At 43.7% G+C, this 1,153,433-nt stretch overlaps 1 protein-coding gene across 1 annotated transcript; it reads right to left on the bottom strand.

Moving 5' to 3' along the window:
* Nucleotides 1–275,075: 275,075 nt before the first annotated feature.
* LOC144791747 (phospholipid scramblase 2-like) lies at nt 275,076–839,399 on the bottom strand. Its single transcript, XM_078666513.1, has 7 exons — nt 839,373–839,399; nt 813,276–813,418; nt 794,071–794,101; nt 654,896–655,071; nt 510,705–510,869; nt 477,457–477,597; nt 275,076–275,497 (listed from the first exon to the last, which is right to left on the bottom strand). The coding sequence occupies exons 1-7, from the start codon at nt 839,395–839,397 to the stop codon at nt 275,438–275,440; spliced, it is 741 nt and encodes a 246-aa protein (XP_078522639.1). The 5' UTR covers nt 839,398–839,399; the 3' UTR covers nt 275,076–275,437.
* Between the last annotated feature and the right edge of the window lie 314,034 nt (nt 839,400–1,153,433).

Genomic DNA, 1,153,433 nt, shown 5'->3' with positions numbered 1-1,153,433 from the left:
CAGCGGCATCTTCCTGAAGTCCTCCATTGAATTCAACAGCGGTTTTTCGATGCCACTTCACACCTATGCACCCAGCTTCCCTGGTGTAGGTATCCTGGTTCCTAGGGTATCCACGGTTGGGGTGGCTCTCCAACCTCTTGTCTTCCACAGGGTTTCTTCAGGGTCCTCTGGGAAGGGTACTTCTTCTTTAAAATTGCAATTGCGACTTACACATTGCCATGAAGTGAGCACGCAGTCGTGTTCCCACTCTGCACATGGCCTCCGTGGTGTTCCTGGTTACTTACCTCGGATGGATCCTCGGGTACCCAGCACTTCTACATCTTCTTTGTATAGTCTTGACTTGAGTCGTGGTTTGTGTCCCACTATTTTAGTATAATCAATCAATCAGCGTACTTGTAAAGCGCGCTACTTACTCGTTAGGGTCCCAAGTCGCTGAGGGGAGGGGTGGGGGGATGCTGCTACTGCTCGAAGAGCCAGGTCTTAAGGAGCCTTCTGAAGGCGAGACGGTCTTGGGTCTGCCGTATGTGGGTAGGGAGGGGAGCGTGTTCCGGGACTTGGCGGGGAGGTAGGAGAAGGATCTGCCGCTCGAGGTCCTTCGTTGAATGCGGGGGACAGCTGCGAGGGCGAGGCTGGCGGAGCGGAGCTGGGGGGTTGAGGTGTGGAAGCTGAGTCTGATGTTCAGGTAGGCTGGTCTGGCGTTGTGGAGTGCTTTGTGTGCGTGGGTGAGGAGCTTGAAGGTGAACCTCTTGTCGACGGGAAACCAGTGTAGGTCTCCCAGGTGGGGGGTGATGTGGCTGTGGCGGGGGACGTTGAGGATCAGTCGGGCGGAGGCATTTTGGATGCGTTGTAGTCGTCGTAGGTGTTTGGCTGGGATTCCTGCGTAGAGTGCGTTGCCGTAGTCCAGTCTGCTGCTGACGAGGGCCTGTGTCACCGTTCTTCTTGTTTCGGCGGGGATCCACTTGTAGATCCTGCGGAGCATGCGGAGGGTGTTGTAGCAGGAGGAGGAGACGGCGTTGACCTGCTTGGACATGGAGAGGGAGGAGTCGAGGATGAATCCTAGATTGCGAGCATGGTCGGTGGGTGTTGGTGCTGTTCCCAGTGCGGTCGGCCACCAGGAGTTGTCCCAGGCTGAGGGGGTGGGTCCGAGGATGAGGACCTCCGTCTTGTCCGAGTTCAGTTTCAGACGGCTGCTCCTCATCCAGTCGGCGACGGCCTTCATTCCCTCTTGGAGGTTGGTTTTGGTGGTACGTGGGTCCTTGGTGAGGGATAGGATGAGCTGGGTGTCGTCGGCGTAGGAGATGATGTTGAGGTCATGATGGCGGGCCACTTGTGCGAGGGGGGCCATGTAGACGTTGAACAGCGTAGGGCTGAGGGATGAGCCCTGGGGGACGCCACAGATGATGTCGGTGGCTTCGGATTGGAAGGGTGGGAGGCGGACGCTCTGGGTTCTACCAGAGAGGAAGGACGTGGTCCAGTCAAGAGCCTTCTCTTGGATTCTGGCATCTAGGAGGTGTGTCTTTAGAGTGCGGTGGCAGACTGTGTCAAAGGCAGCTGACAGGTCCAGGAGGGCTGATGTTTCACCATTGTCTAGTTGGCGCCTGATGTCGTCTGTGGCGGCAATGAGGGCTATCTCGGTGCTGTAGTTTCGTCTGAATTCGGACTGGGACGGGTCCAAGATGTTGTTGTCTTCCAGGTGGCAGGCCAGTTGCATATTGACAATTTTCTCGATGACCTTTGACGGGAACGGGAGCAGGGAGATGTGCCGGAAGTTCTTGAGGTCCTTGGGGTCCGCTTTGGATTTTTTGAGGAGGGAGTTGATTTCGGCGTGCTTCCAGCTTTCTGGGAATGTCGCTGTTTCGAAGGAGATGTTGATAACCTTGCGTAGCTGGGGTACGATGGCAGCGTCTGCTTTGTTAAATACGCTGTGTGGGCATGGGTCAGACGGAGATCCTGAGTGGATGGAGTTCATGACCTTGAGTGTCTCGTTGTTGTTGGCGTTGGACCGGGAGATGAGGTGGTTGTCGCTGGTGGTGTTCGCTGGGGGGGTGGAGTCTGGCATAGTCGGGGTGGTCGTGGTGTTGAAGCTGTCATGGATGTCAGCCATCTTGCGGTGGAAGATGGCTAGTGAGTCGCACAGTTCTTGTGAGGGCGGGATGTTGTTGGCATTAGCACTGGGGTTGGAGAGTTCCTTTACGATGCTGAAGAGCTCTTTGCTGTTGTGTGCATGGTTATCCAAGCGGTCTTTGAAGGAGGATCTTTTGGCTAATCTGATGAGGTGGTGGTGTCTGTGGCTGTGGGTGGCATCCTTGTGGGCTGCGTCGTTGTCCGGTGTGGATGGAGCCATGTCTTCTTCAGTTTCCGGCATGCGTGCTTGGAGGCCTGGAGCTCATTGGTGAACCAGGTGGCTCTCTTGGTGGCGTGGCTGTTGGAGGCTTTCTTGAGCGAGCAAGGGTGTTGGCGCAGTCGTTGATCCACTGTCTGAGGTTGTGGGCTGCGGCGTCTGGGTTGGTGGGGTCGGTGGGTGGGTTCTTGGCGAGGGAGGTAATCAGCTGGTCTTCGGTGACTTTGCTCCAGCAGCGGTGAGGCAGCTGTTGGGTGTGGTGGTGCGTGGTTGGTTTCTTGAAGGTGAAATTGGATGCAGCGGCGGTCGGTCCAGTGGAGTTCGGTGGTGCGGTCGAAGGCGACGTGGGAGCCTGTGGAGAAGATGGGGTCAAGCGTGTGGCCGGCGGCATGGGTGGGTGCGGTGACGAGTTGTCTGAGGCCGAGGTTGGCGAGGTTGTCGATCAGGGTGGCGGAGTTGGCATCGTTGTTGTTCTCGAGGTGGAAGTTCAGGTCCCCGAGGAGGATGTAGTCCGTGGAAGCGAGTGCGTGGGTGCTGGCGAGGTTGGCAAGGGAGTCACTGAACTGAGCCCGGGGTCTGGGGGGTCTGTAGATGAGTGTTCATCTGAGGGTGGTGTTGGGGTAGGTGTGGATCCGGAAGTGCAGGTGTTCGGCAGTGTTGAGGTTGTCGTCAGCGTGGGTGGCGACCTTGAGGGTGGACTTGTTGACGATGGCTATTCCTCCTCCGATTCCGTTGGCGTGGTCCCTGCGGTTGATCTTGTAGCCGTCCGGGATGGCTATGGCGATGTCGGGCGCCGAGGAGTCGTTCTACCAGGTCTCGGTCAGGAGAGCCACGTCTGGGGTGGAGGTATCGAGCAGATCACAGAGCTCGACGGCGTGTTTGTGTGCGGAGCGGGTACTGAGGAGTATGCAGCGGAGGTGGTTGGGTCCAGTCTTTGGAGGTTTGGTGGTTCTGTCGCGAGTGAAGCTGCAGGTGTGGCAGGAGAAGCAGGTGCGGTTTCGGCCAGGGTTGAGTGCGCGGAGGGTGCTGGCGTTAAATACTGGATTCTGGTGTTGTGGCGTTCGCGGGGTCCAGGGGTTCTGGCGCTGGACGCAGTCCAGGTGCGGACGGGCACGGATGGGCTTGCCTCAGGCGAGCCCGTTGCGCGCGTCCACTGTGCTGCCGCTTCTTGGCCTGTATATAAGGTGGCTTGGGAGGGAGGAGCACCTGGGAGGCAGGAGCGGGGAGGCCAATGGGTGTGCAGGGGGGCGGGGCCGCAGGCCAATGGGTGTGTAGGAGGGTCAGGCCGCAGGGAAGCAGCGGCGGGAAGGGCTGGAGCTGGAGCGGTGGGGGGGGCAGGGGGAACTGGTGCACGGGCAGGGGGAAGGCTAGAAAAACAACCTGAGGAACATGGAGGCAGCAAGGGATATCAGGTGACGAGCAGGGTCAAAGGCCGCTCATATATGGTTTGGTCTCTCCCTGGCGTCCAATGTTTATTTGTGCTACTACTTGTTTCTAATGAAAAGTATTGTTTGCATTGTGTACATCTCTGCCTGGGAAATATCTGTATGTATTAGTAAATGTCTTATAATAAATACATATGTTTATAAATACAATGTGTGGTTCTTTTCCACTTAATCTATACCAATAAGATTATGCTCTGGTAAAACAAGCTGCTTCCCAATCCTTCAGGACTATGCCTGAAGGCTGCTCTCCACAGCTACAACTTAGAGAGCTTTCTAAGGTTGTCTAAAACCACTAAAATCACCCTTAGGGTTGTCTTGATTGGTGCAGGGTGTCCACCTACATAGGTGTACACCATACACCAAGCCAACTTCTCACAATGGTGGCAGCGGTGGGATTCAAGCCTGCATTGTTTTACCAGATAATCATAGTGTAGATTAATTGAAAACCCATCACTAATATTACGCATATATGATACAGCTTAGAATAAGTAGGTTCTTCTGAACTTAGGGTTGGGTAGTTACGGGTCAAGCACAACCCTTTCTCCAACCTCAGATAGGTTAGTTTCCACTAGGTTAGGTAGGGGCAACACCTCGCTACACCTAGAACCATGTCTTTATTTGGAGATACCAGTGTACTCCAGTCAGCTAAGTACAATGTTTTAAAGTTCCAGGAACTAAGGACCCTGTGTAGTCTTAGAAAGATAAAGACAGGTGACAACCCCACCATCAAGCTGTTCTTAGAGCTGCTATATAAGGATGATGGTCATCCTGTAGAAGCAAGAGATCAGGAAAATGTGGGTGCAGATATTCTTAAAGAGGGATAATCAGTGACTCCCCCTGATGATCTCAATTCTGAGTATGGGCCAGAGGACTCAAGTGATTCTAACTTGCCAAGCTCTGACCCCTCAGGGAATAGTGGAGATGGTACTGAGGACATAACCTTTGTTCCCCCTGGGAGGGTCTAGAGTAGACCAATCTGGTCTAGATCCTCCTCTAGAGAATCCAGAGTTTCAGGACATTCCATAGGGACCTCCATTTCTAGTAAGAGGGAAAACTATTTAGACAGGGAATGCCATATGGTTGAACTTTAGAAAGCAAGGTTTAGGCTCAGGAGAGATCAGTTGGCCCTTAACGAATTGTCTCTGGAAGTACAGAAGGATAGAAAGAAACTGGGACTAGAGTTCCATGGTGGCAGCAACAGTGTCCCTAGAATTAGAGAAACCTCTTTTGACAATAGGAACCTGAGCAGGATAGCCCCTCCCTCCTTACCAGGAGGGATATGATATTCATAAATGGATCACTGCTTTGGAGAGGGCCTGTAAAGTTCAGAGGGTCCCCCAAGAGCACTGAGTCGCTATCCTGTGGTTCTCCTTTGCTAACAAAGGTAAAGATAAGCTCCTCGCTATTAGGGAAGAGGATGCTAATAATTACTCAGTACTGAACAGTGCTCTCATAGATGGGTTTGGCTTAACCACTGAGAAATATAGGATTGAGTTTAGAGACATTCAGAAAGCACACACACAGGACTGGGTCGATTTTGTAGACAGTTCTATTAAGGCTTCGGAAGGCTGGCCTCATGGAAGCAAGGTACAGGACTATGAAGGAATTTACAGTTGGATTATGAGAGAGCCCATCCTTAATAAGTGTCAGAACCAACTTTTGCATCAGTAACTGGTGGACTCTGATCTAACCTATCCCCAAGAATTGTGAAAGAAGGCAGACAAATGGGTCTGCATCAGGGTTAAGCAGAAAAACCATGGTAATGGATGTGTCCAGAAGAAGGAAGATTCTTCTAGATCTCAGCATAAGTGGGGGGACAGGTCTAAAGACAAACAACAAGTTTTCACAAGGGCCCGAATAACCTGCATCTGGAGGTGAGTCCCAAAATTCCAAAAAAGGCAAAAAGAAACCTTGTGCTAGTTATGTAAGGTAAAGACCCATTGGACAAGGGTTGCTGATTGTCCAAAGGCCAAGGAAACTCCTACTACCACTGGCCTTAAGGCACCTGCTCCCCTCTAGTACAAGTACTAGTGGTAGTACAGCAACCAAGGGATTAGTGGGGTTAACCTTGGGTTCTGAGATCGGTTCTGACTTAGTCAGAACTCCAGCTCAGGCTGCTCTAGTCCGTGATGGTGGCATAGACCTTGCCACCTTACTGGTAAGAAGTACAGACAACAGCCTTTGATAAATGGAAAAGAAGCAATGGCTTACAGGGACACAGGGGACAGTGTCACTATGGTGACCAAGAAACGTGTGTCTCCTGATCAGATAATACTTGGACAAATGTACCAAGACACCAACCCTAGCAATGTCAGGACTGACCATTCCTTGGCAGGTGTAAACCTCAACTGGGTAACGGTAACTGGACCTAAAAAGGTAGAGGTATCTCCAGATCTACCTGTGAATTGTCTTTTGGGCAATGATCTAGAAACTTTAGTCTAGGCTAATATAAAGTTCAGGACTCATGCAAAGATGATGGGCATCTCTGCCAGTGTGTTTACTGTCACTAGGGCTCAGGCCAAACAGCTCGGCACTGACAAGGCCCTGAATCCTGAAAAATGGACCAGGTGCCTCCCAAGAGAAGGAGCAGGAAGTCTTTATCCGCCTCACAAACTCCCAGTGAAGATCAGCCTCATGAGTGAGATAATCTCAGCCCCTGTGAAAGTACTGTCCCAGAGGAACTTGGGCCTGACCAGGCAGAGTTCTAGGGGACAGGGGGCCCTTCCAGGGCAGACTTGAGTTTGGAAGAACAGACCTGCCCCTCTCTTGGACCCCTCAGACACCAATCTGCTGCTGAGGAAGCAGGGAATCAGTGGGTCCAATAGGATCTATAGGGAAGATGGGCTTCTGTACTCTGAAGGCAGAGACCCCAAGCCTGGTGCCACCAGGAGGTTGGTAATACCCCAGAAATTCGAAGGCTTCCTCCTTTCAATGGCATGGTATATTCCTCTTGCCGGACACTCAGAGCAAAGCAAGACTTGGGACAGGCTTGTCCCTCACTTTCACTGGCCCCATATGTCTGAAGACACCAAGGAGTTTTGTTGCTCCTGTGCCACTTTCCAAGCCAGTGGTAAGTCAGGTGGCACCAAAAAGGCCCCCTTAATTCCACTTCCAGTGGTGGGGTCCCCTTTGAAAGAATAGGGATTGACATTGTTGTTCCATTGAACCCTTCAACTGCATCTGGGCACAGTTACATCCTAGTGGTTGTAGACCATGCCACTAGGTACCCAGAGGCTATTGCCCTTAGAACCGCTGCAACACTTGTAGTAGTCAGGGTCTTCCTAGGAATGTTTTTTGGGTGGGCTTCCCTAAGGAGGTCTTGACAGACAGAGGTACAAACTCCATGTCTGGTCACTGCCATGTTGAAAGAGTGTGGAGTAAACCTACCATTCACAGTGAAATGGGCTTGTTGATAGGTTCAACAAGACCATAAAGGGTATGATCATGGGACTCCCAGAAAAGCTTCAGCGAAAATGGGATGTTTTACAACCCAGCCTTCATGGGCTTGCTCGCAATTCATTAGACTTAAGAGAATTGTATCAGATCCTAATAATTTGCCCACCGCTATCAACAATCAAATGAAGAAATACCGAGCACGAGGGTACCCACAGGACATTCTTGATGAATCAATAAAGAGAGTTAATCAAATGTCAAGAGAAACACTACTTAAACCCAAAACATCAAGTACAGAAAAGAAAACAGTGTGTGTACTCAAGTTCTCAACAGCGGCACAACAAATTAAGAAAAAAATCAATCAGTATTGGTCATTGATCACAACAGAGCTGGATCTACAAGGTCTTTACAGTGATCATATAACTTTTGCATTTCAGAGATCAAAAAATCTCAAAGAGATTCTGAACCGCAAGAAAACTACCAATAAAACACATAAAGGCATGTCCAGATGCGAAAATTGCATTCATTGCAACAATGTAATTACAGGTGATACGTTTTTGAATTCAATGAAAGGAAACAAAATTTTGCTTCGCCATTCAAACACATGCAACACGAAAAATGGAATCTACGCAATAAAATGCCCTTGCGGAAAGATTTATGTAGGACAAACTGAGAGGAAGATCTAGGTCAGAATGACCGAACATAAAAGTAACATTAGGTTAAAAAATATGAAATCCACCTTTGCCACCCATTGGATGGAAGCCAATCAACAAATTTCACAAATAAAATTCACAATACTGGAAGCAGTGCCGCAACGCTGCGACATGGATCCCCACAAATCTCGTTTAATGGCTGACTTTTACTGGATAAAAAAACAGAACTCTCTTCATCCAAACGGGATGAATGATAGGGTAGAATATATATGTTTCCTTTAATTGTGTTTCCTACTTAACATTGGACATTACATTGCTGTATCCTTGATCATGATAATTGTATTAATTGACAACTTGTACATTGTTCTCAGCCAATGTTGACACACTGTACATTCTTCTTTAGTTTATTTGTTTACATTTTTTAATTTTTACCTTCCACACTATTCTTATACTTTATATGTTTGCTTTCACATAAGCATCTCGGCGAGTCTCTTTTTCGAATCCGCCACCTCACAATATTGGACCTCAGTCTGTCTTCTTTCTTTATCCGGCAGCTTCCACGTTACCCGCGTTTTGGGAGCGCTTTAAACATTTTCCATTGGTTGTCCCTACACACGCGACCTGGTACTGAAGCTAATACACTCAGATCACATGATCACGCAAGCGCCCTGAGTCCACGGGACCTAGTCACATGACGTTCTTTTGAAGTTAAAACAATGCCCATTGGGCATTCGAATTTCAAACTCATTCTCCCAAACGAATACGGAAGTAGTTACCAATCACAGATTGCGACTCTCTCTTCGAACATTTCAATCGTAAGTAACACTTCTCCGAGATCTGGAGAAGGTTACATCCTTGTTTATTATTAGCCTTCACGTTTTTTTCCTCTTCTTACCCTTTATTTCCATGCACGGTTCTTGGTATTGTTTACTGGTGGCCTAAACGCCTTGAATCGCACACTCCATAGTACATGCAGCAAGAGAGAATTTCCCTTGACACTCACTTTACACACTCCTGTTCAGCAATGATAATAGTGTTATTGCACTTTAAGGCTGCTCACCAAACCATTACTCCTCGAGAATTTAAAGTTATAATGTTATGTTGTTTATATGTGAGAATCTATATAGAAGTGACTGATCTGGTCCCCTGTGTTTTTCCTTTATAGACTCCTGAGGAAGGGTCGTTTCAATGACCCGAAATGCATTGGGTGTTAAAATGAATGTATAACAACGATGTTGTATGGATAGAATAACGGATTGAAGTCTAATCATTATAAAATAAAAGAATTATTGATGAAATGTCAATTGACAATTTGAGTTAAGTTTTTCAAGTACTCTAAGAAAGTGAAGAAACAATTTAGTTTCATTGGAACTTGTGCGCAAGACTTTTAGTGATTAGGAGTCTCCTAACACATACAACTTTTGGAACATAATATAGAGTAGCACACGAGTAAAATAGTAAAACTATGTTTCAATTTTATCAGTCCTCAATCAGTACAGACACATGTTCTCCCTGACACCCAGTCAGACTACCTGGTGTACCAATGAAGTGGACAAAGGTCCTGCCTATAAAGAGTATAATCTACAGACAGCCTGACCATGTCAGGGATTGCATCAGGACAGAGGTCCAAAAGATGCTGGAATTGGGAGCCATTGAGCCTTCAGATAGCCCCTGGGCTACTCCAGTAGTCATTGTGCCAAAACCTCACACCGAGGGTTGAAAAATAGAGATGAGGTTTTGTGTAGACTACATAGGCCTCAATACAGTCACTAGGACTGATGCCTATCCCATTCCAAGGGTAGATGAACTTATAGATACTTTGGCCGCAGCCAAGTTTCTGAGTACATTTGACCTGGCTGCTGGCTACTGGCAAATCTGACTAGCTGAGGATGCCAAGCCAAAAATTGCATTCTTAACCCCTAGTGGGCATTATCAATTTATTGTAATGGCTTTGGTCGGAAGAATGCACCTGCCACATTTCAGAGGTTGGAGAAAAAACTTCTCACAGGCCTGGAAAGGTATAGTGCAGCATATCTAGAAGATATACCTGTCTTTAGCCCCACCTGTGAGGATCACCTGGTCCACCTCTGAATGTTCAGGAGGCTCTGCAAAAGGCAGGCCTCACTATCAAGGCCACCAAGTGCCAGATGGGGCCGAGTAAGGTTGTGTACTTGGGCCACCTGGTAGGTGGAGGCCAGGTTCAACCATTGGAGAGCAAAATCCAGACCATCATGACTGAGTTGCTCCCACTACCCAGACTCAGGTCAGAGCTTTCTTGGGCCTGACTGGGTACTACAGAAGATTTCTCAAGAGATATGAGTCCATAGTGACTCTCCTGAATGATCTGTTATCTAAGAAGATGCCCAAGAAATGTCAGTGTACAGTAAGCTGCCAAAAGGCATTTGAAGACCTGAAGCAGGTCATGTGCACTGCTCGCATCCTGCAAGTCCTGACGACTCTAAAACTTTTATTGTACAGAAAGATGCATCTGAGATAGGGGTAGTGGTTGTGTTATCACAACTAAATAGAGAGAGCCAGGATCAATCAGTAGCTTTTATCAGCAGAAGGTTGACCACCAGGGAGAAACATTGGTCAGCCATTGAGAGGGAAACCTTTGCTGTGGTCTGGGCCTTGAAGAAGCTGAGGGCATACCTGTTTGGCACTCACTTAATTGTTCAGACAGACCACAAGACCCTCTTATGGCTTAAACAGATGAAGGGTGAAACCCCCAAACTTTTGAGGTGGTCCATTTCCCTACAGGGGATGGACTATACAGTGAAAAATAGACCTGGTAGTACGATTTCGGTGTCCCCCTTTCTGCACCTGAAATTGAAAGGTAGCACCCATGTCTCATGTGCAAATCTCTCCCCTAACGCTTCAGATCTATCTGCCTAAAAGTGTTTCAAACAGCTCATGAAGTAAAATGTTTGTATTGGCAAGGAGATAAAGCCACGGATTTTCCAATCCGCTGATGACCTCTCTGCCACAGTTAATGGTCATTTCTCTAGATGTTTTATGTGAAACATTGTGTATGTCCTGATGGTGAACCTCTGGTGTAAATCGTTTTTCACTTTTGAAAGGCTATCTGTCCCCTAGGATGGAATAGGGAATACTCTGTAACATATTATGAGTATATCTTCCCATTGGGACAAGATCGACAAATGGAGTTTAGAATGCCTTAACTCAGAATGTAAAAATGCATCTTTTAGTAAAGATGATATTTCTGTTCTGTGTTTGAAAATACCACTTTTAGAAAGGAGGTATTCTCTTGCTTAGCCATCCTGTGTGCCTCTGCTGGGTTGTGGATTGACTGTTTGGCTTTGGAGTGACAGGGGCTGTGAATTGGGCATTCTCTTGAGACAACCACTGGGGGGTTTAGGTGTGTCCTGCCTGTCCTGGATGAGTCAGAGCTCGGCTGAATGGACCTGGCTGCATTAAGAGTAGTGGGATTAGATTTCCTTGCAACTGAATGGGCCTGGTCTGCCTTGGACAATGCAGTTTCCACCTCCTGCCAGGATTCCAGGCCAAAAAGAACAGAACTGGTTTGGGTTGGGCACAGACACTCTCTGCCCCAAAATAACAAAGAGAAACTGAATATAAATATAGGGCCCAGATCCCAGAACTTTAGAACTCACTGGAATCAAGGCACCTGCCAAGAAGAAGAGCTGGAACAACTGCCAGGAGGTGTACTGCCCCCTTTGCTATGTTGTTGCTTTGTTAGATTGGCCTGCAGTTGCTGCTTCTGCCTTGGGCACTGAAAGGACTAGACTGAACTTTCTTCACTTGTTGCTGAGTATGGCCGATGGCTTTAAATAGGGCTTGCCTCCTATCCATGAAGTCTCAGAGACAGCAAAGACTTCAATTACCTCTGGGAACCACCTCTGAAACCGTGGGTTTCACTTGCCACAAAGGGGGAAAGCAGTTGACACTGTCGCTGACTCTGTCAGCAGTTCCGTGTCCTGAAGGCACTACAGAGGGCTCTGTCACACCTTGTACCGCAACCCTGGTCTCACTGACGACCGCTGCCTCCACCGAGCTGTTGTTTCCACAGTGACCTGTGGGCACCGCACTCCACACTGCCTTGCTTCACTCTGCCGCCCTGGTCTCACCAACAACTTTGCTGCACGCTCACCTCAACACCGTGACTGCCCCATGGTTTGGGGCACTGCTTGTAAGTCACACGATGCATCGCCCCATCCCAAACTACTGTTTGGGCTGACTGATGCCAGCTCCCAACAATCAGCACTGTCGCTTGCACCGTGATCTGTCAGCACCGCCAAAAGCACTGCCTCACTCTCCACCACAGCCCTGGTCTCACCAATGCCACTGGACAACCGTCACCAAGCCGCTGCCTGCACCACCACTTTACTGCACTGCACGCCTCACCAATACGCTGCAAATCAGAACCTAGATGGCTGCCACAACCGGCCCACACCAACGCATTCGGCTGGAATCAAAGGTACTGTTTACGCGTCTGCTGACACTAAGGTCAGTATGCATCGACGCAGTTTGCCAGAATTCTTGGAGTCTGTTGTTTTCAGCACTGCTGTAGCACCTGATGGAGCTACTGACTTCAAGGAACTGCATTTTAAGGTTAATTTTGCAAATTGCATATTTTTAATTATTGTATGTAGGGATTTTATCGTTTTGCTCTTGTTTTGAACAGATAAAATATTGGATATTTTCGTAAACTAGTGTGGTGTCCTTTTGTAGGGTATTCACTGTATTACTGTTAGTTATGTGCAAATGCTTTATTCACTGCCTCTGAGATACGCCTGACTGCTTGTGCCAAGCTACCAAGGGGGTGAGCAGGGGTTATTTCAGTAGTGTATCCCCCTTATCCTGACTAGGAAGAAGGGTCCTTCCTTGGACAAAGATGCAAACCATTGCGAACTAGAGACCCTCATTTCTAACAGTGGTATAGTCTATGTAGTAATTAGCATGGGGTCTTGAGATATATGAGAAGATTACTAAACTCAATAGGAAATCTCTTTTAAGCACAAAGCACCTTCTTTTATGTCATATCTACAGCTTATCTCAGAGTAGAGGCATGTGTATGTGTACTAAATGGTGAGCTTATGACTTGGCGAAGGGCTTTTACATGCCAAGTCAAGCAGGCAGTGACAGTGTACAGACAAACTATGTAGTGGTAGGCCTGACATATTTAAATTACTATTTGTCTGGATGAATGACTAGCTTGTGGCAGTAATTGCCTACATACCTGAGTGAGTGTAGGGGTCCACTACTAGCAGTGCCATCAGATGTTTAAGTAAGTGTGCCGAAACATAACTGTCTGTTTTAGTAAGTCTGTGGCTCTGTAAATGTGTATGTAAGTGGCTGAATGAATCCTTCAGTGCCTGTGTTGGGGAAAAGTGGGGTATATGAGTGTGTCTGAAACTGCCTTTGATACTCCAGCATACATAAAAAGTTTCTGAGTATGTGAGTGCAAGTAAAAAAGATTGGGTCCTGCAGGCCTACCAACATGAACTCTGGGGAGTCCAGTGTGGTATAGCTTAATATCTCTTTGATTTGATCCCGGATTCCCGACCAAAAGGGCCAAATTGGCGGGCAGTCTCATCATATATGGCGGAAGTCGCCCAAAGGGCCTCAACCCCTCCAGCAAAGGTCTGAGGTGTTAGGGAATATTTTTTTCAGTTTCTTGGGATACAGATACCATTCATATATTTTTTTTTTTTTTTTGCAGAGTTTTATATAGCGCGAACTAGACCCGAACTGAATCAGGTATCAGAGCGCTTTACATAGCACCAGTTACGTTACATGAGGACACGCATTCATTTTAGGCACGGGGAGATTACGTGAATCACGGGAGGTTTTTGGCGTCGTTACCGAGAGTCGAACCGAGATCCCCAGGTCCGAGGTCGAGCGCCCTAGCCGTTAAGCCAACTCCTCTCCCTTATCTTGTAGTGGGCTTCACGTTGACTGAGGGAGTGACAGTGGCATTTTATATCCCTCCAGCGGGCTTTCCACTGAGTGTCTATGATATCTTGGCCTAGTGTGCATTCCTAAAATTCCAGATATAGTGGGCATCTAGATGGTAGTGTGTGCAGTAATAGGGAGTATAAGAAGGAGATAGCCCCTCTCACTGAACTGACCTCCTTTACGTAGCAATCTAAGGCCACGCGTTCTCTAGTCACCCCTTCTCTCAACTCAGGTTGTAGGACCCAGTGACATAATTGACGATAACGAAAGTGTTCTGTGTTAAGTAGGTTGAAGTCCCTTTGGCAGTGTGCGAATGTGAAAATGTCCCAGTTGTGAAATATGTCAGACATGGTAAGCAACCACCTTCCAGCCACGTGTGTAAAGGTCCTGGCTGTAGTGCTGGTGGGAAAGCAGGATTGTAGTGAATGGGAGTGAATGGCGAGGGGAACGTGGTCCATCCTGTCTGCTTCAATATGTCATCCCATACTTTAAGCGTCATCTTAGTGGGCGTACTAATGTATGCATTCGCCGATCGGTCCGCCTTTGTTTTCCATAGTAATTCCGATATTACTTATTTATTTATTTATAACACTTTTAGAGTGCGAACGAAGGCCCGTGGGCATCTCGGCGCTAAGTATCTGCTGTATTCACCCATGATAGGAGGAGGGATCATTGATTAAAAAGCCAGGTTTTAAGGAGCTTTCGAAAGGACCAGAGAGATGGACTATTTTTAATGGCTGGTGGCAAAGTGTTCCAGAGCTTAGGTGCTGACACGAGGAATCTTCTATCACCCCAAGAGACTAGTTTGGTGCGAGGTACCACCAACTCGTTCAGATTGGAGGATCGCAAGGACCGGATGGGACGGTAGGGAGTGAGTTGTTGCATGAGAAAGGCTGGTCCCTGGTTATGCAAAGCCTTATAGACAATGCAAAGAGTTTTGAATTTTATTCTATTCCTGATGGAAAGCCAGTGGAGTTCTCTGATAGTTCCCGATACTGATTGAAACTTGGGGACATTACCCAGAAGTCTGGCAGCGGCGTTTTGGATGACTTGCATTTTGTTGAGAACTCTTTCTTGTGTGTTCAGGAAAAGAGCATTGCAATAATCCAAGGTGGACAGAACCAGGGACGTGATCAAGGTTTTGCCTGCTGAAGCCGGAAGAAAAGGGAGAATCTTCTTTATAAGTCGTAACTTATAGAATGCCGAGGAGGTGATCTGGTTAGCATGAGGGAGGAAAGTGAGACGGTCATCAAACATGACTCCCAGGTTCCTCACCTTGCAAACAGGTGTAGGGGGAGGACCCATTGACAGTGGCCACCAGCGGGAAGACCATTCCAGGATTAAATTTCCGAAGATAACCACCTCGGACTTATCCGAGTTCAATTTCAGGCAATTGGAAGCCATCTAATTCCCTATTGCTTGCATGCCCTGATTGAAATCTTCAGCAAATGTTTGGCCGTCATTTTTGATGGCTAAGATCAGCTGGGTGTCATCAGCGTAGGATGTGAGGCTCATCCCATGAGTTCGAATGATGTTGGCAAGGTCCGACACATATATGTTGAAAAGTGTCGGACTCAGGGATGAGCCTTGTGGCACTCCACATGGCAGTGATAGGTGGAGGACTGAAAAGGTCCTATGGTAACCACCTGGGTTCTTTCTGCCAAAAAGGAGGCCAAGAGAGTCTTAGCCCTATGCTGAACACCCATGCCCTCGACACGGTCGATCAAGATGGTGTGATCGACCGTGTCGAAGGCTGCTGACAGGTCCAGCAGTATCAGGACTGCTGTTCCCCCGGCATCCCGAATAGCTCTTATATCCTCCGTTGCCTTGATCAGGGCCGTCTCTGTCCCATGATGTTGGCGGAAGCCAAACTGGGACTCATCCAATAGATGGTGTGCTTCTATGAAGGTTGAAAGTTGGAGATTCAAGGCCTTTTCGACGATCTTAGCCAAAACTGGGAGGCTGGCAATGGGTTGGTAGCTCTTGAGTTCATCTCTGTCGAGGTTTGGTTTTTTCAGCAAGGGTTTTAGTAGGGTTTTTTTCAGGTCTAATGGGTAAATGCCTGTTTTGATCAGGATGTTACAGATGGTAGTGATGGCTGGGAGAACTACTACAGTGACTGGGGATAACACTTTAAAAGGGCAGGGATCAAGGGAGGAGCCTGTTTTTATAGAAGCCATGATATCCCTAATCTGAGCAGTAGAGATCTCCGTAAACTGAGAAAGCGAGGGGCTGGTCCTGGGGATACATACCGGCTCAGGGGAGGAATTTTCTACACCCTTAGCGAAGGCTGCATAAATATCGTTGACTTTATTATAAAAGAAATTTGCCAACGCATCACAAAGTGATTGAGAGGGGGAAGGTTGTAAACTGGGCAAGCAACCTGCTAACTGTTTGGTGATCTCAAACAAGGCCTTGTTGGAATTTTTAGAAGTTTCTATTCTCTCACAAAAGAACTTCTTCTTGGCCTCCAAAATCATTAGTTTGTATTTGGTCACCGTTTCTTTGTATTTGGTTTTGGCCTCTTCGGAATAGTGTCTGCGCCAGTACCTTTCATTCCTCCGACACAACTGTTTTTGTGTCCTTAAAGTCTCGGAGTACCAGGGGGCTGATGGGGATGATCTATTACGAGAACACTGTTTTGCCTGGACCAAAGTAGAAGTCGCAGAGGCCACCCATTCATTAAATTGAGTGATGGCAATGTTAGGGTCCTGTGAAAGGAGTGGGTTGGACGCGATCAGGAGAGATTCTAAACTGTTGCTATCGATGTCATTCCAGGCCAAAAACGTCTGGCGATGGTTGGCACTCGCCATAATTGCTCCAGTGTCATAGGTAGACAGTGAAGCCGTTATAACATAATGGTCTGACCAAAGAGGGGGGAAATGTCGGTGAGTTGTAGGTCATTCAAGTTGGTAAAGATACCATCAAGGATATGGCCTCCTTCATGGGTTTGGGCTTTTACCAACTGGGAAAGGCCAAAAGTTGTCAAATATGTCAGGAGGGCGACTGTATCATTATCTTCTACTTTATCAAAATGAAAGTTAAAGTCGCCTAAGATGGTAAAAGAACCATCGAGGGCAGACACTTCCAAGATACGACTGATGTCGGAGATGAATCCCGACCTTTGGCCTGGTGGACGATAAAGGAGAATGCCTTTAAAATTCACCGAAGGTGTCAAATTAATGGAAAATTGAAGGGCCTCACAAGAGAGGAGCGGTACAACGTTGGTTCTGACCGCGTATGAGTCTCGGGCAATTATTGCTATCCCACCCCCTTTCTTGCGTTGTCTGTCCAATCTATAGATTGAGAACCCCTGAGGGACAGCGATTACTATATCCGGGTCAGAGGCATTATCCATCCAGGTCTCAGTTAAGAACAGTAGGTCTAGCTTTTTGTCCTCCATAGGTTCGGCTATTTCCTGACGGTGCTTGCCGAGAGATCGAACATTAATGAGGGCCATTGAATAGGAACTCAGAGTTTTGTTGGGTTTGCGTCGAGGGGGTTCCTGATGGTTTGATATGGGTGCGGAGCAGTTCAGACAGCAGTGGGAAACCTTTCCCACAAGATTATTAGGATCAAATATGGTACAAGAGTAGTCTTGAGGGGGCCGCCAGTCCCGAAGCAGGTTGGATGTGTAAATCCCTCTTGGGGGTAGGGGATAAAAGCCAGGGGGGGTGGCCCTGGGCCCGGTCCAGGCGCGGACGGGCGCAGACGGGCTTGCCTTTGGCGCGCCTTCGGCGCGCCGCAGGCGCGCCCGCTGCGCGGACGGGTAGGTCGGTGGTTTAAATACATCTTGAGGTGTGGGAGGAGGGTGGGAGGGGCTGAGATATGCAGCGCGAGCCTTCCCCGGCCCAAGATGGCGGCTCGAGTTGCTAGGGGAAGTGACCAGCGCCTAGCAACAGCGGCGCTGTGTCATACAGCGAAAAGGACCCTGGCGAAGTAAATCTCGCTTCAGGTGGGGGCTCCTGATAAAAACTGCCAATTAAAATATTTACAGCTTCTAAAAAGTAGTTATTCGTAGTCAATAACAAGTTACTGGTAAATGCAGCGTTTTCTATAATCAGCGCGCAAGAGAGCGCAGAGTACCCCCGGCTTCCGCCTCAAGGGTGAAATAAAGCAAATCTCTTGAATGCGAGTGGGGAGGCCCTTAAGTATCCTGGGAGGGCGGGAGGGGCTGAGATTTGCAGCGCGAGCCTTCCCCGGCCCAAGATGGCGGCTCGAGTTGCTAGGGGAAGTGACCAGCGCCTAGCAACAGCGGCGCTGTGTCATACAGCGAAAAGGACCCTGGCGAAGTAAATCTCGCTTCAGGTGGGGGCTCCTGATAAAAACTGCCAATTAAAATATTTACAGCTTCTAAAAAGTAGTTATTCGTAGTCAATAACAAGTTACTGGTAAATGCAGCGTTTTCTATAATCAGCACGCAAGAGAGCGCAGAATACCCCCGGCTTCCGCCTCAAGGGTGAAATAAAGCAAATCTCTTGAATGCGAGTGGGGAGGCCCTTAAGTATCCTGGGAGGGCGGGAGGGGCTGAGATGTGCAGCGCGAGCCTTCCCCGGCCCAAGATGGCGGCTCGAGTTGCTAGGGGAAGTGACCAGCGCCTAGCAACAGCGGCGCTGTGTCATACAGCGAAAAGGACCCTGGCGAAGTAAATCTCGCTTCAGGTGGGGGCTCCTGATAAAAACTGCCAATTAAAATATTTACAGCTTCTAAAAAGTAGTTATTCGTAGTCAATAACAAGTTACTGGTAAATGCAGCGTTTTCTATAATCAGCGCGCAAGAGAGCGCAGAGTACCCCCGGCTTCCGCCTCAAGGGTGAAATAAAGCAAATCCTCTACCAGCAATCGCTCGGTACATATGTAGCCAGTATTTATCTGACTCATGTTGGGATATTCCACCAGGACCCGAAGATGGGCTGCTTTGTAATAGGGGTTCAGGTCAGGCATCACCAAGCTTCCCTCATCTGTAGGCTTTCTAAGAAGGCTAAATGGCAGCCTTGGTCTCTTATTCTGCCATATGAATCTCCTTAAGAGTGTGTAAACCTTGCGTAAGAAGTCTCTTTCGAGTTCATTGGGCAAACTCTGAAACAGATGAAAAAAATGTTGGTAGGACTACCATCTTGATGCCATGCATTCTGCCTAACCAGGAAAGGTAGAGATGTGCCTACCTCCTCAGGACAACTCGTAGCTGGCGTAAGAGTGGTGGGTAGTTAACTGCAAATAACCCTGAAATAATTGGGGTAAATTTTATTCCCAGATATGTTAAATCTTTCTTGGCCCAAGTAAAGAGGGTTGAAGCCACTAGTTCTCTCATCTCTGCCCCCGGTAGTGTTAGGTTAAGGAGAAAGGATTTATGAAGGTTAGTGCGGAATCCCGCTACCACCTCGAAGCTTCCTAGTTTGTCTCAGAATGTTGTTATGGATTTTTGTGGGTCCGATATTGTTAATAAGATATCATCAGCGAACAGTGAGATTTTATGTTTGTTGGCGCAGAATTGGATTCCCATAAGTCCTTTTTTTTCTCTGAGTCATGCAGCTAACGGTTCAATGCTAACCGGAAAAAGCAGTGGGGATAAGGGGCAGCCCTTCCTCGTTCCCTGTTCCAGAAGGAATGGGTCAGAGGCCACTCCGTTAACTAATACTCTCATGCTTGGGGGGGTCGCAAAATTAGCCTTGATCAAAATAATAAATGTCTCACAGAAGCCAAACCTTTGATGGGTCTGAAAAAAAGCTCTAGTTAACTCGGTCAAACGCCTTCTCGGCGTATAAGCTGAGAAGACCTGCGGGAATCTGTTGCTTGTTAGTTTTTTCTATTAGGTGTATCACTCTGCGCACATTGTCATGGGTCTGTCATCCTTTAACAAATCCAGATTGATCCAGGTGTATCAGCCATGGCATTAGATTTTCAAGGTAGGTGGCGAAAACGTTTGAGTACAGTTTAGCATCTAGATTAAGAAGCGCTAAGGGACGGTATGAACCTCTATGCCATGGGTCTTCTCCGGCTTGTTAATCACAGTAAAAAGAGCTTCACTCATAGTGTATGTTGTTTGTTTAGTAGTTGCTATGTGATTAAAAATGGCGGTCAGGAGGGGAATTTGTTCTCTACTGAAAATTTTGTAGAATTGCATTGTCAGGCCACCAGGACCTGGAGGTTTGTGTAGTTTTAGACTCCTTATCGCGCTCTGTACTTCTTCCTCTGTGATAGATTCCCCTAGTTGTTCGTTCTGGTTTGGTGCGACCTGTGGGAGTTCCACAGTATCCAGATATTCTGTTTGTGCCTGAGAATTGAGTTGGTCAGCTGTGTACAGTGTACTGTAAATGTCCCTGAAAACTCTTTCTTTTCCAAAATCATCATGTGTCTGTGAGCCTGATGGTTCCTGAATGTCTCTGATCTAATCCTTTTCCTTCTTAATCCGTATTTGGTGTACCAGATGTGCTCCTACTTCCTTGCCCTGTGCATATGCGGTCTGCTTTAGTCTAAGCAGTGTTAATTTTTCCCTGTTAGAGTAGATTGCTGGAGTTTTCCCTTCAGGGCTGTGACCTTTCTTTGGGTTGTGAAAGTAGGGTTAGACATGTGCGTTTGTTCTAATGTTTTAAATTTCCCCCCCAAGGTTAATCTTTCTGTTGTTCTTTCTTTGTTAAGAGCCACCACTAGTGTTATACATTTGCCCCAAATTAAATCCTTGAATGCATCCCAATTGTTAATTGGAGACATGTCTTGGGGGTCATTTAGCTGAAAGTATGCCTAATTGAAGTGCATAGGGCATCATAGAGCATTTTATCTTGTGTTATCACATTGGGGAAAAACCAACGTTTAAATTTCTGTTTAGGGCTTGCCCCTCCTGAGTGACCACCACTGGAGCATGGCCGTAGATAATATTAGGGAGTATGATGGCATCCCAAACTAATTCATTAAGGGTTTGGCTCATGAAGATGTAGGCAAGTCTCAAGTAGGTGTGATGGATGTGGGAGAAGAATATATAATCTTCACCTTCTGGTTGTGCTTCCCTCCAGCTGTCTCTGAGACCTAAATTGTGTATAGCTTGCTTCAAGTTCTTTGGGAAGCTACCTTTGTGGGCTCTATGTGGGTGAGTGCTGTCATTCCCAGAATGCCATGTCAGATTGAAGTCTCCCATTATCATTATGTCGTCCTCTGCAAAGTCCCCATAGGGGTCAATGCATTGTGGATGAAGGTTGCCTGGTTTGTATTTGGGACATATAGGGCCATAAATGTGCTTAGTCGTCTCAATATGCAGCCCTTAACCAGTACCACTCTCCCCTCATTTTCACTTTTATAGTCTTTCGCCTGGAATTTGAGGGACGAATGGAAGAGGAGGGTGACTTCATTGTGTATGGTAGTGGTGGATGATTAAAAAATTAGGGGATATACGTTGTGCTTTATTCTGTGGTCTTCTGATCTTTTAAGGTGGGTCTCCTGGAGCGCCACTGCATCATAATGTCAGTCAGTGAGGTATTTCCATATACTTTGATGGTTCAAGGGGGCCTTCATCCCTCTAACATTCCATGTCAATGTGGTGATCACCACCTTGGTTGAGTGTACTGTGTTGCTATGACTTGCTCTCCCTCCCTTACCTGCGAGTCCCTCTCTGCCACCCCACCTACAGGCCATTTCTCACTTCTGCCCCCTCCCGATGTTTCAACTGGGCATAGCTAGTGTGTACAGCCCCATTTTGCACCATCGGCGTTGCTCCCACCTCCCTGGACCCCGTACATGAAATAAAAAGGGAAGAAAGAGAAAAAAAGAAAACATAGGAAAATTTGAAAAGATAGACTGCTGTCAGTCTTCAACAACGATAATGTTGGGACAACATGTCCCTAGTTCAGGTCACCAATGAGGTGTCCATCCATTGTTTGAGGAGAGTTGGACCATGGTCTGCCGCCGAGGTCCTTTTAGTGCAGTTACATCAAAAGACAAGTTCTGCTTGTTAGTTTGAATCTTGTGGACTCTTTCAAGTTACACATTCCCCTTTGTCCACCCCAATCCATCAGCTGTACATGCTGATAGAGTTCTCCGACTGGGAATGAAGAGTGGTATCATACTTTTCGATATTTAGGAACATTGTAGATTGACGTTATTTAATTGTAGTGTGTTGAGTGAATTTGGGGTAGGTTCTGTGTGCCCCGTTTGGGGTCGGGTCTCTCAGGCTAACTCAGGGGTGCCTTGTTTCTTCTGGGCTTTGGGAAGTTGGTGAGTTTGCCATCAGCTCTCTTTCCCCGCTTTTTGCGAGGAACTGTTCGGTTGCCCTTTACTATTCACCTCTGAAGCAGTTTCCGATGTCAGGAGTCCCAGGACTTTGAAGCCCTCTTTGACTTCAGTTATGTGGTGTGCCTTGTTACAGTATTCAAAACCTAGACCAAAAGGGTAGGTCCAGCGGTATCTGATGTTGTCCCGCCTGAGTTTTTCTGTGACTGGTCTGAGTTGTTGGTGACGAGCCAGATTTGCTGGTGCTACATCTTGGTACAACTGACAGGTATGCCCGTGGAACTTTACTCCCTCTAGGTTCCTAGACCGCCTGTAGTACGGCATCTTTGGTCTTGAATGAGTGTAGCTTTGCCAATATATCCAGTGGTCTACGAATATCTCCTTGATTGGGCCTCCCCACTCTATGGACTCTGTCTATTTTTATTTTTGTTGTTGCTGTCCCTAGTACTTTAGTGAACAAACCTGTAACAAAGGCCTCAATGTCCAGTCCCTCCGCTCTTTCTTCAAGCTTGCGAATCCATGTGTTTTCCCGTCTTGAACTGTTTTTCAGGTCCTCGTGTTTCAACAGTACAGCTTGCAGTTGAGTTTGGAGATCCCATGTAGTTGATGCCAGTTGCTCCGTCTTTTGTTCCAGGTTTGCAGTTGTAGTCCCTATATCCAGTACCCTGGCCCCCACCGAGTCGACATCCTGTTGCAGGTTAGTGAGCCTACCACTGAGGTCAGCCTTGAGGGAGTCCATAGATTGCACTATGTCTGTCTTGAGCTCCTCCTGTAGTTCATGTTTGAATTCCCTCAGTGAGGCAAAGAGGTATTCCTTAGATAGAGCTGTGTTGTGTTCCCCTGTTGTCGGCACCTGTGAGTCTTTGGTAGCTGTAGGGGTGAAGTGGAGTCTAGCCGGTGGCAGTGGCTGACTCTATCCGCTGACGCTTGTGTACACAGCATGCACTGTGAGCGCTGAATCACTAGCGTTATTTTAAACTTAGCGACTACTGCTAATTTTATTTGATCAGTGTATTGTTGTGTTAATTTTGTAACTGCGCCTTACCTGTTGGCTGACATCACTTGTTTGGGTACTTTTGACTGTCTACCCCCGCCCCGGTCCGCCGCGCCCATCTTGGGCGTTTGTTGCGGAGGGTGAAGGAGGAGCCCAACACTTCCGGGCTCAGGGCTGCAACATCCGCGCTCTAGTCGCGCTGTACTCTAATTTTATAAATACCCTGCCTGAGTGCACTCGCGCTGTGGAGAGGAGTCTAGCCGGTGGCAGTGGCTGACTCTATCCGCTGACGCTTGTGTACACAGCATGCACTGTGAGCGCTGAATCACTAGCGTTATTTTAAACTTAGCGACTACTGCTAATTTTATTTGATCAGTGTATTGTTGTGTTAATTTTGTAACTGCGCCTTACCTGTTGGCTGACATCACTTGTTTGGGTACTTTTGACTGTCTACTCCCGCCCCGGTCCGCCGCGCCCATCTTGGGCGTTTGTTGCGGAGGGTGGAGGAGGAGCCCAACACTTCCGGGCTCAGGGCTGCAACATCCGCTCTCTAGTCGCGCTGTACTCTAATTTTATAAATACCCTGCCTGAGTGCACTCGCGCTGTGGAGAGGAGTCTAGCCGGTGGCAGTGGCTGACTCTATCCGCTGACGCTTGTGTACACAGCATGCACTGTGAGCGCTGAATCACTAGCGTTATTTTAAACTTAGCGACTACTGCTAATTTTATTTGATCAGTGTATTGTTGTGTTAATTTTGTAACTGCGCCTTACCTGTTGGCTGACATCACTTGTTTGGGTACTTTTGACTGTCTACTCCCGCCCCGGTCCGCCGCGCCCATCTTGGGCGTTTGTTGCGGAGGGTGGAGGAGGACCCCAACACTTCCGGGCTCAGGGCTGCAACATCCGCGCTCTAGTCGCGCTGTACTCTAATTTTATAAATACCCTGCCTGAGTGCACTCGCGCTGTGGAGAGGAGTCTAGCCGGTGGCAGTGGCTGACTCTATCCGCTGACGCTTGTGTACACAGCATGCACTGTGAGCGCTGAATCACTAGCGTTATTTTAAACTTAGCGACTACTGCTAATTTTATTTGATCAGTGTATTGTTGTGTTAATTTTGTAACTGCGCCTTACCTGTTGGCTGACATCACTTGTTTGGGTACTTTTGACTGTCTACTCCCGCCCCGGTCCGCCGCGCCCATCTTGGGCGTTTGTTGCGGAGGGTGGAGGAGGAGCCCAACACTTCCGGGCTCAGGGCTGCAACATCCGCGCTCTAGTCGCTCCTACCCCGCCCATAAATGTGCGGAGGACCGCGACCGCGCAGCGGACGCGTGCAGCGGGCGCGCCGGAAGCGCGCCGAAGTCGAGCCAAAGTCCAGCCCGTCTGCGGCCGTCCGCGACAGGACGGGGCGCGGGGCCAAGGACTTTGGGCCCATGTCTCCCTCCATGTTACGCTATGATAGAGAGGAGCTGCTCGCTCTTTGTCCCGAGGTCTCCCTAAACTGCAAACACTCCATGGAGGCACCACTATTACATGCCTGTCCTCTGTGCTCATTTAAGCCCCTTAATCCATCTATGATGGCTCCCGCAAATAGGCAGACTAAGGCAGGACTGATTAACTGCCGCTCTCTCGGTAAACACAGTATTCAAATCTACCACCTACTTGAGGACGAGGAGTTGGATATTATGTTTTTTACCGAGACGTGGTTGGGAGAATTCTCTGATCCTGACATCATAGAGGCCATGCCCCCCGGCTACTCCCTTGCTAGATTGGATAGGAAGGATGGCAGGGGAGGGGGTATTGCTATTGCTACTAGAACTCCTATGCAATGCACCCTACTGCCCTTGAATATTGATCACTGTGAAGCCGGTGTCTTCACTATAAGCATGGGACCGCAAACCTCCCTCTCAGGCATTCTTGTGTACAGACCACCTGGCAGGATGTACGATTTTATTGCTAGCCTGTTGGAGGTCGCCGCTCACCATGCAATTAGGAAAAAGAGTTTTCTTGTGCTTGGCGATATGAATGCTCACTTCGATGACCCCTTGGACAGGGAAGCGAGCGACATCAGGTCCGAACTCCACTCCCTACAGCTTGACCTCATAAATCAGGAGCCCACTCACAGACTTGGGCACCTCCTAGATCCCATCTTTGGAAACCACTTCAGAGTACAATCCTCTATCCCGATTCCGGTCCCCTGGTCCGATCATTCCGTCATTCCATTTTTCATTCAGACATCTGAGGATGACTCTAAAAAAGACTCTGAGCAGCGGTACCAGCGGCGGAAATGGAAATCTTTTTCTCAGGCTACCTTCAATGAACTTCTCACAATAGGAGGTCCGATAGGAGGCACGGACTGTGAAACTGCGTACAGTCACCTACAGACTCGCATTTTAGGAGCCCTTGATAAAACCGCTCCCATTCGTAATGGGAGAAACTCCAAAAACACGAGGAAAACCACTTTGTGGTATACTCCTGAACTTCAAACATCTAAATCTGCCTGTAAAAAGCTGGAACGTGAATGGCGTGTTAACTTTTGCCCAGTGATTAAAGCACAATATAAAAAAATGCAAAGGGATTATTATAAAGAAGTTCGCATCTCCAAAGCCGCCCACTATAAAAATCGGATTAATGAGGCAGAGAACTCTTCTAAGGAGCTTTTTAAAATCTTTAAAGAGATCTCTGTACTCTCAAATGATAATAGGTCCTCCAACGATTCAGTGGAAACCTGCAATAGTATCGCGAAGTATTTTTCTGGGAAAATCTCGGACATCTATGCCAACTTCTCTGGAAACCTGACCACAAGCCATGATCTCAGGGAAGACAGTGAGGCCAGTTCCACGGAGTCATGTTTACATAGCTTCCTGGTTCCTTCATCTGATATATTAGTAAACGTATGCAAAAGTGTCAAATCTGGCTCCCCTCGAGATCCGGCCCCTCCGAAAGTACTGACTGCTAGTTTAGAAGTACTGGAGCCCTATTTTAGACACATTATCCAGCTATCGTTTTCTTCGGCCTCTCTTCCGGGAGACTGGAAGAAAGCAATAGTGCTGCCAATAAAAAAGAAACCCAATGTAAGCCAGGACATACTGGAGAACCTACGTCCTATCTCCCTCCTACCATACCTTGCGAAAGTGACCGAAAAACTAGCCAACACACAGCTCATGGATCACTTAGAATCTAATAAAGCATTGCACAGCTCCCAATCTGGCTTCCGGAAGAATTATTCGACCGAGACGGCCCTCCTGAGAGCGACCGAAACTCTGCGGATTGGAGCTGATGAAGGTCACACAATGGCTCTTATTATGCTGGACCTCAGCGCTGCGTTCGACACTGTGGCTCATTCCATCTTGCTACAGTGTCTGAGCAGTGCTGGGGTCACCAAGGCGGCACTGGGTTGGCTTAAGGCGTTCCTCTCTGACCGCAGTTTTCAGGTTCAGAGAGGCATGTTTCTTTCAGACAGCGTAGCCTTAGAACAGGGGGTGCCTCAGGGCTCCGCCCTGAGCCCCACCCTGTTCAACCTTTATATGGCTCCGTTGGCAGACGTGGTCCAATCATACGGCATAAAATTAGTATCTTATGCCGATGATACTCAACTGCTCATCTCCCTATCACAGACACCCACTTTAGCAGCTGCCAACTTTAAAACCTGCATGCAGGAGCTTGCAGGCTGGATGAACCAACACTGCCTGAAGCTCAATGGCTCAAAGACCGAGGTTCTAGTGATAGGGGGAAATGATGCCAGTTGGACTCAGGAATGGTGGCCTCCTTGCCTTGGCCCTACACCTATCCCTGGCAAGGAGGCTAAAAACCTGGGGGTCTGGGTGGATCCCAAACTCTCTTTTGAGAGTCACGTTAACAAAGTAGTAGGGAAATGCTTTGGGGTAATGAAGACCTTAAACCGTACGTTGGACCTTCTGCCTCTGGAGGGCAGACGCACCATGACCCAAGCATTAGTCACCTCCCGCATAGACTATGCTAACGTATTGCTACTAGGGACAACTGGAAAGAACATAAGACGGCTCCAGGTGCTACAAAACACGGCAGCACGGCTAGTTCTCAGACTCCCCAAAAGAACGGCATCTAAACCCACTCTGGCTGCCCTTCATTGGCTTCCTATAAAAAAAAGGATCCTATTTAAAGCACTCTTAATCTGCTATAGGATAACCGCTCTGAAAGCCCCTGAATATCTGAAGGACCTAGCCATCCCTTACCAGCCCAACAGAGCACTTCGCTCGATGGGCATGGGTCTTCTTAAAGTACCTCGCATAAAGAAGGCCAGAATGGGTGGCCGCTCCTTCCGAGTGTTAGCAGCCAACCAATGGAACACTCTTCCTGCCGAAATTAGGCTAGCCAAGACTGAAACTAGTTTTAGGAAGCTTTTAAAAACACATCTGTTCACCCTTTAGGCCTGTCAATGCCCCTTCTGCTACTCTCTCCACAGCGCGGGGATACGCCGGGATGGCGTCACCAAGCGCTTTACAAGCCCCTTTATTATTATTATTAAGTAGGAGGAAACTCTATTATTTTGCTGTTTTCTGGTGGCATAGATGAGCTCTATGTGACTACTGGTCTCTCTGGTGTCCAGAGTCTCCCCGAATTTAGTGGGGTAGGTGTCAGGTTACTTACATTTCTGCCGGAAGATGATACAAATGATGAAGAATCTCCAATTTCACCTCGACATTAAATGCACCAAACTGGGTGCAAATAATAACCTGGGGAAGAAGGGAAGAGAACAAGGGAAAACTCCCATATGTTCCTTGTGGAGCCTCAAATCTGAGGTGAGTTCACTGTAAAATATAATAGGAAAATTTGCTAAGTATATACTAGTGTAGACCTTACGAATATATCTGTTCTCTAGTATATATATATATATATATATTACCTACTGGCGGTCGCCAGTAGGTATATATAGTTAGGATTTTTTCCCTATGGGATTTTTGAAAATTCTATGTCTAATAACTTTGGCGTTTGTGGACGGAATTGGCTGAAATTTTCTGGAAAATGGAACATTTTGTTTCTGAGCAGCTCCTGGAAATTTGGGGAGATTTTGTCAAGGGGGGGCCGAGAAAAAAGGGGGGTCCCAAAACGTGTTTTCCCCATGCAATTTTCCTTAGGGCGGTTGGCCTCACTTTTAGCCCGAACGGCTGAATGGATTTGCATGAAACTTGGCAAAATTGTAGGGACTGGTAGCCCGATGTGCCTTTTGTAGGTCTCAATATATGTGCTCCAGTGGATTTTGAGAAATTAACGTTTAAAAAAAGATATATATCTGTAAGCGCGCTCCAGGCAGCGCTCCGGTCCGCGGACCTTAAGCGTACCGGAACTTCGCGTAGCGAAGCTGATTGGCTCTCCGGTGTCTGTCAACATTCTAAACAGTCCGGAGCGGCCGCCATCTTGTCTCTCGGTAGGATTGAGAGACAAGAGGAGGCCAAAACAAAGGGGGAAATAACCATAAGGGGGCATAGTAGATCCTCCCTGACCCCCTAGGTTTAATGTGGAGGCTTTAAAAGGGCCCCGCGGGGCAAAAAAAAATAAAATTGTTTTTTGTTTTTTTGCGTGGGTAGCGCCCGGTCCGCGAACCGGGAAGCGTTCTAGGCAGCGTACTAAAATGAAAAATGAATGATAGACTTTTCAAATGCTGTATGTTAATTGATTGTTGGTTTTGTTGATTATTTTTTATTTTCTTTATTTTTTAAGCATTTTTTTTTATTGTGATTGTGTTTCATAATTTATTAAACTTTCTAACATTTCATTGTCAGAAATTTCATAATTATCATTGAATATACATTGTAGTCTCTGAGGGTGTAAAATGTCCTCATTTTCAAGGAGGTTATCTACTGCTTGTACACATTGCAGTAGTTCTTTGTCTAAAGTTTCATCGAAAAATTCAATATCATTTTCATCAATGATTTCTTGGCTGCTCTCTTGCAGGACAATTTGAAATTCAACTTTCTGTTCGCCTTCCATTTTGCCTGAAATTTAGATTTAAAAAGTATATATTAGTAGAGATAGGGCACTGTTGGGATTAATTTTAGATAGGCAGTTTTTATCAGTGAATTTATCTTTGGGCAGTGTATAGTATCAGAGTGGAAGTAGGAATATAAAAAAGTGTATGTGATTTAACGTAAGTAAATTCATAATTATACAAGAGAAGCCTAACTCCATCCATAACTATAACAGAGAAGTCTATCTAAATCTATAACTACTACAGAGGGATAGTATATAACTATCAGAAATTTTTTACCATATTAACTTATAGTGCACAATATACTTCAGTTTTAAAAATAAAAACTTACCTTTAGAAAGAAGTTGAAGGAATTAGTGAAAATCCTATTGAAATGTACACCAAGAAGTAGTAGCCAAATGGCTGTGTTTTCTTCTCTTCCTTTATATATATTCAGGTATATAACCAATGAAATGTCAGGTAAAAAAAGTAGAAAATGAAAGTAACATATTAATTGGTTGTCAATTCCAACACTTCAGATGTGTTTTGTGAAGTAATTTACCTCACGGTATTTAGAGAGGTCTACAGGCTAAATGGCTAAATGGAATTCCAATCAAATTTGTGAAAATGGTAGGGATTGGTATGTAGTATGAGCTAATCGATATTTGGTGAAATTGTCTCCAGTGGCTTTTCTGTGAACTACTTTCCCACCTTTTTTGATGGTGCGCTTCCCAGGGAGCGACCCGGTACGCGAACCGTTGAGCGCCCCGGTTCGCGAACCTTAAGCGTTACGGGAGTCCACCATTTTGTGTTTCGGTCGAATTAAGATACAAAATGGAGGGCAAATAATGTTCAGAATGGGTAGAAGGGGGCACGGTAGACTTATCTTGACCCCCTAGGTTTTGTGAGGGTGGCTGAGGAGGCTTATATGTGCGAAAAAAAACCCATTTTTTTTTTAAATTTCGCGAGGTTAGCTCCCGGTTCGCGTACCGGGTAGCGTCCCAGCGAGCGTACTTTGTTGAAAATTAGTGAAAAAAGTTAGAGGAAAAATAACAATTGTGAGTGATCAGATGTAGGGTAGCTCTGAGAAGAGCTTTTGGGTTTATGGTACATTTAGGTACTTATAAGTAGGTACCAATGCACATTCATAAATTCAGAGTGAAAATTCTGTTGCCCTCATCTGAGAAGTGAACTCCATCTCCTCTGTAGATATCTTGCATGTAGTAACGCAAGTTATTGTTGTACAGGGAGCCCATTCCATGGTCTCTCATGTAAGCTGAAACAGATTTGTTTACATGCTTCCTCGACTTCTCAATTTGTGGACAAAATTGGTTTGACCACCTCCATTTCTGTCTTTGGCATATATTTGAATATACCAAGGCAGTCTGAGGAAAAAGTGCCATTAATTGCTCAAAGGTGTCCTTTAAAAGCATTTCCAGACCTACACCAGTCAAAGTGCCCAAGTCATTACCTCCACAGTGCACAATTAACAGGTCAGGTTTGGGCAAATGCATAAAGGTTTTCACCAATGGTATCAATTGGTGACATTTTAATCCTCTGTGGCCAAACCACTTAATTTCCACATCTTGTAAATTGAGGTTAGGTAAATTCCTGTTTTCAGCGTACCTTTGAGCCCAGTGAATATAACTATGTCCAACAATCCAGACAGAAAACATGGTGAGAGAAGGTTCTCCTGCAGTCAGATGAAGTGTGGCAATGAAATGGCAGTTGAAAAAATGAGAGTTTAAAATGAAAAAAAACTGTGGAGTTTCTGTGTTCATGAAGCAGTAACAGTGATTGGTGGATTTTGATTGCTGAAAACAGAAAGTTAGGGTGCACGGATGAGTTATTTGAAAGATGTATTTTGAATGGTCAATAAAAAATCATTAAATGAAAGAATGCACTGGATATGCAGGTGCACTGAGAGTTCAGAGTTCAATTGCAACATTGTTGTGTGAACTTGCAAACACCAGAAGTCTTCCAAGAGGTGGTTGCCATGCAGAAAAGGCAGAAAGGGCAGAGGGGGGAAGGGTTTTCATTTGAAAAAAAGTGAGGGAAGAGTTTTGATTGGGTGACATGAGAAATATGTGTGAAGAATTACAGCATTTCTGTGCTTTTGATAGCTGCAGACTCTGGAGTGCATACCTTTTGCTCTGCTGAAGACAAATTGGTGTGTTTCTGAGACTGTTTTCAAACTCAAAGTATTTGCTAAGGTGAGAAAATATTTCTTTAATTTAGATAGAGAATAGTGTGCTTTAAGGAGAAAATTATGAATTATGTGGCGCAAATTGCTTGTAAATATGCTCCCACCTGTGCATGGAAAATTTAGATTTTGAATGTTTGTGTTACATAGCCATGTTAAAAGTGATACAAACATGCTGCAAATGCAATTAAAAAACGCTTTTAATGTTTCTTAAGGACATTTTAAGTAATTTTCCCATGTGCAGTGTTTTGAAATTATGATTTGAAAATCGTTTTTGGGGAAAAGGAATTGTTTTTAAATTTATGACTAGGACATAATGGTGTATGCTTCTTTATAAGGCAATTGACTGTCCCTGATGTTATTTTTCCCATTTTAATGTAAGACCTTTCTCTGTGGCGCAAATTGCTTGTAAATATGCTCCCACCTGTGCATGGCAAATTTAGATTTTAAATGTTTGTGTTACATAGCCATGTTAAAAGTGACCCAACCATGCTGGAAAGGCAATAAAAAAACACTTTCATGTGTCTTAAGGACATTTTAAGTAATTTCCCTGTGGGCAGTGTTTTCAAATTATGAATTGAAAATCGTTTTTGAGGTAAAGGAATGTTGTTAAAATTTATGTGCGCCATATGCCCCCAAATTTCTTTTTCAGGGGTGCAGCAGGGTGTTATTGAGACACCCCTGCACCTTTGGAAAAATTCCTAATTTGCGATGAGCTAATTGCTAATCGCAAATTGCACCTTCTTTCATATGGGCATCCTGGCGCATGGAAATGAATGGGTAATTTGCAATTAGCAATTTGCTCATCGCAAATTTGGAATGGTAAAGAATCGCTATTTATTCCTTAAAATTTGCTATTTTGGAAATGCAAAATAGTTATATGATACATATGGCGGTTGATGTCTAACAAGATAAGAAGCTTAGGGATACATTTATGATGACTGGCGCAATGAAGTGGACATCACTTACTTCATTGGTAGAGCTTTACATGTATTATGTCCTCTGTATTCTTCATCAAGCGTAACTTTAATCTGCAATCCTGAGTAGGCCTCACCTTAAACAAACCTCTGGATAGGCCACATCTTATCGTCATCCTGAATTAATCATTTAAAATGCTAGGGACAGATTTATGATAGGTGTATGCCTCTTTTGCGCCACTTACAAAACACTGTCCATGGGGAAATGACTTAAAATGTCCTTAAGACACATGAATGTGTTTTTTTAAAGCGTTTGCAATTTTTTTGGGTCACTTTTAACATGGCTATGTGACTCAAACAGTCAAAATCTAAATTCACCATGCACAGGTGGGAGCATATTTACAAGGAATGTGCTCCATGGGGAAAGGTCTTATAATGTAATATGGGAAAAATGACATCAGACATGCCTTATAGAGAAGCATACACCATTATGTCCTTGTCATAAATTTGCAAACCATTACTTTTCCCCAAAAACGATTTTCAAATCATAATTTGAAAACACTGCACATGTGGAAATGACTTAAAATGTTCTTAATTCAAAATTTGCTATTCCTTATTTTGCGATTGCACTGAAGGATTTGCAAATTTTGCGATTCCTTAAATGCAATGTATCAAACAAAAAATATGTAAAAAATGACATTAAGGATTTGGAAACTACCACCAACTTCTAGTTTGTGGTAATTTGCGAATTCTTTTCAAAAAGCATTTTTTTCCAAAAAACAAAAGGTGCCATATGACGCCAATACATGTCCTTAGGGCATGTATGTGTGCCATATGCCCCCAATTTTCTTTTTCAGGGGTGCAGCAGGGTGTTCTTGAGATACCCCTGCACCCTTGAAAAAAATCCTATTTTGTGATGAGGTAATTGCTAATCGCAAATTGCAACCTTCATTCCTATGAGCCTCCTAGCCCATGGAAATGAATGGGTAATTTGCAATTAGCAATTTGCTCATTGCAAATTAGGAATGGTAAAGAATTGCTATTTATTCCTTAAAATTCGCTATTTAGGAAATGCAAAATAGTTTGATGGTACATATGGTGGTTCATCTGTAACAAGATAAGAGGCTTAGGGATACATTTATGATGACTGGCGAAATAAAGTGCAAATCACTTACTTCATTGGTAGGCCTTTACATGTATTATCTCCTCTGTATTCTTCATCAAGCGTAACTTTAATCTGCAATCCTGAGTAGGCCTCACCTTAAACAAACCTTTGGGTAGGCCACACCTTATCGTCATCCTGGATTAATAATTTAAAATGCTAGGGACAGATTTATGATAGGTGTATGCCTCTTTTGCGCCACTGTGCGTCACTTTTATGATGCAGCGGCGGTGCAAAAGATTTGCTATGAGGCGACAAAATTACAAATTGATGCATTTAGGCAGATATGTCATGGTGTAAAAAAAACGTACCACATGAAACCAATGCAGCAGTGATGCAAAAGATGCACCATGTTGCAAGACAGGCCTCACTTGGGGCCATATGTATCAAGCTAATTAGCATTCGCAAAGATCAAAATTCTGCGAATTTCGGCCTTTGCGAATGTTAATTAGACAAATGGTATGTATCAAACAAGTTTGATGCAAAATAAGGAGTAGCAAAATTTGCTATTCCTTATTTTGCGATTGCACTGAAGGATTTGCAAATTTTGCGATTACTTAAATGCAATGTATCAAACAAAAAATATGTAAAAAATGACATTAAGGATTTGGAAACTATTGTGGTAAATTGGTGGTAATTTGTGAATTCTTTTCAAAAAGCTTTTTTTCAAAAAAACAAAAGGTCCCATATGACGCCAACACATGCCCTTAGGGCATGTATGTGTGCCATATGCCCCCAAATTTCTTTTTCAGGGGTGCAGCAGGGTGTTCTTGAGACGCCCCTGCACCCTTGGAAAAATTCCTAATTTGTGATGAGCAAATTGCTAATCGCAAATTAAACCTTCATTCCTATGAGGCTCCTAGCCCATGGAAATGAATGGGTAACTTGCAATTAGCAATTTGCTCATTGCAAATTAGGAATGGTAAAGAATTGCTATTTATTCCTTAAAATTCGCTATTTAGGAAATGCAAAATAGTTTAATGGTACATATGGCGGTTCATCTGTAACAAGATAAGAAGCTTAGGGATAGATTTATGATGACTGGTGCATCACCAGGGATGTGTCAGTCATCCTGCGCCGCTGTTCCGCCACCCATGGTGTGCTGCATTTACAATGCGGGGCATCATGGGGCAAAAATGGCACAGATGCGTGATGTATCTGTGCTGTAAAGGTAGTGATTGCTGGAGTTGTATCGCAAGTGCGATGCAGCTCAAGCAAGGCTCAGGGGTGCCCCATCTCCACAATGTTGCGTCAAGACCTATGCCTGCTTAAAGCAGGCGCAGGGTTTTGACGCAGCTTTCTCCTATCTGATTGTAAATACGGCACACCATGGGTGGCAGAGCAGCGGTGCACGTTAACTGGTGCATGCCTGGGGATGTGCCATTTAACATAAATCTGCCCCTTTACATTTAAGTATGTGCAGGACACACAGAGTCGGTGAGGCTTATCCAAGGTTAAGAAGAGATGAGTCCTGTTCACTGAAAAATTAGACATAGTCTTCACCTGATCAGCATTGCTGGACATGGCTAAATAATAGCTGCAAAATATTACTCTTGTTAAACAATTTTACTATTATAATCTCTGAGATTTGTCTCTTACTCTGCAACATCTCATTGTTGTTATCTTTCTTTAAAGATAAAGACAACATCAACATGAGCGACAATCTGCAATCAGTTGATTTTGACCTCATCATTGAACTTGTAATTGAAACATCAGTGGATGTTGATCCATTGGATGATTTAAATCCTGAGGATGAAGAAGAGCGTGATGAGGATGCAGATTTGTCCGAATTATATGACATAGGGTGGGAAGCTGACCTGCTTGAGCCTATGGAAATATAAACATTTATTTTTAAAATGTATAATTAATAAAAAGTAAAAATGTAAACCGTTTAGTTTAAAAATAAAGACACCTTTCTGCTATTTCTGTATTGTAAATTTGCCAAGGACTAAAAAATCTTCTATTTAAAATGTCAAGTAGTGTGTTAAGTTTTTGATCACTGTTATTGATTTACTGTTTGGTAATAATGGTTAATACCATTTTTTATTATATTTTACCACAGATTCAACTGCAGATCATTTCAAGATTTCACCATGCCAACAATAGAAAGACAGAGAAAGGCTGCAAAACGTCAAAGACAGCAGGTGAAACAAAATAAGCAGCAGTCCTCTAACAAAAAGATTTGTCAAGTCACGAAGAAAGCACCGGGTAAGAGCACAAAATATTTCATAAGAAATATGTGTAGTAAAAAAAATATTACTACAGAAAATGTTTCAGTCCATAAAAAGAGAAGCAAATCAAATGGAAAGGAAAGGCCAATCAAAAATGTTACTGCTAGAGCAAGAGATAACTCTGTGCATGATAGTAGAAGGAAACAACAGTTTAGGGACATTCGTAAACGAATGTTCTGCAACAGGATAATTGGCAATTTGTTAAAAAATATTAAGAAAGGTCAACAGAAACTGGTTTTTTATAAGAGAAAAAAAAAGTTGAGAAAGTTATTGATCAGGCATTTGAAATTAAACGTAAGTTATTTATTTTGATAATCAATAGAATTAGGAAGCTAAACAAGGCAATTTATGATTTCAAAAGAAATAGTAGATGGAAGAGAATAGTTAATCGTAGTAATTTTTGTGAAGTTTTTTCTGGAGAATGGATGCATAGTTCAAGCTGTGAGGCATTTTTTAATGAGGAGAGTTATTTCCAGGATAATGATTTGGTGCAAGCAGTTGACACCAGTGGTCGTGCTTATGAAGTGAAAGATGGTTGTCCAGTTGAAAAAGAAAAACTTGTGACAACAGAGACAGAAGAGGTGTTAGGTAATGAGGTTTTAGGAAGACGTGCTAAGGGTCCTGTGTACACCTGGAAGTGTAGTAGTATTTGTAGTGTGCGACAGGATTCCATCAATTTGCTTTGTGATTTTGTACGGTCATTTAATAAGAAAAGTTTGAAGCAGAAAATAAGGTTGTTGCAAGAATTAGATCCTTGCAGAGTGAGAGAAGTGACAGGTTTGCATGGTCATTCACTGGCTTGTCTTTCCAGGAGAGTATGCCAGAGTGTTTTTCATCATTTCAGGATGCTAGCAGTGCATCATAATAAAGTGAGGAAATTAGTTAGAATGTTGTATTATGCTAAGAGTCCAGCAATTATGCTTAAACAATTATGCGCTGCTCTTTTGCATGGTTCTGAAATAGATGTGAAGAACATATGTGAAGAAATTGAGTTTTGTTACTTTGGAAGTAAAGAGGAGAATGTTGAAATTGACCCAGAAGAAGAGGGTAATGTGGAAGATAGTGTACAGGTTTCCAGTACAGATAATTTCCAGAGGGAAATTGCGACGTTTCAGGTGAAATCAAGTGAGAGGCCTAATTTCACTTGTGTGTGTTGTCGACGCACTTATTATAAGAATCAGACTAAGTTAGTGGATTTATATGCAAAAAGTGAAAGGGAAAATAATAGTGAATGGAAGGATTTTGCAACATACTTGATGGTAGAAAATTGTTTTGATTTGGGATTCGATCAACGTGTGTGTACTTATTGTTGTTGCAAATTAAATCAAAACCAGATGCCTGCTAGAGCAGTTCATAATAATCTGGAATTGGTTGAGATTCCTTCTGAATTGAAGGATTTAAATACTTATGAATCTATTTTGATTCAAAGTATCCATCCCTTTCAGGCTATTGTAAGAATGGAGCCAAAGACAGGGAAATTGCCTCCATCAGATTTACAGAGAGGATTAAAGGGAAGAGTTGTTTATTTGCCTCTAGATTTGAAGAAAAACATTAACACAATTGGAGTAGAAAAAGTGGAAGAGGAACCTCTGGTTATCTTAGTTAATGGGGTTCCGACAAAGAATAAGAAAATATGGCAAGATTTAGTAGATGTTAGGAAAGTTAAAAAGGCAACATTGTATTTGAAAAAAAATAATAAATACTATAAGAATGTATATGTTGCAGAAGAGGAAGTAAGTGAGGAAGAGGATAGCGATTTGTGTGCTGGTCAAATTGAGAAAGTAGAACCCTCTACTAGTGAAGAAATATATGAACATTATAGTGTTCATCCTTTGCATTCCAAGGAAGTCATGGGGAATGCTATTGAGTTGTTTCAAATGAAACAAGCCAAAGGGAGTCCCATTAGTGTTTGGGAGGAAAGTTTGGAAGCTCGGTGTTGCCCACAGCTTTTTCCAACAGGTCAGGGAGGAAGATATGATGAGCGACCTCATCAAATTCCTGCTTCTGAATACCGGACTTTGCGATTGTATGCAGGAGATGCTAGGTTTCGACAATGCATTCCTTATTTGTTTCATCTCCTGTTTGAAAGCGATCTGTCTGGACTGTCATATGCAGTGAACCACATCTTGAAAAGTGGTATACACATGCAAAACATCTCGGCAAGTGACTTTATGGATAAAGTCAATGTCCAAGACAGTATTTTGGATTCTCACCTGATTAATCTCATGGCGTGTCAGCGTGGTACTAATGAGTACTGGTACCGTCGTCATGGTGATTTAAAATGTATGCTGAGGAACTTAGGTACTCCCACATGGTTCCTCACTCTGAGCTGTGCCGAGTATGGCTGGGAAGACTTACTTGAATTTCTACGAGAGGCAAATGCTAACGTAGATAACATCGAATTCAAGACACCCGGAGAACTGTGCTCTTTGGATCCAGTCAATGTATGTAGGTACTTCAATCATAGATTTGAAGCTATGATGTCTTTCATCATGAATAAGAAGAATCCACCTCTTGGAGAGGTGTTGGATTTCTTCTGGAGAAAGGAGTACCAAGCAAGAGGTGCTCCTCATATACATATGTTGCTGTGGATCAAGGATGCACCTAAATTTGGAACGGATCCAGAAGACTCAGTGATGAGTTTCATCCAACAGTATTCTACGTGTGCTGTTCCAAACGCAAAGGAGAAGAAAAGCCTAAGAGAAAAAGTTCTGCGTTTCCAAAGCCATCGATGTGGAAAGTACTGCCGTCGTAAATTCCGAAACAAGGACAAGTTCTACACCAAATGTCGTTTCGGCTTTCCACGACCGGTGATTTCTAAAGGAAGAGTAAACAGTTTGATGTCTTCGCTGCGACATAATGTCATGAAGAAATCACCTAAAAACACATACAATTTGAAGAGGAACGAAGAGTCCAAGTACATCAACGACTACAACCCGGTGATTTTGTCCATGTGGAATGCTAACATGGATATACAGTTTGTGGCTGATAACTGTATGGATGTGGCTCGGTATGTGACGTCTTACATCACCAAAAAAGAGAAGACAGAATTGAAGGATATGTGGGAGGACATTTCCCATGAAAAGAGCCTCAGCAAGAAGTTGTACAGTTTCAGTCTGAAGATGTTGTCGCATCGAGAAATTGGAGCTTACGAATGCTCTGACCGGTTGTCTTCAGCAAGTCTCTATGCCAAGTCCAGGAGTATCGTTTGGGCGAGTCTTGGTCTTGCTGCAACGCGTAATCGAGTTCTGAAACCTGTGCGGTAAATTGAGTATTTCGCGGAAAAGGAGCCAAACAGTACCGACATTTTGAAGACCAACATGTTGGATACATATTATCCAAATAGAAGCAGTCACCTCGACAATGTTTGTCTGTATGAGGTTCTTCAAAATTACATATTCAAGAGGAACATCAAAGAAGATACTGAGAAAGGAGTGTATGCTGTAATAGGAAGTGAGGGATGTCTGGTCAAGCAAAGAAAATGCCACTTGGTAAACCATCGAAAATTGAGTGGCGAATCTCCTGAAAAAAAGGAGTTTTTCTATTTAGCACTTTTGCAACTTTTCAAGCCTTGGCGTGCAGAAGAGGAACTGCTTGGAGATTTCCTCTGTTACGAAGACTCTTTCAATGCCGCCAAGGAGACCATAGAATGTCCTGCTTTTCCCAAATATGTAGAAATGTTGAATGCGGAAATTGAGCAGGAAGCAACGATTGCAGCCGAGATTGCCAGAGACAGTTCTCAGGACAGTCAGAGTTCTGCTTCATTGAGTCAGGATCCACTAGGAGGACCTGTTATCGAAAATGAAGCTGCCACTGCCATGAATGAAGTGGAAAGAGCCATGGCACATGCTCAGGAGGATGCGGTTAACTTAGAAGAGTTGGAAAGACAACTCAACGTTGAGCAGAGGAAAATATATGACGAAGTTACCATGCAAATTGATCATGGATTAAGTCATGACAAGAAAGAGTGCTCATGTACGTCGTTGAAGCCTGTCCGACTGTATGTGAGTGGAGAAGCGGGAACTGGAAAAAGTTTCCTCATTAAAGCAATTTCATGCTATTTGCAGGAAAGGACAGAGTCATCGCTGTCTTGTGTTGTCACCGCTCCAACTGGACTGGCAGCACATAACATTAAAGGGATTACTTTACATCGTTTACTGATGCTGCCAGTGGAGCATGACAACAAATTACAATATCACAAGCTATCTGGAGATGCTTGTTTTGAAGTTTCAAGAATCTTGAGGAAAATGAAACTTCTTATCATTGACGAAGTAAGCATGGTTTCCAATGTCATGCTTGCCTTTGTGCATTTGAGAATGCAAGAAGTTCTCAAAACAGAGTATGATGTGTTATTTGGTGGCAAACACATCATTGTTTTCGGAGATCTTCTGCAGCTGACACCAGTGAAAGGGCAACCTGTGTTCAAAATGCTCACGCATGAAGATACCAGGAAGTGCCTAGGCAGCATTGGCAACGTCAATATATGGTTAAACTTCAATTATGCTGAACTGCATGAAAATATGCGTCAGGCGAAGGATGAAGTTTACAAGACTATTCTACAAGATGTTAGAATTGGAAAAGTGACCGAGCATGGGAAAGAAGCTTTACATGCACGATTACTATCAAATTTATATCCAGAACAAGATGTTGTGCCTGAGAATATTTTTCAGAAAATTACTGATAAGAAATCTGGAATATGTTTGATGCCAACTCTTGCAGAATGTGCCAAATTCAACAACAAAATGTTGCATTTAGAAAAGCAAGAGATTGTGAAACTGGAAGCTATTGACAGAGTAGAGCATATGGGATCAACAATTATTTTGTCTGAGAATCTGAAAACAAAATTGGATTCATTAGAGAAGAGTATATCTAAAACTGCAGGTTTTGAAAAGACTCTGAATGTGTGCTTGAACAGCCGTATAATTTTAAGAAGGAATTTACATGTTGAAAGAGGTCTGGTAAATGGATCAATGGGTAATGTTGTTGATTTTGTAAAATACAGAAATAGAGATGGAATTGAATTTTTAAAAATTAAATTTGATGGCATTGAGGAAGTACAGCTAATTGGTCGTTGCTCTGCTAGATTTTTGCTTGTAAAAGACTTATATGTTCGCCGTAAGCAGTTTCCTGTTTGCTTGGCATATGCGGTGACAATCCATAAATCGCAAGGTTTAAGTGTAGACTGTGCATTGGTGAATATTGGCAGTTCTGTGTTCAAGGAGTGTATGGCATATGTGGCATTGTCACGAGTTAGAACTTTATCGGGATTGTACTTGATTGAGTGTGATGTCACAAACATTTGTGCGGATCTAGATTGTGTTAAGGAATACAATAGGTTAAGAAGAGAGTATGCGCCACATTTGCCTCAGTATCCTTTGTTTGAGAAACGTGTGGTAGGCCGGAAACGAAGAAATGTGACCAATACTGGGGAGGTTGTAGCAAAAAGACGAAAAGTCGATGAACCTAAAATTACAAGCAGAAACAAAAAGGATTCTGTTGAAGATGTTGTTGGTTTTCAATTTGAAAACAGTTCTGGTGTCAACTGCTATGCTAATGTAGTGGTTAATGTTTTGTTTTCTCTAGAAAATGTAAAAGAAGAGATTGTGGTCAATTCTGATCAAAGATTTTGCAGTTTGTTAAATTCTGTGTTAGAGAAATGTAGCACTGATAGAAGAAACATAGAAAGTGTGTCTGAAATTCGAAATCTGTTAGACAGATGTTCAGGCCAAACACAATTCTCTCAAAATATTCAGCAAGATTGTCAGGAGTTTTTAATGTATATGCTTGATGTATTGCATGCTGAAGGTGTAGATGTAGATCAGCTGTTTGGGCTTTCTTATCAATGGCAGCATGACTGCGAGAACTGTATGGTATCAAGTACTACTAGTGTAGACTCAGAAAGATTTATATATTTAACTTTGCCAGACAGTAAATCAGTCTCCTTTAATAAGCTAGTAAAAGCAGCTGATCACAACATGGAGTGTAGCCAATGTAAATCTGAAATGATGTCCACATTATTTATACGAACATATGGCCAGTATGTCATTTTAATGTTCCAACGATGTAGGCCTGATGGAACAAAATTGACAACTTTAATTAAAAATTTTGTAGCTACGCAGTTGTCAATATCAGGAAGGACTTTTGTAACTGCAGCAATTATATATCATGACGGCCCTTCAATAACATCAGGACATTACACAGCTTATTTAAAGTCTAGAAATGGCTGGTCATTCTGCAACGATTCTGTTTTAATTTAAAAAAAAAAATTGCCGTATGACCTTAAAAACTCTTACCTGGTGTTTTTAAAACCAAAATTTTAGGGAAATAATCTTGGGATGTGCTCTGTGGAATTTCAAGAAGTTCTAATGGCTCCTACACAATTTGGCCTTGAGGATAAGTGTAGTTCAGAGACATATCTTCTAACCATAAGACTGGACGTCATGGAGAAATAAGTGCACTTTGAATGAGTTCAGAAAAACGATTTCTTTTTATAAGCTAATTGAAGCAGCCAATCAAAACATAGAGTAGAGGGAATGTAAGTCTGCAACGCTGTCTACTGTTTTACATTGCTTTGTGATTGGAAGTGATGTAGAGAATTAAATAATTGTAGTAGTCATAGAGTTAGTGTAAGTCTGCTTCATAGTAAGCAGTATCAGTGTCATAGGAAATGTAGAACATGACTGAGCAAGAAGGGGAAGATATTACTATTCCAGGATTGTGAAAATGATCTTCAACATTTTAATTCTGAAAGTTGCGGAAATGCCAAATGACGGGATTGGCTTACAAGAAATCCAAGAGTTATAAATGGGTCTGACAAGATTTGGCCTTGTGGAAACTTGTGGTAGAGAGCAAGAAGTCATTTATTGCATGTAACATGTTTTTAAAAACGATGGAGATTTTCTTTCAGAAAGTGGCGGGCTGAAAGTAATAACAGCACAAAAGAGTGTAAGCTGTTCATAGGACATCCTTTGACGTCATGGAAAGTAAGTTAACTTTAAGGAGTTCTGAATTCTGATTTCTTATGTTGTATGGGTTTTTTAAACACAATCATTTTGATTGTGTTTTTTTTTCCCCGCTGTTATATGATGAATACCTTCAAGTCACTGTTTTTAGTGAATTTTGATACATTCTGAGAACAGCAAAAATAAACCATTTAACATGTATAATTAATTCTGTACTGTTTGCATTTATGATGTATATGTAGAACTGTGTAGGAGGCATGGAGAAGGTGAGGCTTCTGTAAGTGTCAAAGTTGTTGCATGCAGTGCTGCACTTCTGCGTATTCTTTCATATGCTAGACTACATCTGCACAATGAGATACCTAAGCAAAGGAAACACAAGTGATGTGATTGTGAAATGAGCAAAATAAATTGCACGTATTTCAATTACATCACCTGTGTTTCCTATCATTACGAATCACATTGTGCAGATCAAGTTTAGGTCTGTCCAGGGAAACATAGGAGGTTTGGACTTTGTTCAAGAGTGCAGTGGACATGACTCACTTCATTGGTAGACCTTCACATGTATTATGTCCTCTATTCTCTTCAACAACTCGAAATTTCATCTGCAACCCTGAGTAGGCCTCACCTCAAACAAACCTCTGGATAGGACACATCTTATTGGCATCCTGAAGCAATTATTTAAAATTTTAGTGTCTTGCGACACTTTTCTGAGACAACAGCAATGCAAAAGATGCACCATGTTTTAAGATAGGCCTCACTTCATCTGCATCAAGATACTGTTAGTTTAAAATGTATATCTTTAGGACTGTGTAGGGGGCCTGGAGAAGCAGAAGCTTCTGTAAGTGTCAAAGTTGTTGAAAAACTGTTTGTCCTTCAATCTTTTCCCTTGTCTTTTGTAATTTTTAAATACATGTTTTAATATTTTTGAAATGTTTGTTCTCTCTTTCACAGATTGAAAGTATAAAAACAAAAAGTGAGTAATTTAACGACAATTATAAGGTAAATGCTTTGTACTCTTTTCGTTACATTTCTATCACATTCACCTACTATTAGTTCCACTGCTTCATTTCTTTAACCCTCAGTTTCCTGCCTTTGCTACTTCCCTCATTCCTTTCTCTATTACCTACTTACTCAACTCCTTCCACTCTTTTTCTCAGTCCCTCTCTTCTCATAGTTCCTCACTCTTGTTCACTCACTCCGTCTCTATTACTCTTAGTGTCTTTGACTGATCACTCTATCACTACTTGTTCATAATGCTTTCTCTGTGTAGTTGAAGCACACTAAGGGGCATATTATGAACACAGCCAATAAAATTATTGCTCTTTTTATTGGCAGAAAACTGGTGCAAAAGTGGTTTTAGCGGCAGTTTTCTGCCGCAAAAGCAGCTTTAGCGACACATTTCTGCCAATAAAAGCTGCAAAACTTTTATTGCCTATGTTGATGATATGGCTCTATGTTACTTACATTTCTTTGCTGTTTCAATTAATCTTTTTCTGTTATTTTTTGTTTTCTGTTTTCTATTTTTTCTCTCTGTTATTCCTCATGTTTTAATCTTATTTTGAACATTCACTCACATTCTCCAAGAAACTCTTCTTTGTTAATGTTATACTCTCTTCACTTCGTTATCTATTTTGTTTTTCACAATTATACCCTCTTCCGTCTTTTCTTCGGTAAATAGATCTATTAAACAGTATCTCTTCTTTACTCCCTATAGCTGTCTTTCTTTTAACATCACTCTCTGTGTACTTTCCTTATACTTACTCTTTTTTTTTTTTTTTTTGGTTAGCTCCCGGTCCGCGTACCGGGAAGCTAACCCGGGAGCGAACCAAAAGAAATAGAGCTTGCCAGAGTGCTAAACATTCTAGCAATTTTTTTTGAAAGGGAAGGTAGTTCTGAAAAGAACTTTTTTTTAAATATTTTTGTTGTTTTATATATATATTTTTTTTTTGGAACATTTTTTGTTTTTTTTGTATTTTTTGAACGATTTTATATTTTTTTTGGTTTTTTGGGGGGGGGAAACAACAAAAAACAGGCGTTGAAAAGGGCTCAACAGGAGCAAAAAAAAAATTACTGGGGGCGGTTAGGGCAATCATGGTGTTCATACACCAGGTTGAGTGCATTGATGCTCATGTTGCCACACGCTAACAACGCACGACAGTGCATACAAGAGTGTATCATGTGGCCAAAATGTTCTTGTATATTTGGCACAGTTTCCCGTGCCTCTTCTGGTGTTAATGAAATTGGTATTCTTGGTCTGGCCACAGGAGTTGATCTTGGATTGTCCTGCATATCCCTTATTTCCGCCCGGCTGTAATTTAGTGGATGCTTCCTTGTCTTGTGCCTGTGCATTGTGTGATTTCCATAACTATATTTCTTGTCCGTCCCTCTTGATAATTGTTCTTTGCATATGAGGCAGGTGACATACCTCGCATTGACTTTTTTTTGGCCACGAGGGATCGAATAAAACTGCCAGATGAAACTGGCTTTCTTTCTGGAAACCCGGGGCACCTCTTCTAAGAACTGTGGTTCTTCTCCCTCCTCATCCATTTCTTCATCTTCCTCCTCAGTGTTGGTAATGACCTGGGGAGGTGGTCCTCTCTTCCCATGAGGAGGTGGAGGTGGTGGTGGGGGTGCACCAGCTGAAGCTACCAATGAAGCCATTTCTCATATAGTAGTAAAGGTCTTCCTCTCACAATGATGAAAGTCAGAGTGAGGAAAGAAGGAGGGGTTTTCATCATTTGGGAAAAACAATACTTCTCAACCAATGAAAAGTGTTATTTTTAGGTCACCTGACCTAGCCTTACATGATTATGAAACCAAAAGTGAAATGAACCAATGAAAAGTGTTATTAACAAGTCACATGACCTGTTATGCTTACGTTACGCTCTCCGGTCCGCGCCCCGGATAGCTTCCGGGTCGCTGCGCTTCGCGCCTCGGTCCGCGCCCCGGGGCACTTCCGGGTGCGCTAACGCGGTACGTCACAAGACGCATTACGCGGCAACGCGATACGTCGCGCTTTCGCGCCGCGCCGCGGATCGCTTTCGGGGAGCTGCGTTTCGCGCCTCGGTCCGCGCCCCGGGGCACTTCCGGGTGCGCTAACGCAGTACGTCATAAGACGCATTACGCGGCAACGCGATACCGTCACTATGTTGATTTCTTACCGGTTCGCGGACCGGGTCGCGGCATCAATTTGAGCTAACGGAAAGCTTCCCGGTTCGCGGACCGGGAGCGAAACAAAAAAAATATTTAAAAAAAATGATTAATAAACATATAAAATATATTTTTGGATTTAAAGAAGAATACATTTTACAGCTATAGATATTAGCTTTTAAAAAACCAATGAAATTCACTGAAAAAACCATAGGTTATAGACCATATATAGTTAGGAATTAGCATTTACAAAACCTTGAAAATTCACTGAAAAAACCATAGGTTATACACCATATATAGTTAGGAATTAGCATTTAAAAAACCCTATTTTACTCACACAAAACCAATGAAATTCCATATATAGTTAGTTGCACTAACTATATATCGCGCACCCGCAATCCACTGCTGATCATGTCACATATTACATCATTCATGACATGGTCAGTGACATAATAGGAGATAGATATCTTGCATGTTGTAATGTTGCAGTGTTTTTTTTTTATTATTAACCCACTGGGCATTTGAAGAATGTATTCATGATTTTGGGTCAGTTCAGTATATTTTAATTAGTAAAAGATCCTGAGAAAAGTTACAAAAAGTCAAGAATAAACTATTAAGCTTAATTCATAAATACAAAAAAAGGAATTAAACCATTAAAAAAATCGTGACAGAATAAAGAAAACATTAGAAGGTGCCCAAAGTCATTCAATAAAGCAAACAATTTTTACAGCAATAAAGGCATCTTTTTAGTAAAAACACAGGTATTCAAAATGTCAATTAAACAATACATAAAAGGTGCTCACACAGTTACATAAAAGAATAACTAGGTACATAGTTTTTAGTGTAAACAGAAAAACAATGACAGAGGAAAGAAAATTAAAACGAAAACAAGTCAGACAGATCACAAGAACAAAACTTGCAATAAATGCTTCCTTTTCACTTTTGTGCCAAGTACAAGCGTCAACAGCGTTTCGACCTTTTCAATTTGTAAGGTCATCATCAGGACAAACAACATAATTTTTGAGCAACCGATTGACGTACTTTGTGATATTTGAATTAGTACATATTCAGATGTAATCATAACAAGGGAACCTTATGTTTATTTTGATGAAGTCAGACTCCAGCCATATCTATTAAGGAGCACCCGTATAAATCAGAGTGCCCTTGTAGGGCCTGGTAAAACCTTGAAAACCGTCCCACTCTAAATTCAAATTGTAAGGAGCACGACTCTGCCCGATCAATCAGGCATGCATGCTCATCACTCCCTGATCACTCCCTGTTAATGTAAACTGTGGCTTGAAGCCTCTCCTCTTATTTTCATTGGTTCCTTTTTGTGCCTTTTGCAAAAGTGTGCTTCAGTTTGGTCAGCATGTCTAATTACTCCCACCTTTTATTAGTTTTGATCATCCCTGTGGGCTGCCCCTGCTACATGTGGTTTTCTGTGTTCTTTAATTAATGTGTTGTTGTGTTCAATCCTTTTTAGGTCGAGCCTAAACAGCGCTTGCGCTGTAGGCAATCTGTTGTATTACTCTGTGGAGTGATGGAGTATTGGCTCAGGCACAAGCAGGGGGGTGCACATGCGTGCATGCCTTTATCTTGTTTCCTTCTGCATTCTATTTAATTTGAACTCTCTGTTGCTGTAGTTTTCCTGAATAGACACACAAGGGCAGAAGTGCACTGTATACACTCACCCTTGTCCTATGTATTTCACAGTGCTAGTTCTGAGAAGATTGTTCTTTAAAGCATCATGTTTCATGCATAACATCGAAGTTATCATTCTGTATTAAAAATGCGCTACATCAGTTTGAGTGTTTTAATACAAGTGTTTTTCAAAGGCTGGTGGAATGTTGGGGTTTCATGCAGTGCTTCGTAGATTCACGGTGCAATTATGTTTTTTGTTTGGTGCTGAGAGTCCAGGGAAAGAGCAAATAGTACAAACCAGACTAAGTGTGGGAAGGGCTGTGCCTGGAGCAACATTGGCAAGCCAGAGTAGCAGCTGCTGTCCTTTAACATCCTAATTAAAGTCTGTGCAGGCAGGTCTGTTGGTCTCATAACCCGCGCCAGCTTGGCCGAGTATTCCACAGTTCACCTTCAGATGCCCGGGTGCACTTCCTCTGGCGGCCCTGTGACTTGAACTGTTGAGGTTTTGGGCTGTGTACAGACGCATTGGGGATGCAAAGTGCAGAACAGAACTCTATGTTGGGCACCAGAAAAGGGAGAGTTGTAGGGCACTGACTTTGTTGCCTGTGGGACAAACTCGGAGGCGGCTTGCCACAGGTATATTGCCAAAGACACACAATTTATGGATAGAATGCAGAACAAATCAAAACATTCTCCCCCGTTCAAGAGATCTGGGTTATATCCGTCATTCATTTGCTCACCATGCCAACCCAGTTTAGACCTGGCCATATGCAAATCAGTCTTGACCCTGTGTTTCATGGGAACAGTCCAGCCGAACTACCAAGGGTATAATGCCAGCGCACATCATCCTCAGAGGCACCCAGAGGCCGAGATCCCCGAAGACCCTCATCAAGCAGTCTGTGGGCCGATCATGTGCGCATGGAGGGTTCCACAAACCCTTTCAGAGATAGACAGATAGGGATAAGGGGCTGATTATCAAACTAGCTGCAGAGTCGGTAGCTGCTGTCACACGGAACAAATAATTAGAACACTGTGGTGGAGGTGGGGGGAATGGTAAGTCGATAGGACAGGGCGAGAAATTCGAGATCAGACTAGAGAGCGGATGTGGGGTGGGAATGTGAGGGGGGTTGGGGGCTGGCCTGTGGGTGTGGGAGAAAGAGCTTTAAGCATCATAAGAGTTAACATTTAAACTCTCACAAACCGTGTGTCAAGTACCACTCACCTCAGTTACCATGGACTTCCTCGGGAGCAGACGACTTTTTCCCAAATCCCAAACTCCACCAAAAGCTAATCTTTTACTTTCACTTCCAGCTAGGAGGGGGAAAGGGGAATGGGACAAAGAGAGACTCCGCTGCGATGCCACTTCTTCTGGGAACTTCTAGCTATTCTTCTCAGACCCTGAACCTCGGCAGTGTTCAGCCACTCTCTTATTTGAAAATACATGTAGCTGTACAATGATGCTGTCAATATGATTTATGCTGACTCTCTCTTTTCTTTATTCCAGGCGGCAGTTGAAGCATAGGATGGTAAGTATATTATATATATATTGCCACATACGTATTGGTAATGCCTGTAAAGGATAGATTCTGCCACTTCTTTTCTGACTGTCTTTTTAATCTGAATGCCGTCTATTGATTTTCATTCTACATATGCGCTGATGGAATAAGCTGATATCCATGTAATTTTTAAATGTCTTTTTTCAAAAGAAAAACAGTCCAAACAAATTACGCACTGCAAAGAATGGCAAAACTCAATTCAACTCAACACTCTCATGTTAGAATCACAGGACTGAATGAGCAAGGAAAAAGAAATGAACTTGCGCTGTTAATCAACATATAGCTGCTCAGAATTACAAACTCAAAAAGATTTAAGGAGCTGCTGGCAAGTCAGTTTCTAAATAAAGAGACTGCTTGAATGCACAAATTACATCACAAAAACAAATGCTATGGCAAGCCTAGTTCAAATATAACTGCAGACTTACTCTCAGAGAGGGAATTCTCTACCCTCTACTCATGGTACTTTGCCTCCAAGGAAAAAACAATTACATTCTCCTCTCCAGGAAACTTCTGTGGCATCAGAAAGGCAGAGCTCGCAAGCCAGACCTATGTTAATATCTTCAATGATGTGTTGTACCATATATGTAATGAGAAGAGACTGTTGGATAATGTGATGCATGTTACACTGGACTGTTCGCGACTTATTGAAATTCTATTCAAAGTGCCGGGAGGGGGCATGGGTTGGAGGTGGGGGTATTATTTGAGTTGGGTTGAGTGCTACAATAGTAAAAACGGCTTGTGTAGACACTATTTGATGGACCAATTTTTGCTGGAAGAATGCACCACCTGTTGGAGTGTCCTGTGATTAGAACTGCTTGCAAGCTGAAAAATAAAGATATTTAAAAAAAAGCAAGGCAACACTTAATAACCACAGAAGTCAGGATGAGATTCGGTGACGGCCAGTTTCCTGACTGACTAAATATCAAGCAGTGAACAAAAATACGCTCCGTTCAGCAAGGAATTTCAGTTGAAGTGCGCCGCACCACAAGTGCGAGCGCGCGAAGAATCGGACCTTCAAAATTTGCCAAGAAACACTTGAACGCCTGCCTCCTACTAGTGAACCCTCTTATCACCCACCATTTTGTCGGGACACCAAACTTGTCAAATAAGCACTTAAAAGATGGATCGGCGTAGTCGATTCCAAGGGTAACTATGTACCCTCTTGCGCCTGATTCGAAGCTGAGGACAAGTAAGGTTTCTCCTCTGTCCAGCCTTGACATCGTGTGGCTAGCCTGATGTCTTTTGGTGGAGCACAAGGTCTAGAATGGGGAGCCGGTTAAGGCTCTGAGGCATGCACAGCCCAGTGGGTGCTTGAACCCACATCATTGTAATCCCCTTAATGTAGTGCCCTTCACAGAAGCAGAAGGTGGAATGGCGCGGAAAGAGGGAGCGAATGTCACGGTTTGTCCACGGCTGATTGCTGTTTACAGTTCTATTCCCTAGGAGAAATTAATTCTCTGCCCACAATGATGAGGGCAGGTTACCAAAGAACCACATTCTTTGCTTGGGCAGCTATAGCATTATGCCTTCAGACTTGTTTAATGTGCACAGATTAGATTATGGGAGGCAGTGTAAGGTGCAGTCTTAATGCATGCAGAGCAATGGAATGTCCCCTCACGCTCTTCAGGTCTCTCTCAGACAGTGCTTAATATGTAAAACAATAAGTCCCGGGGCCTAAAGTCCCACAGCCGGCACTATGAATGTTCGGTGCGCTAAATACCAAGGCAGCGTAGTCTTGATTCCACCTCATGCCTCTTTTATTCACTAACCAACATCCCCTGCCTCATCATTTCGCTCTTGCTGGTTCTTTCTCATCTCAGCGCTCCAGCATTGTCACTTTGTTTTGTCTTTCACTTCCTCTTCCACTCCGCATTTAGTGTTTTTCTCTCTCTCTTCCTCTAGGTGAAAGTTTAATGAGGAAAACATGTGCTGGTAGCCCCCACTGGCAACCACCAGCTCAAATTAAGCACTGCTCTCAGGGGCAGTGATGCTGGAATACATTTTAGAATGAGGGTTCTGGACAATAACATTACTTGACAAAAGATACAGGGGATACGTCTGTATTTGAAAACACAAGAAATGCTGCCAGAAGAAAAGCATGTGAAGGCCCCTTTATTACTCATTCTCCATCTAACCTCCTTCAAGATTCATGGTGGTGCTGCAGCTACTCCTGCATCCCGAATTCCAAGGCCATGTCTCAGGGTTGTAGCTACCATTAGTGGAGCAGGCTCACCTGCACCGGGCCATGTGTGTGTAGCTCCCTTGCACATCAATTATTTCTGTCTTTCAATAGCTACATGAGAAACAGGGCCCATTTTTAGGTTGAGCCTACTAGACTTGTGCTTACCATGTTGGCTTTGAGACATATTATGGGCTTCCCAACAACATACAGGGGCTTGGAGCCCACCCATTGCTTAACATTGATTGTCTTTCCTTTGACTCTCATATGCTTGCTTCTAATTGAAAGGTTTGCTGCCTATCTTGTGTCGGTCCCACCCCTGGAGCATTGCCAATTTACTTCCTTCCTCTGGTCCCTTTTAGGCACCTACTTTTTAGGTCGAGCCTGGGCAGGGCATGCCCTGCTCTGCAAGGCATGCTGTATTAGGGACGTAGGGACTTGAAACTCCTCCCACTCTCCGCCCATATTTTTCTTTGGCATGTGTCATTGTCCACAGTAAACTGTTGTTGTTCATTGGTCAATAGGCTTAGAATCCCTCCTAACTACTGCCTTGTCTCATTTTGTAACCTCCCATGGCAACACCCTCTGTTATGTGTGTTGTTACTTGGTAGGCTTTAATAACAGCCCCTGAGCACTATATACTCAAATAGCCTGCTGTTGCAGGCAGGACATGCTCTCTCCTAATGCATTTTAAAGAAATGTATAGCACGTGCGCCGAACGCATTTGCAAAGCAATAAGTCTTGCATTTGCGAGAGTTTAAGCTATTAGCATTGTAAATTGCAATAACTTTTATTTATCTGTTTTAAAAACAACACATCAATTAAAGGCATTGTCGTTTTCCAATGCCAATAGCACAAACTCTCGTAAATGCGAGACCCATTGCATTGCAAATGCTTGTTTCTTTTGGTGATGGCTTGTTAAAGGAAAACACACAAGATGATGGACGGAATGTTGCACAATGGCAAAACCTTCACCCCCAGTCACAGACCTGGGTTTAATCCATCGTTATTTTGCTCACCAAGCCACCCCAGTTCAGACATGGCCATATGCAAATCAGTCATGGACCTGTGCCTCATGGGAACAGTCCAGTCCGAAATGCCAAGCCATGTCTTCACTGGACCGGAATCAAGCATCCTAGGACTGGTTTCTGGCTATTAGAGAGCACGGAACCCTCGTCTGGGCATGCCCTTCCCACATAGGGTGAACAGCAAAACACACAAGATGATGGACGAATGTTGCACAATGGCAAAACATTCACCCCCAGTCACAGATCTGGGTTTAATCCATCGTTATTTTGCTCACCAACCCACCCCAGTTCAGACATGGCCATATGCAAATCAGTCTTGGCCCTGTGCCTCATGGGAACAGTCCAGACCGAACTGCCAAGCCATGTCTTCACTGGATTGGAATCAAGCATCCTAGGACCAGTTTCTGGCTATCAGCCATCTTTAGCCAGGATAGCTTGACTCCAGTGGCGTAGTGAGCACGGGACCCACGTCTGGGCATACCCTTCCCACATAGGGTGAACAGAAAAACACACAAGATGATGGACGGAATGTTGCACAATGGCAAACATTCAACCCCAGTCACCGATCTGGGTTTAATCCATCGGTATTTTGCTCACCAAGTCACCCCAGTTCAGACATGGCCCTATGCAAATCAGTCTTGGCCCTGTGTCTCATGGGAACAGTCCAGCCCGAACTGCCAATGCTCAGACGTGCGCTCCATGTCACTGGATTCAAGCTATCCATGCTGATGAGGGCTGAAAGCCCGAAACTGGTCCTTGGATGCTTGTTTCCAGTCCAGGGAGGACCTGGCTTGGCAGTTCGGGCTGGATTGTTCCCATTGGGCACAGGGTCAAGACTGATTTGCATGTGGCTGGGTTCAAACTGGAATGGCATGGTGAGCAAAAAAAAATGATGGATTTAGGCCCAAATCTCTGTACTGGGGTGAATGTATGACATTGTTCTACATTCTGTCCATCAACTGTTGTTTTTGCATTGTCACCGCGAGTGGGACGGGTATGCTCAGACGTGAGTCCCGGGCTTTCCATGGGACTGGAATCAAGCTATCCAGGCTGATGAGGGCTGACAGCCCGAAACCGGTCCTTGGATGCTTGTTTCCAGTCCAAGGAGGACCTGGCTTGGCAGTTCGGGCTGGACTGTTCCCATGGGGGACGGGGTCAAGACTGATTTGCATATGGCTGTGTTCAAACTGGAATGGCATGGTGAGCAAAAAAACAATGGATTTAGGCCCAGATCTCTGTACTGGGGTGAATGTATGACATTGTTCTGCATTCTGTCCATCCACGGTTGTTTTGGCCTGTTAAAGGATGCATCACTTTCCTTTCAGAAACTCAGCACCCCTGCCCTCTCCTCCAGCAAGTTACAGGTATACTCAATACCCGTTGTTTGGAGGGTTAGGGTGCGGCTACAGGGTGACCTTTCCCAAGGGAACCTTATGTGTTTCATTTTTTCAGAAGCAACAATTTGGAAATATGCTCACAATTAGTCCCTTTTTTTACTACAATACACCTTGCCAATTAGGAGCGCTATAAATTATTTTTGTACTCTGAGGCTCTTTTAAGCAGCACTGCTTTCTGCACTAATAGCGTGCACAAATATGATTGCTTTTTGCACTGCTTTGTGAACTAAAGCGAACACAGTTTTGAAGTTTTTGGCACTGCTTTCTGCACTAACAGCATGCACAATCACAGAGGCATTGATTTTCACTCCCCAAAGACACATTTACATTTTCGAGCAGGGATCGTTATCGTGACCTCATCCCAGCCCACCTCAAAAGTTAAATTTCTTTTTGGGATGGCTTCACTGCCTATCCAAGATAGCTACACTTTGCGGCACCCTAGCCCAACTCACATGTTAAATATATATTTTTGGAGCACTTCAGTGTCCATTCATGTCAAAACACCAGAGGTGAGCCCACACCGCCCACCTCACTAGGTAAATTTATTTTTGGGAGCACTTCAGTGTCCATCTAGGATACCTACACAGCACAGGTCCACATTCATCATTTTCAGACTTTAGATTTTAACACTTTAACTTTAGAGCATGGAATGTTAGGAGTTTTTCAGGGTCCATGCTTGGTACAAAAAACACTTTACTGTGTTGCTAGAAATATTTCATGAAAACATTCCAAGAAGTGGTAAAGGGTTAAAGGACAGCTGCAAGGTGACCTCTTTTCAGCCCATCTAACATATTTAAAACCTTAATAAGCTGCAATCTGCAAAGCTGTTCACACTTCTATCCCTGGCCCTCTCCCCCAGCAAGTTACAAACATACACAATACACGTTGTTACAGGGTGATAGCAAAGGTGCAAGGTGACCTTTCCCAAGCCCAGTTTATGTGTTTTACTTAAAAGTCAGAGGGGTATATTCACAAGAACGTGTGCTAAATATCACCAAAAAATGCTATCGCACCTTTACCCATTGCAGCCCATAGCGGGAAAATAACCCTGTGTTAACGTGGAATTCACAACACTGTGGTACCATGCGATAGTCCGCCGAAACCACGGCCAATGTCTGCGATACCACCACCTCAACCGAGATAAAAACACAAACCTCAACGCAAAAAAAATGCAATGGGCCAAAGCGCGATGAGGAAATCAGCAATAAGCAGCGCCAGGCCTGCAATACACACATTTTTTAAAGAGACAAGGAAACCCAAAGGTAATACACTAGGGACCGTGGGCGCTTAATTGTTACTAAAGACAGGGGTCCCTAGAACATGGAAGTTGAACGCTTGAATCAACATACGCTAAATAGTCAGTATGTTCTTTGTCCAGCCGGACAGAGTTTTATTTTGACAGGTATAAATAGTAACACAAAATTGAAAGGTAATGTCAAGGGGGCTCAGCCTGTGAACCAAACAAAACCAGACAAAACAGCAATTTTTAGGCAAAAGCGAGCAAAGTGGTCTGTTTCCTAGTGTTCAGTAGACAGACTTAATTCAATCAAGGTGCCATTGTGCAATACATTCTGGGTATTTAAGAGACATGTGGTACATAGGTGTTGACGTTTCGATACCAAGACTTAGATGTGTGGCATCATCTTTAGGACAGTAATATAAAGCATGCCTGTCTTGAATTCATACAGTTGCCTTTCATAACATACATAACAATTAACATGAAAATGTAAACAGAAAGAATTTTCAGTGGAGAAAAATGGGAAAAAGAAAGAAAAAATGTTTTTAAGACAATTTGCTAGGCATGGACCAATCTGGTCAAAATTTTGTGACTTGGCAATGGCATTAGTAAGTGCAAGGTCAGACGTTTGGTTCAGTTACAAAACAAGAGGCACTAAAGTGTGACTTATAACGATAGAGTAACGCTAATCACTAGTAACTCCTCAATTTTAAGTATACAGGTAGCGTAGTGAGACGATTGAATTAACGTGCCTAATAGTGCGTGAAAGGTAAGTGAAGTGACAGCGTCATAGCAAATGGAAGAATCCGCATGCTTGATTGGCTAGTCGGGCGGATGGGACATGGTGGGGCCGGCGCGGTGCGTATAAACAATTTTTGAAGCGCCACACAGTGAAGTCGGAATAAAGAACGAAGAGCAAATATAAATTAGTGATGTACGGCGCATTCGATTGGATATTAAAAACAGGACTTGAGCAGTGGTCTGGAGTTAACTGCATGCGGAAGAATTGCGCTCGATTTGGTGCGGTGTGGATGTAAAATTGGTGATGTACGGCGCAGTGAGATCGGGATAGAGACTGAGAGGGTAGGGGATAAATAACCAACAACAAAGTGATGTACGGTGCAGTGAAGAAAGCGAAGAAGGCAGGGAATTACCATTGGTTTAAGCAATTGGTGCCAAATTGTAGGATGAGTACGGATCTGGCGAATTCACTCAAGGGGGGCGTGGCAAGGACCTGAAAGAATTTTAACAGTTAAGGAACTGGGCCGTGGGGGGAACCTAAGTGGTGGCTTAGGTACGCAAGGATTTATGCTTACCCAGAAATAACGTGTATGCTAGTTTCACCCAATTGGAGGGAATGCCGTAGAGAAGATATTCGGCAAGTTCTGAAAAAATAAAAGGAACAAAACTAAGTGTCCTGTGCGCCAAAGGCGGGGGTCTGATGCGAGAGGATAGTATTGACGTACTGAGTTAATACAAGAGCTGTTCGCCGGTCGGCGTGGTTCTGCAGGGATCGCTGGAGGGGCGGTGTGATTGGGAGGCTGTAAGGAGGAGTCTAGTTGGTCACATGGGAGGTCTGCTGGTGGTGGAAATAGAAGACGTGCTGTGAAGTTGAAGGGGGCGGCCATCTTAGAAGGGAGCGCGCTAGTGTGGTATATAGATTACCATACGGTGAAAGTTATACAGAGCACGAGTAAAGAAAGTGGGATAACAAGGCAACAGTTTGCGCTTTAGAGGCATTTAGTAGTAACCCTGTTGCTAACAAACCGAATACTACAAAGCTTACGGATTGCATGATAGTAGAAATAGACGACGTGCAGTGCATTCAGGGTAGTGGCGGCCATCTTGGGAGGGAGAGTGTGATTGAGACTGTCGTGACGGCTATATAGGGAGGGAAGTGAAACATGTAGGATTACAGAGGCATACAATAGTGACTCCTAGGTGTTAGGCGTGGGAAAGAGATAACACCTGATGGTTTACCACATGGATAAAACAGAAATTAAGTGGCACACATCTCAGGGAGGACTTTCCTATATACAGATAAAAAAGGAAGGAAAACATTTGGTTAAAATTGCAGCAGTAAGTGGTTATGTCACAGTCTGGTCTGCTCAGAAATGACTTATTAGAGGAGTGAAGTCCAATCTTCAAGGCGATTGAGTCCATTGCGGATACTGTTAGTGCGCAGTATCCAGTTCAGTTCCTCCTTATCCAGTAATTAAGACATGTCTGCTCCTCTCAGTGGTGGTTTGATGGAAGTAATAATGGTCCATATGAAATCCTTTTCATTGTGTCCCATGGGCTGGAAGTGCTCGACTAAGCTCGCATTCGGGGTACTGCATCGAATCCTGCTATGATGATGGCCAATACGTATCTTAATTTTTTGAGTTGTTTGCCCCACATAGATCTTCATACAGGAACAAAAGATGGCATACACGACATTTGACGAATTACAGTTAGTGAAGTATCTTCTCTCATACTTAAGTGTCTCATACATCAATGTTTTTCCTTCAATTGTGGATTCAAAAGCTACACATTCGCCACATTTCACGTGGCCTGTAAGGGTGGGTAGGCCCCATGCATCATTCATCGTAACTCTGGGTGCAGGTTGCGGAAGTGCTGCCCTTACAAGGTGATCTTTAATGTTTTTTGCTCTTTTAAAAGCAAACATAGGGAGTTCTATATCTAGTGCACCGGCATTGAGCACTGGCCAATGTTTAAGTTGCAAAACACACATGGCAGGTGGGAAAAATCACTATAAAAGTAGGAAAAACACACAAACACAAACTGACCAACACCAAAGCACCATGGAGGCAGCCGGAGTAGGCGCAGAGGACGAGTGCAACCCCACAAGCACCCCGGACGACCAGCCTGGGACCTCGGGGACAGGGAAGGGCAAGGACAAGAAGAAGAGGAAGACAAAGTTCAGTCCGCAGGAAAACAGGATCCTGATCATGGAGGTGATGGAACACCATCAACAACTGTTCGTCACCTCCAACGTGTCATTGGGCACCAACAAAGGGATATGACGGGACATCGTTGACAAGGTGAATGCCGTCGGTGAGCACAAGAGGTCAATGGACGCGGCCAAGAGGCGATAGATTGACATCAAGCGGAAGACCAAGGAGAAACACGCAGCCAACCAGAAGTCAGCAATGCAGACTGGAGGTGGGGGACCAGCCCCACAGCTGGAGCTGGATGACATGGAAGGAGCTGGTGTCAACAGCCATCAGTGTGGAGACTCTGGCCAGAGTCAGGGGAACAGACACTGCTCGACAGGACACAACCCAACCGCAACAGGGTGAGTGACCGCCAGGTACTTAGGGGACGGGTGGAGAGGCCCACAATGGAACACATGCACAATCAAGCAGAGGACAGTGCACACCCACAATGACTTCTGGGACATGGCCCTGATCTACACACTGTCACAATGTACATTGCCATGCTGTCTGTATGTCACAATGTTCCATGCCGCCACATACATGTGGACACATTGTAATACACCATCTCCCCTTTATATTGCAGGGGTACCGTTAACACCCCCTGCACAGCAGTCCCAGTCACTCTTCTCTGATGATGAGGAGGACAACCCCAGCATCGACACGCACGCCCTCCAAAACATCATGGTCATGATTCGCGACTCACCCCAAGGATGAGGGCAGCCTGGCTGCATCAAGGAGACCCCACCCACTACCCAAACCACCCATCATGAGACACCCACAGCCACTGCAGTCCAAGACCCACAGGAGCAAACCATGGCCTTCCAAAGCCGTGCGCTGGAGGGCCAGAGAGAGGGGGCTGAGCAGGTGCGGGTTGGGTTTGGCCTCATGGCTACCAAACTGGACAAAATCCATGGGTGCCTAGGTCCCATGAGGGACCAGCTCCAGACCCTAGCAGACACATACGGCCCGCTCCATGGTCTCCAACGAGCCCTGACTGAGATCGCTGGAGTCATGACGCAGAGAGAATAACATCTGTCCGCTCAGACTTGCTCCAGCGATTCCAGCCTTGAGCTGGCACACATGCGGAGGCTCATGGAGGACATGGTGCAGATGGAGGCAGAAAGGATGGCAGCCACCACTGCAAATCAGAGAGATGTAGCTGGGATCTACCATGCCCTGTAGATCCTCATCATGGCATTGCTGCCACAAGGCGTGGCGCTGATGAATGCTACTGCCCCAATGCAGTCCACATCTCTGCCCCCAGGTGTCAGTGCCTCACAGTGCAGCAGCCGTATCCACTCCGGCACCTGATATGTCACTCCCACACAGTGCGGTCGACAATCCTCCTCCGACCCCTGATGTGTCAGTGGCACACAGTGCCGCAGCCGGTAATGCAACACCCACAGGTGGGGCAGAGCACACATCCAAGGACAAGGACATGGCTGGGATTGTTGTTAGAAGGAGGCACTAACATTCATTTCCACCACCTGGCCTGTTTCTGATTGGTGCCGCACATGGCCCCATGACCTTCCTGGCCCCCGAAACACTCCGCTGCATTTATCTTAGACCACGACATGGACTGCCATATCCCGTTCGATGACCAATGACACAGCAACCAGACTGGGGACTGTACCCTTCCTCTTCTGTAGTGCTTGTCATTCTCGGACGGACTCTAGCTGGCCCTCCAGGGGCCCATATTGTGTAGTGTGCTTGGCATGACCCTGTACCTCTCCAGCTGCAAAACTCCACTAGATGTGCAATAAACATCCAGTAACACACTGCTGTGTCATGTCTTTCATCATCCATGTATGTATGTGTGGATGAATGTAGGGACAGTGATTCCCCTCACGTCAATGATGCCCATCTAGTGGGATGCCAGTCACAGTGTGCTACATTGCCTATTTTGAACCGTGTGCCGTGGACACTGCAACAGGGACACACGCATTAGTCACTTCCTGGTCCGGATATGGCCTGAACCATGCCCAGAGCCCCCAAGTCATAGTTGCAAGCCCTGCACTGGCACGGCGTATGCCAGGCCAAACCACTCCGCTTCTGCTCCAAGGGGGGCCCACATAGGTACATGTCGCAGGCATTCACGCTGGTGTTGTGCAGGGCACTGGTCTAGTTGTCAGCATGTCATGGCCACTCCCTGAGGGCAGGTTTGCACACACACCACACCCATCGGGCACAGGCATCACAGGCCATGTGACCACGCAAATATAAGGGGCCGACGACGTCACATTCCCCTCTGCCAGTAGTGACTGTATGACAGACGTTCCACGGTGCTCCATCATAAAGGGCCCATGAGATGTTGCACACAGGATTAGTGGCACCTAAGGCCTTGCGAATGTCACGGGCCTGCCACCACGTGGACTGACTTGGGTTGCACAGGGTTAGTGGCACCCGAGGCGTTGCAGATGTCACAGGCCTGCCACCATGTGGCGCTGACTTGGGTTGCACAGTGTTAGTGGCTCCTGACTAGCTGAGTGGGTGTGCAGCCTGTGATGAGGACCTGTGCACTGATGTGGTCTCCGCCATTGATGACTCAGGACTCAGCATCATATGTGGGACCTGCTGGTCCGTGGGGTGGGCCTGCATGATGTGGACTATGCCTTGGTGGCGGGACCTGGAGCTTGCATGGGCACGTGGTGTGCCTCCTGGTGGACACACCGGTGGAAGCAGGTGAGCAGTGGAGCCTGTGTGCGCAGCGGGGGGCGGTGTCTCTCTCTTGCTCCCTTCCTTTGCTTCCCTCTCTCTCATTCTCTCTCCCTTACCTCTCTCTTTCTCCCTTTCTTTCCTTCCCTCTCTCTCACTCTCTCTCCCTTACCTCTCTCTCTCTCTCTCTTCCTTTCCTTCCCATCCCTCTTTCTCACTCTCTCTCCCTTACCTCCCTCCCTCTCTCTCTCTCTTCCTTCCTTTCCTTTCCTTTCCTTCCCTCTCTTTCTCTCTCTGGCTCACTTTCCTTCTCTGTTTCTCTGTGTCTCGCTACGTTGATGTGCGCAGGGCACACGTCCTCATTTTGTGCCTTGTGTTACAGGGTGTGACTTCGAGGTTGTCCCTGATGGACCCAACAGGAGTGTTACGCATTGTTGTTTTGTGTTGTGTCTCAATAAAGTTTTTGGTTGTTACTTCAGTGCTGTGTGACTGTTTCTCATTCTTCTGGCCACACATGTGTGCATTAATTTTGGCAATGTGCGTCATCATGCACTTTTTGTGGCTCTTGTGTGGTGCATGGTATGTGTATGTCCAGAGGGGGAGTCCGGGGGGGGGTCTGGGGTGGTGGCGGGGGATGTTGTGGACCTCATGGGTATCGGTGCTGCATGGTCGTTGTCTCCATGGCATCTGTGGGTCTTCAGGTGTGACTCTTGGCTGGGCCCCCTTTCATGCTGTGGGTGGTCGTCCTGCTTAGCACCAGCAAGAAGCAGGTGTTAATTTCCTGCTGCTACCATGGCTTATCGCCTGTTTTTGGTTCGCATCGCAGATCTGGCATTTCGCTGTGAAAGTGGTGTTGTGGTTTTTTCGTGTGTTTTCGCACGGGAACGTCTAATCTGCATCTCATCAGGGTTAGTTGGTGGTGTCCACCATGGAGGTAAATTTTGGGGCAGTTATCGCGCGAATACTGGTGATGTCCGTGGTCTACACCAGCTTGTGAATTGGGTGTTAAATCTATCTTAACTTTTAGTGCAGTAAGGTGGGAATAAATCAGAGTTACGTCCTAGAGAATATCCCCCAAATGTTCAAAATAATCCCTAAATCCCCCTGTAATTAAAAAAAAAACATGGGATCTTAAGAGCACTCCTGGTTTTATTTGAACTCCAAGGTTATTTTAATTATAATAAGCAGCACTTCTTTCTGCATTAACAGCGCGCATATTTGTGAGTGGTTTTCTATTTAATGTTAATAACGGAGGGATTGCTTCCTGTCCCGGGCACCACTCTTACATTTTGAACTGAGAATGTTTTATTCATAGTGACCTCTCCACAGCCCACCTCACATGTTTTTATTTATTTCTGGGAGCCCTTCTGTATCCTTACGAGGTAGCTACAGAACTCGAACCGCTATTGTGCACTTTCAAACTTTACAATTTAATACTTTGCAGTTTGGAATGCGGAAAATCGTTTTTTTTTTACTGTCATACTTAGGAATTGAACAGCATTTTACAGTATGGATGTAATCATTTCTCAAAATAATACCCACAGTTACTGTTAATTCAACTGCAGATTACTAATCTGCAGGGTGACCTCTCTACAAATCATATAACATATTTAAGGCCTGGAATTCCAAAAATCCTATTGCACTGCAAGTTTCCTTCACTCACTTTCTCCTACAAATCGTTAAAGGCGCAAGTCACAAGCGTCCTTAGTAATGCAGGCATGCAGGTCAAGGTGACCTCTCCTCAGTCCATCTAACCTTTCAAATCACCTGCTATGCAGCAGTCTGCAAAGGAGTACAAGCTTCATCCACCAGCTACTTATAGGCATAAACAATAACAAACATTTTGCGTTGGTTTCTATAAAGCTTTTCTTTCGTCTGTCTTTTATTTTTCTGTTTAAGTATGCCTCTCTGCGCACTGTGTTTTTCCTTTATTTGCAAATATAAAAAGTCCCAACCATTTCCTCACAGTTGTTCAAAAATGTTCTTGTCAAACCAAACTTCTTTAATTGCTAATGGTCCACAGAGGGTTGATTGTCTTTATTTTTTATTTCATTCTCCCTCGTTGTCCTCTGTCACCCCATCCCCTGCTCTTACTTGCACACACTGGCAAACAAACTCAGGGACTGCATCGGGTGGCAAAAGCTCTAGCTACGTCACTGTTTCAGTTAAGCATTATATGGCAGCCAGCCCCTTAGGAATGTTAAACACAGTTTACTACGAAGTGTTCACACTTCTTTATAGGTTTTGGAGGGGGCGACTGTTTGGGGACAGACCTACTTTGACAAGTCTATGCTTATTTGTTTGTGTTTATTTCTAAAAAATATAATTGTCTTAACAATTTTAAAAACAATGTGTAGATTGAAAAGTGTTTTTTTATAAATGTTATCTTTTAAAAAAAATGTTGTAGGCCTTATAATTTGCGGGATATATTCTGTGTTTTTTTCGACAGTACTTTTTGAGAAACACAACCAGGCGATATAGATTTTAAATTTAACTTGCTCTGTGCGTCGGATGGCCAGGAGCCGTCCGACATCACGGCGGGTGTGTGCGTCAGACGGCTCCCGGCCATCCTAGCACCCACCCATGGGGGGAAGCACTGCCGCTCACCCCGTGGGCTGTCCATCTATGGGCCCCAACAGGGATTGCAGCGGAAGCCCTTCCCCTGTCCCGACCCCCGCCACGTCATTAGATGCATTTGCTTCCAGCGCGTTAGAGGGAGAAGATAAGATTCTCCCGGTTTTAAACAAAGAGGCATCGGAAGAAAGGAAGGGGTTTTCCTTTCTTCTGAGGTCTCCTTGGAGAATTCCTGCTGCACGATTGCACATGGGGTGCGATCGTGCAGGAGGACTGCCCACTATACACCAGGGATTTTTTTATAAAGTCAGTTTCATGTTTGGGGTAAGTGGTCCCTTGGGCAAGGGGCTCCTCCCTTTGATCAGCTAATATCTGGTAATTTCTTCCCCCTTGGAGGGCAGGTTGGCCCATTATTTTGAATCTTGTGTGCCCCACTAGGCCAACATGTTTGCGGGGAGCGCCCCCTTAAGCAAGGGTCGCTCCCCTTTGGGGAGCAATTATGTTGGTCTTTTCTGCCCCCCTGTGGGGCAGACTGGCTGAATATTTTGAATTTTGTGTACCCCACTAGGCCACCGGGGCGCTCTTTTTTTCATGTTGGGGAGCAGTCACTTGAGCACGGTTTGCACCCCTTTATAGGGGTGATTATTTTGGCTATTTCTGCACCCTTTGGAGGCAGATTGGCCATATGTTTTAGGCCCATCTGTCCCCATGGGGGCAGAAGCCACTAGACAACAGGGATTTTTAAAGGTTATTTTTGGGGAGCAGCCCCATGGCAAGGGTTTCTTCCCTTTATGGGGTGATTATTTTGGCAATTACTGCCTCTTGGGGGCACACCAGCCTTATGTCTTTTGAGGGGCATCTACCCCCAAGTGGGAAGAAGCCATTATGCACAAGGGATTTTTTTAATGCTGTTGCCGAGCAACCACTTGGGCAAGGGTTGCACCCCTTTATTCGGTGATTATTGTGGCCATTTCTGCCCCTTTTAAAGGCAGATCGGCCATATATTTTTAGGTCTATCTGTCCCCAAGGGAGGCAGAAGCCACTAAACACCAGGGTTTTTTTTTAAATGATGCTGTTAGGTAGTAGCCCGTTGGGCAAGGGTCTCCCCTTTTACAGAGGTGAATATTTTGGCTGTTTCTGCCCTCCCTTGGGGGCAGCTCAACCTTTCATGTTTTGGCCCATCTGCCCCCAAGGGGAAGAGAAGCCACTAGACAACAGGGATTTAGTCAAAATATATTTCTGTGATTGGAGAGGGGCCCCTTGGGCAAGTGTTGCTCATCTATTTGTGGTTGATTATTTTGGCTGTTTCTTCCCTCCTTGGGGGCAGATTAGCCTTAGGTTTTTAGGCCCACCAGCCTCCCAGCGTGGCTGGGGGATTGTGTGGGGACTGGTGCATTATTTGCATATGTGATTGTAATGTTTTATTTCTCCTTTTTATTCTAGAGCAAAGCTTTTGATTCTTGTTTGCTGTTTTGGAAGTGGTTGATCTGCAGTTTGCGTAGTTTCATGAATCTGGGAAGAAAAATATTTTTGTTGTGATTACTCCAAATGAGTATTGTTGTTATGTAAAAATGCATTTTTTGTAAGTGGTGTCATAATAGCAGCATATTTAGTTTATGTTTTGAGAGTGAAATTCTTTTGGGATTTGTGCACAATGTGCATTTTGTTGTCTTATGCATAATTTTCTTTTCTTTTTCAGTTTTAGGGGATATTGTTGGTCCTTGCTGTGTCTGTGCAGAGTAGGTGATGGTGAGTCTAGCTGTTTCTAGCCAGTGAGTCGTATTGTTTTGGAGTAGATAGGTTTTTGTGATATAGCCACATTTTGCTTATTACTTATTTTGCAAATCCAGAAGTTACGCATAGAGGATGGCGGGGGTCATAACATGGCTGCATCTTTCAGTGTTGTCCTGCATTGAGAGACTAGACTTTAACTATATTGGTCCCCACCTCCCACAGCTGAGCATAAAAGTATTCAAAGAGCCAAGACCTAATTCATAAGGGTATGACCTCGATAACATTAACCATATCATACCTAGCTCTTAAAAACAAAATGTTATAATAACAAAGGATAGCACAGCATAAAATGATTTTTGACACAGTACTTTTCCCATTATCAAACCCTTGTGAGGTATCAGGAGATGTGTTCATAAGACTTGATATGACATTAGGCTGTCAGATAGATAAAATATGTTTAGATTCATTAATCTCTCTGGAGATTGGGAGAAAAGTACCAACTCTTATTGTAGTATGTGGAATGTAATGATTTCCTGAGTTATGTGAACCTCTGTTGTCCAGTTGGTCAAGTTGTAAGTGGAGAAAATGGAGACTGAGTCAATACACAATTGCCTAGATTGTACTTGGCAGGCAGGGAATCATTCAGAAAATAGTTAGATATTGTTTAAGTGGGGCCATTGGTTATCATTATTGAGTCCCTATAATTATTGACTGTATAGTCTATATATCTGCTGCTGTTCACGCTGCAATAGAAAGTTCTTAATGTCTTTCTGGGTAGTAGATATAACTGGTTTATCCGGCACAATCTGAAATTGTATGATTTTGTTTCAAGAAATGGGATGTCAGTTTTGTCAGTGTTTTTTTGCACCTGACATTGCTCTTGTGCTCAATTATGCTAATTTTGACCTTCCTAGTGGTCATTCCCATGAAAAAAGATTTCATGGGCATGTGATCATGTATATTAGAAATTCTGAATTACATATTGCGTGTTCAAAATTCAAGGATATTACAATCCCATGTCAATAGATTTGGTAGTTCTACTGAGGTGGCAGACACTGCATGAGCCACATGCAAAATGGCCTATCAGTGGGGGCATCTCCCACAAGTAGATTCCAGTGAAGTGTTTGTAATCTGATGGTCTTGTAAGTACCTAAACATTCCTAATTTTGTCACTTTTTTAGGAAAAAAAACCGTTCTGGTAGATAATTCATTTCAGTTTAACATTTGCCAATTTTTGTTTATGATTTTTTTGATGTGTTGGATGCTGTACAAAATATTGTGACGCACATGCGTTTCTCTTCTTTCGGTCTTGTGTTGGTGCCCAAAAGTGCATTGTGATTATTATTTCTCCCTCCTTTGAGGACTTGTCTTACCACCCTGTTGAGGTAATCACAGTTCCTAAGAAAGGCACTTACATTTTCCACCTCTGAATCGAAGTTATGTATTGATGAGCAGTTTCTGTGGGGATGAAGAAATTGCCCACAAGGGAGGTTCTGTCTTAGTGTCTTAATGTGAAAGCTTTTGGAGGATAACAGGTTATTTTTGTCCATAGGTTTACAGCACACACTGGTTGTGGGTTGTCTTTTTTTTACATTGATGTTAAGATTCAGGAAAAATAAAACACTATTGAACATGGATGGTATAAACCTCAGAAAAGCGTTCCTCGAGTTTACCCATTCTACGAAAATGGCAGCTGATTTTACATCTGCTTTCAAGATTAATAGTACATCATCAATATATATGCATGAAAGTCTGAACCTGCCTCTGTAGGGGTTATATACCAAGTAGAAGAAGCCCTTTTCGAACTGATACTCATTCAGGCAGTTCAGAAGTAAAACATGGATGCATGATCAAATGGAAGCACATCAATATTTTAAACTACACCTAAAATCAAAAGGTGCAAAGCCTAACGTCAATGCAAGTATATTTTTTGAAACAACTTATTGTTCTCCACTACTCTATAAGGAGTATTGACTATCAGTACAACCAAGTTAAAGGTCTAGTAAATAAAAACAAATACGTAACACAATGAAAAAGTATGAGATTCCGCCCTCGTTTTTTACAACTCTTGGGTACTACTATCGACCTCAAATATACTGTAACACTAAAAATTTGCTGTAAATACAGAAAAACGAGCATCAGACATTTACCGTATGGTAAACAGTTTTAGTAAACTTCAGAAAAAAGTGTCACTATTTTCATGTAGGTGTTGAGGTGTGTGCTTAAAATGGCTTAGAACTCATTGAACGCTCACAAAAATGTTTAGGTGCATTTACAAAAAAATCACCATTGCATAACAGGGAGAGAGATATGGCGCTGCTGCTCTTGTCCTAAACACTGGCTCACAAACATGCTGGTTACCGCCATACATACACCTTTAAATCATACTGCATATATGGGTGCATGGTGTCTATCATAGGTTTTGTTATAGTGGAAAGGTACCCTTCCATAACAAAATTGCATTCCAAGACAAACTTTAAAACGTTTTTCACATTGTATGTGTGCTGTACAGAGCAGAATTCATGTTTAACTGTTATAAAGAAATTAAAACATTCCTCCTTGTCAGCAACTGCCTCAAAGAGGTGGTATGTATTTGTGCAAAATTGTTTGTATCATATTTAGTAGGCAGGGCTTTGTGTCAAGTATCATGGGTGGTAGCATTGGAATACTACCCATGGGATGACCCCCTTAATGCAAAGTCTCACAACGCAATGCAAAGTCCTATTTGTGAGATTTTAAAGTCCAATTTCCAGTTCAAAAACAATGTTGTGCTGTAAAGTAACACTTTGCCTGGGTGTGCGCCACTTTTTGTGGCTTTGCACCCTTTGCAAAGTGTTGATAAATCTTCCTCGCTGTTTCTAGTTCCTTACAATCAGTTCTAGAACTTCCTCCAAAACCCCGAGATTGGTTGGTGTATCCACTTAGCATATTTTTAGACAAAATTAGCTTGAAGACGAGGTAAAGAGTTTTAGGAACTTCATATTGAAATGTGAACTGTAACAACACTCCCAAAAGAGACCCAGATAATCTTTCTACAAAGAAAGAAGCCTCTGGGCCACAGCAACCCTAAAAGGAATGGGATTCGTACAGAAGATAGACTTTCTTTTAGAATAAACTGTATTTCTTTCCTACTATCCACATTACTGTACATTAAATAGAAAGAGTGAAGAAAGGAAATTAAACTTACTGTAAGGTTTTCTTGTCCGATCTGATGACTGAAGTACACCTGGAGGTTTCACGTTGTTAGTACCAGAGCAGTGGTAGAAAACATAATTCTTTACTGCATCCGGTTTGGTCACATTCCACCGTGCTTCACTGCCTCCTACGTAGTGAACCTAAGTTTAGAACATAATTGTATTTTTAAATTAAATACCATGAAATAAACAATTCAGCTAAGCAAGTATTCTCTCATTTACACTTTTCATAGAGGACCTAGGGGCAAGGCCGGCAATAACTAAAAAAACATATTTAGTGAAAAAGAAAATATATATTTCCAAATGGAGGAGTGTCCTTTGCTTTAGGGGGCAGATGTATCAAGATACGTATTTGCGAGTCTCAAATAGCGATTTTTTGAGAATCGCTATTTGAGAATCGCAAATGGTATGTATAAAAAAAAAATCTATTTTTTTTTGCGATTTCTTGATATTCCTTAATTGTGAATTCGCAAGTTGCGAATTTGCAATTAAGAAATACTTTCCCATTCATTTCTATGGGTCAGGAGGCCCATAGGAAGGAATGGGAAGTTATTCTCAATTTGCGATTCGCAATTTGGTAATCGCAAATTGAGAATAATTTCAAGGGTGCAGGGGTGTCCAAAGGACACCCTGCTGCACCCCTGAAATTTACATGTGTGTGGATATGGCGCACATACATGCCCATGCCATGTGGCGCACATGTGTATGTGCGCCATATGGCACCTTTACAAATGCCAAAAAGTGCATTCGTAAAAGAAATCGCAAATTACCAAGTTGGTGGTAATTTGCGATTTCTTAATTGGAATTCACACAACTTGGCTGCTTTATACATAGCATTTAAGGAACCGCAATATGCGATTCCTTGAATGCTGACTCAAAATTAAGGAATCGCAAATTTTGCGATTCCTTAATTTTGCGATGCGATTTCCTTGATATATCGCATTTTCAGTTTTTTTTCTCGCAAACGCTGCTTTTTTGCGAATCGCAGCGTTTGCGAGAAAAAAACCAGTTAATACATCTGCCCCTTGGTCATTGAATTATGTTCACGTAATGAGATCATTCTTCAGCAGCAGAATTATACGAGGTCGAGATTTTGATGCAATTTATTATTTATGCCATACCGTACTTTATTGTTATTGCAGGCAGGATAGGTGGGTTCAAGGGGAATGTGTTGCAGTATCAGTGGCTAGTCATTTAAGTGATGCTTGACTCACTAAGAAATCTTGAGAGAAGATACCACTTACACATGATGGACAATTTTTCACAATGATAGCATTGAGGGAGGAAATTTGAAGCAGAATATCGATGACCATTTCGGGATCGTCCTCACTTGACACTGTTTAAGATTAAAAAATGAGTTGAAGAACAACGATGGGTGGTATTCCATATCAACATTTTATCATTTATTGGTATAGGTAAAAATTCAGCAAACAGTATATGTTTTTATATGGCGATCTAAGCCATTATGGGCACACAGCAGAGAACAACTGAGCAGAAAATAGATTCCAAGAATATGTTCCATTTGATGTTGCAGTAATTTCATTTACGATGAAAATACGTTTAGAAGTTTGTAAATGAGGTGTTGCGATGCAAATTGATTAATACATAGCTTAAGATGTTTACATAATAAATTATTCAGGTCAGCACAGGAAAACAAGCCAAAGTAGTATTAATACTAGTTAACAACTCTAGTTGATTTGCAAAAATTGTATTCCTGAACAATATAATGTAAAAGAAATGAAGCTCTGTTACTGTTAAATGTCAACAGAAAAGATACCTTTCTAAGCAATGATTGAAGCCTAATATGTGTGTTAAAGATATTTTATTTGCTCGAAAAAGTGACAATTTGTCACGTATTGATTTGTTTTAATGGACACCTAGTTTAATGTGCTATTTTATTGTGAAATTTTATGATCAAACCTTTTGACTGAGAGCAACAAAAAAGAAAGGTGTTTATCTTTGGACATCATTGTGATAATCTTGGTTCAACGTAATTGTCAAAAATAAACACTGAGACGAATGACCATCAAAGACAGACCATGATCAAAAAGATATAATTACTGCTTGCTATGCATCTCAATGACATTAAACACAACATAGCGAAGCTCAGTTTACAAATTCTGGTTTGCGTCAATACTCCTACAATTACATGAACATGTAAAGGTCGCACAGTTGGTCCCATTCACATAGGCTAATGCACGAGCATGCTGTGCTATTGCCAAACCTGTAAACAGGAATCCGCAGGCAAAATATGAAGACATGTGAAACTTCTACATGGTGACTAGTATGTAGAACATCCTCAGACCTTTGTGATTTGTAATATCTATGTATATTACTATATAACCATATAACCAGAGTGTATTTGTATATGTGACAAGATGGCCAACTCCGTTACAGCCTTCTTGATGGTAGGTGTATGTATTGTCCATTTTCTACGTCACTGATAATTCACTTTCAAAATTCTGCTGGTAACAGAACTAACCCACCTGCGAACAAGGCGTGGAAGATGCCAAAATGCTTTGGTTTAATTTCGGCAGTGAAGAAAAAAATTCAACTTCAACTGAAATGAATTGGCTTTGAACTCTGTAATGGCTGGATGGGAGTGTGTCTGTCCCTGTGTTCTTTCTTGTGTCGGAGGTGATCTGGTGTGTGTATATATATATATATATGTGTGTGTGTGTGTGCGCACGTGTGTGTGTTTGTGTGTGTGTGTATAGTTTGAATTAGGTACATTTGTGGATTGGGAGCCAGTGCATTTTTCTGAAGTGCTGGGTGATGTGGGTGTAACGAGGAAGGGTGAATATAAGTCTTGCTGTGGCATTTTGAATGGTCTAGAGCTGGGACAGTATCTTCTTAGTGATCGCTGTATAGAGTGTGTTGCAATAATCGAGTCTGTTAGTGATCAAGGCCTGTGTAAATGTTTTTCTGGTGTTCTCAGGAATCCATTTGAAGGTCTTTGGTAGCATTTAACCGGTTCCATGCTGATGACGGAACCGCTCCGTCATCCGCCGCGGTGGCGCTGTGCTGATGACGGAGCGGTTCCGTCATGGCCCGCCCGACGCGCCTGCGCGGCGCATTCTATTGAGCGGGCGGGGCCATGAAGGAACCGCTCCGTCATGAGCACAGCTCAACCGCGGCTGGTGACGGAGTGGTTCCGTCACCAGCATGCGGCCCCGTTAGCGCTGCGGCGGAATAGCCGCCGCAGCGATATGGTTAAGGATGTGGAAGCAGTTGGCAGGCACTGCGTTTACTTTGGCCGTCATGTTGAGTTTTTTGTCCAGGATGAGTCCAAGGGATTTTGCGTGGTGGAGGGGGTGGGTGAAGGTTCAAGGTTAGTTGGTCAACAGGTGGAGTTTATTTTTTCAAAAGTCAGTATTTCAGGTTTTCGGTGTTTAGTTTGAGGCACTTGTTTTTAATCCATGGGGTTACTACTTCATGAATATGGCATAATTGTTTTTTTGTAGTAGCGATCTTGTCTAACAGGGAGAGTATCAGTTGGGTATCGTATGCATCTGAGAGTATGTTAGCAGACCTCACTATCCACTCCCTAGTTCTTAACACCCATCAACCTCACCTTGGCACAAACTAACTAGGAAATGCCCCGTTATCCATTCCTTTCATTCAACTATCGTGCCTAAGCAACCAGCTCTTCATCACACTGCCAGACCTCACCAACCATCATTTAGGCATCCTCTTCCACCAACAAAACCTTGTTGCCTCCAATCAAACTATAGCACCCAACCTGACTTCGCCATCCACCAGCCAAACGTTTATGCCATCAGCCAGTCCTTGTACCACAACAGCCAGAGGTCACACTCCAAATCCCAGAACTTCTTTTCCACATCCAGGCCTCAGAACACAACAGACAGGCATCCTGATGTTGGAAGCCATAGGCTATATTATCACCCACCTGCATAAGCTTGTGATCTTCCTTCCGGACTGTAGGAGAGTAGGATCTGCTTCTTATGGTTACCCCCACTTTTTTCTGATATCTCAATTTTTTTATGATATCATCTATACTGTTTTTCGACTTTAGTCTGGCTGGGGCCCTGCTATCCAAGACCCCAGCCTAGCTGCTTCCTCTCTAAATTGATTCCTAGTACTTTGGTGTAGGAAGGTGGATACCTGACTATGGTTACCCCAGATTTTTTGCGTAGTGTTTAGCTGGTTTTCGACTTAGTTGGCCTGGGATCCTGCTAATCAGGGTCCCAGGCTATTTGCTCTCTCTTAAAATGGACTCCATGTACCCTAGGTACATCACCAATTTGGTACTGGACACCTTGTCAGCCCCTGTACCATGCACTATAGGTGCTCAGGGCATAGGTGCATCCAAGGCCTACCAGGGGCTGCAGCATATCTTTTGCCACCCCTGGTTGGTACTTAAATCGACACAACTGGCTGATCACTCAGCTGGGGCAAGGTGGTGTAATCACCCTTTGCTTAGATATAGTATACCTATATCTAAACCTATATCTGGACACATATATACCTATAAGTCACTCCTATGGCAGGCCTTAACAATCCTGGAGGCAGAGTGCTTGGTTTTATGTGAGATGGTGCTCTAGCATGAGCTGAGCCTGTCTGCAGAGGTCGGGACCATTTCCGTGCAGCTGTTCCAGTGATACTGCCATACCATATACTCTTAAGTGCATTATAATCCTCGCGGTTAATGTTAACTTTGGTTTGGCTTTATCAAAAAATGTTGTGTTTGGTGTCATACACTTTGGAATACTATCCCCTCACCAGTTCTGGCGACGGGGGTAGCATTCCACCCTTCTAGATGGAGAAGACATGTTACTTTACTGAAAACGCGGTTAATCCTAACCAGAGCCCCAGCATCACAAAATGGATGCTGCTGCCACAGACACATGTCTGACCACCTGCTGCTGACCGAAACTTGGCAGAGGACGCCTGGACAAAGGGTTTCCTGTCACAGGGAGGAGTCAAACCACCCCAGACAGGAGATAGTGGATTGTAGCAGGGAGGGTTGAAAGAAACTAGACACTGCCTGGGGCGCACAAGGTGTCCCCAAGCAAATGCCAGCCAAACCGGCTCTGGGGCACTCCAGCCCCAGTCTTGGCGCGAAGGTGGACAAAGGGAAAGGGGTGTAACCACCCCCTTCCTGGGTCCCACCCATAGTAGGGACCTAGCAGGTAATCCAGCCCCTTGATTTGGAATAAAGGTAGGAGCTGGGCTGATGCACATCAGATTACCCTGACTGAAACTTATGAAACAAAACTCTGGATCCTTCGACATCCTACTCGATGTAGAAGACTGAAGAATCTCCCTTGTGGTCAAGGAGTGACCACCCTGTGCAAACAGGCACCATTCAGCACCTCGACGTTTGCTTTGTTGCAGTTCCCGCCAGAACTCGAGCAACAGAGATCAACAAGACCCAGCGTGCCTGCCTTCTAACAGCCCGATCCACAGTCCCTGCAAAGCTGAGACCCGTGGAGGCGACCTGAAGCGTGGGAGCGGCCATCTTGGAAGAACTATGAAACGCTGACCGTGCAGCTCCCGAGGCTCCCTCGAAGCTGTGCAATAAAATTTGAGAAGCTCCAGCCCCGAGCAGCTTTTGCACTGAAGCTCAGCCCTCCACACTCCTCGAGTGCTGCGTGGGGCCCTTTTGCATTTTCCTGCTTGACGCGTTGGTCCAGTTGCTTGCCCGTTGGCTAGTGGCCCCAGTACCGATGAACCTTTAAATTTGCTCTGCTAGTCTGGTTGCTCCAAATTGGCACTCGCTCCCCTGAAAAGGAGCACCCGCTCAGACCTTGCTGGTCCGAGTAAGAAGCAATCTTTGAATCCTGCGCGGGTTGCTTTTGCCAAGGTTTGTTGACTCCGATCTTGAAGCCGACACCGCCGACTGCGAGAACCTTTGAGGGACAGCTCGTGATTCAGTCCAGGACATCCTCGGTGCCCCAGAGTCCACATGGCAGTGGAGACAAGCTTCACAACAAGCACCTGATTGCGCCCGACATCGCCTGGTTCCTTCCTGGTTCCTTCCTGGTCACTGGCTAGTGACCCAGACTCTGTCCCCTCTGCTTTCAGGTACTCTACATCTTCGATCCACCCTTGGATCACACCGGACACTTCTCTTCTGGACGCCTGAAGCATCTTCATCTCCAGGCACCATAGATCTTCGTGACGAAACCCGACACATCTTCGCACCTGTGCACCCGCTTCCTGTGGGTGAGGTAACTCTTGAACGCCGGTGGTCCTGTAGTGGTTTACACCTCTAGTGTCTAAGTCTAAAGTTTTGTCCCTCTAGTCCAGTCGGAAAACTCTTAAAACTGTAACTCAATAACTTTTACGCACCATTGACTTTGTATTGGTGCATGCGTGTGCTTTCTGCACTGCACCCGAATCCCGCGGGCTACTCCCGTCCTAACTGCTGTTAGTCCAGTGTAGTCCCAGCGATTCCCAAGGCCCTGGGCCTTACCACTGATCGATTAGTGATTGTTATACCACTTTTTTGATATATGGTTTGAGTGCCCACCGGCCCTATCCATAATTGTGCAACTTTCATATGTTATATTGTGCTTTTGTTTAAACGCTTGTGCTTCATTGCTCATAAACAGTAGTGGGGATTATTCTGAGAATAAATACATATATTTTTATAATATATAACTTGTGTGGTGTCCTTTAATTTGATATTACAGGATTGCATATGGTAAAACAGCTGGCTTCACATGTCCTCGAGTTAAGCCTTTAGGCTGCTTAGTCCATGCTACCTCTAGGATAGCTTGTCTTTAAGGTTGACTTACAACCACCACTATAAGGGATTGTTTGGACTGATACAGGGTGCCCACAGAACTGTGGACATCATATACCAGGCCAACTTCTCACATTGGTGAGCAGCGGTACGGATTTGAGCTTGCTGTTGTTTTACCTTTGCAATCTTTTATCAAATTGAAAGATCACATTAAGTACCATAGGTACATATAAACAAAGATTAGCATATTTAAGTTCTACTGAACTTAGTAGTTGTAGGTAAAAGGGCTTAGCACACCCTGACTACAACTCACTAGCAAGGTACAGTAGGAAAACACTTAGTGTAGGTAAGTGCATCACTTACACCTCACTAGAGTCATGTCTAGCACAGGTGAAGCTCTAAGCTCTCTACCTGTGGTGGTTGACCCTCCACAGGCAACCTCAGACTATGACAAATTCAGCCATAGAGACTTGAGTGCCTTGTGCACTGCAAGGAGGCTGAAAAAGGGTCACAACCCTACCATTCCTATCATGATATCCATCCTGGAAAAGGATGATCTTGAGAAAGGCAGAATAGTCCCCTCAGGGTCAGGAGAAGGAGTGAACCCCCAGAGACTGAGAACACCTCCCCAGAAGTAGAAAATGAGGAGGCAGACCCTGACTCAGAAGGTGAAGAGTCAGATCAGGATCAGAGGGGAAACCAGGTACCAGTGGTAAGGCTTAGCCAAGCCAACTTGGTCCTACATGGCAATGGAGAAGGGAACCACTTCTCCAGACCCAATAGCAGGATTCTCCCAGGCAATAGGAAAGAGAGAACCCCTTCCAGGGATTCTCACATTTCTAGTGCCTCAAGAGAATCTCAGAGGGGAATGACTTCCCCCCTGAGGAAAGAGCATAAGGCCAGGATGAGAGCTGTTAGACTCCAAATAGAGAGGGAGGAAGTAGCCCTGGTCCAAGCTAAACTTGCTTTTGCAAGAGAACAGAAATTGTGTGGGGAGACTCCCACTGGTGGCAGCATTATCCCTAAGGATAAAGACAGGTCCTATGACCATAGAAACCTGAGTAAGATTGTGCAGATGTGGGGATGATATCCACAAATGGATAACTGCTCTGGAGAGGGCCTGCATGGTACAGCAGGTCCCCCAAGATCAGTGGGCAGCAATCTTGTGGCTCTCCTTTTCTGAGAAAGGGAGAGATAAGCTCCACACTGTTAGAGCTGAGGATTCTAAACATTACACTGTCCTGAAGAGTGCTCTTATTGATGGGTTTGGCTTAACCATTGAACAATACCGGTTGTTTTTCAGAGACACCCAAAAAGCTCAGACTCAGGACTGGACTGATTTTGTAGATTGTGCTACTAAGGCTCTGGAGCGTTGGCTACATGGCAGCAAAGTACATGACTATACAGGATTGTATAATTTGATTACGAGGGAGCAGATCCTAAGTAATTGTCAGAACCAGCTTTTACACCAGCACCTGGTGGACTCAGATCTTGCCTCTCCACAAGAATTGGGTAAGACGGCAGACAAATGGGTCAGAACCAGGATTAGGCCTAAGAATCAGGGTAATGACCAAAAGAAGGATACTTCCAAGGCTCAAGAGAAGGGTGGGGATAAATCTAAAGAAAAATCTCCCACAGGGCCCCAAAACTCCAAGGATGGGGGTGGGTCCCAAAACACTTCCTATGACCCAAAGAAACCTTATTGCCATGCTTGTAAAAAGCCTGGCCACTGAAAAACAGACATCTGTTGTCCAAAGAATAGTAATAAAGAAAATATACCTCCAAGTAGAGCTCCAACACCTCCTGTTACTGTTAGCAGTAATCCCCCAGGTGGTGGGAGCACCCCCAAGAATTTGGGTGGCTTTACTTTTGGAACCCAGGTGGACTCTGGCCTAACCAGGTCCCCTAATACCAATACTCTTGTCTGTGAGAATGGCATGGGGTTTGCCAACTTCACTGATTGCCCAAACACTTTGAGCAAGTACAGGCAAGAGCCACTCATCAATGGTCAAAAGGTTGTGGCCTACAGAGACACAGGGGCTAGTATCACCATGGTGACTGAGAATCTAGTCCCCTCAAGGCAACTTTTACCTGGTGCCACATATCAGGTGACTAATATTGATGGAGTGCAGAGAAACCATCCCATGGCAGTGGTAAATCTCAGCTGGGGGTGTCACTGGCCCAAAGAGAGTGGCAGTGTCATCAAACGTGCCAGTAGATTGTCTACTTGGGAATGATTTAGCAATCTCAGCCTGGGCTGAGGTGGGACAAGAAACCCATTCTAAAATGGTAAATCTCCAGGAAAGGTTAGTGGGGCTGTGATGGCCACAGCCCTAATCCAAGATGTCCTTCCTGAAAAGGTTGGTAGGGCTGTGCAAGCCCCATCTTCAGCAGAATCCCTTCCTGAAAAAGTTAGCAAAGCTGTTATGGTAACAGCCTAGACCCAAACTGAGTCCCTTCCTGAAAAGGTTGGTGGGGCTGTGATGGCCACAGCCCAAACTCAAACTGATTCATGTGTTGTGAAGCCTGAAACTATGGATCACTCCACACAAACAGAGAGCATTGAGGAGGAAGAGAAATCTCCCTCCCACCAGACATTAGGAAAGGATCAGCCTCCTCAGGGAACTGATCTTACCCCTTGTGAAGAAACTGCCCCAGAGGTAGTCAGGCCTAGCCTGGCAGAGCCCCTGATGTCAGTGGACCCTTCCAAGGTGGGACCCAGTCTGGAGCAGGTAACCTGCCCCTCTCTACCCTGCCTCAGTCAGCCCAGGGCTGCAGAGGTCAAGGAGGTCAGTGAGCCCCAAAGGGCCCCCTGTCAAATAAAACACCCCCATCAACAGATTAGGGGCACCAAAGCTAGCAGCCCTAGCAAGGTGAAAAAGTTAAAAACTCCTGAGGGATACCCCTTACCACTAGTTAGGGACCTCCCCTAGATGGAAACTGTTGGGCACAGCCAAACCTGGGACCTAAGGGCCCCAAACCTGACCTGTCCCTCCAGTAAGCCAACAGAAGGGACCCAGCCTCCAGCTGTAGGCAGCCAGAGGTTGACCCTGAGAGCACAGTGCAACTCGGTCAAGGAAAGAAAGGCACACATGGTGGAAGATGATTGGAGGAAGCTGAGCCCTACATTAGTGGAGCCTCACCTCAGTACTCCATCTCAACACCAGCCTTTTACTTTGCCAAAACACACCACAGGTAGCAATTCCCCATGGTGGAGACCCTCTGATACCCATAAGGTGAGGGATTACTTGGTGGATCATGACACAGGGGGTAACCATGCCAGTGCAGGTTCCTCCTTATATGGCCAATCAGGTAATATAGGCTTACCTGGCCAAGGATAGCCTTATCTCCATTCGTTTGGGGGGGGTTATGTAGGAAGGTGGATGAGGCTGATGAGAGGTGTTACCTCGAAACCGGGCCGGTCCTCGGATGCTTGATTCTGTTCTGGGAAGGACATGGCTTTTGTAGTTCGGACTGGACTGTTCCCATGGGGCACAGGGTCAGCGCTGATTTGCATATCGCCATTGTCTAACCCAGGGTGGTGTGGAGTGGAAAAACGATGGATTTGGGCCCAGATCTTTGGACTGGGGTGAATGTGTGACATTGATCCACATTCTGTCCATCACTGTTGTGTTTGCAATTACCGCTCTAAGTGTACTGGGGATGCTCAGACGTGAGTCCCAGGCACTCCACACCACTGGAGTCAAGCTAGCCGGGCTAATGAGAGGTGTTACCTCGAAACCGGGCCGGTCCTCGGATGCTTGATTCCGTTCTGGGAAGGACATGGCTTTTGTAGTTCGGACTGGACTGTTCCCATGGGGCACAGGGTCAGCGCTGATTTGCTTATCGCCATTGTCTAACCCAGGGTGGTGTGGAGTGGAAAAACGATGGATTTGGGCCCAGATCTTTGGACTGGGGTGAATGTGTGACATTGATCCACATTCTGTCCATCACTGTTGTGTTTGCAATTACCGCTCTAAGTGTACTGGGGATGCTCAGACGTGAGTCCCAGGCACTCCACACCACTGGAGTCAAGCTAGCCGGGCTGATGAGAGGTGTTACCTCGAAACCGGGCCGATCCTCGGATGCTTGATTCCGTTCTGGGAAGGACATGGCTTTTGTAGTTCGGACTGGACTGTTCCCATGGGGCACAGGGTCAGCGCTGATTTGCATATCGCCATTGTCTAACCCAGGGTGGTGTGGAGTGGAAAAACGATGGATTTGGGCCCAGATCTTTGGACTGGGGTGAATGTGTGACATTGATCCACATTCTGTCTATCACTGTTGTGTTTGCTATTACCGCTCTAAGTGTACTGGGGATGCTCAGACGTGAGTCCCAGGCACTCCACACCACTGGAGTCAAGCTAGCCGGGCTGATGAGAGGTGTTACCTCGAAACCGGGCCGGTCCTCGGATGCTTGATTCCGTTCTGGGAAGGACATGGCTTTTGTAGTTCGGACTGGACTGTTCCCATGGGGCACAGGGTCAGCGCTGATTTGCATATCGCCATTGTCTAACCCAGGGTGGTGTGGAGTGGAAAAACGATGGATTTGGGCCCAGATCTTTGGACTGGGGTGAATGTGTGACATTGATCCACATTCTGTCCATCACTGTTGTGTTTGCAATTACCGCTCTAAGTGTACTGGGGATGCTCAGACGTGAGTCCCAGGCACTCCACACCACTGGAGTCAAGCTAGCCGGGCTGATGAGAGGTGTTACCTTGAAACCGGGCCGGTCCTCGGATGCTTGATTCCGTTCTGGGAAGGACATGGCTTTTGTAGTTCGGACTGGACTGTTCCCATGGGGCACAGGGTCAGCGCTGATTTGCATATCGCCATTGTCTAACCCAGGGTGGTGTGGAGTGGAAAAACGATGGATTTGGGCCCAGATCTTTGGACTGGGGTGAATGTGTGACATTGATCCACATTCTGTCCATCACTGTTGTGTTTGCAATTACCGCTCTAAGTGTACTGGGGATTCTCAGACGTGAGTCCCAGGCACTCCACACCACTGGAGTCAAGCTAGCCGGGCTGATGAGAGGTGTTACCTCGAAACCGGGCCGGTCCTCGGATGCTTGATTCCGTTCTGGGAAGGACATGGCTTTTGTAGTTCGGACTGGACTGTTCCCATGGGGCACAGGGTCAGCGCTGATTTGCATATCGCCATTGTCTAACCCAGGGTGGTGTGGAGTGGAAAAACGATGGATTTGGGCCCAGATATTTGGACTGGGGTGAATGTGTGACATTGATCCACATTCTGTCCATCACTGTTGTGTTTGCTATTACCGCTCTAAGTGTACTGGGGATGCTCAGACGTGAGTCCCAGGCACTCCACACCACTGGAGTCAAGCTAGCCGGGCTGATGAGAGGTGTTACCTCGAAACCGGGCCGGTCCTCGGATGCTTGATTCCGTTCTGGGAAGGACATGGCTTTTGTAGTTCGGACTGGACTGTTCCCATGGGGCACAGGGTCAGCGCTGATTTGCATATCGCCATTGTCTAACCCAGGGTGGTGTGGAGTGGAAAAACGATGGATTTGGGCCCAGATCTTTGGACTGGGGTGAATGTGTGACATTGATCCACATTCTGTCCATCACTGTTGTGTTTGCAATTACCGCTCTAAGTGTACTGGGGATGCTCAGACGTGAGTCCCAGGCACTCCACACCACTGGAGTCAAGCTAGCCGGGCTGATGAGAGGTGTTACCTCGAAACCGGGCCGGTCCTCGGATGCTTGATTCCGTTCTGGGAAGGACATGGCTTTTGTAGTTCGGACTGGACTGTTCCCATGGGGCACAGGGTCAGCGCTGATTTGCATATCGCCATTGTCTAACCCAGGGTGGTGTGGAGTGGAAAAACGATGGATTTGGGCCCAGATCTTTGGACTGGGGTGAATGTGTGACATTGATCCACATTCTGTCCATCACTGCTGTGTTTGCAATTACCGCTCTAAGTGTACTGGGGATTCTCAGACGTGAGTCCCAGGCACTCCACACCACTGGAGTCAAGCTAGCCGGGCTGATGAGAGGTGTTACCTCGAAACCAGGCCGGTCCTCGGATGCTTGATTCCGTTCTGGGAAGGACATGGCTTTTGTAGTTCGGACTGGACTGTTCCCATGGGGCACAGGGTCAGCGCTGATTTGCATATCGCCATTGTCTAACCCAGGGTGTTGTGGAGTGGAAAAACGATGGATTTGGGCCCAGATCTTTGGACTGGGGTGAATGTGTGACATTGATCCAAATTCTGTCCATCACTGTTGTGTTTGCAATTACCACTCTAAGTGTATTGGGGATGCTCAGACGTGAGTCCCAGGCACTCCACACCACTGGAGTCAAGCTAGCCGGGCTGATGAGAGGTGTTACCTCGAAACCGGGCCGGTCCTCGGATGCTTGATTCCGTTCTGGGAAGGACATGGCTTTTGTAGTTCGGACTGGACTGTTCCCATGGGGCACAGGGTCAGCGCTGATTTGCATATCGCCATTGTCTAACCCAGGGTGGTGTGGAGTGGAAAAACGATGGATTTGGGCCCAGATCTTTGGACTGGGGTGAATGTGTGACATTGATCCACATTCTGTCCATCACTGTTGTGTTTGCAATTACCGCTCTAAGTGTACTGGGGATGCTCAGACGTGAGTCCCAGGCACTCCACACCACTGGAGTCAAGCTAGCCGGGCTGATGAGAGGTGTTACCTCGAAACCGGGCCGGTCCTCGGATGCTTGATTCCGTTCTGGGAAGGACATGGCTTTTGTAGTTCGGACTGGACTGTTCCCATGGGGCACAAGGTCAGCGCTGATTTGCATATCGCCATTGTCTAACCCAGGGGGGTGTGGAGTGGAAAAACGATGGATTTGGGCCCAGATCTTGGACAGGGGTGAATGTGTGACATTGATCCACATTCTGTCCATCACTGTTGTGTTTGCAATTACCGCTCTAAGTGTACTGGGGATGCTTAGACATGAGTCCCAGGCACTCCACACCACTGGAGTCAAGCTAGCCGGGCTGATGAGAGGTGTTACCTCGAAACCGGGCCGGTCCTCGGATGCTTGATTCCGTTCTGGGAAGGACATGGCTTTTGTAGTTCGGACTGGACTGTTCCCATGGGGCACAGGGTCAGCGCTGATTTGCATATCGCCATTGTCTAACCCAGGGTGGTGTGGAGTGGAAAAACGATGGATTTGGGCCCAGATCTTTGGACTGGGGTGAATGTGTGACATTGATCCACATTCTGTCCATCACTGTTGTGTTTGCAATTACCGCTCTAAGTGTACTGGGGATGCTCAGACGTGAGTCCCAGGCACTCCACACCACTGGAGTCAAGCTAGCCGGGCTGATGAGAGGTGTTACCTCGAAACCGGGCCGGTCCTCGGATGCTTGATTCCGTTCTGGGAAGGACATGGCTTTTGTAGTTCGGACTGGACTGTTCCCATGGGGCACAGGGTCAGCGCTGATTTGCATATCGCCATTGTCTAACCCAGGGTGGTGTGGAGTGGAAAAACGATGGATTTGGGCCCAGTTCTTTGGACTGGGGTGAATGTGTGACATTGATCCACATTCTGTCCATCACTGTTGTGTTTGCAATTACCACTATAACTAGTGGGCAGCATATGCCAGGCCAACTTCTCACACAGACCTCAGCAGATATCAGCCAGACCTGAGCTTCCAGTAGCCAGACAGCATCTTTCACGTACCAGACCTTGCCTCCTACCAGCCACAACTTTTTCCCATCCCTATAACACTCCTGCAAGACTTCACCAAACAGACCTCAGCGCTTTCTGGCAGAACATCAGAATTTACTTGCTAAACTTCAGTTTCAACCAGCTTCACCTTGCGACCCACCAGCTGGACAGACTACATAGTCCTGCAGTCAGATTTCACAGTCCATCTGTCAGACCTCACACTCCAAAAGTCAGACTCATTTTAAAAGTAAAAACTCATGATCTACCATCTGACCATTACTGCAACTGGGTCAGACCTCCACACCCAGCAGTCAGGCATTACAACATGTCACAAGACTGTATTACATGGCAACAAGACCTTATATCAAACCAGCCTGACCTCACAGCAAACTACCTTTGTCTTGAGGCAATATAACCTGGCCTCCGCACCAAACATGCTCATCACAAAAACACCCAATCAGGATCTTGGCATTTAAAAACACATTTTAAAGCCCATGAGCCAGCCGTACCTGAAGACCCACAACCTAGACCTCTTGGACCACCAACTACATCTTGAAATTAACCAGTTGGACCGTGCAAATCTTCCAATAGACTCAATCATTACCTGTCGCACCCCTGTGCCTGCCAATTGGCCCACTGTTTTTATCAGCTGGTTAATAGCTGCCACCAAATGGACCTCCTGATCCATACCTTAATGTCAGGTCCCAAAAGCCAAGTTTCAAGGCCTCATAGACTGACCTCAGTACAAAACAGTCTGAACTCAGAAAGATCTGGATCTCGGGACCTACCAGCTGGGTATCGATACCTAGCAGTCACTAGGTAGGGCCCACTACTAAGATCCCAGCAGCAAGATCTCAGGACTTACTGCCTAGAACTCAGGACTAACCAGCCGGACCTCAAACATTCACTGCCTCCGCAGCCTGACCTCCGCTCCCACCAAATAGTCCTTATTATTGATTAACCTAATGTTAGGATCCACCAGTCAGATCCCAGGACCCACAAGCATAAACTTTTGACTCGCAAGTCACATATAAGGCCTGAATATCCAGGACTCAGGACCGACAAGTTGAGTCAAATGACCCACCAACTGGATCTCATATCTCACAAAATAGACATCATGGCAGACAAGATGAACACCAATTGAGCATCAGAAGCCTGCCACTGGCTTTCAGTGCAAACCTCAGCTCCCACAGCTGGACCTCATATCCCTCCATTGATCCGGATGCCGGGAGCTTTGCAGAACCACATCAGGGAGACAACTGCCAGACTATATTACTGGTCATGAGGAAACAGAGGTAGCAACCCTAGTGCTACTGTTGTAGAATTATGTCAAGTCAAGTCAAATCACGTAGTACTTGTAAAGTGTGGCTTATCACCAGTGAGGATATCCAGGTGCTTGCTGTGGGTCTTATTCAAGAGCCAGGTCTTGAGCTCCTTCCTGAAGTGGGTCAGTGAAGGTGTGGAACAGAGGTGGAGTGGGAGGGCATTCCAGGCTTTAGATATGAGATAGGAGAAGGAGAGTACTGTGGGACGGCAGCACCATACACGAGGGACCTATGTGAGGGCAAGGTGTGAGAAGCCAAGGTTCCAGGGGGTCAGTGGAAGTACAGGTGATGGTTCATGTAGGTGGGTCCTTGGTAATGGAGGGCCTTGTAGGTGTAAGTCAGGAGCTAGAAATTGCATCTATTCTCAACTGGTAGCCAGTGGAGGTCTTTCATGTGCTGGGTGATGTGGGTTCTCTTGGGCAGGTTGAGAATCAGCCTGGTGGCTGATTTCTGGATCATTTGGAGTCTGTGCATGAGTTCAGTGGTGGTGCCTGCATAGAGTGTGTTGCCTTAGTCCAGTAACCTGGTGATAAGGGCCTGGTTCCCTGTCTTCCTGGTGCTAATGGGAAGCCACATAAAAATGGTTTAGACATTGTGGAGCACATGGAAGCAGGCTGAAGGGACGGCAGTGATCTAATATTTCATGAAGAGTTTGCTTTCAAGGATGATGCTGAGGTTGCAAACATGATCTTTCAGTGTTGGGGTGGGTCCGGGTTCTGACAGCCACCAGAAGTCGTTCCAGAGGGCTGTGTGTTTACTGAAGATCAGAACTTCAGTTTTGTCCAGGTTGAGCTTCAGTAAATTGTCCTTCATCCTTGCTGTGAAGTTCTTGTTACAGTCTGTGCCATTCTTCATACAGTTGAGGAAGTTAGTCTTCATCAAAGTAGGGTCGGCTGAGAGCAAAAGGATGATCTGAGTATCGTTGGTGTAGGAGATGATGTCGATGTTGTGTGATCTAACAATATCTGTGAGTGGGACATGTGGACATTGAAGAGAGCTAGCCTGAAGGATGAGCCTTGGGGGATGCTGAAAATGGTGTGCTTGGCTCGCGTTGTTAAGGGAGGGAAGCGGATTCTCTGGATGCATCCAGTTAGAAAGGATGCCAACAATCTGAGCGCATTGTCTGTGATATTAATCTAGTTTAGGTTGTCGATGAATGTGTGGTGGAAAAAGGTGTTGAAGGCAGTGGAGAAGTCGAGAAGGATTAGGGTGGCTGATTCTTTCTGACTAGGAGGGTGTGGCTGTCAACAGTTGCAGCAATCAGGGCTGTCTCAGTGCTGTAGTCGGCTCTGAAACCTGATTGGAAAGGGTCCAGTAGGTTGTTTATCCCAGGTGTTCAGTGATTTGGGGGCTGAAGGCCTTCTCCAGGACTTTGGCAGGGAACAGGAGCAGTGAGATGGGATGGTAGTTCTGGAGTTCGCTGGGGTCTACCAAGGGTTTCTTGAGGAGGGGTCTGACCTCCATGCATTTCCCAGCATCAGGAAATGTGGTGGTGATTATTGAGGTGTTGAGAATGGTGGTGAGTTGGGGCTGACCTTGTCTCTTCCACGGTTTAAAAATCAGTGGGGGCAGGTGTTGATGGGTGCTCCAGAGTGCGTGGAGTTCATAAGAGTGGTTGTGTTCGATGTGCTGAGCTGTTCCCATGTGGTGAGTAGGTTGTGTTCAATGGGAAGCTGAGGAGGTTGGTGGGTTGGGTATCAAAGATTTTGTAGATGGTTGCTATCTTGCTGTGGAAATGGTCAGCGAGGGCAGAGCAGAGTTCCTGTAGGCGCGCATGTCGTTTTCAGTGGCTTAAGTGCAGGTGAACTCTCAAACAATGTTGAAGATTTCCTTGGCTTGATGGGTGCTGGTTTTAATCCGGGTGGTCAGGACCTCCTTTTTTGGGGCTTTACTCTGGCGGTGGTAAGCATTGGGGGCTGATTTGAAATTGGATTGGTTGGTGTGGTTTCTGCTGGTGCATAATCTTCTTTCTAGTTGTTTGCACCTGCATTTTGATGTGATCAGTTCCAGTGTGTTTATTTTGGCTAGTTTGGAGGGTCTGTGCATTTTGGCTGGTTGGTTTGAGTGACTTTGTTGCAGCACTGGTGATACAATTGTTGAAGTTCTGTAGTGCTTAATCCAGGTTGGTGGTGTCTTTGTGCTGTGAGGTAATTAGACCATCGGTCCATTGTTGCTGAGTGACCTTGGACTAGCTGCTGAAGGGAGTGCTGTGACAATTGAAGCTAGTGTGGTCAGGTCCTATGAAGTGGCCCGACCAGGTGATTTCCGAGGTGTGGCTGTATGATGCGACTCTGTTGCTGGACGTGAAGATGGGTAATAGTGTATTTCCTGCTTTGTGCGTGGGGTTAGAAATGAGCTATTTGAGACCTATGTTGTCCAGTCTTTCCTGGCGGTTGGTGGCGTTTGTGTTAGTGGGGTCATTCAGGTGGAAATTGATGTCTCCAGGAAGATGCAGTGTTCAGATTTGAGGGCGAGCGGGATGATGAATTCCGTAATGGCATTGCTGAACCAGTTCAAGGACTTGGCTGTCTGTACGCAAGGGTGCCTCTGATTGGTGGGGTTGTCTTTAGTGCAGAGCAGGAAGTTCAAGTGTTCCATGATAGGCGTAGTTTAGTTGTCGGGCATGGAACAGAGGAATGATTCCCTGTGTAAAATTGTGATGCTGCCTCAGTGTCTGTCAGTGCAGTCACAGTGTTTCATCTTGTAATTTATGGTTTGTGCCATGGTGATGTCCTGGGACAATGCAGGGGTGAGCAAGGTGTCTGTGATGAATGTCATGTCGGGGTCAGTTTTGGAGATGGTGTCCCAAACTTCGGTGGCATGTTTGCACTGCAGAGCCATCTGGTTATGATGGTTCTGGGGGTCTCAGACTTTGGGGCTGACGTGACATTGGTTGCTGCAGTGGTGGTTGGTGCTGATGTGAATCGGCAGCAGATGCAGTTCAAGGGTCCTGCCATGGAGTGAGGTGATGTAAGGCAGCAGTTGCTGAGCGCCCAGGGCACAAAGGTCAGTGGCAGAATACCTGTGGTAGTGCGAAGGGCCGGGGTTCCTGGTTCTGGGAGTTGTCTATGCACAGACAGGTGCAGACGGGCTTGCCTTTGGTGCACCTTCAGCGCACCAGCAGCATGGCCAAGCAGTGGCCTGCACAAGTAGTCCTGGGAGGTGGGATGAGATGGCTGGTTGGCGGGAGGGCAATGAGAAGGAAAGCAGAAGGACTGGTTAAAACAGTGGGAAATGGCACAATTGCCAAAGTGAAATTCAAAAAATGCAACAGGCCAAAAGTAAAAAAATAAATAAATACCAAGTACAGCAAATTCCAAGTACATCAACAATTACAATTATTAGCTGGTCAGTGCAGCAGATGCACTCAAACAATCTGGGCAAGAAGACCAGGGATTGGTCAACTGACCTCCGGTACAGGTTGGAACTGGTTGCTTCGGGGTGTGAGTCATCAGTCCCATGGAGGTAGACCATGGCAGAGGAGGGAGCGCCGCAAGGCAATGTGTGAAGTACTACTCCTTGTATGCTCCTGTGTATGGTGTTAATACTCCATTACTGTCTACCTGTTAGTCGTCCTCCTGGTCTTAGTCACCCTAGTCTTGATTATGCTCTTAGTTCTGGTCCAGGTCATTCTCCTTGTCCTCCTAAACCTCCTCCTGGCGATCTTCATCCTGGTTTTCCTCCTTCTAAACGTCCGAGTTCTCCTTTAGATCCTGGTCCTGTACTTTATGGCCTGCCTCCTCCTAGTGCTGAGGATTCTCTTCCCTTGGTCCCTTTGGTCCTCTTCCCTTGCCGGTCACAGGCTCTGAGGCATGTCACTGGATGTTAGTCCTGTCTTTAGGCTATCTGTTGTCTGGACGTCCTTTCCATAGCCTGTCACTGAGGAGTGAGGGCTGTCCATAGTCTGTCAGTTGTTAGGGCTGTTCATATTTTGTCTCTCAGGTGTCTCTCAGGTGTGAGGCCTGTCTCTTGTCTACACCAGAGTAAGAAGGCCATTCACATTGGTGTGAGGCTTGACTATGAACTGCTATTGTCAGGTGATGCCTCTCTAGAGACTTTTGCTTGGGTTTGAGAGCAGTCACCTGGATGTGGGATCTAGCCCTCGTTAGTCCCTTGGTAGGCTGAGAGTGTCTTTACTAGCAGATCAATTGGGTGCAGTAGGTTTTGCTGGTCAATGAGTGAGATGTCCAACTATTTATGCTCTTGATCCTAGAGAGTGACTGGGTGGTGAAACAGGGTCAAGCATGTCCATAGGGTTTCACTGGGAGATGGGTATTGAGAGGGGGTCAATAACTCTGCCTATTGCCACTGCTTTAAATGGGAGTGCAGGCCAACGCTTGACTATAAAGAAAATCTCTTTTGATCTGTTTCCTGCCTTTCCCATGGGGAACAGCGTTTACAACGCAACTTTTACAACGCAGTACCTTTACCACGCAACTTTTATAACGCAAGTCGTTACAACGACTTGCGCTGGGGGGCGCTCTAGGATAGGGAATAGTTAATTTACTATCCAAAACCTTCCCTACTATCCACGGGGACTGGAGTTGGAATAGTAAATTAAACTATTCACTGTCCAGCAACCCCCAACGCAAGTCGTTGTAACGACTTGCGTTGTGAAAGTTGCATAGTAAAGGCATGCATTGTAAAAGCATGCGTGGTAATGACATACATCCCTTTCCCATGCACTCCTCTAAGTAAGCTTGCTTAGCTTTAGTTACAGCCATGTAAAATATCTTTTGTGCAAGTTTGAAAGTCTCGTCATCAGCTTATTTATAATCCTTCCTCCATTTACATTCTAGTGCTGTATAGCATTTTTCTCTATTTTAACAGTGGCCAAGAACCATGGACTGGAAGGCTTACTTCTGTGCTCTCTGTTCCGTAGAACCGGGGCCAGATCTTCTGCAGAGTGTCTGATCCAATTATCATATTTCGTGAGATCCTCATTCAGTATACTAACACAATATTCATAGAACTGTCTAAGGGAGGGAACTAGGGGCTACTGTGTCTTCAGGGTGAGTTGGCCTCCAACCTTACTATATACACACTGTAGAAGCTACCCTGAAGTAATGGTCACTTATGTAATGGAACCATATCCCTACAAGCACTATATATATGAAGTGCTAGGCATCTAAAAAATGTTAAGGACTGTTCTCCCACACCACCAGGTGTCATGCTTCATCATAGGCAGTCCTTGCTCTCTAACAACCCAGTTTGATAGAGAGCGGGCCTACACCCGAAGACTGGGAGGCACTACTAATAATTTAATTGGCGGCCTGTGTGTTAAAAACAAATGTATTACCCCAAATCGCATTTAATCATAGGGTATTTTTTGGTGTTAAAAGCTTAAGTATGGGGATTGGGGAACTATTACCCCATCACCAGTAATGTCGTCAACATGTTTCTGCCATTGGCTCTCATGAGTCTGCGTCATTCTTCAAGACGAGAATCGGCACCTATCTTGTCAAATTGGTCTCAGATATTGCCACTATGTTAGAGCGACCTATGTCAACCTCTAACCTAATGCTGGTGTTCTCAGATACCTTAATGTAGGGTCATTTATGCCCCATGGGAGGGGGCTTCAGGGACCCCTGTGGTCACACTTGCCTCAAGGTGCGTCCCTCACCGTAACCTATGAACTTACACTCCTTTCCTCGACTACCGATGATGAAGCATGACACCTGGTGGTGTGTGACGACAGTTCTTAACATTTTCTGAGATGCCTATCACTATATCTATATAGTGCTTGTAGGGATACCGTTACATAATGTAAGTGACCATTACTTCAGGGCAGCTTCTACAGTGTATATATATCCTCATTCAGCAGGTCTGATAAATCTGAGATGTATTGCTTTAGGACATTTGAGAATTCTGGCGGGTCTATTTTATAGTAAGACTTCCCATTACGTGTCAGAACACTTAGGGAAGGATCCTGTTTTACCGCCTGTTACCAAGAACATCTGATTAAATGGTGATTCAACTAAGGCAGTGGTTGTGGATCCTCCAGCTCTACTATTACATTGGAACAATGTCGGTCCAGTGTATGCCCTCTTTAATGTGCCGGTTTCTTCACGTACAGACTTAAATTAGGCAGATTAATTATTTCTTTGAAAACCAAGGCTTCCAAATCATCTGTTTTGTCTAGATGTCTAAATCTCCTAAATTCATGAAATGTGCCTATCTTAGAGCTATATGTGTGGTAGATTTATCAATTGATTTCAGAAAAAAAACAGCTGGACCTAGGGGCCTCTAGGTTAGAACCCCGGCTACTGAGTGTTGGTTTCATAAGGAAATACAAAAGCCCATGTATAGGAAAGTAGAATCTGCTTCTTATGGTTGCCCTCACGTTTTGCTTCATGCTACACTGTTTTTGACTAGTCTGACTGGGATCCTGCTAATCAGGATCCCAGTCTATCTGCTTTCTCCCTAAAACGTTATGCCGTGTACTTAGGTACACTCCAGATTGGATACTGGGATACCATTGTCAGTCCCAAGAATATGTTACCCATGTACCCAGTGCATAGGTACCCCATGGGCTGAAGCATGTATTATGCCACCCATGAGAGGCCATGCTTAATGGTACTGCAGGCCTGCCATTGCAGCCTGTGTAAGATGGTGCATGCATAGGTTTCTTATATCTAAGGGTCACTGCACTTAAAACCTTTAAGTCACCGCCTTTGCAGACCTTAACATCTCCCTTTCAGTCTGAAGCATGGTCTGTGCCTGTCCACCATACAGGTTCCGTAAAGGACTTGTGGATCATCAAGGACAACCTAAGACATCTCCCTTGGAGTAAAGGAGTCACTCTCCTGCCGTCGCAGGCACTGTAACGCAACTGACTGTTCTGCTGATCCTGAGCTCCTGCGGAATCCGAAGGCTCCAGCAACACAGGAGGTGGGTTCCATGTCCCTCGAGGTTCGATCTGCCCTCTCACCAAGTTTGTGGTCAGAATTTCTTGTGGGGGTTACAATACCCATACCCCTGGCACAGTTTCCACCAAAGACTTTGGTCTCCTCGCACTGAGTGCTCCGTGGGCTGTTGCTTTGTAATTCTGCTCTAGGATCCCCTAGCGACTCCTGTGCCTCCGGCCTATGGGTCCTCTTGAGGGTCAACACTGATTTTCTTGGTGTCTCCTGGTTGCTCCAGGCTTGCCCTGACTCCCCTGTGTTTGGTGAGTCTCTTGGACCTTGCTGGTCTTAACCGTAACTTTACTTGACCTTCTTCGTGGGTTGCCGCTGCCAAGGCTTGTTGGTGCTCCAGCCAGACACCGACCCTTCAGCACTCGACATCCTTTGTGGGACAGCTCATATCCGGCTGCTGGTCATCCTCAACGTCTCCTCGTCTAGGTAGCTGCAGAGTAAAGAACCTCCTCTACGCACCTGAAGCACCAACATCAGTGGGCATTTATCTACTGAGCCCCTGGTCACTCCTGAGTGACCCAGCCTCTGTCCACCTTTGGACTCCAACTGACACTTTTCTTCTTCCCGACAGTGGCTCTTCCTTGAAGTCCTCCATTGAGATTGATGGCAGTTTCCAACACCAATTGAGCTCCATGCACAGACTTCCCTGGGATAGGTAATTCTGGTACTACGGTATCCCCGGGTGGGGTGGCTCTTCAACCTCCTATGATCCAAAGGGCCAGCAGCACAGGAGGTGAGTTCCACGTCCCTTGAGGTCTGAGATGCCCTTTCACCAAGTTTGAGGTCAGAATACCCGTACCCCTCGGCACTGCGTACTTTTGCAAGTGCATATGCTTGTTGGTTTTCCCAAAACAAGTGCACTGGGTTTTGAGTAGCGCCAACCTCTGGCACAGTTTCCACCAAAGATCTTCAGTCTCCTCGCAGTTAGTGTTTTGTAATTCTGCTAGAGGTCCCCTTGAGACCCATGTGCCTCCGGCCTGTGGGTCCTCTTGAGGTTCAGCACTGCTTTTCTTGGGCTCTCCTGGTTGCTCAAGGCTTGCCCTGACTCCCCTGTGTTTTGTGAGTCTCCTGGGCCTTGCTGGTCGAAACCGTTACTTTACTTGACCATCTTCGTGGGTTGCCGCTGCCAAGGCTTGTTGGTGCTCCAGCTAGACACCAACCACTCATCACTCCACATCCTTTGTGGGACCACTTGTATCCGGCTCCTGGCCATTCTCGACGTCTCCAGGTCCTGGTGCTACACAGTCAAGAAACTCTTCTTTGCACCTGAAGCACCCAACATCGGTGGGCATTCGTCTACCAAGCCCCTGGTCGCTCCTGAGTGACCCAGACTGCCCTGCCTTCAGGTACTCTTCATCAAGAATCCACCTTTAGATTCCAACTGACACTTTTCTTCTTCCCAGCAGTGGCTCTTCCTGAAGTCCTCGATTGAGATCGACTGCAGTTTCCGACACCACTTCAGTCCTATGCACCCGGCTTCCCTGGGATAGGTATCTCTGGTACTACGGTAGCAATGGGAGGGGTGGCTCTTCAACTTCCTATGCTCCAAAGGGCTTTGTTGTAATTCACTGAGAAGGGTCCTTTGACTTTAAAACTGCAACCGGGTCGCATGTTGCATGCTCGCGATCATTTTTCCTGTTCGCGACCGCTTACTATATGTTCGCATCCGTTTTTGAGTGCTCGCGTGGGAAATATCGCGTGAACTTACCAACGTGGTCGCAATGGGCGCGGCCATCTTGTTTTTCATTCATTGCTATGGTTCTGGGCCTGCTTTTTTTTCCTCCTTTAATCTTTGTAATCCTTTATTTGTTTGAACTTTTTTAAAAATCTTTTTTACTCATTATCTATTTCTTGTACATCTATATTTTGTATTTTGTTCTACTTTTGGTTACTTTAAAACTACTTTTTTTTAACTCTCTTTTCTTTTCTTTACCTTTTCCCTATTCTTCCCTATTTTATTTTCCTTTCACTGTCCAGGACCATGGCAAAGGGAGCCGGAAAAAACCTTAAGGGGAAGGGTCCCGCACACCGTGGCTGGCTCCCTTGCGGGCGCTTAAGGGGGGAGCCTGTAAGTCCCAGGGATATCTTCAGCGTGGTGGAGGTGGCCGCACTGGTTTTCTCCGTACAGCGCCACCTCCCCAAGATTGTCGCGGCAGGCCCGGTACCGGGTATGGGCTGCGGGAACGTCGCCAGCTATGGAGGAATGTGTGCCGGGCCGTGTATCGGGAGTCTGGGGTCCGGCGCACCTACAACCAGGTGATGCACCGGTGGTCCGACATCCTGGACCGGGAACACGACCTGCTCGACCTGCTTGGCGTCGAGATCTCTGGGCTTGGTGAGTACTAGTAGCTATTTAATCACTACTTTGTTGTCTTCTGCTATGTGTTATGATATTGCAAATATATTTTTTTCCGAAGAGCAAGAATGCTGCTGATTACATTGCAGGTAGATTATGTTTCAAAAGCTTCTGTGATTTCAGGTGCTCGCCTGCTCACTGGCGGTGTTATTATGCTTATTGCTTTCAATTTTGCGCTCATTTGGTCTGAGTGATTATGTATGAGTGTACTATACAGAACTGCGTAATGCTAGACACTAGAGACTCAAGTCCAGTCCTTCCTTTGTACTCCTGCCACTAAGAAGAGATCATGGTGGTGGATTGATAGTTTGAGTATATTATGACTGGTTATTTAGTAGGAAACTTTTTAGTAGTCTGCAATCATGACGGACTGTGTCTGTCACTTCGCGTGCTGCGGAGTGCTGCCTGCCAGTCCTAGTAGAACCTTTTTGTAGTTGGTTTAGTGAGTTACATAACTTTCCAAGTAGACGGTCCGCGAATCCAGCAATACTAATATCCTAGTAGACCACATCAGATAGGTCAATAAATTTAGTGCAATTGTTGTCTATTTCCCAGAAATAATTTGTTATTGTTGTTTTGAAATGTTTGATTTGGTTGACAACAATCATCCATGTTTGTGTCTTTCTTTCATGTACATCAGCGCCCCCCAGGGGCAAGAGGACAGAGGAGGAGGTAGCCGCGCCTGTGGAGCAGGAAGGCCAGGATAGGTCCGCCGAGGGCTCCTCTGCTGGCCCCAGTAAGTTTTCCTGTAAATATTAATAATAATACTTCCCTATCTTTTACAGTACCTATTTAATGCAAACATTCCTCATAATTCTATTTTTTCATAAATCGTCTTTGATCTTCTTGTAGACTGTTTCTAAATTCTTATTTTGCCTCTACTATGACTCTCTGTGCTACTACAAGATTATTATTAGTCTGTCTGTGTAGCTAGCTAAGCTTGCACAGTTGGCAAAAGGTGTTAAACAAAACTCCTATTCAGCAATAGCTCTAGGCACTGAGTGCAGTCCTCTGGGTTATCCATAATGTCTATTGAAGTCTTCTAAATGTTTATGCTTTGACAATTCCCAACAATAAAATGCCAATGGCCACCAAGAATAAGATACTAGTTTACTTTTTGATTAGATAGGAGGACATACTACTACTGTTGCAGGGACTATTATGCACATACAGAACTATGGACAAGAAATAGGGCATTAGTGTTGATAATAGGCGCAGTTATACTTTCCACATACATCAGTCATAACAGAACAGTTGAACCCCCAATCTCATTACTGACTAGCTAGTGTGTCAGAGTCATTCTTTAGCTCCCGAATGCAGCGATGATCCCCAATGATTATACAACCCAGAACATAAGAATACGGAGTCAGAGTCCGGACTTCTCAGAGCCACAGACTCATGCTTGCAAATTGCAAACCCTTTCTCTCACTCAGGGGCATTCTGGCTCCCTACACGAGAGGGGTCTTTTTTCACAATATAGAACAAAGTTATGATGACGAGAGTAACAAATGATATCTTTAATTTATAAAAAGGATTGATGTAAGGTAACTTGGGCTATATTAAAGATATAAGGACTGCTTAGGATCAGGGAGCTAGATTTCCTTAAACAAATATTATGACATTAAGAAGTTTCAGGGGGGCGTTTCCTCCCTTGTGGAAAGATCTATAATACCCATATTCAGTGATATGGTATTATCTTTGGATCCCCCCCTCTGATCATCACATATATAACAAAGAGTGGATGAAGACTGGGGACTGAGACAGACGAATTGCGTTATACATGCGCTTAGAGTCACCGCACCCTGGTGAGTATGCTTCACTAATAGAACTAAAGGACTATAGGGTTGATTCAATTAAGTGGGGGCTACTGATAGAGCTCCACCGTATATATGTGCTCTCTCCTCTCTACAGATTAAAAAATACTTTTACCATCACTGATTGTAAAGACGTTGGTTTCCTTCCTTATCAGCTGTACCACATGGGAGGACAGAGAACCCCCAAGTAATCGGTAGGTTATAGTAGGGGTTAGGGGTATATAAGATACCCAGAAATCAGACATGAAGGAGGCATTAAATTAATTTAACAGAAGTGGTTTTGTTATTGTTTCTCTCTATAGTACCTACTTCAATTTATTTATTTTTTATTTTATAAAACTTATCATGCGCACAGCTACCCACAATGGGTTTCCCGGCGCTAGGGACAGACTAGAGAAGAGCTAGCAGAGGGAAATTGCAATTAGAGGAACCTCCGACATTACTGCTGAAAAAGCCAGGTTTTAAGACCCTTACGAAAACGGAGAAGATTACATTCCGTCTTCAGGGTCACGGGTAGGGCATTCCACATCTTAGGCCCCAAATGGGAGAAAGAACGACCTCCCATTTTAGCCAGCCTAAATCTGGGAACGGCGAAATCTCCGTTTCCAGAAGATCGTAATTTTCGGCTGGGCTTATAAGCCTGAACTAAGCCCTGTAGATATTTGGGAGCTAAGCCTTGTTTAATTTTAAATAGGTGCCACAGGGCTTTAAATTTAATTCGGCTAGGGACTTTAAGCCAATGAAGGTCGTGAAGTGCTGGTAAAGCGGAAGCTCTCCTCGGAACATTTCGGAGAAGCCGGGCAGCCGCGTTCTGAACAACTTGGAGATTTTGAGTTGTTTTCTGGTCGGCTCCAAGATAGAATACGTTACCGTAGTCCAGGCGTGAGATCACAAGTGCCTGGACCACGGTTCTCTGTGTCGAAGAAGGTAACATCCACAAAATCTTCTGAAGCCATTTCAAGATGACAAAACACATTGAGGCCACCTTCACGGCCTGCTGTCTCATAGTAAGATTCTCATCAATGAGAAACCCGAGGTTGCGTACCACGGCCACGGGCAGAGGGATGGAGCCCATGTCACTAGGCCAATGATGGGGGCCCATAGGTCCTTGCCCCTGCCCAATATCACCACCTCGGTCTTGTCACCCTTAAGCTTCAAAACATTTCTCTTCATCCATTCAGAGACTCGAGTCAGACCCACTTTCAGTGCTGAAATGTCATTGCCCTCCTTGTTGGAAAGAGAGAAAATAATTTGGGTATCGTCGGTGTAGGAATATAAAATGAGACCAGTTTCTTCAATGATGGTTGCTAAAGGTCTGACGTAGATATTGAATAATAGGGGACTGAGTATTGACCCCTGAGGAACTCCATACGCCGATGAACACATTTTAGAGGAGGCAGAGACAGAAAAGACCTGGAAAGTGCGGCCACTTAGGAAGGAGGCTAGCCAGGCAAGAGCAGAACCCTCCACTCCCAGGGACCGTAGAGTTTCAATGAGGATGGAATGCGACACAGTTTCAAACGCCGCACTCAGATCAAGTAAAATGAGGGCAGATGTGTCACCATGGTCGACACTGTGTCGCAAACTCTCAGTAACACCCAGTAGTGTGGTTTCGGTAGAATGATGTGTTCTGAAACCTGACTGGTATGGATGTAAAAATCCCGAGCTCTCCACCAAATGGGTTAGTTGTGTGTTAATATGCCTCTCCAGGATCTTAGAAAGAATAGGAAGCAATGAGATGGGCCTGAAATTTGAAAAATTGGCTACATCCGCTCCAGCTTTCTTCAACAAAGGTACAATCATGGCGTGCTTCCATTCCTGTGGAACATTGGATTTCAGTAGCGACAGGTTAAGAAGTTGTATTACCATGCGGCATCGGCTGAGGTCCAACTGTTTTAGGAGTTTGGCCGGTAACGGGTCGCGTGGAGAGCCAGACTTAATGCTATTAAGGCAAGAAGAGAAGGAGTTGTCATCAAAAAACAGCCAGTCAGTAAGTTTGGTCGAGGCAGAATCACAGGAGTCAATACAGATCCAGGTGACAACGTATCATCAGAATCAAGACAGTTAAGTGATTTGTAAATGCGTTCTACTTTCTCTATAAAAAATTCTGCAATAGAATTGCACTGAGCCTTGTCTAGAATGGGAGGGGCAGGTGCCTGGTCCGCACCCGTTAGCTTTTGCACTACCGAAAAAAGGGTGCGGGGGCAATTCTGGGCAGTCGTGACAGTATTAACAATGTGTGCAGCTCTGGACAATTTACAGTGATGATGGTAGTTTTTGAGAACTTCCTTATAGGCCACTTTAAGGGAAGGGGAGTAGAAACGTCTCCTTTCCTTTCAAGAAGCGCTTAAAGCCTTAAGAAGCCCCGCTTAATTTTAATATTTCTCCGGTGGAGGATAGACCACCTTGTAGTGATCGGTAGGTCCTAAAAAGGGTTGGGGGATCTATGTAATGTATCTCCCCCACAGATCACAAGAGGACAAAAAATAAAAAATAAATTTAAAATATAACGGGACCATTGTCCTTCTACCCACAGTGTAAGCACTAAGAAGAGATTGGAGCCCTAAGGAGCCCCGCTAAAACATTGAAATTGTGGAAATATCTACTGAAATACCCCCGAAATACCGTGAGGTGGGTAGAATCAATTTCCTTCCCGGCTTGGCCGGGAGAGACAATGATAAATAGGACATGTTTTGTGTGAAAGGAGGTGCACGTATGGAGAGGTATGTGTATATGTATGGGATGGATGAATGGTATTTGAGGACCCCTTGGACAATTATGTTGTACAATAAAAAATTGTTAAGACGATGTGACCAGTGATCTTTATACTAGGTCCAAATGCCATCATGCTTTAGAGAATTTGGTTCCTAAAGGTAAGGGGTGTTACGAAATCCTGTTTAAGCCAATCTGTACAGGAATTAGAAGGGATAAATACTACTCTCCTTCCTATGACTTTAGGTGATAGAGGCAAGAACATTACGATTGGGACTTTAGGTTATACAATTCTTCATTGGTATGATATGCTTAAGTAAATAATAACACACTGCTTATATGTTTTTTGATTAGGATTCACTGGTGTTTTTAATTGAAAGAGAACAGTCTATAAACTTTGTCCTGAAGAAGGGGGCTTACAATAATATAAGGACCATCGAAACACGTCGATGCATTATATGGTGTTACATCCAAGGATCTGATTGGGTGGTGAATAGATGAAATGTTTTATGGACCCCCATGAGATATTACGACAATTAATTCTATGTGGAGTAACGAATTTACGATGTTTTTATGATTACACATTATTGTTTGTTGTTTTCTCATTTTTATTCCTCTGAATTATCAGTATATTGGTGTTTTTTTTATATACATTTTTTTTTATTATTGTTTATGTATTATATGAATTTGTTCACAAAAGTATTTTTAACCATTGTATAAATTCTATATATTGTATTAAAAATGTGTGTACTTTTGAATATCAGCCCTTTTTCTGAGCATTGTTATACATAATTAATTGACTGTTGGGGCCCTGGTTGATTTCTCTCTTTCTTGTGATCAGTGATACTATAGCTGTCGTGGATAAATGAGGTTGAGTGAATTAATATGGATGGTTAAAATCAAGTAAAATCACTGATTCAAGTGCAGTGAAATTAATTTCCCAGAAAAAAAGGAGGCAAGATGGCGTCGGTGTGAGAGGTCGCTGCAGTGCTTGCTCAAGGGCCCGGGATGTCTCCGGCAATATTGTCGAACTACACCTCATCGTTCAAGCATGTCGGCAAACGTTGATTCCAGCGTTGATTCCAGCGAATAATACGGGTTCCTACAGACGGCTATAGACTACTCCCCAAAGCCTGGATAGCCTGGACAGCCTGCACATCGGCATGACAAACTGGCTCGGATGATCTAGGGGTCTCACAACCACCGCAAACTACCATTGTTGGGGTAGAGGGATCACAAAAGGACCGTAAAAGATTGCGGCGCAGCATCGGGGGATACAGCTGATGTCGGATTCCCGGTAGCAGACTTCGAGAAAAAGCTTTCTCCACAGACACGGACATGGAGATTCACGCTTCTGTCGAGTAATTGTAAGGGAGTGAGGGAATGAGGGAGGAAACCTGAACTGTGTATTACCTCTACTTCCCGGCCGAAATTCGGACTTTGTATGTTGGATTTCCAGGTGTCACAGTCATTGCGGTCATTGCGGTTGTGGCGGAGTTTCAAGGGTACAGTCTACATGGTCTACATGGTCAGCATTCGAAAGCTCCTAGCCTCACTACACTACGCTAGTCTACAACCGTGAGTAACCTGTGTACCCTGGGCTCTAAGGCCTTAATACTCTAAAGCTCTATTCAATAATGACTGTGCTCCATCTCATTCCATTGACTATAATGCAGCACGAGTCTTCCTAGACGTGCTAAACACAAGAGCGCTGACAGAAGAGGGGAAGAGTTTGTTTGTCTGCCGTTGGTCTGCTCGTGCCTCAACAGTGCGCCCCCAGTCAAGTTATCGGTAAGGGGGTAGGTAAAGGCAGGCGGTAAAATAACAAGCGGTGTAAAAAGATACAAAGACACAAAAAACACCAAAGACACCCAAGACTACCCACCTGCTTCTTCATCGGCGTCTGCATCTGCGCTAACTCGCTCGCTCCACTCTCCGTCCCAGTCTCCATCTCGCCATCTGCGAACTCTGTGGACGTGCTTAAGAAGGTAACAGAGCACGCGTCGTCAAGGGAACGGCGCTGACGGCACAGACGGCTTAGACGGCTCTGACGGCTTAGACGCGACGGAGCCAACTTAGGTTACAGAAACCAAAGAACTAGATTAAAAAAAACGCTTAAAATGCTTAAAAAACGGAACGCCTTCCACAGCGAGAGTCAAAGTAACCTGAAATACTAAATACTACAATACAATACTTAATACTGTATCAAAATCATTAAAATCATTAAAATTGTTAAAAAATCTGAGGTAATAAAACCAAAGCAATACAAGACAAAAAAAAAGGGCAATAAAAAGGCAATAAAAGCATATATGGGCTATCTGGCAGCAATTCACAGAGTCTATCTAGACTGCCTAGATACACACTTGAGAAAAAAAAGCGCCAAGACTTCTGGGAAAAAAGCAGGCACTGGGGCCTCGGGGTCACTCAGAGTTGCCAGAGGAGTCGGAGGAGCTGGAGCCGGAGCTGGAACCAGAGATATCGCTGCCAGTGCAGTACCGGTAGCAATAGCCACAGTGATCAAAATCAGAATAGAGACCTTGACCTCACAAAAAACATCAATCGTAGCTACTTTACCCTGTTCTCCACTTCGTTCTCCTTCTATATGGGTATTAATTACAGCTAAAGCAAACGCAAAGCTAAAGGCCACAAGGTTCAAACGATACAACCTAAGCAACCCCTACCATCAAAACAAATCCGACCTTCAAAACTATTATTACTTCCAGAGATACCAGGGATAGCAGTCTCTGTATTGACATCAAATATGGCTGGAAATAAACCAAAGACAGGATCCGCAAGTCGCTGTGGTCCAATAGGTGCTGGAAATGGTGCAGTTGCAGTTGGGGGCCCCGATGGGCCAGGTGAACTGAATAATGTCACAGACAAAGATACTCTAGTTGCATCGGACTCTCCAGGATTGCAATACATAGCGCACTAAGCCCAAACCCAAACTCAGGCCCAGATAAAGATTGATTCAAAGGCCCAGGCTCATGGAGATCAAGAAAAACAAGAAAGCCAAGAGAGGACAGAGAGCTCAGATGGCAGAGGAAATATCAAAGAGACCCACAATTTTCAAGGACCTCAGAAAACAAAAGAAACACAAAGACGACCCGAAACTAGGGGTTACAAGGCAACGGAAAGCAACGATGAAAATAATGAAGGCAACATAAGAGCTAATAAACCAGATGGGAGAGATAGAGCCACTGAGAATGAACAGAAACTCCACAAGGGAATCGAAAAATTGAAAAGAAAAACAAAGGAAAAAGAGAAAACGAAAGAGGCGGAAAAGGAACCGTTAAGCAGTGAGAATCTTGATCTCCTGGGAAAAAAAAGCCAAAAGACTACAAACAATTAAGAACCTAAAAGCTGCAGCCAAAACTACCGGTCACTCGATAGATTCCCAACCAAGGATCTCAAACATATTTAGGCCAGCAATCAAAGATAGACCACAGATTTGTTCTACCAACGATATAGTATCAACCGCAATGGATCAGCAAGGCGTGCAAAATGACGCCACCGCCGCTTCAGCTCAAGAAGCACCCCAAGCAGTGTATCTAGAGCGGGCCGATACGAGGGAAGAAAGCAGATCGGGCCCCAACATGGACTCAGTCTTGAATATAAGCCCAGCGATGGAAGGGCGGGCTCCAGCAGAAATCTCAGATGGATCTGAGCCAGAGACCTATGAGACTGGAGTATCAATTTCCAGCGAATCCAGCAAAGAGAGTGATCCGAGCGAGGATCTCAGACTGGAGGAACATCTCACGAAGGTAACCTCTTTGACAGATATTGGAATTAAAAATGCCCTCATACACGACAGCACACCAATAAAAAAACTGGGAAAAAAAAGAAACAGACATAAGAGGCACTCAAAAATAATCCACGATGAAACTACAGATCCTGGGAGCAACCCAGAACATATCGCAGGGAGAACTAAACTGCCACGCAAAAGCCCCCACCGAAAAGCAAATTTGGAATCTGAAAGAAATAAGAATACTTTTGATATCCCGGATGAAGACGAGAAGATGAAGCATAGAGAGCCCTCATTAAGTGAAGTTCTCAATTCAATAAAAACTTTCCATCAAGATGCTAAAAAAGATAGCCAAAGGAATCATGTCGCTATCCAAAAACTGGAAGTTGCTATCAATAAAGTGGGCAGTACATGTTTGGAGATCTCCAACAGAATGTGTTCTGTAGAAGCCCGGGCTGAAAACTTGGAATCAGATGTCGGTAAGCTACAAATACAGGCAAAGGAGCATGAAGGAATAATTAAGGATTTAATGACAAAGGTTGAAGACCAAGAGAATCGAGCAAGAAGAAATAATCTTCGATTTCTTGGGATCCCCGAGGGCTCAGAAGGAAGCGACCCAAGAGGCTTCATGTCCAACCTTCTAAAATTATCCTTCCCGGAACTCAACTCCTGGGAAATGGACAGAGAAGTCTGCCGAGCACACCGTTTCCCTCTGTCATTACCCAAACGTTCAGATAAATCACCGCAATATCCTAGAGCATTTTTAGTCAATTTTGGAAACTTTCTAGTTCGTGATACTATATATGACCTGGCTAGACCCACGGCTAAAAGAGAATACAAGGGTTTCAAGTTTTTTGCAAGACCGGATTTCGCGCATGCAACGGTAGAACGACGATGGCGATTGCGACAACTTTTCGCCCCCTTTGAAAAGCTGGGAGCGACGGTCTTTCTGCAAAATCCGGCACGTCTAAAAGTAATCTACAAAGGCTCAATGAGGAGCTTCATAAGTGAAATCCAGGCGGAGGCCTACCTTAAGGAGGTTGCAGAGAGAGCGAAACAAAGTAATGGCAAATAAATGGAAGAGGAAAACTAATATTGACTGGATATGATACGATTATTTGGTAATACCTGCAAACTTCCTAACATAATGATATGAACACTATATTGATCGAATATGAGTTGAATATTTGGCAATGAATATTATAGTATAAACAAAATGATAGTGCTGACAAATTATTACTATCTGTTATATGGTTGACAAATCTCTAGGATGAAAAAATATCAGGCCAGGGGCAAGCTTAGGCGTACGGTCCACACAGCCATCAACAACTGGGTGAGTCAAAACCTAGGTTGCCTCAAAGGGTGGTAGGAGGGGGGGTAAGGGGGTGGGGTAGAGAGGGGGGGAGGGGGGAGAAAGGTGAGAAATATGGTGATTGCCGTTGCAGATGCGGTTTTAGGAATATAAATTGGGATATTAATAAGAAGGTTGCTAAGGTCTTGTTTGTTCTCTTTTTCTTTAGCAGATTTGGTTCAAAATATATTTACACCATAATATGGCGAGGATAAAACTGTGCTCCTGGAATGTGGCAGGGCTCAATGATAGGAGAAAAAGGGATCAAATGTGGGGGCTAATAAGGATAAATGCATTCGATATAATATGTCTCCAGGAGACCCACATCCCATGGGCAGAACGGGAAGTACTGAAGGTCCCGGGGTTTAATCTACTGGTATGTACTAGTCAAACAACAAGGACAAGGGGGGTCGCCATATTAGCGAGATCTTTTTTGGGGGAGGCTACGCGTAAACTGGCTGATCCTCTAGGCAGGTGGGTGATCGCGGAGCTCAAGAGCGGAATCACAATATGCTCCATCTACGCTCCTAATCAAGATGATCACTCAATCTTTAATGATCTGGAGATAGAACTTGCATCCTGGCCTCAGGTACTGATTTTTTGTGGGGACTTTAATATTTCTCTGCCCAGAGCTTGTGCAGTACAGAAACAGGTGCGTTTTAAATATGTTGGTCGCAAGCCTAAAGTATATAGTGCTGTCTCCCAATTAAAAGAAAGTTTAGGTCTGGTTGATCTATGGGACTTAAAGCAGGGTCAAGACCCAGGGTATACATATTTTTCGTACCCACATAATAAATATGTTCGCATCGACTATATTTTGATGTCAAGTAATCGGGTTAGTCTGGCACAAATCAGTAAATTACCAAAAATTATTTCGGACCATAATCCCTTATCGCTTACTCTTTACATAAATAACATGCCCAGACCCCGCTCAAGTTGGTCCTTTGACAAAAAATTGCTTGTAAATAATGAATATGTAGAATATATGAAAAATTGGGCGCAGGGGTTTATCGATTACAATCGCTACAGCACATCTAGAAATATGGTCTGGGACGGCTTTAAGGCCGCAATTCGTGGGGAGACAATCAGCTATGTGGCCAGACAGAGGAAAGAGGAGGCAAGGCTTAATGAATTACAGCTACAAAAACTAGTTGAACTAGAAGAGAGACACACCAGGCTAATTGCACAAGAAAGGGTTGGCGGCTCGGTTTTAAGAGATATGGCGATACTAAAAGCGGAGATAAATCGTAAACTTACCCAAAGGACGGCTGAGCTACACCAGTCCCACCGAAATAAGATCTATGAAATGGGAGATAGGGTGGGTAAGCAGTTGGCACTTCGAACTCGCCAAAGTCAATCTCTTAACTCAATTACGTGTATCGAGTCAGAAGGCCAAGAATATACAACACCTGAAACTATTCTAGAAGTTTTTCAAAATTATTATGGGAAATTGTATAAGAATGAGGACTCTGTGAATCCCAACGTAATTAAAGAAACATTATCCAAATGGGCAATCGAGCTCGATGACGGATCAGGAATGGATAATGTTACTAGGCTGGATCTAGAAAGAGACATAACTCAAATAGAAGTGGAAATTGCTCTTGCAGAGCTAGCTTTGGGAAAAGCTGCAGGGCCCGATAAAATACCACTTGAGTTTTATAAAATTTTGGGCAATATCGTATCGCCTCTACTTCTTGATTTATTTATTGGGATTCAAGTTAGTGGCATTCCTCCTAGGTCTTGGCTGGAAACCAATATTGTAATTTTCCCAAAGAAATATAAGCCCCCCAAGCTGCCCTCCTCGTATCGACCTATCTCCCTTATAAATTCAGACTCGAAACTTTATTCCAAGATCTTGGCTAATCGGCTCAGGGGGATCGTCGAACATCTGGTCTCCCCGTGGCAACATGGCTTCATTCCGGGCAAGGGTACTACGGATCATACCCGACGCGCTATCGCACTGTTTGATGCCGCAAATGCTATGGGGGGGCCAGATGTCGATGGTCCTCCTGGATGCCGAGAAGGCCTTCGACAGGGTTTCATGGGCATTCTTGTGGGCAATACTAGAACAAATTAACGTTGGACCGTGTTTTATGAAATCTATCAAGGCAATGTATTTCTCACCGAAGGCTAGGGTATTGGTAATGGGCCAGGAATCTGGGTTCTTTAACATACTTCGGGGGACTAGGCAGGGATGCCCATGCTCTCCGATCCTTTTTGCCCTTTATATAAATCCTCTCATTTTAAAATTGCTAAAGGCTGAGGCAATTAGACCAGTTACATTGGGCCCCTTCCATACAAAAATATTAGCATATGCCGATGATGTGGCTGTAATAACATCACATCCCACTGAGGCTATAACAGAAATAGAACAGTTTACTCAAGCCTTCGGGCAGCTATCGGGATACTCCCTAAATAGGGCTAAATTGATGGTCATCTGTACCAATAATGTCTACTTTATTGATCCTAGAAGGGTAGAATCCGCTGTATATCTGGGAGTTCGAATATCTGCCAAAATAGACGAGATTGTTAAAATTAATTATGAGCCGTTGCTTCAAAAAGTAAAGAAAGATCTTAAAAAGATTGACGGATTACATCTCTCAATCATCGGAAGAGGCAACTTCCTCAAAATGAATATTCTACCCCGGGTCCTATACCTGTCCAGTGCGATTCCTCTACTAGTGGATGATAAAATCTTAAAGAGCTTAGAATCCCATATGAGTAAATTTGTGTGGGGATACGGGAAGATAAGGAGATCTAGCCGGAAGCTCTCTCTACCCATTACCAGAGGCGGACTGGCAATTCCTGATTTGGGATTTTACTTATGGGCTGCTCTTCTCCAACAGATGGCGTCACTATTTCATGTTAAACCGCTGGAAAACGAGGTAGGGGCTAATTACATACCTTCAATATTTGAGTTGTCCATTGGAGGCAGGGCTAATGGTTTGTTATTAAAGCAGGTCGAACCTTCATACTTTAAGAAAGTAAAGTTTAAGGTTATAACAAGTGCCTGGGTAATGTGGAGGAAAATTACGAGGTATATGAAAATTCCTAAATACAATAGATATACTTCCCTATGGTATTCGTCAATATTGCCACCACATATATATGACGTTATTTCTAGATGCTGGGAAACATTAGGAGTATTAACAATAGGAAATTTTTTACTTCCCAACTATGGCCATAGATTCCAACAACTTCAATCCAAATTTGCCATCCCAAATAAATCTAAAAATTGCTGATATCTCTCTGGATAATATCCCTTTAATTGATTGTACGCTAGACCCACAACTAGGATTGGTACTATTTACGACATTTTAATTGAAAACCAGCAAGATGATTTAGAACCTACTGAAGTGGGTTGGTCGAGGAAATTAAATAACCCTAATGTGGATATTGACATGTCTTTGATCCTATCGATACAGCTGTTTATGTCTTCTAATTTGAAAGCTCAACTCTAAAAAACTATCTATGATTTATATTTTACTCCTGCCAAACTTTACTCTTGGGGGAAAAGGTCTACTTCAGAGTGTCCAAGGTGTGGTAAAATTACGGCAAATTTATTACATATGCTCTATGAATGTGACAAACTACTAGTACTGAGAACAATGATTGCTGTGTTCTGGCAGAAAGTGTTCGGGCATCCAGTAGCCGAATCTCCCACCCTTTATATTCTCGGTTACGATAACACTCTGAGTCATACCAAAGTGGAAGAAATATCTCTCTTCCTGGGCACAGCAGTGTTTAGAATAATATTAACAGCCCGTTGGAAGGATGCCGATCCCCCTAATTTTCAGATTTGGCTCTCCCGGCTGTTAGGTATGTACAACCAAGAGAAGGCGATTTTTGCCTGTAAAGGAACAAAGTCAAGAGCACGTGGTATTGAGATCTGGAAACCAATTGATAATTGGAAAAATGACATTAGAGATTGTGTATAAATGAGTGCAATCAGGTTTTTTTTTGTTTTTGTTTTTTTTGTTTTTGCACCTGTCGATTTTCCTTATTCTGCCATGTCCTCAGCATTCCTGCTTTATTTAAGCTAATTTATCTGCTTATTTTGACTGTTTGTTATATTTACTGAATTCTTTTTTGTCATTGTTTTATCTTTGTCTGTATCTGCAATTGTGAATTACCAAATAAAAAATATTTTTAAAAAAGGAAATTAATTTCCCAGTAGAAACTTGCTTTTTGTTTACCTGTGGTACCCCTTCTCTTGGATGTGGGGTTGCTCCCATTCTCTCGATTTAGACCACCACGAATAAGATACTAGTTTACTTTTTGATTGGATAGGAGGACATACTACTACTGTTGCAGGGACTATTCTGCACATACAGAACTATGGACAAGAAATAGGGCATTGGTGTTGATAATAGGCGCAGTTAGACTTTCCACATACCTCAGTCATAACAGAACAGTTGAACCCCCAATTTCCTTACTGACTAGCTAGTGTGTCAGAGTCATTCTTTAGCTCCCGAATGTAGCGATGATCCCCAATGATTATACAACCCAGAACATAAGACTACGGAGTCAGAGTCCTGACCTCTCAGAGTCACAGACTCATGCTTGCAAATTGAAAACCCTTTTGCTCACTCACTCATGACCAAAAACCACATAGTCTATGTAAGTTTTAAAGCTTTATTAAAAGTAAAATACCTAGCTCTGTGTGTACTCTGTATATTACATTTAAAGTGTGCATTATATAATAACATTTAAATCAACTTCATGTAAGATAAACAGGGAACGACTGTAAACTGAAAAGTGGCTGATTTCCCATATTAATTTTGGGAGAGCCCTCACCTGGTTGGAACTTAAAGTCTTGGTGGTGAAGATGACGACTCTGACTAACATTTATGATCTTGCTCTTGTTCGTAGAAGGGAAGCTTCTGTCTGTTATGAGAAAAATGGTGCGTGTTAAAAAAAAAACATTCATCAGTTGTGCCAAAAAGTGTAGCATCACATGTTATGGCTAAGCATAAATAAAAAACACCCTTCCCTGAAGAAAGGGAATTTTTTTAGTTTAGACAAGAGAGTCACAAATATTAAATGTGTTTATGTAGTACTAGTAACATATTTTTTCATTCCTAGACATAATAGGGAGTGGTGTATATGGCATCACCAGTGCCGCGGCCAGCGCGGAGGTGGTCACTCCGGGGGCGGATGCGGTGCCACAGCCAGCAGAAACTGCTGTGGGGGATGCCACGGTAGTGGCGGGCAGTGGTAAGCTATTATATTCCTTGCTTATTGAGATTGCAGAATGTAAGTACACTTTACTGTTAAGAAGACTTACAAATCTATAACTAAGTTTTTGTCAACCAGGTAGAAGACAGTCACCCTTGACTTTGCATTAGCAATAGCATAAGCGGCGGGAGTTGACGAGTAACCAATGGCCTCCTCTATATTTGACTTCAACTCATCTGTGAAAGTTTTATCGAGAAGCCAAGTCAGATCAGAGATGGACTTGATGGATGGGATGAACGAAAAGGGAAAGAAGGGTGTAAGGAAGGACGAGCGAGTTAAAATGAATGACTAGCAGAGAATGATACGTGTTTTTGAATGCTGCCCGAGGTGGCTGGGAATCTGATGCATGGCCGGTTGAAGGCTGAAGCAAGGATAAGTGAAAGGAGAAAGAAAAGAGCACTACCTGGGTGGGTGAAACAGAAACTGTATGTGTGCGCAATATATCCTTTGGTTCAAATCCAAATGCAAGTAAAGCATGGATGTATGGCTGGCGGTTTACAAAATAAAAAGGTTGTTTTTTGGTGAGAAAAAGTAAGGTTTGTCCAGTTGAGACATTAAGAAGAATGATTGACATTTACTTTGAATGGATGGATGTCTGGATGGTACCTTCCTCATAGATAGCATAGGTTTTTGTATTTCTATCTAGTACCCTAATTTGATATTCCCAATTTATGCCCTTGCATGGCTATAATAAATAATATCCTTATAAAGGCATAAGAATCATATCCATATTTAGTTGTAGCCCATGCAGTCCAAATCAAGCAAGACTACTTCCCCAGACTCCTAGAGAGTAAGACTCGTTCTTTAAACAAAGCAAACCTCCAGCAACCTGGGAAATCCCCATGCTTCTGTTTTGATTTGTCCTTGAACTCCTGCGAGCACTGAAAAGAACGGCCAGTTCTTAGTGACATCTGTATTGACCTCTTATGTCCAACCTTAGGTCAAACCCGGCACCTTTCAGGTATAAATATACCAACGTTGCCTTAAGCAAACACACGGTGGTTTGGAGCAGAGCGGCTATCTACATGCCCGAGAGCCCAGCTGATGCGAGAGCCCACGGACGATGCCCCTCCCTTTTGACGCACTGAGAAAGACGCTGTCTTTTTCTCCAGCCGAGAAAATCGAGCTCCGGTGTTTCCAGCCGCCCTTGCGGGTTGCAGGGATATCGAGTCCTGAGAAAGAGATACCAGACCTCCTGCTTTCTATTACCCAGGTACGGAGCTGACTAAACCCTTAAAGAGAACTCTTGATTCAGATTCCTTGGCAAAAACCAACTTAACTTAAACTGCTACTTACTTACTCCTTCCCACGTATTAGGCTTAGGTCAGGTATACCGGGGTAGACATATTTAGAAGCACCAGTTGAGTACGTTAGTCAATGTTTTTATGTATGTATATATTTTATCTATTTTAAAGTATCATAGGGCTAAGAAACCATATCAATGCTTTTATAGTATTATTTCATAATACTACTTTTACTGTACGAACTTTACTTTATGATAAATATTGCAATCGTGTCAATTCATTTCTCTTGCATGAGAAAGAAGACTGCTCAATAAATAACACCTTTTATTGAAAACGCCCGTCTCTCTATTCTCTGCACTCTGGTGAAAATAAGTATGCACAATTGACTGAGTGAAATAGCTGTCTATTGTTTTCACATGACTCTAGAGATACACTCTTATACTGAGGGAGCAAAGTTGTCATGTTTTATGGTTGTCAGAAGCTAATCCCTTCTTGTCTATCCAGGGAAGTTAAACTCCTTCTTGTTTATTCGAGAAAGTTTCTAGTGACCTCTGAGCTAGCTGGCAAAACTAATTAAGTCTAATATAGTCAGTAGAGACCTAGTCGACCTCAGTCCTACGTCTACGCTGCTGTTTATATTATTCCAATGCGCAGAGCCTATTGGGAATATAGGAACTACACTACATGGCGCCCAACGTTTGGTAAGGTGATAAATCGAAGGCAAGACATTAGAGTAACCCAGTCGTGCTTTTTCACACAGACCCTTTTCCCGTAAAAACCCCAAAAGACGTCTAGAGTGGGTAAAAGTTTAAAATCCGACGGAAATTAGTAGGAAGAGATTCCTATGTATAGTTTTTGGTTTAGGAAACGTTGAAGGATACAGTGTTCCAAAATATTGTGCACCTAATCTTTGTTTCCTTGAAACTTGCTCTGCAACAAAAAACTTTCTGTCAGTAAAATGCCGGAAGGTGACGAAGAAAGAGATGCTACAGCGTCTCAACTGTTGTTAGATGACACAACTATCCAACAGAATGACCCGAATGCAATCATCATTCCGGCAAATAAAAAGAAGAACTATAACTATTAAACTTATAGAAAATGGACTATCATCACGAGGTGGTACAGTCATATTCGTGGTAGAGGCCCATGAATATCTGCAGACAGAGGTATTCTATTCATGTATACACTTTCCAGAAGCAAACACTGTAACAAAAGAATTCCACTATTACAAAATTGAGGACCTCTGGATGAATACACTCCTTTCGAGGATGTTGAAATCCTACTAACCCGCTGTGGTTTAAAGGCGCCCTAAAACATAAAAATCACATCACTAGGCTCGGTCCACTAGGTAGACCAGGAGCAACGTGGCCGGTTCTAGCCAGCTACACACCACTAAGCATGAGCGCAAAATCCGCTCCGGTCGCGGATTTTGCGGATTTTCGGTGAATCCGCGATCCGCGAACTCTCGCGGATTTACCGAAAATCCGCAATCCGCGATCGGAGCGGATTTTGCGGTCAAAAGTTCAAGCCTAATGCATTTACGATGGCGCCGGCAAGCTGCCAGCGCCATCCTGCAATAGTTACTTAATTAGCTTCAACAGGAAGCTCTAATAGATAAGATACAGCAGGGGCTCGAGCGCCTGCTTTATTTTAACAGTTGGAGCTTCCTGTTGAAGCTAATTAAGTAACTATTGCAGCATGGCGCTGGCAGCTTGCCGGCGCCATCGTAAATTATTTCAACGGTGGTGTCTTTACTCTTCTTGAATAAATATGAAGGGCAGGGTTCATTCGGGCACGACGGTCCTGGCACAAAAAAATAAACCTCAACAGGAAACACTTGCAGATATCAATAAAGCATGTGCCCTAGTTGAAGCTTAAATTCAGTGACTCATTCATCAGCCCAAAAATTCATCTGCTGCTCTGATCGGTCTCTGCCCTTTTATACACACAAGAGGCATGCTCGCATGGACGCCCCGTCCGTTTGGCCCCGCCCACACACTCGAGGTGTGCACCGTCTTCCCGCCATTTACCCACTATGATGGACATTTCACTCAAGGGACCCCTGCGCACTTCGGCGCGATTGCATAGTAACACACACTTGGTCGCTGGAACTAGTTGAAGCGCAAATGCAGTGACTCATTCATCAGCCCAAAAAAAATCGTGAGCGTTGGGAGGCTGGGCAGATGTGCCTTCTTCCCAAATATACCATCGATAATCCGCTGTGATGCTGCTCTGATCGGTCTCTGACCTTTTAGACACACAAGAGGCATGTGCGCTCGCGTGGAAGCCCTGTCCGTTTGGCCCCGCCCACACACTCGATGAAGCCCCGCCCCCAAATCCGCAAATCCGCTAAATCCGCGGATTTTGCGGATCCACGATCCGTGGATCCGCTTAATCCGCGAATCGTGGATCCGCAAAATCCGCCCATGCTTACACACCACATCCCGACATTGAAGAAACGTCAAGTGAAGAACTGTTAGTTAAACTAAAAGAATTAAAAAAGGCATATAGACAATTAGTTCAATTGGCTATGGACGATATAACATATCTGCAGAAATTGAAAGAAACAGATATAGCAGAACAACCATTTGAACTTGCCAGAATCATAGAAAAATCCTATGAAGAACTAGGTAGAGATAATTTGGGTGGGAAACCATTAAAACCCCAACTAACTGAAAATCCTAAAAAAACGTTTATTAAAAATAATCTAAATACTCCAAAAAAAAATTGGGATATAAATAAACAATCCACTCCCAAAGAAAAAAGATTCCAGTCCAGAGGAAGGTCTCCTCAACGGATAGAAAGATCTCCGGACCAAGGAAACAAGTCTCCCCAGGGAGCCCTCTGAGAAAAGATACAACCTTAGAGATAGGGATAAATTAAGAAAACCTGATAGATATCAAGATATTGATACACGTCCCTCTCGATCTTTTCAGACTTCCTCACAGAAATAGGAAAGAAGAGGACGGTCAGAACACAAGGAAGAGCACGTCAAGTCCAAAGACAAAGAACCTGCTCATCAAAGTAAAAAATTACAATTTCCAAGAAAGAAGGTAGCCAGTATTAAAATAATTAAACATGCCGAGGATACTGAGGACACAACTGAAAAACGGAGAGTGGGCCCAGACAATGCTGGACAGCGCAGCAGAAGTGACAATAGCTCGCAAGATCCTGAGGAATCTTCTGGAGACAGTGGACACGAATGAATACATTCAGGTGGAAACTGCAGATACCAGAGTTAGCAAACCTCATAAAATATACGAAATAACACTGCGTATAGAGGGGGACAAGACCAGGAAAGTAAGGGGTCTCTTTTGGGATAACCTTTCGAAGGGCTATGACATTCTTTTAGCTGAAAAAGAATAGCCACCTGAGTTTGTCAGGGAATGCCCTCATGGCGAAGAAATGATTATGCCTGCCTTCTCAAATCCTATTCCAATTCATAAAAAATATACACTTGCAAGAAAATGGGCTGTGGCCCAAGCTCCTGCATTATAAAAAAATCATGTAGGATGGGATGAGGATTTTCCTCCTCACAAAATCCAGTTAAAATGTCAACCCACTGCACCAAGGCAGTACCCGGTTAAACAAGAAGCTAAAAAACAAGTCAGGGAGATCTTAGATCAACTTGAATATCAGGGGGTGATTGAAACATGCACCTCACAAATGAACAATCCTTTGTTTCCTGTCTCCAAGCCAGACGATTCATATCGTCTAGTTTTGGACTACAGACACTTAAACTCCTGTTGCAAAACATTTGCAGTACAAAACTCACACAGTGCAGCATTAATGAATAACATCATGCGCAAACAATACAAAACGACATTAGACATCTCTAATAGATTCTTTTGTCAAAACATTGCACCTGAAAGCATGTATTTGACCGCTTTCTCAATTATGGGGTCGCAAAAACACTTCTGTCGACTCCCACAGGGATTCAAGAATAGCCCAGCATTATTCTCAGCAAGAGTAACAGAGTTACTACAAATATATGATGATGAAGCATTATCCTATGTCGATGACATCTATCTAACAAATGATGACCTGGATACTCACTTGAAAAGAGTGAACACCATAATACTTGGGTTTGCAGCTGAGGGTTACAAATTCAACTTTAAAAAGTCACGAATTGCCCATCTAACTGTCCTGTTTTTAGGATATGAATTATCATGTGAAGGCAAAAGCCTTGCAGACAACTTCTTGGAGAAGTGTTCTGTACTCCAAGCACCTAGAACGCTGAAGAACTTACAATCAATACTAGGTTTCCTGAATTTCGGAAGAACATACATTCTAAATTATGAAGAGAGGGTTAAACCGCTCTATGAATTAATAAAACCTGATTTCAAACCAATAAATTGGACTCAGAAACATACAGAAATTTGAAAATCATTGCAAACAGACATGTTAGTAAAACAAAATTACAAACTCGCGAAAACCTACGCAACCTTGTAATCCGAGTCATCCCAGGAAGATGCGGATTCACGTACCTGACCTCTAATGAGGGAGAAACGGTACCAATAGCTTACAAATCTCACTTGTACACACAAGCTGAAATGAAATTCAGTTCTACTGAAAAAATTCTAATAGCGGTTCAAACTGCTGTAGCAAAAGAAAGAGCCCAAGCCCAAGGCAGAAGGATAACTGTTTTAACAGCAGAATCATCCCTTGAGGCATTAACAAGTCCACGCAATTTGACTGCTGTGGCATTAGATCCAAAATGGATAGAATGGGAAAATTCTCTTGCTGCAGAAGACATGAAATACTATTTTGACCCGAAAATGAAAAAACTAGAAAATCTAGAATATGAAGAAGAATATCCTCTGCCAATCGAAATTCTGCCTCTCGAACAATACACATGTGTAATCTACATGGACAGATTTGCACAACACTACGATGTAGAGAAAAAATCCTACAACGCAGCGTGCGCGATTGTTAAAGGTCGCTGGCGCTTTGGTAAATTCAGACTATTAATTACCAAAACTGAATCACTCAGAAACTGTTCAACTCAGCGAACTGAAATAAGATCTTTAAAGATGGCGCCTGAAAATGCCGATTGCGAATTCCCCACACTAATAGTGTGCGATTCGCATTACTGCATCAAGTCTTACAATAATAACTTGCAGAACTGGGTTCAGAACGATTACAAAGATGACACAGGTGCCACAATAAAGCATAAAAAGCTTTGGGAACAGGTAGTTCTTTTGCAGAAAGAACTACAAAAGAATCACGAGATACATACACTGAGTCATCAACGTGATGGCGTTCACGTTGCAGGGAATTAATTGGCTCTCAGAGCCACAGCGGAATCAGCTCAACCGGCTTCCGTAGCCACAAAAAAGCGTTCAGAAAAATACATAGACGGGGAAACCATGCTGGCGGTAAAAGCGTCTTTGAAAGATGACTATGCAGCATTACCTGTGAACTATCCACTCAATAATACATACATAATTGATGCAAACTCTGTTCCTTTTGCTCAAATCCCTGGAGTGGGGGACAGAGTAATTCCAAACACGAACCGGAGGGCTTACTTGATTCAAGAAGCACACATTGGAATGGGTCTGAGGCACCAAGAGATCTTGAAATCTCTAATAGAATTGCAATCACAATACTGGTGGCCGGGGATGAGCGTGCAAATTTATAACTTTGCAATGGATTGTCAAGACTGCAATAGAGATCCCAGTTGTGAACCGGACCAGACACCAGCTCAGACACCTCTATTAGAAAGCATTAGGCTATCTACACGCAGATGACCACACGGAAAAATGCGATCCCATAAATGTTAAGATGAGATTCATTTGGATGTGGCCCCAGCGCTCGGCTGATGCCAGAACTGTTATAAAAGATTTGCGAGTCTTTATCGGCACATACGCAATTGGCATGCTACACTCTGACCAGGGTCCTGCGTTTAGCTCTCGAGCTTACAAGGAGGCCATGGCCAGCTTGGGCCTTGCATTGCGCGATTGGAATGGACTCTAGTCCATTCCATCCTGAGGGAAATGCGGTAGTGGAGAGAAAAAACCGTGACATAAAGCAATCTATAACAGCGAGGGTATTAGGTTCGGGTGATAGGTGGGTCAAACATCTAATAAATGTCCAACGTAGTCTTAATAATCTGCCAAGACATTCTCTGGGTGGAATCACTCCGTATGAACTTTTGTTTGGTACTAGAATGTTAAACGAAGACCTCGATCGTCAGACTTCAGTGGTGAAACAAAAAACCTTTGATATCAAAGATCGTTAGGCCGTTTTACAGGACTTAAATGAAACAAGAAGAAGTCTAAGTAACACAAAGCTAAAGCCAACGACCACTGAAGAAAAACCACCTGTCCCAGCAAGCCCTGTCTGGATTCCAAAGATTGTGGATCTGGTCAGAGAACAGATCGCGGTGAAGAAGGAATTTGGGCCTTCTTACAGAAAAACAGTACCTGTCTTAGCAATCAGCGGAACAAGATCAGTATTACTACCACCCCTTGCTGGTAAAAAGGAGAACAGAGTTGTATCAATCGACCTGGTAAAACCACAATCATGTGGCCAATATTAAGTAGTAGGCCCAGTGGACTCCCAAGAAGTAGCAGAAGACCAAACCTTGCTACAATCCAAGAGGTTCAAACTGAGAGACTAATCAAATTTGATAAACCTGCAGTGAATAAAAAAGGACTATGCAACAAAGCCATGGAACTTGTGCCTCTTGAAACCCAAATTGCAACAGTTTGTCAAGAAACACCTGTCTACAACAATGTAGCCTCAGACTATGCTAACGAAACAAAGAAAAATGCAAAGACTAATGAGAATCCGGAAGCAATTTCAACAATTGACAGAACTGCATCTGGCTACTTCATCAATTTTGATGACTTTTCTGATGATCCAAGCGAGCATGAAGAAACGCCAGCAACAAAAACCTTCAAAGACAAAGTAACTGAACTTTTCCATCAACTAAAAGAAATGTATCTGATTTCACCATGGATTGAATTTTGGATTGTGTTAGGGTTACTTTATCTCCTGCTTCGGCTCATCATGGTTCTATGTTTTGGAAAATTCATTGATGGAAAATATAGTACAATGGACACAGCAAGTCAGAACATCAACTTGGTCCTAAAGCCTCACACATCCTCTCACATCAAGAAAAGAGAACTGTCACCAGTGAACATCACAGCAAATCCAATACCCGGTGGGGTAGCATGGGACAAAACGGATGATGAAATCTATGGCCCGATTGAGCTTTTGAAATATCCACATCAATTTAAGGTTTCCTTAAGTGACTTTGTGACACCAAGTACTTTCTCTGATGATTGGGACTTTGAAAATATTAATAATATGATGTCAGATTTAGTAATGTCAGCAAAATTTACAGAACATGATTATTTACAGGGTTCATCGAACTATGAAGAAATGTACTGTTTTAACAACTATGGTCATCACTATTTGCATAAATCTGCTCAACGTAGAAATGTTTTAAATTATAATCAATGGGAACATTGTCCAACACCGCCAAAAGGCAGCTCGAAAACATTTTATGAGAAATTCACATACTTCTCAGGGTTTAACAACAGTGATCCAGAAACGTTTTATTTTAGAATGTTAAATAAGACAGGAATGAAAACAATGTTGACAAATACTAAATTGATTTATTCAGAAAATGTTTATGATAAAATGTCTACATTTGGTTTTGAATTTTGGAAAAACAACATTGAAACAAAAACCATCTGGGGTTCAAAAGACTGGCAGGTACAAGGTCTAAAAGCATTATTTAGAGCCTGCATGATCCCAGAACAGATAATATTTCTGAATGACACCATTCAACAGACAACCTGTCTTGGTTTAGCAAAGATAAAAGACTTAAACAACCCGTCTATTCCAAAGCCCATACCTGATAGTAATAGCACTACAGATGTGGAGATAGACGTATCCCATATTTTACACCAAAACAGAACAAATCCTGATTGGAAAAAATGGTTGATCTGGCCCACAGACACAAATAACTGTCAAGATAGATTCCTGAACACAACACAGGGATTTAAACAGACCAGGCCAGACCCAAGATATTCCCAGAGACAACATCCAGGGATAGTTACAACATACAGTGTAGGGAAACTATGCTTCGAATGGCTACAGAAATCCACACTGGCTGAAATTAAGCAACACTTGACTTTACTTAAAGACGGTGCTGACTTGTGTGATTTCATACTGGGGCCACGCAAACAGCGTCAAAATCATTTCATATACGCCGGTATATACGCTGCTTACAACGAAGCTTGGAAAGTAACGCAAATTGAAACAGCAGAAAAAATACGAGAAATTGATCGTATAAATTTGGAAAAATCACTTTCTGCAGTGGACAATGGGTTAACGACTCTGTCCTCCAGAATTTATTCACTGGACAGCATTGTATCATCTGCTATTGATATAATAGAGCAGGACTTACTAATGTTACAACATGGTCAGCCCAAATTACGTTCCATTGTACAGCTAGGCTGGACGTTGCAAAACCTGCGTTCAGGCTACGTGCCATGGCGTGTAATCAACACAACATCAATATTTTCTCTCTTTAACCTTACTGATAAACAAATTAGTTTGGCACAAAAAGGAGCAGACTATACGATTCTGAGCATTGAAAAACTTGAGAGATTACCATTGACAATGTCAGAGAGACCTGTCATTGAATGGATAATACATGGAACGATTACAATCCCAATAACTACTTTCCAGTTTAAGTATTGCTAAAAATATATACCAGCAGGCCTGTATGAAAGGTTGGGTAACGGATACATCAAGTCAACATGGAATTTACCTTATACACACAAATGTTATAGTGAAGGGAAGAAAGAGGTATTCCTTAGTGGTAACAATTGTAAAAAACCACTAAGCGGTACAATTCTGTGTCAAGCTATTAACTTGCATGGAGCCTGCAAAGGGTCATCAAACAACCTTTCATGTCACCTGCACGGCACTCCTGCAACACAGATAGAGCCGTTTTTCAGACAGCTTTCCAACGGCAGTTATGTTCTAATAAGTGACCACAGCTGTTGTGGCATGGTGCCAGGAAAAGCCTATCTCGTGAGCGTTAGTTCCATGGTCACTTGCTGTATGCAAGTATTGTATCCAAACAGCAATCCAGACATGGAGGCGGCAATATGGCCTTCTTTGAATATCTCTTCTATTTCGAATTGATACTTTAAGCAGAATAAAGTCCATTCTTTTACAGACAACTGTGCCTTTAACCTCGTCCAAAGAGACGTATGATCTGCAAGGTGCAAGGACAGCAGCAGAGATACATTCCCTATTATCAACAAATTGCCCCGTACATTTTGTAGAAATGTTAGGTCAAATCTTAAACATGTCTGCTACCAGTGGCATCGCACATGTATTTAAGACAATTTTTTCGGGACTGTTAGCACCCTTTGAAACAGTTCTGGCCATTTTCCCGAATTTTGTCCATTCCTTTTTCGGCGCCCTGCCTCTTCTTTTGGGACTCGTAGCAGGAATTTTATTTTTGATCCTTCTGCTCCGATATGGCAAGCCAAGCCACAGACAGAACTCCAGCTACAATGGAAGAAACGATCCTAGCAATACGCTACCGAGACCGCATCACTAAAGTGCTCGGATTGGCCGGGCTAAGAGATCTAATTGCAACCTGGTTTCTTTCATTCAGACCAATCTGGCAAGTTTGCCTCTTACCTGTGCTTCGATGTCTGCTATGCGGAGAAGAATGCGTGTTAGTCATCTGTCTTACACTACCATCAGCAGTACCAATGGATATCGATACTTTGCTAGGTCCGGTAACGACTCATGCAACGTGTTGTCCCCAGCGGCTACCTATTCTGATGACGGCATTCGTTGAGACTTTACCATTGCGATTAGGTGGCGGTGAAGTATGAGAGGAAAGCAGCACCAAACAGGTACAACCTTCTGTGAGCATTGCTGATCCAGACATCGATGATAGCAATGACTCTCACATTTGCACAATTTCAGCATTTTCGAACTTGGTCGAACTTTCACCTGATGTTGGCGACCAATTTTTCGCAAGCCTGTCTGATATGATGTTCTCCCCTGAACAAAAAGAATAACTTTTAAAAAAACAACGAGCACACAGGGTTCCCTGAACTCTAAATTCGGCCTTCAGCTTTTTGATAAAAGAAAGTACTGAAAACAATTGGAACTATTTTTTCCCTGAAAGCGAAATAATTTATTCCACTTCCAAAATATTTACTTTTTTTTGGCACATGGTACTCTGCTTAAAGTAGAACTATTCTTAGAGAACAGAGCTTCTATTTTTTAGAGATACTAGAGACAATATTTTACCTCAGCCTCTAGCACATGTACAGTAATGTATAAATATGTGATGAAATGGTCTCGACCTTCTTTTCTGTATTCAGAGCCATTTCATGTGTAATTTTCGCAATTAATTCAGCCGATATTTATATATGCATTATCTGAATGATACAACTGCTTGAAAGACGTACAGTATAATACTCATTTTCGTGTATACACCATACACCATTTCAAATGCAATTTATGTATTTTGGGGTGGGTTGGAAAACACATGCATCGTTATATGTTTACTATTGCTTAGTATTTAGTAATGATTGACATAATACGTGAAGTGGGTGTTGTGAATCTATCTAGGACCCTAATTAGATATCCCCAATTCATGCCCTTATGCAGTTATAACAAAACATACCCTTATAAAGGCATAAGAATCATGTCCATATTCAGGCATAGCCCATGCAGTCCAAATACGGCAAGGCTACTCCCATAGACTCCTAGAAAGCACAACGTCTTCATTAAACAAACCAAGCCTCCAGCAGCCCGGGAATTCCCCCTGCTTTTGTTTTGATTTGCACAAGAACTCCTGGAGTCCAGAAAGAACTGTTAGTTCTTGGTGACGTCTTATGTCCAACCTTATGTCAAACACGGCACCTTTCAGGTATTAATATACCAACGTTGCCTTAAGCAAACACACGGTGGTTTGGAGCAGAGCGGCTATCTACTTGCCCGACGCCCAGCTGATGCTAGAGCCGAAGGAAGCAGGCCCTCTCTTGACGCACTGAGAGAGACGCTGTCTTTACTCTTGCTGAGAAATCCAGCTCCGGTGTTTCCAGTCACCCTTGCGGGTTGCTGGGAGATCGAGTCCTGAGAGAGAGATACAAGACCTCCCACATTCTAGAACAAAGGTACGGAGCTGACTAAACCCTTAAGAGATTTCTTGATTCAGATTCTTGGCAAAACCCAACCTAACTTAAACTGCAACTTACTTACTCCTTCCCACGTATTAGGCTTAGGTCAGGTACACCGGGGTAGGCGTATATTAGAAGCACCCGTTGAGTACGTTAGTCAATGTTTTTATGTATGTATATATTTTATCCATTTTAAAGTATCGTATGGCTAAGAAACCATATCAATGCTTTTACAGTATTATTTCATAATACTACTTTTACTGTACGCACTTTACTTCATGATAAGTATTGCAATTGTGGCAATTAATTTCTCTTGCATGAGAAAGTAGACTGCTCAATAAATAACAACTTTTATTGAAAACGCCCGTCTCTAGGAAGTGCTGGGCGGGGCTACGAGGAACATGGCGGCCGCTAGCTGAGCGGCCGTAGTCACCTTCCTCCATCAATGGAGCAACTAATTCGCCCTGCATAAGATGAGTAATTTTGACCCATGTGTTATATACGTTATATACGTGTGAAAAGATAAGCAATTAGTGAGCCTGTCCGCATTGGGCTTTATCGCTTTATCGCACTGGGCTTTACCGTGGCTGCTGAGTATGTCCCCGAATGTTTGCTTCTGCCAGTCGAGTGAGACCGGCAAGGTCGTGGCTGTGAACCGGCACTGCAGGGAGAGCGGCTGTAATTCACCTGGGAGCTGTGACGATGTTTCCGGGATCCGACGTTGGATGTGGGAGGAGGCAGCCAGATTGAGTAGGAGGCGAGACTCTGCATTGCTGGCGTTCCGGGTCGGCGGCGGCGGTGCAGGCAGAAGTGTATGCGGAACGGAGGCTGTGAGGAGATTCGATCAGAGAACCGCAAGTAGCTGTGTGTGCAATGCTCTGAAAGACGTGGTGACGGAGGCAGTGGGAGAGGGGGTGAGAAAAGACAGCGAGGGCGATATTTGGGCCAGCAAACACCAAATAACAAATCAAGAAATAACTCACCATCTATACAGCATTGTTATCAACACGAGTGTTTCGACAAGGTGCATGGATGTAGAGGGAGGTTGTGACAAGGACAAGGGCAAAAGAGCCAAAGAGAGCTTAGGGAGGGCCAGTAGCACTGAGGAAAATCATTCTCCGGAGAGAAAGAACAGATATGCACTAAGAGCTAGGACAGTGTTTAACGCATCTAGAGGAAACTCTGGTTATACACCTCGCATCTCACCCCCTATTTTGGCAGTGAAAGAGCGGGCAAGAAAGGTGAAAACTAAACTAAACACCTCTGAACAATATTTAAGCCCCAAAACTATCAAAAGCAGGGGGAAAAAGAAAGGGGGCCAAGGGGCAGAGGTAAATATAAAAGTTACCCCCTCACTCAAATCCTACTACAAAGTAATGTCCAACACCACTACCACAACCACAACTTCTACCTCTAGTACCCAGTCCGTGCAGAACAGTAAGGGTACGCACCCCGCTCAGCTATCTAAGTCCATCCCGGCTATCCCGGAGGTAAATTCAGAGATTAATACTGCTCCAGAAGAGGTAATAGTACATGCCGATATTGGCCTGAGTAATCGATATTCGGCTTTAGAGGGGGAAAGTCAAAAGGACACACAAACATCGGCTGGAAGCGCAGATATGTTGAACACTGCGCAAGATGTATCAAAAGGTCAGCTCGACCCCACTGATAGTTCAGGTATGGGTGTTACACTTCTTGTAAATAAACCAGATGCAAGTGCAGGTTCGCTGGCAGATATTCTATTGGCCATGAAGGAAGAAATCACAAGCAGGTTTAAAGTCTCTGAAACTAATCAAGCTGAGATGGCAAATAGATTTAATGTCTCGGAGGCCAACCAAGCAGCAATAAAGGCTTCATGTGAGGAGTTGACAAAGAGGGTGGATGAAGTCACTCTTAGGACAGAAGTAATGGAGCTGGAACTTCCTAAGATAAAGGAGTCAGTGAGATCTACTGAGGCAGAGGTTACAAAGCTTTACGCACAGAATAAAGAACTAAAGGAAGATATTGAACGTTTGGAAAATTATTCACGTCGGAATAATTTGAGAATTCTTAATGTGCCAGAATCTATGGAGGGGGCAGATATCAAGGGTTTTGTTATCGCGCTGCTGAGGGGGACAGTGTTGAAGGATATGGCAGAGGTGGACTTGTTGCGGGATATACAGAGAGTTCACCGAGACCCCTACAAGAGAAATCCTACAAAGCAGAAACCCAGAAAAATCTTGGTTAACTTTTTGACATACTCTATAAAAGAACAGATTCTCTCCAATGCATTGAAGGTAGGTCCCATCCACTTCAATAGCTCTAACCCCTTTACATTTTATATAAGATCTGATATTTCACATATCACTGCTGCAAGGCAGTGGGAGTTGGGGAAAAGACTAGAGGTGTTAAACAGTTTAGGAGCCAAGGCACAGTTGAAGTTTCCGGCACAGTTGAGAGTTATGTGGAATAACCATATGCACCTGATTAAGTCTGGGGAAGAAGCGGATGCCCTCATAGCTAAGATTAGAGAACAAAAATAGGGGTAGGGAGCGATAAAGATTTAGACAGATTAATTGGGTCTTTTACTAAAATAATGTGTAATAGGTAGGGATTTTTTTTTTATAAACAATAATTGTGATCTTATAGTTGCTTCATGGAGGGGGAAGATGGCTAAATAGGCTTTCGCCTATTAGCAGGGAGGGTTCCTCATGGGCAGAGAGGGCAGAGAGGTCACGGGGTTAGGGGAGGGGGGGGTTGGTAGGGAGGGTGCACGTGGTGGGGGAGCAGTGGGAAAAAATGGAAAAAAAAATCAACCTCATCTAAACCTTTTAAGTAATGTGTTAAGTCTAGCCTCAAAAAAAGGGTCGACACTCATGGGTAGAAAAAGAGGAGGATGGCTACTGTGACCTCAAGGAGTAGTGGGGCAATTTTCATCTCGTGGAACGTTAATGGCTTAAGATGCCCTCGGAGGCAGAGGCTTATATTCAAGCATTTAGAATTGTCAACTGCACAAATATGCTTGTTACAGGAGACACACTTGAGCCATGAAGAGAGCATAGCAACTTTCTCAAAAATCACTTGGGTTAAGAGCTTTGGTGCATCAACACAAACAGCCCAAAATAGAGGGGTAGCCATACTAATCAAAAAAGGGACACCCTGCAATATTAAAAAAGTACAGTCAGATTGTTCCGGTAGATGGTTGATCGCTACTTTAGCATTTGAAAATCGCGATATGGTCTGTGCCTCTTTCTACGGCCCGAACTCAGACGACCCCGACTATATCTATAAATTGCAATCAAGATTGATGTTGGAGCCACCACCATATGTGATAGGGGGGGATTTTAATGTTTTGATTGACCCTCTTAAAGATAGATCTAATGTAAGTCATTATAAAGGTGCAGTGAAGGTACGTAGGGCGTTAGTTAACATGATCCACGATATGGATCTAGTAGATCTATGGAGGGAAATAAAAGGAAATGAGAAGGGCTTTACTTTTTTTAGCAAAAAGTATCGTCATTCCTCCAGGATTGATTATATCTTCCTTGATAGAGGCTCATTAGCTAGCATAGAAGAGATTTTAGTCCTCCCGGGTCATCTATCCGATCATGCACCTTTACGTATTGTGTATCAGTTCAGGGAAACTCTGCGACGGGCATTAAGGTGGACCCTTAATAGGACCAAGCTGCAGGACCCTGATGTGATTACCGCTGTACAGGCCTCAACCTCTGAGTTTTTTGTGTTGAACTCCGACTCAACAACCCCAGATGTTGTCTGGGACGCCTATAAAGCCTGGCTCAGAGGGAAACTCCATGGAGTCATCTGTTATAAGAACAAGATCGAAGCCAGGGTATTAAAGGGTATCGAAGAGAGGATAGGTGGCCTGGAGAGAGACAGGGATGGGGCTAGTAATGGGGATCAGGAACAACTTACTCAAATCTTGGGAAAGTTAGAAGAGGCAAGATCAGAATATAGAGGGAAACTAGAAGCTAAATGTAGAGCACAGTGGGAAATTGGTAAGATGCAGAATTATGAGTATGGAGAGAGGGCCGGTGCTTTATTAGCATGGAAAGCTAGAGCCGATCGGGCCAGGAATGACATAAAAGAACTTAAAATAAACGCCGGCGGGGAAATCTCAAATAAGATAGATGACATACAGACATGTCTTCTCTCCATGTTCTCAGATCTGTATAGGGAAGATCTGACTCCCCGATCAGGTGTGATTCAGTCATTTATCAGAAACAAACAACTTCCAGTCCTCACAGAAGAAGGTAAAAACAACTTAGATGCTCCCTTTACATCAGATGAGATCATGGCTCAGATAAATAAATCTAAGAATAAAAAGGCTGCAGGATCAGACGCGCTCCCGAGTGAAATATATAAACATCTTAAAGAGGAGCTCGTCAAACCCTTGGAAAACACCTTTAACTCAATTTATGGTCTGGATGGAAAGGTCCCTAATACTTGGAAAGAAGCAATAATAGTTCTGATATTGAAACCGGGTAAGGACCCAAAAAAGGCAGACTCTTACCGCCCAATCTCCCTGCTGAATGCTGATTATAAGATCTTTATGGGCATATTAGCAGGGAGATTGGCCAAACTGATACCTGGGTTAATACATCCAGATCAGAAAGGGTTTGTCGCAGGTAGACATATACAGGAACAAACACAGCTTCTTATAGGCAACATTGATTTGGCTATCAAGAAGACAGAACCCTTGGCCGTTATCGCAGTAGATGCGGCCAAGGCGTTCGATAGGGTCTGCTGGGCATACCTATGGGAGGTCCTGAGGGCTATGGGTTTTGGTCCTATTTTTATTCAGACCCTGCAGAATTGTTATCAGGGTGCTTCTGCCCGAATACTCTTGAACGGGTTCCTCACCGCGAGTTTTAAAATTCAGAGAGGAACGAGGCAAGGGTGTCCGATTTCACCCCTTTTGTTTAATTTATATATGGAGCCGTTGGCACAGACGATTAGATTGGATGAGTCAATCTATCCATTCAGATCAGAACATTATTGCTCAAAAATAGCTCTGTACGCTGACGATCTGGTTCTGTATACAAGCGACCCGGATACAGCTATTATAAGGGTGGAAGAGCGTATGCGCGAGTTTGGAGCAATTTCTGGGTTTCTTGTAAATAGAACCAAGACGGAGGTGATGTGTTGGAACTTGGAGTGGACAGGGACAGAAAGTGAAGAGATGAGATACTTGGGGATTTATGTAGTGAAGGAAATTGAAAAGATCCCTGAGTTAAATTTAAAAAGGGTGGTAAAGGAAATTGACAGCTTATTCAGCAGATGGAAAAATCTACCTCTGACTATATATGGAAAAACCAACTTAGTAAAGATGGTCATCCTTCCTAAACTGTCATACCTCTTTTCTTCAATTCCTTTGACATTTTCAAGTAAAAGCCTGAGTAAAGTACAGAGTAAGATCAACAGTTTCATTTGGGGCAATAAAGGGGTTCGACTAGCGTGGAAAAAACTTAGACGTAGATTAAAAAAAGGAGGGCTGGCGCTTCCAGACGTAAGACTATATGCAGATGCGTTCCAGTTTAAAAGCATACGAATGCTGTTAGTTAAGCCAGGGGAATCAGCTTGGGGGAGGCTATTAGGTGAAATGGTGCGGGTAGAAGGGGGAGGTAACGGAGAAGCATTTCTGTACAAATTTGGATCCCCTAGGTTCTTCAAGAGGGTACGTCTGAAGGTTCTAAGGACAGCTTTGGAGACTTGGTGTAGGCTCAGGCATGGATGGGGCATTGGATACTATTCTGATTATGCCCCTATATGGGACGGCCCAGGGACCCCGGGCTGCTTGCAGGACGGCTTGGCACTGCCGATAAAGAGGGCCAGTGTCAAAATCTGGTCTGAGTTGTTGGACAGTGGGGGGATACTCCCCTGGGATTATCTGAGAGCTAAGATTGGCACCGGGCTCTCAAGATTTAAATACATACAGTTAACATCATGGTATGAGGCGGAAAAGCGGGAGATAAGCGGAAACTGGGAGATTGAAGACTTGTTGCAAGAGACAAGCCCACTGAATAAGGAAATATCTATTTGGTATAACAGCCTGCTAGATGCCGAAGACCATAAGACCCCCGCTTCTGTAGCAGTGTGGACAGGATCCCCACTTGGACCATCAGCAGACCTTTTGTATGAACCCTCACTGAAGACCCTGTACAGATCAGTTAAACCTGCCTGCCTAAAGAAAAATCACTTTTTTGTTATTAATAGACTCTATTACACCCCGGCAAAAATTGCAAAGTTTGCTCCTTCTCCCGTTCCTAAATGCCCTAGATGCGCAGAACCCTTAGCAAATGACTTACATATTTTCTATGAGTGCCCTGCACTCACAAGATACTGGGCTGAGGTAGGGGACAACTTACTGGGCATATTTAATACCAACATTGAGATCAATATACAACTGGTATTTTTTGGAGACGATGGTCAACTCAGCCAGAACCTTTCGCAGAAAGACAGGGGCCTATTACTGAATTTGATACTGCTGGCAAGAAGGGAAGTGTGTAAGAGGTGGAAGGATGCCCTACCCCCGCAAAGGGAGGAATGGCTCAAAGCTGCATTTGCTATGGCGCGACTAGAGTACGATGGAGCGGAAGATAAAATCTTGAATATCTGGCACCCCTTGGTGAGCTGGGGCAAGGACTTAAGATTATTGTAACATCATTGGTCTTATGATTACACCAGGGTCCCATACAAAACAATGGGACTGGTCGGATGACCCAAGCGAGTGCGGTAAGCCGTAGGGGCGACCAGTAACGAAGGCGGCTTCATAAGACCCGCAGAGGCTTGTCAGGTGAGATGAGGACCAAAAAAAAAAAAAAAAAAAAAAGAAAACGCCCGTCTCTCTATTTCTCTGCACTCTGGTGAAACAAAGTATGACTGAGTGAAATAGTTGTCTATTGTTTTCACACGACTCTAGAGATATACTCTTTATTCTGAGGGAGCAAAGTTGTCATGTTTATGCGGTTGTCAGAAGCTAATCCCTTCTTGTCTAAATCAGGAGAGTTAACTCTTTTCTGTACATTCAAGAAAGTTTCTAGTGACCTCTGAGCTAGCTGGCAAAACTAATTAAGTCTAATATAGTCAGCAGAGACCTAGATGACCTCAGTCCTACGTCTACACTGCTGTTTATATTATTCCAATGCGCAGAGCCTATTGGGAATATAGGAACTACACTACACCATCCTTGCTTCATCCGTCAAACGGCCATGCATCACATTCCCAGCCACCTCGGGCAGCATTGAAAAACACGTACCATTCTTTGCCAGTCATCATTACTTTTAACTCGCTCGTACTTCCACACTTACTTACACCCTTCTCTCCCTTTTCGTTCATCCCATCCATTAAGTTCATCTCTGATCTGACTTGGATTCTCGAAAAAACTTTCACAGCTGAGTTGAAGTCAATTTAGAGGAGGCTACTACCTGGTTAATAAAAACTTAGTTCTAAATTTGTATGTCTTCTTTCTTAACAGTATAGTATACTTGTACTGTACAACATATACACCCGTGCAGAGAGCACACTCTGCAGTCTGCTATCTCAATAAGTAAGGAATATAGTTGTGACAGTTTCTTGTTGGGAATTGTCAAAGCATAAACATTTAGAAGACTTCAAAATACATTATGGACAACCCAGAGGACTGCACTCAGTGCATAGAGCTATTGAATAGAATGGGAGTTTCGTTTAACACCTTTTGCCAACTGTGCAAGCTTAGTTAGCTGCACAGACAGACTAATAATAATAATCTAGTAGTACCACAGGGAGTCATAGTAGAGGCAGGATAAGAATTTAGAAACAGTCTACAAGAAGATCAAAGACGATGTAGGAAAAATCGAATGAGGAATGTTAGTAAAAAATGGGTACTCTAAAAGGTAGGGAAGTATAATTATAAATATTAACATGAAAACTTACTGGGGCCAGCAGAGGAGCCCTCGCCGGACCGATCCTGGCCTTCCTGGTCCTCGTCCGCCGGCGCCGCTACCTCCTCTTCCTCTGTCTTCTTGCCCCTGGGGGGAGCTGATGTACAACATGAAAGAAAGACCCAAACATGGATGATTGTTGTCAACCAAATCAAACATTTCAAAAGAACAATAACAAATTATTTCGGGGAAATAGCAAATAGACAACAATTGCACTACATTTATTGACCTATCTGGTGTGGTCTACTAGGATATTAGTATTGCTGGATTCAAGGACCGTCGAATTGGAAAGTTATGTAACTCACTAAACCAACTACAAAAAGGTTCGACTAGGACTGGCAGGCAGCACTCCGCAGCACGCAAAGTGACAGACAAAGTCCATCGTGATTGTAGACCAGTGAGAACACTAAAAAGTAAGTTTCCTACTACATAACCAGTCATTAAAATACTCAAACTATCAATCCACCACCACTCTAATTAGTGGCAGGTGTACAAAGGAAGGACTGGACTTGAGTCTCTAGGGGCAGATTTACAAGTCCCTTGTGGTTCTTTTGCTCCGTCCTTGCGTGACTTTTGTGACGCAGTGGCAGCGCAAAAGAGGCGCCATGGTGCGGGGTATATTAACAACGTGACGCATCTGGGAGATGCATCACGTTGTAAAGCCCTGCACCATCAGGGGGCGTTCCGGCGCAAGGGAGGGCGTTCCTTGGTAGGAATGCATCCTAAAATTGGCTGAGTGAAATCTACAAGATTTCACTCAGTCACTTTTAGGCCAATGCTGCGTCACTCTAAACCCTGCGGCTGCTTGAAGCAGACGTACGGCTTGACGCAGCATTGGGGAGATAGGGCACCCAAGAGCATTGCTGGAGCTGCGTTGTGGTTGCGACGCAACTCCAGCAATGCGCTGACTTTAGGGCACAGATGCGTGACGCTTCTGTGTCGTTTTTGCTCCATGGTGCGCCGCGGTTGGTGGAGGCGTGGCGCACAATTACTGGCCCATCCCTGCTAATTTGCAGGGATGCGCCAGTATTTGTAAATCTGCCCCTTGGTGTCTAGCATTACGCAGTTCTGTAAAGTACACTCATATATAATTACTCAGGCCAATGAAATTAACACAAAAAATCGAAAACAAATAAGCATAGTAGCACAGCCACTGAGCAGGAGAGCAGTGCACCTGAAATGCAATCACAGAACATTTTGAAACATAATTTACCTACAATGTAATCAGCAGCATTATTGCTCTTCGGAAACAAAAACAAATTTGCAATATGATAACACATAGAGCAGGAGAAAACAGAGTAGTGATTAAATAGCTACTACTACTCACCAAGCCCGGGGATCTCGATGCCTAGCAGGTCGAGCAAGTCGAGCAGGTCGCGTTCACGGTCCAGGAGGTCGGACCACCGGTGCGTGGCCTGGTTGTAGGTGCGCCGGACCCGAGAGTGTTTGTACATGGCCCGGCACACCTTCTCCCACAGCTTCCGACGCTCCCGGAGCCCGTACCCGTCAGCGATCCTGCCGCCTGCCGCAATGGTCTTGGGGCGGTGGCGCTGGACATAAAAAATCAGTGCGGCCACCTCCTCCGCGCTAAAGATCTCCCGGACTGTGACGTTCTCCCCCGCAATCGCACGCATGGGAGCCGGGAACGGGGTGTGGGACCCTTCCCCTTCTCCTTCCCGGCTCCCTGTGCCATGGTCCTGTACAGCAGAAAGAAAAAAAAAGGAAATAGGGAAAAAGTAAAGTAATTTTTTTTTTTAAATAGCTTTAAAAGTAACGAAAAGTTGAAAAAAACACAAAATATAGATCTAGAAAAAAGAGGGATAGATAGAGTAGAAAAGATAAAAAAAGTCCAAAGAAACAACGGATTGCACAGATGAAAGGAGGATTAGAAAGCATGCACAGAACCATAGCAATGAATGAAAAACAAGTTGGCCGCGCCCATTGAGGACCGCGTGGGTAAGTTCGCGCGATTTTTCCCGCGCGAGTACGCAAAAACACGCGCAAACTTGTAATAGCGCGCCGCACACAACGCGACATTGCCAATAGCACCCGGAAACGGAAATACGCAACGCACAAGATGGCCGCGCCCATGTATGACCGCATGGGCAACTTCGGGGTCGGTGCGCTGCAAGCGGTCCGCGAATAAGCAAAAAAACGCGAGAACACGCAAAAAAGTGAATTCCGCAAATTCGCACAAATTCACGGATTGCAAGTTTGTTTTTGCGCGAATTCGCGCACCGCGAATCTCGCGAAATGGCAGAAAAATGACTTTTGGAAAACTGAAAGCACTTAGCAGGTGCAAAAGTTCAAGCTAATTTGTAACCATTCCCTGTAGTGCTTCCTGAGGGGCCCCTCCAAAGTTCAGTTGCCTACTTGCAACTATTCTCTGACCCTCAAAGCAGGGTCAGAGAATAGTTACAAGTATGGCACAATGCTCCTGTAAAAAAAATTAAACTGCAACAGGAAGGACTTACAGCTAAGGAAGCAGGTGCCGGACTTGAAGCTCAAATTCAGTGACACATTAAGCAGCCCCAAATTAATTAATCTCAGTTGAGGCTGGGAAGGTGTGCTCTCCCCACCATAATCTACAGTGCTGAACAAGAGGGTGGCAGGGGTGAACCAGAGGGTGTCAGTGGTGAACCAGAGGGTGGCACTGGTGAACCAGAGCGTGCTGTGATGAACCAGAGGGTGGCAGTGATGAACCAGAGGGGGACAGTGATGATCCAGAGGATGGCAGTGGCAAACCAGAGGGTGGCAGTGATGTACAATAGGGTGGCAGTCATGATCCTGAGGGTGGCAGTGGCGAACCAGAGGGTGGCAGTAATGAACCAGAGGGTGGCAGTGATGAACCAGAGGGTGGCAGTGGTGAACAAGAGGGTGGTAGTGGTGAACCAGAGGGTTACAATGGTGAACCTGAGGGTGCTGTGATGAACCAGAGGGTGTCAGTGGTGAGTACTGAACCTGAGGGTGGCAGGGGTGAACCAGAGGGTGTCAGTGGTGAACCAGAGGGTGCTGTGATGAACCAGAGGTTGGCAGTGATGAACCAGAGGGTGGCAGTGGTGAACCAGAGGGTGGCAGTGATGAACCAGAGGGTGGCACTGGTGAACCAGAGGGTGCTGTGATGAACCAGAGGGTGGCAGTGATGAACCAGAGGTGGACAGTGATGATCCAGAGGGTGGCAGTGGCAAACCAGAGGGTGGCAGTGATGAACCAGAGTGTGGCAGTCATGATCCTGAGGGTGGCAGTGGCGAACCAGAGGGTGGCAATAATGAACCAGAGGGTGGCAGTGATGATCCTGAGGGTGGCAGTGGCAAACCAGAGGGTAGCAGTAATGAACCAGAGGGTGGCAGTGATGAACCAGAGGGTGGCACTGGTGAACCAGAGGGTGCTGTGATGAACCAGAGGGTGGCAGTGATGAACCAGAGGGCGGCAGTGGTGAACCAGAGAGTGGCAGTGGTGAACCAGAGGGTGACAGGGGTGAACCAAAGGGTGGCAGTAATGAACCAGAGGGTGGCAGTGATGAACCAGAGGGTGGCAGTGATGAACCAGAGGGTGGCAGTAGTGAACAAGAGGGTGGTAGTGGTGAACCAGAGGGTGACAGTGGTGAACCAGAGGGTGCTGTGATGAACCAGAGGGTGGCAGTGGTGAGTGCTGAACCTGAGGGTGGCAGGGGTGAACCAGAGGGTGTCAGTGTTGAACCAGAGGGTGCTGTGATGAACCAGAGGGTAGCAGTGATGAACCAGAGGGTGGCAGTGGTGAACCAGAGGGTGGCAGTGATGAACCAGAGGGTGGCACTGGTGAACCAGAGGGTGCTGTGATGAACCAGAGGGTGGCAGTGAAGAACCAGAGGGGGACAGTGATGATTCAGACGGTGGCAGTGGCAAACCAGAGGGTGGCAGTGATGAACCAGAGGGTGGCCGTCATGATCCTGAGGGTGGCAGTGGCGAACCAGATGGTGGCAGTAATGAACCAGAGGGTGGCAGTGATGATCCTGAGGGTGGCAGGTGCGAACCAGAGGGTGGCAGTAATGAACCAGAGGGTGGCAGTGATGAACCAGAGGGTGGCACTGGTGAACCAGAGGGTGCTGTGATGAACCAGAGGGTGGCAGTGATGAACCAGAGGGTGGCAGTGGTGAACCAGAGAGTGGCAGTGGTGAACCAGAGGGTGGCAGTGGTGAACCAGAGGGTGGCAAGGGTGAACCAGAGGGTGACAGTGGTGAACCAGAGGGTGACAGTGCTGAACCAGAGGGTGATAGTGCTAAACCAGTGGGTGACAGTGCTGAACCAGAGGGTGGCAGGGGTGAACCAGAGGGTGGCAGTGGTGAACCAGAGGTATGGCAGTGGTGAACCAGAGAGTGGCAGTGGTGAACCAGAGGGTGACAGTGCTGAACCGGAGGGTGGCAGTGGTGAGCCAGAGGGTGCTGTGCCCATAAACGACCGCATGGGTAACTTCGCCGTGCACGCGGCTCGCGAACACTCAAAAAGGCTCGCTAACACGCAAAAAGCCCCGCAAACACGCAAAAAAACAAAAATTTCCAATTTCGCACAAATTCGCGAATTATGCGGATCACGAATTCGCTTTCGCACGATTTCGCGGACCGCGATTTCGCAGATTTCGCCCATACTTAAAAAAGTTCCTTCTCCTTTCCTTGGCACTGAAGCAACCACTGCAGGCCAACCCAGCAAACATCACACTGGTGGAGGGGCCTTAAAACTCCTGCAGCTTCCTTGGTTCTTCTCCTTGGCAAAAGGTTTCTTGTTCCAAAAGTGATCTAATTTCTTGGGATCAGGGTCCCAATATTTAAACCCCAAAATCCTTTGTTCTCCGAAGGCAGAGAGGCCTCTGCCTAGTCCAAACCAGTTCCTGAGAACTTTGTTTACATGACTCTCTTCTTCCTTTCTCTGTGCAGGGCAGAGACATCAGATGCCCTACAGGAGGTGGAGCCAGCACAGGGGAGGGAATATACAGCTCTGGAGCAATTTGTTGTCAAGATTCCTTCTTTCCGTTCACAGTGCAGGGCAGAGACATCAGACAAGCCACAGGAGGTGGAGCCAGCATTGTAGACGGAAGGCCCAGCCCTATTCAGGTCCCAGGTGCAACTCCTCACTCCCATGTAGATGCAGATCTCTCTATTCACCACCTGGCTGCCCCAGCCTGTCTCCTGTAATCCCCCAGCCCTGTCACTCACAACCCAGACAAGGAATCCACAACCAGAAGAGGCAGGCCTGGACAGTTAGGCAAGAAAATATCTACTTTCTAAAAGTGGTATTTTCAAACACAGAATATTAAAACCAACTTTACTAAAATATGTGTTTTATTATTCTGAGTTCAGGCATTTTAAATGTGAATTTCTACCATGTTCCCTGAGTCAGTTAGGAGTATAAGAATGTAATAATCTAACTGCCCATTCCAGCCTATGGAGAACAGGTAGCCTTCAATAGTGAAAAATGAAAATGGCTGTAATTTACTATTAGGACATAAGCAATCGCAATGGAGCGCACACCACTAGCCCCTCCTCCGGATCGCCCCTCGGGAATCTGGTACATGGAGTTCTTTAGTGGTTCACCCATGTGGGTGCAAGTAGGTACTTGTAAAACTGATGATCTCTAGACCCGATACATGTCCCGGGTTTTTGGATATCGCCCGAGACATGGCTCGGGTTTCGGGATAACTTCCCTCATCAGTAGAGAAAATAGTTAGGGGTGGAAGAGAAGGCCGCAAAAACAACCGTCAATGGCCTCGATGCCCGAACCGGCACGCAGGTGCGTCGTCCAGGAGCCCGTCGGCTCAAAGCTCAAGGGAGCCAATTTGTATAAGCAATCGCAATGGAGCGCACACCACTAGCCCCTCCTCCGGATCGCCCCTTGGTAATCTGATTAATGGAGTTCATGAGTGGTTCACCCATGTGGGTGCAAGTAGGTACTTGTAAAACTGATGATCTCTAGACCCGATACATGTCCCGGGTTTTTGGATATCGCCCGAGACATGGCTCGGGTTTCGGGATAACTTCCCTCATCTGTAGAGAAAATAGTTAGGGGTGGAAGAGAAGGCCGCCAAACAACCGTCAATGGCCTCGATGCCCGAACCGGCACGCAGGTGCGTCGTCCAGGAGCCCGTCGGCCCAAAGCTCAAGGGAGCCAATTTGTATAAGCAATCGCAATGGAGCGCACACCACTAGCCCCTCCTCCGGATCGCCCCTCGGGAATCTGGAACATGGAGTTCTTGAGTGGTTCACCCATGTGGGTGCAAGTACGTACTTGTAAAACTGATGATCTCTAGACCCGATACATGTCCCGGGTTTTTGGATATCGCCCGAGACATGGCTCGGGTTTCGGGATAACTTCCCTCATCAGTAGAGAAAATAGTTAGGGGTGGAAGAGAAGGCCGCCAAACAACCGTCAATGGACTCGATGCCCGAACCGACACGCAGGTGGGTCGTCCAGGAGCCCGTCGGCTCAAAGCTCAAGGGAGCCAATTTGTATAAGCAATCGCAATGGAGCGCACACCACTAGCTCCTCCTCCGGATCGCCCCTCGGGAATCTGGTACATGGAGTTCTTGAGTGGTTCACCCATGTGGGTGCAAGTAGGTACTTGTAAAACTGATGATCTCTAGACCCGATACATGTCCCGGGTTTTTGGATATCGCCCGAGACATGGCTCGGGTTTCGGGATAACTTCCCTCATCAGTAGAGAAAATAGTTAGGGGTGGAAGAGAAGGCCGCCAAACAACCGTCAATGGCCTCGATGCCCGAACCGGCACGCAGGTGCGTCGTCCAGGAGCCCGTCGGCTCAAAGCTCAAGGGAGCCAATTTGTATAAGCAATCGCAATGGAGCGCACACCACTAGCCCCTCCTCCGGATCGCCCCTCGGGAATCTGGTACATGGAGTTCTTGAGTGGTTCACCCATGTGGGTGCAAGTAGGTACTTGTAAAACTGATGATCTCTAGACCCGATACATGTCCCGGGTTTTTGGATATCGCCCGAGACATGGCTCGGGTTACGGGATAATTTCCTTCATCAGTAGAGAAAATAGTTAGGGGTGGAAGAGAAGGCCGCCAAACAACCGTCAATGGCCTCGATGCCCGAACCGGCACGCAGGTGCGTCGTCCAGGAGCCCGTCGGCTCAAAGCTCAAGAGAGCCAATTTGTATAAGCAATCGCAATGGAGCGCACACCACTAGCCCCTCCTCCGGATCGCCCCTCGGGAATCTGGTACATGGAGTTCTTGAGTGGTTCACCCATGTGGGTGCAAGTAGGTATTTGTAAAACTGATGATCTCTAGACCCGATACTTGTCCCGGGTTTTTGGATATCGCCCGAGACATGGCTCGGGTTTCGGGATAACTTCCCTCATCAGTAGAGAAAATAGTTAGGGGTGGAAGAGAAGGCCGCCAAACAACCGTCAATGGCCTCGATGCCCGAACCGGCACGCAGGTGCGTCGTCCAGGAGCCCGTCGGCTCAAAGCTCAAGGGAGCCAATTTGTATAAGCAATCGCAATGGAGCGCACACCACTAGCCCCTCCTCCGGATCGCCCCTCGGGAATCTGGTACATGGAGTTCTTGAGTGGTTCACCCATGTGGGTGCAAGTAGGTACTTGTAAAACTGATGATCTCGAGACCCGATACATGTCCCGGGTTTTTGGATATCGCCCGAGACATGGCTCGGGTTTCGGGATAACTTCCCTCATCAGTAGAGAAAATAGTTAGGGGTGGAAGAGAAGGCCGCCAAACAACCGTCAATGGCCTCAATGCCCGAACCGGCACGCAGGTGCGTCATCCAGGAGCCCGTCGCTCAAAGCTCAAGGGAGCCAATTTGTATTAGCAATCGCAACCTCGAAACACGTGTCCAGGGATGGCCAACACGACAGTGATTTTTGCTCAAGACTCTGGCAGAGGCGCACCCGCTGATGCTTACTTCATGGACCACAATGCTTTGGGTCAACACGCTGGTAGGACAAGCAGTGTGCGACCAATTAGACTTTCTTTTATATTCAAGCTCCCTTGAGCTGGTGGGGCTGACGAGCCCGGGTTACGCACCTGCTTGCCACGAGCGGTACCGGACCTGAGAATATTTTTTGGCAGCCTACGCAGAACCCCTACATATATGCCTATTCCCTGCTGACGAGAGGTAACAACCTCGAAACACGTGTCCAGGAATGGCCAACACGACAGTGATTTTTGCTCAAGACTCTGGCAGAGGCGCACCCGCTGATGCTTACTTCATGGACCACAATGCTTTGGGGCAACACGCTGGTAGGACAAGCAGTGTGCGACCAATTAGACTTTCTTTTATATTCAAGCTCCCTTGAGCTGGTGGGGCTGACGAGCCCGGGTTACGCACCTGCGTGCCACGAGCGGTACCGGACCTGAGAATATTTTTTGGCAGCCTACGCAGCACCCCTACATATATGCCTATTCCCTGCTGACGAGAGGTAACAACCTCGAAACACGTGTCCAGGGATGGCCAACACGACAGTGATTTTTGCTCAAGACTCTGGCATAGGCGCATCCGCTGATGCTTACTTCATGGACCACAATGCTTTGGGGCAACACGCTGGTAGGACAAGCAGTGTGCGACCAATTGGACTTTCTTTTATATTCAAGCTCCCTTGAGCTGGTGGGGCTGACGAGCCCAGGTTACGCACATGCGTGCCACGAGCGGTACCGGACCTGAGAATATTTTTTGGCAGCCTACGCAGCACCCCTAGGTATATGCCTATTCCCTGCTGACGAGAGGTAACAACCTCGAAACACGTGTCCAGGGATGGCCAACACGACAGTGATTTTTGCTCAAGACTCTGGCAGAGGCGCACCCGCTGATGCTTACTTCATGGACCACAATGCTTTGGGGCAACACGCTGGTAGGACAAGCAGTGTGCGACCAATTGAACTTTCTTTTATATTCAAGCTACCTTGAGCTGGTGGGGCTGACAAGCCCGGGTTACGCACCTGCGTGCCACGAGCGGTACCGGACCTGAGAATATTTTTTGCCAGCATACGCAGCACCCCTACATATATGCCTATTCCCTGCTGACGAGAGGTAACAACCTCGAAACACGTGTCCAGGGATGGCCAACACGACAGTGATTTTTGCTCAAGACTCTGGCAGAGGCGCACCCGCTGATGCTTACTTCATGGACCACAATGCTTTGGGGCAACACGCTGGTAGGACAAGCAGTGTGCGACCAATTGGACTTTCTTTTATATTCAAGCACCATTGAGCTGGTGGGGCTGACGAGCCCGGGTTACGCACCTGCGTGCCACGAGCGGCACGGACCTGAGAATATTTTTTGGCAGCCTACGCAGCACCCCTACATATATGCCTATTCCCTGCTGACGAGAGGTAACAACCTCGAAACACGTGTCCAGGGATGGCCCACACAACAGTGATTTTTGCTCAAGACTCTGGCAGAGGCGCACCCGCTGATGCTTACTTCATGGACCACAATGCCTTGGGGCAACACGCTGGTAGGACAAGCATTGTGCGACCAATTGGACTTTCTTTTATATTCAAGCTCCCTTGAGCTGGTGGGGCTGACGAGCCCGGGTTACGCACCTGCGTGCCACGAGCGGTACCGGACCTGAGAATATTTTTTGCCAGCCTACGCAGCACCCCTACATATATGCCTATTCCCTGCTGACGAGAGGTAACAACCTCGAAACACGTGTCCAGGGATGGCCAACACGACAGTGATTTTTGCTCAAGACTCTGGCAGAGGCGCACCCGCTGATGCTTACTTCATGGACCACAATGCTTTTGGGCAACACGCTGGTAGGACAAGCAGTGTGCGACCAATTGGACTTTCTTTTATATTCAAGCTCCCTTGAGCTGGTGGGGCTGACGAGCCCGGGTTACGCACCTGCGTGCCACGAGCGGTACCGGACCTGAGAATATTTTTTGACAGCCTACGCAGCACCCCTACATGTATGCCTATTCCCTGCTGACGAGAGGTAACAACCTCGAAACACGTGTCCAGGGATGGCCAACACGACAGTGATTTTTGCTCAAGACTCTGGCAGAGGCGCACCCGCTGATGCTTACTTCATGGACCACAATGCCTTGGGGCAACACGCTGGTAGGACAAGCACTGTGCGACCAATTGGACTTTCTTTTATATTCAAGCTCCCTTGAGCTGGTGGGGCTGACAAGCCGGGTTACGCACCTGCGTGCCACGAGCGGTACCGGACCTGAGAATATTTTTTGGCAGCCTACGCAGCACCCCTACATATATGCCTATTCCCTGCTGACGAGAGGTAACAACCTCGAAACACGTGTCCAGGGATGGCCAACACGACAGTGATTTTTGCTCAAGACTCTGGCAGAGGCGCACCCGCTGATGCTTACTTCATGGACCACACTGCTTTGGGGCAACACGCTGGTAGGACAAGCAGTGTGCGACCAATTGGACTTTCTTTTATATTCAAGATCCCTTGAGCTGGTGGGGCTGACGAGCCCAGGTTACGCACCTGCGTGCCACGAGCGGTACCGGACCTGAGAATATTTTTTGGCAGCCTACGCAGCACCCCTACATATATGCCTATTCCCTGTTGACGAGAGGTAACAACCTCGAAACACGTGTCCAGGGATGGCCAACACGACAGTGATTTTTGCTCAAGACTCTGGCAGAGGCGCACCCGCTGATGCTTACTTCATGGACCACAATGCCTTGGGGCAACACGCTGGTAGGACAAGCAGTGTGCGACCAATTGGACTTTCTTTTATATTCAAGCTCCCTTGAGCTGGTGGGGCTGACGAGCCCGGGTTACGCCCCTGCGTGCCACGAGCGGTACCGGACCTGAGAATATTTTTTGGCAGCCTACGCAGCACCCCTACATATATGCCTATTCCCTGCTGACGAGAGGTAACAACCTCGAAACACGTGTCCAGGGATGGCCAACACGACAGTGATTTTTGCTCAAGACTCTGGCAGAGGCGCACCCGCTGATGCTTACTTCATGGACCACAATGCTTTGGGGCAACACGCTGGTAGGACAAGCAGTGTGCGACCAATTGGACTTTCTTTTATATTCAAGCTCCCTTGAGCTGGTGGGGCTGACGAGCCCGGGTTGAGCACCTGCGTGCCACGAGCGGTACCGGACCTGAGAATATTTTTTGGCAGCCTACGCAGCACCCCTACATATATGCCTATTCCCTGCTGACGAGAGGTAACAACCTCGAAACACGTGTCCAGGGATGGCCAACACGACAGTGATTTTTGCTCAAGACTCTGGCAGAGGCGCACCCGCAGATGCTTACTTCATGGACCACAATGCTTTGGGGCAACACACTGGTAGGACAAGCAGTGTGTGACCAATTGGACTTTCTTTTACTATTAGGACATGCTACACACATCAGAGCATGTCCTACCTTCTACTTACAATGCACCCTGCCCTTGGGCCTACCATAGGGGTGTCTTATATGAAGTAAAGGGAAATTTTAGGGACTGGCAAGTGGGTGCACTTGGCCAAGTCGACATGGCAGTGCTAGACTGCACACAGGTCTTGCAATGGCAGGCCTGAGACACACTTTACAAGCTGCTTCTGTGGGTGGCACAACCAGTGCTACAAGCCCACCAGCAGCATTTGATTTACAAGCCCAGGACACAGATGGTGCACTGTACTAGGGGCTGACAGATAAATCAAATAACCCAATCATGGAATATTCACTTAATACATCAATTTAATATAGGGAGCACTTGCACTGTGGCACTGAAATGCAGTGGCACAGTGCCCAAAGCATAAAACCAGCGAAAACATATCAAAAAGAGGAGGCAATCCATCAAAATGGAAGAGAGACTCAAGCCAATGGTGCCAGGTCCAACATGTGTCCCCTCCAGCTGAAATGTGGAGAGATCTACCCTTCCCCTTGGTAGTTTTCTTCACTAACTCAGAAAAATCTGGACAGACCATCAGCGTTGGCGTTTTCTGTACCAGGGTAGTGTTCCACCGTAAAGTCTATACCCTGTAGGGAAATGGACCACTTCAACAACTTTGGGTTCTCACCCCTTATCTGCATCAGCCATCTGAGGGGCCTGTGGTTGGTCTGAAGCCCGAAGTGAGTCCCAAACAAGTATGTTCTCAACTTTTTCAGTGCCCAGACCAGAGCAAATGCCTTACGCTCAATTGCACTCCACCTCTGTTCCCATGGAGGTAACCTCCTACTGATGAAGGCTACAGGTTGGTCTAGGCCCTTCATTAATCTGTGATAGAACAGCCCCCACACCATGCTGTGAAGTGTCTATTTGTACAAATAATTATTTTGAGAAGTTGGGCGCCTGAAGCACAGGTGCTGTTCACATGGCAGTCTTCAGGGCATCAAAAGCCATCTGACAGGTGTCAGTCCAGCTCACTTTCTTGGGCAGCTTCCTGGAAGTCAGAGCTCAGTCAAGGGTGCAACAATGTTGTGAGTGCTGTTTTGCCCAGTGCCATCAACACTTCCAAGATGTGCTGCAGATGTTCTTCCCATCTGGCGCTGAACACTGCAATGTTATCTAGATAGGCAGCACTGAAATCCTCCAGTCCAGCCAACACCTGGTTGACCAACTTTTGAAAGGTGTCATGGGCATTCTTCATCCCAAAGGGTATAACCTGGAATTGGTAGTGCCCATCTGGTGTGGAGAATGCCGACCTCTCTTTAGACCCATCAGTCAAGGTGATCTGCCAGTACCCAGACGTCAAATCAAACGTGCTGAGGTACCGTGCAGCCCCTAACTGATCAATGAGCTCATCAGCTCTGGGGATGGGGTGTGTGTCAGTCCTGGTGACTGAATTGAGCCCACTGTAGTCCACAAAGAACCAGAGTTCAGATATGGCACCCGGCGAGGCAGCCTTTGGGACCAAGACCACTGGGCTGGCCCAAGGACTGTTTGAGGACTCAATGACCCCTAAAGCAAACATCTTGGAGATTTTCTCCTTAATGCAAGCCCTAGACTTGTCAGTCACTCTGTAAGCCTTGCGCTTCACAGGAGGACTGTCTCCAGTGTCCACATCATGGACGCACCACTCTGTGACACCAGGAACCAAGGAAAATAGATCAGAGAATTGCCCCAAAAGCTGGCAACAATATTGCTGCTGATCAGGGATCAGTGTGGCAGAGAGGCTGACACCATCCACTGACCCATCTTGCTCTGTTGCAGACAGGAGGTCAGGAAGAGGCTCGGTCTCCTCCTCCATTCCATCATCTGTCGCTAGGAGCATGCCCACTTTGGACCTTTCTAAGTGGGGCTTTAGGCGGTTAACAAGCAGGACCCGCAAGGGGTTCCTGGGAGACTGCAAGTTCACTAGATAAATGACATCACTCTTGTGCTCCACCACCTCATATGGACCTCATATGGACCGGTCCTCCTGTCCTGGACCGCACAAGGCTCCACATGGGCCATGACCCAAACTTTCTGTCCAGGCTGAAGCTCAATCAGAGTGGCATTCTGATCATACCACCACCTCATTTCCTCCAGGCTGGCTTCCAGATTTGCCTGAGCGAGATCTCTGAATCGCCGAGTCTGGTTCCTGAAGGCCAGCATGTAACTATATACATCTTGGGGAGGTTTCCTGTGAGATTGCGCCCAGCCTTCCTTGATCAGACTCAAAGGTCCTCTTACTGGGTGACCATACAAAAGTTCAAAGGGGCTGAACCCTAGTGACTTCTGTGGCACCTCACGGTAAGCAAACAGAAGGCATGGCAAGAGGACGTCCCACTTATGTATCATTCGTTCCTCAAGACCCATGATCATGCCTTTAAGGGTCCGGTTGAATCTTTCAACCAGCCCATTACCTTGTGGGTGGTAAGGAGTGGTGAACTTGTAGGTAACACCACACTCCTTCCACAGAGACTTCATATAATTAGAAATGAAGTTGGTACCTCTGTCAGACACCACCTCTTTGGGGAACCCTACACGGGAGAAGATCCCCATCACTGCACGTACCACCACGGGGGCCATCACTGTCCTGAGCAGAATGGCTTCCGGGTACTGGGTAGCATGGTCCACCAAGACCAGGATAAACCTGTTGCCCATGGCTGTCTTGGGGTCCAGTGGCCCCATAATGTAAATGCCCACCCATTTAAAGGGGGTACCGACTACAGGGAAAGGTTAGAGAGGGGTCTTGTGCCTTCCTCCACTTTTCCCACTTGCCTGGCAAGTTTGACAGGCCCTACAATGAGTATCTGAACTTTTCCACATCTGGGGCCAATAAAAGTGGGAGACAATCCTTTCAAAGGTCTTGTTCTGCCCCAGATGACCAGCTAAAGGAACATCATGAGCCAAACCCAGTAGGAAGGCTCTGAAGCACTGGGGTAAAAGCAGCACATGGGCTGACCCAGGCTCAGCAACCTTAGGCTCGCTATACAGGAGACCGTTCTCCCAGTAGATCTAATGTGATCCAGACTGATCACCTGCTGCCTGGTTTGTGGCTTGTTGCCTCAAACCACCAAGAGAAGGGCACTTCTGCTGTTCTTCACAAAATTGCTCCCTGGAGGGACCCCCTTCTTGCTGCCAATGGGTCAGGTCAGGTACGCTCTCCAGTTCAGAAACTTGCTCCGCTGTAGGTTCCAGGGCATCCTCCTCAGGGTCTGCCTCCTCCTGGACCATGGGAACAATGGGGGCTGGTTTGCCATGTCCCCTACCTCTTCCCTTTAAGGCAGGTCCCTGGGCCATACTTTCAGGCTCCAGGGTCTCTTGAACACCTGTAGCTGCCAGAGACCGAGTGGTCACACACACCCACTCAGACAGACCCAACATCTCTAAATGCGCCTTCTCCTCCACCTTGCCTAACAGACATTCAACAGGCTTGGCTGGCCTCACAGCTACTTGAAGAGTACCAGATACCTCCCCCTACTCAAAGGGAACTTGAGCCAATTTGCAATGGCTCTCTATGTTGTCAGCAGCAACAACTGGGAAGAATGCATTGGGGACTACCTGCTCTTCATACACCAAGTGACACTTCACAGCTGTCACACTGGCTCCGGTGTCTCTCAGAGCCTCCACTCAATGGCCATTGATGGCACCCACTGCCTGTATTTCTTAGTGTTATCAGGCAGCTGAGCTCTAGGGACCTTCTCAAAGTCTCCTAATGAGACAAGGGTCATTTCTGCGGGACCCCACCCACCTTGGGCACCCATCTCCTCCCCACCCAAAGCTTCACTGGCTATCTGATGGGGTGGTGCATGGGATGGCACATACTGACCATTTTGGGGACACTGGGGATCATACCAATGGTTTTCCACCTGCTTACACTGAAAGCCGGTACCAGGCCCCCTATGAACAGGTTTACTTGTCGGGGATCCTGACTTCTTCTCCGGGGGAGGCTGGGAACATTTACCTTGGTTCACTTGGGAATTACTTTGGGGCCCTTTCTGGAACGCCCTCTGTTTACCCTTGTCCCCCCACTCTTCTGCTGGGGATCCTGCCCACCTTTGGCAGAGTCTCCCACAGGACCCTTGTGGACCCTGGTACTGACCCAGAGGTCCGCCTCTTCAGCAAGCTTTCTAAGGTTAGTCAACTTGCTATCAATAAGGTGCTGGCGTAGCTCTGTGAAACAATTAGCAGACAAGTGCTCCCTAGCAATCAAATCATAGAGCGCTTGCAAATTATCCACATTGCAACCCCTAACCCAACCATCCATAGCTCTGCAAAAGAGACACATTCTACCCAAGTGGTTCCCTCTAACTTCTCACAATTCATGAACCTATGTTTTTAGAGTTCTGGAGTTTAACCCATACCTTGTCATCAGTGCTTCTTTCATGTGGGCATAAGACATCATATGATCACTGGGCAAGTCTAACAAAGTATCCCTACCTTCAGTTAAAAATCGGCCCCACAACCCCGCTCCCCAATCCTTCTCAGGGACCCGGTGGGCCAACATTGCTATCTCATAGGCTGCAAACCACTGCCCAATATCTTCACTTTTGTGGAAATCTTTGATGACATCCTTGGGAATATGTACCCTGCCTTCTGAAGGCACAGATGGTGCGCTGCCACCCGAGGGATTTATTCCTAAGCCCTTGGCCTTGATTTCTAACTCCCTCAACATTGTCTCATATACCATTCTCATTATCTCTCTTTCCAAAGACAACCTAGTATTCTCTGTTTCCCTCTGACTCTCCATCTTAAGCTTAGCCAACTCCATATTCAGTGCCCTATTTCTCTCCCTGTCTTCCAACTCTCTGGTGGACAGGCCTTTGGAAGAGATACTGCTGCCAGGTGGAGAGAGTCCCCCTCCCCTAGCTGAAAACACTGGCCTCTCAATGGGCCCATCTGCATCCACAACTGGCTCCACCACAAAATATGGGGCATTTCTTGCTTCTACCCAGGCCCTCAGCGCCTTTTGGTAGTCATCCTTTTTAGAAATGCCTGGTGCAGCAACTTTCAATTTCCTACACAGATGTTTGAGCTGTTTCACAGTGTAGGTATCCAACCTCTCATCCTCAAATACAAGATCCATAGATGCAACAGATGCTGGTTTACTGATGGTAGTAAGAACAATCCAAGGAAAAAAGATTCTAAAAAAAAGTATGTGGTCGCTTTTGGTCTGCACTCACTAGTAGTGTACGCCAATCACTGTATATGAAACACAAATGCAAAGTCAAATCCTCATCGTTGACCACCAATGTTAGATCTGGGGGTCTCTAGTTGGCAATGGTATTCACCCTTGTCCAAATAGGGACCCTTACTTCTAAGTCAGGATAAGGGGATTACACTCCTTACTAACCCCTGCTCACCCCCTTGGTAGCTTGGCACGAGCAGGCAGGCTTATCTCAGAGTCAGTGTGTTAAGCCTTTGTGATTATACACAGTAATACAGTGAAAACACTACAGATGGACACAACACAGGCTTTATAAAAATAAGTATTTTTTATATAGACTTAACACAAGACCACAAGTGACAAAAGTCCACAATGCTACACTTAAGAATGTTTAAAGATGATACAGTGTTGCTTAGTTCAAGTTGATGGTCAATGCGACAAAGTTTTCAACAAAGTACCTGGATGTGTAACACAAAGTAAACAAAAGGCTCACAAAAGGGGAGATGCGTTGGTTCCGTGATCCGGGGGAGATGACGCATCATGCCTCTCTGCGTGCGCAGAGTAGAGGATGCGTCTTAATCCTTACCGGTGGGGAGGTGATGCGTAGGGCCCATTGCGGTGCGCAAGATGGCGCCTTGATGCGATGCGATGATGGGGTTTGATTTCTTGACGTCCCTTGCTGACCGGCCATCAACTGCGGGAGTTTCCTGCTGGAGGACATTGGAGGCTGCATCTGCAACTCGCAGGTCCCGCAGCGCGGCTATAACAGAGGGAGCCGCTGCTGTTAAAGGGGCTGCTGTTTTCCGACCGGCAGGGCTGCGAGCACTAGGCAGGGACTCCGTGGACCAGGAGTCCCTGCGCGCCCTATTACCACCAGCTGGGCTGCTCTCCCTGCCGGCCACGCCCACCCGCCCACGGAGATAAAGGGGGTTTAATCTACTACCTAGTGGGTTTGAATTCTTGACGTCCCTTGCTGACCGGCCATCAACTGCGGGAGTTTCCTGCTGGAGGACATTGGAGGCTGCATCTGCAACTCGTGGGTCCCGCAGCGCGGCTATAACAGAGGGAGCCGCTGCTGTTAAAGGGGCTGCTGTTTTCCGACCGGCAGGGCTGCAAGCACTAGGCAGGGACTCCGTGGACCAGGAGTCCCTGCGCTCCCTATTACCACCAGCTGGGCTGCTCTCCCTGCCGGCCACGCCCACCCGCCCACGGAGATAAAGGGGGTTTAATCTACTACCTGGTGGGTTTGAATTCTTGACATCCCTTGCTGACCGGCCATCAACTGCGGGAGTTTCCTGCTGGAGGACATTGGAGGCTGCATCTGCAACTCGCGGGTCCCGCAGCGCGGCTATAACAGAGGGAGCCGCTGCTGTTAAAGGGGCTGCTGTTTTCCGACCGGCAGGGCTGCGAGCACTAGGCAGGGACTCCGTGGACCAGGAGTCCCTGCGCGCCCTATTACCACCAGCTGGGCTGCTCTCCCTGCCGGCCAAACCCACCCGCCAATCACGCCCCTTGTTATATTAGTGTGTTGTGTACCCGCTGCGCGGGAGCACCCCGGGAGAAGCCCGGGACAAGGGCGGGACCGTCTGTGGCCGTCATAAGCCGGAGTAGGCCGGGCTGGGCATACCCCCTTGCTTCTGTTGTAGGGGTACTGGTTTTGTCTCTATTCTAGCCCCTGTTACCCACCGGGGTACTATATACTTGCCATGCCCTCACCAGCCCTGGATAAATCCACTGTGAAGCCAGGGGGGGGAAGAATAGAACCCTGGATAATTATTTTTCACGCCCCTTGGAGGATGGGGATGGGGATATGGATTCCTCCCTGGCAGAACGCAGGGCCGAGCGCCGCCGCTCCATCAAATTACTGAAACACAGACCCCTGGTAGATACCCCTATCCCCCCAGAGGGTGCCTCTTCTACAAACCACAGTGAGGAGCCATTATCACAGGAAGGTGTCCCCCTTCTGCTAAGGGATTGTATCATCAGCCCCTGTCAATCTGCCGTACAGGCCCCTAAGGTTACCCTTTCCACCAGCCACAGTTGTACGGCTGTTGACCTCACATCCCAACCTACCCAACCTACCCAAACCCCGAAAAATAGGAAAGCTAACCCGAAATTAGTTACTGTGGTAGAGTTGCACGGCCCACCGCCCAAGAAGCGCAGAAGGAAAACGAGGGGAGGACAAGGTAAACCCAAACTCTCCCATTCCGATTTCGGAAAACCCTCTAAGCCTGCCCTAGCTCCCGATAAGTGTATTAATATAATGGATCGTGCCACTACCCCTGCAAATAATCCTCCCAATACTCTGTCTCCGGCTGCCTCTCTGGGGAACTTCGAATTCCTACTTAGATCTCTGCTCTTGCCCATCAGCGAGAGCATTAAGAAAGTGGAGATCAGACTCACTATTCTCGAGACAACACTAAGTAGCTTGAAATCACAGATTAACACTCCTGGTAGACCCTCTGAGACCAAGCCCCCTCCTATCACATCCCATATCCCACAACCCCTTTTAGCTATTCCGGGACCTTCTATGGCGACTTCTGCCACCCCTTCTTTACAACCACTTATGGCTATACCAATTCACTCTCATAATAGCAAAACTAACATTCCTCCCTCACAATCCCCAGGTACAATTCCCTAATGATAAACCCTAGTGGGGCTAAAAGTGGTGACTGTATTCCACCCTTATTACCAGAGAAACCCGCCCCCAGATCCCGGAGACCGGACCTTCCTCCCGAGGCTAACGACTTTATGGTGGTTATGGCTGGGGTTCCCCCCCTTGAGATGGGGGAAGGTGAGAATTTCCATTCACTTAAAAACCAAGTTATCAAATGGTTGAATTGGAATAGACCACTCCCAGCATATTTCAATAATGAAATCGTGATGGTGAGAAGGGTACCCTGGCTGGGCAAGACTAGGAAGACAATTACAGAGGATTGTATTATGGTGAGCTTTAGAGACCCAAGGATTGTTCATTACATCTGTGCCGGGTCAAATAGATCACATGAATCTACCATCCGGACCCTGCCAGTATCATTCTTTTTCCCGCCCATACACATGCACGGTCATCAAGCCCAGAGTAACTGGACAAGGGTTGATCGGGGGGGCCGATTTTGTGGTTATCCAGCACGACCTGTTTTTCAACCCCCATTGACACCCTTTCACGATTATAATCGTTTTAGTTGCCTGAGTGAACTCAATGGCGTTGATTGACTGCCCACAGCCTTAGACCCTATTGCTTCTCCCTCAGGCAAAGGGCCTACGGTAACACCTGGCAGTATTCCTATTCCTACTCTAGACACTGTAATGTCCCTGACTGCCCCGGTGCCTCCTGTGGCTTTTCCAGTCCCATTGGCCCCTTTACCCCCTAATAACTCCCCTATTACCACAGTTCCGGGACCCATTCAATGCCCCTCTTGCTCCCCAGGTTTTAGGTTTGCTAGTTGGAATATTGCAGGGTGGAGTAGGCAATCGGCATCCCTAGGGTGGAGTGAGATTCTCACCGACTATGAAATCATATGCCTGCAAGAGACCTGGGCAACTTTCGATATTAAATATGATGGGTTTGTGTCTTATAATAACCCAGCAGTAAGGGCAGGTATGGGTAGGGCTAAAGGCGGGTTAGTGATCTTAACTTCAGTTAAACTCCCAGTATGTTTGATCTCTTACCACCCTGTGGGACACCACTCCCAAATCCTAATATTAGAACACGTAAAGGGACATGTTACAGTGGTGATTAACCACTATAATAACTTGTTTGATGCCTCAGATACGTCAGTGGTAGAGGAGTTGGGTCTTGCTTTGAGGAACTTACGAAATGATATCAATAAACCATCAGATATCATATGGGGTGGGGATTTTAACCTCCGTACTTGTCCCTATTCTTTCACTAGAATCTGTGGATATGATGGGGACAACGGGGAAAACAGGGCACATTTTGTTCATTCACCTTATGGCGACTCCCTTAATTCTCTGGTGTTAAGCATGGACCTTATGATCCACCCCCCGGCAGTGGATGCTGATGGCAAACCCGCTCCAACTTTTATAGGACCCAATACGGTATCTGTAATTGATCATCTATTGGTTTCTACGCATCCTATTTTTCACTGTACGGTTCCCATTGTCACTGATCTTGGAGGTAGCGATCACCGTGCCATCACCACGTTTATTTCTGCATGGGGGTCCCCAGTTAATAATAATGATTATTTGGTAATAGAAGATGTTACCCCCTGTAGACAAAATGGTATCCGCATAAAGTGGAGCCTGGATAACTCCGAAAAGCTTCAAGCCATTATTTTAAAAGAGGGGTTTGCCGAAATCTACAGCTGTTTAGACCTAGAGGCCCTCCAGGGGAGCATTATAACTAATTTTGTGGCACTAGGTATTGCTATAAAAAGGTGTCTCACCATTACTAGAGCCCGAATTAAGAATCAAAATGTGGGCTGGTTTGATAGCTTGTGTACCAAATCCCTGCGGGAACTAAAGCAGGCTCTAACTAAACTCCCGAGAGACAGGGAGGCTATTAAACTTCTCAGGCTTACCTATAAAAATAACCTTGTACGCAGGAAGCAGGAGCTCAGGGAACTGGCTTGGGACGCTCTGAACCAAGCATCGGTGCTACGGGACAGTAGGCTTTTTTGGTCCACGGTCAACAGCCCCTTCCTGTCCAACGAACAGTTTCCAATATTGTCAGCGCAGGTCAGTGAAGCTAATTGGGTTTCCCATTTCTCTGGAATTTTTAATCCATCTAGGGGAGATCCTGTCGGTCCTCCTACTCCGACGTTTGAAACAAGGCTACCTTTGGATATTACCTTATCAGAGGTGGTCACTGCCTTAAGCCAAAGCAAAGGGGGAAAGGCACCGGGACGACCTGTATAAATCCAATCCTACTCTCTGGAGTCCACTCCTGACACAGGTGTTTAATGCATCAGTCTTGGAGAATACCCACCGACCTGGAGTGAATCTATTATTATACCCATCTACAAGAAGGGAGATAGAGGTGAGGCTAAGAACTATCGCCCTATCTCCCTTCTTGATTCCTCCCTGAAGATCATGAGTAGGGTTCTCCTGATGAGGTTAGAGGAATGGGTAGAGGATAAAAATATACTGGCAGAATCCCAATATGATTTTCGCAAAGGATTAGGAACAACCGAGCAGTGCATCAACCTTGATCTCCTTATTGGGAAATACACAAGAGCGAAGAAGGGTTCCCTATTTCTGTGCTTTGCCTACCTTTCGAGCGCCTTTGACCTTGTGGACCATGACCTCCTATGGTCCACACTACTGGGTATGGGCGCCCCACCAGCAATCATTCACTTTTTGGCACGACTTTATAACAAGTTATCGGCCCAGATACGCTTTGGCCGGTCAGGCGAATGTACTGAGAAAATAAAGGTTAAGTCAGGCATAAGGCAGGGCTACGTACTGGCCCCCCTGCTATTTTCTCTTTTTATTAACTCTATCGAATCGGAACTAAAGTTAGTTCAGGCTGACTCCCCACAGGTTGGTGGCTACCCCGTACCAGTTCTGCTTTATGCCGATGATACGGTGCTGCTCTCGCGCACCCCTAACGGGCTCCAGAAACTTATGACCACTTTTTATAATTTTATCAATACAAGGAAACTGAAAATCAATAACACCAAGACTTTTATCATGGTTTGTGGTAAACGGATAAAACCTGTTACACCGTTCCATTTTAATAATCACAATATTGAGGTTGTGGACAGATTCTGCTACCTTGGAGTTACTTTTAATGATAAAGGGACTTGGTCGCAGGAGATTTTAAATGTCAATGGTAGAATGACTAAAAGCTCTTCTGGAATTTTTCGTTTTGCGGCAAAGCTAGGGAGTCGCCGCATACCAGATATGGTAGATATCTACAGGCATAGGTGTGCATCTATCGCACTGTACGGTTCTGGTATCTGGGGCCACTGCCAGCATAGGGGACTGCAAACTACTGAGAATGGGTTCCTTAGAAGACTTCTTTGTTTACCTCCCTCGGCACCCACTATACTGTGCCATAGTGAGGTTTGCCTGACCTATTTGACAGATCTGACGGGATTAAGACCGCTCATGGTATGGAGGTCGATATGGGCAAAAGACGAGACTACCTTTACCAGGCGGATTATTACTGATTGTTTGAAGCTGGACAAAGCCCCCAAGATCCCCTGGCTGAGTTATGTCTCTTCCTCTTATGGCGCTGTGTTTAACTTCGACATCGTCAAGGACCCTTACTGTGCCGTTTCTTTATCGAAAAAGGACCTCAAAGATGCTTTTATCCAAACTAAGTCTGATTTGCGCAGGGCGAAATGTATTACTATGTCTACCTATGTATTTTATAATATTACTAAGTTGGAAGTAAAGGGCATGCCTATGTATTTAAAATTCATAACCAAGCAATCCCACCAGTTTGTTCTGACACGATTTAGACTTGGTATTGTACATAACCTAGTTGCCTTTCCAGAGATGAAATTCCATAGTCATTCTCCCTGTCCTTGTGATGGTCAGTCTAGACAAAGTACTTTACATTTTATGCTTATTTGCCCACTCTATATGCATCTTCGCCGTTTCTACCTCAGACCTGTGTTTTTAAAATATTCAGTGTATACTACTGCCCAAGCCATGAATTTGTTATTTGCACTTGACTCTGCAGATATTTGTTTTTTTACTGCTACCTTTTTACTTAAAGCCATTCTGCATAAGAACAGTCTGGTGTTTTAATACCTTGAAATACTTTATTGGGGAGTTATTGTTCCCCATTGTAATGTTTGTATTGTGTTTTTTACTGTACGCTTTTATGATTGTTTTTAATAATCGAATAAAGCATTGGAACTGAACTGAACTGAACTGAGTCAGTGTGTTAAGCCTTTGTGATTATACACAGTAATACAGTGAAAACACTACAGATGGACACAACACAGGCTTTATAAAAATAAGTATTTTTTATATAGACTTAACACAAGACCACAAGTGACAAAAGTCCACAATGCTACACTTAAGAATGTTTAAAGATGATACAGTGTTGCTTAGTTCAAGTTGATGGTCAAAGCGACAAAGTTTTCAACAAAGTACCTGGATGTGTAACACAAAGTAAACAAAAGGCTCACAAAAGGGGAGATGCGTTGGTTCCGTGATCCGGGGGAGATGACGCATCATGCCTCTCTGCGTGCGCAGAGTAGAGGATGCGTCTTAATCCTTACCGGTGGGGAGGTGATGCGTAGGGCCCATTGCGGTGCGCAAGATGGCGCCTTGATGCGATGCGATGATCCAATTAGGATGCGGGAAGATGGTGCCCTTGATGCGGCGATGCGTAGATGCCCTGGCAGCCTTGCGACGACTCTGTACTTTGGAGCCTCGACAGGCCCTGCGACACACTTCTCTGGTGATGCGATGGCAACTCTCTCAATGGCGTCACGCTTCTCTGGTGATGCGACAGCAGGCAGCTTCAATGAACACAGGCTTCCAGGGAGATGCGGCAAAGAATGCTTCTCCGGCGATGCAATGATTTCAGCTGCGGCGGCGACACCTTTCCTCTCGATGCATCGCGCTTCCAGCTCCCAGTGACACGCAAATGTCTGAAGTTGAGAATTCCCAGCAAGGAAATTCATAGTGGAGCTGGAGATTAAGTCTTTTGTCCCTGAGACTTCAGCAGGAGGCAATCACAGTTCAAGCCCTTGGAGAATATTCTGTATATGATGAAAGTCCTTAAAAAGTTCCTTCTCCTTTCCTTGGCAATGAAGCAACCACTGCAGACCAACCCAGCAAACAACACACTGGCAGAGGGGCAGTAAATCTCCTGCAGCTTCCTTGGTTCTTCTCCTTGGCAAAAGGTTTCTTGTTCCAGAAGTGATCTCATTTCTTGGGAACAGAGTCCCTATATTTATACCCCAAAATCCTTTGTTCTGTGAAAGCAGAGAGGCCTCTACCTAGTCCAAACCAGTTCATGCGCACTTTGTTTACATGACTCTCTTCTTCCGTTCACTGTGCAAGACAGAGACATCAGAGACACAGGGGGTGAAGCCAGCACAGGGGATGGATGATTCAGCTCTGGAGCACTTTGTGGACAAGATTCCTTCTCTCCTTTCACAGTACAGGGCAGAGACATCAGACACGCCACAGGAGATGGAGCCAGCATTGTAGAGGGAAGGCCCAGCCCTATTCAGGTCCCAGGTGCAACTCCGTCCTCCCATCTAGATGCAGATCTCTCTATTCACCACCGGGCTGCCCCAGCCTGTCTCCTGAAATCCCCCAGCCCTGTCACTCACAGACCTAGACAAGGAATCCACAACCTAGCAGAGGCAGGCCTGGACAGTTAGGCAACAAAATACCTACTTTCTAAAAGTGGTATTTTCAAACACAGAATATTAAAACCAACTTTACTAAAAGATGTATTTTATTATTCTGAGTTTAGGCATATTAAATTCAAATTTCTACCACTTTCCCCTTCAGTCAGTTAGGAGTATAACAATGTAATAAGGGAGGGAGGACGGTGGCAGTGTCTCCCCGACCCGCTGACGCTAAGTGCTGTAAACTGTTGAATGTAGTATTTAAATTTTATTGACAGCAACGATTGGCAGATATTTTAAACTGCGCCGTATTTTAAATCTCACTCACTGAATTTGCTTATTTGCACCACAGATCAGGGGCTTATGTGCATTGTAAAATAACTCACTGTTGTGAAGCCTGGGCTCGATCACTCGTCCTGCCCGCCCCGGTCCGACTTGGCAACCAGTGCCGTTGAGCGGAGGGCGGGTCAGGCAGAGCCAGGTGATTTCCGCCCACACCGAGCGGTCAGCGCTCCAGCTGCTGCACGCTGAGGGGTATTTAGGCAGCGAGGAGCAGGCGGCGAACTGCGGTAGGGAGGACGGTGGCAGTGTCTCCCCGACCCGCTGACGCTAAGTGCTGTAAACTGTTGAATGTAGCATTTAAATTTTATTGACAGCAACGATTGGCAGATATTTTAAACTGCGCCGTATTTTAAATCTCACTCACTGAATTTGCTTATTTGCACCACAGATCAGGGGCTTATGTGCATTGTAAAATAACTCACTGTTGTGAAGCCTGGGCTCAATCACTCGTCCTGCCCGCCCTGGTCCGACTTGGCAACCAGTGCCGTTGAGCGGAGGGCGGGTCAGGCAGAGCCAGGTGATTTCCCCCCACACAGAGCGGTCAGCGCTCCAGCTGCTGCACGCTGAGGGGTATTTAGCCCCCTCGTCACAGAAAGCGCGCAGCGGTCGCGCGCAGCGAAGCGCCTGAGACGCGCCAGAGAGAAGCCCGTCTGCGCCCGTCCGCGACCAGACGGGACCAGGGGCCATGGCAGGAACCTCTCTTGCAGATAAAAAACCTAGTTTGATCTACTCTGCACAGGCTTTAAAAATTTTACGCTATAATCCACTTACAATATGTAAGAAAATACATCACTGCTCTCCAGAGGGGCCGTTTTCGTGTAGGCTATGTCAGATTCAATTCCAAATAGATAGTAATGCCTCCCCCCAACAATGTCTAAATAATACACCTACTGTATTAGCCCAGGGTGGAAATAACCTACTATGCAATATAAGATCTTTAGCAAAGCATCACACTGAGGTCTGGGACCTCATTTCCACACATAAGGCTGACCTGTGTTTCCTTACGGAGACATGGCTCAAACCTCATTCCACTCCAGCCATTACCCTTGGTATACCGGAGGGTTATAAGATCATCAGAATGGACAGACCCAATAAACCCGGTGGGGGAATAGCAATCGTTTATAAAGATAACGTCTCGGTTCTTGACCAATGGTGTAATCCGGCCTTTGAAATGATGGTCTTTAAGATTGGCTTGTCAGCCAAACATAGTAGAAAAGGAGCTCTGGTTTATCGCCCCCCAGGCCCCATAAAAGGTACATATAAAGAGTTAGTGGAAGCATTAGCTTTGCATGTGCATCCAGATAATGATTTCCCACTGGTTGGTGATTTTAACATCCACAGTGAGAATGAAAATAATAGTGAGGCACAATCCTTCCTGACTGATTTATCCTTAATAGGACTAAAACAGCGTAATGGTGGACCGACACATCTGGCAGGTCACACTTTAGACTTGATCCTCTCCAATTTTGCTGGTATTGAATGCTATGCACCTAAACAATATCATTGGACAGACCATTTTGTGCTTGAGTTCTCAATGCCGGAGACGGGTGTAGGTCCCAATCCCCCTGTACAAATTCCACTCAAACGAAGGCAATGGCATAAAATAACCAATGAAAACTTTGAAAAAGCTTACGTTTCTCCTCTCTTTCTGGCCACTGATGATATTAATATTGCACTTTTAAAGTTGGATTCAGCCACCAACACCGTGGTGCAACAGATTGCCCCGCTAAAAACATTTAAAAAGAGTTTTGCTAGAAAACAGGAGGTCTGGTTCTCGGAAGAACTGCGAAGCCTTAAGCGCAGGGCCAGAAAGACTAAAAAGATATGGAGAAAGTCACACTTGGAGGAAGACAAAATTAATCACGGAAGGTTATAAACATCTATCACAAAGCTATTCGATCTGCGCGTAAGGACTATGTCACTTCACAGCTAGAGGCCGCAGGCAACGACTCGAAAGTACTTTTCCAGATTGTGAACACCTTTTTAAAACCGAGTGCATGTGAAAGTGCAGATATGGCATCACAACACCTTTGTGACAGCATTTCGAATTTTTTCACTGAAAAAATTGACGCCATCTACGAAAAGATAGAGGCACTTATCCCTACCACGACTAGCCAGGATGATCTAACTTTGGTTCAAACTGTGTCCACCAATTCCTACACCTTTGAAAATTTCCCTGAGATATCTCTGTCAGAGGTTCAGAAGCTGCTCACTGACATCAAAAGTGGGAGCCCGGCTGATTTACTTCCAGCCAGGTTAATGGGACCTTTAGGGAGAACACTTGGTCCCGACATTCAGAGACTGGTGAATCTCTCACTAACAACTGGAAGTGTCCCGCAGGAATGGAAAAAGGCCTTAGTTAGACCGATTAGGAAGAACACCTCTTCCCCTTGGACCAACATGTCAAACCTTAGGCCGATCTCCCTGCTACCATTTTTGGGGAAAATCATCGAGAAGCACACTAACAAACATCTATCCAACTACCTTGAAGAATCGGGTAGCCTTGATCCCTCACAGTCAGGTTTTAGGCAAAAATATAGCACTGAAACGGCCCTGCTGTCGATAACGGATGATCTACGTATGAACCAGGACGGTGGTTACTCCGTTGTCCTGGTGCTACTGGATTTATCGGCAGCGTTCGATACCATTTCACATAACATCTTAATCGAACGACTGACTGTGAGTGGCATCGGCGGCAAGGCACTGGACTGGATTAAAAGCTTTCTCTCAGACGGCACCCAATGTGTCACCATGGGTGAGTTTAGGTCGGAAGAGGTTGAGATCACCAAGGGGGTTCCACAGGGATCCTGTTTGAGCCCGACCCTGTTCAATACCTATGTAGCCCCCTTCGCTGACATAGCCAGAGCTTTTGGTTTATGTCCAGTGTCCTATGCTGACGATACGCAGCTGCTTTTTCCCTTTAAACAACTAACACCGGAGATTATACAATCTTTCTCCGAGGGGATGAAGGCAGTAGCTTGGTGGATGTCTTCCAACTTTCTTCAATGTAATGTTGGTAAGACAGAGGTGATGCTTTTCGGTGAAGCCAGGGTCCAGTGGTCCCCTGACTGGTGGCCACTGGACTTAGGCCCAGTTCCTGAACCCAAGTCAATAATCAAGAACCTGGGAGTGCGATTGGAACCGGAGTTGACTATGAAACAACATGGCAACAGCATTGTGGGATCTTGTTTCCACATGATAGGTCTCCTTCGTAGGATATTCCCTTACCTCCCTGACTCCTACAGAAGAACTTTGGTTCAGGTTCTAGTAATCAGCCGTCTTGATTATTGCAATGGTCTCCTGGCAGGTGCAAATGAAGAGGTACTAGATCGTTTGCAAGTAGTGCAGAATACAGCAGCCAGGCTGGTTCTAAATGCCCCCCCTAGAACTCCATCCAAACCTTTGTTCAATAAACTTCACTGGCTGTCCATACGCCAACGAGTAAAATTTAAGACCTGTTGTATTATACACAAAGGTCTACACGATCTGGGACCGGAATATCTGGCAAGAAAATTTGTACCATATGTTCCCACTCGCACCCTTAGGTCAAGCGAACAGTTGTTACTGAGTGTTCCCAAGATTAGCAGAACCAGCATGGGTGGTAAGGCCCTGTCTGTGGTAGGCCCTAATCTGTGGAATTCGCTCCCACTCCTACTGAGACAATGCCCCAACCATCTCCTTTTTAGGAAACAATTGAAAACGTTCTTGTTTAGTCAATTCTAGATAAGCGATTCTATATTCTGGAATTAGTTTAGGTGTTTTTGCGAGTGTTATAATTTCAATGCTACTATCATCAGCCCCTCATGCCGGTTGTCTCAAGCGCGGAGATACTCCTTCGGGAGTCTATTCCTAGCGCTATATAAACCTGCAAATAAACCTGCAAATAATCTAACTTCCCATTCTTGCCTATGGAGAACAGGTAGCCTTCAATAGTGAAAAACGAAAATGGCTGTAATTCACTATTAGGACATGCTACACATATCAGAGTATGACGACACTCAGACGATGAGGGTACTATTGGTTTTGCTTTTTGGCATTTTGGTGACTTTTTGTTTTTTGGTCTTACAGCCCTGATGATATCCGGTATGGGACAAAACGTGTTGGCTGTAGTCGATGAACTGTGTATAAAGCCAAGTAACCTCTTTTCGTGAAGATCTTGTGAAATATTTGTACTTTGGACTTTATTTCATTGAATGTAACTTTAGCAATTAAAAAGAATTGAATACATACCCGAAAGAAACCTGTTCGGAAATCAGTTCTTGGTGTTTAGATAACTTGCATATTTCAAAACGTTTGATTTAGTGTATACACGGATGCTCCTTTGGGTGCTGTTGATTTACACATCAGAGTATGTCTTACCTTATACTTACAATGCAACCTGCCCTTGGGCCTACCATAGGGGTGTGTAATATGAAGTAAAGGGAAGGTTTAGGGACTGGCAAGTGGCTGCACTTGGCCAAGTCAACATGGCAGTGCTAGACTGCACACAGCCTTGCAATGGCAGGCCTGAGACACACTTTACAATCTGCTTCTGTGGGTGGCACAACTAGTGCTGCAAGCCCACCCGCATCATTTGATTTACAAGCCCTGGGCACACTTGGTGCACTGTACTAGGGGCTGACAGATAAATCAAATAACCCAATCATGGAATAACCACTTAATACATCAATTTAATATAGGGAGAACTTGCACTGTGGCACTGAATAGCAGTGGCACAGTTCCCAAAGCATATAACCAGCAAAAACATATAAAAAAAGAGGAGGCAATCCATCAAAATGGAAGGGAGACTCACGCCAATGGTGCCTTGCTAACAGTATTCATTTGTGTCCTATCCAAGAGGAGCTCCAAGTGTATGACAAACAAGACCGGGGACATGGGGTATCCCTGATGCAGGCTCCTTGCTGGTGCACAGACATAATATCGACTCCAAAATATCGTTTGGACAGAATATCGAGTCAAAAATATCGTTTGGACAAAATATCGACAGGACAGAATATAGACAGCCAAAATATCGTTTTTAAGGTAAGTGAAGTAATATCGACTGTAAATAATATAGAAAGTGAAAATATGTAAGTATATAATATAGATAGTAAAAAAAATCGTTTTTTTTTTAGGGTTCAGGGTCAGTTTTGGGTTTTTGGGTAAAGGGGTATTTTTAGGAATCAGGGTCAGTTTTGGGTTTTTGGGTAAAGGGGTATTTTTAGGGTTCAGGGTCAGTTTGGGGTTTTTGGGTAAAGGGGTATTTTTAGGGTTCAGGGTCAGTTTTCAGTTTTTGGGTAAAGGGGTATTTTTAGGGTTCAGGGTCAGTTTTCAGTTTTTGGGTAAAGGGGTATTTTTAGGGTTTAGGGTCAGTTTTCAGTTTTTGGGTAAAGGGGTATTTTTAGGGTTCAGGGTCAGTTTTGGGTTTTTGGGTAAAGGGGTATTTTTAGGGTTCAGGGTCAGTTTTCAGTTTTTGGGTATTATTTTATTATATTTTGTTACTATATATATATGTTTTAATAAATATGAAATAAAAAAATATTTATTTAACTTTCATTAATTATTTAATTATTATAAGTTAATTTAAGTAATTTTAAGTATATTTTAGTAATTAATTATTAATATTAATTTAATTTAACACTGGTCTTAGTAAATACGATATTTTTTACAACTATATTTTTGTAAACGATATTTTTAACTCGATATTTTTGTACTTACCTGTTTGTAGATAGAAACTCGATATTTTGACTGTCGATATTTTGTCAACGATATTTTTGATGGTCGATATTCTGTCCCTCGATATTATTTCAGTGATCCCTCCTTGCTATATTGACAGCTTGTGAGGTCAGTCCATGGCTTGGTATAGCTGTACCACATCCTTTCTGCAATTGAGCACCTTGGCCAGCACCAACCAAAGAAAGGGCCAGGGCAGCAAACTGAATGCTTTTTCTGCATCAATTGACATAAGTAATGCGGATTTCGGGATTTCCTTGATGAGTTGTTGGAACATTTTAGTGTTGTGACTACAGCTCCTCTCTGGTATAAATCTGACTTTGGTCTGGGTCAACCAGCCCTTGCATATATTAATTAAGACAGGCTTCGAGTATGCCAGTGAAAACATTGCCATCAACATTCAGCAAGCATATCAACCAGTAGGCCATGCATAGGGTGGGATTCTTCGTGGAGGTGACAGTCACAGTGATGACTGTTTCCCTCTTAGCGTTGGCAAGTGTGCCTTTGTCTTTAAAAGAATTGTAGAGGCAGGCAAGGATAGGTGCCAGTTGCGCAGTGAATTGCTTGTAAAATCTGGGAGTGAGCCTGTCTGGAGCCTAGCTATTGCAGACAACAACTTCACCCTCTGGATGTCTTTTTCCAGTATGAACACATCCCTTGCATGCAGGAGTACTGTAGGCATTTTAGACAAGAAGGCTGTGGCTTCAGTGGAGATTAACATTCCTGCAGAATATAGGTCAGCATAGAAGTTATTTCTCGATCTTTGTGTTTTCCGTCTTAATGGCCTTTGGGTCTCTGTTATGTTATTCTACTTATGTGCATTTGGGCCCTCAGCCTAAGTGAGTAGTCACCTAGCTTTGTGGCCTCCGGCACAGTATTTCTACTTGGTGTGGAGAAGAGGGGCCTCCACTTTATCCATATCTAGTTCCTTGAGCTGTTTTCTCGCCAGTTTTAATAGCCTCCTCTTTTTACGGGAGCCATACTGCTTGTGGGCCTCCTCTAAGTCTGTTATCTAGCTTTATAGGGCAATGCATTTATCCTTCCTGCTTTTATTGATTCTTGCAGAGATAGCTATCAGAGTGCCCCATACAAACAAATTGTCGAAGAGCAGGTATTTTAAGGTACTCCGTGTGTAATTCGCGCAGAGGTGATTGTGGACTACTTCTTTGACCTCCTTTTAGAGAGATTCATAAGTTAGTAGGTTGGGGTTAAGGTGCCATGTCCCATTGGGATGCAAGTCATTTTGGAGTGCTAAAGGAGATCAAAATGGGGGAGTGAAAGGAAAGTGCAGTGGTCCCTATTTCTACCCAGTTAGTGATTACTGAAAGACAATTGGATGTCAAGAAATAGTTTATCCATGCATAGGTTTGTTGTTTGACAGAGAAGAATGAACAATCCTGCTTACACAATCGCCGCACACCCACCAGGCTCATTTCCTGTAGCCACCACAGGCCTTCTGTTGTGAAAGGTCCAATTTGCCCTGCTCTTTGTGCTGATCCATCTAGTAGTGTGTCTGGGACTAGGTTGGAGTCTCCTCCTATCAGTATGTTAGCAACAAGAGTGGCTACCACCTTTCCAGAACATTAAGGATGAATCTCTCTAGGTGGTCATTGGGAGCATGGAGGGTGGCCAGAAAAAAGGTGTATGTGTGTATTGAGATTCTTAGTGAAAGAAGTCCTACAGGTTGTTCTGTCAGAGTCTGGAGAACTTGGTCTTGAACGTTCATGGCAAGTAGGATCACCAATTCTGTTTTTTTGGGTAAAACGGGTTGTTCATATATGTAATGTGTTCGAAGTTAAGTACTTTCGTAGTAGTGTGTGAGAAGTAACTTTTGTCTCCTTTCAGATCGCTCACTCTCATATGACATATGTGCATGGCAGGGTGTGGGAAAGGACTGCCCTCTCCACTGAGAACCCTCTATTATATGATGGGTGGTGGTGATAAGGTGTGGGGAGAGACTTAACTCTCTGCTTAAAGCTCGTAAAACTTTTTATAAAAATAATTAACATTCCATTCATCATAGTACTTATATCTCACACACTCCCTCTCAGTAATAAGGTGCACAATACCCGTTCCTCCTAGTAGAGTGTGTTCACAACTTATCTACTCCTTTTTACTAATCACGATCCCATGATAATCCTGCAGGATCATAAATATGTTCTTTAAAACTATATAGATCTACTTTCAACTCAGTACTTACACCTTATAGATTCCTTTCAAAATCTTGGGGTACAGGAGGCCTCTCTGCTGCCCCTTAACCAGTTTTTTTACTACATTTCCACAAGACCTTCAATTTTTCACAGTAAACAGTATGGCAGTCCTTTTATTTCTACAGCTCTAACAGCCAGCAAATCATATCTCTCACTCTTGCAAGACTCCGCTTTTTAATTTGCGCTCTCACAGGATACTTGTGAGTAACCCTCGGCAAAGCACTACGCTACGCTCGCATAGTTTGCGAAGTTTGCGCAACTTCGCTCTACGCGAACTGCACATAGCACAGTGCAAACATGTGTAGCGTAGTGCAGCAGTCAATTTTTGCTTGCTTGCGGTCCTCAATGTCAAGTTGGCGACCGCGAGCAAGCAAAATGACATCCTCACAAGACTTTTTCCTAGTTCGCGATCAGCAACATCAAGTTGCCGATCGCGAGCATGGAAAATTAACCTCCAGGCGAGATTCTGAATGGGGGGAGGTCAGGTTTCTCATTGCGAGTGGTCCCGCATGCTCGCGACCACTTGCGATGAGAAACTACCAGTCTGCGTTGAGAAAGCTGCAGTTCGAGTAAAAATCTACTCGAGCGGTAGAAAAGAACAGCTCACACTGTGCAAGATGCTGTTTTCAATGATTGCACAGTGCCGGATGCTTGTCCGCACTGTGCAATCATTGAAAACAACATCTTGTACAGTGTGAACATGCTACTACACAGTTCGCATAGTGCTACGCATAGCTCGCGTAGTGCGAAGTGCACTTCGCGTAGCTACGCGTAACGCTACTTCGCAAACTATGCCCACCCGTACTTGTGACACTCTTGCAAGCTTAACTATTCAAATATCTATATTTTTTACCATTAATTTCTACAAAACAACTAAAAGTATTTACACCAAATCACAAAAAGCACGATCTGCAAACCAAGATCTAGTTTCTGGAGGAATTTGGTGGAATGCGGTTCAGTAGCTTTGGTTGTAGCTTTTTCTAAAGAAGTTATGGTAAATGCATGGGGATTTTGCATTTTGGATCCCCCCTTTTTTCCCTTCCCTCTCTTGATGGATCCCTCTGAAACTATCTAGGAATGAGATGAGGTGGATGAACGTTTTTCAGAAAGTTTTGGGAAGAGTGGTGAAATTGGGCCAAAGTTCTTAGCAAAGCAAAACACGCTGTGTTACCCCCCTTCTTTTTCTCATTTTTTGGCCCTGGGGACACCATCCCCCAGGGTGCACCCCCTAATTAATTTTTTTTAAAGTGAAAAATTTGGGACGGGGGCTGCGTGGCCCCCCTCCAGAGGCCATAATCGGCCCCGGGACCATATCCCCCGGGGCATAGCCCTTTTAAAAATATTTTTCATATTGAAGGGGGGCTGCCTTTCCCCCCTTCTTAGGCCATTCATGGCCCCGGGGACTCCATCCCCCAGGGCCAGCCTTTTTTTAGTTCATTTATTTATTTTCTTTTTACATTTTGTAGAGGGGGCGCGTGGCCCCCACCTTGGGTCATTTGTAGCCACAGGGACCCCATCCCCCGGGCTGGCCCTCTCCGTTGGGGACCGCGGGGGGTCCCCAATCCCCCCACAGTCCCGCCAGCTCCCCGCCCCCTGCTGGAACCGGCATCGATTTTCCACAAGGGGAGATGCTAAGATGCAGCTCCCCCTGTGGAAAGGCAATTTGCTATGCTATTTGGAAGAGAGAGCAGGTTTCCAGGGGTGGGAGCCATGTTTTAGCAAACTACAGTGTCCCGGGGGTGGGTACCCCGGGGCACTGCAGGAGCTGTCCCTGGGGGTGGCGGTCCCCAGGGCCATCAAGGGCTCCAGGAGGGGGGCCAAACGGCCCACCTCCCAACATTTTCAAAGCCCCGGGGGGTGGTAGTCCCTAGGGCTGGGGGGTCCAATTTAAATATTTAGAGCCCCGGGGTGGTGGTGACCCCTGTGTGGGGGGTGCTCAAGCCCCCCCACACAGGGTATGTTTGCCCCCGCAACTATTAATGCTTTGCCCCTGGGGGTTTTGGGCATGCCCACAGTTTTTTTGATCTTGCCCCCAGGACTTGGCCCCCCAGGGGCAGATTTCCAACGAAGCGCGGGACCCCGCGCTTTGTTTTTATATAACGAGGATCGAAACGCCGTCGACATCTCAGCACGACCATTTGGCGTATCTCATGCGTTTGGCTCAACAATTGGTAAAATTATAACTGTGATTGATTAAGAATTGTCACTCATTGAGCCACCACTGTACATATACTGGTCACCTTGCGCCGTTCACGCTGTACACCTTTATCACTTGCGTCGTCACTTTTTTACTTGTATATATCACTATTCACCAAGTGCCCCCGGGTTGTCACATGATTCTCTCTGTACAGTGCTGTTATAACTGTATCTCCATGTGCAACTGTTTTCAAGAATTGGTGAATTACAAGCCCTATACAAATCAGTTGAGTCTCCTTGTTTCATACTTATGTAATGCTGTCTGCATACATGTTTAAACTGTCTTAAAACCGATACCTGTTGGGATATTGTTTCTTATATACATTTTATACCCAATCCCGATGTGGTTTATGGGTCCTACTACTGTTCTTCCTCACTCACCTAGATGCCAGCACCTGTGGGGACACGAATAACTAAACTGCCAACTCTCCTCCAGAGTCAGCGGCCATCTTAGAATTCCGCTCATGAACTAAGCAACTCCAGCAATAGTTCCGGGCTTGATTCCTCTTGTCAAACCAGCAATTATTTGTTAGTAGGGCGGTCTGACAGTCTACACCTGCAAGAGTTCTATGAGTGTACCACTTTATAACACCATGAGTACTGCCCTAGTGATTACAGAACCAATGAGGCACTGCCTCAAACCACCGAGGCATCAGAGACTGACGAGGCCCACCCTGCATATTTAAATAAAGCCCCGGAGTTTTGGTGATCCCCAGACTTCAGTTGGCCTTGAACCCCCCGAACAATTAGTAAAGAATACCCGGGAAGGTGGCGGTCCCGTAGGCTGAAAAACGTCTCTGTGCCCTCCGTGCCTAATTTACATGTGACATTAAGATCCCCAGTCCTACAGAGCTCACGCAATATAATATTCGGATTGGTCACGGAACATTACCCACCAGTAGCCTCATTTAAATGAACAGGTAACACCCCGCTGTTCTTTTTTTTTTGTATCTTTTTTTCTCTCCATTTTTACCTTCCGCATCCCCTCTATTAAAACGATACAAGGTTTTCCTCCTCTTGCTTCAAGTTGTCAAACAAGGATTTGCTATCACAGGGTGGAAGCCATGCACCAGCCCTCTAATAGCAAACACAAATGTCCCATGAATGCACACCCCGGGACATTGTATGTGCTGCGCCTGAGAGGTCGCCCTCCCTATGACCATGATGCATTTGTTAGTATAAACGCATACTAACACTACTTACACACGTGTAGTACAGCGACCAGAATGTAGTGAAGAAGTGCAAAATCTAAAAATATAAATCCTACCAGAAGTCGGATGACATAGTTCAATGAACCGACGACCCTGGCATGAGTAGAAACAGCTACACGAAGAACAAGGGTCTTCAGCACAATACAAGCAATTTTGAAATATTGGTGAGTGGTGCCTTATTTTTACCTTCTCCCGCTCCTCGCCAAATGTATGTAGTTAAGAGGCAGACAGCAGTGGATCCAATAATTAGATTTATTACAGGAAAACAAGACACCTGAAACAGCCACCACCAGGAGCAAACTGCAAAGCAACTGTCTTCTCCCACACCGTGTACAAACTCCGCAAGGTTCCCCTCATGACAGCCCTACATTCTAACGTTACATACTTAGATTCTAGTAGAATTACATACTAACATTCTACTATAACCTAAATTGGAATACTACTCTGAGCACAAGACTTTACAACAAAGAGCTCATGGTTTCATCCATGAGCCTTGAGACCGGCCGGGGTAATTAGTTTGCTTCCCACTCCCTATATTGTATAAACGCAAACTAACACTACTTACACAGGTATGCTACAGCGCCCAGAGCCCATCCCTTTACAGCAGTCACCTTGGTTTCATCCCCAAGTCTTCACACCGGTAGGTGTGAGTACTTCACTTCCCACTTCAGTGATAGTATAAACGCATGGTATCGGTCAGTATGCATAGTATAGACGCCTATTAACACTACTTGCACGTATATACTACAGTGCCCAGATCCCATCCCTTTACAGCAATCACCTCGATTTCATCCCCAGGTCTTCACACCACTAGGTATGAGTACTTCGCTACCTGCTTCCGGTATACTATAAACACACAATAGCGGTCAGTAGTTCGCTTCCCACTCCCTATATGGTATAAATACCTACTAACACTACATGCACACGTATTCTACAAACACCAAACCACATCACTTTACAGCAATGACCTCATGGTTTAGGCTCTTGGTTTCATACCCGAGTGTAGCACCATTTCATATCAGCAGCATGTCACTTTGTGCAACACCACACTTTCAGACCGGTAATAGTGACTACTTCGCTGTGCACTCCTCCACCCTCCTTTCCTACTTTTTTCACTCTTTTTCCCCCTTACTCGCTTCAACAAAATCACAAAATGGCTGCCAACACCTTCTAGTTGCAACCCCTTTCAGCCAATTACCAGCAAGCTCCTGCTCGTAACGCCTCAGCCAATCAGATGGCAGAATTCCCAAATATCGAGATTTGTAAATTTTGATGTTTCTCAAAAACGACTGAACGGAAATAAACAAAAGTGTGATTTCAACACCGAAACCCTTTTTCCTGCCAAATTTGGGGTAATTCCGTTCACCCGTTCGACCTGTAGTTTTGTCTAAAGTTCCTATAAAAATTATCATGGAGAAAACACGTTTTCGGACCACCCTTTTATCTCGCCCCCCCCTGATGAATCACCCCCAAACTTTCAACATAGGAGCTGATATGAACAAAGAATTCATGAAGATTCATCAAATGACGCCAAAGTTACAAGCAAAACAAAAAATGCTCTTCCTATGGAAACTCTATAACTACCTACTGGCAACCGCCATTAGGTAATAAAGAACAAATTAGAATAGTTCCTTGAGTCTTTTGGCTTTCAAAACTTCTCTCTATTACTGTCTATCTAATTTTCCATATAAACAGTTTTTTAAATATTCAAGTACACATAGAAGTCAGAAAGGCAATGTATTCTATCACACACTTTCTAGCACATTCTACAGCACATGCAGGTTAAAAGTTCACGATTATTTTAAGTTCGAACACTGCATTCCAAATGCAAGTAGCAGGTGTGGTTGAGTTGATCAAATTTTATCCTATATTATAAACTCCATATTCAAACTGCTTTTTCTTAACCAATCACAAAGATGTTTTCCACAAACCGAATGTGCGCCCTATTTTAAAAAAAACAATGCTTTTCATCTCCCAATCAGGTATCTTTTTGTATGTGAAAAGAAACTAGTTCCCCATCTTTAAACATATCTGGTATTTTACGAAGGAACTGCATGAGCTACAGACATCTTTCCATACCTTCCAGCCATACCTTGAAACTGCTGGTGTGGATCGTAGGACATAGCTATGTTTCTGGTGCAAGAGGTATGCAGAACAGAGGCGTATTGACTTAGACCTTAGTTTACAAAATGTGGACATTAAATGGTTTGGACAGAGAGGATTGAAGTGGCACCAATTGTTGCCTCTGGTTAAAACCTGTTTGCATCTTCAACACCCTGACCACGTGATTGTGCACTGTGGTGGAAACGACCTACGCACATTGACTGGGGTAGGTTTGGAAATGCTTATGAAGGACACCTTTGGACAATTGATGTTACTTTTGCCTCAAACTGTCTTTGTATATTCCAGTATATGCCAAAGACAGAAGTGGAAATGCTCCAAACAATTTTGTCCTTAGATTGAAAAATTTCGGAAGAAAGTTAACAAAGCTATGTCTGCATACCTCAGAGACCACAAAATGGGCTCCACCTACAACAACAACATATTTTTTGATATGGCGGATATCTACAGAAGCGATGGAGTACACTTCACCGCTCAGGGAAAATGAGTTTTCCTGAATAACTTGAAGCTGTGCATCCACACTTATATGTAGCTCCAACTAATGAACACAAGGGCCCTTTTTAGAGCCACCCTATAACTTAAAACTTAGGCCCGCTATTTTAGGGCCAGATAACGGCAACTCCGAGACCCTCGCCAAAATTCATTCTCCACACAGCTATGGCACAGCGGTCAGAGCATCTCACTTTGCAGCACAAACCTCTCACTTTGATCCCCGACTCTACTCACCCATAAGGTCAGTAGTTTGCACTTTACAAATACCGTATTGATTTACCTTCACACTCCCTATACAAACCACCTAAGCACCATATACAAGTTGAACACATGTGGCACAGCGCCCAGATGCACATGACTTCACAGCATAGCACACACATTTAGGTCTCACGCTTTCATCCTCGCAGCAGGTCAATTTAGCAGCTTGATACTCTAGGCAATACCTCACTTAATTTCCGTACCCCGCACTTTCAGACCGGTAGGGGTAAGTAGATCAACAGCTTTACCCTGAGTCCATCAGCAGCTCAGCTTACTCCCCCAGTGCCATCAGACACATAGGAGTGAGTAGTTTGCACTTTACAAATACCGAATTGATTTGATACAAGCAAATTTACCTTCTCACTCCCTCTATAACACCTCCTAAGCACCATACACAATCTATAATGTTTGTAGCATAAGTTCATCCAAGTAGCTACAACTACATGCTCACACTACGTGGATAGGTATGGCACAGCAGCCAGAGCACATGACTTCACAGCTTAGCACACACAGTTTAGGCTCACGCTTTCATCCCCGAGTCTGGCAGCAGCTCAGCTTATCACCATGAGACTCTAGACAATACCTCACAACTTTTCCGTACCCCAGGTTTTTCAGACTAGTACGGGTCAGTAGTTCCTCCAAGTAGGTATACACACATGCTGACACTTATTTATTTTTATTTTATTTATTTATTTATTTAAAGAGTTTTATATAGCGCAGGCTAGACCCAAAGGTATCAGAGCGCTTTACATAAGGTTCTACATAGTTGCAAACTTACATCAGTTACAAGTTACCAAAGATACCAGTAAAAACATTTAAGGAGCATAGAAGAAAAGGAAAATGGGGTGGGGAAGGGAAGGGAGAGGGTGTAAGGGAAAAAGGGGTAGGGAATAGATACGATGGAGAGATGTAGGGAAAGTCTACCCAAGGTCCGGCTGGGTAGGTGACGGCCGAGGGGGAATCCGCAGCCCATCTCCTCTTCAGGTATCAGGTAGCTCCACCGGGCATCGGTAAAATAGCTAGGTCTCAACAGAAAGGCATTAAAAGGATAGAAGGCAAGAAGAAGGGATCGTAGAGGGGGAAGAGGGTAGGGTGAAGGGGTAGGAGAGGGGTACGACAGAGAGATGAAGGAATATCTGCCCAATGTCCGGCTGGGTAGGTGACGGCTGAGGGAGGATCCACAGCCCGTCTTCTCTTCAGCTAACAGGTAGCTCCACTGGGCATCGGTCAAATAGCAGCTGTAGTGCAGCGGCCACCGCACATGACTTCACATCAAAACACACAATTTGAGCTTGCGCTCTAATCCCCGAGTCCCGCACCAGCTCACCTTAGCAGCAACAGACTCTAGGCAATACCTCACTTAATGCCCTAACCCACCACTTTCACACCAATAGGAGTGAATACTTTGCTCACACCCCCTCTATAGCACACCCTAAACACCCCACAGAGGATACAGTGCTCCTACCCTCCTATTTCCCACTCTTTTCACCCTTTTTCCCCTTACTTGCTTCAATGCATTCACAAAACGGCGGCCAGCACTTCTTCCTAGTTGCAACAGCTCGCACCGCTCATAGCCAATAAGCAGCAAACTCGTGGTCATAACGCCTCAGCCAATCAGATCGGTAGAACTGGGGGGGTGATGGACGGAGCATCTGAACCAATCAAACACTCACACCCAGTCAAAAGATCTGGGTTTAATCCATCACCGTTCTTTAGCCCACTCTGCCACCCCAGTTCAGACATGGCCATATGCAAATCAGTCTGACCCTGTGCCTCATGGGAACAGTCCAGCCCGAACTGCCAAGCCATGCCTTCCCTGGACCGGAAACAAGCTTCCTAGGACCGGTTTCTGGTATTTCAGCCGTCTTCAGCCAGGCTTGCTTGAATCCAGAGGCAAAGTGAGCAAAGGACTCACGTTTGAGCATACCCTGCCAACTTATGGCAAACAAAGCGGTACAAAAGGGGTTGGTGATGGATGGAGCATCTTAACCAATCAAACACTCACACCCAGTCAAAATATCTGGGTTTATTCCATCTCTGTTCTTTAGCCCACTCTGCCACCCCAGTTCAGACATGGCCATATGCAAATCAGTTTGACCCTGTGCCTCATGGGAACAGTCCAGCCCGAACTGCCAAGCCATGCCTTCCCTGCACCAGAAACAAGCTTCCTAGGAGTGGTTTCTGGCATTTCAGCCGTCTTCAGCCAGGATTGCTTGAATCCGGTGGCAAAGTGAGCAAGGGACTCACGTCTGGGCATACCCTGCCAACTTATGGCAAACAAAGCGGTACAAAAGGGGGTGGTGATGGACAGAGCATCTGAACCAATCAAACACTCACACCCAGTCAAAAGAGCTGGGTTTAATCCATCACCGTTCTTTAGCCCACTCTGCCACCCCAGTTCAGACATGGCCATATGCAAATCAGTTTGACCCTGTGCCACATGGGAACAGTCCAGCCCGAACTGCCAAGCCATGCCTTCCCTGGACCGGAAACAAGCTTCCTAAGACACTATAAGAGGAACGCCGCATTAATGAATTGAATTGAAAGTGCCGTTTTTTATGTTTTGTTTTTAATCACGTGATGGAATATCACTATGTAACTTTATTTAAACACGCCTAGTTTTGAATCAGTTGACACTGGTGAAGGCGGCGACGCCGAAACGCGTTTGTTGACTCGATTGTGTAACGCTGTGAATAAATGTGGCAATGAAAACTACGTGATAAGGCTCTGAGTGCCCTTAATTGAGGAGCGGTCCCAGTAATCAGGACTGTGTGTTTTGAAAATTGCACGTACCCCACTGTGCGGTAAGGAGGCACCCTAGGAAAAAAGAGGAGCAACGGTTGGTGGACAGAGAGAAACGGATATATATATATATATATATTACGCTCCATGGGGTTGTCCAAGTAGCGGGTAGCACCCGAGCCTGCGTGCGCATTGATATATATATATGGCGGTCGCCAGTAGGTAGTTATAGTTAGGACCTAGTTTCCATAGGAAATCCTCAACATTCTATTTGGATTAACTTTGGCCCTGGTGGATGAATCTTTGCGAATTTCTCAAAGAAGATGGCTCGGTCCGCTGCGCTCCTTCCTTGAAAGTTTGGGGGGGATTGGTGAAGTGGGGGCTGAGATAAAAGGGGGGTCCCAAAACGTGTTTTCTCCATGTTATTTTCCATAGGACGTTTAGACACGGCTACAGGTCGAACAGCTGAATGGATTTATAAGAAATTTGGCAAAACTGTAGAGTCCGGCTCGCAGATTACGCTTTTTTTAGAATGGTGTAAATCCGTTCAGTAGTTGCTGAGAAAATGAAAGTTAAAGTCAATTATATATCTATAAGCGCGGACGGGTGCGCGCACTCAAGCGGGTGCGCGCGAGCGGAATTTTTTTTGCTGCGTGACGTCTGTTAACGTTCGATTTGAAGGAAATCAGGAAGTGTTGACCGCCATTTTGTCACTGCGAGTAAATATATTGTCATTTCAAAGCGTTGGAACATGGAAAGGGGAGAAGGTAGAGATTGTTTTGCTGCGTAGGTTTTCTCAGGGTGTGCAGTAAGGCCCTTAAACGCGAAAATATATATATATATATATATTTTTTTTTTAAATTGCGGGGTGCGCGCACTAGGTCGCGCACACCTATTTACAAGAGTGTGCAAATGGAGATAAATCAGAAGTTTGAGTGCTTTGATATAAGGTGGCTCTAAAAAGAGCCCTTGTGTTAATTGAGTTTTTTCTGCATTTATAAGTAAGTACCGATGCAGAGTCTAATGTTGCAGAGGAAGATTCTGTTTCCCTCATCCGTGAAATGAACACCATCTGTGCTATAGATGTCTTGCATGTGGTAACGCAAGTTGTTGTGGTAAATAGAACCCATGCTATAATCTCTGAGGAAAGCAGAAACAGATTTATTTACATGTCTCCTTGCTTTCTCAATTTGTGCACAATGTTGATTGGACCAATTCCATTTCTGTCTTTGGCATATATTGGAATATACCAAGGCAGTTCGAGGAAAAAGTGTCATCAATTGTCGAAAGGTGTCTTTTAGAAGCATTTCCAGACCTAAATGTCCTAAAAGCCAAACGTTCATTTTCAAGGCAGATGCACTCGTACTCCGATGGGTTCTGGAAGTGGAATGGAAGTTAGAAGCTGAAAGTCAGGATAAAAAAATGGATGAGGCTTGGTGTGGTTGAAAAACAAAATATGATTGGTTGATTCTAATACGTGAAGATTGAAGACTACGTTGCATGTTAATGTTATGTAAAAGAAAAAGTAATATTGGATATGAAAAAAATGACATATAACAGAGATCTGGATAGGCAGGTGTTTCTGGAGGGAAAACAGTGCTGTTAGTTTGCTGTAGAACGTTGACATATGAACTTTTGACCTGTGCCTTCAGCCAGGTGCAGAATGAGGTGTTACCATGGAAACAGCCAGAGAAGGCAGTGGGTGATGGGTGACTTTTATGTGACATTGAAAATATTGTGAGGGACAACCAAGCGCAATGTAAATTTGAATAAAAAATTTTGCGGGAGGAAATATGATTGGCTGAAGAGACATATATGAGTCTGTATTGACTGGATATCTGTGCCATTGAATTTTGGTTGCAGTGATAGCAGCATAATTGAGACTTCCGTCAAACGAATATCTATTTTGTGACTGTCACTGTTGTACATCGTACAAAGCATTGGTAAAGGTAAGTCTGTAACTGTTTGTTTTGTCATGTACCGTAAAATATGGTTTACTTACAAACAATGATTGATTTTCCTCATAGTGTGAAACTAAACTCATTTTTGGCTGTCATAATGTGTTGTATTTCTAAAACTATTTTTAAATTAAATATGAAATATGAAGTATAAAATATGTTTAATATAAAGAGTAATTATTTGTGTGATTTTGAAGCTTTTATATATAATGAGAGAAGTTGTTTATGAAGTGAAAAAATGATATTAGCAGAGAGACAGATAATGCAGATAGAGAGAGAAATGGTAAATTACATGTGATATCGTCGTTAAAAAATGCTAATGGTTAATGAATTCGTAAACTTTATGTCACACGACAAAATTAGAGTGCGGGTTCTGGACGCGGCCTGCATTGGTGGGTGTAGGGTGAGAGGGGCAGGTGGTCGAGTGAAATAAAATGAAAAGTTGGTACATTACATGTGATACCGTCTTGAAAAAGTGGTAATGTTTAATGAATTCTTAAAGTTTCTGTTAGACGACAAAATTATAGTGCGGTTTGTGGCCGCGGCCTGCGATGGTGGGCGTAGGGTGAGAAGGGCAGGTGGTCGAGTAAAATAAAATGAAAAGTTGGTACATTACATGTGATACCGTCTTGAAAAAGTGGTAATGCTTAATGAATTCTTAGAGTTTCTGTCAGACGACAAAATTATAGTGCGGTTTGTGGCAGCGGCCTGCGATGGTGGGCGTAGGGTGAGAAGGGCAGGTGGTCGAGTAAAATATAATGAAAAGTTGGTACATTACATGTGATACCGTCTTGAAAAAGTGGTAATGCTTAATGAATTCTTAAAGTTTCTGTCAGACGACAAACTTATAGTGCGGTTTGTGGCCGCGGCCTGCGATGGTGGGCGTTGGGTGAGAAGGGCAGGTGGTTGAGTAAAATAAAATGAAAAGTTGGTACATTACATGTGATACCGTTTTGAAAAAGGGGTAATGCTTAATGAATTCTTAAACTTTCTTACAGACGACAAAATTACATTGTAGTTTGTGGCCGAGGCTTCCACTGGTGGGGTGAGAGGGGGAGGTGGTCGAGTAAAATAAAATGAAAAGTTCTGACCATGAGGTTGTACACAGATTTGTGCAGTAAATGTGTTCGTAAATTGAGGTACCAAACGGAGTATAAAAATATCTCTCACACTCCTGCTCTTTGACTGCATCTTCATCTCCCTTCTGTTTTCCGTCTCCGTTGCCCTGTGTTATCTTATTGTGTGTGTGTCTGTCTGTGTCTGCCTTCAGTCCGGGCTGAGAAACTTTGCTGTGGAGGCACACACAGATAGTCTCATGAAAGTAGTTGGAACGTTTTCAAAAAACAATTTTTATAATTGTAATGCTTTTTTGAAGCGCTAGTGAATGTTTTCTTTCACAATTACCGCTCGGTTGCTTCCATAGAGCAGAGGGTATGTTGTATTTCACTACTTAGTGCCTCTGCATCTGCACTCTGTTCTCTGGTGGCTGGCGGAGAAGTGTTTGTTATTGTGGAGATTAAAGTGTGATAAGGAGTGAAATACGACATAGCGTCTGGTCTGTAGAAGCGTGGGAGCAGTGATTAACACTGAGAGAAGCGGAACTGCGGCAGTGCTTGGTAAGAGTAATACATTCTTTTTTTACAGAGGTGCAACTGTCTGCATGGTGCGCGACCTACTAAGAAAGGGTTCACGGGCTGTTATAGGCCTGCGGGTTCTACTATGAGTAAATCAGGTCGACAAAAGAAAATATTAAGTTAGTACAGCTGAAGTTACGTGGAACACATGAATACTGTTTCAGTATACAATCATTTTAGTTGAGATTATGGATTAAAAGAGAGAACGTGTATATTTGAAATGTTTATTCAGAAATGCACGGTTTTCAAGGCAAGTTTCTTATCTAATACGAGTACAGACATTGCAAAAAACAAAGTAATCGGTATAGCCACTAGTACATAAAATACAAACGGTATAGTTGATGAAAAATGAATATGGTTTAGCAAAATTAATTATACACTCTTATGAGGAAGTATATTGGGGCAGATTTATGAAGGCCTTGCGCCGCCGGTGCGTCACTTTTAACATGGGAAAAAGTGACGCACCGGCGGCGCAAGGCCTTCATAAATAAGGCTCATTATATTTTAATAAATGGAAGAAGGTCTATGGCCTTTCAGTTGAGGAACGATACATGAAAATGCTAGTGGTTAGACAATATGTCTTTATCAATTAGCTGTCTGCATGCGAAGCACTATCACGTTTCTATTATGCTATTGTGTAAGGGAAAAAAAACGCGCCAAAACCGACAAAATGGCGAGAGGTGCATGTATGTAATGTGTTGGATCGTACGCAAATCAGTGTTGAGAAGAACTACTGTATTGAGATATCTTTTGAAGGTTGCAGTATTGCATTTGAAGTACAGTACGAAAAACAATGGAAATATTATTGATAGAACATATTTTTCTCTTATATATTAAAAAATATTTTAGTTTATGGAAAATTAAAGGAGCAGAGGTGTGTGAGGTGGAAATAAGCAGTTCAAATGCGAAATGGCGTTTACAGTTATAAAAAACTCATTCTATATTTACACATTAATTAGGGCACATGTAGCATATATTAGCGAGTTTTGCTTCGAGTACGTTTGAAATAACATAAGATAAGATATACAATAGAATTGTTGAGATTAGACTTTAATAAAAAAAAAAGTTCAAAATCGAGTAGCTGAAGAAAAAAAATTTAGTCCACATAAAAGATCAAAATTTAACCAGTAGGAAATCATAATGTCCACTGTTAGTAAAGCCAATAGGTCTGTTCATGTTAAGAAAATATCCAAGAAAACGTGAAAAAGATAGGGAGGCAAAACGAAATGTGGACGTCAATGGCTTGCATAACAGTCATCCTAGGATTGTGTAGGCGAAGTAGGCAGCAACTGCTTCTAACAAGAAGTCACTGTTATGATACGAAAACATGTCAGCCATCCAATTGAAAAGAGGAAAGCAGCATTCATGATCTGTTATTACCGGAGCCTCTAGTACCATCAGAGGACAGCTCGGTGGGTTTTCAATGTAGCTGTCTTCAGGAAATCTTGCGCCGCTGCAAATATATCCCAATGACAAAGATATGCAACATTACAGAGATTCCACTTAAATAAGTCATGTAATTGAAAGTGCCTGCATGTGGACGACTAAATACATGTTTAGGCGTTTAATATGCAGCTTTGAAAAAAAACGTGCGTATGGTTCAAAAATAAAATGTAAAGGTTTAAAACAGGAGGGTCAGATGTATGGCAGATTAAAAAAATTACTACATGTTTTTCAATTGAGTTTTAGTATTGCTGTGTCTTATACATTTTCAAGGGGCGGATCTAGGCTCATGGTGGCTGTGGGCAGGGAGCGTAGGTAGGGGGCCCTGTAACAGGGGGTCCGGGCGGGGCGGAGTGCGGAGCCCAGTGAAGAGGGGGGGGGGGGTCAGGGTGTTTGGAAGTGGAACAGAGCCAGAGGACGCGTAATTCCTGGCATGGGCCATCACAGAAACATGTATCTATTGTCAGAGGATTATTATATTAAGGATATATATTGGCATGGTGGTACCTGGGTCTTGGTGATCCAGTGCAGGTGTACAGCTTGCATATGCCTAAGGCGAGCTCTGCATTTTCTGTGTATGCAGTTGTTGTCCGTTACATGGGTTTTTACAAAACGTGTGTGTGGTGAAAATTAAATGTAAAGGTTTAAAGAAGGATTTTCCCCAGATGCATGGCAGATTAAAAAAATTACTACATGTTTTTCAATGGGGTTATCTTAAACATATGCTTCTTTATCTACTGTGCAGTTTTTCTGCATGTTGCCTATTCTTTGATTTTTACTGTTGCTGTGTCTTATACATTTTCCAGGGGCTGGTATAGGGTCATGGCAGCCCTGGGCAGGGAGCGTAGGTAGGGGGCTCTGTAACAGGGGGTTTGGGCGGGGCGGAGCGTGCAGCCCACTGAAGAGGGGGGGTGGATCAAGGTGTTTGGAAGTGGAACAGAGCCAGAGCACGCCAAATTCCTGCCATGGGCCGCTACGCAAATATGTATGCATACTTAGAGGATTATTATATTAAGGATATATATTAATATGGTGGCTCCTGGGGTTTGGTGGTCCTGTGCAGGTGTACTGCTTGCATATGCCCAAGGTTGGCCCTGTATTTTTTGTCTATGCACTTGTTCTCCATCACATGGGCTTTTAGTTATGAAGGCCTTGTGTCGCTGGTGCATCAGTTTTAACATGGGAAAAAGTGACATATGTGTGGCGCAATGGTTTCATAAATGAGACATTTTGTATCTTATTGTAATGATAGAGAATCTTGGGGAATTTATCTGTTATGCTTGTTCTTTGCTATAATGGCTCTATGTTGTGTAAGAAATAAGTCTGTAATAAGTTAATTAAATTTTATTATTTTCTTTTTTACAGTGTTTGGTGCTGAAAAGCAACAACCTGCCTTCTGAATTACACAATTTGAGGAATTATATATTTTTTTTCAGGTGAGTTGGTATTTATGCATAGGCAATTTTTGGATTCCACTTAAATAAGTCATGTAATTGAAAGTGCCTGCATGTGGACGACTAAATACATGTTTAGGCGTTTAATATGCAGCTTTGAAAAAAAAGTGCGTATGGTTAAAAAATAAAATGTAAAGGTTTAAAACAGGAGTTTGCAAAGCGGTCGTGGAGGGTCAGATGTATGGCAGATTAAAAAAATTACTACATGTTTTTCAATTGAGTTATCTAAAAAATATGTTTCATTATCTACTGTGTAGTTTTTCAGCATGTTGCTTATTGTTTGAGTTTTACTATTGCTGTGTCTTATACATTTTCAAGGGGCGGATCTAGGCTCATGGTGGCCGTGGGCAGGGAGCGTAGGTAGGGGGCCCTGTAACTGGGGGTCCGGGCGGGGCGGAGTGCGGAGCCCAGTGAAGAGGGGGGGGGTCAGGGTGTTTGGAAGTGGAACAGAGCCAGAGGACACGTAATTCCTGGCATGGGCCATCACAGAAACATGTATCTATTGTCAGAGGATTATTATATTAAGGATATATATTGGCATGGTGGTACCTGGGGTTTGGTGATCCAGTGCAGGTGTACAGCTTGCATATGCCTAAGGCCAGCTCTGCATTTTCTGTGTATGCAGTTGTTGTCCGTTATATGGGTTTCTACAAAACGTGTGTGTGGTGAAAATTAAATGTAAAGGTTTAAAGCAGGATTTTCTCCAGATGCATGGCAGATTAAAAAAATTACTACATGTTTTTCAATGGGGTTATCTTAAACATATGTTTCGTTATCTACTGTGCAGTTTTTCTGCATGTTGCCTATTCTTTGATTTTTACTGTTGCTGTGTCTTATACATTTTCCAGGGGTGGGTATAGGGTCATGGCAGCCCTGGGCAGGGAGCGTAGGTAGGGGGCTCTGTAACAGGGGGTTTGGGCGGGGCGGAGCGTGCAGCCCACTGAAGAGGGGGGGGGTGGATCAAGGTGTTTGGAAGTGGAACAGAGCCAGAGCACGCCAAATTCCTGCCATGGGCCGCTACGCAAATATGTATGCATCCTTAGAGGATTATTATATTAAAGATATATATTAATATGGTGGCTCCTGGGGTTTGGTGGTCCTGTGCAGGTGTACTGCTTGCATATGCCCAAGGTTGGCCCTGTATTTTTTGTCTATGCACTTGTTCTCCGTCACATGGGCTTTTAGTTGTGAAGGCCTTGTGTCGCTGGTGCATCAGTTTTAACATGGGAAAAAGTGACATATCTGTGGCGCCATGGTTTCATAAATGAGACATTTTGTATTTATTGTAATGATAGAGAATCTTGGGGAATTTATCTGTTATGCTTGTTTTTTGCTATAGTGGCTCTATGTTGTGTAAGAAATAAGTCTGTAATAAGTTAATTAAATTTCATTATTTTCTTTTTTACAGTGTTTGGTGCTGAAAAGCAACAACCTGCCTTCTGAATTACACAATTTGAGGAATTATATTCTTTTTTTCAGGTGAGTTGGTATTTTTGCATAGGCAATTTTTTTGGGTGCACATGAAAATAATGAAGAAGATTTTTTTAAATGTTTGTAAAATTTCATTTTGAAATATGATTTTATTTTGAATTATTCACATGGGTTGTATCTGCTTATACTAGATGTGTATTTTGAGATATTCTCCAGTGACAGTTGAAATTATCTTTTAATGGGCTTGGTGCATGTGTTGTTTTTGATGGAGTTCAGATTTACGGATCATTGGGTTATAATTCTTTCATGTTTCCATTACTTAAATCTTGTGAAGTGCTCATGATTTCTGAAATCTTGTTGCATTATGTTTGTCAGTCTTTCTCCTTTATTTACAGAGAGGTATTATGATATGGTTCTAGGTGTGATGGGTATCTTTCCTGCATATCTGTGATTATACTATGTATAGGTATTGTTTTACATATTCATGCAGAGGTTTATTATGAGGTTGTTCTTCATGCTTAGTATGACATTTTATATATGCTATGAGATTTACATGGTGAGTATGCTGTTGAAACATAAAAGGAACTGTCTCTGTGGAAAGTAGTAATCTGTTAAGTGAATGCTATGGTTTGTATAGTGTGAGCCTTCTCTTCAGAGTGCATATAGTTTACATAGCTCTTTGTACTGGTGAACTGAAAAAATGGGTCTCTAAAAATTAATTCTACAGTTAATCAATATTTGTGATATCTAGAAAATCTAAAAAGAAATTTTACCGTAAAATGTCTTTTAAGAACAGTCATTATTTAATGGAAAAAAAAACATCAGTGTTAATGTTTAGGGTTATATTGTCAATTTCTTTTCAAAACAAGCGGAACGTGGTATCTTAGAATATATACAGTTAATAAGTTAGAAATTATAAAAATATATGTAGTTTAAAAATTAGTAAAGGCACTTTTAAGTTATACATTTATGAAAAAAGATATAATTTAGTCTCTATATTTTTTTAAAAGGATACAGAAGAATAAACTGAGTCTAGTTATGGAGAATTCCTCAGAAGAGAAACAAATTCATTTTGAAATCATTAACGAAGTGATGGAGGAAATTTAAGATGCAGTCTTTGAAGAGGAAATAGATAAAAATAATGATTTTATGGACATGTCTTTAGACTCAGCTTACTTAGAGATGGTAGAAGGAGATGAGGACTTTGGACTTGAAGAAGTTCCTGATGATATAATGCTGGAAGTTCTACTAGATTATGAACTTTTCAATGAATACACATTTTTTTGATAGTAAAGCATTCTTGAAGACAGTTTTCTTGTCCTATTCGTCGATGATGTGCTTTATGAGAGTGATAAGACATGTTCTCATGAAGTGTAAAAGAGATTGTAGTAAAAAAAATTAAAACATCTACGATGACCCATAGTTCTTGAAAAAAGTGTACTGTTTGTATGCTTTAAAAATTAGAATTAAAAACTGTCTATAATGTTAAAACAGATATGGAGTGTGATAAAATTAAGAACCAACATTTACTACAGGATTTAATACTCTGTTCAGAGACTTTCTGTTATTTTCTTTATTCTACTTAGAAAATGAATCTGTTGTTTAAATGTGTATGTTATATGCTAGTAGTCAACTATAATATTTGTTATGTTTGTGTTTAACAGATTGAGAATGTCATCAAAATCTTAAATTAAGATGCCGACCAGAAGTGAAAAAAGAAAGCTCTATAAACGAACTTACAATTTGAAGAAGAAAGGAATTGAAGAAGTATCAAAAGAACATAGGACGGATAAAAAGAAGAGTGCTCCTGGTAAGCAAACCAAAAAGTTTTTGAGAGCAATGTGTGGAAGGAAAAATGTTAGTATTGAAGTGCACAAGGAAAAAAGTATACCAGTATCGAGAAGGAGACATGGAACCAAAGATAAAAATGTTTCTGGAATCAGCAGACAGGAAAATCTGTACAGTAAAACTTGGATGAATCAATTTAACCAAATCAGGAAGCGTATGTTTTACAACAGAGTAATTTCGAATTTATTACAAAAGGAGAAAGTTTCTAAAAGAAGATCTGCTTTTCTTAAGAAGAAACAATATATAGAGGGTATTGTTGAGCGCGCGTTTGAGACAAAAAGAATATTATTTATTTTAGTACTTAATAGAATAAATACGAGTTTTAAAAGCTAAAAGTAAATGGAAGAGACACATAAATAGGAGTAATTTTTGTAAAGTGTTCTCTGGGAAGTGGATGCATACTTCAACTTCTGAACCATTTTTTAATGAAGAGAGTTACTTTCAAAGTAACGATTTGTTGCATGCAGTTGACACCAGCGGTCGAGGATATGAGGTGAAGGAGGGATGTGTAATTGAGAAAGAGAAAATTGTGGTTAGAAATGCAGAAGAGGTGATGGCTGGAGAAGCTTCAGGGGGACGTCCTAATGTTCCTGTTTACAGTTGGAATTGTAGTAGCATTTGTAGTGTACGACAGGATTCAATTGATTTCTTTCGCAATTTCTTACGCAATTACACTAAAGAAAGTCTTAGAAAAAAAATTGTTATGTTGCAAGAATTAGATCATTGCAGAGTGCGAGAAAAAATAGGTCAGCAAGGTCATTCTCTGGCTTGTCTTTCTAAAAAAATATGCCAGAGTGTGTTTCATCACTTCAGGATGTTAGCAGTGCATCATACTAAAATGAGAAAATTAGTGAGAAAGTTGTATTATGCAAAAAGTCCAGCACTTAAACTTAAACAGTTAAATAGTGCTCTTTTGCATGGATGTGAATTAGATGTTAAGAAGATTTGTGCAGAAATTGAGGTAAGTTATTTTGGTCCAGAGGAAGATAATGCGGAAACTGATATAATTATAGAAGGAAATGTGTTAGAAAATGTTGGACATGTTAATATTGAAAATTTTGAACAGGAAATAATAAAGTTTAAGGTAATTGCAGGTGAGAAACCAAATTTTTCTTGTGTCTGTTGTCGACGCATTCATTACAAAAGTCAAACTAGGTTAGTTGATTTATATTTAAAAAGTGAAGATGAAAGTAATGGTCAATGGAAAGATTTTGCAACTTATTTGTTGGTGGAAAACTGTTTTGATTTGGGTTTTGAGCAACGTATTTGTAAATATTGTTATAATAAATTAAATGAAAATAAAATGCCTGCTAGAGCTGTTCATAATAATCTAGAGTTGATAAATATTCCATCAGAATTGATGGATTTAAATACTTATGAGACTATTCTGATCCAATGTGTACATCCTTTTCAGGCTATTGTTCATATGGAGCCTAAGACTGGTAAATTAAATCCTTCAGATTTACAAAGAGGATTAAAGGGTAGAGTTGTATATTTGCCACTTGATTTAAAAAAAATATGGAAACAATTGGTGTTGAAAATGTAGAAGAGGAACCTCTAGTTATTCTAGTTAATGGTGTACCTACAAAGAGTAAGAAAATCTGGCAAGATTTAGTGGATGTTAGAAAAGTCAAAAAGGCAACGTTGTATTTAGTTCAAAACAATAAGTACTATAAAGATGTATACGTAGAAGAAGAAGATGTAAGTGAAGAAGAGGAGAGTGATTTGTCTATTGGACAAATTGAAAAAGTTGACCTATCCAGAAGTGAAGAAATTTATGAACATTACAGTGTTCATCCACTGCATTCCAAAGAAGCAATAGGGAATGCTATTGAATTATTTCAGATGAAAAAGGCGAAAGGAAATCCTATTAGTGTGTGGGAAGAAAGTTTGGAAGGTCGTTGTTTCCCACAGTTATTCCCTACAGGTGAAGGTACACGATATGATGATCGACCTATGCAGATTCCTGCATCTGAATACCGGACAACAAGATTATATGCAGAAGATCCGAGGTTTCGCCAATGCATTCCATATTTGTTTCATCTTCTGTTTGAGAGTGACTCATCTGGTCTCTCTTATGCAGTAAACCATATTTTAAAAAGTGGAGTTCATCTGCATAATATTTCAGCAAAGGAATTTATGGATAAAGTGCAACAGAAAGATAGTGTTTTGGATTCACATCTAATTAATTTAATGGCTTGTCAGCGTGGTACTAATGAGTATTGGTACCGTCCTCATGGAGATTTGAAGTGCATGCTTAGAAACTTAGGAGCACCAACATGGTTTTTAACTCTAAGCTGTGCAGAGTATGCTTGGGAAGATTAACTTGAATTTCTTCAGGAGGCGAATGCAAACATAGAAAATATAAACTACAAGACACCCGGAGAACTGTGTTCGTTAGATCCGGTTAATGTTTGCAGATATTTTAATCATAGATTTGAAGCTATGATGTCTTTTCTTACAAACAAGAAAAATCCGCCTCTTGGTGAAGTACTGGATTTTTTTGGGAGAAAAGAATACCAAGCAAGAGGTGCTCCTCATATTCATATGCTGTTATGGATCAAGGATGCTCCTAAATTTGGAAGAGACTCGGATGAAACTGTACTGTCTTTTATTGAACAGTATGCCACTTGTGACATACCTAACAGTACGACTGGACTACGGCAACGCCCTCTACGCCGGAACCACCGCCAAGCTCCAGAAGAGACTCCAGCGGATCCAGAACGCTTCAGCCAGACTCATCCTCGACATCCCACGAAACAGCCACATCTCCGGACATCTGAGAGACCTGCACTGGCTCCCGTCAACAAAAGAATCACCTTCCGGCTCCTCACCCACGCACACAAAGCCCTACACGACCAAGGCCCGAGCTACCTCAACAACCGAGTCAACTTCTATGCTCCCAAGCGCCACCTCAGATCAACCAGCCACGCCCTCGCCGCCGTCCCACGCATCCGAAGAGTGACAACAGGAGGAAGGTCCTTCTCCTACTTGGCCGCCAAGACCTGGAACTCCCTCCCGACCGACCTGCGCCTGACCCAAGACCACCTCTCCTTCAGGAAGAAGCTCAAGACCTGGCTGTTCGAGCAGTAACGGCACCCCCCTCCTAGCGCCTTGAGACCCTACGGGTGAGTAGTGCGCTCTATAAATGCCTTGATTGATTGATTGATTGAACTGATAAGGACTTAAGAGGAAAAGTGTTACGCTTTTAAAGTCATTGTTGTGGAAAATATTGTCGGCGAAAATTCAAATCAAAGAGTAAATTCTACACCAAATGTCGTTTTGGATTTGCACGACCGGTACTTTCAAAAGGAAGAGTCAACAATTTGATGTCATCTTTGCAACATAACATCAGAAGAAGGTCACCTAAAAATACGTACAATTTAAGAAGAGGTGAAGAATCCAAATATATAAATGACTATAACCCAGTCATTTTGTCCATGTGGAATGCTAACATGGACATACAATATGTTGCAGACAACTCTATTGCTGTGGCTCGATATGTAACGTCTTACATCACAAAATCTGAAAAGACGGAACTGAAGGAGATGTGGGAAGACATTTCTCATGAAAAGAGCCTAAGCAAGAAATTGTATACGTACAGTTTGAAGATGTTGTCTCATCGAGAAATTGGAGCATATGAATGTTGTGACCGATTATCATCAGCAAGTCTTTATGCTAAATCAAGGACAATTCTCTGGGTGAGTTTGGGTCTTGCAGAAACACGAAACCGTGTTCTAAAACCTGTGCAAGAAATTGAATATTTAGCCCAGAAAGAACCAAACAGTACAGACATTCTGAAAACAAATATGTTGGATACATACTATCCAAATAGAAGTAGTCTTCTAGAAAACATTTGTCTGTATGAAATACTTCAAAACTACACTTTTAAAAGGAATGTTACAGAGAACATTGATAAAGGTGTATACGCTGTAATTGGACAAGAAGGATGTCTGGTGAAACAAAGAAAAGGACACTTGATTAATCATCGGAAACTGAGTTGCGAAACACCTGACAAAAGAGAATTTTACTATTTTGCTCTTTTGCAACTCTTTAAACCATGGCGTAGAGAAGAGGAACTACTTGGGGAGTTTGATAGTTATGAAGATTCATTCATCGCTTCTAAAAGTAGTATTCAATGTCCTGTTTTTAGTAATTATCTCCAAATGTTGAATGATGAAATAGAGCAAGAAGCGACAATTGCAGCGGAGATTGCTAGAGATAGTTCACAAGATAGTCAAAGTTCGGCTTCATTAAGTCAAGATCCACTGGGACAACCAATTATCCAAAATGAAGCAGCCACCGCCATGGATGAGGTGGAAAGAGCAATGCAGCAAGGTCAAGAGGAAGCAATCAACTTAGAAGAATTAAAGAAGCAATTTAATGTTGAGCAAAGACAGATATATGATGAAGTGACAGAGCACATTGAGCATGGCTTTCGTCATGAGAGAAAAGATTGCTCATGTATGTCATTTCAACCTATTCGATTATATGTAAGTGGAGAAGCTGGAACTGGTAAAAGTTTCCTAATTAAAGGAATTACTACATATTTACAGCAAAGAACTCAGTCAACACTGTCGTGTGTTGTTACTGCTCCAACTGGATTGGCAGCACATAATATTAAAGGTATTACTTTACATCGTTTACTGATGCTGCCAGTTGAACATGAAAATAAATTACAATATCACAAGCTATCTGGAGAAGCTTGTTTTGAAGTTTCTAGAGTGCTTAAAAAAATGAAACTTCTTATTATTGATGAAGTAAGCATAGTATCTAATTTAATGCTTGCTTTTGTGCATTTAAGAATGCAACAGATACTTAAGACAGAGTATGATGTGTTATTTGGAGGTAAACATGTCATAGTTTTTGGAGATCTACTCCAACTAACTCCAGTGAAAGGACAACCTGTATTTGAAACTGTTACGCATGAGGAGACTAGAAAGTGCCTGGGCAGTATTGGAAATGTTAATATATGGTCACATTTCAAATATACTGAACTGATTCAAAATATGCGACAGGCAAAGGATACTAAATATGGTAATATTCTTCAAGATATAAGGATTGGAAAACTAACTGAAGATGCGAAACACACTCTACGAACACGATTACTTTCCAAGCTGTTTCCTAATGAAGATAATGTACCTGAGAAAATATATAGTAAAGAGGTAGCAGAAAAATCAGTGATATGCTTGATGCCAACTGTGAAAGAATGTTCAGTTTTTAATGAGAAAATATTGAATTTAGAAAATCAAGAAATTAGGAAACTGGAAGCTAAAGATAGAATAGAGCATGAAGGTAGTACTATTGTTTTGTCTGAAAAGTTGAAGTTAAAATTGAATTCTCTTCAAAAAAGTATATCTAAAACTGCTGGTTTAGAGAAAAATCTGTATGTATGTTTAAATTGTCGGATAATTTTAAGGAGAAATTTACATGTAGAGAGAGGATTGGTAAATGGAGCAATGGGTAATGTTGTTGGTTTTGTCAATTATACAAATAGAGATGAGATTGAATTTTTAAGAATAAAATTTGATGGAATTGAGGAAGTTCAGCAAATTAGTCGCTGTTCAAATCGTTTTTTGCTTGTGAAAGACTTATATGTCCGTCGGAAGCAATTTCCAATTTGTTTGGCATATGCAGTGACTATTCACAAATCTCAAGGTTTAAGTGTAGATTGTGCTTTGGTAAATATTGGAAGCACTGTATTCAAAGAGGGTATGGCATATGTTGCTTTATCGCGAGTTAGAACTGTATGTGGACTTTATTTAATTGATTATGATGAGACAAAGATTAGTGCAGATTTAAATTGTGTGAAGGAGTATAATAGGTTAAGAAGAGAATATGCTCCAACTTTACCTCAATATCCTTTAATTGAAAGGCGTATGGTTGGTCAGAAAAGGAAAAATGAGGAGAAATGTGCTGAAGTAGTTGAGAAACGACGAAAAAAAGATGTAGCTGTTGTTGGTAGGCATAAGAAAACAGTTAGTATTGAAGAGATTGTTGGATTTAAGTTTGAAAACAGGTCTGGTGTCAACTGTTATGCAAATGTAGTAGTTAATGTTGTTTTTTTTCTAAAAAATGTTAAGGAACAGATTGTATAGAAAATCAGGAGCAAACATTTTGCTATTCCTTAAATTCTATATTTGAAAAATGTAGTAGTGGTGAAAGTGAAGTAGGAAGTGTTTCAGAACTAAGGAATGTTTTAGACATATGTGCAGGAGTAAATCAATTTTCACAGAATATTCAGCAAGATTGTCAGGAATTTATTATGTATATGTTTACAGTTTTGGAAGATGAAGGTGTAGATATTGATAATCTTTTTGGTCTTTCTTATAAATGGGAACATAAGTGTGATAATTGCTCATTTTCAAGTAGTACTGATATAAACAGTGAAAGATTTATATATTTAACATTACCAGACTGTAAAGAAGTGTCTTTTAATAAACTAGTTAAAGATGCGCATCAGAACATGGTCTGTTCTCAATGTAAGTCTGAAATGTTATCAACTTTATTTATCCATAGATATGGACAATATGTAATATTAATGTTTCAACGATGCAGAGCTGATGGGAGTAAATTGTCAACTTTAATTAAAAATGTTGTGGCTACTCAAGTATCTATTTCTAGAAGAACATTTGTAACTGTAGCCATAATTTTTCATGAAGGGCCTTCCACATCATCAGGACATTATACAGCTTATTTGAAGTGTGGAAGTGGCTGGACGCTTTGCAATGATACCCAATTGACTTTTAAGAAACGTTTGCCTTTTGCCTTAACTAACTCCTCTCTGCTATTTTTGGAACCCAAATTTCACTAGAATCACTTGCTGTAGGAAGATTAATACTGTAAAGATATGAAACTTTCTTGTTTACAAATATCATGTGACTGAGGGTCTACAAATCTATAAATGAAATTTGTGTTTGGTATAGTGATAACATCAGGTAGAAATTTAGTTAATGTTTGATGGTATAAAACATGTTACACATTTTTACTGTAAAGGTTCACAAAAGAATAGATAAGATTCAGATTAAGAAATTTCAGAAAAAAACTACTTAACTCATAGTATTTGGCCATGTGGAAAAATATGAGAGAAGAAAATGAGTACTTTAGATAATTATTTTAGAACATATATGGACGCAAGTTTTTGGGAGAGGTATTTAAAAGATAATGAGTTAACTTATACAATTTGGCCACGCGGAAAAGTATGAGAGAAGAAAATGTATACTTAAGATAGATTTTTATAGGAGATACTTGCATGGTGTTTTTTTGAGATATATTTAAAAATAGGTCGTATAGTTTAATTAGTTTGTAACTGTGGAAGATGTAGTGTGCTTACTCAAGAAATTGCGAATTTGAGAAAAACATTTAAGATATGTTTTTTTCAGGTATTTATAATATGTATGGAGATTTTGGATGGGTTTTTTAAACACAATCATTTTGATTGTGTTTTTTTTTCCCCGCTGTTATATGATGATTAATATTGAAATCACTGTTTATAGTGAAAATCAATGTATTCTGAGGACAGCAAAAATAAACCATTTAATATGTTGTTTGAGTTATTTTGTTACATTGAATTTAGAAATATGTATTAAAACATATTTTTTTACTGTCTTTCACAGATATTATATTTATTAGGTAAGTACAACTAATAACATCCGAGAGTTTTCTCTGCCTCTCTCTTATTGACTCCTACTTTTTTTTATTTTATGAAATGTACATTATAATCTTATTTTTACTTTTCTTCCACAGGTACTACGTTTTTAAAAGAAATTTACTTTACTTTTTTACTATTTTTTAGGTAAGTATAAAAAATAAAGAAACTTTTACATCACTGTGTCATTTCTTTGTCTATCCTGCTTAACGCAATGTCATGTTTAATATAAGCACTTCCACATAGGATTGGGTGCATTGTTATAAGGTATGCTTCAAAAGTGATTTAATGAAATGAGCGACATTTTACTGAGTGAGTTCAGCAACACTGATATATGAAAACATTGGTGGGAAATGATATTAAATGTTACATGTTGTTCTTTCCAGGAGTTTAAGTCCTTTGCTGCAGTGGCAATTCTGCCTCAGCATTAGGGGGCCGGGGGGCTGAGTGGTACTTCTATGCTCATGATAGAGCTACTCCTTCATGAGCCACGGTTGAGATCTGTTCATGATACAGTGATTCTGTCATGGCTCTGCTTAGTCAATAGAACGTGTCATGGAGGCGCAATATTAGTGCTGTGCAAGCACAGCGGCAAGCTCATGACAAAACTGGTCCATCCTGAGGACAGCTGAGGCAATGCTCGTGATGGAGCGGCTCTGTCATGAGCATGGAAGGACTTAACAGGTGTTAAAAAAACCTGAGAGAGTGTTGGTTGTAATTTAAAGGGCACTTTAAAACACATTGTGGCAGCATTATGTTGACGTTGCGTCTCTTTGCGCCACAATTTCGTCAGTTTATTTAATACAATGACAGTGGAAATAATGTACCATATTTACAACGTTATGGATCTAGGAGATATGTCACATTCTAAAGCCCTGCACCATAAGGAAGTGTTCCTCTGAAGGAATGCGTCTTGAAAGTGGCTGACTGTAATGCATGATATTTCACTCAGTGACTTTCAGGCCTATGCTGTTTCAAAACTGTGCATGTGCTTGAAGCAGGCGTAGGTATTGACGCAGTATTGTGAATATAGTGCATTGGTGAGCCTTGCTGGAGCTGCATCACACTTGCAATGCAACTCTAGCAATGTATTACTTTTTCAGCACAGATGTGTTACGCATGTATGGTGTTTTTGTACCATGGTGCGCCACATTTCAAATGTGGCACACCATGGGTAACGGAGCACTAGCATACTGTGGTGCACATTAACTGGTGCATATCTGGGTATGAAGTAGTTAACATAAATCTGCCCCATAGGTTACAAATCCACATTTAGTAGACTGTTTGGCCTTTGTAGTTTTATGTTTTTTCTGTTATTCTATGTAGGTATGTAATATTGCAATATTTTTGTCACAAAAAAGAAGCCATGAGTATTGCGTTTGTGAAAGATTGCAAGATTTTTAAAATTAAAAAGCAACAACCATGGCATTGTTTAATATAGTAATGTAAATACTTATCTTTAACAATGATGAGAGAGTAAAAAAAGGTTAATCTGATGTTTTAAAGTTATTCACAGGCTTCTTTAGAGGAAGTATTCTATATGATTGTAGCGTGGGTGTTTCACTTTTTTATAGGTAATACAATGCATTCTGTATGCTGTAGCAGGAGGAGTACTACATGCTTGAATATTCTTCAGTGCTTATTTTCATTTCGTAAGTGGTATTGAGACCGACACAGAACTTCAATGGATCGGAGGGGCTGTTCCTGTGCATCTGGAGGACTGCCAAGCCGTTGCAGCAGTGGGAGTGAGGCTTCTCACAAGGGCGTAGCGCAGCTCCTTTTGATGCTCACAATTGCAGATAATAGGGTAGAGATGTCTGTGGAATTTATAGATGGTTAGTCACACTAGAGTGTGGGCGGCGCCCCTAGCAGTTCATTACGGCACACAGGGGAGCCGTGTTGCACAGTTTGAGAATCAGAGACTTGGGAGATAAACCTTCATATTAGGAAGGCTTGTAAGTGATAAAAATCGCCGGTGCTCGGCGTTAAAAATATCACTGCTATCGGTGGAATTTTCCACGGTGTTAGTGCTTCAACAGAAATGGGAACACATATCTGATAGAAAATCCTGTAACAATCTCAGTATTTCACATTATCGCGTGAAAAGAAAGTCTTTCGAAAGATGTTGAACGTTGTTCTCTTTTGAGAGTAGAGAAGATAGTGAGAAAAGTGGGTGGAGTGCTCCGTGTAAATTGCAGAATAGAAACTACTAAGAACCAATTGGAAGTGTTGTTTTCAAGTCACATGACTTCACATGCGCGTCTCAGGACGTGTACGCGGTGATAGTATCTGGTCACGTACGCCATTTGGAAGTAGCGGTCTAATTCAGCGAAGTTTCAAAACGTGAAAAGGAGTAAATCCAAACACATTCGGATTTAATATATCTTCTGAGCTCGATTCAAGCATACAATTGTTAAAGTATAAAACCTTTTATATTTTTTTTTAAAATACCAAGGTGTGTACATTCGGTCACACACGAAAGTTTAAAAAGACATTCGGTTCCATTTAATGAAAATGTTCATAATATTAAAAAAGAAGCCTAGGTTCAGTCTCTTTGACGTAGTATAAGTTCTTTGATGGGTGTATGAAGAAATTCAATAAGTTCAGATTGCAAAGTTTTCACGAAATATATATGCGGGTGCGCGCACACGGTCGCGCACGAACGAAAGCCAAAAAAGCGGAGATAAACCCCCTTTATAATATGCTCCTGGAGCTGTTTTTGGTAGAATGAGTTAGTTCTGAAAAGAACTTTTTTTTTTTTTTAAACAAGTGTTATGTTGTTTTTGATTTTTTAAACTTGCAACAACATTTTCATGTGTGACACAGGATCAAAATGAAATGAAGAAATGTATCTTTTCTCGGGGCATTTATGACTCTCAATTTTTAGTTTAGTAAGAATGAGGCTCTGCTCTCCGTACAGAAGAATTTCTCCACACTCGTTGCATTTCATGTGCACCTTTGCAAGATATGGTCTCAAGTCCATCACAGCACTCGATGGAGATACAGGTCGTCCACCAGAAGATGTGCTGGCCACCTCTGATGGTAATAGCGTGGCCAGGGCTCTTGTCGATGCTTTTGCAAATTCCACAGGGTGCACTTGTTTGACATGCCGCACCATGGTATGTATGGAAAAGGAATATTTTTTTCTTGGATTTCCTCTTGAGAGAACCGAATTGCATATCGTGCAGGTAACTTTTGGCGCATTCACTTTCTTTTGTTCTTCAGGATAAGTGAAAAATTGCCAAATAAAAGATTCCTTTTTTCTTTTTAAAGGTAGTCGCTCATTTCCTTCAGATTCGGAAGATGAATGCGGGGCGGCAGCCATTTCAGCAAAGTCTTCCGAAGGGTGTTCAACGTCGTTCTCTTTTGAGAGTAGAAAACATAGTGAGAGAAGTGGGTGGAGTGCTCCGTGTAAATTGCAGAATAGAAACTACTAAGAACCAATTGGAAGTGTTGTTTTGAAGTCACATGACTTCACATGCGCGTCTCAGGACGTGTACGCGGTGATTGTATCTGGTCACGTACGCCATTTGGAAGTAGCGGTCTAATTCAGCGAAGTTTCAAAACGTGAAAAGGAGTAAATCCAAACACATCCGGATTTAATATATCTTCTGAGCTCGATTCAAGCATACAATTGTTAAAGTATAAAATCTTTTATATTTTTTTTTTAAATACCAAGGTGTGTACATTTGGTCACACACGAAAGTTTATAAAGACATTCGGCTCCATTTAATGAAAATTTTCATAATTTTAAAAAGAAGCCTAGGTTTAGTCTCTTTGACGTAGTATAAGTTCTTTGATGGGTCAATGAAGAAATTCAATAAGTTCAGATTGCAAAGTTTTCACGAAATATATAGGCGGGTGCGCGCAGTCGGTCGCGCACGAAACCCTGGAAATGCGCTATCCATTTTATTGAGAACTGTTGCCGAGAGTGCGCACACCGGGTCGTGCACGAAAGTTTAGAAAGGCTATTTTTATTTACAGACACATTTTAATGCGTTGAAAAAAACGGCAAGGTACAGACTTTCTAATTCTGTATCGCTTTACAAGGAGTCTCTATGCAACTTGAACAGTGAAGAAAACGGCTTGTTTCCGAAAAAAATATTGCCAGAACTTTATTGACAAAAGTATAGGTTGTATACACGAGATATTTCTGAATTAGCATTTTAAAAACCAATGAAATTCACTGAAAAAACCATAGGTTTTACACACGTTATAGTTAGGAAGTAGCATTTACAAAACCTATGAAATTCACTGAAAAAACCATAGGTTTGACACCAGTTATAGTTAGCTGGAAATTTTACTGATATAAAACCAATGAAATTCCACGTTATAGTTAGTTGGACTCACTATAACTTGCGCGTGTAATGCACTGCTGATGACATCACATATTACATCACTCATGACATGGTCAGTGACATCACTCATGAGATCACTGATGACACCATCCTTGTGACAGAGTAACAGATCTCCTTTCAGTGTAATGTAACCCTTGAAAAACATTCAAAAAAAGAAAAAAGAAACTAAAATTTTCCAAAAAAAAGAGATATCCATACCAGTTACAACCAATTCAGTAATTCCACCATCTATATACACACCCACTCATTCACCAACAGTTATATATAGTCACTCATACATATACTCACTCATCATATGAAGTGATACACCTATACTTCCTGTTACACACCGACATCCAAAAGTTGCTCACACACATACTCACACATGCAAATAAACTATTGAACATCCATTTTTTCACATACAGAGCAATACATACACTACCACCTTACTTCCATGAAAATTACACATATTTATTCTCTTAAACAATCACTTTTCGAAACACATACTTATGTAAACAGGAACTTTTACAATCTCTTACTCTCACATATACTCACTTATATGCATCAATATTCACATATTCTAGATTAAAACATATGTAGTTACTGTTTAAAACACTAGTGAGACAGTCATTTACTCACTAACATACACATATACACACTATTCAACCATACAGTCCTGCACATATGTAGTCTTCAAAATACATACAAAAAAAGAGTCTGTCACTCATGCATCAATGTTGTAAGTAATTCCCACACTAAACAATACAAACACTCATACTAATACTAATAAAACATCTAATAACCCATGTACATACACATGTACCTACTCACCAACCCATGCAGCTACTTATACACAAAGTGAAACACTAATACATATATTTAAAAATTTAAACATTATTCACTAATATTTATTTTTCAGAAAAACACACATTCACTGGATGGTGTCATGAGTGATGTCATGAGTGATGTAATATGTGATGTCATCAGCAGTGCATTACACGCGCAAGTTATAGTGAGTCCAACTAACTATAACGTGGATTTTCATTGGTTTTATATCAGTAACATTTCCAGCTAACTATAACTGGTGTCAAACCTATGGATTTTTCAGTGAATATATATATATATATATTCACTGAAAAAAACATAGGTTTCACACCAGTTATAGTTAGGAATTAGCATTTAAAAAACCTATTAAATTCACTGAAAAAACCATAGGTTTTACACCAGTTATAGTTAGCTGGAAGTTTTACTCGCATAAAACCATTGAAATTCCCACGTTATAGTTAGTTGGACTCACTATAACTTGCGCGTGCAATGCACTGCTGATGACGTCACATATTACATCACTCATGACATGGTCAGTGACATCACTCATGACATCACTGATGACACCATCCAGTGAATGTGTGTATTTAAAAAAAAAAATATGTGTTATATATGTATATGTAAAAGGTGATGGAAGAATAAATGTTTAAATAAGTGTTTACATGGATGTTTTTTAAAAAAAAATTGATTGGTTAAAGTGTATCTTAGTGAATACATATATTAGTGAGTAATGTTTAAATATTTAAATATATGGATTAGTGTTTCACTTTGTGTATAAATGGCTGCATGGGTTTGTGAGTAGCTACATGTGTAGGTATATGGGTTATTAGATGTTTTTTTAATATCAGTATGAGTGTCTATATGTTTGGTGGGGGTATTACTTAGAACATAGATGCATGAGTGACTGACTCTCTGTATGTGTTTTGAAAACAGCATATGTGCAGGACTGTATGGGTGGATGAGTGTGTATATGTGTGTGTTAGTGAGTGAATGACTGTCTCACTAGTGTGATTATCAGTAACTACATATGTTTTAATCTAGTATATGTGCATATTAATGTACATAAGTGAGTATATGTGAGAGTAAGAGATTGTAAGAGTTCCTGTTTAAATAAGTATGTGTTTCTATAAGTGATTGTATAAGAGAGTAAGTATGTGTAACTTTCCTTAGAAGTAAGGTGGTAGTGTGTGTATAGCTGTATATGCAAATAAATGGATGTTCAATAGTTTATTTGCATGTGTGAGTAACTTTTGGATGACTGTCGGTGTGTAACAGGATGTATAGGTGTATCACTACATATGATGAGTGAGTATATGTATGAGTGACTATATAAAACTGTTGGCGAATGAGTGGATGTGTATATAGATGGTGGAATTACTGAATTGGTTGTTGTAACTGGTATGGGTATCTCAATTTTTTTGAACATTTTAGTTTCTATTTTTGAATATGTGTTTCAAGGGTTACATTACAGTTAAAGGAGGTCTGTCACTCTGTCACAAAGATGGTGTCATCAGTGATGTCATGAGTGATGTCACTGACCATGTCATGAGTGATGTAATATGTGACGTCATCAGCATTGCATTGCACGCGCAAGTTATAGTGAGTCCAACTAACTATAACGTGGGAATTTCAATGGTTTTATGCGAGTAAAACTTCCAGCTAACTATAACTTTTGTAAAACCTATGGTTTTTTCAGTGAATTTAATAGGTTTTTTAAATGCTAATTCCTAACTATAACTGGTGTGAAACCTATGGTTTTTTCAGTGAATTTCAATGGTTTTTTTAATAGCAAATCTTTATAGGTATAAAAAATAATACATTTTAAAACGAGTTTTATATTGTATAATTATGTCAACATTTTTTATTTTTTTTATTTTTAACTTGGGGCGTGCCCTGGGGCGGGTACCGGGGAGAGTCCCGTTAGCGCTATTCTCGCGAACGAAAACAACATCGTGACGTATCGCGTAGACGCGTGATGCGTCATATGACGCACAGTGTAAGCGCACTCGGAAGCACGCGTGCGCATACGATCGCGGCGCGTACCGGGGCGCGTCCCGTTAGCGCTATTCTCGCGAATGAAAACAACATCGTGACGTATCGCGTAGACGCGTGATGCGTCATATGACGCACAGCGTAAGCGCACCCGGAAGCACGCGTGCGCATACGATCGCGCAACGTCTCGACGCGCTTACGCCGCGCGGCCCGGGGCGAGCCCTGGAGCGCGAAAACGGGCGCGCCCCGGGGCGCGTAGCGTAAGCGCGTCGGGTCATGTGACCTGAAAATAACACTTTCTATTGGTGCAGATAAGTTTTGGTTTTCAAATGAGTGAAGCCCGGGTCATGTGACCTGAAAATAACACTTCTCATTGGTTCAGGACAGTTTTGTTTTTCCAAATGATGAAAGGCCCCACCTTTTTTCCTTATTCTGACTCTGTCCTTTGACTGAGGAAGACCTGTTTGGATATCTTTGTGTTATATTTTGTACTTTGAAATGGCTACTGTAGCTGCAACAGCTGGAGCATCAGCAACACCACCACCACCACCACCACCAAGAGGACCACCACAACAGTACATTGGTGGTCAAGAAGAGAAGGAGGAGGAAGAGGAAGAGGAGGAGGGGAGAAGATGGCTGCCTGAACAAAATTCCCCAAACAAGCCCAAGTCACACATTGTATGGGAGTTTTTTTCAATCCCAGAGGGCAAGAAAAAAGTGAATGCGGCCAAGGTAACTTGCCTAATCTGTGGTGAAGAACTCTCAAGGGGCAACCCAAACAAAAAATATTCATTTGGTAATAATACCATGATTCGACATATGACCCGGAAGCATCCCAACAACTATTCTCATGCAGAGCTCAGGGAACTGGCCAGTAACCTCCCCCAGTCTTCAAGGACCACCTCAAAAAGAAAGCAACCCACTCCATCGGGACCAGAAACAACAGAGACGATGCCTTGTATTCAACAAAGATTTGAGGATTTCCGAATCACATGTATTCATTGTGGCAAGCTCATCTCTTATGGTGAAAAGAGCGTAAAGCTTGTCGTCCTTGCGGGAGACAATCACAAATGCCCCAAAAAACCCAGATTTTTTCCGTTTTTTGTTTTTTGCTCCTGTTGAGCCATTTACAATTCCCTGTTTTTTTGTTTCTCCCCATAAAAAATACAAAAAAAATATAAAACTGTTTTGAAAAGCCAAAAAAAGTACAAAATTTTCAAAAAAATATTTAAAAAAATATAAAACAACAAAAAGAAAAAAAACAGTTCTTTTTAGAACTACCTTTATTTATAAAAATTAACCTATATTTTTAATGAATCTCTGTCAATTTTTTTTTCTTAGGGTACGCGTACCGGGGTGCGCCCCCCCCCCAAAAAATAGAAAAAATAAATTAATGAAGGAGTTAGCATGAGAGAAGAACACAAACTGAGTCATGTTAAGAGAAAAAGAGCTACAGGATGAACACAGAGGAATTGTTTATTACATAGTAAAAAACAGAGAAGGTGTAATAGGGTGAAAGTGAGAAAAGTAAAATGAATAAAGGAGCAAAAGAAGGGAAGAGAGAGGAAGAAGACTAAAGTAGAGATAGTGGGAGAATGTGAGTGGGTGTTGAAAGAAAAAGAAAGGACAGTAAAAAATTGAGAATGAAGGGTAGTGGCGTAACCGGGATAAATGAAGAACGGTGAGTGAGGGTAAAAAAAGACCAGTTAGTGTAAGTAAAGAGGGATGAAAGAGGGTGAAAAATTGAATTAGGATAAGACATGGGGAGTGACAAAGAGAAAGGACAAAGAGAGTAAAGGAAACAGTACCTGAATGAGTTTGAGTGAAACAACAAAGAAAGATAAGTAATGCAGTGTGTGTGACTTATAGGGAGTCAGTGGGTGTAGGTCGAGGTGTGGGTGTGTAAGGTGTGTCTGTGGGTGTGGCTGTGTGGGGTGGAGGTGAGGGTGTGTGAAGTATGTGTGAGGAGTGTATGGGTGTGGGGTGTATATGTGTGTGTGCGATGTATGTGTGTGTATGGAATGTGTGTGTGTATGTAAAGAATGTGCGTGGGGGGATTTTTTTGTGTGTATGAGGTGTGTGTGTGGTGTGTGTGTGGGGTGTATGTTAGAGGTGTGTGTATGTGTTGAGAGGGGGATGAGGTGTGTGTGTAGGAGTAAGATAAATAATTAAGAAAAACAAAATGAGTGAAGAAGCAAAGGAAGGGAACAGAGGGTAAGTGAAGTAAAGAATAGGGATTGAAAGAAGTTGAATATGGGAGGGGAAATAGGGAAATTGGAGTAAACATGGAGAATAAGAATACGTGTGGGAAGCAGAATAAAGACACAGGAGTGAGGTTGGTTGAGAAAATATTAGTAAGCTTAAAGCAAAGGGTGATGACAAAGTACATTTTTTTTAGTCATACTTACCATATAATAAATGTAACTTTAGTTATTTTTTTTAGTGCACTTTGTATATGTGAAAGAGAGAAGAAAAAATAAGTTATAATTAGTAAAATGTGTATTTTAAAATAAAATATACAAATGAAGAGGTTAAAAATCATAACAGTGTATCTAGAAATAAAGTAAGAGTGAAGGACACAGAAAGGGAAATAAAGTAAGGTAGAAGGATAAAAAGAGAAAAAAAGAAATAGAATGAGAGCAAATTACTAAGAGTAAGGCATATAGATTCACTGACACAGAGGAAGAGAAGAACAGAGAAATGAACTGAAGGTAAGAAAGATACTAAAACAATGTGAGTTAGCAAAACTAAATCAGGAAACAGTAGTAAGTAAAAAGATAATGACTGAGACAGAAAACAGTCTAATTAAGAATGCATTTAGAAGAATGAGGAATAGAAGATAACTGAGAGTAAGTGAAGAACAGTCATAGAGTGAAAGGATGAAGGGAGAGAGGATAATATACGATTGAGGGAAATGGAGTGAGGAAGTTAGTAGACAGACACACTAAGAGAAAAACTGAGAGAGATGGAGTACAATGAGTGAGAAAAGGAAATGAGTAAGGGATCAAAAAAAGGAAAGAGAGGAGAAGACGACTAAAACAGTGGTACTGAGAGAAAATAATTTGGTGATGAAAGTAAAGAGAAGGACATTGAAAGAAAGGAAATGAGAGGTAGTAATGGAACCAGAGTAAAAGAAATGGGATGAAGAACGATGAGAGAGGAGCAGTGAAGTTGTTGTAAAAGAAATGATAGAAGGTAGATAAACACAAGTGAACATAACACAAGGAGAGTGAGGCACTGAGGACATAGAAGTAGTGAACGAAAAATAGAGAGAAAAGGTCAAAAGTAAGGAGCAAACACGGATAAGCGAGGGAGAGTGGGTGATTTATAGTGATAGAGTGCGATAATACTGCTGAGTGAGTAAACAGGAATTACTAAAAGAGCAAAGGAGGAAAATACGGAAAAGGGAAGTAAAGCAGAGAGACTGAAAGCTGAAAAGTTATGCAAGGGAGAGAGGGGATGCAGACAGTTGAAATGAGAATGAGGGCTTGTCAAAGAAGTGGAGTAAAGGAACGGGGGTTACAGAGAGTGAGAGAAAGACATTATAAGTGAGTAAAAAGAGATGAAAGAGGATGGAAAAAGGAAAGTGAGTGTCAGAGTATTGGAATACAGTTTAATTTACACAATCCAAAGTATAGAATACCTTGTACAACATGTTACATAGTTTATTTTTGCTGTTCTCAGAATATATTGAATTTCACTTAAAACAGTGAGTTCAAATTACTCATCATATGACAGCGGGGAAAAAAAACCACAATCTAAAAGATTGTGTTTTAAAAAAAACCTTAGATACTGACAAATGACAAATGTATACTAATCTTTGATTGACTTACTTTTCCTTGAGGCCAAATAGTATATCATGGAGGTCCTTTTCTCGTTGCAAAGTACTTTGCTGTTCAGTAACAAATCCATTTCATCGACTTTCTAGAAGAAAAGCTCCAAGAACATCTGAAATATTTTCATTATTTTCATATACTCCTTTTTTTCAGTCATGACTCTATACTCATTCCTGTACCTTTCCTTTTGGCCAAATAGTGTCAGATGTATGAGTATATTTTAAAATTAATTCAAAGAAACTCTGAAATGACCTTTTTTCCGACGTTCTGAAAGAAAGGCTCTACAACATTTTCACAATATTTAAGTATTTGTAAAACCATCTCTGACTCACTCATGTTCATCATTTTGTATAATACTAATATCACTTACTATGAGATCTACTTACAGTACGTATATGACAAGTCAATGTTTTATATTACCTGGATCACTTTTACTCAGAATATATTTTTAAACAGCAAAATAACCTTTATTAACTGCTCCCGTCTTCATAGGCCAATTACCTTTACCTAAATTTTGGTTGTAAAAACATTAGGTATGAATTTTTTAAGCCAAAAGGCAAACGTTGTTTGAAAGTCAAATGAGTGTCATTACATTGGGTCCAACCTTTACAACTTTTTAAATAGCATGTGTAATGCCCTGATGTTGTAGAAGGACCATCATGAAAAATAATAGCTACAGTTGCAAAGGTTCTTCCTGATATCGATAAATGTGAAGCCACGAAATTTTTAATAGAAGTTGTCAATTTAGTTCCATGAGGTCTACATCGTTGGAACATTAAAATGACATACTGACCATAATTTTGTAGAAATAATGTGGACAGCATTGTAGACTTACATTGGGGACACACCATATTGTGATCCGTGCTTTAACTAGATTATTAAAAGGCACTGATTTGCAGTCTGGTAAAGTCAAATATATAAATCTTTCAGTGTCTATTCTAGTAGTAATTGATAAAGTACAGTTGTCGCAGTCATGCTGCCATTGATAAGAAAGGCTAAAAAGATTTTTTACATCTACACCTTCATCTTCCAATACATCAAACATATACATTAAAAATTCCTGACAATCCTGCTGAATATTCTGTGAAAATTGATTTTCACCAGTACATATGTCTAGAAGATTTCGAATTTCTGAAACACTTTCTATTTTTGCTCTAACACTGGTACATTTCTCAAACACGGAATTCAACAAACAACAGAATCTTTGATCCCGATTTTCAACAATCTGTTCTTGTATATCTTGAAGAAAAAAACAACATTAACCACTACATTTGCATAGCAGTTGACACCAGAATTGTTTTCAAACTGAAATCCAACAACATCTTCAACAGAATCCTTTTTCCTTCTGCTTACAATTACAGTTTCATCTACTTTTTGTCTTTTTGCTACTACCTCACTGAAATTACTCTAATTTCTTCTTTTTCGGCCTACCACACGTTTTTCAATCAGAGGATATTGAGGCAAATGTGGAGCATACTCTCTTCTTAACCTATTGTATTCTTTAACACATTGTAGATCTGCACAAATCTTTGTTTCATCACACTCAATCAAGTACAATCCTGATAAAGTTCTGACTCGTGATGATGCCACTTATGCCATACCCTCTTTAAATACAGAACTTCCAAGGTTCACCAAAGCGCTATCTACACTTAAACCTTGAGACTTATGAATTGTCACCGCATATGCCAAACAAATAGGAAACTGTTTTCGGCGTACATATAAGTCTTTCACGAGCAAAAATATAGCTGAACAATGACAAATTTGTTCTATTTCATCAATACCATCAAATTTAATTTTTAAAATTACAATTCCATCTCTATTTTTGTAATTCACAAAACCAACAACATGACCCATTGCTCCATTTACCAGACCTCTTTCAATTTTTAAATTCCTTCTCAAAATGATACCACAATTTAAACACACATTCAGAGTCTTTTCAAAACCAGCAGTTTTAGATATAGTCTTCTCTAATGAACTCAATTTTGATTTCAAATTTTCAGACAAAATAATTGTTGCTCCCAGTTTCACTATCTCTTCATTTTCTAACTTTAACATTTTGTTGTTGAACATGGGACATTCTTTCAGAGTTGGCATCAAACATATGCCAGATTTCTTCTCGTTAATTTTCTTAAAAATATTTTCTGGAAGAATGTTTTCATTTGGGTACAAATTTGAAATTAATCGTCCATGTAAAGCTTCTTTCCCTTGCTGACTTACTTTTCCGATTCTTCCATCTTGTAAAATATTTTTATAATCTTCATCCTTTGCCTGCCGCATATTTTGAAGCAGTTCTGCATATTTGAAGTTTAACCATATATTAACGTTTCCAATGCTTCCTAGGCACTTCCTGGTATCTTCATGCGTGAGCATTTTGAACACAGGTTGTCCTTTCACTGGAGTCAACTGCAGTCGATCTCCAAAAACAATACTGTGTTTTCCTCCAAATAAGACATCATAGTCTGTTCTAAGAATTTCTTGCATTCTCAAATGCACAAAAGCAAGCATTATATTTGACACCATGCTTACTTCATCAATGATAAGAAGTTTCATTTTCTTCAGGACTCTCGAAACTTCGGAACACGCATCTCCAGATAGCTTGTGATATTGCAATTTGTTATCATGCTCCACTGGCAGCATCAGTAAACGATGTAAAGTAATCCCTTTAATGTTATGTGCAGCCCGCCCAGTTGGAGCGGGAACAACACAAGACAGCGGTGATTCAGTCCTTTTCTGCAGATAAGTTGCAATTGATTTAATCAGAAAACTTTTTCCAGTTCCCGCTTCTCCACTCACGTACAGTTGGACTGGTTTAAAAGATGTACATGAGCACTCATTTTTCTCATGAGTGAATCCATGTTCAACCTGATCTGTGACTTCGTCATATATCTGTTTCTGCTCAAGGTTTAGTTGTTTCACCAAATCTTCTAAGTTAACTACATCATCTTGAGCTTGTTCCATAGCTCTTTCCACCTCATCCATGGCAGTGGCAGCTTCATTTTGAATAATTGGGCCTCCAAGTGGATCCTGACTCAATGAAGCAGAACTCTGACTGTCTTGAGAACTGTCTCTAGCAATCTCTGCAGCAATTGTGGCTTCTTGCTCTATTTCTTCGTTCAACATTTGCAGATAATTTGGAAAAACAGGGCATTCTATGGTATCCTTGGTTGCATTAAAAGAATCTTCGTAACACAGAAAATCTCCAAGTAGTTCCTCTTCTGTACGCCATGGCTTAAAGAGTTGCAAAAGAGCTAAATAGTAAAATTCCCTTTTCTCTGGATTTTCGCAACTCAATTTTCGATGATTAATCAAATGGCCTTTTTTTTGTCTCACTAGACATCCTTCAAACCCAATGATAGCATATATTCCATTGTTAATATCTTCTCTGATGGTTCTCTTATAAATATAGTTTTGCAGAACTTCATACAAACAACTGTTCTCAAGATGACTACTTCTATTTGGATAGTATGTATCCAACATGTTTGTCTTCAAAATATCTGTACTTTCTTGTTCTTTCTCCGCCAAATACTCTATTTCTTGTACAGATTTCAAAACTCGATTTCGTGTTGCAGCAAGACCTAGACTCATCCAAATGATGGTTCTAGATTTGGCATAGAGACTTGCTGACGACAATCGATCAGAACATTCATATGCTCCAATTTCTCGATGCGACAACATCTTCAGACTGTAACTGTATAATTTCTTGCTTAGACTCTTTTCATGTGAAATGTCCTCCCACATTTCCTTCAGTTCTGTCTTTTCTTTTTTTGTGAGGTAAGACGTCACATATCGAGCCAGAGCAATAGAGTTGTCAGCAACGAATTGAATATTCATGTTAGCATTCCACATGGACAAAATCACTGGGTTGTAGTCGTTGATGTACTTGGACTCTTCGTTTCTTTTTAAATTGTATGTATTTTTTGGTGATTTCCTCGTCACAGTATGTCGCAGAGAAGTCATCAAATTATTTACTCTTCCTTTAGAAATCACTGGTCGTGGAAAGCCGAAACGACATTTTGTGTAGAACTTGTCCTTGTTTCTGAATTTTCGACCACAGTACTTTCCACAATGATGGGATTGAAAGCGTAAAACTTGTTGCCTTAAACTGTTTTCTTCGGTAGTTTTCGGAACAGCACATGTTGAATACTCTTCAATGAAGCTCATCACTGTCTCATCCGAATCTGTTCCAAATTTGGGTGCATCTTTAATACACAACAACATATGTACCTCTCGCTTGATACTCCTTTCTCCAAAAGAAATCCAAAACCTCTCCAAGGGGAGGATTTTTTTTGTTGGTAATAAAACACATCATAGCTTCAAATCTATGATTGAAATATCTGCACACATTAACAGGATCCAAAGAACACAGTTCTCCAGGTGTTTTGAATTCTATATTTTGTATATTTGCATTTGCCTCTCGTAGAAATTGAAGTAAGTCGTCCCATGCATACTCGGCACAGCTAAGAGTGAGGAACCATGTAGGAGTTCCTAAGTTTCTTAGCATACATTTCAATTCCCCATGACAACGGTATCAATACTCATTTGTACCACGCTGACATGCCATGAGATTGATTAGATGAGATTCTAAAATATTATCTTGCAGATTCACTTTCTCCATAAAGTCCCTCGCCGAAACATTTTGCAGATGTGCTCCACTTTTCAGTATATGGTTTACTGCATAAGAAAGCCCAGACAAGTCACTTTCATTCAGTAGAAGAAACAAATCGGGAATGCATTGACGAAACCTTGGATCTTCAGCATATAATCTTACAGTTCGATATTCAGATGCAGGAATTTGAAGTGGACGATCGGCATATCGTCCACCTCGACCTGTTGGAAATAGCTGTGGAAAACAACGAGCTTCCAAACTTTCTTCCCATACACTAATGGGACTTCCTTTTGCTGCTTTCGTTTGAAACAATTCAATTGCATTCCCCATTACTTCTTTGGAATGCAAAGGATGAACAGTATAATGGTCATATATTTCTTCACTTCTAGACACATCAACTTTTTCAATTTGGCCGCCTGAACAATCACTGTCTTCATCTGCAGCTGTTTCCTCTGCTGCAACAAATACACCTTTGTAATACTCATTGTTTTTGACTAAATACAACGTTGCCTTTTTGACTTTCCTAACATCCACTAAATCTTGCCAGATTTTCTTACTCTTTGTCGGAACCCCATTAACTAGAATAACTAAAGGTTCCTCTTCTACTTTTTCTATACCAATTGTATCAATATTTTTTTAAATCAAGAGGCAAATAAACAACTCTTCCCTTTAATCCTCTCTGCAAATCTGTAGGAGGCAATTTCCCTATCTTAGGCTCCATGCGAACAATTGCCTGAAAAGGGTGGACACATTGAATCAAAATAGACTCATATGTATTTAAATCCATCAATTCACGGGGAATGTCTACCAACTCCAGATTATTATGAACAGCTCTAGCAGGCATTCTGTTTTGATTTAATTTATCATAACAATATTTACAAATACGCTGATCAGAACTCAAATCAAAACAATTCTCCACCCACAAATAGGTTGCAAAATCCTTCCACTCATAATTATTCATCTTTTCACTTTTTACGTATAAATCAACTAATCTAATTTGATGCTTATAATGACTTCGTCGACAACACACACAAGTAAAATTCGGCCTTTCACTTGATTTCACCTTAAACCTGGTAATTTCCTGCTCAAACTTTTCTGTACTTGAAATCTGTACATTGTCTTCCACATTACCTTGAATTGCTGTGTCAATTTCTACACTATCCTCTTTTTCACCAAAATAACAAATCTCAATTTCTTCACAAATCTTCTTCACATCTAATTCAGTTCCATGCAAAAGAGCACTGTTTAATTGTTTAAGCTTAAGTGCTGGACTTTTTGCATACTACAACATTCTCACTAATTTCCTCATTTTGGTATGATGCACTGCTAACATCCTAAAATGATGAAAAACACTCTGACAGACTTTTCTAGAAAGACAAGCCAGTGAATGCCCTTGCAAACCTGTGTTTTCCTCACTCTGCAAGGATCTAAGTCTTGCAACAACTTCACTTTCTGCTTTAGACTTTTCTTACTATATGTACGTAAGAAATTACAAAACAAATCAATTGATTCCTGTCGCACACTACAAATACGACTACACTTCCAAGTGTACACTGGACCCTTAGTACGTCTCCCTAGAACTTCATCAGTTAACACCTCTTCTGGTTCTCTAGGCACAAGTTTCTCTTTTTCAATCGGACAACCGTCTTTCACTTCATACGCTCGACCACTGGTGTCAACTGCATGCACTAAATCATTCCGCTGGAAGTAACTCTCCTCATTAAAAAATGGCTCACAACTTGAACTGTGCATCCATTCTCCTGAAAAAACTTTACAAAAATGAGTCCGATTAATTACTCTTTTCCATCTACTGTTTGATTTGAAAACATCAATTGTCTTGTTAAGTGTCCTAATTCTATTGATTATTAAAATAAATAATTTTTTCTTAACTTCAAAAGCCTGATCAACATTCTTCTCTACACTTTTCTTTTTCTTATAAAAAGCAGCTCTCTGTTTACCTTTCCTAATGTTTTTTAACAAATTTAAAACCACCCTATTGCGAAACATTCGTTTACGCATGTCTCTAAACTGATTCTGCCTTCTATTCCTATACACATTATTCTCTCCCGCTCCAGTTGTAGGATTCTTTGAGGCTCTCTCCTTCCTTTTCAAATTTACTCTCTCATTCTCTTTTTCTACATGCTGTCCAACATTTTTTTTGATGTACATATGTTCCGTATGAAAGACTTAGTTGTCTTACCAGGAGCTTGGTTCCTGTTTTTTGAAGTATTTGTTGTGGAAGAGTGCTGTAATTCCGTTGCTGTTTTTGTTTTTTGGCGGTTATGTTGTTTTCTTCTCCTCTCCCTTGAGGGCATGTTTGCTTACTCTTGAAATCTTGATTTCAATCTGGGTTAAAGAAAAAAATAGCACATTATAGATCACTATTACCAAACAACAAAGCAATGACAAAAAGCAAACGATCTATTCAGGGTTACAGATCAGGTGAGGATTCTCCAGGGGTGCACACAAGGTGAGGCCTGTATTGAAGAGTATAGTGGAAGACAGCTCTGTCCACAGGTACAAAGAAGATGAGACTTGTGTCTAAGAGTCCAGTAGGGGATAGACTTCATGAAGTCTAGTCTACTGCACTCTTATATACAGGCTTCACCACCTATGCTTCCCAGTAAAGGCCTCTCTCCCACTACAGTCTTGAACATAGACCTCACCTCCTCTGTCCCTCTGGACATGTCTCACCTCATCTGCACAATCTACTTCCTAATCTCAGGTAACACAGGTGACATAATTGTGAAAAGGTCAAATTTTTTTATGTAATCATGCACACACAATTTATTCTTTCTCAAAAATGTTTCAGTAGTGTAATGAAAAGCTTATACATATGACCTTTTCATTGTTTTTCAAATGTTATTCTAAAAAAAAATGATAAGGCCTAAGCAGGAATACTCATGTGATGAAGCCTGTCCAGGGGAGCAAAAAACGTGAGGCTTGTGTCCAAGAGTGCAGTGGACAGGACTAAACTGGAGTAGTGTGCAAGAAAAAGATGAGCCTCATTTATAAAGCCCTGCCCCAGTTTTGCGCTACTGATGCATCTCTTTTTGTGATGCATTGGCGGCATAAAACATGTGCCTTGTTGCGCCATATTTAAAAAGTGACGCATGTAGGTAGATGCGTCATTTTTTAAACCTCTGCGCCACATTATACCTCTGTCAAGTGTAATGTACACAGAGGGGTCATTTCTCCGCAAAAAACTTCGTAATAATGATGCAGTGAAATCTATGAGATTTCACTGCGTCACTTTTAGGACACTGTTACATCAAAATCTTGCACCTGCCTCACAGCAGGGATAAGACTGAGGCAAACGCTTTCACATGGGGCTTTCCCCATGTGATAGGATTCTGACACCTAAGCAGGAGTGCAGATGAGATGAAGACTGTCCAGGGGAGCACAAAAGTTGAGGCTTGTGTCCAAGAGTGCAGTGGACAGGACTAAACTGGAGTAGTGTGCAAAAAAAGATGAACCTCATTTATGAGGCCCTGCGTCAGTTTTGCACTGCTAATGCGTCACTTTTTGTGACGCATCGGCGGCATAAAACATGTACCTTTTTGCGCCATATTTAAAAAGTGACGCATGTAGGTAGATGCGTCATTTTTTAAACCTCTGCGCCACATTATACGTCTGTCAGGTGTAATGTACACAGAGGGGTCATTTCTCCGCAAAAAGCCTCGTAATAGTGACGCAGTGAAATCTATGAGATTTCACTGCGTCACTTTTAGGACACTGTTACATCAAAATCTGGCACCTGCCTCACAGCAGGCATAAGACTGAGGCAAACGCTTTCACATAGGGCTTTCCCCATGTGATAGGATTCTGACACCTAAGCAGGAGTGCAGATGAGATGAAGCCTGTCCAGGGGAGAACAAAAGGTGAGGCTTGTGTCCAAGAGTGCAGTGGACAGGACTAAACTGGAGTAATGTGCAAAAAATGATGAACCTCATTTATGAGGCCCTGCGTCAGTTTTGCACTGCTAATGCGTCACTTTTTGTGACGCATCGGCGGCATAAAACATGTACCTTTTTGCGCCATATTTAAAAAGTGACGCATGTAGGTAGATGCGTCACTTTTTAAACCTCTGCGCCACATTATACTTCTGTCAGGTGTAATGTACACAGAGAGGGCATTCCCCCGCAAAAAGCCTCATAATAGTGACGCAGTAAAATCTATGAGATTTCACTGCATCACTTTTAGGACACTGTTACGTCAAAATCTTGCGCCTGCCTCACAGCAGGCGTAAGACTGAGGCAAACGCTTTCACATGCAGCTTTCCCCATGTGAAAGGATGCATTGCTGGAGTACAAGCATTCCATTTCATTACTGAAAACTCACTATTTTACAAAATACATTTCCTCTCTCTTGCAAACAATGCTACCAACCATTACCAAAAAAATAACACAAACTAACAGCAAAGAAGCTCAATGTGCTTCCTAATCTGAGATAACACAGGTGACATGATTGTGAAAGCTTCAAATTATTTTATTTAATCATGCACACACTTTTTATTCTTTCTCAAAAATGTAAAAGCTATTAATTTGCACCAAAATCGATTTTTCAATAACATTTTAGAAACACAGTGCAGGTCCTATGTACAATCATTCCATTTCAGTCTTGAAAAGTCACTATTTTACAAAATACATTTCCTATCTATTGCAAACATTCCTACCAAGAATTACCCAAAAAATGAAACAAACCAACAGCAAAAAAAACTCAGTCTGCTTCCCAATCTGAGGTAAAACACGTAACATGTTTGTAAAAGATTCAAATTTTTTATATAATTATGCACACACTATTTATTCCTTCTTAAAAATGTTAAAGCCATTGATTTGCACTAAAATCGTTTTCCAATTACCATTTTATGAACAGAACACAGGTCCTATGTACAAGCATTCATTTTCACTACTGAAAGCCATTAATTTACCCTAAAATAGTTTTTTATTTAATATTTTATGAACAGAGCACAGATCCTATTTACAAGCATTCATTTTCACTACTAAAACCCATTGTTTTGCACTAAAATCGTTTTTCAATTAACATTTTAGAAACACTGCACAGATCCTATATACAAGCATTCATTTTCACTACTGAAACCCATTGATTTGCACTAAAATCGGTTTTTCAATTACCATTTTAGGAACACAACACAGGTCCTATGTGCTTCTTAATCTGAACTCTCTATCTAAATGAATCATAACTCACCTTTACAAATGCTTTAGGAGATTCAGAACAGTGTCAGATACACACACCAATATTTCTTTAGCAGAGCAAAAGGTATGTTCTCCAGGCACTGCAACCATTAATGGCACAGAAAACCTCTAATTCTACACACATATTGCTCATGGTAACCAATCCAAACTCTTCCCTCTGTATTTTCAAACCAACACCCTTCCACCCCTCAGCCCTTTCTACCTGTTACCATAGCAATTCCCTCCTTACTGAGCTTTCAGGTTTAAAAGTTTATTCTACAATGTTGCAAATCACCTCAGCAAGGATGTTTGACCTGCGAATACACCAGCTTATCTGGTGCAATGTTTCTTTAAATGACTTTTTTTTAACCATTCAAATTACTTCTGACACAGAACACAACCATGCACCCTAACTTACAGTTTTCAACTATCTCAATCTACCAATCATTGCTTGTGATTCAAGAGCACTGAAACTCCACAGGTTTTGTTTTGCAAACTCCTACTGTTCCAACTGCCATTTTATTCCTACACTTCATCTGACTGCACCAGAACCTCCTCTCACCATGTATTCTGTCTGGATCATTGGACATAGCTATATCCACTGGGCTCAAAGGTATGCAGCTACCAGAAATTTTCACAACCTTGATTTACCAAATGTGAACATTAAATGGATTGGCCAGAGAGGATTGAGATGTCACCAATTAATACCATTGGTGAAAACCTTTTTGCATTTGCCACACCCTAACCTCATAATTCTGCACTGTGGTGGAAATGACTTAGGCAGTTTGACTGGGGTAGGTCTGGAAATGCTTTTAAAGGACACCTTTGAACAATTGATGGCACTTTTTCCTCAAACTGCCTTGGTATTTTCCAATATATGCCAAAGACAGAAATGGAACCGGTCCAACCAATTTTGTCCACAATTTGAGAAAGCACGGAAACATGTGAATAAATCTGTTTCTGCTTACATGAGAGACTATGGAATGGGTTCAATATACAACAACAACTTGCGTTACAACATGCAAGATATCTACAGAGGAGATGGTGTGCACTTCTCAGATGAGGGGAATAGAATATTCCTCCTGAATTTAAGACTGTGCATTGGTACCTACTTGTAGGTACCTAAATCCGCCACATAACCCAAAAGCTCTTTTCGGGGCTACCCTACCTCTGATCACTCCAAATGATTATCTTTTTCTAACTTTTTTCACTATTTTCCACCAAAGTACGCTCCCCGGTACGCCTTTTTTTTTTCTTCCGCCTATATGGGCCTCCTAAGACCCCCTCAGAAAACCTAGAGGGTCAAATCTACCGAAACACAAAATGGAGGACTCCCGTAGCGCTGCCGGTATGCGTACCGGGGCGCGCACCGGGAAGCGCTCCCAAAAATGTTAAAGTTTAATTTACATAAAAACCACTGGAGACACTTTCACCAAATATAGAATAGGCCATACTACATACCAGTCCCTACCATTTTCCCAAATTTGGTGGAATTCCATTGAGCCATTTGAGCTGTAGCACTGTCTAAATATCCTGAGGTAAATTACATGACAAAAACACATCTGAAGTGTTAGAATTTACAACCAATTGAAATGTTACTTTCATTTTCTACTTTTTTTTCCTGACATTTGATTGGTTATGTACATGAATATAAATGAAAAATCCGAGGGAAACACGGCCATTTTGACTACAACTACCTGAGGTACATCTTGAAAGGATTTTCGCATTTTTTCTTCTTCACCTCTCTGTAAAGTAAGTTGATAATTTGTAAGGGGCACTTTAAGTTAATTTGTAAAAACGCTTTCTGATAATTATTTACTGTCCCTCTGCTATAGTTATAGTTAGAGATAGGCTCCTCTGTTATATTTATGGATTGACTTAGGCTTCTCTGCTATAATTATGAATTTACTTACGCTTCTTCACAGGCACTTTTTTATATTTCTACTTCCTGCCTGTTACCATACACTGCCCAAAGTTAACTTCACTGTTAAAAAATCAGAACTATCTGTCTGAACTTAAACCCAACAGTGCCCTAACTCTACTGATATAGATATTTTTTATGCAATTTACAGCAAAAAAATGGAAGGGGAGCAAGAAAATATCAATGTTTCCTTAGAGATTACATATGAGGAGATTCTAAATGAAGATTTTGTTGAAGAAGATTTTATGGATCAGTCTTTGGATCAACAATTTATTGAATGTTTACAAGATATAGAAACATGCATTTTTGAGGAGATTCCAGATGATGTAATGCTGGAAGTTTTATTGAACTATGAAAATTCTAACCAATACATTTGTATTTAATAATTAAAAATTGTTTGAGACATTATTCATTTTTATATCTAATTCATGAAGTACTACCAAAATAATTATGTTTATATTATAGTATAAAGTGAAACTTACAGTATACTGTGCAATTTTAAAACATCATAAGGGAGCAGGGTAGACTACCCATGATCCCCTAGGTCTTCTCAGGGAGTACTTAAAGGATCTGTTTCTGCTTTCCTGACAGACTATGGTATGGATTCCATATACCACAATAACTTCTGTAACAACATGCGAATTATCTACAGAGGAGACGGTGTACATTGAATTTAAGACTCTGTATTGGTACCTACATGTTGGTACTTAAATCACCCACACAACACAACAATTCTATTCAGAGCTACCCTACCTCTAAGCACTTTAAATTATCATTTTACTGTTTCACTGAGTTTTCCCCATGTGTGGGGGGGAGGTGTGTGTGGGGGATGGTGGGGTGTGTCTGTGAGGTGTGTGTGTGTATGTGTCTGGGGGGTGAGGTGTATAGGTGTATGTAGGTGTATGGGGTATTTGGGTGTGGGTGGGGGTGTGGGGGTGTAAGGTGTGTGTGTGGGTGTGGGTGTGTGGGGTGTTTGAGTGTAGGTGGAGATGTGGGTGTGTGAGGTGTATGTGGGGGGTGTGTGGGTGTGGGGGGTATGTTTGTATGTGTGGGATGTGTGGGTGTGTCTGTGAGGTGTGGGTGTGTGTGTGCGTGGGGGGGAGGTGTGTCTGTGGGATGTGTGGGGTGTGTCTGTGAGGCATCTGTGTGTGCGTTTGTGTGTGTGTGTTGGGGGGTTGGTGAGGTGTGTATATGAGTGTGGGTGTGTGGGATGTGTGGGTGTGGGTGTGGATGTGTAAGGTGTCGGTGTGGGGGTGTGGGGTGTTTGGGTGTGGGTGGAGGTGTGCATGTGTGAGGTGTGTGTGGGGAGTGTGTGGGTGTGGGGGTGTGGGGTTGTGTGTGTGACGTACTTGTAGGTACCTAAAACAGCCACAGAACCCAAAAGCTCTTTTCAGAGCTACCCTACCTGTAATCACTCAAAATGAATATTTTACACTATTATTTTAACTATTTTTCACCAAAGTACGCTCCCCGGTGGGACCCCTTTATGGCCCCCACATCAAACCTAGGGGGTCTGGGGGGGTCTACCCTGCCCCCTTTTCGTTATTTCCCCCTTTGTTTTTACCACCTCTTGTGTCTCGATCCTACCGAGACACAAGATGGCGGCCCCTCCGGACTGTTTAGAAATGTTTACAGACACCCGAGAGCCAATCAGCTTTCCGTGCGCAAGTCGCGTGGCGCGACCGGAGCGCTCCCTGGTGCGCGTACCGGGGCGCGGCTATAGATATATACATTTTTGGGAACCTAAATTACTCAAAATCCTCTGGAGCACATATCTTGAGACATAGCAAAGGCACATCGGCTACCAGTCCCTACAATTTTGCCAAGTTTGGTGAAAATCCATTCAGCCGTTCGAGCTAAAAGTAGCACATTTCAGACACTGCCATGATCATGGTGATGTCATTTGAGATGTCATGTCACTGACCATGTCATGATGTATGCATTATATAAGGTCATAAGCAGTGCATAAAGGGGGCATAAGTTATATTTAGGTCAGGTAACCATAAGTGCTGAATTTCATTTTTCACAAGGGAAATCTGAGCCTAACTATATTATCCCTGTAACCTTTTTTTCTGTGAATGTTTAAGGTTTTCTTAATTATTGTTTGATGACATCACTGTAATCTTTCTATTTTCAGTGAATTTGTGAGTTTTTAAAAATTCTATTTCCTAACTATAATCTCCCTGAAACCTTTGGTTTGTTCAGTGAATGTCTATGTTTTTTTAAACTGGATGTCACATTTGCAGAGTGGTTGAGAAAGTAGGTGGGGCCTCCGACCAGCTTTCAGCAATCACGCTGTAAGGAAATTACTGGAGGTAACAGGAGGGCTTCTTGGCCCCCAAGGTCACTCAGCATCCAAGAAGACTGTATCCCCGAATCAGTATTGCACCAGGAGGCACGTTTGCAGAATGGTGGAGAAAGGAGGCTTGGCCTTCAAAACTCTTAAACCAGAAGCACTCTGAGGAACTTACTAGATGTAACAGGAGGGGTTGTTGGCCCCAAAAGACCCTCAGCAGCCAAGGACTTCATCCCCCCATCTGCAGTGCACCAGGAGGTGCGTTTGTAGAGTTGTAGAGAAAGGGCTGTGGCTAACAAACCTCTACATAATCCCTCGGTGAGGGACTTGCTGGAGGTCAAAGGAGGGCTTCTTGGCCCACAATGATCCGCTGGAGCCAAGAGGGCTTCATCCCACAACAAGCAGTGCACCAGGAGGCACATTTGCAGAGTGGTGTAGAAATGGGGCATGGCCTCAGAAATCTCCTCAGCAATCAGGCTGTGTGGGACTAACTAGAGGTAACAGGATGGCTTGTTGGTCCCCAAGGACCTTCAGCACCTAAGGGAACTTCATCCCCCAGTCAGCAGTATGCCAGGAGGCTCTTTTTCAGAGTGGTGGATAAAAGGGATGTGGACTCGGAAGCGGTCTCAGCAATCCTACTGTTTGGGGCTTATTGGAGGTAACAAGAGGGCTTGTTGGTCCTCAAGCACCCTATGGATCTTAGGGGACTTCATGCCACAACCAGCAGTGTGCCAGAAAGGGGGTGCAGTCTCTGGCAACTTGCTGCGCTTTTTAAAAACACATTTTTTATTTTATCAGGAAGGGGGCAGTGTGGTCTCTCTTCCCTGGGCCATTTTTGACCCTGGAGACCCAATTCCATGGGCCAGGCCCATTTTGTGTAGGGGAGAGGGGCCACAAGGCCTCCATCTCCAGGCTAATTTTGGCCTGGGGACCCAATCCGCTGAGTCCCAGCCTTTAAAATAAAATCATGTTATTACACTAAAGGCAGGCTGGCCGAGCAGTCCCCCTTCCTGGCTAATTTCACCCCAGAAACACCATCCTCAGAGCTTGGCCTTTGCATTGTTTCCAAAGAATAATGGGAGCGGGGACACGCTGCCCCCCATGGCCTATTTTGGTCCCGGGAACTCATCACCCTGTCCCAGCGACTAGTGTGGGTGCCCTAGTCCCACCAATGTAACCCACTAAGGATGGTTAGGGGCCACAGAGGGAGCCTCAAGGCCCTGGTAGTCCCTACAGAGAGGGAGCAGCCAACATGTAATTCTCCTCTGTAAAAGCAATAGTGCTCTGCTATGAGCAAGTGAGAGCAAAATGCTAACACGCCACCTATACTACAGTCTTAAATTCCCGCAGCGCGGGACGCAGCTCGGGGCGAAGACCGGGCAAAGAGCGGGCCGTGTGAGGCCGTTCGAGGTCTTAGAGGTCTGGTCTGGGCCCCTTTCTTTCGCCCCCTGCTCTGCCACTGGCACTGCTCATATTGCGTCTTCCTATTGTTTAAGTTAGTTGTTTACCCTATTTAGATATGTGTACTCGGGGCAGCCGCAGTAGGACTGCCAAGGGGGGGATGCAACAAAATGGCCCTATGGATGATTTTATTACACGCACAAACATTGCTATAGACAATGAAATTACCAAATTGCAAACTCGTGTTTCCTTAGATTTGGCCGCTGCTAGAAGATTGTCACAGGAGTTTGCAAATTCAAAAAAATCATCCTTGGGCCACATAGCATCTGCTATCACTCCGGAGCGTCTGGACAATCCGCACTGCGTAATCACGAAGGTGGATGTTCATCACACCCCAGTTCCGCTTGCCCCACTTTCAACCCCGTGTCCCTCACCCCAGTTTGAAAGTCAGAGCTCACCCGTAGTTATCCTCGACCAACAAACCACTACTATTTCCCATACCCTGGAAATCCCTGATGAATTAGCATGCAATAAGCACCAAGGGTAAATTACACAAAAGGAATTGTATCATAAAGTCTGCATACTCACGCAAAAAGGCTAAAATTGCTGGGGCATACCAACTTAATACTGGCAGCTTTCCTGGGACTAGTTTCACAGGAGGGCTTGCTCCGCTGCCACAGTTTCCCCAGGGAAAAGCTAGTGAGGGTACAGCCCCTGCAACTATCCCAAAAAATATTATTGCAGAGGAAGCTGGGCCACAATTAGGGGATCAGGAAGGGAGGGATGGGGAGTTCATAGGAATAGTTTGGGAATCTTTAAAAAAACTCTTATCCCCCTTGGACCTCAGACTATCACGAATTGAGAACCATTTATTAGAAATGGAAAAGAGCATTATAGCTTTGGCCACCCTTGGTTTGCGAGGTCTAGAAAACCAAGGTCTCCTAGAGAATAACTTAGTCCCACAGACTCCAATCCCCCCCCCTTCAGCACCTATTATAACACGGCCAGTCCCCAAACCTCGTACCAAGGGAGTTGTTCATATAACCTCTGATCCCCCGCCTCGGGTATCAAAGCACCCCATTCCTCCTGTCCCTACACATACTAATGTGGGTGCTTCTCTGAGGCAGAATACTAGAAATACTGCCCCTCGTCCCACTCAGGGGCCACACAATAAGAGCAATTTTCGTGGGGGTTATATTGATCTCCCCCCAGAGGCCAATGATTACGTAGTAGTGTTGACGGGCGTTCCTGAGGTCGAGAATGACCGCTACGAAAATCACTGGTCTCTGAAGAATAAGGTCATGCACTGGCTTAACGTGCACAGACCGATCCCAAATGGGCGGAGAAGTGGAGTTGCGATGGTGCGAAGAGTCTCTTGGGTGGGTCCCTCACGGAAATCAAGTCCTAGGGACTGTATAGTCGTGACGTTTGAGGATCCATACACGGCCCACCATATCTGTTCATGGTCTATTGCAGGCGATGGTCCTTCTATTGTACCCAGGCCACTAACCTTCTTTTACCCACCACGCACTACACATACTCATGGGGGTGATTGGTCTTTGGTTCATTATCAGTCCGGGAGGGGATATTCTAATAAAGAGCAAGTTCCAAATAGACGCTGGTTCGGGGTACCAACTTCGAACAGGTTCGGTTGTCTCGAGGAAGTAGATTGACTCCTCAAGCCTGATTCCCCTTTGCTCCCAAAGGTCCTCTTACTCCAGCGGAATCGCGACCCTTCACCCTTGGCAGCCAAACCTGACGGAACCAGCTTCGCCTTACTTGCCCAAACAATGGTACATAATATTCATAGAACCCATGCAATTGCCCATGAGATAGCTTCACTTCCAATATCCACAATGTTATCCCATCAGTCGACCCTGCCTGTTGACAAACAAATCACCGCCACAAGAGCAAATGTCCGAACCCAGAATGAGGATATTCAAATACAAAATAGAGCTGATGTGCCGGTGAAAGTGTTGGAATTGGATTTGAGAGGGTTAGGCCCTGTTCCTGACCTTGATCCACCTGCTCTTGCCCTAATGACCAGTCAGAGAACTGCAGGGAATCCACAGTTGAAGATTTTAAGTTGGAATGTGGCAGGGCTAGCGCTCAATATTGACAATCCAGATTGGATCTCTTTTGTGGAGCCCTTCGGGATCTGTCTTTTGCAAGAAACGTGGTGCTTGGAACCCTGCCACAGGGTAGGCTATACAACCTACTTTGTGGCTGCATCCCAAACACAGGGCAGTAAAGGTCGCCCGTCAGGGGGCCTTTTGATCTGGGTCAGCATTGCATTGGGTCTATCCATAAGGCATATAAATACACACTCTCCCGATCTTCAGAGACTAACAATACAGTGCCATGGGGGGAGGAAGCTAGAAGTGTTCAACCTCTACTTAAGGGGGGCTAGGGGTGGGAATTCAACGCTACCCCCAACTGGAATTGAAGAGGAGTTGGGATCCTGCAACATTGATTCTCTTGTTGTACTAGCGGGAGATTTCAATTGTTGCTTTGAACCTCTAGCCAGTGAGGATATTCTGGACACCTGGGAAGATTAAAAAATGGACCCAGAGTGCCATAGATATTAACTCACTCTGCATGGAACACGACCTTAGAGCAACCAATGGTCGATCCAAGTCAGATTCTAGGGGAGCGCACACCTACAATAGGGTGGGACACACCTCTAGAATTGATTATATATTGCTAAATCATAAGTTATGGCCGTACCATCAAGATATGGAAGTCCTATGGACTTCTGATAGCGACCATAACCCCCTGGCCCTATCCCTTACTCCCCCGTGGCTAGACAGGAACCTAATCCCGTCTATACCCATATGGAGATCATCTCACGAACTTGTTCCCTCGAACTGTGGTAGGCGATTAAAATGGGCTAAAGTTGCCGCGGACGAGGAAAGGATGGCCCAAGCCAAGACCATAATGACAGCCGTGGAGTCCCGCTTAGGGACTTCGGAAACCACTAGTTATGCTGCCCTTACGGCTTTTTCAGAAACTATCTCAGCATTGAGTGAGCTGTTTATAGTCCCACAGAGTAGGGGATTCAAGTAGAGCTGTATCTAAGGGCAGAGATAAATGGTATTCCGCTGCATGTCGTGCTGCCAAAGGGGAACTTATTCTAGCTGTGAAACTAAAAGATTCAGGGCAAATCAGCCTCACTAGGAAATGTTATAAAAAAACTCTATCCTTGGCAAGGGAAGCACATGAAACCAACTTCTGGAGAGAGCTAATGGATGCGAGTTCTAATAAGGACTCAAAGGGGTTCTGGAGTCTACTTAGAGCAAGGGATAAGCCTGTCGATTGCCAAATGACTTGCAATATCACAGGGGAAGCTTGGTTTGTCCACTTTTCTAAGCTCTACTCCATTTCACTAGGTGCACCACAAACACTGGGGGGGCCTTTGTATAGAGTGCCGGTTGCTTCCACAAATAATGACCACCCCTTTGTTCCCAAGGAAGTCGAAGAGGCAATTAGGTGCCTTGTTGCCAATAAGGCTGCAGGCCCAGATGGCATTCCTGGCGATCTGTTACGACTCAATGTAGAGGTGTGGAGTAGACTTATTGCTACACTCCTGAATGATGCTGTATTGGGAGGTTGTCTTCCTGACTCTTGGAGGGGAGCGGAGGTCGTTCCAATCTTCAAGAAAGGCTGTCTGGACGACCCTGCCAACTACCGCCCGATCAGCTTGCTCGACTCCACCCAGAAGGTAGCGGGCAAAGTAGTCCTGGGTAGGATTCTGTATTGGGTTGAAGAAAATCAGGTATTGTCTGATTTCCAGGCTGGTTTTAGGTCAGGAACTGGCACCATTGAACAGACATTCCGCCTCTTAATGCTTTATTGGAAAGTGGTTGTACTGGGCAAGGGCAGTCTGTATCTCGCATTTATAGATTTACGGACTGCCTTTGACCTGGTCCCACGTGACCAACTGTGGAATGTCTTAGAGGGGTTGGGTATCCCTCCGTATTTATTGTGTTTGCTTATCAAGTTCCACGAAAGCAACTTTGCGCAGATCAGGTGGGGGGATCAGGGGCAAAAAACATCTTGCATCCCTGTAGATAGGGGTGTCCGCCAGGGTTGTGTGCTAGCCCCCACTCTGTTTTCATTATATGTTAATGGAGTGGTGGAGCACCTTCTCCAATATCCAGCAGATGCACCCTCCCTGGCTGGTAGGAAAATACCTGCCCTCCTATTTGCAGACGACACCCTCCTGATCTCAAAAACCCTGATAGGCCTTCAAACGTTGCTTTCTAGCTTCAAGGACTTTTGTGACTCTAGGTGCCTTGTTATTAACGTAAGCAAAACCAAATTCCTGGTCTTAAACCCCCTAGGAAAACCGTCATCCCTCCAACCCTGGATACAGTCCCACTTGAAAGGGTCAAGGAATTCGATTACTTGGGCATTCGACTCTGTGACTCCATGAATTGGAAGGCTCACCATCAAAAAGTCTTTCTGATCCATAAGAGGGTTTCAGGGGCCCTGCTAAAAGAACATCGTGCCTCATCCCTTAAACCGATTGGGGCGATATTAGATATCTACAGGGCAAGGGTGGTGAGTGCGGCGCTGTATGGGTCAGAATTGTGGGGTGTCCAGAGAGTTGACACCTTGTCTATACCCATATGGAGATCATCTCACGAACTTGTTCCCTCGAACTGTGGTAGGCGATTAAAATGGGCTAAAGTTGCCGCGGACGAGGAAAGGATGGCCCAAGCCAAGACCATAATGACAGCCGTGGAGTCCCGCTTAGGGACTTCGGAAACCACTAGTTATGCTGCCCTTACGGCTTTTTCAGAAACTATCTCAGCATTGAGTGAGCTGTTTATAGTCCCACAGAGTAGGGGATTCAAGTAGAGCTGTATCTAAGGGCAGAGATAAATGGTATTCCGCTGCATGTCGTGCTGCCAAAGGGGAACTTATTCTAGCTGTGAAACTAAAAGATTCAGGGCAAATCAGCCTCACTAGGAAATGTTATAAAAAAACTCTATCCTTGGCAAGGGAAGCACATGAAACCAACTTCTGGAGAGAGCTAATGGATGCGAGTTCTAATAAGGACTCAAAGGGGTTCTGGAGTCTACTTAGAGCAAGGGATAAGCCTGTCGATTGCCAAATGACTTGCAATATCACAGGGGAAGCTTGGTTTGTCCACTTTTCTAAGCTCTACTCCATTTCACTAGGTGCACCACAAACACTGGGGGGGCCTTTGTATAGAGTGCCGGTTGCTTCCACAAATAATGACCACCCCTTTGTTCCCAAGGAAGTCGAAGAGGCAATTAGGTGCCTTGTTGCCAATAAGGCTGCAGGCCCAGATGGCATTCCTGGCGATCTGTTACGACTCAATGTAGAGGTGTGGAGTAGACTTATTGCTACACTCCTGAATGATGCTGTATTGGGAGGTTGTCTTCCTGACTCTTGGAGGGGAGCGGAGGTCGTTCCAATCTTCAAGAAAGGCTGTCTGGACGACCCCGCCAACTACCACCCGATCAGCTTGCTCGACTCCACCCAGAAGGTAGCGGGCAAAGTAGTCCTGGGTAGGATTCTGTATTGGGTTGAAGAAAATCAGGTATTGTCTGATTTCCAGGCTGGTTTTAGGTCAGGAACTGGCACCATTGAACAGACATTCCGCCTCTTAATGCTTTATTGGAAAGTGGTTGTACTGGGCAAGGGCAGTCTGTATCTCGCATTTATAGATTTACGGACTGCCTTTGACCTGGTCCCACGTGACCAACTGTGGAATGTCTTAGAGGGGTTGGGTATCCCTCCGTATTTATTGGGTTTGCTTATCAAGTTCCACGAAAGCAACTTTGCGCAGATCAGGTGGGGGGATCAGGGGCAAAAAACATCTTGCATCCCTGTAGATAGGGGTGTCCGCCAGGGTTGTGTGCTAGCCCCCACTCTGTTTTCATTATATGTTAATGGAGTGGTGGAGCACCTTCTCCAATATCCAGCAGATGCACCCTCCCTGGCTGGTAGGAAAATACCTGCCCTCCTATTTGCAGACGACACCCTCCTGATCTCAAAAACCCTGATAGGCCTTCAAACGTTGCTTTCTAGCTTCAAGGACTTTTGTGACTCTAGGTGCCTTGTTATTAACGTAAGCAAAACCAAATTCCTGGTCTTAAACCCCCCTAGGAAAACCGTCATCCCTCCAACCCTGGATACAGTCCCACTTGAAAGGGTCAAGGAATTCGATTACTTGGGCATTCGACTCTGTGACTCCATGAATTGGAAGGCTCACCATCAAAAAGTCTTTCTGATCCATAAGAGGGTTCAGGGGCCCTGCTAAAAGAACATCGTGCCTCATCCCTTAAACCGATTGGGGCGATATTAGATATCTACAGGGCAAGGGTGGTGAGTGCGGCGCTGTATGGGTCAGAATTGTGGGGTGTCCAGAGAGTTGACACCTTGTCTCATCTTGAATACAATTTTCACAAAGATCTTATGAGGTTACCACATAGCACCCCTACACTCCCACTCCTATTAGATGCAGGTACTCGCCCAATATGTGATCAAGCGAGGCTACGCCCCCTCTTATTGTGGGCTCGAATATGGAATGTTCCAGAATTGTCCAGCTATGCTGAGGCCTTAAGAGAACTCCTTTTATCCCCCGGCTGGTCCAAGGTTAGCTGGCTCAGGGAAGTTAAGCGGCTTCTCTGTGAATTGGGCCTTGGGGACGCCTGGACCAACAGAACAGCTCCTTCCAAACAGATGTTAAAGAAACTATATTGGTCATGGGTGGTTAATGAGAGGATGAGTAACTCTAAACTATGCAGATCGGCTGTAGAGTTCCTATTAATCAAGGAGCTCCCCTTTAGAGAACCTTATCTGGACTTGATTATTAACCCGTGGGATAGGTCATTGTATTTCAAATTCAGGGTGGGAGTGCTACCCTTAGGGAAGTTGACATCAAGCTGGAAGCCTCCGCTACAAACTACACCGTACTGCCCCTTTTGTGAGAAAAGGGACGAGTCTGTCGCTCACCTATTGTTTGAGTGTCCTGCCTACGCAGCCCCCCGGTGCAGATGGCTGAAACCATTATGCAGGAACCTTGACACTAGATCGCACCAGGAGGCTTTAAGCATCTTAAGATCTGATGCTCGCCCTCTGTTCGCTTGTTGCCTGGCAAAATTTTTGGGTTGGGTATGGCGGATAAGAACTGTGAGGAAAATGTCTCTGCAGTAACATGATCTGCATCGCCTTAATCTCATACTCTAGCCATGTTTTACAATGCTTTGGTAAATCAATTCTTTCTTATGATGTGTTTTTATTGTATATAAGAAATCGAAAAATTGATAATCTGTATACAGTGACTTGGGGGATCTATTCTTAAATTGTATTGTATTTTTTAACTGTTTTTGTATTGTAATGCTTTTATGATATGATAAATATATCGAAATAAAGCTATTCAAACAAACAACTGTTAGACCTAGGAGTCTTTAGTTGGCTGAGGCAGGTACCTTAGTTCAACTAGAGACCCCTGCTTCTAAGTCAGGGAAGAAAGGACACCTTCTCAGATAGCTCCTGCTCACCCCCTTGGTAGCCTGGCACAAGCAGCCAGGCCTATCTCCAAGGCAAATATATAAAGTATATGCAATCACGCTGTCAGTAACTCAATTGTAACACCACAAATTGACTACACATGAGTTTTCTAAAACAATTATATGTTTATATAAAAACATATACAATGAGACCACTCACAAAAAATCTAAGATATGTGTTTTTGTAATATTTCACTCTTCTGCTTATTGGACCTAATGCAAGACAATGCAGTTCGTAATACAAGAATCAGGCACTTTGTTATGTAAAAGTAACGCAGTTTGTTTTGCAACAATCAGGCAGTTCATAAATCCCAAATAATGCAATTCCTAATGCAACAATCAGGCAGTTCGTAATGCAAAAATAATGCAATGCGTAATGCAACAATCCAGCAGTTTGTAATGCAAAAATAGTGCAATGCGTAATGCAACAATCAGGCAGTTCGTAATGCAAAAATGATGCAATGCGTAATGCAACAATCAGGCAGTTCGTAATGCAAAAATAATGCAATGTGTAATGCAACAATCAGGCAGTTCGTAATGCCAACAATAATGTACTCCGGCACAATTCGCGGAGCTCTGGACGGGCAATATGCCACTCGTACTAACTCACGTTCAGCCACTGCCAAACTATGCCCCCAACATGAGTCTGGTGTAAAACACAGTGCAGCTCCACACTCCGACCCCGGTACTGCCACTCCTTGACAAGTATGGGCCGCAATTCTAACTTGAGCAGAGGCTCGCGCTGTAAATATGGGAAAGGCCGAGAGCATTTCTCTCAGAGACCGCACCCCACCCTAGGCGGCGACACATGCACGCTCACTGAGCGTTACTTGGGAGAGTGATCTCACTCTCCTCTCCGCTCCTTGCGGCTAGAGCCTCTGGAACAACTTCGTTGATCTCAGGCAGTGGAACACGGACTCCCGATGTGATGGTTCGAGGTTTCTCCTTGGCAACAACAGGCTCGGGCCGGATGCAGTGAACTCCCACAGCTCCTCTGCGGATGCCGGTCCAGGCCGATGGCAATGATGATCACAGCAATCCTGGTCATGCTGTCGATCAACTCAGAGAACGCAACTGCTCCAGGACACACCGTCACAGGGCAAGTTTCTTCTGCAGGTCTAAGGCTGCAACAGAGCACATGTCCAGAGTGTCGCTGAGACTCACTTAAGCTCTGGGTGCATATGATCACAGGACAATCCTCGTAAAGGTCTCAGGCTGCAGGAAGCACACCTACACAGTGTCGCTGAGACTCACTCGGGCTCCAGGTACACACAAGATCACAGGGCAATCCTCACGAAGGTCCCGGGCTGCACAAAGCACATGCACACAGCGTCGCTGAGACTCACTTGGATTCAGGGTGCACACGATCAGAGGACAATCCTCATGAAGGTCTAAGTCTGCACAAAGCACACGCACTCAGCATCGCTGAAACTCTTTTGGATTGCGGGTGCACACGATCACAGGACAATGCTCATGAAGGTCTCAGGCTGCACAAAGCACATGCACACAGGGTCGCTGAGACACTTCTGGAGACATGTTCATGTTCCTGAGTTTCCACAACAAGGAGCCAGCTCTCCTCGGGCCCTTGGGGATAAGTAACTTCAGGACACAGCACACAGCAAAGTCCCTTAGCCTCTCCTTGGTTAAATCAGCAAACTGCAGGCCAGCCCCAGAACACACAGCAAGGGTCAGTCCTTTCCTTCAGTCTCTTCAGCTGTTTCTTCATTGGCAGAGGTTCCTTTTGACCGTGAAGTAGTTTCAATCCTTTTCAGTCTTGATCAATTCCAACGTTCAGGGGTTTCAGCTCTCATAGTTATATCCCTAAAGGTCTTTGAAGTCTTTGTGTTCAGAGGGGCACTGACCCCTGTCCAAATCAGATCTGGGTATCTCCCTGCCAGTGACACCTTCTTCCTTTGATAGTGGGTTCTGCGATTTAATCATTTAGCAGGGGATGGAGCCATGGGCATCCGCAGAAATTTTTCCAGGGGGGGGCTAACCTGGCAAACGAAGGGGCATGTCTAATGTTAATCAATAGGGGCGGGGCTAAAATAGCCGTCAATCAGGATCGGGTAATGCTCAGGCCGAGCTGAGAAATAAAAGTGGTGAATTCTGCATTTAAAACTGGACAACAAGTAGAGCGCACATATGAACCCTAATATTACCCCCATGGCCCCTTAACACTCATACATTCCCTGATCCCTAAAATTAGCCCCCTGGCCCCACAAACCCATACCCGCCCTGAACCCTAAAATGTTCCCCCCTTGCAACCCAAAACCCATACCCACCCTGAACCCTATATTTACCCCCCTGGTACCCCAAAACCCATACCCTAAACCCTAAAATTACCCTTGCCCCCCCAAAACTCATACCTCCCTGAACCCTAACATTACCCCTGGCACCCCAAAACCCATATCCACCCTGAATCCTAACATTTCCCCTGGCATCCCAAAACCCATACCCGCCCTGAACCCTAAAATTACCCCTGGCTTCCCAAAACTCATACCCACCTTGAACCCTAAATTTATCCCTGCCACTCCAAAACCCATACCCACCTTGAACCCTAAAATTACCCCACTGGCATCCCAAAAGCTGAATGCTACGGGGCAGATTCAACAAGCACTTTTGCGTCACTTTTAACATGGAAAAAGTGACGCAAAAGTGGCCCAAGGGGCTTGTAAATCTGCCCCTACAAGCTTACACTACATTTGCATATTCAGAGGGGACTGTCCTCCTTGACGTTCCCGTGCATGTAAGTCTAAAATATTGTAACCTAGATATGCAGCCAGTAGGTAATGCTGGTGATGCTGTAGAATGCATTAAAGTTACTGGAACTTACTGAAAAACTGCAGCCTGCTCTTCTGATACTATTCGGTGGAGTCGGGCTGATCAGAAGCACTGTCGTCCTGGCATCCATCCCCTCCAGAAGGTCTCACTTTCTAGATAGGTGTGGGTCAAATGTTCCTGGATTCTCCTTGCCAGGGCCTCCTCTGCTTCTTCGTCGGGGCCCTTGGATGCAAAAAGAGACAGATCTTTGGCCCTGTTCAGCATTTATCTGGTGAGCAGCGCCGTGGATGTGTATTCCATACAAGTGCACAGACAGCAGGGTGAAAGGGGTGGAATTGCAGGTGACACTTTTCCTTTGTAAAGTAATTCCTGCTGGTGTCATAGCCCAGGGTGTGCTGTCTGTGCACTTGTATGGAATACACATCTATACAAGTGCACAGACAGCAAATCCTAGCTATGATGCCAGCAGAAATTCCTATACAAAAGAAAAGTGTCCCCTGCACTGCCACCCCTTTCCCCCTGCTGTGCACACCTTCCCACTCCCAGCCCATGACGAGGCAGCTAGAAGTGGTGATTTGTCATTCTGAGGGGTGTGAACATTATAAGAATGTGTGTGCCTGTCTGAGACACCTTCCGGCTCAGCACACACACACAGTACTTCAAACAGGTCTTTAAAAGACCATTTACTTGGTAATGAGGCTTTGTTGTGTTTTTACCCCTACTTAGAGCCCCTGCATCTCCACTCTGCACATGGCTTTGGCTGGATGAATTAGCCCCCTCTCCCGAAATTTGAGGGAGACGAGTTGATATGAGGTTTAAGAGAGGAGTGATTGAGGGATTGAAGACACAGAGTGGTGACCGTGATGGGGCAGACATTTAATGCAGTTTCCTTTTTCAAATGGGTTTATTGTACAAATCTAATCACAGACTTGCAGACAGCAAATGCTGCTGCCTTTCCATGGCATCTGAAAGTTTTTTTCTGGAAGTTGGGTTGACTAACTGATCGGGTTATTTTCTTCCTTCATGTGGTGGTGATGAGTGGGTTGCAGGGCGCCTGCACTTGTCACCTCTGTCATTGGTAGCCCCCTGCTTCCATCTGAATGCTGAGAATCACCGCCCCCCCAACCACCGGCACCTGGAGGGGTCACCATGATGACTAGGGTGACCAACTGGCATGGGTGCAAATTCCAAATTCAGGACAGTGAGTGTAAACATTCAGGACAAAGGATCAAAATTCGTGACAAAAATTAAGGACAAGAGGTCAAAATTCAAGAGAAAAGGAAAGGTTTACAGACACATCAGAGAAGGTTGCGCAATAGTATATAAGTAAGTAAATAGACAACCACTAAAGTACAAGTGAAAATAACTTTATATTAGGTTGAGACAATTGTGCACTTCATGGTTTGTCAGTGTGCGTGCAGCTTTAAGCAAATGTGCAGGTCTTTTTGTGGTAACAAAACCGCCCCCACCTTTCCAGCTCCCAGAGAAAACACCTGATGTCCGAACCGGCCAGTCTGGCCTTGATACCGCCCTCCAATGGCGCCCCTCATCTTCACATAGACCCTCTCTCATGTGTATTTAATTTCTTCTATAGTGCTTCTCATCCCAAGTATGTGGGGCAGAGTTATGGAGTGCGTTACTACACACACATATTATATAGAGACAATCCCTCATATAAATGGGAAAGTCAGTGTATAGGAAATGTTGCTTAAGATAATGGGGCTTACAATGTGTAATCATACTTTCATCCATCATTCAGTCTTTCACCATTCATTCTGTCCTTCCAACTGTGTGCCCATCCATGCAGCCGCGGTCTGTAGTGGGAGTAGCTGCCGGGTGGTGATGTCGAGAGGGGGAGGGGCAGGGTGGGGTAAGTAATCTATGGATTATGGAGCTTTACAGGTAAGTAAACATATAAATGAATAAAACGAATTTCGTTGCGTGCACTGCATCCCCAAATGCGATGCAGTGCACGCAACCAAATTTGTTTTATTTATTTATATGTTTACTTACCTGTAAAGCTCCATAATCCATAGATTACTACCCCGACCCTGCCCCTTCCCCTCCCGACGTGACCGCCCGGGAGCTACTCCCACTACCGACCACGGCTGCATCCATGTCCATATTCATCCATTTACAAACCTATCTATCACGTTTCCTTCCATCCAACATTTCACTCATCCATCCCGCAATCAACCCTTTTACTCATCCATCATCCATCCATCCTTTCACCCTATCCACCCATACACTCATCCATCCAATCCTCCACCCATCCATCCATTAACTCATCCATCCAGCCATTCACCCGTTCAGTCATCCATTTACCCATCCCCCTTCCTCTTTCAATTCCCCTTTCACTTAGCCAGCCATCCTTCCATCCACCCACCCATCCATCTACTCATCCACTCATGAATCCATCCATTGAACCTATCATTCATCCATCCTTTCACTCATCCATCCACCCTTTCACTCCTTCACTCATCTATCCATCCTTTTGTCCATCTACCCACCCTTACACTCACTCATCCAGCCTTACATCCATCCTTTTACTCATCCATCATCCATCCATCCTTTCGCCCTATCCATCCATACACTCATCCATCCAATCCTCCACCCATCCATCCATTAACTCATCCATCCAGCCATTCACCCGTTCAGTCATCCATTTACCCATCCCCCTTCCTCTTTCAATTCCCCTTTCACTTAGACATCCATCCTTCCATCCACCCACCCATCCATCTACTCATCCACTCATGAATCCATCCATTGAACCTATCATTCATCCATCCTTTCACTCATCCATCCACCCTTTCACTCCTTCACTCATCTATCCATCCTTTTGTCCATCTACCCACCCTTACACTCACTCATCCAGCCTTACATCCATCCTTTCACTCATCCATCCATCCATCCATCCGTTCACACTTTCACTTATCAATTCATCAATCTACCCTTTCACTTATCAATTCATCAATCCATCCACCCATTCACTCGCCCTTCATCCACCCTTTCACTCATTCATCCATCCATCATTTCACTCATCTATCCAGCCATCCATCCACCCATCCCTTCACTTACTTACTCACTCACCTTTTCACACTGATTATGAGATCCATCAAGAACTCCATCTTCGCTGTAGTTACTAAATCAATGGGTGGGCTGGAGCAGGGTCGCTATGCCCCTGCACATAGGCAATCTAAAAAAGTGGAAGGCATGAGTCTTGCATGATGCACAGTACCTTGACGTGGGGTGACTGTGACATGGTGTTATTTCCAGAGCTTTAAGCGGGATGAAAAATGTAGGGGGGGGGGTCTCTCCAAAAGGGTTTTGGTGTAATACAATGCGTGGCTTAAAACACATAAGCTAAAAATCTGTGCTTAATATAATGAGCTGCCCGACCGGTATTTTTGTTGTTTCGGTCATTGCAACCAGATATATAACACAACAAGCAACGTAACATTTAGAACAAGTAATGTTACACCTACAACAAGCCAGAACTATTGGCCTTATCTATGGTTGTTAGTTGCATAAAATAAAAAAGCAGCAACCATGGCTGCTACACTATAAATAATCATTTCCTTTCAACTTCTTTCACCGCCTTCCTTTGGCAGACTGGAGTCTCACCTAGCAGCACAATGGGCGTTTTTGCACTTCTAGGTGACAGAATGCCCTGCCCTGGACTGAGGCTGACGAATGCCACCACATGCTGTGCCAGACCAGACTGACCCATTGTCATTCTGTATGTGGCAATCAGCCGCACACAGAATGACAATGGGCGGGGTTGGGGCTTCTCTTGTGCTGAGGGAGCCGAGGCCTTTTGCAGGGGAACAGATCTGTTCCCTGCAATGCCTAAAATTACAGACAAAAAGTGATTTCCTGCTTGAGGATGAGCCCCGGCGTCAGGCCTCCCTCCGGGATGCATTTGTGTACATGGGCGTACGAAGGGGGGAGCAAGGAGAGGCGCTCCAGGGGGGGCATCCACCCCTCCTTGCCCACCCTGCCGTTGCTCTTGGATGGAGCCATTGTTTTTTGGCAACAGCTGAGGCCTCTTCACCTCCAGGGGCTACCCCTCCCCCTACAATCCAGATGCAGGTCAGCCTGTTGCTGTCTCACCTCCTCCCCTGCATCAAGACATTCCCCATATCCTATCGCTTTCAAATTTAGACAGTCAATCCACAACCAGGTAGAGACACATAGAATTGTTAGAAAACAAAAAAACAGCTACTTTTGAAAGTATGGTTTCTAAACACACAATGCAAAAACCACCATCACAAAAAGATATTTATTAAATTGTGAGTTCAGGCACACTAAACTTCACCTCTCCATCTTACGTCTATGGGAAGATAGGCTATAAACTTTTACACAGCCTCCCCATTCTGTCCTATAGCAAGATGGCCTTTCAACAGTGAAACACGAAATGGAGAATATTTCACTGTCAGGACATGGTACACACCGCAGTACAGTACATGTCCTACCTTTCACATACACTGCACCCTGCCCAGGGGCACCTTGGGCCTACCATAGGGGTGTCTGATGTGCATAAAAAGGGAAGGGTAAGGCCTGGCTAGTGGGTGCACTTGTCAGGACAACAAGGCAGTTTACCATACTGTGCACAGGCACTGCAGTGGCAGGCCTGAGTTCTCTCTTTAGGGCTACGTGTGTGGGTGGCACAATTAGTGCTGCAGGCCCACTAGTAGCATTTGCATTACCAAACCTGGCACACATAGTGCACTTTACTGGTAAGGCAAAGATACCAATCAAGGACAACCAATTACCATTACACTTTACACAGGGGGCACTTGCACTTTGACATTGATCAGCAGTGGCAAAGTGTCCAAAGCATCTAAGTTGGCAATACCATATCAGAAAAAAGGTCTAGGGGGAAGGCAAAAAGTGTAGGGAACTTTAGCCAAAAAGGACTAGGTCCAACAACTACTAATTCAAATTGCAACAATGATGTGTTTGACTGATGATCTTCTTGCTTGTTTGCTTTTAGGCACACAAGAGAAGAGACATCACCCACAATACTGCTGGACAGAAGGCCTGTGCACGTGACCACTCAATCCAGACATCTCTTCAGCTTGTGAATTTAGTTGCAACTGCTAACTGCCATCTTCAAGATGACCCCCAAAGAAAGGTGCTATCAAGAAATAAAGCCAGTGATAAGGAGTTTATCAACACTGGTATGTCACCCCAGAACGTTTTTAGGCAATGTTGTGTGCCTTCTGCACCAGTCTCCTGGGAGCAAGCTTCAAGTGGCACATGCACATCAATGGCCCCAGCCCAACCTAGGCCCAAGGTTATGTCTGGCACACAGAGGACACCACTGTACACACAGTAATGCAGACGAGCAGTGACATTAAATTGGAGTTATAGCTTTCTCAAAAGTATCACCCAATCATTGCCAGAAACTCAGCTAAGTGGACAGCAACAGCTGCAGCCATCAATGATAGTTCCTCCCAAAGTAAGAGCACTTCAGGATATTGAGCTTCATGCTGAGGAAAAAGAAGACGTATCTCTTTTAGAAGATCCATTGTCTTCCAGATCTCCAGCAAGAAATGGGAAGGGTTCACCACCATCTTCTCCAAGCCCCCCCTTCTAATGATCAAGACTCCACTTGGATGCCACCTCAGTTTGAGACATCCCATGAGAGGGCAGGGAAAAGAAAGTTCTGACAACTTCAGAGTTAAGTTGGCATGTTTAGGTGGGAGGGGCAGTACAAATGCAACCACCCAACACATTGACTACAGATTCGACCTGGGTCACCATAGAACTTTATAGCCGAACTGCTTTGACAACAACAAAAAAGGGATAATGCTGGGAGACATTATGTTATCTTGTTTGTTTGTATCTGACTGACTAATGCTGCCCCAAACCTTTAGACACATGTATGGCCAGATTGGAGTTGGACAAGTGTGCCGTGAAGAAGCCTCACACCATTCCCTCAAGGACGTTGGAGATACAAAGCCTGACTCCATCCTGTGCCTATCCTTTCTTTCAACCCCTAGCAGGACTGACCCAGAATATTTGATTTAGAAGATTGGCCAATGTGTGTTGCGTGAATTAGAAAAGATGGGTAAAGTACAGCTGTGCTTGAATTGGAACTGGTAAGGAGTGTACCAATGAGTGATTTATAAGTGATTGTTTGTGAGTGTTGCGGTGATTCATGTGGTGGCAGACAGTGAGAGTGGGTATTCAACTATAACTTGTAAGCTTGATTGTGTTTGTGATGATTTATAATATTGGTGTAGTAATGGTTCATAATTGTTTACCTGATGGTGATGTGTTCCTTCCCCTTTGACATTTAACAAGATTTGTTTGCTGGTTCCACTCTGCTTTATTTTCTGGTTCACACTCCTAAAAGACTCAACTAGTTAGTTTAGCTAACAAACACAAATATATTCTGCACAAAAAAATTAGCAAAAATATTTCTCTTGATGTTTATCAACAGCATTGCACCTCAAGTTGATCGCTCTCATTTGCATCAGTAGTCAGGACAGAGATGGACTTATACATTGCGTCGCGTCAGCAGGATGGTGGAAGGACTCACGGCGCTACTACCTCAACAACTGCTAGAAGAAGGAAGTTATAAACTTCACAGAAACCAACATGATGTTGACTCTAAGAGGCCTACTCAACTCAGAGGACTGGTGAGAGGTGCATTGATTACTTGATTTGGGAATTGCAAGTTTCTCATACTTCAGTTTAATTTAATTGATTTAGTTCTCTACTGAGAACAACATATTTCGAGCAAGACATTTGTTATAACTATAGACGTAAAACATTCAATACAGACTTTTAAAAGTTTTTAAAAATGTAAACAGCTTATGACACACAAATTCGTCTGGGGGAGATTTAAAAAGCGAGATCAGGCCCTGCACAGAAGAGCCGTTATATCTGAATTCAATTATTTTTAAGTAGCGCCTTCTAGCCTCAACCAATGTCGAGTTCGGGCATACCAACAAAACATGCTTCAGATCTCTCACTCCTCCATTGCAGAGATCGCACATACTGGTAGCATTTTCTTTATGAATCCATTTAAAAGTCAATGAATGAAAATCGAGTACCCGAAGCCACAATACAATTATACAACAACAGATTCCATGCCTTAAGCAAAAACGAACATATTGTTGAACCTGTTTATATTCAATTGATTCTGCGTAGACTTCATAATGATACAATTTAGAGCAGTGTAAAATGTCTAGTTCAAAGCTGATCCTCGATGTCAGAAGTTTCAGGAAAAGCTTCAATTGGGCAGGAGTCCATGATTTCAAGAGTACACTTTTGATAGTTTAAAAGCAGTAATCAAATTTTGGCTAAACATTTTTTGGGTGGATTTGGGCACAAATGTCTCAATTTTTAGTAAAAATCTTAAGGTGCCTTGATCTACATGTAAAAGATTGTAGGCTCATCTTAAAATATTGGTGATGGCTTTGGCAAAGGAGGTGACTAGAGGAAATTCCAAATGCAGTGCTTGTACGGAGACAGCTTGTTGGACCTTAGCCAATTTGTGGAGGATTTTCCCTTCTTTGGTTTGTATTTGATGCCACTGGGTAATTGGTATGTATTCCAGAGCGTATGATGAGATAGGGGGAATCTTAGAGCTGTAAACCTGTAATAAGGAAAAGAAGTGCCTTTACCCTGAAAAAGAATATAATCATTGAAGCGCCCCCACATAAGCGTCTGCTTTACGACTCAAGTGCTGCAGGTGAGGGGAGTTTTGTAGTGATTGAGTCAATATTCACCCCAAATAGGTATATTCTTTTACTACTTCTATCGTTTCCCCTCCCAATGTCCTATTACATTTTATGTAATGGCTTTTCCCTTTGAATGGTACTACTTTTGTTATATTTGGAACCAAAACGTTGTATATCTTGTTAGCACATCCAAGTTCCTCTGTAATACAAATAGGGTAAGATCAAGAATTACCACGTCATTGGCATACATCATTATGTGTATGTTACATGATGAAATCTTCGGAGCAAAATTGTCAACCTGCAAAAAACTGACCGAAAAGTCATTGAAGTATAATGGAAAAAGGAGGGGAATCAGCAGGCAACCTTGCCAGAGACCGTTTGGTGTGTCTATTGGGCGAGTAAGTCCCTTTTCTTTTCCCATTTTGACTTGGCACCAAGTTTATGAATGTAGTGAAATAATTAAATGTAGAAGAGTCTCTGGAATTCCCTGACTTCTGATTTTGATCCAGAGTGTGTCTGTCCACTCTATCAAACGATGTTGAAAGATCGACAAAGATGGCATAAACGACCTGCGACTTTAAGACCACGTATTTGTCGATAATTGTCTGTAATACTGCTATATTATCCGGTATTGAGTGTTTCTGTGGGAACCCTACCTGATTAAAAGGGATCACACCGGCAGAAAAGGCCCAATCTTTAAAACGGTCCAAGACACATGCTGCAAAGATCTTCCCTATTGCATCCAGCAAATCGATCTGTCGATAGTTACCTTGTTGCAACCGAGAACCCTTCTTGTGGATTGGAATCAAAATGCTACCCTTCCATGATTTTGGGATTTTCCCGGTAGAGTAGCAATGAGAGTAAAGTGGTGCTAAAAACGTCCTCCATTCCTCAGGTTTACTTTGAAGTACCTTCAATGGGATTTGGTCCGGGCCCATTTCAGCTGACAATCTTGCTCTCTTTATATGATGCTCTATTTGGCGAGCCACAGGGGGAGAAGTGTTTTGAACATTTTCCCAGTGAATACTTGATGGTTGACTCCATTTTTCATGATTCCAATTTGCTTTATATAGATTACGCAGATATATTTCCCATTCAGTCGGGGGAATTGGTGATGCCTGCAAGGATTTCGTAGTGCCTGTTTGATTAGCTATTAAGCTCCAATACGCCCGAGTATTATTTTGTGTTGCTGCAATTTGAATTTTGACCCAATTTTTATCCTGTTGCGTTTTTCGGATTTTTTCTTTTTCCCTTCTCTGGCATAATTTTAGTTGTTTGATTTCCTGATCTCCTGTCTCTAAAAACTGTAAATATTGCATATGAATTAGTTTATTTAACGCTGTAGCTCTTACATGTGGGTTCTTTCTTGAGTGAGTTTTTGCTTGAGAATCCCGCTGTTTTAGTGACACCTGTAGAGCTTGCGTTATTTTATTAAGCACTAGTTCAAAATATGCTATTTGGTCCGAAGAACAAGTGAATTGTAATTCTTTTGCATTGTCGATTTCGTAGTTGATTTTGTTAAAGGCGGTGGACAGCCATATTAATCAACCTTCGGCCTGACTCACAAGTACAGTACTTTGTAGGTGCATAATGGGGCTCGGAGAGGTGAGTTGCAGTGTTATTTCTCTTTCGAGTCTTAGTATTGCATGATCACTTCCATGTTGCAATTTGATACTTAATTTTGCGACTTTGCCAAACAGATCTCGACTGCAAATTATGTAATCTAAAATAGAAGAGCTGAAGTTGCCTTTTCTTGTGAAGGTGGCAGGTATGTCTCCTTCAGTGTGTCCATTTAGAATGACACCATTTATTATGGGGAGAGAAGTTAATAACATTTTCCCTCGTTTATCTGCCTAGGTCCCTGGAGGGAATAGTAGAGTAGGGATTGATAGAGCTTCTTCTTGTTCTCCATTTTCCCATTTTTCTTGGAGATCATTGGATAGTTTCTCATTGAAGTCTCCAAAAAGGAAAGCGAGAAGGACGCCTCTTTCTTTCACCACCTTTTCTATTTCTTCGAATGCTTTTATCATAAGAACATCGTTCAAGGGATCTGGTGGAATATAAGCATTGAAAATTATTAGGTTGGTTGAAGTGTCCATGGAGACATTTAACCTTTAAGCATTGGATATTTTTTTGATAAATAAGGATTACATCCTGATCCCAAATGTAGTCCGCATGCAACAATATTGCTAGTCCTCCTTTGGCGTGACCCCGGGTCACCGGTTCTGCTGCTTTGTCGTATACAAAATAATCATCGGATCGAAGGGCTTTGTTGACCAGGTTTCTTGTAGTGTGACCACCGCCGGGGAGTCTTCCAGGATTAGCACCAGTTTTTCTTTATTTTTTCCTGCTATGTTCCAGGATGCAATGGACAGCCTTCTGTTAAAAAGGGAGTTGGATTTTCCTTCCCTGATTGTGGCTATTTAAGGTCTCCGGTATCCAGGACCAGTGATATTCCTTTGGGGAGCGCTCCTGCTTTACTTGGTTTTTAGTCCAGATTACTCTTTCTCCACTTTCTATTGAGATGATTAGATTATCATTAGAAATACTGCCAGGAGTTTTGATGTTACTAATTTTTTTGTTAAGAGATTGTATTTTCACATTGTTCTTTTCCTTGAGTTTCCTAATTATTTGATTTCCTTTACTGTATGCGACTGCGAAGTTACATCCGTTTTTACAACGGATCTCATTTCTTTTAAGATTATTGTTGGGATGACACACAACCTGAATTCCACAATAGCCACAGTGATTTTGGACTTGATTGGGAACGCAACTAATTTTATTTTGGAACTTGTTAAAGGTATTCTCCCTCGGTTTAGTGGATCATTTCTAGAGGGAAATAAGTCAGAAAATTCCAAGAAGCACAATTGACTCGACTGTACCTGGAAACTTGTTGCCCCTGAAGTGTGTTCTTTGTTTTGGGCGTAGGATAAAGCAGATTGCTCTGTATCCGACATAGAGAAATTTGGAACAGAAGGATTTAGTTGTTTTTGATTTGCTTTCTCCTTGAGTTCTTGGTTACTATGACAGATCTCATGTACACTTATTACTGATCTTGGAGATTGTTCCTTTTCTGAAGTTTTACATTAATGTGTTTAATGTATCAAAAATTGTAACTTCTGTGCTTTCTTTTTCGTGACTCTTCTTCTAACTCTTTTCTTAGTCTCTTGCCGCCAATCTTTTTTTATATTAGTTTCCTTTTTCTTGAAGCTGGGTACGGAAGATGTATTATCGAGGGTTCACTATTTGTTGTGACTTTTTTGCTTGTGTCTGCATTAGGAGATGTAGGTGAGTCCTTGGGTCCACATTGATAGAAGATTGAATAGAAAGGAATAACTTTTTTTGTACTTTTCCTTAATTGGATCTTTAAATAGCTTTCAAGGGGATTTTTTTTTCCATTATCTGTTTTTTTGATCTTTCCTTTTTTAGAATTCCAGTTGGGTGGGGTTGCGTTTTCTTTCTTTAGTAGAGATGGAGCTTCTATTAATGGGTTATTTTTGAGAATATCCAATGTTCATACCCCCTCTCCTTTGCCTTTCAATGGTGAGTCAAGCTGGTCCATTTGCTGATGTTTCTTTTTCTTGTTGACCAGGTATTGGAGCATTCCTATTTGTGTGTCCAGCATCTGATCAGAATTTTCCATTATATTCCCTAGGAGATGTATTACTGACTCCAAGATGTTTTGAAGGGTCAATAATGAATCAGGCACTGGAGTTTGGCCATTGGATGATAGCATATTAATTAAAACTGGAAGTTCCAATAGATGAGAATAATTCCCTTCTACAGCTGATGTTTTCTGTGGAGTGCTATTTAGAGAGTGCCCAGGTCCTCCCTGTTGCTTTATCTACCCTTTGGAATAGTGTTTCGTTGATTTTTATATCTGGTAAAGTAAAGTCTGTTTTGGAAATTTGACAGATTTTATGATTATTAAGACTAGTAGATGGATCAGAAGATCCTTGATGATCATTGTCTTTCTCAGATGTTAAGGTTGTAATGTCATTTATCAGCATTCCGTCGCAGGCTTTATTATTTTGTATGTAAGAACTGCTATTTTCCGCTTTGTCTATTCCTTTGACCAAGGCTTTGTCCTGATCAATTAGTTCAATTTGAAAGGACCCTTGATCAGTTTTAATGGGTTTTATGACAGTCAGTCAGTCAGTCACTTTTATTCGATTAATAAAAATCAAAAAAAGACACAAAATACGAGTAATCACAGCAAATACGATACAACAGTACATCCAATTACAAAAGTGAGGAATAAGTTTAAATAACATATCAAGGTTAAAATGAACATATCTCATGGGTTCAATAAAACATTTTAAAAACTTCAGTTTGGCAGTTAGCTTCAAGATTAAGAAGGCACCAGCGCTACTAGCGTGAATTAAAATGTGATAGGTCTGTGCCGTAAATTAAAACGCTTCTTATTAATGTGAACACCCGCAACTAGGAAACTTGCTAGATGTAATGTAACACGTGCACTCGATAAAAGTTGTAAAAACAGGAGCACTGGCCTAACCTGTAAAAAGCCCGCCTCCCGCAAAATAGGTAACAAGTATTTTTTCCTGATCTGTGCATAGTGTTCACAAAACATGATGAAATGTAGTGTATCCTGTGTGGAAAAGTGATCAAAATCACATGGACTTACGTTTTCTGGAGTGTCCCAAGTAGGATAGGAGCCAAACATAAAATGTATCAAATTAAAACGGAATCTGGTTAAGAGAAACCGATGAAACGGTCTAGTCACTAAAACAAGATAGGGTTCAGGACCCGGAACAGTTATAAGTGCGTAATTCCTTCTGACAAACGTTTTTTTCATCTCTGTCTCCTCCCGCTCTGCCATGAACAGATTTACCAATGCGGATTTTATCTCCATGACATCCTCTTTTTTAGTACGTTCTGGAAAATGAAAGAGCTCATGTCGCCCCACGTTCGTGAGCATCAATTTGACATAAACCAACCATGGGATTCTGTGAACTCTGTCCATGGAAAGGCAGTCTTTAAGAATCGAATGATTTAAGGAGATTTCCAGGTTAAGCCAGGTTTTTAACCAACAAATTACAGGTGCGGATTTTAATAAATCTATTACGAACCCCATGCCCAACTCTGAATGTATTGTAAAGGTGGGGGTGGACTGGGGAACGGAAAGCAGGGATCTTAGAAATTTGTTCTCCACCTTCTGGATAATATCAGGGTTAGTATATCCCCAAATGGCAGAACCGTAGATGGCTATGGCCAAACATTTGGCTTGATATACTTTAAGGATAGCCTCCATTGGACGTGCCCCCATCCTTTTAGCAAAGTTCAACAGGGCTGCAGCCGATCTTGCTACTGCGTTGCTTTTTGACTTATATTGGGGACCCCACGTTCCTCTATCGTCAAAGACGACCCCCAGATAGGTGAAGATTGGAACCCTCTTTACTTCTTTATCTGTGCAGAAAAATGTATTTGTTTTCTTTTTCCTACTGGCCGGTCCGACGATCATGACCTGAGATTTTTGAGTATTCATTTTCAAATCTAATGAAGCCATGAAGTCGCCGAAGAAGGCCAATAGTCTGTTGAGGGCCACGCCCGAGCGTGCCAAAAGAACGGCGTCGTCCGCGTACAGGAGGACCGGAATCTTGGTCTCCCCTGCACGCGGAACGTCCATCGTTGAGTCGGCCAGGGCTGGCTCAAGAGCATTTATATAATTAATGTAAAGAGGACGGGGGCAAGGATACACCCTTGCCGCACCCCCCTCTCCGACTTGAAATAACTGGTGCACCTCCCCTCCCGCGTGACTCTAACTGAGGCCAATAAGCAACTATGAAGGTCAGCTAAAACACTAACCAGCGGGGGGTCAATACCCATGTCCAAAAGGACCCTCCACAGCCTCGACCTATTAACCAGGTCGAATGCTGAGGAGAGATCCATAATGGCCATATACAAAGACCCCTCCCTCGCAGCCGTATATTTGCTGATAAGCAATTGGAGGTTTAAGCATTGGTCCAATGTGCTCCTTTTCGCCCTGAAGCCGTACTGGGCATTAGAGAGGGTTCCTCTACCTTCTAGCCATGTTGTCAATCTACCTAAAATGACTCTGCCCAAGATTTTAACAGCAGAGTCTATTAGGTATATAGGCCTATAACAGGCAGGATCACCCCTTTGGCCTTTTTTAAAAATAGGAATAATGGTGGACTTTCCCAAGACACGGGAAAGTTGTTATCTCTTGAGGCATTAAAAACATTGGTCAATATCCTGGCCCAGAATTTCTGGGCACACTTATATAGGTCTGCAGGAACCCCGTCCGGGCCCGGGCCTTATTTTTGAGTGTCTCATTTATTGCCTTTTCCACGTCTTCCTCCCCGAAGGCCAAAACTGGCCCAACTTGGTGGAAGGATAAAGTCTCCTGTGTAGGCCCAAGGGTTGACTGGCTGTAAATGCTTCCAAAGTGGGCAAGCCACTGCTCATCTGGAATAGTACATTCCACACCCTGGTTCTCCACCCCAGAGAAATACGGCTGATTAATGACCTCCCAAAATTTGGAACTGTCCCGCAAGACTTCTTCTGATTGCAGGTCAGTCCAGGCCTCTTCCTTAATCTGAGTTTTACGACCCTGAATGGCCTGTTTGTATTGTTTCCTGAGGGTTACTATATGTGCTCTATTTCTGGGCATTTCCTTCAATGCTTTTAAAAGAGCAGAGTGTGCATTAGTTCAATTTGAATCAAACCATCTTTTTCCTGTTTGCCCACCTGGTTTAGTTTTGGTCATTAGATCAATATTCACTTGTTGGCATATAGTATTAAATGCCTCAACTATCCTGGTGTTGGGGCCAACATGGTCTAGGCAAATGCCCACCTCCACTTCAACCTTGGCCAAGACATCTTGTAAAAAAGTGACCGGGGTCACTTTAGCCCATTTCAATCTTCTGCCCTGATCTTTTGGTAACAAATCCGTTGCACATGATACCTGTATGTCTTTAAAGTCCAATAACCCCCCTGGGACAACCTCTAATATCACGGGGTTATGGTCACTAAAGACAGAGTCTTCTACCATGTAATTTAAAACCATAGACAAAATAAAGGAAGATAAAAATATATAATCAATAACTGTTCCTGAATCTTTTCCTTTAAATGGAAAAGGCCTGGGCCCATCTACACAGCAGCCTGATTCGTAGAGGTTGGAGGAGGCCAAAAGGCTCTCCAAAACCTCGCCTTGTTTCGTGTGTTCGAAGTGCGAGGGCAACGAGTAAGAAGGCCCGCCGTTATCTTCCAAGGTGCACTCCAAGCTGCATGGGTGAATATTGAAGTCACCCATAAGGATGACCTCGAAACTGTGATGTGACACTCTGTACTTGTCTAAAAATTCCCCAAGGGATTCTAGATGCTGATTTAGACTGACACTGTCTGGTGAATTATAAAAATTAATTAGTAACACAGTAGGGGAATTTGCGACCAACATTTCTACTACTAAACAGTTTTGGGAACCGGACTCTAGCTGTTTTGCTGATCCTTTCATAGTCAACGAAATTAAGAGAGCTAAGCCTCCCTTCGCCCTGCCCGCCAGGCTTGGTTTGGCGGGAATGCTGAAGTGGACCTATCCATCCAAGCAGGGGCTATTTGCTGTGTCCCAGGTTTCTTGGAGAGCTATTATGTCATAGCATGTAACAAAACCCACCCAATTCTCAGGCTTTGTCCTGATCAATTAGTTCAATTTGAAAGGACCCTTGATCAGTTTTAATGGGTTTTATGAAAAATGTTGAGATTTCAGCATTCTTGGACAGGAACCTGATATGGGCCGCCTTGCCTGGGCATTTTTGTGATGTTTGCTGTGAGCCCAGTCTTTTCATATGGATTGAATGTGAGCACAAGTTTTTTATAAACCATTAGGAGGGAAGTGACAAATGACAAGTAGTAGAATCTACTGGTCATATTGTTCTATTGCTACAGTTTTTAATTGACACTTGACACCGGATTGCCTGGTTAGTGCCAGTTGTAAGCCAATGTGATTCGTTCTGTCTTAACTAAGGATAGTTAGTAGGCGAAAAAAGACAGGCATTTCAAAGAGGCTACTGGTCACCGTCTCTTGTCAGGTCATGGAAATGCAATGTTGTTGAGAGTCTGTGCTGGCTGACCAAAGTTTGAAAATATGTGTTTGGGTGGGGGGCCTGTTGTAGGTAACTGGAGACAGACATGGGATGATGTCACATCACCATATGATGCACGCTCTAGGCTAAATGTTATGATGATCATGACAGTTGAAAGTTTGATCAGCCCGATACAAGCAGCCACTTGTTTGTAATTGTTGGTTGTTGTAATTGTTCTCAATTAATTGATCACACATGAATCATAAAATGAATGATTAAAAAAGGACTATGTTCTCGCTCTGTCTCTGAGTCTTCTTGGTACACTAATCATGAAGCTTACCTTCTATCCTTCTCCTTGACTCTTCAATATCATTTCTGTTTTACAATGCATAGGCCTTTTCTTCTCCTGCAATAAAAATAAAAGCACCAGAACACTCATTCTTACCTTATCGGACCACTTCAGCCAGGTACCCAAGATTTACGAAAAATCCCAAAAAGAATGCAGATGCACCACCCAATTTGGCAATACAGTATCATTTTTCTTTTAAGAATAATTTTTTAGAACTGTGAGGGTTTGATTCAATCCTCCATAATTTGAATTTACTTTTTTCAAACCTAACTGCCGGTACATTTAGATATATAATAATATAATAACTTGGGTCTATGGGGCTGATGGACTGTTTACAATGAATTTAACTTTACTGTGTCATACTCATTGCTTCATTTTCTTTCACAACAGATTGATGATGGTTGGCCGTTCATCACCCAGATGATTATTGTCTTTGTGTACGGATTGTCTTTGTCACTCCTTTCCCTAAATTCCCTTTCCCATCCATTCACCAAACCCTAACCTTCTTGCCCTGGGCTGTGTGATTTATTGAGGTGTGACTCAGTTTGAACCATTAATTGATTACACACTTGGTGGGGTAGATTTTGTGAAAGTAACACCAAATCAGTGCAGGCTCTTCAGTTCTATTACCTAAATAATAGTCTACATCGGCCACTTTAGCCACCCATGCATAAAACATGATTGATATTTTAGATATAGAAGAACATCATTTCTCAGCACATTATTCAGGCATTGTGTTGCGCAAATGCTTAACGTTATCCACTTCAGACTTTGAGTTCACTTGAGCATTCCAGTATTTCATAACTTTAGTTTTACAAAAAATACTACCTCACTATTGCTCTGAAGAATTTACTATTGCTATTTTTTTTTATGTTCTCTATCATGTACTCTTTGTTGTGTAGTAGTCTGGTCTCAATTGTTTGCAAAGCTATGATATTATAATATATAAAGTGAAAAAATGGTCAGGTCAGGCATACGGTTTCCCAGTGAATGTGCGCCCTTTTTATGGAAAACCACTGAGATTTCGAATCCGAAATTGTTCAATCCAACCAATCAATAAAATACATTTTTAAACCATGATTTTTCATTATTTGCATGAATTTTATTTTCAAAAGTAATCCGTTCGAATTTTTCAATCAAGAGCAATGCATTAAACATCCAATTATATTTTATCCATGGATTTCAAGAACCCTATGCATTTAGGGTCCATGAACCGGACCCTTCTTCAGGGGACAAAAACCAAACATGACATAAATCAAGATTTCAATCAGCCATCAATAAAACATAACAGTATCATAATACAAGGATTACCATGAACCATAATTAAGTCTCCACCCAAGACCTTCAGCATTCTGTTATATACTGCAGCATTCTATTCATTAACATTCGAGTACATGTGACACTAAAAATGTTATATAAATGATAAAATGCCATGCGGGAAAATGTATGTTGGAATGACAGAAAGAAAAATTAAAACACGAATAACTGAACAGAAACGCAACATAAGATTGAGGAATGAAAAGTCATCAGTGGTCATGCATTGGCAAGAAGCTGGACATAATGTGTCGCAGTTGAGATTCACAATCTTGGAGTCACTAAAGAGTCGTCCAGATATGGATCCACATAAACAGTTGCTAAAATCTGAATTCTTTTGGATTAAGAGACTGATTAAGAGATTGAATTCCACTCACCCATCTGGGTTGAACGACCGTATTGAACTAGCATGTTTTTGTAAACAAATATGATATCCTTGTAGTCTTTTTGAATTATGTTTCGGCGACTAGATTAGATTTATTTTCCTTTTTATCATGATGATCTAGCCCATGTGTTTAATATGTTTAATTTTATATTGCTGTAATATGCTGATTTACACTATCTATGTTGGACTTGGCCCCTTTTCCCAAACTTTTTTTCTTTTCACCCCCCTATTTTAGGATGTCTCCCCCATGGTAAAGAAATGTGTAGGCCATGTGTGGAGTGAGATGTCAAGTGTAATGTACTGCAATGGTGTGTGCACTTATTAACCCCCATAGTAGAAATGTACCCTGGTCGCATGCTGCATTTAAAATGGATGCCATGGCTGTGTGTTGTGCCACCTGACTGCAGTGGGTTAGCGGTCTAGTTGTTTGGTACCCAGCCATCCCAGCATTTGGAGGGAAAGCCTGGCACCAAGGGTCCTCTGCTCCTCCCACTGAACCAGTTTGAACCAGTTCCCCAGAGGATTCTAGAAGATTCTGGCACTGACTGGTAGGTGGGGTGAGGACCATATAAATAATGGGGCTGTGCCACCACTTGCTCAGACAGAGCCTGGCCATGAACGTGAGGGGACCTGCTGCTAGGGGGTACCACCACTTGGGCCTGTGTACTGGACCCTGCACCCAACTTAAACCCCTCTGCTGTCCACAGAGCTAGTGGAAGCCCCACTGCAGGAGTACAGGCTGCTGTACAGGAGGAGTGCCACGCTACAGTGGAGGATGGTTAAGGCCTACCTCCCTGTCTTGATGAGTACCCACTGACTGCTGACCTTGCCCAGTAGTGCCTGCTGCTCTGCTACTTGGCCCCTGAGGAAGGAGCACCCTCCTAGGTCCCTGAGGCTGGTGTTGCGGTTGTCAGCAGCGCCAGGCAAGATGTACACCACTAACCTGTCTATCACAGCCAGCAGGAACGATGCCGTGAAGAGAAGTCCCCCTCTTACCCTAGACACTCTCTTTCCCCCAATGTCAGAGCAGCACTGCGGAAACAGGGAGTCCCCAAGGGAACAGGGGAGTGGATAAAATAATAAAGGATTCCTGTTGCCTCACAGGTCTGGTCAAAAGCACTTGCTTCTATCTGGTGATCTGCATGTGAGATAAGGCAGAAAGGCAGTAAAGCACACAGAACACATGCACACATAAATATGAACACTCTAGGTCAAGGAGACTAACACACTTACATCCCAGTCCTAGCGTAAAGACCTTAAGGCATATCAGCAGATGAGCTAAGGTGAATGCTTCAAAGGTCCATCCTTACGCACTGACCACAAAGTCAATTACTGAATAAGAACAATGTGAAAGAGTATCTGGGCTCTATTCCGTCATAGAGCACAAAATAGGTAGCTCACTTCTTGTGGCCCCTATCGCAATCTGTTGTAGCTGGACCTGAAGGATAGGCAAAAGAACCTGCAGGGCGATAAAGAGAAAGACACTGGCGGAAGCCTAAATACCTGATAATGCTCCGCGGAGGATGTATAGTGATATTGCAATGTTTCGGCCTTAAAGGTAAAGTACCCCTAGAGACCGGCAAAGCACAAGTACACACGGAGCCCCTAGCAGCGGGCTGCTCCGTGGTAACTGCGCTAATGTCTCGGATCGTAAACAGGAGCACAGGTTGCCGGCAGGGCACAAGTACACACGGAAACCCCTATTCCTGCGGGCGGATCCGTTTCACACCACACGCGGCCAAGAATATCCCCCTCGCTGTTTCCAAGAGGAGAGCTCCTCCAGGAGTGGTTTACCACTCTGGAAACAGCGAAGCCGATTACCTGACTCGCGGCAACACGTGTTGGCTGTGGTGTCTTCCTTACAGCTAGCAGGCAAGGTGTTGTTCCCGGAAAGACTGGAGACGGGCTGAATTCCTCCAGCGGGGAAGTACCATCCGCACTTCAGTGTCGGATTTGGATTGTCGAGCACCGTGTTTTTTCAGAGGTGGGGCTTTATATAAACCGGGATGGGTCAGTGGTTCGCTTCCTGTGTAAGCGCCTCTAAGCTTTCTGGGAGAGGTAGTTCTCGGAGTGTATCTACGGGTTCTCAAGGGCACACTCGAAACAGAGAAGGGTGTAATGCATCCGATGTTGGATTTAACCCTTCCGCCTCTCTGCAGACCCGTAATTGCGACAGTACCCCCTCACAAGGACCATCGACTCGGCGGTCGTCCTGGCTTTCCGGGATAAAGAGTGTGGAACTGTTCCACTAGGTCGGGGCAGTTGAGGTTTTCCACTGACTCCCATGTCCTATCCTCAACCCCGTATCCCTTCCACTCTACTAGGTATTGTACTTTCCCCCTCACTAGCGGAGAATCGAGGAGTCTCTGAACCTCGTATTCTTCCTGGCCGTCTATTTCCACAGGAAGGGGACTGTGAAAGATTCTCATACTAGAGGGACAAGGCTGTAACAGGGACGCATGAAAGACCGGATGGATATGCCAAGTAGCTGGTAATGATAACCTCATAGCCAAGGGGTTAATAATCTCTTCGATACTATAGGGACCAATATATCTAGGTTTGAGTTTATTCACCCCTTTCAGTCGTATGTTTTTGGTAGCTAACCATACCTTGTCTCCTACCTGGTAAACGGGTTCTGGGGACCTCTGTTTGTCTGCATAGTTTTTCTGTGTTTGCTGGGCTGTGAGGAGATGTCTTTTAGTGTCAAGTAAGACAGCTTGGATATGAGTGTGGTGTTCTTGTATGCTAGGATGCTTATTGTGGATAGGCCATTCAAAGGGGCGCATGTTAGGATGGAACCCATTCATACAAAAGAAGGGTGAGCATCCCAACGTTGTATGTTCTGAGTTATTGTATGTGAATTCAGCTGTCCATAACAAGAAATACCAGTCAGAAGAATTCTGGAGAGTGAAACAACGGAGGTATTGTTCTAATGTTTGAATTAAGGCGTTCTGTTTTCCCATCGGTTTGGGGGTGGTAACTACTTGATAGTCTGGCATCAATATGCATGGTTTCACAGAGGGCCTTCCAGAAACGGTATATGAATTGGGATCCTCGGTCCGTGATTAAGACATTAGGGATTCCATGTAGCCTGATCACATTCTGTAGAAACATTAAAGCCAGTTCATAGGATGTAGGTAACCGTTTAAGAGGTTAAAAATGTCCCATTTTTGTTAAATGGTCTATGACCACTAAGATCGTGGTATTCCCTTCACAGGGTGGCATGTCCACAATGAAATCCATCGATAACGTATGCCATGGTATAGGGGGAATGGGTAAGGGTAGTAGTAGGCCCGTAGGTTTGTTGTGTTTGGCTTTTCCTCGTGCACATACCGCACAATCCCTTAGGTACATCGAAGTATCCTTTCTCAATGTGGGCCACCAAAAGTAAAGTTCGATGTTGGCTATAGTTTTGTATCTACCCAGGTGTCCTCCCAATGTTGAGTCATGCGCCCATGCTAGCACCTGGTTTTGTAGGGCTCTGTTGGGAAGATAGAGTGCATGGTAATGGTAAAGTAAGTCCTCTTTTTTTGTACGGCAGGTTGGTAGCTCCAATATCCAGGCATCGCTATCTATCACTGCTAGGGCCACTTTAAGATCTTCAATGAAGTCCTGGGAAGTGATCAAGGCCATCGATGATGTAGGAAAACATATTTCAGGAAGGATAGACGGAGGTTCAGGTTTTTCTGGTAGTAACAGGTTTTCGGGGTCTTGAAGGCGAGACAACGCATCGGCCTTGCCGTTCTGTGGTCCAGGTTTATACTTTATGATGAAATCATAGTCCGAAAAGAAAAGAGTCCATCTCAACTGACGAGGTGTTAATGCTTTTGCAGTTTTCAAAAACAATAGGTTTTGATGATCCGTGTAGATCTCGATGACATGACGTGCTCCCAGTAGATAATGCCTCCACTCCTCTCACCCTCTCTTTATTGCGAGTAGCTCCTTGTCTGTTATTGAGTAATTCACTTCGCTCGGGGTGAGTTTTTTCGAGTAGTAAGCAACCAGGTGTATCTGGCCTGTAATAGGATGGCGTTGAGACAATACTCCTCCAAGAGCATGTTGTGAGGCATCGGTTTCCATAATGAACGGAAGGCGTGGATCCGGGTGTCGAAGAATGGGGGCTTGTGTGAATCGTTCCTTGAGCGTCGTGAATGATTCCTAAGCTGCATTCCCTCATGAAAATGGTGCATTCTTTCTTAACAGGCTAGAGATGGGGTGAATGATTCTGGAGAAGTCCTTGATAAAACGCCTGTAATAATTACAAACCCCAGGAAGCTTTGGACTGATTGTACGTTATGAGGTGTTTTCCATTGTGTGATAGCCTCCACCTTGCCTGCTTCCATCTGGAATCCCTGTGCAATTATAACGTATCCCAAGAAGGCCACCTCCTGAACATGGAACAAGCATTTTTCCAATTTAGCATAGAGGGAATGTAGCCGGAGTCTTTCCAGAATGGTTTTTACATGAAGAACATGCTCTTGAAGACTGGATGAATAGACTAGTATGTCGTAGATGTAGACGATGCACATTGTCTCCAGCAAGCTCCGGAGTACTTCATCCATGAAATACTGAAAGGCTGCCGGGGCATTGCAGAGCCCGAAAGGCATTACTCGGTACTCGAACAAACCAATCTTCGTTCGGAAGGTGGTCTTCCACTCATCGCCGTGCTTAACTCGCACCAAATGGTAGGCTCCTCGGAGGTCTAATTTGGTAAAATAACGAGCCCCTTTCAGTTGGTCCAGTAAAACAGGTTTCAAAGGCAGAGGGTAGCGATTCTTTATAGTGATCCGGGTAATCGATCTGTAATCGATACAGGTACGTAACTCATCGCAGTCCTTCTTAGAAATAAAGAAGAGGGGCGAGGATGCCGGCGATGAAGAGTGCCTTATAAAACCTGAAGCCAGATTCTCATCTAGGTAGTTTCTCAGGTAGTGTGTCTCTGTTTCCGTTAAGGCGTAAACCCGACTCCACGGAATGTCTGCTCCGGGAAGGAGATCGATACGGCAGTCATAGACTCGATGAGGTGGTAGTTGCGTGGCCTTTTGTTTATCGAAAATGCTCTGGTACTCTTCGTAGTCCCTAGGCAATGACGTAGAGCAACAATAATCAGGAGTATCACATGCGGTGGCTAGAAGAAAAGCCTGATAATCTTCGTGGTTACTACTGGTTTCTAAGTCTTGTTTTAGGCAGTGAACCTTGCAATACTGGGAATTCAGTACCACTGTGCGAGCCGCCCACCCCACCACAGGATCATGCAAGGTAAGCCAGGGCATTCCTAATATGAGGCAAAACTGGGGGGTTCACCAAATTGCATCAAGAGTGGGACGGTATGGTACATAACAGGCCGAGACGTTAGTGCAGTTCCATCTACAGCATGTACGTTTTTTGGGGTCTTTTTCTTCTCCCAAGCAATACCGATGGTCTTGGAATAGTGTAGATCGATGAAGTTACCCGTGGCCCCAGAGTCCAGTAAAGCTGCCACAGCTATGGTCCGGTCATCGCTTGTATGTAAGAATACACTCACCGTTATATGTGCAACTGCGGTCTGTAACGTATTGGCAATTATGGATGAGATCGTAGCCTTATGGCCTACCGAGTCAGTGATACCCTTCTGACTCAGGCAATTTAGTTTTCTGACGGTTCTTTGGTTCCGATCGATGCTTGTCCTCGAGGAGTGGTGCCTTTGTCAGGCAACTGAGCACGGGCATGACATTCCCGAATGCAGTGACCGCCTTTGCCACAATAAAGGCACAACTACAATTTCCTTCTTTTCTCTCTTTCCTCCGATGTAAGAGGCCCTCTGATGCCCCCTATCTGCATGGGTTCAGGTTGCCGGGATATGTCTTCTGTCGGAGGTTTTGGTCTGGGGAGGAAGTAACGGGTTTCTCCCTTGGATCGGTCTCCTTTTCTTTCTTCAATTCTATGATCGAGTTGGACTGTTAAGTCGATCAATTCTTCACAACTCGGGGGTAGCTGAACCACCTGTGAAAGGATGTCCTTCAATTCACCCCTCAAACCCTGGTAGAAGAGAGAGGCCCTTTTTTCCTGTGGCCAGTCAGTTTCCACAATCAACCGATTGAAAGTGGTAATGTACGTGAGTAGATCTTGTGACCCCTGTCTGAGAGTCATCAATTCCCGATCCAAGGGTAGCATATGGTATTTCCGGTCAAACAGTTTTCTCAATTCTAAGCCCAAAATCGGTAAAGTTGTACAATACTGGATCGTTGCATTCCATCAAGGGGATAGTGCAGCTAGCCACATTTCCTCCCATATATGACATCATAAACGCTGTTTTTGCTGCGTTGTCCTGAAACACAGTGGGTTTGCAGAGAAAATGTAAGCGACATTAGATTAGGAACATCTCGAACTTCTTGGGGTCTCCGTAGAATCGCTCGGGAGGGGCAAGGGGTATTCCTGTGTTTTGGATGACGTGTACGGTGGGAACAGAGTCAGTTGAGAGAGGTGGGGTAGAAGTAGTAGCAAAAAAGCCCCCAATAGGTGTAGATGCTTGGGTTTGCGTGGTAGGTGTAGGAGGGGGCAAAGTTGCTTCCCTAATATAAGACCCCCTACCCTGTCTAGATATTCCTGCCACTTCCCTTCTTAAGGTTCCCATTTCTTTCCGTAGTTCCTGATTTTCCAAGCGTGAGGTGTGAACCTCCTGCTGCAGAGTGGTTAAGCTCTCCAACACAGAAGCTAAGACCACGTTAGTGTCCATCGTTCGGGCTGGACGTCTTACTTGGGCTCGACAATCTGTTGCGTTTGTCAGCAGCGCCAGTCAAGATGTACACCACTAACCTGTCTATCACAGCCAGCAGGAACGATGCAGTGAAAAGAAGCCCCCCTCTTACCCTAGACACTCTCTTTCCCCCAATGTCAGAGCAGCACTGCGGAAACAGGGAGTCCCCAAGGGAAAAGGGGAGTGGATAAAATAATAAAGGATTCCTGTTGCCTCACAGGTCTGGTCAAAAGCACTTGCTTCTATCTGGTGATCTGCATGTGAGATAAGGCAGAAAGGCAGTAAAGCACACAGAACACATGCACACATAAATATGAACACTCTAGGTCAAGGAGACTAACACACTTACATCCCAGTCCTGGCGTAAAGACCTTAAGGCATATCAGCAGATGAGCTAATGTGAATGCTTCAAAGGTCCATCCTTACACACTGACCACAAAGACAATTACTGAATAAGAACAATGTAAAAAAGTATCTGGGCTCTATTCCGTCATAGAGCACAAAATAGGTAGCTCACTTCTTGTGGCCCCTATCGCAATCTGTTGTAGCTGGACCTGAAGGATAGGCAAAAGAATCTGCAGCGCGATAAAGAGAAAGACACTGGTGAAGCCTAAATACCTGATAATGCTCTGCGGAGGATGTATCGTGATATCGCAATGTTTCGGCCTTACAGGTAAAGTACCCCCAGAGACTGGCAAAGCACACGTAGACACGGAGCCCCTAGCAGCGGGCTGATCTGTGGTAACTGCGCTAATGTCTTGGCTTGTAAACCGGAGCACAGGTTGCCGGCAGGGCACAAGTACACACGGAAACCCCTATTCCTGCGGGCGGATCCGTTTCACACCACACGCGGCCAAGAATATCCCTCTCGCTGTTTCCGAGAGGAGAGCTCCTCCAGGAGCGGTCTACCACTCTCGGAACAGCGACGCCAATTACCTGACTCGCGGCAACACGCGTTGGCTCTAGGGTCTTTCTTACAGCTAGCAGGCAAGGTGCTGTTCCCGGAAAGACTGGAGACGGGCTGAATTCCTCCAGCGGGGCAGTACCATCCGCTCTTCAGCGTCGGATTCGGATTGTCGAGCACCATGTTTTTTCAGAGGCGGGGCTTTATACAAACCGGGATGGGTCAGTGGTTCGCTTCCTGTGTAAGCGCCTCTAAGCTTTCTGGGAGAGGTAGTTCTCTGAGTGTATCTACGGGTTCTCAAGGGCACACTCGAAACAGAGAAGGGTCTAATGCATCCGATGTTGGATTTAACCCTTCCTCCTCTCTGCAGACCCGTAATTGCGATGCAAACGCTACACCTAAAAGCGCCTGGAGAGAAGAGCGCTTTACCTGACTGCCAAGGAGCACCTGTAACTGCGCCCAGAAGGAGGTGAGGAGCACTATGAGCTGAGGGCTAGTGAAGAAGAGCACGATCTCCTATCCCAAGCTTACCCGCTGTCTAGCGCTTGGAGAGTGCGGCGCAATATGTGAAGAGCCAGAGGCGAGGAGATGTGGCCTACAGCGCTGTATTGAGGGAACAGCCCCCCCGGCGCTGTGCTACTATAGTGCTGTGTAGCCTGTAAGCGGTGCTCGCCAGGACTGGGAAGAATGGCTGCCTGCTAAGCGCTATACTGCATGATCCTACAGCGCTGTGTTAAAAGAACTGTGCCCACCTGAACTCAGAACTGTGCCTTCCAAGCGCTGTGCTGGTAAAGCGCTATTGCCCAGTACTGCCACTACTGGAGGCCGCCTTAGTGTCAAAGCGCTGTGTGCTGGAAGCGCTGTGCCATGAAGATGCTGTTGCCCTGTGCAGCACTGTGCTATCAAAGCGCTATATTTCAGTTCCCTTGCATGTGTGCTGCATTGTGGTGCTGCCAGAGTGCCATATTCATATTGACTGTGCTCTGCTTGCTGCCAAGGCACTACAACTGTGCCCAGGAGAAGAGGAGCGGACGTCTGCAGCGCCGAGATTCTAGAGCGCAACGAGGGAATCCCGTCGTGTGGGATTCCCCCCTGCCTGCTTGCTTGACAACGGGCAGCTTCAACATTGTGGAGCACTCTAAATTGCAGAGTCGAGAAGAGGGACTCCATTTTCCCCAGGCGCTGTGGAGCCAAAGGCTAACCTGCAAGGCTGATGGCACTTATAATGTGTGCCGCTTTCCCTCAATTACTGCATGGCTGTTAACGTTTTATGCCCCCTTCTAATGTGACTTACGCTAATGTGGTGATCCTAGTGCATTTATGCTAATGTGTCAATGCTAACGCTTTTATGATTATTACAGTGCTGCTAAGGTTTATGCTGATGTCCAATGCAGCGAGGCTGATCTATGCACATTGTGATTAATGCCTAATGAAGTATTGCCCCCATGCTAATTGTGTTTCATGCCTGCATGCCTCATGTGAGATGCTGCATGCCAATGCCCGTCTGTTGCTCATGATGACGCCTACATGGTAAGGGGACTTAGACTGGTCTGGTGTATAAGGCGTTTATGCCTTTGTTATGCACACTGTGTTTCCTGCCTCATGAGTTTTGCCTAATGCATCTATGCTGATAAGGAGTGTGGAGTGCCTAATGTTATGCAGGATATGCTCACCTGTTTATGCCTCATGCTAATGTGTTGAGCTGAGTTCATTTTGTTGCCAGTAGTTGCTAGCTGTGATACATTTATTAACAGACTTCCCTTTACCCTGTGTCCTGTTACAATGGTTCCGGCAGCATACCAAGTGGCGCTGCCCTGTAAATAGTCCCCATATAAGTCCTTACCTTGTGCCGGCTGGCGCAGTTCATTGGTAACTGTGATTACGTTCTAATGTGTTCATCGTACAATACACATATTGTTTTTCACCCAAACCGGTGTGGACTCTTTTTGTAGTGTGCCTTGTGTGTCGACTGTGTGTGCTGCATGGATGCTTTACACATTTCCTCTGGAGTTTGGCCTGCCTGCTCTGCACCATGCTACCCCATTTGTAACAATCTACATTTTCTAACCATCTGATGTTCACTCAATCAGGTAGAACTAACTCCAACGTTATAAGTACGTTTTTTATCAACTTTATTGCTCTCCAGCACTCTTGAGTACTCGCGGGCCCTTTAAACAGCAACCTGACACCAGCACGTGATTTCGGTCACTAGTGTTGTTGTACGTAATGCGCATTTAAATCCACTGAAAGTTTTTGAGTTGATTCCACTTTGAACTCGACTTGGGCGTAATAGCCGGATGCAGTAAGGCTATTCACGCAGCAGCGCTTTAAACAGAAATTTATGACTTAATTCAAGAGGCTATGACATTCAGGGCCATATGTATCAAGCCGTTTTTGAAACGCAATGGCCGAAATTCGCAGAATTTCGGCCTTTGCGAGTCGCAAACGGCCGTTTTGCATGTTTTGGGATGTATGAAACATTCCCAAAATAAGGAATTGCAAAGTTGTGCGATTCCTTATTTTGCCATAGCATTTAGGGAATCACAATTTTGCGATTCCATAAATGCTATGTATGTAGCATTTTTGGCTAGCGAATTATGGTTAGGAATTCGCAAATTACCACCAACTTTTAGTTGATGGTAACTTGCGAATTCTTCAAAAAATGCATATTTTGGCATTTTGTAAGGTGGCATGTGATGCACACACATGCCCATAGGGCATGTATGTGCGCCATATGCACACACATATACATTTCAGGGGTGCAGCAGGGTGTCTTTGAGACACCCCTGCACCCTTGAAATAATTCTCAAATTGCGATTAGCAAATTGCGAATTCGCAATTTGAGAATTATTTCGCAATCATTCCTATTGGCCTCCTGGCCCATAGGAATGCATTGGAAATTATTCCTTAATTGCGAATTCGCAAAAAAGGAAGATTAAGGAATCGCTAAAAAATAGTGATTTTTTTCCTACATACCATTTTGCAATTCCTAAATAGCGATTCCTTAAAAATCGCTATTTAGGAATTGCAAAATAGTTTGTTGATACATATGGCCCTCAGTCCACAAATCAAGATGGTCGTTCACATTTTGAAGCAATTAGAATACATCAGTAAAAAAGAAATCAACCAAAGGTTACATGCCACAACGTTGATTCGAAAGAGGAGTTGTCCACAATAATAGCAGAATTGGATAAACATGCCGATATACAAGTAACATTAGATGAAATTAATTAACAATTTGGACAGATACGCAAAAGAAATCCATGAAAGAAAATCAAGAAGTATCGTAGGGATACTATTGATTGTAAACTTGAGGAAGTTTATACGTGGGAGGAAGTTTATAACCAGAGAAAGTGGCAACAAAGAATGATTCGGATATTGCCCAAAATAGACAACCAATTAATGTGGGTGCAAGCACATCAACACAAGCTACAAACATTAAAACATCTGATCACATTAAAGTGTTAAATAAAGGGACATCGTTTGTCCCTGTTTACACTAGCAATATAGCTGAGACAGAAATTGCCATCTTTAAAATCTTACGCACATTAAGATGGAAATATTTCTTTAGTGTTTTAACCACACAAACTGAAGAATCATCTACTAAAAATATGTTGAATTAAAAAAAGGGCACATTCTGTCCACCAACATCACATAAAACCATTGATATATTCGAAAGATTAGTAAAATTGGATTGTAATAAGATTAAATTTGGGAAATCCAAAACAATGAACTTCACCACAAGAGATTGGAGTATTCGGAAGAACCCAACGGAAAACACTGATTTTATGTTTCAGAAGGCAGATAAAGGCGGAGCCTTAGTTGTTATGAACACCAATTTTTACCAAAAGCACGTCGCAACTCATGTATGAGAAAAAAATGTCTACCTGCAATTGGACAAAGATCCAACTTTGGAATTCCCCAAAATCCTACGACAGGTTCTTGACAAAGCCCTAGGAATGGGCTGGATAAGCGAGAAGACATACAAGTTCCTTGACTGTGAATTTCCTCGACAACCGCAATTCTATATGTTGCCAAAAGTTCACAAAAATCTATTGAAACCTCCCTTTAGATCTATAGTGTCAGCATGTGGATCAATTTCTGAACCTTTAGGTCAATATTTAGACACATTTTTTTCAACCCTTGGAACAGAATTGGACATCTTACATCAAGGACACCACAGCGCTTTTAAACCTATTGTAGTCATTATCAAAAGCAGATATGTCAAACTGGTGGCTGTGCACAGTGGATATAACCTCTCTATACATGTCAATTCCACACAATGAAGGGCTAGAAGCCATTGAATGGTTCTTATTGAACAATAAATGTGAAGGGGCAAATAAAGTCTTTTTATTGGAATTAATGCTTTTCGTATTATATCACAACTACTTCCAATGGAACGAAAAATTCTTTTCCCAATGTAATGGCACTTCAATGGGCTTTGCCGGGCCGCCGGCATACGCAAATATGTTTATGTCAAAATTTGAATACAACCATATTCTACAGGAGACCACATGGAGAGACAATCTTGTGATGTTTAAAAGATATATTGATGATGTCTTTATTATTTGGAATGGAGAGGAGAAAACATTGGTTGAGAATATAGAACATCTCAACAACTGTCATCAACATATCAAATTTACTTACACCATTACAAAAGAGAGGATTGCTTTTTTAGATGTCCTAGTACAAATCGGAAGTCAGGGTATCAAAATGAATGTTTTTATGAAACATGAAAGATCGGAATAATTGCCTTCATTTTGAAAGTTTCCACCAACAGTCTTTAAAAAGACATTTACCATATTCTCAATTCATTAGACTAAAAAGAATCACAAGTGTACAGGAAGAGACCACTGAATCTTTAAAGAATTATGCCAAGAGATTCATGGAAAGAGGATATCCTGCGTCATTGATCGCTGAATCAATGGAGAAAGTGAAAGTCTTAGAATGATCCACACTACTCAAACAGAAAACCATGGTCAAACAGATATCTAATATATGCATCTTAAAACATTCAATGGAAGCAAACCAAATTAAGAACATAATTAAAAAAGATTGCCACCTGATAGAGATGGAACCTGACTTAAGATGCATATCAAATGACAACATTGTTTTTGCATACCAATGTTCACGGAACATAAAATAACTGCAATCTAACAAAACTAAAAAAATTGGATCCACTAATTACAAAGGCATGCAAACTTGTGGTAATTGTACACATTGCAATAATGTGATCAAAGGCAGTGAACTGACACATCCGTCAAAAGGTACTAAAATCAGTTTGAAACATTCAAGTACATGTGACACTAAAAATGTGATATATGCGATTAAATGCCCATGCGAGAAAATGTATGGTTCAATGACAAAAATAAAAATTAAAACACGAATAACTGAACACAAAAGCAACATAAGATTGAGGAATGAAAAGTCATCAGTGGCCATGCATTGGCAAGAAGCTGGACATAAAGTGTCGCAGTTGAGATTCACAATCTTGGAGTCACTAAAGAGTCGTCCAGATATGAATACAGATAAACAGTTGCTAAAATCTGAATAATTTTAGATTAAGAGACTGAATTCCACTCACCCGTCTGGGTCGAACAACCTTATTGAACTAGCATGCAAACATAATGTCCTTCTAGTATTTTTGTATTATGTTTCGGTGACTAGATTAGATTTATTTTCCTTTTTATCATGATGATATAGCCCATACGTTTCATTTTAGATTGCTGCAATATGCTGATTTACACTATCCTTATTTTATAACCAACTGATGTTCACTCAATAGGGTAGAACTAACTCGTTATAAGCACGTTTTTTATAAACGTAATTGCTTTCCAACACTCTAGAGTACTTGCGGGCCCTGTAAACCACAACCTGACAAATGCACGTGATTTCGGTCATGTGTTGTTGTACGTAATGCGCATTTAAATCCACTGAAAGTTTTTGAGTTGATTTTACTTTGAACTCGACTAGGGCGTAATAGCTGGATGCAGTAAGGATATTCACGCAGCAGCGCTTTAAACAGAAATGTATGACTTAATTCAAGAGGCTATGACATTCAGGGCCATATGTATCAAGCCGTTTTTGAAACGCAATGGCCGAAATTCGCAGAATTTCGGCCTTTGCGAGTCGCAAACGGCCGTTTTGCATGTTTTGGGATGTATGAAACATTCCCAAAATAAGGAATTGCAAAGTTGTGCGATTCCTTATTTTGCCATAGCATTTAGGGAATCACAATTTTGCGATTCCATAAATGCTATGTATGTAGCATTTTTGGCTAGCGAATTATGGTTAGGAATTCGCAAATTACCACCAACTTTTAGTTGATGGTAACTTGCGAATTCTTCAAAAAATGCATATTTTGGCATTTTGTAAGGTGGCATGTGATGCACACACATGCCCATAGGGCATGTATGTGCGCCATATGCACACACATGTACATTTCAGGGGTGCAGCAGGGTGTCTTTGAGACACCCCTGCACCCTTGAAATAATTCTCAAATTGCGATTAGCAAATTGCGAATTCGCAATTTGAGAATTATTTCGCAATCATTCCTATTGGCCTCCTGGCCCATAGGAATGCATTGGAAATTATTCCTTAATTGCGAATTCGCAAAATGCAAATTCGCAAATAAGGAAGATTAAGGAATCGCTAAAAAATAGCGATTTTTTTCATACATACCATTTTGCAATTCCTAAATAGCGATTCCTTAAAAATCGCTATTTAGGAATTGCAAAATAGTTTGTTGATACATATGGCCCTCAGTCCACAAATCAAGATGGTCGTTCACATTTTGAAGCAATTAGAATACATCAGTAAAAAAGAAATCAACCAAAGGTTACATGCCACAAAGTTGATTCGAAAGAGGAGTTGTCCACAATAATAGCAGAATTGGATAAACATGCCGATATACAAGTAACATTAGATTAAATTAATTAACAATTTGGACAGATACGCAAAAGAAATCCATGAAAGAAAATCAAGAAGTATCGTAGGGATACTATTGATTGTAAACTTGAGGAAGTTTATACGTGGGAGGAAGTTTATAACCAGAGAAAGTGGCAACAAAGAATGATTCGGATATTGCCCAAAATAGACAACCAATTAATGTGGGTGCAAGCACATCAACACAAGCTACAAACATTAAAACATCTGATCACATTAAAGTGTTAAATAAAGGGACATCGTTTGTCCCTGTTTACACTAGCAATATAGCTGAGACAGAAATTGCCATCTTTAAAATCTTACGCACATTAAGATTGAAATATTTCTTTAGTGTTTTAACCACACCAACTGAAGAATCATCTACTAAAAATATGTTGAATTAAAAAAAGGGCACATTCTGTCCACCAACATCACATAAAACCATTGATATATTCGAAAGATTAGTAAAATTGGATTGTAATAAGATTAAATTTGGGAAATCCAAAACAATGAACTTCACCACAAGAGATTGGAGTATTCGGAAGAACCCAACGGAAAACACTGATTTTATGTTTCAGAAGGCGGATAAAGGCGGAGCCTTAGTTGTTATGAACACCAATTTTTACCAAAAGCACGTCGCAACTCATGTATGAGAAAAAAATGTCTACCTGCAATTGGACAAAGATCCAACTTTGGAATTCCCCAAAATCCTACGACAGATTCTTGACAAAGCCCTAGGAATGGGCTGGATAAGCGAGAAGACATACAAGTTCCTTGACTGTGAATTTCCTCGACAACCGCAATTCTATATGTTGCCAAAAGTTCACAAAAATCTATTGAAACCTCCCTTTAGATCTATAGTGTCAGCATGTGGATCAATTTCTGAACCTTTAGGTCAATATTTAGACAAATTTTTTTCAACCCTTGGAACAGAATTGGACATCTTACATTAAGGACACCACAGCGCTTTTAAACCTATTGTAGTCATTATCAAAAGAAGATATGTCAAACTGGTGGCTGTGCACAGTGGATATAACCTCTCTATACATGTCAATTCCACACAATGAAGGGCTAGAAGCCATTGAATGGTTCTTATTGAACAATAAATGTGAAGGGGCAAATAAAGTCTTTTTATTGGAATTAATGCTTTTCGTATTATATCACAACTACTTCCAATGGAACGAAAAATTCTTTTCCCAATGTAATGGCACTTCAATGGGCTTTGCCGGGCCGCCGGCATACGCAAATATGTTTATGTCAAACATGACCACATGGAGAGACAATCTTGTGATGTTTAAAAGATATATTGATGATGTCTTTATTATTTGGAATGGAGAGGAGAAAACATTGGTTGAGAATATAGAACATCTCAACAACTGTCATCAACATATCAAATTTACTTACACCATTACAAAAGAGAGGATTGCTTTTTTAGATGTCCTAGTACAAATCGGAAGTCAGGGTGTCAAAATGAATGTTTTTATGAAACATGAAAGATCGGAATAATTGCCTTCATTTTGAAAGTTTCCACCAACAGTCTTTAAAAAGACATTTACCATATTCTCAATTCATTAGACTAAAAAGAATCACAAGTGCACAAGAAGAGACCACTGAATCTTTAAAGAATTATGCCAAGAGATTCATGGACAGAGGATATCCTGCGTCATTGATCGCTGAATCAATGGAGAAAGTGAAAGTCTTAGAATGATCCACACTACTCAAACAGAAAACCATGGTCAAACAGATATCTAATATATGCATCTTAAAACATTCAACGGAAGCAAACCAAATTAAGAACATAATTAAAAAAGATTGCCACCTGATAGAGATGGAACCTGACTTAAGATGCATATCAAATGACAACATTGTTTTTGCATACCAATGTTCACGGAACATAAAATAACTGCAATCTAACAAAACTAAAAAAATTGGATCCACTAATTACAAAGGCATGCAAACTTGTGGTAATTGTACACATTGCAATAATGTGATCAAAGGCAGTGAACTGACACATCCGTCAAAAGGTACTAAAATCAGTTTGAAACATTCAAGTACATGTGACACTAAAAATGTGATATATGCGATTAAATGCCCATGCGAGAAAATGTATGGTTCAATGACAAAAATAAAAATTAAAACACGAATAACTGAACACAAAAGCAACATAAGATTGAGGAATAAAAAGTCATCAGTGGCCATGCATTGGCAAGAAGCTGGACATAAAGTGTCGCAGTTGAGATTCACAATCTTGGAGTCACTAAAGAGTCGTCCAGATATGAATACAGATAAACAGTTGCTAAAATCTGAATAATTTTAGATTAAGAGACTGAATTCCACTCACCCGTCTGGGTCGAACAACCTTATTGAACTAGCATGCAAACATAATGTCCTTCTAGTATTTTTGTATTATGTTTCGGTGACTAGATTAGATTTATTTTCCTTTTTATCATGATGATATAGCCCATATGTTTCATTTTAGATTGCTGCAATATGCTGATTTACACTATCCTTATTTTATAACCAACTGATGTTCACTCAATAGGGTAGAACTAACTCGTTATAAGCACGTTTTTTATAAACGTAATTGCTTTCCAACACTCTAGAGTACTTGCGGGCCCTGTAAACCACAACCTGACAAATGCACGTGATTTCGGTCATGTGTTGTTGTAGGTAATGCGCATTTAAATCCACTGAAAGTTTTTGAGTTGATTTTACTTTGAACTCGACTAGGGCGTAATAGCTGGATGCAGTAAGGATATTCATGCAGCAGCACTTTAAACAGATAGACCGGTAAGATTCAGCTACGCGCTTAGTACAGGCCACGCTATGCGAGACGGCCGCGTTCCTGGTTAACATTGGGTGAATGCGAGTCCGTATAAGAGATAGAATCAGTAAGTGGGAGGCGTTTTGGAAGCCGTTCGGGGGGGAAAACCAAGATGGCGGAGGGGAAAACCAAGATGGCGGATTGAAGACGCCACCCGGTGCAGCCTGAAACGCAGCTCCCACCACTTCGTAAACGGCGGATAGAGAGAAAGCCAAATGAACTGACATTCTACCTCGATAATCGAGGGAAGCTTTGAAAGCTGCCATAGAAATACCTGAAATTATTCCTGCAAGTGAAGGTACAGCCGAAGACGGAGGGGAAATCGGATGCGGATTCTGTCTGCAGGAGGCTGCTGTAGCCGCGGTAGCCGCGAGTTGTGGGCGGAGACTGGTTACACTCGCTGGGCTTGCTGGACTTTGCTGACCTGGCTCGGCTCTTCAGGTCCGGGCTGCGGTGTACTACTCAGCGCGGGACGTGTGACGAGCACCTTAAGATTTGATGACCGAGAGGAACCTTCAACTACAGGTGGCTTCGCTGGCGAAGCGGCTCCAAGCACGGAAATGGCTCAGAAGAACCAACCGCGCAGCACCAGGACCACGAAGGGGGCAGCAAATCCTGAGGAGAACGCCACACAGGTAGCCGCAGCTGCTAGCAATGCTGTGGGAGAGAAGAGATCGGCGGCGGTGGCGGCCGACAAACTGAAAACCCTAGCCAAGTCCCACGGGAAGGATGGAGCTGCAGCTGGCGTACAGAACATGTTTGCTACTGGGAAACAAGAGAAAGCTACATTAATGGCTTGTAAGCAACAGTTATTGCGACCTCCAATGCTCACTGCTGGTGAGAAAAATAATGTAACTAAAGTAAAGGGTGCTAATACAAAGGTAAACTCAGTGGCCTCAGTAAACTGCATTAATATTGAGGATATTGTGCAAACAAATAAGGAAATCAATGTGGCAATGGCAATTGATATGGAGCACATTGAAAGTACTGATAATAGCACAAGAGATAATACAGCTGCCGAGACTGATGTAGTGACTGTAGATTTGCTTGAAGAACGTTATGAAACAGATAAAACTGATGAGCACAAAGAAAAAGAAAAAGATAAAGAAAAAGATAAAGTCAAGGCACAGCCACAGGTAATAGCCCTAGATTCAGAGGGTACGGATTCAATAAGGAGTACGGTTATGGATGCGGATACGGGCTTAAGAGGTGATGAAGTTAACAATATGCTTCAGGTGAATCACGAAACTCTGGTGGATCAGGCAACAGATGCGCTCAATTTAGTCTCAGGACATGTAGCTAAGGGACTCTCTGGAAAGTGTGCAGAGGGATGTAATGAGAAACAAGTGGAATCTAATGACGAATACGAGGAACTGATTGATGAAGAGGAGATGACTGAGGCAAACTTTTCACAGGATGTTTGGAAAAAAGTGTCACGGAAAAAAGGAAGAGGGAAGGCTAAAAATAAACTAAAAAACAAGAAAAACACTAATCCTTCAACTCTTTCCTCTGCCATAACCTATGCTAACACTAGAGGTAAACCAATTATTGACGACAGCCCCCTATGCAAGTGGATGCAAGCTAAAGGTGGGGTAAAATCAATGGCTCTTCGTCTGTCAGGAAACAGCTCCACGGGGCCATTAACTCCATTACAAGACAACCAAGCTGTGGATAATGTAACCCCGTCTAACCCTTCAATTCAACCTATCGTGGTCGATCCTACGGGATTACAGAGCCCTCAACAAGATATTATCATAAGAGAAGGGACTAAAGAATTGGCTTTCAATCCTAATGATCTCGCTGTCATGGCTGCATCGGCTAAAGAAACAGACCACGCTATGAATGATATGAATGATTCGCTTCAGGAGGTATTACCTCCTGATTCACCATCAGTAGTGACCCACTCTCTGGCCTTAATCTTAAATACGCTGACCGAACAGAGGCAAGAAGCACAGCAATACTTTTTGCAACTGAAAGAGGATAATAACAAAACACAAACGTACTTACTTGAAGTTAATAGTAAAATGAATACGATAACTCAAGAAGTGGAAGAGCTACAACACAGAGTTGTGCAGATAGAAGAAACATCGGTCAAATATGAACAGCAAAATTCCCGCCATGATGATGAGATACGGGTTCTACAACTTAAAATTGAAGATATGGAAAATAGACAAAGAAGACAAAATCTTAGACTTTTTGGGGTTCCAGAAGGGGCTGAAGGGGCAGATCCTCGGGCCTACATAGTCAAACTTTTCCAACGCGCATTCCCGGATCTCGCTGACTGGGACTCGGATTCTCAGCTACAAAGAGTTCACAGATTACCACTAGTTAACAGAAACAGAAGCAGTAAATTCCCTCGTCCGTTCTTGATTTTTTTGGGAAACTTTTTACTGAGACAGGCTGTTTCTCTTAAAGCAAAACCCTTGTCTCCCATTGTTACAGAAGATGTGACTTTTTTTGTCCGGTCAGACCTTTGTAAAACTACCATGGAGAGACGATGGAACTTACGTCAATTAATTGACCCCTTCAAAGCCGTAGGGGCTCAGGTTTTCCTCCAAGAACCTGCGTGCTTAAAAGTTCCTAAAGCTGGGCATACTTACTTTCTTAACCAGGTTAAGGAGGCAGAAATGGTGTTAGAAAAAATCACCAATGCATAAGCTATAAGATACTACATCTACGAGTGTTGATCCCATGAGATTGTTATTTTAAAGAGCCTGACCAACTTGACAAATCGTTTACAGTTGAAGGGGGTTGTGGAATGATATACTTAATGAAGTAGGTGGGAGGCATGCGGATGGCTGCACCCTCAAGAGGCTGCCCAACCAACGGCAGCAGGTATAAAGGGGGGTGTTTTCCTATGGCACGGGGGGGAGTTCAGATCTGGGGAGAGGGGGAGGGAGGGAGGGGGGTAGAAAACTAAAAACGGTATGGCAAGTCAAAATGAAGATAAAATGCTATTAGTAAGAAAGAAAACTATAAAGAGTGATAAGAAAGGGGCAGCGTTTTCTGATTTTTTTTTTACTTAAAATGATGTACTGTAGTTGCCTTGGCTGGAATGTATCTGGCCTGAATAATAATTCTAAAAGAAATTTAGTTTTTCAAGAATTGAAAATGTATGATGCACAGTTGGTTATGCTAACTGAAACACATATTTGCTTTAAGGATAAAAAAGTCTTGAATCAATTGGGATACGAGCTGGTGGTTTGCACAACATTAAATGCGCCAATAAGAGGGGTTGCAATATTAAAGAAAAGAGAATTGCGGGGGGAAGTTATTAAAACAGCAGCAGATAAGGGGGGCGATAGGCAATAATACAAATACGGATGGAAGATAGCATTTATGTTTTTTGTGCCATATACGGTACTAACAAAGATGAGCCGCGCTTATTTGATTGGCTGAATATAGAATAACTATCATGGGAGGGGGAGCTCATTTTAATGGGAGACTTTAACTGTGTATTAAACTATCAACAGGATGCAACGAAGAAAGGGCTATCTTTACGTACGCGTAAAACAAGAGCAGCAACATTGGAATCAGCAAAAATACATAACATAAAAGACATATGGCGCTGTCTCCACCCAGGCATACCAGGATATACATATTATTCGTCTCCCCACAAACTTTGCTCCAGGTTAGATCTGGCGTGGGCTTCAGACGAACTAATGAGCAGGGGATCTATGCAGGTTATGCCAAAAATTTCTTCTGACCACAATCCCATAATATTTACATTTGGCTTAGCTTTAAGGGTAAAAGAAGGGCGCCCTTTCACTTTCCCAAGATATCTATTATCAGATGAGGTTTTTGTAACTTCCCTCAAAAAACATATAAAGGAGTTTATTACATACAATATGGACACGGCTAGTGTTCTTTCAGTTTGGGATGCTTGTAAGGCCTCTATCAGAGGAGTAGCTCAACAATATATTTTCAAACAAAACGCAATAAGAAAAAAGGAGAAAAGATACTGACGGATAATATTTTACATACTGAAAAACAATTAGCTGATAGTCTTAGTGCTGGGGCAATGAGTAGGTCTGATATCTTGCTTTTGGAAAATAAACTGTTGATCTTACGTACAGGTATCAAAAGTTCTCTTAGAGAAAAAAACAGTTGTAAGATACTTATACATAAAATCTCACAATATGAATGTGGAGATCGAGTAGGAAAGCTTTTGGCGTACAAGGTGGCTGAAGACCGAGCATCAACACTAATTAAAACTATAAAGGGCCCCAATCATATCTTTTATTCGCAGCCTGTACATATAATGGAACAATTCGCTTCTTACTATGAAAAATTATACACTCCAGAGACCGGGATCATCGCAAATCAGATCCAATCCTACTTAAATGATAAACTCCCTGTAAAACAATATATAGATCAGGATACTTTAGATAATTTGGAAGAGAACTATACAATGGAAGAACTACGTTTAGCCGTGTTTTCCCTTCCATCCAATAAAGCGGCAGGGGAGGATACACTTCCAGTTGAATTATATAAAATCTGTGCGGAAGAAATACTACCCCTCTTTTGTTTAGTTGTGAATTCTATTGGCACAACAGGAAAAGCTCCGGAATCCCGGAAAACTGCGAAAATCATGTTTAAAAAAAAAAAAAAAGAAACCACCGACTGATTGTGGGTCATATAGGCCAATTTCTTTAATAAACTCTGATGCTAAGGCTTATTCTAAGCTACTATCAATACGATTGGCACCCCTCATACCATATTTAGTCAACGAACAACAACATGGTTTCATAGTTGGAAGGGATACCACTGCGCATGTCAATATGGCGATCACGGCATTTGATATAGCTGCAACTAATCTCACCCCACTTGGCATGATACTTTTGGACGCAGAAAAGGCGTTTCACCGAGTGGGGTGGGATTATTTGTGGAAAGTGCTAATTCAGTTTGGGTTTAAAGCCCGGTTTCTTAGAAGCATACAGGCTATATAACGGGATCCCAATGCCAAAATTAGTTACGCAGGGTTACTTTCACCAACCGTTGCAATTTTAAGGGGGACTAGGCAGGGGTGCCCACTCTCACCCCTGCTGTTTTCTCTTTCAATGGAACCCTTCATTAATGCTCTGCAAAACCAAGATAAGATAATACCGGTAAAACATGAACACAAAACTCTCAAAAACACTGCATATGCAGACGACCTAGCCATATACACCACTAATGTAACAGATGCACTAATTGGAATCACAGAGGAAGCAAAAAAATGTGGCAATATTTCAGGCTACAAATTAAACTTTAATAAAACACAAACTATTATGAATTATCAAACTAATCAAGTAGTTACAGGGATATGTAACTCGGCCGTGTACTTAGGGGTGAAAATCTCTTCCAAAATTAATGAAATAAACAAATTAAATTATGACCCCTTACTAAAACAAGTTACAACTGTACCTAAAAAATGGCATAAAATCCCACTGAATATCCTGGGCCGAATCAATCTGATTAAAATGAACATTTTGCCCAAATTCTTATATCTTTTCCGTTCCATTCCCCTCCAAGTTAATAATATATTTTTTAGGAAACTAGAAGGAATTTGCAGCAGTTTTATTTGGAGCTACAAAAAACCTAGAAGATCGATGGCTATACTAAAACTACCCTTAGAGAAAGGAGGACTGGAATTCTCGGACTTTAAGTCCTACTTTTTCGCATCTTTTCTAGGAAGGCTTAAGAGTTTACTAGACAAAAACCAAACTTTTTTTTTCTACCAATTTATGTTAGGTACAAATTCATCCCAATTTTTAGCAAGAGTACAAGATCCAAATGTTTTTAAACGAGTTAAATTTAAGACAGCAAGGGATGCTGTAAGGATTTTTAATTTGATTTTGAAATTTTGTGATACTTCCTTTTTTCATACAGACTTACCATTATGGGACAATCCTGGGCTACCCGCTATTTTTAATGATAAGTTGGGGACAGACTGGGCCATCTATGGAATCAAGATATTAGGAGACCTGTATGGTTCAGAGGGCTTTCTCCAGTTCTCAACTCTACAATTGCTTCATAATCTGCCAGGGGAAATGATATATAAATATATGCAAATCAGGGATTACTTAATCCGGAAAATGAAGCTGGAAAGAATTAAAGTTCGGATATTTGGGGATGTTTGTATAATACGAAAATGAAGTCGCTAATTAGTATGGGATACAAACACCTTAGTCAGTATAATGCGGATGATTGCCCAAGATTGTCACAAAAGTGGACGCTAAAATTAGGAATCAATGTGACACCACAGAACATATCAAATGCTTTTGTCAATATTAAGAAATTAGTTCACTCCTCTAGCTTAAAGTTACAACTATATAGGACGGTTAGCCAATTATATCATACGCCATTGAAAATTTCCAAATGGTCACAGAACAATTTAAACAACGACCGTACTAAATGTCCCAAATGTGATCTGATGGCAGCAGTTCTCATTAATATGATCTACTCATGCCCTATGCTGGTAGAGTTTTGGCAAGAAATAGAAAATACTTTACGTCAAAAACAACAGATTTTTACTCCACTCACTGCACCTATGGTCTTACTTTCTTTACATACGACCGGCAACAACAATACAAGCTGGCTAAACATAGCGTTGTCCTGTGCTAGATTGGTGGTAGCTAGAGCCTGGATCTCACGGAACCCACCCTGTAGGACAGAGTGGCTAACTTTATTACATGAAATATATACCATGGAAAAGGCTCTTGCTAAGAATAGAAGTCAAAAGTCTTTAGTTAGAATGGAAAAGATATGGATTAATTTTGTATAAGTTCTAAAGGATATTAGATGAACCCTTCTTTTTTTTTCGTTGTTTTTCCTTTCAGGCCAAAGTTGTATTATATGATGAACATTTTTTGACACTCTGACTATATGACCTTTCCCTGATATCACTCTAAAAATGTATGTTCTTGTAAATTGTTTTTTTCTTATGACATGCTTTGCTAATAAAAAAAATTATAAAAAAAAAAAAAGGAAGCCGTTCGGGCTGCATGAGAAATTCCGATTAAAAAATTAAGAACGCTTGACTAACTCTCATTGTAAAGCATTGAGTGGAATCGGTAGAATCATGATTTATACTGAGTTATGAAGACACATCCCAGAGTTTAGTGCACAAACTAATTACCATGAAGATGCGAGTTAGCACACGCTATTCTCAGTTCAGCGGGCTGCCACAGAAAGCACTACAGCGTTTAAAGCATATGCTACATTGCAGGTTTTAGCAGTCAAACTTGGGGTATTGAGAACTCGAGTTATATAATTCAGATGGCTAGCATTGTATGCAGAACATTAATGAATAGAATGTTGCAGTATATAACAGAATGCTGAAGGTCTTGGGTGGAGACTTAATTATGGCTCATGGTAAACATTGTATTATAACACTGTTAAGTTTTTTTAATACCGGTATGGACTGATTGGAATCTTGAATTATGTCATTTTTTATTCTAGACCCCTGAAGAAGGGTCTGATTCATGGACCTGAAATGCATTGGGTTTTTGAAATCCATGGGTGAAATATAATTGGATGTTTAATGCATTGCTCTTGATTGAAGAATTCAAACGGATACCTTTTGAAACTAAAATTCATGAAAAGAATGAAAAATCATGGTTTAAAAATGTAATTTATTGATTGATTGGATTGAACAATTTTGGATTAGAAACCTCTGTGGTTTTCCATAAAAAGTGCACACATTCACTGGGGAACAGTACGCCTGACCTGACCATTTTTTCATATTCGATAGGCACTGGCAGGCGCAGTGTAACGAATGGAGTAGCACCAAACGAAATTTTGATTATCAGAAAAAGTATAAATCATCTTAGTGTGCACAGATAATCTACATTATTTTAATCATATATAACCAACTAACTCAGTGTTTACCTTTCAATTTAGTTGCCTGTGATGAATAATCCTTCTGATTAATTCTACAGTTCTAATTCACCTAGGTGGGAGTGTGACCTCGGTTCTAATTCCTTCACCGTAAGTGTGCTGGGCTGCTACTACTACCACAACCATAAAATAGAACCTTGGGAAACCATTCAGCCGTCGCTTCATCTATTCGGGTAAGAGAACTACGGATCTTTGTTGCAGACAATATAGGCAATGGCACCAACCTTACTGGTCAATATAGTTGCAGAATGCAGAAATTAGGAGAGTATTAGATAAGAGTACCGCATAGCTTATTGTTATGCAACCTTAGCAGATTTTAAATTCCAGTTTTGCTAAAAGGCAGCAGTGCAAAGTAAAACACCCCCGAAAGATTTAAGTTCTAAATAAAGTAAAATACATATTTAGTACCCTTTTTAATAATATAATAAAATCCACCCCTTCCAAACACAGTTTAAACACCCCTCTCCTCAACCAATGTCCAAAATGACCCTGTCCAAACTCCCATCATTCCCTCCCTCTCCACCCACAACAAGTCTCACACACTAAAACAAATGTTAGAAAATGGGAAAAAGAAGAGGGCACTAGACACGGTCTGCCAGGAGCTCTCTGAGGTGCCCCTCCATGTGTTCCTGCCTTGCTTCAATGCAGGAGAGTCTCAGCAGGATGTGGCAGTGGAAGGTGCGGTCTGAAATAGATGGGGGCAGCAGTGATGGAATGACAGTGAGCCACTGCCAGCGACTGCTGCACCAGTGTTGTTGCTGAGAGGCTGGAGGTGCTTGCAACTGTCTGGGGCCCTGGACAGCTGCCTCCTCCTCCTCCTTCTCCTGGGCTACTAGCTGCTGGTACCCTCTCTGTATGTCCTCCAGCTTCTGCTGCTGCAGCTGAACTTCTACATCCTGCCGAGATGGATGACCAGCAGGAGTAGCTATAGCAGGAAAGAAAAAAGACAAGCAGCAGTACATTGCTTGTTCACTAGGGTCATTTGATTTGATGTGATTACCGTCACAGCCATTACCCACACATGCCTCATATAAACCACACATGTCTCATATAAAACTAAAGGCAAATGGCAAGTGCACCAACTGTCTGAAAGGAATTAAGGCAGAATAAACAACATAACAGTTTAAAAAACTGTTTTTATTTTGAAGGATTTCCTCATAAAAACTAAACAGACACATTGTGTGGAAAAACAACGACTTCTCATTAATGAGTAAGGCATTATGCACTATGGAATACAAGTATTCTCTTTCTTGTTGCGCTAAATTAATGGAGGCATGCTTGCTGGCACCCTAGTTGTACTCGTTAGTCATACTTTTCTACTCTGCAGTCTGCAGATGGGACAGCTGTAATATACAATTATCTTATTGCAGTGACCCTGCTCCTCTCCAAAATACCTTTCAATTATGGCCTGACAACAAGGCAGAATAATAATAATGAATAATACACGTCACATATAAAATCATATGGATATCCTGTCTGCAGTAAGTAGATGGTAGGACAAGCAATGCACTGCAGTACAGGGAAAGGATTAAAGAATAGGATGTAGATTGTATTTGACATGTTCATCACAGACTATCCCATCTGCAAAAGTCAAGGCATTTAGTTAGTCCGACTATACTCTCTGGCCTCAGCCTCCACCACACTGTGTAATTATTTTTTTCAACAAATACTTTGCTCGGCAGTATGGAAAGAAAACATAACTTAGTGGTGTGTCACTGATTATCATCATGTGCCTAAGCTTTGGCTAGTGAGTTACTGTGGTTGACAAATGTTGAAAGGCAAAAATGTGAACGGGTATAAATCCGTAATGGGGGCCCTGATAAAATATATCACTTGGCCACTAAACGTGGCGCATGACAAAAATTGATTTTTCCAATTTTTGGGAAGGCTGAGATAGAACTTAGGAAAGAACAAAGGAGAGAAGTACTGGGAACTGACTGAGTGGGCATCGGGAGGGAAGGGAAACATACCTTGTTTTCGTATTGCCATATATTGCCACAGTAACTGAAGCAGATGCACATTGCACAGCCAACACTGCTGTACTGAATTGAATTATGCAGCAATTTGGTCATCATGGGAGGCAGTGGCAAAATGCCATGGGTAGGGAGGAGTGTGGTGATTGATGATGGATGGCATACATAATATCTGCCTCGCTTAAAAAGACCATGAGCCATTAGAGTAGACAGAAGTACCACCCTAACCCTTTGACTCAAAGCTTTGAAAAAAACGTTCAAAACAAGTGAAGTAGGTGAAGATGCCCCTATCCAGAAGAGCTCCCTTGTTTGTTCATACCAGCAATTATCCAGTCATCATTTCATTGTTCTAATTCTCTTCACTCTTGGCCTTGATACACACCTTTTAAGCTTTACATTCGCTCACTATTGAAAACCATCCATCCATATATATCCATCTATCCAAACATGGCTCTCCACAAGCCTTTCACCAACATCCATTTATACACCCATGCATCCTTTCACCCATTCACCCATCCTGCTTTACCCCACCTGAGCATTCCTTTCACCCACCCAGCCAGGCATCATATCACTCATACCCTTTCACCCAGCTAGGCCTTTAACCTGTACAACCTTTCAACCATCAGTCACCCACCCATGCATCCTATCACCCACCTATATGTATCCTCTCAACCACTCATCCTTTCACACATATTACATTTCACCCATCTTTTCTCCTTCTATCCTTTTTTCCATTTTCCAGCAACCCATCAGTGTTAAAGTTCATTATGAACCTTTGTCTCCTGAGTTGCAGATTGAAAAGGCCATTAACTACTCAACTCCTGTGGTATTTGCTAAATAGGGTGTTCACGAGTCAATGCCCTTGCAGTGAGAATATTACCAAATGTGAATAAGCAAGCAAAGTGGCTTACCACCGATCATCCCTGTCGCTGCTGGGATCCCCCCCAACTGCCACTGCCACAAACGCTCGGCTGGCACTCGCTGATGGCTTCGGCAGTCTGTGGAGCTAGAAAAACATTACACAGATGCCAGATATACGTCCCTCGATTATTATTTTCTTAGTCATAAGAGAAATGCAACCACAGTACCTCACTACAGTTTGGCCACAGTATCTCCTATGAAAATATCATGTTGGGTGTTTTGTTTGTTGGCAGTATTTGAAAAGCCAGGTAGTCAAGCCAAACAAAAACATTTTGTAAAAGAGGGGCAGCTCTGTGATGAATCTGAATGATTGAAGTGCAATAAAGGGAGGAATAATTGGTCAATGAAGGACAAATGGTCTTGGTTGGAAAATGCCATGCTGAACTGTCATAAACTGCTGGGATACTATGATAATAAAACATACACAACATTGTGGGGTCCACCATGACTATGGTCACTTTCTCATTTTAATGTTTAGGCATGAGCAAGAAAAAAAAGCCTTCTCAACTAAAATGCATAGAATACCTTACGTGTCAAGCAATCGTCCAAGTAAAATACCTGACCTAACATTCGTTCTCCGAGTCTTACAGGACCAGTCCACACGATATATAGGGGGAGACAGAAAGTTTACTTATGAAGCAGAAGAAAGTAGTAGTACAGATAGTTTATAGTCAATTACAGAAACTTGAGATATAGAAAATAACTCAATAAGGCAGTGTATGGATAAGAAACATTTAGGAAACAGAAAGAATGAAGAGGAGTTGGAAAAGAATTAAGAGACAGGCACAGTATAAAACAAGGACAATTATTTTTTAAATGTGAAACGGTAAAGGTTAGCAAAATAATAATAATATTAATAGGAGGACCTACTGGGGCCAGCAGAGCCATCTTCCTTGGCACTTTTGGAGGCACCCCTGGCTCCTACACTCACCTCCATGGTTCCAAGCCCAGCCCTCTGCTTGATATGATATGATAGGTGATATATAATGCACACAGCTACTCCAAAGGAGTGCCCCGGCACAGATGTAGTGTGGTCAGCAGGGAAAGAATTAGACTTGCACAAAGAACCAGATGATTTTCAGTTTCTTCCTAAACAGATTGCATGCTGAATGCACCCAGGAATGTTAGTGATCTACCCCCTGATCTTTGATGCTGAAACTTTGGGATCACTGCTGGGAATTTGTTGATCAGTTGTAAATGCCTAGTAGGGTTGTAGGAGCTACATCTAACCCTAAGGTAATCAGGCCTGTCTGATACAAAGCATCATGTACCAATGTCAGAACCTTAAATTTTACCCTCTCCCTTATGGAAAGCCATTGGAGTCCCCACAAATGTGAATTGATGTGCTGCCTTCTCTGCACATTTAGCAGAAGGTGAGCAGCTGCGTTCTGGATCATTTGTGATTTATCCAATTAGTACTCCGGTATGCCCAGATTTAGTGCATTGCCATAGTCTATTCTAGATGTTATTGGTGCTTGGATGACTGTGTTCCTTGCTGAGAAGGATAGCAATGGCAGAAATTCTTAAGGGAGATCTTAATCCCGAAATATATGCTTACCAACTTTTTGACTTGAGGACCGAAAGATAATTTATTGTCAAAGGTCAATCCCATGTTTTTCACTGAGTAATTCTGGAAACCTGGAGGGGAGGCATTGTATGATCAGAAATTCATCAGGAGTTTGGTGGAGATGTCCCAATGAAGAGGATTTCTGTTTTTTCCTCATTGCATTTGATTTGAGCTTTGGCAAGCCAGTGGAATACTGTGGTAGGGCAGGTTTTAATCCGTGTGCCCTTTCGCTCAGATCCTTTGTTATAGGAGCAAAGCATGTATGTGTCATCCACATAGGAAATCACCTTTGCTCCCAGTTCTTCTGCTACAAATGTCAAGGGCGTGAGATATAAACTGAAGATTGTTCGATTCAAGCCCTAGGCTTGGAAACACCTGTATCCACCTCATGAGGACGTGCCAAGAAGGGAGGAATCAAACTTGCTGGCTTCTGTCTGATAAAAATGATGTTAGCCAGACCAACCAATGCCCTGTCACTCCGATGGCGTGGAGGCAGTCAAGCAGCAGTGTGTTACGTACATTATTAAAAGCCGCTGATATATACAGCATGATCAATATAGCTGCTCCCCCCATCTAGGATTCCTTTAATATATTCTGATACCTCAACCAGTGCGGTCTCAGTACCATAGCGGGCTGTAGAGCCAGATTGACTTGGGTGTAGCAACTTATTTGCTTCCAAGAATATTGACAGCTGCTTCTCCATAATTTTGTATAAGGCTGGAAGCAAGAACATAGGCCTATATTTGGATAGCAGGGTCTGCAGCTGGCTTTTTATTAAGAGGAAGGATTATTGCATGCTTTTATGCAGTAGGGACTGAATCTGTCCTTATTGAGATTTTTAGAGTCCAGTTTGCCACAGGATTGATAGTATCTGCCATCAATGCCAATAGTTTTGGGGGGCACAGATCTTTTGGGGAGGCTGATTTGACACTTTAGGAACCTTCAATGTGAAATCCAACGGGATAGTTTCAAAGCTGCTTTGATTTGTATTAGTGGCATCTTCCTAGTATGCTGAAAGATCTCGGTGTCGACCTCAGGTAATTGGCCTGTAACTAGGGTGGATTGAATACTAGAGATCTTGCTGGTAAAGGAGCTTGACAGCTTTTCACATCAGTCGACCAAGGCTACCTTGGTGTAAGTGCAGGCTGAAGGGGTCATAAAACTCTTGACTATAGAAAAAATCTCATTTGATCTATCTCCTGCCTCTCCTACGCATTCCTCGAAGTAAGCTTGCTTAGCTTTGGTTACAGCCACATACTATACCTTTTGTGCAAGTTTGAAAGTCTCTTTATCGGCTGAGCTATCATCCTTCCTCCATTTATGTTCTAGTGCCTTACAGCATTTTTCTCTATTTTAAGGGTGGCCATGAACCATGGATGTGAATATGTACTTCTGTGCCCCCTGCACTGAAGAACCAGGGCAAGACATTCTTCAGGGTTTCTCATCCAATTGTCAGATTTCATGAAATCCTTGTTCAGTATGCCTGAGAAATCTGGGATGTATTGCTTTAGGACTTTGGAGAATCCCTGCGGGTCTATTTTACTTTAAGCTTTCCCATTTAGGGTCAGAATGCTCAGGGAAGATCTTGTTTTACTGGCATTTGCCAAGAAAGTCTGATTAAATGGTGACCCAACTAAGGCAGTAGTTGGGAATCTTCCATCTGTTTTATTACATTGGACTCCAGTGTGTGCCCTCCTTGATTTGTCAGTTTCATCACATACAGACTTAAATTAAGTAGAGTCATTATTTCTATGAAAACCAAGGCTTCTGAATCATTTGTTTTGGCTAGATGTAGTTTAAAATCTCAAAAAATCATGAAATGCACGTATCTTAGGGCTAGATGTGTGGTGGCTTTACCAAGAGATTTCGAAAAAGAACCAGTTGGACCTGGTGGCCTATAGGATAGAACCCCGGCTACTGACTGTTGGTGTTATATGGAAATTCAAAAGCCCATGGCTTCTGCGTCCAGCTAGTCATTCTCCACTATGTATTGGAAACTGCTTTCTTATCCGAGGATGACTGCTATTCTCCCTTTCCTGCCCACTTCTCAATCTTTTTTATAGATTTTGAAGCCCTTAGCTATGGCGTTGTCAATGATGGAGTTCAATTATTCTGCTATCCAGGTTTATGCAATACAGAGAAAATCAAGACTACCTTCCTTTAAGAGGTCGCAGATATTGAACGCATGTTTTTGCATTGAGCGTGAGTAAATCAATGCATGGAGCACTGGGATACCTTCTTTTTTAAAGGACCGCTCTTATTGGTTCCTCTGCCCCATGTATGATATAAGTGACAGTCTGGGCAGTTGCTCTTAAACCCCACTAAAGGGGCCCTACATCTCTACTGTATCTAATGCAAATCTTACTGCCTCAAAGCTCCCGGGCAGCGTGGCTGGTGCTGGCCACTGACGGGCACAGACAGGCTTGCCTTAGACGTGCCTTCGGCTTACCCCTGGATACTGATGTAAGAAATAAAGCAAACAAAAAATTAAAAGCTTCGTGGTACAGTTAATAATATCCCCAAATATATTTTGACATGGAAAGGCGAATGCAGTAACAATAGAACTTCTCTAAATCAGATCACTTATAGTGTTAGTATTGTGTACCTATTCCTAATTAACTAAACCTAACTCAATTCCAAATTTACTAAACTACATTTTGGAACTACTAATACATATCCACAAATGGTCTTTCCTTTCCTTCCCATCTCATTCTCAATCTCTCAAACCCCTTTAACAGGACAAATCAGTCTGCATTTTGTTCAATGCATAGATGCATGTATACAACACATCATAGGGAGATTGCTTGGGACTGTACGCGCTGCGCGCTACAAAAAAGAAAGACAGAGTGTAGTGAGAGAACGCTAATTCATCAATACTAATAACTACCACTATCTGCCGCAGCCACCTATACCTCTGATAAAATGGGGGTTAGGGGCCTGGTGCTGCCACTCCCCTGCTCTGCCATGGTGCTGGATGGGGGGGAGGATAGAAACAGGAAAAGGAAGGAAGGAATGAAAAATAAAGAGGAAGTAAAGCAAAAAATGAAAAATTTACAAAAGTCACAAAATAAAATATGTGATTTCCAGTACGAGACCGCACGTTACATTGAAGAAAATGTAATACATCAAGTGAACGGCTGCGGCGAGTAGCTCTGCCCGCTCGAGGAACTCCGCATGATGCGGCAGAGTTCTTGGGGCACTACATGGAGTTCCATTTAGCGCAACTCCATGAACTCCGCCGAGGCATAGTAGTAACATATGATGTTAAAGGGTGAGCAAGGTGAACTTATGAACTGTTAGGCATTAGTTGGCACAGGTGTGGGTCTGAGTGTTGTAGGGTTTGGATTTCATTGTGTATGTGGAACTTTGAATTGACTATGACATCCTCGTCTAAGTTTTAGTAACACAGTGTAGTCTTTGTCCATTGATCTGTTTTTTATTATTTTACTCTGTCCTAACATTTGTAACAGCCATTTGCCAGACATTTTTTAAGTGCATTTGATAACTGATTAAAAAATACATCAAATACAACCAAAGATTACATCCACAAAATACAGGTCTATGAGGCATACAAAATCAAGTAGGTAGGACTACGATTATGGGTAGATCAGAGCAAAAAAAATTTTTTAACTTACATAATGTACATAATGATTTACATAAATTGTGCATTTTATCATTACACAATTTTTGGAGAAAGTTTGAAAAAGAGTAGTAGCTAAAATTTTGATCTACATAAATGCGTTTCACTTGTCTTTTCCCTCCTTCACCAAACTCTCATTAGTCTCCGCCTTCATGGGTGGTAATAGGTATTTGGAGCCTTAGGAATTTCGTATTCGTAAAATATTTTACTCTACAAGAAGAAAAAATAATATGAAAAGGTCACAATTTGCAGCGTTTCAGCACATTTTTCAAATCTGTGTGACACATTGTAGAACTGCACTTTCATGTTTGATGCCACTTGTTTATTTCCCCAAAGCCACTACGGGATTTGAGGGTAACAGTAGAAAACGGTGAATTCATAAACCAGCAAATCATTTAGTATTCTGGGAATATTTTAAAAAACAGACAAATAGAAATGTGATTACATTGTTAACCATTATGCACATTTGTCAAAGGGTAACATAGTAATCTACAAATGCTTTAGTGACAGAAAAAATGCACAACACATTTACTACTTCGTAAAAATTCATATTAACGTTCAAGAACGCTGTTATTATAAATGGCTGTATTCAAAAGGTTGATCATGTGTGTGGTATTCACCCAGTTATTTGAGTTGATTGTTTATTGTGTACTTTATTCCCAAAACCAGTGGGTTAAGTGCCAGTGCTCTTTATAAACATGATGGCATTTGCATATACCTGATTGGTAATTTCAACTTGCCCATAAGTCCCTAGTATATGCCACCCAGTGTACTCAGTGCTTCTAAGTGAAGTGTCCCTAGTGGGCTCCAACACCCATTGCACCATCCACTACAGTGGCACACAAACCCGACTCCAGGCCACCTTTGCAGCCCGAGCAGTGCAGTTTTAAAACTGTTGTATGCGCTTATTAAAACAAACCCTTTTGGTAGGCCTAAAACCTTCTTTTCAAGCATTATTAAGAAACCCATAACCCTAATATAGGAAGGAAATTGGAGCTGGTAGCATAAAATGCTCATCACCTCATCAGATGGTCTTAGATTAGCAAATAGAACAGGCGCACCAGCAGGCCTATTTCAGAAAATGATCAGTGAGAATCTCCATGCGGTAATGGCATGCCTTAATGAAGACCACAGTGCTTACCCATCAGTCGTGGCTTTTGTCTAGCTCTGTTCCCTCATTAAGAAAGAGATAATGAGACCTATAAATTCCCACAGTATTAAACAAAAATGATTTAGGGCCAAAATCATTTGTTTCTTACTCTCCCCTGAGGCGGAAAGCCGGGGGCGTCTTGCTTTACTCTTTTTAGAATTGTACGCGCTATTGAATGAGAATTAGCGTTTTTTTAATACTTGCACATATTTTAACCTGCCCGTTTTTAAAAGCACAGCCCTCACCTCGGTGCGAGATCAGCGTCGCCCCGAGGCTGCAGACAGGCTTCTCAGGTCTACAGCGCTCGCTTTCACGCGCTGACACTTCACCCCACCCACCTCAGCAGACATCTTGAGTGAGGGTAGGGTGGCGGTGCAGTGTTTTGAAACCTCCCGCCCCTTAGATTACTTAAGGGTCGGAGATCGCCCCAGTCGGTAAAATCATTTGTTTCTTACTCTCCCCTGAGGCGGAAAGCCGGGGGCGTCTTGCTTTACTCTTTTTAGAATTGTACGCGCTATTGAATGAGAATTAGCGTTTTTTTAATACTTGCACATATTTTAACCTGCCCGTTTTTAAAAGCACAGCCCTCACCTCGGTGCGAGATCAGCGTCGCCCCGAGGCTGCAGACAGGCTTCTCAGGTCTACAGCGCTCGCTTTCACGCGCTGACACTTCACCCCACCCACCTCAGCAGACATCTTGAGTGAGGGTAGGGTGGCGGTGCAGTGTTTTGAAACCTCCCGCCCCTTAGATTACTTAAGGGTCGGAGATCGCCCCAGTCGGTAAAATCATTTGTTTCTTACTCTCCCCTGAGGCGGAAAGCCGGGGGCGTCTTGCTTTACTCTTTTTAGAATTGTACGCGCTATTGAATGAGAATTCGCGTTTTTTTAATACTTGCACATATTTTAACCTGCCCGTTTTTAAAAGCACAGCCCTCACCTCGGTGCGAGATCAGCGTCGCCCCGAGGCTGCAGACAGGCTTCTCAGGTCTACAGCGCTCGCTTTCACGCGCTGACACTTCACCCCACCCACCTCAGCAGACATCTTGAGTGAGGGTAGGGTGGCGGTGCAGTGTTTTGAAACCTCCCGCCCTCTTCTCTCTCCCCATGCATAAATACATCATACCTTCCCGTCCGCGCAGCGGGCGGGCGCAGCGGGCGCGCCGGCGGCGCGCCGGAGGCGCGCCAGAGGCAAGCCCGTCTGCGCCCGTCCGCGCCCCGACCGGGCCCGGGGCCATAACCCCTGCCCAAAAACTGTCAGGAGCCTATAAACAGTACTCCAGCCAAAGATTACTAGCGCTTCGGCCATCTATCATGGCCAATTGCTTAAACATCAAACCCTCAGAGATCTATAAGGATTCCGCTACCTCGTGCCCCCATTGTAATGACACTATTCCACTTATACTCCCTAATACTAGTGGCATTATTAGAAAACAGGACGTGGGAGCGGTCATTTCCATAGCCCTTATAAATGCGCGATCACTTGGTAAGCATAGGCAGGAAATCTTTGATCTAATTACTGATTTTAAATTAGATGTACTGTTTATCACCGAAACCTGGACTGATGATACGTCACAGCCAGACCTAGTCATTGCAGTTCCAGAGGGATATAAGGCATACTGTCAGGACAGGCCCAAACAAAGAGGAGGTGGGCTGGCCATAATTGCCAGAGATTCGTATCCCGTAAGAACGAACCCCATTCCATCTACCTCCTGTGAGGCCATGCAATTCGCCATCAACGTTTCTCCCCTGTTTAATTTTAAGGGAATATTAATATATCGCCCTCCAGGATCTAAGACGGCCTTTTTATCAAGCATTAATACCATGATGGAATCTGTAGCCACGGAAAGTACCTTTACGGTCCTAGGGGACCTAAACTTTCATATAGACCTAGGTCACCTTACCGACACTGCTGCCCTCATCTCTGATTTAGAAACCCTAGGGCTAAAACAACTCGTCACGTCCTCCACTCATCAAGCAGGCCACATCCTGGACCCCATTTTTTCGAACTTAGAAGGCCTGCAAATTACCAACATTCTGCCTATGCCTTGGACTGACCACTTTGCAATTTTTGCAAATTTAGTCATCAATAATCATTGCAGCACCAATCCATGTCCCATGCCCAAACAATCTTTTAAAGACTGGAAAAATATAAATCATGAGAATCTGCAACTTATATTGGAACAAACTCGTCCTACGTTCGCCTCAGATCCCAATTTAGCGGTACAGCAATTCCACGATTGGCTGGGCCAAGCTACAAACCAGTCAGCCCCTTCCAAGGAGCATTCCAGAAATAGATCCAAACCCACTGCCCCCTGGTACAATGAAAAATTAAGGGCACAAAAACAGACTAATCGTAGCAAGGAAAGAATTTGGCGAAAAGACTATGACACAGCCAGTAAAGTAGTTTACAAGGAAGCCCTAACACTTTACAAAGCCATGATAGCGAAAGCAAAAAACGAATACTATAGTGATCAAATTGAAAAAGCTAAGAACTCGAGCAGACAATTATTTCAAATCACCAAAGCACTATCAGGTCATTCTCCTGACCTCACTCCTCCTCCGTCGCAATCTTTGTGTGACTCCCTCGCCTCCTTTTTTTTCACTAAAGTAGACGATATCTATCAGGCTTTTTCCACCAAATCACCTCGAAATACTATCACATCCACTATCTTTTGTCCTGCCAACATATTTTTTAGCTTCCAACCGGTCACCCCATACCAAATAAAAAATATACTATCCACTATTAAATCAGGATCACTTCTGGATCCCTGCCCTCTCTCCGTACTCCGACCGGTCATGGATTCTATCCTACCGGCACTCACGCAAGTTTGTAACTCAATTCTCCTATCAGGCAATTACCCGGATCCCCTCAAAAACACCTTATTAAAACCCTTGTTAAAAAAACCCTCCTTGGATAAAAGTGAGCTAAAAAACTACCGCCCCATCGCTAGTCTCCCCTTCATGGCGAAGGTGACTGAAAAAATCATGAACACCCAGATATCCGAGTTTATAGAACAACATCAGCTTCTGGACAACACCCAGTTTGGGTTCAGAAAACATCATGGGACTGAGACAGCCCTGATCAAAGCCGCCGATGACATCAGGGTAATCAGGGACCAGGGTGGCACTGCCATCCTGGTTCTGCTAGATTTATCGGCGGCCTTCGACACGGTCGACCACAACACCTTGGTCGATCGTGTCCAGGGATTTGGCATTTGTCACACTGCCAAAGACTTAATTGCGTCCTTCCTTGCCAAAAGAACGCAGGCTGTCATTTTAGGACCCTTTCAATCGGCCCAACTCTCTGCCCCTTGTGGAGTTCCTCAAGGCTCATCCCTGAGTCCGACACTTTTTAACATTTATGTGTCGGACCTTGCTAAGACCATCAAAGCACATGGGATGAGCCTAACCTCCTACGCCGACGACACCCAACTAGTGTTGGCAATTAAAGGGGATGGAGAGCAAGTAGCCGAAAAATTTAAGAAAGGGCTCCTAGCTATAGGAGAATGGATGGCCACCAACTGCCTTAAGTTAAATTCGGAAAAAACCGAGGTACTCATATTTGGATCACTCCAACCAGCCTGGCCAACTAGTTGGTGGCCAGAGACCTTTAATACCCCTCCCACTCCCACCACGAAGGTTAGGAACCTCGGAGTCACCTTCGACGATGGTCTAATCTTTATGGACCACGCCATTAAAACAGTGTCTATGGCACACCTGAAACTAAAAATGATCAGGAAAATTCGTCCTTTTCTCCCTGACACTGCCATTAAGACTCTTGTCACTGCCCTTGTCCTTTCATCTTTGGACTATTGTAACGGGCTATTCCTAAATGCTCAAACCAGAGTCATCACAAAACTCCAATCGGCTCAAAACGCGGCGGCTCGTCTGCTCTCTGGCAAGACAAAGTTTGAATCTATCTCCAAAGATATAAAGGATTTTCACTGGCTCACGATACAAAAAAGAATTCACTTTAAATCACTCTGCATTGTGTTCAAAGCAGTGAACAATCAAGGACCCCACTACCTAAAAACTCAACTACAACGCTATAAACCCACCAGAGCCTTACGATCAGCCACTCTCAATCAACTGATTGTCCCCCGCACCAAAACAGTCACCTGGGGTGACCGACGCTTTCTGGTGGCGGCCCCCAGACTCTGGAACACCCTGCCTCCTAACATCAGACAAAGTGCCACGCTCCTCCAATTCCGTAAACTCCTGAAAACTTGGCTGTTTACTCAATAACTATCTCTGTTTAATTAACCGGTTCCTAACTTCACAGCTTGTATTTAACAAATGATTTATCAGCGCCAAGACGCCCATGGGTAAATGCAGCGCTCTATAAATATTAAAAATAAATAAATATATATCAAGCAAATTCGCATTCGCAAAGGCCGAAATTCGCAGAATTTCGGCCTTTGCAAATGCGTATTTGCTAAATGGTATGTATTAAGCAAAATCTGGTGCAAAATAAGGAATCGCAAAATTTGCGATTCCTTAAATGCAATATATGAAGCAAAACAAAATTCGAAAATGTCCTTAAGGAATCGCAAATTACCACCAACTTTTAGTTGGTGGTAAGTTGCGAATTCCTTGAAAAATGCATATTTTTGCATTTTTCAAAGTGCCATGTGACGTACATACATGCCCTCAGGGCATGTATGTGCGCCACATGTGCACCCATGCATATTTCAGGGATGCAACAGGGTGTCCTTTGGACACCCCTGCACCCTTGAAATTTTTCTCAATTTGCGATTAGCAAATTGCGAATCGCAAATTGAGAATAACTTCCCATTCATTCCTATGGGCCTCCTGGCCCATAGAAATGAATGGGAAAGTATTCCTTAATTGCGATTCGCATTTTGCTAATCGCAATTAAGGAATTTTTTTAAAAATCTCAAAAAAATAAGTGATTTTGTACATATATACCTATTTGCGATTATCAAATAGCGATTTCTTAAAAATCGCTATTTGAGAATCGCAAATGGGTATCTTGATACATATGGCCATTAGTCATGAGTGAACCATATCTAATCGCAAACTGCTACAGGCACTTAAGGCCTCTCCGAGGAACCTGCAAGCATTGATAGACCCACGTAAGTCATAAAAGCAAGTAACTGCAGCCAGAAAAAAGCAAGTACTAGATCAGCATTGTGACTCCCTAGTTATATCCGCCCAGTCTAAGAACAGCATACTCTTTTGGTTAGCAGTGAACAAGATGAAACAGTTCAATCAAATAGATTAGAAGATTAGCCATAATATCACAAGTGAGGCCTGGGAATTGCATTTCTCTAATATTTATGCACCCCTCTCCACCGACACAGAACATACCAGGGACCCAAATTTTGTCTCCGTGCAGGTAACCCTGAGAGAAGTTGAGGATGCAATAAATCATAGTATTGGGGGCAAGGCCACCAGCCCGACAGAAGACCGATAAACCTTTTTAAATCTAACCCAGGATTTTGGGCTCTGATGTTATTAAATGTTTATTATATTTTAGGACATTTCTCTTTACCAAGTACATGGTCAACATCAACTATAGTTCCCATTTTTTTAAAAGGGAGATTGCTCACAGCCCAGCTGTTGTATGCCCATTTCGCTAATTGACACAACACTACATTTTTTGGGGAGGGTCTTATACAATCAGATAAAAGAATGGGCAAACGAGAAGTCAATTTGTTATCCTTGTCTATATGGTTTAGTTCTGAGATCGACACAGTAGAGCATTGTTGCAATCTTACCTCATTGATTGGAAAACATACTATAGCAGAAAACTGCCCAATATATCTGGCATTTATGGACCTGACCACAGCGTTCAATAGTATACATCTCTCAAAGCTGTGGTCCTTTTAGCTCTTGGTATTGATGAAGCACTGGTGCACTTTATTGCATATTTGCACAGGGACATCAAGGCCAGAATAATCAGGGGAGGGGGTCTCGGGCCATTGGAATTGCTAGGGGAATGAGAAATGGATGTGTTCTAGCCCCACTCTTATATATTTTATATATGAACAATCTTCATCCATTTTTATCATCATTTACCCCTGATGTCCCTAAATTTAAAGCTCATTTTTACATCCCCGGTAAATGCCTATGATGCCGTACTAAGGTCCCTCTCCCTGAGGGCTCAGCGACTGTTAGTGCAAGGTTTAGTAAATTTCATGGCATCACTGGAGCTACGTACTAATTTGAGTAAATCTTATATAATGTCATGCGGCCCGAAAAAACCTAATGTGGCTTCCCTTAAAGTGGGTGAGTCTATTTTAAAATGCACTCACACTTTTTCATACCTGAGATTAATCTTCGCTTATAATGGCTCAAGGACCACACATGTTGCGCAAAGCAGTAATACATTTTCAAGAGCGAATAATGTACTGCTCAGTATACCCCGACCAAGGAGGGGTGGAGCTCTTCTTCCACTCCTGCAGATCTTTAAGATCCAATGCTTACCAATAGCTATGTATGGGGCTGAGATATGGGATATTAATAAGAGCAATCTAATTCAAGTAGAAGAAGATAGATTTTGCAGAAGAGTTCTAGGGGAGCCTAATTCCACTTCAAATGTTATTTGTCATTATGAAAAGAACAATCCTATCAGTTAAGATTATATCTATGTCCGTCCCCTTTTATTATGGTTAGCAATATGGAGAAACACGGAAGCAAGCCTCAATAGAGATATTATCTCACATTGTAAGGCATCTGAAAAAGGTAAGAGTATCCTATGGTTGGCGACAGTGGAATCACTACTTACGAAAGGCAGGTTGACAGTAGGTGTTTGAAAACCCTGACGGACCTCACACCATCAGTAGAAAACAGCTATAAGAAGTTTTTTATAAATCCCTACAGACCGATACATTAGCTGCTGAGAATTCAAAAGCGAGTGTGGCAGCAAAATTTGGAATTAACAAATTGATTACAAGGTATTTAACAAAGACCATGGGGCACTAGGAGCGAAGTTTACTGTTTTGTTGCAGGGCAGGCACCGTTAAATATTTGTTATGTTTCCCCTTAGGATTTCATGTAAATCTTGAAGTTTGTCCCTGCCCGTGTAATGGAAGTTCATGCCAATCTCTGTTACATTTAATATTTTTTTGTGGCTTTTACATTCTACGAGTATTTTACTTACCATAATCAAGAAGCTTGTCATCAGGGATTTTAGAGTAGCATATAGTAAGTAGCTTCAATTCACTAACGATTACAATATTTTTTATGTGGGTACATTTCATAAAAATGCTGTAAAACAATAATTGACAAAGGACACTTATCAGAATTGTCTTACCGTAATATCATAGTCTAATGACATACCTTTTTTCCTAGTTTTATTGTGAATTTTTTGAAATGTCAGTTTTAATATCTACTGTGATTTCAAAATGTACTTCTATAGATACTTTTGTCTCTGAATAAAGATATAATTAAATGATTAATTGAAATCATCAATATTGTAGGCCTTACTGCTCAAACAGGGTGTCTGACATTTAAAAGTATGACACGAAAACATTTACTGCCACACATGTTCTAAAAATGAAAAAGCCTAAAAGCTACTTGCGCTGCGCCAAAGTTGGCGCTTTCATAGGGAAACACTAGAGTAAATTAAAACATGCCATAATGCTCAATTCAGGCTGGTAGCAGCTAGAACATATAAATCAAGGTTCTTTTTAATGGACAAAATCACAATGAATTGTAAAGTTGGATGTTGTCTAACTATTGGGAAAAAGGCACTTTTTTACCAATAACCACTTTGTGTAAAAATTTCAACTATCACCTGTCAGCTGATGGTGCCCTTATAGCGAGGAGTGAACTGCTCCTGGCACAGTAAACAAGGCCTTGGGTGTGGAGAGGAATTGTTCCTCCATTAGCATAATGACCAGGGGGTTGTGCCCAACCCCTTGATTAACTCAAGCAGGACTCTCTTTTCAAAGCCAGTAATATCTCACACCTGGACCTGCCCCCTCCATTATCCTCCTAGTCAGTCTCACACTAGTACCAATGATGGGAGGGAGCTGCTGCAGAACTGGTTTAGAGTAACCAGAAGAGAAGGCGTTGCTTATTTCCATAGCCACACCTTTGGTTGGGCACAGTGAGCTCCAATGAGTGGAAGAAAGGTTCTGCCATGTTAGATAAAGGGAGAAAAACGTCACTGTGAGATAATTTTACAGGAAACAACCTACAGGAGGTGATGCAAAAGTGGGTAGGGTCACACCTGGGAACATTTACCACATTGGTTAGGAAGTGTAGAGGAGTTTCACCCACCCACAGGCTGGCACGGTGCATAAATGTTGCATTCTCAATATCCTCTTTAAAGCACTGCGAGAGCTGATTCAGAAGACAGCAAAATAAGGAATAGTGGAGCACTCGTCACTTATATCCTATATTAATTGTGTTGGTGTAGGTCAATTGGTGCAATTACTCATATATTTCAAATGTACAGAACAAATTTCACTGAGCTTATAATCAAAAAACTCAAAATAATTTTCATCAACGCTTCAAAGGTTGACATGAATGGTAGTTTTACTTGGTCCTGATATTACAAAGAAGCACTGAGTGTTGTAACTGCAATTACAGTTTCTTAACAGTGACTATAGAGATGTTGGTAGAGATGCTTCATAGATCGTTTCAGCAGAAACGTGTTTCGTCCCTGCTTGGGATTTTTTCAAGGCTACATCCAAAGGTGCAGAGGGTGTATCGCTACTAAGATTGAGTTTGCCACAGATCCTGCTATATTATTCTCCACAGCAGAAAATCTGATTCAGTGGAACTGCCATCAAATGGAATGTAATGACATCTAGCCCTCTTTGGCTACAGCCTGCAGCATAGATCTGGTTAGGAATTTGACATCCAGAAAAGTTTCGAAGTCCGAACATAAAAAGCTTACCCGAGACAATGACAAAGAGGGCCCACTTGACACTGAGCGCTTCTGAGGTGCTAAATTTGAACTTTTCCTTCTAAGAGTTTTTCCCACCTAAGCCAATGGTTTAATTGACACTCCATTCTCTGGCAACCTGATGATATTTAACCCTCTTTAACGACAGCCTACTGCCTGTCTTCACTGAAGACTTTTGACTTGACTTGTCTTGACTTCACTAAAATGTTTCTGAGTGCAAAGTTAACTTTGTTGATCAAGAGAAATCTGTTCCTAGCTTCAAATCATTGTGGTCGACCTTAAAACTTGTCCTATTCTCAAACATTCATTTTAACATGGCTGGCACTTAACGCTGTTGGTGTTATTTTTGGCCTAAGCTTTAAAAATTCATGTCTCCAGTTCAACTGATTGGGTGCTTATGTTGTGGTGGACATTTTAATAATTGAAATGTACTCTATTTTCAAAATTAGTTTCGAATTTTTCTTGTGTTCTTTTTAACAGTGTTCAAGTAGTGCAAAAATATTTTACACATTGCTTCTAAATTAAGCCTGACGGCTCTGTGAAAGCTACCTGAGGGTAACACAGGTTTATTTAAAGACTTTAGAGGCTCACCTTGGTATGGATTGAGAGTATGACTTGTGGTGGGTACCCACTCCACTCAACTAATGTCCGACTACTCACAGGCAAGTTCTCTACTTACTTGCTGTTAAAAGTAACTAATTACAATGCTTGCAAATCTCAAAAATCTATAACACTCCTCAATGTACCTTACATTTTATAATTTATTGTTATTATGTTCTGCCTTTCATTTTGTCCTAAAACATCGACTTTTTGTAGAGTTATTTCTTCTTCGTGTACATAAAAGCTTATTACAAACACTGGATTAAACAAATTAAACTATTTTATCCAGTAATTCCAACTTCCATAGTTCATTAGACAATTCATAATTTTACATTTAACCATAGGCTACGCATTAATCAAAACAGTTTAAAAGGTAAAACTTAATTTTTAAAAAGTCAGGACTAGTTTTAAACATCAATTAGTAAATGTAAATGTATTTATATAGCGCAAATCACCGACACGGTATCTAAGCGCTTGCTTAGGGAACCCATTATTCCCCTGTGAGATACCCCGGCAGGGTATCCACAAGGTGAAAGCCAGGCATCCCGCCTCGAGGGGCCGTAGTGGAGATTAAGCAAGCTATTGCCCAGAGTCGCAGAGTGTGCCCCCGTGTGTCGTGTAGGGACGGAGCGAGAATTGTCGAGTCTGTGGAATTTTTTGAGCCCGAGACCCGCAGAGGCGGGGAATCGAACCCTGGTCCACGGCCGATCTCAGCTTCCGGGTCTGCCGCCTCTAACCACTGAGCCACGCTTCTGCATGCAGTATGCAGTTACATTTTGTTAACTCACTAAAACAACTAATCAATAAATGATCTGTATGATGAAGTCTGCTCTCAGTAGCACGGAACATAAAACATCATTTTTCATACAGTGAGTGCTACTTTCAGAAAGGGGTGTACATTTATTTAATAAATCTGTTAAACTCCAACGTAGAATTAACCATTGCACAAATGTGTTTTTGTCTGTTCTTTCACACAGTTGGATAGCGGGAGGTATGAAATACAGTTCAACGTCCTCTTTGGAAGCACGTTCTCCACTTTCAAGAAATACAGGACGAAGCCAAAAATCATCATTCAGCCATTTGGACTCGCATGTGCAAAACTAGTGAAGCACGGTTTCCAGACAGCATCACACAGACCCAAGAGCACATAAGGCTTTCCAAACTAAACCTACATTTAGAAATTCCCAGATATAATACTCTACACCTTCATTTTTTGAGACTCGTTTTTGGTGTTAGTGGAAACAAGTGTTACTGAATTACGTGCTTGCCTTTAAAGTCAATAACAAATTACTGATGTTAACGGACTTCTAAAGATTACTTTCTGTTACATGGAATCTGTAGCATATAACACCCTTTATTTTAGACTTACACCAGGCTAGGATAATTTTGCTGCGTCATGTTTCTCCTGGATTTCCCTATGCTTTATTAATTAGTCTTGATTTGCCACCTAAGGGTTTTGGCAAGACGAACTCTACTTATTCGCCTCAGCTAGTAGCAAAGAGTTATCGGTGTACTTATAAGTGAAAAGTTAAATTGAGATACATTGATCAAACTGTTCTTTTTTCTCAGATGCTCGTGGTGAAATATGTATCTGAAAAGTATTAATATACTGTACAGCGTATTCAGAATATACCCTAGTAATAACAACAGAGTATTACTCCGAATAGCAATGTTTTCCCAAAGCGCACATTCAGCAGTTGTAAAATGGGAGGAAGAGTAGGACTGAGGAGCTTTTCAAAACAAAGAATATGAGTAGAACTATCCTGGGGTAGCACTCACTGGCCAAAGCCAGAGTCACTTTAAAGATATTTATAGGTATTCCTTTAGATCCCAGATAAGCAGGCAATTTGAAAATGTTGCTAGTCTTATTACTTGCAACTCCAATTACACTTCAAAGGTGCCGCTGATTCAATTTTTGTTAAACTACTAGCATAGTATGAGAGTGTAAGAGCACTTTTGACACTTGCATGATTCCTTACTTTGATTTGGGTGGTGATATTGGCAGTGGTATCTCCGCATGTATCACCGGGCACATAAATATCATATGCAATACTTCTTCTGCTGGTGAGACATGAGCTAGAGTGGCCTCCGTAAAACAAATTACCCACAGAAACCCTAATATTTCCCCACGCAATTGGAAGATATAATATGCATCAAGCCCATATATGTATATTGATGATGTTATTATATGTTGTCATTTACAGGCCTAGACATATATTAACGTGACCTGTATTTGTGTGTTTTAATGCACTTACTTAGATTAGGCTTGTTTTTCGCCTTCGAACTATGCCTTAGAATAGAAGGTTCAGTGAACAGGGGGGTTGTACGGGGTGGAAGAAGTCCAGGGGGTGGTTTGCTTCTTGACAGTGTCCGCTTTATACAGTGTGCGAACGTCCAGGGGTGGGTCGCAAAAAGGGTCAATTCATCTCCGGTCTGCTTTTACTAGCCTGTTCCTTGGCATTCTCAGCGCATGTTAGTCGGAGAACTCGTAGGGATGTTGAGAAAGAAAGTTCTCGAAAGTCCTATGCTAGGAACTGAATGCTTGGGCCTCATTTGGCTAGGAACTGAATGCTTGGGCCTCATTTGGTAAAAGTGTGCTAGTTTATTTTTTATGGAGGCCGCGTTTTTGTTCCATGCCGAGAAATTACCATCATTTAAGCAGCCAGACTCTGGAACTTTTTCATATGTGTACCCCGTCTATAGTTTGATCGAGGAAGCGACAGAATTTTTCCCTAAGTGGCCTATTCCATTCCCCCATGTATAGTATTGGGGCTGCAGGGTAATAGTGGGTTAAGTGGGGGATGTATGTATGTATCTATGTAGTGAATTTGTAAAGCGCAGGAATCACCCCCGGAGGGGTATCCCCGCGCTGTCGAGGAGTGAGAGTCAGACAGGCACGAACTACCATAACTTAGGCTTTCAACAATTCTGTCTACAGGAGTTTCCTGAAGCGAATGAAACGGGGGCATTTGCGCAATTTCTCCGGTAAGGTGTTCCAGAGTTTTGTAGCCAGAAAGGCAACAGTTTTGCCTCCCGATCGGATTTTCCTAAAGCGCGTGACCACTAGCAACCCTTTACCTTCCGATCTGAGACAATGATTCGGACAGTACATTTTAAACTTATCTGCCAGTTAGCTTGGGCTTGCACCATAAAGTGCTTTATGGGCTAGACAGCAAAGCTTGAATATAATTCTCTGGCAGATAGGGAGCCAGTAGAGAAGTTTCAGCAATGGCCCAGGGGAAGTACGAGGTGGTTTCTTGAGGGCCAAGCGTGCGGCCACATTCTGGACAATCAGAGCCTGAATTAAGGTTCTGCGAGCAGAGAGAGGCAGCCATAAAAACACTTTACGCAGAAGACTCAGGATATGGAAGCAGGTCCCTACAGTGGCCAATATAAGGTCCTACATAGATAGCTGAGCATCTAGACAGACCTTTAAATATTTGGCCATAGGGGTTGAAGAGGGAGCAGGGCCCAGCACTCTCGGCCACCACTCAGGGCCTTCCCCCGCTACTGATTAATAGGCCCACTTCTTAGCTATGCATGGATTCTTGCAGTCCCATACATATTTACCTAGCAGAGTGGAAGTGGCAATAGTGGAAGGATCTGTATTATGTAAAGAATCTTGGGGAAGGAGAGAGGAGTAATTATTATCTCAGCAGTCCTGCCCAGCCGGACATGTTCCCACTTCTCTACTTTGTAGATCTGAGTGGGTTGTAGTCAGTGTGGTTGCATTCTGATGTTTTCTCCTCTGAGGGCCATATTTTTAGGCCTAGATATGGCACGCATCAGGTTGCCCTTAAGAAAGGAAAGAGGAGTTCCTGCTGAGCTCCTTTTCCCCATGGGATAGTTAGTTGAGGACCTGCACCGTCTGTATGTCAGCTTTGAAGCCGGAAACGCTGCCAAATATTCAAGCTCCCGCAAGAGGAACAGCTACAAGGTGCGTGGTTGGGTACTTGTGACCATAACATCATCCACATAGAGTGCTATTTTATGCTCTAGGTGGCCTATATAGATTCGTTTGATATGAGTATTCATTTGTTTCCTTTCCACTAGGAGCTTCATGAGTATGGCAAACAAGAGCAGGGACAGGGGGCATCTCTGAAGCATGCTCCTTGTTTTAGTGACAGAGAGTGAGCCCACTCTTGTCCTGGAGCCTTGCCTGTCTGGAGCCTAACTATGGCCGAGTGTACTTCACTCTCCTGGATGTCTTTTTCCAGTATGAACACATCCCTTGCATACAGGAGCACAGAAGGGACTTTAGACAAGTAGACCGAGGCTTCAGTGGAGATTAACATTTCTGCAGAATGAAGGTCAGCATAGAAGCTACTTCTCGATAGTTGTGTTAGTTCCACCCCAATGACCCATTGGATCTCCATTATTCTACTCATGTGTCTTTGGGCCCTCAGCCGATAGATGAGTAGTCACCTAGCTTTGTGGCCTCCAGCATAGTAATTCTGCTTGCTGTAGAGTAGAGAGTACTCCGCTTTATCCATATCTAGTGCCTTTAGCTATTTTCTGGCCTATTTTAATAACCTCCTCTTTCTATGGGAGCCAGACTGCTTGTGTGCCTCCTCTAAGTCTTTTATTTAGCTATGCAGGACAATGCCTTTATCCTTTCTTCTATTATTGATTCTCGCAGAGATAGCTTTCAGAGTGCTCCAAAGGACCAATTTTGGGTTGTTGAATAGCAGGTATATTGAGGTACTCAGTGTGTCATTCGTGCAGAGGAAATTGTGGACCACTTCTTTGATCTCCATTTAGAGATGTTCATATGTTAGTAGCTTGGGGTTGAGGTGCCATTGCCAGTGGGATGCGAGTTAACTTGAAGTGCTCAAGGAGACCAACATGGGGCAGTGATGGAAAAGTGCTGTAGTCCCAATTTCTACCTGGTTATTGACTACTGAAAGACAGTAGGATGTGAAGAAATAGTTTATATGGGCATAGGCTTGATGTTTGACAGAGAAGACTGTATAATCCTGGTTACAAAATCGCCACACACTCAACAGACCCATTTCCTACAGTCTTCTATTGTGAAAGGTCTAATTTGCCCTGCTCTTTCTGCTGATTCATCTAGTTGTGTGTCTGGGACTAGGTTGAAGTCACCTCCTATCAGTATGTTGGCGACAGGAGTGGCTACCACCTGCCCCAGAGCATTAGGGGTTAATCCCTCTGGGTGGTCATTGGGGGCATAGAGGGTGGCCAGAATAAAGGTGTATGTGTATATTGAGATTCTTAGTGAAAGGAGTCTTACAGGTTGTTCTGTTTGTGTCTGAAGAACTTTGCCTTGAATGTTCAAGGCAAGCAGGATCCACTACTGTTTTTTTGCCAATAGGGTCATTCATATATGTAATGTGTTTGAAGTGAAATACTTTGCCTATTGTTGCTAAGACTAGAGTAGGAATAGTAAATGTAACCCCTCAGAAGTCCCACGATTACCCTGCTGTTGCACAGACTGGAGTAGGAAAAGTACATCCAACCCTTCCGAAGTCCAACACTTTCCCTACTATTGTGCTTTTGATGAGGGAATAGTACATTTAAAACCCTGCAAAGTCCAACACATTCTCTACTATTGTGCTGAAGGGAGTAGGAATAGTAACTGTAACCCCTCCAAAGTCTAATACTCTCTCTGCTGTTGTTCAGCGCTTTTTCTGTTCTGGCAAAGATTGGAGTGGGAATAGTAAATCAAACCCCTCCAGTTCCTAAATTTCCTTGCTATTGCACTGTTTGGAGTGTAGATAATACATGTAACATCTTTAACCCCTTGCATGCGGCCGCGGTTCTGCGCCTGTGCGGCAAAATCGCGAGTGGGCGGGTTTATGACGGCCCCCAGCCGTCATCAGCACACGAGCGCCATAGTGCATGACGGATGGGGGCTGTCATCAGCATGCAAGGGGTTAAAGTCCAGCAGTTTTCCTACTGTTGTACTGACTATAGTTTGAATAGTAAATGCAACCCCTCCAAAGTCTAAACCTTTCCCTATTGTTGCTTGGACTGGAGTGGGAATAATACGTTTGAGCTTACTGGAGTAGGAATTGCAAATGTAGCCCCTCCAAAGTCCAAAGCTTTCCATACTGTTGCTTAGACTGGAGTGGCAATAATAAATGTAGCCCCTTCAAAGTTCAATATGTTCTCTAATGTTGTGCAGAATGGAGTAGTAATAATAAATCTAGCCCATCCAAAGTCCTAAATTTTCCCATCTGTTGTGTTGACTGAAGTAGGAATAGTAAGTGTAACCCCTCTGAAGCCCAACACTTTCTCGACTGTTGCATTACTTGGACTGGGAATAGTACATTTAACCCCTCCAAAGTTCTACCCTTTCCCTACTGTTGCATAAACGGGAGTAGAAATATTATAGTTAATATTCCAAGCCTTTAATACTTTTCCTGACATTTGTTAAATATCTTTTTCATTATTAGTTGTTTATTTTATATAGTTTAAAAAATATGTTAATATTTGCAATTTTTAAGATGTGTTTTTTATTTTTTAAACATTTTAATATTTTGTAATTGGATTGTAAATATTATACATATAGATTTATTTTCACCGAACAAAACAATGATTAAATAAATGTCATAGCTAGGTCTGATAAAAAGATCTGGGTTTTTGTGTTTAAAAAAACTTTAGGAATTCACTGAATAAAACTAAGGTTAAACTGATGTTTTAGTTAGGTGAATTTGTCAGTGAAAACATTACGTTTTGAACTAAAAAAACACAGAACCTCACGAGTTATAGTTAGCGCTAACTATAACTTGGACCCCATGCAATGCTTATGACCTCACACATGACATCACTTATAGCATGTTCTATGACATCATTTATGACATCACTGATGACAGTCCAAATGACATCAACAACATCATGTCATGAGTGATGCATTTCTGTTTTTCAGTTCAAAATGTTAATGTTATCACTGACATATTCACCTAACTATGACATTATTTTAACCTTTGGTTTACAGTGATTTTTTTTTAAATAAAAAAAGATCTTATCACACCTAATTATAACGATATTTTAACATTTTCTTTTCTCTGTGTATTTCTGTTTAAAAAAAAATAAAAATATTGAATTACCTTATGAAGGACATGTATGGTGGCGGGTTGACTGTACGGTCTGGCCTGTGGCCAGGCCCTAGAGCCAGCCCCCCCACATGCTGCTAACACCACTCTCTTTTGGCTAAAAGGATTGTGTGGTAGGGTGTGGGCAGGGACCAGCCCCACCACTGAGACCTGTCTCTGCATGATATGCGTAGTGGGTTGTGGGAAGGTGTCGACCTCTCTGTTCAGATCTCTCTTTTGGATGACGGGTGTACCTAGTAGAGTATGGGAAAGAACTGGCCTCTTCGTTGCAACGTTTCTCTTGGGTAGCGCATGTGCATAGTGGGGTGTAGGGAGAGACAAATCTCTCCACTAATACTTCTCCCCAAAATTAGAGGTGTGGATAGTATGGTGTAGAGAGGGAGCTACCTTTTACATGAGACCTCTCTCATGGATGATGGGTGTGCATAATATGGTGTGAGGAGGGACTGACTTCTCCTTTCAGACCTCTCTCTCAGATGATAGGTGTGAACAGTAGTGTGTATGAGAAGTGATAGGCCTCTGCTTTAAGACCTCTCTTTCAAATGATGGGTGTGCGTAGTAGTGAGTGCAGAGGGAATGGCCTCTCCTTTCACACTTCCCTCTCAGATGAATGGTGTACCTAGTAGAGTATATGGTGAGTGACTACCCTCTCTTTTAGGAATTCTCTCTCAGAGGACCAGTGCACGTACTAGCGTGTGTGGCTGGAAAGGCCTCTCCATTCAGACTTCTCCGTCAGATGACGGGTGTGCAAAGGAGTGTTTGAGGAAGGACAGGCCTCTCTTTTCAGACTTCTTTCTCAAATGACCGGTGTGCATAGTAATGCATGGCGAGGAACTGTCTCCTCCTTTTGAAACTCTCACTCAGATGACGGGTGTACATAGTAGAATTTACGGGGAGTTGCTGTCCTCTCCTTTCAGATCCCTCTGTGGGATGATGGGTATGCATAGTATGGTATGTGGAGAGACTGATCTCTCCTTTCAGACCTTTCAATCAAATTACGGGTGTACACAGTAGTGAATGATGATGGACTGGCCTCTCCATTCAGACCTCTCCCTCTGATGACTGTTGTGTGTAGAAGGGTATATGGAGATTGACAGGCCTCTTCTTTGAGACCTGTCTCTCAGATGACTAGTGTGCATAGTTGGGTGTGTAGATGAGGTGGCCTCTCTTTTCAGACCTCTCGCTCAGATGATGATTGTGTATAGGAGGGTGAATGGATGGATTGGCTTCTCATTTCTGACCTCTCTCTCAGATGACAGTCTGCAATGTCGCATGTATGGGGAGTTTTTTTGGCAAATGTGACGGGCCCCTGCAATTACGGATAAACCCTAGCAAGGAATAACCAGTTTAGAAAGGCGAACAAAGGGCACCGGGTTTCGTGCATGGATACATAAAGGCATGCATACGTTGAACACTTTAGAACACAAATTGATAAAACAAACTATGGATAGATAGTCTGTTTTTTAAATACTTCTATTTTTTTAATCATTTTTTATAATCTTTTTCTAAAAAAATATATATATTTAGTACACATGATAGTACATACAATTCATATTGGACACTTTCTTGCTTCTGTTAGTCATTCTCAATTTATCTAGTACATAATCTACATTGATTTCATTATACACCCATGATTCTACAGGAGACAATTAATCACAATAATTGATTACAATGTGTTGGCTGATCACGACGATTGATGATAATATCTATTTCGGTAAAACCATTACAAACAGAATATCCCTGGTAGTTTTGTACAGAACCATTCATCAACGTGTTTCGGCCACTGCCTTCCTCAGGAATTCTGTATTACCTGTGAAAAAATTTCTGTAACGTGATATCCTATTTTTGGCGTCCTGATATAGATGATGAATTCCCTCTATGGGCTAATGTACTCGTGTGTTCCGATCCGACATCACGCAAGTGGAGAAGCCCTGCGTGATGTCGGATCGGAACACACGACTTGACTAGACCCCAATATAGGAATCAAGTCCACCAAGGAGTATCAAGCGCAGTGAATATGGGAATACAGCTTTTTCGTTATTGAAACTCGACTCTAGAATCCATTAAGAACACAACAGAGAATAAGCTGTGCGCAACAACCCTTTCCCTTCAAGGAGTGTCAAAGGAAGTGAATATGGGATACAGCTCTATCGTCATTAATTGAAACTCGATCCTAAAATCTATTAAGAATACAGCAGACATATAGCTACGCACAACAACCCTTTCAAACCCCGCGTTGGGACATATTCAATATAAATTTAACCGCAGCTTGGGAAACCTTGATGCATCAAAAGGAGTTTATCTGCACTGCAGGATACCTTCATGTGACTGTACATTAGCCCATAGAGGGAATTCATCATCTATATCAGGACGCCAAAAATAGAATATCACGTTACAGAAATGTTTTGAAATAATTGTCTCCTGTAGAATCATGGGTGTATACTGAAATCAATGTAGATTATATACTAGATAAATTGAGAATGACTAACAGAAGCAAGAACGTGTCCAATATGAATTGTGTGTACTATCATGTGTACTAAATATATATATTTTTTGATACAAAGATTATAAAAAATGACAAAAAAATAGAAGTATTTAAATAAACAGAATATCTATCCATAGTTTTTTTACCAATTTGTGTTCTAAAGTGTTCAACGTATGCATGCCTTTATGTATCCATGCACAAAACCCGGTGCCCTTTGTTCGCCTTTCTAAACACGCATGTATGGGGAGTGGCATGCTTCTCCTTTGAAACCTCTCTCTCAAATGATGAATGTGCATAGTAGTAAGTAGAGAAGGACTGGCCTCTCCGTTAAGACCTCTCTCTCAGATGATGGTTGTACACAGTAGGGTGTGTGGCAGAACTTGCCTCTCCTTGGAAACCTCTCTCACATGACAAGTGTGAATAGTATGGTGAGCAGATGGACTGAATATCTAAATAACATGAGAGGAGTACCACCAGAATGAGCTCAAAGAGCAATCTGAGTGGGATGACTACAGCTGAAAAAAGAAGAAAGTCCTTCTTTGGTTTTTATAAACCCCTCACTCACCAACCTGGTTGGTGACATGCTTCATCATCGGGGTCCACCCTGATAGCCGAGTGCCATCAGGGTGTGCTTCGACACCTGGATTACAGTGGAGCTGGTATTCGTGTGAGTGGTGCAAAAAAATAATGTTAAAAATTGTCCTGGTATGACTTATGTGAAAAATAACTTTATTCTAAGACTAATGGACAATATTAAAATGGTGTGTAGATACGGTTAAGGTTTATTATGACCATGTGTATCTGTATGTGATAGGTCTAAATGTTTCAACCCGTGGTTGGAAAATGCCGGGTTTTCTTCAGGACCAGAGGAAAATGGGTGGTCAGGGCACACTAACGCACTGCCAGTCCTAGATTCCTTTAAACCTACTAACAAAAATCTGTTGTAGGACAGTGTCTCATTTCCAAATGGGCGAGAAAAATACAAAAAGACCTGTGGGAGAAAAAGGAAATAGTCACAAAAAGACCCGTTACGTGCCTGTAAAGTAGTGAAGTGCTGACTCTCACAAATCTGCTTGCTCTGTGAACATCCCAATCAGAACTATTGCGAACTGGTCATGTGTAGTGGCATCGCCAAGCAATAGTAACTACTTGTGTTGGCGCTTACAAGTCTTTTAAAATAAGAAAAAGAACTGGCACACCTATCAATTTTGACTTGCTCAGTGATCAAATCATCGTTAGTCTCTCACACTCATCGATTATTGGCGCGTGGCTCGACTTCACTCACTGACATTAGCGTGAGTTATAAAACGACGTGTGGCCTATTCTTTATTCTTTCATACAAGACAGTACTATACAAACGCACATAGAACACACATAAAAAGACCGGGCTTACTCCTGTTCTGGGTCTTAAGGCTTCACGGGGTGGAGGGAAGGTTGGCCTCTGTAAGGGACATATTCTGTGAGGAGAGGGAGGAGGGGTTAGAACTCGTCAGAAGTCGAGCTGTGTAAAAACGGACGGAGAAGCGGGAAAACCGCTTAGCGGTATCATGTCCTTAGTGCTAAGTTTCTACTTACAGTTTTGCAGAGGAATTTCTGGCTAGGGACCTACTCGCCTCTCCATGCCGCCCCGCAAAATTACAGTGCCGACCGGCGTGTTTAGTATGCTGCCAACGGCTTCCGGGGTAGGCGGAGTCAGGTACGTGCGTAGTGACGCGGGGCCAGAATACAGCCCGATCCTCGCTATGGGAAGTGAGTTTGGACACAAAGGCTATGGGGCTAAGTGCGTTCGTTGCTAAGCAACGAGTAATGCTCCGTTGGGAAAATAAAACGAACGGGCTTGCAATTCAGAGTACAAACCTTCAAAAGAAGGCGCAAATATTAAAAATTAAAAATAGGACATGTTTGAGATGGGGAAACCGCACACAGCCATTATGTGGGCAAGCATCACATTGTATTATTTTTTAATGCTGTTCTGCATTGGGTAAATATCGTAGTGGGGCATGCTAACTGGTGGTACTGATTATTATTATTAAAAGAGAGAATCACACCCTGATAGCGGCAGGATGTATATCTGAGGGAAGGATAATCATAAGAGGGCGATATTCATATTTAGGGCATGGTATCTGCATTACATAGAACCCAGAGTGGATGTAATGTGAGAGGGCTGAATTCAAGACCATGTTTAAAGGACATTTTTAAGACCGTATTTAAAGGACGTTTGCCCAAGAAATATTGTCATTTAATCCTGTTACATGAGTGGACAGTCTATAGATCCATCTCTGTTCCTTTTCGTATAGGCGTTTCTGCAATTTGGGTCCTGTGGTAATCTGTTCGATCACTGTCCATACCATATTGTTGGGCGTATGGTTACTTTCAAGGAAGTGGTCAGTTAGCCTGGTTGCACTTTTTCTGCACCGGATAGTGCTACGGTGTTCGCAGATTGGCTGCTTTACCTTTCTGGTTGTCATCCCTATGTATTGTTTTTTGCAAGTGCATTAGATTAAGTAGACCACGTTGCTGCTATTGCAGTTAGTGTGAGATTGTTGTCTCCACACCTTACCTGCTTCGATGTCAAGTGTTTTTGTATTTCTCGTTAGATGGCACACGCTGCAGTTGCCACAACGATAATGCCCAGTGACCTCTGGTAGGCCCCAGGCTCTGGTGATGGATTTGTTCTCAGTAGCAGTTTTGATTTTGGGCCATGTGTTTACCAGAGTGTCTTTTAGACTGAGATATTTTAAAGAAAAAAGTGTTTTTTCCCAATGGAGATTGTCAGTATTCAGAATGGCCAGATGCTTGTTAATGCTCCTGGTTACCTGGTTGGAGATGGCGTTAAAAATGGTTACACATGTGCTTCTCTAGGCTGGTTTCTGGCTCTCTTTTGGCACTTATTCACGATCTTTGTTGGGTAGCCTTGTGCCAACAATTTGTCAGATAAATCAGATGCTTGTTCTTTATATTCCGCCAACTTACTACAATTTCGTCGTAGTCTTAGGAATGGAGGGAGGTTTTCTCTAAGAGGGCGAGGGTGGAAGCTTTCAAACCTAAGCAAATTGTTTTTGGCGGTAGATTTGTAATGCGTTCTAGTCTCTAGGCGTTCATTCTCCTTGGTGATCACCACGTCAAGGAACACAATTTTTTCATTGTCAAAGCAGTTGGTGAATTTTAGGTTTTGATCACAAGTATTGATCCAGGTGATGAATTCATTCAGTCGATGGACAGGTCCTTGCCAAATCGCCAGGACATCGTCGATGTAACGTTTCCAAAATTTTATGTTATCCTGGAACGGGTTCTGGTCGCTCAGGATAAACTTCTGTTCAAAATCATAAACATATAACCCTGCCACGCTAGGAGCAAAAACACTGCCCATTGATGTACCCCCTGTTTGTAAATAGAGGGAGCCCTCGAACTCGAAGTAGTTGCGTTTCAGTGCCAGTTTGGCGCACTCGAGTACGAAAGCTCTGGGTGTGTTGAATATCCATTGGGTATTGTTCAGAGTATTTTCCAGGACTGATATTGTGTCATCCTGTGGTATACTCGTGTACAGGCTCTCTATGTCAAAGCTGAGTAAGATAGAATTTTCATCAACCACAATATCCTGCAATAGATTCAGTAGACTTTTGGTATCCTGTAAGTAGGTGGAGGTGTTTTGGACAATTGTTTTTAGAAAAAAGTCACAGAATCTAGACAGAGGTTCCAGTAGGGAGCCAATGCCCGAGACGATAGGTCGTCCTGGGGGTGGTAGCCTAGCCTTTGTGAGCAGATGGACTGGCCTCTTCTTTGAGACCTCTCTCTCAGATAATGTTTGTAGGTCGTAGGGTGTATAGGGAGCGACTGGCCTCTCCTTTGAGACCTCTCTCTCAATTTAATTATATTCATAGTAGAGTGAGTGGAGGGACTGGCGTCTCCTTTCAGAAGTCTTTCTTAGATGACAGATGTGCTTAGTAGTGTGTGAGGAAGGACTAACGTCTCCTTTCAGACATCTGTCTCTCAAATGAAGGATTTGCATGGCAAGGTGTGGTGAGGGGCTACCCTCCCCACCGATAACTCTCTATTGTATGATGGGTGTGCATAGTAGAGTGTGGAGAGAGACTTAATTGTCTGCTCAGAGCTCTCCTCAACCTGATGGGCGTAAATACAAGGGTTTGATAAACACCATATCCAGTAACACTCCTTCCTACAGTGTGTACTAAAAGATCACCTATTCCTTCTTAGTTTTTATGATCCAGCAAAACTCTTGCCAGATCGTACCAATTTAAAAAAAAATAATGAACATTTTATTCATCGAGGCCTCATATCTCACACACTTCCTCTCAATAATTAGGTACACAATATCCATACCTACTAGTAGAGTGTATTCACAACTTACCTACTCCTTTTGACTAATCACGATAATCCGGCAAGATCATACATTTGTTCAAACAAACAATATAGATTTACTTTCAACACAGTACTTATAGGGCTCCTCTCAAACGTTAGGGGTACTGGAGGCCTTTCTGCTGCCTCTTAAGCAGTTCTTTACTTCATTTTCATAACACCCACAATTTTTCACAGTAAACAGCAATAGCCGCCCTTTCATTTCTAAAACTCCAACAGCCAGCAAATCAGAGCTCTCACTCTTGCAAGACTCCATTTTTCAATGTGCCTTCTTGTGGGATACTTTTGAGGCTCTTGTGAGCCCAATTTTCCAAATATCTTATTTTTTTACTCTTAATATCCCCAGACTACTGAACGAATTTATCACAAAAAGCACAATCTGAAAACTAAAATGCAGCTTCTGGCAGAATTTGTTGGAATACCGTTCAGCAATTTTTACTGTAGCTTTGTCTAAAGAAGTTTTGGAAAACCATGGGGATTTTGCATTTTAGATAACCCTTTTTTCTCAGTCCCTCTTGATTTATCATCCCAAAACTTTCTAGGAATGAGATAAGGTGGATAAACATTTTTTGGAACGTTTTGGGAAGAGTGGTCAAATGGGGCCAAAGTTCTTGGCAATCCAAAAAACACTCAATCTATGGAGACACACATATATATCAATACCTATCTATGTATATATATATATAACCAAGAAAGCCAAAGCCCAGGGGGCCCTGAGTGCAGTAGTCCGCATCGGGCCCCGGATGCCCCAGTGTAGCGAAAAACAATCCTCAGAAGTAAAGGATGTCATGGACACACTTTAAGTTTCAAAGCAATTTAAGTCTTCACCAAAGCATTTCAGCCATTGCCTTGATCATGGTGATGTCACTTGGGATGTCATGAGTGATGTCACTGACCATGTCATCAGTGATGTATTATGTGAGGTCATAAGAGGTGCATTACGAAGGCATGAGTTATAGTTATCTCAGGTAACTATAACTGCTGAATTTCTCTGATTTTGCACAAAGGAAATCTGAGCCTAACTATAACGTCCCTGTAGCCTTTGTTTGTTTTTTCTGTGAATGTCTAATGTTTCTTTAATTCTATTTCCTAACTATAATGTCCCTGTAAACTTTGTTTTTTTCATTGGATTTATAAGGTTTTTTTAAATTCTATTTCCTAACTATAACGTCCCTGTAACCTTTGTTCTTTTAAGTACATTTCTATTCATCCAGGGCCATGTAAGGCACAAGGAGGGGGGCTGCAAGCCCCCCCTTTCTTGATTAAGGGCCTGGCCTGGGGAGGTGGCTGTCCCTAGGGCTGAGGAGGGCCTGGGGAGCAAACCGCCCCTCCTATTTTCTAGAATACAAAAGGTATTTGGCCCAGGGAGTTGGTGACCCTGGAGCCCGGGGATCAGTGATGCCCCAGGAGGTGGTGGTCCCTGAGACTGTGAGGGAGGCCATACAGGCCTCCCCTGCAATAATATGAGTATATAGCCGAGGGAGAAGGCTGTCCTCAGTGTTGCAGGGCTGCCATGTATACTTCCACATCAGTGTACTTATGTTTGCCCCAGGTAGGAGGCGGTCCGTGAGGCAAGAGGTACCCCATGGGCACCCCTGCATTATTATAAAACACTGCCCACAGGATTTGGCCCACCCGATAAACACACACACATACACTAATGGACCTACTAATACAGAGCTGGTAAAAGACTTGTACACCCACACATAATAACATTCTACCACTAACACATCTGCTCAAAAACTCATGTACCCATTCTTAGACCCACTCAAAGACACATACTCCTAAGTAAAGAGCCATTCAGAGACTCATACACCCATGTACATATCCACTCTTGATGGACGTACTAACAGACCCACACAGATACTCATGCATTCATTGACTTAGCCACTAAAAGACTTAAACACCCAGTTATGAACCTACTCACAGACTGATGCACCCATTCGCAGACCCAGTCGGAAACTTATTCAGCCATTTGGAAACCCACTTAGACACTCATTTGCTTATTTACATACCCACATAGAGACTCATACAGTCTCATATGAACATACTCAGAGTTTCACACATCTACTGATAGACCCACTTAGAAATGGAGACACCTATTCACAAACCCACTCAGGACTCATGCACTGACTCACTTATCAATGCAGCCACTGATGCACCCACTAACCTCTCATGCACTAATCCTGTCAACCAGGCACTACTCATGCACTCACCCAATTACCCAGACACTACTCATCCAGTCACCCAGGCACTACTGATGCACTCATCCAATCACCGAGACACTGCTTATTCACATATTGAATCATTTATCCACAATTCATTCGATTATCCTTCTAACACTCATGCATTTATTCAATCATACATGCAGCACTGACACAGTCATTGTATTCTGCATGCACCAATTATGCACTTAGTACAGACATACAGTTTTTCTTTTTTTAACCATGAAAGGCGGCTCTGTAATGACCCTTAGTTTTATTTATTTTTTTGGAACTCCGTTTGTAATTTTTTAAATATTTTTAAATATTTTCAACTTTTTTGTATTTTTGGGGAAAAATAAAATGGCAAGAGTGGCAAAAACATATTGTGAGTTCAAAAGTAAAGAGCAGTTCAAAAACTGGACAAAAATAAAAACAAAAAGTTAACATTTGTGCTTGTCAGCAATGTCCAAAAAAATGTCAACAGACTGTTCTCCAGGAGTTAGAGTGGCATTTCAATCCAAATAGTATGTAGCCACATGGCGTAATTGAGGACAGATATTAGGCTGGTATCTCTGCACTGTAGATACTATTGAAGTTGGTGCTACTGCAGTGTTCCTTGACTGGTCTTTCTCTCTTTCCCTTTATTGCATTTTCAATTACCTTTTGTGCAGTGCTTAATTTGTAAAATATTAAGTTCAGGTGCTAAAATATTTTTAGGAGGCCACACCCGCTTCCCCGGCTCCACCCACTTACTTCACTGGCTCAACCCACATCCTCAACTGGTTCAACTGGTACTGCTAAAGCCAGATGAATTTCAGCAAGGTAGCCTTCCTCAAGTAAGGCTTTGATAGTGGTTTGAGGGAGGACGAGGTGAGTTAGTGAGAAGTGCATTCAGTGGTTCTAATCGGAGACAGTTTGGACCGGAAGGAAAATAGAATTACATGCCACTGGCAGGGAGACCAGCCAGATATATGTAGTGTGGTGTGCAAGAGTATGGAGAGAACTGTTAGAAGGGGATAGTTTCTGAGAGAGAGGATTTTTGCTTTCTTTCTTTGCAGTTTTTATATAGCGCGACCTCAGCCCTAAGGTTTTGGAGCGCTTTACATGAGGACCAACAGTTACATTACACAAGGCGAGCGTAGCTTTAGAAAGTAGTGCTGATCACTATCTCGAGATGAATGCAACGCATGTGAGGGTATGCAAGTAGAGTTTGCAAATGCCTGGATGGAGGTCTCAAGCACCAGAAGACTAGCACAGATGGCAATGGTTAATTTAGTGGGCCATGGGCAGATGCAAAATGATGGCTGAAGTGGACCAGCATGACAGTAGAGAGTAGGAGGTTTTCTACAGCCCCTAACCCAAAGGTCTGGAAGAGAGCCAATGTTGAAAACGAAACACCTTTTTACATTTTTAGGTCAGGATTACAAAATATCCTGTATCCCCATGTGTAAGGCCTATCTCTTTGTCTTACAGAATATCAGCACTTCATGTGGGTCTCCTTTGAGTGGCTGCTCAATAAACACTATGGTTCCCCATGGGTTTACATCTCAATTTAAGATCTTTCTATCTGTAGCTTCCAGAAGGTACAGAAGGTTCCTTGCAGCTGATTTTTTGCCCTATATGGCATGCAAGGTCCAGACCATCAATGTTAGCTGAATGAAGTCAAGTCGGGTATTGCTCTCAGCTTTGCAGGGGGCATTCAGTCTGTAATTGCAAGCAGGTACGGCGTTGAGGCTGGTGCCGCCAAGTGTGACAGCCTATTTTGGCACCCCCCCATAACCTCCTTCTCCATGAACTCCTTCACTACCACTCTCCAACAGTGCTCCTCACCTCTTCATAACCTCTCTTTGACATGCATTCCATTTTTTATAGTGCTACTCATAGTTCATAGTTCAATCACACACAGCTCTGTGATCTACATAGTAGAGGTTCTTTGCAGCAGGCATATTAACCATCCACACTGCTTTATGAGGAGCAAAAACTGCCACTAAATAAAATTCCAATCTCTCACCAGTAGGAACATTAGTTTTTTTTTCTTTTTAAAAAAAATTATTTTATTGCATACTACTCAAATTACACAGCCATCTGCCTACAGCCCTGAGGCCCGCGGCTTGACAATATTGATGGAGTTACACAGCTTTATAGCCTACAACCCAGAGGGCAGGCAGCGAAGTGTTACCCGTATGCATCTCTACATGAAAGCAATCTTCAACAAATTCAATTACATCAAAACATTAATCACCCCCAAAAGCCCACCTCCCCCCTCCAGCTTCCATTTTATCAACCAAGAGGCAAGCCTCTCCCAGTGTATGCCACTCAGTCTGCCACGTCATCCGCATTTCGTCTGCCTGTACACAGTAGGCGCCCAACATCCCAGTCAGTCAATGCTCAATGGTACACTTGCTATTTTCACGTCACCCTCAGTGTTCCCCCATACAGGCCTAGCTAGCTGCCATATGTATCCCTAGTCCCCTTCAAGGTCTATTCCTCCCAGTCGCAACCAATCAGTAAAAGGTTCCCAGATGTCCTGCGGCCGAGATCTGCTCGGCATTAATTCCCAAAATACGGATAATTGATCCATGCAATATGTGACCGCTCTTACCCATCCAGCTATTGTAGGTGGGTTCTGCCATTTCCAGTGTATAGCCACCTGTCGTTTTGCCAGCAACAACATCATGGCTGCAAGTTTTTGGTGTTCTTTGGGAGCGTCCTGCACATACCCCAGTTACGCCATCATCAGCATCGCTGGTAGTGAGGCATTTATTATGTGTCCTATATGTCTGAAGATGTCCGCCCACTATTGCACCACAGGTCCACAATCCCAGGCAAGGTGTGTAAATGTGGCGGTTTGAACTCCGCATCTCCAGCAGCCCGCGTCTGGGTGTAAGCCCATATGCTGCAGCTGCACCGGTGTTTGGTACAATCTATGCAAAAAGTTAAAATGTATTAGCTGTAATCTGTAATTCGGCGAAAGATGTTCCAACTGAGAGCAGCAGAACTGCCACTGTTTGTCAGTGATTGTGAAGGCAGCCTCTTTTTCCCATTCCGCCCTGGAAGTAGTATAAACGATCGGAGAGTCTTTCTGTGTAATGCTATAGATACGTGTGATGAGTTTACGGGGTGATGGATTTGTTAAGACATTCCCCAGGGCAGGTATGGTGGGCGGCTCGCTCGGGAATTCTCTATACCTGGATCTGCATGCTGCCCTGATCTGGTAATATAAAAGCATATCTGACGCAGTGGGCGTCAGCGGCTCGCACATCTTCGGTAGTGACAGAAACTCGCCATCAGGAAAGAGGTCGCTTCCCATCTCAAGCTTATGTGACTTAGCTCTTAGTGTAACTGCTTTGTATAATAATGGGCTTAGTAGGGGGTTCTCATCCAAGGGGATAGAGTGTGCATAAAGTACCTCCTGTCGTGCTCTCTTCGCTATTCCCTGCCACGCCCATCTCACCACCTCTACTGTGTCAATTTCCTGTTGTGGACGTTTATATGGTTTGTAAAGGGCCATCTTAAGTGGGAGTGGAGCAACCCCTCTATTTCGACTGCTAAATGCTGTTGGTACTGTGTAGGGTGATGCCAAAAATGTAGGAACTGCGCCTGTGCACTGTAGGCATACAGCTCAAAATCAGGCGCTACCAGACTTTCCTGCATGAGTGGCAATGTCAATACGTTCCACGAAATCCGTGGTTGTCCGCCCACCCACACCAGCTCCAGTATGTTAGATCATAGTCTCTTAAAAAAGTGAACATTCAGTGGCATAGGAATATTTACGAATAAGTATAAAAATGTGGGCAATATTACCATTTTTGCTATGGCTATTCGCCCTGTCAGGGACAGTGGAAGACCCTTCCATCTGGGTATTTTACTCTCCAGCCAACCCATTGCCCTACCACAGTTGGCCATCCATATTTCTTGCAAGGATCTACCTATTCGAATACCCAAATATCTCGTCTCTCCCTATGCCCATTGTATTGGGAATTCAGAGTCGAACGGGGTTGTGGTGTCAGAAAAGTGGAAGCATCACAGATTTATTCCAGTTAATCTGGATTCCTGTTAGGCCACCATATCGTATTAGTTCCCTCATCAATACATCAAAATTGTCTCTGGGGTTAGTCATGTATATAGTCATGTCATCCGCGTACAGTGAAATTAAAATGCCCCTATTCGTGAAACCAATACTTTTCCGCGTGTGATGTTGACAGAGCTTGGCAGCAAGCGGTTCGGTCGCTATAGCAAACAACAGTGGCGAAAGTGGGCAACCTTTCCTTGTCCTCCTAGTAATGGTAACGGTTCAGAAATCTGCCCATTTATCTTAACTCACTGTCGGATTTGTATATAAAATCTGGATCTGTTTGATAAATAATGGCCTAAATCCCATGCGTGTCAATAGAATGAAGAGGAACTTCCACTCCAAGGAGTCAAAAGCTTTTGTCGCGTCCAAGAGTGCAGCCACGGTCTGTACATGTGGGGCCAGGTAATGGAGTACACCAAAGATCGTTCTTAGGATGTGAGCAGTGGAGCGGCCAGGTATAAAGCCAGACTGGTCCGACAAAGCTATCTGTGGCAGCATAGGCTGTAGCCTGTTTGCCAGTAGCTTGGCATAACTTTCAGCATATAGTTTTATCAATGACAAAGGGCGGTATGAATCCGGCTCAGTCCGGTCCTGCTCTGGCTTTAGTATGGTGATAATAGTGGCTTCACGAAGCGTCGGCGGGAGCTCTCCAGTCTCAATGGCCTCCATATATACTTGCAGTAACCTTGGGGCTAGAATATCCGCATATTCCTTATAAAATGCTGCTGTTAAACCATCCGCCCCGAGGCTTTACCTGTAGGCATACTATTTATGACTTGCTTAACGTCCTCAGTCGTGATAGGTAGCTCCATGGATTGTCGGGCACCATCATTAAACCAGGCACAGCCATATGTCATCCAGCTATTCAGCTATGTTCGCCTGCGACGGGTCAGTTTTGGATGTACATAAGCGTTTGTAGTACAGGGACATTTCGCTCAATATCTCAGGTGGCATTCTAACTATTTCCCCATTATTCGTGTGTAGTTCAGTTATGTAAGTCGCTCCCCTAGGCGCACTGAGCAGTCCAGCCAATGTTTTACCCGGTCTATCACTCTCCCCGTATCGTCTGGCCTAAGCATGTTTGTTGAGATATGCCGTCTCCCTATCTGCCTTATCTTGGAATTCTGTTAGTTTGGATCTAATCTTTGCTGTAATCTCAGGTGACTGTTCTAGCTCCCTGATTTCGCTTTCAAGCCTGCTAAGTGTATTACGTATATCCTTCAGTACCCCAGATTTGAGTGCTAAGCAGGCGCCTCTTATAACCACATTAAAGGCCTCCCAGAGCATACCCGGCGAGTCCACTATGCCCTCATTTAGCGTGAAGTATTCAATGATCCTATTGCGTAGCTCCTCATGAAAAACTAGGTCCAGAAGGGCCCCTGATGGGACTCTCCAAGCAAATGGCTGAACATATGCTTGAGGTACGCGTAGACTAATCTGGGCCGGCTCATGATCTAAAAAGGTGGGTGAAAGGTGTGTGGCGTCAGTCAGCCAGGTGTGAAGGTCTTTAGAGACCAGCCAGTAGTCTAGGCGTGACCATGCATTCCGATGGTGTGTTGCACAGGTCCCTGCACTCACTAATGGGTGCATGGTTCTCCAGGAGTCCACCAGCTGAAGGTCATCTATAAAGTCATGTAGCACTGCTGCCGCCTTCGGATGATGATGCGAACCCTGTCTGTCTGCCAGCTAAAATCTCCACCCCACAGTATCGCGATATGCCCCAATGCCTGTATCTTCTGCCCTAGGTTATGAAAGAAATCCGGACTGTCTGTGTTCGGGCCATAAGTGTTGATAAGTGCTACTGGGGTGTGACACAATTCTCCTTGCAGTATTAAGTATCTACCCTCTTTGACCACTATCGTGTGGTGTGTGCACCAGTGCAGTCACTTGCGTATGAGTATCGCCACCCTCCTGGAGTAATTGGAATAACCGGCCTCAACCACCACCTTCCAACTCTTGTTCCTGAGTGTTCCCGCCTACACGCTTGTCAAATGTGTTTCCTGTAAAAAGCATACGTCTACTCCATGTCTCGCTAGATAAGAGTGTATCAATCTCGTTTTCCTGCGATCATTCAGACCCCTGATGTTCCACGTTAGGCATGTTAGTGAATTTATGCTAGCGTAGTGCAACATTTCTACTCACGGAGTACCAGATGTGGTGTTCGCCTGCTGCTGGGACGTGTTGTATGAAATCCCTCCGGGCGCAGCCAGACATCCCCTCCCTGTGGACGTGAGCCCATCCCGGCATATGGCCGAATTTCTTCATGTGTGCGAAATCAGAAGTTTTGTGGCAGTTCAAATAAACTTTCAAAAACAAACATCCCCCCCCACCCACACCTACCCTCCAAACAGGTTGTGCATCCCACCCACCCTGTACCCATAACAGTGCCCAAACTAAATGCAATGGCCAACAAACGGGAATCATCCCACAGGGTACGCAAGTTTGCCGGCAAGCTCCCCTGCACTCATGGCAGGGTGGCCGAGCTTCAAACATCATAGCCAGACGTCAAGGAACCTCTTAGCAATAACAGTCTATGCATTTTGTCAGGGATTTGTTAAATGTGGTATACATTACATTTCCCGTACATAAGAGTAGAGCTCCCATCTTGTCAGTTATGTTCAGTACATGGGTCACGATACCTCAAGAGTCCTGCAGGTGGCAGCGATCCTAGTTCAGATAGTTCAATCATTATCACTGAGTCTGCCCTCCGACTGTCCATTGGCTGATTCTTTCTGCTGCCTGTGATCCTTCACCATTTGTTTCGCGTATATCACACTGCTTTAGCGTCCGTGAAAAATGGTGGTTTACCGGGCCCTTGGATACGCAGCTTTGCTGGATAGATCAGAGCATATTTTGTCCCTAGCGGCTGGAATATTTTCTTTGCAGGAATAAATTCCCTGCGGGCCGCCTTCACCTGCAGTGTGAAGTCGGTATACATTGCAATATTATTCCCTTGGTATAGTATATCTCCCTTTTCTCGAGCCAGGTGGAGTATCGTGTCCCGGTCTCCGTAGTTAAGTACTCTTGCCAATATGGGCCTCGCTGGCGCTCCTGGCCGTGGCCTAGGACCCAGTGATCTGTGTGCTCTTTCGATCAGAAACATTGGGGACAGGTCAGGCCCAAAAAGGTCTTTCATCATGGTTTCTACATACAGCACCATGTTCTGAATGTTCGTCGTTTCAGCAATTCCTGTGATGCGTACATTGTTCCTCCGCGATCTCGATTCCAAATCCTTGTTGTTTTGCTGAATCACAGCTAGTACTTTGTCCATCCCTCTCAATTTCTTCTCCAGTTCAGTCTGACCCTTCTCAGTCTCCGTCACTCTTGTCTCTAAAACGCTCACTCGTCCCTCTTGCTTGTCCATACATTGCGTAATTCTATCCATACGTTCCGCAAGCGTATCCATTTTGGAATCTATGCCTTGTAGGCTGGTTTTCAGATCTCAGAACATTAAGCGGATATCTTCCTCTGGTGGTTGACTAGTAGTCGCATCTTTGGCAGTGGTCCTACCGCCCACGTCAGTTCTAGTCGATTTATTAGATTTTTTATCAAAGTTAAGCCGAGGTTGTCTTGTGTCGGGCTTCCCCATTCTCCTACCGGGTAAGGTGTTCCCGTGCAGTTGCACTCTCACAGAGCTCAGCCTACGCCTGCTATCTCGGGAGCTCGAGACAGGTCGGACGCCGACAATCTGCGGATCCTTACTCGTCTGGCGTGGCTATGGGCTCGACGTCCGCTCAGCCCAACTCCACAATCCTCCACACAGTGCCTCAGCTTGAGGTCACCCAGCAACCCTCATTTATCGCACAGAGCGACACCCCCAACCCACGAGGTCACCTTTGGCACAGTGTTATGTTATTCTGTAGGTATCTGCTACGCGTACACGGGAGTGCGATCCCCCGCTCGGCTCTATATCCCAATGCAGAACGTCTCTTTCCACAGCTGTGCCCCAGATATCACCAGTGCACCTCCCAGTTGTTGTGGGTCTCCAGGCACAGCCACCCCCTCTTTGGTCTTCTTCCCGGTCTTCCAATGCCCTTGGGTGCGCTCACACCAGGACCCGGCCCGCAGGGCAGTACCCTCACTAGTATGCAGAGTACTTTCTCCGCCCCTTCTTCCACCTATTGGCGGTGTTATAATATGTTGGGGTGCTTCTGTAGTACCGCACGTAATCTTCAGAAGGTCGACCCACACCTGACCTCCACCACAGGGCTGCTTCCAACATTCATCCTACCTTCTACCTTTTGTTTGTTGAACCCACCATCTCTCGCAACAGTGCTCTCAATGCTGTTAGGTATTTAGGTATATTTACAACTTCCAGCCGCCGTGTTGTATGTCTCTCAAAGCAGACACTGTGGGCACGCGTCATAGGCTGCATCGAGCTGCTCCTGCCCTCCACAAAATAGCGGCTGTCCCATCAGGATTTTTCCTGCTCGAGCCCCGGGGCCTCCTGGGCCTATTTAGTCCCCTGCGCAGTTCTGTGCAATCATGTGCGGTGGCACCGGCCGCCCGGACCTCCCAGCAGCGCCCGTCCGCCTCCAGTCACAGCTTCTAAATCCAGGCTCCAGACCTCCGCTGTAAGCGAGGTCCCGCCGGAGACCCCTCCAGCTGCCGGGCAGCCCGCAACGGGCCACAGACACTGCCAGCGCCCCCGCTGTGATGTTGGATCCTTCAGCCCACCCCCCCCTCCAAAGCCGTCAGTGCCTCACAGGAGGGCTCACAGCGGGCGCAGACGATGCTTCCCACCTCGCAGCAAGCGTGTCTGCTCGTACCGCAATGTTTCTTACCACGCAAGTCCCCAGCGCTGCCAGTCACACAGGCCTCGCTCGGTCCCGGGCCGTCCCCTGACACAGCTCCAGTCTCCAAAGGGGGTAAAGCTCCCAAACCTGCACGGGTGCAGGTGGTTTCGTCCCAGCTCTCGGCGCTACACTTGGTTTCTGTCAATCAGCGTTGATAAAGGATATTTGACGTGTTGTTGTAGCTCGGCCGGCAGAGCTGCGTTAAAGTGCGGCCATTCCGCTGCATGGCCAAGCCACGCCCCCAGTAGGAACATTAGTTAACATGACTTTTTTGTTGTTGCCTGATCCTGCTGGACTAATAAGGAAGTTTACAAGTTTTAAAAACAAAAGTTATTTTTAAATATAATACCCCCCGACCAAAGTCATTGCCAGGTGTGGCTGCACCAATCACACCGCCCTAAAACCAGCCCTGAGTGCAAGCATGTGCACATCTCAATTGCTTTTTATTTATTCAAAGGCAATATATAGCATTAGCGGGTGAGGCATCAGGAAGAATTTTTGTGGTATCATAAAATGTCATGTTAGAACTTAGAGTGAAAGATATTATCTTGGTCTTGTAGGCCGGTGTACCTGGGAAGTCGGTTTTCTCTCACACAGAGCATTGAAACGTTTTACAGACATATCCAGGCCTCATCTCAACATGAGGTAGGCAGGAAAATTGTCAGTATATTTTGCGAGCTGTCAAAAAGAGAGTGCATGGAAAGATTCACACCACTGAGAAACAAGAGTTAAATGAAAGTCTGGGAGGTGTACTCCGCTCCGCTCCCTGAGTTTACAGCGTTTTTCGCACTCCACATTACGTGAACCTCGCAGAGTTCGGAAAATCTCTGCTTCACGTTGCAGAGTTTTTTCCCTAGCACGCATCCGTCAACATCAAGTTGGATAGTGCAATGGGGAAAATTCACCTCCCAGCGAGATTTTTCCTTGGTCGCTATCGTCAACATCAAGTTGGCCAGCGTGAGCGTGGACAATCAACCTCCCTGTGAGATTTCTCAATGTGGGCAGTCGGATTTCTCATTGCGAGTCGTCGTATATACTAGCGACTGTTCGCGTTGAGAAACCATTCGTTCGCGTTGAGAAAGCTGCAGCTCAAGTAAAAATCTACTTGAGCTGGAGAAAGGAAGCAGCGCCCGCTTGCGCTGTGCATGTTGCTGTTTGCGATGATAGCACAGTGCGGACAAACACCTGGCACTAAAAATCACAGCAAATAGCATTTATCTAACACACTCCCCTGCTCCGCGTATTGCCGTGAATTTTTTTTTGCACTTCACGGAGTTCCACGAACTCCGCCCAGGCTTAGCTAAATGTTAACCAGTATATGGGGAGTCTCTCACCACCAAGGAAGATGAACAATGTGGAGATTGTGTGGGGAGTCTCTCAGCATTGAGGAGGGAGTGATAAAGTTGAAAGTCTGTCAAGTTATGTCTTTCTGCATTGAGGAGAAGGCAGCAGGGGTGAAGGATGCTGTGCTGTCACTTTGCATAAATGCATGTCAAGATTCCAGTAAGGAAATGTCTATGCAGGGAACACTAATTATCATGGGATGCGTTTACTGTGTGATGATATTAGCTCTTCACCGGGAAACAGTGTAAAGTGCAGATATATCGTGTGACACTCTTTGCCACCACACCATGTCAGTTTGAAGGTGTGTCATGGATCCAGCCTGGAGAAATAAGTGCTAAGCATCGGAAAGCACCGGCACAAATTAAGCACTGCTTTTGTGGTATATTTTTAAGTGGTAAAGCATTGAAGTAGTAGCACAAGAGTAGTTCTTGGCAATACCACATGATAATGTTTTCATGCACAAACAACATTTTACTTATTTTGCAGTAATTTTGCTGTCACCCAAAGGGATTGTGAAATAAAACGCAAGCCACACTGTGATATCATTTGAGATGTATCAGTGATGTCATCAGGGATGTCACTGACCATGTCTTAAGTGATGTAATTTGTGAGGTTAAAAGCATTGCCTTGCGAGGGCACAAGTTATAGTTAGCTCAGCTAAAGATATACCCCGTCTGGCTCTTTGAGTAGAGCCCATCAATGAGTAATTAGGAGCAGAGATCAAAGTATAAAAAATACATATATTTTTCTATTTCTTTTATTGTTTGTTTTATTCATGTATATATATATTGAAAACAAGGTACAGATTGTACTATTTGATTGTTTAATATCTAAAATTAAATGCTAGATTATCATTTTTTTAATTATATCTGACTTATTGATGAGTATACTGAAAAATGCAGTGAGCATCCTCTCCAATACTAATTTTGGAGGTACTTTAATCTCGGGATAAATTGGTTATAGGTATACATTCTGTATTAGATATTGTGCCCACTGAAATATAATTTGTTACAGGGTTTATTAAAGAACAATTATATGAAGAATTGTATGAAAAATCATAACAATTATGTTAAGAACAACTGTCATACGCTGTGTAAATCATGGTCTGTACAGTTTTGTGATTTATATTAGTACATCAGTACACAGATTTAGTTTAAACAAAGGAGTGTTATGGAAATATATAGATGATGCAGATCAAAACAAAATAACAGTGATCACCAATAGTTATTTTGTTGTGTTTATTCTTTAGATATGCCTTTTGAAGATGAAGAATTGTTGAACAGCTTGAGTATCCGTTTCCTTAGCCCACTGGGGCATAATAACTTTGTAGAATCACAGTCGAATTGCCCACAGAAGCGAAATTTGTGTCTGCTAACAATGTTATCGATAAAGTTCATTGAAGGCGGTTTTCTTTAAAATGTACCACGAGGTATGAATGTGGATTACGATATAAGTACATTATGTATGAACCGCCAGATGAAGTGTAAATCATCAGGACAGTAGACAGCGATTCTATGAAATAGTATCATGTTGCGCTCAACTGTTCTCGGATTTTATTTGTTTTCATGAAATTGACACATGTTTGACAATTATTTGCAAGGAATAGGATTAGCTGTCAATGTTTATGTTATTTAACAATTACTGAATAATCATTTGTAATTCATTCGCCATACGTTTTTTGTAACATGTTTGAAAGTCTGTCTTCACTGTTTTTGGTGAATGGGTATCACGTGTTTATTTAAAAATAAATGCAAACACAAATTCCGGCACTCGTGAACAAGAGAGTGTATCCAGAAACGCGTTGAGTGTTTTTGCCGGTAACGCAATTTGGTGCAATACATTTTGAATGCTGCCAGAAGATCTTCGCTGTGTCCGTGACTGCTGTTTCGTGGAGAACGCGAGACAGCCTTGTGTTGGATATATATATCAACCACAAGATTGCCTGTAATAAGAGGGCCCACAACAAGGAATGTAGTTTTTGCCGCTTTATTGATGCAGTATGCCGCGTGAGACACAGCACAGTGCTATGCTGTATTCAAGTTCAGCCGGACACGTTTCGTGCTAACGCACTTCCTCATGGGCTAGCCTTAGAGCAATGAAGTGAAGGCAGGCTGTGGCTGTTAAATCAAGCACCTGCTCAAAAAACATCATAACACCCCGCCCAGGTGGGCGTGGCCACCCTGTGGCCTGCTGGTACTTGTGGTGCCTTCAATATATCCTCATGTGAGTCGCCATGCCGCATTCACAGTACTTCTGCGTCATAAAATCCCAAGTGGGTTGCGAGGATTGCTGAGACTGTTCTCTCGGTTCTGTTTATAACTCCATTGGCATCCTCGTGTCTTCCGCTGCTTCGTAGTTTGGGCGCTGCAGCAGGACTGCTTTCAAGCAGCTGGGCTCCTCCTGCGTCTCAGGCGGTGCCGCTCACATCAACTACAAGATTGCCTGTAATGATATATATATATATATATATAATTTTGGACTCCCGAAGAAATCCCCGCTGTGTTCTCAGATTACTTTTGCCAATGGTCGTGTGACTGATATTATTTCACGCTTGCCAGCAGCGTGATACGAGGACCCGCCCAGCAAATTGTCTGGATTTGTACTGGCAAAATGGAACTGTGTTCAAGGTACTAAATTACTTTGTGACCACCACAAGATCGGACTGTACAAAAGGCCGTTGCCAGGAGCAGCTCATGACTGCACTGGGAGGTGAGCTGACTTCAGCTACGTTTTACGGCCCGGTTTGTGTCTGCAATTGGGGTTTGGGCGTAAGGGACTCAAGGGCGTCCTCGACTTGACAATCTGTTGGAGTTTCGAACAAACATCAAGGCCCCCCTTTTGCCTGTCAAACTCAGCGCTCACATGAGCTTTCATTTCCACTCTGCAGTACCTACACGAACAGGTGAATGCTGGGACCTATAGTCAGCCAAGGTAGGCTACAGCTGTCCTGGATGGAGCGTGAACAGCTTATCTTCCGCCAATGGGAGTGCCACAGCAGTACAAAAGAGGGAGCAGTCACAACCCTGATGGAATTGGCATCTTATGAAGGCAATCTAGCCAAAATACCTTATACCGCATTTTTGTTAATGAAGGACTCCCGAAGAAATCCCCTCTGTGTCCGCGGATGACTTTAGCAAGTGGTTGTGTGATATATATATATATATATATATATATATATATATATATATATATATATATATATATATATATATATATTACCTACTGGCGGTCGCCAGTAGGTATATATAGTTAGGATTTTTTCTCTGTGGGATTTTTGAAAATTCTATGTCTAATAACTTTGGCGTTTGTGAACGGAATTGGCTGAAATTTTCAGGAAAATGGAACATTTTGTGTCTGAGCAGCCCCTGAAAATTTGGGGGGGTTTCGTCAAGGGGGGGGCGAGAAAAAAGGGGGGTCCCAAAACGTGTTTTTAACATTGAGTTTTCCATAGGGCGGTTGGCCTCACTTTTAGCCCGAACGGCTGAATGGATTTGCACGAAACTTGGCAAAATTGTAGGGACTGGTAGCCCGATGTGCCTTTGCTAGGTCTCAATATATGTGCTCCAGTGGATTTTGAGAAATTAACGTTCAAAAAAAGATATATATCTGTAACAGCGGACCGGGCAGCGGTCCAGTTCGCGTACTTTTCGCGTTACGGAGCTTTGTGAAGCGAAGCTGATTGGTTCTCCGGCGTCTGTAAACATTCCAAACAGTCCGTAGCGGCCGCCATCTTGCCTCTCGGTAGGATCGAGAGACAAGAGGAGGCCAAAGCGAAGGGGAAAATGACCATAAGGGGCATAGTAGATCCTCCCTGACCCCCTAGGTTTGATGTGGAGGTTTTAAAAGGGCCCCGCGGGGCAAAAAAAAAAAAAATAATAATAATCGAACGGCTGAATGGATTTGCACGAAACTTGGCAAAATTGTAGGGACTGGTAGCCCGATGTGCCTTTGCTAGGTCTCAATATATGTGCTCCAGTGGATTTTGAGAAATTAACGTTCAAAAAAAGATATATATCTGTAACAGCGCTCCGGGCAGCGCTCCACTTCGCGTACTTTTCGCGTTACGGAGCTTTGTGAAGCGAAGCTGATTGGTTCTCCGGCGTCTGTAAACATTCCAAACAATCCGTAGCGGCCGCCATCTTGTCTCTCGGTAGGATCGAGAGACAAGAGGAGGCCAAAGCGAAGGGGCAAATGACCATAAGGGGGCATAGTAGATCCTCCCTGACCCCATAGGTTTGATGTGGAGGCTTTAAAAGGGCTCCGCGGGGCAAAAAAAAAACAAAAAAAAATTGTTTTTTTGGTGGGGTGCGCCCGGTTAGCGTAACGGGAAGCGGACTGGGGAGCGTACTACAAGGAATGAAGAATGATTGACTTTTAACTTATTGTATGTTTATAGACTTTTTTTTTACTTTTTTTTCTGCTGAGTAACGTCTCGGCCTATCTTCACGGGATGCAGTCCCTACCATCTCGGCGTTTAAGCCCAGGGGGACCGGTAGTGTGGGAGAGATAACGGGGCATATTATCAAGGGGGTTTATCTCCGCTTTTTTGGCTTTAAAAGCCAAGAAAGCGGAGACAAAATTATCTCCGTATTACCTAGCTGTCGCTAACACCAGTTAGCGACCGCTAGTAGGAGATAGCGACCATCTTGGGCCCCACTTTGCATGTCAGTGATATTTATCACTAATGACATGCAAAGTGGGCATGCCAAGATGTTAGCGACTGGAAACAGTCGCTAACATCGCTATCTCCTATTACCAACTTTTGGAGATATTCGCGCTAAGCGCGAATATCTCCAAAAAGTAACACCTGCCCTGAGCAGTTCTCAGCCATGTTATCCAATGGGAGGTGGATAACATGGCTAAGAGCATTAGCTCGGTAATGCATGAATATCGCTGACTTTTCAGCGATATTAATGCATTGCGGCCGTTTTTTATCGCATTTGCGATAAACCTTGATAATAGCAAGGTTTATCTGCGATAATTTCTGACGATGCTTAGCGGTAAAAAATTCGTTGCTAAGCATCGTTAGGGATAAATATCGCTTAACTTTGGTAATATGCCCCAACGTCTGTTAACGTTCGATTCGAAGGAAATCAGGAAGTGTTGAAAAACATTGTCTGCGCCATCTTGCCTTTTTTCAAATGCCACACTTTTGTCGTGCACGGCAGCCATTTTAGATGACTTGACCAGACCCACTCTCTGCACGCTGTCGATCCTTAGCATGGCTCCCCACCCTCGCAAGCATCTCCCCCAGGCACTGGTCACCCCCGCTCTCTGTCTTATGCATGGGCAATAAACCTCCCCCCCATCTGCGCTGCTCTTCCCTGAGAATCACACCCTGTGCCCGCCCGACACCTCCCTTTCGCCCTATTCACTACCGCACCCTCTGACACTCCTCTTCCTCTGTGTCCGATTGTCCAGGCCGGTCCCAGGCTATCAGCTAGCCTTGCAGATGTAGTTTATGGCCCCAGCTGTAAAGAATCACCCCTCTTCAAAGGAGTTATAGTAGATCAAGGCCCACACCCGATGAGATCCGTCACACCACACGCGTTCCTACTATCTGAAAACCATCCTGTATTGTGATTGGGGAGGGGACCGAGCCTGAAGCGGAAGATTCCAGGGATGACTCTTTGTACATCAAAGTTTTTACAATTATGTGTCACATTAAAAATATATAGCACTCCAACAAAGTAGTAGGATTATAAAACTTTAATAACTTATAAATATATACAACAAAACAAAAACAGTAAAAACATTTAAACATTTTTAAGGAAAAAGAAGGAACAATGGTCAGTAGCGGTCGGTTGTGCGAATAGTCCCAAGGCAGCACAACGTCCAGATTTCTGGACGGCACCCAGGTGATGTTGCCTGGGTGCCGCACTGATTTGGGTATCCGGCGTGGGGCGTCCCGGGGGGTGGGTCGTCAGTAGCGGTCTGTTGTGCGAATAGTTCCAAGGCAGCAGAACGCGCTGAAATGTGGATGGCACCAAGGTGATGTCCAGTAAGTTGCCGCCCTCCGAATAACGGCGTGGGGCGCCCCGGGGGGGGGGGGAGGCGGCGTGAACGGGCCTCCCCAGGTGGAGCCTCGTCTGCTGTAGTGGGGCGCCCCTTTACCGTTTCAGTTGCCATTCCGTCCGCTTTTGGTCCACTGTGTCAAAATCCGCAATTCAGCTGAGTTGCGCCCACTCTTGCGGTGCAGCGATAGGCGGCTGTCACAGGATGTCGTGTATTTCTATAGGTTCTGAATCAGTCCCCCTATTCCTGACCCTATTCTGGTTAAACTAACTATCAAGTTAACTAACAGTCAGCCCATGAGGCAAGAAAAGCCCCCATGATGCAGATACCGTTATCTGACGCAGTCACACTACGGCACAGGAACGTGTTATCTGATTAGGTCATAACGCTTGAGATCTAATTAGACAAGCGACATTCCTCCAGCCCCTGATAAGGCATACGACGTTCTCATAACAAATCAAACCTATGACAACCTGGATAATCCGTGCGGCCATTGTTTTGATTTCACAGAGAACTTTAGTAAAGAATGTGCTAACGAGCAAGTCGTATGACATCTTTATTGACGTATCTATGTCCATCCTTACGTCAATCTCGGCACCTTTAAGGTATAAATATTGCCGATCTTGCCCTATGCAAACACACGCGTGGTGACAAGACGGAGCAGCCATACTTGCCGAAGCCGAGAGCAGAAGCAGACCCCGCTGGCGCAGCCCCGCCTTCCTGACGCGCTGAGAGACGCGCTGCTATCTCAAGCCGAGAGACCCAGCACCGGCGCTTTCGGGCAGCCCTCGCAGGCAGCCTGAAATATCGAGAGCAGAGAAAGAGATACTATTCCTCATCCATCCTAAATTCCAGGTACAGAACTGAATAACCCCTCACAGAGAATTCTTTAGTTATTCACTTGGCAAAAACAAACTTAACTTAAACTGTAACTTTCTATTCCCGCCCACGCATTAGACTTAGGTCAGGTACACGGGGTAGGCGTATTTAGAAACACCAGTTGAGTACGTTTAGTCAAATGTATATGTGTATGTAAATATATCTTAATCATTTTAAACATCATATGGCTCAGAAACCATATCAATGTTTTTACAGTATTATTTTATACTATTGCTTTTAATGTATGCACTTTACTTAACTATAAGTATTGCAATAATATCGATCCATTTCTCATGTATGAGAAAAGAGACTGATCAATAAATAACATCTTTTATTGAACACGCCCGTCTCTTCCTTTTCTCTACATTCTGATGAGACTAAGAATGCACGTACTGACTGAGTAAAATAATTGCCTTGTGCTCACACGACTCTCGAGATTGACTCTTGATTAGGGGAGAGCAAAGTTGTCATGTTCTATGGTTGTCAGAAACTAAATCCCTTCTTGTCTAATCAGGGGAGTTAATTCCTTCCTTGAACATTCGAGAAAGTTTCTAGCGAACTCTGAGCTTAGCTGGCAAACCCAAAAATTAAGTCTAGTATCGACAGTAGTAGACCTAGTTAACGTCTGGCCTAGGCCTTTACTGCTGTAGGTATTATTCCAATGCGCAGAGCCTATTGGGAAAATAGGAGCTACACTACATGGCGCCCAACGCGTTTGGAAAGGGCGATAAAACTAACGTAAGACATTTAGAGTAACTCAGTCGTGCTTTCTCACTCAGACCCCTTTTCCCAAATACTCCAAAGACGTCTGGAGTGGGTGAAAGGTTATATCCTCCAAAACCTCGCAGGAGGGAACTCCTATGTATGGTTCTTGGTCAAGTCAACGTTGAAGGATAAACAGTTCCAAAATATTGTGCATCTAATCTTTGTTCCATAAAGAAACCTGATCTGCAAATAGACATAATACCATCCTGTCTGTAAAATGGGAGACAGTGATGAAGAAAGAGAGGCAGTTAGATTAGCTACTGAACTCGCAGATGCTGATGCTACCATGCAAGCAGCAGACCCGAATATAACACTCATTCCGGTCATTAAAAGGAGATCTATAACCTTAAAACTTATAGAAAATGGACTGACACCCAGAGGTGGCACAGTCATATTCGTAATTGAGGCACACGAATATCGGCAGACAGAGGTATACTATTCATGGATACATTTTCCGGCAGCAAATGCTGTAACAAAGTACTTCCACTATTACAAAGTAGAGGAACCTCCTGAAACATACACTCCTTTCGAGGAGGTGGAAGTACCACTCAAATTCCAAGAGCATTTGCTCTTATTTGATGGCGCCCTAAAACATAACAATCACATTACCAGGCTCGGTCCTTTAGGTAGACCAGGAGCAACGTGGCCGGTCTTAGCCGGATACACACCACATCCAGACATCGAAAGAATGCCTGCAGCAGAGCTGTTAATACAGCTAAAACAACTACTAAAAATTCATAGACAATTAGTTCAGTATGTAATGCGGACTTCAACAATTCAGCCAGCGATTAAACTTCCACAGCTGACCCCTCACCAGGGGAACACAAATAAAATTACACCACAGAACATCCAATCCTGCCTAGGTAAAGTTCCAGCTAAACGGGAACAGATACGATTCTGGTTGGCACAGAAAATTACCCAAATAGAGGCGGTGTTTCCTGACACCACCCCATTAGAAAAACACAGGATTCTGACTATATGTCTCCCAATGGGAATCGCACCACACATTGAGGACTGTGACACTTGGGGTACAGTCTTTGCTTCCATCTACACAAAAACGCACGGTGTTCCATCCATTTCGGTAATACCAGATGTGCTAAAACAAATTCAAGATGAATACGGTCCAGAACCTGCTTTAACTCTTGGTATGAAATTACTGAAAGACTTCAAGCAGGTCTCGGCTATATTACTAGCCAACATAAAAGGTGAAGCAGCAAACGTGGCAATCCGCCAGAGGTTAAAAGAGACAGATATAGCAGACCAACCAGCTGAAATTGCCAGAATCATAGAAAAATCCTATGAAGAACTAGGCAGAGATAGTCTAGGTGGAATACCAGTAAAACCGCAACTGACTACAAGTCCAGAAAAAATATTTTTTAATAATAATAATTCACCAAAAAAGAACTGGGATGGAAACAAACAATCCAATCCTAAAGGAAAGAAATTCCAGTCCCGAGGAAGGTCTCCTAGGCGAAGAGAGAAATCTCCAAACCAAAGACAGAGGTCACCGCAGAGTGACCCCTCTGGGAATAGATATAACCTTAGAAATAGGGATAATATTAAAAAACCTGATAGATATCAAGACATTGATACACGTCCCTCTCAATCTTTTCAGAATTCCTCGCAGAAATCGGAAAGAAGAGGACGATCAGAAGAGCACGCCAAGTCCAAAGACAAGGAACCTGCTCAGCTAAAAAAGAAATTACAATTTCCAAAAAAGAAGGTAGCCAGTATCAAGGTAGTTAACAATGCCGAGAATACTGAGGACACAACTGAAAAACGGAGAGTGGGCTCAGACAATGCTAGACAGCGCAGCAGATGTGAGCATAGCTCGCAAAGTCCTTATGAATCATCTGGAGACAGTGGACACAAATGAATACCTTCAAGTGGAAACTGCAGACACCAGAGTTAGCAAGCACCACAAGATATACGAGATAACATTACGTACAGAGGGAGATAAGACTAGGAAAATAAGGGGACTATTTTGGGATAACCTCTCCAAAGGCTATGACATCCTTCTAGCTGAAAAAGACTGGCCACCAGAGTTTGTCAGGGAGTGCCCTCATGGCAAAGAAGTAATTATGCCTGCCTTCTCGAATCAAATACCGATTCATAAAAAATACACACTTGCTAGAAAGTGGGCAGTGGCCTTAGCACCTGCTTTATATAAAAATCATGTAGGATGGGATGAGGATTCTCCTCCTCACAAAATCCAGTTAAAATCACAACCTACTGCACAAAGGCAGTACCCAATTAAGCAAGAAGCTAAAAAACAAGTAAATGAAATACTAGATCAGCTAGAATACCAGGGGGTGATTGAAACTTGCACCTCACAAATGAACAATCCTTTGTTTCCGGTCTCCAAACCAGACAATTCATATCGTCTAGTTTTGGATTACCGACACCTTAACACATGTTGCAAAACCTTTGCAGTGCAAAACTCACACAGTGCTGCACTAATGAATAACATAGTGCGCAAAAAATACAAAACAACCCTGGACATCTCCAATGGATTCTTTTGTCAAAACATAGCACCAGAGAGCAGATATTTAACTGCATTCTCAGTAAATGGCACTCAAAAACAATTCTGTCGGTTAGCCCAGGGGTACAAGAACAGCCCGGGGGTATTCTCAGCGAGAGTAACAGAATTACTACAACTATATGATGATGAAGCATTATCTTATGTCGATGACATTTACTTAACAGATGATGACTTGGATACTCACTTGAAAAGAGTGAACACCATAATACTTGGGTTCGCTGCAGAGGGTTACAAATTCAACTTTAAAAAATCCAGAATTGCCCATCTGACGGTCCTATTCTTAGGATATGAGTTATCAAGTGAAGGTAAAAGCCTGGCAGACAATTTCCTAGAGAAATGTGCCGTAATCCAAGCTCCTAAAACACTAAAAAACTTACAGTCAATTCTAGGCTTCCTAAATTTCGGAAGAACATACATTGCAAATTACGCAGAAAGGGTCAAACCCCTTTATGATCTAATTAAACCAGACTTTAAAAGATCCAATTGGACTCAAACACACACAGAAATTTTTAGATCCTTACAAACAGACATGCTAATTAAAACAAAATTAGAAACACGTGATAACACACGCAACCTTGTGATTCGAGTCATCCCAGGGAGATGCGGATTCACATACCTGACTTCTAATGAAGGAGAAAAGGTACCAATTGCATTCAAATCACACTTGTACACTAAGGCTGAAATGAAATTTAGCCCAACGGAAAAAATTCTTACAGCAACACAGACAGCTATAGCAAAAGAACGAGCCCTGGCACAAGGTAAACGAATAGTAATCGTGACACCAATACCAGCCTTAGAGGCGGTAACAAAGGCAAGCATTCCAAATGCTAAAGCACTCCATCCGAGATGGATACAATGGGCTAACTCTCTTGCTGCAACAGACGTGGTGTACGAATTTGATCCTTATTTAAAAACACAAGAATTTCTCCAATATGAATTTGAATGTCCTCCGCCAACCGAAATTCTGCCTCTAGATCACTACGGCTGTATAATATATACAGACGGATCAGCACAACCCGCAGTAGGGGGTAAACAAGCTTAGAGTGCTGCGTGCGCGATTGTTAAAGGTCGTTGGCACGAAGGGAAATTTAAACCAACCCTCACTAAAACACAATCCCTAGGAGATTGTACAGCTCAGCGAGCTGAACTACTAGTATTCAAGATGGCGCTTGAAAATACCGATCGAGAATTCCCCACACTCATAGTGTGCGATTCGTATTATTGCGTTCAGTCTTATAATGAATACTTGCAGATCTGGCTTCAGAACGGTTTCAAGGATGCGAAAGGTGGCACAATCAAGCATAAAATGCTCTGGGAACAAGTAGCTCTTTTACAAAAAGAACTACCAAAGACTCACGTGATACATACACTGAGTCATCAACGTGATGGCGTTCACGTTGCAGGGAATTCATTGGCTGATGAGGCCGCGAAGGCAGCTGTGCAAACGGCTTCCGTAGCTGCCGTCACCCGGTCAAAAACAAAAATAGACAGCAAAATATTACAAGCTGTCAGCGCTTCAGAAAAGGATTCGATAGAACCACTCCCTAAAGGCTTTCCAGTAAAATACTCATACATAACTGATGCAAACAATGCTCCTTTTGCTCGAATCCCTGGAGTGGGGGATAGGGCAATTCCAAACATGGAACATAGGTTAGGACTAATAATAGCGGCACACGAAGGGCTTGCTTCTATTCATGCTGGCGTCTCAGCCACAGTATCATTATTAAAACAGAGATACTGGTGGCCACAAATGAGAAGACAAACAAGGAACTATGTTCTAGCATGTGAAAAATGTCAAAAAATGAAAGTATCAACGGTGAGACGTCCAGCACAGACGCCCCTTCTAATCTCGGATAAACCATTAGCCTGTGTTTATCTAGACCACTGCGGTCCCTTACAAAGGGATGGTAACTATAAATATATCTTGGTCGCAGTGGATTCATGCACGAGATTCATATGGATGTGGCCCCAGCGAACGGCTGACGCCAGAACTGTTATAAAAGATTTGCGAGTCTTTATCGGCACATACGCAATTGGCATGCTGCATTCGGACAATGGTCCTGCTTTTAGCTCTCGGGCTTATAAGGAGGCCATGGTCAGCATGGGCGTGCAATTGCGGTACTCTTGTCCATTTCACCCTGAGGGGAACGGAATTGTTGAAAGAAAAAACCGTGACATAAAGCAATCTATAACGGCAAAGGTATTAGGTTCGGGAGCTGGGTGGGTCAAACATCTAATAAGTGTCCAACGTAGTCTAAATAACTTGCCAAGAAATTCTCTGAAGGGATTCAGTCCGTACGAATTATTATTCGGAACTAGGATGTTGATCTCTGACCTTGATAGTCAGAATTCAGTGGTAATAGAAAAAACCTTTGATGTCAAAGACCGTTTGGCTATTTTGCAGGACTTAAACAAAACAAGAAAAGACCTGAGCAACATACAGTTGAAACAACAGCCAACAACCACTGAAGAATCACCACCTGTCCCAGCAAGACCTGTCTGGATTCCAAAAGTCGGGGATCTAGTCAGGGAGAAGATCGCGGTAAAGAAGGAATTTGGGCCTTCTTACAGAAAAGCAGTTCCTGTCTTGTCTGTCAACGGGACAAGATCAGTTGTACTACCGCCACTTGCTGGTAAAAAGGAGAACCGAGTTGTATCCATCGACCTGGTAAAACCACAACATGTGGCCGATAACAAACAGTAGGCCAAGTGGACTCCCAATAAGTAGCAGAACACCTAGGTTTGCTACCAGTACAGAGGTCCTATCAAAAAGGCTCATCACATTCGAAACGCCTGCAGAAGAACAAGAAGGACTATGCAACAATGCAATAGAACTCAGACCTCTGAAAACCCAAATAAAGACATTTAGCAGAAACACACCAATCTATACTGAAGTACCGAGTGAAAATGCAAAAAACAGAAATCCTGAACCAATTGGAACAATTGACAGAACTGCATCCGGTTACTTCATCAACTTCGATGATTCCTCTGACGGCTTCAGTGAATCAAAGACACAGCCATCATCAAAATCCTTTAAAGACAAAGCGAAGGAACTTTTGAAACATCTGAAAGAAACATATCTGGTTTCTCCATGGATTGAATTTTGGGTGGGTTTTGGCGCATTTATCCTCATACTTTGGCTCATCATGGTATTTACTTTGGGACGCTTCATTGAGGGAAAATATGCTAAAATGGACACAGCAAGTCAGAACATCAACTTGATCCTCAAACCACACACATCTTCACACGTCGAGAAAAGAGAACTTTCTTCAGAACTTTCTTCAGCCAACTTCACAGCCAATCCTATACCTGGTGGGGTAGCTTGGGACAACACTGACTATGAAATTTATGGTCCGGTCGAGATCCTGAAATATCCACACCAAATCAAGATCTCCTTGAGTGACTTTGCAAAACCAAACTCATTTGCTGATGATTGGGACTTCGAAAGTATTAACAACATGATGTCTGACTTAGTAATGTCTGCTAAATTTACAAAACATGATTATTTACAAGGTTCTACAAATTAAGATAGTATGTATTGCTATAACCATTATGGTAACCATTTTTTGCATAAATCTGCACAACCTAGAAATGTTTTAAATTATAATCAATGGGAACATTGTGCTACACCTCCAAAAGGGAGCTCTAGAACCGTGTATGACAAATATTCATATTTTTCAGGTTTTAACACAAGTAATGCTGAAACATTTTATTTTAAATTGTCAAACAAGACAGGGATGAAAACCATGATAACCAACACAAAATTGATATATTCAGATTCATTCTTTGAAAAAATGAATACTTTTGGATTTGATTATTGGGACAAAAATGTTGATCTGAAAAGTGTTTGGGGTACAAGAGAATGGCAAGTACAGGGTATAGAAGCTTTGTTTAGAGCCTGCATGATCCCAGAACAAATGATATTTTTAAATGACACTGTTCAACAAACCACCTGTCTTGGCTTAGCCAAAATCAAAGATTTAATTAAACCGTCTATTCCAAATCCAACAATGTTTAGCAATAGCTCTGATACAGATGAAGAAATAGACGTAAACCATATATTAAACCAAAACAGAACACATCCTGATTGGAAACAATGGTTGATCTGGCCCACAGATACAAATTACTGTCAAGATAGATTCCTGAATAAACCACAGGGTTTCAAAATGACCAGGCCAGACCCTAGATATCCCCAAAGACATCACCCAGGGATAATAACAACCTACAGTGTGGGCAAATTATGCCTTCAATGGCTACAGACTTCCACACTGCCTGAAATTAAGCAACACCTAACTTTACTTACTGATGGTGCTGACTTGCGTGATTTCATACTGGGACCACGCAAACAGCGTCAAAAGCCAAAGACAGAGGTCACCGCAGAGTGACCCCTCTGGGAATAGATATAACCTTAGAAATAGGGATAATATTAAAAAACCTGATAGATATCAAGACATTGATACACGTCCCTCTCAATCTTTTCAGAATTCCTCGCAGAAATCGGAAAGAAGAGGACGATCAGAAGAGCACGCCAAGTCCAAAGACAAGGAACCTGCTCAGCTAAAAAAGAAATTACAATTTCCAAAAAAGAAGGTAGCCAGTATCAAGGTAGTTAACAATGCCGAGAATACTGAGGACACAACTGAAAAACGGAGAGTGGGCTCAGACAATGCTAGACAGCGCAGCAGATGTGAGCATAGCTCGCAAAGTCCTTATGAATCATCTGGAGACAGTGGACACGAATGAATACCTTCAAGTGGAAACTGCAGACACCAGAGTTAGCAAGCACCACAAGATATACGAGATAACATTACGTACAGAGGGAGATAAGACTAGGAAAATAAGGGGACTATTTTGGGATAACCTCTCCAAAGGCTATGACATCCTTCTAGCTGAAAAAGACTGGCCACCAGAGTTTGTCAGGGAGTGCCCTCATGGCAAAGAAGTAATTATGCCTGCCTTCTCGAATCAAATACCGATTCATAAAAAATACACACTTGCTAGAAAGTGGGCAGTGGCCTTAGCACCTGCTTTATATAAAAATCATGTAGGATGGGATGAGGATTCTCCTCCTCACAAATTCCAGTTAAAATCACAACCTACTGCACAAAGGCAGTACCCAATTAAGCAAGAAGCTAAAAAACAAGTAAATGAAATACTAGATCAGCTAGAATACCAGGGGGTGATTGAAACTTGCACCTCACAAATGAACAATCCTTTGTTTCCGGTCTCCAAACCAGACAATTCATATCGTCTAGTTTTGGATTACCGACACCTTAACACATGTTGCAAAACCTTTGCAGTGCAAAACTCACACAGTGCTGCACTAATGAATAACATAGTGCGCAAAAAATACAAAACAACCCTGGACATCTCCAATGGATTCTTTTGTCAAAACATAGCACCAGAGAGCAGATATTTAACTGCATTCTCAGTAAATGGCACTCAAAAACAATTCTGTCGGTTAGCCCAGGGGTACAAGAACAGCCCGGGGGTATTCTCAGCGAGAGTAACAGAATTACTACAACTATATGATGATGAAGCATTATCTTATGTCGATGACATTTACTTAACAGATGATGACTTGGATACTCACTTGAAAAGAGTGAACACCATAATACTTGGGTTCGCTGCAGAGGGTTACAAATTCAACTTTAAAAAATCCAGAATTGCCCATCTGACGGTCCTATTCTTAGGATATGAGTTATCAAGTGAAGGTAAAAGCCTGGCAGACAATTTCCTAGAGAAATGTGCCGTAATCCAAGCTCCTAAAACACTAAAAAACTTACAGTCAATTCTAGGCTTCCTAAATTTCGGAAGAACATACATTGCAAATTACGCAGAAAGGGTCAAACCCCTTTATGATCTAATTAAACCAGACTTTAAAAGATCCAATTGGACTCAAACACACACAGAAATTTTTAGATCCTTACAAACAGACATGCTAATTAAAACAAAATTAGAAACACGTGATAACACACGCAACCTTGTGATTCGAGTCATCCCAGGGAGATGCGGATTCACATACCTGACTTCTAATGAAGGAGAAAAGGTACCAATTGCATTCAAATCACACTTGTACACTAAGGCTGAAATGAAATTTAGCCCAACGGAAAAAATTCTTACAGCAACACAGACAGCTATAGCAAAAGAACGAGCCCTGGCACAAGGTAAACGAATAGTAATCGTGACACCAATACCAGCCTTAGAGGCGGTAACAAAGGCAAGCATTCCAAATGCTAAAGCACTCCATCCGAGATGGATACAATGGGCTAACTCTCTTGCTGCAACAGACGTGGTGTACGAATTTGATCCTTATTTAAAAACACAAGAATTTCTCCAATATGAATTTGAATGTCCTCCGCCAACCGAAATTCTGCCTCTAGATCACTACGGCTGTATAATATATACAGACGGATCAGCACAACCCGCAGTAGGGGGTAAACAAGCTTAGAGTGCTGCGTGCGCGATTGTTAAAGGTCGTTGGCACGAAGGGAAATTTAAACCAACCCTCACTAAAACACAATCCCTAGGAGATTGTACAGCTCAGCGAGCTGAACTACTAGTATTCAAGATGGCGCTTGAAAATACCGATCGAGAATTCCCCACACTCATAGTGTGCGATTCGTATTATTGCGTTCAGTCTTATAATGAATACTTGCAGATCTGGCTTCAGAACGGTTTCAAGGATGCGAAAGGTGGCACAATCAAGCATAAAATGCTCTGGGAACAAGTAGCTCTTTTACAAAAAGAACTACCAAAGACTCACGTGATACATACACTGAGTCATCAACGTGATGGCGTTCACGTTGCAGGGAATTCATTGGCTGATGAGGCCGCGAAGGCAGCTGTGCAAACGGCTTCCGTAGCTGCCGTCACCCGGTCAAAAACAAAAATAGACAGCAAAATATTACAAGCTGTCAGCGCTTCAGAAAAGGATTCGATAGAACCACTCCCTAAAGGCTTTCCAGTAAAATACTCATACATAACTGATGCAAACAATGCTCCTTTTGCTCGAATCCCTGGAGTGGGGGATAGGGCAATTCCAAACATGGAACATAGGTTAGGACTAATAATAGCGGCACACGAAGGGCTTGCTTCTATTCATGCTGGCGTCTCAGCCACAGTATCATTATTAAAACAGAGATACTGGTGGCCACAAATGAGAAGACAAACAAGGAACTATGTTCTAGCATGTGAAAAATGTCAAAAAATGAAAGTATCAACGGTGAGACGTCCAGCACAGACGCCCCTTCTAATCTCGGATAAACCATTAGCCTGTGTTTATCTAGACCACTGCGGTCCCTTACAAAGGGATGGTAACTATAAATATATCTTGGTCGCAGTGGATTCATGCACGAGATTCATATGGATGTGGCCCCAGCGAACGGCTGACGCCAGAACTGTTATAAAAGATTTGCGAGTCTTTATCGGCACATACGCAATTGGCATGCTGCATTCGGACAATGGTCCTGCTTTTAGCTCTCGGGCTTATAAGGAGGCCATGGTCAGCATGGGCGTGCAATTGCGGTACTCTTGTCCATTTCACCCTGAGGGGAACGGAATTGTTGAAAGAAAAAACCGTGACATAAAGCAATCTATAACGGCAAAGGTATTAGGTTCGGGAGCTGGGTGGGTCAAACATCTAATAAGTGTCCAACGTAGTCTAAATAACTTGCCAAGAAATTCTCTGAAGGGATTCAGTCCGTACGAATTATTATTCGGAACTAGGATGTTGATCTCTGACCTTGATAGTCAGAATTCAGTGGTAATAGAAAAAACCTTTGATGTCAAAGACCGTTTGGCTATTTTGCAGGACTTAAACAAAACAAGAAAAGACCTGAGCAACATACAGTTGAAACAACAGCCAACAACCACTGAAGAATCACCACCTGTCCCAGCAAGACCTGTCTGGATTCCAAAAGTCGGGGATCTAGTCAGGGAGAAGATCGCGGTAAAGAAGGAATTTGGGCCTTCTTACAGAAAAGCAGTTCCTGTCTTGTCTGTCAACGGGACAAGATCAGTTGTACTACCGCCACTTGCTGGTAAAAAGGAGAACCGAGTTGTATCCATCGACCTGGTAAAACCACAACATGTGGCCGATAACAAACAGTAGGCCAAGTGGACTCCCAATAAGTAGCAGAACACCTAGGTTTGCTACCAGTACAGAGGTCCTATCAAAAAGGCTCATCACATTCGAAACGCCTGCAGAAGAACAAGAAGGACTATGCAACAATGCAATAGAACTCAGACCTCTGAAAACCCAAATAAAGACATTTAGCAGAAACACACCAATCTATACTGAAGTACCGAGTGAAAATGCAAAAAACAGAAATCCTGAACCAATTGGAACAATTGACAGAACTGCATCCGGTTACTTCATCAACTTCGATGATTCCTCTGACGGCTTCAGTGAATCAAAGACACAGCCATCATCAAAATCCTTTAAAGACAAAGCGAAGGAACTTTTGAAACATCTGAAAGAAACATATCTGGTTTCTCCATGGATTGAATTTTGGGTGGGTTTTGGCGCATTTATCCTCATACTTTGGCTCATCATGGTATTTACTTTGGGACGCTTCATTGAGGGAAAATATGCTAAAATGGACACAGCAAGTCAGAACATCAACTTGATCCTCAAACCACACACATCTTCACACGTCGAGAAAAGAGAACTTTCTTCAGAACTTTCTTCAGCCAACTTCACAGCCAATCCTATACCTGGTGGGGTAGCTTGGGACAACACTGACTATGAAATTTATGGTCCGGTCGAGATCCTGAAATATCCACACCAAATCAAGATCTCCTTGAGTGACTTTGCAAAACCAAACTCATTTGCTGATGATTGGGACTTCGAAAGTATTAACAACATGATGTCTGACTTAGTAATGTCTGCTAAATTTACAAAACATGATTATTTACAAGGTTCTACAAATTAAGATAGTATGTATTGCTATAACCATTATGGTAACCATTTTTTGCATAAATCTGCACAACCTAGAAATGTTTTAAATTATAATCAATGGGAACATTGTGCTACACCTCCAAAAGGGAGCTCTAGAACCGTGTATGACAAATATTCATATTTTTCAGGTTTTAACACAAGTAATGCTGAAACATTTTATTTTAAATTGTCAAACAAGACAGGGATGAAAACCATGATAACCAACACAAAATTGATATATTCAGATTCATTCTTTGAAAAAATGAATACTTTTGGATTTGATTATTGGGACAAAAATGTTGATCTGAAAAGTGTTTGGGGTACAAGAGAATGGCAAGTACAGGGTATAGAAGCTTTGTTTAGAGCCTGCATGATCCCAGAACAAATGATATTTTTAAATGACACTGTTCAACAAACCACCTGTCTTGGCTTAGCCAAAATCAAAGATTTAATTAAACCGTCTATTCCAAAGCCAACAATGTTTAGCAATAGCTCTGATACAGATGAAGAAATAGACGTAAACCATATATTAAACCAAAACAGAACACATCCTGATTGGAAACAATGGTTGATCTGGCCCACAGATACAAATTACTGTCAAGATAGATTCCTGAATAAACCACAGGGTTTCAAAATGACCAGGCCAGACCCTAGATATCCCCAAAGACATCACCCAGGGATAATAACAACCTACAGTGTGGGCAAATTATGCCTTCAATGGCTACAGACTTCCACACTGCCTGAAATTAAGCAACACCTAACTTTACTTACTGATGGTGCTGACTTGCGTGATTTCATACTGGGACCACGCAAACAGCGTCAAAAGCGTTTCATAGCAGCCTCTGTATATGCAGCATACAATGAGGCCTGGAAGGTTACTCAAATTGAGACAGCAGAAAGAATATGGGAAATTGACCGTATTAATTTGGAAAACATCACTATCTGTAGTGGACAATGGGTTAATGACTCTGTCCTCCAGAATTTTTTCTTTGGACAGCATTGTGTCTTCAGCAATCGATATATTATCGCAAGACTTACTGTTATTACAACATGGTCAGTCTCAATTGCGTTCCATTGTACAGCTTGGCTGGACGTTACAAAATCTGCGTTCAGGCTACGTGCCTTGGCGTTTAATCAACACAACGTCACTATTCCAAATCTTTAACCTTACTGATAGACAAATCGGTATGGCGCAAAAGGGTGCTGATTATACAATCTTGAGCATTGAAAAACTAGAAAGATTACCAATGACAATGTCAGAACGACCTGTCAGTAAATGGATAATCCACGGAATCATAAATATTCCAATCTCAACCTTCAGGTTTCAATACTGCCAAAAATATATACAGGCTGGCATGTACGAGAAATTGGGAAAGGGGTACCTTAAAACAACTTGGAATCTGCCCTATTCACATGCATGTGTCAGTAATAAAGGACAGAAAGTGTTTCTTAGTGGCAACAATTGTGCTATGTCACTAAGCGGCACGCTTCTGTGTAACGGAATTAGTTTGCATGGAGCCTGTGAAGGGAATTCATACAACCTTTCATGTCACCAGCAAGGCGCACCTGCAACTGAAATAGAACCATTCTTTCAAAGACTCTATAATGGGAGTTACATTCTTATTGTAGACCGCAGATGTTGTAGTCTTATGCCCGGGACTCCTTATCTAGTCACTACGACGGCAAGGTCAAGTGCTGTGGACGTTCTTTATTCCCCAGCTCCTTTCCAGACAGGGAGGCAAGGGCATGGCCCAGTTTGAAAATTACTTCTATTCGAATAGATACTTTAAGCAGAATGAAAACAGTGCTTCTTCAGACGCCTACAAGGCTCACGTCATCAAAAGAAACGTATGATCTACAAGTCGCAAGGACGACTGCAGAGATACATACATTATTATCAACTAATTCCCCCGTACATTTCGCGGAAATCCTGAGCGAAATCTTAAATATTTCTGATACCAATGGGATCTCAGGGGTATTTAAGACAGTATTTTCGATGGCATTAACACCATTCAAAGCCATACTGGGTATTTTTCCAGATTTCGTCCATTCGATTTTTGGCGGACTTCCCCTGATCCTAGGACTAATTGCAGGAATCCTATTCTTAGTCCTTATTTTTCGTTATTGCAACCCATGTCACAGATCAAACTCTCGCGACAATGGAAGATACGATCCTAGCCATTGGATACCGGGACCGGATATCAAAAATCCTGGGACTCTCCCGGCTTAGAGACCTAAACATGACTTGGTTTCTATCATTTCGACCAATGTGGCAAAGGTGTGTTTTACCTGTACTAAGGTGTCTGCTATGCGGAGAAGAATGCGTGTTAGACACCTGTCTGACGCTACAATCGGATGCGCCAGTGGATGCAGATACACTGTTGGTTCCTACCAAGGTTCACGCTTTGTGCTGCCCTCAAAGGCTGCCAATCCTGATGACGGCATTCCTGGAATCTTCACCACTGCGATTGAAGAGTAGTGAAGTTCAAGATGAAAGCAGCATCGAACAGGTACGACCTTCTGTCAGCAATGCGAATCAGAATGTCAATGCAGACAATCATGCGCACAAATACATGGTTACACCTATTTCCGACTTAGTGGAACTTTCCCATGAAGCTGTTGACAGTTTTTTCGAAAGCCTGAATGATATGATGTTCTCTCCAGAACAGAAATAGAGACTTTTTGAGTAAACTCGCACACGGCGTTCCCTGAATTCGGCCTTCAACTTTAAAAAGAAAGTCACATGAACAATTCTTCCCACCAGTTCACGGACAACAATTTTTTAGCAGCCCCAAATTATTTTTCACAAATTTTTCGGGACACTTATCTTCTGCTTAAAGTAAGAAACTATTCCTAGAGAACTAAGATTTCTATTTTTAGATACTTTATAAACTTTAGTTGCCCGCTGGGATGTTCACAAATATTTTATTATGTGATGAGATGGTCTCGAACTTCCTTTCTGTATAGCCATATTAAGAGCCATTTCATGTGTATTTCTCATATACCAATAAGCAATAATGCATACAAATGCGTGTTTACTTTTGCATTTAAACCATAGCTTAAGTGCATACAATATATATGACTGCAATTTTTCAGTATATTTGAAATTTTCGAAATGCATTTATGTATTTTGGGGTGGTAAGGTATACACTATACTCTATAGTATGTTGTACTATGTTATACTATGCATAGATTAGTAGATATGACCATAGTTAGCGTGGAGTGGGTGTCGTGTATTTCTATAGGTTCTGAATCAGTCCCCCTATTCCTGACCCTATTCTGGTTAAACTAACTATCAAGTTAACTAACAGTCAGCCCATGAGGCAAGAAAAGCCCCCATGATGCAGATACCGTTATCTGACGCAGTCACACTACGGCACAGGAACGTGTTATCTGATTAGGTCATAACGCTTGAGATCTAATTGGACAAGCGACATTCCTCCAGCCCCTGATAAGGCATACGACATTCTCATAACAAATCAAACCTATGACAACCTGGATAATCCGTGCGGCCATTGTTTTGATTTCACAGAGAACTTTAGTAAAGAATGTGCTAACGAGCAAGTCGTATGACATCTTTATTGACGTATCTATGTCCATCCTTACGTCAATCTCGGCACCTTTAAGGTATAAATATTGCCGATCTTGCCCTATGCAAACACAAACGTGGTGACAAGACGGAGCAGCCATACTTGCCGAAGCCGAGAACAGAAGCAGACCCCGCTGGCGCAGCCCCGCCTTCCTGACGCGCTGAGAGACGCGCTGCTATCTCAAGCCGAGAGACCCAGCACCGGCGCTTTCGGGCAGCCCTCGCAGGCAGCCTGGAATATCGAGAGCAGAGAAAGAGATACTATTCCTCATCCATCCTAAATTCCAGGTACAGAACTGAATAACCCCTCACAGAGAATTCTTTAGTTATTCACTTGGCAAAAACAAACTTAACTTAAACTGTAACTTTCTATTCCCGCCCACGCATTAGACTTAGGTCAGGTACACGGGGTAGGCGTATTTAGAAACACCAGTTGAGTACGTTTAGTCAAATGTATATGTGTATGTAAATATATCTTAATCATTTTAAACATCATATGGCTCAGAAACCATATCAATGTTTTTACAGTATTATTTTATACTATTGCTTTTAATGTATGCACTTTACTTAACTATAAGTATTGCAATAATATCGATCCATTTCTCATGTATGAGAAAAGAGACTGATCAATAAATAACATCTTTTATTGAACACGCCCGTCTCTTCCTTTTCTCTACATTCTGATGAGACTAAGAATGCACGTACTGACTGAGTAAAATAATTGCCTTGTGCTCACACGACTCTCGAGATTGACTCTTGATTAGGGGAGAGCAAAGTTGTCATGTTCTATGGTTGTCAGAAACTAAATCCCTTCTTGTCTAATCAGGGGAGTTAATTCCTTCCTTGAACATTCGAGAAAGTTTCTAGCGAACTCTGAGCTTAGCTGGCAAACCCAAAAATTAAGTCTAGTATCGACAGTAGTAGACCTAGTTAACGTCTGGCCTAGGCCTTTACTGCTGTAGGTATTATTCCAATGCGCAGAGCCTATTGGGAAAATAGGAGCTACACTACAAGGACTCTCAAAATGGCGGCAGGCTCTTTCCTTTTTGGGCGTGGTCCACTGAAATGGCCCTGGGACACCTTGGAAATCGGACGCTTGTCTGCTAGGTCTTGGACCCCATTCTCGAAAGCGTCCCCTCCGCCTTGAGGATTCTACAAAAGTCTTGGGGGCCCCCGACTCCTGCAGGCTTCCGGTGGGGAGCGGCTGCCATGATTGCTCGCGGAATGACCACGACGGAGCCACGAGATGGTGGTGCTTTCATGCTGACGCCAGCTTCAGTCTGAAACATCCAGAAACAAGGTGGGGCTTCATCGTTTGGGAAAAAAAAAAAGTTTTCATCCAATGAAAAGTGTTATTTTTAGGTCATATGATCAAGCCTTCCATCATTAGGAAACCAAAAGTAAAATGAACCAATGAAAAGTTTTATAAACAAGTCACATGACCTGTTATGCGGCATAGGGTATAAAAAGCGTAGAAAATCCGTTGGCACGTGAGGCGGCGTCAGTAGCGGACTGATGTGCGAATAGGCCAAAGGCAGCACAACGCGCCAAGATCCGGATGGCACCGAGGTGGTGTCCAGCAAGTTGTCGCACTGGTGTGGCCATCCTACAATGCTGAAAGTCGGCGTGGGGCGCCCCGTTGGCCTGTGAGATGGCGGCAGTAGCGGACCGATGTGCGAATGGGGCCAAAGGCAGCGCAACAATATTTTCTGAATAGAAGACACCACAAGGCGCTGAGATGCCAAGATCCGGATGGCACCGAGGTGGTGTCTAGCAAGTTGTCGCACTGGTGTGGCCATCCTACAATGCTGAAAGTCGGCGTGGGGCGCCCCGTTGGCCTGTGAGATGGCGGCAGTAGCGGACTGATGTGCGAATGGGGCCAAAGGCAGCGCAACAATATTTTCTGAATAGAAGACACCACAAGGCGCTGAGATGCCAAGATCCGGATGGCACCGAGGTGGTGTCTAGCAAGTTGCCGCACTGGTGTGGCCATCCTACAATGCTGAAAGTCGGCGTGGGGCGCCCCGTTGGCCTGTGAGATGGCGTCAGTAGCGGACCGATGTGCGAATGGAGCCAAAGGCAGCGCAACAATATTTTCGGAATAGAAGACACCACAAGGCGCTGAGATTCGGTTAGCACCGAGGTGGTGTCTAGCAAGCTATGCAGCTGAGTTGCGTGCGCACTTGCGGCGAATAGGTCGAAGGCAGCACAACAATGTTTTCTGAATAGAAGACACCACAAGGCGGTGAGATTCGGTAGGCACCGAGGTGGTGTCTAGCAAGTTGCCGTACTGGTGTGGCCATCCTACAATCCTGCTCCGAATAATGGCGTGGGGTGCCCGAAGGGGGGAGGGGGGGGGGAGGCGGCGGGAACGGGCCTTCATAGGTGGAGGCTCGTCTGCTGTAGTGGGGCGCCCCTTTACCGTTTCAGTTGCCATTCAGCTGAGTTTCGGCCGCTCTTGATGCTACAGCGACAGGCGGCTGCAACAGGACTCTCAAAATGGCGGCCTGTTCTTTGGATTTGGGCCTGGTCCACTAAAATGGCCCTGGGACACCTTAGAACTCGGACGCTCGAATTTTTTTTCCTTTCCTCTACATGCAAAAAAAGGTAAATGCCCGGTACGTTACACGCTTCATCTGCCACGATGTACTCTCCAGAGGAACCGAAAAAATATATAGTTATGGTAACTATACCATGCATCGTCATATGGAGAGGTGACACCGATTAATTATAGTGCTGCATAAAAGAGAGATTTGGAGGACAACCCCCGACCTGCCAGTACATTCATCAAAGAAGTGGCACTGACAGCATCAGAGGCAAGGGAAACGGTCCCAAATATTTAGAAGAACTTTGGAAAGATTAAAATGACATGTTTAGATTGTGGCAAATTAATTTCATGTGGACAGATGAGTGTTACTCTAATAAATACAGCATATGAACATCATCATAGTCGATGGTTGGTAGAGACATTTTGACTATATCCTGGACCTGCCCGTCCTCGCACAAAATGGCGCCGGAATAAATGGGACTCGTAACTCCTTGTTGTGTACTGGTTGCACAACCTTGATATCACGAGATACGTATGCAGTTTTGAAGCACATGGCGGGCGGGGACGAGAATAGATTGAATATTTCGATATCCCTATTGATATTAAGTTCTGATGTGTTATTGATTACTGTACTATTGAAAGTTCGGTACTTGCCCGCAAATGTATATCTAGATAATTTTATTGTAACTGGCCCTGTCGTATTTTAATTATAAAATGTACGTCCACCGATTCCGCAACTGTTAGACACTTTAGTTCTTGCAACCTAATGGCCCGCCCGTTACGTTCCTCTACATTGTAAATGTCTACTCATCATATACGATTATAGTTTGCTCCGTGGCCGGCCCACGTGGTTATAGGCCCGTATTTGTATAATGACATTTTCACAATAAAGGTTTTTAAAAGAAAACATGGTAGTAGTATATACATTGGTAAAGTTTTTAATAATAGTCACTGTTTTAGAATCAGTAAAAGGCAAGTGAAATAAAGCAGACCAATTACATGAAGGGTAAAAGGTATAATACGCAGGAACGCAGTAAAGATAAATGGTCAAGGGCTGTTGTGTTTTCTACTCCTGCAACATAAAGTGATCGATAAGAATCTCATATTCAGGCGTATCGGCGACTAAGACAGCAGGCCGACCCTCTTTTGCTCAACGGCTCCGTCATGGGACGAAGAAACGCCCTTTTTCTCGAAAAAGGAATATATTTTACTTGCAGGACAGTTGTAAATTTTCCGGGAAAGTACATTAGCCTGGAACATTATAACATATATTTAAGAAAAAATAATGTTCGAAAGTAATAAAAAGCGTAATTTTTAGGTCATATGACCAAGCCTTTCATCATTAGAATAAGAAAAGTAAAATGAACCAATGAAAAGTTTTATTAACAAGTCACATGACCTGTTATGCTTACGTTACGCGCTGCGCGTCGCGCCCCGGATCACTTCCGGATGCGCTAACGCGGCACGTCATATGACGCATTACGCGACAACGCAGGTCCAGAATATAGTCAAAATGTCTCCACCAACCAGCGGTCGGAACACAACCCCTTTCAGCAGGCTAAATAGTTCTGTTAAATGACAACAGAAGGGACAGGCAACAAGAACCATCAGTCAAAGAGGGGAGGGCTAGTTCTTCTCTACCGGGTCACGTTGGGGCGCTACCGGAACTGATCGAATTGGTAGTCTACAGTGTTTCTGGATGTTTCAGACTGAAGCTGGCGTTGGCATGAGAGCACCACCATTTCGTAGCTCCGTCGTGGCCATTCCACGAGCAATAATGCTAGCCGCTCCCCACCAGAAGCCTGCGGGAGTCGGGGGCCCCCAAGACTTTTGTAGAATCTTCAAGGCTGAGGGGACGCTTTCGAGAATGGAGCCCAATCTCTAGCAGACAAGCGTCCGAGTTCCAAGGTGTCGCAGGGCAATTTTAGTGGACCACGCCCAAATCTGAAGAGCCGGCCGCCATTTTGAGAGTACTGTGGCAGCTGGCTATCGCTGCACCGCAAGAGCGGGAGCAACTCAACTACATGGTGAGCGAGACGCTGTAGTCGAAAGAGCGGGCGGTAAACAGCTGAATAGCGGAAGAGGCACAGTGTAGCAAAAGCGGGCGGAATGGCAACTGAAATGGTAAAGGGGCGCCCCACTACAGCGTGTCTTTAGGTGAAACGGATTGTGGGACAAGGTCAAGAATGGAAGAGTTACCAAAAGGCAAAAAGTTCCGCTTGATCCCGGGAGCCGGCCACCTATGTCGGGGGCGATCTCAGGCCACACCAGGAGAACACGACTTGGGGAGGGAGCCGGAGCCAAGCGCCCCCTCCGAGTCCGCGCCATCACACCGTCCCTCGGGGGCCTCCGTCAAGCGGTTCAGGGTGGCACCGCATTACATTGTTCACAAATGCAGTCACGTCCTCAAACAGCCCCAACTTTACTTTGAGAATAGTGAAGCTGAAGCAAGTGCAAATAGGCTTCAGACAGTGTTATAAGCACTCCTCAAAACTTTGAACCATCAGAGTGCATGAGTTTCATGCTCGATCGATTGAGCTAGCCGGATCGGGCAACAAAAAGTATAAAATAGTTATGTAAATAGTTGTTTAATAAAATGTTTTACCCTGTTACTTTGCTGGTGTGTTGTATATATTTGTAATATTTGCATAGAGTTTATCGTTATTTTGGGCGGGGTGGGTGGCGGAGCCGAGCTGTATTGCAGCCATCATGGTGTGGAGTTCAGTTCATCTCAATAGTTTCGTGTTTGTCATGAGGGGTTGTTCCTAATGTTTCTATTTTAGCGAGGTCAAAAAGAGATCCCATTAGTGGCCTACTGATTTTGCTCGATTCCTTTTGTTTTTTTACACGATTTTTCGCTATCTGCAAAGACTAAACAGAGTATTGCGACTCTGTGCTTGTTTGTAAATAGAGAATGAACCAAAGAGAACCAATTTTAAAACAGTAAATGCTTGGATAACAATCAATCAAATGGAGAGAGAAGCAGGCACGACGGATTACAACGGGGGCAAAGGCCTGCGTTAACTACCCTTCACTATCTGCAAAGAGAGAGTACTCCTAATAGAAATGAGGGGGAGGGGGGGGCAGCATTCAAAGCAGATCAGTGTGCATAAACACGAAAATGTTTTTACTTACCACGTACTTGACATTCGACAGCTTATGATATTTGCTATTAAAAAACCATTGAAATTCACTGAAAAAACCATAGGTTAGAGACCATATATAGTTAGGAATTAGCATTTAAAAAACCTTGAAAATTCACTGAAAAAACCATAGGTTATAGACCATATATAGTTAGGGATTAGCATTTAAAAAACCTTATTTTACTCACACAAAACCATTGAAATTCTATATATAGTTAGTTGCACTAACTATATATCGCGCACCCGCAATCCACTGCTGATGATGTCACATATTACATCATTCATGACATGGTCAGTGACATCACTGATGACATCACTGATGACATCTCAAATGACATCACTGATGACATCACTGATGACATCTCAAATGACATCACTGATAACATCTCAAATGACATCACTGATGACATCTCAAATGACATCACTGATGACATCACTGATGACATCTCATTTGACATCAATGACCACATCACTGATGATATAATTCATGTGGCAATACAATGCATCTCCTCACACTTTAATATAACCTCTGTTACACCCAGTGTTAAATACAGAGTATAATTTTTGAAACCATTGACACACCAATACTAGTTACTACATACGCACTCAGTGATTCCTATGTTTACACACACATTCACTCATTTACCCATACAATCATTCATACATACAATCACTCATCTTTACAACACTATCATATGCACTCATACACCTATACAGACTCTCACACTCTGTCACTCATCCATGGAGTTACTCACACACCTAGTCAGTCCTGTAAATAATCAATCACACTTCCATTTTCTAATCTATACAGTTAAACATAGAGCACCTTACATTTTGAAACATATACTAACACATACTTACTCTCTTATACAATCATTGATACAAGTACACATTGATCTGCACAGAGTCACACACCTCCCAGCCAGCAACACACACACTCAGGCTCCCATACAAATACTTGGGCAATCAATCAATAACCCATATAGTTACTCATATAGCTACTGACCAACACATGCAGCAGTTTACAGAACAACAGACATAATGATGCACAAATTAAGACAGTTTAGTCACTAACCCATGCACTCAGTGAGACACATTTAATCACTCACTCATACAGTCAGTCACGCACCTACTAAATCCTTCATCCAGACACTTCTACATCTACTCATTCTTCAATATGTAAAACATATTTAAACTTTACAGAAACACACATTCACTGGATGATGTAATCAGTGATGTCATTTGAGATGTCATCAGTGATGTCATCAGTGATGTCACTGACCATGTCATGAATGATGTAATATGTGACATCATCAGCAGTGGATTGCGGGTGCGCGATATATAGTTAGTGCAACTAACTATATATGGAATTTCAATGGTTTTGTGTGAGTAAAATAAGGTTTTTTAAATGCTAATCCCTAACTATATATGGTCTATAACCTATGGTTTTTTCAGTGAATATATATATATATATATATATATATAAACGAAAACCTTCCTCCACAAGAACGAAGCAGGAGCCCAGGGGAACAGGTAAGACAGGTTTTATTAGCAAAAAGGCAGTCCCAGTGGCGGCAGATGCATTTCGGCGTGGAGCCTTCTTCAGTACCCAACACCGGGAGCCCTCATCTGTAATGTCTCATTCCTGCTGCCTCTGATGTAGTGCTAGCGTGATCCGCTCCTCCCCCTGGCAATAAGGCACACCTGTCGTGGTCCGTTTTGACTTAGAGGACTACAACTCCCAAAAAACCAAGTGATAGCGGCAAATCGGGTCGGTGAAATGGGGAAGGTGTGTAGATAATCTTCACCGCGGTCACACAGCAGGACACGATGATTAAGCCTTCCACTGCCATAGAGCTAACAAGTCCGTCCACAAGTTCCCCTATAACACCACAGCCTCGCACACAGAAGATCCAATGTGCAGGGATCAAGTATGCTAATAGCACAATGTCCAAAACGAGGTAGAATACCTCACTGCTCCGGGTCCTCTGTTAGCGAAGCGGGAACTGGACTATCCCTCCCGGGAAACCGTAGATGCCGTGAAGCAGAAGCCAACAGTTGTCCAGATCCCTAACGTGGCGGTGCTCCTGAATTGTGCAACTGGCAAGCACAAAATATATAAACGAAAACCTTCCTCCACAAGAACGAAGCAGGAGACCAGGGGAACAGGTAAGACGGGTTTTATTAGCAAAAAGGCAGTCCCTGTGGCTGCAGATGCATTTCGGCGTGGAGCCTTCTTTAGTACCCAACACCGGGAGCCCTCATCTGTAATGTCTCATTCCTGCTGCCTCTGATGTAGTGCTAGCGTGATCCGCTCCTCCCCCTGGCAATAAGGCACACCTGTCGTGGTCCGTTTTGACTTAGAGGACTACAACTCCCAAAAAGCCAAGTGATAGCAGCAAATCGGGTCAGTGAAATGGGGAAGGTGTGTAGATAATCTTCACTGCGGTCACACAGCAGGACACAATGATTAAGCCTTCGACTGCCATAGAGCTAACAAGTCCGTCCACAAGTTCCCCTATAACACCACAGCCTCGCACACAGAAGATCCAATGTGCAGGGATCAAGTATGCTAATAGCACAATGTCCAAAACGAGGTAGAATACCTCACTGCTCCGGGTCCTCTGTTAGCAAAGCGGGAACTGGACTATCCCTCCCGGGAAACCGTAGATGCCGTGAAGCAGAAGCCAGCAGTTGTCCCGATCCCCAACATGGCGGTGCTCCTGAATTGTGCAACTGGCAAGCACAAAATATATAAACGAAAACCTTCCTCCACAAGAACGAAACAGGAGCCCAGGGGAACAGGTAAGACAGGTTTTATTAGCAAAAAGGCAGTCCCAGTGGCGGCAGATGCATTTCGGCGTGGAGCCTTCTTCAGTACCCAACACCGGGAGCCCTCATCTGTAATGTCTCATTCCTGCTGCCTCTGATGTAGTGCTAGCGTGATCCGCTCCTCCCCCTGGCAATAAGGCACACCTGTCGTGGTCCGTATAGACTTAGAGGACTACAACCCCCAAAAAACCAAGTGATAGCGGCAAATCGGGTCGGTAAAATGGGGAAGGTGTGTAGATAATCTTCACCGCGGTCACAGAGCAGGACACGATGATTAAGCCTTCCACTGCCATAGAGCTAACAAGTCCGTCCACAAGTTCCCCTATAACACCACAGCCTCGCACACAGAAGATCCAATGTGCAGGGATCAAGTATGCTAATAGCACAATGTCCAAAACGAGGTAGAATACCTCACTGCTCAGGGTCCTCTGTTAGCGAAGCGGGAACTGGACTATCCCTCCCGGGAAACCGTAGATGCCGTGAAGCAGAAGCCAACAGTTGTCCAGATCCCTAATGTGGCAGTGCTCCTGAATTGTGCAACTGGCAAGCACAAAATATATAAACGAAAACCTTCCTGCACAAGAACGAAGCAGGAGACCAGGGGAACAGGTAAGACGGGTTTTATTAGCAAAAAGGCAGTCCCTGTGGCGTCAGATGCATTTCGGCGTGGAGCCTTCTTTAGTACCCAACACCGGGAGCCCTCATTATCCCTCCCGGGAAACCATAGATGCCGTGAAGCAGAAGCCAGCAGTTGTCCCGATCCCCAACGTGGCGGTGCTCCTGAATTGTGCAACTGGCAAGCACAAAATATATAAACGAAAACCTTCCTCCACAAGAACGAAGCAGGAGACCAGGGGAACAGGTAAGACGGGTTTTATTAGCAAAAAGGCAGTCCCTGTGGCGGCAGATGCATTTCGGCGTGGAGCCTTCTTTAGTACCCAACACCGGGAGCCCTCATCTGTAATGTCTCATTCCTGCTGCCTCTGATGTAGTGCTAGCGTGATCCGCTCCTCCCCCTGGCAATAAGGCACACCTGTCGCGGTCCGTTTTGACTTAGAGGACTACAACTCCCAAAAAGCCAAGTGATAGCAGCAAATCGGGTCAGTGAAATGGGGAAGGTGTGTAGATAATCTTCACCGCGGTCACACAGCAGGACACAATGATTAAGCCTTCCACTGCCATAGAGCTAACAAGTCCGTCCACATGTTCCCCTATAACACCACAGCCTCGCACACAGAAGATCCAATGTGCAGGGATCAAGTATGCTAATAGCACAATGTCCAAAACGAGGTAGAATACCTCACTGCTCCGGGTCCTCTGTTAGCAAAGCGGGAACTGGACTATCCCTCCCGGGAAACCGTAGATGCCGTGAAGCAGAAGCCAGCGGTTGTCCCGATCCCTAACGTGGCGGTGCTCCTGAATTGTGCAACTGGCAAGCACAAAATATATAAACGAAAACCTTCCTCCACAAGAACAAAGCAGGAGCCCAGGGGAACAGGTAAGACAGGTTTTATTAGCAAAAAGGCAGTCCCAGTGGCGGAAGATGCATTTCGGCGTGGAGCCTTCTTCAGTACCCAACACCGGGAGCCCTCATCTGTAATGTCCCATTCCTGCTGCCTCTGATGTAGTGCTAGCGTGATCCGCTCCTCCCCCTGGCAATAAGGCACACCTGTCGTAGTCCGTTTTGACTTAGAGGACTACAACTCTCAAAAAGCCAAGTGATAGCAGCAAATCGGGTCAGTGAAATGGGGAAGGTGTGTAGATAATCTTCACCGTGGTCACACAGCAGGACACAATGATTAAGCCTTCCACTGCCAAAGAGCTAACAAGTCCGTCCACAAGTTACCCTGTAACACCACAGCCTCGCACACAGAAGATCCAATGTGCAGGGATCAAGTATGCTAATAGCACAATGTCCAAAACGAGGTAGAATACCTCACTGCTCCGGGTCCTCTGTTAGCAAAGCGGGAACTGGACTATCCATCCCGGGAAACCGTAGATGCCGTGAAGCAGAAGCCAGCAGTTGTCCCGATCCCCAACATGGCGGTGCTCCTGAATTGTGCAACTGGCAAGCACAAAATATATAAACGAAAACCTTCCTCCACAAGAACGAAGCAGGAGCCCAGGGGAGCAGGTAAGACAGGTTTTATTAGCAAAAAGGCAGTCCCAGTGGCGGCAGATGCATTTCGACGTGGAGCCTTCTTCAGTACCCAACACCGGGAGCCCTCATCTGTAATGTCTCATTCCTGCTGCCTCTGATGTAGTGCTAGCGTGATCCGCTCCTCCCCCTGGCAATAAGGCACACCTGTCGTGGTCCGTTTTGACTAAGAGGACTACAACTCCCAAAAAACCAAGTGATAGCGGCAAATCGGGTCGGTGAAATGGGGAAGGTGTGTAGATAATCTTCACCGCGGTCACACAGCAGGACACGATGATTAAGCCTTCCACTGCCATAGAGCTAACAAGTCCGTCCACAAGTTCCCCTATAACACCACAGCCTCGCACACAGAAGATCCAATGTGCAGGGATCAAGTATGCTAATAGCACAATGTCCAAAACGAGGTAGGATACCTCACTGCTCCGGATCCTCTGTTAGCAAAGCGGGAACTGGACTATCCCTCCCGGGAAACCGTAGATGCCGTGAAGCAGAAGCCAGCGGTTGTCCCGATCCCTAACGTGGCGGTGCTCCTGAATTGTGCAACTGGCAAGCACAAAATATATAAACGAAAACCTTCCTCCACAAGAACAAAGCAGGAGCCCAGGGGAACAGGTAAGACAGGTTTTATTAGCAAAAAGGCAGTCCCAGTGGCGGCAGATGCATTTCGGCGTGGAGCCTTCTTCAGTACCCAACACCGGGAGCCCTCATCTGTAATGTCCCATTCCTGCTGCCTCTGATGTAGTGCTAGCGTGATCCGCTCCTCCCCCTGGCAATAAGGCACACCTGTCGCGGTCCGTTTTGACTTAGAGGACTACAACTCCCAAAAAGCCAAGTGATAGCAGCAAATCGGGTCAGTGAAATGGGGAAGGTGTGTAGATAATCTTCACCGCGGTCACACAGCAGGACACAATAATTAAGCCTTCCACTGCCATAGAGCTAACAAGTCCGTCCACATGTTCCCCTATAACACCACAGCCTCGCACACAGAAGATCCAATGTGCAGGGATCAAGTATGCTAATAGCACAATGTCCAAAACGAGGTAGAATACCTCACTGCTCCGGGTCCTCTGTTAGCAAAGCGGGAACTGGACTATTCCTCCCGGGAAACCGTAGATGCCGTGAAGCAGAAGCCAGCAGTTGTCCCGATCCCCAACGTGGCGGTGCTCCTGAATTGTGCAACTGGCAGGCATAGAATATATAAACGAAAACCTTCCTCCACAAGAACGAAGCAGTAGCCCAGGGGAACAGGTAAGGCAGGTTTTATTAGCAAAAAGGCAGTCCCAGTGGCGGCAGATGCATTTTGGCATGGAGCCTTCTTCAGTACCCAACACCGGGAGCCCTCATCTGTAATGTCTCATTCCTGCTGCCTCTGATGTAGTGCTAGCGTGATCCGCTCCTCCCCCTGGCAATAAGGCACACCTGTCATGGTCCGTTTTGACTAAGAGGACTACAACTCCCAAAAAACCAAGTGATAGCGGCATATCGGGTCGGTGAAATGGGGAAGGTGTGTAGATAATCTTCACCGCGGTCACACAGCAGGACACGATGATTAAGCCTTCCACTGCCATAGAGCTAACAAGTCCGTCCACAAGTTCCCCTATAACACCACAGCCTCGCACACAGAAGATCCAATGTGCAGGGATCAAGTATGCTAATAGCACAATGTCCAAAACGAGGTAGAATACCTCACTGCTCCGGGTCCTCTGTTAGCAAAGCGGGAACTGGACTATCCCTCCCGGGAAACCGTAGATGCCGTGAAGCAGAAGCCAGCGGTTGTCCCGATCCCTAACGTGGCGGTGCTCCTGAATTGTGCAACTGGCAAGCACAAAATATATAAACGAAAACCTTCCTCCACAAGAACAAAGCAGGAGCCCAGGGGAACAGGTAAGACAGGTTTTATTAGCAAAAAGGCAGTCCCAGTGGCGGAAGATGCATTTCGGCGTGGAGCCTTCTTCAGTACCCAACACCGGGAGCCCTCATCTGTAATGTCCCATTCCTGCTGCCTCTGATGTAGTGCTAGCGTGATCCGCTCCTCCCCCTGGCAATAAGGCACACCTGTCGTAGTCCGTTTTGACTTAGAGGACTACAACTCTCAAAAAGCCAAGTGATAGCAGCAAATCGGGTCAGTGAAATGGGGAAGGTGTGTAGATAATCTTCACCGTGGTCACACAGCAGGACACAATGATTAAGCCTTCCACTGCCATAGAGCTAACAAGTCCGTCCACAAGTTACCCTGTAACACCACAGCCTCGCACACAGAAGATCCAATGTGCAGGGATCAAGTATGCTAATAGCACAATGTCCAAAATGAGGTAGAATACCTCACTGCTCCGGGTCCTCTGTTAGCAAAGCGGGAACTGGACTATCCCTCCCGGGAAACCGTAGATGCCGTGAAGCAGAAGCCAGCAGTTGTCCCGATCCCCAACATGGCGGTGCTCCTGAATTGTGCAACTGGCAAGCACAAAATATATAAACGAAAACCTTCCTCCACAAGAACGAAGCAGGAGCCCAGGGGAACAGGTAAGACAGGTTTTATTAGCAAAAAGGCAGTCCCAGTGGCGTCAGATGCATTTCGACGTGGAGCCTTCTTCAGTACCCAACACCGGGAGCCCTCATCTGTAATGTCTCATTCCTGCTGCCTCTGATGTAGTGCTAGCGTGATCCGCTCCTCCCCCTGGCAATAAGGCACACCTGTCGTGGTCCGTTTTGACTAAGAGGACTACAACTCCCAAAAAACCAAGTGATTGCGGCAAATCGGGTCGGTGAAATGGGGAAGGTGTGTAGATAATCTTCACCGCGGTCACACAGCAGGACACGATGATTAAGCCTTCCACTGCCATAGAGCTAACAAGTCCGTCCACAAGTTCCCCTATAACACCACAGCCTCGCACACAGAAGATCCAATGTGCAGGGATCAAGTATGCTAATAGCACAATGTCCAAAATGAGGTAGGATACCTCACTGCTCCGGGTCCTCTGTTAGCAAAGCGGGAACTGGACTATCCCTCCCGGGAAACCGTAGATGCCGTGAAGCAGAAGCCAGCGGTTGTCCCGATCCCTAACGTGGCGGTGCTCCTGAATTGTGCAACTGGCAAGCACAAAATATATAAACGAAAACCTTCCTCCACAAGAACGAAGCAGGAGCCCAGGGGAACAGGTAAGACAGGTTTTATTAGCAAAAAGGCAGTCCCAGTGGCGGCAGATGCATTTCGACGTGGAGCCTTCTTCAGTACCCAACACCGGGAGCCCTCATCTGTAATGTCTCATTCCTGCTGCCTCTGATGTAGTGCTAGCGTGATCCGCTCCTCCCCCTGGCAATAAGGCACACCTGTCGTGGTCCGTTTTGACTAAGAGGACTACAACTCCCAAAAAACCAAGTGATAGCGGCAAATCGGGTCGGTGAAATGGGGAAGGTGTGTAGATAATCTTCACCGCGGTCACACAGCAGGACACGATGATTAAGCCTTCCACTGCCATAGAGCTAACAAGTCCGTCCACAAGTTCCCCTATAACACCACAGCCTCGCACACAGAAGATCCAATGTGCAGGGATCAAGTATGCTAATAGCACAATGTCCAAAACGAGGTAGGATACCTCACTGCTCCGGGTCCTCTGTTAGCAAAGCGGGAACTGGACTATCCCTCCCGGGAAACCGTAGATGCCGTGAAGCAGAAGCCAGCGGTTGTCCCGATCCCTAACGTGGCGGTGCTCCTGAATTGTGCAACTGGCAAGCACAAAATATATAAACGAAAACCTTCCTCCACAAGAACAAAGCAGGAGCCCAGGGGAACAGGTAAGACAGGTTTTATTAGCAAAAAGGCAGTCCCAGTGGCGGCAGATGCATTTCGGCGTGGAGCCTTCTTCAGTACCCAACACCGGGAGCCCTCATCTGGAATGTCCCATTCCTGCTGCCTCTGATGTAGTGCTAGCGTGATCCGCTCCTCCCCCTGGCAATAAGGCACACCTGTCGTAGTCCGTTTTGACTTAGAGGACTACAACTCTCAAAAAGCCAAGTGATAGCAGCAAATCGGGTCAGTGAAATGGGGAAGGTGTGTAGATAATCTTCACCGTGGTCACACAGCAGGACACGATGATTAAGCCTTCCACTGCCATAGAGCAAACAAGTCCGTCCACAAGTTCCCCTATAACACCACAGCCTCGCACACAGAAGATCCAATGTGCAGGGATCAAGTATGCTAATAGCACAATGTCCAAAACGAGGTAGAATACCTCACTGCTCCGGGTCCTCTGTTAGCGAAGTGGGAACTGGACTATCCTTCCCGGGAACCGTAGATGCCGTGAAGCAGAAGCCAGCAGTTGTCCAGATCCCTAGCGTGGCGGTGCTCCTGAATTGTGCAACTGGCAAGCACAAAATATATAAACGAAAACCTTCCTCCACAAGAACGAAGCAGGAGACCAGGGGAACAGGTAAGACGGGTTTTATTAGCAAAAAGGCAGTCCCTGTGGCGGCAGATGCATTTCGGCGTGGAGCCTTCTTTAGTACCCAACACCGGGAGCCCTCATCTGTAATGTCTCATTCCTGCTGCCTCTGATGTAGTGCTAGCGTGATCCGCTCCTCCCCCTGGCAATAAGGCACACCTGTCGCGGTCCGTTTTGACTTAGAGGACTACAACTCCCAAAAAGCCAAGTGATAGCAGCAAATCGGGTCAGTGAAATGGGGAAGGTGTGTAGATAATCTTCACCGCGGTCACACAGCAGGACACAATGATTAAGCCTTCCACTGCCATAGAGCTAACAAGTCCGTCCACATGTTCCCCTATAACACCACAGCCTCGCACACAGAAGATCCAATGTGCAGGGATCAAGTATGCTAATAGCACAATGTCCAAAACGAGGTAGAATACCTCACTGCTCCGGGTCCTCTGTTAGCAAAGCGGGAACTGGACTATTCCTCCCGGGAAACCGTAGATGCCGTGAAGCAGAAGCCAGCAGTTGTCCCGATCCCCAACGTGGCGGTGCTCCTGAATTGTGCAACTGGCAGGCACAGAATATATAAACGAAAACCTTCCTCCACAAGAACGAAGCAGTAGCCCTGGGGAACAGGTAAGGCAGGTTTTATTAGCAAAAAGGCAGTCCCAGTGGCGGCAGATGCATTTTGGCGTGGAGCCTTCTTCAGTACCCAACACCGGGAGCCCTCATCTGTAATGTCTCATTCCTGCTGCCTCTGATGTAGTGCTAGCGTGATCCGCTCCTCCCCCTGGCAATAAGGCACACCTGTCATGGTCCGTTTTGACTAAGAGGACTACAACTCCCAAAAAACCAAGTGATAGCGGCAAATCGGGTCGGTGAAATGGGGAAGGTGTGTAGATAATCTTCACCGCGGTCACACAGCAGGACACGATGATTAAGCCTTCCACTGCCATAGAGCTAACAAGTCCGTCCACAAGTTCCCCTATAACACCACAGCCTCGCACACAGAAGATCCAATGTGCAGGGATCAAGTATGCTAATAGCACAATGTCCAAAACGAGGTAGAATACCTCACTGCTCCGGGTCCTCTGTTAGCAAAGCGGGAACTGGACTATCCCTCCCGGGAAACCGTAGATGCCGTGAAGCAGAAGCCAGCGGTTGTCCCGATCCCTAACGTGGCGGTGCTCCTGAATTGTGCAACTGGCAAGCACAAAATATATAAACGAAAACCTTCCTCCACAAGAACAAAGCAGGAGCCCAGGGGAACAGGTAAGACAGGTTTTATTAGCAAAAAGGCAGTCCCAGTGGCGGAAGATGCATTTCGGCATGGAGCCTTCTTCAGTACCCAACACCAGGAGCCCTCATCTGTAATGTCCCATTCCTGCTGCCTCTGATGTAGTGCTAGCGTGATCCGCTCCTCCCCCTGGCAATAAGGCACACCTGTCGTAGTCCGTTTTGACTTAGAGGACTACAACTCTCAAAAAGCCAAGTGATAGCAGCAAATCGGGTCAGTGAAATGGGGAAGGTGTGTAGATAATCTTCACCGTGGTCACACAGCAGGACACAATGATTAAGCCTTCCACTGCCATAGAGCTAACAAGTCCGTCCACAAGTTACCCTGTAACACCACAGCCTCGCACACAGAAGATCCAATGTGCAGGGATCAAGTATGCTAATAGCACAATGTCCAAAATGAGGTAGAATACCTCACTGCTCCGGGTCCTCTGTTAGCAAAGCGGGAACTGGACTATCCCTCCCGGGAAACCGTAGATGCCGTGAAGCAGAAGCCAGCAGTTGTCCCGATCCCCAACATGGCGGTGCTCCTGAATTGTGCAACTGGCAAGCACAAAATATATAAACGAAAACCTTCCTCCACAAGAACGAAGCAGGAGCCCAGGGGAACAGGTAAGACAGGTTGTATTAGCAAAAAGGCAGTCCCAGTGGCGGCAGATGCATTTCGACGTGGAGCCTTCTTCAGTACCCAACACCTGGAGCCCTCATCTGTAATGTCTCATTCCTGCTGCCTCTGATGTAGTGCTAGCGTGATCCGCTCCTCCCCCTGGCAATAAGGCACACCTGTCGTGGTCCGTTTTGACTAAGAGGACTACAACTCCCAAAAAACCAAGTGATAGCGGCAAATCGGGTCGGTGAAATGGGGAAGGTGTGTAGATAATCTTCACCGCGGTCACACAGCAGGACACGATGATTAAGCCTTCCACTGCCATAGAGCTAACAAGTCCGTCCACAAGTTCCCCTATAACACCACAGCCTCGCACACAGAAGATCCAATGTGCAGGGATCAAGTATGCTAATAGCACAATGTCCAAAACGAGGTAGGATACCTCACTGCTCCGGGTCCTCTGTTAGCAAAGCGGGAACTGGACTATCCCTCCCGGGAAACCGTAGATGCCGTGAAGCAGAAGCCAGCGGTTGTCCCGATCCCTAACGTGGCGGTGCTCCTGAATTGTGCAACTGGCAAGCACAAAATATATAAACGAAAACCTTCCTCCACAAGAACGAAGCAGGAGCCCAGGGGAACAGGTAAGACGGGTTTTATTAGCAAAAAGGCAGTCCCAGTGGCGGCAGATGCATTTCGGCGTGGAGCCTTCTTCAGTACCCAACACCGGGAGCCCTCATCTGTAATGTCTCTTCCTGCTGCCTTTGATGTAGTGCTAGCGTGATCCGGTCCTCCCCCTGGCAATAAGGCACACCTGTCGTAGTCCGTTTTGACTTAGAGGACTACAACTCCCAAAAAGCCAAGTGATAGCGGCAAATCGAGTCGGTGAAATGGGGAAGGTGTGTAGATAATCTTCACCGCGGTCACACAGCAGGACACGATGATTAGGCCTTCCACTGCCATAGAGCTAACAAGTCCGTCCACAAGTTCCCCTATAACACCACAGCCTCGCACATAGAAGATCCTATGTGCAGGGATCAAGTATGCTAATAGCACAATGTCCAAAACGAGGTAGAATACCTCACTGCTCCGGGTCCTCTGTTAGCAAAGCGGGAACTGGACTACCCCTCCCGGGAAATCGTAGATACCGTGAAGCAGAAGCCAGCAGTTGTCCAGATCCCTAATGTGGCGGTGCTCCTGAATTGTGCAACTGGCAAGCACAAAATATATAAACGAAAACCTTCCTCCACAAGAACGAAGCAGGAGCCCAGGGGAACAAGTAAGACGGGTTTTATTAGCAAAAAGGCAGTCTCAGTGGCGGCAGATGCATTTCGGCGTGGAGCCTTCTTCAGTACCCAACACCGGAGCCCTCATCCATAATGTCTCATTCCTGCTGCCTCTGATGTAGTGCTAGCGTGATCCGCTCCTCCCCCTGGCAATAAGGCACACCTGTTGTAGTCCGTTTTGACTTAGAGTACCACAACTCCCAAAAAGCCAAGTGATAGCGGCAAATCGGGTCGGTGAAATGGGGAAGGTGTGTAGATAATCTTCACCGCGGTCACACAGCAGAACACGATGATATATATATATATATATATATATATATATATATATATATATATATATATATATATATATATATATAATATATATATTGAGCTCACATGTCCGCCATTACTCTCTTCACTCTCGACTGGGTTCTATGAACGCGGGGACAGATTCCGCATGGAATTCGCTTCCAAAGCTCAATCGCACAAGAAAATGCAAAGCACTCGCAGGAACGCTGTAACCATAGATTTAATGTGGGTTACACATGTATCACAAAGACGCGTTTCGGCTTGCTGCCTGTTTCAATAGTGATCAGCGCCGTACTGTGTCAAGTACTTAAAACAAACACCACACACCTTTTTGGCCACAAACATAAACAACGTACACCAAGCAAGGTTCCACTAAGGTGTCGGCCATTACTGAACATGCAAGTTATGTGCATTAAAGTAAAAGTAATTCATAGCATACATCTGCTATAATAACAGTTGACATAGTATATATAATGTACAACAAAAGAAAGATAATGCCCTGGATGGGCTAACATTCTAAGTACCAAGCACTTATTGATTATTACTATCCCTGGATGGGCAAAGAAGAGCAATAACTCTACATGTGTGGTAGTTTTTTTCTCAGGAGCAACAGGCTATACACAATAGACTCCAAGAGCAAATACAAACATTATGACCTTCATCATAACTTTTATCCAAGTTAGGGGGGACAGAAGAGGGGTAATAGCGGCACATTACAATGTACAGCCATTTCTTCACCACTATTCAAACCACCTGGTCTTATGGTCTGATTTTCAATAATGTGCCTTGACTCTAATCTGCGTAACCTTAAGAGTCTGTTACCTCCTCTAACATCAGGGGGCACTTGGTCCACACAGAAAAAGCGTAGAAGGTCTCTGTTGCTTTCATGGAACATCTCAAAATGCCTAGCCACAGGATACGTGGGATCTTTATTCTGTATGGCCCTGAGATGTTCAAGAATTCTGATTTTCGTTGGGTGGATAGTACTTCCAATGTAACGCAAGCCACACGGACATACCAGACAGTATACCGTGTAGCTTGTGTTGCAATTCATCAGGCTTCTGATATTAATCGATTCTTTAATGCCTGGAATCTAATAATGTAACACCTTATGACTGGATTTACAGGCCCTACATTTGAGTAATGGATAGAACCCTGCCAGCTTACCAAATGGAGCAGTCCTACTCTCCTTCTCACAGTGGCTTTGTACCAGACTATTACGTAGGGATCTAGCTCTTCTAAAGTTAAGAAGTGGCGCCCTCGGTAAATCATTAGCTATCACAGGGTCAGATTTCAATATATGCCAATTAGTGGTTAGGATCCGCCTAATGTACATGGCCTCACTTGAGTAATTTGTTATCATTCTCAAAGTGTCTCCCTTACATTTTTTGTCTGGGGTCCGATTCTGATGTACAGTATTGTTAAAAGGTTCACTTGACACTATCAGAACTTCCCTTTTGATCTTATCCACTTTGGATTTAGCCGAATCAAGAATTGCCTTACTGTATCCTCTGTACTCAAACCTTTTGATACATTCATTCGCTGCAGCCTGAAAGTCACATGCCCTAGTGCAGTTTCTCTTAATACGCAAGAGTTCGCCATATGGTATGCTACCCACAGTAGTTTTTGGGTGGCAACTCTTAGCGTGTAAAATTTAATTCCCTGCGGTTAGTTTCCTGTGCAACAAAGTGCACAGTCTGCCATCCGCAGGGAAAACCTTCAGGTCTAGGAAATTCACCAGACTTCAGCTAATTTCCCCAGAGAATTTAAGGTTAAGTTGTTCTTATTGAGGACCTGTATGTATGCTCTGGCAGATTCTTCAGTACCTCTATAGACAATAAATAAATGGTCTATGTATCTTGTCCAACTTACGACCCTATTGGTCCAATCCGTGTTGTCATCTGCCCAGGCCACCTGCTCCTCCCACCAGCCAACGAAAAGAATCGCATATCTGGGGGGAAGCAGGTGCCCATCGCGGTTCCACGGATTTGCCTGAAAAATTGCTCCTGGAAAAGGAAAATATTGTTACTCAGACAAAATTGGACAAACTCCAGCAACATAACATTATGTTCAGCCTGACTGATTGGGTTACTGTCGAGAAACCACTTAACAGCTTGCATCCCCTGTGCATGATCAATGCTAGTGTATAAACTAGAAATGTCAAGCGTTATCATTATCATGTCCAACTCCCACTGCAATGTCTCAATTGTCCACAAAAAATCCTTCGTGTCTTTTATGTACAATTTCAATTTATGTACAAAATTGGAAAGAAAGAAGTCCACGAACCTGGACATGTTTTCCGTCAAGCTTCCTACTGACGAAACAATAGGACGCCCCGGTGGAGAGGTCGCGTTTTTATGCAGTTTGGGCAAGTGATAGAATGTCGGTACTCTGGGGTATTTGCATTCCAAATATGAATATTCCTCTTTATTGAGCATTCCCCTGTAATACCACTTATTCAGGATCATTCTGTAGGTGATGACACTCTCATCGAATGTCTTCCTTGTCACTTTCATGTAGCTCGTTGTGTCCCCCAGTTGTTGAAGGGCTTCTTGGATATAGTATTCCCTGGTTAGAAGCACAACATTCCCGCCCTTATCGGATGGTTTACATATGATGGTTTGATCCCGTTTTAAATCTGCAACCGCTTTCCTTTGGTCCTCTGTGATGTCCATTTCAGTACTGAGTCTGTTCTTCTTATTTCTTAACTTCAGAAGTTCTCTATTGGTCATAACCGTGAATACATCAATGGAGTCCGTCGGCATCATTGGACAGAGTTTGGATCTGGGTTTAAAGGGGCTATATATATATTACCTACTGGCGGTCGCCAGTAGGTATATATAGTTAGGATTTTTTCTCTATGGGATTTTTGAAAATTCTATGTCTAATAACTTTGGCGTTTGTGGACGGAATTGGCTGAAATGTTCAGGAAAATGGCACATTTTGTTTCTGAGCAGCCCTTGAAAATTTGGGGGGGGTTCGTCAAGGGGGGGCCGAGAAAAAAGGGGGGTCCCAAAACGTGTTTTTAACATTGAGTTTTCCATAGGGCGGTTGGCCTCACTTTTAGCCCGAACGGCTGAATGGATTTGCACGAAACTTGGCAAAATTGTAGGGACTGTAGCCCAATGTGCCTTTGCTAGGTCTCAATATATGTGCTCCAGTGGATTTTGAGAAATTAACGTTCAAAAAAAGATATATATCTGTAACAGCGGACCGGGCAGCGCTCCGGTTCGAGGACTTTACGCGTAACGGAACTTCGCGTAGCGAAGCTGATTGGCTCTCCGGCGTCTGTGAACATTCCAAACAGTCCGTAGCGGCCGCCATCTTGTCTCTCGGTAGGATCGAGAGACAAGAGGAGGCCAAAGCGAAGGGGCAAATGACCATAAGGGGGCATAGTAGATCCTCGCTGACCCCCTAGGTTTGATGTGGAGGTTTTAAAAGGGTCCCGCGGGGCAAAAAAAAAAAATATTAATAATAATCGAACGGCTGAATGGATTTGCACGAAACTTGGTAAAATATTAGGGACTGGTAGCCCGATGTGCCTTTGCTAGGTCTCAATATATGTGCTCCAGTGGATTTTGAGAAATTAACGTTCAAAAAAAGATATATATCTGTAACAGCGCTCCGCTTCGCGTAACGGAGGTTTGCGAAGCTGATTGGTTCTCCGGCGTCTGTAAACATTGCAAACAGTCCGTAGCGGCCGCCATCTTGTCTCTCGGTAGGATCGAGAGACAAGAGGAGGCCAAAGCAAAGGGGCAAATGACCATAAGGGGGCATAGTAGATCCTCCTTGACCTCTTAGGTTTGATGTGGAGGTTTTAAAAGGGCCCCGCGGGGCAAAAAAAAAATAATAATAATAATCGAACGGCTGAATGGATTTGCACGAAACTTGGCAAAATTGTAGGGACTGGTAGCTCGATGTGCCTTTGCTAGGTCTCAATGTATGTGCTTCAGTGGATTTTGAGAAATTAACGTTCAAAAACAAGATATATATCTGTAACAGCGCTCCGCTTCGCGGAGATAAAATTATATCTGTATTACCTAGCTGTTGCTAACACCAGTTAGCGACGGCTAGTAGGAGATAGCGACCATCTTGGGCCCCACTTTGCATGTGAGTGATATTTATCACTAATGACATGCAAAGTGGGCATGCCAAGATGTTAGCGACTGGAAACAGTCGCTAACATCGCTATCTCCTATTATCAACTTTTGGAAATATTCGAGATAAGCGCGAATATCTCCAAAAGCTAGCACCTGCCCTGAGCAGTTCTTAGCCATGTTATCCAATGGGAGGTGGATAACATGGCTAAGAGCATTAGCTCGGTAATGCATGAATATCGCTGAGTTTTCAGCGATATTAATGCATTGCGGTCGTTTATTATCGTATTTGCGATAAACCTTGATAATAGCAAGGTTTATCTGCGATAATTTCTGACGATGCTTAGCGGTAAAAAAATCGTTGCTAAGCATCGTTAGGGATAAATATCGCTTAACTTTGGTAATATGCCCCAACGTCTGTTAACGTTCGATTCGAAGGAAATCAGGAAGTGTTGAAGAACATTGTCTGCGCCATCTTGTCTTTTTTCAAATGCCACACTTTTGTCGTGCACGGCAGCCATTTTAGATGCCTTGACCAGACCCACTCTGTGCACGCTGTCGATCCTTAGCATGGCTCCCCACCCTCGCAAGCATCTCCCCCAGGCAGTGGTCACCCCCGCTCTCTGTCTTATGCATGGGTAATAAACCTCCCCCCATCTGCGCTGCTCTTCCCTGAGAATCACACCCTGTGCCCGCCCGACACCTCCCTTTCGCCCTATTGACTACCGCACCCTCTGACACTCCTTTTCCTCTGTGTCCGATTGTCCAGGCTGGTCCTAGGGTATCAGCTAGCCCTGCAGATGTAGTTTATGGCCCCAGCTGTAAAGAATCACCCCTCTTCAAAGGAGTTATAGTAGATCAAGGCCCACACTCGATGAGATCCGTCACAGCAGACGCGTTCCTATTATCTGAAAACCATCCTGTATTGTGATTGGGGAGGGGACCGAGCCTGAAGCGGAAGATTCCAGGGATGACTCTTTGTACATCAAAGTTTTTACAATTATGTGTTACATTAAAAATATATAGCACTCCGACAAAGTAGTAAGATTATAAAACTTTAATAACTTATAAATATATACAAGAAAACAAAAATAGTAATAACATATAAACATTTTTAGGGAAAAACAACGAAGTAGCGGTCGGCTGTGCGAATAGTCCCAACGCAGCACAACGTCCAGATTTCCGGCGTGGGGCGTCGCGGGGGGTGGGTCATCAGTAGCAAACTGTTGTGCGAATAGTTCCAAGGCAGCAGAACGATGGCACCAAGGTGATGTCCAGTAAGTTGCCGCACTGGTTTTGGTATCCTACAATGCTGCTCCGAATAACGGCGTGGGGCGCCCCGGGGGAGGCGGCGTGAACGGGCCTCTCCAGGTGGAGTGTCATCTGTTGTAGTGGGGTGCCCCTTTACCGTTTCAGTTGCCATTCCATCCGTTTTTGGTCCACTGTGTCAAAAGCCGCAATTCAGCTGAGTTGCGCCCACTCTTGCGGTGCAGCGATAGGCGGCTGTCACAGGACTCTCAAAATGGCGGCAGGCTCTTTCCTTTTTGGGCCTGGTCCACTGAAATGGCCCTGGGACACCTTGGAAATCGGACGCTTGTCTGCTAGGTCTTGGACCCCATTCTCGAAAGCGTCCCCTCCGCCTTGAGGATTCATCAAAAGTTTTGGGGGCCCCCGACTCCTGTAGGCTTCTGGTGGGGAGCGGTTGCCATGATTGCTCGCGGAATGACCACGACGGAGCTACGAGATGGTGGTGCTCTCATGCTGACGCCAGCTTCAGTCTGAAACATCCAGAAACAAGGTGGGGCTTTCATCGTTTGGGGGAAAAAAAAAGTTTTCATCCAATGAAAAGTGTTGTTTTTAGGTCATATGATCAAGCCTTCCATCATTAGGAAACCAAAAGTAAAATGAACCAATGAAAAGTTTTATAAACAAGTCACATGACCTGTTATGCGGCATAGGGTATAAAATGCGGAGAAAATACGTTGGCACGTGAGGCGGCGTCAGTAGCGGACCGATGTGCGAATAGGCCGAAGGCAATACAACGCGCCAAGATCCGGATGGCACCGAGGTGGTGTCCAGCAAGTTGCAGCACTGGTGTGGCCATCCTACAATGCTGAAAGTCGGCGTGGGGCGCCCCGTTGGCCTGTGAGTTTGCGTCAGTAGCGGACCGATGTGCGAATAGGCTGAAGGCAGCACAACGCGCCAAGATCCGGATGGCACCGAGGTGGTGTCTAGTAAGTTGCCGCACTGGTGTGGCCATCCTACAATGTTGAAAGTCGGCGTGGGGTGCCCCGTTGGCCTGTGAGATGGCGGCAGTAGCGGACCGATGTGCGAATGGGGCCAAAGGCAGCGCAACAATATTTTCGGAATAGAAGACACCACAAGGCGCTCAGATGCCAAGATCCGGATGGCACCGAGGTGGTGTCTAGCAAGTTGTGGCACTGGTGTGGCCATCCTACAATGGTAAAAGTCGGCGTGGGGCGCCCTGTTGGCCTGTGAGATGGTGTCAGTAGCGGACTGATGTGCGAATGGGGCCAAAGGCAGCGCAACAATATTTTCTGACTGACACCACAAGGCGCTGAGATGCCAAGATCCGGATGGCACCGAGGTGATGTCTAAGTTGCGGACCGATGTGCGAATGGGGCCAAAGGCAGCGCAACAATATTTTCTGTATGGAAGATACCACTAGGCGTTGAGATGCCAAGATCCGGATGGCACCGAGGTGATGTCTAGCAAGTTGCTGTACTGGTGTGGTCATCCTACAATGCTGAAACTCGGCGTGGGGCGCCCTATTAGCCTGTGAGATGGCGTCAGTAGCGGACCGATGTGTGAATGGGGCAAAGGTAGCGCAAGAATATTTTCTGAATAGAAGACACCACAAGGCGCTGAGATGCCAAGATCCGGATGGCACCGAGGTGGTGTCTAGTAAGGTGCACTGGTGTGGTCATCCTACAATGCTGAAACTCGGCGTGGGGCGCCCCATTAGTCTGTGAGATGGCGTCAGTAGCGGACCGATGTGCGAATAGGCCGAAGGCAGCACAACGCGCCAAGATCCGGATGTCACCGTGGTGGTTTCATAGTTGAGAGGCACTTCATCTGCAGTGGGGCGCCGAGATCCGGATGGCACCGAGGTGATGTCTAGCAAGTTGCTGTACTGGTGTGGTCATCCTACAATGCTGAAACTCGGCGTGGGGCGCCCCATTAGCCTATGAGATGGCGTCAGTAGCGGACCGATGTGCGAATAGGCCGAAGGCAGCACAACGCGCCAAGATCCGGATGTCACCGTGGTGGTTTCATAGTTGAGAGGCACTTCATCTGCAGTGGGGCGCCGAGATCCGGATGGCACCGAGGTGATGTCTAGCAAGTTGCTGTACTGGTGTGGTCATCCTACAATGCTGAAAGTCGGCGTGGGGCGCCCCATTAGCCTGTGAGATGGCGTCAGTAGCGGACCGATGTGCGAATGGGGCCAAAGGCAGCGCAACAATATTTTCTGAAGAGAAGACACCAAAAGGCGCTGAGATTCCAAGATCCGGATGGCATCGAGGTGGTGTCTAGCAAGCTATGCAGTTGAGTTGTGTGCACACTTGCGGCGAATAGGTCGAAGGCAGCATAACAATGTTTTCTGAATAGAAGACACCACAAGGCGTTGAGATTCGGTTACCACGAGGTGATGTCTAGCAAGTTGCCGCACTGGTGTGGCCATCCTACAATACTGCTCCGAATAACGGCGTGGGGTGCCCGAAGGGGGGGGGGAGGCGGCGTGAACGGGCCTTCCTAGGTGGAGGCTCGTCTGCTGTAGTGGGGCGCCCCTTTACCGTTTCAGTTGCCATTCAGCTGAGTTTCGGCTGCTCTTGATGCTACAGCGACAGGCGGCTGCAACAGGACTCTCAAAATGGCGGCCTGTTCTTTGGATTTGGGCCTGGTCCACTAAAATGGCCCTGGGACACCTTAGAACTCGGACGCTCGATTTTTTTTCCTTTCCTGTACATGCAAAAAAAGGTAAATGCCCGGTACGTTACACGCTTCATCTGCCACGATGAACTCTCCAGAGGAACCGAAAAAATATATAGTTATGGTAACTATACCATGCATCGTCATATGGAGAGGTGGCACCAATTAATTATAGTGCTGCATAAAAGAGAGATTTGGAGGAGAACCCCTGACCTGCTAGTACATTCATCAAAGAAGTGGCACTGACAGCATCAGAGGCAAGGGAAACGGTCCCAAATATTTAGAAGAACTTTGGAAAGATTAAAATGACATGTTTAGATTGTGGCAAATTAATTTCATGTGGACAGATGAGTGTTACTCTAATAAATACAGCATATGAACATCATCATAGTCGATGGTTGGTAGAGACATTTTGACTATATCCTGGACCTGCCCGTCCTCGCCCAAAATGGCGCCGGAATAAATGGGACTCGTAACTCCTTGTTGTGTACTGGTTGCAGAACCTTGAAATCACGAGATACGTATGCATTTTTGAAGCACATGGCGGGCGGGGACGAGAATTGATTGAATATTTCGACATCCCTATTGATATTAAGTTCTGATGTGTTATTGATTACTGTACTATTGAAAGTTCGAATTAACGTCACCCATGGTACTTGCCCGCAAATGTATATCTAGATAATTTTATTGTAACTGGCCCTGTCGTATTTTAATTATAAAATGTACGTCCACCGATTCCGTAACTGTTAGACACCTTAGTTCTTGCAACCTAATGGCCCGCCCGTTACGTTCCTCTACAGTGTAAATGTCTACTCATCACGCCCACGTGGTTATAGGCTCGTATTTGTATAATGAAATTTTCACAATAAAGGTTTTTAAAAGAAAACATGGTAGTAGTATATACATTGGTAAAGTTTTTAATAATAGTCACTGTTTTAGAATCATTAAAAGGCAAGTGAAATAAAGCAGACCAATTACATGATGGGTAAAAGGTATAATACGAAGGAACGCAGTGAAGATAAATGGTCAAGGGCTGTTGTGTTTTCTACTCCTGCAACATAAAGTGATCGATAAGAATCTCATATTCAGGCGTATCGGCGACTAAGACAGCAGGTCGACACTCTTTTGCTCAATGGCTCCGTCATGGGACGAAGAAACGCTCTTTTTCTCGAAAAAAGAATATATTTTACTTGCAGGACAGTTGTAAATTTTCCGGGAAAGTACATTAGCCTGGAACATTATAACATATATTTAAGAAAAAATAATGTTCAGAAGTAATAAAAAGCGTAATTTTTAGGTCATATGACCAAGCCTTTCATCATTAGAATAAGAAAAGTAAAATGAACCAATGAAAAGTTTTATTAACAAGTCACATGACTTGTTATGCTTACGTTACGCGCTGCGCGCCCCGGATGACTTCCGGATGTGCTAACGCGGCGCGTCATATGACGCATTACGCGACAACGCAGGTCCAGAATATAGTCAAAATGTCTCCACCAACCAGCGGTCGGAACACAACCCCTTTCAGCAGGCTAAATAGTTCTGTTAAATGACAAGAGAAGGGACAGGCAACAAGAACCATCAGTCAAAGAGGGGAGGGATAGTTCTTCTCTACCGGGTTACATTGGGGCGCTACCGGAACTGATCGAATTGGTAGTCTACAGTGTTTCTGGATGTTTCAGACTGAAGCTGGGGTTAGCATGAGAGCAGCACAATTTCGTAGCTCCGTCGTGGCCATTCCGCAACCAATCATGGCAGCCGCTCTTTATCGTTATTTTGGGCGGGGTGGGTGGCGGAGCCGAGCTGTTTTGCAGCCATCATTGTGTGGAGTTCAGTTCATCTCACTAGTTTTGTATTTGTCATGAGGGGTTGTTCCTAATGTTTCTATTTTAGCGAGGTCAAAAAGAGATCCCATTAGTGGCCTACTGATTTTGCTCGATTCCTTTTCTTTTTTTTTTACACGATTTTTCGTTATCTGCAAAGACTAAACAGAGTATTGCGACTCTGTGTTTGTTTGTAAATAGAGAATGAACCAAAGAGAACCAATTCTAAAACAGTAAATACTTGGATTACAATCAATCAAATGGAGAGAGAAGCAGGCACGACGTATTACAACGGGGGCAAAGGCCTGCGTTAACTACCCTTCACTATGTGCAAAGAGAGAGTACTCCTAATAGAAATGAGGGGGGGGTGCACCATTCAAAGCAGATCAGTGTGCATAAACACGAAAATGTTTTCACTTACCACGTACTTGACATTCGACAGCTTATGATATTTGCTATTAAAAAACCATTGAAATTCACTGAAAAAACCATAGGTTATAGACCATATATAGTTAGGAATTAGCATTTACAAAACCTTGAAAATTCACTGAAAAAACCATAGGTTATAGACCATATATAGTTAGGAATTAGCATTTAAAAAACCTTATTTTACTCACACAAAACCATTGAAATTCCATATATAGTTAGTTGCACTAACTATATATCGCGCACCCGCAATCCACTGCTGATGATGTCACATATTACATCATTCATGACATGGTCAGTGACATCACTGATGACATCACTGATGACATCTCAAATGACATCACTGATGACATCACTGATGACATCTCATTTGACATCAATGACCACATCACTGATGATATCATTCATGTGACAATACAATGCATCTCCTCACACTTTAATATAACCTCTGTTACACCCAGTGTTAAATACAGAGTATAATTTTTGAAACCATTGACACACCAATACTAGTTACTACATACGCACTCAGTGATTCCTATGTTTACACACACATTCACTCATTTACCCATACAATCATTCATACATACAATCACTCATCTTTACAACACTATCATATGCACTCATACACCTATACAGACTCTCACACTCTGTCACTCATCCATGGAGTTACTCACACACCTAGTCAGTCCTGTAAATAATCAATCACACTTCCATTTTCTAATCTATACAGTTAAACATAGAGCACCTTACATTTTGAAACATATACTAACACATACTTACTCTCTTATACAATCATTGATACAAGTACACATTGATCTGCACAGAGTCACACACCTCCCAGCCAGCCACACACACACTCAGTCTCCCATACAAATACTTGGGCAATCAATCAATAACCCATATAGTTACTCATATAGCTACTGACCAACACATGCAGCAGTTTACAGAACAACAGACATAATGATGCACAAATTAAGACAGTTTAGTCACTAACCCATGCACTCAGTGAGACACATTTAATCACTCACTCATACAGTCAGTCACGCACCTACTAAATCCTTCATCCAGACACTTCTACATCTACTCATTCTTCAATATGTAAAACATATTTAAACTTTTCAGAAACACACAGTCACTGGATGATGTCATCAGTGATGTCATTTGAGATGTCATCAGTGATGTCATCAGTGATGTCACTGACCATGTCATGAATGATGTAATATGTGACATCATCAGCAGTGGATTGCGGGTGCGCGATATATAGTTAGTGCAACTAACTATATATGGAATTTCAATGGTTTTGTGTGAGTAAAATAAGGTTTTTTAAATGCTAATTCCTAACTATATATGGTCTATAACCTATGGTTTTTTCAGTGAATATATATATATATATATATATATATATATATATATATATTCACTGAAAAAACCATAGGTTATAGACCATATATAGTTAGGAATTAGCATTTACAAAACCTTGAAAATTCACTGAAAAAACCATAGGTTATAGACCATATATAGTTAGGAATTAGCATTTAAAAAACCTTATTTTACTCACACAAAACCATTGAAATTACATATATAGTTAGTTGCACTAACTATATATCGCGCACCTGCAATCCACTGCTGATGATGTCACATATTACATCATTCATGACATGGTCAGTGACATCACTGATGACATCACTGATGACATCTCAAATGACATCACTGATGACATCACTGATGACATCTCATTTGACATCAATGACCACATCACTGATGATATCATTCATATGACAATACAATGCATCTCCTCACATTTTAATATAACCTCTGTTTCACCCAGTGTTAAATACAGAATATAATTTTTGAAACCATTGACACACCAATACTAGTTACTACATACGCACTCACTGATTCCTACGTCTACACACACCTTCACTCATTCACCCATACTATCATTCATACATACAATCACTCATCTGTACAACACTATCATATGCACTCATACACCTATACAGACACTCACAGTCTGCCACTCATCCATGGAGTTACTCACACACCTAGTCAGTCCTGTAAAGAATCAATGACACTTCCATTTTCTTGTCTATACAGTTAAACATAGAGCACCTTACATTTTCAAACATATACTAACACATACTTACCTTGTTATACAATCATTGATACAAGTACACATTGATCTGCACAGAGTCACACACCTCCCAGCCAGCCACACACACACTCAGTCTCCCATACAAATACTTGGACAATCAATCAGTAACCCATATAGTTAATTATATAGCTACTGATCAAAACATGCAGCAGTTTACAGAACAACAGACATAATGATGCACAAATTAAGACACTTTAGTCACTAACCCATGCACTCAGTGAGACACATTTAATCACTCACTCATGCATTCAGTCATGCACCTACTAAATCCTTTGTCCAGACACTTATACTTCCACTCATTCTTCAATATGTAAGACACATTTTAACTTTACAGAAACATACAGTCACTGGATGTTGTCATCAGTGATGTCATCAGTGATGTCATTTGAGATGTCATCAGTGATGTCATCAGTGATGTCACTGACCATGTCATGAATGATGTAATATGTGACATCATCAGCAGTGGATTGCAGGTGCGCGATATATAGTTAGTGCAACTAACTATATATGTAATTTCAATGGTTTTGTGTGAGTAAAATAAGGTTTTTTAAATGCTAATTCCTAACTATATATGGTCTATAACCTATGGTTTTTTCAGTGAATTTTCAAGGTTTTGTAAATGCTAATTCCTAACTATATATGGTCTATAACCTATGGTTTTTTCAGTGAATTTCAATGGTTTTTTAATAGCAAATATCATAAGCTGTCGAATGTCAAGTACGTGGTAAGTGAAAACATTTTCGTGTTTATGCACACTGATCTGCTTTGAATGGTGCCCCCCCCCTCATTTCTATTAGGAGTACTCTCTCTTTGCAGATAGTGAAAGGTAGTTAACGCAGGCCTTTGCCCCCGTTGTAATCCGTCGTGCCTGCTTCTCTCTCCATTTGATTGATTGTTATCCAAGTATTTACTGTTTTAGAATTAGTTCTCTTTGGTTCATTCTCTATTTACAAACAAACACAGAGTCGCAATACTCTGTTTAGTCTTTGCAGATAACGAAAAATCGTGTAAAAAAAAAGAAAAGGAATCGAGCAAAATCAGTAGGCCACTAATGGGATCTCTTTTTGACCTCGCTAAAATAGAAACATTAGGAACAACCCCTCATGACAAATACAAAACTAGTGAGATGAACTGAACTCCACACAATGATGGCTGCAAAACAGCTCGGCTCCGCCACCCACCCCGCCCAAAATAACGATAAAGAGCGGCTGCCATGATTGGTTGCGGAATGGCCACGACGGAGCTACGAAATGATGCTGCTCTCATGCTAACCCCAGCTTCAGTCTGAAACATCCAGAAACACTGTAGACTACCAATTCGATCAGTTCCGGTAGCGCCCCAATGTAACCCGGTAGAGAAGAACTAGCCCTCCCCTCTTTCACTGATGGTTCTTGTTGCCTGTCCCTTCTGTTCTCATTTAACAGAACTATTTAGCCTGCTGAAAGGGGTTGTGTTCCGACCGCTGGTTGGTGGAGACATTTTGACTATATTCTGGACCTGCGTTGTCGCGTAATGCGTCATATGACGCGCCGCGTTAGCGCATCCGGAAGTCATCCGGGGCGCGCAGCGCGTAACGTAAGCATAACAAGTCATGTGACTTGTTAATAAAACTTTTCATTGGTTCATTTTACTTTTCTTATTGTAATGATGAAAGGCTTGCTCATATGACCTAAAAATTACGCTTTTCATTACTTCCGAACATTATTTTTTCTTAAATATATGTTATAATGTTCCAGGCTAATGTACTTTCCCGGAAATTTTACAACTGTCCTGCAAGTAAAATATATTCTTTTTTCGAGAAAAAGAGCGTTTCTTCGTCCCATGATGGAGCCGTTGAGCAAAAGAGGGTCGACCTGCTGTCTTAGTCGCCGATACGCCTGAATATGAGATTCTTATCGATCACTTTATGTTGCAGGAATAGAAAACACAACAGCCCTTGACCATTTATCTTTACTGCGTTCCTTCGTATTATACCTTTTACCCTTCATGTAATTGGTCTGCTTTATTTCACTTGCCTTTTAATGATTCTAAAACAGTGACTATTATTACAAACTTTACCAATGTATATACTACTACCATGTTTTCTTTTAAAAACCTTTATTGTGAAAATTTCATTATACAAATACGAGCCTATAACCACGTGGGCCGGCCACGGAGCAAACTGTAATCGTATGTGATGAGTAGACATTTACACTGTAGAGGAACGTAACGGGCGGGCCATTAGGTTGCAAGAACTAAGGTGTCTAACAGTTATGGAATCGGTGGACGTACATTTTATAATTAAAATACGACAGGGCCAGTTACAATAAAATTATCTAGATATACATTTGCGGGCAAGTACCATGGGTGACGTTAATTCGAACTTTCAACAGTACAGTAATCAATAACACATCAGAACTTAATATCAATAGGGATGTCGAAATATTCAATCAATTCTCGTCCCCGCCCGCCATGTGCTTCAAAACTGCATACGTATCTCGTGATTTCAAGGTTCTGCAACCAGTACACAACAAGGAGTTACGAGTCCCATTTATTCCGGCGCCATTTTGGGCGAGGACGGGCAGGTCCAGGATATAGTCAAAATGTCTCTACCAACCATCGACTATGATGATGTTCATATGCTGTATTTATTAGAGTAACACTCATCTGCCCACATGAAATTAATTTACCACAATCTAAACATGTCATTTTAATCTTTCCAAAGTTCTTCTAAATATTTGGGACCGTTTCCCTTGCCTCTGAAGCTCTCAGTGCCACTTCTTTGATGAATGTACTAGCAGGTCAGGGGTTCTCCTCCAAATCTCTCTTTTATGCAGCACTATAATTAATTGGTGCCACCTCTCCATATGACGATGCATGGTATAGTTACCACAACTATATATTTTTTCGTTTCCTCTGGAGAGTTCATCGTGGCAGATGAAGCGTGTAACATACCGGGCATTTACCTTTTTTTGCATGTACAGGAAAGGAAAAAAAAATCGAGCGTTCGAGTTCTTAGGTGTCCCAGGGCCATTTTAGTGGACCAGGCCCAAATCCAAAGAACAGCTATCTCACAGGCTAATGGGGCGACCCACGCCGAGTTTCAGCATTGTAGGATGACCACACAAGTACAGCAACTTGCTAGACATCACCTCGGTGCCATCCGGATCTCGGCGCCCCACTGCAGATGAAGTGCCTCTCAACTATGAAACCACCAGAAAACGCTTGAGTCAGCTTTGTGTGAAGCCGCCATTTTGATTCAATCAATAGCGTCCCCCTGCACACATTCAGGGACCTGGTCGTGTCTTCAGGTCAAACGAATTTGGGACAAGATGCAGAAAGGAAAAGGAAAAAAGTTCCGCCGGACCCCGGGAGGTGGCCGCCTATGTCATGGGCGATCTTAGGCCACACCAGGGCAATAGTGAAGCTGCAGCAGGTGCAAATAAGCTTCAGACAGTGTTACAAGCGCTGCTCAGAACTCTCAACTATGACACCACCTCGGTGCCATCCGGATCTTGGCGCCTTGTGCTGGTTCCGGCCTATTCACACATCGGTCCGCTACTGACGCCACCTCACAGGCCAACGGGGCACCCCACGCCGACTTTCGGCGCAGCATTGTAGGATGGCCACACCAGTGCGGCAAATTGCTGGACACCACCTCGGTGCCATCCAGATCTCGGCGCGTTGTGCTGCCTTCGGCCTATTCGCCACAAGTGCGCACGCAACTCAGCTGCATAGCGAGTGAAACACCAAGGGGCGCCCCACTGCAGCCGAGGAACCTCCATCTTGGGGGCGACGCACAGCATCACATTGCTTTCCAATGCAGTCAGATCCTCAAACAGCCCCCACTGACTGACGCGAACTCACAGGCCAACGGGGCGCCCCACGCCGACTTTCGGCGCAGCATTGTAGGATGGCCACACCAGTGCGGCAAGTTGCTGGACACCACCTCGGTGCCATCCGGATCTTGGCGCGTTGTGCTGCCTTCGGCCTATTCGCACATCAGTCCGCTACTGACGCCATCTCACAGGCTAATGGGGCGCCCCACGCCGACTTTCAGCATTGTAGGATGACCACACCAGTACAGCAACTTGCTAGACATCACCTCGGTGCCATCCGGATCTCGGCGCCCCACTGCAGATGAAGTGCCTCTCAACTATGAAACCACCACTGTGACATCCGGATCTTGGCGCGTTGTGCTGCCTTCGGCCTATTCGCACATCGGTCCGCTACTGACGCCATCTCACAGGCTAATGGGGCGACCCACGCCGAGTTTCAGCATTGTAGGATGACCACACCAACTTGCTAGACATCACCTCGGTGCCATCCGAATCTTGGCATCTCAACGCCTAGTGGTATCTTCCATACAGAAAATATTGTTACGCTACCTTTGGCCCCATTCGCACATCAGTCCGCAACTTAGACATCACCTCGGTGCCATCCGGATCTTGGCATCTCAGCGCCTTGTGGTGTCTTCTCGTCAGAAAATATTGTTGCGCTGCCTTTGGCCCCATTCGCACATCAGTCCGCTACTGACACCATCTCACAGGCCAACAGGGCGCCCCACGCCGACTTTCAGCATTGTAGGATGGCCACACCAGTGCGGCAACTTACTAGACACCACCTCGGTGCCATCCGGATCTTGGCGCGTTGTGCTGCCTTCGGCCTATTCGCACATCGGTCCGCTACTGACGCAAACTCACAGGCCAACGGGGCGCCCCACGCCGACTTTCAACATTGTAGGATGGCCACACCAGTGCTGCAACTTGCTGGACACCACCTCGGTGCCATCCGGATCTTGGCGCGTTGTGCTGCCTTCGGCCTATTCGCACATCGGTCCGCTACTGACGCCGCCTCACGTGCCAACGTATTTTCTCCGCATTTTATACCCTATGCCGCATAACAGGTCATGTGACTTGTTTATAAAACTTTTCATTGGTTCATTTTACTTTTGGTTTCCTAATGATGGAAGGCTTGATCATATGACCTAAAAACAACACTTTTCATTGGATGAAAACTTTTTTTTTTTCCAAACGATGAAAGCCCCACCTTGTTTCTGGATGTTTCAGACTGAAGCTGGCGTCAGCATGAGAGCACCACCATCTCGTAGCTCCGTCGTAGTCATTCCGCGAGCAATCATGGCAGCCGCTCCCCACCAGAAGCCTGCAGGAGTCGGGGCCCCCAAAACTTTTGATGAATTCTCAAGGCGGAGGGGACGCTTTCGAGAATGGGGTCCAAGACCTAGCAGACAAGCGTCCGATTTCCAAGGTGTCCCAGGGCCATTTCAGTGGACCAGGCCCAAAAAGGAAAGAGCCTGCCGCCATTTTGAGAGTCCTGTGACAGCCGCCTATCGCTGCACCGCAAGAGTGGGCGCAACTCAGCTGAATTGCGGCTTTTGACACAGTGGACCAAAAACGGACGGAATGGCAACTGAAACGGTAAAGGGGCGCCCCACTACAACAGATGACACTCCACCTGGAGAGGCCCGTTCACGCCGCCTCCCCCGGGGCGCCCCACGCCGTTATTCGGAGCAGCATTGTAGGATACCAAAACCAGTGCGGCAACTTACTGGACATCACCTTGGTGCCATCGTTCTGCTGCCTTGGAACTATTCGCACAACAGTTTGCTACTGAAGACCCACCCCCCGCGACGCCCCACGCCGTTATTTGCTGGGTGGCAACTTACTAGACATCACTTTCGTGTCATCTAGATTTCAGCGCGTTCTGCTGCCTTGGAACTATTCGCACAACAGTTTGCTACTGATGACCCGCCCCACGCCGGAAATCTGGACGTTGTACTGCGTTGGGACTATTCGCACAGCCGACCGCTACTTCGTTGTTTTTCCCTAAAAATGTTTATATGTTATTACTATTTTTGTTTTCTTGTATATATTTATAAATTATTAAAGTTTTATAATCTTACTACTTTGTCGGAGTGCTATATATTTTTAATGTGACACATAATTGTAAAAACTTTGATGTACAAAGAGTCATCCCTGGAATCTTCCGCTTCACGCTCGGTCCCCTCCCCAATCACAATACAGGATGGTTTTCAGATAATAGCAACGCTTCTGCTGTGACGGATCTCATCGAGTGTGGGCCTTGATCTACTATAACTCCTTTGAAGAGGGGTGAATCTTTACAGCTGTGGCCATAAACTACATCTGCAGGGCTAGCTGATACCCTAGGACCAGCCTGGACAATCGGACACAGAGGAAAAGGAGTGTCAGAGGGTGCAGTAGTGAATAGGGCGAAAGGGAGGTGTCGGGCGGGCACAGGGTGTGATTCTCAGGAAAGAGCAGCGCAGATGGGGGGAGGTTTATTACCCATGCATAAGACAGAGAGCGGGGGTGACCACTGCCTGGGGGAGATGCTTGCGAGGGTGGGGAGCCATGCTAAGGATCGACAGCGTGCACAGAGTGGGTCTGGTCAAGGCATCTAAAATGGCTGCCGTGCACGACAAAAGTGTGGCATTTGAAAAAAGACAAGATGGCGCAGACAATGTTTTTCAACACTTCCTGATTTCCTTCGAATCGAACGTTAACAGACGTTGGGGCATATTACCAAAGTTAAGCGATATTTATCCCTAACGATGCATTGCAAAGATTTTTTTACCGTCAGAAATTATCGCAGATAAACCTTGCTATTATCAAAGTTTATCGCAAATACGATAAAAACCGACCGCAATGCATTAATATCGCTGAAAACTCAGCGATATTCATGCATTACCGAGCTAATCCTCTTAGCCATGTTATCCACCTCCCATAGGATAACATGGCTAAGAACTGCTCAGGGCAGCTGTTACTTTTTGGAGATATTCGCGCTTATCTCGAATATTTCCAAAAGTTGATAATAGGAGATAGCGATGTTAGCGACTGTTTCCAGTCGCTAACATCTTGGCATGCCCACTTTGCATGTCATTAGTGATAAATATCACTCACATGCAAAGTGGGGCCCAAGATGGTCGCTATCTCCTACTAGCCGTCGCTAACTGGTGTTAGCAACAGCTAGGTAATACAGATATAATTTTATCTCCGCGAAGCGGAGCGCTGTTACAGATATATATCTTGTTTTTGAACGTTAATTTCTCAAAATGCACTGAAGCACATATATTGAGACCTAGCAAAGGCACATCGGGCTACCAGTCCCTAATATTTTACCAAGTTTCGTGCAAATCCATTCAGCCGTTCGATTATTATTATTATTTATTTTTTTTGCCCCGCGGGGCCCTTTTAAAACCTCCACATCAAACCTAGGGGATCAGCGAGGATCTACTATGCCCCCTTATGGTCATTTGCCCCTTCGCTTTGGCCTCCTCTTGTCTCTCGATCCTACCGAGAGACAAGATGGCGGCCGCTACGGACTGTTTGGAATGTTTACAGACACCGGAGAGCCAATCAGCTTCGCTTCGCAAAGCTCCGTAACGCGAAAAGTACGCGAAGCGGTGCGCTGTTACAGATATATATCTTTTTTTGAACGTTAATTTCTCAAAATCCACTGAAGCACATATATTGAGACCTAGCAAAGGCACATCGGGCTACCAGTCCCTACAATTTTGCCAAGTTTCGTGCAAATCCATTCAGCCGTAAGATTATTATTATAATTTTTTTTTTTTGCCCCGCGGGGCCCTTTTAAAACCTCCACATCAAACCTAGGGGGTCAGCGAGGATCTACTATTCCCCCTTATGGTCATTTACCCCTTCGCTTTGGCCTCCTCTTGTCTCTCGATCCTACCGAGAGACAAGATGGCGGCCACTACGGACTGTTTGCGGCCACTACGGACTGTTTGGAATGTTGACAGACGCCGGAGAACCAATCAGCTTCGCTTCACAAAGCTCCGTTGCGCGAAAAGTACGCGTCCTAGGCCGCTGCCCGGTCCGCGCTTACAGATATATATCTTTTTTTAAACGTTAATTTCTCAAAATCCACTGGAGCACATATATTGAGACCTACAAAAGGCACATCGGGCTACCAGTCCCTACAATTTTGCCAAGTTTCGTGCAAATCCATTCAGCCGTTCGGTCTAAAAGTGAGGCCAACCGCCCTATGGAAATTAACATGGGAAAAACGCGTTTTGGGACCCCCCTTTTTTCTCGGCCCCCCCTTGACGAACCCCCCCCAAATTTTCAAAGGCTGCTCAGAAACAAAATGTGCCATTTTCCTGAAAATTTCAGCCAATTCCGTCCACAAACGGCAAAGTTATTAGACATAGAATTTTCAAAAATCCCATAGAGAAAAAATCCTAACTATATATACCTACTGGCGACCGCCAGTAGGTAATATATATATATATATATATATATATATATATATATATATACACACAAATAGATATGTATATGTCGGAGACATTTTACTCCTGCGTCTATTCATACGTATAAAGAGACGCAGGAGTAAAATGTCTCAGACGGTTTAAGGAATACGTGAAATGGGTACACAAGTCAATGGACACATGGACTAATGTGGCTACTTCATCTACATTAAGTAATGACTCCTGATTAATATTCAATTGTTAATGAACATGGACTGTGACGTCTTCACAAATATACTTGCAGCTTTTTAGTAAAGATTGAGGTGGAAACACTTAAAGGATCTTTGGAGTGATACTAGGAATGCAGTGTTTGTCATTCTAAATAGTTTTTATTAGACATCATTTATAGTGCCCTAAAGAAGCCTTTTGTGATGGGCCAAACATGTACGCTGCCGCCTGTTAATTTAATCGAAAAGAAAATACAAAAATAAGGTCATGTTTACAATGGGAACCACGGAAAAGGGGATTTTGAAATTTGAAATTCCTTAACTGTAGTGTTATCATATTGCCTCTCATCCTGTTGTTAACTTTGTATTTAATTCAAGGCCTTGTTGCGGCTGGCCGTTTGAGGAGGGTAATATATCTTTTGTGGTGACTTATATGTGACTATACTGTGTGGTGCAGGAGTATGTGCCTAGCTGCCTTTTTTGTTCTCAATATATAGAAATGTATATATAATTTCACCTAACTATACCTTTAGTTTAATACTTTAATCTTTGATTTTTCAAGGAATATATATATATATATATATATATATATATATATATATATATATATATATATATATATTCACTGAAAAAACCATAGGTTATAGACCATATATAGTTAGGAATTAGCATTTACAAAACCTTGAAAATTCACTGAAAAAACCATAGGTTATACACCATATATAGTTAGGAATTAGCATTTAAAAAACCTTATTTTACTCACACAAAACCAATGAAATTCCATATATAGTTAGTGGTACTAACTATATATCACGCACCCGCAATCCACTGCTGATCATGTCACATATGACATCATTCATGACATGGTCAGTGACATCACTGATGACATCACTGATGACATCTCAAATGACATCACTGATGACATCACTGATGACATCTCAAATGACATCACTGATGACATCACTGATGACAACATCCAGTGACTGTATTTTTCTGTAAAGTTAAAATATGTCTTACATATTTAAGAATGAGTGGATGTATAAGTGTCTGGATGAAGGATTTAGTAGGTGCATGACTGACTGTATGAGTGAGTGGTTAAATGTGTCTCACTGAGTGCATGGGTTAGTGACTAAACTGTCTTAATTTGTGCATCATTATGTCTGTTGTTCTGTAAACTGCTGCATGTGTTGATCATTAGCTATATGAGTAACTATATGGGTTATTGATTGGTTGCCCAAGCATTTGTATGGGAGACTGAGAGTGTGTGTGGGTGGCTGGGAGGTGTATGACTCTGTGCATAGATGTATGGGTTCAAAAGTGCATGTGGAAACAGCTGTATGGGCGGTTGACTGTGTGCATGACTGTATTGGTGAGTGAATACATATCTCAGTGCTACATGTCAAAGTAAGTACATATGTAAAATACAGTACATGTGAGAGTTGACATATATAAATAACTGTGCATAAGTGTCAGGATTCTTGCTCTTTGTTCATTAGTCTGAGCTCAGGATTCTTGCTCTTTGTTCATTAGTCTGAGCTCACTAGACTGTCATTCCCAATGTACCAATGCTTGGTGTGCCAATGCTTGTTGTTACCGATGTGCCAATGCTAATGCTTATTGTTACTAATGCTTGTCAAAACGCCTTGCCAATGCTTGTTGCTGAAATCCCTTTGCCAATGCTTGTTCCGCACATCCTGTTGGCATGATCTTCTTTGCCAGTGCTTGTTGCCTTGTGCCTCAGAAGTTCCTATTTCGAGTTTTGCTGCCGAGGTCTTTTTTCCCTCTGCAGCCTCCGTACTTCAGTTTGGGACTATAAAAGCGGCCACGCCCAAAACACCGCGCGGATTATTCCTTCCTGGTTCCTGTGATCGGAGGTCTCCTGCTTCCAGTCCGGTCTTCATTCCCGACGACGGAGGACTTCGCTGATGTTCCAAGCAGCTCTGTTTCCTGTTTAAATGGTAGTAATCTACCACGAAAATCCGCTTGCTGAAAACGCAGGTAGGATTTATCCAATTTCTGTTAACCGGCTGGTGACACTTTCAAGAGGCTCGTAAGGGGAAACGCGAAGGGCGTTTCCTCTGTAATTTTCTGGACTTGGTTTACCGAACATTTTTTACTGGACCCTTGCTTTTAGTTGTGGATTTGTCAAACTGTTCTTAGCCTCTGATTCCGTTTAAAGGCTTTTAAACATATTTCTCAGAGGAAAGCTTAAGTCTTTGAAACTACTTTTGGGTTTCGTATTTTGCTCCATAGTATTTGAAATGTTTAGTAATTAACAATGCTGTGAATCGAACAGTGTTCTTGAGAACATAATATGCGTGTTTTGCTGTGGAACTAGTTTAATGCGTTCTGAACTACATTGATGCTGATGTTGAAACCTTTAATGAACCTTGGAGATTAACAAGTTATGCATGTAGTTGTTTTAATGACTGTGCCAACTTATGCCAATTTACTTACCAGAATATAAAGAATACATGGTGGAAAGTTACTCTTGTTTTCCTTCTATAGAAAGTGTTAATTCTTACGCCAAGGAAAACGGGAAATCCCAGTGTTTAGTACATAGTAGGTTTTAGGGTGATGCTCCTGAGAAACTCAAGGGGGGCTTAAGAAACCAAGGCCCTGACAGAATAATCCGCCCACGAATTTTGTTTCTCCCGAGCAAAACCAAATGGATGTCACCATGGATGATCTGTGTACAATGATTGGGAATTTACAAACTGAATTAACTGTTAGTAGAAATGAAACAGCAGCTTTAGCCAATAAAGTTATTCATTTGCAATCGCGTTTGGACTCTGCACCATCTGCAGGTCAACATCAAACAAATGTATCAGGTTCATCGCCCACTGTTTCAGTTACTGTTCCTACTACTGTTCCATTGGCCCAGCCTGAGAGATTTGGTGGGGAACCGAACAAGTTCCAAACCTTTCTAACGCAGGTGCAGTTGCATTTCATGGTTAAACCAGCTTCATTCCCGAATTCTCAGTCACGAATTGCCTTTCTGATTTCCTTCTTGAGTGGTGACGCAGCCATGTGGGCGGTTCCCCTGGTTCAATCTGATGATCCAATATTATCTAACTGGGTGCAGTTTAAACGAGAGTTTGAGAGGATTTTCGATAGACGAACCATAACAGGATCAGCCGATAGAGAACTATTAGAATTAAGACAGGGAAACAAGGAACTAGTACATTACCTTACCCAATTTAACCGTCTTATTGCAGAGACTGACTGGCCAGAAGCCAAGAAGGCAGCTCTTTATTACCAAGGGCTAAGAGATGAGCTGAAAGACCTTATTGCACCAATCGATCCTCAACCTCGAACATGTGCAGATCTTATAGCACTCAGTCTACGTCTGGACCACCGAGTTGCTGACCGCAAAGGAGATAGAAAAAGAACAGATGTCAGAATCTTTTCTAGAGCTAAGGATAGATCACTTCCCAGTGCCCAGGAATCTGCAGAACCTATGGAAATAGGAAGTTTGAGGAAACCCTTAACTTCTGAAGAAAAAGAAACCCGGCGTAAGAATGGTCTATGTCTTTATTGTGGAAAGAAGGGACATTTCGTTAGAGAATGTTCACTCAAACCTAAGAACTCTTGGTCTCGAGACAGAAAGGAAACTAAGTCGGAAAACTAGAGAACTCGAAATTGGATCAGGAGACTTTTTCGAGTTGGCAATCTCCTCCTGAACAAACCATCGCAAACACCTTGCAGTTAACAGTGCCTCATCTCACTTTGAATGTTTCTTTTAGAATACCTAACCTAAACCAAATCTTGGTGGCAGCTATGATTGACTCTGGTGCCACCGGAAATTTCGTAGATTCCAAGTTCATTGCAAAAACGAGTATACCCATTGTTGTGAAGGAGAAACCTGAAATAGTCTACGCAGTCGACGGAACCCAATTAACTTCTGGAATGATTACTCACTGTACCTCTCCCATAGTAATGGTTTGTAATATGGGTTCCAGACAACACCAAGAAACAATATCTTTTGATGTAATTGACGCACCCCAATTCGGAGTTATCTTGGGCATCCCCTGGTTAACGATGCATAATCCTACTATCAATTGGACCGAACGAACAATTGACTTCACTTCCTCTTGGTGTAAACAGGAATGCTGTGGGGGATCGGTAAAAGATTCTAAGAACTCCCCAAGTTCCTTTCTACACACTGCATCTGCCCTTTATGTCTCCACAGCCGCTGAGCAAGACATAGTTCTTCCTCCCATCTATGAAGAGTATACAGATGTTTTCTGTGAACAAAAGGCAGAAACCCTACCACCACACAGAGACTATGATTGTGCCATAGATCTAGTGCCTGGGGCCAAGATACCCTGTAGTAGAATCTACGCCTTGACTGATCTAGAGAATAATCACCTTCGGGAATATCTTGATAAATTTTTGAAAAATGGTTTCATCCGACCCTCCAAATCTCCCGCAGCTTCTCCGCTCTTTTTCGTACCTAAAAGCAATGGAGAATTGCGCACCTGTATCGATTACAGAGCACTTAATAACATCACTATCAAGAATAGATATCCACTACCTTTGATTCCGGTGCTTCTGGATCAAGTGCGCTCAGCCACAATTTTTACGAAGCTTGACTTGCGAGGCGCCTACCACTTGGTCCGTATTAGACCAGGTGATGAGTGGAAAACCGCTTTCCGAACTCGCTTTGGCTTATTTGAGTATTGTGTAATGCCCTTTGGCTTATGCAACGCTCCGGCTGCCTTCCAATTTTTTATTAATGACGTCCTTCGGGACTTCTTAGATAGGTTCGTCATAGCCTATATTGACGACCTTTTAATTTTTTCATCTTCAACGGAAGAACACATTCGACATGTGAAGATTATCTTAAACACCTTAAGATCTCATGGTTTGTTCTGTAAGCTGTCTAAGTGTGAGTTCCATACCACCAAAGTTGAATTTCTTGGCTTTATTCTTTCTCCATCTGGAATTACTATGGCCCCAAGAAAAATCCAAGCAATCCTTGATTGGCCTACCCCAACTTCAGTGAAAGATATCCAACGTTTTCTTGGATTTGCGAACTTCTACCGCCGTTTCATCAAAGATTTTTCAACCTTGGCCACACCCGTAACCCAGCTGTTAAGGAAGAATGTTAAATTCACTTGGTCCTCTAACACTGACTCCTCCTTTCAAACCCTTAAAAGAACCTTTACTCAAGCACCTGTTTTGCGACATCCTGACTCGGACATACCTTTTATTGTAGAAGCGGATGCTTCTGACTTTGCAGTAGGAGCAATTCTTTCACAAAAAGACCAAGAAACCAATGAACTGCACCCCATTGCCTTTTTGTCCAGAAAGTTTTTGCCTGCAGAAACCAATTATACCATTGCAGAGAAAGAACTCCTGGCCATTCGTTATGCCTTCAAAGAATGGCGTCATTATCTACTAGGAGCAAGACACACGGTAACCGTATACACAGACCATCGGAATCTGCAATTCCTAAGATGTGCAAAAGCCTTAACTCCCAGACAACTCCGTTGGACATTGTTCTTTGCAGAATTTGACTTCGTTATAACTTTTAGACCTGGAACCAAGAATAACAAAGCAGATTCTCTGTCACGATATGATCATAAGCCAGATGATATCCTTTCAAATCCCAGACCTACTAGTATGCTCTCCGAAAAACAAATCATAGGTGCCACAATGTCCGATGTTTTCTTTCAACAAATTAGACAAGCAATGCCTATACCCAAACTTCTTTTCTGGGTCCAGGATGGGCCTAATAGAACCATTCATCAGAATCTACCCTTCTTCTCCAGTCTCTTATTTGTTCCAACAAAGAAACTACAAACACAGGTTTTACAGTGGTGTCATGTTAGTCAATTGGCTGGTCATCCTGGAATCACGAAAACCAAAGAATTGTTACAGAGAAATTTCTGGTGGCCAACCTGGAATAAGGATGTTCAATCTTTCATACAAAACTGTGATGTTTGTGCCCAAGCTAAAACGGAACATGGTCGAAAGAAAGGTCTTCTTCTTCCGCTTCCCACCCCAACTCAGGTCTGGGAGGACATTGCTATGGACTTTATAACTGATTTGCTGGAAGAGAAAGGCATGAACACTATTCTTGTGGTGGTGGATCGTTTATCAAAGATGGCCCACTTTATCCCTTGCTCTAGGCTTCCTACTTCGTCTCATTTGGTCCAATTACTCCTGGAACATGTAGTTCGTCTACACGGCCTTCCTAGATCCATTACTTCAGATCGAGGTTCACAGTTTATCTCGCAATTCTGGAAGGCCTGGTGTAAAGCTCTTCACATTACCTGTAACACCTCCACGAGCTTCCATCCGGAGTCGGACGGGCAAACCGAACGAGTTAACCAAATCCTGAAACAGTATCTGAGGTGTTTCCTGTTCAGGAAACAGGGTTCCTGGTTAACTCTCTTATGGGAAGCTGAGTTTGCTTACAATAACCTGCAGAATGCCTCCACGGGTTTGTCGCCCTTTTTTGCTGTTTATGGTCGACATCCTCATTTCTCGCCCTTGCTACTGGCTCATCACAAAACCCACATACCTTCCTTGGATTCGCATTTCAGGGAAATGGAACGCATCACTAGAGCCTTACGAACAAATGTATTGAAAGCCAAAGCCACGTACAAAAAGTTTGCGGACAGGAAGCGTCAAAAGGGGCCAGATCTTCATGTAGGAGATGTGGTTTGGCTTTCTACCAGAAACTTTCAGTTCAGGAAACGCTACAAGTTCCATCCTAAATTCATTGGTCCATATAAAATTGTTCAGTGTGTGAATCCAGTGACTTACAAGCTGCTCCTTCCTAAAAGTATGAAGATTTACCCTGTGTTCCATGTTTCTCTGCTGAAGAAAGCAGCTGTCAAACGGCGGCCTCGCCCTCCTGCTCTTCTTGTGAAAGGTCAGGATGAGTACGAGGTGCGTTGTGTTAAGGATTGTAAGCGTGTTAGGGGGAAGCTTTGGTACCTACTCTCCTGGAAAGGCTATGGCCCTGAGGAGGACTCATGGGTCTCCGAGAGCAATGTTCATGCTCCCCGTTTGGTGCGATCTTTTCATGCCCGGCACCCGATCTCTCTTTTTTGAGGTCCTGGGGGGGGGGGGGTGTCTCTCTTTTTGTTGGGGGGCACTGTCAGGATTCTTGCTCTTTGTTCATTAGTCTGAGCTCAGGATTTTTGCTCTTTGTTCATTAGTCTGAGCTCACTAGACTGTCATTCCCAATGTACCAATGCTTGGTGTGCCAATGCTTGTTGTTACCGATGTGCCAATGCTAATGCTTATTGTTACTAATGCTTGTCAAAACGCCTTGCCAATGCTTGTTGCTGAAATCCCTTTGCCAATGCTTGTTCCGCACATCCTGTTGGCATGATCTTCTTTGCCAGTGCTTGTTGCCTTGTGCCTCAGAAGTTCCTATTTCGAGTTTTGCTGCCGAGGTCTTTTTTCCCTCTGCAGCCTCCGTACTTCAGTTTGGGACTATAAAAGCGGCCACGCCCAAAACACCGCGCAGATTATTCCTTCCTGGTTCCTGTGATCGGAGGTCTCCTGCTTCCAGTCCGGTCTTCATTCCCGACGACGGAGGACTTCGCTGATGTTCCAAGCAGCTCTGTTTCCTGTTTAAATGGTAGTAATCTACCACGAAAATCCGCTTGCTGAAAACGCAGGTAGGATTTATCCAATTTCTGTTAACCGGCTGGTGACACTTTCAAGAGGCTCGTAAGGGGAAACGCGAAGGGCGTTTCCTCTGTAATTTTCTGGACTTGGTTTACCAAACATTTTTTACTGGACCCTTGCTTTTAGTTGTGGATTTGTCAAACTGTTCTTAGCCTCTGATTCCGTTTAAAGGCTTTTAAACATATTTCTCAGAGGAAAGCTTAAGTCTTTGAAACTACTTTTGGGTTTCGTATTTTGCTCCATAGTATTTGAAATGTTTAGTAATTAACAATGCTGTGAATCGAACAGTGTTCTTGAGAACATAATATGCGTGTTTTGCTGTGGAACTAGTTTAATGCGTTCTGAACTACATTGATGCTGATGTTGAAACCTTTAATGAACCTTGGAGATTAACAAGTTATGCATGTAGTTGTTTTAATGACTGTGCCAACTTATGCCAATTTACTTACCAGAATATAAAGAATACATGGTGGAAAGTTACTCTTGTTTTCCTTCTATAGAAAGTGTTAATTCTTACGCCAAGGAAAACGGGAAATCCCAGTGTTTAGTACATAGTAGGTTTTAGGGTGATGCTCCTGAGAAACTCAAGGGGGGCTTAAGAAACCAAGGCCCTGACAATAAGAGCCAGTGAATGTGTGAGTGGCTGTATGGATCATTGTGCTCTTGTATCCAGGATTGTATAAGTGAGTAAATATGTTTTAGTATATGTTTGAATAAGTAAGGTGTGTATAACTGTATAGTTGTGAAAATGGAGCTGTGATTGATTCTTTGCATGACTGACTAGGTGTGTAAGTAACTCCATGGATGAGTGACAGTCTGTGAGTGTCTGTTTACACTGAGTGTATCTAAGGTTATATTAGAGTCTGAAGAGGTTCATCGTATTATCACATGAATGATGTCATCAGTGATGTGATCATTAATGTCAAATGAGATTTTATCAGTGATGTCATCAGTGATGTCATTTGAGATGTCATCAGTGATGTCATCAGTGATGTCATTTGAGATGTCATCAGTGATGTCATCAGTGATGTCACTGACCATGTCATGAATGATGTCATATGTGACATGATCAGCAGTGGATTGCGGGTGCGTGATATATAGTTAGTACCACTAACTATATATGGAATTTCATTGGTTTTGTGTGAGTAAAATAAGGTTTTTTAAATGCTAATTCCTAACTATATATGGTGTATAACCTATGGTTTTTTCAGTGAATTTTCAAGGTTTTGTAAATGCTAATTCCTAACTATATATGGTCTATAACCTATGGTTTTTTCAGTGAATTTCATTGGTTTTTTAACAGCTAATATCAAAACCTTTACAATGTATTCTTCTTTAAATAGAAAAATATTTTTTACATGTTTTTAATACAATTTTTTTTTTATTATTTTTTTTGTTTCGCTCCCGGTACGCGTACCGGTTAGCTTCCCGTTAGCTCAATCCGGAGGCGCGACCCGGTCCGCGAACCGGTAAACGTTCCGTTTGCGCACCTCTCGCGTTAGAAAACAACATTGTGACGCGTCGCGTCAGCATGACGTTTCGCGTTCTCGCGTAATACGTGATATTACGTGCTACGTTAGCGTACCCGGAAGCGCACCGGTACGCGAACCGGAAGCGGTCCGCGGCGCGGCGCCGACCGCGTAACGTAAACACAGCAGGTCATGTGACTCGGTAATAACACTTTTCATTGGTTCATTTCACTTTTGGTTTCCTAATGATGTAATAATAGGTCATGTGATCTAAAATGAACACTTTTCATTGGTTTACAACTTTTGCTTTTCCCAAATGATGAAAACCCCTCCTTCTTTCCTCACTCTGACTTTCATCTTAGTGAGAGAAAGACCCTTTATTTACACTTTGACATGGCTTCATTAGTAGCTTCAGCTGGTTCTAACCCACCACCTCCACCAAATCCAAGAAAGAGAGGACCACCTGCTGAAGTAATTTTGCAAGAAGAGGAAGAACAGGAAGAGGAGGAAGAGGAGGAAGAGCCAAGGTTTTTGCCAGAGGAGCCCAGGAGGTACAATCGAAAGGAGAATTACATTTGGCAATTCTATAGAATTCCTGAGGGGCAAAAAAAAGTTAATGCACGCTACGTGTTTTGCCGTATATGCGGTGATAGATTGTCAAGGGGAACTGAAAAAAAATACAGTTACGGCAATCACACTATGCATCGGCATATGAGTAGGTGGCACCCAAATAATTATAGTGCTGCCCAGCTACGTGATGAGCAACAAAATCCCCTCCCAATGGCAAGAAGATCAGTTGTTCCAGAGGTGTCGGGACCAGAGGCGAGGGAGATGATCCCAAACATCCAAATGTTGTTTGGGCATGTGAAGCAAGTGTGCGTGCACTGTGGCGATTTCATCTGCTACAGGGAAAGTAGCATCATTTTGATTATGAGAGCTATTCAAAATCATGTTAATGTTTGTCCGAGACGCCCCAAAGAATAAATTCTTTTTCTTTTGTTGCTCCTGTTGAGCCCTTTACAATGGATCGTTTTTGTTTCCCCCCCCCCAAAAAAACCAAAAAAAATATAAAAACGTTCAGAAAATACAAAAAAAGTAAAAAAATGTTTAAAAAATACTAAAAAAAATATAAAACAACAAAAACATAAAAAAAAGTTCTTTTTAGAACTACCTCCCCATTATAAAAAAATTGGTAGAATATTTGGAACTCTGCCAACCTCTATTTCTCTTAGTTCGCTCCCCGGAGCGCTACCCGGTACGCGTACCGGAAGCTAACCAAAAAAAATATTTTTTTTAAAAAAGAACAGTAAGTATAAGGTAAGCAAACAGACAGTTATGTGAAAAGAAAGACAGCTCTAGGGAGTAAACAAGAGATACTGTTACCTACAATCCACTGCTGATGATGTCACATATTACATCATTCATGACATGGTCAGTAACATCAACAGCAGTGGATTGCGGGTAACAGTATCCTTAGTTTACTCCCTATAGCTGTCTTTCTTTTAACATAACTGTCTGTTTCCTTCCCTTATAGTTACTGTTCTTTTTTTAAAAAAAATTTTTTGATCAGTCATAAACAGTGACATTAATAGAAACAGAGAGAGTGAACAAGAGTGAAGAACTATGGTCCTCCTCAGCTACCCTCAGAAAACCAAGGGGGTCAAGATACATCTACCGTGCCCCCTTCTACCCATTCTGAACATTATTTGCCCTCCATCTTGTATCTTGATTCGACCGAAACACAAAATGGTGGACTCCCGTAACGCTGCTGGTTTGCGAACCGGGCCACTTCCCGGGAAGCGGTCCAAAAAAAAGGTGGGAAAGTAATTCACAGACACTAAGAGTAATAGAGACGGAGTGAGTGAACAAGACTGAGGAACTATGAGAACAGAGGGACTGAGAAAAAGAGTGGAAGGAGTTGAGTAAGTAGGTAATAGAGAAAGGAATGAGGAAAGTAGCAAAGGCAGGAAACTGAGGGTTAAAGAAGTGAAGCAGTGGATCTAATAGTAGGTGAATGTGATAGAAATGTAACGAAAAGAGAACAACTATTTACCTTATAATTGCCGTTAAATTAATCACTTTTTATTTTTATACTTTCAATCTGTGAAAGAGAGAACCAACATTTGAAAAATATTAAAACATGTATTTAAAAATTACAAAAGACAAGGGAAAAGATTGAAGGACAAATAGTTTTTCAACAACTTTGACACTGACAGAAGCTTCTGCTTCTCCAGGTCCCCTACACAGTCCTAAAGATATACATTTTAAACTAACAGTATCTTGATGCAGATGAAGTGAGGCCTATCTTAAAACATGGTGCATCTTTTGCATTGCTCTTGTTTCAGAAAAGTGTCGCTTCAGGATGCCAATAACATGTCTCCTATCCAGAGATTTGTTTGAGGTGAGGCCTACTCAGAGTTCAAGATGAGATTTACACTTGTTGAAGTGTACAGAGGAGATAATATCTGTGAAAGTCTACCAATGAAGTGAGTCATGTCCACTGCACTCTTCAACAAAGTAGAAACCTCCTATGTTTCCCTGGACAGACCTAAACTTGATCTGCACAATGTGATTCATAATGATAGGAAACACAGGTGATGTAATTGAAATATGTGCAATTTATTTTGTTCATTTCACAATCACATCACTTGTGTTTCCTTTGCTTAGGTATCTCATTGTGCAGATGTAGTCCAGCATATGAAAGAATACGTAGAAGTGCAGCACTGCATGCAACAACTTTCACACTTACAGAAGCCTCACCTTCTCCATGCCTCCTACACAGTTCTACATATACATCATAAATGCAAACAGTACAGAATTAATTATACATGTTAAATGGTTTATTTTTGCTGTTCTCAGAATGTATCAAAATTCACTAAAAACAGTGACTTGAAGGTATTCATCATGTAACAGCGGGGAAAAAAAAACACAATCAAAATGATTGTGTTTAAAAAACCCATACAACATCAGAAATCAAAATTCAGAACTCCTTAAAGTTAACTTACTTTCCATGACGTCCAAGGATGTCCTATGAACAGCTTACACTCTTTTGTGCTGTTATTACTTTCAGCCCGCCACTTTCTGAAAGAAAACCTCCATCGTTTTTAAAAACACGTTACATGCAATAAATGACTTCTTGCTCTCTACCACTATTTTCCACAAGGCCAAATCTAGTCAGAGCCATTTATAACTCTTGGATTTCTTGTAAGCCAATCCCATCATTTGGCATTTCCGTAACTTTCAGAATTAAAATGTTGAAGATCATTTTCACAATCCTGGAATAGTAATATCTTCCCCTTCTTGCTCAGTCATGTTCTACATTTCCTATGACACTGATACTGCTTAATATGAAGCAGACTTACACTACCTCTATGACTACTACAATTATTTAATTCTCTACATCACTTTTAATCACAAAGCAATGTAAAACAGTAGACAGCATTGCAGACTTACATTCCCTCTACTCCATGTTTTGATTGGCTGCTTCAATTAGCTTATAAAAAGAAACAGTTTTTCTGAACTCATTCAAAGTGCACATATATCTCCATGATGTCCAGTCCTATGACTAGAAGTTATGTCTCTGAACTACACTTATCCTCAAGGCCAAATTGTGTAGGAGCCATTAGAACTTCTTCAAATTCCACAGAGCACATCCCGAGATTATTTCCCTAAAATGTTGGTTTTAAAAACACCAGGTAAGAGTTTTTAAGGTCATACGGCAATTTTTTTTTGAAAATTAAAACAGAATCATTGCAGAATGACCAGCCATTTCTAGACTTTAAATAAGCTGTGTAATGTCCTGATGTTATTGAAGGGCCGTCATGATATATAATTGCTGTAGTTACAAAAGTCCTTCCTGATATTGACAACTGCGAAGCTACAAATTTTTTTATTAAAGTTGTCAATTTTGTTCCATCAGGCCTACATCGTTGGAACATTAAAATGACGTACTGGCCATATGTTCGTATAAATAATGTGGACATCATTTCAGATTTACATTGGCTACACTCCATGTTGTGATTAGCAGCTTTTACTAGCTTATTAAAGGAGACTGATTTACTGTCTGGCAAAGTTAAATATATAAATCTTTCTGAGTCTACACTAGTAGTACTTGATACCATACAGTTCTCGCAGTCATGCTGCCATTGATAAGAAAGCCCAAACAGCTGATCTACATCTACACCTTCAGCATGTAATACATCAAGCATATACATTAAAAACTCCTGACAATCTTGCTGAATATTTTGAGAGAATTGTGTTTGGCCTGAACATCTGTCTAACAGATTTCGAATTTCAGACACACTTTCTATGTTTCTTCTATCAGTGGTACATTTCTCTAACACAGAATTTAACAAACTGCAAAATCTTTGATCAGAATTGACCACAATCTCTTCTTTTACATGTTTTAGAGAAAACAAAACATTAATTACTACATTAGCATAGCAGTTGACACCAGAACTGTTTTCAAACTGAAAACCAACAACATCTTCAACAGAATCCTTTTTGTTTCTGCTTGTAATTTTAGGTTCATTGACTTTTTGTCTTTTTGCTACAACCTCCCCAGTATTGTTCTCATTTCTTCGTTTCCGGCCTACCACACGTTTCTCAAACAAAGGAAACTGAGGCAAATGTGGTGCATACTCTCTTCTTAACCTATTGTATTCCTTAACACAATCTAGATCTGCACAAATGTTTGTGACATCACACTCAATCAAGCACAATCCCGATAAAGTTCTAACTCGTGACAATGCCACATATGCCATACCCTCCTTGAACACAGAACTGCCAATATTCACCAATGCACTGTCTACACTTAAACCTTGCGATTTATGGATTGTCACCGCATATGCCAAGCAAACAGGAAACTGCTTACGGCGAACATATAAGTCTTTTACAAGCAAAAATCTAGCAGAACAACGAGCAATTAGCTGTACTTCCTCAATGCCATCAAATTTAATTTTTAAAAATTCAATTCCATCTCTATTTCTGTATTTCACAAAATCAACAACATTACCCATTGATCCATTTACCAGACCTCTTTCAACATGTAAATTCCTTCTTAAAATTATACGGCAGTTCAAGCACACATTCAGAATCTTTTCAAAACCTGCAGTTTTAGATATACTCTTCTCTAATGAATCCAATTTTGTTTTCAGATTCTCAGACAAAATAATTGTTGATCCCATATGCTCTACTCTATCAATAGCTTCCATTTTCACAATCTCTTGCTTTTCTAAATGCAACATTTTGTTGTTAAATTTGGCACATTCTGCAAGAGTTGGCATCAAACATATTCCAGATTTCTTTTCAGTAATTTTCTGAAAAATATTCTCAGGCACAACATCTTGTTCTGGATATAAATTTGACAGTAATCGTGCATGTAAAACTTCTTTCCCATGCTCAGTCACTTTTCCAATTCTGACATCTTGTAGAATAGTCTTGTAAACTTCATCCTTCGCCTGACGCATATTTTCATGCAGTTCAGCATAATTGAAGTTTAACCATATATTGACGTTGCCAATGCTGCCTAGGCACTTCCTGGTATCTTCATGCGTGAGCATTTTGAACACAGGTTGCCCTTTCACTGGTGTCAGCTGCAGAAGATCTCCGAAAACAATGATGTGTTTGCCACCAAATAACACATCATACTCTGTTTTGAGAACTTCTTGCATCCTCAAATGCACAAAGGCAAGCATGACATTGGAAACCATGCTTACTTCGTCAATGATAAGAAGTTTCATTTTCCTCAAGATTCTTGAAACTTCAAAACAAGCATCTCCAGATAGCTTGTGATATTCTAATTTGTTGTCATGCTCCACTGGCAGCATCAGTAAACGATGTAAAGTAATCCCTTTAATATTATGTGCTGCCAGTCCAGTTGGAGCAGTGACAACACAAGACAGCGATGACTCTGTCCTTTCCTGCAAATAGCATGAAATTGCTTTAATGAGGAAACTTTTTCCAGTTCCCGCTTCTCCACTCACGTACAGTCGGACAGGTTTCAACGACGTACATGAGCACTCTTTCTTATCATGACTTAATCCATGATCAATTTGCATGGTAACTTCGTCATATATTTTCCTCTGCTCAACGTTGAGTTGCCTTTCCAACTCTTCTAAGTTAACCACATCCTCTTGAGCATGTGCCATGGCTCTTTCCACTTAATTCATAGCAGTGGCAGCTTCATTTTCGATAAGAGGTCCTCCTAGTGGATCCTGACTCAATGAAGCAGAACTCTGACTGTCCTGAGAACTGTCTCTGGCAATCTCGGCTGCAATCGTTGCTTCCTGCTCAATTTCCGCATTCAACATTTCTACATATTTGGGAAAAGCAGGACATTCTATGGTCTCCTTGGCGGCATTGAAAGAGTCTTCGTAACAGAGAAAATCTCCAAGCAGTTCCTCTTCTGCACGCCAAGGCTTGAAAAGTTGCAAAAGTGCTAAATAGAAAAACTCCTTTTTTTCAGGAGATTCGCCACTCAATTTTCGATGGTTTACCAAGTGGCATTTTCTTTGCTTGACCAGACATCCCTCACTTCCTATTACAGCATACACTCCTTTCTCAGTATCTTCTTTGATGTTCCTCTTGAATATGTAATTTTGCAGAACCTCATACAGACAAACATTCGCGAGATGACTGCTTCGATTTGGATAATATGTATCCAACATGTTTGTCTTCAAAATGTCGGTACTGTTTGGCTCCTTTTCCGCCAAATACTCAATTTCCCGCACAGGTTTGAGAACTCGATTACGCGTTGCAGCAAGACCAAGACTCGCCCAAACGATACTCCTGGACTTGGCATAGAGACTTGCTGAAGACAACCGGTCAGAACATTCGTACGCTCCGATTTCTCGATGCGACAACATCTTCAGACTGAAACTGTACAACTTCTTGCTGAGGCTCTTTTCATGGGAAATGTCCTCCCACATATCCTTCAATTCTGTCTTCTCTTTTTTGGTGATGTAAGACGTCACATACCGAGCCACAGCCATACAGTTATCAGCCACAAACTGTATATCCATGTTAGCATTCCACATCGACAAAATCACCGGGTTGTAGTCGTTGATGTACTTGGACTCTTCGTTCCTCTTCAAATTGTAAGTGTTTTTAGGTGATTTCTTCATGACATTGTGTCGCAACGAAGACATCAAACTGTTTACTCTTCCTTTAGAAATCACCGGTCGTGGAAAGCCGAAACGACATTTAGTGTAGAACTTGTCTTTGTTTCGGAATTTACGACGGCAGTACTTTCCACATCGATGGCTTTGGAAACGCAGAACTTTTTCTCTTAGGCTTTTCTTCTCCTTTGCGTTTGGAACAGCACACGTAGAATACTGTTGGATGAAACTCATCACTGAGTCTTCTGGAACCGTTCCAAATTTAGGTGCATCCTTGATCCACAGCAACATATGTATATGAGGAGCACCTCTTGCTTGGTACTCCTTTCTCCAGAAGAAATCCAACACCTCTCCAAGAGGTGGATTCTTCTTATTCATGATGAAAGACATCATAGCTTCAAATCTATGATTGAAGTACCTACATACATTGACTGGATCCAAAGAGCACAGTTCTCCAGGTGTCTTGAATTCGATGTTATCTACGTTAGCATTTGCCTCTCGTAGAAATTCAAGTAAGTCTTCCCAGCCATACTCGGCACAGCTCAGAGTGAGGAACCATGTGGGAGTACCTAAGTTCCTCAGCATACATTTTAAATCACCATGACGACGGTACCAGTACTCATTAGTACCACGCTGACACGCCATGAGATTAATCAGGTGAGAATCCAAAATACTATCTTGGACATTGACTTTATCCATAAAATCACTTGCCGAAATGTTTTGCATGTGTATACCACTTTTCAAGATGTGGTTCACTGCATATGACAGTCCAGACAGATCGCTTTCAAACAGGAGATGAAACAAATAAGGAATGCATTGTCGAAACCTAGCATCTCCTGCATACAATCGCAAAGTCCGGTATTCAGAAGCAGGAATTTGATGAGGTCGCTCATCATATCTTCCTCCCTGACCTGTTGGAAAAAGCTGTGGGAAACACCGAGCTTCCAAACTTTCCTCCCAAACACTAATGGGACTCCCTTTGGCTTGTTTCATTTGAAACAACTCAATAGCATTCCCCATGACTTCCTTGGAATGCAAAGGATGAACACTATAATGTTCATATATTTCTTCACTAGTAGAGGGTTCTACTTTCTCAATTTGACCAGCACACAAATCGCTATCCTCTTCCTCACTTACTTCCTCTTCTGCAACATATACATTCTTATAGTATTTTTTTTTTTTTTCAAATACAATGTTGCCTTTTTAACTTTCCTAACATCTACTAAATCTTGCCATATTTTCTTATTCTTTGTCGGAACCCCATTAACTAAGATAACCAGAGGTTCCTCTTCCACTTTTTCTACTCCAATTGTGTTAATGTTTTTCTTGAAATCTAGAGGCAAATAAACAACTCTTCCCTTTAATCCTCTCTGTAAATCTGATGGAGGCAATTTCCCTGTCTTTGGCTCCATTCTTACAATAGCCTAAAAGGGGTGGATACTTTGAATCAAAATAGATTCATAAGTATTTAAGTCCTTCAATTCAGAAGGAATCTCAACCAATTCCAGATTATTATGAACTGCTCTAGTAGGCATCTGGTTTTGTTTTAATTTGTTACAACAATAAGTACACACACGTTGATCCAATCCCAAATCAAAACAATTTTCTACCATCAAGTATGTTGCAAAATCCTTCCATTCACTATTATTTTCCCTCTCACTTTTTGCATATAAATCCACTAACTTAGTCTGATTCTTATAATAAGTGCGTCGACAACACACACAAGTGAAATTAGGCCTCTCACTTGATTTCACGTCAAACGTCGCAATTTCCCTCTGGAAATTATCTGTACTGGAAACCTGTACACTATCTTCCACATGACCCTCTACTTCTTGCTCAATTTCAACATTCTCCTCTTTACTTCCAAAGTAACAAAACTCAATTTCTTCACATATATTCTTCACATCTATTTCAGAACCATGCAAAAGAGCAGCGCATAATTGTTTCAGCCTAATTGCTGGACTCTTAGCATAATACAACATTCTAACTAATTTCCTCACTTTGTTATGATGCACTGCTAGCATCCTGAAATGATGAAAAACACTCTGGCATACTCTCCTGGAAAGACAAGCCAGTGAATGACCATGCAAACCTGTCACTTCTCTTACTCTGCAAGGATCTAATTCTTGCAACAACATCATTTTCTGCTTCAAACTTTTTTTGTTAAATGACCGTACAAAATCACAAAGCAAATTGATGGAATCCTGTTGCACACTGCAAATACTACTACACTTCCAGGTGTACACAAGACCCTTAGCACGTCTTCCTAAAACCTCATTACCTAACACCTCTTCTGCCTCTGTTGTCACAAGTTTTTCTTTTTCAACTGGACAACCATCTTTCACTTCATAAGCACGACCACTAGTGTCAACTGCATGCACCAAATCATTATCCTGGAAATAACTCTCCTCATTAAAAAATGCCTCAGAGCTTGAACTATGCATCCATTCTCCAGAAAAAACTTCACAAAAATTACTACGATTAACTATTCTCTTCCATCTACTATTTCTTTTGAAATCAAAAATTGCCTTGTTTAGCTTCCGAATTCTATTGATTATCAAAATAAATAACTTACGTTTAATTTCAAATGCCTGATCAATAACTTTCTCAACTTTTTTTTTTCTCTTATAAAAAACTAGTTTCTGTTGACCTTTCTTAATATTTTTTAACAAATTGCCAATTATCCTGTTGCGGAACATTCGTTTACGAATCTCCCTAAACTGTTGTTTCCTTCTACTATCATGCACAGATTTATCTCTTGCTCTAGCAGTAACATTTTTCATTGTCCTTTTCTTTCCATTTGATTTCCTTCTCGTTTTATGGACTGAAACATTTTCTGTAGTAATATTTTTTTTACTACAAATATTTCTTATGAAATATTTAGAGCTCTTACCCGGTGCTTTCTTCGTGGCTTGAGAAATCTTTTTGTTAGAGGACTGCTGCGTTTTTTTTTCACCTGCTGTCTTTGACGTTTTGCAGCCTTTATCTGTCTTTGTATTGTAGGCATGGTGAAATCTTGAAATGATCTGCAGTTGAATCTGTGGAAAAATATAATAAAAAATGTTATTAAACATTATTACCAAACAGTAAATCAGTAACAGTGATCAAAAACTTAACACACTACTTGACATTTTAATTTGAAGATTTTTTAGTCATTGGCAATTTTACAATACAGAAATACCAGAAAAGAAATGACATTTATATTTATGTTACCTATGCTATTTTATATGTGAATCTGATCTAATTTTATGAGCATATTTTAATATTTTATTGAAGACACTACACATAACCTGTTTTTGAAGGTGTCTTTATTTTTAAATTAAACGGTTTACCTTTTTACTTTTTATTGATTATAAATTTTAAAAATAAATGTTTATATTTCCAAAGGCTCAAGCAGGTCAGCTTCCCATCCTATATCATATAATTCGGACAAATCTGCATCCTCATCACGCTCTTCTTCATCCTCAGGATTTAAATCATCCAAAGGATCAACATCCACTGATGTTTCAATTACAAGTTCAATGATGAGGTCAAAATCAACTGATTGCAGATTGTCGCTCATGTTGAGGTTGTCTTTATCTTTAAAGAAAGATAACAACAATGAGATGTTGCAGAGTAAGAAACAAATCTCAGAGATTATAATAGTAAAATTGTTTAACAAGATTAACATTTTGCAGCTATTATTTAGCCATGTCCAGCAATGCTGAGCAGGTGAAGCCTATGTCTAATTTTTCACTGAACAGGACTCATCTCTTCTTAACCTTGGATAAGCCTCACCGACTCTGTGTCCCCTGCACATACTTAAATGTTAAAGGGCAGATTTATATTAAATGGCACATCCCCAGGCATGCACCAGTTAATGTGCACCACTGCTCTACCACCCATGGTGTGCCGCATTTACAATCAGATAGGAGAAAGCTGCGTCAAAACCCTGCGCCTGCTTGAAGCTGGCATAGGTCTTGACGCAGCATTGTGGAGATGGGGCACCCCTGAGCCTTGCTGGAGCTGCATCGCACTTGCGATACAACTCCAGCAATGCGCCACCTTTACGGCACAGATGCGTCACGCATCTGTGCCGTTTTTGCCCCATGCTGCGCCGCATTGTAAATGCAGCACACCATGGGTGGCGGAACAGCGGCGCAGGATAACTGTCACATCCCTGGTGATGCGCCAGTCATCATAAATCTATCCCTAAGCTTCTTATCTTGTTACAGATGAACTGCCATATGTATCATCAAAATATTTTACATTTTCTAAATAGCGAATTTTAAGGAATAAATAGCGATTCTTTACCATTCCTAATTTGCGATGAGCAAATTGATAATTGCAAGTTACCCATTCATTTCCATGGCCTAGGAGGCTCATATGAATGAAGGTTTAATTTGCGATTAGCAATTAGCTCATCACAAATTAGGAATTTTTCCAAGGGTGCAGGGGTGTCTCAAGAACACCCTGCTGCACCCCTGAAAAACAAATTTGGGGGCATATGGCACACATACATGCCCTAAGGGCATGTGTTGGCGTCATATGGCACCTTTTGTTTTTTTGAAAAAAAGCTTTTTGAAAAGAATTCACAAATTACCACCAATTTACCACAATAGTTTCCAAATCCTTAATGTCATTTTTTACATAGTTTTTGTTTGATACATTGCATTTAAGTAGTCACAAAATTTGCAAATCCTTCAGTGCAATTGCAAAATAAGGAATAGCAAATTTTGCTACTCCTTATTTTGCATCAAACTTGTTTGATACATACCATTTGTCTAATTAACATTCGCAAAGGCCGAAATTCGTAGAATTTTGATCTTTGCAAATGCTAATTAGCTTGATACATATGGCCCCAAGTGAGGCCTGTCTTGCGACATGGTGCATCTTTTGCATCACTGCTGCTTGGGTTTTATGTGGTACGTTTTTTTTACACCATGCCATATCTGCCTAAATGCATCAATTTGTAATGTTGTCGCCTCATAGCAAATCTTTTGCACCACCGCTGCATCATAAAAGTGACGCACAGTGGCACAAAAGAGGCATACACCTATCATAAATCTGTCCCTAGCATTTTAAATGATTAATCCAGGATGACAATAAAGTGTGTCCTATCCAGAGGTTTGTTTAAGGTGAGGCCTACTCAGGATTGCAGATTAACGTTACGCTTGATGAAGAATACAGAGGAGATAATACATATAAAGGCCTACCAATGAAGTAAGTAATGTGCACTTTATTGCGCCAGTCATCATAAATGTATCCCTAAGCTTCTTATCTTGTTACAGATGAACCACCATATGTACCATCAAACTATTTTGCATTTCCTAAATAGCAAATTTTAAGGAATAAATAGCAATTCTTTACTATTCCTAATTTGCAATGAGCAAATTCCTAATTGCAAATTACCCATTCATTTCCATGGGCTAGGAGGCTCATAGGAATGAAGGTTGCAATTTGTGATTAGCAATTAGCTCATCACAAAATAGGATTTTTTTCAAGCGTGCAGGGGTATCTCAAGAACACCCTGCTGCACCCCTGAAAAAGAAATTTGGGAGCATATGGCACACCTACATGCCCTAAGGGCATGTATGGGCGTCATATGGGACCTTTTTTTTTGTTGAAAAAAATGCTTTTTGAAAAGAATTCGCAAATTACCACAAACTAGAAGTTGGTGGTAGTTTCCAAATCCTTAATATCATTTTTTACATATTTTTTGTTTGATACATTGCATTTAAGGAATCGCAAATTTTGAATTATTGACATTTTAAGTCATTTCCACATGTGCAGTGTTTTCAAAATATGATTTGAAAATCGTTTTTGGGGAAAAGTAATGGTTTGCAAATTTATGACAAGGACATAATGGTGTATGCTTCTCTATAAGCCATTTCAGTGTCTCTGATGTCATTTTTCCCATATTACATTATAAGACCTTTCCCCATGGAGCACATTCCTTCTAAATATGCTCCCACCTGTGCATTGCGAATTTAGATTTTGACTGTTTGAGTCACAGAGCCATGTTAAAAGTGACCCAAAAAAATTGCAAACGTTTTAAAATAACACATTCATGTGTCTTAAGGACATTTTAAGTCATTTCCCCATGGACAATGTTTTCTAAGTTGCGCAAAAGAGGCATACACCTATCATAAATCTGTCCCTAGCATTTTAAATGATTAATACAGGATAACAATAAGATGTAGCCTATCCAGAGGTTTGTTTAAAGTGAGGCCTACATAGGATTGCAGATTAAAGTTACGCTTGATGAAGAATACAGAGGAGATAATACATGTAAAGCTCTACCAATGAAGTAAGTGATGTCTACTTCATTGCGCCAGTCACCATAAATGAATCCATAAGCTTCTTATCTTGTTAGACATCAACCGCCATATGTATCATATAACTATTTTGCATTTCCAAAAAAGCGATTTTTAAGGAATAAATAGCGATTCTTTACCATTCCAAATTTGCGATGAGAAAATTGCTAATTGCAAATTACCCATTCATTTCCATGGGCTAGGAGGCTCATATAAATGAAGGTGCAATTTGCGATTAACAATTTGCTCATCACAAATTAGGAATTTATTCCAAAGGTGCAGGGGTGTCTCAAGAACACCCTGCTGCACCCCTAAAAAAGAAATTTGGGGGCATATGGCGCACATAAATTTTAACAACATTCCTTTACCTCAACAACGATTTTCAAATCATAACTTCAAAACACTACACATGGGAAAATTACTTAAATTGTCCTTAAGACACATAAAAGCGTTTTTTGATTGGCTTTCCTGCATGGTAGGGTCACTCTTAACATGACTATGTAACACAAACATTCAAAATCTAAATTTTCCATGCACATGTGGGAGCATATTTACAAGCAATTTGCGCCACAGAGAAATGTCTTACACTAAAATGAGAAAAATAACATCAGGGACAGTCAATTGCCTTATAAAGAACCGTACACCATTATGTCCTTGTCATGAATTTAAAAACAATTCCTTTTCCCCAAAAACGATTTTCAAATCATAATTTCAAAACACTGCACATGAGAAAATGACTTAAAATGTCATTAAAACACATGAAAGCGTTTTTTGATTGCCTTTCGAGCATGGTTGGGTCACTTTTAACATGGCTATGTAACACAAACATTCAAAATCAAAATTTTCCATGCACATGTGGAAGCATATTTACAAGCAATTTGCGCCACAGAGAAAGGTCTTACACTAAAATGAGAAAAATAACATCAGGGACAGTCAATTGCCTTATAAAGAAGCATACACCATTATGTCCTTGTCATGAATTTAAAAACAATTCCTTTTCCCCAAAAACGATTTTCAAATCATAATTTCTAAACACTGCACATGGGAAAATGACTTAAAATGTCATTAAAACACATGAAAGCATTTTTTGATTGCCTTTCCAGCATGGTTGGGTCACTTTTAACATGGCTATGTAACACAAACATTCAAAATCAAAATTTTCCATACACATGTGAGAGCATATTTACAAGCAATTTGCGCCACATAAATCATAATTTTCTCCTTAAAGCACACTATTCTCTATCTAACTTAAAGAAATATTTTCTCACCTTAGCAAATACTTTGAGTTTGAAAACAGTCTCAGAAACACACCAATTTGTCTTCAGCAGAGCAAAAGGTATGCACTCCAGAGTCTGCAGCTATCAAAAGCACAGAAATGCTGTAATTCTTCACACATATTTCTCATGTCACCCAATCAAAACTCTTCCCTCACTTTTTTTCAAATGAAAACCCTTCCCCCTCTGCCCTTTCTGCCTATTTTCCATAGCAACCACCTCCTGGAATACCTCTGGTGTTTGCAAGTTCACACAACAATGTTGCAATTGAACTCTGAACTCTCAGTGCACCTGCATATCCAGTGCATTCTTTCATTTAATGATTTTTTATTGACCACTCAAAATACATCTTTCAAAGAACACATCTGTGCACCCTAACTTTCTGTTTTCATCAATCAAAATCCACCAATCACTGTTACTGCTTCATGAACACAGAAACTCCACAGTTTTTTTTTCATTTTACACTCTCATTTTTTCAACTGCCATTTCATTGCCACACTTCATCTGACTGCAGGAGAACCTTCTCTCACCATGTTTTCTGTCTGGATTGTTGGTCATAGTTATATTCACTGGGCTCAAAGGTACGTTGAAAGCAGGAATTTACCTAACCTCAATTTACAAGATGTGGAAATTAAGTGGTTTGGCCACAGAGGATTAAAATGTCACCAATTGATACCATTGGTGAAAACCTTTATGCATTTGCCAAAACCTGACCTGTTAATTGTGCACTGTGGAGGTAATGACTTGGGCACTTTGACTGGTGTAGGTCTGGAAATGCTTTTAAAGGACACCTTTGAGCAATTAATGGCACTTTTTCCTCAGACTGCCTTGGTATATTCAAATATATGCCAAAGACAGAAATGGAGGTGGTCAAACCAATTTTGTCCACAAATTGAGAAGTCGAGGAAGCATGTAAACAAATCTGTTTCAGCTTACATGAGAGACCATGGAATGGGCTTCCTGTACAACAATAACTTGCGTTACTACATGCAAGATATCTACAGAGGAGATGGAGTTCACTTCTCAGATGAGGGCAACAGAGTTTTCACTCTGAATTTAAGAATGTGCATTGGTACCTACTTATAAGTACCTAAATGTACCATAAACCCAAAAGCTCTTCTCAGAGCTACCCTACATCTGATCACTCACAATTATTATTTTACTCTAACTTTTTTCACTAATTTTCAACAAAGTACGCTCCCTGGGGCGCTACCCGGTACGCGTACCGGGAGCTAACCTCGCGAAATTTTTTTTAAAAAATGTTTTTTTTTCGCACATATAAGCCTCCTCAGCCACCCTCACAAAACCTAGGGGGTCAAGATAACTCTACCGTGCCCCCTTCTACCCATTCTGAACATTATTTGCCCTCCATCTTGTATCTTAATTCGACCGAAACACAAAATGGTGGACTCCCGGAACGCTTAAGGTCCGCGAACCGAGGCGCTCAACGGTACGCGTACCGGGTCGCTCCCTGGGAAGATAAAGGAAATAAAAAATAATCAACAAATCCAACAATCAATTAACATACAGCATTTAAAAAGACTATCATTCATTTTTCATTGTAGTACGCTCCCCAGAACGCTTCCCGGTTCGCGGACCGGGCGCTAACCACGAAAAAAAACAAAAAAAAAATTATTTTTTTTTGCCCTGCGGGGCCCTTTTAAAACCTCCACATTAAACCTAGGGGGTCAGCGAGGATCTACTATGCCCCCTTATGGTTATTTCCCCCTTTGTTTTGGCCTCCTCTTGTCTCTCGATCCTACCGAGAGACAAGATGGCGGCCGCTCCGGACTGTTTAGAATGTTGACAGACACCGGAGAGCCAATCAGCTTCGCTACGCGAAGTTCCGATACGCGTAAGGTCCGCGAACCGGGGCGCTGCCTGGTCCGCGCTTACAGATATATATCTTTTTTTGAACGTTAATTTCTCAAAATCCACTGCAGCACATATATTGAGACCTACAAAAGGCACATCGGGCTACCAGTCCCTACAATTTTGCCAAGTTTCGTGCAAATCCATTCAGCCGTTCGGGCTAAAAGTGAGGCTAACCGCCCTATGGAAAACTCAATGTTAAAAACACGTTTTGGGACCCCCCTTTTTTCTCGGCCCCCCCTGGACGAACCCCCCCCAAATTTCCAGGGGCTGCTCAGAAACAAAATGTTCCATTTTCCTGAAAATTTCAGCCAATTCCGTCCACAAACGCCAAAGTTATTAGACATAGAATTTTCAAAAATCCCATAGGGAAAAAATCCTAACTATATATACCTACTGGCGACCGCCAGTAGGTAATATATATATATATATATATATATATATATATATATATATATTACCTACTGGCGATAGCCAGTAGGTATATATAGTTAGGATTGTTTTCCATAGGGAAATCGCAACATTCTATTGGGAATAACTTTGGCGCCAGTTGAGGAATCTTCCTGAGATTTTCCTTAACTTTGCTTCGCGGCGCTCCGGTCCTTCCCTGAAAGTTTGGGGGGGATTCCTCAAGCGGGGGGCGAGATAAAAGGGGGTTCCCAAAACGTGTTTTCCCCATGTTAATTTCCTTAGGGCGGTTGGACTCACTTTTAGCCCGAACGGCTGAATGGTTTTCCACCAAACTTGGCAAAATTGTAGGGACTGGTAGCCCGATGTGCCTTTGCTATGTCTCAAGATATGTGCTCCAGTGGTTTTTACGAAAATTAACTTTGAAAAAATATATATTGGGCTACATTGGGCTATATATATATATGTTAGAGCCCAAATGTAGCCCAATGTAGCCCAATGTAGCCCAAAGATGGCCACCAGAGACAAAAAAAACAAATGTAGCCCAAATATCAGCCAGATGTAGCCCAACTATAACCCAATGACAGAATGTCCCAGAGTGTTCTAAAGAACAACTAGAGCGCTAACCGTCTTACTTATGACAAAAGTATGGCACACCTGAAGTCATCTTGATTGGAATAAAGTGTTAACACTTAATTTGCAAAGGATCAAAATGAGGGGGTTCATTTTGCCATAGAAATCATGATTAGTGCTGAAGAAAGAAAAATTAGGGCACATTTTGAGTGACTTCTCAAATCCTCTTATATTTCATAAAAAAATTCTGATATGCAGTCTCCCAAGATGGCCACCAGAGACAAAAGAGCCTGTGCTTAAAAACTCTGTTAGCAAAGCAGGAATTTGAGATTTAAAAAACGTTTTAATATATAAAAACCTTATCCGCTAATAGAATTAGCATTTAAAAAACCTTGCGAATTCAATGAAAAAACCATAGGTTTCAGGCCTTATATAGTTAGGAATTAGCATTTAAAAAACCTTGCGAATTCACTGAAAAAACCATAGGTTTCAGGCCTTATATAGTTAGGAATTAGCATTTAAAAAAACCTTTGAAATTCACTGAAAAAAACATAGGTTTCAGGCCTTATATAGTTAGGAATGAGCATTTAAAAAAACCTTGCAAATTCACTGAAAAAACCATAGGTTTCAGGCCTTATATAGTTAGGAATTAGCATTTAAAAAACCTTTGAAATTCACTGAAAAAACCATAGGTTTCAGGCCTTATATAGTTAGGAATTAGCATTTAAAAAACCTTGCAAATTCACTGAAAAAACCATAGGTTTCAGGCCTTATATAGTTAGGAATTAGCATTTAAAAAACTGAAAAAACCATAGGTTTCAGGAGTTATAATGGCCAGAGACGACATCACTTGAACTGCGCCCATGAGAACTGTTGAAATTTTAGAGGTCGATGGATGAAAGTAAGGGGCACGAACATTTTAATTTTGCAGCATGTTTCGCTACTTCACTGCACTGAGGCTTCGCTCTGCGGCATTATGGGACTGGTAGTCCACTGTCATTCGCATGAGGAAGCACGAGGTGCAGATGAGCCAACCGCCACTTGGTAAGGAGGAGCTAACAACTTTGATAAAAAGTGCGAAACATGAGAGTAGGACTTGAAGCATTCGACAAAGGCACCATGCCGAAACCGGTTATGCAAGTCTGCCATTAAAATTGGAAATCTAAACCCCGTTGTGTCCTGTCATATCTAATCCAGTCTGGAGGAGATGTTTTGAAAGAATACAAGCACGTTCCCTGTGGCGTGCATGCAGAACCCTTTCTAATTTGTGGCCAGGAAATAACATGGGAAAAAATTGAAGGTAGCCGTGGTAACGGAGAACATTTCCCGGCTCTCCATCGTTAACCTCTGAGGAGTCATTGAACTGACAGGAACAACGTACCTGAATTATGGCCAGAGACGACATCACTTGAACTGCGCCCATGAGAACTGTTGAAATTTTAGAGGTCGATGGATGAAAGTAAGGGGCACAAACATTTTAATTTTGCAGCATGTTTCGCTACTTCACTGCACTGAGGCTTCGCTCTGCGGCATTATGGGACTGGTAGTCCACTGTCATTCGCATGAGGAAGCACGAGGTGCAGATGAGCCAACCACCACTTGGTAAGGAGGAGCTAACAACTTTGATAAAAAGTGCGAAACATGAGAGTAGGACTTGAAGCATTCGACAAAGGCACCATGCCGAAACCGGTTATGCAAGTGTGGAAAAGTAAATTTTGCCATGTTCTGTGTCCCTACATGTCATCCATCATATGTTATGTGTGCATGATTAAATATGCATATGTATTCCCCATGTTCGATTAATGACGCAATTACAGTTGTGTCCACCTTTAGTATGCCAGTTTCCAGTCCTCGTGAATACTACGAATATCAGGCCTATGTAAAGTAATGTTGCCACGTTTCTCAGTGTGCACGTTATTTCATTATAAAGTCCCCGTTTCTAGGCCTCAAAAGGGCCCGGACATCAGATTCAGCTCCTGTCTCCTGAAGCCTCGCTGAGGAGCGATACAGCCCCCACCTGTATCCTCGACCTTTCACTTACTTCCTGCCTCTCAGTGCCCGGTGCAGCCTGGCTCAGCCTCTGAGTCTGCCAAAAGTATGTTATAGTTCCAGTTATCAGTTCAGTCCTCCTTCTCTGCATTCCTAAACTACTGAACTGCATCAATAGTTTCCGTCATTGTCTAGCCTATTCGGCTCCATGTTAAGAGAAATACTGCATTTAATGGTCATTTAATATTCTTCATCACGCACTACATGTAGAATAATGCATGGTCCAGTCTTAGAATCAAGTTAGCCTTTCCCCTCCTGACTTCTAGTTTATATCAACATGTTCCCTAAACATCAGATACTAGATAGGGTTTAGGTACATGTCACTCCGACCCTCCAGACTTTAGTCTCTGCTCCTAGCACAGAGTTCATAGCCCCAGCTTCTCCTAGTAACACGTCATTGCCAGTTTGCGCGCACCATCAGGTTAGAGGTCCCGGCTCCTTAGGTAGCCCCCTCCATGGTTTCCGCCCCATTCATGACATATTCTGTTACGTTTGCATCACATGTCTATGTATACGCCCAGTTACACCTCTTTTTACTCTTATCTTTCGCGACTGCTACGCGTCACACCTCTTGCTCCACCCACTGCTACGCCTACTGCAATGTAATGCTATGTGTTTGCGTTATGTATATATGCTCTTGTATCGTTATTAAAAGTTAGCGCGCTCATCCCAGACCCAGCCCCAGCAGCTGCTGGGCCCTGCCATCCTATTCCCGTGCAGGTCGTCCTGTTCCTGTCCTTATGCTGTATTAAACCTGCAAAACTCCTACTACCTCGAATCTTGACTCTTATTTATTGAGCTATCTGTTATGATATATGTCTAGTCAAAAATAGGGTATTATTTATTTATTTACCACATAATGGCGCCCGAACAGGGACTTGCCCTTTCCCCACGCGTCGGTGAAGCCACGCCGACCCCCTGACCCTCTGCAGCCGTGACGGAACCATACCGGCCACGTGCAGATATTTCTGCTTCAAGTATCCCTCAGGCCCACGGAGGAGACGGAGGAGGCGGTCCAGCATCCAAACGAGACGGTGGAGGAACGCGGCGAGTCCCGACCAGAGCCCAAGCCAAGAGTCCAAGGTCCGAGGTATCCGGAGGTCCACCCGTAACTGAAGTCCGAAGTTCGTTGTCCGTCGTCGTAGCAGTCCAGTCCAGTCCAAGGCCTTCCGTTCTTGCTGCCCGGTGAGTACCATTACTGGGGTAGTATCTAGACAGGGTCAATCTAAATTGACTCTGGTCCGTGGGTTGGTGGTACCCAGGCCCACAAACGAAGTGTTCACCTAGGTGGATACGGGTCTTGATGCGTCCCTTTATGGGACCGGTATGTTCCGTACTGTTTCAGCAGTGCATCCAGTAACTCTAGTCTGTTCCGTTCGAGAAATTCTTGTGTTTCTGTTCTCAGTATTCCAGGTAATATTCTGTCCGAACTGTAATGTTATGATGTTGTTCAATGTATTTCCAATGTCGTGGTATGCCTGAATTGTTTTCCCAGTTGTTATTGTTCCTCGTCTATTGTATTGTGTTCAGATTTAAGTTTACAATGTCTCTCTTTTCGAGATTACGTCAGTTAAAAACTAGAAAGGGTTTGTTAGAAGAAGCAGTTCCTGTTCCGCCTAGGGACAGTCCAGGTCACTTTATGTATCAGAAACATGGCATAAGCGCCATATTGTATCTAGATTTATGGGTAGAGTATACCAAACAGTTAGAAGAAAAGTATAGATGGCCCGTATCGGGTACATGGGATGCCGAATGCATCATGCGAGTAGAAGAGGCATTATGGAAAAAGAAAGCCAGACAGTCACAGAAAGATGCCATCGAGTTATGGCGTAAAGAAGCTCATAAAAGAACCGAAAAAGAAATCAGAAAGTCAGAATTAAGTAGAGAATCCCAAGAACGAGCACAAGAAAAAGAATTAATCGAGATAGGTGAACAAGTCAAAGCCGAACAGTCAGACAGACAGAGGAATGCCCTTATTAAGGGTATGTACCCTCTTCTTGCTGAGGGCTTGCCAAAAGCGACCCCAGAGGCATCCAGTAATTTCCCGCCACCATTAGTTCCGACCAAGCTGCGTCACAAACAGACTGCAGCTGATATTTTTATTTCGTCCTATCTGGACGACACAGTCCCAGAATATGCAAATCCTGTTCGCGCTCTGCCAGTCCCTGTAAATCAGGCACTTCCAGCTCCTCCAGACACCGGAGTACCCGTTACGGTACCCCCGGTCCAGTCCGCCATACAAGTCCAGCCTACATTTCCATTTCCCACACTGCCAGGACGAAGAGCCTCAGTAGACCTAGATTCCAGTTTAGGGGCCGCAGGGGGAGGTCCTCCTCAAACCCCGCCGCCACACAAGCGATTAACGTTAGCCGAATTACATGCACAAGCGTCACAGCGTACGCCCAGACATCAGACTGTAGCAGAAATAAGAAAATCCCTTGCCGAATGCGGCTATGATCCAGTCCCAGGCGAGGATAATATGGTTTTATATTCATTCCGCGTAAGAAAGGTGGCCGAGTATCTAGTCACCTTACCGAATATGAAAGAAGATCTAGACAGAATATATCGTTTCATCCGTACAGGGGATGATCCAGAAAGTATTAGCGAGGCCATGTCTCAAAGGAAAGCCGAGATCCAGCTCATGATATTAAAATTTCTGATCAATTGTCTAATAAGAGAACAAGATTACCCGTCTAAAGATCCGGCCGAAATGAAAATCCTGACAAGGTGGAGTGATAATATAGCCGAGGGTAAGCACAAGACCGTCGGTGCTATGGAGAGTATGTACAAGAAAATCCGTAGAGAGATAATAAAGATACACGAACAGCGTAAAGCAGCACAAGTAAGTGAGAAAGAAAGTAACTCTGATACTGAAGAGGTAGACGACGAGAATACCGCCAGAATAGCGTATGTAGGAAAATCTAGATTTCCAGATCGCCATTTACGTCTAGAACACAAGTCTACTTTCCATCATCCAGCACCAGAACAAGGTTCTCTAGAACAAGTATTTCAAGCTACCGATCACATTCTGAAATCACGAATCGGTTACAGTGAGTTAAGTACCATGCATGAACAAGAACTAGCCCGATCAGCAGTCCGATGGATTACTGATTCTACCACTTTTCCAGACGAAATAGTGGCACAAATGTTTCTGAAAATGCCCCCAGCCGAGCAGCGACTGGTGGGTATGTATATGATCCAGCACCTCATTACTCTGTATGAGGGTCAACATTCTGATCCAGGTCCGTTACATGATGTCCTGAACGAGTTACTCCAGTATAGATGGAAAGGTCTAGGTACCGATTTAATTAGTGTCATTTTAGAACAGCGTCACAAATATAGAACGTTTCTGAACCCGCATTTTGTTCATGCCTCACCTCCAGAAAGTAAACCATTTTACATGGAGAGACAGAATCCGTTACGAGAAGTCCACCCAGTTAAAGGAACGGGTGGCGAAATGCAACGAGTGTTTGTATACACTCCAATCACAAAGATGGAACTCCTTGAAATGAAGAAATTAATTCCCTGTCATGACAAAGATCCAGCAGGGTTCCATAGAGAATTAAAAGACATGCTCCGTATGGGAGAATACACATACCCAGATATAATTAAAATGTTAAAGGTCCTGTTGCCCGCAGGGGTGTATGAAAAGTTAAAGGAAAAAGAATGGGAGGTGGGAGAGAAAAAGATCGATTGGGCAGTTCTAGAAGCTGAAGACAAGGCACGAGTACCAGGTACCGGTCTTGGAGATAAATGTAAAGAATTACCAGAATTATTGATTCAAGTTTTACCCAGATTATTGACAACTAGAAAAGAAGACTGGGATGCAATCTCAGCCTGTAAACAGAAGCAAGATGAAGATATTAGTGATTTTTATTCTAGATTTGAAAAATGTTTCAGTATCAACAGTGGCCTCAAGACAAGTAGTGAGTCATACCCTCACCTTTTTGTTACTAAATTAGTCGAGAATTCAAGCCCACAAATTAAAAATCGAGTTCTGAAAGTCGAAAGTACCTGGCAAGCAAATACTCCGTCCCAGATGCTCCAGATGCTCCAGTACCACCAGAATAGAATCAGGGAAGAGCAAGAACACGAAAGAAAACGTATGAAGGACACGAAAATGAAAGTGCTAGTTGCACAATCTGTTCCTCAAGACAGTCAGAAGAGGGGTCCGAATCAAGCCAGTCATCCTGCAGCTCCCGTTAAAGGGAACTGCAATTATTGTAAACAGCCAGGTCATTTTATAAATGAGTGTGCAGTTCTGAAACACAACATAGCTACTGGTAAGACTAAAGAAAGACCACGTCCGCCTAGACAAGAACAAGTTTCACAGACTCCTCAGTCACAGAATGCACCACAGACAGTTACAGCGCCGCAGCCTATCGCTGCAACACAGCACGTTACATCGCAGATGTACCAGTATGCACAGTCCGAGTATCCAGAGTACCAGCCATATTCATGAAACAGCCTAGAGAGGGAGGTAGGCTTGCCTCTTATCGAGATACCTGTAGATCAAGAAGGTCCCTATGTTCACAGTCAAGTATTAGGGAAAGACAGAAAGTTTTTGATTGACACAGGGGCAAGTAGGACCACAATTAGTCATGCCGAAGTTCCAGGGGCTCCGCTCTCAGGCTCAAGAAATGTTTCCCTTGGATTTTCAGGAAAACCCATCGTTAATGAGATATCAAAGCCAGTTACTCTAGAAGTAGGTCCATTGTCCCGTACTACTGATCTGTTACTTACTAAGTCATGTCCAGAAAATCTATTAGGCATTAAAACACTGAAAGAGTTAGGTGCCGTCATATGCTGTTCCCCAGAGGGAATACGTCTGTTCCTACGTGACTTTAAGGGTCACTATGTATTACGAGATTTTGATCCCAGACTGTCTAAAGTCCCGCAGCACTTATGGGCGCAAGGTCCAACTGATGTAGGTTATATGCAAATCACACCCCATCGTGTGACCCTCAAACCAGGTGTAGTGTTACCACGAATCAGACAGTACAGATTGCCACCTGAGGCTGTAGCAGCCTTATCCAAAATTATTGACGAGCTCATCACTCAAGGAGTAGTTGTAGAAACTGACTCCAATGTATGTAATTCTCCGATCATTCCAGTCATGAAACGTACTGATCCAAATGCACCCCCAGTATATCGATTAGTGATTGATTTACGAGAGCTTAATAAATGTATTATTCCTCAGTACCCAGTTGTCCCAGACATCTCTTCCCTATTGACAGCCATTGATTCCGAAGCCACGTTCTTTACAGTAATAGACCTCAAGAATGCATTTTTTAGTGTTCCTATTCATCCAGTTAGCCAGTTCCTTTTCGGATTTTGTTTAAATGGAAGGAGCTATATGTTCACACGAGCTCCTCAAGGTTTCACAGAAAGTCCTAGTATTTACAGTCAAGCACTCAAGAGACAACTAGACAACATTCACATGCCAACTGACACTGCCCTGCTCCAGTATGTCGATGATCTACTGATCACAGCCCGTTCTGAACGTGCTTGCGAGCGAGCATCCCTTACAGTCTTGTATTTCCTAGCCGAGATGGGGCACAAGGTGTCCCCTTCTAAGCTTCAATTCTGTGTCCAGCAAGTGGTCTACTTAGGACACTTACTGTCCAAGAGGGGTAGGCAGTTGACACCAGACCGTATCCAGTTAATAGCGAGTCTTCCCCAGCCCAGGACCCAGAAGGAGGTACGTGCCTTTATCGGCCTTACTTCTTACTGTAGACAATGGATTCCTCAGTATGCATTTCTAGCCAAGCCACTGATACAGTTAACGACACAGGAGGCAGCCGTATCGACTGTTCTCCCTTGGACATCTGAACATACACTTAGTTTCAACGAGTTAAAGAAAGCCCTATGCCAAGCTCCAGTTCTAGCGACACCGAACTACAGTAAGCCTTTTACACTTTTCGTCACTGAACGTGAAGGTACAGCATTATCTGTTCTTACACAAGATCAAGCAGGACAATACAAGCCCTGTGCTTATTTTTCGAGCACACTAGATCCAGTCGCCCAGGCGTTGCCTGCGTGCCTCAAGTCAGTTGCAGCCACAGCACTAGCTATCAGACAAAGTGATTCCATAGTTTTAGGACATACCTTGACAGTACAAGTTCCACACTCCGTGGAAGTTCTTTTAAACCGAACACAAACTCAGCACTTGACAATTGCACGTTTAACAGGTTATGAATTGACACTGTTCCAGCCACACATAGAAATCAGACGCTGCAACGTCCTGAATCCTGCTACACTGTTACCATCAGTTAGTTCAAATTCTGCCGCACACGACTGTGTGGAAGTAGTCAACATTACGACAAAGCCAAGACAAGACCTGACAGATATTCCGTTACCAGATCCTGACCTGACACTTTATGTGGATGGTTCATGTATGAGAACAAGTACAGGAGAACTAGTCCCTGCGTATGCAGTGACTACTGACACTGAAGTTATTGAAACACACCGTATTGACACCCTGTCCGCTCAAGCAGCAGAGCTAGTTGCTCTGACACAAGCCTGTATACACGCCAAGAACCTGAAAGTTAATGTTTACACAGATTCACGCTACGCATTTGGAGTCGTACACGACTTTGGAGTGCTCTGGCAGGAGAGAGGTTTCATGACTTCTCATGGAACCAAGATTCAGCATGGTCTCCTTATTCAAGCACTGTTAGATGCAATACATTTACCGACATCTATCGCTATCATGAAGTGCAAAGCACATACGAAAGTTACTGACATTATTTCCCAAGGTAATGATCTAGCAGATCGCACAGCCAAGCTTACAGCACAGACTCTAGACATTCCAGTTAACATGACACATACTCCAGATCCGATTACATGCATGACAGTTAAGGACCCTACTCAAGATGTCATAGATATCCAGTTACATGCTACTCCCGATGAAATCAAGAAATGGTCCGAACAAGGAGGGGTCCAGACAGACCAAGGATGGGTAACGAAGGGTAGGACCACATGGTTTCTCCCCGACTCTATGGTTCAAGTCATTATTAATACCGCACATAGTCCAGCACATTTAGGGGAAAAAGCTATGTTAGACAGTATCCAGAACATTTGGTTCAACAAGCATTTACGAGCTGCAGCCAAGCAGAAAGTCCGTACCTGTATGATATGTTGTCAGTTTAATCCAGGTAAAAGTGTCCCGGTGGAACAAGGTGGTTTCCAGCCTCCTGACCACCCTTTTGAGGTCCTCCAGATGGATTATATTCAGATGGAGCGATGTCGAGGTTTCAAGTATGTCCTTGTAGTTATATGCGCTTTGTCCAGGTGGACAGAAGCATATCCAGTCCCAGATTACACAGCCGCGACCACTGCCAAGCAGTTGGTTCGTGAATTCTTCCCTCGATATGGACTCCCTAGAGTCGTATATTCTGATAACGGCCAGCCATTCTCCTCAGAACTAATGAAGCACGTTTCCCTGTTGTTAGGGTACCAGTGGAAGTTTCATTGTGTACGCCATCCTGAAGCAGCCGGTCTAGTCGAGAGACATAATCAGACTCTGAAAATTCGAATCGCCAAAGTATGTAAAGATAAGGGTGTGGACTGGCTAGTAGCTCTGCCAGTCGCTTTGTTTTATATGCGCATGGTCGCACATTCCAGATCAGGTCTGTCCCCGTATGAGGTCGTATTCGGCCGCCCCCCTAACATGTGGGGTACTCCTAGACCCCGAAGTATTACTGATGTTTCATGTAATATGCTGACAGATTACCTAGCTTCCTTGATGTCTGCCCTCAACTCATGTCGTTCACAGGTTGCCGCCGCATTTCCAGACAATACCGAGGTGGCACCGCATGAAATCGTTCCAGGATCTACGGTGATGGTCCGGAACTTTGACAGATCAAGTCCGCTGGAGCCTCGATGGAAAGAGCCCCGACAGGTCCTCCTCACCACCCGTACAGCAGTGAAGTTAGAAGGCCGAAAAGGATGGATACACCTTTCTCACGTTAAACTTTTTAAAGGACTGAAACCCGTCTTGAAAAACATTTCCCAGGATATCAAGACTTGCCAGAATATTACTCTCAAGGACTGTCCCGCAAATGACATTGATACAACCCCTCCCCTGTTAGAGAAAACTCCGCAACAGGAGTACAAGCTAAAATTAAGGTCTAGTAAATAAGTCAGTCAGTTTGATTGTCTAAGTCCTCCCCTAGGTGAAACGGTTAGACTGTTTCTGACATGTATAAAATAGACCCCCATAGTGAGAGAGTCAGTCACAACTCAATTCAATGTATCGTTTTTCTGAGTTTCATATTATTTCTCAGCATTTTGATTTCCTGCACTAGTTATGCATTTTTCCTGTATTTTCCAGTTCCTCATGTAAATAAGTCTGCTAATGCTACGGCAGAGCACACATTTAGTGATCTGACTCCTCACGAATATTCATACCGCCTCGCTATGCGTAATAACTCATTTATCCGCATGTTACATTACTCACACCAGACCAGCAATGCCACTAATTGTTGGGTGTGTGGTCGACTCCCCCCTTTCCAGACACCGAAGGGAGTTCTGCCACTCTTTCCTTATCCATTTTCACATAATGGTTCGTGTGGAGCATGGTCCACGTTAACGTCATCCTCAACAGATATGTCTTTTCTTAACAGTACATGTTTCCCAGACAAGCAAGGTCTCCCTCACCGAACAGGTTTAGATCTAGAAAATGAAGTGTACAATTTAGGTAACTATTCGTCGAATTTCATGGTCCTGAATGTTCAGTCTGATACTACTCCAGACTTACCTGCTATTTCAGTACTACCAGTCAAAGGCGAATTATGTGTCCGAAATCATGGTTCTGTACACGTAGGACATAGTGAATGTACTACTGTTATCAAGTATAATGACAGTGGGAAATCTATTTTTAAAGCTTCACGTCATTCATATTTTGTTTGTGGTCAAACCGCATATGTTCGTCTGCCCCTCGATTGGGAGGGAACCTGTTACATTGCCTTCCTACTGCCACCTGTTTTTCTAGCCCCACCTGATTATCATAGAAATACACATCTAGTACATACTAGACACAAGAGAAATCTCCCGATTGTCGATTATACTGAAACTGCTGCAGAACAATTCATTGATATAGATAAAGGTGTGTTCCCTTATTTAGGTACAGTTGTAAATAGTAAGCTAATCCGTAGATTAACAAGAACCCTTGAAGCAGTAGTAGATGAGACTGCCTCCGCTCTAGGTAACTTAACCGAAGAGCAATCCTTTATGAGATTTGTTGTGCTCCAGAATCGTCTCGTCCTTGACGTCATACTGGCCGATAGGGGCGGGGCCTGTAGAGTCATCGGATCTAGTTGCTGCATTTTCATTCCAAATAACGCGCCGTCTGTTTATTCAGCTATAACCAGACTCCATAAAATTGCCCATCTGTTACACCAGAATCCAGGCACCTGGACATGGTCCGGTTGGTTCTGGAATATAATTTCCGCCTGGGGATGGAAAGTCCTGTCCTTTCTAGGTATCGCAGTAGCGATCATATTTAGCTGCTGCCTCTGTATACAATGTGGCCCTGCGATTTGCGGCATTTGTGCTACCTCTTGTATTCCTAGTTCCAAGCCCCGTTCTAAATCCCGTTCCAGGATAATTCGAGACGAGCAAATGATACTGTATGAAATGATAGACGGTATCATGAATATTGATGTTTCCTGATGAAACGTAGTGACAAGGAGGGAATGTGGAAAAGTAAATTTTGCCATGTTCTGTGTCCCTACATGTCATCCATCATATGTTATGTGTGCATGATTAAATATGCATATGTATTCCCCATGTTCGATTAATGACGCAATTACAGTTGTGTCCACCTTTAGTATGCCAGTTTCCAGTCCTCGTGAATACTACGAATATCAGGCCTATGTAAAGTAATGTTGCCACGTTTCTCAGTGTGCACGTTATTTCATTATAAAGTCCCCGTTTCTAGGCCTCAAAAGGGCCCGGACATCAGATTCAGCTCCTGTCTCCTGAAGCCTCGCTGAGGAGCGATACAGCCCCCACCTGTATCCTCGACCTTTCACTTACTTCCTGCCTCTCAGTGCCCGGTGCAGCCTGGCTCAGCCTCTGAGTCTGCCAAAAGTATGTTATAGTTCCAGTTATCAGTTCAGTCCTCCTTCTCTGCATTCCTAAACTACTGAACTGCATCAATAGTTTCCGTCATTGTCTAGCCTATTCGGCTCCATGTTAAGAGAAATACTGCATTTAATGGTCATTTAATATTCTTCATCACGCACTACATGTAGAATAATGCATGGTCCAGTCTTAGAATCAAGTTAGCCTTTCCCCTCCTGACTTCTAGTTTATATCAACATGTTCCCTAAACATCAGATACTAGATAGGGTTTAGGTACATGTCACTCCGACCCTCCAGACTTTAGTCTCTGCTCCTAGCACAGAGTTCATAGCCCCAGCTTCTCCTAGTAACACGTCATTGCCAGTTTGCGCGCACCATCAGGTTAGAGGTCCCGGCTCCTTAGGTAGCCCCCTCCATGGTTTCCGCCCCATTCATGACATATTCTGTTACGTTTGCATCACATGTCTATGTATACGCCCAGTTACACCTCTTTTTACTCTTATCTTTCGCGACTGCTACGCGTCACACCTCTTGCTCCACCCACTGCTACGCCTACTGCAATGTAATGCTATGTGTTTGCGTTATGTATATATGCTCTTGTATCGTTATTAAAAGTTAGCGCGCTCATCCCAGACCCCGCCCCAGCAGCTGCTGGGCCCTGCCATCCTATTCCCGTGCAGGTCGTCCTGTTCCTGTCCTTATGCTGTATTAAACCTGCAAAACTCCTACTACCTCGAATCTTGACTCTTATTTATTGAGCTATCTGTTATGATATATGTCTAGTCAAAAATAGGGTATTATTTATTTATTTACCACATAAGTCTGCCATTAAAATTGGAAATCTAAACCCCGTTGTGTCCTGTCATATCTAATCCAGTCAGGAGGAGATGTTTTGAAGGAATACAAGCGCGTTCCCTGTGGCGTGCATGCAGGACCCTTTCTAATTTGTGGCCAGGAAATAACATGGGAAAAAATTGAAGGTAGCCGTGGTAACGGAGAACATTTCCCGGCCCTCCATCGTTAACCTCTGAGGAGTCATTGAACTGACAGGAACAACGTACCTGAATTATGGCCAGAGACATCACTTGAACTGCGCCCATGAGAACTGTTGAAATTTTAGAGGTCGATGGATGAAAGTAAGGGGCATGAACATTTTAATTTTGCAGCATGTTTCGCTACTTCACAGCACTGAGGCTTCGCTCTGCGGCATTATGGGATTGGTAGTCCACTGTCATTCGCACGAGGAAGCACGAGGTGCAGATGAGCCAACCGCCACTTGGTAAGGAGGAGCTAACAACTTTGATAAAAAGTGCGAAACATGAGAGTAGGACTTGAAGCATTCGACAAAGGCACCATGCCGAAACCGGTTATGCAAGTCTGCCATTAAAATTGGAAATCTAAACCCCGTTGTGTCCTGTCATATCTAATCCAGTCTGGAGGAGATGTTTTGAAGGAATACAAGCGCGTTCCCAGTGGCGTGCATGCAGGACCCTTTCTAATTTGTGGCCAGGAAATAACATGGGAAAAAATTGAAGGTAGCCGTGGTAACGGAGAACATTTCCCGGCCCTCCATCGTTAACCTCTGAGGAGTCATTGAACTGACAGGAACAACGTACCTGAATTATGGCCAGAGACGACATCATTTGACTGCGCCCATGAGAACTGTTGAAATTTTAGAGGTCGATGGATGAAAGTAAGGGGCACGAACATTTTAATTTTGCAGCATGTTTCGCTACTTCACTGCACTGAGGCTTCGCTCTGCGGCATTATGGGACTGGTAGTCCACTGTCATTCGCATGAGAAAGCACGAGGTGCAGATGAGCCAACCGCCACTTGGTAAGGAGGAGCTAACAACTTTGATAAAAAGTGCGAAACATGAGAGTAGGACTTGAAGCATTCGACAAAGGCTCCATGCCGAAACCGGTTATGCAAGTCTGCCATTAAAATTGGAAATCTAAACCCCGTTGTGTCCTGTCATATCTAATCCAGTCTGGAGGAGATGTTTTGAAGGAATATATATATATATATATATATATATATATATATATATATATATATATATATGCTCAAGGACGCCATCCATCACGCTCCTTCACCACCACGGTAGCAATATAACGTCAGAGCGAAACCACAAATAAGTGCAAATCTTTCAGTGCTTTATTCGCGCTCTAAATTCCAGCCAGCAACTGTCATGACGCGTTTCGCCTCTCGTAGAGGCTTGATCACATGATATATTCACTGAAAAACAAAGATTGAAATATTAAACTGAAGATATAGGTGAAATGATAATAAACATGTAATGTTTCAAACTCTTAATACAACTTAAATTCACCAGTTACAGTTATCTCAAGTAACAATAACTAATGCAACAAGGTAACTATAACTCGCACCACTGACATGCACAGTGATATTAACAAAGATGTCATAGAATATGTCATGAGTGACGTAATATGTGGGATGATTAGAAGATCATGGCAAGGTACAAGAGTTACAGTTACCTAGGGGCACGCATGCAGCTAACCCGACACTGCATAGAGCATCTTTTGTGCATGGTAGTGGTTGGCTACTGTCCTGTGGCCAATCCCCCACATGCAGCAAACACAACACTGTGTACAGTCTTTGGCCGTGTGCATTGTGGGGTTGTCCAACAGGACTGGCCTGTGTCCAGGTTCTGTGGCTAAACCCCCACCAGAAGCCAACCCCACCTTCGGCCATGCACAGCACCTTTTTTTTATTAAGAGGGTGGAGGGCACATGGCCTATCACCCCAAGCCTTGTTAGGCACTGCTGATCACACCCCCTGGGCTACTATTAAAATTAAAGGGAAGGGGGCCACCCAGGTCCCCCTCTCTGAGCTATATAAGGCCCTGGGGACCACATTCAACAGGGCCATTTTTCAAAATAAATGGATGGATGGCCATGCTGCCCCCTCTCCGAGACTTGATAGGCTCTGGGGACCCCATCACCCAGGGCCAACTACTTATCAAAGGGATGATTTCAGCCCCAGGGTGTGCATTTTGTTAGGGGGATGGCGACATATAGTCCCCCTCCCCAGGACGCTTTTGGACTCAGGGACCCCATCCCCAAGTCCGTTGCACTTTTTAATGGGAGGGGGCATGTGGCTCCCCTCCATGGGCCACTTTTGGCCCTGGGGTCGCCGTACCCCAAGGCCCACCACTTTAAAATGGGGGTGCCCCCCAAGGAATCCACCATAGACTTTTTGGGGGTTGTGGGAGGAGGCGAGAGGCCCCCATGACACCAGCCAGCTCCCTGCATCCAGCAGGAGCTGGCATTGCTCCCACCCATTGGATGCAGCTAATAGTGATGCTTCCTATGGGTGGGAGCAATATTTAGATTAGTTTCCTTGCTATCATCACTTTGGCCAGGCAAAGAGATCTAAAGTCCCGCTCCCATTGGGCAGAAGCATTTTTGAAACTCTCACCCACTGGAAGCGGGCTTGGTGCATGCTGCCGCCTGTGGTAGACTTACAAATGCTCCCACCAAGTGAGAGGAAACACAGGTTTCTCTTCCCATGCCAGCATGGGCAAGGAAATCGCCATATTTATATTTATGTTTAAGAGATTTATAAAGCACATAGCTGCCCAGGGACTTCCCAGCACTGAGGAGTGGGTGGTAATGAGTGAAGAGTTATTCAGGAAAAAAACATGTCTTAAGTTTTTCCTGAAACTTGTTTCATCCGTGAGCAGTCTCAGTTCTTTGGACATGGTGTTCCAGAGTTTTGGTACTAGGTGCGAAAAAGATCTTCCTCCGCATCAGGCTCTCTTCATCCTTGTGGCCTTAATGAGCCAATCAGAAGAGGATCTTGGAGCTCTTTCGGGCTCATATTGGATAATGAGTGCTCTGAGAGAGACTGGACTCTTATCGTTCATGGCTCTATACATAGTGATTTAAACATGACCCTGGCCTGGATTGGCATTCAGTGAAGTATTCTTGGTGCACCTTTTTTTCTGATTCATGCTTGATTATACCTCCAACTAATCTGGCTGCTGCATTTAATACCACTTGTAGTCTGAACACGAAGTATTTGGGTGATCAAAGATACAGGCAATTCTCATAATCCAGTCATGAGATCACCAAAGACTGAATAACTGTTCTCCGGGTTTGCACGGGAATAAGACCTAGGATTTTTCGGAGCATGCGTAGTATTTCAAAACAGGAGGCAGACAATTTCATTGCTTGTGTCTCCATGGAGAGATTGTGATCCAGCCACATTCCCAGGCTCTTTATGGAATTCTTATGGATGGGCAGATATCCCAATCCTTTTGGCCAGTCAACGTGGTACGTGGGGGAGAATTATTTCCTAGAAACATGAGTTTTAGTTTTGGCACCATTTAGTTTTAGTCTGCTACTCATCATCCATTTTGCAACTTTTTCCATGCAAGGTACAACTTGTTTATAACTGATTTAGGACCCTCCGAGATTGAAACTACCATTTAGGTATCATCCGCATATGATACGATTGACAGTCCAAATTCCTGGACAATCTCAGCCAGAGGTTGAATGTAGAGATTAAATAGTGTGGGACTGAGGACGGAGCCCTGTGGCACTCCACATGTAATGTCTAGAGTATCTAAATAGTGTCCGGATTCCATTATCTGGAATGATCTATCTTGAAGAAATGACACTATCCATCTTAGTGCGCTGTCCTGTATCCCTGTTTTCTCAAGCCTTTGAATCAGTGTTTTGTGATACACCGTGTCAAAGGCTGCACTAAGGTTGAGCAGCAGTATTGCAGCAGTACGGCCCTGATTGCGGATTCCCTTAAGTTCTTCTGTGACCAACATCAGGGCTGGCTCGGTGCTGTGCAGTGGTCTGAACCCCATTTGTTTCTGGTGTAGAACCTCGTTCTCTAGGAATTGGGACAGCGCCTTGTTAACATGATTTTCTGCAATTTTTCTTAGAATGGGTAAGAGTGAAACGGGGCAATAACTCTCTAGATCTGTTGGGTTTTGCGAGTTTATTTTAGTAAGGGTCGAACTATAGCATGTTTCCATGCTCTTGGTACTCTCTTTTGAGTGAAAGATAGTGTTAGCAGCTCTGTGGCGGTGGTCAGAGTGGCGTCCCCACCCTGTTGCAAAATGTGTGGAAGTACTGGATCTTTAGGGGAGCCTGACTTAATGTTTGCTAAAATCATGCCTGTTGTTTCCTTACTTAGCAATGGGAAGTACGTTATTGCGGGTCCTGCAACTTGAGCCATGGGGACCATGGTTTCTTTGTGTTGGTCTGGGTTGTCTATGTCCCCTTTCATGGAGTTGTAGATGTTTCCTACTTTTTTTTTTAATAAGACTGCAAGTTCATTACATTGCTCCTTTGATGAGGATTGCGGAGAAACCTCTTGCTCTATAGAAGTAAGGAATCTGACCACCTTGAAGAGTTCTCTAGAAGAGTGTCTAGCAGAGTTTTTTTCCTGGAAATATCTGGCTTGGGTTACTTTAATTTGATCATGGTAGCATCGAATTGCTTTCTTATATTGGCCTTGATGGTAGGGGCATATGCTTTCCTCCAGTTCCTTTTGATTTTTTTGCATGTTTTTTCAGAGAGGTGAGATGCTTTTTAAACCATGCTGCTTTCCTCGGTGTATGCTTGGTCCCTATCCTCTCTTTATTTCTCCTTTTTTCTGCTGCTTCATTAAGCCATTTGGCCCGCCACATGTCTGCGTACTGTCAAAACCGGGGTTTGCCCTTCTAGAGATGTAATTAGGCTGTCTGGTTTAGTTCTGGGCCATTTCCACCTGGCTTGGGTGCATTGCGCCTTATATTTTGTATTTGTATTGTGGTCGGAGTATTTGGAATGAAAAAGACGCTTGACCAGGCAACTGGTAGAGGAATAGCTGTTTTTAATTTAGATTTGTTAGAAAAGATTGCATCTATTTTATGCTCTTTTATGTGTGTGGCCGATTGAACATACTGTCCGAGTTGCATGGCTTCCATGTCACGGGTAAGTCTGTTAGTGGCTGCGTGATTGTGTTAATCTAGGTGAATGTTACGGTTGCCTAGTATAGTCACAGCACCTTTGCTAGCAGTAATATCTGCTATAAGATTTGGGAAGGATTTCAGGAAGGCATTACAGGGTCCCGGCAAGCGATAAATAAGCATTCCTGAGAAGGTTTGGGTGTGCTATAGCAATATGCTGAATTGTATTGTATCACAGTTAAGGAAGGATTTTGGTAAAACGCTACAGCTATAGATTTCTTTATATGTGATTGCTACTCCCCACTGACCTTTCCAGTCCTATCCTGCCCTCTAATGGCAAATCGTGGAGGGAGGGCCATGGCTATGTCTGGTGTTGAACAGTCTTTGAGCCAAGTCTCGGTCACAAACAAGACATCTAGGTGTTCCTCACCAATTAGGAACCTGGTTTTTATTTTGTGTTCCGGGATGGATCTAATATTTATTAACCCCATTTTCCATATTTCCTCCCCTTCTCATTCTGTTGGGAGCTATTTTATATGAGAAGCCACCTCACTCACAGTAACCTTACAATGGGTGCAAATGGTCTTTCCTCCTGCCAGGGTTTCCACACTGAGAGTATGTGCACACTGTGGGGTGCCGGCCTGCCTCAACAGTATCAGCTCCCTTGCACTATAGATTAAACCTTTTTGGGAGTTGAAGTCATTATGAGCAGGGTTACTAGACCCTGTCGCCAGCAGGACACAGACGAGCGCCGCAGACAGGCTTGTCTTTGGCGCACCAGCAGTGCACCAGTGGCGCGCCTGCTGCATGCGTTCGCAGTGCATCTGCGCTTCGGCCACCATAAGTAGATGTTTCCCCATATCAACTGGAGCACTAACTTTGCTCCCTCTAAGGTAGGATGGGTGTTTTTTAACCTCTCTAGGGTCTTTTGCCTTCCCTGCTACAGACAGCTATCCAGTCGGTATGGAGTTTGCGTAGTATGCCCCTGAGTGAAGCTAGATGAGTACACTTAATATCAACGTCAGTTTCAGTGCATTTGAGATTCAACACATTTGGTCAGGACAATAATCTACACACAATACACAGTTCTTAAAATGGGTTTAAACTTTAAAACTTTAAAATATTGCAATAGGGACTACTGTAGTATTCTGATGTTATGGATTGCCTCTCCCATTTTTCCCGGTCCCTGGCTGCTCAGCCCGTGTGAAGGCTCTGAATGGAATGTTTGGTGTGTGGGCTATGAGTGGAATGCTTGGGTGACTGAATCAGAAACGACGGTTGATGGATGGGGCTGAGCAGCTAGCAGGCTGCTCCTGGTGGAGTTTACTATGACTTATACATGGACTTATTCTACCTGTTTAACTGCTTACCAGATACCTCAATAAACCTACTTTGACATCATCCCTCCAGTGTGGTATGGTGTGGTATATGAAACAGTTACAGCAACAGCATGCAGCGCAGCCCCACCAGTGTCTATCACAACGGACAGCCCCCAGAGAGGCGTGCTGTACTCCATCTCATGAAGCTACTACAACTAGGTATTTCGTGGAGCCTGCTCCCTACCGAGCCTTCAAGTACAGTAAGCCCTTTCTTAAACAACTATGCTGCGCAGATTGTGTGCCTGCTTACTGCCTGCATTGAAAAGAACACATATGAAGCTCATCTCATCTATGTGTTGCATGATATATATATACTTTGGCTGTGCCTCGAAAAGATGATGACTGGCGACACGTCTTGGCAGTGTTGGAGTTAAGTTAGTGCAGTTCAAAATCAACAAAGACATTGAAGTGCATTATGGGGACATGACATAGACATTGGTATTTCCTGAGACCCTTTTGACACGTGCCAAAAGCCTTGAACACGTATGGATTAATTGGAATGGCACGATGTCTGGCATTTCTCGCGCTTTGTTTTATGGAAGGTCTACGGTGGAGCGGATTTACTCAGAGACATGTCGTTTGCAGCAGCACAAGTGTGCTGGGAGCCTCCCGGCATGGCGTGATGCAGCGTGCCTCCATTTTGGGGTTGGCAAACCCCATCTGAGTTGTTGGTTCTCCTTCTGCCTATTTGCCAACCACGTTTCCGAATGTGTGTCTTTTCAACAAAGTTTATTCAAGCCAAAAGACTGACTCGAAAGTTGTATTGAGAGGATCGACCATGTCACTTCATCGCAGTCTGTTTGCCTGCTGCGTATGTCCTTGAGAGACAAAGAACTCGCAGGTACTCTTAATTTTCGCAGGTACTCTTCACTTTTTTTGTTGGAACTTTTGTCCACAGTTGAGTGGAGGAAATTGCATTCTTGTTACGGAAATGAGCCTCAGGTTGACTGTTGTAAATTTGTGTGAGTCGTCGCTCACAGGCGAAGTTGACTGTTGGAAATTTGTGTGAGTCGTGGCTCACAGGCGTGGCCTTCTCATACTTTCTTGACTGTTTCTGATTCTTGTGGAGTATCCCTCACATGTGTTGCCTTTTTGGGTTTTGTTGTTTAAAGTTTTTGCATTATTTCGTGCCTATGCTTGTGCCCTTACACGGGGGTTGTCTCTTCCAAAGTTTAAACTTGTTGCATTATTAAGTGCCTATGCTGGTGCCCCTACACGAGGGTTGACGGTAGGGTTTTTGTTTCCCCTTCTCACATTAATGGGTTATTAGTCCTGATTACGCATTTTTTATTGTACCCTTATGTGAGGGTGGTCTCTGGATGGTTGTGTTTTTCCTTCCTTTGACCTGTTGCAGGGGTGGGTTTCCTGCGCTTCACAGGTTTTTGTTGCAGAGGTGGGTCCCTGCGTGCATAAGACGCCTTGTGCTGCATGAGTTTTTGTTGCAGGGGTGGGTCCCTGTGTGCATAAGACGCCTTGCGTGGCACGAGTTTTTGTTGCAGGGGGTGTTCCCTGCGTGCATAAGATGCCTTGCGCTGCATGAGTTTTTGTTGCAGGGGTGGGTCCCTGCGTGCATAAGATGCCTTCCAGTGTGGTATCCTGATTACTACAACTAACATACAGTGGGTATTGCGCTTCTCCCCACCTTGTCTGCCTTCCCCTCAGCACATCCACGCTTCGGCCGCCATAAGTAGGCGTTTCCCCTGATCAACTGGAGCGCTAACTTTGCTCCCTCTATGATAGGTTGGGTGTTTTTTATTATTTATTTATTCAACACATTTGGTCTGTACAATGATCTACATACAATACACAGTTCTTAAAATGGGTTAATATCTCGGGTATGGGCTCCCCAGGACATAGCATGTGTGCCAGCCCCAGAGTATGGGGTCCCCGAGGCCTCTAATGGCTCACATCTCCCTCACTTTTTCTTTACGTTCCTTGGCCTCCAGCGGATGGGGACTCCCAGGGCCTTTAGAGACTTTGGGAATGAGTTTTGTGCCTCCTTCCCGGTCAAAATTGTGGCAGGTCCCTGGGGTGGGGTTCTCAGGCCCAAAAACAGCCTAATACTCCCTTCCCTTTTAAAATTGTGGTGGGCTCCTGCGTATGGGGTCCCCAGGGCTGAAATTGGCCCAGGGAGGGAGGTCCAGTGCCCCTACACCATTAAATGATGTGGGGGGCCCAGGGGATGGGGTCACTGGGGCCAAATCGGTATGGGTACTGGTACACCATACCCGCCTCCCTAAAACATAAACCTCTCTTCCCATGGGCACTGACCCATTCAGGGGGGCTTTAAATAAAAGATTGGAAGTGTGCACTTGTTTTTTTTTATTTTGCAGATGATTCGCAAACCCTCTGTGAATTTACAGCAAAATCACAAAAATGTTTCGGCCCCACACGTTAATTGCTCAAAAAGTACTGAATGGACTTACACTAAAATACAAAAAACATTAATTCTGGACCAAGGTCTAGCTTTCTGCCAAATTTGGAGTAAATTCGTTGAGCAGCTTAGGCTGTAGTTGTGTCTAAAGTTTCTTTGGGAAAAGAAATGGGGAAAAGTGTTTTGGACCTCCTCTTGATGGCAAACTAGGCAACAAAGATCACTTTTTGTAAAGTTTAATGGAGATCCGTCAAACGGCGCCAAAGTTATTGTCAACATAAAAATGCATTTCCTATCAGAACACAATCCTAACTATAGCTACCCAGGGGCGACCAGTAATATATATATTTGTATACATGTAATTTTCATAGTAGTAAATAAAAAAAACTTGAAAAATACATTCAATACAGTGTACAAATATATATTTTGTAAAATAATTGTGTAGATATATATATTACCTACTGGCAGTCTCCAGTAGGTAGTTATAATTAGGGTTCCCGGTTTTATGGTATTCATATTTTTGTCATTTTCATCTCTATTTATCCATATTTCTTTTTTGCTAATTTTACCTATATTTATCCATATTTATTTTAGGTGTTGTGAAAAACCGATGCTGAAATATGTATATTTCTGCATTTATTTAGCCAGTTAATGTGCACTCATGCCTGAACGCCTGACAGGTTTCAAAGATATATACACACTCTGATGGTAAAATATGCACTTATAAGAAAATATGTAACCTTTAGTATCAAGGTTGTGCAAATCAACTTCTGTTTAAGGCTATTTACTAAAATCCTATTTTTTAAATCCTCTTGCCTGTCAATCATCACAGTTATAGGACTGTCAGTCAGCATTTAGAATCACTCAAAAACAACCCAATTTCCATTTTTATCCACATTTAAAAATAAATACAGACAGTTAAAGAAATGCTTTTCTGTCTGTATTTATCTGTAAAAATCAGTAAAAACGGAAAACAGAAAGCCTTAGATATAATCAAGACCTGATTTCTATAAAAAAGCTGATTTCGATTTGCCAATAACAACGGCGTCGTTTGATGAATCTTCCCAAAATTTTCAAAACTAATACGCCTCTCACTTCAGCTGCTGTGTTGAAAGTTTCGGGGTGACCCATCAAGCTGGGGTCGAGAAAAAGGGGGAAACCCAAAATGCTGTTTCTCCATCCTAATTTCCATAGGAAAATTTAGGCACAGCTACATCCCGAACTGCTGAACAGAATTACCCTAAATTTGGAAAAAAAGGTATCTTTTGGTTGAGAAAGCACTCTTTTTGTTATATGGTGTAAATCCGTTCAGTACTTCCTGAGAAATGTAAAGATTTCTCAGAAATGCAACTGTGGCACGGTGGATCTGTGAACCCTCCCGATACCCTGCCTAAGATCTGACCGGCTGCCAACACTTCAAACCAGGAAGTGTTGGCAGCCATTGTGGGACTCGGTTGAACGAGTCACAAGCAAAAATGTTCACAAACAAGAAAAGGGGGCACCACAGGGCCAAAAAAGCATTTATTTAAAAAATATATATTTTAAGGGGATTTGCAGTGGATCCGCAGATCCCATCAAAATGTCTTTTTTTTTTTTTAAATTAAGCGCAGGCTCCCTTGCTTCATTTAATTAGGCCCCCGGGACTCGGCCCAGGTCTCGGGGACAATTTGAATTAATAATGCGTGGGCCGCATAGGCCCTCACAGCCTGGGGGACCGCCACCTCCCTAGGACTATATGCATATCAAAATGCGCAGGGGGCTCAAGCCCCTCCATGCACCCTGAGGACTGGCCCCTCCAACAGGTAGTATGCTGAAGAGGGTCTCCATGTAGGAGCCAGTGATCTGGACCTCAACCTCTGTGTGGTCTGAACCTGTTGGTTCATGGTGTGTCTGTGTTGTTGGTGAGGCGTCCCAGAGCTGCTCAGGATTTTTAGTGGGTGTTTTAGTGAGCATGTCCTTCAGAGTGGAGTCTTTCTTGGACCAGTGAGCTGCTATGTTTATGCCAGGGTTCTTTTTTATGCTGCATGGTGTGTGTTGCTCGCGCAGGGCAGTAGGGAGTCCACTGGAATGATTATGGTCTGATGAATAGGGGCTGCAGCAGGTATCTGGTGCAGTAGCGCGGTCCATGCCAAAGTCTTTGGTTTCCCCTCAGCCTAGTATAGTGGGGCATATCTGGTCTCGAAGATGTGCCGTGCAAAAAGTGACTGGCTCTTAGTTCTCAGGTTCCTCTGAGCACACTGCCATGCAATATGCCCTGGGCAGTGCTGAGCAGTGCAGTCTAATGTCAGGGTTAAAGCATGTAGTGAAGCCTAATCCTTTCAGCCCAGAAATACTGATTCACTGTCTCTTGGGCTGTTTGTCACAGGTGTTTCACCCCTGGGTCCTCGTATCTGCTGCATTTATGTGCCCGTCAGTCTGATGCTATTGTGTTGGTGGTGAGGTTGTGTTACACATGCATGTGTTAGCCACTCACTGTGGAGTATTACAACAGATATCACCAAAAATCAGGGGAAGGGCACTGCCTCAGTGGCCGGAGCAGGTCCTGCTCTGTTATCGGTGTGCGTGGGCTTTGTGCTGTTTTATGCTGTGCTGCAGGCAATGGAAGATGCTAGACGGAGGGTACCCAGTCATCTTAGTCTGTGAATGTGGGTCCATACAGACCCTACACCAGTAGCTTTCCCTGTGGGTGTTTCCACACTGATGCATGAGTGCCTCTAAGCAACTAGATGGGCGAACTCTACGATAAGTCTCCTTCCAGTCCTTCTCAGATTCTTTGTTTGAGGCATTCACTCAGACATGTGTAGTTGCAAAGGCCTCAGACAATTTCAGGCTTGGGGGCCTGTGTAAAAAAATTCTGTGGCCCCAGCGGTCACATCCAGACTGGTCTTTTGAGTGACGGGCCGTGTTGTGGTCACTATCTTCTTTCACGGCTGAGAGTCACCAACTCGGCTGCATCATTCTTGGCAGCCTCTGGGTGGAGCAATACATGTTTACTCCTGGCCATCTAGGGGTTTATCTCCTGCAGAAATCTGGAGTTGCTATTGCAGAAAGCGGTCTGGATCCATAAAAATGTTGAAGATGGGCGGAGCCTCGCAGGGTTGCTCACTACTAGGGCGCCAACTTGGACACGTCCCTCAGCGATTACATTTTAGAAAATAAAAGTTAAAATTCTCAACAATTTTGAATCTCATTTTCCAGAATTTTAGATTGACAGATTTGGTAGTAGTTTGAAATTATTTTCTTGATTGTTTTATATACTTGGTTATTACATATTTCCTAAGAAATGTTTGTGAGATGATGCAGCATCACAGCAAGGTAGGATATGTTGATATAAATCTCCCCGAGAGCCATGCAGGTATTTTTAATCTTTTAGGATGTCACAATCGCTGGTGAATCTGATTACATTTGTCAGGATAAAATATCACAATTCGAGCACACTCAATCATTTAAATTTGACGCCAGCCACTGCCTTAAACTAAATAAGACTTTGAGACCAGAGGCTGGATCAAAAGTCTGTTTTGACCAGTGCTGTTTTATGACCTCCATGATGACATTTCTCACTTTAAACATATTTTACAACAGCTTTATGAAAACAAGATTCTGGAGGTGGTAATGTTTCACAAGCCTGTTTGTGCAAAGTTTTTGTGCGGCATTCTATTTTATATGCTCTATGTTTTTTTTGTCCTGCTGTGTTTTTGTGCTAAATTATTGCAATGCGTGTTCTACTGGAGTTGTGTTACATTCTGCTTTGACTGTTTGTTGTGATGTGCCCTGTTATGTTTTAATTGTGAAGATACGTTTCTTTATGTATATTTTTGGTTATGTTCCGTTATTGACTTTAGATACGTCAACCAATGCAGCTACATTTCTAACCATAAGCAACACATGCCGTAAAAGTAACTCTGACAAGCAATATTCAATATTATTGTTGGTGGTAAAATAGCACTGCTCCAGCTCTTCAGGTATTTAAGCTACAAGTCATCCCAAAACTGTGTCAGAGAGTCTTAACTTAGTGCTTAGAGTGCGTCCCTGTGTTTTGCAGGAGAGCTGTGCATCCACGAAGCATACCCAAGAACAGGCACATAGTGGCAAGGTTCTTGAAGCCCAATCAGCTACCAAAGCATTGTATCACTATGGAATTCTTTTCAAACATAGTTGTCTTTCTGAATAGCTTTCATCCAATAAAAGCAGCATTAAACCGTCCTCCCAAATTCCCAACATCTGCAGCGAAGAGAGATGGAGGAGACAAGATGAATGACGGCAGTTTTATGCAACAGAAGTGTTAACTGTTACTCTGGATGAAACAAGAGTGTGGTTGCCAGGAGTTTGGGAGAGGAGAAACACACTTTAACTCAAGGGGTGGACAATAGAAATAAAATATGTTCCTGATGAGCATAGGGAATCTCGTGTGAATAATAAAGTTGGGAGACAAAAAGGCTTTCACATTCATTGGTACCCTCCCAGGTAGTAAGACATAAAGGATTGCAAGTATGGCACCATGGTGACCTCCCCCTTCAAACAAAGTACAATAAAGAGTTCTAGGGAAGGGATACTAACATAAAAAAGACAAGTCAGAAATGCTGAGCACAGAAATGAATCAAACAGTTGGTTACATTTATTTGAAGTACAAATGAGGGCCCACATTTACTAAGCTCTGCATAACGCAATGCTCAGTAAAAAAATACATTATTTTTTTGTGAAAGTGGTGAAAAATGCACAGTGACAGATGCAAAAAGATTAGCATGCCAATTATTTCACTGATAGTATGTGTGTAAAACGTGCAGGTTTTTTGTAACACCAGGTGTTGCTGTATTGCACATTGGAGAGAGGATGCACTGTCTTGAGTGAAATGTGTATGCTACATACACTCTCAAAAACAGTCAGAAAAGGGTAGGTAGTGTAAATATGTAAAATGTATACTTGCTCATTGTTTATTTCAGTTTTCCTTTGCAGTTAGGATATAATGAAAGCCAGGTCACTCTATTTTATAATACTAATCATGCACTAAATCATAGGACAGTTTCCACGGGTCACTGCTCATAACAATTGTTTCGTATACTTTGGTCCTTTACAATGTAAAGAGTTTTTTAATTTGCACCCATATCAAACAATTTGATTGGCACTTTGATTTGTGCTGCTTTGTATCGGTAGCCATAACATAGCATTGCACCAGTGCCTGCCCAGGGCAGAGAACTCCCTAAGGTGAAGTACAGGGAAAATGTTTAAAGTTTTTTTTAACTTGAAAACATTTGTAACAGTATTTTATCTTTAAAGATTTTTGTAAATTAATCTTATATATATATTTGAAATGTAGTGCACAATTAAGAAAGATGACATAATATTAATAGCTTAAATTTGAATTGAATATTAAAATAATTTAAATATATTTGGACATGGCCAAGATGACGGACGGGTAAGACGGCTTTCCCTGTCTCTGTCTTTCTACCATCCCAGCTGATTATAGCCACCTGTCAGCCCTTTAGAAGCCATCAATTGTTCCTGTCACTCCAGGGGAGCCGGAAAGCCCAAGTGGTGAGATCGGGTTGCTCCAGTGGCAAAATTAGCCAACACTCAACTCGAGCTCCAGTGATTGACGGGCTCTGGAAAGAAGCCCGTAAATGGGGTGAGGCCCAAAACACTCGTCCTAGAAGAGCGTCTAGATGCTAGGCGTCCTGCAGTTGAGTGCCTGACCAGAACTGCTGGGCAGGTAAATGAAGGACTGTGGAGCTGGAGTTGCCGCCTCGCGTCCCAATGGTCCTCAGAGATGCCAATAGCATAGCCTTTGCCCGGATAATTTCTCTGGGCCCAGCTAGAGGGCAACCTAAGGGCCAACCATTCTCCTGTTATTTGTGATGGAGGGGGTAGCCCTCTTCACTCGAAATCCCATTGATGTGGAGGACAGACAGGAGTGGCTGGTGAGTGTCTGCAGTGCGAGGTGGCTGAAGCCAGGGAAGGGCACAGACATGTGGAGGGACCTGCCCTTGGTGAAGAAGACCGCAGCACCCCGGTTTGGTATAACCGGCACCTGAAACTAGCAACACAGACAATAGGTAGCAACAGCAGAACTAGGGGGAGGTGCAACAGCTTCTACCATCTTGTGGCCAGGAGCTGTGCTGCTTCGGGTGGGGTCGATGGGCATGGTTCGGCCTCCCTGACCTTGAGAGTGCATGCAGCGAGTGGCAAGAGCTGCATACCTCTCCCTGGACTGCACATCTCTGTGCCTTGAAAAAGTAGAGCCCACCATGCGTATAAGGGACCAGCATTTAAGAGAATGATAGACCTGAGATCTGCACCATTGGGCCTGCCCTGGGACTGTTGGTGCTGGGAGCAAAACCAGATATGCCCCCTTCACTGTGGGAAGTGGTCATGCCTCTGCTAGGGGCTGCTTGGTCTGGGATCCACACAGTGGGAGAGGGCCACCAAGAGCTAGACAAACTTCTACCACTGCACGATTCTCGTTCATGGGGTACCCCAGAGCTCTCAGACACAGGCTCAAAACCACTAAGATTTGACATGCAGCAGCTTGGCAGCATTAAAAGCTCCTTGTGACAAACCAGAGGTAGGCCTATTTTGGGAGAACCAGAACTTTTGATTCAATTTCCTTTTGGCGGAAAAGGATTTGCCACCTGAGTTTATTATGGACAGCCCAAAAGGAGAAAGTGCAATTTTACCAGCATTCTCTGATCTTGTTCCAGAATCACTAAAACATTCATACATGCATGAGCGGGCGGTAGCACTAGCTCCTGCATTATACTGAAATCATTTACTGTGGGATGCTGAGTCACCTAACCATGAAATCCCAGTAAAAACTACTTCAACTTCACAGAGGCAGTACCCAATAAAACATGATGCGAAAAAGCAAGTCAGGGAGATATTAGAACACCTTGAATATCAAGGTGTGAATGAGTCTTTTTTCCGTAATGAAACCTGACAAATCATACCGTCTAGTTTTAGACTACAGGCATTTGAACACATGCACAAAAACATTTGCTTTACAGAATGCACACTGTGCAGCATTAATGAGTAACATTGTGTGCAAAAAATACGACACACTAGATATCTCAGATGGATTTTTTGCCAAAATATAGCTTCTGAAAGCAGATATTTGATATTATTTGTGGCCCTTGGCTCTGAACACCAATTCTGTAGACTACCCCAAGGGTATAGGAATATCCCCGGGTTGTTCTCAGCAAGAGTATAAGAGTAACTTCTGAATTTTGATGAGGAGGCATTATCCTAGGTAGATGATATTTATCTGATGGACGATTAATTGTTGGATCACTTGCACTGGGTGAACAACATAATTCTGGATTTTGCCTCTGAGGGCTACAAATGTGACTTTAAAAAATCAAAAATTGCACAACTAAGGGGCCCATTATGATGGTGGAGTTGTCCGCCCACTCGCAATCACAGGGGAGCCAGGGACCGAACACCGAAGTTACGACGGTCCTGCCATTGGCATTAGGATGCGCCTCCCACACTGGCGGGCCATCCTGGTCCTTTTACATCGCAGGTGGATCTGTTGGCGGCAGACCCACTGGCAATGTAAAAGTATTGTGCACAGCATTGCCATGCCTTAAGTGACAGGCACCACGTAGTGCCTGCCACGTAGTGCATGGCAATGAGGGGGGGTACCATTGGTACCCCCCATGTTTACCCTCTACAACCCCAACATCCTGAGGGCCCGCAAAGGGCCCCCAACAGCAGAAAAACACATGCCTTTCCATGGTGACAACGCCGCCATGGAAAGGCTGCTCTCCGCCTGCATCGTAATATGGATGGCGGTGTCTTGCAGACACTGCCACCATATCATGCCCCTTTTTGACTGGTCGACGAGTCAACCGGTGTAAAAGTGGCAGACGGTCTTCCCGTCAGCCGCAGACCCCCCAGCCATAATAATATGGCGGGGGTCTTTCAGATATGGATGGCGGGTGGATCGCCCCCATCGGGCCAGCAGTGGCTACAGCCGGCCCGGCGGGGGCGATCCGCACGCGATCCTAATGGGCTCCTTAATGTCTTATTTTTAGGATATCAACTCTTAAGTGAAGAGAAAAGCCTAGCTGCTATTTTTTTTTATGTGCGCTGCTCCAACCTCCAAAGACTCTGAAAAATTTACAATCCATTTTAGGATTTCTAAATTTTGGTAGAACATAAGTTTTAGATTACACAGAAAAAGTAAAACATTTCTCTGATTTAATTAGACCAGATTTTTGAGTTTGACACTGGACACAGGAACACACCAAAATACTATGCTCTGTACAAGCTGAAATGATAGCTTCCAAACACTTACACACACGTTGAAGTTGAAGTTGAAGTTTATTTTTGCATAGTTAATTAAAACCATTGCAACACATATTTCCAAAATTCTTAAAACATCATTATTAAAACACTTAAAATAGGTCATGGAATAGGAACTTCCTTTGTATTCAGAAGAAACTCAGAAAAACTGGGTAGAGCACGTTTTCTTACACTATCTGCAGGACAGGGCTGGTCTCTGTGTTAAAAAGCTCTCGTCCTGTTCAGCCCTATGCTGTGTTTGCCCCATGGGCTCTGCTTGCACAACAATGTTGCACTGGTGCTAGACATACATGTTCAATAGGATGTTGTTAGATCCTATTATCCATCTGCTAATCGGCCTGCGTCTGTAGTATTTTCCACCAGTTTTGGCATTCTCTGTTCAGCCACTCTCAAGAATTTCACAAATCTGCAGTTTAGTTGCATGTTTGATGGATTCAGGCAGGCAAGCACCGCTTGCCTTCTGGTGCCAATCTGTGACCCTTGACCCTGCTTCAGGGCCGGTCGCTCCATGCACTGCACGACTCCCCGTGAGTGTGCCAGGCTTCACCGCTGCTGGCACGAGTTCCCCGCTGCCTGCAGCTGAGCTTCTGGCTTTTGGCCCTGTCCTGGTTTTTCTGCCCGGGTTTCATTGCTGCTCCTGCAGCTGAGTATTGTGTTTTGTATTTTTCTCTGTGCCTGTATTGCTGCCCATTATTGTCTTGTTTATTTGCCCGCTCGCCTCTGTTTTTTCTGCTCTTCACCCCCAGCTACCCCCTCCTCGCCTCTGATCCCCTGCGGCCCGCCCCTTTTTCTTCTGTACCCCCTCCCATTCGCCTCCCCGCTCCCGCCTCTCAGCTGCTCCTCCCTCCCACTTCACCATTTATGGCGGAGTCCACTCGTGCGCGCAGCGGCCACGCGCAGCAGGCGTGCCGATTGCGTGCCGAAGGCGTGCCAATTGCAAGCCCGTCTGCGCCCGTCCGCGCCTGGACTGCGCCCAGTGCCAGGACTGCGCCCAGTGCCAGGACCACTGGCCCTCCCGATGGACTTACAACGCCGCCTCCCTCCACACACTCAACACCGGCCGGAAGCCCGCCTGCCACCAAGCCACCCTGAAACGCACTCACGGACCCTTCACCTGCCAAGCCTGCAAATTCACCTGCCTCCGAACCTGCACCTCACCCGCCTGGACAGGCACCAGCAACAATCACCTCAAGTGCATCCTGCTCAACACCCGCTCCGTCCACAGGCACGCCGTCGAACTCTGGAACCTCCTCTACACAATATCACCAGACGTCGCCTTCCTCACAGAAACATGGATGAACGCCTCCTCAGCCCCCGACATCGCCATAGTCATCCCGGATAGCTACAAGATCACCCGGAGGGACCGCATCAACCAAACCAGAGGAGGCATCACCATCGTCCACAGAAACACCATCCGCATCACAACCAACTCCGAAGACACCCTCACCGCCGCCGTGCACCTTCATTTCCAGATACACACCGACCCCAAGACCACCCTTAGAGGCACTCTCATCTACAGACCCCTGGGACCATGCACACAATTCAGCGAAGCCATCGCAGACTTCATCAGCCCACACGCCCTCACCTCCTCAGACTACATCCTCCTAGGGGACCTCAACTTCCACCTGGAAAACAACACCGACAACAACACCACCGCCCTGCTGGACAACCTCGCCAACCTCGGACTCAAGCAACTGGTGAACACCCCCACCCACTACGCCGGCCACACGCTTGACCCTGTCTTTTCCTCCAGCAAGCACATCTAATTCAGCCACTCTACCGGACTGCACTGGACAGACCACAGCCGCGTCCATTTCAACTTCAGGAGAACCACAACCCACCACCACCCGCAACAGGCTCCCCGAAGAAGCTGGAGCAAGATAACCGAAGACCAGCTCACCACCTCCCTCAGCCAGAACCCTCCCACCAACACGAATGACCCCAACGAAGCAGCCCGCAACCTCACACAGTGGCTCACCAACTGCGCCAATGACCTTGCACCACTGAAGACTCCTCTCAGCAGACCCGGCACAAAGAAAGCCTCCTGGTTCACCAACAACCTCAAAAATTCCAAGCAATCCTGACGTACCCTCGAGAAAGCCTGGCACCATGACCAGTCTACAGAAAACATGACAGCCCTCAAGAACGCCATCCGCAAACACCACCAGCTTACGCGAACCACCAAAAGGACAACATTCAGAGAACGATTAGACAACAACACCCACAACAGTAAGGAACTCTTCAGCATCGTCAAAGAGCTCTCCAACCCCAACGCCTGCAACAACGACATCAAACCCTCGCAAGACCTCTGCGACTCACTGGCCTCGTTCTTCCACCGCAAGATCGCCGACATACACAACAGCTTCAGCGCACAGACCACGCACCCAACCACCAAACCAGCACCCCCCACCACCACCCTCTGCACCTGGACCCCGGTCAGCACCGAAGACACCACCCGCATGATGAACACCATCCACTCCGGCTCCCCAACCGACCCCTGCCCGCACCACATCTTCAACAAAGCCGCCTCCATCATCGCACCCCAACTCCGGGACATCATTAACATCTTCTTCACATCCGCCACCTTCCCGGAGAGCTGGAAACATGCTGAGCTCAGCGCCCTCCTGAAGAAACCCACCGCGGACCCCACGGACCTCAAGAACTTCCGCCCCATCTCGCTCCTCCCTTTTCCTGCCAAAGTCATCGAGAAGACCATCAACAAACAACTCTCCGCCTTCCTCGAGACAAACGGACCCCTCGTAGTCCGGTTTCCGAGCAAACCACAGCACCGAGACCGCCCTCATCACAGCCACCGACGACATCAGATCCCTGCTCAACAACAGGGAAACAGCTGCCCTCATCCTCCTGGACATCTCAGCAGCTTTCGACACCGTATGCCACCGCACACTAATACAGCACCTCAGCAACACGGGAATCCAAGGAAAGGCACTGGAGTGGATCATCTCGTTCCTCTCCAGAGAGTCCGCCTCCCCCCCTTCCGATCCGCGGCCTCCGAAGTCATCTGCGGCATGCCTCAAGGATCCTCGCTCAGCCCCACCCTCTTCAACATCTACATGAGCCCCCTCGCAGCCATCGCATGCCAAGACAACCTAAACATCATTTCCTTTGCTGACGACACCCAGCTGATCCTCTCCCTCACCAACGACCCCGCCACCGCCAGGGGCCAGCCTCCTGTAAGGAATGAAAGACGTCGCGGAATGGATGAAGCTCAGTCGCCTGAAACTGAACTCAGACAAGATGGAAGTTCTCATCCTGGGATCATCCCCCTCTGCCTGGGAGGACTCCTGGAGGCCCCCTGCACTGGGCAGTGCCCCCAAGCCCACGGACCATGCATGCAACCTGGGCTTCATCCTGGACTCCTCCCTCATGATGACCAAACAAGTCAACGCCGTCTCGTCATCCTGTTTCAACACCCTGAGCATGCTCCGAAAGATCTTCCGGTGGATTCCCACCGAAACCAGAAAGATGGTTACCCAGGCCCTCGTCACCAGCCGACTGGACTACGGGAACACCCTCTACGCTGGAACCACAGCCAAACTACAGAAAAGACTCCAGCGCATACAGAACGCCTCTGCACGACTCATCCTGGACATCCCCTGCCACAGCCACATCTCTGCCCACCTGAGAGACCTGCACTGGCTCCCCGTCAGCAAGAGAATCACGTTCAGACTCCTCACCCACGCACACAAGGCTCTCCACGACATGGGCCCCAAATACCTCAACAACCGCCTCACATTCTACACACCCACCCGCCAGCTCCGTTCCACCAGCCTCGCCCTCGCCACCCCCCCAGGAATTCGCAGAGCCACCGCTGGAGGAAGATCCTTCTCCTACCTGGCGGCCAAGACATGGAACTCCCTCCCCACCCACCTACGGCTGACCCAGGACCATCTCTCCTTCAGGAAACAACTCAAGACCTGGCTGTTCGAGCAGTAGCGGCTCCCTCCCCTCCCAGCGCCTTGAGACCCTAGCGGGTGAGTAGCGCGCTCTATACATTTGTTTGATTGATTGATTGAATCCCTCTGTGCTTAAATTGGTCTTTAAGAAGCAGTTGGTGTGCTTGTTGCAGTTCTTCACATAGGCAGGTTACGTGAAGGATGTCACCATTGTTGAAGTTACATAGCCTGTTGGTCTCATTGCCGTCTTTCCTCAGCCATGGTGGTAAGTGCCCTGTGCATGGCAGAATTCCTAGTCTGTACTTTAAGAAGTTCATTCTTATAGCTTTGGGGTACCCCTGGTTGGTGGTCCAGTGGTTCCCCTTCTGTCCATTATATAGGGATTTGAAATCGAGGATATTTGCTTGATTTCAAGTGGGCTTATTGTCTCTGAATTGCTCGTCTGACCGCCTGCTTGCCCTGAAGATATAGATTTGTTTGTTGGGGATCTTGGATCTCTCCTGAAAACTTGACAGTGCTGCCCCTGGCTGGTCTTTCCACTGTCGGCTTTTGAAGGTGAGCAATTCTTCAGTGTTTCTAGTTTTTGTCCGTCGTTTCGTTTAATTTTGTCTCTTATTTGCGAAGTTTGAACCTTTGATTCATCATGATCCGTGCTTCTTCTATTTAATTTTTGTTTTTGTTAGGGAGTGTTTGATACCAGGTTTGCCTGATGTGTTGGCTCTGCATCACTGGCGTTGGTTACGTGTTTTTTCTGAGAGCCTGTAAAAATGGAAAAATATTTTATTGTATTTCTTTATGCTTTTTGGTTACGCCCTTTCCTTTTTTGTTGGCAAAGTTGTTTGGCGTTACGTTTTTGCAGATTCCCATTTCCAATCTGTGCTATCTCGTCATTATGGGCCTCGAGGGTGACCTTTGAGCCTTTGTCACCTTTTTTCCTGTGAGTATTCCCTCGGTGGTGCCAAAATCTTTTGTTGCATTTTCTGCTGTTGAATTTTTTATGTCACTTATAAGACCAGTTAGCATTAAGGGCAGCGTAGCTAGTTTATCAACTACCTGGTTGCAGTTGCAACTGAGGTAGGTATTTGTTTGTGCTCTCATTATCAAGCTATTCAGGTTGCCCAGCTTTTCATCAATACCAGCTGTAAAAACTGCCAAAGTGTTCAGAAGGGTAAGTTGTAACTTTATCTTTTCTGATTGGTATTTTAGGGCTTCCATGGCTAGTTGGATTGTGTTTAAAAGAGAGATCCAGGAGCCAGAATTTTGTTCTTTCCTGAGTTCTTTCTCATTTATGCTTGTATTGGCGTTGTGAACTGCCTGGTTAGTGTCCCTGGGAGACTCCTGTAGAGATTTTGGATGAGGGTACTCCTTCTGTTCTGGATTGTAAGTAGCAATCATGTCCATTCGAGTGTGTTTAGGTAAGACACCATTGCCATGCCATCTTCTTTCTGGCTTGGGTCCTGAGAGCCTGCCCCTGGTCCTCCCAATTTGATAGGCACACTGCCTTGGGCATATCCGTTCAGTTCTATGGTTGATGGTGGACTTTTGGACGTTAGATCTATTCACATGATCGGCGTGCTGTGGCTTCCGGTCAGCATGCTTGTAGAGGGGCTGAAATTTATTTCCCTGATTTGTTCCTCTGCTTCTGTCCTTTATTCGACCCCGGGCCCCTGCTAGGCATTGTTCCTTTCGGTGGTCCAGTTTCCCGGTTTGTCGTCTAATTGTAATGTTGAAGTAGCTTCTCCATTCTCTTTGTGTCCTGTCAATGTAATCCTCAGGCTGGTGCCCAGTTGGGCATTTTCCACTATGCCTATGGGTTGTGATGGAGATGCTGGTGGATCGTCATCTAATTTGTGGGGCTTCTCTCCTTTAGTCAGAGACCTCTGGGGGATGCTCTTGTTTCTGTGGATCATAGCCTCATCTTGATGCTGTGGTGCCTTTAGTTTGTCTGGAGGCAAAAGTCTTGTGATAGATGCTGGCTTTTGTGAGGGTGGGGATGCTGGTAGCAATGGGGGTTGCAGGCCTAGCAAAGATTTGTTACTAGAGAAAATAGCCGAGCCTGCATCCTTTAAAAAGCTGAATGTTGTGTAAATCTTTGGTTGAATACAGTGTGTTGTGCTTGCGGCTTGCCGTTTTGCTGCTGCCGTGCCCTGGTCCTTCGCCTAATTGTGCTCTGTTGCAATGAGGTTTGGCTCAGTGATGTTTTTTCTGCTAGGATTTGATTTCTTCATTTATTTCCCCTTGGTTTAGACTCAAGGGTCACCCTAGTCCTTCCCGACCTCATGAGTTCGCCTACAGATGCCTGAAGGCCATCTAAACGCCAAAGGCATGGAGATTGTCAGATCCATTTAACAGTCCTACGGGCCTTGCCGTCCTTTGCCTTCTGTAGGTCAGACGTTCCAGTTGCCTGGGTGAACGAGCACATGAAGTGGCTCTAGGTTGCTGTCTGATATGTTTGTTGCAGATTAGATCTGCTGTTTGCTGCGCTTATGGTCTTTTAGGTTGCAGTGAGTCCAGTATTTAGCCGCTTGACTTTGACTCCCGGCTCCCTACTTGCCTCTGCGTCCTCTCCTTGCCGGCGACTAGAGCCAAAGGGCAGACCGAAGGACCCGGGCTGGAGTAGGCTAAGAGAGCAGTAAAGCAAAAACTGCTAGAGGAATCCCCTTCAGTCAAGTCTGCTCAATTTGCGCAATCGAAAATTTGCTGCTCCCAGGAGGCCTAAGGAGGGGAGCCGTAGGGGCTTGGAATCTCAGTAGTGCTGTGGGGGGAGGGGGGAAGTCACAACTACGATGCCCCACAGATACTCGCACAGATGCTCATGCTCATTGGGCACTTTTTGGAGTCCTATAGAGTCTTTGAAGCCTCCTTAGAACCCCTTAAAGCCTTCAAAAATCCTTAGGGAGATTTTGAGGCAGTACTAAGGCTCAGCATGAGTTTAAAGGCAGTGGGACAGTAGTGGAAACAGCAAATACATGCAGGGTGGGCAGGCACCACAACCACCACTGGTGCAGACCAGCGTGAGTAACAGACCTGCCCCAGCGGCCCCGCAGGTACTCACGGAAGACTGTTGGACTTCTGTAATCCCACTATGGTCCAGCCGTTCTGTCTTCCGGCAGCCGGGGTCCGCGTACTGCAGCCGCCTCTATCGCCGATCAAGCGCCTGCGGGGGTCGGCGGCTCCCGGCTCAAAACACGGCTCACTCCCATTGCCGCAAACATTACCGTGGTCCCAGTTGGTCCGATCCGCCTACGAGCCTGCCCGCCTGCTCCACCTGGCTTGCTTGCTCGGGCCGACCAGACCGGATCAATCCATGCAACATGCACGTAGCGGCGAGCAAGTGCGGGAGAGAGCTCGCGGGTATGGCTGGGGGGCTGATGACCGGAGGCCGGGCACAGCCGGGTGCAGCGGGTGCCGGGAGCTGCGAGGCGTGTAGCGTGTGACATCTCTCGCGTCTCGTTCAGTTTCTCGCTCTGCTGCCACAGGTTGATGCGAAAACAAGGGCTAGATTCAGACCACGGAGAATGTTTCAAAGCTGTGCATGAAGTTACCCATGTGCACTTACACACAAATGTAAACACGACAAATTTGTTGAGCTTGTGATCGCGGGTCAATCCGATACACTTACCTCACCTTCAATGAAGGCGAAATAGTGCCCATTGCATATAAATCCCATTTCTATACAAACACAGAAATGCATTTTGCACCAACAGAAATACAAATGCAGAAATGCATTTTGCATCCACAGAAAAAAAACTGACAGCAGTACAGGCTGCGGTAGTGAGAGAAAGATCACTAGCTCAGGAAAAATGGATAATTGTTGTGATTCAGGTAGCAACCTCAGAGCTGTTACCAAAGCAAGCAATCAAAACGCGAAAGCACTGCATCTGAGATGGATACAGTGGGCTAATTCTCTCACTGCAACCAATGTCAACTACAAGCTTGTTTCTACATTAAAAAAAAGGTTTCCTGCAGAACAAACAAGAATATCCTATCCCGAATGAAATAATGCCTCTAGATCAGTATGAATACATCATTTATACTGACGGATCTGCCCAACTGGCCATTGGAAGTAAACAGCAATACAGCGCTGCATGGGTGATTGTAAAGGGACATATGCGGGATGTCAAGTTCCATCCCAGCAATACGCAAATGCAGTTTCTAGGAGGTTGCACAGCAGAGCTGACTGAACTAAAAGCCTTAAGAAATACTGATTAGGAATTCTCCACACTGATTGTGTGCAATTTTCTTTACTGTGTCCAGTCATACATTGAATATCTTCTAGATTCAAAGGGTTGAAATATAAAGCACAAGTTGCTTTTGGAACAAGTGGCAGACCTGAAAAAAAGCTTGCCGCAGACTCACATGACTCATTCACCATCATCAGTGTGTTGGCGTGCACGTTAAAGGGAATTCATTGGCTGATGAAGCTGCCAAGGAGACAGTGAGAACTTCTGCAGTTGCTGCAATCACCTGTTCTAGCACAAGGATAGATGGACAGATAATGGTAGCCGTCAACACAACACATAATACCAGCTCAGCCGATACACTGGTTAATAGCCATTCCCAAGGACTTCTCGAAGCAAGGTGCCTTTAAGCCATGTCCATGTGACAATTTCTCTGATGAGGACACTCTGCATTGTATATCTCTTTGCGAATTTTATGGCACTTTGCAGAAAGAATTTCACCTTCCCCTGCTTAGATCTGGCAATTTTGTTCAAGTAAGGCCTGCAATAGAGGTTTTACAGGGTCTGTTGTCTGTGAAGGCACACATTAGTGATGTTTTATCTCCCACACAGGACACACAGACATTTGGCTTTCCGTGTGATGGGAAGAATTGTGCCTTTTTCCAAAACACCCATATTGGAATTCCACAACATAATTTTTGTTTTATTTTTCTCTCTTTGCTCTCACAGAGCACTATGGCTTTCAGCATGCTCAGTTGGTCTTACAGTATTTTGATATTTAGATGACGTTTAGGGCTTTTTAACTTTTGCATCGTTTTTGAACTTATACCATGTTTTTAGATGTTTTTATACTCATATTTTAGCAATGTCTTTTATGCTTTTTAAAAAGAATATTTTAGCATTTGTTATTATTATCGTCCAGTCAGATGAGGAGTATATGTTATGAGCCCCAATGTCCCCCCATTATAGACCTAGGTAGGTACACAACCTTTTACCTACATTTCTCCTACCTTCTTCTACATAACGGCTCTGGTGCTGACCTTTTACCTAGTTAGGTGCTGAATAAATGTTGTGTGGTTTTCTTTGAAAACTAGCCTCATTTATTATGCATGAGGATTCTTAGTATCACAGCATTATTACAATCATCTGCCTAATAACTCTGTACAAAAGAAACACTATTGTCATCCTTGGCCGACAGGCCCACAGTAAAATGACACATCTAGGTTGAATCCCTGAGGATTCCTTTCGGGTATGTAAGTACCACTTCTTCGCTGGGAAAACCAGAGGAGAAACTTCCATGCTGACACGAGACGCTGAAGTTCCTGAACGCAGACATTCCAGCACGCAGTGGTCTGACATCTCTTGCGGGGTATCCAACTCAAGACCAAGACGGGGTACTTTGTTCTCTCACATCTTGTAATCGGGCTGACTCTTTCCTACTGGGATTCTTGGCTATACACCTACATACATGCTAGGTCCATTTAGGTACATTTAGTGAGGGTTTGCATCTTAGGAGTACTCATGATTACTGCCATGTACCTATATGCCTGCATATACTCATTGTTTAAGCACCATGGTAGAATTCTACCTTTTTTTTACTCTGTTGGTGCTTACAACCTTATACATCTGTTTCTGTCTAATGGTTGTTACAGTACACGTATTTTATTCTAGAATGATGCAGGTTCAATAAATGTTTATTGACAACGTTCTCTCATTTATTCTGTATATCTCGCTGAGAGCAAGTGAGCACTAGTGACTGAGCAAAAAGTAGTACACTGTTTCAACGATCCCAGAGGGGTCAGGGTTGTCATGCTCAATAGTTGCCAGAGACTGTTCACTCCGTGGTAAGGTTGTGGGGCTTATAGTGGCACTGTGAGCTAGCTGGTCTATGGACCAACATATCCTTTGGGGGTGTCTGGAATCAGTCTGGACAGCAATACCTTAGTTTATGCTGTCTAAACTTGCAGATCCTATATAGATTTGTTTGAACTACACAACAAAACGATCTGACTGGGGATCTACAATGTGGACAATGAAATGTCCAATTTTTCAAATACTAGGGCATATAAAACATCTTTTATAAAGGCTCTGCTTATAGCTACATGACTCCCCACCCCAGGGACACCTAGGCAGGACTTTAGGAATTCTGAATTCGCAAAACTAATGTAGATCTTTAATCCACAGTGCTTCCAGCACAAAAGTTGATTTTGGGGAGCACTTTACTAGAATGGGATTAGTGAAATGTGCACTTTCTTTACCCCCAAAGCATATAAAACATATTTTATAAGGGTTATCCTTATGTACCCATCCCCCTACCCCTGGGACACCTAGAGGAGACCCTGGGGGTATCTAATATGCCTAAATATTGTCGTTTATCAATTTCCAAGTGCTCCAAACACTAACATTGAGTCTGGGCACAAGTTACACCACACCAAAAGCAGTCCTGCAACGCAGAGCTGCTTTTAAACTGCCCTCAGGCTCTCAGCACTGCACACATGCATGTGCAGAAAGGGCAGTGGCCTCTAAACTTCCATGCCAAATATATACAAGGGACATAAAGGCATTTTTATCCCCCTGCCTTTTTATGCACTGGGGCATTGTAGGCAAGGTCATGCCAATCATAGGGGTACCCTAACCCATAGTTTATCCTTGTGTATGTAGGTGTTTTCACTGTATTCTAAATATGTATTCAGCATAGTGCTGCCCCTGGGCCTGCTTAGGCAGAGCCCAGGGACAGAGTCAGTTACCACCAGTACCAGTGAGCATAAAATGGGTGTGCCCACTTCGCAGCATGACTTTGCAACAGGTGTGATGTGTGCATGCTCACTACAATTCATGAAGAGATTACTTCCCCCCGTCACTGTTTGGTGTCAGATGGCCAAAGACCACAAGCCCACCTGTATACTTGATTACAACAAGTACAAGGGCAGAGTGGACAAAAATGTCCAGGTTCTTCAGGTATACAATGCGAGTTGCAAAACTCGCACTTGGCATAAGAAACTATTTACTCCCCTGATCCAGATAGCAACATATGATGCATATGTTTTTTATTGTCATCATCCACAGGAAGACTCATGTTTTTCCTTGACCTTCAGTTGTCTGTGATTGAAAGTCCCACTGCTACAGAGTCAGCAGCCTACACTTCATATGTTCTCGAGAACGTGACAAGGCTGCAGGAGCGACACTTTGTTGCTACAATTCCTGCATCACCCAGAAAGGAGCGACCATGTCGTCTTTGTAAAGTGTGCTTGAGCAGAGAGAGAGACAGGAGAGTCTTGCTTACTGTCCCCAGTGCCTATCTCAGCCAGCCTTGAGTTTTCCAATTTGCTTTATGTTGTATCATACTAAAGCAAAGTACTCAAAAATTGACTGAGGTGGAGTGCTCGGTAAGCATGGGCGTAAAATCTGTTCCGTTCACGGAATTTGCGGATTTTCTGCAAATTCGCGGTCAGCGAATCTCGCGAAATTGCAAACAAATCCGCGAAATAGCGTGCGAGACGGATTTTCAAAAACTGAATTACATGAAGCGCTTACAGGGTTACAGGGTTACAGCAGGTGTCGAAGTTGAAACTAATTTCTTTGTAACCATTTACAAAATGGTTACAAAGAAATTAACTTCAACTTGGGCACCTGCTGTAACCCTGTAAGTGCTTACTGAGCGGCGCCTCCAGAGTTGTTGCCTACTTGCAACTATTCTCTGACCCTGCTCTGACCCTCGAAGCAGGGTCAGAGAATAGTTACAAGTATGGCACAATGCTCCAGGCTGTCACAAAAATTAAACCACAACAGGAAGCACTTACAGATAAGGAAGCAGGTGCCGGACTTGAAGCTCAAATTCAGTAACCCATTAAGGCCGGTTGAGGCTGGGCAGGTGTGCTTTCTCTCCATAATCTACAGTGGTGAACCAGAGGGTGCTGTGATGAACCAGAAGGTGCAGTTGTGAACCAGAGGGTGCTGTGATGAGCCAGAGGGTGGCAGTGGTGAACCAGAGGGTGGCAGTGATGAACCAGTGGGTGGCAGTGGTGAACCAGAGGGTGCTGTGATGAACCAGAGGGTGGCAGTGATGAACCAGAGGGTTGCAGTGATGAACCAGAGGGTGACAGTTATGAACCAGAGGGTGGCAGTGGTGAACCAGAGGGGGGCAGTGATGAACCAGAGGGTGTCAGTGGTGAACCAGAGGGTGGCAGTGGAGAACCAGAGGGTGCTGTGTTGAACCAGAGGGTGACAGTGATGAACCAGAGGGTGGCAGTGGTGAACCAGAGGGTGGCAGTGATGAACCAGAGGGTGGCAGTGATGAACCAGAGGGTGGCAGTGGTGAACCAGAGGGTGGCAGTGGTGAACCAGAGGGTGGCAGTAATGACCCAGAGGGTGGCAGTGATGAACCAGAGGGTGGCAGGGGTGAACCAGAAGGTGGCAGTGGTGAACCAGAGGGTGGCAGTGATGAACCAGAGCGTGGGAGTGATGAACCAGAGGGTGACAGTGGTGAACCAGAGGGTGACAGTGGTGAACCAGAGTGTGACAGTGGTGAACCAGAGGGTGCTGTGATGACCCAGATGGTGGCAGGGGTGAACCACAGGGTGGCAGTGGTGAACCAGAGGGTGGCAGTGGTGAACCAGAGGGTACTGTGATGAACCAGAGAGTGGTAGTGGTGAACCAGAGGGTGGCAGTGGTGAACCAGAGGGTGGCACTGATGAACTAGAGGGTGACAGTGATGAACCAGAGGGTGGCAGTGGTGAACCAGAGGGTGGGAGTGGTGAACCAGAGGGAGCTGTGATGAACCAGAGGGTGGCAGTGATGAACCAGAGGGTGGCAGTGGTGAACCAGAGGGTGCTGTAATGAACCAGAGGATGGCAGTGGTAAACCAGAGGGTGGCAGTGATGAACCAGAGGGTGGCAGTGATGAACCAGAGGGTGGCACTGGTGAACCAGAGGGTGGCACTGGTGAACCAGAGGGTGCTGTGATGAACCAGAGGGTGGCAGTGATGAACCAGAGGGTGACAGTGATGGTCCAGAGAGTGGCAGTGGCGAACCAGAGGGTGGCAGTGATGTACCAGAGGGTGGCAGTGATGATCCAGAGGGTGGCAGCGGTGAACCAGAGGGTGGCAGTGATGAACCAGAGGGTGGCAGTGATGAACCAGAGGGTGGCCGTGGTGAACCAGAGGGTGGCAGTGGTGAACCAGAGGGTGCTGTGATGAACCAGAGGGTGGCAGTGATGAACCAGAGGGTGACCGTGATGAACCAGTGGGTTGCAGTGATGAACCAGAGGGAGGCAGTGATGAACCAGAGGGTGGCAGTGGTGAACCAGAGGGTGGCAGTGATGAACCAGAGGGTGGCAGTGGTGAACCAGAAGGTGGCAGTGATGAACCAGATGCTGGCAGTGATGAACCAGAGGGTGGCGCTGCTAAACTGCCCGGGAGCCCTGTGGGTTTGAGCCCCCGCGCTGCTGAGCTGCCCAGGGGTTGTGAGCCCGGCGCTACTGAACTGCCCCAGGGCCCAGTGGGTGTGAGCCCCGTGCTGCTGAACTGCCCCGGAGCCCTCTCAGTGTGAAAAACATTTGTGCTCAATTGCCTGGGAGCCCTCTGGGTGTGAGCACACATTGTGCTAAGTGCCCCCCTGCCCTCAGTACATATATACCCGTACTGCACAGCACCTTTATGCTCTTGCACCATAAAGTCTGGTGCCTGGATGCTCCTGATCCGTGTAGGTGGTACCACCGTCTGGTGCAGTCAAAATGTAAAGTCATAACTTGCTACACAGCACCAATAAACATGTGTTCCCCCTGGCACCGGTATGCGCATGTACCAGGAGTGGAGCACCCGCATGCCACTGCACCCTACTCCCCAGCGCCAGCATATGTCTGTACGGGGCAGTTTAGTATGAGATGGGACATTGTCCAGCAGCAGCAGCTGCATGCGCCTGAACCCACTGAGCAGGATCAGAATGGCTTTGTACCAACACGCGCAGCAGAGCTATCTTGGACATCTGAAGGATTCTGGGGTCCTGTGCCAAACGTATTTTTGCATCCATGAGTTTCCCGAGCGCCATCCCTGTGTAGCTCCTGTGACCAGGAGGCTGCTTTCTCCTCATCTGCCGCTCTGCTCGGTCTCTGACCCTTTATAAACCAGATGCATGTGAAATCGCATAGAAGCCCCGCCCGTTTGGCCCCGTCCACCACGCACTAGCGGTATGAAACGTCATCCCCCCCATCCCCACTATAATGGCCAGCTCACTCAAGGGACCTCAGCGCCTTTTGGCGCGCTGGCAAAGTTATAGGCACACGTGGTCACATATTTGTGCAAATGGCACAAAAATCTGCGAGTTCGCGGGAAAATTCGGGAACTCGCAGATTTTATTACCATTTCGCAAGGATTCGCGGATCGCGAATTCGCAAATTTCGCCCATACTTAGTTCTCGGTAGGTAAAGCTTTCAATTGCTGTGAATGTATACCTACTGTCTATGGGCCCCTACTTTGCTAGGCAAGCAGCTGCAGAATTTTCGTTCCTCTACTTCAAGGAGTCATGGACTATTTGACACCTTTATCTGCTCTCAGAATGTGGTAGGTGTTCTGTTTACTGATTGACAAGTGCAATATAGTCCCTGCACTGCACATAATGGTAGACCGAACATAAGCCACATTGTCACTGAGTACCTTGTTTGGCAAAATGTTAAAGGCTTGACTGGATTTTGAAGTGCTTGTTAGGGAACCTATGTATGTATGATACTACACTAGGACAACCCTGATTGCCATCGAGAACCAGAATAACTGTAATAAGTCAAACAAATGTCCAATGGGACTTATTCACCAACATTTCTACTTGCTTTGAAAGTGTGCAAACTCAATTAGTAACTTGCATCATAACCATTTTATTGAAAGGAGGTGCAAGACACAATATTTTGAATGATGATTGTTTTCACATCTTTAGTATAAGACGTGAAAGCAATCATTATACAACATACTGTGTCCTGTACCCTTTTTCAATAACATTGGGTATGATACAGGTTAATAATTGAGTTTTCACCCTGTCAAAGTAAAAGTGTTGGTGAATGAGTCCCACGGGGTATTTGTTTGGCAATATTCCCCAGCATGTGTGCCTTCTTTTCAAAGGTAGATATGCTCGCTCAGTTCAAGGAATTGGCCTTAGGACATACTCGGACATCCTCAACTTGCATCCACAAACTTGAAGTAGTTGGACTTAGCATAGTAAGTGCGATGATGGAGCATGACAGACATGTTTTCTCAACCTTCAAGTAGCTAGGGTCGGTTCACTGACAGAATACCGACCACATATAGATGTAAAAAATATCGAAGGAAAAATATGGGATACAAAAATATCGACTCCCTATACTTAAAAAGGTAAGTACAAAAATATCAACAAAAAATATATAGTTTACAATAACATAGTTGTATTAAATAACTATTGTAAAATACATATAATTTGAAATATTAAATTAAACATTTATTAAATAGTAACATTTATTTATAAAAAAATAAAATATAATTAAATGTATATTTTAACAAATACAACAAATAAAATTCCTTTAAAAATGTAAACACACCCCCATATATCTACATATATCTACATATATATGAACATATACAAAAAAAATTAAACTAGTATTTATACTAATAATATAATTTGAACATCATAAATAGCACAATATTATCAAAACTAAATGTAAACTTATTTAAATATACCCAAAAATAAGATATTAAAAAGGGAATCAGTTTAATTTAAAATAAAACTTAAGCAACAGGCATATTTTACGATTTCATAATGGAAGACTGAGACCGGGTAGCAGGGCTCCATGGTGACCGCTTTTAGTATAGGGTGCATCGGCTGCTTTGTTTACATTGCTAAATTTGCATTCTGGATCTTCCCTAACTGCACTGGCACAAGAATCTAACTCAAAGTCCGCACAAATGGCTTGCTCCCCCTTGAACTATCGTCACATTGGAACCCTGCTACCCGGTCTCAGCCTTCCGGTACGTCACCCCTCATTCCTGCACCCAGCCCTTTACTTATGGTCCCACGCCGGTCACTCTATATCTGGCCTCCAAAGGCAATTCGCCGCTGATAATGCAATTGCTGACAAGTAATGTTCGAGGTCTGGGAGACCCTCGTAAACGTAGACAGATATTATCATATCTTGATAGGCATCATATTCTCATTGCCATGCTTCAGGAAACACACGTTGACCCGCGACATACCCCTACGTTTTCCAGCAAGGGGGCTGCGCATTCTCGTATTTATTGTATTCTTTGTACTCCAGCGGCACAGCGATTATCATCAAGAAGAACTTTCCATTAATCCCAGGTGGAGTGAGCTTTGACTCAAAAGGGAGGTACTAGATGATGTGGGGCAGGCTGGGTTCACATTCTGTGACATTGGTGTGTTGCTATGGTCTGAACGTGGATGACCCGGAATTCTACAGTACACTGTGGGGAAAAATCTTTAGACTAGGTTCCCCACATGTATTATGGGGAGATCTCAACACAGTACTAAATCCTATTAATGATAGATCTAATCCTCTCCCACATAACTACACTAAGACCCATGGTATATTGCTTGATATGTTCTCTGACAACGGCCTTCTAGATTCATGGTGACACATTCATCCCGCAAAAAGGGAAGGTACACACTACACAGGGATGCACTCAACATGGCCTAGACTAGATTATTGAGTGGTGATCAGGTGTGTTGCACCATAGATAGTTAGTGCTGAACATCTAGCCAGGAAATACTCCAATTATGCCCCTGTCCGCTTGACAATATCTCCTCTGGCACTGAATGCAACCCCCGGGAACTGGAAACTCACTCCAGAAGCATTGTAAGATAGCGCTTTCCAATCCAAACTGGGCCAAGAAATCACAGACTTTTTTCAAGAGAAACGTAGGCTCAGTCACATATATGGGCACAGTGTGGGAGGCTTTTAAATCACGATGCGAGGCTCCTGTATAACTAAGAGCTTTAAAGTCTTGCGAGACATACAACAAAATTTGCAGAAATTAGAAGGGAGCTAAAGGAGCTGGAAGGTGAGATGGGGAATGTTGCAAATGGTGCACTCCAAACAGAATTCAGGGATAAACTCGCAGAATACAAAAGTACTGGAGAGAAAGAAGCCTGCTTTCAAGGGAAATATTTCTTGGGGAGCAGGTATGGGGAAGGAGAACGGCCAGGCAAGGTCCTGGCGGAAGAAATTGGACAACGCTGTTTCTCTAATCGCGTGTTGTAGATTACAGATAGAGACAGGAAAAATATACTAACCATTTTTACTGCATACTATGCTAACTTATATAGCTTTCGCAGGCAAAAAACACTTGACATCCAACTATTCAGGTGACGTAGCAATCGGTTGGCTAGGATATACAAAAAGGGAATTCCTCGCAGCACCTTTCAAGGCAGATGAAATACGTGCTGCAATCATGCAAATGAAGTCAGGCAAAGCCCCCGTGTCAGATGCCCTGCCGATAGACTTTTACAAAAATGTATATTAATCGACTGATCCCTATACTAAAAGAGGTCTATGTAGATGCTCAAGAAACAGGCATTCTCCCGTGCTCGATGGGAGAAGATCTTATTACATCACTCCTAAAACCAGGTAAGCCCACAGACACATGTGATTCATATAGGCCGCTTTCCTTAATCAATAATGACAGAAAAATTCTTGCCAAAGTATTGGCTAAAAGATTACGCCTTCTGATGAAGAAGCTAGTGTTGCCTGATCAGGCTGTATTCATTCCAGAGAGGGCGACATCTCATAACCTCTGAACGTTATTCTCCATACTTCAGAATGTAGACCCTCAACTGGCACTCGCTGCAGTCTTCCTGGGTGCAACGAAGGCCTTTGATTCTGTTGAATTGGACTATTTATTTACCATATTACAATGCATGAGAATTCCCAAAGGATTCCTGGTATGGATATCCCGACTATATAATTCCCCAGCAGCCAAGGTTTTTAATATTGGTCAGATTTCATCACCATTCTCTGTTACACGTGGCACGAGGCAGAGGTGCCCACTTTTCCCTCTACTTTTTGCACTCGTGATTGAGCCCTTTGCAGCCAAAGTGAGACAGCAACACCGTACAAAGCTTTGCATTGTCAAATACGTTCCATACTCATCTCCTTATACACAGATGATCTTACTCTCTATCTCAGAACCCCTAACAGAATCTAAACCCTATATTGAAGGGATTTTTCCAGTTTGGGTACCTCTCGGGAATAAATATAAAGTAGGGGAAATCCCAGATCTTTCCACTTACTAAATCTGCAAAGTTATTCACTTCCAATAGAGTGGTGTGCCATAGAGGTGAAATATTTAGGAATACACATAACTACCGATCAGTCTCAACTGATGCATTTAAATTATGGTGAAACCCTGGAAAATATCACTAGCAGTGTCGCTAGGTGGATCTCACTCCCGCTAGGTATAGTAGGATGCATTTCCCTCATAAAAATTGTTATTCTCCCCAAACTTTTATACTTATTCATGAATATCCCATTTGACCCCGGAAGGCATTTTTTCACGACCCTACGCACAGAAATGATTAGGCTGACGTGGGGTGGCAAACAACCTATGCTGCAATGGGATGTACTTACTAGGCGGTCCTCTCAAGGAGGGTTTGACATCCCCAACCTAGAATTATACTATATTTGTGCCCAGGCTCATTATGCACAACATTGGTTCCACCCCCCAAGTGTATGCCACAGGTGACTGTAGAACAATGGTTGGTAAATCCTATACCTTTGGAGGGAGTCATACTTAGCATGCCCCAGCCTGTGATTCTACCCCCACGTCAGTCCCGTGTACAGTGAAAGCTTGGCAGCAAATAGCAAAATGGATGCAAGTCCCTATGTTCTACTCACCTCTGCTTTCCCTAGTATATCATCCAACAATGCCAGTATTACAGGAGGGTGTTTTCAAAAAAACTAAAACGAAGTTTGACATAAACTGCTGGGGTGACCTGTATCTAAACTGTAAGTTCTGTATGAGGCAGCAGATGTTTACAAAACTAACACCCTCTCCCATGGACACCTTTTCATATGTCAGACTGCGGCAAGGTGTTAACGAATACACACCTTTGTATCCACAAGACCAGAAAACATTAACCCCATAACATATAACATTACAATACGAAACAGCTGCACACGTAGTATCTACATTATATCATAGCATATATGTTAATAGGGCCTCGGGGCAATGCACTGCAAGGGGAAAATGGGAGACAGATATCGGGCAGGAAATAACAGACAAGCAGTGGACCTACAGCTGTGCACAAACAGAACAAGTATCGTCTAGCAGCGGTCTGCACATTACACACTATAAATGTGTGCATTGCACTTGCTTCACCCCAGCCAAAATGTATAAATACAAACTTTGCGACAATGACCGATGCAACTGATGTGGGAGGGAAGGGGAATACTTTCGACCCCTCGCCTGGACTTGCAACAACATTAAGGAATACTGGCAACAGCTATTCGTAGCTATGGGACAAAATGACCACACCCTCAATACAAGTCCCACTTGTGACGGCTTTATTGGGCTACATAGAAAATATAAATGTTGGATACCAACACTTCATTTTTATAGGACTACTGATGGCTAAGCAACGGGTGGCATATAGAGGGAGGCGGGTCAGGGCTCCCAAGTTCAAAGAATGAGTCAGAGACATGATATTCTGACACGACCAGATGCTCACCTATGTGGAATTACTCCCATTAGCCTCACATGCCAGAGACATATGGGATCCCCTCAAAACAAACATGTCTACTGGCACACCCAGTAGATACCAGGATCAACCCACAGACACGTTGAATTGCTCTACTTACGTACAGACCTCGAATGACTGAGATATGTTAAGAACATGTGGTGGTCTACAAATAAAACTCTCCAGTCCAGATTACTATAGTCAACAATATTTTAAACAGTTAATATTTGTAAACACATTATTGTCCTTTCTCTTTCCAATGCTGTTATGTACACCATAATGTATAACTAATTAATATATGGAATTTTTGTATTGTAATTTACTTCCTGGTTTAAGAAAAAAACAATATTAATGACTTCTAGTTTTTAAATCGATATTACGTACATAAAATTCCATATTCTTGACATACATATTCTTGCTGTCGATATTTCCTTGTCACGATATTTCTGATTCTATATTCTTTTCTGTCAATATTTTAAACCCACTATTCTGTCTGAATACTGCTAGGTATACAAGGCATTAATATAGGTTCACTTGAAAATTATACTGGATTAGTCAGGACTCTGATGAGGACAGAGACATAAGCGAGTAGTAGAGATTTACAAGACACTTCATCTTCACCTACGGATTCACACCCATTGGTGCCACACTCGTATTGAATTACTATAGTACGTATGGGTCAATGCTTGACCTACTTGCGGTGTTCATCCTCTATTAGAACTTAGTAGATGTTCAGTTTGCTGTTTGATAGGTGCATTATCTTCACAGCACTACACATAACGGTGGACAGGACATAGGCTACATTCACAAATCTACTGTTCTTCATAGTATATGGTGTTCTCTTTCGGAAACTTCTCAAAATTCCCCAGCATGTTTGCCTTCTGTTCAAAGGTAAATATGCTCACTCAGTTTGAGGAATTGGCCATGGTGCATACTCGGACACCCTCAATTTGTATTCAAAAACTGGGAGGAGTTGGATTTATCACCGTGAGTGTGCTAATGGCGCATGAAAGACATGTCTTCTTGAGCCTCGTGTGGCTGTCATGGGAGCCAGTAGTAAAGGTTCGCTAAGCATGGGTTTGGTAATGTTGGGGAAAAAGGAGGCGGTAACCTACAGTTGGTAAAATGTAGTCAAACTCATTACTTCCTGTGGCGTATGAATGTGGTGGGCCCTTTCATTGAGGCGGTATGTTGATGTGAGTTCACTGATATGTTTGATTGGGTTTGTGGCTGGGTGTATGAAAGTCGTGTGTGTGGTACTTGATTGGCCAGTAAATGGACCATAAAGCAGTTGGTGCAGTGAAGTGGCTTTATGGCACACCTTACGAGGGCTTGGTTTCATTATTCAGTTACTTTGATAAGTATTTCTGCTTTGAAGCAAGCATTTCTTGAGGTTCTTAAACCAACCAGTGTAAGTTGTGGATTCATTTTAACAAATGAGTACCAGAGTTATATCTGTGGCAATAAGATGGCCTTTAGTAAGGACTCTTTTGTTGTCATTGTCGGTAGCTGTGGATGTTGTGCCCTAGCTCAGCTGTAACCTAGACAAACCTGCACATTTTTAAAAAGTAAACAATGAGGAGAGTACAGGGTTGCATGACTTGCGTGGCTCTCACCAGGGTTTTTTTCTCAGAATCCCCTGCAAACCTCAAATGTAGCTAAATACCAAATGTTCCTCACATTTAGGTGGGTGGAAAGTTCTGGAATATGTGGGACCCACAAACTTCATCCACCCCGCGTTCCCCCAAGTCTCCCAATAAAAATGGTAGCTCACATGTGTGAGTGGCCCAAGTGCCTGTGACAGGAAAGGGACCAAAACTTATTGTACAGACATCAAAATGATATGTCACAAAACAACCTGGTTTTGCAAGGGGGGTCACCTGCGTTTTTGGTCCCGGACTCGGCAGCAATCTGTGGAAACCTACCAAACTCTGACAGTTCTGAAAACTAGTCACCCGTTGGAGTTCTGGGAGGTGTAGCTTGTATGGTTCCCCAACATTTTCCTACCAAGAATCCCCTGCAAACCTCACATTTAGCTAAAACAAATCACATTTTCCTCAAATTTCTGTGTGGGAAAGTTTTGGGATCACAGGGCGGGCACAAATTTTCTTACCACCCAGCAATTCCCCAGGTCTCCTGATAAAAATGCTGCCTCACTTGTGTGGGTGGGCTAAGTACCCGTGGCTGGGAAGGGCCCAAAATGTGTTATGGAGACATCAAAATGATCTAACACAGAATGACCTGGGTTTGCAAATGCTGTCACCTGTATATTTTGGTCCCAGGCTCGTCTATCCTCTAGGGAAACCTACCCAGACAGTTCTGAAAACTAGACACTAGACATGAAGGTGTGGCTTGCTTGGATACCCCAATATTTTCCTACCCAGAACCTCCTATAAACGTAGCTAAAAATATCCCATTCTCCTTACATTATCGGGAGATGTGGGGGAATGCTGGGTTGGTGAAAGTGTGTGGCTCCTCACAGATTCTTGAACTTTCCATCACAGAATAATGAGAAAAATGTGTTTGCAAAGTTTGATATTTGCAAGGGATTCTGGGTAAGAGAACCTGGTGAGAGACTGCCTTGTTTTAAAAAATGCTTAGTTTTTCTAGGTTTCTCTAGGTGGTGGCTGAGCTAAGGTCCAAAATCAACAGCTAGGCACATTGCAAAAAAGGGTCCGTTTTCACTGGAAAAAGTTAATGTGTCCTCGCTATGTTTTGGGCCATTTCCTCTCATAGGTAACAGGGCTACCCACACACGTAAGGTTCTATTTTTTTCAGGGAGAATGCTGGGTGGGTGGAAGTTTGTGGCTTCCCACAGATTCCTGAACTTTCCATCACAGAAATATGAGGAAAATGTGTTTTATTTTCCAAGTCTGAGGTTTGCAAGGGATTCTAGGTAATAGAACCTGGTGAGAGCCGCATAAGTCACTCAATACTGGGATCTCCTGGGAGTCTAGTTTTCAAAAATGTACAGTTTTTCTAGGCTTACCCAGGTGCCAGCTGAGCTAAGGTCCAAAACCCACAGCTGGGCACAATGCAAAAAAAGCCTCCATTTTCACTGGAATAATGTGATGTGTCTATGCTGCGTTTTCAGCTGTTTCTTCTCTTGGCCACTAAGCCTGCCCACACAAGTGAGGTACCATTTCAAAGGAAGACTTAGAGGAATGCTGAGTAGGAGGAAGTACGTGATTTTTTTTACAATGTTTGAGGTTCGCAAGGGAATCTGGGTTACAGAACATGGTGAGAGCCACACAATTCAACCCGTCCCAGATTCCCCTGGGTGTTATGTTTTCAAAAGTGTACACATTTGCTAGGTTTCCCTAGGTGCCGACTGAGCTATGGTTTAAAATCCACAGCTAGACACATCGCAAAAAAAGGGTTAGTTTTACTGGAAAAATGTTGTGTACATTTTGCGTTTTGGGCTGTTTCATGTTCTAGGCCAAATCACACATATGAGGTACCATATTTATTGGGAGACTATGGGGAATGCTGTGTGGGTGGAAATATGTGGCTCCTCGCAAATTCTGGAATATTTCATCACACAAATGTAATGAAAATGTGTTTTTTCTTATAAAGTTTGAGGTTTACAAGGTATTCTGGGTAGCAGAACCTGGTGTGAGCACACACGTCACCACATCCTGGATTCCCCTGGCTGTCTCATTGAATTTTTTTTTTACAGGTTTGATAGATTCTCCTAGAGGCCGGGTGAGCTAGGGTCCAAATTCCACAGCTAGGCACATTTAAAAAAAGGGTCTGTTTTCACTGGAAAAGTGTGAAATGTCCACATTGCATTTTCAGCTGTTTCCTGTTGCGGGGAGTAAGCCTAGCCACATACTTGCGGTTCCATTTAGGGAAAGACAGAATTGTATAACAAGTGTTATTACCTATTGACTTTCTATGTATTTTGAAAAATGCCCTATATTTCACATGCTAGTATGAGTACCCACAATTTTGGAGATGTGCAAATAACCACTGCGTCTAAACTGCATATGTTGTTTCCATTTCAGAAATACATAGATTTCCTTGATACCTATTTTTCACTCTTTATATTTTACTAAATGTATTGCTGTATACCCGGTACTGGTGAAAAACCATTGCAAGGCGCAGCTCAGTTTTTGGATCTGGGTACCTCGATTTCTTGGTGACCCAGCAAGGCCTATATATCCCCACTATAAAAAGATATCACAAACATAACAGTGTATTGCTTTTAAAAATATGCCATATTTAGAATAAGTTACAGGTGAAAACCTAGGCACAAATGGCTTGTTTTTCAACTTAATTGTAATCTTCTTTTTCAGTTCAACTGTTATATTTTATAAGAAATCCTTTAAGGATCTAAACAAATGACCTCTTGCTGAATTTAGCATTTTGTCTACTTTGCAGAAATGTATAGGTTTCACACCCATTTGTACCGCTAACTGGAAAGAGGTTGAAAGCACAAAAAAAATAGCAAAAATAGGGTATGTCAAACTAAAATGCCAAAACTGTGTTGAAAATTTTGGTTTTCTGCCAAAAGTCTGCCTGTTCTTCAGAGCTAGGAATATAGGGCCAGATGTAGGTAGATAAATACCGGTCGGTAACGGCTGAAACTCGGTGATTTCCCCGTTACCGACCGGTATTTAGCCCTTTCTAATGTAGGAGGCTGGTTTTAAGGATTCGATAATTTACTGTCTCCTTATTTTAAGGATTTGGGGCCATATGTATCAAGGTACCCATTTGCGATTCTGAAATAGCGATTTTTTAGAAATCGCTATTTCAGAATCGCAAATTGGGATGTGTGTACAAATTCGCAATTTTTTTGCGAATTCTTAGTATTCCTTAATTGCGATTAGCAAATTGCGAATCACAATTAAGGAATACTTTCCAATTCATTTCTATGGGCCAGGAGGCCCATAGGAATGAATGGGAAGTTATTCTCAATTTGCGATTCGCAATTTGAGAATCGCAAATTGAGAATAATTTCAAGGGTGCAGGGGTGTCCAAAGAACACACTGTTTCACCCCTGAAATAAGCATGGGTGCACATGTGGCGCACATACATGCCCGTATATGCGTCACTTGGCACTTTGAAAAATGCAAAAATGTGCATTTTTCAAGGAATTCGCAAATTACCACCAACTTGAAGTTGGTGGTAATTTGCGATTCCTTAAGGGCAATTTGCATTTTTTTCCTTTCATACATTGCATTTACGGAATCACAAAATTTGCGATTCCTTTAATGCAATTGCAAAATAAGGAATCACAAATTTTGCGATTCCTTGTTTTGCACCAGATTTTCATTCATACATGCCATTTTGCAAATTTGCATTTGCAAACGCCGAAATTCTGCGAATTTCGGCATTTGCGAGTGAGAATTTGCTTGATACATATGGCCCTCCGTAATTTACCGATTCCTTATTTCAAGGATTCAGTAAAATACAGATTCCTTTTTTTAAGGAATCGGTAAATTACTGAATCCTTAAAACCTATGTAGGTAGCACTCTAGTGAGTGCATTTTTGCTTTAAGGATTCGTTATTTACCACCAACTACAAGTTGGTGGTAAATACCGGATACATTTAAAAAAGCAATAATTTGCTTTTTCAAGGTGCCATGTGGCAGACATACATCCCCTTATGGCATGTATGTGCGCTACATGTGCACACATGTACGATTCAGGGGTGCAAAAGGATGTCAATGTGACACCCTGCCACCCTTGAAAATGCTCCCGCTATTACTGATTCAGTAAATACCAAATCGGTAATAGTGAATGCCTTCCCATTCATTCCTAGAATGAATGGGAAGGTATTTCTTATTACCGAATCGGTAAGTTTTACTGATTTATTACCGACATCAGAATACCTACATCTAGCCTATAGTGTCTTATGCACTACAAACCATTCATTTTTTATTTTTTTATTTTTTTTATTCAGTTCTTGACAATCCATTCATAACATACATGAAAAAACAAGAAAGTCCATACAGCAAAAATAGATAAAAGCTATAGACCCATTAATATACTATTACAGCAATATTACAGCATCTTAAATGAGGAGGAAAAAAAAATTCATTACAAGAGGATTTACTCGAAATACGTCCCCCAAATTATATCGAATTTACGCAGTCCCCCAATCCTTTGTGCATATTTCATTTCATTTTTCCTCACTCTTTTCATTTTCTCATACCATTCATCTATAGACGGAATTACATCTGACTTCCAATACTTAAGAATCAGAGATCTGGCCACCGCGACTACAATGTACACCAGTTTCGCCTGTGGCACGGCTAACTTAAGGTCTAAATCAACCCCAAGTATAATCAGGCTTTCGTACTTATTAAACGTACAATGCATATGAAGTGTAAGGAAAGAAAAAATGCCCTTCCAAAAAGCCCCTATTCGGGGACAATAGGCTATTATGTGGGACCAGTTGGCCTGATCTGCTTGAGAGCATCTGAAACAGGAGGATGACGAATTGCTAAACATTCTAGAAATGACCACCGGTGTATAATATAAAAGCCATTTAGTAAAAAATAGCATACGCCTCCAATTGGCACCTCTCAGTACTGTAAAATTAAACGTATTTAGTGTTTTCCACGTATTAGGTGTAAGATTAAAGCTTTCATGCTTCTGCCATTTCATAGTTCCTTTTCTACATAGGTCCTCCTCTCTGCTCTCTGCCAGACTTCTTCTCCATTTTCCTGGTTTCATTAACAATGAAGACCAAAAAAGATCCTTGGAAAGATCTGAGGCCGCGCATATCAATGCAATGTCTGTTTGAACAAAAACTTTATAAAGTAAATTATATGACCCCATAAGCAGAAAATTACCCCCTATTCGGGGGAACATCTCGTTAAGCGTTAACCAGGCATCATTTTCAACAAAATTCTCGAGAGAGACAAACCCCAATCTAACCCAATTCTGAATAATTTCTGGCCCCATGATTATACCAAGACCTAAAATTGCATCGCTCAATGGAGTCTTTAAGCTAATGAGAGAAAGAGAGTATCTCTTCAGCATGGGGTCTCGTTTTTTAAAAAAACACTTCAAAACCTTACACCTAACTAATTTGGGTGATTTAGGTATGGACAAAGGAGAGGAGATTTTAGCTTCCTTACAAATTATATCAAAGAAAAAATGTAAGAATAAGGGCTGACTCGATGTTAAATATTTAAATCTCGACAGATACTGCGCAAAATAGGCAAAATAATAATCTCGAAGATTTGGAAGACCAAGACCACCTTGTTCCTTTTCCTCATGCAAAGTCTTAATCGCAATGCGAGGAGTCTTTTTAGCCCAAACAAAAGTAGTAATTTAGAAATGGATGAAAAACATATTACAAAAAATTCTGCAGGAAGCCCATCTGGACCACATGCCTTGCCATGTGGCAGGCTTTTTACTACAGCCTCTAATTCCTCGGTCGAAAACGCCGATGCCATCACCTCTTGATCCAAATGAGATAGAGGAGGTAAATTATGCTTAACTAAAAAATTGTTTAATCTATTTTGATCCGTAATATGATGTGAGGTATAAATTTCCTGATAATGAGACAACATAATCTGTCCAATCTCAGCCGCCTCTGAGGTAACAGTATCGCTAGTTGGGGATTTAAGAGATCTAATTAGGTTCACAGCCGCTTGTTCTTTAACCTGCCATGCCAGGAATTTCCCCGTAAAATTGCTATGCTCATACATTCTTTGGGCTTGTCTACAAAAGATTTCTTCACTTTTCTCGTAATAGTGTAGACTCAGCTCATGTTTTGCATCATTTAGTTGATTATGTACCGTAACTGATGGGTTATGATACATTTGCTCCACCAGGTCCTGAATATTCTGCTGTAGTGAGTTCTTTTTATCCCTGAAGGCAACTGACTCCTGCACATCCCTCCCAATCGCAACCCCCCGTATAAATGCCTTAAGGGAGTCCCATACCACATGGATAGGGGCGGTCCCCAAATTGCGCTCAATAAAATCATCAGTTTCATTTTTCAGGAGGGTCATCCAGGTTGCATCAGTCAAGTACGATTTATTAAACACCCAACGCTTTGCAGCCTTGGTATTCTCCTCAAGCAAAAATTCTAAAATTAACATTGCATGGTCTGAGAAGCCATTGTGTAAGAATCTCTGATTGCTATTCTTGAAATTCGAAGAGATCAGAAAAAAATCAATGCGTGAAAATGACCTATGTCTTCCCGACCAGCAAGAATACTCTAATTTACAGAGATTTGAAGATCTCCACGTATCTACAAGATCTAGAGTCTTAATATTGTTAGATATTGCCTTAAGCGCTCTAGGTTTTGATTGTTTTTTACCGCCGGTACTAGAGTCTAAACTAGGGTCCATTAGAATATTGAAATCTCCCCCAATCACAATATCCCCTCCAACCGTCAACAGAGATTGAAACATTTCCTCGTATATTTCGGGATTATCAGTAAGTGGGGCATAAAAGCTTACGAATGTGATGGGGGAAAGCCTGTTCTTAAATTTACAAGTTACCCAGCACCAACGACCCCGACTCCCTGCTTTTGATTGCAAGATCTCTATCTCCTTATGCTTATTGATAAAGAGCGCAACTCCCCTCTGTGACTCTGAAAAGAATGAGAACCCCCTATACGAGGCCCAACCTCTAAACATTGAAAAGTTGTCAGCTTTTGAAAGAGGGATGTGTGTCTCTTGAAGAAAAATGACTTCGGGATTTTCCGTCAAGACCCACTTCTCTATTGCCCGCATTTTACTTTTATTATTAAGACCGTTCACGTTAAATGATACAACTTTTATACATTTTTTAGCCATTTATACCATTTTATCCATTCTTGTGAAATTTGGTCAAAATGAAACTGTGAATACTCAATCCATGCATCTCATGCTTCAAAGCTACACCGTGTTCTAAATGCAGAGCCAAATCAGCTTTTATCCTAAACAAACATACTAAATCAAAACAAAATTCTGCCAAGAACTGTACTTTTTCTATAAAGCCCCCCCACCCTCCTCCACCTGTGACACCCTCCTCGCTCTACCTCCCTCCTCCCACGCGTGTCACAGGAACCTCTCCCTTCCAATGGAGGTGTCGTGTTGTTACACCCCTTCAACCTTCCTGCCCTGTCCTACCCCCCCCATTCCACAAAAATGTTAACAATAAATCAAGCGATGGAAAAGCTAACAACTAAATGAAAGTCACGTACAGGAATTCAGTTTTGTGCCCCAGCCTAGCCATTTTGCATTCCATGTAAAAGCTCCTGTGCAGCCTCAACATCCGAAAGCATATAGAATTTGCCTTTAAAGAGCACCCTTAATTTAGATTGCTGAGCAATCATTGCTTGAGCCCCATGGGCTTTGAAAAGATGTAGCAATTTAACAAATTCCTTCCTGCGTCTTGCTGCCACTGCAGACATATCGGAGAAAATCTGGCATTTCACAGTAGCATTCACCGGAAACTGTCGCTGGCGAATTGCTCTGGATAGGATTTGCTCCTTTACTCTAACATCTGCAAAATTTATAAGAATTGTACGAGGAAGCGTGGAGTTTGAGGGGAGATACGCTGGAACTCGGTGCGCTCTGGTGATGCTCAAATCCCCTTTAAACTCCGGGATCACCCCCTGTTGGAGAAAAGATGAGACCCACTGAAGCATATCTGACCCCTCAATTCCTTCCGGGACCCCCACCATACGTAAGTTTGATCGTCTATTGTAGTTCTCCAAGTCATCCAACTTATTCTCCAGAGCCCTAGAGGTTTTGAGTGTATCTCCAGATTCCTTCTTAACTGCGACCATTTGATCCTCCAGTGAGGAAATCCTTTCCTCTGCCTCCGATAAACGAGCAGGAAATGTGGACACTAGCTCTTCAATTTTATCCATTTTGTTTAGCCTCTGATGGATTGCTGACAGTTCCTCAGTTTGTGATCTTTTTATCTCCCTTAACTCATCGAGGATTAAGTTAAGCATGTCTTTTATGGACATCTTCATTTCTCCTTCAGTTTCTGTATCCATCTCTAATAACGGAGCAGAAGAGCCTGCTGTCTCCTGTAACAGATTTGTATCTGATATAGATGTCGATTGGAACATTGTATTGATAAGGTTCATTCCGCCTGAAGCCCCAGAGTGCAATATTCCAGCTGTATATTGTAATGAATCAGAAGGGGGAGTCGAAACAGAAACAGAAGGGGATGTTGCTGCTGCATCCAATTGTGCAGGGGCTGAATTCATAGAGGTGCTCAGATCTATACTACAATCCTTTAAACTTACTGCAGGATTCTGAATTGTTGCCGCAACAGTGACGGATCCCAGCGTCAAGTTAGTCTGCATTGGAGGGAGAGATTTTTTCTCAAACAGAGGAAATTGTTTAGGAGGAGGAGGAGGTAGCTGTGTTTTTGGGGGTATTTGGGGGGGCTGCGGGGAGGAAAGAAAGTCAGGCTTATCTCCGTTAAGGATCACGGTAGCATTGTCCCCCTTACTCAACTTAACCCGTTCTTCTGATACTCGATCCTCTGTCTCCGAGCCATCGGATGACTGCACTGAATCCGCCTCCCTTGTGTTTTCTCCCTCTGTTAATTTAGCCATAGCCTCAGCCTCTTTCTCTTGCTGCCGGCGTAGCTTAGCTTTGCGTGCATTTAGCATTTTACCCATACTGACAACACCTAAATGTTCAAGTTCACACGGGATAATGCTGAGACTTGCACAAAAAAAAAATACCAACAAAGTCTTTTTGTATTTCTTTTTTTTTTTCACTCCGAAAACAGCTACCCCTTTAGGGAGTTAAGGAGTTAACAGAAATCTAGTCACAGCTGACATCAAACCCAAGCGTAACCTCACTGACCCTCTCTGTTCCTTTAACACTCCACGAGATTTACCAGTTTTTAAATAATATTCAGCAATGTTAAAACAGAACTGTCCAGGCTTAATAAGCCTTACTTTCGCTCTTCAGGCTAATCCGGCTAACAAACTGCGCCGAGTTTGATTTCTCCAAAACACACCACTCCACTGGATTTTATCCGTTTTTTAGTGATATTTTGACAAAGTTAACTGCTCTCTCCTACACAGTTTTTCAGTAATTGGTAACGGCAGCAGAAGAGTACCGTATCTTAATCAACAGCTACCGCGCTGCTGTAGTCTGCTGCAGTCTCACCTCGAAACACTCAGGAGGCCTCTACCGGCGGAGAAAAATCACTCTCTTTAAACCGCCATTCACCACCTCCAGCTCACTTCAGGAAGAGGGCTTCTTGCGGATGTCTTCATCGACGGAGCCATAAAACCTCAGCAATCGAGTAAATCGCTCCTTTCCCGCTATTCCGCGCATACACTGACTCAGGGGAGAGAAACGCCGCCGAATCCTTTCTGCTCTCTCAGCTACTAGCATCATCCGCCATCGCTGCCTTGTGTGGGAGGGAGGGGCAGCAGCACGGCAGTCAGGTGCTACGTGGAGGCATGGAACTCCACCGTAGCGTTCCCACTACAAACCATTCATTGATAACATTTGTAAGGGGAAAAAACGCTTTCTTCAGCAGCACTTTTTTACACTTTTTTTCACAAACCCTGGGTACTTATATAATCCCCAGGTTGTGGGTAGTAAAGGACGCAAATTTGGTGTGGATACCTTATGTGGGATAACAGTTATGAAGCTCTAAGCACAAACAACACAAAATAGCCAAAAAAGAGCTCAGCACTTGGCGGGGGAAAGACCCAGCAGTTAAGGGGTTCTTAAGAAGTTGGCTAAGTCCTATAAGCACATGAAGTAGACCTTGATAAAAGTATTTGGACTCACTACTGAAGACTAGAGGAAAAAACCAGACATCAGTGGACTATGTGGACTCTTCAGTCAAAGCACTAGATGGCTGGATCAAGGGCAAATAGGTGGACACTTATGATGGACTGTATAATTTTATTCAGAAGGAGCACATTTGAACTAATTGTGGCTCAGAGACATTACATTAGCATTTTGTGGCTTCTAAGTTATCTTCTCCCAGGGAGCTGGGTAAGATAGCTGACAAATAGGCCAGATCCAGGGTGTCCAGAAAGGCCCATATTGGGAATGACCAGATAATGAGCTCAGAGACATCCCAGCAGGGGAAGGAGTTGAACAACACATAAGATAAATAGATTGGGCTCTTTAAAGTGCCAAAAATACTTCTCAGGAGGGTGGGCACCAAGACTTCTCCCAGTCCAAAGACAAGGGGAACCAGAGTAAGAATTGGGATCCAGCAAAGGCTTTGCTGTTATGTCATGAATGTAATCAGGCAGTTCATAATAAAGGAGATGCAGTATCCTCCAAAAAGTCCCCAAATTATGGACAGTCCAAGGGAGTGACTAACAGAGGAGTGGGGGTAGAAGTGTAGCATGAGTATGCCAGAGATTACGAAGAGTCTACATTATTTTACCTGTCAGGGGTTGATATTGAAACCCTGGCCTTCTTACCTCCAAACTTGGAGGAGTAAAGGCAAATGCTATAGAATAATGTACTGAAATAGAGGCTCTGAGAGATACAGGTGACAGTATTTCTATGGGTGCAGCTAGACTGGTTTCTCCAGACCAAATACTGCCTGGTGTCAATTTCCAGATTAACATTACTGACAGTGAGACTAAGCTCCATCCAATGGCCTTGGTAAGCTTAGAATGGGGAGGGGGTACTGGCCCAAAGAAGGTGGTTGTGTCCTATATCATCCATATATTGACACAACTGCTGAGCGGCCACAAAGATTGGTTACAACTAACAAGCAGCAATCCTCTTGGAGTTGGTTACCGCAGGCGTTGTCTCGAGCCGGGAATGCCCAAGACTGATGCGAGGGAAGTCCACCGAAAATAATTCAGAGCGGCCTGGAAGTGTGTTCATGGAACATTAACAACTTACAGACAAAACTTTCAGACCCAGATTTCACAAGTTTCCTGCAAACCTTTGATATCTTATTGTTCCAGGAAACTTGGGCGCAGTCGTCTATCCCTCTCATTGGCTACAAGGAATACACAAAATTAGCTGAAAGAAAGAGTGCATATGGGAGGGCAAAAGGGGTTCTGGCAATTTATATAAATACAAAAATAATTCTTGAAACAGTGGAAGTGTATGTGGATGACCCAAATATGCTGGTAATAAATCTGGAAGGTCGGACAGTAACCACAAAGAATCAATTATCATTGCAAACCTGTAATTCAATCCAAAGCAGAAAGCCACATATTCCAGAAGAATAGCAGCTCATCTATCCCAGTTAAAAGATAGCCACAACAAGGCACAATGGCTAGTTTCCGGTGACTTTAACTTCAACCTTTTTCATTTTCCTTCCGAAAAACATAGAGACGCAGTGGGCCCCCTCCCAGAACAAGCAATGCCATCAATCTTACGGAGGGACAACGCAGGTGAGGACCTCATACAAGCCTGTGAACTATTGGGCCTGCTGGTATTAAATGGCCGAAAGCCATCTAATATTCCACCTGGCTGGTCAAGGGTTTGTTGTGACACGGTCTCAATCATAGATAGGGCTCCCGGTTTTATGGTATTTATTTTTTTGTCATTTCCGTCTGTATTTATCCATATTTATTTTTTGGGCATTTTTTCTGTATTTATCCACATTTATTTTTGCCACAAGCAAAAGTCGACGCTACAGCTAGTATTTTTCCACATTTATTTAAATTGACAATTTTATTCTTTTTCTAGTACAATATAGTCTATATTGTACTAGAAAACAAATAACAAGCATTGGCATAGCCAATAGGTCTCACCTTTGGGACCTTATAAGTATTTAGTTATGCAGCACAATATCCTTGGTGCAACAACAACTGGTGCATGGATAAACACTTATAAGGTCCCAAAGGCGATACCTTTGGCTATGCCAATGCTTGTTAAGGTTTATGGTTCGATAATGCGGCCACATTTATGTTGGTGCCAAGATAGGAAGGAAGTGCACGTGAAAGCGGCAGATACATGAATAAATGGGACTGTGCCAGCACTGGCATCAGGCTATCGTGCTGTGCCAGGCCTCGTTTCCACCTATTAATTGTAACCGCTCAGTTATTTCAATGTGAATAGGCTAAGCACATACTTGCCTCAACTAATGTGGACCAGCTCATTCATGCCAACAGCATACGTGCCGACAGACCTGATTCAGGAGGGAGAATCCAGATTTTTCATGCCAAAAATGGCCCTGATGCAATAGTCCCCAATTCAATACAAGTCAATGGGGTACATAAATACCCCCTATTTCTTTTTAAAACTCTCTTTCCAAATATTGGTATGTATGCAATAGACCCAATTCAGATGGGAGACTCCTAATTTTTTAAGCCAGAAGCAGTTTTATTTTAGCTGCCTCCTACCTAAAATTACCTCTGTTCTCATGAAATTCAGTTTGGGAAATAAATTCTACTAATTTTTTTTTCAAAATCTACCGTTTTGCAGCTACAAAATGTTGGCATGTATGCAACTCTGTCACAGCGCATGAATCATTTGAGCAATGCAGAGCTTTCTGAGTATGGCACAGCCACACCACAGGGGCCTTTCCACACCCTCCGAGTTAGTCCACCCTGGCGGGGAGTACAGAGGTGGTGGTACCAGCAGCAGGTCTGCTGGCTCCCCTACCACCACCAAGTTGGCTGGCACACATGAGGTACAGGAGGCTCAGAGCACAGTGACGCATGCACAAATTTCAACTGTGTCCAAAGTTTTTAATTTCACACCATCCAAAGTGGGGTTTGATCACAAGGCCATTAATCTGTAGTGGCACAGAAAGTACTACCACTGAAGGCCGTGGAATAAAAATATTGGCCTGCGCTACACCCCTCTGCCCTCAGCTTAAAAGTTCCCATCATGTGCCTCAGGTGCCAGTGATGGCCTCCTCTTTTGACCTTGCGGCCTGCGCATAAAGCCCAGCCAGCCAGCAGCTGCATACATTAATTCAACAGTCACAGTTATCATATTTCTTTTTTTAATGTAATACAGTTAATCGTTCAGACACAGTAAGTTCAACATATTTGTCTTGAATATAAATTAGATGTATTCTTCAAAATGTGTGTGACATACATGTTTAGTGTATGCCCCTTCCCCCGCAGCAAAGAAGGGGGCCATACACCAAACACTGGTGTGCTTCCTGGCAGGAAGCCACCACCGCCGCCAGCTCCCAGAGGCAGCTATTTACTCTCGTGGGGGTCCCGCAGCATGAGCCAGCAAAGGAAGGGGCCATATTCTAAACCCCAGTGTTCTTCCTGCAGTCAGGGCCAGGCGGCACCTATTTACTCTCATGGGAAGCGAGATAACAAAGCTGACAAGCCTCACCCGAGTACTTCACAGGTCTTCAAAAAGACCATTCACATGTTAAGGAGGCTTTGTTGTTTATTTTCACCTCTTCTTACCAGACTGCAGGCAGTGTCTACCCCCTGTGAGAGCTGCCTTTTACACAGGACACGGGTGGGAGCTAGGTGCCCATATTTTAAAAAAACTTTTAAACGGAAACAGTTGCGGTGCGGTTTACGAAAGAAAATAAACACAGCCCTGAGATGCCTGGTCTGAAAGGAAACGGGATGGGTGCTGTGAAGCCTGAGGACAGCAATTGACAGAGTGACATGAATGTTCACAATACATCGAGCGCAGCTAGGAGCACAAGTGTTTCTACTCAGTGCCCTGCTCTCCAAAGCCCTCACCTTATCTTATCTCGCCTTATCTTCCATTCCAAGTGCCCGAATACCTGACGGCAGCGTGTCAAAATTTGCGAGTATTTTGCCGTTTATAAATATAAATACAGACAAAGAAAATATAGTTTTCCGTCTGCATTTATATGTATAAATCCGTAAAAACTGAAAATCGGGAGCCCTAATCATAGACTATACCCTTGTTTCAATGACCCTTTACCATCAGGTTTGTGATTATATGATATGCCATTGTGTGGAAAGTGACCACAACCCTCAAGTAATCAAGGTGAACATATCCCTGGGCAAACTTGAGGTTTTCGTACATTTTTGGGAGAAACATACTCAGAAAATCTGAAACGTCTGAAGGGGAGCCCTGGCTCCATCAAGTCATTAACGCAGAACGGGGTCACAAGTCTACAGAACCTAGCCCAATGTGAGCTCAATCCAATAGCGACTTGGCAGACCTTCGCTAATAATATGACTAAAACCCAAAATGAGAGGAGTCACAAGAAGGGAATTCGACTTGATCATGGCAAATCGCTAATTCTGCCTGTTCAAATTCAGAACACGAGAAAGGAAACAGACAGACTCTTTCGGCAAGTACGCCAACATCCAGGAGACCCTTACCTTCTACAACAGTTCTGTAATAAAAGACGGCAGCTAAAAAAAGAGATCTGGAAGTATAAACAAGCAAAACAGGAAACACTATGGGCCCAGTTACAACATGCCTCCAAAATATATGATTTAAAAAGATTCTGGTTTATAGTTAATCGGAACGAGAAAGGCTCTGCAGCTGCAAATAATGCCAATATCAGTGAGACAGACTGGGTACATTATTTAAAATCACATTTCAAGAGTGATTTGATTCATCCCGCTTGTACATTCTGCCCAAATAAACACACTGTGTTACAGCACAAAATGACAGCAGCTGAAGTAGAGATGGTTATCAAAAAGTCCTGGGCCGACTGTGCCCCAGGTCCAAATGGGTTACCACAGGCTTTATTCAAACATCTTTCCCAAAAATGGGTTGTTTTTCTAGCATCAATGTTCAATTTCATTTTGGAAATCAACGTTATTCGCGATAGCTGGAGGGGCTCTATCCTTCATCCCATTTTCAAAAAAGGCGTGGCCTGTTCGCCTAACAACTATAGGCTATTAGCACTGATGGATGTTGAGTTATAATAGTTTTCAACGTTAATACTCCACGATTTGGAATTTTGGGAGCATGGCAATGGAAGAATTCCCCTAAATCAAACTGTCTTCCAAAGGGGCCAAGGTACTTTAACCAATCTTATGGCCCTGAGTCTAATCAGGAATAGAGCGAGAGCAACCAGGACACCTCTTTACTTGTGTTGTGTTGACTTTAAAGCAGCTTTTGATGGCGTCCCTCTGGACAAATTATCGGCTAAGCTTCAGCAATGGGGCATCCCATTGAGCATCCTACAAGCAATTAGACTTGTATATTTCGACACCTGGGTCAAAATCAAAACCGGAGACAGCTCTTGCGTATCAAGGAAGGTCCGAACAACTTTAGGCGTAAAACAGGGCTGTGTCCTACCCCCGTTCCTTTGTAACTTATTTTTGGCATATCTTTCTACTGAGCTTGACGAACAGATGGCCCACGCTCCGTCTATAGGAGGTAAATAATTGTCACATATCCTCTATGCAGATGAACTGGTGTTGTTCAGCAACACACGAATAGGAGTCCAAAGACTGCTCAACACTTTGGGAGCTTACACTGAAAAGAACGGCCTGGAAATACATTTTTCAAAAACAAGTGTGATGGTGTGCAATCGTTCCGTCAAGACAAATCGAAAATGGGTTATTAACGGAAACAAAATTGAGGAGGTCAAACTCTATGTATACCTAGGAGTGAAAATAGATGCTAATTCCTCCTTTGTTTCCCAGAAGAAGGTGATTAGGGCGAAAGCGCAGGCCCTTAATTGCGGCTTCTTGTCACTGGCCAGATCTATTAAACGTCACGATCTAAAGCCCATGGGATCAGTTCTGCAAGCCAAACTGTTGCCAATCCTTGCATATGGAATGGAGATTATGTTGGGCGATGATGCTCTTTTGTTAGAAAAACTGATGATAAGAGCATATAAACAAATTTTTAGGCTCCCCAAGTCGGTGTTTCCGGCGCAAATCCAGCTAGAATTTCTGCTTACAAAACTGACACTTTCCAAGCCGGTGGCGTTCGTAAAGCTATGTTATAACTTGCGAGCTGCAGCAGAAGACACTCTGGCAAATCTAGTCTGGACTGAAATTAACTTGCAAAGGGGCAACTGTGTTTACAAGACATTTTTAGAAAACAGCATTACGACGCTTGATCTGGGTGACCTTTGGAGCTCTAATATCTCTGGGCAAAGCTTTACGCAGCTTGTAAATAAATCTACAAAATTGCAAAGTTAGATGGCAGACAAAGATACCATGTCAAAACATTGCCACAGTTGGCTGGTGTTGAAATCATATTCCACTTTAAGGGAATCAGCCCTGCTAGCTGCGCCTTACCACCGGAAGATCAAACAGTCATTTTTGGCCCTAAGATTTGGAGAAATGCAGGCGCTGGACCTCATGCCAAAATGGAGGATGTTCAGTCAAAGTGAAGACCAGTCTTGCCATCTATGTCATCAGGGGCCTGAATCTCTGCTTCACATTGTCTGTGTTTGTCCCTCTTTGATGGTTCAACGAAAAGTTCTATAAAGGCGGGAGTTCCTGGAACGGGGAATTAGGACCGGCAGGCGTGCACTGGTGGAGTCCATGGGCCCAATCAACACCATGCTGAACATTAGATTGACTCAGTTATTGATCTGTTTTAAGAAAATTATCAGCTAACAGGATATGAGATGTGTAATCTGGAGGTGGTCCCTGAATATAATCCCAAATTGTGATAACTCGGAAACCGTTAACGTTAATCGAGCATGCACAGTAACTGTGAAGGACGGGCTGCTAGGGACTGAAACTAGTAGCTCCATATCCCATTAGACTCAGATAACTACTTTATCTATTTCTGTATTTGTAATGATGTGAATGTTTGTATAATTGTATTTAATCATGGGTTTCACAGTCCACCTGGCACGGTATTCATACCTTTTTTAGTACCGCTTATAGGTATTTTAATTATATATATTATTGTACTTAAGAGACATTTCAGTTATCTGTGCAAAAGCTTGGTTTTTTATGCATTAGGGTAACAAACGATTCATGTTTAGTCACTTTTTATCTAACATAGACAAGTGTTGGTATCCTGAGTAAAATTTCTAGGAAGGAAAGTTGAAGAAAGCAAATGGTATGTAGTGTGAAGAGTCGAGGTTGTACTAGCTGTATGACATATCTGTTTAACATCAATTTTACTTTTTATTTGTTACGTACTTTTTAACTGTGTGATTTTGTTTATGGTTTTAATTGACTAATAAACAAAACTAAACTAAAAAAAAAAACTATTTCATCCCAGTGGAGTGTCTGTTGGGAAATGATCTTGACGCTTCTGCATTGGCAGATGTTGAGAGGAAGGCTCATGCAGAGTTGCTGGGTCCCCTGAGTGGTTGTGTGCTACTACCAGAGTGCAGAAAAACACACAAGATGATGGACGGAATGTTGCACAATGGCAAAACATTCACCCACAGTCACAGATCCATCGTTATTTTGCTCATCCTGCCACCCCAGTTCAGACATGGCCATATGCAAATCAGTCTTGACCCTGTGCCTCATGACAGTTCGGGCTGGACTGTTCCCATGGGGCCCAGGGTCAAGACTGATTTGCATATGGCTGGGTTCAAACTGGAATGGCATGGTGAGCAAAAAAACGATGGATTTAGGCCCAGATCTCTGTAAGGGGTGAATGTATGACATTGTTTTGCATTCTGTCCATCAACTCTTGTTTTTGCATTTGTCACCCCGAGTGGGACTGGTATGCTCAGACGTGAGTCCCGTGCTCTCCATGCCACTGGAATCAATCTATCCAGGCTGATGAGGGCTGAAAGCCCAAACCGGTCCTTGGATGCTTGTTTCCAGTCCAGGGAGGACCTGGCTGCTTGGCAGTTCAGACAGGACTGTTCCCATGGGGCACAGGGTCAAGACTGATTTGCATATGGCTGGGTTCAAACTGGTGAGCAAAGAAACAATGGATTTAGGCCCAGATCTCTGTACTGGGGTGAATGTATGACATTGTTCTGCATTCTGTCCATCAACTGTTGTCTGTGCAAGTACCAAAGTGCAGGCAAAGCATCCTGGAGGTCATGGGGCCTTGGATCCTGAAACAGTCGACCAAGTTACCCCAACCAAGAGAAAGGGCAAGAGGTCTGATAAGGCAATGTCAAAGAGATCACTGGACAAGTGGAAGTGTTTTCCTGAGGGAGATATCCTTGTGCCTGAGGAGGGAACTGCAGCTGAAAGTGTCTGGCCTAACCTGGCAGAATTCTTATGTACAGGGCGACTGTCCAGAGAGGAACTATGCCATGGGCCAAAGACATGTCCTATTCTTGAAGGCCTTAGGCAGCAAACTGTAAGGCAAGGAGAGGGAAATTTCAGTGGTACCCACAGGATCTCCTGGGAAAATGTTTTGTTGTACAGTGAGGCCAGGAACCACAATCCAGGTGCAGCCAGGAGAGTGGTAGCCCCCTAAATGTAGAGAGAGTTCATCTTCACTTTGGCCCATGAAATCCCCCTAGCTGGAAATCTGGGACAAACCAAAACCTGGCACAGGTTGTTTACCAATTTTTAGTGGCCCTAGATTTGTGAAAAAATGAAGGAGTGTGTTTCTCCTGTGTGAACTGTCAAGCCAGTGGCAAGACAGGCTATTTCTACTATCAGTGGTTGAGACTCCCTTTGAGAGGGTAGGGAATTGACATTGTTGGTTCACTTCACCCTCAAATTGCATCTGGAAATTGATTTATTCTGGTGGTGGTGGGCCATGCCACTGGATACGGAGAGGCAATTCCCCACAGGGCTGTAACTGCTCCTGCAGTAGCAAAGACCATCTTTGGAATCTTCACCAGGTTTGAGTTTCCTAAAGAGGTGGTGTCTGATAGAGTGATGATGTAATCGAAGATAGTAGTCAAGGAAGCAGTAATTACTATTGAATAATTTAATAAATGATACAGAGGATAAGCTGGTGTTCCCAGTCAAGGCTTAGGAGCAACTGGCAAGTAGAGAATGCCTAGACTACAAGGAGTATCATGACATCAGTAAAGATGGAATGTTCTCTATTAAAGTGACATGCAGACATAAATTAATTAAGAGATTACAACAAGTGACTAACTTCATATCTGCATACATAAAAGCTATGTGGGGTAAATATAGTGTGAGCTATAAGTTCACTACCCCATATCACCCTCAGACAAATGGTTTAGTTTAAAGGTTCCATAAAACCATGAAATGCATGATAATGGGTCACCCTGAAAAACTCTTGTTATCGTGGCTACTGTTTGCATACAGAGAGGTGCCACAAAGGGGGGTTGGATTCAGCTCATTTGAACCTTTGTTTGGCCATCCTATAAGGGGTCCATTGAGTCTTGTAAGGGAAGAATGAGAGAGACCTGTCAAGCAGGACATAGTAGACTATGTGCTAGGCCTACGTTCACATATGTCAGAGTACATGAAGAGAACAAACAGGAACCTAGAGGCCAGTCAGGAGCTTATCAAGCACTGGTATGACAAGAAATCAGCACTGGTGGAGTACCAACTAGGTGAGCTGGTGTGGTTGTATGAGCCTGTGGCTCCAAGGGTCCTCCGGGATCAGTGGATTGGGCTCTATCCAATCTTGGAGAAGAAAGGGGATGTCAACCCCTTAGTTGACATAGGTACCCCAAGGAGTCCTCACAGAGTTCTCCATGTAAATTGTCTAAAACCCAACCAGGACAGTGTTGATATGACCCTGATCATGGATGGAGGGCAGGAGTACAAAAATGAACACCTCCCTGACCTGCTGTCAAACCCCCAGGAAGGGTCAGTTGAAGGTGTCGTCTTGTATGACATCCTCACTGCAAAACAGCAAACTGAATGCATTCAAGTCCTGGAAGAGTTTACTGAGCTCTACTCCTTACCCCGTGGACAGACAACATGGTTTACCCATGATAAGGACGCTGGTGACATCCTCCCTGTCAAAACAAAATTTACAGGTTGTCAGACCAAGTTAAGGGTTCAACCCTCATACCAAAGGTAGGAAACCTGAGATGAGGTTCTTTTAAATTACCGGGGTCTCAATGCAGTTACCAAAACTTATGATGACCCCTTTCCAAGAGCGGATGAATTGATTGACAAGCTGGGTGCACCCAAAGTCTTAAGTACCTTTGATTTAACATCAGGGTACTGGCAGCTTGGACTCACATCAGGAGCAAAAGAGAGATCAGCATTTTGAACTCCAGAAGGCCACTACCAGTTCAAAGTGATGCCTTTTGGATTAAATAATGCACCCGCCACCTTCCAGAGGTTGGTAAATAGAGTTCTTTCAGGGTGGATGACTTCACTGCCTCATATCTAGAATATATAGCTGTCCTTCGCTCCACCTGGCAGGATCACCAGGTCACCTCAAGGAAGTGTTATGGGCCCTGCATCAGGCAGGCCTAACTATCAAGGCCAGCATATTCCAGATAGGGCAGAGTTCTGTAATGTGTTTGGGCCACTTTGTTGGTGGAGGTCAAGTGCAACCTCTACGGCTCAAGATTCAGATTATTCTGGACTGGGTAGATCACAAAACTCAGACTCAAGTCAAGGCATTCCTTAGCTTGACAGGATACTAAAAGAGGTTTGTGAAGAGTTATGGGACCATTGTGGTCCCACTCACTGAATATACCTCACCTCGAAAAGCATCCTAATAAGGTCACATGGACCACAGAATGCCAAATTGTATTTGACTCCCTGAAGGAGGCTTTGTGCTCTGCACCAGTACTGAAAGCATCTGACTGTGGTAAGAAGCTTAATTGTCTAAACAGGTGCTTCTGAACATTGGATTCAGGCACTGTTAGCAGAAACCAACGATGAGAACCTAGATCAACCAGTTGAGTATATCAGCAGGAGACTCCTCCCTAGAAATCAGTGTTGGAGTGCCAATGAGAAGGAAGCCTTTGCTGTGGTTTGGTCCCTAAAGAAGCTGAGACCCTACTTGTTTAGGACTCACTTTGAGGTTCAAACGGACCACAGGCTTCTCAGATGACTTATGCAGATGAGAGAGGAAAACCCCAAACTGTTGACGTGATCCATTTCCCTACTGGGAATGGACTTTACACTGTAAAACAGACCAGGAACTTACCATGCCATTGCAGATGGCCATCAAGGTTTTTACACTTAGATGATGAAAACTACCAGGGAATAGGTTAGTTGATCATCAACTTTCATCTGGGGGAGGTCATGTAGGAAAGTGTTCCTTTTTGTATGGTCACCCCCTCTTTTTGCTCCAAATGCTGATGGTTGTGCCTCTGAAAGTGCAATGGAGTCTTCTGCCTAGACCCCCAGTGCCTGTGCTCTCCCCTAAAACTGTTATGCTTGACTTGATAATCCCAAATTAACAAAAGCTTTACCCCTTATAAGTCCCATGTATATGGTACCAGGGGTACCCAGGTCATTGATGGTAAAGCGGTCCCTAGGGCTACAGCACAACTTTGTGCCACAGTGACTGACCCTGGCAACCTACTGATAGTAGGCTAGCCATTCCAGACTACCAGCACAGTGCAAACTGCTCAAACTCAAATGTGCCTTCACAATGTGTGGTACAATCACATACACTGCCCTTAATATATGTAAGGTACCCCTCAGGAAGGTCTCCTCAGCTCAGGAGACAGGGTGCATTATACTTAAGGTGTGGACATTTAAGTGCAAGTCTATATGTCCCTATAGTAGCGTCCTCCATCAAAAACCACTATATGTGTTAGCAGTTCATAGGATAACATGAGATGCCAACTGGGCTCCCTAGAGAATGGTGCTCCATCATGGGACCATTAACATAGGTTATGGTTGGTACCAAACAACGTGCTTTCTCACCCCTGAAACAGTTCGCATGCCCTGGGTGATGTGACATGCACCCAGAAGGCATGTTAGAGGTTACCCCTTGGTTGCTCCTAGCTTTACAGTGTTCTGACTGACCTGCCTGTGCTTTCCTGAACCTGTTGCTGCCAAGAAAATACCTTCACCTCCTGCCAGGCAGTGTGATCACTCCCAGGAGTCAAAGACAAATGCTTGGCAGGAAAGTAGTTGCACCTCCCTCCTCCCCAGATGGCTAGTGAATTGGCGCATCAGAGCGGTGAGCCTCAAATGCCACCAACTCTGATATGCATGTAGGCTTTCCCCCAGAGAAGTAAACAGCCCTCCCCTTGCCCCAGGCATGCTTGCAAACCAGCAATGTGAGAAATTAGTTATGGGGAAGGTGTACAATGCCAGGAAGGCTGGCCTCACCTCTAGGGTGGGCGACCTGGTCTGTACACCAAAAACCTAAATTCTGACATCTTCAGGAGGGCAGGAATTGTGAATTCTTGGAAGAAAAGGTGACCTACACCACTAGATATGGTCACCTCTGGGGCAGACCAGCTACAGGGCCTAGATGCCCATTGGCTACTAGCTCCCACACCCCTAACTCCCCTAAATCTAGGAATTAAGGGACCACTGACACCAGAACCTTAGATCCTAACAAATTACTTCAAGGAAGGACTAAGAGGAGACTTGTGTCACCGACAACAGGACTTTGCCCACCAGCACAAAGCAAAAGAGGGATACTTTGTCCCTGAGGCTATAGACTTGAAACTGCATGAAAGACCACAAACAGTGGCCAAAGCTCAACACTCCCGAAGTGAGGGAACCTTGTGGAAGCAAGAAGCATCCTCAGTCTCCACTGGATTAGTGACACTAGTCCCCTGTGAACTGTAGGTGAAAACACTCACTAGGTCTAAAAGAATAAACGGATAAATGGATCTATTCGAAAAAAGTAAATGTGGTAGTGAATGCATGCTTAACTTTTCTACACATGCCAGCAAATGGATTCCTCCTTGCTGTATATGGGTTTAATAATTCAGTAGTCTCTGCTATGGGTGTGAGGATATCTGGACTTATACATCACACTCAAGTGATGGGTTACACCTAGGAAGTTTGAAAACATTCAAAAAATCTATATTTGTGATTATTCCCAAGCACCAATCCATCGCATTTCCACACTGGAAATTAAGATTTGGAGTAACCTCTCTCCCAGGAAGGAAAGAAAAACTAATGTCACCCCGATTTGATGGGTGTAGAGTAAGGGGATTTCTCCACTGGGATGTTTTCCCCTTACAAAGAACATAAAATGTACATTTGCACTGGATCTCCTTTCACCCTGTGCAGATGTCTCTGCTATGGAGAACGCCATTCCGGGTGGTCGTTTGAGACTTTTTAAAAGTCACAGGACATCCCCAGTAGTACCCCAGCATACCTGCATTTGTGCAGTTTTCCTGACGTGCTACTGGGAATGTTGGAATAGTAAAAAATCCTAAAAGCATACTCAAGTACAGGCATACATCTCCACCCATACATGTTTAATTAATGTTGTCAATAATCCCCAGAATCTCCAATCACTGTTTGTGGAACATTTCACACATTTATCTCCACATCTAACAAGCATAGTCCAAGCCTAAGTATTAAAGAACATGGAGGAAAGCGACTAAATAGCCCCCTTCTCACCAACAACTCTTGAAGTGAAGAAAAGAAAGTGTAACGCTGTTGTAACATCGTCATTGTAAAATTATTATAAATCTAAGGTTATGCAAAGAAGACAATGCACAAAGAAGACGCTACCATAGTGGAATATAAGAGATTAATTAATACATCCGAACACCATGCATTTCTACCCATATATTAGAACATGCATAGTTTATTATTCCGTGGAGCAGGAATGTATATAATTAACCAATATAAAAGTACATTATGATAATTAGTAGGTTTAAACTATGAATATGGTAGTTTATTTCTTTGCTCTTCGCTTTGCGAATTGGCCGTTACATCCCATTCATTTTAAACCTTAATCACAGTAGAATCAGTACCTTCTTACGATTGTGTTTTTAAATTCCTATTTGTGTGGTAAATCCTGTGACTGTGTGGAAAATTCCCTTACTTGTCTTGTGTATAATTGTGCAAAAATATTAGGAACATCATGTGAAATTAGCATAACCGAAAACCAGTTGTTTAACACTAGATTTAATTGTAGAATGCACCATCGCATGAGGACACATTTTACACAATCACTAAATCACGCTTGACGTGAACAACTGTTCATGTTGTGTTGCGTACTTTGGGACATTTTGTGTAACAAACACAATGAAAAATGCGAGAAATTATGAAAAATTACGCCGGTGTAGCAAATTTCACTTGGGCATCGTAACTTCAAATATCTGAACGATTTTTTAGTTTTTGTTTTTACCGCAGCAATGAAAACCACATGCCCTGTTAGATTTCAGACGATCAAACATGTTGGAAGTTAAAGGGTGAATAAATGATCAGTAATTACTTGAACATCTGTAAGCACCATAATCTACATGTTATTTTATTCCTCATTTCATGCACAACATTCACAGTAGGCGATAATGTATCAAATCTGATAAACGTGAGACACCTCAGACTCGTTGCAAAGTCCTCAAACACTATTTATACAGTGGTCGATATTTGTCATTTTTTTAATTAATTTTTAGCAAACACATTAATCAAAATGCACAATATGTTGCCATTTGTTTTACTGTATTCATCCATTATGTGCAAGAAGATTGTGCCCATTTACATTTAACCAAATACATTAGTCACTGCATTGTGCAATACTAGGAAAACACCAGTAACTTACTATGAACAAGCCAGCTGCAATCAAAAGAGCTTTTCTATCAACAGCAAGATCCACAGGAAATTGGACTTCTAATCGTGCCTCCGGACAGCAGTCAATGTGTGCAATGCGACCGCATTCAACACGAGTGTCCAACTCTTTTACCTACAAGAAACCAATGGAGTTAAAATAAAGTTTGTTCTCAAAATAACTGCTTATAGATTTCAAATCATTAGCTTACAATGGACATGTCAAGGAACATATTTGTGATACAATTTCAAACCACCCAAAAGATTTTGTAGTGCACACCAAAGTTAAATACTACATTTAGTAGTTAACTTGTCTTTTGACAGTATTTGAAGACTGCATTATGTCATTTCTAGTATTCAATAGAATTAGTTTACAATGCAGAAAATCTGTAGAATGCAAACCTACCAGACGACGTTTGAATATTACTGGACTACCATGAATACTGACAGACTGCTAAACAAATAGTTTTATATTCTATGCCTATAGTGATCGTTTATAGTGCAAAATATGTTAAAAAATAACAGATTAAACACAATGAAATAGTAATGGTCTACATGGCCGGGTCGGGAACACAAACCAGCCCTGGAAATTCAGCTGGACTGGCCGGGAGGGGCATGTGTGGGGGGGGGGGATGGTAGTGAGAAGTGCTGCACCGGGAGTGGGGGGTGACGGGGGGATTGTGTTAAACACTAGGGCCACTTTTGTTACAGAGGGCCGTAATTGCAGTACTCCTGCAAAACCGGCCTTTGTAAAAAAGAGGCCCCCACTTCTCAAAATTCTCAAATTCCCACCCTTCAGCCCACCGGGAAAACACCTGGTGCCTGCTTCGACCAGTCCGGGCCTGCTTTTCTATGATGAATGATAATGAACTAACAACTATATGCCATTTGTTGGTATGCAGATAATGTAGTGACTTTAGGTTTGCCACCATTCCAAGAGAAAAATACAAATAATCTGTTGGTGTTTTTAAGAATTTTCAAATGCACTAACTTCATACTACATAGGACTGTATAAAAAATCGTATGTTTTCCATTAGTAATATGACTTTTTTGGCTTTTTTTACTTTACCTATCAAGTGGTACAAATGTGGGTGGTGATGGATGGAGCATCTGAACCAATCAAACACTCACCCCCAGTCTACAGATCTGGGTTTAATCCATCACCGTTCTTTAGCCCACTCTGCCACCCCAGTTCAGACATGGCCATATGCAAAGAAGTCTGACCCTATGCCTCATGGGAACAGTCCAGCCCGAACGGCCAAGCCATGCCTTCCCTGGACCGGAAACAAGCTTCCGAGGACGGGTTTCTGGCATTTCAGCCATCTTCCGCCCTGCTTGCTTGAATCCAGTGGCAAAGTGAGCAAGGGACTCGCGTCTGAGCATACCCTGCCAACTTATGGCGCACAAAGTGGTACAAAAGGGGGTGGTGATGGACGGAGCATCTGAACCAATCAAACACTCACACCCAGTCAACAGATCTGGGTTTAATCCATCACCGTTCTTTAGCCCACTCTGCCACCCCAGTTCAGACATGGCCATATGCAAATCAGTCTGACCCTGTGCCTCATGGGAACAGTCCAGCCCGATCTGCCAAGTCATGCCTTCCCTGGACCGGAAACAAGCTTCCGAGGACCGGTTTCTGGTATTTCAGCCGTCTTCAGCCCGGCTTGCTTGAATCCAGTGGCAAAGTGAGCACGGGACTCGCGTCTGAGCATACCCTGCCAACTTATGGCAAACAAAGTAGTACAAAAGGGGGTGGTGATGAACGGAGCATCTGAACCAATCAAGCATTCACACCCAGTCAACAGATCTGGGTTTAATACATCACCGTTCTTTAGCCCACTCTGCCTCCCCAGTTCAGACATGGACATATGCACATCAGTCTGAGCCTGTGCCTCATGGGAACAGTCCAGCCCGAACTGCCAAGCCATGCCTTCCCTGGACCGGAAGCAAGCTTCCGAGGACCGTTTTCTGGCATTTCAGCCATCTTAAGCCCGGCTTGCTTGAATCCACTGGCAAAGTGAGCAAGGGACTCACGTCTGAGCATACCCTGCCAACTTATGGCGAACAAAGTGGTACAAAAGGGGGTGGTGATGGACGGAGCATCTGAACCAATCAAACACTCACACCCAGTCAACAGATCTGGGTTTTATCCATCACCGTTCTTTAGCACACTCTGCCACCCCAGTTCTGACATGGCCATATGCAAATCAGTCTGACCCTGTGCCTCATGGGAACAGTCCAGCCCGAACTGCCAAGCCATTCCTTCCCTGGACCAGAAACAAGCTTCCGAGGACCGGTTTCTGCCATTTCAGCCGTCTTCAGCCCGGCTTGCTTGAATCCAGTGGCAAAGTGAGCAAGGGACTCACGTCTGAGCATATCCTGCCAATTTATGGTGAACAAAGTGGTACAAAAGGGGGTGGTGATGGACGGAGCATCTGAACCAATAAAACACTCACCTCCAGTCAACAGATCTGGGTTTAATCCATCACCGTTCTTTAGCCCACTCTGCCACCCCAGTTCAGACATGGCCATATGCAAATCAGTCTGAACCTGTGCCTCATGGGAACAGTCCAGCCCGAACTGCCACGCCATGCCTTCCCTGGACCAAAAAAAAGCTTCCGAGGACCGGTTTCTGGCATTTCAGCCGTCTCCAGCCCGGCTTGCTTGAATCCAGTGGCAAAGTGAGCAAGGGACTCACGTCTGAGCATACCCTGCCAACTTATGGTGCACAAAGTGGTACAAAAGGGGGTGGTGATGGACGGAGTATCTGAACCAATCAAAAACTCACACCCCGTCAACAGATCTGGGTTTAATCCATCACCGTTCTTTAGCCCACTCTGCCACCCCAGTTCCGTCATGGCCATTTGCAAATCAGTCTGACCCTGTGCCTCATGGGAACAGTCCAGCTCGATCTGCCAAGCCATGCCTTCCCTGGACCGGAAACAAACTTCCGAGGACCGGTTTCTGGCATTTCAGCCGTCTTCAGCCCGGCTTGCTTGAATCCAGTGGCAAAGTGAGCAAGGGACTCGCGTCTGAGCATACTCTGCCAACTTATGGTGAACAAAGTGGTACAAAAGGGGGTGGTGATCAACGGAGCATCTGAACCAATGAAACACCCACACCCAGTCAACAGATCTGGGTTTAATCCATCACCGTTCTTTAGCCCACTCTGCCACCCCAGTTCAGACATGGCCATATGCAAATCAGTCTGACCCTGTGCCTCATGGGAACAGTCCAGCCCGAACTGCCAAGCCATGCCTTCCCTGGACCGGAAACAAGCTTCCGAGGACTGGTTTCTGGCATTTCAGCCGTCTTCAGCCCGGCTTGCTTGAATCAATTGGCAAAGTGAGCAAGGTACTCACGTCTGAGCATACCCTGCCACCTTATGGTGAACAAAGTGGTACAACAGGGGGTGGTGATGGACGGAGCATTTGAACCAATCCAACACTCACACCCAGTCAACAGATCTGGGTTTAATCCATCAGTGTTCTTTAGCCCACTCTGCCACCCCAGTTCAGACATGGCCATATGCAAATCAGTCTGACCCTATGCCTCATGGGAACAGTCCAGCCCGAACTGCCAAGCCATGCCTTCCCTGGACCGGAAACAAGCTTCCGAGGACCGGTTTCTGGCATTTCAGCAGTCTTCAGCCCGGCTTGCTTGAATCCAGTGGCCAAGTGAGCAAGGGACTCACGTCTGAGCATATCCTGCCAACTTATGGCGCACAAAGTGGTACAAAAGGGGGTGGTGATGGACGGAGCATCTGAACCAATCAAACACTCACACCCAGTCAACAGATCTGGGTTTAATCCATCACCGTTCTTTAGCCCACTCTGCCACACCAGTTCAGTCATGGCCATATGCAAATCAGTCTGACCCTGTGCCTCATGGGAACAGTCCAGCCCGATCTGCCAAGCCATGCCTTCCCTGGACCGGAAACAAGCTTCGAGGACCGGTTTCTGGCATTTCAGCCGTCTTCAGCCCTGCTTGCTTGAATCCAGTGGAAAAGTGAGCAAGGGACTCGCGCTCGAGCATACCCTGCCAACTTATGGCGAACAAAGTGGTACAAAAGGGGGTGGATATGAACGGAGCATCTGAACCAATCAAACACTCACACCCAGTCAACAGATCTGGGTTTAATCCATCACCGTTCTTTAGCCCACTCTGCCACCCCAGTTCAGACATTGCCATATGCAAATCAGTCTGACCCTGTGCCTCATGGGAACAGTCCAGCCCGAACTGCCAAGCCATGCCTTCCCTGGACCGGAAACAAGCTTCCGAGGACCGGTTTCTGCCATTTCAGCCGTATTCAGCCCGGCTTGCTTGAATCCAGTGGCAAAGTGAGCAAGGGACTCACGTCTGAGCATACCCTGACAACTTATGGTGAACAAAGTGGTACGATAGGGGGTGGTGATGAATGGAGCATCTGAACCAATCAAACACTCACACCCAGTCAACAGATCTGGGTTTAATCCATCACCGTTCTTTAGCCCACTCTGCACCCCAGTTCAGACATGGCCATATGCAAATCAGTCTGACCCTGTGCCTCATGGGAACAGTCCAGCCCGAACTGCCAAGCCATGCCTTCCCTGGACCGGAAACAAGCTTCCGAGGACCGGTTTCTGGCATTTCAGCCGTCTTCAGCCCGGCTTGCTTGAATCCAGTGGCAAAGTGAGCAAGGGACTCACGTCTGAGCATACCCTGCCAACTTATGGCGAACAAAGTGGTACAAAAGGGGGTGTGATGGACGGAGCATCTGAACCAATCAAACACTCACACCCAGTCAACAGATCTGGGTTTAATCCATCACCGTTCTTTAGCCCACTCTGCCACCCCAGTTCAGACATGGCCATATGCAAATCCGTCTGACCCTGTGCCTCATGGGAACAGTCCAGCCCGAACTGCCAAGCCATGCCTTCCCTGGACCGGAAACAAGCTTCCGAGGACCGGTTTCTGGCATTTCAGCCGACTTCAGCCCGGCTTGCTTGAATCCAGTGGCAAAGTGAGCTAGGGACTCATGTCTGAGCATACCCTGCCAACTTATGGCGAACAAAGTGGTACAAAAGGGGGTGGTGATGGACGGAGCTTCTGTCCATCAACTTTTGTTTTTGCATTTGTCACCCCGAGTGGGATTGGTATGCTCAGACGTGAGTCCCATGCTCTCCACACCACTGTAGTCAAGCTGCCCTGGCTGAAGACGCCTGATAGGCAGAAACCGGTCCTAGGATGCTTGATTCTAGTCCAGGAAAGACATGGCTTGGCAGTTTGGGCTGGACTGTTCCCATGAGGCACAGAGTCAAGGCTGATTTGCATATGGCCATGTCTGAACTGGGGTGGTGTGGAGTGCAATAAAACGATGGATTTAGGCCCAGATCTCTGTACTGGGGTGAATGTGAATGTATGACATTGTTCTGCATTCTGTCCATCAACTGTTGTTTTTGCATTTGTCACCCCGAGTGGGATGGGTATGCTCAGACGTGAGTCCCATGCTCTCCACATCACTGGAATTAAGCTATCCTGGCTGAAGACGGCTGATAGCCAGAAACCGGTCCTAGAATGCTTGATTCCGGTCCAGGAAAGACATGGCTTGGCAGTTCGGGCTAGACTGTTCCCATGAGGCACAGGGTCAAGGCTCATTTGCATATGGCCATATCTGAACTGGGGTGCTGTGGAGTGCAATAAAATGATGGATTTAGGCCCAGATCTCTGTACTGTGGTGAATGTATGACATTGTTCTGCATTCTGTCCATCAACTGTTGTTTTTGCATTTGTCACCCCAAGTGGGATGGGTTTGCTCAGACGTGAGTCCCATGCTCTCCATACCACTGGAGTCAAGCTATCCTGGCTGAAAATGGCTGATAGCCAGAAACCGGTCCTAGGATGCTTGATTCCGGTCCAGGAAAGACCTGGCTTGGCAGTTCCGGCTGGACTGTTCCCATGAGGCACAGGGTCAAGGCTGATTTGCATATTGCCATGTCTGAAACGGGGTGGCGTGGAGTGCAAAAAAACGATGGTTTAAGGCCCAGATCTCTGTACTGGGGTGAATGTATGACATTGTTCTGCATTCTGTTCATCAACTGTTGTTTTTGCATTTGTCACCTCGAGTGGGATGGGTATGCTCAAATGTGAGTCCCATGCTCTCCACACCACTGGAGTCAAGCTATCCTGGCTGAAGACGGCTGATAGCCAGAAACCGGTCCTAGGATGCTTGATTCCAGTCCAGGAAAGACATGACTTGGCAGTTTGGGCTGGACTGTTCCCATGAGGCACAGGGTCAAGGCTGATTTGCATATGGCCATGTCTGAACTGGGGTGGTGTGGAGTACAAAAAACGATGGATTTAGGCCCAGATCTCAGTACTGGGGTGAATGTATGACATTGTTCTGCATTCTGTCCATCAACTGTTCTTTTTGCATTTGTCACCCCGAGTGGGATGGGTATGCTCAGAAGTGAGTCCCATGCTCTCCACACCACTGGAGTCAAGCTATCCTGGCTGAAGACGGCTGATAGCCAGAAACCGGTCCTAGGATGCTTGATTCCAGTCCAGGAAAGACATGGCTTGGCAGTTTGGGCTGGACTGTTCCCATGAGGCACAGGGTCAAGGCTGATTTGCATATGGCCATGTCTGAACTGGGGTGGTGTGGAGTGCAAAAAAACGATGGATGTAGGCCCAGATCTCTGTACTGGGGTGAATGTATGACATTGTTCTGCAGTCTGTCCATCAACTGTTGTTTTTGCATGTGTTATTTTAATGGGTGGATTCCTCTGTCAAGAGTAAAAAACTCAAAGGTTGAGGCTACTAGAGGATTATAATGGCCCTTGGTAGCCAGGTATAAATATGTGTAGTGATAGTTATATATTTATTGGGTCAACATGTCTCGTGATCCTATTGGTCTCAGGCAGAGATCCTTGGCACTTCTTCCAGACTAGAAAAAGAATATAAGTGAGTGAACGTGTTCAGGGGCCTTTCCTTAAATAGAGTGGTGCCAACTATTGGATCCTAACTTTAGTAATATAACCCCCTGCGTTTTCTGGGGAAATCCCCCTTGGTCATGGCGAGAGGGTTTAGTACCATCAATGAGGCTCAGGTGGTTGCTCCAAAAGGCCACACCTACCCCTCCTCTCTTGTGCCTGAATGTTCGTGGATTACTAAAGTGAGGATCAAATATTTGGCACCACTCTATTAGAGGGAAGACCCCGGCATACTTTCACTCACTTGTATTAGTTTTCTGGTTCTGAAGAAGCACCAATTTAGCTAATACAAGGAGATGGACAGAGCGCTGAACCTTTTCAGACACTCACCCTCAGTCACTGATCAGGGTTGAATCCATCATCGTTCTTTATCTCACTTCACCACCCCAGTTCAGACCCAGCCATATGCAAATCAGTCTTGACCTGGTTCATTATGGGAACAGTCCAACCCAAACTGCCAAGCCAGGTCTTCCCTGGACTGGAAACAAGCATCCTGGGACCGGTTTCGGGGTAACACCCCTCATCAGTCAGGGTAGCTTGAATCCAGTGGCAAAGTGGGCAAGAGATAATAATTTAGCCCCTATCTCACAGATCAAATGTGCTAATATTACAAGGTGAGAGCCTTTACCCACAATTTCTCTGTTGCTCAGTTGTTATGACAAAATGCATCCTGACTCTTTAACAAACGAGATCAATAACAGTTGCAATGCAGTACAACTAAAGATAATTGTATTAATAATACATATTAATAGCAACAACAGTAATAACTAGGCCTCGGCGGTGAACTTCACTCAGTTCGTGGAATTTGCACAGTTTTCTGCACTCCGCACTCCGTGGAGTTCGTGGAGTGCAGAAAACTCCACTTCGCCATTTGCAGCAGAGTTTTTTCCCCGCTCGCGATCAGGAACGGTAAGTTTGCGATCGCAAATGGTAAGTTCGCAAGCATTAATTCACATCTGAGAGATAACTGCAATTGTATGGTGAACCCATGGGCATAAGGGTAACTTCTGCATGATTGTTATCCCAGAAGGGAAGGAACAAGAAGTTGAAATGATCCATAAGTATACAACAAATGGCCATAGTTATTGCCCCTGATGAACATTGACACTGCAAAGACTGAAATTTAGTTGTGATAATTATTGCCGTTTTTGAATTAAGCCCTCATAAATGGGAGCTAAAATCTGCATGTCCTAGTATGTAGCAGTTATTTTACCCGAGTAAATTTCAGCATATATGGCCTACCATAATGTATTTGTGGAAAGAGGATTTTATTGCACACTGTAATTCACAATTTTCGTCCTACCAAAATCAAAGGTTTGTACACGGGTCAGAATTTTTTGTTCACCTCATGATCAAGACAACACAGGTGTATCATGAACCATCCCAAACTGTTGTCTTCAGGGCAAACTTTATACCTTTGATAATTAGTGAGCAAAATGTGATCCTGAGTAACTTAGAAATCAACCCGTTATTCTGTCTTCTAATTCTGATGTGATAAATTAAGTTGCAGTATTGGATTATGCTCAAGAGGTCCATATCCACCCTACTGAATTAATGATAACAATGGGCATGACTGTGGTTCTCAAGAAACCATGTGTTACAATTCAGATAGATGATGAGAAGGGAAGGGCATTAATAATGTCAATTCGAGATTACTGTGAACAGTCAAGGAACAACTATACAATCTATATGAGCTCTGCACCGAAATCTGAAAGCATCCATCAAGGGTAAATACACATAAAGTGGTATACCTATGTTAACTTCAACTCCTCAACTAAATAACACAATCAAAATGACTTGTGGAACTGCAGGGAGGAGTATAACTTTCAGTCTATTTCATAACACTCCTGTTTCTCGCCCAAAATGTAAGTAGCCCTGATGAAGTCTAATGCTATGGAAGAGGCTATACTAAAACATGTAATCACAACTGGAAATTAGAGCCTAAAGGAAACTCAGGTTAATGAGTGGGTGAAAGAATGTGGATTATTAGGTGGGTTGGATGGGATTCTACCACAAGTAATAATGGCACTTGTGTGGTCCAGAAAAGGTTTCAGCAATTGAATCCTAAACTCCACCCTGGTAGGGTAGTTAAGGCATTAAGCAGAACTTCAGAACATGTGTAAAGAGTTTAGAAGTATCAAAACAATGTAAAAGTCAAATATACAACATCATTAAAATCCCACTCCAATTTATTAAAATTTAGAATAATTTATTTAACAAAATGACACAAAAAATACTAAACTTAAATAACGTGAACCAGAAACATGAATTTTCAAAGTATAAAAATTTACAAATAGCGCCAAATAGCATTAAGTGCCACCCTCTGTCATCTGGTTGTGCTTGCCCAGGACCTAGGCACAATTTAAGGCCAGCCACAATGGATTGCAATTTGGATACAGAAACCAGGCTCGTCCTGGTAAGAAGTTTTACCTTCTGACCTTGGATTAAGATTTAAAAGCAAATAAGCCTTTGGGGTAACCATGGCAGAGATTACTCTTCCTCTGCAATTGTAATATCCTCCCTGATGTACAAACGGAGTATGGGCCATGGGAGGTTGACCTGAATATACGCCCCCCACCAAATTTACATTTTGCAGACATACAGGTCAGTTGTCACTGCTGATCACTGCCAAGAAAATGCTGGCAATAATGAACATTAAAAACAGCAATATGCCCCATGGAGGGAAGGCCCTATATATATATTTTTAATTCTCAATAACAAATCCAGTTGTGATGTTTTGTGTTTGAAAGATAAAAAATGTTTTAATTATCTTGGACAGAGCCGTCCGACAAAGTTACAATGCATTGATAGGAACCGCCTTGATGGCAGTTCTTGTCTATGCATTACATGTCCACCAGTCCAACGGACATTTATACATTTGGCAGTCGGTATTTCCCCCAGGGCAACAAAGTAAAATCTTCTGTCCCCTTGGCGGAAGGATGGCCCAACCACCAAAGAATAAATCTTAGTCTCTGAAATGGATGAAAAAAATCCTCAGCTGTGCAAGGGAGTGCCTATGGCCTGGAAGGCCTCTACTAGGCCAGATAGCTATCAGACAAGGTCCCTGTGAAACTGCTGCTCTGGGCAGGTAAAATACAAAATTCATGCCCAAGGAAGGTTCCTGTCCTAGATACTTTTGGCACCTTCACCCATTAAAGATGTCTACATCATAGGTGGTCAAGATGATGTCTCAGTAAGATGCACATTCAGAGCTCTACGCTCCCCTGGGTCCTTTTATGGCAATTCTGGCGGCACCGGGGTGCCGATTCTGGAACACCCCCCGGATTGGGACTGCTTCACAGAGAGTGGCCTGGGTTGGCACCAATACTCCGGTGCGGCACCGTTTGGTGGCAGCTGGAGTGCCCTGGGATACTGCCGGAGCCCGGAGAGACCTGCGACAAGCCTGGCGGGGAGGATCAGGCCTCCATCTCTGAGGCCCTGGTGCAGGAGAAGCTACCAGGCCAAGCGATCAAAACCTCTTCTGTGGTGCCCCTTCTCTGAGAGCCTGCTGCAAAGCTTGTGGGTGCCTGCCTGATGGCCCCTCTGGTGCGGCTCCGGGTGAGCGTGCACATCAGCGACTCTAGCTGGGCCTTCCAGCGCATTGAAAAGACGGGTGGCTCTCTTGGTTCCTTTCTACCGAGATCAGCCTCTCCTGCCCTGCCCGGTCCCCTGGACTGGTTCTGCGCACTCCCTGGTGGCCTGGCTGGGCGGCGATTGGCCTCGCTTTGGGAGTGATTGACTCCAAAGCCCCGTAAGGCACGAAGCCCACACAGAAGACCGGAGCGCACTGCCTCCTGTGGGTGTGGACACCTCCGCTTGGGAGATGCTGCGGACCCCCTCACACACACTGCTCCGTCGATGTCCTCTGCCACTGGTGGGGATCCCGGCGCGGAGAAGCGCAACCTCGATAGCCCCAGAAATAAATGCTGTTGGGAAAGGGTCCGGTGGGGGCCATAGCTATCCACCCTGCCGTATTGTCTGTTGTTAGGTGGCCAGTGAAGACTTATTTGGAGGGCAAGGAGCCGTTGTTTTCCCGCCAGACGATCTTCTTCACCGCTTCTCCGGGCCCCCTCCGTCAGCGGCTCTCTGTGCACTCTGCCTTCATTCCGGTGGTGGGCCCAACACCCTCAGAAGCTATGGCAGCCCCCAAATGTAGGAAGGATAGGTCTGTCAAATAGCTTCTGCTCAAGTTTGCTCAGATGTCGGAGCACCAGACAAGCCCGGGGCACGCAGACCAAACTGAGGGGGCTGAGGGCCCAGAGGCCCCGGTCAGCCATGCATTCTTGGAGTTTCTCTTCTCCCGGTCAAGCTGGACCCCACTCACAGGGTGGGCCCACGCAGGGCAGCCACTGTCGGACATCTACCCTTGCTTTCACGACTACCAACTGAAGGAGAGGATTCCCCGTGAGTCTTGACAGTACCCAGATTTCACCTACCAGGGACAGAAGCCCACCTTATTTCAGAATTGAGCCGCATCTATGCTACTCAAGCACAAGTCCTTTCGGCTGATCACGCTCCACTTATGAGACTCGGGCATAAAGTACTCCTGTGGGTACCCATTTAGGCCGATCTTCTCCTACAAGGGGCAACTGCAGCAGATTTGTTCACTCTCAGTGGCCTATAAGCTCTTTGGTATAAATGAGCCTGCACCAGACCAACCCAACTAGAACTCGCATCCCCGCGGTATTAATTCCCCCCGTGTGCGAGAGAATTAATCAGTGGGAAAAGTTTGGACGGCTCCCGGCCGTCATGAGCACACGCACACCGTGATTTATAACAGCTGGGATCCATCCTGAGTATGGGAGTGCCACGCCCAAACCCACCCCCCTCACACCGCAGCGGAATTTGCCCCGTGGCGAAGGGGTTAAGACATGTGAATGAGCTTAGAAGGTAAAAGACAAATACAATTGTTGCTGATTTGGGAGAAGCAGTCCAATCTTCCTGTAGCCCGGTAATATTCTCAGATCAGATCGATCTGCATCTTTTATAACCGTTTTCATATTAGATCGTATGGTCTCTGGTTTGTCATAAAAGTCTTCTAGTCCTAACCTATAAAAAGTTTGTTTGACATAACGTTACCACGGGACTACCATTGCATTATCTAGATTCATACAATCTCTTAAAATGCATCGTGAGAAAGAAAGTTCTCCTGTAATCCAAATTTTAGCAGGGGAGCCATATGTATGCTGTCTACAATATAGTCCATGCCCAACTCAGAATGGCAAAATGATATTGGGGAGCTATTAGGGATAAGTAAAAGTCTCTTTAGAAATGTATTCTCTAATGTTGGATTTGTAAGCTCTTATGATATCCCCATACACCAGCCCCATAAGTGGCCCTCAACAAACATTTGGCCACTGTAATGTATGCCACTCTACTGTGCGAGAATCCACTGTACGGCTGTTTCTTGTCCCAGGCACTTGGCCTACCCGCACAAGTGAGGTAACATTTTTATCAGAAGAAATAGGGGAATGCTGGGTGGAAGTAGGTTTGTGGCTCCCCATAGATTCCAGAACTTTCCAACACAGAAATGTGAGGGAAATTTATTTTTGTAGTCAAAGTTTTAGGTTTGCAATTGATTCAGGGTAGTAAAACAGCTTGGTGAGAGACAAGCAAGCCACCCCAACCTTGGATTCCCTTAGCTGTCTAGTTAATAAAAATACAGTTTTGCTAGGGGTGCCGGCTGAAGTACAGCCCAAAATCCACAGCTGCCCACTTTGTAAAAAAACAGGTCCGTTTTTAGTGGAAAATGTGATATAGCCATATTCTGTTTGGGCTGTTTCCTGTAATGGGCACTTGGCCTTCCCACACAAGTGTGGTACCACTTTTTATCAGAAGACAAGTGGGGGAATAGAACAGTAGTATATTTATTATCACCAATTGGAATGTGCTGCCTTTGTGCCTTCCATATGTAAGGCAGTTTGTAAGAAAGAGGTCATTTTGAAAAATACTCTCTAAATGATATGCTTTTGTGGGTGCTCTCAAATTCAGAGATGTACAAATAACCACTGCTTCTGAACTCCAGATCTTTTGCCCATTTCAGAAATACATAGGTTATCGTAACACCGATTTTTCAGTCTACACATTTCACCATATGAATCGGTCTAAACTCAGTACACCAGTACACAATGATAAAATATTGAACAGTGCAGCTCAGTTGTTGGCTCTGGGTACCTCAGGCACTTGCAAGAACCTACAAACCCTATATATCCACACAACCAAAAGGGTCTTGTGAATGTAATGGTACATTGTTTCTGTAAATTGACCAATATGACACAAAGTTACAGATGAAAATATTGTCACAATTGACAGTTTTTTCTTACTCATTTTCAATATTTCTGTACTTTAAAAGTCAGTTTCTTTGGGAAAGCCTTGAGGGATCTACGCACATGCCCCCTTGCTAAATTCAGAGGTTTATCTGGTTTTCATAAATATATAGCTTCCCTGGATCTCCCATGACTTTCATACTGGTTGGCACCACAAACTGGAAGTAGGTTGGAAGCACAGAAAATTGGAAAAATGGGCTACCTTTTTGGAAAATGACAAAAACTGTCCTAAAAAATGTGGTTGTTTGATTCAGCTCTGCATGTTCCTAAACACTGGGAAGATGGTGACTTTAGCACATCAAACTGTTCATTGGTGTCATTTTCATGCAAAAACAGCCACTTTTATGCAAAGAACTTTTTTCATATTTTCCCCCCCAAAACATAATATTTATCTATATTTTGCCTATCTTCATAGCCCACTCCAGAGGTACCCACACACTCTGGGCATTGTGAAAATCCCCAGGATGCTTCAAAACAAGGACACGTGGTTGGCATTGATACCTTATGTGGAAAAAAAGTTATGAAGGCCTAAGAGCGAACTACCCTAAATAGTCAGAAAAGTGCTCAGCTGGGGGAGGGGGGTGCGGGGGGGGGGGCTAGCAATCAAATAGTTAATTGATAATTTGCACAACACCTTAAAATTATCATAACTTGCTCACCGCCATATACAGTGTATTCAACTTGGTAGCCACACTACATTCTTCACAAAACTTTCCAAAAAACATCTTCTACCTCGGCTCCTTCCTGGAAAGTTTCAGGGTGATTTGCCAAACAGGGGCAGGGAAAAAGGTGTGTCCCAAATCACTTTTTCCACATTCTTTTTTCAATCAAGAAATTGGACAGTGATGCTCAAAAAATGCTGAACGGAACAACAAATTTGACAGAAAGCTAGTGCTTGGTCCAGAAGCATTTTTTGTGTGATTTAGTGTAAATCCGTTCAGGAAGTTTTTTTAGAAATTAAGGTTTAAAATGTAAGTATATTTCACAAGTGGATCTGCCATCCTGTGGCCTTCTTAATGGCATGGGTAATGTTGGTACTGTTGGTGGTAATGTTAATAATTATGGCAATGTTGTGGTAATAGTGGTGATGGTGTTTATAGTTATGGGTTATGGTAATGGTATTGGTAGTGACGGCTGTGGTAATGTTGATGATGTTGCCAATGGTGGTGGTGGTAATGGTGGCAGTACTAGCTGAAAAAGTAGTGGTGAATGTAAAGGTGGTAGAGATGGTGATGGGGTGATTCCAGTGGTAGAGAAGATAGCAGTGGAGATGCAAATATATGCTCCTATCAGTGAATGTCATTTCCAGATACAGACAGTAAGCTGGAAAGATACTCTCATTTACTCTGCCTGAAAAGCCAAACATTGAGGGCCATATTTATGTAAGTTTTTTGCATTCGCAAATGGTGAGTTTTAGTAAAATAGGCCATTTGCGAATGAAAAATAGCCTTTCTTGTTGTATGAAAGGCTTTGTAGTCGCAATTTTAGGTAATCACAATTGTTGTGATTACCTAAAATTGTGACTACAAATATGTAATTGCAAATTACTATTCCCTTAGCACACTAATAAAGCATTTTCCAAATACAAACTGTGCATTTAGGAAAATGCAATTACAGTGGACTTAAATTCGATGGTAACCATGTGCAAACTTTGGAAAATGCACAAAACTGCCTTTTTAAAGTGCCCTGTAGCACCCACATGCCCCTAGGGCATGTCTGGGCTTTACATGTGCACATTTAGTTTGTTGGGGGGTGCTTCAGGTGGGCCTTATGCAACCTTGGCTTTGCATTACCTAATTTACGATTACCAATTAGGTAATCGCAAATTAGCTAATGCAAAACCATTCACACCTATGGGCCTTCATTTTAACAAATTGAGTTATATTACATAATATTGATTCACTATTTACTGAATTGCTATTAGGTAAAATTAAGGAATCACAAATTCTTTGGCGATTCCTTACATACATAGCATTTTGCAATTACCAAATAGTGATTCGATAAAAATTGGCATTTGGTGATCGCAAAATGCTTATTTGATACATGTGGTTCTGAGTGTCTATTATTTGCGATGAAAATAAATGTAAGTCATATTGCCTAAAAACCAATGACTGAAGGGGCAGACATTGTTGCATTTAATGCATGTTGTCCTGTAGGCTCAACTTAAGTATGAGTGACAATTCAATAAATAGCTCCTCAAAGACGCTTCCATTGATGCAACACTGGTTAAAAATCATCCTTCAACCCACTGTGTGCTCAATAGCAGTCTGCTCGGACTCCACAGGCTCATCCTATCTGGGATGTAAGGACTGAGGCCAACATGAAAGTGCATGCCCACTAGTCCCATTCTAAACCTGCATTGAACTGAGCATTGTAGGAACATTAGGCCTGGCACACTCCATTTATTCCTTGCATCAAAGGGCATCTATTAGAGCTAGCATAGGAGATGGAGCAACTTTCCTGAAAATTATAGATCTTACTATGTGCTTCTGAGCCCCTCCACTGCTTTTCCATTACCACCTGTCTCTCCATCATCACCAATCACATAATTCAGGAGCAAGAACCCAAGTGTAAGGAACCAGAAATAGACATATCATGTTTAGCACTATAGGTGAGATGCTCCCACCCTGCCTCAGTTTCCGACACCTGCTAAACAGTACCTGACTCCTGAAGCAGAGGAGTGTCCTCAACCCCTGATTACCCTGTGGACACAACCATTTCCTTCACGATCACCCATCAATCTATCAATACTGTCTAATCCACATACATTTTCTATGTTCAAGGCTGGGATGCATTTGGAATAGTAGACTTCCAGCTGACATTGCTGAAATCTCAGTCTGCATAAGATCTATGTTGGTCATATTGTAAGTAGGCTTACAGCAGGTCTTTCGTACCACCTGTTCCTGAAGACCCAAGAAGTAGTGCAAAAACACACAATCACCAAGATTGAACTTTTTTTATCAGCTATCTTAGAATACTACGCTGAACTCATGACAACCAAAAACATAAAAATCTAAGTAGTCATAAATGCTGTAGTCAATTTGCATAGTTCCTTTAGAAAACTACTCATTATCATATCTATCAATGGCACTACCTTGACACAAGCCAGTGAAAAGAACTTACAGGTCTTTGAGGTGATTTTGCAATCATCAAACTGTGTGTGGCCAAAGTCATAGCACTCATACCCCTTAACCTAATAATGCTTCTGCCATGTCTAGATCTACGCTGTATACCACCATCCCTATTCTTTAGCACTTCCAATCACCACCTTACTGTCACCACCTTCCGATCATCACACACATCCCTCTGTTCTAAAGTCTTCCAAAGTAATACCTTGTCTGCAAGTGCATCCACTCCCTTCACAAATCAAATTCTACTAGAACCTATAATAGCACCTTTATCAACCTACCAAAGTCCAGGCAGTTATCGTGGCTTAATAAACACTTACAAAACAAGGCGACATACTCTTAATGTGCATGCCCTTCTGTTTGAATCCCACTGTTGCAGAGCTGACCTAACTGAGAATTGGAGCGCAGCAACACAATTACAACTATCAATGACCTCTTTCCAAATGCCATAAAATCTTTTTTAGGTCTCGCCTATGCAGTGCGCATGTGCTGCGTAGGAAAAAGACCTTTAGAAAGCAAAAACTTGCACACGTTGCATTGCTTTGAATGGCAACGCGTGGACATTTGGCGAGTTCCTTGTAGGAGCGAGCTTTGAAACCATCTGTCTGTAATTAACAGATGGTACCTGCTCGCTCCCGCAAGGGAAACAGGCACAGGCCCCCTCCGCTCTCCCCTTCCCCGATGCATCTTGTCAAACTTTTTTTTTTTTTTTCAGCGTGGGGCGCGAGCGCTTGTTAGTTTTGGACTCGCCTCCTCGTTAAATCCAGCACCATTCCAAAATGGCATGGCGTCATGCTGAAACGGAGCTTGTTTTTATATTCTTGAGCTAGGAAGAGCGCAGGAGTCTCGATGGTCTCGCTAAGCTGAGTGCGGTGACGCAGGGTCGTATGCTGAGGCTTGTGGTGTTGAATGTGTTGGTGTATGCTCTGCAGGCTGTACATGGGAGAGGTGACAGGGAACCGACGGACACACAGTGAGTCCACAGCAGGTAGGAAGGAGAAAGAAAGGTAGTATACGTATCCTGTGGTAGCAGCCTCTGCGGAATACGTTGTGGCGAGACTCAGAAGTGTAGCGGTGCATATGACCGTAGACACCTGTCTGTGCGTGTTTGCATTACAGACACGCCTGCGTGCCCTCCTCTCACTCGCTTGTCTCTTTCATACTGCCTGTGGTCTCACATTGCACGTGTCCCTTTCTACCTGGATGTAACTTAGCTTGTTTGCTCATGTGTCCATCTTTCAGTCTTTATGGCCAAATCTTCCTCTATTACTTTTGTTGTGCCTGTCAGGGCATGAGAATCCTTATGAGGCATATGTTGGGGCTGTCTCAGACTGTCTCTTTCAGCTGTCCCTCCCTTTTTATCTCAGCTTTACTGGCTGGTGCGCCTGCTTTCTCATTCAACTTTTAGCTGTCTCCCAGTCCTAATTTGTGACCAGGACCAGAATTTCTAGTTGTTTTGGTTTATAGTCAAAATTCTTAACACCACCTCCAGTATGAGTAAAAGTGATTATTACTAGTCTGTTCACTGGTTAATGTATGCCATGCTCTGTGACCGGCTATCAACTGCCCCTCGTTTCTTGTAACTGACACCTGAGTAGGAGACAAAACACACCAGCTGAATTGTGTGTTGTAAACGTGAGGTAAAGCAAATAGCCGGTGCAAAAATTGATATATTCTTGTAGTAATTGAAACAAGAGACAGTCCGAATGGTGTAAATAGGCTACAAGCATACACTTTTAGCTGGACACAACAGTTTTGACTTTCCATGAGCCACTCCTGGGCATGTTTTTGAGACAGAGAATTTCACACTCAAAAGAACCTGTGAGTTTATGGTGGTCACAGGCTTGCTCCTTTGCAAGGTGCCAAGTATATACAACACACTGGTTTTTGGAGTTTACCTCCTCCTTCCCTGGGAGGTGAACTGCATGTGCAATATAAAGACGTTGTATTTTCAAGGTTTCTACACAAGAGACATAGGACCTCTAGCACTGTGCAATTTTTTAATAAGAGTTTCTGCATTTTGATTGCTGGCTGGAGCTATGCAGTTCAAGTGTGGTGGTACCACACTTTTAAGAAAAATTTAAAAACACATCTTTTTCCTAAGGCGGGGATACACTAGCCCCTTAAGTCAGCACGGTGTGAAGCAGGTTCCTTTTTAGTCAAAGCGCCAGGATCCCCGTTGGGTGACAGACATGCGCTATAAAAGAGTACCAATACATACATACATACATACATACATACCAGCCTTTAGCTGGGCCACGTGTCTGTAGGGTGTGATAATTGTATTTCCTGATGGTCATTCGTACATTAGAGATTAGAGATGTTTGGCAACATGCAAAATGAAAGCTTTGCTTGTGAACTACTATTTTTTGCGGTCTCACTTTAAGACAATTATGCCCATTCTCTGCCCATCTTCCCAAAATACTCCATCTGCATGTTTGCAACAATAAAAATTGCCACATATGTGACTATTACTCAGTGTGCTTTACTGAGTTCCGCCTCAAATTCAGAGCTCTCAATCATGCACAGTTACAAAAACCAACCAAAGCCTGAAATCACTCAGACACCTAGAACAGAATCAGTTCAAAAGGTGCACTATACAAGAGTACGGACATCATTTTTGTTCATCCAAAACATAACTTCAGAGAAAAGTATAGCCTTAACATTATGCATTCTACACGAGCCAGAGAAAGATTAACAGCTGCCTTCACAATATTATATTCAGAAATGATAGCACATCTAAAAGACAGTACAGGCTAACCGTTGCATCCGTCTAAAATTACCATAGAATATTCATCTAAGTACAATTTCTCACTGCAGGATAATTTACATAGCACTCAGGCCCACAATTCACAATTCTATTCGGAACACCATCATCCCTGAGCGATGGTCCTCATCTTCCATATTCCGAACAGCTGTCGAAAAACCAAAACCTGCCCAGCACCAGATATAACAAGCATTTGCAAAGCAATAGATCTTGCATTTTAGAAACTTTCACCCATTGGTATTGTAAATCACAATGCCTTATATTCTTGCAGTTTTTTTAAACACACAAATAAAAAACATTGTCATTTACCATGCCAATAGCTCAAAATCTTGCAATTGCGAGACCTATTGCATTGCAAATGCTTGTTTATATTGGAAATTGCAAGCAAGGGAAAACTAGGAGAAATGGTAGAACTACCCTGCATGTGGCAATTGTCCTTCATAGCAATTTCAGACACTTAACAGTCATCCTTTGAGTGCCTAGCAGCTTGCTGCTTTATTAATCTCACTAGTACCTTCATCTCATTAGTGATGACCATTCTTTCACAACACATATTTTTATGGGAAAATTCCTCAGACTCACCTTTGTCCTACAACCCTTCTAGAAACATAAAATGTTGGGTTTTAAGGGCATATGTCACACCTGCTACAGATGTTATTGATAACACTCAGGCCCCTCTAAAATGGGTGCTGAGTAATACAGAGCACACAGTTGAACACAGATAACCTTACATTTGTAGTCTTAAAAAAAAATTATATCTAGCTTACCCCAGTCAAAGTCAGAGCATTAATTTATTTCTATCAACAGTTCAAATTTTATATACAAATAAATCACCTACACCCAAAGCAACATACCTTGCATAACTATCTGACACTACAGAAGTATCCATTATCAACAATGGGGTAACCCAAATTGGTCCTGGACCTGGGTACAGTACGTTATCAAAAACAATGGTCCTTGACCAGAATGTAATTAAGGAATTTATCACATCTATAATCATTAATTACTCAGTTTGAGCCTTCATCCAATTGCTCCTGGTATACAATCCAAAATTGTTTCTAAAATTGCAAGACCCAACACAATTACTTGGAGAATCAGTTCATTTTAATTCTACCAAACATGTATGTTCCTTTTATAATTCAAAGGTTCCAATACAGTTTTTTTTATTATTTTCAATATTTCAGTACGAAAGTGAGAGTGCTCATAAGAACGTGCATAGAGATAGTGCTCAAGGGTTGACGCGAGTGATTGAGAAGAAAAAGGAAGAGAGATTTGGTGACAATATAAAAACACACAACACTGGTGTAATGATTTCAAAACAATGTCAACTTGTCCACATCCGAATTTCAAAACCTAGTGCTTCAGAATTAAATCCTATTTATTTTACACGTTAGCACATTAGGGTTTTTGGTGGTCCAAGTGGATTCAACTTTAGGATGTCCACGTTTCGACCCGACTTAATGCTTGTGGGTAATTTGGTAACCTCTTGGTAACCTCAGCTTGCGGGTCTTCTTCAGGACAAGGAGCACCCTCCGTACTTGAAGAGTATATTTCCTAGGCTTAAAAATAAATAATATGAGGGTCCTGCATATGAGGTATCTACTCGTAATTAACAAATAAAAACTGGACTCACCCTGATGAGGGTCTGATACACAATATCCGACCAGTGGTGTCTGGGTCTGTGTCCCAGAGAATTTCTGCACCAAGATGGTAATTCTGTGTGAAATGATTAAAATTAGAACCTGAGCTTGTGAGTTACATTCACATCATAGTTAATCCAATAGTTAGGTTCGTAGCCACTTACCTAACTAATTGTAGTATTCATCTATTAAACACTTCGTTTTACACAGTTTTCTTTTTATGGGTTGGGGTCAGGTGACTCATCTGAAATTAAAAGGATTGCTAAGTCACCCCGAATTTGCCATCACTTTAGTTCATAATTACATGTGTCGTGTATCAAGTACACTTACCCTAATTTGTAGATCTACACGAATATTACCGGTGAGGTCACTGAAAGTACAAATGAAAGATAGGGCCAAAGATTACTAATCTCCCCCATTCAATGCAGCGATGTTAAAAGTGTCATAGAATCAACCTTTTCAGGTATTAGTTGCTCACCTATCTTTTTACTTGCTTCGGCATTGACTCTCACACTTCCCAAAGACCCGTCTCAGCCGTCTCAGTGGCTGAAGGTGCCTGTTGTCGATGTCCGGCGTGCATCTAAAATGCACCGGAACTACAATTGAGAAAGAGGGGGCCCACGGTTATTAATCTGCCCTATTCGATGTGACGATATCTAAACTGACAGTGTCATTAAATCCCCATTGCGACTCACCTATCGTTTATTATTATTTTCCGGCAGTGGCTCTCCCAACTCCAAAACAGGCTCGGCGGTCTCCGCAGCTATCGACACCTATTGCCGAATGACGACGTGCATCCAATGCGCACCGGAACTATGCAGGGCAGTCGCGTAGTAGACAGCGTGTCAGTAGACAGCAAATAAAGACTTTGTCTCATATAATTACATGCCTAAGATATTATTTAGTAGTACGGATACGGTTCCCATTTATTGACCTAATATTCTGCATAGATGTTAATTTAAAATGTTGCTCGTAAAGTAACCAACAAGGATTACATTTCAACAATTATTTACATCGGCATTTTTTGATGACACACACATTATCAACAGTCAATATACATTATCACACATATTAAAAACGTAGTATGTTCGTGGTTTTCATAACAGCCCCAAATAGGTTATACACATTAAAGAGTAAAAAAGAGATGGTCAACCAGAATTCACAATTCACCTAGATCATACAGTAAAGTGTAGGTTCCACTCTCTAACCATTATTCAATGTGGAGATATGTCTGCCAAGTTCCTCATATTCATTAAGGCCATGTGTGATGGTGTCGAAAAGGTGAATAAAGCGACATTCACGAATATTCAAGATATTGCTGAAGTCACCACCTCTCGGGTTTGGTCTCACCTTCTCCACCACCCACCATTTGAAGCTGTCAGGTTTGTGTCCGAACTTGGTGAAATGTTCCACCAATGGGGCTCCCACAGTCTGGCATTTAATACGGCTACAATGCTGTAAAATACGGCATTTTACTTTTTGTATAGTCTGCCCTATATACATGAAATTACATGGGCATGTTATAGCGTATATAACACCCGAGCTATTACAATTAGTGTGTTCCTTTAGCTCGTGTGTATGCCCATTGTGTGTAAATCGGATGGTATCTTGTACTAATGGGCATGCTTTACACTGTCCACATTTCGTATGTCCCTTGACAGGAAGGGCTCCCCATAAGGTGGTTTGACTTGCTCTGGGATTAGTTGGTAGTAATGACTTTACTACGTGATCTCTTACATTTTTCGCCTTTTTGTAGGCATGTAAGGGTAATTCAGCCATCCCTGCTATGTCTGATACCAAATGCCAATGCTCATTAATGATCTTTTTGATTTCCGTGCTTTTAGTCGAGAAAGTTGTAACACAGACTAGCCGATCTTCACTGTTATGTGATTGGGTTCTTGGTTCTAGTAGTTGTTCTCTGTGATTGTACCAGGCGCGTTTCCGTGCCTGTTTTAGTAGTCGAATAGGGTACCCCCTTTCCGTCAGTCGTGCCACTAGACCAGCCGCCTCCATAAAGTAATCTTCCTTTTTCGAGCAATTCCTACGCAACCTCAGGAACTGCCCAAAGGGGAGATTGTCCCTGAGGTTGCGCGGGTGGTGGCTCGAGTAACGAAGGAGCGTGTTACGCTCACTGGTCTTCCTATAAAGGCTAGTATATAGACCGTTCTCTTCTGAGTTTATGTTTATATCAAGGAAATGTATGCTGCGTCTATCATGTTCAAGTGTGAACTGTATATCAGTGGAGCAACTATTCAGCCAAGTATGAAATGCTTTCAGAGTATCCTCATTGCCTTTCCATATGATTAAGACGTCATCAATGTAACGACGCCATAGTTCTAGATGTTCAACAAAGGGATTAGATGTGTTCAGGACATGAGTATTTTCAAAATTATCCATAAAGAGGATCGCCAGATTTGGCGCGAAACTTGCGCCCATGGCTACGCCCTTCATTTGGACGTAGTAATGACCTTGAAAGCAGAAATAATTCTTGGTCATGGCAATTGTTAGTAATTCGATGATGAATTCAGTTGGTACATAATGCGGGGCTGGACGTTGGTTTAGTACTGTTTTCATGCATTCAAGTGCCTCAGTTTGGGGAATATTTGTATATAAGGCGACAATATCCATTGTCGCCAACAATTGGTACGTGTGGTCATAAGGACGCTGATCCACCAGTTGTATTACTTGTGTGGTGTCTCTAAGATATGTCTCGGTACTCTCAGCCAAGGGTTTCAAGAAGATATCTATATATTTACAGATAGGTTCCAAGAGGGATACGCATCCCGATATGATTGGCCTCCCAGGTGGATCTCTCAACCTCTTATGTACTTTCGGGAGGGTATATATCGTAGCCATTCTTGGATGTTTGTTATTAAGATATTCGAATTCATTTTTATTGATGAATCCGGATGTTAGCCCCTTGTGTGTCACGGATTCTATCATTTTACTTAGTTCCTTGGTTGGGTCTGATCTTAATCTTGCATAATTGCCCGGGACTCCAGGTTGGAGATTGATTTCATTTATGTAATCCTCCCGGTCCTGAACCACAATAGCCCCACCCTTGTCCGCTGGTTTTATCACAATGGACATGTTCTCTTTAAGGGATACAAGAGCTCAGATACAGCTCAGAGGTGTTTGGATCTACCTATATTTTCTGCAAAGCCAAACACACATCTAATACTGGCCCCAAAACCCAGCTTGACAAGCTCTACATGCACATATCATCCACAATAGATAATTACATCCCATCCTGAGTCTAAAAAACCCATAGTGAACAGCAACTTTATTGACAGGTTGCACAAGTGGGATCTAGCCATACTGATGGATGCCCATGGAAACATGGGCAGGTAATGGCATAAGGCTATTTATGAGGAAGACAGCATTATTTGTAAGTGATACAGAAGTTATCAAAAACCCATTAAAAGTTGAGAAATCCGTACCCTACCACATGCATAAATAAGGCCCCAACCAAAGAAAGGAAATCCTCAGCATCTAACAGAGCTGTCTAACTCAAAAGCAATAAAATGCAAGCCCACCATACCTTAACAACACAGTTTATCAAGCAATTTTTTTAAACCACCTTCAATCATAAAACCATTCTCAGTACTCTGGAGCAGCCTCCTTATCTTTCGATTCCACCTTTTTATTAAAATTCACCTTTGTAAATCAAAATCTAGCTCAAGTACCCCTGCTCGGCTATTTGCTTCAAGCTATTTCTCCCCTCACATGTGATGGGATCCACTAATAAGATAAACCCCTTGTTCATGCTAAAATAATTTGCTGGCCCACTAAAACAGTCCAACGTCAATCCTTCTAAAGAAGCATTTACAGAACCCAGATATTCTAATAAAATAGCACCCCATTTCCAATCCCTCAGAAAAATCATGGAAAGAGAGTTGATAGAATTACATCGAGTATTTGCAACTAACTTCTTCATTTCTATCAGTCTGGATTTTAAAGTGTAAGAAGCGTGACCATTCCCCAGTCAGTCTAAGGGAAGAACATTTTCTCCAAGGAAAAAGACCACAAAATTGCCTCATATTCCTACACCAATCTGCCACTTACAACACTATTAGCCATTGATTGCTCCGGTAAAAGTTAGTACACTTTGCATGCATATCCAGTCCTACTCTACAATGAACCCATTATTATCTCACCAAGACCACCTAGAAAGTCTGAATAAATCTGTTGAATCACCCTCTTTGCGAGTTTCCTGATGTTTTCCTAAGGACTTCTCTGCAATATCTAGGTACACTTGCCTGCCAGGTTCCTTGAACACAATCAGGTGGACATCATAACAACAATTCTATAATATATTTTCAACTAAGGAAATGATCTGTGTAGTCCATTGAACATTACTTCTCCTTATGATAATTTTTTCCGAGAGAGTTTAAACTGTGCCAAATCTGAGATCCTAGCCATCAGTGACACTAGTACTGATTCACCACCCTTTGATTGGCCACCAAGACTTGGGAGCCCTCCTGCCATTGATCCAAAAGTAAGGAATCTGGTGAACCAAATACAGATTTTATTGTGTTTCACATCATATTGTAAGCAATTTGCTACAAGATGCATACAAGGTTCCTACTTGGCTACTAGACAAATATCTGAATCTTTGTTTATCCACTTAAACTCACTTTTTATAATTCTGATTATTGTGTGCTTTTTGGACTTTTTACGTGATCTGTTTGACTCTGCTTTCTCTCTGCACAGATGCCATACTGACGATAAAACCTAGGTTATCTCTAAAAGCCAACATCTTTGGAGAGGTACAATTTAGCTCACTTTCCTCGTAATAAGTGTTGGTCAGCTGGATATTGTTTAATCTTTCAGCTGGGATCCCAAAGGAGATCTGAATGTCAGCATAACAGTATGAATTATGCTGGGTATTTTGTTGGAGACAACAACCTATCCAGCATAACCATGCCATAGATAAGAACCAGCTCACAGAACCTCTAACGATGTATAGCTTTTGATTCTTTTTGCCTAAATATCACTTAAGCCTCCAGACTAATTTAACACTAAAGGTGGAGAATTTGTAACATTGAGTACCTTTAACAAAATCCTTGCACAGTAGTCCCAAAATCAAAAGATGCAACCACCATTCTGGCAACAATGTGTATTGATAAATAAACACTGAAATAGTGACAGGTATCATGAATCCATCTGAATATAAAAATCTTGACCTGTGCTGCATGATACAAATTTGTCTCAATGAAGGTTCAGAACCACTTGTTGATGAAGTACTACCTAATAAATATAATATATTATGTTAGGATGCACCAAACAGTTCCATCTGGTAACTCTAACACCTGATTCCCAACTCTAACTATATTCATGGAGACAGAGAACTTTGAATCCCCTACCTTCACAAGTCTTCCTTTCCTCTCTTGAATCCATTCCCTGTATTGTAAATTATTTACTTCTGTCTCAGAATAATTTCTTGTGTTTGACCCTATTGCACATTTTTTCCGTAAACCATCTACAATTTTTAAATGTCATTGCTTCCTCAACAAACTTTTATGTTCACCATCCACATGTGCTTAAGGTGTGACCTCTCATTAGGTCACAAGGAGATCTCTCCCGAGGAACTCCTAGGGGCTCATTAGTATGGCAGGCGGACTTTGTCCGCCCGACATAGCCCCGGGAAATGGGACCGCCTGCAATGCATGTGTCGGTCCGCAAATACAATTAGGATGCACCCGCCACACTGGTGGGCGCATACCGCATTATTAACAATGCCAAAAATGCAAGTTGTGCATTTGAATGCACAACATGACAGGCACCGCGTGGTGCCTGCCATGTTGTACACACAAATGTGCACCCCCCACCCCCTAGAATCCCTGGGGGCCCACTACAGGCCCCAATGTTAAAGACCACATGCTTTCTGTGGCGGCATTGCAGCCACAGAAGGGCAAATCCCAGCATGCATCCTAATATGGATGGCGGTGTCTAAAAGACACCACCACCATATTAAAAGCTTTTCCATACGGTCGACTCATCGACCGGGCGGAAAACCAGCGGACGGTCTTTCCGTCCGCCAGGGTCCCCCCGCCATTGTAATATGGCGGGGAGAATTTGCATGCGGGCGGGACAGAATGTCGGGCGGATCGTCACCGCCATGCGGGCAGTGGCCATCTGCCCGACATACTAAAGGGCCCCTTAGTGTGGCGCAATAACACTATAGCAACTCCTTGATAAGTTGGTAGCAACATTTCCCACTGGCTATATGTAAGATTAGTCCCTCTTTCACTACTCTTATCCATCTTACTACAATACCATTGCTCTGTGGATAAAATACAAATGTACAAATATGTTTAGTTCCATGTCCTGAAAACATAATCTCCTTTTTCCTGATGCTAATTGCACACCATTATCGGTCACTGCACTCTTCGGAAAACCTTCTCTTACAAAAACCTCCTTCAGAAATTAAATCATTTTTTTCGATGTAGCCTGATTAAAAATATTAACCTCTGGCCAATTTGAAAACTGACCAATTAAGACTTTAGCATATACCTGACACTTTAATAAACACGTCGAACCAGCTATATAAAGAGATTGATACTCTTTCCCATACCCTATTTGGTCTTGTCATAAGTATTCTGTGTACTCTATCTTTTTTGGGATTTCTCACTATTGACACACTCTATGCAGGATCTCCTTTTATCTTCCACAGACCTATCAACACTGGACTACTAAAAATCACACACCTAATCATTCTCTTCATGCCGCTCAATCTGGAATGCTCCTCATGAGCCAGGTTAAGTATGCTTTGTCTCAAACTAGCAGGTAGTATCAATTGCTCTCCTCACAACAACAAACAATTGTATTCCTACAGATAATTTGCAATATATAAATGAGACAATACATCCTCATCTATTAAACTTTTGTTTTTCCATTTTGTTTGATTATATTCCAGATCCTTCTAAATTCCAACATCAAAACAACCTGTCTCTCTCTATTGTATTTCCACTATACAACCTTTTGTTACTTCACAAAAAGACACAACTTTGTCTATATCATTATCTTTCACCTTAGTATCCTCATTTCCTTAAATACGAAAGTCTTGATAAACAATCTGTTAGAATATTTCTACCTGCAGGGACATTTTCTTTGTTAGAATAAAATTCCTGCAATTTATATTGTCATCTTGCCACCCTCGGTGTTGCACTTCTCTAACCTTTCATGGTGAACCAATCTGAATTTAGTGCCATACACATATTTTCTAAAACGTTCAGTGCTCCACCAACATACTAGCGTTTCCTTCTTCTAAGTGGAATATTTTAATTCTGCAGCCCTTAGTTGTCTATTGCAGAAGCAATGGTGACCAATTTTCCTTTCTTTTCAAGTAACAGCACAGCCCTAATTCCTACATCTAGCCTTTGTAAAGAAGATAGAATCTCAATTGGTATTGAATGCAGTCAATGCTGGGGCACCAGCAATGGTCTTCTTCAATTCATTACAATCTGATATACATTCTTCATCCCATGCACATTTTTGATTTTTTTTTCCATGAATACTCTCATGTGTTTTGTTTTGTCAGACATTTTTGGAATTACCTCAGCATAATATTCAGCCAAACCTAAAAACAACCTAGGTTGATCTATATTCTGCGTTTCTGGTGCCTCTTCGATAGCTTTATTCAAGCTTTGTTTTGGTGATATTCCCTGTTTCCCAATGTTGTGGCCTATTTAATTAACAGACTCTACTTCAAATTTACATTTGTCCGTTGTTAATGTTAATTCATTATTGTGTAAAATGGTTAACACAAAGTTTCTGTATGACTTTTCTTTGTTTTACCAAACACCAGAATATTGACCTGAAAATTTATTACATCTTTCTCACTCTTAAGTAATCTATGCATAACTATTTGAAAAACTGTGGATGCAGAAATTAATCCAAATGGCATCCCTTTATACTCATACACCCCCTCTTATGTTATAAAAGATCTATACGGTTTGCTTTCATCATGTAAAGCAATCTTGTGATAAGTACTAGACAGGTATAACATGGAAAACACTATGGTTCAATTCAATTGAGAAAATATTTCCCCAGTATTGAGTAATGGGTGGGGATCTACACACATACATTCATTAAGATCTCTTAAGTCAACCCATAGCCTGATCTTATCATTTGGTTAATGTATTACCATAATATGTGACAGCTACATAGATTCATCTATTTCCTACATTATATCTAGCTTGCATAGCTTTTCTAACTCATATTTGAATGCATGTCTCATAGATATAGGAACATTTCATACTTTGTTGACTTTAGCTACAGCACCATCTTTCAAAATGATCTTATGACAAAACCTTTTTAATTACCCAAGTGTGAATGAAAAAAACTTTAGTTAATAAACTCTACCACTCCACGGCCTTATTTTTGTCAACTTGCACAATTAGATAACTTTACCCTTAAAGCTGATCAGGATGAATTGGATAAAGAGTAAACATTAGGTCTCTCTATAGTGTCCATCTTAACAAAAAAGAATCTTCCTACATATATTTTGGTATCAATGGTTTTGGCTTTGTAACTCAAATTTGAAGTAGAATATCCATCTACATCAATAGGCGTGTTTCGTTAACTCACTATTCTAATATCAGGGGATAAAAGCTCAAAATAGGGAACAGATGTAATACATTATCACCAATCTGTGTATGTCTTGCTCCTGAATCTGCAATAACCTTAATCTCTTTAATGATACCTACATCTACATAATAAAATGTGGCACCCTTCTTTCCATCATTAATTTTATGTATATACCCAAGATACATTATGATCACTTTGCAAGACTTCTTTGACATTGGTAGGATTATTTTGATGCACAGGATTGATGTTATCAACTTTAATATTATTTGTACTTTTGCACATCCTCACATAGTGACTTTTGATTGCTCAATATCTGCAAGTTTGACCAGTAGCTGGACACAACTTATCATTAGAAAAATGTTATGTTATTTACAACTGAAAACACGCATATTTGTACCTTCTGAGATGTTAATATGAATTTCGGCTTTAGCTTTAATGCTCACAGTTTTTTTCTACACGTTCCTTCTTTACCAGTTGTACTTCATTGGTTGCCTTACGGGGTAATTCTCTCATGCCTAACTTAATTTCCTCAATTTGTCGTGATAACTCTATAGCCTTCTCCACAACTTTTTTCACAATTTAACATCACGTTTTATGTACCATTTGGTCACGTATCATATTTTCATGAACAGCCCCATTATTACACTTAGAGTCTAATAGACTTGAATCCTTAACAAAAGCATCAGTCGATTTATTAAGCTATTGAACAAGAACTTGTGCGTAGCAACCACCTCATTTACTTTTTTCATATAATGCATATCTATTGTTTTATAGCCATTTCATACATATCTATTTTGTTATCATGTTCCTCTTCTAAAACTAATGGTTGTAGATGATACAAAATGTGTCTTCCTTCATTACATAGACAGTGTTTTAAAATTGCAAATTTTCTTTCGTCAGTGTACACATCTTTACGTATTTCTTCCATGTACACCTCAAATCGATGTTTCCATTGTGCCCATTCAAGATTTGAGTGACCAGGATTTGATAAAAAGATGTGGCACTGTAATTCCTTCCATGAAACACCAATATTTTGTACTTGGAAGGTGTGCGAATAACCCAAGGTGTTACAGTATGGCAATGATTCGCCTCAAAGAATTGTCCAAAGCAGGCAAACCAAACTCACAACCATGCACGGGGTATAAATCACGGGATGACCTCTTAACAGAATTGCAAAACCTTTCATAGCAATCTTAACTGGGTGTTGGTCAATTAAACCTGAGCCCGTTTAGGTAAACATAAACAAGTACATTCAACAGAGAATATTGAGATATGGTTGCCGAATGTGACAAAACATGTAAATGTTATTTCACATAGAAATACTTCACCCAATATGGCCACCGATACATGGCAAAGCATGCAAGCATCCCTACTACAGCAGTCACAAGCTGTCTGCCTTGCGCTCCAATTCTTGAGCTCTTCTCGTGTGCTTTTGCTGTTGTGCAGACACTCTGTTGCCACACTCCTCAGGCCTCACGCTGATGCTTTGTCCTCATGCATCTCTCGTTTGCGCAGACTCTGCACACATGTAAGTTCACCTTATGCCAGCTAAATCTGTAGAAATAAATATTTCCCCTGTGCTTCTGTTAAACCAGTGAATGTCCCCGACCACTGGCATGGATCTCCTACAAAGTTGCCTTGCTGTAATTTTTTAATCCATGGTCTTTGGTTATGCTAGTGTTCTGTAAACCTCACTACAGTGCTCCAGACTTCTCTCCATCAGGACTGCTCATTGCAAGTGTAACATTCAATACTCCAATGAAGAGCCCGTAACTGCAAGGGTTGATTAAAGTGACTAGTTCTTAGAAAAGGGATTCCTGGTTGGCTGAGGTATGCATCCAGGCAATACAGAAACCACCACTTTAATCAGGGTATGCTAAGTACATACTAAAAGATAAAATGTGTGCAGCTCCTGGTAGCCTGGCACAGAGCAGTCAGCCTAATCTAAAGAGGCAATATGTAAAGTATTTGTGCAACACAATCCCTCTTTAACACAATGAATACAAAGCCAAAATACTTCACATAGGTTTATATAGATAGATTATCATATTATAAACAAACCAACACTAAAATGACAAAAGCCATTGTATAGAAGTTCAGGTATTGAATTTTAAAGGAATAAATACAGTTAAGTGGTTAGAAGCCAGTAGCGCTAAAAAGGTTAATTTAGATCATGCTGGACCAAGACAAATTGAAAGTTCAGGCAGACATCGAGGGACTGCTGGCCGGCTAAATGACCCCTGCAGGCCCCGGTGAACAAAATACCTTCCCTGGTCATGAACAGTGAGATGAATCCCGCAGGTGCTGGATGTGTCGGTCTTCTCCATGCAGTGTAGGCAATGTGATGCGTCAGTTCCAAAGACTGGTGCTGGAGACTAGAGGCGTACAGCGATGCACTAGATTCTACCACACAGTCACGGAGATGCACCGCTCCCACCAAGCGGCGGTGATATTCTTTCTGTTGCGTCGATCTCTGGAGACAAGGTGATGGTTCCAAAGTGAAGCGCTAATTTTACTCCCGCAACTGGATCGATGCACCAGTTCTCCTACATGCAGACAGGAGAAGCTTTGAAATCCATGTTGCAAGTATCTGGGCTACTTACAGTGTGCCAGGCACAAGAACAGGGTTAGAGACTTTGATATCCCTGAGTGTCAAACAACAGGAGGCAAGCCAACAAGCCCTTGGTGATCATATGGAGGGAAGGCAGAGTGGAACTTTCCTTCAGCACAGAGCAGCAGGCATCAGGGCAACAAACAGAAAAGCAGGCTTTCCAAATCAGCATTCCAGTTGAGTCCTTTAAGCAGCGCAGCACTTCTTCTGGCAGAGCTGAATAACAAGTCCAGTAGTGTCTGATTTTAGGGGGTCAGAGTCGCGGTACATATTCCAAAAAGTGCCTTTGATGTGGAGGTGACTTGAAAGCAGCTCTCTGAGGTGCACAAGTATCCCTTTCAACCCAGTTCTGTCTGCCAGGATATCTGTGTGGGGGGTAGTCAGTCCTCCTTTTGTGTGGGGAGGACACAACCTATTCAAGTGAAGTGAACTGTCACTTGCTGGAATCTTGGCATAGTTTGTAGAACCTGATATGTGTCAAGATTTCAGGCAAGACATCACACACCTGCTCTCAAACAATTCTGTTCTGAGAAAGCAAACTCCCAAAGTGTAAGTTTGTTTTCCCTGGAGAAACAATGTATGACTTTTATGTGCAGGAAGTGTTCTCCCTGTGTGACTCAGCCATTGTGAATTTTCCTGCCTGTGTTCACCATGAATTACCTTCAGGTTACATTTTTGCACTGACAGAAATAGCAGAGGCTCTACTGATATAAACCTGCCACTTCTCTAAACTGAGTGCTGGGACCACAAGTTTGGCTGGACAGGAGCGCCTCTCATGTATGTCAGTGTTCCTGCTCCGCTATACTGTAAACAAGGCTATTGGTCTGTTTTATGCCAGTAAAAAGTTTTGTGAATAGGCCCCAAATTATATTTCATTGGCAGACCGTATTATGATGATTGAAAGTGAGCATCCTTCAGAAAGGGTTCTGATTGCAACCTAAAGTAGGTAACTCCGTAAATATCCTTTAACAATGTTTTCACCACACTTGTGATGTCTGATTAGCAATGTATGTATTATTCAAAAGAGTGCATAGATTCAAGAGACATATGTAAGGCCATGTCTAACCCGCAAATTCCATCCACTTGAATGCACTGCCAATAATCAGCGGCGAGAACTGGCAATCACTTGTTGTAGCTGTTTAGTAATTATCTGATAAACGGTGTAGTGCTTTGAAGTTAGAAATAAGCTTTGTTTGATGACATACCTTCAATATATTCACTCCCATGGTGCAAATGCCTTTGATTTTCATTATATTCTCCAAAGCATCATTTTGAATCGTGAATATAGGCAGAACGGGGTTACAATTTTGAATAATACGCCCAAGTTTTGAGCTTTTTGTGAGGGAACCTTCAAGATACTCCACTTTCATCTATAAAGAAAAAAAGAGAAAACATAAGAAAATGGCATATGTTCATAAAATCTAACACATGCCTATATTTATAGTAAATATGCAGAATATGTGAGCACATAATATATATTTGAAAGTGCTGTTTGCAAGGGAATGTTTATGTATCAATATGTAAATCTTGGGAATCTTTGAAAATAACGTTCTGCGGTGCTGTTCTGTAATCCTACACAGTATTTAAAATATACAGGTGGCTGGTGGTAGTAGGCACTGGCATTTATTTCTCCCCACAGGGACTCCAGAAATTATCACACAGGTGTCAATCCCAATGGCATAACACAGAGTGATGTGGCCCCTCCTACAGAATATGAAGATGAGTCCCTGAGTTTACAAATATCTCCTAATGGGTTAGCTCTACCCTGCACTGCAGGGGCTTCAGAAGCTTCTGTTACACCCCTGGTCAGACCCCGAGGTTGGCTGCCACTGCTATCCAAGTTCTGCCTCACAGAGACCTAATTATAGATTATATAACAACAGTTACGCCTTCACCACAATGTGCATGAGCTTTTATTTCAGTTACTAGTCCTGCTGAAGTAAAAACATTGTGTCCACTCTGTAGGACTTAATGTATTGGGATCAGCATATTGTACATCTGATGACCCCCGCTGGACTCAGAATTCTCTCTCACTGATTCAAAACAAAATGTGCATGCACCTGTACCACTGCTTTATCTACCTGCTTCCTCCTGACTTTGTGAGCTACTGTGCCACCCTTCCAATCCTATATGGCTGCGAGAATGTGCCACAGAAGGCAGCTGACCACTTTGAGAGCAGTCTCCTTCACTGTGTCTTAAAGTGCTTCAGCCATCTTCATGCCCTAATCCAGCTCTATAGAGTCAGTGAATTGCTGAGGGTGGGAGTGCAGGGTGCTGACTTTGTGTTGTTGAGACACCCCTGGCACGGACCCAACTCTCCCCAGATTTGAAGTGTGATGGCAGATTTTTGCATGAGCCCTGATCAGGCCAAACCTATGTGGAATATCAGACTCAGTTAGGTCAATTCAGTTTTATGAACAGGTGTCTTCTGGGTCTGGTTTCCCCTGGTGCTGGCAGATAGCAATCGGGGCTCAGAAGTCACTGGCAGCAAAAAGAGAGGCCTGAGCAATGATGGTAGAGCAAAAACTGCATGACAGCATCAGAACAAGAATCAAGAGCATTTCATGAATGGAACACAGCACACCTCCATGCATGGTCCATTGCCCAACACACACCTCATATGTGACCTTTCTGCCTAATTGGATAGTTAGATGCAGTAGTGAAGGAGACTGGTTAAATCTTCAAGTCTACAGGAGATTGATTACAGACTTTCATAGCTATTAACAAAGGTAACTTACACTTGTCTGTAAAAAAAATTGAAATTGACCAGTTATAGTTATCGCTAGTAACTATGACTCATGCCCTAAGGTAACAATAACTTGTGCCCTTGCCATGAAAAGGTAATTATCCTAGATATTAGAACATTGGAATGTTGGGAGCTCCATTGAAAATAATGGAGTGCTCTGTGATTCTAATGGGCAGTAGAAGCCCAGAGCTCCAAAATTCCAATGTTGTCATGCAAAGCTGGTGCTGTGAACAAAGGCCTCACGGTGCTCGAGAGGATCTCATCCCCCTCGGGGTCCTTGAGGCCTTTGTTTTATTTGTTAGAACATTCAGCTCTCTTGTGGCAGAATGTTATAATAGCCTTAAAGCTCTCCTATTCAAACATTTAAGTCCTGCTCCCTATTTAAAGGCCCTTGACTTCAGCTCAGGCCTTTAATGCTGGAGCGGGTATTTAATGGACGATATAGCCCACTACGGCGGGCTACAATGATATATTAAATCCCTCATGACATGTTCTATAACATTATTGATAACATCACTGCAACATTTAAATGAAGTCTTTTATTTTTAGAGTTTTATATAGAGCAAACTAGACCTGAGAATCGGGTATCAGAGCGCTTTACATGAGCACCAGGTTGGTTACATGAGGACACATTCAGTTTTGTTAGGCACGGAGAGATGAAGTGATTTGCCCAGAATCACTGGATGTTGAGTGTTGTTGCCGAGACTCGAACCAGGTTCCCCAGCTTCAAGGAAGACCACTCTAGCCGGAGGGCTACATCCGTTCCCAAATCATTGTTAACAAGAATGTTCATCCCAGGGCACAAGTAATAGTCACCATAGGACACGAGTTATAATTACTAGAAATAAATACAACTGGTGAATGTATATATATATATATACATATATATATATATATATATCCCTCGCAACTTGCCTCGTCGCAGGGGGAGCTCTATAGTGCTGGTGCCATCAACGGGATCAAGGCAGTCTCCCGTTAAACATTTTGACACAAAGTTCCCAAAAATTTATGGCACTCCACTCGGGGAAGTCTTTTAGAGTTTTTATTTCAACAACTGAGATCTCAGTTATATATATATATTACCTACTGGCGGTCGCCAGTAGGTAGTTATAGTTAGGACCTAGCTACCATAGGAAATCCGCAACATTCTATTGGGAATATCTCTGGCGCCGGTTGAGGAATTTGCGTGTAATTTTCCAAAATTTTGGCCAGCTCCGCTCTGCTCCTTCCCTGAAAGTTTTGGGGGGATTCGTGAAGTGGGGGCTGAGAAGAAAGGGGGGTCCCAAAACGTGTTTTCCCCATGTTAATTTCCATAGGACGTTCCGACATGTCTACAGCCTGAACCGCTGAACGGAATTACGCCAAACTTTGCAAAATTGTAGGGACTGGTACGCAGATGTGCCTTTGCTATATTTGGTGAAAATTGCTCCAGTGTTTTCTTTTCTTTTTAAATTAACTTTGAAAACACATATATATTTATAGGCGCGCTCCGAGCACTCTCCGGTACGCGTACCGGGGAGCGCACCCGGCGCGCTACGGGAGTGCGCGAGCGGAAAGCTGATTGGCTGTCGACATTCGAAACAGTCCGGCGAGTCCGCCATCTTGTGTCTCTGTAAAATTGAGATACAAGATGTGCCAAAAACAAAGGGGGAAATGATTAAAAGGGGGCAGGGTAGACACCCCCTAACCCCCTAGGTCTTCTGAGGGGGGCCTAGAAGGACCCTGAAAGGCAAAAAAAGTAATTTTTTTTTTGCAATTTTCGCGGGGTAAGCGTTGTGTGCGTTCCCATGTACGCTCCCCGGTACGCGCACCCAGAGCGTAACACAGGGAAAAACATTGAAAGAAAATAGTTTAAAATATGAATTTGGATTGCTTAGAGGTAGGGTAGCTCTAAAAAGAGCTGTTGTGTTATGTGGGTGATTTAAGTACCTACAAGTAGGTACCGATGCAGAGTCTAGAATTCACTTCAATACAATTACTTTGCTACTACCTCATAAATTAGAAATAAAAATTAATAATATGTCAACTAATTTTTAATTTGTAAATATTGATTTATTGTTCAGAATTTTCATAATTTAATAGAACTTGTAGCATGTCCTCATCTGGAATTTCCTCTTCAATCATATGATCAGGAATGTCCTCATTATAAGTGTGCCATGATGATTCTATTGTATCCAAACGTTCGATTAATTCTTTGTCAAGAGATTCATCCCAAAATTTATTTATGTCATCTCCTCCTTGTGATAAAATGGTGCTGTCGATATTTATTTTTATTTATTTATTTTAGCGATTTGTAGAGCGCCTGGTGACCCGGAGGCATCCCCGCGCTATAACATTTGTGGAGACCAGAGGAGAAAAGGAGGGGACTTTATTTTGGGAATAGCAGCGTTTTCAGTTTTTTCCTGAAAATCAGATGACAGGGTTCCAGCCGCAGGGGGCGGGGAAGTGAATTCCACCCGGAAGATGCTTTAACAGAAAAGCGCCGGCCGCCGGTACGAGTCTTCCTGTATCTGGGGACGTTGTCCAGACGCTCATTATCCGAGCGAAGGGACCTGGGGGCCATTTAAGGGGTAACCAGGTCTCTCAGAATAGCAGGGCCAAGACCATTAAACAGTTTGTTGGTCTCCTCATTCTGATTCATTTTAATTTCAAATTTCTTGCTGTAAATTGCCAAAAAATGTAATCACTTTCATTTATCGTTTTTAGTAATACATAACATAAAAGTTGCTTAATGAAGTATTTAGTTCTTTAAAATTAATTGGGCAGTGTATAGTATCAGGCAGGAACTAGAAATATAAAGCACTGCATATGATGAAGCGTATCTTAATCCATATTTATAACAGAAGGACTGTAAATAACTGACAGAAAACATTTTCCAAATTATCTTAAAGTGTACAACATAGTTCCCCTTAGAAATTAACAACTCACCTTTTTGAAAGTAGAAGAGTAAGTACTGTGTAATTCAAAGTCCAGAAATTGAGCAGCCAAAATTCCTCTCAAAAGTACCTCAGACAGGAGTATTACAAAATGGCCCTGTTTTCCTCATATTTAAGATATATACATAACCAATCATACTTCATCACACACAAATTCAAAACGAAAGTAATATTTTGATTGGTTCTAAATTTCAATACTGTCAAATGTGTTTTTCCCATGCAATTTTCCAGAGGACATTTAGACACGGCTACAGCCTGAACGGCTGAAAGGAATTACACCAACGTTGGCAAAATGATACGTACTGGTATGTAGTAGGGTCTTTTCCATATTTGTTTAACATTTCTCCAGTGGTTTTTATGAAAATCAACTTCAAAAACACATATATATCTATAGGCGCGCTCCGAGCGCTCACCGGAACGCGTACCGGGGAGCGCACCCGGCGCGCTACGGGAGTGCGCGAGCGGAAAGCTGATTGGCTGTCGGGTGTCTGTCAACATTCTTAACAGTCCGGAGAGTCCGCCATGTTGTGTCTATGGAAAATCGAGACACCTGAGGTTAAAAAAGAAAGGGGGGAAATGTTTAAAAGGGGGCAGGGTAGACACCCCCTGAACCCCGAGGTTTTTTGAGGAGGGCCTAGAAGGACCCTGAAGGGCAAAAAACCTATTTTTTAAAAATATTTTCGCGGGGTAAGCGCTGGGTGCATTACCAGGTGCGCTCTCTGGTACGCGCACCCTGAGCGCACCACGGGGAAAAACAGTGTAGGAAAATATAGTGAAAAAATAATTTAGAGTGCTTAGAGGTAGGGTAGCTCTGAAAAGAGCTGTTGTATTATGTGGGTGTTTTTTGTACCTACAAGTAGGTACCAACGCAGAGTCTCAAATTCAAGAGGAAGACTCTATTCCCCTCAAATGTAAAATGTACACCATCTCTCCTATAAATGCCTTGCATGTTGTAACGCAAGTTGTTGTGGTAAATGGAACCCATATCATAGTCTCTGAGGAAAGCAGAAACAGATTTATTTACATGTTTCCTTGCTTTCTCAATCTGTGGACAAAATTGGTTGGACCAGTTCCATTTTTGCCTTTGGCATATATTAGAAAATACCAAGGCAGTTTTTGGAAAAAGTGACATCAATTGCCCAAAGATGTCCTTTAAAAGCAAATAAGAGACAAAATGGTAACTGTTTTCAATTGAGCGCACAGCTAAGTATAGGATAGTAATACAAAAAGTAACAGTGGTGCTCTAAATGATAATTAGTCGGTTACCACGACTAGATAAATAAGCTCATAGTAAGCTCAACTATAGAAACATAAATCATTGAGCACTCTGAAGTCCAATTTTAGTGTTCAGTTTATTTGTATCCTGGTCTTGTCACAATTAAATCTTCATTGAAACAATCCTCGTTTTGAATTCCAACAATTAGGCAGCCAACACGTGTTTCGTCTGGTCTGAACTGACCTACGACTTCCTCAGGGCTGCAACCCAAACAAATTATAATTTTATCATTTTAAGTAAAACCAGAAAATGCCTGGATTTGACATTTCACAAACGTTTTAAAGAATATTTACAAGTGGGGTGTAATTGTGCTTAGAGTAAATGCTGTATAAAGCTATTAACTCACCACCAAGTTTATAGGCTAAAGGCACCCCGTGTATCAGGTTGTGAATAGTTGGAGGGTTTATCATAGTTTTATATCAAGTTGTGAAGTAAGAGAGGAAGATAGTAAGATTTTTAGTAAAAGTTGAAGGTTTAACGTCGTGGCTAGACAGCGAGGCTACATACCTATGCCTTCCCTCATCGGTAGCATCAAATAATCCACTTCATTAGTGTAACTCAATCCTTAATGTATACGTATCTGAAAGAGTCATTACATTTGAATTCAATCTAAATTGTTTTTTTGCTTAGTTGTTATCTTTTTTCAGTTTTACTGTTTTTAGCTAAGATCGGTCAGGACTATATTAGATTCTTACCTTATCGTTTTTAAAGTAGCATCCAAAATATATAACGTGGTATATTCTGGGTTAGGTTTCCAAGTGTATACTTCGCATACATTATCTGTTTCCAATATTTATATTCATTGTGTATATCTGTAATAAAATATTTATTTGTTCAGACCACTGTACAAAGTTTTTTAAGTCACTGCCTTTAGTATCATGATTAAGTTGCCTTCCATTATTAAATGAAGACAACCTTACCTTAGCAAGTTCAAAATCTCTCCCCAGATTCTCGCCGATCAAAACTCAATCTGAGTATCTCAAGTATCTGTAAATATAAAGTTGTGGGGTATAAGCTCACTATAATTTATACTAATAATCGCGTTAGGAGATTACTATCTTCTGTTAACCGGTTCTCCACTTACCGGGTTAGAAGTCCATTCGAGCTTCGGATCGCGTATATCTCCGTGTCAGCGTCCTACTCGGGCGCCATCTTAGTTAATCACCTTTATAGTATATGATATTTTTTAGACGCCATATTGATAAAGTACGAGTCCGTCGCTTAGTACACTTCAGCCAGAAAATTTAACCAGGTTTATTTATATTATATCCATTGTATATAATTATTATAATTTTCTTATTTTAGTTTTGTTGTTATTCAAAAGAATATACGTATAATAAAAAGTTCGGCGAGAAATTATTAATTCGTTATTAAACGTTGACAATGTTCTACATTGGTATACTAGAGCACGTATTTAGTTGCCAATGTTATTATTCCAGTAATAAGTATCCTGATCGCTCATCAAGTTCTTAACGAAATTAATGGTCGCCATCTTGGAGTGGTCTCATATTCACTTAATGTTAAGTCCTGACTGGAATTGGGGTGTTATAATTAGTCTCATATTGCGTGCCAACTACTAGATAATCTAGCGTTGGCCTAATGTCCATTGATGTCTACCGGTGAGAGGGGGCACCAGCACTCCACTCCGCCGTCCCGCCATAACGTCAACCCGATGTAATGGTCTTAGATTCACCAGAGCTATACATTAGAGGTATAGAGGGTACAGTACATTATACAATTGTTTGTACTTGCAGTTTCATTAAAATAACACAGCCTAAGTATGTGTTCAAGGTATCATACTACAATACAAAAATAAACTTTGATAGATTTACATCTAATCTTCGTACAGTTGCTAATCTTTCTTTGATAATTTCATAACCTGAAGTCCAAATCAAATATCATACAGTAAAACAAAATATCATTTTTTCTTATTTTTGGTATCGTACTTTTCCTTCACTCATATTGCAGATTAACAATAATTCTCATATTAGCAACATATCATACAGTAAATAAGTAGATCATTTTTTCTTTGATATCTAGAATGCAGTTCTTTTACTCAAATATCTAAAGTGCAGACATCAATACTCTACATCATTATTTCATATTAGAACACAGATAGAACACATGCAAGCCGTGTAAAGTATACTAGATGAATAAAGCTATCGTACATGAACAGGCTTCTGAGATTCATCTAAGTTATTCATTACCTAAGAAGAATTCATATTCGTGATCTACATTTAACCCCATTTCTACTGCTTTCAGTTTAATGAGCCAAGTGACTTCCATCCTTCTAAGTTTCAGGGTTCTATTGCCACCTCTTGGATCAGTATCTAAGTGATCAATGCCATGATAAGTAAATTATATAGACTAATTATAACACCCCACTTCCAGTCAGGACTTAACATTAAGTGAATATGAGACCACTCCAAGATGGCGACCATTAATTTCGTTAAGAACTTGATGAGCGATCAGGATACTTATTACTGGAATAATAACATTGGCAACTAAATACGTGCTCTAGTATACCAATGTAGAACATTGTCAACGTTTAATAATGAATTAATAATTTCTCGCCGAACTTTTTATTATACGTATATTCTTTTGAATAACAACAAAACTAAAATAAGAAAATTATAATAATTATATACAATGGATATAATATAAATAAACCTGGTTAAATTTTCTGGCTGAAGTGTACTAAGCGACGGACTCGTACTTTATCAATATGGCGTCTAAAAAATATCATATACTATAAAGGTGATTAACTAAGATGGCGCCCGAGTAGGACGCTGACACGGAGATACGCGATCCGAAGCTCGAATGGACTTCTAACCCGGTAAGTGGAGAACCGGTTAACAGAAGATAGTAATCTCCTAACGCGATTATTAGTATAAATTATAGTGAGCTTATACCCCACAACTTTATATTTACAGATACTTGAGATATTCAGATTGAGTTTTGATCGGCGAGAATCTGGGGAGAGATTTTGAACTCGCTAAGGTAAGGTTGTCTTCATTTAATAATGGAAGGCAACTTAATCATGATACTAAAGGCAGTGACTTAAAAAACTTTGTACAGTGGTCTGAACAAATAAATATTTTATTACAGATATACACAATGAATATAAATATTGGAAACAGATAATGTATGCAAAGTATACACTTGGAAACCTAACCCAGAATATACCACGTTATATATTTTGGATGCTACTTTAAAAACGATAAGGTAAGAATCTAATATAGTCCTGACCGATCTTAGCTAAAAACAGTAAAACTGAAAAAAGATAACAACTAAGCAAAAAAACAATTTAGATTGAATTCAAATGTAATGACTCTTTCAGATACGTATACATTAAGGATTGAGTTACACTAATGAAGTGGATTATTTGATGCTACCGATGAGGGAAGGCATAGGTATGTAGCCTCGCTGTCTAGCCACGACGTTAAACCTTCAACTTTTACTAAAAATCTAACTATCTTCCTCTCTTACTTCACAACTTGATATTAAACTATGATAAACCCTCCAACTATTCACAACCTGATACACGGGGTGCCTTTAGCCTATAAACTTGGTGGTGAGTTAATAGCTTTATACAGCATTTACTCTAAGCACAATTACACCCCACTTGTAAATATTCTTTAAAACGTTTGTGAAATGTCAAATCCAGGCATTTTCTGGTTTTACTTAAAATGATAAAATTATAATTTGTTTGGGTTGCAGCCCTGAGGAAGTCGTAGGTCAGTTCAGACCAGACGAAACACGTGTTGGCTGCCTAATTGTTGGAATTCAAAACGAGGATTGTTTCAATGAAGATTTAATTGTGACAAGACCAGGATACAAATAAACTGAACACTAAAATTGGACTTCAGAGTGCTCAATGATTTATGGTCCTTTAAAAGCATTTCCAGACCTACCCCAGTCAAAGTGCCTAGGTCATTTCCACCACAGTGCACAATTATAAGGTCAGGGTGTGGAAGATGCATAAAGGATTTTATCAATGGTATCAATTGGTGACTTATTAATCCTCTCTGTCCAATCCACACAATGTCCAAATTTGGTAAATCAAGGTTGTAAATACCTCTGTTGCTTGCAAATTTTTCACTCCAGAAGACATAGCTATGACCCACAAACCAGACTTTTGGCATCTTGAAGGTAGATGTGCTTGTATTCAGATGAGTTGTGTAAATGAAATGGCAGTTTGATTATGATAAAAAGTGGTTGAGATTCAGTGCACTTGAAAAACCAGAAATGATTTGTGCTTTCTTGAAAATCTCCACTGAAAATTAGGGTGCATGCTTTTTTTTGAAAGAAGTCATTTCAATGGTTGAGAAAAAGTCATTTAAAGAAACATTGCATTTGATTAGCTAGTACATTGAGAGGTCAAACACCCTTGATGGATTATTTTGCAACATAGTATGATGAACTTCTGAACTGTGTGCTGGGTTAGGAGGGAGTTACCATGGTAACAGAGTGAATGAGCACTGGGGGGATGGATGAATGTTATGTGAGTTTCAAAGTTTTCAAATGTACAACCAATTAAAATGTGCAGTTTGGTTTTGAATTTGTGTGGGAAGAATTTTGATTGGATGTGTACAAGAATATGGGTCTGAAATGAGAAAGAATCTGTGCCATTATTCTGAGGCTCCAGTGAAAGAAGTATTATTCAGAGATTCTGCTTAAGAAAATCTGTTGTGTGTGACTGACACTGTTCTACATCTTTCAAAGCATTTTTAAAGCTGAGTAATGATTCTTTTAAAAAAGATAGAGTGCTGTATGCACTATGGGGAAGATTAAGAAGCATATTGTGCTTCTTTATTCTTGCATTTTGTGTCATTTTTTTGTAATGTTGTTTAAAAATAGAATGGTGCATATTGGAAATGTATTTTGAAAATGAGTTAGGTTTCTGCTTTGTTTCTGTAGTGGTCATTTAAATGAGCTGTGATTTGTGTCAAACACAATTTAGTATGGAAAATATTTTCTGGAAAAAAGTCTGCTTTTTATATTTTGGTGAAGCATAACACTGACTTTCTGTTTGAAAGAAGAGAAAACATTTTCACATTTTTCAATAATGTCACCTGTGCCTTGTAACAGTTTGCCTCAATTAGCTTAAAGAGTATTCTTTGCTTGTGTCTCACTTTACTCTGTGCCTGTGTGTTATCTGATATATGATTTATTTAAAGAGGATACAGTGCTGTATGCAGTACAGGTAAGATTAAGAAGCATATTGTGCTTATTTATTCTTGTATTGTGTGTTATGTTTTTTTGTAATGCTGTTTAAAAATTGTATAGTGCATACTGGAAATGTATTTTGAAAATGAGTCAGGTTTCTGCTTTGCTTTGTAGTGGTCATTTAAAAGGGCTGTGCTTTGTGTCAAAAACGATTTACTATAGAAAATGTTTTCTGGTAAAAAGGTATGCTTAGTTGATGTCTTTAAAAATATGGAAGTACATGTTTTTTAAAGACATGGTAGATTGCATGTAACATCCTGGTCATGTGCCTAAGATCACACTGATGGGTGAATCAAGCTTCACTCACAGTGTGATCTTAGGCATATGATCAGAATGTTACCTATAATCTACCATGTCTGTCTCTGCAAACGGTATGTGTGTCTCTGCCTAAGATCACACTGATGGGTGAATCAAGCTTCACTCACAGTGTGATCTTAGGCACATGATCAGAATGTTACATATAATCTACCATGTCTGTCTATGCAAACAGTATGTGTGTCTCTGACTAAGATCACACTGATGGGTGAATCAAGCTTCACTCACAGTGTGATCTTAGGCACATGATCAGAATGTTACATATAATGTACCATGTCTGTCTCTGCAAACAGTATGTGTGTCTCTGACTAAGATCACACTGATGGGTGAATCAAGCTTCACTCACAGTGTGATCTTAGGCACATGATCAGAATGTTACATATAATCTACCATGTCTGTTTCTGCAAACAGTATGTCTGTCTCTGCCTAAGATCACAAAGATGGGTGAATCAAGCTTCACTCACAGTGTGATCTTAGGCACATGATCAGATTGTTACATATGATCGACCATGTCTGTCTCTGCAAAAAGTATGTGTGTCGCTGCCTAAGATAACATTGATGGGTGAATCAAGCTTCACTCACAGTGTGATCTTTGGCACATGATCAGAATGTTACATATAATCTACCATGTCTGTCTTTGCAAACAGTATGTGTGTCTCTGCCTAAGATCACACTAATGGGTGAATCAAGCTTCACTCACAGTGTGATCTTAGGCACATGATCAGAATGTTACATATAATCTACCATGCCTGTCTCTGCAAACAGTATGTGTGTCTCTGCCTAGGATCACACTGATGGGTAAATCAAGCTTCACTCACAGTGTGATCTTAGGCACATGATCAGAATGTTACATATTATCTACCATGTCTGTCTCTGCAAACAGTATGTGTGTCTCTGCCTAAGATCACACTAATGGGTGAATCAAGTTTCACTCACTGTGTGATCCTAGGCTCATGATCAGAATAGAGCATATAATCTACCATGTCTGTCTCTGCAAACAGTATGTGTGTCTCTGCCTACAATAACACTGATGGGTGAATCAAGCTTCACTCACAGTGTGATCCTAGGCACATGATCAGAATGTTACATATAATCTACCATGTCTGTCTCTGCAAACAGTATGTGTGTCTCTGCCTAAGATCACACTGATGGGTGAATCAAGCTTCAATCACAGTGTGATCTTAGGCACATGATCAGAATGTTACATATAATCTACCATGTCTGTCTCTGCAAACAGTATGTGTGCCTCTGATTAAGATCACACTGATGGGTGAATCAAGCTTCACTCACAGTGTGATCTTAGGCACATGTTCAGAATGTTACATATAATCTACCATGTCTGTCTCTGCAAACAGTATGTGTGTCTCTGCCTAAGATCACACTGATGGTGAATCAAGATTCACTCACAGTGTGATCTTAGGCACATGATCAGAGTGTTACATATATTCTACCATGTCTGTTTCTGCAAACAGTATGTCTGTCTCTGCCTAAGATCACAAAGATGGGTGAATCAAGCTTCACTCACAGTGTGATCTTAGGCACATGATCAGATTGTTACATATGATCGACCATGTCTGTCTCTGCAAACAGTATGTGTGTCTCTGCCTAAGATAACATTGATGGGTGAATCAAGCTTCACTCACAGTGTGATCTTGGGCACATGATCAGAATGTTACATATAATCCACCATGTCTGTCTTTGCAAACAGTATGTGTGTCTCTGCCTAAGATCACACTAATGGGTGAATCAAGCTTCACTCACAGTGTGATCTTAGGCACATGATCAGAATGTTACATAAAATCTACTATGCCTGTCTCTGCAAACAGTATGTGTGTCTCTGCCTAAGATCACACTGATTTGTAAATCAAGCTTCACTCACAGTGTGATCTTAGGCCCATGATCAGAATGTTACATATTATCTACCATGTCTGTCTCTGCAAACAGTATGTGTGTCTCTGCCTAAGATCACACTGATGGGTGAATCAAGCTTCACTCACTGTGTGATCCTAGGCTCATGATCAGAATTTTGCATATAATCTACCATGTCTGTCTCTGCAAACAGTATGTGTGTCTCTGCCTAAGATCACACTGATGGGTGAATCAAGTTTCACTCACAGTGTGATCCTAGGCACATGATCAGAATGTTACATATAATCTACCATGGCTGTCTCTGCAAACATCAGAATGTTACATATAATCTACCATGTCTGTCTCTGCAAACAGTATGTGTTTCTCTGCCTAAGATCACACTGATGGGTGAATCAAGCTTCAATCACAGTGTGATCTTAGGCACATGATCAGAGTGTTACATATAAGCTACCATGTCTGTCTCTGCAAACAGTGTGTGTGTCTCTGCCTAAGATCACACTGATGGGTGAATCAAGCTTCACTCACAGTGTGATCTTAGGCACATGATCAGAATGTTACATTTAATCTACCATGTCTGTCTCTGCAAAAAGTATGTGTGTCTCTTCCTAAGATCACACTGATGGGTGAATCAAGCTTCACTCACAGTGTGATCTTAGGCACATGATCAAAATGTTACATATAATCTATCATGTCTGTCTCTGCAAACAGTATGTGCGTCTCTGCCTTAAATCACACTGGTGGGTGAATCAAGCTTCACTCACAGTGTGATCTTAGGCACATGTTCAGAATGTTACATATAATCTACCATGTCTGTCTCTGCAAACAGTATGTGTGTCTCTGCCTAAGATCACACTGATGGGTGAATAAAGCTTCACTCACAGTGTGATCTTAGACACATCATCAGAATGTTACATATAATCTACCATGTCTGTCTCTGCAAACAGTATGTGTGTCTCTGCCCAAGATCACACTGATGGGTGAATCAAGCTTCACTCACAGTGTGATCTGAGGCACATGATCAGTATGTTACATATAATCTACCATGCCTGTCTCTGCAAACAGTATGTGTTACTCTGCCTAAGATAACACTGATGGGTGAATCAAGCTTCACTCACAGTGTGATCTTAGGCACATGATCAGAATGTTACATATAATCTACCATGTCTGTCTTTGCAAACAATATGTGTGTCTCTGCCTAAGATCACACTGATGGGTGAATCAAGCTTCACTCACAGTGTGATCTTAGGCACATGATCAGAATGTTACATATAATCTACCATGTCTGTCTCTGCAAACAGTATGTGTGTCTCTGCCTAAGATCACACTGATGGGTGAATCAAGCTTCACTCACAGTGTGATCTTAGGCACATGATCAGAATGTTACATATCATCTACCATGTCTGTCTCTGCAAACAGTATGTGTGTCTCTGCCTAAGATCACACTGGTGGGTGAATCAAGCTTCATTCACAGTGTGATCTTAGGCACATGATCAGAATGTTGTTGTTTTTTTTTTGTCCTCATCTCACCACTAACAAGTGCAAATTATCTCCTATGGCCCGATCTTATCCTGGGTTCTTGCTTTCGCCTGGAGCCAGCCTGGCCTGCCTTTTTATAACAAGGCATGGTGTAATCATTGGACCTTGCATATTTTATTACAGTCTCATTGCTATTCCCCATTCAATAAAGGGTTTCCAAACCGTGCTATTTACATTGTGAGTTAAAAGTGATTCTAAACGTGCAATTCTAAGTGTAGCTCGAAGCCAGTTTTCGTATAGTGGAGGGCTGACATCCTTCCAGATCTTACAGATTTCTCTTCGTGCAATCGTAATGAAACAAAAGAATAAAGCAACTTGTGTCTCCCTCAGTTCAGCAATCAGGTCTGCATCCAAGCCAAACATGACTCTAGCTAAGTTCAAACATAGCTTTGTTTTAAAAATACTCTCAATAGCCCTCTCCACCCTACCCCAAAAGGGTCCAACTACCGGACAGTCATAGAAAATGTGAATATCATCCGCTTCTATGAGCCCACATCTTGGACAGAGAGGGGATGGGTTTGCAAACTTCGCTAGTTTTTTTGGTGTGTAATAGAGCCTGTTTATGGTGTAAAAGTGATTCTTTTTAAGAGAGACAGTCCTAACATGTTTATTGAGTACTTTGAGAGAGTTATCGTACAAGGTGGCTGAATCTGCCTCCAGCCTCGTAGAGTTCCAAACCCGATATAATGGGGAGGACTGCACTTCCTCTACTTCCAGCATTTTCCTATACCAGAGCCCGACTTCCTTCTTCCTAGGCACTGGTGATAGGAGAGCACACTCGATTTCCCAGTTACCTCCGATGTTCTCTTTCTCGGCCATAAACCAGGAGCAGAGTTGAATGTATTTAAATCTAGAGAGGGAATCCCCTATCCTAGATCTCAGTACCTCCCACGGAAGGACCCCTTCTGATGTTATCAAATCAGACCAGATGCTTATTCCTGCTCTCCTGATGGGAAGTGACAAGCTATCCCTTAGACATGGGGGCAGGCCTGGAGATTCCCAAATTGGGGCACACTCAGAATAATATTTGTTGCCCTATCTGCCTTTAACTTTGTTCCATACTGTTAGAGCCGATTTTAAAACCTTTAATCCTACTTTCTTGTAAAATTTTACTGCTCCAAATTTATATAGAAACCCGGACTCGCCACCCTCTTGAGCTACCATTATGTTCAAGATTCTCCCCCAATTAGATTCATCGGGGCATGACAGAAGACATCTGATATTTTTCAGCTGGAAAGATAGAGCATACCAATTTATATCTGGGAGTGCTAGCCTCCCCTTTAATAGTCTTCTTTTCACCTTTTTCCAGGATAACCTGGAGTTTTTTTTAGCCCAAATAAAACTGCCAATCTTTCCCTGAATATTCGCCAACATTTTATCTGGAAAGATAAGGGGTATTGAGTTAAACACATAGGTCAGCTTTGGCAGAATGACCATTTTAACCAAGTTGACTCGGCCATATATTGTAAGTGGGAGGTTCTGCCATCTGGAAAAAAGCTGGTCAATATCCTTACATAGTTTCTTTATGTTGATTTGAACTATGTTATTAATATCTGCAGTAATAATAATTCCCAGATATCTAAACTGGCTATTGCAAGGACCTTCCCAATTATCAATCCCCCAACACATGATTTCTGTTTTCGAATTGTTTATTTGATATCCCGAGTGGAGACCAAAATCAGCCATTATCCTTTCTACCTTAGGGAATACTTCCGCGGGGTTGCTAGTATAGATCAAAAGATCATCGGCATATACGGCTAGCTTACAACTGTAGTCCTTACATTTAAAAGGTGTAATTGTCTCGTCAGTCCTCAGTGCTTGTGCCAACGGCTCAATATAGATGTCAAAGAGAAGGGGGGAGATGGGGCACCCCTGCCTGGTGCCCCTCCCTATATTGAAGCTTGATGTTAGAAGACCATTCAATAGAATTTCCGCAGAGGCACCCTCATAGCACCCTCTCATAGTTTTGATAAAGGTCTCGCCAAAACCCATTACCCTTAGTACATTCCACAGGAATCTCCAGTTGACACGGTCGAAGGCCTTCGCCGCATCATATGCGGCTACCGCCAAGGGCTCCGACCGTGTCACCGCTAGATCTATGCTTCCTATCAACTGCAGATTCAACTCTTGAATGTATCTACCGGGGACAAAACCTTTCTGATCCATATTAATGAGTTGTGGAACCAATTTAGCCAATCTCCCTGCTAAAACACTAGTAAAGATTTTATAGTCAGCATTTAGCAGGGAGATGGGTCTGTATGAGTCTGCATTAAGGGGGTCCTTCCCTGGCTTTAAGATAAGTACAATAACAGACTTCCTCCAGGATGCTGGTATCCTCCCCCGTGTATTATATACATAGTTAAATAGTTCACATAGTCTTGGAACCAGACTCTCCTGGAAGATTTTGTATACTTCACCCGGGAGAGCATCAGGCACTGCTGCTTTGTTATTTTTAAATTTTTTGATATGATTCCTGACCTCTTCCTCGGTGAATGGACTATTAAGAATGGTTCTGCCTTTATCTGTCAAGCTGGGCAGAGCCTTGCTCTCCAACCATCGTAAAGAGTTCTAATGTGTAAAGGATGGTTCTTCCTGGTAGAGTTTAGAGAACATAGAGAGCAGATAATCTTCCATATCTTTCTGTTTGCAGGATATATTCCCCTGGTCATCAAGCATTAACCTGTCTATGTTGTTCCGCACCCGGTCCGCTCTAATCTTACTTGCCAGAACTGCACCGGCTCGCTCACCATACTCATAATTATCCATAGCATGAGCGTCCCATTGAGCCTTAATTTTTTGATCTAATAGCCCTCTATATTCTGATCTGAGGAGTTCCAACTCGTCTAGTAACCGTGTTAGATTTAATTGTTGAGTTCCCAGTCGAGCGTTCTCTAGTGAGGTTATTTTATTCTCCAGAGTTTTAAATTTCCTCGCCTCCTCCCTATTTTCCGAACAAATTAGACTATGAAGATGACCTCTTATGTGTGCTTTCCAGGCATCCCAAACATGCTCGGGGAGAGTAGAGCCAACATTATCGGTGAAGTAATTGTCTATAGATATTCTAACAAATGCAGCTATGTCTTGATTATGCAATGCAGACCTTTTTAGAGTCCATCTAGGCGATGCCATGGTTGGAGCACTATTAACCAAAACCGAGAACAAAATAGTAGTAGGTAAAATTCTTATATCCTCCAAGATCTCTAAACATTGCCTATTTACTAAGATATAATCCAGTCTCGATGCATGGCCATGCTTTTTACTGAAATAGGTATATCCTGTGGCTGACCCTCCTTTCACCTTCCAAGCATCAATAAGCCCAAGCTCGTTCATCATATTAACCATTGCACGCCTAGAACGCGGTGCGGTCACGTGCTGGCAATAATTGGAGCGATCCTGCCTAGGGTCAAGGAGGACATTAAAGTTCCCCCATTATAATGGGTGATCTAACCTCGCCCAGATTGGATTGTACTTTAAGTAGGTGGGTTGGATCGTCGATGTTAGGCCCATAATATGAAATAATAGTCTGCAGTTTCCCACTAAAATCTAACAGAGCCATAACCCATCTTCCTGTGTGATCCGTTGATATTGATCTGATGATACCTCCTATCCCAGTCTTTATCAAGATTGCTACCCCCTTACTTACAGCCAACTGTCCAGAGCAACAAAATGCCTCTACCCATCTTAGTTTACCAAAGAGCTCATTGCCCTCACTATGACTTAAATGGGTTTCTTGAAGAAGAATATTTTGGCCTGGGATTGTTCTATATACTTCAAGACTAGCCTTCTTCTTCTCGGACAGCGGAGCCTGTTAACATTCTAAGAGATATAGGAGACCCTGTTGCTAGTCATTAAATACTCTCCTTACCCTACGCCCAAAATCCTGTATGGTTAACGGAGAATTCCGCCAAAATAGAACGTGGTGAGTACGTTGAGGACTTAATTTTTGTTTTTTTGCCCCTCCCAACCCTCCCTCCCACCCCCACCACCCCCACCCCCCACCAACACCCCAGAACCCCCTTCATTCCCTGGAGAAGCCTCCCTTCCTTCCTGGGCATATGCCCTTGACGATGCCCCCCGTGCATAGTTGAGGAAAAAAAAAACAAGGAAAAATACATGCTAGTTAAACGTAGATTTTTTTTTAAAATTTTTTTTTTAACCTTAGTGATTGTGCTCTGTAGTGTGTGCGTTTAATGTAGCATGCAAGCCTAGAGGGGATAAAATATAGCAGATATAAGGCCTATGGAGTAGTTCTTACAAAGAATTTCATGAATGCTCTTAGCCTCCACCCTATATCTTACAACTATCTAGCTGCTACCAGTACTTTACTTCCCCCTTCACTACCAGCCCTTATTTTCTCTATCAAAGTATCTGCTTCTTCCACCTGACGTATAATGTGCATATGGTTGCTCCACATCACACAGAGTGAAGCAGGAAACTTCAGCTGAGTGCGCGCCCCCAGTGAATTAAGTATTGCCGCCCTCTTGCCCAGCTCCCATTGTCTAGTAGCTGTTATAGATGAAACATCTGAGCGAATCATATATGTAAACGGACTGGTGAAGGAGGATGATTTTATATGGCCTGTTTTGAGGGCCAGTGATAAGATCTTTTCTTTAATGGCGTAAGTTAAAAAGTTCACCAATATCTTGCTTGGGTGCTCCTTGCCTGGTTTCCTCCTATATGGATCACGATGGGCCCGCTGAATGTCGGCTAATAAATCCAAGTCCACTTCCGGGGATTCCTTTAGCACTGTTGTTTTCAGGAGCGCTACTATAAATGCCTTAATATTACTGCCCTCAATGTCCTCCGGGACATTCAAAAATTTTAAGTTGTTCTTTCTCGTGTGGTTTTCTAACCTCTCAATGTCATTCCTCATCTCCCGGTTCTGCTGGGCAAGTTTGTCAAAAGCCATTGTATTGGCACCTATGGCTTCCTTAATTTTTGGCAGCTCCATTTCTAATACATCCGTCCTTAATGCCACCTCCTCCACTTTCCGAGCAAGTGTCTCAATCGCCTGAATCGCGTTCTGGTTGGCTTCTGAGATAGAGAACCGTTTTCCAATGTCCTCTTTTAGCCCTAGTAGTATTTCCGCCAATGTCCCAGGAGCTGAGGTTGTGGCTGGCATTACAGAGATATTGTCTGTACAAGACATTACAATTATGTCATCCTTAGGTATTGCTGTATCTGCCGGTATATCCTCCTCACCTAAAGTGTGCTCCCCATCTTTCCTACTGTCACGCTCCACCTGCTCGGCCTCACCATCTTGTTCCACGTCTAGAATGGCCAGAGCTGAGAAACTGTTCGACAGTTCTATTGTTGAATGTACTATGTCCTGAATTGGGGAAGAGGTGAGGTGAGATGGTGAATCTATAGGGTCTGTTGAGGTAGATGGATTGAGTAAGGGGGGTACAGGAATACCTGTCGTTCTTGTAGTACTGATAGTTTTTTTAGTACTTATAATGTTTATAGACAGATTGCTTGTAGTAGCCCCTGCGATGCCCATGGCGCTAGTAGTGATTACAGTGCTTGTGGTGTTTGTAGCGCCAATTGTTGCCATCTTTTTAGCCTGATCTGTACTGCTAGAGGATAAGTCCTTGTAGTACGATTTAAGGGTGGTGTAACCTTGGGCAGGCAGGATACTCCTCCCGATATACCAGTTCTTACTTTCTTATTCTTCCCCTTTCCCGGGGGAATATACGCCACACCAAGACTTATCTTGCCTCTCCTCACTCTAGCCTTCAGCTGTATCACCGGTGGAGAGATTGATGAGTTAGAGGGAATTGTCGCAGGATTAGTGTTTGTGGCGCGATTTTGCAGTGTATAACGAGTTACCCCGACCCGAGAGGCAGAGGTATCTGATTTGCAACCGCGCCCGTCCAAACAGTTTTTTGGTTGTACACTAACACTGACACTAGCAGCACCGTGATCTCCCTCCTCCATACAGGAAGCCCAATCCAGGTACTAGTACTGGCTATAAGAGTCCCGTTTTGTGCAAGTTTGTGTATATTTAGAGATGTCTGAGCCCAGAGCACCCACGTAATTACTTGCACCGAGAATATATAACTTATCTTCCAACAACGTGCTGCTACTTGAATGTTTAGTAACATTAAGCAGCTTACTAGTGGTGAAAACAAACCTGAGAGTACCGACAGCCTGGTGGGCTTCCCGCTCTGCAGACCCGGACCCCCCGATCCTGGATAACAATCTCCTGGGAGCCTGTCGCCAAGACCTAGCGGCGCCCAGTTCCTTACACCATGCCGGCGCAGCCGACTCACCGCTGCTTCCACCTAGGACCATCCGCTCCGCTGTTCGGGAACGCCTATGACCGGCACGGCATGACTAGTGGAGGAAGAGAAACGGTCTTGTGTTAAAACACAAACTCAAACAAGCTTGCTCCTCTAGGCTTGCCTTATTGCAGTTCAATTCCGTTTATTCCTTTGAATCCTTTGGTTTCTTGAACGAAAAGGAAAACCACACAACCTCCAGAGAACAGACGTGCTGAATACTAGCTCTCCGTGAACACCATGCACAGAAGGAGGAGCTCCGTCACGGCCGTTAATGTAATGTAATATAATGTAAAGCACATTTCTATAGCGCTCCTATCACTCCATGATCTTGGCGCTTAACCAACCCAGATGGACGGGTAGGGGGCAAGATGATAAGTAATCCCGTTAGCTTCCGGCCGTCATGTCCTCCCCGTTCCTGAGCATGTCCCCACATGATCAGAATGTTACATATAATCTACCATGTCTGTCTCTGCAAACAGTATGTGTGTCTCTGCCTAAGATCACACTGATGGGTGAATCAAGCTTCACTCACAGTGTGATCTTAGGCACATGATCAGAATGTTACATATAATCTACCATGTCTGTCTCTGCAAACAGTATGTGTGTCTCTGCCTAAGATCACACTGGTGGGTGAATCAAGTTTCACTCACAGTGTGATCTTAGGCACATGATCAGAATGTTACATATAATTTATCATGTCTGTCTCTGAAAACAGTATGTGTGTCTCTGCCTAAGATCACATTTTAGGATGTTAGCAGTGCATCATAATAAGGTGAGGAAATTAGTGAGAAGGTTGTATTATGCAAAAAGTCCAGCACTTAAACTAAAACAGTTAAACAGTGCTCTTTTGCATGGAACTGAATTAGATGTAAAAAACAATTGTGAAGAAATTGAGTTTTGTTACTTTGGTGAAAAAGAGGACAGTGCAGAAATTGATACAGTAATAGAAGGTAATGTAGAAGAGAATGTAGAGATTTCAAGTACAGAAAAATGTTAACATGAAATTACAAAGTTTAAGGTCAATTCAAGTGAAAGGCCTAATTTTACTTGTGTGTGTTGTCGACGAAATCATTATAAGCATCAAACTAGATTAGTTGATTTATATGTAAAAAGTGAAAAGATAAATATTAATGAGTGGAAGGATTTTGCAACTTATTTGTTGGTATAAAATTGTTTTGATTTGGGTTCTGATCAACGTATTTGTAAATATTGTTATAATAAATGAAATGAAAACAGAATGCCTGCTAGAGCTGCTCATAATAATCTGGAGTTGGTAGACATTCCTTCTGAACTGATGGATTTAAATACGTATGAGTCTATTCTGATTCAATGTGTGCATCCTTTTCAGGCTATTGTTCGCATGGAGCCTAAGACAGGGAAATTGCCTCCTTCAGATTTACAGAGAGGATTAAAGGGAAGAGGTCTTACGCCGACGACACCCAGCTGATCCTCTCCCTCACCAGAGACCCGACACCGCCAGAACCTGCCTACACGAAGGGATGAAAGACGTCGCCGAGTGGATGAAGGACAGCCGCCTGAAAATGAACTCGGACAAAACGGAAGTCCTCATCTTGGGATCTTCGCCCTCCGCCTGGGACGACTCCTGGTGGCCCCCAGCCCTGGGCACCGCACCCAAGCCAACCGACCACGCACGCAACCTGGGCTTCATCCTGGACCCCTCCCTCTCGATGACCAGACAAGTCAACGCCGTCTCCTCATCGTGCTTCAACACCCTGCGTATGCTTCGCAAGATCTTCCGCTGGATCCCGACCGAGACCAGGAAGACTGTCTCCCAGGCACTCGTCACCAGCCGACTGGACTACGGAAATGCCCTCTACGCTGGAACCACAGCCAAGCTACAGAAAAGACTCCAGCGCATCCAGAACGCCTCCGCCCGACTCATCCTGGATGTCCCCCGACGCAGCCACATCTCCAGCCACCTGAGGAACCTGCACTGGCTCCCCGTCGACAAGAGGATCACGTTCCGGCTCCTCACCCACGCACACAAGTCTCTCCACGACCTGGGCCCCAAGTACCTCAACGACCGCCTGACCTTCTACACGCCCACCCGCCAGCTACGGTCCACCAGCCTCGCCCTCGCAGCCGTACCACGCATCTGAAGAGCCACCGCCGGAGGAAGATCCTTTTCTTACCCTGCTGCCAAGACTTGGAACTCCCTCCCCATCCACCTTCCGCTGACCCAGGACCATCTCGCCTTCAGGAAACAACTCAAGACCTGGCTGTTCGAGCAGTAGCATACCCCTCCCCCCAAGCGCCTTGAGACCCTCCCGGGTGAGTAGTGCGCTATACAAATGGCATGATTGATTGATTGATTGATTGTTTATTTGCCTCTGGATTTTAAGAAAAATATTGATACAATTGGTGTAGAAAAAGTAGAAGAGGAACCTCTGGTTATTCTAGTTAATGGTGTTCCGACAAAGAGTACGAAAATCTGGCAAGAATTAGTGGATGTTAGGAAAGTCAAGAAGGCAACGTTGTATCTGGTAAAAAATAATCAGTACTATAAAAATGTGTATGTGGAAGAAGAGGAAACAACTGTAGAAGACGACACTGATTTCTCAGCTGGGCAAATTGAAAAAGTTGATGTCTCTAGAAGTGAAGAAATTATTAACATTATAGTGCTCATCCATTGCATTCCAAAGAAGTAATGGGGAATGCTATTGTCAATGTCAATGTCAATATCAATATCAATGGTATTTATAAAGCGCAAACAATCATCCTAAATAGGATATCACGGCGCTATCATGACAGTAATGAGTGGTTGACAGATAACAGAGTTGTAATTAAAGTTTAATCAGATTTAGGGAAAAGAAATGTTTTTAGTTGCTTCCTAAAGGACAAATAACAGTCTGTTAGTCTAAGTTCCATAGGCAACTCATTCCAGCTGTTTGCCGCCAGGTGGGAGAACGCCCGTCCACCCATCCTAGCTGTTTTCACACGAGAATTTCTTGCTCTAGCTGCCGTACGGGAGCGCAAGTTCCTGGAAGGAGCATAAAATCTGATTTTATTTTTTAGGATGCGAGGACCCGTATTGTGCAATGCTCTATGCGTTATGCACAGTAGCTTAAAGGTGGCTCTCTGCCTCATTGGTAGCCAGTGAAGCTCTTGCAGGCAGCTTTTGGCTGGGTCGTACTTTTTTTTATTACAGATTGCCTTCGCCGCAGCGTTCTGTACGACTTGTAGTTTGGAAAAAAGATAGTCAGCCATTCCTACGAACAGGGAGTTTCCATAGTCCAGCCTACTCATTAGTAAGGACTGGACCAGTATTTTTCTACACTCAATAGGGATCCATGGAAAAACTCGCCGGAGCATCTTAAGTAGTGCAAAGCCTTTGCCACAGATTGTAGATACATGGGTTTTCATGCTCAAGGTATTATCTAAAATCACACCTAGATTCTTGGCCGTTGATGCTGGACTGGGAGCGGTGCCCAGAGTTGTGGGCCACCAGCTGCTGTCCCATAGTTGTGTATGCCTACCAAACAACAGTACCTCAGATTTATCTGCGTTTAGCTTAAGGCAATGGTTGTGCATCCAGTTGGCTAGTTCAGTTAAACAGTTCAATAGCCTATCCTAAGGATCATCTTCTTCATCCAATGAAATCATCAGCTGTGTGTCATCTGCATAAGAACAGATCTCGACACCCCACTTTCTCCCTATTTCGGCTAGTGATGAGACAAAGACATTAAATAGGGTTGGACTCAATGAGGCCCCTTGTGGGACCCCATACTTGATATTTTTATTTATTTATTTATTTGCGGGTTTATAACGCGCTAGGATCACCTCCCAAAGGAGTATCTCTGCGCCTTTGACAACCTTCCAGCGTATAACAGTAGGTATATAAAATTTACACTAGTTTTGGAATAGAAAGGTTTTTAACTGTTTTCTGAACGGGAGATACTCCTTACAAAGTCTTAGAGAAAGTGGGAGGCTGTTCCACAGCATTGGACCAGCAAATGAAAGGGCTCTACCACCCTGTCTAGCCTTTTTTGCTCTCGGGACCTGCAACAGAGCTTGTTCACTAGATCTCAAGGATCTCAAAGGTTTATAGGGGAAAAATCTGTTAGACAGATACACAGGGCCTTTCTTCTGGAGACACTTGTATATAATGCAACAAATCTTGTACTTCACCCTTTGTTTAATGGGAAGCCAATGCAGGGTGTTCAAGAGGGGTTTGGAGGGGGTGAGAGGGGGCTGATTTAGAACAAGGCGAGCCGCAGTATTCTGGATTACCTGCAATCTAGCAGTTACAGCCTCATTTGCTGATAGGAGCAACCCATTGCAGTAGTCCAAGCGACTCAATACTAAGGCCTGCACTAGCGTCCTCCTGGTTGAGTCAGGGAGCAAGGGAAAGACTTTCCTCAGCATTCCGATCACATGGAAGCAGGACCCCACCACTTGGTTGCCATATTGCTTCAGGGACAGCTCCTGGTCCAGACGCACACCGAGATTTTTAACCACCTGCTTGGGCTCTGGGACTGGGCCAAGATCTTGTGGCCACCAGTCGGGGGACCACAGGAGTTTGGCCTCACCGAACAGCATCACCTCCGTTTTTGCAACATTGCATTGCAGGAAGTTAGATGCCATCCAATGGGCCACTGCCTTCATCCCCTGGGAGAAGGAGTTCCTGACCTCATCCGTCATGTGTTTAAAAGGAAAGAGGAGCTGGGTGTCATCCGCATATGACACGGGGATAAACCCATGGGATCTCATGATGTTCGCTAGGGGGGCCACATAGATATTAAAAAGGGTAGGGCTCAAACAAGAGCCCTGTGGTACCCCCTTCGAGATCCCCAACTTCTCTGACCGATAGGCACCCAAGGTGACTGTTTGGGTGCGATCTGTCAGGAAACTCTTCAACCACGCTAGAGCCCCACCTTCCAGGCCGATGTTAACAAGCCTGGTGGTCATGATGTCATGTGACACGGTGTCAAACGCCGCAGACAGATCCAACAGAACCAGGATAACAGAATGACCTTTATCCTGGAACATGTGTAGATCGTCTGCGACTGACAGCAAGGTGGTCTCGGTGCTATGTCTCGGCCTGAAACCCAACTGGGAAGGATCCAGTCCATTTGTCTCCTCGATGTATCTAGACAAATGCCTATTAACAAATTTCTCTATCACTTTACCCATAAAGGGAAGGAGAGAAATAGGTCTCAAGTTGGTAATTTCCATCCAAGGAATGGTGGTATTCTTTCTCAATGGTCTCACTAGTGCCCTTTTCCAATCCCTCGGAACCTCTCCCGTGCTTAGTGACAGGTTAATTAGCTGCTGGATATCTGGGCCCAGGACTTCAGCCAGCATGGGCATGATGCGGGCAGGGATGATGTCCTGAGGGCTGCCACTCTTAATCTCGGTCACTAAAGCAGTAACTTCCTCTAAGGAAATAAGGGGAAAGCTTCTTAGGCAGTTAACTTGTGGCTTCTGTTGTGTGTTGTTACGGAAAAGGTTGTTAGGATCAACCACCTCAGTTGTCTTTGAGGCCGTTATCTTTCCGTAGATCGCATCTATCTTCTTCATGAAGAATTGTGAGATCCCATCACATAGATCTTGAGATGCAACCTCTACAGTCTCACATGCCGCAGGCTTAGTGAAAGTTAAGATTTTAAATAAAACTTTAGAGTCTTTCCCTGCCTCTGTGAGTTGCATTGCAATATGGCTTTTACGAGCTGTCCTTATGGCCTTATGATATGACCTAAGTGAGGTTGTGTGATGTTGCTTGTCCTCCGGTCTTCGAGACTGTCTCCACACTTTTTCCAGCTTTCTGGTTTTTTGTATCATCAGTCTCAGATCCTCGGAATACCAAATTTCTTGCTTGACTGCCTGACGATGTTTATATATTTTAAGCGGGATGGTATAATTAATCGCTTCGCTAACTGCATTTTCAAACCGCTTAAGTTCAGTTGACATTTTTCCCGTATAATCATTAATCAGGGGGGCTTTGTAGGCTTCTCGGAAAGTGTCCACCGTTAATTTGTGCCAGGGTCTCCTTTTAGTGGCCAAGGAGGTCTGTGTGCGTGGCTTATTCATAGCCTCAGTATAGAACTTTAGAATAAAATGATCAGTCCATTTTACCTGGGTGGGGGATACACGTGGTTAGAGGTGAGTTGGAGAACACCAAATCCAAAGTATGGCCTGCCTCATGTGTAGGTCCCTGGTTAATCTTTTTAAGACCTAACTGGTCCATGTCCAATAGGAGGGTTCTAGCCTCCATGCATTTCTCTGAGTCGCTATGCATATTGAAGTCCCCTACTAGTAGGAAGTTCTGATTTTCTTCTATATATGGTGCTAAAGCCTCCATAAGGGAGATGGAGAAATTTCCACTTGAACCTGGGAGTCGATACAATACTGCACCCCTTTTATTTTCCCTAGATGCAGAGGTAAGTTTAAAAATCAGTAATTCCATCCGCGGGGTACTAATTTCCTCCAAGATTGTAATGTTTAGCTCCTCCTTATATACAATGGCTACTCCCCCTCCTGATTTATTAGGGCAGTCCATTCTGGTTATCTTATATCCCATCGGGATGCCTAATGTGATGGCTGGGACTGAGTGAGGCTTGAGCCAGGTCTCTGATAAGGAACATAGGTCAGGCTTCTCTGTGGATATCAGGTCCTATACCTGTATGGCGTGTTTTACCAGCGAACGCGCGTTACATAGCAGATTTTTACTCCCCACAGGGGGTGTGTCCTCTATGGTCTTAACTGGGGCAGTGTTATGTGTTATACATTGCCTTGTGGCTAAATCCTGCTGATGGCTATTAGCCAGTACCTCAAGTCCAAACTGTGTACGACAAGTGTAGCATGTAAAAGGTCCTTCTAGGTCGAATTGTAAGGTGGCATCACATATGTTTGATGAATAATTCCGTAACCCTAATAATACCTGTGAGGTGTAGGTTAGGTGCCTCATACAGGGATTCCTCATGGTGGTAGGGGATAAAGCCATGGTCTCCTGCCCCTGGCCCCGTCCAGTCACGGACGGGCACAGACGGGCTTCTCTCTGGCTTGTCTCAGGCGCGTCCTCAGGCGCTCCCCTGCGCGCGACCGCTGCGCGCTCAGGGCGACGAGAGGGCTAAGTAGCCCCTCCTTGTGGGAGACTAGACCGCTACCAGATGGACCTAGCGGAAGTGTGGTAATTGTCAGGCTCTTACCTGTCCGCCCTCCGCTCAACGGCAGTGATTGCTGAGTCGGACCGGGGCGGGCAGGCTACAGCATCGAGCGCCGACTTAGCAGTGCAAGTGAGTTTTAAATCACCCCCAATACACTGAACAGCATATGAACAGATTTTTACAATGTGAGGCAGAAACGAGTGTTTTTAAGATTAAGCAAATAACATGATTAAAACTATCAGTTTCCTGATTTCAGGGAGATTAAAAGTTCTTTACTTTATACCTGACCTGGTACAAGCTGTCTGGCGTCAAGCAGAACGGGGAGACACTGCCACTGTCAGCCCTATCCGCAATCAGCGCGCAGCTCCTCGCTGCCTAAGTAGCCCCTCCTTGTGGGAGACTAGACCGCTACCAGATGGACCAAGTGAGTTTTAAATCACCCCCAATACACTGAACAGCATATGAACAGATTTTTAAAATGTGAGGCAGAAACGAGTGTTTTTAAGATTAAGCAAATAACGTGATTAAAATTATCAGTTTCCTGATATTCCGGGGAGGGGAAACAAAATCACCCATCCGTACTGACTGTGTTCTGTCTTGCAGAAAGGACTGCAGCCACCCTAATGCATCTTCCCGGATCCCCTTGGCTGCAAGGATTTCCAGGAGTCGGTAGTGTGGAACGGTATCAAATGCCGCCGAGAGGTCCAATAAAATCAGGGCGACTGTTTTTCCCTGATCTACCTTGGTTCTAATGTTGTCCATCAATGCCAAGAGTGCTGTCTCGGTGCAATTATTAGTCCGGAACCCTGTTTGGGAAATATCCAATAGATCGTTGGTTTCCAAGAAATTGGAAAGCTGCCTGTTGACTAATTTCTCCATCACCTTAGACAAATAAGGTAGTTGAGAAATAGGGCGGTAGTTTGCCGGATTGTGAATATCAGACCCTGCTTTTTTTAGTAAGGGAGTGACTATGGCGTTTTTCCAAGTCTTCGGGAATTCAGCAGAATTCAGCGAAAGATTAAAAACTTTGGTTACAACTGGGCAAATTATTGGTGTTAACTGTGAGAAAATATGTTGCGGGCAGGGGTCCAATGGAGAGCCTGATTTTACTTCCAACATAGCATTGCCCACCTCCTCCTCTGAGAATGGGCTAAATCTAGGACAGCTAGCCTGAGCTAGGGATGATACACAGGGTTGTAGTTGTTTCAAATCATTGTTGGAAAAGGAGGCATAGATCGTATCGATCTGTTCCCAGAAGTATTCATTAATTTTGTTACAGCCTTCTTACGAGGGAATAAAATCCAGTGAAAGACTGGCAGGGCTGCATAGCTCTTTGACTATTTTAAATAATTATTTCGATTAATTTTTGCTTTTTGTTATCCTCCGTGAGAAATAATCTTTCTTTGCTTTCCTAATAGCTTTATTGTAAAGCGCAAGTTCCCTTTTATATATGGCTCTCGTTTCTTGGGTTTTATTAAGTCTCCATTTGTGTTCACAAGATGTACATTTCCTTTTTAAAGATTTTAATTCAGGTCCATACCATTTCTCTGAGACTGTGACTCTACGTTTGTGTTTGGAATGTGGAGCTGAGCAATGTTCCAGCGCACTCCTGATGTTATTCTGGAGCTGTTCTGTTTCATCATTAATGTCAGTATTTCCTGTGGATACATGTGTAAAATATTGTTGGAATTTTTCTACAGAATTTTTTTTCCAGCTCCTTGTTGATGCTGCTGCTGAAGCCAAAGGTTTGGAGTGTTTAGTAGGTACATTAATAGTAAACACGATCATAGAATGGTCAGTCCATATCATTGGTTTAATCTCATTAATGTCGATGGTTCGTATATTAGAAAACCAGAGATCTAAAATGTGTCCTGCCCTATGTGTTGGCAGATTAATTCTCTGTATCAGCTGTAGAATTTCCATGTCCTCCACTAACTGTTTAGTTAAAGGGTTGTTACTACTATCAAAATGTACATTGAAGTCCGCTATCAGTAAAATATTCTTGTTTTTAAGACAGACCGGCAAAATTTGAGTAAAGAGTTGGGCACTGAAATCTAATGTTCTGGCTGGGGGGTTATAAACTATCACTCAACCAAATAGAATGTTGGTGTTTATGGATACTGAAAATGCCATTGCTTCATGGCTGTTGGACTGTGTGATCGCTTCTTGTCTACAGGTGAAGGATTCCCTAAATAACAAGGCTACTCCTCCGCCTCTTTTCTTCACTCTATTCAAGTTAAGTATTTTGTACTCCGCTGGAAGAGCTGTTGCGATATCTGGGGTACTATGGGCATCAAGCCAGGTCTCAGTTATAAAAACCAAATCAGGTTTGAAGTCAGTTAATATGTCCCATAGCTCCGTCGCGTGCTTGGGTAGGGATCTGGCATTGAGGTAAATGCATTTAAGGGCCAGGTTTGGGGTGTCTGTTAGACAGACTTCTGCCCCTGTGTCACTTCCCCATCGGCAGTTCGGACAACAGAAAGGGCCCATAGTATCATGTGGGCCCAATCGAGCACATTGTGTGATCATTCTTACCCCTAGGCAGTTGAGACTCCTGAGCTCGCTGCTGGAGTACGAGGTAATGCGGCTAGTACCCCCTGTAGGTAATTGGACAGGGGGTGTGGCCCCTGGTCCCGGCCCGTCGCGGACGGGCGCAGACGGGCTTGCCTTTGGCGCGCCTTCGGCGCCCCGCCGGGGCCCCCGCTGCGCCCGTCCGCTGCGCCTCCTATATAAGAGTGCCATTTTATCCTGTCAAGGGCGTGAGGGCAGGAGGGGCTTAGCGCTGGTATGCTAGCCCTCCACCTTCTCCTCACCCAAAATGGCGGCCCGAGCAGCCCCTACTCGACTACAATCGGGTCAGTAACAAAGTGCAGGTGCTTTTAAAACCCTGATGCAGTTTTAAAATTGCCAACAATGTTTGAATACAGGTCCCGGCTTTCCGCCTCAGGACACTGTGTAATTTTTTAAAATGACGATTTTTATAAGTGCAATAAATTTCTGTGCAAATTACAATTTTAAAAAGGCAGAGGACAAATGATAAAAACGGTTTCAAATGCCGTCAAGCGCTCAGTTACACCATCCCACACACACTAGCAATCAGTGGGGGAATGGTTTCTCTATGGTTTTTATCCTGTCAAGGGCGGGAGGGCGGGAGGGGCTTAGCGCTGGTATGCTAGCCCTCCACCTTCTGAACACCCAAAATGGCGGCCCCGAGCAGCCCCTACTCGGCTACAATCGGGTCAGTAACAAAGTGCAAGTGCTTTTAAAACCCTGATGCAGTTTTAAAATTGCCAACAATGTTTGAATACAGGTCCTGGCTTTCCGCCTCAGGACACTGTGTAATTTTTTAAAATGACGATTTTTACAAGTGCAGTAAATTTCTGTGCAAATTACAATTTTAAAAAGGCAGAGGACAAATGATAAAAACGGTTTCAAATGCTGTCAAGCGCTCAGTTACACCATCCCACACACACTAGCAATCAGTGGGGGAATGGTTTCAAATGAAAGAAGCCAAAGGAAGTCCCATTAGTGTATGGGAATAAAGTTTGGAAGCTCGTTGTTTTCCACAGTTATTCCCAACAGGTGAAGGTGGACGATATGACAACCGACCTGTTCAAATTCCTGCATCTGAATACCGGACTTCAAGATTATATGCAGAAGATCCAAGGTTTCGTCAATGCATTCCATATTTATTCCATCTACTGTTTGAGAGTGACTTGTCTGGACTTTTTTATGCAGTAAACCATATACTGAAAAGTGGAGCACATCTACAAAATGTTTCGGCAAGGGACTTTATGGATAAAGTGAAACTGCAAGACAGTGTTTTGGAATCTTAGCTAATTAATCTCATGGCATGTCAGCGTGGTACTAATGAGTATTGATACCGTCATCATGGGGAATTGAAATGTATGCTAAGAAACTTAGGAACTCCTACATGGTTCCTCACTCTTAGCTGTGCTGAGTATGCTTGGGAAGACTTACTTGAATTTCTACAAGAGGCAAATAAAAACATTGAAAATATTGAATACAAGACACCTGGAGAACTGGGCTCTTTGGATCCAGTTAATGTATGCAGGTATTTCAATCATAGGTTTGAAGCTATGATGTCTTTTATTACAAACAAAAAAAATCCCCTGCTTGGAGAGGTGTTGGATTTCTTTTGGAGAAAGGAGTATCAAGCAAGAGGTGCTCCTCACATACATTTGCTGCTATGGATTAAAGATGCACCAAAATTTGGAACAGATTCAGTTGAGAAAGTGATGAGTTTCATTGAGCAGTATTCGACCTGTGCTGTTCCGAAAAGTACAGAAGAAAAAAATTTAAGACATCAAGTTTTACGCTTACAAACCCATCGTTGTGGGAAATACTGTCGTCGAAAATACAAATCCAAGGACAAGTTCTACACGAAATGTCGTTTTGCATTTTCACGTCCAGCAACATCGAAAGGAAGAGTGAATAATGTTATGTCTTCTCTACGACATAATGTGACAAGAAAATCACCCAAAAATACATACAACCTAAGAGGAAATGAGGAGTCCAAATACATAAGTGACTACAACCCAGTCATTTTGTCCATGTGGAATGCTAAAATGGATATTTAATATGTTGCTGATAACTCTATTGCTGTGGTTCGATATGTGACGTCTTACATCACAAAATCAGAAAAGACGGAACTGAAGGAAATGTGGGAGGAAATTTCACATGAAAAGAGTCTAAGCAAGAAATTATACAGTTACAGTCTGAAGATGTTGTCGCATCCAGAAGTTGGAGCATACGAATGTTCTGATCGGTTATCATCAGCAAGTCTATATGCCAAATCTAGAACCATCATTTGGGTGAGTCTAGGTCTTGCTGCAACACGAAACCGAGTTTTGAAATCTGTACTAGAAATTGAGTATTTGGCGGAGAAAGAACCAGACAGTACAGATATTTTGAAGACAAACATGTTGGATACATACTATCCAAATAGAAGTAGTCATCTTGAGAACGTTTGTCTCTATGAAGTTCTGCAAACCTATACTTTTAAGAGGAACGTCACAGAAGACATCAATAAAGGTGTATATGCTGTCATTGGATCTGAAGGCTGTCTAGTGAAACAAAGTAAAGGCCATTTGATTAATCATCGAAAATTGAGTAGTGAATCTCCAGACAAAAGGGAATTTTATTACTTCGGTCTTTTGCAACTCTTTAAGTCTTTGCGTAGAGAAGAGGAACTACTTGGAGATTTTCTTACTTATGAAGATTCGTTCAATGCAACCAAGGATACCATAGAATCTCCTGTTTTTTCAAATTATCTGCAAATGTTGAACGAGGAAATACAGCAAGAAGCTACAATTGCAGCAGAGATTGCTAGAGACAGTTCTCAAGACAGTCAGAGTTCTGCTTCATTGAGTCAGGATCCACGAGGAGGACCAATTATACAAAATGAAGCTGCCACTGCCATGGATGAAGTGGAAAGAGCCATGGAACTAGTTCAGGAGGATGTAGTTAACTTAGAAGATTTGGAAAAAGAACTAAACGTTGAGCAGAGGCAAATATATGACTAAGTCACAGTACACATTGAGCATGGTTTATCTCATGAAAAAAAAGAGTGCTCATGTACATCATTTATACCTGTTCGACTGTACGTGAGTGGAGAAGCAGGAAGTTTTCTGATTAAAACAATTGCAACGTATCTGCAGAAAAGAACCGAGTCATCGCTGTCTTGTGTTGTTACTGCTCCAACTGGGTTGGCAGCAGACAACATTAAAGGGATTACTTTACATTGCTTATTGATGCTGCCAGTAGAGCATAATAATAAATTACAATACCACAAGCTATCTGGAGAAGCTTGTTGGGAAGTTTCAAGAGTCCTAAAGAAAATGAAACTTCTTATCATTGATGAAGTAAGCATGGTATCAAATGTAATGCTTGCTTTTGTGCATTTAAGAATGCAAGACATTTTTCAAACAGAGTATGATTTGTTATTTGGAGGCAAACACATCATCGTTTTTGGAGATCTACTGCAACTAACTCCAGTGAAAGGACAGCCAGTGTTTAAAATGCTTACACATGAAGATACCAGGAAGTGCCTAGGAAGCATTGGAAATGTTAACATATGGTAAAATTTCAAATATGCAGTACTGCTTCAAAATATGCGACAGGCAAAGGATGAAGATTATAAAAATATTCTACAAGATGTTAGAATTGGAAAACTAACTGAGCATGGCAAGAAGCTTTACATGGACGATTAATTTCAAATTTGTTTCCAAAAGAAAACATTCTCCCAGAGAATATTTTTATGAAAATTCCTGAAAACAAATCTGTTATATGCTTGATGCCAACTGTAAAAGAATGTTCAATCTTCAACGACAAAATGTTAAAGTTGGAAAATCAAGAGATTGTGAAACTGGAAGCTATTGATAAAATAGAACATGAAGGAGCAACTATTGTTTTGTCTGAAAAGTTTAAATCAAAATTGGATTCTTTAGAGAAGACAATATCTAAAACTGCTGGTTTGGAAAAGACTCTGTATGCATCTTTAAATTGTCGTATAATTTTACGACGTAATTTACATGTGGAAAGAGGTTTAGTAAATGGAGCAATGGGTCATGTTGTTGATTTTGTGAATTACCGAAATAAAGATGGAATTGAGTTTTTAAAAATTAAATTTGATGGTATTGAAGAAGTACAACAAATCAGTCGTTGTTCTGCCTGATTTTTGCTTGTGAAAGATTTATATGTCCGCCGAAAACAGTTTCCTGTTCCTTTGGCATATGCAGTGATTATTCATAAATCTCAAGGTTTAAGTGTGGATACTGCTTTGGTGAATATCGGAAGTTCTGTGTTTAAGGAGGGTGTGGCATATGTTGCTTTATCTCGAGTCAGAACTTTATCTCGATTGTACTTGATTGATTTTTATGAGACAAAGATAAATGCAGATCTAAATTGTGTAAAAGAATATAATAGGTTAAGAAGAGAGTATGCTCCAAATTTACCTCAATCTCCTCTATTTGAAAAGCGTGCGGTAGGCCGAAAAAGAAGAAATGATAAAAATTGTAGTGAAGTTGTAGCAAAAAGAAAAAAAGAAGATGAACCAGTAATTGTAAGCAGAAAGGAAAAGGATTCAGGTAAAGATGTTGTTGGATTTCAGTTTGAAAACAGTTCTGGTGTCAACTGCTATGCTAATGTAGTGGTTATTGTTGTTTTTTTCTCCAAACTCTACAAGAACAGATTGCTGAAAATCATGATCAAACATTTTGTTGTTTGTTGAATTCTGTGTTTGACAAATGTAGCAGTGATAGAACAAATATACAAAGTGTTTCTGAAATTCGAAATGTTTTAGACATGTTCTGGTCTAAATCAATTTTCACAGAATATTCAGCAAGATTGTCAGGAATTTCTAATGTATATGCTTGTTGTTTTACAAGATGAAGGTGTAGATGTAGAAAATCTTTTTGGCCTTTCTTATAAATGGCAGCATGACTGCGACAATTGCTCCTTTTCAAGTAGTACTACAATAGACACTGAAAGATTTATATATTTGACTTTACCAGACTGCAAATCAGTGTCATTTAATAATCTAGTTAGACAAGCAAATCAAAGCATGGTCTGTACTCAATGTAAATCTGCAATGCTATGAACATTATTTATACAAAGATATGGACAGTATGTAATTTTAATGTTCCAGCAATGTAGACCTGATGTAACTAAATTGACAACATTAATTAAAAATGTTGTGGCTTCTCAATTATCAATTTCAGGAAGAACCTTTACAATTGCAGCAATTATTTACCATGATGGTCCTTCAAGAACATCAGGACATTACACAGCTTATTTAAAATGTTATAAAGGATGGAATGACTGTAATGATACTCAATTGACTTTCAAACAACGTTTGCCTTCTGACTTACAAAATTCTTACCTAGTGTTCTTACAACTGAAATTTTAGGGAAGGTAATTGGCCTATGAAGATTGCAGCAGTTATTAAAATTTAGTTTGCTGTTCAAAATTACTTTCCGAGTGACAGTGATGAAGATAATCAAAAACATGTAGTTCTGATAGAGGTAGTATATGTATTTCACATAGTGTGTGCTGTGAGTATTATAGAAAATATTAGTAAAAAGTAAGCTACAGGAGGAAATAAAACTATTGTTTCATAATGTAAAAGATGTTGGAGCTTTTCTTTCAGAAACTCGGGTAAATAAGAGATTAAGAATACTCTTGACTAATTTCCAAAGAAAAGGACTTTCCATATACTATTTGGCCTCGTGGAAAAGTAGATGGATCAAAAGTGAGTTAAGATATGTTTTTTCAAAATGTTATATTATTTATTCAAACGTTCTTTGGGTTTTTTAAACACAATCATTTTGATTGTGGTTTTTTTGCCCGCTGTTATATATGATGAGTAGTATTGAAGTCACTATTTAAAGTGAAATTCAATATATTCTGAGAACAACAAAAATAAACCATATAACATGTTGTACAAATTATTTTGTATTTTGTATTATCTAATATATATTATTTTCCCCTTCTCTTATGCTCACACACCTATTTCCATCCTCTATCACTCCTCTTAACTCACCCTCACTGGCGTTTTCTCACTCTCCTTCACCTCCCTTGTCTTATTCCACTTTACTCACTTATCCTCATTCTCCACTCCTTCACAACCCTTTCCCTCTCTCCCATCCACCACTTTCCAGCTGTCAGTCACTCTAATTCACTTACCTAACCCTTCTTTCCTTTCTTTGCTCCCTCAATAATTCCCCTTTTCTCACACACCTTACTCCACTTCACTCACTCCTTCTCTCACTTTCTCTGTCCTCTCACATCCTCACTCCCCTTTTCTCACTCCGTCTCTCTTAGCCTCACTCTCTCGATCCTCTCACTCTCTCACCCCTCTTCCCTCACGCTTACTCCCTAAAACTCACCCACTCTCCCTTACTTACCTTTCTTTGTTCTCTCACTCAGTTCCTTTCTGCCACTCTTTCCTTCACTAACTCTATGTTCTCACTCCTTCACTTCCTTTGTCTCATGCTCACTTTCTTTTATCCTCTCTCTATCTTTCCTTTTACCTCAATCTCACTGCCCTTCACTCACCCTCCCTCACCCTTGTTCCCTTACTCCAGTTCCCTCAGTTATTCTCATTCATCTTCCTTAACTCCCCTTCCTCTTTCTCTCCTCACGCACTCACCTTTTCCCAGTCCCTTTGCTTCACTTTTCTTCCCTTTCTTCCCTTCCTTTGCTCTCTCAGTCATTCTCCTTCCATTAATCAACTTACTGCCCTTTACTCACTCTTTCTCTTACTCCCTCTGTTCTCTCATATTCTCGCGTGTCTTCCTTCACTCCCTCTCTGTTACCTTCACTCCCATTGTGTCCTCACTGTCTTACGACCCTACATTCACCCTCACTCACCTTCCATGCCTCATTGTCATTAATCCACCGTTATTCACTCCTGCTTCTCTGTCACTCACTCCCCTTTCTTCCTTTAGTTTTCCTAATGCACATTTCTTTAGTGTCTTACTCACCTTCACTTCATTTCTCTCTCCTGCTCTTGTTCACTGTCACTGAATGTATCCATGTAATTATCCTTTGAGTAATTTGCTTTCTCTCTATTTCTTTTTAACTCTCTCTGACCATCACCATTCCTTGGTTTTTCTTCCTGAGTCCTTCACTTCTACTTTATCTCTTACTAACCTTTTATGACTTTTAATCTCCTACTTTGTCTCTTGTATTGTAAAATATATATCATAAATATTCTAATAAATTTTTCTCTTTCACAGATATTAAATTTACTGAAAATATGTAATTAAGTTTACATTCCTTATAAGGTAAGTTTGATGTACAAAATTAACTTTGTCTATACTCTTTTCCTTAACCTCACTACTCTTCTCTCATGCTGCCACACCCCAGTTCCCTTATTACGCTTGCCTCACTTATTCTGAATCCCCACGTTCACTCCCCTTTTCCTCACTCTTCTCTCACACTCACCTTCTTTCAGACCTTCTCCTTTACTTTCCTTCCTCTCTCTTCCCTTCCTTCACTCCTTCACGTTTTTTCCCTTGCTTTACTCTCCTTACTCCACTTCACTAACTCCTTCTCTTACTCCCTCTGTCCTCTTAGTTCTACACTCCCCTTCCCTCATTCTCTCTCTGTTAGCCTCATTCTCTCCATCCCCTTAGTCTCTCACTCCTCTTCTGTCACGCTCATTCCGTATAACTGAGTCATACTCCCACACTCACCTTCTTTCAGACTTTCTTCTTTACTTTCCTTCCTCTCTCTTCCATTATTTTACTTCTTCACTCTTTTCCCTTCTCTTACTCTCCTTACTCCCCTAAACTAACTCCTTCTCTTACTTCCTCTGTCCTCTTAGTTCTACACTCCCCTTCCCTCATTCTCTCTCTGTTAGCCTCATTCTCTCCGTCCCCTTAGTCTCTCACTCCTCTTCTGTCAAGCTCACTCCCTATAACTCAGCCATACTCCCACACTCACCTTCTTTCAGACCTTCTCTTTTACTTTCCTTCCTCTCTCTTCCCTTCTTTTACTTCTTCACTCTTTTCCCTTCTCTTACTCTCCTTACTCCCCTACACTAACTCCTTCTCTTACTTCCTGTCCTCTTAGTTCTACACTCCCCTTCCCTCATTCTCTCTCTGTTAGCCTCATTCTCTCCGTCCCCTTAGTCTCTCACTCCTCTTCTGTTAAGCTCACTCCCTATAACTCAGCCATACTCCCACACTCACCTTCTTTCAGACCTTCTCTTTTACTTTCCTTCCTCTCTCTTCCCTTATTTTGCTCCTTCACTCTTTTCCCTTCCCTTACTCTCCTTACTCCACTATACTAACTCCTTCTCTTACTTCCTCTGTCCTCTTAGTTCTACACTCCCCTTCCCTCATTCTCTCTCTGTTAGCCTCATTCTCTCCGTCCCCTCAGTCTCTCACTCCTCTTCTGTTACGCTTACTCCCTATAACTCAGCCATTCCCCCTCACTTATCTTTCTTTCCTCTCTCATTCAGTCCTCTATTCTTACTTTTTCCTTCACTTCCTCTGTCTCATCACTGCCTTACACCCCTTGCCTTTATCCACTCTCTATCACCACTCTTTCCTCAACATCACTGCTCTTCTCTTACCCTTCCACACCCCCGTTCCCTTACTCCTTTTTCTTCACTTATCCTCATTCACCTTGTTCACTCCCCTTCTCCTCACTCACCTCCCACACTCACCTTCTTTCAGTCCCCCTAGTTCACTTCCCTTCTCCTCTCGTCCCTTTCTTTGCTCCCTCACTCATTTTCCTTTCCTCTCTCACTGCACTCCACTTCACTCACTCCTTTTGAATTTGTTAAGAATACAGCACTTTTTGGAGAATTCGAGGTAGTTCTAAAAAGAACTGTTTTTTTTCTTCTTTTTTAGGTTTTCTTTCTGAACAAAAACAAAAACAGGGAATGTCAAACTGCTCAACAGGAGCAAAAAAAAGAGTAAAAATTAGGGCTGGGGACGGCAGCGGTGGTTTTCCCTTGTACGTACAATGTTCATGATACTTTGTTCTCCGTAACAAAGCAGTTATCACACTGCTTACATTTTATCGTGATGTCATCGAAAACAGGCTGAATGTTAGGAATCAGCTGCTCAGGTCTCCCTCTCATGGATGATGTAATTGGTCCTCCAGTAGATGTTGACGCGCCATCCCTTGGGGTATTATGTGCCAGGGCCCTGACACTCTCCCGGGCATCGTTTTGGGGGTGCCTCCTCTGAACATGCCGAATCATCGTCGAGTTGCCAAAACTATACTTCCTTGTAGGGTCACCCAGTGAAAGCACAGTTTGGCAAATTCTACACTCCACCTTTGAAGCATTCACCTTTTTTTTACCTGCTGGTATGGTAAAAAACTTCCTTATAAAGTGCTCCTTTACCTTGGGCTGAGGAGCCTCTTCCTGAAGGAACTCATCCGAGTCCTCACTGCTACTGGGGGGTCTAGCAGCCATTCTTTTCACAAAAAGGTAGAACAGAAAAGAACAGGTCTTGCTGTCTCCAAAGTGAAAGAAGAAGTGAAGGAAATAGGTGGGGTTTTCATTATTTGTAAAAAAAACTATTAACAACCAATGAAAAGAGTTATTTTAAGGTCACATGACTTGACGCGCTTAAGCTGCGCGCACTGGAGCGCTTCCTAGGGCGCTAACGCAGCACGAACGTAGGCGCTTCCGTGGGCGCTTACGCGGCGCGCCTAAATGACATCTTGCTACTTTTACGAAAATGCAAAATCATTTTAATTCGGAAAATCAAAAATACTACTTTTATAAGTATGGTACTGAATGTCTTGCATTATTATTTAGTTTAAATACATATTTTTTTTTACGCACGCGGAAATAGCGCTCCCGCTGCTCTCTCGGGTGAGCTTACCGGTGCGCGCACCCTGAGCGCTCCAGGACAAAATGATTAAAAAAAAAACATGAAAAATACATTGAAAAAAAATAATAATAATTATTAGTTATAAAAAAAACAGCTCATAAAAAAACACTTTAAAAATCGCAGGTTACAAACTCGATATACAAAGGAATTAGCTTTTAAAAAACCTTTGAAATTCACTGAAAAAACCATAGGTTTCACAATCGTTATAGTTAGGAATTAGCATTTAAAAAACCTTTCAAATTCACTGAAAAAACCATAGGTTTCACAATCGTTATAGTTAGGAATTAGCATTTAAAAAATCTTTGAAATTCCCTGAAAAAAACATAGGTTTAACATTTGTTATAGTTAGGAATTAGCATTTAAAAAACCTTTGAAATTCACTGAAAAAACCATAGGTTTCACACCAGTTATAGTTAGCTAAACATTTTACTCATATAAAACCATTGAAATTCCCACGTTATAGTTAGTTGGACTCACTATAACTCACGCGCCCGCAATCCACTGCTGATGATGTCACATATTACATCATTCATGACATGGTCAGTGATATCACTGATGACATACTGATGACATCTTAAATGACATCAGTGATGACATCACTGATGATATCTCAAATGACATCACTGATGACATCACAGATGACATCATCCAGTGCCTGTGTGTTTCTGTAAAGTTCTATACATCATTTGTGTGTTTCTGTAAAGTTTAAATATGTTTTACATATTCAAGAATAAGTGGGTGTATAAGTGTCTGGATAAAGGATTTAGTTGGTGCGTGACTGACTGTATGAGTGAGTGATTAAATGTGTCATACTGAATGCGTGGGTAAGTGACTAAACTGTCTGAATGTGTGCATGAGTATGTCTGTTGTTTTGTAAGCTGCTGCATGTATTGATTAGTAGCTATATGACTGGCTATATGGGTTATTAATTGGTAGCCCAAGTATTTGTATGTGAGGGTGAGTGTGTGTGGAGGTGGCTGGGAGGTGTGTGACTCTGTGCGTAGATGTGTGAGCAGTTGATTCACTTGGTGTATGGGTTCAAGAGTGTATGTGGAAACAGCTGTATAGGCGGTTTACTGTGTGCATGGGTGCGTTGGTGAGTGAATGGATATCTCAGTGTTACATGTCCAAGTAAGTACATATGTAAAACACAGTGCATGTGAGAATTGGCATATATAAATGACTATATATGACAGCCTGTGATTGCATAAGTGAATGTATCTATCAATGTGCACTTGTATCAGTGATTGTAAAAGAGAGTAAGTATGTGTTAGTCTACGTTTAAATAAGTAAGGTTTTGTTTGTATAACTGTATAGATGAGGAAATGGGAGTGAGATTGATTTTTTTTACATGACTGACTAGGTGTGTGAGTAACTCCATGGATGAGTGGCAGTGTGTGAGTCTCTGTATAGGTGTATGAGTGCATATGATACTGTTGTATTGATGAGTGACTGTATGTATGAGTGATTGTATGGGTGAATGAGTGGATGTGTGTGTAGACCTAGAAATTAGTGAGTGCGTATGTGGTTACTGGTATTGCTGTGTCAATGGTTTCAGGAATGGTAGTTTGTATTTAACATTAGGTGTATCAAAAGTTAGATTAGAGTGTGAGGAGGTGTATTGTATTATCACATGGATGATGTCATCAGTGATGTCATCAGTGATGTCCTAAGTGATGTCACTGACCATGTCATGAATGATGTAATATGTGACATCATCAGCAGTGGATTTCGGGCGCGCAAGTTATAGTGAGTCCAACTAACTATAACGTGGGAATTTCAATGGTTTTGTATGAGTAAAATGTTTAGCTAACTATAACTGGTGTGAAACCTATGTTTTTTTTCAGTGAATTTCAAAGGTTTTTTAAATGCTAATTCCTAACTATAACAAATGTTAAACCTACCTATGTTTTTTTCAGTGAATATATATATATATATACATATATCAACAAAAAGAGCACTCTGCATTTGAGGGCCTCACACGTTGTAGAATTTCCATCTGTAGCACGAACCACGCGATAAATATTGTGAAGACTACATCTACAATAATGCAAAGCGAGCGTAAGCCGAGAGGGGCGCGTATTTAAAAAAAGGCGCAGGTGTGCTTTGAACTATTGCTGCCATTGAATCTGCCTACACGAGTGATCAAGGGCAATGCTGCCCGAAACATGTTTGGAAATATGGAAATGAGGCAAGCTGAATAAATATGCCTGAAAGGATACTGTCTGCAAGCCTTTCTTTCCGCCTACAGATGGAAATTCTACAACGTGTGAGGCCCTCGAATGCAGAGTGCTCTTTTTGTTGATTTGTTACGGTATGACTCATATCGGGATGGCCCCACTGCAGAACAGCAGGTCCCTGGCGCAAGGAAAATTAAAGCGCTGAGTGGAACTTTGTATATTACTAGTCGGTGGAAATGGGACATTAAAAGGTGAGCAGCAGTTAACTAACAGGCAGACCCACTGAGGGATGAACAGTGCATTAATCTGGCAGCACGCACTACGCGATCAATATTGTGAAGACTACATCTGCAATAATGCAAAGCAAGCGTAAGCCGGGAGGGGCGTGTATTTAAAAAAAGGCGCAGGTGTCCTTTGAACTATTGCTGCTTTTGAATCTGCCTACACCAGTGATCAAGCGAAATGATGCCCGAAAGATGTTTGGAAATATGGAAATGAGGCAAGCTGAATAAATATGCCTGAAAGGATACTGTCTGCAAGCCTTTCTTTCCGCCTACAGATGGAAATTCTACCACGTGTGAGGCCCTTGAATGCAGAGTGCTCTTTTTGTTGATTTGTTACGGTATGACTCATATAGGGAGGGCCCCACTGCAGAAAAGCAGGTCCCTGGCGCAAGGAAAATTAAAACGCTGAGGGGAACGTTGTATTACCAGTCAGTGGAAATGGGACATTAAAAGGTGAGCAGCAGTTAACTAACAGGCAGACCCACTAAGGGATGAACAGTGCATTCATCTGGCAGCACGCACTACGCGATCAATATTGTGAAGACTAGATCTACAATAATGCAAAGTGAGCGTAAGCCGAAAGAGGCGTGCATTTAAAAAAAGGCGCAGGTGTGCTTTGAACTATTGCTGCTTTTGAATCTGCCTACACCAGTGATCAAGGGCAATGCTGCCCGAAAGATGTTTGGAAATATGGAAATGAGGCAAGCTGAATAAATATGCCTGAAAGGATACTGTCTGCAAGCCTTTCTTTCCGCCTACAGATGGAAATTCTACAATGTGTGAGGTCCTCCAATGCACAGTGCTCTTTTTGTTGATATATATATATGTATGTATATATATATATATATATATATATATATTCACTGAAAAAACCATAGGTTATAGACCATATATAGTTAGGAATTAGCATTTAAAAAACCTTATTTTACTCACACAAAACCATTGAAATTCCATATATAGTTAGTTGCACTAACTATATATCGCGCACCCGCAATCCACTGCTGATCATGTCACATATTACATCATTCATGACATGGTCAGTGACATCACTGATGACATCACTGATGACATCTCAAATGACATCACTGATGACATCACTGATGACAACATCCAGTGACTGTATTTTTCTGTAAAGTTAAAATATGTCTTGAGTGGATGTATAAGTGTCTGGATGAAGGATTTAGTAGGTGCATGACTGACTGTATGAGTGAGTGATTAAATGTGTCTCACTGAATGCATGGGTTAGTGACTAAACTGTCTTAATTTGTGCATCATTATGTCTGTTGTTCTGTAAACTGCTGCATGTGTTGATCATTAGCTATACGAGAGGCTATATGTGTTATTAATTGGTTGCCCAAGTATTTCTATGGGAAATTGAGTTTGTGTGGGGGTGGCTGGAAGGTGTGTGACTCTATGCATAGATGTGTGAGCAGTTTATTCACTAGGTGTATGAGTTCAAGAGTGCATGTGGAAACAGCTACATGGGCAGTTGACTGTGTGCATGAGTGTATTGATGAGTGAATGGATATCTCAATGCTACATGTCATAGTAAGTACATATGTAAAACACAGTACATGTGAGAGTTGGCATATATAAATAACTGTGCATGAGAGCCACTGAATGAGTGAGTGGTTGTATCGATCATTGTGAACTTGTATCAGGGATTGTATAAGAGAGTAAATATGTGTTAGTATATGTTTCAATAAGTAAGGTGTGTTTAACTGTATAGTTGAAGAAATGGAGGTAAGATTGTTTCTTTGCATGACTGACTGGGTGTGTGAGTAACTCCATGGATGAGTGGCAGTGTGTGAGTGTCTGTTTACACTGAGTGTATCTAAGGTTATATTAGAGTCTGAAGAGGTTTATCGTATTAGCACAAGAATGATGTCAAATGAGATGTCATCAGTGATGTCATCAGTGATGTCATTTGAGATGTCATCAGTGATGTCATCAGTGATGTCACTGACCATGTCATGAATGATGTAATATGTGACATGATCAGCAGTGGATTGCGGGTGCGCGATATATAGTTAGTGCAACTAACTATATATGGAATTTCAATGGTTTTGTGTGAGTAAAATAAGGTTTTTTAAATGCTAATTCCTAACTATATATGGTCTATAACCTATGGTTTTTTCAGTGAATTTTCAAGGTTTTGTAAATGCTAATTCCTAACTATATATGGTCTATAACCTATGGTTTTTTCAGTGAATTTCAATGGTTTTTTAATAGCAAATATCATAAGCTGTCGAATGTCAAGTACGTGGTAAGTAAAAACATTTTTGTGTTTATGCACACTGATCTGCTTTGAATGCTGCCCCCCACCCCTCATTTCTATTAGGAGTACTCTCTCTTTGCAGATAGTGAAGGGTAGTTAACGCAGCCCTTTGCCCCCTTTGTAATACGTCGTGCCTGCTTCTCTCTCCATTTGATTGATTGTTCTCTTTGGTTCATTCTCTATTTACAAACAAGCACAGAGTCGCAATACTCTGTTTAGTCTTTGCAGATAGCGAAAAATCGTGTAAAAAAACAAAAGGAATCGAGCAAAATCAGTAGGCCACTAATGGGATCTCTTTTTGACCTCGCTAAAATAGAAACATTAGGAACAACCTGTTGAAAATAGCAATGCGTATGTACATAAGCGGCGTTCATTTGTGTTCACAGTACCCCTTGTTGATTTTTTCAATCGAGCATTGAATTGTTCGAAGTTAATTCTCTTAAGGATCTTCTCTACCTGCAAACGAGGAAGAATAGGAATATTCTCTCTCCCTTTGCAGATAGTGAAGGGTAGGTAATGCAAGCCTTTAACACGTCGTACCTATTTCATTCCTCATTGATTGATTGATTGTCCGAACATTGACTGTTTGGGAATTAGTTCTTTTTGGAGGTATTCCCTGTTTGCAAATAAACGTAGGAAAATCTTTGCAAGTAGTGAAAGGGTACGTAATGCGGACCTTTCTCCCCCGTTGTAATCTGTCATGCCTATCTACTCCCCACTGATTGATGCACCTTTTTCACCCGGACCATTTACTAGAGATACGTCATCTGGCCCGACCAGAGAGCACCCCTAGTGAAAAGGACATATGCAATAATAACGAAGTGATCACTGTATCCTGTTAACAGAAACTTTACCATGAAACAACCTGGAAAGAAAAAAATAGGAAAACGAAAATCAGTAGGCCACTGATGAACATGAACTTTTATTAAACAACAAACAAAGAAACGATAACATAACGTAATGATAAAACCTATTAATGTCCTAGAAACAAGAAAACGTTAAAGTATGCCAGTGGTGAGAGACCAGAAAAACAGTCCGAGAAACCAAATCACCCCTCGCTGTCCCAACTCATGCACTCTGAAAGTTCAAAGTTTTGAGGAGTGCTTGTAACATTGTCTGAAGCCTATTTGCAATTGCTTCATCTTCACTATTCTTAAAGTAAGTGGGGGCTGTTGTGATGCGGTGCCACCCTGAACCGCTTGACGGAGGCCCCCGAGGGACGGTGTCATGTCGCGGACTCGGAGGGGGCGCTTGGCTCCGGCCCCCTCCCCAAGTCGTGTTGCCCTGGTGTGGCCTGAGATCGCCCCCGACATAGGTGGCCGGCTCCCGGGGTCAAGCGGAACTTTTTTCCTTTTGGTGACTCTTCCATTCTTCACCTTGTCCCACAATCCGTTTCACCTAAAGACACGCTGTAGTGGGGCACCCCTTTTCCGTTTCATTTGCCATTCAGCCCGCTTTTGCTACACTGTGCCTCTTCCGCTATTCAGCTGTTTACCGCCCGCTCTTTCGACTACAGCGTCTCGCTCACCATGTACTTGAGTTGCTCCCGCTCTTGCGGTGCAGCGATAGGCAGCTGCCACAGGACTCTCAAAATGGCGGCCATCTCTTCAGATTTGGGCGTGGTCCACTAAATGGGCCTGCGACACCTTGGAACTCGGACGCTTGTCTGCTAGAGCTTGGGCTCCATTCTCGAAAGCGTCCCCTCATCCTTGAAGATTCTACAAAAGTCTTGGGGGCCCCCGACTCCCGCAGGCTTCTGGTGGGGAGCGCCTAGCATGATTGCTCGTGGAATGGCCACGACGGAGCTACGAAATGGTGGTGCTCTCATGCTAACGCCAGCTTCAGTCTGAAACATCCAGAAACACTGTAGACTACCAATTCGATCAGTTCCGGTAGCGCTCCAACGTGACCCGGTAGAGAAGAACTTGCCCTCCCCTCTTTGACTGATGGTTCTTGTTGCCTGTCCCTTCTGTTGTCATTTAACAGAACTATTTAGCCTGCTGAAAGGGGTTGTGTGCCGTCCGCTGGTTGGTGGAGACATTTTGACTATATTCTGGACCTGCGTTGTCGCGTAATGCGTCATATGACGCGCCGCGTTAGAAAGTTTAATAAATTATGAAACACAATAAACAATCCTTAAAAAATAAAAAAATAAAAAAAATAATCAACAAAAGCAACAGCTAGGTAATACACATATAATTTTATCTCCGCGAAGCGGAGCGCTGTTACAGATATATATCTTGTTTCTGAACGTTAATTTCTCAAAATGCACTGAAGCACATATATTGAGACCTAGCAAAGGCACATCGGGCTACCAGTCCCTACAATTTTTCCAAGTTTCGTGCAAATCCATTCAGCTGTTCGATCCTACCGAGAGACAAGATGGCGGCCGCTACGGACTGTTTGGAATGTTTACAGACACCGGAGAGCCAATCAGCTTCGCTTCGCAAAGCTCCGTAACGCGAAAAGTACGCGAAGCGGTGCGCTGTTACAGATATATACTTTTTTTTTAACGTTAATTTCTCAAAATCCACTGGAGCACATATATTGAGATCTAGCAAAGGCACATCGGGCTACCAGTCCCTACAATTTTGCCAAGTTTCGTGCAAATCCATTCAGCTGTTCGATTATTATTATTTTTATTTTTTTTTGCCCCGCGGGGCCCTTTTAAAACCTCCACATCAAACCTAGGGGGTGAGCGACAATGTACTATGCCCCCTTATGGTCATTTGCCCCTTCGCTTTGGCCTCCTCTTGTCTCTCGATCCTACCGAGAGACAAGATGGCGGCCGCTACGGACTGTTTGGAATGTTGACAGACGCCGGAGAACCAATCAGCTTCGCTTCACAAAGCTCCGTTGCGCGAAAAGTCCGCGAACCAGAGCGCTGCCCGGTCCGCTGTTACAGATATATATCTTTTTTTAAACGTTAATTTCTCAAAATCCACTGGAGCACATATATTGAGACCTACAAAAGGCACATCGGGCTACCAGTCCCTACAATTTTGCCAAGTTTCGTGCAAATCCATTCAGCCGTTCGGGCTAAAAGTGAGGCCAACCGCCCTATGGAAATTAACATGGGAAAAACGCGTTTTGGGACCCCCCTTTTTTCTCGGCCCCCCCTTGACGAACCCCCCCAAAATTTTCAGGGGCTGCTCAGAAACAAAATGTGCCATTTTCCTGAAAATTTCAGCCAATTCCGTCCACAAACGCCAAAGTTATTAGACATAGAATTTTCAAAAAACCCATAGAGAAAAAATCCTAACTATATATACCTACTGGCGACCGCCAGTAGGTAATATATATATATATATATATATATATATACATATACATATACATATATATATATATATTCACTGAAAAAACCATAGGTTATAGACCATATATAGTTAGGAATTAGCATTTACAAAACCTTGAAAATTCACTGAAAAAACCATAGGTTATAGACCATATATAGTTAGGAATTAGCATTTAAAAAACCTTATTTTACTCCCACAAAACCATTGAAATTCCATATATAGTTAGTAGTACTAACTATATATCGCGCACCCGCAATCCACTGCTGATCATGTCACATATTACATCATTCATGACATGGTCAGTGACATCACTGATGACATCACTGATGACATCTCAAATGACATCACTGATGACATCACTGATGACATCTCAAATGACATCACTGATGACATCACTGATGACATCTCAAATGACATCACTGATGACATCACTGATGACATCACTGATGACATCTCAAATGACATCACTGATGACATCTCATTTGACATTACTGATCACATCACTGATGACATCATTCATGTGATAATACGATGAACCTCTTCAGACTCTAATATAACCTTAGATACACTCAGTGTAAACAGACACTCACAGACTGTCACTCATCCATGGAGTTACTTACACACCTAGTCAGTCATGCAAAGAATCAATCACACCTCAATTTCCTCAACTATACAGTTATACACACCTTACTTATTCAAAAATATACTAACACATATTTACTCTCTTTTACAATCCCTGATACAAGTTCACAATGATCCATACAGCCACTCACACATTCACTGACTCTTATGCACAGTTATTTATATATGCCAATTCTCACATGTACTGTGTTTTACATATGTACTTACTTTGACATGTAGCACTGAGATATCCATTCACTCACCAATGCACTCATGCACACAGTCAACCACCCATACAGCTGTTTCCACATGCACTTTTGAACCCATACATCTAGTGAATCAACTGCTCACACATCTATGCACAGAGTCATACACCTCCCAGCCACCCACACACACACTCAGTCTCCCATACAAATACTTGAGCAATCAATCAATAACCCATATACTTACTCATATAGCTACTGATCAACACATGCAGCAGTTTACAGAACAACAAACATAATGATGCACAAATTAAGACAGTTCGTCACTAACCCATGCACTCAGTGAGACACATTTAACCACTCACTCATACAGTCAGGCATGCACCTACTAAATCCTTCATCCAGACACTTCTACATCCACTCATTCTTCAATATGTAAGACATATTTTAACTTTACAGAAATACACAGTCACTGGATTTTGTCATCAGTGATGTCATTTGAGATGTCATCAGTGATGTCATCAGTGATGTCATTTGAGATGTCATCAGTGATGTCATCAGTGATGTCATTTGAGATGTCATCAGTGATGTCATCAGTGATGTCACTGACCATGTCATGAATGATGTAATATGTGACATGATCAGCAGTGGATTGCGGGTGCGCGATATATAGTTAGTACTACTAACTATATATGGAATTTCAATGGTTTTGTGTGAGTAAAATAAGGTTTTTTAAATGCTAATTCCTAACTATATATGGTCTATAACCTATGGTTTTTTCAGTGAATTTTCAAGGTTTTGTAAATGCTAATTCCTAACTATATATGGTCTATAACCTATGGTTTTTTCAGTGAATTTCAATGGTTTTTTAATAGCAAATATCATAAGCTGTCGATTGTCAAGTACGTGGTAAGAAAAAACATTTTCGTGTTTATGCACACTGATCTGCTTTCAATGCTGCCCCCCCCTCATTTCTATTAGGAGTACTCTCTCTTTCCAGATAGTGAAGGTTAGTTAACGCAGGCCTTTGCCCCCGTTGTAATCCGTCGTGCCTGCTTCTCTCTCCATTTGATTGATTGTTATCCAAGCATTTGCAAACAAGCACAGAATCGCCATACTCTGTTTAGTCTTTGCAGATAGTGAAGGATAGGTAAATGCAGACTTTTGTCCCCATTGTAATCCGTCATACCTATTTTTCTCCCCATTGATTGATTGATTGAATCAAGCATTGAATTGTTCGAAGTTGGTTCTCTTAAGGATCTTCTCTGTCTGCAAACGGGGAAGAATAGGAATATTCTCTCTCCCTTTGCAGATAGTGAAGGGTAGGTAACGCAAACCTTTAACACATCGTGCCTATTTCGTTCCTCATTGATTGATTGTTTGCCCGAACATTGACTGTTTGGGAATTGGTTCTTTTTGGAGGTATTCCCTGTTTGCAAATAAACGTAGGAAAATCTTTGCAAGTAGTGAAAGGGTAGGTAATGCGGACCTTTGTCCCCCGTTGTAATCTGTCATGCCTATCTACTCCCCACTGATTGATGCACCTGTTTCACCCGGACCATTTACTAGAGATAGGTCATCTGGCCCGACCAGAGAGCACCCCTAGTGAAAAGGACATATGCAATAATAACGAAGTGATCACTGTATCCTGTTAACAGAAACTTTAGCATGAAACAACCTGGAAAGAAAGGAATAGGAAAACGAAAATCAGTAGGCCACTGATGAACTTTTTATTAAATAACAAACAAAGAAACGATAACAATACGTAATGATAAAACCTATTATTGTCCTAGAAACAAGAAACGTTAGAAGTAAGCCCGTAATAAGAAACCTGAAAACAGTAAGAGAAACCAAGTGTGACATTGCAACGGCCACAAGGCAACGAGGCTTCATCGCCCCTCACTGCCCCAAAACGTGTCTGTCCCACCGCCTGCCACGGCCAAATAACGGCAAACTGGGAAAGATACAAGTCAGCAGACATCCGCCCCATTCTGGAAACTTCCAAAGTGCAACAGGTTTCCGGCTACGCCCAGCCGGAAGCAACACATATAAGGCGGGTCCTGCTGCCAACCGTCGGCAGAAGATCATCACGTAGGGTGTAGCCGGAGGAAAGGCCGAGGCCAATGGCACCCGTCCAGGGGGATTGCTATGACCACCCTGGAGAGTTGCAAGGGGGGGAATGTCTGTGTCCTCGACCCTCCCCTCTCTCTCCCAGTCCGGCCACCATCAACCAGAGGCCGAGGCCGACGGGATCCGGCCGCGGTGGCGGTAACCCTGGAGAATTGCAGGTTAGACCCTCTCTCTCCCAGTCTGGGCCAGCATCCATGGAGGGCCTGGGAGTGGAGAGTCCACTGCACGAAAGGCCCAGGAGAGGCACCACACGCCAAGGCCTGCCCCACCGGATGAGCCAAGGAACCCGTTCATGGGGCCAGAGCAAAGGGCGTCCGGCCGCCATCCACCGGAGGTCCGGCCCAAAGACGGACGGGACATTTCTTCTTTCTTTTATAATGGCTGCGACAACACTGGGGGGGATGTCTTGCACATGCCTCCGACCCCCCCCCCCCTCGTCCTCATCGCCTGGTCCGGCCATAACAAATGTCAAGCGAGACGCCGTGGGGTGCACTGGGTGGGAGAGACGGTGCGAACAGGCCTCTCCCGCCTCCCCAGGTGGAGGCTTCCCAGCAGCACCCTCAGCGCTCCAGGCGCCCGGAAAAGGGTTCTTCCACTGTGGCGATGCTGCAACGTCTCGCCCGGCAGGGTGGAGCCCGTCCGCTCATTTGACCCCGCGATCGCCGGTAGCTACCGAACTCTCAAAATGGCGGTCGACCTGGCAAGAGCGGGCCCAGCATAAAGAAATGGCCCGGTCACTGGTTGACTCCACCACCGTAGTCCTCCACGACCTTGAAGATTCTAGAGGAGCCGCGGGAGTCCCCGACCCCCGCAGACACCCCCGATGGGGAATGACTGCCATGATCGCCCGTGGAGTGATGAAACTGTAGCCGCAGGACGTCGGCGCTCCCATGCTGGCGCCAGCCTCAGTTTGAATGACTAGAATCCTGCAGACCTCAGTTCCGGTGAAAGCACAGTGTGACCCGGTAGGAAAAATTGTTGCACCCCCTCCCCTTTTTGACTGATGGTTCAAACCACCGATCCTTTCCTTTGCCCTTTTAACGGAACTTTGGACTGCCCCCCCGCGGCGCCCCACGCCGTTATTTGGTGGGCGGCAACTTACTGGACATCACCTTGGTGCCATCCAGATTTCAGCGCGTTCTGCTGCCTTGGAACTATTCGCACAACAGACCGCTACTGACGACCCACCCCCCGGGACGCCCCACGCCGGATACCCAAATCAGTGCGGCACCCAGGCAACATCTTCTGAATTTTCATAATTTGAAAGAACTAGTAACATGTCCTCATCAGGAATTTCCTCTTCAATCATCTCATCAGGAATCTCCTCATGAAAAGTCTGCAATGATGATTCTTGTAACTCTATGGTCTCCAAACATTCGATAAATTCGCCATCAAGAGATTGATCAAAAAAATCATTCAAGTCATCTCCTCCTTGTGAGAATATTTCATTATTGGTGCTGTCAATTTCAATAAATGTAGTGGATAATTCAAAAGAAATTACCACGGTCTCTTCATTGTTTAAATGTTTTTACTGTTTTTGTTTTGTTGTATATATTTATAAGTTATTAAAGTTTTATATTCCTACTACTTTGTTGGAGTGCTATATATTTTTAATGTGACACATAATTGTAAAAACTTTGATGTACAAAGAGTCATCCCTGGAATCTTCCGCTTCAGGCTCGGTCCCCTCCCCAATCATAATACAGGATGGTTTTCAGATAGTAGGAAAGCGTGTGGTGTGATGGATCTCATCGGGTGTGGGCCTTGATCTACTATAACTCCTTTGAAGAGGGGTGATTCTTTACAGCTGGGGCCATAAACTACATCTGCAGGGCTAGCTGATAGCCTGGGACCGGCCTGGACAATCGGACACAGAGGGTCAGAGGGTGCGGTAGTGAATAGGGCGAAAGGGAGGTGTCGGGCGGGCACAGGGTGTGATTCTCAGGGAAGAGCAGCGCAGATGGGGGGAGGTTTATTGCCCATGCATAAGACAGAGAGCGGGGGTGACCAGTGCCTGGGGAAGATGCTTGCGAGGGGGGGGAGCCATGCTACGGATCAACAGCGTGCAGAGAGTGGGTCTGGTCAAGGCATCTAAAATGGCTGCCGTGCACGACAAAAGTGTGGCATTTGAAAAAAGGCAAGATGGCGCAGACAATGTTTTTCAACACTTCCTCATTTCCTTCGAATCGAACGTTAACAGACGTTGGGGCATATTACCAAAGTTAAGCGATATTTATCCCTAACGATGCTTAGCAACGAATTTTTTACCGCTAAGCATCGTCAGAAATTATCGCAGATAAACCTTGCTATTATCAAGGTTTATCGCAAATGCCATAAAAAACGGCCGCAATGCATTAATATCGCTGAAAAGTCAGCGATATTCATGCATTACCGAGCTAATGCTCTTAGCCATGTTATCCACCTCCCATTGGATGACATGGCTAAGAACTGCTCAGGACAGGTGTTACTTTTTGGAGATATTGGCGCTTAGCGCGAATATCTCCAAAAGTTGGTAATAGGAGATAGCGATGTTAGCGACTGTTTCCAGTCGCTAACATCTTGGCATGCCCACTTTGCATGTCATTAGTGATAAATATCACTGACATGCAAAGTGGAGCCCAAGATGGTCGCTATCTCCTACTAGCGGTCGCTAACTGGTGTTAGCGACAGCTACGTAATACGGAGATAATTTTATCTCCGCTTTCTTGGCTTTTAAAGCCAAAAAAGCGGAGATAAACCCCCTTGATAATATGCCCCGTTATCTCTCCCACACTACCGGTCCCCCTGGGCTTAAACGCCGAGATGGTAGGGACTGCATCCCGTGGAGATAGGCCGACACGTCACTCAGCAGAAAAACAAGTCTATAAACATACAATAAGTTAAAAGTCAATCATTCTTCTTTCCTTGTAGTACGCTCCCCAGTCCACTTCCCGTTACGCTAACCGGGCGCACCCCACCAAAAAAACGATTTTTTTTTTGCCCCTCCAAAAAGAACCAATTTTTGCACTCTATACTATAAGTCTTTTTTATACTACAATCACTTCGCTACAACCTCATAAATTAAAAATAAAAATGAATAATGTCTCAAACAATTTTTGATTTCTAAATATAAATGTATTCTTCTGAATTTTCATAATTTGAAAGAACTAGTAACATGTCCTCATCAGGAATTTCCTCTTCAATCATCTCATCAGAAATCTCCTCATGAAAAGTCTGCAATGATGATTCTTGTAACTCTATGGTCTCCAAACATTCGATAAATTCGCCGTCAAGAGATTGATCAAAAAAATCATTCAAGTCATCTCCTCCTTGTGAGAATATTTCATTATTGGTGCTGTCAATTTCAATAAATGTAGTGGATAATTCAAAAGAAATTGCCACGGTCTCTTCATTGTGATCCATTTTATTTTGAAATTTCTTGCTGTAAATTGCAGAAAAAAATAATCACTTTCATTTATCGTTTTTAGTAATACATAATATAAAACTAACTTTATCAAGTATTTAGTATAACAGAAGGACTGAAAATGAATAACAGAAAACATTTTTCAAATTATCTTAAAGTGTACAACATAGTTCCCCTTACAAATTAACAACTCACCTTTTTGAAAGTAGGAGAAGTGTTAGTACTGTGTAAATCAAACACCAGAAATTGAGCACCAAAAATTCCTCACAAATGTACCTCAGACAGTAGTATCACAAAATGGCTGTGGTTTCCTCTCATTTTTGATATATACATAACCAATTAACTTTCATCACACACAAATACAAAACCAAAGTAACATTTTAATTGGTTCTAAATTTCAACACTTTCAAATGTGTTTTCCCCATGCAATTTTCCATAGGACATTTAGATACGTCTACAGCCTGAATGGCTGAACGGAATTACACCAAACTTGGCAAAATGGTACATCAAACCTAAGAGGTCAGTGAGGATCTACTATGCCCCCTTATGGTCATTTGCCCCTTCGCTTTGGCCTCCTCTTGTCTCTCGATCCTACCGAGAGACAAGATGGCGGCCGCTACGGACTGTTTGGAATGTTTACAGCCGCCGGAGAACCAATCAGCTTCGCAAAGCTACGTAACGCGAAAAGTACGCGAAGCGGAGCGCTGTTACAGATATATATCTTTTTTTGAACGTTAATTTCTCAAAATCCACTGGAGCACATATATTGAGACCTAGCAAAGGCACATCGGGCTACCAGTCCCTACAATTTTGCCAAGTTTCGTGCAAATCCATTCAGCCGTTCGGGCTAAAAGTGAGGCCAACCGCCCTATGGAAAACTCAATGTTAAAAACACGTTTTGGGACCCCCCTTTTTTCTCGGCCCCCCCTTGACGAAACCCCCCCAAATTTTTAGGGGCTGCTCAGAAACAAAATGTTCCATTTTCCTGAAAATTTCAGCCAATTCCGTCCACAAACGCCAAAGTTATTAGACATAGAATTTTCAAAAATCCCATAGAGAAAAAATCCTAACTATATATACCTACTGGCGACCGCCAGTAGGTATATATATATATATATATATATATATATATATATATATATATATATATATATATATTACCTACTGCCAGTGGTGTCTGTCAACATTCTAAACAGTCCGGAGCGGCCGCCATCTTGTCTCTCGGTAGGATCGAGAGACAAGAGGAGGTCAAAAGCGAAGGGGCAAATGACCTTAAGGGGGCATAGTAGATACTCCCTGACCCCCTAGGTTTGATGTGGAGGCTTTAAAGGGGCCCCGCTAAGCAAAAAAAAAAAAAAAATTTCGTATCACAATAAAAAATGAATGATAGACTTTTCAAATGCTGTATGTTAATTGATTGTTGGTTTTGTTGATTATTTTTTTTTTTTTAATTTTTTTTTATTGTGTTTCATAATTTATTAAACTTTCTAACATTTCATTGTCAGAAATTTCATAATCATGGAATATAGATTGTAGTCTCTGAGGTTGTAAAATGTCCTCATTTGCAAGGAGGTTATCTACTGCTTGCACACATTGCAGTAGTTCTTGGTCCCATGTTTCATCCATAAATTCAATCTCATTTGGATCAATGATTTCTGTGTTGGACTCTGGAAGGACAATTTCAAATGAAATGTTTTGTTCACTTTCCATTTTTCCTGAAATTTGCATAAAAAAAATATATATTAGTAGAGGTAGGGCACTGTTGGGATTAATTTTAGATAGGCAGTTTTTATCAGAGAATTTATCTTTGGGCAGTGTATAGTATCAGAGTGGAAGTAGGAATATAAAAAAGTGTATCTAAATTTATAAGTACTACAGAGGGATAGTATATAACTAACAGAAAAAGTTTGCCATATTAACTTAAAGTGCACAATATACTTCAGTTTTAAAAATAACAACTTACCTTTAAAAAGAAGTTGAAGTTATTAATGAAAATCCAAATGAAATGTACACCAGGAAGTAGTAGTCAAAATGGCTGTGTTTCCTTCTCTTCCTTTATATATATTCGGGTACATAACCAATCAAATATCATGTAAAAAAAGTAGAAAATGAAAGTAACATTTTAATTGGTTGTCAATTCCAACACTTCAGATGTGTTTTGTGAAGTAATTTACCTCACGGTATTTAGAGAGGACTACAGGCTAAATGGCTAAATGGAATTCCAATCAAATTTGTGAAAATGGTAGGGATTGGTATGTAGTATGAGTTATTCTATATTTGGTGAAATTGTCTCCAGTGGCTTTTCTGTGAACTACTTTCCCACCTTTTTTGATGGTGCGCTTCCCAGGAAGCGACCCGGTACGCGAACCGGTGAGCGCCCTGGTACACGAACCTTAAGCGTAACGGGAGTTCACCATTTTGTGTTTCGGTCGAATTATGATACAAGATGGAGGGCAAATAATGTTCAGAATGGGTAGAAGGGGGCACGGTAGACTTATCTTGACCCCCTAGGTTTTGTGAGGGTGGCTGAGGAGGCCCATATGTGCGGAAAAAGAAACATTTTTTTTAAAAATTTCGCGAGGTTAGCTCCCGGTACGCGTACCGGGTAGCGCACCAGGGAGCGTATTTTGTTGAAAATTAGTGAAAATAGTTAGAGTAAAAAAATAATTGTGAGTGATTAGATGTAGGGTAGCTCTGAGAAGAGCTTTTGGGTTTATGGTACATTTAGGTACTTATAAGTAGGTACCAATGCACATTTTTAAATTCAGAGTGAAAACTCTGTTGCCCTCATCTGAGAAGTGAACTCCATCTCCTCTGTAGATATCTTGCATGTAGTAACGCAAGTTATTGTTGTACAGGGAGCCCATTCCATGGTCTCTCATGTAAGCTGAAACAGATTTGTTTACATGCTTCCTCGACTTCTCAATTTGTGGACAAAATTGGTTTGACCACCTCCATTTCTGTCTTTGGCATATATTTGAATATACCAAGGCAGTCTGAGGAGAAAGTGCCATTAATTGCTCAAAGGTGTCCTTTAAAAGCATTTCCAGACCTACACCAGTCAAAGTGCCCAAGTCATTACCTCCACAGTGCACAATTAACAGGTCAGGTTTTGGCAAATGCATAAAGGTTTTCACCAATGGTATCAATTGGTGACATTTTAATCCTCTCTGGCCAAACCACTTAATTTCCACATCTTGTAAATTGAGGTTAGGTAAATTCCTGCTTTCAACGTACCTTTGAGCCCAGTGAATATAACTATGACCAACAATCCAGACAGAAAACATGGTGAGAGAAGGTTCTCCTGCAGTCAGATGAAGTGTGGCAATGAAATGGCAGTTGAAAAAATGTGAGTTTGAAATGAAAAAAACTGTGGAGTTTCTGTGTTCATGAAGTAGTAACAGTGATTGGTGGATTTTGATTGATGAAAACAGAAAGTTAGGGTGTAGAGATGTGTTCTTTGAAAGATGTATTTTGAGTGGTCAATAAAAAATCATTAAATGAAAGAAAGCACTGGATATGCAGGTGCACTGAGAGTTCAGAGTTCAATTGCAACATTGTTGTGTGAATTTGCAAACACCAGAGTTTCTCCAAGAGGTGGTTGCTATGGAAAATAGGCAGAAAGGGCAGAGGGGGAAGGGTTTTCATTTGAAAAAAAGTGAGGGAAGAGTTTTGATTGGGTGACATGAGAAATATGTGTGAAGAATTACACCATTTCTGTGCTTTTGATAGCTGCAGACTCTGGAGTGCATACCTTTTGCTCTGCTGAAGACAAATTGGTGTGTTTCTGAGACTGTTTTCAAACTCAAAGTATTTGCTAAGGTGAGAAAATATTTCTTTACTTTAGATAGAGAATAGTGTGCTTTAAGGAGAAAATTATGATTTATGTGGCGCAATTTGCTAGTAAATATGCTCTCACATGTGCATGGAAATTTTTGATTTTGAATGTTTCTGTTATATAGCCATGTTAAAAGTGACTCAACCATGCTGGAAAGTCAATCAAAAAATGATTTCATGTGTTTTAATGACATTTTAAGTCATTTTCTGATGTGCAGTGTTTAGAAATTATGATTTGAAAATCGTTTTTGTGGAAAAGGAATTGTTTTTAAAATCATGACAAGGAAATAATGGTGTATGGTTATTTATAAGGCAATTGACTGTCCTTGATGTTATTTTTCTCATTTTAGTGTAAGACCTTTCTCTGTGGCGCAAATTGCTTGTAAATATGCTCTTACATGTGCATGAAAATTTTAATTATCAATGTTTGTGTTACATAGCCATGATAAAAGTGAACCAACCATGCAGGAAAGCCAATAAAAAAACGCTTTCATGTGTTTCAATGACATTTTAAGTCATTTTCTCATGTGCAGTTTTTTGAAATTATGATCTGAAAATCGTTTTTGGGAAAAAGGAATTGTTTTTAAATTCATGAGAAGGACATAATGGTGTATGGTTCTTTATAAGGCAATTGACTGTCCCTGATGTTATTTTTCCCATTTTAATGTCAGACCTTTCTTTGTGGCGCAAATTGCTTGTAAATATGCTCCCACCTGTACATTGAAAATTTTGATTTTGAATGTTTATGTTACATAGCCATGTTAAAAGTGACCCTACCATGCAGGAAAGCCAATCAAAATACGCTTTTATGTGTCTTAAGGACAATTTAAGTAATTTTCCCATGTGTAGTGTTTTGAAGTTATGATTTGAAAATCGTTTTTGAGGTAAAGGAATGTTGTTAAAATTTATGTTCGCCATATGCCCCCAAATTTCTTTCTCAGGGTTGCAGCAGGGTGTTCTTGAGACACCCCTGCACTTTTGGAATAAATTCCTAATTTGTGATGAGCAAATTGTTAATCGCAAATTGCACCTTCATTTATATGAGCCTCCTAGCCCATGGAAATGAATGGGTAATTTGCAATTAGCAATTTTCTCATCGCAAATTTGGAATGGTAAAGAATCGCTATTTATTCCTTAAAATTCGCTTTTTTGGAAATGCAAAATAGTTATATGATACATATGGCGGTTGATGTCTAACAAGATAAGAAGCTTATGGATACATTTATGATGACTGGTGCAATGAAGTAGAAATCACTTACTTCATTGGTAGGCCTTTACAATAAATTATCTCCTCTGTATTCTTCATCAAGCATAACTTTAATCTGCAATCCTGAGTAGGCCTCACCTTAAACAAACCTCTGGATAGGCCACATCTTATTGTCATCCTGATTTAATCATTTATAATTCTAGGGACAGATTTATGATAGGTGTATACCTCTTTTGTGCCACTTAGAAAACATTGTCCATGGGAAAATGATTTAAAATGTCATTAAGACACATGAATGTGTTTTTTTTAAACGTTTGCAATTTTTTTGGGTCACTTTCAACATGGCTATGTGTCTGAAACAGTCAAAATCTAAATTTGCAATGCACTGGTGGGAGCATATTTACAAGGAATGTGCTTCATGGGGAAAGGTCTTATAATGTAATATGGGAAAAATGACATTAGAGATACTGAAATGCCTTATAGAGAAGCATACACCATTATGTCCTTGTCATAAATTTGCAAACCATTACTTTTCCCCAAAAACGATTTTCAAATTATATTTAGAAAACAGTGCACATGTGGAAATTACTTAAAATGTCAATAATTCAAAAAATAGTGATTCCTTAAATGCAATGTATAAAAAAAAAATATGTAAAAAATGATATTAAGGATTTGGAAACTACCACCAACTTGTAGTTTGTGGTAATTTGCGAATTCTTTTCAAAAAGAATTTTTTTTTTTTAAAAAAAAAGGTCCCATATGACGCCCATACATGCCATTAGGGCATGTAGGTGTGCCATGTGCTCCCAAATTTCTTTTTCAGGGGTGCAGCAGGGTGTTCTTGAGATACCCCTTCACGCTTGAAAAAAATCCTATTTTGTGATGAGCTAATTGCTAATCACAACTTGCAACATTAATTCCTATGAGCCTCCTAGCCTATGGAAATGAATGGGTAATTTGCAATTAGCAATTTGCTCATTGCAAATTAGGAATAGTAAAGAATCGCTATTTATTCCTTAAAATTTGCTATTTATAATATGTAAAATATTTTGATGATACATATGGCAGTTCATCTGTAACAAGATAAGAAGCTTAGGGATAGATTTATGATGAGTGGCGCATCCCCAGGGATGTGACAGTCATCCTGCGCCACTGTTCCGCCACCCATGGTGTGCTGCATTTACAATGCGGCGCAGCATGGGGCAAAAAAGGCACAGATGCGTGACGCATCTGTGCTGTAAAGGTGGCGCATTGCTGGAGTTGTATCGTAAGTGCGATGCAGCTCCAGCAAGGATCAGGGGTGCCCCATCTATACAATGCTGCGTCAAGACCTATGCCAGCTTCAAGCAGGTGCAGGGTTTTGAAGCAGCTTTCTCCTATCTGATTGTAAATGCGGCACACCATGGGTGGTAAAGCAGTGGTGCACATTAACTGGTGCATGCCTGGGGATGTGCCATTTAATATAAATCTGCACTTTAACATTTGAGTATGTGCAGGGGACACAGAGTCGTTGAGGCTTATCCAAGGTTAAGAACAGATGAGTCCTGTTCAGTGAAAAATTAGACATAGGCTTCACCTGCTCAGCATCGCTGGACATGGCTAAATAATAGCTGCAAAATGTTACTCTTGTTAAATAATTTTACTATTATAATCTGTGAGATTTGTCTCTTACTCTGCAACATCTCATTGTTGTTGTCTTTCTTTAAAGATAAAGACAACCTCAACATGAGCGACAATCTGCAATCAGTTGATTTTGACCTCATCATTGAACTTGTAATTGAAACATCAGTGGATGTTGATCCATTGGATGATTTAAATCCTGAGGATGAAGAAGAGCGTGATGAGGATGCAGATTTGTCCGAATTATATGATATAGGATGGGAAGCTGACCTGCTTGAGCCTTTGGAATTATAAACATTTATTTTTAAAATTTATAATCAATAAAAAGTAAAAAGGTAAACCGTTTAATTTAAAAATAAAGACACCTTCAAAAACAGGTTATGTGTAGTGTCTTCAATAAAATATTAAAATATGCTCATAAAATTAGATCAGATTCACATATAAAATAGCATAGGTAACATAAATATAAATCTCATTTCTTTTCTGCTACTTCTGTATTGTAAATTTGCAAGGACTAAAAAATCTTCTATTTAAAATGTCAAGTAGTGTGTTATGTTTTTGATCACTATTACTGATTTACTGTTTGATAATATTTTTTTATTAACATTTTTATTATATTTTTCCTCAGATTCAACTATGCCTACAAAAATAAGAGAGATGAAGGCTGCAAAACGTCAAAGACAGCAGGAGAAAAAAAAAATGCAGCAGTCCTCTAACAAAAAGATTTCTCAAGCGATGAAGAAAGCACCGGGTAAGAGCTCTAAATATTTCATAAAAAATATTTCTAATAAAAAAAATATTAGTACAGAAAATGTTTCAATCCATAACAACACAAGTAAATCAAATGGAAAGAAAAGGACAAATGAAAATGTTACTGCTAGAGCAAGAGATAAATCTGTGCATGATAGTAGAAGGAAACAACAGTTTACGGAGATTCGTAAACGAATGTTCCGTAACAGGATAATTGGCAATTTGTTAAAAAATATTAAGAAAGGTCAACAGAAATTAGTTTTTTATAGGAGAAAAAAAAAAGTTGAGAAAGTTATTGATCAGGCTTTTGAAATTAAACGTAAGTTATTTATTTTGATAATCAATAGAATTAGGAAGCTAAACAAGGCAATTTTTGATTTCAAAAGAAATAGTAGATGGAAGAGAATAGTTAATCGTAGTAATTTTTGTGAAGTTTTTTCTGGAGAATGGATACATAGTTCAAGCTGTGAGGCATTTTTTAATGAAGAGAGTTATTTCCAGGATAATGATTTGGTGCATGCAGTTGACATCAGTGGTCGTGCTTATGAAGTGAAAGATGGTTGTCCAGTTGAAAAAGAAAAACTTGTGACAACAGAGGCAGAAGAGTTGTTAGGTAATGAGGTTTTAGGAAGACGTGCTAAGGGTCCTGTGTACACCTGGAAGTGTAGTAGTATTTGCAGTGTGCGACAGGATTCCATCAATTTGCTTTGTGATTTTGTACGGTCATTTAACAAGAAAAGTTTGAAGCAGAAAATGAGGTTGTTGCAAGAATTAGATCCTTGCAGAGTGAGAGAAGTGACAGGTTTGCATGGTCATTCACTGGCTTGTCTTTCCAGGAGAGTATGCCAGAGTGTTTTTCATCATTTCAGGATGCTAGCAGTGCATCATAACAAAGTGAGGAAGTTAGTTAGACTGTTGTATTATGCTAAGAGTCCAGCAATTATGCTGAAACAATTATGCGCTGCTCTTCTGCATGGTTCTGAAATAGATGTGAGGAATATATGTGAAGAAATTGAGTTTTGTTACTTTGGAAGTAAAGAGGAGAATGTTGAAATTGAGCAAGAAATAGAGGGTCATTTGGAAGATACTGTACATGTTTCCAGTACAGATAATTTCCAGAGGGAAATTGCGACGTTTGACATGAAATCAAGTGAGAGGCCTAATTTCACTTGTGTGTGTTGTCGACGCACTTATTATAAGAATCAGACTAAGTTAGTGGATTTATATGCAAAAAGTGAAAGGGAAAATAATAGTGAATGGAAGGATTTTGCAACATACTTGATGGTAGAAAATTGTTTTGATTTGGGATTGGATCAACGTGTGTGTACTTATTGTTGTAACAAATTAAAACAAAACCAGATGCCTGCTAGAGCAGTTCATAATAATCTGGAATTGGTTGAGATTCCTTCTGAATTGAAGGATTTAAATACTTATGAATCTATTTTGATTCAAAGTATCCATCCCTTTCAAGCTATTGTAAGAATGGAGCCAAAGACAGGGAAATTGCCTCCATCAGATTTACAGAGAGGATTAAAGGGAAGAGTTGTTTATTTGCCTCTAGATTTGAAGAAAAACATTAACACAATTGGAGTAGAAAAAGTGGAAGAGGAACCTCTGGTTATCTTAGTTAATGGGGTTCCGACAAAGAATAAGAAAATATGGCAAGATTTAGTAGATGTTAGGAAAGTTAAAAAGGCAACATTGTATTTGAAAAAAAATAATAAATACTATAAGAATGTATATGTTGAAGAAGAGGAAGTAAGTGAGGAAGAGGATAGCGATTTGTGTGCTGGTCAAATTGAGAAAGTAGAACCCTCTACTAGTGAGGAAATATATGAACATTATAGTGTTCATCCTTTGCATTCAAAGGAAGTCATGGGGAATGCTATTGAGTTGTTTCAAATGAAACAAGCCAAAGGGAGTCCCATTAGTGTTTGGGAGGAAAGTTTGGAAGCTCGGTGTTTCCCACAGCTTTTTCCAACAGGTCAGGGAGGAAGATATGATGAGCGACCTCATCAAATTCCTGCTTCTGAATACCGGACTTTGCGATTGTATGCAGGAGATGCTAGGTTTCGACAATGCATTCCTTATTTGTTTCATCTCCTGTTTGAAAGCGATCTGTCTGGACTGTCATATGCAGTGAACCACATCTTGAAAAGTGGTATACACATGCAAAACATCTCGGCAAGTGATTTTATGGATAAAGTGAATGTCCAAGATAGTATTTTGGATTCTCACCTGATTAATCTCATGGCGTGTCAGCGTGGTACTAATGAGTACTGGTACCGTCGTCATGGTGATTTAAAATGTATGCTGAGGAACTTAGGTACTCCCACATGGTTCCTCACTCTGAGCTGTGCCGAGTATGGCTGGGAAGACTTACTTGAATTTCTACGAGAGGCAAATGCTAACGTAGAAAACATCGAATTCAAGACACCCGGAGAACTGTGCTCTTTGGATCCAGTCAATGTATGTAGGTACTTCAATCATAGATTTGAAGCTATGATGTCTTTCATCATGAATAAGAAGAATCCACCTCTTGGAGAGGTGTTGGATTTCTTCTGGAGAAAGGAGTACCAAGCAAGAGGTGCTCCTCATATACATATGTTGCTGTGGAACAAGGATGCACCTAAATTTGGAACGGATCCAGATGACTCAGTGATGAGTTTCATCCAACAGTATTCTACGTGTGCTGTTCCAAACGCAAAGGAGAAGAAAAGCCTAAGAGAAAAAGTTCTGCGTTTCCAAAGCCATCGATGTGGAAAGTACTGCCGTCGTAAATTCCGAAACAAGGACAAGTTCTACACTAAATGTCGTTTTGGCTTTCCACGACCGGTGATTTCTAAAGGAAGAGTAAACAGTTTGATGTCTTCGCTGCGACACAATGTCATGAAGAAATCACCTAAAAACACTTACAATTTGAAGAGGAACGAAGAGTCCAAGTACATCAACGACTACAACCCGGTGATTTTGTCCATGTGGAATGCTAACATGGATATACAGTTTGTGGCTGATAACTGTATGGCTGTGGCTCGGTATGTGACGTCTTACATCACCAAAAAAGAGAAGACAGAATTGAAGGATATGTGGGAGGACATTTCCCATGAAAAGAGCCTCAGCAAGAAGTTGTACAGTTTCAGTCTGAAGATGTTGTCGCATCGAGAAATCGGAGCGTACGAATGTTCTGACCGGTTGTCTTCAGCAAGTCTCTATGCCAAGTCCAGGAGTATCGTTTGGGCGAGTCTTGGTCTTGCTGCAACGCGTAATCGAGTTCTCAAACCTGTGCGGGAAATTGAGTATTTGGCGGAAAAGGAGCCAAACAGTACCGACATTTTGAAGACAAACATGTTGGATACATATTATCCAAATCGAAGCAGTCACCTAGAGAATGTTTGTCTGTATGAGGTTCTGCAAAATTACATGTTCAAGAGGAACATCAAAGAAGATACTGAGAAAGGAGTGTATGCTGTAATAGGAAGTGAGGGATGTCTGGTGAAGCAAAGAAAATGCCACTTGATAAACCATCGAAAATTGAGTGGCGAATCTCCTGAAAAAAAGGAGTTTTTCTATTTAGCACTTTTGCAACTTTTCAAGCCTTGGCGTGCAGAAGAGGAACTGCTTGGAGATTTCCTCTGTTATGAAGACTCTTTCAATGCCGCCAAGGAGACCATAGAATGTCCTGCTTTTCCCAAATATGTAGAAATGTTGAATGCGGAAATTGAGCAGGAAGCAACGATTGCAGCCGAGATTGCCAGAGACAGTTCTCAGGACAGTCAGAGTTCTGCTTCATTGAGTCAGGATCCACTAGGAGGACCTCTTATTGAAAATGAAGCTGCCACTGCTATGAATGAGGTGGAAAGAGCCATGGCACATGCTCAAGAGGATGCGGTTAACTTAGAAGAGTTGGAAAGGCAACTCAACGTTGAGCAGAGGAAAATATATGACGAAGTTACCATGCAAATTGATCATGGATTAAGTCATGATAAGAAAGAGTGCTCATGTACGTCGTTGAAGCCTGTCCGACTGTACGTGAGTGGAGAAGCGGGAACTGGAAAAAGTTTCCTCATTAAAGCAATTTCATGCTATTTGCAGGAAAGGACAGAGTCATCGCTGTCTTGTGTTGTCACTGCTCCAACTGGACTGGCAGCACATAATATTAAAGGCATTACTTTACATCGTTTACTGATGCTGCCAGTGGAGCATGACAACAAATTAGAATATCACAAGCTATCTGGAGATGCTTGTTTTGAAGTTTCAAGAATCTTGAGGAAAATGAAACTTCTTATCATTGACGAAGTAAGCATGGTTTCCAATGTCATGCTTGCCTTTGTGCATTTGAGGATGCAAGAAGTTCTCAAAACAGAGTATGATGTGTTATTTGGTGGCAAACACATCATTGTTTTCGGAGATCTTCTGCAGCTGACACCAGTGAAAGGGCAACCTGTGTTCAAAATGCTCACGCATGAAGATACCAGGAAGTGCCTAGGCAGCATTGGCAACGTCAATATATGGTTAAACTTCAATTATGCTGAACTGCATGAAAATATGCGTCAGGCAAAGGATGAAGTTTACAAGACTATTCTACAAGATGTTAGAATTGGAAAAGTGACCGAGCATGGAAAAGAAGCTTTACATTCACGATTACTGTCAAATTTATATCCAGAACAAGATGTTGTGCCTGAGAATATTTTTCAGAAAATTACTGATAAGAAATCTGGAATATGTTTGATGCCAACTCTTGCAGAATGTGCCAAATTTAACAACAAAATGTTGCATTTAGAAAAGCAAGAGATTGTGAAAGTGGAAGCTATTGATAGAGTAGAGCATATGGGATCAACAATTATTTTGTCTGAGAATCTGAAATCAAAATTGGATTCATTAGAGAAGACTATATCTAAAACTGCAGGTTTTGAAAAGACTCTGAATGTGTGCTTGAACTGCCGTATAATTTTAAGAAGGAATTTACATGTTGAAAGAGGTCTGGTAAATGGATCAATGGGTAATGTTGTTGATTTTGTGAAATACAGAAATAGAGATGGAATTGAATTTTTAAAAATTAAATTTGATGGCATTGAGGAAGTACAGCTAATTGCTCGTTGTTCTGCTAGATTTTTGCTTGTAAAAGACTTATATGTTCGCCGTAAGCAGTTCCCTGTTTGCTTGGCATATGCGGTGACAATTCATAAATCGCAAGGTTTAAGTGTAGACACTGCATTGGTGAATATTGGCAGTTCTGTGTTCAAGGAGGGTATGGCATATGTGGCATTGTCACGAGTTAGAACTTTATCGGGATTGTACTTGATTGAGTGTGATGTCAGAAACATTTGTGCAGATCTAGATTGTGTTAAGGAATACAATAGGTTAAGAAGAGAGTATGCGCCACATTTGCCTCAGTTTCCTTTGTTTGAGAAACGTCTGGTAGGCCGGAAACGAAGAAATGAGAACAATACTGGGGAGGTTGTAGCAAAAAGACAAAAAGTGAATGAACCTAAAATTACAAGCAGAAACAAAGAGGATTCTGTTGAAGATGTTGTTGGTTTTCAGTTTGAAAACAGTTCTGGTGTCAACTGCTATGCTAATGTAGTAATGAATGTTTTGTTTTCTCTAAAAAATGTAAAAGAAGAGATTGTGGTCAATTCTGATCAAAGATTTTGCAGTTTGTTGAATTCTGTGTTAGAGAAATGTAGCACAGATAGAACAAAAATAGAAAGTGTGTCTGAAATTCGAAACCTGTTAGACAGATGTTCAGGGCAAACACAATTCTCTCAAAATATTCAGCAAGATTGTCAGGAGTTTTTAATGTATATGCTTGATGTATTACATGCTGAAGGTGTAGATGTAGATCAGCTGTTTGGGCTTTCTTATCAATGGCAGCATGACTGCGAGAACTGTATGGTATCAAGTACTACTAGTGTAGACTCAGAAAGATTTATATATTTAACTTTGCCAGACAGTAAATCAGTCTCCTTTAATAAGCTAGTAAAAGCTGCTAATCACAGCATGGAGTGTAGCCAATGTAAATCTGAAATGATGTCCACATTATTTATACGAACATATGGCCAGTACGTCATTTTAATGTTCCAACGATGTAGGCCTGATGGAACAAAATTGACAACTTTAATAAAAAATTTTGTAGCTTCGCAGTTGTCAATATCAGGAAGGACTTTTGTAACTACAGCAATTATATATCATGACGGCCCTTCAATATCATCAGGACATTACACAGCTTATTTAAAGTCTAGAAATGGCTGGTCATTCTGCAATGATTCTGTTTTAATTTTCAAAAAAAAATTGCCGTATGACCTTAAAAACTCTTACCTGGTGTTTTTAAAACCAAAATTTTAGGAAAATAATCTCGGGATATGATCTGTGGAATTTCAAGAAGTTCTAATGGCTCCTACACAATTTGGCCTTGAGGATAAGTGTAGTTCAGAGACATAACTTCTAATCAAAGGATTGGACATCATGGAGATGTATGTGCACTTTAAATGAGTTCAGAAAAATTGTTTCTTTTCATAAGCTAATTGAAGCAGCCAATCAAAACATGGAGTAGAGGGAATGTAAGTCTGCAATGCTGTCTACTGTTTTACATTGCTTTGTGATTAAAAGTGATGTAGAGAATTAAATAATTGTAGTACTCATAGAGGTAGTGTAAGTCTGCTTCATATTAAGCAGTATCAGTGTCATAGGAAATGTAGAACATGACTGACCAAGAAGGGGAAGATATTACTATTCCAGGATTGTGAAAATGATCTTCAACATTTTAATTCTGAAAGTTGCGGAAATGCCAAATGATGGGATTGGCTTACAAGAAATCCAAGAGTTATAAATATCTCTGACTAGATTTGGCCTTGTGGAAAATAGTGGTAGAGAGCAAGAAGTCATTTATTGCATGTAACGTGTTTTTAAAAACGATGGAGGTTTTCTTTCAGAAAGTGGCGGGCTGAAAGTAATAACAGCACAAAAGAGTGTAAGCTGTTCATAGGACATCCTTGGACGTCATGGAAAGTAAGTTAACTTTAAGGAGTTCTGAATTGTATTTTCTGATGTTGTATGGGTTTTTTAAACACAATCATTTTGATTGTGTTTTTTTTTCCCCGCTGTTACATGATGAATACCTTCAAGTCACTGTTTTTAGTGAATTTTGATACATTCTGAGAACAGCAAAAATAAACCATTTAACATGTATAATTAATTCTGTACTGTTTGCATTTATGATGTATATGTAGAACTGTGTAGGAGGCATGGAGAAGGTGAGTTTTCTGTAAGTGTTAAATTTATTGTATGCAGTGCTGCACTTCTACGTATTCTTTCATATGCTGGACTACATCTGCACAATGAGATACCTAAGCAAAGGAAACACAAGTGATGTGATTGTGAAATGAGCAAAATAAATTGCACATATTTCAATTACATCACTTGAGTTTCCTATCATTACGAATCACATTGTGCAGATCAAGTTTAGGTCTGTCCAGGGAAACATAGGAGGTTTCTACTTTGTTGAAGAGTGCAGTGGACATGACTCACTTCATTAGTAGACTTTCACAGATATTATCTCCTCTGTACACTTCAACAAGTGTAAATCTCATCTTGAACTCTGAGTAGGCCTCACCTCAAACAAATCTCTGGATAGGAGACATGTTATTGGCATACTGAAGCGACACTTTTCTGAAACAAGAGCAATGCAAAAGATGCACCATGTTTTAAGATAGGCCTCACTTCATCTGCATCAAGATACTGTTAGTTTAAAATGTATATCTTTAGCATTGTGTAGAGGACCTGGAGAAGCAGAAGCTTCTGTCAGTGTCAAAGTTGTTGAAAAACTATTTGTCCTTCAATATTTTCCCTTGTCTTTTGTAATTTTTAAATACATATTTTAATTTTTTTTCAAATGTTGGTTCTCTCTTTCACAGATTGAAAGTATAGAAATAAAATGTGATTAATTTAACGGCAATTACAAGGTAAATAGTTGTACTCTTTTCGTTACATTTCTATCACATTCACCTACTATTAGATCCACTGCTTCACTTCTTTAATCCTCAGTTTCCTGCCTTTGCTACTTTCCTCATTCCTTTCTCTATTACCTATTTACTCAACTCCTTCCACTCTTTTTCTCAGTCCCTCTGTTCTCATAGTTCCTCAGTCTTGTTCACTCACTCCATCTCTATTACTCTTAGTGTCTGTGAATTACTTTCCCAACTTTTTTTTTTTGGGGACCGCTTCCTGGGAAGTTGCCCGGTTCGCAAACCAGCAGCGTTATGGCAGTCCACCATTTTGTGTTTCGTTCGAATCAAGATACAAGATGGAGGGCAAATAATGTTCAGAATAGGTAGAAGGGGGCACGGTAGATGTATCTTGACCCCCTTGGTTTTCTGAGGGTGGCTGAGGAGGACCATAGTTCTTCACTCTTGTTCACTCTCTCTGTTTCTATTAATGTCACTGTTTATGACTGATCAAAAAAATGTTTTTTAAAAAAGAACAGTAACTATAAGGGAAGGAAATAGACAGTTATGTTAAAAGAAAGACAGCTATAGGGAGTAAACTAACGATACTGTTACCTACAATCCACTGCTGTTGATGTTACTGACCATGTCATGAATGATGTAATATGTGAAATCATCAACAGTGGATTGTAGGTAACAGTATCCTTATTTTACTCCCTAGAGCTGTCTTTCTTTTAACATAACTGTGTATTTCCTTCCCTTATAGTTACTGTTCTTTTTTAAAAAATATTTTTTTGGTTAGCTTCCGGTACGCGTACCGGGTAGCGCTCCGGGAGCGAACTAAGAGAAATACAGGTTGGCAGAGTTCCAAATATTCTACCAATTTTTTTATAATGGGGAGTTAGTTCTGAAAAGAACTTTTTTTTTTATGTTTTTGTTGTTTTATATTTTTTTTAGTATTTTTTGAACATTTTTTTACTTTTTTTGTATTTTCTGAACGTTTTTAAAAAAATTTTGGTTTTTTTGGGGGGGGGGGAAACAAAAACGATCCATTATAAAGGGCTCAACAGGAGCAAAAAAAAAAAAAGAATTTATTTTTTGGTGCGTTTTGTGCAAACATTAATATGATTTTGAATTGCTCGCAAAATCAAAGTGATGCTACTTTCTCTGTAGCAGATGAAAGCGCCACATTCCACGCACACTTGTTTTACGTGCCCAAACAACATTTGGATGTTTGCAATCACCTCCCTCGCCTCTGGTCCCGACACCTCTGGAACCACCGATCTTCTTGCCATTTGGAGGGGATGTTGTTGTTGGTCACGTAGCTGGGCAGCACTATAGTTATTTGGGTGCCACCTACTCATATGCCGATGCATAGTATGATTCCCATAACTATATTTTTTATCGGTGCCCCTTGACAATCTGTCACCGCATATGCGGCAAAACACGTAACGAGCATTCACTTTCTTTTGCCCCTCAGGAATTCTGTAGAATTGCCAGATATAATTCTCCTGTCGATTGTACCTCCTGGGCTCCTCTGGCAAAAACTCATGCTCTTCCTCCTCTTCCTCCTCTTCCTGTTCTTCCTCTTCTTGCAGAATTACTTCTGCAGGTGGTCCTCTCTTTCTTGGATTTGGTGGAGGTGGTGGGCTAGCACCAGCTGAAGCTACTAATGAAGCCATCACAAAGTCTCAATAAAGGGTCTTTCTCTCACCAAGATGAAAGTCAGAGTGATGAAAGAAGGAGGGGTTTTCATCATTTGGGAAAAACAAAAGTTCTAAACCAATGAAAAGTGTCCATTTTAGATCACATGACCTTGTATTACATCATTAGGAAACCAAAAGTGAAATGAACCAATGAAAAGTGTTATTATCGAGTCACATGACCTGCTATGTTTACATTACGCGGTCGGCGCCGCGCCGCGGATCGCTTCCGGTTCGCGTACCGCTGCGCTTCCGGGTACGCGAACGTAGCACGTAATATGACGTATTACGCGAGAACGCGAAACGTCATGCTGACGCGAAGCGTCGCGATGTTGTTTTGTAACGCGAGAGGTGCGCTAAAGGAACGTTTACCAGTTCGCGTACCGGGTCGCGCCTCCGGATTGAAGTAACGGGAAGCTAACCGGTACGCGTACTGGGAGCGAAACAAAAAAAAATAAAAAAAAAATTGTATAAAAAACATGTAAAAAATATTTTTCTTTTTAAAGAATAATACATTGTAAAGGTTTTGATATTAGCTATTAAAAAACCAATGAAATTCACTGAAAAAACCATAGGTTATAGACCATATATAGTTAGGAATTAGCATTTACAAAACCTTAAAAATTCACTGAAAAAACCATAGGTTATAGACCATATATAGTTAGGGATTAGCATTTAAAAAACCTTATTTTACTCACACAAAACCATTGAAATTCCATATATAGTTAGTTGTACTAACTATATATCACGCACCCGCAATCCACTGCTGATGATGTCACATATTACATCATTCATGACATGGTCAGTGACATCACTGATGACATCACTGATGACATCTCAAATGACATCACTGATGACATCACTGATGACAACATCCAGTGACTGTATGCTTCTGTAAAGTTAAAATATGTCTTACATATTGAAGAATGAGTGGATGTATAAGTGTCTGGATGAAGGATTTAGTAGGTGCATGACTGACTGTATAAGTGAGTGATTAAATGTGTCTCACTGAGTGCATGGGTTAGTGACTAAACTGTTTTAAATTGTGCATCATTGTGTCTGTTGTTTTGTAATCTGATGCATGTGTTGATCATTAGCTATATGACTAACTATATGGGTTATTGATTAGTTGCCCAAGTATTTGTATGGGAGACTGAGTGTGTGTGTGGGTGTCTGGGAGGTGTATGACTCTGTGCATAGATGTGTGAGCAGTTGATTCACTAGATGTATGGGTTCAAAAGTGCATGTGGAAACATCTGTATGGGCGGTTGACTGTGTGCATGAGTGTATTGGTGAGTGAATGGATATCTCAGTGCTACATGTCAAAGTAAGTACATATGTAAAACACAGTACATGTGATAGTTGACATATATAAATAACTGTGCATAAGAGCCAGTGAATGTGTGAGTGGCTGTATGGATTATTGTGAACTTGTATCAGGGATTGTATAACAGAGTAAATATGTGTTATTATATGTTCCAATAAGTAAGGTGTGTATAACTATATAGTTGAGGAAATCGAGGTGTGATTGATTCTTTGCAAGACTGACTAGGTGTGTGAGTAACTCCATGGATGAGTGACAGTCTGTGAGTGTCTGTTTACACTGAGTGTATCTAAGGTTATATTAGAGTCTGAAGAGGTTCATTGTATCATCACATGAATGATGTCATCAGTGATGTGATCAGTAATGTCAAATGAGATGTCATCAGTGATGTCATTTGAGATGTCATCAGTGATGTCATCAGTGATGTCACTGACCATGTCATGAATGATGTAATATGTGACATCATCAGCAGTGGATTGCGGGTGCGTGATATATAGTTAGTACAACTAACTATATATGGAATTTCAATGGTTTTGTGTGAGTAAAATAAGGTTTTTTAAATGCTAATCCCTAACTATATATGGTCTATAACCTATGGTTTTTTCAGTGAATATATATATACATATATATATCCTGCTCCTGGGTCTGCCACACACAAAGAGGAAACACTCGAACAGTTGTGAAAGGTATGACCCTTAACCTTTATTCACTCGGTATGAACTGCGCACGCATGCAGGCAGGATATGCAGTACCTTCGCTATGCCTGACGCGTTTCAAAATCAATCTTCCTCAGAGGCTTTACGTCGAAGATCACATGCAAACTTCCATATGCTAATTACGCAGCATTATGGGAGTAGAGGTCATAAGTCCTCAATGGACGCACTTTCTTAGCTGCCGCTCTGTATGAGCCCAAGCTCTGAATGAGCCCCCACATGCGCCTCAGTCCTCATCCACCACAACTGTTCCACGTTGAGATAGGCCAAATTCCATTCTCATAGCCCCCGTATTACACAGGGTGGTGCACTCCTCGCGGCCGGGCTGCCGCCATTACATCCTGCTCCTGGGTCTGCCACACACAAAGAGGAAACACTCGAACAGTTGTGAAAGGTATGACCCTTAACCTGCGTAATTAGCATATGGAAGTTTGCACGCGACGTAAAGCCTCTGAGGAAGATTGATTTTGAAACGCGTCAGGCATAGCGAAGGTACTGCATATCCTGCCTGCATGCGTGCGCAGTTCATACCGAGTGAATAAAGGTTAAGGGTCATACCTTTCACAACTGTTCGAGTGTTTCCTCTTTGTGTGTGGCAGACCCAGGAGCAGGATATATATATATATATATATATATATATATATATATATATATATATATATATATATATATATATATATATATATATATATATATATATATATATATATATATATATATATATATATATATATATATATATATATATATATATATAAACACAAATTGCCCTGTAGCAGCGGGAGTGCTGTTCAGTGGGTGCCCGCGTCGAGACCACGGCAGTGTCTCGTAATTACTCCATACAAAATAAGGTATTGCGGCACACTTCTTGGGTTTCAAGCAGTTGTTTATTATGAGAACGTGACAAAAGCTCCTACGCGTTTCGAACCATAGTTACTGTTCAGGGCAGTGTTTCTGGTTAGTCCCTCTTTCATTTTCCTATTTATACCATCACACCCAGTGTTAGTTGTGGTGCATGCTGGACCATGTAGTGTATAAGTTGTTAAACTTTATTTAACGAGCATTTGAGTGATCCTACGTGGAGAGTGGTGTTAGACAACGAGGTGTAATGTATGTTACTACACTTTTAAGCGTTTTCCTAATATTAGAAAAGACCGCTTTTTACATTAATGAGCATCATGAATGTTATCGTTCAATATCACGATAAATGAAAATTGATCGTGTACGTAACGTATGACTAAGCGTCTATTGAACTTTTAAGGCTGAGTGCCCTGGGTCCCCGTTGTGTGTTTCCACCCCCCATGTGTAGTTGTTTCACGATTTATTCTTGTCCATTGGCCAGCAGTAACGTTTCTCATACAGTTGTGCTAATCAAAAATAGTCAAGTAGTTGTACTTCATCTCGCCGGGTCCATGTTGGTCTCTTGTAGCCAGGTGTACGCTATTTTATTTAAAATCATTGATATCTTCCCAAGTTTTCATCTTTTATTATTTGTGTCTGGGTTGGAGGCATATCTGGTTAGTGTTTTAGTCTTCTTTCTATTTTCTAAAGGTGAACGTACATTTCCTCGTCTCCATTCAAACCTGACGGCTGTTTGGTTTTGAATCTCATGATCAACTTTGATTCTAATCGTCTGAGTTTCTGTGTCCGATTTCCACCTCTCTCATGCTGTGGAATAATTTCCATTCCAAAATATTTTACATCCAACCACGTTTTTCCTTGGTGAATAACCATGTGTTTGGCTAGAGCATAGGTGTGATCACCGTTCTGAATAGCACGGATGTGTTATAGTATCTGTTTTTTGAGAGGGCATGTCGTGCTGCCAATGTATTCTTTTCCACAGCAACATTACAGCATATAGACAACAAAAGATGACTCACAAGTTATGTTAGTTCTAATTTCAAAGTTTTTTCCTGTTGGATCTTGGAGACTCTTGATGTTCCTGCCTATTTTGCAGGCTTTGCATGTCATGCATTTTGTGAAGCCCTTGCTTCTAATTTGGAGCCAGGATTCGGGTTTCTTAGTTTCAAAGTGACTATGTACTAGATGATCTGAGAGATTAGCTGCTCTTCGGTACGAGACCAGTGGACAATCTTCGATGTTCGTTCCTATATCAGGTTCCTTTTGAATTATGTGCCAATATTTATTTAAGATCTTTTGTATTTTGTAACTCTCTTTGCTGAACGTCATTATCATCCGTGGTTGTTCTTCCTTCACAGCTGTTTGATTGTTTTCATTAATGGTCAGTTGGATCTCTTTTTGGATTCTTATAAGTTCAGTTTTTTCCTCTTTGTTCAACAGAGACTCTGCTCTTGTTTTCATTCTTGCTTTTATTTCGCTTCTGTTTAGATCTGTTGTTTTGTATCCACGTTGTGTGAAGCGTATATTTGTTTCTGCACATTTATTTTCCATTTCCACATCCTCAGAGCAATTTCTTCTCATTCGTAACAGTTGACCTTTGTGTCCAGGAACTCTATCTCCTTGGCACTAACTGTGCAAGTGAATCTTAGTCCAACTTCATTGGCATTGAGGATGGTGAAGAAGGTGTAGAACTTTGACTCTGTCCCTTTCCATAATAGGAACAGGTCATCAATAAATTGCAGCCACAGTGCTACGTTTGCCATATGACGGTTGTTTTCCTCTCTCCAAGCTATGCTCTTCTCCCACCATCCCATCATGAGAATCGCATAGCTTGGAGAGAAGGAAACTCCCATCACTGTCCCGCAGCACTGTTCATAGATCTTCTTGTTGAAGAGAAATACATTGTTGTATAGGCACATGGTTATCATTTCGACTAACATCTTTGAGTGTTCCCTTTCGTTCATTGGTCTTTGGTGGAGAAAATACCGGATTGCTTGAATCCCTATTTTGTGGCCAATGGAGGTGTATAACAACACCACATCGATTGTCACTAGCAGGTAGTTGGACTGCCATTCCGTGTTCATCAGTATGCTTAGAAAGTCGCCCGTGTCTTTTATATACGAGCTCAGCGTAGGGATTATTGGAGCTATAAAGTGATCCACGTAACTCGAGCCGTTTTCATATAGACTGCCACAGCTAGAAATAATCGGCCGTCCTGGTGGCTCGTTCAGTGTCTTGTGGACTTTCGGAAGAAAGTAAATGGTCGAAGTGATTGGATTTTCGACCATTAGGAATTTCTTTTCCACTTCCATTATGAGTCCTTTTGATTGCCACAGGTCCAGTTTCTTACTTAGATTCATCATGCGTTTATGGGTAGGATTGATGGCCAACACTTTGTAGTTCTTGGTTTCATTCAATTGTCGCATAGCCTCCTCTATGTAGTGTTGTCTCTCCATCACAACTATGTTACCGCCTTTGTCGGCGGGTTTTATTTCAATGTCATTGTTGTTTTTGAGACTTTGTATTGCCATCCGTTCACTTTTTGTTAAATTTTCTTTTTTGTTTGGATTCATGTTGTTTGGCATGTTCTCAAGATCTCCCATTACCAAATCGTGAAAGATGTCAATTTTGTTGCCTGGATGGAGAGCAGGGCAAAATTTGGCTTTACGACTATCTGTTGGTATTCCCATTTCATCCAAGATATGGGTATCAAATATTTGGGCATCTGTTGTTTCATTTTCCAGCTCATATGCAACTCGAAGTTGTGGTGCTTCGGTTATTCGGTATATATCTGAGCTGACTTCTTGTGTGCTTTGTTCTGGGGCAGGTGGTCTATTCATGGGGCTTCTCGCAAAAAATGTATTTAATTTCAATTTCCTTATATATTTGTAGAGGTCAATTTTGGTGTCAACCGGATCATGGTGTATTTCAGGGCAGAAAGAGAGTCCCCCGTTGGGAAGTCTTGTTTCAACTTGTGTCAGATTGTGTCTTTATAGGTTGATGACCAAGTTCAGGGTGACATTAGCAACAACGGCTATTTTCTTATCACCGTTCGGGTTCTCAAGTTGTATCTGCCTCCTTTGTCGCCTGCCTCGTCTTGTTTTTCGTCTTGTTTTCTTGAGGGAAAGAATCCCCTCCCCCTTGCTCTGGTTCTGCTTTGTCCTCGACCTCTTGTGTTGCCCCGAGGTGTTTGCTACTCCTGGTATAGCAACTTCATCTCGTCTAAAAAAGAAAACTTTCTTAGACCAGTTGGTCTTTGTTCCCCTTCGCTTGGATCCAATTACGAGCCACTGGTTTGTTCGCTTGTTGCTTGATCTGTGTTGGTGCCCCACTGTTGTTTAAAAATGTCAAATTTTCTTGCAAAGGTGAGGATTGTACCATACTCATAATCATCCTCATCCCTGTGGAATTTTCGTTGTTTCCTGTTTTGTACCTCATCTTCATGTTTGCCTAAGTTTCGTTCCATCTCGGCTCTCAGTTTTTTGATTGTGCCGCTGTCTTCATTTGCTGCTGTTATTTGACTTTCGATTTCTTATATTTTAACATGAAGCTCCTCTACTTCCTTTCTAGCATACTTTATGATTTTTAACATCATCCATATTGTTCCTACCCCACTCCTCAAGCATTTCGGGCTTGGTGTCTGGATGATTAGGGAGTGTAAATATCCGGAGCCCTCTCTGTACCATGTTGCATTCAACATACTTCTCTAGGGTGATAATTTCCCACCCTCTGGATATTTCCTTACGCATCAATTTTTCTAGTTTCACGAAGAGTTGTTTGCTGGTGGTGGTCGTGGGTTGTTTCGATTTTCTGGCTTCCTCCGTATTGCTGGCTGTTTTCGTGCCTCTTTGAAACATACTTTCCGTCTTCGTCATTATTTTGGCTCTTCTTTCCTCCATTTTAAATTAGATGGTTAGTCCTGGTTCCCTGATTTAGCACAACCTTTTGTGATACACTTCTGCTTTGGTAATTTATTATCTGTTTTGGTAATTTGGGGAACAGTTGACAAGCGCTGTGGGTTCTTTATTTAGAGAGGGGTGAGAATTCTTGATACCCCTTATCACGTTCTGTTGACTGCTATCAAGAAAGGTTCAACTACGAACAAAGTTTCAAGAATTGTGTCACATAATTTGTGAGGCATCACAATTGCCACTCTTCGTTCATCTTACCTCGCTGCAGCATACTCAACATACTCTCGCAAGCATTCCCTTACCTGGGAGACTCCCGATCGTGTACCGCGTCCTCTGACCCAGCACGTCGGCGCTGCACCAGGTGTCTGCGAGGTGATGTGTTGTTTCGTCGCTCCGTGTTCCGCTTGACAAGGTTATTCGGCTTTTCGTTGCTCAAGTAGCTGTTCTTGTCAGTTTATTAGTCTTTCGGAATTACGGTATTACATGCCGGGCTCTCCGCTGTCCGTTTGTTACATAAACACAAATAACTGTTTAGGTGAGTGCGTATGTGTTAGTACCTGTATGAGTAGTCGAGTCAAAATTACTTTATTCGTATTTCATTTGAAAAACATAAAAGTACAGATAAAAAATACATTTTCAGGACAATAGATGGGAATATATGTTTACTTTACAGCCTTATTGTCTTTCTTAATCTGATCCCACATTTTAAATAACTTTCTACTAAGTATGGGCGAAATTTGCGAATTCACCTTCCGCGAATTCGCGTGAAATCGAATTCTCAATCCGCAAAAGTTTGCGCGTTTTTTTGGATGTTCGCGGGGCTTTTTGCGTCTTCGCGAGCCGCTTGCATGGCGAAGTTACCCATGCGGTCGTGTATGGGCACAGCACCCTCTGGTTCACCACTGCCACCATCTGGTTCATCACTGCCACCCTTTGGTTCACCCCTGCCACCCTCTGGTTCACCCCTGCCACCCACTGGTTCACCACTGCCACCCTCTGGTTCAGCACTGCCACTCTCTGGTTCACCCCTGCCACCCTCTGGTTCAGCACTGTCACCCTCTGGTTCACCACTGCCACCCTCCGGTGCACGACTGCCACCCTCTGGTTCATCACAGCACCTCTGGTTCACCATTGCCACCCTCTGGTTAACCACTGTCACCCTCTGGTTCAGCACTGCCACCCTCTCGTTCACCACTGCCACCCTCTGGTTCACCACTGCCACCCTCTGGTTCATCACAGCACCCTCTGGTTCACCCTTGCCACCCTCTGGTTCATCACAGCACCTCTGGTTCACCACTGCCACTCTCTGGTTAACCATTGTACCAGCCTCTGGTTCAGCACTGCCACCCTCTGGTTCACCACTGCCACCCTCTGGTTCACCCCTGCCACCCTATGGTTCAGCACTGTCACCCTCTGGTTCACCACTGCCACCCTCTGGTTCACGACTGCCACCCTCTGGTTCATCACAGCACCTCTGGTTCACCACTGCCACCCTCTGGTTCACGACTGCCACCCTCTGGTTCATCACAGCACCTCTGGTTCACCACTGCCACCCTCTGGTTAACCACTGTCACCCTCTGGTTCAGCACTGCCACCCTCTGGTTCAACACTGCCACTCTCTGGTTGACCACTGCCACCCTCTGGTTCACCCATACCACCCATTGGTTCACCACTGCCACCCTCTGGTTCACCCCTGCCACCATCTGGTTCATCACAGCCACCCTCTGGTTCACCCCTGCCACCCTCTGGTTCACCCCTGCCACCCTCTGGTTTAGCACTGCCACCCTCTGGTTCAGCACTTTCACCCTCTGGTTCACCCCTGCCACCCTCTGGTTCATCACTGTCACCCTCTGGTTCATCACTGCCACCCTCTGGTTCACCACTGCCACCCTCTACCGAGACCTTTTGTGACGCAGCGGCAGCACAAAAGATGTGCCATGGTGTAAAGCCCTGCGCCATCAGGAGGCGTTCCGGCGCAGGGGAGGGCGTTCCTGTGCAGGAACGCCTCCTAAAAGTGGCTGAGTGAAATCTACAAGATTTCACTCAGTCACATTTAGGCCAATGCTGCGTCAAAACCCTGCGCCTGCTTGAAGCAGGCGCAAGGCTTGATGCAGCATTGGGGAGATAGGGCCCCCAGAGCATTGCTTGAGCTGCGTCGCAAGCGCGATGCAGCTCCAGCAATGCGCTGCTTTTACGGCACAGATGCGTGCCGTTTTTGCAACATGGTGCGCCGCATTGTAAATGCGCCGCACCATGGGTGGCGGAGCTGCGGCGCACAATAACTGGCGCATCCCTGGGGATGCGCCAGTTATTGTAAATCTGCCCCTATACATTTAGCCAACGAGGGAACACTTACTGATTAGACAGTAGAAAGTACTCCAGTTGAGTAGAGGTATTGCACAAAAAGGTGGCATCTTCGTGGACAAACACGCAGGGCGGGATTCATTCTGCCCCCTGTTAGACTCGTTTTTTGTGCCCTTCTGCCCTTTGTTAGACTCGTTTTTCCCATTGTTTTTCTGCCCTTCTGCCCTCTGTTAGACTCGTTTTTCCCTTGTTTTTCTGCCCTTCTGCCCCCTATTAGAATGGTTTTTGTGCCTTTCTACCCTGTTAGACTAGTTTTTTGTGCCCTTCTGTCCTGTTAGACTCGTTTTTCCCTTGTTTTTCTGCCCTTCTGTCCTCTGTTAGACTGTTTTTTGTGCTCTTCTGCCCTTTGTTAGACTCGTTTTTCCCGTTTGTCTGCCCTTCTGCCCTTTGTTAGACTGCTTTTTGTGCCTTTCTGCCCTCTGCATCACCACATCATCACTAAGCGCTACCCCAGCATCACTCAGCACCACCACATTATCACTCAGCACCACCACATTATCACTCAGCACCACCACAGCACCACTCAGCACCACCACAGCATCACTCAGCACCACCATAGCATCACTCAGCACCAACACAGCACCACTCAGCACCACCACAGCATCACTCAGCACCACCACATTATCACTCAGCACCACCACAGCACCACTCAGCACTACCACAGCATCACTCAGCACCACCACAGCATCACTCAGCACCACCACAGCACCACTCAGCACCACCCCAGCATCACTCAGCACCATCCCAGTATCACTCAGCACCACCACAGCACCACTCAGCATCACCATAGCACCACTCAGCACCACCACAGCACCACTCAGCACCACCCCAGCATAAATCTGCGCAACCATTCAACAACAACTGGTTCAAATATGTTCTCTCAATGTTTAAAACTTTATTACAAATGTCACAAAAAGATGTTAATATTTCACTTCTGTTCTTGGATTTTCGTCACAATAAAATACACTGAACATAATCTTCACAAAAGTTATTTACAAAAGTTTAAGCTATTGCCATTATAAATTAAAATCACTTTTATTTAAATCTTAATTATTTAAAAAAATTAAAAGCCATTGTAATTTGTAATATCAATACAGCTAAGTCACGTAAATACAAAACATGTTGCATTACAAATGCTATAGTTGTCACATTTGCGAAAGTTATAACTATTGGCATTGTAAATGACAAAGATATTTATTTAGCTATTTTCAAAACCAACACATAAATAAAAAAAATTGTCATTTATAAGACCAATAGCTCAAACTTTCCTAATGCGAGACCTATTGCATTGCAAATGCTTGTTTTTATATCTGTCAGTGCTTCCTGTTGAGGTTTAATTTTCGTGACAGGTGCCTCATTGCCTACTTGTAACTATTCTCTGACCCTGCTTCAAGGGTCAGAGCAGGGTCAGAGAATAGTTGCAAGTAGGCAACGAGGCGCCAGGAAGCACTTACAGGCTTACAGCAGCAGGTGCCCAAGTTGAAGTTAATTTCTTTGTAACCCTTTTGTAAAAGGTTACAAACAATTAGCTTCAACTTTTGCACCTGCTGCTGTAACCCTGTAAGTGCTTGGCTGAAAATTCGTCCCCGCTGAATCGCGGATTTAACCGCGATTTCGCGAGATTCGCGGATCGCAAAATCATGGAAAATCCACAAATTCTGCGAGCGGAACGAATTTTCAGCCCATGCTTACTTTCTACACATCCCATCGTCATTTCATCTTCTATACATTGCATCTTTAGATATGCCACTCTGCATTGTCTTAAACCATACTGTTTTAGAATTGGTAATAAAAACACCCTCCTTGGCAACGTATAAAACCTACAGAATAAAGTTACATGCAATGTTGATTGTGTCGAGCTACCGTTGCATGGGCATAATGCTAAGGTGCGTGACCAATCGTTCATCACTGGGAATGTGATAATTCTGTGCACAATACCTATTCGGAAGCGTGTTGTAGCATTCGATCGAAGGGACGTGTAACATATGACAAATATGGCTGGGTTCCCATACATGCCAACATAATGTGATATTCCTTAACAGAGTGTTTTTCTTTCTCTTTTTCCATGTCTCACCCTTGCTCCCGCCTCACAATAAAGTTCTCTGGTAAATAATAAAATGTCATTTTCAATGCCCAACTCCAATAAAGTTTCCCATAATTTATTGTGTATAACACAGCTGAACGCAGAAGATAGATCGACAAATGTTAAAAACACATTTCCACTTTTAGCCCTGGTATATTTATCAATAATAAGACTAAGATTCAGACCTTGCTCTATTGTTCCCAGTCCGGACTTAAAACCATATTGTAGCCTTGATAAAACCCCCTTTTCCTCAGCCCATAATTGTAGTTTATTTAAAATTACCCTCTCAATCACCTTTAAAAGGGAATCTAAAAGTGATATAGGTCGATAGCATTTAGTGTCATCACGATTTTCCTTCTTAAAAATAGGTATTAAAATTGCATCTGACCATGACTGTATAAAACCAATTTGACAACACTTGTTTAAAATATTCATTAGAAGTGGAGGCCAGATATCAGTATTTGACCTGTAAACATCAACTGGGACACCATCTGGCCCTGGGGCTTTGCCTGAAGCACTTTTCTGTATTGCATCAATTATCTATCCAGAGTGAAGCTAATATCCAGAGGGTATACCTGAAGGCTCCTCTGTGCCCCATTTATACCTTCTGTCCCATGACTTTCCGTTTGTGTTAGATCCCTCCCTGGCTCATTATCTAATGGGGTTACACCGGCACGGTATAAAGCACTAAAGTAGCCGATCCACCTATCTTCTGGAATGGCAATATCTATCTTATCACAATCCCTCATCGTTAAGTTTGGGGAGTTCACTATCTTCCAAAACTTTACACTATCTTTCTGTAAGCAGGCCTCATGTAGATCTAGCCACACTTCCTCTTTTAGTTTTTGCGCTCTAATCTTTTGGGCCTGTTTATAAAACAATCTTGCTTTCCTTATCTCTTCTCTATTCCTAGGTAGTTTTTTTAAGACTGTTTTTAGCTTCTTATGTGCTTTTGTGCATTCGTTGTCGAACCACCCCTGTTTTTTGCACAATCCCATCTTTTCTTTAAGTGTAAGAATTTCCTTGATCTTAGCTGAGATGTTCCAAAAAGCATTTATTACATCAGTTCCTTTATTTTCCTCCGCTAGCAACACTTTAAAATCCTCTTGTGTTTCGTGTACGAGCTGCCCCAAAAAAACTGTGGGATCCACCTTCTGCCATTTTAAGGTGTATCCATTTCTGCTCGACAAACTAAGTCCATGATTATATGTGGGACCCGCATCACCTGTACTATGACAAATACCATTCTCAAATGAGAGAGAGGCACTGACGGGGTAGTGATCACTCTACACGTTACAGAGTGTTACATAAGTTAAGAACTTTATAGATTTTTTATTTTTTGAAAACAGAAATTAATCAATTGTCATATTACAACCTTTCCCTATATAAGTGGCTTAACAGCTACTGGAGGGATGCATAATTCATTGGCAAAGTCTAGATTAAATTCAGACATGATTTCATTCAGCATATCACCCACAATTGAATGTTTAAAATGTGGTGCAGCATCATATATTTCCTCCCCCAACCCACAAATTCCTTTCTGGTAATACCTACATAGATGACAGTTAAAATCCCCACCCCAGATACAGCATGGTTCTCCCTTTGGTCCATCTCGGAATTTCCTTAAATCACTTTGTAATTGGTTCAGGACACAGTGAATCACATTTTTTGGAACATTATTATAAAAATTGACAATTATCAAGCAGCCAGCTTCCTTCCCTTGTAACTCCACAATCTGGTAAAAATCATTAGTTCTTGCAAACGTTACTTTCCCCATATTTAACAAGTTTGAAATGTAGATACATAGGCCGCCTTTAGGTCTGCCAGCTTTGCTAGGAAGGGCTGGGGTATGATAGGTCCAAAAACCCTCCATATGATGCTCCCTAATCTGTCAGGTCTCTTGTAAGCAGATTATCGGGTGATCTTCCACAACCTTTAACCAAGCTGTATCATGTGTCTTTCCGGCCAACCCCGCTTTATTCCAAAACACTATATTAAAATGATCATTCCCTGTTGTTTGTGGCCTAGCAGGTAACTTTAAGTTTGTGGTGTTTATCATATTATTGGGGATACTTTTATTTAGTTGTTCCCTTACCTGATTTCTAATTTCTAGATCTGCCATTCCCTGATTGTTAAAGGACTGAGAATCAGTCAGTAGAGAACTATCCACTAAATCACCCACCTCATGATGTGCTATAGGCGCAGTTTTTAACCCTTTCTCCAACCTTTTCTCCGAGGCTGTACCATTAGATCGCATATAATCCTTACTGCCTGTGCTTGGGTCTTAAGGTGATGAACAATCCACATTCCCCAACAATGATAATAGTTCAAATCTATTTCGTATGGCCACATTAAAAGGATTCCACCTTGGTCTGTAATTCTGTGCCAAGAATATGGGCTGTCCTTCCAAGCTTAGGGGTTTATAGAAAAAACCTAGAGGGAGTACATACATTTCTCTTTCATTTATATGTGTTTTCTCTATCCTGGTCAGTAATACATGAAAGAATCTGGGATCTCTGAATGTCAGAACAATACAGTCCCCAGCCGCCATTTTCTCTCTATTGCCTACCCAGCTGACACGGCGGGCCATTTTAAAGTTTGCAAACAGGGCTTCCCCCAAGCCAGTTTTATCCCCTAGCCATGAGAGTGATTTATTACGTAGAGTTTCCCATGATTCATGAGCTGCTTCTGGTAATGGCGGAACGCTTGCTATTACAATAACATAAGTTGAAGCAGTCGGCGGCAAATCTAGATGGCTACCATCGTTTCTATAAATCTTAGGTATAGGCCTCTCTATTCTTTGACTCACATCTTGCCCCTTTTTGCGAGTCCGGGGTCTGTCCGAGGTTGGCCTGATTTGCCGTAGTATTACTATTGATAATATTGCCTGGGTTTGTCTGGGCATCTTTCTCTACAGGGACATTCACACATGAAATTACCGGATTCAATGGCTGGGTAGGGTTGCCCAGTACCGATGAATAAATGTTACTGGCGTGCCTTGATTGGTAATCATTTTTCAATTGGGTCTCAATGGCCTCCACTTTTTCACATAGGTTTCCCATTGTACCCACTAAAAAAGAGTACCGATTTATCTAAGGTTTTTGTGATGTTAACCAAATCTTTTCTATATTCCTCTACAGGGTATCTGATTTTTTTAGACCCAGCTCCCATCTGTTTCTTATTCTGGGGTGGCTTAACAGCCATGTTAGTGACTTTTCTTTTTCTCCCTGGAGTTTTTCTATTTTTGGCCAAGTTTGTATTCCCATCTTTCGTCACATCATTATTACCTTGATTTTGTACAGGATTTTTTCCTCTTTTTGGTGGGGGCTCGATCTCCTGTTCAGAGTCTGTAACCTCAATATGATCTGAAATATCCAAAACACACCCATTTATTGCCCCCGTCTTAACTACCCCTACATTAGTAGTATCACCCTGACTTTGTTATGTTTCTCCCCCTGCACTTTAATCTACAGGTAAGGATAATCTACCCTGTGATAATGTCTCCTCTACAGATATTATTTGTTCCTCAATAGCACCCATGGCCCCTTTAAGATATGTCATCAGTGACTGTTGTACTCCTCGGCCCCCAGTTTCTATAATGGTACTGGAGGTGGAATAATTCCTTTTTCCCATGATGAAAGGATGATACTATTGCGCATTCCAAAAAGAAATTATACTAATACAGGAGCAGCGCACTGCAGGGGAATTTTGCAGGGAATACTATGATATTACAGGCTAGAAATAGAGATGGTTTCAGCAACAAGTGCAGGATTGTATATAAAATATACTTGTATTATATCAGCACACAGTACAAGTCTGTGCAAATTATGCTGGGGTTGGGACAAGGGGGTAAAGTGCTAAAGTTCCAGCAGCTCAATACCAGAGTATACAAAAGTAAACAAGGGGTTACTGTAATGCTAGGGTAAAAAGTGCAAATAGTACTGGGATAAGGACTAAGGGGATAAAGTGGCCACCTGCCTATAGATAAATACTAAAAAGTACAAGGAAATTACTTATGATGGAAGAGTGTGCAAAATTATGCCGGGATAATGATTCACAGGATAAAGTGTCTATGTGCCAACAACTAATTACTAAAAAGTACAATAGTACAATAGTTACTTATAAAAACATCAGCGCACTATAACAGGAATATATTAAACAAATTAAGCTGTCACCTAAAGTGGTAAAGTGCCCACCGCTGTTACAGGAGTCTAGGGCTAGGGCTAGTTATTATAATACGTCCTCGCGCTATAAAAGAATGTGCAAAAATATGCTAGAGTAGAAAATGGGAGAATAAAGTGCCTATGTGCAAGTCGCTATTACAAGAATGTGCAAATATTTACTTATAACTGCCTACACTAAGGCATTATTTTTGACAGCACACTACAGGTAAATGTGAACATGCCAAGGAACCTAGAGCTAACGCGTATAAAGTACTCTAGGAATGATCACAAATGTAATCACATACACATAAAGGTTTGGTACTATCTTTATTATAAACCCCGCCTCGGTTAAAAAAAACACACAATGTCAGAGTTAAAAATTGGTCAAGATGCGGTCTAAAAACAATTATAAAAATGCTAATATATACCAGTCCGTCTTACAAACACAGGGGGATCTATCCGTGAAACACAGCTGGCAGAAATAATGTTCTAAGGCAGTCACAAATTATTCAGGTTGTGTGGGATGTGAAGTGGATTGAAGCAGCCTCTATTAAAGTCTAGGGCACTCACAGACCATAGTTGTTCAATCTCGAGCCTCTCCTCTGAAACAGGTGTCCTGTCGGGATCCCAGACGTTAGTGGAGGGGCCCAGCCCAGCCCAGCCCAGCCCAGCCCAGCCCAGCCTCAATCGGCCACAGATGGGCCCGCCCTTGGCCCAGGTGAGCCCGAGGGCGTCCCGCGCCACAGGAGCCTGCGATGGAATAAGTAGGCCCATGGTAGGAACAGGAAGCTCCCCGCCTCACGCGAGACCGCGCTGCCCTATGGGTGATGTAGTCCGGGCAGTGTGCGGTCCGTGGTTCTGGCGGGAGCTGTGCTGGGCGACGGTACAAACAAAGCGGACAAGAGTCTCCCACAGGCAAAAATGGATGCAGCAACTGGGTGGTAAGATTGAAGCAGCACTGTAGAAGGGCGTCTTGTATGAGTAAGTGAGTGGGGGGGGTGTCTAAGTGTATGGGTGAATAAGTGGCTATGTGATTATATGGGTGAGTGAGTAAATGTGTGAATAGCTCTATGTGTGACTGACTCGGTGTATGAATGGCTGTACAAGCGTATGAGTAGATATGTCAGTGGATGTATTTGTGAGTGAGTGGGTGTATGAGAGACTGTATGGGTGAGTGAGTGGATGTGTGTATAGTTCCCAAATTCAAGGACTGGCTGAGTAAGTAATGGTATGGGTGTGTGAATGGGTTTGAGCATGGTAGTGTGTATGTTGGAGTGGGTTTATGAAAGGTTATATGGTATATGTTATATGTGAGTGGGTGCATCAGAGATTCTGTGGATGAAGTCATCAATGATATAATTTGAGATGTTATCAGTGATGTTGATCCAGCAGTGTACCAACAACAGATACTCTACTCCCATATACTCACCTGGGCCCAAAAACAACACACACAATTGAGTAAACCACTGGAGTCAAAGTTTATATGTGTGATCACAATATCGGGATTAGTTATTCATTATTCCTAACTAACCTTAAACTGATCAAAAAGTTCTTTCCTCTGGTTGATTGACCATTAGTTGAACTAATTGATGATGATAATGAACATAACTTTAACTTTTATGTACTTGACTTAAAATAACCACAGAGTCAGGAATGCTTTAAGCCTTTATCTGAATTAAATGCGTCTGAAACAAATAAAAAATAAAGTACAGGCACCATCACTCGTTGGAGAGAAAATTCTATTAATTAATCATCAAACACATACTTTGAACTCTTGCAATGACTTATGCTCAGAAAGGGAGAGGACACAGAAAAAAGAACATCTGCAAATACACAAAATTACATTTACCAAGAATGGTGTGAAGACCAACCCCCTGGCCAAAGGGCGGGTAAGGGTCCCCTGGGATAGTTCAGGAGACAAAGACTTCAGGACAGGATTCAGGACAGGATAGTTGACCTCTCTAGAACCGATGATTGTGCTGCATCCCTCTCTGACACTCTCTTCCTCCTCGAGATTCTTCCGCGATCTTCTTATTTAACCCAATTAAATTAGGATAGAAAGTTCTGCTTCAGGCTCTGCATCCAATTCTTCATCAGCATCACACAGCATCTCTCCCAGCATCAGACTCATCTGCTACACCGACAGCATCCTGAGCTCTGCAGTATTTAGCAAATCTTCATCTGACAAACTAACTAAATCTATCTCAATTATACCTTTCGTTCTTCATGTACCACCCACTAAAGTTTCAATATCGTAAAAATACGAAATCTAATTGGTCAGGCAAGGGGGGAAGATCATCACACCATGCTTTCTTGTCACTTTATTCAGTTAGACCATTGTTCATAAATCCATCCCCTTAATTTTTATTATAACTTTTATTTCCCAACCGCATTCACATTTCATCGGCAACATATGTTAAAATCTAACATGCAGGTCCATTCAGTTGAACTTTTCACCGTCTTTTCTCAGGCTGGGACACTTTACGTCCTTGACTTTTATCCAAACTCTCTGTCATCCTTCCAGGTTCACTTACAGCAGTCATGCGCAGTCATCACATGGCTTAGCTTACTCCAGTTATGCACGAGAGGCCAAAATGCACAATAGTGATGAAGTCAGAAAAGACAAATGTTACTTTCACAGATAAATGGTTTCACTGTATATCACCCATATCTACTCTATTCCCCTTTACTTATTAATACTTTCCCAGCTCGTTTTCGCTTAGGCTATGCAGGTGCAATGCACGCGAGTCTTTAAGATTCCATTTTAATGCCTTCTACTCATGCTCAAGAATTTCCCTCCAAGCGGTATTTCATCGCATTGCGTAGATGCAGTTGACGCATGAGCAGTAAAGATTTCCTCGTTAAAAGTTGTTTAGTCCTTCGTTTGTGGTATTAGCATTGGTAAACACATAGGCAACCTTCACTAATCCATTTGTCGTGTGGTGCACATTAGTTTTACACAATACGTAATTAATAACATGTTAGTGAGTTAAATGAGCAGATTGCTTACAAGCAAGTCTCTTTTCTATGAGTCCTTCCTCCATCAATCCCCTCTCTGATGGCATTTTTGAGCCATCACAAAATTACCCATCCCTAACGAGATGCCAACTTTCAGGACTTCTCATTCTCATTCTCCTCTTTTGCTTTCTCATCTTCATCTTTATTTTCTAAATCGCTCATCTTTTTTATATTCCCCCTTTCATTTCCTCCATTTGTATTTCATTGTATTCCCTCTTTCCTTTCCCTTTAACTTCATATTTCCTTCCATTTCCTTTGCTTTTGCAACACTTACACCAAATCAATATTGTTAAAACTATTATTGTTATTCCAACTACTGGAATAATTATTTGACCTAAAATAATTTCCCCTAAATCAGAAAACCAAGTCCCTATTGAAGAAATACTTTTTGTTAGCCTTTCCCATGCACTGCCAACCTCCACAGGTTTCAAATCTTCATGAAGTTTTGTAATATTCTTAATATATCCTCTGGTGTCCTTACTTTTATCAGGTGTGTAAGTGCAACAATCTTGCACTTTCAGCATTTTACAGACTCCGCCCTCTTTTGCCAAAAAGATAACAAGTGCAAGTCGGTTTTGTAAAACCATAAACCTAATGGCAATCATCTCCGTATTAATCATCAAGAAACCCCCAGCAGTATCAGTCGAAAGACAATCAACAACTGTTGACAATTGACAAATTTTATGTGAATTCAGAATGACCACCACTGAAGGTATCAATGCACCAAATAAGTCACCTACTATTTCAGAAAAACTAGCTCTCTTTATTCGTTTAAGTCCATTAGTGTTTTCATTGTTTCCATTGCTTCTTTTTACATGATAAATCTTCGGAAACACAATCCCAAAATAACAGCTTCCGTACCACCGTGCATGCAACTTATAGTAAGCATTATTTCTACACATGTAGTAAACCCAGGAAATAATGGATCAGTTCCCCCTTACAGTCCCCAACCTCCCAGAATTAGGAAGTTATGTACACAGTCACTGGAACCAACAAATGGGTTAGTATAGGTAGTATTTACTCTATGAAGGCAGGTTTTCCCTTTCTTCACAAAATCTAGGGATATCGCAGCATGAGCTTTGCCAGCTGTATAAATTCCCTCTTTCTCAGCCCATGGAGGTACATGGACTTTCTGTTCAGCAGCTTTCTTTCTTAAATCTTGTCTCCTTTCTTCAACTAAATTCTAAAACACTTTCTCTTCTTCCCTAATGTACATGTTAAGTTATTCTTGTGTGCCTTTTCTATATCTATTGACTTCATTATTCAGAAAAATTCACCCGTAAACTGTGCATCTGGACTACTAAGTACTGGATTCATATTCTTTTGAATAGGAAGTTCTGAAAATACTACATCTAATTTGAATAATACTGAAGTTTCCCTGTTTTATAAAACAGACTTGCAAGTACGCTACATGAAATATCATATTGTAAAGATAAATGATGGTATGTAACTCCTTCTGAAACTGGAGCTGGTAATTTCATACAAATGTAACAATCCCTAATCTCCATTGTATCTACATAATGAAATAACAATTTTGTGTAAACCTTTAAAGATGTATCATTACCTAATACTGTGTTATGTAAATCGGTCTCATCTGCTGCTTCTAATTCTACTCTATCTCCTTTCATGGTAGCTGTTTTCTCATTAGTATCTGTATCATTCTTCTTGTCGGTTATCATGAAATAAGGAACTGCGACTGATATAGCAGTTTTATAACGCGCACTAATACTCGGGAGTGTCCTGGCGCGGGTGAGCTGGAGCAGAAGAAAGGTCATTAAGATGGTCTGGCTAAACAGATACGTTTTAAGGCGTTTTTTGAAGAGATGGAGCTCTTGAGTCAACTGAAGATCGGTAGGGAGCAAATTCCAAGCTGTAGCGGCTTTAACCGACAGTGACTGGCCACCTAAACAGACTCTGCAAAAGCGCGGGACAATCACCCGACAAAGAGAGGCAGATCGCAGGGGACAGTTAGGTACGTAGAAAGCAAAGCGCTTCCTAAGATAGGAAGGGCCGAGTCCATGCAGGGCCCGATGGGCCAGGGTGATAGCCTTAAATAAGTTATTTTTAATCACCAATTATATTTTAATTATTTACCTATTAATAATTAATTAACAATTAATTCTAAATCAATACCAATAAATAAATTAACATATTTATTTAATTCTAATTACATTACTTCCCACCGTATTCCCCTATAAACCCACAACCCGCTACAGAAAATAATTTCATAAAATTAAAATATTGATCAATTATTCAAATATAATTAATTACCAATTATATTTTAATTAATTACCAATTAATAATTAATTAACAATTAATTCTAAATAAATATCAATAAATAAATTAACATACTTAATTAATTATAATTAAATTACTTCCCACCCTATTCCCCTATAAACCCACAACCCGCTACAGAATTATATTACACAAAAAATAAAAAATAATATTAACTTACCTTAAATTCGATATTTTTGTTGTCTATATTATGTCTAGTCGATATTATGTCCATTCTATATTTTTGGTTCGATATTATGTCTATTCTATATTTTTGATTCGATATTATGTCCTTTCTATTCGATATTAATTTTTTCTAGTCGATATTTTTGTTGTCTATATTATGTCTAGTCGATATTATGTCCATTCTATATTTTTTACTCGATATTGTGTCTAGTCGATATTAAAAACTCGATATTTTGACTCTATACCTCCACATAGGTCTCAAGTTGCCAAAAAACCACTTTTTCACAAACCTTGGCCAGAGCTGGTAGTATCAAAATTGGTCCATTATTGGCAGGGACCGCCGGGTCCAAGGAAGGTTTTTTAAGAAGGGGAAGCAGTTTCGCTTGTTTCCATTGTGTAGGAACCACGGTGTTGTGAAGGATAGGTTCACAATGTCAGTAACAGCTATGCAGACCTCCCTGGCCACCCCAGCTAATACGCGGGCCGGGCAGGGTCCGCTGGAGAGCCTGACTTTAGGGAATTGAGGATGGCCAAAATGTCTGTTTCCGCTGCGGCAGTGAATGTGGTAAGCTGATTGGCAGCCGGCACCAGAGGGGAGGGGGGCCCGAGGACAAAGGCCCCTTAATCCTAGGGTGCGAGCCCACACTGCCCTGAATTTTTAGTATCTTATCCACAAAAAATGTAGATAGCTCCTCACACCAATGTTGAGAAGCAGGAAGCACCCTTTGTTCAGCAATGGGGGATAGAAAACTATTAACAATAGCAAAGATTTCCTTGCCGTTGTTCCGAGCCAGCGCAATCCTCCCGGCAAAGTAGTTGCTTTTAGCTAGCCTAATGGCCGTATAATACTCCCTCTGAGCCAAGCGTAATGACCTCTTGGCCAACGGGCAATCCTTCTGGCGCCACTTCTGTTCAAGTTTTTTGCACCCCAGTTTAAGATCCCTAAGCTGATTAGAAAACCAAGGCTACGAAGGAAGGGAGCGTCTAATGCAACCATGTGTGTTTTTAGAACTGGCGCTGACCCCCTGACTAATCCAGCGCTCAAAGTTCGCAACTGCCCCCTCTAAATCAAGGGCGGGGGTGGGCACGACTGCTGAAGGGCTGTCGAAAAGGCTGGAAGATTAATCTTTCCTGGGTGAGAGTCTGGCGGCAGTAAAGGGCCTCTAACAGGCCTGCCGGCTAACCAAGAGAATCTGATCAGATGGTGGTCCGACCAGGACACAGGCTCAGGTACTTCTACCTTGATGGGAAAATTGGAGCAAACCAAATCAATGAGGTGGCCTCCCTCATGGGAGGGCAATTCCCCATATTGAGTCAGCTGCGCCAGGCCCAGGAAGTCCAGAAGGGAATCCGCGTCGCGGGTTGCCGGGGAGTCCAAATGGACGTTGAAATCCCCAAGGAGGAGAAATTTTGAATAGCGAAGGGCGCGAGGTACAATTATGTCATCTAGAGCCTTAAGGAATGTTCCTGCGGGGCCTGGAGGAGGATACACCAGGATATCGGCCAAAGGGAAGTGGGGTGAGATAGTAAAGGCGAAGTCCAAGGCTTCATCCCCTTCCCAGTCGTCAATGACTGCATTGGTGAAAGTCCACATTTACCTAAACACCACTGCCGTCCCACCTACTCTCCCCCTGCCTCGATCCCCTCTAACAATTTTGTAGCCCCTCGGGATTGCAAACTCTAGCATCGGAACACAAGACTCATTGAGCCAAGTCTCCGTAATGAAAAGAGCGTCCAGTACGGAGTCGGACAGCAGCTCATAAATATCCGCTGCATGTTTAACCATTGAGAGGGCATTAATGAGTGCAGCCAAAATCCTGGGGGTGCCAGAATCAGAGGTATAGGGGGGTGACATTATAGGGTGGAACCGGAATTTACAGGGTGGGCAGCCGCTTGTGGGAATATGGCCGACATACCACTGTGAATGACAAGGCCCTTTTAATGCTAACAGCTCGTCGTGGTTGAGACAGTCTTTCTGTAGGCCAGATCCAGCTCCGTGAGACCAGAGTGGCTGGTGCTGTCCGCTACCGGGGCGTGGACGATCGCAGATGGGCTCGCCTTTGGCCCGCCTTCGGCGCGCCTGCGGCACGTCCGCTGCACGTCCGGGTGAACATGTGCAACTACTGTTAAAAATAGCCATACTGATATCACTAACAAAATACTACATATGCAAGCTCTACAGCATCTTAGTTTAAAACTTCGATTTGGTCACTTAGTGACTTTGCTTTTAGCCATTTTAGTCTAAGAAGATTTCTCTTCTTTTCCTTTCTTCACTTGTAAATTCAAACTCTTGTTTCAAGGTGGCCTCACTTTTCCTTTATCAACCTGTGCTGCATCTACTTCTTCTGACTCTTCATTTAAATCTAAATGTTTAAACTCTTCTAATACTACATAGGTCCACTCAGAGCCCTTGAATTTGTTGTTCAGAATTCTCAGTCTATGGCTTCTTTAAGTGTTTCTCACAATCAACTGTTTAGACTGAGTTCGACTAGTAACCTCATTCACTTGCCCCGGGTTTTCTCTTGTTTTTCTCAGACAGTATCTCAATCTTTTCACTTCAGCTGGCCAGTTGTCACCTTTTCTGAGACTTTTAATCTGAACTGCACTTTCACCCTCTCCGTCTCTTTCTGAAGTTCTTTTAATTTCAGAGTGTCTAGGCACAAAGCGCTCTTCTTCGTCTGAATAACTCTCTACCTGTTACTTTTCCGGTCTTATTTCATTCACCTGAACTTGTTCTTCTTCCTCTATCTGATCCTGTTCGGGTCTTATTTCAAATTATCCTCTTCTTCTGCCCAAACTTGTTTTTCTTCTTCTAACTGGTCCTGTTCAGGTCTTACTACAATTTGTTCTTCTGCTGCCTGAATGTGTTCTTCTTTTTCTGCCTGTCCCAGCTCTTGTCTTTGAAAAGTTCTGTTTGCCTGAGTATGTTCTTCTTTCCCTGTCTGATCATGCTCAGGGTTTTGAGTAGCTCTGTTCACTTCTTCCTGAGCGTGTTCTTCTACACCTATCTGATCCTCACTAGTTTCCTGTCTCTCTAATCTTTTTCTTCTTCTTGGTTGAATAACAACATCAGGTATGTCAATCACTGGTATCCATTCCCCCTGACTTGTGCTCGGTTGTTCGTCATCTATCACTTCAGAATCTATCACTCTAGATTCTTCGACTTCACAACCTTCAGCTGTTTCAACTGGTTCAATCAGTTGCTATTCTTCTTCAGTGGAGCCTAGAACTCTTTTTGTATGGTTTGCATGAATCCAATTGGCTAAACCTGCACACTTCACTGCTGTAGTAGTGACCAGGATGACTTGATGTGGTTTATCCCACCTGGGTGCTAAGCACGACTTTCTGGTGTGTTTCTTCACTACCACCCAGCCTCCAGTATTCAAATCATGCGCTTGCGTTGGCTGCCTGGCAAGGGCGTCTTCCCCAACCTGGTGATAGACAGTACGCACTAGGTCAGCCAATCCTTTGCAATAGTCCAAAAACAGATCATTAGTTATATTCATATATTTATATCCAGGAATAAATGCTTGTCTCATTGCCCTTCCCATGAGAATTTCATGTGGACTCAATCCTGTTTTTCTGTCAGGAATACTTCAGAGTCCCATCCACACAAGAGGCAAAGCATCTGGCCAATTCAGTGATGTGGATGCACACACTTTCCCTAACCTTGACTTGATTCTGCCATTTAATTGCTCAACCACTCCAGAATCCTCTGGGTGGTATGCAAAGTGCAGTTTGTGTTCAATATTGAATATTTCACAGATTAGGCAAATTATTTCATTATTAAAATGAGGTCCTCTATCTGATTCCAGCGTGACTGGAAAACCAAAACGAGGTATCAACTCCCTCAACAGTACTTTAGCAACTGTAAGGCTATCAACTCTTCTTGTGGGGTATGCTTCCACCCATCGTTAAAATAAGCATACTATGATAAGGACATACTTCATTCCGTTGCTTGGAGGTAACTCTATGAAGTCAAGCTGCAATCTTGTGAATGGTCCTTCTGTCTTTCCAATTTTTCCCCAACTGAACACTGTTTTCCTGCCTGGAATTTGCTTCTGACAAATTAAGCAACTTTGGCAAAGGCTCTCTGCGACTACCCTAAACTTTGAATTGTAGCAATTCTGTCTGAATAGTCTGATCATGGCATCCCTACCAACATGTGTGTCCCCATGATACATTCTTGCCATTTGAGAAAGTAGGCAGTCTGACATGACTGGTCTGCCTTCAGTGTACACCCATACATCATCCTTTGTCCTTCTTTCACAACGTCAATTAGTGTTTTTATTTGTTAAGGAACTCCTACGGAGTTCTACAAAAATGCATCAATAGAGTAAAAAGACATATTTTAAATACAATACCTGATTTTATCCAGATTTCCTTTTCAGTTACCTCAACTTCATCCTGCAATTTTCTTACCTCATCCCATGTTTCTAGAGCTGAGAAAAACATAATTTGGCACCTGATTCCACTTGTTTAAATGTTCCTGTTTAGTGACATGTTATTTCTTGCACAATATTGAGCAATTTGGACAGCATATTTGGTACCTGCTGACACATAGTAATTTCCCGACTGGTGGGCAGCACACTTGACCACAGATATTTATTTTGGCAATTGTCTTGCTTCCAACAGTTCTTTCACATTTTTACCATTTCTGATGGGAGATCCTGAAGAAGTCAGAAATCCCCTCTGCATCCAGGGCTGGATGAAGTCATTCACAACCCCGAAACCATATTGACTATCAGTAAATATGGTTATTCTCTCATTTTTCCCAATTTTGCATGCCTTTCTTAAGGTCACCAATTCAGCTACTTGTGCAGACTTGACTCCTGGTAAACAAGATTCTTCTATAACCCCTGATACCTTACATACAGCGTAAGCTGCACTGAGTCCTCCTCCCTCTATTCTCAGGCATGAGCCATCTATAAGTAGTTCATGATCTGGCTCTTTCAGGGGCTCTTCTTTTATATTGGGACAGGGCTTGGTACACATCTCAGTAACATCCAAGCAATCATGATCCACTTCATCTTTCACTCCTTCACAACATGGGTCTGGCAATAATGTGGTAGGGTTCACCAATGTACATCTTACTACTGTCAAACTTTCTGCTCCCAGAATCACTCTTTCATACTTAGTCATCAACTAGGTGTAAGGTGCTGTGTTCGAGTTCTTGTTAAAAGAATCTCAACTGAATGTGTGATATAAACCTTGACTAGATGTCTCATTACAATTGACTCACTTTGCTCCAGACTCATACAAGTAGCAGCTACTGCTCTCAAGCAGCCAGATAAAGCTGATAGGATCCAAGGTAGGAGAAAAATATGCCACTGGACGTCGGCTTAATCCATGCCTTTGAGTCAAAACTGAAAGTGCACAACTCTCTCTCTCACAGCAGACGAGTGCAAATTCTTTCATATAATCAGGCATGTCTAAGGCAGGGGCCTCACACAGACAATTTTGCAATTTCACAAATGCTTCCACGCACTCATCATTCCAGACAATTGGATCCTTTGCTCTTTTTCGAGTTAACTGAATCAATGGTTTTGCCAGGAGGGACAACCCAACAATCCACTGTCTACAGTACCCAACTACTCCGAGAAGCATTCTTATCTCCTTTTGTTTCTGCTGTAACTGCATTTGCTTGATTATCTTAAATCTCTCTGGGGTCACTTTTCTAACTCCTCTTTCTATTTTGTGGCCTAAATATCTTACTTCTTGTAGACAAAACTGCTATTTTTCTGGAGTCACCTTGTGTCCTCCGTCGGCCAAATTATTCAGTAATGCAATTGAGTCAGTGACACAATCTTCCCGTGATTTTGATGCCACTGAATTCCTGGGTATGACTTATTTCTCCAGACGCTTTTTCAGGATTTGATTAAAAATCAAGGGGCTCTCTGTATACCCTTGAGGAACTCGGCACTATGCCAAGATACTGTCTTTGAACTTCAATGCGAATAAATACTGGCTGTCTGGGTGCAAAGGAAATGAGAAAAAAGGTTTGGCACAAATCAATTACTGTAAACCAGTGTGCATTACAGGGTACCTGATAAAGAATCACCGCTGGATTGGGCACTAAGGGGCAACAAGGTAATACCATTTTGTTGATCTTTCTCAGATCCTGTACTATTCGGTATTTTCCGCTAGGCTTTTTTTAAGTCCCATTACTGCCGAATTACAAGGACTACTATTTCCTTTAAAATGCCTTGTTTAATCATTCGGTCAGTTTCTGAAGCAACTCCTGCTTTCACTTCTGGACTAATTTTGTATTGACATGTGTTTGGATAAACTGCACCTTCTTTCACTGTCACTTTCATTGGATCTATAATTGACATTAGCCCAATTTCTCTTCCTGTAAAATCCCACACTTCTGGGTTCACTGTGGTTCTTAATTCGTCTGGTAATTCATTTTTAGACATTAATGAATACACCTCATCTACTTCAGTACATTGTTTAGCAAGCATTAATTTATATACAATATCTTCATCAGCGGTCTAGAAAGCAACACCATCCAGTGTGCATTTGATTGTGCAATTCATTTTGCACAGTAGATCCCTTCCTAACAGATTTACTGGACTGGAATCGCAAACTACGAATCTGTACATGTCTTTAACATTTCCAATATGCACTTCCATTGGCTTTGTGATTGGGGTTCTAATCTGTTGATTCAAAACTCCTACAACTTGGATGGAATCTCCTGAGAGGGGTAGGTTTGGGATGTCTGCTGTTCTCACAGTAGAACGGGTAGCACCAGTATCCAATGGAAAAGTGATATCACTACCATCCACTTTAGCATCAATAAATGGACCTGACTGATGTACAGACAAGGATGCGCCAAGCACGCACGCCTCTTCCTCCCCCCCTCAGGCACCGTCATTGCTAATAATTCATCTCGTCATCATTATTCTGTAAAAGATATTATGAAACCACAGAATTATTCTTACCACTTCTTCCTTGAAATCCGGCGTCCGCACTGTATTTTTGTTGGCTCACAAAGTTTGGCATAGGAGCCGGTGGCACCTGATACTGTGGATTAACTACCTGCTGCGGCTAATTCATAATCATTTCATTCTGCGTCTGTGAATTTAAATTTTGGTTTGGCCCATTTTTATTCTGTGTACTCTTACACTTGTTCTTCCAATGTCCAAGCTTTCCGCACACATGACAAGGAAAGTTCTTCTTCACTTCCTCTCTATTCATTTGTCCTCTTAATTTACCACCATTTGCCACTTGATTATTCTGATTCTGCTCTTTCACCTGCCTATCAGTCTGGGTGTTCATCTTAATTTCTTGCTGTTCTGCCAATTTCACTTGTGCCCACATCATTTTCTCTTTTAGCTTTCTATGCCTTGCCTCAGTGTCATCTACGCAATATTTTGCATATTTCAAAATCTCATCTATTGTCTTGCTTTGCCAACACGACATGTGCTTCTGAATCATCTGACTAATCTCCGGTTTCAAACCATACGCAAACCAATACACAAAATATCCCATATCCTTATCACCAATATTCTCAAAACCACAATACTGCCTAAACAACTTTAACAACCACTCATAAAATGCATGTACAGACTCATTTGACTCTTGAGGTGTTCTATCTATCTTTACCCAATCTGTTTCTTTAAGAGGGATTTTCCCTTTCGGAAAAGTAATTACTTGGTGATATTTCTTCATCACCTCATCTGAGGGTGCTCCTGTTTTCTTGGATACTCCTCACTTGGCCAATCAACTGTAATCTTACACTCCGTCCATAAATCAACAGGTACCTCTATGTCAAACAAACCATCCAGATCCTTCAGCAAAACCTTTGAAACTTTTACAAATCTTTCAACCTGTTTACACCATTCAACTGGTTTCTCTCTCAACTTAGGGACATCGTTTGTAATTGACAAAATATCCTGCCTGCTCCAAGGAACATGAACATATTCACCACCAGGAACCTCTCTCAAGGATACGTCTTTTCTGCCTTTTCTGATTGTTTTAACAAGAATGCAGATGACGCTTCCTTTGCCTGTGCTTCCTCCTTCTTTCTTGTCCATCTAGTTCTCCACTTGCCAATGTCTCCCCACTTCTGCAAAATGTTCATGAACTCTTTTACCTTTAGTTTTCTTCCAGACACATTCATATTCTCCAAATCTTTATCAGTAAACTCTACTCTATATGGTTTCTGTAACAATTTTGATCTCCCTATATCCACTCCAATTTCTGAAGCAAGCTCTGTCAATTTCTCATGAACCAATTTTGCATTTATGGTTATGATCTTACGTATAAACAACAACTCCTCCTCATTATAGACATTCAACCTATCTATTCCCACATTTACAGCTATCATTTCTTCCAACTCCAATTTCAAATTGCAAATATCTTAAATCTTTGCTGGTGAGCTTTGTTTTTCTATTCCCTGTGTACATCTCTCCATATCTTTTGGGGTTACTGTTGTTGAGCTTCTAGTTCCTAAAGGCACCACAGACCTTCTTTCTTTCAAATTTAGGGGTGTAAATCTTTTAGGGGTCTCAGTTAAAGGTTCCCTTATTGGAAGGTCCATTAATGAAATGACTGAATTGCACTCACTGGGTGGTGAGGTAGTTTTGGATACAGAAGAGGGTTTCTCAGAACAAATGGTCAGCTCATTTTGTAGCAAAAACCCAAGATCCTGCCTGATGTGAGGTTACATCTAAATTTGACATATTGGGACTGCAGGAAACATGGTTACTGGACCCAATCCACATCAATGGCTTTAAAACGTTTAATACTCCAGCAACAAAGGGTTTAGGTGGCAGGCCCAAGGGCGGACTCTGTACTTACATCTCGAATAGTTAGGCAACTGGAGAAATAACCTTTGGTGCGGGGGACCCCTATTATCATACCGTAGAGTTTTCCTTGGGCATTAATCAAAACATAGTTCTGGCCAACCTGTATAACAATGTACCACCTGTGGAAATTTGCACTGCAATTGGGAAGCTATCCGAGACTTTGCTAGATATCTGTAATGCATACACCTGATTGTATGGTTATTTTGATGGGGCATTTTAATTGTGCAATATGTAATTCTGTTGATACCAAAACATGTGGACTTGAGAATGATGGTGGGGTATGTAACACTCACTTCTGTCACACGCCACTGGGAGATCTGTTTAATGAGATTGTGTATATAAATGATTTGGGTTCTGTGAATGAACTTCTAACCCCCCCGTACCCATGCCATGTACTTTTAACAGAAGAGGACTAGCGTCTACATTCAACTTTATGTTAGTTTCATGCTCTTTTGCATCTAGGGTCTCTTCTTTTAAGGTTGGTGACAACCCAATGAGTGACCACTTCCCACTTTGCTTGGAGATTTGAATTCCTCCTCTCAAGCCTAAGAAGGCCAAACAAAACCTTCCATTACCTGGCAATTTCGAATTGAGCAGAACTAATGGATATTTTGTACGTGGGTCCAAAGTGGACCCAGTGGCGGTTATTACTAAACTACTTAAAAATGGTAAATCATTCTTTGACATCTGCTTAAACGAGACATTCCCCTGTGACACCATTGTACAGGCTTTTCTAACTATATGTAATGAGATCAGGAGTTTATTATTTGCGAAACATCGTAATAATCATAAAGAACAAGGGTGGTTTGATAAACACTGCTCACTAGCACAAACTAACTTGAAAAAGGAGCTGCATAGGCAACCTAGATTCCCTGATCGGGTGAGACAGGCTAGATCAGAGTATAAGCTGGCCATCATGGATAGAAAACATATTTTGAGGCAGGAAGCTTGGGAAACTCTCCATACAGCAGCATTACTGAAAGACAGCTGGGCTTTTTAGAGGGCAGTAAGGGCCCCCTTTTTATCGGACGGTAATGGACGGACCAACTATTGAGATCGCAATTTCAGAGGAGGTATGGATTAACCATTACACGAAGGTTTATAATGGGCAAGGAGCATCTGATCAACAACAGCTCCATCTCATCCCTGCCCAGCCAGAAAATGTAGAGTTGCAAGTTACACTGGAGGAGGTAAACAGAGTGCTCGCTATTCTGGGGGGCAAGGACCCGGGACCAGACTGAGTGCTGGTTGATCGATTAAAATCTTACATCTCCCTCTGGGGTCCCTTACTAACTCAAGTTACAAATGCCAGCTTTAGAACATCAATACCAAAGACCTGGGTTGAATCAATAATTATCCCAATATTTTAAAAAGGTGATTGTCACGACCCGGGGTGCTACAGACCAATTTCCCTCTCGACTCAATAGTAAAAGTGGTAGGCCGCATTGTCTTGGAGCACTTGCAAGACTGGGGAGAAGACAATCAGGTATTGTCTGACCTAGAGTATGGCTTCCGAGAAGGGCTAGGCACTACAGAACCAAGCCTAAACCTGTGTATTTTCATTGGCAAGTATACCAAATCAAAAAAGGGCAGTCTGTTTTTGGTGTTCATGGATCTCACCGTGGCCTTCGACTCCGTAATGCATTTGAAGCTATGGGAGGTCCTGGTAGGAATGGGGGTTGACCAAAACAATATAGCGTTATTGCAACAATTGTATAACGGAGCCTCAGCCAGTGTTCGCTATGGCATAGGAGGGGAGCATACTGATTCATTCCCCATTAGGAGAGGGGTCAGGCAGGGTTGTTTTCTGGCCCCCTTCCTTTTAAATCTGTAAATAAATGCCTTGGTGAAGCTCTGATTAGGCAGGGACATGACTTCCCTCAAGCTGGAGGGCGACCTATCCCAGCCCTTCCATATGCACATGATGCAGTCTTAATAGCGCGGACACAAAATGGTCTGCAGAGGGTCCTAGACAGCTTTAATGACTTCATGAAAGATCTGGGACTTAGTATTAATGTCTCTAAAACATTTGTCATGAGATGCGGTAAGAGGATTCAGACAGTAAGGGAAATGTTCCTGGATGGCAAAAAGTTAGCGACACCTGGTCCCATACAATAACTACTAAAAAAGCTTGCATTTACAAGACAAACCACAGTCCTAGCATCCTTCGCTAAGAAATTGTGGAAGAAGCCGCCAGGGGAACTTTTGCAAATATTTCAAGCAAAGTGCATCACCGCCGCTATGTAAGGGCAGGGGTGTGGGGCTTCACTGACACCCTCCCACTGCAGCAGGTGGAAAATTCCTTCTTGCAGTACATTTTGTCTGCTCCTACGAGCATGTCCTCATTTGTTTTTCACGAGGAGCTGGGCCTTCCTTTTATTTCCGACCTCATCAGATTGGAACCAGTACTCCTGCGGCATAGGATCTGGACCAAGGAGCAGACAAAATTAAATAGAGACATTATGAAGGATAGCATTTTCCTGGATGGGGCCTTAAAGATCAACTTTATACGCAATTTCATGAAGGACCTGGGTCACTCGGAATACTTCAGAAATCCCACCACTCTGTTAGCAGTGGTGAGAAAGGCTTTGAGAAGGGAGGGTCTACAATTATTGGACTCGTTGAGAATGGCAGGGGAAATGGTGAAGCCTAGCATTATAGCAACATCAATTAACGCTCTCTTGTATTCAAATGAAGCCCTACCTATTATTTGTACCAGGAGCATATGATAGGATGCTTCTGAAAAGATTTAGATTGGGCAATGTCTACAGAATACCGACAACACCATCTATGAATGACTGTTCACGTAACCTGTCGCTTTGTCTCTGTGACAGACATTCAGAGCAGTCCACAATTCATTTAATGTTCTTTTGTTAGTTTTATGAAGAGTTGAGGAAAGTGTGGATACTTCCACTTTTAAAACATCAACGGGTAAGGCAATGCTGTTCAGCTTTTATTTAGCTGCAGTTCTTGAAAGTTGAACATATTGCGTGGAGAGTAACAAGGTTTTTTAAGAAGGCTATCCTGCAGCGAAAACACATGATATTGGATGCCCTGTAAACTCAGGGCACCTTCTCTGCAGCACATAGCAGGTTTTTAAAACACAACATTTGCATTTGTATGGTTTCATGACATCTTAAATATATTGTGTAGATTTTGTAGATTTTATCTTGTGTCATTTCTAATGAAATTTTAAATGAATTTTTCTGATGTATTTGTGCTTTTATGATTGGTTCAATAATAATCGAATAAAGCTTTCCCTGACTTGACTTGACTGAATCACACCCACTGAGCTGATCATCAGATATTACTATCTCCTTTCTGGGATTACTGAAAGGAGTTGTTACAGCTTGGGCTTTTGGGCACCTCATTTTATCCCCATATAATGGAATAGCAGAACCTATAGTCACTGGTACTGTCAATGCTTCAGGGTTTAGATTCAATTGACCTATTTTCTGTTTTAGTTCCTCTCTATTTCTTTTTAATGCTTCTCTTTCTTTATCTTGGAGTATCCTATTAACTGATGTATCATGTAAAATTTGAGGTATTAAGGGTGTTCCCATTACTGGTGCACTTGGGGTGACTCTACTGGGTCCTTCTTGGTACGGTGGAGGATTTTTAGTTAACATGTCCTCCAACAATTCATCATCTGATTCACCATATCCTGTCACATATATGTGTTTTGTTTTCTCTTTACACTTGCTTCCTGATTGTTCCTCAGCCATTAACACTGGTTGTAAACCTTCTGATACTATAGCTCTTCTCCATTGCTTCATCTGACCTTTGTGTGACTCACACAAATATCGGGCAAAAAACCCTTTATATCTCCCACCTCGGCATTTCTCTCGTTCATATGGTTCAGTCTCCCATTCTTCTAAAGCCTCCTACTGGTTTAATCTAGTTCTTGGTTCGAATCATTCATCCTCATCCTCAAATTCTGAAGAATTCTCCCATTAAACATACCATTTTCAGGAAAAGCTAGAACTCCATCACCTTTCGTATATTCTATCCAATTTTCCAACCATACACATGTATGATATCCTCTTTCCATCATCATAAAAGAAGCAGGTGGCAAATAGGAAGGAATTCCCTCTCTAGTCAATACAGGCTTCTCTTTCTTAAATAAATTCTTAATTTTCTTTAGTAACAAAATGTTTTTCTTTTTTCCATACATTCTAGTTAAATGATAAATAAAATTGTATTCTGCAAACCCTTGAAATCTTCTATCTGCGCAACTCACAGTAGCAGTCAAATCAGAATCATGCATACAATTTCTCTTTCAACCAATCCTAGCGTGGGTTCTATCTATTTAACCAATCAAATTCAGGCTCACGCTCCTGGTCTGACCAATGCTAGCGCAGCCCTATTGTGATGTCAGTATTACTCCTCACTACTGACCCCTCCTTTACAAAGCTGCTTCTCTCACTCCTGTGACTGACCCTCCCTTCACAAGGTAATACGAAAAACGTATGTCTTAATACTTTTCATTAAATTGTTCGTTAATAACAATATAAAAACATTCGCTACTCTGCCTGTTTCGCTAAACAAAGGATAGATTTTCAACTTATTCTAGAGTCTCAGAATTGCTCCTCTTCAACTAAGAGTAAAAACCTCTGTTTATCCTTCATTCAAGTTCGGAAGAACCTGTTACTCCTTCAGTGTTACCCTTAATAGGAAATAAGACCAAAGTTTTGCCAGCAAACTCTCTGCTATCACTCACACTCAACTTTTATACAAAATAGTTCCTAATTTAACACTGCCAGCTCTGCATAGCTTCTCAGTGCTATTCTAACAGACGAGTAACCTCACTGCAGTTTGGCTTCTGTCACCACCCGCTATTCATTCCCCGGGAAGTCACAGACAACACAAAACAAGACGCTAACTCTTTTGTGGAGAAGTGTGGCTCAATGGTTAGAGCGGCAGACCCTGATGCAGAGGTCTAGGCCGGGACCAGGGTTCAATTCCCCGCCTTGGTGGGTCTTAGGCTCAAAATTCCACGGACCTGATAATTCTCGCCTCGTGCCTATTCCAATCATAGAGTCCCACTCTGCAACTCTGGGCTATAGCTTGCTTAATCTCCACAACGGCCCCCACAACGCTAAGGATGCCTGGCCTCCACCTTGGGGGTGCCCAGGAGTGGACACCTCACAGGGAAAGCCAGGATGGGTTCCACAGCGGTATTCGTACAAGCGCCTTGAGACCCTTGCGGGTGAGTAGTGCGCTATACAAGTATCAATTTGTTAAATATAAATGAATAATCAATATTTATCACCAAACTAGTCAATAATAACCATAACTCTGCTACCAGAAATCTGATCCAGCGGCGTACCAACAACAGATACTCGACTACCATATACTCACCCTGGCCCATAAACAACACACACAATTGAGTAAACCGCTGGAGTCAAAGTTTATATGTGTGATCACAATATCAGGATTAGTTAATTATTAATATTAACTAACCTTTCACTGATCAAAAAGTTCTTTCCTCTGGTCGATGGACCATAGTTGAACTAATTGATGGTGATAATGAACATAACATTAACTTTTCTATACTTGAAGTAAAATAACCACAGACTCAGGAAAGTTTTAAGCCTTTATTTAAATTAAATGCATGTGAAAAATATCAAAAACACAGTACAGACACCATTACTAGTAGGAGAGAAAATTAAATTAATTAATCATCAAACACATACTTCAAACTCTTGCAATGACTTATGCTCAGAAAGGGAGAGGACAGAGAGAAAAGAACATCTGCAAATACACTAAATTATATTTACCAAGAATGGTGTGAAGACCAACCTCCTGGCCAAAGGGCTGGTAAGGGTCCCCTGGGATAGTTCCGGAGACAAAGACTTCAGGACAGGATTAATGACAGGCTAATTGACCTCTCTAGAAACGACGATTGTGTCGCACCCCTCACTGACACTCTCTTCCTCCTCGAGATTCTTCCACGATCTTCTTATCTAACCCAATTAAATTAGGATAGAAAGTTCTGCTTCAGGCTCTGCATTCGATTCATCATCAGCATTTCTGAGCATCTCTCCCAGCATCAGCATCACCTGCTTCACCGACAGCATCCCGAGCTCTGCAGTATTCAGCAAATTTTCATCTGACTAACTAACTAATGCTATTTCGATTATACCTTTCGTTCTTCATGTACCACCCACTAAAGTTTCAATATCGTAAAAATATGAAATCTAGATGCCCCAGACTTAAAGTATAAAAAAATGTTTTTACAGTAGTACTGTTGGAGAAATGTCGGCTAACGGTAAAAATGTCCAAGTGGTGGCCTCTCACATTTGGGTCTAATACTGCCTATTCCTGGGCCCACGTGTGGGTGCATACACATTATTTTATTAGGAGAAGGGCACCCAGCCACAGGAAGCAAACATGTGGCTTTTGCCAGCACCCGAAAGAGGTGCTAGCAAGGGAGTCTGCGGGCAGCTTTGTCCTTGGGCCTCCCCTTGCAGTCCCAACATTTGGAGATTTTGTAGGATTCTGGTTGGGGCTTGGGCACCCACCCAGAAAAAAACCATGTCTGGCTTTCACCAGGACACAAGATCACATAATTTACCCAGCTTACAAGGTTGTTGAGTGCCCTGGGAGGGACTGAAGTACTCAACCAAAAAAGAAAACTTAAAATACAGATAAAATGAAAAATAAATGGTCGTCTGGAGCTACCAATGAATTAGTCACTTTTTCAGGAGGGGGGAGTTCCCCATAAGGCTCTACATGGGCTACTCTGCATACTTATTGGTTGTTTGGGGTGCCCTAATCTGGGCCCGGGCACCACCCATATGTTACAATAGTGTTGTGGGGGCTGTAGGAAGCACAGAAGCTCTCCAGATATGACACATAAAACTTAACTCTTGGTTTCTTGCGGTGTATACAAAAGGACAAGAAAAGTTTGGTGCTTGGACATACTATTGGAAACACAAATATCGTGGGGTAGAATATTGTGTCAAAAGTATCAAGGACAAGAATATTGTGAAAGGGTAGGTAACGTTTTACTATATATAACTCCACATATATGTACCTTGACGATCTATATATCTCTTCAAGGTGCATACATCTGGAGTTAACAACAGTAAATTTATATTTACCTACTTGCACTTACCTTCTCGATGTTTTTGTCCTCTATATATTTTACATGATATTCTGTCCACACAATATTTGGGTTTCAGAAATTCTGTCACTGATCCGACAAGTTCACACGTTTTCTAAGCATTTTTAGAGCTGGAGCTTTTGCTACTAAGTTGAGAATTGCAGCGATACTTTGTGTTTTATTTTAAGGCTACTTTATGAGGCCTGAAGAATTTTAAAGAAAACTCTGACACCTGTTTAATGTTGTTTTGATGGTATAATTTGTATTGATAGACCTTGACAAGCTGGAGAACGCCTATGGATATAGTTTTGAAGCTTATTCATAACTTAGTTTTCATTTTATCAACCTCCTGGATGCTAAACCTTTTACCCCTTGAATGCTAACAAATTTCTTTGCTATTTGCAGTACTTCGCATTTATGTCTTTACAGTGTTTTGTCCACATATGGCATGTACGTCAAATTTGTGTCCTTTTTTTCAACATCCTGTAAATTCTAAAGGTATCCAGAGTTTGTATATTTCCCTGGAGTTGTCTTAGAAAATAGCCAAAATGTAGTTAAATTATGTTTTTAATCCCGAAAAACGGGGAAAAAGTGATGCTCAAGAAGGCATACGTCTTTATTTCCAGCAATGGCATCATTAAAGGGTTGGCTGTGATTGGACCTCCATCTTCCCAGCATTTGGGACTAAGTACAGATGTAACAAAAACTATTTTTTATTAGAGTTGTTTTAATTTTCTAAGAGATAGTCAATTTTTCCTAATTTTTGTGGCTTCAACCTAGTTGCAGTTTTGATTTGGCAAGGCGTCATTTTACCCAAAGAAACTAACTGATGAAATAAAGACATAATGAAAATTATTAAGAAAAAACAGCCGTGTATGACTACATTTTAATCTGTGACATCTTTCCACGATGCCTGATTTACAAAAGCAATATATTAGTATGTTCCTTAGACCCCTTTTGTCACAGGGATACATAGGCTTTGTAGGTTCTCCAAAGGTATCCAACCCAAAGCCAACAATGAGTTACACCTTACAATATTATTTCATTATGTACTGCTCATGCAGCAATTCATACGTGAATATTAAAAGAATGAAAAATGGATATGAAGGACACCTATGTATTTCTGCAATACACACAAGATTCTGAGCTTAGGAACAGTTGTTATTTGTATACCTCTGAATATGCAGTTACCAATATTATCTTGTAATTTAGAGGGTATTTTGCAGAATATGTTCTTTCTTGCACACTTGCTTACATTTGGAAGCCACAAATGCAGAGAAAGCCAGTTGCTAAAACACGTGTTCTACTATTCTGTGTTCCCACAACATGTTAAAACAGCACTTCGCCTGTGTGCCTGCCCCTAGTGCCTGTGACACAAAACTCCCCAAAACACAACTCAGAGAGAGAATTTGTCACCCAGAATTGTAACTTTTTTTTACAATATGTGTGGCCATGGGTTTTGGACCCTAGCTCAGCTGCACTCAGGCAGATCTACCAAACCCATACATGTATGTGTGTAACTATGTTTATCATTTTGTAGTTAATAGTATAGATGAAGAATCAAGATGTAATAAGAGTTATAATATAAAATCTGTGCAGGGGTTAGGTACTTCAGAAAAATAGTCACTTGATTTAACCAGGTATCAAAACTGATATGTAAGAAGCTAGAAAATTAGGGTGCAGTAATGTGTACACTCATTACGTTGACCCAGTAAATGTGGTTGAATTAGAATATCAAGAAAGGAAAAAAGATATCAATGAGCATGTAAAAAATGCTCCTCACTCAGGGCAGATAAAGTAGATGAAGTCCATAAGAATATGAATATCAACATTGTCATCCCACTGATGGGACTTCCCAGGATGATATGTGGAAGTGAAGAAACTTGATACATCAGGATGAGGTGAAATGTAGACACAGAGTCAGGAGATCAGGTAAGAAATGGTCTCTAGGTGTCAAATATCTAAAGCTGAACATCCAGCCTATAAATCAGCTGTTTATGGGCCCCCATTGTGGCCATGGCTGCCATCCAGTCATATTATGTGGGATGGGAGATCATTTTCCAGCATCTAAGACAAAATTTCACAGTCACCAGGGAAAAGTCTGTCCATCAATTCTTGTGGTTATTGAAACCGTAGATATTGCTCTTACCATGAAGAACTGTCAGTGCTTATGTGGTGGGGAATGAGAGGTCGCTTGTTTCTTTTGGAGTTCTTCAAACGTGGTACCAACATTTCTGGCAATGGCAGGAAGACCACAGGATATATAGGAGTTTGCAGCCAGGTTTTTAACAATACCAGCACTATTTCATGGTGGGCATTCAGGCTCGGAGGAGCTTGTAAGATATCCAATTGTAGATCTAGTGTAAGAGAGGTGGTGCACTGTGTGAGAGATGCTCTCCACTCCAATCTCACAGGAACTTACTTTTGGAAGCATCATAGAGTTGAGTAGAAATAATTCAATTTGAGATTTTGAAGCATGTGCAGTGGAGAGGTAAGTGTATTCCTTTGCAGTTGGGTATAATAGGCACCAGGGGTAGGGTATAGGAGTGTGTGGTCCATCATGATGTCTTTGAAGATGATTTTGTTACTATCATCTTGCCAACATCTACTATCCGTTTTGCTGAGATACAGATTCAGGACCATATTCCAGTCCCCTAATGAGTATTTTGTTCCTGTAAAAATCTGTAAGTGTTCTGTTCAGTTTTGAGGGACAGGCATGCTTAGTACCTGTCAGGTCATGTACAGAGCAGATGAAAATCGTGTTGTCCAATATTTTTAGTTACACAAAAGGAATGGTGTCCTGCATTGTCAGTCCACATCTATAGTACCTCTTCAGTGAGAGTTTTATGAAGGAGGATAGCTACTCCATTTTTCCTAGTGGTGCCTGGTGCGTCCAGGGTTTGTTGAGATGTCTTCGGTGAGATGGAGATGCCCACCAAGTCTCTCCATAGCTTGTCTGACTCCGGTCCTGTGAGATGGGTTGCCCTGTATAAGGGCTATGCCTGGCTTTTTGGACTTCAGATATGTTAAGACTTTTTTTTTAAATATCTTAATATAGTGAGTCAGGCCACTCAAGGTGAGTTATCAGATAGATAGTTTCTTGTCCCAGTATTGAGCATGATGGGAGAGACACCACTAAATGATGGATAGAGAGGCAAGTGCTTAAATGTTCAGAATGGGTGAGAAAGATGTCCTGCAGGTGAATCCAGAGGATTGTAAGTTTATTCTGATTCAATGCATTTACTACAGTGAGGAGTGATGATGTTATGAGCTTGTTAAAAGGACGTGAAATAAGCTGTTGATTATATACTTTGGATTAGGCAGTAAGGGCCCCATATGCGCACCTTTATCCAATGAAAGTATCTGATTAAAGGGGAATCCAGTAATATTTTTGTAACTGTGGGTAAAAGGAAATTCCATGTGGGTTTTTGCTATGACCATCATGATTTTAATGGTGGTTGTGATTTATCCCCGTCCATGGTTGTCGGGGGAACCTTTGTTTTGAAACTTCGGCACTCCAAGCCTATGGTGTGGATCCTAGGTTAAGGGATGCTGGGTCTGACGGTAGCAGGATTCTATACATAGTAACAGGCGGTGCAGTGAGGTTTTCTGGTCAAATTCTATCATTCTACCATCAACCACGACTATCATAGTAACCAGGACTAATAAAACATAGCAGAGATCTATTTTCTTGAGGAGAGGTTGAAGAGCAGAAATTGCATTTGTCTCATAAGAGAAATCAGTCGACAGCATGATTGTACTACCTTTGTAGATATATGGATCATGCTTCCTTGCACCTTGAATAATCACTCTAATCTGTTATGAGCACAATAGGTTTGTTATGATCAGCCTGGGTGAGTTCTTCTTGAGTTAGTTATTTGTGGTTGCTCTTTGGATTCGCTGAAATTCTAGTAGAGGATTACATTCTGTTCGCAGAAGCCCCCGAAGGAATGGGACAATATCCTATTTGTCTGCCATTTCCAAGACTCCAAAAAGGTGGCTATTATTCTTACCAGTTCTGCCCTTTAAGTCTGTCAACTTTTTCTGGGTATACCAGAGCTCCTTACCCCAGTCAATTGATTCTGCGGTTCAGTTTTCCAATGTCTCCATGCGTTTGTCTCATCAAATGCTGGATTTGATGACGGTTATTTCACTCATCTGGGTTTTTTATTCTTTATGTGTGTCCATTGTAGAGTGTTATGAAGGTCTGTATTTCTTTAAATTCTGCCATATGGCATTCAATGTGACTCCAGATGCGCACATGGAGGCTAAAGTAGTTGGATGTTTTGTGGGGATACCGCTTCAGAGAACAGGACTTTCCAGGACGTTATATGCCCCAACATCGGATGCTGGTAGTAGAACTAGAAAAGAATAGCCTGGGTTGGAAGAGGGGCCATGATTTACGGATGGGGAGCCGGCCAATCAAACCTGACTCACTTGATCCCCCTTTTAGAACCTGCATAGGTACAGGACTGAGGGGAATGTGAGATGTCATATTCCCCTTAATATTGTAGGTGAGTCTTATATCTGCTATATACTGCATGCAGTGTTGTTGACAGGCCAGGAGATGGCAGTCGTCTCAGATAGATGCAAGGGAAAAAGGCAGGAATAATATGGAGATTACCCCAGGATGTTCCAACCTGGGCACCTGCTGAAGACAGACTGTCAGCCAGGATTATGGCATCTCCTGTGTACCAGTGCAACTGACTTGGTACAAAACTAGGACTGGGACCCTCCCAATGGGAGGCAGATTGTGCAGTGCTTTCCAGCTGGGACTGGCAAGGCATACTCCTTCCATCCCCACAGAGCTGGTACTGCTAGAGATGACCCAAGAGGCAGCTTACGTGAAGCACAGCAGTACTTACCTGGTAAATGGTAATAGAGGATTTCTACAGATGGAAGTGCCCGCATGGTCAGATGGGTGTCGGCTGTCACGGAGGAAGGAGGCCAAACAGGAGCTGTATTGGAGACAGCCGTCTCTCTCAGCAGGCCTCTGTGGGACAAGCAGTTCCATAGACAAAGTACAGTAGGATCAAAGCACGTCACAGGTATCCCTGACATTGGTGGAGAATGGGCTGGTCCTTCTATGGCATTCAATAGCAGAATTACTTAATGTTTTAGGTGACACAATGGGAAGGTTGTAAATTGTTGTTGTAAATATCTTTATTCGGCAATTTGATCACCATAAAAGCATACATATACATAACATTTTAATTCACCGGTAAAACTTTAAAAATACAGATAAAAAGGAAGAAATACTCCGCAGTAATAATTTACTACAGGCTGTTCAAGCATCAGGCCGTCGGTCCCCTCATGTGCAATTTCAGTGGACGGGAGCGCGTCACCCACGCACTGCCCAGAAATTTTGCCACCCCGCAAATCATGAAGGAGGAAGAAGAGTCAGTAGAGAGTATACGTAATGCCTGGCTATGACACCTCAGCCCCAATTCCCTACACACTGGTTTCAGCCAGACTTTCCGCGCCACTTTGTATGCGGGGCATGCAAAGAATAGGTGGGCCACAGATTCCTTTGGAGCTGCACATCCAGGGCACGAATACTGGGCGGCACCAGAGTTAGACCACCTCGCCGTGAAGTGAAATGGGAAGGGTTCATGGAGCACAACTAGGAACCTATTTTTCTAAATTTGGGTAACTTTTTATTTTGGGCCATAGCTCTGCCGGCACCTAAACAAACCTACCAAACCCACAGACACCAAGTAGATTCCACGATGGTGTGACTTGAGTGGCTCTCACCAGGTTTTCTTATCAACAAGGTCTTCCAAAACACGTTTTCCTCACATTTCTGTTAGGGAGACATCTAAAATGTACATGAATCCAAATATTATTCACCACTCAGCATTTCTCCACATCTCCCTATAAAAATGCTACCTCACTTGTGTGGGTGGGCCTAGCAGCCAAGATATATTTTGGACCCAAGACGAATCAGGGACATTCAATCTTTTTTGACTAAAAACCGACCTTTTTTTGCAATTTTGGTAACTGTGGATTTTGTGCCATAGACTACAGGCAGCTAGAGAAACCTATCAAACCCATTAATTTCTGACAACTACAAACCCCAGTAGTCCAGGATGGCAAGACTTGTGTGGCTCTCAATAGATTTCCTTACCCAGAAACTGTTTCAAGCCTCAAAATGTGGCTGAAAACACACATTATTCCTACATTAATGTGAGGAAAACTTCGGGAATATGTGGAGAACCCCAAATTTTCTACCACCCAGCATTCCTGAAGTCTCCCTATAAAAATAATAGATGTGGTTACGTGTGGAGTTGTGCTCCCTACCACCTGCGGGCACGCCGTTGTCTATGTGACATAACAATATAAAGGGTGTCATTTTAAGCAAGGCAGAAATACTGACTTTATCCATGAGGCAGAACACAAAATATAGAAACTGTGCCTATTGGCTTTATCAAGGAGAACAGGGGTTCGAGAAAGTTTTAGACACTTGTGAGTGAGCCTTAAATGCAGAGATTTAAATGATCCAGGCTGTTCTATAAAAGATGCTTACAAGGATGCATGGCTGGTGAGAGGAGGCAGAACATTCAGACAAATGAGAGAGCAAGACAAGGAAGAGGGGAGCAGTGCAGAGTAGATTGGAGCAGAGCCGTGAGTGCAGTGAGGCATGGTGAGCTGTAAGCCATGTAGTGGGAGACTGGTGTGTGGGAAGGTCTTCGGTAACAGTTGCATTACCCTGCCACCTCTCCGCTAGTTCTATCCTCACAGCCCCCCTCTCGCTCTTGCTCTTGCTCCAGCATACTGCCCTGCGAACTGCAATGCAAAAAACATGGAGAACAGTGCACTGAGCCAACGCAAGCTCGCTACAACCTGGCCTCGAGGCCTCAAGGCCCCTGGGCCCCTCCCTACACTCTGTATGAGCAGTATTCGCACAGATTTGCCAGACGCAGCAGTGGAAGTACTCAGCAAAGGCACAGCAAGCACAGCGTCATCTTTTCTTCAAGGTTTCTTAAAGCCCTTTAAGTTCCTCCCAACGTTTTCAAGTTTGGCAAGAGGTGTGGACAGCAAGCTGTAAGCATGAGGCTACATGTGAGTAGCAGGTTTAGGCCCTGGTCTGTAGAAGTGACCTATCCTGGATTAGGGGCGGCCTCCAACCAGTATGTGCTTACCCCCACGTTTATCAGTCAGCAACCATCAACAGGTACCTTCTGAACTGCATGCCCTGCTCCTCTGGCTCTCCTCAGCCCTATCACCACCCTCTCACAGCTCTGCAGTGTCCTGACAGTAGCCTGTGAACTCAAGTACAGCGGCAGGGGCACGTGACTGCAATGTCAGCAAGGACTCCAAGAAAAATCTCTGCAAGGAAAACACCGTCCCCTCCAAACGCACATGTCCATTCATCCAAAAGCAAGAAAGTAAGCAGGGGAACAAGTGATTATAAACTATGCCACTCTTCTGATCAAAGTTTGATAGCCTTGAAGTCCTTAAAAGCCCTTTAAAGCATTTCTAAAACATTTCAAGTCAACTCAACACTCCAGGGCTCTTCAGCACAGCATGCTCGTTCCCCTCCCCTGTTGACAGTCAAAGGGCAGTAGTAGCAAAAGTGAGGGGGAGGTGAGGCGGCGCTAGAAAAGGCTTCCCGCTCGTGTGACCAGTGCCCAGGAGGAAAACTTATGAGGTTGGGCAAAATGCAAAGGGAACCAGAACTAGCTTCAAGGTACAGGAAGAACCAGGCGTGCAGGTCAAGCTCTTCCCTGGTGAACAGGGAGCTTCCATCTCCAGGCTCGGAGACTAGCCCATCGACAAGCACCCTCAATGGGGCTTTTGTAGGCTCCCACCATCGGCATCTCTAAGCACCCTGACCAATTAACTGTTCTCGATGCCCTCAAGACAGCTCCATCGACACAAAAAGAACTGTCGGGCACAGTAGCCTCGGTGACCCAATCCTACTTGACATTTTTAAAAAGCCCCCTTTGGCACCCAGCTTGGTTGCTTCAGCAAGAAAGGGCAAACAGGCTGTTCTCAGTAGTCTGGCCGTGATGACAGAAAGGCCGATGCAACTAAAATGTCAGGTCCTTGTGCACCCAACCCTGTCAACAGGATTCATCCAGGACTATAAGGTAGCCAAAATATTGGAGGCTGAGGAGGCTGCAGTCGAGATGCTTCGACCTATGAACTCCAACACCAATTTGATCATAATATTCCACAACCAGGGGATCTACCACAAATCAACCCCTAGGGCAGCAGCACCAGCCTGTAGTCTTGCGCTTGGTGCCGGTCCAAGAGCCCCACTTCTGGGGTCACCGGGAACAGTCCCTCTTCATGACTTTTCACACAATATCTATACACCCTCACTTAATCCTTTGGAGCATGACCCTCAATCCAGTGTATGTTCACAATTGGCAATTAATTCTTGACCGGGTCCAGTCCCAGAGAAATTTGTGAACTGTTTTTTCAGTCTCCAGCAGCCCAATGGACTTGGGCATCATCAGGGATTATAATTCCACTATCATCAGCAAAACCGTCCATCCCGGAGCACTCAGGAAACATCGACCTGAGATCTGGTGGCATGGAACTCAAGATCAATCTCGCTTGGAATTGTCACTTCACCTCACAGACCCAATCTGTAGCTCACCTATGCAAGGCAAAATCACTCCGGAAATTAATATGCCACCCCCCCTCCCCCACTGATACTTGGTCTCGACTATTGCCCACACTCCAATCAACCGTCTCTGCACTAAATTACCTCTCAGATAAACTGGACCTCCAAGTTGACCTTTTGAACTGTGTCTTCACAGCAGGGATCAACAACAAGCTCGATAACCTAAACAAATTAATTTTCAGAGCACAATCCACTGCAACTTTCATGCACTCGGTTTGTTGCTGGTCCCCCATCATAGAGAGTCTGGCATCGCTCCGACCTTTCTGAATGCAATCCTGTCAGAAATTAAGGGGTTGACCGATGTTCCTAGACAATACCATCAAACAATTTGAGCAAGTCCTCCCCAAACCCATGCAGGTTGTAACATCCATGCTGCAGCAACGCACATTGTATGTATCAGTTCCAGTCCAGGGCGGGAAGGCCCAGGGCGGCAGCGTGTATATCTGAAATTGCCTACGCCGCTAACACCTCAGCACATGTAGATCTGTTCATTAGTACACACACGCAATCAATAGGTTCAAGCCCAGAGGCCCAGACTGCCCCCTGAAAACATTCGGCCAAGTGGTCCTCAGCAACCCCCTCCCCTCAGTAAGAGGGAAAGACAAAGACTCTGCTAAAAAGCAAACAAGGCAAGAAGCACCTCTAACGCCACTCGTATACTGTTTCTAATATTCTCAACGTCAAGTAAAGGATCCACCCTGTCCATTGAAGTGGAAAATGTCTCCCATACCCTATGATATGAACCATCTTTGCCCCTACTAAGGATCAGGCACCAGCTAAACCAGAAGCAATACTCATTCCCAGCCCACACCAGAGAGTTTCTTCCTACAGGTACACTAGGCAGCTCTCTCGTGGTCACTCAAGAAATCAATGACCCCCCTAGCATACTTTGCACTCATCAACAAGCAACATTGGATCCCTCTGCTACCAAACTGTTGTTTACTCCAGATTATCACTTGCAAGGCCCTCATGATATGGTAAATGGAGGGAATGTTTTAATGGTATTGTATGCCGTCCCAGAGCTAAATGGCCTGAACTCACATGATATTGTAGCAATTGAGCTTCTCCCCTCAAGGGGTTCCCAACCACAGAAACCATGCTTGTGACCTTTGTCTATTCGGCCTCCGTTCAGCTAATTCTTTACAGATATGACACATTCCATCAATGGGGCATCAAGATCTGCCCCCTCAAAGCGATTGATTACCCTAGAGTACTGGAAAAACACCAGCACCCTGAGACCCTTATAAAAGAGCCATACTCCATTCTAAAAAAAACTCCAGAGGGTGCACAATTACAACCAATTCTGAATCCAGAGCGGCAGTAATTGACCCTTCAGGGATTTGCTGGAACTCTTTGCCCACAGTCCTTTCACACACAAGTTTCAACTGAACTGATTGGCCAACATCCAAGCTCCCCAAGCCAGAGAGCTATCTCTCTGTTTATAGAATATCAATGGTCTCCTGAACAAATTGCAGTCTTTCGACCTATTACATTTTTCAAAAGGTCATGATAGAATTGCACTGCAGGAAACATGGGCTGGGCTGATTAATCCCATCATGGGATATATTGAGCATTAGAAGCCGGCCCAGAGAAAGAGCAAGTTTGGTAGCCGGAGAGGAGGCCAGTCACTATATGTTGCAGTTACAATACAAGGGACCATCAAGCTGATAACAATTCAAGTGAGCTGAATACAAGGGATGAAAATAAACAACGGGAGGTCACAGAGTCCTCTCTTACTGATCAACAGTTTTGTCAGTCCCAGCATAAGGAGAACAAGTCAAACTTAAATCAGTTGATTTTGGCCTTGAGTGATGTAATAAGGGACGGCATGCTAACAGGGGATTTCAACACCGTTCTCATCAAGATGACCCAGACAATTTCTCCTTGGCTACTACTACAAACATCACAGATCAAATTAGACCAAGGGGTTGCCAGGGCACGAGTCAGGTGTACATGCAGGTGGACGGCGTCCAACCACTATATTCACAGGGCGAATGCCGTCCACCCTGCCAAGAAGTTGAGCCCCACTAAATAATCTGCTGAACTCGTCCTGGTGTAATTTCCAAACAATGGGACACTTTCAGCAGCGCCTGGACTTTGCCTGCTTTCCGTCTGCAACAAGCAACTACCTACAGGCTGGGACAGGGCGTTCTTATTGTAGACTCCTGCTGGGCCCATAACAAAGGCCAAATTTGAGGGGTCATCAGGCCTCCTTTTGTTTGAGTCTCCTGGTTGGGAGCAGTTAAGAGCCTCACACCTAGAAGCAAATGTAGCAGAGGGGAAACAAAGGTTAGCACTTCACACATACTTAGAGAGGCAGCTTTTCACTGTATCAGGTTCTGTTTACTAGATATACATGCACTGTAAGAATGTCAGATGTGTTGGTTCGAACAGAAGTTACAATATACGAAATGTAATTTATATAGTGCTTACTACCCCTGAGGAGGCGTTGAAATAATTTAAGTAACGCTGTTTTTACTTGTATAGCGCTACTCATCCCAAAGCAGGTTGTCAGAGCGCTTTAAGTCACACGTACATATGGAAAGGGGGGGCTCTTGGCCCCCCCGCCCGCATGGCGGCGCGGCGACCGCCCCCCCCCCCTCCAGGCCTCTCGGTGGTGGGGCGTGCCCTTCTGGGCGCGCCTCACCGCCGATTGGTTGGCACCCTCCCTGGCCCGGATGTCATTAGAGGACTTCCGGGTCAGGGGGGTGGGCCACAGGAGGGGCCGGGTGGGGGGCGTAGCCACCCCCCCCTCGAGCCCCTTAGGAATAAAGAGGCAGGGAGCGCCCGGGAGACCCTCTTGTTCCCTGGACGCTCCCCCACAGCCTGTCGTGCCCCGCGCTCGGGGGCTTCTTGTTTTTATAATTCTTTTCGATTTTTATTGCAGGTTCGTCTTAGGTGCGGCCCGAGCTCGGTGGACTTCCTTGGTGGTGCCTAACGTCGGTTGTCCAGTGATCGTCTGGATTTTAGGGCATCGGGCCACGTGGAGCGCCGCATAGTAACTCACCGGCTGTGGGGGGGGCGCACAGAACGAGGTATTTCTCGGCGGGCGGGTGCGGTTTGGTGGGACACGCGCAGCCGGAGTGTAGGCTGAAATTGTGCCTGGATGAGCTGCGGGAACTCCGCTTCAGTGCTACGGGGAGATTTAAGAGTAAAAGACCCGGCACGCTGAACCCCCGCCTTCTCCGCTCCTCACACAGGCGGTTTGATCGATTGTTCCTTTTTTCCGCTTTGTTCCTTTGTTCCGCTTGCGCAGCTACTGAATTAACCGGGTGTTCGAGTTAGCCGAGGTAGGTTGCGAAGCAGGGTCGACCAGGGCAGGACCTGGATGGGAGACCAGGGGAAAGGGTGCATTTATTTGCTGAATTGAGCAATTGTTCTGAAATTTTGGGGGCTGATTCATGTGGATGCATATTGTCTCTTGATTAACAATTTTGGGTGTTGCTTTAAATTGAGGAGCCTGTTGAAATAGAAAGCAGGGGTGCTTTTAATTGTTTGGGCATACAGGCAGAGACAGTATTGAGGGTGGTGGAAAGCCTCCAGGTATTACAACCTCATTTAAGATAAGTGTTTTAACAACTGCTCCCGCCTCATACTCCCAGGTATTAATACATTTTCTATTACAGGCAATTAAAGAGAACTTATCTGCGTTTTGACTGATCAGCCCGAGGTCGTGGACGTAGGGCGCGGTTGCGGACACAATACCGTCGGAGAGTACGCAGGACTGGTCGGTAAGAGGAGAACGGGGGGCTAGCATTTCATCGCTCCCGGTGGCCGCCGGGTGGGTCTACACTCGGTTTACTCACCCCTGACATAGCCGGATAAGCCGGTGGTGTTGCGGTTGCCGCTGCATGGTGCTGACAGCCCCCTGGACGTCCTCCATCTGGTGAAGGTACAAAGCGCATATACGCTCACTTGTGACATTACGAGTGTAGGCAGTTGTTTGTGGTTAGAACATGCCAGGGGCAAGGGGTGGTAAAGGAGGGTCCAAGATGGAGGTTATGATGCAGGCCATGATGCGTGAAATGAACAACATGAATAGGCGATTGGGGAAAATTGATGAATTAAAGGCCCGCATCAATGAGAAGTTTGACGATGCTCCCGGCCCATCTGGTAGGCCTATTCGCCAGAGGGCGGCCCCCTTGCCAAGGGGGGATTTTGTTACCCCGCCTAAGAGATCTAAGGCCAAGAAGCCTAGGTGTACTGCCCCCGCCCCTGAGCCGGTAGTTCCGGTGCCTATCATACCTATACCTGTGATTCCGGCCCCTCTGGCACCTATGCCTGTAGTTCCAGCCCCGGCAGCACCGGCCCCTGCCATTCTGCCGGCGCTCCCTCCTGCGGGGCCTGCCCCTTCACCCGTGGTACCAATCCCGGTCACGGGCTTGCCGCTACCGGCCACCCCCTTGCCTCCTACACCTCTGCCACCGGTTATGCCCCCAGTGGCACCTGCGGCCCCAGCTGGTAATGTTGACCCTGTCCCTCCAGAACTGGTATCTCAGATAACGGCCTTGCTGCCGTGGCTAAAAAAGGGGGGGGGTGTTTTGCCACATCTGATCATGAGGCAGAAGCGAGAAAATTGGTTGAGAAGATTAAGGCTGCAAATGCGGCAGAGAGCATTGCGGTGCCCTCATCTTCTTCCCTTGCAGGTGCCAGTCCCGCCCAGCGGAATGGAGATAGTGTTCTACCGGCCCAGGTGCCCGTAAATGGTAAGGACGTGTCATTGCCTCTCTTGGGAGACGGCTTAGTGCCATCCAGGAGTGAAAACTTGGGGCAACATGTGTCCCAGGTGGTAAAAGAGATGATCTGGGCGGGAAAATATGTATACATTTTTTCTTTGTTGCTAGACAACAGGGAAATGGAACAGGCCAAGGTACTGAAGGAATGGATGCATCCAAGTGAATGGAGGGCACAGTGCTCCAGGTTTAGGGTAGATGAGACCTTGAAGAATTGGATCAGGGCCTTTTCTGTCCTGTCGGCTATCACGGCAGAACGCCCCCCAAATGTGCAGGCAGCAATGGCTTGCTACCAGAGCAGGATTGTGGGGTGGAGCTATCAATACACTGGGGATGCGTGGAAGGAGTATGATGTTAATTTCAGGAAGGCCAAGGAATTTGACACATCACTGGCGTGGGACAAGGTGGACTCTATGTCCTGGCACAAGCAGTTCTCAGGTGACACGGCCCCATCTCAGGCCACCAGTGCAGTCAGGGTGTTCTCCGCCAGGCCTCAACAGCCCTTTCGGTCAACTCAGGGGAATGAGGTCCCGGGTAAAAATAGGGGGGGGGGTCAGAAAGGAGAGGGGTATGCTGGGATTTTAATAAGCGCACATGCACAAGAGCACAGGGCACCTGTAGATTTAGGCATGCGTGTGCAGTCTGTGGTCACCCGTCCCACCCCGAGACAACCTGCAGGTCCAAGCAAGGCAACCATGGTCATAGGGGAAGGGGGAAGCCAGAGTTACTCAGGCGAGCCGGGCCCCCCACACCAATAGATGTGTTAGCATTGATCCCATGGTTAAATAGATACCCTGACCACGCAGAGGCCACCCTACTTCAGGAGGGGTTTTCACAAGGTTTTAGGATCCCGGCAGTGGGTTACACAGGTAGCGCTAATTGCAGGAACCAATTGTCAGTAAAACTAAATCCAACGGTAGTGTCCGCTAAGATTACCAAGGAACTGTCCTTAGGTAGCATAGCTGGCCCCTTCCATGATGTGCCTGTCCCTAATTTTGTGTGTTCACCACTTGGAGTAGTACCTAAAAAAGAGAAAGGTGAATTTAGACTGATCCACAACCTGTCTGCGCCTAGAGGTGCATCCTTGAACGATGCGATTGACAAAGGGATTTGCAGCGTAAAGTATGCCTCATTTGATCAGGCGGTTGCCTTATTGCGTGCCCTGGGACCAGGGGCATTGATGGCTAAATCTGACATAGAATCCGCCTTCCGTCTCCTCCCGGTGCACCCGATGGACCACCACCTTTTAGGTTTCACTTTCGGGGGCAAGTTCTACATGGACAAATGCATGCCCATGGGCTGTTCCATATCATGTGCCTATTTTGAGACATTTAGCTCATTTCTAGAATGGGTCATGAGACAGGCGACGGGCCACCAACTGGTCATGCACTACTTGGATGATTTCCTGTTCCTAGGCGCGGCAGACTCTCAGGAGTGTGCTTGGGCACTGCAGGAATTTTGCGTGCTCATCCGGGCTTTTGGGGTTCCGCTAGCGCCCGGGAAGACGGTTGGCCCGGCTACTTGCCTGGAATTCCTGGGCATCGAAATTGACTCAGTACAGGGATGCTTCAGGTTGCCCAAGGACAAAGTGTCTAGGTTTAGGGCAGCTCTGCGTCAATGCCTATGTAAAAGCAAGGTTTCCTTGCAGCAGCTGCAGGAAGTGGTGGGGCAACTGAATTTTGCACTGCGGGTCATCCCAATGGCGCGCCCATTCTCACGCTCTATTGCCCAGGCTATGAAAGGACTACGGGAGAAACACCACCGCACTAGGCTGTCAGCTGAGGTTCGCCAGGATATGCATATATGGATGGCATTTCTGGAGGACTTTAATGGCAGGGTAGTATGGTCAGGTCCTCCCGCTACATCAGCAGAATTGGGTTTATGGACAGACGCTGCTGGTAGTGTGGGCTTTGGCGCCATTCTAGGGAACAAGTGGGTCGCCCAACGGTGGCCGGAGGAATGGAAAAGATGGGGCTTGACCGCCAACATTGGCTTCCTGGAACTTTTCCCAGTGTGGGTGGCATTGAAGGTCTGGCCAGAACATCTATGTAACAAATCAGTGGTGTTCTGGTCGGATAACATGACAGTGGTCGAATGCATAAACCAACAGGGGGCACGCTGTCCGTTCATCTTGCGCCTGATTAAAGAGATTGTGCTTCAGTGCTTAAAATGGAATGTACTCTTCAGAGCCAAGCATGTCCCAGGCGTCCTCAACAATGCAGCTGACTCCCTTTCTCGCTTTAAAATGCAGGTTTTCAGGGAACATCTTCCTGCAGCAGACCCCTTGCCAGCACAATTCCCGGCAGTACTCTGGCAGATTGGTGCCCCAGATTACAGGACCTCGTGGTTGCTAGCCTAGCCCCCAGGACCAAGACAGCTTACGAAGGGGCGTTTTTGTCTTACCGCGCTTTCTTAGGGCAGGATTGGGAGGTTAGGTGGGCACAGGAGGACAGCTTTGCGGACTATTTAGAATGGATGCACGGGGAAGGGAGATCAGTGGCAGCCGCAAGCAGACATAGGGCGGCGGTCTCCTTCTTTGCGCAGGCTAAGGGCATGCGAGACCCCACCAATAATTTTATGGTGCGCAAGGCCATGAGGGGATGGCGCCGGTTACAGGGCCACTCTGCGGATACGAGAAGGCCCATAGGATTGGCGCGGCTAGCTGCCTTATTGCTGGCATTGCACGAGGTTTGTAGCTCAGAATGGGAGATACATCTGTTCAAAGCCGCCTTTTCCCTTGCTTTCTATGGGGCTCTAAGAATTGGTGAACTGGAGGCAGGGTCAAAAAGGGATAAGTTGGGCGGCCTACAACTGACTAGTGTTAGGATCAGAGAAGATACCATGTGGGTGACAATACAGAGGTCAAAGACTGATCAGGAATCTCGGGGTCACACCATAGTGCTCCACCGGGCCGGGACCAACCCCTGTTGCCCGGTTTCTCATATGGAGGTTTTCCACAGGCAACGGGAGGGCACGGCGGGGGGTGCACTGTTGTGTCATGCCGATGGGACACCATTGACTAGGTACCAGTTTAGGCGGGTCCTGGAACTGACGGTGAGACAGGCAGGCTTGGATCCCAAGGAATTTGGCACGCACTCCTTTAGGATAGGGGCGGCAACTGAAGCAGCGCTAGGGCGTCTCTCGGCTGAGAGTGTGAAGAAAATTGGGAGATGGCCATCTGACTGTTATAAACGATATGTACGGATTGACATGTTATGACAGGATGATTCTCACGCTTGGTATGTTTTCTGGTTCTTGCAGTTTCTCAAACCTGTGACGCAGGGGAGGAACTCACCGCCAGGAGTGAAGGAGCTACACCGTCACAGCACAAGCAGCATGCTGGACGCGGGACAATGAAGATTTGGATTGTGGGCCACTCTTATGTGAGGCGGGTGCAACATGTTTTTTTTTCAGGAGACCGTAAGAGAAGGGCGGCGCTGAAGGGGTTAGACATCTCATTCTTCGGGAGAGGGGGTCTGTGCCTTTGTCAGTTTAAGAACTTCTTTCAGGGACTCCTAGCTCAGCAGCCCGACTCCCCGTCAGTGGTGATACTTCACCTAGGGGAGAATGACCTGGCCAAACTGGGGAGGCGCATCCTCATTGAGGAGATCATCTCCACTGCGGGGTGGGTGTCCAGGACTTGCCCGGGCTGCACAGTAGTATGGTCTCAACTTATCCCTCGGTGGCAGTGGCGAGGGGGGGACTCGGTCAGGGCGTTGAATCACTCGGTAAAGAGGATCAACACACAGTTGGACAAACTATTCCGAGCCCCCCGGTTGCAGACGATTCCACATGGGTGTATCTGGGGCGCACAATTCTACCTGGGGGATGGGGTACACTTGACTGAAGCAGGGAACGTCCTGTGGTCTAATAATGTCTGGGCCTGGTTGGAGGGTTTTTGCTAGGTGAGCACTTTCTAGGGTTGGTTAAGACAGGGGGAGGCCAGATCGTCGGTTAACAATGCTGGCCTGTGGCGGTAATGTCATGACCGGTGAGCAGCTAATTTTAAGGTCTGAGGGGGCGGGCATCATCCCATGGCGGTTCCCGCCCAGGGGGAGGGGCCATTGGCCCCTCCTAGAACTTCAGGGGCAAGGTAACTGGTGCTTCAAAGGGCCGCGGGTTGGAGTAGTCACGCTTTCCTTAGGCTGGTAGCCACCCCGCGCGCGCATACTTATGACATCACCGGATGGCGCAGAGTAAGGGCCCTCCTTTAGTGGGTAAATGGAGTTCACGGCGTGGACCGGGTAATTAACGGGCCCGGCTGCGCATGCGCACATCTCTAGGTAAGGCGCAGCTCGTAGGACCTGACACTGGTTAGCGACCTTGCCATATGGCCAGAAATGTAATACACAAAAATCTAGATGAGGATGTTAGATTCGGTTAGGAAACAAGCTGTATTAGAGTCTCTGTTAAGGTTAGGCTCTCACATTTGTTGACAATATTGTATCTAATGTCTTGATGATTTTTGTGTAAAACGTTTATCATGCAATTAAAAATTTTATGATCTTATATCTTAATAAATACGGCCGGGGGGTTTCGCGACCCCCCACCTTCCAAAAGTTAACCATGTTTCCTGAGCCTGTATCCTGGGTTTGGTGTGGTGAGTTGGGGGGGGGGGCGGCAGCCAGTCGCCGACCATGTGAAAAGGGGGGGCTCTTGGCCCCCCTGCCCGCATGGCGGCGCGGCGACCGCCCCCCCCCCTCCAGGCCTCTCGGTGGTGGGGCGTGCCCTTCTGGGCGCGCCTCACCGCCGATTGGTTGGCGCCCTCCCTGGCCCGGATGTCATTAGAGGACTTCCGGGTCAGGAGGGTGGGCCGCAGGAGGGGCCGGGTGGGGGGCGTAGCCACCCCCCCTCGAGCCCCTTAGGTATAAAGAGGCAGGGAGCGCCCGGGAGACCCTCTTGTTCCCTGGACGCTCCCCCACAGCCTGTCGTGCCCCGCGCTCGGGGGCTTCTTGTTTTCCCTCCCACCATCCCTGGAACAAAAATGGTCAATGATGTACTAGTTTGGTTTAGGTGTAAATTTGTAGGTTATGGTTTTCAATTTTCCAGGCATAGCGAACTGTATGTGCTTTGTACATTTTGCTGATGATGCTTTCTTTAGGAATTTTTTTCCCCCTTTTACGGATAGGTGTTGAAATATGTTTTGTTGTTACAATTATGTCTAGGCCTTTTTTCCTTTTGTAGATACGTTGATGCGGGATGTGATTTAGCTGAGAGTAGTTGTCCATTAGAATTTTTTCCCATAGGTTGTCGTATTTATTAGGTGTGGGGCATGCGGTAAGGTCATGACCGGTGAGCAGCTAATTTTAAGGTCTGAGGGGGCGGGCATCATCCCATGGAGTTTCCCGCCTAGGGGGAGGGGCCATTGGCCCCTCCTAGAACTTCAGGGGCAAGGTAACTGGTGCTTCAAAGGGCCGCGGGTTGGAGTAGTCACGCTTTCCTTAGGCTAGTAGCCACCCCGCGCGCGCATACTTATGACGTCACCGGATGGCGCAGAGTAAGGGCCCTCCTTTAGTGGGTAAATGGAGTTCACGGCGTGGACGGGGTAATTAACGGGCCCGGCTGCGCATGCGCACATCTCTAGGTAAGGCGCAGCTCGTGGGACCTGACACCGTTTAGCGACCTTGCCATATGGCCAGAAATGTAATATACAAAAATCTAGATGAGGATGTTAGATTCGGTTAGGAAACAAGCTGTATTAGATTCTCTGTTAAGGTTAGGCTCTCACATTTGTTGACAATATTGTATCTAATGTCTTGATGATTTTTGTATAAAACGTTTATCATGCAATTAACATTTTTATGATCTTATATCTTAATAAATATGGCCGGGGGGTTTTGCGACCCCCGCCTTCCAAAAGTTAACCATGTTTCCTGAGCCTGTATCCTGGGTTTGGTGTGGTGAGTTGGGGGGGGGGGGGGCAGCCAGTCGCCGACCATGTTAAAGTCGTGGCTTTTGATGCCACTTCCTATGATGTTAATTCCTGTGAGGCCACATATAATGTCATGCATCATGATGTCACGCCTTGTGATGTCACACGCTGTGATATCACTTACATACTGCCTAACTAGGTTAGTCCCCCCACTTCTTTGTTTAGGTCTTGTGCCCTGGGAGCTGCCAACGCTGATAATCCTGCATTTCAACAGTGTGGATATCAAAGTGCTAAATGACATGCTGCCTCAAAACATTCCACCAAACTTATCAAGAAGCAACGGAAAAAACGTATTCTTATCTGGACTACAAATTAAGCAATACAGAAATCTTTCCATCAGTACAAAGTTTCAGCATTAGTACTCGCAGTGAAAGCAATCGTCATCATCAAATCATCACAATAAATTCAGACATGCCACTTCACATTCCGGTGACTGTAACCTGCAACGAAACACATACCGACATCTAAAGCATCCTAAATGGAGTGAATCCATCAGTGCCAATATCAAGGGGGAATGTAACACAGCTGCGAAAAGGATCTAAGCACAGAATCACCTATCGCCACATTGATAGGTCTCACTGCTTGGCTCCTTGAAAAAGTTTCATGTCCAGTCCGCCAGCTTAACCACCCTAAACCAGCCTTGGAATCGTCAATGATTCGGCAGCTAAAGAAAGTCTGCACCACGACAATGAGGAGAGTCCAAAAGAACCCCAGGTCGAAAGAGCTTATCAGTGCTTTTAAGATAGTTTAGTATAACTGCTGGAAGGCCATTAACACAAAGAAACTAAGATGTCTGAATGACTTCTGGACAATCCTCTTACTGAACCAGAATGGTTCCAGATGGAAACATCACTGAACCAGAATGGATGTCTTTTTTTCCGGGCACTTCTTGGCAAGCTGGGATGAAGACTAGGGTTCACATGATGGACTTTATAGCCTGGTAACATCTACCACTTCCAGCGATTCTCTTGATCAGGGCTGTTTGCCTCACAGAGCCATAGACATGGCTCCTCTAACAATGTGGCTGAGTCACGTGATAGGCCAGAACAGATGGGTACCCTGGGCAAATGGCCTCCCTTTTTGTTTTTAAAGATATTTTTATTGGTATTTAACATTATATGAACAGAATGGCACACAACCCAATACCTTTCCAGAAGCTGGTAAGTATCAATGGTGTTCAATCAATCATAACAGTGTAAAAGAAATGCTACATATAATCTTTTATAGTGACAACACTTGTGTCTCACATTTTCGCATGATGTAATTATGCAAAGAATGGTTTGAGGATGTGCTCTATCTCGCATGGCCTCTTCACATGTCAATCAGAAGCTTTCTAAATGGGTCTTGGGTAGTTCCCGTAGTATGTTCAAACACCGAGCCCCCAAATGTCTTCTCTCAGGAGCACAAGTGGGTGGGGGTCGCTGGAATTATTCATTTGCAGTGAGAATCTATTCCTAGAGGACAAATATGATATGCATGTCCAGTAGTAAGCAGTTTAAAATAAAAGAAAAAAAAGGAATGTGAAACTTAACTAAAGTGTCTCAGTGGGGTACAATCTTCAGCTGTGAGCAGGCTGGTCAAGGGTTGTGTATTCCGGCAGGTGCTGGCCTCATGCATGCATCGTGAGGATCCAGAGTGGTAAGTATTCACATCTATGAGTGGGGGGCATGGGGTATTGTGGATCATGTAGTATTTTGTGTATAAGCCATATGTCACTCCTCGGGTCCTAGTACTCCTCTGTCATCAGTCCTCCGACTCTCGTTCAGTTGTTTCTCTTTTGCTCGCCCTGTCTAATTTGTCTCCCTTGGTCTGTCCGTAGCTGATCAGATTCATCCTGGTCTGTATCTGTGTCTCTGCCAAGGTGTTCCCAGTTCCCCAGGATCTCTGCCCCAAGCTCGGACAGGGGGCGTCGTCGGACCGCCCTGGCAGCCTCCCTTCAAAGGGCCCGTTCCTCTGGACCCGCCAAGGTAATGACATTCCTCACCCAGGTGTCAAGCACAGGGCCTTTCTCCGATTTCCTTGTAATTGCTATTCTATGCTTGTCTAAGGTTAGTGAGCCTAGTGCCCACTTTATGGGCCTCATTTATGAGAAATGACGCATCGCTGCGTGAAAGCAGCGATGCGTCACTTCTCAGTGCGCACTCCTTGCGACATTCCTGATGTGTCATATTTAATGTATGACGCATCATGTCGCAAGGAGTTACAGATACGTTAGTATTTCTGATGTATCTGTAAGTGTAAAAATGACGCATTGCTGGAGTGTGTCAGCAGTGCCAGGAGTGCGTCCTATCACATGGGGCAAGCCCCATGTGAAATGGCCTGCGTCAATCTTACGCCTGCTGTGAGGCAGGCGCAAGATTTTGACTCAACGGCGTCCTAAAAGTGACGCAGTGAAATCTCATAGATTTCACTGCGTCACTTCTACGACCTTTCCTTGTGTCAATACGCCCCCCTTGCATATATTATACCTGGCGCAGGTATAGTGTGGCGCAGGGGTTTACAAAGTGACGCATCTACCTAGATGCGTCACTTTGTAAATATGGCGCAACAAGGTGCATTTTTTACGCCACTGGTGCGTCACAAAATGTGACACACCGGCGGCATAAAAGTGACGCACAGCCTCATAAATTTGGCCCTATGTGTTTTGGGTCTGGGGAGCCCTCCCAACATGCAAGCTTTTGTTGTGTAGGGAAGGGTGCATCCAAGCGTGGAGCGGAGTCAGCCGAGGTCTGCGTTCCAAAAGAACTGGATAGCAGGGCATCCCCATGTCATATGACAGAAATCTGCATCAGGGAGACGACGCCTTGGGCACCTCCGGAGTTCCTCGCCATATATCACCTGCAGCCTGTGAGGTATGAGCTTTGTCATATGTAGTAAATTAAATTGTATATACTTTAGTCTAGTGTTGGGGAGACCTTTTCACGCACATTTCTCTCTCACACATGCCTTCAGTTCAGACACTCTCCCTTCTCTCACAGACACTGGTGCACCCTCACACTCACTCTCTCGCTCGGACTCTCCTCTCTCACGCACACTCGCAGCTTGCTCTATCTGATGCGTTGCATCCCGTGTGACCCTGGACATTTTGAACAGGTGCACCACAGGGGCTGCTTCTGTTAACAATGACCTGAAGGTAACCGCAACGTCTCGATACGTGGAAAGCCAAAGAATAAACAAGAACTGAAGGATGTTGTATATTGTGCCAAGCTAATCAGTGTGTGTATTTTGTATATATTTTTCTTTCCATGCATTATCAGCCTCTCAGTCGAAGTTGCCAAATTGTGTCCACAGCTTGTTTTCAACAGCATAATTTCCCAAAATAATCCTTCAATATTCAATCAGGTGATAAGAAACATAAAACAACAGCCATTCTCGAGTGTCTGCATTTGTGTAAGGCAGAGGTTAAACAAGCATTGATATAGCCAATAGGTCTCGCATTTGGGACCTTATAAGTGTTTAGCTCTGCAACAGTTGATTTGTTGCACCAAGGATATTGTGCTGGATAACTAAACACTTATAAGGTTCCAAAGGAGAGACCTATTGGCTATGCCAATGCTGGTTAGGGTAGGCTAACATCATACTCTATTCCCTATCCATGATTTAATGGGCCAGGTTCCATCCCGATTAGCACTCAGAACCGTTAATGGTTTCCTCCCCATGTCATTCAAGATGCAGTAAAACCACTTCACCTATGAGCCCCTGGAAAGCAAACACTGCAGCAAGTCACATGAGGGAGATTCATCCCGCCCATTGTCCCACAGATCCTCAAAAGTCTGCACAAGAGCTACACAATTCAGGAACTGGTCCCTAGGTTATGCATGTTGTTCCAACAGCTCCTCCAAGGGAACAAGGGTATGAAGGTGCCCATTGAGAAGCAGTCCACTGCCATCCTCACCCAAGCCTCTGTCCAATCTGAATGGTGTGCAGCGGAAAAACATGTAAAAATGGTTTCATGTGGGAGGCCCACCAGTGGTAAAACAGGTGCATAAAGCAGGGTTCCCCAGGTCCGCACCAGGCAACGGTACCAGCAACGCAGTGCTACCCATAACAAGGTCCTGAATTGTGGGATAACCATATCATAACGTGGTAACCAAGCCAGACGTCTTCCGTTTATGTTGGGCCATGCCCACCAAGTCTGAGGTGCCCCGTTAGACTTCCTCAAGCCATCTGGCTATCCATGGCAGCTATGCAGTTAAATAGTAGAGTTCAAAGTCTGGTGCCATGAGACATCCCTCATCTAGTGGGCACCATTGTTAAGTGTGTGATGGGCACCCTGTGTAACTCAGGGCAGATCAGCCATGGCAGTAATCCCCCAGATTTACCCACCTCATCATGGGCTCTAGCTATATAGTTTCTATATCATGGCATCTCAGTTGCTTTAATACAACATTGTAGTGCTCCTTTGCCTCCAAAAGCTTTCGGTGAGCAGAGTGGTCTGACTCTAAGCTGTTAAATAATGTATGAAAGGTGCCGTCTAATGTGAGCAGTTTTTGATTGAGTTCCCTACAAATACCCACTTACTGGCCCATGCAATGACCATGGATCACGACCATAAAGGCCTCCCATTGAATCAGGGCAGATGAAGCAGAGCCTTGATTATTAGTAAAGTACTCCAAGATGGCTGTGTGGAGGGATTCTCTGTAACAATCGTCCTCAAGCACCACCAGTTGGAGACACCACGCAGGGATCTCTGGTCTGTTTTTAAAGGGAGATACCCCCGAAGAAAAGGACTGTGATTGAAGAAGGTGTTTGTCCCAGATAGTCAGTGAAGGTCTCATATTGGCACATCCTCTCAGAGCACAAGAATATGTTCACCCTGTGTGATGGGCATAGATGTGGGAGAAGTATGAATATTCTCATTCTAGAACATGTGGGGTGCGCCAAATGTCTGTCAAGTCCCAGTGATGCAACTAGTTCCGAAACTCCGCAGCTAATCTATGGGCTGTTGCACCAGGTAAGGGGAGTGTGGAACCATCCAATAGGACATCGGAGACACAATTGAAGTCCCCTCCCGCTAGGAAATCTCCTTCCACTAGTTGCCCCAGCAGGGCCGACAATGATTGGAGGAAGGCAGGTTGATCCTGATTAGGCACATAAATGCTCCCCAGAGTCACCTCTCTCCCTAGTAGCCTGCCCGTCACCAAGACATATTGACCCTCCCTTTCAATCATTTACTGTATGTGTTCAAAGAGGGTCCCAGCACTGATCCACACCAATGCCCCCTCAACTAAGCAGAGTGAGAAGTGGCGTACAGTTGGCCATGCCATCTACAGCATAGACGCTCCACTTCCACCCCATGAGGTGGGTCTCTTGCAAAATTGTGAACTGTGTCGCACATATCACTGGATATTGTGGAGCTTGACTGCAGATCCCATCCCTGGACATTCCAAGTGAAGCAAATGAGACCTTGAGTTTTATTAGCTATTGAACGTGTATTGCCATAAACCATGTCCAGATCTTCCCATGTCACCCCCGTGACCACGCCCCTCACCACCCAAGCAGTGGTCCCCCCAAGACAGCCAAAAGCAAGAACTTCAACAGCAAACTACCCATTCCCAGGGCAGAGCAGCAGCGGCTGTCCACCCAAACTGAAAATAACCAGAAATCAGAGTCATCAGTGAAGCACCACCAGGCTCTTGGAAGGGGCCAGGTGGGAGAGTGCATGTCATGAAAATCTAATCATCACAGGCTTCTGCTCCGGCCTACATATAGTACTTGCACCAGAGTTAATCGAGGGCCATTGTGTGAGCTTGCAACTGGGCAACTTCAGAACTATGCAAGTGGAATATAACTGAGCAATCACCTCACCTCTCCAAAACACGCATGCTACAGCACTAATTAATAATATTGTTGGTAAAAAGTTTAAAACTACTTTGAATATCTCAAATTGATTTTTCAGTCAAACTTTGGCTCCAGAGAGCCGTGACTTATCTGCATTCAGCACTCTCGGCTCTCGGAGGCGCTATACGAGATTACCTATGGGTATAAAAATAGCTCCGGCTCTTTGCAGCATGTATTCTGTCCCTTTTAAATGACATTGATCTTGATGCTTTTTCAAATGTTGAAGACATTTACCTGAGAGATGATGACTTAAATCCTATCTTGCATATGTGGATCGCATCATCACTGGTTTTGTAACTTTAAGCTACAAATTTAACTTTGCAAATTCACATATAGCCTTTTTAACCAATCTTTTTCTTGGCTGTGATCTAACAAATAGGGGTAGGGGTAGGGGTTTAGCACCCCACTTTCTGGAGAAGTGTGCTTAATTGGAACCTTCATCTATCCGTAAGAAATTACAGTCTCTGCTAGTTTTTTAAATTTTAGCTGAACTTATATTCCTGACTATGCTCAACATATCACACCACTGTACAGCTTGATACACCCTTCATTTTTCGCTTCCTCCTGGCTTCCGGAACACACCGTGGTGTTGCGTGCGTTACAAACTAACTTGCTTGCAACACAATATTTACAAATTAGACAAAATACAACCGATTTGGTATCTGGATTTTACCCGGTCCGACCAGTTTTACTTATGTGACTTTTAATGAGAGTGATACAGTTCCTATTTCCTATAAAATCAAATCTATATACTTCTGCAGAATTGCATTTTGCTTCTACTGAAAACAATCTTACTGCTGTGAAGGTGGTGATTCTGAAGGAACACCCTCCTGCCCAAGGTAAGCTCTTTTTGTAGTTTCTCTCGTGCCTACCTTAGAGGCGGTCACAAAAGCTAGTGTTCCTAACTGTAAAGCTCTGCATCCTCATAGGGTAGAATAGGCTACATCCTTGACATCGGCTGATGTTTTTGTTTTTGTTTTTGTTTTTGATCCATCCTTACAAACTCAGGAGTTTCTTCAGTATGAACATGTTCACCCTCTCTCTTCGACGGATCTTCCTATTGATCAGTACAAATGCATAATTTACACTGATGGCTCAGCTCAACTAGCAATTGATTCTAAACAAGCTTATTCTGCAGCTTAGGCTTTTGTGGTAGGTAGATAGGTAGGACAGTGTTGGTCTACAACAGTCCCTTGGTGACTGCATGGACCAGTTGGCCCAGTTACTAGCTCTGCTTTTGACCCTTGAATTTGCTAATGCTAATTTACCAACTCTTATTGTGAGTGACTCTTTTTATTGTGTAGAGTCTTTTAATGACAATTGTTTTTTGGAAACAGAATGAGTTTCAGGATTTTAAAGGCAGCACAAATAAGCATAAACAGCTTCGGGTCAGAGGGGCTGCTCATAAAGATTGCTTGCCACTTACCCATGGTGTCCATACATTGGGACATCAATGTGCGGGAGCACACGCTGATGGAAATTCAATGGATGATGAAGCAGCCAAATCTGCAGTAGCTACAGTCAAAGTAGCAGCAGTTACTAGGTCCATGAATAAAATTGATGATGACATCTTGGCAGCTATAGCCACATCTAAGGAGAGTACTCCTTTTCTGCAGGGTTTTCCTCTGCATTATACTTATCAATTGACTTCTGAAAAAGTCCCATTTGTAACTATTCCTACTGTTGGTGATTGCTTGATTCCCAACGGGGACCACAAACTATCGCTTATCATAGCCACCCATGTAGGCTTGGCTCCTGCTGATGCAGGAGTGTCAGCTACTGTGTCTCTTTTATAGCAACGCTATTGGTGGCATGGTTTATACCAGCAGACTCGTAAATATGTATCTTTTGATTTCTGATCATCCATTTTGGTGTATTTATCTTGATCATTGCGGTCCTTTAACATCCAATAATGCTCTCAAATGTATGTGGGTTGAAGTGGATTCAGGCACTAGTTTCCTCTGGGATTTGTCGCAGCTCTCTACTGACATTTGTACTGTTATAAAAGATATGCATGTCTTTGTCAGGACTTACGCCTGTGGCACTTTTCATTCTGAGCAAGGTCCGGCTTTTGCCTCAAAGGCTAATCGTGATTCAATTAAGTCATTGGTAAGTGCCACCGGTGCTATTTCTCATCTCCATATAGACCGGAGGGCAATTCCTTTGTGGAGTGGATGAACCGTGACTTAAAGCAGTCTGTAACATCAAGGTTATCAGGTATGTGTCGTGGTTGGTTAACTCACCTCTATGGGGTTCAACGTGCTCTTAATAATCTCCCTAGAAGATCTCTGGGTGGTCGGACCCCGTACGAAATGCTCTATGGCATTAAGATGTTTGTTACAGACCTTGATGGTCTAGACATTGTAGCAGCTTCCGCTACTTTTGACGAAGATAACAGCTATGCTGCATTACAGAATCTACAAAAGAGTCGTGACACTCTGGCGATTACACATTTGCCCTCGACCTCACCAGTGGATGCTGCAGTTCTGATTCCTGTTGCTGGATGGCTCCCCAAAATTGGGTACCTGAGTCTTTAAAAAGTGGTGATCAAGAAAGAATTTGGTCCCTTGTATCGTGCCCCTGTTCCAGTGCTTGGTCCTAAGAGTTTTACCTCCACTACCCGGGTACACAGAGAAGAATGTATGACATTACAATGCATGCTTTTACCACGCATGCTGTTACAACGCATGTTTTACTACGCATACCATTACAACGCATTACACTTGGGGGTGCTGGATAGTGAATAGTTTAATTTACTATTCCAACTCCAGTCCCCGAGGACACTAGGGAAGGTGTGGGATAGTAAATTAAACGTATTCCCTATCCTAGAGCGCCGCCCAGTGTAATGCGTTGTAATGGTATGCGTAGTAAAATCTGCGTTGTAACAGCACTGCGTGGTAAAAGTTGCGTTGTAAAGGATGTTTACCACAGAGAATCGCTTTGTCTCAATTGAACATGTCAAGTTACACCATATGGCCAATTCTGAATAGTATGTCAAGGAGTGTCCTATGAAGAGATATTTCTTTACAGCCTGTGAGCCTTGTTGATTCTGATTCTCCCTGGCTGCTGGAGTAGGATGTTGAGTCTACTAATGACCAAGTATCGGTTTTGCCTTCCTTACAACCTCCAATGGAAATTGTTTATTTTGATCCACCTGTTGAGAACCATGCCCCCCTGATCCAGTGCTTGGTCCTAAGGGAACCAAACTGTGATTTTACCTCCACTACCTGGGTACAAAGAGAATCCCTTTGTCTCAATTGAACATGTCAAGTTACACCATATGGCCAATTCTGAATAGTATGTAAAGGAGTGTCTTATGAAGGGATAATGCTTTACAGCCTGTGAGCCTTGTTGATTCTCATTCTCCCTGGCTGCTGGAGTAGGATGTTGAGTCTACTAATGACTAGGTATCAGTTTTGCCTTCCTAGAACCTACGATGGAAATCGTTTATTTTGATCTACCTGTTGAAAACCATGCGCCCCTGTTCCAGTGCTTGGTCCTAAGGGCACCAAACTGTGATTTTACCTCCACTACCTGGGTACAAAGAGAATCGCTTTGTTTCAATTGAACATATAAAGTTACACCATATGGCCAATTCTGAATAGTATATCAAGGAGTGTCCTATGAAGGGATATTTCTTTACAGCCTGTGAGCCTTGTTGATTCTGATTCTCCCTGGCTGCTGGAGTAGGATGTTGAGTCTACTGATGACCAAGTATAATTTTTGCCTTCCTTACAACCTACAATGGAAATTGCTTATTTTGATCCACCTGTTGAGAACCATGCGGACCTGCACACCTCTGTTCTAGGTCCTGACTCTCAGTCTCCACTGTTTCAGTTTAGTTCTTCAAGTTACTATATCGATCAGGATCATTTTTCTTCAGACACTTCTTCTTTGACTACAGTCGTCTCACTGAGACCGGCAAGGATTTGTAATCTTATCTCTTGGTCGAAGCGCATTTAGCTGGTTCCCCCATGGACATATGTCTGGATCGTGTTTTTCATGGAGTTCCTGTGGATTGGATTTGGAACCATTTACTTATTTCTGATTAAGTGCCACTACCCTCCCAAGAGCTTCAACGTGGGTTTGGTCGACAGTGTGTTGGCCCCACATTCTTCCTTTGAAAATTCTTTGTTTAAATTTCTGCAGTTTAAACACACAGTAGTTAAGGGGTAGGAGGAGATGCCCCACGCTGCCCTCCTAGGTATACCCTTAAACACACATAGAAATGGGGCAACGCAATTAATGTTGCTGAGAAAAAGAGGAGAAAAACCCACAGGTGTTTTCATACTGGACGGTCATCTGTCCAGTCCAGCTCTGTTTGTCCTCAGTCTTTCGCTGGCTGGCTCTGGCCCAGCTGAAATGTAACAAGGACAAATCCGAGGTCCTTTTTACGGCACATTTCCCTCCAGCTTTAAAGACACGCTGTGGCCCTTGAACATTGCCAGCCCTAAGGTGATGGGTGGCCCTGCAAAAAATCTTGGCATATGGTTTGGGGAAGATTTAAGATTTAAAGATCATATAAGAAAATTGTCAGGGACATGCTTCGCCACTCTGAGAGCGCTGCAAAGATTTTTCCCACTCCTCCCTAGAGAAGCAAAGGAGACTGTCGCCCGAGCTCTCATTTTATCGAAATTGGACTAAGCGAACGCTCTGTTCAGCGGTATCCCTGCATATCTGGTCAAACGTTTACAGGTCATACAGAATGCCGCTGTCCGTCTCTTGTTCAATGTTCCGAGATGGAAGAGCGTCCGCTCCCACATGCGTAGCCTTCATTGGCTGCCAGTGGCGCAGCGTTTCCTATTCAAATCTCTAGTGCTCTCTTTTAGAGCAACTCACGATCAAGGGCCAGCCCACTTGAGGAAACCTCACGTTGCCTTAGATCGTCTTCTCTGTATAAGATGACTCTTCCTCGCTTTAAGCGGACTAGATTAGGGGGTCAGTCGATAGCTGTGGTGGCTGCCAGGTCATGGAATGCCCTTCCCCTTCACCTGCGCTCCATTCAGTGCCTGGGTCAGTTTAAGAAGAGTCTGAAAACTCATCTGTTTATCGGTGTGCTATAAGCTGGTTCCCCCGTTGTGTTTTGTCTTTCTCCATCGCGCCAGGATACTCCCAAGTAACAGAGCGCATTATAAAATGGTTTATACATACATACATACATACTGCCCTCAACCACAGAAATCTTTGGCATGCTTCATCATAGGGCTGCTGACACACCTCCGAGGAAGCCAATTCTAGAGGTGGAGCAATAGGGAGGGGGAAACAAAACAAACACTAAAAGACAATATGCAGGAAGTTAGACCTGTCAGCCCTAAGGTGGTCTTACCCCGTTTTTTTGCCCTTTCACTTAATTTTTACCACCATCTTTTGTTGGACCTAGGTCTCTGGGCGCCCTACCACTGCCAAACAGTGCTAAGGTGCAGGTGCTCTCTCCCAATAACATGACTGCCACAGGCCCCTGCTACTGCGGAGTGGCCATTGAATACGCGCACTAGTAGTTAGGAGCTGGCTGGAACATCCTGATACTGTATCTCTGCCATCCCGCCTTTTTGTTCCACAGCCGAACATGTGGAAGCTCCTGGAACCTTCCAGCCCAGGGAAGGGTTATGCTTTGCCGCCTTAACAGGAGGGTCACCTGACCTAGGGGTATAAGAGGAAAGGAGGGAAACTGAACTAGTCAGTTGGGGCACCACTGGACCTGGGGGTACCTCTGCCGGAGTACAGGCGGTTGGGCCTAGGGAAGGAACCTACACTACTGGGACTGACTGAGCTTAGGCCCTGCTGTACCCAAGTTAGATGAGGGACTCTGCCAGCTTGCTGATCTTGCCCAGTGAGGGGATACCCAGGGGACCAACTCCAGGGTACTGCAGGGAACCATCCTGCCTCTGATGCCTGCCAACTAAACCCCCTTTCTTCTCCTCAAGAACCTGCACTTAGACCTGCTGAGTAATCTTCCCCCCAAGACAAGCGCTGAATTGAAGTAGTGGTCTGTCTGCTGTGAGCCCTGCTTGGGGATCAACCAGGTAATCAGCGCTGTGCCAACTAAGCACTTGATTGAGAGAACTGTGCCCCCCTGCGCTGTGCTCCTAAAGCATTGTGCCCCTGAAGCGCTGTGTCACCCCCAAGCGCTACTTTGGCCAGGACTTTAAAAGACTGCTGTTGCAAGAACTGTGCCGCCTGCGCTGTGCTACTTAAGCGCTGTGGTAGTCAATCGCTATATCGCCTAGGTCACCGCACCAGCACAGGACTTAGTTGCACTGCTGCTGGGCCCCTGTCTGCTGTGATTTGCTAAGCGCTGGGATAGCGCATTGTTACTGATCCCCGTATCTGCTCTCTAGCGCTGTGCCAGGAAGCTCACTACCTGCCGAGGAGCACCGGATCTGAGACGCTGCCTGCGTCACCAGCGTGTGAGTGCCTTGGTCGGGCACTGCTGTAGAGTGCGCCTTGGCCCCGAGAATCACCGCCGCGACCCCGGCGCCTGCTGACACGAATCCCCCTGCCGCCCGAGTTCACCGCTGCGGCCCCCGAAGCCTGGGGAGGACCGCCGCGGTATTGCAGAAGGCCGCGCTAGGCCTGTGAGGGCAGAGAGGGCATCATCACGTGCTGGGGCACCGGCCACGTCATCGGCCGTGCCCCTGCCAGACGCGTCCTCATTAGCTCTTGGCGCAGCACACTCTCCAGCCGCAACCTCATTGGTGCCCGGGACTGAGGAAGCATCGGGAGGCCCGGGACCAACATGGAACACCGGCAAGGGGGCTCCCAGGAGAGCGAGAGCCTCCCGATCCGCCCCAGACCAGGACCGAGGAGTGGGGGCCTCGCCGAGGCCAAAGACACAGGTAACATCCCCTGGGGGATGGCAGAGGCAACCGGAGATAGCAGGACTGCCGAGGAGCCTTAGAACATCAGAGAGGTAGCTCCGTGACCGCCCCTCCCCTCAGGAGACTGCAACTGGGCTGTAGGCCCTATTTAATCCTGCAATGGCCCTGTGGGCCCTGAAGGCCTGAAGTAGGAGTGAAATTGTTTTGAGGCCTCCTGAACTGGGCACAAGACTGCTTTGGCTAGGGATGAACTGTGCTTGAGCTAACCCGTGCCAGGGGACTGTTCCTCTTAAAGTGCCCCTGCTTGGGAAATGCTGTGTATGTTTCTGGTATGCTATTCATGCCTATGTTGAATCCATATCTACGAAATGTTGCATTTAATGCTCCTGCTTATCCGGAATGTGTTTGCCTAGAATGCCTGTAAACGACAGCGAGTTACTTGCATTGAATTAGTATTTGAAAGATGTTGACCCCATTGGCCTGATACAAGAACAGTTCCTTTCCTGCACTAAAGAGTCTAGATAAAGAGTCTTGAATTGAACAGCAACCTGGTGTTCTGTCGTTTTATTGCGTGTCCCTTCTTGAGTCAGTGTGAGTGTGTGCTGCACCACTGCTTAACACACTGCCTTCGGGTGCCTTCCTGCCTCGCGGCAAGCTACCGTGTCGGAATTGGTGACCCCAGTTCTAACACAGGATCAAGTGAAAAGTGCAGAACAATGTTTAAAATAGACCTCGGGATCTCCAGACCAAACCCTTTAATGATGGACTTCCTGGTCTAATTAAAAGGTCATGTCCAGGACCAATGGATGGGGGTATGATGGGTATTAATGAACCACCTACCCCTCCAAACTGACATCCTGCAGTGATAATAAAGCATCCTACTGTTAAGTTATTCAACTTTATCAAATATTAGACTTCACATTATTTAAGAGCATGCCAGTGGTTACTAACCCCACCTTGAGGTTAAACTGGCTGCCAGAGCTGAGCTCTCTAGGCATAGTCATGTAAATGCTTTAAATCAAGGCTGTAAATTTAGCAGAAAATTCCCCTTAGGGAGAGGTCGACGACAGAGTTCATGTCAGACTTTCAGGGCACTCATTGAAAATGTAAATAAGATCCACGTACATTCATTCTTTCAGCAGTTATCTAATGTTTGAAGTGCAAAAACCTGGCATGGTATCAGACAAACTGACTAAGTTGGACAGCTCTGTTTAAACAATACAAAAAGCTTCAGTCACTACCAAGTAAGAAGCACCCTAGTATAGAAAACAATAAACCGAACGAGAAGAAACATGCTTGAGACATCTTCTACACCCTTAGCCCCTCTACAACCCCAATCACGAATGCGCAATTGGAATTTAATATGTATTGAGAGGGGTGATATGGCGTTTTGTTTATTTTATTTCCACATACAAAAAAGGCTCTGCTATTTGTTAACATATCCATTGTTTGTGCCTGTCTGTGCATTAAATGAAGTAAAGTAATTTTCACTAACATGAACTATCTAGTTTATGCAAACTAACACATTATTTGCTTTTTTTGACATGATTTTCTCAAGCTTGTATTAACCTGCCATTGAAGGGGTTTTTCCATTCTCTCAGCTTTCTAATAAAAATGGTAGCTGGAGAAGGTTAGATGGAGAGCTGGCCTTGCAAGTTCTTGTAAGAAGAAGGAAAAGTGGCAGCAATGGCTTCCATGGACATCTTATGAGTTGAAAAAAATTATTGTTTGCTAATCTTGTGCAACGAAAATAGAAGCTGTACATGAACTAACTCCTCCTTTCCCATAGTCCTCCATATACAAACAAATTATAAACACTGCTAAAAGCAGTGGAATTATACATTGTATCAGATGCTGCCAGGATGCTGCAATATGGCGTTTCAACTTCAGGCGTGATGACTTAAAGGTATGCAGTGACGCTCTACATGACTCACATATATGTAGTTAAATTACTATACTGTAATCAGTCCGTAGTAATATAGATAGTGGATAAAATAATTTGTTAGGGATGCATGATGAAATACAATTTGAGCCTACCCCCCATCTTTGTGAAGGTACATTTCAGCAGCTGAATCCCTACAAAATGTACTGGGAGACAAGTGACAACAAATTACAGATAAATGCCGAAATGTTTGGGAAAAATAACAATTCCACATAGAATTTCCATTTTCCTACTGAAAACTTACATGAGGACGCAAAAACTGCACCCATAAATACCTCATCCCACGGCAATAGTATTTACCAGCTGCTAAAAATAGTTCAACACCTGCAGGGCACTTATATTATATAATATCAATCTTATCTCTACACTAAAAAGGAGGAACATTCACAAAGAATGATTTTCTGGCGCTGTCTTGACTTGATTGAACTGTTTTATGCTGTCTAATATTGCTGTTTTGTGAGGCTCATAATACGAAGCCTGCTGCTACTTATAAAACATTGAATAGTCTTAAAGTAACCGTGAGACGTGTTATAACAGCAAAAAAGTTTGAGTAAATCTAGCAGTTGAACAGTTCGTAATAAAAGCAACTGTTTTCTTTGTGTTTTGACAATTTACGATTTAACAAATTGTGGGGCATATTACCAACCAATAGAGATAATTTTTGTCTCTAACTTGTTTAGAGACAAAAATTATCGCCGCAAATCGGCGATTTTTATCGCAGATAAACCTTGCTATTAGCAAGGTTTATCGCAAATGCGATAAAAAACGGCCGCAATGCATGAATATCGCTGAAAAGTCAGCGATATTCGTGCATTATCGAGCAACTGCTCTTAGCCATGTTATCCACCTCCCATTGGATAACATGGCTAAGAACTGCTCAGGGCAGGTGTTAGCTTTTGGAGATATTCGCGCTTAGCGCGAATATCTCCAAAAGTTGGTAATAGGAGATAGCGATGTTAGCGACTGTTTCCAGTCGCTAACATCTTGGCACGCCCACTTTGCATGTCATTAGTGATAAATATCACTGACATGCAAAGCGGGGCCCAAGATGGTCGCTATCTCCTATTAGCTGTCGCTAACTGGTGTTAGCGACAGCTTGGTAATAGGGAGATAATTTTATCTCCGCTTTCTTGGCTTTTAAAGCCAAAAAAGCGGAGATAAACCCCCTTGATAATATGCCCCTGTGTTATATAAAGCCGGGCAAAATGTTAACTATGCTCAAGGAATATGCAAAATCTGTGAATTTCAAGGTAAGTGAATACGTGGAATTCATCAAATTTTACATTGTACAATTCTATGTCTGTTTTTTGTTGTTGTGAGAGACTGGTGAAAGGAGAAAATATCAAATGTTGGTATCACTTTCACATGGAGAGTGGTCTTGCCCGGAAAACTGAAGCTAGACACCTGAAAATGTATGCTATTTACGAAATTACTCGTAATGTTAATGAATTTCTGTGAAAAAAGTTATTTTAAATCAGAAGGACAAATTGATAGAACCAGTGAAACTGAAAATATACTTACCTCTACATTGACAGGAAACAAACAGCAAAAGCAAGGATCCTCACAATCCAGCTGCATCACAGGAGTACCACGGGTGTTGACTAGGGTTTGTTTATTGGTGCGATCTTTCCTAGTTTGGTAAACTAGTTTACGGTGAATGTCCCACAACACATATGTGGCGTCTTTACCTATAGTAGCTAAAAAGAAAAAAAAAGAAAATACTTCACACTCCAGCACAATGAATTTTGCAATGAGTTTAATGAGAAACCTAGACAATCGAGCATCACTTATGGAGAATTGCATCTAAACCATTACAACACGTATTACAACACACATAGAAAGAGGGAGTAGGAAGGAGCAATAAAGATATTTCTCATTGTTACGTCTCACCTGGGTAGGTGTAGGTGTAGGTTTTGGACACATTCACATTTATACCATCAATGGTAAATCAAGGAGTGCTCCAAAATCCAAGGGTGAATGCGTGGTAGCACCCATGCTCCACCCATGGAATGCCTTCCCAGGTCAAGTAACACAACGCAGAGTAACACAATGCAGTAATTTGCGCTGTATTGCGTTACTCTAAATTTATCAAGCCAGGGGGGGCAGATTAACAAGCCCCTTGCGCCACTTTTGGGTCATTTATCCCATGATAAAAATGACGCAAAAGTGGCACAATGGGCTTGTAAATCTGCCCTCAGATTGATAAATCTAACTTAAGAGTTGCATTGCTCTTGCTGCATGTTGAGTGGTGTAGGAGCAACTCAACTCCTTGATAAATGTGCCCCTCATTGTCTTATTTGTAAATTACTAAAAAGGCATACATTTACTTCAATAGTAGTAGGCAACATAAGGGAGTGCATATACATACAAATCAAAACTGGGCAGACTTGTGAAATTCATACAATGTTACCAATTTTAACAGTGTTCCTTTTTGTAAGCCATCTTTCAAGCCATGGAAGCCACACCAACCTCAGAAACCAGAGTGGGCTGCATAGCTGATAGCAAATGATTCAACCGGAACCATGCTGAGTTGGAAAATGTTAGCAACAGCTTGAAAGAATGGCAAACGGCACAAACAGAAAATAACAAAACGAGTTACAATAGATATAGGACAAATTATTCCCAAGCCATTAAAAGAGCAAACTAGTATAATAGTTAGCCATTGTCCTATAAAGTACACAATTAAAAAAATGGAAATTGTCACAAACTACCAGAAAACGTGTACTCTAGATGTGCTAAAAAGCAAAGTGCAAGAAATCTCAATCTAGATTGCTAGAAAAACCACATTGTATTTATCAAACCTAGAATTGCCATATTTTGAATCCATGATTAACATCTCTGAAAAGTATTTGTTTTCCCTACTGTATCCTCCATTATCCTCCATGTTGGGACAGAAAATTCCTCTGCATGGTAAAAGTCTGTCCCCCTGCCCTGAGTCCACAACTGTAGCGTTGTCTGGACCCCTATTGCTTATTTTGTAGTCAGAAGCAAACATGGATCATGCGTATACGCCATAACATAGGCCTGTCTTTTTGGTTGCGCTTTTGATAGACTCACAGGGGGCACCCAAAGTGCTACCATTATAGTGGTGGAAGGCAACAGCTTTTTAACAGGCGCTAAACCGCACAGATGCAGTAGTGGCATCCTACCGTGTAGCAATCAATGGTAGTGAACAGTGCCTTTTTACCCTGAGTCACTCGAGTGAGGCCTATAGGCTTACTTACCTTTTTAAAAATTCTGCTGCAGGGTGCTTAACTCACACTTGGTCTCATCAGGTAGATGGAGAGTACAGCACAGCTCAGGAGTAGTGACTCTACATTGGTTGTATGTGTGCCTCGGAAGGGTACAGAACAGGGATAGTGCAGTACTGTGCAGCACATGTGAGGTTAGTGTATGTGCTGAGTGTATGTATCATTTTTACCAAAACAGAAAAAAAGGCTGTACTAGGTCCCACATCCGCCTCTAATACAATCTCTAAACACAGAGTAACATATTCTCCTGTTTAGACGGCACTAAAATGTTTTGGTACCCTTCAAGAGATTCTGTCTGCCTGTTCCTAATTTCCCTCTCTATATCCCAGCAATTCCAGGAATTCTCACTCATGTAATGTGACTTGCTTCATCACAGTTACTTTTAGACAACAGTGGTCCTTGGAAAGAAGAAGGTCGAGAACAATAAAATACAGACAGAATCGTAGCTATATTTGTTTTGACATATCCAGCCGGACAGAGGTCTGATATTTACTTATAAATCAATTGCGAATGTATTATACAAGAATATTATACAAGAATACACAAGGTGGAGCACAAGCCTGTGCCCTACTAATCACATAGATACATAAAATAAGGGGGAGAAAAACAGGGGGCTTTTAGGCAAAAGCTTAGGGTTAGTTGCACTTAGGATTATGATAATGTCAGAGTACAACAAAAATGAACCTTTACACATTTAGTAAACATAATTTAGCTTGTATAAGGTTTTTCAAGAGTGTCGACGGCGTTTCGATCCGCTTGGAGCAATATGCGTATCATCATCAGGACATATTTACTATGCCTAAAGGTAGCCTTAATTGCCGAAATAGGGCGGCAAGAACAAGGGGTTGCAAATTAAGGTTTGGGTTAATCCCCTTAATGGTGGGAGGGGAACTAATGCGCCCTCGTGGAGGATGGGAACGGTGTCCTCGTGGTGGGGTGGATGATCCTCCTGGATTTGGAGGTCAGCGGCTCAGTGGCCGGAGACGTCTGTTACTTCCTGCACGATCACGGTAGGAGTGCTTCATCATAGGCCACCTTATCCCACCCTGATGAGATAGTACTACCAAGGTGGAGTCGACCTCAAGTGGGGCTATCTTGAGGGAGTTCTTAAATATTATTTTCTCTGGATAAATACCTGTAATTCAGTTGATTATAATGCAAAATACCTTAAAGTAAACCACAAAAGATCCTTTATTAAGTGGTACCCCAATACATAAAAAATACTGTAAAATATCTTCAGAGGACAATACTGGGTACCAAAGCCTTTTACCTACCTCTGAGATGCCAATCTGTTTCTGCCCACGATTAGCCTAGCTCGGTCTTAGCTATTTGTCTGGGCTCAAATACTAATCCCTATATTATTTGACATGATGGTATAAAGAAATGTGAAGATGACTTACCTCTCTTTGATAAGTCATAAGCTGCAGCTTGTCTACGGGTCTGTGTTCTGCTCCCCACTTCTTGCTGCTTAGTGTAGTTGTCTAAAGACTCGCCTCCCACCTGAGACCTCACTGTTTTCATTCTGCTGCCTCCACATAGCCATTACTCTGCCTTGTTTGTCAATATTTGCCTTTCGTTACTCTGCTCATTGTTGTGCTATTGTGGTATTTCAATTAGTTTCACAGGTTTCACAGTGTTTACTGGTATTGGGTTAATTTGTTGTGCCATTGTCTCTCTTTGTGCACCCCTTCGTCCCCCTTCTTGCTGGGTTTTGCAGCTTGGGCCTCCCTCCCTCCCTGCCCCTCCTTCCTGTCAACTCCTCCCTCCTTCCATCACTACTTATGGAGGTGGCTGCATGATCTCTGTGAACAGCAGCTGACCTCCTGGTCTGTGTGCTCCTCTCTATTGCCTGCTGCTTAGTGCAGGTGTCTAGTTACCCGCCTCCCACCTGATACCTCACAGGCTTGATCCTGCTGCCTCCCCATCACTTTTACCCTTTTTTCAGTATTTGCCTTTTGTTACGCTGCTAATTGTTGTGCTATTGAGGTATTTTAATGAGTTGAATTGTTTCTCAGTCTTTACTGGTATTGAGTTAACTTGTTGATCCATTGTCTCTCTTCATGCGCTGCCCCGTTCCCCCTCCAGCTTCTGCATTTTTCCTGTTCGGGCCCCACTCCCTGCCTGCCCCACCTCCCTGTAATCCCCTCCCTCCTCCCAGCGCTACTTATGGAGGCTGCTACAAGGCCATGCAGTGGACACACACAGCAGGTGTGCCGCTAGCACAACAAAAGCGCCAGAAACCCTGGCCCATCACACTTCCACAGATACTCCACCGCAGAAACTCTGTGCCCTAAACTGCTGCCTCACATCACCAAAATTCACAGTGAGACCTTTCTCCTGCATCTGCTTCACTTCCACCCCAGGTCTGACTGCCATTGAAGTAAGCAGTGCCACGCCAGCTCTGGCAGCCGAGATATCCCTGGAACAACTCAGCTGTCTCCTGATAAATGCCAGATTGCAAACACACCACCAAAGTCTGGAACAGCATCTCCTCCCTTGCCCCCCACATGGCCTTCATTACAGAGATCTGGTGCACTCCAACCTTGGCCCTTGACATTGCCACTGCAATACTCACTGGTTGCAAGGTTAAACACCATTACTGCACCAACAGACATGGAGGTGGCATTATAATTGTATGCAAATAATCAATCAATTACACCACCACCACTGACAAAACCACGCCAATCATCGAAAGCATGAACTTCTAGCTCTGCGCCAAATGACAAAACCACTATCAAAAGCACCCTTGGTTACAGACTGTCAAGACTGCAAACCAGCCTCAGATATGCCATCAGGAAATCATCCCTCGCTCACCAATTAATCCTACGTCTTTCTGAAAGACATCAACTTCTAACTGGATGACCCCACTGACATCAACTCCAATGACCCCCTGGAAAGACTGGACAACATCAGATTCTAGCAGCTGGTCACAGGCCCCACACACAAATCAGGACACACTCTGTACCCCAGCTTCATGTCCATAAACAGAATCAGATAACAGCCACTCCACGTAACTCACTTGGTCAGACCACTCCATTGTACACCTCACTGACCTCCCGGCACCACCCCCTTTCACAGCTAGACTATGATAACTCAGCACCAATGAACTAATGCCCTCAGCATCACACACCCCAACATCCTCACCAATCTGAACCAGGTAGTAGAGAGCTTCAAAGCCTGTATCACACCAAACAAACCACGTTCAAGATCGTCCTCAACAACTACTAGTGCAAGAACAAAGCAGCAAAATAAGAGGCTCTGACACACTGGTTCAAGGCCAATACCTACCACAGCAGGGAACTCATCATCAGAGAGTTCTCCTGCCCATCAGCCACCAAAAAAACTCGATCCCCTCCTCACAGGAATTCTGTGACACCCTCACTGACCACTTCCCAATAAAATAGCAACCATCTACAGAAACTTTGATCCCCAACTCAACAACCTCCTCAGCAGCCCATCCACCACTAGCGCTGATGACACGCTCACCACATGGGAACAACTCAGCACACTAAACACAATTACTCTAATGAACTCCATCTACTCTGGTGCACCCACCGACTCAGCCACCAGCTCACCACCATCCTCAACACCTCAACCACCACAGCAACCTGTTCCAATGCCTGGAAACATGCAGAGGTGAGGCCTCTTCTCAATAAACCCTCTGCAGACCCCAGCTAGCTCCAGAACTATTGTCCCATCTCATTACTTCAGTTTCCTGCCAAAGCCCTGGAAAAGGCCCTGAACCTCCAACTCTTTACACACCTGGCGAGAAACAACCTGCTGGAATCTTCCCACAGCTCTGATGACCGCAAGTGAAAACAGCAGTCCCCTAGTCGACAGAGGAGAATCAGTCACCCTGATTCGTCTTGACCTCTCCGCAGCCTTTGACACTGTCTCCCACCAGACACTCATTGATCGACTGTGCCAGAACAGAATCAGAAATTACACTCTCAGGTGGATGTCATCCGTTCTCATGGGTCACACCCGGAGAATCAGTTTCCCTCCCTTCACTACCATCTGCAGCGTCCCTCAATCCTCTTCCCTCAGTCCATCCTTCTTCAACATCTACATCACACCACTAGCAAACATCATCAGTACCCATGACATCAACACCACCTCTCAAGCCGATGATTCCCAGCTCACCCTCTCACTCTCATCTTTAAGAAATTAGGGGTATATTATCAACAACTAGCGATATTTATCGCTAAATGAGCTTAGCATTATTTTTTTATTGCCCCTCATCGCCGGATTTTATCGCAGAGATAACGTGCTATTAGCAAAGTTTATCTCAAATGCGATAAATATTCGGAGATATCGACTCAATGCGTGAATATTGCTGGAAATCCAGTGATATTCAGGCATTAACACCAATAGGGTCTTAACCTGAATATCCAAATCCCATTGGATATTCAGGTTCAGAAGTGGTCAGAGCAGGCCTTCGTTTTTGGCGATATTCGCGCTCAGCGCATTTTTTTTATTGCTGTGCCTGCGTTGATAATAGGCGATAGCGATGTTAGCAACTGCTTTCAGTCGCTAATAGGTTGAGTACGCCCACTTTGCATGTCATTAGCGATAAATAACGCTGACATGCAAAGCGGGCCCCAAACCGCTCGCTATCGCCTACAAACGGTCGCTAACTGCTGTTAGCGACACCTTGCTAATAGGGCGATAAAATTATCGCCGCTTTAGCGGGAAAAAGTACTGCTAAAGCGGCGATAAGGCCCTTGATAATATGCCCCTTAGTTCCTATTGTACTCTCCAACATAATGAAAGAAGGCAGGCCAAAGAGTGATACATTGTACATAAGAAGCTCTGATTTCTGAACTTTCCTCTAAACCTGTGTAAAGAGTAAAAAGTAAGTATTTGCCAACACAACTATCACTCAATGAACCCAAAGAAGAATAGATTTATTTGTTAGATGGACATGATAACGAACTGATAGCAGCTGGGCTTAAATGGAACCAAGACATGGTACACCCTCCCATCCACTTGCGACAGACCCAGGACCTGCTGACCCTCAGGAGACTTCTCAAGACCTGGCTGTTCGAGCAGTAGCAGCACACACCCCCCCCTCAGCGCCTTGAGACACTCACGGGTGAGTAGTGCACTTTACAAATTATTGATTGGTTGATTGAATGTTCTTTCATCAAGACCTTGCAGGGACGGTAATGAGCATCTGCTATAGTATGCAAAGAAAAGTTAGGTTTAGTTGACTCTTGTGGGAGATGCAATGCCTTAGCTGTGAAGTAGTACACAATAATCAGTCCTGTGGCAGTCTTACACATTACTACCTGACGGGAAACAACCTTTACAACGCACTACACTTACAATGCAGGCATTACATCGCAATATCCTTTACAATGCATGCTACTAGTGGAGTAGCGTGGCCCAGTGGTTAGAGGCGGCAGACCCGGAAGCTGAGATCGGCCGTGGACCAGGGTTCGATTCCCCGCCTCGGCGGGTCTCGGGCTCAAAAAAATTCCACGGACTCGATAATTCTCGCTCCGGTGCCTACTCAACTCACGGGGTCACACTCTGCGACTCTGGGCAATAGCTTGCTTAATCTCCACTACGCCCCTCGCGGTGGGATGCCTGGCTTTCACCTTGTGGATACCCTGCCAGTGTATCTCACAGGGGAATACCAGGACGGGTTCCCTAAGCAAGCGCTTAGATACCGAGTCGGTGATTTGCGCTATATAAATACATTTACATTTACTATAACGCAGGCATTACAACGTATACCATTACAACGCATGACACTACAACGCATACCATTGGAGATAGAATAGTAATTTTTAACCCCTACACTATCCAACACTTACCCTACTGTTGCATCTCCTGGAGGAGTTAGAATAGTACATTTTACCCCTACACTATCCAACACTTACCCTACTGTTGCACCCCCTGGAGTTAGAATAGCAATTTTTACCCCTATACTATCCAATACTTACCTTAATGCAATGTATGCATAGTAATGGTATGCGTTGTAAAGGTAGTATGCAATGTAATGGAATGTTTTGTAAAGGTAGTTTTTTAAATGCGATGTAGTATCATGCGATGTAATGGAATGCATTGTAGTGGATGTTGCGAGGTAAAAACTGCATTGTAAGTGCATGCATTGTAAATGTATGCGTTGTAACATCATACATTCCTTCCTGACATTGGCAAATATGTACTCTTAGACATTGACCATCTGATATGATCGCTACTCACAATGAGCGGAACACTGAACTAGGCTAGATTCACATGGAAACATTATTTATAGCAAGTAGGGTACTCTATTATAAAACAAACAATGAAGCCTGCCTGCAAAGACTCACTGCTTTTAGGACCATATTTATCATGAAGTTGTGTTGCTCTTTTACCACGCAATGGGTCACTAGGCCAACGCAACTCCTAAATAAATTTTATCAAACCACACAAGGCAATCTTACATGACCCTACATGGCTTGATAAAGCTAGAGTAAATGCAATGCAGTGCAAATCGCTGCATCGCGTTACTCTGCCCTAGGGAGGCATTCCATGGATGGAGATTGGGGGTACTCATGCATTGACCTTTGGATTTTGGCACATTCACAGATTTCCCAACACTGGTAAACCTAAGAATGGGCCAAAATGCAATGCCTCTCAAATATATATGTGCACTACAATAACCACAAGGCCAGAGAAGTGGCCACTCCCCCTAAGGCGGTACAAGTGAAGAAAGAGTTGCACATCGCGCCCTGTTCTATGGATGTTTCACCAATGATTACGACTCGAAACACGTCTGGCAGCTACTTGTGATGACATTCCTGTTAATCTGCGTGCAACCTCCGTGAAGTAAAGTCTTTGACAAAAGCCCTACCTGATGTGGCTCTTCCATTTGGGGCAACCTGTGACGATTGTATATACATATACATATATATATATATATATTCACAGAAAAAACCATAGGTTATAGACCATATATAGTTAGGAATTAGCATTTACAAAACCTTGAAAATTCACTGAAAAAACCATAGGTTATAGACCATATATAGTTAGGAATTAGCATTTAGAAAACCTTATTTTACTCACACAAAACCATTGAAATTCCATATATAGTTAGTTGCACTAACTATATATCGCGCACCCGCAATCCACTGCTGATGATGTCACATATTACATCATTCATGACATGGTCAGTGACATCACTGATAACAACATCCAGTGATTTTTTGTTTCTATAAAGTTTAAATATGTCTTACATATTGAAGAATGAGTGGATGTGTAAGTGTCTGGACGAAGGATTTAGTAGGTGCATGACTGACTGTATGAGTGAGTGATTAAATGTGTCTCACTGACTGCATGGGTTAGTGACTAAACTGTCTTAATTTGTGCATCATTATGTCTGTTGTTCTGTAAACTGCTGCATGTGTTGATCAGTAGCTATATGAGTAACTATATGGGTTATTGATTGATTGCCCAAGTATTTGTATGGGAGACTGAGTGTGTGTGTGGCTAGCTGGGAGGTGTGTGACTCTGTGCAGATCAATCTGTACTTGTATCAATGATTGTATAAGAAGGTAAGTATGTGTTAGTATATGTTTGAAAATGTAAGGTGCTCTATGTTTAACTGTATAGACAAGAAAATGGAAGTGTCATTGATTCTTTACAGGACTGACTAGGTGTGTGAGTAACTCCATGGATGAGTGGCAGACTGTGAGTGTCTGTATAGGTGTATGAGTGCATATGATAGTGTTGTAAAGATGAGTGATTGTATGTATGAATGATTGTATGGGTGAATGAGTGAAGGTGTGTGTAGACGTAGCAATCAATGAGTGTGTATGTAGTAACTAGTATTGGTGTGTCAATGGTTTCAAAAATTATACTCTCTTTTTAACACTGGGTGAAACAGAGGTTATATTAAAATGTGAGGAGATGCATTGTATTGTCACATGAATGATATCATCAGTGATGTGGTCATTGATGTCAAATGAGATGTCATCAGTGATGTCATCAGTGATGTCATTTGAGATGTCATCAGTGATGTCATCAGTGATGTCACTGACCATGTCATGAATGATGTAATATGTGACATCATCAGCAGTGGATTGCGGGTGCGCGATATATAGTTAGTGCAACTAACTATATATGGAATTTCAATGGTTTTGTGTGAGTAAAATAAGGTTTTCTAAATGCTAATTCCTAACTATATATGGTCTATAACCTATGGTTTTTTCAGAGAATTTTCAAGGTTTTGTAAATGCTAATTCCTAACTATATATGGTCTATAACCTATGGTTTTTTCTGTGAATTTCATTGGTTTTTTAACAGCTAATATCTGTAGCTGTAAAATGTATTCTTCTTTAAATCCAAAAATATATTTTATATGTTTATGAATAATTTTTTTTTTAAATATTTTTTTTTCTTCGTTCCCGCTTCGCGAATCGGGAAGCTTCCCGTTAGCTGACCTTGATGCCGCGAAATAGACCGCGAGCCGGTAAACGTTTCTTTACCGCAAGTGCCGCGTTAGAAAACAACATCGTGACGCCTCCCGTCCGCATGACGTTTCACGTTGTCGCGTGATACGTCATATGACGTGCTACGTTAGCGAACTGGTACGCGAAGCGAGTCGCAAAGCGCAGGTTTCTGGAAGCAAACCGGGAGGCCCTGCAAAGCGCTTAACGTAAACACAGCAAGTCATGTGACTTGGTAATAACACTTTTCATTGGTTCATTTCACTTTTGGTTTCCTAATGATGTAAGACTAGGTCATATAATCTAAAATGAACACTTTTGATTGGTTGAGAACTCTTGTTTTTCCCAAATGATGAAAATCCCTCCTTCTTTCCTCACTCTGACTTTCATCATTGTGAGAGAAAGACCCTTTGTGATCACTGAGCAATGGCTTCTTTAGTAGCTTCAGCTGGTGCTTCCCCACCACCTCCACCACATCCAAGGAAGAGTGGACCACCTGCTCAAGTTATAATTCAACAAGAAGAAGAAGAAGAGGAACAGGACGACGATCACGAAGAGAGGCAGTTTTTGCCTGAGCAGCCCAGGACGTCTCACCGGAAAGAAAACTTCATTTGGCAATTTTTTAAAATTCCCAAAGGTCAGAAAAAAGTAAATGCAAGATACGTAACTTGCCTTATATGTCAAGATAGACTGTCCAGAGGAACCGAGAAAAAATACAGTTTCGGAAACTACACAATGCATCGCCATATGACTAGGTGGCATCCTAACAACTACAGTGCTGCACAGTTTCGGAACGACCTAGATAATCTCCCTATTATGGCCAGAAGATCTGTTGTACCGGAAGTAACGGGACCAGAGGGCAGGGAGATGGTGCCAAATATACAAATGAAATTTGGTGAAGTAAAACACACCTGCGTATTTTGCGATGGATTCATTTCCTACGGAGAAAAAAGCATCACTCTGATCAACAGAGCTATTGACTATCATATGCAAGTTTGTACGAAACGCCCAAAATAATAAATACTTCTTTTTTTGTTTTGTTGCTCCTGTTGAGCCCTTTACAATGAATCGTTTTCATTGCCCCCTCCAAGAAAAACCCAAAAAAAATAAAACTTCAGAAAAATTCAAAAAAAGTAAAAAAATGTTCCGAAAAATAATAAAAAAAATATAAAACAACAAAAACAATTAAAAAAAAGTTCTTTTCAGAACTACCTCCCCGTTATTAAAAAATTGGTACAATATTTGGAACAGTGCCAACCTCTATTTCTCTTAGTTCGCTTCCCAGTTCGCTCGCCGGTACGCGAACTAGAAGCGAACCAAAAACAGTAAGTATAAGGGAAGGAAACAGACACTTATGTTAAAAGAAAGACAGCTATAGGGGAGTAAACTAGAGATACTATTACCCGTAATCCACTGCTGATGATGTCACATATTACATCATTCATGACATGCTCAGTGACATCATCAGCAGAGGATTGCGGGTTTTTTGGCAACGTGCCTTATCCACGGTTTAATAACGCTGCCTTTTGCTTTATATAAGTTTTCAAATTGTATGAAATATATACCAATAGGTCGTTATGAACCTTTAGGTAGTGCTTTTCTTCATGAGGTCTGGTCGCTTCCATACACATACAGATGTTTCAAAGATGATCAAGAAGTTTATCTGAATGGAGAGGAATGCACTGAGACGCCAGATCATTCACTAATGTGTAGGCACATACAGTTACACGGCTCATGCAACAAACACCGACCAAATATGGCTTGCGTGTTGCAAGGCACGCCAGTTCCTGCTATCATCCCCACGTTCAAGTTGTTGGAAAATGGTAGTTATTTGATGCTCAATAATGAAGATTGTTCTGAGTTAATTGAAAAGGGTCTGCACCTCTGTACGGGTGTTCGCTATGTGAAGCACGAAAGTTTCACGGGCCGAACTCAAGGCCACCTCTCTCTGAGACAAAAGAGCTCTTATTCTTGCCATGCCGTTGAAATCTGTCCCAAGGTTGGTATTTGTGGCCAGATTGAAAACTCCCTATGTTCATGTGTGGGAGGAAATAGAACATTTCTGCAGCAAATAACCCGTTCACTTACTGTTACGATAAAAGGAATACTTTTAATTCAGATTTGCCTTTCAATTTCAGCAAGATGGTTCCGACTATCTTTAACGCATCCTCCACAAAGACCCTGGCGCACTTTTTTAAAGTTGTTACCAGTGGTCTCGTGACTTCATTTGAGAAAATCTTTGGAGTCATCCCTGCTTCCTTTCATTCTATTTTCTCCACTCTGGTTCGTGGATTGGCATTTTTACTTGCATTACCAGCGGACGCTCTTGTGCTTTTTTACATTTTTAAATATGGATGTCCCTCCTATGCAACCTCCCACCCTGCAGCTGCTGACACTGTTCCGCAATCGCATGCTAGAATATTATGGCACAATGCCGTTGGCGATATTAAGCACGGCATATGGATTATCTTTTCGATTCTCCTACTTCACCTGTGTCCAGCCTGTATTTCACTGCCTGACCTGTGATTTCGATTGGGCCATTGATTTGTGTCTCTGCGGACCGGTTTCTCCTGACGTCGACTTTAATCAGCTGATGACTCCTATCATTACTCACGAGTTGGTTTGTCCTGGCGAAAGGATTATGGCTGTGGCATTGATGCATGGACTACTTGGTCCCTGGAATTTACTGGCGGCAGCACAGTCTTTCTTGGAACAGAGCTTTCTGGAAAACCCACCGAGCTGTCCTCTGATGGTGATAGAGGATCCGGTGCTGGGAGAGCACGTATGTTCTTTTCCGCTTTTAAATTGGATGGCTGAACTGTTTTCGGATGAAGACGGTGACTTCCTATTGGAGGCTGTTGCAGCTTATTTTGCATACACAGTTATGTCATAGACCTTTTTCATGTTTGATATGCTGAGTACTAGCATTTCATTGACAATTCATTGACTTATTTGTCAAGTTTTTATTATTTACCTTGCCTATTGGCTTAAGACTCGATAAAGTACTTGGCTGTTTTATTTTTCTTTAGCATTAAATTTTCCTAGTTTTTAATGCTTTACCTTGCGGACCGTCCACATATAAACTTGCAATCTGCTCTCATGAGATGGCACTTCTATTATCTTATTCAGTTCGTTTCCGGATCATGGGGAGGTGTCATCTAGGTCCTGGATATCTTTACACCGTGTTAAGTTAGCATGGGCTCATTACCGGTTTAAACGCCATTTTTCCTTTTTTGCAACTTCTGCACACGACACTTAGTTGTTGCTTTAGCTTTCCACCTAGTAGTTCATCGTGGTTTACATGAGAATAATATGTTATTGCTCTACTATCTGCTTTGCTTGTTAAACTATATCTGTACAGCGAGTGCTAAAGTTTCAAGAACAACACGATACAGAATTGTTATGAGGTCTGATCTCCACGACTTCATACTCATAACATAAGTGCAACTTCTGGCAATTCTGGGCATGAGGCGGGTTTTATATTGCTTTGCCGAACACACATACACAACAGTTGATGCGGTTCACATGAAGAGAGAGCTGGTGTATGCTGATGTGATTCCTTCAAATCTAAGACACTAAAGTATGGGCACGCCCTAAACCAACACAAAGAGACCTTCTTAGCAAATAATATAATATGTGTATTAGGGAGGGTGAGATATAAGCAGCCGCGGGCCGTGGAGGGAGTTACGGTGAGGCAGGGAGGCGGGGAGGGGGAGAAGCAGGGTGGAGCCCTCTCTACCTTGCCCCTCCCCCTCCCCGCCTCCCTGCCCCACCGTAACTCCCTCCACGGCCCGCGGCTGCTTATAAGTGTTGCTAACTCTTATTCATTTACAGCATGTTAACATACTGTCACCATTCGCTTTTTATGTACTAGTAACTATGCTGGTAATTTTGCTACTGATAATATGTGTACTTGTATTCTCCACCCTGCTTCTCCCCCTCCCCGCCTCCCTGCCTCACCGTAACTCCCTCCACGGCCCGCGGCTGCTTATAAGTGTTGCTAACTCTTATTCATTTACAGCATGTTAACATACTATCACCATTCGCTTTTTATGTACTAGTAACTATGCTGGTAATTTTGCTACTGATAATATGTGTACTTCTATTATCTAACATACTACGCCTGAGAAGACGGCATTAATAAATAAACATTTCAAATACACATGTGTTCTTCTTAACTCCATGTTCTGGTTTCTAAGAAATATATAACGACCGACTGTTCATGAGTTCCACGTATCCTGAGGTACTATAAGTTCATATTCTGGATTGTCTAAACATTGAGAGTTTGTTATATCCAATGTGACACTGTACCTAGCTTGCTAAGGAGTTTTTGATTACTAACGTGAGTTTTGGGACACCCTAATTCGCCGAGGTTCCAATCCTCTGTCCACAGTTCTGTGTGAGAACAGAAACCCTGCGACAGGGGCACCCCCGACCCTTGCTGGAGCTTCATCACACTTGCGATACAACTCCAGCAATGCGCCACCTTTACGGCACAGATACATCACGCATCTGTGCTGTTTTTGCCCCATGATGCGCCGCATTGTAAATGCAGCACACCATAGGTGACGGAACAGCGGCACAGAATGACTAACACATCCCTGGTGATGCGCCAGTCATCATAAATGTATCCCTATGCTTCTTATCTTGTTAGAGATGAACCGCCATATGTATCATCAAAGTTTTTTGCATTTCCTAAATAGCGAACTTTAAGGAATAAATAGCGATTCTTTACCATTCCTAGTTTGCGATGAGCTATTTGCTAATTACAAATTACCCATTCATTTCCTTCATTTCCATAGGGCGGTTGGACTCACTTTTAGCTCGAACGGCTGAATAGATTTCCACGAAACTTGGCAAAATTGTAGGGACTGGTAGCCCGATGTGCCTTTGCTATGTCTCAAGATATATGCTCCAGTGGTTTTTACGAAAATTAACTTTGAAAAATATATATTGGGCTACATTGGCCTATATATATGTTGGAGCCCAAATGTAGCCCAATGTAGCCCAATGAAGCCCAATGTAGCCCAATGTAGCCCAAAGATGGCCGCCAGACACACAAAAAAACAAATGTAGCCCAAATATCAGCCAGATGTAGCCCAACTATAGCCCAGTGACAGAATGACCAATCAGCTTCGCAAACCTCCGTTACGCGAAGCGGAGCGCTGTTACAGATATATATCTTTTTTTGAACGTTAATTTCTCAAAATCCACTGGAGCACATATATTGAGACCTAGCAAAGGCACATCGGGCTACCAGTCCCTAATATATAGCCAAGTTTCGTGCAAATCCATTCAGCCGTTCGATTATTATTATTATTTATTTTTTTTGCCCCGCGGGGCCCTTTTAAAACCTCCACATCAAACCTAGGGGGTCAGGGAGGATCTACTATGCCCCCTTATAGTTATTTCCCCCTTTGTTTTGACCTCCTCTTGTCTCTCGATCCTACCGAGAGACAAGATGGCGGCCGCTACGGACTTTTTGGAATGTTGACAGACGCCGGAGAACCAATCAGCTTCGCTTCACAAAGCTCCGTTGCGCGTAAAGTACGCGTCCTGGGACGCTGCCAGGTCCGCTGTTAAAGATATATATCTTTTTTTAAACGTTAATTTCTCAAAATCCACTGGAGCACATATATTGAGACCTACAAAAGGCACATCGGGCTACCAGTCCCTACAATTTTGCCAAGTTTCGTGCAAATCCATTCAGCCGTTCGATTATTATTATTATTTATTTTTTTTGCCCCGCGGGGCCCTTTTAAAACCTCCACATCAAACCTAGGGGGTCAGGGAGGATCTACTATGCCCCCTTATAGTTATTTCCCCCTTTGTTTTGACCTCCTCTTGTCTCTCGATCCTACCGAGAGACAAGATGGCGGCCGCTACGGACTTTTTGGAATGTTGACAGACGCCGGAGAACCAATCAGCTTCGCTTCACAAAGCTCCGTTGCGCGTAAAGTACGCGTCCTGGGACGCTGCCAGGTCCGCTGTTAAAGATATATATCTTTTTTTAAACGTTAATTTCTCAAAATCCACTGGAGCACATATATTGAGACCTACAAAAGGCACATCGGGCTACCAGTCCCTACAATTTTGCCAAGTTTCGTGCAAATCCATTCAGCCGTTCGGGCTAAAAGTGAGGCCAACCGCCCTATGGAAAACTCAATGTTAAAAACACGTTTTGGGACCCCCCTTTTTTCTCGGCCCCCCCTTGACGAACCCCCCCCAAATTTTCAAGGGCTGCTCAGAAACAAAATGTGCCATTTTCCTGAAAATTTCAGCCAATTCCGTCCACAAACGCCAAAGTTATTAGACATAGAATTTTCAAAAATCCCATAGAGAAAAAATCCTAACTATATATACCTACTGGCGACCGCCAGTAGGTAATATATATATATATATATATATATATATATATATATATATATATATATATATATATATATATATATATATATATAACCGCTCCAATATGCACCTTTAACCCGGCACTCCCAGGCGGGTGCCCGAACACGGCGGTGCTGGCCACGAAATAGATTCACGCTACCAATTCTGTCAGTTCAGAACAAGAATTCGGGCAGACAGGAAGCATCCATCGATGTTGTTTATAACACTGATATTTTCCATCTCATATGTATACTAACGGTCATGTGGTTATGCCGGTACACGGCTATATTCTATTGTCCACCTACGGGGCATCTAGATGTTTAATATCTTGTATTTTGACATTGACTGTGTTAAGATGGCGGACGTTTCTCAAACGATCCTGCACCATTATCCCGCAAGGTCATTGACCTCGCATACCATTATCCCGCATTTTTTCAAAACGCATGTGCATTTATCGCGCATGCCCTTACAAAGAATTACGTTTTAAAGGCATGTATGGTAAATGCATTTGCGTTGTGAAAACCACGATGACGAGAGAGGTAAGTGGGTTTGTGTTAATTTTTTCGTGGGTTAGTGATTGTGTAGTGTAGTGTAGTGTTGTGTAGTGTAGTGTTGTGTTAGTGTAGTGTAGAGTTGTGGTGGTTGTTTAGTGTAGGGTCATGCTGGGGGTAGTGTTTTAGGGTTTAGGGTTGTGTTGTAGTGTTTGCGTAGTGTAGGGTCATACTGGGGGTAGTGATTTAGGGTTTAGGGTAGTGTTGTAGTGTTTGCGTAGTGTAGGGTCATGCTGGGGGTAGTGTTTTAGGGTTTAGGGTAGTGTTGTAGTGTTTGCGTAGTGTAGGGTCATGCTGGGGGTAGTGTTTTAGGGTTTAGGGTAGTGTTGTAGTGTTTGCGTAGTGTAGGGTCATGCTGGGGGTAGTGTTTTAGGGTTTAGGGTAGTGTTGTAGTGTTTGCGTAGTGTAGGGTCATGCTGGGGGTAGTGTTTTAGGGTTTAGGGAAGTGTTGTAGTGTTTGCGTAGTGTAGGGTCATGCTGGGGTGTAGTGTTTTAGGGTTTAGGGTAGTGTTGTAGTGTTTGCGTAGTGTAGGGTCATGCTGGGGGTAGTGTTTTAGGGTTTTGGGTAGTGTTGTAGTGTTTGCGTAGTGTAGGGTCATGCTGGGGGTAGTGTTTTAGGGTTTTGGGTAGTGTTGTAGTGTTTGCGTAGTGTAGGGTCATGCTGGGGTGTAGTGTTTTAGGGTTTTGGGTAGTGTTGTAGTGTTTGCGTAGTGTAGGGTCATGCTGGGGGTAGTGTTTTAGGGTTTTGGGTAGTGTTGTAGTGTTTGCGTAGTGTAGGGTCATGCTGGGGGGTAGTGTTTTAGGGTTTTGGGTAGTGTTGTAGTGTTTGCGTAGTGTAGGGTCATGCTGGGGGGTAGTGTTTTAGGGTTTTGGGTAGTGTTGTAGTGTTTGCGTAGTGTAGGGTCATGCTGGGGGTAGTGTTTTAGGGTTTTGGGTAGTGTTGTAGTGTTTGCGTAGTGTAGGGTCATGCTGGGGGTAGTGTTTTAGGGTTTTGGGTAGTGTTGTAGTGTTTGCGTAGTGTAGGGTCATGCTGGGGGTAGTGTTTTAGGGTTTAGGGTAGTGTTGTAGTGTTTGCGTAGTGTAGGGTCATGCTGGGGGTAGTGTTTTAGGGTTTAGGGAAGTGTTGTAGTGTTTGCGTAGTGTAGGGTCATGCTGGGGGTAGTGTTTTAGGGTTTAGGGTAGTGTTGTAGTGTTTGCGTAGTGTAGGGTCATGCTGGGGGTAGTGTTTTAGGGTTTTGGGTAGTGTTGTAGTGTTTGCGTAGTGTAGGGTCATGCTGGGGTGTAGTGTTTTAGGGTTTTGGGTAGTGTTGTAGTGTTTGCGTAGTGTAGGGTCATGCTGGGGGTAGTGTTTTAGGGTTTTGGGTAGTGTTGTAGTGTTTGCGTAGTGTAGGGTCATGCTGGGGGTAGTGTTTTAGGGTTTTGGGTAGTGTTGTAGTGTTTGCGTAGTGTAGGGTCATGCTGGGGGGTAGTGTTTTAGGCTTTTGGGTAGTGTTGTAGTGTTTGCGTAGTGTAGGGTCATGCTGGGGGTAGTGTTTTAGGCTTTTGGGTAGTGTTGTAGTGTTTGCGTAGTGTAGGGTCATGCTGGGGGTAGTGTTTTAGGCTTTTGGGTAGTGTTGTAGTGTTTGCGTAGTGTAGGGTCATGCTGGGGGTAGTGTTTTAGGGTTTAGGGTAGTGTTGTAGTGTTTGCGTAGTGTAGGGTCATGCTGGGGGTAGTGTTTTAGGGTTTAGGGTAGTGTTGTAGTGTTTGCGTAGTGTAGGGTCATGCTGGGGGTAGTGTTTTAGGGTTTAGGGAAGTGTTGTAGTGTTTGCGTAGTGTAGGGTCATGCTGGGGTGTAGTGTTTTAGGGTTTAGGGTAGTGTTGTAGTGTTTGCGTAGTGTAGGGTCATGCTGGGGGTAGTGTTTTAGGGTTTAGGGTAGTGTTGTAGTGTTTGCGTAGTGTAGGGTCATGCTGGGGGTAGTGTTTTAGGGTTTTGGGTAGTGTTGTAGTGTTTGCGTAGTGTAGGGTCATGCTGGGGTGTAGTGTTTTAGGGTTTTGGGTAGTGTTGTAGTGTTTGCGTAGTGTAGGGTCATGCTGGGGTGTAGTGTTTTAGGGTTTTGGGTAGTGTTGTAGTGTTTGCGTAGTGTAGGGTCATGCTGGGGTGTAGTGTTTTAGGGTTTTGGGTAGTGTTGTAGTGTTTGCGTAGTGTAGGGTCATGCTGGGGGTAGTGTTTTAGGGTTTTGGGTAGTGTTGTAGTGTTTGCGTAGTGTAGGGTCATGCTGGGGGGTAGTGTTTTAGGGTTTTGGGTAGTGTTGTAGTGTTTGCGTAGTGTAGGGTCATGCTGGGGGTAGTGTTTTAGGCTTTTGGGTAGTGTTGTAGTGTTTGCGTAGTGTAGGGTCATGCTGGGGGTAGTGTTTTAGGTTTTTGGGTAGTGTTGTAGTGTTTGCGTAGTGTAGGGTCATGCTGGGGGTAGTGTTTTAGGTTTTTGGGTAGTGTTGTAGTGTTTGCGTAGTGTAGGGTCATGCTGGGGGTAGTGTTTTAGGGTTTTGGGTAGTGTTGTAGTGTTTGCGTAGTGTAGGGTCATGCTGGGGGGTAGTGTTTTAGGGTTTTGGGTAGTGTTGTAGTGTTTGCGTAGTGTAGGGTCATGCTGGGGGTAGTGTTTTAGGCTTTTGGGTAGTGTTGTAGTGTTTGCGTAGTGTAGGGTCATGCTGGGGGTAGTGTTTTAGGTTTTTGGGTAGTGTTGTAGTGTTTGCGTAGTGTAGGGTCATGCTGGGGGTTGTGTTTTAGGGTTTTGGGTAGTGTTGTAGTGTTTGCGTAGTGTAGGGTCATGCTGGGGGTAGTGTTTTAGGGTTTAGGGTAGTGTTGTAGTGTTTGCGTAGTGTAGGGTCATGCTGGGGGTAGTGTTTTAGGGTTTAGGGTAGTGTTGTAGTGTTTGCGTATTGTAGGGTCATGCTGGGGGTAGTGTTTTAGGGTTTTGGGTAGTGTTGTAGTGTTTGCGTAGTGTAGGGTCATTCTGGGGTGTAGTGTTTTAGGGTTTTGGGTAGTGTTGTAGTGTTTGCGTAGTGTAGGGTCATGCTGGGGTGTAGTGTTTTAGGGTTTTGGGTAGTGTTGTAGTGTTTGCGTAGTGTAGGGTCATGCTGGGGGTAGTGTTTTAGGGTTTTGGGTAGTGTTGTAGTGTTAGCGTAGTGTAGGGTCATGCTGGGGGTAGTGTTTTAGGGTTTTGGGTAGTGTTGTAGTGTTTGCGTAGTGTAAGGTCATGCTGGGGGTAGTGTTTTAGGGTTTAGGGTAGTGTTGTAGTGTTTGCGTAGTGTAGGGTCATGCTGGGGGTAGTGTTTTAGGGTTTAGGGTAGTGTTGTAGTGTTTGCGTAGTGTAGGGTCATGCTGGGGGTAGTGTTTTAGGGTGTAGGGTAGTGTTGTAGTGTTTGTGTAGTGTAGGGTCATGCTGGGGGTAGTGTTTTAGGGTTTAGGGAAGTGTTGTAGTGTTTGGGTAGTGTAGGGTCATGCTGGGATGTAGTGTTTTAGGGTTTAGGGTAGTGTTGTAGTGTTTGCGTAGTGTAGGGTCATGCTGGGGTAGTTTTTTAGGCTTTTGGGTAGTGTTGTAGTGTTTGCGTAGTGTAGGGTCATGCTGGGGGTAGTGTTTTAGGGTTTTGGGTAGTGTTGTAGTGTTTGCGTAGTGTAGGGTCATGCTGGGGGTAGTGTTTTAGGGTTTAGGGTAGTGTTGTAGTGTTTGCGTAGTGTAGGGTCATGCTGGGGGTAGTGTTTTAGGGTTTAGGGTAGTGTTGTAGTGTTTGCGTAGTGTAGGGTCATGCTGGGGGTAGTGTTTTAGGGTTTAGGGTAGTGTTGTAGTGTTTGCGTAGTGTAGGGTCATGCTGGGGGTAGTGTTTTAGGGTTTAGGGTAGTGTTGTAGTGTTTGCGTAGTGTAGGGTCATGCTGGGGTGTAGTGTTTTAGGGTTTTGGGTAGTGTTGTAGTGTTTGCGTAGTGTAGGGTCATGCTGGGGGTAGTGTTTTAGGGTTTAGGGTAGTGTTGTAGTGTTTGCGTAGTGTAGGGTCATGCTGGGGTGTAGTGTTTTAGGGTTTTGGGTAGTGTTGTAGTGTTTGCGTAGTGTAGGGTCATGCTGGGGGTAGTGTTTTAGGGTTTAGGGTTGTGTTGTAGTGTTTGCGTAGTGTAGGGTCATGCTGGGGGTAGTGTTTTAGGGTTTAGGGTTGTGTTGTAGTGTTTGTGTAGTGTAGGGTCATGCTGGGGGTAGTGTTTTAGGGTTTAGGGTAGTGTTGTAGTGTTTGCGTAGTGTAGGGTCATGCTGGGGTGTAGTGTTTTAGGGTTTTGGGTAGTGTTGTAGTGTTTGCGTAGTGTAGGGTCATGCTGGGGGTAGTGTTTTAGGGTTTAGGGTAGTGTTGTAGTGTTTGTGTAGTGTAGGGTCATGCTGGGGGTAGTGTTTTAGGGTTTAGGGTAGTGTTGTACTGTTTGTGTAGTGTAGGGTCATGCTGGGGGTAGTGTTTTAGGGTTTAGGGTAGTTTAGTTGTTTAGTGTATGCTAAAGGCATTGTCGTTCTAAAAGTTTTCGTTATTTTAATTTGCGGCCTAATAGTACATGCGGGATTTTTTTTGCGGACTGATGGTATGCGGGATTTCGTCATATATTCGCTAATCATACTTTCTATGGCAAAATGAACCCTCATTTTGTTCCTTTTTAAATTATATGTTTTAAGAGTTACCACTTTATTCCAATCAAGATGGCTTCAGGTGTGCCATACCTTTGTAATAAGTAGGACTGTTAGCACTCTAGTTGTTCTTTAGAACACTCTGGGACATTCTGTCATTGGGCTATAGTTGGGCTACATCTGGCTGATATTTGGGCTACATTTGTTTTTTTTGTCTCTGGTGGCCATCTTTGGGCTACATTGGGCTACATTGGGCTACATTGGGCTACATTTGGGCTCCAACATATATATAGCCCAATGTAGCCCAATATATATTTTTCAAAGTTAATTTTCGTAAAAACCACTGGAGCCTATATCTTGAGACATAGCAAAGGCACATCGGGCTACCAGTCCCTACAATTTTGCCAAGTTTGGTGTAAATCCATTCAGCCGTTCAGGCTAAAAGTGAGGCCAACCGCCCTATGGAAAATTGCATGGGAAAAACACGTTTGGGACCCCCCTTTTTTCTCGGCCCCCCCTTGACGAAACCCCCCCAAATTTTCAGGGGCTGCTTGGAAACAAAATGTTCCATTTTCCTGACAATTTCAGCCAATTCTGTACTCAAACGCCAAAGTTATTCGACATAGAATTTTCAAAAATCCCATAGGAAAAAAATCCTAACTATATATACCTACTGGCTATCGCCAGTAGGTAATATAAATATATATATATATATATATATATTCACTGAAAAAACCATAGGTTATAGACCATATATAGTTAGGAATTAGCATTTACAAAACCTTGAAAATTCACTGAAAAAACCATAGGTTATACACCATATATAGTTAGGAATTAGCATTTAAAAAACCTTATTTTACTCACACAAAACCATTGAAATTCCATATATAGTTAGTTGTACTAACTATATATCGCGCACCCGCAATCCACTGCTGATCATGTCACATATTACATCATTCATGACATGGTCAGTGACATCACTGATGACATCACTGATGACATCTCAAATGACATCACTGATGACATCACTGATGACAACATCCAGTGACTGTATGTTTCTGTAAAGTTAAAATATGTCTTACATATTGAAGAATGAGTGGATGTATAAGTGTCTGAACAAAGGATTTAGTAGGTGCATGACTGACTGTATGAGTGAGTGATTAAATGTGTCTCACTGAGTGCATGGGTTAGTGACTAAACTGTCTTAATGTGTGCATCATTATGTCTGTTGTTCTGTAAACTGCTGCATGTGTTGATCAGTAGCTATATGATTAACTATATGGGTCATTAATTGGTTGCCCAAGTAATTGTATGGGAGACTGAGAGTGTTTATGGGTGGCTGGGAGGTGTATGACTCTCTGCATAGATGTGTGAGCAGTTGATTCACTAGGTGTATGGGTTCAAAAGTGCATGTGGAAACATCTGTATGGGCGGTTGACTGTGTGCATGAGTGTATTGGTGAGTGAATGGATATCTCAGTGCTACATGTCAAAGTAAGTACATATGTAAAACACAGTACATGTGAGAGTTGACATATATAAATAACTGTGCATAAGAGCCAGTGAATGTGTGAGTGGCTGTATGGATCATTGTGAACTTGTATCCAGGATTGTATAAGTGAGTAAATATGTGTTAGTATATGTTTCAATAAGTAAGGTGTGTATAACTGTATAGTTGAGGAAATGGAGGTGTGATTGATTCTTTGCATGACTGACTAGGTGTGTGAGTAACTCCATGGATGAGTGACAGTCTGTGAGTGTCTGTTTTCACTGAGTGTATATAAGGTTATATTAGAGTCTGAAGAGGTTCATCGTATTATCACATGAATGATGTCATCAGTGATGTGATCAGTAATGTCAAATGAGATGTCATCAGTGATGTCATCAGTGATGTCATTTGAGATGTCATCAGTGATGTTATTTGAGATGTCATCAGTGATGTCATCAGTGATGTCATCAGTGATGTCATTTGAGATGTCATCAGTGATGTCATCAGTGATGTCATTTGAGATGTCATCAGTGATGTCATCAGTGATGTCACTGACCATGTCATGAATGATGTAATATGTAACATGATCAGCAGTGGATTGCGGGTGCGCGATATATAGTTAGTACAACTAACTATATATGGAATTTCAATGGTTTTGTGTGAGTAAAATAAGGTTTTTTAAATGCTAATTCCTAACTATATATGGTGTATAACCTATGGTTTTTTCAGTGAATTTTCAAGGTTTTGTAAATGCTAATTCCTAACTATATATGGTCTATAACCTATGGTTTTTTCAGTGAATTTCATTGGTTTTTTAAAAGCTAATATCTATAGCTGTAAAATGTATTCTTCTTTAAATCCAAAAATATATTTTATATGTTTATTAATAATTTTTTTTAAATATTTTTTTTGTTTCGCTCCCGGTCCGCGAACCGGGAAGCTTCCCGTTAGCTCAATTTAAAGCCGCGACCCGGTCCGCGAACCGGTAAGAAATCAACATAGTGACGGTATCGCGTTGCCGCGTAATGCGTCTTATGACGTACTGCGTTAGCGCACCCGGAAGTGCCCCAGGGCGCGGACCGAGGCGCGAAACGCAGCTCCCCGGAAGCGATCCGCGGCGCGTCGCGAAAACGCGACGTATCGCGTTGCCGCGTAATGCGTCTTGTGACGTACCGCGTTAGCGCACCCGGAAGTGCACCGGGGCGCGGACCGAGGCGCGAAGCGCAGCGACCCGGAAGCTATCCGGGGCTCGGACCGGAGCGCGTAACGTAAGCATAACAGGTCATGTGACTTGTTAATAACACTTTTCATTGGTTCATTTCACTTTTGGTTTCATAATGATGTAAGGCTAGGTCAGGTGACCTAAAAATAACACTTTTCATTGGTTGAGAAGTATTGTTTTTCCCAAATGATGAAAACCCCTCCTTCTTTCCTCACTCTGACTTTCATCATTGTGAGAGGAAGACCTTTACTACTATATGAGAAATGGCTTCATTGGTAGCTTCAGCTGGTGGACCCCCACCACCACCTCCACCTCCTCATGGGAAGAGAGGACCACCTCCCCAGGTCATTACCAACACTGAGGAGGAAGATGAAGAAATGGATGAGGAGGGAGAAGAACCACAGTTCTTAGAAGAGGTGCCCCGGGTTTCCAGAAAGAAAGCCAGTTTCATCTGGCAGTTTTATTCGATCCCTCGTGGCCAAAAAAAAGTCAATGCGAGGTATGTCACCTGCCGCATATGCAAAGAACAATTATCAAGAGGGACGGACAAGAAATATAGCTACGGAAATCACACAATGCACAGGCACATGACAAGGAAGCATCCACTAAATTACAGCCGGGCGGAAATAAGGGATATGCAGGACAATCCAAGACCAACTCCTGTGGCCAGACCAAGATTACCAATTGCATTAACACCAGAAGAGGCACGGGAAACTGTGCCAAATATACAAGAAAATTTTGGCCACATGATACACTCTTGTATGCACTGTCGTGCGTTGTTAGCGTGTGGCAACATGAGCATCAATGCTATAAACCTGGCGTATGAACACCATGATTGCCCTAACCGCCCCCAGTAATTTTTTTTTTGCTCCTGTTGAGCCCTTTTCAACGCCTGTTTTTTGTTGTTTCCCCCCCCCCAAAAAAAACCAAAAAAAATATAAAATCGTTCAAAAAATACAAAAAAAACAAAAAATGTTCAAAAAATAAAAAAAAAATATAAAACAACAAAAATATTTAAAAAAAAGTTATTTTCAGAACTACCTTCCCTTTCAAAAAAAATTGCTAGAATGTTTAGCACTCTGGCAAGCTCTATTTCTTTTGGTTCGCTCCCGGGTTAGCTTCCCGGTACGCGGACCGGGAGCTAACCCAAAAAAAAAAAAAAAGAGTAAGTATAAGGAAAGTAAACAGAGAGTGATGTTAAAAGAAAGACAGCTATAGGGAGTAAAGAAGAGATACTGTTTAATAGATCTATTTACCGAAGAAAAGACGGAAGAGGGTATAATTGTGAAAAACAAAATAGATAACGAAGTGAAAGAAAAAAAAAGAGAGTATAACATTAACAAAGAAGAGTTTCTTGGAGAATGTGAGTGAATGTTCAAAATAAGATTAAAACATGAGGAATAACAGAGAGAAAAAATAGAAAACAGAAAACAAAAAATAACAGAAAAAGATTAATTGAAACAGCAAAGAAATGTAAGTAACATAGAGCCATATCATCAACATAGGCAATAAAAGTTTTGCAGCTTTTATTGGCAGAAATGTGTCGCTAAAGCTGCTTTTAGCGGCAGAAAACTGCCGCTAAAACCACTTTTGCACCAGTTTTCTGCCAATAAAAAGAGCAATAATTTTATTGGCTGTATTCATAATATGCCCCTTAGTGTGCTTCAACTACACAGAGAAAGCATTATGAACAAGTAGTGATAGAGTGATCAGTCAAAGACACTAAGAGTAATAGAGACGGAGTGAGTGAACAAGAGTGAGGAACTATGAGAAGAGAGGGACTGAGAAAAAGAGTGGAAGGAGTTGAGTAAGTAGGTAATAGAGAAAGGAATGAGGGAAGTAGCAAAGGCAGGAAACTGAGGGTTAAAGAAATGAAGCAGTGGAACTAATAGTAGGTGAATGTGATAGAAATGTAACGAAAAGAGTACAAAGCATTTACCTTATAATTGTCGTTAAATTACTCACTTTTTGTTTTTATACTTTCAATCTGTGAAAGAGAGAACAAACATTTCAAAAATATTAAAACATGTATTTAAAAATTACAAAAGACAAGGGAAAAGATTGAAGGACAAACAGTTTTTCAACAACTTTGACACTTACAGAAGCTTCTGCTTCTCCAGGCCCCCTACACAGTCCTAAAGATATACATTTTAAACTAACAGTATCTTGATGCAGATGAAGTGAGGCCTATCTTAAAACATGGTGCATCTTTTGCATTGCTGTTGTCTCAGAAAAGTGTCGCAAGACACTAAAATTTTAAATAATTGCTTCAGGATGCCAATAAGATGTGTCCTATCCAGAGGTTTGTTTGAGGTGAGGCCTACTCAGGGTTGCAGATGAAATTTCGAGTTGTTGAAGAGAATAGAGGACATAATACATGTAAAGGTCTACCAATGAAGTGAGTCATGTCCACTGCACTCTTGAACAAAGTCCAAACCTCCTATGTTTCCCTGGACAGACCTAAACTTGATCTGCACAATGTGATTCGTAATGATAGGAAACACAGGTGATGTAATTGAAATACGTGCAATTTATTTTGCTCATTTCACAATCACATCACTTGTGTTTCCTTTGCTTAGGTATCTCATTGTGCAGATGTAGTCTAGCATATGAAAGAATACGCAGAAGTGCAGCACTGCATGCAACAACTTTGACACTTACAGAAGCCTCACCTTCTCCATGCCTCCTACACAGTTCTACATATACATCATAAATGCAAACAGTACAGAATTAATTATACATGTTAAATGGTTTATTTTTGCTGTTCTCAGAATGTATCAAAATTCACTAAAAACAGTGACTTGAAGGTATTCATCATATAACAGCGGGGAAAAAAAAACACAATCAAAATGATTGTGTTTAAAAAACCCATACAACATAAGAAATCAGAATTCAGAACTCCTTAAAGTTAACTTACTTTCCATGACGTCAAAGGATGTCCTATGAACAGCTTACACTCTTTTGTGCTGTTATTACTTTCAGCCCGCCACTTTCTGAAAGAAAATCTCCATCGTTTTTAAAAACATGTTACATGCAATAAATGACTTCTTGCTCTCTACCACAAGTTTCCACAAGGCCAAATCTTGTCAGACCCATTTATAACTCTTGGATTTCTTGTAAGCCAATCCCGTCATTTGGCATTTCCGCAACTTTCAGAATTAAAATGTTGAAGATCATTTTCACAATCCTGGAATAGTAATATCTTCCCCTTCTTGCTCAGTCATGTTCTACATTTCCTATGACACTGATACTGCTTACTATGAAGCAGACTTACACTAACTCTATGACTACTACAATTATCTAATTCTCTACATCACTTTCAATCACAAAGCAATGTAAAACAGTAGACAGCGTTGCAGACTTACATTCCCTCTACTCTATGTTTTGATTGGCTGCTTCAATTAGCTTATAAAAAGAAATAGTTTTTCTGAACTCATTCAAAGTGCATTTATTTCTCCATGACGTCCAGTCTTATGGTTAGAACTTATGTCTCTGAACTACACTTATCCTCAAGGCCAAATTGTGTAGGAGACATTAGAACTTCTTGAAATTCCACAGAGCACATCCCAAGATTATTTCCCCCAAATTTTGGTTTTAAAAACACCAGGTAAGAGTTTTTAAGGTCATACTGCAATTTTTTTTTGAAAATTAAAACAGAATCGTTGCAGAATGACCAGCCATTTCTAGACTTTAAATAAGCTGTGTAATGTCCTGATGTTATTGAAGGGCCGTCATGATATATAATTGCTGCAGTTACAAAAGTCCTTCCTGATATTGACAACTGCGAAGCTACAAAATTTTTAATTAAAGTTGTCAATTTTGTTCCATCAGGCCTACATCGTTGGAACATTAAAATGACATACTGGCCATATGTTCGTATAAATAATGTGGACATCATTTCAGATTTACATTGGCTACACTCCATGTTGTGATCAGCTGCTTTTACTAGCTTATTAAAGGAGACTGATTTACTGTCTGGCAAAGTTAAATATATAAATCTTTCTGAGTCTACACTAGTAGTACTTGATACCATACAGTTCTCGCAGTCATGCTGCCATTGATAAGAAAGCCCAAACAGCTGATCTACATCTACACCTTCAGCATGCAATACATCAAGCATATACATTAAAAACTCCTGACAATCTTGCTGAATATTTTGAGAGAATTGTGTTTGGCCTGAACATCTGTCTAACAGATTTCGAATTTCAGACACACTTTCTATGTTTCTTCTATCAGTGCTACATTTCTCTAACACAGAATTTAACAAACTGCAAAATCTTTGATCAGAATTGACCACAATCTCTTCTTTTACATTTTCTAGAGAAAACAAAACATTAACCACTACATTAGCATAGCAGTTGACACCAGAACTGTTTTCAAATTGAAAACCAACAACATCTTCAACAGAATCCTTTTTGTTTCTGCTTGTAATTTTAGGTTCATCGACTTTTCGTCTTTTTGCTACAACCTCCCCAGTATTGGTCACATTTCTTCGTTTCCGGCCTACCACACGTTTCTCAAACAAAGGATACTGAGGCAAATGTGACGCATACTCTCTTCTTAACCTATTGTATTCCTTAACACAATCTAGATCCGCACAAATGTTTGTGACATCACACTCAATCAAGTACAATCCCGATAAAGTTCTAACTCGTGACAATGCCACGTATGCCATACCCTCCTTGAACACAGAACTGCCAATATTCACCAATGCACAGTCTACACTTAAACCTTGCGATTTATGGATTGTCACCGCATATGCCAAGCAAACAGGAAACTGCTTACGGCGAACATATAAGTCTTTTACAAGCAAAAATCTAGCAGAGCAACGACCAATTAGCTGTACTTCCTCAATGCCATCAAATTTAATTTTTAAAAATTCAATTCCATCTCTATTTCTGTATTTTACAAAATCAACAACATTACCCATTGATCCATTTACCAGACCTCTTTCAACATGTAAATTCCTTCTTAAAATTATACGGCAGTTCAAGCACACATTCAGAGTCTTTTCAAAACCTGCAGTTTTAGATATACTCTTCTCTAATGAATCCAATTTTGTTTTCAGATTCTCAGACAAAATAATTGTTGATCCCATATGCTCTACTCTGTCAATAGCTTCCAGTTTCACATCTCTTGCTTTTCTAAATGCAACATTTTGTTGTTGAATTTGGCACATTCTGCAAGAGATGGCATCAAACATATTCCAGATTTCTTATCAGTAATTTTCTGACAAATATTCTCAGGCACAACATCTTGTTCTGGATATAAATTTGACAGTAATCGTGCATGTAAAGCTTCTTTCCCATGCTCGGTCACTTTTCCAATTCTAACATCTTGTAGAATAGTCTTGTAAACTTCATCCTTCGCCTGACGCATATTTTCATGCAGTTCAGCATAATTGAAGTTTAACCATATATTGACGTTGCCAATGCTGCCTAGGCACTTCCTGGTATCTTCATGCGTGAGCATTTTGAACACAGGTTGCCCTTTCACTGGTGTCAGCTGCAGAAGATCTCAGAAAACAATGATGTGTTTGCCACCAAATAACACATCATACTCTGTTTTGAGAACTTCTTGCATCCTCAAATGCACAAAGGCAAGCATGACATTGGAAACCATGCTTACTTCGTCAATGATAAGAAGTTTCATTTTCCTCAAGATTCTTGAAACTTCAAAACAAGCATCTCCAGATAGCTTGTGATATTGTAATTTGTTGTCATGCTCCACTGGCAGCATCAGTAAACGATGTAAAGTAATCCCTTTAATGTTATGTGCTGCCAGTCCAGTTGGAGCGGTGACAACACAAGACAGCGATGACTCTGTCCTTTCCTGCAAATAGCATGAAATTGCTTTAATGAGGAAACTTTTTCCAGTTCCCGCTTCTCCACTCACGTACAGTCGGACAGGCTTCAACGACGTACATGAGCACTCTTTCTTGTCATGACTTAATCCATGATCAATTTGCATGGTAACTTCGTCATATATTTTCCTCTGCTCAACGTTGAGTTGTCTTTCCAACTCTTCTAAGTTAACCGCATCCTCCTGAGCATGTGCCATGGCTCTTTCCACTTCATTCATGGCAGTGGCAGCTTCATTTTCGATAACAGGTCCTCCTAGTGGATCCTGACTCAATGAAGCAGAACTCTGACTGTCCTGAGAACTGTCTCTGGCAATCTCGGCTGCAATCGTTGCTTCCTGCTCAATTTCCGCATTCAACATTTCTACATATTTGGGAAAAGCAGGACATTCTATGGTCTCCTTGGCGGCATTGAAAGAGTCTTCGTAACAGAGTAAATCTCCAAGCAGTTCCTCTTCTGCACGCCAAGGCTTGAAAAGTTGCAAAAGTGCTAAATAGAAAAACTTCTTTTTTTCAGGAGATTCGCCACTCAATTTTCGATGGTTTACCAAGTGGCATTTTCTTTGCTTGACCAGACATCCCTCACTTCCTATTACAGCATACACTCCTTTCTCAGTATCTTCTTTGATGTTCCTCTTGAATATGTAATTTTGAAGAACCTCATACAGACAAACATTGTCGAGGTGACTGCTTCTATTTGGATAATATGTATCCAACATGTTGGTCTTCAAAATGTCGGTACTGTTTGGCTCCTTTTCCGCCAAATACTCAATTTCCCGCACAGGTTTCAGAACTCGATTACGCGTTGCAGCAAGACCAAGACTCGCCCAAACGATACTCCTGGACTTGGCATAGAGACTTGCTGAAGACAACCGGTCAGAGCATTCGTAAGCTCCAATTTCTCGATGCGACAACATCTTCAGACTGAAACTGTACAACTTCTTGCTGAGGCTCTTTTCATAGGAAATGTCCTCCCACATATCCTTCAACTCTGTCTTCTCTTTTTTGGTAATGTAAGACGTCACATACCGAGCCACAGCCATACAGTTATCAGCCACAAACTGTATATCCATGTTAGCATTCCACATGGACAAAATCACCGGGTTGTAGTCGTTGATGTACTTGGACTCTTCGTTCCTCTTCAAATTGTATGTGTTTTTAGGTGATTTCTTCATGACATTATGTCGCAGCGAAGACATCAAACTGTTTACTCTTCCTTTAGAAATCACCGGTCGTGGAAAGCCGAAACGACATTTGGTGTAGAACTTGTCCTTGTTTCGGAATTTACGACGGCAGTACTTTCTACATCGATGGCTTTGGAAACGCAGAACTTTTTCTCTTAGGCTTTTCTTCTCCTTTGCGTTTGGAACAGCACACGTAGAATACTGTTGGATGAAACTCATCACTGAGTCTTCTGGATCCGTTCCAAATTTAGGTGCATCCTTGATCCACAGCAACATATGTATATGAGGAGCACCTCTTGCTTGGTACTCCTTTCTCCAGAAGAAATCCAACACCTCTCCAAGAGGTGGATTCTTCTTATTCATGATGAAAGACATCATAGCTTCAAATCTATGATTGAAGTACCTACATACATTGACTGGATCCCAAGAGCACAGTTCTCCGGGTGTCTTGAATTCGATGTTATCTACGTTAGCATTTGCCTCTCGTAGAAATTCAAGTAAGTCTTCCCAGCCATACTCGGCACAGCTCAGAGTGAGGAACCATGTGGGAGTACCTAAGTTCCTCAGCATACATTTTAAATCACCATGACGACGGTACCAGTACTCATTAGTACCACGCTGACACGCCATGAGATTAATCAGGTGAGAATCCAAAATACTGTCTTGGACATTGACTTTATCCATAAAGTCACTTGCCGAGATGTTTTGCATGTGTATACCACTTTTCAAGATGTGGTTCACTGCATATGACAGTCCAGACAGATCGCTTTCAAACAGGAGATGAAACAAATAGGGAATGCATTGTCGAAACCTAGCATCTCCTGCATACAATCGCAAAGTCCGGTATTCAGAAGCAGGAATTTGATGAGGTCGCTCATCATATCTTCCTCCCTGACCTGTTGGAAAAAGCTGTGGGAAACACCGAGCTTCCAAACTTTCCTCCCAAACACTAATGGGACTCCCTTTGGCTTGTTTCATTTGAAACAACTCAATAGCATTCCCCATGACTTCTTTGGAATGCAAAGGATGAACACTATAATGTTCATATATTTCTTCACTAGTAGAGGGTTCTACTTTCTCAATTTGACCAGCACACAAATCGCTATCCTCTTCCTCACTTACTTCCTCTTCTGCAACATATACATTCTTATAGTATTTATTATTTTTTTTCAAATACAATGTTGCCTTTTTAACTTTCCTAACATCTACTAAATCTTGCCATATTTTCTTATTCTTTGTCGGAACCCCATTAACTAAGATAACCAGAGGTTCCTCTTCCACTTTTTCTACTCCAATTGTGTTAATGTTTTTCTTCAAATCTAGAGGCAAATAAACAACTCTTCCCTTTAATCCTCTCTGTAAATCTGATGGAGGCAATTTCCCTGTCTTTGGCTCCATTCTTACAATAGCCTGAAAGGGATGGATACTTTGAATCAAAATAGATTCATAAGTATTTAAATCCTTCAATTCAGAAGGAATCTCAACCAATTCCAGATTATTATGAACTGCTCTAGCAGGCATCTGGTTTTGATTTAATTTGCAACAACAATAAGTACACACACGTTGATCAAATCCCAAATCAAAACAATTTTCTACCATCAAGTATGTTGCAAAATCCTTCCATTCACTATTATTTTCCCTTTCACTTTTTGCATATAAATCCACTAACTTAGTCTGATTCTTATAATAAGTGCGTCGACAACACACACAAGTGAAATTAGGCCTCTCACTTGATTTCACCTGAAACGTCGCAATTTCCCTCTGGAAATTATCTGTACTGGAAACCTGTACACTATCTTCCACATTACCCTCTTCTTCTGGGTCAATTTCAACATTCTCCTCTTTACTTCCAAAGTAACAAAACTCAATTTCTTCACATATGTTCTTCACATCTATTTCAGAACCATGCAAAAGAGCAGCGCATAATTGTTTAAGCATAATTGCTGGACTCTTAGCATAATACAACATTCTAACTAATTTCCTCACTTTATTATGATGCACTGCTAGCATCCTGAAATGATGAAAAACACTCTGGCATACTCTCCTGGAAAGACAAGCCAGTGAATGACCATGCAAACCTGTCACTTCTCTCACTCTGCAAGGATCTAATTCTTGCAACAACTTCATTTTCTGCTTCAAACTTTTCTTATTAAATGACCGTACAAAATCACAAAGCAAATTGATGGAATCCTGTCGCACACTGCAAATACTACTACACTTCCAGGTGTACACAGGACCCTTAGCACGTCTTCCTAAAACCTCATTACCTAACACCTCTTCTGCCTCTGTTGTCACAACTTTTTCTTTTTCAACTGGACAACCATCTTTCACTTCATAAGCACGACCACTGGTGTCAACTGCATGCACCAAATCATTATCCTGGAAATAACTCTCCTCATTAAAAAATGCCTCACAGCTTGAACTATGCATCCATTCTCCAGAAAAAACTTCACAAAAATTACTACGATTAACTATTCTCTTCCATCTACTATTTCTTTTGAAATCATAAATTGCCTTGTTTAGCTTCCTAATTCTATTGATTATCAAAATAAATAACTTACGTTTAATTTCAAATGCCTGATCAATAACTTTCTCAACTTTTTTTTTTCTCTTATAAAAAACCAGTTTCTGTTGACCTTTCTTAATATTTTTTAACAAATTGCCAATTATCCTGTTGCGGAACATTCGTTTACGAATGTCCCTAAACTGTTGTTTCCTTCTACTATCATGCACAGAGTTATCTCTTGCTCTAGCAGTAACATTTTTGATTGGCCTTTCCTTTCCATTTGATTTGCTTATCTTTTTATGGACTGAAACATTTTCTGTAGTAATATTTTTTTTACTACACATATTTCTTATGAAATATTTTGTGCTCTTACCCGGTGCTTTCTTCGTGACTTGACAAATCTTTTTGTTAGAGGACTGCTGCTTATTTTGTTTCACCTGCTGTCTTTGACGTTTTGCAGCCTTTCTCTGTCTTTCTATTGTTGGCATGGTGAAATCTTGAAATGATCTGCAGTTGAATCTGTGGTAAAATATAATAAAAAATGTTATTAACCATTATTACCAAACAGTAAATCAATAACAATGATCAAAAACTTAACACACTACTTGACATTTTAAATAGAAGATTTTTTAGTCCTTGGCAAATTTACAATACAGAAATAGCAGAAAAGAAATGACATTTATATTTATGTTACCTGTGCTATTTTATATGTGAATCTGATCTAATTTTATGAGCATATTTTAATATTTTATTGAAGACACTACACATAACCTGTTTTTGAAGGTGTCTTTATTTTTAAATTAAACGGTTTACATTTTTACTTTTTATTAATTATACATTTTAAAAATAAATGTTTATATTTCCATAGGCTCAAGCAGGTCAGCTTCCCACCCTATGTCATATAATTCGGACAAATCTGCATCCTCATCACGCTCTTCTTCATCCTCAGGATTTAAATCATCCAATGGATCAACATCCACTGATGTTTCAATTACAAGTTCAATGATGAGGTCAAAATCAACTGATTGCAGATTGTCACTCATGTTGATGTTGTCTTTATCTTTAAAGAAAGATAACAACAATGAGATGTTGCAGAGTAAGAGACAAATCTCAGAGATTATAATAGTAAAATTGTTTAACAAGAGTAATATTTTGCAGCTATTATTTAGCCATGTCCAGCAATGCTGATCAGGTGAAGACTATGTCTAATTTTTCAGTGAACAGGACTCATCTCTTCTTAACCTTGGATAAGCCTCACCGACTCTGTGTGTCCTGCACATACTTAAATGTAAAGGGGCAGATTTATGTTAAATGGCACATCCCCAGGCATGCACCAGTTAACGTGCACCGCTGCTCTGCCACCCATGGTGTGCCGTATTTACAATCAGATAGGAGAAAACTGCGTCAAAACCCTGCGCCTGCTTTAAGCAGGCATAGGTCTTGACGCAACATTGTGGAGATGGGGCACCCCTGAGCCTTGCTTGAGCTGCATCGCACTTGCGATACAACTCCAGCAATCACTACCTTTACATCACAGATACATCACGCATCTGTGCCATTTTTGCCCCATGATGCCCCGCATTGTAAATGCAGCACACCATGGGTGGCGGAACAGCGGCACAGGATGACTGACACATCCCTGGTGATGCACCAGTCATCATAAATCTATCCCTAATCTTCTTATCTTGTTACAGATGAACCGCCATATGTACCATCAAACTATTTTGCATTTCCTAAATAGCGAATTTTAAGGAATAAATAGCAATTCTTTACCATTCCTAATTTGCAATGAGCAAATTGCTAATTGCAAGTTACCCATTCATTTCCATGGGCTAGGAGCCTCATAGGAATGAAGGTTTAATTTGCGATTAGCAATTTGCTCATCACAAATTAGGAATTTTTCCAAGGGTGCAGGGGTGTCTCAAGAACACCCTGCTGCACCCCTGAAAAAGAAATGTGGGGGCATATGGCACACATACATGCCCTAAGGGCATGTGTTGGCGTCATATGGGACCTTTTGTTTTTTTGAAAAAAAGCTTTTTGAAAAGAATTCACAAATTACCACCAATTTACCACAATAGTTTCCAAATCCTTAATGTCATTTTTTACATATTTTTTGTTTGATACATTGCATTTAAGTAATCGCAAAATTTGCAAATCCTTCAGTGCAATCGCAAAATAAGGAATAGCAAATTTTGCTATTCCTTATTTTGCATCAAACTTGTTTGATACATACCATTTGTCTAATTAGCATTCGCAAAGGCCGAAATTCGCAGAATTTTGATCTTTGCGAATGCTAATTAGCTTGATACATATGGCCCCAAGTGAGGCCTGTCTTGCAACATGGTGCATCTTTTGCATCACTGCTGCATCGGTTTCATGTGGTACGTTTTTTTTACACCATGACATATCTGCCTAAAAGCATCAATTTGTAATTTTGTCGCCTCATAGCAAATCTTTTGCACCGCCGCTGCATCATAAAAGTGACGCACAGTGGCGCAAAAGAGGCATACACCTATCATAAATCTGTCCCTAGCATTTTAAATGATTAATCCAGGATGACGATAAGGTGTGGCCTATCCAGAGGTTTGTTTAAGGTGAGGCCTACTCAGGATTGCAGATTAAAGTTACGCTTGATGAAGAATACAGAAGAGATAATACATGTAAAGGCCTACCAATGAAGTAAGTGATTTGCACTTTATTTCGCCAGTCATCATAAATATATCCCTAAGCTTCTTATCTTGTTACAGATGAACCACCATATGTACCATCAAACTATTTTGCATTTCCTAAATAGCGAATTTTAAGGAATAAATAGCAATTCTTTACCATTCCTAATTTGCAATGAGCAATTTGCTAATTGCAAATTACCCATTCATTTCCATGGGCTAGGAGGCTCATAGGAATGAAGGTGCAATTTGCGATTAGCAATTAGCTCATCACAAAATAGGAATCTTTCCAAGGGTGCAGGGGTGTCTCAAGAACACCCTGCTGCACCCCCTGAAAAAGAAATTTGGGGGCATATGGCGCACATACATGCCCTAAGGGCATGTATGGGCGTCATATGGCACCTTTTGTTTTTTGGAAAAAAAGCTTTTTGAAAAGAATTCGCAAATTACCACCAACTAGAAGTTGGTGGTAGTTTCCAAATCCTTAATGTCATTTTTTTACATATTTTTTGTTTGATACATTGCATTTAAGTAATCGCAAAAATTTGCAAATCCTTCAGTGCAATCGCAAAATAAGGAATAGCAAATTTTGCTATTCCTTATTTTGCATCAAACTTGTTTGATACATACCATTTGTCTAATTAGCATTCGCAAAGGCCGAAATTCGCAGAATTTTGATCTTTGCGAATGCTAATTAGCTTGATACATATGGCCCCAAGTGAGGCCTGTCTTGCAACATGGTGCATCTTTTGCATCACTGCTGCATCGGTTTCATGTGGTACGTTTTTTTTACACCATGACATATCTGCCTAAAAGCATCAATTTGTAATTTTGTCGCCTCATAGCAAATCTTTTGCACCGCTGCTGCATCATAAAAGTGACGCACAGTGGCGCAAAAGAGGCATACACCTATCATAAATCTGTCCCTAGCATTTTAAATGATTAATCCAGGATGACGATAAGGTGTGGCCTATCCAGAGGTTTGTTTAAGGTGAGGCCTACTCAGGATTGCAGATTAAAGTTACGCTTGATGAAGAATACAGAAGAGATAATACATGTAAAGGCCTACCAATGAAGTAAGTGATTTGCACTTTATTTCGCCAGTCATCATAAATGTATCCCTAAGCTTCTTATCTTGTTACAGATGAACCACCATATGTACCATCAAACTATTTTGCATTTCCTAAATAGCGAATTTTAAGGAATAAAATTCCTAATTTGCAATGAGCAATTTGCTAATTGCAAATTACCCATTCCTTTCCATGGGCTAGGAGGCTCATAGGAATGAAGGTGCAATTTGCGATTAGCAATTAGCTCATCACAAAATAGGAATTTTTCCAAGGGTGCAGGGGTGTCTCAAGAACACCCTGCTGCACCCCCTGAAAAAGAAATTTGGGGGCATATGGCGCACATGATAGAGCGCGCGAGGCCACCCGACCAACAGTTTTCGCCGTTTCCGGCTTCAGGGCCCATATACTTTTCAAATCACCATATACATCGATCAGGTGACTTCACGAGCTCTATCAAGTTGGTGTGTGTGTGTTCCCTGCTACCAAATTTCGGTGCACCCGACTTACCATCCACCGATGCGGGTGCCTAATGACCACAATGAATCAGGGAGCTAGCTGTAAAGGAAAGGCAGCAAAATACAAACCCAACCAATAACATTCAAATACTGTTTAAATGACCACGGACAACTGGAAGTTTTAAAATGTTTATCTAAAGTTCAATATTTTCTTGCATGAGGTACAGTAAAATAAGGCAATCAATAACCAAGATAACGTAAATCACATAGGCAGAAAGAAATAATGACAGAGTAATCATCAAGGTACAAAATAAATGTAACGAGAAAATACTATGTAAGTCAGTATTATCTAGACAGGGATAGACTAAGTGTGGGTGACTATAGGAGAGCTTATAATGAATAACACGCTTCACTTAAGGTGAAGGGGCCTTTGAACAACCTAGGCAATGAAGTTCTAGACCATATCAGAAAATGACACACTGCTATGCAAAATATGATTTCTAACAAATGAGAAGACATAGGAATAACTTTGCAAATTATAAATGACTGTTCAATAGTTGCGGAAAGGCATGGAAATATAACATATGCAATGTTGAACTTTATTTAAGCAAAAGTTAGAAATTCAGAAGGTGCAAGAATTTCAAGAGGTTCAGAGTAATATTTACCTAGAAAAGGTGTGGAAACCAAACCCTGGCCACGGGTCAGTTAAGGACAGGAAACCCTCAAGGAAGGATACCCTCAAAAGGACAGCAGGTGCAGAATGGACACCCAGGACAGGACAGGATACCCTCGGAATAGGAATCAGGACAGGACCCTCAGGACACGACAGCAAACCCTCAGGACAGGACCCTCTTCAGGACAGGACCGGAACCCACAGTTCGGAAGCAACGCCTGCGCTCCGCCCGCTCTGCAGCTATCGATCAAGACCCCGTTTGGGTCAGCGAACTCCCAGCTAAGTGCCTTGCCAGCACTTTAAGGTTCAGTAGAACCTCAGTCTATGGTCAAATTCGGACAGAGTACTCCGCAGCGCTCTGTATCTTCAGTCACCTATTGAGTGCGTTGGGTCAGTGACAGGTCAGCTAAACCAGACAAGTCGGACGGTTCACTAGGTGAACCCAGGGTAGATATACAGTTTGGGGACAGTGTACCACCCCTCAATGTTGCAAAGTGTCAGAATCCCTCAATTTCGATTGGTCCTAAGGTAGGGTTTGGGTAACACACCAATCACAATACACGATTTGAAGCCTTCATTTACATATTTGGGTACCGCCTAGCAGATTTGGGGTTCCCATGAGCTAACAGTAGCGCAATATAACAATGTATCATATAAGAAGCCACATTCGCTGTTCTCGCAGGGCAGAGGTGACTTTCTCAGGAGCATCTCGCCCATCACTGCCAGCTGGCTATGTTCCATCAGCCAAGGTCCCTCGTGCTGCCGAATGTCGCACAGGCGCAGAAGGGACCTCCAATATGGCTCTCCTCTCACTCAGACCCCCATTTCCCGCGGTACATGAAAAGTAAGCGAAAACAAATTAATACATAATAATGTCATTAGGGAAACACATCACAGGGTTTGTACTTTTAACTCATCATCAAGAAATAAACTTAATTGCATTAAATGTTAGCTACATTGACACGGACACAAGAGCAGTGGCACGAGCTGTACCACATGATAAGCACAGCTATGAATTACGCATGCGCATAACTTTCCCTCCACTTCTGCAGACGCGTCAGGACACGTGAGTGTGGCTGACGCATGCGCAGTAACTAAAATACAAGCGGCGGCCATTTTAGAGGACATGGATTAAATTCATTAGAAATACACATAGGCAAGCGTCATAAACTTTACTTAAGCTAAATATAAACGTTAGTAAAACATACACGGGTTACCTTATTACACATAAATGAGGTTCTTGATTTCGGCAAGCCGCAAAATATGCAAAGCTTTGCTTCATCAATCCCCTCTTTGATGATATCTACTATCATCACAAATTATACTGGAACCAGATGCCAACTTTCTTTCACACTTTATAAAGTTCTATTTCTTCCAGCAACCGCTCTAACTTTTCTCTTTCAGTTTTAGCAGGGTGAGAAGTTTTCACCTTTTTGTATATCTGATCATTCACTTCCTCTAATTCAATCTCATCCACACTTCGTTTCACTCCTCTTGCATTAACCTCGTGCTTTTTGGTGCGCTTGCGGTATTTACAGCATAAGAAAATGGAAAGTATAATAAGACCTATAATACCAATTGGCATCAGAATTTTGAATAATAAGCTTTTACCTATGCTAGCAAGCCAATGACCTACATTTGAGAGACCATCTACTAGTCTCTTCCAGGCACTATCAACCTCGAGTGGTTTGAGTTCCTTTGCCAAATTAGTAATGTTTTTCACATATCTTTTGATCTGTACACTTTTATCCGGAATATAAGTGCAACAATGTTGCGCCTTCAACATCCGGCAGACTCCGCCCTCTTTCGCTAATAAGGTGTCAAGAGCAAGTCGATTTTGTAAAACCATTGATCTGATCGCAACCATTTCGGTATTGACCAGCAGAAATCCATGAGCTGTTTCAGTAGACAGCACATCTACTATAGTAGACAATTTGCAAATTCTGTGAGTGTTCAGAACCACTCCCACTCCAGGTATCAGTGCACTGAAAATACTACCCATAATTTCACCTATACTTTCTCTTTTACTACGCACTAAGCCATTAGTATCTTCATTGCTTCCAGCTTTTCCATTCACATGGTATATTTTCGGGAAAACAATGCCAAAGTAGCAGCTTCCATACCAGTGATCCGGCAATTTGAAATAAGCCTTGTCCCCACAAATATAATAAATTCCAGGAAACACAGGCTCTGACCCATTTTTGAAACCCCAACCTCCAATTACCTTGTAATTATGTTCGCATTCACTGGAACCAATGAAAACATTATTATAATAGCTAGTCTTCTCGCGGTGAAGACATAGCTTGCCTTTCTTTTCAAAATCCAGCAACAGAGCAGGACCCGCTCCACCAGATGAGGTGCCTTCCATGTTTTCTGCCCACTTTGGCTTTTTCTGACTTTCGTCATTAGCCTTCTTCTGAATTTTAATTCTCCTTTTCTCTGCCATGTTCAGGAACATCTTTTCCTGCTCACGCAAAGAACAAGTCAAGTTATCTCTGTGTGCGTCTGCTATGTCAATGTTCCCTATAGTCAGAAAGTAGTCTCCCATATATCTTATGGTGTCAGTTTTGGTATGTACAGGATTCAGGTTCCCACGTATAGGAAGTTCAGAAAAGATCACGTCATTGTTAGAGTAATAATACTGTAACGGTCCCCTTTTGTAAAATAAACTAGCTAAAATGCTACAGGAAATTCCATATGTTAATGGCAGATGATGGTATGTCACGCCTTCAGCCACCGAAGTAGGTAGCTTCATGCAGACATAGCAATCTTCAATTTCCATAGTCTCTACATAGTGTATTAACAAGTTTGCGAAAACATTCAAATGTGTCCTGTTTTTCATTCCATGATAATGTAGTCCTTTCTCATCTGATGCTTCTAAGTCTCGTTTAGTTTGTCTCAATGCTCTCTCATGTCTTTCTACACTCTGTGTTGTCAGCTCCTCATTGTCAGTATTTACAACTTCAGTAGGGACAATGTTAGTATCTTTACTTACAGCAAAGGGAATGAAAATTGTTAATCCTATCCAGATAACTATCAGCACTACTACACTACATATACACACCTTGCAACACGTCTTAAAACGGCTGCAACTAGGACTACCATTCACTGTTGAATCAGACATTTTAGCTCAGTAGGAGTGTTCTCACCCCTCTTTTTTACTTTTTACACAACTAGCTTACTTTGTGCAAATTCACGGTGGCTCGTCTTCCTCTTCAGCTGAGTACTCTGGGACAGGTTCTCCGTCGCTTACGTCAGTTATATCAAGATCTTCAAGTTCTTCCAAAACCAGTGTCCATTCAGGAGACTTGTATTTTTTGTTCTGTCTTTTTATTCGCTCACTCCTTCTTTTGGAAGAGTCTTCTTCTTGCTCTGCTATTCGAGCACTTCTTCTTGCTTCTGCACGTTTTTCTTCCACTGTCTTTATCCTTAGTCTCAGTCTTTTTACAAACCTAGGCTCAAGGTTGTTTCTTTTCTTTAGTCTCTTAGTCGGTACTTGGACTTCACTTTCTTTTCTTCTTCTCTTGTTCTCTTTATCTTGTGGTAATTCTTCTCCACTTTCTTCTCCTACTTCCCTTATCTGACTAGTTCCAGGGCTAGCATCAAATTCTTCTGCCTGGTTGCTAATCTGGTCTTGTTCAGGAATATTTTGTTTTTGGCTTTCAATTGTCTCTGTTTCTGTTTCTGTTTCCTGAACCCGTTTTTCTAACCCTATCTGATCCTGTTCAAGCACTTCGATCTCTTGATTTTCTTCTGCTCGAACTATTACTCTATGTCTAGTCTGACCCTTATCCACATCAGGAGTTAGTGGAGGCGTATCAAACACTTGCTCTGTATCCTGCACTTGTTCAGTATCGGGTACTTGTTCAGTATCGGGTATTTGTTCAGTCTTATTCACTTGATCTGTATCAATCACGTGCTCTGTCCCTGTCTGACCTTCTCCTTCCTCAGTTTTGATTTGAATCTCAAGTGGCTGAGGATCTTCGCCTGTGCCTTGCTTTTCCTGACTAGTCCACTCTCTACCTTCACTAAGTCGTTCTCTTGTTCTGATAGGATCTTCGGTCAGATCAATCATCGGTATCCATTCTTCTGGCCATATGCTTGGCAGCTCGTCTTCAGCTACTCCTGGCTCAGTTTCCTGGACCTCTTCAGCAGGCTGGTTTCTTGGCAGTTCGCAGTCAACTACTCCTGGGCCAACGTCTGCTGTTCCTGCAACCTGACTGGTGCTGGGCTGCTCGGTGTCAGTTGCTACTGGTCTGGCTTCTTCAGGGTCCTCTGCTGGTTGCCCTGGTTCTTCAAATCCTTTGTCTGGCAATACCTTCTGGGTGTGTCCAGCGTGGATCCACTGGGGAACACCTGCGACTTTCACTGCAGTGGTTGTCACCAGGATTACTTGGCGTTTCTTTCCCCACCTTGGTGCCAGACAGCTTGATCGAGTGTGCTTCTTTATTTTGACCCAGTCTCCTGGAACCAAGTTGTGGAGAGGAGTCGTTGGATTAAGGATGCCGTCGTCTCCAATCTGGCGAGAGATAGAACGCACTTGGTCACCCAATCTTCTGCAGTATTCAAGCACCAAATCATCAGTAATACTCAACAGTTTGCTTCCTGGCACCCATGCTTGTCTCATCACTCTTCCCATAATGATTTCATGGGGACTTAGGCCTGTCTTGCGGTCTGGAACACTTCTCAGTCCCATCAGGACCAGGGGCAGGGCCTTCACCCAGTTCATGCCAGTAGCATCTGTCAGTTTTGCTAGTCTGTTTTTGATAGTTCCATTTACTTGTTCCACTATTCCAGAAGCCTCTGGGTGGTATGCACAATGGAGTTTCTGCCTTATTCCAAAGGCCTTACAGAGTTCAGCCAGTATGTCATTCTGGAAATGTCCACCCTTATCTGATTCAATAATGCATGGTATTCCGAACCTAGGTATCAGTTCTTTTAGTAAACACTTCGCTACTGTCAGTGCGTCACTTTTGGGAGTAGGGTAAGCTTCTACCCATTTCGAAAATACGCACACAATGACAAGGACATATCGCTTTCCTTCACAATGGGGCATGGTGATGAAATCAATCTGTATTTTTATAAAGGGACCCCCTGACCTCCCAATCTTGCTCAGTTCAACCATTGTCCTCTTGCCTGGGTTCATCTGTTGACATGACAGGCACCTCTGGCAGAGGGACTCTGCTACCTTCCTGAACTTTTTACTGTACCAAGTCTGTTGAAATACCAGAATCATGGCATCCCTACCAATGTGTGATCCTTCATGTATTAATCTTGCCATTGTGCCAAGCAAGTGTCGGGGTAACACAGGCATACCAGTTGGGCCCAAAATCACACCATCCACACGTCTCGGTCTACAGCCATCCTCCTTCCATTTCTCTCTTTCTTGCCAAGGAGCCGACTCCTGCCACTCTCTCACCTCATCCCATGTAGGCACTTCCTCAAACACCTGAAGCTGGCAGCTGGTTCCTGGCCCCCCTCGTTTTGGATTTACAATATACCGATCTTTGGCACACCATTGAGCCACTCGATCAGCATAATCGTTTCCCAGAGATACTCTGTCCATGCTCCTTTGATGAGCAGTACATTTTACCACTGCCAGTTCTTTGGGCAACTGAATGGCCTCTAAAAGGTCATGAACAACTTTTGCATTCCGAATGGGAGTACCTGAGGAAGTCATGAATTCCCTCTGTAGCCATAATTGGCCAAAGTCATGCACAACGCCATAACAGTACTGACTGTCAGTATACACTGTTATGCGTAAGTCCTTCCCAATTTTGCAAGCCATTATCATGGCTATCAATTCGGCTACTTGTGCAGACTTGATGTTATATAAGTAACCTGCTTGTTCAATTTTTGTGAAAGACACTACTGCATAAGCAGCACTCAAGCCTCCTAATTCATGTCTTAGACAGGAACCATCCACAAATAGTTCTTTATCATGCTCAGGCAATGGTACTTCTTTTATGTCTGGGCGTGGCTTAGTACTGAACTCTGTCAGGTCAATACAATCATGTTCATCATCATCCCCACCTTCCATTTCCAAGGGGTCGGGGAGTAAGGTGGCAGGGTTCAGAATACCGCACCTAACAATGCTCACATTTGCTGCACCCACAAGAATCCTCTCGTATTTAGTCAGCCGACTAGGGGTGAGATATTGTGTTTTAGTTCTGGTCAATAGAATTACCACTCCATGTGAAACATACACGGTCACAGGATGTCCCATGACAATGGACTCACTCTGTTCTAAACTTGCACAGGTAGCAGCTACTGCTTTCAGACAGCCTGGTAACCCAGCGGCTACTGGGTCCAGTGTGGCAGAGAAATAGGCCACAGGCCTCCTGGTTGTGCCATGTTCTTGAGTCAGGACTGACAATGCGCAATTATCGCGAGTGTCACAGAATAGTGCAAACTCTTTGGAATAATCTGGCATTCCCAACGCAGGGGCTGTACACAGACAGTTTTTCAATCTTGTGAAAGCCATTAGACTTTCATCGTCCCACTGTACAACATCTGGCATTCCTCTCGTGGTCATTTTTATCAAGGGCCTGGCTAAGGCTGCAAATCCCAGAATCCACTGCCTGCAGTACCCTAATACACCCAGGAACATTCTGACCTCTTTTTGAGTACGGGGCAACTGCATTTTTTGAATTATTCTCACTCTTTCTGATGTGACTTTTCTGACACCCTTTTCTATTTGGTGTCCCAGATATTTTACAGATTTCGCACAGAACTGTAGTTTGTCAGGGGCTACTTTATGCCCTTTCTCACACAGATGATTTAGGAGGGCAATGGTGTCAACTACACAGTCCCTGTGACTTTTAGACGCCAGTAGAAGGTCGTCTATGTACTGCACTAACACAGAGTTCCCAGGCAAGGTCAAAGTCTCTAGACATTTTTTCAAGATCTGATTAAAGATAGAGGGACTCTCTGTATACCCTTGAGGGACCCTGTTCCAACAATACACGTGACCCTCGAAAGCAAATGAGAAAAGAAATTTGCTGTCGGGGTGCAGGGGTATCGAAAAGAATGCATGACACAAATCAATCACAGTGAACCACTCAGCATCCCAAGGAATCTGGTACAGAATTACTGCAGGGTTCGGGACAATAGGGCAGCAAGGAACTACAATTTTGTTAACCTTTCTCAGGTCCTGCACTACCCTATACTTGCCACTAGGCTTTTTGATGCCCATAATCGGTGAGTTGCATGGGCTGCTCATCACTTCCTGTATGATGTTACCTTCCAATAATTTCTGTATTTCCAGAGTGACACCTGCTTTCACTTCAGCATTCATTCGGTAGGGCCTAGTGTTAGGATATACTGCATTATCCTTGATGGCTATTTGTATGGGGTCCACATCTTTCATCAACCCCACATCCTTTCCAGTGAAATCCCACACCTCTGGCTTTACGGCTTCCTGTAGTTCTTGGGGCAAGTCCTGCAGGGTCAATCTTTTAATTTCTGAGTCAGGTCTAAGCAACAATAATTTATAAATGCCGTCTTCATCTGGGGTCTGTATTTCAACACCTTTTGGTGTGCAAAAGATGGTACAGTTCATTTTGCACAGCAAATCACGTCCCAGTAAATTTACTGGACTGGTGTCACAGACGACAAATCTATGCATCTGTTTAAAATTTCCAATTGAAATCTCCATTGGTTCGGTAACAGGAGTACTAATCAATTGATTAGATACACCTACTACTTGGATATTTTCTCCCGAGAGGGGTAGGTTTGGAACGTCCACTGTTCTTACAGTAGAACGGGTAGCGCCAGTGTCCAACAGAAAGGTGACATCATTTCCGTCAACTTTTCCTTCAATATATGGTCCAGACTGGTCTACCGGCAAGGAAGCGCCAAGTACGCACTCCTCGTCCTCCCCTCTCAGGCCCCGTCAGTCCTGATCATTACAAAGGAAGGTATCATTCAGCAGATACTGCGAAGTTGCTGTATTTCTGTTCTCCCCGCTTTCCCAAACCTCTATCTCTTCATTTTCTGCCTGTCTTCCCCTGTATACCTGTTTGGGTGCTCGAGGCACCTGAACTGTTTTTACCTGGGGTTGAGTCTTTCTTGGTCTTTCTTTCTGCGTCTGTGGAATTAAATCAGGAGTTTTCTCATTAACATCGACTAATTGGGGACACTCGTTTCGCCAGTGTCCAATTTCGCCGCACTGATGGCAGGGAAATTTTTTCATAGCCTCTTCCCTGCTAAATTTGGGCCGGGGCTTTCCTCCACCCCCTCCCCCAGGACTTTTGTTCTCAGCATTTTTAACCATGTTACTCAATTGTTTTTCCTGTTGTTCTGCGAGCTTCACCTGAGCCCACATAACCTTCTCCTTAAGGGCCTTTTTCTTTTCTGCCATCTCGTCCTCGCAGTACTTAGCGTACCGCAGGACCTCATCCATTTTCTTAGTATGGCAACAGATTTTATTGTCTTTTATCCACTGACAAATCTCAGGTCTTAAACCATTTACAAACCTGTAAATAAAGTGCGTCATATCCTTCAGGTCGATGTTATCAATACCACTGTATGTTTTAAATACCTGCAATAACCTCTCATAGAAGGAGTGCACTGTCTCGTCCCTTTCTTGTGTTGTTCTATCTATTTTTGTCCAATCAGTTTCTTTTGCGGGCACCTTTTCTTTCAAATGCTGAATTACCTGCTCATATTTTCGCATGACTTCCTTTGATGGCTCCCCTGTTTCCTTGTTTCTGGGATACTCTTCACTGGGCCAATCTATGTTTATTTTACACTGGGTCCATAAATCTACTGGAACCACAATGTCGAAAAACCCATCCAGGTCTTTCCACAGACATTTCTGTACCTTCACGAACCTCTCCACCTGCCGGTACCAGTCAACTGGTTTCTCTCGTAATTTTGGAAAATCGTTCGTGAAGGACACAATATCCTGCCTAGACCAGGGGACATGCACATATTTTCCCCCTGGAACTTCGCGCATGGGGCATAACTGCTCAGGTTTTTCTACCTCTCTTAAAGCAAACTCGGGAGTCACTTGTCGGGAGCGAACCTCTTCCCTCTTCTTCGCCCACCTGCTTCTCCATTTTTCCACATCTCCCCATTTCTGCAGTACCCCCATTAATTCTTTAATCTGCAACTTTTTCCCTGCCACATTCAGGTGTTCTATATCTTTGTCTGAGAAGTCTGCTCTGTACGGTTTCTGTAAGGGCTTGGATTTTGAGATATCTACCCCCATACTAACTGCTGTTTCGGTCAGTTTTTCATGGAGCACTCTAGTGTTCCTTGTAAAGCTTTTACATATGAACGACAATTCTTCCTCAGAGTAGGTATTCAATCGATCCAACCCCACATTTCCTGCCATTAATTCTTCTATTTCAACCCTCAGCTTGTAGAGGTCTAAAGGCTTTGTTTGCGGAGTCTGCTTCTCTAATTCACGACTCCAACTCTCAATTTCATCCGGAGTTACCAGAGAGACATTCCTAGTACCTGTTGCTGTCTCTAATTTAATTTCTTTTGTATTAAAAGGGTTATACCTCTGCTGTATTCCCTTTCCAGTCTGTTTGTTTGGCAATTCCAAAAACGCAACTTCAGACTCGCATTCACTGGACTGATCATCTATGATGATTGGTTCCTGTCTCGGGGTTGCCATGACTGGGGTCATAACTGGAGTAATCGGATTTCCCTTACCATTTCCGTATAACGGGACCACCGGTCCAATAGTTACTGGAATAGTCAATGCCTCAGGACTGGTATTTATCTGAGAAATTTTCTGAATTATTTCTGTTCTTTGTCTAGCTAGAGCCTCTTGCTCCTTTTCCACTAGTACCCTTCTTAGAGTTGTGTCATGTAATATCTGTGGGGTCAATGGAGGAGTAAAACTCGGGGCAGTAGGATGCGTTTCACTTGGTCCTCCCCCATAATTTGGTTTCGGGAATAAAGTTCCAGTATTAAAGGACCTGCGCTCTTCCCCATATGGAGGTTGAACGAAAGGCAGTCCCGAATTCGAAGGTTTCTCTTCGCTTTCATACAAGGGTCTGGGGAAAAAAGTTTTCGTACGTGGATAATTTTCTTCCTGACTTGCGGGCACTTTGGGATATATATCCCTTGTTTCCGCCAGTTCGGGTTTTTCAGGATAGGGCAATACTTGACCACCCCCTCCCAGTCCCAGGGACCTGTCTTCTTCTTTTAGGAAGTGGCGTCGGGGAACATCTCCTACACTGGAAGGTCGGGTTCCCTCATTGTAAGGTGGCGGACTTCTGGTACAGATGTCATCTATTAATTCATCATCTGAATCCCCCAGGGCCCCCCAATGCTTACATTTTTCAGTACTTTTCTCACCCGCTCCAATGTTATGACATGCCGGCATCATGGGAAACAGACCCTCAACAATCATGCTCTGCCTCCACTGTTTCATCCTTTTATCCCTGGATTCCTGTTTCTGCCTGGGGTACCACTTGGTCAAACCCTTGTCCATTCGGGGTCTTTCTCTTTCAAAAGCCTCAATCTCCCATTCCTCTAATGCCTCATACTGCGTTAGTCTTGGTCTGGGATGCAGTTCATTCATTCGGGTTCTTAAATTAAATAAGATCCTACCATTGAAAGTACCATCTAACGGAAAAGCCAATACTCCGTCATCTTTTGTATACTTCACCCAATTCTCCAGCCACACACAGGTATTGTACCCTCGGTCAAACATCATGAATGAGGCGGGAGTATTGGGTGCTGGGACAAGAACACCTTCCCTAGATTTAATCGGTTTGTCCGTTTTAAAATAATTTTTCACCTTACTTACAAGGGACATTTTTCTCTTGGTTCCGTACATAATATCGTATCTGTTAGCCTTCCACTGATCCCTTTCAAACCCTAGATGCCTTGGATCAGGTCGCGTCTCTGTAGTCCGCGAGTGCCACATACGACTTCTGCGCTAACTTTGTTTACAAACTACCTCCAATCAGAACGCGCTTCAGAAAATTCGTGCAACCAATGGGTGCGCGACACAAAATAAGCTCCGCCAATGGGTGCGCGGCCCCTTCGTGAGACAGTTCCCACGCTCCGGCGCTCACCCCTCCTTTACAATTTCAGCTCCGCTACCCGCCCGCTGCTTCTACCAATCCCAGCGCGGCACAGAGTGACGTCAGAGGCGCTTCGCGACTGACTCCCTCCTTTCACAAGGTAACGGAAACTTTCTTTCTTTTAAAGTGCTCAGTGCTTGGTTATTTTACAACAAATACACATTCGCCACAGTGCTCAAGTGTCTAGACAGAGTAAGAATTCTTTTACAGCAAGTAAACTACTTCCATTTACTTTTCACTCGCTGCGGGCAGATCTCTTCCGCCTACCCTTCACTCTAGCATCGGTGAACCTGTTATTCCCCTAAACTCATCCACTTCTTTCCGGGATATATTCCGAGTTTTAAGGTTTCTCAGCGGACCCCTCTGCTTTCACGCTAGCTCCGAGGAACCTGCTACTTTTCCGATGTGACCCTTACTAGGTTACGCCACTATGGGAATTTTGCCAATGAACCCCGTTACTGTCATTTATTCACTCATGTATTCAGAAAACCCTAGTTAGTGCTTCCCGGTTATCCTAACCTGCACCTAACTTTCCTCGAACCTGTGACCTCAGGACAATGGATTCTATTCACCACTTGCCCTTTCAATTCCCCGGGGAGTTCCAGACGACATATAACAATTACGAACGCATGGGTTAATACATATATCAATATAACAGTAAGAAAACAGTTTAAAACATTTCATGAATTTTCAAAGCAAACATTTCAAGTGGGTGATCAATCCTCCCGAAGTGCCTACTCTTGTAGCAGCATCGATATACTAGCAGCTTCCGACTTAACTAGCCTAACTAGTCCCTGCCTTACTCTCAACTAGTCCCTAACCATCCTCTAGCTACCAGAAAACTGATAGAGCGCGCGAGGCCACCCGACCAACAGTTTTCGCCGTTTCCGGCTTCAGGGCCCATATACTTTTCAAATCACCATATACATCGATCAGGTGACTTCACGAGCTCTATCAAGTTGGTGTGTGTGTGTTCCCTGCTACCAAATTTCGGTGCACCCGACTTACCATCCACCGATGCGGGTGCCTAATGACCACAATGAATCAGGGAGCTAGCTGTAAAGGAAAGGCAGCAAAATACAAACCCAACCAATAACATTCAAATACTGTTTAAATGACCACGGACAACTGGAAGTTTTAAAATGTTTATCTAAAGTTCAATATTTTCTTGCATGAGGTACAGTAAAATAAGGCAATCAATAACCAAGATAACGTAAATCACATAGGCAGAAAGAAATAATGACAGAGTAATCATCAAGGTACAAAATAAATGTAACGAGAAAATACTATGTAAGTCAGTATTATCTAGACAGGGATAGACTAAGTGTGGGTGACTATAGGAGAGCTTATAATGAATAACACGCTTCACTTAAGGTGAAGGGGCCTTTGAACAACCTAGGCAATGAAGTTCTAGACCATATCAGAAAATGACACACTGCTATGCAAAATATGATTTCTAACAAATGAGAAGACATAGGAATAACTTTGCAAATTATAAATGACTGTTCAATAGTTGCGGAAAGGCATGGAAATATAACATATGCAATGTTGAACTTTATTTAAGCAAAAGTTAGAAATTCAGAAGGTGCAAGAATTTCAAGAGGTTCAGAGTAATATTTACCTAGAAAAGGTGTGGAAACCAAACCCTGGCCACGGGTCAGTTAAGGACAGGAAACCCTCAAGGAAGGATACCCTCAAAAGGACAGCAGGTGCAGAATGGACACCCAGGACAGGACAGGATACCCTCGGAATAGGAATCAGGACAGGACCCTCAGGACACGACAGCAAACCCTCAGGACAGGACCCTCTTCAGGACAGGACCGGAACCCACAGTTCGGAAGCAACGCCTGCGCTCCACCCGCTCTGCAGCTATCGATCAAGACCCCGTTTGGGTCAGCGAACTCCCAGCTAAGTGCCTTGCCAGCACTTTAAGGTTCAGTAGAACCTCAGTCTATGGTCAAATTCGGACAGAGTACTCCGCAGCGCTCTGTATCTTCAGTCACCTATTGAGTGCGTTGGGTCAGTGACAGGTCAGCTAAACCAGACAAGTCGGACGGTTCACTAGGTGAACCCAGGGTAGATATACAGTTTGGGGACAGTGTACCACCCCTCAATGTTGCAAAGTGTCAGAATCCCTCAATTTCGATTGGTCCTAAGGTAGGGTTTGGGTAACACACCAATCACAATACACGATTTGAAGCCTTCATTTACATATTTGGGTACCGCCTAGCAGATTTGGGGTTCCCATGAGCTAACAGTAGCGCAATATAACAATGTATCATATAAGAAGCCACATTCGCTGTTCTCGCAGGGCAGAGGTGACTTTCTCAGGAGCATCTCGCCCATCACTGCCAGCTGGCTATGTTCCATCAGCCAAGGTCCCTCGTGCTGCCGAATGTCGCACAGGCGCAGAAGGGACCTCCAATATGGCTCTCCTCTCACTCAGACCCCCATTTCCCGCGGTACATGAAAAGTAAGCGAAAACAAATTAATACATAATAATGTCATTAGGGAAACACATCACAGGGTTTGTACTTTTAACTCATCATCAAGAAATAAACTTAATTGCATTAAATGTTAGCTACATTGACACGGACACAAGAGCAGTGGCACGAGCTGTACCACATGATAAGCACAGCTATGAATTACGCATGCGCATAACTTTCCCTCCACTTCTGCAGACGCGTCAGGACACGTGAGTGTGGCTGACGCATGCGCAGTAACTAAAATACAAGCGGCGGCCATTTTAGAGGACATGGATTAAATTCATTAGAAATACACATAGGCAAGCGTCATAAACTTTACTTAAGCTAAATATAAACGTTAGTAAAACATACACGGGTTACCTTATTACACATAAATGAGGTTCTTGATTTCGGCAAGCCGCAAAATATGCAAAGCTTTGCTTCATCACACATACATGCCCTAAGGGCATGTATGGGCGTCATATGGCACCTTTTGTTTTTTGGAAAAAAAGCTTTTTGAAAAGAATTCACAAATTACCACCAACTAGAAGTTGGTGGTAGTTTCCAAATCCTTAATGTCATTTTTTTACATATTTTTTGTTTGATACATTGCATTTAAGTAATCGCAAAATTTGCAAATCCTTCAGTGCAATCGCAAAATAAGGAATAGCAAATTTTGCTATTCCTTATTTTGCATCAAACTTGTTTGATACATACCATTTGTCTAATTAGCATTCGCAAAGGCCGAAATTCGCAGAATTTTGATCTTTGCGAATGCTAATTAGCTTGATACATATGGCCCCAAGAGAGGCCTGTCTTGCAACATGGTGCATCTTTTGCATCACTGCTGCATCGGTTTCATGTGGTACGTTTTTTTTACACCATGACATATCTGCCTAAAAGCATCAATTTGTAATTTTGTCGCCTCATAGCAAATCTTTTGCACCGCCGCTGCATCATAAAAGTGACGCACAGTGGCGCAAAAGAGGCATACACCTATCATAAATCTGTCCCTAGCATTTTAAATGATTAATCCAGGATGACGATAAGGTGTGGCCTATCCAGAGGTTTGTTTAAGGTGAGGCCTACTCAGGATTGCAGATTAAAGTTACGCTTGATGAAGAATACAGAAGAGATAATACATGTAAAGGCCTACCAATGAAGTAAGTGATTTGCACTTTATTTCGCCAGTCATCATAAATGTATCCCTAAGCTTCTTATCTTGTTACAGATGAACCACCATATGTACCATCAAACTATTTTGCATTTCCTAAATAGCGAATTTTAAGGAATAAATAGCAATTCTTTACCATTCCTAATTTGCAATGAGCAATTTGCTAATTGCAAATTACCCATTCATTTCCATGGGCTAGGAGGCTCATAGGAATGAAGGTGCAATTTGCGATTAGCAATTAGCTCATCACAAAATAGGAATTCTTTCAAGGGTGCAGGGGTATCTCAAGAACACCCTGCTGCACCCCTGAAAAAGAAATTTGGGGGCATATGGCGCACATACATGCCCTAAGGGCATGTATGGGCGTCATATGGCACCTTTTGTTTTTTGGAAAAAAATGCTTTTTGAAAAGAATTCGCAAATTACCACAAACTAGAAGTTGGTGGTAGTTTCCAAATCCTTAATGTCATTTTTTACATATTTTTTGTTTGATACATTGCATTTAAGGAATCGCAAAATTTGCAAATCCTTCAGTGCAATCGCAAAATAAGGAATAGCAAATTTTGAATTAAGGACATTTTAAGTCATTTCCACATGTGCAGTGTTTTCAAATTATGATTTGAAAATCGTTTTTGGGGAAAAGTAATGGTTTGCAAATTTATGACAAGGACATAATGGTGTATGCTTCTCTATAAGGCATTTCAGTGTCTCTGATGTCATTTTTCCCATATTACATTATAAGACCTTTCCCCATGGAGCACATTCCTTGTAAATACGCTCCCACCTGTGCATGGTGAATTTAGATTTTGACTGTTTGAGTCACATAGCCATGTTAAAAGTGACCCAAAAAAATTGCAAACGCTTTAAAAAAACACATTCATGTGTCTTAAGGACATTTTAAGTCATTTCCCCATGGACAGTGTTTTGTAAGTGGCGCAAAAGAGGCATACACCTATCATAAATCTGTCCCTAGCATTTTAAATGATTAATTCAGGATGACGATAAGATGTGGCCTATCCAGAGGTTTGTTTAAGGTGAGGCCTACTCAGGATTGCAGATTAAAGTTACGCTTGATGAAGAATACAGAGGACATAATACATGTAAAGCTCTACCAATGAAGTAAGTGATGTCCACTTCATTGCGCCAGTCATCATAAATCTATCCCTAAGCTTCTTATCTTGTTAGACATCAACCGCCATATGTATCATATAACTATTTTGCATTTCCAAAATAGCGAATTTTAAGGAATAAATAGCGATTCTTTACCATTCCAAATTTGCGATGAGCAAATTGCTAATTGCAAATTACCCATTCATTTCCATGCGCCAGGATGCCCATATGAAAGAAGGTGCAATTTGCAATTAGCAATTAGCTCATCGCAAATTAGGAATTTTTCCAAAGGTGTAGGGGTGTCTCAATAACACCCTGCTGCACCCCTGAAAAAGAAATTTGGGGGCATATGGCGCACATAAATTTTAACAACATTCCTTTACCTCAAAAACGATTTTCAATTCATAATTTGAAAACACTGCCCACAGGGAAATTACTTAAAATGTCCTTAAGACACATGAAAGTGTTTTTTTATTGCCTTTCCAGCAGGGTTGGGTCACTTTTAACATGGCTATGTAACACAAACATTTAAAATCTAAATTTGCCATGCACAGGTGGGAGCATATTTACAAGCAATTTGCGCCACAGAGAAAGGTCTTACATTAAAATGGGAAAAATAACATCAGGGACAGTCAATTGCCTTATAAAGAAGCATACACCATTATGTCCTTGTCATAAATTTAAAAACAATTCCTTTTCCCCAAAAACGATTTTCAAATCATAATTTCAAAACACTGCACATGGGAAAATTACTTAAAATGTCCTTAAGACACATAAAAGCGTTTTTTAATTGCCTTTGCAGCATGTTTGTATCACTTTATCATGGCTATGTAACACAAACATAAAAAATCTAAATTTTCCTTGCACAGGTGGGAGCATATTTACAAGCAATTTGCGCCACATAATTCATAATTTTCTCCTTAAAGCACACTATTCTCTATCTAAATTAAAGAAATATTTTCTCACCTTAGCAAATACTTTGAGTTTGAAAACAGTCTCAGAAACACACCAATTTGTCTTCAGCAGAGCAAAAGGTATGCACTCCAGAGTCTGCAGCTATCAAAAGCACAGAAATGCTGTAATTCTTCACACATATCTCTCATGTCACCCAATCAAAACTCTTCCCTCACTTTTTTTCAAATGAAAACCCTTCCCCCCTCTGCCCTTTCTGCCTTTTCAGCATGGCAACCACCTCTTGGAAGACTTCTGGTGTTTGCAAGTTCACACAACAATGTTGCAATTGAACTCTGAACTCTCAGTGCACCTGCATATCCAGTGCATTCTTTCATTTAATGATTTTTTATTGACCATTCAAAATACATCTTTCAAATAACTCATCCGTGCACCCTAACTTTCTGTTTTCAGCAATCAAAATCCACCAATCACTGTTACTGCTTCATGAACACAGAAACTCCACAGTTTTTTTCATTTTAAACTCTCAATTTTTCAACTGCCATTTCATTGCCACACTTCATCTGACTGCAGGAGAACCTTCTCTCACCATGTTTTCTGTCTGGATTGTTGGACATAGTTATATTCACTGGGCTCAAAGGTACACTGAAAACAGGAATTTACCTAACCTCAATTTACAAGATGTGGAAATTAAGTGGTTTGGCCACAGAGGATTAAAATGTCACCAATTGATACCATTGGTGAAAACCTTTATGCATTTGCCCAAACCTGACCTGTTAATTGTGCACTGTGGAGGTAATGACTTGGGCACTTTGACTGGTGTAGGTCTGGAAATGCTTTTAAAGGACACCTTTGAGCAATTAATGGCACTTTTTCCTCAGACTGCCTTGGTATATTCAAATATATGCCAAAGACAGAAATGGAGGTGGTCAAACCAATTTTGTCCACAAATTGAGAAGTCGAGGAAGCATGTAAACAAATCTGTTTCAGCTTACATGAGAGACCATGGAATGGGCTCCCTGTACAACAATAACTTGCGTTACTACATGCAAGATATCTACAGAGGAGATGGAGTTCACTTCTCAGATGAGGGCAACAGAATTTTCACTCTGAATTTAAGAATGTGCATTGGTACCTACTTATAAGTACCTAAATGTACCATAAACCCAAAAGCTCTTCTCAGAGCTACCCTACATCTGATCACTCACAATTATTATTTTACTCTAACATTTTTCACTAATTTTCAACAAAGTACGCTCCCTGGGGCGCTATCCGGTACGCGAACCGGGAGCTAACCTCGCGAAATTTTAAAAAAAAATGTTTTTTTTTCGCACATATGGGCCTCCTCAGCCACCCTCACAAAACCTAGGGGGTCAAGATAAGTCTACCGTGCCCCCTTCTACCCATTCTGAACATTATTTGCCCTCCATCTTGTATCTTAATTCGACCGAAACACAAAATGGTGGACTCCCGTTACGCTTAAGGTTCGCGAACCGGGGCGCTCAACGGTTCGCGTACCGGGTCGCTCCCTGGGAAGCGCACCATCAAAAAAGGTGGGAAAGTAGTTCACAGAAAAGCCACTGGAGACAATTTCACCAAATATAGACTAGCTCATACTACATACCAATCCCTACCATTTTCACAAATTTGATTGGAATTCCATTTAGCCGTTTAGCCTGTAGACCTCTCTAAATACCGTGAGGTAAATTACTTCACAAAACACATCTGAAGTGTTGGAATTGACAACCAATTAAAATGTTACTTTCATTTTCTACTTTTTTTACCTGACATTTGATTGGTTATATACCTGAATATATATAAAGGAAGAGAAGAAAACACAGCCATTTTGACTACTACTTCGTGGTGTACATTTCAATAGGATTTTCACTAATTCCTTCAACTTCTATCTAAAGGTAAGTTTTTATTTTTAAAACTGAAGTATATTGTGCACTATAAGTTAATATGGTAAACTTTTTCTGATAGTTATATACTATCCCTCTGTAGTAGTTATAGATGTAGATAGACTTCTCTGTTATAGTTATGGATGGAGTTAGGCTTCTCTTGTATAATTATGAATTTACTTACGTTAAATCACATACACTTTTTTATATTCCTACTTCCAAAATTAATCCCAACAGTGCCCTATCTCTACTAATATATATTTTTTTAATCTAAATTTCAGGCAAAATGGAAGGCGAACAGAAAGTTGAATTTCAAATTGTCCTGCAAGAGAGCAGCCAAGAAATCAATGATGAAAATGATATTGAATTTTTCGATGAAACTTTAGACAAAGAACTACTGCAATGTGTACAAGCAGTAGATAACCTCCTTGAAAATGAGGACATTTTACACCCTCAGAGACTACAATGTATATTCAATGATAATTATGAAATTTCTGACAATGAAATGTTAGAAAGTTTAATAAATTATGAAACACAATCACAATAAAAAAAAATGCTTAAAAAATAAAGAAAATAAAAAATAATCAACAAAACCAACAATCAATTAACATACAGCATTTGAAAAGTCTATCATTCATTTTTCATTGCAGTACGCTGCCCAGAACGCTTCCCGGTTCGCGGACCGGGCGCTCCCCACGCAAAAAAAACAAAAAAATGTTTTTGTTTTTTTTGCCCCGCGGGGCCCTTTTAAAACCTCCACATTAAACCTAGGGGGTCAGGAAGGATCTAGTATGCCCCCTTATGGTTATTTCCCCCTTTGTTTTGGCCTCCTCTTGTCTCTCAATCCTACCGAGAGACAAGATGGCGGCCACTCCGGACTGTTTAGAATGTTGACAGACACCGGAGAGCCAATGAAATGTTAGAAAGTTTAATAAATTATGAAACACAATCACAATAAAAAAAAATGCTTAAAAAATAAAGAAAATAAAAAATAATCAACAAAACCAACAATCAATTAACATACAGCATTTGAAAAGTCTATCATTCATTTTTCATTGCAGTACGCTGCCCAGAACGCTTCCCGGTTCGCGGACCGGGCGCTCCCCACGCAAAAAAAACAAAAAAATGTTTTTGTTTTTTTTGCCCCGCGGGGCCCTTTTAAAACCTCCACATTAAACCTAGGGGGTCAGGAAGGATCTAGTATGCCCCCTTATGGTTATTTCCCCCTTTGTTTTGGCCTCCTCTTGTCTCTCAATCCTACCGAGAGACAAGATGGCGGCCACTCCGGACTGTTTAGAATGTTGACAGACACCGGAGAGCCAATCATCTTAGCTACGCGAAGTTCCGGTACGCTTAAGGTCCGCGGACCGGAGCGCTGCCCAGAGCGCGCTTACAGATATATATCTTTTTTTAAACGTTAATTTCTCAAAATCCACTGGAGCACATATATTGAGACCTAGAAAAGGCACATCGGGCTACCAGTCCCTACAATTTTGCCAAGTTTCATGCAAATCCATTCAGCCGTTCGGGCTAAAAGTGAGGCCAACCGCCCTATGGAAAACTCAATGTTAAAAACACGTTTTGGGACCCCCCTTTTTTCTCGGCCCCCCCTTGACGAACCCCCCCCAAATTTCCAAGGGCTGCTCAGAAACAAAATGTTCCATTTTCCAGAAAATTTCAGCCAATTCCGTCCACAAACGCCAAAGTTATTAGACATAGAATTTTCAAAAATCCCATAGGGAAAAAATCCTAACTATATATACCTACTGGCGACCGCCAGTAGGTAATATATATATATATATATATATATATATATATATATCCGCTCCAATATGCACCTTTAACCCGGCACTCCCAGGCGGGTGCCCGAACACGGCGGTGCTGGCCACGAAATAGATTCACGCTACCAATTCTGTCAGTTCAGAACAAGAATTGGGGCACACAGGAAGCATCCATCGATGTTGTTTATAACACTGATATTTTCCATCTCATATGTATACTAACGGTCATGTGGTTATGCCGGTACACGGCTATATTCTATTGTCCACCTACGGGGCATCTAGATGTTTAATATCTTGTATTTTGATATTGACTGTGTTAAGATGGCGGACGTTTCTCAAACGATCCTGCTTAGTTAACCCGTCGTCGCTGTTGTTATCTCAGTGACACGGGAACATTTAAAAAATGATGTTTGATTGTCAACTGATGTAACACTGACGAAGGAGTATATCCGAAACGCATCTGTTTCTCATACCTTCTGCTGAATAAATAACATTGATGGATGCTTCCTGTGTGCCGGAATTCTTGTTCTGAACTGACAGAATTGGTAGCGTGAATATATATATATATATATATATATATATATATATATATCCGCTTCGCTTTTCCATATATACGGGTATTCAGCCCATAACGATAAAGCACTCACGGGGGTCGTTTGAGTCTTTTATTGACCACAAACACACACAACAGCAACAGACGCGTTTCGGTAGACATCTTTCTCCATGTTTACCGAAGCGCCAAACATACACGTTATTTAAACACCCACTTCCTGGATGTAGAGATCGAGAATGGACTAAACTAATAGCGATCCATTCCGAGCTCGACAAAACAAGCACCATCTTGGAGTCCCACTATCGGCACTCAAATCAACATGCAGCAATGATGAATCAATGCCTATAATTTTCTTATACAATATAAAGTAAAGAAATAATGCCCACTGATGGACTAGCAAAAATACATTCCGCGCTTGAAACAGAACACAATCCTGCCCTGGATGGGCCAAAAGAATAGGGTGCAAAAAGGTTCCAAAATCAGAATTCTGTGTGCACATGTCTAGTCAAAAAAGCCTCTAACTATTCATCTTAAATACATATTTACATTATTTCAGAAGATACTACAATTCATATGCTATGTACAGTTTACATCAGTCAGTTAGCTATTCTCAGGAAGAAACAGTTCAGAGCGGAAAAGAAGAAAAGAAAAGAAAAGAAAAGAAAAGAAAAGAAAAGAAAGAGACCAAATAAGCAGAAACAATACAAGATAGAGACAATATGGAAATTAGAGAGAAAAGTCAAAACAGGTGAATATTGTGGAGAGTCTCAACCACTACATCATAAAGTTAAAAAGTGCAACATAGTTCATCCTGTATATTCAAACATCGCATTATTCTCCTGGATGTATAGCCAGCTCTTCACTACAGTTCAAACCTAAAGGAGTCTTTGTTTGTAAATCAATAATGTATCTTGACTCTAATCTGCGAAGTCTCAGAATTCTGTCTCCCCCTCTTGCGTTATTGGGTACATGATCCCGGCCAAAATAGCTAATCAGATCCCAGTTGCGTTGATGTACTTTATCGAAATGTCGCGCGCCAGGATATGTTTCATCCCCCTACGCTATTGCCCGCATGTGTTCCAATATTCTCATCTTGACCGGATGGATCGTGCTTCCTACATAGCGTAGGCCGCATGGACAAGTGAGACAATACACTGTGCAGGGAGTTGTACAAGTCAGAAACTTACTGATATTGCTCTTGAGACCAACAGAGGGGATTTCATACATCAAAACCCTTTTACTGGTTTTACACGCTTTACACTTCAAACAAGGGAAAAACCTTTGCAAGGAGCCAGAAGCGGATTTCGGCACATCTGTTAAATAACTATGTACCAGCTCGTTTTTCAAATATCTTGCCTTTCTAAAAGTGACAAGAGGGTTGGAAGGAAGATCTTCCCTTAGCATTTCATCAGTCTGTAGTATGTGCCAGCTCTTTCTCAACATTTTCATGAAATTAGTGGCATTTCTAGAAAATGTAGTGATAAGGCGAAATTTGCCCTTACTTTTCTCAGATTCTCCACCAGATATTGACTTCTTTTGTAGTAGATTTTCTCTTTTAAGAACATTAGTTCTAGTTATGCTTTGTTCAGGATTTCCTGGCTATAACCCCGTGTACTGAAGCGTTGCATACATTCCCTGCAGCAATCTGAAATTCACTGTCATCTGTACAATTGCGTTTAATTCTGAGAAGTTCCCCATAGGGTATATTTCTCACCAGATTAGTGGGATGACTGCTGGTGGCTTGGAGAACAGAGTTCCCTGCAGTATTCTTGCGGTAAAGTGTGGTTTTCACCCGACGTTCTTCCACATAGATGTTAACATCTAAGTAATTGACAGATGTTGTCCTGATATTACCAGAGAATTCCGGATCAACATCATTTCCATTAAGAACCCTGATGTAGTCTCTGGCTGTCTCTGGTGGTCCGTCCCACACAATGAAAAGATCATCTATGAAACGGTACCACCTAATTACTCTTTTCGTCCACTTAGTGTTCGCCATGCCGCAGGCCACCTGCTCCTCCCCCCAGCCAACGAACAAGTTTGCATAGCTGGGGGTGAAGCAGGTGCCCTTGGCTGTACCAGACATCTGTCTGAATAATTTTGTCTGAAAAAGGAAAATATTATTCGACAGATAAAATGTAGCAAACTCAAGAACAATCTTGCTGTGCTCAGTATACTTCAAGGGACGTGTGTCCAAGAAATACTTCATGGCTCCTACGCCATTTTCATGCTTGATAGAAGTATACAGGCTAGTGATGTCCAGGACTAACATCGTATAACCTTCAAGCCACTTCAAGGAGGCTAGTTTATCCAGTAGATCTGTTGTATCTCTAATGTACGATTTTAAATTCTTTACATGAGATAAAAGAAAAAAGTCTACATATTTAGATAAATGTTCTGTAAGGCTTCCCAGTGATGCCACAATGGGTCGGCCAGGCGGTGCTTCTTTGTTTTTGTGCACCTTAGTGAGGTGGTAGAAGGTCGGTATAATCGGGTTCAGTCGTCTCAGAAATAAAAATTTGTCGATATCCAATAATCCTTTATTGTGCCATTTCGTTATAATGAAATGGTATTTCACAATGCTTTCTTGATATTCTCTCGCTGAAATAGTCATATAGGTATCCGTATTATTCAGTTGGCGAAAGGCTTCTCCATCATAGTTCTTTTTTGTCTGCAGAACAATGTTCACGCCCTTATCCGCGGGCTTACATACAATTCCTTCATCTTTACTCAAATTCTCGAGAGCCAATTGTTCTTTTTTGGAAAAATTCCCTCCAGTAGACTTCCTGACTTTTTGTTTGCGTCTGAATTTCGTCAGGTCTTTGACGACAGAATCTGCAAAAATGTCAATGGCATCTAATGCCATCTGAGGATTGAATTGCGATGCTGGTTTGAATTGTGTAAGGCCGCCAACTTGCTCAATACCTGTAATGGCAAGCTGTTGCGAGTTACTCTTCGTGGTTATAGTTTCTTCCTGAGTTCCAGTTCTCAGTTCTTCTAATACCATGATAGCACTAAGATCCTTACCAGCCAGGATATCCGTCTCCGTATCTGTAATCCTTCTCTTATTTGGTTTCAAAGTTTTAGGTCGCATCTTGAAAAATTTGTGTAGTTTAAGATTGCACGTAAATTTGAATAAGTCTATTATTGTTTGGGTAAATTCCATGTCACGGTCCGGACAAAAAGTAAGTCCCAATTTTAGTACTGACTCCTCAGTGCTAGTCAACTGTTTGTCCGTGAGATTGATAATAGTCAAATTATCTTCTCTCACTGGCGTTTCCTGTTGTACACCCTTTTGCTTCTTGTGGCTGGGGGGGGGGATGTTGCCTCTTGCAGCCCCCCTGCCCCATCCTTGTCTTCCTCTTACTGCCCCCTCCGATGGTTTGCCTCCGCCTCCTCTCTGCCACGACTGGCGCATCAGTTTGAATTCCTCGCGAAAAGGAGTGCGGATGCGTCCTGATCTAGCTCTCCTCTGTTATCCTCTTCGGAAGACTCATTTTCAGTTACTTCAGACTCCGAGGTGACTGGGACATCTGCTGTTTCTGTTGACGGTTGAACCATAGATTTACCTTTGCTAAGCAGCTCCTTCCTCGGGTTATCGTATTTTTTAGCAAAAGTTAACACTCTTCTTTGTGCATAATAATTTTCGTCCCGATCAAATTTACTTTGTTTGCGCAGCTTAATTTTTTTTTCATAAGCTTTCAAGCGTTTATTCATTTGTTCTCTGAATTCTGTTATTTTACTTTGATCTTCCTCCTTCTTTGGTGCCTCTTCCAACTGTTCAATATCGCGTAGCGCCTTCACACGGTCGCTCCACGCAAACTTGACCAAAATACGTAGCATTCCTTGGCATGATAATGCAGTATGTTCTGCCCATTCATCTAACAGCAATGGGTCTGGGGATTCATACGCAGGGATGGTGTAAATCCTTAGGCCCCGTGGGACGCTGTTCACCTCGATATCATTTTGTAGTGAGGTCCCTTTCCACCACTTCCTAATTTCTCGCTCGTACAGCCGTTCGAGCGCAATACGTTGGGTGGTTATGTTGGATTTGATTGGACCTCCTTGATCTCTCTGCGTGTCCCCTCTTTCCTCTTTGCTCTTAAACATGTTAGAGGCTGCCTCCTGGCGCTCCGATTCACAAAACATGATTTTACTATATTTGTTAACGGCTAGATGGCAACAGTTCTCTTGCATATGCCCCCTCGCCTTGCTCGAGTAGTGAAATTTGGAAAAGTAAGTACGCCAGCCGGCGTCTTACTGGGATTCTTCACCGATTGCAAGTACGAATGTGTGCAGTCTCACATACACCGCTTGTCCCTGTATTCCTCCTTTACTCCACTCGACCGGTGCTCCACAAAACTTAAACAATAGCTCCAACAGCACCAAGTGGGGCACTCTCAGGCAGGTGCTTCAAATGCGGGGGTGCACCCGCATATCAATTTCCACTTTGATTCTCCATATATCCGGGTATTCAGCTCATAAAGATAAAGCACTCATGGGGGTCGTTTGAGTCTTTAATTGACCACAAACATGCACAACAGCAACAGACGCGTTTCGGTAGACACCTTTCTCCATGTTTACCGAAGCGCCAAACAGACACGTTATTTAAACACCCACTTCCTGGATGTAGAGATCGAGAATGGACTAAACTAATAGCGATCAATTGCGAGCTTGACAAAACAAGCGCCATCTTGGAGTCCCACTATCAGCACTCAAATCAACATGCAGCAATGATAAATCAATGCCTATAATTTTCTTATACAATATAAAGTAAAGAAATAATGCCCACTGATTTGCTAGCAAAAATACATTCCACGCTTGAAACATATTGGTGGCCACAGGAGGGGGCAAAGCAGCCCCCTCACCTAATTAAAAAAATATAGATAAAAAAAGGCCCATGCCCCGGGGGATGGGGCCCCCGGGGCGGAGTATGGCCCTGGGAGGGGGGCCACGCGGCCCCTTCCCGATTTTTGAGATGTCATCAGTGATGTCATGAGTGATCTCACTGACCATGTCATGAGTGATGTAATATGTGACATCATCAGCAGTGCATTGCGGGCACGATTGTGAAACCTATGGGTTTTTCAGTGAATTTCAAAGGTTTTTTAAATGCTAATTCCTAACTATAACTATTGTGAAACCTGTTTTTTTCAGTGAATTTCAAAGGTTTTTTAAAAGCTAATTCCTTTGTATATCGAGTTTGTAACCTACGATTTTTAAACTGAATTTTTTTTATTAGCTGTTTTTTATAACTATTAATTATTATTATTTTTTTTTCAAAAATAATTTTTTCAATGTATTTTTCATGTAGGTTTTTTTTTATCATTTTGTCTTGGAGCGCTCAGGGTGCGCGCACCGGTAAGCTCACCCGAGAGCACAGCGAGAGCGCTATTTCCGCGTGCTGAAAAAAAAGTATGTATTTAAACTAAATAATAATACAAGACATTCAGTAGCATACTTATAAAAGTAGTATTTTTGATTTTAAATAACCGTATTTTAACTTTAAATACATATCTGAAAAGCTAGCAAAACGTAATTTAGGCGCGCCGCGTAAGCGCCCCCGGAAGCGCCTACGTTCGTGCTGCGTAAGCGCCCCCGGAAGCGCCTACATTCGAGCTGCGCAAGCACCCCCGGAAGCGCTCCGGTTCGTGCAGCGTAAGCGCGTAAAGTCATGTGACCTTAAAATAACTCTTTTCATTGATTGATAACAGTTTTTTTTACAACTAATGAAAACCCCACCCATTTCCTTCACTTCTTCTTTCACTTTGGAGACAGCAAGACCTGTTCCTTTCTGCTCTTCTATTTAGTGAAAAGAATGGCTGCCGGACCACCCAGCAGCAGTGAGGACTCTGATGAGTTCATCCAGGAGGAGCCTCCTCAACCCAAGGTGAAGGACCACTTTATATGGAATTTTTTTTCCATACCACCAGGAGAGAAAAAGGTTAATGCTCCAAAGGTGGAGTGTTAAATTTGCAAAACTGTTCTTTCAAGGGGTGCCCCTATAAGAAAGTACAGTTTTGACAACTCCACAATGATTCGGCATTTTCAACGGAGGCACCCCCAGACTATGCCCGGGAGAGTGTCAGAGACCTGGCACGTAATCCCCCAAGGGATGGTGCCTCAACATCCAACGGAGGAGCAACAGCATTGGGGAGAGGAAGAGGAGTGGAGCTGATCCCTAACATTCAGCCTGTTTTCACTGATATCACTATCAAGTGTAAGCAGTGTGATGAACTGCTTTGCTACGGAGAGCAGAGTATCATGCTCATTGTACGCAGAAGGGAAGAACACCGCTGCCCTCCCCAGTCCTAATTTTTCCCCTTTTTTTTGCTCCTGTTGAGCAGTTTGTCATTCCCTGTTTTTGTTTATGTTCCGAAAATAACCTAAAAAAGAAGAAAAAACACAGTTCTTTTTAGAACTCCCTCCAATTCTCCAAAAAGACCTGTATTCTTTACAAATTCAAAAGGAGTGAATGAAGTAAGGGGGACTGAAAGAAGGTGAGTGTGGGAGGTGAGTGAGGAGAAGGGGAGTGAACAAGGAGAATGAGGATAAGTGAAGAAAACGGAGTAAGGGAACGGGGGTGTGGAAGGGTAAGAGAAGAGCAGTGATGTTGAGGAAAGAGTGATGATAGAGAGTGCATAAAGGCAAGTGAGCGTGAGACAAGGGGAGTAAGGGAGTGAGGAGACAGAGTAAGTGAAGGAAAAAGTGAGAGTAGAGGACTGAGTGAGGGAGGAAAGAAAGATAAGTGAGGGAGTGTGGCTGAGTTATAGGGAGTAAGCGTAACAGAAGAGGAGTAAGAGACTAAGGGGAAGGAGAGAATGAGGCTAACAGAGAGAGAATGAGGGAAAGGGAGTGTAGAACTAAGAGGACAGATGGAGTAAGAGAAGGAGTTAGTGAAGTGGAGTAAGGAGAGTAAGGGAAGGAAAAAGAGTGAAGGAATGAAGGAAGAGAGAGGAAGGAACGTAAAGGAGAAGGTCTGAAAGAAGGTGAGTGTGGGAGTATGGCTGAGTTATAGGGAGTGAGCGTGATAGAAGAGGAGTGAGAGACTAAGGGGACGTAGAGAATGAGGCTAACAGAGAGAGAATGAGGGAAGGGGAGTGCAGAAATAAGAGGACAGAGGGAGTAAGAGAAGGAGTTAGTTAAGTGGAGTAAGGAGAGTGAGGGAAGGGAAAAGAATGAAGGAACGAGGGAAGGGAAGAGAGAGGAAGGAAAGTAAAGGAGAAGGTCTGAAAGAAGGTGAGTGTGGGAGTATGGCTGAGTTATAGGAAGTGAGCGTGACAGAAGAGGAGTGAGAGACTAAGAGGACGGAGAGAATGAGGCTAACAGAGAGAGAATGAGGGAAGGGAAGTGTAGAAGTAAGAGGACCGAGGAAGCAAGAGAAGGAGTTAGTGAAGTGGAGTAAGGAGAGTAAGAGAAGGGAAAAGAGTAAATGAGTGAAGAAAGGGAAGAGAGAGGAAGGAAAGTAAAGGAGATGGTCTGAAAGAAGGTGAGTGTGAGAGAGGAGTGAGGAAAAGGAGAGTAAACGTGGGGATTCAGGATAAGTGAGGCAAGCGCAATAAGGGAACAGGGGTGTGGGAGCATGAGAGAAGAGTAGTGAGGTTAAGGAAAAGAGTGTTGAGAAACTAAATTTTGTATGTCAAACTTACCTTATAAGTAATGTAAACTTACTTACATATTTTCAGTAAATTTAATATCTGTGGAGGAGAAAAAAAAGTAAGTTATAATATTTATAATATATATTTCACAATACAAGAGAGAAAGCAGGAGATTAAAAGTCATAAAAGGGTAGTAAGAGATAAAGTAGGAGTGAAGAACTCAGAAAGGAAAACAAAGAAATGGTGAAGGTCAGAGACAGTGAAAAAGAAATAGAGGGAGAGCAAATTACTAAGAGGATAATGACATGGATACATTCAATGACAGAGAACAAGAGAAGGAGAGAGTAATAATGTGAAAGTGAGTAAGATATTAAAGGAATGTGCATTAGGAAAACTAAAGAAAGAAAGGGGAGTACAGAAAGGAGAGTGAGTGACAGGGAAGCAGGAGTGAATGATAGTGGATTGATGTCATTGAGGGATGGAAGGTGAGTGAGGGTGAATGTAGGGTCGTAAGACAGTGAGGGACAATGGGAATGAGGGTAACAGAGAGGGAGTGAGGGAAGACAAGTGAGAATATGAGAGAATAGAGGCAGTGAGAAAAAGAGTGAGTAAAGGGGAGTTAGGTGAGTGAATGAAGGGGAATGACTGAGGGAGCAAAGGAAGGAAAGAAAGAGAAGAGAAGTGAAGCAAAGAGACTAGGAAAAGGTGAGTGCTTGAGGAGAGAAAGAGAAAGGGGAATTAAGGATGATGAATGAGAATAACTGAGGGAACCGGAGTTAGGGAACAAGGATGAGAGAGTGAGTAAAGAGCAGTGAGGTTGAGGAAAGAGGGAAGATAGAGGGAGGATAAAGGCAAGTGAGCATGAGACAAGGGGAGTGAAGGAGTGAGGACACAGAGGTAGTGAAAGAAAGAGAGACAGAAACGTACTGAGTGAGAGAACAAAGAAGAAAAGTGAGGAAGTGTGGCTGAGTTATAGGGAGTAAGCGTGATGGAAGAGGAGTGAGAGAGTGAGGGGATGGAGGTAGTGAAGCTAAGCGAGAGGGATTGAAGGAAGGAGAATGAGGATGTGACAGGACAGAGGTAGTGAGAGAAAGAGTGAGTGAAATGGAGTAAGGTGAGTGAGGTAAGGAGAATGAGTGAGTAAGCGAATGAAGGGAATAGAGGGGAAGAGAACTGAAGCATAGGTACTGAGAGAAGGTGAGTGGGGGATGAAAGTAAAGGAAAGGGAGAAAAAGATAGGGAATGAGGGGTAGTGAGGGAACTAGACTAAAAGAATGGGAGTGAAAGAACGGCAGAGAGCTTGAGTAAAAAGGGATGAAATAGGGTGGATAAAAGTGAGTGAGGGTAAGACAAAGGGAGTGAGGAAGAGAAGAGATAGAGGTACTGAAGGAAACAGTGACAGTAAAGGACTGAGGTGAGGGAGCAAATAAAGATAAGTGAGGGAGTGTAGCTGAGTTATAGGGAGTGAGCGTGACAGAAGAGGAGTGAAAGACTAAGAGGACAGAGAGAATGGGGGTAAGAGAGAAAGAGTGAGGGAAGGGGAGTGAAGAAGTAAGAGGACAGAGGGAGTGAGAGAAGGAGTGAGTGAAGTGGAGTAAGGAGAATAAGGGAAGGGAAAAGAGTGAAGGAGCGAAGGAAAGGAAGAGAAAGGAAGAGAAATGAAGGAGAAGGTCTGCAAGAAGGTGAGTGTGGGAGGGGAGTGAGGAAAAGGGGAGAACACATGGGGATTGAGAATAAGTGAGGGAAGCGCAGTAAGGGAACGGGGGTGTGGGTGGGTGAGAAAACAGTAGTGAGGTTAAGGAAAATAGTGTTAAAAAACTAAAGTGTGTATGTCAAACTTACCTTAGAAGTAATGTAAACTTACTTACATATTTTCAATAAATTTAATATCTGTGGAAGAGAAAAAAAAGTAAGTTATAATATTTATAATATATATTTTACAATACAAAAGAAAAAGCAGGAGATTAAAAGTCATAAAAGGGTAGTAAGAGATAAAGTAGGAGTGAAGGACTCGGAAAGGAAAACAAAGGAATAGTGAAAGTTAGAGAAAGTGAAACAGAAATAGAGGGAAAGCAAATTACTAAGAGGAAAATGTCATGGATACATTCAGTGACAGAGAACAAGCGAAAGAGAGAGAAATGAAGTGAAAGTGTGTAAGTTTGTAAAGGCATGTGCATTAGGAAAACTAAAGAAAGAAAGGTGAGTAAAGAAAGGGGAGTGAGTGACAGGGAAGCAGGAGTGATTGATGGTGGATTCATGACATTGAGGGATGGAATATGAGTGAGGGTGAATGTAGGTTCGTAAGACAGTGAGGGGACAATAGAAATGAAGGTAACAGAGAGGGAGTGAGGGAAGACAAGTGAGAATATGAGAGAATAGAGGGAGTGAGGAAAAGAGTGAATAAAGGGGAGTTAGGTGAGTGAGGCAAGGGGAATGACTGAGGGAGCAAAGGAAGGAAAGAAGGGGAAAAGAAGTGAAGCAAAGGGACTGGGAAAAGATGAGTGCTTGAGGAGAGAAAGAGGAAGGGGAGTTAAGGATGATGAATGAGGATAAGTGAAGGATGAGGGAGGGTGAGTGTAGAGCAGTGAGGTTGAGGAAAGAGGGAAGATAGAGGGAGGATAAAGGCAAGTGAGCATGAGACAAGGGGAGTGAAGGAGTGAAGACATAGAGGTAGTGAAAGAAAGAGAGACAGAAAGAGACTGAGTGAGAGAGCAAAGAAAGGTAAGTGAGAGAGTGTGAGTGAGTTATAGGGAGTGAGCGAGACAAAAGAGAAGTGAGAGACTGAAGGGACGGAGAAAGTAAGGTTAAAAGAGAGATACTGAGGGAAGGGGACTGAGGAAGTGAGAGGACAGAGAGAGTGACTTAAGGAGTGAGAGAATTTGAGTAAGGTAAGTAAAGGAAGAAGAATGAGTGAGGGAGCAAATGAAAGAAAGAGAGGGGAAGGGAAGTGAAGAAGGGAGACTGAAAGAAGTTGAGTGTGGGAGGGGAGTTAGGAAAAGGGCAGTAAACATGAAGAATGAAAATAACTGAGGGAAGTGGAGTAAGGAAACGGGGGTGATGTAGAGTGAAAGAAGGGCAGTGAGGTTGAGGAAAGAGGAGTAATAGAGAGTGGATAAAGGTGAGTGATTAGAAGACAAGGAGACTGAGGGACTGAGGACATAGAGGTAGTGAAGGAAAGAGTGAAAGAAAAGAACTAAGTAAGGGAGCAAAAAAAGGTAAGTGAGGGAGTGTGGGTGAGTTATAGAGAGTGACCGTCATGGAAGAGGAGTGAGAGAGTGAGGGGACCGAGAGAATGAGGCTATGAGAGAGGGAGTGAGGTAAGGGGAGTGATGATGTGAGAGGACCGAGGGAGTGAAAGAAGGAGTGAGTGAAGTAGAGTAAGGTTAGTGAGACAACGGGAATTATTCAGGAAGCAAAGAAAGAAAAGAAGGGGAGGGGGCGTGAAGTAGAGTGACTAAGAGCTGGAAAGTGGTGGATGGGAGAGAGGGAAAGGGCAGTGAAGGAATGGAGAATGAGGATAAGTGAGGAAAGTGGAATAAGGGAAGGGAGGTGAGGGAGAGTGAGAGAAGGCCAGTGAGGGTGACTTAAGAGGAGTGATAGAGGGTGGAAATTGGTGAATGAGCATAAGAGAAGGGGAGAATAATATGTACTTGATAATACAAAATACAAAACAATTTGTACAACATGTTATATGGTTTATTTTTGCTGTTCTCAGAATATATTGAATTTCACTTAAAACAGTGACTTCAATACTACTCATCATATAACAGCGGGCAAAAAAAACACAATCAAAATGATTGTGTTTAAAAAACCCATACGTTTCAATAAATAATGTAAAATTTAGAAAAAACATATCTTAACTCACTTTTGATCCATCTACTTTTCCACGAGGCCAAATAGTATATGGAAAGTCCTTTTCTTTGGAAATTAGTCAAGAGTATTCTTAATTTCTCATTTACCCGAGTTTCTGAAAGAAAAGCTCCAACATCTTTTACATTATGAAACAATAGTTTCATTTCCACCTCTAGCTTTTTTTAAATTAATATTTTCTATAATACTCACAGCACACACTACGTAATATACATATACTACCTCTATGAGAACTACATGTTTTTTATTATCTTGATCACTCTCACTCAGAAACTAATTTTGAACAGCAAACTAAGTTTTATTAACTGCTGCAATCTTCATAGACCAACTACCTTCCCTAAAATTTCGGTTGTATGAACACTAGGTAAGAATTTTGTAAGTCAGAAGGCAAACGTTGTTTGAAAGTCAATTGACTATCATTACAGTGTTTCCATCCTTTTTGACATTTTAAATAAGCTGTGTAATGTCCTGAGGTTGTTGAAGGACCATCATGGTAAATAATTGCTGCAGTTGCAAAGGTTCTTCCTGAAATTGATAATTGAGAAGCCACAATATTTTTAATTAATGTTGCCAATTTAGTTCCATCAGGTCTACATCGTTGGAACATTAAAATTATATAATGTCCATATGTTTGTATAAATAATGTTGATAGCATTGAAGATTTACATTGAGTACAAACCATGCTTTGATTTGCTTGTCTAACTAGATTATTAAAAGACACTGATTTGCAGTCTGGTAAAGTCAAATATATAAATCTTTCAGTGTCTATTGTAGTACTACTTGAAAAGGAGCAATTGTCGCAGTCATGCTGCCATTTATAAGAAAGGCCAACAAGATTTTCTACATCTACACCTTCATCTTGCAATACAAGAAGCATATACATTAGAAATTCCTGACAATCGTGCTGAATATTCTGTGAAAATTGATTTACACCAGAACATATGTCTAAAACATTTAGAATTTCAGAAACACTTTCTATTTTTGTTCTATCACTGCTACATTTCTGAAACACAGAATTCAATAAACAACAAAATCTTTGATCACGATTTTAAACAATCTGTTCTTGTAAAGTTTGGAAAAAAAAACAACATTAACCACTACATTAGCATAGCAGTTGACACCAGAACTGTTTTCAAACTGAAATCCAACAACATCTTTAACTGAATCCTTTTCATTTCTGCTTACAATTACTGGTTCATCTACTTTTTTTCTTTTTGCTACAACTTCATTAACATTTTTCTCATTTCTTCTTTTTTGGCCTACCACATGCTTTTCAAATAGAGGATATTGAGGTAAATGTGGAGCATACTCTCTTCTTAACCTATTATATTCTTTTACACAATTTAGATCGGCATTAATCTTTGTCTCATCAAAATCAATCAAGTACAATCCTGATAAATTTCTGACTCGAGATAAAGCAACATATGCCATACCTTCCTTGAACACAGAACTTCCAATATTCACCAAGGCACTATCTACACTTAAACCTTGAGATTTATGAATAGTCACCGCATATGCCAAAGAAACAGGAAACTGTTTTCGGCGGACATATAAATCTTTCACAAGCAAAAATCGGGCAGAACAACGACTGATTTGTTGTACTTCTTCAATACCATCAAATTTAATTTTTATAAATTCAATTCCATCTCTATTTCTGTAATTCACAAAATCAACAACATGACCCATTGCTCCATTTACAAAACCTCTTTCCACATGTAATTTACGTCGTAAAATTATACGACAATTTAAAGATGCATACAGAGTCTTTTCCAAACCAGCAGTTTTAGATATTGTCTTCTCTAAATAATCCAATTTTGATTTCAACTTTTCTGACAAAATAATAGTTGCTCCTTCATGTTCTATTTTATCAATAGCTTTTAGTTTCACAATCTCTTGATTTTCCAACTTTAACATTTTGTTGTTGAAAATTGAACATTCCTGCAGAGTTGGCATCAAGCATATGACAGATTTGTTTTGTGGAATTTTCTTAAAAATATTCTCTGGGAGAATGTTTTCTTCTGAAAACAAATTTGAAATTAATCGTGCATGTAAAGCTGCTTTCCCATGCTCACTTACTTTTCCAATTCTTACATCTTGTAGAATCTTTTTATAATCTTCATCCTTTGCCTGTCGCATATTTTGTAGCAGTTCTGCATATTTGAAATGTAACCATATGTTAACATTTCCAATGCATCCTAGGCACTTCCTTGTATCTTCATGTGTAAGCATTTTAAACACTGGTTGTCCTTTCCCTGGAGTTAGTTGCAGTAGATCTCCAAAAACAATGATGCGTTTGCCTCCAAATAACACATCATACTCTGTTTTAAGAATTTCTTGCATTCTTAAATGCACAAAAGCAAGCATTACATTTGATACCATGTTTACTTCATCAATGATAAGAAGTTTCATTTTCTTTAGGACTCTTGAAACTTCCCAACAAGCTTCTACAGATAGCTTGTGGTATTGTAATTTATTATCATGCTCTACCTGCAGCATCAATAAGCGATGTAAAGTAATCCCCTTAATGTTGTGTGCAGCCAACCCAGTGGGAGCAGTAACAACACAACACAGCGATGACTCCGTTCTTTTCTGCAGATACGTTGCAATTGCTTTAATCAGAAAACTTTTTCCTGTTCCTGCTTCTCCACTCACGTACAGTCAGACAGGTATAAATGATGTACATGAGCACTCTTTTTTTCATGAGATAAACCATGTTCAATGTGTTCTGTCACTTCATCATATATTTGTCTCTGCTCAACATTTAGTTCTTTTTCCAAATCTTCTAAGTTAACTACATCCTCCTGAACTTTTTCCATGGCTCTTTCAACTTCATCCATGGCAGTGGCAGCTTCATTTTGTATAATTGGTCCTCCTAGTGGATCCTGACTCAATGAATGCGACCTCTGACTGTCTTGAGAACTGTCTCTAGCAATCTCTGCTGCAATTGTAGCTTCTTGCTGTATTTCCTCGTTCAACATTTGCAGATAATTGGAAAAAAACAGGACATTCTATGGTATCCTTGGTTGCATTGAACAAATCTTCATAAGTAAGAAAATCTCAAAGTAGTTCCTCTTCTGTACGCCAAGGCTTAAGGAGTTGCAAAAGAGCTAAGTAATAAAATTCCCTTTTGTCTGGAGATTCACAACTCAATTTTCGATGATTAATCAAATGGCCTTTTCTTTGTTTCACCAGGCAGCCTTCACATGCAATTACAGCATATACACCTTTAATGATGTCTTCTGTGACGTTCCTCTTAAAAGTATAGGTTTGCAGAACTTCATAGAGACAAACGTTCTCAAGAGGAATACTTCTATTTGGATAGTATGTATCCAACATGTTTGTCTTCAAAATATCTGTACTGTCTGGTTCTTTCTCCGCCAAATACTCAATTTATTGTACAGATTTCAAAACTCGGTTTCGTGTTGCAGCAAGACCTAGACTCACTCAAATGATGGTTCTAGATTTGGCATATAGACTTGCTGATGATAACCGATCCGAACATTCATATGCCCCAATTTCTCGATGCGACAACATCTTCAGACTGCAACTATATAATTTCTTGCTTAGACTCTTTTCATGTGAAATTTCCTCCCACATTTCCTTCAGTTCCGCTTTTCTGATTTTGTGATGTAAGACGTCACATATCGAGCCACAGCAATAGAGTTATCAGCAACATATTGAATATCCATGTTAGCATTCCACATGGACAAAATGACTGGGTTGTAGTCATTTATATATTTGGACTCCTCATTTCTTCTTAGGTTGTATGTATTTTTTGGTGATTTTCTTGTCACAGTATGTCGCAGAGAAGACATAAAATTGTTCACTCTTCCTTTCGATGTTACTGGACGTGGAAATGCAAAACGACATTTCGTGTAGAACTTGTCCTTGGATTTGTATTTTCGACGACAGTATTTCCCACAACGATGGGTTTGAAAGCGTAAAACTTGATGTCTCAAATTGTTTTCTTCTGTACTTTTTGGAACAGCACATGTAGAATACTGCTCAATGAAACTCATCACTTTCTCATCTGAATCTGTTCCAAATTCTGGTGCATCTTTAATCCATAGCAACATATGTATGTGAGGAACACCTCTTGCTTGATACTCCTTTCTCCAAAAGAAATCCAACACCTCTCCAAGTGGAGGATTTTTTTTGCTTGTAATAAAAGACATCATAGCTTCAAACCTATGGTTGAAATACCTGCATACATTAACTGGATCCAAAGAGCACAGTTCTCCAGGTGTCTTGTATTCAATATTTTCAATGTTTTTATTTGCCTAGCGTAGAAATTCAAGTAAGTCTTCCCAAGCATACTCAGCACAGCTAAGAGTGAGGAACCATGTAGGAGTTCCTAAGTTTCTTAGCATACATTTCAATTCCCCATGACGTCGGTACCAATACTCGTTAGTACCACGCTGACATGCCTTGAGATTAATTAGCTGAGATTCCAAAAACACTGTCTTGCAGTTTCACTTTATCCATAAAGTCCCTTGCAGAAACATTTTGTAGATGTGCTCCACTTTTCAGTATATGGTTCACTGCATAAGAAAGTCCAGACAAGTCACTCTCAAACAGTAGATGGAACAAATATGGAATGCATTGACGAAACCTTGGATCTTCTGCATATAATCTTGAAGTCCGGTATTCAGATGAAGGAATTTGAACAGGTCGGTCGTCATATCGTCCACCTTCACCTGTTGGAAAAAACTGTGGAAAACAACAAGCTTCCAAACTTTCTTCCCATACACTAATGGGACTTCCTTTGGCTTTTTTCATTTGAAACAAGTCAATAGCATTCCCCATTACTTCTTTGTAATGCAATGGATGAACACTATAATGTTCATAAATTTCTTCACTTCTAGAGACATCAACTTTTTCAATTTGCCCAGCTGAGAAATCAGTGTCGTCTTCTACAGTTGTTTCCTCTTCTCCCACATACACATTTTTATAGTACTGATTATTTTTTACCAGATACAACGTGGCCTTTTTGACTTTCCTAACATCTACTAATTCTTGCCATATTTTCTTACTCTTTGTCGGAACACCATTAACTAGAATACCCAGAGGTTCCTCTTCTACTTTTTCGACACCAATTGTATCAATATTTTTCTTAAAATCTAGAGGCAAATAAACAACTCTTCCCTTTAATCCTCTCTGTAAATCTGAAGGAGGCAATTTCCCTGTCTTAGGCTCCATACGAACAATAGCCTGAAAAGGATGCACACATTGAATCAGAATAGACTCATACGTATTTAAATCCATCAATTCAGAAGGAATGTCTACCAACTCCAGATTATTATGAACAGCTCTAGCAGGCATTCTATTTTCATTTAATTTATTATAACAATATTTACAAATACGTTGATCAGAACCCAAATCAAAACAATATTCTACCAACAAATAAGTTGCAAAATCCTTCCACTCATTATTATTTACCTTTTCGCTTTTTACATATAAATCAACTAATCTAGTCTGATGCTTATAATGAGTTCGTCGATAACACACACACGTAAAATTAGGCCTTTCACTTGAATTGGCCTTAAACTTTGTAATTTCATGTTCAAATTTTTCTGTACTTGAAATCTCTACATTCTCTTCTACATTACCTTCTATTACTGAATCAATTTCTGCACTGTCCTCTTTTTCACCAAAGTAACAAAACTCAATTTCTTCACAAATGTTTTTCACATTTAATTCAGTTCCATGCAAAAGAGCACTGTTTAACTGTTTTAGTTTAAGTGCTGGACTTTTTGCATAATACAACCTTCTCACTAATTTCCTCACTTTATTATGATGTACTGCTAACATCCTAAAATGGTGAAAAACACTCTGACATACTTTTCTCGAAAGACAAGCCAGTGAATGCCCTTGCAAACCTGTTTTTTCTCTCAATCTACAAGGATCCAACTCTTGCAAAATTTTCATTTTTTGTTTTACACTTTTCTTAGTATATGTCCGTAAGAAACTGCGAAACAGATCAATTGAATCCTGTCGCACACTACAAATACTACTACAATTCCAAGTATACACTGGAGCTTTAGGACATCTCCCTAAAACTTCACCAGCTAACACCTCTTCTGTATTTCTAGGCACAATCTTTTCTTTTTCAACCGGACAACCGTCCTTCACCTCATATGCTCGACCACTGGTGCCAACTGCATGCACCAAATCATTCTCCTGAAAGTAACTTTCTTCATTAAAAAATGGCTCACAACTTGAACTATGCTTCCATTCTCCAGAAAAAACATCACAAAAATTAGTCCGATTAGTTACTCTCCTCCACTTACATTTTGATTTGAAAACATTGATTACTTTATCTTGTGTATGAATTCTATTCATTACTAATCCATATAACGAATTTTTCACTTTAAATGCTTCATCCACAATCTTAATTATGCTTTTTATTTTCTTGTAAAAAGCGGTCTTTTTTTGATACCTCTTTAAATTTTTTAATAAATTAGATAGTATTCTGTTATAAAACATTCGTCTACGAATTTCAATACATTGATTTCTCCTTCTACAGGTCTAACATTTTTGCAGGGACACAATTTCTTTTTTTTAATTAGAGGTGTCTTATTGTCCTTTAAAACAACACCTTTTATTTTTTGACATTTCAATAAGTTCCTGAGAAAATTCTTAGTTTGCTTACCAGGAGCATTATTTTTTTTCACTGAAGATTTTGTTTTGGATGAGTCTTGTCTTTTTCTTTCCTTAGACCTTAAACCTTTTTTATATTTTTTTTGACGTCTTGCTTTGGATGGCATATTCTTTTATCTTTTTATAGATGATTATAATCTGTGGTAAAGAAAACATAACATATTATAGACCACTACAAACATATTACATAGCAATTACAATAAGTAAATGATATAAAAAGTAGTTTACAACATAAGGCTGATTTACATTACATGTGCTATGCTTTGTGTCAAAAACGATTTACTATGTAAAATGTTTTCAGGTAAAATGTCTGGCTTTAAAATGTTTGTCAAAGATCACACTGAGTGTCTGTGTGAAATAAGAATTACATTTTCACATTTTTCAATAATGTCACCTGTGCCTTCGAACAGTTTGTCTCTTTTAGCTTAAAAGGTACTCTGTGTCTGTGTCTCATGTCACTATGCACGTGCTTAATCTCTCTTTTTCTGTGTGTCATTTCTCTCTTTGTATGTGTGTCATGACATGTGTCTCATGTGCCTAAGATCACACTGTGAGTCAAGCTTGATTTTAAATGGATATGGGTGAATATTTTGCTTAGTACATGTACTAGTAGGAAATCTTAGGCAGCATGTCTCTTAGGCCTCTTACTTCTGAAATAGGCTCAAAGCTGTGCAATCGGGATCCAGGGTGTGTTATATATGTTACATATATATAAGCAACACATAACATTCATTTCTCATTACATGTAACATCCTGGTCATGTGCCTAAGATCACACTGTGAGTGAAGCTTGATTCATCCATCAGTGTAATCTTAGGCACCTGACCAGGATGTTACATGTAATCTACCATGTCTTTAAAAAAACGTGTACTTCCATATTTTTAAAGACATCAACTAAGCATTTAATTCACCCAGATCCATTTAAAATCAAGCTTCACTCACATTGTGATCTTAGGCACATGACCAGAATTTTACATATTGTGAGAAGTTGGCCTCGTATATGATGCTCACTAGTTCTAGTGATCACCTTGTACCATGCCAAGCAACCCTTATGATGATTGGTTGTAAGTCAACCTTAATAGACCAGCTATCCTAGTAGCGTGGACAAAGCAGTCTTAGGCTAAACTCTGTAAAGGCATGTGAAGCAAGCTGTTTTACCATACACAATCCCCTTGAATACCAAATGAAAGGACACCACCCAGATATATATTGAAAATATATATAGATTTATTTCTACAAATATCCCCTATACTCTTTATGAGCACAGAAGCAAATGCTATAAAACAAAACACAGTTTAAATATACAAAAGTTGCACAATATGGATGAGCCCTAGGGGCCACCTAAACCATATACTAAAATAGTGGTATAAGAACCACTATGGGGAAAGGAAAGAGGCCTAGGGCCTGGGGAATCGCTGGAGCTGTTCGGGACTAACAGTGATGAAGTCGGGAAAGGCCCGCGGGACTCGGGTGCAGTGCTCAAAGTGCACGCATGCACCAATGTTAAGTCAATGGTGCGTAAAAGGTAAAAAGTTAGTGTTTTAGGAACCTTCTGATGGACCTACAAGGATAAAACTTTAGACACAGGCACTAGAGGTGTATACCAGTGTGGGAACACCGGCGTTGCTGAGTTACCTCACCCACAGGAAACGGGTGCACAGGTGCGAAGTAGTGTCGGGTTTCGTCACGCAGGTCGATGGTGCTTGGAGCTAAAGATGCTGCAGGCGGGTCGTCAAGGAGAGTGTCAAGATCCCCCGGGCGCGGCTTGCCGACACGAACAGCAACCGGAGGAAAGAAACGCCGATCATCGCGTCTTGAAACTACAGGATCCAGCAGGCACTGCGCGATAGCGAGCGCAACGGAAGGAGTATTTAGGACGCATTGAACCCTGGGAACACGTCGAATATTTTGAATTACTTGCCGTCCGGTCATTGCAGTCCCGCTGCACCGTGGTTTTCAGGGACGCTTGCCTTGCCTGCTCCGTTATCGAAGTCCCGCTAACAGGGGAAAAGGAACGGAGGATTCGGAAGTGAGCGGCTGCTCATTCCGAGAACATCTATTCAGAGTCTGGGTTGAGCGTTGGTTTCTACGCTCCCCAGAAGGAATTGGAACAGAGACGCACACCAAGAGAGGTGTTTGCCGCGTCTCTGTTGTGGGTCTAAGGAGACACTGTTTGGATCCCCGGTAATCAGCCCGGCTGGGTATTACCGCGAAGTGAGCCCTGCAGCGCTAAGACGCTTTAGTTACACCCTGACCCATCAGTCTATTTCGAGCTGCGTTTTCGGCCGTTTCTCTGCACAGTGTCCTCTGTTGGCCGAATACCGGGACCGGTATTCTTGCAGAGGACAGTTGGACCTCAGCCCTCCTTGTATACCGGGCTTACGACTGATGGGTAACATATTACCACGTTTTTGTGTTTCGCAAGACTAAACATTGCCATTTCATTTTTTCTGCTATCTGTTGAGTGTTCTTGTGTACATTAAACAACCATTTAACAGTACCCGTCATACGTTGTGGGTTCCGTGGTTTTCTCATTTGCTTCCACGATCCTGAGAAATAGGAGGTTACATAATATCCGACCTTTCTCCAATCACAATCCTCTCCCGATCATAAGAAGCAGACCATGGCCACTCTGGATGACGTAGTGGCGGCTCTGGCCGCCGTCCAGATCGAGTTAACGGCATCCAGGCAGGAAACCGCGGACCTAAAAGCGAGGTTCGAGGCCACCCAGAGGAATCCCTTTGATGCCGGCAGCCAAACGGCCCCCCATGCCCCGGCGGTGGTGGTGGAAATGCCGGTGGCTGTACCCCTTGCCACCCCAGAACGCTATAGCGGCGATCCTGATACGGTGCAGGTCCTGCAAACCCAAGTCTTTTCCTACGAGTCAGGCTCGAGTGGCCTTTCTCATATCGTACCTCGCTGGAAACGCTGCGCAATGGGCAGGGCCCTTAGTGAGCCGGGATGACCCCATTCTATGCGATTGGGGTGCGTTTCGTGAGGAATTTCTGAAGGTCTTCGACAGAAGGGCTGATACCTACACCGCAGACCGTGAACTGCTTGAGCTACGTCAGGGCAACCATGACGTAGTGCACTACCTGACTCCTTCCGTTGTTTGGTGGCGGAAACCAAATGGCCGGTCGCGAAACAGATCGCCTTGTTCCATCAGGGATTGAGCGAGGAGCTTAAAGACGTCGTTGCCCAGATCGATCCCCAACCCAAGACTTGCGAAGGGCTTATCGCCCTGGTACTACGATTGGATCATCGTTTAGGAGAACGCAGAGGAGACCACAAAAAGAAAGGGAAAACCCTGCCATTACCGGGGACACCAGGGACCACAGACGGCGGTCCCGCTACCAAGGCGGAACCCATGGATATAGGGGCGATTAGGGCCAGTCTCACAGCCACGGAAAAAGAGACACGCCGTAAACAAGGCTTATGCTTATACTGCGGCAAGAAAGGGCACTACGTCTGTGAGTGCCCTGCTAAACCAAAGACCAGCCGTCTCAGGAGCAATAGACAGGTATCTGCAGCGGTGGACGTCCAGGCGGAAAACTAACGGACTCCCGGAGTAGCGAAGGGGCCTCTCGGAGTCGTGCTAGCATCCCTTCTCTGTCGTGTCATGCTTGTTCGAAACCACAGCACCTATACGTCACCATTCAAGTATCCATAGAAGCCAGGTGGAGTCCCGTAGAGGCCATGGTGGATTCTGGGGCCACTGGCCTCTTCATGGATGAAGACGAGGCTCGACGGTTGGGTATAACACTTATCCCCAAGAAGACACCCGAGGACGTGTTTGCGGTGGATGGAAGAAAACTGGTCACGGGCCCCATGGGGCATCACACTGGAACACTACCAGTAAGATTCGGGGAGGATCACGAAGAGGACATAGACTTCAGTATTATCCGAGCGCCGCAATACCGGATCATCCTAGGACTGCCGTGGCTCCAGAAGCACAACCCAACCATTGATTGGGTAAACCACCTGGTCCGAATGTCATCTTCGCACTGTCGCCATCATTGCCGGGTACGACAAGGGGGCACCCCCAACCCCGAAACTGAACACATGGTGGCTACCGCGGCGGAGAAGGCTGTTACGTTACCCGGGACCTACAGTGACTTTCAGGATGTATTCGATGAGGCTCGGGCGGAGGTCCTTCCCCCACATCGGATCTACGATTGTCAAATCGATTTGGTTCCGGGGGCCAGCATCCCCAGTGGTAGGCTGTATGCTTTAACTGAACCAGAGAACCTCCATCTGCGTTCTTACCTAGATAAGCTCCTGGATTTGGGGTTCATCGGACCCTCTAAATGGCCGGCTGCATCACCCCTTTTTTTTATTCCAAAGGCCAACGGGGAGTTGAGGGCCTGTGTGGACTTCAGGGAGTTGAACGCAATTACAGTCAAGAACAGGTACCCCCTGCCACTCATCAGTGTCTTGCTGGAACAAGTAAAAAAGGCCCGGATATACACGAAACTAGACCTCAAAGGGGCGTACCATCTGGTGCGTATGCGCAATGGCGACGAGTGGAAGACGGCGTTTAAGACCAGATTCGGCCTCTTCGAGTACCTCGTTATGCCGTTCGGGCTATGCAATGCCCCTGCGGCCTTTCAGTACTTTCTGAATGAGGTTTTCCGAGACATAATGGATGAGTACGTGGTGGTGTACATTGACGATATTCTCATCTATTCCAACAATGATGAGGAACATGTACACCACGTGGCAACGGTCCTCCAGAGACTCAGAGATCACCTATTGTTCTACAAGCTCAGCAAGTGCGACTTCCACGTCACCTCTGTGGAGTTCCTGGGAGTGATGTTGAGCCCGGCAGGACAGGAAATGGCAGAACGGAAAGTCAAGGCCGTGGAAGACTGGCCAAGGCCACAGGGGGTGAAAGACGTGCAGTGTTTCATCGGGTTCGCCAACTTTTATCGTCGATTCATCGATGGGTTCTCAGGATTGGTGGCGCCGATTACTCAACTGCTGCGAAAAGCACAACCATTCGTGTGGGGTGGGGAAGCTCAAGAAGCCTTTGTGGCACTGAAAAAGGCTTTTGTGACGGCACCTGTCTTGGCGCACCCGAACCCTGACTTGCCTTACGTGGTGGAGGCGGACGCCTCTGAGGTCGCGGTGGGAGCCATTCTGTCTCAAAGGCACCAAGGTACCGGAGTGCTACATCCCGTGGCCTTTATGTCCCGAAAACTGAACCCCACTGAAAGAAATTACCATATAGCGGAGAAAGAGCTATTGGCTATAAAGGACGCATTCTCAGAATGGAGGCACTGGCTAATGGGGGCAAGACACGAAGTGACAGTCTACACAGACCACCGCAATCTGCAGTTCATGACGGCTGCAAAACACCTGTCGCCACGACAGATGCGGTGGATGCTGTTCTTTTCCGGTTTCCACTTCCACATCACCTACAGGCCTGGCACGGAAAACAGGAAGGCGTACGCGCTTTCTCGTCAATCATCTGATCTGGCTCTACCCCCGTTCCCGTGCATTCTATCATAAAGCCTGAGGCGGTGATTGGGGCTATACAGCCGGACACGTTCCTTCGCGCTATCCAGAGGGGGATACTGACCTTTGCATGGAGACGGTGGCTGTCGTTTCACAAGGAATGGAAGGTTCGGGATGGGTTGCCTGTGCATGGTCACCGGATACTGGTACCCACTCCCTGTTTGCGGAAACAGGCGTTTGCCTGGTGCCACTCGTCGCCCTGTGCGGGCCATCTGGGGTTTGAGAAGACGGTGTCTTGTCTGGGAAGGCATTTCTGGTGGCCTTCACTGCGTTCGGATGTCCACAGGTGGGGGGAGGACTGTGCCCTCTGTACTGCCGCAAAATCTGACCATCGAAGGCCGCAAGGTCTGTTACGACCTCTCCCGACACCCAGCAGGCCCTGGGAGGCCATATCCCTGGACTTCATCGTGGGATTGCCTAAGGACCAGGGCTGTACGGCGATCATGGTGGTCGTGGACTACCTCACGAAGATGGGGCACTTCATAGCCTGCAAAAAGGTGCCCTCGGCGGGCCAGCTAGCCTTGCTCCTTCTGCGGAATGTGGTACGACTACATGGGTTGCCCTCTCTGATCGTGTCGGACAGGGGTTCGCAGTTCACGGCCCAGTTCTGGAGGAAGTGGTGTTCGGCCTTACATGTCACGTCAGCTATGTCGACCAGTTTCCACCCACAGACGGACGGGCAGACGGAACGTCTCAACCAGTCGTTGAAGCAGTACCTGCGTTGTTACGTGGACCAAGGGACCGAGGAGTGGGTGGATCACTTATGGCTGGCAGAGGTTGCGTATAACAACTCCACGCATAGCTCCACCAAGTCGTCTCCTTTTTACACCAACTATGGACATCACCCCAGGTTCTTGCCATTTCTTCACCCCGTCAAGGACCTCCGGGTACCGGAAGCCGCAAGGAGGGTGGCACACATCAAAGAAACACTGGTTCGGTCTCGCGCCTGCCTGGAGAAGGCCAAGGCGGCGTACAAAGCTACCGCCGACAAGAAGCGTAGGCCTGGCCCCCTGTATGCTGTTGGGGATTATGTTTGGGTGTCCACCAGATATCTGCGGTTCCGGAAGCGCAGCGTCTTTCATTCCAGATTCATCGGTCCGTATCGCATCTCCAAGTGCGTCAGCCCTGTGAACGTGCGCCTGTGTTTACCTAGCCACCTGAGAGTCCACCCGGTATTCCACGTGTCCCTCTTGAAACCGTCAGCTCGTGGCTGACGAGGGCCGCCGGTGCAGGTGTCGGTGGACGCCGATGTGGAGTATGAGGTGGCCGGAATCCTGGACTCCAAGTGGAGGGACGCCAAACTCTGGTATTTGGTGGCTTGGAAAGGATACGGCCCGGAGGAACAGTCGTGGGAGCCCGCGTCGGGTATACACGCCCCACGGATGGTCGCGGCGTTCCACAAGAAACACCCGGCCTGCGCGGGCCCTGTTCGGAGGGGCTGCTAAGGGAGGATGTACTGTCAAGATCCCCCGGGCACGGCTTGCCGACACGAACAGCAACCGGAGGAAAGAAACGCCGATCATCGCGTCTTGAAACTACAGGATCCAGCAGGCACTGCGCGATAGCGAGCGCAACGGAAGGAGTATTTAGGACGCATTGAACCCTGGGAACACGTCAGATATTTTGAATTACTTGCCGTCCGGTCATTGCAGTCCCGCTGCACCGTGGTTTTCAGGGACGCTTGCCTTGCCTGCTCCGTTATCGAAGTCCCGCTAACAGGGGAAAAGGAACGGAGGATTCGGAAGTGAGCGGCTGCTCATTCCGAGAACATCTATTCAGAGTCTGGGTTGAGCGTTGGTTTCTACGCTCCCCAGAAGGAATTAGAACAGAGACGCACACCAAGGGAGGTGTTTGCCGCGTCTCTGTTGTGGGTCTAAGGAGACACTGTTTGGATCCCCGGTAATGAGCCCGGCTGGGTATTACCGCGAAGTGAGCCCTGCAGCGCTAAGACGCTTTAGTTACACCCTGACCCATCAGTCTATTTCGAGCTGCGTTTTCGGCCGTTTCTCTGCACAGTGCCCTCTGTTGGCCGAATACCGGGACCGGTATTCTTGCAGAGGACGGTTGGACCTCAGCCCTCCTTGTATATCGGGCTTACGACTGATGGGTAACGTATTACCACGTTTTGTGTTTCGCAAGACTAAACTTTGCCATTTCATTTTGTCTGCTATCTGTTGAGTGTTCTTGTGTACATTAAACAACCATTTAACAGTACCCGTCATACGTTGTGGGTTCCGTGGTTTTCTCATTTGCTTCCACGATCCTGAGAAATAGGAGGTTACAGAGAGTTCCGGTGGATACAAGGGTGGATCTGAAGAGGTGAAGACCTGAAAGCAGAGGGGACAATGTTCAAAGTCACTAGTCAGTGACTACCGTGGAACCAGGATGGAACCAGGCAATGTCGGGTGCAAACAGGTGTAGAAGTGAAGATTGTCTCTGCAGCCACGTGGACACGAAGAGGTCAAGGACATCCAGGCGTTGGTCACAAGCTGTCCCACAAAGGCTCTAGCTGATGGCGGTGTCAGCTTCTTGATCGGAGCAAACAGGCCTTGGCTAATGCAAGCCACGCAGGAATCGATGCAAGCTTCTCACTCGGACCAGCAAGGTCAGAGCAGGGGCTCCTTTTCAGGGGAGCAAGGGCCATTCTGGAGCAACCAGACCAGTGGTGCAAATCGTAGTTTTTGTCGCCAAGATGGCCGCTAGCCGCGTGGCAAGTGACCGGGATGGCGTGTCGAGTGGCAAAGTGCAAAAGGGCCCCACGCAAATCGTGGAGATGCTGGGGGGCTGATCTTCGGTGCAAATGCTGCTCAGTGTTAAGGTTTCTTAAACCCCAAAGCACAGCATCGAGGGTGCCTCAGGTGCTGCGCAGTCAGCTTTTCAAGGGTCTTCCAAGATGTCCGGTCCCTTCTTTGCAGGGACTTTGGATCGGGCTCTGAGATGTCTGGGAGTCTGGGTCTCGTCAGGCTCTGGGCTTGGGCTCCGGCAGGAGGCGGCGGCAAAGCAGACGTCGAGTTGCTGGTTGGTGCCTGTATTCACAGGGTGGTCACTCCTTGGCCACAAGGGAGATTCTCTTCAGTCTTCTGTGCAGCAGAATGTCGAAGTCCAGTCTTCTTCTTAGTTTCAAGTCGAGTTCAGGATGATCTGAAGTCTTGGGACACAGCTCCTACTCTTATTCCAAATCTAGGGGCCGGATTACCTGCTAGGTCCCTCCTCTGGGTGGGACCAGGAAGGGGGGTGGTTACACCCCCTTTCCTTTGTCCAGTTTCGCGCCAGGACTGGGGCTGGAGAGCCCCAGCACCGGTTTGAACTGGCATATATGCACAGGGACACCTTGTGTGCCCCAGGCATGTCTGATGCTATTCAGCCCTGTCCTACCCACTACACAAAACCCTGTCTGGGGTGGTGCTAGCACCTCCCAAGGCAGGAAACCCTTTGTCCAAGCGGCCCTCGCTGGAAGGACTCCCAGCAGCAGGAGGTCAGACTTGTGTCTGTGGTGGCAGCATCCATTTTGTGATGCTGAGGCTCATGTTTAACTTTACCCGGGTTTCAGGTTATGTACATGTCGTGTCCCTCTAGAAGGGTGGAATGCTACCCCCGTTGCCAGAACTGGCGAGGAGGTAGTATTCCAATTCGTATGACACCTTACTCGACATGTTTTGATAAAGCCAAACCAAAGATAGCATTTAACCGCGAGGTTCATAATGCACTTAAGAGTATATGGTATGGCAGTATCATGGAACAGCTAAAGGAATTGGCTCCGAAAGCTGCAGACAGGCTCAGCTCATGCCAGAGCACCATCTCACATATTTCCAAGCACTCTGCCTCCCGGATTGATGAGGCAATCCATAGGAGTGGCTGATAGGAACATATGTGTCCATTTTGGGTTAGGTATAGGCATACTATACCTAAGTAAGGGGTGATTACACCGACTTACCCCAGCTAAGTGATCAGCCAGTTGTGTCAAATATGGAGGCCAGGCCAGGGGTGGCACAATACGTGCTGCAGCCCCTGGTAGGCCTTGGAAGCACCTATGCCCTGGGTACCTGGGGTACACTGTTACAGGGGCCTATAAGGTGAACCAATTCCAATTGTATATGTACCTAAGGTACATGGATTCCATTTTAAGGAGAGAGCAATTAGTCTGGGGCCCTGAATAGCAGGATCCCAGGCCAACTAAAGTAAAAAACCAGCTAAACACCAGGCAAAAAGTTTGGGGGTAACCATAGTCAGATATCCACCTTCCTACACAACCCCCCCCCCACCCAAATGAAAGGAGATAAGGCTATCCTTGACCAGGTAAGCCTATATTGCCTAAGTGGCCATATAAGGAAGTACCAGCTCTGGCTTGGTTACCCCCTGTCTCATGGTCCACTAAGCAATCCCTCACCCTAAGGGTATCTGAGGGTCTCCACCATAGGGAATCTCTACCTGTGGTGTGTCTTGGCAAAGTTAAAGGCTGATGTTGAGATGGAGTACTGAAGTGAGATTCCTCTCTAGGACTCAGCTTCCTCCAATCACTTTCCACCATGTAGGCCTTTCTTTCTTTGACTGAGTTGCACTGTGCTCTCAGGGTCAACCTCTGGCTACCTAAAGCTGGAGGCTGGGTCCCTTTGGTTGGCTTACTGGAGGGACAGTTCAGGTTTGGGCCCTTTGGGTCCCAGGTTTGGCTGTGCCCAACAGAATCCATCTGTGGGAGGTCCCTAACTAATTTTAAGGGGGATCCCTCAGGAGTTTTTAAAGTCTTCACCTTGCTAGGGCTGCTAGCTTTGGTGCCCCTAATCTGCTGATGGGGGTGCTTTATTTGACAGGGGGCCCTTTGGGGCTCACTGACCTTCTCGTCCTCTGCAACCCTGGGCTGGCTGAGGCAAGGTAGAGAGGGGCAGGTTACCTGCTCCAGACTGGGTCCCACCTTGGAAGGGTCCACTGACATCAGGGGCTCTGCCAGGCTAGGCCTGACTACCTCTGGGGCAGTTTCTTCACAAGGGGTAAGATCAGTTCCCTGAGGAGGCTGATCCTTTCCTACTGTCTGGTGGGAGGGAGATTTCTCTTCCTCCTCAATGCTCTCAGTTTGTGTGGAGTGATCCATAGTTTCAGTCTTCACAACACAGGAATCAGTTTGAGTTTGGGCTGTGGCCATCACAGCCCCACCAACCTTTTCAGGAAGGGACTTAGTTTGGGTATGGGCTGTTACCATAACAGCTGTGCCAACTTTCTCATGAAGAATTTCTACTGAAGATGGGGATGAGATTTTCTCAGCCCTACCAACCTTTTCAGGAAGGACATCTTGTATTGGGGCTGTGGCCAGCACAGCCCCACTAACCTTTCCATGGAGATTTACCATTCTAGAATGGGTTTCCTGTTCAACCTGAGCCCAGGCTGAGATTTTCAAATCATTACCAAGTAGGCAATCTACAGGCAAGTTTGCTGACACTGCCACTCTCTTTAGTGACACCTCCCCAGCTAAGATTGACTACTGCCATGGGATGTTTGGTCTCTATTCCATCAATGTTTGTCACCTGATATCTGGCATCAGGTAAAAGTTGCCTTGAGGGGACTAGACATTCAGCCACCATGGTGATGCTAGCCCCTGTGTCTCTAAAGGCCTCAACTTTCAAGCCATTGATGAGGGGCTCCTGTCTGTACTTGCTCAAAGTGTTTGGGCAAGCAGTGAAGTTGGCAAACCCCATGCCATTTTCATAGACAAGAGTATCTGAGGTAGGGGACCTGGTTAGGCCAGAATCCACCTGTGCTCCAAAAGTAAATCCACCCAAATTCTTGGGGGTCCTCCCACCACCTGGGGGAACACTGCTAACAGTGACAGGAGGTATTGGAGCCTTACCTGGAGGTATATTTTCCTTATTACCATTCTTTGGACAACAGCTGTCTGTTTTCCAATGGCCAACCTGTTTACAGACATGGCAGTAAGGCTTTTTCTGTGTAGAGGAAGTGTCTTGTGACCCACCCCCATCCTTGGAGTTTTGGGGCCCTGGGGAAGTCTTCTCTTTTGATTTATCCCCACCCTTCTCTTGAGGCTTGGTAGTCTCTTTCTTTTGGTCACCACCCTGGTTCTTAGGCCTGATCCTGGTTCTGACCCATTTGTCTGCCCTCTTACCCAATTCTTGTGGAGAGGTCAGATCAGAGTCCACCAGGTGCTGATGTAGAAGCTGATTTTGACAATTACTTAGGATTTGCTCTCTCATAATTAAATTATACAATCCTGTATAGTCTGTAACCTTACTTCCCAGCAACCAGCCCTCCAGAGCCTTAGTGGCACATTCAACAAATTCAGACCAGTCCTGAGTCTGTGTCTTCTGGGTGTCTCTGAACATTAACCTGTACTGTTCAATGGTTAAGCCTAACCCATCAATCAGAGCACTCTTCAGGACCAGGTAGTTTCTAAAATCCCCATCACTAACTGTGAGGAGTCTGTCTCGGCCTCTACCTTCAAAGGAGAGCCACAAGATTGCTGCCCACTGCTCCTGAGGGATCTGCTGTACTCTGCAGGCTCTCTCAAGTGCAGTCATCCATTTGTGGATGTCATCCCAAGTCTTGTAGGGGGGCACAATCTTACTCAGGTTTCTATTGTCATAGGACCTGTCTTTATCCTTTTGGATAGTGCTGCCACCAGTGGATCCTAATCCACTCTCTCTAGGCTGTCTTGCTCTAGCAAGCTTCTCTTTGGCCAGGGCAACTTCTAATTCTTGCTTCTGGATCCTAAGTTCAGCCTCTCACATGTTGGCCTCATGTTCCCTTCTCTGAGGGCTAGACAGCTCCCTTCTGGAGTGTCCATGAGAGCCTCTAGAAGCTTGGGAGGCATTGGACTCACCTGAGTGATTCCTTCTCCTCCTTTGCTCCTGGTTAAGTCCACTTGGGGGTCTGAATGCGTTGGACCCACTTTCAGTCCCAAATGAGCTTAAGTTAGCCTGGTTAAGCCTGCTGACTAGCACCTGACTATTTCTCTCATCCTCAGACCCACTTTCCTCCTTCTCCTCCTCTTCTTCCTCATCCTCTGGCTGAGTATCTCCAGTGACCTGGTCTTCCTCATCTATCTGGATGACAGGGGCAGGGGTGTCAGTGTTATCATCTTCAGTGGGAGAGCCTCCATCTCCATTCCCTGAGGGGCCTGGTTTGGAGGTCTTTAGAGCTTCAGACCTGTCTAAAAGCTCTCTGAGGTGGTCTGCTGTAGGGGTAGGACCCGTTTTGATTCCTCTTAAGGAACACAGCTGCCTCAGTTCTTTAAAAGTAAAGATAGCAAATAAGGATGGTGCCCTTGGAGGGTCACTCTCAACAGAGATAGGTCCAGTGGATCCCTCTGCTCCAGACATTGCTCTAGTGTGGGTGGATGTGTTGCAATCTACCTACACTTGTGTTTACCTACTAAACCTATCTAGTAGTTGTAGTCAGGGTGTGCTACTCCCTATCCTCTACAACAACTAAGTTCAGTAGAACTTAAGTATACTAGTCTTGTTTTAGTGTACCTATCAGGTACCTGTATGATCTTTCAAATGATACACCTCCAAAAATTGTAATGGTAAAAACAACAGCAAGCTCAAAACCCAACCGCTGCTCACCAATGTGAGAAGTTGGCCTGGTATATGATGCTCACTAGTTCTAGTGATCACCTTGTACCATGCCAAGCAACCCTTATGATGATTGGTTGTAAGTCAACCTTAATAGACCAGCTATCCTAGTAGCGTGGACAAAGCAGTCTTAGGCTAAACTCTGTAAAGGCATGTGAAGCAAGCTGTTTTACCATACACAATCCCCTTGAATACCAAATGAAAGGACACCACCCAGATATATATTGAAAATATATATAGATTTATTTCTACAATTATCCCCTATACTCTTTATGAGCACAGAAGCAAATGCGTTAAAACAAAACACAGTTTAAATATACAAAAGTTGCACAATATGGATGAGCCCTAGGGGCCACCTACACCATATACTAAAATAGTGGTATAAGAACCTCTATGGGGAAAGGAAAGAGGCCTAGGGCCTGGGGAATCGCTGGAGCTGTTCGGGACTAACAGTGATGAAGTCGGGAAAGGCCCGCGGGACTCGGGTGCAGTGCTCAAAGTGCACGCATGCACCAATGTTAAGTCAATGGTGCGTAAAAGTTACAAAGTTAGTGTTTTAGGAACCTTCCGATGGACCTACAAGGATAAAACTTTAGACACAGGCACTAGAGGTGTATACCAGTGTGGGAACACTGGCGTTGCTGAGTTACCTCACCCACAGGAAGCGGGTGCACAGGTGCGAATTAGTGTCGGGTTTCGTCACGCAGGTCGATGGTGCTTGGAGCTGAAGATGCTGCAGGCGGGTCGTCGAGGAGAGTTCCGGTGGATCCAAGGGTGGATATGAAGAGGTGAAGACCTGAAAGCAGAGGGGACAATGTTCAAAGTCACTAGTCAGTGACTACCGTGGAACCAGGATGGAACCAGGCAATATTGGGTGCAAACAGGTGAAGAAGTGAAGATTGTCTCTGCATCCACGTGGACACGAAGAGGTCAAGGACTTCCAGGCATTAGTCACGAGCTGTCCTACAAAGGCTCTAGCTGATGGCGGTGTTGGCTTCTTAATTGGAGCAAACAGGCCTTGGCTAATGCAAGCCACGCAGGAATTGATGCAAGCTTCTCACTCGGACCAGCAAGGTCAGAGCGGGGGCTCCTTTTCAGGGGAGCAAGGGCCAGTCTGGAGCAACCAGACCAGTGGTGCAAATTGTAGTTTTCATCACCAAGATGGCCGCTAGCCGCGTGGCAATTGACCGGGATGGCGCGTCCAGTGGCAAAGTGCAAAAGGGCCCCACGCAGATCGTGGAGATGCTGGGGGGCTGATCTTCGGTGCAAATGCTGCTCGGTGTTGGGGCTTCTCAAACCCCAAAGCACAGCATCAAGGGTGCCTCTGGTGCTGCACAGTCAGCTTTTCAAGGGTCTTACAAGATGTCCGGTCCCACGTCTCTCGGTGCCTCCACGGGTTCCTTCTTTGCAGGGACTGTGGATCAGGCTCTGAGATGTCTGGGAGTCTGGGTCTCGTTGGGCTCTGAGCTCGGGCTCCGGCAGGAGGTGGCGGCAAAGCAGACATCGAGTTGCTGGTTGGTGCCTGTATTCACAGGGTGGTCACTCCTTGGCCACAAGGGAGATTCTCTTCAGTCTTCTGTGCAGCAGAATGTCGAAGTCCAGTCTTCTTCTTAGTTTCAAGTCGAGTTCAGGATGATCTGAAGTCTTGGGACACAGCTCCTACTCTTATTCCAAATCTAGGGGCCGGATTACCTGCTAGGTCCCTCCTCTGGGTGGGACCGGGAAGGGGGGTGGTTACACCCCCTTTCCTTTGTCAAGTTTCGCGCCTGGACTGGGGCTGGAGAGCCCCAGCACCGATTTGAACTGGCATATGCACAGGGACACCTTCTGTGCCCCAGGCATGTCTGATTCTATTCAGCCCTGTCCTACCCAATACACAAAACCCTGTCTGGGGTGGTGCTAGCACCTCCCAAGGCAGGAAACCCTTTGTCCAATCCGCCCTCGCTGGAAGGACTCCTAGCAGCAGGAGGTCAGACACAAGTCTGTGGTGGCAGCATCCATTTTGTGATAATGAGGCTCATGTTTAACTTTACCCGTGTTTCAGGTTATGTACATGTCGTGTCCCTCTAGAAGGGTGGAATGCTACCCCCGTCAGCAGAACTGGCGAGGGGGTAGTATTCCAATTCGTATGACACCTTACTCGACATGTTTTGATAAAGCCAAACCAAAGATAGCATTTAACCGCAAGGTTCATAATGCACTTAAGAGTATATGTTATGGCAGTATCATGGAACAGCTAAAGGAATTGGTTCCGAAAGCTGCAGACAGGCTCAGCTCATGCCAGAGCACCATCTCACATATTTCCAAGCACTCTGCCTCCAGGATTGATGAGGCCTTCAATAGGAGTGGCTGATAGGAACATATGTGTCCATTTTGGGTTAGGTATAAGCATACTATACCTAAGTAAGGGGTGATTACACCGACTTACCCCAGCTGAGTGATCAGCCAGTTGTGTCAAATATGGAGGCCAGGCCAGGGGTGGCACAATGCGTGCTGCAGCCCCTGGTAGGCCTTGGAAGCACCTATGCCCTGGGTACCTGGGGTACACTGTTACAGGGACCTATAAGGTGAACCAATTCCAATTGTGTATGTACCTAAGGTACATGGACTCCATTTTAAGGAGAGAATAATTAGCCTGGGGCCCTGAATAGCAGGATCCCAGGCCAACTAAAGTCAAAAACCAGCTAAACACCAGGCAAAAAGTTTGGGGGTAACCATAGTCAGATATCCACCTTCCTACACATATAATCTACCATGTCTGTCTCTGCAAGCAGTATGTGTGTCTCTGCTCATATAATTTACTGTCTCTACTGGCAAAAAACAAGCCACCTATATATAAGTAAGACATAACATTAATTTCTCATTACATGTAACATCCTGGTCATGTGCCTAAGATCACACAGTGAGTGAAGCTTGATTCATCCATCAGTGTGATCTTAGGCACATGACCATGATGTTACATGTAATCTACCAAGTCTTTCAAAAACATGTACTTCCATATTTTTAAAGACATCAACTAAGCATTTTATTCACCCAGATCCATTTAAAATCAAGCTTGACTCACAGTTTGATCTTAGGCACATTACCAGGATGTTACATATAATCTACCATATCTGTCTCTGCAAGCAGTATGTGTGTCTCTGCTCATATTATTTTACTATCTCTACTGGCAAAAAACAGGCAACCTATATATAAGCAAGACATAACATGAATTTCTCATTACATGTAACATCCTGGTCATGTGCCTAAGATCACACTGTGAGTGAAGCTTGATTCATCCATCAGTGTGATCTTAGGCACATGACCAGGATGTTACATGTAATCTACCATGGCTTTAAAAAACATGTACTTCCATATTTTCAAAGACATCAACTAAGCATTTAATTCATCCAGATCCATTTAAAATCAAGCTTGACTCACAGTGTGATCTTAGGCACATTACCAGGATGTTACATATAATCTACCATGTCTGTCTCTGCAAGCAGTATGTGTGTCTCTGCTCATATTATTTCACTGTCACTACTGGTAAAAAACAGGCCCCCTATATATAAGCAAGATATAACATTAATTTCTCATTACATGTAACAACCTGGTCATGTGCCTAAGATCACACTTTTAGTGAAGCTTGATTCATCCATCAGTGTGATCTTTGGCACATGACCAGGATGTTACATGTAATCTACCATGGCTTTAAAAAACATGTACTTCCATATTTTTAAAGACATCAACTAAGCATTTTATTCACCCAGGTCCATTTAAAATCAAGCTTCACTCACAGTGTGATCTTAGGCACATGACCAGGATGTTACATATAATCTACCATGTCTATCTCTGCAAGCAGTATGTGTGTCTCTGCTCATATAATTTACTGTCTCTACTGGCAAAAAACAAGCCACCTATATTTAAGCAAGACATAACATTAATTTCTCATTACATGTAACATCCTGGTCATGTGCCTAAGATCACACTGTGAGTGAAGCTTGATTCATCCATCAGTGTGATCTTAGGCACATGACCAGGATGTTACATGTAATCTACCAAGTCTTTCAAAAACACGTACTTCCATATTTTTAAAGTTATCAACTAAGCATTTTATTCACCCAGATCCATTTAAAATCAAGCTTGACTCACAGTGTGATCTTAGGCACATAAGACACATGTCATGACACACACACAAGGAAAGAAATGACACACAGAAAAAGAGAGATTATACACGTGCAAAGGGACATGAGACACAGGCACAGAGTACCTTTTAACCTAAGAGAGGCAAACTGTTACAAGGCACAGGTGACATTATTGAAAAATTTGAAAATATAATTCCTTATTTCACACAGACACTCAACGTGATCCTTCACCAAAATTTAAAAACCAGACTTTTTACCAGAAAACATTTTCCATAGTAAATCGTTTTTGACACAAAGCACAGCTCATTTAAATGACCACTACCGAAACAAAGCAGAAACCTAACTCATTTTAAAAATACATTTCCAATATGCACCATTCTATTTTTAAACAGCATTACAAAAAAACATGACACAAAATGCAAGAATAAAGAAGCACAATATGCTTCTTAATCTTCCCTATAGTGCATACAGCAGTCTATCTTTATTAAAAGAATCATTACTCACCTTTAAAAATGCTTTGAAAGATGCAGAACAGTGTCAGTCACACACAACAGATTTTCTTAAGCAGAATCTCTGAATAATGCTTCTGTCACTGGAGCCTCAGAATAATGGCACAGATTCTTTCTCAATACAGACCCATATTCTTATACATCACCAATCAAAATTCTTCCCACACAAATTCAAAACCAAACTGCACATTTTAATTGGTTGTACATTTGAACACTTTAAAACTCACATAATATTCACCGATCCCCCCAGTGCTCATTCACCTTGTTACAATGGTAACTCCCTCCTAACCCAGCACACAGTTCAAAAGTTCATCATACTATGTTGCAAAAGAATCCAGCAAGGGTGTTTGACCTCTCAATGTACTAGCTATTCATGTGCAATGTTTCTTTACATGACTTTTTCTCAACTATTAAAATGACTTTTTCAACAAAAAAAAGCATGCACCCTAATTTTCAATGGTGAATTTTATGAAAGCACCAATCATTTCTTGTTTTTCAACTGCACTGAATCTCAACCACTTTTTTTTCATAACTCCTACTTTCAAACTGCCATTTCATTTCCACAACTCATCTGAATACAAGCACATCTACCTTCAAGATGCCAAAAGTCTGGTTTGTGGGTCATAGCTATGTCTTCTGGAGTGAAAGATTTCCAAGTAACAGAGGTATTTACAACCTTGATTTACCAAATGTGGACATTGTGTGGATTGGACAGAGAGGATTAAGAAGTCACCAATTGATACCATTGATAAAATCCTTTATGCATCTACCACACCCTGACCGTATAATTGTGCACTGTGGTGGAAATGACCTGGGCACTTTGACTGGGGTGGGTCTGGAAATGCTTTTAAAGGACATCTTTGGGCAATTGATGTCACTTTTTCCAAAAACTGCCTTGGTATTTTCTAATATATGCCAAAGGCAAAAATGGAACTGGTCCAACCATTTTTGTCCACAGATTGAGAAAGCAAGGAAACATGTGAATAAATCTGTTTCTGCTTTCCTCAGAGATTATGGTATGGGTTCCATATACCACAACAACTTGCGTTACAACATGCAAGGCACCTATAGGATAGATGGTGTATATTTTACAGATGAGGGGAATAGAGTCATCCTCTTGAATTTGAGACTCTGCATTGGTACCTACTAATAGGTACAAAAAACACCCACATAACACAACAGCTCTTTTCAGAGCTAACTTACCTCTAAGCACTCTAAATTATTTTTTTACTCTAATTTTTTACACTGTTTTTCCCCGTGGAGCGCTCAGGGTGCGCGTACCGGAGAGCGCACATGGGAACGCACCCAGCGCTTACCCCGCGAAAATAAAAAATAAATAGTTTTTTTGCCCTTCAGGGTCCTTCTAAGCCTCCCTCAAAAAACCTAATGGTTCAGGGGGAGTCTACCCTGCCCCCTTTTAATCATTTAACCCCTTTATTTTCACCTCAGGTGTCTCGAGTTTACCGAGACACAAGATGGCGGTCTCTGCGGACTGTTAAGAATGTTGACAGACACCTGACAGCCAATCAGCTTTCCGCTCACGCACTCCCGTAGCACGCCGGGGGCGCTCCCCGGTACGCGTACCTGTGAGCGCTCGGAGCGCGCCTATTGATATACATGTTTTTTTAAGTTGCTTTTAATAATAACTACTGGAGCAATTTTAAACAAATATGGGAAAGGCCCTACTACATACCAGTACCTATCATTTTGCCAACTTTGGTGTAATTCCATTCATCCGTTCGGGCTGTAGCCGTGTCTAAATGTCCTATGGAAAATTGCATGGGGAAAACACATTTGAAAGTATTGAAATTTAGAACCAATCAAAATATTACTTTCGTTTTGAATTTGTGTGTGATGAAGTATGATTGGTTATGTATATATCTTAAATGAGAGGAAAACACAGCCATTTTGTGATACTCCTGTCTGAGGTACTTTTGAGAGGAATTTTGGGTGCTCAATTGCTGGACTTTGAATTACACAGTACTAACTCTTCTACTTTCAAAAAGGTGAGTTGTTAATTTGTAAGGGGAACTATGTTGTACACTTTAAGATAATTTTGAAAATGTTTTATGTTAGTTATTTACAGTCCTTCTGTTATAATTATGTATTAAGATAGGCTTCATCACATGCAGTGCGTTGTATTTCTAGTTCCTGCCTGATACTATACACTACCCAATTAATTTTAAAGAACTAAATACTTGATTAAGCTACTTTTATATTATGTATTACTAAAAACAATAAATGAAAGTGATTACTTTTTTCTGCAATTTACAGAAAGAAATTTGAAATTAAAATGAATCAGAATGAGGAGACCAAGGGCATTTCTTTTGAAATTTCAACGACATTAATGGAAATTGAAAATGTCACGGATATCGACAGCACCATTATATCACAGGGAGGAGATAACATAAAAAAATTTTGGGATGAATCTCTTGACGAAGAATTAATCAAATGTTTGGATACAATAGAATTCCAAACATCATCATGGCACACTTATAATAAGGACATTCCTGAACATATGTTTGAAGAAGAAATTCCAGATGAGGACATGCTACAAGTTCTATTAAATTATGAAAATTCTGAACAATAAATTAATATTTACAAATTAAAAATTAGTTGACATTTTATTCATTTTTATTTCTAATTTATGAGGTAGTAGCAAAGTGATTGTATTAAAGTGAATTTTAGACTCTGCATCGGTACCTACTTGTAGGTACTTAAATTACCCACATAACACAACAGCTCTTTTTAGAGCTACCCTACCTCTAAGCACTCCAAATTCTTAGTTTACACTATTTTCTTTCACTATTTTTCCCTGTGGTACGCTCTGGGTGCGCGTACCTGTGAGCGTACCTGGGAACGCACACAGCGCTTACCCCGCGAAAATTGCAAAAAAACCCAACATTTTTTGCCCTTCAGGGTCCTTCTAGGCCCCCCTCAGAAAACCTAGGGGGTCAGAGGGTGTGTACCCTGCCCCCTTTTAATTCTTTCCCCCTTTTAATTTTCACCTCTTGTGTCTCGATTCTACCGACAGCCAATCACCTTTCCGCTCGCGCACTTCCGTAACGCGCCGGGTGCGCTCCCCGGTACGCGTACCGGTGAGTGCCCGTAGCACGCCTATAGATATATATGTGTTTTTGAAGTTAATTTTCAAAAAAACACTGGACCAATTTTCACCAAATATAGCAAAGGCACATCTGCGTACCAGTCCCTACAATTTTGCAAAGTTTGGCGTCATTCCGTTCAGCGGTTCGGGCTGTAGCCGTGTCAGAACGTCCTATGGAAATTAACACAGGGAAAATAAGTTTTGGGACCCCCCTTTTTTCCCAACAGCCACTTCACAAATCCCCCCGAAACTTTCAGGAAAGGAGCGGAGCTGGCCAAAATGTTGGAAAATGATGCGCAAATTCCTCAACCGGCGCCAGAGTTATTCCCAATAGAATGTTGCAGATTTCCTGTGGTAGCTAGGTCCTAACTATAACTACCTACTGGCGACCGCCAGTAGGTAATATATTCACAGAAAAAAACATAGGTTTCAGGCACATATAGTTAGGAATTAGCATTTAAAAAAACCTTAGAAATTCACAGAAAAAAACATAGGTTTCAGCCACGTTATAGTTAGGAATTAGCATTTAAAAAACCTTAGAAATTCTCTGAAAAAAAATAGGTTTCACACATGTTATAGTTAGCTGGACATTTCACTCATACAGAACCATTGAAATTCCCCCGTTTAGTTAGTTCAGCCAACTATAACTCGCGCGTCCGCAATGCACTGCTGATGACGTCACATATTACATGTACCACTACCAGCGTCAAGTGTGTGTATAACCCACTCGTATGTGACCTTCCAAATTGGGCAACCTAGGTTTTGGATTTATTTGCGGCCAAGTCCGGTCGTGGAAGGTCCCGCTGCTTCATTACAGCAGATCTACATTGCCTGACAGTGAGCAGTGAATGGAATGGGGGGGGCCTGAGACGCGGGTAAATATTGGTGTGACAACAGGCTCCAAACCAGCTTTATCCTGCCCACTGGGGCTTGACATTTTTACAACAACAAATATATCGGCTGCCACTGGGGTTTTGTACAGTCATGTCCAGCAAGGAACTGCAACTACCATAATGCTCACTGACGACGCCCACATGGGCGGGACTACATTTTGAATTAATAATGTGCAATCAAAACTGCCTGAACTGTTTGCTGTTTTCAGCCAGTGATCAAGGGCAGAAGGCACGCCCGAAACGCGTTTGGTAATAGGAATGAAGCAAGGTGGGCTGCGGTACCACTACCAGCAAAGGGGGTGGTGATGAACAGAGTGCCTGAATTAAGCAGACCACTCTTATCCAGTCCAAAGATCAGGGCTTGATCCATCACCGTTTTTTAGCTCACTGCACCATCCCAGCTCAGAACTTGGCTATATGCAAATTAGTCTGTTCCTGTCCCAGTGCATGATGGGAACAGGGCAAACCAAACTACCAAGCTAATTCTTATACTGGGAAGGAAACAAGCTTCCGGGGACCGGTTTCTGCCATTTCAGGCGTCGTCGGCCCGGCTTGCTTGAATCCTGATGGTGCAATGAGCAAGGGACTCACATCTGAGTATGCCCTTCCACGCTTATGGTGGACAAAATGATTCAGAAAAGGGGGTGGTGATGAACAGAGTGCCTGAATTAAGCAGACCACTCTTACCCAGTCCAAAGATCAGGGCTTGATCCATCACCGTTTTTTAGCTCACTGCACATCCCAGCTCAGAACTTGGCTATATGCAAATTAGTCTGTTCCTGTCCCAGTGCATGATGGGAACAGGGCAAACCAAACTACCAAGCCAATTCTTATACTGGGAAGGAAACAAGCTTCCGGGGACCGGTTTCTGCCATTTCAGGCGTCGTCGGCCCGGCTTGCTTGAATCCTGATGGTGCAATGAGCAAGGGACTCACATCTGAGTATGCCCTTCCACGCTTATGGTGGAGAAAATGATTCAAGCAAGCCGGGCCGACGACGGCTGAAATGCCAGAAACCGGTCCCCGGAAGCTTGTCTGCTTTCTGGTGAAGAATTGGCTTGGTAGTTTGGTCTGCCCTGTACCCATGATGCACTGGGCCAGGGTCAGACTAGTTTGCATATAGCCAGGTTCTGAGCTGGGATGGGGCAGTGAGCTAAATAACGGTGATGGATCAAGCCCTGATATTTGGACTGGGTAAGAGTGGTCTGCTTAATTCAGACACTCTGTTCATCACCACCCCCTTTTCTGAATTGTTTTTGGCCACTATAGGTGTGGCAGGGTATACTCAGACATGAGTCCCTTGCTCACTGCTCCATCAGGATTCAAGCAAGCCGGGCCGACGACGGCTGAAATACCAGAAACCGGTCCCCGGAAGCTTGTCTCCTTTCTGGTGAAGAATTGGCTTGGTAGTTTGGTCTGCCCTGTTCCCATGATGCACTGGGCCAGGGACAGACTAATTTGCATATAGCCAGGTTCTGAGCTGGGATGGGGCAGTGAGCTAAATAACGGTGATGGATCAAGCCCTGATCTTTGGACTGGGTAAGAGTGGTCTGCTTAATTCAGACACTCTGTTCATCACCACCCCCTTTTCTGAATCGTTTTTGGCCACTATAGGTGTGGCAGGGTATACTCAGACATGAGTCCCTTGCTCACTGCTCCATCAGGATTCAAGCAAGCCGGGCCGACGAAGGCTGAAATGCCAGAAACCGGTCCCCGGAAGCTTGTCTCCTTTCTGGTGAAGAATTGGCTTGGTAGTTTGGTCTGCCCTGTTCCCATGATGCACTGGGCCAGGGACAGACTAATTTGCATATAGCCAGGTTCTGAGCTGGGATGGGGCAGTGAGCTAAATAACGGTGATGGATCAAGCCCTGATCTTTGGACTGGGTAAGAGTGGTCTGCTTAATTCAGACACTCTGTTCATCACCACCCCCTTTTCTGAATCGTTTTTGGCCACTATAGGTGTGGCAGGGTATACTCAGACATGAGTCCCTTGCTCACTGCTCCATCAGGATTCAAGCAAGCCGGGCCGACGACGGCTGAAATGCCAGAAACCGGTCCCCGGAAGCTTGTCTCCTTTCTGGTGAAGAATTGGCTTGGTAGTTTGGTCTGCCCTGTTCCCATGATGCACTGTGCCAGGGACAGACTAATTTGCATATAGCCAGGTTCTGAGCTGGGATGGGGCAGTGAGCTAAATAACGGTGATGGATCAAGCCCTGATCTTTGGACTGGGTAAGAGTGGTCTGCTTAATTCAGACACTCTGTTCATCACCACCCCCTTTTCTGAATCGTTTTTGGCCACTATAGGTGTGGCAGGGTATACTCAGACATGAGTCCCTTGCTCACTGCTCCATCAGGATTCAAGCAAGCCGGGCCAACGACGGCTGAAATGCCAGAAACCGGTCCCCGGAAGCTTGTCTCCTTTCTGGTAAAGAATTGGCTTGGTAGTTTGGTCTGCCCTGTTCCCATGATGCACTGGGCCAGGGACAGACTAATTTGCATATAGCCAGGTTCTGAGCTGGGATGGGGCAGTGAGCTAAATAACGGTGATGGATCAAGCCCTGATCTTTGGACTGGGTAAGAGTGGTCTGCTTAATTCAGACACTCTGTTCATCACCACCCCCTTTTCTGAATCGTACCACTACCAGCGGCAAGTGTGTGTATAACCCCCTCGTGTGTGACCTTCCAAATTGGGCAACCTTGGTTTTGGATTTATTTGCAGCCATGTCCGGTCGCGGAAGGTCCCGCTGCTTCATTACAACAGATCTACATTGTCTGACAGTGAGCAGTGAACGGAACGGGGAGGGCCTGAGCCGCGGGTAAATATTGGTGCGACAGCAGGCTCCAAACCAGCTTTATCGTGCCCACTGGGGCACTGAAGGGGCGCTCCCACTTGGTATGAATGACAGCGCACTACCACGACCAGGATGCCGTGCGGTGAGCCACGCCTACCTTGGCAGGCATTTCACCTTTAATGCGCAGTTGAACCAGCGCTTTCAGTTGTCTTCGAAAACACGCCACTGATGAAGAGAGCTGGAGACTCTCGAAACGCGTTTGCCGGCTTATTCTCTGATGTTCAGCTCCTGAAGTTTCGCTTGCTGGCATGCTGCCTTTGACTGAATGACTATTGAAATCCTTCCTGTGGCCGTCCTCAAATGGGGTTCCTGCGAGTTTTGGATTTAGCAAAGGCCGGTCCCGGTCGTGAGGATGGCCCACCGTTGCTATGCGGCGGGTCCCCGTCAAACATCCAGTGAGGGGTTTGAAATGCGAGGAGGAAGCTGAGCAGAGGCCTATGCAGGGTGGTGCCTACCTTGTCACAAAGACAGTAAAGAAGCGGGGCAGGTGACTACAGGATGCCCTCATCAAACCCACTTGGGATATACTTTGTTCTATTTCAACACTGAAGGTGCGCGCCCACTTGGTATGAATGACAGCGCACTACTAGGACCAGGATGCCGTGCGGTGAGCTACACCTACCTTGGCAGGTGTTTCACCTTTAATGCGCAGTTGAACCAGCACTTTCAGTTGTCCTCGAAAACACGCCACTGATGAAGAGAGCTGGAGACTCACGAAACACGTTTGGCGGCTTATTCTCTGATGTTCAGCTCCTGAAGTTTTGCCTACTGACATGCTGCCTTTGACTGAATGACTATTGAAATCCTTCCTGTGGCCGTCCTCAAATGGGGTTCCTGCGAGTTTTGGATTTAGCAACGGCCGGTCCCGGCCGTGAGGATGGCCCACCGTCGCTATGCGGCGGGTCCCCGTCAAACATCCAGTGAGGGGTTTGAAATGCGAGGAGGAAGCTGAGCAGACGCCTATGCAGGGCGGGGCCTGCCTTGTCATAAAGACAGTAAAGAAGCGGGGCAGGTGACTACAGGATGCCCGCATCAAACCCACTAGGGATATACTTTGTTCTATTTTGACACCGAAGGGGCGCGCCCACTTGGTATGAATGACAGCGCACTACCACGACCAGGATGCCATGCGGTGAGCCACGCCTACCTTGGCAGGTGTTTCACCTTTAATGCGCAGTTGAACCAGCGCTTTCAGTTGTCCTCGAAAACACGCCATTGATGAAGAGAGCTGGAGACTCTCGAAACGCGTTTGGTGGCTTATTCTCTGATGTTCAGCTCCTGAAGTTTCGCCTGCTGGCATGCTGCCTTTGACTGAATGACTATTGAAATCCTTCCTGTGGCCGTCCTCAAATGGGGTTCCTGCGAGTTTTGGATTTAGCAAAAGCCGGTCCCAGCCGTGAGGATGGCCCACCGTCGCTATGCGGCGGGTCCGCGTCAAACATCCAGTGAGGGGTTTGAAATGCGAGGAGGAAGCTGAGCAGACGCCTATGCAGGGTGGTGCCTGCCTTGTCACAAAGACAGTAAAGAAGCGGGGCAGGTGACTATAGGATGCCCTCATCAAACCCACTTGGGATATACTTTGTTCTATTCCGACACTGAAGGGGCGCGCCCACTTGGTATGAATGACAGCGCACTACCACGACCAGGATGCCGCTCGGTAAGCCACGCCTACCTTGGCAGGTGTTTCCCCTTTAATGCGCAGTTGAACCAGCGCTTTCAGTTGTCCTCGAAAACACGCCACTGATGAAGAGAGCTGGAGACTCTCGAAATGCGTTTGGCGGCTTATTCTCTGATGTTCAGCTCCTGAAGTTTCGCCTGCTGGCATGCTGCTTTTGACTGAATGACTATTGAAATCCTTCCTGTGGCCGTCCTCAAATGGGGTTCCTGTGAGTTTTGGATTTAGCAACGGCCAGTCCCGGCCGTGAGGATGGCCTACCGTCGCTATGCGGCGGGTCCCCGTCAAACATCCAGTGAGGGGTTTGAAATGCAAGGAGGAAGCTGAGCGGACGCCTATGCAGGGTGGTGCCTGCCTCGTCACAAAGACAGTAAAGAAGCGGGGCAGGTGACTACAGGATGCCCTCATCAAACCCACTTGGGATATACTTTGTTCTATTTCGACACTGAAGGGGCGTGCCCACTTGGTATGAATGACAGCGCACTACCACGACCAGGATGCCGTGAGGTGAGCCACACCTACCTTGGCAGGGGTTTCACCTTTAATGCGCAGTTGAACCAGCGCTTTCAGTTGTCCTCGAAAACACGCCACTGATGAAGAGAGCTGGAGACTCTCGAAACGCGTTTGGCGGCTTATTCTCTGATGTTCAGCTCCTGAAGTTTTGCCTGCTGGCATGCTGCCTTTGACTGAATGACTATTGAAATCCTTCCTGTGGCCATCCTCAAATGGGGTTCCTGCGAGCTTTGGATTTAGCAACGGCCGGTCCCGGCTGTGAGGATGGCCCACCGTCGCTATGCGGCGGGTCCCCGTCAAACATCCAGTGAGGGGTTTGAAATGCGAGGAGGAAGCTGAGCAGACGCCTATGCAGGGTGGTGCCTGCCTTGTCACAAAGACAGTGAAGAAGCGGGGCAGGTGACTACAGGATGCCCTCATCAAACCCACTTGGGATATACTTTGTTCTATTTCCACACTGAAGGGGCGCGCCCACTTGGTATGAATGACAGCGCACTACCACGACCAGGATGCCGTGCGCCACGCCTACCTTGGCATGTGTTTCACCTTTAATGCACAGTTGAACCAGTGCTTTCAGTTTACCTCGAAAACACGCCACTGATGAAGAGAGCTGGAGACTCTCGAAACGCGTTTGGCGGCTTATTCTCTGATATTCAGCTCCTGAAGTTTCAGTCATGCAGTCAAAGGCAGGCTGCCTTTGACTGAATGACTATTGAAATCCTTCCTGTGGCCGTCCTCAAATGGGGTTCCTGCGAGTTTTGGATATATATATATATATATATATATATATATATATATATATATATATATATATATATATATATATATATATATATATATATATATATATATATATATATATATACTCACACAGGTTGCCCTCGATGAAAACGCCACAAACTGGAGAGTTTAACTCCGTTTATTCACAGGTTACAAGCACATCAGCCTTCATATCCCCAAAACAGGTTCGTTGCCATACGCGTTTCAGAAGACTCCGCTTCCTTGTTCACTGGCTCAAAAGTGAAGTCCCGGCTGCTGTTTGGGAAGCACCTGATAATTAATTGCCACAGTCCCGCCTCCATAGGCGTATGCCTGAAAGCATCTTGGTATTTGTAGTTCCCATATTAAAACTGCAGTGAGTGCAGCCGAATTTACACAGTCTCTTACCCATGTGGGTTGCTTGGGAATTGAAAGCCTGCCATGCCTGTAATCCTTCAGTCCTGCGATAATGGACTCTCCGTCCTACACAGCTCCGGACATCCAGCGCTGCAGGGCTGCACACAAGCAGCAGGGCGCTTTCGCGGCTAGGCACGCCGCTCAAAACATACTCACACAGGTTGCCCTCGATGAAAACGCCACAAACTGGAGAGTTTAACTCCGTTTATTCACAGGTTACAAGCACATCAGCCTTCATATCCCCAAAACAGGTTCGTTGCCATACGCGTTTCAGAAGACTCCGCTTCCTTGTTCACTGGCTCAAAAGTGAAGTCCCGGCTGCTGTTTGGGAAGCACCTGATAATTAATTGCCACAGTCCCGCCTCCATAGGCGTATGCCTGAAAGCATCTTGGTATTTGTAGTTCCCATATTAAAACTGCAGTGAGTGCAGCCGAATTTACACAGTCTCTTACCCATGTGGGTTGCTTGGGAATTGAAAGCCTGCCATGCCTGTAATCCTTCAGTCCTGCGATAATGGACTCTCCGTCCTACACAGCTCCGGACATCCAGCGCTGCAGGGCTGCACACAAGCAGCAGGGCGCTTTCGCGGCTAGGCACGCCGCTCAAAACATACTCACACAGGTTGCCCTCGATGAAAACGCCACAAACTGGAGAGTTTAACTCCGTTTATTCACAGGTTACAAGCACATCAGCCTTCATATCCCCAAAACAGGTTCGTTGCCATACGCGTTTCAGAAGACTCCGCTTCCTTGTTCACTGGCTCAAAAGTGAAGTCCCGGCTGCTGTTTGGGAAGCACCTGATAATTAATTGCCACAGTCCCGCCTCCATAGGCGTATGCCTGAAAGCATCTTGGTATTTGTAGTTCCCATATTAAAACTGCAGTGAGTGCAGCCGAATTTACACAGTCTCTTACCCATGTGGGTTGCTTGGGAATTGAAAGCCTGCCATGCCTGTAATCCTTCAGTCCTGCGATAATGGACTCTCCGTCCTACACAGCTCCGGACATCCAGCGCTGCAGGGCTGCACACAAGCAGCAGGGCGCTTTCGCGGCTAGGCACGCCGCTCAAAACATACTCACACAGGTTGCCCTCGATGAAAACGCCACAAACTGGAGAGTTTAACTCCGTTTATTCACAGGTTACAAGCACATCAGCCTTCATATCCCCAAAACAGGTTCGTTGCCATACGCGTTTCAGAAGACTCCGCTTCCTTGTTCACTGGCTCAAAAGTGAAGTCCCGGCTGCTGTTTGGGAAGCACCTGATAATTAATTGCCACAGTCCCGCCTCCATAGGCGTATGCCTGAAAGCATCTTGGTATTTGTAGTTCCCATATTAAAACTGCAGTGAGTGCAGCCGAATTTACACAGTCTCTTACCCATGTGGGTTGCTTGGGAATTGAAAGCCTGCCATGCCTGTAATCCTTCAGTCCTGCGATAATGGACTCTCCGTCCTACACAGCTCCGGACATCCAGCGCTGCAGGGCTGCACACAAGCAGCAGGGCGCTTTCGCGGCTAGGCACGCCGCTCAAAACATACTCACACAGGTTGCCCTCGATGAAAACGCCACAAACTGGAGAGTTTAACTCCGTTTATTCACAGGTTACAAGCACATCAGCCTTCATATCCCCAAAACAGGTTCGTTGCCATACGCGTTTCAGAAGACTCCGCTTCCTTGTTCACTGGCTCAAAAGTGAAGTCCCGGCTGCTGTTTGGGAAGCACCTGATAATTAATTGCCACAGTCCCGCCTCCATAGGCTGCACTCACTGCAGTTTTAATATGGGAACTACAAATACCAAGATGCTTTCAGGCATACGCCTATGGAGGCGGGACTGTGGCAATTAATTATCAGGTGCTTCCCAAACAGCAGCCGGGACTTCACTTTTGAGCCAGTGAACAAGGAAGCGGAGTCTTCTGAAACGCGTATGGCAACGAACCTGTTTTGGGGATATGAAGGCTGATGTGCTTGTAACCTGTGAATAAACGGAGTTAAACTCTCCAGTTTGTGGCGTTTTCATCGAGGGCAACCTGTGTGAGTATGTTTTGAGCGGCGTGCCTAGCCGCGAAAGCGCCCTGCTGCTTGTGTGCAGCCCTGCAGCGCTGGATGTCCGGAGCTGTGTAGGACGGAGAGTCCATTATCGCAGGACTGAAGGATTACAGGCATGGCAGGCTTTCAATTCCCAAGCAACCCACATGGGTAAGAGACTGTGTAAATTCGGCTGCACTCACTGCAGTTTTAATATGGGAACTACAAATACCAAGATGCTTTCAGGCATACGCCTATGGAGGCGGGACTGTGGCAATTAATTATCAGGTGCTTCCCAAACAGCAGCCGGGACTTCACTTTTGAGCCAGTGAACAAGGAAGCGGAGTCTTCTGAAACGCGTATGGCAACGAACCTGTTTTGGGGATATGAAGGCTGATGTGCTTGTAACCTGTGAATAAACGGAGTTAAACTCTCCAGTTTGTGGCGTTTTCATCGAGGGCAACCTGTGTGAGTATGTTTTGAGCGGCGTGCCTAGCCGCGAAAGCGCCCTGCTGCTTGTGTGCAGCCCTGCAGCGCTGGATGTCCGGAGCTGTGTAGGACGGAGAGTCCATTATCGCAGGACTGAAGGATTACAGGCATGGCAGGCTTTCAATTCCCAAGCAACCCACATGGGTAAGAGACTGTGTAAATTCGGCTGCACTCACTGCAGTTTTAATATGGGAACTACAAATACCAAGATGCTTTCAGGCATACGCCTATGGAGGCGGGACTGTGGCAATTAATTATCAGGTGCTTCCCAAACAGCAGCCGGGACTTCACTTTTGAGCCAGTGAACAAGGAAGCGGAGTCTTCTGAAACGCGTATGGCAACGAACCTGTTTTGGGGATATGAAGGCTGATGTGCTTGTAACCTGTGAATAAACGGAGTTAAACTCTCCAGTTTGTGGCGTTTTCATCGAGGGCAACCTGTGTGAGTATGTTTTGAGCGGCGTGCCTAGCCGCGAAAGCGCCCTGCTGCTTGTGTGCAGCCCTGCAGCGCTGGATGTCCGGAGCTGTGTAGGACGGAGAGTCCATTATCGCAGGACTGAAGGATTACAGGCATGGCAGGCTTTCAATTCCCAAGCAACCCACATGGGTAAGAGACTGTGTAAATTCGTCTGCACTCACTGCAGTTTTAATATGGGAACTACAAATACCAAGATGCTTTCAGGCATACGCCTATGGAGGCGGGACTGTGGCAATTAATTATCAGGTGCTTCCCAAACAGCAGCCGGGACTTCACTTTTGAGCCAGTGAACAAGGAAGCGGAGTCTTCTGAAACGCGTATGGCAACGAACCTGTTTTGGGGATATGAAGGCTGATGTGCTTGTAACCTGTGAATAAACGGAGTTAAACTCTCCAGTTTGTGGCGTTTTCATCGAGGGCAACCTGTGTGAGTATGTTTTGAGCGGCGTGCCTAGCCGCGAAAGCGCCCTGCTGCTTGTGTGCAGCCCTGCAGCGCTGGATGTCCGGAGCTGTGTAGGACGGAGAGTCCATTATCGCAGGACTGAAGGATTACAGGCATGGCAGGCTTTCAATTCCCAAGCAACCCACATGGGTAAGAGACTGTGTAAATTCGGCTGCACTCACTGCAGTTTTAATATGGGAACTACAAATACCAATATGCTTTCAGGCATACGCCTATGGAGGCGGGACTGTGGCAATTAATTATCAGGTGCTTCCCAAACAGCAGCCGGGACTTCACTTTTGAGCCAGTGAACAAGGAAGCGGAGTCTTCTGAAACGCGTATGGCAACGAACCTGTTTTGGGGATATGAAGGCTGATGTGCTTGTAACCTGTGAATAAACGGAGTTAAACTCTCCAGTTTGTGGCGTTTTCATCGAGGGCAACCTGTGTGAGTATGTTTTGAGCGGCGTGCCTAGCCGCGAAAGCGCCCTGCTGCTTGTGTGCAGCCCTGCAGCGCTGGATGTCCGGAGCTGTGTAGGACGGAGAGTCCATTATCGCAGGACTGAAGGATTACAGGCATGGCAGGCTTTCAATTCCCAAGCAACCCACATGGGTAAGAGACTGTGTAAATTCGGCTGCACTCACTGCAGTTTTAATATGGGAACTACAAATACCAAGATGCTTTCAGGCATACGCCTATGGAGGCGGGACTGTGGCAATTAATTATCAGGTGCTTCCCAAACAGCAGCCGGGACTTCACTTTTGAGCCAGTGAACAAGGAAGCGGAGTCTTCTGAAACGCGTATGGCAACGAACCTGTTTTGGGGATATGAAGGCTGATGTGCTTGTAACCTGTGAATAAACGGAGTTAAACTCTCCAGTTTGTGGCGTTTTCATCGAGGGCAACCTGTGTGAGTATGTTTTGAGCGGCGTGCCTAGCCGCGAAAGCGCCCTGCTGCTTGTGTGCAGCCCTGCAGCGCTGGATGTCCGGAGCTGTGTAGGACGGAGAGTCCATTATCGCAGGACTGAAGGATTACAGGCATGGCAGGCTTTCAATTCCCAAGCAACCCACATGGGTAAGAGACTGTGTAAATTCGGCTGCACTCACTGCAGTTTTAATATGGGAACTACAAATACCAAGATGCTTTCAGGCATACGCCTATGGAGGCGGGACTGTGGCAATTAATTATCAGGTGCTTCCCAAACAGCAGCCGGGACTTCACTTTTGAGCCAGTGAACAAGGAAGCGGAGTCTTCTGAAACGCGTATGGCAACGAACCTGTTTTGGGGATATGAAGGCTGATGTGCTTGTAACCTGTGAATAAACGGAGTTAAACTCTCCAGTTTGTGGCGTTTTCATCGAGGGCAACCTGTGTGAGTATATATATATATATATATATATATTACCTACTGGCAGTCGCCAGTAGGTATATATAGTTAGGATTTTTTCTCTATGGGATTTTTGAAAATTCTATGTCTAATAACTTTGGCGTTTGTGGACGGAATTGGCTGAAATTTTCAGGAAAATGGAACATTTTGTTTCTGAGCAGCCCCTGAAAATTTGGGGGGGTTTCGTCAAGGGGGGCCGAGAAAAAAGGGGGGTCCCAAAACGTGTTTTTAACATTGAGTTTCCCATAGGGCGGTTGGCCTCACTTTTAGCCCGAACGGCTGAATGGATTTGCACGAAACTTGGCAAAATTGTAGGGACTGGTAGCCCGATGTGCCTTTGCTAGGTCTCAATATATGTGCTTCAGTGGATTTTGAGAAATTAACGTTCAAAAAAAGATATATATCTGTAACAGCGGACCGGGCAGCGCTCCGGTTCGCGGACTTTTCGCGGTACGGAGCTTTGTGAAGCGAAGCTGATTGGTTCTCCGGCGTCTGTGAACATTCCAAACAGTCCGTAGCGGCCGCCATCTTGTCTCTCGGTAGGATCGAGAGACAAGAGGAGGCCAAAGCGAAGGGGCAAATGACCATAAGGGGGCATAGTAGATCCTCGCTGACCCCCTAGGTTTGATGTGGAGGTTTTAAAAGGGCCCCGCGGGCAAAAAAAAATAATAATAATAATAATCGAACGGCTGAATGGATTTGCACGAAACTTGGCAAAATATTAGGGACTGGTAGCCCGATGTGCCTTTGCTAGGTCTCAATATATGTGCTCCAGTGGATTTTGAGAAAAAAAGATATATATCTGTAACAGCGCTCCGCTTCGCGTACTTTTCGCGTTACGGAGCTTTGCGAAGCTGATTGGTTCTCCGGCGTCTGTAAACATTCCAAACAGTCCGTAGCGGCCGCCATCTTGTCTCTCGGTAGGATCGAGAGACAAGAGGAGGCCAAAGCGAAGGGGCAAATGACCATAAGGGGGCATAGTAGATCCTTCCTGACCTCTTAGGTTTGATGTACCATTTTGCCAAGTTTGGTGTAATTCCGTTCAGCCATTCAGGCTGTAGACGTATGTAAATGTCCTATGGAAAATTGCATGGGGAAAACACATTTGAAAGTGTTGAAATTTAGAACCAATTAAAATGTTACTTTGGTTTTGTATTTGTGTGTGATGAAAGTTAATTGGTTATGTATATATCTCAAATGAGAGGAAACCACAGCCATTTTGTGATACTACTGTCTGAGGTACATTTGTGAGGAATTTTTGGTGGTGAATTTCTGGTGTTTGATTTACACAGTACTAACACTTCTCCTACTTTTAAAAAGGTGAGTTTTTAATTTGTAAGGGGAACTATGTTGTACACTTGAAGATAATTTGAAAAATGTTTTCTGTTATTTATTTGCAGTCCTTCTGTTATACTAAATACTTGATAAAGTTAGTTTTATATTATGTATTACTAAAAACGATAAATGAAAGTGATTATTTTTTTCTGCAATTTACAGCAAGCAATTTCAAAATAAAATGGCTCACAATGAAGAGACCGTGGCAATTTCTTTTGAATTGTCCACTACATTGATTGAAATTGACAGCAGCAATAATGAAATATTGTCACAAGGAGGAGATGACTTGAATGATTCCACTACATTGATTGAAATTGACAGCACCAATAATGAAATATTGTCACAAGGAGGAGATGACTTGAATGATTTTTTTGATCAATCTGTTGATGGCGAATTTATCGAATGTTTGGAGACCATAGAGTTACAAGAATCATCATTGCAGACTTTTAATGAGGAGATTCCAGATGAGATGATTGAAGAGGAAATTCCTGATGAGGACATGTTACTAGTTCTTTCAAATTTTGAAAATTCAGAAGAATAAATTTATATTTAGAAATACAAAAATTGTTTGAGACATTATTCATTTTTATTTTTAATTTATGAGGTTGTAGCGAAGTGATTGTAGTATAAAATGAGACTTATAGTATAGAGTGCAACATTTTTATGTTACATGGTAAGTTTACTCATATTTACTTCCCTTCTCCCACTATATTATCTCCAATGTGTATTTGACATCTCTTCTTCATCTCCGGCCTCCTTTCTCTCACTGTGTGTCTCTGATGCATCTTATCGCTGCTATTTTGTGTAATTACAGAAGAGAGTAAAATAAAATAGTTCGGAACGTGAAAAGGGGGCAAAGTAGAGTACCCCTCACCCCCTAGGCCTTCTCAGGCGGTCCCAAAAGGATCAGTTTCTGCTCTCCTGAGAGATTATGGTATGAGTTCCATATACCACAATAATTTGCATTACAACATGCAAGATATATATCTCCTATTACCAACTTTTGGAGATATTCGCGCTAAGCGCGAATATCTCCAAAAACTAACACCTGCCCTGAGCAGTTCTTAGCCATGTTATCCAATGGGAGGTGGATAACATGGCTAAGAGCATTAGCTCGGTAATGCATGAATATCGCTGAGTTTTCAGCGATATTAATGCATTGCGGTCGTTTTTTATCGCATTTGCGATAAACCTTGATAATAGCAAGGTTTATCTTCGATAATTTCTGACGATGCTTAGCGGTAAAAAATTCGTTGGTAAGCATCGTTAGCGATAAATATCGCTTAACTTTGGTAATATGCACCAACGTCTGTTAACGTTCGATTCGAAGGAAATGAGGAAGTGTTGAAAAACATTGTTTGCGCCATCTTGCCTTTTTTGAAATGCCACACTTTTGTCGTGCACGGCAGCCATTTTAGATGCCTTGACCAGACCCACTCTCTGCACGCTGTCGATTCGTAGCATGGCTCCCCCTCGCAAGCATCTTCCCCAGGCACTGCTCACCCCCGCTCTCTGTGTTATGCATGGGCAATAAACCTCTCCCCATCTGCGCTGCTCTTCCCTGAGAATCACACTCTGTGCCCGCCCGACACCTCCCTTTCGCCCTATTCACTACCGCACCCTCTGACACTCCTCTTCCTCTGTGTCCGATTGTCCAGGCTATCAGCTAGCCCTGCAGATGTAGTTTATGGCCCCAGCTGTAAAGAATCACCCCTCTTCAAAGGAGTTATAGTAGATCAAGGCCCACACCCGATGAGATCCGTCACACCACACGTGTTCCTACTATCTGAAAACCATCCTGTATTGTGATTGGGGAGGGGACCGAGCCTGAAGCGGAAGATTCCAGGGATGACTCTTTGTACATCAAAGTTTTTACATTTATGTGTCACATTAAAAATATACAGCACTCCAACAAAGTAGTAGGATTATAAAACTTTAATAACTTATAAATATATACAACAAAACAAAAACAGTAAAAACATTTAAACAACGAAGAGACCGTGGCAATTTCTTTTGAATTATCCAATACATTTATTGAAATTGACAGCACCAATAATGAAATATTCTCACAAGGAGGAGATGACTTGAATGATTTTTTTGATCAATCTCTTGATGGCGAATTTATCGAATGTTTGGAGACCATAGAGTTACAAGAATCATCATTGCAGACTTTTCATGAGGAAATTCCTGATGAGGACATGTTACTAGTTCTTTCAAATTATGAAAATTCAGAAGATGTTGCCTGGGGGTGGGTCGTCAGTAGCAGTCTGTTGTGCGAATAGTTCGAAGGCAGCAGAACGCGCTGAAATCTAGATGGCACGAAGGTGATGTCTAGTAAGTTGCCGCCCAGCAAATAACGACGTGGGGCACCGCGGGGGTGAGTGAGTCCAGTAGGCACCACAGCTATTCTTACCGGCATTGCAGAATTACTGCTGGGGACAATGCCTGTGCTGTAGCAGGGTCACAGCAGAAACAAAAAGGATTCTGTTGAAGATGTTGTTGGTTTTCAATTTGAAAACAGTTCTGGTGTCAACTGCTATGCTAATGTAGTGGTTAATGTTTTGTTTTCTCTAGAAAATGTAAAAGAGGGGGAGGCAGTCCAAATTCTGGTAAAAGGGCAAAGGAAAGGATCGGTGGTTTGAACTATCAGTCAAAAAGGGGAGGGGGTGCAACAATTTTTCCTACCGGGTCACAGTGTGCTTTCACCGGAACTGAGGTTTGCAGGATTCTAGTAATTTAAAGTGAGGCTGGCGCCAGCATGGGAGCGCCGACGTCCCGCGGATACAGTTTCGTCACTCCACGGGCGATCATGGCAGTCATTCCCCATCGGGGGTGTCTGCGGGGGTCGGAGACTCCCGCGGCTCCTCTAGAATCTTCAAGGTCGTGGAGGACTACGGTGGTGGAGTCAACCAGTGACCGGGCCATTTCTTTATGCTGGGCCCGCTCTTGCCAGGTCGATCGCCATTTTGAGAGTTCGGTAGCTACTGGCGATCGCGGGGTCAAGTGAGCGGACGGGCTCCACCCTGCCGGGCGAGACGTTGCAGCATCGCCACAGTGGAAGAACCCTTTTCCGGGCGCCTGGAGCGCTGAGGGTGCAGGTGGGAAGCCTCCACTGGGGAGGCGGGAGAGGCCTGTTCGCACCGTCTCTCCCTCCCAGTGCACCCCACGGCGTCTCGCTTGGGATTTGTTATGGCCGGACCAGGCGATGTGGACGAGGGGGGGGGGGTCGGAGGCATGTGCAAGACATCCCCCCCAGTGTTGTCAAAGCCATTATTGAAGAAAGAAGAAATGTCCCGTCCGTCTTCGGGCCGGGCTTCCGGTGGATGTCGGCCGGACGCCCCTTGCTCTGGCCCCATGAACGGGTTCCTTGGTTTATCGGCTGCAGCCGGATCCCATCGGCCCCGGCCGTTGGTGGCCGGACCGGTAGAGAATGTGGCGGGACTACCTGCAACTGTCAAGGGCCACCGCGGCCGGACTGGGAGAGAGAGGGGAGGGTCGAGGACACGGACATTCCCCCCCCTGCAACTCTCCAGCGTTGTCAATCCCCCTGGCCGGGTCCCGCTGGCCTCGGCCTCTCCTCCGGCTACACCCTACGTGATGATCTCCTGGCCGAGGCGTGGCAGCAGGACCCGCCTTATATGTGTTGCTTCCGGCTGGGCGTAGCCGAAAACCTGTTGCCCTTTGGAAGTTTCTAGAATGGGGCGGATGTCTGCTGACTTCTATCTTTCCCAGTTTGCCGTTATTTGGCCGTGGCAGGCGGTGGGACAGACACGTTTTGGGGCAGTGAGGGGCGATGTTTTCAGGTTTCTTATTACGGGCTTACTTCTAACGTTTCTTGTTTCTAGGACAATAATAGGTTTTATCATTACGTATTGTTATCGTTTCTTTGTTTGTTATTTAATAAAAAGTTCATCAGTGGCCTACTGATTTTCGTTTTCCTATTCTTTTCTTTCCAGGTTGTTTCATGCTAAAGTTTCTGTTAACAGGATACAGTGATCACTTCGTTATTATTGCATATGTCCTTTTCACTAGGGGTGCTCTCTTGTTGGGCCAGATGACCTATCTCTAGTAAATGGTCCGGGTGAAACAGGTGCATCAATCAGTGGGGAGTAGATAGGCATGACAGATTACAACGGGGGAGAAAGGTCCGCATTACCTACACTTTCACTACTTGCAAAGATTTTCCTACGTTTATTTGCAAACAGGGAATACCTCCAAAAAGAACTAATTCCCAAACAGTCAATGTTCGGACAATCAATCAATCAATGAGGAATGAAATAGGTACGACGTGTTAAAGGCTTGCGTTACCTACCCTTCACTATCTGCAAAGGGAGAGAGAATATTCCTATTCTTCCTCGTTTGCAGGCAGAGAAGATCCTTAAGAGAACCAACTTCGAACAATTCAATGCTCGATTCAAACAATCAACAAGGGGTACTGTGAACACAAATGAACGCCGCTTATGTACATACACATTGCTATTTTCAACAGGTTGTTCCTAATGTTTCTATTTTAGCGAGGTCAAAAAGAGATCCCATTAGTGGCCTACTGATTTTGCTCGATTCCTTTTGTTTTTTTACACGATTTTTCGCTATCTGCAAAGACTAAACAGAGTATTGCGACTCTGTGCTTGTTTGTAAATAGAGAATGAACCAAAGAGAACAATCAATCAAATGGAGAGAGAAGCAGGCACGACGGATTACAACGGGGGCAAAGGCCTGCGTTAACTACCCTTCACTATCTGCAAAGAGAGAGTACTCCTAATAGAAATGAGGGGTGGGGGGCAGCATTCAAAGCAGATCAGTGTGCATAAACACGAAAATGTTTTTACTTACCACGTACTTGACATTCGACAGCTTATGATATTTGCTATTAAAAACCCATTGAAATTCACTGAAAAAACCATAGGTTATAGACCATATATAGTTAGGAATTAGCATTTACAAAACCTTGAAAATTCACTGAAAAAACCATAGGTTATAGACCATATATAGTTAGGAATTAGCATTTACAAAACCTTGAAAATTCACTGAAAAAACCATAGGTTAGAGACCATATATAGTTAGCTGGACATTTTATTGACATAAAACCAATGAAATTCCATATATAGTTAGTTGCACTAACTATATATCGCGCACCCGCAATCCACTGCTGATGATGTCACATATTACATCATTCATGACATGGTCAGTGACATCACTGATGACATCACTGATGACATCTCAAATGACATCACTGATGACATCACTGATGACATCTCATTTGACATCAATGACCACATCACTGATGATATCATTCATGTGACAATACAATGCATCTCCTCACATTTTAATATAACCTCTGTTTCACCCAGTGTTAAATACAGAGTATAATTTTTGAAACCATTGACACACCAATACTAGTTACTACATACGCACTCACTGATTCCTACGTCTACACACACCTTCACTCATTCACCCATACAATCATTCATACATACAATCACTCATCTTTACAACACTATCATATGCACTCATACACCTATACAGACACTCACAGTCTGCCACTCATCCATGGAGTTACTCACACACCTAGTCAGTCCTGTAAAGAATCAATGACACTTCCATTTTCTTGTCTATACAGTTAAACATAGAGCACCTTACATTTTCAAACATATACTAACACATACTTACCTTCTTATACAATCATTGATACAAGTACACATTGATCTGCACAGAGTCACACACCTCCCAGCCAGCCACACACACACTCAGTCTCTCATACAAATACTTGGGCAATCAATCAATAACCCATATAGTTACTCATATAGCTACTGATCAACACATGCAGTAGTTTACAGAACAACAGACATAATGATGCACAAATTAAGACAGTTTAGTCACTAACCCATGCACTCAGTGAGACACATTTAATCACTCAGTCATACAGTCAGTCATGCACCTACTAAATCCTTCGTCCAGACACTTACACATCCACTCATTCTTCAATATGTAAGACATATTTAAACTTTACAGAAACAAAAAATCACTGGATGTTGTTATCAGTCATGTCATCAGTGATGTCATTTGATATGTCATCAGTGATGTCATCAGTGATGTCACTGACCATGTCATGAATGATGTAATATGTGACATCATCAGCAGTGGATTGCGGGTGCGCGAAATATAGTTAGTGCAACTAACTATATATGGAATTTCATTGGTTTTATGTCAATAAAATGTCCAGCTAACTATATATGGTCTCTAACCTATGGTTTTTTCAGTGAATTTTCAAGGTTTTGTAAATGCTAATTCCTAACTATATATGGTCTATAACCTATGGTTTTTTCAGTGAATATATATATATATATAAATATAGGTATATATATATATATATATATATATATATATATATATATATATATATATATATATATATATATATATATATATATATATATATAGTTAGGATTTTTTCTCTATGGGATTTTTGAAAATTCTATGTCTAATAACTTTGGCGTTTGTGGACGGAATTGGCTGAAAATTTCAGGAAAATGGCACATTTTGTTTCTGAGCAGCCCTTGAAAATTTGGGGGGGGGTTCGTCAAGGGGGGGCCGAGAAAAAAGGGGGGTCCCAAAACGTGTTTTTAACATTGAGTTTTCCATAGGGCGGTTGGCCTCACTTTTAGCCCGAACGGCTGAATGGATTTGCACGAAACTTGGCAAAATTGTAGGGACTGGTAGCCCGATGTGCCTTTTGTAGGTCTCAATATATGTGCTCCAGTGGATTTTGAGAAATTAACGTTTAAAAAAAGATATATATCTGTAATAGCGGACCTGGCAGCGTCCCAGGACGCGTACTTTACGCGCAACGGAGCTTTGTGAAGCGAAGCTGATTGGTTCTCCGGCGTCTGTCAACATTCCAAAAAGTCCGTAGCGGCCGCCATCTTGTCTCTCGGTAGGATCGAGAGACAAGAGGAGGTCAAAACAAAGGGGGAAATAACTATAAGGGGGCATAGTAGATCCTCGCTGACCCCCTAGGTTTGATGTGGAGGTTTTAAAAGGGCCCCGCGGGGCAAAAAAAAATAATAATAATAATAATCGAACGGCTGAATGGATTTGCACGAAACTTGGCAAAATATTAGGGACTGGTAGCCCGATGTGCCTTTGCTAGGTCTCAATATATGTGCTCCAGTGGATTTTGAGAAATTAACGTTCAAAAAAAGATATATATCTGTAACAGCGCTCCGCTTCGCGTAACGGAGGTTTGCGAAGCTGATTGGTCATTCTGTCACTGGGCTATAGTTGGGCTACATCTGGCTGATATTTGGGCTACATTTGTTTTTTTGTGTGTCTGGCGGCCATCTTTGGGCTACATTGGGCTACATTGGGCTACATTGGGCTTCATTGGGCTACATTGGGCTACATTTGGGCTCCAACATATATATAGGCCAATGTAGCCCAATATATATTTTTCAAAGTTAATTTTCGTAAAAACCACTGGAGCATATATCTTGAGACATAGCAAAGGCACATCGGGCTACCAGTCCCTACAATTTTGCCAAGTTTCGTGGAAATCCATTCAGCCGTTCGAGCTAAAAGTGAGTCCAACCGCCCTATGGAAATGAAGGAAATGAATGGGTAATTTGTAATTAGCAAATAGCTAATCGCAATCTAGGAATGGTAAAGAATCGCTATTTATTCCTTAAAGGTCGCTATTTAGGAAATGCAAAAAACTTTGATGATACATATGGGGGTTCATCTCTAACAAGATAAGAAGCATAGGGATACATTTATGATGACTGGCGCATCACCAGGGATGTGTTAGTCATTCTGTGCCGCTGTTCCGTCACCTATGGTGTGCTGCATTTACAATGCGGCGCATCATGGGGCAAAAACAGCACAGATGCGTGATGTATCTGTGCCGTAAAGGTGGCGCATTGCTGGAGTTGTATCGCAAGTGTGATGAAGCTCCAGCAAGGGTCGGGGGTGCCCCTGTCGCAGGGTTTCTGTTCTCACACAGAACTGTGGACAGAGGATTGGAACCTCGGCGAATTAGGGTGTCCCAAAACTCACGTTAGTAATCAAAAACTCCTTAGCAAGCTAGGTACAGTGTCACATTGGATATAACAAACTCTCAATGTTTAGACAATCCAGAATATGAACTTATAGTACCTCAGGATACGTGGAACTCATGAACAGTCGGTCGTTATATATTTCTTAGAAACCAGAACATGGAGTTAAGAAGAACACATGTGTATTTGAAATGTTTATTTACTAATGCCGTCTTCTCAGGCGTAGTATCTTAGATAATACAAGTACACATATTATCAGTAGCAAAATTACCAGCATAGTTACTAGTACATAAAAAGCGAATGGTGATAGTATGTTAACATGCTGTAAATGAATAAGAGTTAGCAACACTTATAAGCAGCCGCGGGCCGTGGAGGGAGTTACGGTGAGGCAGGGAGGCGGGGAGGGGGAGAAGCAGGGTGGAGAATACAAGTACACATATTATCAGTAGCAAAATTACCAGCATAGTTACTAGTACATAAAAAGCGAATGGTGACAGTATGTTAACATGCTGTAAATGAATAAGAGTTAGCAACACTTATAAGCAGCCGCGGGCCGTGGAGGGAGTTACGGTGGGGCAGGGAGGCGGGGAGGGGGAGGGGCAAGGTAGAGAGGGCTCCACCCTGCTTCTCCCCCTCCCCGCCTCCCTGCCTCACCGTAACTCCCTCCACGGCCCGCAGCTGCTTATATCTCACCCTCCCTAATACACATATTATATTATTTGCTAAGAAGGTCTCTTTGTGTTGGTTTAGGGCGTGCCCATACTTTAGTGTCTTAGATTTGAAGGAATCACATCAGCATACACCAGCTCTCTCTTCATGTGAACCGCATCAACTGTTGTGTATGTGTGTTCGGCAAAGCAATATAAAACCCGCCTCATGCCCAGAATTGGCAGAAGTTGCACTTATGTTATGAGTATGAAGTCGTGGAGATCAGACCTCATAACAATTCTGTATCGTGTTGTTCTTGAAACTTTAGCACTCGCTGTACAGATATAGTTTAACAAGCAAAGCAGATAGTAGAGCAATAACATATTATTCTCATGTAAACCACGATGAACTACTAGGTGGAAAGCTAAAGCAACAACTAAGTGTCGTGTGCAGAAGTTGCAAAAAAGGAAAAATGGCGTTTAAACCGGTAATGAGCCCATGCTAACTTAACACGGTGTAAAGATATCCAGGACCTAGATGACACCTCCCCATGATCCGGAAACGAACTGAATAAGATAATAGAAGTGCCATCTCATGAGAGCAGATTGCAAGTTTATATGTGGACGGTCCGCAAGGTAAAGCATTAAAAACTAGGAAAATTTAATGCTAAAGAAAAATAAAACAGCCAAGTACTTTATCGAGTCTTAAGCCAATAGGCAAGGTAAATAATAAAAACTTGACAAATAAGTCAATGAATTGTCAATGAAATGCTAGTACTCAGCATATCAAACATGAAAAAGGTCTATGACATAACTGTGTATGCAAAATAAGCTGCAACAGCCTCCAATAGGAAGTCACCGTCTTCATCCGAAAACAGTTCAGCCATCCAATTTAAAAGCGGAAAAGAACATACGTGCTCTCCCAGCACCGGATCCTCTATCACCATCAGAGGACAGCTCGGTGGGTTTTCAAGAAAGCTCTGTTCCAAGAAAGACTGTGCTGCCGCCAGTAAATTCCAGGGACCAAGTAGTCCATGCATCAATGCCACAGCCATAATCCTTTCGCCAGGACAAACCAACTCGTGAGTAATGATAGGAGTCATCAGCTGATTAAAGTCGACGTCAGGAGAAACCGGTCCGCAGAGACACAAATCAATGGCCCAATCGAAATCACAGGTCAGGCAGTGAAATACAGGCTGGACACAGGTGAAGTAGGAGAATCGAAAAGATAATCCATATGCCGTGCTTAATATCGCCAACGGCATTGTGCCATAATATTCTAGCATGCGATTGCGGAACAGTGTCAGCAGCTGCAGGGTGGGAGGTTGCATAGGAGGGACATCCATATTTAAAAATGTAAAAAAGCACAAGAGCGTCCGCTGGTAATGCAAGTAAAAATGCCAATCCACGAACCAGAGTGGAGAAAATAGAATGAAAGGAAGCAGGGATGACTCCAAAGATTTTCTCAAATGAAGTCACGAGACCACTGGTAACAACTTTAAAAAAGTGCGCCAGGGTCTTTGTGGAGGATGCGTTAAAGATAGTCGGAACCATCTTGCTGAAATTGAAAGGCAAATCTGAATTAAAAGTATTCCTTTTATCGTAACAGTAAGTGAACGGGTTATTTGCTGCAGAAATGTTCTATTTCCTCCCACACATGAACATAGGGAGTTTTCAATCTGGCCACAAATACCAACCTTGGGACAGATTTCAACGGCATGGCAAGAATAAGAGCTCTTTTGTCTCAGAGAGAGGTGGCCTTGAGTTTGGCCCGTGAAACTTTCGTGCTTCACATAGCGAACACCCGTACAGAGGTGCAGACCCTTTTCAATTAACTCAGAACAATCTTCATTATTGAGCATCAAATAACTACCATTTTCCAACAACTTGAACGTGGGGATGATAGCAGTAACTGGCGTGCCTTGCAACACGCAAGCCATATTTGGTCGGTGTTTGTTGCATGAACCGTGTAACTGTATGTGCCTACACATTAGTGAATGATCTGGCGTCTCAGTGCATTCCTCTCCATTCAGATAAACTTCTTGATCATCTTTGAAACATCTGTATGTGTATGGAAGCGACCAGACCTCATGAAGAAAAGCACTACCTAAAGGTTCATAACGACCTATTGGTATATATTTCATACAATTTGAAAACTTATATAAAGCAAAAGGCAGCGTTATTAAACCGTGGATAAGGCACGTTGCCAAAAAACCCGCAATCCTCTGCTGATGATGTCAGTGAGCATGTCATGAATGATGTAATATGTGACATCATCAGCAGTGGATTACGGGTAATAGTATCTCTAGTTTACTCCCCTATAGCTGTCTTTCTTTTAACATAAGTGTCTGTTTCCTTCCCTTATACTTACTGTTTTTGGTTCGCTTCTGGTTCGCGTACCGGCGAGCGAACTGGGAAGCGAACTAAGAGAAATAGAGGTTGGCACAGTTCCAAATATTGTACCAATTTTTTAATAACGGGGAGGTAGTTCTGAAAAGAACTTTTTTTTTTATTGTTTTTGTTGTTTTATATTTTTTTTATTATTTTTCGGAACATTTTTTTACTTTTTTTGAATTTTTCTGAACAGTTTTATATTTTTTGGGGTTTTTCTTGGAGGGGGCAATGAAAACGATTCATTGTAAAGGGCTCAACAGGAGCAACAAAACAAAAAAAGAAGTATTTATTATTTTGGGCGTTTCGTACAAACTTGCATATGATAGTCAATAGCTCTGTTGATCAGAGTGATGCTTTTTTCTCCGTAGGAAATGAATCCATCGCAAAATACGCAGATGTGTTTTACTTCACCAAATTTCATTTGTATATTTGGCACCATCTCCCTGCCCTCTGGTCCCGTTACTTCCGGTACAACAGATCTTCTGGCCATAATAGGGAGATTATCTAGGTCGTTCCGAAACTGTGCAGCACTGTAGTTGTTAGGATGCCACCTAGTCATATGGCGATGCATTGTGTAGTTTCCGAAACTGTATTTTTTCTCGGTTCCTCTGGACAGTCTATCTTGACATATAAGGCAAGTTACGTATCTTGCATTTACTTTTTTCTGACCTTTGGGAATTTTAAAAAATTGCCAAATGAAGTTTTCTTTCCGGTGAGACGTCCTGGGCTGCTCAGGCAAAAACTGCCTCTCTTCGTGCTCGTCGTCCTGTTCCTCTTCTTCTTCTTCTTGTTGAATTATAACTTGAGCAGGTGGTCCACTCTTCCTTGGATGTGGTGGAGGTGGTGGGGAAGCACCAGCTGAAGCTACTAAAGAAGCCATTGCTCAGTGATCACAAAGGGTCTTTCTCTCACAATGATGAAAGTCAGAGTGAGGAAAGAAGGAGGGATTTTCATCATTTGGGAAAAACAAGAGTTCTCAACCAATCAAAAGTGTTCATTTTAGATTATATGACCTAGTCTTACATCATTAGGAAACCAAAAGTGAAATGAACCAATGAAAAGTGTTATTACCAAGTCACATGACTTGCTGTGTTTACGTTAAGCGCTTTGCAGGGCCTCCCGGTTTGCTTCCAGAAACCTGCGCTTTGCGACTCGCTTCGCGTACCAGTTCGCTAACGTAGCACGTCATATGACGTATCACGCGACAACGTGAAACGTCATGCGGACGGGAGGCGTCACGATGTTGTTTTCTAACGCGGCACTTGCGGTAAAGAAACGTTTACCGGCTCGCGGTCTATTTCGCGGCATCAAGGTCAGCTAACGGGAAGCTTCCCGATTCGCGAAGCGGGAACGAAGAAAAAAAATATTTTAAAAAAAAATTATTCATAAACATATAAAATATATTTTTGGATTTAAAGAAGAATACATTTTACAGCTACAGATATTAGCTGTTAAAAAACCAATGAAATTCACAGAAAAAACCATAGGTTATAGACCATATATAGTTAGGAATTAGCATTTACAAAACCTTGAAAATTCACTGAAAAAACCATAGGTTATAGACCATATATAGTTAGGAATTAGCATTTAGAAAACCTTATTTTACTCACACAAAACCATTGAAATTCCATATATAGTTAGTTGCACTAACTATATATCGCGCACCCGCAATCCACTGCTGATGATGTCACATATTACATCATTCATGACATGGTCAGTGACATCACTGATGACATCACTGATGACATCTCAAATGACATCACTGATGACATCACTGATGACATCTCATTTGACATCAATGACCACATCACTGATGATATCATTCATGTGACAATACAATGCATCTCCTCACATTTTAATATAACCTCTGTTTCACCCAGTGTTAAAAAGAGAGTATAATTTTTGAAACCATTGACACACCAATACTAGTTACTACATACGCACTCACTGATTGCTACGTCTACACACACCTTCACTCATTCACCCATACAATCATTCATACATACAATCACTCATCTTTACAACACTATCATATGCACTCATACACCTATACAGACACTCACAGTCTGCCACTCATCCATGGAGTTACTCACACACCTAGTCAGTCCTGTAAAGAATCAATGACACTTCCATTTTCTTGTCTATACAGTTAAACATAGAGCACCTTACATTTTCAAACATATACTAACACATACTTACCTTCTTATACAATCATTGATACAAGTACAGATTGATCTGCACAGAGTCACACACCTCCCAGCTAGCCACACACACACTCAGTCTCCCATACAAATACTTGGGCAATCAATCAATAACCCATATAGTTACTCATATAGCTACTGATCAACACATGCAGCAGTTTACAGAACAACAGACATAATGATGCACAAATTAAGACAGTTTAGTCACTAACCCATGCAGTCAGTGAGACACATTTAATCACTCACTCATACAGTCAGTCATGCACCTACTAAATCCTTCGTCCAGACACTTACACATCCACTCATTCTTCAATATGTAAGACATATTTAAACTTTATAGAAACAAAAAATCACTGGATGTTGTTATCAGTGATGTCATCAGTGATGTCATTTGAGATGTCATCAGTGATGTCATCAGTGATGTCACTGACCATGTCATGAATGATGTAATATGTGACATCATCAGCAGTGGATTGCGGGTGCGCGATATATAGTTAGTGCAACTAACTATATATGGAATTTCAATGGTTTTGTGTGAGTAAAATAAGGTTTTCTAAATGCTAATTCCTAACTATATATGGTCTATAACCTATGGTTTTTTCAGTGAATATATATATATATATATATCACGATATCACGTTAAGCTCCAAACTGCTTCACAGGCAACCATGGAGAAAACGGACACTTGGATGCGCTGAAATTTGCATGTGATATTTATTTCATATTTTCAAGTGAATTGCTTCGTGCAAAGAGGAAAGACGCGTTTTGGCAATCCCAGTTGCCTTGTTCACAAAAAAAATATATATATATATATATATATTCACTGAAAAAAACATAGGTTTCACACCAGTTATAGTTAGCTGGACATTTTACTCATACAAAACCATTGAAATGCCCTCGTTATAGTTAGTTGTACTCACTATAACTCGCGCGCCCGCACTGCACTGCTGATGATGTCACATATTACATCATTCATGACATGGTCAGTGACATCACTGATGACATCACTGATGACATCTCAAATCACATCACTGATTGATGTTTTTTTCAGTGAATTTCAAAGGTTTTTTAAATGCTAATTCCTAACTGTAACGAGTGTGAAACCTATGGGGCCCTATTTACGAGCCCCTTGCGCCTCCTGAACGTCACTTTTTGTGACGTTCCGGTGACGCAGAAGACTGAGTGATATTTATCAGGCAGGACTAAGCCACTTTTTGTGGCGTAATCCTGCCTGATAAATATCAGTCCCTTTAACGCAGTGTCCTGCGTTAAAGGGGCGTTCAATGGGTGTTGCTGGGGGGCGTTCCCAGCAGCATCCATGGACTTGAGTAATTTATAGCATCCTCAAAGTCAGCCTTTCAAAAATTTCAAAGCATAGGACATGATAATCCAAATCCAAATGTTTCTCAAGAAAAGTCATAAACCGTGTCCGTGGGTCATATCTGCCCAAACGCCAATATTCCGAACAATTGAAAATGACTTTTCTTGAGAAACATTTGGATTTGAATTATCATGTCCTATACTTTGGAATTTTTGAAAGACTGACTTTGAGGATGCTATAAATTACTCAAGTCTGCCCGAATTGTGTGGGTAAAATTGATACCTAGTCACTTTGAATAAGAATGTACTTACGACTCGTCTAACATTTGGAAGAAATATCAAGTTATATGACAACAGGATACCGACATAACTTGAAGGAAATAAGAACGCCCTGAAGAAGTTCTGTTGTACAGAACGAAACGCGTCGGCTGGCTGTGGTACATAAACTTAAGGAAAATAAAAGCCTTTGAATATACACCAAGATTCAGTGCTTCAATAAGGACTCTAAGTGATATGATTTGATTGGACTTGTTGTGCAAGTGGTGCTGTGCCAAACTTTGGAATATTCTCCACTTCTCTCTACTACTCACTCTCTACTACTCCACTACTCTCTAATACTCACTCACTACTACTCATACTCTACTACTCTCTACTACTCTCTCTCTACTACTCACTCCCTACTACTCACTATCTACTACTCTCTGCTACTCACTCTCTACTACTTTCTCTCTACTACTCACTCTTTACTACTCACTCACTACTACTATCTACTACTCACTCTCTACTTCTCACTCTCTACTACTCTCTAATATTCACTCTCTACTACTCTCTCTACTACTCTCTACTACTCACTCTACTACTCACTCTCTACTACTCACTCTCTACTACTCACTCTCTACTACTCTCTCTCTACTACTCTCTACTACTCACTCTACTACTCACTCTCTACTACTCTCTACTATTCTCTCTCTCTGCTACTCACTCTCTACTACTCACTCTCTACTACTCTCTACTACTCACTCTTTACTACTCTCTACTACTCGCTCTCTACTACTCACTCTACTACTTACTCTCTACTACTCTCTACTACTCACTCTCTACTGCTCACTCTCTACTACTCTCTACTATTCACTCTACTATTCACTCTACTACTCTCTACTACTCACTCTCTGCTACTCTCTTTACTGCTCTCTACTACTCTCTACCACTCACTCTCTACTCTCTATTACTCACTCTGTTCTCTCTACCTCTCTACCTCTCTCTACTTCTCTCTCTACTAGTCTCTACCTCTCTACCTCTACCTCTCTACATCTACCTTTCTACCTCTACACCTCTACCTCTCTACCTTACTCTACATGCACACATATACACATATATATATATGCATATGCATTTATATATATGTATGTATATATATATATATATACACACATACATATATAAACATATGTAATCTGCATATCTATATAAATACAAATATAAATGCTTGCATACATATACATATATGCATACATATGCATGTTATTTACATGAAAGTTTGAAAAACACTAATAAAAGCAAAGCTAAAAAGCCACCTCATTACAAACAGAATGGCTTTAACTTAAACGAGGGCGCGATCTATTGCATTTTCAATGCTTGTTTACTTTGGTTCCATCAAGAAGGCATTCAGATGTGTCACACATTTGCCATAAATTCTGAATGTTAGCCCTCTAGTTGCTCATTAGATCACTGTAGTAAAGCTACTGCTCACCAAGGAAGTCTGCTGCTGGTATTCAAACTGCATGTTTCAGTCTGCATGTCAGAATTTGTTTAACGAAATAGAAGAGAATTTGAGAAGTCAAAATGTGCCCTAATTTTTCTTTCTTCAGCACTAATCATAATTTCTATGGCAAAATGAACACCCTCATTTTGTTCCTTTGCAAATTAAATGTTTTAAGTGTTACCACTTTATTCCAATCAAGATGACTTCAGGTGTGCCATACTATTGTCATAAGTTAGAATGTTAGTACTCTAGTTGTTCTTTAGAACACTCTGGGACATTCTGTCATTGGGCTATGGGCTACATCTGGGGGATATTTGTGCTAGATTTGGGCTTTTTTGTCTCTGGTGGCCATCTTGGGAGACTTATTTGTTATGAAGTTTCCTAATTTCCTCATTTACTACAGTCTCCTCAGTAGGAAATACTTTCAATTTTCCATCAAGAAGGCATTCAGATGTGACACACATTTGCCATAAATTCAGAATGTTAGCACGCTAGTTGCTTATTAGATCAGTGTAGTAAAGCTACTGCTCACCAGGGAAGTCTGCTGCTGGTATTGAAAGTGCATGTTTCAGTCTGCATGTCAGAAGTTTTTTAATGAAATAGAAGAGGATTTGAGAAGTCACTCAAAATGTGCCATAATTTTTCTTTCTGAAGCACTAATCATACTTCCTATGGCAAAATATACCCCCTCATTTTGTTCCTTTTTAAATTAAATGATTTAAGAGTTACCACTCTATTCCAATCAAGATGGCTTCAGTTGTGGCATACCTTTGTAATAAGTAGGACTGTTAGCGCTCTCGTTGTTCTTTAGAACACTCTGGGAAGCTGCAGTAGAACACAAAGGAATCAACTGACAGTCTCTGTCCTTGTTGGATGTACATGTTTTACTGAGAATGTCAGACTTCATTCTCACATGACTGAGAAAGATAATGTGAATTTACAGAAAATATGCTTTCAGTTTAGCTTATAGATCCCCTTCCAAACCACTGTGGGAAAACCATGAGATAATAGTTTTCTTGCAAACATGATTCATAATATTCCAGCAGAAGGCTTTTTCACATGGTAAAATCACCTTAGAACACACCACAATTCCTAAAATGAGTATGGTACCATCAACAAATGGTTTATAATGTAACTAAAGTCCTAAAACCTTCTATTAACTGCAATGCTTTTTAATGAGGTGCTATCATGTATATTGGTCCCAAGATGGCTGCCAACACTTCTTGGATGAAGTGCTGACAGCCAATCAGATCTCATGATGAGATGTGTGGTTAGGCTCCGCCCAGATATATATATTTTTTTTCTTTTGATTTTCTCAGGAACTACTGGAGGGATTTACATCATTTAACCAAAAGCGTGATCTGTATACCAGACCCTACCATTTTTCCAAATTTGGTGTAATTCCGTTCAGCGGTTCGGGCTGTAGTCTTGTCTAATCGTGCTATGGAAATTAACATGGGGAAAACATGTTTTGGGACCCCCCTTTTTTCTCGGCCCCCGCTTGATGAATCTTCCCAAAACTTTCAGGGAAGGAGCGGAGCGGGCCATCTTCTTTGAGAAATTCGCGAAGATTCAACAACCGCCGCCAAAGTTATTCCCAATAGAATGGTAATATATATATATATAAACATTATCTACTGGCGGTCGCCAGTAGGTAGTTATAGTTAGGACCTAGTTTCCATAGGAAATCGCAACATTCCATTTGGAATAACTTTGACGCGGGTAGACGAATCTTCGTGAAATTCTCCAAGAATATGGGCTGCTCCGCTCCGCTCCTATCCTCAAAGTTTTGGGGTGATTCGTGAAGCAGGGGCGAAGAAAAAAGGGGGGTCCCAAAACGTGTTCCTCCCATGCAATTTTGCATAGGGTTCTTTAAGTGAGGCACAGCCCGAACTGCTGAACGGAAGTACACCAAATTTGGCAAAAAGGTAGAGTTTGGTTCGCAGATTGCGCTTTTTTAAAATATATCTATAGATGAAGTGCCATACGCATACCATCCGAGGACAGTACACGTACCATTACGAGCACGAGCTGCATGCTAATTGGCTAAAAACTGTCTGTCAACACTCCAAACCAGGAAGTGCTGGCAGCCATCTTGTGCCTTGGTAGAACCGAGGCACAAGAAAACAGAAAAAGAAACACGAAAAGGGGGCAGGGTAGAAACACCACAAGGACCCCCTAGGCCCAATTTATTTATTTTAAGAAATCGCGGGATACGCATTTGGTACGCGTTACCCTGCTGACCCCCTCCAAAAAATTAAGGCACCACTCTGCAAACGCGCCCCCTGGCGCATTTGCAGAGGGGGAAATAATTCCCCTTGAATACGGGGGGGTCCCCGGGGGCCAAGTAGCCCACCAGGAATCTCCAGTATGCGCCAGGGGGCTGCCTTGCAGAGACGTGTAAAGAGGCCATGCCCCTTTTTTTACCTCTCTGCAACGCAGCCCCCTGGCACATACTGGAGGTGCCTGGTGGGCTAGTTGGCCCCGAGGGACCCCCAGTATTCAAGGGGAAATAGTTTCCTCTCTGCAAACGTGCCAGGGGGCTGCCTTGTAGAGACGTGTGAAGAGGCCACACCCCTTTTTACACCTCTCTGCAAGGCAACCCCCTGGCGCATACTGGATGTTCCTGACCCCCTAGGCCTGCTCAGGGTGTACCACAAGGACCCCCAAGGCCCAAAAACTTTTATTTTTTAATCGCAGGATATGCGTAGAGTACACGTACCCAGCCGATCCCCCCAATAAAATTAAGGTACCACTCTGCAAACTGCCCCCTGGCGCGTTTGCAGATGGGGAAATAATTCCCCTTAAATACTGGGGGTTCCTGGGGGCCAAGTAGCCCACCAGGAATCTTCAGTATGCGCCAGAGGGCTCCCTTGCAGAGATGTGTAAAGAGGCCACGCCCCTTTTTTTACCTCTCTGCAACGCTGCCACCTGGCGCATACTGGAGGTTCCTGGTGGGCTAGTTGGCCCCCAGGGACCCCCAGTATTCAAGTGGAATTAGTTTGCCCTCTCAAACGCGCCAGCGGGCTGCCTTGCAGAGACGTGTAAAGAGGCCACACCCCTTTTTACACCTCTCTTTAAGGCAGCCCCCTGGCTCATATTGGAGGTTCCTTACCCCCTAGGCCTGCTCAGGGGGTCCCACAAGGACCCTCAAGGCCCAAACATTTTCTTTTTAAATCCCGGGATATGCGTAGGGTACACGTACCCTCCCGATCCACTAAAAAAAATGTGCCTAATACAGAAGCTGCCATGAGACTGCTGCATCACCAAATGCCTGCCATGGATTCAATTCAGATTCCGGTGGGTGGGTGCACCACATGCTTGGCAGTCCTCCTGGCAGCACAGCAGAGGTGATGATGTGACTGAACCGCCAAGCTTGTAATCAACCCTAATTATGTAGATTGTTTAATGCTGATCTATTCTAGTTATGTTTTGGGTGCAGATTGCTGGGTTTATAGGGAGAGAGAGTGGGAAGTTACATAAAATGTAATATAATTTAAGTTAATGATTTTTTTGCACATTATTTAATATTTGACTGCTAGCTATGCAAATTAATTAGGCTATTAGTAATTGTGTAATTGTTCTACTTTTAATTTTTTTAATGCATTTTAGTATTTATACTTGTATTATACATGTAATTTAAAATGTTGCGTTTTACTTTTTTGATATATTGGTGTTCAGTGTAATATATATATATATATATATATTACCTACTGGCGATAGCCAGTAGGTATATATAGTTAGGATTGTTTTCCATAGGGAATGGGCAACATTCTATTGGGAATAACTTTGGTGCCGGTTGAGGAATCTTCAGATGAGATGTATAAGTATTTTTGATAGTGTTCTATTGTTCATTGACAGCATGTATGAGTGAATCTACAGGTAAGTGATTAGATGTGTGTATACATCTAGGAATCACTGAGTGGGTTTTTAGATACTTATATTGCTTTGTCAATGGATTCAAATATGATACTCAGTATTTTACAAAGAGTGATGAAAGATTTTACTAGTGTATGAAAAGGTGTATGTGATTGTCACATGGATGATGTCATCAGTGATGTCATCAGTGATGTCATTTGACATTTTGTCATATGTCATAGTATATAGGAGCACTTTCAATGGTTTTGTATGAGTGAATTGTCCAGCTTAATATAACACCACTGAAACTCATAGTTTTTTTAGTGAATTTCAAATGTTTTTAAAATGCTAATTCCTAACTATGTAAGGTCAGAAACCTATGGTTTTTTCAGTGAATTTCAAAGGTTTTTTAAATGCTAATTCCTAACTATATAAGGCCTGAAACCTATGGTTTTTTAAGTGAATTTGGGTGGTTTTTTAAATGACAATTTTTAAATGTATTATTTGTTTTTTTTTTTATACTGATTTACTATATTTTTGCAGGCAGGCGTTCAGAAGGCACGCCCCCTTTTTACAACACTCTGCAGCGCAGTTCCATGGCGCATACTGGAGATACCTGTTGGACTAGTTCCCTCTAGGGTACCGCTGGATTGAACAGGAATTAATTCCCCATCTTAAACTGTGCAAATGCGCCCTGTAGAGTGTGCATGCCTAGGGGGTCAGTGTGTTTCTACCCTGCCCTCTTTTTGTGTTCTACATGTTTGTTTTTCTTCTTTCTTGTGTCTCGGTCTACCGAGCACAACATGGCTGCCAACACTTCCTGGTTTGAAGTGTTGAAAGCCAATGAGCATGCAGCTCGTGCTCTGAAAGTTTTTGAACTCAAAAAGGGGGCATTGTAGAAGCACCCTGACCCCCTAGGCTTGCTCAGGGGGTCCCACAGGACCCCCAAGGCAAAACAAATCACTAATGACATCATCCAGTGGATGTGTGTCTTTCTGAAAAATAGATATTTTTTATATATGTATATCTAAAGGTCGATGGAACAATAAATGGGTAAGTAAGTGTATAAATGGATGACTTTTTTGTAAAATTGATTGTATAACTGACTAATTAATTGTATGTTAGTGAATACATGGGTTAGTGAGTAATGTTTAAATATGTAAATATCTGTATCAGTCTCACACATTTTTTGAATAAGTGGCTGCATGGGTTGGTGAGTAGCTACATGAGTGCCTATATAGGTTATTAGTTGGTTTTTTGAGTATCAGTATGAGTGTCTGAGTGTTTACATGGTTGTTTTTCAGTACCTGTAATGATTGCTCCACCTTCAACATGAGCGGCCCGGGCGACTTACTGCTTGTAACATCATTTTTCCCTACTGCTCGATAGGTACCTTGGAATTTAGTTGGATAGGCAGTAGTGGTCTTGGAAGAGGGTCCGTGTTGTTGGCACGGGGCACACAAATTGGTATTTGAAGCAGTAGTTACATTTAAAATTAATTTTTTCATGCCCTCTATCTCGTCTCTCAATAAAGAGACTAAGTTAACCAGATCACTAATAGTGCCACCAATTACAGCTTGTGAAGGGGAGCTATTAATGCCACAACTAAGGGTTTTTGAAGTCACAATGCTTTATCCTTTTACAGTTTTTTTGAGGATGTAAATATGTTTTAAACTTTTTATTGTGGATCTAATCGTTTTAGATGTATCATGCTTTTATGAGTTTTTACCTCGAATAAAGCAAATTTGACTGACTGACTGACTGGTTTACATGGTTTGGTGGGGGATATTACTTAGCACATGAATGCATTAATGAGTGACTCACTGTTTATATGTGTTTTGAAGACAGCATGTGTGCAGGACTGTATGAGTGGATGAGTGTGTGTTATAGGTGGGTTAGTGAGTGAATGAATGTCTCAATACTGTCTTTATGAGTAAAGATGTGCCGTCTTTGACACGGTCGATCATGCGATCTTGATCGACCGTGTCAATAATGCGGGTATTCAGGGCATGGCCTTAACGTGGATTGGATCTTTTCTGCACCAGCGGTCTCAGGCAGTTCATCTGTCTACTTACTCCTCCTCTTATTCTCCCCTTTCCTGTGGAGTCCCACAGGGCTCTGCCCTGCCGCCACTCTTATTTAAACTTTATATGCAACCTCTCATAGCTTCCCTCCGTCACACCCCGGTCACTATTTTCAATTATGCTGATGATTTACAGTTGATTTTCCCTGTTGATTCTACCCCTTCCTCCTGTGCCAACTTCCAATCCACCATGCTTGCCATCTCTGAGTGGATGTACTACAGCCAGTTGAAACTCAATCCCAACAAGACGGAGTTAATGTTGATGGGTGGGTTGACTAACCCTTGGAACCCTAGCTTTTGGCCCTCTTCCCTTGGGTCTTCGCCCAGCCCTGTCAATTCGGTAAAGAGCCTAGGCGTAATCATATGTAGTGACCTGTCTATGAGGCCTCAAATTAATGCAGTTACATCATCCTGTTTCTTTCATCTGCGCAGGATTCGCAAAATTTGTAGGTTCCTTACTACCAAGGCACTCATTCTCGTCATTATGGCTCTCGTCACCTCCCGTATTGACTACGCTAACACCCTCTATGTTGGGATACCTGTTTACCATCTTCACCGGCTGCAGCTGGTGCAAAACCAGGCAGCGAGAGTGGTCTTTAATCAGCCTAAACACCAACATGTCTCGCCCCTGATGAGGAGACTGCATTGGCTCCCAGTGGCTTATCGCTGTATGTTTAAACTTGGCTGTACTGTCTTTAAGGCCCTATCCGATCAAGCTCCTGCATTTATTACGTCTAGCCTCCAGCGTTATGTTCCCTCGAGAGATCTTCGGTCCACTTCACACAACTTGCTGATTGTCCCTAGGTATAAACGGAAAAAGCATGGTGGCCTGTGTTTTTCCCTCCTGGCTCCCACACTGTGGAACACCCTCCCAATCCCCCTCAGACTTTGCCCCAGCTATGCTTGCTTTCGTAAGTCGCTCAAACTCACTTCTTTCAATTGGCCTATGAGTAACTTCGGTGTACCGTCCTCCCGCATTTGTTTTGAGCGCCATGAAACCGTCTGGTGATCGAGCGCGGTATAAATGTTTTTAACAAAACATAACATAACAAGTACATATGTTTTAGACCAGTAATGTCCAGCTAACTATAACATGTTTGAAACCTATGGTTTTATCAGTCAATTTCAAAGGTTTTTAAAAATGCTAATTCCTAACTATAACGTGTATGAAACCTATGGTTTTTTTCAGTGAATTTGAAAGGTTTTTTAAATGCTAATTCCTAACTATAACGTGGCTGAAACCTATGGTTTTTTCAGTGAATTTCAATGGTTTTGTAAATGATAATTTTTAAATGTAATAATTGTTATATTTTTTATACTAATTTACTACATTATTAACAATTATTTATTTTTAGATATATTATTTTTTAAATTACATTACATATTTTTAATAAAAAATATGTGTTTGCAGAGGGGGAACTAATTCCCCTTGCATACTGGGGGTTCCTGGGGGCCAACTAGCCCACCTGGTACCTCCAGAATGCAGCAGGGGGCTGCATTGCAGAAAGGTGTAATGAGGCCACACCCTTTTTGTCACCTCTCTGCAACGCAGCCCCCGGGCGCGTTTGCAGAGGGGGAACTAATTCTCCTTGCATACTGGGGGTCCCTGGGGGCCAACTAGCCCACCAGTAGCCTCCAGTATGCGTCAAGGGGCTGCGTTGCTTTGCCCCAGGGGCGGCGGTCCCCGGGGCAGTGTGGGGGGATTGTGGACCCCCCACACTTCTTTATCACAATGCTTTCGCGATTTGGTCCCCCGGGGGTAATTTTTAAAAAAACAGACCAGGTTTTCTTAAAAAAAAAATTGGGCCTTTTTTGTATTTGTGGAACCACCTGGGCAGGCCTAGGGGGTCAAGGTGTGTCTACCCTGCCCCCTTTGTGTGTTCTTCACATTTGTTTTTCTGCTTTCTTGTGCCTCGGTCTACTGAGCACAAGATGGATGCCAACACTTCCTGGTTAGAAGTGTTGACAGCCAATGAGCATGCAGCTTTCTCAGGAAGGCATGCTGATTAGCTGCCACTGTCTGTCAACACTCCAAACCAGGAAGTGTTGACAGCCATCTTGTGCCTCGGTAGAACCAAGGCACAAGAAAGCAGTGAAACAAAGGTGGAAAACACGCAAAGAGGGCAGGGAGAATCACCCTGACCTCTAGGCCTGCTCAGGGGGTCCCACTAGGACCCCCTAGGCCAAATTATTTTATTTTGGGCCTTGGGGGTCCTTGTGGGACCCCCTGAGCAGGCCTAGGGGGTCAGGGTAATTCTACCCTGGCCCCTTTTTGAGTTCTACACGTTTGTTTTTCTGCTTTCCCCTGCCTCAGTCTACCGAGGCAGAAGATGGCTGCCAACAATTTCTGTTTTGGAGTGTTGACAGACATTGGCAGCCAATCAGAATGCAGCTCGCGCACGCGAAGGTCCACGCCGGTACGCGTACCGGGCGCGTACGGTACTCCTACAGTACGCGTACGGTGTGCGCTTATAGATATATACATTTTTTCAAATTCGATTTTCTCAACAACTACTGGAGGGATTACACCATTTAAGCAAAAGGGCGATCTGCAAACCGAACTCTACCTCTCTGCCAAATTTGGTGTAATTCCGTTTAGCCGCTCGGGCTGTAGCCGTGTCTAATCGTCCTATGGAATATAACATGGGGAAAACACGTTTTGGGACCCCCTTTTTTCTCAGCCCCCACTTGACGAATCCCCCCAAAACTTTCATGGAAGGAGCGGAGCGGGCCATCTTCTTTGAGAAATTTGCGAAGATTCATCTACCAGCGCCAAAGTTATTCCCAATAGAATGTTGCGGATTTCCTATGGAAACTAGGTCCTAACTATATATACCTACTGGCGACCGCCAGTAGGTAATATATATATATATGGCACAACGCTGCTCGCAGCACTATTGCAACCAGGGGACTGGTATCTTCGGAGTCCGCCATGACCGACCGGAAGGAGTGAGAGGATCGAGGTATTCTACTTCATTAGGGTGCATTGTCTCGCATTTGACAGCCCCCACCAACCGGGTGCATCTGGCTGCTGCAGCGTACAAGGGGACACAGAAAGGACTCATCCTATTTCATTGGCTCCATGACCCGCCCAACTCACCTGAAGCCTGCACTGCAAGTATTGAACACTCACTCCTCCACGCCACCATCTCGGGATGCTACCATGAGGCATGCTGGGATTTGGAGTTCGCTCTCACCACACACGAACCCTGATTGGTGCGCAGACAGCGTAAGGAGGAGGGGAATAAGTGCCGGTGAATATTTTAAACAGGATGAGAACATTAGGGACGTGATCTTTACAGCTGAAGGCGCTGAAGAAGACTAAATCGCCGAAATGCATCCCCCAGAGCTGGGACTTCGTGGAATAAAGCTGTGTCCACCCTGTTCTCCTCTTGTGGCCTCTGTTCTTTATCTTCGAAAGGGAATTACTTCATATATTCTGAGCAAGCCAGCAGCTCAGTCCAGATGGCCCTGCAGCACTAAGCGACCCGAAGATAAACTGGCACAACGCTGCTCGCAGCATTATTGCAACCAGGGGACTGGTATCTTTGGAGTCCGCCATGACCGACCTCAAGGAGTGAGAGGATCGAGGTATTCTACTTGATTAGGGCGCATTGTCTCGCATTTGACAGCCCCCACTCATCCACCAACCGGGCGCATCTGGCCGCTGCAGCGTACAAGGGGACACAGAAAGGACTCATCCTATTTCATTGGCTCCATGACCCGCCCAACTCACCTGAAGCCTGCACTGCAAGTATTGAACACTCACTCCTCCACGCCACCATCTCGGGATGCTACCATGAGGCATGCTGGGATTTGGAGTTCGCTCTCACCACACACGAACCCTGATTGGTGCGCAAACAGCGTAAGGAGGAGGGGAATAAGTGCCGGTGAATATTTTAAACAGGATGAGAACATTAGGGACGTGATCTTTACAGCTGAAGGCGCTGAAGAAGGCTAAATCACCAAAATGCATCCGCCAGAGCTGGGACTTCGTGGAATAAAGCTGTGTCCACCCTGTTCTCCCCTTGTGGCCTCTGTTCTTTTTCTTCGAAAGGGAATTTCTTCATATATATATATATATATATTCAATTAAAACAAAACAGGTTTCAGGGACATTATAGTTAGGAATTAGCATTTAAAAAACCCTTACAAATTCAGTGAAAAAACATGGGTTTCAGGGACATTGTAGTTAGGCTGGCATTTCACTCGTGCAAAAACAGAGAAATGTGTCTGTTATAGTTAGCTGAGCTAACTATAACTTGCACTCCCGTAATGCACTGCTGAAGGCATCACATATCACATCACTCATGACATGGCTCGGGCTTTTAACGCTGGAGCGGGCCTTTAATAGCCGGTATTGCTCGCTACGGTGGGCTATAAGGCTATGTTGTAGATCTATTTCTTTTCATACCTTTCTTCTCCAGTTCCATCCATGATTGATGTTCTTTGAGGTAACATTTGAGAATTGCATTGTAATTAATGAGAGATCCGTCTCAGAAGTAGACCAGTGACATAATCTGTGACATTATATCAGTATTGTTCTTTGCCGTCATCAAATATCATTTGCATCCACAAAACAAATTGAACCAAATGACACAACGATTTCAGCATAATATACTTTAAAAAATCTAAAATAGTAAATCGTGAAAACAATTTTATATTTAAATTTCTTTGAGGAGCATCTGTTCTGCCCATCAGAACAGATAAGAGTAACTCAAAGATCAGAGCACCAAATTTGTCATGAAAACACATACACAAAGAAAGAAAATCCCAGAGAATTTACTTCTGAAGCACTCATGAGAATAATAATGCTTACCTTTCATTTGCCCTATGAATATAGTCTCCATCTGCAGTAGGTGACAATAAATAACATGTCCAGTATTAGTGGTCATAACATGAGTTCACAGGATTGCGATAACATTTTACAGAGATTTTTTCTGCATTTTGTGTAACTTTCTATGAAACATGCTTTGATGTCCCAGCAATTCAATCATTAATTTACCTGCCATGATTTTCTCCCTGTTTTAGGGCATTCTCTCTTCTCCGATAGTGGTATTTGCACGCCCTTGTGGTAGGGTTTTATTTTTACACAAAATAATTTTGCACATCATGGGATGAGAATATAACAGAGAAGATTTTTTTTCCTTTGACCAAATTGCACAATAGCTGTTTACATTTCTCAAACTATAATAAATACCAGAACTATAACCAAATAATGATTGTACTGAATGGCATAAGACTCAAAATAGCATACATGCACTCATCGCCAAAGAGTAAGTTGAACGCCGAGGATGTTATAGCACTGAGCCATTATCAGTTTCCTATTAACCCTTTCGCTGCTAGGGTGTTTCCCCCTCTGTGATAAGTTTTTTTTGGGCTATTTGGCGTAATTCGAGCTTAGGCCCCTGTAACTTTTTGACCACGTAAGGTATCCTTGCCAAATTTGTGTACTTTTCTTCCACCATTGTGGGGATTCTAAAGGTACCCAGGGTTTGTGGATAACCCTGGAGGGGACCCAGAAATTAGCCAAAGTACAGCAATTTATTTTTTTCAATAGGAAAAAAGTGCTGCAAATGAAAGCGTCTGATTTTTTTTCCTTGCAAATGGTATCGACAAAGGTTTTGTGGGGCTGAAATCACCATTTTCCCAGCATTCAGGGACTGGGAGACTTTTGTCTGAAAACCAACATATTTTACAAAGTTGTGGCATTTAACTGGGACATAGCCTATTTTTGCTACTTTTTGTGCTTTCAACCTTGTCCCAGTTAATAGTAGAAATGGGTATGAAATCTATAATGGATCCTAGAAAGCTATATATTTCAGAAAAGTATACAAAGTTCTGAATTCATCATGGGGTCATTTGTGTAGATCCTTCACGGTTTCTTTATAGAAACTACCAGTTGAAATAGGGAATATTGAAAATGAGCTAAATAAACAGCCATTTGTGGCAACATTTTCACCTGTAACTTTTTCTAATTATGATAGATGTTGGAAAGCAATATACTGTTACATCCACTTGACCTTTCTGCTTGTGGGGATATATAGGACGTTTAGGTTCACCAAGAACCCAACAAACCCAGAGCCAATAACTGAGCATTGTCTTGCAATGGTCTTTTATTATGTACCGGGTATATAGCAATTAATTTGGGAAAATATATACAGTCACCTATGTATTTCTGAAATTGGAACAAAATATAGAGTTTAGAAACAGTAGCTATTTGCACATTTCCAAAGTTCTGAGAACTCATACTAGCATGAGGGATGATAGGACATTTTTCAAAGGGCCTTCTTTTTTACACGTTGTCTTTCATTTGGAAAGCAGACATGCATTGAAAGTTAATAGGCAATAACAGTTGTTCTATTGTTCTGTGTTACCCTAAGTCTCTCCATAAAAATGGTACCTTGCTTGTGTGCGTAGGCCTAGATCAAAATGCTACGTGGACACACTTAATTTTTACAGTGAAAATTGACCCTTTTTTCAAAGTCTCTATCTGCATATTTTTCACCCTAACTCTGCCGCCACCTTGGGAAACCTAGCAAAACTATAAATTTTTATAAACTAGGCACCTAGGGGAATCCAGAATGGGGTGACTTGTCTGGCTCTAACCAGGTTCTGTTACCCAGAATCTCTTGAAAACTTTTGCAAAGTGCCTAGCTGCAGATTTTGAACCCTAGCTCTGTTAGCATCTAGGGATACCTAGCAAAGCTATAAATTTTTAAAAACTAGACACCCAGGGGAATCTAAGATAAGGTGACTTGTCTGGCTCTCACCAGGTTCTATTACCCAGAATTACTTGCAAACCTCAAACTTTGTAAAATGAAACAAATTGTCCTCACATGTCTGTGGTGGAAAGTAATGGAATCTGCGTGGATACACAAACTTCTGCCCACCCCACATTCCCCAAAGTATTTCAAGAAAAATGGTACCTCACTTGTGTGGGTAGGCCCAGGGCCTGCGACAGGAAACGGCCCAAAACGCAATGTGAACATTTCACATTTTCAAGGTGAAAATTGACCCTTTTTTGCCCAGTGCCTAGCTGTAGATTTTGAACCCTAGCTCTCCCGGCACCTAAGGAAACCTAGCAAACCTATACATTTTTAAAAACTAGATACCCAGGGGAATCCAGGATAAGGGGACTTGTCTGGCTCTCATCAGGTTCTGTTACCCATAATCCCTTGCAAACCTCAATGTCAAAAAAACACTGTTTCCTCATATTTCTGTGGTGGAAAGTTCTGGAATCTGTGTGGATACACACAATTTCACCCACCCCACATCCCCTAAACTATTCTGAGATAAATGTTACTTCACTTGTGTGGGTTAGCCTAGTGCCCCTGACAGGAAATGGCCCAAAACACAACGTGGACATACCACATTTGCAAGGTCATAATGAACCCTTTTTTTGCAAAGTGCCTAGCTGTAGATTTGAACCCTAGCTCTGCCGGCACCTGGGTAAACCTAGCAAACCTATACATATTTGAAAACTAGACACCCAGGAAAATACAGGATTGGGTGACTTGTTTGGCTCTCACCAGGTTCTGTTACGGAGAATCCTTTCCAAACCTCAAACTTTGACAAAAAAAAACACATTTTCCTCACATTTCGGTGGTGGAAAGTTCTGGAATCTGCGTGGATCCACAAAATTCTACCAACCCCTCATTCCCCATAGTCGTCTGAGAAAAATGATACCTGACTTGTGTGGGTAGGCTCAGTGCCCGCAACAGGAAATGGCCCAAAACGCAACATGGACACACCACATTTTCACAGTGAAAGCTGACCCTTTTTTGCAAAGGGCCTAGCTGTAGATTTCGAACCTTAGCTCTGCCGGCACCTAGGGAAACCTAGTAAACTTATATATTTTTAACAACTAGACACCCAGGGGAATACAGGATTGGGTGACTTGTCTGACTCTCACCAGGCTCTGTTACCCAGAATCCCTTGCAAACCTCAAACTTTGTCAAAAAGACTACATTTTCCTCATATTTCTGTGGTAGAAAGTTCTGAAATCTGTGTGGATCCACACATTTCCTACCACCCAGCGTTTCCCAAGGTATCCCAATAAAAATGGAAAAATGGTACCTCATTTGCATGGGTGGGTCAAGTACCCGCAATGGCAAGGTCCCAAAACTTATTGAGGAGACATCAAAATTACCTATCACAAAACAACCTGGTTTTGTAAGGGGGGGTCACCTGGGTTTTTGCGCCGGGCTCAGCAGCCATCTTGGAAAACTACCAAACCTACACATTTCTAAAAACGAGACACCCGGGGGAGTCCAGCGAGGTATGGCTTGCGTGGATGCAGAGACTGTTCGACTCCCTTGCTCAGTACTGCAATATGAACCTGCTTGAGATAAACGTGACGAAAACTAAAGCAATGATAATATCATCTGGAAAAACCAAAAAGACCACGTGGTTCATTGAAGGGAAAAGACTGGAAACTGTTACTACCTATAAGTACCTGGGGATGTGGATCAACCACAAAGGGAGACCCTCTGTGCACACAACCGAAATGCAGGCCGTGGCCCGTAGCCTGGAAGGGGCCTTTATAAGAACAAAAAGTGCTTTGCAGTCTCAAAATCTAGTACCACTAATAAAACTGATTACCGCAAAATTACTCCCCACTATCTCCTTTGGTGCAATAATATTTAAGGACAAAATGAATAATTGGTTGGACAGAGCACAATCGTCCTGTTATCGTAGGGTTTTTCGGCTGCCAAATTCAACTGCCCATGCCCAAATTCGGAAAGAATTTGGACTGTCCTCCCAGAGATGGATAATGAGTGCACGCTACATTAACTATTGTTTAAAAACAAAGCACGCTAGCCCCCACTCCTTAAAAAGCGTTCTATGGTTAGTCCTCAGCAACCACAAAACACCGTGGAACAAATATCTGACATCATGTCTAGAATCCCTCAAAGCAAAGGACATATGGTCATCCTCGTTGCCCATTGCGGCGAAAACAAATCTTCTAACCAAACAAGAAAAAATGTTATCAAGCGACCATGACGAGCAACGGGTCGCTCAGCTCTTTCATGGCCCCTGGGTTTCAAAATTATACAACCAGAAAATTCTTCCGCCATATCTGGCAGCTCCTATGAAAGTTCATATAAAACTTCAATTAATGCGATTTCGTTTTGGTTTAATCCCGCTGATGGCATACAAGTTTGGCATGGGGTACAGGAAAGAGGCATCGTCTCTATGCCGCTTTTGCAAGCAGGAGGAGGAAAACCTTATTCACATACTGTGCATTTGCCAAAAACTCCGAGTCCAAAGAAAATTCTGGTTGCGTCCTATTTGGCTTCTTCTTAACATCAGGACCTGCCAGGAAGCACTAAACGCTTTCATGAGGGGAGACTCGCCACAGTTGGCGGCCCGTTTTGCTAAGTTTATTCTAGACATCAATTCCCCTAATCTGATTTCTGACCCAGCCTGAATTTTTTCTCATCTCCTGGTGACACTACTGGACGCCTCTTCTATTAATTTATAATTTCTCTGTTTTTTTTAACTGCTCTGTGTATTTCCTCACCCTTAATACGTAATGGTCAACCAAGTGTGTGTATATTGCAATGATTTTAATTAATTGCGCAATAAAAACTTTACTTTGCGTGGATGCCCCAATGTTTTGGTACTCAGATTCCCATGCAAACCTCAAATTTAGATAAAGAGAAATCACTTTTTTCTCATATTTCTGTGTGGGAAAATTCTGTAATCTTCATGGATCCACAAATTTCCTATCACTCAGCTTTCCCCCAGGTCTCCGAATAAAAATGGTACCTCACTCGCGTGGGTAGGTCAAATACCAGTGACAGTCAAGGGCCCAAAACCTTTTGAGGAGACATTACCTATCACAAAACAACCTGGTTTTGCAAGGGTGGTCACCTGGGTTTTTTGGCCCCGAACTCGGTGGCCATCTTGGGAAACTACCAAACCCACAGATTTCTGAAAACTAGACACCGAGGAAAGTCCAGCGAGATATGGCTTGCGTGAATCCCCAAACATTTTTCTACACCGTATCCCCTGCAAACCTCAAATGTATCTGAAAAAAACATTTTCCACATATTTTGTGTGGAATCACCATGCTGGCATAAAGTCTTACCCCACAGCGTTCCCCTCAGTATCCCAAGTAAAATGATACCTCACTTGTATGGGTGTCCAATGCAGCATTAACTAAAAACGTATTTTTAAAAAAAATTAGTGCTTAGAATTCTGAGTGCTCTACCCTTAATCCCTATGTTGTGGGCTCTTCCCAGTCACAGGCCCTTGCCCGGAGCCAAAAACCCAGGTGAGCCCTCTTGCTAAACCAGGTTGTTTTGCAATAGGTAATTTTGATGTCCCCACAATACGTTTTTGGCCCTTGCCTGTCGCGGGTACTTGACCTGTCCGGTAGTTTCTATCTACCCTATACAGGATCTGCGTGTTTGGATAGGCTAACTAGATATTGGTACACACAAAGTTGTATAAAACATTTGTTTTGCTAAAATGTTTAAAACTTCTAAAAGAATTCTAAAAAAAATTATGCAAGTCATAGCTCTAAAGTATCTGTAGTTATAGTCCAAACCACTGTAAGCATTTGAAAGCCATGTAAGCCCAATAAATGAGGAATATCAATTTTGCTTTTGAGTTCACATTTGAGCTTGTTTAAAAAAGGGCCAATTTCTTCAGCACATATCGAGGCAAATGAGAGAAATGTTTATGTGTCCTGGCTGGTAGGTTCAACATTTTTGTTGCTTGCTTCCACAGTAGACGGTTCTGTAACACCTCGCAGAGTACATCAATAGACCACAGATGATGTTCCACACTGTCCACAGCACCGGTGCTGGGGCATCCTGTGCGCCGTTCAAAGCATGTGTGTCAGAGGAGGAGCCGGTCCCCATACAAACAGGTGCAGTTATTGATGGTGTGAGGTGATAAAAGCAACATTTTGTTTACCCCTCTCAAAGTCAATGTTCCATAACGTTAACATTTACTAATGGAATGTTTTGTGAATTAATCAACTATAATATAAGATGCATACATTTTTTTTACACACAGGAGTACTAATTTTGCTTGCATGTTGCAATAAAATTAACTAATATGTATTGTTATCGTGTTGTGAATTAATGCGCAGCTTAGATATAAACAAACACAGCTTAAATGTGCTTATTGTACACGTTTTGTGCTAAAAAGTGGTCGAATATGTAAATATAAAACGCATCTGTGTGGCTTATTTGCTAGATAACAACTAATGGGGAAACATTAGTTTGGTGGGAGGTAAACAGAAGGGTTTTATTTCCATATTTAACATGAATTTGTGTTTGTTTCTATGATAGTTCCAAAAAGTGGCCTCTGAGGCCTGTATGAAAGATGGCTGCTCGGGTAAACTGTGAGCAAGAGCTGGACAGCGCAGGCGCTCCAAAAGCCTGCAAGTCAGAGTGAACTGCCTGTGCTCGAGGAGGTTCAAGGCTACCTCGGCCCGGTACCTAGGATGGGTGCCAAACATGGACGTTTGAATGTTCTGATCCTGGGAAAGGGTCCTGATGTTACCACTGAAGGAAATGACTAGGCCATGGACTGTCCTAAAACAAAGCCCCTTTATTTTTCTGCTGATTCGTTGTGAAAATGATGTTGTAATGGTGAGAAGATGCTCACCCACCCCGATTGTGCCCAATCAGAATCCGAATAAGTAATAGTAGACACTTTTTAAATGGATTAAGTTAGGAAATTAGTGTATAAAAACCCCTGGTTTTGTCTAGAGGGGGTCGCTTTTCCCGATTTCTACTCGAAGTGCTGTCCGATTGAAGATTGACTCCTGGATGTAAGAACTCTTTGAATATTTTTGTTTGCGTTACAGGATTGAAGGATAAGATGAGGGTGTTAGTTAGGGATGCGCGGAGAGAATGAATTTGGAACTATCTGTTGTTTGCTAATCTTTAACTGATTTCTAAAATTAGCGATTTTTCCTGAGCTCTAAATAAAATGATCATTTTGAAATAAAGTTTACGATTTTACTGAATTAAGAATTAATCAATGCATAAATGTCAGACATAATACATTTTTGCTTTTAATAAAATTGGGAAAATGGAATTTTAAAAGCTGGTCTGGTGATTTTCCTACGCCTAATTTTCTTTCTAGCAGATCCATTGCCACAATGGTGGTACGTCTGAATAATTAAATGTTTGAATAAAACCATGGTAAAGTGTAATAAACTATAGGTGTAAATAATCACTGATAAGATAGGTTTTAGACACTCCACCAAATGCATTTCTCCATTGCGATTCACCAAAACCTTTAAACCAAGTGTAAGTGAACAGAGTATACGTGCAGTGTTATGGGCCCCACTGACGAATGATTGTGTGTTTAAAGGTTTCAGGGAAAATGGTGAGTAATGATTAGAAATGATTTTTAGAGCCGCGCTGTAGCATTATCACCCGGGGTGGCTCAAGGAATGCCGCCATCAACATTGGAATACGCTGAGGACACTGCAGAAAATGGGCCGTTATCGGGTCAAGTAAAGCATTCACGTCCGGTTGCGCACATGACTTGCAGGGCGGTGATGTGGGGAGAGGGAGGGGCAGGGTGGGGGTAGTAATGTATGGGTTACAGAATTTAACAGGTAAATAAACATAGAAATAAATAAAAGGAATTTTGTTGCGTGCACTGCATCACCAAAGCACTATTATTGATGTAATCTTTAAAAATTCATACCTCTGGTTCTCCAAATTCGATTTATGTAATGTCAGTCTTAATTTTCTCATAAAAATATTATCTATTTTTATAAACATGTGTGGAGTATTTTGTGATGTTTTCATTGTGTCGCTATGTGTGTGTCTATGTTGCACAAATACTTGCCTCTTTAGATAAGGCTTACTGTTCTGTGCCACACTACCAGTGTGTATTTAGCTGACCCTGACGAGGATTGTGGTCCCTACCTGGACAGGCTGCATACCTCTATCAACTAGAGACCCAATTTCTAACAACAGGTATCTACATTTTGTTATATGTTACGAAAAGGACCATCCTACAACCATTCCTTTCACACTTCTTGAATCGCAGCAGGATTGTCACATACATTACTTTACTTTTCTTTCTCTGGCTGCAAATGAGATTAGTTTGTAAACATGAATTCCCATGTTACATTAATGTGTGAGAAGATATCGCCTGACATTTGACCTCTGACTTTGAAGTGCAGCAAACATGATATAAAGAAAGAATTTAAAGTCTTTATTTATTGCTTGGATTTTGCAACCTACTATAAATCGGCCTGTGGCCCATCAGCGGGGCGGAACCCAAAGTTTTTTAAACCCTGCGATAAAAGTGTTATATATCAGCAACAAAGATGCACAAAGTAAGAATGCTCTCAGACTCAAACCAAAGGAATTCCAGAACGTAATGAATAATGAAGCAAAAAATAGTTTATCGGCTGCTCAAAGGCGCCTCTATGATGTCAGCAATAAAACGGGCAAGCTGTTGACTTTGCTGGTGGGAAGCAAAACAGGGGCAACAATTGGATGACATTGCTCAGGGGGGCTGATGTGGCAAAAGTGTTGAGCAATAACTAGGTGGCTGCAATTTTTGCAAAATTCTTTATGTCTCGCTATCAGTTGAGGACACAAAAGGGGGTGCAAGAAGTGTGAACCTTTCAGACGGATATCTTCATGTCACAACCATTGCATAAACAGCATCTGATGTTTGAGGCGAAAATTACAAAAAATGAGATTGAAGAAGTAATGAAAGCATTACAATCAGGTAAGACTGCTGGGTCGAATTGAATTCTGGGTGAATTTTACAAAGAAATTGCCAGCAAGATAAGTCCCCCATCTCCACGTTTGGGGAAGCCCATGAGATGGGGAAACTGCCCTATGATTTATGTTTGGCCACGATAGTGATAATTCCGAAGAAAAGTCATTGTATGGACGAGTGTGGCTTGTAAAGGTCAATTTTGCAGATTAATATAAAGACAAACATTTTTGGCCAAATACTGACTATGCATCTCCGGTGGGTCATTTCAGGTAATACACTCAGCAATCCAACTTTATGCTTGATCGAAGTACCTGTCACAACCTCAGGCAGTGTTTTTGCTTTATGGAATACACTTTGCCCCCTAATTGCACAAGAGGGGACATCCATATTGGTTGGTATTCCACCACTATGTGCCCATCTGGTAAAAACACCTATATAATAAGGCTTGATGCCCGGTCAGAGGCAAGCCCGTCTGCGCCTGGACAGAGCTAGGGGCCAGGAACCATGGACTATTTCCTGGAAAACAGATACACTACTTCTCCGAGGAATTAAAACTCCTCATGCGGTCATCGAATGAAGAATGCTTGTATTCAATGGCCTCAGAGTCTCTACTCAGTAAGTGTCGAAAGTGTGATCATTCAATCAATCAATCACTTTATTTGATCTAAAAAAACATAGATCATAAAAGTACAGTACAATATAAATCATCTATTTACAAAAGTGTCAGTGGGTAACACAACATTATAACAGGACAGTATCGAGTCTCACCACACACCACCGTGTTATGTCAATAATACAATAACATCTAAGATAAAGGATTACACAAATCTCAGTTAGGGCCACAAAGCGCTCCTATTTCTCTAATTACCTCTTCCATAAAATCATCATTCTTACTTTAATTATTACATTCATTCAATTAGTTTAATAAATAATTTGAAAAGCCCCATTTAAAAAGCATTCAAAATAATGGTCACCATGTGATGTATGAAAAATTCTGAAAAGCATAAAAGAATATCAATAAGACATAGAAATGTAAAAATACATATATCAAATTGCCAGGACAGTGACAATCATAATTCCATTACTTTTTTCCTAAGGTTGAGATCTCCTGCTCATCAATAAAAAGCATAGGTAAGACGCCAGACAATAGCAAACAAAGTGTTCAGGCAACATTTGTAAAATAATAATAATGCTGGACGACATTGCATTTCCGCATAAGGGGTAGAATAAATCTTTTACGAGCTGCCACGTAAAACTACAGAAAAGAATTATATGCAAATTTATTTGAGAAGATATTCTGTCGCACGGACAAGCAGGCAGGGCTTGGGGAGAAAAGATTCCATGTGGGTGACCCAAAATACATGGAATAAGGTTTAATCAATACCTTACTAAAATATATCAGTGTTGAGGATTTGTCACAAACAATAAGTTGGAATTTGCATCAAAGCAAATAGTGGGGCCCTTCAGATATAATGACACCATAAATTCATTAGGATTTTTTCCACTCTCCCTCTAGTCATCTTAGTTGAAAACATCCTTTTGATTTGCGTTTTGGAGATTGTCAGGCAATTGGCCAGATTCTCAAACACTGGTTGTAAGCCCATAGAGCTCAGGATGTTTTAAAGATATTGGCACCATGGAATTTTTTATACGCATAGCCGAGACTTAAAAAGTCCCTCATTATACTTTGTCTCAAATTACCAGTTTCTCTTCTCCAAAATGAGTGGCACAGTAATATTGGGGCTAGGCAGACAAGTTCTGATATATGTGGAACAGCCATCTCTGTATGACAGTTAGCATTTGAGCACCTGGGAAGAGCTAAGAGTTTCTTCGGAAAGCTGTCTTCAGTGCTTTGGAGGGTGTCTACATTGGCCATGCCCTACACGTCTGCCCCATATATACAGAGATAGCTTTTGCGGTATAGATCTTTTTGATTACCGCTAGTGGCTTAGACCCGAGTTTTTCAATATAGGAAAATATGGCCATAATACTATTTTCCAACTGGAGGATGCTATTAGCTACCATATTTGACCAGGTGTTCATTCTATCGAACAGGATGCCTAGACAGGAGGTTTCCGTCACTTCCACTTTGCATCCCACTATGTGGAAGGTTGGAAGGTTGGAAGTTTCCTTGGCTGTTGCCCTGTCACTAGAATGAAAGATTTTGTGTCATTGACTTGAAGGTCTAGATTATTAATAAATTTCACATACTTCTTCATGAGTTTCTGCAGTGTCATGCCACTCCTGGCTATGAGCACTTTGTCATCTGCATAGAGGAGTATAGGGACATGGACCAAGTTCACTATGTGGACATCAGGGGTTGAATCTAATAGGCCTGCCTCCACACCATTAGTATATACATTGAGAACAGGAAGGGGGCGAGAATGCACCCCTGCCTGACTTCCCTGTTAATGTGGAACTGCCTTGTGCACTCCCCCTGGTTTCCGTACTTAACGCCTGCTGAGGCTTGGGAGTACAGCTGTCATATGAATAATATTATTGCATCGTCTACGCCATCTCCTCCAAAACCCTTTATAGTTAGGAATGGGAGACACAGTCAGAGGCTGCTGATGAGTCCAGGAATACCATATACACCTTTCCTTTTGTTGACTGCGATGTATTATGCTATAATCATGCCCAGGTTTAAGCATTGGTCAAATGTTCCTTTCTTCCTCTTAAAGCCATACTGTGCTGGTATTAGGATATTTGTCTCTTCAGCCCATCCCTCTAATCTATTCAGAAGTAGTCTCCCATTAATGGTGCCAAAACCATCCAGTAAAGATATCGGTCTTTAAGTTTTGGGCAGTAATGCGTCCCTTTTTTATTAATGGGGATTATAATTGTCTTTTTCCAGAATTCTGACATCCCCACCCTAGCTAACACATTAAAATATTAGTTAAAAATGGTACCAAGAAGTCAGAGTTTCGAAAAAGACATCTATGTTATGTTATGTTATGTTATGTTATGTTATGTTATGTTATGTTATGTTAATCTGATTTGTATAGCGCATGGCTACCACTGCAACAGGGCATCCCAGCGCTTGCAGACGTGCCTAATGACGAAAACAGCATGAATAGTGAAGAGTGCCAAACCCCGAAGGTACCCTAGATGGAGGAAAACAACCAGGTTTTAATTTGTTTTCGAAAGAGCAGGTGGTTCGTGGTAGCACGTGCTCTTAAGGGGATAGAGTTCCAAAGTGTCGGGGCCAGATACATGAATGAACGGCCCCCAGTTCTGCTCCTCCGGATCTTGATGGTACGGGCAAGGTGAAGGTCCGCAGAGCGGAGAGCACGCGTAGGGACATAGAAGGAACAAAGTCCCTGCAGGATTTGGGGGCCAAGAAAATAAAGAGTTTTGTGGATTAAGCAAAGGGTTTTGAATTGGATGCGTTGTTTTACAGGCAGCCAGTGTAACCGGCGCAAAATCTGAGAGGTGTGACAGTGTTTTGGTAGTGCGAATAGAATGCGGGCGGCGGCATTCTGGGCCCTTTGGAGTTGATGGGGGCTGCATCCGACACAAGAGCCTTAGAAGAGCTACACTGCAGCAGCCAAGACTGACCTCTGCCTTGGTAAAAGTCAGGCTAGAAATAGGGTCTGTGGTCTGTCCCCACCCTCTTGTGATAGCCTAAATACTTTTGAGGAATATGCCACCCAAGTATCTTCGTCCACAAGGACATCTAGATCAGGGTCTGTGCCATCTTTCAAAAAAAGAGCATTGATTACAGCCCAAAAATTCCTTGAATTGTTTTAATTTACTGCCTAATTGGAGATTCTCCCAGGCATCCTTTAAGGTTTTTAGTCTAGCCTTCAGTGCTTCTTTATATAAGTGTCGCATGAGCCTACCTCAGTCCTTATTTCAACGGTTTGACCTGAGAGCTGTGTGCAAATTGGTTAGAGACTTTGGGCATGATGCGTCAAACTAACATGTTACTGAGGTGCTGTGGGGAGATACTGTCCATGTTAAGTTGCATCTTACTTCGTCTAGTATAATCTCAAAGGCTGTCACTGCAATGGTAGGGTCTACATAGGGATCAAGGCAGACCATTATCGCCTTCTGTCTATTGTCCACAATCAAAGGGACAAATTCCCCCTTATTAATCTTGCTCGATTTCAAGACTATTCCATTCTTTCTTGTATTATGGGGTTTTAGTACTCTTTTCAGCAGAGGTTTCTGTTTTCCTTCCCACTTTAGTAGGCAGGAAAAAGATGTGTGGTCACTAAAAACTGTAAAATGTGTTTAAATATTTGTAAAGAGGGCTTTTGGGGGGAACAGTACAACTATATAATCGATGTAAGAACCCTGGGAGCAAGTACCAAATGTATTGTCTAGTAAACCCGTGTAGGTGTCAACAGGGTTAATACATTGTAATGTCCTTATTGTAAGGAGTCTGTTAAGGGAGTTACCAGAGTATTGTGTAAAAAATGTGGTCTTACTTCCCCCTCATCATCCATAAAGCGACAACCCAATCTTACTAGAGATATGCACACTGAAATCCCCCATCCAGAGGATGTTGAGGTTGTTATGAAGAGTTATGAGAATTTAAAAAAAAAATTATTTTAGAAGTTTTCTATTGCACTGGCCAGACCCGAGGGTATCGGGGCGTGTTACAGCAGGATGCAGAGAAGTCAAATACAGGATAATAGAACAAAATAAGCATAATCATAAGTGTTCAGAGATTACAATTGTGCTGAGCGACTGAGGTGCGACGTTAAGGTAGAGATGTCCAGGGATTCAAGGTGCGCCATCGAGGTAGAGAGGTCCAGAGGTATTCTCGATGTATAGACAAAGTTTTAGGCTGAAATTGATGCGATCGCCTTCTTCAGTGAATCTGCCACCCGTGACATCACACCATCAAAGTTATTATTCTTATAATTGATTAAAAGCAGATCACTTCCCCAAAATCCTTCATACACCAGAAAGTGGTAATATAGGGAATTGTTAAAAAGCAAAATACTTTGGGCCAGATGTATAAAGGGTTTTCCCGTCCGCAAACGGGCCGATTCACAGAATCGGCCCGTTTGTGAACAGGAAAAAGCCTTTTGAGATGCATCATCCCAAAAGGCCATTGCAAAATAAGAAATTGCAAACATTGCGATTCCCTATTTTGCGAATGCATTTAAGGAATAGCAAATTACCACCAACTTCAAGTTGGTGATAATTTGCGATTTCGTAGATAAATGCACTTTTTTGCATTTTTCTAAGTGCCATGTGGCACACATACATGCCCTTAGGGCATGTATGTGCGCCACATGTGCACACATGCATATTTTATGGGTGCAACAGGGTGTCCTTTTGGCACCCTTGCACCCTTGAAAATGCATGCGCAATTTGCGAGTACCTATTGGGTACTCGCAAATTGCTCATGCAATTCCTATTCATTTCTATGGGCCTCTTGGCCCCTAAAAATGAATGGCAAGCCATTCCTTATTTTCAACTTGCAATTTACGAGTCGCAAATAAGGAATGCTTAGGAATCGCTATTTTATTTGCGAAACCTACATACACTGCATTTTGCGAGTCCTTAAAAGGGAATTGGTAAAATTTGCTATTAAGGACGCGCAAAATGCAATGTTGATACATCTGCCCCCTTAGTGTCTTACTTTGTTTCTAATCAGGGTCAAAATACCCCCATCTTGCTCTGCCTACCCTCGAAGGGATTGCTGCTGTATGAAAAGAACGGAATTCCACTATATGAGTTGAGTCTACTTCCCAAGTTTCCAGTAAGCATATTAGGTCAAAGCAAGTTATAAGGCTTACTCTTTCTGGGTCACACAATTTTGATCGTAGACAGGCTATATTCCAAGTGTATATTTTCAGGTAATGATTACCCATTTCATTCATAGTTGGGATCGTCCGGAGTTATTGGCACAGCTCCTGGGTGTTGGTGGAGTCAGCCTGTCTGCCCCCTGTCAATCGCATGTGTCAAAACCTTCCAGTGGAGAGTAATGATTGGCTACATGTAATGGAAAACTATCTAATTTGTTGTGGAGCTTTAATGGGAAAGGGGGGGGGGTGGTAGAACATCCCTGTTCCTATTCCTTATTATTTCGGCATAAGGGTCTGTAAAAAATTAGATCTGTGTCTCTGGTGAAGGTTGGTCAGAAAGTATAGTCAACAGGTTCCCCACTAGATTGAGGCCATTTAAGGTGACCACTATATAGTCCCCTTTTACCACTTTAATGGTATGGTCCACTCACGCCACTCTCATGGCCATGATCTGTCTAGAGAGGTTATGACCCCCTTTAGCATGCTTGGTCATCCAGTGTAAAGCTTACACAATAATTGTTCTGTGGACTCTGTCTAGGTTTTGGCTGGTTCTGGAGTATTTGCCAGGATGACAACATATTGGCAAACTGTTAGGAGGAGATATAACCTCTATACGGCCACTACACTCCTGCAAAAACCAAGAGCGGATGAGGTATATTCAGCTAGGGTTTTGTTGCCCCCTACCTTCCCCACTAATCCCGTCCTGAGGAAGACTCGCAGGCAAGGCTTAACCGTCCTACACGCCACAAGTCGAGTCGAAACGTCGACAACCATATTCCTGTACCTGGACCCATCCACCCTATCCCTACTATGTGCCACCGATGATTACAATCTGTGATTGTACAAATCAATGTAAATAGACCATGTAAAATAGCATTGGGACAGGACACCACGATTTATACGTTTGATCAATCTCACTGTAATTTTCTACTACTCTTTCCTTCACTCTGGGAATATTTACCCCCCCACTTACCTTCGAGCACCCCTTCTTTGCACGTTCCCCTCTGGAGCAACCATCAAAATGTACTGTGATTAAATCCATTGATATAAATGAATGTGTTTTGTTGCATATGAAGCTCAATTTCTGTACATCCTCTCATTTTTACTGTGAAAAAATTATTACATTGAAGTATTGTTGCGTATGAAGAGCGCAAATTCATTTTTTGCTCGCAATCAATGGTTAGAAGTAAACATTGGACATGGTGGGTCCCGATGCAGTGCCCTGGAGGACACTATGGGGTAAAGTGGGTGACTGAGAGCTGTGGGTAGGTGAAATGGCCTGGAAGGATCATTCAGATAGAAAAGATGCAAACCAGGACAATGCCACCTCACCTATACCAATGCAATGTAAGCACTGCAATAAGCTTTGCGGAACTCCTTATCAAATGAGGCACTCAGGTCCAACAAGATCAGGGCTGAAGACCGGCCTTTGTTCAGGACACTACCGAGGTGTTCTATGACTGCGAGAAGTGCAGATTTCATAATATGTCTTGGCTTGAAAAAATTTGGGAAATATCCAAGATGTTATTGTCATCCAGGAACTTTGTCAGAATACCATTAATACCATTAGCCTGTTTCTCTGTTACCTTCACAAGAAAAGGGAGGAGAGAAATAGGACAAACATTTTCAGGTTTGGAGGCCTCCAAAGAAGGTTTCTTCAGAAGGGGAATAATTTTGACATGCTTCCAAGGTCTTGGCACGTGGTCTGACAAGGAGAGATCATTCACTTCTAAGCAAAGTGGGAGGAGAGGGTCCTGAAATTTGAGCAACAAATCAGGTTTGAGCGGGTCTGCAGCTGAGAAAGATTTAACTTCCTACAAAGGGAGAGCAGCTCAGGCAGACACAAAAGAGGAAATAAATTGAGTGCCGGTGTAAGGCTGCTAACAGCTTGCAATGCTGTGGTGTCTAGCCTTCTCACCCTAACTACGCCAGATATGCCCAGACATGGGTCCCGGGCTCACTGTGCCACTGGATTCAAGCTATCCTTGCTGATAAGGGGTGAAACCCCGAAACCGATCCTTGGATGCTTCTTTCCAGTCCAGGGAGGACTTGGCTTGGCAGTTGGGGCTGGACTGTTCCCATGAGGCACAGAGTCAAGACTGATTTGCATATGGCCAGGTCTAAATTGGGGTGACATAGTGAGCAAAATATTGATGGATTTAACCCAGATCTCTTGACTGGGGGTGACTGTTTTGATTTGTTCTGCATTCCGCCCATCAACTGTGTGTCTTTTGCTTTCTTGCCCTAAGTGTGGCAGGTATGCTCAAAGGTGAGTCCCTGGCTCATTGTGCTACTGGATTCAAGTTGCATTGACTGATAAGGAGTAAAACCTTAAAAACCGGTCCTAGGATGCTTGTTTCTGGTCCAGGGATGACCTAGCTTGGCAGTTTGGGTTGGACTGTTCCCATGAGGCACAGGGTCACGGCTGATTTGCATATGTCCAGGTCTAAATTGGGCTGGCATGGTGAGCAAAATATTGATGTATTTAACCCAGATCTCTTGACTGGGGGTGAATATTTTGATTTGTTCTGCATTCCGTCCCTCAATTGTGTGTCTTTTGCCCTCTCGCCCTGAGGTTGCCGAGTATGCCCAGAGGTGGGTCACAGACTCACTGTGCCACTAGATTCAAGCTATCCTGGCTGAAAAGGGGTGAAACCCCGAAACCAGGTCTAGGATGCTTGTTTCTGGTCCAGGGAGGACCTCACTTGGCAGATCACGCTTGACTGTTCCCAAGAGGCACAGGGTCAAGACTGATGTGCATATGGCCATGTCTAAATTGGGGTGGCATGGTGAGCAAAATAATGATGGGTTTAACCCAGATCTCTTGACTGGGGGTAATGTTTTAATGTGTTCTACATTCTGTTCATCATTTGTGTGTCTTTTGCTTTCCCCAACTAAGGGCGCCGGGTATGCCCAGACGTGGGTCCCGGGCTCACTGTGCCACTGGATTTAAGCTATCCTGGCTGATGAGGGGTGACACCCCAAAACCGGTCCTAGGATGCTTGTTTCTGGTCCAGTGAGGACCTGGCTTGGCAGTTCGGGCTGGACTATTCCCATGCCGCACAGGGTCAAGACTGATTTGCATATGGCCAGGTCTAAATTGGGCTGGTATGGTGAGCAAAAAAGTTTTTGGATTTAAGCCAGATCTCTTGACTGGGGGTGAATGTTTTGATTTGTTCTGCAATCTGTCCATCAAGTGTGTGTCTTTTGCTTTCTCCCCCTAAGTGCACCGGGTATGCCCAGACATGGGTACCGGGCTCACTGTGCCACTGGATTCAAGATACCCTGGCTGATGATGGGTGAAACACCGAAACCGGTCCTAAGATGCTTGTTTGTGGTCCAGGGAGGACCTAGCTTGGCAGTTTGGGCTTGACTGTTCCCATGAGGCACAGGGTCAAAACTGACTTGCATATGGCCAGGTCTTAATTGGGGAGATATGGTGAGCAAAATAATGATGGATTTGACCCAGATCTCTTGACTGGTGATGAACATTTTGATCTGTTGTACATTCCACCCATCAATTGTGTGTCTTTTGCCTTCTTGCCCTAAGTGCGTCAGGTATGCCCAGAGGTGGGTCCCGGGCTCACCGTGCCACTGGATTCATTCCTAGCTGATGAGAGGTGAAACCCCGAATCCGGTCCTAGGATGATTGTTTTTGTTCCAGGGAGGACCTCACTTGGCAGTTCGGGCTGGACTGTTCCCATAAGGCACAGGGTCAAGATTGATTTGCATATGGCCAGGTCTAAATTGGGGTGCCATTGTGAGCAAAATAATGATGGGTTTAACCTAGAACTCTTGACTGGGGGTGAATGTTTTGATTTGTTCTGCATTCTGTCCATCAATTGTGTGTCTTTTGCTTTCTCCCCCTAAGGGTGCCGGGTATGCCCAGACATGGGTCCCGGGCCCACTGTGGCACTGGATTTAAGCTATCCTGGCTGATGAAGGGTGAAATCCCAAAACCGGTCCTAGGATGCTTGTTTCTGGTCCAGGGAGGACCTGGCTTGGCAGTTCGGGCTGGACTGTTCCCCTGAGGTACAGGGTCAAAACTGATTTGCATATGGCCAGGTCTAAATTGGGGTGGTATGATGAGCAAAATAATGATAGATTTAACCCAGATCTCTTCACTAGGGGTGGCTGTTTTGATTTGTTCTGCATTCTGTCCATCAATTGGGTTTCGGTACAGGAACATTCAAGAGGAAGTGCCAGTAGGTATCCTCTATTTTGCCAGTAACGTATTCTGCTAACTTCTCACAATGCACACTAGCGGTATTGAATTTAAAATACACTGGCATAATTCACAGTACACCATTTACACAAAATCCCCCCATGGGGTAACAATTTGTTGCAGTGCACAGCACAATTTAAGTTACATTTCACTTTAATGTATACAATTCAACATATTTAGGGTCAGATTCCCACAGCTTTGTTCCATGACTATGACTTACTCTAGGAAATTCAGGAGTTAGTCACACAAAGTCATGTATAATCACAATAGGTCAAAACAAAGTTTTAAATTAGGACTTTAGTTTCTAAACTGTACCTGGGTGAGTTTTTTCAGTAATGGGTATCTTGTGATGGCATCTTGAGCTGCTGTGCTATCGAGTGCTCCCTTCCCCACAGGTTGATTTTGAATCGGGAATGCTGCATTACTGCCAAAACAGCTTTCAATAATTTCAGGATTCCCTGGTGAGAGAAGGATTACATAGTTAATAGTAATATGAAAACAATGTCAAGTCAATGTCATCCTTTCAGTCATAAATTGAGAGGTGTAATTGGTGCATGTGCTCAGAGGAGTTAGGGCTTGATTTAGAATTAGTCATGCAAGATAAGCCATTGCAAATGCAATGGAGTGCCTTATCCAACAAACTCTCTGTCTGCAAAGCTCATTTAGAGATAACGGACCTTCAGTTTTCTGTCAAAGGATCCCCCTTTGGCTCTTGCTAGCAAAAGCTTACTCTAATTGCCCAAATGAGTTGGTGCTGTCAGGTATTAAAATACTCTCTCTTTTTAGGATGGACACTGTAATATCTTTTATTTTCTCTCTGTCACCACAAATAAAAACCTGGCGGAGAGGAACAGAGAAAAAAGAAATGACACCCACACTGTGCGAGAAAACATCCACAGTATGGGGGGGGGGATCATTGATATTTGTTTTTTAGAAACAAATTCATGCTTTTAGACTTTGTTAATGAAAACAAAAATTCTGGAAATGTTTGGTGAACTGCTGCTAAATTGAAGGCAGCAGTCCACCATAGTTCTTGCACAATGAATGGAACAGGTTTGATGGTGGTTCCTTTCAATGAACAGAGATTACCACTGGTTAGGAAGTGATCTCTAAATTTGGAAAATAATTATCAGGGTGGTGGAGATAATGTGCTCCACCACCATGATGGGTGGAGTCTTATCTGACATACCCTAAATCATTTACGGGTAAAATATTGGTGAGGCTAGGGGTAATTTTGATGTGGTTTTGCTGTTAAAGAGCAAGACAAGTGACGGGACAATACAGGCAGACCTATTTCACCACCTTTAAATATAATTATGTCTTGTTGACCATGGATATACAAATACACAAAGGCAATATTTAATGTTTATGTTTGGCCTAGAACAGGCATGTGTTGTGACTTCAACAACTTTTGTTTTTATATCCATAGGCTCAAGGACAACTCATTACTTATCATTGGCTGGGTTCATTGTCACTCTCATTTGTTTGCACTTTGCTTGTCTCCTGCTGTACCCTTGCTTCCTCTTTGTGTGTTTGTCACTTACCTGGATCCTGGATGCATTACTTGTGCCTGCTACTCATTTTTTTAGGTGTTTTTTACTTCTGATGTAAGCATTATAGAACAATAAATCTATTTCAAATGTCTCCCTCATTCACTTCTCCTCTCTCTGTGTTCCTTCTGTCAGTCAGCTTGCCCCCAGTCACCCTTCCACCTTTTGTGGTCTGTGTTGTCTTGCCACTACACTCCCTCTCCCACCTTTCCTCCCTCCCTCCCCTGTCCATGTTCACCTACCCCCACTCTCCCTCCATATATTACTTGTCTGTGTTGGTTTGCCCTTCTTTTTCAAATTTTTGTCCATGCTGGTATACACACACTCTCCCTCCCTTTCTATCTTGGTTCACTGGCCATTAAGGCTTGCCCCCACCCTCTGTCCCTCCATTTGTTCATTATCTATGTTGGCATGCCCCCAGCCTTACTCACACCCTCAGTTCATTGTCTGTGTTGGCTTGCCCCCACACTCCCTCTGGGGTATATTATCAAGGGGTTTATCTCCGCTTTTTTGGCTTTAAAAGCCAAGAAAGCGGAGATAAAATTATCTCCCTATTACCAAGCTGTCGCTAACACCAGTTAGTGACAGCTAATAGGAGATAGCGACCATCTTGGGCCCCGCTTTGCATGTCAGTGATATTTATCACTAATGACATGCAAAGTGGGCGTGCCAAGATGTTAGCGACTGGAAACAGTCGCTAACATCGCTATCTCCTATTACCAACTTTTGGAGATATTCGCGCTAAGCGCGAATATCTCCAAAAGCTAACACCTGCCCTGAGCAGTTCTTCACCATGTTATCCAATGGGAGGTGGATAACATGGCTAAGAGCATTTGCTCGATAATGCATGAATATCGCTGACTTTTCAGCGATATTCATGCATTGCGGGCGTTTTTTATCGCATTTGCGATAAACCTTGCTAATAGCAAGGTTTATCTGCGATAAAAATCGCCGATGTGCGGCGATAATTTTGGTCTCTAAACAAGTTAGAGACAAAAATTATCGCTAGTTGTTGGTAATATACCCCTCTGTCTGTTATTCATGTTGGCTTGCTCACCCTTGCTTACCCTCCCTCCTTCCATCCTTCCATTATTTGTGTTGCCCTGACACCTCCCTCACTATGTTGTCCATCTTGGCCCCCTATCTGCTATAAAAAAACAAAATTATATGATGCAGACACCACTGGCTTCATCATAGTGCTCTTTACCCCATACCCGCTGCTATTCAAATTGCCTCCCCTTCTACCTGTCTGTTGCCATCAAAAGACAGTAATAAAAAGAAATGCAATATGACACGGTCAGCACCAGCCATATCATAGTGTATTTTTTTTGTTGCTTACAGCATGCTGCCCAGCAGTTCCGGTGCTCTACAACATGTCTAAAATAATATTGACCACGGGATGCCTACTTGTTTTCCCAATGCTAACTTCATACTATTTGCCACTCACCGAACAGTAGCAATAACCTTCTGCATAGCATCTGTGTTCGAGAATCTGCAAGATTCTGCCCCAGCATCACTGGATAAGAATCTAAAATGTGCTCCGGCACAAGCAGATTAAACAGTTCATCATAGGTTGTTTCCACTTTTTCCTCTTCACCTTCCACCAAATTATTTGTGCAACTTAGATTCAGGTTTTCAAAATATGTTTCTTGACGTTTTCTTCAAGTGTTTGGTGGAGGTTTTCCCATACCTTTCTCGCAAGATCCTAATTCCTAATCACATATTTTTTCTGGATTACTACATCATATTCATTACCAACTTACTCCAATGAGTGGCATTCTGCCATGTACATTTCTGATTTCTCGTCGTTCAAATTAGGTATTCAACATGGCACTTCAAGAGTCGCCTGTAATACCAGTAAATGTATTTTTCGTTCTCTGCTAACTCTTTTGGAATGAGAAGGTAACAGGATTGTGGAAAAGTTATGGCAATAGTTTCCTGTGCTGCATCATCCATTGATGGGCTCTCTTAACAACCTCCTACTTCCACTTTTCAAGGAAAAGGCCATGGTCTTTTACTTCTCCTAATTTTTTCCTAATTTGAGTCTGTCTCTCTGAGTTTCTGTAATAAGTAGTTTGCAGAAATCTTGGAATGCTTTTAATGATTATATGACAGCACTTGACCTACAAGTAAATTTTACTGAATCCTATGTAATGGTGTGTGGCCCATGTCAAACCAAAACTAGAAAATTCATAGTCAAGGCCAAGACCATTGACAAAGTGTCCAATTTTACATATTTGGGGAATCTTTTTAACAATAAATTGAATTGAGACCATCTCATCATGACCAGGGTACAGCACACTAGTCAGACAGCTGAAGGGTTATTTCGTTTCGCCTGCAAGTTGGGTCATACGCTGGTTGCAGAACTAGTTACCCTATATAAGGCAAAATGCTTGTCTTTCGCAACCTATGGTGCAGGTGTGTGGGGGCATCAAAAAAGCACCCAGCTTCAAATCTTAGAAAATAAGTTCATAAAAAGATTGCTGATGACACCAACAAATGCCCCCATGGCCTTTTGCCACTCTGAGGTAGGGTTGGGTTGGGTTTTATTGAGGACCGGATTAACATTGCTCCACTGGTCCTTTGGGTCAAGATTTGGTTGTCAGAGGATCTACAGTTCTCAAGGGATATTATCGGGGATTGCATGGCATGGCAATGGATAATGCCTTGGCAATTCTATTGCTTCGATTTGTTAAATTTAAATTTAAAGAAATAGGGCTATGGTATTAATATGATAACCCTGCCAGTATCCATGCAAACTCGAAATTGATTATAAAAGATGTATATTTTGCAGTCACCTAATTATCGTCAGCAACTGGCTTTGCTTGGTCAGTTCCCTTTACACCAACATTTTTATCAGTTTGTCACTATGAACACACAGTATCGATTTCTTTTGACTAGGTTTCGCTTTGGCACGTTGCACTTTCTTGTGGCCTTCCCCGAACTGGCTGGCTGGTGTGAGAATCTCATTCACTGCCCTTGTAATAATTTGGCCCATCAAACACCTTGCACTTCATGCTATTTTGCACACTCTATAAAGAGCCGAGGGCAAGGTTTCTCGACCCAATGCGCCCTATTAACTATCAGGAGGGTTTTTATACCCTACTCTCTCTGTCTACTGTGGTGATTTGCGCTGCTGTATTACACTTCATTAGACCCACACTTGCTATCAGGAAACGGTATGGAATGTAAATGTAAATTGTGTTTTATTGCTTTAAACCAAATTGTTTTTCAATCTGCCTTTTAATCTCCTAGATTTTAAGTTGCTGAGTTTGTTTGAAATAGTTTGATAAATTTTTTTCCATCTTTATAATTGTTGGACTGCAGGTTCTACAGAAAGCTGCCTCACCAAGGTGAGCAGAGACAAGTTTTGGGGCACCTGCATTTTCTGAGGTCTGAACTCAAATATCCACACTAGAAATTAAGCCCTCCCTTTTCTAAGATAATTTGTAAATGTGGACCACACAGCAGCTTCAAATGTGAGAATGCTTGTGTTTTCTTCTGATCATTACCTGCTAGTACCTGTACCTGATAGTAGCCCTGATTGATCTAAGATGCAAAGTTGGGCCTCCTTTGCCTGCCTGACTCTCATGTGTATTTTTGTTTAGTGGTCTCAGACTTGCACATGTGAGATAGCAAAAAGTTTGAGTGCAACATAGTACAGCATTAAAATTACACACAGGAAATAACCATAAATGTCCAGATTTGATGATGACTTAGACATAACACATTAATGACTACCATAAAATTGCAATACAAGAAAAATTAAAAAGAATGATGGTCAGTAATATCTGTAACCAAAACCAATAAAGAGCTTTAAGATTAAAGTCTTGTTCCTCGGTTATGATCTTGTTACGCTGTTGGATAACTGCTTTGAAGCATGTTTTTATTGAGAATAGAACATGATTTGTGCTGCTTGAGGGACAAGTCCTCTCTCTCTTCTGACTACAGAATTCATTTTATTTAGAATTGCCGACCTTCAGAGCTGTATTTATTAGGTAAACAGAGTTAATGTCCTTGATTTCAAGGGAAGCTCTTTTAGTTAATAGAACAAATTAATTAAATTAAGAAAGGCTCCAATTGGAAAAATACATTTTTAATTCAGTTTTCGGTGATCTAAAGTCACAAAACAGACACCAGAGTCATGTAAAACAATCTCACGATCTGACAGAAGCAAATGTGGCTGATTTATTTAATGTGGCTTGGGCATTCCTTTCCACACCCATATCCAAGAATGAGTGGAACCCTGAATCCAATATCAGATGCTAGGTTTTATCAGGAGAATGGAAATAGAATAGAATGTGTCCATGTTTAACAAAAGGTTTCTCTCTAGTGCAAGCCTGCAAGATAGAATGCATTGCAGACACCACTTGAAGTGGCAGTACATCCATGCTTCATTACCTATACAGTAATTACCACCTACCCAGGTGAGGTGCTCTGGAAGGCTTCAGGATGAATTAGATGGCTTTTCTCTGTTCCCCTCTGCTAGTTGACCACTTTTCATTTTTAGGTGAAAGCCTACCAGCCAGTGCAGCTATCCGGTTACAAAGACATACTGGGGATATGCTGAGGGCTTACCTAGAAAAGCATTCCTCCCATTGGTTACCTTTGACTTTGTAGTTTGTTCTTCATGTTTGCTTACATTTGATTAGCTAGATCTATTTGTTTAGCCCATCCAGCTTGTCATTGTCCCTCCTGTGGAAGATAGCCTGTTAACTAACTCTCTGATTTGCTCCTTCTATTATCCCTCAAGTGCTCATTTCCGGGCCAATTTTTTTTCTTTTTTGTAAAGCACTTCATAAAAGAGTATATATTTTTTTACAGCTATCTTCCTGGTGTGCTTCTCGGCCCACCCCTGCACTGCATTTTATTCTATTATAGCATTTGTTCAGAAACTTAAAACTCACTGAAGTTACTGGGAAAAATCACTTTAATGAAAATAATGAGCAAACCAGAGAGTAAGTAAGTAAGGTAACTTTATTGTGAATGGTTAATTAAAACCGTTTACAAAATACATTTTAAATAAAACTCAGTTCTGTAAAATCATTCAGTATATTAAAAGTTTGTAAAACAGATTAATAGGTGCATAAAAAAAAGATTTGAAATTAGTGGGGCCCACACAGCAGTCTTAATTTAGTTAATCTTGGGTTGCGTGGTCCTTCATTCTAGGCCGGCTGAAAGGACCCCATCTGTGCAAGCTCTGTGCAGTTTTTTATCTGCCAGTGTTGGAAATTTCACCAGCCTGCAATTCAGCTGGGAGTAATCTGGTTTAAAGCATGCTGTCACTACTAGTCTCTGCGTGCGAATCCTGCAGAAGTTGAATCGTGGTTTGAGCAACCAAGCCCTTTTTTTAGGTCTCACCTAAGCCAGCACCCATGCGCTGCTCTGGGAGGCTTTTGAAAGGGCTTCCAAAAGGACTTCTAAATCCCACAGCTTTGCTCATGTTTTTTTTTTAGTGCCGCGCATTTGATTGGCCATTTGCGTAAGGCTTCCACAAAAGAAAGCACGCAAATGGCCAAAGGCTCGGGTATGTCCCGCCTTATCTTTAAATGACCCCTCCCATGTCCTAGGAGCATGCAGGGTCCCATCTGTTCTGGCAGCTGCATTCCTTACAGCGCGCACTCCCGGGCTTGTCTAATGAGCTTTCACTTGTTTAATTTTTGTGGTTTCCATCATCAGAGTCAGTTTAACTGTTTTCTGTGAAGCTACAAACTTTCACTTTCAGCTGCTGCCACAGGCAGAAAACGCAGCTACAAACTTTCAAACCCGCCGGAAACTGAGGTCCTGAAGCGTACATTAAAGCGCAAAGCAGCGCCCGGGACCGAGGACACCAAACACCTGTGGGTGCGGGGGCAACCTCCTGAGGTTTAACTCTTAACTTAAATCAAAGCAATTTGGCAATTCTATTAAAAACCGGCACATATCCTAGTTCCAAAATAATTGTTATGAAAAGAAAAATAACAAATCCTCCTTTATGCGTGTCACTAAACAGAAGTGTACGGATGCTAATATAACTATAATAATTGTTTTATTGCCGTTCGTCTTCTTCTTATTAATGAGCTTTCACTTGTTCAATTTTTGTGGTTTCTAGCGTCAGAGTCGGTTTAACTGTTTTCTGTGAACCTACGAGCTTTCACTTTCCACCGCTGCCACGGGCAGAAAACGCAGCTTCAAACTTCCAAACCCGGCGGAAATGTAGGTCCTGAAGCGTACATTAAAGCGCAAAGCAGCTCCCGGATCCGAGGACACCAAACACCTGTGGGTGCGGAGGCCACCTCCTGAGATTTAACTCTTAACTTAAATCAAACCAATTCAGCAATTCATTAAAAACCCACACATATCCTAGTTCCAAAATAATTGTGATGAAAAGAAAATAACAAATCCTCCTTTATGCGTGTCACTAAACAGAAGAGTACGCATTCTAATATAACTATAATAATTGTTTTTATTGCCGTTTGTCTTCTTCTTATTAATGAGCTTTCACTTGTTTAATTTTTGTGGGTTCAAGCGTCAGAGTCGGTTTAACTGTTTTCCGTGAACCTATAAACCTTCACTTTCTGCCGCTGCCACGGGCAGAATGCGCAACTTCAAACTTCCAAACCCACCGGAAACGGAGGTCCTGAAGCGTATACAATAAAGCGCAAAGCAGTGCCCGGGACCGAGGACACCAAGCACCTGTGGGCACGGGGGCCACCTCCTGAGATTTAACTTAAATCAAACTAATTTGGCAATTCATTCAAAACCAGCACATATCGTAGTTTCAAAATAATTGTGATGAATGGAGGCGGATCCAGACAGACTGAAGAAGTACCCGCAGCTACACACCCAAATGGGAAGTCACTCCGCCAAGTTTGTACTAGACACTAGACACAGGTGCATCACTCACTTACATTTGGACCACCGAGTACCAGAGTATGAATCCAAAACCGAAACTGGAGCCAGTCGCAATACGAGTCTACACGTGGATGTCCAAAGAACCATTGCCGTATTTAGGACAATTTCGCACAATGCTAACATACAAAGACAGGAAAATTCACGTGCAAATCCATGTGATTGAAGGCCCTTAAGCAGCAGACTGTCTTCTCAGCTTACCAACAGCGGAACGCCTGAAGCTGGTAGAGATTCTGTACGGAGTGGTTGACTCGCCAGACATCGTCAACAACTTCCCAAAGCTGTTCAGGCACCTAGGGAAACTAGCCGACTTCAATGGTCAGGCTGCACATCAACGAGCAAGTGACCAGTGGCACAGCATCACAGGAAAGTGCCATTCCACCTGCAGCAAGCAGTGGATGTTAAATTTCAAGACCTACTAAGGGCGGACATCATAGAATGATTGACTGAACCCACCCCATGGGTGCCGCCAGTAGTAGTTGTGCCCAAGAGAGGACAGGAAAACAAGGTACGCCTGTGTGTGTACATGCGAGCCTCGAACATAGCCATCGAAAGGGAGCAGCATCCAGTACCCCACATCAGCGACATGATAACACGCCTGAACAGAGCAACGGTCTTCTCGAAATGGATCTCAATAAAGGGTACCACCAACTTGAGCTCCACAAAAAATATAGATATATTACCACATTCACAACACACCAAGGGCTTTTCAGATACAAGCGCCTCAACTTTGGGATCTCGTCAGCAGCCGAGATCTTTCAGGAGGCTGTCTGGCGAGCAATCCAAAGCATCCCAAATGCATTCAACTACAGTGACGACATCTTAGTGTTCTGAGAGACCCAGAAAGATCACAACAAAGTGCTGGACCGGGTGTGTCACACCCTCCTCAACGCCAATCTCATACTCAAACAAGATTAATGTGAGTTTCATAAGTCGACTCTCAAATTCTACCACCATATCTTCACAAAAGAGGGCATGAGACCTGACCCCGAGAAAGTATTAGCACTCTCTGACACTCCACAACCACATGATGTCAGCGACATCCACTCGTTCCTGGGTATGGCCAGTTACTGCGCCCATTACATCAAAGACTAGGCAACAACAGCTACCCGCTATGAGAACTGACACGACAAGGGCAAAGCTTCCAATGGTCAGAAAATGCGAACAAGCCTTTAATAAAATCAAGACAGCTGTAAGCTCACCCATCATCCTGGCATATTTCAACCCCAAACGGAAGAAAAAATCACGGTAGATGTCAGCCCCGTTGGGCTAGGTGCAATTCTGGTGCAGTAAGATGACAAAGAAGACCAACACCACTTTGTTGCATACGCCAGTAGCAGCCTCACCGACAAGGAAAACACATATTTTCAATTGGAAAAAGAAAGCCTGGTGGTCGTGTGGGCGTGTGAGCACTTTCACCTCCTTGTATATGACAAGTACTTCAGACTCATCACCGGTCACCAAGCTCTGACAACCATCTTTGGGAACCACTGGGCGAAGATGCCTCTGCGGATCGAACGGTGGTTAATCTGTTTGAAAGACTTCACATATACCATCATTCACAAACCGGGAAAGGAGGAGAACCCTGCAGACTACATATCATGGCACCCACAGGCTCTGATGCGAGTGCGACGCTCTGTAGCCGAAGAATATCTCCACTTCGTCATTGACCAAGCATGCCCACCTGCCATTCCACTAGAGGCCATCATAGAAGCTTCAGCTAAAGATGCCACACTCCAAAATATCATGCATTGTGTCCGCACAGATTTGTGGAGAAACCTGGAAGAGTCAAAGACAAGTGTAGCCATCAACACTCAAGAACTCATGGAATTCATACACATCAAGGACAATCTCTCCATCAGCGCCAACGGCTTGTTACTAAGAGACAGGAGGATTGTCATCCCTCACCAATTGAGAAAAGGAACCGTCATCCTGCCACATGAAGCACACAGAGGGGTGGTAGCCAAGAAGAAAGCGCTGCAAGAGCATGTCTGGTTCCCTTCCCTTGTCCAAATGGTGGAGACCACACTCCAAGATGGCCCACATTGTCCATTGGTAGGACGAGAAGAATCACATGCCCCCTGCAGATGTCGACCTCCCAGACAGTGTATGGCAACAAGTAGCCGTCGACTTCTTCGACCTGCTGAAGTCGGGAAAGTACATCATTGTCATCATGAACGAGTACTCTCGATTCACCATTGCTCACCTCTATCAGAGTGACCACCATCATACCTGTCATTGACGAAGCATTTGCAGCGTGGGGAATTCCTACGGTGGTAAAGACTGATAATGGACCACCTTTTAATGGACAGGAATTTACAGACACCTAAATTTCAAGCACTGAAAGATCCCTCCCTTGTGGCCCTAGGCTAACGAGATGGTCGAACGATTTATGGCCACCATAAAAAATACAATGCAACAAGCTGAATTAGCTCATTGTGACATTCAGCCAGCATTAAATGAAGTGTTGCGGGTTTCTACAGTATCGTTGTGGACCTCAATCCTATGCTATTCCATATGAAATTTTGCTCTCTGTGGAAAGAGTCCTCTATTAGTACCAGATATGAGTTGGTTAATGTCTTATCATTTATGGAAAACATAACATATCAATTTTATCATTAGAAAGCAAATTCATTTTTGTATCCAATGAATTTATGAATCACGCAATGTGCCGAAAGCCTGAGGCTAAACATGTTTATCATATTGTTTTACAGTGCCCCTGATGAAGGGATTTTTCATCCCGAAATGCATTGGGACAGGAAACTTTTCCTTTTTAAACAATGAAGTTAAATTCACATAACTCAACCAATTGAACAAGTTGTTCACCAGAGAAGCAACAAAGATTGTGTTTGTAACAAGAAAAACGTACATCACGTATTTTTGAGAAAAAGTTACACTAATAAACTTGTTGAAAATTTCAAAAGTATATGGATCTTAATTCAGATTACAATAAGCAGATGGATTTCTGCTAAAGGTAGTGCGGAAAGGGTCTATTGACGACTGTCATTAGTACATTTCTATTCATTCACAGTGGAGACTGGCCGCTCCTCCCCTCCCAGCACACCCGTGAATAAGCAAACAAAAAATGGTATAAAAGTACAAAACGAGCAAAAAGGAGTGCATTTCACAAACCTCAATCCATACACATCCCTGTGTACCATGCCTGCAACCTACTGCTGGTGGCCTAGGTAAGTCACCCCTCCAGCAGAGTGCACTAGACCACAGGTGAGAGTACATTTGCATGAGCACCTTACCCCCATTGTGTCTGAGCCCATTCTTGGACATTGCAAGTGCAGTAAAACTCTAAAGAGTATATGGTCTGGAAGTTGGTTATTATGAACTCCAGAGCTCCATAGTGGCTTTACTGAAACCAAGAACGTTGGTAATAAACTTCTCAGCACATTATGCCAACACTGATGCCAGTGTGGGATTTAATGTAAAATGCCCTGAGAGGGGATCTTAGAGATGCTCCCTGAAAAATGACCAGCCGTGGTGCGGTATTTGAATGACTACCCACCATTTACACCACCAGATAGGTTTCTGGACCACTGGGTAGAGGGCCTGTGCTCTCTGGGTCCAGAAACAAAGCCCACAGAGGAGAAACTTCAAAGGCCTGCTGCCTTTTTTAGCTGACCATGCCTTTTGCTGCCCTCAGCAACTGGATCCCACCAGTTCCGACCCTCCCCTTTTGGTGTGAGAATCGGCGGGAAAAGCAAGTGAGGAAGAGATGTGTGCACACCTTTACTAATCCCACCCCTCAGGTGGGGGAGGCGAGGTGAAGCACACATCTCAGTCTCCTCCATCTTGAGATGATGGGACCCAGCCAATCAGAGAGTGGCTCATACCCCCCTCTCACTGGAGGGTGGCATAATATAGGGTGTACTAACCCCAAGAAAGGGACCTATTGGTCCCAAACGGCATTTTCAGGTAACACCTCTAAATTTAGTATGTAGGGGCAACCTTGAACCTTGCCTCCTCAGATAACTGCAATCTACAAAGAAGAAGGACGGAAGAAGTCACACAGCAGAGGAGATTGTAGAGAAGAACTGACTTGGCCCCAGCCCTACTGGCCTGTCTGAAGTTTCCAGGGATCCTGCACCAAAAGTCGACTTGTCCTGCAGCCAGCAACACCAGAACCCCAGGGAGGACTGACTGCCTTCAAGAAAGACCAGATCTCTCTGTGAACAGCAGCTCTGTTCAAAAGAAACTCCAAAGAAAGAAACTGGTCGCAGCGTGGTCCTCCGGTGTTCCAGAATCTGGGTCCTCCGGGGGTGACCCCTCCAGGAGTCCCCAATGTCACCTGCAGCCTCTGCATGGAAACCTCCCAAACCACGAGGGGCCCGGTAAGGTGAAACCCAACCTCAAAAGTCATCCTTGAATCTGGCCACCCTGTGCCCCAGAGAAAAGGACCTGAGGTGCACCTATGTCCCCGACACCTCCAACTTACCTGCCCTGATGTTAATTCCTCCCGGGAGACTTCCTGGACCGAGACTGCAGCCAAAATACCAAACCAACAACCTCAATAGGATTGCATTGGGCTCCCAACACCTCCTAGGCACCCGGCCACTGGCAGTCCCTGTGCTGCTAGTGGTGTGGACTTGGTGCTGACTTGGGGCTCCCTTTGCCCTGACCTTAACCCTAGGAGCTTGGCTCCTAAGCCTGACTGGCCTACCTGTGAGCAGCCCCCAACTGAGGTGCCCCACTGGCTAACATTGGCACCCTGCACCCTGCACTCTGCACCCTGCCACCCTGGTGACGCTAGTGGTGCACTTTGAGTGCCAACTTGAACTTGAACTAGCCTCACACTCCCAGCATTGTAAGTCATTTACTTACCTGCAAACCAATAACATTATTTTTTGCCATAGGAACCCATGTTGTGGGTTTTCCTCTGAAAAAGTTGTTTCAACATGTTTTTTATATGGAACAAAAGTAACTGTGCTTTGAAAGTAAATTGTGTCACTTACCTTTGTATTGTAGGACCCACGTGGTCTATCCAGGCATATCACCTCCAGTAGTCGATGTAACTAAGAAGTAATCTAAAAGTAATCTAACAGTAGTTTAAATGTATTTTGAACTATTTTGAAAGCAAATACAAACCTGTAACGAATCCAATTTCATCTACAATTGCATTTTCTTGTACAGTTTGCATTTGAAAGCATATTCTACTTGCCTCTGCAAAGTCCTGCTTAGTTCTAGGAATAAAACATAAGTATACCTTTTTTATACTTACCTAATTGGTCCTGACTCTGTCTCTTAGTGTGTGCGATCAGCCTTTATTGAGTGAGTACAATAAATGCTTAACACATCCTCCTGATAAGCCTAACTGCTCAAACACACTTCCACAAATAGAGCTGTTAGTGATTATCTAATTTAGACTCTGCTATTCCTCAGTGGATCCACTGGACTCTGGGCACATTATACCTTAATTTGACATAGTATATGCAGAGCCAGCTTCAGTCAGTGCTTGTTATGCTTGCCTGTTGGTGCTCTAAAATTCCACGTAGAGGCTCTTCTACACAGCTAGCTGTCTCTGTCCCTCTGAATACCTTGTTTTCCCAATGCAGATACCCGGATTAACTATACTTTTAACCAGAAGTCAGTGTGATGAAAAGCAGTGCTCAGGGATGCAAGGTGGCATAAATAGCAGCTCTACTCAGCTTATGCAAGCCAAACATATTTTGCACTGAAAGTTGACATAAGTGCTGAAATCGCTTTGCATCGCAGAGCACCAAATACAAGATTATTTGTTTGAAGTTGTTGATCTTGATGCAGTTAGCAAACATCCAGTATTGAACTAGTCATAGGTGGTCCCCACTGGTACATGAGATACAAATAGATATTTTTTCCAATTATGAAAGGACAGGAATAACTTTAGTCAATTGTATCCCCATTAGAGATCACACAAGTGTGGGACAGCAATCTTGTGAGACCATATTGACCATGGGGATGATTAATACCAGAATTCTAAAACATAAAGCTGGCATAAAAACTCATAATGAAAAATCTCCTGTGACTAGATATTTTAACCAGGTAAAATATAACCGTAGTTAATTGAAGTTTGAATATGTGAAATAGTGCAACCATCCAGTAGGGAACGTAATATACTGAGCAATCTGAGATTTGAAACTTGGTGTATAGAATATCTTAGAAAGTAATGCATAAAAATGATGAATGAAACCTGCACATTTAACTGGTTTCTTTGAACACTATCAAGCAACTTCACCTTTGAACAATTAAATGGAATTATGTTCACAATTTGCATTGTGTTAATATATATGTTGAGACATATTGATCTCAGAAAGATGATAAATAGAAATATTATATAGGGAGACTACAATTGAAAGTGAAAAAATACTCACATTGGAAATGACAATTTCTCTTAAGATTGATATTCAATGTTACAAATGCTGTCTACAAAAGGAATATGCTAGTGAAATGTAATGTATTCCATTATTAATATTCCAAGAACTATATGTCAATCATTATGTTAAACTAGTGGAACTTGCCTTGTGAGATGCTATCGCCAACTGTATGGAAACTACAATATAATGAGTAGGTTCCTTTATATGTGAAATTTGTTTTTACGAATAGGTGAATACATTACTAATTGGTTATTTTATGTGAAATCAATGTGTACATCGAAAAGGTGACTAATGGAATGAAACCACACATTTTAGATTGAATTGAGTCAGTTGAGTGTTGTACTTTACACTTATATTTGTGAGACATGGTTGTCATTTTGACTATCAGCAGGATAGGAGAGATGAGTGGAATGCATGATATTTCTGCTGGGGAACACCATGGCTAAACCTAAGCTCTGTAGCAATGAATAGTTATACATTTATGCTACATTCTAGTGTCACATTACAACTTTGGATCACCTGAAGATTGGATAAGTACCCCAAAAGGCACTGAGAGTAGAAAAGTCAGCACTGTATAGATGATGAATTTCAATAATAAAAATTGGTTGTATTATTTTCAAGAAAAAATGAAGGCATGATAAGTAATTTGCAAAACAAAAATATTGAAAAAAATACAATAAGAGAAAATTTCAAAACTCTATCAGTGTGAGCACCTGCGTCATTTGTGGCAGGGTTTACTTACACTATTGATGACTAGTAGTATTAGGAACCATTTCATGGAAAAAGGGCATGATTTTGAAGTCGGTCAGAGTTGCCTCCAACCAACACCGTTTCGGTGGAGGAACCACTCTACCATACTGCGGTTGGAAACTGCTGCAGCACCAGCTTCCGTTGAGAAATGTGAGCATCCCTGCATTGTGTAGCAGGCTCCTTATAGGTGCCCCCAGGCCCAGATGTGGAGGGATAGGAGGGAAGGGGCCCCTGCTAAGGGGTACCAATTTCGCTTTTCGACAACATTTCCATGTTGGATAGGCAGACATAGAAAGGCTGTTGGAAACCAACATTATAATCCCGATAGCAGAACGCCATATTTAAGGGATTCTGAGGAGTTTCCAACCACGTCAGAAAGCATCGGTCGGTCACTCTGACTGCGGTCACTCTGACTGCTGCCCCTGATCACATGAATCTAATGCATCGGTTGGACCGCAGCAGTAGATGCGGTTTGGCCTGCAATTTTAATGGTTGCGATCTGAACCGCATCGTAATGTCCTGTACAGCAAGAAAAGTTGTGCAGTCCTTCTTGGTTCATTACCTCACACTCTTTCAAGGACTTTGGCTTAGATTATGAGGTGTGGCAAAATTGAGTTACTCAAAGAACATGATACATAACATTACGATGAGTGGAAATATTTACAGGGTTAAGTACATAGTTTGTAACCCATGATTTTTTATTATTCATCCTTCACCTTCACTCCCATGTAATACTTAGGAACTTTCTGGTCCATAAATTGAAGTAACTCTCATAAAGCTTACATTGCTGATGGGACGCTCACCATATCACTCCTTCCTTTCTCTTCTTACCCTTCAAATCTACTGATGATATACCACATTGCAGACTTCTTCCTTAAAACTCAACTGTTAAGTCACACTTTGATCTCTTGAGTTTTATAAGTGTTCTACATCTTGCAGTGGTCCCTCGTGGGGATGGTATTCCATGTCAATGTTCCTCTGAGTGAACAGCACAAGAAAATTAATGGCAATTTGGCAGGACCCTCCCCAGTGACAATATCCATCAGCAGTAGGAATATGTTTTTGTCCCCATTACCATAGGTTGAATTCCTAAAAAAGCTTCTCAACTTTTACTTCTTCTGCGGTCAATCAAACAATCTTTACTGAGGTGGTGAAAAATAGCATCTGTTAATCAGCACCAAAATAATATTGTATTTCCTCAATTTCTCACCTCTAAAAGCTAAAATGACATATGTGCCAGCATCTGGATCATTATGATCATTACTTGATAAGCATGTGGCGAGAGTTGCTTTGACTAAGGAAAGGTGGTAATGTGTTGTACTCTTTTATTATGTCTAACTATCAATCTCCTCAAATGAAATGATATATGTTTTGGGCAGCACAATATGGACATTAAGGCAAAGTATTTGGAGCTGAAAATTCTTAATAAGTTTTCTTGGCTAAGACAATAACCTTGCCACTGAATTCAAGCTAGTCTGGCTGTTTAGAGGTGATACCCCAAAAGAGGTCCCAGGATGCATGTTACCAGTCCAGGGAGGACCAGGCCTGGCAGTTCAGGCTGGACTGTTCCCCTGAGGAGCAGGGTCAAGGCTGAGTTAAAAAAAAAGAGTTGCATATGGCTGGGTTCAAACTAGAGAGTGGCTTAGTAAGCAGAAGAATGATGACAGATTCAACCAAGATCTGTGACTGGGGGTGAGTGTCTGCAACGTTTCAGCACTGAATCCATCATTTTAACATGTTTTCTTTGGTATTTATTTATTTTATTTTGAAGGTTTTATATAGCGAGAACATGACCCTTGTGGGTTTCAGAGCGCTTTACAAGTGAGGTAATTAAGCAAAAGAGACAATGTACAAAAGGAACATAGTATTTCGAAATAATGTCTTATGTTCCAGCTGGTTGTTCTAAGAGTACGATTCAATGTTCAAGTGAATTTCGTCATGAGAAGAGATTTGACTTCTTTGTTGAAGAAGGCAGTTGAGGGGTTAAGTCTGGTTTCTGGGAGTAGTGTATTCCAAATCCATGGAGCAATACCAGAGAAGGTGCGGTTATATGTTTTCTTCTTGGCAAATGTTTGAGGCTTTAGGAGAAGGTTGCTGGTGTTCCTGGATGATATGATTGATTTCACATGAAAGCTCCAGTTTTTGGGCCAAATACTTCAGGTGTTGTGATGTATGGCTTTATGCATCATGCAGGCGATTTATTTATTGAATTCTTGCTTTAAAGGGTAGCCAATTGAGCACTTTGAAGCCAGGGGAGGTGTGGCTATTTCTTTTGAAGCCTGTGATGAGCCTGGTCTCTGAGTTGAGTGATGCTCTTAGGGGGGCAGTTGTAGATCTAGGGAGTCCACAGAGAGTTGCACTACTATATTCTAGTTTGGGAATTACTAGTGCTTGGACTGCCAGCTTGAAGTCATTTACTGAGAGGAAGGGTTTTAATCTGAAAGTTTGCTCCTTTCGCTGCGGCACTGATGTGTTTTTGCATGTTTAGGTTACTGTCCAGAGTTATTCCCAGTGATTTTGCTGAATCGATTATAAGTAGTTGGCAGTTGTACGCTGTAAGCAGTTTAAGCCATTTGTGTATGGTGGCTGGTTGGTTAAGTGGGGTGATTAGTAAGAATTACGTTTTTAGGGCGTTTAGTTTGAGTTGGTGTTCAGTCAACCATGACTGAGTCTTTTGTACAGTTAGATTGAGAGATTTGATGTAATCCGGAGAATTTATCTTCAAGTATAGGTGTGTGTCGTCTGTGTACATGTGAAAGTGGATATTTGATGAGTCAAGAATCTGAATGAGCAGCTCCATAAGTAGGTTAAACAGGTAGGAGAGAGGGAGGAGCCCTGAGGGACTCCTAATGTGACTGGGATGGTCTAGAACAGAGATTGGTTGACCCTGAACCTTTGGGATCTATTCAGTAGGAAAGAGGTATACCAATTTAGTACTGACCCTGATAAGCCCATTCTGTATTGCAAGGGATCTAGAAGATTATCATGTTTGACGGTGTCAAAGGCCGAAGATAAGTCAAGCAGGATAAGTAGGCAGGTTCCGTTCTGGTCTGGTCTAGGCTTCTTAGTGCATCATCTACGATGTGGGGCATAGCCAATTCAGTGTCATCTCCTGCCCGGAAGCCAGATTGGAATTTATTGAGCAGGTGGACATTGGTGATGTGAGTGTCTACCTGGCTGAGAACCCATTTTTCTAGGAGTTTAGCAGAGTTGGGATGTTGGAAATTGGCCAGTAGTTATTTATGTCTGTGGGGTCAGCTGTCATTTTTTTAGGATTGGAGAAACGTGTCCTGATTTGAGAATTTCAGGAATAATTCCTTGGACTAAGGAGGCATTGATAATCTTTGTCCAAAGTGACAGTAGCGCCAGTATGAGATCTTTGAGGTAGTTTGAATGAAGGGGGTCTGAGAAGTGGTTGGAGGGGTTCAAGAACATGAGTGCTTTTAGAATAGCTTCTCCCCTATAGGTTGTGAAGGTGGCCCAGGAGGCGTTATTTTTTAGGGTGAGCTTAGATGAGCAGGTGATTGGGGTTGCTAGAATGTGAGATGACGAGTCCTTCTGAGTGTTTGACTGAGCTAATGAGGTCTTAATTAGGTCCGTTTTCAGGAGTTCCCTTTTTTTCGTGAAAAGGGAGGAAAATTCTTTGCAGCTGGGTGGTGTACATTGTAGATAAAAATCACTTGTGCCTATAAACAAGAAACTGTGTGTAAGGAAATGGGATATTAACCCTCTATGGAGGTGAGATTTTCAGTTTTGGAACAAAGCTATGAGCGATTTGCCATCTCCTTGAAACAAAAATTGCAATTGATAGAGCTCCTACTCCCAAAACAACCAGTATAAGAATCAAAATACCGACTGTACCAAAATTATAAAACCACATGTTCAGATTTCAGAGTAGTGACTCAAGATTAAATACTACTGTTGACAATGCATTCTCTCAATTCTCAGAGCCTATGCACATTACACATAAAGGCAAATTCACTCTAGTGCACCCTTCTTATATGACCCAATCAGTGTCTCTTTAGCTCAAACAACAGATCCAGATTGTCCCAAAGTAAGGCAAATCACTCATCCTTTGAAACGTCTGTATCCTACCTTGTTTTGCACAAGTATTTGAAAAATATGTAGTGCTTCACATCAACCAAGTTTTACAGATAACAATCTACTGGAAAAATGGCAATCGTATTTCATAGAATCAGTCAATTTACAAATTGCTGATGATGCAGCCGCATGCTAGACTCCAAAGAGTTATGCCTTACATTCCTGACAGAGTGACCACTGTTTGACACAGAGAACCACTCCAACCTGCTAAAATTCTAAGTGAAAGAATGGGTATTGAAGGTGCTGAACTAAATCAGTTCACCTCATACTTTGTGACACACAGGCCAAAGAATAAAATTGAAATCTCCCTTTCCGATGCTGCCACCCCACATCATTGAGTTCCCCAATACTCTAGTCAATCACAATGTTATATATATATAGATGCCACAGTCACAATAATTAACAACACATATATTTCATGCCATTTCTATCCTGATTACACTAAGCTCTCCATTAAAGTTATCCCACCCAATTATTTCTTACCTTTAGCTTAATACGCTGAAGAAAATTATGTCATATATGTCACACCTTCACCTTGAACTGAGCCCCCTCACAACAGAAGTTCTACTGATAGTTAAAACAATGGCTCCACCTTCGTTAAACAATGTCTTGACAGACCTACTATTCAAGATCATAATCTGGAAATTACCAAGTGTGCAAAATCACTCCTTTTCTCACTGGTCAAACACCTCAACCTACAATCACACATAAACACACTTGCCAAAATGGCTCAATTCCAAGTGAGGCTTCTGAGCATGTTCAACCACCTGATACCAGCAATCAAGGTAGCATTGGCCTAAAGTGCAATCAAGCAGCGCCAGATTGGCTTATCTGACAGGTCAGTGTATGGTATGTTTTATTTGCTGTCTATAGACCTGTTTCTCATCATCTGGTGGACCGGTTTTTACTGGTGAGATCCCTGAAATTAAAGCAAACATTGCCTGCAGCAAACTCAAATCTATACAGTATTCCTTAACTTGCAAAACACCTATATAACATCTCTTTACAAGTTCCAAACTGCCCTAATTTACAAACATGGGCAACTTTTTATCGGCTATCTATATCACTAATGGGAGCCACTTTTAGTGTGTCACGTGGGCCTTTTTTCTGTCGTAGTCCAACCCTGACAGCAATAGACTTCAAACAAGTGCATCAGGCACTGGTGCTTTCAAGGCTGAGATATGGTAAATACCTTCTATGTGGAATCACAAATGAATTTTTACTTGCTCCTTTTAAATAAGCTCTTCATGCAATGGCAAATCTAATCTCTAGCGTGAGGAAATATTTCCATATTACTTCCATTCCGCTGATTTTCAAATGTTGAGTAATTGAAGCAAAACGTAATTTTAAATAATCCTGTATCACATAAAAAGCTCATCACAGTGAACTGAAAAGTCTGAAACAGAGAATTTCAGGCAGAAAGTGACAGAAGCATCATCATCGGTGAAGCTATCATTTTCTGAAAGTGCATCTAAGATATGGAACTCTGTGCTTCCTTCAGTCAGGCCAGACCCCTATAAAATCTGCTACCCCAATGTCACTTCTCTGTTTAGGGACTCTTGTGTTCTTAGAGTGGGAAGGACTGTTATTTTTTTACCCAGTTTGTCCATCTACACCGAAACCTGCCCAATGTAAATTAGCAGTGGCCCTGTTCTAATAGGAAGAGTCCAGCCGGAGCTTCCAGTCCTGATCATCTCTGGATACAAATGCAAGCAATCCAACACTGTCTTTCATTTCCTTAGGTCTTATCACAGAGCTATAGCAATGTGGAACAGTGATAAAGGGACAATGCCTGTGAACACCTTTCACACTTAGGGTGTCATCTGTAACAAACAATAAAGTGATGGACGAAATACTTAAACGTAACCATGGGCAATGAACTCCACTCCGACATAGCGGAATTAGTTGCTGCACCCAGAACCCTTTGATAAAACAACTTTACCTTTACATGGTAAAAAGCATATAACCAATTCAAAAATGTGAGCTTTGAAAAATATCAGGCAATGAGGGAGGTGATGATTTTGGGGTCCCCTTAACCTAGGAGAAGGACCAAGCAGATGCCTTCAACACAAAGAGCATATCATGATGAATGATTTGATGGTGGTCCCGTCCTCCAATGACCACCCTAAGCAAAATTATGGGCAAAAGTACAATGTAAATTGATACTTGTATAGCGCACTACTCACCCGCAAGGGTCTCAAGGCACTTGTACGAATACCGCTGTGGAACCCATCCTGGCTTTCCCTGTGAGGTGTCCACTCCTGGGCACCCCCAAGGTGGAGGCCAGGTATCCTTAGCGTTGTGGGGGCCATTGTGGAGATTAAGCAAACTATTGCCCAGAGTGGGACTCCATGATTGGAATAGGCACCGAGGCGAGAATTATCAGGTCCGTGGAATTTTGAGCCCAAGACCCGCCGAGGCAGGGAATTGAACCCTGGTCCCGGGCTAGACCTCTGCCTCAGGGTCTACCACTCTAACCATTGAGTCACACTTCCCCACAATGCCACCCAAAGGCCCAGCAAAGCATTATGGGCCGAGATTCTAGAGTGTGGTGAATATTATAGTATTCGCTTAAGCTGAGCCAGAAAGCTGCTGCCACTTGAGGAATGTTTTGATATTGGATACTATAATAGTCACAGCACTCTATATTCTTGTCCCATAATGCTTTGCAGGGCCTTTGGTTGGGATTGTATTTTTGCCCATAACCGTACTTGGGGTAGTCCTAGGAGGATGGGACCACCACAGAATTGTTTAGCATGATGTGCTCTTTGTGTTCAAGACATCTACTTGATTCTCTCCCTATGTTAGGGAGGACCCCAAAATCATCTCCTCTCTCACTGCTTGCTATAATTTCATTTTCACTTTTGTGAGATGATAATATGCATTATAGCATGTAAAGGTAGAGTTGCTTATTGTTATACTAAGGGTATGGAAGGTTTCTGTTTTATTAACTGGGACGAGATCAGGGGTGTTTTACAAAGTCATGGAATTCATGCAAAAACTCGGGAATTAGCTACTGCACCCACAATCCTTTGATAAAACAACTTTACCTTTACATGCTAAAATGCATATAGCTAATTTACAAAAGTGAGGTTTGAAAAATTTCAGGCAATGAGAGAGGTGATGATATAGGGGTCCCCCTAACCTAGGGGGAGGACCAAGCAGATGTGTTGAACACAAAGAGCATATCATGCTGAACGATTCAGTGGTGTTCCTCCTCCTATGACCATTTTGAACTGTATAACTATATTTACAAGCATTCCTCATGCATAGATAAAAAGGCAGCTGATTTCACAAGCACATATCTATTTCTACCAGGCTGGGCAGCCAGACTATTGTCAGTACATAGTCAATGTCAGAGGTACATGCAATAATACATTTTTGGATTGATTGAAAATCTATATTGAGTAATTAAATGCTACTGAGCTATCACTGGACAGTCTGGGGGATCTAGCAAAATAAATATGTGAACTATCTTTAATGTGGAGGGAGATCACACACCGCAGATCAGGGAGTTTTCAAATAGAGGTCCTAGAAATAGTCCCTCAATTTTGTCAGACATTTCAAGGACCGCATTATCTCAGAGTGGTATAATAAGGACTGGAGTGATTCGATTTGTGGCCATTTTGGGGGCAACAGGAGAAAAAGAAGAGTCCTGGAGGGTTGGAAAAATCGGGGGTAGAGTTAGGTGTGAGTAGAGTCAGGGGAGCGAGCCATTGATCGATGCCAAATAAACAGTTTTGGCAGGCTTAGCATCAAATACAACACGGTTTGAAACACCCTAAATCTTTTGGCAAACTGCAGAGTAAGCCAGTTTACCAACCAGAGCCGGGAAGACGTGTGACCCCTGAACCTCCCACACAGTACTTGAGAGTGGTGCAGATAGAGTAACAATGCGTTCTGTGGGACTACCGGATCATTTCAATTATCAGTGATTTCCAAAACTTTCCATTTAGTAGACGAAGAGAAGAAGTCCATCTTATATCTAAAGTCTTTATTAAAAATGAATCTCCTAAACTGGTGCAGATTATATGAATAGATACAATTATTAAAAATACATGATAGTCACAGTTGAACAGGTTATTAAAAATTATACTGAAAAGAACTGCAACATTTTGATTGTGTTCCTTGATTCAAAGCATGGTTTAATGGAACGCAGTCCATGATAAAACCCCTCCCTTTTCAGCTCCTAGCTAAACCGTCTTAAAATACAAAGGGCCCCATTTATGAGACTCCTTGCGACACCGAAACATCACTTTTTGTGACGTTCCGTGGTGCAGAAGCCTACGTGATATTTATCAGGCAGCACTAAGCCACTTTTTTGGGCTTAATTCTGCCAGATAAACATAAGTCCCTTTAACGCAGTGTTCTGCGTTAAAGGGTGTTGCTGCGGGCGTTCCCAGCAACATTCATGGCCTTTTGACACTGCCCCAGATTTACGAGAAATCGTAAATCTAAGGCAGCGCCAAAAGCTTACGCCTCCCAAGGGGAGGGGTACGGAAGCCACAACGAGGAGAAATATATCTTTATTTCTCCTCGTTTTTCATTTTTCTATGTGTGCTGCGTACTACAGCACACATAGAAAGAGGAAAAAGCCTCTTGTGATTATTTGTGTACAGAAAGATTTCCCTTCCTGTACAAAAATAATCATCCCCACAACGCAGGCACCCTTGCACCATGCTGCAAATGGGCCTGCATTGGTGCACAGCAGCTCATTGTGCACCAGCACAGGAAAAAAGAACAGGAATGCGACGTATCTTATAGATATTGTGAATTCCTGTCATTTTCTTTTGCTGTAGGGAAGTGCAGCAGGAAGGCCTTTGGCACTGCCCTACAGCACAACCTCATAAATGAGCCCAAAATGCTTTTCAGCGTTTTTAGATGGCCTCCCAACTGCATACCTTCGCTGAGCAACAAAATTGTTTCTTTCAGCTACTGTTCTCAGAGAATGTCACAAACTGTCTTCATTGTGGTGCTCTTGAGCTGAGGAAAATACAGATAAAACCTGGATCCGAGTGTATGTGCCCTTCACTGAAGGTGTCTGCAGTATATTGCCCAAACTAAGAGGCATATATGTGCAAGCCCCTATCGCCAACACAATGTTACTTTCAGTGACGTTGTGATGGCGATAGGGGCCTCGCCTTACTAACAAGGCAGCATTAAGCCATGTTAAGTGGCTTAACCCTGCCTTGTAAATAAGGTGAAACCCCTATCGCTGCCAAAATGTCACTAAAAGTGACATTGTGGTGGTGATAGGGGCTTTTTAATACATGCCCCATATTCTTTTGCGCATTCACTATAAGTTGCTAGATATTAAAATTAGTACATGATATATGCACAATAGGTGCACTAGTAACCTGTAATAAAGCCAACATTATAGCTTAAACATATTCAATTAACACCAAATGAACCACACATATATACATGAGAAATATGCACATGAACACATCAATAAATAAAATACAATAGGGGGCACATAAGCAGAAAACTAAACGCATACATACATCAGTTTTCGGTAGGCAGCCCTATTGAGATGACGGGAAACCCAAAATGTGGTAAAGTCTTTGCCACTGGATTGGTAGCATTGCTTCATCCACCACAGTGATTTCTTGGATGCCTGGCCACTAAACCTAATATGCAGTCCGAAAACTTGTAATTCAGTTTGTTATGTGCTTGGGTCATGGAGAGCTGGGATCGGTCTGTGTTAGGGAATAAAACTTTAATATTATGGGGGATATATACAAGGACGTAGCAGAATGAGGTGTTAGCCATCATGGCTTAATGCCTCACTGCACCACTTCAGCAACGCAAGGCTGCAACATATTTACAAGGATATGGTGTAACCTTGCATTTCCTCCTGCTCTGGCGCTACACTTAACAGTGTAGCGCCAATGCAGGCACCCTTACCCCACAGTGCAAGGGTGTCTGCGTGCAGTGGAATATTGTTTTGTGTGCAGGAAGGTCCCCCTTCCTGCACATAAACAATCTTGAAATGCCGTTTTGTCACTTCTATGTGTGCTGCTTAATGCAGCCCACATGGAAATTACAAAATGGCATTTTTTTAAGGATTGTTTATGTATAGGAAGGGGGACCTTCCTGTACATAAACAATCAGAGGCATATTGCTTTTTCCATGTGTGATGCACAAGCAGCACACATGGAAAAAGCAAAAACGAGGAGAAATGCTTTATTTCTCCTCGTTTTGTCAAGTTAATACCAGGTTTTCCCTGGTCTTAATTTTGGCGCTGCCTCCTATTTACTCTGCCCTTATAAAATAGGGGGCAGCGTCAAAATCAATGGGTGTGGCGGTGGAACACCCACCGCAACACCCACTGCCCACCCCTTTCACGCTAAGCATAGCGTGAAAGAGGGCTTTTTTTTACGAGGCAGCGTTAAGCCACGGTAAGTGGCTTCACGCTGCCTTGTAAATAAGGCAAAGCCCCCAATCACCACTGAAACGTCGCAAAAAGTTACGTTCCTGTGGCGATAGGGCCTTGTACATATACCCCTCAGTGTCTTGTTTTCCAAGAAGAGAACTGAAGAAGCTCAATGCTGCCTGCTTCGGTCTCTTCAGACTGCTGTGACTAATGCTGTGAACTGTTTTTTTCCAGAGGAAACCACACACTAGTAAACAAAATTCATAAATCCTAAAAACACATTTCCATTCTAGGGTGCACTCTACACTGTCTAGCTCTAAGAGTTTGATATATATTAGAAGTTGCCAATAGACATGAATGGTACAAATAATGTCCAACTTACCTTGACTATCCACTGGTCTGCTCATTATTATTCCTGAAAGATAAAAAATATATTGGCATATATATTTCTAAAAAATCCATTAAAAAAGCACTTTTTAAAGCAATTTAAACAATTTATCCTCAGAGGTCTGCTCAGGAAGAGAAAAATGATTGTGCTAGGTATATGTCGGTAGTGGATGCTAATATCCCCCAATCCTATATGCCATCCAAGTATCTTCTAAGGAACATAGGTCGTTGGGAGAGAAGTTTGATCTTTCGCCTTCGGGCCAGCACCATAAAATACTTACTTTGTTTTCCTTTGTTTTCCTTTGGGGTTTTACATCACTCTTGAGCAAATGTCCTGCCCTTGTGGTACTTGCAGTAATCAAACAATGTCACATTTTTTATTTTTCTGCAACTTTTATAAAAAAATACACTAAACAATATCTGATTCCCTATTTTAAGGTAATTGCCAACATTGATTATAGAACAGCCTATCTGGAAATGTTTAAGTTTGAGAGGGACGATTTGATCCTTCACGCAAGTTCTTTTCTGAGAGTGGCAGTTCACTCATGTGCTTCTATGAGCATTCCGTAACATACTGAAGTGTAACCGAGCGCGCTATGTTGTTAGCTGTAAGGACTTATACATATTTTCATGGTATGGAGTATCAAAAGAAAGAGCCGTTCGCATATTAGACCACATTTACAGTCTATACTAAATTGCACTTTATATTATGCTGCTAAAACTGTTTACATCTGATTGCACTTTATCATAATATGCTGGTATTTGTTAAACACTTGATTGTATCTACTAGCACAATGTTGCTATTTGTCAGGGTCATAAACTCTCTACGTTTTAATGCTATTCTTGACACTGTTGTTTTGCATATTATGCCTTTTTAACATATGTATGCTATTGAAGTCCCCTAATGCAATTTGGAAGTTCTCATCTATGCACTGTTTTTATGTTCTGCTTCGTTTATAATAATCTGTATTGTTGCTGGTATTTTTGACGTGTGCTTATATGGATATTTCATATCCGAATAAAGATTGAATTGATTGATTGATTGTGCCAAAGTGAGAAAATGTATAATTCATTCCCCATATCTAATTCAAAAAGGATAACCATTATGCATCTAAAGAGGCTGCTAAAGTCAATGTGGCAGAGCCTTGAGCAGGGTGTTTGGCAAGAACAGAATTTAATTATGTATGGAATTTTACATCATTGTTTGGCTGCAGATTGTGCTGTTTGCTGAGTGCTATGAAGCACTTCCTTGAACGTACTATGCACTGAAAACAAATTATATAAAATTATGTTGAAAAGTGTGGATTGTAAATAACAGTGAGAAATTTTAAGATATGATCAATTAGAAATGTACAGTAGAACGGAAATAATGTGTACAGTATTTGTAACCTGCTGTTTATCATTCATGAAGCCCAGTGTGAAACACAACCTCGTGGGAGAAGCATTTTAACCCTTGTTCCAAGGCAGGTAGACCACAGGTGATCAGTGTGCCTCTCTGTACCAACTGCAGGATGTCCATGTGAGGCAACAGGCATGTTATTGGGCTGTCATATTTGTAGGGTTATAAAAGAAAATCAAAACATAACATGCACTTAAAATGAAAGGTAAATGAAAAGGCTCCACTGTTACTAACAGTACATACATTGCAGCGGAATCAATTCCCAGTGCAAGTCATATTGGCATACAATCTATGATCATATAGGCAAGCTTAAGTCCAGTCTCGTGTTTCCAAAATGCTCATGGTGTAACAATAACTCCAGCAGTACAATTTTGTACATCAAGAAATTCGGCCTGCCTACAGACATCAAGCTCCTATATAGAGATGGTTCTGATGGTTCTGGTGGCTCAGTGGACTAATGCATCCACTACAGGAACCCGTGTTCGACCTCATGGTCACAGGTTCAAATCCTGGCGGGTCCACTCATCCTTTCATCCATATGAGGTGGATAAAATGAGTACCATTGAGTTGGGTAACAATCAACATCTGTTATTCAGCGCCAAGATACCTCCGGGTGAACATGCGCTTTACAAATGCATATGTTATGGTATTTTAGAGATCTCACATTCGATTTTCATTAGAAACATCTCAACAGTATTCTCTTAAATTATTTAAATGGAACAGAGGAAATGATATACATCTAATTTCTATAAAGAAAACAGAGTTGCATAAACACTATATGGACTTGAGTTGGAACCATCTAACAGGAAGGTTCGATAAAGGAAGTGTAACTGATCAGAAGTTTAAAAGCAAATTTCTATTACAGATGATGACATTTGATCAAACTCTTTTTTACAGATCAGCAACCATATTAAAGGGGCATATATTCTGAATTTAAGCTGGCTGTGTTCATAACTTCATTCCTTCTTTTTTCCCAATTAGATTTTATAATTTGCATTGTGGCTCTAGTTGTGTTGCAGGGTTCGTCCTCATCTAGAATTATTTCCAAAATAAACTGCTTGGTGTGGGACATTCAATGTAGTTGAAGTGCTTTTTCAGTGCTTGTGGCTATAAAGAGATTCTGAAACAGCTATTGTATTGTATTAGATTGTAATTGCATGTATTTAGTACTTACTAAACCCAATGAGGCATTGAAGCACTTTATGCCAGATGCTGTTCCGGAACCCACGGCTAATAGTTAATCCAGTGGGAATTGTTGGTATGGGAATCAGTTGTGGACTCTCAATGCATTTATTTCAGTGGATTTGTAGTGGATTAAATAAGTAGGAGTTGGGTGTGGTCATTATTGGGTAGGGGAGGAATAAGAGTTCATGCAAATGGTAGAGGTTGTTAGTAGATGGTCTAGATGAAGTTAGACATTGCTAGGCTACAGGAAATGAATTTCAAAGAAGGGCCGATTTTGATCTTTTAGATGAGGTATAGGTGATATGCAAATATACAATAATAGAAATTAAGGCAAACATGCACATGGCTTAGAGTAAGCTGTACTATGAGAGAGGAAGCATGCACCTGACAGAAAGTAAAAAGAGGGTATTTATAAGAAAATAATGAGAGGTGACAATTGGATGTTTTAAGTTAATGCCAACATTGTTATGCAGGTTCCTAAGAACATAGACCAGACTTTTGATATAGCATGCACTCTATTAGACCTGTGGTTGTTCTTCTCCCCAAAGTTGTTCCCGCCTCCCTCCATTTTTCTGTTCTCATTTTTGCTGGTATTAGGACTCTGTGCACATTACCACTGCTAATCAGTGTTAAAGTGCTTCTGCTCTCTCCCCTAAACATGGTAATATTGATTCATCACCAATTGGCATATTTCATTTACTTATAAGATCCCAGTAAAGTATTATCCCCTGTACCCAAGGCCTTACAGCACTGATTATCCTTCCCACTAAAGTAGCCCTTGAGCCATGTCTCAGGCCTGCCACTGCAGAGCCTGTCTGTGCAGTCTACACTGCCATCTGGCATGGCAAAATAACCAGTTTTCCAAGCCCAAAGCTTCCTTTTTATACATATAGGTCACCACTAAGGTAGATCATGGACAACCTAGAGGGTGAAATATGTTTAAAAGGCTGGCTATGTACTTTTCTGTTTTACATGCCCTGGGAGTGAAAAACTCCCAAAGTCGTTTTTCACTACTGCAAGGCCTCTCTCTCCCATAAGTTAACACTGGGATTACCTTATTTTATTTTATAAGTGTACTTTCCAATTGGGAAGAGATATGACCTCCAAGTCTGCTGTCTCTGGAATCATAATTCAAAATCACAATTTATGGTGAAGTCTGATGTTAAATTACAATTCTAAAAATGCCCCTTCTAGAAAGTTGACGTTTTCTCACTTTATCAATATGGTGCCTGCTGCCTGTCTCTGATCACTTGTCTGTGGTGGGTGACAGCTGTGGTTTTGTATTCCCCCTAGACAGCCACACAATGGAAGCTTAGGTGTGACTTGATGGGCCATCCTGGGAGGATGGAAGGGAGAAGCTGGTCTCAGCCTCACTCACACCTAAATAGGCTGTGTTTTGTTCCCACACAAGGAGCTGCATACCCCCCTGTGGTGAGTATGGAGCCAGGGCAGGAAGGGCTCGACCTCTGTGCACTTCAAAGGTGTGTCTTTGAAGTCTCCCCCACTTCAAAGGCCCAACTGGGTATACATACTGGACCTCCGACAACACCACTTCTGTTCAATTCTGGACCTGTGACTACTGTACCTAGAAGAACTGTTGCGCTGCTGCAGGACTGCCACTCGACTGGACTGATGCTTGCTGGACTTCTTCCTTGCTGTGTTGCCTTGCTGCCTACTGCTCTCTCTTGCCTGGATGAAAAGGACTGGACCTGCATCACTAGAACCCAGAGTTCCTACAAAGGATAGCTGGATATCCTCCCAATCATAAGTCTCAGAGACATAAAAGACTTCCAACCATCCTGCTCCCGCACCTAGACTCTGCCATTTTTTAGTCTGCCCTGCCAAGTGGTGCCTCCGCAGTCCAGGACCCTTGGAAGTGGGCCTATGTTGTTTTGCTCCAGCAGAACCAACGCATCCTCTGCTGCAGTAGCAGAATCAACCCGTCACTGCTGTTGTCAGGCATAGAACTGGTACATTGCCTTCAGTACTGCCCCTGCAGCACTTTTTTCCAGCACACGGTCCTCTGCCCCTGTCAACAGCAGCCTTGACAATGACAACATAGATCTGTATCGCAGCCTCTGTGCTCATCAAAACCGGCTCATTGAAGCAATTGCATAATGCATCTTCAACACTGGTCTTCACATGCGTTAATGCAGTAGTAACCTGCACCCTAGCCCAGCTGCATCTCTGAACCAATACATCACTGCTGCTGCATGGAGAAAATCGATGCATCAATTCAACTGCCTGGTTCAGAACTGACACAAAGCTCCCCAATCAGGAATAAAGATACTTTAGTTCAGTGGGTCCAACTGGATCCCTATAGCCAGACCATGCTCTATCAAGGTCAGCCTGAACTTTTGACTTTGCCCCAGTCCAGCACAGCCAGACATCCCCAGTTGGCGCTCTGTGCTTCCAAGCGCTATTTTACAGTTTAACCTTTAACAATTCATAAATCAAGTTCTACTTATCGGATGTTAGTAGTTTTGGTTTTGGTCTTGTTTTATTTACTTAATGTTGTTATATTTTTCACATTTTGTGTGGTATCTTTTTATGTGGTACTTTCACAGTTTTACTGTTTGAAATGTTGCCCAAATACTTTACACACTGGCTCTAAGTTAAGCCTGATTGCTTTGTGCCAAGCTATCAGAGGGTGATTGAAAGTTAATTTAGGGTTTGTCTGACACTTACCCTGAATAGGATTGTGGTTGCTATTTGAATGAGGTTCACACTCCAGTTAACCAACAATGCAATTTCTAACACCCTCTGAGAATACAGAACCGTGGAAAAAACATTATTATCTGCTTGCAAGATAGTACTAAATTTGGTCCTTCTGAGAGGCCCTAGAATCAGGCAATCAATTTTTACACAGCTAGGCTACTGCTAGACCACTGCTTCAACCAGAACAGCTGATGAGCATTTGGGTTGGAAGTGTAAACTGATGGCTGGACTTATATATAGGAAAATACCGGGAGCTTTAGGCTGTGCTTGAATGAAACAATGCTCGCATGGGCAAAGCAATGTTAGCGAATATACGAGGAAAATAATGCTGACATCTAATTTGAACAGTGAAAAGGAGAAACTTTAAATGATGGAGTGGATTTCTTCTGATATGCACCCTTAAAGGTGACCTCACAGTATTGATTTACAACAGAAAAAGTCTAAATAAGGTCCTCAGCTGGTAGTGGTAGCAAATAAAGAGGGAAGTCTGAGTTATTTGGGTGTCCCCCATGCATATGAGTGGATCAATCTTAGCAGCTAAAATTAGTAAGGCTGTCTGCCAGAGCGTTTGATATGAATTAAATGTATCCATTGACAAAGTTTTTTAGTTTAGCATTAAGGTACTAACACAAGCAGACACAGGCAGATAAATGTGCCTGAATTATTTGTGTTTTGCCTCTGGAGAGATTGCCTGTTTCCTGTGACATTGTCCTATTCTTTTTTATTTTCCAGGGCCTTCAAGTTGCACACACTATCACAAACACTGCACAAACAGTCTGTTTGCATTTCTGAATGTTTGTGCATAATAACAAGGCCTATTGAATTTGCTAGAGCTAGTCTTGTTTATTTGTATTGTGGGAGTGTATTTCACAGCATAAGTTTAACTTAGGCATGTATCTTTGGCCTGGGGGGGTAGAATTATCACAGTCCCTTAAACACATACAAATTATAGCCCTTTGTAGTTAATGTAATGTATTAATACTGCTAAAATTGAATGCTCAGGTGACACTGCTTCTATATATAGATGATATAAGCAATACTGTAGTCGGTCCTGCCAGCCATTACATTTTTGCCCAATCTCTGAAATGTTGTCAGAGTATTTCTGTGACTAAAAGGCAATTTTTAGAAAAAAGGTGGGGAATGGGCTCCCCCCAAAAAGTCCTGTAGTAGGAGGATCACAAGCAGAAATGTGTGTAGTATCACTGCTTTCTATTAGAGGTCCTTATGAACCTTTCTAAAGTAATCATTGGAGTAAATACTCAAGATGGCTCACCTTTACAATGAGCTCATCAATTTTAGGAATTGCTTTTTTCTTAGAGACATCTATTAGAAGTTTAGAGTACATGCAGAAATACAACTCCTGCTCTAATATGGATTTAGAATTACTGGGTTACTCAGAAGTCTGGTGGGTTATTTAAATACACCCTCAACTGCATGCCTTTAGTCTCAGATGTGAATGCAGATCCACAAATGTCAAGATCATTCTGTTTTGAGCCTCACTCTCAAGTAGCTTTCAGTGTCTAGTCCATTCTTGGTAGCAATGTTGCAAAAACCATCATTGCTTATTCTTCTGTCCAATGATCAGAGCAGAGGCATGTTCACAGACCATGACACATCTTTCCATACCCCATGTTCAAATTGGCTGCTATTAGTCATTGGATCCTCTTGGCTCTCTTGGCTTACTGCCCTTTATCATAGAATCAGTGCTTAATTTGTAAACAAATAGAATAAAATGAACCAGGGCCTTCATCAGGAAGCTACTGCAGCCAGAACCATCCATTACCCCTGCCAGCACCCCCAATGATAGAACTAATACAGCTACTAACCATCACACCCTATAAGTGTGACACATCAGACTATTCCAGGCCCCCAAATCTGTAAGAATGGCTTGGGGAGCAGGTATGAGTGATTGTTAATCTATATTAAATCAATAAACAATGCTTACTATGTTCATTTCTAATTTACACAAAGAGGGCCACCATGTTGTACACCTAAGAGGGTGTGCATAACATTAACACTCTACTCAACCAGCCCGTGTCCAAGTGGACAATGACCTAAGAGGGTGTACATAACATGTACACTCTTTGCAACCTGCCCATATCCAAGTTAACAATGACCTAGGAGGGTGTACATAAAATGTACACTCTTCGCATGTCACTTATCATAAGTTCCAGGGTTGACAATTAAGTGTTGCTGCTGAGCACCGTAAACCAAATCAGCACTGCATAGAAAACACCATAATCTTATACCTCTTCTTGCTAGCTTGTTGACTGGGACTAGCTATACACTTTACTATACTGAATCACTATAACCAAGCATAGCTAATTGACTTCTGGAAGGTTTTGCTCAGCTCGTTTTTAATAAGTATGTTAGTGACTAACTGCTATAGTATCGAAGCCTTGTGGTTTTTAACATATAAAGACAAGATCATCTCCCATACAATGCCTTCTGCTTGGTGAAAGAGACATTGTGAATTGTAAATATTTATGCATAGTCTATTGTGTACTTCTTCTCCCTGTTCTGATTGATGATTTGCATTCTACTAATCATTTAGGATTTGTAAGTGGCTCTCTTACAACTGACAGAATCTTGATTCAGAAAGTGTTGTATGAAAGAAGACATCTAAGAGCCTCAGAAAGAAACTGGAGGAACAATCCCACCGCCCTCCATCTCAATCAACTCCAAACAGCCTGCAGGAACTACAAAAAGTACATTGAGAACAAAAATACATCTTTCTTTTGCTTTGGAATAGACACCGCAAGAAAACCGACCCAAAGAGCTCTTCAATATCATCAGGAATCAAACCTCTAAGCCTGTGACATCCTCAACTGAGGCATCCAATGATCGCTGTGAAAATTTCGCCATCTTTTTCAATGACAAAATCCCTAAGATCGACCTCTCATTTGGCTCAAATCTCATACCCTCCGCCGAGATCCAGGTGTCTGAATCAAAAGATTGCGTCTCCTTAAACCCCCCAAAACAATGGTCTTCCTTCATTCCCATTCAGGAAGCAAAGATAATCAAACAAATCTCTAACGCTAAATCCTCATCCCACACCCTGGATCAGCTAACCCCTCAATTTACCAAGGTTCTGAGGATCGTCCTAGCGCTGGTATGGTGCAAGATCATTAACAGCTCACTGAGCTCAGGAGTCGTTCCAGACTGCCTCAAAGTTGGCCAAGTCACTCCACTGCTGAAAAAGCCAGGTCTAGACACTGAGGATCTAAACATCTTTAGACCTGTATCGAACTTACCGCCCAAAATCCTGGAAAGATGTGTCCTTCCTCAGCTGACCCAACCCTTGGACAACATCATTCTCCTAGACCCCCACCAATTGGGCTCAGAAAGGGCTGGAGAACTAAAACCGCAATCATGCTGCCTTCTCATCCTCCTTGACCTATCGGCTGCATTCGATACAGTCGATCACAAACTGCTCATCAAGGCTCTACAAGAAAGGGGTGGTCTTAAAGAGACGGTCCTCCACTGGTTCTCTTCCTTTCTCCACAAACGCTCACAAAGAATAAAAATAAAAAACTTCGAGTCCGACCTCCACCCCATCGACAGGGATGTTCCACAAGGATCAGTGCTCTCCCCTCAGCTTTTAAACATTTACATTGAACCACTCCACTCAGGAAATCCAACATCCCTTACGACCTATATGCGGATGACACACAACTCTATCTGGAAACCACCTCCATTGACGACATCCAGAGACTTAATGCCACACTCAGAGAGGTACAATACAGGCTCTCCAACAATCACCTGAAACTCAATCAAGAGAAAACGGAAATACTCCTCGTCTCCAACAAGGACGAAAATCCACAAATCGCAGAATGGCTCACAGTTATTGATGCCCTCAATGGTAACCTCATCATGGCGCATTCAGTAAAATCTCTAGGTATCACCTTAGGCCCGAAACTGGACATGAAAAAAAAAATCACAAGATCCGCAAAAAGTGCCTTCCTCAATTTGAAATTACTGTACAAAATAAAACCCTTCCTCCCGCCCAAGGACCTTAAACAAGCCAACCAAGCACTGGTGCTCTCCAGAATTGACTATGGGACAGCAGCCCTGACTGGGACAGCAAAATCCCACCTCACCACCCTCAAAACAACCTTTAATGCAGCAGCCAGAATGGTCACTGGAACTAAGAAATTTGATCACATCTCCCCTGCACTCAGAAAACTCAAAAGGCTCCCAATTGAGTTGAGAGCCAGCTTCAGAACAGCCTGCCTCACCCACAAAGCCCTGCCCACTGGCAAACCGGAATACCTGGCTGCCAAACGTGAAAAGGGACGGCCAGTCCAAGAACCTCAGGAGCTCCAACACTCTGCTACTCATCCCGCTGAAAACTCGCAAGCAAAAAAATGCAGCAAAATCGTTTGCCGCAAACGCCCCCAGAATCTGGAACTCCAATCCCCCCCCCACATCAGAACAATCCCCTCATTTCCAAAATTAAAAAATCTGCTCAAAATCCTCTTCCTCGACCTCTCTTGAATGAACCAATAGGAGCCAAGGATGCTCCCTAGCCGGCACTCTATCTAACTTTAATTTTTGACCAGTGACACTGATTCGGATCAAGAAAACTTTTTGGACACTCCTCCTGTGTGAAGAAAGAAACTTTTTGGAGGCACGTCTTGTTTGACCTGCACCCTCATGCCCCTCTGTGTAACTGCGCCTTTGTTCGCCCTCTACCCGGCTCCATCCCCATGTTTTACAAAACTCTGCACTGCCTATTTGTACATAATTTACTTGATGTAAAACTCTCTGATACCCTCGGGTCCAGCTAGCGCTACATACAACTCCTAAAATAAATAAATAAATGACTAAATTCAATAAGATTGGGAGGGGACAAAATGGCATTTGAGAGAGGTGAATCTCACCTACATGCCTATTTCTTTTTGAAAATGTTCACAACACTTCATCATCATCATCAAATCACTTTATTAGAACAAATACAAATTGATCATAGAAGTACAAGCATCTTTAAAATCATCATCTTACAAAATGTAATAAATAAAATGTATCAGTTAAAAAAGTCAGTAAAAGCAGAGTGAGATTTGTCATATAATCCTAGCTATTGTTGCAGACTCCTACACTTTAGGGACAGACACTAGAAGGACGCTACACAATAGCAGACAAAATGATCAGAAAACATTTGTAAAAAAAATTAAGCCTGGACAACACTGTCCAAATTTGTATTTACGCATAACTGGGAAAATAAACCATTTGCAGTGCGCCACATAGAATTTAAAAAAGAAAAGGATATGAAGATTTGATTGGGGAGACACACCATCGCAAAGACATGGTGGCAACGTTTGAGGAGAAAATTATCTCATTGGGTAACCCAACATACAAAGTATGAGGTTTAATCAAAACCTTAATAATACAAATCTATGATGATGATTTGTCACATATGAATAGAATGCAACTGACCCCTTGAGAACGACGGCCCCTTTATGTAGGATATCACCATATTTGTATTACTATTGATTTTGTATCTCTCTTTGGTCATTAAGGTTAAAAGTAACTTTTAATTGATTTTTTGTGATATTTAAGTATTCCGCTGGCTTTTCAAAAAGGGATAGGGGACTCAAAGTAGTTAGGGTGCTCTTGACGTAAGAGATCCATGGGATCCTAAATGCATGGTCCAAAACGAGGTATTCTTTAACAAATTGTTGTGTGAGATCGAGATATTTCCTTCTCCACATAGAGTGCCATAAGAGTATTGGTGCTAAACGTATCTGATCAGATATATAAGGGATGTCTAATTTGAGATGGCAGATTAAGTTAGAATAGCTTCTAGGGATGGCTACTATTTTTTTCCAAAAAGTTTCTCCTATAATGTGAAGGGAGGCAGTTTCGCTGTACCCTCATACACCAGCCCCATGGGTAGCTACAGATGTAGATTTGGCTGTGTACTCTTTTTTAATGACATCCAATGGTTTGGAGCCTAGTTTTTTAACAAAGGAATATAGGGCAATGATACTTTTTTCCAGCCGTAAACCCCTATTGGACACCCTATGAAACCATGTTGCCAAACTGTCAAATGTAACCCTTAAGTATGAGAATATATCTTTCTGTGCCACCTTCCAACCTGCTAAATAAAGGGATGATTTTTTCTTTGTCCTTTCACTAAAGTAAAGGACTTTTTCTCATTGACTTGTAGGTCTAAATTTTTCATGAGCATCACATACTCCTCTATGAGTGTCTGGTGTGTCATGCCACGTCTCCCCTCTATTTAAACATGCCACGTCTCCCCTCTATTTACAACATCTAGCTCACCTTTACGTCCCTTTGTGCACTCTCCGGTCTTCCACACTAGCTAAACTCCAAGTCCCTAAGACCAGACTTTCCCGCATGGGAGGGCACTCCTTCTCATATATGGGTCCTGTTCTTTGGAATGCAATGCCTCTATCTCTCCGTACACAACCCAACCTTCTCTTGTTCTGCAAATCTCTGAAGACCTGGCTCTTTGGCCAGTAGTTCTCTCCCGTCTCTTTGCTGCTCCCTCACGGCGCCGGGAAACCCTTTTTGGGTAGCTGTTGCGCTGACACATAAATTTAATTAAATAAAATAAAAGAAATGCAAGTATGAGCAATTAGCACTGCATCAACAGCATAGAGGCGTATGGGAATACAAACCTGATTCATCTTTGGAACGTACAGAGCAAGATCTAACAGGGGTGCATCCACACTATTGGTATAAATGGAAAAAAGAAATGGAGTGAGGACACAACCCTGTCTTACCTTCTATTGATGTCAAACCACCTAGTGTACTCTCCGTTTCCCATAGCGTACACATACCAAAGCCTTTGAATATAGCTGTCTAATAAAAATATTATTGCCTCATCAATGCCATCACGGGCATATCTCCCCATAGTTGATGATGTGCAACACTATCAAATACTGCACAACAGTCCATAAAAGCCAGATAGGCTTTGCCTTTTTTGGCTTGGGTGTATTTAGCTATAAACAGGCTCAGAGTAAATCACTGATCCAGTGTTCCTTTACCATTTTTTAAACCATATTAGACAGGAATCAAGATTTTGTTTTGAGAGGTCCATTACTCTAATCTATTAAGTAAAACTCGACCCATGCATTTGGCAGGGCTATCTAATAAGGAAATGGGTTTATAGTTTTTTGGCTCTGATTCATCACCTTTTTTGTAAATGGGAATTATAATAGACTTTGACCAGGAATCCGGTGAGCCCACATTGGCAATAACATTAAAAACATTGGTCAATACTGATTCCCCAAAGGTCCTGTTGCTCCAAAAATAAGTATTTTGGGACACCATCTGGACGGGGGGCCTTACTGCTAGTACACTGCAGAAAGTTTCTCTGACTTCAACACACCTGTTTGTTTTTGGAAAGTTTCAAAACACTTATCTTTTCTCACCTCTTGTAAATGTATGCCAGTGACAGAGATATTACTAAATATATCTTAATCTGTGACTTATAGGTGTACAACCATGGAAATATTAATCATGAATAGAGTGCTTTTTAAAAACTATTTGGAGTGCCCATGGGCACCATAGTGGAGATGGACAGTGTCAACAAGGATTCAAAAATACTTTGTGTACGACTCCGTCAGTTTGTTGTCCATAAGAAAATATATCAAAGTTATATATTTTCACATGCGTGCCTCTCTTTAATTTTATTGTTGGATCTCTTTATCCCTATTTTAAAGGGTTTAGAAAAAGTCTCATGATATAACATGTCTCTTCAGTCTACCACATGCGTTATTTTCTCCATGGTGAATCCAAACCGACATATTGGTTCCTTTCAGTCTTGTGAGTGTGGGGATCCAAGCTAACCAGGCCACAATGCATGTGCTCTGACCCTACAAAATGTGTTGAATTGCTATCACCTAATTGTGATTTTTAACTTTTTTATCTGTCCATAGTATATGGTTTCCTAATTCCATCTATGGCAAGGAGGGTTAAATGTCACATATGAACTACAGCACTACAGTGCATTCTACTAGTGTGACATGCCAAACATGACTCCAAGCCTGCCACAACAGCCTGTCGGCTGAAGTTTGAAACTGTCACCACCCTATCAAATTAAACCCTTTTTAATAAGTGAAAACCTTCCCTTTCATTATTTAGAAGTCACGCTATGTATGACTCATAGCCCACAAGACAGGGTGCATGGTATTTAAAAAATGAAATGAAAAAATATAAAGTTAACATAATCTTACAGTTACAAGCAGCCAACGCTATTTTCGCTCTAGCAAAGCTAGCAGTACCATAAAGAAACCCAGAGATGCACCATTACAGTTAATATTGCTATCTAAAGTAAGGAAACTCCTAGAAATATAATTGTTGGACACTGTAATATTTATTAAAAGTACAATTCACGGGTTAAATTGAATCTTTAATATACATAAAGCTGAAGGTACGTTCAAAAAGTTACATTTTCCCAGTTTAAATCCTCTGGAGGAATGTCTACTTAGCCTTCATGCACCTCAGCTCAGGATTCAATAATATGAATTGCTTGAAGTTATGGTATTTCATGGTAGTCTTGGGGTGACCCTAATTCTGTCTGCTTTCTTAGGCAGTTTTATAACAAGTAACTGTAGGTGTAAGGCATGGCATAAACGGTGAGCTACAAGATCCTTCAAACTAGTGAGGGGAGATCAGCAAGGTTGTGTTTTGCTGCTGTTTTTGTACTTGCTTCATATTAAAGAATATAAGGGACACCTATGAATTTGGAACATGGATTTGCCACATGTAGGCACCCTCCTAATTCCTGCGTCACTCTGTGCGGACCGCATGGTGCTTATAGCTAGATCCCCATTTGCGCTACAGAGTTTATTTGATGAATTATCTGCCTTCTTGTTGTGCTGAAAGCAATTGGTGAACCAACTAAAGATCCTTATTACAAGTATGGCCCAAAGTCCTCCCCTAACTGGGGTTTATATGATGATATGTGTACTTGGAACCCACTAGGATGTGTCAAAACGGTAGATTCTGGGAGATGTGTGGCAGCAGTGATGGAGATACTACCTACCAAATTTAGAAATTACCACCAAGCTGGCAGTCATTTCTAAAGCATTGGCAGGAAGCTCGTCACAGCAGTTCCTGTCAATGCTTTTTTACATTTTGGTGCAGGGCTCTGTCAACATGACAGGGCCATGCACCAAACTCTTTTTTTCAAAAAGAAAATCCAGAAGCTGTATTTTTTTTTAGGAAATTAAAAAGATCATGTGACCCTTAACATAGAAGTCATATTCCATTGCTAGGGGGTATTTTGTGCTTTTTACTGTCCCATACCGCCAGGGTTTACCTAGTAGTGATGAACATTCAAAAATGATATATGTCCATCTATCCTCATTGGGCCAACCTATGGTTAGACTACATATTAATCAGGCGGGTGGACCACTATGTTGGTGGGGAGAGAACAGTGTCGCTGTTGCAACGGTGTATGCCACGTCATCATATAAATGATCCCAAAGTTTGAATGTAGAAATCTTCACTGGGCCAAGGGGTTAAAATATCCAACTGTTTATGAGGCTTGAATGGGTGTGAAATTTTAATTTCTCCAACTCCAGGCTTTTCTTGCCAAAAGCCAGCAGCTTCACCGGGACCTCATCTAATGCATATTCAATGTCATGTAGCCCTCTTTGTAAATTCCTGCTGCTTGTACCGCTGAAGCTCAGCCGGCTATTAGGAGGTGGTAGTGGAAAGCTCTGTGCCGCTTTTGTTGCTGGGTGCTGATATTGTAGCTATGCTGCAATTCGGCCCCCCGGAACAAAAACGCCCCCCAGGGGACTAAAATTAGCCCCCACACTGGCGGTACACTGGGGAAACCCCCATTGCCCGCTATGGCCTGTTCAGCCCTGTGAGGATATTTGTGAGAAAGGTATGTGCTTTCGGGGGTCTCTTGAGTTTCAAAGACCATCCTCACCCTCTTGTCTTGCCTGATCAATCTTGCAGAAAATGCAGTTTCTGTGTTTCAGAATTCAAATCTCATAAACCGTAACTCGCAGGAGTTTTTCATAAAATTTACATTTTCTAAGATTGCCTCCATTACAACATTGAAATCAGGACAGCTGTTACCAAGGATCCCATTATAGATGGCATATGGGAAGCACCGGCTGCATATAACTGCTTCCTCCAAGGCGAACATACACAATTACATTTGCTGATCTTTCACTGCAAAGGATTGTATCCTTGGATGTCAACATGGGGTTTATCCTTTAATCTTTCTTAGCTCAAGGGAGCTCTGTCAGAGTATGCAGTTCCCAAGTTAAGCTTTGAATTCCCATATACTTATTATTTCTTACAGACTCTACCCATGCAGAACATTGCTCACAGTACAGGATAGGGTAATGAATATTGGCCTCCTGAGTTTAAAGAATCCGGACATGCATTGGTACTTTAGGATTGTGCCATTCACCGGCATGTAAGTGACCATTCCAATTTTGTAAGAAAAGGGATCTTTGTGCGTAATCACCTACAAATGTATGGATTGATGCAGCTAGTTTTCCAACTCTGTGCTGCACTGGGATCCACTCACCAGGCTCCAATGCCTGTGCTCTGACCACCTTAAACCATAAGCAATGGGCTAATACCTGATTGGCATTGTTAGACATGTCAGCCTTAGGGTGGTCTCCCCCTAACGTTTTGCTCTCTCGCCTCTCCATTCGGACTATATATTTTTGTTGGACTTAGGACTCTGGACACTTTACCACTGTTAATTAGTGCTAAGGTGTGGGTGTTCTCCCCTAAAACATGGCGGCATTGGTAAACATGTCTCAGGTCTCTGCCCTTGCAGTGAGGCCTATCCCTTCCATGGGCCAGCATTGGGGATTCCCTTATATTCTTTAGGGGGTAATTCCTGATGAGGCAGGAGTAGCTGTGTCATGTTTAGCATGGTTGGAATGGTAGTGAGAAATCTTCTTCATTGGTGTATTTGGTTTTACCATTACTGTTTCAGAAATGACCCTTTTAGAAAGTAGACATTTCTCTGTCCTTTACTCAGCTCTGTGTACATGCTGCCTGATCCCAATCCACGTCTGGCCAGGCTAGCAGCCCCCCATTTGCAAACTCCCTAGATTTCCCTAATCGCTGGAGGGTTGTCTCCATCTTAATACTGATGGTCTTCTTGGGTTGAGAGGGAGGAGTGGTGATTCGCACTTACATCTGAATAGGGTATTTGTTAGTAGTGCAGATAGCTAGAAGGCAGGTCAGGAAAGGCAGGAAACCCATCAGAACTTCAAAAACGCTTCAAGAAATGTCTGCTCCTTCTAGTAGATGGGTACAGGTTATAAAAACAGGGCTCTGACCCAACTTATTTTTAACACTATTTGACGAAGAAGAAACTCTGCTGGAGTAAAGCCTACTGCACCAGAATGATTAACACTTTGCTGAGTCTAACTGTTTCCAGGAACTGCTACCCTGCTTTGCTGAGCTGCCTTTCTGCCTGCAGATCTTTGCCCTGCCAGGAAGGATTGAAGGACATCCCCAAAGTAAACATAGGGCTTGCTGTCTTGCCCCCTGTTCTTCCCAGAGGTCTCAGGAAGACAAAAGACCTCTCTCCACTTCAAGATCTGTCTCCTAACAGTGTGCAGGGACCGGGATCCATAATCACCAGCCCTGTGTTCTGACGACTTCGCATCCAGCGCGTGCAGAGCGCATTATGACTACAAACTCAACTGTGCCCCAGGGCGTGCTAACAAATCCTGAAGGGATCCTCTGCAGTGCTTCGTAGTCAGTGGTTGAATCAGACCTCGCGAGGCACACTCGAGTTGGCATATTATCCCGTATCGTCCAGAGCCACAGTGTTGCATTGGCACCACGCTATTGAACTTCCCTGTCTGGACATTGAACATAAATAAGAGGCGGACCAACTCGCAAGAGAGTCAGACCCAGTGGTCCCGAAGAGTCTTGCTGCGCCCCTCGCAGCGGAGACAACCTGGTTGCCCTTTCTGATGGTAGTGTACCTTCTTGGGACTCTGTGACTGTCCCAACAGCTGATCACTGTGCTACCAGCAGGTAAAAGACCCACACTCTTGTTGTAACCATTCCAGATCAAACCTGCAGTGATACCTTTCATGAATGATGAGATATTACCCTAAAGTCCCTAAGACGGGCCACCCTAGATTTGTGACACTGCTCGATTCTTTAATACATGGATATCTCTTGAAGCACTGATCAGACTCATCACCAATTCATTTGATCTAATATTGCTTTGGCTAAAACTAGTTATTAAATTACCACAAGTTGATCTATTGAGTGGATCTGTATCATTTTGAACATACTCTGCCTATAAAGGTGATATATATTTTCTGTAGAGCCTTTTGTCGCTTTTTCATTTTGTTGCTGGGAGTGTATGTTATACAAATCTTTAAATGTTGCCTCTTGTGATAAGCCTCCCTGCTCTGCACCAAGCTACCAAAGTGTGGGTACAGGGCCCCTGTGGGTGTTTTGGACCTAACCCTGCATAGAGTGGTGGTCCCTGCTTGGCTGCTTGGACAAGGGTGCATACCCCTGCTAATCAGAGTCCCCATTTCTAATTTGCATATTTAACTTACTTATAAGTCTCTAGTATAAGAGATTCTGGGCAGCCAGGGCTAGTAAGTTAAATGTAACCAGTAACTGCAGCACTTATTGTGCCACCACTGCAGTGACAAAGTGAAAACATGGCTATAGGTCTACCATTGCAGCATAGTTGAGCAGCTTTTAAGCTCCCAACTCAATATGGCCACATAACCCCTTTGCCAAGTCCAAACCTTCCTCTTTAATATTTTGAAGTCACTCCTAAGGCAGACCTCATTAGCCCATAAGACAATATGCTTGATAATACAAAGAAGAATATGTAAAATCTATTGTTTACATGTCCTTACAGTAAAACATTTCAATTGTCTTTTTCACTGTACTATGGCTGGTATCCAGTTTGGCTTATATGGGCTTTTACAATCCCAGCCACTAAACGCTATCTTCCATTCGGGACCGCTGAATGTAGCACTTTAAGATATAAATTCAAGAGTTATATTAAACCTGACTTATTGCTGAAGTCAGATTTAAATTAACTTTTAATACAAAGGTGATTTTAGAAAGTTGCCACTTTCTTTCCCCAAATTTCTAATAGATGTTTCTAGTTTCTAAGTGCAATGGTAAAATCATGAAAAGTAGGGATTTATAAAAATCCTGATAAAAAAATCTTAACCCTCGTTCCCTTCATCAGATGTTTTTCTTTCTTTTTTATATATTTAAAGAGCAAAATACATCTTATTTTTATAAAATGGGGAGGGGATTTTATTGTGTCATGTTTATTACTTATTTACTGTTTGCATACTGATAAACGCTTCACACTTGTTTTCCCATGAGTTAAACTTGACTGGTCTATGCCACACCTACCTAGGATTGAGCTACAGTTGTTTAAAGAAACCTAACTGGACCTGATACTGGAAAGTGACATTATTACTTGGGGACTGGATCCACAGGGACCTAGATGCTGCTTCAAGTTTTTGCACTGAGTTCAAGGTGTCACTAGATTACCTGTAACTACGGGTAAACACACTGACCAATGGACCTTACATTTTGAAGTGATGAACCATCCCATCCACTAGTTTTGTATGTTCACTATCTGTTTGTATGTGGAGAGAACCTATCCCCCGTTTTCTTCTTTTTTGTTGGTCCTGAAGAAAGTCACTACACCTCTACGGAGGGTATAAGGCTGAAACATGTCAAACCCCACTGCCTGTGACAGATTGAATAAACCCCTGTCATATTGTTTCATTTTAATCCTAACCTCTTGTTAGAAGCGGCTGTCTCTAGTTGGCAGAGGTATACACTTCTGACAAATAGGGACACACTTTTTCTAGTCAGGGCAAGGGGATCACACACTTAGATAACCCCTGCTCACCCCCTTGGTAGCTTGGCAAAGCAGACAGGCTTATCCCAGAGGCAGTGCGTTAAGCATTTATGACCACATACAGTAATAAAGTGAATACACTACAAATGGACACGACACAGTAGTATTATAAAAATAAGGATGTTTATATAAGGCTTAGCACAAGACCAAATAACGACAAAAATATACCACAATCTTAATAAATACTCTTGGAAGGACAAATAACAGTTCAAGTGTAGTTTCTTCTTAGCACAAAGTCTTTAGCAACAAAAGCAACTCTTCTTTTTTAAAACACAGTTCTTGGTAACAATGTAACCCACACGGGAGTCACACGACGTCGAGGCAAAATTAATCCAAAGGTTCGGCGTCGACCACGAGGAGCGCTACGTCGAGCCCGGAGTCACAACAGACCCCCACAACACAGTACCTTGGAAAAGTGAAGCACACGATGATCAGCGGCGTCGAGATGTCCGGCGTCGCGTCTTCGGCGTCGATCGAGCTTTGGAGTCGGGCCGATCTGCAGCGGCGTCGACATATGTCAGGCAGGAGCAGCGCTCACGAGGCGAAGCAGGATACGGCGTCATCATCGATGTCGATGGTGATGTTGCAAGAGTGAGCAGCGCTCACGGCGTCGAGAGGGCTCGGTGTCGATGCGATCAGCGGCGGCGTCGACAAGGGGTCACTTGGAGCTGGAGCCGAACTCGCTACTCACTGGCGTCGCTACTGGCGTCGATCGGGCCCGGCGGCCGGCGGCGAAGGTGCGGGACACGGGAGCTGCACTCACGATGTCGAGCTGAATTCGGCGGCGTCCGTCGGCGTCGGGATTGCTGGATTCTTCAGAGGTGCTGGATTTTCAGGTTCCAGCAACAAGCACTTTCAGCAAAATGAAGTCCTTTGACCCTGTGACTTCAACAGGAGACTGGCACTCTTCCAGTCCTTGGAGATTTTCCTTGGCAAAGCTTGAGAGTACACACTCAGTTCCTCTCTCCTGGCTCCTTGGCAAAAATAAAGAAGCAACTGCAGGATTCCCCCAACAAACAGCACACTGGCAGAAGGTGTAGGCAAGTCCTTGGATCAGCAGGCTTCTTGTCCTTGGTTCAGGTTTCCTTGTCAGAAGTGATCTAAATTCTTAGTTCAGGGGTCCTTCTCTTATACCCCTTTTCTGCTTTGATCCCTTTGTCCATGCAGGGGAATTTCCCCCCATCCTGGGTTTGTTGTGGGTGTTGCCAGGCCGAGGCACCTGGCCCATTCACTGTGCAGGGCAGAGTCTTCAGCTGCCCAGCAGGAATGGAGCCAGCATTGTCACTGGCAGGGGCAGGGCCATCAGTCGCCCGGTAGGAGGTGGGGCCAGGATCGTCCCTGGCAGGCACAGAGCCATCAGTCGCCTGGCAGGGGGTGGAACCAGCATTGTGTCAGGCAGGGCAGGCTATCAAGAGCTACTCTTCCCCTACTCTCAATGCAAATGCCCCACTCACCCCACACTGACTCATTCAGACCTCTGGAGCCACCCAGCTCCTGTCACACGCACACCAAACCAGCAGAGACCAGTAGACAGTCAGACAAGAAAATAGCCACTTTCTAAAAGTGCTATTTTCAAACACAGAGTCTAAAAACCATCCACCCAAACGGATGCGTTATTAAACCCTGAGTTCAGGGATACCAAACTCGACATTGCACCATGCTCCCCTTGCCCGCTAGGATTATACCATTAATAATCCTGCCAGCCCATTCTAACTGATGGAGAGCAGGTTACCTTACAATAGTGAAAAACTAATATGGCTGTAATTCACTATTAGGACATGCCAACTTCATCAGGCTTGTCCTACCTTATGCTTACAATGCACCCTGCCCTTGGGCCTACCATAGGGGTGACTAACATGAAGTTAAGGGAAGGTTTAGGGACTGGCAAGTAGGTGTGCTTGCGCAGTCAGTGTGACAGTACCAGACTGCACATAGGTCTAGCAATGGCAGACCTTTAGATATACTTTTACTAGGCCGCTCTTGTGGGTGGCACAACACGTGCTGCAGGCCCACTAGCAGCATTTCTATTTACAAGCCCTGGCACTCCTGGTGCACGCTACTAGGGACTGACAGTAAACCAAATAAGCCAAACATGGAATCCAATCAATACATCAATTTCACATAGGGAGCACTGATCAGCAGTGGCACAGTGCCCAAAGCAATATACCAGCAAAAACATCGCAAACAGAGGAGGCAAACAGAAAAAAATGGAGGAGAGACTCATGCCAATGATGCCAGGTCTAACATGTGTCCACTCCAGCTGAAATGTGGGGAGAACTACCCTTACCCTAGGGAGTCCTCATCACTAAGGCAGAAAAATCTGGACAGACCATCAGCATTGGCGTGATCTGTACCAGGGCGGTGTTCCACCGTGAAGTCCATCCCCTGTAGGGAAATGGACCACCTTAACAGCTTTGGATTCTCACCCCTCATCTGCATCAACCATCTGAGGGGCCTGTGGTCTGTCTGAACCCGGAAGTGAGTCCTAAACAGGTAGGGTCTTAGCTTCTTCAGCGCCCAGACCACAGCAAATGCTTCTCGCTCTATCGCACTCCACCTCTGTTCCCTGGGAAGTAACCTCCTACTGATGAAGGCTACAGGTAAGTCTCGGCCTTCTTCATTCACCTGAGCTAGAACAGCCCCCACGCCATGCTCTGAAGCGTCCGTCTGGACAACAAATTCCTTAGAAAAGTCGGGTGCCTGGAGTATAGGTGCTGTGCACATTGCAGTTTTCAGGGTGTCAAAGGCCGTCTGACAGGCGTCAGTCCAGATCACAAGTCTTGGCTGCTTCCTGGAAGTCAGCGAAGTCAAGGGGTGCACAATGTTACCATAATCCTTGACAAACCTCCTGTAGTAACCCGTGAGACCTAGGAAGGCTCTCACCTGAGTCTGGGTTTTGGGCGGTGCCCAAGCCAGGACGGTATCAATCTTGGGTTGCAGGGGGGCCACCTTGCCGCTCCCTACTTGGTGCCCCAAGTACACCACTGAACCCTGCCCAATCTGGCACTTACTGGCTTTGATTGTGAGGCCTGCTCTGCGCAGGGTCAACACGACTTCCTGGAGGTGGCGCAAGTGTTCCTCCCAGCTGGCGCTGAACACTGCTATGTCGTCCAGGTAGGCGGCGCTGAAATCCTCCAGTCCAGCCAATACCTGGTTGACCAACCTCTGGAAGGTGGCAGGGGCATTCTTCATCCCAAAGGGCATAACACGGAACTGGTAGCGCCCATCTGGTGTGGAGAATGCTGACCTCTCCTTTGCCCCATCAGTCAAGGCGATCTGCCAGTACCCAAACGTTAGATCAAACTTACTAAGGTACCGGGCAGCCCCTAACCGATCTATGAGCTCATCAGCTCTGGGGATGGGGTGCGCGTCAGTCTTGGTGACTGAATTGAGTCCTCGGTAATCCACACAGAACCGAAGTTCTGGTGAAGCACCAGGCGCTGCAGCCTTCGGGACCAAGACCACTGGGCTGGCCCAAGGACTGCTAGAGGACTCAACCAGCCCTAAGGCCAACATTTTGGAGACCTCCTCCTTGATGTATGCTCTGACCTTGTCGGTCACTCTGTAGGCCTTGTGCTTCACAGGAGTGCTGTCCCCGGTGTCCACATCATGGACACACCACTGAGTGACACCAGGAATCAAGGAGAACAGATCAGGGAATTGTCCCAACAGTTGGCGAAAATCTTGCTGCTGCTCAGGGGTCAGTGTGTCAGAGAGGACAAAACCATCCACTGACCCATCTTGCTCCTTTGCATACAGGAGGTCAGGGAGAGGCTCACTCTCCTCCTCCATTCCAGCATCTGTAGCAAGGAGCATGCCCACCGGACCTTTCTAAGTGGGGCTTTAAACGGTTGACATGCAGGACCCGCAAGGGGTTCCTGGGAGACTTCAAGTCCACCATGTAGGTGACATCGCTCTTTTTCTCCACAACCTCAAATGGTCCAGTCCACCTGTCCTTGAGCGCACAAGGTTCCACAGGGGACATGACCCAAACTTTCTGACCAGGCTGAAGCTCCACCAGAGTGGCATTCCGGTCGTACCACTGCTTCATCTCTTCCTGGCTGGCCTCCAGATTTGCCTGAGCGAGATCTCTGAAGCGCCTAGTCTGGTTCCTAAACGCCAGCATGTAACTGTATACATCCTGGGGAGGTTTCCTGGGAGATTGCTCCCAGCCTTCTTTGACCAGACTCAAAGGTCCTCTTACCGGGTGTCCATACAAAAGCTCAAAGGGGCTGAACCCTAGAGACTTCTGTGGCACCTCACAGTAAGCAAACAGCAGGCATGGCAAGAGGACGTCCCATTTACGCCTCATTGGTACTTCAAGACCCATAATCATGCATTTAAGGGTACGGTTGAATCTCTCAACCAACCCATTACCTTGAGGGTGGTAAGGAGTGGTGAACTTGAAGGTTACCCCACACTCCTTCCACAGAGACTTCATATAATTGGAAATTAAGTTGATGCCCCGGTCTGACACCACCTCTCTGGGGAACCCCATTCGGGAGAAAACACCCATCAGTGCCCGTCCCACCACGGGGGCCGTCACTGTCCTGAGAGGGATGGCTTCCGGGTACCGTGTGGCATGGTCCACCAAGACCAGGATGAACCTGTTGCCCATGGCTGTCTTGGGGTCCAGGGGCCCAACAATGTCAATCCCCACCCGGTCAAAGGGGGTACTGACCATGGGAAAAGGTTGGAGGGGAGCCTTCTGCTTCCGCCCGCTTTTCCCACTTGCCTGGCAAGTTTGACAGGTTTTGCAATGGATATCTGTATCCCTTCTCATCTGAGGCCAATAAAAATGGGTGACAAGCCTGTCATAGGTCTTGTCCTGCCCCAGATGTCCAGCTAAAGGAATGTCATGAGCCAAACCCAGTAGGAAGGCTCTGAAGCGCTGGGGTACCACCAGCACACGGGCTGACCCAGGCTCAGCAGCCTTAGGCTCGCTATACAGGAGATCGTTCTCCCAGTAGACCAAATGTGACCCTGACTGATCACCTGTTGTCTGGGCTGAGGCCTGCTGCCTCATAGCCACAAGAGAAGGGCACACTTTCTGTTCAGCACAAAATTCTTCCCTGGAGGGACCACCATCCTGCTGCCAGTGGGTCAGCTCGGGCAGGTCTCCCAGTTCAGCTACTTGTTCACCGGTGGGTTCCAGGGCATCCCCCTCAGGGTCTGCCTCCTCCTGGACCACGGGAACTATGGGGGCCGGTTTCCCGCGCCTCCTGCCTCTTCTCTTCACAGCTGGGTCCTGGGCCATACTTTCAGGCTCCGGGACCCCATCAACACCCTTACTTGCTGTCATCGATCGAGTGGTTGCACACACCCACTCTGGCACACCCAACATTTTCAAATGTGTCTCCCTCTCCACCCTAGTCCAGGGGGAGTTCTCCAAATCATTGCCCAGGAGACAATCAACAGGCATGGCGGGCCTTACAGCAACCTGAAGAGTACCTGAAACTCCCCCCATTCAAAGGGAACCTGAGCTACCTCACACTCTCTCTGGGAGTTGTCAGCAGCTATCACAGGGTAGAATGCGTGGGGAACCACCTGCTCTCTGGACACCAAGTGACACTTGACAGCTGTCACACTCGCTCCGGTGTCTCTGAGAGCTTCCACTCTATGGCCATTAATGGTCACCCACTGCCTATATTTCTTAGTGTTACTAGGCACAGGGGGTGGAGGGACCATTTCCATGTCTCCTAAAGAGACCAGGGACATCTCTGCGGGACCCTCCCCACCAGGGGCAACCATCTCCTCCCCTCCCAGGGCTACACTCACCAACTCACGGGGGGTGCACGAGGTGGTGCATTAGAGTTCTTCAGGGGACACTGTGGATCATAATAACGGTGTCCCACCTGCTTACAAACATAGCAGGTCATTGGGCCCCTCTGAACAGGTTTACCAGTCGGGCCTCTGGCTTCTTCACAGGGGAAGGCTGGGAACCCTTCCCTTTGTTCCCTTGGGGATTACTTTGGGGCCCTTTCTGGAACTCCCTCTGTTTACCCTTGCCCCCCCACTCTTCTGCTGGAGACCCTGCCCACCTTTGGCTGAGTCTCCCACTGGACCCTTGTGGACCCTGGTACTGACCCAGCGGTCCGCCTCCTCAGCAAGTTTTCTAGGGTTAGATATCTTGCTATCAATAAGGTGCTGGCGCAGCTCGGGAAAAATGTTATTAGACAAGTGCTCCCAAGCAAACAAATCATAAAGAGCATCATAACTTTCCACTTTGCTGCCCTTTACCCAACCATCCATGGCTCTGCAAAAAAAATGCCACATATTCAACCCACGTAGTACCAGGCAACTTCTAACATTCTCTAAAGGTTTGTCTGTACTTTTCTGGGGTTAGGCCATACCTTAACATTAAAGCATCTTTCATATGAGTATAAGACATCCTATCCTCCACAGGAATGTCCAACAGGGTATCTCTTCCCTCATTCACAAAGCGACCCCACAACCCCGCTCTCCAATCCTTTTCAGGGACCCGGTGGGCCAACAATGCTAACTCATATGCTTTAAACCATTGACCAATATCCTCATGCTTCTGAAAATCTTTGATCACATCTTTGGGAAAATAAAACCTACTTTCTGCAGGCACAGATGGGATGCTGCCACCAGAGGGATTCAATTCTAAATTCTTAGCTTTGAGATCCATGTCTCTCACCATTTTCTCACGCTCAAAAGCTAACTTTTCTCTTTCAAACTCCAACCTTTTGATCTCCATATCAGCTTCTCTCCTGCCTCTTGCATTCTCTAACTCCAACTGCCCATCTATCTTAAGTCGCCATTTCCATGTTGTATGCTTGCTCCTTCGCCCTTTCTTCTCTTTCTTCAGGAGAAAGACCTTTGGAGGAAACACTGCTGCCAGGAGGGGATCCAGGCCCATTTACTGGCACCTCCCCTTCCCCTTCCTCTAGCGGTACCACCACCGCATTAGAGGGATCTCTGGCCTCTAACCAGGCCTCCAAAGCTTTAAGAAATTCCGGTTTGTTTTTGCACCCTGTGGTAGGAACTTTAAATTGCTTGCAAAAGTGTTTCAGCATTTTTAACGGGTAGTCGTTGATCTTTTCCCTATCAAACTCCTCCACAACAACAGGGGTAGTGACTCCGGCATCACTCATGGTCAAAACTGGCAGTTTAAAAAATCAAGCTTCAGGAAAGCGGAGAACAAAAATAGAATATCCTACCAAAATAGATTGTGGCTGCGCTATGGTCTGCTTTCACTATGTAGCGCACACTGATCACTGCACATGGGTCATAAATGCAAAGTTCAAATCCTCACCGCTGACCCACCAATGTTAGAAGCGGCTGTCTCTAGTTGGCAGAGGTATACACTTCTGACAAATAGGGACATACCTTTTCTAGTCAGGGCAAGGGGATCACACACTTAGATAACCCCTGCTCACCCCCTTGTAGCTTGGCAAAGCAGACAGGCTTATCCCAGAGGCAGTGCGTTAAGCATTTATGACCACATACAGTAATAAAGTGAATACACTACAAATGGACACGACACAGTAGTATTATAAAAATAAGGATGTTTATATAAGGCTTAGCACAAGACCAAATAACAACAAAAATATACCACAATCTTAATAAATACTCTTGGAAGGAAAAATAACAGTTCAAGTGTAGTTTCTTCTTAGCACAAAGTCTTTAGCAACAAAAGCATCTCTTCTTCTTAAAAACACAGTTCTTGGCAACAATGTAACCCACACGGGAGTCACACGACGTCGAGGCAAAATTAATCCAAAGGTTCGGCGTCGACCGCGAGGAGCGCTACGTCGAGCCCGGAGTCACAACAGACACCCACAACACAGTACCTTGGAAAAGTGAAGCACACGATGATCAGCGGCGTCGAGATGTCCGGCGTCGCGTCTTTGGCGTCGATCGAGCCTCGGAGTCGGGGCGATCAGCGGCGGCCTCGACACGGGGTCACATGGAGCTGGAGCCGAACTCGCTACTCACTGGCGTCGCTACTGGCGTCGATCGGGCCCGGCGGCCTGCGTCGAAGGTGCGGGACACGGGAGCTGCACTCACGATGTCGAGCTGGATTCGGCGGCGTCCGTCGGCGGCGGGATTGCTGGATTCTTCAGAGGTGCTGGATTTTCAGGTTCCAGCAACGAGCACTTTCAGCAAAATGAAGTCCTTTGACCCTGTGACTTCAACAGGAGACTGGCACTCTTCCAGTCCTTGGAGATTTTCCTTGGCAAAGCTTGAGAGTACACACTCAGTTCCTCTCTCCTGGTTCCTTACAAAAATAAAGAAGCAACTGCAGGATTCCCCCAACAAACAGCACACTGGCAGAAGGGGTAGGCAAGTCCTTGGATCAGCAGGCTTCTTGTCCTTGGTTCAGGTTTCCTTGTCAGAAGTGATCTAAATTCTCAGTTCAGGGGTCCTTCTCTTATACCCCTTTTCTGCTTTGATCCCTTTGTCCATGCAGGGAAATTTCCCCCCATCCTGGGTTTGTTGTGGGTGTTGCCAGGCCGAGGCACCTGGCCCATTCACTGTGCAGGGCAGAGTCTTCAGCCGCCCAGCAGGAATGGAGCCAGCATTGTCACTGGCAGGGGCAGGGCCATCAGTCGCCCGGTAGGAGGTGGGGCCAGGATCGTCCCTGGCAGGCACAGAGCCATCAGTCGCCTGGCAGGGGGTGGAACCAGCATTGTGTCAGGCAGGGCAGGCTATCAAGAGCTACTCTTCCCCTACTCTCAATGCAAATACCCCACTTACCCCACACTGACTCATTCAGACCTCTGGAGCCACCCAGCTCCTGTCACATGCACACCAAACCAGCAGAGACCAGTAGACAGTAAGACAAGAAAATAGCCACTTTCTAAAAGTGCTATTTTCAAACACAGAGTCTAAAAACCATCCATCCAAACAGATGCGTTATTAAACCCTGAGTTCAGGGATACCAAACTCGACATTGCACCATGCTCCCCGAGCCCGCTAGGATTATACCATTAATAATCCTGGCAGCCCATTCTAACTGATGGAGAGCAGGTTACCTTACAATAGTGAAAAACGAATATGGCTGTAATTCACTATTAGGACATGCCAACTTCATCAGGCTTGTCCTACCTTATGCTTACAATGCACCCTGCCCTTGGGCCTACCATAGGGGTGACTAACATGAAGTTAAGGGAAGGTTTAGGGACTGGCAAGTAGGTGTACTTGTGCAGTCAGTGTGACAGTACCAGACTGCACATAGGTCTAGCAATGGCAGACCTTTAGACATACTTTTACTAGGCCGCTCTTGTGGGTGGCACAACACGTGCTGCAGGCCCACTAGCAGCATGTGTATTTACAAGCCCTGGCACTCCTGGTGCACGCTACTAGGGACTGACAGTAAACCAAATAAGCCAAACATGGAATCCAATCAATGCATCAATTTCACATAGGGAGCACTTGCACTGTGGCACTGATCAGCAGTGGCACAGTGCCCAAAGCAATATACCAGCAAAAACATCGTAAACAGAGGAGGCAAACAGAAAAAAATGGAGGAGAGACTCATGCCGATGATGCCAGGACTAACACCTCTGAACGCCCCATTAAAGTTTGTTGTAGCGCTCCTCAATGTTAGTTTGAGCTCACCTATACTTCTTTTTCTTGCTCCCTATACCACACTCTGCTCCTGCATAGGTTTTAGTGTACCTCTTTTCTCACAAATAAATCCCTGAGCTCCTCCCTGTTAGAGAGGGTGTTGTAGCCTTTATTACAACTAGGTTTGAAATACAAAGAGGTGTCCCTATGATGAAGCATGCCACCTTTGGGTGGGTGAGGGAAACAGTCCTGTAAATGCACTCTCTCTAATATCAGGCCCAGGGGCCTATCTGGTGCTTTCAAGTTGTGATAGAGGGGAGTTGACCTCAGCAGGACTTTAAACCTCCTCAGGCTCTTGTTCTGTGTTATCTCAACACTTCCTAACTCATACTCCACTTCCTCACACCCTTTTATTCTTTCTAGCATTATGTAGGCTCAATTGTCATAGCACAATTATCAGGACTAACTTTTGAGGTGAGTGTTAAAGGTTTATGCAGTAATAAAGCAAAGTTCATGGCATAGAATTTCACATTGAATGCTTGGTGAAGGAGTATTCAACAGGTGGTGCTATGGGTCAATGTAATATCTCAGTATATAACTTGATATAGGGACTCAAAATGTATGACAAAGGGGGATAATTTCTGTGGAAGCTGCAATGAGACATTCCCAGAAGGTGGCAGAGCATCTGTGATGACAGAGGGTGCTAAGAGAGGCTTTCTACTGTGAATGATGTTCTCATTGATTGTAGTCTACCAACTGAGTGTCATATTCCTCTAATCAAATGTCTCAGTAGAGATAAGGCTGTGAGTTACATAGTGGGAAGGGTATGCACATTTGTCTGCTTAATGTTTTCTTGTGGTTTGGTTTTCTCAGCTATGTTTCTAAGAAACCTCTTTTTTTGTTTTGGAATTCAATTCAATTCAATCAGGATTTCTGAAGAGCAGCAAATAACCTGTGTCTCTTCAGGAGACGTGGGCTGATTCCTACATAGAGGGTGATCCTGTAGTCCAGCATGCTGGAGACCAGGGCCTGAATGGCAGTCCTTCTTCTGCTGACTGGGAATCATCTAAAAATCTTGATTGGCATGCATAGGATATGGAAGCAGGTGGGTCAGACTGTGTTTACCTGTTTCTTCATAGATAACTTACTGCCCAAGATGATGCTGAGGTTGTGGTCATGGTGTGACAGGGGGGTGGGGTGGGTCGAGTTAAGCAGGTGACAATGAGTCATTCTATGGCAAATTATTGTTCTCAAAGATGAGGACTTCTGTCTTTTCTGGGTTGAGCTGCAGACAGTTGCCCCAGGGTCAAGACTGATTTGCATATGGCTGGATTCAAACTAGAATGGCACGGTGAACAAAAAACGATTACACCTAGATCTCTGTACTGGGGTGAATGTATGACATTGTTCTGCATTCTAGCCATCAATAGTTGTTTTTGCATTTATCACCCCGAGTGAGATGGGTATGCGCAGACGTGAATCCCGTGCTCTCCATGCCACTGGAATCAAGCTATCCTGGCTGATGAGGGCTTGAAAGCTCCAAACTGGTCCTAGGATGCTTGTTTCCAGTCCAGGGAGGATCTGGCTTGGCAGTTCGGGCTGGACTGTTCCCATGGGGCACAGGGTCAAGATTGATTTGCATATGGCTGGGTTCAAACTGGAATGGCATGGTGAGCAAAAAAACGATGGATTTAGGCTCAGATCTCTATACTGGGGTGAATGTATGACATTGTTCTGCATTCTGTTTATCAATTGTTGTTTTTGCATTTGACAGTTCCCCTTTATCCAGTCATCATACATCAGTGGAAGATGGTTCTGGTGGTGGAGAGACCTTCTGATAGCGAGAGGATGAGCTGGGTGTCAATGGCATAGGAGAGGATGTTGAGTCCATGCGTTCTGATGGTGTTGACCAAGGGGTTCATGTATGTTTTGAAGACGGCAGAGCTGAGGAAGTATCCTTGGGGGATGCCGCAGATTATCTTCTTAGGTTACGAGGTGGACATTGGGAGACGGATTCACTGGGCTCTTCCATCAAGGTATGAGGCTATCCATTTGCGGGAGTCTCCCTGTATTCTGATGTGGTGAAGTCTGTTGATCAAGATGTGGTGGTAGACGATGTCAAAGGCTGCTGAGTGATCCAAGAGGATGAGGGCTTTGGTTTCGCTGCAATCCAGGAGGGCCTTGATGTCATCAGTGGCTGCGATCAGGGCTGTCTCTTTGCATGTTTGGCTCAAAATCTGGATTCAGAAGGGTCAGGAGGTTGTTGCGGTTGAGGTTTTTGGTGAGTTGCTGGTTGATTGCCTTTTCAAGAGCCTGCAATGGAAAGTGGAGCAGGGAAATAGACAGGTAGTTCTTCAGTTCTGCTGGGTCTGTGGAGTATTTCTTCAGGAGAGGCCTTACTTCAGCGTGTTTCCAGCCATCAGGAAGGAGGCCGAGTTGATGGGGATGTTCAGGACTTTCTTGAGCTCATTTCTTGAGCTCATAGATAATTGTCTTGCTCCTGAGGTTAAATATGTGGTGGGGACAGGGGTCCACGGGTGCTCCCAAGAGTACTGAGTTCATGATGGGGATTTTGGCTGGAGTTGTGAGAGGGTCCTAATAGGTGAGCCGGTGTTTGTGGTTTGTGTTCAGGGCAGGAGCAGGCTGATCCTGTTGGCGGCGGGGGTCGGGGTTTTAAGTTTTCGTAGATGGCTGAGATCTTGCTTTGGAAGAAGTACACCAGGGTGTCACACAGTTCTTGGAAGAGGGTGATTTTGTTTTCGGCGACTGCTGGGTTGGAGAACTCCTTCACAATGGCAAAGAACCCCTTGCTGTGGTTTGTGCTGGCTTCAATGCGGTCTGTTAGGGTATTTACTTTGTTTCTTTCAGGAAGCCGTGGTACTGTTTAAGTGATGTCTTGAAGTTGGTATTGTTTCCTGTCTTTTTGCTGGTTTGCCACTTCCTTTCCATTTACTAGCAGTAGCGTTTGGTAGATTTTAGCTCCGCAGTGACCCAGCTGGCTTTTCTGGAGGTCCTTTGGCTTTGGTTGGCTCTGTGGGTGCTTCTGTCATCGCATTCTGTGATGCACTAGGAGAATATCTTGGGTGGAGCACAGGTCAGCGGGAAAGTTGTTTTCCTTGCTGAGGATTGAAATGACGCGGCCGCGCGCAGCGGGTGCACCACTGGCATGCCAAAGGTGCGTCAAAGGCAAGTCCGTCTGCGCCCGCCCGCGTCGGGCCGTCGCTAGTCACTAGGACCCCTGCCCATTTTACTGCCGCTCGTATTATGTATACGCGAGATGAGCTACTGGCATTGGAAATTAAGTGTCCCTCCCCAGTCTGGGCCCCATATGAGGATGCTTTTAACTGTAAGTACTGTGCTTGCCATCTTCCATCTAAGACCTCGAATACCCGCCAGGGCGGCGATACAGACCTTAAGCTTCTGAGTCTTAATTGTAGGTCTCTTGCTAAACATCATGGAGAGGTTCTCGATTTTCTAACAGAGGAGGCCCTGGATGTGTTATTCCTGACCGAGACCTGGCTTACGCCGGACTCGGTGGCTGAACCATGGCTTGCCTTTCCTCCGGGATATGGGCTGCATAGCATTTGCAGAGGGGTTGGCAGAGGTGGTGGCATCGCAGTCATTGCGAAGAACATTTATAACTGTTCCCTTAGCCAGGAGAACATAACTGGCTGTGAAAGTGCTTTGTTCAAAATCACACTGAATAACAATTTCACGATGACTGGCCTCCTTATTTACCGCCCTCCAGGCCCATCTGGTCCTTTCAGAGAAGATCTGCTGAACAAAATCGCGCAATATGCGTGCAGGACAGCTAATTTTGCCATTCTCGGGGACCTCAACCTCCAAGTTGAAAACGGTGGGAAGGTAAGCAGGGGCGTAAAATCCGCTCCGATCGCGGATTTTTCGGATTTTCGGCAAATTCGCAATCCGCGAACTCTCGCGAATTTGTCGAAAATCCGTGAATCCGCTCGCGGCGGATTTTTTGCTTGGTTGCGGCGCGCGGCGTGGTGCACGGCGTTCACTTTCCGTCATTTAGCGTTTGCCGAGTTGTTTTTCTTTGCGAGTGACGCGCCATTTTGGATCTTGCTGCGTGATCCCGCGGGAGTTTGGCGCCCGCGAATACGTAATCGCGGCTTGCCACCTTGCACAGCACACCTCGCGAGAGTTCGCAATTGCGAACACGTAGTTGCGGCGGAAAGGAACAATCTCGCACTCGCGAAATAGAGCTTTTGCAATTCTGCACAAGAAAATCACCAGCAAACAGGATAAACCTTCAGAAAATTATGATTTTTATCAGAATCACTCCTCAGATTGACATTTGCATGGCCTTTTTTTTTGCAAGGAGTCCATTTTGGGGGGGGGGAGGAAGGAAGTGCCCCACAGTCTCCAACTTCCTGTTCCTGTCCAGCAGGCTCCTCCCAGTGCTTTGTCCATCTCCTGGTCACTTTCATTTGGATCTGGAGCTGGAAGGATTACTTTTTGTGGGTGCTGCTGGATATTTGGATTTGAGGCCTTTTTGACTGTCTTTGGATCACTTTTGGATTAGAAATCAACTTTCACAAGTAAGTTTGTTTGGGGCATTACAGTTGCTGCAAGTAAAATTTTGGAACTTTTTCAGAACATTCAATAAATTATATTGTGGGTAGCCACAGTATCCAGTAGGACCAGGGTTGGTTAGGGGTGCATGATACAACTGTTTTGTTGAATTTAAACACCATTGAGGCCATGGATGGGCTGGGATTGTGCTCATTTTTGTCGTTTTTTTGGGCCTGCTGGTGGGGCCCTTTGCCCAGGGGTGGTGAGTGTTGCATGGGCCTAGTCTTTCTGTGGGGTGTCTTCTTGAATTTAAACATAATTGAGGCCATGGATGGGCTGGGATTGTGCTTATTTTATTGTTTGTTGTCGTTTTTTGGGGGCTGCTGGTGTGGCCTTTTGCCCAGGGGTGGTGGTGCATGCACTGAGTGTGCCTGTGGTGTGGTCTCACTCTCCTTTTTTTTTTTTGTGCTTTTTTTTATTGAGCATGATCTGTAGTAGTCAAACAAAGACGTATTTTGTACGGTAGAGAATAAATTCTTAATAATACAATACAACATCCGTAAAATTTTAACGAAAACAATATGGAAAGAAAAAAAAAAAAAAAAAAAAAAGGGAAAACGGAAAATAAAATAAAAAGAAAGAAGGTAACAGAAGAGACAGAGAAAAATTAAAAGAGGGGTCATTTATAAATTATACATTTTTTTCCATTTTCTTAACATGTAGTTCCCTGTCAGCCCTTATCATATCAGGTGGAGGATCTTACATTGTGATACCAGTTCGAAATTGGGGCCCAGATCTGGGTACCCCTAGCTCTTGTTTTCCTACCCCTTGTGCGATATATAGCCATCTCCTGCTTGTAGATGGCAAGAAATCGGCCGAGCCACATCTGAAAAGTGGGAACATTAGAATCTTTCCAACATGCCGCTAGAAGAATGCGGAAAACGGCAGTACCCAGAAATACAATTCTCTGTTCCTCTACGCTATGACCTAAAGATTCATCGTGACCCAAAAGATATAAAGTGGTGGAGGATCTGAGGTTCCGTCCAAAAACTTGAATCCAGAATCCTTCGATCATTGTCTGTAAGTTATTTAGTTTCGGACATTCGGAAAACATATGAATCAGATTAGCTTGTCCCTGTCTACATCTGGGGCATCTGTCATCTACTCGCATACCCCAAGTGTACAGTTTAGCCGGAGTAAAATAAAGGTTGTACTTTAAGGTTAGGTGCTAAAAATAAAGTTGTGTAAAGAGTTATACTATTATTAATATCTATATCAGAATTTCCAAGTTTTTGTGCCCAGGACCTCTCAACACTTTCTAGATCATCCTTAGAGGATTGAGAGAATAAGTTATATAGAGTACCTATTTTGGTATCTAGTTTCCCTATAACAGAAAAAAAGTTAAAGCTATCTAGGTTGATGATGGCTTTAGAGTTACGAATGTTGGTGTAAACTTGAAAGTATTTTAAGTAGTCTGTAGTTGGTATATCAAATCTCTGCTGAAGTCTCTCAAAGGATGGAGCAATGTTCTGTCCAAACAAATGGCCAAGTGTGTATATACCTGAATTTTCCCATCTCCTAGAGACAGCATCTTTTAGGGATGATGATATAACCTCACTATGCCAGAGAGAGATATACCTTGTTATTTTAGGTATACCTAACTGTTTAGAAGCAAGTTTCCACACTTTCCATACATCTTCGATTACTTTAAACTTTGTTTTCTTATAATAAGATGCTTCAAGCTGTTTCAACAGTAATCCTCGGCATTTGTCTCCTAGTCCCAGTTCAAAAATAGAGGGGATGTAGGTGTTTGTGATAGGTAAATTGAGAGGTTTTAATTTAAAAAGCAAGCCCATTTGTTGAAGTAGTGTAGCCCAAAGATAGAATGTCAAATTCGGGATTCCTAGACCGCCTCTATTCGGGGGTAGAGTTAAAGCTGGTAATGCTCTCCTTATCTTACCGTAATTCCAAATGAATTTAGAGATTGTTGAATCCAGGATTTTTATAATGGTGTAGTCGGCCATCAATGGGATAGCTCGGAATAGATAGAGTATACGAGGAAATATACTCATTTTAATATAGTTAGCCCTACCTATTATTGTGAGGTGTAGATTATCTACCCTCTTTAAATCTGTTTTTATTGAATTAATCAATGGATTGTAGTTGAGCTGATTAATTTCTTTTATTTCCGGAGAGATATTCACCCCAAGATATATTGCGTTTTTCACTTTATAGGGACTGTCATATGTGATATTATTTGTACATATTACCATGGTTTTATCTCTATTAAGTGAATAACCAGAATGAAGTCCAAAATTTTGAGTTAATTGTTCTATTTCAGCTATTGCATCTGCTGGTTTGGTTGTAATAACAGCAATATCATCGGCATAAGCCAATATTTTAGTAGAGTATGGACCCACATTTACTGGTTGGATTTGGGGAGAATTAAGAAGCTTTAAGATTAAGGGATTGATTACTAAGGCAAATAATATCGGGGAGCACGGGCAACCCTGCCTAGTACCTCTTTGTACCTCGACATACTCTGACTCAAAACCCTCAATTGATAATTTAGCCTTAGGATTAATATATAAGGCTTTCACGGCTTTAATAAAGCCAGGACCAAAGTTGTTAAACTTCATAATTTCCCATAAAAACCGCCAAGACACTCGGTCAAACGCTTTTTCAGCATCTAATAGGACCATTGACATCTCTCCCCCCGTGGCGCCCATGATGTCGAATAAGGCAATGACTCTACGAGTATGATCAGTTGTTCCCCTCCCTGAAATAAAGCCATTAAGCCACGGGGATACGAGATGTTTGATCACTCCCCTTAGACGATTTGCGAGTATCTTTGAGTAAAGCTTTGAGTCTGAGTTTATGAGTGAAATTGGTCTATATGAGGAGGGAAGATGAGAGGGTTTACCTTTTTTCGGAAATATTGCTATGTTAGTGTACTTCCATGAATTAGGTGTATCTGAGTGATATTGTACCCCTAAAAACAGATCTAGTAAATAAGGTAGTATCTGTTTGCCCAACAGTTTATACAGCTCTAATGGGATCTTGTCGGGCCCAGCCGCCTTCCCGTTAGCTAAATCTGCTAATGCGTTTTCTACTTCCTCCATTGTGATCTCTTTCTCCAGTTCTTCTCTATCAACTCTGTCAAGTATTCTAGGTATTTCTGATTCCGGTACCCACTCTCTAAGGAAGATGTTCATATCTCTTGAAGATAGATGTTCATTCTCTTTTTGGTATAATTTTTGATAATATTTCCTAAACACTTCTGCGATGTCTTGAGAGGTAGTATATTGTTGACCCTCATATTCAATATTTTTTATTCTATTATAGGTTTGTTTCTGTCTGGTTTTAAGAGCTAATTGTTTCCCTGCTTTTTCTCCTGCTTCATAGATTCTAGCTCTATTCGCTTGATAAATTTCTGCCGCTTTTTGAGTTAATGAACTATTGATTTCTGTTTTTAAAATCAGTAATTTTTGTAGTATATCAGAGGTTGATTTTCCTTGCTGAATCTGTTTGGCATGTTCTATTTCCAGATTGATTAATTCAGTATTTAGTTGTTTATTAGTACGATCCTGAGTTTTCTTATAATTTGCCACATATGCAATAGTCTCTCCCCTAATTGCTGCCTTAAAACAGTCCCACACACTAAATCTGGGTGCGCTGTATTGATTATTATCAAAGAAGGATTGAGCAAATAATATGATATGATTAATATAGTCTGGGTTGGTAAGGAGCTTTCGGTCAAATGACCATTGAGTATTGGGTCTATTAAAACTGTCCAGTTCAAAGGTTAGTGTTAATGCATTGTGATCAGAGATGGTTTTGGGGGATTTGGTTATATTTATTAAAGCTGTCTTGTGTAGTGATGTCATGATATAATCTAGCCGGGCATATTTGTTATGGGGATACGAGTAATAAGTATAGCCATTCGCATTATGCTTCAGCATATCCCAGACATCCATTAAATCGTGACTGTCCATCAGTTGCGAGACTGCCTTATATACTTTGGGTTTACGGCCACTATAACTCTGCGGGGTCGATTATTTACTAATTTTTCAATATTTATATTGAAGTCTCCACACAGAATTAGCGGGCCGACCCAAGAGGCCAGTTCTAGTTCTAGCTCGGTGAAAATCTGTGGATCGTCCAGGTTTGAACCATAAAGTGAGCAAATGGTTATATCTGACTCCATTTGAACTACAACCCACCTGCCTTGTTTGTCAACTAGTTGGCGTCTGGGGTTCCCTAATCCTGGTCTAGCCAAGATTGCGACCCCTCGTGTTTTAGCTGTTTGTGTTGTTGCTGCAAGCAAATTGAACCCGGGAATTTTTAACAGATTTTTATCGCAGCCAGCTATGTGAGTTTCCTGAATACAGAGGATGTCCACAGGATCTTGGCGCAATAATTGAAAAAGTTGGGCCCTTTTCCTCCCATCATTAAGACCTGCTATGTTCCAGCATCTCAATTTTACTCTCCCCATTTAATATATAAACCAATTAAACCTGTGTCATCTCTATAGTTCATTTTAGACCAATACCATAGCTTGCCATTTCCCTCCCAATTTAGGTTAGTCATGATATAGCATACATTACTTCGGTTACTCACAAACACAAAATATTCTTCACAATTTTTGGTACTACAAATCGCTCTACAGATCACACTCTTTTTTTCATTTTTTCCCCCTCCCTTTTACCCTCCCCCACCCCCTCCCACTCCCTCCAACTCCCTGCAATCCACCCCCCCTCCCCCCACGATGTGAGGCAATTAGACTCTATCAGAGTCTTTGGTGATGGAGAGACACTCCCAAGCCAGGTTCAAATTCAAAATAAAGTCATTAAAGACAAGAGAGAAAAAAAAAAAAGAAAAGAAAGAGAGGAAAAGAGATAATAATGAAAAGAAAGACAAGAATAAGAGAAATTATATATATATAGTTTCAGAATAGTCCCATATAGTTTCTATATTCCTCTGGGTTAGCCACCAACGAATATCAGACTTCTCCATTTCCTCTTTTTCCCCCCTCAGTATCTACTGATAGAATCATTTATTCTCGTATTTTCACTAGCATGTCATTAAGAGAGGCTATCTAGGAATTCTTTAGCTTTGATTTCAGAGGTAAAGTATTTAGTCTGGCCATTGTAAATAACTTTCAGTTTAGCTGGGTTATTTAAGTAGACTTGTGCTCTTTTCTCCATAAAGGGTTTGATGAGTTGTCGCAGACGCCACCTCCTTTCCACCGTCGTGTGGCAGAAATCAGGTCTTACAAAATAAGAGATGGTGTCTCTGGTCCTACGAGCTTCTGGCCTGGCTTTTTCCGAAATAGCCTGTCGGAGGAGGAAATTTCCAAAAAATACAAGGACAGCCCGTGGATAACTCCCCTGCTTGCTAGTGGGTTTCAGGATAAATGGAGTTCTATGCACTCGTTGTACTTCGAGCTCCCAGTCCCATGAAGAGAGTTCTGGAAGAGTGTCTTTAAAGAGCTGAATGATGAAAGCTCGGATATCGGAACCTTCGATATTTTCTGGTATCCCAAGTACGCGGAGGTTGTTACGACGTAAACGATTTTCCATGTCCTCGAGCTTCCATCTGACATCACTTAATTCTGCCTCATGAGATTCAACTTTCTCTTGTGTGACTATAGCCTCTGCCTCATTAAGGACTATTCGCTCTTCCATCTCCGTCATTCTAGTGTTGAAGGCATTTACTGATCTTGACAGTTTGCGCACTACACCCTGAACCTTATGCAGCGCTGATTGTGCTTTGCGCCCATCTCTTGATGTTTCTTCTCTATGTGATGCAATGGCCTGAAGGACTGTATCCATTACCGTGGAGAGTGTGGCTTCTGGTTGTTGCGTAGAGCTCCCTTGAGCTGTCCGGGATACATTGATATGTTCTTGACCCCCCAGGGCGATCGACGTTGAATAGTCCCATGTCAGCCCCTGGGCTCTCTTCTTTCGTATGATAGTTCTTCTATTTTCCCTGGATTCTGTCGTCTTTTCCTCTTGGTCACTCTCTGTCACAGAACCTGTGTCTGTCTCAATCTCTAGCTCGGAATCCTCTGACCATCTTGCATCTTCTATCCCCTCTGACAGTGAGTAAAAGTCTGATGGTTCCCTATCAGTATCAGTAGGATCGGGAGTTATCGCGTCTCTGTGACTCCTCTCGTTACCTTCAGTGGCCTCCAGCAAGCCCCCCAGATTCTTTGTGATATCTCTAAGATCAGATGCCACAAAATCATTCTCAGGAGCAATGTCTGGTGACTGATTTTGCAATATTTCCTGTACAATTGCAGAATTAGCGACTTCGCAAACCGTTGGTGTACTTTCTAGTACTGTTTCTGTTGATTCTACTGATTCTATCATGCCTGCTGGACAGGATTGTACTATCAGAGAGTTTATCGGAATAGAAGAAGAAGAATCAGGAGGAGTTTCGGACAAAGACAGGTGCTCCATACCTTGTAATTCTGCATCTGCGTCTGTATCTGCCCCACCCTTAGGGTCTGATATACCTGCCGCTATATCTGTAATTTCCACGTTTTTCACTGGAGAATCCCCTCCTGAAGTTAATAAGCTATTACTATTGATATTCACATTTTTCTCTTTTTCTTTAGTTATATCATTTTTCTTTTGCCCACTAGATGTCACTATAGGCATAGGTTTAGCATTCAGAGTAGTGTCAGTTAACGGCAAGACTGCCGAGGGCTGTGAAACAGGAGCTGAATTCATACCCGGAGCGGAGGTTGACCCAGGAGCTTTCCGGAGCAGATCCATCACAGAAGGGCCGGCAATGGATGTACTTTGCTGTCGTCTCGGGGGTTTTACTTTTCCTGCTTCTGCCCCTGTATCAAGATCAGCAATATCTCCGCTGCCGCCACCGCTCTCCAAACGTGAGCCGCCTCGTTTAGCAGCCAGCTCCCTTTCTCTGAGCATAGCCTGCTTTGCTGCCCTTGTCTTTGCTGAGGCGGCGGCCACAGCAGCGGCGTTTTTTGGCGCCATTCTATCGCAGGTAATCGACAAACTCGCCAAAGGTAAGACTGTATGCAGTTGCAGCTGTGGAGCTGGAAACTCCGGAGTTCCGTTTCGCCCGATCAACCCAGCTCCTCCACTGGTCTGCAGTCGAGTGAAGAGCCGCAGGACAGTGACACCAATTAATGAAGTGTAGAACAGCATACGCTGCTGCAGCAAAGTCGGATTACGCTGTTCACTGACACCGGCTCCCTTGATCTCCGACATTACCGAAGGTAAGTGCTTCAAATCCAGTAACTACATTTTTCCAGGCCAGGATATTTTTTATATTCTTTCCTCGCTATGCTGCTTCATCACTGGGCTGGCCTGGGAGCAGCCTCACAGCGGTCTAGTGAGCCGCCGCCATCTTGCCCCTACCGTATGTTCGTTTCCACTGAACTCATCCATTATGCCCAGGGGTAGTGAGTGTTGCATGGGCCTAGTGTTTCTGAGGGGTGTCTTCTTGAATGTAAACATAATTGAGGCCATGGATGGGCTGGGATTGTGCTTATTTTATTGTTTGTTGTCGTTTTTTGGGGGCTGCTGGTGTGGCCTTTTGCCCAGGGGTGGTGGTGCATGCACTGAGTGTGCCAGTGGTGTGGTCTCACTCTCTTTAATGTAAACATCATGGATGGCATTGGATTGTGGTGATTTCTGGCTGTTTTTCTGTTTTTTGGGGTGTACTGTTGATGTGGACTGGCCATGTGGGTGGTGGTGGTGGCCATCTTGAGTGCTGGCTGGTCCAGGCAACATGTGCTTGGGGTGTAAGAGGCCATTTTGAGGAGAGGCAGTGTCTGAGGCCTGCACTTATTTTGCCTACTTTTCCTCCTTTATGCCCAGGGGTAGTGAGTGTTGCATGGGCCTAGTGTTTCTGAGGGGTGTCTTCTTGAATTTAAACACCATTGAGGCCATGGATGGGCTGGGATTGTGCTGATTTGATTGTTTTTTGTCGTTTTTTTGGGCCTGCTGGAGGGGCCCTTTGCCCAGGGGTGGTGAGTGTTGCATGGGCCTAGTCTTTCTGTGGGGTGTCTTCTTGAATTTAAACATAATTGAGGCCATGGATGGGCTGGGATTGTGCTTATTTTATTGTTTTTTGTCGTTTTTTGGGGGCTGCTGGTGTGGCCTTTTGCCCAGGGGTGGTGGTGCATGGACTGAGTGTGCCTGTGGTGTGGTCTCACTCTCTTTAATGTAAACATCATGGATGGCATTGGATTGTGGTGATTTCTGGCTGTTTTTCTGTTTTTTGGGGGTGTACTGTTGATGTGGACTGGCCATGTGGGTGGTGGTGGTGGCCATCTTGAGTGCTGGCTGGTACAGGCAACATGTGCTTGGGGTGTAAGGGGCCATTTTGAGGAGAGGCAGTGTCTGAGGCCTGCACTTATTTTGCCTACTTTTCATCCATTATGCCCAGGGGTAGTGAGTGTTGCATGGGCCTAGTGTTTCTGAGGGGTGTCTTCTTGAATGTAAACATAATTGAGGCCATGGATGGGCTGGGATTGTGCTTATTTTATTGTTTTTTGTCGTTTTTTGGGGGCTGCTGGTGTGGCCTTTTGCCCAGGGGTGGTGGTGCATGGACTGAGTGTACCTGTGGTGTGGTCTGGTCTCACTCTCTTTAATGTAAACATCATGGATGGCATTGGATTGTGGTGATTTCTGGCTGTTTTTCTGTTTTTTGGGGGTGTACTGTTGAGTGGAAGAGGTGTGGCGCCGCGGCCAGGGCGACTGACGCTGGAATTTGGGGACCACGGTTCGATCCCCGGCTCCGGCGGCAGGTCAGCCCAGCACCATGTGACTCTGGGCAATAGCTCGCTTAATCTTCCCGACGGCCCCCCAGCGCCTAGAGACCCTTACGGGTGATTGTGCGCTTTACAAATGTGGACTTTACTTTACTTATGTGGACTGGCCATGTGGGTGGTGGTGGTGGCCATCTTGAGTGCTGGCTGGTACAGGCAACATGTGCTTGGGGTGTAAGGGGCCATTTTAAAGAGAGGCAGTGTCTGAGGCATGCACTTATTTTGCCTACTTTTCATCCATTATGCCCAGGAGTAGTGAGTGTTGCATACTTGCATGTCCCTAGTCTTTCTGTGGGGTGTCTTCAATGTAAACATCATGGATGGCATGGGATTGTGCTCATTTTTCTGTATTTTGTCCATTTTTTGGGGTGTATAACTGAACTGATGTTCCTCTGTCTTCCATTGCTTTTAGGTGCACAAGAAGACTCAAGAGAACCACCAGTGCCAGGAAGAAGTCCTGCAGCGGTGTGTGTGTGCAGCATAACGTCACGCGACGTCACGTCTGGACACAGAACGCTCTGCAACTCGTGCAACTGCTGCCTGCTGACCTGCTCTGAAGAAGATGGCCCCAAAAAAAGTAACCCGTAGCTCTTCTAGCAAGAAAGGTGCCAGTAAGGAGCAGAAGAAGCAAGTTACCAATGACACTGGTGTGCCGCCCGCCCCTTTTTTTGGGAGTAAAAAAAAAAGTATGCCTGCAGCGGGATCTGCTGGGGACCAAGCTGGCAGCAGCACCCCCGCTCCATTGGGCTCAGTGCCACCACCACCACCACTCCAACTTAAGTCCAAGCCCTTGAGTGCTGCAAAGGCAGCCAGTATAGTTCTTCAATCACCATCGACCAGTGATGTTGGCTCATCGCAAGAAAGCAGCAGCAATGTCCCTCAATCAACACAGGTTGTTGTAGCTCATCTGACGAGTGTTGAACAACCACAGCCGCAACAACAATCACATGTGCAAGTACAAGCCCAAGTACATGTGGAAGGAGAGGCAGCGCAAGGAGATGCGCAAGCAGAGGTGCATGGAGGGTCACAAGTGGCCACAATAGTTGTTCCTCCCGAAGTAGGGGCACATCAGGAAATGGACAATCAAGGCGAGGTATCATTTGAGGAAGCCACTCCTCCTGATGATCCTTCATTGTCTTCCACATCCCTAGCAAGGAAGAGATCAAGGGTGGTGTCTACATCTTCTTCAAGCACACCTCCTTCTGATGATACGGATCAAACTTGGGAACCAGCACCACAGCCGTCTGAGAGTGAGGCACACCATGATCCAACAAAGGTAGTTAAGCGTAAAAGGAAGCTCGTCCAAAGTCTCAGAGTTATGGAGTGTGATGAGGCTCAACAAGAAGTGGCAGATACTGCTGCTGATGAAGACTCTGCCAACGACGACCCAGTCATCATAAAGGTCACTGCAGCCCCAGCGGGCATGCAGCAAACAGACAGACATTTTGACCCTAGCCCGAAGAGCTGCTGAGCGTGATGATGATGATGATGATGTTGTCGATGAGGAGGCAGTGGAAACACCACAATCATTGGAGTTAAGTAGTACACCAACTCGTCCCGCTTCCATATTTCTTTCTGGCAAGAAGAGACCTCCGTCAACCTCGACCTTAATTAGTGGCGGTGAAAGTGCAAAACGTACAAAAGTTGGGCAATCCAGATCCTCCACTTCATCTGGCATTAGCTTCATGACCACCACCACCAGTATCGCCGGCGCCGCCTCCTCCATGTCCCACAGACACTTCAAGTCCCCAGTTTGGGACTTCTTTACTGTTTGTCCAAAAAATCCAAAGTTTGCCATTTGTACCATTTGTAAGCAAGCAGTTAGTCGTGGTAAGCCAGGTACCAACTATGGTACCGGAGGCCAGAGAGGTCATCTTAGGAGACAGCACACTGTCAAATGGTTTGCGCACCTAGATGCGATCAAGAAAGGCCGAATTCAAGGAAACGTTGATGTTTCATCTGATGATGACGAGGAGGAAGAAGACGTGTCAAACACTTCCCTTACACCCAGTACCCCTGTCAGCAGCACACCCAATGTGAGGCACACTAAAAGTGTTGGAGCGACTGAGACACCAACGCACAAAAGTTCACCAGCGAGCAAAATTGGGTCAACGAAGTCATTATCAGCCCGTAAATGCTTGGTCCAGGGCAACATTAGAACAATGCTTACTTCAGACGTGCCATATGAACGCAACCACCCACTGACGCGTCTGTATAACACTAAGCTGGCTAAAATGCTAGCTGTGGACCTTCTCCCTTTTTCTTTTGTAGAAGCGGTAGGTTTTCTAGAATTAGTGGCAATGCTCTGCCCTAAATGGAAGGTTCCTAGCCGGTTCTATTTTGCCAGAGTTGCAGTTCCAGCACTACATGAAGATGTGCTGGAGGCGATTGGGGCAGCTTTGCAGAAGAGTGCTGTTCACACAATACATCTGACAACAGACATGTGGACCAGTGGCGCAGGCGCTGATTACATGTGCATCACTGCACACTGGGTCTCTTTTTCAGGTGTTAAAGCAAAGCTAAACGCAGGTGTTGACCCGGACCAAGTTTTTAAAGCTGCTCGGAAACATGCAACACTAGCCATGTTTGGCTTGGAGAAAAGTCACACAGCAGAAAACCTTTTGGAAGAGTTTAACAAAAAGGTCTTGAAAATGCTATCCCCCCAAAAACGCATGATTGGTTGTGTTTCCACGGATAATGGCGCCAATGTAGTTAAGGCCATGTTTCAGGGTGACTATTTTAGAGTGCCGTGTTTGGCGCACTGTATCAACCTGGTAGTTCAAAAATTCTTGAGTGATAAACACAGTCCAGCGTTCGAGGTAATGGCCACCTGCCGCAAAATGTGCAACCATTTCAGCCATTCTTTTAAGGCCCGGAAGCATCTGAGGAGACTGCTACTTGAACGTCAAATGCCAGTGAAAGCACTCATCCAGGAGGTGGCAACACGTTGGAACTCAACCTTCTACATGCTTGAGCGTCTGTATGAGCAGTATACGGTACTCGATCACTATTTCTTCACAGAGGGTACATCTCAGAAGGAGGACATGCGGTTGGGTGCGGCGCAATGGGACATAGTTAAAAGCCTGACAGACATGCTTCGTCCTTTTGAGTTCTTCACGCGTGCAGTCAGCCAGGAGGACTGTAATTTGGGAAAAGCTATCCCATTGTTGTGCATGCTGGAGCACCAACTGATGGCGGTGTCTTCTGAGTTTGAAAAAGATGAAAAAAAAAAGACCATTTTATTTTGTCTGAGAAATTATTAGAGCGCCTACGTGGTGATGAACGTCTTAAAAACATATAGTCAGAACAGCATTACATTTGTGCTACTATTCTGGATCCACGCTAAAAAAAGGCACTGGCAGGCGAAGCATTCTTTCCTTTTGCTGATGCAGATGTTCAAAAGTACAAAAATTGGTTAGCCTTGTCAGCCAAGAGGTTTGAAAAAGAACGGCAGGTTATTGAAGGAGAAGACAGTACATCAGCATCAGCATCAGCAGGCCATCCCCAGTCACAAGAATCCACTTCTGCACCTGTGGCTGGGGCACAAGTGACCTCTCAGCCGTTAAAGGCAACTGGATCATCTGCACCACACACAACAGTATCAGTGGCTGTTGTAGAGGATTGGCTAAGTTTGCTTGGGTATGGTTCTCGAAAAAATGTCAAAGGCACAGCAAAAAGTAAGCAAAGTGGAGGAACCGTTGATGACCTTGAGTCGATGGTGCAGGACTATATGAATGACTCAACAGAGGTCTTTCTTAATGATGAGCCATTGCAGTATTGGCACGGCAAAAAACAATTGTGGCCACAGCTCTCCAACCTGGCTATAAACTATTTGTCTTGCCCACTCGCAAGTGTGTCTTCTGAACGTGTTTTCAGTGCTGCTGGTGGCATTGTAACTCCCAAACGGAGCCGCCTCTCGCCCAAAAATGTGGAGCGGCTGACAATGATCAAGATGAATCAGCACCTCATACCACCAGATTACAAAGTACGAGGAGGACGGCAACGTAGATGAGGGGATTTGTTCTCTGTTCGGTGGCACTGACCTCATCCTGCCTGAATTCGCAGAGTATGATGACGAAATCTTCTTCTTATTCCCTGACACCGAGCCCTGAAAATGAGACAATGAATCAAGAACTTTCTTTTTCGTCCTTATTCACTTTTATTCCTGTTTGTCTCTCTTTCTTTGGTTTGCACAGTTAATTTAATTCAAACTTTAATCACCTAATCCCAAAAACAAGACCATCAGCAGAACTGTCTTCACTTGTTTGCTTATTGATTTGAAGGTGCCGCAGTCTACATTCCTCAGGTTCACAAGTTCTGAAGAACATGCTCCTCTATCCTCCTCCTCCAGACTGCGATTTCCCTCAAAGCAGAGTGCTGGATTACGCCCAATAAAGAAAGACTCAGCACTTGTGGGGGTGTTGTACTTCTTTGCGGGTGAGTTGACGGATTTGGGCCCATTGCTGTGAAGCTCTAATAATGGACAAAAGTGTTTTGGACCAAATATGAGGTGGAAATTTCTTGCCGTTTTTGCTGACTTGCTTGCCTTTGGGGTGCTCTTTGGCGGGGTTCCGGGTGTTTGTGGGTGATTTTTGGTGTCTGGGAGCACTGCTGCGACAGTCTAATCTTGATTGCATTTGCTTTTCAGGAAATCTGTGGTGGAAAACAGGAGTTATGATGATTGATGATGATGACCTAGCTGCACAGCGCCGCGATTGGACCGAAGGCCGAGAGATATTGTAAGTATGAGATTTAGCTTTTTCGCTGTTTGGGGGTGTTGTCGGGTGTTTTTTTCCGGGTGGGTTGGCGGGTCTTGCCTGGGGCATTCCTGGGAAGGTCTAATACCGGATAGAAGTGTTTTGGACAAAATCCTTAAGGAACAGCCTTTTTTTGCTATTTCTTCTGTCATCTTGCTCAATGTAGCGTTTTGGGGGGCTTCCTGCTGTTCGTGGGTGGGTTGCGGCCGGGGTCTCTGTCGAAGCACTGCTGCGACAATCTAATCTTGATTGCATTTGCTTTTCAGGAAATCCGTGGTGGAAAACAGGAGTTATGATGATTGATGATGATGACCTAGCTGCACAGCGCCGCGATTGGACCGAAGGCCGAGAGATATTGTAAGTATGAGATTTAGCTTTTTCGCTGTTTGGGGGTGTTGTCGGGTGGTTTTTTCCGGGTGGGTTGGCGGGTCTTGCCTGGGGCATTCCTGGGAAGGTCTAATACCGGATAGAAGTGTTTTGGACAAAATCCTTAAGGAACAGCCTTTTTTTTGCTATTTCTTCTGTCATCTTGCTCAATGTAGCGTTTTGGGGGGCTTCCTGCTGTTCGTGGGTGGGTTGCGGCCGGGGTCTCTGTCGAAGCACTGCTGCGACAATCTAATCTTGATTGCATTTGCTTTTCAGGAAATCCGTGGTGGAAAACAGGAGTTATGATGATTGATGATGATGACCTAGCTGCACAGCGCCGCGATTGGACCGAAGGCCGAGAGATATTGTAAGTATGAGATTTAGCTTTTTCGCTGTTTGGGGGTGTTGTCGGGTGGTTTTTTCCGGGTGGGTTGGCGGGTCTTGCCTGGGGCATTCCTGGGAAGGTCTAATACCGGATAGAAGTGTTTTGGACAAAATCCTTGAGGAACAGCCTTTTTTTTGCTATTTCTTCTGTCATCTTGCTCAATGTAGCGTTTTGGGGGGCTTCCTGCTGTTCGTGGGTGGGTTGCGGCCGGGGTCTCTGTCGAAGCACTGCTGCGACAATCTAATCTTGATTGCATTTGCTTTTCAGGAAATCCGTGGTGGAAAACAGGAGTTATGATGATTGATGATGATGATGACCTAGCTGCACAGCGCCGCGTTTGGACCGAAGGCCGAGAGATATTGTAAGTATGAGATTTAGCTTTTTCGCTGTTTGGGGGTGTTGTCGGGTGTTTTTTTCCGGGTGGGTTGGCGGGTCTTGCCTGGGGCATTCCTGGGAAGGTCTAATACCGGATAGAAGTGTTTTGGACAAAATCCATAAGGAAACACCAGTTTTGGCACTTTTTGTAAGTTAGGGTTCGTTAGGGTTAGCCCTAGCAGCAGGATTGCATGTGTTTCGGGGGGTTCTATTGCAACGCAGTTCTGGTGTTGTAGAGCACTGTTGGAGCGATGCTGGCTATGGATACTTTTGCTTGCTTGCAAGTGGTTTGAATACAATGCACGGTCTGTATTTGGGCCTACTGTTACTTTCAAAGTACGTTTTGTAACCATTTTTCTGCTAGGCATCGTTTTTGGAGATCTGATTGGGGTTCTTCTACATTTTTGCGACTGGCTTTAGTAAGGGTCTTGGTGGGAGCATTGCTGGGAAGGTCAAATTTTGTTCTAAAACACAGTTTACAGTACACCTACCTTGAGGGGAAAGATCCGCTATAATATTTTGGCCATACTTATTTATCCTTAAAAAGGTGACTCAGACAGAGCACGCAATTTCAAAAATATTGTACTGTCTATTAGGGAAATCAAAGTGTCACTTTTTGAACCACACAGCGTACATACCTTTTATTTATTTATCAGTGGTATTGTAATAGCACTGATGCGTAATCAAGAGAGAGAGGTAGGACCAGAAAGCTAGTCCATGTCCCCGGTTAATATATGATTAAATCAAAAAGAGACTAGCTCAAGTTACTTTAGGGGAGGGGGAAGACTCTGGTATGTTTTGTCACGGAGTGTGAACACCCAGCAGGTGTGTTCAAAAAGCCCTCACCCACCAACCTAGTTGGTGGCATGCTTCATCATCGGGCCCACCCAGTGGCACCTAGCGTGCCCCGGGTGTGCTTCAACGCCTGACTACAGCGGAGCTGGTATTTTACTGAGTGTGCGGTGAAGATAGTTAAGGAAGTGATGTTAAAACGGCTGAACGGTGGTCCCAGTACCCGAAGGTAAAATTAGACTTTAATACCTGGGCCTCCGTCAGCGGTTAAAAATAAGGCAAGGGGATGTAAGGGGCGAGTTACGACCTCTCACATCCAATGGGTCAACATGTTTCAGCCAGTGCCTTATGACTAGACTGGCTTTCTTCAGGACCTAAAATAAGTGAGTGCAAATTACCTAGTGGGGGTGTAGGGGAGACTATGTGTCTACACGCCCTAAAGTGTATCTACGTGTGAGAGGGGGATTCCCTTCTCAAGACCACGCAAGTTATTTGCTCAGTCTGACCTCAAGGTTGGGAGGTGGCAAAGGCTTGACCAGTACTTCTGGGTTGAGCCTGCTCTGGACCTGTAGTGCCTCCTTCGCATACCGGTGTATTTTTAACCGCTGACGGAGGCCCAGGTATTAAAGTCTAATTATACCTTCGGGTACTGGGACCACCGTTCAGCCGTTTTAACATCACTTCCTTAACTATCTTCACCGCACACTCAGTAAAATACCAGCTCCGCTGTAGTCAGGCGTTGAAGCACACCCGGGGCACGCTAGGTGCCACTGGGTGGGCCCGATGATGAAGCATGCCACCAACTAGGTTGGTGGGTGAGGGCTTTTTGAACACACCTGCTGGGTGTTCACACTCCGTGACAAAACATACCAGAGTCTTCCCCCTCCCCTAAAGTAACTTGAGCTAGTCTCTTTTTGATTTAATCATTGTAATAGCACTTCCTGTTTTCCGTTCAATAATTACAGGCCGGGTTTCAGTCAACATCCGCCAGGCAGGCAGTGGACAGGGTGTCTTCTGTCAGTGGTCACCAACATTGATGGACGAAGCGTCAGCTGGAATGGAGGAGTGCCGCCAATAAGAGGAATTGTTTGCTGCATGCAACTTACTTACCAAATTCAACAGGACAACTCCAACAACATACGCAATACAGATACAGTATCCATTGTTTTATTCTATGAGTGTGACTGCATGTGCTTAGCTTTAGTTTGTAACCAAAGATTGTCTTTATCTTCAATTATTGTTTGTCCATGCTCTGCTTTTTTTTTCTTCTCTCAACAAAACCTACCCAAAAAGAAACCCCCATTCCCATCCATTTTACAAACCCTAACCCTCTTCCCCCGGGCTGTGTTGTTTTGCTTGATGTCTGACTAAAATGACATCAATAATTCCACACACTTGCTGGGGAGGATAAGGTCATAGCAACAGGCTGGTGAAGGAATACGAGGATATCTTCTAGACTTACTCAGCTTCAGTACTATATCTTCTAGTAGTAGTAGCCAATGTCAAATAAATTCAACGCAAGTACTAGTTACTTATACTTGCAAGCAAATACTTTACCATTTGTTAGGCTACATTATGGCACTGTTCTAGTGTACTGTCACCTGCTATATTCTCGATCGTACCGTAACCGTTGTAATGCTACAGTAAGGACAAACAAGGTTTCGTTTTCTTTTTTTCCATAGGCATGCAACTGCCACTGTGTCACACCACTAGTACCACGGCAATGAGGAAATGTCACCCGCCCAGGATTGACAACGTTAATCCCCATTTCACGTGGAGCCAGCCCTGGGCCTAGCCCTAATTTCTAACACTAATTACAGGTAAGATAAGCGTTTGGTGGGAGGTGGTATAATGGAGTATTATTTCGGAGTAGACAAGAGATTGACGGTTGTACTACTAAAGTCCTACGACTGTTCAGGAAAACAAAGTTACTGTTACACCCCCGTCCCCCACCCACCAGACTGAAAAGCAGTAAAAAACAGGTATGGTCAGATAAAGTTTAAAAATGTATATTTATGTAGCCCTAACAAAATAATCTCCCTCAAGACCCACCCTAACCCCAACGATTGTCTTTGAAACGTCCCAAAACGATCCCAACTCCCAAATCCCACCCCCGAAAAGTCTATAAAAAAAGGGCAAGGGACACTCCACTACTGGAGGGTGCTGGTGCTGGTGCATTTTGCCGCATGGGCATCATACTCCTTGCGGAGGGTGGCAAGCTCGGAGCGGAGGCCCTTCACCAAGTTCTTATACTTCTGGACCTCCTGCTCCAGGTTGGACATTCGGACTCGTAGGTGGCGTTGGCGTTCCTTGCAGCTCCTGTGGGGGGCAGCTGGTTTTTCTGTTGCTTGGCGGTGGCGGTTGGCTTTGTTAGCCCGGCTCGGTCCCGCTGGAGCACTGCGGGACCTGGAGGAGGATGCAGCGGTCCCAGCCGAGGATGTTGTTGTTGCACCGCTCGACTGCGTGTCCTCCTCCTCCTCCAGGGCCACCAGCCGCCGATATTCGGCGACAGTGGCCTCCAGCCTCCGTTGCCGGGCCATTCTAGCCTGCTCCCTCCGTGTTGTTGATTTGGAAGGAGCAACTATATGAAGAAAGAAAGACATAGTCTGTAACCAATGCTCCTTAGCATTAATAACACAAAGTGATTGAGCCAAAAGTTGGGTCACAGTACAAGTAGCAAATTGAAAGCACAGTACATAACTATTGAGGACAGTATATATGTAACCTCCCACTCCTGCATCCTTGCTCTAACATTAGTGGTACTTTAATGAACAAATTCTACGACCACTATGGACTTCCATTACAGTCGACTATGACAGTACACCAGTCTTATTCTTCTTCTTCTCTCTTGTTTAGGAAAATTGGTACGTTATCTTAGGCAAGCCGGCAGAATGACATGGACAGCACAGTGAACTTGCACCCGAGAAAAAAAGTTGCACACCATGATGAGTGAGACAGACTTGCGTTACTGTACCGGTCCAGTACATGCAGGTGGTGAAGCTATTACTTTTCTATTACGGGTGGCACTGAGAATACTCTCTTACAAGCGCTACTGCTTAATTAATTTACCTTTCACCCTACAGTGCAAATGAGTACTAGAAAAGGACAATGAAGAAGCTAACTAATTTGATTATCTATCACTTCACATGGGACGTATTTGATGACATATGGGATGACTTTAGGTGCTTTGCTTAATATTGAGTGAACAGTGATACATCCACACATGAATGACGTACTACAAGCAAACTAAAGTTATTAAGAGAGGTACGGAGTGTCCACCGTAATAACCAGATATATGCTGTGATTGCAGACGCAATACAAAGTACTGCTACTATTCATGGTAGTATTGGACACATTTACAATTCCTTTTCCTTTCCTTCCCTGCACTGGAACGGATGTGCGGGTGCGGTGGTACATGCTCTTCAAGGTAACACTTAGTACATCTGGCGACCATCTACTCTCTCTAGATACACATGTGCTATCTAAGAGTCAGAGAATACCATGCTCCAGGCATCCATTCAGTCAAAGTATACGCACACATACAGTTTCTGTTTCACCCACCCAGGCTGCTGTCCTTCCACCCATCCCTGCTTCATCATTGACCCAGCCATGCACCATACCATATTCTTTCCTTCCAAGCCACCTCGGGGGCCAAGCAAACACATATCGTTCTTCTTTGCCAGCCATCATACAATTTCGTGTCCCACTTACTTACACCCTTCTTTCGCTTTTCGTTCATCCCATCCATCACGTTCGTCTAAGAACTTATTGGGATTCTTCTCACCAAAAACTTCACAGCTAAGTCGAAGTACATTTCGAGGAGGCTACTACCTGGTTGATTTGTAATACACCCGTGCAGAAAGCACACTATGCAGTCTTCAATCTCAATAAGTAAGGAATATATAGCTTACCTGTTTCCGCCACCACCATTTGAACCCCCACAGGACCGTCCGCCGGCTCTTGCACCGCCTCCTCCCCAGAGTCCTCCGAGTCCTCGCCCAACACAGCCACCTCCGCGCTGGCCCCGTCACCAGATGTTACACCTACAAAGTACATTTAAGAATGTTAGAATACACCACTCACTACTATATAATATTTGGTCTAGGAGAAATGTTAAGAAAACTCAATACAATGTAATAATTTGTGACTGTCTACTCCAAAGTAAAAATTTCCCTTTTTCCAGGGAAGGCTGTTGTCTTGCTGCACTTTTATGCACAACTGATGAATGCTTGCTTTTTATTTTTAACACGCATCACTTTTTCTCCTAACAGACAGAAGCTTGACTCCTAAGAACACGACCAGGATCAAGTTCAAACCAGGTGAGAGCTCGGCTCGACCACAAGAAATGTGTCCAATTAATCGTCAGCACTAACCACTTTTCCGTTTTCAGTTAAATAGTTTTATGACAAAGTAGATTTTAATAAATGTGTTTACTTTTAATAAAGCTTTTAAACTTAAATAGACTCTGTGGTTTTTGGTCCTCCAGACTAGAGTGGATGAGCTAAAGGTTTTGGAATTTTTGCAAGCATGAGTGCCTCTGACACTTCTTGACTGTGCTGTGACTCCGTACTCTCTTGTCCTGCGTACGATAATCTAGAGATCATTGGGGATCAATAATCGGTGACTACAGAGCTGAATGACTCTGCCACACTATCTAGTCAGTAAGGAGACAGTGCATAGAGCTATTGCTGAATAGAATGGGAGTCCAATGGAATTGCCAAATGTCCAATCTTAGTTAGCTACACAGACAGACTAATAAGAATAATCTAGTAATACCACAGGGAGTCATATTAGAGCCAGGATAAGAATTTATATCCAGTGTACAAGAAGATCAAAGACGATTTAGAAAAAATCGAATGAGGAACGCTAGGAAAAAATAGGTACTCTTTATTACAATTAAAACTTACTGGGGCCAGCAAAGGAGCCCTCGCCTGCCCGATCCTGGCCTGCATCCTGAGCACCCTCCTCCTCCTGTGTCCTCTTGCCCTTGGGGGGAGCTGATGTACAACATGAATGAAAGAAAGACCACAAAACATGGATGAGATTTGTCAACCAAATCAACCATTTCAAAAGAACAATAACAACATTTTTTTGAGAAATAGCAAATAGATAGACAACTATTCCACGGGATCTATCTCATGTGGTATACTACGTTATTCGTATTGCCTGATTTGCGGAACGTTGACTTAGAAAGTTCCTATGTAACTCAATAAACAGACTACTAAAGAGGTTTGCCTAGGCCTGGCACTGCAGGCAGCAGTCCGCAGCACGCGAAGTGACAGACAAAGTCCATCCTGCTTGCAGATCAGTGAATACTCAAACTATCAATCCACCCACCACCACCACTATTTCTTCCTTTAGCCATGTGTCTAAAGGAAGGAGTGGACTTCAGTCTGTTGGGGCTGATTTAGAAGTCCCTTGCGGCTCATTTTCCTCCATTGTTGCGTGACTTTTGTGACGCTGCGGCAGAACAAAAGACTCGCCATGGTGTTGGTGCGGCGTATATATTAAAAAAAAAGAAATTATGGGCGATGCATCACGTTGTAAAGCCCTGCGCCATCAGGGGGCGTTCCGGCGCAAGGGAGGGCGTACCTGCGCAGGGACGAATCCTAAAAGTGGCTGAGGGAAATCTACAAGATGTCAATCAGTCACTTTTAAGACAATGATGCATGAGTCAAACCCTGCGCGCTTGAAGCCGACGTACGGCTTGATGCAGCATTGGGGAGATAGGGTACCCCAGAGCATTGCTGGAGCTGCGCCATCGTTGGCACGCAACTCCAGCAATGCGCCGCCTTTACGGCACAGATGCGTAAGGCTTCTGTGACGTTTTGGGCCAATGGGTGGTGATGGTGGCATGGCACACAATTACTGCCGCATCCCTGCTACTTTGCAGGGATGCGCCGTTAATTGAAAATATGACCCTTAGTGTCTAGCATTACGCAGTTCTTATCTTTACACTACACTCATACATAATTTCTCAGGCAAATGAAATGAACACAATGTACAAAACAAATAAGCATAGTAGCAAGCAAGGCTACTGAGAAGGAGAGCAGTGCACCTGAAATGCATAGAAGATTTTGAAATATAATTTACCTACAATGTAATCGGCAGCATTATTGCTCTTGGTAAAGAACAAAGATTTGCAAATAACAGAGCCGGATAAAACAGAGTAGGGATGAATAGCTACTACTACTCACCAAGCCCGGGGACCTCTACGCCGAGCGCGTCCAGCAAGTCCCGTTCCCGGTCCATGACATCGGTCCAGCGGTGGGTGGCCTTGTTATATGTGCGCCGGACCCCAGAGAGCTGAAACATGGCCCGGCACACCTTCTCCCACCGCTTCCGGCGCTCCCGGATGCCATAGCCAGTCGCGATCTTGCCGCCTCCCAGGATCGTCTTGGGGAGGCGGCGCTGGACGTGGAAGATGAGTGCCGCACTTCCTCCGCGCTGAAGATCTCCCGCGGCACCACTTGCTCCCCCCTCAAACGCCCGCACGGGAGCCGGGCACGGGGTGCGGGACCCTTCCCCTTCTCAGGGTGCTTCCCGGCTCCCTTTACCATGGTCTGGGCAGAAATAAACTTAAATGATAAAGAAGAAATAGAATAGTGAAGAAGAAAAGAAAAGAGTTTAAAAAAGTAGTTTAAAAGTAACTAAAAGTAGCAGAAAACACAAAAGTATACAGCTAGAAAAATAGAGGGATAGATAATAAGTAAAATAGATTAAATAAACTTCAAACAAGCAAAGGATGGCAGAGATTCAGAGAGGATACAGAAAGCATGCCCAGAACCATAGCAATGAATGAGAAACAAGATGGCCGCGCCCGTTCACAACCGCGTGGGTAACTTCGCGCGAGATTTTCCTCGCGAGCACGCGCGAAATTGTACTAGCGAGCAGCACAGTTTGCGAGATTACACATAGCGGCCGGAAACGGAATTACGTCACGCAAACAAGATGGCCGCGCCCGTGTACGACCGCTAGGGTAACTTGGCAAACGTATAGCTACAAGCGCCTCGCGAACACGCGCAAAAGCCCGCGAACATACACATCGCAAAAAAAAAAAAAGTGTATTCGCAAGCATTCGCGGCTCCCGAAATCGATCTCGCACGGATTCGCGCCCCAAAAAACGCGCGAAATTGCAGAAAAAACGGTTTTTGCTAAACTGAAAGCAATGAGCAGGTGCAAAAGTTCAAACTTAACATTTGTAACATTCACTGTAGTGCTTCCTGAGGGGCCCCTCCAGAGTTTGCAACTATTCTATGACCCTGCTATGACCCAAACAGCAGGCTCATAGAATAGCTAGAAGTAGACCATAAAGGTCCTGTGAAATTTTTTTTCACTGCAACAGAAAGCAAATTACAGATAAGGAAGGAAGCAGGTGCCAGCCAGACTGGAACTTTCTAAATAACTGACACATTAATCAACCCCCAATTAATTCATGGCAGTTGAAGTAGGGGAGGTGTGCTTGCTTTTTTCACCCCCCATAAACTACAGTGATAAACAAACCTAATGGGTGGCAGTGAGGATGTACCAGAGGGTGGCATGGGTGTCCCAGAGGGTGGCAGTGGTGAAGCAGAGGGTGCTGTGAACCTGTGATGATAAACCAGACGTAGAAACAACATAGTCGCGGCCGTTGGGTGCCGAAAAGTAAGTTCGCAATTGCGAAATTGTCCCAAAATCATCGCGAATGCGCGCCAACACAAAAAACGGGAAAATCCGCAAATCCGCTAGAGTTCGCGTATCTTCGCAGATTGCGAATCCGTAAATCCGCAATTTCGCGTACGCGAGATCCGCTAGATCCGCCCATGCTTAGGAAGGTTGAGATCTCCAGCTTCCTGGGGATTTGGAGGCCTATCAGATGATCCAACAGGTTCTGGCTGGTTCCCATGTGGCTGGCCACCTGTTGAACCCTATTTTTTCAAACTTAAGCTCTCTCACGATTCTACCGCCCATTCCGCAGGCATGGACGGACCATTTCTTGGTCTCCTTTGCACTACGACTACCGAAAAAAGACGATCAGGCCCGCTCAACTCCTGTTCCTAAGCGCCCTTGGCATAATCTAGATTCGAGCGGTTTCTCTGCATGGCTGTCTAGTCATAGGCCCCAGTTGCCGCCGCATATGGAGGCAGCAAACTCCTGCTTCAATGAGTGGGTAATGCTGGGCCTAGACAGTTGTATCCCGGCGAGGCTGGGAGGTAAATCCCGCAGGCCATCGAACCCTTGGTTTAGCGACTCACTAGTCTCAGCCAAAAAGGAATGCAAGCAGTGGGAACGCGTTTGGAGGCGCTCCTATGACCAAGCAGCTAAAAATAAATATCGAGCCGCTATTAAACAGTATCACAAACGTATTCAGCGAGCTGGAGCGGAGTTTGTGGCCAATAAAATCCTGGCCAGTACCAATCCCGCCAAGACTATTTTCTCTGTGCTGAAGAGTATGAAGAACGGAGGCACTACGGGGACTTCGTTTGTCTCCTCTGATCAGCAGTGCAACGAGTTGGCCCTGTACTTTGTGAACAAAGTAGACAAGATTTACCTCGTTTTACCCACCCCGATCTTGCCCCCGGTGGTGGGCGCTCTGGGGGCCTTGTGTTCCATGGGGGTAAATATCCTGTCTTTTTTTCCTCCACTGTCACTGATGGAGTTTGAGGCACTCTGTTCAAAGATCAAATCGGGTTCGCCAGCGGATCTGCTGACTCCTGCTCATTTTCGCCAGTTTCACACTCCCCTCTCTCCTCTGAATCTCAACCTGGTCAATCTTTCTTTGGCCTCATCGTCCGTACCGAGGGCCTGGAAACATGCTAAGGTCATTCAACTGCTCAAAAAGCCGTCCATGAACCCCGCGGAGCCAGCCAATTACCGCCCGATTTCCCAACTGCTGTTTTTGGCAAAGGTGACAGAATCATATGTGAATTCCATCCTCTCCAAGTTTTCCGAGCTGAATGCCGTTTTCGATCCATCTCAGCATGGTTTCCGTGCCCGTCATAGCACTGAGTCTGCTCTGCTGGTAGTCACGGAGGCCATTCGGGCAAACTTGGATGTCAGTGACTCAGCGGCCTTGGTCCTTTTGGACCTAAGTGGTGCTTTTGACATCGTCTCCCATGCGATACTTTAAAGAAGCCTGCAGGAAATAAGCACTAGGGACGCAGCCCTGAAATGGCTAAAGTCTTTTCTGGAGGGGAGGTCTTTTCAAGTCCACGTGCCTTCTTTCCATTCCCAAGAGCTTGCCTTGCACCAGGGTGTACCGCAGGGGTCAGTGTTAAGTCCCCTACTATTTAACATCTACGTCCAGCCTTTGGCAGTGCTGGCGAAGGGAAAGGGCCTGTCACTGGTAACGTATGCCGATGACACCCAGTTGGTGATTGCATTCTCCAAAAAAAGGTGCACCAATTTGATCAATTTCAAAGAGGAACTTGCTGTGATTGCGGACTGGAAGGCGGCGAACTGTTTGCAGCTCAACGGCAGTAAGTCCGAGATCCTGCTGTTTGGGAAGGATCGGGGTTTATGTTCAGAGCAGTGTTGGCCGGATCGCTTGAAACCTGCCCCCTTGCCCAAGGAGACAGTGAAAAACCTAGGAATCTGGTTTGATAGCGGCCTGACATTTGACGCCCAATCCAAGGTAGTGGCCGGGGCTTGTTTTGGGCTTCTGCGTGGCCTGAAGCCACTGTTGGGTTTTTTCTCTCCAAAGGTTCGCCAAATTATTCTTCAGTCTACTATTTTGTCGAGACTGGATTATGGTAATTGCCTATACTTGGGTGCGAACAAGGCCAGTGTTAAGCGTCTGCAAAGGGCACAGAATGCAGCTGCCCGCATGCTGCTGGCCCTCCCTAACTCTTGCTCTGCCTTCCATGTACTTCGGAAACTCCACTGGTTGCCGGTGGAGAAGCGCATTTAAGGCACTTTGTTTAGCTCATAACATCTTGTTGCTTCAGGCACCCGTGGGTTTGGCGGGACTGTTGGAGTTCTACATGCCACGGCGTCCTTTGAGATCTGCCGCCTCAGCTCTGGTCTGTACTCCGCGTGTTTTTAAAGCCAGAGCGGGTGGCTGCTCCTTCCGCAGTATGGCTGCTCAACTTTGGAACTCCCTTCCGGTATCCATCAGAGTGATCCAGAATCACCTTGTGTTCCGGAAGGCCATAAAGACCTGGCTTTTCCCGGCTTAAACCCCTCTGCTTTCGGTTCGTGCCTTGGAGTCTGCGCTGGGACGCCCCGTCGCTGGGGCAGCTATGCGCATTATAAATCCAACAAATAAAATAAAATAAATATCTTTACAGCCTGTTCTGGGTTGTATATTGTGTCTGGGAGGTGGAAGTTGATCGCATTGTTCCACTGGTCTTCTGATATCCTTTTCCAGTTTCTTCATGTGGAACCGGAGGGCGTGGTGTCAGTGTTGGTAGATCCTGAGATGGTGAAGTGAACTTTGTAGTGGTTGGTCCAGGTGAGCTGCGAAACATGGTTGTACTTGACTCTGTCGCTGGACATAAAAATGGGGTTAAGTGTAGGATCTGCAATGTGAGTGGGGTCAGTGACAAGTTGCTTGAGAACGATTTTGCTTATGTTTTACACATGGTCAGTTGTGTTTGTGTCGCTGGGGTCGTCAAGGTGGAAGTTATTAACCCCTAGGAATATCTACTGCTTGGAGTCTTTGGTGATCAGGGCGATAAGGTCAGGGATGGTGTTGTAGAAGCAGGGGTGTGATCTAGGTGGTCTGTATGCAAGGGTGCCTCTGATATGTTTTTCCATCTTGTGAAGTTGGAAGTTGAAATGCATCATTATCGGGGTTGGGTCCTCTGAGGAAGTTGTACAGCGGATGGTGTCCTTGTAGTTGATGACAATTCCACCTCTGTGATTGTTGGTTTGGTCCCGGTGTGTCATTTTGTAGCATTCAGGTGTGGTAATGGTGATGTGTGGTGTGGAGGCGAGGTTCAGCCAGGTCTCTGTGAAGAAGATGATGTCTGGGGTGTGGAATGAGATCCTGTCCCAGAAGTCTGTAGCATGTTTTTCAGAGTGTTTGTGCATTGAGTAGAATTCACTGGAGCTGTGCTCTGGCAGTCTCGGTCAGTGTGGTGAATGTATTTGTGTTTACAGAACCTTTGGTGTTGTTGGTTACTTCTGTGTTGCAGGTGAAGCGGCAGTGCTAGCAGGAGAACGGTCTTCTAGTGGTGCATGGGAATATGCTGCAGCAGTTGTCGATGCAACTAAAATCCAGAGCCCTGAGATCTACAGCATTGTAGCTGCATGGGGTGAAAGAACCAGAGTTTCTGGTGCTGGGCGCAGTTCAGGCGTGGACGGGCGCAATTGTTTGCCCAAAAACTGCCTTTTTGTGTGTTGCATCATGTTCTCTCTGCTGTCACTCTTTTGAATGACTACATGTCAAAAGAGTACTGCAACGATAATCAAAACTGTATATTAAAAAAACTAATTTTAGTCTGAGATGGTAAACTCACATAAAGTAAAGAGGTGTGGTGTAAAACAATTTGGACTCAGCAGGTGTTTTTTTGGTACTACATCTGGGAGCAGCTTATTAATATTTCAAAAGCATCATGCAGCAAGGCAACTTGCTTCATTGTGTGAAAGGGAGAGAAAATGTGCCATATCTACTAAGATAAGATCTACACCTCTGCTCTCTCCTCGCACTTGCACACTGTGTGCTGCCTAGCACCAATGCAGGCACACTTGCCCCACATTGCATGGGTGCCTGAATTACAATCAGTTTGGGATGAACAGTTCCCATGAGGAAGAGGGTCAAAACTGATTTGCAAAGGGCTGGTTCCAAACTGTGATAGCATGGTGAGCAAAAGAACAATGGATTAAACCTGTGTCTTTGTGACTGGGGGTGAATGTTTGCATAGTTCAGACTTCCGTCCATCCTTTTGCTTTTGTTGCTCTAAGTGGGAAGGTTATGCCCAGATGTGGGTCCCTTGCTCACTGCACCACTGGACTCAAGCTAGCTTGGCTGATATGGGGTGTTACCCTGAAGCCAGTCCCAGGATGCATGTTTCCCATCCAATGAGGACCTGGTCTGGCAGTTCAGGCTGGACAGTTCCTATGAGGAACAAGGTCAAGACTGATTTGCATATGGCTGGGTCCAAATTGGGGTGTCGTAGTGAGCGAAAGAATGATGGATTAAACCCAGACCTGTGACTGGGGTGAGTGGTTGAAAAGTTTCAGCACTCCATCTATCATCTTGTTGTATTTGCAATGTTTGCCCTAAGTGGCCAAGGGTATTCCGAGACATGGGTCAATTGCCATTGGATTCAGCTGATGAGAGGTGTTACCCTGAAACCAGTCCAAGGATGCTTGTTTCCTGTCCAGTGATGATGTGGCCTGGCAGTTTGATCTGGACTGTTCCAATGAGGAACAGGGTCAAGACTGATTTGCATATGGCTGGGTCCAAACTGGGGTGGCATAATGAGCAAACGAACAATGGATTAAACTCATATCTATGACTGGGGTTAGTGGTTGAAAGGTTTCAGCATCCATCCATCAACTTAATGCTGTGTTTGCTTTGTTTGCAGTAAGTGGCAAAGGGTATGCCTAGAAATGGGTCTATTTCTCGCCGTGCCACTGGTTTCAATGTAACCAGGCTGAGGAGAGGGTAATTCCCCAAAATCCATTTCCAGGATGCTTGTTTCCTGTCCAGTGAAGACCTGGACTGTTCTCATGAGGAACAGGATCACGACTGATTTGCATATGGCTGGGTGCAAACTGGGGTGGGAAAGTGAGGAAAAGAATGATGGATTAAATCCAGACCAGTGACTGGGGGTGAGTTTCAACACCCTGTCCTTCATCTTGTTTTGTTTACTTTTAGAAAGTTGGCATTTTCATGACTGAACCATTTGTGTCCAGCGCTTGTTTCCTCGGTCACATGACTAGGTGTAGTTGGCAGTTGTCATTTGTGCATTCCTCCCTGACAGTATTACAGAGGGTAAATAGGTGTACCAGGACGGGCTATTTCTAGCAGGGTTGAGGGTCAAACATGGAACTTCAAAGAATCTGCTTCAGCACACTTTCAAAGGGTACCACACTAGTCTATTTTGACCCCACATAATCTAGCGGCAGGGTGAGAAGGAAGAAAATTCCATCCATACCTGTGAGGAAAAATCTCCAGATGTTTTTCCCACTTCAAAGTGGGCACCAGGTACAAAGGTTAAACCCTTGGACCCCATTCTTCAGTACACTCCTGGACCTTTGGATACTACAGAAGAAGGACTGCCCTGCTACTTGAAGGTTGCCCAGCTGCCTAAGGCCTGATTAGCTCTCTCAGAAGGAAGACTGGATCTGCTGCCTTCATCTCAAACTGAGTGACGCCAATGGCCCGCTGACTAATCTACTGGTCTGACCTCGGGGGACATGCCAAGCTCCAAAGGCCTCCCTGCAACTGCTCAGCTGACCTGCTGCACTGAACATTCAACTGGAAATGTCAGAACCCTGCAGACTTCTGCTGAAGGGACTTCTTGATCCCCAAGTAGTGCCTCTCCAAGTCTTGGGTCCTTGGCTGATATCAAGGAAGGCATGGCTTGGCAGTTCGGGCTGGACTGTTCCCATGAGGCACAGGGTCAGACTGATTTGCATATAGCCATGTCTGAACTGGGGTGGCAGACTGGGCTAAAGAACGGTGATGGATCAAACTCAGATCTTTTGACTGGGTGTGAGTGTTTGATTGGTTCAGATGCTCCGTCCATCACCACCCCCTTTTGTACCGCTTTGGCCGCCATAAGTGTGGCAGGGTATGCTCAGACGTGAGTCCCTTGCTCACTTTGCCACTGGATTCAAGCAAGCCAAGCTGAAGACGGCTGGAATGCCAGAAACCGGTCCCTGGAAGCTTGTTTCCGGTCTAGGGAAGGCATGCCTTGGCAGTTCGGGCTGGACTGTTCCCATGAGGCACAGGGTCAGACTGATTTGCATATAGCCATGTCTGAACTGGGGTGGCAGAGTGGGCTAAAGAACGGTGATGGATCAAACCCAGATCTTTTGACTGGGTGTGAGTGTTTGATTGGTTCAGATGCTCCGTCCATCACCACCCCCTTTTGTACCTCTTTGGCCGCCATAAGTGTGGCAGGGTATGCTTAGACGTGAGTCCCTTGCTCACTTTGCCACTGGATTCAAGCAAGCCGGGCTGAAGTCGGCTGGAATTCCAGAAACCGGTCCCCCGAAGCTTGTTTCCGGTCCAGGGAAGGCATGGCTTGGCAGTTCGGGGACTGTTCCCATGAGGCACAGGGTCAGACTGATTTGCATATAGCCATGTCTGAACTGGGGTGGCAGAGTGGGCTAAAGAACGGTGATGGATCAAACCCAGATCTTTTGACTGGGTGTGAGTGTTTGATTGGTTCAGATGCTCCGTCCATCACCACCCCCTTTTGTACCGCTTTGGCTGCCATAAGTGTGGCAGGGTATGCTCAGACGTGAGTCGCTTGCTCACTTTGCCACTGGATTCAAGGAAGCCGGGCTGAAGACGGCTGGAATGCCAGAAACCGGTCCCCGGAAGCTTGTTTCCAGTCCAGGGAAGGCATGGCTTGGCAGTTCGGGCTGGACTGTTCCCATGAAGCACAGGGTCAGACTGATTTGCATATAGCCATGTCTGAACTGGGGTGGCAGAGTGGGCTAAAGAACGGTGATGGATCAAACCCAGATCTTTTGACTGGGTTTGAGTGTTTGATTGGTTCAGATGCTCCGTCCATCACCACCCCCTTTTGTACCGCTTTGGCCGCCATAAGTGTGGCAGGGTATGCTCAGACGTGAGTCCCTTGCTCACTTTGCCACTGGATTCAAGCAAGCCGGGCTGAAGACGTCTGGAATACCAGAAACCGGTCCCCGAAAGCTTGTTTCCGGTCCAGGGAAGGCATGGCTTGGCAGTTCGGTCTGGACTGTTCCCATGAGGCACAGGGTCAGACTGATTTGCATATAGCCATGTCTGAACTGGGGTGGCAGAGTGGGCTAAAGAACGGTGATGGATCAAACCCTGATCTTTTGACTGGAAGTGAGTGTTTGATTGGTTCAGATGCTCCGTCCATCACCACCCCCTTTTGCAGAGCTCCTACTAGCCTAACTGCCGAATCTGGCATAAAGCAGCACGAAGCACAGCAAAGCCTCACTACATAGCTGTAAGTGTAATCATGACTGATGTCAAGCAATACAAAGCACTTGAAAGCCTTACGGCACAGCTGCCATACTTCTTAGAACTGACACACTGTGAGGCAAAACCCCACGAAGACTCGCTACACAGCCCTGTCAAAACTGAGGCAGCGCGATGCAACTCAATACAGAACTTCTCATTGCAGCACCTCACAACTACTTATCACAGCTGGTTCAGCTAGATGTAACCCGATGCAGCACCTCGCATCATAGCCCTCACAGTTACTAATTGTATGATGCAACACCTCACAAACAACACTGTGCCAGCGATGTACCAAGGACATAAGTTACTATCCCAAGTGGGACAAACTTGGTCCTGTTCCCATGCAGCACTCCACCGCAATTGACCTGAACCTAAGACTTTTTCCTAGTCCAGCGCGGCCTGATATCCTCAGTTAGTCCTTTGCGCCTTTTGCTGATACTTTGGTCTACATCTTTAAAATTGCATAACTCTGGTTCTATTTTATGGATTTTTGTTTGTTTGTTGTCAAAAAATGTAAATAATTTTACTCAAGTTTTCTAAATTGGTATGAGATTTTTCTTGTATTTTCACTTTAATACTGTTTGTATGCTGCATAAATACTTTATACATTGCCTCCAAGTTAAGCCTGACTGCTTTTTATGCCAAGCAACCAGAGAGTTCAACCAATTAATCAATAAATCAATCAGGATTTATATAGTGCAGCTAATTATGCAATAGGGTATGTAGGTGCTTACAAGCCCCAGAGGCTTATTAGAACAGCCAGCTTTTGATAGCAATTTGTAATTCCAGAAGTGATGTGATGTCCAGTGGTGTGTGGGGAGTCTATTGCCGGTCTTTGCTGTGATGTGGGAGAAAGATCATCCTTCACTTCTGCTTCAGTAGATGTGGGGAGCATGGGCAAGTGAAAGGGAGGTGGAGCGTAGTCTTCTAAATGGTTGGTGGAAGTTCAGGCAATGGTTAATGTAGGTAGTCCTTGGCTGTGTAGAGCATTGTGTGTGTGTGAGTCAGCAGCTTGAATTTTCATCTCTTCTGAACTGGGAGCCAGTGGAGTTTCCTGAAGTGGGGTGTGATGTGGGATAATCAGGGAAAGCTAAGGATGAGTCTGGCTGCAGGGTTCTCTATGGCCTGCAGTCTCGGTAGAAGGTGTGCAGCGATTCCTATGCAGAGGGCATTGCCATAGTCCGAGGTTGGTTTAGTGTCTTTGGTGGTTCACCTTGGCAAGGATTTTGACTGTTGCTTGATAAGGATTCACATACCTCTAAATCAACAACCCTATTTTTCAAATTGGTATTCAGAGATGGGATTCAGTAGTTGTGGTTGTGCAATAGCATACAGTAATTTTGTGTAACACTAAAATCCCATATGAATAATTTGGTATCATAGTCAACCTATTTTTACAATTATCCTGATTAGCTCTTTTCCTTTATCAAAATCCACATTATTTTACATGAGTGTCTGTGCCATTAGCCCTACCGTTAAGGATGAAGTTTGAGTTAAGCCAGTTGGAGAGCTGCACTGCAGCTGGACTTAGAGAGTTCTGGGAGGAGAGGGGGCTTCCAGAAAAGAAGAGCAACATAAAGATGGAGCTCCAGAAGACTTTTAGGGCATGGCCAGAGGCCCGCCAGTTGCTACCTTCAATAGAAGGCCAGGATCAGGAATGAATACGGAGGGGGCAAGCAGAAGACCTAGGTATAGGTGCTGGACTCCAACCCTCAGAGGAGGATGGCAACTTACCTACAGGTGAGGAGTTCCCTGCCAGGGCAGACAACAGTATGTCTTTACTGTGGCTGGCCCCTAAAAGCTGGCTGACAGGATGGCTGAGAAAGAAATCAGGCTGCAGATGGCCAAACTGAAAATGAAGGGAGAGAAGAGAAGAGCTAGGATGAGGCAGAGAGAAACTTGACAAGGGAAAAGACTGAGGCAGAAAGACCTTTGGCAAGGGAGGAGCTATGGAAGAGAGAGCCTTGGCTGAAAAGGAACTATTTCTTTCTCATGAAGTGAGCATGAAGGAGTTGGATATGCCTTAAATGTTCCGGTGGGCCTACCATGGAGCAATTCTGCAAGATGCAGAAAGACTGCCTAACTCTAAAGGGCTTGAGGCAGCAAGTTGAGGGCCATGCAGGTGGAGATCACTGCATCTACTGGGTGAATGATCTCCTATGTTGCAAGCCGAAGGCACCTGTACCTGTGTAACCTGTGTGTTGGCAATCCCTGAATGCTATAGGGCCTTCCTACTGGGACTGGCTCATGATATACCTCTGCCAGGATATCTGGGGCAGAACAAGACCTTTGCCAGTGTTGTCACCCACTTTTATTGACCCTAGCTTAATACAGCATCAGATACATTCTATAAGTCATGTCCCTCCTGCCAAGCCAGTAGGAAAGCAGGGAAAGAATCCCCATGGTTCCCTTCCCTGCTGTTGAATCTCCCTTTGAAAGGGTGGGCATCAACATTGTTGGGCCCCTGTACCTCACACCTGCCTTGAGGAACAGGTGTATCATGGGTTTGGTGGTCCATGCTACGAGATGCCCAGAGGCCATCCCTCTGAAGTCTATAACTGCACTTGCAGTGGCTATAACCCTGATAGGGATTTTTACCTGAGTGGGAATCCCCAAGAAAGTGGTGTCTGACTGTTACACCAGCTTCATGTTTGCATACATGAAGTCCATGTGCGATCAGTGTGGGCTGACGTACAAATTCTCCACACCCTACCACATGGAAACAAATGAGCTTGTGGAGAGATTCAACAAGACCCTCAGGGCATGATTATTGACTTTCCTGAGCCTATGAGGCAGAAGTGGGGCATCCACTTACCATGCCTGCTCTTTACCTACAGGGAGGTATGGCAGAAGAGAGTTGGGTTTAGCCCCTTTGAACTCCTCTATGGCCACCCTTTTAGTGGACCACTCTTTCTGGGGAAGGAAGGGTGGGGGCAAGCTCCCAGCAAGTCTCACCAGGATATAGTTAGCTAGATGCTGGTCCTCTAAAACCAGATGCATAAGTTCTGGATAAAGGATTCTGAGAACTTAGAAGCCAGCCTGTAAGCCATAAAGTGCTGGTGCAACCAGAATGTCACACTGGTTGTGTAATAGTTTGGCCAAAAAGTGAGGGTTATGGAGTACAAAAAACATTGATCTTCTTAGACTGCTATTATAGACCCTACAAGGTAAAGGAACAAAGAGGGGAGTTAGCCTACCTGGTGGACCTTAAGGCCCTAGGAATCCCTCACGGGTACTCCATATCAACCGTCTTAAACTCCCCTTTGAGAGATCTGAGGACATCATGCTCTCCCTGACATCAAGTGATTTACAAAAGAGAATGAGGCACAATGTATTGCACCTATCACTGCCATGAGATCTAGTGAAACTTGGAGTAAGGAGCTGCATGAGTCTGGAAGATCATTCATCTTAACCTTCCTCACAGGAGAGAATCCGTAGACTCCCTATAGAACATGCATAACTTAGTACTCAACACCTTCAAATTGTCATAATCGTAATTTCAAAATTAATTCAACCAAGTTACATAATGCACAGACTCCAAGGTAGTTTTTCTTTAAAAGTTGATTCCTTTTTTCATGATCGTCTCAAGAGCTATTATGCTTTTAAACTACGTCATAAACTAGGGGAGGTCAACCTACCTTAAATTTGATTTTACACATCATAAATTAATATACCTTGTATCGTGAGTCTTTCTGTATATAGCAGCAAAAGAATCTTCACAGCATGAGAACATGAAAGACACCCTCTCTCTTTGTCCTTTCTTAACAGACCTGGGTACATAAATCCTCCATCCTGTGTAGGATGTGACCATTTATAGACCTAAAAGAATGCATGAAACCACAAGTCATGGCAACTTACTTAATTTTGAATGCTCACTAACAACTTACATTTAATTAGAGGTCCCACTCAAGTCTATTGTTCTATGCAACCCATTATATGTATGTAAAATCTTTATTTGGATAAACGAAAAATATCCTTAAAAGCATTACAAATTAAATCCACAAATCGGTACATTGTAATAAAAAAAAACTTCAAAACATATTTTTTCACAGTTGAACAGTAAAAATCTATCGACACCTGTTACTCGATTTATATTACACCTTAAAAATAAAAACAATTGTGTATTAGACAGCGATAACACTTAGCAAAAGAGCAGGGGGTATTGATGTACTGGCGTTTAACAACTAAGACTCATCATTTTATTATTTCTTTTTATTTAAGCTAAAGGCTAAAATGCAGCTTGGGTTGGGTCACTGGACGGGACAGCGCGGGGGATTGCTGCTCCTTCCGCCTTTGCTGTAAAGATGAGATAAGCATCCCGAATATATGTTGTAAAAGCGATATTCAGAGCTATATTTTCTGGGCACAGAGAGGTGATAATTGCCTGTCTACAGGTCCGAACACCCAACCTGTTCCACTCTGCTCTGAGTTTACGTCTACGTTGGGACGTAAGTGCGGGGCATAAGCAAACCACGTGCTCTAGCGTTTCGGTTGTCATGCCGCACCCTCTGCAAGTTAGATCTTCCATGGTACGCTGCCATATGGGCAGATCTTTTAAAAAACGCCAAACCCTCAATCTGATGGCCAGAAACCTCCGCTTTAAGTGCAATGAATAAGTACAGGAGAGGTAAGTAGCCGGAGATATGCGCCCATAAGAGTTCATGACTCACCATGCATGACTGCGTCTGCGAAGTAGCGCTTTGTCCATAATGAGTGAGCACATTCTGACGCTCTTTTCGATACATGTTTTAAATGCTGTCATGCTGGGATTGAGGGCCCATAGATCACCCGCAGCCATTTCGCGGACAGAGTCTATAAAAAGGCGGCCATACGAGCCCCCAGGGTTCTTCTGACTGATCTCCATCCAAACTAGAGACTCTAAAGTACCTATAGCTGCTTTTCTAAGTTTGTGACAAAAGTTTAGATATGTGCCGGTGTTGAAGGCCTCATTATTTAATAAGCCCGTTCTAGCCTGATCTGGGCAGCAGAGGCAGATTTGGGCAAATGTAGCACTTTTTTGTAAATCTTGGTCACAAGTTGGTTCAGAGTTCTGTTTAGCTTACCCCTAAATATTTCATTACCATACGTAAGGGTGGGTCCGATTTTTGCTCTCAAAATTTCCAGTAGGAATGAGAGGGTGGGACCGGACAGCTCTTTAGCAAGCTTAGATAAATTAACCTGTAGGATCGTGGCTTTTACTGCAATTTCATCACACTGTTTGAAGAAGTTACCCCTGGAATCAAAGTGGACCCCTATGTATTTATATGAGCGTCCTGTTGTTAGATTATTACTGTTATATGACCACACACTGCCACCATTGCGTTTCCTTCCAAAGGACACAACTTGGGTTTTCTTTAAGTTTACCTCAAGTTGGTTCTTAATTGTGTAACTGTGTAGCCTGTCCAAAAGCCTTTGAAGCCCGACCCGAGTAAGGCTAAAAAGAACCAGATCCTCGGCGTAAAGAAGATTGCTTATTGCTACCCCTCCAACGTTAGGGGGGGTGACTGTTTATTTCATCAAGTGTGACCGGCAGGTCTGCAATAAACAGGTTAAAAAGGAGGGGGGCCAGCACGCACCCCTGTTTGACTCCTCTGGTTGTCATGATTTTCCGTGAGAGGTGCGTGCCGGACCCCAGCTTAACCTGAACCAAGGTGTGTGAGTGAAGTTGGATTATCGCATCCAGAAGTTTTTCAGGGATCCCCCATTTTTTCATTTTACCCCATAGAGCTGCCCTTGGGACCCGATCAAACGCTGCTTTAAAATCAATAAAACAACAGTGCACAGATCTTGATGATATAAGCGTTTTGTCGATGATTATAGACAATGTAAGCAAGTTAGTCTGGGTCCCTGAATTGTCAGTGAAGCCTGTTTGGTTCATTGGTAACAAATCACGCTGTTCTGCCCATCCCTTCTGCTCCTTCAGAAGAATGCCTGCGTAATGCTTTGCCTCGATATCAAGGAGGGCAATTAGTCTATAGTTGCTTGGAGTGGCGCGGGAGCCTGATTTATGGATTGGGTGAATTATAGCCCCACGCCAGGAATCTGGAACAGTTGAAGTCCTAAGCACAAAGTTAAACAAGGTGGTTAAGTGCCCCGACCAAAGAGCTTTGTTGGATTTGAACAGTCTCTGAGGCACACCGTTTGGGCCCGGGGCCCCGTCCGATCTTGCTTTTGACACAGTGTTAGCGACCATTTCTTCGTTGATCTTAATGTCATCTGTATAATAGCCTGCACGGTTTGTGTTCTTGCGCCTGCAGGTGCTTTGGGGTGCTTCTACCGCTTTAGAGGAGCTGCTTCCTGTTGTCACTGTGCTTTCCGGGGACCTAAAGTGGTCGGTCAGGATGGCAGCCCAGTCTGATTCCTGTATGTTTGCCGACCCAACTTTTGATGACCCCGAGTTGTAGCGGTCGGTTGATCAAGGCCCAAAATGTTCTCGTATTGCGGTTTTTGCTTTCCCAAAGGAGCTTGGCCCATAGCTGGTTTTGATATAGACGTTTGTCTTTTTGTGAGGCCATCCTGAATGGTTTTTGCGCTAATTTGTACACATGACGGAGATCATTATTTCCTGGGAATTTTGTAAGTGCCCGCAAGGCGTTGTTCCTGGCTTTCTTCAGCGCCCTCGACTGAGTTGAGTGTGAGAACTGCCGGATTGTACTGGCATTGTGTTGGTGCTGTTTGACAGGAAAAAGCGTGACCAGTTGTACGCAGAGAGTCGTCCATATGGCAATCGGGGAAGCCGTCTGATTTGTGGCCCCATTGATAAGAGCCAAACTTGTCTTCATGATGTTAGGGCTTATATCATCGCTCCATTTTAAGCGCCTCAGATTCTCGGTGTAGATCCCAGTACAAGTACTTAAGGCAGACGAATGGTACTCCGGCTTTATGTTAAGAGTGATGACCTGTGGACGGTGATCACTTTCCCGTCTTGGTTTCAATGCTGAAGCTGGCCAGATGATGGAACTCATTATATGATGTGTGTATACCCTGGCCACTTAGGCCGAACATAGCAAACACAATAAGATGACGGACAAAGTGCTGAAACTTTTAAGACACTCCCTCCCAGTCACATTTCTAGGTTTATTCCATCATCATTCTTCTGCTCACTAAGCCCCCTAGTTTGGACCCAGCCATATGCAAATCAATCTTCATCCTGTTCCTCATGGGAACAGTGCAGCCTGAACTGCCAGGCCCCGTCCTCCCTGGACCTGAAACAAGAATCCTGGGACCGCTTTTGGGGTAACATCCCTCATCAGCCAGGCTAGCTTGAATCTAGAGGCACTGTAAGCAACAGACCCACATCTGGGCATACCCTGGCCTCTGAGGGTGAACTTAGCAAGCACAATATGGACGACGTACTTAAACTTCTCAGACACAAAACCCCAGTCACAGATCTGGGTTCAATCCATCATTGTTCTACTGTTCACTACGCTACCCTAGTTTGGATCCAGCCATATGCAAATCAGTCTTGACCTTGTTCCTCATGGGAACAGTCCAGCCCAAACTGCCTGGCGAAGTCTTCCCTGGACCAGAAACAAGAATTCTGGGACTACTTTTGGGATAACACCCCTCATTAGCTAGGCTAGCCTAAATGATGTGGCAAAGTGAGCAATGGACCGACGCCTGGCATGCCGTGGCCACTCTGGGAAAGGACAATAAGATGAAGGATATGTGCTGAAACTTTTCAGTCACTCACTCTTAGTCACAAATCTGGGTTTAATCCATCATTGTTCTTCTGCTTATACTAAGCCACCTCAGTTTGGACCCAGTCATATGCAAATCAGTATTGACCCTGTTCCTCATGGAAACAATATAGCTAGAATTGCCAAGCCAGGTCTTCCCTGGACTGGAAACAAGCATCCTGGACCAGTTTCAGGGTAACACCCCTCATCAGCCAGGCTACCTTGAATCAAGTGTAAAAGTCTGCAATGCGACCCATGTCTGGGGATACTTTTGCCACTTAGAGAAAACATAAAAAACACAATAAAATGATGGATGAAGTGCTGAAACATTTCAGACACTCATCCACAGTCACAGATCTGAGAGTAATCCATCATCGTTCTTCTGCTCACTAAGCCATCCCAGTTTGGACCCAGCCATATGCAAATCAGTCTTGACCCTGTTCCTCATGGGAACAGACCAGCCCGACCTGCCAGGCAAGGTCTTCCCTAGACTGGAAACAATCATCCTGGGACTGATTTTAGGGTAACACACCTCATCAGCCAGGCTAGCTTGAATCTAGTGGCAAGGTGAGCAATGGACCCACGTCTGGGCATGCCCTGGCCAATTAGGGCAAATACAATAGGATGATGGTAATGTGCTGAAACTTTTCAGGCACTCACCCTTAGTCACACATCTGGGTGTAACCCATCATTGTTCTTCTGCTCACTAAGCCACCCCAGTTTGGACCCAAACATATATAAATCAGTCTACACCTTGTTCCTCATGCCCTCAAGGAAACAGTCCAGCTTGAATTGCCAGGCCAGGTCTTCCCGGGACCAAAAACAAGCATCCTAGGACTGGTTTCAGGCTAACACCCCTCATCAGCCAGTCTAGCTTGAATCTAGGGCCAAAGTGAGCAAGGGACCCAAGTCTGGGCATGCCCTTGCCACTTAGGGAAACATAACAAACATATTAAGATGATGAATGGAGTGCTGAAACCTTTTAGACAGTAACTCCCAGTCGAAGATCTGGGTTTAATGGAGAAGTGGAGAAGTGTGGCTCACTGGTTAGAGGAGGCAGACCTGGAAGCAGAGGTCAGCCCGGGACCAGGGTTCAATTCCCAGCTCGGCGGGGTCTTGAGTCCTAAAATGTCCATGGACTCGACAATTCTCGCTCCGGTGCCTACTCGATTCACGGGTTCACACTCTGCGACTCTGGGCAATAGCTTGCTTAATCTCCACAACGGCCCCTCGCGGCGGGATGCCTGGCTTTCACCTTGCGGATACCCTGCCGGGTTATCTCACAGGGGAATACCAGGAAGGGTTCCCTAAGCAAGCGCTTAGACACCGCTCGGTGATTTGCGCTATATAAATTCCTGTACATTTACATTTACATTTAATCCATCATGGTTCTTCTACTCACTAAGCCACCCCAGTTTGGACCGAGCCATATGGAAATCAGTCGTAACCCTGTTCCGCATACGAACAGTCCAGCCCGACCTGCCAGGCAAGGTCTTCCCTAGACTGGAAACAAGCATCCTGGGACTGGTTTTGGGGTAACACACCTCATCAGCCAGGCTAGCTTGAATCATGTGACAATTTGAGCAAGGCACCCATGTCTGGACATACTCTGTTCACTTAGGGTAAATATAGCAAACACATCCCCGGAAACGGGTCCCAGGATGCTTGTTTCTGGTCCAAGGAAGACAGGGCTTGTCAGCTCGAGCTGGACTGTTCTCATGAGGAACAGGGTCAAGACAAATTTGCTTATGGCTGTGTCTGAACTGGGATGGCAAAGTTAGCTAAAAACAATGATGGATTCAACCCAGATCAAATAGTGACAAGGGGTAAGTGCCTAAAAAGTGTCAGTGCTCCGCCCATCATTTTCTTGTGCTTGCTTAATACATTTTGTGTACAGCTTTGATGGCAAAGTCATGCATGTTCATCTCTCACCAACATCCTATCCTCCAATGAGCAAGATAGGTCATTAGTGGATGATAACCTCGCCTCTGCTCTGGTCAATGGCAGCAGAATGACTATCACCAGTTGCTCAGTCAGTTTGCCTCTCTGTACTCACCCATTACTGGGCTTGTACACATGTGTACCCATGACATAGATACTGAATACAGGATGCCTGTGAAAAATGTAATTTACAGGTTGTCAGACAAAGTGAGGGCTAGCATTAAGGAGGATGTCTCCAAAATGCCTGCTTTGAGGGTAATGGAGCACTCCAGTAGTCTCTGGTCCAGCCCTGTAGTGATGGTCCTTAAAGCCGCCATATTGGGTGCACCCCCAGAACTCAGGTCCTGCATGATTACAGGGGGCTCAATTCAATCACCACGACTAATGCTCACCCCATCCCGGAGCTTATAAGGTCATTGACAGGCTGTAACATGCCAAGTTCCTGAGTACCTTTGACTTGACATCAGGGGACTGGCAGATTGCCCTGACTGAGTTAAGCAAAGCGAGGTCTGCAATTTCTACCCCAGAGGGCTACTTCTAATTTGGGATGATGCCCTTTGAATTGAACAAAGCCCCTGCCACCTTACAGAGGTTGGTTACCTGGTCCCTGGATGGGAAGGAGGCTTTGAGTGCTGGATACCTGGATCTAGTATACTATTGCAAATAAAAGATTGAAGTCTCAAAGAGGAACATTGAAGCCTGCCTGGAAAGCAAATAGAAAAGACAGGTGACAGTATATTTAGGAGAAAGTTAGAAACCATTACTTACTTGAGTAAGATCATACATTCCCACCTTGGGCCAACCTAGCATCTGCAGGTATGCTGATGGCTACTGAGATTTTGTAAATCTCTGAATGTTTCTAACCGCCTTGCCTGCCTTCTACCTCAGCATGTAATCAAATGGGCAAAAGTGACCATGGCAATTGACACTGTTGTGAGCAGTGATTTTGGACTCTGAGAAGAAGAACATATCTGGTCTATGTTCAAATATTGAATCATTTATTTAAAGTTGATTCTTTTGATAGTTTAGTAGTAAGCGCTGCACATAGGAGCAATACCTAAATTATGTGATTTTATCTGATGTAGCATAGCTAGAATACAGATCCAGTAAGTTTTATGCAAAGCACTTTTAGAAAAATCAGCCAATGAGGATTGGTGACAGTACCTGCTGCAATTGTAAGCTAACATCACCTATGTAGGAAGGAGGAGTATTATGTGGTGATGCTTGCTAGGTTTAACTATGCAATACTCTCACAATATCCAAAAGATGGTCCTTGGATTCAAAATATTATGTCCTTAGCTCAGTCCTGGTAGAGTGGTAAGGCGCAGTCTGGCTTTACTAGTGGAATATGTGTTAAGCATTTGAGAGTACCAACATGGAAGATAGGTATTTGACACAACTAAAAGAAATCCAACATCTACTTACAAAAAAAGCAGATGTTTATATATATTTTGACACCAAAATGAAGTCAATCGGGTATGTAAAACCAGAGTTATGAATTTTGGAAGCAAAATGTAATCTGTGGAAAACAGTACTGCAAACATTATCATTGCGGTCAATGGGAAAAAGCACTAGTGACAATCCGTATCTTGCCAGGCAAGTTGTGTGGAACTCAAGGAGGGTAAAGGTAATGTAGATCCTAGGATGAAGCCATGCAAGTTAGTTTGAGAAGCCTGGGTGCAGAGTCGTTCTGGCTGACCTTGGTGCTGAAGCGTGAGCCGTAAGGGTGCTGGTTTTACCACTTACACGTTGGTGGTAAAGAACCAGGTGTAAAAAGTCGACAATGAAGCCACTTCGAGACTGGATGAAGGTTTTGTTGAGTTCCCTTGACATGCAGCTTCAAGTAAAGTTGTTGGTTGCCATACTGGTGACCAACAAGCCTGGAAGTGGTAATGTCAGTAGAAAGATATTTCAACTTCCAGAGGTCCAGTCATCTAAAGTAGCCATCTGAAACTTGCTCTAGGCCAGAACTACACGCCCTACAATGCACTCGACCATCTACTTTCGGAAAATCCCTCGGAATGCCCCATGGCCAGCAATTCTTTGGATTCAGACCACTGTTCTTACCAGTGATGTGCAGTGGACTGGTACCACTTTCTTAAACTCTCAAAGGAGGCACTCTGTCTTTCGGAACCAAGCTTTGGTCCAGGACAAGTGGCAGTAATGCAGCATCAGGAGAGTTGCCACAGGTAAATAATATCACGCCTTTGGTTTGTGCAGCTTCTGTTGTCGCAGACTCGAGTCTCTTCTTGTCTCCTTTGTTGTAAATCAGATTAGAACTGAGGTTCCGGTGTCAGGGGGAGCCCATTAATCCTAGATTTAGGGGGATTGTGGAAGTGGGTGAAAGTGGCAATGGACTACTAGACCCAGCAGCTAGTTCACCCCTGAGGTGACCACATCTGGGGAGTGGGTCAGCTTTTCTACTCAAAACCCTCTATTTTACCACTTTTAAAAATAACAGGTCTTCCTTAGCTTCCAGACTAGTTAGCCCACCCTAGAGATGTTACTAGTCTTCTGGGGGGGGGGGGGTACACCTCATGAATATCTCATTTGCCACCTGCCTGGGTGCAATTATGCCTGGGGGCAGGGGAAAAGCTGTTTACTCCTTATGGAGGCAGCCTTGTTGCATATCACAGATGGTGAAGGTGTTGAAGCACACTGCCTTGATGTGCCACTTCACTAGCCATTCTGTCAGGGAAGGAAGTGTGACCACCTTCCCCTTCAGGCCATTGTTTCTGATTCCTGGGAGAGTTCACACTTCCTGGCAGGGATTCAGATTCTAATCCTGGCTGCAGCAGCTGCGGGTTGGCAGCCTGAAAACAGGAAATGCAGAGGCAACCAAGCAGGTAACCTCTAAGGTATTCACCTGAGTGCGTGTTGCATTGTCCACAACGCAAGATTTGTGTCGGGGTAAGGCGGCATATTGGTTGATACCGAACATGACATATTTCAGTGGCACCATAATGAAGCTAATGACCTCAAGTTTGCCCGGCTGCCAGTTCATGTTATTCTATGGCCTGCCTATCACTTTTAGCAGACTTTCATTGTTTAGCCCACTATAGGGACATATAAGCTTGCATTTACATATCTACACCTGTAACATAATACACCCAGCCTCCTGGACTCTGGAGGCCTTCCTTAGGGGTGACAGGCATGCATTAAAAATAGTGCATTGACTTTGCCTCACATGGTGAGTGAAAAGTCAAGTCTGAGCAGTTTGCACAGCTCCTGTAGTCTGCAATGGCACTTCTGCTGTCAGTAGTTTACATGGGCCACTCAGGGTGGCACAAATAGTGCTTCAGACCCTGGGGATCCCTTTAACACCAATGCTCTGGATACCACTGGTACCATATACTAGGGTCTTATAAGGGTGTTAAAGTCCTTGCCAATTAGGGTTACCAATTCACTCATGTCAGTTATAGGGAGATAGCACTGGAACTGGGGCCTGAGGAGCAGGCTTCAGTGCACTTTCAGTGTCATAAGCATCTGCAGTGGACATAAATTGTGTGGGGTGACCATACAAAAAGGGCACTGTCCTACATAATACCCCACCCAGGCAAAAGGTGAGGAACAAATAACCTATCCCCTGATAGTTCTCATTGTCTAAATAGAAAAACCTGCAAAGGCCATCTGCATTGGCATGGTCAGTCCCCGGTCCATGTTCCATTAAGAAGTCCATAACCTGTAGGGAAATGGATCCCCTCAACAATTGGGGCTCTCTCTCCTCATCTGCATCAACCATATGAGAGGCCTGTAGTTGGTTTACACCTTGAAGTGAGTCTCAAGCAAGTATGGTCTCAGCTTTGTCAGGGATGAAACCACAGCAAAGGCTTTCCTCTCAATGGCTCCCCAACGCTGCTCTCAAGGGAGTAGTTGCCTGCTGCTATAGGCAACTCATTGATACTGGCCCTAATCATTTGTTTGTGACAACACTGCCCCAATCTCATGTTCAGAAGTGTCTGTTTGTACATTGGACTCCATTCCATAGTCTAGTGCCTTCAGGGCAAGTTGTGAGCACTTAGCCTCCTTCAGGAGGTCAAAGGCCTATTGGCATCCTGTGCTCCAGATGACCTTCTTAGGCTGCTTTACGGAGGTAGGATCAGTGAGTGGGACCACAATGGCCCCAAACCCCATTCACAAAGCTCTTGTAGTAGTAATTCAAGCTAAGGAAAGCCCTGCCCCGGGTCTGGGTATTGAGAGTCCCCCCACTCCAGAATGGTCTGGATCTTGGGTTGGAGAGGTTGGACTTGGCCTCCACCTCCAAGGTGGTCTAAGTACACAACAGAACTCTGCCCTATCAGAGACATACTGGCCTTGATCATTAGGCCTGACTGCTGCAGGGTCTGTAAGACTTCCCTCAGGTGGAACAGGTGATCCACCCAGGTGCAACCAAAGACAGCTATATCATTTAGAATTGTCCATGTTGTCCATACCTGAAAGTATTTATTTCACCATACTTTGTAAAGTGGCAGGTGCATTTTTCAGAACAAAAGGCATCACCTTAAATTAAAAGTGGCCTACTGTGGTTGAAAATGGTGACCATTTCTTTGCGCCCTGTGTGAGTCCAATCTGCTAGTACCCTGATTTTAAATCAAAAGTGCTCAATAATATGACTGCACCCAGCTTGCCAATGAGCTCATCTACTGTGGGAATGGGGTGTGCATCAGTTTTAGTGATTCCATTTATAACACCTGTAATTCACACAGAACCTCATCTGTGGTTCTTTACCTTTTGAGTGAGGTTTGGGGACCAATACCACTGGGCTAGCCCAGGAACTGTCAGAGGGTTTAATCACCCCTACCTCTAGCATGTTCCCTAGCTCAGCTTTGATGCAGACTTTAACATGATCAGTCAGTCTGTATATTCTGTTTTTGACAGGGAGGCTGTCATCAGAGTCCACATCATGGGCACATCATCTTGTCTGACCTTCGGTCAAATAAAAGAGCTCAGCAAACTGGCTTAGGACTTGCCTGCAGTCAGATTGCTGTCGCAGACTCAGAGAGTATGATAAAACAAAACCCTCTACTGAACCCTCTTGTGGGTTGTTTGACAGTAGGTCAGGTTGGATTTCACTTTCCTCCTCCTAGTCTCCATCAGTAGCAATGAACATGGTCATGTCAGCTCTCTCCTGGTGTTGCCTCAGGCAATTTACATGGAGTACTCTATGAGGACTCTTAGAGCTGCCTACGTTTACCAAGTGGGTGACTTCTCCATTTCTCTGCAAAATGGATAGGGCCTAGCCCACTTCTCATCGAGGGGTCTGGTAGCCACAGGCTCCAACACCTATACCAATTAACCTGCGTCGTATTCAACCTATGCTGACTTTTGTTCATGCTAGGATTTGATAGGCTCCTATCTGGCCTCCAAATATTTGGTTGCTCTCCTTAAGTGCTCAGCCATGTGTGAATGCAGGCCCAACATATTGTCCACTATGTCCTGTTTGGGCTCTTGAGAGGTTTCTCCCATCCTTCCCTCACTAGTCACAGAGGACCCTTTACAAGATGGTCAAACAAAAGTTCAAATGGGCTGAATCCAACCCTGTTTTGTGCCAGCTCTTGTAGCCAAACAAGAGGCAAGGTAACAGGACATCTCATCTCCTTCTGAGTTTTTCAGGGAGGCAGATTATCATCTATTTCATGTTTTGGTTGAATCGTTCAACGTAACCATTTGTGTGAGGGTGATGGGGAGGTGAACTTGTACCTCACCCCATATTCATCCAACGTTGCTTTTAGGTGTGCGGACATGAATTGTGTCCCTCTATCAGAGATAACCTCTTTCGGGAAAACCCACCCTGGTGAATATACCAAGAAGGGGAAGGAGGGAATCACCTTTGGGTACCTAGTGGCATGGTCCACTACCACTACAATGAATCTGTTCCCAGATGCAGTTTGAGGGTCAAGGGGACCAACAATGTCAATCCCTGCCCTTTCAAAGGGAGTCTCAACCACTGGAAGTGGAACTAAGGGAGCCTTTAGTGTGCCCCTGTCTCGTCACTGGCTTGAAAGGTAACCGGGAGCGACAAAACTCCTACACTGCTTCAGAAATCTGGGGCCAATGTAAATGGGCAATCAACCTGTCCCTGGTTTTGGTTTCTCTCAGATGTCCAGCCAGGGGAATGTAATGTGCTATGGTCAAAATTAACGTTCTGTACATTTGGGGGACCGTCACTCTCCTGGCTTCCCCTGCTTTGAGGTCTCTGGCCTCAGTGTACAGAACCCCATCTTCCCAGTAGACCGTATGGGTGCCATTCACATTTGCTTCTTCTTGCCTTACAGCTTGCTGCCTAAGATTTTCAAACGTTGGGCATGCCTTTTGCCCTTGGTATATGTGCTCTCCGGAGGGTCCCCCTGCACTCAAAAGCTCTGACAAGTCAGGCTAGACTCTTTCAGCTGCATTTCCCTCCTCAGGCACCAGGGCAACTCCTACAAGAAAACTCTCCTCCTGGCACTGTGACCTCTTTGAATTTGCCTTAGCAGACTTCTTGCCTTTTCTCTTGCTTGGGGAGCCTTGGTTCTCTGGTGAGAGGAGATCAAGCTCTTCCTTAAGGCTTACTACCACTTTACCAGTAGAGTGACCCCTGTCACTTCCCACTAGTGAAGATGGTCTGGGAAAAGGTTGAGGATTTTGGTCTTCGCCTTCTTCCCCATTATCTTCAATGTGGGCTGGAGCATCATCCTCAACTTCTTAAAGGTTTTCCTCTGAGGAATGGCCCTTCCTCTCTACTTTGTCTTTTTTGTTGGGACTTTTGTCTTTTTCGAGTTCCTCTTTTCTTAGATGCAATTTGTATAGATAATTGCTCCGGCATTTCACAAACCCTCAGATCACTGATCCCAAGGGCTGTGATTACAGACAAGTTGAGATTCTTACCATTCTCCGTTGTGTCTAAAGTTTTACCTGAAACGTGGGATTTTTAAAACTTTAAAATCATTTAAACCTTTTCCCAACTTCCTAAATCGTTTTTGTTGTACCATTTAAATAGGGGGGCTACAAAGGGCCCTAAAATTCCAATTTGAAAAAAATCTAAAACTTTTTGAAAATACTTTTTGTGAGTTCAAAGTCAATAGTGGATTTCTCATGCAAAAATCACTTATGATCAAGTTGTACTGCGAAATACAAGTTCAGGACTCCTCCGCCTTGCACCAACCAATTTCGGAAGGTGGTGTATTATAAGGTGATGCTGGTTAGTCTTTGCAATGCAATACTTTCACAATACACCAAAGATTGTCCATAGATTCACAATAATAAATCATTGGTTCAGTCCTGGTAGAGTGGCTAGGAGCAGGCATTCTTTACTAGAGGAACATGTGTTAAGCATTATAGAGTATCAACATGGACAATAAGTAATTGATACAACTTGAAAGAAATCCAACCTCGATTTGTAAACGTAAAGCAGATTTTTATACATATTTAGACACAAAAATGAAGTCACAGATAAACTAAATCAGGGCTGCACCACTCCAAACAAACCAATCTTTACATATAAATCTAATCAAATAGTCCTCGAATTGAAAAAAAATAATTCTTCTTTATTGTTTTGTTCTTTAAAAACCACAGCCAACGATTTTCATCCTGTTATGCAGGACTTCCTCAGGGCATTCACGATTCACAATGGGCAAGAGAGGAGGTTGGTAGTAACCATTTGTGATTATCTCCACACCATACAGAAGTCAATCTCAAATATTTTAGGAACATACATCAAAAGTTCAAGTCAATTCATACGTCCATCACAGTTCAAAAGTGAATGAAAGTGGGATGCTAATCGCATCTACGGAAACACGTGGTATGATAATCACGGTATTGAGAGCCAAGTGCCGATAAAATAGGAAGAGGCCTACAGGGTGGAGCGGCGGGGAAAATACTTTCCGACGCCCTGCTAAACAACAAGCATGAGGTATAGTTTGTGCTGTTCTTAATTTATCAGCACTATATGTAATGATTATTTTGTTTGGAGTGGTGCAGCCCTGATTTAGTTTATCTGTGGGATAAGGCATGTGTCAAACTCAGCATGTTGAGGGTTACAATGTTCTGCTTCGGTGTAGCTTTTACTGCTCTTCATGTGTTATAGGTTCAAATGCTTGTTTATGATGTTGCTCCTGTGCTAAGATTCTCTTTCTTTTGCAATACAAAAGGGGATGATGGACAGAGCGTTTGAGCAAATCAAACACTCACCCCAGTCAAATGATCTGGGTTTAATCCATCACCATTCTTTAGGTCACTCTGCCACCCCAGTTCAGACATGGCCATATGCAAATCAGTCTGAACCTGTGCCTCATGGGAACATTCCAGCCCGAACTGCCAAGCCATGTCTTACCTGGACCGGAAACAAGCATCCAGTGACCGGTTTCGGATTCATAATCCTCACCAGCCAGGCTATCTTGAATCCAGTGGCAAAGTGAGCAAGGGACTCACGTCTGAGCATACCCTGCCAACTAAGGCCGAACAAAGCGATACAAAAGGGGATGATTGATGGAGCGTTTGAGCAAATCAAACACTCACCCCCAGTCAACTGATCTGGGTTTAATCCATCACCATTCTTTAGCTCACTCTGCCACCCCAGTTCAGACATGGCCATTTGCAAATCAGTCTGACCCTGTGCCTCACTTAACCTACTTTGGCAGGGTATGCCCAGACGTGAGTCTCTTGCTCACTTTGCCACTGGATTCAAGCAAGCTTGGCTGAAGATGGCTGAAATGCCAGAAACCGGTCCTAGGAAGCTTGTTTCCGGTCCAGGGAAGGCATGGCTTGCACGTTCGGGCTGGACTGTTCCCATGAGGCACAGGGTTAGACTGATTTGCATATGGCCATGTCTGAACTGGGGTGGCAGAGTGGGCTAAAGAACGGTGATGGATTAAACCCAGATCTGTTGACTAGGTGTGAGTGTTTGATTGGTTCAGATGCTCCGTCCATCACCACCCCCTTTTGTACCGCTTTATTCGCCATCATTTGGCAGGGTATGCCCAGACGTGAGTCCCTTGCTCACTTTGCCACTGGATTCAAGCAAGCCTGGCTGAAGACGGCTGAAATGTCAGAAACCGTTCCTAGGAAGCTTGTTTCCGGTCCAGGGAAGGCATGGCTTGGCAGTTCGGGCTGGACTGTTCCCATGAGGCACAGGGTCAGACTGATTTGCATAGGGCCATGTCTGAACCGGGGTGGCAGAGTGGGCTAAAGAACGGTGATGGATTAAACCCAGATCTGTTGACTGGGTGTGAGTGTTTGATTGGTTCAGATGCTCCGTCCATCACCACCCCCTTTTGTACCGCTTTGTTTGCCATAAGTTGGCAGGGTATGCCCAGACGTGAGTCCCTTGCTCACTTTGCCACTGGATTCAAAGAAGCCTGGCTGAAGACGGCTGAAATGCCAGAAACCGGTCCTAGGAAGCTTGTTTCCGGTCCAGAAAAAGCATGGCTTGGCAGTTCAGGCTGGACTGTTCCCATGAGGCACAGGGTCAGACTGATTTGCATATAGCCATGTCTGAACTGGGGTGGCAGAGTGGGCTAAAGAACGGTGATGGATCAAACCCAGATCTTTTGACTGGGTTTGAGTGTTTGATTGGTTCAGATGCTCCGTCCATCACCACCCCCTTTTGTACCGCTTTGGCCGCCATAAGTGTGGCAGGGTATGCTCAGACGTGAGTCCCTTGCTCACTTTGCCACTGGATTCAAGCAAGCCGGGCTGAAGACGTCTGGAATACCAGAAACCGGTCCCCGAAAGCTTGTTTCCGGTCCAGGGAAGGCATGGCTTGGCAGTTCGGTCTGGACTGTTCCCATGAGGCACAGGGTCAGACTGATTTGCATAGGGCCATGTCTGAACTGGGGTAGCAGAGTGGGCTAAAGAACGGTGATGGACTAAACCCAGATCTGTTGACTGGGTGTGAGTGTTTGATTGGTTCAGATGCTCCGTCCATCACCACCCCCTTTTGTACCGCTCTCTTTCTTTTGCAGGCACTATAATTTCCAGCTATCTGTGGCAGCCATATTGGGTGTGGTACAGGCCTACATTAAGCCCGGGCTTAAAACTCGGCTCTATTCGCAGAGTTTGCAAAATTCAACAACTCTGCGTTCCGCAGAGAATGTGGAGTTACTGTTAAAATCATCATTCCACTACAGAGTAGAGTTTTTTTTTGCGGTAGTGTGATCAAAATGTCCTTTTATGTGTGTGTGAGTGACTTGCCGGGTGATCTTCCACGATACTTTCAAGTCCGTTCAAGGGCACCACAAGATTTGGTAGTCAGCTGCATGCTCCGGCGAGATTTTGTGCTCACCAACATCATTCAGGCACACCAGCAGCTTCTGGCAGATGTTTTCTACGTACGCAATGCTGAACATGCTGGATATACCACAGATGCAATCTGGGGAAAATTCTCTCCTCGAAAAGCATCAATATCTTCACGAAATGATGATTTGGAGTTGAAAACCCTCCACAAATTGACATGTGGTGTTTTTTTGTGTGAGGAGTCCTTTATTAAAAACTTTTTTCCAATGGAAGGAAGTGCCTCAGATCTTCAACTTCATGTTCCTGTCCAGCAGGCTCTTCCAATACTCTTTCTGATTTGGAGCTAGAAGGAGCACTCTCTGTGTCTGCTGCATATCCCACTGGATTTAAGGACTTTGTATTTGAGATTTTACAAGTAAGTGGAATAGCTGGTGTTTTTTGTTTGATTGGGCCATGCACCTGTATTTGTTTGTACTTTAGTGGATTTTTTAAATATATTGTAGCAGGTGGCCTATTTTGTCAGTAGGGGCCAAGTGATTTATTTCCATTTCATCTTTCTTCTTTTGTAAAGGAAATAGGTCGCACAGTTTACTACATAATCTTGATCTTTTTTTTAAAATACCTTTGCAATATTGATTTAATTCACCATGTGGCCTAGTCTGGGAATTGGCCTCCCAGACAGTAGGCCCAGTGCTAGTTATGGGTGCATGAAACAACTGTCTCTATGGTGTCTGTTGAATTTGAAACAGCATTTTAGGCCATGGTTAGATTTGGGCTGAAATACAAAATGTGATTTCTGGAGTATTTCACGTTTTCCCCCGCAAACAGTGTATTGGACTCGGTGGGTTAATGCCTTTGAAGGATATGTGTTGTTGCAAAAAAAAATGTGGGCCTGTTAGTTTTAATTGTTGGCATTGCTGAATGAATCATGCTTCAGCCCACTAGTATGAATAGGGAATGAGGGAATGGGTGACTCCCCTAGCAATACAAGTACAACAGGAGTAAAACAAAAAAACCTGTATAAATTGAGAAATGGTTTTGTACATAATAATGATAGTATTATGTTTACTTGTAGGAAAAATCTTGCTAGTGGCAACCAACCAGTGCCCAGAAATCAGGAGAGACTGATCAGTTAGTCTTGACAAAGATGGCAGTACATCGGGAATAGCCATCGAAACGCGTCGACGCTACCTCTGTGCAATCAGAGAACGAATCTACCCTGTAGACAAAATTAATACGGGCCCAGGGTTTGATTCTGAGTATTGTTTAGGTTCTCAGATGTGCAATTTTGAATGACCAATTATTACGTCCTTGTATGTCTCTCCCTTTTTTTCTTAAAAATGTTCACTGCTATTTTTATGATACTTGTGTTGAAGAATAATGCTTTGTAAAACTATGTATTTTTAATCAAGTTTTTGTATATATTGGTATAATTGAATCTGTGTAAATTTACATTGTGAGCACACTCTGTGCTGTTGCTGTTTTTAATGTGATAATCTGTTAATAAGACCTTTGGTCTTTTTAATATATAAAAAAAGAATACACTTTTTTAAGAATAGAATTGGTGTGTGAGTATACAACAGTGTGCAGGGCATACTATGCATATGGGTATCTTTTCCATGACTATAGAGTGTATTGAAATGAAGTAAATTCTCCAAGGGATAGTCTAATTGTTTATTGCTGAATGAATACTGTGTTTTCTGTTTTACCATGCCTCCTTTGTCTGGCCATTGTGTGTGTGTTTGCCACAGGCCACCATTTCCTTTTGTTACATATGCCATTTGGCCACTGGCCAGGGGCTATTTTGTATAGTCAGTGAACTGTCCATAGGCCTGCATGTGCTCTTTGTTATACAGGCCTTCTGACTCTTGTTGTGGGTGACCATATGGCTGGCGGCCATTTTGTATAACAACATAAAAGGAGTGTCAATGGTCTGTACAACTTATGGGGGCAAATAAAAATGTGACAGACTCTGTGTCTACCATGATTTTCCCTTATAAAGTTTTCCTTAAATCATGGTAGCCAATTTTACATCTCACTTTTTGATTCTTTTTGCACACATTTTTTCTCACTGCAATTTAACATCCCACACCATTCCAAACTGATTTGATTTTTGGTATGATCCATCACTGGTGGTTCCTTGGGTTTGGAGAAGCACATAATTCCAACAGGTGTGTGGCTCCCTAACCGGGCCATCTTTGGTTCTATCCCAAATGATGAAGCTCTGCCATATGGGTGGGCTGATGGCATTCATTTCCTTTTTGTTGTACACACTTTACAGGTAGACACAGAGTCTGTCACATTTTTCTTTGCCCCCATTAGTTGTACAGACCATTGACAGTCCTTTTGTGTTGTTATACTGTGAAAAAAAGGGGTTTGTCTGTCCTTTGGTCTTTAAATAATTTTCCCCTTAGACCCTCCACCAACCTTGTTTTTGACGGCCATTTTGTATATCCAGCCAGGGTGCTTTTGCCATAGGTGTGCATGTCTTCTTTGTTATGTCCATGCCTTCTTAATGGTTGCTGCTGTTGTGTTCATAAGGCTGGCAGCCATTTGGTGTAGGCAACCAGTGTGCTTTTGTCATAAACCTGCATGTGTTTCCTAACACATGCGCAATATTCTTTGAGTTAAATTCACTACGTGGCCAAGTCTGCCAATGGGCCTTCCAGCCAGTAGGCCTACTTCTAGTCATCGGTGCACGACACAACTGTTTCGGTGTTGTCTGTTGGTTGAAACAGCCTTTTTAGGCCATGGATGGATTTGGATTGATATACAAAATGTGTTTTTTTCGTTGGTATTTCACAATTTTTTCATGCACACAGTATACAGGTGGGGTAATGCCTTTGGAGGATGTGTGTTGTTGTAAACACTTTTAGTTGTGTTAATTTATTATTTTGGCATTTCTGATTTAATGCTGTTTTCTCTGTTTTACTATGCCTCCTTTGTCTGGCCAGTGTGTGTGTGTGTGTGTGTGTGTGTGGGAGGGTGGGGTAGTGTGTGTGTGTGTTTGCCATGGACCTCCATTTGCGTTTGTCCCGCATGCCATGTGGCTGGGGGCCATTTTTTATACAGTCAGTGTCGATGGGCCTGCATGGGTTTTTTGTTTTCCAGGCCTCACCTTACTGCCTCTTGTTGTTGTGACCATGTGAGTGCTGCCCTTTTTATGTTACCACTATCCAGCCAGTGTGCTTTCACCATAGGACTGCATGTGTTCTCTTGTGACCATGTAGACAGTGGCCATTTTGTGTAGGCAGCCAGTGTGTTTTCCCTATAGGCCTGCATGACTTCTCTTTATCCCCAATGCCTTCCTGTTCAGTGTTGTTGTTTTTGATGGCAATGTTGCACTGGTTGGCAACCATTTTGTGCATTCAGCCAATGTGCCCCTTTACCATAGGCTGCATGGTTAGTTGAGCAATTAGATAACAGTTTAATAACTTATTATTATATCTTTGAGGATAACTTCACTTATTTTTAATTTTTTTAAAACATGTTAATGATTGGAAAACTATCTATTTTTTTATTTTTTTATATTTGTTGAATTTAAAAAATATATTTTTTTTCTTCATACCATTTTTCACTACATCAAACATCAATCAACCCAATGACTGCTGTAAACACACAACAGCATTTATTATCTAGGGGTTATTCCTTCCATTGCCATTTGTCTGCTGCACCTCCCTGAGTGCCACATCACACATTAGTGATGTCACATAATGCACATAAAGCAAACAGTTTCATCTGTATGTTTATGCTCCCTCTTATCCTTTCTGAGTGTACAGCCAGTCACCATAAAAGTTTACGTTGGTTTGGTTTTCCATTTTATGAATAGATACGCTGTATTGTTAATTGTTTATAATAGGGAGTAACCAGTCACCACTAAATGATATTGTTTTTTTTGCACTACTAATTGAACTGTAACAATGCCACGTTTCACTGATGTCTTTCTTGCTTCTTTTCTTTTAGGTGCACAAGAGACAATATCATCCACAGTACTGTCAGAAAGAAGGCCTGTGCATGGTGTAACATGTGAAAGACCCACATATCACGGACATCTCTTCAACTTGTGAAGCTAAGTGCCAGCTTCAAAATGGCATCAAAGAAAGGTGCTACCAAGAATGTGGCCAGTGAGAAGTAAAAGGAGCTTACCATCACCACCACTGGTATGTCACCCCAGATCTTTTTTGGGACAAACTGTGCCTGCTGCAAATGTCCACTGGGGAGCAAGCCGGGAGCAGCACCCCCACATCAGTGGACCCACCCCAATCTAGGGCCAAGTCCATGTCTATCACAAAGGTAAGACAGTATAATCACGGCAAAGCTGATGAGCAGTGATGTTGAAAATGACATATCTCTATCACAAAGTAGTACCCAATCATTAAGGAAACTCAGCCACAACAACCAATAGTTGTTGCTCCTGAATTAGGAGCAGTTCGAGAGATTAAGTTTCATGCTAAGGAAGTAGAGCAATCTGCTCTTTCAGAATATCCATTGTGTTCCAGATTTTCAGCTAGAAAAAGGATGGTTAGTGGTGCATCATCTTCTTTAACCCCCCTTCTGATGATATAGACACCACTAGGATCCCACTTCAGTCTGAGAGTGAGACATGTCACAAGGCGAGGCTAGGAAATAGGAAGGTTCCAGAAAGTCTTAGAGTTATGTCGGCAGAAGTAGAAGAGGAGGATGACATAAAGCCAGTCATCATAGCCCCAGTGGAGACCGACATTACCCCATCCCAACTTCGTGGGGGGATGTGGCACCACAGATCCAACCACCACAACTGCCATGTTTGCAAAGTTCCGGCAGCGATCTACATCCACATTCCCATCAGTAAAAGCAGGTACTGCTGCAAGTCAAACGTCAAAATGCCAACCTACTGCCAGTTAATTTGATGTTGGTAGAGGGACCAGAATCAGAAAGTTGAGCTCCCCAGTTTGGCACTTCTTTTCGGTTAACCAGAAGGAGGTGAACATTTTAATATGCTCCCTTTGCAGTGAAAGTGTTTGTTGTGGTAAGCTTGGTACAAACTATGGTACCGGGGGCCAAACAACCCAATTGAGAAAGCACCATCCGATCTGTTGGGAGGCACACCTTAGCGGCTGAAAAACTGCAAGTGTTGTTAGTGAAGGGGGTGAAAGCTGCCGGAGCATGGAATCCGCATCAGATCATGTTGGAATGTGAAAAAGAGGAAGACATCTTCGTTATGTAAAGCAGTCTTCTCTCCAGCAGTGCCATAGTATTGCCCACATCAGCAACATCACAATGGCACAAGACTTGGATCAAGACTCCAAAGCAACAGGGCAGTGACTGCCCCACTGAAAAGCACATTGAGCTTACCACGAACTGCTCTCAAGACGTCACCTGCATCAGTGGCATCAGGAAAGAAAACAATTCAGGCTACTATAACTGCCATGTTTAGTTCAGAGGGCAGTATGAACGCAACGAACCAATGGCACATTTGTACAACGCAATCCTGGTTAGAATGTGTTAGCGCTGGTCCTCCTCCCTTTTTCTTTTGTGGAATGGGTGGGTTTTCTTGAACTTTTGGCAGTCAACTGCCCAAAATGGAAGGTTTCCAGCTGGTACTATTTCAACAGAGTTATTGTTCCAGCACTACATCAAGATATGCTGGAATATCTTGGACAATCTTTGCAGCAGAGTGCTGTTCACAGTATCCACCTGACAACAGACATGTGGACTAAGTGCCAAACCACTGATTACATGCATATCACTGCACACTGGATCTGGGGGCTAGAGAAAATGTATCTGTAGGTGTTGATACTGCTGAGATTTTTAATGCTGCTTGGAAGCATGCAACAGTAGCATGTTCGCCATGAAGAAATCCCATACAGCTGCAAGCATTTTAGAAGACTTTAACAACAAGGTCTTTGAATGGCTGTGACTAAGAGTGCTTGTGATTGGATATGTTGCCATTAGTTAAGTAGGGGTGGGTGGCAAATTCCGTTCCGCTCGCGGAACTTGCAAAAATTTGGCATTTCCACGTTCCGCTCGGAACGCAAAAATGTCGAAACTTCCGCGATCCGCGGCAGAACGGAATTTGGGGGCATGCATGAGGTAATAAACCTCACCAGGAAGTGTAAGTAAACTGGACAGGGTTTTCGTGGACAGGAAGTGATGGCGCTCTGCTAATATTAACGTAATAGTGTGAGGGTAGAAACAATTTGGTATGGTGCTGACAGGAAAAAGGGAGACCCTACAAACCCTTAATCTGTGAAGGAGAATCCAAACACAAATACATATAGCAACAATCCCGTGCACTCATACAGTATATTAATACATCAGGTCGATGTCGTGTAAAAGCAAATGGAACCAATCCAACGTTGAAGTTCTTCGATTTCTTTAATTGTTCATCACACAAAAGGACACACAGCCAGTCGACACGTGTTTCATCAGAGACACAGTATTCTCCGACTCTTCAGGGCTCTATGGTTGGACTCAAAGTCAGTGTTATCCCCTGGATTGTACTGCAGATGCCAGGACGCCAGCACCCTGACTGAGCACAAGTATCTGAAGGCACAAACCTGTGCATTAACAGGACCGATCCGAGCTATTAGATAACTTTGTTTTATGTAATATTCGCGATTGGAAATTCCCCCTTACTCACCCATACTGGCATCCCGATTCACAGCATCTTTTGAATAGGTCGCACTTTTGATTCTTGAGAGGTGATTGCCTCACTGAGAACTACCAAACCCTACCGGGTTGGAATTCTCACCAGGAAGTGTGACCATGAAGCTGTTTTCTCCTCATCTGCTGCTCTGATCAGTCTCTGACCCTTTATAATCAAGAGGCAAGTTAACTCGCATAGGAAGCAAATTCAGTAACGCAATAATCATCCCAAAAAATTAGTGAGCACTGTCAAGACTAGGCAGGTGTGCTTTCTCCCCATATCTACCATCGACAATTAGCTGTAGACCTTGATGGAGGTCTTTGCATCCATGATTTTCTCGAGCACAATCCCAAAGTAGTTTCTGTGACCAGGAGGCTGCTTTCCCCTCATCTGCTGCTCTGATCGGTCTCTGACCCTTTATAATCAAGAGGCATGTGAACTCGCATAGGAAAGAAAGCAAATTCAGTAACGTATTAATCAGCCCATTAGTGAGCACTGTCGAGGCTAGGCAGGTGCGCTTTCTCCCCATATCTACTGTCTACAATTCGGTGTAGTCCTTGATGGAGGTCTTTGCATCCATGAGTTTCTCGAGCGCAATCCTGTGTAGTTCCTGTGACCAGGAGGCTGCTTTCCCCTCATCTGCTGCTCTGATCAGTCTCTGACCCTTTATAATTAAGAGGCATGTCAACTCACATAGAAGCCCCGCCCGTTTGCCCCCCCCCACACACACACTAGCGGTATTGAACGTCTTCCCGCAATTTCCCCACTATGATGAACAGCTCACTCAAGGGACTGCAGCGACTTTCGGCGCGGTGACAAAGTTACAGACACGTATGGTCACTGGAGGGAGACAACTCTTCTGTCCCTTTATGCAGCTGTAGTGTAGGAAAAGTAGTGTAGGAAAAAGCACCATATATCTACCCAACGAGGCAGCATTTACTGATTAGCCAGTAGGTTAGCTTGCAGACTAGAGATTACAACGGGCGCAGCAAAATCTCTGCGAGCAAGTAAAATGCAGCGTGTTCGCAGAGATTTTGTGCCGTTTTGTGGAAGTTTGCGGAAGGCACCTCCGCAAATTCCGCCCACCCCTATAATTAAGGCCATGGCCTAGCTTGGCTATTTCAGGGTCCTGTGTTTGGCGCACTGCATCAACATGATTGTACAGGAGTTTCTCATAAAAGAATACCAAGTAAGCAACGTACTGTCCACCTGCAGAAGAATCTGCCCTAATTTCAGCCATTCATTTAAAGCCAGGAAACAACTGAGTGGCATTCAGTGTGATAATATAGTATGCCAGTTAAAGAACTCATGTAGGAGAGGCCAACATGTTGGAATTCAATTTATTACATGCTTGAACACCTGTTTGAGCAGTAAAGACCTATCAAAGAATTTGTCATACAAACAGGGGATGAAACTGCAAAAGGCATGATCATTGAGATAGACTAATGGGGCCTAGTCAAATGCCTGACAGAGATGCAGCTTCCTTTTGAGGTGCTTCCACAAGAAGTCAGCAAAGAGGACACTACCATGGGCCAAGCTATCCAGTTGTTACGCATGCTACAGGAACAGCTAAAGGACGTGTCTGCTATGTACACAAGTGTGGAGGAAAGGTATTATTTTTGGAGTATTATTAATGCTCCGTTCCTTAAACCATTATCAACTTTAACCCTGGATTGCCATGTGGACGAGGAGGCATGGGTCTCATATTTCTCTAGTATATTTGATCCTAATTTGGAGGGGAGAACCCGCAGTCTTCATCTAGGTGTGATCCTAGTAAACCTCCCCTGATCTTTGACGACCACAAGATAAAAGTAGCCCTTATGCAGTGTTCTGGAAACAAAGCACCCAGACCAGATTGTACCTCTATAGATTTCTTCCTTGATCAGCCTGACTTATGTGGCCCAGTGCTGATAAAGGTCTTTAATGGTATAGCTAAGGTAAGTCCTCCAGACTCATGGAATAAATCGATTTTAGTTCCAATTTATAAGAAAGGGGACAAAGCTGAAGCCAAAAATTACAGGCCGATCTCGCTGCTAGATAGCACAGCTAAATTAATGGGAAGGGTTTTATTAAACAGACTAGAGGAGTGGGCAGCCAGCAATGAGGTTTTAATCCCAGTACAATATGGTTTTAAAAAAGGTATGGGCTCTCAGGACCAGTGTCTTAATTTAAGCCTATTAATCGCCAAGTACTCTCAAGTAAAACCTGAAAGATTGTACTTGGCGTTTATGGACTTGTCGGCAGCATGTGACTACGTGGCACATCAACATCTATGGAGGATAATGGAGGAAATGGGCATAGATGAGGCTATTATATCTTTTATTAGACAGCTCTACTCATCAGCCATGGCCTGCGTCAGATACGGAAGAGAGGGGGAGTGCAACAGGCCGTTTCCAATTAACAGGGGTGTCCGGAAGGGTTGTGTGCTTGCCCATTTCTTTTTTCTATTTACACCAATGGGGTGCAAGCTCCCCTGCTGAACTCCCCAAAGTTAATAATGTTTGCACCCCAATTCTCCTGTATGCTGATGACGCAGTGCTAATTGCCCGCACAGGCCTCGCCCTTCAAAAGTTATTAGATACTTATGTATCCTGTATGTCAAAACTAGGGCTAAAAAACAATGAGGCCAAGTCCTTTGTTTTAATTACTGGCTGTAAAAATAAGAAGGTCCCAAACTTCCATATATCAGGACAGAAAATAGCACATACTGATAATTTTTCCAACCTTGGTGCAACGTTTGATAGGCGATTATCATGGTCAAATATGCTTGCGACTAGAGGATTATCATTTGAGAGAAGCATTATTGCACTACATTCATTTGTTAAAAAATTGGGAGGAAAACCAATTGACATGGCAAAAAAAGTTTATGCAGACAAATCAGTCTTAGTAGCAACCTACGGGGCAGGCATTTGGGGCTACAATAACCCCTCTGCCCTACAAGTCATAGGGGACACATTTTGGAAAAAACTAGTGAGCTTCCCCGTAAGTTGCTTCAGTCTCATTGCTCATGCAGAATTGGATGTCCCTTATGTCACCGACACAATTGCTTTGGCTCCCATAATGTTGTGGCATTCCATAAGGAGAAGGGAATCTATCCATATTACGCAGAAGTTAATAGAAGACTGCTTATCCCTGGAAAATGCCCACAAGCTCACATGGATTTCCTATATTAAATAAGCTTTTTCATCTTTAGTATTAGAACATCTATTCTCTATCTTTAGCAACTGTGTGAATTTTCCAAAAAGAGAGATAAAACTCAGTTTCTTTAAATTAAGGGCTGAAGCAAGATTGAAAGCACGCTGTACAAAAGTATTGGTCAAAGGATATTTAGAAAGCCCAATTATACAGGAAGGGCCAACATCTTATATTTTTACTGTGACAAACTCACGTCACTGATTTTTCTAATTAGATTTCGTTTGAATTTTATTCCATGCATGTTGGCCCATCCAGCTGGAATTGACTCAATAAATGAATTGCCATTCTGTCCTTGCGATGGTGTATCTGCACAATCAAACCTACAGGTTTTCTTTGTTTGCCAATTTTATGCAGAACAACATAAAAGATTTAGCTTGATTAGGAAAATGCTATGTTGCTGTCTGGCTCACATTTGAAGCTAAATGGTGCTTGGGTGTGGGGACTGTTGTTGAAGGTACCTGGAAACAGACATTTATCCATCCTGCCTTTGAGTGTTCTCGATGCACTCCTTATGCAGTTTAACTTTGTTCTCCTTGATTCTTCAATATCATTTTTCTTTCGCAATATATAGGCCTCCATACCTTGAACCATATTGGAAAAACAACATAACATAATCACACTCACTTTACCGATCCACATCTGCCAGGTACCCAAGATTGACGGAGAGTCCAAGAAAAATGCTGATGCGACTCCTATTTTGGCAATATAGCATAATTTCTTCTCTTTTATCATTAGAACTGTATGTGTTGTTTATGTTTACTTGACTCCTACAGATATTTTTATTTTATTTGTTATCTTTCAAAGCTCAGTACCCAAGAACATAATGTAACTTGGGTCTCTCTGGGGGCAGACGTACAATTTGATTTGGTATACCTGCACTACTCATCATCATTCCTCCATTTCCTTTTCCTCCCATATAGATTTATGATAGTTGGCTGCCAAGATGAAAGTTGTCCTTGTGTAGTCTTTGTCAAACCGTTACTTCAAATCCTCCTTCCCAGCCATTCATTGAACTCCGAGCCTTCTTTCCTCAGGCTTTGTAATTTTTTGAGGTTTGCCTAAATTAAATTTACACCATTTATGGATCCCACACTTGGTGGGGTGGATATGGTGAAAGTAACACCAAGTCTGTGCAGTGCGAGGATCTCCTTCAGCTCTAAGTGTAGCCCACACTGGCAAAATTATATTTAGATTAGCCACCCACACAGAGTATTCGATAATTCCATTTTTTTCAGAGGAACATAAATGTCAGCATCATCCTTCTGGCACTATATTGCATCACAGATGAATCTTTTCCACTTTGTAGCTCAAGTCAAATTTATTTTGTAACTTTTTATAGCTCAACAGTCTGGTTGTTTTAATTTAGCATTGCTCATCATATTTTCTCTATTGTCTCTCTTCATCTTGTGTACTTGTAGTCTAGTCTCGGGTGACTGTTGAATTGTTTTGTAAAACATTTATATAAATAACTAATTAACTCAGTTTATTTCAATTTAATTAGTTCCCTGTGATAAATATTTCTCATTCTACAGTTTGAGTTCTGCTAGGCTGGAGTGAGACATCGCTTCTGGCCCTGGTGATTTCACTGTTCAACGAGTGCACTAGCATGCTACTACTATTACCCACCACCATGCAGCCCTTGCTTCATCTAATCAGGTAAGAGAAATGTGGGTAATTCATTGTTGAACTGCATTAATCTGTATACAATGGAAATTCGCACATGCATCACCTCTGAGTCTTTAGGGGTTAATATAGTTGCAGACTGCAGAGACTAGGAGAAGAAAGTAGCTAGACAAGTGAGGGTGCTGCATAACTATTTTGTTGTTTGTACACTAGCAGCAGATTTTAAAAACTGGCTGTGGGCCTGCTTCAAAGGCAGCAACGCGAAGTGAAACAGTAACCCCCCTAAAACAGATTTAAATCATATGTACAACTATAAAAAATGTATTTCACCAACAAATATAAATAAACTAGTAAACCCACAACAACTGGCCCAACCCTCTCCCTAACCTCAACCTATGTACAAAGTAAAAGTCCAAAAACGAAATTGTCCATAAAGAAGAAATAAGAAAACCCCCAAAATGTCCCAGCTCCCACATTCCCACCCTCTTCTCAACAAGTCCCACCCACCAAAACAATGTTTAAAAACGGGCAAAAGAGGCCTAGTAGTGGACTAGGAGCTTCTTCTCCAAATTGTCCAGATGCTACTCCTGCCTGGCTTCCATGCACACTAGCCTCTGCAGAATGCGGTGCTCAAAAAGGGGGAAGCAGAGGAATGGAGTGGTGGCGGTTGGCTGCCTTGTGACCCCAGCCACAGACTACCTGAGGCACAGGGGCCTGGCTAGGGCCCTGGGCATTTGCAGCTGCTGCCACCTCCTCCTCCTCTTCGGCCACCAACCATTGGTATTCAGCCCTGATGGCCTCCAGCTTCCTTTGCTAGTTTCCTTGCTGCTACCTCCTGCCTGTTGGTGTGTGTCGAATAGGCAGGAGTAGGTATATCAAGAAAGAAAAAAGACAAATTGTAACCAATACTCTTAACAAAACACCCAATTATGCAGTAGCACAGTAGCACTAGCAGTACATTAGGTGTATCCTTGGGCCATTAGATTTTAATATGATAGGAGTTTCAGGCATTTTGAACTATGGAGTATACAAGTATTCCTTTCTCTCTAGTTGAGCTAAGTTAATGTAGGCATGCCAGCTAAGTTTGCGCTCTGGACAGACATACTTATGTTGCATTACTTTGCTACTGTCTGTAGGTGGGGCAGCTGTATTAGGCAATTATCTCTTTTCCCATCATGGCCATGCTCTGTTAAATGCCTCAATTTCCCCCTAACTACAAAAAGGCAGATGCATAGTTACTATGAATGATATACATCATGTGAGGTACTAATAACTAATTATAAAGAAGACAGTTATGCAGACAGACATCCTCCTGTCTCCCCACGGGAAAAGCAATGCACTACAGTATAGCAAAATAATTAAGGAACATGATATTGTATTTGACACATTCATTAAAGACTATCCCATCCACAAAATGCAAAGTTACCTACTCTTTAGTTCCATTTTACTTCCTGGCCTCACCATCAGTCACCACATTTGACATTACTTCTTCTTAACAAAATAGATTTGCTTGGCAGTAAGGAAAACATTTATTAACTTTGTTGACTGCAGGTAAGTTAGAGGGAATAGGTCGGATAGGTAGACGTTTGACTGATCGTCATCATCATCAAGTGCCTAAGCTTTTCCTAGTAGTGAGTCACTTTATTTGGCAATTGTTGAAGGGGAAAACTTTGAACTGACGTAACCCATTATGGAAGCAATAATAAAATGTATCACTTGGCCAGAGGAAAATGGGGCATCGAAAGAATGTTTTTTTGTTTTCAAATTTTATGGAAGTCTTGGACAGAACAAGGAAGTTAGGAAAGGAGTTACTTATATACTAGGAAGTAAATGAGTGGGCTCTGGGAGTGAAGGTAAATACAACTATATAGTTTTCGCATTGCCATGACATTTGTAAAGGGCCTACACATTAACTGAGGCAGGCGCACATTGCACAGCCAAAACTGCAGTGCAGCCAATGCTACCTTGCAGCCGATCGGCCACCCATGGTTGTCACTGGCAAAATGCCATGGGTAGGGACTCGGGGGGATGCAATTGATTATAATGGGTGGGTACAATGATGGATACATAATATATGCTGTGCTAGAAAACTACTGTGAGTCAAGGGAGTAGTCTGAAATACCACTTCAACGCTTTGAATCAAAAACCTTGATAAAACATTTCTTGTTTACTCTTTTTCCTGAGGGTTTTTTTATTCATCATTGCATTGTTCTTCTAGTATTTTCATTGTAACCCTTGGCTTTGCTACTCAGTCACAGTTAAAGTTTTACATTCTCTCCATTCAGCCTTCACCTAGGAATACCAGCCATCCATTTATCAATCCATCATTCTCAACTAACTTTTCTCCAACATACATTTGTCATTTAACCACCGATGCTTCTTTGCTTAGACCCATCAAACCCAGTGGAGGATTCCTTTCACCCATACTCTTTCACCCACCCAGGCATTCCCCTTTCACCTTTTATCGATACTTCATACAACCATGCATCCTATCAGCCACTAATAGCATATGCATCCTTTCACCCATACATCCTTCTCTTTCAGCCATATTACTTTTCACCTGTCCTTCCCCCTTCCATCTTTCTTTCCCTTTTCCATAAACCCAACAAGATCTGATGCTTCATCAAACTTTCTCTACTGAGTTGAAACTAGAAGAGGCCATAGTTGCTCAGGTCCCGCTGTATATGCTAAGTAAAGAGGGGTGTGTTCAACTGTTCACAAGTCTCAACCATAAAAGTAATTACACTCTTGCAGTGAGTATATAATTTATTGTCAATAAGCAAGCAATAAGACTTATTACTGCCTGCCACTGCCGTTGGCTCACCCCCTACTGCTGCTTCATCTGCTACCTGGATGGTGCTGCTAGCCCAGCACTGGTGGTCAGTTGTGCTATAAAAAAGATTACACATTTTGTTGATGCCAAATACAGCTCCCCCTTTTTTTTATTTTTTTTATTTGGCAAACAAGTCACAAGCAAAAAGACATTATAACAGAAAAATAGCATATCATAGTTTAGAGTGATATCAGGGATAGCATCAGTATACTAATCAATCCAGTATTCTTTAAATGTAACAGCTTCAGCCTAACAAAAAGACATTTATAAAGAAAAAGAAAAACAAGAAAAGAAAAAAAAAAAAAAAAAAAAACAAGTAAGTTCATCTCATAACACTTTAACGTTTATACAAAATTAGCCCAAATCCTTTCCATTCTATCTACAGATTTTCGGCTCCTGTTCTTAGCAAGAGCCTTTTCCATAGTATATATTTCATGTAACAACATTAACCACTCAGCCCTATGGGGTGGATTCGGTGAGATCCAAGCTCTAGCTACAACCAATCTAGCACAGGAAATCGCTATGTCTAACCAACTTAGATTATTTTTGCCCCTCTCATGTATAGAAAGTAAAACCATAGGTGTAGTAAGTGGAGAACTAATCAGTTGTTTTTGATATAAAGTAATTTCTATTTCTCGCCAGAATAGTTTCAGTGCCGGACAGGAATAGATCATATGAATAAGATCTGCTGCCACCAGATCACAGTAAGGGCATTTGGTACGCTCATTATTTTGTGACCATTTAGCAATTTTCTGGGGAGTATGATAAAGTTGACTGACCGTCCTGTATAGTTGAAGCTTTAAATTCGAAGAATGAATAGTCTTATTAAGAATTGTAAAAGCATTTGAGATATTCTGTGGTGTCACATTACTTCCTAATTCCAGCGTCCATTTTTGAGAAAGTCGAGGACAATCATCCAAGTTATGCTGAATTAAATGTTTGTATCCTGTACTAATTAGTGATTTCTCTTTAGAGCTATACAAAAATTCCCAAATGTCCGAACTAATAATTTTTTTCAAATTCATTTTCCGTATAAAGTAATCCCTTACTTGCAAATATTTGAGTATCATTTCACTTGGTAGCGAATATATTAATTGTAAAGTCGAAAACTGAAGAAAACCCTCAGGGCCATATAGGTCTCCCAATCTCTTAATACCATAGCTGGCCCACTCTCTCCCGACTTTATGATTAAAAATACCAGGTAACCCTGGGTTGTCCCATAATGGTAAGTCTGAGTGAAAAAAGGAAGTATCACAAAATTTCATAACTAAATTAAAAATCACTACCAGGTCCCTTGCTGTCTTGAATTTGACTCGTTTGAAAAAATTCGGGTCTTGTATTCTTGTTAAAAATTGAGATGAGTTTATGCCTAGCATAAATTGATGAAAAAAAAAGGTTTTATTCTTATTTAATAAGCTCCTAAAGCGTCCTATAAAAGATGCAAAATAATATGACTTGAAATCCGGAAAATCCAATCCTCCCTTCTCTAGGGGTAACTTTAGTATCGCCATAGACCTCCTAGGTTTTTTGTAGCTCCAGATAAAGCTACTGCATATTCCTTCTAGCTTCTTAAAAAATATATTATTAACTCGAAGGGGAATAGAACGAAAAAAATATAAAAATTTGGGCAAAATATTCATTTTTATCAAATTAATTCTTCCCAGAATATTCAATGGAATTTTGTGCCATTTTTTAAGCATCAATGTAACCTGTTTAAGTAAAGGTTCATAGTTCAGTTTGATTATTTCATTTATTTTAGAAGATATGGTCACCCCTAAGTAAACAGCCGAATTACATAGCCCAGTAACTGATTGGTTAGTTTGATAGTTCATGATAGTTTGGGTTTTATTAAAGTTTAATTTATAGCCGGAAATGTCTCCAAATTTTTTCGCTTCATCTGTAATTCCTGATAAGGCATCTATTACATTGGTGGTAAATATAGCTAAATCATCTGCATATGCAGTAATTATGAGAGTTTTATGTTCATGTTCTACCGGTGTTATCTTCTCTTGATTCTGCAGGGCATTTATGAAAGGCTCCATAGAGAGGGCAAAGAGCAGGGGTGAAAGTGGACACCCCTGTCGAGTCCCCCTTAATATTGTGAAAGTTGATGAAAGTACCCCCGCATAGCTAATTTTAGCGTTAGGATCCCTGTATATGGCCTGTATACCTCTAAGGAAGCGATCTTTGAACCCATACTGCATTAAGACTTTCCACAAATAATCCCAAACGCTTTTTCTGCGTCCAGTAAAATCATACCGAGTGGGGTGAGATTAGTTGCCGCTATGTCGAATGCCGTAATCGCCATATTAACGTGGGCTGTAGTATCCCTTCCAGCTATGAAACCATGCTGTTGATCATTGACTAACTGCGGCATAAGAGATGCCAATCGGATTGACATTAGTTTAGAATAGGCCTTAGCATCAGTATTTATTAAAGAAATAGGCCGATATGATCCACATTCCATTGGAGGTTTGTGTTTTTTAAAAAAAAACATAATTTTCGCCGTTTTCCAGGATTCCGGGGCCTTGCCTGATGTGCCTATTGAGTTCACAACTATGCAGAAAAGAGGGAGTAATTCTTCGGCACAGATTTTATACAATTCAATGGGGATCGTGTCCTCCCCTGCCGCTTTATTAGAAGGGAGTGAGAGCACAGCTAAACGTAGTTCCTCTATAGTATAGTTCTGTTCCAGATTATCTAATATCTCCTGATCTAAAAAGTGTCTTGCAGGGAGATTATCATTTAAGTAAGATTGAATCTGCTCTGGACTAGCCCTAATCTCTGCAGTGTATAATTCTTCATAGTAAGAAACAAATTGCTCCATTATATCTACTGGCTGTGTATATATAATACCATTGGGGCCTTTTATAGATTTAATTAATGTTGAAGCTCGGTCTTCGGCTACCTTATATGCCAGAAGCTTTCCTATTCGATCCCCGGATTCGTATTGTGAAATTTTGTATTTAAGTATCTTGCAACTATTTTTTTCCCTAAAAGAACTTTTCATGTCTGTGCGTATGTTCATAAGTTTATTTTCCAGAAATGATATATCTATGCTATTCCGATCCCCATCTCTAAGCCTGTCGGCCAATAGTTTTTCGATATGTAAAATATTATCGGTCATTAGCTTTGTTTCTTTTTTCCTTGTTACATTTTGTTTAAATATATATTGTTGAGCTATTCCTCTAATAAAGGCCTTACAGGCATCCCAAACTGAGAGTATACTAGCAGAATCTTTGTTATATGTAATAAACTCCTTTATCTGTTCTTTAAGCAGGGTTACAGAGACCTCATCAGAGAGTAGGTATCTTGGAAAAGTAAAAGAGCGCCCTTCTTTTATGCCTAAGGCTAAATCAAATGTAAATATTATGGGATTATGGTCCGATGAAATTTTTGGCATGACCTTCATATCTCCCCTACTCAATAATTCGTCTGAGGCCCAAGCTAAGTCAATCCTAGAGCAGAGTTTATGGGGAGATGAATAGTATGTATATCCAGGTAAACCTGGGTATAGGCTACGCCAGATGTCTTGTATATTATGAATTTTAGCTAGTTCCAGTATTGCTGCTCTGGTTTTACGCATACGTAGTCCTACTCCCTTTTTAGTTGTGTCCTGTTGATAATTCAATACACAATTAAAATCTCCCATTAAAATAAGCTCTCCTGACCAAGATAATAATTCAATGTTCAACCAATCAAATAACCGTGGCTCATCTTTGTTGGAGCCATACACTGAGCAAAAAACATATAGGGTACCCTCCAATCGTATTTGCATTATTGCCCACCGCCCTCCCTTATCTGCTGCCGTTTTAATGACCTCCCCTTGCCAATATCTTTTCTTTAAGATAGCCACCCCTCTTATTGGTGCATTTAAAGTCGTGCAAATCACCATTTCGTATCCCAGTTGACTCAGCAATTTTTTATCTTTAAAACATATATGTGTTTCTGTAAGCATTACTATCTGTGCATCATACATTTTTAGTTCTTGGTAAACTAAGTTTCTTTTAGTCTTATTGTTCAGGCCAGATACATTCCAGGCAAGACACCTGCAGTACGTCATTTTATGCACAATAAATCAAAAGCCGCTTCCCCTTTCTTATCACTCCTTAGAACTCTCTTTTTTGTTAATAGCATTATATCTTCCCATTGACTTGTCATGCCAGTTTTATTTTTCTCCCCCCTCCTCAGCTCCCCCTATGTGTTGTTTTTTATAGCAAAATTGAAAATACATGACACACATCACTCCAATTCAGATACAGACAGTATCTTCCATCAAAAATATCAGATTGGGCATTTTGTTGGAGACAATTTTTGAAAAGCCTCTCAACACGACAACATGTAAAGGACTGGAATGGCGAGAGGAATTTGGATTTACTAATAAATTGCAATGAATGATGTTTGCATCTAAGATCCAATCTCATTTGCAATCATTTTCAACCCCCTTTTACAGGAAAATTCACTAAGTCTGCATTTTGTCTTTAAATGCATTGATGGACGCATGCATACATCAAAAGGTTCTTAGCACTGAAGTGAGAAGGTGGCGCTGCTAAATTACTAATACTAATGCCACCACTATCTTAGTTAGAGTCTATACTCTGCATTTCATAAGTTCTTATATAATCAGACCAAGCGAGCGCAAACAAGTACAATTAGGTAGCTCTGAGCAACTATATAGAATAATGATCACATATTATACGATTTGTAAATGTAACTTACCTGCATGTGAGCTGCATGCTTGCTATTTGTGAATAAATATTAGCAATATCATAGTGACCTCAACCCCTACCAGGTCCAGCAGGTCCTGCTGTGGGTCCAGGATGTCAGACCACAGGTGTGTTAGCTGATTATGGGTGCACCGGATTGCTAGACCAGCGATGCACTGCCCAGCGTACCCTCGCCCAGCCCTGCTGGTGCTCGCGGAGTCCGTACTCAGACCCAGATCTGCTGCATGCTGCAAGGGTGGAGGGGAGGTGGCACTGGACAAAAACAGTGCTGGCACCTCCACCTCCTAAAACAAAGCCAGGGATATGCCCCTTCCGCAAGGAATGTGACTCATGGTTGCCACCTTTTTTGGGGCACCCTTCTCTGCCATGATGCTGGGGGGTGCGGAAGAGAGAAAATGTAGAAAGTATAACAAACAGGAATAAGAGGGAAGAAAGTACTAAAAATTAGGAAAGAAGCAGAGAGAAATAATTAAGTACAAAACTCAACAAAAAAACACAAAAAAGTAGAAAAAGCGCAAAACACACAGAAAGACAGAGGGTAACATAATAAATAAAAAAGATCTAAAAAACCTTTAAGAAATAAAGGATTGACAAGAATAACAAAGGATTAAAAAGTAGCCTCCAGCACCATAAACAGAGTAAGAAACAAAATGGCTGCGCCCATGTGCGATCGCGTTGTGCAGTTCACATGATATTTCTGCTGGAAACCAATCTGCATTGCGTTATGCAACAAGCAACTTCACCCACTTGCGGAACTCTGCATAGTGTGGTGGACTATTTTTGCGGATTTGCAGAGTTCCCAATAGTGCTTTTACATGAACTCTGGCCACCCTTAGCCTACATAAGCAGCTCTGCCCTTGGGGTGCTGCTCACTATACTTTGATTTCAGCAGGAGCTCCGAGTTTTCAATTCAGTTACAGTGACGGAGGCTGGCCCCGGGGGATGCCAGCTTCATGCTCATGTGTCCACCTCCTGTTTGCAACCCTGATATCATGCTGGTGAGTGACAGAAATTCCTGTTGTACTCAGCCCCAGATGTTACGCAGGTGCACCGCAAACATATTCCCTCCCACCTGGCTCCAATCTTCGTGCTAGTGTTTGATCACAGTAAAAGGCCTCTCTTTTCCTCTGCCTGCCGCAGATAATTCACCTTCAGTCCAGTTGCCACAGACTTTTGATAGCGGTAAGCCCCAATTTGGAAAACACGCTCACTTTCATTCTTCCTTATTATTGTTAAGGGCTACGCCCTTTATTGTTGTTGCAGTGTTGCATCATAGCATTCACAGACAGTGTCTTGACGTGTGGTGTAAGAGTACCAGTGTAGTCTCGGACCCAAGACTCTCTATGTGTTGAATGACAATTAGTGCATGTGACTATTTGAACGGTGTGCTTGAATATTCATTAGGGGCACAGTGTTATTTACACAACTTGCAAGTAGTCATCACAGATGATAATTGAGTCTCCTTTAATTTTGCAAGCAGCATTGTGAGAATACATTTATACATAAGGATCGTTTTAGATTATAGAATACTAAAGTGATATTTGAGACAGAGACTAATCTTGATGGCTATTACGTCTATTTTTGATTTATGCTGTTGACTCACTTTTCCTTTTCATATCTCCTTCCCCGCAGTTCCCTTCCCGCATCCTTCTCCCTGCGTGGCCTATTTAAGCCTCAGTACTATAACGATAAAAGAGAAACGAGCAACCCAATATACCCTTGAGGGTTTGGGCAAAAAGTGTGAGAGGGTAAAGGTACCTTCAAGGGGTTTTGTTTGTATCGTTTATAGCATAAAGTTGTCAATACTGATTTAAGACCCAAATAGATGTTAGTCTATTGTGCAAAAAATGCAACGATGGTTGCTAATTCAATTTATAGCGGTCACAGCAAGTGATCTTGAACAGAGAAACTGGAAAAGAACGGGTGTATATAAGAAGTTTGTATTTACAATATTATTCAAGGCATTAAGATCATCTTTCTTGACCCTCGTGACGACCTTGCGCTCACAAACCGGAGGTGTCCATAGTACATGTACAGCCAAGATTCATACGAGAAGCTGTCACAGACTTACCACGGGAATCTTTAACCTTATAATTCAAGGGGTCTTCAGATATATCGCTTTTGTCCTGAAGATGGTCTCATCAATCAATTTATAGAGACCGAAACGCCGAACTTCACTTTTTCTTTGTTAAATTTAGTATACGAATTGTACCAAAGAAGAAAAGCGTACACAATTGTTTCAATGAAGTGTTTTATTGATTGTTTGTAATATGTACTTCTTGCAACATTGCTGATATATATTTTCTGTACCCTCTGTTAATTTTTTAAAAGGTATTAAATACAAACTTCTGAGCTTTAGTCCTGGACACATTGCAGTCATGCAATTCCAAGAAGTTTGCCACAGGTGCAGAGTGTCACACCTTTTGTTTGTGCAGCTTCTGTTTTCACAGATTCCGTCTCTTCTTGTGTCTTTTGCTGCAAGTGAGACTGGAACTAAGGTTCTGGTGTCAGAGGTACCCCTTAAATCCTAGATTTAGGGACATTAGGGATGTGAGTGCAAGTGGCCAATGGGTTACTAGCCCCAGTGGCTAATTCACCCCTAATATGACCACATTCGGGGCTGTCCATCACCTTTTCTACCCAGAATCCTCTATTCTACCACTTTTAAAAATCACAAATACCTTTCTCGGCTGTACAGACTAGTTGGCCCACCCTAGAGGTGTGGCTAGTCTTCTGAAGGGTATACACCTTTGGAATACCTCATTTACCTGCCTGCCCAGGTGCAAGTATGTCTGGGGACAGGAGAAAAGTTGTTTCCTACTTTGGGAGGCTGCCTGGTTGCGTATCACAGGTGATGTAAGCTTTGAAGCTCACCGCCTTTATTTGCCAGATCACTAGCCAGCCTGTCAGGGAGATAAGCATGACCTACTTCCCATTCAGGCCATTGTTTCCAACTCCTGGGAGAGTTCACAGCTCCTAGCAGGGGGCCATATTCCTATCTGGGCTGCAGCAGCTGCAGGCTGGCAACCTTAGCACAGAAAAGGCGAGGTAATCATGTTGCATCGTCCACCCAAATTTTTTTTGTCAGGGGTGAGGAGGCATATTGTTTGAAACCAAAGATGACATATTTCTACGGTACCACATTGGAGCTGACAACCTTAAGTTCACCCGAGTGCCACCGCACGTCATCCTATAGACATTCTATCACTTATACTAACCTTTAATGGTATAGGCCACTATATGGACTATATGGACATATAAGCTAGCACTTACATGTCCACACCTTAAATATAATGCACCCTGCCTCCTGGGCTCAGAAAGCCTTTATTAGTGGGGACTGGCTTATATTAAAAGTAGTGCATTGACTTTGCCATAAATGATGAGGGCCAAGTCAAGTTTGTGAAATTTGCACTGCTCCTGCAGTCTGCAATGGCAGGCCTGCTGTCAGTAGCTTACATGGGCCACTCAGGGTGGAATAAACAGCGCTTCGGCCCTGAAGCCCCTTTAACCGGATTGCTAGACCAGCGATGCACTGCCCAGCGTACCCTCGCCCAGCCCTGCTGGTGCTCGCGGAGTCCGTACTCAGACCCAGATCTGCTGCATGCTGCAAGGGTGGAGGGGAGGTGGCACTGGACAAAAACAGTGCTGGCACCTCCACCTCCTAAAACAAAGCCAGGGATATGCCCCTTCCGCAAGGAATGTGACTCATGGTTGCCACCTTTTTTGGGGCACCCTTCTCTGCCATGATGCTGGGGGGTGCGGAAGAGAGAAAATGTAGAAAGTATAACAAACAGGAATAAGAGGGAAGAAAGTACTAAAAATTAGGAAAGAAGCAGAGAGAAATAATTAAGTACAAAACTCAACAAAAAAACACAAAAAAGTAGAAAAAGCGCAAAACACACAGAAAGACAGAGGGTAACATAATAAATAAAAAAGATCTAAAAAACCTTTAAGAAATAAAGGATTGACAAGAATAACAAAGGATTAAAAAGTAGCCTCCAGCACCATAAACAGAGTAAGAAACAAAATGGCTGCGCCCATGTGCGATCGCGTTGTGCAGTTCACATGATATTTCTGCTGGAAACCAATCTGCATTGCGTTATGCAACAAGCAACTTCACCCACTTGCGGAACTCTGCATAGTGTGGTGGACTATTTTTGCGGATTTGCAGAGTTCCCAATAGTGCTTTTACATGAACTCTGGCCACCCTTAGCCTACATAAGCAGCTCTGCCCTTGGGGTGCTGCTCACTATACTTTGATTTCAGCAGGAGCTCCGAGTTTTCAATTCAGTTACAGTGACGGAGGCTGGCCCCGGGGGATGCCAGCTTCATGCTCATGTGTCCACCTCCTGTTTGCAACCCTGATATCATGCTGGTGAGTGACAGAAATTCCTGTTGTACTCAGCCCCAGATGTTACGCAGGTGCACCGCAAACATATTCCCTCCCACCTGGCTCCAATCTTCGTGCTAGTGTTTGATCACAGTAAAAGGCCTCTCTTTTCCTCTGCCTGCCGCAGATAATTCACCTTCAGTCCAGTTGCCACAGACTTTTGATAGCGGTAAGCCCCAATTTGGAAAACACGCTCACTTTCATTCTTCCTTATTATTGTTAAGGGCTACGCCCTTTATTGTTGTTGCAGTGTTGCATCATAGCATTCACAGACAGTGTCTTGACGTGTGGTGTAAGAGTACCAGTGTAGTCTCGGACCCAAGACTCTCTATGTGTTGAATGACAATTAGTGCATGTGACTATTTGAACGGTGTGCTTGAATATTCATTAGGGGCACAGTGTTATTTACACAACTTGCAAGTAGTCATCACAGATGATAATTGAGTCTCCTTTAATTTTGCAAGCAGCATTGTGAGAATACATTTATACATAAGGATCGTTTTAGATTATAGAATACTAAAGTGATATTTGAGACAGAGACTAATCTTGATGGCTATTACGTCTATTTTTGATTTATGCTGTTGACTCACTTTTCCTTTTCATATCTCCTTCCCCGCAGTTCCCTTCCCGCATCCTTCTCCCTGCGTGGCCTATTTAAGCCTCAGTACTATAACGATAAAAGAGAAACGAGCAACCCAATATACCCTTGAGGGTTTGGGCAAAAAGTGTGAGAGGGTAAAGGTACCTTCAAGGGGTTTTGTTTGTATCGTTTATAGCATAAAGTTGTCAATACTGATTTAAGACCCAAATAGATGTTAGTCTATTGTGCAAAAAATGCAACGATGGTTGCTAATTCAATTTATAGCGGTCACAGCAAGTGATCTTGAACAGAGAAACTGGAAAAGAACGGGTGTATATAAGAAGTTTGTATTTACAATATTATTCAAGGCATTAAGATCATCTTTCTTGACCCTCGTGACGACCTTGCGCTCACAAACCGGAGGTGTCCATAGTACATGTACAGCCAAGATTCATACGAGAAGCTGTCACAGACTTACCACGGGAATCTTTAACCTTATAATTCAAGGGGTCTTCAGATATATCGCTTTTGTCCTGAAGATGGTCTCATCAATCAATTTATAGAGACCGAAACGCCGAACTTCACTTTTTCTTTGTTAAATTTAGTATACGAATTGTACCAAAGAAGAAAAGCGTACACAATTGTTTCAATGAAGTGTTTTATTGATTGTTTGTAATATGTACTTCTTGCAACATTGCTGATATATATTTTCTGTACCCTCTGTTAATTTTTTAAAAGGTATTAAATACAAACTTCTGAGCTTTAGTCCTGGACACATTGCAGTCATGCAATTCCAAGAAGTTTGCCACAGGTGCAGAGTGTCACACCTTTTGTTTGTGCAGCTTCTGTTTTCACAGATTCCGTCTCTTCTTGTGTCTTTTGCTGCAAGTGAGACTGGAACTAAGGTTCTGGTGTCAGAGGTACCCCTTAAATCCTAGATTTAGGGACATTAGGGATGTGAGTGCAAGTGGCCAATGGGTTACTAGCCCCAGTGGCTAATTCACCCCTAATATGACCACATTCGGGGCTGTCCATCACCTTTTCTACCCAGAATCCTCTATTCTACCACTTTTAAAAATCACAAATACCTTTCTCGGCTGTACAGACTAGTTGGCCCACCCTAGAGGTGTGGCTAGTCTTCTGAAGGGTATACACCTTTGGAATACCTCATTTACCTGCCTGCCCAGGTGCAAGTATGTCTGGGGACAGGAGAAAAGTTGTTTCCTACTTTGGGAGGCTGCCTGGTTGCGTATCACAGGTGATGTAAGCTTTGAAGCTCACCGCCTTTATTTGCCAGATCACTAGCCAGCCTGTCAGGGAGATAAGCATGACCTACTTCCCATTCAGGCCATTGTTTCCAACTCCTGGGAGAGTTCACAGCTCCTAGCAGGGGGCCATATTCCTATCTGGGCTGCAGCAGCTGCAGGCTGGCAACCTTAGCACAGAAAAGGCGAGGTAATCATGTTGCATCGTCCACCCAAATTTTTTTTGTCAGGGGTGAGGAGGCATATTGTTTGAAACCAAAGATGACATATTTCTACGGTACCACATTGGAGCTGACAACCTTAAGTTCACCCGAGTGCCACCGCACGTCATCCTATAGACATTCTATCACTTATACTAACCTTTAATGGTATAGGCCACTATATGGACTATATGGACATATAAGCTAGCACTTACATGTCCACACCTTAAATATAATGCACCCTGCCTCCTGGGCTCAGAAAGCCTTTATTAGTGGGGACTGGCTTATATTAAAAGTAGTGCATTGACTTTGCCATAAATGATGAGGGCCAAGTCAAGTTTGTGAAATTTGCACTGCTCCTGCAGTCTGCAATGGCAGGCCTGCTGTCAGTAGCTTACATGGGCCACTCAGGGTGGAATAAACAGCGCTTCGGCCCTGAAGCCCCTTTAACACCCATGTCCTGGGTACCACAGGTACCATATACTGAGGCTTATGCCAAAATATCAATTTATCTCTTTCCCAGGGCAAAGTTCCCAGTTCCTTCTAAGAGACTGAAGTGCTCCCTCCCTTTAAAAAAGAGGAATGAACCTGCCATACTTAAGAATTACAAACCAATCTCTTTACTTCTCTACTTAGCTAAATGACTAGTCTCATGTAGCTCAACATCTTTGGTCTTTTTTGGAGGAGTCAGGCTTTTTAAATTCCTATCAGGCTGGTTTTTAACCTGCCCATGCTAATACCACAGTCATCTTTGCTGCTGTGGGTGATTTGAGAAAGAAAGTGGATAATTGGACCACCCAGGCACTGCTCCTAATTGATTTTTCAGTAGCCTTTGACACAGTTGACTATATGTTATTGATTGAAAGTGTCAGGACTGCAGGACTGTGTGACACTGCTCTTGAGCAGTGTGCCCTCTTTCTCAAGGAGTGGAATCAATTCGTCTCTTTTCCCCATAGGTTCAATTAGATTCTGGTGTTCCCTAGGGATCTTTCTTATCCCCCCCACCTTTTTAACCTTTACATTCATCTGGCCATTGACTTAAGGCTATGAAGCTAACAAATATGTGTACACTATGAAAGTGTCTAATAGTTAAAAATATCTGCTTCCTGGAATGTTTCTATGACATATTACAGAAGTTTGAAAAAAATATTCAGCTAGAATGAATGTCAAGACAATTGCTGTTGTTTTTTCTCGTACAGAATGTTTAGAAAAATGTTGCAAAACTGGAATGGAAAAGGTAGAAGTTTGCCAGTGTTCTGTTTTTAACATGCCACCACCCATATTCTAGAAACCTTTTACAGTAAAACATAAACAAGATTACTGATCTCTTTCTACCACTTACCACAGAGACACGTGCAACAGATTTTGGTACACTGTGAAGTTTTAAAAAGCATAAAGTAGCTGTTCACCATAATTACCATGTGCCATTTTCCAAATATTAAGGGTCTCATTTACAAGCCATTGTGCCACCAGTGCGTCACTTTTTTAGATGCACCAATGGCGCAGTGTGACTGCCCATTTTGACAAGGCCACGTAAATTCACCCTGTATGGCTTTTAATGATCTTGTGAATATGGGCACCTTTCACACATTACTCTATGTGAAAGGGTCATTCCATGGATATTGCTATGGGTGTGCCCATGCAACATCCATGAAACCTGACACAATCTCAGATTTACAAAGTAATGTCAACCTGGAAATGCACACATAGAAGGAGCAAAGTGCTATTACAGACTGTTTTTGTGCAGTAATGGGTCCCTTTCTGCACAACAACAATCCTCCCTGCAACTCAGGCAACCTTTCACCATGGCACAAGGGTGTATGCATTGGTGCACCCTACAAAGTAATGTATGTCTCTCTAAAACCACATTCACTTATTGCCCAAAGTGTCTTCCCAGCTTCTGGAAAGTCGCAGAGTAGACATCACGAGAGTCTTCCCCCACTGAACCGCTGTCAGAATCCAACAGATTCTCGTAGACTTTCCTGCATTGGATTCCAATATTCTGTAACAGAATGTGTTGTTTTCTCAGTGGAGAAACTTTTTCTTGGCACATAGGTGTATGAGTTGGTGCACAGCTGCTGTTTGTGTGCCGGCACGGGGGAGAAGTGCAGAAATCTTGTAAATATGGTGCATTTCTGCCCTTTTAGTTTCACACAGCTGCACAGCAGGAAGGCTTGCTGTGCTGCTGTGCATCACAATATTGTAAATGAGGTCTTGAATTTGTCTTATCAATATGTGCCTTAACCTGATTACCCCCCTTCAAGAGAACTGTGTTAGTCTAGCAACATGTAGAAAAAGAATGATTTAAACTAATGCTATGCTGCTTTGGTGGAAATATGTCTTTCCCACACTTTATACAAAGTCTGCTTGATTCATACTTACTGCCTTTCTGAGGCTGTCCATGCTGTCACCTTTATCTTGATTTCTCCCCAACGTTTCTGACTTGTATCTCTTACCCAACTAGGGTTTTTCTTCCTGGGCAATTAAGTCTGCTTTGAGTTGTTTGAGACAACTTTATAACCGGTTTTGTTTGTATTTGTGATTTTGAACTACTTTGACATATATTGACTAATGCATTATTGTACTGCCCATTGAATTGCATTTAATTTAATGATTTGAATGTATAATCTTACTTATCCTTTGATAATGGTTGCAAATGTAATGCTCTCCACCATCTTTGCTAGGCCTAATGTGCCTCACATTATTGAAATGTATTGAATATTGTATTAGCCTGACTTGCATCTAAAAATCTATTTATGTGGGCATACACAAAAATGAGTGCATCATAAAGTGCTGCATCAAAATCATTAAATAAACAAAAGTGTGGAGAGACACCCAAATCGCTACACCAGCTGTTTCTATTAAGGAAACAAACTGATTGATGAATACGTTTGGCATATTTAAAATCCATCTTCTGCAAGCCCTTAAAATATTCAGTAAGAATAAACTTTGGAAAGTTGCTGTTGGTCATTTCCATACAGTATATTTGCCTCTTGAAAAAAAAAATATGTTGGAAAACGAGTACCAAAAATAAAAATGTGATATTTTCAACCCTTTCTAAAGGTCATTCAGAGCAAGTTGCTATCCCTAGTACAGCATGAGTCATAAATCCTAGCGTTAGAGGAGGGGATAGGTTGGCTGCCTTTTGAAATTGCACTTTTGTGTAAAGTTATTAGGCCTCCCTCGTTCATTCACTGTTCACGCAATCCAGAAGGAGTTTGGTTTTATTGCAGGAAATCTTCTCGCTGAAAATCTTTGCTTGCGATTCTGAAATTCTCTTACATTAGCTTACTCTGATAGCATATTTGCTTAGACGCTTTATTAAAAAGGGCAAATGATTTCATGTGAATTTTGGGAAACGGGTTTGGGATATTATTTGACTTAGTATGTGAAATTAATCAAATTCTTTCAGAAATATTACCCTCCTACTTGTCTGAGATGCTTCTCACATGCATCGTCGCTAATGTACTCACCTCACCACACCCGAGAAGTGAAGCCATGAGGCAGAGAAGCGAGGGCTTCATGAGCTGTGGGCAATGAAAATAGCGAGAAACCAGCAAACAGATGGGATTGGCCGATACAAACTTGATCTAGTTCTGCCAACGTGGAAGAGGAGCCAGAAGAGGCGTGGTGTTGGAAGGGCAGTGCCTAGAGCCTTCCGAGCTATATCAGGAGAGAACGCACTGCCACGGGGAGCTGGGGCATGTCATTTTCTCACCACAGGGACACTTTGTAGGGCAATAATTGTGCCTGCTGACCAAAAACTTTCTGTGAAGCTCATATTTTTGATATGTACGCTGTGTTTTCAAGGTCCGAAGCTTTGGATGGTTGCCAGGGTTTTTAGAACTGTACATATCTGCTTTTCATACTTGCTACTACTGTGGTTGAGGCGATTCACCAAGGTTCCACGGTGGCTGGTTCTTAACAAGCATTTGCAATTAAATAGGTCTTGCATTTACGCAAGTTTGAGCTATTGGCATTGTAAATGACTGCCTTTTATTTATGTTTTGGGTTTTTAAAACATAAATAAAAGCTATTGTAATTTACAATACTAATAGCTTAAACTCTCGCAAATGCGAGACCTATTGCATTGCAATAAAGGGCCTTCTAGGCAGCTTGTTGGATTGTAAATATCTGAGGAAGAGACCGTCCTGCAATGTTTTCAAATTAGTGATAAATAGAGCAGTGAAGATATGTGAGTGTTGTAAATTACACAGACACAAAGTGTGAAGTGAGAGTTACATATGAGCCGAACTATAAACACTAAGAAAGCGCTCCAACACCTTTCGCTCTGTGATTACAATGTAGCGGCTCAGGAGGAAGAGCGGGAGGGGAGGCTATTTTCTGCCCTCTCCAAGATTTGAGTGTGCAGTTTGGCATTTCATAATGTCATTGCTATCTTTTGCCTAATAAGAAACACTCCATCTAGTAGTTCCCTGGCTTCACCTCCACGTGCAGGAAGGTGGTGGTGGTGGTATTGGTGGTATTGGTGATGGTTGTATTGGTGGTGGTGGTGGTGGTGGTATTGGTGGTGGTGGTAACGGTGGTGGTGGGTGTATTCTGGATGGTATGGTATTAGTGGTGGTAATGGTGTGGTAGTGGTATAGGTGATAATATTGGTAGTGGTGGTATTGGTGGTGGTGGTATTGGTGATGGTGGTGTTATTAGAGTTGGTATTGGTGGTATTTGTGGTGGTGGATTGATGGTATTGGCATTGGTGGTGATATCGGTATTGGTGGTGGTGGTATTGGATGTATTGGTTTTGGTGGTGGTGGTATTGGTGGTGGTGGTATTTGTGGGGTATTGGTAGTGGTGGTATTGGTGGTGATGATATTGTTCATTGTATTGGTGGTTGTGGTGGAATTGGTGGTGGTGGGTGGGTATTGGTGGTGGTATATGTGGTGGTATTGGTGTGGTGATGGCAGTAGTATTGATGGTGGTATTGGTAGTGATGGTATTGGTGGTGGTGGTATTGGTGGAGATGGTAGTATTGATGGTGGTGATATTGGTGGTGGTGGTATTGGTATTGGTGGTGGTGGTATTGGTGGAGATGGTAGTATTGATGGTGGTGATATTGGTGGTGGTGGTATTGGTATTGGTGGTGGTGGTATTGGTGGTGGTGGTATTGCTGATAAAACAGACTATTGAAAACAACCCGTCAGGTGGCTTTAGTACAGATCACATGTAACACAGATCTACTGTTGTCAGCTTCAGCCCATTAGGACAGGATTATGTGCTACTTGGAATTCACATGACTTAAATTTATAATCATTTCTAAACGCATTTTACTTGGGGGGTGGGGGTTGAAATAGACACAAGCTAATGCCAGGTTAAAGTGATTGAAAGCAGGTGCCCGTCTTATGGGGCGTCCGTGCTGCTTAAAAAACCATAAGCGGTTTCAGCTCTAGCAGTGCATGTCTGGCCTGCAGTAAGAGAAACTCAGTAAAGTAAATAGTGCTTACAGACTAAATAACAGGTCCTGTGTAACAACAGAAGTAAAAGGTCCAGAACCCATGGGAAGGTACACATGAAGACAAGGTCATACTAAGGAGGGACTAACAAGCCTTTTAACGAATCCGAAGGCAGCATTTATGAAAGACAATGACACAAGCCAATGAAATATATGGGAGGAGAGTGGGCATGGCTTCTCCCCCACACTCTACTACTGCAGTCTCGCAGAGAGAGCAGTGTATGCACGTTGCCACTAGCCTTGACCTAAAAATGAAGTGAACTTTCATGACAACATATGGCAACACATTGAAAAGAGCAGGCAAGAGCAGCAAGAGGAAGCCAGAAAAGGTAAAAATGCTTATATCAGAACTGTGCACAGTCTTAAACTGTTGAAAAAGCTGCAGTAAGACCTAGCTCCAGCTTATAGAAGCAATTTTAGTGACAGAAGCTACCTGTAGCAGCAGACCTGACAGAGGAAAGTAAAGGAAGGAAGAAGAAGGAAAAGAAAATGGGAAAAAAAATCTTGTTCAAAGAAAAAGGTCACAGCATGCAAACATTTACACGTAAGCCTACAAGTGCCAGCACAGCCACCTTTAGCCAATCCTCCCTTGCTGAAAAATCGAGGCAAAAGGGCACGCAGGAAAACCCACCTGTTAAAGTGTGAGTATTGCAGAAGGCCGAGCAGAGGATACATTTAAAAGTACAACAGCTTTTAGAGGCAGGGAAAATGGAGAGATCCTACAACCAGACCGAAAGATAGGGGGTGAGATGAAAAGCAGTGAAGAAACCGCTGAGCTAAAAAGTCTAATTCCCCCTCCCCGGAAGGAATGGAAAGAAATACTAGCACGTCGGGGTGCAATCTAGCGATCTAAACCACCAATCATATTGCTAGCCCCAATGTTTTCAAACAGTACCCTCTCTTTTCAAAACAACACAAATCTTCGAAATCAATGGCTGCCCAGATGGAGGTTTCAATAATATCTTTAACAGCTGAGTCTCATGAAATTGCATACATGTCAAACTGACGCAGATCGAGGGAATAATGACCAAACTGCTTGAACGAATGTCTGAGGCAAAGGCCGAGTCTCTAGTTTAGAGGATAAGCTTTCGTCTATGGAACAGGATGTTAAGTAATTTGGGCAAAACAAAGAAGATCTTGTAAGTAAACTACAGGATTTAGAAAATTATCATAGACATTTGAATCTTCGTATAATAGACGTTCCTGAGGCAGTGAAGGTCCTCATATAAGTGACTGGGTCGACTTCCTACTGAAGAATGCTATCCCAGAGTCAAAAAGGAGACCTAACTATTGCAAGAGCTCATAGGGTAGCAGCCCAATATCCAACAAATGCTATATACCCTCGCACAATATTAGTCAATTTTGCTGATTTCCCAGTTAGGGAGAGCATATGTCTAAAGCTATAGAAAAACCATCTTTAGACTCAAGCAGTGGCTCAATTTGTAAAACTTTTTGGGATAGGACAGCAATAGCAGCTCAGAGGTGAAGAGACTTTGTCAGGATGATTGTGGGTACAAGCGTTGATTGCACAACAATCAAAACTTAAAGTTCTTGCTACAGGCCAGTTCTATCTCTTTGATGACATAGAAAATGCTCAGCCACTTCTGCAAAGTTTTCCGAATTAAGTTTAAAATAAGTGTATAATTTCAGAATAGATTCATCTAACGTATGATATCTTTTTATGTTCAACTAACTGAGATGAATGCAAGATAATGATACAAGGCTGCTCATATGTTCTCTAAATGGTGCTGATATGGTTGTTGGGGTCCTATATGGGGCCCTATATGGGGCCAGAAGATATTTGGTCTTTCCGGAAGAATGAGTGCCCAGGGGTGCACTGTCATGACACCCAGGGATTTCAAAGGTGAGAGAGAGGAAGTGTGGTCCATTCTCTATCAGAGCACTTTGGGGGATACGGTTTGCTGGGGTGGGGTGAGAGCACAGGGTGATAATAGAGACAAAAAATGGGAGAGTTCATTACTAGCCTTTTTAGGTCAAAATGTTGGAATTGTAGAAAAACGATTGGTAGAGAATGTTTATGGAAATGTACAGGCCTGCAAAATTATATGTGTCCTATTCTTAACCAAGGGGAATATTTAAGGCAGATCACACATTTGAAATTAGAGATGTGCTATATGATGTTTTCTTGCATTTTGTCCCAGTTGACACCCAAGGACCTTTTTATAGCTACTTCAATGCACTTAGTCATTTTCCTTTCTATCCAATTTGGTAGCAACACGTTTTCTTCTGTAATGGAACATGCGCCTTTATATGTAGCAAAAGCTAGGCATTTCCAAACTGTTCTTGGTTATATGCTTATCTTATGATTCCTAACCTCGGTGCTGTCCTATGGGGTCCTTCTTGTTTACAGCAATATACTCAGGCATCTTTCTTTATATGAAAATGTTATCAATACATTTCCATCTTTGAAGTATTAGGCACTTTATTATGCATGTTGCTCTTTAAGCTACAAGAAAATTGGGTAGATAATGCTATTTTCTTCAAAAATATGTTGCATTCTCAGGAAAAAAAGCATAGGTGTTTTATTTCCAGATCACTTTATGCCCTATAATCTATGCTAAATTAACAGGACTCCTCTATCGCAGTGACGATAAATACAAAGGTATAAGGATGTATTGTCTCCTTAAATGTTAATGGTTTCAATAATAAATATAAAGCATGTATGGGTGGGAATTCATATTCCTGATATTGTGCTTATTGAGGAGACGAATTATGCGGGCAAAAAAGAACATCCATATAAAATGTTCAGAAAACGGACAGGCTATATGTCATCCGCAAATGCTCTTTATAGAGGCTTAGCAATTTTTATCAATAAGCATTTCCTTTCCAAATAACATTTTCCCAGTCTGAGATTGAAGGCAGATGGAGCTTAATTAGCGGGCGACTCAATAATATTAGACTTACCATAGCCACAAATTATGCGCCTGATTTTCGATAATCTAGCACCCCTGTTAGAACTATACCAGGCATTATTGAATATCTCTGGATCTGTGATTCAAGGGGGTGAACTCAATCTCCTTCAAAACCCAGAGCTAGATTCATCATCCAACAGCCATAAGCAGAATAAGCCACGAATGGTGAGCGCACTAAAGGAATGTATGCAGGGGGTGGATTTGGCAGGTTTATGGCAAGGAGAACAGCCACATAAAATGGAATATTCCTGCTTTTCAGAAAAATATCAATCTGCTGCCAGGTTAGATTATTTCCTTTCCTCTAGTGATTTGAAATTCATCGGTTATATGCATATTCCGAATGGTTTTACAGATCATGCCTTGGTTAAGATAGAAGTATCTGGGATTAGGGTTCTGAGAACATCTCAAAGTGGTTTTTGAAAAAGGTCAATCTGGAAAATGAAGATTGGTGTAAAAAACTGCATTATGAAATAACAAGTTCCTTTCAGACTAGCAATATCAGCACAGGTAGAGACAATTTAGGAGGCGTTCAAACAACTGTACGGGGGCTATATAACTTCCAAAGATATAGCACAAACTAAATGCCTCTGGGCGCATAGGGCAAAGTTAGAGCTAGATGCGTATTAGGCAAATGTGCAATATTTTTGTAATACAACTCTTTTTTAATAAATTGCCACTCAGACAAGCAAGAACATGAATGCAAGAATATTATCATGCCAGAGGCCACTCTGCTAATACAGCATATCTACAAAACGTGTATGAGGAGAATGATTTTGCAGGTAGATAGTTAGCATGGAAGGTATGAGATCACCAATCTCAAAATAGGGTCATATCCCTCATAGCTAATAAAACAAAAGTTTATATAACGGACTCGGCCAACATAAAGGATTGATTCTAAAAACACTACGAAACAATATATAGTGCACAACAGGATGTGGATGTTCTGAGACTTTGGGGTTTCCTTAGTGAGCTCCCCATTCCTAAGCTACAGACAAGCGAAGTACAAGCCTTGGTAGCTAATGTCTCTCTTAAAGAAACCAAAGACGACGTGAAACCATTAGCTAATGTAAAGGCCTGTGTGGAAGATTGTCTACCAGCAGATCTGTATACAAAGTTTTCACCAGTTCTAAACCTGGAGTTTGTCAAGTTAACTAATCACATTTTAGAAGGGGGTGAATTCCAGGCTTCATTTTGCACAGCAGTTGTAGTAAGGTTTTTGAAGAAAAATAAAGATAAGGAATATATTAATTCATATAGACCTATAAGTTGTCTAAATGTCGATTATTAAATTATAACTAAACTTTTAGCGATCAGAATTTGGAGCAATATAGGATCGGTCATATATCCCAATCAGTGCGGCTTCGTATCAGGCAGACAAATATTTTTTGTTAAAATCTCTTTTATTAGAATTATAGTCAAAGAGAAAATATGAACAAACACCAGGCAATAAGCAGTGGTAGTAAGGCAAATATGCAGGGTATACAGCATTGGCCCACCTCAGCGGAAATATAAAAGATACAACATAGCACTCAGCCATCAAAATACAAAAAACAGCGGAAAAGTTCGACATGGCTAGCTGGATGGACCAAACTCCATCCCCACTCAGAAATGCCAGCGCTAATTGAACATATAGGATGCCCACAAGTGCCCAGGTCTAGGACACCGGAGCGAGTGGCACAATATCTACTATAAACATGAAGAGAGCACGGTGCACTGTTAATGAAGCCTCAAGAGACAGTAGCATATCATCAAACAATAAGCACAACAATTGGGTTGGGGTATGGAGAGCAATACCTGTCATAACAATAGGTGGAAGAGGGTCAATCTGAGTGCTAAACAGCCCTGTAAACCTTAATGACGAGTAACATGTCATCAACAGCATCCAAGGTTTCACACATTCTAGGAGTACCCAGTTTACCAGGGGAAAACGGCCGCTAAAAGCCCATAAGGCGCCTGTAACAAGATGTTGGGGGAATGCCCCCACGTCTGCTTGCCTCTGAAAAAAGAAAAATAACAAAAACGGAACCCAAACAAGAAACAGAGGAGAGAAAGAGAAAGAGAAGGGAAGCAGGAGGGAAGAGAGAGGGGGAGAGATGGTGCAGCGTTCCAGTGGCGAGGATGAGCTACAGTGGATGAGGAGTGAGCCCCCAAGGCAGAGCGTCCGATCTATCCATCCCTGGGAGGGGTATCTACCCCCACCCCGCCTATCCCAACTCGTCTTCATAGCGTTTCCCCTAGGGAGCAGAGGGTCATTGAACAGCTGGAGGGCTCGTAGATGGGGAGGGACAGCACAAGCATGCTCCAGCTTAGAGAGATGGGAGACTAGCAGTTGCCAAGTACTCTTGAATTTGGCATCAGTGTGGGCTAAACAATGGGAGAGGATCTCCAGAATGAGGTTCTCAACAAAGGGTTGGGCTATGTACCGACCAGTAAAACTGATCTTTTCCGTCTTAACATGGAAATACAACAATTCATCAGGAGCATCAAACTCAAGGCTTTTTTCCAAAATCGAAAAGAGGCTCCAGAAAGATCTGACACTGGACTGAGACCAAAATCTACATTTACCCCCCTGATCATACACTACCAGTGGAGGTATTAGCTTTTGAAAAAGCCCTTATGACTGAACTAAGTAAAATGAATACTACTGCTCATCAAACGTTTCACAATATGAGCAAACCAGAGACAGAGGCTATAAGAGAACTGTCCCAGAACAGGGATATAACAATTAAACCGGCAGACAAAGGGGGAGCAGTAGTCTTGCAGACCACTACAGCTTACGATCAAGAGTGTAGACGTTTCTTGTCTGACGAGAGGAACTATCACAAACTACCCAATGATCCAAAAGAACAATTAAGGATAAACATAGGAGCTATGGTTGAAGAGGCTCTGGCCCACGACTGGCTTTCTAGAAAAGAAGGAGAATTCCTAATACAAAAGAATCCTCGTACTCCATACTTCTACAGCATACCCAAGATTCACAAAAGTCTAACACAACCACCGGGTAGACCTATTGTATCGGGTATCTCATCCATCTTAGAGCCATTGTCCAAATTCGCAAATGCCTTCCTCAGACCGCTGGTCCAAAAAACAGACACATATCTGAAGGATACGAAAACTGTACTCCAACTTGTACAAGACCTCCCGTTCAACCCAGACAATCAGATTCTGTTGAGCTTGGACGTGGAGAGTCTATATACAAGTTTACCACACGACGAGACCCTACTCATTATTGAAGAGGTGTTACACTCAACCCCTTGGAGGTACCAGACACCACAGACGGTTGTCATGGAATGCATCTCCACAGCCCTAACCAAAACATTTTTCGAATATGAAGGAACCTTGTATTTACAATGTCATGGCACCAGTATGGGCAGTACATTTGCGCCGAGCCTGGCGGGCCTATATGTGCACCATCTGGAAACAACAAGAATTCTGAACCCAGTTAACCCGTTAAAAACCACATACAATTATGGAAGAGATATATAGACGATGTCTTGGTTATCTGGGTAGGAGGAATTGAGACAGTAGGTAACTTTCTAGATTGGCTGAACCAACAGAATGCTTTCTTGAAGTTTACCCATACAATGTCAAAAGAATGCATAGTCTTTTTGGATTTGAATATTTATCATGAGGCAGGTATTCCTAAAACAGAAACACACTTTAAGCGAACTGCCAGGAACTGCCTCCTGCGTTTCGACAGTTTCCCCCCTCGCCATTTACGCGAGAATTTACCATATGGGCAATTTTTCCGCTTAAGGCGAAACTGTAGTGATATCAGCAGATACAAGGCACAAGCCCAAGACCTGAAAAAGAAACTTCAGCAAATACATTATCCAAACAGAGTAATAGACAAAGCTATGAAGAGGGCAATGAACAATAACCGGGAGGCCCTCCTGGAGGATAAGGTCACAAGGAGCGAAACACTGGACAGGCCAGTTTGTGTGACTACATACAGCGCACAATCTAACCTTGTTTCAAAACTTGTGAACAAGCACTGGAGAACCCTGATTAGTGGCACTCTCAATCTTGAAAAACCTCTGTTTGCTCACAGACGAGGAAAAAGCCTAAAAGACACTCTGGTTCACACCGGACCCCGTCCGCAACCGGACCAACAACCAAGGCTACAGGGGGTACATGGACATTACCCCTGTGGCAACTGCAGCAGCTGCCATCTGACTAAAAAGAGTCTTTCTCTCACGTTCACGAATGGGAGCAGATGGGAACAGAGAAAGTTCACTAATTGCAATAGCAAGAATGTGGTATACCTAATCATGTGTCCCTGCAGTCTAGAGTATGTGGGCATGACCACCAGACCGATAAAGGTGAGGATAAATTAACACAAGAGCAATGTGAGATGCCGAAAATCCACCACGAAAATGGCAGCCCATTTCCTTGAAAGACAACACTGTGTGAATGAACTAGCATGGACAATCATTGAACAATTAACATCTGAGGCTCGTCTGTTTGAAAAAGAGCAGCGGTGGGTGTTCCGCCTGGGCACCCAAGTGGTGGGACTTAATGATGCCATACCGTGGTCCCAACTAACATAATCCATCTCTGTCTCCGCTCCAGTATGTAGTATGTACAGGAAACCTCTTGTGTCTTGAATAACATTCCACAATCCTTTTTGGAATGTAAAACATAATATCACCTTGTCATTGGACTCACTATGAGGGTCATTTTTCAAGGTTATAAATACCTCCCCAGAATACCAACTGCCTATTGACTTAACATTGCTCCACATGCTAAAGCTTATAAGTATTATTAAGTTAAGGGGTCTTATTGAACACTACTGGTCTCCCTATAATAATTACTAACTGGTCACATATACTATTCTTTATTTCCCAAAGGTTTCAGGGTTCCTTGTAGGCTATTCTATTAGGGATTACCCTTAATCAACCTCCAAGTAAGCTACTGCGCAGGCGTCTGTTTATTAGAAACACATCGTACAATCTTCTCAATACCGCGCATGTGCCAACAGAACACTCCTCCCCCCACGCATGCGCATTTCGTTTCTCGCACTTTGAGCATGCGCGTAGGAAGAGATACTACCCTGACAACCTACACGATCAGTGGCGTAGGTAACAAGGACCCCCTGTTGTGTAACTGAATTTGTTATACAGGGAAATTGACCAATGTAAAGAAAAACTGGAAATTGGATAATATAACCAGGGAGAGGTGACAAAGGGAAAGCACAACAAGCAATTAAAAAACAAAGAATTATATTTATTTCTAAGTATACATATTCATGATAAAAACATTTTAATTCAAGAACATAAAAACCAAATCTTTATGTAAACAAATGATCAAATACAAACAATCTATTTATAACACAATTGCATAAAAATTCATAAAACAGTGGCGGACAAATCTAGTCATCGACGAGCGTTTCGGCGTATTAAAGAAAACGCCTTCTTCAGGAGCCACCTTTAAAATCTGAAAAACATATATAAAATAAATTAAAAACATATAGAGGAGTATCTTGTACTCCTATCATTCTCATACTAGTACATATACATTTAGTTGTGCTTACATATCAGTATCTCCCTACTTATGCAACTAGCCATTATAGCTGCAAAAGGTACAAACTAGTTAATTTATATTTGAGCAGTGGTATAAGGTTAACTGGGAAGATCGGAATGAGGGAGTTCCACATGGGCATTCTCTTGAAATAGGGGCAATTTAATTCATATTACACAAAAATAGATAAAGGAAAGAAAAAACATGAGCATGCATATTTAATTAAATTCATGCATAAACTAAGAGTGAGAGACTAAGGAAACATGAACATGCAAACTTAATTAAGTTCATACCTGACCCGAGAGAACACGAGATGAGGGTTCTCTTAGTATTCCTTATTTAAACATCAAGGCCGGATGGAAATCTTGTTTCTTTATTTTCCTATCGCCTGGGTGGAATCGCATCTCATTCCACTGAACTTGTTATCTAGAGTGGTACAAATATAATAGGTGTATTTGTACCACTCTAGATAACAAGTTCAGTGGAATGAGATGCGATTCCACCCAGGCGATAGGAAAATAAAGAAACAAGATTTTTTTAGTCTCTCACTGTGGGTAATATGAGTTAACTGCCGCAGGTTCAATAAAAATTCCATCTTGTCTTGACCTATTAAAATAAGGAATACTAAGAAGAACACCCATCTCGTGTTCTCTTAGTTTATGCATGAATTTAATTAAATATGCATGCTCATGTTTTTTCTTTCCTTTATCTATTTTTGTGTAATATGAATTAAATTGCCCCTATTTCAAGAGAATGCCCATGTGGAACTCCCTCATTCCGATCTTCCCAGTTAACCTTATACCACTGCTCAAATATAAATTAACTAGTTTGTACCTTTTGCAGCTATAATGGCTAGTTGCATAAGTAGGGAGATACTGATATGTAAGCACAACTAAATGTATATGTACTAGTATGAGAATGATAGGAGTACAAGATACTCCTCTATATGTTTTTAATTTATTTTATATATGTTTTTCAGATTTTAAAGGTGGCTCCTGAAGAAGGCGTTTTCTTTAATACGCCGAAACGCGCGTCGATGACTAGATTTGTCCGCCACTGTTTTATGAATTGTTGTGCAATTGTGTTATAAATAGATTGTTTGTATTTGATCATTTGTTTACATAAAGATTTGGTTTTTATGTTCTTGAATTAAAATGTTTTTATCATGAATATGTATACTTAGAAATAAATATAATTCTTTGTTTTTTAATTGCTTGTTGTGCTTTCCCTTTGTCACCTCTCCCTGGTTATATTATCCAATTTCCAGTTTTTCTTTACATTAACCTACACGATCAGTACACCCATATTTGGCCTTCCCCGCCGGTAATTGATTAATTTACCGTGAGTTTTAGCAATCAGGGAGGATATAAAAGCGCGAGTCCTCTCAGGGCCATCACAAACGTCGGAGCAGCGCTGAGGGGCAGAAAGAGGAGCATTTCCCCTGAGACCGTGAGTTATACTTTGGGGCACCAGCGGCTAAGAAGTCTTCTAAGGTATGGAATAGAAACTAAAACCCTGCTTTCCTCATGCCTACAGATTGCTGATTCTTAGCCTGATGGGACGCCCCAATATTTTTGCGCAAAAGCTCATGAGGCAAAGTAACCTATAATAATAAGTAAGATAACCCTTTTCTATCCAGGATATGTTCTGACACCATCGTCATTCCAAGAGTTCAGTGTCACTTTAGTGTTATATGTGTGTTTCTGTCTATTTTTTTACTTTCTCCACAGGAATTAGGATTGGATGGAGGCAATCACCAATCCTTTATGTGAATTATATGTACTAGCATATTCTCCCATCTAGGTCATTGCAACCTGTTCTGACAGCTATGCCTCTTATAAGTATAGGTATTGATTCTATACTTTGTTTCTCCTCCAGGTCCGATCTTACTCGCCAACTGGGCGCTAGGACTTCATGAATTATATACATATTAGGCATACATACACCTAGTTTAAAAAATGTTTTTTGTATAATACACTTTTAAATATACACTACATGTGAGTAAGGTGGGGAATTAAGTGCTTTCCCATCCTGAAGAAGGAGTTGGATACTCCGAAGCATGTTCATATCGACGCACTAGAGAGGAAACTGTACATAACTACACAGCCACTACCTCGTAGAGCACGTTTTTAACAATACCAGCCGGGGCTTAATTAAAGTTTTTTCAACCCCGAGCCTGGTATTTTTTAACATCACTTTCACCACTCCACCACTCACGTTCTATACCCCACACACCACCACACATAGCCCACACGATTAAGTGCTCCCGTGCAAACGTTTGGTCGCAGCACGCCGCATCCCGTAGAGGGGTGCGAAGACCCCAATGATGGTAGAATGACACCAAGGGTCCTTTTGGTGTGAGGGGTATTAAAACAACACTGTGTGCTCCCCACCATAGTAGGGACCACTCTCTTGATCCCTAGTGGATTCTATTTTGTTTATTTAGAGGAGCTCCATCGCCATTACCTGCCATAGTAGGGTGAGCCACACCGAGGAGGGAGGGGTCAAGGCCTTCTTCCAATGAAGCTCTATTACCTGCTTTGCCGCATTTAGCATGAGGAGAGTCAGGCACCAGTCCGAGTGAGTCATTGCTTTAAGAGAGCGCATTCTGACCCCTAAAATCACTACCCCTGGTGCACTCGGAAAGGGAAAGCTCAGCACCTCCGTGATGTGGCACAGGATCTCCTTCTAAAAAATGGTTATGAGCGGGCAAGACCACAATATGTGCATGAAAGAGCCGGAGGCGGTCTGGCAGCGCTAGCAGATAGGCGTGGAATTGGGGAACATCTTTTGCAATCTAAGACAGGTGTAGTACCAACGAGTCATGATTTTGTAAGCTATATCCTGTTGTGCAATGCTTTTAAAAGTGCCAGGAATGTCCCTTCACAATTGTTCCCAGTGGTAGGAGGGGATGTCCTCCTCAAGGTCCCTGTGTGTGCCACCACTGTCGATGAGTATGAGATGGGAGCGCATGTGAGTGTTGAAGGACCATATACATCCTAGAGATCAGGCCTCTGTGTATGGTGGCACACAACAATTATTTTTTAATTCTAACTTTCTGATTGAGTCTTGGATTATTGTTTACACAGGTTATGCTTTTAGGCACCGAAAAAGCTTTTGATTTAGTGTGGTGGGAAATCCTTTTTACTATACTTGGCAAGATTGGGTTCCCCTCTAATGTTATTAAAATCATTTCCGGTTTATGTAAAGGTGCCTCTGTGGAACTAATCATAAATTGTAGTAGTTTTGGCACATGTAATGTCAGCAGAGGTACAAGACAGGAGTGTCCTCTATCACCAATACTTTTTGCTCTTTTTATAGAGCAGCTAGGCAATGCTGTTTTAAATAATTCAGACATATTACCATCACTGCCACGAATGGCTAGTATTAAATTATATGCGGATTCAGATTCAGCTAACTAAAAGAGGGTGTTTGACATTTTTAATGACGATGAATCATTAGGAGGTATAAATAAACTAAAAACTGAGATTTTATAATTAAACACTCACACTTTATTATTTGAACTCCATCCAGCAGTTAATTTAAGGCCAAGAGATACTTAGGGATATATGTTTCAGAAAATGTTACTGATCTATATTTTTTTAAATATGTTGCCCTAATAAGATTAACAGGCTGTTTGCAAATGGACGAAGTTCCTTTGTCAATAATGGGTTGTATATAGCTCAAATTGTTTACATCAGCTATGCCCACCGATCTCGTCCAGATGTGGCCTTCCTAGACATCCCCTGGAGATCCCTCGCTGCTGCACGCACTGTAAATCAGAGTTAACTACTATCTCTACTGCCAGATCTGAGGTAAAGGACTACTCCATGTTTTTGCTCAATTGCAGGTCTCTAGTGAAACATTGCTTAGAAATCTCCTTGCTCTTAGATGAACATACACCGGATGTGATATTTCTGACTGAGACTTGGTTAAATCAAGATTCTCAGCCGGATCTGGCACAGGCCATTATTCTGGGTTATCAGATAGCGCGGGCCGATCGACCGCTGGGCAGAGGCGGCGGCCTCGCGATCATTTATAAGGAGAGTTATGTCTGTCGCTGTCTGACGGAGGAGATTGAAGACTGCGAAAGTTTTTCTTTTGCGATTGAGTTCTCCCCTACTACCTGTTTTACTGGTATTCTTATTTATCGTCCTCCCGGATCTATTGGACAATTCAACACCTCCCTTTTGTCAGTGGCATCCCAGCTGGTTGTCTCTCCCTCCAACTTCACCTTACTAGGAGATTTTAACATCCATTTCGACAACCAGCTGGACCCCACGGCATTAGAGATGTTGTCAAGTCTAGCTGCCATCCAATTAGAGCAATTAGTTCCCTCCCCCACTCATGAAAAAGGTCATCTTCTAGACCCGATCTTTAGTAACAGTGACCAAATTAAAGTGGGCACTATCAGTAACCTTCCTTGGTCGGACCATTTCCTGATACCCTTTACTTGGACCACTAGTAAACCCCCCCCATCCTCTTTTATACCTCGGAAAACCCGAAACTGGTCCAAAATTTCTATAGAGAATTGGACGAAGGCCCTCAGCACCTCCAGACCTATACTCTCTCATGACCCGACGGCAAATAATAATAAATACAACAAGTGGATCACCGCCTCTCTTGACCTAGTCCTCCCTTCACATCTATCTGGGTCAAAGAGGCTGAGCAAATCAGCGCCGTGGTACACCGAAGACCTCCAGGACCAAAAGCGCCTCTGCAAGAGACTAGAGAGGAAATGGCGTATGACCTACAATCCAACTGATAAAGCTACTTACAGGGAAGCCATCAGGAACTACAAACTAGCAATAAAAACTTCACCAGCAGCATACTACAATGCTAAAATAACAATGGCTAAATCCAAGCCAAAAGAAATATATCGTATAGTAAACTCCCTGATAAAACCTTCCCCGCCCGCCATAGATAACAGCAGCTCCCCCTCTAAATGCAACAAGCTGGCTGATTTCTTTTTTCAGAAAGTCAATAAAATTTACCTCTCCTTTCCTGATCCAGCCATTGTCTCACTCTCACATCGCTCGGACTCAGCCTCTGATATGGTAACTCCCTTTCACAACAAGTTGGAGTCCATTCCACTGCTGAATCTGGAAACATTGGAGTCATTGGTCCTTCAAATAAAATCCGGCTCGCCGTGTGACCCTGCCCCCCCGGATTCGCTGGGGTTGGCCAGTAAAACTATTTTCCCTGCTCTCCTGGAACTGCTGAACTCCTCCATCTTGAGTGGGATGGTACCAGCGACATGGAAGCATGCAATGGTACGGGCCCTGTTGAAAAAACCTTCCCTCGACCCAGCTAACCCTAGCAACTATCGCCCGATTTCTCTGCTCCCATGGGCATCCAAGATCCTGGAGAAGCACGTCAATACCATTCTGACGAAGTTCCTCGAGGAAAACCATCTCCTCGATGCGTCCCAGACGGGTTTTCGCCCTAAACATGGGACAGAGACTGCTCTACTGGCTGTGACTGAGGAGGCGAGACGGATCTTGGATCGGGGGGGGTCAGTGGCAGTGATCCTCCTCGATCTAAGTGCCGCGTTTGACACGGTACATCACAAAATTCTGATGAACCGTCTCGCCGAACTGGGAGTGTCCGGAGAAGCCCTGGTTTGGTTCGAATCTTTTCTATCGGACAGAACCTTCCAGGTCTTTGACGGCACATCCATGTCATCAAGCAGGCCTCTGGGGTGTGGAGTCCCGCAGGGTTCATCCTTGAGCCCTACGCTCTTCAACGCATACATGAGGCCGCTGGCTGGGATTGTTCGTCCGCATGGCATCAACATCATTTCCTTTGCGGACGACACCCAGCTGGTGGTCTCCCTTGCGCAGAAGAGCGGCCTCCAATCACCGCCCAATTTAGCGGCATGCCTGGAGGAAGTAAGGAGTTGGATGATGAGCTCATGTCTGAAGCTCAACGACGACAAGACCGAGCTCATGCTCCTGGGCCTGTAGGCCCCCTCCACTATGGATCTTTTATGGCCCGCGAGCATGGGAACGGCTCCTGCCCCCAGAGATAACATCAAAAGTCTGGGGGTATGGCTAGACAAGTCGCTGAGCTTCAATACACAGGCCACCAAGGTGTCGGCCATCTGCTTTGGCCTCCTCAGGGTGATCAAAAAAATTCTCCCCCTTCTTCCATTTGAGGCCAGACAAATAATCATACAGGGCCTTGTCCAATCCCGCCTGGACTTCAATAATGCCCTCTACCTTGGAGCCCCCGACTACACCTGAAGAAACTCCAGCGCATTCAAAACTGTGCTGCCCATGTGCTACTGGGAGTTCCACGAAGAACTTCAATAAAAACTGGCCTCAGAACTCTACACTGGTTACCTGTTAGGGACAGAGTGAAGTTCAAAGCTTTGTGCATTGCTCATCTGACCCTCTGGAAATTGGGTCCAGAAATCAATCGTCCCTTGATTTCTCCTTACCTGCCCAACAAGGCGCTTAGATCCTCGACTGCATCACTGGCCAAGATTCCTAGAATCTTTAGAGCCAGAGCAGGAGGACGCTCGTTTTCGTATAATGTGTCAAGATTGTGGAACACCCTTCCTTTGCACCTGAGAAGCAACCCCAACTTGACCAGTTTCCGGAAACAGCTCAAAACCTTTTTGTTTCAGTAACTACAAACCTCCTGTTCTTCTGAGGGTTTCTTGTTTATTTCAGCGCCTGGACGCCTCAGGGCAACTGTAGCGCTTTATAAATTTCATTTTCATTTCATTTCATTTTCATTTCAAGGCTTTAATTTGAATGTCTATTCTACCTCTGTGTAATTGTCTGTTAGCTGCTATCCCAAATGCTGTACAGATTGCATTTTTTTAACGAAAGCAGTGGATCTATTCAGCATTTGCATTGGCTAAAAAAATGCCTAGATTGGCAATGGACATAATATGCAGGCAGGATAAAGAAGGAGGGCTGGCCTTTACCGACTTGAAAGGATATTACTTTGTAAATATTTCACATATCACATATAGATATTTCAAGCACCACATGTGATACAGTTAGACAACTTTTTTAGAATTGATCTTTCAGGAAAATGAAATAGTTGATTTTTCATGCCTTAGGAATGCTCCCAAAAAAGTCATATATAAGACGCTACAGTGGCCCATTAAGCACAGATAGCAAATGCTTTTCCATTATGATGTCCCCCCTATCAATGAAGTCACCTATTTAATGGATATACATATATATTATGGATCAACCCTCGTTAGATTGAAATGAAGCTGCCAGATAGGAGAGAAATGGGTGTTATACGATATGGGAATTTCTTGATGCAGAAAATGGAAAAGTCGGAGGGAAGTCGAGCCTAGCATTAAGTTTTCAAACCAGCAATGCAATGCTCCTTTATTAAGATGAGATATTTTCTATGGGATACGGACCCTAAGGTATATTGGCAACATTGGAGCTGGTAGAGCACCTGATAGAATCTAGAACTTGTAGATCTATTAGTTGACGGGTTTCCTTTCTCTGAGCAAACAAGGATGTTAAGGTCCAAGAGAAAGTGCAGGACAAAAGTAAGGCTAAAGAAAATCTATGGATTTCTGCTGCAACTTGGGATAAAATAAATGAACTAAATTTTACCATATTTAAGGGGGCGCCGTTATGGCACACGCAGTTCTATACCAAATGGCTACTTTACAGTACTTCACGTTTCTTACCTAAATTTAACCCTCACATCTCTGCAAATTGTTTTAGATACTTCATGGAAGGGGTGGGGGGATTGAACCCATATTATATGGTGCTGTTCAAGATTAAGAGAATTCTGGCCTGCGGATTGATCAGTACTGCCTTCATACATTAGAATCAGAATATCAATTAGACATCTAGACAGCGGTCCTTGGGTATCCATCCTATCTAAATGTTAGTCTTTTGCAAAAAAAAGCAATTATTTATTATTGTTTTAATAGCAAGGTCATTAATTCTTCAAAAATGGTATGCTAAAGAAGCTCCAAAATGTGGACATTGGCGGTGCAAATTATGTGCTAAAATCAGGCTCCTACAGGAAATTCTTAAAACTTTGAGAAACATTTGGCTAAAATTTCTTATAGGTAATATGTGCAATGCAGAAGTATGGATTTATGGCAATTTTCTTTCTTTTTTAGCTTGTAAATCAAATTTCTAAAGTGATTATAATGATGTAATTGCTTCCTTGTGTTTCTTTTTAGCATTTATTCAGTGACTGTGTAATTTATTATTTATTTCAATAAAACATATAATAAAGAAAAATCAATACCTAGTAAATAAAGAGTCAAGTGCTATATCCTTTCTCTCTTTGGAAGAAAATTATGGACCAGATGTAGGTAATTCTATTTTACCGACTCATAAATACCGAATTTTACCGATTCGGTATTTATGAATCGGTAAAATAGAAGGAGGGAGATTTAGGTAAATTCGGTAATTGAATTACCGAATCTGTAAAAATCGGTATTTACCGAATCGGTAAATACCGATTCGGTAATGCCCATTGATTCCTATGGGCATTGAAGCCCATGGGAATCAATGGGCATTACCGAATCGGTATTTACCGATTCGGTAAATACCGATTCAAGCAAGGGTGCAGGGGGTGTCCCTTTGACACCCTCTAGCACCCCAAATACAGGCATGTGTGCCATGTGGCACACAGACATGCCCTAAGGGCATGTCTGTCTGTCACATGGCATAGGAGTGCATGCACACATGTGCATGCACACCTGGATTCGGTATTTTACCACCCAATTGGATTGGGTGGTAAAATACCGAATCTGAAAGGCCTTTGGGACTCAGAAGAGTCCCACCTACATCTCGAAGTTACCGATTCGGTAAAAATACCGATTCTGTATTTTACCGATTCGGTAAATTTACCGATTCTGTAAATTTACCGAATCGGTAAAATTGGCCCCCTACATCCCAAATACCAATTTACCGGTCGGTAACGGCCAAAATCGGCCGTTACCGGTCGGTAAATGGCCACCTACATCTGGCCCTATGTGTTTTCCTCACTTTGATGAATTGCCTGAACTGAAATTCTGTTTAGAGGTCTAGAAATTTAGAATTGAGCATCATCTTGTTTGGTAGCCCTAAATGTGAGGGTAGCATGAGATACTGGGAACTGTGTTTCTTTTATGAATGTAAAATGTGACCATACCAATTTGTAAATGCACAGTCCTGTAAATCTATTTTTACATCCAAAAATTCTTCATCCTTTGTTGTTTAGGTATAGTGCAACACGCAAAATATTAGCCAAAGAGCTGTTATGTAGGATGCAAACTTTCACCTGTTACATATATCACAAGTTTGATGAATAAAAAAAAGCTATTTGAAAAATATCCTGTTATGCCAGTATCTCTGTTGTTTTAAAAGATTTGGGTCTTACTACAATATTGAAAATGAAATACTGAAATCTCAAAGAGGTGTATTGAAGCCTACCTGGAGAGAAATATTATAAAAGACACGTGACAGTAACTTTAGGAGAAAGTAAGAATCCTTGGCCACCATACTTTGCTTCTGCCATCTCTGAACAGATACTTAAGCAGGAGGAGGCGGTGCCTAACACTGTGCGCTGACAAGTACACATCGGACATGCATGGTATGTCAGGGGACATTACTTTTTGTGTCCCAAGGTGTAATGGGAGCTGCAGGTCAGTACTCCTGTAATTATGATATTTTACACTGGTAGCACGATGGTTGGCGCAAGTGTCGGCCAAGAGATTCTGACCATTGACTTCAGGCTAACGAGCTAAAAAAAATTGGTACAACATGAAACTGCCTAATAGTTAAAAATAGCTGCTAGCTGGAATTTTTCTGTGACGTATTAAAGACGTTTTAAAAAACTATTCAGCAAGAATGAACATCAAGATAGTTGCTGTTGGTTTTTCCCGTACAGAAGGTTTATTTCATGATGAAAAAATGTTGCAAAACAGGAATGGAAAAATACATGGCCTACCTTAGAACAATGACAGTGTTGTATTTTTAACATGCCACCACCCACATTCTAGAAACATTTTACGGTAAATAAGTGTACAAGATTACTCATCTCTTTCGACCACATAGGAAAGTGCAACACATTTTGGTACACTGTGAAGTTGCAAAAAAGTAGCTATTCAACATAATTACCATGTGCCTTTTTCCAAATATTAAGGGTCTCATTTACAAGCCATTGCGCCACCAGAGTGTCACTCTTTTAGACGCACCAATGGCGCAGTGTGACTGCTCATATTGACAAGGCCATGTAAATTCACCATGCATGACTTTTAATGATCTTGTGAATATGTGCCCCTTTCACACATTACTCTGTGTAAAAGGTGCATTCCATGGATATTGCTATGGGTGTTCCTAACATCCAAGAAACCTGACACATTTCCAGATTTACAAAGTGTCGTCAACCTGGAAATGGACACATAGAAGGAGCAAAACGCCATTAAAGGTTGTTTTTGTGTAGTAAGGTGTCCCTTCCTGCACAACTACAATCATGCCTGCAGTTCAGGCAACCTTGCACCGTGGCACAAGGGTGTGTGTGTTGGCGCACCCTACAAAACATGCCACACCCCACATTCTAGAAACATTTTACAGTAAATAAGTGTACAAGATTATACTCATCTCTTTCGACCACATAGGAAAGTACAGCAGATTTTGGTACACTGTGAAGTTACTAATACTTTAATGAGCTATTCTCCATAGTGACCACCTGCCATTTTTCAAACAATAAAGCAGTTTTAAAACTGTATATCATCACCCACCAGAATGGTAACATTCAGTCCAAACCGTACTTTAAGGTCTGATGTATAAAACAAGTATCCCCATTCTGTGTCTATGGAGAAATTATTTGGGGCATAAGGACCTAACTTTCTTAACCAGGAACACAACGCTGGTGTCCCCTTCCAATCATTGCCCTATTGTAAAAGTTCATGGTTAAATAAAAGAAAGCAGAAAAAACCTAAGCAGTCTGCTTACTGCTGATATCTCCCAGTGGCATAATATAAAATGGAGTCTACTCCCCTGCAGAATATGCTAACAGGCCAGAGTCTCACGAACGTTACAGCTATTCATTGGCCATCCGGTAAATGTGGGCCACCCAGAAGGGATGGGGCCTCCTGCACAGTAAAGGGTGCAGGGGCCTGTGCCTTGCCCTAGACATGTAATCTGAGGAGTTAATGACCGAACTACTGATTGGTTAGAAAAAGTCATAATTGGGATGTCGTGTGCCCCTTACACCCCTAAGTCCAGTGGCACTGAGCCTGATAAACTAATGATAGCAAATGGGTATATTTTCACAGTTTTTGCTTGTCAGTACCATGAATGTATAAATAAAATAAATGCAGGTAGGACTGAGTGAGAGGACTTGTTTAGCTTGTCCTTCAGTTGCCATGGAATAAACAATGGGTACAAAAACATTTGGGTTCAGAATAAACAAAGCACCAATCTCTAAATAAGATCCTAAATGAGTGCACAATCACAAATGTTTAGATAAGGTTCCACTTCCACAAAATGAACATCATCAAAATAAGTATAACAAATTAATTGTATAGGCCAGAGTATTAAGAATTTTACATTACACTGAGGCAAGTATCAATACTTTTTCACTAAAATAAGTTTTATTCCATTATTTTAAATAGTTTAAATGCATGTGTGCACAGAGGTTTGATGACCCATTCACATGCGCAGTATTACTTTTGTAATAAATCAGAATTTTTTCTAAGCAGATTAGTGTAATCCTCTGGTTTTCTTCAATTATTTTAATCCTCATTTCATATATCCTGCCTAGACTAAGTTATTTTACCGAATATGCCTCACCAGACTGATATATGCATTACTGAACCAATGTTTTCACTCTCAGTACTACGTTGTGTAGTCATAGGAGGGTTGCCCTGATTTCCATGTCACAAAGCTCAACCAGATACTTTTTGCGCTCTGATTACTCTACATATCCATCTAGGAAACCTGATCTATTACTCTGACCTAGTGGAACCTGCCCGGAGCATCCACAGATATCCAATTTTTGCAAATTTCCCTATGTGCCAACAATATCAATTAAAAGAGCAGCTGCTCCTCTGCTTTATTTATTTGCCCACTAAGCATAGCATCAGTACCAAATAATTTTAAAGTATTGTTTAGCTTTACTTCAAGTTTGAAAACCCCAGACAGGAAAGTATGTGTATGCTGCCAAAATGAAGAAACTTTGTACATTCGACAAAGAGATTCTTGCCATGGAAAACATGGCGGCCGGCTAGAAGGAGGTCGCGGGTTACCCAGGAGGTGTGTGGCGGAGTTTGGATGGTGGAGAGCGGGAGGTGCAGTTGAACGAGACGGATACGCGGTATTAGGAAATAGGAGTAAAAACCAAATTAGCAATAGCGGAGCTTACCGGTGTTTCGGCAGCTTTGCTGCAGTTTTGTTGCGACCCTATAGCTGGAGGTCCAGGGTGGAGGTTGGAGGCGGTCAGGAGAAAGAGCAAACACAGCAGTGCAGACGTGGGGGAGAGGGGCTCTGTAGCTGCGCCGGGGCATCGCACTGCTGCGAGGGTTCTCTTACGGAGAACAGATGAGGAGGCAGCAGGAATACCGAGGGTAGTGGGGAAAACGCCAGCAACAGGTTTTCGCAGCAGTGCTTGGTATTGGACACAGTAGAGGCACAGACACTGTCGTTGCCATTACCTCCTGTGGCTCAGGAGTGGAAAATTATCGGTAAGGGCAAACGGACAGATAATAGTAAAAAAAAGAGCTGAGAGGGTGGAAAGGGGGAGCAGTATTGATGTGAGTATTGGTGCCAGATTAAGAGGAATTTCGAGATACACTTTGAGGAGTGTGGGAAGGGGAAAAGGGTGGAATTCCCTGAGCTGCTGGATTGTCCACCTAAATGTGAAAAAGAGCGTGGGGTGAGTAGGAAGGAAGTAAAGTCTAGGGGAGGACTGTCAAGTAAGGAGAGCACGGTACACAAAAAATCTGTAAGAGGGGTACTGTTGAGCATAGGATAAAGGTGACCCCTTCCCTCAGGACTTATTTTAAAGTATTACAAAAACCCTGGTGTTAAGGGGTAATCCCACGATGGCGGCAATTTAGCTCCAACATAACCAACAAATTCAACATAACCAATATGCACAACTGGTAGAAGAAGTGATTACCAGAAGTGCTCCAAATTTGGGGGACTGGTCTGCACATCTGAGCCCAAATCGTTTTCAAGTGGTAGCCTCGGAGACAGGGGATGTAGCTGAACCTCTAGTGGGGGAAGTTTCTCCAAATGTCAGTACGGAACCTTTGGATAAGTCACCTCCCTAAATTTTAAATTGGGCCAGAATGAATTAGTGTCTGGAAATCATACCAGTGGTGCTCAGAAAGAAATGGGTGATGTTGCTATAGACCTCGAGAGTGGGGACCCCTCTATTAATGTTCTGCTTACTACCCTCACACTGGAGCTTCGAAATAGATTTGAAACTTCAGAGTTAAATCAGAGAGAAATCAGGTCCGCTTGTGAAGTTTTAGAGAAAAAAATTGATGACCTTAGAGGCAGGACACTGGCATTAGAAGCCGAAGTTAGAGACCTTAAGGAAGTAGTGCAGATTAATAGGAAAGAGATAGAATGTCTCAGAGCAAGGGAGAGAGAGCAAGACAAAACAGTGGAACAGTTGGAGAATTTTCAAAGGAGAAACAATTTAAAGATGTTTAAAAGAGAGCTTCAGTTGGAGGAAACGGAAGATGAAATTGCTGGAGACATTCAAAGCATTCATAGAGATCCTTTCAGGTTAAACACAAATAGATCTAAACGTTGGAGAATCTTACTTAATTTCTACACTTACACTCAGAAAGAAAAGATTTTAGCTAAAGCTCTGGAGAACAAAACACTAGAACTGGATGGAGCAAGATTTGAAATAAGATCGGACCTATCAGCAGTAACAGCTAACAGGCAATGGGAGCTTGGGAAAGGAATAGAGCCTCTAAGAAAGTTAGGTGCTTCAGTCCAGTTAAAATTCCTAGCTCTACTTAAAGTGATGTTAAACAATAAAATGCCCTCTTTCCGTTTTGTTGAGGAGGTTGATAAATTTATTGAGGAGCTCCAATTAGGTGTTCACTAAAAAAGTTATCACTTAGATGCAGGTAAATTGGTTTCCCTTGTGTGGTAGTTTAAGAGTTATTTATTATTCACGTGTTGAGTTTTGTTTCTCCGTTGCACGCCTAGGGGTTCTCCCATAGGGTTTTGCCATGGGAAGTTGGACAGGGTTTTCCAAGGGTGGGGGTGTGGGTTGTAGGGAGCACAGAGTGGGGAGCATAAGGGAGAAAAGTCTAGTGAGTAATGCTAGTTTTTCTAGGGGATGACTGGAAATAGAGCAAACGAGATAAAAGTTTTATTGTGAAACGTCTGCAGGTAAAGGAGAGCAGAGATAAGATAATGCAGTATTTGAAGGACTGCCCTGCACAAATTATTATTCTGCAAGAGGCACATGAAAGTAGGATGTTTTTTAAAGCACAAAGGTGGGTTTCGCATGTAATCTATACAAAGCAGACAGCACTTACAAAAGGGTTAGCACTATTGATTAAACAAGGCACAAATATTTCGGTAGAAGGCAGTGTCTCAAAGATTGCAGGAAGGTGGCTTTACTTTACTTTGGTGGGTTATTATGGTCCCAACCCGGATGATACAGGTCCTAAGGATAAATTTGTTAATGAGCTTTTGGGTTTCCCGGATCAGATTATTATGGCAAGAGACTTTAACACAGTTTTGGACCAGAAATTGGATAGATCCCTGAATAGCAGAGCTGCAGTAAATCCTAAAATGTCGGAGAGGGTGCAACTGTTGATGGCCAGGTGGGGTCTCTGTGATATATGGATGTATGGAGATATATGGCTGGGTCGCAAACAGGTTTTACTTACTATAGCAAAAAATATAAAAATAAATCTTGTATTGACTATTTTCAGATAGACAGGGTTTTAAAGGATTCCGTTGTGGAGGTTAAACATATAGGTGTGCACCTGTCAGATCACTCAGCTATCCTCCTTCATATGAGGTTGGGAGAAAGAAATGTAAGTTCAAGATGGATGTTAGATCTCGCAATTTTACTGGAAACTGAGACTGTTGAGATCCTAGGAGAGGAAACTAAGGAATTCTTCGAGAGGAACCGGGGGTCAGCTACGATTGGGATCGTCTGGGATACATATAAGGCCTATTTAAGAGGCAGATTAGGTGCTCTAGCGGCAGGGGAAAGGCGAGCATACTATAGAAAAGTTTTGGGAAATTGAAGAGCAGATTCGGAAGTTGGAAGGGGTTTTGAGTAATTTAGGAAGAATGGAAGGAGGCGAAAAGGAGCTGGCTGAAATTATAAACTTCAAGGTGAGTCTGTCAGGAGTTGTAAGCAACAGAGTTAGGAAGAAGTGGGAGTCTAAGCATATTTGGAGTATGGTGAAGGTTGTAGCAAATTACTGGTGTGGAAGGCAAAAAGTGATCAAGTTAAAAATATGATTAAGGAAATTAGATGTGAAGACTCAGGTGTGGTTCTTAGTGACAGTCAGGGAATTGGACTAGCGTTCCACAGACATTTTGGGAAAGTTTATAAAGAAGATTTGGTTATAACTAAAGATGAAGTGTTGACTTGGTTGGACCACATAGAACCCTTATCTGATGAGGCAATGGAGGTATAGAATGAGGAGATCACGCTTGAAGAGCTTGAAGAGGGTATTGGGGACGGTAAGAGGGGTAAGGCTCCGGATCCAGATGGCCTTCCACATGAGGTTTATAAAGACCTGACTAGTACTATAATACCTATTTTGAAGCAGCTCTTTAATGCAATATTTCTGTCAGACTCTGCTCTGCCTGAAACCTGGAAAGGGGCAATCATAACTCTAATTCCTAAGCCTGGGAAGTCTTTAAAAAGAGTTTATTCTTATAGGGCTGTTTCTCTTTTAAACTCCGATTACAAGCTCTTTGCAAAGGTTATGTCAAGGAGGCTAAATGGTTTTTTGCCGCACTTGGTAAATGAAGATCAAAAGGGATTTATAAGAGGAAGAGCCTTGAAAGAACTGACATATTCCTTGATAGTCTCTATAGATATGGCCACTGCTTACGGTCTTCCCTTGGCAGTTATAGCGTTAGATGCACCCAAAGCGTTTGATCGCGTTAACTAGGTTTATTTGCAGACAGTGGCCAAACATTTGAATTGGGGTACTAATTTCTGTAGATTATTGAGAGGTATTTACTCTGCCCCGGAAGCTAGAGTGTTAGTTAATGGGGTATTGACGCAGCCAGTGAAGATTATTTGGGGTACTAGACAGGGTTGCCCCCTGCCCCCTGTCCCCCCTTTTTTTTAAACTTTATATTGAGCCGTTAGCCAGAAACAATAGAAGGAGCAGTATTGACATATTGCCTTTTGAATTCAATAGCTGGATTAAGAAAATTAGACTGTATGCGGACGATATCTTAATTTTTACAACAAATGTATCACAGACTTTGAGAGCGGTTCTGGAAACAACAACCGAGTTTGGAAAAGTGTCAGGGTATGATATAAACAAGGATAACACGGAAGAGAGAAATTTGATATCTAGGAGTCAGGATTACCCAGAATATTACAGACCTTACTAAGGCAAATTTTGACTGGGTCAAATTGTAAACCAGTATGGTACTGGATGATCCTCGAGATGGAAGACAGCGCGTTTACTTCGCCAGTGGATCTGTTGGGAGGATGCTTGCCAGGGACCGCGTGGAAGACCAATGGCAAGTATCAATGTCTATGCTTTATAAAACAGTTAAACCTCCATATCTGAGGAGGAACCAGCTTTTTACATGCATAGGTCGTACTGGAATCCACGAAGGCTATCCAAATTTGGGTCAGTAGGAGTGATGGCATGTCTTAAATGCGGCAGTCTGAATCAAGATGATTTACACATGTTTTTATACTGCCCGAAGATTCAGCTCTTTTGGGAGGCCGTGTGTAATTACCTGTCCAGTGTATTAAATCTGCAGATTAAGGTAAGCGCTGCATTGGTTATATTTGGAGGATTGGAACGGCAATGTACTGTCACTAAGGACAACGCAAAGTTGGTATTCTATGCTGTGCTCCTAGCGCGCAAGGAGATCTGTAAACTATAGGTATCACCGGTTCCCCCAACAATGTATGGTTGGCTGAAATCTATGAGTTATATTGCTAAGTTGGATATTTCGGATCAGGGAAAAAAGAATTATGAATTTTGGACTCCCTTTGTATCCTGGTGTGGTTTATGAATGGGGTAACTTGAAAACGATCCAATGATTTAGCCTTCACCTGCCTCAGCTGGATGTATTCTTTTCTGTGTGAGCAGAAGGACATGGGGAAGGGTCTGCGGTCAAATGAAGGAGGAGGTTTCTCAGTAAAATTTCATGGGTGTTGTTTTGGGAGCCTTCACCTTTTTACCCCTTTTCCAGCATATGAGGTTTGAAAACCCTGGATTGGCATCGTTAGAAGTAGGTTGGAAATGAGGCAAATGAGGAAAAAAGAAAAAAAAGCAATTCTTGCCATCCACTTGGGTTAAACCACACTTCAGACACTTTGATATTTTAGAGCCAGTATATTGTATGTAATGTAGAAAGATGATTGCGCATTAAAGGGGCAGGTTTTATTGTGTCATAGATTAGCTTAAATGATTTTCACTCATATCCAATAATCCTCCCCTTTACAATGCAGTCTCTTACAGTGAAGATTGTTCTCTTTGTAGAAGATGCCCTTGTATATTCTGAACACCCACACCTCACGATCCCAGGCTGCAAGTCCTAGCTGAAAAGTTGGGTCAGCACGCACTCAGGATATCACATCAACAAGGGCAAAACCGAGATTATGTCATGGTCTAAAGGTTGCTAAACAGATAAATTAAATCACTAAATTTGATATTTTTTGGTCATAATAACCAAGAACCTTGAAAGATATAACCACGACAAACACAACAAGGGTAGTTGAGGATATTGAAATATGGCTATGGAAGTAATGGAACCTCCCATTAAAGATATATGGAAGATCAAACTGAATAAAATTGATGATTCTCACCAAACTAACCTTCTTGCTTAGTTGTATATCATGATTTTACCTAAGAGAGTGGTGAAGGGACTTCAAGGGGATGTGAGTTCCTTTATTTGGTGGGACAAATCACCTAGATGCTCATGGAAAAAGCATAGGAACAAACTAAAAAAGGTAGTTTAGCACTATCTTATTTCCAGATATATGCCTTTCAGTTTAAGAACGTTTGTATGCTAAATTTAGCCCTTATCTAATCTCCCATAGGGCATCTTTTTTCAATGATGCTTGAAGAGCATGTCCTGGATGAGTTCTGCAGTGGTTTGGAAACCCAACGTACATCAAAAATTCAAGCTAAAGATACTAAAAGCCATCCTCTGAATATGGAGTATATTAAGAAATATCTTTGGAATACACTATTATTAGAATATTTCCCGAATCTGGGACTCCGCCGGAACACCTGATTGCATGAAGGATAAACTCACCAAACCTCTTAGAGAGCAGGTTTCTGTACAAGTGGACACTCCAGAACAGTATCACAGTTAAAATCATGCAGTTGTTCTTCATGGAGTTGAAAAAAAGAAAGGCCGCCACTTGTAAATCGTGACAATAATCACCTTTAATAGATTCACAAAGGAGTCAGTAGTGCGCTAACCAAAATGGCTGCTAATCTGTAGTCTCAGGCACAAACCTGCTTACTGACGATTATTCTGATGATGTGAGACAAGATTCCTGCTCTCTTATTTCAGCAATTGCTTTCTGAAGTCGCAAGGCTCATGCAATGAGGTTTTTTTGTGTGCTTTTTTCCTTTTAGGGAGTAGTAAAACTTTCTCCTGACAGCTTTCTTCCAAGTAAGAAGTGGCCCCCTCATGTGAACTGGGTGGTCTGTCGACTTGACTCTCATTGGTTACACCAATTTCTTCATCTCACTCCCTCTTAAAGAGATTATTTTTCTTTATCTTCTTAATGCCTTACAGGGCTTTTCCCCCAGCTATTTTAAAACAATGGATAACAGCTGCATAATAATATTGGGGGAAATATTTTTACCTATTAATATTTCTCTCAGAGAGTTACTACAAGACTCTCCATAACCTTATTCCCCTGTGATCCCTTAATAAATAACTGTTTTAAATACTGTTTATACCACATTAATTACATTTAATTCACCATTTACCTAATTTCATCCTATTTGATACCATAGTAACTACCAATTAGCTGGATTACACTCTGTCTGCCACTGCTTTTGCGCCTTAATTCAGCATCAGTAAGTACTGTATTAAGAACATATATTCTACAAAAGTCAATACTGAAGTAAAACACCGATCAAGTATCACTATCAAAAATTTGGAAGGAAATTCAATCTATCCTTTTCAATACACACTCTATCTGCACCGATGTAAATCATATCCAAAGAGACATTACCTCCCACTCCATGAAAGTACACAACAACAATATAAAAATACTGCACAATTCCAAAGGAATTTCAATTATGGCTCCTTTAGTTAACCAGATATCTCCTATGCACATAGCTTTAATAGACCTGGAGAACAAGATCTGAAAATATCATTTACAGATATGTAATGTTGCAGATAATATTGAAGGACAGAACTTCAGACTCTATTTGGAATCTACTTGAACTCAATTGCTTTACATTACATTTCCAGAAACATTTAAAATTGATGTGGCACATTCCCTTCTCACCCCAATCCACATCAAATCAAGCCCAGATAAATTATATTTAAAATTCTGCACCATCATCCTCTGCTTCTTATCAGAAAAGCAGCAAGAGAAATTCTAAAGCTAATTATATAGGGCAACAGAATTAGTATTTATCAGGGTTTCACGAAGAAAACTTTGAAAATTTGTCTTGAATGCTCAAAACTATGTCGAGACTGAAATATGCAGGATAGAAATACAGACTTTTTGATCCATCTTAGATGTGTATTTGGACAAGCAATATTTCGAAACTTGTTAAAATATCTCGATCAACATGATCCTATATCAATAGTTTCTCAGCCCTCGGGCAGCAGTTGCTTAATATAGGCTTGCTCAAAGCATATTCTATCTTTAAGTTCACAAAAGTAGGTATAGGCAGTGAGTTCTGTCTTGTTTCACACCTCTGTCTCTACTCCTCATTTACTATGTGGTCTTACAGTATGACCTGTTTTTACTTTCTGTTCATCCTTTGTGTCTTGTTTTTATGAGCTATTCCATGTTTATTTTTCTGTGTTTCATTTCTCCTTTTCTCTCATCCCTGTTTTACAACTGTGTTCATTAAAATAAACTATGTATTGTCTCGGTTACTGTGAAAAGTCTTTAACATCCAGTCAAGAGGCATAAAATAAATACGTATGCTGCTCCCACTGTGCAGGAGGAATATCTTGATCTGTTTCTAGATTAAGTGTATGCTCCCACCTGGAGGGAGCATTTTCAAAGCTCCCACCCTGCCAGTTTCAAAGCTCCTGCCAGCTGGGCCCAGATTTTGTGTTTTCTCCCATTTGGCAGGATTTTTTACAATCCTCTAGCCAAGCAGGAGCACACAAGTTTCCCTGGCTGTGTCCTGGGGGTGAGCTCTCTAGGACACAGCAAGTGATCCGACCCTGGGGCCAATAAACATTCCTTGGAGGACGTATGGCACCCATCCCTTTTTCTAAAGTTAGTAGTCCTGGGGGATGGGGTCCTCAGGGCCTTTTCAAAGTTCATAGCGGGCCCCCTCTCCTTAAAATAGACTTTGGGCACCGGTGTATGGGGTCCCTGAGGCTAAATACAGCCTCAAGAGAGGGGCCACTTGCTATTTCCTGTGGGGACCAAAGCAGCTTATGGAGGGGACCCTCCCCTTAATACATAGTTTGGGACGAGGGAAGGGAGTCCACAGGGCCAAAACTGGCCTGGGGAGGGGACGCATGTGCCCCTAGCTTTAAATAAATACTTTGGGCCCCGAGGATGGGGATCTCAAGACCAGAAACTGACTTAAGGGTTCTCCACACACCACCATGCTGCAGAAAAATAAAAAAGTGTTGTTCCCTTGGGCCCTGGGCCCTCCCGGGGGGAGAGGAGTGTAAAAAATGCACAGCATCCTGCATTTCTTTTCTTAAAACTTTTTTTGCTGCATGTCGTCTGCAAATTTGTGGCTTTTTAAAAAACAAAAAAACATTACTGGCAGCCCCACCATGTCTAGGGTTTCCGCTTTTTAATCTTGTTTAGGTTTTGGGACTGGGCCTGAGTTTTAAACTGTCTCCCTCCACCTTCTGAATGAGGTGACTCCGTAACTACTAAATTGATATACACAAACAAATCACTTTCTGGACCAAAATCTAGCTTTCAGTTAAATTTGGTGTAAATCTGTGTCTTTAAAGTAGCTGAGAACTCTTTAAATGTACATAAAGATGTTGGGCCACATTTACAAAACAGAAAGCATCAAAGAGCCATTGCTGCAAAGATATGGCGCTGTTGCTCTCTTTCGTAATGCTGGTGTACAAACAGGCTTGTACTGACATATACACATCTTTACACCACCACTGGTATCTAGCACAGTTTTTTCCAGTACAAAATACTACTCCAAGACAAACTTTAGAACGTTTCCCACGTAGTAGGAGTGCGGCATTCATACATATTTGGAAAAGTTAGAATACATGAAAACATTCCTTCTTGTTTGCGCCTGCCTCAAAGAGGTGGTATGTTTTGGTACAACATCATGTGTATTATTTTTAGTAGATGGGACTTTGTGGCAAAAATTATGGGTTGTAGCATGGGAATGCCCACGTACCACTCGATAATAAGCAGCACAAGGAAAGCAAACACTATTTGTGTTATTGTAAAGGCTAATTTCCGGTTCAAAATCCTTTTGTGCTATAAAGTGAATTCATCAACACTTTGTGTTGGTTTATGTCACTTTGTGTTACTTTGCACATGTGCAAAGGATTGATTGATCTGTCCGACTGTGTCTAGATCCTTACAAGTGTCTCTACAACTTCCTCCTCATCCCTGAGGTGTGTTTATATAGTCACTTTGTAAATCTTTTATAGATAATTAACTTAAAGACGTGGTGACGAGTTTAAGAAACGTCATATTGAAGCGTGAACTGTGACAACACACAAAAAAAGGCTCAGAGCCCCAGCAGCCTCATAAAGATAAACTTTATTTTACAATAAATAGTTTTTCCTCCTTGCTATCTACAATACGGTACATTAAATCGAAATTGTGGAGACATAAATGCGCACTTACTGTAAGTGTTTATTTGCCTGATTCGATGTCTGAAATTCACCTGGAGGTTTCACGTTGTTGGCACTCGCTCGACGCGACAATGAAATGAATGCTTCTTTGCTGCATCAGGCTTGCTCAAATTCCAAACTGCTTCACTTCCTCATACGCAGTGAAACGACATTTAAAACGTAAAAGTATTGTTAAGTTAAATACAGTGAAGCAATTTGTACAGCTAAGTAAGTATTCCCTCACGTACACCCTTCAAAGAACACCTTTATTTATTGAATGCGATTTTATATAGCGCGAACATTACCCGAAGGTGTCAGAGCGCTTTACAAAAGAACCAGTTGCGATACATAAGGACTTAGGATAACATGAGTTACATCAAATATACAAACAAAAAAATTGCAAATGTACAAGTTGTAAAGTCTCACAAGGAAGAGATCCAAACAGAGAAAATTGCAAATGTACAAGTTGTAAAGTCACTCTGATAAGCGTGGCCAAAATACCACCAGAGTGACTTACCTCACTCACCTATAGTTACCCAAAATAAGTCAGCCGGACAGTGGAGAAGAATAAACAAACCAAGTTTATTAGGCCACAAACTCCCATATGAGAGGGCCCTATATCGACCTCACCCCTAGGAGTGTGCCGAGAAGGACTGCCTCACATCATCATGGTGATACATTATATTACGAGAAGGCAGAGTAAAACACGCCCATAATGGAAAAGTACTGGTCCACCAGGAGTGTGGACAATGGCCTCATACAAGAGGCATCTGCATCTGCAATAGCAACACTTGTTATCATCTCCCAAGGACACAGAGCCAGGCCGCTACATCCCCAGCGCATGAGAACGGCCTGATAAGGAGTTTCGCTAGCAGGAGCTTCAGCTACAGTAAACCAAGAAATGCATATATGCTGACACGAGGAATTATTCTTATTCCTAAGGGAGGGGGAATGAGCAAGTACAGTTTGCACGCAGAGAGAAATAATTCAAAATGGTGGCACACATGCTAAGCTAAGAACACTGCAAACGATATCACACGCATAAGTGAATAACTGCATAATGAGAACATAAACGTAAATGCGTAAATGCAAGTAATTAGTGTAAAGGATACACGGCGATTCTGCAGGAGCGTCAGGAATCCGAAGTATAACCCACAGCCTTCCCCTGCAGCCTTCCGACTCTATCAAGCACTAGAGCACAGGAGGCAAGCCAGGGGAAAACAGGGAGACAAAACAAGGAAAGGTAGGGGGTAACAATTGGTGTTGAGGGTCTTCAGACTGGTCGTCTCAACCTTCTTGTGGGCTTGGCAATCAAGAGAGACTGTAATGCAAAGAGTTATATTCTTAAATCTGAAGAGGACAATCACATTCCCAATTACACAACATACCTATCTGGTTGTATGTTAATGTTCCTGAATGGATATGGGAGAACCTCTGGAAATGGATATAACTGGAGCTGCAGTGTAGAAGACAAAACCCTCATAAATCTAATGACTCAATGTATATTTGTATTATGAGTGACTAACAAAACATCCTGCTCACTTTGATCTTTTGTCTTAACTGCCACGAAGCACACCCCAAAGGTTTGTTTGAATACAGTTGCCAATATTCTTGATAGTGGGAACAACATCTACAATAAACAAAACAGGGCATCAAACACTTCAATACAGTCTTACTAATACCAAGTACAATGTGCAGCGCAATAATGCGCTGTTACCGTGTTTCTGGAACAAGTAGCTGTAGCCCAATCCTCACTGGTCCACGCAAGATATCAAGTCCAAATAGGTGAAATATATCACCAGAGCTGAATCACCCCCAAGGGAATGGAGTCAGAAGGGATGGGCAGGGGTAAAGAAAGGCCCTAACTGACTAAGGAAAGAACACCAGTAACAACCCGGCCGCCAGCGGAGAAGAACCCGGCCGGCAGCGGAGCAACCCGGTGTAGGGGAAACTAGGAAGGGTGAAGGTGCGCCCGGCCTGTCAGCGGAGTCAAACCCGGCTGACAAGCGGAGCGGAAATAAGGCCAACAGCAAAGAGAGGATGCCCGGCTCGTCAGCGGAGCACAAGCCCGGCTGACAAACGGAGCAGTACTGAGGCAAAATGATAGGGTGAGGAATCCCGCCGGATGGCGGAGTAAGACCCGGCCGCCGGGCGGGACACCAGAACACTGGAAAGGCAGCAAAATCGGGAACCGACACGGAACGTGTCAAACTGCACAAGCGCGATGGTGAGGCACTCGGCAAACGAGAGGGACAGGCTGCGGAGGCTCACAATCGAACCCACGGAGCCGAGGACACTCTCGAAGCAGAAGAACGCCAGGACGTAGGAAAACGGAAGTCAGGCACAGGAAGTCAGGCAGAAAACAAACCCAACGGAGCTAGACGCTAGAACGTGAAGCGTCGCTCCCTGGGTCAAGGACACCTAAATAGTGCACGATTAAAGGGACAGCGCACTGGGAGGGGGCTTGAGGCATGACAGTACACTCCCCCCACAACAACCCCCACCTGGTTTTGGCTTGTCAGGGTATCTTTTATGGAACGCCCTTAACAGCCTAGGAGCATGGACATTGGAAAAGGGTTCCCATGTACGTTCTTCCACACCGTATCCCTTCCAATGAACCAAATACTGGACCGTACCCCTCACTCTACGGGAATCTAGGATAGTCTCAACCTCGTATTCCTCTGAGTCCTGCAGAGTTAACGGTGTAGGTTTTGCTGGCATTTTAGTCCCTGGCTCAACCGGCTTTATTAGGGAAACATGGAATACCGGATGAATCCTGAATGAAGGCGGAAGCTGCAATCTTATGGCAACAGGATTGATTATTTTTTCCACCTTATAGGGACCTATGTATTTGGGATTGAACTTGCGTGGACCCCCAAGAGCAATGTATTTGGTGGAGAGCCAAACCTCATCTCCTGGTGTGTATATGGGTTCTAATCTCCTGTGTAGATTTGCCCCCTCTGTGTATCTCACCTTGGCCATCTCAAGACTCTCTAATGCCTTCCTCTGTATCTCAAGTAACATCTCTACTCTATCTGCAGCAGCAGGAGTTGGACATTCTGTGGAACACCCTGAGGGCAGCAACTTAGGGTGACAACCATACAAGCAAAAGAATGGAGAGACCTTGATAGAGGAGTGTGTGCTGTTGTTATATGAGATTTCTGCTACCCAAACCAACTCACCCCAGTCCACTGGAGACTGCAACACCTGATTTCTTATGTATTGCTCAAAACACTGATTGACTCTCTCCGTCTGTCCATCTGACTGTGGATGGTGACTTGAGGACAGACGGACGTCTATCTGGAGCAAAGAACACAAACTCTTCCAGAACCTTGACACAAATTGGGCTCCCCTGTCGGAGACCAAAGCAGAAGGGAAACCATGAAGTCGCACTATGTGTTGCATGTATATGGAGGCTAATTCAATTGCTGTGGGTAAACGTTGTAACGGTACAAAATGAGCCATTTTGGTGAACATATCCACCACTACCAGCAACGTATTGTTCTTTGCCTTAGTGAGCGGTAATTCCACTATATGGCACCGTATGCCAGGGACCGGGAGGGGAAGGTAATGGCATGAGAAGGCCTACAGGGTTGAGGCGAGAAACCTTAGTTTGAGCACACACATAGCATGTCTTAACAAAGTGTTCTATGTCTGCCAACATAGTAGGCCACCAGTAACGGTCACGCACAGTGCTAATGGTTTTCTTAATCCCTGGATGACCTGCTATGGGATGTGTATGATACCACTGCATGACTTGTTCCTGGAGGTTCTTTGTCGGTATAACCACTCCCCCTTGTACACACACAAGGTCTCCCTTCTTGGACGTGTCTTGTGAACCCACAATAGCCTGCATGTCTGCTGACGCTTGACTACACTTGACTTGTACCAGGAATTCATCCTCTGACCTAGTTCCTCCTACAATATTCATTCTAGGGATAATCAGTGTAGGCTCAATGGGATCTATAGGAGTCTCGAATCCCAACCGTGAAAGTGCATCTGCCTTCCCATTACGTCTGCCTGGTCTGTACTGGACAGTGAAGTCGAACTCACTAAAGAACTGAGACCAACGCAATTGTCTCATGGAAAGTGCCTTTGCCGACTTGAGATATTGGAGGTTGCGATGATCGGTGTATACCACCGCGGGATGTCTAGCACCTAGGAGGTACTGCCGCCACTCTTCGAATGCCTTCTTGATAGCTAGAAGTTCCTTGTCCCCTACCGCATAATTGTATTCAGCAGGGGAGAGTTTGTGAGAATAATAAGCCACTAGATGACACTCACCGGACACTGCATCCGCCTGAGATAGAACACCTCCCACTGCCACTTGCGAGGCGTCTACCTCCACCACAAAGGGCAGAGCGGGGTCGGGATGATGTAGCACCGGGGCACTGGTGAAAGCATTCTTTAGCAACTGGAATGACCGCTCTGCCTCACCGGACCAGATGAAAGGAACCCCCTTTTTCAACAATGATGTAATGGGTGATACCAAGTCCGAGAAATTGCGAATGAATCTCCTATAGAAATTGGCCAGCCCTATAAAACTCTGGACTTCTTTGATTGTCCGCAGAGCCGGCCATGCCAAAACAGCCTCCACCTTGGAGGGATCCATGCGCAGGCCTCTAGGGGAAATGTTGTATCCCAAGAAAGGGACTTCCTGAGTGTGGAAAGTACATTTTTCCAACTTACAATACAATCGATTGTTTAGTAACCGTTCCAACACGTTACTTACATGCTGTTGGTGTATCTCCAAAGTAGAGGAAAAGATCAGCAGATCATCAATGTAGGCAATTACATAATCATCAAGAATGTCTTTCAATACCTTATTGATGAAGAATTGAAATGCCGCCGGGGCATTACAGAGCCCAAAGGGCATTACAAGGTACTCGAAGAGACCATACTTGGTGCAGAACGCCGTCTTCCTCTCGTCTCCCTCCTTGACTCGTACCAGATGATAAGCGCCCCGCAAGTCCAACTTGGTGAAGTACTGGGCATAGCGTATTCTGTCAAGGAGGGAGGCTATGAGAGGAAGAGGATAACGGTTTTTGATGGTCACTTCATTGAGCTTCCTGTAATCGATACAACATCGCAGGCCCCCCTCCCGTTTAGGAATAAAAAACAATGAAGAAGATGCTGGGGATCGCGATGGTCTGATGAATCCCTTCTCAAGCATAGAGTCGAGATATTCACGTAAATATACGTTCTCCTTTTCGGTGAGGGCATACACTCTGCTACAGGGTATTCTGGCTCCTGCCTCAAGATCAATACGGCAGTCGTAGACGCGGTGTGGCGGAAGAACCTCTGCTTCCTGTACATCAAAGACTGCTTGCATTTCGTGGTAACAGGGAGGTAGAACAGGACAGGCCTCCGTACATTCTGTGGCTGTGTGTGCCTCTCTCTTAGTAACCCCTACCACAGGCCCCGGAACCACCGGAGGAAAGGATATGGTGGATGTTTCCCAATTGATGTCAGGATTTTGCGTTCTTAACCATGGGATACCCAAAAGCACCGGGAACTGTGGAGAACTAATTAAGTCGAACGTTAAGTCTTCATGATGATCAGGTGCTATAACCATGTGCATCGGGTTGGTGTGATGTGTAACTGGACCAGAAAGAAGGGGACTGCCATCGATGGTAGTGACATTACTGGTAATCTCCTTTTCAGTGTCGGTTATCATGTTCTCCCTAGCCCAATCTCTGTCCATGTAGTTTCCAGAAGCCCCAGAGTCCACCATTATCAAAACGTGTAAACCAAGAGTGCCTTGTGTGAGATATGCTGATATGTACAAATGGTTGGTAGGAGCGTATGTATAATCGGAAGATGAGACTGTTAGTCCAGACCTACCTGAGTTCCTCGTCTCACAAGAACTCAGGCTGACTAGTTTCCCGACACCTTGGACTGAGCGGGTTTAACTGGGCACTCTCTTAGGAAATGACCCGCTTTCCCACAATACAAACATAATCGAAGAGTTCTTCTTCTCTGTCTTTCCTCGGAAGTCAGAGGGCCTCGAACTATGCCTATCTGCATGGGTTCACTGTCTTCCGTAGCTTTTTCTGGGGCACTCTTTTTCTCCTTCAGAGCAACATACCGATACTCATGCTTCCCTTTCTCTTTCTTTCGTTCATGCAATCGATGGTCTATCTTCACTACCAAATCTATGAGAGCGGTACAGGAGGTAGGAAGATCGACTATCTGGGACAAAGCGTCTTTCAGTTCCTCCCGCAACCCCCTGTAGAACATGGTACTTCGTTTTTCCTCCGGCCAGTCTGACTCAATCACCAACCGGCGGAATTTGGTAATATAGGCCACCAGATCCTGAGTACCCTGTTTCAATTCTAACAATTCTGTATCGGCAGAATGTGTATACATGTGTCGATCGAAGAGTTTTCGAAATTCTCGTCGAAAAGCTGCATAATTATGTAGCAGGGGGTCATCTCTGTCTACTAAGGGAATAGCCCAATCAGCCGCAGAACCACTGAGGTAAGATATTACAAAAGCTACCTTAGCCTGATCAGAGGGAAAACATTGAGCTTTGCAAGAGAAGTGTAGTTGGCATTGACTAAGGAAAGCCGCGCATCCCGCTGTTTCTCCTGCAAAACGCTCAGGGGGTGCCAGAGGTATCGAATGTGGAGTGGTCACCTGCACAACCGATGTCCCTCCTCCTGTAGCACCAGAAACATGTTGTCTCTGCAGGGTGTCCATTCTGGCCATCAAAGTCTGAGTCTCAACCTGCAGATTACCCAACATGCCTGCCACATCCGCCAGCGTGACCGCTTCGAGATCCATGACGCTCGGGCAGAACTAACCTCTTGGGCTTCACGTTCTGTAAAGGATACACGGCGATTCTGCAGGAGCGTCAGGAATCCGAAGTATAACCCACAGCCTTCCCCTGCAGCCTTCCGACTCTATCAAGCACTAGAGCACAGGAGGCAAGCCAGGGGAAAACAGGGAGACAAAACAAGGAAAGGTAGGGGGTAACAATTGGTGTTGAGGGTCTTCAGACTGGTCGTCTCAACCTTCTTGTGGGCTTGGCAATCAAGAGAGACTGTAATGCAAAGAGTTATATTCTTAAATCTGAAGAGGACAATCACATTCCCAATTACACAACATAACCCTTCATACCTATCTGGTTGTATGTTAATGTTCCTGAATGGATATGGGAGAACCTCTGGAAATGGATATAACTGGAGCTGCAGTGTAGAAGACAAAACCCTCATAAATCTAATGACTCAATGTATATTTGTATTATGAGTGACTAACAAAACATCCTGCTCACTTTGATCTTTTGTCTTAACTGCCACGAAGCACACCCCAAAGGTTTGTTTGAATACAGTTGCCAATATTCTTGATAGTGGGAACAACATCTACAATAAACAAAACAGGGCATCAAACACTTCAATACAGTCTTACTAATACCAAGTACAATGTGCAGCGCAATAATGCGCTGTTACCGTGTTTCTGGAACAAGTAGCTGTAGCCCAATCCTCACTGGTCCACGCAAGATATCAAGTCCAAATAGGTGAAATATATCACCAGAGCTGAATCACCCCCAAGGGAATGGAGTCAGAAGGGATGGGCAGGGGTAAAGAAAGGCCCTAACTGACTAAGGAAAGAACACCAGTAACAACCCGGCCGCCAGCGGAGAAGAACCCGGCCGGCAGCGGAGCAACCCGGTGTAGGGGAAACTAGGAAGGGTGAAGGTGCGCCCGGCCTGTCAGCGGAGTCAAACCCGGCTGACAAGCGGAGCGGAAATAAGGCCAACAGCAAAGAGAGGATGCCCGGCTCGTCAGCGGAGCACAAGCCCGGCTGACAAACGGAGCAGTACTGAGGCAAAATGATAGGGTGAGGAATCCCGCCGGATGGCGGAGTAAGACCCGGCCGCCGGGCGGGACACCAGAACACTGGAAAGGCAGCAAAATCGGGAACCGACACGGAACGTGTCAAACTGCACAAGCGCGATGGTGAGGCACTCGGCAAACGAGAGGGACAGGCTGCGGAGGCTCACAATCGAACCCACGGAGCCGAGGACACTCTTGAAGCAGAAGAACGCCAGGACGTAGGAAAACGGAAGTCAGGCACAGGAAGTCAGGCAGAAAACAAACCCAACGGAGCTAGACGCTAGAACGTGAAGCGTCGCTCCCTGGGTCAAGGACACCTAAATAGTGCACGATTAAAGGGACAGCGCACTGGGAGGGGGCTTGAGGCATGACAATTAGTTAGACACATTCCGCTAACTCATAAGCATAATGTACGAAGGGGGCGGGGCTTGGGATTGACGCCTATCAGACCCTCCTTTTAGCGGACTGTGGCTAACACGTTTGTTTCCATTTATTAACCAAAAGGAGGGCCTTTACAGCAAAAAATCTATGGGCAGGGAAAAACTGGAAAAACATACTTAAACCAGAACATCATCATGAATCAGTATCAACCAATTCGCATCAGTAAGCTCAACAGCATTGGAGACAGGGTATTGTTTCAATCTTTCCGTAGACTTTTTCATATTGCTGGCACACATGGAGCAACAGGGGGGAAGACAGTAAACGCAGAGGCAGCATGACAGTAGAAAACCTATAACACCAATAATGACCATGAATATTTTCCAACCCCAGGAAGAGAAAAGACCCCACAACCATGTCTGTAGGGACCAGGTACCATTATCTTGATGAAGTTCAGCGGCCAACCTATGAAGTTTCTGCACAGCCAAGTTAACTGTCAGGGCGGAGTCAGGAATATACACGCAGCAAGACGTCCCAATGACGCGGCAAGCTCCACCCCTATCTGCCAGGATGACGTCAAGAACCATTCTATTCTGGATCGTAAATAATCTCATAGCCTGCATCTCTAGTGACATGTTAGCTGCAATATCAGCTTCAGTGTTCACTACCTTTTCCATAACCCGTGAAAGACGTCTGATGGACCTACTATTAAAAATAGGACCCCAGAATGGCAACAGGCCTTTAGAGAAATCATTAAACTGCTGCCCAGCGGTGTCTGTCTGATCAACATCATCAACTTGAAGATCCCTCCTTTTTCGCTGTCCTTGCCCCGCGTCAAACCTCCTATGTGTCTTATGATAATCTGAAGGTGCTACATAAACAGGAGGGAGTAAGTACGCTAGGTAACATGTCCCACCCCAACCCTCAGGCAACCACAGGTACCCGTTATCTCCACACACAAAGTAGACATTAGGGGGAGTGACAAGCGAAGGGCTAAGGGTCAACCTAATCGAGGTAGTCACATTACAAACGCTATCACCCACCTTTATCGGACCTCTACCCTTTATATAGAAATAAGGTGATGGTCCCACTACTGCTAGGGGCACTATAGAATGACCACTATTGTTTGTAGCAGGAGGGCGTTGGTATGCTAGAGAAGAGTTTAACTGTAGAAAACTCTCTCGTATCTTATCAGTGTCATTAGGTATCAGAAACTTGTCCAACTTTTTCGAGCAAGTCTCTAAAAATGTTTGGTCAAAACGTCCATCAGTAAATAATCGTCCAAGGGATGAGGGAGGCAAAGGGCGTACCCGCATCGTCAGTGTAGACTTACTGTCAGGGAGTCGTGGGGTGAGAGAGTCGGGCTGCTGAAAAAACTTCACCCTACCTATCAAGGTATACCAGCCCACACAGCTATTCACAGGGGTCAATTGCAGTGCCAATAACCTGTCCTTCTTATACGCTGCAGAAGGGAGCAACCCACATACCCAGCAATCTGTCACATTGTATACAGCGTGTGCATGATGTAACGTTTTTATGAAGACATTATCACGGTAACCTTTTCTCATACATTGTTCACCATAATCGACAGTAACCATATTATGTTCTGGTAAGGGAGAAGGGGTAGGAACCATTTTGTGGACTGGGTAAGCTTTGTCTAGAAAAAACAGTATTCCAAGCATGATCAGAAAGACGATAATGAGCACCACAATAACCACAATTTTACTTTTTCGTGATAGGGCACGCCATGGTGAATCTGGTTCTGGTCTGCGGGGAGCAGCAAAAGGCTGTTCCTCATCGGGTATTGGATGACCAAAAGGGTACATTTCTGCTAAAGAACGGGGCAAGGGATATCCTAAAAGTTCAAAAACTAGGGACACTACTAAAAGTTCAAACACTCCAAAACCGGCCAGAGGGGTTCTTCACCCTTCGATGGGCTGTTCTCCCTATGTCCGTTAAAGCCTCATAGGCAGGCTTTCAACTTCGCAAACCCTATTCCCTCGACGGAGTCACACAACTGCAGTGACTCAGGAGCACTAAACTTGGGCCCACGTTCAACTCTAATGTTCCATCCAGCAATGTCTCAGAAGTGCACCAGGGCTCCTTTCAGCAGTCCATCCCTATTGCTACACCAACCTATCCACTATAGTCCACTCCTATCCCTATCTCAGCCCTTCTTCCAGTGCTCAATGCGTTTGCCTCTCTTTCCTGGGCCGCAAGTTATAGCGAGTGCTCCCTCGCACTTCGTGGTCTGAAAACAGAATTGGTGGATCGTTTGGAAAAGAGGTGGCTTCGTTCACTGGAGCACCGTGACCGATAGAAGCCTCGCTACTCGTACTCAGGGCTGGCTTCCGTGCTTTGTCGTCGTGCTCCTCCCCAATCAACACAGCATCAGAGAAAGGGAGATACTTAGGCAACGATTCTGTTTCGTGATCTGCAATGCCACCTCTTACCCAGGCATCATAGGGCAAAGGCAGTGGAACTTTCTTCACGTGAGAGGCGTGCGTCCACGCCTTACGGCCCTCCACTCGAAGTGCGGTGCGGGTGGTGAGCAGCACCAACCGCGGCTCAGACCACCTGGGCTCCAAACAGGACTTCCGCTGGTACTTCTTAACGACGACCCAGTCCCCTGGGTTGATGCCGTGGCCGGGCCCCTCAGGCAGCGGCTTCAGTGTGTCTGCTACCTGCTGATGAACAGAATGGAGATCTTTAGTCAAAGCATACAAGTAGTCTATCAACAGAGGATATTCTATCTCTGAGAAACATTTAGGTCTAGGAACTCCCCACACATTTGCTGGCCTGCCGAATACAACTTCGTGGGGAGAAACACCTGTCTTGGAATTTACTGTAACTCGGGTGGAGAGTAGAGCAAGGGGAAGAGCGTCTGGCCAGCGCAACCCAGTACTTTCCTGTATCTTGGCCATTTTCAATTTCAACGTACCATTAAATCTTTCAACCAAACCCGCAGCCTGTGGGTGTAAGGCTGCGTGGAATTTTTGAGTGATTTGTAGTCCCTTGCATATATTTTTCATCAGTTCTGCATTGAAGGATGTACCGTTATCACTCCAGATCACCCTAGGTAACCCGAACCTACTAAAGTATTCCTTGATCAACATTTTAGCTGTCGACATGGCTGTACAGTCTTTCGTTGGAAAGGCCTCCACCCACCTACTGAATGCGCACACCACCACAAGTACATACTTAAGGTTGTTCACTCTTTCCATTTCAATGTAATCCATCTGTATTACTTCAAAGGGGTATGTTGGGGGTGCAAAATTACCCACAGGGACAGGTGTTCCCTTCCCAGGATTGTGTCGTAAACAAATCATACACTGTTGTACCATACGTGTGGCCACCCTGGAAATGTTCTTATTACTCCATACTGGGTCTAATAATTTACATATTCCTTTGGCGCTTATATGAGCCGGTCCATGATCCATTGTCACCACTGGGAGGACATATGCATTTGGGAGCAACCATCGTCTTTTGTCCGTCACATCCGTCTGTGGTAAATAAATAAATAATACCCTATTTTTGACTAGACATATATCATAACAGATAGCTCAATAAATAAGAGTCAAGATTTGAGGTAGTAGGAGTTTCTGCAGGTTTAATACAGCATAAGGACAGGAACAGGACAACCTGCATAGGAATAGGATGACAGGGCCCAGCAGCTGCTGGGGCTGGGTCTGGGATGAGCGCGCGCTAACTTTTAATAACAAAACATGAGCATATATACATAGCGCAAACACATAGCATTACATTGCAGTAGGCGTAGCAGTGGGTGGAGCAGAAGGCGTGACGCGTAGCAGTCGCGAAAGATAAGGGTAAAAAGAGGTGTAACGGGGCGTATACATAGACATGTGATGCAAACGTAACAGAATATGTCATGAATGGGGCGGAAACCATGGAGGGGGCTACCTAAGGAGCCGGGACCTCTAACCTGGTGGTGCGCGCAAACTGGCAATGACGTGTCACTAGGAGAAGCTGGGGGCTATGAACTCTGTGCTAGGAGCAGAGACTAAAGTCTGGAGGATCGGAGCGACATGTACCTAAACTCTATCTAGTATCTGATGTTTAGAGAACATGTTGATATAAACTAGAAGTTAGGAGGGGAAAGGCTAACTTGATTCTAAGACTGGAGCATGCATTTATTCTACATGTAGTGCGTGATGAAGAATATTAAATGACCATTAAATACAGTATTTCTCTAACGTGGAGACGTGAAGGCTAGACAATGACGGAAACTATTGATGCAGTTCAGTAGCTTAGGAATGCAGAGAAGGAGGACTGAACTGATAACTGGAACTATAACATACTTTTGGCAGACTCAGAGGCAGAGCCAAGCTGCACCGGGCACTGCGAGGCAGGAAGTAAGTGAAAGGTCGAGGATACAGGTGGGGGCTGCATCGCTCCTCAGCGAGGCTTCAGGAGACAGGAGCTGAATCTGATGTCCAGGCCCTTTTGAGGCCTAGAAACGGGGACTTTATAATAGAAAAACGTGCACACTGAGAAACGTGGCAACATTACTTTACATAGGCCTGATATCCGTAGTATTCACGAGGCCTGGAAACTGGCATACTAGAGGTGGACACAACTGTAATTGCGTCATTAATCAGACATGGGGAATAACATATGCATATTTAATCATGCACACATAACATATGATGGATGACACGTAGTGACACAGAACATGGCAAAATTTACTTTTCCACATTCCCTCCTTGTCACTACGTTTCCATCAGGAAACATCAATATTCATGATACCGTCTATCATTTCATATAGTATCATTTGCTCGTCTCGAATTATCCTGGAACGGGTTTTAGAACGGGGCTTGGGACTAGGAATACAAGAGGTAGTACAAATGCCGCAAATCGCAGGGCCACATTGTATACAGAGGCAGCAGCTAAATATGATCGCTACTGCAATACCTAGAAAGGACAATATTTTCCATCCCCATGCGGAAATTACATTCCAGAACCAACCGGACCATGTCCAGGTGCCTGGATTCTGGTGTAACAGATGGGCAATTTTATGGAGTCTGGTTATAGCTGAATAAACAGACGGCGCGTTATTTGGAATGAAAATGCAGCAACTAGATCCGATGACTCTACAGGCCCCGCCCCTATCGGCCAGTATGACGTCAAGGACGAGACGATTCTGTAAAACGACAAATCTCATAGCAGATTGCTCTTCAGTTAAGTTACCTAGAGCAGAGGCAGTCTCATCTACTACAGCTTCAAGGGTTCTTGTTAACCTACGGATTAACTTACTGTTTACAACTGTACCTAAATAAGGGAACACACCTTTATCAATATCAATGAATTGTTCTGCAGCAGTTTCAGTATAATCGACAATCGGGAGATTTCTCTTGTGTCTAGTATGTACTAGGAAGGAATTCCTATGGTAGTCAGGTGGGGCTAGAAAAACTGGTGGCAGTAGGAAAGCAATGTAACAGGTTCCCTCCCAATCGAGGGGCAGACGAACATATGCGGTTTGACCACAAACAAAATAAGAATGACGTGAAGCTTTAAAAATAGATTTCCCACTGTCACTATACTTGACAATAGTAGTACAATCACTATGTCCTACGTGTACGGAACCCTTATTTCGGACACATAATTCGCCTTTGACTGGTAATACTGAAATAGCGGGTAAGTCTGGAGTAGTATCAGACTGAACATTCAGGACCATAAAATTCGACGAATAATTACCTAAATTATATACTTCATTTTCTAGATCTAAACCTGTTCGGTGGGGGAGACCTTGCTTGTCTGGGAAACATGTACTGTTAAGAAAAGACATATCTGTTGAGGATGACGTTAACGTGGACCATGCTCCACACGAACCATTATGTGAGAACGGATAAGGAAAAAGTGGCAGAACTCCCTTCGGTGTCTGGAAAGGGGGGAGTCGACCACACACCCAACAATTAGTGGCATTGCTGGTCTGGTGTGAGTAATGTAACATGCGGATAAATGAGTTATTACGCATAGCGAGGCGGTATGAATATTCGTGAGGAGGCAGATCACTAAACGTGTGCTCTGCTGTAGCATTAGCAGACTTATTTACATGAAGAACTGGGAAATATAGGAAAAAGGCATAACTGGTGCAGGAAATCAAAAGGCTGAGAAACAATATGAAACATAGAAAAACGATACATCGAATTGAGTTTTTACTAACTCTCTCACTATGGGGGTCTATTTTATACATGTCAGAAACAGTCTAACCGTTTCACCTAGGGGAGGACTTAGACAATCAAACTGACTGACTTATTTTACTAGACCGGAGTTTTTGCTTATACTCCTGCTGCGGAGTTTTCTCTACCAAGGGAGGGGTTGTATCAATGTCATTTGCGGGACAGTCCTTAGGAACAATGTTTTGACAAGTCTTGATATCCTGGAAAATGTTCTTAGAGACCGGTTTCAATCCGTAGAATTTCTTGACGTGCGAAAGATGCACCCAGCCGCGGCGTCCTTCCAATTTCACGGCTGTACGGGTGGTGAGGAGGACCTGACGGGGCTCTTTCCATCGAGGCTCCAGCGGACTTGATCTGTCAAAGTTACGGACCATCACCATGGAACCTGGAACGATTTCATGCGGTGCCACCTCGGTATTGTCTGGAAATGCGGCAGCAACCTGTGAACGACATGAGTTGAGGGCAGACATCAAGGAAGCTAGGTAATCTGTCAGCATATTACATGAAACATCAGTAATACTTCGGGGTCTAGGAGTACCCCACATGTTAGGGGGGCGGCCGAATACGACCTCATACGGGGACAGACCTGATCTGGAATGTGCGACCATGCGCATATAAAACAAAGCGACTGGCAGAGCTACTAGCCAGTCCACACCCTTATCTTTACATATTTTTGCAATTCGAATTTTCAGAGTCTGATTATGTCTCTCGACTAGACCGGCTGCTTCAGGATGGCGTACACAATGGAACTTCCACTGGTACCCTAACAACAGGGAAACGTGCTTCATCAACTCAGATGAGAATGGCTGACCGTTATCAGAATATACGACTCTAGGGAGTCCATATCGAGGGAAAAACTCACGAACCAACTGCTTGGCAGTGGTCGCGGCTGTGTAATCTGGGACTGGATATGCTTCTGTCCATCTGGACAAAGCGCATACAACTACAAGGACATACTTGAAACCTCGACATCGCTCCATCTGAATATAATCCATCTGGAGGACTTCAAAAGGGTGGTCAGGAGGCTGGAAACCACCTTGTTCCACCGGGACACTTTTACCTGGATTAAACTGACAACATATCATACAGGTACGGACTTTCTGCTTGGCTGCAGCTCGTAAATGTTTGTTGAACCAAATGTTCTGGATACTGTCTAACATAGCTTTTTCTCCTAAATGTGCTGGACTATGTGCGGTATTAATGATGACTTGAACCATAGAGTCGGGGAGAAACCATGTGGCTCTACCCTTCGTTAACCATCCTTGATCTGTCTGGACCCCTCCTTGTTCGGACCATTTCTTGATTTCTTCAGGAGTAGCATGTAACTGGATATCTATGACATCTTCAGTAGGGTCCTTAACTGTCATACATGCAATCGGATCTGGAGTGTGTGTCAGGTTAACTGGAATGTCTAGAGTCTGTGCTGTAAGCTTGGCTGTGCGATCTGCTAGATCATTACCTTGAGAAATAATGTCAGTGACTTTCGTATGTGCTTTGCATTTCATGATAGCAATGGATGTTGGTAAATGTATGGCATCTAACAGAGCTTGAATAAGGAGACCATGCTGAATCTTGGTTCCATGAGAAGTCATGAAACCTCTCTCCTGCCAGTATGCAGGCTTGTGTCAGAGCAACTAGCTCTGCTGCTTGAGCGGACAGAGAGTCAATACGGTGTGTTTCAATAACTTCGGTGTCAGTAGTCACTGCATACGCGGCGACTAGTTCTCCTGTACTAGTTCTCATACATGAACCATCCACATAAAGTGTCAGGTCGGAGTCTGGTAACGGAATGTCTGTCAGGTCTTGTCTTGGCTTTGTCGTAATGTTGACTACTTCCACACAGTCGTGTGTGGCAGAATTTGAACTAACTGATGGTAACAGTGTAGCAGGATTCAGGATGTTGCAGCGTCTAATTTCTATGTGTGGCTGGAACAGTGTCAATTCATAACCTGTTAAACGTGCAATTGTCAAGTGCTGAGTTTGTGTTCGGTTTAAAAGAACTTCTACTGAATGTGGGACTTGTACTGTCAAGGAGTGTCCTAAGACTATGGAATCACTTTGTCTGATAGCTAGTGCTGTGGCTGCAACTGACTTGAGGCACGCAGGCAACGCCTGGGCGACTGGATCTAGTGTGCTCGAAAAATAAGCACAGGGCTTGTATATTCCTGCTTGATCTTGTGTGAGAACAGATAATGCTGTACCTTCACGTTCAGTGACAAAAAGTGTAAAAGGCTTACTGTAGTTCGGTGTAGCTAGAACTGGAGCTTGGCATAGGGCTTTCTTTAACTCGTTGAAACTAAGCGTATGTTCAGATGTCCAAGGGAGAACAGTCGATACGGCTGCCTCCTGTGTCGTTAACTGTATCAGTGGCTTGGCTAGAAATGCATACTGGGGAATCCATTGTCTACAGTAAGAAGTAAGGCCGATAAAGGCACGTACCTCCTTCTGGGACTTGGGCTGAGGAAGACTCGCTATTAACTGGATACGGTCTGGTGTCAACTGCCTACCCCTCTTGGACAGTAAGTGTCCTAAGTAGACCACTTGCTGGACACAGAATTGAAGCTTAGAAGGGGACACCTTGTGCCCCATCTCGGCTAGGAAATACAAGACTGTAAGGGATGCTCGCTCGCAAGCACGTTCAGAACGGGCTGTGATCAGTAGATCATCGACATACTGGAGCAGGGCAGTGTCAGTTGGCATGTGAATGTTGTCTAGTTGTCTCTTAAGTGCTTGACTGTAAATACTAGGACTTTCTGTGAAACCTTGAGGAGCGCGTGTGAACATATAGCTCCTTCCATTTAAACAAAATCCGAAAAGAAACTGGCTGTCTGGATGAATAGGAACACTGAAAAATGCATTCTTGAGGTCTATTACTGTAAAGAACGTGGCTTCGGAATCAATGGCGGTTAATAAGGAAGAGATGTCTGGGACAACTGGGTACTGCGGAATAATACATTTGTTAAGTTCCCGTAAATCAATCACTAATCGATATACTGGGGGTGCATTTGGATCAGTACGTTTCATGACTGGAATGATCGGAGAGTTACATACATTGGAGTCAGTTTCCACAACTACTCCTTGAGCGATGAGCTCGTCAATAATTTTGGATAAGGCTGCTACAGCCTCGGGTGGCAATCTATACTGCCTGATTCGTGGTAACACTACACCTGGTTTGAGAGTCACACGATAGGGTGTGATTTGCATGTAACCTACATCAGTTGGACCTTGCGCCCATAAATGCTGCGGGACATTAGACAGTCTGGAATCAAAATCTCGTAATACATAGTGACCCTTAAAGTCACGTAGGAACAGACGTATTCCCTCTGGGGAACAGCATATGACTGCACCTAATTCTTTCAGTGTTTTAATGCCTAATAGGTTTTCTGGACATGACTTAGTAAGTAACAGATCAGTAGTACGGGACAATGGACCTACTTCTAGAGTAACTGGCTTTGAAATCTCATTTACGATAGGCTTTCCTGAAAATCCAAGGGAAACATTTCTTGAGCCTGAGAGCGGAGCCCCTGGAACTTCGGCGTGACTAATTGTGGTCCTACTTGCCCCTGTATCAATCAAAAACTTTCTGTCTTTCCCTAATACTTGACTGTGAACATAGGGACCTTCTTGATCTACAGGTATCTCGATGAGAGGCAAGCCTACCTCCCTCTCTAGGCTGTTTCATGAATATGGCTGGTACTCTGGATACTCAGACTGTGCATACTGGTACATCTGCGATGTAACGTGCTGTGTTGCAGCGATAGGCTGCGGTACTGTAACTGTCTGTGGTGCATTCTGTGGCTGAGGAGTCTGTGAAACTTGTTCTTGTCTAGGCGGACGTGGTCTTTCTTTTGTCTTACCAGTAGCTATGTTGTGTTTCAGAACTGCACACTCATTTATAAAATGACCTGGCTGTTTACAATAATTGCAGTTCCCTTTAACGGGAGCTGCAGGATGACTGGCTTGATTCGGACCCCTCTTCTGACTGTCTTGAGGAACAGATTGTGCAACTAGCACTTTCATTTTCGTGTCTTTCATACGTTTTCTTTCGTGTTCTTGCTCTTCCCTGATTCTATTCTGGTGATACTGGAGCATCTGGAGCATCTGGGACGGAGTATTAGCTTGCCAGGTGCTTTCGACTTTCAAAACTCGGTTTTTAATTGGTGGACTTGAATTCTCGACTAATTTAGTAACAAAAAGGTGAGGGTATGACTCACTACTTGTCTTGAGACCACTGTTGATACTGAAACATTTTTCAAATCTAGAATAAAAATCACTAATATCTTCATCTTGCTTCTGTTTACAGGCTGAGATTGCATCCCAGTCTTCTTTTCTAGTTGTCAATAATCTGGGTAAAACTTGAATCAATAATTCTGGTAGTTCTTTACATTTATCTCCTAGACCGGTACCTGGTACTCGTGCCTTGTCTTCAGCTTCTAGAACTGCCCAATCGATCTTTTTCTCTCCCACCTCCCATTCTTTTTCCTTTAGCTTTTCATACACCCCTGCGGGCAACAGGACCTTTAACATTTTAATGATATCTGGGTAAGTGTATTCTCCCATACGGAGCATGTCTTTTAATTCTCTATGGAACCCTGCTGGATCTTTGTCATGACAGGGAATTAATTTCTTCATCTCGAGGAGTTCCATCTTTGTGATTGGAGTGTATACAAACACTCGCTGCATTTCGCCACCCGTTCCTTTAACTGGGTGGACTTCTCGTAACGGATTCTGTCTCTCCATGTAAAATGGTTTACTTTCTGGAGGTGAGGCATGAACAAAATGCGGGTTCAGAAACGTTCTATATTTGTGACGCTGTTCTAGAATGACACTAATTAAATCGGTACCTAGACCTTTCCATCTATACTGGAGTAACTCGTTCAGGACATCATGTAACGGACCTGGATCAGAGTGTTGACCCTCATACAAAGTAATGAGGTGCTGAATCATATACATACCCACCAGTCGTTGTTCGGCTGGGGGCATTTTCAGGAACATTTGTGCCACTATTTCGTCTGGAAAAGTGGTAGAATCAGTAATCCATCGGACTGCTGATCGGGCTAGTTCTTGTTCATGCATGGTACTTAACTCACTGTAACCGATTCGTGATTTCAGAATGTGATCGGTAGCTTGAAATACCTGTTCTAGAGAACCTTGTTCTGGTGCTGGATGATGGAAAGTAGACTTGTGTTCTGGGCGTAAATGGCGATCTGGAAATCTAGACTTTCCTACATACGCTATTCTGGCAGTATTCTCGTCGTCTTCCTCTTCAGGATCAGAGGTACTTTCTTTCTCGCTTACTTGTGCTGCTTTACGCTGTTCGTGTATCTTTATTATTTCTCTACGGATTTTCTTGTACATACTTTCCATAGCACCGACGGTCTTGTGCTTACCCTCGGCTATATTATCACTCCACCTTGTCAGGATTTTCATTTCGGCCGGATCTTTAGACGGGTAATCTTGTTCTCTTATTAGACAATTGATCAGAAATTTTAATATCATGAGCTGGATCTCGGCTTTCCTTTGAGACATGGCCTCGCTAATACTTTCTGGATCATCCCCTGTACGGATGAAACGATATATTCTGTCTAGATCTTCTTTCATATTCGGCAAGGTGACTAGATACTCGGTCACCCTCCTTATGCGTACGGAATATAAAACCATATTAAATTCGCCTGGAACTGGGTCATAGACACATTCGCCAAGGGTTTGCCTGATTTCTGCAACAGACTTATTACTTTTAGGAGTACGCTGTGATGCTTGAGCATGTAATTCGAGTGCTGATAAACGCTTGTATGGCGGCGGGGTTTGAGGAAGACCTCCCCCTGCGGCCCCTAAACTAGAATCATCAACTGATGCTTTTCGTCCTGGCAGGGTCGGTAATTGTAACGTGGGCTGGACTTGTATGGCGGGCTGACCCGGGGGGGCTGTTAAGGGCACCCCGGTGTCTGGAGGAGCAGGAATTACCTGATTTACAGGGACTGGCGGAGCGTGAACAGGATTTGCATATTCGGGGACTGTGTCGTCCAGATAGGACGAAATAAAAATATCAGCTGCGGTCGGTTTGTGACGTAGCTTGGTCGGAACTAATGGTGGCGGGAAATTACTGGATGCCTCTGGGGTCGCTTTTGGCAAGCCCTCAGCAAGAAGAGGATACATACCCTTAATAAGGGCATGCCTCTGTCTGTCTGATTGCTCAGTTCTAACTCGTTCACCTATCTCGATTAATTCTCTTTCTTGGGCTCGTTCTTGGGATTCTCTACTTAGTTCTGACTTTCTGATTTCTTTTTCGGTTCTTTTATGAGCTTCTTTGCGCCATAACTCGATGGCATCTTTCTGTGACTGTCTGGCTTTCTTTTTCCATAATGCTTCTTCTACTCGCATGATGCATTCGGCATCCCATGTACCCGATACGGGCCATCTATACTTTTCTTCTAACTGTTTGGTATAATCTACCCATAAATCTAGATACAATATGGCGCTTATGCCATGTTTCTGATACATAAAGTGACCTGGACTGTCCCTAGGCGGAACAGGAACTGCTTCTTCTAACAAACCCTTTCTAGTTTTTAACTGACGTAATCTCGAAAAGAGAGACATTGTAAACTTGAATCGGAACACAATACAATAGACGAGGAACAATAACAATTGGGAAAACAATTCAGGCATACCACGACATTGGAAATACATTGAACAACATCATAACATTACAGTTCGGACAGAAATATTACCTGGAATACTGAGAACAGAAACACAAGAATTTCTCGAGAACGGAACAGACTAGAGTTACTGGATGCACTGCTGAAACAGTACGGAACATACCGGTCCCATAAAGGGACGCATCAAGACCCGTATCCACCTAGGTGAACACTTCGTTTGTGGGCCTGGGTACCACCAACCCACGGACCAGAGTCAATTTAGATTGACCCTGTCTAGATACTACCCCAGCAATGGTACTCACCGGGCAGCAAGAACGGAAGGCCTCGGACTGGACTGGACTGCTACGACGACGGACGACGAACTTCGGACTTCAGTTACGGGTGGGCCTCCGGATACCTCGGACCTTGGACTCTTGGCTTGGGCTCTGGTCGGGACTCGCCGCGTTCCTCCACCGTCTCGTTTGGATGCTGGACCGCCTCCTCCGTCTCCTCCGTGGGCCTGAGGGATACTTGAAGCAGAAATATCTGCACGTGGCCGGTATGGTTCCGTCACGGCTGCAGAGGGTCAGGGGGTCGGCGTGGCTTCACCGACGCGTGGGGAAAGGGCAAGTCCCTGTTCGGGCGCCATTATGTGGTAAATAAATAAATAATACCCTATTTTTGACTAGACATATATCATAACAGATAGCTCAATAAATAAGAGTCAAGATTCGAGGTAGTAGGAGTTTCTGCAGGTTTAATACAGCATAAGGACAGGAACAGGACAACCTGCATAGGAATAGGATGACAGGGCCCAGCAGCTGCTGGGGCTGGGTCTGGGATGAGCGCGCGCTAACTTTTAATAACAAAACATGAGCATATATACATAGCGCAAACACATAGCATTACATTGCAGTAGGCGTAGCAGTGGGTGGAGCAGAAGGCGTGACGCGTAGCAGTCGCGAAAGATAAGGGTAAAAAGAGGTGTAACGGGGCGTATACATAGACATGTGATGCAAACGTAACAGAATATGTCATGAATGGGGCGGAAACCATGGAGGGGGCTACCTAAGGAGCCGGGACCTCTAACCTGGTGGTGCGCGCAAACTGGCAATGACGTGTCACTAGGAGAAGCTGGGGGCTATGAACTCTGTGCTAGGAGCAGAGACTAAAGTCTGGAGGATCGGAGCGACATGTACCTAAACTCTATCTAGTATCTGATGTTTAGAGAACATGTTGATATAAACTAGAAGTTAGGAGGGGAAAGGCTAACTTGATTCTAAGACTGGAGCATGCATTTATTCTACATGTAGTGCGTGATGAAGAATATTAAATGACCATTAAATACAGTATTTCTCTAACGTGGAGACGTGAAGGCTAGACAATGACGGAAACTATTGATGCAGTTCAGTAGCTTAGGAATGCAGAGAAGGAGGACTGAACTGATAACTGGAACTATAACATACTTTTGGCAGACTCAGAGGCAGAGCCAAGCTGCACCGGGCACTGCGAGGCAGGAAGTAAGTGAAAGGTCGAGGATACAGGTGGGGGGTGCATCGCTCCTCAGCGAGGCTTCAGGAGACAGGAGCTGAATCTGATGTCCAGGCCCTTTTGAGGCCTAGAAACGGGGACTTTATAATAGAAAAACGTGCACACTGAGAAACGTGGCAACATTACTTTACATAGGCCTGATATCCGTAGTATTCACGAGGCCTGGAAACTGGCATACTAGAGGTGGACACAACTGTAATTGCGTCATTAATCAGACATGGGGAATAACATATGCATATTTAATCATGCACACATAACATATGATGGATGACACGTAGTGACACAGAACATGGCAAAATTTACTTTTCCACACGTCCAACACTCATCCAAATCCAACTGTCCCTTTCCATCCTTCCATTCCCTTAGCTCCTCCTCAGTCACTTTCTCCTGTATGTTCCGCACACTCTGTACAGTATCTGTAAACATATTAATGTCTGGTGTCCATCTAGCCGGTCCAGCCACAAACATTCGCGGGAGTCTGTTCCTGGCAGTTTCTTTGGCTGTCTGATCTGCAAACGCATTTCCCCGCCCTACATCATCAACCACCGCTTTGTGTGCACTGCACTTTATGACTGCTAATCTTCTGGGAAGCGTTAGAGCCGTCAACAGGCGCAATATCAATGGGCCATGTTGAATTCGTTGTCCATGTGATGTCAAAAATCCCCTCTCTGCCCACAATCTTCCATAACTATGAGCCACGCCAAAGGCGTATTGGCTGTCAGTATAAATGTTCACATCCAATCCTTCACTCAGTTCACATGCACGCATCAACGCTATTATCTCGGCAGCTTGGGCTGAGTTATACGGGACTCTAGAAGTTTCCACCACTGTTTGTAATGTCGTGACTGCATATGCTGCTGTTGTGGTGCCGTCCGCTAGTTTAAAACAAGACCCATCAACATACAACTCTCCGTCAGGGTCATCTAGGGGCTTATCCGTCAAATCTACTCTCCCTTTTGTTTCCTCCTCTGTTCGGAACAGGCAGTCATGCACTTCACCATCTTTCTCATCTGAAGGGAGAGGCAACAGTGTGGCTGGATTCAGGGTAGCGCATCTTTTTATCGTCACATGTGGGGCAAATAATGTCATCTCATACCCTGTCAGACGAGCGCTAGTTAAATGCTGCGTCTGTGTTCTGTTTAGTAAAATGTCCACTGCATGTGGCACCATTACCGTAAGAGCTGAACCCAGTACGAGCCCTGCCGATTGTCTTATCGAGACTGCAGCAGCCGCTGTAGCCTTTAGACAGCTCGGAAGCGCTCTTGCCACATTGTCGAGCATTGCAGAGAAGTAAGCACACGGTCTCTGTTTCCCTCCAAAATCTTGTGTTAAGACAGACAACGCGCAACCTTCCGCCTCGTGCACATAGAGTACAAAAGGCTTCTGGTAATTGGGTGTTCCCAAAACGGGTGCAGAACATAGAGCAGTCTTCAACAACTCAAACGCTTCTTGACATGCAGGTGTCCAAGGTAGGGGCTCACACACCTCTTTCGTGGTCAGATATAGCAGGGGTTTTGTTAGTAAAGCATAATTGGGTATCCACTGACAACAGTACGATGTTATACCCAAGAATGCTCGCACCTCTCGCTGTGTTTTGGGTACTGCCATGTTAGTTATTGCCTTAACGCGTTCTGGTGTCAGCCTTCTCCCGTCCTTCGATAGGAGGTGACCGAGGTAAGTGACCTCCTGTCGACAGTATTGGAATTTAGGGAGAGACACCTTGTGTCCCTTACGAGCCAAATGGTGTAACAATTTAACAGTGGACTCACGGCACCCCTCCTCAGTATCGGAGGCGATGAGAAGATCGTCCACGTATTGCAACAAGACATTTCCTTGCGGGAGCTCCAAATCATCCAACTGTGCTTTCAATGCTTGGCTGTAAATACTAGGGCTTTCTGTATAACCTTGAGGAATTCTACAAAATCTAAAACTGCGTCCAGCCAATGAGAATCCGAAGAGGTACCTGCTATCTGTGTGTACAGGTATACTGAAGAACGCATTCTTAAGGTCCAACACTGAAAAGTATTTAGCTGACGGAGGTATCATAGTCAAAATGGTAGTAATGTCAGAAACCACTGGGTACTGGGGCTCAACCACTTTGTTAACATGGCGTAAATCAATTACAAAACGATAGACATCGGGTGTATTCTTACCCGTGTCACCCGAGGACCTTTTAAGTATCGGAAGTATCGGACTATTACAGATATTCGAGTCCGTCTCCTCGACCACCCCTGATCCAATCAAATCCTGTATAATCTGCAACAGAGCCCTCTCTCCATCTCTAGAGATCTTATATTGAGGTATGCGAGGCAGTTTCGCTCCCACCTTAACATTTATGGACACCGGTGCAATGTCCATCTTTCCCACATCAGTATCGCTACTGGCCCACAGACTCGGAGGGACATCTCTGAACTCAACTGGGAGGGGCTCATCCTTTGAAAAACATTGCTGCGCACGCGCGACAGAAGGACCCATCGTAAGGTACACACCATCCGGAGAGCAGTAAATCGTTGCATGCAATCTTTTCAACAAATCCAAACCCAACAAATTCTCACCACAATTCGAAGTCAAGAGAAAAGGGGAGTCAACAGTAAAGGGGCCAATCGTAAGTGTCAACGGCTTAGAGATGGGGCTAACCACCGGGGTACCAGAGAACCCCACTGAAACATTAGTCTTGCCAGACAGAGCCGCCCCTGGAACCTGAGAACGTGCTACAGAACTTTTCGTAGCACCTGTATCCAATAAAAATTTCTGATGGGATCCCGACAAGTCTGCCGTTACATAAGGCCCACGTTGATCAACATCCACAGAAACAGGTCCCTCACTCTGCCCTACGCTGTCCTAGTTATAGGAAAATCCTGTGAAATCATCCATGGCGTACGCATCATTGTAGAACTGTCTATCCCTGCCATCATCACCCTCTCTCTGAGAATGTTGTCTATCCTTTCCTCCGTCAAAGTAATTTCCTCCCGGTCTCCTGCGGATCCCGACAAGTCTGCCGTTACATAAGGCCCACGTTGATCAACATCCACAGAAACAGGTCCCTCACTCTGCCCTACGCTGTCCTAGTTATAGGAAAATCCTGTGAAATCATCCATGGCGTACGCATCATTGTAGAACTGTCTATCCCTGCCATCATCACCCTCTCTCTGAGAATGTTGTCTATCCTTTCCTCCGTCAAAGTAATTTCCTCCCGGTCTCCTGCCCTCCTCGGACTGTCTAGTGTCTCTATTCGCATCTCCCCGACCTCGTCCCCTACCAGGTCCAGCCTGGGACCGTAGTAGTGGACAATCTTTCCACCAATGCCCTTCCTGTTTGCAGTTAGCGCACTGGTTGGGTCCCAAACGCTCTCTTCTCTCTCCCCTTCCGAAGCTACTTCCCCGTCCATCTGACACAGGCGGGGCTCCCCGTCCTCTCCCCTTCGCTACTTGCTGCAACAAAACCTTCGTCTTTAAATCTTTCACCTTCTTTTCCTGCCTGTCCTTATTCTCGTTCTCTCTATGTTCATAGTACTGGGCCATGCTCAAAATGCCTGAGGGGGTAGATGTTGTCCATGTACTCTCAGACGCTTGCAGTCGGGCCGATATTTCTGGCAGCAGATTCGTGACGAATCTATTGACAAAAAGACGGAGCCCTCCATCTTGAGAGATATCTTGTCCGCTAAAATCCATAAACGTTTCCTCAAAGCGGGTGAAGAAATCTGAAACTGCCTCATCCTTCTTCTGTTTGCAAGCCGTTAACTTATCCCAATCTACCTTCTTAGGAGGAATGAGTGAATGCATATATTTAATTATGCGCCCGGGTAATGCTAGTATCTCAGGTTTCGGCTTTTCGCCTGGCTTACGTTCCTTATCCCAATCTGTAAATTCTGCCCAAGTTCCGCCTAACTCCTCTCTATGTTCCAAACCCTTCACCTGTCTCCACACATCCACGGGGACTAATAATCCGAAAAACAGTTCAATATCTGCTAACGTCATTACTGTTGAGGATGCTGCCTCTGTTAATTCCTTGTAATAAGCTGTTGGATTTTTCCTAGAGTCGGGTAACTGCGCCTTCAGAGCTAGTACCTCGCTCCTTTTCCAGGGCGTATACACCCATTGTTCTTGGAAATGAGCATCTACCCGTGGTCTAGTTACTGCCAAGGTGGTCGGGTCTATTATTTCAGATACCTCAGGGTGAAATATAGGGTGTACTTCACGCATTGGATGTATCCCCGGGAAGTGGGTCTCACCTGCTGCTGTTAGCTCATTCCTGTACTCCAACAAATACCTCAAACTACGGAGCACTTCCCCCGCTCCAGTATTAGCCCTGTAAGCATGAGCCTTAATGTCGCGAAGGATCGCTGGCGCCTCACCACCATATCCCTGCTCCCATAACGCTATTAAGGTCGTTGACATGTGCCACAAAGCATGCTGCTGCATCAAAGGCTCATAATCCTTCATAGTAGACCAAATATCCTCTAGTGAATAAATGTTATTCCTGGCCCATTGACAAGCTTGATTAGCTACCATTGTCTTCTCGTCTAGGGGTACAGTAGCACGTGTGAGTAACTTTCGTACCTGATGGAGTAGTCCTCCCTCCGCTCCTCTAGCAGGTGTTCGCAACGCGCTCTGAGGGGTGGCGCTGGCAGAAACAGTGGGGATAGCAGGGCCAGCAGAGAACACCGGGGATAGCGCAGCAGACGCAGGGCTCGCCGCCGAGAAAGGGAGCAAAGGTGCCGCGTTAGAAGGGGAAGTAGGTCCCCCTGCAGAGGAAGCAGGTGCACCGGACAAGGGAGGGGCGTTGACTTGGGGAACTGAAACCACCGCCTGTGGGGCGGAATCTCCGAGCACGGGGTATAGCGGCGGTGGAGCATATGGGGGAGGAGGTCGGGCGCTCAAAATATCTTCCATCTCGTCTACATCCTCTTCCTTTACCACATAGCACTTATTTTCCAATAACCTAAAACGCCTATCTGCTCGCTCAATCCGCAGCTCATTCTCTTTCTTAGTGTGTTCCCTCGCCTTCTGCGCCATAGTCTGAGCCGATCTTTTCTGAGCAACCTTCTTTTCCCTTATCTGCCGTTCCCGTGCCTCCTTCTGCCACATTCGCAAAGAATCAAACATACTCTGGCGGCTGCGCCTAGCAAATAATTTGTCTTGTAAATAGTCTAATTTTGCCGCGTCAAAAGAGCCTAACAGGGGCCACTGCAAATCCACATTATCCATTGTATACTTATGCCATAAAGAGGAAAACAAAATAGGAGGCAAGCCGTGTTTGACGTACATGTCGAAATTTGGAGAGCCTTCCTGTGGGGCAGGTTGGCTCTTAGCCAATCTCACATCTGAAACCTCATCACAACACCCGAAACACCGCAATTTACTAAAGCACGGCATTTTGTATTCTTACAACACACAACAACACAGTAAAAATTCACAGTATCATATACATATATCAATCAAATAGAATCCGTACCAAAACACGTGTTACAAAAATGGGACAAGGCCCGTCGACCAAGTCCTGGGAAACCTGGACACTACCGCAGACTGAACAGCCTACACCCGCTGTTCCGAGACTGGGAAACCAATCCGTTTCCCGGGCAGCACTACAAATCGGCAGGTGCCACACCACGTGGGACCCGGCACTCTCCCTTAAATCACCACATTAGGTGTTCGGGCGAGCCCAAAATCCTCGCGCAGCAAGCCGCTCACCAACCCGTAGTACTATCCAGTCGGATTTTCACAAACCCTCGTTCCCCAATCTCCATCAAGTCTGTCAGAGCGCTATCCACGCCCTGAGTTTCCCGGAGCACACTAGCCCCAGAAGCACACCGGCTCCTCCAATCACCAGAGACACACCGGTCTCACTGTGGAAAAGTAAATTTTGCCATGTTCTGTGTCCCTACGTGTCCTCCATCTTATGTTATGTGTGCATGATTAATATGCATATGTATTCCCCATGTTCGATTAAAGACGAAATTACAGTTGTGTCCATCCCTAGTATGCCAGTTTCCAGTTCTCGTGAAAGCTACGAGTATTAGGCCTATGTAAAGTTACGTTGCCACGTTTCTCAGTGTGCACGTTATTTCATTGAAAAGTCCCCGTTTCTAGGCCTCAAAAGGGCCTGGACACCAGATTCAGCTCCTGTCTCCTGAACCTTCGCTGAGGAGCGATACAGCCCCCACCTGTATCCTCGACCCTTCACTTACTTCCTGCCTCACAGTGCCCGGCTCAGCCTGGCTCTGCCTGTTAGTCTGCCAAGAGTATGTTATGATTCTAGTTATCAGTCCAGCCCTCCTTCTCTGCATTCCTAAGCTACTGAATCGCATCAATAGTTTCCGTCATAGTCTAGCCTTTACGTCTCCATGTAAGAGAAATACTGTATTTATGGTCATTTAATATTCTTCATCACGCACTACATGTAGAATAATGCATGCTCCAGTCTTAGAGTCTGTTAGCCTCTCCCCTCCTGACTCTTAGTTTATATCAACATGTCCTCTAAACATTAGATACTAGATAGGGTTTAGGTACATGTCGCCCTGACTCTCCAGACTTCAGTCTCTACTCCTAGCACAGAGTTCATAGCCCCCAGCTTCTCCTAGTAACACGTCATTGTCAGTTTGCGCGCACCATTAGGTCAGAGGTCCCGGCTCCTTAGGTAGCCCCCTCCATGTTTCCACCCCCTTTATGACATATTCTGTTACGTTTACATCACATGTCTATGTACACGCCTCTTGTTACACCTACTTTCACCCTTATCTTTCGCGACTGCTATTGACCACACCCACTGCTCCGCCTACTGTATTCATTGTAATGCAACTGTTTTAATATATATACTTGTGTACTGTTATTAAATGTTCCGCCGATCCTGATCCTGCCCCCGGCAGCGCTGCCATCCTATTCCTGTGCAGGTTGTCCTGTTCCTGTCCTTTATGCTGTATTAAACCTGCAAACTCCTACTACCTCGAATCTTGACTCTTATTTATTGAGCTATCTGTTATTACTATGTCCAGTAAAACCTAGATCCGGTATTATTTATTTATATACCACATAATGGCGCCCGAACAGGGACTTGCCCTTTCCCCACGCGCCGGTGAAGCCACGCCGGCCCCCTGACCCTCTGCAGCCGTGACGGAACCATACCGTGCACGTGCAGATATTTCTGCTTCAAGTATCCCTCAGGCCCACGGAGGAGACGGATGTGGCGGTCCAGCATCCAGACGAGGCGGTGGAGGAACGCGGCGAGTCCCGACCAGAGCCCAAGCCGAGAGTCCAAGGTCCGAGGTATCCGGAGGCCCACCGGTAACAGAAGTCCGAAGTTCGTCCGTCCGGCGTCGAAGCAGTCCAGTCCAGTCCGAGGCCTTCCGTTCTTGCTGCCCGGTGAGTACCATTGCTGGGGTAGTATCTAGACAGGGTCAATCTAAATTGACTCTGGTCCGTGGGTTGGTGGTACACAGACCCAAAACGAAGTGTCCACTTTGGTGGATGCGGGTCCTAACGTGTCTCTTTATGAGACCGGTAAGTTTCGTACTGTTTTAGCAGTACATCTAGTTTCTGTTCTAGTCAGTTCTGTTCTCGAGAAATTCATGTATTCTGTTTTCAGTATTCCAGGTAGTATTCTGTTCGAACTGTTATTTTAAATGTTCTTCATGTATTTTAATGTCGTGGTATGAATGTGGAGTAATTATCGTGTTCATTGTGTATTGTATTGTGTCTAGATCAACAGTTCAGTCATGCCGTTATTTTCCAGACTACGTCAGTTAAGAACTAGAAAAGGTCTGTTAGAAGAAGCAGTTCCTGTCCCGCCTAGGGACAGTCCAGGTCATTTTATGTATCAGAAGCATGGCATAATTGCCATATTATATCTAGATTTATGGGTAGAGTATATCAAACAGTTAGAAGAAAAGTATAGATGGCCCGTATCGGGTACATGGGATGCCGAGTGCATCATGCGAGTAGAAGAAGCATTATGGAAAAAGAAAGCCAGACAGTCACAGAAAGATGCCATCGAGTTATGGCGCAAAGAATCTCATAAAAGAACCGAAAAAGAAATCAGAAAGTCAGAATTAAGTAGAGAATCTTTAGAACGAGCCCAAGAAAGGGAACTAATCGAGATAGGTGAACGAGTCAAAACTGAACAGTCAGATAGACAGAGACATGCCCTCATTAAGGGTATGTATCCTCTTCTTGCCGAGGGCTTGCCAAAAGCGACCCCGGAGGCATCCCGTAATTTTCCGCCACCATTAGTTCCGACCAAGCTACGTCACAAACCGACCGCAGCTGATATTTTTATTTCGTCCTACTTGGACGACACGGTTCCAGAATATGCAAATCCTGTTCCGCCAGTCCCTGTAAATAATGTAAATCCTGCTCCTCCAGTCACCGGAGTACCTGTTACGGTACCCCCGGTTCAGCCCACATTACAATTTCCCACTCTGCCAGCACGAAGAGTATCAGTCGACGATTCCAGCATAGGGGCCGCAGGAGGAGGTCCTCCTGGTACCCCGCCACCACACCAACGTAGAACGTTGGCCGAGTTACATGAATGTGCGTTACAACGTACGCCCAAATTTAAGTCCGTTGCAGATATCCGACGAGCTCTCACTGAATGCCGCTATGATCCGGTTGCAGGTGATGATAGTACAGTAATATATTCCATCCGTGTAAGACGGGTGACCGGGTATTTAGACACCCTACCAGATATGAAAGGAGATCTAGACAGAATATATCGTTTCATCCGTACAGGGGATGATCCAGAAAGTATTGGCGAAGCCATGTCTCAAAGGAAAGCTGAGATCCAGCTCATGCTATTAAAGTTTCTGATTAATTGTCTAATAAGAGAACAAGACTACCTGACTAAAGATCCGGCCGAAATGAGAATCCTGACAAGGTGGAGTGATAATATAGCCGAGGGTAAGCACAAGACTATCAGTAGTATAGAGAGTATGTACAAGAGAATTCATAAAGAAATAATAAAGTTACATGAACAACGTAAAGCAGCACAAGTAAGCGAGAAAGAGAATGACTCTTCTACTGAAGAGGTAGACGACGAGAATCCCACTAGAATAGCGTATGTAGGAAAATCTAGATTTCCAGACCGACATTCACGTCTAGACTACAAGAAAACTGTTCCTCATCCAGCACCAGAACAAGGTTCTCTAGAACAAGTATTTCAAGCTACCGATCACATTTTGAAATCACGAATCGGTTATAGTGAGTTAAGTACTATGCATGAACAAGGACTAGCCCGATCAGCAGTCCGATGGATTACTGTTTCTACCACTTTTCCAGACGAAATAGTGGCACAAATGTTTCTGAAACTGCCCCCAGCCGAGCAACGACTGGTGGGTATGTATATGATCCAACACCTCATTACTCTGTATGAGGGTCAACATTCTGATCCAGGTCCGTTACATGATGTCCTGAACGAGTTACTCCAGTATAGATGGAAAGGTCTAGGTACCGATTTAATTAGTGTTATTCTAGAACAGCGCCACAAATATAGAACGTTTCTGAACCCGCATTTTGTTCATGTCTCACCCCCAGAAAGTAAACCGTTTTACATAGATAGACAGAATCCGTTACGAGAAGTACACCCAGTCAGGACAACAGATGGTGAAATGCAACGAGTGTTTGTTTACACTCCGATTACCAAGATGGAACTCTTAGAGATGAAGAAATTAATTCCCTGCCATGACAAAGATCCAGCAGGGTTCCACCGAGAATTAAAGGAAATGCTCCGTATGGGAGAATACACGTATCCAGATATAATTAAAATGCTAAAAGTCTTGTTACCCGCAGGGGTATATGAAAAACTCAAGGAAAAAGATTGGGAGGTGGGAGAGAAAAAGATCGATTGGGCAGTTCTAGAAGCTGAAGATAAGATACGAGTACCAGGTACCGGTCTTGGAGAGAAATGTAAAGAATTACCAGAACTGTTAATACAAGTTTTGCCCAGATTATTAGCAACTAAAAAGGAAGACTGGGATGCAATCTCAGCTTGTAAACAGAAACAAGACGAAGACACTAGTGATTTTTATTCTAGATTTGAAAAATGTTTTATTATAAACAGTGGCCTCAAGACAAGTAGCGAGTCATACCCTCATCTTTTTGTTACTAAACTAGTCGAGAATTCAAGTCCACAAGTTAAGAATCGAGTTTTGAAAGTCGAAAGTACATGGCAAGCTAATACCCCGTCCCAGATGTTACAGATGCTTCAGTATCATCAGAATAGAATCAGAGAAGAGCAAGATCATGAAAGAAAACGTATGAAAGACACGAAAATGAAAGTACTAGTTGCACAATCTGTTCCTCAAGACAGTCAGAAGAGGGGTCCGAATCAAGCGAGTCATTCTGCAGCTCCCGTTAAAGGGACATGCAATTATTGTAAACAGCCAGGTCATTTTATAAACGAGTGTGCAGTTCTGAAACACAATATAGCTACTGGTAAGACTAAAGAAAGACCACGTCCGCCTAGACAAGAACAAGTTTCACAGACTTCTCAGTCACAGAATGCACAACAGACAGTTCCAGCACCGCAGCCTATTGCTGCAACACAGCATGTTACACGGCAGATGTACCAGTATGCACAGTCTGAGTATCCAGAGTATCAGCCATATTCATGAAACAGCCTAGAGAGGGAGGTAGGCTTGCCTCTCATCGAGATTCCTGTAGATCAAGAAGGTCCCTATGTTCATAGTCAAGTACTAGGGAAAGACAGAAAGTTTCTGATTGATACAGGGGCAAGTAGGACCACCATTAGTCACGCCGAAGTTCCAGGGGCTCCGCTCTCAGGCTCTAGAAATGTTTCCCTTGGATTTTCAGGAAAGCCTATTGTAAACGAGATATCTAAGCCAGTTACTCTAGAAGTAGGTCCATTGTCCCGCACTACTGATCTGTTACTTACAAAGTCGTGTCCAGAAAATCTGTTAGGCATTAAAACACTGAAAGAATTAGGTGCAGTTATTTGCTGCTCCCCAGAGGGAATACGACTGTTCTTACGTGACTTCAAGGGTCACTATGTATTACGAGATTTTGATCCGAGATTGTCTAATGTTCCGCAGCATCTATGGGCGCAAGGTCCAACTGATGTAGGTTATATGCAAATCACACCCCATCGTGTGACTCTCAAGCCAGGTGTAGTGTTACCACGAATCAGACAGTACAGACTGCCACCTGAGGCTGTAGCAGCCTTATCCAAAATTATTGACGAGCTCATCGCTCAAGGAGTAGTTGTAGAAACTGACTCCAATGTATGTAATTCTCCGATCATTCCAGTCATGAAACGTACTGATCCAAATGCACCCCCAGTATATCGATTAGTGATTGACCTACGAGAACTTAATAAGTGTATTATTCCCCAGTACCCAGTTGTCCCAGATATCTCTTCCCTATTGACAGCCATTGATTCCGAAGCCTCATTTTTTACAGTCATAGACCTCAAGAACGCGTTTTTCAGTGTCCCCATTCATCCAGACAGCCAGTTTCTTTTCGGATTTTGTTTAAATGGAAGGAGCTATATGTTCACACGAGCTCCTCAAGGTTTCACAGAAAGTCCTAGTATTTACAGTCAAGCACTTAAGAGACAACTAGACAACATTCACATGCCAACTGACACTGCCCTGCTCCAGTATGTCGATGATCTACTGATCACAGCCCGTTCTGAACGTGCTTGCGAGCGAGCATCACTTACAGTCTTATATTTCCTTGCCGAGATGGGGCACAAGGTGTCCCCTTCGAAGCTTCAATTCTGTGTACAGCAAGTGATCTACTTAGGCCACTTACTGTCCAAGTGGGGTAGGCAGTTGACACCCGACCGTATCCAGTTAATAGCGAGTCTTCCTCAGCCCAAGACCCAGAAGGAGGTACGTGCTTTCATCGGCCTTACTTCTTATTGTAGACAATGGATTCCTCAGTATGCATTTCTAGCTAAACCACTGATACAGTTAACGACACAGGAGGTAGCCGTATCGACTGTCCTCCCTTGGACATCTGAACATACACTTAGTTTCAATGAGTTAAAGAAAGCTTTATGCCAAGCTCCAGTTCTAGCTACACCGAACTACAGTAAGCCTTTTACACTTTTCGTCACAGAACGCGAAGGTACAGCATTATCTGTTCTCACACAAGATCAAGCAGGACAATACAAGCCCTGTGCTTATTTTTCGAGCACACTAGATCCTGTAGCCCAGGCTCTGCCTGCGTGCCTCAAGTCAGTTGCAGCCACAGCACTAGCTATCAGACAAAGTGATTCCATAGTATTAGGACATTCCTTGACAGTACAAGTTCCACACTCCGTGGAAGTTCTTTTAAACCGAACACAGACTCAGCACTTGACAATTGCACGTTTAACAGGTTATGAATTGACACTGTTCCAGCCACACATAGAAATCAGACGCTGCAACGTTCTAAATCCTGCTACACTGTTACCGTCAGTTAATTCGAATCCTGCCACACACGACTGTGTGGAAGTAGTTAACATTATGACAAAGCCAAGACAAGATCTGACAGATATTCCATTACCAGATCCAGACCTGACACTTTATGTGGATGGTTCATGTATGAGAACAAGTACAGGAGAACTAGTAGCCGCGTATGCAGTGACTACTGACACTGAAGTTATAGAAACACACCGTATTGACACCCTGTCTGCTCAAGCAGCAGAGCTAGTTGCTCTGACACAAGCCTGCATACACGCTAAGAACCTGAAAGTTAATGTTTACACAGATTCACGCTACGCATTTGGAGTTGTACACGACTTTGGAGTGCTCTGGCAGGAGAGAGGTTTCATGACTTCTCATGGAACCAAGATTCAGCATGGTCTCCTTATTCAGGCTCTGTTAGATGCCATACATTTACCGACATCTATTGCTATCATGAAGTGCAAAGCACATACGAAAGTTACTGACACTATTTCTCAAGGTAATGATCTAGCAGATCGCACAGCCAAGCTTACAGCACAGACTCCAGACATGTCAGTTAATCCGACACAGACACATACTCCAGATCCGACTACATGCATGACAGTTAAGGACCCCACTCAAGATGTCATAGATATCCAGTTACATGCTACTCCCGATGAAATCAAGAAATGGTCCGAACAAGGAGGGGTCCAGACAGATCAGGGATGGGTAACGAAGGGTAAAGCCACATGGTTTCTCCCCGACTCCATGGTTCAAGTCATTATCAATACCGCACATAGTCCAGCCCATTTAGGAGAAAAAGCTATGTTAGACAGTATCCAGAACATTTGGTTCAACAAGCATTTACGAGCTGCAGCCAAGCAGAAAGTCCGTACCTGTATGATATGTTGCCAGTTTAATCCAGGTAAAAGTGTCCCGGTGGAACAAGGTGGTTTCCAGCCCCCTGACCACCCTTTTGAAGTCCTCCAAATGGATTATATTCAGATGGAGCGATGTCGAGGTTTCAAGTATGTCCTTGTAGTGGTATGCGCTTTGTCCAGGTGGACAGAGGCATATCCAGTCCCAGATTACACAGCCGCGACCACTGCCAAGCAGTTGGTTCGTGAGTTCTTACCCCGTTATGGACTCCCTAGAGTCGTATATTCTGATAACGGCCAGCCATTCTCATCCGAGTTGATGAAACATGTTTCCCTTTTGTTAGGGTACCAGTGGAAGTTCCATTGTGTACGCCATCCTGAAGCAGCTGGTCTAGTAGAGAGACATAATCAGACCCTGAAAATCCGTATTGCCAAGATTTGTAAAGAGAAAGGTGTGGACTGGCTAGTAGCTCTGCCAGTCGCTTTATTTTATATGCGCATGGTCGCTCACTCCAGATCAGGTCTGTCCCCGTATGAAGTCGTATTCGGCCGCCCCCCTAACATGTGGGGTACACCTAGACCTCGAAGTATTACCGATGTTTCAAGTAATATGTTGACAGATTACCTAGCTTCCTTGATGTCTGCCCTCAACTCTTGTCGTTCACAGGTTGCTGCCGCATTTCCAGACAATACCGAGGTGGCACCGCATGACATCGTTCCCGGATGCATGGTTCTTGTCCGGAACTTTGATCGTTCAAGTCCGCTGGAGCCCCGCTGGAAGGAGCCCCGACAGGTCCTCCTGGCCACCCGTACTGCCGTCAAGCTGGAAGGCAGGAAGGGCTGGGTCCACCTGTCACATGTGAAAAGATTTTTTGGATTGAAGCCTGTTTCAAAGAACATTTCCGAGGATCTTAAAGACTGCCAAAGTACTATTCTTAAGGACTGTCCCGCAAAAGACAATGATATTGAACCCCCCCGTTAGAGAAAACTCCGCAACAGGAGTATAAGCTCAAATTAAGGTCTAGTAAAATAAGTCAGCCAGTTTGATTGTCTAAGTCCTCCCCTAGGTGAAACGGTTAGACCGGTTTCTGACATGTATATAATAGACCCCCATAGTGAGAGAGTTAGTCAAAACTCAATCCGATGTATCGTTTTTCTAAGTTTCATATTGTTTTTCAGCCTTATGATTACCTGCACATGTTATGCATTTTATTTGTATTTTCCAGTTTCTCATGTAAATAAGTCTGCTAATGCTACAGTAGAGCACACGTTTAGTGATCTGCCTCCTCATGAACTCTCTTATCGTCTCGCTATGCGAAATAATTCTTTTATCCGCATGTTACATTATTCACACCAGACCAGCAATGCCACTAATTGTTGGGTATGTGGTCGACTCCCCCCTTTCCAGACACCGAAGGGAGTTCTGCCACTCTTTCCTTATCCAATTTTACATAATGGTTCGTGTGGAGCATGGTCCACGTTAACGTCATCCTCAACAGATATGTCTTTTCTTAACAGTACATGTTTTCCAGACAAGCAAGGTCTTCCCCACAGAACAGGGTTAGATCTAGAAAATGAAGTTTATAATTTAGGTAATTATTCTTCGAATTTCATGGTCCTGAATGTTCAGTCTGATACTACTCCAGACTTACCTGCTATGTCAGTACTACCAGTTAAAGGCGAATTATGTGTCCGAAAGAATGGTTCCGTACATGTAGGCCATAGTGATTGTACTACTATCGTCAAGTATAGTGACAGTGGGAAATCTATTTTCAAAGCTTCAAGTCATTCTTATTTTGTTTGTGGTCAGACCGCATATGTTCGTCTGCCCCTCGATTGGGAAGGAACCTGTTACATTGCCTTCCTACTGCCACCAGTTTTTCTAGCCCCACCTGACTATCATAGGAATTCCCACCTAGTACATACTAGACACAAGAGAGACCTCCCTATTGTCGATTATACTGAAACTGCTCTAGAACAATACATAGATATCAATAAAGGTGTCTTCCCTTATTTAGGTACTGTCGTGAATAGTAAACTGATACGTAGATTAACGAGAACCCTTGAAGCAGTAGTGATTGAGACTACTTCTGCTCTAAGTAACTTAACCGAAGAGCAATCCTTTATGAGAATTGTCGTGCTCCAGAATCGTCTCGTCCTTGACGTCATACTGGCCGATAGGGGCGGGGCCTGTAGAGTCATCGGATCTAGATGCTGCATTTTCATTCCTAATAACGCGCCGTCTGTTTATTCAGCTATAACCAGACTGGTTCTGGAATATAATTTCCGCCTGGGGATGGAAAGTATTGTCATTTCTGGGTATTGCAGTAGCGATCATATTCAGTTGCTGCCTCTGTTTACAATGTGGCCCGGCGATTTGCGGCATTTGTGCTACCTCTTGTATTCCTAGTCCCAAGTCCCGTTCTAAATCCCGTTCCAAGAAAATTCGAGACGAGCAAATGATACTGTATGAAATGATAGATGGTATCATGAATATTGATGTTTCCTGATGGAAACGTAGTGACAAGGAGGGAATGTGGAAAAGTAAATTTTGCCATGTTCTGTGTCCCTACGTGTCCTCCATCTTATGTTATGTGTGCATGATTAATATGCATATGTATTCCCCATGTTCGATTAAAGACGCAATTACAGTTGTGTCCATCCCTAGTATGCCAGTTTCCAGTTCTCGTGAAAGCTACGAGTATTAGGCCTATGTAAAGTTACGTTGCCACGTTTCTCAGTGTGCACGTTATTTCATTGAAAAGTCCCCGTTTCTAGGCCTCAAAAGGGCCTGGACACCAGATTCAGCTCCTGTCTCCTGAACCCTCGCTGAGGAGCGATACAGCCCCCACCTGTATCCTCGACCCTTCACTTACTTCCTGCCTCACAGTGCCCGGCTCAGCCTGGCTCTGCCTGTTAGTCTGCCAAGAGTATGTTATGATTCTAGTTATCAGTCCAGCCCTCCTTCTCTGCATTCCTAAGCTACTGAATCGCATCAATAGTTTCCGTCATAGTCTAGCCTTTACGTCTCCATGTAAGAGAAATACTGTATTTATGGTCATTTAATATTCTTCATCACGCACTACATGTAGAATAATGCATGCTCCAGTCTTAGAGTCTGTTAGCCTCTCCCCTCCTGACTCTTAGTTTATATCAACATGTCCTCTAAACATTAGATACTAGATAGGGTTTAGGTACATGTCGCCCTGACTCTCCAGACTTCAGTCTCTACTCCTAGCACAGAGTTCATAGCCCCCAGCTTCTCCTAGTAACACGTCATTGTCAGTTTGCGCGCACCATTAGGTCAGAGGTCCCGGCTCCTTAGGTAGCCCCCTCCATGTTTCCGCCCCCTTTATGACATATTCTGTTACGTTTACATCACATGTCTATGTACACGCCTCTTGTTACACCTACTTTCACCCTTATCTTTCGCGACTGCTATTGACCACACCCACTGCTCCGCCTACTGTATTCATTGTAATGCAACTGTTTTAATATATATACTTGTGTACTGTTATTAAATGTTCCGCCGATCCTGATCCTGCCCCCGGCAGCGCTGCCATCCTATTCCTGTGCAGGTTGTCCTGTTCCTGTCTTTTATGCTGTATTAAACCTGCAAACTCCTACTACCTCGAATCTTGACTCTTATTTATTGAGCTATCTGTTATTACTATGTCCAGTAAAACCTAGATCCGGTATTATTTATTTATATACCACATCACGGAGCACTCCGGCCCCCTCAATCACCGGTCGGACCACTTACCTTTCGTGCGCGGTCCCGACCTCTACCGTTCTCCACTTCCGGCTGGCTGGACCAACACGGTCAGCTCCAAGGTTCCGCCTTCCGGACTCCGGCGTAGGATCATGGACCGAGACCTCCTCCGATCAGCAGGGTGGGGCAGCGCTGCGAGAACCAAGCTCGGCATCAAAGTGGGTACCCGGGCCCACCGTGCCGACCAGGGGGTCTCCGGCCTTCTGCTACCCACTTACGGGTGAGAAAGGTCCTAATCGCGGAGTCCCTGTTCGGGCGCCATCTGATAAGCGTGGCCAAATACCACCAGAGTGACTTACCTCACTCACCTATAGTTACCCAAAATAAGTCAGCCGGACAGTGGAGAAGAATAAACAAAACAAGTTTATTAGGCCACAAACTCCCATATGAGAGGGCCCTATATCGACCTCACCCCTAGGAGTGTGCCGAGAAGGACTGCCTCACATCATCATGGTGATACATTATATTACGAGAAGGCAGAGTAAAACACGCCCATAATGGAAAAGTACTGGTCCACCAGGAGTGTGGACAGTGGCCTCATACAAGAGGCATCTGCACCTGCAATAGCAACACTTGTTATCATCTCCCAAGGACACAGAGCCAGGCCGCTACATCCCCAGCGCATGAGAACGGCCTGATAAGGAGTTTCGCTAGCAGGAGCTTCAGCTACAGTAAACCAAGAAATGCATATATGCTGACACGAGGAATTATTCTTATTCCTACGGGAGGGGGAATGAGCAAGTACAGTTTGCACGCAGAGAGAAATAATTCAAAATGGTGGCACACATGCTAAGCTAAGAACACTGCAAACGATATCACACGCATAAGTGAATAACTGCATAATGAGAACATAAACGTAAATGCGTAAATGCAAGTAATTAGTTAGACACATTCCGCTAACTCATAAGCATAATGTACGAAGGGGGCGGGGCTTGGGATTGACGCCTATCAACTCAAGGAAGAGATACAAATGGATAAACTGTAAGAATCACATAGGAATGGTAGTGAGTACAAGGGTCTACTACATATACTAGTGGTCAGAGTTATCTCTATATACATATATATATATACAAATAGTAGATTTGCTCAGGATTACATTTTACTAGCGATTAGGCTGGACAAGTATATATCACATATTTACAGAGTTAACGGGAAAAAAAAATCAAAAGGGGTAGAGAGCGGTAGGTGGGGGAGAAGAGTCGGAGGCTGAGATTGGTGAGAGGGGGACCTGTGGGGGAGAAAGTGATAAGGCAGTCCAGCAAGAGAGACATGACTGAAGGTCGGCAGGATGGAATCCAATGGACCAAAGAAAAGGACAAAAATCCACAAGGTCAAGAACGGGTAATAATAATAAAACGATTTAATAAAAAAGAGAATATACATTTCTCTACCCACTTAAAAGAAATACAAATTGATGAATGGCTTTTGCTATAAGTCATTCAATTAATTTCAGGTAGTGAGGTGATTCTTCCGCAGCAGAATTATATGAGGGGGATATTGTGATGCAGTAGGCAAAGGAGTTAACTTATCAAGCCCTTGACCACTCCTGAATCCCTCTTGCATGCATCACTAGCAGTCATACGCAGTTAAAGGGCATATGGCCCTGACTTGCTGAAAATTATTTAGAAGGGCTCAAAGGTCCAATAAGTGTGAATGACTCATTAGCATATCCAATGTGTTTCATTTTAAGAATGACATGCAATTGTTGGTCTGCAAAATGTAAAACATGGGAGCTCTAGAAAAAGTGTTGAAAAGTGATGAGCTCAGAAGGGCTCCTTGGTTTTGACTCCAGGCATGGCTAAACTAGAATTGTGCTAAGAAATGTTCAATATGTAAACTGACTACTGCTTACCACATGTGGCCTAGTCTACTGGCAAGAGGCAAAGTGTTATTGAAACCAAAAATTATGCACTTTATTTCGATCTAAATTTAATGATGCAAATTTCAAATAAAAAGAGTTTTAAAAAAATGCAGAATTGATGAGCTTAACAGAAATTTAGACAACATGAATATTGGATGCATGCCTTTGATGCTGTAAAGAATAGTTTAACAAAGCACATTATTCCAGACTTTCTCTTAAAAAGGCCATATGTACCACATATCTACTCTCACAAGTAAAATAAAACTTCAACTAGAAACAATTTTCAATATTGTTAGTTAAGGCTGTTAATAAAGCGAAACAAACAAGGATTCTCTGCGTGGAGAAGGGTTTAGTGACCACCAAGTGTCACGGCCACCATCTCGGCACCACCACTCACTTACAAAACAGCAAGGAACTATTCAGCATTGTCAAAGAATTTGTTCAACCCATCAGTGAGAATACAGACATCCCCCTTCCCGGGACCTCTGCAGCAATCTCAGCTCCTTCTTCCACCACAAAATCAAGACCATCTATGACAACTTCAACAATGACAACCAACATGCAGAACCTGCACCTCCTGCTCCCTACACCACGCAACCTACACTTGACAGCTGGATTGCTCTGACCACTGAGGACACCCTGAAGACCATGAAGCCAATCGACTTCATCGCCCCCACGGATCCCTGCTCCCATCCCATCTACCACAGAGACGCCATCATCGCCCGAGCTCCGCCAAATCATCAACCACTCCTTCAAGACCGCCTCCTTCCTCGATGACTGGAAAGACGAGGCGATAAACCCTCTCCTGAAGAAACCCTTGGCAGACCCCACCAACCTCAAATTCTCTCTACGCCTGTTTCCAGCGAAGGTCATCGAAAAAGCTCTCAACTGCCAGCTTGCCTCCTTCATTGAAGAAAACAACATCCTCAACACCTCCAAATTCACCTTCAGAAAAAAACACAGCACGGAAACCACCCTCCTATCCACAACAGATGACATCTGCTCCCTCCTCTACCTAGAGAAGACCATAGCCCTCATCCTCCTGTACCTCCCTCTGCCTTTGACACTGTCTCTCATCGCACCCGAGCCGCAGACTTCATAACGCAGGGATTCGGAACAAGGGTCTCAACTGGATCCGATCATTCCTCTCCGGCAGAACGCAGCAGGTCCGACTCCCACCCTTCCTCTCGGATCCAACACCGAACACCTGCGGAGTTCAACAAGGATCCTCCATCAGCCCCACCCTGTTCAACGTCTACATGGCCTGCCCGCCCCATCATCAAATCCTACAGACTCAACATTGTAACCTACGCAGATGACACCCAACTATCCCTATCCAACGAACCCAACACTTCCAAACACACCTTTCAAGAGGGAATAAAAGCAGTTGCCAAGTAGATGAAGAACAGCTGCCTACAACTCAACACAGACAAAACCGAAGTACTCATCATGGGACCACACCCCGATGGCTGGACGACACCTGGTGGCCCCCCGCCCTCAGGAACCTACCCTCCTCCACAGATCACGCACGCAAGCTCAGAATCATCCTAGACTAAAAAACTCAAAATCAACTGCCAAATCATCGCTGTCTCATCATCCTGCTTCCACACCCTCTGACTCCTATGAAAGACATCAAATGGATCCTCTTCGAAAACAGAACAACTGTCACCCACGCCATCATCATCAGTAGACTCGACTACAACAGCGCTCTCTACGCCGAGATCAACAGGACCCTCACCGCAAACTCAAGAACATCCAGAACGCCCCTGCCAGACTTGTTTTCAACCTACTGCACTGCTGCCACATCACCAAACACTTGTGGACACTGCATTGGCTCCTCATTGAGAAGAGAATCACTTTCAAGCTTCTCACCCACTCCCACAAAGCCCTCCACAAAACCGGACCTGCATTCTTGAACGTCTGCCTCTCTTTCAATGCACCCCAAAGATCCCTCTGCTCAGCCCAGTTCTCCCTTGCAACGTTGCCTTGGATAAAGAAGACCAGATCAGGAGGTCACTCCTTCTCCTTTCTAGTGGCCAAGACAAGGAACACCCTCCCCCTCCACCTCAAACAGACGCCAACACTCGCCAAGTTCATGAAGGACCTCAAGACCTGGCTCTTCAACGGATTGACGTGAACATCCGGGACCTGGGTCCCCCTCCAAAGCCTTGAGACCCTCTCGGGTGAGTAGCTGAGCTAGACAATCCCATGATTGATTGACTGATTTCACCTACTCCCCTTGTCCGGATTGGTAGGCAGTCAGGGGTTTCGTCTGGTGAGTGCAGTGGATCGAGGAATGTGGGGATATGGAGTGTGGCCTACAGCCAAACATTTAAACTTTCAAACCACAGGACCAGTAATCTTGGGGGTCCCACCTGATCCAAGCTGGAGAATCTCCCAACAGAAGCAGCTTCTTTCCCACCCACACAATTCCCCCCAGTTTTCTGAGATTGTTTTATACCTAGTAGGTAGATTGTGTGCACAATTTGGAGGGGTAAACACAATACTCCCCAGATTTATCATAGTGCATTTCAAAAGCTGTGGGATAGCTTCCACTTTGCAAATCCGGTACCACCCTCAAATTGAGAGACAGGAACATTTCAAACACAATTTAGGTCACAAACCGTTTGTACTTTTCATACCAAATTGCACTTAGAAGCGGATGTTCATTTCATATCTCTTCAAAATTGCGATTCACAGTGAGTCAAAAAAGACATTTTGCAAGTTGGAAAGGCTATATCAACTCTTTAAATGCCTTTGATACATTGCATGCTTCCATTTTGTATTGCAAAGACTGTGATCTTGTGAATCAGATGCTTTGCAAAAGCAAAATATATTGATACTTTGAAACACCGACTTGTCAACTGCATTTGATACTGTTAATAGACTTCTATCAGGAAAGGGGGCCAAATGGCACAGCCGAGAAGATCTTTTGTAGTTGGTAGTTCAATTGCATCGGGGCTCATGGACTAGAATATAATTTAGGGGTAATGGGTGGGGCCTTGTCCTAAAAAAGCAAACAGCGAGGGGGTGCACTGCTGTATGTTTCCACAGGTTTATGTAAAATATAAAGTCACATTTTAATTAGTTAGGGTGCTCCTGCAGGTGACGTGTCCATCCATGCACGTCAATTCTTAATGTCAAACTGTGCAACCACCAATGTGTGATAGCATCCCTGAGATGGGCACACCATAGGTTCTTAATGAAAAGACTCCATCAAAGTCTCCTTTGCATTTCAAAGGTTTCAAAAGTTTCTTTATTTTTCCGGAACTGATATTTCAATTCATATCAAGCTTTAAGTATTTTCATCATGATACATCATTCAAGGTCGTTGTTTCATAATATGCATTATTAAATACTCCAATGCATTTCGGCCATCTTTGCCCTTTATCAAGGAGCCCTGAAACATAAGGATATGGCAATCACCAATCATGTAACTAGTATAACCATAGAATTGACACATAAACAGTCTAACTGCTCATTTTAGCACGTAATCATGGCACTAGGAAAGTACTTAAACGTATTGTAGGTAACAGCGTAGAATTCAATAAGACAGTGGGTAAGTATTGGAGAGCGTTAAACTGATGGTGCTCAGTGAGGGAGTGTATAGTGTGATAAGCGACGAGAGATTGTGCTCAATAATAAAAATGTGTGGGGCTGTGTGTTAAATATACTGATGGTGAATAATTCGATGGCCCGACTTAAACCGTTAAACTAGAAAGAGTGGCGTCGCCTCTAAGAGTCGTGCGGACAAGTAGTAGCAGTAAAAGTAACCCGTGCATGGTATCCAAAGAGAACCAGACTTGCTTTAAGTTCCAGATATTCATAGTGTCAACGATCCTTATGAGTGATATCGAGTGTTTGGGAAGTGCCGTTAACAGTTAAGAAGTAGCGCAGATCGGCTGCTTTGGTCACGTGGGGCAGACATAACAAGTGAAGTAGAAAGAGGACAGTGTGTACTGCGAACGGGTTTGGCGGCCATGATTAAGAGTGTCAATACATAGAAAAAAAGAGTATGTACAATCTGCAATGTAAACCACACAATAAGGAAATATAGCATCAGGAAACCACCTTTAAAGGTGGCTAAATGAAACAGCTGAATTCCAGGCGATCATTAAGTCCAAACGGCTTCATTGATTGCAGTTTATAAATCCATGTAATCTCACGCTGTAGCAAATGTTTATTATCGTCTATGCCTTCTCGTTTTTTGATGATTTCAAGAAACATGAATTTCAATTGAGAAATATTGTTTTTAAATTCCATAGAGTGTGCAGCAACATTCGATTTTTCATTATTGGTCCTTATGTTAGATTTATGTTCATTGATACGCACTTTTATTTTCCTTTCGGTTTTACCAATGTAAATTTTGCCACATGGACACTTCACTAGATAGATTAGGTTGGCAGAGTCACAAGTTGCATTCACCTTTAGCTTAATGTCATGCCCCTTCATGGGATGTGTAACCACATTACCTTTGATGACATTGTTGCAGTTGCTGCAATTCAAACATGCTCGAGTCCCTTTATTTTCCATTTCTTCACTTGGTTCTTTATTTAGAATTTCTTGAATATTTGCATGCCTGGCATATGCAAACACGGGTGGTGTCTCAAATATACCTTGAAAGTCAGGCTCCATCCTCAAAATTGGCCAGTGTTTTAATATGATCTTCTTGTATGTTTTACTCATAGTGGAGAATTTTGATACCAGCACCATTCTGGTGTCTTCAGTCTTGGTTCTTCTCTTTAGTGTTTCATCTCTTGGGATCAGAGCTACACAGGCTTTTGCTTCTTCGACTATCATACTGGGGTAACCTCTATTACTGAATCTATTCCCCATTTCTTCAATGCGTTCTTCCGCCAGACTCTGATTGGAGGTGATTCTTTTGGCACGTAACACTTGTGAAAATGGTAAATGTCTTTTAAGTGAACTTTGGTGAAAGCTTGAAAAATGAAGTGTGTTGTTACGATCAGTGGCTTTGCGATGAAGGTCAGTAACAAAACCCGTGGGGGTTATAGTGATCAGTACATCCAGAAAGGTGATAGATGTGTGATTGATTTCCCAAGTGAGTTTGATTCTGTCATCAATGGTGTTCAATTTCATCAAAGATTGTTCAAGGTTTTGTTTGGTATCTTTCCAGATAATAAATAAATCATCAATGTATCAGACATATAATTTCAGATTCTTTGTCCAATTCATTTCTCCATAGATGTTGTTGTCCTCATATTGTTTCATGTAGGTGTTAGCATATGTTGGAGCAGCGCAATTGCCCATGGACATCCCGGATAGTTGTCAATACCATTCCTGGTTGTGTTCGAAGTAGCTATGATAGAATATCATCAATTCCATTAGACATTGCTGCATAGGGGGTTCAATGTCACTATTTAAGATAATATTTTCCATGGCCTTAATTCCCCCCCCATGGGGGATAAAGGTGTACAATGATTTCACATCAGCAGTACACAAGAGTAGCTGTTCCTCTGGGTTAATGGTGACCTCTGATAGTTTTAGCAAAAATTCAGTGGTGTCTTTTATATACCTTTTCATGCTTTTCACCATCGGTTGTAAATATCTGTCCAGAGATTTCCCCACCGGTTCATGCAGGGAACCTCTTGTAGATACTATGGGCCTAAAAGGTGGGTCCTTGAGGTCCTTATGTATTTTAGGCGTCATATGAAGAGATGGGCTTTTGGGGTGTTGTTGAAGTAGGTATCTTTTGGTTTTGTCATCAATAGTTCCTGTTTCCAATGCTTTATTTAAAATTTTGATAAGTTTGTCTTTAAATAGGTTCGTTGGATTCCCATCCAGTTTAGAATATATTTGTTCGTCCAAAATATGTTCTTTGATCTTTCTGTTATACATATCTGTATTCAAAATGACCAGGGCTCCCCCTTTGTCTGCTTTGATGCATTTGATGTTTCGGTTGTTAGCGATCTTTTTTAAGGTATCTTGATCTTTCTGTGTGATATTTTTACGAATTTTCTTTTTGAAATTGATTTTTGAAATATCTTGTTTAACTAAATTTTCGAAAAGGTCAATACATTTATGGCTGCATGGCCCTTGATAAGAACTCGGTGATCTTAAGCCCATCAATTGATCAGATTTTTGCTGAGTAGGTGGAGGTAACACGTTATCAAAAAAATGCCTTAATCTTAGTGTACGGGTAAACTTAAAGGTGCTGATGTCTAGTTCCAGTAGATTAGTCTGGGTAGTGGGAATGAATGATGTTCCTTTCTCCAATAATTTCATTTCGTATGGTTTCAAGATAGTGACAGAGATGTTTATGACTAAGTGTTTCTCTTCTTGGTAACCTTCTTTTCGATGGTGCTCCGTGTGTTGGGATGGTTTTTTTTCTATCTCTTTTTCTTTTGCTCCGCCTGGGTCTTCTCTTAGATCCGGGCTTTGCTCTAAAAAAAGCACAGAGGTAGCTGGACTATCATTTTGGTCTGTCGGTGTGGGCTCACTGGGTCTCACGGATGTTACCAGAAAATTTGTTCGCTTTTGAGGACGGTTTGAGGTATCGCTTCCGGATGAGGATGTGTCTGTTTGTTGGCTGTATGGTTTGTTTCTCCTACTTTGGGCGTATACATCAGCCCATGTATAAACCTCCCCTAGTTTATAATCCAGGGTGTCCCTCCTGAATTTTCGGATCTTTCTGTCATTGATTTCTTTTGAGTGTTTTTCTAATTGGACTTTAATATCCTCTAATGTTTTAGACCATTCATCTGATGTTATGGTGTCAGCTAGTTCTTTTTCGATTTCTTTGATTTCCTTGTTTAGATCAGCGAGTATTTGAGATAGTTCTTCCACGATCAGTAAAATTAAGTCAAGGCTACATTTATTTAGAATAGCATTCCATTTTTCTTGAAACAATTTGGAATTCTTACATAAGGAGGGTTTTAGCGCTATCCATTGTCCTCGAGGGATGCGTGATGCTCTATGATATTTTATAAGAGTACTCGCATGGAGTTTCTGATTTATTTCACGTTTGGATAAGTATATCAATTGTCTGATGCATTGTTCCTTCGTGCGGCATGACGTTTCTTGTGCTATATCCTCGTTGATTAATGCATATATACGGTTAGTTTCTTCTTCACTGAAGGCTAATCCATCTAGTGAAGTGTCCATGTGGCAAAATTTACATTGGTAAAACCGAAAGGAAAATAAAAGTACGTATCAATGAACATAAATCTAACATAAGGACCAATAATGAAAAATCGAATATTGCTGCACACTTTATGGAATTTAAACACAATATTTCTCAATTGAAATTCATGGTTCTTGAAATCATCAAAAAACGAGAAGGCATAGACAATAATAAACATTTGCTACAACGTAAGATTGCATGGATTTATAAATTGCAATCAATGAAGCCGTTTGGACTTAATGATCGGCTGGAATTCAGTTGTTTCATTTAGCCACCTTTATAGGTGGTTTCCTGATGCTATATTTCTTTATTGTGTGGTTTACATTGCAGATTGTAAATACTCTTTTTTTCTATGTATTGACAGTCTTAATCATGGCCGCCAAACCCGTTCGCAGTACACACTGTCCTCTTTCTACTTCACTTGTTATGTCTGCCCCACGTGACCAAAGCAGCCGATCTGCGCTACTTCTTAACTGTTAACGGCACTTCCCAAACACTCGATATCACTCATAAGGATCGTTGACACTACGAATATCGGGAACTTAAAGTAAGTCTGGTTCTCTTTGGATACCATGCACGGGTTACTTTTACCGCTACTACTTGTCCGCACAACTCTTAGAGGCGACGCCACTCTTTCTAGTTTAACGGTTTAAGTCGGGCCATCGAATTATTCACAATCGGTATATTTAACACACAGCCCCACACATTTTTATTATTGAGCACAATCTCTCGTCGCTTATCACACTATACACTCCCTCACTGAGCACCATCAGTTTAACGCTCTCCAATACTTACCCACTGTCTTATTGAATTCTACGCTGTTACCTATAATACGTTTAAGTACTTTCCTAGTGCCATGATTACGTGCTAAAATGATCAGTTAGACTGTTTATGTGTCAATTCGATGGTTATACTAGTTACATGATTGGTGATTGCCATATCCTTATGTTTCAGGGCTCCTTGATAAAGGGCAAAGATGCCCGAAATGCATTGGAGTATTTAATAATGCCTATTATGAAACAACGACCTTCAATGATGTATCATGATGAAAATACATAAAGCTTGATATGAATTGAAATATCAGTTCCGGAAAAATAAAGAAACTTTTGAAACCTTTGAAATGCAAAGGAGACTTTGATGGAGTCTTTTCATTAAGAACCTATGGTGTGCCCATCTCAGGGATGCTCTCACACATTGGTGGTTGCACAGTTTGGCCTTGTCCTAAAAGACAGCACCCCAATGGGTTTAGGCAAGGGTGTATTCTGGCTTCACTTTTTTTTCAATTAACATAGTGGATGCCTTGGCAGGCCTACATCAGGTCAGGTGTTTCCTCCTAAGTTAGATATGGAGACTATATCTGTGCTGTTTTATGCGGATGACACTGCGCTATTAGATCCGATGCCAGTCAGTCTGCAGAGGCAACTTGATGCTCTCTCACATTATTGTAAGGGAAATTACCTAAAGATCAATTTGGGCAAAACTAAGATCATGGTTTTCTCAAAAGTTAAGACGTGGTCCCTGAAGTTTAGGTGGTGGCTAAGTGGTATTCAAAAGGAAGTAGTAAATGTATACAAATACTTAGGACTGTTAGTTAGCCACAATCTAGACTTCAGGGGTCATGTCTTGCTGCAAGAATTGAGTGTCAAGTCTATTGCTGGTGCGCTTCCGAGATTGGATTCTGCTTTTGGCTATAAGCCTGTAGTGCTGGGACAGGTGCCTAATGGGAAAATAGTTACTCTGTTACTCTATAGTTGCGAGGTTTTGTTAGAAAAACCTGTTAAGCGCTTACAAATTGTAGAAACAACCATTTGGAAAAAATGGATGGGATTGCTCACAGGCTCAGTGAGTAGTGCCCTGAGGCTAGAGTTGGACCTTACAAACATGCTTTTTAAATATTGACAGAGGTTGCTCAACTATAGGACTGGTCTTCTAAGACCTGAAGAAGGCTTCCTGACTCATTCCATAAAAACTTCACCGACAAGGGAAGCACATAGGAGAATGGGTAAATGACATACAGGTTATCCAGGCTTCCCCGAATTTCCTTGCCTGGTATTCCCCCCACAAAGATTGCTATGCTCCAACAGAAACAAGCATTAAAACGCTTAATGAAAGAGTGTCTGCTAAATCATGGCTTTACTGATGTTTGTAAGAGAATCAACTTGCAACATCTACTGGAGGCAAATGGGTGTGGGGTCGCACACTACTCACACACCGGCGGTGTCGCCCCCAAGGACTCTGGTCAATGTAGTAAAGTGTTCGCGATGCATCATCTTTCGATCTTCTGCTATCTTCGCTGTCTTCGCCATCCCTGGACACGTGTTTCGGGGTATTACCCCTCATCAGCAGGGATAGGCCGTGTACTGGGGTTGCCGATGGCTGCCAATATCTGCCAGGTATAGTACCACTCAGGCGCGTAGGTGCGGGATCCCAGGCTCGTCAGCCCGCTGCTCAAGGGAGCTTTAAAGTTACAAATGGGGGTGGGGTCACACACTACTCACACACCGGCGGTGTCGCCCCCAAGGACTCTGGTCAATGTAGTAAAGTGTTCGCGATGCATCATCTTTCGATCTTCTGCTATCTTCGCTGTCTTCGCCATCCCTGGACACGTGTTTCGGGGTATTACCCCTCATCAGCAGGGATAGGCCGTGTACTGGGGTTGCCGATGGCTGCCAATATCTGCCAGGTATAGTACCACTCAGGCGCGTAGGTGCGGGATCCCAGGCTCGTCAGCCCGCTGCTCAAGGGAGCTTTAAAGTTACAAATGGGGGTGGGGTCGCACACTACTCACACACCGGCGGTGTCGCCCCCAAGAACTCTGGTCAATGTAGTAAAGTGTTCGCGATGCATCATCTTTCGATCTTCTGCTATCTTCGCTGTCTTCGCCATCCCTGGACACGTGTTTCGGGGTATTACCCCTCATCAGCAGGGATAGGCCGTGTACTGGGGTTGCCGATGGCTGCCAATATCTGCCAGGTATAGTACCACTCAGGCGCGTAGGTGCGGGATCCCAGGCTCGTCAGCCCGCTGCTAAAGGGAGCTTTAAAGTTACAAATGGGGGTGGGGTCGCACACTACTCACACACCGGCGGTGTCGCCCCCAAGGACTCTGGTCAATGTAGTAAAGTGTTCGCGATGCATCATCTTTTGATCTTCTGCTATCTTCGCTGTCTTCGCCATCCCTGGACACGTGTTTCGGGGTATTACCCCTCATCAGCAGGGATAGGCCGTGTACTGGGGTTGCCGATGGCTGCCAATATCTGCCAGGTATAGTACCACTCAGGCGCGTAGGTGCGGGATCCCAGGCTCGTCAGCCCGCTGCTCAAGGGAGCTTTAAAGTTACAAATGGGGGTGGGGTCGCACACTACTCACACACCGGCGGTGTCGCCCCCAAGGACTCTGGTCAATGTAGTAAAGTGTTCGCGATGCATCATCTTTCGATCTTCTGCTATCTTCGCTGTCTTCGCCATCCCTGGACACGTGTTTCGGGGTATTACCCCTCATCAGCAGGGATAGGCCGTGTACTGGGGTTGCCGATGGCTGCCAATATCTGCCAGGTATAGTACCACTCAGGCGCGTAGGTGCGGGATCCCAGGCTCGTCAGCCCGCTGCTCAAGGGAGCTTTAAAGTTACAAATGGGGGTGGGGTCGCACACTACTCACACACCGGCGGTGTCGCCCCCAAGGACTCTGGTCAATGTAGTAAAGTGTTCGCGATGCATCAACTTTCGATCTTCTGCTATCTTCGCTGTCTTCGCCATCCCTGGACACGTGTTTCGGGGTATTACCCCTCATCAGCAGGGATAGGCCGTGTACTGGGGTTGCCGATGGCTGCCAATATCTGCCAGGTATAGTACCACTCAGGCGCGTAGGTGCGGGATCCCAGGCTCGTCAGCCCGCTGCTCAAGGGAGCTTTAAAGTTACAAATGGGGGTGGGGTCGCACACTACTCACACACTACTGGAGGCAGATTCTATTCATCTAATCCAGCCCTACTTGAGAGATATTAAGAGTAGATCCGTTAGGTGTGGTGGGCCCTGAAGCTCAGGCTTGGTCAGGTACCCTCCTTCCTTAGGTGGAAAGGGGATTGGTCAGGCGGGCTGGGCAAGAATTTATTTTATTTATTTTTATTTTAGGTTCTTTTATAGCGCTGGAATTCGATCTCCGAAGAGATATCTCCGCGCTTTATTCTATCCGATAACAAAGCTAGACAGTAGAATCTGAACGATAGTTGGTCGGCACATATGAGCTATAGAGTGGTAAATAAATATGTCTTTAGGCATTTCCTAAATGCAGGCAGATTGGAATTAAGTCTGAGGGTGAGCGGCAGGGAATTCCAGAGGGTAGGGCCTTTATAGGATAAGGCTCTACCTCCTTGTCTCTCTTTTCTAATTCTGGGGATCGAAAGTAGAGCTTGATGTTTTGATCGTAAGAATCCCAACCCTTTTTGGAAGCTTGATGCGCTGTCACTTTTGCACATTATTGTCTTTTTTTTTTCCTTTGCTAAAATAAGAACAAGTCTGTTAATGCCGGTTTTTAGAAAGCTGCAGGGTTGTTGTATTAGTGGTCTGGTGAGGATAATTCTGCATTGTAATAAAATGTTGGTATGATAGGCTTCGGCAAAATCCTTGTCCTTTGCATCCAAAAAGTTAGCTACTATGACCGTGCTTATAAAATAATGTCATTTGCTCTTTGCACAATACTGTTGACTGTGAGTATGTATGTATTTTATTCTGTCACTATTTGTTAAATGTACAACCGTGAATTTTTATTAATTTTTGCACACTTTGCCTATATTGCACAGTTTGTTTGTATAAGTCAACTTTTTCTATTGCCAAATTTGCCTATGTAGTATATAGCCAATATTTTTTAGGACCTGGTCGGGGTGGGCTCTCAACTGCAACTATCCTTTCAGGTTTTATGAGTATACTCTTTGTGCATACTGATCTGCAGCTCCTTACTTAGAGATATTGATCTGTATGTGAATGCTAGTTGTTTCTTTTGATTTTTACAAATTCTCTTGAATATTATCTTTTTATTGATTTGTTGTGAGATGAATGGTTTTTATTTCTGAATTGGCATAATAACGAACAATTTAACCCCTTCGCTGCGGCGGCTATTCCGCCGCAGCGCTAAGAGGGAGGCGGGGCCGTGCGGCGGTCCCGTGCTCGTGACGGAACCGCTCCGTCACGGCCCGCGGGCGAGCTGTGCTTATGACGGAATGGTTCCGTCACGCCCCCGCCCGCCTAATAGAACCTTCAGCGCAGGCGCGGCGAGCGGGCCGTGATGGAACTGTTCCATCACCAGCACAGCCTACCCGAGGCTCGTGACAGAACGGTTCCATCACGAGCATGGGAGGGGTTAAAATATATGATATGACTGGTAAGCAGTCAGGAGTTTCCTATGGTGAGTGCGGGGGCTCGAGGTCTGCGGAATTATGCAGTGTGGTCCAAAGCCAAATATTCAAATCTGTTAATCCATAGGGTCAGACATCTTTGTAGTTTCACCTGATCCAAGCTGGAGGACCTGCCATCAGAGGCAGCTTCTTTTAAAGGCGCACAATACCCCAACATTTTTCAGAAATTGTTTTATACCTAGTAGGCAGATGGTGAACACAATTTGGAGGGGTAGACACAGTCCACCCCAGATTTATTATAGTACATCTCAAAAGCTATGGGATAGCTTCCACTTTGCAAATCTGGTACCACCCTCAAATTGGGAGTCTGGAGCGTTTCAACCACAATTTAGGCCCCAAACCATTGTTACTTTTCAAATCGCACTTAGGAGCAGATGTTCATTTCATGCATCTTCCTAATTGGAATTCACATCACAGTGACAGACAAAGGATGATTTGCAAGTTGGAACGCCTATTCCAACTCAGAAAGTGTCTTTGATACTTTGCATGCTTGTATTTTGGGTTTCAAAGCCTGGGATTTTTTTAATCAGATGCTTTGCAACAGCAAAATATATCGATTCTTTTGGGCCTGAGATCTTGTTCACTATGGGGGAACACGAAGATCCATTTTTGGAACTATTTTCAAATTCACATTTTTTATATGGGCATTTCTGAAGAGGCTATATCAACTAGGCCAGGAAACAGGACCCGACTGGACATTCTGCACTTTGACATTTCCCTCCTGGCTACAGGGCAAGAAGGGATTCCCCAACTCCAGCATGCGCCATACCCCATTCTACATGCAGCCACCCTCCATTTGGATTATAACAATTAGATTATGGGTTTGCTTATATTGAAACACACTTCTCCACAGTAATGCCAGTTGTAATGGAATAGTAAAATGGTGTCTATGGCAACCCAGGCCAGGGTGCTTGAGGGTATAAGACACCTACCCACCAAGGTGTCCGTTAGTCCTTGGATTCAGCCGAATCCAGGTCACATGCAAGAAAACAAGATACCCAAGCTACACCAACAACAGTTTTTTCACGTGGAGGGGCGCATATATATTCTTACATACAAATCACTTATTCTTTCAACGCCCTGTCTCCACAAAGTCCATAAGAAATTTCAAATAGAACCAAAAAGATAGTCCAATCAAAAAGCTTCCGTCTTGAAGTCTGTGTTTTAATTTCCACAAGTTTGCAATAATCCAAAAGATAGCCGACGCGCGTTTCGCCCTCAGGGCTTTCTCAAGGCTGCAAAGAAGATATTCATACATGTCCATCAGACACTGTATAAGTTTGAACCATATTGGAACATTTCACTGCGTATTGTGCATGCAAAATCCCTTGTGATAAACATTTTTTGCTAATATTGTTGTTCAAAAAGCATGATATTTTTTGTTTAGAACAAATCACCCCGTCCGATTAACACGGATGGCTTCTGGGGCGTATAAAGCGATAATTGGGCTAACGCTTCTCTTTTATATATTTTTTTCTCTTCTTTCTCGTAACCAACACATCGCTGATTATATCTATATAACCGGTCGACAGCATTTTGGATCTATCATAATCCTACTTGATTGTGGCCACCCTATGTATTTGGATTGGCAAACTCGAATGGATTGCAGCATTTGACATTATGATATTCGTTCTCTGGTAAGGCCACTTTTTAACTAAATCGAGCAACAGTGCCATTATTTTGGCTAGCTTAGAATACAGTTCCATGGTAATTTTTTAATCTAATAATTGCTTTTTTAATTAAAATCATGCAATATAATGACTACATGTCTCATTATATACAATATAAATTGCTATTTAACACTTCTCATGGTGCACTTCCCATTATGCATTGACATTAAATGCAATAGTGGCTAATGGAATAAAATATAAAATATGGTCAGTGACCTATGGGTTAGGTGTTATGAATTTAGAGACATTCTCTTAATATTTAACATTTAAGGATTACTCAATGGATCAATGAGATTGAAAGTATCCATGACTTTTGCTTAGATAAAAGGCCAAACAATATGGTATCACCATTTTTTACAGAATAGTACAATATATATTGTGAAGCCTGAACATTGACCATTGACTCACGAGTGTGCCCTAACTTTACGCGAATTGAAACATTATACATTAAGGGACACTATAGCGAAGAGAATTATTTCCACTATTTCCAGATCGTACCAGACAAAACTAAGGTGAGAAGTAACACCATATTGTATTTAAATAAACGGCACTAGGTGATGGTTTGGGTGTACATTAGTATACATAGGTCACACATTTTAAATTTATAAAAGATGAGACTTAGAACATGTTCTCAATAAAAGATCATAGGTCTATTTTTACCTATCCCTCCCATCTTCTTTTTCTAATGTTCTCCCCCCCCTTTTTTATTTTTTCCACCAACGTAAACAGTCGGTCTCTGGGAGACACTGTCCACAAGGGTGATTTGTTCTAAACAAAAAATATCATGCTTTTTGAACAACAATATTAGCAAAAAATGTTTATCACAAGGGATTTTGCATGCACAATACGCAGTGAAATGTTCCAATATGGTTCAAACTTATACAGTGTCTGATGGACATGTATGAATATCTTCTTTGCAGCCTTGAGAAAGCCCTGAGGGTGAAACGTGCGTCGGCTATCTTTTGGATTATTGCAAACTTGTGGAAATTAAAAAACAGACTTCAAGACGGAAGCTTTTTGATTGGACTATCTTTTTGGTTCTATTTGAAATTTCTTATGGACTTTGTGGAGACAGGGCGTTGAAAGAATAAGTGATTTGTATGTAAGAATATATATGCGCCCCTCCACGTGAAAAAACTGTTGTTGGTGTAGCTTGGGTATCTTGTTTTCTTGCCCTCCATTTGGAGCTAGTTTGACCATTTTACCAGAAATAATTTTGGTATACATTATTGACCTGGACACAGATCAATTTAGATAATTAAATTGGGAAACAAGTAAGGTGAGATTGCACTCTTAGAGCTTAGATAGTGTAGCATAACAGTAGCTTAAAAATACTTTTAAGACCTCAACCATATTTTATTTGTGGAAAAAACATTTAATTTTTTGACTAAAATGTGATTTTATGATAAAGTACTTAAATGATACACGAACAAAGTAAAATTTTACGGTTTTGGAAATTCAGGGCCTAGTCAAACAGTTAAGTTCACATTTGTAAGACTACACCTACACATAGGAGTAAATCTAGTCACTGAGAAAATTCACAATTTCCATGCAGAGATCTTCACCCAGGTGTTGACTTAGGAGTCACCTGCCCCCAAATAATGGGCTGCAAACTTCGAAATCCAATTTACAGCCATAGAATTCTATTATCAACTTCTCTCTGTTTGTGGATCGCTTCACAGCCATGGTGATGACCACAACAATCTCCAATTATATTTTCCTATAGAAAGTAATAGGGAATTTTATGCACATTATTTTTAAATTTAGAGAAATATATGGTTATGATAAAAAAAGTAAAAATATTTCCCTAACTGCCATTCATGTAAAACTACCAATGTAAAAAACACCAGCAGTAAAACTTAACATATCATTAGATTTTAATGTATTTAATTATTGTATTAATACTTATTTTTATAATTAAAATCAATGAAAGTTTTTCACCCTTACAGTATAATTTGGTTGAATCTTTCACAATAGTTGATGATGCAAATAACACATTATTTTTTTTTAATCAAATACGTTTTTATATATTGCATTTTATTAAAATGTTATAATGTATAATAAAGAATTACCATATATTATTAAAATTCATTTAAATACATTTTAATAGAAAATGTGTTTTATTAAAATTCATTGTATATGTCATCCTGTGCGTTAGTGTTAGTGCCTGTGTAATTGAGTTCTAGAGAAGTGTGTTGCACTATCGGTGGCAAGCCATTTATGTGATGCTTGACTTACTAGAAGGTTAGGTTGGGGTACATTTGAGACTTTCTTTTATTAGTACTACCACAGTAGATTTAAATGTGTATTTTGTAATTTGTAATTGTCTTACTCTCATATCGGTGAGTTTTTGTATTAGCGTGCTCCTCCAAAACTCACTTCTTTAAATTCCCTTAACCTAGGTATATTCCATTTTAAATCACTCTCACTTGTCCTTCTCAAATGTACTTCTAAGATCAGTGACCTCTGCACAGAAAAATAGGCGAGATGAAGATCTACATCTTAACCTAATACCTCCTTTGACTTGTTTTTGAAATTGGACTCCAGGATCTTATCTGTATCATGTGTAATTTTAATACCAAGGTATTTAATCTCTTTTTCAACTCCCAGGTAGATACTGCCCCTATTCCAGATTATTATCTCTGTCTTGCAGGTGTTCGCTGCATATCCCAATACGTTCCCAAAGGCCACTACTGATAAAAATGCTTGTAAATTTGCTGTTTATATCATAAAGTCGTCTGCATAAAAAGAAATCTTTTTATGCATCATGCATCAATGGGACTATCTTCCTTTCTGCTCCATGTTTTCTTGCCAGCAATTCAATATTCAGGTTGAAAAGAAGAGGGGAAAGGGGCAGTCCACCCAGGAATCTCTCATGTTTGTAAACTCTGTTGTTGTTCTCCCATTTATATGAACGTTGACCGAGGGAGTAGAATACATTAGCTGGATCACATTTCAAATTTCTCACCTATGTTGTTGAGTCTTAGTACTGCATTCAGATAGGGCCAGTTTTCCCCATCGAATACATGTGTGGCCTCCAGCATGAAAACTGCTATTCTGGTCCCAAAGGTAGTAGCTAGGTCGACTGCACATATTAACTTGTGTTATTTCATGGAGGAATCTACCTTTTGATCACTATGCACCAAGGCTACCAGGCTCAGCCTCTTGGCCAAAACTTTGGCAAATAGTTTATAACCACTGTTTGAAAGCGATATGAGTCTATATGATTCACAAACTTAGGGTTTTTCCCTGGCTTTAGGATTAAGGAGAGTACTGCCTCTTCCCATGAATGTGGAAGTGCTGCACGGTTTCTCAAAATTTCACCAAACAATCTTGTCAGGATGGGGGTTGTTGTTTCTCCCAGGGCCCTATAAAACAATTTTGGGAAGCCATTCTGGGCCAGCCACTTTCCCTCTCAGTAAGCAGAATCCCTAACAACGGCTCCAAAGAGAGGGGGAAGAAGGCCTTAGCAACTGACAATCAGCTCCTGGAATGTGGCAGGACTCAAGAAACTTTTAGAGGAAAACTCAGTTCTTGACTTCCTTCTCAACTGCAACATACTTAGCCTCCAGGAGACATGGGCCACAGCACCCACATCCCTTGCAGGATATTACCAATTTTATGTTACAGCCACAAAATGTAACATATGTAGCTGCTCGTATGTTGGTCTCAACTTTCATCAAACACCCCTGCAAAATAGTGGCCACTGAAATACCTATCAATTCACAAGCACTGCAAGTCCTGCTCACCAAAGGCCTAAAATCTCATTCTCAAGCCCTACTTTTTTTTTTTTTTTTTAATAATAATAATCTTTATTCGGTTTTTTAGCATTTGCAAAACCATAAAAGATATCACATAATACAGAATTAATAATTAGAATTGTTTAAAAAGTACAATTTAAAATAGACGTTTTTTAAAAAAGTGTTGCATTTTCAAATATTAATAAAAATTAGTCCACTGTTTTACAAGTTGTTTCGATGCCTCATAATACACTTTAAGAAGTTTAAAACATAATAGACAGTACACTCAGAGTCCAAGGTTTGGAGTGCCAGCATGGCTGGACGACATTGTCTGTGGCCCCATTTTTTAAGTAAAGGAATTAACCAGATTTTCCGATGGGGATGATAAAACTTACAGAACAGTACTGTATGTATGGTGGACTGATTGGAAAAGTCGTCGCACGGACATGGGTCTAACTGTACATTCCAGCTGTTTTTATCAGGGAAAGTCACTAACCTGAAAAAAAGATTCATTCTGAATCTTGTTATGAGCATTTTCTCGTAGACTGTTAGCTCCAAGGTCAGATATGGCTGAATTCTCAAGGACTGCTGGGTCATGATTGCGTGCGTAACAGATTTTTTTGTGATCTGCGTAGTCAGCCTCAATGATTCCAAGTGGCCCAGCGCAAGTCGTTTCAGTTCTTCTATGGAAGTTTCTCTCAAGGTTTCTGGGGTGTAAAAGTACTTTTGTTGGCCCAAATCAGTAAAAAAATGTCTAACGTACGAGAGCCATGCGATTTTATGAGAGTGGTCCAAATCCATAGTGTCCTGTAGGATGCTTTTAGTCAGAGTGTTTTTTTCCGACAGCCAGGCTCGCCTCCAGAGCAGGAGAGGTTGAATTTTTATTAAGTCTTCAATGTGGGGGATTCCCAGCTCTAAATGTGAGGCATAGGTGGAGGTGCCTCTAGGAATTGAGAGGAGGAAACTGATGAAGATGTTCTCTTCTTTTTGTATTGGGCTGGAGGAAACATGGCCCCAAATCCCTGCTCCATATAATGCAATAGATTGACATTTTGCGGCGTAGATTTGAAGCAATTCTACTGGTGCTCTTTTTCCCAGTTTATTCGAGAATTTTATCAGCGCCATAATTGCTCTTTTGAAGAGATGCCTCCTAGTCTCAACCGCCGCTTTCCAATTTGGGGTATTATCGATCATGATGCCCAGATACGGGTATTGTGAGGTCTTTTCAATTTTTTCACTGTTCAGATAGATCGACTTGGTTGACTTGGTTGCTCTTCTTGATCCGCCAGCCACCATAACGAACGTTTTTTTGATGTTAATGCGCAGATCCAAAGCCCCCATGAAGTCTGCATATTTAGTTAGTGATTTCTGCAGTTCGTTGGGGGTACGGGCTAGAATGACTGCGTCGTCCGCATATAGGAGCGCGGGGATCAAGCGACCTTTTACACTGGGGAGGTCCCTCGCCCCTCGCAGCATAGACTCTTCTAGGCCGTTTGTGTACAGTGAAAAGAGAAAGGGAGCAAGGACACACCCTTGCCTTACTCCCCGCTCTACCCTGAATGGTGCTGTCAGTTCTCCGTTTATTCCGTATCTTACTCTCGCCGTGGCTTTACTGTATAGTTCCCTCAGAAAGTTTAGAAGGGGAGGGTCGACCCCCATTACGCTCAGCAGTGACCAAAGCTTCGCATGCGATACGCAGTCGAATGCGGAGGACAAGTCCACGTAGACCATGTAGATGGAGCCAGGTTTAGCATGGGTATATTTTGAAGTTAGCAGACTCAGGTTTAGGGCCTGCTCAACTGTCCCAAAGCCCTCCCTAAACCCGAACTGTAAGTCCGAAAGAATGGTTTTATCTTCTACCCATTGCTGTAGTTTTTCAAGGAGGACTCTTCCAACTACTTTTCCCAGAGAGTCTAGAAGCGAGATCGGTCGATAGCACTTTGTGTCCTGACGGTCCCCCTTCTTAAAAATTGGAACCATAATTGAAGAGGACCATGACTCTAGCAGACCGAGTTCCATTGTGGCTAGACAGACTCTTGTCAGTATTGGAACCCATAAGTCCGGCTGATGTTTGAACAAGTCGACTGGAACCCCGTCAGGGCCAGGAGCTTTCCCGCTTTTGCTTGAAGATAGTGCCAATGCTAGGTCCTGCATATCAAGGTCCATGGTTATAGGATAGGCGACTGAAGGGATATTGGAGTGATTTTCTTCGCTGTTTGGTGACAATTTAAACATTTCTGTGAAATGGTTCACCCACGTCTCCTCGTCAATGGCCACATCTATTTTTGGGCCGGCAGAATCAGCCAGCGCGGGTGATTTAACAATCTTCCAGAAGGTCTTACTGTCTTTCAGGAGTGCACTCTTATGTAGGGCATTCCACAAGGCTAGTTTCAGTTCTTTTTTCCTCTCTTTTCTGGAAATGATGTACGCTCGTCGGAGGGCTTGGATCTCTATTGCATCTCTAATTGGTTTTCCGAGAGCTTTCCTTAATTTGGTTTGTGCTTTTGTGCAGTCTTGGTTAAACCAACCTGTGGGATTTGTTTTTGTTTGACTAGATGTTTTCGTCAGCTGTTTTTTAACTTGCTCTATTATTATGCCGAAGTTTTCCAGAATTTGTTTTGGCTCTGCGTAAGGGTCAAGGCAGATCAGAAAGCTGTTCTACTAGCCGCTTTGTTATTGTGTTTGGGTCCACCTTTTCCCATTTTAACCATTGTTTTTCCCCAGTTCCAATCTGTTCTGGGCCAGCGTATTTGATATCGATGCCATCAGTGATCTTGGTTGATAGATATGGAAGGTCAGGTTTAAGGCAGAATGATCACTAAGATTATTTTCCAGAATTTTAAAATTTTTGATATGGTCTTTTAAGCCTTCTGTTACAAATACAAAGTCTACGGTGGTCGCGTGGCCCCTTCCCCTATAGGTAGGTTCTAGTTTGCTATGACGCTGTTGTATAGGGTTCAGAATTTGTAGATCCAGATCAGCTAATGTTCTGTTCATGACAGCCCCCACTCCTGAGTGGGAAAAGTGTACCAATGGGTTATCGTTTTCGTCCTTCAACCCACATATGTCATTCAAGGGACAAGGATGTATATTAAAGTCTCCTCCCCAGATTATCTGCGGTGTTTCCTTTTTCTGTTTGGCGTGCCAATGATCAGTTATTTTTGATTGAATTAATGAGAGGACATTCAAAAAGATGTCATCCTCTAAGTTGTTATAGAGGTTTAATATTGTGAAACAAAGTTTTTTCCCAATTGTAAGTGTGAGGATCTGGAAGTGTGCAGTTAAGTCTACCTTAGTAATCTTCAAATCAGAAATTGTGTTGGCCAGGTATGTTACCAGACCCCCTTTCGGTCTACCTGCGATGCTGGGAAGAGCGGGGGATGAAAATGTCCTATAGCCCGCAAGATGTAAAGGGATCAATGTCCAGGTCTCTTGTAAACAAATGATTTGTGGGTCCTTCAAGAAACCGGCGGCCGTACCATCCTCTATTTTGTTTCGGAGGCCTGCCACATTCCAGAAGGTAATGGATAACGATGAGAGTGCGTTGTCTAGAGGTGGTTTTTCCATTTGAGGAAATTCTATTGTGGGGTTAGTCAGGTCCACGGTTGTTAGTACTGACTCCGGGGAATTACTTCTTTGTCAATCAACCATTTCCAGGCCGCTAAAACGATTCATTAACGGTATCCCTTGCCAGTTTTGCCCATTGGTGGGCTCTCTGTAGCTGGTGCCATATGGATTCTGCGGTGGTCTCTCCCACTGCTCCCAATTTCTGGATCTATTATGTGGGCCCATGATCTGCCATGGTGCTTCTCTTTGCAGGTGATTTTGGTTTGATGGCCACCAAGGGTGGTCTAGCTCGTTATGTTGCGGCCTTAATTTTGGACCCGCGACGTCTAGCTCCCATGGTTGTAATATTGGTTTCCTCAAAATGCTATCGGTATCACGGGAATAGTTATTATTGTGATATCGTTTTGGGTAGAAGTATGACAGGGGTCTTGTGGCAATTCCCCCAAAGGTGTTAAACTCCCGGGAGCAGATATATTCTGCTATGGTTGGATCGTCGAACGTGATTACTACACAATCACCCCGGATGGTTTTTTTTCTGTGTCCCACCCACGAGGTCCGGGAGACTGAGGCTATTGTGCTTTTCCAGTGTTGGGGAACAGGGCGATTAGTGTTCAGCCAATACTGTACTTTGTTCTTCAATGACCAGTTGGGTTCAGCCCCCTCCCCAGTAAGTTCGGGGACCCCTGTCATGACCACTACGTATGGACATGCCGCGGGGGGCAGGTTTACAGGGGGTCTTTGGTCAGTACTCTCTCTCGGGGTTCCTTTTGTTATTGTTTGTTTTATATTGGTTATGACAGGAGTTATGGGGGGGGGGGTTTGTCGTAGCGGGGGTCTTAAAGGAAGGGGTATTTGTGCTTGGGGTATTTACTATTGGTGCGGAAAGTGGGACGGGTGGTAGAGGGATGGTCAAGGACTTGGGAGTGGTTTTTTGAACAGTGGGTGGGTTTGGTACTGTTGAGACCTTTACTGTAGGTTGTTCTTTGGTCTGTGGAGGAGGCAACGTTACCGATTTCTTGTTTGGGTGAGTTATGGTCGAGGAATCTGAAGGAGGCTTTAAAGGGACTTGTGGGGGTGTGGTTTTGGGAGGGCTGGAAATTTTTGAAATTAGACTCTCGATGTTACTGAGTCTAGATTCTAAGGGACGAATGTAAGAGTTCAGCAGAGAAGCTATCTCCTTGATTAACTTGGCTGATTCTCTTTCTTTGCCTAGATATCGTGGGCTTTTAGGTTCCGGGAGTGGGAAGTCTTGAGGATCGTGTGGTAGGTGATGTATCGTTGCTATATTGCTGGGCGGGGGGGCAGAGTGAAGGGGAAATACTACTGGATTTGTGTCGCCTACCAGGACTATAAGGTCAGCCGTTTCGATGTTTTCGATATGGTCTGGTTGTTTGCTAACATTTCTTTTTTTAATAGCTCCCTCCCTCCTCCCTCTCGTTTGCCTTATTTCTTCAGGGGTTGGGTCAGGGAAGATGTCTGGGGTTTTTTCTAGGTCACTGTCCGAGAAAGCTACTGAGAGTTGGGTGGCAGAAAGGTCTACGTTGTTTGGGAGACTAAGTCTGTTCGCAGACACAGTCATGGGAGTTGGTGTTGGCTGGGCATCTGGAGTTCTTGCGGTAGCTAGTAGTCCCAATGAGGATCGGCGTGCAATAGCGAGTTCAGTTGAAACTCTCCCCTCAATTAAGCTTATGCTCTGATCGATGAATGTGTTTGCTTGGGCGAGGAAATCATCCATAGGACCAAGAAATTTATCTCCTATCCCATTTTTTTGGCTTTTTTCTGTTTGTTAGATCGCGTATTCATTTTCCAATGGGTGACTTTGGGGGGATCAGAGCGTAATAAATGCCTATGTGAAGATGGCCGTGGAGGTGACGTTAGGGGGGTGGGCCGGACCGGACTCTCTCGTACTCGAACGGCCTCAAACGGCCCGCTCTTTGCCCGGTCTTCGCCCCGGGCTACGTCCCGCACGCGTCCCGCGGCGCGCGTTCCCTAGGTGTTTTATAGGAAGTGGGAAGTTGTGGAGGTGTGGCACTGGGAGGGGGCGCGCCTCTCACGGGAAGAGGACCAGCTAGAGATGGTGCATGCTGGTCCTCGCAGTCCCGGGGGCGGCGCCTCTCTCTCCTCTGCGGCCACGCGGTGTTTTCCGGCGTCCCCGCCGCTCCAGCAACAGCAGGTGAAAGTCAATTAGCTACTCCTGTAGCTTTAGGCGGTGAATCAGGGCTCCAGCGAGGGACAACAGCAACGGCAAGGTCTGTAGCGAGTGGCACCCGCGAAGCGGGTGCCGCGAGATGTTAAGGACTTGGCTGGGGTTGTGGGGGTGTGACACTGGGAGGGGGCGCGCCTCTCACGGGAAGAGGACCAGCTAGAGATGGTGCATGCTGGTCCTCGCAGTCCCGGGGGCGGCGCCTCTCTCTCCTCTGCGGCCACGCGGTGTTTTCCGGCGTCCCCGCCGCTCCAGCAACAGCAGGTGAAAGTCAATTAGCTACTCCTGTAGCTTTAGGCGGTGATTCAGGGCTCCAGCGAGGGACAACAGCAACGGCAAGGTCTGTAGCGAGTGGCCCAAGCCCTACTTCTGTTGCCAACCAATTGCTACCTTAACGCCACACAACACCAGAAGAATGAGGCTCTGGTCTTCTTAGTAAATATGATCCACTAGCTGCTGAATAAATATTATTCCCATCAGGCAATCATAGTTGGAGATTTGAACACCAGGACCTTAGGCTAGCCCTTCAACTCCATCTGTTTGGCAGGTGACACGGCACTCCTGCACTCTCTCCTTCATAAAAATAAATTAAATTCAGCTCAAACCTTAAAAGAATCTGGCTTTCCCCTCAGGTTTACCACCCCCACTTTTAGGAACATGTACACAATTGATTACATCTTCATCAGTGAAGGGCTGGCACCCATGCTCCAAGACTTCGGAGTCGATGACAGGGATGAAAGCCTCAATAGACTCTTGTATGCAACCTTTCAATCAGTTTCTAGTGACTCACTACCATTGTTTGGGGAACCAGCAGGGGAAAAACGCCACATGATCACCCACAAAATCAAACGGTCAGCTAAACTAGGAGGCAACTTTCTACTTTGGATTGAGGAAAGAAAGTTAGGCACCAAGCTACTAACCTCAATAAAATCGCTGGTACACTAGGAGGAACTTATAGTAGAGCTCCAACAGTCACTATGGATTGGACAATAGAAACCTCTGAGAAGATGCTCCTCCATCTCAACACACAACCTTTGTAGCACCAAGGAGAGGATTGGTTGCATCCTTGCTCTCCATGGCACCATGGCCGCTAGAAGAAGAGGCAGCAAAATAGAATCTAGCCAATCACTCACTGCTATTAGAGCAGCCTCCAAACATAAAGTATGGCATCACAAAAGGGAGAACATCGAAGCAGAGTGGCTCAGAATGTTCTCCCTATTGAAAGACAAGAACCACTATCATCTGTGTAAGCACATAAACTGCCTCTACAATTTAGGACCGACCAAAGAAAACGGTGTGGCTGAAAAGGGTTGGATCAACTATGTGAAATAGCTATACACAATGGACCTGACTGAGCCATCAACAACTCTCACAACCTGCTCTGCCCCAGAACCCTGGGTCCAACATTGCTTCTTCATCACAGAAGGTGCAGTAAAGACAACGATTAATAAAATGAGGAACAATGGGCTCCCAAGCACAAACGGGATTCCTGCCTTTGTGTTCAAAATGGTGCAAACCTTCTTGGCCGGAACACCATTGCCACTTTTTAACCATGCTGTTGCCACTGCAATGATACTGACCACCTGGAGGGGCTTAATTATCTTCCTTATTCTCCTCTACATTGAAGGCAAAGCCTATGCCTGCATTCTGCTAGAGTAGTTAGAAACCTGGGTGTTTGAAAAAGGAATTCTCCTGTTCATCCAATATGAATTTCGGCCTGACTGTTCAGCAATGGACAACATCATTGCAGTGGGAATTTTATACAATAAAGCAGTTAGGAGAAAGCAACACCCCCTGTTCTGCTTCTTTTTCATTTATTGTGCTGCCTTTGAGAGGGTAGATCAGGCAGGCTACTGCAAATGCTAACCCCTTGGGGTATCCCGCCCTAGCTCCTCAAGGCGATAACATCTTTATATCAGGAGATTTGGGTCTGGGTATAAACAAGCCCCACCACAGTCACCACCAGCGTGCTCATCAACAACAGGCTCAAACAGGGCTGCGTGTTACTCCCCCTCCTGTTTACCCTCTATACTGCAGTCCAAGATGCAGTTGTGAATGCACCAGTTGAGTTACACCAAGGTTGGGTAGAGTGCGCCTCCCTATTTTGCAGTATGCAGATGACACTATATTTATGGGCAACACCAAACCCGACCTACAGAGAGCACTTAACGCCCCCCTTCATTACAACCAAGAAAACAAACTCCAGGTGAATCAGAGCAGAACCATGGTCGTCATTTTTGGCAAATACCACACAAAAATCAAATCCACTGGCATCTCAGAGATTTACAATTCACAACATCCCCAGCTTATATTTACCTCAGTGTCTCGTTCGCAGAAGGGGCCTAACCGGATGTCCACCAAAGGCATCTCATAACTTAGTCCACCTGTGTCACCCATACTCTGAAGTGCCAAAGCAATCGTCTGCAAATGTCACCCACTGAGCCCATGCTGACAGTTTTGAGAGAAAAAACTATCTTGGCTCTCAATTATGGTCACTTAGCCTTTCCACTGCTCTGGACAGACTTCTAATGAATTCCCAGATCAATACATGCAAGAAAGTCCTGCTGGCTCCCTGGCAGGCCAGAAGAACAAGACTAAGGCTGAAGCTGGGTTCCGGGTGCCCTGATCTTGTGTATCAGGGGGACTTAATAAAATATTATATCAGGGTCCTTTGGACCCCAGAGTCTTCCCTCAAATAACACTAAGGGGTCCATTAGGATGTCGGGCGGATTGCCTCCGCCAGGGTGGCGGTGGCCACCGCCACCCTGGCGGAGGCAATCCGCCCGACAACCACTCTCGTTTTCCCCTCCGCCAGATTAGGATTACGGAGGGGACAGCGGCGGACGGAAAGACAGGCGGAGATTGCTGCGGGGGCCCCCTGCAGGGCCCCCAGGTTGCCGCCACTATCGGGGGGGCACATGGGGGGTACCTATGGTACCCCCCACATTTACATATGCAAAGCGGCAGGCACCGCGCGGTGCCTGCCGCTTTGCATATGTAAATGCGTCAACTTATGTTTTGCATTGTGGCGGGCGGTGCAGAGAGCACCGCCCGCCACAATGTAAAACATGTAGGATGTGCCCGCCACTGTGGCGGGCACATCCTAATACCCCCAACGGGACCCCCGCCCTAATGGCGGGCGGTCCCGATCTCCGTTAGGGTGGCGGGCGGACAAAGTCCGCCCGCCATCCTAATGGACCCCTTAGAGTCAGTCTTTGAAGAGGAAGGCACTATATGACAAACCCAGTTAGCAATGGCAATCAGCGCATTGAAGTTCATAGCAGCCAACCTGCATACCCAAGAACTACCATTTCCAGTCTGGAAACAGCCGTGAACAGGCAGGAGATACAAACCTTGTTTGAATGGGACACCAAACAACTACGTGATTGCTCCACTAAGGAGATGTTAAAGGCAACTTAACCCCGAGAAAGGCCCAGTCCTCGTTTCCGGAATCCTAGCTCCATCTACTATGTTGCTGCCCCAAACTTGCGATGATCATTATCGCCTGCTTCTTCCTCTGTTTTGGACCAATGGCATCAGATGGTGCAGGGAGACCTTATATCTCTGCTTCTCCAATAACATGCCAAGTATCCCAGAAAGACAGTGGAAATTCACAAACTTCATCTGACTTTCACTCACAAATATACCCACAGGGTCACACTTGCACCTAGCAGTACACTACATGTTTTTCATCAAGCTCCCAGGAGACGCAGTCAGCCCATATCGACAACGGCAAGGGCCAGATGCAATGCTCCCCATGACCCCAAGGCTTCACACACAGTAGTTTGTCTGTCCCCTGCACCATCTTTGAGAGCCCCACCCTATCGGTGCCAGGAAGCTAAACCAAGTCCAGATAAACTTCCTGATGTGCCCGATTGCCAAGCATCTCAAGTGCCAAACTGTATCAGGCCCTACTAGTTGGCAGTTTGTAATTTATTCCCCTCTCCCAGAATCCTAGACGTATCCTTCTTTGCGCAAACCTTTTAAAAACCTTCTGGCCATACCTTTATCTCTTTTTAAATAATTTTAAACTTTGTTTATTTCTTTCAAAAGTTTTTATTAATAATTGCAGGTGGTATTTATTTTATTCATGTGTAATTGCACCACATGCCTTCAGACACAAGCGAACATGCATAAACTATTGCATTTCATTTCACTTTCCCTCTCTTACTCAGATTAACTGCCTGCCTAACCTCTTGTAACCCCATTTCTTGGTCTAGACACACTCTCTTGTCTTCCACCAGTCTATTATATGGAATATATACCCTTACAACGCATGTGAATACATCGCATGCCATTGCAACGCTGTCGTTACAAGACTGCCATGTTAGAATGCATACCATTACATCGCAAGTCGTTACTACGACTTGCTGTAGGGGGCTTAGGAATAGTATTATTAACTATTCCTACTCCAGGTTATCAGTACACTCTGTGGGGGCTTGTGGTAACTGCAGGGCTGCGAGCGTGAAGGCAGGGACTCGAACTTCCAGGAGTCCCTGCGAGGCCAATTGCTATCACCTGGCCCGCTCTCCCTGTTGCCACGCCCACAGTGCACCGACTGGGTAATACCTGCCTCACCTCTAGGCTCCGGTGGGTTCTTCTTTGCCTGTAACTTTGGAAAAGCGGAGCTGCGGTCAGCGAACTTACTGCTGGGATCAGCGTGCTGAGCACAAACGATACTTTTCGCCGGACCCGCTTTGCGGGTCCCGCTTCATCTGTACACTCTGTGGGGGCTTGTGGTAACTGCAGGGCTGCGGGCGTGAAGGCAGGGACTCGAACTTCCAGGAGTCCCTGCGAGGCCAATTGCTATCACCTGGCCTGCTCTCCGTTTTGCCACGCCCACAGCATATCCTTATATAATCAGCTCATTTCCCACGTACGCGGGACGCGCACAGAACTAAGCGCGGGGCGAAGCCCGGGCAAAGGGTGGGCCCTCTTAGGCCCTCAGAGGCCGAAGTAGGCTGGGCTGGGCCCACTCATTTTCATTTTATATTTGACTATACTGTCCCTCTATTCTTGTTTTTATCAGTTATTGTTTCTTGTTTGAGTAGTTTCAGCCACACACAGTTTATCCTGTTTAATTCTTTTTAGATATATATATATTTTTTTCATCTTTAATTTGCATTAAGGATTGCATCTGTCATTTTCCTATTTCACATTTAATCATGACAGCTAAAAAGCTTCGTTCAGGGAGACTTTTGGTAGGAAGGTCTTGTGCAAAAACCAAATCTAACCCACTTAGAAACAAGGAGGTCCAAAACCTGCAACTAAAGGGCCAGTGTCAATTATTCCAATTATGGGAGAAGCCCAAGGATAAGAATATGCCTACGGTTATGGGTGTAGTTGGTTCCCTTATGGGGTCTCCCAAGCCGTCATTGGAGGGCCCACATAGGGAAAATATACCAGCCATGAGCTCACTGATTTGTGAGGAAATTAATTTGACACAACCTACTGCTTCCCTTTCTACTAAATTGCCCGCCCCTAGAGCTGAGTGTATGTTGCAGCATAATACTCTCACAATGTCCGGGGTCAACCTGATTCAAGATCTTGCAGCTGGTTCCAACCAAAGGGAAGTAGGAAATGAGGACTCTCAAATGTTAGATATTGATCTGGATCTCTGTGGACGCTACTTAGTAGATGGATCTCTGAAGTTATTTGAGGCCACTAAAACTCCGCATGGCTCCATTCCCTCGGGTCTCCGACTCTATAGTAGCACCCCTTCTAATAAATCCCAAGACATTACCCCCTGTCTAATATCTCAAATAGCCCCGAGCTGAATATATCAGGCATTCACCCAACCGTCTTTCCCCGCCCAGTGAGTCTTGATAAACCTATCTCTGAGTCCCTGATTGCTTTAGAACATCTGCTGTCCTCTATATTACTGCTTTTGGGTAAATTTGTGGGTAGTAATGATTGTGTTCTGGAAACAGTTACCCAGATATTGAAGGTCCTTTTAAATAATTCCTGGGATAAGATACCCAGTATAGATCCTCGAGGTGGTTTGCAAGGGCCTAAATCCGGTGGTGATGTTTCACCAGGATCTGGGACCTTAGACTCCCCTCTTAATTCAGCTCAGAACATCCTGCCTGTTTCCGCCGGAATCGAGCTTATACCAACTGAGCTCTTGTCAGTCCCTAAATCTTCTGCATACAATTGTATTACGGACTTGGCTTTTGAAATTGCAGAAGATACTGGCGAAGGAGTTGATTTAAATTCTGTTAAAGAGTTTTTTCCTATCTTTGCCGAAGAGACTAAGGAGAAGGGGGAAAAAGAAAAAATGGAAAAGACAAAAAAGTGTAGAGGAAAAAAGAGGAAACCTATTTGCAGAATCAAAAAAAAGAGGCAGAGACAAATAATTTTTGATGATGTTTTAGCCCAGCATGTCAAGAGTGATGATAATATGTCCTTGCTGGCTATTGTTGGGACTGAAGATGGAAGCCCGAAGCAGGGCACCAATATGCAAAGAGATGAGGCTCCAGTTCCCCTTGTTGAGTACAACGATATCTTTTCCAGTTGTACAAATCCCAATCTAGGTAGCCCCACTATCGGATCGGGGAGGTCAACGAACCCTTTTCTGATAGTGAAGAAGATAAAATCTGCTCCTGGATTGGTATCGGCCCTCAATCCTACTGTTCCCCCCTTTGTTGCCTCAATAGAAGATGCAGTTTGCTCCAATAAATCCTCTGGAACCCCAATAGAGGATAGTATAGATACGCTGACGTTGGATTTCCTCCTTCTCTTTGATACTGAATCAATAATGAATAGATCTTGGCTTCTTAGGTGCTTCAAGGAGATGGATAGTTTGAAGTTAATCCAAACTAGTGACATTGATCTGGTCTCAATTTTGAACGTTGAGGCAGGTTCTTGCACTAGGGTAAGGTTCTATTCCAAACTCATTGTGAACCACATTTTGAAGCAGGCCGAGAGTCTTCAGAGTCGTGGGATCGATGTAATGCCTTTTTACTCCATCTGTAGAGTTGATTCCTTTGATAAAAGGTCCTCTGGCTCGAGACAAGCCGGTCCTTCTTTCCCTTTCGAGGATTTAAAGATTTGTCTTTCTAAATCTAAACGTCTAGTAACACAAGTAATTCCTCCCTCTTTATCCCTAAATGGAAATAGAGTAGAAGACGGTCAGCAATGGAACTGGTTACCTGGCGTTTTATCAGGTAAATCTACGGACAATCCCAAATTATTTTCTCATCTTTAGCAATAGCTTAAAAATTATCTCTTGGAATGCCGCTGGAATCAAGAACAGCCCTGAAAATATGCAGTATCTTTATTCCTTGAAGGCTAATGTGATTTGTATTCAAGAGACGTGGTGTGCGGACAACATGATCGTGGGAAGGGATTACATTGTCCTAGAAGGAGGGGCTGTCGCCTCTAAGAGGGGACACGCTAAAGGGGGTATCGCATGCCTGTTATCAAACCGGATAAAGTGGAAATATTCACACCACTTAGATCCCAGTAACCTCTTTCAGGCTGTGACACTATTTAGTTTTGACAATGTGGAAAAGAAACACCCCCTGGTATTAATAAATGCATATATCCCCCCCGATGACTGTTTTAATGGAGTGTTAAAACAAGTTTTTGATTTTATTAAACAAATTAAGGATACAGTTCCCTCCCCCCATGTAATTTTACTAGGCGATCTTAACTGTAAAGTCTCTAATTTAAGCTTGGATCTATTTAGAAACAAGCTTAAAGAGGAATATTTCCAGATCCCACAAGCTCTTTTTCCAGTTAAAATTAGAACGAATAAGAGAGGGAAATTGCTCCTAAAAGAATTGTCCGAAACCGAGGGTATTATAGCTAATGGAAGGCTTCCCTCCGACACACCTGCACTTTTTACGCATAAATCACATCACAGTGAGTCGATATTGAACTATATAATCGTGGAATATTGCTTTTTCTATCTACTAAAAGATCTAGTGGTCTCACAGACTTCATTTAGTGACCATAAGGTAAGTACTTTAACTCTTTCTATAACTCTTCCTCCTGCTGACCCTTGGACTCTTAATGGTGATCTGGTTAATTTTGGTGCTAAATCTGGAAGATGTTTTTGGAACTCAAAAGCCATGAAGGGCCTTGAACATATTCTAGATAAAACACTCAAAGATCTCCATGATTGGCTAGGGGCCGAATTAATGTCTTTTGAAGTTTTTATGAAGGAGGTTACTCTGGCTGCAAGGAAACCTAATTCAATGACAAAAAAGTCCATACTCCCCAGTTCGGTCACTTCCTTAAATAAGGAAATAAATAAATTGGTGAGGGAAGAATACTTGTCCAGATCCCCCGAAAGATACCGTAAAATAGCCCTCTTAAAAAGGAGACGAAGGGCCAAGATTAAAATAAAAAAAGAAAAAGAGGACTCTTTCTGGATCAATCTGCGTGAGACCGCAGTAAACGGGCATGCTAGATTGTTCTGGTCTATAATCGGGGAGGGTTGTGGAACAAGAGTTAGTCCCCGCCCTATCCACATATCTGAGCAAATCTGGGTTAATTATATTGTTAATCTATATGCCAGTAATGTTCCTGCGGCCGAGAATGGGAGTTTTTGCAATGATAATGATCTTCTAATGGATTTCCCGTCCGAAAAAACCATTGAATCGGCTATAAAAGAACTCCGCCTTTCAGGTGCAATGGGTCCGGATGAGCTCCCTATATCTGTTCTGAAGCAGGACCCAGTTTCCTGGAGCAAAATTTTGTTCTTCCTATTTAGATTTTGCTTCCTGAATAAATCTGTCCCCTCGTCCTGGAAGGGGAGCAATTTGGTGCCATTGTTCAAGAAGGGAGATAGGAACGAACCTAAGAATTATCGGCAAATCGCCCTTCTCGACGCAATTGGTAAAGTCTTCTCCAAATGCCTCCTATATACAATAAATGACTGGGTGGAGAGGAATCACATTTTACCTCTAGAACAGACAGGTTTTCGCAAGGGTCATGGCACATTGGACAACCTCACTGCACTTCAGATAATTTCTGATAAATATGTAAGGGTTCGAGGAGGAAGAGTATATGCGGCGTTCATAGATTTCTCCACAGCGTTCGACAAAGTGGATCGGCCGTTGCTGTGGAGAAAACTAGCCGCTTTAGGCATGCCTCCTCTCCTATTAGATTTGGTTAAGGCCCTTCATTCAGATACTTGGTGCCAAGTCCTTCAAGGAGGGGAAAGGGGGTTATCACAAATCATTCCCACTATCAACGGATTAAAGCAGGGTTGTCTTTTGGCGCCTCTGCTCTTTTCCCTATACATCTCTGATCTTCCTATGTCTTTATCTGCTTGTGAAGGTATTGCTCCATCATTAGGGGAAACCCCAATTTCCTGTTTGTTATATGCGGACGATATCCTTATATTGGACCTTACGCCCAAAGGGTTAAATAATCGTCTGCACGCCCTACACCTTTTTGCAGAACTTCATTATTTAAAGATAAATACGGCCAAAAGTCAAATTATGAGTATTTCAGGGAGGAAAAAAAGAAAATATGAGAAATTTGGTTGGTCCGTAGGAGGTCATAAACTGAGGTGGTTAAGTCTTATGTCTTCCTGGGGAAAATAATATCTGATAACCTAAGTGACAAGCCCCACATCGATAATAACGCCCCGAAGGCCCTGTCTCAGGGTAAAAGTTTGAGTGCATTGTACTCTGCCACCGGGAGAAGACATTTCCCTCACATGCTAGAGGTTTTTAGGGCAAAAATCCCGTCATCCCTTCTGTACGGAACTGAAATAATTGATATAGGGCATTGGGTTTTTTTACATGTTGCAGAAGGAAATATCCTACGGTTTTTAGCCTCTATTAACACTGCCTGTACAGTGGCATCCCTGAGACTTGAGTTTGGCATCCGTAGTAGCTGGATGCAGGGTTTGGCAGGGCTAGTGCGTTGGGTAGCCAGTCTGGCCAGAGGGGATGTGGGTACCTTGAGACACTTAATGAAGTCGGAATTGTTGGGCTCTTTAAGGGAGTTCTCCTCTATTGTAAAGAATTTCAGGAAAGCTGTTGTACTTCTGCAATTGGAGGAGAGCACTCTTTTCACTCTGTCTGCCGTACAGTTAAAAATCACTTTTGAAACAGGCCTCGTGGGATCTCAGCTTTAGGCTGGACAGGGAATCTATTCTTGCAAAGAAGAAAGTATCCCCCCTCACTGATACGTGTGTATTATAACGCATGCAACCCTATGTCGCCTGGAACCTATCTCATGGCATACGGCGTTTCTGGCTTCTCTTGAGGCAGGATCTACTCCCTCTTAATAAGCTTATGGCTAAGTGGTATGGTTGCTCTGCAATTTGCAAGTTTTGTAATTTGTCTACCGAGGACTTCATACATGTTCTTTTTATATGTCCTGCACTTCGTTTATTTCGTCGCAAGTGGTTAAGACAAATTTGTTTGAAATTGAATATCCTTACAGCCAATTCTTTCTTATGTGCTTTATATAATCCTCCAAATGAAATGTTCTGTTTTAGCATTTTTAACTTTTTTAAATGTTTCCTATATATCTACTAGAGGGTTTTATTTAACTGTGTTGTGCTGAATATTTAGTGTTTTGGTATAAAACTTGTTAATGTTTGTTGCATTTGTACGAGCATTTTGCATCATGTATTTCTTTTTTTATTTTATGTGGACCTCTTCGGAGTTCCAAAACATAATAAACAAACTTGAACTCTGAATATGTGTAAAATAATTAAGAAAAAAAGCCTTTTCAATATCGCCAATGCTCAAGAGAGTTAATCCTGTTGTGTTGTCTTTAATGTCATGGCTATGTTCCTGACCTGTTCTGTTTTGATTGTCCAAACCAGAAATTTCCCTGTGCATGCCCCATACTCAAAATGTGCCAGCTTGCATGACACCCATCATGCCTTAACTCCTGCCTTCAATATTATCAAGAGATGTTCTCACTCTACCCGTATTTATTTCTCTAATGACCTTTTATCTTCAGATGTCAGCTGCTGTGCTAGGTAATGGCTCTCTAACTGACACAGTTCTTCCTCCAACTTTTCAACCTCTCTTCTATATTCCCTATTTTTCTGAGCTGAGATACAAATTAGTCTCCCTCTCATAAATGTCTTATAGGCTTCCAGAGCTATAGAAAGAGGGGCTGAACAGACGTTTAGATTCAATGATTCATCAGTCTCCATTTTTAAAAGCTCAATGACCCCAGGGTCAAATAATAGAGTCCAAGGAGGGTGGAGGGTGGGAGCTAGGGGAGCACTGAGTGGGGAGATTAGGGAGAAAAAAGAAATGAAATGGCAAAAAAGTCCTCAGAAACCTTTTTAGATACCACATTGAGATGTAGCCTGGCGTTTTAAAGTATGATGGTAGGCAGAACCCAGTATTGAGAAGATAGTAGTGACTTTTTCAAATTCAGTCATGGAACGCCAATGGGCTAATGATGGTAAGGCGATGTAATAAATTGTTAAAATACTTAAAGGAATCAGCAGCTCATATAATAATATTGCAAGAGGCACATCTTACTAGGAAGGAGTGTTTAGAGCTGTTCAGTAACAAAAGTGGGTTTGAGACATTGTATCCTCAGACCAGAATTGTAATGTGACAGTGGTAGCAAACAGAAACAGAAACTTGAGGCAACCATAAAAGGGAGTGAGTTGGGTAAGCTGGGCAGATGGCTCATCACAACTTACAGTTGTGTAGCAAAAGACATACGCTGGTGGGGCTCTGCGGGCCTAAAATGGAGAATATCAACCCCTTAAAATCAACCTACCATAATTTCTTTTTACTTCTCCAACACAATTATAATGGCTGGAGATTTCAACACAATTATAGATAATGATTTAGATAGGTCCAATATAAATATTGCCACTCTTGCTCCTAAGCTGTGGAACTCTCTCCCCTTGGAGATTTGCTCCTGTAGTGCTCTCCTTCCATTCAGGAAGCTTTTAAAGACATGGTTGTTTACCCAGGCCTTGGCCTAATGTTTGATGGTCTCTATAGTAGAGTTCGTCTCCTGTTGGTTAGCGCCATGAAACCCTTGGGTTAGCGAGCGCTTTATAACATTTTGATAAGATAAGATAAGACTAGAATGTACCCTAAAATGCAAGTATATTTAAAAAATATGATGAGACACCTAGAACTCAACGACATATGGAGGTTGAGATCAGGGGGACATCGAGGATACACCTATCACAACAAAAATATGGCCACTCATCGAGGATAGACTTTATATTAATATGTCAGGCCTTAGGTGATTATGTCATAGACAAAAAAGGGGAGAAGAACTGAGCAGAAAATCTGGAATCCAACAATGTGTTCAATTTGATGTTGAGGGGACGTCATATACCAGTGGTTCCCAAACTTTTTTGACCAAAGGCTCCCTTGACCCAATGGCTGTTGGCCGTGGCTCCCCATTATGTTACTTTTTGATTCAGGTGGGGGGATCTAAGCCCTGCCTCTGCTCAGTATCTAGAAGCAGTTAGCAACGATGCTGGCTTCAAGCAGGAGTATAAAACACTGGCACAAAGAAGTGAGTTATGTGCACTTGGCAGTTATTAGCCTTCCGGTAACAATGATTAGAGACAGACAAAAGGGCAAGACCCGTCTAGAAAATTCTTCACCTTGAACAACATAAACTGCAGTCCCACCTTCGCCCCTACCATCCACTGAACAGCAGTGTTCCAGAAGAACTTATCAGCATCACTTTACTAACAGGGCTTTCATTCAATTTCTAAAAGGGTGCCCTGTCTCCATTTTCCTTCACATCAATGTCTGTGTCTCTGCATTCCAGCCACAATCAATACATCCCACTGTCCGCAAAAGCTTTATCAACCCTCCATCATGTTCTGTGTTGAACAAGATGCCATCCAACATAGATCTCACTGGTCCCAGTACAGAATTCTCACCATGCACACACTAACAAATATGCACCAAGTAGTTGTTGCACATACACACACTGTATGCAAGCATGTGATATCACAACAAGAATCTAGGGTTCACAGATAATCAGAAATTTGCATGAGGTGTTGGTAGACTACATACCCTCTCTTAGGCACCGATAAAAATGTCTGGTCACTCAACCGATTTACAAAGGCCAGGGATGCTGGCACCACCTCTCTGTGTAACATACCCATAACATGGAAAGCTGTTCTACACCTGCTATGAGGACAATCATTTTTTCGTGTTATGTGGACGAGAACAGACTGAATTGCTGGAGACTTGTGTGGCGTGACGGGGACCTGTTTTTGCAGTTGATGAAGCTTGTGGGACTCCATTGCCCAGGTTCCTCCGCGGCCGGAAGCCGCGCACCGTGATCTCGCGCCAGGAGGCGCATAAAGACCAGCGCTACCCCCGGCAGAGCGGGGGAGAGTGAGAATAACCACGGGGGTGTTGCTGCGCCCTCACCAGTGGACCTTGCCATCGTAGGATTGCCGCTACAGCCAGCCTCTCGCCGCCGCACTTTTTGTCAGCTAAAGTGCCGCCACACTGAGGAGAGCAGAACTTGTGGGACTCCATTGCCCAGGACCCTCAGCGTCCGGAAGCCGCGCACCGTGATCTCGCGCCAGGAGGCGCATAAATACCAGCGCTACCCCCCGCATCGCGGGAGAAGCCCTGGACAAGGGCGGGACAGTCTTTGACAGTCATAGACAGGAAGAGACAGGGCTGGGCCATATATCCTGGCCAAAATAGTATCTGGTCCTTTGGAGCCTAAGAACATTTGAATCCGGTAAAGCGCCGACCTATATTATTGTTATAGACTTGTTCGTTTTCATTTTAAAATTATAATTTGCGCTGCAAAGTGTGTGTAATTTCACAAGGAGCACTGTCCTTAGAGAAACGCTGTTCTCAGACAGCCAAACACGATAGAATCGCCCCACACCCAGCCGACTAAGGTGCTGAGTGAGAGGCAGCATTATTGGCAGACATATTGGGCGTAGTCACTGCCCCAGCGCTCTAGACTTTCCAGCCTCGTGTATAAAAGCGTACGGTGATCCCTCCGCGCAGCGGACGCGATCAGCGGGAGCGCCGGAAGCGCGCCGAAGTCGAGCCAAAGTCCAGCCCGTCTGCGCCCGTCCGCGCTAAGGACGGGCTGGGGGCTGCTGTACCTGCTCAAAATGCCATCTGAACAGGTAACTAGAGATAAACCTCTGTCTTTAGACTACACTGCTAAACAATGCAACCATTTCATAGAGGTTGCAAAATGGCAAGGACCTATTACATGTTTGAGATGTAAACTCACATTACAACCCTATGTCAAGATCTCCCCTAAAAGTATATATAAAACCATCACAGGTGGACTAATTAATGCACGTTCCATGTGCAAAAATGCCCTGCACATATATGATTTACTCGCAGAGAACAATCTGGATTGCCTTATGATCACAGAGACTTGGTTAAGAGATTGGTCCAATCCTGATATTACCTGCGCATTACCATCTGGCTATAAGATACAAAGACTCGACAGACCGATACATAGAGGAGGGGGAATTGCTATAATACACCGTGAAACACTCACATGCAGCATTTCTGAGCTACAAGACATTAAAGGTGCAGAAAGCTTAGCCTTTAATATACAGGCCCATGACTCCTTCATGTTCTCTGGAGCATTAATCTACCGCCCCCCAGGACCAATGGTTAATTTTCTGAACAGCATGGGGGAGGTAATTACTGCTTTGACGCTCAAAGCAGCTAACTTTACACTACTGGGAGATATAAACATTCACCTTGATAATATGACAGACCCAAATGCACAATGCTTCAAAGATATCATGCAAGTGCTTGGACTAAAGATTCTCACGAAAGACCCCACACACATAGCGGGCCATACCTTAGACTGCGTCTGCTCTAACCTTGAGACTATCAAGGTATCTACCCCTTTGTCTCAGACGTGGACTGACCATAGTTTTATACCATTTTACCTTACAACAAGTGAAGCCAACAGAACCCAACCAAATGGATCTAGACCTCAGAAGCCAACTCCTTGTTGGACAAAAATAATCGAACATCCGAATCTACCCATGTGGGTTAAAGAAAACAAACCTTTGATCACTTAGAATGTGTTCTCTGATAATCTCAACTATGAAAAATGGATGAGAATAATAGGGGAAAAAATAACCTCGGGAGGAGCTACCAAATCAAAACCTAGACAACGGAAAATCTCTGCCCCTTGGTATACCAAAGACCTCAAAGAGACACTACGCACAGTACGCAAGCTTGAACGCTTATGGCGTAAATATTACAATAAAGAGGACATGGATAAGTATAAAACAGCCAGACGAAAATATCATGCTCAAATTAAACAAACTAAAATAAACTATTTTACCAACAAAATAGATACATCTCAGAATAACCAAAAAGAGATCTTTCATGTGGTAAAGAGCTTTCGAGATCCAGGGTTTTTGTCACAGGAAATACCTCCATCACAGAGCCTCTGCAACGAAATCGCAGACTATTTTGAACAAAAAATAGTTAACATCACAAAACACTTTCCTGAAGTGATTGACAACACCGACAATCTAGCCGTAGAAGCCAGCCCAGATAAGATTAGATGGAATTCTTTTACTACAATTGATCTGCATGAGATATCCCATACTATGTCAAAAATCAAATCAGGATCACCACTTGATCCCTGCCCTCCTGCTTTAGTCAATGAAATCAAAAATGAGGTCAACCCCATGATCAACACCATCGTAAACGCCTCACTACAGTCGGGGGAAATCCCCAGCACATGGAAGACGGCGATAGTAAAACCCTTACAAAAAAAACCACTACACGATCCATCCGTTTTAACTAATCTGAGACCCATTTCACAACTTCCCGCCCTATGTAAATGTGCCGAAACACTGGTAAATAAACAACTTTCATCATTTCTGGAAACAAACAATATACTTCACCCAAACCAGGCTGGTTTCAGAGCCAATCACTCGACAGAAACAGCACTCCTGTCAACGACAGAAACCATTAGAGCGGCTCTTGATCAAGGGAAGAAGGCAGTCCTGATTCTCTTGGATTTATCCGCAGCATTCGACACGGTGTCCCACACCATATTATTACATCGCCTAGCTGAGGCAGGCATTGGGGGCACCGTGTTGAAATGGTTCACAAATTTTCTGCTCCACAGAAAACAAATAACCAAACTGGGACACTTCTACTCAGAGGAGAAGGAGGTTAGGTCAGGGGTGCCACAGGGCTCTAGCTTGAGCCCTACCTTGTTCAATTTATATATGGCACCCCTGATCAACCTAATTGCCAAGCATAATGTAACCACGGTTGCATATGCAGACGATACCCAATTGGTCCTGGTCTTGGATGAAGATACAGGAAAGGCCGAACAGATACTGAAAGACTGCCTAACTGCGACTTTTGGATGGATGCACAATAACCATCTTAAGTGCAACTCTGCGAAAACAGAGATACTACCCTTTGGGAAAAATAACATCTTTTCCCCTCGCACATGCTGGCCATCAGACGCAGAAGCCCCCCCAATACCATCAGGGCTACACGCAACCTGGATATAAAATTTGACGATATGCTGTCTTTCAAACAGCAATCCAAAGAAGTGGCCGGTGTCTGCTTCAACTTAATCAAGGGCCTCAGAAAATTCTTTGATTACCTCCCACTGGCCGCCCGCCGTACAGTTGCAATCGCTCTCATAACATCGAGAATCGATTACTGCAACAGTTTGTACGCAGGAGCTGCTAAATCTACCCTGCACAAACTGCAAATGATTCAAAATGCGGCGGCCCGGCTTGTTTTAAGATGGCCTAGGAGATCTTCCGCATCATCTGCTCTGAATGCGTTGCACTGGCTTCCCATCCAGAAACGGATACTATTCAAAGTCCTCCTGATCACATATAGAGGCTTTCATAAGTGCGGACCCAAATATCTGTCAACCAAATTTCACAGATATCTCCCAAATAGGGAACTTAGATCAGCTACTGCTAACCTAATGACCATACCCAAGTTTCGACTGACCACCAAGGGTGGCAAATCCCTAGCAGTCCTAGGCGCCAAGGCCTGGAACGCTCTGCCAGCTAAACTTAGAGCATCACCGTCTGAAAAAATCTATAAAAAACTCCTAAAAACATGGATTTACGGATTATCTGATGCAAAATGTAAGACTCTAGTCTAAGGACATCCAAAGCTCAGCTACTACCCCCAGACATTTCATCCTTGCAGTGAAATCAGAAGCGCTAAGATGCTCCATGGAGTGTATGTGCGCTATACAAAAAACAAAAAACATCAAACATCAAACATCGTACTGCATCGGATACATATTTGGTTGTATTGTCACCCCAGTATTGTTAATCTTAGGTCATAGGTTAAACCATGCCAAGTGGCACAAAGGAAACATTTATTTCGGGGGTTGGCCCTATTGATAATTACCTTGTGAAGATGGTAAATAAAATAAACAACGACAGGAGGGCCTCCTTGGGGAGGGGTAGTCCTCCCAATCTTAACCAAGATCCCCCGATCCTTCTGGAGAACCCCCCTGAGAACGTTACTCCCGATTTGGATCCTACTGGGGTAACTATGGTGGTAGCCCAGGTTCACACCGAGCCCCCAGTAGTTGATCTAAATATTGTAAGCGATGATAATGAAGAAGCATTGCCTATCACTAGACCTGTTAGAAACTGTAGGAAACAACAAAATAAAAGGGGGGGAAGCATTCTAAAAGAAGGGTAGATACCCCATTAGCAGTTCAGAACAACACTGATGAGTCAACTAAAGTACAGGATGAATGCAATGTGGTTAGTAACACAGTAAGTCCAGATCAATTTGCTGAACTACTTCGCTCTCTGGAAGCGAAGTTTGAAGCTAAATTAGAACAGTATGTTCAACCCCTTGTGCGTAAACTCGACAGTGTTACTGCCGAAGTAAAAAGGTTAGGAGGGTTGCTGTCTAAACATATATCCATGGCTGACAGCACTAAACAGGCGGAAAAGGGCTTAGGAGGGCCAGAGCAGGGAGATAGAGGTGGGACTGAGCAGGTAGTGAGAGTGGAAAACCAGCAGCTTTCTACCCAGCATTCAATTAGAACTGACTCAGTTACATCAGTCCCTACTACTGTAGTGAGTGTAGCCACACGACCAACTACAGGGCCTGACATCACACCTAGCATTAATCCGGCTAGGAGATGTAAATCTATAAACCTTCCGCCGGAGTGCATCCCCTACGAAATCGTCCTAACTAATGTTCCTGCCCATGATATGCAATCTGCCCAGACACCTGAGGAATCGCACGACTCCCTTAAAAGCAAAACCGTGTCGTGGTTGAACATGAAGTGTGGTTTCCCTATAAAATTTGCCCCTGATATTATTACAACTAGAAGGGCAAATTGGATAGGGCCCTCCAGAAAGACGTGTAATGGGGACTGTGTAATTGTAAATTTCAGACACCCACAACATGTGGACACAGTTCTGTTAAGGGCCGCCTCCTTGATGTATGATGCTAATAGTATCTGTGTGCGACCTCTTGTTTTTTTTTTATAAGCAGCCCATAAGAGTGCCCCCACATAGTGCGAGAATTAGACCACATACTCCTGTCATGGCCCAGACGCCGGGTTCATTTCAAAGACCTGGTGGAGAGAACTATTTTAACTACGGGCCTAACATTGCCACACATGACAGATTTGATGCACTTTCTGGTCTGGAATCGTGCGATTGACGAGAAGTTAGCGAGGGACCAAGAAAAGAGTCCTTTACAGGCTTGGTTTCCTCGGCACCTGATCACCTCACTTTGATTCCTCTCACTAACCATTGTAACCCCGTAACTATGTATACCTCTGAGGGGGAAACAGTCAAGATGTTAAGCTGGATCGTTGCGGGCTTGCCTTCCAAGAGAGAGGACTGTAACTGGCTGAATATTGTTAAGCAACATGATATTGTGGCTCTCCAAGAGACATGGGATAAGGATTGTGATTTTTGGTTGGACGGTTTTACCTCATATTTTGTCCCTGCACTAAGATCTTCAGCCGGGAGAGATAGAGGGGGGCTTGTGTTACTGGTATCTGTGAATGTAAGGGGGAAAATTAAAAGAGTAGACTATGCCTCCCATAATTTTCTTATTTTGGAACTAAATCCCACAAATAACACTAAATGAATTCTAGTGAACTGCTATAATTCGCAGCAAGGGGATTCCCCAAATGAACATTTGGTATGGTTGACTGAATTTTTAAAAGATCATAATGCAAAGCAAACCACTTTCTGCCAATATATCTTGATGGGTGATTTTAATGTGCATTTATGTAGTCAGAATTGCTTATTAATTGATAATGACGGGCCAGACTTCACATCCCCGCAACATTTTGAGCATTCCAGTAAGGGCGAAGCTCTGGAGACCCTTCTGTCTAATAACGATCTGTTTGAAGCAGGGTTTTCCGACAGAAGTACTCGTGTTGCCACCTATATAGGCAGGGATTGTGAAACAATAATTGACTACATATTTCTTTCCTCAGGACATTTAAAATATGTTATTTCCTATAATGCTATACCGTCTTCTTTTAGTGACCACAATCCAGTGGTAATTGAGTTGATAAATGTTTTTTTTCTTTTAAACAAAACAGTTCCGACACTGGCTGCAGTGGGAGTTAAAGCCAGAGACCAGGGGAGGAGGTTAAAGTGGAGTAAGGTGGTGCCTGAAGACTTTTTTAATACCATTATTGTTAAGGCCGCTTACGATTTAAACATCTGTGGAGATCCCCTTTTAACTGGGGAGGAGGTAATAACCTCTTATGAAGCTATTTGTTCCCAAGTAGCCAAAGAACTTACGTCCAAAAGCCGACCTACTAAAAATAAACCGGTAAAAAGCTGGTTTGACCATAAATGCACTAAATCCCATAATTTCCTCAAAAAAGCTCTTCGGGAGCTACCAAGGAATAAAGCTTTGGTTGCTCAGCTTAGAAGAGAGTACACAAGAGCAGTTCATGAAAGGAAAAAGGAAATCAAACATGAAGCGTGGGAGGAGCTTATGGACAAAGCAACTTTAAAAGACAGTGCAAAATTTTGGTCTATCATTAATACGCCCCTGTTTTCTAATACACAGAATAACGTTTTAGAAGTAAATATAGCAGAGGAGGACTGGTTAAGCCACTTTGAACAAATCTATGGAAGCCATCTTGAGCTAGAAATCTTTGTGGCCCCAGCCTCAGAACCTCCTGTCATGCCAGTAAGATTTCATCTCGCGGAAGTTGTTAAAGCAATTGAAGACTCAGCTGGACGAAAGGCACCAGGCCCTGATGGGGTTCCCACAGATATGTACAAGGCAAACCCGTTGTACTGGGCAAACATCTTGACTAATGTCTTTAATACCTCGGCCTGTGTAGGATTCCCTAAATCTTGGTCCCGATCGACAATAATCCCAGTATTCAAGAAGGGCCAAAGGGGAGACCCCAGATGCTATAGGCCCAAATACTTGTTGGACTCTTCCATAAAAATCCTGGGGAAGGTCATTTTAGCAAGGATAACTGGGTGGGCTACTGACAACAACATACTGTCAGATGCCCAGTATGGCTTTAGAGCGGGGAGGAGTACGGAGGACCAATGTCTGAACCTACACCTAATAATAGCCAAATACACTAAGGCGGCTAGGGGCTCTATTTTTTTGGGTTTTATGGACCTGTCCATGGCCTTTGACCTAGTCAATAGGTCAAAGCTGTGGACAATGCTCCTGGAGCTGGGCCTTGATCGGCCTCTTGTGTATTTTCTGGCCGAGTTGCACAAAGACTTAAATGCCTCAATTAGGATGACAAATGAGGGGAAATGCACGTCAAGTTTTAAGTCCGGTAGAGGGGTGCGACAGGGATGCATCTTGGCCCCTATGTTGTTTACGCTGTATATAAACTCGTTGGAGGTAAACCTGTTAACAGCGACTCCTGACATCCCACGCATGGGAGGTACACCGGTTCCGGTGCTCCTATATGCGGATGACGCTGTTTTATTAGCTAGGACCCCTCTGGGCCTGCAAAGATTGCTGGACTCATTCGGGGACTTTATGAAAAGCCTGGATCTGGTAGTTAATTATGGCAAATCTCATGTCATGTCATTGGGTGCCTCAAGGAATAAAGTGAAGTCCTTTTACTGTGGCGGAGAAGTAATCTCCAGAGTGAAGGTATTTACCTACTTGGGAGTAGTTTTTGATGATAGGGGCTCATGGTCCCCACAGCTCTCAATAAAGGTAAATGCTGTGAGAAGTTCTTCAGCCGCAATGTTAGGTTTCGCCAAAAGGTTGGGGGGGAAACCTTTTGAGGCGATTTTGGCAATTTATAAAGCCAAGACCATATCTATAGCAAGGTATGGGGCATCAACATGGGGATTTACGAAATCCAACCTAATACAACCAGAGGAAAATACATTTTTACGGTCCCTCCTAGGCCTCCCTCAATCCACAGCTACCCACTCGGTCCATCTTGAACTGGGGATAGGTTACATAGTAGACACAATCAAAATAGCCCCCATACTGCTTTGGATTAAAATCTGGCTGAATCCGAACCTTTCCCTAAATCATAAGATCCTAATGGACTGTATCAACCTTGACAATAGGAAAGAAATCCAGTGGTTGTCCTATATAAAAATGTTAGCCATGTATATGGGGCGACCTGAGATCTTTTCTAATCCAGAATCCTTATGCAAGGCGGACCTAGAGTGGGTAAAAATTAACTTCTTTAGGTTAAGGGAGGCAGAGCGGGAAGCAGCAGAACTAGGTAAAATATCGGTTAGGGGTCATGCCCTGGTTACTTTGTCATTAGTGATATCACCCTATCTGTCTATAGTGACTAATTCTTTTCATAGATGGCTACTGACAAAATTCCGGCTTAACCAAATTCATTTTGTACTCTGGGATCTGGATGGTTGGAGAAAACCTGAAGATGCCACCCCGTGTAAATGTGATGATTTTTCCCCCCAAGACACCATGCACTTTATGTTTTTCTGTCCTTTGTACCATGAGGCCAGGAAAAGGTTTATCCTTCCTCTACTAAAGAAAATGAATTTCATCCAGTGTAAACCTGCCTTATTGTTTTTACAATTGTTGGAATCTCCAGTAACTATGTTTTGTGTCGCTAGCTTTCTTGCCGCGTCTGTAAGAAATAAGAGGGATAGACAGAAAGCCGCACAAGCAATCCAACCTTTTTATTACAATGACTTTATAGTTCAATCAATTGCTTTAATTTTTAGAAATGATTGTTAATATTGTTCTAATGAACTTGTACTGTATTCTTATCTTGTATATTACATTTTTATCAATTTTTAACATTTTTAGAATATGTATAGCATACTTTTATGATTTTAAGTAATCGAATAAAGTGGTTTGACTGACTGACTGACAATCATTGTGCACCCCTCAAAGTCACAACATAAGTTCTGCACTTTGCATTACATGTTTTCTATGTGGGAACATTCCCATTCCAACCAATCCCCATGCTAATAATTTCAAGCTGCTTAACACCAAGTTGAGAGGTGTTGGAGGTCTCTGTGTTTAGAGAAGGACAGTGCCAAAATGATGCACTGAAAATGTGTTGTAGGGCACAAGACACTGAAATCTAAGACTACACTTTAATGTCATGGAGAATAATTTAAATTAGAAGAGATGCAGGGGGAAAGGTAAGGTTGACATTTGTGGTGACAGATGACCGTGCTAAGTAAGAAGGCCTGTACTGGGCACAGCTGTGATATGATAGAGTTGTTGTGAAAGAAAGGAGACCAGTAAGGTAAGGTTGGTCTGTGGGGGAAAGGCTTGGTACAGTGGAGCCCTGGGTTAGGAGTTTTTATTTATTCATGTCATTTTTTAGACCTCAAACGTGACCAAAATATTAAAAGTGTTTTACACAAGCAATTGAAAAGTTAGAAGATAAAATAAGTAAATCACTTTTCTTAACCCCAGAAAGATGTGTATATAACTTAATTGGGGACATAAAGTTACAATTGGGTTACATACAAGAAATAATATATATTAACAGAAGAACCTGGAGGGAAAGATTTGTAAGTAAAAGCACTTTATGAGAAAAGGAACTAAAAACCCTCTTACTCTGTCCAGATGTGCGTTAAAGAGGTGAACACGGGTCAGAGTGTTTCTCCCTCATAGCACAGGTCGGGTGCAATCACAAGTCGAGGGAAGCTCTGGGACCCTTTGACATAGAGTTATGGATGGAGCAGGCAGGGTTATTCATCTTTATAAGGGCGCCTCTTGGATGTACACACCGAGGGGTGTCTTTCTCTCACGTCCTCGCAATCAGACAAGTTCCTAGCTTTGGGGGGGCGTGGCTTAACAAATGGCCGGCTAGACGTGTTTTAGTCCAGCTCCTGCCCTAACGCTTCAAATCCTGCAATATCCTGGCACATTTGGATCTTAAAAAGGTGCTCCTGAGGTGTGGAGCCTCCCCGAACCTGGACCGCCGCTGTTTCGGAGGGAAATATCCGTCGGTGGAGGCTGGGGACCCGGCGGCCGTCACATACCTGATTGCGCCAACGGCCGGCAAATGGCGGCCGCCTCACCCTGAGGTCGCTGGAAGCCCAAAGGCCCTTAGGAGCGGCTGGGCATCCCCGCTGGGGCCGACGGGGTCACAAGAGAGCCCGGACAAGGAGATCAGCACATCCGGAGGTGCCGCGGTGCGACTGCGAGAGGTGCCGCCGCGGACCCCGGAGCGTGGCCCCCACGCGAGGCCTGGAGGAGCGGCCTCTGTACTTTCTCGCGCCCCCGGGTGCCGTCTGAGAGACCGGGGACTGGGCCTGCGGGCTTTGGGCAGCTGAGTGAGGCATTTCTCCCTCTCCCCCCGGCCGGCGGGGAGAAGATTGGATCCATTACTGAGACCAGGTGACGAGCGACGGTGGGGCGGATCGGGGGAGGGCTCCGGCCCCCCGGCTGCCCGAAGTGGTGCGAGGCCTCGCGGAAGTGAAAAGAGGAATGCGGCGATCCTCCGGAAGTCAGTGGAGTTGACAGCAGGCGGAGAAGGGCAGATAGCGGAAAGAGCACGGGGACCCCGGCGTGGGAGCTGTGAGAGGGGGCGGTTGAGACGGTGAGGCTTACATACCTGCCAAAAGGCCCTGAGTCGCTGCAAAGACTGCTGCCAGAGGAGCGATTGCTGGGACTGGGCTGCCTGGGGGCCGTTTTTCCCCCTCCTACACCCTGGTTGGAGTCCACGAGGATTGCTGGCGCTTCTGCTGTAGGGAAGACCGGCGGAGCCACAAGGTAGACCTGCAGTGCGGGCTGGGCCCCCCCTTCCCTGGCTGAGGGGGTGTGAAGGTTTGCGGTTGTGGCCGGGCGACGTGCGGTGACCTGCCAGCTGGACAATTGACGCTTGGGCCTCACCCTTCCCCCCGCCTTGCTCTTTGGCGGTGCGAGGGCTCGGGTGACCCTGCGGTGGTACCGAGTGCCCGGTGACCACCGGGAATGGGAGCGACTTGGAGCCGGACTTGCGGTGTGATGTATTCCTATAGGTTCTGTATCGATCCCCCTATTCCTGACCCTGGTCTGGTTAATAATTAACTAGCAGCCATCCCACGGTGCAAAAACCGTTATCTGATTAAGTCACACCACGGCACAGGAACGCGTTATCTGATTAGGTCATAACGCTTGCCATCTAATTAGGCAAGCACTATTCCTCCAGCCCCTGATAAGGCATACGGAATTCTCAAAACAAATCAAACCTATGACCACCTGGGAAAATCCCTACAGCCATTGTTTTGATTTCACCGAGAACTTCAGTAAAGAATGTGCTAACGACCAGTTCGTATGACATCCTTATTGACGTATATATGTCCATCCTTACGTCAATCTCGGCACCTCACAGGTATAAATATTACCGACATTGCCTTAAGCAAACACACGCGGTGGTGACGAGATCGGAGCAGCGAGACTTGCCGAGGAGCCCAGCAGAGAGCGAAGCCCACTGGCGCTGCCCCGCCTTCCTGACGCGCTGAGAACGAGACGCTGCCTTTCTCCTGCCGAGAAATCCAGCTCCGGCGCTTCCAAGCGGCCCTTGCAGGCAGCTGGAATATCAAGACCAAAGACGAGAGATACCAGCCCTCAACCATTCTAGATCTCAGGTACAGAACTGAATAACCCCTTGCAGAGAATTCTTGAGTCAGTCACTTGGCAAAACAAACTTAACTTAAACTGCTACTTATCTACTCCAGCCCACGTATTAGGCTTAGGTCAGGTACACCGGGGTAGGCGTGGTTAGAAGCACCAGTTGAGTACGATTAGTCAAATGTATATATGTATGTATCTATTTTATCCATTTTAAATATCTTATGGCTTAGAAACCATATCAATGCTTTTACAGTATTATTTTATACTTCTGCTTTTATTGTATGCACTTTACTTAACCATAAGTATTGCAATAATATCGATTCATTTCTCTTGTACGAGAAAAGAGACTGATCAATAAATAACATCTTTTATTGAACACGCCCGTCTCTACCTTTTCTCTACAATCTGGTGAAACTAAGAATGCACTGAACTGACTGAGTAAAATAAGTTGTCTTTTGTTTTCACACGACTCTAGAGATACACTCTTGATTAGGGGAGAGCAAAGTTGTCATGTTCTATGGTTGTCAGAAACTAAATCCCTTCTTGTCTATCCAGGGAGGTTAAAATCCTCCTTGCCTATTCGAGAAAGTTTCTAGTGAACTCTGAGCTAGCTGGCAAACACAAAACTTTAAGTCTAATATCGTCAGTAGAAGACCTAGTTAACCTCCGTCCTAGGTCTATACTATTGAAGGTATTATTCCAATGCGCAGAGCCTATTGGGATAATAGGAACTACACTACATGGCGCCCAACGTTTGGATAGGCGATAAAACTAACGCAAGACATTAGAGTAACTCAGTCGTGCTTTTTCACTCAGAACCCTTTTTTTTCCCATAATACTCCAAAGACGTCTGGAGTGGGTGAAAGGTCATATCCGCCAAACCTCGCAGGATGAGACTCCTATGTATGGTTCTTGGTTTATTCAATGTTGAAGGATACACTGTTCCAAAATATTGTGCATCTAATCTTTGTTTCCATAAGAAACCTGATCTGCAAACAAACGGAATAACCTTCCTGTCGGTAAAATGGTAGACAGTGAAGAAGAAAGAGAGACAGCTAGAATAGCAGCTGAACTTTTAGCAGCTGATACTACTATGCAGGATAATGACCCGGATATAATACTCATCCCGGTCAATATAAGAAAATCTATAACTTTAAAACTTATAAAAAATGGACTAACATCGAGAGGTGGTACAGTCATATTCGTAATTGAGGCACATGAATATCGGCAGACAGAGGTGTTCTATTCATGGATAAACTTTCCAGCAGCAAACGCTGTAACAAAGGACTTCCACTATTACAAAATAGAGGAACCTCCTGATGAGTACACTCCTTTCGAGGAGGTGGAAGTACCACTCAAATTCCAAGAGCACCTGCTCTTGTTTAATGGCGCCCTAAAACATAATAATCACATCACCAGGCTCGGTCCACTAGGTAGACCAGGAGCAACGTGGCCGGTCCTAGCCGGATACACACCACATCCAGACATTGAAGAAATGCCTGCAGCAGAGCTTTTAATACAGCTAAAACAACTAATCAAAATACATAGACAATTAGTCCAATATGTAATGCGGACTTCAACAGTCCAACCAGCAATTAAAATTCCACAGCTGACCCCTCATCAGGGGAACACAAATAAAATTACACCACAGAACATACAGTCCTGCCTAGGTAAAGTACCAGCTAAACGGGAACAAATTCCATTCTGGTTGGCACAAAAAATCACTCAAATAGAGACGGTATTTCCAGAAACCACTCCTCTTGAGAAACACAGGATTCTGACTATCTGTCTTCCAATGAGAATCGCACCACACGTGGAGGACTGTGACACTTGGGGTACAGTCTTTGCTTCCATTTACACAAAAACACATGGTGTTCCATCCATGTCAGTAATACCAGATGTGCTAAAACAAATTCAAGATGAATACGGTCCAGAACCCGCTTTAACTCTTGGTATGAAATTACTGAAAGACTTCAAGCAGGTCTCGGCAATATTACTAGCCAACATAAAGGGAGAAGCAGCGAATGTGGCGATCCGCCAGAGGTTAAAAGAGACAAATATAGCAGACCAACCAGCTGAAATTGCCAGAATTATAGAAAAATCCTATGAAGAACTAGGTAGAGATAGTTTGGGTGGAATACCGGTAAAACCCCAACTAATTGAAAGTCCAGAAAAAGTATTTATTAAAAATAATTTAAACACTCAAAAAAAGAGCTGGGATGGAAACAAAAATTCCAATCCTAAAGAAAAAAGATTCCAGTCCAGAGGAAGGTCTCCTCGGCGGAGAGAAAGATCTCCTGACCAAGGACGCAAGTCTCCCCAAAGGGAGCCCTCTGTGAAAAAATACAACCTTAGAAATAGGGATAATATAAAGAAACCTGATAGATATCAAGATAATGATACACGTCCCTCTCAATCTTTTCAGACTTCCTCGCAGAAATCGGAAAGAAGAGGACGATCAGAACACAGGGAAGAGCACGTCAAGTCCAAAGACAAAGAACCTGCTCATCTGAATAAAAAATTACAATTTCCAAAAAAGAAGGTAGCCAGTATTAAAGTAATCAAAGATGCCGAGAATACTGAGGACACAGCTGAAAAACGGAGAATGGGCTCAGACAATGCTAGACAGCGCAGCAGAAGTGAGCATAGCTCGCAAAGTCCTTATGAATCATCTGGAGACAGTGGACACGAATGAATACATTCAGGTGGAAACTGCCGATACCAGAGTTAGTAACCCTCATAAAATATATGAAATAACATTACGTATAGAGGGGGATAAGACTAGAAAAATAAGGGGTTTATTTTGGGATAATCTCTCCAAGGGCTATGACATCCTTCTAGCTGAGAAAGACTGGCCACCCGAGTTTGTCAGGGAGTGCCCTCATGGCGAAGAAATAATTATGCCTGCCTTCTCAAATCATATTCCAATTCATAAAAAATATACACTTGCTAGAAAGTGGGCAGTAGCTCAAGCTCCTGCTTTATATAAAAATCATGTGGGATGGGATGAGGACTCTCCTCCTCACAAAATCCAGTTAAAATCACAACCTACTGCACAGAGGCAGTATCCAATTAAGCAAGAAGCTAAAAAACAGGTAAAAGAGATCCTAGATCAACTTGAATACCAGGGCGTGATTGAAACTTGCACCTCACAAATGAACAACCCTTTGTTTCCAGTCGCCAAACCAGACAATTCATATTGTCTTGTTTTGGATTACAGACACCTTAACTCATGTTGCAAAACTTTTGCAGTACAAAACTCGCATAGTGCTGCGCTAATGAATAACATAGTGCGGAAAAAATATAAAACAACATTAGACATCTCTAATGGATTCTTTTGTCAGAATATAGCACCAGAAAGCAGATATTTGACTGCTTTCTCAGTAAATGGCTCGCAAAAAAGTTTCTGCCGTTTACCCCAGGGGCACAAGAACAGCCCAGGATTATTCTCAGTGAGAGTAACAGAGTTACTACAAACATATGATGACGAGGCATTATCCTATGTCGACGACATTTACCTAACAGATGATGACTTGGATACTCACTTGAAGAGAGTGAACACCATAATACTTGGGTTCGCAACAGAGGGTTACAAATTCAACTTTAAAAAGTCTAGAATAGCCCATCTAACAGTCCTGTTTTTAGGATATGAATTATCAAGTGAAGGCAAAAGCCTGGCTGACAATTTCCTAGAGAAATGTGCTGTAATCCAAGCACCTAAAACATTAAAAAACGTACAATCAATTCTAGGCTTCCTAAATTTCGGAAGAACTTACATTATAAATTACGCAGAAAGGGTCAAACCCCTTTATGATCTAATAAAACCAGATTTTAAAAGAATTAATTGGACTAAAAACACACAGAAATTTTGAGATCTTTACAAACAGACATGTTAATTAAAACAAAATTACAAACACGTGATAACACACGCAACCTTGTGATTCGAGTCATCCTAGGAAGATGCGGATTCACATACCTGACCTCTAATGAGGGAGAAAAGGTACCAATTGCATACAAATCACACTTGTACACAGAAGCTGAAAAGAAGTTCAGTATTAAAGAAAACATTGTTCATGCAGTTCAAACGGCTATAGCAAGAGAAAAAGACAAAGCTGACGGTAGACGTATCACAGTCAGAACAGCAGAATCAGCCTTTGAGGCATTAACAACCCCATGTAATTTGCCAACAACAGCGTTGAATCCAGAATGGATACGATGGGTGAATTCAATTACAACGGACAGAGTAAAATACTACTTTGATCCAGAATTAAAGGAATTAAAATATCTAGAATATGAAATGACATACCCTCTGCCAATCGACATTCTGCCCTTACGACAGTACGCCTGTGTAATCTATACAGACGGCCATGCTCAAACACCAGGGTGGGGAGAACAAGCGTACAACCCCACATGTGAAATCACAAAAGAAGTGTGTCACGGAGGGAAACTGAGACCTCTGCTAATAAAAACACACTCAGTAGAAACTAATTCAGAAGAACAAACTGAAATAAAAGCATTGAAAATGGCGCTGGATAATGCAGATCGCGAATTCCCGACACTTATAGTGTCCGATTCATATTACTGCGTCAAATCATATAACAACGATTTGCAGAAATGGATTCAAAACGGTTACAAAGATGACACAGGTGCAACAAAAAAGCAAAAAGTGCTTTGGAAACAAATAGTTCTTTTGCAGAAAGAACTACCAAAAACTCACGTGATACATTCACTGAGTCATCAGCGTGATGGCGTTTACGTTGCAGGGAATTCATTGGCTGAGAAAGCCACAACGGTAGCAACTGAATCGGCTTCCGTAGTTAGAAAAAAGCGTGCAGTAAAATACATTGACGGTGAAACAGTGCTGGCGGTGAAAACGTCATCAAAAGGCGACTGCTCAGCGCTACCGATCAACTATCCACTCAATTATACATACATAATCGATGCAAACTCCGTCCCTTTTGCTCGAATCCCTGGAGTGGGGGATAGAGTAATTCCAAACACGGACAGGAGAGGCTTGTTAATAGCAGACGCACATATGGGTGAGGGTCTCAGACACCTCAAACTAAAAGATTCCCTGGAAGAATTACAATCAGTGTACTGGTGGCCAGGCATGAGCCTGCATCATCACATCTTTGTAAAGAACTGCCCAGACTGCAATAGAGATCGCAGTGGCGAGAGAAACGGTATATTACCATGGCGTTTCACTCCAGAATGGATCAACAATAAAAAATAATGCGTCCAATTAACAAAAAAAGACTAGTTTCCACTTGTAATGTAGACCCCAGCGATCGGCTGACGCCAGAACTGTTATAAAAAGATTTGGGAGTCTATAATGGCATATACGCTAGAAGCATGCTACGTTTGGCTAATATTTTTTCCTCTTGCCCTAAAGCGTGTGGAAAAACAATGGCCAAATGAGCATAGCATAGCGGGACTCTTCTCACTTCCTACCTGAGGGATACGGGATGGTGTAAAGAAAAAACCAAAGGCATAGAGCAATCTATAACAGCGAAGGTATTAGGTTCGGGAGCTGGGTGGGTCAAACATCTAATAAGTGTCCAACGTAGTCTAAACAACCTGCCAAGAAATTCTCTGAGGGGATTCAGTCCGTACGAATTATTGTTTGGGACTAGAATGATGATCTTAGATCTTGACAGTCAGACTTCAGTGGTTAAAGAAAAAAGCTTTGACATCAAAGATCGTTTGGCTATTTTGCAGGACTTAAACGAAACAAGGAAAGACCTGAGCAACATAAAGTTAAAACAACAGCCAACAACCACTGAAGAAAAACCACCTGTCCCAGCAAGACCTGTCTGGATTCCAAAAGTCGGGGATCTAGTCAGAGAAAAGATCGCGGTAAAGAAGGAATTTGGGCCTTCTTACAGAAAAGCAGTTCCTGTCTTGTCTATCAACGGGACAAGATCAGTAGTACTACCGCCCCTTGCTGGTAAAAAGGAGAACAGAGTTGTATCCATCGACCTGGTAAAACCACAATCATGTGGCCGATAACAAACAGTAGGCCAAGTGGACTCCCGATAAGTAGTAGAACACCAAGGTTTGCTACAACTACAGAGGTTCAAACTAAGAGGCTAATCACATTCGATATGCCTACAGAAAATCAACAAGGACTATGCAACAAAGCAATGGAACTTAGACCTCTAAAAACCCAAATAAAAACATTTAGTCGAGACACACCAACCTACAATGAGGTAACATATGACTATGCTGATGAAACAAAGGAAACGTCTAGAACAAAAAATAATCCAGAAGCAATTGGAACAATAGACAGAGCAGCATCCGGCTACTTCATCAACTTCAATGATTCATCTGAAGATCTGAGTGAATCAAAGAAACAGACATCAACAAAAACTTTTAAAGATAAAGCTAAGGAACTTTTTCAACATCTGAAAGAAACCTATCTAATTTCTCCATGGATTGAATTTTGGGTGGCCTTAGGTGCATTTATCCTCATACTTTGGCTCATCATGGTACTATGCTTGGGACATTTCATTGAAGGAAAATATGCTAAAATGGACACAGCAAGCCAGAAAATCAACTTGGTCCTCAAACCACACACATCTTCACACGTCGAGAAAAGAGAACTTTCTTCAGTCAACTTCACAGCCAATCCTATACCCGGTGGGGTAGCATGGGACAATACTGATTATGAAATCTATGGTCCGGTTGAAATCCGGAAGTATCCACATCAAATTAAGATCTCATTGAGTGACTTTGTAAAACCAAGCTCATTTGCTGATGATTGGGACTTTGAAAGTATTAATGATATGATGTCTGACCTAGTGATGTCTGCTAAATTTACAAAACATGATTATTTGCAGGGTTCGTCTAATTATGATAAGATGTTCTGCTATAATCACTTTGGTGACCATTATCTGCATAAATCTGCACAACCTAGAAATGTTTTAAATTATAATCAATGGGAACACTGTGCAACCCCTCCAAAAGGTAGCTCAAGAACTTTTTATGACAAATATTCATATTTTTCAGGGTTCAACACAAGTAATGCAGAAACATTTTATTTCAAATTGTCAAACAAGACAGGTACGAAGACCATGCTTACAAACACTAAATTGATATATTCAGACTAATTTTCTGAACAAATGAATACATTTGGTTTTGATTACTGGGACAAAAATGTTGAAGTAAAAAGTGTTTGGGGTACAAAAGAATGGCAAGTACAAGGTATAGAATCATTGTTTAGAGCCTGCATGATCCCAGAACAGATTATATTTTTGAATGACACTATTCACCAAACCACCTGTTTTGGCCTAGCCAAAATCAAAGATTTAAACAAACCGTCTATTCCAAAGCCAACAACAAACAGCAGCAGCTCTATAGATGTTGAAATAGACGCAAACCATATATTAAACCAAAATAGAACACATCCTGATTGGAAACAATGGTTGATCTGGCCCACAGACACTAATAACTGTCAAGACAGATTCCTGAACAAAATACAGGGGTTCACATTGACCAGGCCAGACCCTAGATATTCCCAAAGACAACACCCAGGGATAATTACCACGTACAGTGTGGGCAAACTCTGCCTTCAATGGCTACAAACATCCACACTGGCAGAAATTAAGCAACACCTAACTTTACTTACTGATGGTGCTGACTTGCATGATTTCATTATGGGACCGCGCAAACAGCGTCAAAAACGCTTCATAGCAGCCTCTGTATATGCAGCTTATAACGAAGCCTGGAAAATAACTCAAATTGAGACAGCAGAGAGAATACGGGAAATTGACCGTATTAATTTGGAAAAATCACTTTCTGTAGTAGACAATGGGTTAATGACTCTGTCCTCCAGAATATACTCTTTGGACAGCATTGTGTCTTCAGCAATCGACATAATATCGCAAGACTTACTGTTGTTACAACACGGTCAGTCCCAATTGCGTTCTATTGTACAGCTTGGCTGGACGTTACAAAATCTGCGTTCAGGCTATGTGCCTTGGCGTTTAATCAACACAACGTCACTGTTCAATATCTTTAACCTTACTGATAAACAAATCAGTATGGCACAGAAGGGTGCTGATTATACAATCCTGAGCATTGAGAAACTAGAGAAATTACCATTGACAATGTCAGAACAACCTGTCATTGAATGGATAATACATGGGATAATTAATATTCCAATATCTACTTTCAGGTTTCAATACTGCCAAAAATATATACAGGCTGGCATGTACGAGAAATTGGGAAAAGGGTACATTAAGTCAACATGGAACTTGCCCTATTCACATGCATGTGTCAGTAATAAAGGCCAGAAAGTGTTTCTTAGTGGCAATAATTGTGCGATGTCACTAAGCGGTACACTTCTGTGTAATGGTATTAGTTTACATGGAGCCTGTGAAGGGTCCTCAAATAACCTTTCATGTCACCAGCTAGGCACACCTGCAACACAAATAGAACCATTCTTTAGGAGACTATCGAACGGGAGTTACATTCTGATTGTAGACCGCAGATGTTGTAGTTTGCTGCCCGGAAAACCTCATCTCATAACTACGACTGCGAAGGTCATGTGCTGTGAACGGGTATTGTTCCCCAGCGCTTCACCAGACAGGGAGGCAAGGTTATGGCCCAAATTGAATATTACTTCTATTCGAATTGATACTTTAAGCAGAATGAAGAAAGTGCTTCTTCAGACGCCGACCAGGCTCACGTCATCAAAAGAGACGTATGATCTCCAAGTTGCAAGGACAACGGCAGAGATTCATTCATTGTTATCAACTAATTCCCCCATACATTTCGCAGAAATCCTGAACGAAATCTTAAATATTTCTGATACCAGTGGAGTCTCAAATGTATTTAAGACAGTGTTTTCGGGGGCTTTAACACCATTCAAAGCCATTCTGGGTATTTTTCCAGACTTCGTCCATTCCATCTTTGGCGGACTTCCTCTCCTTTTGGGACTAGTGGCAGGAATCCTATTTTTGATCCTGTTATTTCGTTATGGCAAACCGTGTCACAGACAAAACACCTGCGACAAGGGAAGAAACAATCCTAGCCATTGGATACCGGGACCGGATATCTAAAATCCATGGACTATCCCGGCTTAGAGACCTAAACATGACTTGGTTTCTTTCATTCAGACCGATGTGGCAACGATGTGTTTTACCTGTATTAAGGTGCATGCTGTGCGGAGAAGAATGCGTGTTGGACACCTGTCTGACACTACAATCGGATGTGCCAATGGACGCAGAAACTTTGTTGGGTCCGGTAACGGCTCATGCATTGTGCTGTCCCCAGCGGCTACCAATCCTGATGACGGCATTCGTGGAGACTTCACCACTACGATTGAGGGGTAGTGAAGTACGAGATGAAAGCAGCATCGATCAGGTACGACCTTCTGTCAGCTATGCTGATCGAAACATCAATGAAGGCAATCATGCTCATGAATGCATGGTAACCACTTTTTCCGAGTTAGTGGAACTTTCACAGGAAGCTGTTGACAGCTTTTTCGACAGTCTAAATGATATGATGTTCTCACCAGAGCAGAAATAATGACTTTTGAGCAAGCTAGCACACAGCGTTCCCAACACCCTGAATTTGGCCTTCAACTTTGATAATAAAGTATCATGAACAATTTTTTCTCCAGTTTACGGACAGCGAAACATAATTTTTTCAGCGGCCCCAAAATAATTTGCAATTTTTCGGGACACTTATCTTCTGCTTAAAGTAGAAACTATTCTGAGAGAACTAAAATTCTATTTTAGGTATTTTAGAGACATTAGCTGCCCTCTGGCATGTTCATAAATATTTTATTTTTTGTGATGAAATGGACTCGCACCTTTTCTTCTGTATTAAGAGCCATTTCATGTGTTATTTTCATATCTTATTAATAATGATGTATGAATATGCGTAATTGATTTAGCATTACTATACTGCTTGATTGCATATGGTGCATATAATTATCTTTTCGTATATTTCATGATTTCAAAATGCATATGAATGTTTTTTGGGGTGGTACGGTATACACGTGCTCTACTAGTATATTTACTATGCCTAGATTTGTAATTATGGACATAGTCTGTGTGGAGTGGGTGTGATGTATTCCTATAGGTTCTGTATCGATCCCCCTATTCCTGACCCTGGTCTGGTTAATAATTAACTAGCAGCCATCCCACGGTGCAAAAACCGTTATCTGATTAAGTCACACCACGGCACAGGAACGCGTTATCTGATTAGGTCATAACGCTTGCCATCTAATTAGGCAAGCACTATTCCTCCGGCCCCTGATAAGGCATACGGAGTTCTCAAAACAAATCAAACCTATGACCACCTGGGAAAATCCCTAAAGCCATTGTTTTGATTTCACCGAGAACTTCAGTAAAGAATGTGCTAACGACCAGTTCGTATGACATCCTTATTGACTTATATATGTCCATCCTTACGTCAATCTCGGCACCTCACAGGTATAAATATTACCGACATTGCCTTAAGCAAACACACGCGGTGGTGACGAGATCGGAGCAGTGAGACTTGCCGAGGAGCCCAGCAGAGAGCGAAGCCCACTGGCGCTGCCCCGCCTTCCTGACGCGCTGAGAACGAGACGCTGCCTTTCTCCTGCCGAGAAATGCAGCTCCGGCGCTTCCAAGCGGCCCTTGCAGGCAGCTGGAATATCAAGACCAAAGACGAGAGATACCAGCCCTCAACCATTCTAGATCTCAGGTACAGAACTGAATAACCCCTTGCAGAGAATTCTTGAGTCAGTCACTTGGCAAAACAAACTTAACTTAAACTGCTACTTATCTACTCCCGCCCACGTATTAGGCTTAGGTCAGGTACACCGGGGTAGGCGTAGTTAGAAGCACCAGTTGAGTACGATTAGTCAAATGTATATATGTATGTATCTATTTTATCCATTTTAAATATCTTATGGCTTAGAAACCATATCAATGCTTTTACAGTATTATTTTATACTTCTGCTTTTATTGTATGCACTTTACTTAACCATAAGTATTGCAATAATATCGATTCATTTCTCTTGTACGAGAAAAGAGACTGATCAATAAATAACATCTTTTATTGAACACGCCCGTCTCTTCCTTTTCTCTACAATCTGGTGAAACTAAGAATGCACTGAACTGACTGAGTAAAATAAGTTGTCTTTTGTTTTCACACGACTCTAGAGATACACTCTTGATTAGGGGAGAGCAAAGTTGTCATGTTCTATGGTTGTCAGAAACTAAATCCCTTCTTGTCTATCCAGGGAGGTTAAAATCCTCCTTGCCTATTCGAGAAAGTTTCTAGTGAACTCTGAGCTAGCTGGCAAACACAAAACTTTAAGTCTAATATCGTCAGTAGAAGACCTAGTTAACCTCCGTCCTAGGTCTATACTATTGAAGGTATTATTCCAATGCGCAGAGCCTATTGGGATAATAGGAACTACACTACAGCGGGTGCCCTGAGGCTAGACCGGCCTGACCCTGGGTTGCTGCGGTCGGGACCACACTACAGCTTGTAGGGCGACAACATCTGGTGCGTGGGCCCCCCAGGGAGGAGCCCGGTGGATTGCCCTCGGTGACCACAGTATTATGGGAAAGGACCGACCAACAACGAGGGGTGCTCAGGTGAACAAGATAGTACAGTATACAGTCCCGGGCCATACAGCGGCGAAGCACCCTGGAATGGACCGGAGGATGGAGGCCCATCCAGAAGCGGCGGCCCGAGATAGAGCAGATATCCTGGCGGCGATCCGCGACTCCAGGGTAGCGCTGGAAAATAAGATGGATGGAATGGCCATGGACATCAACCACTTGCGCCTTGATCTTAGAAAGGTGGTGGACAGGGTCACCACCACGGAGGGGGATATGACTCTGCTGCAAACCGAGGTCCAGCAGATGAAGGAAACGGTTGCATCCCTCCAGGATCATACGGCCCGACTGGAGGAGCGGGCCGAGGATGCAGAAGGGCGGTCCCGGAGTAACAATCTCCGCTTTTTAGGTTTCCCGGAGCGCACAGAAGGGCTGGCGGCAGACCTGTTTCTTGAGGATTGGATCGACAAAGTCTTCCCGAACCTGTGCCTTTCTAAACTATTCGCAATCGAGAGGGCCCATAGGACCCTGGGACCGCCTCCAAAACCGGGGTCTCCACCTAGGGCCATATTAGCCCGGTTCTTTAATTTCAGGGACCGGGACCTGATCCTACAACATATCTGCAGGACCGGCCCACCCAGGTTTGATAACCACGACATACACATCTTCCCGGACTACACTACGAAGGTGCAGGACCTCTGGAACGACTTTCTACAGGTTAAACGACGAATGCGGACTCACGATATCAAGTACAGCCTGCTGTTTCCAGCCAGGCTCCGAGTGCAACACGGTGAGAGGACACACTTCTTCAACCGCCCGTCAGCCGCGGAGGACTGGATGGACGCGCTGGGCCTGGCGGGCCACGATCACACACAGGGATGGCAAGAACAGCGACGGCGAAGTGCGCGGCGGCGGAGCCGACGACGCGGTGAGGAGAGTCAACCCCAGGGAGAACACACCGTCGCAGAACGTGGACGCATCACAGTGGGCCCGGATGGCACCCTACAGACGGAACTGGCGGCGATCCCAACCCAAAAACAATTTTCCCCACAATGCTTGGTGCAGGAAACCCAGTCAGACTCAGGGGGAGCAGACAGTCCAGTAGCTGATCCTGCGCAGGACAATTGACTGGTAAATCGGGTGGTCCAAATGTAACGCAGGGGGTCTTGGACAATGTGAGTATCTTACTACCTTAAGCTTAGGGGATTGCTGCAGCCTGTCGAATTAGAGATCGGGCTGTTCTCCGGAGTAATAGGAGTATCATGATGGGGGGACGGGGGGGCGGTAAACCTGTTTATCACAGTGACTGTACTATTGTGCCAATTTCAATTTAAGTTGCCGATTGTAGTGTGCCGCGATAGCCGGCTAGGCCTCGGCCGGGCAGGGCTGCACGGTACCAGTCACTTGGCTGAAGATCCAACTACGAGGGGAAGGGACTCTTCTGGACTATTAAGTACTCTATTGTTGTGTTTAGCTTGTTAATTCACTAATTCCAAGTTGAAGGGGGGTGTCACATTGGGGCGGGGTTCGAGGTCTCTCGACCGGTTTCGGATTGGGAGATGCGGTGCAACCGCCTGTGGGTGGGTGATGTTGAGGTTCCTTGTTTTGGTTTTGGGGGGGGGGTACTGCCGGGTCCTTTTATAATCTTGTTTTGATATGTCTGGGTTGTTTACCTTGTGGGGGGTCATGTGCTCTGCAATGTCCAACTGGTTTACCTATTGAGGGGTCTTGTCGCACTGTGGAGGGGGTTCCAAAGGCCTTCAGCTGGGGGCTGCAAAGTCGGAAACAGCTATATCATGACAGGTGACGCATGTAAATGTAAATTGATCAAATGGAATGTTAGAGGGCTCAAAAATAGGATCAAGCGGATCAGGGTGGCCACCTATCTCCGCCGGTATGGGGTCAGCTTTGCTTTTCTCCAGGAAATGCACCTCTGGGGGGACTGCCTTAAATATGTCCAGCGTAGATGGCGTGGACAGTTTTTTGCCACATCTTACTTCGGGTTTGTCAGGGGGGCCCTAATTTGGGTAGCTCCAGGGGTTCCTTTTAAAGCTGTTCGCTCAAAGTTGGACCCAGAGGGCAGGTTCGTTATAGTGGTGGGCACTTTGGATGGCATTAATGTATGCTTGGTGAATGTGTACGCCCCAAATGTTGACGATGGAGAGTTCCTGGGTCGAGTGTTGGGACAACTAGATATAGACCCTGATATGGAGCTCCTTATAGCAGGGGATTTTAACTGTGCACTTGATGGAGATCTAGACAGGAGTGCCCCAAAGTTAGATGCAAAGCCCAAAATGAGAGAAGCGCTGACCCAGATGCTTCATAGCTATGACCTGGTAGATGTTTGGAGGTATCGTAACCCTGTTAGCCGGGTATACTCGTGCTACACGCCTGCTGCCAACACTCACAGTAGACTGGATTATTTCTTTCTCCAGGGCATGGTCACCGACCGGTTGGAAGAGATCCACTATTTGGCACGCTACCTGTCTGATCACTCTCCGCTCCTGCTTACATACTTAGTGGGTGGACCTCGGCCCAAGATCCCACCCTGGAGACTCAATATAGAGGCTTTTGGTGATCCCACATATAAGGAGGCTATTTTGCAAGGGCTCGAGGCATATCTCGAAGTAAATTGGGGGTCAGCCAGTACAAGGGCGACTGAATGGGACGCCATGAAGGTGGTTATTCGGGGAACTTGCCTGTCCACGGAAGTAGGGGTCAAACGGGTACTGGAAAGGGAGCTCCGACAACACGAGGACCGTTTGGCAGAACTGGAGAGAGACTTCCCCACAGACAAAGAGCAACGGCCGGAATGGACGGCCACGCGACAACACCTAGGGAACACCTGGGCCTCCCTTAGCAAATTTAATAGGACAGCCAGTAGGAGGAGATGGTACGCAGAGGGCGACAAAGCTGGAAGATTACTGGTGCGTTTGATTCGAGCCGAAACCCAACCCCACCCGATTTTCGCGCTGCAAAACGAAACAGGCCAGGTGGTGTATACCCAGCGGGCGATTAACGAACTGTTCCGATCCCATCTATGTAGAACGTACTCGGAAGCGCAGCCGTTAGCGGGCGCTGAGGACATGGAACTGTACCTCGAAGGGATATGACTGCCCAGCATCGATGCGGAGAGTCAAGAGGAATTGGGTGGACCACTTCGGGAGGAAGAACTGCGTGCTGCAATAGCCCATCTGCAGACGGCTTAGTCCCCGGGGATGGACGGACTCGCGGCCGAACTCTATAAAGAGTTCAAGGGCGTTCTGGTCCCGAAGCTCCTTGAAGTGGCAATGGAGGCCTATGATCAGGGCTTGTTCCCGGACTCCATGCGGGCAGCGACAATAGTTATGATCCCTAAGCCGGGGAAGGATCCCCTCCTCCCATGATCCCCTCCTCCCAGGATCCTTTAGACCCATTTCCATGTTGAATGTGGATTTGAAAATTATCAGCCAGGTGTTAGCCTCTAGACTCCTTCCCTATCTCCGTCGCCTGGTCAATAACGACCAATCGGGGTTTATTCCTGGCCGAAACACCCTGCGGAATATCCGCCGCTTGGCCCACGTCATGCAAACCTTGGAGGGTCAGGCCGGGCAAAACACGCTGACATTTCTGGATATCGAACAAGCGTTCGAATCGATCCGCTGGCCCTACCTCTGAAAGGTGCTTTTAAAACTAGGACTGGGGGAAGGATTTGTACGGTGGGTTAGGCTGCTATATGCTCGACCGGTGGCCAGAGTCCGCACGGGTAGATGCATCTCGGATGAGATATCTATATCGAGGGGAACTCGTCAGGGGTGCCCTCTTTTCCCCCTGCTGTTTGCCCTGGCGATGGAGCCATTGGCCTGCCATCTCCGTACGGTGCTTAAGGACCGGGTTATTCGAGTGGGGGCAGTGGAGCATGTGGTGTCCCTGTATGCGGACGACGCTCTGATCTATCTAAGTCAGCCGACGCAGTCACTGCCGATCTTGATAGCCGTACTAACACAGTTTACAGCCGCCTCTGGCCTGGAGGTAAACAAGGCGAAATCCCAGTTGTATGCACTTGGAGAGCAGGTAGAATGGGAGGGGGCCCAGCGCCCAGAGATGGGACTCCCGTGGGTGGACGACACACTTCGCTACTTAGGGATCTGGATTGGTCGAAACTCGGCCACTTTCTTCCAACACAACATGGGACGGATAATCCGGGGTCTGAAGGGAAGTATCGCCTTCTGGAACACCCTTAAGCTTTCCCTGATGGGGAAGATTGCCCTAATTAAGATGGTGATCCTCCCACGCTGTCTATACACTATGCAGGGGTCCTTCTATGAGATACCGCACCGGGTTTTTCGAGAACTGGATTCCCTCCTAGTCCTTTTATTATGGAATGGGAAGAGATGCAGGGTGAGTCTGGAGGTCCTAAAACGCAGGTTGGACGCTGGAGGTTTAGAGGTCCCTGATCTGGAGCCGTATTATTTTGCTTCACAACTGCAACATGCGATCGCGTGGCTGGATACGGACCCCTCTTGGGAACGGTCCTTAATGGAAGGGACTTATGGGAATGGGCAAATGGGAGCGCTGCTTTGGCAGGTAGGGAGGCGACGAGATCACACACCCCCGCTGGCACGGTTGGCGGCCGCAGTCTGGGATCGGGTGGTGTGACGCCTTATCCATAACAAGCCCTTGGCTCCTGACTTGGATTTATGGCTGTTGCCATCCTTTGCCCGGATTGCGCGGGTCATGTCTATAGACAAATGGACAGAGGGAGGGTGCCTAATGCTGGCTGATTTGTACCTAAATGATCAATTTATCACCTATCAGGAGGCGGTTACCGCCTTTGAGCTTGGTCCAGTGCAATTTCTTCAATACGCTAAAATAGTGGCGACTGCGCGGCAACTTTGGCCCACATTCCCGGCTACCCCGGCGCACACTCGCCCTCTGGTCACAATGCTGGCAATGGCGGGGGGTCAGAAGTTCGTGACTCATCTATATAGGGCCCTGAGAGAGGATAAAAAGTTGCAGCCCTTAGCGGGAGAGGGTAGCTGGCAGCAGGCGTGTCCACAGGAGATCACTCCCCGTGAATGGGAAAAAATACATGAAAGTGTGAGGAAGGTGTCAGTGAGCAACCGATTCAAACAAATCCAATATAATATTATACATATGACCTACCTCTCCCCTAAGCGTCTCCAGACCATAAACAATACCAGGGATGCCCATTGCCCGAGATGCCGCAGCCCCCTGGCGGACTTTGTGCATATGGTATGGACGTGCCCAGTTCTCCAATCATATTGGGCGTCGATACTGGAGGTCTTGGTGAGAGTGTCAGGATGGGTAATAGATTTGGACCCGCGTCCCTGTCTCCTAGGCTTAATCCCCCGGGACCCCAAACGAAGAGTGAGCAGACGGTTTTTGATACTAGGCCTGGTTATGGCTCAACGCCGTATTGCAATCCATTGGTTGTCCCCACAGGGTCCGACGCTGCAGAAATGGAATACAGATCTGAGGGAATGGGTGCTGGCAGAAGAAGAGCACATAGGGCGCACAAGGAGGGATGGGAAGCTACCTGAGGTCCTACAGGCCTGGAGGTAATGTTTCAGGAGCTGGTGGGACTGGATACCCCTTTGACGCAAAATAACTCAGAACTGGTAGACTCGGGACAGGGAGAGGCGCAGCCTCAAGGCGATGTGACGCATGGTGACCCATTATGAGGAACAAATGGCAGAGACCCTATGTTAATGTTTCTAATTTTCCTTTTGAACATAAAGTAGGAAAACAGACCACACAGGGGGGGGGTTCGGACTCAGCAGCGGGTGGGGGGTAGGGACGGGGAGAATTGAGTGAAGGGTGGGGGGGTGGGGGAAGGGGGGTGGAGGGAGTTTTCATTGAGTTCAATAAGATTTAAGCGACATGTAACTACACAGTGACTATACAAGGGGCAGATGGGGACTATAATATCCTCGTTACTGTTATGCAACTGAGCGATGGCTAGAATTGTTAAGAGGATTTTTTCCATGACTGGAGCGATTACAATGTAACTTTGTACCTTACTGGATTTACTGTGCTGGAGATGAAAACTGAAAAACATAATAAATAAAGTTTAAAAAAAAAAAAGTTCCTAGCTTTGGAGCGCTTACACTTCTGGGGTGCCTCTCGGGTCTTCTTCACACATCTTAATAGGGCATAACTTGCGGATTTTGGTGTTTTGTGCCCAAAATTCCACATTTACTGGTATTTACCTTTCATTTCCCCCCTGTAAAATTTGACAGCGGTCACTTGCCGAAATTTACCTGGTGAAAATTGCGATGGATGTGATAATTACCAAAACAGTAGTTTGCACAGGGATCTGAAAAGAACAGCCCACTTGTACAAGGCCCGTTATTCGGCACACACCAGAAACGTATTTGTCTCTTGTTGGCTCTGTGAATAGGGTTTATCACTGAGCTATGTGGACCTTCAGGCGCAACAGAGATTAGGTGAGAATATGTTTTCAGACTGATTACTGACGTCATCAAGGAGATGGCCAGTGAAGTCGTTTGGCGCGAGCACAGTTTTCCCCTTTCCTCTACTAACTTATACTTTCCCTTAGCTGCGCCAGTCTCCACTATCTGCGAATTTATAGCTAAAGTTAATGCATCAAAGTGCCTCATGTTTTTGCGGTATTACTTTTTTGGGCTCATTCCTTAAAAAAAGCATTTGGAGAAATGGGTAAAGTGTTCAGGACTTCAGGACATCTGAGGGCTCTCACCAAGTCGGTAGGTCACCGGCTCGAGGGGGGTCCACACTTCAGGGATGCCAGGCGCGCAACGCCCATTGGACTCAAAGGGTTTCAGCCCCCCCGCCCCCTTGTGTGTGTCAGCCCGGGATGAGACACCTTCCCGGGCACACACACAGCTGCACCCAAGCACTTCACAGGTCTTTAAAATACCTTTTGCTTGTTAATGAGGCTTTGATGTCCCCCCTGCTTAGAGCCCCGGCAGCTCCACTCTGCCTTTTGCTTGAAGAATCCGTTCTCTGCCGCCAATCCTAAATCCTGCAAAGATAAGGCTGATGAACCTCTGCCAATCAGCGCTGGGACAGTTTTGAAGTCCCAATCCGAGCAACTTCTTGCCGCAGCGCTTAAAGAAAGCTGTGGTCCCGCACTGGTTCTCGGGGCTGCAGAGAGTCAATGTACACACTTCGCACATTAAATCTTCTTCAGAGCATACTTTAATTTCCACGTTTCTAAGACGTGCGCAGCGCCCCTGGCAAGTTCTAACGGCACAGTTTGGTAACCACTGTCGTATACAATCAAAATACCCTTGGAAGTTTATGAGTCAGAGGATGTTGCGCAAACGGATTAATAGATACATTTAGATGTTTACATAATTCATGATTTTGGATCATCACAGGAAAACAAGGTAAGGTAGTATTCAAGCTGGATACGTAACTCCAGTTGAATTCTCAAAAATGTGTCCCTTAACTATTTAATGTGAAATGAATGTAATAGAAACACAGATCAGTTACTGTTAATATTCAACAGAAAATATACCTTTCTAAGCAATGCCTTGAAAGGTAATTGATGTTATTGAAGATATTTTAGACTCTTGAAATAGTAACAATCTGACATTCTTTTTGAGAGCTAAAAACTTTTCTTTTAAATATTATTAAGTCAACGCTATGTTGGCCTATATAAGCCTTGTAGCCCAAGAGGCAAGTGCATGGTATTTAAAAGTAGGACAAGTAGAAATTTGAAGTTAACATGTCTTCTCAGTGACGTGAACTAAAAAGCAATTTTCACTGTTGGAAGACAGGTCAACCCGTATAGAAACAGTGGGAAGCAATAATACATATTAGATGCCTGAGTTTGTGATTGGTGGATGGCATTTGCAGCTTTGCCTTGGTGCAGTACTTCATAACTGCCATGGTGAGGGTAATCTGCCCAACAAATGTAGAGATGTCCAACGACCCAGAAAACATCTCTTGCATTGCCAGGAACTGCCATCATGGTGGTTCCTGTAAATCCATTGGAATTAGACATGATGGAGCTATACAACAAACTTAAATGTTCAAGTATTTTCAAAAACAAAATCCCAAAGTAGAATTGTGTTTTGTTTTGTTAGGGAAGGGCAAGGAGAAGGGGCAGGAGTGCCCCCAACCACTAGTTATTGCCAATGGTAAACTCGACATCCCCAGGCACCGTCTTCAGATTATGGACCTCAGGAAGAACCGAAGAGGACTGAACTCGCTGTTTTATGACCGAAGAGACCTGAAGAACCGGACCACGCGTTTCTAATTCATACCTGTTTTGGTACTTAATAAATACTTTACATATAGCCCTAAGTTAAGAATGTCAGCCCAGTTCCACAGCTGCCAGGGGGTTTAGCGCAGGTTAATTAAATAATTTTGAGGCAAAGACAAGGCAACATACACACACAGCACTGCACGCACAACAAGCAGTTTGTGCACACCAATCACAGCAGTCACACAGAGACATAAGGGACACAACATCAACCTACACAAGACAACTCAGCACAGCACAAAGACATCACCACACGCAGGAAGTGAAGCAATACCACAGTCAACACACATACATCCAACACAACAACAACAGATGCACAAGTCTGGGATACCAAGGTGGATTCAACTTGACCTGGGGACTGGGCAGCACAAACAGTTGAACAGCAGATGAGCAACTATGATTGCCAAACAGCACAAGAACATCAAAAATAAACAATTAAATATCCTGAGTGGCACATTGCTCCTGGCCAAAGAACTACATCACAAAGAACAGTGTCACAAATTAAGTGATGAGGAGGCACACACACATGTAAACCAAGGGGACAGCTGACATCTAAGTGAAGTGTGCTGCATGTCAGTAGTGGACATGGCAGGAGTGCACCATATACAAACAGAGTGAGTGCGGACCCACAATGGGTAGGCATCCAAAGCACAGATAGGGGATGGCATGACACCACACACAACATACCATACTGGAGGCAAAAAGGCACCTTGTAACAGCAATGCATGAGAAAACACAACCACAATGGTAGTGTGGAGCAGCAGGTCTGCACAGTCTACACAAACAGCATCAAGACACATGGATGAACAACAAAACACAACACTGACGTGCCAGTCACACACTGCATACTCACAAGTGACAAACACAACAAGTAGGAGTCAGGCAGAACTGCATGGACACACCAACACACTGCACAGTGCACAACAACTCACACATGTGCATACAACCACATCCACAGGGCTGAACAATCCAAACATCAGGCACACAACTCATGGGTGACACATGTGTGTAGGTGACAATGCAGGGGCACACACACATCAACACTCACAACGAAGTCACCCCCTTCACACTGCACACTTCTTGACTACCCCAGAGCACACATCTAAGGTAGGCCATGGGCCCAGAATGACTGGCCATCACAAGATAACCAGACACATACAATGCTGGGCACACATAAAGGAAGAATACCCATACATGATGACACTGGCCAGCCTGCCTGCAAACCTGTGGACAGAATCACACTCTGTGCTGGCAGTGCCCCCCAACCTGACATGTGAAGAATATAGCTAACATCAACAAATCATGTAAATGACAACTGCATCACAGGTAAAATTGACATCATAAACCCCACAAGTATCAGTGTCAGGAACAACTGAAGTCCCTGTCACCCCTGTAAAAAAAAGAGTAGGCAACCAAAGACATTGGCAATGTTGAAGTGGTACACAGAGCATGGGGCACAGTCAAATACATACACACACCAAAATACCTTTATTCAGTAAGCACACTAACAAAACAGCGAACGGGTGAAACTGTCTTTATTCACATATTGCACAGATAGGCCCCAACAGTAGAGAAGAGCGAGACCCAAAATGCAGAACATATCCATGAGATTCTGCACAGGCTGGGGCAAAACAGGAAGGCCAGTGGCCAGTTCAGGGTGCAGAGCGAGTACATGAGAATCTGCACAGGCAAGGGCAAAACAGGAAGGCCAGTGGCCAGTTCAGGGAGCAGAGCATGTCCATGAGAATCTGCACAGGCAAGGGAAAAACAGGAAGGCCAGTGGCCAGTTCAGTGTGCAGAGCATGTCCATGAGAATCTGCACAGGCAAGGGAAAAACAGGAAGGCCAGTTGCCAGTTCAGGGTGCAGAGCATGTCCATGAGAATCTGCACAGGCAAGGGCAAAACAGGAAGGCCAGTGGCCAGTTCAGGGTGCAGAGCGAGTACGTGAGTGGCTGCACAGGGAATCGCCCAACACAGCAAAGAGCAATAAGGCCAGTGTCCATGGCCAAGAGCAGAGCGAGTACATGAGAGGCTGCACAGGGAATAGTCCAACACAGCAAAGAGCAACAAGGCCAGCGTGCAGGGCCAAGAGCAGAGCGAGTTCATGAGAGGCTGCACAGGGAATCGTCCAACACAGCAAAGAGCAATAAGGCCAGTGTCCAGGGCCAAGAGCAGAACGAGTACATGAGAGGCTGCACAGGGAATCGTCCAACACAGCAAAGAGCAAGGCCAGTGTCCAGGGCCAAGAGCAGAGCGAGTACATGAGAGGCTGCACAGGGAATAGTCTAACACAGCAAAGGGCAACAAGGCCAGTATCCAGGGCCAAGAGCAGAGCGAGTATATGAGAGGCTGCACAGGGAATAGTGTGACTGTATCTTTTCATGATCAACAACACAGTCAGGGCGTAACAATGGGCAGTACAGTCCCACCTGTTTGAGAGACAGGTGTGTGAGGGGGCTACCACTCAGACTTGGCTGTCATGTGGACTGGGAGCTGGCTGTGTCTCGGGGACAGTAGGAGCAGTTGACCAGGGAGAGAGCGGCCCAGATGAGGTATAGCTATCAGTGGCTTGGCAAGCCGGAGGGCTGCTTGGACCAGGTGGTGTAGTGGCACGTGGAGATGGAGTCATGCTGACGTGAGACACAGTGTGGCTGGGAGATTGCAGAGGGGTGCCTTTCCACTTCTTGTGGATTCTAAATGGCTTCCCTGACTAGGGATCAATTAGGGGTGGTATGGACACAACAGGCACACTCACCACCAAAGCTGCATCAGGTGCAGAGGCTGGCAATACCTCTTGGGATGTGCTGGATTCAGCGGAACACTTCCCCTGGCTTCGCCTTTGCCCCTCCATTCCCTGTTTACTAGGTGTTACCCCTTTAGTGCCCTCCTTCTCTTACTTCACTGGGTTTGGAATGAGAGTCGAGGTGGTGGGTGATTCTTCCTTGGAGCCCTTCTTAGGTGTACCCTTGCCATGCACCAGTTTCTCGGTGGGCACAGAAACTGTATGTTTCTATTTGTGAGATGCTTTAGGGACAGGCGAGTCCTTGGCTGGGGATGCCTCTGAGGCATGTGTACTTGAGGTCTGCTTCCTTGGTTTTTTTCGGCTTTGGTGGTGCCTGATGGGCTTTTGTCTTTGCGCTCTGTGGTGGCGTCCCTCTTCTGTGGGGATGGTGTCTGCGGATGGGACCGCTTGGGTTGTTGCTGCTGTGTGCTCTGTGTGCTGTATCGTAACTGTGAGGTCTGTGGTCTATCGTCAGACAGGGCCACAAGCTGGGTGGTGGACAAAGACCCCAGAGCTGGACTGGGAGTAGGTGCCTGTTGAAGGGCAGACGTCACTGTGGAGGACAAAGCCTGGACCGTAAGGTGCAGCCCCCCACGTCTGAATGTATGCCCTCCATGAAAGCAACCACCTGAGCCATTTTGTTGTCATGGTCAATTAAGGCATTGAGGAGAGCTGCCTGGCCTACACACAGCTGTCGCAAAAGCTCCACAGACTCAGCACTGATGGCAGCAGGGGGGACAGGGGCAGGGACAGCGGTGCCAGCCCCTCTTACTGAGCCGGACACGGCAGGAAGTGGTTGGCAGGGTGGGCACTGGCCGTAACGTGGTTGAAGGTGATGCAGAGTCCCCGTTCCCTGTGCCCGCCAACATGGATGCATCCCAGCTGGCATCAGATGATGTGATATTATGCGTCTCAGGCTGGGATTCCTCCTGCAGACTCCAGTCCCCCTCTGAGGTCCTGGTGACATCTGTGTCACTGGGCTCCTGTGCAGCTGTTGTACTACTTTCACCCCCACTGGTGACTGGCTCCTGTCCCTCCGTGACCACAGTAGAATCTGCATGAGAGAGAGATGCAGTCAGTGGTAGCAACACAACAAACCTATGCAAGCAATGCATTACAAAAAACATGACCAAATACACATGTTGCACACCACCCTCTGCAATCACATCGCAACAACTCACTACGTAGACCCAAACAGTGCGTGGAACCCAGAATTTCAGTCATGATTGAGCCATGTGTTGGCCACACAGCACAACACCCTGCTTGTGGCTCTATTCAACCAGTCACACAACTAGCTCTGCGCACACCTAGGAACAAGATGGAGGCACACCACTTGTTGCCACTGACAGATCTGGATGGAACAGGAGGGGACAACACGGACACAGACTACAGCATGACAGTCCACAATGGCAAAGAGCCCATGCCAACCACCATGTTGTACTTCGTGGCCCAAAGACTGGTGCACATTGTTGTCAGATTTCTAGGCCTCAACTATCTGGGTGCATGTAATGGACGCATTGATTAAGTCACACTCAGATGAGGAACACTGCCGTACACTCCCAATGAGATTTCCCAGACTACCCCAATGCTGAAGAAACCTGTAGAGCACAACTCAGACTTCAATGGAAATGCCCAGCATGTAGAATTATGTTTGTAAGTACAGGTAGGGCAAATGCATGACACTGGCGCCCAGCCCAGCAGACACTTACATGCCACTGCATCACACCACCAACATCACATAGGCCAGCGCCGGCACAGGCTCTGTACACACGCATCAAATACCAGCCAAAGTCACCCTCCCCAAATACCCATCCCTCCCTTGCTGCTGATGCACCTTCAAACGTGCAGCCAGCTCAGGCTGAGTCACTGCCAAGATGCGGGCCATTAGTAGTGTCATGCTGAGCCGTGCCAAACGCCCAGTGTGAGGAAGCAGCCCCAAGGTAATCTCTGTAACGTTCTTTGCCAGCCGGCTGATGTCGTCCCACCTCTCGTGGCAGTGGGTGCGCAATCGGTTAGAGACCCCCAGAGCATGCACCCTGGCAGCAATGGCCCTCCACACGGCCTTACGCTGGTGTACCTTGAGCTGCAGGCATGAGAGACAAGAGGGGGAAATGATCAGTGACACAGTGTAATGTACTAACATCCATCAGTATAGCAGCAAGATACAAAGTCATTACAAATTCAACAATATGTCGATCAGAGACTAGGGTACATATCACATGGGACATCTGCATGGGATAGGCTTATGTGAATGCATGCAGTTGTGAGGGGGAACCCAGTCCCTGCATATCTCACACACATGCAGGATGTCAGCACTGAAACCCCTATGTGGCCTGTGCACATCTCCAGACCATTTTTGGGTAGATCAACACATACATGACATATCAACCTGTGTCTGGGGGTGGACTCTCTGTGTCCAACACTGGGCAGCACTCAATGTCCCTGCCCTGTGAATAGATAACTCTGTCATGGGTGTCACATTGCGGGACATGGACTCACAAACAAATATTCCTCAACACAAGGCCGGTCGTGTGCAATCTACAGGGTTGAGATGGCGCATAGCTGGAGTGCAATGAGAAAATACCTAGGAAATATACAGGAAGTGAAGTGATGTGTCCTTGACTTTGTGGGCGGGCACTGTGCTGGGCATCTGGGCTCATACCGAGATGGACAACAGGGGCACAAACAGCCGTTCAGCCAAGCAATCACTGTCCTGACTCTGGCATGACCAACCTACTGCTTCACTGTATGGCTGACAACACAACACAGTTCACTCATACCTACAACTGCAGGCAGGGCCCCTGTGACATTGGGACACACACCACCCTCAGGCACATACTGCATCAGTTAAACTACATGAGTGCTCCCCCTGACCTACACCTCCACTTTTGAGGACTTACCATGACATTTGGGGCATCATACAGCCTTGGGTACAGTGTGAGCACCTCGGCCACCAGGAACTCCAGCTCCTCGCTTGTGAATGGACTGGCAAGGATCTTCTCTGTCCTTGCCATCACTGTGGACATGGAACAACCGCAGTGGAATTGGGTGGTGCGGGGTCTCTGGCAGCAGTCCCTGGAGGCAGCAGCAGATCAGGGGTCTCTGGCACAAGTCCCTGGAGGCAGCAGCAGATGAGGGGTCTCAGGCAGCAGTCCCTGGGGTCAGCAGCAGATGAGGGGTCTCAGGCAGCAGTCCCTGGAGGCAGAGCAGCAGGGCAGGGGTCTCTGGCAGCAGGCTCTGGGAGCAATGGAAATGTGAGGCTCTCACCCACACATTTATAGCCCCCTGGGGTCGTTTCAAAGGTGCCAAGCTGCAGAAATTGGTGCTCCAGGTCTGCCTCTTTTAAAAACATCCAATGACCGCCTCCGCGGTGGTGGAGCACGCCTACCACGATTTTCAAAATTGTATCATGCTACCACAATCATCGTTCCAATTGGCTCAAGGGCATGCTCCATGGTGGTGACACACCGCTGGGGACAGGTGGTAGCTGCCGAGATTTGGGTGGCATAGCATGCCAAATGCCATTTGGGCATGTCTCCATACCAATCACTACCGCACTTGTGTGAAAGGGGGGTTCTGGTGACACACCGCTGGGGACAGGCAGTAGCTTCTGCGATTTGGGTGGCGGAGCATGCCAACCGCCATGTGGGCATGTCTCCATACCAATCACTACTGCACTTGTGTGAATGGGGGTGCTGGTGACCCACCGCTGGGGACAGGCGGTAGCTACCATGATTTGGGTGGTGGAGCATGCCAACCGCCATTTGGGCATGTCTCCATACCAATCACTACCGCACTTGTGTGAATGGGGGGGGCTGATGACACATCGCTGGGGACAGGTGGTAGCTTCCGCGATATGGGTGGCGGAGCATGCCAACCGCCATTTGGGCATGTCTCAAAACCAATCACTAACGCACTTGTGTGAATGGGGGTGTTGGTGACCCACCGCTGGGGACAGGCAGTAGTTACCGCCATTTGGGTGCCATACAATCACATGAGGCACCGCAAATTTGATGGAGGAGCATGCCAACCGCCGTTTTGGGCATGTCTCCATACCAATCACTACCGCACTTGTGTGAATGGGTGGTGCTGGTGACACACTGCTGGGGACAGGCGGTAGCTACCACAATTTGGGTGGCGGAGCATGCAAACTGCCATTTGGGCATGCCTCCATACCAATCACTACCGCACTTGTGTGAATGGGGGATGAAGGTGACACACCGCTGGGGACAGGCGGAAGCTTCCACGATTTGGATGGCGGAGCATGCCAACCACCATTTGGGCATGTCTCCATACTAATCACTACTGCACTTGTGTGAACGGGGGGTGCTGGTGACACACCGCTGGGGACAGGTGGTAGCTAACGTGATTTGGGTGCCATACAATTGCAATGCCATCTGGCACACATCAACAGTGCACAGTGGCCAAATGGTCAATGGCACATCATTGTGCACACGATGCCAATGTTCCATTGACTCCACTGGTGACTACATATGCCATGTTTGTGTATGTGTGTCGTACATTGTCCAGTACTCCCTCACGTGTCACTTATGAATTTGTTGTTCGATGAGACAGGACAGTGTTGTAGTAGACTCTACAATATGTACACATGTCAATGCATTGAGGTGCAGTGATAATCACTACAGTGCCTGTCTGAATGTATGATGTAGTTTCTTGTGTGGCCTCTTATGTCTGCTCATACACACAAGTGTCATTTCTGCGCAAACTTTGGTCATTGTGTTGTGCATGTGTGCCAGGTTGAAATGATGCATTAAGGTGCGACAGGTACAGCAGCTATGTATGAGACAGTGGGGACTAATTGTTACATATATGATGGATGCCATACTCCCAAACATGCCCATGTTTAATGTGGCCATATCCCTATGTCCAATCTCTTTGTCCATGGTGGTGTTTGAGGTACTTGTTTTGTGTAAGTTGACAGGTGTGCCCTATGTGTAGATGAAGGTGTCCCTTCATATAATCTGGCCTGTTACTCAATTTTTGTGGCAGTCATTGTTGATGTTGTGACATCCAGAATGTGAAATGCTGTGCCCATCTCCTGATGTAGAGCATTGACACGTATCCACTTTCATCTCAACTAGGAGGAGGCCAAATCTGCTGTGTCACTTAACAGTGCTGGAGGACATGGAGGATGAGGTAATAATCCGGAAATTCCGTCTGGATAGTGCCACCCTAAAAACCCTCTGTGATATGTTGGAGCCCCACCTGTAGCCTCGCTGGACATATCCAACAGCTTTCACCCCAACTTATAAGGTGATGGCAACCTCTACATTTTTTTGCAACTGGATTGTTCCAGGAGACAGTGGCCAGCGCTGGTGGGATGTCACAACCAATGTTCAGCATGGTGCTGCGTGATGTACTGTCCGCCATAATGACATACAAGGACAGATATATCCATTTCCCCAGGGGTGCTGAATTGGCAGCTGTGAAGGAAGACTTGTATCCCTTTGGGTACATTCCCCATGTTGTTGGTGCCCCTCCATTTGGTCCTCGGCGTGGTGGCCATCAGAACTGTGGCCTACCCCCTGCCCTTCGGAGCAGGTGAAAAACCCGGGGTGTGAGACTGGACGTTAATTTGTCCTTCGAACACCACACTAGAGGGGTAGCCGGTAAATGCTACGGTATCTTTGGACTTACTTCCCGCAACTGGCAGGAAAACCTTGATTCACACTCTCGTTACTCCTCATTTAGACTATGGGAATTCTCTGTATATTGACCTGGGCAAGAAAGGATTACACCGACTGCAATGCATACAGAACACTGCTGCCAGGCTTGCATTGAATCTCTCAAGGAAGTCTTCGGGGAGACGAGCTTTAGGCACCCTGCACTGGCTCCCCATCCATGAGCGTATTGTATTTAAAACTTTGTGCATGGCTCAGCGCATTGCGCAGGGAAAAGGTCCTATCTACCTTAAAAAATTACTGACCGTACACCAACCCAAGCAACTTCTGAGATCCCTAGGAAGTATGCTCTTCAAGGTACCGAGAATTTATCGTGCACAGATGGGTGGACGATCGTTCAGATATCTGGCCAGTAAACAATGGAATGCTCTACCGATTGAGCTCAGGATGGAACCATCGGAAACGAGATTCCGTCAAAAACTGAAAAATTACCTTTTCCCGAAGAAGTGTTAGGCTCTTTGTCTGCTCTTCCGGCCTGGCAACTGAGGAGAACATCTGGTTCTGCCATCACAGCGCGGGGACACACTGTTTTTAGTGTAACCAGGCGCTTTATAAACTTTGTTATTATTGTTATTATTATTATTATTGATTGCACCCTTGTCGGTCTTGTGCCACAACAGGCAAGTGAGCACATTTACAGGAATCGCAAACATTACCACTCCATAAATGTGCAAGTGGTATGCCAGGCAGATATGATCATCTCCCACGTGTGTGCAAGATTCCCAGGCTGAGCCCATGACTCCTAAATCCTGCATAACAGCATTGTGCCCCAGCTGATGGCTAATCTTCTTCCAGAGCGTGCATGGATTGTGGGTGAGTGTTCCTAGTCGTATAGCGTGCTGGGTGTGTGACCTGCTGTCCTCTGTATCAGCGGCATTGCAACGTCTTTTTGTGTTTGTTTGTGCATGGATTGTGGGTGAGTGTTCCTAGTCGTATAGCGTGCTGGGTGTGTGACCTGCTGTCCTCTGTATCAGCGGCATTGCAACGTCTTTTTGTGTTTGTCATGCCTAGGTGACTCTGCATATCCCAACCATCTCTGGTTGCTGAGACCACTGCGGAATCCCAGGACCCCAGCTGAAGTTCGCTACAATGATGCTCATGGTAGGACACGTCGTGTGGTGGAATGTACTTTTGGTCTGCTGAAGTCACGCTTCCGCTGCCTGGACAAGACCGGAGGGGCACTGGCATACTCGCCTGGGAAGGTGTCAGATTGTAGTGGCATGCTGCATGCTCCACAACCTAGCCATTCGCAAGGAGATTCCCCTGCCCCTGGATGATGAAGAGGACCCAAGGCCCCCGCCTACAAACCAACCTGTGTCCAGTGATGAGGACAGTGGAGAGGAGGAAGGTGTTGACCTGTGTCAACAGCTCATCACCCGCTACTTCACTTGAAGGTGGGTGACAATGTACAACATACTCATTGTCTGATGATGTTGCTGCTGTCGTGAAGGGGTATGTGAGACTTGTAGCAGCAGCCAGTTGTAGACTCAGCAGTGGTTGTCAAGGTTTCCGGGACAGGTCATTTGGGGACATCTAGAGGACATGTCTGTTGACACTTGTTACCCAGTGTGACGTTCGCATGTTGGCCCATGTAGATGGTAGGTGTTGTGTGATGTCTGTGATGCCACACCCACCAGTGAGTGTTGTTGTTACGTTGTGTTTCCCTAGGTGCATACAACGTATCCTTGCCTACATACAGTACATACTCCGAATACATTATGGACATGTCAAAGACTACATCCTGCAATAAAGACTGAGCTGACACGACAACATGTGTGTAAGGTTTTTTATTTTTCAATGTTGACATGTGAGGGGGGTGTACATTTCCATTGAGGTGGTGGTGGAGCAGTGAGTTGACAGTCATGCAAAATGAGATAGTAGAGTAGTCACCTCATTGATGTGGTGACCCAGTCCAACACACATATGCCATTCCCAAGGCAGGGTGGGGAAGGACAGTCCAAATGGTCAATGCATTGGTGAAGAGGGTTGCCATAAGGGCTGGCTCTGCGACTGGTGTTTTGCAGGTGCTTTGCCTCCAGATACACCCAGGCTCTTCTTAGGATGGCATCTTGGTCGCTTGGTAGGTGTGGGTCCTGCTGCAGTGTCAGTGGCGTGTGAAGACTCACCCCTCTCCGTGTCCGCAGGGGAGGATGGTGAAATGTCATCCTGCGGCCCACCAGAGGTAGGTGGAGGCGTTGGTTGTGGCAAAGGACTGTCCCTCAGTAACTCCACTTGCTGGGCCATGAGGTCCACAATTTGTCCCATGCGGGTGTCGATGAACCTCATCTGCAGGATGAGCTCATGTAACATTGCGTCCGACCGGCCCGTGTGTCCTTGGGCCTGTTCAAAAGCGCCAAGCACTCTGGTGATGTGGTCCAGGGATTTGGCCTCAGCCTCCTGGTGTCAGTGGGTGACCCTGCCCCTCCCACCTGCCCTGCTGCCACGGACCTGTTGCCTCACCACTGTGTGCCCCGCATCCTCTCCCTGCCGCCCTTAGTCGGTGGTGTGGGCGGGTCATCCTCAGGGACAGGGAGGGTGTTGCAGGCAGCACTGGTGGTGGCGGTGGACGCAGAGGCCGTAACAGCAGGGGTCTGCAGTGACGTTGTTATTGCAGCAGATGTGGTGGGTGGGACGATGGGGTTGTGGGACCTGTTGCTCCCGGGCACACCAGATGGGCTGGCTTCAAGCTCATCGTCCAGAGGATCCTGGGAGTCAACATCCGAGAGTCCATGTCCGGGGGGGGGGAAACTGGCTCTGCAGGTTGCTGGTGTTGTCCTCTGCAGTGAGTTCTTGGTCACCTGTGGATCAGATGGGAAATGGCCATTATAGTGCACCCAGCAAGCTCTGTGTTAACTGTGTGTCATTCACTGTTTGTATACTACACAATTGACTGATCATCACATATTTACCAATGTGCACTTCTGTGCCTCCTGACATGATGCAGTGGTACATGCATTACTTGTCTATGGTGTTAGGTGTCAATGCGTACCATGCAACCCATGCCTAATTTATGATTACAAGGACCTGTTACCATCTAGGGACTGGCACGACATGCTTCTGACTTGGGACGCTTGGTTGATCTGTCTGACCTGGTAGACGTTTACTTGAACTCATGGACTGGCCATTGTCATCTCCTGCATACCTTTGTCATGTAATGTGCATTTCTTGATTCGTAGCGCCACACATGCTTTCTTATCTTTCTTATCTTTTGAATGCACCTTGTAGCTCTGGCCCCATGGCAAAACACATGTCTAGAGGTGATGTGCATGTTTGTGCCCAGACTTTATTCTACATCTGCATTGGTGTGTGACACTTAAGTAGCTGTGACTGTTTCCTTTGCCTTGCTGTGTGCACACTGTGGGTGGCAATGGGGTAGGTGTGCATATTTGGGCAGTGAGAGGTCTGGTGTTGTCATATGGCACAATTTCTTTTGGGACACATGTTTGGGTGCACATACTGGCTACTTACCTGTTACGTGCTCACATTTGGCTTTGCAATGGGCCACATCTGTGTCTACCTGTTAGTTTGTTGGAGGTAGGCCATTATGTGCCGCATGCATCTGGGTGTTATTGTGCGCTGCATACTGCCGGGCTGTGGGACAAGGGTACATGGTGGTAGTGGTAAAAAAGGCCTCCCACTCACAAAAAGCCCTCCCAGGTAAGAAGGCTACCTACCTGCAAGTTTGGTGTGGGTTGTGTAATAGGCTGACACATGCTTCTGGGTGGGGTGGGGGTAGTGTTCCATCCTGCTGGGCTGTAGGCCAGGGGGCATGGTGGTAGTAGTGGTGCAGTCCTCCCACCCCCATCAGCCCTCCCAGGGAAGATGGCTACCTACCTGTTAGGTAAGAGGGACTCATACAATGGCTTCCAACTGCTTCAGGGTGGGGGTGGTGCTCCTTCCTGCTCAGGAGTGGGACAAGGGGCATGGTGGGAATAGTAGTGTGGGCCTCCCACCCACAGACAGCCCTCCCAGGGAAGATGGCTACCTACCTGTTAGGTGAGGGTGATCCATACAATGGCTTCCAAATGCTTCAGGGTGGGGTGGTGCTCCTTCCTGCTCAGGTGTGGAACAGGGGGCATGGTGGGAGTAGTAGTGCAGGCATCCCACCCCTAAACAGCACTCCATGGCAAGATGGCTACCTACCTGTGATTTTGTTGGGTGTACTGCAATGGCTTACAACTGCTTCTCGGTGGGATGGGGTAGTGCTCCATCCTGCTGGGCTGTGGGATAGGAGGCATGGTGGTAGTAGTGGTGCAGGCCTTCCATCCCCAAACAGTCCTCCCAGGGAAGATGGCTACCTACCTGTGATTTTGATGGATGTACTGCAATGGCTTACAACTGCTTCAGGGTAGGGTCGGGGTGGGCTCCATCTAGCTAAGCTGTAGGACAAGGGTGCCTGGTGGGAGTTGTAGTGCTGGCTGCCTGTACACAAGTCCCCATGTTAATGTTGGTGGCTATGTTTGGGGTGAATGGGAGTGGGTGAATGTTGGGTCTGTGAGACATGTTTTTTGAGTGTGTGGGGCAGATGAATGTTGTTTGTCCTAGGTGGTAAAGCTTTGTAGTTGAGCAAGACAGTACATATCAGTGTGGTGGTCGTCATTTGTTTGTACTTATCTGCCTCCACTCCCCCGGCTACTCCTGTGAGACGCTCTGGATGCCTTATGGCAAGCACCTTCCCCTCCCATGGTGTGAATGTTTTTGGTGGAATGGGAGGGCCACCGCCAGTCCTGTCAGCCAGCTCCCGGTTCTAGCTTCTCTTCTCTTTGACAACCCTCTTCAGATCATGCCACCACTTCATGATCTCCTTTTTAGATCGTGCGGTGGTCCCTACTGCATTGACCCTTTGGACTATCCTGGCCCACATTTGTGTCCTTGTGGCTAATGGTGTTTGTTGGACCAGGCTACCAAACAGTTGTGGTTCCACTCTGGCAACTCACTATCTGTGAATTTGGGCATTGTATGTGTTGCCATGGTTTGCGGTGTGCAAAGTGTTAGTGGGTGCAGGGGTATGAGTGGTGGGTGTTGTGGCAATGTGTATTGCGTGTGATGTGCTGGGGGTTGGTGGTGAAGGTGTGGCAGTGGTGGTGGTGCTATGTGTGGGATGAGTATTGCTGGTGTGTAGCTTTGCCTATCCTTTGTTGTGAGGGTTGGTGGCCTTCAGTTTTGGAACGTTGCAAAGGATTGTGGTCAGGGAAGGGGCTGGTTTTATACTCAGCTATGTGGGTGTGTCCAAATGGGGTACTGCTGTCAGGTGTGTTGTGTGTGTTTTCCTGGGAATTGTATTTTTATTTTTGCCATGTGTTTGTGTCATTGGGATGTGTTTTTGTGTATGGGGGGCATGGCTAGTTTGCTGTGTGCACTGTTTGGGCTTGTTGTGTTTTTTTTGCTTCATCCGCCAAATTTTTAATGGACTGTCCGCAGTGGTGGCTATGCTGCAGCTCTTCCGCTGGCTCTCCCATTCATTCCAGTGTGTTACCGCGGCGGTCAGAAACAGTGGAACGTACCACCGCGAATATTCTAATTTTCTGTGCGGTGTCTCCGCTATTCTTGCGGTGGGTTTGTGTTTTTCCACAGCGTATCTGACCGCCGTGGACAGATTTTGGACATCACCGCCCGCTACGGGCATTTTTTCTCAGCCCAGTTCCGCCACTGTCAGTGTTTTTTGGCGGATGATCCTAATATGACCGCCGGTTTTTCCACGGTCCCGGACGGCAGTTGTTTTCCGCTTCCATGGCGGTTGGGGTGGTTTTCTGACCGCCATCCTAATGGGCCCCCAAGTGAGGAAATTCATGATTACGTTTACAACACAAAGTGATCATTCATATCAGCATCTGGAAATAATAACTAATTTTATTAAGCATCAGGGATCCCCCACTTGGATAGGTGATCTATCTACAACTAATTTGAAGTGTAGACGATGCTCGACGGGTAATCTAGTAGAGATAACAAAGTTAGCAAAGGAGGTATTAGAATCAAACACAGCTACAGAAAACTACTAAGTTGAAAACTGGGCAACTTTCACTACAAAGTTCATGAGGCTCGCATCTAAACAGGAGCATATAAAACATAAAAGAAGCAAGGAGATGGCGAAATTGTCAAACAATGTATGAACATTCAGGAAAGAAATTAGGAAGGTGGTTAGAAAGAACAGGATAAATAATGATGTGACTTCCTGGAATGATATAAAAAATCTTTAAAAAAAATATAAAAAACAAATTTGGAAAAAATCAAAAATTAAACCAGGAGCAGTACTGGACAAAGCTTCTTTTCTGCGCCAAGCAATCTAACAATCAAGCATTTTGAAAAATAATAAATGAAATATCCGGACCCTCCCAAACTATAAATAGCGCATGTGTGACAGAGTCGGACTGGGCAAACTACTTGAGTAGCACTTTTAAGAAAGATAAAGGTGGTGAAAATAAAAATAGTTATATTGGCTTGGAATCTTAGTTTCCAGATACATCTAAGGAGCAGTTTAAAATTAGGGATTCCCAAATAACGCCGGATTGCCAGGTAGCTGATAGGATAATGAAAATAATAAAATCAGGTCGAAGGGATGGGGCCTAATGGAATACCGCAGGCCATCTTTTCAAGTGACTATGAATACTGGGCGATGCCATTGTCAGGACTTTTTATGCAGGCAATTTTATCAAATAATCCGCCTATGAGTTGGAAAGGTGCAATAATCATCCCAATATTCAAGGGAGGAGACAGATCGGATCCTGCAAATTATAGGCTCATAGCTCTAATGGATGTGGAAGCGAAATATTACGCTTCATTAATCTTGGAGGACCTACTAGAATGGTCTACTAAAAATAAGTTGATTCCTATGAATCAAACCGGATTTCGCAAGGGGTTCGGTACAACAACTAATATACTTGCTTTGACCATGATTGCAAAAAGGTGTAAACGTTTAAATTTAAAATTACAGCTCTGTTTTATTGACTTTAAAGCAGCGTTTGACAGCATAGAGCGAGGTCTATTGTGGTGTAATTTGAAGAAAATGGGTCTCCCAGAATTACTATTGCGTGCCATTATTCAATTGTATACTGGAACTTGGATACGAATAAAAATTGCAAATAGTGCGAGAATTCCAGGGTAATCCACCAGGCAATAGGGCTAAAACAAGGCTGCGTACTAGCCCCCATTTATTTAATCTTTTTATGGTGGATCTCTCTGTAAAATTAAACGAGACAAATGCTTATCCACCTCGTCTGGGTCCATTGCCCATAACACATCTTTGTTATACTGATGATATAGTTCTACTCAGTCAGACATGAGTTGGCTTACAAAGATCATTTAAATGAGCTAGCTTCATTTGCAAAGGTCAACGCTTTGGAAATCAGCATAAAGAAAACAAAAACTATGACTACTACAAAGCGGGCAGGACGCAAATTCCCTGTCAGGCTGGGAGAAATAATATTAGGGGTAGTTAATAACTACTAATATCTAGGGTTGTACATTGATGATCGCTTACATTTCCAAAAACATAAACAATATTTGGAAACAAAAGGTAATGGTCTGATATTAGCATTTTGTGTCCTCTCAAAAATCTAAAGGGTCCATCTTTAAAGCCTTTGTTAGACGTAATGGCTGCCAAATTGATGCCAACAGTGGAGTACGCAAGCGTCGTTCTACACAGAACAGATGCTGAACTGTTGGATAAGATTCAAGTGAGAGCACACAAAAGGGTCGGGTCGAGCCAACGTCTTACATGATGCCTTGTGGCGAGCCCAGGAAGAAGATCAGCACTCCATTTATGGCGTGTTTTTTAAATTGGCCATGGAAGAAACAAAGTCCAAAGAACTCTGGGCACAGTTCCCCTCTTTTCCTGTTTTTCGTAAACTGGTAAACAAAATGGCGAAACTACAAGCATTAATAGGGGATAAAAATAAATTTGCAAAGAGGTCTCACGCCTGGATGGTGGACTATTTGAGTACAACATATTCATACTACCTAAAACGGAAACTCATGGCCACCAGGTTTGAGCTACTACTAAGATTAGCGGATCAGCCCAAATGGAGATACAATGGGCCTACATCATGCACACTATGTGGCACTGAGAAGCAAAACCTCATTTATCTTATTTGTATATGTCCTGGCTTAAGGTTGACTCAGGTGTTGTTTTTGAAAAAGGCATTTAATGTGAGATCTATCAGGTCTTGTAGAACTGCAATAATTAAGGATTACGACGCAATGGATTCCCAGTTAAATGGTAAGGTGATACAATTTCTGATATGATACGAACAGATAATAATGAAAATGGATAAAAAAACACCATGGCATTGATGGGGTAGTGTTTGGCAAGCATTAAAACAAATAACTTTTTTTTTTTAAACGTTAAGTCCATTAGCAAAGAACAAATATGAAGTGGTAGTAGGGACTGCATTATTGACTCTAATATCGGGACTAAAATAAGTAGCAACGGAAGTCCAGCTTCTTGGCAATTACACATTGGTCCACGTATTTCGATTTCAATAGGTTAGATGGGTTTTAAAAGTATTTTATGTTTTGTTTTTAGTTAGAAATTCAGCAACACTGTCTACTCTTGTATGAAATCACTTATATAATCTTCTTATGAAATCTCTTGCGAACAGTTTTAAGATACAGAGAATATAAGTATTTTCGATATTGTATGGTTTTTATTAACTGAAACAATAAAGATTTTTCACTTTTCACTTTTGCCTATCCTGTGTTTAGCCAGGGGCCTTGTCATGGAAACGGAGTTGGCAAGCATCTGAGCTGGCCTGCCAAACCAACCAACCCAAGGGGTGTAAAGCAGGAATATTAAAAGTAACATTTTGAAACAAGGATTGCAAGTCATCAGTTGGAATAATCAGTATGATTGGTCCAGTTCAGATATCTAGCCAGAGCAGGAATGGCAGGAGCAGTCATTTGCTTTAAAGTAGCCAATCCAAAACACGTAGTTTGATAGACCGAATCATTTACAAATAAAATTTGAGTCGGGATGAGGCACGCACGATGTAAAGCTTCAGTTCCCCGCACCTGCCAGGAGCTGAAACCCCACACAGATTTAAGATCTACTGTGACCTACCACAGGTCATAGCCACCCACTGACAAATCATTAATAAAGAATTGGGAATACATTAATTTGGTGTGGGTGAGCATCACTTTAGGATTGGACAACAATCACGGATTCAGATTCGCTGCTGCTGAGGATTGTACCGCAAATCGGGTGTTTGTGCCCCGTGCTATCAGCTTTGCTCCCTGAGGCACAGCAGCTGGTGTGAGCGCTTTTCGCAGTCGGCGAAAAACAAACTCGCTCCCAGCTTGGAAGTGCCCAGGTTGAGGACTCTGTTGCCTGCCTAGCCAAAGGCATCTACCGGGGGACTGCGAGGCCCAGCATTCTCCACTTTGCACAGCTGGTGCCTCTTCCCCCGGCGGCCACGCCCCTCGCCTGCAGCCTTGTTAACCTTTCGCGACACCCGCTCCGCGGGTGCCGCTCACGGATTCAGATTCGCTGCTGCTGAGGATTGTACCGCAAATCGGGTGTTTGTGCCCCGTGCTATCAGCTTTGCTCCCTGAGGCACAGCAGCTGGTGTGAGAGCTTTTCGCAGTCGGCGAAAAACAAACTCGCTCCCAGCTTGGAAGTGCCCAGGTTGAGGACTCTGTTGCCTGCCTAGCCAAAGGCATCTACCGGGGGACTGCGAGGCCCAGCATTCTCCACTCTGCACAGCTGGTGCCTCTTCCCCCGGCGGCCACGCCCCTCGCCTGTAGCCTTGTTAACCTTTCGCGACACCCGCTCCGCGGGTGCCGCTCACGGATTCAGATTCGCTGCTGCTGAGGATTGTACCGCAAATCGGGTGTTTGTGCCCCGTGCTATCAGCTTTGCTCCCTGAGGCACAGCAGCTGGTGTGAGCGCTTTTGGCAGTCGGCGAAAAACAAACTCGCTCCCAGCTTGGAAGTGCCCAGGTTGAGGACTCTGTTGCCTGCCTAGCCAAAGGCATCTACCGGGGGACTGCGTGGCCCAGCTTTCTCCACTCTGCACAGCTGGTGCCTCTTCCCCCGGCGGCCACGCCCCTCGCCTGCAGCCTTGTTAACCTTTCGCGACACCCGCTCCGCGGGTGCCGCTCACGGATTCAGATTCGCTGCTGCTGAGGATTGTACCGCAAATCGGGTGTTTGTGCCCCGTGCTATCAGCTTTGCTCCCTGAGGCACAGCAGCTGGTGTGAGCGCTTTTCGCAGTCGGCGAAAAACAAACTCGCTCCCAGGTTGAGGACTCTGTTGCCTGCCTATCCAAAGGCATCTACCGGGGGACTGTGAGGCCCAGCATTCTCCACTCTGCACAGCTGGTGCCTCTTCCCCCGGCGGCCACGCCCCTCGCCTGCAGCCTTGTTAACCTTTCGCGACACCCGCTCCGCGGGTGCCGCTCACGGATTCAGATTCGCTGCTGCTGAGGATTGTACCGCAAACCGGGTGTTTGTGCCCCGTGCTATCAGCTTTGCTCCCTGAGGCACAGCAGCTGGTGTGAGCGCTTTTCGCAGTCGGCGAAAAACAAACTCGCTCCCAGCTTGGAAGTGCTCAGGTTGAGGACTCTGTTGCCTGCCTAGCCAAAGGCATCTACCGGGGGACTGCGAGGCCCAGCATTCTCCACTCTGCACAGCTGGTGCCTCTTCCCCCGGCGGCCACGCCCCTGGCCTGTAACCTTGTTAACCTTTCGCGACACCCGCTGCGCGGGTGCCGCTCACGGATTCAGATTCGCTGCTGCTGGGGATTGTACCGCAAATCGGGTCTTTGTGCCCCGTGCTATCAGCTTTGCTCCCTGAGGCACAGCAGCTGGTGTGAGCGCTTTTGGCAGTCGGCGAAAAACAAACTCGCTCCCAGCTTGGAAGTGCCCAGGTTGAGGACTCTGTTGCCTGCCTAGCCAAAGGCATCTACCGGGGGACTGCGAGGCCCAGCTTTCTCCACTCTGCACAGCTGGTGCCTCTTCCCCCGGCGGCCACGCCCCTCGCCTGCAGCCTTGTTAACCTTTCGCGACACCCGCTCCGTGGGTGCCGCTCACGGATTCAGATTCGCTGCTGCTGAGGATTGTACCGCAAATCGGGTGTTTGTGCCCCGTGCTATCAGCTTTGCTCCCTGAGGCACAGCAGCTGGTGTGAGCGCTTTTCGCAGTCGGCGAAAAACAAACTCGCTCCCAGCTTGGAAGTGCCCAGGTTGAGGACTCTGTTGCCTGCCTAGCCAAAGGCATCTACCGGGGGACTGCGAGGCCCAGCATTCTCCACTCTGCACAGCTGGTGCCTCTTCCACAGGCGGCCACGCCCCTCGCCTCCACGTATTTTACTGACGATCCCTCTCCGCGACGCGGGACGCGCGCGGGACTAAGCTCGGGGCTAAGACCCGGGCAAAGAGCGGGCCGTTTGAGGCCGTTCGAGAACGTGAGAGACCGTACCGGGCCATCACACTTAGCTCTGCCTACATGGACTAGAACTGTATGTACTCCTTCTACTTATTGACACTCAAATTCTCTTTGTTATTGACTCCCTGTAAAGACCCTGCGAACCTAATTCACTAAATATGAAGACGGGGGGTAGTAAATCAAAAAAGTGGGGGTTGGTGAGCAGTTGATATGACCTATGGACGACTTTATCACTAAGGCAAACTCGTTCATAGACCAAAGCATCAGCATGATTGAAGATAGAGTATCTATCGACCTTGCTATTGCAAGCCGATCATCCATGGGGCTACTGGCTGATGCAAGAACTCCTGAGATAGGTGGTACTTTAACGCAATCACCACAAGGTAATAACAGGCTTAGCCTCCCAAACGTTGTAGATCTCTCAGCCTCCCAACTCTCCTTTTCGAGCTCAGATTTAGAAAAAACACCTGAAATCTTACCCGACCATACCCCAGAGGAAGTAAGACAAGCAAGAGCTAGGAGAGAGGGGGCAATTAAGAAAAGAAAGGAAAAGGGGGTAAAAATAATAGTCACGGACACTGTCGAACTAACTGCAAATTCAAACACGGTAGGGCCAACCTTGCAAACCGTTGACGAAACAGACCGCCTTGTGTTGGTACACCATTCTTTGCATTACACACCAGATATTACCATTTTAGGATCCCCTGTTCTTCTACCCCCTAGTAAAGAACCAGAATTAGACGTTACCTCAGAGTTGTTAAACAAAATAGCTGTCCTACTTAACTCGCTTTTTCTTCCCCTAGAAAGCAGATTATTAAATATAGAGAATCAATTGTCCAAGCTTATAAACCCCCCAAAAACAAAGCCGGTCCAAGGGCCTCAGAAACTGGGGATAAACAAGCCGACCGCACCTATTCCACAAAAGAAAACCACAATCCCACTATGCCCAGCTCCTAAACCACAAACAATAGTAAAGGCACCTATAGTGGAGAAACCCCCTCTCAAAACTACAACATCTATACCTCAGACCACCACGGTCACAAAAACACCAGCACTAAAAACACCAGCCCTAAAAACATCAAATCCAGCAGTAAACAAAGGGGGGAACAAGGGAACACACGAGGGTAGACTCCCCGTCAACATGCCACCTGAGGCATGTCCATTTGTGGTTGTGATGACTGGCGTACCAGAATTGGTGGGACAGCGCATAGAACCTAATTGGTCCTTAAAAAATAAGGCGCAACATTGGCTAACTACAAACCGCCCAATTCCTCCTAACTGGTCAAGTAGGATATTAACGGTATGTAGGACCCCATGGGTAGGTCATGGCAAAAAAATATTACAGGGAGACTGCATTGTGATTACTTTTGAAGACCCCAGAGTAGTAGACTACATTTGCTCCTGGGAACATCATGGCTCAAGTGGTGGGATAGATACAAAGCGTCTTTCCTTTTTCTATTCCTCAAGACAGCATAACAGCTACCTCCAGAAATTTGATAGTTCCTGGCGCAAAGCAGTCCCCCAGCCTTGGGAACTTGACAACCCCAGACCTAAACCGGCCCGCGCTATAATGAATATGACAGCTCTTGGCGGGCAGTGGATCCCCATCACTATCAAAATTATGAGGGCCCATGGCAGATTGTGGGGCCACGGAACAGAGGCAGAGAATGGGAGCAGTGGGGTGGGCTTACACATAGACCATACAGGGAAACACCACATTGGGACAGCTGGTCGGGTATACCGACTATGAATCGGTTTAGTGGCCTAGAAATGGTCGACTGACCATTAACAGAAAAAGCAAACATCGAGCAGGACATTTTACCCTCAGACCCCATAGGGACGACTATCTTGGGGTCAGAGAATAAAATACTTGTTGCCACTGACAGATCTGGATGGAACAGGAGGGGACAACACGGACACAGACTACAGCATGACAGTCCACAATGGCAAAGAGCCCATGCCAACCACCATGTTGTACTTCGTGGCCCAAAGACTGGTGCACATTGTTGTCAGATGTCTAGGCCTCAACTATCTGGGTGCATGTAATGGACGCATTGATTAAGTCACACTCAGATGAGGAACACTGCCGTACACTCCCAATGAGATTTCCCAGACTACCCCAATGCTGAAGAAACCTGTAGAGCACAACTCAGACTGCAATGGAAATGCCCAGCATGTAGAATTATGTTTGTAAGTACAGGTAGGGCAAATGCATGACACTGGCGCCCAGCCCAGCAGACACTTACATGCCACTGCATCACACCACCAACATCACATAGGCCAGCGCCGGCACAGGCTCTGTACACACGCATCAAATACCAGCCAAAGTCACCCTCCCCAAATACCCATCCCTCCCTTGCTGCTGATGCACCTTCAAACGTGCAGCCAGCTCAGGCTGAGTCACTGCCAAGATGCGGGCCATTAGTAGTGTCATGCTGCGCCGTGCCAAACGCCCAGTGTGAGGAAGCAGCCCCAAGGTAATCTCTGTAACGTTCTTTGCCAGCCGGCTGATGTCGTCCCACCTCTCGTGGCAGTGGGTGCGCAATCGGTTAGAGACCCCCAGAGCATGCACCCTGGCAGCAATGGCCCTCCACACGGCCTTACGCTGGTGTACCTTGAGCTGCAGGCATGAGAGACAAGAGGGGGAAATGATCAGTGACACAGTGTAATGTACTAACATCCATCAGTATAGCAGCAAGATACAAAGTCATTACAAATTCAACAATATGTCCATCAGAGACTAGGGTACATATCACATGGGACATCTGCATGGGATAGGCTTATGTGAATGCATGCAGTTGTGAGGGGGAACCCAGTCCCTGCATATCTCACACACATGCAGGATGTCAGCACTGAAACCCCTGTGTGGCCTGTGCACATCTCCAGACCATTTTTGGGTAGATCAACACATACATGACATATCAACCTGTGTCTGGGGGTGGACTCTCTGTGTCCAACACTGGGCAGCACTCAATGTCCCTGCCTGTGAATAGATAACTCTGTCATGGGTGTCACATTGCGGGACATGGACTCACAAACAAATATTCCTCAACACAAGGCCGGTCGTGTGCAATCTACAGGGTTGAGATGGCGCATAGCTGGAGTGCAATGAGAAAATACCTAGGAAATATACAGGAAGTGAAGTGATGTGTCCTTGACTTTGTGGGCGGGCACTGTGCTGGGCATCTGGGCTCATACCGAGATGGACAACAGGGGCACAAACAGCCGTTCAGCCAAGCAATCACTGTCCTGACTCTGGCATGACCAACCTACTGCTTCACTGTATGGCTGACAACACAACACAGTTCACTCATACCTACAACTGCAGGCAGGGCCCCTGTGACATTGGGACACACACCACCCTCAGGCACATACTGCATCAGTTAAACTACATGAGTGCTCCCCCTGACCTACACCTCCACTTTTGAGGACTTACCATGACATTTGGGGCATCATACAGCCTTGGGTACAGTGTGAGCACCTCGGCCACCAGGAACTCCAGCTCCTCGCTTGTGAATGGACTGGCAAGGATCTTCTCTGTCCTTGCCATCACTGTGGACATGGAACAACCGCAGTGGAATTGGGTGGTGCGGGGTCTCTGGCAGCAGTCCCTGGAGGCAGCAGCAGATCAGGGGTCTCTGGCACCAGTCCCTCGAGGCAGCAGCAGATGAAGGGTCTCAGGCAGCAGTCCCTGGGGTCAGCAGCAGATGAGGGGTCTCAGGCAGCAGTCCCTGGAGGCAGCAGCAGATCGGGGTTTCTGGCAGCAGTCCCTGGAGGCAGAGCAGCAGGGCAGGGGTCTCTGGCAGCAGGCTCTGGGAGCAATGGAAATGTGAGGCTCTCACCCACACATTTATAGCCCCCTGGGGTCGTTTCAAAGGTGCCAAGCTGCAGAAATTGGTGGTCCAGGTCTGCCTCTTTTAAAAACATCCAATGACCGCCTCCGCGGTGGTGGAGCACGCCTACCATGATTTTCAAAATTGTATCATGCTACCACAATCATCGTTCCAATTGGCTCAAGGGCATGCTCCATGGTGGTGACACACCGCTGGGGACAGGTGGTATCTGCCGAGATTTGGGTGGCATAGCATGCCAAATGCCATTTGGGCATGTCTCCATACCAATCACTACTGCACTTGTGTGAAAGGGGGGTTCTGGTGACACACCGCTGGGGACAGGCAGTAGCTTCTGCGATTTGGGTGGCGGAGCATGCCAACCGCCATGTGGGCATGTCTCCATACCAATCACTACTGCACTTGTGTGAATGGGGGTGCTGGTGACCCACCGCTGGGGACAGGCGGTAGCTACCATGATTTGGGTGGTGGAGCATGCCAACCGCCATTTGGGCACGTCTCCATACCAATCACTACCGCACTTGTGTGAATGGGGGGGGCTGATGACACATCGCTGGGGACAGGTGGTAGCTTCCGCGATATGGGTGGCGGAGCATGCCAACCGCCATTTGGGCATGTCTCAAAACCAATCACTAACGCACTTGTGTGAATGGGGGTGTTGGTGACCCACCGCTGGGGACAGGCAGTAGTTACCGCCATTTGGGTGCCATACAATCACATGAGGCACCGCAAATTTGATGGAGGAGCATGCCAACCGCCGTTTTGGGCATGTCTCCATACCAATCACTACCGCACTTGTGTGAATGGGTGGTGCTGGTGACACACTGCTGGGGACAGGCGGTAGCTACCACAATTTGGGTGGCGGAGCATGCAAACTGCCATTTGGGCATGCCTCCATACCAATCACTACCGCACTTGTGTGAATGGGGGATGAAGGTGACACACCGCTGGGGACAGGCGGAAGCTTCCACGATTTGGATGGCGGAGCATGCCAACCACCATTTGGGCATGTCTCCATACTAATCACTACTGCAATTGTGTGAACGGGGGGTGCTGGTGACACACCGCTGGGGACAGGTGGTAGCTAACGTGATTTGGGTGCCATACAATTGCAATGCCATCTGGCACACATCAACAGTGCACAGTGGCCAAATGGTCAATGGCACATCATTGTGCACACGATGCCAATGTTCCATTGACTCCACTGGTGACTACATATGCCATGTTTGTGTATGTGTGTCGTACATTGTCCAGTACTCCCTCACGTGTCACTTATGAATTTGTTGTTCGATGAGACAGGACAGTGTTGTAGTAGACTCTACAATATGTACACATGTCAATGCATTGAGGTGCAGTGATAATCACTACAGTGCCTGTCTGAATGTATGATGTAGTTTCTTGTGTGGCCTCTTATGTCTGCTCATACACACAAGTGTCATTTCTGCGCAAACTTTGGTCATTGTGTTGTGCATGTGTGCCAGGTTGAAATGATGCATTAAGGTGCGACAGGTACAGCAGCTATGTATGAGACAGTGGGGACTAATTGTTACATATATGATGGATGCCATACTCCCAAACATGCCCATGTTTAATGTGGCCATATCCCTATGTCCAATCTCATTGTCCATGGTGGTGTTTGAGGTACTTGTTTTGTGTAAGTTGACAGGTGTGCCCTATGTGTAGATGAAGGTGTCCCTTCATATAATCTGGCCTGTTACTCAATTTTTGTGGCAGTCATTGTTGATGTTGTGACATCCAGAATGTGAAATGCTGTGCCCATCTCCTGATGTAGAGCATTGACATGTATCCACTTTCATCTCAACTAGGAGGAGGCCAAATCTGCTGTGTCACTTAACAGTGCTGGAGGACATGGAGGATGTGGTAATAATCCGGAAATTCCGTCTGGATAGTGCCACCCTAAAAACCCTCTGTGATATGTTGGAGCCCCACCTGTAGCCTCGCTGGACATATCCAACAGCTTTCACCCCAACTTATAAGGTGATGGCAACCTCTACATTTTTTTGCAACTGGATTGTTCCAGGAGACAGTGGCCAGCGCTGGTGGGATGTCACAACCAATGTTCAGCATGGTGCTGCGTGATGTACTGTCCGCCATAATGACATACAAGGACAGATATATCCATTTCCCCAGGGGTGCTGAATTGGCAGCTGTGAAGGAAGACTTGTATCCCTTTGGGTACATTCCCCATGTTGTTGGTGCCGCTCCATTTGGTCCTCGGCGTGGTGGCCACCGGAACTGTGGCCTACCCCCTGCCCTTCGGAGCAGGTGAAAAACCCGGGGGGTGAGACTGGACGTTAATTTGTCCTTCGAACACCACACTAGAGGGGTAGCCGGTAAATGCTATGGTATCTTTGGACTTACTTCCCGCAACTGGCAGGAAAACCTTGATTCACACTCTCGTTACTCCTCATTTAGACTATGGGAATTCTCTGTATATTGACCTGGGCAAGAAAGGATTACACCGACTGCAATGCATACAGAACACTGCTGCCAGGCTTGCATTGAATCTCTCAAGGAAGTCTTCGGGGAGACGAGCTTTAGGCACCCTGCACTGGCTCCCCATCCATGAGCGTATTGTATTTAAAACTTTGTGCATGGCTCAGCGCATTGCGCAGGGAAAAGGTCCTATCTACCTTCAAAAATTACTGACCATACACCAACCCAAGCAACTTCTGAGATCCCTAGGAAGTATGCTCTTCAAGGTACCGAGAATTTATCGTGCACAGATGGGTGGACGATCGTTCAGATATCTGGCCAGTAAACAATGGAATGCTCTACCGATTGAGCTCAGGATGGAACCATCGGAAACGAGATTCCGTCAAAAACTGAAAACTTACCTTTTCCCGAAGAAGTGTTAGGCTCTTTGTCTGCTCTTCCGGCCTGGCAACTGAGGAGAACATCTGGTTCTGCCATCACAGCGCGGGGACACACTGTTTTTAGTGTAACCAGGCGCTTTATAAACTTTGTTATTATTGTTATTATTATTATTATTGATTGCAGCCTTGTCGGTCTTGTGCCACAACAGGCAAGTGAGCACATTTACAGGAATCGCAAACATTACCACTCCATAAATGTGCAAGTGGTATGCCAGGCAGATATGATCATCTCCCACGTGTGTGCAAGATTCCCAGGCTGAGCCCATGACTCCTAAATCCTGCATAACAGCATTGTGCCCCAGCTGATGGCTAATCTTCTTCCAGAGCGTGCATGGATTGTGGGTGAGTGTTCCTAGTCGTATAGCGTGCTGGGTGTGTGACCTGCTGTCCTCTGTATCAGCGGCATTGCAACGTCTTTTTGTGTTTGTTTGTGCATGGATTGTGGGTGAGTGTTCCTAGTCGTATAGCGTGCTGGGTGTGTGACCTGCTGTCCTCTGTATCAGCGGCATTGCAACGTCTTTTTGTGTTTGTCATGCCTAGGTGACTCTGCATATCCCAACCATCTCTGGTTGCTGAGACCACTGCGGAATCCCAGGACCCCAGCTGAAGTTCGCTACAATGATGCTCATGGTAGGACACGTCGTGTGGTGGAATGTACTTTTGGTCTGCTGAAGTCACGCTTCCGCTGCCTGGACAAGACCGGAGGGGCACTGGCATACTCGCCTGGGAAGGTGTCAGATTGTAGTGGCATGCTGCATGCTCCACAACCTAGCCATTCGCAAGGAGATTCCCCTGCTCCTGGATGATGAAGAGGACCCAAGGCCCCCGCCTACAAACCAACCTGTGTCCAGTGATGAGGACAGTGGAGAGGAGGAAGGTGTTGACCTGTGTCAACAGCTCATCACCCGCTACTTCACTTGAAGGTGGGTGACAATGTACAACATACTCATTGTCTGATGATGTTGCTGCTGTCGTGAAGGGGTATGTGAGACTTGTAGCAGCAGCCAGTTGTAGACTCAGCAGTGGTTGTCAAGGTTTCCGGGACAGGTCATTTGGGGACATCTAGAGGACATGTCTGTTGACACTTGTTACCCAGTGTGACGTTCGCATGTTGGCCCATGTAGATGGTAGGTGTTGTGTGATGTCTGTGATGCCACACCCACCAGTGAGTGTTGTTGTTACGTTGTGTTTCCCTAGGTGCATACAACGTATCCTTGCCTACATACAGTACATACTCCGAATACATTATGGACATGTCAAAGACTACATCCTGCAATAAAGACTGAGCTGACACGACAACATGTGTGTAAGGTTTTTTATTTTTCAATGTTGACATGTGAGGGGGGTGTACATTTCCATTGAGGTGGTGGTGGAGCAGTGAGTTGACAGTCATGCAAAATGAGATAGTAGAGTAGTCACCTCATTGATGTGGTGACCCAGTCCAACACACATATGCCATTCCCAAGGCAGGGTGGGGAAGGACAGTCCAAATGGTCAATGCATTGGTGAAGAGGGTTGCCATAAGGGCTGGCTCTGCGACTGGTGTTTTGCAGGTGCTTTGCCTCCAGATACACCCAGGCTCTTCTTAGGATGGCATCTTGGTCGCTTGGTAGGTGTGGGTCCTGCTGCAGTGTCAGTGGCGTCTGAAGACTCACCCCTCTCCGTGTCCGCAGGGGAGGATGGTGAAATGTCATCCTGCGGCCCACCAGAGGTAGGTGGAGGTGTTGGTTGTGGCAAAGGACTGTCCCTCAGTAACTCCACTTGCTGGGCCATGAGGTCCACAATTTGTCCCATGCGGGTGTCGATGAACCTCATCTGCAGGATGAGCTCATGTAACATTGCGTCCGACCGGCCCGTGTGTCCTTGGGCCTGTTCAAAAGCGCCAAGCACTCTGGTGATGTGGTCCAGGGATTTGGCCTCAGCCTCCTGGTGTCAGTGGGTGACCCTGCCCCTCCCACCTGCCCTGCTGCCACGGACCTGTTGCCTCACCACTGTGTGCCCCGCATCCTCTCCCTGCCGCCCTTAGTCGGTGGTGTGGGCGGGTCATCCTCAGGGACAGGGAGGGTGTTGCAGGCAGCACTGGTGGTGGCGGTGGACGCAGAGGCCGTAACAGCAGGGGTCTGCAGTGACGTTGTTATTGCAGCAGATGTGGTGGGTGGGACGATGGGGTCGTGGGACCTGTTGCTCCCGGGCACACCAGATGGGCTGGCTTCAAGCTCATCGTCCAGAGGATCCTGGGAGTCAACATCCGAGATTCCATGTCCGGGGGGGGGGGAAACTGGCTCTGCAGGTTGCTGGTGTTGTCCTCTGCAGTGAGTTCTTGGTCACCTGTGGATCAGATGGGAAATGGCCATTATAGTGCACCCAGCAAGCTCTGTGTTAACTGTGTGTCATTCACTGTTTGTATACTACACAATTGACTGATCATCACATATTTACCAATGTGCACTTCTGTGCCTCCTGACATGATGCAGTGGTACATGCATTACTTGTCTATGGTGTTAGGTGTCAATGCGTACCATGCAACCCATGCCTGATTTATGATTACAAGGACCTGTTACCATCTAGGGACTGGCACGACATGCTTCTGACTTGGGACGCTTGGTTGATCTGTCTGACCTGGTAGACGTTTACTTGAACTCATGGACTGGCCATTGTCATCTCCTGCATACCTTTGTCATGTAATGTGCATTTCTTGATTCGTAGCGCCACACATGCTTTCTTATCTTTTGAATGGACCTTGTAGCTCTGGCCCCATGGCAAAACACATGTCTAGAGGTGATGTGCATGTTTGTGCCCAGACTTTATTCTACATCTGCATTGGTGTGTGACACTTAAGTAGCTGTGACTGTTTCCTTTGCCTTGCTGTGTGCACACTGTGGGTGGCAATGGGGTAGGTGTGCATATTTGGGCAGTGAGAGGTCTGGTGTTGTCATATGGCACAATTTCTTTTGGGACACATGTTTGGGTGCACATACTGGCTACTTACCTGTTACGTGCTCACATTTGGCTTTGCAATGGGCCACATCTGTGTGTGCGTGTTGGAGGCTTCCATCCTGCTCAGTGGTGTAATGAGACAGCATGATGTGTCTACCTACCTGTTAGTTTGTTGGAGGTAGGCCATTATGTGCCGCATGCATCTGGGTGTTATTGTGCGCTGCATACTGCCGGGCTGTGGGACAAGGGTACATGGTGGTAGTGGTAGAAAAGGCCTCCCACTCACAAAAAGCCCTCCCAGGTAAGAAGGCTACCTACCTGCAAGTTTGGTGTGGGTTGTGTAATAGGCTGACACATGCTTCTGGGTGGGGTGGGGGTAGTGTTCCATCCTGCTGGGCTGTAGGCCAGGGGGCATGGTGGTAGTAGTGGTGCAGTCCTCCCACCCCCATCAGCCCTCCCAGGGAAGATGGCTACCTACCTGTTAGGTAAGAGTGACTCATACAATGGCTTCCAACTGCTTCAGGGTGGGGGTGGTGCTCCTTCCTGCTCAGGAGTGGGACAAGGGGCATGGTGGGAATAGTAGTGCGGGCCTCCCACCCACAGACAGCCCTCCCAGGGAAGATGGCTACCTACCTGTTAGGTGAGGGTGATCCATACAATGGCTTCCAAATGCTTCAGGGTGGGGTGGTGCTCCTTCCTGCTCAGGTGTGGAACAGGGGGCATGGTGGGAGTAGTAGTGCAGGCATCCCACCCCTAAACAGCACTCCATGGCACGATGGCTACCTACCTGTGATTTTGTTGGGTGTACTGCAATGGCTTACAACTGCTTCTCGGTGGGATGGGATAGTGCTCCATCCTGCTGGGCTGTGGGATAGGAGGCATGGTGGTAGTAGTGGTGCAGGCCTTCCATCCCCAAACAGTCCTCCCAGGGAAGATGGCTACCTACCTGTGATTTTGATGGATGTACTGCAATGGCTTACAACTGCTTCAGGGTAGGGTCGGGGTGGGCTCCATCTAGCTAAGCTGTAGGACAAGGGTGCCTGGTGGGAGTTGTAGTGCTGGCTGCCTGTACACAAGCCCCCATGTTAATGTTGGTGGCTATGTTTGGGGTGAATGGGAGTGGGTGAATGTTGGGTCTGTGAGACATGTTTTTTGAGTGTGTGGGGCAGATGAATGTTGTTTGTCCTAGGTGGTAAAGCTTTGTAGTTGAGCAAGACAGTACATATCAGTGTGGTGGTCGTCATTTGTTTGTACTTATCTGCCTCCACTCCCCCGGCTACTCCTGTGAGACGCTCTGGATGCCTTATGGCAAGCACCTTCCCCTCCCATGGTGTGAATGTTTTTGGTGGAATGGGAGGGCCACCGCCAGTCCTGTCAGCCAGCTCCCGGTTCTAGCTTCTCTTCTCTTTGACAACCCTCTTCAGATCATGCCACCACTTCATGATCTCCTTTTTAGATCGTGCGGTGGTCCCTACTGCATTGACCCTTTGGACTATCCTGGCCCACATTTGTGTCCTTGTGGCTAATGGTGTTTGTTGGACCAGGCTACCAAACAGTTGTGGTTCCACTCTGGCAACTCACTATCTGTGAATTTGGGCATTGTATGTGTTGCCATGGTTTGCGGTGTGCAAAGTGTTAGTGGGTGCAGGGGTATGAGTGGTGGGTGTTGTGGCAATGTGTATTGCGTGTGATGTGCTGGGGGTTGGTGGTGAAGGTGTGGCAGTGGTGGTGGTGCTATGTGTGGGATGAGTATTGCTGGTGTGTAGCTTTGCCTATCCTTTGTTGTGAGGGTTGGTGGCCTTCAGTTTTGGAAAGTTGCAAAGGATTGTGGTCAGGGAAGGGGCTGGTTTTATACTCAGCTATGTGGGTGTGTCCAAATGGGGTACTGCTGTCAGGTGTGTTGTGTGTGTTTTCCTGGGAATTGTATTTTTATTTTTGCCATGCGTTTGTGTCATTGGGATGTGTTTTTGTGTATGGGGGGCATGGCTAGTTTGCTGTGTGCACTGTTTGGGCTTGTTGTGTTTTTTTTGCTTCATCCGCCAAATTTTTAATGGACTGTCCGCAGTGGTGGCTATGCTGCAGCTCTTCCGCTGGCTCTCCCATTCATTCCAGTGTGTTACCGCGGCGGTCAGAAACAGTGGAACGTACCGCCGCGAATATTCTAATTTTCTGTGCGGTGTCTCCGCTATTCTTGCGGTGGGTTTGTGTTTTTCCACAGCGTATCTGACCGCCGTGGACAGATTTTGGACATCACCGCCCGCTACGGGCATTTTTTCTCAGCCCAGTTCCGCCACTGTCAGTGTTTTTTGGCGGATGATCCTAATATGACCGCCGGTTTTCCACGGTCCCGGACGGCAGTTGTTTTCCGCTTCCATGGCGGTTGGGGTGGTTTTCTGACCGCCATCCTAATGGGCCCCCAAGTGAGGAAATTCATGATTACGTTTACAACACAAAGTGATCATTCATATCAGCATCTGGAAATAATAACTAATTTTATTAAGCATCAGGGATCCCCCACTTGGATAGGTGATCTATCTACAACTAATTTGAAGTGTAGACGATGCTCGACGGGTAATCTAGTAGAGATAACAAAGTTAGCAAAGGAGGTATTAGAATCAAACACAGCTACAGAAAACTACTAAGTTGAAAACTGGGCAACTTTCACTACAAAGTTCATGAGGCTCGCATCTAAACAGGAGCATATAAAACATAAAAGAAGCAAGGAGACGGCGAAATTGTCAAACAATGTATGAACATTCAGGAAAGAAATTAGGAAGGTGGTTAGAAAGAACAGGATAAATAATGATGTGACTTCCTGGAATGATATAAAAAATCTTTAAAAAAAATATAAAAAACAAATTTGGAAAAAATCAAAAATTAAACCAGGAGCAGTTCTGGACAAAGCTTCTTTTCTGCGCCAAGCAATCTAACAATCAAGCATTTTGAAAAATAATAAATGGAATATCCGGACCCTCCCAAACTATAAATAGCGCATGTGTGACAGAGTCGGACTGGGCAAACTACTTGAGTAGCACTTTTAAGAAAGATAAAGGTGGTGAAAATAAAAATAGTTATATTGGCTTGGAATCTTAGTTTCCAGATACATCTAAGGAGCAGTTTAAAATTAGGGATTCCCAAATAACGCCGGATTGCCAGGTAGCTGATAGGATAATGAAAATAATAAAATCAGGTCGAAGGGATGGGGCCCCGGGGCCTAATGGAATACCGCAGGCCATCTTTTCAAGTGACTACGAATACTGGGCGATGCCATTGTCAGGACTTTTTATGCAGGCAATTTTATCAAATAATCCGCCTATGAGTTGGAAAGGTGCAATAATCATCCCAATATTCAAGGGAGGAGACAGATCGGATCCTGCAAATTATAGGCTCATAGCTCTAATGGATGTGGAAGCGAAATATTACGCTTCATTAATCTTGGAGGACCTACTAGAATGGTCTACTAAAAATAAGTTGATTCCTATGAATCAAACCGGATTTTGCAAGGGGTTCGGTACAACAACTAATATACTTGCTTTGACCATGATTGCAAAAAGGTGTAAACGTTTAAATTTAAAATTACAGCTCTGTTTTATTGACTTTAAAGCAGCGTTTGACAGCATAGAGCGAGGTCTATTGTGGTGTAATTTGAAGAAAATGGGTCTCCCAGAATTACTATTGCGTGCCATTATTCAATTGTATACTGGAACTTGGATACGAATAAAAATTGCAAATAGTGCGAGAATTCCAGGGTAATCCACCAGGCAATAGGGCTAAAACAAGGCTGCGTACTAGCCCCCATTTATTTAATCTTTTTATGGTGGATCTCTCTGTAAAATTAAACGAGACAAATGCTTATCCACCTCGTCTGGGTCCATTGCCCATAACACATCTTTGTTATACTGATGATATAGTTCTACTCAGTCAGACATGAGTTGGCTTACAAAGATCATTTAAATGAGCTAGCTTCATTTGCAAAGGTCAACGCTTTGGAAATCAGCATAAAGAAAACAAAAACTATGACTACTACAAAGCGGGCAGGACGCAAATTCCCTGTCAGGCTGGGAGAAATAATATTAGGGGTAGTTAATAACTACTAATATCTAGGGTTGTACATTGATGATCGCTTACATTTCCAAAAACATAAACAATATTTGGAAACAAAAGGTAATGGTCTGATATTAGCATTTTGTGTCCTCTCAAAAATCTAAAGGGTCCATCTTTAAAGCCTTTGTTAGACGTAATGGCTGCCAAATTGATGCCAACAGTGGAGTACGCAAGCGTCGTTCTACACAGAACAGATGCTGAACTGTTGGATAAGATTCAAGTGAGAGCACACAAAAGGGTCGGGTCGAGCCAACGTCTTACATGATGCCTTGTGGCGAGCCCAGGAAGAAGATCAGCACTCCATTTATGGCGTGTTTTTTAAATTGGCCATGGAAGAAACAAAGTCCAAAGAACTCTGGGCACAGTTCCCCTCTTTTCCTGTTTTTCGTAAACTGGTAAACAAAATGGCGAAACTACAAGCATTAATAGTGGATAAAAATAAATTTGCAAAGAGGTCTCACGCCTGGATGGTGGACTATTTGAGTACAACATATTCATACTACCTAAAACGGAAACTCATGGCCACCAGGTTTGAGCTACTACTAAGATTAGCGGATCAGCCCAAATGGAGATACAATGGGCCTACATCATGCACACTATGTGGCACTGAGAAGCAAAACCTCATTTATCTTATTTGTATATGTCCTGGCTTAAGGTTGACTCAGGTGTTGTTTTTGAAAAAGGCATTTAATGTGAGATCTATCAGGTCTTGTAGAACTGCAATAATTAAGGATTACGACGCAATGGATTCCCAGTTAAATGGTAAGGTGATACAATTTCTGATATGATACGAACAGATAATAATGAAAATGGATAAAAAAAAACACCATGGCATTGATGGGGTAGTGTTTGGCAAGCATTAAAACAAATAACTTTTTTTTTTTTAAACGTTAAGTCCATTAGCAAAGAACAAATATGAAGTGGTAGTAGGGACTGCATTATTGACTCTAATATCGGGACTAAAATAAGTAGCAACGGAAGTCCAGCTTCTTGGCAATTACACATTGGTCCACGTATTTCGATTTCAATAGTTTAGATGGGTTTTAAAAGTATTTTATGTTTTGTTTTTAGTTAAAAATTCAGCAACACTGTCTACTCTTGTATGAAATCACTTATATAATCTTCTTATGAAATCTCTTGCGAACAGTTTTAAGATACAGAGAATATAAGTATTTTCGATATTGTATGGTTTTTATTAACTGAAACAATAAAGATTTTTCACTTTTCACTTTTGCCTATCCTGTGTTTAGCCAGGGGCCTTGTCATGGAAACGGAGTTGGCAAGAATCTGAGCTGGCCTGCCAAACCAACCAACCCAGGGGGTGTAAAGCAGGAATATTAAAAGTAACATTTTGAAACAAGGATTGCAAGTCATCAGTTGGAATAATCAGTATGATTGGTCCAGTTCAGATATCTAGCCAGAGCAGGAATGGCAGGAGCAGTCATTTGCTTTAAAGTAGCCAATCCAAAACACGTAGTTTGATAGACCGAATCATTTACAAATAAAATTTGAGTCGGGATGAAGCACGCACGATGTAAAGCTTCAGTTCCCCGCACCTGCCAGGAGCTGAAACCCCACACAGATTTAAGATCTACTGTGACCTTCCACAGGTCATAGCCACCCACTGACAAATCATTAATAAAGAATTGGGAATACATTAATTTGGTGTGGGTGAGCATCACTTTAGGATTGGACAACAATCACGGATTCAGATTCGCTGCTGCTGAGGATTGTACCGCAAATCGGGTGTTTGTGCCCCGTGCTATCAGCTTTGCTCCCTGAGGCACAGCAGCTGGTGTGAGCGCTTTTCGCAGTCGGCGAAAAACAAACTCGCTCCCAGCTTGGAAGTGCCCAGGTTGAGGACTCTGTTGCCTGCCTAGCCAAAGGGATCTACCGGGGGACTGCGAGGCCCAGCATTCTCCACTTTGCACAGCTGGTGCCTCTTCCCCCGGCGGCCACGCCCCTCGCCTGCAGCCTTGTTAACCTTTCGCGACACCCGCTCCGCGGGTGCCGCTCACGGATTCAGATTCGCTGCTGCTGAGGATTGTACCGCAAATCGGGTGTTTGTGCCCCGTGCTATCAGCTTTGCTCCCTGAGGCACAGCAGCTGGTGTGAGAGCTTTTCGCAGTCGGCGAAAAACAAACTCGCTCCCAGCTTGGAAGTGCCCAGGTTGAGGACTCTGTTGCCTGCCTAGCCAAAGTCATCTACCGGGGGACTGCAAGGCCCAGCATTCTCCACTCTGCACAGCTGGTGCCTCTTCCCCCGGCGGCCACGCCCCTCGCCTGTAGCCTTGTTAACCTTTCGCGACACCCGCTCCGCGGGTGCCGCTCACGGATTCAGATTCGCTGCTGCTGAGGATTGTACCGCAAATCGGGTGTTTGTGCCCCGTGCTATCAGCTTTGCTGCCTGAGGCACAGCAGCTGGTGTGAGCGCTTTTGGCAGTCGGCGAAAAACAAACTTGCTCCCAGCTTGGAAGTGCCCAGGTTGAGGACTCTGTTGCCTGCCTAGCCAAAGGCATCTACCGGGGGACTGCGAGGCCCAGCTTTCTCCACTCTGCACAGCTGGTGCCTCTTCCCCCGGCGGCCACGCCCCTCGCCTGCAGCCTTGTTAACCTTTCGCGACACCCGCTCCGCGGGTGCCGCTCACGGATTCAGATTCGCTGCTGCTGAGGATTGTACCGCAAATCGGGTGTTTGTGCCCCGTGCTATCAGCTTTGCTCCCTGAGGCACAGCAGCTGGTGTGAGCGCTTTTCGCAGTCGGCGAAAAAAAAACTCGCTCCCAGGTTGAGGACTCTGTTGCCTGCCTAGCCAAAGGCATCTACCGGGGGACTGTGAGGCCCAGCATTCTCCACTCTGCACAGCTGGTGCCTCTTCCCCCGGCGGCCACGCCCCTCGCCTGCAGCCTTGTTAACCTTTCGCGACACCCGCTCCGCGGGTGCCGCTCACGGATTCAGATTCGCTGCTGCTGAGGATTGTACCGCAAACCGGGTGTTTGTGCCCCGTGCTATCAGCTTTGCTCCCTGAGGCACAGCAGCTGGTGTGAGCGCTTTTCGCAGTCGGCGAAAAACAAACTCGCTCCCAGCTTGGAAGTGCCCAGGTTGAGGACTCTGTTGCCTGCCTAGCCAAAGGCATCTACCGGGGGACTGCGAGGCCCAGCATTCTCCACTCTGCACAGCTGGTGCCTCTTCCCCCGGCGGCCACGCCCCTCGCCTGTAACCTTGTTAACCTTTCGCGACACCCGCTGCGCGGGTGCCGCTCACGGATTCAGATTCGCTGCTGCTGAGGATTGTACCGCAAATCGGGTGTTTGTGCCCCGTGCTATCAGCTTTGCTCCCTGAGGCACAGCAGCTGGTGTGAGCGCTTTTGGCAGTCGGCGAAAAACAAACTCGCTCCCAGCTTGGAAGTGCCCAGGTTGAGGACTCTGTTGCCTGCCTAGCCAAAGGCATCTACCGGGGGACTGCGAGGCCCAGCTTTCTCCACTCTGCACAGCTGGTGCCTCTTCCCCCGGCGGCCACGCCCCTCGCCTGCAGCCTTGTTAACCTTTCGCGACACCCGCTCCGTGGGTGCCGCTCACGGATTCAGATTCGCTGCTGCTGAGGATTGTACCGCAAATCGGGTGTTTGTGCCCCGTGCTATCAGCTTTGCTCCCTGAGGCACAGCAGCTGGTGTGAGCGCTTTTCGCAGTCGGCGAAAAACAAACTCGCTCCCAGCTTGGAAGTGCCCAGGTTGAGGACTCTGTTGCCTGCCTAGCCAAAGGCATCTACCGGGGGACTGCGAGGCCCAGCATTCTCCACTCTGCACAGCTGGTGCCTCTTCCACAGGCGGCCACGCCCCTCGCCTCCACGTATTTTACTGACGATCCCTCTCCGCGACGCGGGACGCGCGCGGGACTAAGCTCGGGGCTAAGACCCGGGCAAAGAGCTGGCCGTTTGAGGCCGTTCGAGAACGTGAGAGACCGTACCGGGCCATCACACTAAGCTCTGCCTACATGGACTAGAACTGTATGTACTCCTTCTACTTATTGACACTCAAATTCTCTTTGTTATTGACTCCCTGTAAAGACCCTGCGAACCTAATTCACTAAATATGAAGACGGGGGGTAGTAAATCAAAAAAGTGGGGGTTGGTGAGCAGTTGATATGACCTATGGACGACTTTATCACTAAGGCAAACTCGTTCATAGACCAAAGCATCAGCATGATTGAAGATAGAGTATCTATCGACCTTGCTATTGCAAGCCGATCATCCATGGGGCTACTGGCTGACGCAAGAACTCCTGAGATAGGTGGTACTTTAACGCAATCACCACAAGGTAATAACAGGCTTAGCCTCCCAAACGTTGTAGATCTCTCAGCCTCCCAACTCTCCTTTTCGAGCTCAGATTTAGAAAAAACACCTGAAATCTTACCCGACCATACCCCAGAGGAAGTAAGACAAGCAAGAGCTAGGAGAGAGGGGGCAATTAAGAAAAGAAAGGAAAAGGGGGAAAAAATAACAGTCACGGACACTGTCGAACTAACTGCAAATTCAAACACGGTAGGGCCAACCTTGCAAACCGTTGACGAAACAGACCGCCTTGTGTTGGTACACCATTCTTTGCATTACACACCAGATATTACCATTTTAGGATCCCCTGTTCTTCTACCCCCTAGTAAAGAACCAGAATTAGACATTACCTCAGAGTTGTTAAACAAAATAGCTGTCCTACTTAACTCGCTTTTTCTTCCCCTAGAAAGCAGATTATTAAATATAGAGAATCAATTGTCCAAGCTTATAAACCCCCCAAAAACAAAGCCGGTCCAAGGGCCTCAGAAACTGGGGATAAACAAGCCGACCGCACCTATTCCACAAAAGAAAACCACAATCCCACTATGCCCAGCTCCTAAACCACAAACAATAGTAAAGGCACCTATAGTGGAGAAACCCCCTCTCAAAACTACAACATCTATACCTCAGACCACCACGGTCACAAAAACACCAGCACTAAAAACACCAGCCCTAAAAACATCAAATCCAGCAGTAAACAAAGGGGGGAACAAGGGAACACACGAGGGTAGACTCCCCGTCAACATGCCACCTGAGGCATGTCCATTTGTGGTTGTGATGACTGGCGTACCAGAATTGGTGGGACAGGGCATAGAACCTAATTGGTCCTTAAAAAATAAGGCGCAACATTGGCTAACTACATACCGCCCAATTCCTCCTAACTGGTCAAGTAGGATATTAACGGTATGTAGGACCCCATGGGTAGGTCATGGCAAAAAAATATTACAGGGAGACTGCATTGTGATTACTTTTGAAGACCCCAGAGTAGTAGACTACATTTGCTCCTGGGAACATCATGGCTCAAGTGGTGGGATAGATACAAAGCGTCTTTCCTTTTTCTATCCCTCAAGACAGCATTACAGCTACCTCCAGGAATTTGATAGTTCCTGGCGCAAAGCAGTCCCCCAGCCTTGGGAACTTGACAACCCCAGACCTAAACCGGCCCGCGCTATAATGAATATGACAGCTCTTGGCGGGCAGTGGATCCCCATCACTATCAAAATTATGACGGCCCATGGCAGATTGTGGGGCCACGGAACAGAGGCAGAGAATGGGAGCAGTGGGGTGGGCTTCCACATAGACCATACAGGGAAACACCACATTGGGACAGCTGGTCGGGTATACCGACTATGAATCGGTTTAGTGGCCTAGAAATGGTCGACTGACCATTAACAGAAAAAGCAAACATTGAGCAGGACATTTTACCCTCAGACCCCATAGGGACGACTATCTTGGGGTCAGAGAATAAAATACAATTCCTGTCGGTCATCTTCTGGTATATTGCAGGCCTTCGCTCCAAAATCGAGGATGGATCTGCTGTTCACTTTCTAGAGGTAGGAAAAATAATTTGCTTACAAGAGACATGGGCCAGGATGGAGCTACATCTCCCGGGCTACAAAACGTATTTCTCTCCAGCCCTTGCTAGTAATGCGGGCAGGCCTAAGGGGGGCCTGATTACCTATATAGCAAATACCATAAAAAACCTGAAGGTACTAAGAACAGAATTTGCCCCAAATTTTCAACTACTCTGTCTCTCGGCAGGAAAAAAAGTAACAATCATTCTAGTAAATTTTTATAATAATCTAGAGGATGACCACTTTTGCATCACTCTTTTGACAATCCAGGAAAAAATTGCCCTGCTCCTACAACTGTATGAAAAAAAAGGGATAGTTCATTTACTATGGGGTGGGGACTTTAATTTACATCCTTGCCCACGAGGGTAGACTCCCCGTCAACATGCCACCTGAGGCATGTCCATTTGTGGTTGTGATGACTGGCGTACCAGAATTGGTGGGACAGGGCGTAGAACCTAATTGGTCCTTAAAAAATAAGGCGCAACATTGGCTAACTACAAACCGCCCAATTCCTCCTAACTGGTCAAGTAGGATAATAACGGTATATAGGACCCCATGGGTAGGTCATGGCAAAAAAATATTACAGGGAGACTGCATTGTGATTACTTTTGAAGACCCCAGAGTAGTAGACTACATTTGCTCCTGGGAACATCATGGCTCAAGTGGTGGGATAGATACAAAGCATCTTTCCTTTTTCTATCCCTCAAGACAGCATAACAGCTACCTCCAGGAATTTGATAGTTCCTGGCGCAAAGCAGTCCCCCAGCCTTGGGAACTTGACAACCCCAGACCTAAACCGGCCCCGCGCTATAATGAATATGACAGCTCTTGGCGGGCAGTGGATCCCCATCACTATCAAAATTATGAGGGCCCATGGCAGATTGTGGGGCCACGGAACAGAGGCAGAGAATGGGAGCAGTGGGGTGGGCTTCCACATAGACCATACAGGGAAACACCACATTGGGACAGCTGGTCGGGTATACCGACTATGAATCGGTTTAGTGGCCTAGAAATGGTCGACTGACCATTAACAGAAAAAGCAAACATCGAGCAGGACATTTTACCCTCAGACCCCATAGGGACGACTATCTTGGGGTCAGAGAATAAAATACAATTCCTGTCGGTCATCTTCAGGAATATTGCAGGCCTTCGCTCCAAAATCGAGGATGGATCTGCTGTTCACTTTCTAGAGGTAGGAAAAATAATTTGCTTACAAGAGACATGGGCCATGATGGAGCTACATCTCCTGGGCTACAAAACGTATTTCTCTCCAGCCCTTGCTAGTAATGCGGGCAGGCCTAAGGGGGGCCTGATTACCTATATAGCAAATACCATAAAAAACCTGAAGGTACTAAGAACAGAATTTGCCCCAAATTTTCAACTACTCTGTCTCTCGGCAGGAAAAAAAGTAACAATCATTCTAGTAAATTTTTATAATAATCTAGAGGATGACCACTTTTGCATCACTCTTTTGACAATCCAGGAAAAAATTGCCCTGCTCCGACAACTGTATGAAAAAAAAGGGATAGTTCATTTACAATGGGGTGGGGACTTTAATTTACATCCTTGCCCGCTCGTGGGTAAACGGAGTTGTGGGATAGTGGATGAGTATGACATCCCCCTCATGCACTTTCCCCACACAAGGACAGGGACAGCTATGAATAACCTCCTTTTAGACTTAGAACTGTCAATAGCAAACAAAACAAGCTCTACTCGAAATCTCCTAGATCCAACATACCTAGGGAGGGGGCATCAGACTGCTGTCGACTATGTCCTCCTGACGGATGGACTAAGACATTTAACCAGGGATTTCACACTTATGAAAAATATCTTAAGTGATCACTCCCCCCTTAGGTTGAACGTTTACCTGAATAATTTAGAATCCCAAACAGCAATCATAGCAAGCACCCTATCCCAAAATAAGATAGAACTGGGCAAGAGAAATGGGTATACTGTGAAATGGGAAAAGATCGATCCCATCCAACTAACTGATAAATTGATAAAAATAACATACCCTAACATAATAAAATGCTTAGATCTTTCAGTAGATGACGGGGCGGTTCTTGAAAATTTCACGATAATATTAGAAAAAACAAAAGGATTGCTGACTAGAAATTCTAAAATAGTCAAGCCAACTGTACCAGGATGGTTTAACCACGATTGTACTGTGGCACTAACCAAGCTAAAAACGGCCCTTAATCAACCACAGAGAGTTCAACAGCAGATACAGCACCTCAGGCTCCAATATAATAAGGCAAGGAAGCTGAGAAAACAGGAGTTAAAACAAGCGCTATGGGCTGACCTCCATAAAAGCGCAGTCACAAAAAATAGCGAGTCCTTCTGGCGGATAGTCAAAACCCCCTTTCTATCTGACTCTAATAGCCCTAAGATCGAAGTGGCTATAGAAGAGGAAATCTGGGTAGACCACTTTTCAAAAATATTTAAATTAACATCGCCAACTGAAGGGCTAGATCACTCTTTTCCCCCAGCCGAATTTCCAATTCCCCTGCAATTCGACATACTCAATGTAATACAGGCATTAAAATCAAGCAGGGGTGGAAAAGCACCTGGGCCTGATGGGGTGCCAGTAGACCTTTTCAAACATCTTCCAGATCTCTGGGCCCCCATCCTCACAAGAGTATGTATTGCAGCAGCAAAACTGGGATTGATGGAGTCCTGGTCCAACTCCATCATGGTGCCAATTTTCAAAAAGGGGGACCGCCAGGATGTCACATGTTATCGCCCCATTTCATTGTTGGACTCTCTGGGCAAAATAGTTGGCAGAGTAGTACTTGAGTGGCTCCAGCAATGGGCAGACGATAGGAATATTTTATCCGACCTACAATTTGGATTTAGGGAAGGTTTCGGAACTGTAGAACAGGCCCTTAACCTAAGCATGATTGTGTCTAAATATATTCACGCAAAGCAGGGGACAATGTATATGGTATACGTAGATTTGTCCGCTGCGTTCGATTGCGTATCTCATGCGAAGCTATGGTCTGTCTTGAGAACCATGGGGGTGGACCCCCCTCTTGGATTTCTTGAGAGAATTGTATTCTGAGGCTTCTGCAAGAGTGCGCTTTGGAATAAAAGGGGAGCTCTCCGCGTCTTTCAGAGTGGAGCGAGGAGTCAGGCAGGGGTGTGTTCTGGCCCCCTTTCTCTTCTCGGTGTACACCAATGGATTGGAGGGGGAGATGCTGAGAGGGGGGCAGGACCTCCCCAGACTAAACCAACGCCTGTTTCCCGCTCTACTCTACTCGGATGACGCGGTCACCAACCGAACGCACCAACCGAACTACAGAAGTCCCTGACTAAGTATGCTGATTTTATGAGTGCTTTAGATCTACATGTAAACGTCAAAAAAACATTTGTCATGGTAGCTGGTGGAGGAAAAAAATGAACAAAGAATATTTACTTAAACAAACAAAAACTTGAGAGGACCCCCCAGTATCCCTATTTGGGTATAATGATTGATGGAAGACTAAACTGGAAGGCAGCCATAGAGGCCAGGAGGCATCTCTTTAAGAGAGCAATTGTAGCACTGATGAACTTCTCCCAACGACTGGGAAGGAGACCACCGGTTGAGCTGCTAAGAATCTATGCCGCGAAATGCCAAGCAATTGCGCTGTATGGGGCCGGGGTATGGGGGCATGCAGACGTTGGTTCCCTCCAGATAGCGGAGAACTCTTTTATGAGATTTCTCCTATCTGTGCCAAAATGTTCCTCTATCTATGCCTGCCATGTGGAATTAGGAATCCCCTCTATAGAAGATCTGATAAAGGTCCAACCATTGCTACTTTGGAGGCGCATTTGGGTTTCGGACAAAAATTCGCTGACCAAACAAATCTTAGAGGATTCCATGGTGCTGGACCGCGCGCACAAAATAGCATGGCTCAGTTATGTCAGGCATTTCTTCTTAGACCTGGGTCTAGAAAAGTACTATCTTACACCTGATAAGCTAACTGAGATAACAAAGAAAGAGTTGAAGCAAATAGCCCTGAACCATCTAGAGACTCTTAGGCTTACTCTGGTCTCAACTAAACAATCTGTTCTACATGCAAACATGATACAGCTTACCCTGCAAATCCAGCCTTATTTAACATTAGAGATCAGTACATATGATAAGACGCTTCTGACAAGGTTCAGACTTAATCTTTTCCACAGGCTTGTAGCCTTTCCGGTAAAGAACACATGGGAACTAACTCTGGCTCACTGTCCCTGTGATGATATGTCCCCACAGTCCTGTATACATACAATATTGTTCTGTAAATATTATCATATCCACAGAAAAATCTGGCTATTTCCCCTGTTAAAACGCTGGGGTTTTAGACAATGCCGTCCTGCCATGTTATGCTTACAAATGTTAGATTCTGAATGCACTTGTTACCATGTATTAAATTTTTTAAAATGCACTGTCAGGCACAGGAATAATCTTTAAATACTGGAATTTGCCAATCACTGTACTTCAACGGAACCCATCCTTTTAACATTTTAGATTCCTGTTAAAATGTTTTCTATGACATACTGATACTTTTTAATCATGTGATTGTTTAACTTATGTTGTTGCTTTTATGGTTTTGCAATATCTAAAGCCGAATAAAGAAAGAATTATTCAAATAAAATGATTCCGGTTTGGATTGATCAAAGTCTGTAAAATATGTAAATATTTTCCAAACAGTTTTTCAGCTACCTTCCAATGGTGCAGGGCATGTAATTAAAAACATTTCGAATGTATTAGCTTTATGCCGGCAATGATGGCCAAAATGCTGGTAGCAAAACTAATCAGCATAATTTGCAGTATTCAAATACAAATCTTCAGCATCAAATGCAGCATAATACTTCAAATCTGAAAGCAAAGATTGTATGGCGTGTACATCCCAATCATCAGACCATATATTGTGTTTCACTACATCACCCATGGAAACACGAAGTACATTTGGTACGTTATTTATCTCAGTAGGGCCATGAATCTGGAACTCCACTGCATCCCAAACTATGCCATCTGCAAGTTTCCAGGCGGAGATGTTGACTAAAGTCAGGTCCCTTTTCATGATGTGAGAAGATGAATCCGGCGTCAAAGTTCCATCGACCAGTTTCACAGCAGAGCGTTCAGGTGTGTAGTGACCATTTATGAGAAGGAAAGAGAATGTCACAAATCCAATTGACATGAATAGGAAAATGGCAAAGAGGACCCTCCAGATGTATGTCCAAGGCGGAACTAAGCCTTTTTAAACAAGGCCACAAAAATAGGGAATTTGGTAGGGGGCAATAATAATGTTGAGTTCAAGTCAAAAGAGAAATGTGACTGGGCCAGGGTATCCGGTTTCAAACCAGGCAATGACTCGGTAGTGGGATAAGCATACTCTGTTTCTTCAGTGAGACTGGAAGTAGGTAGGTTTATTAAAGGGTGAACAACAGAGTTCATCTCCATGGCAGTGTCAGGCTGCGTGGTGTCAGAAGTGTCAAACACCGGATTCCTGTAAATCGCTGGACAAGAAGATGTCCATGAAGACGTTTCTGTTGTCTTTTTGACCAGGAAGTGGTGGTAAAATGACTGTATGAGTTCCCTTCACACCAAGCACTGGGACAGGTGCACGATAAGAGGGGCCAAACTATTTTTTCTTCTCCACCTTCTCTTGGACCAAGTCTCCAACTTTGGGTAGCCAGCCAACTACCGGAATCTGCAGTGCAGGATCAGTGGCTGAGGGTAAGTGTTCCTTTGCAAGACTGTCTCTGGTCTCTTGTAGCTTCTCTAATACAGCAGAATGAATATCTACATCAAAGGAAGCGGCAGTCGCCGTCAGGTCTAGACCATCAAGGTCTGGGACACATATTTTCATGCCAAAGAGCATTTCGTTTGGGGTCCGCCCACCCACAGATCTTCTAGGGAGATTATTTAGTGCACATTGTACCCTATACAAATGGGCAAACCAGTTCCTGCCAGTACCTAGGACCCTGGCTGTCATGGATTGCTTTAAGTCATGGTTCATTCGCTCCACAACTGAATTACCCTCAGGTCTGTATGGTGACGAAAATTTGACCTGCACTCCCAAAGACTTCATGGCCTCCTTGTACGCCTTAGAGGCGAAGGCTGGACCCTGGTCTGAATGGAAAGTACCACATGCAAAATTTCCCACAAAGGCACGCAAATCCCTGATGACAGTTCGAGCGTCAGGACTGCGTTGTGGTCACACCCAAAGAAAAGGTGTGCATGAATCAACTGCAGCTAAGATGAATGTATAGACAGTATCTGAAGAAAATGGTCCGCAGTGATCCAATTAAACACATCCAAAAGGTCTATTAGATATACACAGCGGTGTTTGTGGTGGACGTGTTACTGTAGATGGCTTAATCTGTTGGCAAATGTCACACGAAAGCACATAATTACGGGATTGTTTACATAAACCATGCCACTAGTAACCCTGCTGTAAGATAGAAACAGTCGCAGACACTCCAGCATAGGCCGAAGCCATGCCTTCGTGTGCGGCTGTTATCAGTGAAGGTCTGCGGTCCGCGTTGGGAATCAATCTGTCACCAACGTCATTAATCCTCACATAAGGAACTTTATTGGGACTTAAATGATAAGAGTATCTCGAAGGGAAACCCTGCGGGTAATTGCCACCCTTCTCGGTAGCAGCAATTGCTGCCAAGATGTCATTATCAATCTTATTCATGGATCTTGTAACCGCTGCGAATGAAAACGTGGCTTCTGCCGATTTAGATGCTTCATCAGCTAAACTATTGCCAAGTGCGTGTACTCCTACGCCCTGGTGGCCAAGAGTATGAATTACATGTGTGAGAGGCAGATGTTCTTTAAGATCTGCGACTCGAACCCAAAGCATCTTATGCTTAATTGAGCTGCCTTTAGAATCACGATAGCCATTTTGAGACCAAAAGTGTAAGTTGTCATTGAAAGACTGAACACAGTAGTAAGAATCACTTTCAATGAGAGTAGTCATATTCGGATCTGGAAACTCAAGTGCGAGCACCAGGGCGAGCAGCTCAGCTAATTGGGTGGTAAATTGCTCAGCTAATTGGCCAGATAAATCTAATTGAGTAGTTAACTGAAAACCACTAAAGGTATTGTGGTACATATAATACATCAAGATTGAGTAAATAAGTTCTACTGAACATGGAGTTGGGTAAGTCAAGGGTCTAGCAGACCCTCTCCCCTACTCAAGAGAGTTTAGTATCCCACTAGGTTAGGTAGGTGCCTACACCGCACAACACTAGTATGTCTTCTAGAGACGAGCCCAGTGGCTCTTTGCCAACTAGGTAAAATGGTATTGCATTTTTAGAATTGCAAGCCATGTGTGTGTCTAGAAAGCTGAGGACAGGGGGAGTCCCAACACTCAATGCCCCATAGAGATATTGCTTCTAGAAGACCACAGAAATACCCCAAGGTCTGATGAGGTAGGTAGAGTGGGTTGTGCAGGGAATGGGGATAGGCTAGGAGGTCTTACCTTCTTTGACCTAGAATCAAACCCTGACCAGGAGAATCAAGATGATTCCAACCTGGCACATCAGGATCAGGAAGAGCATCGAGAAGGCGTTGCGGGCCCTCTCTTTTTTTTTGCAGAGTTTTTATATAGCGCGAACTAGAACCGAACCGAATCAGTTATCAGAGCGCTTTACATAGCACCAGTTACGTAACATGAGGACACACTTTAATTTTAGGCACGGGGAGATTAAGTGATTTGCCCAGAATCACAGGGGTTTTTTGGCGTCGTTACCGAGACTCGAACCCAGATCCCCAGGTCCGAGGTCGAGCGCCTTAGCCGTTAGGCCAACCCCTCTCCACACTCCTCTTTAATCCTCCCGGTAGAATTCAGAGTTTACCTTGGAGACCTAGGTCTCCCTCCGAAGAATCTAGACACTTAGGGACCTTTGTAGATACTTCCATATCTAATAAGAGAGAAAACTCTTATGACAGGCAGTGCCAATTCCTAAGGCTTGAGGAAGTCAAGCTTAGACTCAAAAGAGAGCAATTGGCATTGGATAAGGAAGCATTAGAGCTCAAGAGAGCTAGTTAAAATTTGGGACTAGAGTCCCATTGTGGCGGCAACAGTGTCCCTAGAACTAGAGAGCATTCTCTTGTTCTTGGGAACCTGAACAAGATAGTCCCTCCTCATCAAAGTGGGGATGACATCTACAAATGGATGACTGCACTAGAGAGGGACTGTAAAGTACAGAGGGTCCCTCAAGAGCAGTGGGCAGCTATCTTGTGATAGAGAAGAGGATGCTGACAATTACTCAGTGCTAAAAAGTGCTCTCATAAATGGGTTAGCTTAACCACTGAACATTACAGGATTAAGTTCAGAGACACCCAGAAGACACAACCCCATGACTAAGTTGACTTTGTAGATTGTGCTACTAAGGCTCTAGAAGGCTGGTTACTTGGCAGTAAAGTGTGTGATTTTAAAGGATTGTACAATTTAATTATGAGGGAGCAGATCCTTAATAATTGTCAAAATCAGTTGTTGCATCAGTACCTGCTGTTCTCTGAACTCACCTCTCACCAAGAATTGGGAAAGAAGGCAGACAAATGGGTCAGAACCAGGGTGAAGCAGAAAGGCCAGAGCCAAGGCTGTGACTCTAAGAAGCAAGATTCTAAAACCTCAGATAAGGGCGGGGAGAAGGGTAAAAACCAGAAGTCGTCTTTTTTTTTTTCTTTTTTCTGGTCTGTTGCGCCGGGATGCCCCTGGGTAAGCCGAGCGCATTATAAGTTTCATATTATTATTATTATTAAGGGCCCCAAAAGTCTTAATCTGGGGCATAGTCACAATCCAACAAGGTTAAAGGCAAAAAGAAACCTTGATGTTATACATGTAAAGAGAAAACACATTGGACAAAAGATGCTGATTGTCCAAGGGCCAAGGAATCTACCCCAACCACCACTGCCCCTAAGGCAACTGTTCCCCCTAGTTCAGTTCAAAGTGGTGGTACACAGGACAAGAGTGGAGTTGGGATAACCCTGGGATCTGAGATGGATTCTGGCCTAGTCAGAATTCCAACTCAGGCTGTGTTAATCTGTGATGGAGGCATGGATATTGCCTCCTTATTTATCAGTCCCAGTTATCTGGACAAATACAGACAGCAGATACCAAGTGACCAATGCAAGCAATGTCAGGACAGACCATTCCTTAGCAGTTGTGAATTTCACCTAGGGAGGAGTAACTGGCCCTAAGAAGGTTGTGGTAAGTGCAGACCTCCATGTTGAATGCTTATTGGGCAATGATTTGGAAACTTCAGCTTGAGCTGAGGTGGAACTCAGGACACATGCAGAAGTGCTGGGCATCCCTAAAGATGTGTTTACCATGACTAGATCACAGGCAAAAATAACTTCCACTGAACAGGCCCTGGATCCTGGCATGATGGACCAAGTGTATTCCAAGCAGTAGGGGTAAGGCAGTGTCTTCCCCCCCGCCTCAGAATACAGATCAGTCTCTTGAGCGAGATGATCTAAATCCTGAAGAAGGAACTCTCTCAGAGGAACTTGAACCTGATCAGGTTGAGTTCTTGAGGACAGGGGGCCCTTTCAGGGCAGATCTGAGCCAGGAGCAGCTGATCTGCCCCTCTCTTGAACCCTTCAGACAGCAAGCTGATGGGCTCTTATACTTAGAGGATAGAGATCCCAAACCTGGTGCTACCAGGAGGTTGGCTATACCTCTGAAGTTTAGGAGCTTCCTATTGAAACTTGCTACGCAAACAAATGATGGACGGAATTCTGAATGAATCATACATCCACCCCCAGTCAAGCGATCTGGGTTAAATCCATTGTTCTTTTGCTCACCATTTCACCCCAGTTTAGACCCCGCCATATGCAAATCAGTCTTGACCCTGTGCCTCATGGGAACAATCCAGACCAAACTACCAAACCAGGTCCTCCCTGGACCGGAAACAAGCATCCTGGGACTGGTTTCAGGGTAGGTCACCCTTCATCAGCCAGGCTAGCTTGAATCCAGTGGCACAGTGAGCAAGGGACCCACGTTTGCGCATATCCATTCCACATAGGGCGAAAAGTGCTACGCAAACAAATGATAGACGGAATGCTGAATGAATCATACATCCAACCACAGTCAAGAGATCTGTCTTAAGTCCATCGTTCTTTTGCTCACCATGCCACCCTAGTTTAGACCCAGCCATATTTATGTATTTATTTATTTATCCTATTTGAGTTTTTTATCGCGCTGGCTAGACCCGGAGGTATCATAGCACTTTACATGAGGATCGTTAAGTTACAAGTTATAAATTACAGTTACAAGAGCATAATAAAAACATAGAAAAAAAGAACACTATTATAGTAGTTCGTAGGATGGAGGGGGCGGAAGGAGACAAAGTGGGGAGACGAGGAGAACTATGCCTTATGTCCAGGGCCAATCTCCTCAATAACTGTTTAGCAGCTCCACCGGGCATCAGCCATGTTGTTCACAGTCGGGAATAACAAGAATAACAGATCTGCATCGTTACATTAGTTACTGTTGCATAATCAAACATAGGAGGTCAAGACCTCAGTAGAGGGGGGAGGGAAAAAAGGGAGGGGAGAAAAGACAGGGGGCTGGGTAGCAGATCATCATGCCACATTTCATCGAAAAACACAACATTGACAAATAGAGTCCAGAAACATGGCGCTGGCTGAGCTCAGTGGCTGTCCCAGGCTGATGCAGTCTAACCCTCGGAGGGGGTCTCGGGCTGTCCAATCAGATGTAGGGGCGCATGGGTGTCCCTGCATCTGTCCTGGAGAGAGCAGCACATTATGTATTTACATTTAAAAACAAGATGTGCAGAAAATGTAGGAAACATAACACACAGAGGTAAATTAAATCATTAACAGCTCAGGTATAAAGGAGTTAAATTTGTAGGCATGGGGCTCGGAGACCGCTGTGATGTGCCGCTGGCGGTATAAAAGAACAGGGGCATGCAGCGCCAAAGCTGCAAGTACAAGATAAAGCTCAGCATTTGTGAAATGGGTGCCACGCTAATAGTTATTTATGTTGAAAGTTATAAAAAACATGGAATACATCTCGGCATGTTGCGCTGCAGCAATTATAAACAAGTAGTCCCCAAATAAAACATAACACTTAGGAGAGTAAGGAAACAGCAATTAGCCGATGCTCCTCGGGTAAAATGGGTAAAAACGGAAATTATATATTGGAACGGGAACAATCATCTTGCGCCCAAGTTATGGAACCAGGGGCCAGATGTAGGTCACCAAATACCGGTCGGTAACGGCCAAATTCGGCCGTTACCAACCGGTATTTGGTGATTGAGATGTAGGGGCCATTATTTTACAGAATCGGTAAATTTACTGATTCGGTAAATTTACAGATTCTGTAAAATACCGAATCGGTAATTTTACCGATTCGGTAAATCCATATGTAGGTGACACTCCTAAGAGTGCCACAGGCCGTTAAGAGTCGGTATTTTACCACCCAATCCTATTGGGTGGTAAAATACCGAATACAGGTGTGCATGCACATCTGTGCATGCACACCTGTGCAATGTGACACACAGACATGCCCTTAGGGCATGTATGTGTGCCACATGGCACACATGCCTGTATTCAGGGTGCAAGAGGGTGTCAAAGTGACACCGCCTGCACCCTTGCAGGATTCGGTATTTACCGATTCGGTAAATACTGAATCGGTATTGCCCATTGATTCCTATGGGCTTCAAGGCCCATGGGAATCAATGGGCAATACCGATTCGGTATTTACCGAATCGGTAAATACCGAATCTTACAGATTCGGTAATTCAAAAACAAATATTACCTACATCTCCCTCCTTCATATTTACCGATTCATAAATACCGAATCGGTAAAATTCGGTATTTATGAGTCGGTAAATAGAAGTTACCTACATCTGGCCCCAGCTCCCTGAGACGCTGCGACTAACTCATAATTATCTTAGCTTCAGGAAGCAGTTGAAAACATTTTTGTTCTTAGTCAACCGACATTACCTTATCAGTCGTCAGCGCGGAGATACCCCATGTGGGGCGATTCATGCGCTTTACAAATGAGCAAAATAAATAAATAAAAAATACGAAGCAAGGAAACAAAATGCAACGCACGAATTAGCCAATTGCAAGAAGCAGGATATATTGCCAGATTACACTCCGGTAGAGTGTTTACAGCAGGTCTCGAAGACATAGCGCGTGCGCTGCCTTGCTCGACCTAAAAATGGACATTGAACCAGAGCTCTACAGGGCTCTCTGTTTCTGTGATTTACCAGTTAGGGAAACATACATTTGTAATGCAATAGGTCTTGCATTTGTGAAAGTTAGAGCTATTGGCGTTGTAAATTTCTATATCTTTTACCTATGTGTTTTGGTTTGGAGTGTAGAGGATGTACGAATAGAGATGCAGCTGCAGCACTGCCTAGAAGACCTAAACTGTAGGAATTACCAATAGGACCAGAAAAGCAGCTGCAGCACTGTCTAGAGGACTTAGAATAAGGAATTACTGATGAGACCAGGGAAGCAGCTAGCAGCACTGTCTAGATGACTTTGAATGAGGTATTACCGACAGAACCAGCAGAACAAAGAAGCAGCTAACACCACCACCTAGAGGAATAAGAATGAGGAATTACCTGCTGATATATAAGTACTAACCTAGTCTATTTTATTCACATCTTGTTGCGTTCATTTTTGAACATTCTAAACATTTCTATCACTTAGCTTCGCTAGTCCTGAAACAGGGACCACTCGGGGACTCACCTCAGTGCTTCACTTCCTGGTCCACCGTGGCTGTTGCCGTTTGTGTGGTGGAAGTTCTGTTGTTGCCCAGGCCTGCTGCAGGTCAGCCGTCTAGCGATCCCCTTAGTGTAACATCTGGCCGGCTATATCGAGCCAATGCCAGCACAGACTCGCAGCGGTTGCGCCGATAGCACGCCCATCTGCGCCAGTCTGCGCCAGGAACCTGAATCCCTGTTTCTCCTTTATTAGAGAACAGGTATGCTCAAATACTTGGTAATTCTTCAGAACAGCTGAAAGAAATGGACAACTACTACAATGCTAAAGCCACTTGTTGTAATGTTAACCTCCCAATACAGGAAGGTACAGTGGCATGCTTAAAGTGTAGACTTCAAACCATGTCTTTTACAGAATGTCAAAATCTCCCAGAGCCTATAAGCAAGAATAAATATATATTGGCGGCCACTCCAACCATCGCTTCAAGGTCTCCCCTCCAGAGGCTATTTCTCCCCTCAACAGCTTAAACTATTTTCTAGTCAATGCTAGATCCCTGCTTAAACATGCTGTGGAACATTGGGATCTACTCTCTCCCTCTCTTTTTGAGATCGGATTCCTCTCCCGAAACTTGCCTAAGTTCCTCGTCTCTCCCATCTAATACACTTGCCCTACCGGACATTTATAAAAAATACTTAGATTAGACTGGGAAGGTACGTTTGGGGATGGTACCGCTATCATTTTTAAAGATAATATTACGGTTTCAATAGTGGACACTATCGTAGGAGAATGGGCAGAAATATGTATTTTTAAACTCGATTTTTCCCTCAACCTCTGCTGGAAAGGTGCTGTAGTCTATCGCCTACCCGGTCCAAAAAGGGACTTTAGTCAACGCCTACTTGAAAATATAGTACCCCACGTGCTTTCAACTCAACAGTTCCTGCTGTTGGGAGATTTTAATTTTATGAGGAAGACCCCTAAATCTAGAGACTAACCAACTATATTCTGATCTAGAAACATTAAACCTACGCAAGGTTCAATTCATATCACAGGCCACAACGTTGACCTCATTTTTACAAACATTTCACAATTTTCCTGTGACTCACCAAAATCTCTGCTCTGGACTGACCACTCACTTATTTGCTTCCTTATTCCCACACACAAGGCGAAAGGTTAATCCCTCACTTGTCAATTTTTTTTATCTAGACAGTAGCAGAAAATGACACCAGTCTCATGGGCCAAGGAGCAGATGTCCACCATCCACTCCGATAACTTTGATGTGGATCTAGCACTTTCTAACTTTAACAGTGCGCTTAATTCTGCTTTTGATAAAATAGCCCCTCTTAAACATTATGAAAAGAGTTCTCACAGACCTCACTCACCCTGGTATTAATTATGATTAAAGACAGATAAAGCCTTGTGCAAAAGGCTAGAAAGACGGTGGCACCACACTAATCACCCCACTGACAAAAATACTTACAAGTAATATCAATAACGCTTGTAAACTATATATAAGGAAGCAAATCACTGAATGCTAGAAACTACTCTAGAACATATGCAAATCAGTCTTGACCCTGTGCCTCATGTGAACAGTCCAAACCGAACTGCCAAGCCAGGTCCTCCCTGGACTGGAAACATGCATCCTGGGACCGGTTTCAAGGTATGTTGTCCTTCATCAGCCAGGCTAGCTTGACATCAGTAGCACAGTGAGCAAGGGACCCACGTCTGGGCATACCCATCCGACATAGGGCAAAAAGTGCTAAGCAAACAAATGATGGACGGAATGCTGAATGAATCATACATCCACCCCCAGTCAAGAGATCTGAGTTAAATCCATCGTTCTTTTGCTCACCATGCCACCCCAGTTTAGACCCAGCTATATGCATATCAGTCTTAACCCTGTGCCTCATGGGAACAGTCCAGACCAAACTGTCAAGCCAGGTCCTCCCTGTTACACTTTTCTTCCTAAGTGGGATGTGTATACCCAGACGTGGATCCCTTGCTCACTGTGCCACTGGATTCAAGCTAGCCTGGCTGAAAAAGGGTAACATACTCTGAAATCTGTCCCAGGATGCTTGTTTCCGGTCCAGGGAGGTCCTTGCCTGGCAGTTTGGACTAGACTGTTCCCATGAGGTACAGGGTCAAGACTGATTTGCATATGGATGGGTCCAAACTGGGGTGGCTTAGTGGGCAAAAGAATAATCGATTTAACCCAGATCTTTTGCCTGGGGGGAATGTTTGCATTGTCATCATTCCTTCAATCATTTGTTTGCTGTAACACTTTACACCCTAAGTGGGATGGGTATACCCAGACGTGGGTCCCTTGCTCACAGTGCCACTGCATTCAAGCTATCAAAAATCTAACAAGCTGCTCTACCTAGTTATTTCTAATAACGCAATTAAGTCGGTGAATAAATATACCACTCAGGCTATGCCATGTGCTTAATCAAAAGAATATATAAGTCAATTATTTAAACAACATTTTATTTTTTGTTGCACTATTGTTCAAAGACAACAAATCAATTCATGAATCATATCTTTATACAATTAAATATATACAACAATTACACTGGCCCTTAATGGTGAAACTTTCCATGGACTTCCTTTTATACAGCCATTCATGCAATCTCACACTCAAGTAAACTCATTCAAACCGTGAACCCACACTTAACATTCATCAAAGAATATACCTGGTTATGATACTAGATCCCTATACATATGCAAAAATAGAAAGGATTTTTCCTTCATAGAGCAGTCGGATTGCTGATGTACAATCCAAAGCTTATAGAGTTATGCACCAAAAGGTTACAATGTAACTTTATGTAAATAGATTGAGAACATTCATTAAATCAACATTGATTTGTTTTACGTAAATCGGGCGATAAGATGCAAATGTGAGGGACAACAAAAATCAAAACACGCCAACTCGCCTTTCGGTGTTACCATCCCCTCTCCGGGGTATCACCTTCTTCAGGGCGTGAAGGTACATTCGTGTCAAGAGTCTATGGGGCCTAACAGAGGTGGAAGACCACACAAGATGAGTTTATCGACGCAGGTGATCAAAAACAGGATGATTAGGCCGATGAGTCTGAACAATAATAATAAATGGAATATCCCAAGGAAAAAGCTTTTAAGGATAGCTGCAAATGAGTTTGTATTGGTGCACCCATCCACTAGGTGGAGTCGTAGGCCTAGAACGGGCTCATCTCGGCCCACCAGGCGGGGGCATCTACGTTCTTGTGGCTGCTCAAATACCACATATCTTGGATAATGAGTCGAATATTCTCATAGTGAAAGAATCTTGTTTTCCTATGACCTTTATGGACAAACCAAGAGGCAGTTGTTCAACGATGAGAGCAGCATTAAAAGATGAGCCGAGTGCTCCGGGGGACCAATATAACAGAATTCAAGGGAGCGGCCCTCAGATGAGGCAGTCTGCGAGTGCCCACAGAGTGACATTAAGTGACATACCCTGAAACCTGTCCCAGGATGCTTGTTGCCAGTCCAGGGAGGACCTGGCCTGGTAGTTCGGTCTGGACTGTTCCCATGGGGCACAGGGTCAAGACTGCTTTGCATATGGCTGAGTCCAAACTGGGGTGGCGTAGTAGGCAAAAGAACAATGGATTTAACCCAGATCTTTTGACTGGGGGAGAATGTTTGCATTGTCAGCCTTCCGTCCATCATTTGTTTGCTATGTAACACTTTTCGCTCTAAGTGGGATGGGTATACCCAGACGTGGGTCCCTTGCTCACTGTGCCACTGGATTCAAGCTAGCCTGGCTGAAGAAGGGTGACATACCCTGAAACAGGTGCCAGGATGCTTGTTTCCAGTCCAGGAAGGACCTGGCCTGGCAGTTCGATCTGGACTGTTCACATGGGGCTCAGGGTCAAGACTGATTTGCATATGGCTAGGTCCAAACTGGGGTGGCGTAGTGGGCAAAAAAACAATGGATTTAAACCGGATCTTTTGGTTGGGGGAAAAAGTTTGCATTGTCAGCATTCTGTCCTTCATTTGTTTGCTGTAACTCCTATTGACACTGGCACATGATATCCCATTAGCAGGACACGTAGGCCAAAAAAAGACCTGGGACAGACTTGTTCCTCACTTTCATTGGCCATATATGTCAGAGGACACAATGGAGTTTTGTTGCTCCTGTATCACTTGTCAAGCCAATGGTGAGGCATGTGGTACTACAAAGGTCCCCCCTGATACCATTACCTGTTGTGGGGGTTCCCTTTGAGAGGGTTGGGATTTACATTGTTGGTCCCATGGATCCTCAAACTGTATCTGGGGACAGATTCCTACTAGTGGTGGTGGACCATGCCACTAGGTACCCAGAGGCAATTCCACTTAGGACTAACGCAGCTCCTGTTGTGGCTAGAGCCCTTCTGGGAATATTTTCCAGAGTGGGTTTTCCTAAGGAGGTAGTATCAGAAAGAGGTGCAAACTTTATGTCTGGTTACTTGACTGCTATGTAGAAGGAGTGTGGAGTAAATTACAAATTTACCACCACTTAGCACCCACAATGGAATGGGTTAGTTGAGAGATTGAACAAAACCCTCAAGGACATGATTAAAGCTTTTCCTGAAAAGCTCAGGCGTAGATGGGACATACTTTTACCCTGCCTTCTATTTGCCTACAGAGAGGTTCCTGAGAAGGGGGTTGGTTACAGCCCTTTCGAACTTCTGTTTGGACATCGAGTTAGGCGTCCTTTATGTCTAGTGAAGGAGGGATGGGAGTTACCTCTCAAACCCCCTAAACATGATATTGTGAACTATGTACTTGGTCTCCGCTCCAGGATGGCTGAGTACATTAAGAAGCCATTCAAAAAACCTTGAGGGTAGGCAGGAATTGCAAAAGGCCTGGCATGGCCAAAAGTCTGTTGTGACTGTTTATCAGCCAGGACAGAACGTATAGGTGGTGGAGCCTGTGGCCCCAGCAGCCCTCCAAGACAAGTGGAGTGGCCCTCATACAATCATTGAGAAAAAGGGAGAGGTTACCTACCAGGTGGACCTTGGAACTCCCAGGAGACCCCATAGGGTGCTCCATGTGAACAGGCTGAAACCATATGTTGACCTGGCAGACATGGGCTTGCTCATGGCAACTGAAGAGGGACAGGAGGAAGAGAGTGATTCACTTCTCGACCTGCTCTCACAGAACCCTGATGATGGTTCAGTTGATGGTGTAGCCTTGGCAAGCAGCCTCACTGACCAGCAGAAAACTGATTGTAGGCAAGTCCTGAACCAGTTCAGACATATGTTCTCACTGACTCAAAGTCAGACTACCTGGTGCACTCATGAAGTGGACACAGGTGACAGTCTGCCTGTTAAAAATAAGATTTAAAGGCAACCTGACTATGTCAGGGACTCCATCAGGACTGAAGTCCAGAAAATGTTGGACTTGGGAGTATTTGAGCCCTCAGATAGTCCTTGGGCTAGCTCAGTAGTCTTGGTACCAAAACCTCACACCCAAAATGGTAAGAGAGAGATGAGGTTCTGTGTTGACTACAGGGGTCTCAATGCAGTCACAAGGACTGGTGCTCATCCAGTACCTAGGGCAGATACACTCATAGATACTTTGGCCTCAGCCAAGATTCTGAGCACATTTGACCTGACAGCTGGCTACTTACAGATCAGATTAGCTTAGGATGCAAAGTCAATAACAGCATTCTCAACCCCTAGTGGGCACTACCAATGTGTGGTAATGCCCTTTGGCTTGAAGAATGCCCCTGCCGCTATTCAAAGATTGGTGAACAAAGTCCTTTCAGGTCCGGAAGCCTATAGTGCAGCTTATATAGATGATATTGATGTCAATAGCTCCACCTGGGGGGATCACCTGGTCCACCTGATAAATGTTTTGGAGGTCCTGCAAAAAGCAGGCCTCACTATCAAGGCTTCCAACTGCCAGATTGGGCAAAGTAAGGTTGTATACCTAGGCCAACTTGTGGGTGGAGGTGAGGTTCAACCATTGACTGGGTACTACAGGAGATTTGTTAAAGGATATGGATCCATAGTGACCCCTTTGAATGACTTAACTTCCAAGAAAATGCCTAACAAAGTTCAGTGGACAGGTAACTGTCAAAAGGCATTTGATGACTTGAAGCAGGCCATGTGCACTGCTCCCATTCTGTAAAGTCCTGACTATTCCAAACAATTTATTGTTCAAACTGATGCATCTGAGTTGGGGGTAGGGGTGTGTGATCACAACTGAATGAAGAGGGTATGGATCAGGCAGTGGCTTTTATTAGCAGAAGGCTGACCCCAGAGAGAAATGTTGGTCAGCTATTGAGAGGGAAGCCTTTGCTGTGGTTTGGGCCTTGAAGAAGCGGAGGCCATACTTGTTTGGCACTCACTTAATTGTTCAGACAGACCATAAGCCTCTCTTATGGCTAAAACAGATGAAGGGTGAAAACCCCAAACTTTTGAGGTGGCCCATTTCCCTACAGGGGATGGACTATACAGTGAAACATAAACCTGGGAGTGACCATGCCAATGCAGATGGACTCTCAAAATATTTCCACTTAGAACATGAAGACTCAACTGGTCAAGGTTAGTTTAATGTCCCTATGTGTGGGGGGTTTGTAGGAG

The sequence above is a fragment of the Lissotriton helveticus genome, chromosome 11, assembly GCF_964261635.1.
Source record: "Lissotriton helveticus chromosome 11, aLisHel1.1, whole genome shotgun sequence".
NCBI classification, from domain to species: domain Eukaryota; kingdom Metazoa; phylum Chordata; class Amphibia; order Caudata; family Salamandridae; genus Lissotriton; species Lissotriton helveticus.
The sequence above is the reverse complement of the archived record's forward strand: the minus strand, read 5'-3'. Positions and strand labels throughout refer to the sequence as shown.

Bases quoted from the DNA above. Each gene is read 5' to 3' on its own strand.
- LOC144791747 (XM_078666513.1), bottom strand. From the start codon at position 839,397: ATGAGCAGACCAGTGGATAGTCAAG. The intron at 510,870-654,895 runs GTAAGTATATTT...TTTTCTTTATAG, and splicing joins TGTTTCCTGTCAATGTAGAG to ATGAAAGTGGAGTATCTTGA. The intron at 275,498-477,456 runs GTAAGTTACTGG...TTCTTCTTGTAG, and splicing joins TTGCAGCTGGCTTGTTCATA to AGTAAAATATTTTACGAATA.